The 1,153,433-nt window shown below is 40.5% G+C and overlaps 5 protein-coding genes and 1 pseudogene across 11 annotated transcripts; 4 read left to right on the top strand and 2 right to left on the bottom strand.

Annotated features, from left to right (window-relative positions):
- The first annotated feature begins 37,800 nt into the window (after positions 1-37,800).
- naa20 (N-alpha-acetyltransferase 20, NatB catalytic subunit) lies at positions 37,801-50,988 on the top strand. 2 transcript variants are annotated; one of them, XM_087991612.1, is made up of 6 exons: positions 37,801-37,931; positions 44,129-44,153; positions 45,352-45,442; positions 49,185-49,320; positions 49,414-49,559; positions 49,972-50,988. In XM_087991612.1, the coding sequence occupies exons 1-6, from the start codon at positions 37,879-37,881 to the stop codon at positions 50,055-50,057; spliced, it is 537 nt and encodes a 178-aa protein (XP_087847738.1). In that variant the 5' UTR covers positions 37,801-37,878; the 3' UTR covers positions 50,058-50,988. The 2 variants fall into 2 exon arrangements, with proteins under 2 accessions (XP_087847738.1, XP_043552459.1); XM_043696524.2 differs by lacking the exon at positions 37,801-37,931 and adding an exon at positions 41,017-41,060.
- Positions 50,989-59,937: 8,949 nt separating this feature from the next.
- crnkl1 (crooked neck pre-mRNA splicing factor 1) lies at positions 59,938-97,061 on the bottom strand. The gene is made up of 14 exons (XM_043696526.2): positions 96,888-97,061; positions 91,997-92,149; positions 91,779-91,870; positions 91,513-91,671; positions 90,133-90,299; positions 85,901-86,079; positions 79,877-80,047; positions 75,242-75,433; positions 74,281-74,340; positions 73,167-73,247; positions 71,691-71,930; positions 64,470-64,571; positions 60,650-60,898; positions 59,938-60,261 (listed from the first exon to the last, which is right to left on the bottom strand). The coding sequence occupies exons 1-14, from the start codon at positions 96,933-96,935 to the stop codon at positions 60,088-60,090; spliced, it is 2,067 nt and encodes a 688-aa protein (XP_043552461.1). The 5' UTR covers positions 96,936-97,061; the 3' UTR covers positions 59,938-60,087.
- Positions 97,062-97,188: 127 nt separating this feature from the next.
- On the top strand, positions 97,189-337,407 carry cfap61 (cilia and flagella associated protein 61). The gene is made up of 26 exons (XM_087990980.1): positions 97,189-97,207; positions 99,617-99,766; positions 102,997-103,147; positions 104,490-104,566; positions 111,499-111,566; positions 111,683-111,806; positions 139,745-139,877; positions 142,706-142,847; positions 146,025-146,074; positions 151,836-152,008; positions 171,242-171,281; positions 188,146-188,285; positions 193,614-193,740; positions 200,325-200,402; positions 204,767-204,973; positions 205,558-205,692; positions 226,311-226,438; positions 231,935-232,030; positions 236,851-237,019; positions 238,689-238,863; positions 253,470-253,762; positions 259,120-259,447; positions 272,072-272,163; positions 297,037-297,242; positions 333,559-333,649; positions 336,900-337,407. The coding sequence occupies exons 2-26, from the start codon at positions 99,624-99,626 to the stop codon at positions 337,098-337,100; spliced, it is 3,567 nt and encodes a 1,188-aa protein (XP_087847106.1). The 5' UTR covers positions 97,189-97,207; positions 99,617-99,623; the 3' UTR covers positions 337,101-337,407.
- LOC148149044 (uncharacterized) lies at positions 302,836-320,490 on the top strand (annotated as a pseudogene).
- A 7,028-nt stretch (positions 337,408-344,435) lies between the features above and the next one.
- Positions 344,436-346,831, top strand: insm1a (insulinoma-associated 1a). Its single transcript, XM_043696831.2, has one exon. It carries the CDS (start codon positions 344,657-344,659, stop codon positions 346,001-346,003), a length of 1,347 nt encoding a protein of 448 aa, XP_043552766.2. The 5' UTR covers positions 344,436-344,656; the 3' UTR covers positions 346,004-346,831.
- A 12,119-nt stretch (positions 346,832-358,950) lies between these two features.
- ralgapa2 (Ral GTPase activating protein catalytic subunit alpha 2) lies at positions 358,951-921,472 on the bottom strand. Of its 6 annotated transcripts, none has more exons than XM_043696531.2 (42): positions 921,134-921,472; positions 861,886-861,996; positions 856,277-856,326; positions 810,809-810,866; positions 799,684-799,727; positions 796,611-796,788; positions 795,448-795,563; positions 784,463-784,601; positions 780,925-781,124; positions 779,550-779,780; positions 765,082-765,261; positions 762,970-763,104; positions 762,052-762,200; positions 761,237-761,348; positions 753,453-753,690; positions 752,805-752,972; positions 745,469-745,609; positions 743,582-743,725; positions 742,183-742,283; positions 740,032-740,125; positions 738,625-738,756; positions 731,351-731,509; positions 723,916-724,109; positions 719,309-719,407; positions 718,421-718,576; positions 693,368-693,496; positions 691,363-691,491; positions 684,165-684,223; positions 681,280-681,388; positions 679,655-679,765; positions 679,445-679,513; positions 679,211-679,348; positions 669,708-669,891; positions 666,337-667,132; positions 628,405-628,476; positions 616,859-616,982; positions 611,937-612,092; positions 579,340-579,498; positions 542,833-542,960; positions 468,220-468,341; positions 415,555-415,594; positions 365,015-365,151 (listed from the first exon to the last, which is right to left on the bottom strand). In XM_043696531.2, the coding sequence occupies exons 1-41, from the start codon at positions 921,237-921,239 to the stop codon at positions 415,581-415,583; spliced, it is 5,934 nt and encodes a 1,977-aa protein (XP_043552466.2). In that variant the 5' UTR covers positions 921,240-921,472; the 3' UTR covers positions 365,015-365,151; positions 415,555-415,580. The 6 variants fall into 6 exon arrangements, 5 of the variants coding, with proteins under 5 accessions (XP_043552462.2, XP_043552465.2, XP_087847739.1 ...); XM_043696532.2 differs by lacking the exon at positions 365,015-365,151 and adding an exon at positions 411,624-413,382; XM_043696527.2 differs by lacking the exon at positions 415,555-415,594 and having other exon boundaries at positions 358,951-365,151.
- Between the last annotated feature and the right edge of the window lie 231,961 nt (positions 921,473-1,153,433).

A 1,153,433-nucleotide genomic window follows, 5' to 3' on the forward strand; every position in this document is an offset into this window, starting at 1 on the left:
CTGCGCATGCCAGCAGGCTATGCCCCTTCAGAAAGTCACTGGGCAGCATAAAAAGGCTTATAGCTTGCCAACTGTTCTTTTCACCTGATCACAGAATACTCAGTCCCCAGGCACATGGGTTAGAAAATGGAGCCTATTGTGCTAGGAGAGGTTTGTATGCTACCTGAACTGAGTGCCCTTTGAAAGCATTTCTGGCATTAAAACCTTCTGAATGGCTGTAAACAATGCAGGGAACACCCATTGGCCAGTTTCTCGTCTCTATATCTTAGATTTATAATAATGATGGGGAGATCTGAAGAAAAGACAATGAAGCAAATTGAAGCTGAGGGGAAATAGAAAGCCACTGAACAACGTGGGGTGGGGTGGGGGTGGAAACTGATCTTCTCCGGAGATACCTTGAGGTGGATAAGGCAGTCAAGAAAGCATAGAGCACACTTGCCTTCATCAGCTGGGGTATCAAATATAAAAGTTGGCAAGTTATGTTTCAGCTTTAGTACAAAACTTCAGTTAGGCCACATTTGGAATATTGCATGCAATTCTGGTCAGCAACTACCAGAAGGATGTGGATGCTTTGGAGAGGGTGCAGAGAAGGTTTACCAGGATGTTGTCTCATCTGGAGGGTTTTAGTTATGAGGGGACGTTGGATGAACTTAGATTATTTTCCCTGGAAAGACCGAGAGTGTGAGGGGCGAACTCATAGAGGTCTACAAAATTATGGGAGGCAGAAATAAGTCAGAGTTTTTTCCCCAAGGGTGGAAAGGTCAACTACAGGAGGGCGCAGATTCAGGGTGAGAGGAGGAAAGTTGAGGGGACAAATACAAAGGAAAATGTTTCACCCAGAGGGTGGTGGGTGCCTGGAATGCACTGCCAGTGGAGGTGGTGGACGCAGGCATGTTAGCAATGTTTACCGCGTAACTTGATAAATACATGAACGAGAAGCAAACAGAGGGCAACACCTAGTGGGTCTAAATAACGTTTAGGAATCGGTGCAAGCTTGGCGGACCAGAGGGCCTGTTCCTGTGCTGTGTTGTATTGCATTATATTGGCATGAAGTGGCCAGTCCACATCCAGCCCAAGAACAGTGTCAGTGCAATCTGTGTTTGGTTTTTTTTTAATCTATTAAACTGTAGATTTGTCATTGCACCAAAGATGAACCTCCAAATGCAACATGGTTTAAATCCAGACTCTAAACTGAGGGAAGTCTTGGGACCTATGAGACTTTTCACAGAGACCACATATGCCAGTGTAAACAATCCAGCCCTGAATTGCATGTTTCGGGTTTTGTTTTTCCTGTCTCTCCGGCCTCTTGAGAACCACTGCATTGGTGTCTTGATTTCAATTTTTGAATTTAAATCCCCTGGTCTTTCTTAATTCCAGAAAATAGCTTACTTAAAATGATGTTGCTGATTTGGTTGACATAGTCATCCCTCTTAGAAAATGCAGCTGTCTGGCCCAGTAAGATGCTGCATTCCTCAGTGTGAGGACCATCCTGATGTTGCTAGTGGCTGTGATGTTGACAAAACCGTAGTTGCGGTGAGTTCGTGCTTTTCTCATATGAGCTGCATTTGATATTGTTCTGGGTTCCTTTAGAAACTGCCTGTTGTGGAGTGGCAAAATAACTTTGGCAGGGGTCAAGGTTCCAAATGACGTCCTTTGAGTTTCACTGTATCATTCCACAATTCCAAGCCATAAGCCACGTCCTGGTTTCATGCTCCAGTACTTGTTCGAAAACGCCTCTGTATTACATGATGCAATAGCATATTCACAACCACTGGTAAACCAAATCCTCTGTTGTAGTGATGCAGATGAACCACATTCTCTGCATTAACTTGTGCAGAGCAAAAATTGCCAATTACCAGTCTTAAGAACAGGTTATACTACTGCGTATAATGGGAACAAATTGTACCCTGGGAATTGCTTACATACAATTTACATGTGAGTAGATTGCCTTTTTAATGATATGGCATTTGTGATTTTTGTATGTAGTTTAGAACAGTATTAAGAATTTGTATACTGGTATGGCAGTAATATTTTGGGTCCACTCCAAGATACCACTATACTTTATTAGCTTACTGCCTGTACTCTGTACAATTGAAACATTGTATGTCGCACATAATAAAAATCAACTTTTCAGTAATATATTTGTGAATTATTCAACTCAAAACTTGTCGTAAATTTTATTTATCATTTCTTTGCGCTGATGTATGGAGCAGTTTCGTCAGTACAGTTCCATGGGGTGAATATTTCTATTTCTTACCTAAGTATCATTTTCAGGGAGTTTTGTGGAGGATTTCTAGCCAAAGTCCACGGCATATTTTCTCACACAATTTCCCTCAAATTATGTATTCTGACTCCTGGGCTTCACATCATGGCTGCCATATTTAAACGCGAGTTACACACAACTTCAAAGGCCGCAGGTCAGGAACTGCCCTCCCTAATCTACTACTCTGCCAATTTGTGAACAATGTTACAGAAAGGTGGCACCTCGCTTCAGAGAAAAGGATGTAGAGGTGCTTGGGACTGGGTGATGGAGGGAAGGGCCATCCTTTTTCCTGCACAGCACCAGACACAGCCAGCCCAGACTCAGAGAGCAGCCCTGGTCAGTGAAATGCACAAGAGTGCAGGAAGAAAATTATTACAAGGGTAAGTTGCACCATCTCTTTTCTCACACTCAATCTAACCCTGCCACTGCGCAGTAGCATCATCAAGGCTCATGGTCTATTGCTCTCATCATTGCATGTAGCATCTCAACTCAATGGTTCTCACCCATTTCATTCTCCTAAACAACTAATCCTTCCTGTGCTCCCTACTAGCTCAACTCGGACACCTCATCACCACTAATGCTTCTATATCACCACGAACAGTTCGTTCTTGCACTTCCATGTCATTCTCCATTTGTCTTATTATAGAAAAAAGTGCCCCTTACCTGGGCTGAAAGGGGCAAGACAGGCAGTGATGTGGCTGCTTATTGTTAGTAATGGGATATTATTTGCCACCAATACTATTGATAGGATAGCAAAATCCCATCCCCAGACTTTCCACTAGACTGCATGAACAGCCTCCTGAGCAATCGTTCTGAAGAAGGGCCACTGGACTTGAAATATTAACTCTACTTTCTCTCCAAGATGCTGCCAGACCTGCTATTTCTTTTTTGCTTCTGATGAGCCCCTTGGACGTTTACTGCTCAAGTGCCCCAGTACTGACTGGAGAGCTCATCCCCCTCCTCTTGGTGCGGACAGCCAGGACTAATTGCGGTTGTAAAGTCTTGGAGGACTAAGCATAGAGAATGTTCCCTAAGCCTTCAAGTCTATGCCAGTCAAAACTAACTATTCTAATCCTATTTTCCAGCTGTGGGACTGGCTGTGGACCATTCCCCAGATCCTGGTCACACCGAGTGCCTGACTGACCAGGGCCAACAATCTGAACCAATAGTGGATGATGAGTGTTAAATATGTATTCATGCATGTATGCGGGAGAGATATCCCAAAAAGACTTGCAGCTCAAATGTCGTTGCAATCATAAAGATTTCGTATTATTTTTACAGAGAACAAGCTTCCAACTGACTATTCTGACAGGTAATAATTTCCTGTAATCGAAAGGTTTATTCACCCCATCTACACCCTAATCTGTGAGTGCATGACTGTATCATCAAATCATATTCAAACTGACACAGGGGAGTATAACCCAATCATATTCAAACTACTGCATGTGATTGTATTAACCAATCATATCATTGTATGTTTACATCTCAAGCTGTTGGTACATACTTTGTGATTCCAGGAAACTTGCACTGTTTGATTTCCCCCTTTCAGTCCCTCATAGTTCCTCTATTGTCTGTTTCCCTTTGACTCTAATTACCGTTTGAAATGGCCTGGAGAGATATTCAGTTCAAGGACGGTTAGGAATATGCAGCAAACACAGGAATAAAAAAGCTTGTTGAGAAACATCAAATTAGATTTATTTAATATTGTGACTTGTACCCAGGGTACAGTGAAAAGTGGATAATGTCACCAAGTTCTTCCACCATCTTGGATTACTGAATGAATGGTAAAACGCAGAATACATTTATTTTAAATTGATCTACTAACATTGAAACAGCTTCAAAGATTCGTCTTTCTCTCTCTGTAGACTTCACCGTCTCTGATGGTCATCACCATCCAACATCCCCAGAGTCCCGGTAACGTGCCCCTTTTCTGCCGCCACTAGTGCCAATTGCTTCCACATCCGTTGCCTACGAGCTGCGTGGGTCCTGCTGCCTTCTCCAATGTTGACATTGACTGGCGGCTCCTGGCTCCGAGTCGATCGACGGTGTCCTGGCTCGTCTTCTGGTGTGGAAACCGGAGATGGAACAGGGATGGAGATACGGAGGGCCGCATGCCTCCAGCAGGAAGACATCAGGATAATGCCCCAGGGCAACCAAAATCATAAATAAAAACTAACCAAGCTACTGAACTGACAAGGCAATGATGAAACCATGTGGATGTGGCTGGACCCATCCATGAGTAGCCAAGCCCCATGCTCAGGATCTGAACACTGCCATCCCTCTTGTTGCCATCTTGGAGAGAATGTTATTTATGAATGGAAGTTCTTTTCTCAATAGAGTGAAAGCTGATTTTTTTAAAGTCATAGAGCCATACAGCACAGAAAAAGACACTTCAGTCTGACCAGTCCATACAGACCATTGTCCCACCTGTCTGCGTTTGGCTCATATCCCTCCAAACCTTTCCTATTCATGAATTTATCCAAATGTCTTTTAAACATTGTAACTGTACTCGAATCCATCACTTATAGAGTCATAGAGATGTATGGCACGGAAACAAAACCTCCGGTCCAACTCGTCGACGCCGACCAGATACTTAAACTAACCTTGTCCCATTTGTCAGCATTTGACACATATCCCTCTAAACCCTTCCTATTCATATACCCATCCAGATGCCTTTTAAATATTGTAATTTATGTCTCCTCCACTTCCTCTGGCAGGTCATTCCATACACGCACCACCCTCTGTGTGAAAAAGTTGATCCTTAGATCCCTTTTAATCTTTCCCTCTCACCCTAAACCTATGCCCTCTAGTTCTGAACTCTACTACTCCTGGGAAAAGACCTTGTCTATTTCCCCTATCCACGTCCCTCATGATTTTTTAAACCTCTTCTCTAGCAGTTCATTCCATACACAAATCACTTAGTGTAAAATAGTTGCCTCTCTTGTCCTTTTAAAATTTTACTCCTCTCAGCTTAAATTTATGAACCCTAGTCTTGAAATGCCCCACCCTAGAGAGTGGGATGGTGACTCAGTGGTTAGCACTGCTGCCTCACAGCGCCAGGAACCTGGGTTCAATTCCACTCTCGGGCAACATTCTGTGTGAGAGTTTGCACGTTCTCCCCATGTCTGTGCAGGCTTCCTCCGGGTGCTCTTGTTTCCTCCCACAGTCCAAAGATGTGCAGGTCAGGTGGATTGGCCATGTTAAATTACGGATAGTGTTCAGGGATATGTGGGTTAATCATGGGAAAAGCAGGGATAGGGTAGGGAGATGGGTCTGGGTGGGATGCTGTTTGGATCAGTGCAGACTAGTTGGGCCAAATGGCCTGTTTCCACACTGTTGGGATTCTCAGGAAAATACGCCTTAACTAAGGTTCTCATGACTTTCAAAACCTCAATGACACCCCTCAACCTCCTATGCTCCAGTGAAAAAAAGGTCCCAGCCTTTCCAGTCTATTTTTATATCTCAAACCCTCCATTCTCAACAACATTCCAGTAATGTTTTTTTGATCGCTCTCTAGTTTAATAATATCCTTCCTATAACAGGGCAACAAGATCCCCACACAGTGCTCCTGAAGAGGCCTCAGCATTGAAGATTTGTGCTCCAGAATTCATTAGGAATAGAACTGCACTTTTTTCTGCCATGTAGGTTCTCAACAAGTTGGCATGGTGGGTGATGGGGGAAAGGGTGCCAAGTGGAAGTGGGAACTTCCACTTGGCAAAGGGACATTAGAGGCTTCAGGGAATGGATAGTGAGGCATAGCTTGATGTGTGGATTATATGGGGCCATGGGAGATCAGTACAGGGTTATAGACTGGCATGGAGATTGAAGGGGTGAGAGCCGGAGTGTCTTATCATTTAATTTTTATTTTTTTTAAACTTTGAACATAAAGCTGAGTCTTGATTCACACTTTCCAGCTGACCTTCAGAACCTGCAGGCTCCTCTTTGTTCTGTGGGTGGTTCAGTCACAGTAATCCGCTCTCTTTCTCCCCCCCCCGCCCTCCAATTACCCTAGACTGAAACTGTTTATAAAGGTCGGGTTTGTGGAGCTGGTATTTCTCCCACCTCTGTGCACCCTTATCCAGATATGACGACTGGGGCCGTGGAGTCATTTAGCACAACAACTTTCATCATAACTTAATCAGTAGAAAGTTTCCAGGCAAGTATTACACTAAAACAGTTAAACAAAAATAAAAGTCTATGGAGGATGTGTTTAAAGAAACAGCCGGTCGTTCCGGGAAGTGGATGCCTTTGTTTGTCCAGCCATGGGCAACATGATGCTAAAACTTTGGTAAATCCTTCAGTGAATCTGGTAATGTGGCTGCATTGATTTCCTGTTCATTCTTGGTGCCATTTTGAGAAATTGTTGGCTGGTACTTCTCTGGAAAGTAACTCAGCCACATGCACGCAACTGGCTTACTGAAGTCCGACAGTGCGTGTTGTGAAGAAGTCATCATTTTATTAGAGTATAGAACAGGAACAGGCCTTTCAGTCCACCATGTCTGTGCCGACAATGATGCCATTCGAAATTAATTGCAAATGCCTGCACATGGTCCATGTGCCTCTATTCTCTGCCTGTTCATGTGTCTGTCTAAATGCCTCTGAAATGTTGCTATTGTATCTGCTTCTAAAACCTCCCCTGGCAGTGCGTTCCAGGCACATACAGTGTAAAAAAACAACTTGCCTCACATGTCTCCTTTAAAAGTACCCTTTCTCACTTTAAACCCACACCGCCTAGTATATGATATTTCCACTCTGGGAAAAATACGCCATCAATTATGGTCCACTGATTTACACATGTTAACAAAGCAACTCTCCCAGCAATAAAAACAAAAACCATTTAGTGATTCTATGTTGTGTACACTCTCTGAAAATTTCAAGCAACTTTGCATAAGTTCAAAAAGTGCTCAGAAGATCAAAAAGGCTCCTGTTTTGGCTGTGTAGGAGAGAACACCACTTTTCACAATCTAAAAGACCATAAGAGACAGGAGTGGAAGTAAGGCCATTCGGCCCATCTTGTCCAATCTGACACTCAATCATGGCTGATGGGCCTTTCAACGCCACTTACCTGTACTCTTCGCGTATCCCTTAATTCCTTTCAACCTGTTGACATCCCAAATATTGAAGTCAATTAATTATTTTGAAAGATAGTTAACCATGGCAAATACTGGAGCCAACTTGTTTGCAGTATTGTCCCGTAAACAGGAAGAAGATAAATGATCATTTAATCTGTTTTGACGATGTTAGTTGAGGGATCAAGATTGATCAGAGTATCAGGGAAATGTCAAAACAATGACGGTGCATTTTCTCATCTGTAAAATGTTATATGTAGAATGAAATACTAAACTCTTGGTGCTGTACTGAAGTGTCTACTTAAATTACTGAACTGAATTGAATTGAATTTATTGTCATGTGTACCGAGGCACAGTGTAAAGCTCTGTCTTGCGAGCAGTACAGGCAGATCACAGAGTTAAGTAGCATAGATAAGGAAATAATAGGTAAACAGCGGCAAAAACAGAAACACAGGTACAGGCGAATGTTAAGAGTTTGTGAGTCCATTCAGTATTCTAACAACAGCAGGGTAGAAACTGTTTTGAAACCGGCTGGTGTGTTCAGGCTTCTGTACCTTCTCCCCAGTGGTAGAAGTTGTAGAAAAGCATTGCCAGGGTGGGATGGATCTTTGAGAATGCTGTTGGCCTTTCCTTGACAGTGGGCCTGAAATCCTGAGGGAATTTCAAGGCGGAAGTAATTTTCTGAGGCAAGTGACACTAGAAGCTCAAGAAGGAAGGATGTTGTGAAACTTGAAAGGGTTCAGAAAAGCTTTACAAGGATGTTGCCAGGGTTGGAGGATTTGAGCTACAGGGAGAGGCTGAATAGGCTGGGGCTGTTTTCCCTGGAGCGTTGGATGCTGAGGGGTGACATTATAGAGGTTTATAAAATCACGAGGCATGGATAGGATAAATAGACAAAGTATTTTCCCTTGGGGGAGGGGGGTACAGATCTAGAGGGCATAGGTTTAGGGTGAGAGGGAAAAATATAAAAGGGACATGAGGGGCAACTTTTTCACGCAGAGGGTGGTACGTGTATGGAATGAGCTGCCAGAGGAAGTGGTGGAGGCTGGTACAATTACAGCATTTAGAAGGCATCTGGATGGGTATATGAATAGGAAAGGTTTAGAAGGATATGGGCCGGGTGCTGGCAAATAAGACTAGATTAGGTTCGGATGTCTGGTCGGCATGGACAAGTTAGACCGAAGTGTCTGTTTCAGTGCTATGACTTTATGACTATAAATGGAGAAACAGATTCAGCATCTGAGCTTTTATAGCATGCCTTAATACACCCGACAGCAGAGTTGTCTCCTTCACCATGTACAAAAGACAAAAGCTAAAGGAAACCAGTGGTTAGACATGGTGTGCAATGATGAGGAGTGCCAGTAGAAGGGGTTAATGGGAGAGCGGCTGTAGGAACCCTCATTTTGGGTGATGTGCATGTCTGCGCATTCCCGTAGAAGTGTCAGGTACCTTCCCCCCCCCCCCCCCACTCCCACCTGCCGCACAGGCTCAGTTTGCCTGTTCTGAGCTGCCTTTTCCTGCTGTGAGTAAAAGGGAGTGAATGAGTGAGGTGACAGCAGGTGGGAACAGCGGTCAGTGTTGGTGACAGTGGGGGACAGGTGGTGAGATGTACAGTTCAGGTTGAGGAGCCAGCACAGGGGGCTTGTGGGGTTAGTGGTGTGACAGACTAGGAGGTGGCGGGCGAGAACGAGTGAGGAAAGATGTTGCAGGCAATAGTGAGAGGGGTGGAGCATACGTCTTTGTGGGAGATGAGTACATTAGCAGGCACAGAGCGAGAGTGAAGTTGCAAACAGAACAGCGTGGAACTTGCCCTGACCAAGTGGTGAAGGTTGTTGACCTTCTTTCTGCATTGGTGACCGTTTCTCTGCCGCCCTGGGGTCAGCACTGACCTGGTTGGCAACCTCAGACCAGTCTGCTAGCCTCCTACCCTCCAAGAAAAGGAACTCTACTCCTCTGGACCACCCTGTCCTCCGGGTCCCTGTCAGAGAGTTGTGGCGCCATCTTCCCCCTTCTCTAACATGTCCATCCTTGACCAAGCAGAGCAGTCTTGGAATACCAGCGCTCATCGAGGGACTTGGCAGCTATTTAAAGATGGCACAGGGAGTGTTAATGTATCAGTGGCAACCCACTGACTGGGGAGTTTGCGTGGGAGTGGCCTGTGGTAAAACAGGATTGGAAATGGATGTGAGCATCTCCACAGCGGCATGGTGGCTAATTAATGAGGTGGGTTGGATTAAGATGCAGTGAGAAAATGCACTCAGTCTCACGATGAGAAGCCCTCCAAAGAAACCTGATACAACTTGGACTTAGACAAAAGAATGTACGATTCAGCCTTCCCGATGACTGTGTAAACGGCTTACCCAAAATCCATGCTTAATGACAGCTTCTTGTTGAGCTCATAGCAAGTGCTTTTTAATGACTCATTAAGAAATGCCACCCAGGTTCTTTGAAGCAGATGTGTTTGTATCTGCTTCCTTCATTTCTTTGGTTTGAGTCGGCCTATATTAAAAAGTCATGTTGAAAATTGATCCCAGTTATATGTGTTCCCTTTTCTGACATTTATTAAAAATAATGTATTAAAGCAGTGATATTGTTTTACCTACTGTTAAAGTCCATTTGCAAGTTATTTCTAACTGTCTATCTTATAATAATTGTCAGTTACTGAAGAGAATATGTGACAGCAGTTCTTGTTATCAGCATCAAAGATTTGCAGTTCATATGTCACATCAAGGATCATTGAATAATATTGTTCCCATTCTCAAAAATATTTGCATTCTGATAGGCTCCCTTCACTGTGCCAGTAATGTGAGTAATTGTTATTTAGAGTCATACAACTCAGAAATAGACCCTTAGGTCCAATTCATCCGCGCCAATCAGACACCCCATTCATTAATACAAAAACAACTTGCATTTATATGACACCTTTTAATGCAGATAAAGAATGGGCCAGTCATGTCAGAGAGGTGCTATTAAGAAAGCTACAATTGCCAAGTGCTAACGAGTTTTTCAAATAAAGCTTAATCAAAGAAAGAGCTTTTAAAGGGGTGCTCAAAATACAGTGAAACAGTGTTGAGTCAAATTCAATGACATTGATCTGTTGTATTGAAGCTGTCAGTCATTCTCAGAGCTGTAAAACAAATTCTGTTGTACAATGGCTGGAATAAATTGAAGTTCTGTGTTGGTGATTCTGGATTAGCTGAACTTGTGTAAACTTGTCATATGACTGTGCTGACCATGCAGAACGGCATTTGGGCCACACAGAGCGCAAAGTCATGAAAGGTGGAAATTCCAGCAGAGTGGACCATGGAAACTAATGCAGAGGTGGGAAATGAAGAAAGCAGGCACAATCGCATCTGCTCTATGGGACTAAGGAGGAAGCACTTGTAAATGCAGTCTCCTGTTTAACTGAGGAATCCTGTAACCCTGAAGCCGGCCCATTCTCTAGCCTTTGCTCTTAGCTGAAGCTAGAAAGCTCATAGAGATTTTTCAGCATAGCCCAGGGTTTCATGCTTCAGCCCCGAACACTGAAAATGTGTTTAACTGTATTAATAGGGAACGTGACAGCCTAATGGTATTATCGCTGGACTGCCAATGCAGAGAACATGGGAATGTTCTGAGGACCCAGGTTTGCCACGGCAAATAGTGGAACTTGAATTCAATAAAAAATCTGGAATTAAGATGCAATTGTTGGAAAAAACAGTCTGATTCATTGATGCCCTTTAGGGAAGGAAACTGCCATCTTACCTGGTCTGACCTGCAAGTGACTCAAGACAGCAATGTAGTTGACTTTTAACTGCCTTCTGGATGGGCAATAAATGCTGGCCTAGTCAGTGACTCCCCTATCCCGTGAATGAATAAAAAAAGGACCATCCAAAGCAGTACTCTAACCACAGAACAATGACTGTGCTTTTGCAACCTAACTCTCAACATTTTTCAATACCTTTTACGAGGTCAGGCTTATCTTAAGCAGAAAAGTTTTGGCAGGTGAAACCCATAATTTATTGGAATTTGGAAGAATGAGGGGTTGCAGTGGTAATGTCCCTACCCTTGGATTGGGAGGCCCAGGTTCAAGTCCCACCTGCTCCAGAGGCATGTAATAACATCTCTGAACAGGACTTTTTTTTTAGAAAAAGAGAACGAGGGGTATTTATAATGAAGTAGATAAGATTGTGAGGAGATAAGGCAGTGCAGATACCCAGATAATGTTTCTTCTTTAAAGTGAAGTCCAAAATGAGGGGATGTATTTTAAGAATAAAACAGATGAGAATTTTTATTATCTTTCAAACAGTTGTTTGAGTATGGAATTCCCTTTCGCAGAAGTTGGTGGAAGCTCAGTCTTTGAAATTACTCAAGGTCAAGTTAGATAGGTGTTTAGGTTGACAGGGAATCCAGGGCTTATGGGGTGCAAGAGAAAGCTGAGCTGAGACCAAAACAGCATCAGCATGATCATACTGAATGGCGGAACCAGCTTGAATGGCCAAATGGCCTACTCCTAACTTCTATGTTCCGATGGGACACTACTGAGCTCGGTAGAGGGTAGGCCAGGAGGTGGTTTATAAGGATCAGAGTTTTGAATTAAAGTCTCAATAAGGACTGGGTGATGAATGACGGACTTGGGACTTCCGATTTACAAGAAGCCGTAAAAACTTTGAGCCTTAGCTATGTGGCACCAGGATCCTTCCAACAGATCTTAATTTCACTGGGAGTACAGGATAGGATTCACATGCATGGGAAACCCCAATGCAGCAGGGCTATTTGAGTGCTCAGATCAAATAGGTCCTGTTTTTGGCTGGAGCAAGTTCTGCTGTTTGCTGTGTGAGATTTTCAATTGTTAAGAGATGCGAGTATGCATAAAAAGTGACTCAAACGCTTTAAGTGTCCTTACATAAAACTGGAAAAATCACAAAACAAACTCAGCAGGTTAGCCGAGAGAGAAGCAGTTAAAATGTTTTATAGCTGTGGCCTTTCACCAGAGTGGTAAGAAACTTTTCGAGATGCGATAGGTTTTGAGTAAGATGTGTGTGAGGCAAGGATGAAACAAAGGTCCACTGTAGGGTCAGAACCTGGAGACAGTGAAATGACAAAAATGTTCATCATACAGAGCCAAAAAGAGTGGGGATGGAGCAAGAAAAGAAACAGTTGTGTCTGAACAAGTGAGCTGCTAACTGAAAAATTAAAAAACTGGAACACGCAGAGAGAAGCAAACAAAATACGTGATGGAGTTGATGGTCTGAAATTGTTGAACTCATTATCAAGTCCAGAATGCTGTAAAGCATTAAATTGAAAGTTTATGTTAAGCCCTATTGGAGAATTAAAATGATAGGCCATTGGAAGCATAAGCTGTAAACATAATGAAGGGATTCCACAAAGCATCAGCCAATCTGCACTTTGCTTTCCCGGTGTAGAGATGACCACATTGTCAGCAGCAAATACAGGATGATAAATCGAAAGAAGTACATGTAAATCATATTGTTTCAGTTGAAAATAGTGTTCGGGGCCTTGGATGGTGAGGAGGCTGTGAGAAGCTATTTCTGCCAAGGCCGAGGTGAGATGTTTCCTGTCTCTATGCATCAGCCTTGGAAGTAGAAATCTGTTCACCTTGCTACTGATTAAGGGTATGGGCCGCAATGTTTTGGGTTTAAAGAGTGGAGAATGAAATTTGGCCAGGAAAGCATTGGAATGGTCACATTTGGAAGGTGACAAAGGGTTTAAGCAACAAAAAGACAAGAGTCGGATCAAGATTTGGAAAAAGATGGTCTCCGTGATTGGTAGGTGGAATGGGACAACAAGATGAACCACAGTTGGTGTGCTGATTCGGAAGGTTAATGAGAGAGGAGGTGCAGCAGTCAGAATTACTGCTTGGAAGAAGCTAGCAATGTACATTTTCAGAAGTTGTTTGGAGAATGTCACAAAGCCCAACAGGAATTGACTTTTAGTGACTCTCCCTCAACAGTTTCTGTGACTAAAATGCACCAGTCCCTAATTTATCCTAATGATATAATGTCGAAAAACAACATAATAAGTGTTTAACTGACCCTCAGATAGCCAATGCCTTGCTCTCTCTTTATCACGTATCTGTTAGAACTCAAATAGTATTGAAGGATAGGAGGCAGGAATGTAATTTTGTCTGCAAAAACCTTTATTTACAGGTTGTGTGTCGGGTACCTCCAACAAGGGCTCCTTATACTGCCTGCTTATTGAGATATTTTTAAGATTGCCCTATTCAGAGATGTTGATACCTCTAAAGCTGGTGGGACTGAACCTAGGCTTCCTGGTTTGGAGATAAGGACACTATCATCTGTTTGTATATACTATGTATATTGAGTACAGATGAGTCCCCAACCAAAACCTGAATTCAATTAACACACAATTGATATATAATCAAGGTTTGGGTTCAATTCCCACTTGTTCCAGAGGTATTTTATAACATTTCTGAACAGATTTATTAAAGATATCTATGCAATCAACAGATGTCCTTTTCTTGCTACTAAAACATAAACTTTATTTGTCTCACATTTTTACAAAACTAGGCAACCCAACATTCTGGACAAAGAGGTGGCCCTCCTCCCACGACCCTAACAAACTTTCCATTTAGTAAAACAATCTGGAAATTTCTTCCTTGAATCAATCCATTTAATTTTTGAGATTTCTTTTTGTCCCAACATTTGGTTCAACCTGGCAAGATCAAAGCACTACCTTTTCCCTTTCACACTTTCATTGTGGAATAATGAAGATATTACAGAATGACTATCTGAATAACATTCAATATTTTCAGTGCTCACATTGTACAGGATATAACTTCAGCTGTTTCCCAGATACAATCTCCAGATCCACTTCCTCCACAAGTGCCATTTTTCAGCAGCTAAAGTATATTTAACACCTAATTTTTGTCTATAGATTTTTGAGGGTAGGAGTTGGGACATTATGTTAAGGCTGTACAGGATGTTGGTAAGGCCACTCCTGGAGTACTGTATCCAGTTCTGATTTCTCTGTTATAGGAAGGATATTATTAAACTGGAGAGAGTTCAGAAAAGATTTACCAGGATGTTGCTGGGAATGAAAGATCTGAAGTATAAGGAGAGGCTGGATAGATTGGGACTCTTTTCTCAGGGATGTGAGAGGTTGAGGAGTGACCTTATAGAGATTTATAAAATCATGAGGGATATAGATAAGGTGAATGGCGTGTGTCATTTCCCTAGGGGGCATATTTTTAAGGTGAGAAGAGATGTAAATAAGACATGAGGGGCAATTTCTTCACACAGAGAATGGTTTGCGTGTGGAATGAACATCCAGAGGAAGTGGTGGAGGCCGGTACAGTTAAAATATTTAAAAGATATTTGGCGAAGTTCATGAATAAGAAGTGTTTGGAGGGATATGGGCCAAGCGCAGGCAGGTGGGACGAGTTTAATTTGGGAACATGGTTGGCACGGACTGATTGGACCAAATGATCTGTTTCCGTGCTGTATGAGTCGACTTTATTACCCAAGCTAAAGGGCAACATTTCCCCATTTTCACATGTCAGAAATATTGTGAGACCAGCTAGAATAGAACACCAAAGAGGAAGGTTAACATGTGAAGCATCACTAAAGCTTCATGTTCTTAGGTTCATGTCCTTCAGTGACCCAAACTGCTCATTATTTAGCTGTAGATTTTCTGTTTTATTTTTCTTTCAACCATTCTCTACCTTGGAGTGTTTTATCAAAATACTTAACTTCAGCAGACCAAAACTAGGTTGCATATGCAAAGCTTACTAATTAAGCTTGGTAATATGTCTCTTTAAATAGAGCATCATGTTTCTGTGATGACCTATACAATTGACCAGGATGGGGATAGCAGCTTCTAAAAAGGGCTGTTAATTTGAAGTTATACTAAATCAACGTCTCTTGATCTCTAAACCAACAGAGTTAAAAACCCCACAAGACTGACTCCCAATTTAAAATTCTACTCTAATCGCATTAATCACACAGGATGGAATTTTATAGACCCCTGAACATTGTGAGCTATGGTGAGGAATCTGGAAGAATCACATGAGGCATTTCTCATCATTCAGAGCAACTAGTTGCATTTTCCAACCAGGTTCCAGACTGTCAGAAATCTGTGGCATCATTTTCACATTTTCCGACATGTTCCTGAAATGCCCATGAGTGAGCCGGGTAGATTCAAAATTCTGGTGCTCGGCCAGATGCACAGTGGCCTTTTGACAATGGCACAGCTGCAAGGAATGCTGGTCTTTCGGCAGCTTTCTGTTGAGCGCCAAATTGTTCCAGGAGCAACACATGGTAAGATGGGGCTGGAATGGGACTTGACAGATGCAGAGGGTTAATGTGACTGGTTTGGTAAGAAACGACAAGAGAGTCATTAGGTCTCGTGCAAAACAGCCTCCAAGAAACTTGTCACAACTTGAAATTAGCCAAAAATAACATGAGATTCAGCTCAGAGGGTTGTGAACCTTGGCCTATTTCGCAAAGGAAAATAAATAAAAATAAGGAGAATGTAAAACAACCTCTGCTTACAGACAGACGAGGAGAGCAATAAAATAATTAAATGCACCTCTCCATGTTGTGCATGACACTATTTTCAGTAAAGTATATCTTCCCAAACATTACCACACCCTGGATTCAGACCAAGGCACATCTGTTTAATCTCTACAGCTTTTCTTCTGCTTCTGCTGTCTCTGTATGTGGTTTCAGTAACATTTCCCTCTTTAAACGATTCCTTTCCAGATAAAAACCCCTTCATACTTATTGGCCTACACTCCCCTGAATATGTAGGCCAAAACATATTGAAGATCACTTTTCTAGCAGTGGGAGAGTCCACTCTAACTCTGTATCACCCACTATCTGATCGAACCCCCTAGCTACTAATCTTGCCTTAAGCTTATAAATACCAACTGCAAATATTGTTTTCTGTACAAACTTAATTTTGCAACAGAGATGGTAAACCCTAACCCAACATTTTAGAACAAATTCCAAATTCTCTCCAAGTATCGAATCACTCATCTCTCCCTTTGTTTTGACTCACCTATCTGTTTGAACTCAATTTTATTAGCTACCACTATGACCATGCTGAATTTGACTTTTAGTTCAATCATGTCAGCACTCCATGCCCTAGTTGATTATCTAATCTATTTAGACTGTGGTTTCTACTTTTTTAATAATTCATTTGTGGGATGTGGGCGTCGCTGGCTGTGCCAGCATTTATTGCCCGTCCCTAGTTGCCCTTGAGAAGGTGGTGGTGAGCTGCCTTCTTGAACCGCTGCAGTCCACGTGTTGTGGGTAGACCCACAATGCCATTATGGATGGAATTCCAGGATGTTGCCTCAGCGCTTTCAATGTTATGTCTGTAGGTGCTAATTATTGGAGGCTCTTTCTATTGCTTATGAACATTTTTTGACATGAGTCACTCACTTATGCTTCAATTTCTTGCTTGTCCCTCTTTTACAGTGTGATGGCCTCGCTGTATGTGGCTGCAAACAGCTGGATGTTGCAAAGCCAAGTTTGAGTCTACCAAAGGGTTGGTAATGAGAAACCTACAAGGCAATGTGGGTTCCTATGACAGAAATGTTAAGGGCCACAAGGACCTCAGCAGCCATTGCATCTCCTTGCATTATTACGGGTTTGAAGCTGGAAAGTGCATCAACTGACAAAGACCGAGTATGGTACACTTTAGTGATTGTTTACAAAGTAGTACGCTTGTCAAATCAGTCACTGAAACCCAGGGACAAGGAAGAGGGAGACAAAACCACATGTGTTTTGGGATTAGCCTGGCTAACTCAAATGTCTTTAATTAAAAACAAATGCTACACAGAACCGGAAAAGTTCTTCCTTCATTTTGGAGAAATGCAGGAATGTTGTTATTTTCAGGCCAGTTAAGTGTGGTTTGTTTGCGGGTTTTGTTTTACCATATGACAAACAAGTTAGATGTGCAAGAGGCAAAATAGACTGGTATTAGGCTCATGATAGGGGAACACATTTAAGTCCATTGTGCTGTTGTGCAGAAACCCTGTGCGTCAATACAGAACAGCCCCAGGAGTTTAATCAACACATCACTGACTCAAAGTACAGCTGTTCTGCTGCATGAGTCACAGTTTTAGGCACCATCACTGAGTGCAGGCTTAGTGTGTTTGTACGCTTAACCATAGTATTTTAACTTTAAAATATGTCCACAAACAACAGGGTTCAGCTTCAATTATTTGGAATGTCTACTATTTAATCTTTCCCCATTCTGTAGAAACAAAACTGCTTGCTGTCATTAGGTTAAGTGACTTTGCTCTCAGAGCCCAGCTCTCTATTAGTATTGGCTAATGGTGATGTTTTAGGGGTAGGAAGGCTGTTGGAGACAGAGAAATCAATTGCAGCCTGGGTGGAATTCTTCATTTGTGTAAACAGGAAGATAATCCTGGCCTCAGTGCAATCAAGCGGATTTATTGGATTTCAGTCCTGACTCATGGGTGCAGTGCTGTGGAAACACAATTCTTTGAAAGGTTTTAAAGAGTGGGAACAGTGCATCAGAAGCACCCCATTTTCTGCAGCTGCTTCCCCTTAGTAAAACCTGAAAATATATTTTCTTTTACGGGCTCTATCATAATCGCTAGTCAAGGACCTGTGTGGAGATTGCTCAGCTGATGCTCTCTACATTAAGCGTATGTAATTATCAAATCATACTTTTCTTGAGTATCTTATGGTAATGGGCCGGAGGAGTGGCAGGGGTGGGGTGACCCAGCTCTTCTGCTTTTTCGAGGAGGTGGATTGAGATTGGCAGGTTCATCATCGCCCTGTGCCTGCCTCCAGTTTAACTTCATCCTTAAATCTAAAAGATCTCAGGCTGGTTTCCCCGAGACTGCAAGAAACCTGACAGTCAAAGGGAGACAAGGACCGTCCCATCCTTTATTGGGAGCTAGAGGGAACGTAACCACTTTCCCTTGCCTCCATGTGATGGGAATCTGATGATGATGCAATGAATCAACCCACAAAATGAATCCCGTGTTCAGTCGGGCACAAGATTCCTTGGGTCCACTGAGCCTTTCTTAGGTGGCTGGAGATTAGATAAAACCACTCTATACAATTGGAGAATGGGAGTCAGGGGCAGTGCGTGTATGGAGTGAACCAACATGAGGGTCATATAATCCCCACATTGTGGAAACAGGCCCTTCGGCCCAACAAGTCCACACCAACCCTCCGAAGTTTTCCATTTCCCTACCCTGTTAGTCTGCATTTACCCCTGACTAATGCACCTAATCTACACATCCCTGAACACTATGGGCAACTTACTGTGGTCAATCCACCCTAACCTGCGCATCTTTGGACCGTGGGAGGAAACCAGAGCACCTGGAGGAAACCCACGCAGACATGGGGAGAATGTGCAAACTCCAGACAGACAGTCGCCCAAGTCTGGAATCGAACCCAGGTCCCTGGCGCTGTGAGGCAGCAGCACTAACCACTGAGCCACCATGCTGCCCTCAGGTCTTCCTGTGATTAAAGGTCACCTGACTGAAACAGGAATCACACTCATTGTCAGCTGAGAACAGGAATAGGGGACTAGAGGGTGGCAGGAGGCCTTCATTCTCCTCACCAGGAATTGATGAAATGGCTCCTGATGACACACCAAGAAGTCAGGGAATTGGATAAGCCTTCACAGTTCTGAGGAGCAGTGTGGGAGCTTGGGGCGGATTCATCCAAAGTTTCTTTGTTTGACCCCCAATGAGGACTCTCGCTTTTCCTGGCCATGATGAAATGGTAAAAACAAGCCTTTGAAAAGATAACCTTCTGGTTCCAGATCAACTTGCAGCAGATTTTTTCGGGCTGGAAAGTCATGAGAGCCTCTGCATGTAGCAGTTGGGTCCAGTTGGGATCTGGTAGAATCATTGGGCTAAATCTTCATATTTAAAGTAAGATCAGACTGCCAGACCAGTGGGCAAATCTCCTGTTGTCATGCCAACCCTGCAATATCATTGTATAATTGTAGGAGTGGCTATGTCTCATAGTGCTCAGATCCAAAAGCAGTAAGTCCTCATTTTAAGTCACTTTGCTTTGCGTGATTTCACTTTAAAGTTGTACAGTCTTTAAGGGCCAGCATTCCTAATTTTCTTCGTCATTTTCAATTCAGCATCCGTGTTGATTTCTTTCCTTTCTGCTTACATTGGTGTGATGTCAGGTCCCATGACCCATCTACACTATTCAGTAGCAAATACGATAATAGATCATTGTGCTCAAGGGGACTGCATTCATTTTAAACTCAAAAACGATGTTCTCAAGTAAGGATATCCAAACCAATTTTGTGTTAGAAGGAGGATGTTGAAGTCTATGGACTGCACATTTCTCTGAAGAATGGCCCATTTCTTCAATCTGTGAAGGGAATTCCTGCTGAGAAAGCTCTGTGAGAAAGAGAGGTATTTGGTACCGAACACAGGTAAAATTAATTCCCTTGTTTTGGGGTGTATCTAGGTGAAAAATACAGGCTAAGTACAGAAGATTGTCCCTGCAATATTCCGACCCCATTTTGGAGTCGTCAAGTCTGACCCTTATAGCAGGTGAAGTTAGGAGGCCGTTTTAAGTTGACGGAGCCTAAATTCGAGGTATCAATCACACAAAGGTGTCTCTCCATGACAATGCTTTAGGGATGTTTCAAAGCATAACTGAAGAGGTCAGATATCCACATCATATGATCACAAATTGGAAAAAACCTCCATTTAGGAAAGCATTAAATTCATGCAGTGAGATTTTCCCAGGACTGGACAATAATGAGATAGTGGAAAAATACGACTAGAAAGAAAAATTTAGATTCCCAATGTTGAGAAAAAGATTTCTGAGTTTTCCTTTAAGGATTTAGCAGCGAATTCTGAATCTTGCTCAGGTGCAGAGACAGTCTTATGTCCATGCAGTTGGATCTCATTATTAGCTCATCTCACCTCGTTTCTACACAGCTCCCAATTCTCCACCCCTTTATTCAGAAGCTAGATGATGCCAATTCCCAATATGGAGGTCAAAGTGGTTTCTGCCACCACAGATCACTGTTTTCTTCTCTGGGCTTTCACCTACTACCCGGTCATCATCATTTCCCTACCTGCACCATGGATACATTCTCTTCTACCCTTCATCCATGCAAGTGGGCATCGCCAAATACCAGCCTTACCACATCGTCAAGGCTGCTTTGACCCACACACTATAGCAGTCATTCAGGAATTCACTTTGGAGCTTATGGACACATATCACCTTGCATGCCTCTGCCAGCTCACTTTGGCCGGAGGGACAGACAGACAGACATCTTGGGTATCTTCACAAGGTGCCTCTTAGCTTGATTTTTCAGTCTTCACTCAATTTGCATGGACTGCGAAGATGCTAGCCTCTTGTGGCTCTCATTGCTCTTCAGTACATGGGCTTTTTAGCCATAACTAAGGGCTGTCAATTTCTCTGGCTTGCATTTCTGCTCAGTGTAGATGGAGCGATATACAGCACATTGCATATTCAAGGAAATGGACATGCTGCTGTACTGAACTGTCCAATGTCAACGGCACACCTACAGCATGTGCCAGCAACTTGTGCAGCGAACACACTGTGCATACTTCAATCAAATGGACATGCTTGAAAATCACATTGGGTCAGTTGTGAAGAGGGTCTATGTTCAGGGCTTCATAAGTGAAGCAGTCCCTTCATTTCTGTGGAAAATGGGATGCTCAAGCCTGGTGTCAAAATTCATTACACTGGGTTGCTGAGGGAAGGATGATGGTGAGGGGAAAGTGGCAGCCCTTACATCAAGGCCACAATCACCTGGGTGTGGCATCTAGGGCCTTGAGCAAAACTGGAATCAATGGTATTGGGAGCAAACTCACCACTGGTTGGAGTCATATCTGGCACACAGGAAGATGGTTGTGATTGTTGGACGTCAGTCATTTCAGCTCCAGGACATCTCTGCAGGGGTTCCTCAGGGTAGAGTCCTAGGCTCAAACATATACAGCTGTCTTCCTTCAATCATAAGGTCAGAAGTGGGGATGTTTCCCAATGATTGCACAATTTTCAGCACGATTCACGATTCCTCAAAAACATAAGTTGTCCATGTTCAAAACATTGATACCTGGACAATATCCAGGCCTGGGCCGACAAGTGACAAGTGCCAGGCAATAACATCTCCGATAACAGACAATCTAACGACCACCCCATGATATTAAATGGTGTTGCCATTACTGAATCCCCCACTATCAACATCTTTGGAGTTACCATTGACCAGGAACTCTGTTGGACCCACCACATAATCACAGTGATGACAAGAGCAGGTCAGACCCTAGGAATACTGTAGCAAATAACTCATTTCCTGACACCCCAAAGCCTGTCCATCGTGTACAAGCCACAAGTCAGGAGTGTGATGGACGACTCCCACTTGCCTGGATGAGCACAGCTCCAAAAACACCCAACCAGCTTGACATCATCCAGGACAAAACAGCTTACTTGATTGGCACCACATCCATAAATATTCACTTACACCAGCACTGATGCTCAGTAGCAGCAGTGTATGCCATCTAAAAGATGCACTGACATAATTCACTGAAGATCCTTAGACAGCACCTTCCAAACTCATGACCACTTCCATCTAGACGGACATTAGTAGCAGAGACATGGGAACACCACCACCTGCACCTGCACTGCAGCTGTTCAAGAAGGCAGCTCACCATCTTCTCAAGGGCAACTAAAGAGAGGCATTATAATGTTGGCCAGCCAGCGATGCCCACATCCCACAAGTGAATTTAAAAAAACAGACATCCCCCTTGACAGCACCCTGCAATACCTGATCCACTCTACTCTCTCAGCCACTCACCTGACACTTATCTACTATCATCCTATAGCCTTACCCCCTCATGCACCTGCCATTTTACTCACTTACCCACCTACCACCTTACACCCTCACCCACTCACTTTACGCACAAACCTTCTCTCAGAAGCTGTCAAAGAGGCTATGGAGCCTTTAAATTGTGTTCACTCATTGAAGTACAACAGTGAATACCTTTAAAAGGAGGAGCATGGGTTTTGCGAAGATTCACTCCAAGTTGGTGGTGAGGTTTGTAGGACTGCATCTGCTGGGATACATCCTGCATTAGAAGTCAGTCCCAGTAAATCCTGGCAAGGCAAATGAGAGGATTTCGGCCATAATATCTGTAACTGGAAAGTGTAGCAAAGACATAAGAACAAGAATATTAATGGGAAAGACTCAAATTATGGGTGCTATATGGAAAATTTAATGCACAGTTCAAAAAGTAAAACTCTTCATTTGGAGTGATATTTTGTCTCGGTGTGAGTTGGGCATCAGAGTTGTGAAGCACAGATTCTGAGGAAGATGAGACCTGAATTTAGGGAGTTCTAAATTCAGGGAAGATTATGTTTATGAAGTTCAGAAGTGCTTTGGTGATCGTGAACTAGAAACAGCAACTTGAAGAAAATCAATGACACTTCAGTGAGAGGCATTACAAATGAGTTTCATATCTCCACAAAGATAAAGGGTGGCACTATGAAATCGAAAGCTCCCTGCTTACCCAGAAGTATACAGGGTAAGATAAAGCAGAAGAAACCTCATGACAGTCACAAAAACCTTAATACAGTAAAAACCTAAAGAAGTATGAAATATACAGGGGTGAAGTTAAGAAATGAAATTAGGAAAACAAAAGTATTTATATCATCCACAGCCATGGGCGAGGTGTCAGAAGACTGGAAGATGTCTAATATTGTGCCTTAATTTAAGAAAGGTTGCAAGGAAAAGCCAGGTAATCAAAGACTGGTGAGTCTAATGTCAGTGGTGGGTAAGTTGTTGGAAAGGATTGATAGACTGGATTTACATACATTCAGAGAGGCAAGGACTGCTTGGGAATAGTCAGTCTGGCTTTGTGCATGGGAAATCATGTCTCACAAACTTGATTGAGCTTTTGGAGGATGTGACCAAGAAGGTGGATGAGGGCAGAGCAGTTGATATTGTCTACATGGACTTTAGCAAGGCCCTCAACAAGGTTCCATATGCTTAGTAAAGTTAGATCATATGGGTTCCACGATGAACTAACCAGTTGGATCCAAAATTGGTTTGACGGTAGGAAACAGAGGATTGTGGTAGAGGGTTGTTTTTCAGACAGGAGGCCTGTGATCAGTGGTGTTCTGCAGGGATCGGTACTGGGTTCACTGTTGTTTGACATTTATATAAAGGATTTGGAAGAGAATATCGGAAGCGTGGTTATTATGTTTGCAGTTGACATCAATATTGAGGTATAGTGGACAGTGAACAAAGTTATCTAATGTACAATGAGATCTTGATCAGCTGAGCCAGTGGGCCAAGGAGTGGCAGATGGAGTTTAAATTGGATAAATGTGAGGTGCTGCATTTTGGTACGACAAACCAGAGCAGGATTTACACAGTTAATGGTAGGCCCCTGGGGAGGTTGTTGAACAGAGATACCTAAGTGTTCAGGTACACAGTTCCTTGAAAGTGATACCACAAGTAGACAGGGTGGTGATGAAGGCATTTGGAATGCTTGTCTTCATGGAGCATTGAGTATAGGAGTTGGGAGGTCATGTTGCAACTGTACAGGACATTGATGAGGCCACTTTTGCAATATTGCATATCGTTCTGGTCACCCTGCTATAGGAAGGATATTATTAAATTAGGAGGGTGCAGAAAAGATTTACAAGGATGTTGCCATGATTGGAGGGTTTGAGTTATAAGGAGAGGCTGACTATGCTGGGATTTGTTTTACCTAGAGCATCGGAGGTTGAGGACTGACCTTATAGATATTTAAAATAATCATGAAGGGCATAGGTAAGGTGAATAGCAAAGGTCTATTCTGAATATAGGACAGTTCAAAACTAGCGGGCATAGTTTAAAGTGAGAGGGGAAAGAATTAAAAGAGACCTGAGGAGCAATGTTTTCATACACCAGGAAGTGCAAGAATGGAATGAACTGCCAAAGGAGGTGATAGATGTAGGTACAGCTACAACATTTAAGAGACATTCGGACAAGTGTACGGATGGGTAAGATTTAGAGGCATATGGGCCAAATGGGGCTAGTTTAGTTTGGGAAACCTGTTTGACATGGACAAGATGAACCGAAGGGGCTGCTTCTGTGTTGTATGGCTGCATGGCTCTAAGGAGGAATCCAACCTGTTAAATAGCTTTACTAGATGGGCGTGGAGGAGAACGGAAAAAATCTGCTGGACAGAAAAAGTAACAAATCACGCAGGGCAAATGAGAGTGAAGAAACAAAGTAGCTCGCTGAACGTAATTCAGAAAAGGCACAGAGACTGGGAAAGGCACAGTGTAAGAGGAAACAGAACTTGTAAAGATATCTTATTAGGAGAAGATTTCGAAGTATAAGAGGAAGGAGGAGAATTTCTTAAAAATTGAGGATAGCTTTTGGCAAATGGAATGACTGCCACAGAGAAAAGCAACATAGAAAGACTATTAAGAGCCACAGACCTGCTCTTGGATAGCACGCATTGATGTTGACGATTGCATGCCAGATGAACTTATGCAACAATCTGATAGTAGCTTTTTATTCCTAATTTATTCAATGAACTGAATTTACATTCCTTGGCTGCTGTCATGGGGTTTGAACTCATGTTTTTGGATCATAGTTCAAATGCCTGGAAAACAAAATCAGTGCAGCAACATTACCACTATGTTATGCTGTTTTATGATAGACCTATTACACTTGAACCCTTTTTCAGTGTTTATTTCATATTCTTCATTTTAGTTTTTTTCTCTTTGCCTCTTCATGTTTTGGTGGATAATAACACATAACTGATTTTAAATCTCTGTACAACTTGCTGGACCAGGGGATGTCTGCCTGTCACTTTGGTTTTATGTAATGAGATTTGGATAGAAGGTTGCACGTTTTAGGCTCTGGAGTTTGCATATTCTCCCTGTGTCTGCGTGAGTTTTCTCCGGGTGCTCCGGAGATGTGCAGATTATGTGGATTGGCCACGCTAAATTGGCGGAGTGTCCAGGGATGTGCTGACTAGGTGGGTTAGCCATGGTAAATGCAGGGTTACAGGGATAGGATTGTGGTATGGGTCTGAGTTGGACGTTGTTCGGAAGGTCAGTGTACACTCGATGGACCGAATGGCCTGCTTCCACACTGTAGGGATTCTATTGATTCTAACATTCCCCATCACCAATTCAGCTGAGAGGAGAAGGTACAAATTTAAGGTGAATGCAGGGAAAAAAGATACCTTTATAAAATCTTTTTTTCCATATGAAATTATATTGCTTTAATCTATCGTTGAAGCAGTGCCCACAAACAGTTAGTTGCTTAAGGTTAGGAAAAGAAAAGCTGATGGTAAACGCTGATGTGGTGAAAAGATACAGAGACAGGCAAACTGAGCCAAGTCACTTGTTTCCATATTGTGCTTTCTGTCCATTGGTTCAAAACACCTTCTTTCCTAACAACAACAAATTTTGAAGTCAGGAATATTTTAATAGTCATGCTTTGAAATGCCATTGATTTTGTTTTTAAAAAGATTTCACTTTTGATCTTCACTGCTTGTACAATTGAGACATTGGAAGTGATCCATTTGAAAATGGTCCATTTTTGGAATTTTTTTGTTGGCTTTTAAACACACAGGAAGATGTGGTTTTAGTGTGTAAATGACTCATCACATTAAAACACGCATCTTGACAATTCTGTCAGAGAATGGATCCTATTCAAAGACCACAGATCTGTCAAGTCTAAATGTTTTGTTTCACTGTATAAATCACATACATGGCTTCCTAGACGCTTGAAGGTCAGAGTTGTATATTCAGGCAATCCAGGAGCCATTATTTCTTTGTTGGGGAATGAGGAATGTATGATTTTTCTGGGATAACAGCAATTTCAGACAAAACTCAGCAGGTCTGGCAGCATCTGTGGGAAGAAAGCAGAGTTAATGTTTCAAGTCTTCATCAGAAATTGTTTTGTACTAGAATAGTTCGAATCCCGGTTTAGCAATCCTGTGATAGTGAGTTAAAATCCTATTTTGGTAAATTATGAAACTGAATGTAACAAATCAGGTAATTGGTACATAGGCACCAGAATGCAATCTGACAGGTTTTTACAAAATTTCAATCCATCATTTAGGGGAAGCAAATCTTACGATGCAACTCTAATTGACATATCATGGTTGTTTCTTCAGGCCCATTAATTGGTCTAACAAACATTCAATTGCACAAACAATTATTGGTTTCACAACAAATATGTGGCATCACCAACATGGCTCAATTTAAAGATAATTTGAGCGGTTGCGTTACAATTTAATTACTGATTGAATACTATCAACACATCATAATGGCTCCAATCCACTATGCTTAGGATTGTGAAAAATATAAATGTAGTTATATGTACAAATGTACAATTATTAAATATGGAGGTACAAGGTTGTGGGGAACTGTTGAATAAGATAATGGTTCTGAAAGGGTTAACATTGTGCTGTACTAAGCTTAGCTCAGTTGTCTCAATGGTTGTTTAACAATCCAGAGTGATGCCAACAGCATGAGTTCAATTCCTGCACCAGCTGAGATTACCATAAAGGATTCTCCTTCTCAATCCCTTCCTTTACCCAAAGCATGGTGACTCTGCAAGTTATGTTTTTAATGAGAGACTAGGACTATGGTGACTTCACATTACTGAGCTCTACCTAATCTGATGATGTCACACAGTGTTTGGGTGGAGATGGGACTTCTACACTCGACTTCATAGGCAGCAATTGGGTTCTGTACAGCTCCTGAGAATCCTCAGTTGCTTGGTCAGATTAGAAATGCATTTTGTCCTTTCAGTTATCATGCAGCTTGTTAACCTAGACAAGTGCCTCCTCTGTAAAAAAATCAGGACACTGGTGTATTCTCTACCAATGGTTATGAACTGGCTCCAGAGACAAAGGATAATTAGTGGCAGCTAACTACCTCAAACAACCCTTATGTAATGCCACATACTGACAAAGGTGGAAGGCTATGGTGCCTTCAGTGGCCATTGAAGTAAATACCACACTAGCAGAGGGGGTGGGAGGGACAGAGAAATAGACTGTAAAGTAGAGAGATAAAGATTATAGAGAAAGAAATGATAATCATTTGTAACCTGACATAGTATTTTCCCTGGGCTACACTGCACATTATTGGAGCTGATAACTTCCAAATTTCCTACAGGAATGTCCAGACAGTAGAACTGCTCAAAAAAAATCCGGACAACTGGTATTTCCATGCTTTAGGTTTCCAGCATAGTTAAATTGTTTCGTAAGTAATTTTATTTCAGACATTGAGGAGTAAGAGGCAATGTCTTCCATGTCCTGGAATTGGCAATTTAGTTATTACTGCAAGTAAGTATTTCCACTGAGCATTTCATAGTACTTTAAACATTGCTTAAACATAAACTATATACAGAAGCCTAGTGGAGCAGGGCTTTATCATAAGACCAACAGACATAGGAGCAGAAGTAGGCCATTCAGCCCATCACATCTGCTTTGTCATTGAATGTGATCATGGCTGATCTGATAATCCTCAACTCATCGTTCCTGCATTTTTTCCATAACCCTTGCTCCCCTTACTGCTTAAAAATCTGTCTTTCTCAGCCTTGAATATTCTTAACGACTCAACAAGTAAAACATAAGAACATAATGGTCAATCAGAGCTGGATTTATGCACTTAATAGTATGGTCCTGGGGAGTGTTTGTGAACAAAGAGACCTTGGAGGACAGGTTCATAGTTCCTTGAAAGTAGAGTCACAGGTAGATAGGATAGTGAAGAAAGCGTTTGGTATGCTTTCCTTCATTGGACAGACCATTGATTATAGGAATTGGGAGGTCATATGCGACTGGACAGGACATTGGCTAGGCCACATTTGGAATATTGCAAGCAATTCTGGTCTCCTTCCTATCGGAACAATGTTGTGAAACCTGAAAGCATTCAGAAAAGATTTACAAGGATGTTGCCAGAGTTGGAAGGTTTGAGCTATAGGGAGAGGCTGAACAGGCTGGGGCTTTTTTCCTGGAGTGACAGAGGCTGAGGAGTGACCTTATAAAGATTTATAAAATGATGAGGGGCATGGATACTCCAGGAAATCTTTAAATCTTTAAAGAGGGGCTGTGCAGCCAGATACCTGCATGGGTATTGCAGGCTGTCTTTGATTTCTGCACCCAAACCCTTGACCAAGAACATCTCCCTTGACCTGACTGAGGACTACTCACCTTAGGCTTTGGCAATGGCCATTTGCTTGAAACCCATGCAATGCATTTGCCACCTACACTGCGGGCACATGGTATAGGTATGAAATTGATATAACATGGTGCCATCCAACAACATATTCACACACTTGACTGATGACTACTTACAACTGCGACCAGATGCCTGGCTTTGTATCCACACTAAAAGGCAAGAAATACTAGCAGCCTGATATCTCTGATTGTGGGGCAAAGAGATAAGTGGCAAGGCAGACATATTGTGAGCATCCAGGTAGGTACTGAGTTGATGAGTGCTAAGAGAGCAAAAGTGCAGCCCCTGAGAGATTGCCTGAGACAGTCTGTGAGCTGGCTGCCTGTCCCTCTGCTCAAAGTGTCTTTGTAGGAGCACTCCATTGACAGTTGGTAAAGTGCAGCACTAATGAGCTTTAAGTGGATCAGAGACTTGACATAGTGGTACAGAGGGGCTGACATGTGTCAGATGCCACTGTTTGTGGAAGTGGGATGTGTGCAGTTGTTACCTATAGAGTTTGCTCTGAGACATTAGAGAACCATAGTGTCATAGAGCCCTACAGCACGGAGACAGGACCTATGTCGAAACTGGTCCATGCCGACCAAAGTGTCCATCAACACTAACCCCATTTCCCAGCACTTTGCCAATATTCTTCTGAACATTTCCTATGCATGTATTTGTCCAAATGCCTTTTTAAATGCTGTTAATGTACCTGCCTCAACCACTTCTGCTGGCAGCTCATTCTATATGTGTACCACCATCTATGTAAAAAAGTTACCCCTCAGTTTCCCTTTTATTATTTTCCCTCTAACCTTAAACTGATGCCCTCTAGTCCTTGATTCCCCAACCGTGGGAAAAATACTGAGTGCATTTACCTTATACATACCTCTCATGGTCTTATACCCCTCTATAAGGTCCCCCCGAGTCTCCTACAGTCTGAAGAAATAAGTCATAATTTGTCCAACCCCTTCCTATAACTCAGACCATTGAGTCCTGGCAACATCCTTGTAAATTTCTTCTGCACTCTTTCTAGTTTAATAACACCTTTCCTATAACAAGGTGACCAAAACTGAACACAATACTCCAAGTGTGGCCTCATCAACTCTTGTACAACTGCAACATAACCTCCCAACTTCTATACTCAGGGCCCTGACTAAAGTCAGTGTGCCAAAAGCTGTCTTGACTACCTTATCTACCTGTGACTCCACTTTCAGAGAACCATGCACTCGAACTCCAAGATCCATCTGTTCCACTACACTCCTTAAGGCCTTACCATTCACCATGGAACTCCTGCCTTGATTTGACTTTCCAAAATGCAAGACCTCACATATCTATGTTATACTCCATTTGCCATTCTTTAGCCCACTTCCCCAGCTGATTAAGTTCCTGTTGCAATTTCTGATAACCTTCCTCACTGTCCACGATACCACATATTTTAGTGTCATCTGCAAACTTACTAATCGTGCCTTGTACATTCTCATCCAAATCCTAACACAGATGTTAGGCTTACTGCTCTATAATTCCCAGGTTTTTCTTTGCAGTCCTTCTTCAATAAGGGTACAATATTCACTACCCTCCAGTCTTCTAGGACCACACCTGTGGCTAACGATGATGCAAACGTATCAGCTAGGTCTCCTGCAATTTCTGCTCTTGCAGTGTTCTTAGATATAGCTGGTCAGCATCAGGAGATTTATCCACCTTCATACATTCTAACACATCCAACACCCTCCTATACTGTGATATGGACCCAAGATATCATCGCTAACTTTCCCAAGTTCCCAAGTCTTCATGTCTTTCTCTACAGCAAACAGAGGAGAATTATTCATTGAGGACCTCTTTCGTTTCCTGCAATTCTACACGCACATGTCAACTTTGAACCTTGAGGGGCCCTAATCTCTCTCTAGTTATTCTTTTTACTTTAATATATTTAAAGAACCTCTCTAAATTCACCCTAATCTTCTCAGCCAAGGCCATCTCGTGTCCCCTTTTCACTCTCTGGATTCCCTTCTTCAGTACACATTTGTTCCAGGTATCCAAGATGGAGATCTGGAAGAGTAAGGGGTGAGCTGGAGTCTCTCTGGCTTTCATGTCAGGAAGTCTTGGGATCTGATTTCTACTCGGCAGATGTAAGAATAGTACAGGGCATATGAATGAGGTGAGATTAGTAGTGAGGTTAATAATCTCTATTAAAAAGCCTCTCGCCACTTACTAGAGAGAATCTCATCTCAACAAATGTGACTCATTGCTCCTGACATTGAGAAAGGCAACACTTGATCCTAATGTAATTCTCCTGAATTTCTCATCATAGTGCATAGTGTTCAGGAGCTATATTCATGGCCCTTGGTTTAGATGCTTCCATCTTCTTCAATAGTGGACACCTCTCTCATCAGTGTTCAGAACTTCCTCTAGGTGTCTGATGTCCTGATCCCTTAGACAGATAGATGTTGGCTGCAAACGTAATGTGGGGAAGTTCATTTGTGAAGTGGATAAAATGTGTCAATGTCAGAACTGAGCCCTGAGGTGGATTAAGTGAGGTCTGCAGATGCTGGAGATCAGAGCTGAAAATGTGTTGCTGGAAAAGCGCAGCAGGTTAGGCAGCATCCAGGGAACAGGAGAATCGACGTTTCGGGCATAAGCCCTTTCCTGAAGAAGGGCTTATGCCCGAAACGTCGATTCTCCTGTTCCCTGGATGCTGCCTGACCTGCTGCGCTTTTCCAGCAACACATTTTCAGCCCTGAGGTGGATTGTTTTTCCAGGAGCTCCAGGAATGTTTTCCTTTGGATGCTGATGCCCTCTGAGCAGAAGATCCCCGGTCCATGGTCACCTTTGAATAGGACCAATGACAATTGGTTGAATAGGTTTGGAGACCATTCTCAATGCAGGTGCTGACTTTTGAGCATTTGATCACAGCAACTACAATTTATCTTTAAACCTGCTTGATAACATTCTGGATTAACGCAATGGTGAGGGCACTCCCTTTTAGGATAAGCCTCTTAAGTAATCTGTCTATATAAATTGACAGAGAGATGGAGCTGTGACTAAATGGAAGTTGTCTTTTTCTCATATTTTGGCAAGGCCAATACCTTTGATATGCATTACCACAAAGACAAGTGTGGAGTGCAGGAAATAGATAAAAGGAAGTTTGTCCCATTCAATTTGTTATGATCCCAGCTGATGGTAATGCTTGACAAGTCAGATTTCAGTGTGAAACCTGGCTTGATATTATTACACCTCACCAGGGTAATGTGCTGGAAATCGAGCCCCAGGAATTTTAGTGTCACATCAAAACTTAATGATTTTCAAAGTCATGTAAAACTCTTCAATTTACCTATCTTTTAGACTTAGGTTGACAGAAAGTACAAACAAGGTTTCTGTACTTAACAAACATTCAAAGTTTGTGCGAAGATTTGTAGCTCGGGTGCTCGTTGTTGTGGTTCTGTTCGCCGAGCTGGAAGTTTTTGTTGCAAACGTTTCGTCCCCTGGCTAGGCGACATCAACAGTGCTTGGGAGCCTCCTGCGAAGCGCTTCTTTGATGTTTCCTCCGGTGTTTATAGTGGTCTGTCCCTGCCGCTTCCGGTTGTCAGTTTCAGCTTGTCCGCTGTAGTGGTTGGTATATTGGGTCCAGGTCGATGTGTTTGTTGATGGAGTTTGTGGATGAATGCCATGCCTCTAGGAGTTCCCTGGCTGTTCTCTGTCTGGCTTGCCCTATGATAGTAGTGTTGTCCCAGTCGAATTCAGAGAAACAATAGCCACAGACGTACAGAACAGAAAACAGGACGCTAAACCTATCAACAAAGATGGCATACTTAAACTACTGGACTTGTGCCTCACAACACACTTCACATTCAACAACCAGATATACGAACAAATCAACGGAACACCCATGGGATCACCAATCTCGGGACTCATAGCAGAGGTAGTTATGCAAAGGTTAGAACAAACAGTCCTACCACAAATTCAACCCAAACTCTGGGTCAGATATGTCGATGACACGTTTGTAATCATTAAAAACACGGAAATAGAAAAAACACACCGGATCATCAACGCCACACTCACAGGAATCCGATTCACGAGAGAAGAAGAAAAGGATAGCCAACTCCCATTCCTAGACGTGATGGTACAGAGAACACCGAACGGAGAATTCACCACAAAGGTATACAGGAAAGCCACACACACAGACCAAGTCCTAAACTATGAAAGTAACCACCCCAACACACACAAACGAAGCTGCATCAGGACACTATTCAAAAGGGCCACAACACACTGCAGTACACAAGAACTGCAAAAAGAAGAAGAGGAACACCTATACAAGGTATTCGCCAAAAACGGATACCCGCGCAACTTCATCAACAGATGCCAAAGAGAAAGACCACGGAACAAAAACATACCACAACCAAAAGGACTAGCCACACTACCATACATCAGGAGCATCTCAGAACTGACAGCCAGACTACTACGACCCCTAGGACTCATAACGGCACACAAACCAACAGCCACGCTCAGACAACAACTCACCAGAACGAAGGACCCGATACCCAACATGAGCAAAACTAATGTAGTGTACAAAATACCATGCAAGGACTGCACAAAACACTATATAGGACAAACAGGAAGACAGCTAACAATCCGCATACATGAACATCAACTAGCCACGAAACGACACGACCAGCTATCCTTAGTAGCCACACACGCAGACAACAAGCAACATGAATTCGACTGGGACAACACTACTATCATAGGGCAAGCCAGACAGAGAACAGCCAGGGAATTCCTAGAAGCATGGCATTCATCCACAAACTCCATCAACAAACACATCGATCTGGACCCAATATACCAACCACTACAGCGGACAGCTGAAACTGACAACCGGAAGCGGCAGGGACAGACCACTATAAACACCGGAGGAAACATCAAAGAAGCGCTTCGCAGGAGGCTCCCAAGCACTGATGATGTCGCCTAGCCAGGGGACGAAACGTTTGCAACAAAAAATTCCAGCTCGGCGAACAGAACCACAACAACTTAACAAACATTCCTATTTATTACAAAGATGTGGATTCTAGCTACAGTTGACCAGTTATGAACTGTCAACTCTAACCCCTTTATAACTAGCCTCCTGTACACCCATGCAGGGCAAAAAACAGCTGTGGTGGCTGGAGGAAAAGACTGGGAAGGCAGCTCAATAGTCCCTGTCTTTGGAGTTCACTGCATAGGTCCTTTGGGCTCCTCAGGATGTGCTGTTTCTTTATTTTCCTATTCCAGATGTTCTCACTGGTGACTAGTCCAAAGACCAATCAGCTGCTTGTTGGTGGACAAAGCTCGATTCATATGCATCCCTTAGTTTCAGTTCATCTGCAAATCCTCCCCATCTCTGTTGTTTGGGTGTACAGCACGTATAATGAGATATTTTAAAAATGTATTCATAGGATGTGGTCATTGTTGGCTAGGCCAGCTATTTATTGCTCAACAGTAATTGCTTAGAAGGTAATTAAGAGTCAACCAGATCGCTGTGGGTCTGGAGTCACATGTAGGCCTTGTATCTTCTCCCAAAGGGCATTTATGAACCAGATGGAGTTTTCTGACAAGCACTGATGGTTTCATTTTCATCATTCAACTTTCCATATCTAAATTCCATCACTTGCCATGGCTGGATTTGAACCTGGATGCCCAGATCATTGGCTAGGTCTCTGGATTCAGTCCAGCTATAATACCACTAGGCTGTCTTCTCCTCCATGGAGAAAGTGAAGTCTGCAGATGCTGGTGATTGGAGAGTGTGTTGCTGGAAAAGCTCAGCAGGTCAGGCATCCGAAGAGCAGGAGAATCGACGTTTCAGGCCAGATCCTGATGAAGGGCTTCTTATTTTTTAAAAACAGTACAGCAATCCTTCAAAATCTTTTGATTTTCAAAAGTGTTATTTTCCCCTTTCAGTCCACAAACAAAAATGCTGAAAAATAAAAAAGATATGGTTATTACAAATCAGTTTATTGTTACTATTTGTTTACCATGATGGTCAGTTACTGAATATAATAATTAGAGCTGCCAATGTGCTTGTTACAAAAGAACATCATTTATTACAAACAAGATGGAAAAAAGGTCTTATACTACATAAGAACTATTTGAAACAATCTTATTATCAATATCAGAAATAAACGTTCCGTCCTTTATCATCAGCAAAGTAAAAGATGCTCAAGCATCAGTAAAGAGTCACCCTTTTTTCATTTTAAAGTTCCTTGTTCAATGGGAATGAATCCAGTAGATTTCCTGCTGGCAAACTCCTACATTCATAATAACATCTTCTTTACATGTCTTTTCATGAGCCCTTTAGCAAGTGACCTTTAGTTAATTCCTTGAACTCATGCATTCAACAGCCTTGCGACTATACCTTCCTCTCTGACATCTTAAAATGTTGTGTTTCTAGAGATTTCTCTTACAACCTCCTAAGCTACTCAGGACCTTTTTTTCCTGTCCCAAATGCTTTGGAGGATGACAACTACTGTACTACTGTTCTTACCAATCTTTTTTTTCTCTGAAATATCTGTGTGTATGTCTCTGAAAGAAACCTGTACTGTACACTGACTGACCTTCTGGGTGGTTCTGTCTCTCTTTCTAAAAGAAAATTTGTTTCTGCCTCTGTTTCAGCCTCTTGACTCTGTTTCACTATTTAATTAGATCATAACTGATCTGTACCTCAACTCTACTTGCCTGCCTTTGATCGCTATCCCGTGATCCCTTTAATCCTTAACAAAGAAAAACGGTCTTGAAACATCCAGTTGATCTAGGACATCTGAGAAAGGAACTCCAGAATTCCATATACTTTGTGAAACAAATGCTTTTTGATTTTACTGCTGACTGGCCTGGCTGTAATTTTAAAATTTATTCATGGGATATGGGCGTTGCTGGATCTGCCAGCATTTTATACTCATCCCTAATTGCCCCTGAGAGGGTGGCAGTGAGATGCAGTCCTGAACCTCTGCAGTTCATTTTTGTAGATACACCCACCATAGGGAGGTTTGATGCTCCAGGATGTTTTTTATCTGGTGACAGTGAAGGGACAGCAATACATTTTCAAGTCAGGATGGTGATCTTGGGTGACGTATTCCCATGTATCTGCTGGCCTTGTCCTTCTACAAGTGAGTGATTATGGATTTGGAAGAGTACTGTCTGAGGAATTATGGTGAATTTCTGCAGATTAAGTTCTTGTCTTCTGGAGTCCCACATGGAATTGACTGGAGCCCTGGAAAAAAGATTCAAATTGCCAATCGTTTGGAAGGAAGTCTTTCAAGATTACTAGATGGGTTCATTTAAACTCTGTGTAGAATTGCTGTTTGGGGAACACAGCACTATGTGCATATAGCAATTTGATCCTCGGCCTCTGAACTGTATTAAAGATTGATTCAGTGCTTCTGCTCCACTCACACCTCCGCCCTCCCCATTTCTCAACCATCAACCCTCATTATTGAGCAGGGATCCTAGGCCACAAAATGAGGACAATAATGTTGTCACTCTCCTAATCGCCTGCATACTCTGTGATTGCAAAGTCCCCCTTGGGAGCTAACATAAACCATGGGCTTCTGTGTGATCAGAAGAAATAATTCATTTTCATTGCAAGGATTACTATTCAGCATACTCTTAAATTGAAAGGCTTTCCCCAAGGGATATTAATCCAAATAAATATTACTCCAAAGAAATCTAACTTGCAATATAAACATTTATTTATTGAATAACAGTAAATATAACAATATAACCACTGAAAAGCTTTTTGTCTTACACTGATGACACAACAAAAACCAATTTCAAAAGAAACAACAATTTATGCAATATGGAAAACGGGATGCTAATTAACATGTTGTTACAGAGATTACGTGCCTTCATAGAATCCCTACAGTGTGGAAACAGGTCATTTGGCCCAACAGGTCCACACTGACCTTCCAAGAAGTAACCCACACAGACCTATTTCCTAACCCTACATTTCCCCTGACTAATGCACCTAACCTAACCTAGACATCTCTGAACACTATGGGCAATTTAGCCAATTCATCTAGCGTGCACATCTTTGGGCGGAGGGAAGCCCACACAGATGTGGGGAGGATGTGCAAACTCCACACAGACAGCTGCCTGAGACTGGAATCAAACCTAGGTGCCTAGTGCTGTGATGCAGCAGTGCTAACCACGAAGTCACCATACCTTGACTAATCAAAGTGCATTTGTCAAACAGTCAGCACCCTGTTTCTCAAAAGGTATCAATTATATTTCCTTCTGAAATTTATTATTTTTGTGTCTGTCCTGACCAGTGCAAGTAAAAAGATTCAATACTTAGTCTCTTTTCTCAACAATACTCAAGTTCTGAACTTTCTGATGATTAAAACAAGATAATGTAAAGTTATAGTACTTGCTTTCTTTTCTCAACCTCAGCTGAGATTAGCAGTGCATACAAATGATTCGAAGTGCGGATTACTTGGAATTCTTATCAATTTTCTTCAGCTGTTATGTGACAAGTGTACACAGGACAATTTTTAAAAGACATTCATAATCCTTGATAAATGGTGCCCTCTCGTGTTGGTAACTTTGGTTCATGCTTTATGAATGCTCAACTGGTTAGTGTTTTCTATGCTAATGTCATGGAGGCATGAGGGGCCAGACTTTGGAGTTAAGGGTGATGGCTGCAGGGTTTTGTATGTTAAAAGTATTTTAATACATTCGTGGGAGCAGGGAAATTTTGGCTAGTTAGTATTTTATTGCCATACGTCTAGTTATAGAGTCATAGAGGTATGCAGGACAAAACAGGGGGCGGGGCTGAGGACTGGGTGGGCGGGGCCGGTGGTGGGGCGGGGCCGGCCTTGTGGACGGAGTGGGCGGGAATAGGAGGCGGGGCTGAGACCGGCCGGTGGGCTGGATGCGCGGGCGACCGTGTTTTGTGAGGGCGGGGCTATCGCGAGGGCGGGCCTGGGCCAAGGGCGGGGCGGGGCGGGGGAATTGGGTGGGTTTGGGGGAAGGGCTGTATGGCGGCGGTGCTGGTGGCCGGGGCGTGGTTGTTGATTCGGTCCAGAAGCTGAGGGGCGGGAAGTGGGCGGGGTTGTAGTGGGGTGCTGGAGGTGGAGCTTGTGTGTGTGGAGGATGGGGGCGTTGCCATCGCGTGGGGGGGCTGAGTGGCGATGGAGCGGAGCGTGGCTGGAGTCGGGGCGGTACTGGCGCGGTGATTGGAGCGCACAGGCGCGTGGATGTGGAGTGGGCGGGGTCAGGACTCTGACCGTTAGCGGGGTGCCTTCGTGACCCATTCTGGGGCCGGACGTTACGTCGCTGGCGTGCTGCGTCAGTTCCGCTTGTATCCCGAGGAAAGGGGAGAGGCTGGGACGCGCGCTGCGGAAATGACCACGTTACGTGCGTTTTGTTGTGATGACCTCTTTCGCTTCAACAACATGTGAGCAAACTGCAGGATGGCAGGAATGTTGCTCTTCTTAGGGCTCAAAGGATTAAATTGTTCAGGGAGAAAGCGGGAACAGGAGACTGAGTTGGATGACCATATTGAATGACAGCGTAGGCTGGGAGAGCCGAGTGGCCTACTCCTTGCTGCTGTTTTCAATGTTTCTAATGTATGGGGTGAAATATACAGAGCTGAAAAATCGCAGCAGGTCAGGCAGCATCCAAGGAGAAGGAGAATCGACATTTCAGGCATAAGCCCTTCTTCAGGAGGGTGTGCCAAGCAGGCTAAGATAAAAGGTAGGGAGGAGGGACTTGGGGAGGGGACGTTGGGAATGCGATAGGTGGAAGGAGGTTAAGGTGAGGGTGATAGGCCAGAGGGGTGGGGGGGGGGGGCGGGCAGAGAGGTCGGGATGAAGATTGCAGGTCAAAAAGGTGGTGCTGAGTCTGAGGGTTGGGACTGAGACGAGGTGGGGGGAGGGGAAATGAGGAAACTGGAGAAATCTCAGCTCATCCCTTGTGGTTGGAGGGTTCCTACGTGGAAGATGAGGTGCTCTTCCTCCAACCGTCGTGTGGCCATGGTCTGGTGATGGAGGAGGCCAAGGGCCTGCATGTCCTTGGCGGAGTGGGAGGGGGAGTTAGTGTTCAGCCACCGGGCGGTTGGGTTGGTTGGTGCGGGTGTCCCAGAGGTGTTCTCTGAAACATTCCGCAAGTAGGCAGCCGGTCTCCCCAATGTAGAGGAGGCCACATCGGGTGCAGTGGATGCAGTAAATGATGTGTGTGGAGGTGCAGGTGAATTTGTGATGGATATGGAAGGATCCCTTGGGGCCTTGGAGGGAAGTAAGTGGGAGTGGTGTGGGCGCAAGGTTTGCATTTCATGCGGTTGCAGGAGAAGGTGCCGGGAGTGGAGGTTGGGTTGGTGGGGGGTGTGGACCTGACGGAGTCGCGGAGGGAGTGGTCTTTCCGGAACGCTGATAGGGGAGGGGACGGAAATATATCCTTGATGGTGGGGTCTGTTTGGAGGTGGCGGAAATGACGAAGGAAGATATGATGTATTTGGAGGTTGGTGGGGTGGTAGGTGAGGACCAGTGGGGTTCTGTCCTGGTGGTGATTGCAGGGTGGGGTTCAAGGGCGGAGGAGATGTGTGGAGAGCATCGTCAAGCACGTCTGAGGGGAAATTGCAGTCTTTGAAGAAGGAGGCCATCTGGGTTGTTTGGTATTGGAATTGGTCCTCCTGGGAGCAGATATGGTGGAAGCGAAGGAATTGGGAATATGGGATGGTAATTTTACAGGGGGCAGGGTGGGAGGTGGTGTAATCTAGGTAGCTGTGGGAGTCAGTCAGTTTATAGTAAATGTCCATGTTGAGTCGGTCGCCCAAGATAGAAATGGAGAGGTCTAGGAAGGGGAGGGAGGAGTCTGAGATGGTCAAGGTAAATTTGAGGTCGGGATCAAAGGTGTTAGTAAAGTGGATGAACTGTTCAACCACCTCGTGGGAGCACGAGGTAGTGCCGATACAGTCATCGATGTAGCGGAGGACAAGGTGGGGGTGGTACCAGTGTAGCTGCGGAAGATGGACTGTTCCACATATCTGACGAAGTGAAATATACAGGGCCACAAGCGTGATTATAAGGCTATATGGCCTACTTCCTGAAGAAGGGCTTATGCCCGAAACGTCGATTCTCCTGTTCCTTGGATGCTGCCTGACCTGCTGCGCTTTTCCAGCAACACATTTTCAGCTCTGATCTCCAGCATCTGCACCCTCACTTTCTCTCTATATGGCCTACTCTGTCATTCAATGAGATAATGATGTGGCGATGCTGGTATTGGACTGCGGTGGACAAAGTTAAAGTCTCACAACACCAGGTTATAGTTCACATAAACCTGTTTGACTATAGCCTGGTGTTGTGTGGTTTTTAATGATGAGATAATGCTTGACCTGACAATACTCAACGCCATGTTCCTGCATTTCCCTTGCATCCTTAATTCCCTTATTGATTACAAATCTGTCTATCTGAAAATTGATTATACTTACTTTCTATAGCGCTAATGTGCTGAATTGTTAGCAATGGATCAATGAGACAGGGACAATTGGCCTGTCACACTGCCATATTTATCCAATTCCACTCCTGCCCTGTTCTTCACATAGATTTTTTAATATTGCATCTCCAAATATTTTCCATTTCCCTTTTGAAAGATGTTGAATTTGTTTCCACCAATCTTGTCAGTATCAATTTCCAGATTATTATCATGCTATGCATGAAATACTTTTCCTTGCTTTGTCTCTGGATTCTTTTATGAATTGCTTTAAATTTTTGGTCTCTGGTTCCCAAAAATATAAATCTGTTTTCATTAATGCATTACATGATGCAGGATCTTTTAATAGAGAGTGGAATAACATGCAGTAACAATAGATGAAGAAACATCAACAAAGTGAATTGGCATAGTTGATGTGAGAAGTTTGAGTAAGATGACAGAAGCTAGTGAAGTTGGTATGAAGGCTGGTAATGTTGCAGAGGTGTAAACAAGCATTTTGGTGACTGAGCAGATGTGAAGGTTGAACCAAACTTTAAGATTGTACTCAGAATTGTTCGCTTTGAGTGAAAGTCTGAGACAGTGACAAGACCAACATGTGGAAAAAAATGTATAAGGGCCTACTATTAGTGACTGAGTTGACTGTTTGTTTGGCGGGGCATGAAAAATCTTTGGAGTTGAGCTTGTTGCACCACACAAGGCTAGTCCCACAGAACTGGACGTCAGGGCAGGCAATGGAGTGGAACTGCATGATAAATTGCTAGTGCTGTTGAAGGGTAAAACAAAACAAGCTGGCATAGTATGCTGGTCACAATGGAGGTCTTTCCTGGGCCACCATGTGTCCCTTGCCAAGCTAAATTGCCATAGTGTTCAGGGATGTGTAGGCTAGGTGCATTAATCAGGGAGAAATGTAGAGCAATAGGGTAGGGGAATAGGTCTGGGTGGGATACTCTTTTGAGGATCGGTGTGGACTTGTTGGGCCAAATGGCCTATTTCCATACTGTAGGGATTCTATGATGATAATAGAACTAACGAACAGATACAGCAACATATGAGTTTGTTTCTAAATAATGTACAGTAATATTTTGTTACAACCAAGGTGGGTATGTATATAGTATTGTTCTGAAGTTCCACTAGTCTGCGCGAGTGCAATGTACAGTTTGAAAAAGAGTTACCAAATGGCCAAGTTCTGAGGAAGGGTCACTGGACCTGAAATGTTAACTGATTTCTCTCCACAGATGCTGCTTTTCTAGCAATTTCTGCGCGAGTGCAATGTACAGTTTGAAAAAGAGTTACCAAATGGCCAAGTTCTGAGGAAGGGTCACTGGACCTGAAATGTTAACTGATTTCTCTCCACAGATGCTGCTTTTCTAGCAATTTCTTCTGTTTTTGTATCACTACGGCCAATTGTATATATACTAATCTATCTATTTCCAAATTCAAATCTGTCAAATGGATTTCTTTTAATAGATAATGAATCTATTGATTTATTGTAAAGCAATACTTACTCAATAAAAATGCATGTTATTAACACACAGCTTTGAATATGACAGTATGAATCTCTACCCTTCTAAATAGCCTAAAACACATGTATGTACATCCATACATCAGTGAAAGCAAAATTTAAAAAAGGTTCCTCTGCAGACAGCAAATGCACAGAAAAGCTTCAACAAAATAATAGTTAATTGTGGGGAAAAATATAACATGAAGCAATCCAGATGCTGGTGTCCCAGCACATGTAGATGGGTCATAAAGCAGAGACAGTTGTTACTAAACATATACCACCGTACTGAAACAGCTCCTGATGAATTTAAAGGACCCCATGCCAACAACCGCCAGAACGAATGTCATATACAAAATGTCCTGCAAGGACTGCAACAAACATTACATTGGACAAATGGGCAGGAAACTAGCCACAAGGATACATGAGCACCAACTAGCCACCAAAAGACATGACTAACTATCACTAGTATCCATACACACAGATAAAGAGGGACATCAGTTCAACTGGGCAATACATCCATTCTGGGACAGGCAAAACAAAGACACGCATGGGAATTCCTAGAGGCCTCGCATTCAAACTGGAACTCCATTAACATATACATTGCAATGGATCCCATTTACCAACCTCTCAGAAAAAGAACCGGAAGTGATATCACCCACCACAACCGACCAAGACACACATAGCAAGCGGGACAGAACTCTAGCACTTCATCGGAGGCTCACTGATGATGTTACCCAGCATGGTGGCAAAACCTCTGAGAACAAATCTACCACATCAGCAAGTAAATTTACATCCACATATGGTTGTTACTGGGATAATTTCAGAGGCACTTTGTTCAGGAGATGTTAAGACAACATTCTTCAGAAACCTAGGAGAATAGCTGTATCATATTTAACTTTCTAATTGGATTCTCTGAAAATTTTTCAAAACAGGTGGCTGTGTTGGGTGACTAATTTCAGTAGCAGAAAGTGAGGACCGCGGATGCTGGAGATCAGACTCGAAATCTGTGGTGCTGGAAAAGCACAGCCGGTCAGGCAGCATCCGATAAGCAGTACAGGCAACGTTTCGAGCATAAGTGCCTCATTCCTGATGCTATGCTCGAAAGGTCGACTCTCCTGCTCCTGGGATTCTGCCAGAGCGGCTGTGCTTTACCAGCACCACACACTGAGCTAATACCAAATAGCCACAATTTCTTACAAGTATAACCTCAGGAATGTCATTTTTCAGTGAATATGTCCAAACAATAAACTTAAGTCATGATTTCCAGTATGAGCCTTTTTAAAAAAAATCTCAAATATCCTTTCAATCACCATTTAAAAAAAAACTCCATATCTCCTCAGTCTATTAAATGTCACTGCAAACCAATTCCTTTAAACACAACTTTTCAAAATATGTTAACAATGGGAGTGTAAAAATCAAAATGCTTAAGGTACTTGGGCAATTTGTGTTGGGAACTATTCTGTTTCATAAAACTGAATCTGCTCTTATCCTGCAGAAATTACACAACTAATTGCTATACCCTTAAATATGTGTATCCAAGAATACTTTTATTCTGAATACACGGGCACACAGGAATAAGTACAGAATTCTTTCGCTGCAGTACATTGCTGATGTCTAGAATGTGTTACTGTATCTATGCAGAGTAGCCAGGCAATTGAATTAGTTGCATATCATTGACATAGCTTCCCATAATACTCAAAAATACTGTGCTCCTGTTGAAAAATCATGTTATAGTATACAATTAAACTTTCTTCAACTTTTGCGTTTGGTTTTCTTGGAAGGTGAAATCACTAAAGCTGTTCAGAAGTGTCAGCAAGAGATATTGGTTGGTATGAAGCATGCTCCTTCCTTGGATATGTGTGGAATATAATATCAAGTGCCTGTTTTTGAAGATGAGCCCCAATGTGTGAAACTAGGCACTGATGAGAGTGCTGACATGTAAACTGTAACTGGCGGAGTGCCACATCGATCAATTTTGGGGTTTCAAACATTTACAATCTGTATCAAAGAAGGGATCAAATATGTGGTAGTTAAAGTTGCTGATGACATTGAGATGGGGAAATAGATAGATTCTGCAAAGAGATATGGATAAGTGAAGTGAGTTTTCTTTGTAATTCAGAGTATCATTAACCTGTGGAATCCTTTTCTCTGTCTTTAAGGAAAGGTGAGTGAGATTTTAATAGATAGGAGTTGAGGGTTATGGGAAAGACATGGAGTGAAGTTGAGACCACAACCAGATCCGCCATAATCTTATCAAATGGCAGGACAGGTTCGAGGGGGTGAATGCCAGCCTTCATCTCAGTTCATTGTTCCTCTGTGCCCAATCAGGAAGGAAGGAAACTAAAGTGTTTCGAACTTGTAATCCCAGCTGAAGGCCACTTGTGAACCCTACCTAATGCCTGTCAAAATATGTGACCCAGTAGTATTGCTGAACACAATTCATTCATTGCATGATGTTCACAGACCTTACCTTATTGTGTTGAATTGTCTTGAGTTTGTTGACCAAAAGTTTGACCAGAATAATTTGGTTTATTTCAAGATTTATTTATTGATACTGATACCTGTGTGATGAAAGTGTTGTGAGCTTTACTTAGAGCTAATACTGCTTAATATTTAAAATAGGAGACTGAACCTTTTATAATTTGTTTTTCTTCATTTTGCAGAAATTTGGATCCACTAACGGAAACCGTATCCTTGAACCCATCTGTTACCACTTTGGTTTCCTGTGGGGAATTTTGGTTTAATGTAACATGCAGTGCCATTGAGCAGAATACGCTAATCCTTTCTTTTATTTGGTCGTTATTAAGAATTTTTTATGTTCATGTTTAGTTTATTTCTGGTTTCTTAACATAAATAATGTGCTTGATGAGTGATCGGTGGACTCAGAATACTTGTCTTTCTGGTTAGTTGAAATTGTTAAGTCATCATTAGTTGATGTCATAAGTGCTTACAACCTTCAAAAGTTGTGCTATAAAATAACATTTTGCCATTCGGTATAGTTCCTTTCACCTTGTGGTCCAGTGGAACTTTTAAAATTCATTTGACTTTGTGCATTCATACATACTGTATAGCTATAGTTTACCAAAGCATTTCACTCGAGCTTTAGTCGTGGAGAAATTGTACTTGTATGGCATTGTGATTCTTTATTCAGCGTAGAGTTGGTTCCATGACATCTAACCATTTGGGGACAGGGAATGGCAGATTTCTTGAAGTTAAAAGTTCTAGGTTACCATTGAACTTACACTACATTCAGCATTGATTTTTACCATTTCAGAATACAAACTCTTGAAAATACAAGCACCAAACAGCATGTGTTTGGAAGCCATTCCCTGATCTTTGAATTGAATAGCTTGCTAGACCATTTCAGAGCAGAGCTAGCAGTCAGCCTATGGGTCTAAACTCATGTAGGTCAGACTGGTAAAGGTGGCACATTACCCTCTTTAAAGGATATTAGTGAACCAGATTGACAACAACATGGTCACCATTACTGACACAAGTTTTCAATTCCAGATTTAGCAATTGAATTGAAATTCCACCTGCTGCTGTAGTAGAATTTCAAAAAAGTTGCCCCCTTGCATTGACAAGGGTCTCTGGATTAATAGGTCAACGATCTTACTGCTATGTCGCCATCTCTTGTGTGTTGATCTGAGGTAGGGAAACAGGAGCATTTGCTATTTTAGAAATCAGAAAGGAGAGAGACTAGTTTGGACTGAAAAATTGCATTGAAATAGCTTCCTATCACGTATAAAAAGCCTGCGAACTTTAACAAATTTATATTTATGGAATGTATTTTTTTGTATGGTTGATTTATTATAAACTATATTGACTATTATAATTTTACCTTTTATATTAGTTTTTGTGGTTAATTTTCTTAAGTGATTCATAGTATGGAATACCCTTCTACCTACAGTATCTGGCTCATTGGCCGGAATATTTCATTGTTGCAGAGGCGCCTGGAGGAGAGTTAATGGGATACAGTAAGGATCCAGTATCATGTTCGCTAATACGTTGTACACATGCCATATAAAACTTGTTTTCTGATATTAAATGTGCCTTTCAATTAGATTAAATAGTTACATTTTATGCTTACTATGACTTGATTCAAAAATGTAAATCCTAATGTTCTATTTGAACATAATTAATGTGCTGTAATAATGTTGCAGATGCTATTCTTCAAAACCAGCCTTATCTAAACAATTAACTTCAATTGGAGTTATTACCTTATCTCACCTTGGTTGTTTTTAACCTGCAAAGCCTTTATTTCCATTTTCTTTAGTCCAAGGGATCCAGAGTTAAATAGACTTGGCAGACAAATGGATTAACTATTCACTGTCAGATCTGGGTAGACTACTTAAAATATTCGCAGGTCTTGTTCTCCTTTGCCAAAACTGGTTATTCTGCAGTCGCTTTCAAATGCAAAGATACCATTGCTTCTTTTCTCCACTGCCTTCACTGTTTTCTTTCCAAATCCTCTGGGCCAAGTTTCTGCTAATGTTCCCTGTATCCTTAACCCTGAACTTATATGTTTTTTTCTCTCTTCTATTTTCCCTCATGTTCTATCTGAGCTCATTTGTCCACAAGATTCATCTCCTGCTCTTGACCCTATTCCCATCAAATGATGGATTATCATTCTCCCCTCCCTCGCCCAACCTATATCAGGTGAGATTGTTAATGGCTCTTCGTCAATACTGTCTTCCTCTTCAAACTTACCATCATCATCCCCATAAAAAAGCTTTCACTCTCTCCCTCATTGCAGAATTACCTCCCTCATCTCCAGACTTGCTTTCCTGTCTAAAGACCTTGAATATGCTGTTGCCAATCCATATCCATCTTTCCCAGAACCCCATGTTTGAACCTCTGATTAAATTTGAACCCTTGCCGTGGTACTGGCATGGTTCTTCTCTAGTTCAGAAATGACATCCCATGTGAACCGCTCAAGGTGAACTGTATCTCCTTATCCTTCTTGACTTATCTGGATTGACCGAGCACCCTGACTCCTCTCCGCAGTTGTGTCGGACTGCACTTGCCTGCTTTCATTTCCTTTTCCATACATTTCTATCTAGAGAATTGTCTGCAATAGCTTCTCGCTGCCTATATCACTAGTTTCGTCTAAGGATCTGTCTCCTGTTTGTTATCTGCGTGCTGCCCATCAGTGGTATAATCTGAAAACGGTGTGTCAAATTCCACGTATGCTGATGACATCCAGCTGTACCTCGCTATAACATTTCTTTCCCCACTTCTTTCTTTAAATTGTTACACTTGTCCTGTACCCAGTATGGATAACCAGGAGTTTCACCCTTGTAAATATTGGGAAGGCCAAATCCATTATCTTTGGTCTCCAAAACAAACCTCATTCCCTAACTATTGACACCATTCCTCTCCCTGACAGCTTTCTAAGGCTGTTCAAATCTATTTACAATTCTGATAAAAAGCCATCCACCTACATTACTAACTCTGTTTTCTGCTCCATGTGTATCCTGACCTGTTGAGTGTCCCCAGAATTTCTGTTTTTATTTCAAACTGTACACAACCTTGTTATTGTATTTGGCCCAAAAAATGAGCTTCGAACCACATGTCTGTAATACTGTTAAGACTGCTAATTTCCTGCTCTGTAACAACAAACTCTTATCTCAGCTCATCTGCTGCTTAAGGCCTCAACCATGCTATATTATTTCTAGACTTGACTATTCCAGTGTACTAGGCAGATGCTGGAGATTAGAGTAGTGCTGGAAAAGCACAGCAGGTCAGGCAGCATCCGAGGAGCAGGAAAATTGACGTTTTGGGTAAAAGCCCTTCATTCCAGTGTGCTCCTAGTTGTCTTCCAACTTCCATACTGCATAAATCTGGAGTCACATATGACCTTACTGCCTAAAACTCCTAACTAATACCAAGTCTGATCTACCTGTTACCTTGCTGACCAACATTTGTTCCCGGTTAAGCACCGTCTCAATTCTAAAATAGTCGTCTTGGTTTTTAAATCTCTCCACAATTTTGCTACATGTCTAACCTTCAGCCCAATGACATATCCTCCAGTTCTAGACTTCAGCATTCCTGAATGTTAATTGTCCAACAATAGTGGCTGTAATGTTATGTTAATGTGACTTATACTTTCTTCCCTACAATTGATCATTGTATTGTTTAGATATGCCAAATATATTTTGATCTATTTAATGTATTTAGCAGTTATTTCGACTGCACTACATTTCCCTGACACTTTTTTAAAAAAAAGTAAAGAAATTAAAGTTCTCCCAGAACAGAAAATACTCTACTCTAGTAAGAATATCTGCTGTTTGCCAAGTGATATTTGTATATATTCTTCTTGTGCTAACCTAATAGCAGTTAGTCTTTGTCTCCTTCATTATATAAATAACTATGTTTTATATGGAATAATGTTCCTTTCTTTGTGGAATCATCTGAAATGGCCATTAGTGGTGTCAGCAGTAATTTACCAATTATATTCATTTTTATGTCATCAGTCCAGTGACAGCGCACATATTTTAGGGCAAAGTACAAATAAAGGTAGTCATTTGGAATGTTTGAAAAGCTCCCATTTGTTTCAAGAGTGAGAATATGTGGAGCTTTTAAATTGACTGTAGCAGTCTTCTACTTGAAAGACAAACAGTCCTGATGTGACCTGCATTCTGAACAACAGTTAAGTGCTTGACTTCACACAGCAGATACTTAGCAGTAATTAGACTTTTTAGCCTTAAAGTCACACATCTTAATCTTAAAAATTAAGTGAAGTAATTGTCCTAACCTTATAACGTAGCATGTCCTCTAATTTAATAAAAAACATCTGTTAGTATATAGAAATGCTTTGAATTTAGCATGGGAAATTAAAAATGGAAACTAAGTATTTTCCTTTTAAGTGTCATGTAAGGTTTGCTTGCAGCTTTTAGGAAAAGGATCTCTTCGATCTTATCAACCTCTACTTAATGCAAAGCATTTCTCTGCTGTCTAGTTAATAGAAGCACATAACTTTAATCATTTGAACTCACCTGGAAATGTCAATTTCAAATTGTATGCATTCCTCTTGACCAGGTTTGTTTCCATATTACTTTTAATTTGAATGTGAGAACTTTGGGTTGCATTTTATAAAATACTTTTAGTAGAAGCATTTTTCAATGTTTAACTAAATCAAAAGAGAACATTGAATATTTCTACATATATTTGAGTATTAAGAAAGTAGCATAACATCATAGTCTGGGCTCAAATGTCTTCAAATGTAGGTGACTTACTATATTAATTAGCTGATTCAAAGCAGTTAAATTGGCAGGGAAGTATTTCCAAAGTATATTGTCTGGACCCTAATGTTGCTTCTCCTACTTGCATTCACATTCACCTGCACCAGTCTATGGTAGTTACAGTTTTCAACATGGCTCATTAGTCCCAAGCCTGCTGGTGAAATATTTGAAAGGTATCATTATTTCTGAAAAGAAATTGGAAACTGATTCAAATATGTCCATATTGTGTGGAAGGAAAATAGCGAAAACACTGTAGTTGCCCACAGTAAGCTCCTACTAACAGTACTTAGGGTATTGAAGCTTTACTTAGGTTTGCAAAATGTAGAAATTGGATAAAGAGATCTCGTAATGTGAAATGAGACACTAATTTATGAAATACAGTGAGTGAGAGGTTTGTTGGGATCTGAAACTAGTGTAAATTACATTGATGGTGTGTAATGAGAGTTTTAAAAAAGCCATCTAATTTTTTTTTCAGTTATGGGGAAAGCTGAAGGATCAGTGGCAAGAGAGGAATGGCATGGACATGTAACAGCCTTATCTGTAGCCCCAGAGTTTAGACGCTTGGGACTAGCAGCTAAACTAATGGAACTGCTGGAGGAAATATCTGAAAGGTTGATGTTCCTATTTTAACAATTAATTTGATATCAAATATGCATTTTAAATTGTCAGGAACTGATGAACAATTTTAATTTTTTTTATTGTAGAAAAGGTGGATTCTTTGTGGATCTATTTGTACGAGTTTCCAATCAAGTGGCAGTAAACATGTACAAACAACTTGGCTATAGTGTTTACCGGACTGTGATAGAGTATTACTCAGCTAGCAATGGAGAACCAGATGAAGACGCTTATGGTATGCTTATGGATTTGTGAAATATACTTAAAATAGAACACTGGTAACAGTGATAACTGAGAAAGATTAAGTGTAAGAGTTGTGTTGATTATTTTCTGTATTGGTTTAATATTGAGTATGAAAAATCAGGATATATCAGAGTTTCTCTCCAGTGCTTTTCATTTTAGTGAAGTTCTTTTCCATTTTAGTAGTGGGTATTTATCTCACTGAATTACAAATATGCAGAACCCTTGAGTGTTGAAGTGACCAGCGATTATGATTCTTCTGCAAGTGGCAGCCAGTTTTAAAGCACCTTGCAGCTGAGAGAGTGTTTTTATGGTTTGCATTTTTAAGGAATCGTTTTAAGCAACTTTTATGAAGTTGCCTGTTTTTAGTAAGACTTCTCTAATTATGCTTTTCCTTTCTGTAACAGATATGAGAAAAGCCTTATCAAGAGATACAGAGAAGAAATCAATAATACCCCTTCCTCATCCAGTTAGACCTGAAGATATTGAATAACTTTAAGCTGTGGTTGTTGGGCAATGTATAAACCAAAAGTTATATATACTTTTATTGTTTTAATGAGAGAATGCTGAGAAATGTTTCAAGATACTGAATATTTTATTAAAGATAAGAGCATTTGCTATTTGACTGTAAATAGTGCTGACAGTTTCAATACTTTGACTAAACATTGTTATATTTTAAAGAGAAATTTGAGACCAGTATCTCACATTTGGTTTATAGCCCAAGAGCCACAGCTTTATCAGGAAACACTTGAGTTTAGTGTATTTTTTTCCCTAGTTGATAATAGTCCTTTAAATACATTAAGAATGGATGCAAAGCAATCTTATGTGTACTTCATAAATGTTTGTGTAACATTTAAATTGTCAATTTAGTGATATGCAGAATATGTTTGAATACTATTGGCAGCTCCTGTAAAGTCTCAGTACTTCCGGGAAAAGTACCCGAGTTGTCTGTTGGGAATGTTAACAGTGGAGCTTAATTTTAAACACCGGTGTTACATGAAAACACTGTGTATAATGTAATTATATTGTTTTTGTCAACAGGAAAGGTATTCTCTGAAGAACTTGTACTGATAATGTTGGCACTTTACACTCTCAAAACTTCGAGTTCTTTAATGGACTTATAGATTTACTTTTATTTTTTCTGCTATTAACTAGACAGCGCAGCAGTCTGTCTAACAGAAGGTAGCAATTGAATTTTCATTTGCTGTATTCCAGCTTACAACTGGGATGAGAGGGGTGGGGCAAGGGAAGATGAGAGACACCTTCTGACATGTAACAGTGTGGGGAATAGGTTGGGAGGGCGTCACAAGATCGCTTGTTTGAACCAGATAAGGGTTTCTTTAAAAGATTCATATTTGTTCAGTTTTATTGTAACACATGGTGCTGTAATCAATTGTCAAAATAAATGTTTACCTTAAAATTGATATGTGTACAGAATCTGCTTTGGTTTAATGTTATAGTTTTTCCTGAGAATAATTCCAGTTTTATGATGATAAAATCCTGAATCACTGTTTTCCTCAAGGTTCTCTGTTGTGAAACATGCAGCAAGTAGTTAAGGCCAAATGTTAGATTTTATTTTGATACTTATTTGAAACTGCACTGTTTGAACATGTGCCAACGGGAGAAAAAAAAATTGAATGCTTTGATGCGATGAACTTTGCTGCCTCAAACCTTACGTAAGAAGTTTATTTTAATCTCTTGGCATTCATGTCTTTGTAATCTACAGACTTGATTTAATGCATTCCTGTAAGACCACTCTTATTCCACCCTTGGTCAGCATGAGGTTGTCCACCCTCTGTTGCCCATGACCTAATACACACAATCCTGTTCACATTGCCTCCACCATGTTTGCTGACTAACATTGGTTCTCAGTGATTTCCTCCTTGTTTTCAAACATCTCTATGACCTTGCACCCCCTTACCTCTGTAAACTCCTCCAGCTCTATGATCGATCAGAATATCAGAGTTCTTCTATTTCTGGCCTTTTGAGCGTCATTGATTTTAATGGCTCCACAATTGGTGCCTAAGTTGTTTGCTGTGGAATTTTCTCCCAATTCTTTACTTTGTTTTTCTTTGACCAAGCCTTTGGACATAATACCTCCTTTCATGCCTCCATACTATATTTTAAAAAGCTTTCTGGAAATGCCTTGATAGAATATATCACCTTAAAGGCACTATAAATGCAACTTTTAGAAAAAACTCTGACTCATTTTTCTCATGTTGATCAGGATATTGGCATGAAACTTTTGAGGTGGTAGTTGTCGTCCATTATTATTTGGGCACTGTTCTGATAATTTCAGCTTGTACTTGTTGTAATAGTCATCTTCTGTAATTATATATGCAGTCAGGAAGTGTCCTTGACAGACTGAGCTCGTTCATTGTGAGTTCATGCACTGGAGACCATATAGGTTACTGTCCCTCAAACTCAAGTTTGCATATGCTGGACGTGGCCTCTTGATAGGCAGTGTTCTCCATTGGGGTGACTAACAAATGCTGTTTAAGGGAGTGCAGGAACCAAGGTGAGTATCTGGGGAATAGCAGGGATTTTCATGTTGGGGCAATTATATAGCGGGAGGTTCTCAAATATTTATGCCAGTAAGAAGAATAGGGTGGTTATGGTAGGGGATTTTAACTTTCCAAACATAGACTGGGACTGCCATAGTGTTAAGAGTTTAAATGGAGAGGATTTTAAGTGTGTACAAGAAAATTTTCTGATTCAATATGTGGATATACCTACTAGAGAAGATGCAAAACTAGACCTACCCTTGGGAAATAAGGCAGGGCAGGTGACTGAGGTGTCAGTGGGGGAGCACTTTGGGGCCAGCGACCATAATTCTAGTGATGGCAAAGGATAGACAAGACCAAAATTGAAATTCTAAATTAGAGAAAGGCCAATTTTGACGGTATTAGGCAAAACTTTCGATAGCTGATTGGGGGCAGATGTTCACAGGTAAAGGGATGGCTGGAAAATGGGAAGCCTTCAGAAATGAGATAACAAGAATCCAGAGAAAGTATATTCATGTCAGGGTGAAAGGGAAGGCTGGTAGGTATAGGGAATGCTGGATGACTAAAGAAATGGAGGGTTTGGTTAAGAAAAAGAAGGAAGCATATGTCAGGTATAGACAGGATAGATCAAGTGAATCCTTAGAGTATAAAGGCAATAAGAGTATACTTTAGAGGGAAATCAGGAGGGCAAAAAGGGGACATGAGATAGCTTTGGCAAATAGAGTTGAGAATCCAAAGGGTTTTTACAAATACATTAAGGACAAAAGGGTAACTAGGCAGAGAATAGGGCCCCTCAGAGATCAGCAAGGCGGCCTTTGTGTGGAGCTGTAGAAATGGGGGAGATACTAAATGAGTATTTTGCATCAGTATTTATTGTGGAAAAGGATATGGAAGATATAGACTGTAGGGAAATAGATGGTGACACATTGCAAAATGTCCATACTACATAGGAGGAAGTGCTGGATGTCTTGAAATGCATAAAGTTGAATAAATCCCCAGGACCTGATCAGGTGTACCCTAGAACTCTGTGGGAAGCTAGAGAAGTGATTGCTGGGCCTCTTGCTGATATATTTGTATCATTGATAGTCACAGGGTGAGGTGCCGGAAGACTGGAGGTTCGCTAACATGGTGCCACTATTTAAGAAGGGTGGTAAGGACAATCCAGGGAACTATAGACCAATGAGCTTCACGTCAGTGGTGGGGAAGTTGTTGGAGGGAATCCTGAGGGATAGGATGTACATGTATTTGGAAAGGCAAGGACTGATTAGGGATAGTCAACATGGCTTTGGGCGTGGGAAATCATGTTCTCAAACTTGATTGTTACTTCTTCAATAAAACAAAGAGGATTGATGAGGGCAGAGCCGTAGATGTGATCTATATGGATGTCAGTAAGGCATTTGACAAGATTCCCCAGGGGAGACTGGTTAGCAAGGTTAGATCTCACTGAATAAAGGAAGAATTAGCTATTTGGATACAGAACTGGCTCAAAGGTAGAAGACAGAGGGTGGGGGTGGAGGGTTGTTTTTCAGACTGGAGGTCTGTGACCAGTGGAGTGCCACAAGGATCAGATTAGATTAGATTACATTACAGTGTGGAAACAGGCCCTTCGGCCCAACAAGTCCACACCGACCCGCCGAAGAATAACCCACCCATACCCCTACATTTACCCCTTACCTAACACTATGGGCAATTTAGCACGGCCAATTCACCTGACCTGCACATCTTTTGGACTGTGGGAGGAAACTGGAGCACCCGGAGGAAACCCACACAGACACGGGGAGAACGTGCAAACTCCACACAGTCGCCTGAGGTAGGAATTGAACCCGTGTCTCTGGCGCTGTGAGGCAGCAGTGCTAACCACTGTGCCACCACGCTGCCCACAAGATCAGTGCTGGGTCCTCTACTTTTTGTCATTTACGTAAATGATTTGGATGTAAGCATGAGAGGTACAGTTAGTAAGTTTGCAGATGACACCAAAATTGCAGGTGTAGTGGGCAGCGAAGAAGATTACCTCAGATTAAAATAGGATCTTGATCAGATGGGCCAATGGGCCAAGAAGTGGCAGATGGAGTTTAATTCAGATAAATGTGAGGTGCTGCATTTTGGGAAAGCAAATCTTAGCAGGACTTATACACTTAATGGTAAGGTCCTAGGGAGTATTGCTGAACAAAGAGACCTTGTAGTGCAATTCATAGCTCCTTGAAAGTGGAGTCGCAGGTAGATAGGATAGTGAAGGTGTTTGGCCTGCTTTCTGTTATTGGTCAGAGTACAGGAGTTGGGTGGTCATGTTGTGGCTTTACAGGACATTGGTTAGGCCACTGTTGGAATATTGTGTGCAATTCTGATCTTCCTATCGGGAAGATGTTGTAAAACCTGAAAGCGTTCAAAAAAGATTGACAAGAATATTGTCAGGGTTGGAGGATTTGAGCTATAGGGAGAGGCTGAACAGGCTGGGGTTGTTTTCCCTGGAGTGTTGGAGGTTGAGGGGTGACCTTATAGAGCCTTACAAAATCATGGGCATGGATAGGATAAATAGACAAAGTCTTTTCCCTGGGGTGGGGGAATCCAGAACTAGAGGGCACAGGTTTAGTGTGGGAGGGGCAAGATATAAAAGTGATCTAAAGGGCAACTTTTTCACGCAGATGGTGCTACGTGTATGGAATGAGCTGCCAGAGGAAGTGATGGAGGCTGGTACAATTGCAACATTTAAAAGGCATTTGGATGGGTGTATGAATAGGAAGAGTTAGAAGGGATATGGGTGGAGTGCTGGCAGGTGCGTCTAGATTGGGTTGGGAAATATGGTCAGCATAGACGGGTTGGACCGAAGGGTCTGTTTCCATGCTGTACATCTCTATGACACTATGATAGTTCATGGGCAAAATTCATTGGCAAAATGTTTATGAAGATGGTTAAATTTAGAATATGTGTGGGCAGTTAAATGGGGCGGTTCACATTGGCCGATATTTCACAGATGAATAAACTCAGTGGCAGGAAAGAGGGCAAAAAGATAAAAACATGAGATAAGGTGCTGTGCTATGATGTAGTTAGTTTAGCACCATCAGCATGTCCATGAAGCTGCAATTCTTCACATCTGTCATTTACCAATATATGGATGGGAACAAATAAAGGCATCATTTTAAGTTGGCCATCTTTAACCAGTGCTGCCTACATAAGGATTCAGAGCATCCCACACAGAGTTAGCTTCATCAATAGAGAAGCCTGGTTAAAGGTACCTGCACGGTGTCATGGACAGATATTGGAGACTGGGAAAATATGTTGGAATAGCAGTTGAATTAACACGACTATATGAAACACAATTGGGACTTAGAGAGAAGATTGATTGAGTTTTTTTTGAAGAAGCAACAGAGGAGTGATGAAGGCAGAGAGGTGGACGTGATCCATTTGGACTTCAGTAAGGCGTTCAACAAGGTTCCCTGTGGGAGACTGGTTAGCAAGGTTAGATTTCATGGAATACAGGGAGAACTAGCCATTTGGATACAGAACTGGCAGGTTTTCAATTTTTGACTGCACATGCCAACTCTGCAAAGGCCTCCTAACATCTGGGAGCTAGTGCCAAAATTGGAACAGGTGTCTCACAGACTAGTCAAGCAACAGCCTGACATAGTCATACATCTGAGACACCATCTCTGGCTGTGTCCTGTCCCAACAGCAGGACAGACATGGCAAGGATTTCATTGTCCACTACCAAGAATGACTTGGCAGTAGTACTACTGATTAAGCTGGTCGAGTCCAAAAGGACATTGCTGCTAGACCGGGACAAAGAGAAAAGCATACTTGATCTCAGCATTACCAGTCTGCTGGCTGCAGATGCATCTGTCTGTGAGAGTCCTTGTGGAGATAAAGTTCTGCCTTTGCATTGAGAATACCCTCCATCATGTTGTGTGGCATTATTACTGTGACAAATAGGACAGGCTTCAGATAGCTCCAGCAACTCAAGATTGGACCTCCTTGAGGTGCTGTGGGCAGAGTTGTACTCCAGCATAATATACAACCTCATGGTCAAGCATATCTCCCACTCAATCACCATTATCAAGCCAGGAGAATCAATCCTGGTTCAATGGAGTGTCCAGGTGGGCATGCCCAGAGCAGCAGCAGGCATACTGTAAAATGAGATGTTAACCTGGTGAAGTTACCAAACAAGACTACTTGCATGCCACACAGCATAAATCAGCAAGTGACAGACAAGTGATTCCACAACCAACAGATCAGATTTGAGCTTTACAGTCATAGATGCTGGACTCCCCTACACTGGGTGGGGGAAAAAAAAAGACCTTGGCTATTCACCCTATCCATGCTCCTCATGGTTTTATAATTTCTATAAGGTCACCCTTCAGCACATGATGCTCTGGGGTAAAGAAAAAACCCAGCTTATTCAGCACCTCCTCGTAGCTCAAAACCCCCAACCCTGGTAACATCCTTGTCCTGCCACATCCAGTCATGAATGGTGGTGTGCAATTAAAGAACTCACTAGAGGAGGTTCTACAAATATCACCATCCTCAATGATGGAAGAGACTAACTATTAGCCACCATTAAATCACCTGTGTTTTCCAATGATTAATTTACATGCAAAGCCTATTAAGATCAATGCAAACCATCAGGTGAGCAATAGGTAGGAAGATACGGAGGGATGTCTGGAGCTCTAAGTCAGATCCTAGATTTCTTTCAGATGCAACTTTCATTGCACAGAAACCAAGTTCAACTTGGGACAGTAGGTATGGTGAAATGCCTTAATTGACACTGTTTCTCCAAACATAGATTGGAATCTATTATTCTGATGTCCTAAGTACAACTAATGTTTATCTGGGAGTAAGAGGGAAGGAACTATTTGTCCAAGTAATGTACATCTTGCAAAATACAATTACTTGGTGCTCAAGGGATGAAAGTGGTGGTGGAATTTTATCATTGTTCAACGTACTTGGTCATGGACGACTTGTAGCTCGGGTGCTCGTTGTGGTTCTGTTCACCGAGCTGGGAATTTGTGTTGCAGACGTTTCGCCCCCTGTCTAGGTGACATCCTCAGTGCTTGGGAGCCTCCTGTGAAGCGCTTCTGTGATCTTTCCTCCGGCATTTGTAGTAGTTTGAATCTGCCGCTTCCGGTTGTCAGTTCCAGCTGTCCGCTGCAGTGGTCTGCATATTGGGTACAGGTCGATGTGCTTATTGATTGAATCTGTGGGTGAGTGCCATGCCTCTAGGAATTCCCTGGCTCTATCACCTCTGTTCACCTCTATCGACAAAACTCTAGCCAGAGAAACAATAGCCAACCTGCTGGACATACAGAAGACAACAGGACGTTGAACCTATCAACAAAGACGGCATACTCAAACTACTGGACCTGTGCCTCACAACACACTTCACATTCAACAACCAAATATATGAACAAATCTACGGCACACCCATGGGCTCACCCATCTCTGGACTCATAGCAGAAGCAGTAATGCCAAGATTAGAACAAACTGCAAATTCAACCCAAACTCTGGGTCAGATACGGGGATGGCACCTTTGTAATTATTAAAAACACAGAAATAGAGAACACCCACTGGATCATCAACACCACACTCACAGGAATCCGATTCACTAGAGAGGAAGAAAAGGACAACCAACTCCCATTCCTAGACGTGATGGTACAGAGAACACCTAACGGAGAATTCACCACAAAGGTATACAGGAAAGCCACACACAGAGAACTACGAAAGCAACCACCCCAACACACACAAAAGTTGCATCAAGACACTATTCAAAAGGGCCACAACACACTGCAGTACACCAGAACTGCAAAAAGAGGAAGAACAACACCTGTACAATGTATTCGCCAAAAACGGATACCCGCGCAATTTCATCAACAGATGCCTAAGGGAAAGACAACGGAACGAGGACATGCTGCAACCCAAAGGACTAGCCACACTACCATACATCAAAAGCATTTTCGAACTGACAACCAGACTAGTGTGACCACTAGGACTCATAACAGCACACAAACCAACAACCACTCTCAGACAACTCACTAGAACGAAGGACCCGATACCCAGCATGAGCAAAACCAATGTAGTGTACAAAATCCCATGCAAGGACTGTACAAAACACTACATAGGACAAACAGGAAGACAGCTAACGATCCGCATCCATGAACACCAACTAGCCACGAAATGACACGACCAGCTGTCCTTAGTAGCCCCACACGCAGATGACAAGCAACATGAATTCGACTGGGACAACACTACTATTATAGGACAAGCCAAACAGAGAACAACCAGGGAATTCCTAGAGGCATGGCACTCATCCGCAGATTCAATCAATAAGCACATCGACCTGGACCCAATATACCGACCACTGCAACGGACAGCTGGAACTGACAACCAGAAGTGGCAGATTCAAACCGCTACAAATGCCGGAGGAAAGATCACAGAAGCGCTTCACAGGAGGCTTCCAAGCACTGAGGATGTCACCTAGACAGGGGACGAAACGTCTGCAACACAAATTCCCAGCTCGGCGAACAGAACCACAACATGGACGACTGTGAAAACAAACAGTCAATCTAGTTACAAATTATTCAAGATCTAAAATATTATCAATTGGGAACCTCACCATTATCAATGTCTTCTTGCTCACCTATTGGTGGTGTGTTCCTTACCCTCTTGAGTGAGTGACTGTTCCAATTTAAACAACTGCACCAGCAAACTTTGTTTAAAATGTTTTAAAAAACATGTCACAACTCACAAAACTTGCACAGTAGATGCAGATGGAGAAAAAAGTAGTGTACAATTATCTCAGTACTTTTCATGGTAGGCCTGTAGTTTCTTTGTTGAGTTGATATTTTAGCTGAAGTAAAGGTCTTGTGAAGTACAGGATCCTCAGTAAACTGTGAGGCTTTCTATAGTTGAATTTCCAGGAGGTTGGCTCTCAGGTGAATGTGAGGTTGGAAGAGGTTGGGGTAAAAATCTTTCGGCTTAGTTGACTTGCAGCTCATTTAATGGCTTTCTGATAGAACTGTCTGCAAACTGCTTCTTGCTTAATTTTAAAAGCAAACAGAAGCTATCTCATCACGTGATCATCAGTTTAAAGTCATTTTTCAACTAAGGTGGATAGGTCAAGTATATATTCCATATTGCAACATATATGCTTTGAGAATCTTTGCATCTCAATGACCCATGCAATTTTAAATGACTTTTTTGAATGCATTTGAGGAATGGTAATTGAATCAACATAATTCTGGTTTCTTTTGTTCTCTCTGAAGTCAGGTGATCCTTGGACAGCCATCTTTTTGCAGCTTTTCAAATATGAAAGTGGTCAGTTTTTCAAACATAATTAGTTTGCAATTCAATATTCTGGGGGATGACGACAACCAAGTTTACTGATGCCTTCACACAGTTTCTCAAAATTGTAAAGATTTATACAAATTTTCCTAGACCTTGAACCCTGACACAGCTTTGACTGTATCTTCTCTGCTCCTAGTGAACTTACTGCACAGTAAGGAAAACAGCATCCACACACTAGCAATGAGAACAGGATGAAGAACACCTAATTTTAGCTACTTTTCTGTGGTCGAATTCAGAGCAGTCCAATATAAAGAATGAGTAGGGGATGACCATTTAGACATTCTATACGAATTGACATGGTAACACAGTGGTTGGGTTACTGCACGCATAGTTCAGAAGCATCAACAGAATACTGAGAGTTTAAAATCTACTCACTTAAATTTAAAACTTTGAGATCAAATTTGAAGTACAGATAAACAATGAGCAGGTTAGGGTCGGTTGTAGAAAGTATCTCGCTGGGAGGTTATTCTGATCACAACTAAAAATAGTAATGAGAAATTATAGCATAGCACAAGAAATATAGAAAAATAAACCTTGGGTACAAAAATTCATTTAATAAGCACTTTGAAGACAGTTCTAGCTTTTGAAATATTGTACAAAAAAAATTAGAAAATATTTTGGAAAAAAGTGAAAAAAATGAACAGCAATAGAGCAGGGAAGGTTTCTGTAAAGATTGTCCATACATCATGATTCAGTCTCATTTTCATCTGCATCTTTGTCAGGATTATCTTCTGGTTCTTTCTCATCGTGCAGCTGTTTCTTCCAGAGCTTGGCCATTGCAAGTAGTTTGAGGTTTGGCTGGTTGGCAGCATCTTCTGGGAATATGTAATCGTAATACTCTTCCCAACCAGCGTCTGTCTGTAAATTAAGAAAATTATTGGAAAATGTTACTTAGTGAAATCATGTCAAGTTTAATATTGTCATGTTCAGGATTCCAAAATAATTAATCCGCTTTATTTTTACATTTCCTTGAAAAGAGGCAAGTTTCCCGAGCACTAAGCCTCTGTAAAACCAGAGACAATTTATCATCGGTTGCAAAATAAGATGGGTAAATAGCCAAGATTTCAGGGACATTTACTTTAATTAAAAGAAAAGTCTCACCTCTATTTGTTGCATAATCGTTTGCAGTTCTCTACAATACTTAAGCAGGTTTATAGTTAATTATATATTTGGCCATTAGTTTAGTAACAATGAGATTTCCCCCTTTGTCACCAAAACAAGCAACTTTACGGATGCTTTGCCTTACCCCATCTTCTGCCTGCAGCTTTCTCCTCTTCTTGACACGTCCTGGCATGAGTTTTCGCACTCTTTCTTGTGAAGACTCTGTGCCAAATTCTGTTTCAAAGTCCCTCCAGGACTCCAAGAATATGAGTCGTTCTTCTTTTTCCTCACAGTTCCGTAGAGATCTGTTGGCGTCCTCATAAATTTGTCGGCATCTGGATATGCGTTCTGGCACATCCACAGAAAGCTCAAATTGAACATAACTGATCCATACCTACAGAAACAGAAACAGTCATTGTAATTTCAAAAGATTGACAGCACAAAAATACAATAGCATGGATTAAAAATCTCCTTCTATTTCCTCCAGTCCCACAGTGGCACTTGCTACAATAATGAATGTGATAAAGGCGCCTATTTCAGAAGTAACATAGCAGAAAATTATAAAGTAGTTTCTAATCAATCAGGTTCAGATAGTGTAAAATTTATGGAACTGTATACTAGTTACCTAATAGTAAAATTAGATTACAACTCATTCACTTGTCGGTAACAACAATATTTTCTGGTTTTGATTTTACATTGATGAAAACTCCAAGCATTGCTTTGCCCCTAACATTTTTATACAATGTGATTCTTTGATTTTAATAGCCATCAATTCATATGATTAGGAAATTATCTAATATTAAATTATCTAACATTTTGAACGAAGTACTTCAGCCTTCCTGGGGCCAGAAGGATGTCTCAGAGAGGGTGCAGAATGTTCTCAAGGGGGAGAGGGACCAGCAGGAGGTCATTGTACACATTGGAGCCAATGACATAGGAAGGCAAAAAGATGAGATTTTGAAGGGAGAATATAGAGAGCGAGGTAGGAATTTAAAAAGGAGATCCTCGAGAGTAGTAATATCGGGATTACTCACGGTGCTGCGAGCTAGTGAGGTTAGGAATAGGAGGATAGAGCAAATGAATGCATGGCTGAGGAGTTGGCGTATGGTAGAAGGATTCACATTTTTTGGATCATTGGATTCTCTTCTGGGGTAGAAGACCTGTACAAGGAGGACGGATTGCACATGAATTGGAAGGGAGATTTGCTCGAGCTGCTCAGGAGGATTTAAACTATTAAGGTGGGGGGGGGGGGGGGTGGAACCCAGGGAGATAGTGAGGAAAGAGATCAATCTGAGACTGGTACAGTTGAGGAAAGAAGCAAGTCAGTCAGGGTAGGCAGGGACAAAGCAGAGAACAAGGTAGGACTGGTAAGTTAAACTGCATTTATTTCAATGCAAGAGGCCTAGCAGGAAAGGCAGATGAACTCAGGGCATGGTTAGGAACATGGGACTGGGATATCATAGCAATTACAGAAATGTGGCTCAGGAATGGACAGGACTGGCAGCTTAATGTTCCAGGATACAAATGCTACACGAAGGATAGAAAGGGAGGCAAGAGAGGAGGGGGACTTGTGTTTTTGACAAGGGATAGCATTACAGCTGTACTGAGGGAGGATATTCCCGGAAATACATCCAGGGAAGTTATTTGGGTGGAACTGAGATATAAGAAAGGGATGATCACATTATTGGGATTGTATTATAGACCCCCTAATAGAGGGAAATTGAGAAACAGATTTTAAGGAGATCTTGGTTATCTGTAAGAATAATAGGGTGGTTATGGTAGAGGATTTTAACTTTCCAAACATCGACTGGACTGCCATAGAGTTAAGGGTTAAGTGTTAGTGTGGGAGCACTTTGGGGTCATGGCCATAATTCTATTTGTTTTAAAATCGTGATGGAAAAAGGATAGACCAGATCTAAAAGTTGAATTCTAAATTGGAGGAAGGCTAATTTTGACGGTATTAGGCAAGAACTTTCAAAAGTTGATTGGGTGCAGATGTTCGCAGATTGGCTAGAAAATGGGAAGCTTTCAGAAATGAAATAACGAGAGTACAGAGACAGCATATTCCTGTTAGGGTGAAAGAAAAGGCTGGTAGGTGAATGGAATGCTGAATGATGAAAGAAATTGAGAGTTTGGTTAAGAAAAAGGAAGCATATGTCAAGATAGATCATATGAATCCTTAGAAGAGTATAAAGGCAGTAGGAGTATACTTAAGAAGGAAATCAGGAGGACAAAAAGGGCACATGAGATAGCTTTGGCAAATAGAGTAACGAGGGAGAGAATAGGGCCCCTCAAAGATCAGCAAAGCGGCCTTTATGTGGAACCGCAGGAGCTGGGAGAGATACTAAACTTGTATTTTACATCAGTGTTTAGTGTTGAAAGGACATGGAAGGTATAGAATGTAGGGAAATAGATGATGATATCTTGAAAAATGTCCATATTACATTGGAGGAAGTGCTGGATGTCCTGAAATGCAGAAAAGTGGATAACGCCCCAGGACTTGATCAGGTGTACCCTCAAACATGTGGGAAGCTAAAGAAGTGATTGTTTGACCCCTTGCAGAGATATTTGTATCAATAGTCACAGGTGAGGTGCCGGAAGACTGGAGGTTGGCTAATGTGGTGCCACTGTTTAAGAAGGGTGATAAGGACAAGCCAGGGAACTATAGACCAGTGAGCATGACGTCGGCGGTGGGCAAGTTGTTGGAGGGAATCCTGAGGGACAGGATTTACATGTATTTGGAAAGGCAAGAACTGATTAGGGATAGTCAATATGGCATTGTGCATGCAAAACCGTGTCTCACAAACTTGACTGAGTTTTTTGAAGAAGTAACAAAGAGGATTGATATGGGCAGAGCAGTAGATGTGATCTATATGGACTTCAGTAAGGCGTTTGACAAGGTTCCCCATGGGAGACTGGTAAGCAAGGTTAGATCTCATGAAATACAGGGAGATCTAGCCATTTGGATACAGAACTGGCTCAAAGATAGAAGACAGACGGTGGTGGTGGAGGGTTATTTTTCAGATTGGAGGCCTGTGACCAGTGGAGTGCCACAAGGATCGGTGCTGGGTCCTCTACTTGTCGTCATTTATATAAATGATTTGGATGCGAGCATAAGAGGTATAGTTAGTACGTTTGCAGATTACACTGAAATTGAAGGTGTAGTGGACAGCGAAGAAGGTTACCTCCGATTAAAACAAGATCTTGATCAGATGGGCCAATGGGCTGAGAAGTGGCAGATAGAGTTTAATTTCGATAAATGTGAGATGCTGCATTTTTGAAAAGCAAGCCTTAGCAGGACTTATACACTTAATGGCAAAGTCCTGGGATATTTGCCGGGTGCTGGCAAGTGGGACTAGCTTGGGTTGGGATATCTGGTCGGCATGGACGAGTTGGGACTAAAGGGGCTGTTTCCATGCTGTACATCTCTATGACTCTATATAATTCTCATTTATTAAAGCAAGTTATCATTCTGAACCTAGATGCAAAAAATGTTCATCAGTTCAATTCCAGGGATGACGAGGTTGTCCAATCAGAAGAGGTTGTGTACAAAGGACCTATACTTCAAGAATTAGAGCTCATCCTTTTGAATCCTAAGATTCTATTTTCCCTGGCTACTGAAACTTGAACCAGAGAGAATAGTTTCAGGATAAGGGTGGCCATTTTAGACTGAGATGAGGTGAAATTGCTTCACTCAAAGGTGATTCTCAGACACAGAGGGCTTTGGTGCTCAATCGTTCAGTATACTCAAGACGGAGATTCTTGAAATCTAAGATCAATATCAGTGGATTTGAGAATTAATGAAAAATTGGAACCAAAGTCTAAAATCAGCCAAAATGTTTATGAACAGGTGGAGCAGACTCTCTAGGAGCTGTATGGTCTACTTTAGCTCCAATGCCAATGATTTTATAACGGGTGTCACAATTCTAGATTAGTATAATGGTCTTAACTATAAACTGGCATACCTTAACGTGCTGTGTACGTTGAAGTAGGCACCTGTACAGGTTTCTTGTTCTTTCGTATTCTTCTTGCTCAATTTCAAAGTCTATGTAAGACTTCCAAAGAACCTGAAAAGTAACGCAGTTAATAAAATTACATAATTTGGTATTTTAAGAAAAACATTATAAGTTGTTAACATTCAAGTTTTCTGGACTTTAAAAATTATAGGATGCTAATGTGTCTTGTATTCTTACAGTCCAAAAAAATAGGTTGAACTGATCCAAGACCAACTCGAAGGTGTACAGTCTTGGAATAAGAGGTACAGATCTTCATTTTATACTATGAATTGTACTTGACTTTGGTTTATGAAGATTGTTACTGACAGTCAAAACAATGAGATACAATATGAGGTGTAGTTATTTTGCACCATTTTCTCAAAGTATTGACAAGACTTCTGCTTCCAGAAGATGAAGCCTTGAAACTAATATCAGATCAGTGAAATGTACAACCATTCAGCAGTAATAATCTGAAGTAACATACGTGAGATAACACAGGAGCTTTTATAAATATTTGAGGTGTTGCAAAGTTCCCTAATCAATCTCTAAATGAACTATTATTTGTTGCCTTCATTCATTCCCTTTCAGGAAAATATTTAAACACCACAATCCCGTCTTTTAGGAGGGAAAAAATATTCCTTCAGTAACTCAGTCACAAAGCTTTTTTCTTTTAATCACATGTGACTGAGCTGAAAAGGACATCTTACAAAATTTTGGCATAGCACATTTAGCTGCTGTTTTAACGAACTGTTAAGATTTTTGATAAGGAAATACAAAAGCAAAAATAAACTCAAAATACTATAGAATTTTTTAAAATGCCCTCTAATATCATAACTAGTACAAATTTGCAATTTTTGAAACCCTTGCTTTTGCAGTATTACTTGGTATTTGAGCAGTTACAATATGCCATGAGCTAAATGCACTATTTAAAAGGACTAAGTTAGAAATCGCAACACAAAAATAAATTCAAATTTTATTTTCTATTAGTTTTGTGGCAGGATCATACACAAAACCAACGGAGTGACTAAATGGTAGTTTCTCTAAATCTAATATTCCTCTTAATTTCATTGAATCTTACAGGAGGCTGGGTTGAGGGAACAAACATCATTTGAAAGACGAAATGGAGTGAATGCTAGAGAACAAAAGCTCAAGTATACAGGACAATGGTTTATATTTACCTTAGGATTTCCAGTTACTACGAGAGCTAAGCAAAGCCAGAGAAAACAGGCAACTTTAAATAGACAGCTACATTACTAGAGTGAGCTGCTGCTTGGTTATTTAATGCAAAGGAATCTTAAACATGATACTCTGAGAACGGATTGAAAGCCAGTATTACACAAAAAGAAAATATTTGGTGACATAAATACAAAAGGTAAATGAGATCTTTGGTAATTGGATGTAAAATCACAAGGAGGACTCTTTAGATTTGTACAATTTAGAGGGTCATGGCAACTGCAAAGATAAACCAAAATGACATAATGAACGAAATCTCATTGTTATAAAGACAGCTTTAAAAACTGGGGCTTTCTCCACTCTGGAACAAAATACATAAATCGGATTAATAGAAAACCAAAAAATTGCAGATGCTGGAAATCAGAAACAAAATCAGAAATTGCTTGAAAACCTAAGCAGGTCTGGCAGCACCTGTTGAGAGAAAGCAGGGTAACTGGACCTCAAACATGAACTTTGCTTTCTCTCCATAGAGGCTGTCCAGCAGTCTCTGGTTTTGTTTCAGGTTAATGGATGTTTTCAAGATGGTGCAAGAACAGCATCCAATACCTGGTGAGCAGAAATTCCCTCCAATTAAACAGTGGAAAGAATGAAGCCATTACTTTTTGAGCCACTGCAAACTCAGTTCCTCTTATCACTCTCCCTTTCCCAAGTGCTTAGGAGTCTGAGTCAGATTGATCACAACCTTGGACTTATATCTTGTCCTGAAATGAGCTTCCCAGAAAAGTGGTAAGGCAAAGCCGGGGAATGATAGATCAGTGAGCCTGACATCAGTGATAGGCAAGTTGTTGTTGGGGATTCTGAGGGATACAATTCAACATATATACTCACATATAGGTCGATCCTTATTATTTTTGGCTAAAGAATCTTGTATTTTCGATATATCTCATGTATAAGTCATATACACGAGATATATCATTCTAAACCTCTTAAAACTGCATGTTCCGATTAACCCACTTAAAGTTGCATTCATTCATTCATACCTGTGACTCTACTGATCACTCTTTGTTTACTATATTGTGTATCAATTCATTCAAAACTCTACTCAACTCACTTGGTTTACTACAGCACGTTTTGATTCGTTCATTCATTCAGACCGGTACTAAGTCTATCAGTATTTATCACACTTTGTTCACTATACATCCAAAAGCTAATATCGTTAAAAAGTTAATCATTTTAATTGTGCCATTATATCTGAATAAAAGTGAGATATATTAGCTACACACCGGTATATCTTCAATTCTTTGACAAATTTGTTAATGTTGTTGATATTCATAACATACGAGAGTAAATGGGAGGGAAACAGAAGAATTTGGCGGGAAAGTTGAAAATGGTCACACATTCAGAATTTCATAAATGTTTCATTTTAAATGTGCCATTATACCAGGCCATGGCAATGTTGAACAGTGTGATTTTCCAGGATTTCAATGAATTTTGACGTTAATTTTTCATACTGGTCTCTTGCTTTTTTCCGGTCATTACCTTTACTGTAAGTCAGTGTGTTTTTCTTCTTTACCTGGGATTAGTTGTGTGATCAAATTGACTTTTGCTAATAATACAGTATTACAAACTGCAGCATGAATTTCAGCCCCTCAAAATTTGTGCCCGTGTATTAGTCGACCCTCTAAATTGAACCTTTTAAAATAGTCTTAAAACTTTGACCTGTATAGTAGTATATATGGTATGTTTTTGGAATGGCAAGGAATAATTAGCGATACTAGACATGGCTTTGTGCATGGGTTTTTTGAAGAAGTGACGAAGAGGATTGATAAAGGCAGAGCCATGGATGTTGTCTATATGGACTTCAGTAAAGCATCCAATAAGGTTCTGCTGGTTGACTGGTTTACAAGATTAGAGCACATGGAATACAAGAGGAACTAGCTATCTGGATCCAAAATTGGTATGAAGGCAGAAGACAGAGGGTGGTAGTGGCTGAGGGTAGCTTTTTGGCCTGGAGGCCTGTGACTAGGGGTGTGCAGCAGGGATTGGTGGTGAGTCCACTGCTTTTGTCATTTATATAAATAATTTGGATGTGAATATAAGAGTTGGTAAGTTTGCAGATGACACCAAAACTGGAGGTGTAGTGGACAGCGAAGGATGTTACCTCAGAGTACAATGGGATCTTGATCAGATGGGCTGAAGAACGGCAGATGGGAGTTTACTCTAGATAATCGTGAGGTGGTACACTTCGGTAGGGCAAATCAGGGCAGGTCTTATATAATTAACGGTATGGTCCTGGGGAGTGACTAGGGCCCTTCAACAATCAGCAAGGCAGCCTGTGTGTGGAGCCGGAGGAGATACTAATTGAATATTTTGCATCAGTGTTTACTGTGGAGAAGGACATGGATGATATAGAATGTGTGGAAATAGATGGTGACATCTTGAAAAATATCCATATTACACAGGAGGTGATGCTAGATGTCATGAAATGCATAAAAGTGGATAAATCGCCAGGACCTGATCAGGTGTATCCTAGAACTCTGTAGGAAGCTAGGGAAGTGATTGCTGGGCCCCTTGTTGAGATACTTGTATCGTTGATAGTCACAGGTGAGGTGCTGGAAAACTGGAGGTTGGCTAACGTGGTGCCACTATTTAAGAAAGGTGGTACCAGTGAGCATTATCAACTGACTTGTATAAAGCGGATGAGTTTCCTTTGATCGGGGCCTCTTTTGACTCGACTTCGCACGCCTGTGAAAAGTGTCAAAGGGGGTCACCTAGCTTGTACAGGCTTTAATAAACTTGAACTGTTAGAAGTTGATGTATGCAAATTGCATCTCGTATGTGTGAAACCTCGGGAAAGAACCTAAAAGTCCACTACTTTTTATGATTTATATAAATGATTTGAATGCAAACACAGGAGTTATAATTAGTATGTTTCCAGATGACACCAAAACTGGAGGTGTAGTGGACAACAAAGAAGGTTATCTCAGAGTACAATGGAATTTTGATCAGATGGGCCAATGGTCTGAAGAGTGGCAGATGGAGTTTAATTTAGATTAAAGTGAGATGCTGCATTTTGGAAAAGCAAATCACAGCAGGACTTATATATTTAATGGTAAGGTCCTGGGGAGTCCAGATTCATAGTTCCTTTAAAGTAGAGTCGTACGTAGATAGGATAGTGAAGGCGGCGTTTGTTATGCTTTCCTTTATTGGTCGGAGCACTGAGTATAGGAGTTGGGAGGTCATGTTGCGGCTGTACAGAACACTGGTGAGGCCACATCTAGAATATTGCGTGCAATTCTGGTCTCCTTCCTGTCAGAAGGATATTGTGAAACTTGAAAGAGTTCAGAAAAGATTTACAAGGATGTTGACAGGGTTGGAGGATGTGAGCTACAGGGAGAGGCTGAATAGGCTGTGGCTGTTTTCCCTGGAGCGTGGAGGCTGAGGAGTGACCTTACACAGGATTATAAAATCATGAGGGGCATGGGTAGAATAAATAGACAAGGTCTTTTCCCTGGGTGGGGAGTCCATAAGTAGAGGGCATAGGTTTAGGGTGAGGGGGGAAAAATATACAAGGGTCCTAAGGGGCAACTTTTTCACGCAGAGGGTGATGCGTGTATGAAATGAACTGCTAGAGGAAGTGGTCAATGCTGGTACAATTACAGCATTTAAAGGGCATCTGGATGGGTATGTAAATAGGAAAGAGTTTAGAGGAAAATGGGTGAATTGCTGGCAAATGGGACTAGATTAGGTTACGATATCTGGTCAGCTTGGATGAGTTGGACCATAAGGTCTGTTTCCGTGCTGTACGTCCCCATGACTCTATGAGTGTTACCAAGCAAAGAGAGTTTGGAGTGCAGTTTTATGTTCTTTGAAAGTGGAGTTGCAGGTAGACAGGGTAGTGAAGGAGGTGTTTGGTAGGCTTGCCTTTATTGGTCAGTGCATTGAGCGTTGAAGTTGGGCAGTCATGTTGCAGCTGTACATGACATTGGTTAGCCACCTTTGGAACACAGCAATCAATTGTGGTATCTCTACAATGGGAAAGATGTTGCTGAACCTGAAAGGGTTCAGAAAAGATTTACAAGGATTCTGCTAAGGTTGGAGGGTTTGAGCTAGAGGGAGAGGCTGAATAGGCTGGGGCTGTTTTTGATCAAGCATCAGCACTGAGAGGTGACCTTAGAGGTTTATAAGATCATGAGGGGCACAGAGTGGGTAAGTAGTCAAAGTCTTTTCCCCAGGGTAGCAGATTCCAAAACTAGATTTAAGGAGAGAGGAGAAAGATTTAAAAGGAACCTAAGGGGCAATTTTTTCACGGAATGAACTGCCAGAGGAAGTGGTGAGACTAGTAAAATTACAACATTACAGAGGCATCTGGATGGGTATATGAAAAGGAAGGGTTTAAGAGGGATATGGGCCAATTGCTGGCAAATGGGACTAGATTAATTTGGGATATCTGGTAGGCATGGAGGTGGACCGAAGGATCTGTTTTTGTGCTGACTCCATCTATACTACAATCAAGACTATTTCCAGCCCTGACTTATGGCCTGACTTTAACCTTACTTAGCTTATCTGCTGCAGAAACTTTCATCCATCTCTCTGTTACTGCTGGACTCAATTATACCCACCCATTCTTGGTCAGTATCCTAAATGCTACTTTTCCCAGACTTGAAGCTATTCAAAATTTGCTGTCCATGTCTTAGCTTGCACAAAGTTCTGCCCACTGATATTCCTCTGCTAACCAATTTACACTGGGCTTCCAGTTGAACACAGCTTCAGTTTTGAAATTCACATCTTTGTTTACAAACCAACCCATGATCTCTCTCTCTCTCTCCCTACTTCTGAATTCTCTTTCGACTATATAACTACCCTCTCTTCCAGGACTCACCAATTCCTGGTTTCTTGAGAGCAATCTTAATTTTAAACACTCCACTCATGCCCTGGACTGCCTAAGCACTAATATTTGAAATTCTTTCCCAATATCTTACTTCTGTCTTTCCTGCATAATTCTTACAGTACTCAAACTATAAAAAGGATGGTGGGTAAATCTGCCTCTGAAAAACCCCAAATTCCGCAGAGAGAAAAAAAAACAATAAAGGGGGCAACAAATTATAGAAAGGTTGCCCTGATACAAGACAGACAGAACCTGCAAGGAACTTACATTCCATATTTTCCATCAAACTTCCTAAGATGAGTTGCAGAAAGATAATGTTAAATGCTTATACAAATCAAATTTGCTGTTGTAGATGGGTCAAGTTTAAGAGCTAACACTATCAAACCACGCTGAACGCTCGAGTTTGTTATCATTTGACAAATCAGGAAATAAGATATTATCAACACAATTGGAGTTAACTGAAGTGGGAAAGTTCAGTGTATATTTTGTTTGAAAATTAACCTAAACTGATTATCTGGTTATAACGGACATAAGATGATAGGTGATGTTTGCAATTTAATAGTGAAAAGAATCCCTCTCCTTAACAAGTTGTCTATTATTAGTGAAAATTCAATAAAGTGTTTGAAAGCGTGATGACTAGCTAGTTTGCAAATACAGAATCTTCACAGACACATGACTGAAAGAACTGTAACTTCCTACTTGATATAGTGGATTGGTCATTTGAACATGGCCTTATTTAGGTGACATCACTTCCTATAGATATAAAGCAGAATAACTGAAGGGTTTTAAGCACATTCAGTCTTAAAAGTAACCAATTTCTAAGCATTGAATGAGTGATTGAAAACCATGGCTTTACATCGTCAAGGTAATAAACACTTATAGAGAAAGTACATAATATAAAATCTCCTTTTCTTCCATGAAGAATTAGTTAAGAATAACACAGCTATAACCATACATTGAAAAGCTAATCACTACTTACTGCATGTGTTGAGAAATCATCTAATTCCTAAATTTGTCATAAATACTTACTTGATATTGCAAGTAATGGCCTTGTTACAAAATGTGTTGCTTAATGCATGTGCAATTGTCAAAATTATTAATGACATTGGAGAACTGACCAAATCTCTTACCTCTGGCATATCTAGCCTAGGTTGGCCAATTGCCAATTCATAGATTGCACGAGCCCGTTCAATATCACCCAGAATGGTCTCCAACTCAGCAAATTTAATCCAAGTAGTGCAGTTCTCTGGTGAAAACTCGAGGTATTTTTCATAGAGTTTCCTACACCGATCAAACTCACGAAGCTGGAGCTCTAGTTCAATATATCCTTTGAACAGCTTGTTCTTTGGACATTTTCCTATGCCAGTACCCTGAAGATGTGTAGAAAGAAACATTCCAACAAATTATTACGCAGTAATGTACAGTTTTTCCTGATCCAGAATAAAGAATCTGCTTTAGTTAACAGGTTCGCTGCAAAAATAAAAGCAGGCAGCATAATATGGCATGGCATGGCATGGTGGTGTAGGACAGACAACTTTATAATGTCCTTTAAAAATTAAGAAAAATCATAATTTGATGGGAAATAGTAAAGTAACCAATTCTATAAAGTTTAGATATCTAAAACACAAAAATACTACACACAGACAGATCGATTAGCAACTAGAATGAGAAAATAACCAAGTTTCTGGTTCTCTGTTTCTTTTAGATGCCAAACTGTTACTGGTTTCAAAATAGTTCAGCATTTGTTCATTTTTAAACATGAATGTTGTCCAACGGAACTAATAGTTGAACTAAGTGCATTCTGATGTCAGCACTTTTCTCTCAGCAATATGGAATTCAAATTATTTTATTTTTAGGTTTAGGATCTGGTGGGTGGTGTCAAGAACTTATACTTAAATGTACTTTCCCATCTCAAGAACCTATTTGTAATTTTAACATTCTAATCTCGAGGGGATTTTACCTGGTATTGGTAAAATCTTGCATTTTGCTTCCCCGAAGATTCAGCAGCTTAGTCCATTAAGAGGCCAAGCCCTGTATGGCAATATCTCAAATTCAATTACCATCTGTGCCAAGTTAAACTAATCTCTAGTCTGGGTGATAATAATGCTGCTGCAATTAGCCTCAGGGTCTCCACGTTGGGAATGGGAAAATCAGTCGGGGTTTTCCCCCCTCTGCCGGCTATCCACTTAACACCTGCTATAAAGGCACGTTGTGTGCGTGGATATTAGCTGAGGACAGAGTCAGCTGCAGTCTTGTCACCTCCTCTGGTGTGCAATCTATTGATATTAATTTCATATAAAGGGCATCTGGTATCTCAAAAAGTAATGCTTGTCTTCAGGACAAATAATGGACTAAATAGGTAAAAATAAATAATACGTTTGCAAAGAAAGTCAATCAATTGCCTGGGCAACTGGATTCTGCTGTTAATTGTTGCACACATCTGCCAAAACCAGCACTGTGACAGCCAATGTTTCAGAAAAACAGCATAATGCTGCAATGAAAATATATATGAAATTTATGAGTGTCTAAATTAACTATCATATCCAAAAGCTAATAAAGATACATTTCTGCAAAATAATAAATCATTAAAGTTGTTTGGCACTTACTAAAGCCCTCCTGGCGAGAGATAGGTTCTTCTGTCGAACTTCAAATTGCGCATATAGCAGCCACAATTTAGCAAACGTGAACTAAAAGCACAAGATGTTAAGATCAGAGGTGAAAGTGAATTCATGAAATAGTATTTTAAATTATTCTAAATTACACTGGAGTGAGAGACACACAATCATTTTGGATCTGAAGCCCATTGTGCCATGACGGTCAGACCTTAATTTGTACGAAACAGAACATTATAGAATAGTTCAAAGTTGTGAACATCTCAATCATCTGTAATCTTCCCCATTATTTTACTTTACTAAAGAATCATGTAAAACAGAAGAGCCTTTATCAGTTCCTTCAAAAGGGAGAGCCTTAAGAGAAGAAAGATCAAAGATACCAAATACTTGTGGAATTTCAACAACAAATGTACTGTTTTACAAGTTGCAAATTTGAAAATGCACAGGCAATTTTGATTTAAACCCAAGGCCAAAATACAATCTTCAATGATTTATTTCAGAGTAATTCTGACAGATTACTCGCAGTAAATTCCAGCAGCGAGAAAAAAAGTTTACATTTATATAGTATCTTTTAAGACCTCAGCTATTTTTGAAGTGCAGTCATTGTTGTAGGGAAATTCAATGATGAATTATGCAAGGTGGAAATTGATAAGAAAAAATAATTTTTATTTTAGTATGCTGGTTGAAGAATAAATGATGGCCAGGCCACAGAGTGAACTTCCCATCTCTTTGAATGGTGCTATGAATTTTGTTTAGTGTCGACCTTAAAAGTCTCAAAGCCTCGGTGTAACCTCTGATTCAAAAGCTGGCACCTCCTAAATACTACACAGAAGCCTCAGTCTGGATTACATGCTGACATCCTGGAGCTGGGCTGCTTGCACAGAAAAGATTAAAAATTAATAACTAAGTACTTTTGGGAGAAAGGATAGTGACATTCTTCCAAGCTAGCGGTTCCAGAGATAAACGATGCAATGAATTATCTTATTCTACGTGTTTTCTGGATATGACGAAGAAATCAGCGGAATTGATGTACTTCTGTCAGAATCCATGTATGTCCAATTTAGACAAGGACACTTAATTACATTAGCTCAGGACTGCACAGCCACACCTTTTTATGAGGGATGAGTTCCAAGCATGCTTGATACACTTGTCTAGTCTTCTCTGGATCCTGTACAGGAAGAGAAATTGAAGTTATAGAAAATATTTTCATAAATATCACAATTTTTTTCTGCAAATGCTAGATCAATTGTGATTTAAAAACTAAAATGCATAGATTTTTATTAACAAAGATATTAGGGAATATGGGTAAAGGCAGATATATGGAGTTAGGTTGCAGATCAATCATGATCTGACATGAAGGTAGAACAAACTCCAGTGGTGAACTGGCTGATTCCTATCCTCCTCAATTTAACCTATCCAAAATATATTTGAGAAATTACAAGTTAACTTCATCTCAAAAATCTCTTCAACCTAGCCTGCTGGGATAAGGGACACGAAATTGTTCTAGGTGAGGAGCATGAAACAGGCTTATAGCGAAGTAGCAGCCAATTATAGAGTAAGCCAATTTTTATATTCTACTGACTTGGAAAATATTACCATGATTTTTAATTTCAAATCAAGCAAAAGCAATAAAAAGGCAAAGACCCCAGAAAATATTGTGAACTATTATTCAGTGAACTTCATTGTAAAGACAAGTAGATTCTGTGAAATATTGAAAGCCAGATCTGAGAGTCTTTTTTTCCACTATATATATAGTGGAACTTTGGTCTGAAACAGTATTCCAGTTACTGCAATATAGAAAGTGACATCATATTCCCAACATTATTACAAATTTTGGTACTGCAGCTTATCAAAGCAGATCACATTTTTGTTTTAGAAATTGTTGAAGAATAGTAAATAAAAAAAATCAGTGTTTCAATTATATTAAAAAAACACTTCCCAGATGAATAATCGGATAAGCAGATTGTCTGTCCGTTTTTATCTACAGAACCTGTGCAACCATGGAAAATGTAGCTGCAAAGTAACCTCGCATTATATAATTTGTCGACATACTGAAGTCAAATCAGTACCTTTGCCTCCAATTCTTCAAACAACGCATAGTTGACCCATAAGTAAATATATCTCCTCCAGTGCCTCTTTTCCTGAATGGGTGGTACATTGGCTATTGCACGCTCATATACTTCATGTACTGTATCAAGATCTCCATCGCTTTCAACTAGTCGAAGGTAGTCAAACCAGGCATCATAATTATGTGGATTCGCCTTTCAGAAATGTACAGGATCTTAAATTATTTACTATATATTGATATGGTAGATTATTTTAAACTTATTTTAAAGAACACATTTTTCTCACACGCCAACCACACAAACAACATGCTAATGAATGCCACCAACCAAATGGCGTGATTTTTTTTCTGCTTCCATGCCAATAAAAAGATTACATTTTAGGATAGAAAATGTTCATGACTGGGACAGCATCTGAGTTCCCTTCCACAATGTGATCTTAAACCATCGTTACTATGGTATAGAGAGCTACTGAGCGTGATCACAAGTTCAGTCATGTCAGCAGGCATTCGTGAGATCTCAAAATATGACAACAGCAGAGTCAGGCAAAAACAATTATCCACTGCATCATTTGGCTAGCATAGCAAATTCAGGGAATCATCTCTCATTAGGCTAAGATTCTTTGTACTAAAACACTAGTTTCTCCAGTGAAGCTCATCAACCCTTATTGTTGTGTTGCAAATTTTGTCATTTACATAAATGATTTGGATGCAAGCACAAGAGGTCCAGTTAGTAAGTTTGCAGATGATACCAAAATTGGAGGTGTAGTGAACAGCGAAGAGGGTTACCTCAGATTACAACAGGATCTGGACCAGATGGGCCAATGGGCTGACAAGTGGCAGATGGAGTTTAATTCAGATAAATGCGAGGTCCTGCATTTTGGGAAAGCAAATCTTAGCAGGACTTATACACTGAATGGTAAGGTCCTAGGGAGTATTACTGAACAAAAAGACCTTGGAGTGCAGGTTCATAGCTCCTTGAAAGTGGAGTCGCAGGTAGATAGGATAGTGAAGAAGGCATTTGGTATGCTTTCCTTTATTGGTCAGAGTATTGAGTACAGGAGTTGGGAGGTCATGTTGCGGCTGTACAGGTCATTGGTTAGGCCACTGTTGGAATATTGCGTGCAATTCTGGTCTCCTTCTTATCGGAAAGATGTTGTGAAACGTGAAAGGGTTCAGAAAAGATTTACAACAATATTGCCAGGGTTGGAGGATCTGAGCTACAGGGAGAGGCTGAACAGGCTGAGGCTGTTTTCCCTGGAGTGTCGGAGGCTGAGGGGTGACCTTATAGAGGTTTACAAAATTGTGAGGGGCATGGATAGGATAAATAGACAAAGCTTTTTCCCTGGGGTGGGGGAGTCCAGAACTAGAGGGCATAGGTTTAGGGTGAGAGGGGAAAGATATAAAAGAGGCCTAAGGGGCAACTTTTTCACGCAGAGGGTAGTATGTGTATGGAATAAGCTGCCAGAGGATGTGGTGGAGGCTGGTACAATTGCAACATTTAAGAGGCATTTGGATGGGTATATGAATAGGAAGGGTTTGGAGGGATATGGTCCGGGTGCTGGCAGGTGGGACTAGATTCGGTTGGGATATCTGGTAGGCATGGACGGGTTGGACCGAAGGGTCTGTTTCCATGCTGTACATCTCTATGACTCTAACTATACACATAAATGCAGGAAATCCTAAGAGGAAACCTATTTTAAAATACAGGTAGTTCTCCTATAACGCCATAATTGCGTTCCAGCTAAACCTTTCTTAATAGAAAATCGTTAAATAGAAAAAATAGGACCTATGGAAAAAGGAAGGTTAGGGACAGACATGCGCAAAACGGCGGCGTGGAAATTGGTGCATGTGCAGAACAGCACAAAGACTGGCAATGATGTCGCGCATGTGTAGAACAGCACAGAAATTTTGGCATGCACATTGGCACATGCGCAGAATGAAGTGTGCAAACCGATCCCTGCCAATGGAGGTAAGTGTTCTCCAAACTCCCATTCCCTAATTCTTTAGTGACGTTACAGCCAAATTGCACTGCTGAAATGCACAACAGATAGTTCTCCTATAATGCCTCAGTTGCATTCCAGTGAAACCTCCCTTAATACAAAGTCTCTTAACGTAAATAATTTGGCCTATGGGAAAAGTGGGGTTAGGGCTAGACCAGCAAAAAAATTACTTACAATTGCTCAAAAAATAACCAAAAGCCTAACATAAGGTATAGTTCAGTGTGAATGAAGATATAAATCATATTTATTAATGAAATTAAAGTGAATTTAATACATCACATGGAAAAAATATTGCTAATGCAGGAACAGAGGGTCACCATCACCACTACCCTCAGTGGTGGATGCAGAAGTGTGTGGCTGTGGTTGATTGTCTTCTGTTTCTTGGGGGTTGGTTTAGATTGTGCAATATGCAGGTACAAGAACAAATTAGAAAGGCAAATGGTATACATAAGAGTAATGCAACACTGCAGGAATTATACAGGGCTTCTACAGGAATTAGTCTTCGAGGAGAAAGTGAGGGCTGCAGATGCTGGAGTTCAGTTCTACAGGAATTATACAAGAATATTCTTGTCTCAGAAGGAGAGCAATGAACATTCGTTGGTTTAACTTTTGAGGTGAAGCTGCTGAGTGTACAGTACTGTACCTCTCACATGCTCTGTCGGCAGCTAACATCACTGCATGCGTAAAACGAAGTGCGCGAAACAATTGCCCATGGAATCGCTGTATTGCGAACAGAGGGAAGCGCTCTCAAAAATACCATCCTTTAATTCTTCAGCAATGTTATAGCCAAATAGTGCTGCCAAAACGTGCTGCCAAAACATACTTTATATGAAAACTACCTGTATACCAGCACAAAATCTGACAGACCAACACATGCGATATTTTTACTATCATACTATGGATACCAGAGAAGCTTAGCAGCTGTGGCAACCAAGAAATCTTTGGATCTCCAAAGAACAGTCATTAGAAATAACAGAAATGTTATTTCTGTTTTTCTCCCTCCATAGATGCCGCCAGACTCGAGTTTCACCAGCACTTTCTTTGAGCACCTACATAGTTTCTAGCAAGCCCCTCTAAGCCACCTAACCCCACACACTTCACTTGTCAATCACACTTATTCTGCCTAAACACAGGTGTCAATTTTCCCTTTCCTCACAACTGTTTAGTTTCATGACCATGCAATGCACCAATCCACATATCACTGCAGAAACTTCACAGAGATTTGACCGACATAATGCTTTTCCTGCTGCTGAAGCTATAATTTACAGAAGACATCTTCTAGACAACAGTTAATACAGACTGTTACTGGCTGAGGCAGGGCAAATGTTTTCCTTAATTTCATAGTGAAATAGAATAGATTAGATTTGACTCTTCCATTGGCACAGTATATATTAGGTATTCTAGAATATCTCATACATATATCAATTCATTTACCAAGTTTGAATTAACAAACTAAAATAAAATACGAGGCACCTTTTTAGGCTGCCCAAATATTTGACATTAAGACATTCTAAAAATACAACTACATCAGAACATTGGTTTTGCTCTCATTTCTTAGAAATATTCCAACTACCACAAATACTCTGCATAGGTTGTTGTTTTATTTCTGATGCAGTAGTATTACATTGAATTATGAAGACTGATTGACACAGATTTTGCTAAAGTGATGACACTCTGAGGAATGGATTTCCCAAGTTAATTTCATGCTGGCACCAGCTCCAGGGGATCTCTAGTGTCTGAAAACAGTGATGTAACCAAGTAGGTTAGGGAGCCAATCACAGTGAAGAGTTCTCAGAGTCAGCAAAATAAGAAGGTTTATCACTTATTTTTATACTTTGATAGAAAGCATATCAAATAAAGATTAGGATGTAGACATTGGAATATAGTGTGGAACTTAAATATCAACCTGTTACAAAATGCATTAAAATCTGCAATTTTAGAGAAATTTTACATTCTTTAAACATAAAATTAGGTTTGAAGCAGCTATGACTATACATAAATACTGAGAAAATTACCAATCTGGATTTATTTTAATAATTGTATTTATACGCAAGAGTTAGCTGTGCTGGAAGCAACCCATACAAAACAAGACTTGAGATGTGGTGTGAGGTAAACATAAGAAGAGCATTCATATTCTGAAATGACTAAACTCAGCATTGAGTCCTGATGGCTATAAGGTACCCAGGCAGAAGAAGAGATGTTGTTCCTCCAGCTTCTGTCTCAGGCCTGCTGGCTATGCTGAGCAAGACTCAACATAAGCCAGAGGAACAACACAACATCTTCTGCCTAGATATTTTATAGCCTTTGGGACACAACATTGAGTTGAACAATTTCAGAATGTGAACACCATCTCGAAGTTAGTTAGTTGGTCCTCCCCCTATACCTGTGGGTCCTGTTCCCAGCACAGCTAACCCATTTTCAATATCTGCAGTTCTTTATTATTTAAATGATACTGAATGTCTGAAATGTAGGAAACATCTGTGTGCCAAGCAGACAAGTTAGTATTTCAGATCTAGACTTTACTCAAAACAACTGAGATGCTTGGTTCCTTCACATATGCTGCCCAATGTATGTTTACAGTTTTGAAAAGGTAAGTTTTTTTTTGTAAGACAGATCTAGAAAGATAAAACGAATCTTACCCTGACTTCCTCCTCATACTGAAAGCGTCTTTTGCTGACAATAACATCTTCAATGCCTCTCCTGTCCCCAAACTTTTTCTCAAATACAGTATAGTTTTTGAAGAGCTCTTGAGCCTTCTGTTTGGCAATTCTATCAAGTGCGTATTTGTAGATAACTCTCACTCGATCAAACTAGAAATACAACAAAGTCACAACATTAGGTGGAAACGCTAATAAAGCATTTGATTCAAAAGCAGCAGAGACAGGAATAACAATTTTTGGTATAGAACATACAAATCTTTCAGGGTTTCATTAGCATAAAATTATGAAAAAATTCAAACAATTAAGTTGCATGGATAAATTCATAAAACCATTATTTAAATGTAAAAGTTGTTTGAAAACGCTGATGTTTAATGAAAATTGATACCGCAAAGGGATGAGATAGATTCTTACAATCGCTATTTTCAATTTCAGTTCTTCCCACTTATAAGGATTTTATATTTGATTATAAAATTAATCAAAACTAAGCTTTATCCTGTCCTTGCTTTATATAATATGTGCAGATTTCACTAGCTAACTATTGTAACAGCAGAAATACTGGCTGATTTTCATCTTCATCTCAACCACTGTTTGTACCATCTATCTCATTACGAATGAAGTGTTGAAATTTCCAATTGGTATTGTTCAATTATAAATGGGACAGTATGGTTATCATTAAGCTAGATGAACAACTATCTTTCCTACTCTAATATTTTATGGTTATAGCTAAATGCTAAAAGCTAAAAAGCAGTCACATCTTTTAAGTTTGCAATGCTTTCTTACATATCAATCAAAGGAATTATATAAATCAGATTATACAGAACATAGTGCTTCAGACTCCCAACATTTAGGAAAGTTTAAATGTATAAATCAAACATAGTTATAAATTTCACAGGACACTGGAAATATTTGTGTAATGGAATATAACAGCATTCATCAAACTAGCCACCTCTTGCATGCAGCAAAATACCTATTAAGTTGGACTGTGGTGTTATGAGTACACATGGCTTTGATGTATAAATTTATCATATAATCCCTTTAAACTTTATCAGCAGCTTACAATATCTAGTTCTTAACACTGAATAATTTAGTGGCTAAATCTCTTGTGTTAAAGAAAATTTGGAAATTTCTGTCAGAAATCATCTGGAACAATATATACAAGAAATAATATGCATTTAAGTAGCATACATGTAAGCAGTTTTGCAATCCCCTTCCAAAATAGCATTAACAAATAAAGCTGTACTGAAATTTGTTTAAAAGTTTGAAGGATGACACGTATTGAGGTAAATAAAGAAGCGTCATACTCTTCCATCAGGAGAACATCAGCAAATTTTGATTAACAAATTGATTGAAGTAAACTATAGTCACATATCAAAGAGTCAATTATTTAAATGAAAAAGGAATTAAACTTCTCAACATCAGACACCAGAGTAATAATTTGTTGTTTTTTTCTTCTTAATTTTTTTCTACATTAAACCATCAAAATTTAGCATTCTTCATTTTTCAAAGAATCAGGACTATTCAAGCTTTGGACAGAACATTTTAAAGCAAATGCCAACACAGGAAATTTTAACATCATAGCAGCAGAAGACTATGAGACATCGGAGCAAAATTAGACTATTCAATCTATTCAGTCTGCTCCACCATTCAAAGAGATCATGGCTGATCTGATAATCCTTGACTCAAGGTGAGGGGGAGCAGTTTCATTTCATAATAACCCCATTTGACAAATGCATTCACTTTTATTACAATAATTTGAAAATCACATTACACTTTTCAGTCTAGCTAAACATCACTGCAGTGAACAAATGACAATGCTAATAATACCTAAAAATCTGGTCTTTGACAACTACAATCTCTAGCCCAAGCACTAGTTCCTTTTCTATTGTGCAAATGCCATAAAAAGTGACATGTACTTATGATTCCCTTTCTCTAATTGCAGATGGGGGTAGAAGAATCATGCACATTCTGATCAAGAAAATCGTAGAATCATAGAATCCCTACAGTGTGGAAATAGGCTCTTTGGCCCAACAAGTCCACACCAACCCTCTGAAAAGTATCCCACCCAAACCCATTCCCCATTATTCTACATTTACCCCTGACTAACGCACCTAGCCTACACATCCCTAAACACTATGGGCAATTTAGCATGGCCAAATTACCTAACCTGCACATCTTTGGATTGTGGAAGGAAACTGGAGTACCTGGACGAAATGCACACAGATGCGGGGAGAATGTGCAAACTCCATATAGACAGTCGTCTGAGACTGGAATCAAACCTGGGTCGCTAGCGCTGTGAGGCTACAGTGCTAAACACTGAGCCACTGTGGCATGTGAGGAAGCAAACATTCTACTAAGTTTCTTCTGCACCCTCTCTAGTGCAATCAGATCCCTCCTAGACAGGTGCAGAGGAGATTTACCCGGATGTTGCCTGGGCTGGAATGTTTCAGTTATTGAAAGAAATTGGACAGACTGGGTTGTTGTCCTTGGAGTGAAGGAAACAGAGGGGAATCATCAGTGTTGTGTTTAAAATTATGAGGGATGCAGATAAGGTGGACGGTCAGGGGTCATTGATTTAAGGAGCGAAGTTTAGAGGGGATGAGAGAAATTTTTTTCACTCACCGTGTTGGGAATCCAGAGCTCCCAGACTAGTACAGGCAGAAACCTTCACAATATTCAAGTAGCATTTAGATGTATACTTGCGATACCAAGGCTTACAAGGATATGGGCCAACTGCTGGAATTAGAATAGTTAGGTGGTTGTTTTTGACTGGCACAGACGTGATGAGCCAAAGGGTTTTTTCTGTGCTGCTGGCCTTTACGACTCTGAGATAAAGTATAGCAAAAAAGGAGGGATTGAAGGGCACTTGAAATACAAACTAGAGATAGGTAGGGCAAAGAGGTGACAGCACAGAGAAGTACAGTCAAACCAGAAGACTTAAAGAAAGAGAAACAATACACAGTAGCTCAGTGGTTAGCACTGCTGCCTCACAGTGCCAGGGTACCGGGTTCAATTCCCACCTCAGGCAACTATCTGTGTGGAGTTTGCACATTCTCCCCGTGTCTGTGTGGGTTTCCTCCGGGTGCTCCGGTTTCCTCCCACAATTCAAAGATGTGCAGGTTAGGTGGATTGGCTATGCTAAATTGCCCATAGTGTTAGGTACATTAGTTAGGGGTAAATGTAGGGGAATAGGTTAGGTGGGTTGCTCTTCAGAGGGTCGGTGTGGATATGTTGGGTCGAAGGGCCTGTTTCCATACTGTAGGAAATCTAATCTAATCTAAAAAAAAATTCAGACACAAACAGAAATAAAACAAAAGAAACAATGAGAGAGATAAAGCAAAAAAATTGAATATAAATAAAAAGAGATATAGACAATAGGTGCAGGAGTAGGCCATTCTGCCCTGCGAGCCTGCTCCACCATTCAATATGATCATGGCTGATCATCCTTAATCAGTATCCTGTTCCTGCCTTATCTCCATAACCCTTGATTCCACTCTATCCAACTCTTTCTTAAATGAATCCAGAGAGTGGGCCTCCACTGCCCTCTGGGGCAGAGCATTCCACACAGCCACCACTCTCTGGGTGAAGACGTTTCTCCTCATCTCTGTCCTAAATGGTCTACCCCTTATTTTTAAGCTGTGTCCTCTGGTTCGGCACTCACCCATCAGCAGAAACATGTTTCCTGCCTCCAGAGTGTCCAATCATTTAATAATCTTATATGTCTCAATCAGATCCCCTCTCAGTTTTCTAAACTCAAGGATATACAAGCCCAGTCGCTCCAGTCTTTCAGCATAAGGTAGTCCTGCCATTCCAGGAATTGACCTCGTGAACTTACACTGCACTCCCTCAATAGCCAGAATGTCTTTCCTCAAATTTGGAGACCAGAGCTGCACACAGTACTCCAGGTGTGGTCTCACCAGGGCCCTGTACAGCTGCAGAAGAACCTCTCTGCTTCTATACTCAATCCCTCTTGTTATGAAGGCCAGCATGCTATTAGCCTTCTTCACTACCTGCTGTACCTGCATGCTTACCTTCATTGACTGGTGTACAAGAACACCCAGATCTCTTTGTACTGCCCCTTTACCTAAATTGATTCCATTTAGGTAATAATCTCCCTTCCTGATCTTGCCACCAAAGTGGATAACCATACATTTATCTACATTAAACTGCATCTGCCATGCATCTGACCACTCACCTAACCTGTCCAGGTCACCCTGTAATCTCCTAACATCCTCCTCACATTTCACCCTGCCACCCAGCTGAGTATCATCAGCAAATTTGCTAATGTTATTACTAATACCATCTTCTATATCATTAATATATATTGTAAAAAGCTGCGGTCCCAGCACTGATCCCTGTGGTACCCCACTGGTCACTGCCTGCCATTCCGAAATGGAGCCGTTTATCACTACTCTTTGTTTCCTGTCAGCCAACCAACTTTCAATCCAAGTTAGTACCTTGCCCCCAATACCAGGCGCCATAATTTTGCTCACTAACTTCCTATGTGAGACTTTATCAAAAGCTTTCTGAAAGTCCAGGTACACTACGTCTACTGGACCTCCCTCGTCCATCTTCAGAGTTACATCTCAAAAAATTCCAGAAGATTAGTCAAGCATGATTTCCCCTTCATAAATCCATGCTGACTCTGACCTATCCTGTTACTACTATCCAGATGTGTCGTAATTTCATCCTTTACAAGAGACTCCACCATCTTTCCCACCACTGAGGTCAGAGTAACTGGTCTATAATTTCCTGCTTTCTCTCTCCCACCTTTCTTAAAAAGTGATACAACATTAGCCACCCTCCAATCCACAGGAACTGATCCCAAATCTATCGAACTCTGGAAAATAATCACCAATGCATCCACGATTTCTCGAGCCACCTCCATCAGTACCCTGGGATGTAGACCATCAGGCCCCGGGGACTTATCAACCTTCAGACCTAACAGTCTCTCCAACACCAATTCCTGGCAAATATAAATTCCCTTAAGTTCAGGTCCTTCAGCCACTGTTACCTCAGGGAGATTGCTTGTGCCTTCCCCAGTGAACACAGATCTGAAGTACCAATTCAATTCTTCTGCCATTTCTTTGTTCCCTGTAATATATTCCCCTGTTTCTATCTTCAAGGGCCCAATTTTAATCTTAACCATTTTTTTGCCTTTCACATCCCTAACCAAGCTTTTACTATCCTCCTTTATATTTTTGGCCAGTTTACCTTCGTACCTCATTTTTTCTCTGCATATTTCCTTCTTAGTAATCCTCTGTTGTTCTTTAAATGCTTCCCAGTCCTCCATTTTCCCACTTATCTTTGCTACGTTATACTTTTTCTCTTTTAAATGTTCCTTAACTTCCCTCGTCAGCCACGGCCACCCATGCCTCCTCCTAGGATCTTTCTTCCTTTTTGGAATGAACTGATCCTGCATCTTCTGCATTATCCACAGAAATATCCGCCATTGTTCCTCCACTGTCATCCCTGCTAAGGTATTGCACCATTAAATTTTGGCCATCTCCTCCCTCATAGCTCCATAGTTCCCTTTATTCAACAGAAATATTGTCACTTCCAATTGTACCCTCTCCCTCTCAAATTGCAGATTGAAGCTTATTGTATTATGGTCACTATTTCCCAATGGCTCCTTCACTTCGAGGTCCCTGATCAATTCTGGTTCGTTGCACAATACCAGATCCAGAATTGCCTTCTCCCTGGTAGGCTCCAACACCAGCTGTTCTAAGAATCCATCTCGGAGGCACTCCACAAAGTCTCTTTCTTGAGGTCCAATACCATCCTGATTATCCCAGTCTACCTGCATGTTGAAACTCTTATTTTATTTTAAAATGTCCAGGAATAATGTCACTGAAAATGAACTATTGACTAATATTTACTTTAATCAAATTGAGACTATTTGAATTGTTTTCAATAATGTATTGAACTCAGAAGTAAATGTGGTTCAGCATTTTGACCCAATCTTGAAAAAGAAGCACGTAAAATTACATTCTGTGGTTTTCTTACTTCTTTCTGCTTTTCTTCAAACTTTGCAAATGCTACAAAAAGCTGTTCATCCATGTGGTCTTCTCCATAAAACTCCACTCCTCTTTCATATACTTTCCGTGCATGTCCAATGTAACCATGTTTTTCTTCAAACCGGGCATATTTAATCCAGTTCTTCACATCAGGATGAATAAAAACAAGTGCAGAAGAATTAAGGAGAATAAAACTGTATAAAAGAACCCTGCCTACATATGGCTATAAAACAATCATTTTTAGGTTACTACCCAGGTGAAAATGAAGACCTTTTCATACATCTTGAACAATAATGATATTTCGCTGCTTTCAAGGTAGTGGATAAAGGTTGACCATTATCACTAGCCTGCATTCGCATCAATTCCTCCAGTGGAAAAGCCAATACAGCATGAAATATCTTGACAGTATCACAGAGAGCAGGTATTTAGGTTTGGGTGACAAGTAAAAATTCACATTTTACACTCTATGACATTTCTGCATTTTTTAAGAAACTCTGAACACCAAAGGCAATGGAAAAGTGTAATATCACTGGAACAGTAATCCAGACCCCAGGCTAATGATCTGGAACATGGAGTCAAATCCCACTGTGTTAGTGACATTTGAATTGGTAAAACAAAAATCTTGAACTAAAAGCTAGCCAAATCGTGTTGGTGTAACCCATCTGATTCACTTATTTCCTTTCAGAAAGGAAATCTGTCATACTTACTTGGTCAGGCCTAGAGGCTACTCCAGACCCACAGCAATGTGAGTGACTCTTAACTACCTTCTGTGCAATGAGTGACGGGTAAAAAAATGCTGGCCTAACCAATGATGTCTACATCCCATTAAAAATTAAAATGTAACTATGGGAGCCTACGTCCCACAAGTGTATAAATAGAAAGGGATGTGCAGACTAGGTGAATTAGCCAGGGGAAATGCCAGGTCACAGGGATAGGGTGGGATGTTCTTTGGAGGGTTAGTATGAACCGAAGAGGCTGAATGGCCTTTTTACATACTGTAGGAATTTATGATTCTATGAAAAGGTACTGGACTATGGAATTTATCGAAAGGTTTCAGAGTAACAGTGGCATAAAAATAATGCTGCCTGTTTTCTGCAAGGAAATAAAAGATTACCCTTAATATAATATGGCTACCTTGCTTGGGCTGATGTGGCCAGTGACATCAACTGCTGTGACAGGACAGGTCACAGGAAGTATCTGCACATGTATTGATGACATCACCACGTTCCACATTTAACTAATGGGCATAGTTTGGTTCTGCATTATAATAGACAAGAAAGGGAAACAAGAGGCAATGAGAACAAGGCACCATTTGAGAAGATACCAACAAATTTAAACATTTCCATTGCAAAACACTGGCTGAGTAACTCTTCAGGACTGTTCTTACTCTGTTGATGTAATGTTGTCCCATTTGGAAACACAAATAAGATTCCTGCAGTATTTATTGGGGATTAATACCAGAAAAGTGGGAGAGATTGCAACATTTTCTGTCAACATCATTCAAAAGTGAAACATCTACTAATAATATTAGCCTACGAAAGTAGTTTGAAACACTAACTGCAACATGATAATGTCTTTTGACACTAATGTTGGGTGCCACCTATATTGACAACATGGTGAATTTGTGGAAATCACTGTTTGTCACAAGACAGAACAATATATCCATGACATTTTCAGTTGAAGTTAGAAATGAAAAATTAAACAGATAAAAGTTCAGTTGATCATAAAATGTTACAGATGTCTAGGTAATTGGGTTTTTTTAACACAAATCCCCCACTTAACTGACACTCACAGACCAGCTGCCACTGCTGTGAAGTATCAGTCTGTTCAATTGCACATTCCACACATAGCAGAGTCATAGAGATGTACAGCACGAAAACAGACCCTTCGGTCCAACTCATTCATGCCGACCAGATGTCCCAATGCAATCTAGTCTCACCTGCCAGCATCCTACCCATATCCCTCCAAGTCCTTCCTATTCATATTCCCATCCAGATGCCTTTTAAATGTTGCAGTTGTACCAGCCTCCACCACTTCCTTTGGCAGTTCATTCCACGCACATACCATCCTCTGCGTGAAAAAGTTTCCCCTTAGCTCTCTTTTATCTTTATCTCCCTCTCACCATCAACCTATGCCCTCTAGTTCTGGACTCTTCCACCCCAGGGAAGAGACTTTGTCTATTTATCCTATCCATGCCCCTCATGATTTTATAAACCTCTAGAAGGTCACCCCTCAACCTCCAACACTCCATGGAAAACAGCCCCAGCCTATTCAACTTCTCTCTATAGCTCAAATCCTCTAACCCTTGCAACATCCTTGTAAATCTTTTCTGAACCCAAATGTCACAACATCCTTCCTGACCCATGTCCTGTGCAGCCACAATGTGACCTTCCAACTTCTACACTCAATACTGTGCCCAATAAAGGAAAGCATACCAAACGCCTTCTTCACTATCCTATCTACCTGCGACTCCACTTTCAAGGACCTATGAACCTGCACTCCAAGGTCTTTTCGTTCAGCAACACACCCGAGGACCTTACTATTAAGTGTATAAGTCCTGCTAAGATTTGCTTACCCAAAATGCATCACCTCGCATTTATCTGAAATAAACTCCATCAAGATCCCGTTGTAATCTGAGGTAACTTTCTTCGCTGAGAAAGTGAGGACTGCAGATGCTGGAGATCAGAGCTGAAAATGTTCCTAGGATGCTGCCTGACCTGCTGCGCTTTTCCAGCAACACATTTTCAGCTCTAACTTTCTTCGCTGTCCACGACACCGCCAATTTCGGTGTCATCTGCAAACTTACTAACTGTACCTCTTATGCTCATATCCAAATCATTTGTATAAATGGTGGACCCTGCACCGATCCTGGTAGCATTCCACTGGTCACAGGCCTCCAGTCTGAAGATGAACCTTCACCACCACTCTGTCTACTACCTTCAAGCCAGTTCTGTATCTAAATGGCTAGTTCTCCCTGTATTCCATGAGATCTAACCTTGCTAACCAATCTCCCATAGGGAAGCTTGTCAATCGCCTTATTGAAGTGCATATAGGTCACATCCACCACTCTGCCCTCAATCCTCTTTGTTACTTCTTCACAAAACCTCAATCAAGTTTGTGAGACATGATTTTCCACACACAAAGCCATGTTGACTGTCCCTAATCAGTCCTTGCCTTTCCAAATACATGTACATCCTGTCCCTCAGGATTCCCTCCAATAACTTGCCCACCACCGACGTCAGACTCACTGGTCTATAATTCCCTGGCTTGTCCTTACCACCTTTCTTAAACAGTGGCACCACATTAGCCAACCCCCAGTCTTCCAGTACCTCACCTGTGACTATCGATGATACAAATATCTCAGCATGTACTGATTTTAGGAAAGAGCAATAGGCAAATGCAAAGCTTCTAAAAAAAAGACTGAACACAGAAAAAGCAACAATGAATACTGATGCATTTGAGCTTGTTTTGTGGCAGTTTGAAAAGTTCATTCCTGGCCCAATGCACTATACAATGAGTTTCAATATAAGTTGAAAAATGTGATGCTGGAAAAACACAGCAGGCCAGGCAGCATCCAAGGAGCAGGTGAATCGACGTTTCGGGCATAAGCCCTTCTTCAGGAATGAGGCTGGTGTGCCAAGCGGGCTGAGATAAAAGGTAGGGGGGAGGGAATTTTATCTCAGCCCGCTTGGCACACCAGCTTCATTCCTGAAGAAGGCTTATGCCCGAAATGTCGATTCTCCTGCTCCTCGGATGCTGCCTGACCTACTGTGTTTTTCCAGCATCACATTTTTCAACTCTGGTCTCCAGCATCGGCAGTCCTCACTTTCTCCTAGTTTCAATATAAGTGCCTGTTGGGAAGATAAGGCACTGAAATTGTAATTTTTGGTGCAACTTCTGAATAACTGAGATCCAGGAAATTCAAAAGTTTGCTTCTCCATATTGGTGCTTTTGTCTCACTTTCTTTTAGTTCCTTGTTTGCTCAGAAGAGTGCTAAAAAGAAACTTAAATAATCTGAATTGTAATTAATTGTAATCACAATTGTAATCAGATATGATTAGACCTTAATCCAAATTTAACTACACTGCTTTTGCATTAGGGCAACGTCAGCGATGCTTATAAATAAGTTCTTAAAACTTAAGATTGTCTTCGTTATCATGAGCTATCCATGCAAGTAATATTCCCAATGTCTGATGTTATGTACTCATTCCACAAGGATATACTTCTCATAAACCAGCCTGGCTCTTTCAATTTCTTTGTATCGGAGTTCAAAGTTGATATAGGAGTGCCATGCTTGTTCATCAGGCTGCCATTCCATCCACCGCTCAAACACTTGTCGTGCTCCTGCAACATTTCCTAACATCTCCTCCATGTATGTATATTTATACCTAGCAAAAGTAAATACAATATATCATGTGCACATTAGCATAAGCATACCAATAGATCTACTGGGAACATTAAGTAAATATAGCAATGGGCTTTAAATTATATCCATCATTGCAAAAGCACAACACAGCACTGATTTTGCAACCCATAGCTCCAAAATGGAGTCTCAACACAAATCAGATACTTCCCTAACTTGACAGGGTCTCATCTACAATCTATGTTCATGTGTGGGTTCAGAATGGTTGTAGCTGATTTTAGGGCTTAGGTGGGCAACGGTTCTTACTCCTCAAATTACAGAAAACCTAAGAGATCGCAATCCCATTCTATGAAATGAACAGGCAAATGATAAGATTAGATTAGATTCCCTACAGCGTGGAAACGGGCCCTTCGGCCCAACAAGTCCACACCGACCCTCCGAAGAGTAACCCAGCCAGACCCATTTCCATTTGACTAATGCACCTAACACTATGGGCAATTTAGCATGGCCAATTCACCTGACCTATACATCTTTGGACTGTGGGAGGAAACCGGAGCACCTGGAGGAAACCCACGCAGACACAGGGAGAATGTGCAAACTCCACACAGAAAGTCACCCGAGGCTGGAATTGAACCTGGGACCCTGGTGCCGTGAGACAGCACTATTAACCGCTGAGCCACCGTGCCGCCCTTTTAGGTACTTTTACCAAAAAAATGGGCTCTCCCTTTGAGAAGGCTGTGACATGAACAGCCAGTAACTAATTAGTCTAAATGTAACAACAGTCTTAAGAGCAACAGAAATACTTCTTCAGCTTAAATGTGCTATTATACAGTAAACTATCAGAACCAAAACAATTGGTCCTAAATATATATTGGAAATGTAATTTGCATTCAAATGCAAATATTAAAAGTTTAAAACAAATAAGTGAACTAGAAAGTACTTAATCAATGAAATAGAAAATTCTTATTCTTGCTGTCAACATTCATTCAAGTTAAATTTTGAGGATGTATTAAGAATGATTGCCAAGAAATTGATTAGAAAAACAATTATTCAAATTCAGAAATATTTTGGAATTAGAATAATGCTTTAATAAGTCTACACATTTTCATGCAGTTTGGTCAACGAAACATTTAAGGTAACAGGAGATCTGATTGATGCTAAATCCACACAAAACTCCACAGTATACTATACATAAGTGAAACACAAAACCAAAGATTGTTTACCAGTAATCAACTTACCAAAACTGGTTGACCCTGGGCAGTATGGTAATTGCGCGATCCCAGATATTTCGGGCATGGTTAATCTGCCGATTTTTCATCTCCATTTCTGCATACTTCAACCACAGAGTTATATTTCTGTGATCGACATCTAATGCTCTCTCATAAATGGAACGTGATCTTCAGCAATAATAGTGTAAATGTGTGAAAATAAAAGAAACATTTGTTTATTTCTTGTCAAAAAGATGCGGTCATGTGAATCAATTGCATTTTTTTGAAATAATTACCGTTGTATTTCTTTTAAGCTCTCCTCCCATTGTGCGTATTTGATCCAGTTGCTAATAACAGTTCGATTTTTCCGTATGTTGTCTTCAAATGTCTATTATAAAGTGGTAGCAGTAAATAAAAACATATACAACTTACATATACAGCAAAGGCAACAATCCTGATTTATTACATTATTTTGGTAAACAAAGAAAAATTGTAACTGTTACAAAGCACTTACTTTTCTTTTCCTTAACTTGTAGTCATTCAATTCCTCCTCATCGGTAATCTTTTGTGTAGGAGGTGGTGGAAGGAGTTCAAGTTCCCTCTCTTTCGCTTCTCTCAGGAGCTGTTCAGCAGTGATTTGCAATTCGGCAGGTGCTTTATTTTTCACCTATAAATGAAAACCAACTGAGTCAATAATGGTTCTTTTGACCAATAGCTAAACCTGGTGGTGCATGTAAAGATTAAATAAAATCTTTTAGCTGTAGCTCTGTTTAAGAAACTTTATGTTGAAATCCATGATGGGGCTATATGATCTCTTTTGGGGTCTCCAATATAAAGCACATCTTTGAACATATGCAGAACTGTTGAAGTACTGGCTACATTCAAAAATTGAGTGAATGTCAAGCAAACTATACATTGAAAACTAAATATAGCGATAATTTGGAAAATATAGAATATAACATTCTGTTGTGCAACATGGTACATATGGGTTGAAGGTGAGAGGAGAAATTCTAAATATATAAATACGCTGGTCTCAGGTACTGAGCAGATTTTTTTTCCCCTGTAAATATACCACTTCAGTTTTTATGTTGTACTTTTCCTGCACATTTCCTTTGTGTTCTTGAGAAGAGGAAGTAGGAACAGTGAAAGACTTCATTGTGTACACACAATATTAAAATAAACTCCATTGCTCCCAAGACCAAATTTTCTGATTAGACATATGGTGACAATGTCTCTTGCATTCTTTGTATGCAATTTTCATAGTACTACTAATCAATATTGCTTCCCTGCTCCTGCAATACGAACAAACTAATGACAGTTGTTACTACCTGTTCTCCCTGGTAAACTAACACTTTATCACCATACGAAACATATTTGTGCCATTTTGCAGGAATTCTCATCCAAATCTCACTACTTCACTTCCTGCTCCTTGGAAGATACTTTTGACCAAGCTTCTAAACATCTGCCTTCCTGACATCTGATTCATCCCAGTCTTCAGTCAATTCAATCAATGTAATATCAAGAAATGGCTGAAGGCACTGGAAACTACAAAGGTTATGGCCCTAACAACATCTCAGCAGCAGTTATGAAGACCTGTGCTCTAGAACTAGCTGCACCCTATATCAAGTTGTTCCAATATAGCTACAACACTCAAAATGTGGAAAATTGCCCAGGTACGTCCTGCACACAAAAAGCAGGAGAAATCCAACATGGAGTTGTTTGTTGGTTTGCCGAGCCAGAGATTAATACGTTGGTGGGTGCTTTCTAACTTGGACCGTTTAATGATAATGAAGGTAGTTCATAGACAGTTCATAGTGTTAAATGCAGAACTGAAGTCTATCATTCCTCAGCACCTGATTGGAAAGCTGAGACTGCTGGCCTAAATACCCCACTTTGTAACTGGATCCTGGACTTCCTGACTGGAAAACCACAGCCAGTCCAGATTGGGAACAGCATCTCCAACACCATCACACTGAGCACAGGGACCCCCAGGGCTGTGTGCTCAGTCCACTGCTGTTCACCCTGCTAACACACGACTGTGTGGCAATGCACAGGTCGAATCACATTGTCAAGTTCGTTGTTGACATGACTGTATTTGGTCTCATCAGCAGGAACGACGAGTCAGCATATAGAGAAGAGGTGCAACGGCTAACAGACTGGTGCAAAGCCAACAACCTGCCTTTGAACTTGGACAAAACAAGAGATGGTTGTTGACTTCAGGAGGGCACAGAGTGACCACTCTCCACTGGACATTGATGGCTGCCCAGTGGAGATCATGAAGAGCACCAAATTATTTAGCATCCACCTGGCGGAGAATCTCACCTGGTTCTTCAACATCAGCCCATAGCCAGAAAGCCCAGTAGCATGTCTACTTTCTGCGTAAACTGTGGAAAGCCCACCTCGCAGACTCCCCATCCTCACTACATTCTACATTCAGTGTTAGTTTACCAGGGAGGACAGGTAGTAACAACTGTCATTAACTTGTTCGTATTGCAGGAGCAGGGAAGCAATATTGATTAGTACTACTATGAAAATTGCATACAAAGAATGCCACATCATTGCTTGATTTGGGAATTGCACCATCTCAGATCATTAGACCCTACAATGGATAGTGAGGACATCAGGGTCCCTCTCCCCTCCAGTACAAACATTTACACCACATGCTGCATCCGAAAGGCTAACACAGCATTGAGGAAGACCCCACACACTCCTCACTGAAATTCTTCTCCCTCCTGCCATCTGGCAGAAGATACTGGAGCATTAGGTCTCTCACGGCCAGATTGTGCAGCAGTTTCTTCCTCCAAGCCATCAGGCTCCTTAACACAATATGATTGGACTCTTTTTCATCTGAGATTCTTTGCACAACATCAAATTGCTGCTAGAACAATGCCTATTAATTAGCATTCTTTTATTAAACAGTAACTTGCGTGTTTTGCATTTCTGTACACTTTATGCCACCCTTTGTATGATCGTGTAGTTTGTGCTGTGCATGAGGCACCTTGGTCCTGGAGGAATGCTATCTCTTTTTTTACTGCATCAGTTGTATATGGTAGAAGTGACAAATAAAATCTAATCTACTCTCGACATCAGGAAGCAACCTCTCAACTAATTGGAGTCATAACAAGCACAAAAGGAAATGGTTTAGCAGTTGGAGGTCAGTCTTCTCAATTACAGCTGATTGTTGCAAAAGTACTTTAGGGAACTAGCATAGGCCCAAACACCTTGAGTTAATTCGGCAATTCTACACATCAGAGTCAGGTATGTCCATTGACAGTTGCCTGATGCTCAGCAGCATCAATGACTCCACAGATACTGAAGCAATCCATGTCTGCATGCAACAATGCATGTGTACTGTGTTTGCCAACACTCCTATGATGTACCAAGAGTCACTCAAGCATGTTAAGTCCCTATATAAACCACAAGTGACCACTGTAGGGTATTAATGAACAAAACAATCAGAATCTTGGATTACAATGTTAAATCAACTTTAGTGCACGTTCTCAAGTGGTTATGTGAAGGCTGTACAATCAGGCCACACTTCAAGCACTGCTAAGGTTCAGATCACTGTGACAGATTGTAATAGTAGTGCATTCAGCTGCAAAAATATTACTTTATGGTGTTAAAAGGAGATGCTGTGGTAAGGATTTAGCGCAGTTAAACAAGATACTTAGCAGAACACAGACAGCAAACAAACAATGCTTTTGCAGCACTAAGTTGATTGTTGGAAGTCAAAAGTTTAGATGTCAGAAAAATCCTTCATCAAATGGTAAACGATTTGTATTTCTATTGTACCTTTATGTAATAAAATCTCACAAGGCATTTCACAGCAGATTAAAGCAGACTATGACATCAAGTCAACTAAGGTTAAAACAGATGACCAGAAATTTGGTCAAGCACTATCATAAAGGAAGAATGAGGGGTGGAGAGGTTTAGTGAGAGCTTATGGCTTTGGAAACTGAAGGCAGGCCCACCAGTCGTGCAACACTGATTCTGAACAGGTGAAAATGAGGAGGAGGATTCTGGGGCAGAGAATCATATAATACAGTAGAGGGCCTTCAGCCCATCAAGTCTGTACTGCCAAAATTATACCACCACCTACACTAATCCCACTTTACCACACTAAGCCCATAGCCTTGAATATTATGACACAAAGTCTTTTAAAAGTACTTGATTAACACTATGAGATTTCCCACCTCAACTATCCTCTCAGACAGTGCATTCCAGATACCCAAGACCCTTTAGGTGAAAATGCTTTTTTTCAGATCCCCTCTAAACCACCTGTCTTCACTTTAAAATTATGCCCCCTTGCTGCTGACCCTTCAACTAAGGAAACAGCTACTTTCTATAAACTCTATCCATACTCCTTATAATTTTTACACTTCTAAAAGGCCCTCAACGTTCTCTGCTCCAAAGAAAACAACCCTAGCTTATCCAACCTTCATATTAGAAGAGGTAGGAAGAGACTATGCCATTCAGGAGTGAGGCTTAGGATTTGAAAACAAAATGAAAATTTAAAAATAGATTGCTGCTTAACCAGAAATCAGTGCAAATCAATGAGCAACAGGGTGTGAGCAAGGACATGGGCAGCAGAATCTTGAATGGCCTCAAGTTCATGGAGGATAGAATATAAGGAGGCCACCAGGAGTGTGTTGGAACAGCCGAGAAGTGGTAAAGGCATGGTTGAGGGAATCAGCAATAGCCAGACCTTGACAGAACAGAATTGAGCCATATTATGGGGTTGGAAATAGGTAGCCTTAGTACAGACGTATAGTTGGAGGAACTGTTTGGGATCAAATATGACACCAGCATTACGAATGGGAATTGATTTCTATATTTGTTTCAAGATCAGGGTATGGAAATCATTTAAAAACAAAATCAAGTGCATGCCGTAACAACAAGACTGGAAAACAAAAGTTCAAATGGGGTGAAGGATTTTAATTCAAAACTTTGGCCCAGATCTTATGACCATTGATGAAGTAACTGTGCTTGCCACTGAACTTTTCTGGGCCAGTAGGGGCATTCAGCAAAACGTGTGAAGTTAGTTGACCAATTTAAACTTGCACATGTTGTCCAGCTTGGGTTCCAATGGTAACAAGGTTTTACTCAGAGTAATTTCAGCTAATATACTTTAAAATTATCTTGAAATCCAAGAAAGGTGATATAGAAATGCAAATCCTTCCTCTGAAGGAAACGAGGAGGAGTAGGGAGCAATTTTCAACTCACAGCAAGCAAATGTGTTGGGAGAAGGGAAGGAACAGCACAGTCCCTGTGCCAACCTTTAAACGTCCTGATCTTAACCGCAAGGCCATCAGGTTGCTGATGTCGGTCAAGAATAAATGTCGGTGTTTGTCAATTCCTACAAAGCCTGACTGGGCCCAACACAGTTCTAGCAAGGCGCTGGTTACCTTCGCCACTTTAGGAATTCGCTGTTTTCCAGCCGCGGTCGAAGCCATTTTCCGACCGTTGTTTTTTTTTTCCACTCTCCTCAATCGTTCTTTTGCTAATTCAAAGTAAAACGCAACCACTAAAATGAAATAAAACAAAACGCTGTCGCCGTCACCGTCACTCCGACAGCAGCCCAGCAAACATCCGGGCCTCCCGCGCCGTGACCTCCGACCCGACAGCACACCACGTGGTACCGACGGCAGTTGCCATGGTACCGGAGCGCCGCGTTGCTAAGGCATCTTGTGGCTTCTCGGTCGCGAAGGCTGTGGCAGTGGCGCAGGTTTGTTTTACTTTTAAGAAAGAAGTTGAGTGACTTCTTCTATCTGGAAGAGGGCAAATTTTTATTATTATGCGTGGGGCAGAGGCTTATAAAGGTGAGCTCAGACTTGGCTAAATTCAACAATAAAACAAAGAATTGCGGAGGCTGGAGATCTGAACAAAAACAGAAATTGCTGGACTGTTAGCTCAACCGGTCTGTTAGTATCTCTGTAAAGAGAAAGCAACGTTTCGACTTCAGAGTCCGAACGAAGGGTCGCTGGACCCGAAGTTAACTCTGATTTTTCTCCACCGATGCTGCCAGACCTGCTGAGCTTTTCCAGCAACTTCTGTTTTTGTTTCGGATTTAGAGCATTCGCAGTTCTTTCAGTTTTTATTTAGAGAGAAAGCGGTAATACTTATTGAGTGTTCATTTTGAAATAGCCAAAAGTTACACAATACCAGGTTTATTCAAAATCACAAGCTTTTGGGGTGCTGCTCCTTTGTCAGATGAAGTAATCAATCAGATCATAGGTCACCCCTTCACTTACTATTCAGCTGTTGACACTTTATTCACACCGTTTGAAACTTTTGATCAATTGCAAAAACGTTATTCGGCCTGTCGACATTCAACTCATATTATTTGTACTTTTGACACTCTTAATTGCCTGGAACTATCTTGCCATTATCTCTCGACCTATAAATTCTATGCCTGTGTACTTCCTTCCACTTCACTTAACAATACACTTCATTTGACAAAGGAGCAACACTCTAAAACTTGTGATTTCAAATAAACCTGTTGAGCTGTACAGGACTTTGGTTAGGCCACAGTTGGAGTACTGTGTGCAGTTCTGGTCGCCTCACTTTAGGAAAGATGTGGAAGCTTTGGAGAGGGTGCAGAGAAGATTTACCAGGATGTTGCCTGGAATGGAGAGGAAGTCGTACGAGGATAGGTTGAGAGTTCTCGGCCTTTTCTCGTTGGAACGGCGAAGGATGAGGGGTGACTTGATAGAGGTTTATAAGATGATCAGAGGAATAGATAGAGTAGACAGTCAGAAACTTTTTCCCCGGGTACAACAGAGTGTTACAAGGGGACATAAATTTAAGGTGAAGGGTGGAAGGTATAGGGGAGATGTCAGGGGTGGGTTCTTTACCCAGAGAGTGGTGGGGGCATGGAATGCGCTGCCCGTGGGAGTGGTGGAGTCGGAATCATTGGCGACCTTTAAGCGGCATTTGGATAGGTACATGGATGGGTACTTAATCTAGGTTAGAAGTTCGGCACAACATCGTGGGCCGAAGGGCTTGTTCTGTGCTGTATTGTTCTATGTTCTATGTTCTAACTATAACTTGGTGTCGTGTGACTTCTGACTTTGTCCTCCCCAGTGCAACACTGGCAGCTCCACATTATTGTGAAATACTCAAGACAAATCTGACCATTATGCGTTATTTGCAGCTTTTACTGTTTATTCTTTCTAAGAATGAATAACTGTCCTTCTGTCTCTACAGATGTGCCTGACCTGCAGGTTGCTTCAGTTTTATTCAGTATATTTTAAGGGTATATACCAACAAACTTGGAGAAATGTGTTATTTATAGCCTATAGAATTATTGTGTGCAATATGTAATTTAATCCATGCTTTATCTCTATTTCTCCAATCCTTTTTCCTAATTGTGGTTAGATACAATTCAGCTTTGAGGCAAAATCTGTGAGATGTGGTGGTGTGACTGGCTATTAAGTTTTGGAATTAGCAGAAGGCATAACATCAGAGTTGATTCACAAGTCACATATGATTCCTCATAATTCAGAAGAAGTTATGTTGTGAAGAAGACCCATGTTATCATTGTTTTTCCTCATTCATAGAGCAGCCCTCTAGAAAATACCTATAACCATTATGGATCACCAGCATCTCAAGGGCTGAAATGTTTCAAAGAGAAGGCCCTCAGTGATCACACAAGATAACTAGGAATTCACAAAAGTTGTTGGTGTCAACCACATTCTGAGAATAAATAAAAATGACCTAAGTAACATTGACAATTTATATTTATATCTTTTTAACTTCATTTCAGTGACGATTTTGAAGTGTCAGTACATAGTTCACAGGACATCAAACAGGATAGGAGAGATAATTAGCAAGATGTTTTTGATAACCTTATCTATTATCTCTGCCTCTAATGATATAGTAATATCATTTTAATTTTAAATTGTAATGCCTAGTCATTTATTTAGCTCCATAGATCTGTAGTGGTTATTGTTGCTCAAAATTTTGTTTGACAATGTTTGCACAAGATTATCATATCCTTTCAATTTTTGCCATTGATACCTGTGACTGAAAATATTGTTCTGTCTAATTGCAATTTTTATGACCCTGAGTAAATATTTTCATTACCTCATGACATGCTATAATTTCCATTCCTTATCTGTACTCTCTTTTCCAGAGCAACAATGACAACAATATATGCTTCAGGTGGAGGAAGTCTAGTAATAAATGTCAGACGATCAGAATCTCAAGATGCACATCAGATTGTGAAACTGTTCACCCCCAGTACGACAGCCATGTTTGGAAGAATTAATATCTTCTACCTGCTGTATGTATATGTAAAGAATGTCCAGTAATAAGGCCTTAGAAAAGCTGTTTTCATTGAAGTGTACAGAGCTAATATGTGTTTTAGTGATTAGGTGCAAAAGTACAACTAAGGATAAAAAGCTATGGTGGAAATAATTATAGCTCAAATTGCATCTGAATTTCCTTTAATCTTTATCATAATGTACCAAGGTGATTCATGAATTATTACAAACTAAATCAATGAGATTAACAGGCAAGCAACCATTTCAGAGTTTACTTTGTCCTATCATATTGTCATTTTCTGTGCCATTCTACAACTTAAAGGCAATCTGTTACAAAATATAAGTAGAACTTGTGGGGGGAAAACCCAACAAGTCAAGAATATTCTGCAGGGATATAAACAGAATTAATGTTTACTGTTGATCACCTTGCATCGGATCTGGAAGAAGCTAGAGATTTAATAATATATAAGTAAGTGCAAAGCCAGGGAAGAAGTGGAACATGTGGGGACATCTGCAAGGAAAATATAAGAACAAAAGAAATAAAAGTAGGAGTAGACATTTGGCTCCTCACGTTCGCCCTGTCAGTCAGTAAGATTATGGCTAATCTGTGCAGGCGTCAACTTCTGTTTCATATCATCTCCTTGTAGCTCTCAATTCCCAATAGTTCTAAAATCTATCTATCCTCTCTTTCAACATTTCAATAATCAAACCTCTACAACTCTCTGGTACAGAATTCCAGCCATTCACTATCTTCTGAGAAAATAAATCACTTCACATCACAGTTTTAAATAAATATTCTCTTTCCATGTAACAATGTTCCCAAGTTTGAGATTCTCCCTCTCGTGGAAGCATCTTTTCGATATCTACCCTGTCATGATCCTCGGAATTTTGAGCACTTCAATAAAATTATCCCTTCTGTTTGTAAACCCTAACCTGTTCAGCCATTTCTATTAAGTCAATCCTTTCATCCTAGGAATCAGCCAATGAATCTTTTTTGAGCTGCCTCCGGTACTAGTATATCCTTTCTGAAATATAAGGACCAAGACAGAACTCCAGGGTATGGCCTCACCAACAACGTCTACATTTGTAATAAGACTTCCTTATTTTTAAGCTCCAACTCCCTGGTAATGAAGGCCAAAATTCTCTTTGCCTTCTTAATTACTTGCCGCGAGCTTACTTTTTATGTTTTGTTTACAAGATCACTTTTTGCTGCAATTTTTTGAAGTTTTTCTCCATTTAAATAATAGTCTACCTTTTGGTTCTTCTTGGCAAAGTATATGATCTCCAATTTCCTATATTAAACTCAATCTGCCAAGTGTTTTGCCCACTCAGTCAACTTATTGCTATCCCCTTGCAAATATTTACGTCCTTATCACAGCATGACCTCCCAACTACTTCTGTATCATCAGTAAGTCTGGTTACATTCAACATTAGCCCCCCACCAAAAGTTATTAATACAGATCGTTAAGAATTGAAGCCCTAGCACCTATCCACATAGCACTCCAATAGTTACATACTTCCAACCTGAAAATGTCCTGTTAATTCCAAATGCCCGTCTTCTATGTGTAAACCAATCCTCAATCCATACTAATGCATTATTCACAGTACAGTGAACTCCTATATTGTGCAACAACATTTTCTAGGGCACCTTCTGTGGAAATCTAAATACACTACATCTACCAGTTCATTTTTATCAACTTTGCTTGCTCTCAATGAACTCTAGCAATTTTGACAAGCAGATTTCCTTTTGACAAAACCATGTTGAACTTGCTTGATTGCATTAAGCTTTTCTAAATGTCCTGCTAATAATGGACTCCAGCATTTCTCTTAATAATGGACTCTGACACTTTCCCAATGACATGCACTTTCCTGCTTTCTATCTCCCTTCCTCCTTGAACAGGAACATGATATTCATGGTTCCCGTCTCTCAGGGTGTGTTTTAGAATATTTTGGCCAATACCTCCATTATCTCTGTAATCATTTATTTTAAAACCTTGGATCAGGTCTTGGTGATTTGTCTGCCTTTGGTTTCATTAGTTTGTCAATAACATTTTCACTTATGATAGACACTGTGACAAGATTTTTTTATCCCATTAGCATTTTGGTTATCTATTATATTTTGGGGGTGTTTATGAAGACTGACGCAAAATGTTGCTTTTAAGTGCCAAAACCCTATTCCCTGTTATTAATTCCCCAGTTGCATCCTCTGGGGTCCCAAACTCCTTTAGCTACTATTTTTCTTTTTGTAGAAAAAGCTCTAGCCATTCATTTTCTTGTCAGTTTACTGTCATCATCAAATTCATCCTCTTTTAATAGCTTTTTAGTCATACGCTGTTGGTTCCTAAAACTTCCTGATCTTCTGGTCTTTGTTGTTTTGTATACATTAGTTTATGATTGGATATTCTCCTTGACTATTGTTGTTAACCATTGTTGGTTCATGGTTCTCAAGTCCTTCTTTTTGACTGGAATAAAGTTTTGCTCAGAATTGTGAAATATCTGCTTAAACGTCTGCCTCTGCTCATCCACTGACCTTCCCTTACGTCTATTTCCGAGTTGCTTTAGCAACTCTTTTTTTCACATCACCATAATGTTTTTTTTCAAGTTGATGATACTGGTTGGACACCTGAGTTGCTTATCTGCACACTGAATTTGAAATTCCAGCATTTTGTGACTGCCACCACCACCCCCAAGACTCCAGAAGTCTAAGATCTCATTCATCTAATTTCATCATACACTATAGGTATAAAACAACCTGTTCTCGAATAGGTCCTCCAACATATTGCTCAAAGAAACAATTCCTGACGCAGTCTACAAATTTGTCTTCCATGTTACTTTTGCCAATCTGATTTGTCCAGTCAACACAGATTAAAATCACCCTTGACAATTGAAGTGCCATCAACTTATCTGTTTTGTTATTAATGTTGCCTGCATTTAGCTAAAGATTCTTAAGATTTTACTTTATACCATTCCCGTAGAGGGGAAAGGAATGTGTTTAATGATGTCACCACCCGTTTGTACAAAACAAGATCCAACAAAATAAATTATCTGGACATCAAATCATTGCTGTGTGTGGGACCTTGTTTTGTGCAAACTGGTTTTCATATATTAAGCAGTGGTTATACTTCAAAAGTGGCTTATATGCTATAAAGTGCTTTGAGATGACCTGAGGTCATTAAAGCATTTTAGTTACTGAATGAATGCAAGATCAGAATTTCTTTAAGAGTTCTGTTTTATTTCCTTGCACCTCCAGCGAAAAAGCAAATCTTGCTTTGACAGTGGAAAATGAGAAGAAAGACGTTTTAGCTCATGCTGTTTTCTTGGATTATCCAAATATTGAGGCTGTTGAGAAAGACAACTGGGAACCATGGCTACATACATATGGTCCTAGTTCAAAATGTACAGTAAGTTGAAATCTGAAAATAATAATAATTCTGAATGTGGGATTCAATATGTACTGCAATGACAAAATATTTTCACAACCACAGTAAATATGTTTTGTGTTAATGAATTCACTGTTGTGGACTTTGCAGTGAGCAGTTAAGGAAATTGCTCACATTAAACACAAAGCTCATAAAGATCTAGCCATTACTGCAGTGTGATTTTCTACTCTCCTAATAGTAAATTTGGTACCAGTACATTTGGTGGCAGCAACAGTGTTGTCCCAAGAATTTAAGAGTTGTTGATAAAAATTAAATGTTATTTCACTTAATTTGGAACCCCACTCTTCTACCTGTTTCCCAGACTTTTACCTCTGGCTATCTCCCCCAAACAATTCTCGGCCACGCCCCAACTGAATTATTTTCCTCTACTACTTCTTTCCCTAAGTATTTTCATTTTTTCTACAGCTGAGTTATGTTTGCATATTACATATATTTATCATCCTTATCTACTCCCCTCTGTACACTGCCCAGCCCAGCATCAAGTATTTCCAAGATTAGTCTTTTTTAATATAATAAAAATGCAGAATATTTTAAATCTAAAGATGTCTGTTAAGAAGAAAACCTATGCAAAGTTCAAAATCTTTTTAATTTCCTGAAATTTCTAATCCTCTTTTGTCTCTCTGTCCCTATTCTTGAATTCACATGCTTTCTCAATTCCTTCCTTTTTATCTTGGATTTGCTTTTGACTTACTTACTCCTGCCTTATACTTCCTTCTTTTCCTTCTTTCTTGCCCCTTCCTGCCATATTTCCTGCCTCTGCTTTCTTTCTGCCTTCCTCCTATTTCTCCAAAATGCAGTTTCCCCAACATCACTTTCTTTCTGCTTTCTCTCCCATTCTACCTCTGCCCCTCATTTCTTTTCTTTTAAATTAAATACCCTGCATAACTCTCCTCTGCTTTCCCTTCACCTTTATTTATCTTGCCACTCCTTTCTGTTCATCTTTACTCTCTTTCATCTTCCCAATCTATTTCCCCATTTCCTTGTCCAATGCCTTCTATTTTGCAATGATATAACAATTACCATTTATTGGGAAATCTATAAATTTCACTTTAACATGTGACTAGACATTGTGAATTGTGAGTTACAATGATACGAATGTTACTTGCAATATGCTTTGTGTAGATTGGCAAACCCTTATTGTGTCAAGAGTGTGCGTTCTCTGGTTTCTGGCATCTCTTAAGTATTACATCTATAGACTGTGGATAAATGTAATAAAATATCACTGACTTTCTTTAATTTTTTTATGGATATTTCATTGGGTGAGTTATGTTCACATACAGCATATTTTTTTAAATCTTGACAGCCTTTGAACACCCTTTTTTTACATTTGCTTGTGACAAAATCAAGAGTCGCAGGTGGTTGTGCTAGAGAGATTGTCAGGTAGGTTGTGTGTTAATAATTCTTAACTGTGGGTAAATTATTCATTCCACTATGGATACACTCAGGCACTGTGCAAGAAAATCTTTGCAAAGCTGTAGAATCATCAGTTACTTGCAAAGGTGTTGATCAAATCTACCTCGGACACATGTTGTCATGCTAGGGACTCAGGGAGAATATTACAAAAATAACTTTGAGACGAAGGGCAAGTGGACAAATGATCTGTGCAATGTCATTTTATCCTTTCTAAGAATTGTTAAATATCATTGCTTACTGTTAAATATCTTAGAAAGGATAAAATGACATTGCACAGTGTTTGAACAGCCAGACCCCCAAACTATTTTAAGGAGGTAGCCTAGACCCAAATGTTTTCCTATTTTAAAGGCTATTGTAAGGTGCCATTTTCCAGATGCAATGCGACTGGTCAAACTACTTGATGTTAAGCAAAACACCATTTATTCAAATATTATAGTTAAGGTGCAACAAAAAAGAGCAACTTAGAATAACGTAATGCTATTGGAAAATTTAACAGAATAGATACAGTAGTATTACTAATTAACTGTTGCAATATAGTAATATCCCACAAACACATTATTTGGGCAAAAAGGCAAATCCAGAAATCAGATTTTTTCAAAAGTAACATCTACAGTAGGAAGAGAAACCCAGACTTCTAGCTGTAACTAAGAGAAGGGGAAAAAGATAGCTTTTACTTCTTCAAAACTCCAGCAGCTTCTACTGAACCCAAAAGCTAAAAAAACCTAGAAATCCTGGTCAGTGAGAGCTGCCAAACCCATCCAAACTGCTTCTATTGTTCGAACATTTTAAAAAACCCTATGGCCTCATAAGCTGCTTATGTTACCAAAAACAGTTCATCACCTCTCGTTCAATCTCTCTCTTCAAAGAAACCAGGACAAGATACACATCTTAAAGCCACAGCATTGTAACACCACATTCCCTTAAAAGAAATGAACATTCAATATACAAAGGTGGCTTCATTTTTAAAGACCTTAATCTTATGCTATTAGTACACTACAATACATATACATTACATTGACTCTATGCATGCAAATATTCACTACTACAAGCTATTTCAGTCTGTTTATTCCTGCCACCAAGTGATTCCGTCTTCTTCCATCAAAGTTGTGACAACGCATCAGTAATTATCCACGTGTCCTGCCACGTGTATAATTTTCAAATTGAATAACTGCAAGAATAGGTCCATTTAACCAGTCTGGAATTTTTTCTTTAAACTGCTTCAAGAGTTTTCAGGCGTAATGATCAATATATACAATTGTCTCAGGCACAGTTACTGATAATACAAATGTTGAAACATTGTAGCGCCAACACCAAATGCTGTAATGCTGAAGGCCCCCTTCTCAATCATGGAATATTTTCCTTGATGATTATTTAGTTTTCTGAAAATACCCAATAGGTCTTTCTATCTTCTCATCATCTTCTTGCAAGAGTACAGCACCAACACCCACATCACATGGTAAATAGCCATCTTGAATGACTTTACATAATTAGGTGTGACTAACACTAGGACAGTGGTTAACACAGCATTCAGCCTGTCAAATGCCTTCTGACAATTCTCTGTCCACTGAAATTTTCTGTACTTCTTCAGTAAATCAGTCAGTGGAGCACACTTCTAAAATTCAGTACTAACCTCCAATAAAAAACATCAATCCGAGAAATCATAGATAGCACCTTCTTCATTGATGGTTAAGGAAACTTCTCAGTATTATTTGTCTTCACGTCCTGTGGGGCCATCTGCCAATATCCAGTAAAATGGCCCAGAAATGTGACTTGGGGTTTTGCAAACTTACTCTTAGCCAGATTGATCACCAAGTCTGCTTCCCAAAGTCTATGGAACAATTCTGAGAGATGCTGCAAATGTTCTTTCCACGTGTGACTAAAAATCACCATATTGTTGAAGTGTACCACACAATTGGATAAACCAGAAATGACTTTATTAGTTAGGCTTTGAAATGATTTAGATTTAGATTACCTACAGTGTGGAAACAGGCCCTTCGGCCCAACCAGTCCACACTGATTCTCCGAAGAGTAGTCCACTCAGAACTATTTCCCTCCTAACGCTAACACTGAGCCACCGTGTCGCCCCAAATGTGGCTGGTGCATTTTTCATGCCAAATGGCATGACTTTAAATTGGTATAGTCCATTCGGTGTCTAGGAAGCCAAAATTATCTTTGCTCTTTTGGATAAAGATACCCGCCAGTATCATCTGAACAAGTCCAACTTATAATTATAGGTTGCTTGTCCTACCTTCTCAATACAGTCTTCCAAACATGCAATAGAATATGAATCAGACATTTTAACTGCATTGACTTTATAATAGTCCACACATAATTGTTGGGTACCATCTGGAATTAGCACTATTACTATGGGTGAGCTCCAGTCACAGCAACTCACTTCTATTATGTTGTCTTTGAGCATGTGTTCAATCTCTTTTTGAACCTGTGTCAAGTTTAGAGGGTTAAGAGTATAAGGATGTTGTTTAACTGGAACAGCATTTCCTATATCTACACCTTGCATGATTAGTTTAGTACTTCCCAACTTATTCCCATATATCTCCCCATGAGATTGTAGTGACCTTTCAGGTCATTTAAATTTTCCTCTGGAAGCTAACTCAGTAATTTATCCCAATTTTTGACAACTTCCTCATTGTCCAATATAATTTGGGGGAATGTCCAATTCAGAATCATCTGAATTTGTTTCTTCACTCTGTAACCAGTAACACATTCTTCTTTAGCTTTCCTTCGTTATCAAACTCTTTTCAGCAATTCACACGATGCATTCTGTGAGATTTCTTTCTATCTGGCACTTTTATCAAATAATTCACCTCACTCAAATTCGATTTGATTAGGCCCACTAAACCTTACTTTTAACGGTTCATCTACCACTGGAAGTAACACTGACACTTTATCCTCACTAGCAAAATTGCAAATTTTTGATTTCTAGTCTACTTCCTGTTTCATCACATGCTGTGCTACTTTTAAATGCTATCTAGCCAACTCACCCGCTCTATTTAATCTTTCCCTAAAATTTGACACATTGTCCAAATATGTGACTCTAAACTCTGACTCACCAATTTCTCCTTAATTAGTTTCAGTGGTCCTCTTACCTCATGCCAAAAACTAATTCAAATGGCCTGAATTTAGTAGATTCATTAGTTGCATTCCTCATTGCAAATAGGGTAAATAAAATTCCTTTATCCCAAACCTCTGGATAGTCTTGACTATATGCCCTCAACATGGTCTTTAAATGTCACTGTTCTAGTGCTCCATGTGATTCTGCTGTGGATTTGAGTTGTTTTATCCTTAAGCTTTCCATAACTATCTTAAATAATTTTGATGTAAAATTTGACCCTTGATCTGATTGTATTGCTGTGGGTAGTCCATATCCATTAAAAACATTGAGTAACTCTTCTACAGTCCTATTAGTTGTGATATTGCGAAATGGAATAGCCTCTTGAAATCTCATGAACAAATACAGATTCCCACTTTTCGTTTTAAGTAGGAGTTCTGCGCGGTCAATGAAGACCCTTCTAAAAGGTTCCTCAAATGCAGGAATGGATGCTAGTTTTATCATTGCCTGAGGTTTTCCTGCCTGTCACACATGGCATGTCCGTCAAAATTTAACCAAATCCTTATGCTGTCCAGACCAGTAAAAATGCTTTTGTATTTTGGCTTGAGTTTTCCTTACTCCAAATGATCTCCTCCTGGTAATTCATTTGCTTTTCGCAACACCTTCTTTCTACAACCTCCAACTCACCGATAATACAACTTTATGAACTTCTGCCCGTTTATCATCCGTCTGAATATGTAATGGTCTCAATTTCCTCATCAAAACATCATTTTTAAGATAGTAACAGTCTGGAGTACCTCAGATTCTTCTTCTGTGTATGCTTTTTGATACCTCTGCTTCAGTTTTTCATCATCCTGTTGTAATTCAATTAACTTCTCCGCACTAAAAATATCCACTTTGTCCTTCCACCTGTTCTTGTTTTTTCTTAACCTCGTCAAACATAGTCTCTGACAACTGAACTTAAATTTCCTTATCTTTATTCTTTGATTTCTCCTCTTTGTGACCTTGTTACCCTCAGTCGGGAAACATCCTAGGATACACTTTCTGTAATACCCCAAGTGATTTTCCACTGGCTTTTCAACCACAGTAGGCATCACTCCCACTTGTGATCCAGCTATATCGTTGCCAAGGACATATTGTATTTCTGGAGCCGAGAGTTTCTCTCGTCCTCCTACCACCACTTTTCCACCAGACTGTCCAACTTCACTTTATATAATGGAGCACTTCGCATCTCACCATGAATTCCACATATTACAACTTTTTCTGGCAATACTCCCGAATTATATATCTCCTGATCTCTCACCATCAAAGATTGACATGGTCCCAAATCTCTTAAAATTTTAATTTCTTTACCTGCTCCTCCTAGCATATACAAGTAAACCTGCCTGCGCAAGTAAATTATCTAAGGAGATCTGACATTTCCTTCTCAACCAACCCAGACCAGGTTGTACATTCTGTTGCAGCTTTGTAGCTCCACTGTGCTTTCCTTTACCACTTCAACAAAGCCCACTAGCTTATCCTATTTTCCCACATCTATCTTCCCATTGCTTTTTGTAAACCACCAATAGTGCAACTTCATATGTCCTACATTATTGCAGTGAAAACACCTGAGCTTTTTTACTTCTCTTTCTCCCTCATGGGTTTTTGTTTTTACCCTGTGATATGTTATCTTCAATGAGATCTCCTTTTCCCATCACTTGAGAAATTCTCTTTTCCCCAACTTCTATGCCTCACAGATCAAAGTTGATATCAGAAGCCAACTGATTTGTGAGTTGGCTAAGTTGATTTGTGAACCAACTTATAATCATTGACCATTTCCACTGCTAATCTTGCAGTTTTAACTCCTATCTGCTCTTCCACATGAGTTCTCACCACTTCACGATCTGAATTTTTGAACTCCTCCAACATAATCATCTCTCCAAGAGCATCATATGTTTGATCTATTTTCAATGCCCTTATCCACCTATAAAAATTACTTTGTTTGATTCTTTCAAACTCAATGTAAGTTTGACCAGGGTCACACCTTAGATTCCTGAAACATTGTCTATCGGCTTCTGATACTAAGTCATATGCGCTGAAGATGGCTTTCTTTACCTCCTCATACCCTCCAGAAATCTCTTCTGATAGTGATGCAAATACCTCCCTAGCTCTACCTACCAACTTTGTTTTGGTCAATAATATGCACATGGTCACCGGCCATTTCATTTGTTTAGCCACTTTCTCAAATGAAATGATAAAGACTTCTACATCCTTTTCATTGAACTTAGATAATATTTGGACATATTTAAACAGATCCCCACCAGGCATTTGGCTACAATGTGACTGGTGTCCATCACTGTCCTCATCACTAAACCTGCCTTCAAACTTTATCTCTGCCCTTCTAATTATACTTTGCTCTCAAATTACGAACCTTTGAAGGTCAAACTCTTTCTCTTTCTGCTTTACTTCTGCTATAGCTATTCCTCCCTTCCTTTATCTTCTATCTTTCCTTTTCTTTTGCCTCTAATTCAAACTGCTTTGTTTGCAATAGAATTTTAGCCATTTCCAAAGATTCTGATGGCACTTCTGGCAATTGTAAATGTTGAACTATTGCTGTAATTACCTCCCCTATTCACACAACAAAGGCACCCCAACTCCAGTTGGTCTGCCAATTCCAAAAGCTTTTCCTTGCTCACTTTCTGTAAAACTCGTGCAGTGACTTCTTCCACCCCAGAAAACTCTTAGTTACTGAAAGAGCCATTATTACACAAGGTACACCCTGTTTAAGCCAACCGAATTCAATACCCAAGACAAAAGACACTAACGTTTACCACTCACTGCCCCTGTGTCCAATAGTCCTAAACCCAACTTTAATTAGGAATTTTGGACGAGCTCCCAATTTGTTACGGACCAGACCAGACTCCCTTAAAATATTTTAAGAAGGTGGCCTAGACTCTTAACTTTTTCTTATTTTAAAGGCAAATGTTAAGTGCCGTGTTCCTCTTATAGCCATATCATCATCACACATATTGTTTAAAAGAGAAATGTTTATCTCGAGAAGTGTCTATTGTTTAAATTATTGTCATATTTTGTTCCATCTTTGCACCATATTCAATAATACCTGGAATTCGTTACATCATAGAGACCATCATTTCTGGTCAATTTTTCCTTCAGAGGTTGTATGGGTGAAAATAACAACATGTGAAATAAACTGCAATTCTAGTTACTCTAGTTTAATTATTTTGGCAAAATTCAACCAGGCTGAGAATTGCTGCGGAAATGTCTAAGTTGCAGAAAACTGCATTTTAGAAAACCTTGCAACAGGCTTGGTGCCTTGAGTTCAGCTGCCATTTAGGCTGAAGTTACAATCTGCTTGGAATGAATGTAACCAATTCCAGACATAGTTGAGTCTCCAGAAAAGAGGGAAAAAGACTTGAAACGTGGATTACTGATAGAAAGTGGGGAATGTACTTTGTGCAAAACAGTACTTTACTCTTGATTTAGTTAGCAGAAAAGTACACTAATTTCCATTTTGTCATTTGAATTAATTGGTATCTTATGTACTATACTGGTTTTTATGTGTCTGTGATATACCAATTTTAGTTTCATTAACACTTCTTCACACTTAAATAAAAGATCCATTTGTAATTTTGTGAATGTTCATCATTTCTTCAGGTTATGTATTGAGGTTTTTGGTGGATGATTGAGATAAGGCCTGTAGAAATGATAGCACTAATATGTACCATATTACAGGTGTTAATGACATGTATTGATTCTTATTCTTGAGCTTCATTAACCAATGTCAGAATGTGCAATTAAAAATATTAATTTATTTCCAATACTTGTGTAGGACTGTCTTTAATGACATCCGAGAACTTCACTACATAATCCTTGCTGTGCCAAAGAAAGTCGCCTTAGGTAAAAGATTATTTTAGAAATTGTCACAGAATTTATTCTTTGTTTTCAGGTACTGTCTGTTTTGAAAATTATTTACTTGTATAAATTTAACAATCATCTGTCTTATTTGATACTAGATCCTGCTGTGTCTGTCTTGTTTGCACCTATGCCGCAATTTAAGAAGGTGGATGGTGTGCATTATTCGGCTTTCATCTGTTATAGAAAGGACTATGTTCCAGTACTACATATTCGAAAGGCCAGGTAATGGATCTTCTGATGGATACCTTCTTTCTAGGAATTGCCTTCTCCCAATGACTTGCTAAAAGATATTAAGATTTAAATTTACTCACATTCTGAACCAACAGCAAGATATGGGAAATAACAAGCTAATATTTTATGATATGTTTCACATTTTCAAACTATCACAATGTGAGGAACCTTCAGTAAATCTTTTGTGATGCATACTATTGGGTAGGCACTAAACAATCTATTTTTGCTCAGCAAAATCTACATAACTAATCATTCTGTTATGCCGGTGTTGTAGAGTGATAAATTCTGGCTAGAATCTTGGGTGAACTCGGTGGAAGTGGGTACTGCAGACACAAGAGATTAGAGTCAAGATTAGAGTGGTGCTGGAAAAGCACAGCAGGTCAGGCAGCATCCGAGGAGCAGAAAAATCAACGTTTCATCATCAGGGCTTCTGCCTGAAACGTCGTTTTTCCTGCTCCTCAGATGCTGCCTGATCTGCTGTGCTTTTCCAGCACCACTCTAATCTTGGGTGAAATCCCCTGCCTTTCAAATAATTCCATGGGATATTTTATTTCCAGGTGAGCAAGAAAATTAGGCCTCAGTGTAATTAATCCTCCATAAAACAACACGTCTGGCGATGTAGCACACACTTTGTACTGGACAGTAGTGTTAGCCTAGATTATGGGTGGAGTTAAATGTCGATGAAGAGGGTCTCTCTACCTAGTTGGACAACCGGCAGAATCCCCACATTGCCTGAATTGGGTAAGATTGCCCGATCTTAGTGACTATTGGATGGCCTTCTTCAGAACTTAGAAACCATAGAGCAAAAACCCTACCATTCTCCTCCTCCATAATACAATAAGCTTCAATCTGCAATTTGAGAGGGAGAGGGTACAATCAGAAATGACAATATTTCTGTTGAATAAAGGGAACTATGGAGCTATGAGGGAGGAGCTGGCCAAAGTTTAATGGTGCAATACCTTAGCAGGGATGACAGTGGAGGAACAATGGCAGATATTTCTGTGTATAATGCAGAAGATGCAGGATCAGTTCATTCCAAAAAGGAAGAAAGATCCTAGGAGGAGGCATGGGTGGCCATGGCTGACGAGGGAAGTTAAGAAACATATCAAGTTAAAAGAGAAAAAGTATAACATAGCAAAGATAAGTGGGAAAACGGAGGACTGGGAAGCTTTTTAAAGAACAACAGAGGATTACTAAGAACGAAATACGCAGAGGAAAAATAAGGTACAAAGGTAAACTGGCCAAAAATATAAAGGAGGATAGTAAAAGCTTTTTTAGGTATGTGCAAGGCAAAAAAATGGTTAGGACTAAAATTGGGCCCTTGAAGATAGAAACAGGGGAATATATTACAGGGAACAAAGAAGAATTGAATTGGTACTTCAGATCTGTGTTCACTGGGGAAGGCACAAGCAATCTCCCTGAGGTAACAGTGGCTGAAGGACCTGAACTTAAGGGAATTTATATTTGCCAGGAATTGGTGTTGGAGAGACTGTTAGGTCTGAAGGTTGATAAGTCCCCGGGGCCTGATGGTCTACATCCCAGGGTACTGAAGGAGGTGGCTCGAGAAATCGTGGATGCATTTTCCAGAGTTCAATAGATTCGGGATCAGTTCCTGCGGATTGGAGGGTGGCTAATGTTATACCACCTTTTAAGAAAGGTGGGAGAGAGAAAGCAGGAAATTATAGACCAGTTAGTCTAACTTCAGTGGTGGGAAAGATGCTGGAGTCTATTACAAAGGATGAAATTATGACACATCTGGATTGTAGTAACAGGATAGGTCAGAGTCAGCATGGATTTATGAAGGGGAAATCATGCTTGACTAATCTTCAGGAATTTTTTGAGGATGTAACTCTGAAGATGGACGAGGGAGGTCCAGTAGATGTAGTGTACCTGGACTTTCAGAAAGCTTTTGATAAAGTCCCACATAGGAGGTTAGTGAGCAAAGTTAGGGCACATGGTATTGGGGGCAAAGTACTAACTTGGATTGAAAGTTGGTTGGCTGACAGGAAACAAAGAGTAGTGATAAACGGCTCCATTTCGGAATGGCAGGCAGTGACCAGTGGGATACTGCAGGGATCAGTGCTGGGACCGCAGCTTTTTACAATATATATTAATGATATAGAAGATGGTATTAGTAATAACATTAGCAAATTTTCTGATGATACTAAGCTGGGTGGCAGGGTGAAATGTGAGGAGCATGTTAGGAGATTACAGGGTGGTGAGATCCTAGGAAGTGTTGCTGAACAAAGAGACCTTGGAGTCCAGGTTCATAGCTCCTTGAAAGTGGAGTCGCAGGTAGATAGGATAGTGAAGAAGGCGTTTGGTATGCTTTCCGTTATTGGTCAGAGTATTGAGTACAGGAGTTGAGAGGTCATGTTGTGACTGTATAGGACATTGGTTAGGCCACTGATGAAATATTGCATGCAATTCTGGTCTCCTTCCTATCGGAAAGGTGTTGTGAAACTTGAAAGGGTTCAGAAAAGATTTACAAGGATGTTGCCAGGGTTGGAGGATCTGAGCTACAGGGAGAAGCTGAACAGGCTGAGGCTATTTTCCCTGGAACGTCGGAGGCTGAGGGGTGACCTTATAGAGGTTTACAAAATTATGAGGGGCATGGATAGGATAAATAAACAAAGTCTTTTCCCTGGGGTCGGGGAGTCCAGAACTAAAGGGCATAGGTTTAGGGTGAGAGGGGAAAGATATAAAAGAGGCCTAAGGGGCAACTTTTTCACGCAGAGGGTGGTATGTGTATGGAATAAGCTGCCAGAGGATGTGGTGGAGGCTGGTACAATTACAACATTTAAGAGGCATTTGGATGGGTATATGAATAGGAAGGGTTTGGAGGGATATGGGCCGAGTGCTGGCAGGTGGGACTAGATTCGGTTGGGATATCTGGTCGGCATGGACGGGTTGGACCGAGGGGTCTGTTTCCATGCTGTACATCGCTATGACTCTATGACCTGAACAGGTTAGGTGAGTGGTCAGATGCATGGCAGATGCAGTTTAGTGTGGATAAATGTATGGTTATCCACTTTGGTGGCAAGAAAGAAGGCAGATTACTACCTAAATAGAATCAATTTAGGTAAAGGGGCAGTACAAAGAGATCTGGGTGTTCTTGTACACCAGTCAATGAAGGTAAGCATGCAGGTACAGCAGGTAGTGAAGAAGGCTAATAGCATGCTGGCCTTCATAACAAGAGGGATTGAGTATAGAAGCAAAGAGGTTCTTCTGCAGCTGTACAGGGCCCTGGTGAGACCACACCTGGAGTATTGTGTGCAGCTCTGGTCTCCAAATTTGAGGAATGACATTCTGGCTATTGAGGGAGTGCAGCGTAGGTTCACAAGGTGAATTCCTAGAATTGCGGGACGACCTTATGCTGAAAGACTGGAGCGACTGGGCTTGTATACCCTTGAGTTTAGAAGCCTGAGAGGGGATCTGATTGAGACATTTAAGATTATTAAAGGATTGGGCACTCTGGAGGTAGGAAACATGTTTCTGCTGATGGGTAAGTGCCGAACCAGAGGACACAGCTTAAGAATACGGGGTAGACCTTTAAGACAGAGATGAGGAGAAACGTCTTCACCCAGAGGGTGCTGGCTGTGTGGAATGCTCTGTCCCAGAGGGCAGTGGAGGCCCAGTCTCTGGATTCATTTAAGAAAGAGTTGGATAGAGCTCTCAAGGATAGTGGAATCAAGGGTTATGGAGATAAGACAGGAACAGGATGCTGATTAAGGATGATCAGCCATGATCATATTGAATGGTGGTGCAGGCTCGAAGGGCAGAATGGCCTACTCCTGCACCTATTGTCTACTGTCTATTGCCTGCACACCCCTGGACATTATGGGTAATTTCGCATGGTCAGTCCACCTAATCTGCACATCCTAGGACTGTGGGAAGAAACCAGAGCACCTGGAGAAAACATGGGAGAACATGCAAATTCTAAACGGATAGTTGCCCGGAGTGGAATCACATAGGACTCCCTGGCAGTAGTCCTAACCACTGAGCCACCATGCCACATCATGCATTATAAAAAGACTTTTGGCCCGATTCAGTTCAAGTCAGCCAATATATCTTTGATAGAAAGATTAGAGAATAGTGACATATTCTAATCTTATTACATATTTTCTAATAGAAAAGTGATTTTTGATAAGTAAGTTTTGTTTTAGAGTTCTTTTTGGGCATACATTAGAAGCACTACCCTAAAAGCTATGTTTCTTGACTTTCCTGAAAGCTATGTCATAGCTACGCAATCGTTTCCAAGGCTGACCCTTTTTTAGGAGTTGATGCAAAGGTGCCAGGATGGAAGCCAGGTTATGTAAGAAATCTCAGTAATAAAACACCAACCCAAGGAAAGGCCTAAGCTCCGGCACAGACATAGGAGTGCCCTCACTTTATCTTCCAAAAAGTGTAACCTGGTCTTGTCGACTCTGTAGCCCAAATGGGTCCCTTGGGGTGCCTGGAACACACATTTTCCCTTTCATGGGTGTATACCCGCCTGGGAGAAATATCTGAGGATTATGTTCGAGTTTTCTAAGTGCCCCTTATTGATCTTTCCTGTTACTTGTATGTCATCTAGATGAATAGCGACCTGGAGGAGACATTAAAAAATGTTTTCCATCATCCGCTGAAAAATTGGACAGGCTGTTGATATCCCAGTTGGCAGTCTCGTATATTAGTACAAACTCTTACGGGTATTAGTTGTAGTATACTCATCTAACCACAATTGCAAGTGCCAGTTGTCCAGTTTCATGAAGGATAGCTCCTCTCCCAGCTTTGCATATAAACCCTCTCTGTGATGGATTGGGTATTTATCCAGCTGCAAATAGCTGTTTACCATTTGTCTAAAATCTCCACAAAGGTGAACCGATCCATCAGGCTTCAAAATCAGTACAATCAGTGCTGCCTATTCCGCAAACTGGACTTGTTTTAAGATTTCTTCACTTTCCAGCCTTCTGATTTCTGCCTTGACATTTGCCTGTAAGGCAATTGGCACTGTAAGGTTCTTGTAGGATCACTTTGACTTTTAACTTTCCCTTAACTTTCATGAAAGATTTCCAGATATTTAATTAGGACTTCACTCAGGCAGCCATTTTTTAATGCAAAAATATTGAGCCAATCTAGGTGATTTGCTCTCAACCAATTTTGCCCCATCAAGCTTGGACCCGAGCCTTTCATTACAATCAGTAGTAACTGAATAGCTGCTTCTCATACGAGACTGAAACCAAATTGTACACTTAATCTGTAATGGTTCCCTGGTATAAGTTGTCAGTTTAGTTGAGGTCTTGTGCAAACGTAAGGCTTAGTGTCCAGAGTGAATTTGTTAAAGACTGGTGTTATGGACCAAGCCAGATCCCCACAAAACATTTCAAGAAAGTAGCCTGGACTTTGCTAGTTGTTTTAAGCAGGTGTAGAGTGGGTATTCCAGAATTGATGCAGCTTTCTCAACCACTTAGTTTTAAACAAAACAGAATTTATTTACAAGATTACCGAATGAAACATAAATAAAAAAGAACAGAATATAGAAAAAGTAACCTATCCGAAAACCAACAGACTATCCCAACTTAATGATACTGTTCCAAATATTTGCAATAATCCCCACAAACACCCCTTGGCACAAAAGGTGAAATCAAACACAGGGTTTTACAGGAGACATGTCAAAGAGAGGGAGGATCAGCATGGACCTGCTTCTTTGGATCCAGCAGCTTCACAACTGATTGACTCCTTTCAGTGAACAGCCAAACGAAAGCCAACCAAAGATAGGGCTGAACTGGGAGAACAACTCCACACCCCTTTCATTGTTCAAGTATTTTTTTTAACGTGAAAGCCTTTTTCCTGAGGCATTATCTGTTAGCTATAATCAAATTGGCCCTAAAACCCATGTAAGCCAGACCTTTCAGAATCCCTGCTTTTATGACCTCTGGAAAAAAAAAGCCAAGGACATCATAACCTTGTTAAAGGAGTAGCATCGTAACACTGATTCTGCGATCACTGAAAGGGCTGCACCGGTATCGACCTCCATTAGAACCAGGTGACCATTTAACTAGATGGTTCTTTTGATTGGTTGTGATTTGAGGGTCTGAAGCAATTTGACTGTTCCAAACTGGATGTACATGGACTTTCCTTGGTGTGCATTCTCCTGCGTACCGGCTTATGAGTTCTCTTATTCAGTTTAGGAATTCTAGTCCAGGATTCTCTTAAGGTAAACTTGCAAGTTGAGTCAGTAGTTAGTAGGACTCCTTTGCTGTCTCAAGACTACATACCAGCAGCAATGAAATGGACTGGCAGCCCGGACCCTGAAGAAAATTTTTATTATTTGGTTGAGGCTTGGCTTTGTTTTGGGGTTCAAAGTTTGTGAGAAAATTTGTAACTCGGGTGTTCGTTGTTGTGGTTCTGTTGGCTGAGCTGGGAATTTGTGTTGCAGGCGTTTTGTCCCCTGTCTAGGTGACATCCTCAGTGCTTGGGAGCCTCCTGTGAAGCGCTTCTGTGATGTTTCCTCCAGCATTTATAGTGGTTTGTCTCTGCCACTTCCAGTTGTCAGTTCCAGCTGTCTGCTGCAGTGGCCAGTATATTGTTTTGGGGTTTTGCTGTGGGCTGACCTAGAGTTGCTCTGTTCAGGATACATCCTAAGTGAGGCTATGGAATTGCCTTCACTCAAGTGGTGTTCCCCATGGTCAAACAGGGCAAAGTCAGCATGGTTTTATCAAGGGGAGGTCACGCTTGACAAATCTGCTAGAATTCTTTGAAGAAGTAATGAGCAGCATAGACCAAGGAGAGCCAATGGATGTTATCTATCTGGACTTCAAGAAGGCCTTTGACAAGGTGCCGCACAGACTACTGAGTAAGATAAGATCCCATGACATCAGATGCAAGGTGTCAGCATGGTTAGAAGCTTAGCTGTCTTGCAGAAAGCAGAGAGTGGGGAGAAAAAGTTTCTTCTCAGGATGGCAACCAGTGACAAATGGTGTCCTGCAAGGCTCAGTGTTGGGACAACAATCTTTCACTTTATACATTAATAATCTAGATGAAGGAACTGAGAGTATTCTGGCTAAGTTTGCAGACAATACAAAGATAGGAAGAGGGACAGGTAGCATTGAGGAGGCAGGGAGGCTACAGAAGGATTTGGACTGTTTAGGAGAGTGGGCAAAGAAGTGACATATGGAGGGCAACATGGGGAAGTGTGAGGTCATGCACCTTGGTAGGAAGAATAGAGGCATGGACTACTTTCTAAATGGGGAGAAAATTCAAAAGTCTGAATTACAAAGAGAGTTAGGAGTTCTAGTCCAGGATTTTCTCAAAGTAACATTGCAGGTTGAGTGAATAGTTAGGAAGGTAAATGCAATGATGGCATTTATTTAGAGAAGACTTGAATATAAAAGCAGGGATGTACTTCTGAAGTAGTATAAGGCTCTGGTCAGACCACATTTGGAGTATTGTGCACAGTTTTGGGCCCCATATTTCAGGAAAGAAGTACTGGCCATGGAGCTTGTTCAGAGGAGGTTCATGAGAGTGGTTCCAGGAATTAACAGGTTAACATGTGAGGAATGTTTGAGGACTCTGGGTTTATACTCAATGGTGTTCAGAAGGATGAAGGGGGATCTAACTGAAACATATAGAATACTGAATGGCCTGAACAGAGTAGTTATTGGGAAGATGTTTCCATTGGTAGGAGAGACTAGGACCCGAAGGCACAATCTTAGAATAAAGGGAAGATCTTTTAGAACAGAGTTCAGAGAAACATCTTCAGCCAGAGAGTAGAGTGTGGAATGAATTGCCACAGAAGGCTGTGGAGGCAGTGGTTGTATTGAAGACTGAGTTAGATAGATTCTTGAGTATCAAGCGGATCAAAGGTTATGGAGAGAACATGGGAGAATGGAGTTGAGAAATTTATCAGCCATGATTGAATAGGCTGAATGGCCTAATTTATGCTCCTATGTTTTATAGTCTAAGCTCAGTCAGACTGGCAAGGGTGTCTACTTCAATCGAAATAGCCTGCAACTCATATAGTCCACTTGCTGCATTTTTCAATGATAAAGCCACTTGTAGTGCCTGTTTGAAGGCTGTTAGACTTCAGCTAGCAGGTGATTTTGCATCATTAATCCCACATACCAACTGATCTCTCAGCATTCCACGCTTGTCGCCACAAAATAACTTCACAGAGGCCGCTATCCCGTCACCAAGTCACTCTTTATTTACACATGGAATGTCCTTGACACTGGTTCAGCTCCTTCAGAACCAGCTCCCAGAGTGTTAGAATGTCTGACACTCCTGTTTTTTTGGGGGTTTTTTATTTTATTATCAATGCGTTTACAAAACAATTAACATTAACAGCTGTACACAGATAAACAGCAGTTGACAAGGGAGAGGAGGGGCAAAGCTAGGCCCCAAACCCCAAAACAACTGCAGTCTAATTAGATTAAAAAAAGTGCATAGAATACAGACCATCTCTCTCCCCCTCCCCCTCCCCAACACACACACACACACACACACAACCCAACAAGCCAGACACTCCTCTTTATCTGTCAGCCAGGGCTCCCTGATTGGACCAGATTAACAGCCCCCATCAGGGAACTCCAGTTTGATGAGGTCCATATTCTAATGAGGCTGACCACAGTACAATCAGTACACCATGCTTTCAGCTGGCATGGCTCTAAGTTTTGAATTTGTTTCCCTACCTCATTCCATTTTTGTGCTTCATTTATGCCATGTCTTACAATCTCTTTAATCATCTGCCTTAACACTTTTATTCAGTTCAGTGTTTAATTTTGGTTTATCATGTTCTTGTAAAATGTCTTTGGTTCTTTTATTGCCTTGATCATGCTATATAACTTCAAGTTGTTGAACTTAGAGCAATAATCACAAAATGCAGGTCTATCAGATAGGTGTCATTTATCACTAAAATTACTAACCTTCTTAGAAGGTTTATTATCAGCATACTGATCCTAATTCCATTCCATTAATTTCATCCAGTCTCATCTGTCTGCAGTCATCTGTCTGCAGTCTGTGATATTGTCAAATCACAATTCTTTTTTGCTTTGCCTCAGACTGTATGTTTCTAAGAAATTTTGATGTGAAAACGTAGATTAAGCATGTTGCTGAGCCCTATTTTAGCTCTGTGTAAGTCAGTGTATTTTGAGTGAGCTAAAATGAGGACTTATGATTCTGTAAAATAAAAGAAACTGGTCCAGCTTTTTGTACAATGTGCCAAGATTTTGAGGGATAGCATACCTTCTTCACTGCCTATCAGATATCACTGAGCTGGACTATGATATTGTCAAACTCAAATCCCTGGCTTCATAGGTTTAATTTAAACAGATCTATCTTCTAATATCTTTATTTATGGAGTGACCTGAATAATTTAACCTGAATAATTGTGTCTTTTCTTAAATTGATCAGATTGCCTTCTTGAGTCTGGGAAGATTTCTATAATGTTGAAGAAACTGTTTTCTCCTTTTTGACCTTCATTCTGCTTTATTCAAAGCTTAATGACATTCCTGTGATATTTCCGAACAGATAAAACCTCATCCTTCCAGTATCTCTTCCTTCAATTTTTTCTGGTAAATCATTTGCACACCCAACAGTATTCTGCTTGCTATTATTTGTTATAATTTTTTTTGTCATTGCCTGATATCTTTCTCTGCTATGAAAATTGGTTGAGGTCAAACTATTGAATGTTTTCAAGAAGGAGTTACCTTTAGCTCGAAGAACTAACTATGGGGAGAAAATGGAAACAGAGTACTGAGTTGGATAATCAGCTATGAACCTATTGAATGGTGGAGCAGGCTCAAAGAGCTGAATGACCTACTCATGTCACAATCTTCAGTGTTTCTTTGCCTCTTCCATCCTTTCTAACAGCACAAATGCAAAATCACAGTCATGACAGAATTTTCTAGCCTCATTCCTGATGAAGGGCTTTCGCCTGAAACATTGATTCTCCTGCTCTTTGGATGCTGCCTGATCTGCTGTGCTTTTCCAGCACCATACTGTCAACTCTAATCTCCAGCATCTACAGTCCCCACTATCGCCTCGAATTTTCTCATGTTTGCCCAAAGTGATGGAGTATTAATATTGTTCCATCGTGGACAATGTCCATTTGTTTGCTTGGTACTTGCAAATGCTGAACTCTGGTTAGTCACTGAAGTCTGTTTCAATTTGCTAAAGTACCCTGTTAGTTTTTTTAAACAACATATCTTCATTCTTTTCTGCCACATACATTCTGAAGATGTTTTTAAATTTTAAACATACAATACACCTTAGTGCAAGTATATTTTATGAAAGTTTTCACTAAGACTATGTGATAAAAGTTTGACGTACATATATATTTCTGAAGCCATTACCCAATTTGATTGCGTAGTGATTGTGGAAAACATGTTTCAATGCATTTAGGTTTCTTGAAATAGCCACAGGAAAAAATGAAGATTGGGCAGTAGATTTAAGGAAGTTTACATGAACTGAATTTTCAGATTATTAATTAGACTACAATGATGTGAAGAAGAATGTTTCTACATGGATATTAGGATCCTTCTTCTTTTGCCGTTCTGTAGACACAGGAAATTATGTGGACACAGGGAAAGGGAAAATTTGAGGAGACATGGTGATTTGTAGTTTGTGATTCCAAGAATAGAACGCACACTTTTATGTAGGTAAATTTGTAAGAAGCATATTGTTAACATTTCTATTTAAAATATTCTGTGTTGTGCTTACTTTGGGTTCTTATTGTGATTATTCGGATAGTCATCTGCAGAGGGCGCTAAATACTTCCCTAAAGAATGTTTCACGCAGGATTTGAATTCACATTAACCAATTAGTTCAATTAAAGTCAAATTCATGATGTTGAACATGGGTTTGGGGAAAATGCTGAAGACAATTTATTTTTGATTTTATTTTTTATTCTGTAAGCCTGACTTTGTATGAGCCGAATCCATTTTTGACAATGCAGGGCCAAATTCGCAAACTAGCACACTGTGTACATATTGATATTTATCTTCAGATTCATTATGCATTTTTTAAACAAACATGTACTGTGGCCTTCAGTATATAAAAATTAATGTATACAAACATTCTTTAGAATTCACAAGTTACTGAACAGCTGGGGAGGTGACAATGTAGAAATATTGTAATTGGATTAGGTAACACTCTGGTGATCAGAGTTCAAATTCCATCATGACAGATGGTAGAATTTGAATTCCATAAAAAGTGGAAATTAAAAGTTTAAAAATGTTGTCCTTAACTTGTCTGGCTTACATGTGACTCTGCCATAATGGGATTGAATTTTAACTGCCCTTTGAATGGCCTAACAGGCCTTGTATCAAACATCGCTCAAAATCCTGAAAGAAAGAGACCTGACACAGCGCCCAGCACCAACCTAGGTACTAGAAATGACAGTTAACTCAAACATAGCTGTTTTGACCCTGCAAAGATTTTGTTGCTTTGTGCATCTGGGTCCCATGCATCGTGCCCTTAGATGGTAGTTCCATGTGTTCATCATGGAAGTTGTTTGGAGCAAGTGATGAACCAGGTATGCGCTGTATTTGCTTATTTAGTTTTCCCAATGTTGCGCTTGTTTAGTGAGAATGGTAAGATGGGATGATGAATATAAATGAGGTGAGTTGTGTTGTTGATAAAGCATTTAAGAATCATTGATGATTGTCAGTTGGCAACTTGCTACTGCCTAGCAAGACTCTCATCACACAATTTCTGAAAAACATAAAAGGTGTTGCGAGTTTCTCCTGATGTCGAGAGGGGCCTCACTGCACTTGTCACCCTATTCTGCCGCGCATCTTGCTGTAGCTCATTTTGCTCAGACCCCTTTGAGATTTGGCCCCAAGAGTGGCTTGGGAGCACCACTACTGACTGAGCTGGTCGAGCCCTAAAGGACGTAACTGCTAGACTGGGTATGAAGCAGATGGTGAGGAAATCAACAAGAGGAAAAAACATACTTGTCTGCATCATCACTGATCTGTCTGCTGTAGATGCATTTGTCCATGACAGTATCAGTACAAGTGACCGTTGCACAGTCCTTGTGGAAACATAGTCCTCTCTTCACACTGGGGATAATTTCCATTGTGTTGTCTGGCTCTACCACCATGAAAAATGAAATAAATTTCACACAAATGAAGTCATTCAAAACTGGGGGCATTTGTGAGGTGTTGTGTAAAATCAGCAGCAGCAACAGCAGAATTACATTCAACCTCACCTGCAACTCTATGTCTTGGCATTTCTCTCTATCTACCGTTACCATCAACCGAGGGGAGCAACCCTGTTCAATGAAGTGTGAGGAGGGCATGCCAGGAGTAGCACCAGGTATAGCTAAAAAAGCGATGACGCTGTAGCTCAGGACTTCTGCATTCCAAATATTATAAACAGCAACTGATAGACAAAGCTAAGTGATCACAGTCAATCAGTCGCACCTAAGCTGCACAGTCATAGTGGTGGACAATTGAGCAGTGCACTAAAGGAAACGTCTCCACAAATTACCCCATCTTCACTGATGGTGGATCTCAGCACATCAGTTGGAAAGGGCAAACTGATGCATTTGCAACAATCTTAGGCAGAAGTGTCATAGAGTCATAGAGATGTACAGCATGGAAACAGACCCTTCACTCCAACTCGTCCATGCCAACCAGATACCCTAGCCCAATCTAGTCCCACCTGCCAGCACCCGGCCCATATCCCTCCAAACCCTTCCTATTCATATACCCATCCAAATGCCTCTTAAATGTTACATTTGTACCAGCCTCCACCACTTCCTCTGGCAGCTCATTCCATACACGTACCACCCTCTGTGTGAAAAAGTTGCCCCGTAGGTCTCTTTCATATCTTTCCCCTCTCATCCTAAACCTTTGCCCTCTAGTTCTGGACTCCCCGATGCCAGGGAAAAGACTTTGCCTATTTACCTTATCCATGCCCCTCATAATTTTGTAAACCTCTATAAGGCCACCTCTCAGCCTCCAACGCTCCAGGGAAAACATCCCCAGCCTGTTCAGCCTCTCCCTGTAGCTCAGATCCTCCAACCCTGGCAACATCCTTGTAAATCTTTTCTGAATCCTTTCAAGTTTCACAACATCTTTCCGATAGGAAGGAGACCAGAATTGCACACAATATTCCAACAGTGGTCTAACTAGTGTCCTGTACTGCCGCAACATGACCTCCCAACTCCTGTACTCAATACTCTGACCAGTAAAGGAAAACATACCAAATGCCTTCTTCACTATCCTATCTACTTGCGACTCCACTTTCAAGGAGCTATGAACCTGCACACCAAGGTCTCTTTGTTCAGCAACACTCCCTAGGACCTTACCATTAAGTGTATAAGTCCTGCTAAGATTTGCTTTCCCAAAATTGCAGCACCTCGCATTTATCTGAATTAAACTCCATCTGCCACTTCTCAGCTCATTGGTCCATCTGATCAAGATCATGTTGTAATCTGAGGTAACCCTCTTCACTGTCCACTACACCTCCTATTTTGGTGTCATCTGCAAACTTACTAACTGTACTGTGCTGAGTGGATGATCCATCTTGCTCTCGTCAAGCTGTTCAGAGCATCACAGATGTCAATTCAATTCATATAATACCAAGAAACAGCTGAAGGCAATGGATACTGCAAAGTTATGGGCCTATGCAATATTCTAGCAATAGTATTCTAGGCTTGTGGTCCAGACCTAGCTATGTCCCTAGCCACATTGTTCCAGTACAGCTACAAAAAAGGCATCTATGAACGGCACGGTGGTTAGCCCTGCTGCCTCACAACGCCAGAGACCTGGGTTCAATTCCCGCCTCATGCAACTGTCTGCATGGAGTTTGCACATTCTCCCTCTGTCTGCATGGGTTTCCTCCGGGTGCTCCGGTTTCCTCCCACAGTCCACAAACATGCGGGTTAGGTGAATTGACCATGCTAAATTACCTGTAGTGTTAGGTGCAGGGGAATGGGTCTGGGTGGGTTGCTCTTTGGAAGGTCAGTGTGGACTTGTTGAGTCGAAGGGCCTGTTTCCACACTGTAAGTAATTAATCTAATCTACTTGGTAATGTGGAAAGTTGTCCAACTATTTACACAAAAAGCAGAACAAATCCATCCCAGTCAATTATTGTTTCATAAGTTTACTCTTGATCATAAATAAAGTAAAGGAAGGGGTCATCAACAGTACTATCAAGCAACACTTATTAACGGTGACCTGTTCATTGATGTTGAGTTTGGATTCTGCCAGGGCCACTCAGTTCCTGGCCTTATATTCTTGGTTCACATATGGACAAAAGATCTGAAATACAGCGGTAAGGTAAGAGTGACTGTCTTGACATAAAGACTGTATTTGACCAAGTGTGCCAACAAGGCCGTCTAACAAAACTGGAGTCAATAGGAATTGGGAAAACTCTCTGCTAGTTGGATTCATGGTGTTTGCTGGAATCCTACCAGTAATATCCAGGACGTCTCTGTAGAGGTTTCTCGGGAAAGTATCCTAGACCGAACTATCTTCAGCAACTTGATCAATAACCTGACTTCCATCATTAGGTCTCAAGTGGGCATGTTCGCTTATATATGCACAATATTCAGCACAATTCATGACATGTCAGATACTGAAGCAATCAATGTCAAATTGCAGCAGACCTGAACAATATCCAGGTTTGGGTTGACAACTAGTAAGTAACATTTGTGCCAAACAAGTGCCAAGCAATGACTTCAACCAAAGATTATGACATCTAGTGGCATTATAACTGCTGAATCCCCAACTATCAGCATCTTGAGGGTTACTGTTGACTAGACACTGAACTGGACAAGCCATTTAAATACTGTGCCCATTCCTCAAAGCTTGGCAAGCATCTATAAGGCAGTTTGGGAGTGTGATAAAATACTCCCATTTGCCTGGATGAATGCAGCTCCAACAATAATTAAGTTTGACACCATCTAGGAAAATGTAGTGATACCACATCCACAAACATTCACTCTTTCTAAAACCAATGCACAGTAGCAGCAGTGTGTACCATTTAAATATACACCAGCGATCCTTAGACAACACTTTCAAAGCCCAGTCACTACCATTTAGAGGGACAACAGCAGCAGATGCAAGGAACACCACTACCTACAAATTCCCCTCCAAGCCATTCATCATTCGGACTTGAGTATATACTGCCACTCCTTCATTGTTGGTGGATGAAAATTCGGGAATTCACTCCTTGACAGCATTTTGGGTCTACCAAATACCAAGGTTTGCTGTATTTCAGGAAGGTAGCTCACCATCACCTCGAGGCAGCTAGAAATGTGCGATAAATACTGGTTCAGCCAGTAACTGAATGATGGATTTTGTTTTTTGAAAATTTAGAGTCCCTCACAACGCAAATGTTGGTCAAGCTGTGCCGAGGGTGTGACCATTTTTGGAGTTTATAGTGCTTGCCTTGTAAGATCTGGCCTATATTGGGTAAACAGCAGTCTGAGAAGTTAATTCTATTAGTGTCCATAAAAGTGCATGTGCTCTCCACTGGTAGATTCATGCCTTGTGACTGGCCCCCAAAGACCTGGGACCAATTCCATCATTTTCTGAGGACCAAGAGGAGTATTAATAATTTACACTTTCTTTTCCAAACTGGTCAACCACATAGAGTCTTACTGAACTATACTCATGATAAATGTTTCGTATTCTGGGAGTGCAAATAAGAGTTGTGGGTTGGGAGAGAGCTGGCAAGACACATAATTCAAATGAGCACAAAAGAAGGATGACAAGTGTCACTTAAACCTAGTGGTCTCATGCAAATGAAGTGCACTAAACTACAGTGTACATGGGAAGAAATTGTGCAGGCAAGACTCCAGCACAATTGGAAGGATTGGAGCCCAAAGAATTTTGGAGTCAATATTTACTGAAACGTCATTGAAAGTATGTATATCTAGATAGTAATAATCTTTTCAACAGAGGATGGAACTCCCGTTATGTACTGTCAATTCTGAAGTAGTTTAGTCAGGCTTGAAATTGGCCTCCTCCATTCATTAGGGTCCAATCTTTCTTAACTTTCAGAGTTGGAGAGTCTAAAATACTGAAGCTAAGTAAAAATGAAGGTAGTCGTATGATGGCTGGCTAAGAAACTACCTGAAGGTGGGTGTATAACCAAGCATAGGGAATTACTGGTCAATAAGGGCATTAGCACTATAGGGGGCGAGAGCATAAGAACTCAGGAACACATAAGAAATTAGAGTATGATAATATGGCCCAATAAGCCTCCTCTGCCATTTAATGCAATCATAGCAGACCTAAGGCTTTAATTTCACTTCTCTGCCTACTCCCCAAACTCTTTGATTCCATGAGAAGCAAAAACTATATCTGTCCCATCCTTAGATATACTTCAAATGACGGAGCATCCATAATTCTCTGGCTAGAGGTCTACATATAAATCTCTTTACACTGATCTGCTAGAGACTTAAGAAGACACAAAATTGATTAAAAATAACTTTTGCATTTGCTTTCTACTTTACAAGATGTAAGAGGAAGTTATTCCAGCTTTGACTGCTCAATCACTCAAGTGTCAGTAATTTGGCCATGGCACTGCAAAGTCCAAGAGGAGCACTAATTGCATTTCATGTGATAAAGGCTACATAACATATTTGTGTTCTATATCAAAGCATAATACTAGATTGACAACTTTGTCAACTCTACTCTGTGTATCCACAAAATTTCCACTATATAGAAGGTCGCATTGATCATTGAGGTGCTAGGACATGTGGAAAGAACAGTTCATAAGCAGACAGTGCTTTCAGCATTATTAAGAAGTACATAAAATAAAAGTGCTTGGAGACGATGTTGAACATCACTTCTCAGACCTCAGCTGCTGTATTGTGTACAATTTTAGGTAATACCTTATAGTAAAGTAAGAACCAAAATTGCCATAGTCCCAGAGGATTGCACCCTCATTAGAGAAATGACAGGTGGTGGTTAACCTGAGGTTCCTCGCTTGAGCTGTGGTGACCAAGGTTGAGAAGATGGATCTTCATAGTAATCTCAGCTGGTGTGGGACTTGAGCCTGTGTTTAGGCCTTGCAAGCTGATCATCTGACCAACAGAGATAACCAATTCCCATTATATGAAAAATATGAATGTACAGTATTGGAGAGAGTGCAGAAGCATGTTCCAAGAATGAGAATTAAAGAAGTTGTGAGTGTGCTCCTTGGAAGGAAATCTCAGAGTAGAATTGATAGAAATTTTCAAAATCATGAGCAGGCAGGATAGAGTAGATAGGGAGAAGCTATTCCCAGTCATAAACAAAATGATCAAGAGGGCATAGATTTAAAGTGATATGCAAATTAAACAAAGGTGATGTGAGAAAAAAACTTTTTCACACAGTGGGTAGTTGGGAATGGAATGCACTATCTGGAAATATGGTGGAAATAAGGTACCTCTTTGGGTACACCTGGGAATCTGTGTACAACTTGTGTTTGAAATTTTGCGTTTGGTTTTTCAAAGTGAAGTTATTATCTGAGTTTTCGTTCAAACCTATTTGCATAATCACACATGTAAAATCATTTATGAACTTTGCAAACATACAGCATTTTTAAAGCAATAATTGGTGTACTTTTAAAATATGATGGCAAGTTCAATTGAGGTATTCAAAAGGGCATTGATGATTATTTGAATAAAAATGATGGGATATGGAGAAAAGGCAGGAGATTGGCAGTAGGTAATAGGACTCGTGCAGATACAATGGGCCAAATGGCCTCTTTGGCACTGTAACAATTTGATGATTCTGTATCACAAATATTGAGAAGTCAAATCATGTAGTAAATAAGGGTAAAAATCAAACATATGTGAAAGTGTCTGAGGTAACGACTTGGATCACAATATCTTACAAAAGTACAAACAACAGCACGACAGGCAGCATTTTGATGATGATGCAGTAAACAGACTTAAATGTTCAAAGCATGTCATCAATCCAGATTATGGACTGCTCATTTTCGTTAGATTAGCAATCAAACATTATGGCGACAACACAAAAGATTTGCTGGCATTTATCAAGCAACATGATAAGCCATTAGTGAGCCTCAGTTGAGTACACTCATGGCTGTAACAAATCAGGTTTATCAAAATAAGAGCTTGTCAGTGAAGGAAATAAACATGTTGGTGTAGTTTTCTCTTTGGGTACTCTGGGAATCTGGGTACAATTTGTGTTTGAACTTGCATTGGTTTTTCAAAGTGAAATTATTATCTAAGTTTTCATTCAAACCTATTTGCATAATCACACATGTAAAATCATTTATGAACCTTGAAACATACAATATTATTAAAAATAATAATAGGTGTACTTTAAAAAGTAAACCTTGCACAGATTTCTTAACATAGCTGAAAATTGTTTTAAAACAAATATAAGCATTTTTAAAACATAGCTAGTCCATCATGTGTGAAATCATTTGAACAGACTTTAAAAAAAACTGTATTGAACCATTTTCTAATTTTGTTGGTGTAAATTAGTCCGTTTCTTAATACATTCAACAGTTTCAAATTTAAGATGTTTAAAACAGCAATTCTGCTTTATGATTAAAAGTAACAGCTTAATTTGGTCTGACACCTTGACAGATTATTAACAGAAACTCACCATGCCCATTATTTTGAATTGGGAAGCAGGCAGATGTTTGAACTGTGCTTTAAGTGTCTCTGCAGTAGCCGGTGTGCCCTGTAATGAAAACATAAGAAATAAGAGCAGGAGCCTGCTGCACCATTCAATAAAATTATGTCTGATTTTTTCATAGGCTCAGATCTACTCACCCACCTGCTTACCATATCCTTTAATTCTTCTACTGTTCAAAAATTCATCTATCTTTGAACTAAAACCATTCAATGAGGTAGCCTCAACAGCTTCACTGGACAGAGAATTCCATAGGTTCACAATCCTCTGGGTGAAGAAGTTCCTCTTCAACTCAGTCCTAAATCTGCTTCCCCTTATTTTGAGGCAATGCCCCCTATTTCTAGTTCCCTGCTTCTATCTTATCTATTCACTTCATACTTTTATATGTTTCTACAAGATACCCCTCCCACCTCATTCTTTTAAATTCCAGTAAGTTTAATCCCAGTCTACTCGATCTCTCCTCATAAGCCAACCCTCTCAATTCAGAATCAACCTAGTGAACCTTTTCTGTACTCCCTGCAGTGCCAGAATATCCTTTCTCAAGTAAGGAGACTGAAACTGTACTCCAGGTGAGGCCTCGCCAGCAACCTATACAGCTGTAGTATCATCTCCCTATTTTTAAACTCCATCCACCTAGCAATGCAAGACAATAATCCATTTGCCTTCTTAATTACCTGCTGCACCTGCAAACCAACGTTTTGTGACTCATGCACAAGGACACCCAGGTCCCTCTGCACAACAGCATACTGTAATCTGTCATCGTCTAAATAATAGTCAATTTTGCTATTATTCCTACCAGAATGCATGACCTCACATTTACCAAAATTGTAATTCATCTGTCAGACCCTTGCCCATTCACTTAACCTATCTGCATCTCTTTGCAGACTTTCAGTGTCTTCTGCACACTTTGCTATACCACTCATTTTAGTGTCATTTGCAAACTTTGAAACACTGCACTTGGTCCCCAACTGTCAATCATCTATGTAAATTGTAAACAATTGTGGTCCCAGCACTAATCCCTGAGGCACACCACTAGCCAACCAGAAAACCTTGCATTTATCCCCACTCTTTGCTTTCTGTTAGTTAATACATTTTCTGTCCGTGCTTTATCTTATCTTATGCAGCAACCTTTTGTGTGGTGCCTTCTGGACCTCCAACCACACCATATCTACCAGTTCTCCATTGTCCACTGTGCTCCTAATGTCCTCAAAGAATTCCACTGCATTAATTAACCATTCCAGTAAATTAGCTAAACAAATTCATGCAGGAATGAGCTTCCTAAACACCCTGCCAGTGTATTGGAGAGGCGCCAAGATGGCTGTAATGGGCCGGCAAGTGCCTGATGTCAATGTTTGTGGAAAGAACGGAGTGTACAGCTGGTGCGCATGCATCATGTCCTGAGATGGTATTTCCACTGTCTGGCATGAAAGTTGTTTGGAGCAAGTGATGAACAGAAGCCGCCAGGTATGAGCTGTGGTTTACATATTGAGTTTTCCCAATATCGTTCTTGCTTAGTGATCTTGGTAAGATGGGAGTCTGACTGTTAGTGAGGTGAGTTGTGCTGTTAATAAAACATTTAAGAATCAATGATGACCATCAGTTAGCAACTCACCACTGCCTAGAAAAATCTCACCATGCCATTTATGAAAAGCATAAAAGGTATTGCAAATTTCTTCCGATGTCAAGAGAGGCCTCACTGCACTTGTCACCCTATTCACCACACATCTTGCTGGAGCTCATATTGCTCAGACTCCCTATAAGATTGGTCCCAAGAGTGGCTTGGTAGCACCACTACTGACTAAGCTGGTTGAGCCCTAAAGGACTTAGCTGTTATACTGGGTCTGCGGTAGATGGTGAGGAAACCAACAAGAGGAAAAAACCATACTTGACTACATTCTCATTCAGCTACCCGCTGTAGATGCATCTGTCTGGATGTGAGGAATGTCACTAAAGATCATGTCTGTCTATTATGCACAAAGGAACTTTTACAATACAGAACTTATTCAAAAGTAATCTCCTATTGGGACCAAAATGGTAGTCCTGGAAGACTTCAATATCCATGTTAGGTGCCCCTCAGTGTTGGAGCCAAAAAGCACCTGCTGAAATAAAGACTTGTATTTACAATTGATCTTAGGACCAGTCAAAGTGTTTTACAGCCAATGCTATAGCATAGGAACTGCAACCACCAATTAGCAAAGTCTCAAAAACATTTATGTGATAATGGCCACATAATCTGTTTATCACTGAAATGTTTTGAGGGATAAACTTGGTTAAGTCACTTAGTAGGAGTCCTCTGTTGGTTGAAATAATCTCTTAGGACTTTTTATATCTATCAGAACGAGGAGACAAGCTTGGTTTAATTTATGATCTGAAAGGCATCATCTCCAATTCTGTCAATACTGCACTGGATATTAGTCTAGGTTATGTTCTCGACTCTTGTGTATGGGGCTTGAGTCCAGAGCTTTCTGACTCAGATACAAAAATCATTGTGCTGTAGCTAATATCAAGATTTGCCTTGAGTAAAAGCAAAGTATTGTGGATGCTAGAAAGCTGAAAAAAATTTACCTCTGGGGGCAGGAAATGATTGCCCTAACCTGGGTGAAGGAAGCATCAACAACCCTCAATTTTTCATGGTTTCTGAACATCTGCTGTGAATGGAGACAGGGCTGAAAGAGTCTGGAGTTCTGAAGAATGGTCACGAGACCCAAAATGTTAACTCTGATTTCTGTCCATAGATGCTGCCAGACCAACTGAATTTTCCCAGCAATTTCTGTTTTTGTTTCTGAAAGGGTCTGAATCTGATTTAAAAATATCATAGCATCTATTACTGTGGTTACTGTTTTATTGCACTTCCCGCTGATGGAAAAAGGTTTAGGAGAGTCAAAGGCCTTCAAACTGAGGTGAGAGAGCTCCTCATTTCATGGATGTGGACTTGGAGATCCTCCTTGAGGCAGTGAGGAGAGAAGGAAGGACCTGTAACCAAAAGATGTCGGGAAAAGGTTAGTCTCCCGAATCAAGACCTTTGGATGGAATTGCTGGGCCTGTGAGCAGATAGCATGGTTAACAGAAATGACCCAGTGTAGAAGGAAGTTCATTGATCTTATTCACTCTGGAAAGGTGAGTTACATGCTAAACTTTCAGGCCAGGTTTCTGTGTGTTCACCTTCCAGCAGTTGCTCCATCTGAAGAGCAAGAGGACACATGCTTCTTGACCATGAGAGTAATGTGCGCCCAAGGCACTGACCGGGAATGAATCGGAACCATTGCACTGTTGAGTACCTGCCATCACTGACTCATACAACTTATAATGAATAGGAGTATTTGGCCATGGAAGCCAGCACTTCCTTGTTGGCACTCATTCTTTTGTCCTTGGAGGAGCAACATAATACTAGAGAGTAGTTTCAAACTGGAGGAGACCCTTCATACCTGCACTTCATCACCACAGTGGAAACGTGAGCCAGGGACATCGTCTAGGCTTGTTGTGGTGATTAGATAGTACAGTTCATTCATGACAGGGGTGCATTGTACTTCACCATTTTCTAATGGATGTCAAAGCACAGCTGCATCGGGAAGCCTCAGCACTGTAGAGTCTTCTCCTCTCCAAATGTGCTTCTCAGAATTTCCTCAAACTGGTGTCCATCGAAGTCATGTGTGCCACTATGGCTCAGAACTTTAAATACATCAGCTACCCTCATGTCCTCATCTGGATGTTATTGCTGTGAAATCACAGACATGATCTGCATGGAAACCTGATGTGAAAGGACCATCCTATGTTGCTCATTGGCCTTGGTGGAAGAAGTTTTTACATTTCAAATATGCTGAGCCACATGTCATGGCATTCTGACCTCTACCTCCGGGCATGATGCATCCATTGTTCCTCTCTCAGCTATGGAGGGTGAGCAGCTGTGGCTCTCTTGTATCTTCACTACATCATGAGGGAACCTATGGTTGGCAGCTCCAGAATACGGATCAGCTCCATATTTGCTAGATGCTGATGCTGGGCCTTGCCTTGTGGATGCATTCAATTTGTGTAATAGCCCTGTGTGCAATGGATAGAAGGATAGCCATAACTACTATGAGCCCTGGATTCATAGAGTCATACAACATGGAAACAGACACTTTGGTCTAACTCATCTGTGCCAACCAGATATCCCAATCTGACCTAGTCCCATTTGCCAGCATTTGGCCCAGATCCCTCCAAACCCTTCCTATTCAAATTCCCATCCAGATGCCTTTTAAATGCTGTAAATTGTATCCGCCCCCACCACTTCCTTGTGCAGCTTGTTCCAGACACGCACCAGCCTCTGCATGAAGAAGTTACCCCTCAGGTCCTGTTGAAATCTTTCCCATCTCACCTTAAACCTCAGTTTTAAACTCTCACCCTAGGAAAAATAACTTAACTGTTCACCCTATCCATGCCCCTTATGATTTTATAAATTTCTGTAAAGTCACCCCTCAGCCTCTGACCCACCAGGGAGAAGAGCCCCAGCCTATTCAACATCTCTCTATAGCTCAAACCCTCCAGTCCTGGCACAATCCTTGTAAATTTCTTCCGGACTCTCTTTCGAGTTTAACACATTTTCCCATGGAAGGGTGACCAGAATTGTAGGCAGTATTCGAAAAGTAGCCTCATCAGTGTTCTGTAAAGCTGCAAGATGACTATCCAACTCCTATATGCGATTTCTGACCAACAAATGCATGCATGCCAAATGCCTTCTTCACCATCCTGTCTACGTCCAACTCCACTTTCAAGGAATAATGCACTTGCACCCTAGCTCTCTTTGTTCGCCAACACTCTCCCATGCTGTACCATTAATTGATTAAGTCCTGCCCTGGTTTGCCTTACCAAAATGCAACACCTCACATTTATCAAAATTAGACTACATCTGCCACTCTTCAGCCCATTGGCCCATCTGATCAAGGTCTCATTGTACTCTGAAATAATCTTCTTCACTGTCCACTATGTCAACTATTTTGGTGTCATCTGTCAAGATTAGAATGGTGCTGGAAATGCATAGCAGGTCAGGCAGCATCCAAGGAACAGGAAGATCGACGTTTCGGGCTAGGGCGCTTCATGGCTTCTGCCCGAAACGTCGATTTTCCTGCTCCTCGGACGCTGCCTGACCTGCTGTGCTTTTCCAGCACCACTCTAATCTTGACTCTAATCTCCAGCATCTGCAGTTCTCACTTCGTCTTGTTGGTGTCATCTGTCTACTAGCCATGTCTCCTATAATCACATCCAAATCATTTATATAAATGATGAAAAACAATGGACCCAGCGTCAATCCTTGTGGCACATCCCTGATCATGGGCCTCCAGTCCGAATTGCAACCCTCTAGCACCACTCTTTGTCTCCTACTTTCAAGCCAAATTTGTATCCAGTTGGCTAGCTCCCCCAGATCCCACATGATATAAACTTACTAGCCAGTCTAGTATGCAGAATCTTGTCAAACGCTTTACTGAAATCCATATAGACAATGTCTACCGCTTTACCTATATCAATCTTCTTTGTCACCTCTTCCAAAACCTCAGTCAAGTTAGAGCGACCTGCCCTGTGACGTAGTTCTGGTGTCCCCTACCCCAGGAAAAACACCTTGGCTATTCACTCGATCCATGCATCTCATTATTTTATATACTTGTGTAAGGTTCCCCCTCAGATTCCAAGGCTTCAGGGAAAAAAGCCCCAGCCTATTCAGCTTCTCCCTATAACTCAAACTCTCTCACGCACAAAGCCACGTTGACTATCTCTAATCAGTCCTCCATTGTCGATGGTAACAATGAGCCTTGTGGGCAATATCAGAAACAAAGCAGATGGTCTGTAATGTGATAATTCAGCTGCACTGTTCAAATGTTGAGACATGGTGGCCTTAACATGGAGGTCTTTGGAATTCCTCTCCATGGATGTTGTGCATGTTGCCTTGATTTAGATGCCTGCGGTTCAAGCCTTTTGATACACCTACAGATTTCATGTGTGACAGAAATAACAAGGACCTCTTCTGCCCCCCCCCCCCCCGGCCCAACCTCACCCCCAACCTCTTCAGTAACAAAGAAAGGCATCATTGCATATAGGATAATGATATGGACATTTTATGGGCCCAGTGAGCAGCTCCTGAACTTTGTGCAGGCTATGGGACCTTGGAAAGTGACTGTTGCTTACGCAACCAGGGTGGATCCTTCCACACCGTAAAACATTCCCTGTGCCTTATAGCCATTAGTAGGATTGACTTGCAATGCTGAATGATGTGGCCAAGAATGCTTGAGGCCAAGATTTTTAGTTGACACAGTAGGTCAAAGCATGAAGGCCACATACAGCATTTTGTGCTAATAGATGTCCTTCATCTGCTCTATGTGGGTAAATGTTCAGTCCCCTTTGAAGGGTCTCACATTGTCAAGATGTAAAGCCCCTTGTCTCAGAGAAAAACATTCACTCTGCCCACTCTGGGTGAGGTAGGAGCCATTTTCATTTCCATTACACACTTGTAATTTGAATGACTATAAAAGGCATCACAGGTCGATCTTCCTGGAGTGAGTGACCGAATTAACCTTTCAATTTAGGTGACTCCCCAAGCTTACATGTTCCTTTTGTTTTTGCTGTTTTGATGAGCGAGGTGCAATGTTGCCACCAAGTAAGATGCCCTGGGTCACCCTCACAGAACTATGTCATCCATGAGTTTGACCTGAAGCAGTATATGGCTATCCTATCCCAACAAGGCTGATGACTCCATTATACACTTATTCTAAGCATAGATTCAATGCAACTTATTCTTCCACCAGCCAGACTGTGGGGCAATCCAAAGGCATCGTCAAGATGAAGTTCTAATGTTTGGGTTGGTCTGGGTAGACTTTGCAGTACATTTGATCAGAGTGTACTGCATAACCTTGCATGCTCTGCACGACAGCAGCAGACAAAGAGAGGATATGATGGTGCTAAAGAACTAGCAGGCAGCAGTAGTCTTCTGAGGAGGATGAGGATATTGAGCAGGAGAAACAACACCTTTGCCATGATATAGCAGTGCAGCATCAAGTGCAACAAGGCAGAGAAGACACCCCTTAATTGACAGTTGATATGAGTTGGGTGTTTGTAAATTTGTTGCTGCTCAAAGGACCAAAAACCGTGTTATAATCCCAAAAATAAATACAGCTTTTTTTTGTTCTTTCTTTTGTTGCTGAGGAAAACTTTATGTTAACAATTGTTTGAAGGCTTCACACCAACTGATGCTCCCATATTAAACAATCACAAGATCTTACGGGATATTGAGCACTAGGGAAAGAATAGCACTTCGTCAGACAATGTTACAACAGGAAGTTTCACTAAACAATGGTAGTTTCTGTAGCTTCTGTCTTGTACCTGCAGCTAAAATGACAGTTGCTCAGACAGATGATGATTTAAACTGCTAATATATTTCCAAATATGATATCTTTGTGCAGTTAAGTGTTGACCATGCCACTTGTGCACTTTCTTTTTTCGTGCTCTCCCACTATATAATTGCAGTTGCAACACCTGCAGGTGGGGTGGACGGAGCCCCACTACAATGGAGCTTGTTGGCCTTAACAATTTGGGTGGACAACCCTGGAACATTTGTAGCTATAGAGCCCAGAGTGAATCTCAGCTGGATGTAGGTTCACCCTCCTTGGTTTGAACTTCCACACGGTTGTGGTTTGTGTGGAGGATGGTGATGGAAGGGCTTAACACCTCTGAAGTATCCTGGAACTCCATCTCAACATCTACCCACACCAGTGGTTCAACAAGGCAGCTCACCACCATCTTCTCAAGGGAATCCAGGGTGGACAATAAGAAGCCCATTTCCCTCAATGAATAATGAAAAGGTCAGATGTCTGTGCTATATGAAGAACAGTTTGTGGCCAGTTTTCTCGAAAAAAGATGTCTTAGTGGCAAGTCTCCTTTGTTAAGATCAGGGGAACTCCTCCACAGAAAGGCCTGTGGTTGGAGCTGGAGCCAGGCAGGAAGGAAGGATGGACACACGCACACACACACACACACAACACACACACACACACACCTAAAATCCAGCCCAATGTAGTCATAGCATGGAATACAATTCATTCTTACTAGCCTCTTTTCCTGTGCGAACATTATGTAGCATGCCTCTTTCTTGTATCTGTCAAAATGTACAGATTATTTATCCAAGTTTTGTATGGAAACTTCATGTGCACATGTTTGAATGTAACGTTTAACGAAAACATCCTATTTAGATTCTGAGATTTCAATTAATTCGTCCAGATATTGTGAAGGCCAAAGAATCATTTCTGTTGCGTAGACTGTAATTGCATATCATGTGGAATCCATGACACAATTGAGAATTGACTGGGAAATGGAATTTTTCAATGTGTGAGTCCCCTGCATCTGGAACCCTCCAAATTCTGAGGGTTCTAACTGACTTAAGCTGAATAACTACTCAGAAAAGATAATAGGATAAAAAAACCCAGGGTTTCTAGCCGAAATTCAAATGTCTGAGCTATTGTATGAGAAAATCACTGATGCAAACCTCTTCAGCCACGCTGTGATGCAATTTATAAAGAAACCACAAAAGACACTGAACTTTCACAATGGTTTTTTCAATATTCAATAAGCTATATTTCATAATTTATGTGCAACTATTTAGGTCTGTAATTTCTTTAACTGTCCCAAGAATATTCAAGTAGAACTTCCACCTGTCTTGACCCCATGAAATTTCCTTAGTCAGGCCTTATTTTTTTGTTCGTGATGGGAATCACATGAGGGCCCAGCAAAGCCCCTGAGGAAAGTTCTGGCAATGTTACAGACAAGAGGACATGATAATTTTAAAAGAGTGGAAAACCAAAAAAATGAAGAGACCTAGTTTTCCTAGAGGCATGTTCAAAAATGGATCAGATATACTACGTAACAGGAGATAAAAGTATTGTTAAAGGACCTTTTACTGTTTCCTGCAGTGCCTTGCGGATTACGGCTACCTTTCTCTTGTCAGCCTCTAAATGTAATGGAATCTGCGAAGAATATCATCTGCATTGTAATTTACAAGTGGCAGGAAGGGTAGCACCAGCGAACAATTGTTTTATTGAGCTGGAGATAAAAATGTAGGTCTTCATAGGCATGGAAGTAGCCCCCACTTGACTATTTTCCCTCTTGATCTTCTATTATCCTATCTAATTTGGAGCAGTATAGTATTAGAAAATTAGCACTTTGAAAATTGTAAAGAATCACAACACATACCTAATTTATGGTTTAGTTTAGAATTGTATATTGACATTTAAACATTGTGATGCAAACTCCAAGAAACATTTATAATGGTAATTGAAACACTTCTGAACTGAAGTCCTTGAATTCTTGACTCCCCAGGATAGAGGATCATGATGATGTCACCCCTATCTTCAACAAGCAGACTGATACACTGAGATACACTTATGGTGAATACTTCCTGGCAGAACTAATAGAAGCTCAAGATGAAACGACCCGAGCTGCGGTCTCTGAGGTCTGTGTTTAGCTTTGTTTTTTATCATGCTAATAAACTTATTCTTAGATTTGTTTAAAGAGCACCATGCACATGTTACATGGCAACATACACTATATAGCAAATACAGTACACTGTTAAGACATGCAGAGAAAAATAGCAAATAGTATAGATAAATACTAGTAAGAAAGCTAGTAAAGGATGTTAAAACAACTAAAGAAACAGGTATTGTACCAAATAAAGGACATTATATATTAATTGCCCCTATACCATACAGAGCGAGTTTTAAAGTCTCTACTATATAAAGTGAGTTTTTAAAGCCTAGGACTATAGCATGGGAATTTCTGGAATTTATACTAGAATATATGACAATTTGAAAAATTTGGCTTGCCCTAAGTCGGAAATCAGTTGAGACTGCCAAATGTAGCTTGGCTGTGATCTCTAAAGATGTAATAACCTTACAGATTTCTGGCTTGAGATATACCAAATTGTAAAGCATGTTAAGTAATATGTACTTCCTTGAGGTTTTGAGTGTGACTTTTTAGACAAGGCTTGTTCTAAGTGCTTCAGGAGAAGTGCTATTGAATCAAACAAACCAAAACACCCCAATGGGTGAGCTAAATGTGGAGTTTAAAATTCATGATTCTACAGGTGACATATCAGAGTCCCTCTGTTAAATGTGAAAGATCAGTCAGATTTCCCACCTTTTGTTTACTGTGCCATATCCCCTGCTTTAAATTCTGAGTCTATGAATGTCAGTGAAAACCAGTTCAAGCATGTCTGTGATACCTGTTTGATACCAAAATTCGCCATTTAAACTGGCACATGAAGGATGACAATATATAAGTGCTTTGGATGAATCTGGCACCTGTAATCAAATTGCATGGTCCTGATCTAGAAATGTGGGAGTGGGAAGATGTAAATTCATGACCCTTCCATTGTGATATTGTGATGATGCTGTAGCTTTAATAAGGCTATTTTGACCTTGGGTTTTTTTTAAGAGAGGTCGTAAAGGCAAAGATGCCAAAATATCCTGGATGAGCCCCCAATCTGTTATGGACCAGGCCAGACCCCCTCAAAATGTTTCAACAAGGTAGCCTAGACCCTAACTTTTTCTTATTTTAAGGGCAGATGTGAAATGAATGTTCAAGGTGTGATGCAGCTGGTCAAACCACTCAGCTTTAAGCAAAACAGAATTCATTTAAAAGCTACAGATGAAACACAAACAAAAGAAAACAGAATTTGGAATAACAACTATTTGAAACCTGAACTGACCCAATACTGCAACTTAATTAAGGAGCAGTTCCAATTCCATAAACACACCCCTTGGCAAAGGTAAATTCAAACACAGGTTCCTACAGGCAGAAGAGATTTCAGAGAGAGAATCCAGTCAGGAATCATCTGCTGAAGCAGCAGCTTCTGTTCCTGCTACCAGCAGTTTCTCTGCTACAATTAAACCAAACTATTAAAAACCTGAACTGTGACAACTGGCCACTCCCCTGCCATTGTTAAACTAGACACTTTTTTTGAGACATTTCATCACCTCTGCCTTTACAAGGCAAAAAAAAAAACCCAAGGACAAAATAACCTTGTTAAAGTGACAGCATTGTCACAATATATTTAAAACTTAAATTCTGTACTTTAATTTGAGCCTTTTCCTTTCCTTGCCATCTCACTCCCATTACTACTGTTAACTGTCAGAGTTTACTTTTAGTGAAAAGCAAATTCTGTTTCTTGTTATGCATATGTTTTGCATTAGGCCAGTGCTGCCTTGTATGTGTTACATGTCAATACAAAAGACTTGTGTTGGGTAAGTGCTCACTAAGCCAGAAATTAAAAATATTACCTCTGTATCATATGCTATGTACCAAACAGCAGGCGTATAAATATTGAAATAAGAAGCCTACATTCATGGCTGCTTCACGAAGTGCCCAAATTAATTTAGCAATAGCATGCAAAATAGAACACAACAAATGCTGGAGATCAAAGTGGGTCAGCTTCCGTGGAAAGAGAGCAAGCTAACGTTTTGAGTCTCGATGACTCTGATGGAGGGTCATCTAGACTCGAAACGGTAACTTGCTTTCTCTTCGTGGATGCCTCTTGACCTGCTGTGATCTCCAACATTTGTTGTTTTCAGTACAGATTCCAGCATCTGTAGTAATTTGTTCCTGCATGCAAAATAGAATGTGGCTCTTTCCACTTCTAAACTTGTCATGGTTGTACCCATTTTGTACCTGTAAATGAACAAAATATTGTTGAATTTCTACCTCAATAATTTTTCCAATAATTCATAAATTGGCAAATAGTCACAATAAAGAAGTAAATTTGTGATGGTCACATGATAGTGAACATACAAGTTTTATTGTTAAGGGCTGAATTAAGGGTGAGATTGCAGTTTGTCTGCCATTTTGGCCCCAAACCTCAGTGGAGGTGCCCTCAACTTTTAAGGCTGGGGTCTATCAGCATCAGAGGATCCATGCCACAAATAGGGGACTGTGTTCACTGCTGTGACGGTTTTCAAAACCATTCCAGCAAATGTGTTTTCCTTCCACCTAGATTTATCTCCCTATCCATATACCTGCTATATAATTATGTGCAGTTGTTCTCCCAGTCATCCACCTGCATTTGTCACACCCATCTTACCAATTGGCACGCCAATGCTCCAAATTGCAGCTATCTCGTAAAAGATTGTAATACTGCCCTTGCTGTCAACAAGTGCATGCTCAGGTGCCCCTATGGGCCTGACATTGGTGTTCTGATACCAACAATAAGCTTCTGGCCAAAGTTTCTTTGTTCAGAAGCTTAAAACAACCTATGCTTATACAATGTTAATTTTATATGTTATGCAGGTAAATAACTGTGCAGTGGGGTTCATAAGTGTGTGCAGTGAAGTGAATATCAAACTCCTGAATGAATGTTTTGATTTACGTCCATTTCATGGTTTTTGTAAAACTCAAGAGGAGTCGTCTCCAAAAATAACAAGGAGTTCAGGTACAAGTACCCATTTTATACTTGTAAATGAGTGGAATATTGTTGCATTTCTATATCAATAAACTTTCCTATAATGCATAAATTGGCAAATAACTATTCACATTCCTGACTTGGAAATATATTGCGGTTCCTTCAGGGTTACATTTGGCCCCATGAGCTTGCTCCGCCATTCAATAAGGACTGATCCGACTTTCCACATGTCCACTTTCCTGTCCTTATCCCCTGAACTCTTGATTCCCCTGTTGATCAAGAATCTATCTATCTCAGCTTCAAATATACACAATAACTCTGCACCCACAGCTGTCAGTAGCAAGGAGTTCTAAAGATACATTATCTCCTGAGAAAAGAAATTCCTCCTCATTTCAGTCTTAAATTCAGAAGTCACATGATACCATGTTATAGTCCAACAAGTTTATTTGAAATCACAAGCTTTCGGAGCGCTGCTCTTTCATCAGGTGAAGATTTCACCTGACGAAGGAGCAGTGCTCCAAAAGCTTGTGATTTCAAATAAACCTGTTAGAGTATAATCTGGTGTCATGTGATTCTGACTTTGTTCACCCCAGTCCAACTCCGGCACCTCCACATAAGTCTCAAATTGGCAACCCTTTATTCTGAGATGATGCTGTCTGGTCCTAGACTCTCATATTTTAGGAATGTCATCTCAGCATTTGCCCTGTCAAGTCCCTTAAGAATCCTGTATGTTTCAATGAGATCACCTTTCATTCTTCTAAATTCCAATGAACAGAGTCCCAATCTGTTTAACCTTTACTCATAAAACAATCCTTCTATTTATCCCAGTGACCGTTTTCTGAATCACCTCCAATGAAATGATATATTAAATAAGGAGACCAAAACTGCTCACAGTACACCAGATGTGGTCTCACCAACACCTTGTACAATTGGAGTAAGACCTCCCTGCTTTGTAGCTACTTGTCTTAGGATCCTAGAATGCAAGCCATTAGGACCAGTGAACTTATCTGACTTTAGCCCCATTAGGTTGTCAACTTCTTTGGTGACTGTGATGGTACTCAATTCCTCCCTGTATTCTTTAATATTAATGGAATGTTCGAACTATCTTCCATTGTAAAGGTTGACGCAAAATATCATTTTAACTCCTCTGCCATTTCCTTGTTCCCCAAAACCATCTCTCCAGATTCATGTTCTGAGGGGCCAATATTCACTTTGATCTACAGCTTCCTTTTCATAGATCTAACTAACCTCTTATTGTCAGTTTTTATATTCCTTGTTAGTTTGCCTTTGTGGTTTATTTTCTCTTTCTTTATTATCTTTTTAGTTCGCTTTTGCTGGATTCTGAATTTATCCCAGTTTTCGGGGCTTTCGGGGCTATCGGTAGATTATCCTTTGTCAGAATTCAATTAATTCAGGATGTTAGTGGTTTTAAGCAAGACAGGAAAAGAGGTTGAGGAAAAATAAAAGAGAAGGATAGGATAGAAAAGCGAGAGTGAATACAAGAGAATGATAGTGCAATGCAAAAAATAGTTGGTAATAGGATAAGAAGTAAAAGGTATATTCAAATGTATGTGAAAAGCAGAGTGGATAGGCAGGACATCGGAAAGTTCCTAGCCCTATCGGGTACCTCAATACTACGTGCTAGGTCACCAGAAGTTGGCAGTCATTAAGAGGCTGGCAGCCTTCGGTTCCTAAATATGGCCTAGGGAGGCCCTGGTGAGGATCTTACAGTGTAAAGGTAAATTTATTTTCCCTTCTTGTTGTGGGGTCAGAGTCACATGGGGGGGTGAAGTCAGGCATGTTGGAAGCAAGGGCAAGGTGGGGGCTAAAGAAGGTCACTCTTTTGACTTCCATCTTTGCCTTCAATTATCATCAGATAAACACAGCACGCAGTTCACTATTGTTTCCCAGGTGGAAACTAACTACCTTTCTCTTCCACTGTGGAGGCAGGTGATCAGGAAGGTGGTGAGATGAGGTCCTAAGTGACTACTAACTGACTAGTTAAGAACTTTAATTGCTGGCAAGTTGGGAAAGTTGCCCATGGACCTTCTCACCCAGCATTTAATTACAGATGAAATGAGAAGGAGCTAGTTTCTCTCCAGAACAAACTTGCGCAATTGTTTCTCCTTTTCACTACCTGTCTCTTCTCGAGGGAGGTGAAAGTTCACTTAGGGTTTGAAATTGTTGAACTTAATGCTGACTCCAGATAATCATGGGGAAGTGGCACTGAGCAAACTGTTGGAGCTGGAGGCTGAGAGGTCCCTGGATCCTGATGAATTCCATCCTTGGGCCATAGTGTGTGTTCTTAAGAGGAGGTGTTGATTAATGTGCATCAGACTTCTCATGCTGTAGGACTGTTTGCTAAACAGTAACTGTACTGTCCTTGTCAGGTTGACCTGCGGAAATAGAGTATTCAAAACCATTTCAGCTCACAGAAAAGAACAGCAGTATCCCTCCTAATTTCAGATGAGACAAAACACTAATGCTTACAACTTCAGACAGTTAAAAATCACACAACACCAGGTTATAATCCAACAGATTTATTTGGAAGCACTAGCTTTCGGAATGCTGCTCCTTCATCAGGCAACACCTGATGAAGGAGTGGTACTCTGAAAGCTAGTGCTTCCAAATAAACCTGTTGGACTATAACCTGATGTTGTGTGATTTTTAACTTTGTCCATCCCAGTCCAAAACCGGCACCTCCAAGTCATAACTTCAGACAAAGCACTGTTTTAGTACTTGTCAGTCCCGTGTGCAGACGTTTTAAATCTCAGTCCTTCTGTGTTCTAAAATAACAGCTTGCAATTTTACAGCAACTGTTGTGTAATGTCCCAAGATGTTTCACAGGCATGTAAACTGACAAAAGGTGACAGTGATCCCAAGAACTAAACTAGGAAAAAAAAATGAAGGGCTGATCAAAAAGCTAGTTTTTAATGAGTGTCTTAACAAAGAGAGGGAGTAGATCAAATGTCTGATGGCCAGTTAAGCCTTGGTCAATATTGCAGAAAACTGAGGAAACTTTACTTGCAGGCAGCCTCGCTTACCTTCTGCATTTATAATGTACACGGAGTTAAGGCCAAAAGGGGGTAAAAGCTAAAATGATGATTACATTTAAAGGATGCTGTTTAGTTCTAATCAAACCAACATATGTGTTACTGTTCTGATTCATGGAGCTTAATTGAGGAATTATTGTTTTTCCATTAACAGAAAAGGAAATCAGTTCACCTGCAGTTTCTGAAAATAAAGCAGATGGAAAGGTATGTCACTTGTCACCAAAAAGAAGTGCAGTCAAAAATCCTTCAACTTTGAACTTGGCCTTGGAAAAGGAATTTGCATAATGTTTGTGTTTTAGTTAAGTTCCTAGTTTCTTAAAATTATTTTGGCTGAAATTTACTTACTTATCTATTCTTTGAATAGTTTGCACACTTTATCCATGTGCTCTTCTGTGCAAATGTCATGCTAGAATTGGTTCTCCTTAAGTAAGCCAACATTTTGGACTGCTGTGTTGTGTTATGTATCGCCTATAAATTCTATAACAGCACCTCAAATTTTTTATATCGTCTTTATCTGATGTGTACATTAGCTCAAACATTTTCAGAATGCCAATGAAAAGCTTAACACTTATTTCACACTGCTACATTAATATTCTTCAGCCATACTCTTTGCCAGGAGAAATAGAAGATAGAATTTCCAGATACTCCCATTTATTTGACACAATATTAACCAAGAATTTACATAAACTTTGCAGAAACGTTTACAGTATTTCTCTGTGGTTTCTGCTACTTCTGTTATAGAGCAAGATCTAGGAAAATCTTTTAAACATTTTAACTGCAGGTGGCAGATCTTATTGCTTCAGCATTTGAAAAGTTGATTATTAGGTCCAAGAAGACTAAAATGTAAGATAATAATAAGTTAAAAATTGTGACAGACTTTCACTTTATTTGCTTCTCTCCAATCTACTTGTTAAATCTCTGTTTGTGATTCATGTAACTAGACCTTCATTACTTTTAAGTATGAAGTCATGCAGTGTTGAAATAGTAAGTCATTTTTCACTACCTTTAACTCCTGCCATATCCTGGAACTAAGATGAGTGAGTCATCTTCCTTTGTGTCGGATTACACCTTTTCCCACCCTACCTCTTGCAAAAATGCCATCCCGTATTCCCAATTCCTCCGCCTCCACCGTATCTGCTCCCAGGAGGACCAGTTCCACCACAGAACACACCAGATGGCCTCCTCCTTTAGAGACCGCAATTTCCTTTCCCACGTGGTTAAAGATGCCCTCCAACGCATCTCGTCCACGTCACGCACCTCCGCCCTCAGACCCCACCCCTCCAACCGTAACAAGGACAGAACGCCCCTGGTACTCATCTTCCACCTTACCAACCTTCGCATAAACCAAATCATCCGACGACATTTCCGCCACCTCCAAAAAGACCCCACAGCCCACCCCTTTCTGCCTTCGGTAAAGACCGTTCCCTCCATGACTACCTGGTCAGGTCCACGCTCTCCTACAACTCATCCTCCCATCCTGGCACCTTCCCCTGCCACCGCAGGAATTGTAAAACCTGCACCCACACCTCCTCCCTCACCTCCATCCAAGGCCCTAAAGGAGCCTTCTACATCCATCAAAGTTTTACCTGCACATCTACCAATATCATTTATTGTATCCGTTGCTCCCAATGTGGTCTCCTCTACATTGGGGAGACTGGACGCCTCCTAGCAGAGCGCTTTAGGGAACATGTCTGGGACACCCGCACCAATCAACCACACCGCCCTGTGGCCCAACATTTCAACTCCCCCTCCCACTCTGCCGAGGACATGGAGATCCTGGGCCTCCTTCACCGCCGCTCCCTCACAACCAGATGCCTGGAAGAAGAACGCCTCATCTTCTGCCTTGGAACACTTCAATCCCAGGGCATCAATGTGGACTTCAACAGTTTCCTCATTTCCCCTTCCCCCACCTCACCCTAGTTCCAAACTTCCAGCTCAGCACTGTCCCCATGACTTGTCCTATCTGCCTACCTTCTTTTCCACCTATCCACTCCACCCTCCCCCCTGACCTATCACCTTCATCCCCTCCCCCACTCACCTATTGTCCCCAAGTCACATGAGTACCTGCTGTGTACATGGTGGGTGGCGTGTGACATGGTGTTGTGGTTGATGTTGTCCTAAAGGCTGGGCAGTTTGCTGTGAATAATGGTCTGTTTAAGTTTTGGTGGTTGTTTAAAGGCAAGAAGTGTAGGTGTAGGGAAGGTCTTGGCAAGGTACTCATCCTCATTGATAATGTGTTGTAGGCTGCAGAGGATGTGGTGTAGTGGCCTATCTGATGAAGGAGCAGCACTCTGAAAGTTTGTACTTCCAAATAAACCTGTTCAACTATAACCTGGTGTTGTGTAATTTTTCACTTTATCCATCCCAGTCTAACACTGGAACCTCCACTGGTACGCTGTTGTTATAATTGTGAAAGCTTTTGTTTTTTTAGATTAGATTACTTACAGTGTAGAAACAGGCCCTTTGGCCCAACAAGTCCATACCGACCCTCCGAAGAGCAACCCACCCAGACCCATTCCCCTATATTTACCCCTTCACCTAACACTACGGGCAATTTAGCATGGCCAATTCACCAGACCTGCACATCTTTGTGACTGTGGGCAGAAACCAGAGCACCCTGAGGAAACCCGCACAGACATGGGGAGAATGTGCAAACTCCACACAGACAGTTGCCTGAGGTGGGAATTGAACCCGGGTCTCTGGCATTATGAGGCAACAGTGCTAGCCACTGTGCCACCGTGCCATCCTAAGTTTTGGATGATCAAAAAATTCATTCAGTTTTTTGGTGTTGCTGTGTTACCAGTTCTGAAATGTTCTATTCAAATTCCTTTAACTAGTTTCAAATCTGTGATAACACTATGTGCTAGATGCAGAGAAGGGAAATGTAAAATCAACAGTAGAGGTTTGGATTGATGTTTAAGGATCAGAGTTAGTATCTACGTAGCATGGTATAAAGTAACAGAACAACTGGTTGAAATATGCAAAATGTATTTGTGAATGCAAGTTGATACAGAAGTAAGAATGTCAGTTGTATTATCCTTTAGGTATGTTGGTCCCATCCTACACAAGGATTGTGGCCTTCTGATCACACCATTGGTTGATCTCCTAATACACAAAATGTGCTTAGTTCTTTGGATGCGAGGAAGGTGAAATATGCATTCAACAATCAAATCAGACAATATCAGTATTTCCCCTAAGGTGATGAACATCATTTTTGTTAATACAGTAGACCTATAATAGGTATTTCATCGGCTCCAGGAACATCACTGCTCATCAACTCTATCCATCCTAGATATGTGAGAGACCACACAAGCAGTGCCATGATTGAGTGACACCTCCATCAGGTCAGGCCAAGGAAGTTGTATGTTCACCATGGAGGTTAATCACTGAACATACTCCCAAGAGGCTGTCGATGTCCTTTTAACAAAAACACAAAAGAAAAACATGATAAAAACCAAAAGAACTTCAGCTGCTGTAAAATCAGAGACAAAAACAGAAATTGCTGGAAAAGCTCAACAGTCTGGTAGCATCTGAGGAGAGAAAGAGTTAATGTTTCAGGTCCAGTGACCCTCAGAACTGATAATGTGCATACACATATCTCAGGAGAATAACATGCATATTCCAGTGCCCGCAAATATAGCCTTTTTTTCACATTGACTTTCACATGCTTCCCATTTCTTGTGGTTGTAAAACTCAGGTCAGAAAATGTGTTCGCAATAATATTCCCTATGGCTTGCTAGTCACTTAGTGTTCATCTGAAATCATGATTTCGTCTGTTTTGAATTCAATGTTCAAAATTGCTTCATGTTCATAAAAAATGACAGATCTTTGCATAACTGAAAATCTTAAATACAATTGTTACACTTCAGACCCAAGTTCTCAAATAACAATATATTATGAACATTTATAATAGTCCATATATATTACTGCAAAGTCATTTGTTGTCAAATGTAGCCACGTTCAGGTTTTCCAAGACCTGTCTCCCTCAGCTTACTAATGCCTTGGCTTCCTCAACATCATCATGGTTCCCTAAGCGTCTCCATTAGACTCCTTTTCTCCCTCATCTTAGGAGATAGGTGGCTGTTCTATCTTCCTGTCTACATTCTCACAGTATCATTGAGCTTGGTTGTGCAGGGCACAGCAAACAATCCTTTTCAGACCTCTGAGCAGTCCAGGCAATGGAAGCATATCTTCAGTAGACCAATTGTCTATTCAATGATGGCCCAGACAATACTCATTTTTTGTGTGCTTGCTATCGAGGTAACTGCAGCCTTCTTGCCTGTGGTCACAAATGAACTGAACATTGGAGAGAAATCCTTCCACATCAGGAATTTGCCTGCATTATACCACAGAGCGCGGAGCACCACCTGTTCAGCAGATTGCCCCTTGTAGAGGATGGAATTCAGCAATGTCTGCAAATCCAATGGCTCAGCTGCCTTGGCTGTCTGGGTGCCTGAAGAACTGGACAAACAGATTTGCTTTCCTGCAAAGGGTGTGGTTGAACTCACAAATGCATCTCTGGCTTGCCAGTAGGTCAAACCCACATATGTCCTCGGCTGAGGCTGATGTTTGAAAGGAACCATGACTAGGAAATTAAATGCTGCTGTGATTTTCACGGCCCCAGGACCTCCGAAGCTATGTGACTGTGGATCTGTCTGCAAAAGTGGCAGATACAGGCAACTGTTTCCGTAGTCTCGAAGATGGCTCTGGCGGTGCCTTTCACTCAACTTGTGGGCGGCACGGTGGCACAGTGGTTAGCACTGCTGCCTCACAGCGCCAGAGACCTGGGTTCAATTCCTGACTCAGGCGACTGACTGTGTGGAGTTTGCACATTCTCCCCGTGTCTGCGTGGGTTTCCTCCGGGTGCTCCGGTTTCCTCCCACAGTCACAAAGATGTGCGGGTCAGGTGAATTGGCCATGCTAAATTGCCCATAGTGTTAGGTTAAAGGGGTAAATGTAGGGGTATGGGTGGGTTGCGCTTCGGCAGGTCAGTGTGGACTTGTTGGGCCGAAGGGCCTGTTTCCACACTGTAAGTAATCTAATCTAAAAATAACTTCACATAGGTGCAACACCTTTCTGTGCACCATCTCTCAGTAGACCCTGGTTCCCCTCTCCATGTTTATTTATCTTTCCACAGCTGCATCCCCCAAGCCTCGTGCCCCTGCTTCTGTTGGCCTGGTTCTCTTCCTCCTTCATCTTAGCAGATAGAGTGGGGCATCACCTCTTACACCAGAAGCATTTGCACAACTAAAAAAGTTGGTCACAATGGGGCCAAGTAATATAAGGTTGTATTCACTGGAACTTGAAGGTAAAAGGCAGCCCCACCAGATGCACTCATATGAAGGACAGGTTTGCAAACATCTATTCTAATTTTTGACTAACAAGATTGCACCCATGAATGTAATTCCAGTGGGCTGGGGTGTTATTCATGATATTCTAATGAATGCAAAAGAGTCTCTTGACCGTGAAGATCTGGTAAGCTGATCTGGGGTTCTGAAAACTTAATACTGTTGAGAAACTGAATTTTTGTCTCTCACCCAATTAAGTTCCCTGTCTGCCTTTCTAATTGTTTTAGATGGGTCTGGAAGACTCTGTCAATAAGATTTATGGTTGATTCAAAAATCACGAATGTGCAATTAAAAGATATTTCTGAATAAGAAATAATTATTGCTAATTTTCTGAACCTATTTCAATTCTATAACAGTTTTCCTTTCTGAATCAGTTAAAATGACACTATTGTAGATATCTTATTCATAGTGAACATACCTTCACTGTACATTTTAGTAGAACAATCTTAGATTCCTGTAGTTTCAGCATATCTTCACATTTTCAGTGTGTATTGTTACAAGCCTTATACTGACAAAGAATAATGTTTATGTATGCTGATATAATTAGTATGTGACTGAGTGTGCAAGGGCAAATGTAACTAAATGTAATTTCTTACCCTTGCCTCATCTTGCTGCAGGGAGAAGTGTCAGACAGTGTTGAAAATGCCAAATTGCCAGATGGTGATGTTGAAGACCAAACAACCAAAGAAGCAGAGAACAGCAAAGAAATTGCTTCCAGTTCAAATGACAGCCAGTCTTCAAATGCCTTTTGCATTCAGTTGTTCTGCATTGAAGAAAAATATGAAACAAGGCAAGTTAATTATTTATTTTTGTCAGTTAGTGAAGATTATGTTTGGCTATAGCAGTAAAATATGGTGTAGAAGTTCCAAAAGGTAAAATGGCATGGTTGCAGACCGCTTCAAAACGGTGTAGAGGACAAGGAGATAGGTGTCCAGAACCTGGGAGCACAGGATGAGAGAGGGGATGTAAAGCTGGAATGGATGCCAATATATGGTGCCATGATGTCTTGATAAGCTTTTTTTTTGAATGAGGTTGAAGAGTTTGGAGGACAGGAACCCAGTAGTAACAAAGATGACATTGAAGAAATCGTCCAGAAATAATGATAACATGGATAAGGACCTTAGCCAGCAAATAACACCAAACTTATTGAGAAATATTTTCTGCTGATTAGTTCATGTGTCCAGCCAACATTAGAAACACCACTGAAGCCCAAAATTTTCCTTTTTTATTAATAACTAAGCTATTGATGGTCACAACCACCCTGCTCTTGATGGGTGCAGCAGTGTTTGGTTTGACTAAGACATAGGGCTAGAGCTCAGGGTAATGTTGAGAGATGAAGTCACAATTCAAAGAGGTGTGTAGTAATATTTGGAAGCTCAATGGGTTCAATAGGTACTGCCAGAGAGAAAGGAGTATAGAGGGTGCCCTTGATTACGCAGACTAAACCTGTGACTAACTATGTCAAACATTGTCTTCTATGCTGGTCCAACTTGTTAATGCACATTGGAAATGAAAAAAGATTTGGGACCACATCCAGAGTAAATAAATTACATTAAGTACTTTTAAATGTGTGAATTAAGAGAGATTAAGTAACTTAACATGATTAACATGAAATTAGTTGATTTCATCTGGCTTTGCAAATAGAGACCAAGGGCAATATTTTCCTATTTTCGGGTCAAGTGTGATTCATGGTGGTCAGTCCACCCTGGCTTGCTGCGACTTCTCATGGAATTTTCCGCTCTTCACTTCATTAAGTATATGACTGGGCTCTTGGGAACTTCTCTCAGGAATTGTGCAATGGAGAGATGGAAGCAGTAGCCATGCCAGGAACTTATGATCGTGCTGTTGGTGACATCTAAAGCCCAGCTGCACACCATTTGAGATGCTGCAAGCCAGGAATGATCCCCAACATAATTCTTTTCTCAGCTGTTTGCATGGAGACAATGCCAACAGACCAAGCCAGCCCTGGATAAAATTTGCAGCACAGGTCTGTAATTTGTCCGGATGAAAATGGCTGCCCAGAAGTGCAGGAAGAGGGTCAATGCTACCTCACGCTGCCACCTCAATGTTACTTCACTCTGCCACCTCACGCTCATAGGCTCACTTACTCTACCTCTCAAGGCTCAATGACTACAACTCTTGTTGTTACATGTATCATGTCTGCTCAATTGCTCTCTCCTTCCTCATCATCCCAAACTACTAATCCTTCCTGTCCTTTCTACTTGATTACTGGGACACCTCACCACTGTTCTGCTCATGCATCACCACTAACTACTTTTCCATCCCTTTCTACAACAGTCAATCCCTTCCCTTGTGTCATTACAGGAAACATTAGCTAAGTCTAGTACTCAGTTCAATGACAAGGTAATGGGATAACCATTCTTAGATAAAGTGGAGGAGAAGATCCAGATGTGGTAGATTGGGATGTGTTGTGGGGAAAAAAAAGAGGGGAAAGGAGGAAAAGAATGAGAAGCACATGGACAGGAAACATCAGCAGGGGGAAAATCGGAGAATAACAAAGAGTTCCATATTATTGGTCTAGGATTCTCTGCAATATTAGGGGTGAAAGATGGGAAAGGGGAAAAAGAAGAAAGTAGGGAGATGGAAGGTAAGAAGGCATAGAGAGTAGAATAAGTATAGAAGAGAATCATTGGGGTAGATGTAATTGGCTGTGTCCAACTTTCTGTGAGTGAGAGGGGTAAGTGGTTTGAAACTTACTCTATTTTTCTATCCAATTGGGGTTGCAATAACTGAATTTAATTTGGGAATGAGTGTATTTGGAAAGGCAAGGACTGATTAGGGATAGTCAACATGGCTTTGTGTGTGGAAGATCATGTCTGACAAACTTGATTGAGTTTTTTGAGGAAGTAACAAAGAGGATTGATGAGGGCAGAGCATAGATGTGATCCAAATGGACTTCAGTAAGGCATTCGACAAGGTTCCCCATGGGAGACTGATTAGCAAGGGGAGATCTTACGGAATATAGGGAGAACTACAGATCTGGCTCAAAGGTAGAAGACAGAGGGTGGTGGTGAGGGTTGTTTTTCAGACTGGAGGCCTGTGACCAGTGGAGTGCCACAAGGATCGGTGCTGGGTCCACTTTTTTTTGTCATTTACGTAAATGATTTGGATGTGAGCATAAGAGGTACAGTTAGTAAGTTTGCAGATGACACCAAAATTGGAGGTGTAGTGGACAGCGAAGAGGGTTACCTCAGATTACAACAGAATCTTGACCAGATGGCTGAGAAGTGGCAGATGGAGTTTAATTCAGATAAGTGTGAGGTGCTGCATTTTGGGAAAGCAAATCTTAGCAGGACTTATACATTTAATGGTATGGTCCTAGGGAGTGTTGCTGAACAAAGAGAATTTGGAGTGCAGGTTCATAGCTCCTTGAAAGTGGAGTCGTAGATCGAAAGGATAGTGAAGAAAGTGTTTGGTATGCTTTCCTTTATTGGTCAGAGTATTGAATACAGGAGTTGAGAGGTCATGTTGTGACTGTATAGGACATTGGTTAGGCCACTGTTGGAATATTGCATGCAATTCTGGTCTCCTTCCTATCAGAAAGATGTTGTGAAACCTGAAAGGGTTCAGAAAAGATTTACAAGGATGTTGCCAGGGTTGGAGGATTTGAGCTATAGGGAGAGGCTGAACAGGCTGGGGCTGTTTTCCCTGGAGTGTCGGAGGCTAAGGGGTGACCTTATAGAGGTTTACAAAATTATGAGGGGCATGGATCGGCTAAATAGGCAAAGTCTTTTCCCTGGGGTCAGGGAGTCCAGAACTAGAGGGCATAGGTTTAGGGTGAGAGGGAAAAGATATAAAAGAGACCTGCGGGGCAACTTTTCACACAGAGGATGGTACATGTATGGAATGAACTGCCAGAGGAAGTGGTGGAGGCTGGTACAATTGCAACATTTAAGAGGCATTTGGATGGGTATATGAATAGGACGGGTTTGGAGGGATTTGGGTGCTGGCAGGTGGGACTAGATTGGGTTGGGATATCTGGTCGACATGGATGGGTTGGACCGAAGGGTCTGTTTCCATGCTGTACATCTCTATTACTCTATGACTCTAGTCATGGCTATTTGTATTCATGCTTGGTAGTGCCTTGATTTCTGCTCAATGAAATGTGGCTGGTTCCCTGATTTGTGGGTCACTGTGAAGCGTATCACCATTTCAAGGTTGTGCTATATATTCTGTTCAGTGTTGATATGGCTGAGTGTGGAATTGGCCAGTTTTGGTAAGCAAGGGGAGATTCCTTGGTTTAGGACAGCTTGAGATGAGTAATCAGTAAGAGCACTAGCAATATACAGGTTTGTAGCATTCCTTGTGGCATTGGAACAAAAGACTGACCAACATTTACAAAGACTATTGGATGACCAGTTGACCACTAAGTGCACACTCAGATTATTAGTGGTAATATAAGGGCAAAATCCTCTGCAGTAAGGGCACTTGGGCAGAGAAGATAAATGACAGACAGGAGGCCGTATTCTGAGGATAGGATTGTAATAGATCTTGGTAACATCACAATGGCTGGATACCATTGCAACTCTTGAGACACTGTTACCCTACCCGCCAGGGCTGGGCAATAGATTCAGTTCACAACAGATGAGTCCTCACAGGTATAGAAAGTAGAGGAAATATTCAATAGGTTTGACAGCATATGTGGAGAGAGAAGAAGTATTAATGTTTTGAGTTAAATATGACTCTTCAACAGATTCTTTCCTTCATGTGTGTATTCATTATCCTGTCAACTGCCATGGCTGTTTAATCCACTGACACTGCAGGATGTTGCAACTCTTCAATCTAGCTTCTGTAAAGTCTGTGGATGAATGTGTGGGACAAGCATTATCCCTTGAAAATATGGCTACTTATTCCTCAGTGAAGCCACCTGCTAATATTGCTTCTGAAGATGTGATTCTGGCACCTGGAACAGTTGGTGTCCTGCAATTAACACCTCATTTGATCATGGTGAGCTGCTGTGTTCTCCATAACATGACTCTCCAAAGAGGTGTAGACTTTAAGGGAGTTGAGTGTCTAGAAAGAGACAGCTCAGTTGAGTGGAGGGCCAGTACATGGGGAGGAGGGAATCAAGTGGAAAGAAAGGATACAGAACACTGAGGTTTTACAGCTGTACAGGGAAGTGACTGGACATTGTGAGAATTATCCTCAGTGCAGAAATCTGTGGGTCAATTCCAAAGGCTAGTTTTTATTGGGATCGCCTCCATTAATTCCCTCCGTTGCACAAATGCTTGCTCTACTAGAGAAGCTAAGGGGTCCCAAGAATGATGATAGCGAACATGAAGTTGGCACCCTTACCTTTTTCAGTAAAATCCTTAGCCTTTGATTAGCCATTAGGTGGCTAGAGCTTGATGGCTCTCCATGAGATTGGACATTCTAGGATATTCTTGTGCTTATTGCCCTGAGCCTTTGTGATACACAAATTTAATGGACTCTTCTACTCTGACCATGACTATACAGTGTCTCAGAGAACACAGATGTGGTCATACATCTTACTGCTGTTCTTTTGGAACTCATACATGTGCAGAATAAAGTTGAAATTCAATATTTGCTGTCAATTATTCTATGCTACTTCACATGGTGCACCCAGATTACAAATGATGGAAATCAATTGTATTGACAAGAACATCCACTTGTACATTAGTTTCACTTTAAAACCCTTGAAAAACTACTTACAATTAAGTGAGGTTATGATTAGGTTTTAAACAATGTACTAACTTCATTTTACTTCTAAAAACCCTCACTGGTCCTAAAAAGCTATTTATGCTTTTACACAATGTCAGATTTCTCAACTAATGAGAAATTCCACATTTCAAAAATATTTTAAAATGATTAAGCTATCAAATCATTTATTCACTTTACTATCTGAAATTTTCCATTACAAGGATAATGAGTACTTTTACCTTATTGGTTTGTTGTGTGGGGATATTTGAACACATTTTGCTACTTACCTGCTTGCTGAGATCACTGCTGTGTACTCAAAGATATCCAATTAGTTTAGTGCCAGATTTACCTCTTGCTATGATGAGTCTCCACCCCTGTCAAAATCTGAACAAATTTCATTTGAAATAATTCAAAGGCCTATGATCTGTTTCAGAAGTTCATTCTTTGTTCAGAAAAATAAGTAACTTAGCTCTGTCTTTACATATTGTTAAGACCAGGAGTGACAAACTACTTAGTTAAGGCTAACATTCTACAAAACAGTCAAAGTCAGAGATGTACAGCATGGAAACAGACCCTTTATTCCAACTCGTCCATGTCAACCAAATATCCTAAACTAATCTAGTCCCAGTTGCTAGTATTTTGCCCAAATCCCTCTGTACCCTTCCCATTCATATACCTATTCAGGTGCCTTTTAAATGGTGTAATTGTACCAGCCTCCACCACTTCCTCTGGCAGCTCATTCCATACACGTACCACCCTCTGTGAAAAAGCTGCCCCTTACCTCTCTTTTATATCTTTCCCTTCTCACCCTAAACCTATGCCCACTAGTTCTGGACTCACCCACCCAAGGGAAAGACCTTGTCTATTTACCCTATCCATGCCCCTCAAGACTTTATAAACCTCATGAGGTCACCTTTCAGCCTCCGAGGCATCAGAGAGAACATCCCCAGCCTATTCAGCCTCTCCCTTTGGCTCAAATGCTCTAACCCTGGCAACATGCTTTTAAATCTTTTCTGAACCCTTTCAAGTTTCACAACATCCCTCTGAGAGGAGGAAGGCCAGAATTGCACACAGTAGAGTCTCTTATCATAGAATATAGAATAGTACAGCACAGGAACATTACCTGTTCAAACTAATTCCACTTGCCTGCACACAGTCCATATCCCTTTACTCCCTGCCTGTTCATGTGTCTAAATGCCTCGTGATATTGGTGTAGTATCTGTATTTATCACCTCTGGCAGAGCACTCCAGGTACCGAGTGAAAAAGATCTCCTTTAAACTTTTCCTCTCACCTTAAGTTTATGCCCTCAATCATTTCCATCCTTGAAAAAAGTCTATCACCCTCGCCACGACACTCAATTTTATATATGTCTCAGGTGGCTTTCAGCCTCTGATGCACTAGTGAAAAACAATCCAAGTTTGTCCAACCTCTTCTTATTGGTAATACCCTCCAATCTAGGCAACATCTGATAAAACTCTGCACCCTTTAAGCCTCCACATTCTTCCTCTCATGTGACAACCAGAATTGCATACGATACACCAAATGAGGCATAACTAAAGTTTGATACAGCTGCAAAATGACTTACCAACTTTTATACTCAGTGCCCTGACCTATGAAAGCAGGCGTGTTATATGCCTTCCTTACCATCTTATCCAGTAGTGTTGCCACTTTTAGTGAGCTCTGGGCCTGCATCTCAATATCCCTCTGTGTGTCAAAGGGTCCTGCTGTTTACTGTGTACCTTCCTCTTTCATTTGACTTCCTAAAATACATACTTGACCTGATGAAACTCCATCTGCCATTTCTCCGCACAACTTTCCAATTGATCTTATCCTGCTGTATCCTTTGACAACCCTCCTCACTATCACCAATTTTCATGTGTTCTGCAAAATTTACTAATTGGCTCCCCTACATTTTCATTGAAATCATTTATATATATTAGAAACAAAAGAGATTCCAGGACTGATCCTTGCAGAACACTTAACTTGTAAACCTCAATCCAATCGCTCCTATATGTTTCCATGAAGTGTCAAGACCTAGTGAGTTTTTCTTAGTAATTAATAATTATTTTTAAAATTGAGAATTAAACCATAGCCCTCCTTTACAACCTTGTCAGAGACTCATATTGCATGTATGTGGGGAGCTAAAAAAACCTGAGACCTAATTAACATATACAAGATTAGCAAGAATACACTTAAGCATGACTTAAAAGGAATCATGACTATGCAAAATGTAAAGAGAAGCTGATTTTACAGAGGTTGCAGGCATCAGCTGGAAAAGTAAAAGGGACATAGGAATCCTTAAATTTGTTAAAAGTTTGGTCAGAAAGCATAGAAATGTGTAGTAAAGAACGTTGCTGTGGACTTAATCATAATGGCAACAAATTACTCCTTTGATGTAACACTCAATGAAGGTTTCCAAATAAGTGAAAACCTTGAAGTGTACTTATGGGACTGAAATTGAAGATAAATTCAATATACTTAATGATTACTTCCTTGATGTATTTATAAGGAAAAAAATACTAGTTCCATGCCCTTCATTATCAAGGACAATCCATGCAAATTTAATGACTTGACATCAATGAAATGAAGGTTCTGTGTAGGCTCAAATCAGATCTACCAGGATGAATGATGTTTACTTCTCGTTGCTAAAGGAGCAGATGACCAAATTTGTGAAGTGCTGTCATCATGAATACTGTGGAGGTCATAATGGATTTAAAGCAAGCTTTGCAGTGTTTTGGAGTACAGTTCAGTTTTATTCACCTTTCCCATGAGATTACCAAAACAGATCTGAAGCAATTTCTCTTAACAGTCATAACAGTGGACCAGAAACATTTGTCTTTTCTGTTAAATAGAATTCAGTAATAAATTTATCAACTTTTGTTTCAGCACTATATTCTAAAGCTTAAAGATCTCTTAATAGAACCATGAACAATCAAAATCAGTTTAAAAAGTGCTTTTTTCAAAACAAGGCTATTTCAGCTTATTGATGTTTTAAAATGTAATTTTTGCAGTGTTATGTTTTCGCTGCTACTCTTTCTTCAATATAGATTATGATGATAATTAATAAATTTGGTGTAATTTGGTAGAAAGGATATGGAGGGCAGATACAGACTTGGTTGTTAAATGCCTGGTTGGGGTTGAATGGAAAAGGGACATACCAGTGCAAACTCAAATTAATAGAAGTAATTGCAGTATGCAGATTAGTGAGGCCCTAAAACAAATTAAATGCTAGAGTTTGTTTCTGGCGGAATGCAATTAAAAAGCAGAAGCTATGTAAATTTTGAATTATACCTTGGTTAGAACACATTTGGAGAACAGAGAATAGTTTACATCTCGATGATATAGAAAGGATATTGATGCATTGGGGAAGATACAAAAAGTAATTAGAAGACATCAGTATCGCAGGGATCAGAAAAGGCTGAACAGGCAGGGGCTCTTTTCTCCAGAAGAGAGGTGAACTGTCACAGATCTTTAAACTAATGAAAGGGTTTGATTAGGTAACATAGAGTCAATAAAGTGTGGATGGAAAAAAGCACAGGAGGTCAAAAGCATCAGGAGCAGGGGAGTCATCGTTTCAGGTCAGGATCTTGCATCAGGACTGGGGAGGGGAAAGGGAGCTGAGAAATAACTCCGAGTTGCTGAAAATCTCTGATACTACTTGACCTGCTGTGCTTTTTCCAGCTCCACTTTTCAGAGCGAGGATTGCAGATGCTGGAAAGTCAGAAACTATCTCCAGGTAGCATAGAGAAAATGTTTCCACATGCGTGGGTCCAGAACTGAAGGTCATCAGTATAAAATAGTCACTGTAAATCTTGTATAGAATTCAAGATAAACTTGATTATCCAAATAATGGTCAGTATATGGAACATGCTATCACTATGTGTAGTTGAAGTAAATCAGCCAAGTCTATATGCATCAAGACATAGACAAGGCTTTGCCAAACGACAAACATCAACAAAAGAAAATCTAACCTTCTCTCCTTTGCATTCAATGGCATCATGTTGTTAATCCCTCACTGTCAATATCCATTGGTTACTATTGACCAGGAACTTAACTGGACTAGCCATATATAGTGTGACATGCCATTTCAGCAGTGTGAGTCAAGAGAGTACAAGCCAGGGGCAGCCAAGAAGGTAGGTTTGAATATTAAATACTTAGCTTATGAATTAGCTGAGCTAAGGCTGAAAAGGTGTGGAAGCAGACATGGGGACTGCTGGGTAAATGAACTAATATTCGGGCAGTGGCTAAACCTGAAACACAATACACGTGTAGTGTCTCCCACCCTTCCTCCTCTAGCCAAAAAGACTGAGTGGAGTGGTAGGAAAGTGCAGTTATTTTTCACTCTTTTGGCAATTTAGAGCGGGGGGAGGGGGGGAGGGGGTATAGAAGCTAGGGACGTTGCATGCTCCTCTTGCAGATTGTGGGATGTAAGGGTCACCACTAGTGTCCCTGCTGACTTCACCTGTGAGAAGTGCACCCAACTCCAGCTCCTCACAGACCACGTTAGGGAACTGGAGCTGGAGCAGGATGAGATTCGGATCACTCAGGAGTCTGGAGGGATGAAAGAGAGTCATAGAGTCATAGAGATGTACATCATGGAAACAGACCCTTCACTCCAACCCGTCCATGCCAACCAGATATCCCAACCCAATCTAGTCCCACCTGCCAGCACCCGGCCCATATCCCTCCAAACCCTTCCTATTCATATACCCATCCAAATGCCTCTTAAATGTTGCAATTGTACCAGCCTCCACCACTTCCTCTGGCAGCTCATTCCATACACATACCACTCTCTGTGTGAAAAAGTTGCCCCGTAGGTCTCTTTTTTATCTTTCCCCTCTCACCTTAAACCTATGCCCTCTAATTCTGGACTCCCCGAACCCAGAGAAAAGACTTTGCCTATTTACCCGATCCATGCCCCTCATAATTTTGTAAACCTCTATAAGGTCACCCCTCAGCCTCTGACGCTCCAGCGACAACAGCCCCAGCCTGTTCAGCCTCTCTCTACAGCTCAAATTCTCCAACCCTGGTAACATCCTTGTAAATCTTTTCTGAACCCTTTCAAGTTTCACAAAGTTTTTCCAATAGGAAGGAGACCAGAATTGCATTAAATATTCCAACAGTGGCCTAATCGATGTCCTGTACAGCCGCAACATGACCTCCCAACTCCTGTACTCAATACTCTGACCAATAAAGGAAAGCATACCAAACGCCTTCCTCACTATCCTATCTACCTGCGACTCCGCTTTCAAGGAGCTATGAACCTGCACTTCAAGGTCTTTTTGTTCAGCAACATTCCCTAGGACCATACCATTAAATGTATAAGTCCTGCTAAGATTTGCTTTCCCAAAATGCAGCACCTCGCATTTATCTGAATTAAACTCCATCTGCCACTTCTCAGCCCATTGGCCCATCTGGTCCAGATCCTGTTGTAATCTGAGGTAACCCTCTTCGCTGTCCACTACACCTCCAATTTTGGTGTCATCTGCAAACGTACTAACTATACCTCTTATGCTCACATCCAAATCATTTATATAAATGACAAAAAGTAGAGGGCCCAGCACCGATCCTTGTGGCACTCCACTGGTCACAGGCCTCCAGTCTGAAAAACAATCCTCCACCATCACCCTTTGTCTTCTACCTTTGAGCCAGTTCTGTATCCAAATAGCTAGTTCTCCCTTTATTCCATGAGATCTAACCTTGCTAATCAGTCTCCCATGGGGAACCTTGTCAAACGCCTTACTGAAGTCCATATAGATCACATCTACTGCTCTGCCCTCATCAATCTTCTTTGTTACTTCTTCAAAAAACTCAATCAAGTTTGTGAGACATGATTTCCCATGCACAAAGCCATGTTGACTATCCCAAATCAGTCCTTGCCTTTCCAAATACATGTACATCCTGTCCCTCAGGATTCCCTCCAACAACCTGCCCACCGCCGAGGTCAGGCTCACCGATCTACAGTTCCCTGGCTTGTCTTTACCGACCTTCTTAAACAGTGGCACCACGTTTGCCAACCTCCAGTCTTCCGGCACCTCACCTGTGACTATCGATGATACAAAGATCTCAGCAAAAGGCCCAGAAATTACTTCTCTAGCTTCGCACAGAGTTCTCGGGTACACCTGATCAGGTCCTGGGGATTTATCCACTTTTAACCATTTCAAGACATCCAGCACTTCCTCCTCTGTAATGTGGACGTTTTGCAAGATGTCACCATCTATTTCCCTACAGTCTATATCTTCCATATCCTTTTCCACAGTAAATACTGATGCAAAATATTCATTTAGTATCTCCCCCATTTTCTGTGGCTCCACACAAAAGCCGGCTTGCTAAGCTTTGAGGGGCCCTATTCTCTCCCTAGTTACACTTTTGTCCTTAATATATTTGTAAAAACCCTTTGGATTCTCCTTAATTCTATTTGCCAAAGCTATCTCATGTCCCCGTTTTGCCCTCCTGATTTCCCTCTTTAGTATACTCCTCCTTTCTTTATACTCTTCTAAGGATTCACTCGATCTATCTTGTCTATGCCTGACATATGCTTCCTTCTTTTTCTTAACCAAACCCTCAATTTCTTTAGTCATCCAGCATTCCCTATACCTACCAGCCTTCCCTTTCACCCTATCAGGAATATACTTTCTCTGGATTCTTGTTATCTCATTTCTGAAGGCCTCCCATTTTCCAGCCGTCCCTTTACCTGCAAACATTTGCCTCCAATCAGCTTTCGAAAGTTCTTGCCTAATACCGTCAAAATTGGCCTTTCTCCAATTTCGAACTGTAACTTTTAGATCTGGTCTATCCATTTTCATCACTATTTTAAAATGAATAGAATTATGGTCGCTGGCCCCAAAGTGCTCCCCCACTGACACCTCAGTCATCTGTGCTGCCTTATTTCCCAAGAGTAGGTCTAGTTTTGCAACTTCTCTGGTAGGTACATCCACACACTGAATTAGAAAATTGTCTTGTACACACTTAAGAAATTCCTCTCCATCTATACCTTTAACACTGGTAGTCCCAGTCTATGTTTGGAAAGTTAAAATCCCTGACCATAGCTACCCTATTATTCTTAGAGATAGCTGAGATCTCCTTGCAAGTTTGTTTCTCAATTTCCGTCTGACTATTGGGGGGTCTATAATACAATCCCAATAAGGTGGTCATCCCTTTCTTATTTCTCAGTTCCACACAAATAACTTCCCTGGATGTATTTCTGGGAATATCTTCCCTCAGCACAGCTGTAATGCTATCCCTTATCAAAAATGCCACTCACCCTCCTCTCTTGCCTCCCTTTCTATCCTACCTGTAGCATTTCTATCCTGGAACATTAAGCTGCCAGTCCTGCCCATCCCTGAGCCATTTTTCCGTAATTGTTATGATATCCCAGTCCCATGTTCCTAACCATGCCCTGAGTTCATCTGCCTTCCCTGTTCGGCCCCTTGCATTGAAATAAATGTAGTTTAATTTATTAGTCCTACCTTGTCCCTGCCTACCCTGACTGATTCGCTTCTGTTCTCAGCTGTACCCGTCTCAGATCGATCTCTTTCCTCACTAACTCCCTAGGTCCCACACCCCCACCTTACTAGTTTAAATCCTCCCAAGCAGTTCGAGCAAATTTCCCTGCCAGTATATTAATCCCCTTCCAATTTAGGTGCATTCTGTCCTTCTTGTACAGGTCACTTCTACCCCAAAAGAGATTCCAATGATCCAAAAATGTGAATCCTTCTCCCATACACCAGCTCCTCAGCCATGCATTCATCTGCTCTATCTTCCTATTCCTGCCCTCACTAGCTTATAGCACTGGGAGTAATCCAGATATTACTACCCTTGAGAACCTCCTTTTTAAATTTCTGCCTAACTCTCTGTAATTTTCCTTCAGAATCTCAACCTTTTCCCTTCCTATATCGTTGGTTCCAATGTGGACAATGACCTCTTGCTGGCCCCTCTCCCCCATGAGAACATTCTGCACCCTCTCTGAGACGTCCTTGATCCTGGCACCAGGGAAACAATACACCATTCTGCTTTTTCTCTGCTGGCCACAGAAACGTCTGTCTGTACCTCGGACTACAGAATCCCCTAACACAATTGATCTCTTGGAAGCCAACATACCCCTCGTTGCATTATAGCCAGTCTCAATACCAGAAACTTGGCTGTTCGTGCTACGTTCCCCTGAGAATCCATCACCCCCTACATTTTCCAAAACAGCATACCTGTTTGAAAAGGGTATATCCACAAAAGACTCCTGCCCTAGGTGCCGACCTCTCTCACCCTTCCCGGAGTTAACCCATCTATGTGACTGTATCTGAGACTTTCCCCCCTTCCTATAACTGCCATCTATCACATACTGTTGCTGTTGCAAATTCCTCATCGCTTCTCTCCGTCTCTCCAACCGATCCACTCGATCTGATACAATTCGCATCCAACAGCATTTATGGCAGATATAATCCGCAGTAGCCCTTAAACTCTATTTAAACTGCCACATCTGACAAGTACATATCACTGCAAAGGCCATTTTTGCTCCTTCACAATCTACAGACCCAGAAAATAACACCATCTTATTCCTCTACAAACACTGCCCCAGGTTAAATTAATAGCTATGGCTTATATTTTAAGTTTAATCAAGGGACTTATCTCCAAAAACGTATAATCAAGAAAGAATCCACTATACTCACTACAGCAGCCTTTCTCTTGGACAGACTTAAAACAACAATTAATTTATCTGATTCTGTGCTGTGAACTTCGCCCAACAGTTCCTCCAAGATTAGTTGTGAATTTCACTGTTTGTTAATTTTCCCAGATGCACGCCGATGTTCAGCGATACACAAATTCAAACAGCGAAGGCAGTAACTGTGCAGGTTCTCTCTCTCTCTCTCCTGCATTGCCCTCACCATGTGCTTCCTTTGTCTACTCTTCTCCCTTTTAAAACTACTGTTGTTTTGACTTTTGTTTTTCCAAAGTTCCAAAACAATGCAACAGCATATAAAACAGTAATTGCTGCTCCTGGAATTCGAGGAAATCACCTCCAGCACCTAAAATACCTCAAAAAAAGGAGCAGCTCTTACAGCCAGAAATGTTTCCTGTCCTCCATCTTGGATTACCCAGAATCCTTGGAAGGGACGCAGTTCCACCTGAGTTCCAGGATAAAGGTAGCTGGGTGACAGTCAGAAGAGGGAGAGGGAATAATCAGCCACTGCAGGGATCCCAGTGGCCATTCCCCTCAATAATAAGTCTACTGCTTTGGTTTCAGCAGAGGAGACAACCTACCAGGGGAAAGTCACAGCGGCCAGGTCTCTGGCACTGAGCCTGGCTCTGTAGCTCAGAAGAGAAGGGGGAGAATAGGAGCGTGATATTGATAGGAGATTCAATGGTTAGGGGAACAGACAGGGGATTCAGTCGTCATGAACGAGACTCCTAGATGGCATGTTGCCTTCTAGGTATCAGGGTCAGGGATGTCTCGGATTGAGTCTACAGGATTCTTAAGGGGAGGATGAGCAGTCAGCAGTCGTGCTACACATCGATACCGATGACATAGCTAGGAAAAGGGATGAGGACCTGAAATATGGAGTTAGGTTGGAAGCTAAAAGGCAGGACAAGCAGAACATAATTTCAGAATTGCTACTCGTGCCAGGGGTTAGTGAAGCTAAGAACAGAGAGTAAGTGCAACTGAACATGTGGCTGCAGAGCTGGTATAGGAGGGAGAGCTTCAGATATGTGGATCATTGGGCTACCTTCTGGGGAAGGTGGAACATGTACAATGAGGACGTGTACCAATATCCTGGGGAAGAGGTTTGCTAGAGCTCTTCCAGTGGGTTTAAACTAGTTTACCAGGGGAATGGGAACCAGAGCTACAGATCAGAGGATGGTGTAGCAGGTTAACAGGCAGATACAGCGTGCAGAGTCAGTAAGGAAGGTTAAGACAGTTGATAGGGCAAAGTTGCAGTGTGATGGGTCGAAGAGAGTCTATTTTAATGCAAGAAGTGTCAGGAGTCATGAACTTAGAGAATGGATCAGTACTTGCTGCTATGACGTTGTGGCCAATACAGAGACTTGGATATCACAGGGCAGGAATGGTTGTTGGATGTGCTGGGGTTCAGATGTTTCAATAGGGAGGGAGGTAAAAGAGGTGGGGAAGTGGCATTGCTAATCAGGGATAGTATAACAGCTGCAGAATGAGATGTCATTGAGGAGGGATTGTCAACTGAGTCAGTATGAGTGGAAGTCAGAAACAGGAAAGGAGCAGTCACTTTATTGGGAGATTTCTATAGACCCCTGAAAGCAACAGAGACAGAGGAGCAGGTTGGGAGGCAGATTATGGAAAGGTGCAGAAGTAACAGGGTTGTCGTCATAGTGACTTCAACTTCCCTAATGTTGATTGGAACTTCCCTAGTGCAAATAGATTGGATGGAGCAAATTTTGTCAGCTGAGTCGAGGAAGGAATGGGCTCAGTGGTTAGCATTGCTGCCTCACAGCACCAGGGATCCGAGTTCAATTCCAGCCTCGGGTGACTGTCTTTGTGAAGTTTGCACATTCTCCCAGTGTCTGTGTGGGTTTCCTCCAGGTACTCCGGTTTCCTCCCACAATCCAAAGATGTGCAGGTTAGGTGAATTGGCCATGCTAAATTGCCCATAGTGTTCAGGGATGTGTAGGTTAGGTTCATTAGTCAGGGGTAAATATAGGATAGGGGTTACAAGGTAGCCAGGAAGGAAGTGAAGAATGGACTTAGGAGAGCTAGAAGGGGGGCATAACAAAGCCTTGTTGGGTAGGATTAAGGAAAGGTTTTTGCCCGAAACATCAATTTTCTTGCTCCTTGGATGCTATCTGACCTGCTGTGCTTTTCCAGCACCACACTCTCGACTCTAATTTCCAGAATCTGCAGTCCTCATTTTCACCTAGGATTAAGAAAAAAACCCAAAGCATTCTACATTTATGGGAGGAACAAGAGGATGGCCGGAGTGAAGGGAGAGCCGATCAGGGATTGTGAAGGGAACTTGTAACTGGAGTCGGAGGAGGTAGGGGAGATCCTTAATAAATAGTTTGCTTTAGTATTCTCTACTGAGAGGGACCTTGTCATTCGTGAGGACAGCGTGAAACAGGTTGATATGGTCAAACAAGTTGATGTTAAGAAGGAGGATCTGCTACCTCCTTGAGGAAATTTTGAAAAACATGAGGATAGATAAGTCCCCCCAGATCAGACGGGATATACCCAAGGTTACTATGAGATACGAGGGAAGAGATTGCTGTGCCTTTAGCAATGATCTTTGCGTCCTCACTGTCCACTGGAGTAGTACCAGGTGATTGGAGGGTAGCAAATGTTATTCCCTTGTTCAGAAAGGGAATAGGGATAATCCTGGAAATTACAGGCCAGTCAATCTTACATCGATGGTGGGCAAATTATTGGAGAGGATTCTGCGAGACAGGATTTATGATTATTTGGAAAAGCGTAGTTTAATTAGAGATAGTCAGCATGGCTTTGTAAGGGGCAAGTCATATCTCACAAGCTTTATTGAATTCTTTGAGGATGTGACAAAACACATTGATGAAGGTAGAACAATGAATGTGGTGTATATGGAGTGTAGCAAGGCATTTGATAAGGTTCCCATGGTAGGTTCATTCAGAAAGAAAGGAGGCATGGAATACAGGGAAATGTGCCTGTTTGGATACAGAATTGGCTGGCCCATAGAAAACAGAGAGGGTGGTAGTAGATGGAAAGTATTCAGCCTGCAGATTGGTGACCAGTGGTGTTTCTCAGGGATCTGTTCTGGGACATCTATTCTGGTTTTTATAAATTCTTTGGATGAGGAAGTGGAAGGGTGAGTTAGTAGGTTTACTGATGACACAAAGGTTGGTGGAGTTGTGGATATTGTGGAGGACTGTTGTAAGTTGCAACGGAACATTGACAGGATGCATAGTTGGGCTGAGAACTGGAGGATGGAGTTCAAACTGGAAAAGTGTGAAGTGAATGCAGATTACATGGTTAAAGGCAGGATTCTTGGCAGTGTGGAGCAAAGGGGAATCTTGGGGTCCATATCCAAAGATCCATCAAAGTTGCCACCCATGTTGAAGAAGTCCTTATGCCTAGAATGTTGATTCTCCTGCTTCTCAGATGCTGCATGAACTGCTGTGCGTTTCTAGCACCACACTTTTCAACCCATGTTGATAATGTTGTTAAGGTGTATGGTGTGTTGGCTTTCATTAGCAGAGGGATTGAGTTAAAGAGCTGCAAGGTTATGCTGCAGCTCTATAAAGCCCTGGTTGGACCACACTTGGAATATTGTGTTCTGGTCACCTCATTATAGGAAGGATGTAGAAGCCTTAGAGAGGATGCAGAGGAGATTTACCAGGATGCTGCCTGGACTGGAGGGAATGTATTCTGAAGAAAGGTTGAGGGAGCTAGGTCTCTGCATTGGAGCCAAGAAGGATGAGAGTTGACTTGATAGAGGTGTTCATGATGAGAGGCTTAGAGTAAATAACCAGATACTTTTTCCAAGGGTGAAAATGGCTGTCATGAGGGGGCGTAATTTTAAGGTGATTGGAGGAAGGTTTAGGAGATATGACAGAGATAGGTTCTTTGCACAAAGACTGGTGGGTGTGTGGAATGTACTGCCAGCAGCGGTAGTAGAGTCAGATACATTGGGGACATTTAAACAACTCTTGGGTAGACACATGTATGATCGCAAAATGAAGGGTAAGTAAGTTAGTTTGATTTTTGAGTGGCACAACATTGAGGGCCGATAGGCCTGTATTGTGCTGTACTGTTCTATGTTCCAAGTTTTAAGAATACATCAGAAACTGGAAATTCTGCAATAATTAACTCACTTCCTGACTCAAAGTCTTTTCTCCACATACAAAGCCCATCAGGGCTATGATAGAAGGTTCTCCATTTGCCTGGATGTTTGTAGCTCCTACCACATTCAAGTAGCTTAATACTGCCATCCAGGACAAAGCATCCCTCCTGATTGATACTCACCAACTGCTTTAAGCATTCACTTTCTCAAAGACAAGTTACCTTCAACCAACATCAATGCAGAATCCATCAACGATCAGCAGCTTCAAAACTCATGACAACTATCACTTAGAAGGGCAAGGGCAGTAAATGCATGGGGATAACCTGCCTACAAGTTCCCCTCAAACGTCACATACCACTGACTTGAAACTATATCACTGTTACTTCATTGTTACTATCAAAATCATGGATCTCCCTCCCTGACAGCACGGGATTTCCCTATACCAGGTGGATTGCATTCAAAAAAGTAGCTCACGATCATCTTGTCAGATACAAGTAGGTATGGGCAACAAATGTTAGCCTTGCTAACAATGCTCATCCCATGAAGTAATCATTTTTCAAAATTGTACTTAAGGGTATTTAAGGGAGTCTAGATAGGAATATGAAGGATTTGGTGATAGGGTTAAATGAAGTAGGTTACAAATTTTTTTATATCTAAAAGTGCTGTGACATGCAACTGAATTTTTCCTCATCATCACAATATTATTTTGTTCATCTATTAACCAGTACATTACAAGTTTATATGATCAGTATACATATTAAGAATAAGTCATTTGGCCTCAAGCATGCTCTGCCATTCAATTAGATTATGGCAAATCTAATAGTGTTCTCATTTCCTGTCTCCCACACCCTCACAACCAACATCCACTGCCCCCTCCTAAACAACCTATGACTTCCAAGTCAAAAATCTACTGGTGAGTTAATATTCAACAGCTTTGTCTCCAACACTGAGGTAGGTAAGAGAATTCCAAATGCCCAGACAGCACCCTCTGAAGAAAAACAAAAAAAAATCTCATATGTATGGAGGAGGAGAGTAGGAGGGCACTCATGTACACAATAAGTGTTAGCATAGACCAGTTGGTCTGAATGAACTATTTTTATGCTGTACATTTGATGTAACTCAACATGTGTTCTGTTAGCTTTTAAAAGTGGATTACAGATAGTAATTCATTTTCAGATTCAGAAGCCAAAAATGTGCAAGCTTTGACGTTATCTCAAATTCTTGCTTGATTTCGGTACTTTGTAGTTCCAAAAATGTTTACGTAATCTCAACAAATGTTAGCAATTCATTGTTTGACAAATATTTCAAACTGTAAAGGAAAATAGTGCAAGGTTTGCTATATTTAAAATTATTACAACATTAGGTTGTTTTCCACAAAGACCCTGTTTTGTATAAATTCTGTACTTTAACAGAAGTAACAGCTGTCTTGAAAATGCTAACTGTACTATAGTTAGTTACATGTAAGTAGTCAAATAAAGACCCATACTAGATGTTCTGATTGACTAAATAAACATTGGTTACCAACTTCTAAAGCAAACGTTAAACATTGTCTTTTTGTGTTCAGGTCTCAGGATTTTTTGCCCTACATTTTTAATCTTTATCCGGTAAGTGAATTTTAAATACTTTTCTGAATCAGTATTATTTTTTTCTTATTCATTCATGGCAGGTGAATGTAGCTGGCTGGGTCAGCATTTATTGCACATGCTTGCGGTTTTCCGAAACACTTAGGCTACATCATAATACATCTTGTATGAAGATTTTGTACTGACCTGTCCAAGCTACAAGAATTGCATGGTTTTTGTCCTGCTCTCATAACACACTCACTGCCTATCTTAAAAGCAAAATACGAAGACTAATCTTCATCCTGAAAGGTGAATTGACATCACATCAAACAATCTATAAATAATTGAGTTAAAGCTGAATACAGTATCAAATCCATTCAGATCTCTTTGGGCCTTTGGGAAAAAAACCCGTGCTTGGCCCAAATGGAATAAAGTAGATTTAAAAGCGAATTTTTTCTTCCCAAAGGACCTGAACTCAGTACGTCTGCAGGTCCACTTTCAAAAGGATATTCAGCTTCTGGATGTGTGGATAAAGGATACATGACCCTGTAATAGAATAATTTGAGGTGTGTCTCAAATTTGTTTTCTGTCCATGATGGCTTCAATTTTAATCTTTGAGATAGGTTACAGAAATTGGGAAAATACCTGACTTTCCTTACCCTCCTCAGTAGAAAGTGCATGCAAAGATATAATCATCATTGCCAGTCAGTCATTGGGTGCAGCACTAAGTCAGGTCAGCTGACCTGGGAAGCAGGGTTGGCAGGTGCCAAGGCAGACCGTTCCAAAGGCTTGTTTTGATATTGTGAGAGTTATTCCAGTTACAATGAAACATTAAGGCCCTGAAGCCTTTCTGTTCCACATTCCTGTTCATGTCCCAAACAGACCTCAAGCCCCATTCCTGCCACCTCATACTTCTGTATCAGGTTATAACCCTCCACTCCACTCATTTTCCCTATGCCAAGCAATGGCACTTCCATTCACTGTACACTGTATAGAACCAATAAGCCCACAGTGACATTAGAGTCTGTAAAATACCTGCAAGATTGTCAATTATTCATTCCTTTTCAGCACGTTAAAATAAAAACATCATTTTATTCCAGGTCAATAAAAGTATCAATCCATCCATAGAGTTTACGGCATCACTAATAAAGAATGTAAACTCCTGAAATCTCTGAACCTTGATAAATTAACATTGGCATTTGACAGCAGAGTTTAGAATGCTAGAACAGTCAAGCAATTTTTGCCCTTGGTTCAGGCGTTTCTACAAAATAATGGATTTCTGGGCTCTTGATCAAGCCTCATTATATTTTAAGGGTAGGTCAGAGAACAGGGTTAAAATAAACTAGGACAGCAGGTGCAGATGCTGTTGTAAACCCCAAATCACCTCTGAAAAATCAATCATGGAGCTGACCAATTAGAAAAGGCTTGAACCCTGCATACATGGGACAGATGAATTCTGGGAAACCTGCTCCTCTAATCAGAAAATGCCCAAACCTTATCAGGGTCTGAGTGACATGGCAATGGTGAGATTTATGGTAGAATCAGATAATCAGTATAATGTGGCTCAATGTTGGGAGTATCTCAGCTTTGACTGGCAGAATGGCAAATTTCTCACTAGGCAGCAATTTCCAATTAAGGGAGATTATTACTTGATAAATGTAATGTCAGCAGTCCAATATACCTCATTAATTTGCAGGTTCCTTTCAATCTAAATGCATTAAACAAGCTAGACATCAAGAAAACTCAACTTGGAAATCAGAATGGCTACCTGGCAAATTCAACTTGCCACTTACTCCAAGGATCTACGTGTTGAACACAGCAGCAATATCTGAGGGCATGCTGTATGAACCCTGGCCAACACACCCCATGTCCACATGCATTGGTATCTGATATGTGCCAGCATCCAAGAACATTCATGTCACTTACAGTGTGCATCAACACCAATGCTGCACCTCAGGGTGCAATGACAACTATCATTATAATGCTACAGCAAAAACACTGTGCTCAGAGACACACGCCTGGCTCATGGACTGGACATGGCTGGATCTCTGGGCTCTTCACTCACTGTTAGTAGTGCTTACTCACTGAGCTTATCTAGATGCTGACACCAGTCCTGCCTTGCATCACCTTACCTTTTTGCATTTTGCCACTCAGCCAGGGACACTAAGTTCACACTGCTGCTATATTGCTGTACGATTCAGCACAGGAAGCTTGTCATGGTTGTCAGCAGGCCTCAGTCAGGTCAAAAGGGATAAGCTTCTGAAATAACTACACAGAGGCAGGTATCCCATCACTAAGGCCCTGGCCCTGGCCCTGGCCCTGGCCCTGGCTATGGCTATCCTGCAGCTCAGAGTCAGTCACCTGAACTAAGGAGAGTTTCATTTTATGGTTATATATTTTTTTCTTTTTTTTGTTACAGATGTTGTGCTTATTTTTCCCCAGCACCCATGTCATGTGTTTGCAGGTGTCAGACACAGTGAAAAACAACAAGTGTGTAGATCTTTATTTATATTCCACCACCAGGAAGAAAGGAAAATCTTCTGGTTATATACTTTTTTATTTTTTTTTGCGGTAATGCTTATTTTTTCCCCAGCACCTATGTTATGCGTGTGCAAGTGTGAGACGCAGTGAGAGACACAAGGTGCACAAATCTTTATTCAGTTTCCACCACCAGGAAGAAAAGAAGTACCCAAGTGGCCAGTGAAAGCAGTGCCCTTGACATCAAAGGGCAATGCTGTGTGATCAAACAGTGAAGGGGAGGTCAGGGATTAAATCAAAATCTTCTGGTTATATTTTTTTGAGCATTTCAGCGATGGAGAGAGCTGCTGGATAAGCTCGGGGTGTTTTCTTTGGAAGAGGGAAGATTGAGGGGGAACCTGATAGAGGGGCAGAAGATGATGAGGGGCATGGATGGGGGAGGGGGGTAGAATAATGAAATAACCCCACAGAGGTTGGTATCCAGTCACCAAGCCCCCCCCTTTATATACACGGGGAGAGTCCCTGACACTGACCCAGCTCCCTCAAGGGTCAGATCTCAGAGTGAACAGACCCTCTGAGACTCCTGTTCTTTTCTTTTTGCAGTAGTGCTTATTTTTTCCCCAGGACCATGTGTGTGTGCAGGTGTGAGACACAGTGAAAGACACAAGGTGCACGAATCTTTATTCAGTTTCCACCACCTGGAAGAACGGAAACACCCGAGTGGCCCGTGACAAGCAGTGCCCTTCATATCAAAGGGCAATGCTGTGTGATCAAACAGTGAAGGGGAGGGCAGGGATTAAATCAAAATCTTATGTTTTTTGTCCTTTTTTTTCCTTTTTTAAATTTTTTTTTCCACCCCCACACGATCGCCTAACTGTGGTAGTACTTATTTTTTTCCCCAGCACCCATGTTGTGTGTGTGTAGGTATGAGACACAGTGAAAGACACAAGGTGCACAAATATTTATTCAAATTTCCACCACCAGGGAGAAAAGAAACACCCGAGTGGCAAAGGGCAATGCTGTGTGAGCAGACAGTGAAGGGGAGGGTAGGGATTAAATCAAAATCTTCTGGTTATATATATTTTTTCCTCTTTTTTTTCTATTACCCCCACACTACCACCTAACTGCGGTAGTGCTTATTTTTTTCCCCAGCACCCATGTTGCGTGTGTGCAGGTGTGAGACACAATGAGAGACACAAGGTGCACGAATCTTTATTCAGTTTCCACCACCAGGAAGAAAAGAAACACCCAAGTGGCCAGTGACAAGCAGTGCCCTTGACATCAAAGGGCAGTGCTGTGTGATCAAAACAGTGAAGGGGAGGGGAGGGACTAAATCAAAATAGAGTTGGACACTCCCCTCTTTTTTTTTTGGAAAACACCCAGGTGGCCAGTGACAAACACTGCCCTTCACATCAAGGGGCAGTGAACTTCTGGTTTTATTTTTCTCTTTTTTTTCTTCTTTCTTTTTTTTTCTTTTTTTTTTCTTTTATAATTTAACCCCCACACTACCACCTAAGTGCGGTAGTGCTTGTTTTTTTCCCAGCACCCATGGGAGACAATGAGAGACACAAGGTGCACGAATCTTTATTCAGTTTCCACCACCAGGAAGAAAAGAAACACCCGGGTGGCCAGTGACAAGCAGTGCCCTTGACATCAAAGGGCAATGCTGTGTGAGCAGACAGTGAAGGGGAGGGCAGGGATTAAATCAAAATCTTCTGGTTATATTAGTCAGCCAGGGCTTTCCTAATTGGCCCAGGTTAACAACCTCAATCAATATCCACGTAGACAATGAGGTGAACCTGATTCCAATCATTACAGCTTCGATCAGGTAATCCCAACACTGTAAGTCAAGGACAGCCTCTAACAACAGTCGAGAGGATTGGAAGCCATCATAGAATCCCCACAATATGGAAACAGGCCATTTGGCTCAACAAGTCCACACCGACCGTCTAAAGAGTAATCCACCCAGATCCATTCCCCCACCCTATATTTACCCCTGACTAACGCACCTAACCTACACATCCCTGAACACTATGCACAATTTAACATGGCCAATTCACCTAACTTGCACATCTTTGGATTGTGGGAGGAAACCAGAGCACCCAGACGAAACCCAAGGAGACACGGGGAGAATGTGCAAATTCCATGCAGACAGTCACCCAAGGCGGGAATCAAACCCAGCTCCCTGGCACTGTGAGGCATCAGTGCTAACCACTGAGCCTTTGCTGCCATCAGTCAACCACTCAAGACCAAAAGTCAGGATGCACTCCACAATAGTGGTGAGGAATCAAATGTCAGCGGGTCATCATCAGTCTTGACTCTTTCTGCTCTTCTGGAATGACAAGAGGCAGAGTTTGGGGGAGATTAAGCTGTTACTTTCCATGCAGGTGGGGAGGCATCTCAGGGGTTGATTATGGTGTGTAGAGTGCATGCAGGGTTAGTGATGTCAGGAGTTGGAATGGACATGAGTGAGTGACAAGGTTCCACATTGTTGGCTAATTAGTAAAGGTAGGACACATGGGATTCAGGGTGAGCTTGCCAAGTGGATACAAAGTTGGCTTTATGGTGGGTGCTGGTGGGAGGATGTTTTTCCAACATGGAGGCCTGTGACTAGCAGTGTTCCACAGGGATCGGTACTAGGTCCACTTTTGTTTGTAATTTATATAAATGGTTTGGATGAGAATATAGGAGGCATGGATAGTAATTTTTCAGATGACTCCAAAATTTAGTGGATGGTAAAGAAAGTTATCTAAAATTACAAAGATATCTTGATCAATTGGGTTAATGGGCTGAGGAGTGGCAGATGGAGTTTAAATTGGACAAATGTGAAGTATTGCATTTTGGTAATACAAAAAAGGATAGGACTTATACAATTAATGGTAGAGCCCTGGGTAGTTTTGTAAAATAGAGAGACCCAGGGGTTCAGGTACACAATTTTTTTAAATTTGCATCACACGTAGACAGGGTGTTTAAGAAGGCATTTAGCACGCTTGCCTTCTTTGCTTCGACCTTTAAGTATGGAGTTGGATCATCATGTTGAGTTTGTACAGGACGTTAGTGAGGCCTCTTCTGGAGCACTGTGTACAGGTCTGGTTGCCCTGTTATAGGAAGGATATTATTAAACTAGAGCAGGTAGAGTCATAGAGATGTACAGCATGGAAACAGACCCTTCAGTCCAACCCGTCCATGCCGACCAGATATCCCAAGCCAATCTAGTCCCATCTTCCAGCACCCAGACCATATCCCTCCAAACCCTTCCTATTCATACATCCATCCAAATGCCTCTTAAATGTTGTTACTGGGAATGGAGGGTTTGTAATATAAAAATAGACTAGAAAGGCTGGGACATTTTTCACTGGAGAGTAGGACGTTGAGGGTTGACCTTATTGAGGTTTAAAAAATCATGAGTGGCACAGATAAGGTCAAAGACAAGGATCTTTTCCCTAGGCTGGGGGAGTTCAAAAGTGGGGGCCATATTTTTAAGGTGAGAGGAGAAAGATGTAAAAATGACATGAGGGTAATGTTTTTACACAGTGTAGTTCATGTGTGGAATAAACTGCCAGAGAAAGTGATGGGTGCAGGTACAGTTACAACATTTAAAAGACATTTGGATAAGTTCATGAATAGGAAAGGTTTGGAGAGATATAGGCTAAACACAGGCAGTTTAGTTTGGGCACATGGATGACGTGGACTGGTTGGACCAAAGCATCTCTCTCCATGCTCTATGACTCTGTGACTCTATGAGTGAGCGAAGATGTTGCAGGCATTAGTGAGAGCGGTAGAGCAGGAGTGGGAGGTTGGTACAGTAGCAGAGACAGAGTGAGCGTCAAGTACCAGAGAGAAATTGTTGACACTTATGCTGGGGGAGTGGAGAAGGTTTTCCCATAGTGCTGGGAATTAGATCATTACCTTCTTCCGACAGTGTTGAATTGAATTGAATTGAATTAGGTTTATTGGCACATGTACTCACATGATTGCAGTGAAACATTTACAAGTCACCACTTATGGCACCATCTTCGGTACAAAGGTACCTAGGTACAGAATCTTAGGTACAAAACAGAAGCAAAAGGAAAACAAAGTTTAAAAAGTTGAACATTACAGTTCTTATTAAAAAAAATGAAGAGCAAAGAAACAGTTAACAGTTCAACACCACAATCCAAATGCACCTGGCCATGCTGGCTTGCATTCCTCACAAGGCCGCGATTTTCTTCACATTCGGGCTCGACCGTGTGCCCGCTGCTGCCCCGGACTGCCTGCTGTTACTGCCTTGCAGTCTATTCCTGTTACTGCTGCAGCCTCAGGCTGGCTGCTCCCACTCTCGACTCTGTCCTCCCTGGGCTACCTGCTCCTGCTCTCGCCACTGAGCACAACGGGCTGCCTGCTTCCACACTGCCACTAGAGTCCTGCTATGGTCGTGCTTCAGGCCCCTAGCCACTTCCACACTCTGGACCTCGAAGAAGTCACAATGCTGCTGACCACCAGAGTTCTTTCTGGGCACACCAGCCTGGTGGCTGACTGACAAAGCCCCCAACTGCTGCTGTCACCACCACTGCCTCCACGACGGAGCTCCCTCCAGAAGGTAAGTTAAGAAAAGAAAATCTAAAAACCTATGGAAGGAAAAGAGCGAGAATCGAAGAAAGAAAGGCAGTCGGAGTCTAATTTAGGAGCCATCCTTCACCGCCATTTTGAAGTGTTGGGCATTCCTCCAGTGTCTGAGACTCCGTTTACCCAGCAACCTGTCTGCATTGCAAGGTGCTGATTTCGCCTTGTTTTACAAGTCTGGGGTAAATGTCAGAAACCGTACACTGTAGCTCTGAACTGACAGTGTTTGCCTGGGTACACAACAGGCTTTTAAAAAGAGAGCAAGAGCAAGGGATACTGATGAATTCTGGGATATCTGCTCAATGGAGTAATTCTGGGAATAGCATGTGGTAAGATGGGGGCCAGAATTGGGCTTGATGGGTACCATAAATATGGGGTAGGCGGTTAATTATGCAAGTTTGATAACATATAGTGAGAAATCTCATAAGGTTTTAAGGTGGAAATCTTCCAAAAATATTGGTATGAGCTAAAATAATATAAAATTCAGTTCTCTGATGTTCTCTGCAATCTGTTGCACCCCATCCTATCTTAGTTTTCCTCTCAGTTGCTGTTGCTGCTCTGGAAGAGATATAGTCAGATATTTGAGAAGCAGCAAAACTAAGAGAAGAAGCCTTTGAGTGGATGAAAACTGAAAGAATTATGGATGTTGTAAATCAGAAACAAAAACAGAAGTTGCTGGAAAAGCTCAGCAGATCTGGCAGCATCTGTGAAGAGAAATCAAAGATAACATTTTGGGTTCAGTGACCCTTCCTCAGAATTGATGGTAGCTGGGAAAATGTTGGTTTATATTCAGAAGATAGGGTATGGGGAAGTGGAAAGGAATAAATGATGTGTACAGATAGAGCCCAAAGAGAGAGAGAAGAAAGTTGGACAGACAAAGGAGTTGAAAACAATCTGGCTGGGGGATTTAATAGCTGTTATTGGAGACTGTTAGTGGCTAACAATAGGTACTGTGTAATGGCAAACAATGTGATAATAAGGTCAGGTGAGTGTGTGGTAGAGGGCTAGGACATGTCGGAGTTCAGGCCCTAAAATTATTAAATTCAATATTGTGTCTGGGGGACTGCAGGGGCCCCAAGCGGAAAATGAGGTGGTGTTCTTCCAGCTTGCACTGAGCTTCAGTGGTGCAATGTAGCAAGCCTAAGGAGAAAGTGAGGACTGCAGATGCTAGAGATCAGAGTAATCGACTTGGAGAAAGTGAGGATAGTACAAAGATGTTGGCCAGGGAACATGGTGGTGTGTTAAGGTGGCAGGCAACTAGAAGCTGAGGGTCTTTTCTGCAGGCAGAACATGAATGTTCTACGTAGCAATTACCCAGTCTACGCATTGTATCCCCATTGTAGAGGAGACTGCATTGCTAGCAGCAAATGCAGTAGCCTAGATTGTATGAAGTGCAGATAAAGTGCTACTTCACCTGGAAGGTGTGTCTGAGCCCTTGCATACTGAGGAGGTAGGAGTAAATGGGCAGCTATACACTTTTGCAGTTGCAGTCACAATATACTGATACTGTGCAGATGGCTCAAACTGAAAGCTTACCAAAGGCTGCAAATGCACAGATTATTGAAATATGAAAGGAACTGGCTAACAAATCCTCCATAACATAAATCAATTCAAGAAAGATGTTGCTGATGCCACACTAAAGACATTTCTAATTATTGATGTTGCTTGGTTATTCTGGAGCAGTGGGTGGATATTATGTATGGTTGGGGAAGAGACTGTTTATAATGTATAAACCCACTAGATGTGGGTTTGAGATGAATCTGTGTATGATGTTGGTAGAAAAGTGATGATAACAATATGTGTATGTGATGTAGGGAGTGAGCGGCTGACAAGAATGTATTTATGGTGTTGGGGGAGAGGGGCTGATTAATTGTTGGTTTTGGATGGGAGAGGTTGACCATGTTACATGTCGAGTGCTGGGGGAGTAGAGGCTGATTACAATGTGCATATGCTGTTAGGGGTGAGGGACTGATTACAACGTATATGTTGTGTTAGTGGGGAAGGGCTAATTACAATGGCCTGAATTGTATAAAATTTGGCTGTCAGTTGTATTCCAAGAAGGTTTCTCTCCAGAAGACCAAGCAAGTGTTGCAATCATCCAAAACTTGCTTCATCAACTACCTACCATTAATTAGGCATTGCTAATGTCTGATGTTAGCCTGATTTTACCACTTGTCATAGCCATAAATACTCATCACTGCTGCGATCTTTGGTGATGGCACCATCTTTAAAAGATTCTGTGCACTGGACAAGCTCTATCAGTTGCACAGTTCATGATGTTTGCCTTATATATGACAAAGGCTAAATGCCACCCTGCTGTGCGGACAGTGACTTTGAGATCCTGGTGGATTGGGTGATGCAGAGGAGGTCTGTTCTCTTCTCCCAGAAATGGCAATGCAACCAGACCTTGCCAGCCTTGTCTAATGTTGCCACCAGTATAGTTGTCTCGAGGAATGCTCATTGATGTAGAAAGAATGTTACCAGGCTCATAGTGCCCATCTATTCTTGGTTACCGCACATTCACCCTATAACTTCTGCTGCACCAACCTCATCAAAAATCATAGTCTACCACTCTCAGTGCTGCATGCAATATCATTTCCCACTTGCTCTAACGCATCTAATTCTCCTTCACACTATTAATCCTGCATGGCCTCTAGGTGATGTGGTGCCGACTTCTAGCTCCTCACTCTCTACAAGAAGAGGATCCTGACCCTGACAACCCTGAGGGACTGGCTGACTATGCCCACCCTCTGATATCAGAGGCTGCCGTTGAGTTACTGTGCTGGGTCCCTGTCCAAAGGGTGCCACCCTTAACTTGACTGAGGAGTTTGAATTGAGAGGTGGCTATTTGGTTGGAACACATGCATTGTATTTACCTGTAAGCTGCTGACACATGGTCCGGGTGTGAGATTGACATAGAATAGTGCAGCATACAATATGATTAACCTCTTGACTGATTACTACAGATAACAGTGTTAAGTTGCCTGGCTTTATGTCTGTGCTAGGCAGCAAGGCAAGACAAAGGTACTGAAGTTCTGAAGAATGGTCACTGTACTCACAATATTAATACTGTTTTCTCTTCACAAATGCCTCCAGACCTGCTGAATTTTTCCAGCAATTTCTATTTTTGTTTGTTTCAGTTCTCCAGCGTCCACTGTTCTTTGTTTTATTTATGTCAAAAGTACTGTGGGCCTGGTCACTTTGGCTTAGGGGGCAAAGCATGAAAAGGCAAGTAAAGGCATGGCATGGATGCTATGACCATCAAGATGGGCTGAAAATGAGTGAGCACTCAAGGAATAAGCAAGTAGTCTGAGATGTAACCTGTAACTTTCTGTGAACTGGGTAGTGCTTGTTGAAGCGTGCAGAGTGTCCTTGCAGCACTTTGCAATGATAGCTACTAGTGTGCCCAAAAGTGTAAGTGGTTTGAATATGTGTCATTAAGGTGCAGAGAGGTCGGTACGTTTTAGATGCTAGAGTCCATGGAAATGGAGTGAATGCATCCTTTGCCCATGGAGCATCCTCTGAGATGTTGATGCTGGATGTCCAAGATAGAGACAGGAGAAGCAAAGCTACAAAGTGCTTTCACCAGGTTCTACTCTGACTTCTATATTGGAAATTCTCAGCATCTGCTTGCTAGGCAGCAGGTAGTAGATTAGCAACCTGCATTGTAACGAGGTGAGATAAGACAATAATGAGTGAGATAATTAAAAATATGTTTGTTAATAGGCTTCTCACCTCTTTTGAGTGAGAATCTCATCTTGACATCCAGGACTGTGTTGGAAAATGTGATTTGTTGCTCCCAACTTTGAGAAAGGCCTCATTAAACTTCTCAAGCAATGCTCCCAAAGTTTTCATCTTTGCCCATGCCATTTACAGCTTGACATCATTCTACCCAATATGTTTGTAGTTACATGAAGCTAAAGAAATAATGTTTGTTTTATATTTTAGATGAGATAATGCTTAGAATTAAATTAATTCATGATTGGTTGTCAGGTTTTCAATTGGATACTCCTCTCTAGATTCATAATTTCGTAAGTTTGACTCATTCAAAATCAACTGCATTACTTCACATTATTACATGATCCCAGTTTAGAAAGAGAGTAAAATATTGAAAGTGAAAAGATTCAATAGCATTGTATGTATTCAGTCTTTGGCATTTGAGCCATCAAACTGCTGTCATTGGAGAGAGACAACCAGTAGTGCTTTACTGTGAGGGTCACCACATTTCAGGCAGGGGCAGAGATTGAGAAAGCGAGTCCTTCATGATAACCTCAGCCAGTGCAGGAATTTGAACCCATGCTGTTGGCGTCACATATCAGCCATCCAGCAAACTGACGTAATGCCCTACTCTCCATTACCAGGAAACTTATCCTGTGAAACCTCATGAGACGCCTTTTCCCAAACTCTGAGGAAATCTTCATAAAAGCCAATATGACTTCCAATCAAACCTATGGACATGATCTTCACTACTCGACAATTTCAAGAGAAATCCCAGGAACAATACGAACCATTCTACATGGACTTCATTGATCTGACCGAAGCTTTTTACTCAGTCAGTTGGGAAGTCTTTTTTGCCTTGTGGGATGTAGATGTTGCTGGCTGGCCAGCATTTATTGCCTGTCCCTAGCTGCCCAGCTGTGGTAAGCTATCTTCTTGAACTGCTGCAATCCATGTGTTGTGCATCCTGTCTGCAATGCCCTTTGGGAGAGAATTTTAGGATTTTGCCCCAGTGACAATGAAGGAATGGTGACATATTTTCAGATGAGTGGCTTGGAGGGGAAATTGCAGATGGTGTTGTGCTTATGTATCTGCTGCCCTTGTCCTTCTAGGTGGAAGTGGTTGTGGGTTTAGAAGGTGCTGTATAAGGTATTTGGTGAATTTCTGCAGTGCATCTCGTAGATAGTACACACTGCTGCAACTGAATATCAAAGTGGATGTTTGTGGATGTGGTGCCAATCAAGTCGGCTGCTTTGTCTTGAATCATGTCAAGCTTCTTAAGTGTTATTGGAGCTGCACTCATCCAGGCAAGTGGGGAGTATACCATCACACTTCTAACTTGTGCCTTGCAGATGATGGATAGGCTTTGAGGAATCAAGAAGTGAGTTACTCATCGCAGTATTCATTGGGTCTGACCTGCTCTTGTAGCCACTGTGTTTATGTGGTGAGTCCAGTTGAATTTTTGGTCAATGATAATCATAGGAGTAGAGGATTCGGTGATGGTAACACCATTAAATGTGAAAGGGTGGTGGTTAGACTGTTGTTTATTGGAGATGCCATTATCTGGCATTTTTGTGGAATGAATGTTACTTGCTACTGGTCAGTCCAAGCCTGGATATTGTCCAGATCTTGTTGCATTTGAACACGGATTGCTTCAGTATTTGAGGAGTTGTGAATGGTATTGAACCTTATGCAATCATCGGCAAACATCCCTACTTCTGACCTTATGATGGAGGCAAGGTCATTGATGAAATAACTGAAGATGGTTGGGCACAGACACTACCCTGAGGAATTCCTGCAGAGATGGCATGAAGCTAAAATGACTGACCTCCAACAACCACAGCCATCTTCCTATGTGCCAGGTATGACTCTACCCACTGAAGTTGCCCCCGATGCCCATTGATTGCTCAGGGTCCTTAGTGCCACACTCGGTTGAATGTAGCCTCGATGTCTAGGGCTGTCATTCTTGTCTAACCTCTCAAATTCAGCTCTTTTGTCCATGTTCAAACCAAGCTGTATTGAGGTGAGGAGCTGGGTGGCCCTGGTGGAACCCAAACTGGGCATCACTCAACAGATTATTGCTGAGTAGGTGATTGCTTGATAGCACTGTTGATCACACCTTCCATCACTTTACTGATGATCGAGAGTAGACTGATGGGGCGATATTTGGCCGGGTTGGATTTGAACTGCATTTTGTGTACAGGATACACTTGAGCAATTTTCCTTATTGTTGGTAGATGGCAGTGTTGTAACTGTACTGGAACCGCTTAGTTTGGGGAGCAGCAAGTTCTGGAACATATGTCTTCAGTACTATTGCTGGACTGTTAAGAGGGCCCATAGCCTTTGCAGATTCAGTGACTCCAACTATTTCTTGATATCATGTGGAGTGAATCAAATTGGCTGAAGACTGGTATCTGTGATAATGGGGGACCATTGGAGGAAGCCAAGATGGATCATCCACTCAGCACTTTTGGCTGAAGATTGCTGTAAATGCTTCAGCCTTACCTTTTGCACCGATGTGCTGGACTCCTCCATCATTGGGGATATTTGTGGACCCTTCTCCTCCTCCGGTGAGTTGTTTAATTGTCCCCCACCATTCACAACTGGATGTAGCGGGACTGCAGAGCTTAGATCTGATGTGTGGAATTACTTAGCTCTGTCCATCACTTGCTGCTTAGCTGTTGGTACACAAGTCATTTTGTTAGGTGTCCTCACCAGAGTGAGCCTTCATTTTTAGGTATACCTGGTGCTGTTCCTGGCATGCCCTCCTGCAGTCTCCACTAAACCAGGGTCGATCTCCAGGTATGAAAGTGCTATGGTACACTCTTCCAAAGGGCTAGCTGTCCAGTGAAATTCATCAACATCATCCATCTCCTCCACAACAAGACGTCAGCAATGGTCTTCACTGATGATAATGACAGAATCCTTTGAGGTCAAGACAGGAGCCAACCAGAGATGTGTCATCACTCTCATTGTTCTCTCCATCTTCATCTCCACCACTTTTCTTTTTATCAAGAGCAAACTTCCCAGTCGTATGGACATTGTCTGCAGAATGGACAGAAAATCTTTCACCCTTAACTGGTTCAAATCCAAGAAGAAAAAGACACTGACATTTCTTGTGGCATTTTAGCATGTGAACAACAATGTCATTTCTGCTGTCTCAGAACAGAATCTTGAAACCTCTCTTAATGCCTTTACAGAAGCATGCCGAAGAATTGATCTCAGCCTTATCCTCAAGAAGGCTCAAATCCTTTTAGCAACTTGTCTTAGGTCAGGTTTTTTCTATTAAGATCAATGTGAAAATCCTCCCAAATGTGGAACATTTCCCTTATCTGGGAAGTTACCTCTCATCTAAGGTTGACATTGTTATGAAGATTCAACATCGCAACCAATCTGTGAGTAACACCTTTGGATGCCTAAGGATGAGAGTTTTCACCGACTGTGACATCCATGCTGATACCAAGATCCTTGAGTATAAGGCAGTCATCCTTCTGAGTCTTTGATACATCTCTAAAACTTGGACTATATATAGATGCCACCTCAACACCCTTACAAAATACTATCAAAGATGCTTGAGACAGATTCTCCATATCAGCTGGGAGATCAAGCAGACTAACATCGGTGTTCTGAAGCAACCAATAGCACCAGTATTGAGATCATGATCATTTGAAACCAACTCCACTGAACTGACAAAGTGCTTAGGATGCCTGAGTTCCAACTGCCAAAGCAAATCTTCTTCGCTCAGCTCAAGAGAAGTACTCAAATGGGAGGAGGACAAAGAAAGCATTTCAAAGACTTCCTGAAGACTTCTCTCAAGAAGTGCAATATAGGTGTCAACACATGGGAGGACTTCGTTCAAAAGAAACCAACTTGGAGAAATTCAGGACTTATACACTTAATGATAAGGTCCGAGGGAGTGTTGCTGAACAAAGAGACCTTGGAGTGCAGGTTCATAGCTCCTTGAAAGTGGAGTCGCACGTAGATAGGATAGTGAAGAAGGCGTTTGGTATGCTTTCTTTTATTGGTCAGAGTATTGAGTACAGGAGTTGGGAGGTCATGTTGTGGCTGTACAGGACATTGGTTGGGCCACTGTTGGAATATTGCATGCAGTTCTGGTCTCCTTCCTATCGGAAAGATGTTGTGAAACCTGAAAGGGTTCAGAAAAGATTTACAGAGATGTTGCCAGGGTTGGAGGATTTGAGCTAAAGGGAGATGCTGAACAGGCTGGGGCTGTTTTCCCTGGAGTGTCGGAGGCTGAGGGGTGACCTTATAGAGGTTTACAAAATTATGTTAAAAATCACACAACACCAGGTTATAGTCCAACAGGTTTAATTGGAAGCACACTAGCTTTCGGAGCGACGCTCCTTCGTCAGGTGATTGTGGAGGGCTCGATCGTAACACAGAATTTATAGCAAAAATTTGCAATGTGATGTAACTGAAATTATACATTGAAGAATTGATTGTCTGTTAAGCCTTTCATCTGTTAGAATACAGTGATAGTTTTATACTTTTTCACACAGAGGGTGGTATGTGGATGGAATGAGCTGCCAGAGGATGTGGTGAAGGCAGGAACTATTGTAACATTTAAGAGGCATTTGGATGGGTATATGAATAGGAAGGGTTTGGAGGGATGTGAGCCAGGTGCTGGCAGGTGAGACTAGATTGGGTTGGGATATCTGGTTGGCATGGACGGGTTGGACTGGTGGGTCTGTTTCCGTGCTGTACATCTCTATGATTCTGTGTACGGATGTAATTCTTCAAGAACAACTTTCAGCAAAAAGAAGTACGGTAAAGGAACTGGACAAAAGAATGCCAATAATCTCAAGGCCAAGGACCAATTCCACCTCCTAGAAAAACCTGCCAAATGTGTAGTCCGAGTTGCAGCTCCAAGATCAGGTTCAACAGCCACACAAGGACCCACAGAACCCATGACCAAAGACACAGAATTTCTTAGGTAGACATTCATGCTCATTAGTGAGTTAATGCCAATGATTTGTGCCACTTTTTCTATCTAAAGAAGAAAACTGTAAAAAAGTTCGACACAAATGTAAAAGACAATGTTACTACATGATTGTATTTCCAATACAAGAATTGGTGAGAATGAAAATGTAGCTCCTGAAGACAAAAATATTGCCATTGACAATCAAAAAGTGGTGCACAAGAAAGACTCTCAAAGTGCCATCAAAGAAAAACTTTGATCCCTGATCAGGATTCTTGGTGGAGGTTTGTAACCCAAACCAAACCCACAACCTTTGATAACTACTTCCTGAAATTGGAAAGCCCCAAGAATGGAGTTGTGAATCTCAGAATAGGGGCCTGCCAACTGCTTTGAAGGGACTCCTGAGTCATCCGAGCTCCATAAAAATTCAGGCCATAATACCTAATTCTGCTTTTAATCAATAGTGCAGCCAAGAAGTTGTACTGAGTCTGCCAATGGTCTTGGAAATCCCAATCCAATTTTCTCAAAGAATTTTATAATGTTTAATGAATTATTTCATGCCCTGTCTGAAAACTGGTTGCTGAAAGCAAGATAGACAATGACATGCTCAGCGTGTTAATAGAAAAGCCATGATGGTTGTCCTCAGATTGTATTGTCTGAACTGCGGTAAAATGATGGTATGGGGTAAATTCCAAGACTTTTTAAATGATCTTGGTTTAATATGACTATTTATTAGTGTGTCTACATGTGTCGCAGTGAAATATCTTTCATGTTTTCTTGCTGAATAATTTAAATAAATAAGTGTAATATTCTCAATTACTCACTATTAATGTGAACTAAATGTGTATATCAATGCAAGAACGACAAGTAATATTCAGTCCATTCAGATAAACAATACAATGAGCTACTCACAGTCATCTAAGCTGCCATTTGCCAATAATTTTATCCACATCATTAAAGCTGATTAGTTAAATTCCCACTAATATATGCTTTGCAAAAACAACTATTGTATGACTAATTGTTTTTACTACACTCATATGGTACTTCAACTGTGCAACATCACAACCATAGTTTATGATGTTCTCTGAATCATTTAGTGATAAACTTTAAGTGGAATTTTTAAGGAATTATTAGTTTTTCACCTATATTTTGTTTTACTAATTACTACAGGACAAAGACTACTGTGTTATCACAGTACCTCATCTCATCCCAGAATTCCCTTTGCTAAGGGACTTTGTCCGTGTTGTGCCCTACAGCAAGACTACGTTATATCATGAGCTATATGTCACTCATCGCAAAGGCTTGTTAAAGTAAGGACCCTTCAAAAACCAATTTACTGTGCTTTCTTACTTTCTGAATAAGTAGGAAAATGTACCACTTGGTGTGCTGTTAAATCATAGTCCACAGGTTGTTACATGTGTGATTATTAGTGGATGTTGATCTCAAACAGGCCATCAGTTCACACACTAGAACTGGCCTCAAAATTTTGAAAATAGGGAGATTAAAAAGAAGTTGGAGGTCTTGACCCTTACAAATGACCCCTGTTGGAAAATACACAGATTCAGAAGTTAGCTGATGCTAGGTTTGGCTTGCAGTAATGTCCTTTGCAGTTAGAAAGCCTGTCAGCACTCACCATCTCAGCAGAGGAATGAAAGATCACCTCTTGACTGAGGTGTCAGCCAACAGTCTGTGCACAAGGAACTGCATCCTAACTAGAGGCTGGTGTTTTCAAGATGGAAGGTGAGAACATTAGAACAAAAATATCATTTTGAAGAATGATGAAATTTTGGTTTGAAAATGAGCAGATTAGCTTGTGGTGCATTGAATTAATGTTGTGGTGTGGTAGAAGATAACTTGAATTTCAAACTTTTACAAAGTGAGTTTATGATATCTGTAAAGCAATTAAGGGAACCAGTGTATCTGGGTGCCTGAAACCTAGTCTTATGGTTTATTCATGTGGCTTATGCGGAATATCGAGAGTCTGTGGCCACCACCCCCTCACGCTTTCATCTCTAGATCTGGAAATTGTAAGTACAATGACATGAAAATGTTTTATTGAATGGAAAGTTTAAACCACTTAACACATTAGAGAAAAATGTTCTGATAAATTAATGTATAATCGGCAAACTATGGATAATTGATGTATCAAAGAAATTATATTTTTAGCAATATGGAGTTTTTTTACAATCAATCACGGAATCTGTACAGTGCAAATAGAGGATGTTCCAACCATCAAGTCTGCACTGGCCCTCCGAAAAGCATCCCCAAATCCACCCTATCCCTACATTTACCATGGCTAACCCACTCAGCCTGCACATCCCTGAACACTATCAGACAATCTAGCATGGACAATCCACTTTGCCAGCAGATTTTTGAATTGTGGGAGGAAGCTGAAGCACCTGGCAGAAAGCCACACATAACTGGGGAGAATGTGCAATCTTCACACAAACAGTTACTCACGGCTGGAATTGAACCCAGATCCCTAGTGCTGGAAGGCAGCAGTGCCAACCACAGAGCCAACATGCTGTCCCTTTTCAACAGTTTTCAATCTTTCCTGCCTCTCCCAAATGCTGCATTGATTTATATTACAGTGCCATTACATCATTTGTTCAATTTCCACAATTTTCCTTGAAGCTACGTAGACTTGCGATAAGTCTGATTGCAGGAAACTTGCAATAAATTTGTGTTAAGTGGAGCTTCAAAATAGTCAAAGCCCCTATATAGCTTGCTTTGCCTGTGGATGTCCTCTATGTCAAAAAACAAACAAATGAAAACAGTGATGATGTGAAAAATGTCTGTTTTTCAATTTGTTCAGACTTGCAATAACATGGGCTTGTACAGTAAAAGGCACTGAAAAATATTGGGAGTTAGTTCAAGGAAATCTTAGTTTTTTTTCGGCTTAACATTTTTTCTTCAGATGAGCCTGCCGTGTTTTCAGTGCAGTCAAGCATATTTTTCATGTTTTTGTGCAGCTGTATTAAATTCTGGAGCATCTCTACAATCTTTATGGCTTTACCTATGGAAATAGGTGAATGAGTGGGTGGGCATTTGACAGATTCTCCACAGCCATCAATGTGTTAATTATCCTTTTCTTCCGTGACACATTTTGTCTACTTCGCTGATCCACACCCTAAAAGTGCTGGTGGTCATCCAGGTAATTGTCCTAACATTCACAAAGCATCATGACTTAGAGTCATAGAGTCATACAGCACAGAAACAGACTTTCACTACAACCATTCCATGCCAACCATAATCCCAAACTAAACTAGTCCTATCTGCCTACCCATATCCCTCCAAGCATTTCTTATTCAGGTACTTATCCAAATGTACTTTTAAACATTGTAACTGGACCCACATCCACTATTTCCTTTGGAAGTTTATTGCATACACAAACCATTCTCTGTAAAAAGGTGGCTCCTCATGTCTCTTTTAAATCCTTCTCTCACCTTAAAAATATGCTCACTAGTCTTGAAATTCCCTCACCCTATGGAAAAGAGACCTGACATTCACATATATACCACTCATGCCTTTATAGATCCCAATAAGGTCACCCCCTCAAACCAAAATTTCATCATTCTTCAAAATGATATTTTTGTTCTAATGTTCTCTATATTCCAGAGAAACAAGTCCCAGTTTGTCCAGCCTCTCCTTATACCTCAAACCCTCCATTCCCAGCAAAATCCTTATAAATCTCTTCTGAAACCTCTCCAGCTTAATAATATCTTTCCTGTCACAGAGTGACCTGAACATGGCCACAGGACCTCAGAAGAGGCCTCACCAACATCCTGTATAATCTCAACATGACATCCTAATTCCTATATTCAAAGGTCTGAGCAATGATTGCAAGTTTACTAAATCTCACTCTCACTTTTTAGATTAGAATCAATCTAAACATCAGGTCATAGACAGAGAACACAGGGGGCTAACACCTTCAACATATTGTCTAGCTATCACCATTGTTAACAGCTAACCCGAGAATGCAACTTTAAAAAAAAGGGTTTTGTGATTTACACATGAAAGAAGTGAAACTATCACTGTATTCTAACAGATGAAAGGCTTAACAGCCAATCAATTTTTCAATGTAAATTATGTGTTACGATCGAGCCCTCCACTATCACCTGATGAAGGAGCGTTGCTCCGAAAGCTAGTGTGCTTCCAATTAAACCTGTTGGACTACAACCTGGTATTGTGTGATTTTTAAGCTTACTAAATGCCTTCTTAATCACCCTATCTATTTGTGATGTAAACTTCAAAGGATTATGTACCTGAACCCCTCGGTCTCTCTCTGTTCTACAATACTATCTAAGGCCCTATTTTTAATTGTATAATTCCTGCCCTTGTTTGTTTTATCAAAATGCAACATCTTGTATTTATCCAAATTAAACTCCATCTGTCACTCTTCAGCTCATTGTCCCAATTGATCAAGATGTCATGTGATCGGAAATAACCTTCTTCATTGTCCATTATACCACCAACTTGATGTCATCTGCAAACTGATTAATCATGCCTTCTTTACAGTCATATAAATAATTTATATAAATGGCGAACAAAAGTAAACCCAACGCCTGGTCACAGGCCTCCAGTCCGAAAAACAACCCTCCACCATCAGTCTCTGTCTCCTGCCATTAAATAAATTTTATATCCAGTTGGCAAGCTCACTCTAAATCCCATGTGATCTAACTATTAATTACTCAACTGTGTAGAATCTCATCAAAGTTCAAGTAAATAAAGTCTACCATTCTGCCCTCATCAGTCTTCTTGGTTACTTCCTCAAAAAAAATCAAATCAAGTTGGTAAGGCATGATTTCTCTTGCACAAAACTATGCTGACTATCCCCTATCATTCCTTGGTTCTCCAAATGCATATAAATCCCACCTTTTAGAATCACTTCCAACGATGTACCCACTACCAAAGTCTGATTTACAGGTCTATAGTTCCTAGGCTTCTCCTTATATCCTTTTTTAAATGAAAGCACAGCATCAGCCACTCTCTATGCTTTTGGCACCCCACCTGAGTTATAGATGATACAAATACCTCTGCAAGGGGCCCCAGAATTTCCTCCCCAACTTCCCACAACGTCCTGGGATATATCAGGTCTTTATATTTTCTAAGACTTCCAGCAGTTCCTCTTCTGTAATGTGAACTGTTTTCAAAACACCCTTGATTTCTCTAGCCTCCACTTCTTTCTCAATAGTAAAAACTGACGTGAAATATTCATTTAATATCTCTCCCATCTCCTGAAGTTCAACACAAAGATGGCCTCTTTGATCTTTAATGGGTCTTTTTCTCTCTCTCTCTCTCTCTCTCTAGTTGATGCTTGCTCTTGATTTACTAGTATTCTTCGGGTTATCCTTAACCTTATTACCCAAGGCTATTTCTTTTCCTCTCTTTGCCTTCCTGATCTCCCTCTTAATAATGCCCCTACACTCTTTTTATTGTTCAAGAGGTTCATTTGACCCCAATTTCTATATCTAAATATGATTCTTCTATATTCGTGACCTCTTGGACTCTACTATCAGAAGAAGCAGCACTGGTCAGTTCTGGAAAAGTACGAGAGAGCTGGAAAACTGACACCTTTGGTCCAACTCGTCCACGCTGACCAGATATCCTGTACTGGACTAGTTCCATTTACCAGTGATTGGCCCATATCTCTCTGAACCCTTCCTATTCAGGTATTCGCCTCCACCACTTCCTCTGGCAGCTCATTCCACTCACTGCAGAATTGCCAGCCTCTGACCTACTTTAAAAGCCATGGTGTTTATATAGCTAGTCCTATTGGAGATTGTCGTTGTCTCATACTTGGAGTCATAGAGACATAGATATGTACAGCATAGAAACAGCATCTCGTCCAGGCTGACCAGTTATCCTAAGTTAATTTAGTGCCATTTACCAGCATTTGGCCCATATCCCTGTAAACCCTTTCTATTCATATACCCATCCAGATGCCTTTCAAATGTTGTAATTGTACCAGCCTCCAGCATTTCTTCTGACAGCTCATTCTATACACACACCACCCTCTGTGTAAAAAAGTAACCCCTCAGATCCGTTTTAAATCTTTCCTCTCTCACTTTAAATGTATGCCCTCTAGTTTTGAACTCCTCTACCTTTGAAAAAATTCCTTGGCTATTCATCCTATCTCCGCACCTTCTGATTTTATAAACCTCGATAAGGTCACACCACAGCCTCTGATGCTCCAAAACATCAATTTTCCTGCTCCTCGGATGCTGCCTGACCTGCTGTGCTTTTCGAGCACCACACTAATCTTGACTCTGATCTCCAGCATCTGCAGTCCTCACTTTCGCCTCCCAACCAATCCAGCGTCTCCTTGCAAACTCGGCAACATCTATACCCTCTCAAGTTTAACAACATCCGTCCCAGAGCAGGGTGACCAGAATTGTATGCAGTATTCTAGAAGTGACCTCACCAATGCCTTGTACAGCCGCAACATGATATCTCAAATGTCTTCTCAAGCTATTGCAGGACAAAAATAAACATTAAAGCCATAAGAGAAAGAGGTGACAGCTAAAAAATTTAATTGATCAAATTAATGTGTAAGTGGTAGGGTAAAGTAACATGTTTGTCTTTGCTTGTATTTTAATCAACAAATACTTAGAAATTGTAAATTTTTTGTTCCCCAGATCCTTTGTGGTACGACTTGCAACACGAAATGACACTGCAGGAATTGAAAGACTTGTAAAAGACCTTCATCTGGAGTTCAGTATTTTAAATACCTTGCACATTTATAATCAGTCTCGCAGAGACTCAGTGAGTATTTGATTAGTTTGGTTTATGTTGTTGAGTTCCCTGTAAATTGTTTAATATATTAAGCAAGACAGTTTGATATGTTTATCTGGTATGACAAGGAAGGAAGCTCTTGAGTTTATGCAATTGAGTGTGACTATAATGAAGAATGGTGAAGATTGTATCTCCTTTCCATTCTACAAGGTTCTGAACTGGAGGATGAACATGATAAACATTGAGCTTTTCAGATGATTCTGGGGAGGGCCAGAACATAATGCAATCAATGCACTGGGGGTAGTTTACATTGCTGATCAAGATGCCCATGTTATTGCAAGGTTCACTTAGATTTCATTAGTTCATCAGTTCACCCATCAGGCAAACAAAACACACTACCCAGTTCAACACGCAAATTCATAAGTAATTTCCCCTTTTATGTGCCCCCATCTCTATTGCCTAAAACAAACTAATCCTACAAACAATGAGATATTTCTTTTCAAACATCAAAGCACCAGTTTAGTAGACAGGAGATCCTAGGTTCAGTTCCCAGTAGGCGCCTGCTTGGTGCATTTGTAGTTAGCACTGCTGCCTCACCACACCAGGATTCCAGGTTTGGTTCCAGCCTCAGGCGACTGTCTGTGTGGAGTTTGCACGTTCTCCCCGTGTCTGCATGGGTTTCCTCCGGGTGCTCTGGTTTCCTCCCACAGTCCAAAGATGTGCAGGCCAGGTGAATTGGCCATGCTAAATTGCCCATTGTGTTAGGTGCATTAGTCAGAGGGAAATGGGTCTGGGTGGGTTACTCTTCGGAGGGTCGGTGTGGATTGGTTGGGCCGAAGGGCCTGTTTCCACACTATAGGGAATCTAATTTAATCAATTTATGTCTTGCCATCCTTCATATGTAAAAAGGATGACTTGCCAACCACAACTAAAATAACAGAACAGAAAGTTGTGCAAATAAGTGTTACTTACATGGTTGAAAACTGAATTTTACCAATTGAAATGCTTAGGCAATTAAAAGTCATAACTCATCCTCTTCTTAGCATTTCTAATTGGTGTAACCGCCTGTGACTTCCACAGAGGTGGAAATAGGTTGTTCAAACCTCAGCTCTGATTGCTGTGATGCTTGTGGCCAATATCCCTGGATTTTGCAGCTCTTGAAAACAGCCACTTGCACCCCTGGGAGAATTGCAGGGCAATTTTGACCACTGGGACATAAGACAACATGTCGGGTACTGCGGACATGGCAGCATTCCAAGTTGGAATTGCTCAGTCTGGTCCTCAGTTCCACGTTTCCTTCTGCCATCATTACTTTCTTATCCTACCCACTCATCTGGGCTAGCAATGAATTGATGCAACTTGGTGTCAAAGAACAGTTTCAATAATCAGTTTTAAGTTGGAACTAACAGAGCAGAATTGCACTAGTCCATTGAAAAGACTGAAAGATATAAAGAATTGTAATGTGATGGTGATAGTAACTGGGAGTTGCACCATAACTAGATATTACCTAAGGTCTCCAGGTTAGTGGAATGAGATCATGCTGGAAAGTCACAGGAGGTAATTAAACCTTGTGAATTGGGCAGATGATGTAATGTTCAAGGGGAAAGTGAGGACTGCAGATGCTGGAGATCAGAGCTGAAAATGTGTTCCTGAAGAAGGGCTCATGCCCAAAACGTCGATTCTCCTGCTCCTTGGATGCTGCCTGACCTGCTGCGCTTTTCCAGCAACACATTTTCAGCAGATGATGTAATGTTACCAGATCCTCTAATTTAAAAATAGGCTACCATGAACAATGTGGTTTAAAAGTATTGTCAGCTAAAACAAAGCAGTGGTGCAGGATGTCAATATAAGCTGCAGTAGCCAATATTGAAAAAGTGTGAATTGGCATGGAGCTTCAATTGAGCAAGCAGTGGAAGTAATAATCAAATAAACTTGCCTAGCACAGCAAGGACACATAACTTGGGTGCGTTTCAGAGTTAGCACTTCTGTGTTCAGAGTGACAATATGGGAGAAGTGAACACTGGGTGAGCTTTTACTATGAATTTTATTCACTCAGGCTTCAAGAGCATCAGAGAAGAAGATAGCTTCAGCTCCAGGCCTTGGGCAGTAACAACCAAAGGGGCACCAGGATCATGATCCTTGAGAAAGAGAGGATGATATATGCACAAAGGGGCACCCAAAATCCATTTGTTTCCAGAGCATTGTTGCCTTCTAACTTCTTCAGGATTTACCAACAGAAGTTTACCTTCCTGAGCTTCACTGTCACCAAAGGGATAATTGCCTTTGTTAGTCGAGGCAAATAGTTTAAGAGCAAAGACATTATGCTGGAACTGTAGAAAATGTTGTTTCGGCAATGGCTAGAATATTGTGTGTAGATGTGGAATCCACGTTATAGGAGTGAAGTGATTGCATTAGAGAGCGTGCAGAGGAGATTTACCAGGATGTTGCCTGGGCTAGAGAGTTTTAGCTGTGAAGAGAAATTGGGTAAACAGAGGAGATTGATAGGAGGACATGATTGAGATACATAAAACTGTGAGGGGCACAGACAGGGCTGACAGGAAGGAGACTGTTCAGTTTTGTGGAGAGATCATTGATCATGGGGCCAGTTGATTTAAGACAAGGGGTAGGAGATTTAGAGGGCAGGTGAGGAAAATCTTTTTCACTCAGAGGCTGGTGGTAATCTGGAACTCACTACCTGTAAGACTGGTAGAAGCAAATAGCCTCAAAATATTTAAGAAGTATTTAGATAAAGGCTTAGGGATGGGTGTATGAATAAGAAGGTTTAGAGGGGTATGGGCCAAATGCTGGCAAATGAGATAAGGTCCGATTGAGATGTCTGATTGGCATGGACAAGTTGGACTGAAGGGTCTGTTTCCATGCTATATGACTCTATGTGCACCAGGCACATAAGGCTACAGGCCAAGTGCTGGAAGATGGGATTAGTTGTTGGCTAGTTGTTTTTAACTGGTGCAGACTAAATGGGCTGAAGGGCCTTTTTCTGTGCTGTAGCTTTCTATGACTTTACTGAGTTGCTTTGCAATACCCATCCCAGGCTTCCATTTCATCAAATTGGCTGGCATCTTTCTGGGGCAGGACTTTTTTTTGTGAATGAGTGATCAAATTCTCACCTCTAACTGACTAGTGCTTCCCAACAAAATCACACTTGCTTTTTCAGTGGTGGGGTGATAAAGCCTGCCACCTGAATAATTCTGCTCATTATGTTCCATGCCAAGTTTCATTTCCATCTTTCTTTGTGAAGGTTTACTCAACAGCATCGGTTTTTCACTAGAAACTTATGTAGTTTCAATGTTTATGTACTAGCTTCCACAAGATACTTTACACGGAATTAGCTCTTTCATGAGTATCCTCAATGGGTTGTCATCACTAGCATTTTTGTGTTCCTTAAACTTGTGTTGATGATTAATAAATCAAAATAACGTTTGATAAATTTATATCACATACTGCTGAAGTAGATGCAGACATGTCTGCTTAGAATCCCTACAGTATGGAAGTAGGCCATTCAGCCCATCAAGTCCACACTGACCATCCGAAGAGCATCCCACCTAGACCCACCCCTCTATCCCATGTTTCCCATGGCTAATCCACCTAATCTGCACATCTATGTGAGGAAACACACGCAGACACAGGGAGAATGTGCAAGCCCCAAACAGTCATCTGAGGCTAGAACTGAACCCAGGTCCCCAGTGTTGTGAGGTAACAGTGCTAACCACTGAGCCACAGTGCCCTCTTCTTACAAGCAATTTTCTAGATAAGTCATTTCAATGTCTCTGTTTCCTCCATCTGCACAATTAGCCACATGATACTTATTATATATTACATTATTATATCTGAAGCATTTATTAACGTTCCTTTGGTTTTTCTGGAACATAGTCCCATTGTTATTTTTCCGATTTCTTTTTCTTTAGACATAACTGTGTTTGCTGCATATGGTCTCATCACTATTCTGCTTGCTTTTGATCCTTCCATTACATTGATGCATATCTAATATATGGACTGTTCTGAAATATGGTAATCATTGAGTACTGTATTATTTGAGCACAGCAAAATGCCACATTTGTTCTATGAAGGTTGAAAGGACTGATGGTTCCCAAAGAACTCTTTTAAGGCAGCAGATATCTGGTTCAATAATATCTTTCTCAGCGAAGTGAATGATAGTTTGGACTTGTCTGTCCATATAAGGAATTCTAGCATAATCTGGAAACCTTAATCGCTAGTGCTTATCATCAAGTCAATATTGTCAATATTGTGCATATTTTATTTAAAGTCCATGACATACTTTGGATATATGAATTCATTGTCCATTTTCCAAAAGATTTAAATTCTGGCCAAGTCTCAAAGGTATTTAATAGTCATCTTTCATGTAGTTCTTAATCCATGAACTCTACTAGAGATTCCAGACATTGGAATTCTTCTCAGAAAATGCCTTTCTTCTCATTTTTCTTTGCTTAATGAGCAAAGGCACCAATTACATATCTTATTTTTTCATTGGTTCATATACCAACCTCTTTCATGAGTCATTTTGTTCAAATTCCAACACATGAAAAATAATTATACCATGACAACTTCCATTTACTTTCTGCCATTTTCAACAATGGCTACTAAGATTTTGTTTTATGTCGAAAAGAAGAAAAAAGTTCTAACCTTTGCCGTTAGGCAACCATCCCCTATTCTCAAATTAAAACTCATGTAGCCAGGCGGTGAAGGGCAGTGCAGCTAATCTTTACATTTACAAGTTTCATATTTATATAGTAGCACATTGTAATCAACAACCCTTCTTTCATCCTGCTCCTACACTTATGAGCATAGTTAAGCCTCAATGAATAGTCATCATCCAATTATAAATAGAACTCAAATAATATGCCAATAACATCAATAAAGTTTCAGTATCTGAGTTGATGCATCATCTGCATGAACGGGTGGCACGGCGGCACAGTGGTTAGCACTGCTGCCTCACAGCATCAGAGACCCGGGTTCAATTCCCCCCTCAGGCAAATGTCTGTGTCTGTGTGGACTTCCTCCGGGTGCTCCGGTTTCCTCCCACAGTCCAAAAATGTGCAGATTAGGTGAATTGGCCATGCTAAATTGCCCGTAGTGTTAGGTGAAGGGGTAAATGTAGGGGAATGGGTCTGCGTGGGTTGCTCTGCGGAGGCCCGGTGTGGACTTGTTGGGCCAAAGGGCCTGTTTCCACACTATAAGTAACCTAATCATAAAAATCCTGTGTGATGCATCCTCAGTGTTGATGACTTCCTTGGAAGACCAACAGTCATTCTTCTGCCTTCTTCCTGTGACACACTTGAGATGAAGTGGGAGTTTACAGATATTATTATTTGATCCTCTCCTTCCTTATTTCTCTCTTTGTTATCCTCTGTTTGTTTTTGTAGTCTTCCCAATCTTCTGATTTTCCAGTGCTCTTGGTCATTTTATAGGCTCTCTCTTTTTCTTTGATAAATTTCCTGATTTCCTTTGTCAGCCATGGCTGACTAATCCACCCCCAGATAATCCTTCTTTTCTTTGGGATGGGCTCTGTACTGTGTCCTCAATTACACCCAGAAACTCCTGCCATTGTTGCTGTACTGTCTTCCCCTCTAGGCTCTGCTCCCAATCGATTTTCATCAGTTAAACCAAAGAAGATCTGAATTGATATAGGAGCAGAGAGACCTCATGGTTCAAGTGCATAATTTTCTGAAGATGGTCAGACAAATTGAAATGGTTTTTAAGTATGCTACAGAACCCTTTGGTTTATTAATAGAGGCGTAGATTTTAGAAATGCAAGGACATGATGCGAAACCTGTACAAATCGAAGATTACATTTTTAGTACTGTGATCAGTCTCAGCACATTATTTAAGGAAGGATGTTAAAGTCTTGGAGAGAGTTCAAAGGAAATTTAGTAGAATGAAACGAGGAAGGAGGAATTTTGGATACAAGGAAAGATTAGATAAAGTGGGTTTATCCTCCTTGGAGCAGAGACAATTTAGAGGTTATCGTATTGAGATGTTCAAAATTAAGAACAATGTTGATAAGATAAAGAAGGATATTACTTGGTATGTCAGTAACTAGGGGTCACAATATTAAGATTGTCAGAAAGAGAGCCAGAAGTGAGATGAGGAGAAATTTCTTTACTCAAAGAGTTGTTAGGATTGGGAATGCACTGCCTAGAAGAGTATTGAAGGTGGATTCCATACGAGATTTCAAGAGTGCTAGTTATTGAAAGTGATTAACTTAGAGATAGGGCTGGAGGATGGGACTAGCTGGGTAGCTCTTTCAGCAGCCAGTACAGGCACAAAACAGATTACTGGAGAAGCATATCAGGTCTGGTTGCATCTGTGCAGAGAAATCAGAATTAATGTTTCGGGTCCAGTGATCCTTCCTTAGACCAGCACAGACACAATTGGCTGAACGGTCTCCTGAACTATAAATTTCTATGATTATACAACCTATGTTTCCCAAGAAATAACTTTTATTCAATCTATCACAAAGAATTGTGCTGGCCCCAGTGTTTGAATTTGTGATACAAAAGTCTACTATGTTTTCAGTTTACTTACAGAGTGATTTACTTACAGATGTTAGCCATTCTCCATTTTATTTTTACTAGGATGGAACTCCAATTCAGGCAATTGTTGCTGAGGTTTTACAAGAAATTGTGGGAATTGCTATCATCAGGAATGAAGAGGTATCAATTAATTTATTACTTTATACAAATTTTGCTAGAAACACTTATTACCTGATTTTTTAATAAAAAACTTTCTAATGGGGTTCTTATGGTGCAGTGGGAGTGTCCCTACCTCTGAGCCAGGAGGCCTGGGTTCAAGTCCCATCTACCCCAGAGATGTCTGAAGAGGTTGATTAGAAAATATCTCTTTCAACTATCCAATGTCTTTTTTTAAACAGCACAGGGGTATTGTTCCTACCTCTGGGCCAGGAGACCTGGGTTCAAGTCCTGTCTGCTCCAGAGGTGTGTAATAACATCTCTGAACAAACTGATTACAAAAATAAATCCACCATTTAGTCACTTAGAAATCAAAGTACATGTAATTATCAAAAAAAAAACTGAACTGTCCAATGTGCAATTTTTAACCCACTGCCATTCTCAATTGGATTCAATTTGAATTATTTTACTCCTTATCCTGACTTCGCTATTACATGATGGGACATAGAGCTGACACAAATGTTTTGAAATCCAGTGGGTATCATAATATTTATGGAAAGTTACCATTTCGGCATAATCAGAACATATATTGAAACCCAACCATTATTGCACGACTAATAATCATGGAAGTACATGGGTGCAAATATATTGACAATGTCCAAATTCATTTCAATGAATTGACTTTGGATTATGGAAATGACAGGCCAATGTTTAAACTAAATAAAAACCGAAAGAACTGTGGATACTGTAAATCAGAAACAAAAGCAGAAATTGCTGGAAAAGCATCAACAGGTCTGGCAGCATCTGTGAAGAGAAATCAGAGTTAACTTTTTGGGTCGAGTGACCTTTCCTCAGAACTCTTCACAGATACTGCCAGATCTGAGCTTTTCCAGCAATTTCTGTAGTTGTTTTTGTTGTCAATGTTTAAACTAATGTGGCATGCATTTTGCATGTATGACTTGCAATATTTTATATTAGCCATTGTATCAAAAGCCTGAGTACACAATTTAAAGTTGACTTTAGCTGATTTTAACATTTTGGGATGGCTACGAGGCTATGGTAGATGATCTGGGATCTAGGAGACAGTGAGGACTGCAGATGCTGGAGATCAGAGTTGAAACGTGTGGTGCTGGTCAGGCAGCATCCACGGAACAGGAGAGTCAGCCCTTCCAGTTTCCATTCCATTGACATTAGGGGAATGGAAAATCAAGTGGGATCAACAACTGAGGGTGAACTCCTACTGCCAGTTTTCCACCAGTTTAACATCAATCATATGCATAAGCATTATTAAAATTTTCACGTGCTACCTCAAATATATTGTTGTATCGTACATATCAGGAAGATGTTAGTAAATGTGCAGAATGGGGATATAATTGAAAATGTATTACACAAGCAATAAATATGAATTATAACTGCAAAATTTGAATCATAGCAAAATTTTACGAATAGCTTATCAAATTCCAATGACAGGTCAATTAGGTATTAGAAAAATACAGGCTTATAGTGTACATCGTAGCATTTTGGAATGGTTAGAAGATTAGCTGGCTAACAGGAAGCAGAAAGTAAATATAAATACGTCTTTTTTCTGTGGTGTACTATGGAGATCAATGCTAGATGTTAACGGTTTACAATTTATATAAATGATTTAGATGAAGGATCAGAAGAAGAAGGTATGATTGCAAAATTTGCTGACAACACAGGATAGATAGGAAAATAGATTATGAAGGGCACATAAGAAGGTTATGTAAATATATTGATAGGTTTATTGATTGGGAAAATATGTGGCCAATGGAAACGTGAAACTGTTCATTTTGGCCTGAAAAACGAAAAGTACATTAACTGGTAAAAGATTGCAGAGTTCTAAGATGCAAAGGGATCTGTGTACATGCACAATATTGGTCACCATATTTGAGGAAGGATATAAACACTTTGTAGGTAGTTCAGAGAAGGTTTATTTGCACTGAAATGAGGGCTTGTCTTATGAGGACAGGTTGTAGCGGCTAGATTAGCATCCACTGGAGTTTAAAAGAGTGAGAGCAAGTTAGTTGAAACATAGAGGATCTTAAAGAGTCTTGACAGGATGGACATGGAAAGAATAGTTCCTCTTATGGAAAAATCTGGAATTAGGGGTCACTATTTAAAAATCATGGATTGCCTATTTAAACAAAGTAATGTGTTTTTCTCTTAGAAGATCGTGAGCCTTTGGACCCCTCTTCCTGAAAAGGTGATTGACGCAAAGTCCTTGAATATTTTTAAGGCAGAGATAGGACAGGGTCCTCAAGTATTTTGAGTTTAGTTTAGAACCAGGTTTCAATTCAGAAGAACAGTTCCATACTCACAGAAGGCCAGGTTAGGTTTTGCAGTGTCTAAACGAGAAACATTTGTACAGAAGTTCAACCTGTCAGAGCTGAAAAAATGTTTAAGTTCAGGACTGGAAAAAGTCTGTATACAACTAGCGCAGGAGGAATCAAAACTGAAAAGAGTTAGATTAGGAGCAGCATTTCACTGGGAATCAGTATCTTGGAAGGATATTCATGGGAAAAAGGTTGAATTTTATTTTTTCACTTTGCTGTTTGTGTTAAGACCGCAGTTCTTACTTGCCCTATTAGAGCAAAGATATTATTAAACTGAAGAGGGTTCAGAAAAAAATTACCAGGATGTTGCTAGGAGGGCTTGAGTTATAAAATAGGCTTTTTTCACTGGAGCATAGGAGGTTGAGGGGTGACCTTACTGAGGTTTATAGAATCATGACGGACATAGATAAGGTGAATAACAAAGGTTTCCCGAAAGTGGGGGAGTTCAAAGCTAGAGGGCATATTTTTAAGGTGAGAGGAGAAAGATTTAAAAACGACATTTTTACACAGAGAGCGGTTTGTGCGTAGAAATGAACTGCTAGAGGAAGTGGCGGATGTGGGAACAATTACAGCATTGAAAAGACATTTGCTCAAGTACATGAATAGGAAAGGTTTGGAGGGATATGGGCCAAATGCAGGTGATGGGACTAGTTTACTTTGGGAACATGGTCAGCCAGGATGAGTTTGACCGATGGGTCTCTTTCTATGCTATCACATACAGGTAGCTCTTCTGTAACGTGATGGTTGCATTATTGTGGAACCCCGCATTATAGAAAAATCTCACTTTAGAAACAGCACTTAAAGCATTGGCGATGTGGCCACGTTACAGCCAACACACATTTTAAAAGTTTGCTTTGTAGAAACAGGGTTCCCAATTTGTCAATCGCGTTACAGCAAATTCGCATTAATGAAACGTGCATTACAGCAGAGTGACCTGTGTATTTAATATATAAAACTTCATTTCTTTTTTCATTTGTATATTTGGATGCTTTTGTTAAAGAACATTGACAGCCTGTTATGAATATGTTGAGTGTCTAACCACCACATTAACCAACTGCAAAAATTAAATTTACAATCTATCAAGCCAAGTTTTCCTCTACAATTTGATTTGTCCAGCATTATCATCGCCTGAGATCATAACAAGATGTACAGAAAGTTTCCAAGGATACTGTCAAAATTACTAAAATAGATTGATTGCACTTGGGTTCTTCTTTCTCCAAAATTGATGGCTGAGAGGTGACCAAGTAGTGGTCTCTAAAACCAAGAAAGGTTTTGATAAAGTCTACATGTGGAAGACATGTTATGGGAAAGACTAAAACCAGGGACCATAAATACAAGACTGTCACCAGTAAACCAACAAGAAATTCAGGATATTGACCAGGAACTGGCAGGTGGGACTGGATTTGGTTGGGATATCGGGTCGGCATGGACGAGTTGGATCGAAGGGTCTGTTCCCGTGCTGCACATCTCTATGTCTCTATGACTCTATAATCTTCATTATGCAGGGAATGGTACAACTATGGTTATTGCGCAAATCACATTGATGCATTTAAGAGGAAGCTAAATAAGCACATGAAAGAGAATGGACTGGAAGGAATGGCTGAGAACATTAGATGAAGAAAAGTGAAAAGTAGCTCATGTAGTGCATAGACATGTATCGAGATCTTTTGGGCCTAATGGTCTATTTTTGTGTTGTAAATTCAAAATATTTTGAAGTAACTCTATTGTGTGCCATTTTGCATTAGGAAATTAACATCACATATGGTTTCAATATGTGTTAGAAGAATGAGCTAACTTTCATGGAGAAAGTGCAGTGCATCTATCATAAAGCTAATTTTTGTGAGGCTTTGCTTTATGGCCTTTCTTAGTCTCAGTGCTGGTAATGGTGCATTTCATGCAGCCAATCTCTCAGTAGGCACATTTCAAATCTTCTCTTAAACATTAAATTTTTATCAATCAGTTTAAAAATGTTCCTTTTTTCTGCACTGGTTTAGATATTCTTTCTTATGTTCAGTGTGAATTTTATTCTCCTAGCAAATTGAATATATTCGTTCGCATTATAACATCGAAAACTTTATCTACTTCGACCATCACCAACGTGAAGAACATGGGCACCTCTATCACTTTGCTTTGAACCCAATTTTCCATCACTATACCAGACATTTTCTCAAAGAAATACTTCGGATTACTTTTAAGTCATGCCTGTACTACCCTGTTTACCCAAGATTATTACTTAATAAGGTAAAACAAAATTGTTGTTACATTTATCAGATATTGCAGTATTCCGGTTTTAAATGTACTATATGTTCACCTTAATTTGTTAAAATATATATTTTATTGTTATCTATATGTACAGAAATTATCAGCAAAATGTCAAGAATGTGCATTTATGAACTGCATGATTTATTATGCACAAATTTGTACATGGATCTTTGTAGTTGATTATGGTTTTAAATATTGACTTGGTACAAAATGAAATGTACCTAAATGAAAGATGTTTCTGATGATTTTTAAACTAAATATGGCTGATGTGTTCTAAGCAGAGAAATTTTTCGTTTGGTAATTCTCATGCATTGTTAGAATAATAAAACTTTTCATTTGCTTTTTTACAATTTCCATAGAGACAACAATATGATTACTTATGATTCATATTTAGGCTTATTGGTACTAACCTGTAAGGGGAAACCCATTCGTAAGCTTCAGTGATAGTTTGAACTTTTCGGCTTAAACTTCCTTGAGTTTCACACAATTTATTTCAGATTAATTAAGAATCTACTATTTTAATATTACTTCCTGAAAGTAACGATAATTTCGTTCTCTTTCAGATAAACAGTCCATTTGCTCATTCCCTCACATCAGCCCTTAATTGCCTAGTTCCTGTGCGCCGGAGAAGACAGATTATCTATCCATTGGAACAACTTGGCATTAATGCTCCATCAAAGCGAATCACCCAGAATAAGGTGGGTGAAAAGAATGGTAACTGGAAGATGCAATGGGCCAATCAGTTTTAAGATGTTGTATGCTTATGAAGATTTTGTTTCTATTGAATGTTTTAATAAAAAGAAGGAGATATTCCAGAATCTATAAACTTTTTATAGAGGCGACAGTAAGGCCATCTGGCACACAATCTCTGTGTTCATATTTTAATCATTCAGAAATATTTTTATATTTAACTTCTAATATTGCATTAATGGCCGTTGGGACAAGGACCATTAGAGAAAAATGGCCATCTTTATATAGTGCTTTTCATGGCAACTAAATGCCTCAAAATCCTTTTCATGATCACCAGAGGTCTAAAATGCTTTACAGCTAATTATATAAATTTAAATTGTAGTGAACTACTCTAATGCCAAAAAAAGTGGCAGTCAATTCATGCAAAGTAAAATCATATGAACAGCAGGAATATAAAGATCAGATAATCTGATTTTATGATGCTGATTGAAGGATTGAAATTGACCAGAGCACTAGGGCTAACTCCATTACTCTTCTTTGAAAAAATGCTGTGGCATACATTGTATTCACCAAAGCAGGCAGATGATATTTTATTTAACGTCTCATTCAACATCGAACACCTTCAGTAATGTAGTCCTCCCTCAATACTGCACTGGAGTGACAGCCTTGATTCTTTTGTGCTCAAGCCCTGTAGTTGAACTTGAACTAGGAACCTAGTGACTCAAGTGAGAGTGCTATCAACTGTGAGCCTTGCTGATATAGTACATCTATTGTAGAAGATGTGGAACATTTTGTTGTTAGTTTCCATTATCTGTAATTTTGTGGCTTCAGATAATATTTAATGAGTTGTTTGCTTTTTTTTTGTCTTTTCCTGCTGCCTAGCCTTTGTTTAAAGCTTACTTCTTGACATATAGCCATGATCATAAATTTTGATATTAGGGCTCTGGAAATTTTAATCTGAGTAAATTTTAAATACAGGGTTATTATAAGAACACTTGTAATTTGTAATTAATTATATACCTTGTTGAATAGCTGCACGTGTGCTACCACTAACTTCTAGTGTTATCAATAAAGCCTATTAAACTTAAAATATCATGGAAATTTTAGTGCAATTTGGCATTTTCATTCATACTTCATTTTCATCCATACTGCAGGAAAAAATGCAGCAGTGCTGCTTTAACTGTGCCATGATTTTTTGTTTGCATTTCAATGTCAAATGCTTGATCCTCTATGTTTTTTTCAGGCATCAAGTTGTAAAAATCTATACCCTAGATAGGATTACACATGCTCATAGTCATAATCCTAAGTCAGTAGACTCCATTCGTTAGAAAGATCTTTAGAATTAACTTGATCAATGAACTTTATTGAATTCCTGTCTAAATGATAACCTGTTTTTATTTAAAGATTAGATCATATTGTAGAACACAATCATAGTTTATATAATAGCATGACAAGAACAGACTAGTCCAAAAAAAGCAACAGGTTTAACTGAACATCTTGAGCTTATTTTTCTCTTTTTAAAATGGGAGTTGTAGATACTTAATTCTTGCTGAAAATTTAGAAAGGTGATAGCAATTGTGTGATTCAGGGAAAGATGCTAATGGTGGAATGGTGGTGCATGTGATGTTTATTGAATTCAACAAGTCATGTCAGACTTAGTATTGATAGTCTGTGAGACACAAACATATGAGACACAAACCTGAATTTCTGAACATGATATGACAAATTATATTAAAAAATATGCAAAAAGTCAGAATGAAAATGCTCCACTTCCAAACTACTAAGAACCAACAGTTAGTTACACCCCTTGAGAAGGGGATGGTAATAGCAGGCAAAGGGCTTTTGGAACACTGACAACTCTCATTACAATTCACTAGAGCTTTGACAAATTGATGCTTAAAATAATGGACATTGTGCTTTTTTTACAGAGGTTTTTTCAGGAAAGCAAAGTTTTTTTAAAGACTCCATCCTTTGAATATTGTATGATTATTTTAAGGCCTTTTAACCTGTAATCTGGGGGACAATTAGCTTAGTTAGTTGGGTGGTTACTGTATAGTTCAGAACAACACCATTGTGGGTTTGGTTCATGTTGAGGCTGAAGTAGACTTGGGATCTGTATCTTTACCCTGTCTCTTAGAGAAGACAATAGTCAAAAATACTACTGTCAGAAATTACCAAGAAAACAACTCAGGATGAAATGTCTGCAGACAATATGCTAAAGACGTGTCTTCAGGCAGAGCACATATGAAGGAATAAATGAATGAATAAATCTTGTAATTATGCAGTAGTTTATTATAGCCATTATATTTAAAAATATATCATCAGGATTGTGTGTCTTATACAACTAATTGAAACAATTAGTCATAATATAATTTTATCTATTTTTGTTATTAGTTTATATCAAATAAACGTACCATCTTTCATGCTAAAAGTGCCATTGCACAAATAATCTTTTATACCAGTTAAAAGATACACTTACTTCAGACTTTACAGTATTGTGTCATTGCCTTTCTTTCAGTGTGTAACATTAAAACCTCTTCCTCCACTTTAACACTATCACAACTTTTATTTCAACTACTGTTGCATCACCTGACAGACAGTCCTGAATTTTTAGCCTTTATCTAATTCACTAACAGCTTTTGTAGGAAGAACTTGCATGTAATGTGCCTGAGTGCTAGAGCACCTCAGTGGATCCCCTCATTTAAAAAGACCACATTCAGCATAAACACAATGTGGAGCTTGGAAATGCATTCTTCTCCATTCTAATGCACTAGCTTACAATTAGATTGTGTTAGTTAGAATATGAACTGGATGAACCATGGATTGAAATGAGTTAACGTGAAGTAAGTAGCCATAGTCCATAAGGAACCATAAGCTCATTGTCTGTTAGAGAGAGGCAAGTGGTTATATAGATTGAGGGTCACCATCATGCATCAAACATGGACTAAAGCAAGGAGTTAACCCACCATGAACTACTGCAGCGAATACAAGAATTGTACCTGTATTCGTGCACCTTACTCTAGCTGTCTAGACTAATTCAGCTACCAAACCCACAGAGTATAGTTTGAGCTGGAGGGAGATGTGAGAGTGGGATGCATTTCCATAATGGAAGAACTTCCCTGACTTCAGAGCCAAAGGGCATAGAGCCTTGTACTTGCCTTAGAAGAGGATTTCCAGCTCTGATGTCAGGCCAGTCACCAAAATCTGTATCAATCACAGAATGTGATAGGTGTGACTACACAGCTTACAGACTTAATTATGCAATATCATGGAAGCTTTTCTTTGATATTAATCCAATGTTTAGCAGCTTTATTGGATTCTGCTGCTAACACTCCACCTAAAAACCACGAGGTACCTTTACTTCTATGGAAGTGCAGACAACTAACTTAGTGCCATTTTGAAATAGTGTAGGCCTAATCTTGCATACCAGCTCCTGGACAAAGGATGGAGGCTTTCTCTGAATCTAAAACCTGCTGTTAGTCTAGCTATTCTTAATCATTAGTAATATAAGTTGGAATATTACTTCTATTAGTTAAGTATAAGTAATGTTGAACTTTTGGAGGGATTCTCCACCCACAAATCTTAGTGTTTTTCTTGTCGTTTCTTTGTGGTAGATTGTCAATTTATTGCTTTATTGGTTACCTATCCCACTCCAAGGTGTCTGTTGCATCCGATTCCAGCCCCACCTTACCATGCTCTTCCACTCACACCAATGCCTGCAAAGTCTCCCTTTACTTGCTGTCACCAATCCCAACTCCCATCAGCACTGATCCTAAATGCCCTCAGCAGTAACCTTCTCGATTTGGGACACTTTCCCACCTGCATGGAAAGTAACAGCTGTACTATTCACTTGTGTATCCCGTAATCCTGCCTCCCTCTCATTCCAGGAAGAAAACAGTCCCCATTTAGTCAAAAAGAGTCTGGAAAGGTGGTGGACTGAAAGCGTCAGCTCTTCAGGCTTTTTTTGCAGAAAGCATCCTGACTCCAGTCCAATTTTGCCACAAATCTCAATGTAGTCCACATCATTCAGGCCCCTTTAAGATTCTGACATTATTCCAGTGCCCAAAGCAATGGTGAAAGCTGGACCATACTAATCTGATCCTGCCATTTTCTCAGTCTTTCCTTTAAGAACTCCATCAATACTCAGTGACTGACTGACCATTTCTAAGCTTTTGGACTGATAACAGAGGCTGTCCTTGACTTACCAAAGCAGACCCCCTGAATAAAGGCTATCATCATTGATATGACTGTGATTCGCTGACAACCATGGCAAGCTTCCTTCCTTTGAGTCTACACGAAACATTAAGGCAAGACTGAACCAATGTGAGCCTGGTATCTTTGGCTGAACAGACAAAGTGCAAAAGGCAAAGCAAGGCAGTACAAGCAGGAATGCTGTGAGCATCCAAGAAGGTTCAAAGTGAGTGTCCACTAAGAGAACAAGCAAACAGGACAGAGGTACAGCCTGATCCAGTTCATGAGCTGGACACCTGACCCTAAGTACAATGTCCTTGCTGCAGCATTACAATGGTAGTTGCAGCCTGAGGTGCAGCATTGAAATGCAGTAGTTTTCAGTAAGTGGATCAAGGATTGACCATGAGGGTTCTTGGAGACTGATATATGTCAGATGCCAAAATCCATAGGTGTGGTATGCATGTGACTGGTGCCAATGAGTATGCCTTGAGATGTCATTGCCCACTGACTGATATGGAGGTCTAATGAAGATCAGATACCTACTCTGATTTCTATGTTGGTATTTCTCAACATCTAGCTTGTTTGGCCTATTTGCTAAGATAGAAAACTGAATATTAATAAGGCATTTATACGCTATCAATTGCCAATTCACTGCTGACTAGCGAGGAACTCATCATGCTGCTTATAAAAAGCATAAAAGATGGAGCAAGATGCTCTGGATGTCGAGGTCAACCTCCCAGACTTCCAGTCCAATTTTGCCACAAATCTCAATGTAGTCCACATCACTCAGACCCCTATAAGATTCTGACATTATTCCAGTGCCAAAGCAATGGTGAAAGCTGGACCATACTAATCTGATCCTGCCATCTTCTCAGTCTTTCCTTTAAGAACTCCATTTGTGTGCTGCATAAGAAATCATAACACAGACCTGAATGTTGCTCCTTAGGAAAGCTCTAGGACAAAAACAAAATTGCATGCAAGTAAAGCATACTTTCAAGAAGGACTATGTTAACCTATTTTTACTTAAAGCTATTATTTTAGAGTAGAATGTGCACTTACATCATTCATTGAGGTTAGAGCCTCAAGGGAAAAGTGTACTTATTTGTTTTTGACGTATGCAACTCAATTATTATTAACAATGTCACGCAATAGTAATAATATCAAATGTTAATTCATATCTGAGATGGGTACTTGATTGAAAGATACTTGAGTAAAAGATTTGCTCTTTTATCAGCTGAAGAGAAATTAAAATAATGAATGGAATCCTGAACAACATCGGAATTGCATGAAGCCTTTCTTGACTTTGAGAGCAACGAGTTGAATTTTTCAACTAAGTTCTGGGTGCTGACATAAGATTCTTGCTAGGGATTGCCTATTAAAACTCATCACCCTCATTAAAACTCGACCTACTCTTGGGAAATAAGGCAGGGCATGTGACTGAGTGACTGTGTCAATTGAAGAGCACTTCGGGGCCAACGACCATAATTCTATTAGTTTTAAAACAGTGATAGAAAAGGATAGACTAGATCTAAAAGTTGAAGTTCTAAATTGGAGGAAGGCTAATTTTGACACTTAATAGGCAAGAACTTCCAAAAGCTGATTGGGGGCAGATGTTCACAGGTAAAGGAATGACTGGAAATGGGAAGCCTTCAAAAATGAGATAATGAGAGTATATTCCTGTTAGGGTGAAAGGAAAGGCTGGTAGGTATAGGTAATGCTGATTGACTAGAGAAATTGAAGTTTTATTTCAGAAAATGAAGGAAGCATATGTCAGGTATAGACAGCAGAGATCGAGTGAATCCTTAGATTATAAAGGCAGTAGGAGTATACTTAAGAGAGAAATCAGAAGGGCAAAAAGGAGAAATGAGATAGCTTTGGCAAATACAGTTAAGGAGAATCCAAAGGAATTTTATAAATACGTTAAGGACAAAAGGGTAACTAGGGAGAGAATAGGGCCTCTCAAAGATCAGCAAGACAGCCTATGTGTGGAACCGCAGGAGATGGGGGAGATACTGAGTAATTTGCATCAATGTTTACTGTTGAGAAGGATATGGAAGATATAGAATATGGGGAAATAGATGGTGACATCTGAAAAAATGTCTATTTTATAGAGGAGGAGGTGCTGGATGTCATGAAACGCATAAAAATGCATAAATCCCCAGGACCTGATCAGGTGTACCCTAGACCTCTGTGGGAAGCTAGGGAAGTGTTTGCTGGGCCCCTTGCTTAGATATTTGTATCATGGATAGACACAGGTGAGGTGCCAGAAGACTGGAGGTTGGCTAACGTAGTGCCATTATTTAAGACAGGTGGTAAGGAAAAGCCAGGGAACTATAGACCGGTGAGCCTGACATTAGTGGTGGGCAAGTTGTTGGAGGGAATCCTGAAGGACTGGATTTACATGTATTTGGAAAGGCAAAAACTGATTAGGCATAATCAACATGGCTTTGTGCATGGAAAATCATGTCTCACGAACTTGATTGAGTTTTTTAAAGAAGCAACAAAGAGGATTGCTGAGGGCAGAGTAGTAGATGTAATCTATATAGACTTCAGTAAGGCATTCGACAAGGTTCCTCTTGGGAATCTGGTTAGCAAGTCCAGATCTCATGGAATATGGGGAGGAGTAGCCATTTGCATACAGAACTGGCATGAAAGGAGTAGACAGAGGGTGGTGGTGGAGGGTTTCTTTTCAACTGGAGGCCTGTGACCAGTGGTGTGCCACAAGGATCAATGCTGGTCCAGTGCTTTTCATCATTTATATAAATGATTTGGATGTGAACATAGAGATATAGTTAGTAAGTTTGCAGATGACACCAACATCGGAGGTGTAGTGGATAGCAAAGAAGGTTACCTCAGAGTATAATGGGATCTTGATCAGGAGGGCCAATGGGTTGAGGAGTGGCAGATGGAGTTTAATTTAGATAACTGTGAGGTGCTGCAGAGCAGGGCTTATACACTTAATGCTAAGGCCCTGGGGAGTGTTGCTGAACAAAGAGACCTTGGAGTGCATGTTCATAGTTCCTTGAAAGTAGAGTCGCCAGTAGATAGGATAGTGAAAAAGGCATTTGGTATGCTTTCCTTTATTGATCAGAGCATTGAGTATAGGAGTTGCGAGGTTGTGTTACGGTTTTACAGGACATTGGTTAGGCCACTTTTGGAATAAACCCATCTGATTCACTTATGTCTTTTAGGGAAGGAAATTTGCCATCCTTACCCAGTCTGGCCTACTTGTGCTTACAGACCCATGGAAATGTGGTTGACTCTCAACTGCTCTCTGGGCAATAAAGATTGGGCAATAAATGCTGCCGAAGCCAGCGACACCCACATCAAGTGTATGAATAAAGAAATATTGCGTGCAATTCTGGTCTCCTTCATATTGGAAGAATGTTGTGAAACTTGAAAAGGTTCAGAAAAGGTTTATGTGGATGTTGCAGGGTGGGAAGATTTGAGCTATAGGGCGAGGCTGTATCGGCTGGGACTGTTTTTCTTAAAGTGTCGGTGACTGAGGGAAGCTCAAAGTCTTATGAGAGCAGTCCAGGGAGACACCCATTAATCAGGAGCTTCTGATACAGTAAATTCAAGGGCACCCTCAGATACCAGTCAGGGCACAATCAGGTATCTGGTCAGGGTGGTCACATCAGGAGGTCTATGCCCAAGACACGAGTCATAATCAGCCCTATCAGTCTAATGTGGCCAATTAGAGGAGTCATGGAAACAGTCAGGTAGCTCTATAGATATCAGTTAGGAGTCTGGTCACTAAATGTTTGGGGCTGTCTAATTGTTGCTCATGGGAATGTGCCACAACTAGTCTGGGGCTTCAGTCCGCTGTATGTCAAGAGGGCAAGGCATTCTCAGGGGTCAGTTCCATACAAGAGAGGCTGGGAAATTAATGGTGGAGAGTGAAGGCAGAATGCTGGGATGCAGATGGCATTACAAATATGAAGGGGGGAATAACTATATCTATATATATATATATATATAAAGGGAAAGACCGTGGGCCATTGGTGATAAGGGATCATGTGAGATGGGGAGTGGTCAGTGACGTTGAGCAGAACCCTGCCCTCAAGAGCTGACATGTTCTTGTCATGTGTCTAGGGTGGGGAGAGGTGGACAAATGCAGACAGTGATTGCTGACTGGAAACTTTTTCTCCAACCCCACACCCAGGCTGGCCTCTTTTCCCCAAAACCCCTTGACCTCCATTTCTCTCTCTACTACTTAACCAATCTTGACTTTGCTTTCTTAGCCTTTCTTGCCAATTGCACCGCACAGCAATCAACAGACAGGAGTGTTCCCTCCCAATCAGAGAACACTTCAGCAGTCTGGGACATTGACTTTTGGGTGACCGTCCTCCAAGGTGGACTTTGGGACAGGCAACAACACAAAGTGGCCGAGCAGAGGCTGTTAGCCAAGTTCGGTACCCATGGGGTTCATGTCACACTACAGGTGACCCCACTACACTATACTCTCTCTCTCACTCTCACACACACTCCTACAGACCTATACACTCACACAGACCCTCTCTCATATGCTCACACATACACACACACTCACACCTACACGCGCACCATCTCACAGACTTATACCCCTTTACACTCACACACTCTCTCACAGACACTCATACCCCTACCCATATACACACACCCACATGCACACACACGCATAAAGGTTTGTGGGGTGAATTTATATTTATTTTGCTCAAAAACTGCATGGATCCAGGTAAGATTGTGTAAATCCCTTTTTTAGAAGTAGAATCAGTCTGAACATTGGGGCATAGACACCCTCACATGGGGATTAGATCAGAATGGTACTGGAAAAGCAAAGCAGGTCAGGCAGCAATAGGTGAATGGGGGTGGGGATGGAGGTGATGGGTCAGAGGAGAGGGTGAAGCAGATAGGTGGAAAGGGAGATTCGTAGATCGGACAGGTCATGTGGACAGTGCTGAGCTGGAAGGTTGTAACTGGGGGAAGGTGGAGGGAACAGAAATGAGGAAACTGGTGAAGTGCGCTTTGGTGCCCTGGGGTTGAAGTGTTCCAAGGCGGAAGATGAGGCGTGCTTCCACCAGGCATCGAGTGGTGAGGAAGCGGCGGTGGAGGAGGCCCAGGACCTGCATGTCCTCGGCAGAGTGGGAGGGGGAGTTGAAATGTTGGGCCACTGGGCGGTGTGGTTGATTGGTGCGGGTGTCCTGGAGATGTTCCCTGAAGCGCTCTGCGAGGAGGTGTCCAGTCTCCCCAATGTAGAGGAGACTGCATCGGGAGCAACGGATACAATAAATGACATTGGTGGATGTGCAGGTGAAATTCGTTTGGCTGAACTGGTCCTCACCCTTAACAATTTCTCCTTCAAATCCTCCCACTTCCTCCAGACCAAAGGGGTAGCCATGGGCACCCGTATGGGCCCCAGCTATGCCTGTCTCTTTGTCGTCTACGTTTCCACACCGTAAGTAATCTAATCTAATATACCTAGATTACACCTCTTCCCACCCCACCTCCTGCAAAAATGCCATCCCATATTCCCAATTCCTCTGCCTCTTCCATTTCTGCTCCCAGGAGGACCAGTTCAACCACAGAACACACCAGATGGCCTTCTTCTTTAGAGATCGCAATTTCCCTTCTCACGTGGTTGAAGATGCCCTCCAACGCGTCTCATCTCATCACCCGCACCTCTGCCCTCAAACCCCACCCCTCCAACCGTAACAAGGACAGAACCCCCCCGGTCCTCACTTTCCACCCTACCAAACTTCGCATTAACCATATCATCCGCCGACATTTCCGCCACCATCAAACGGACCCCACCACCAGGGATATATTTCCCTCCCCACCCCTTTCCATTTTCCGCAAAAACCGTTCCCTCCGTGATTACCTGGTCAGGTCCACGCCCCCCAAAAAACCACCCGCCCGTCCTAACACCCTCCCCTTCCACCGCAGGAATTACAGTCTGCGCTCACACCTTTTCCCTCAGCACCATCCAAGGCCCCAAAGGAGCCTTCCACATTCATCAAAGTTCCACCTGCACATCCACCAATGTCATTTATTGTATCCGTTGCTCCCGATGCGGTCTCCTTTACATTGGGGAGACTGGACGCCTCCTCGCAGAGCGCTTCAGGGAACATCTCCAGGACACCCGCACTAATCAACCACACCCTCCCACTCTGCCGAGGACATGCAGGTCCTGGGCCTCCTCCACCGCCGCTCCCTCACCACCCGATGCCTGGAGGAAGAACGCTTCATCTTCCACCTCAGAACACTTCAACCCCAGGGCATTAAAGTGGACTTCACCAGTTTCCTCATTTCCACTCCTGCCATCTTACCCCAGTTCCAACCTTCCAGCTCAGCACTGTCCTCATGACCTGTCCTACCTGCCAATCTCCCTTCCCACCTATCCGCTCCACCCTTTCCTCTGACCTATCACCTCCATCCCCAACCCTATTCACCTATTGTACTTTTTGCTACCTTCCCCCACCCTCCTCTATGACCTATCACTCCATCCCCACTCCCATTCACTTATTGCACTCTTTGCTACCTTCTCCTCAGCTCCCCCCCATTTATCTCTCCACCCTGGAGGCTTCCTGTCTCTATTCTTGATGAAGGGCTTTTGCCCAAAATGTCGATTTTCCTGCTCCTCAGATGCTGCCTGACCTGCTGTGCTTTTCCAGCACCAATCTGATCTAAACTCTGGTTTGCAGCATCTGCAGTCCTCACTTTTGCCTACCCTCACATGGGTCACCTCATACTTTCATTGCATTATCTGGGCTAACATGCCACCTATTGTTAAAGTTCACTTGAGAATATAACTTTCTAAAAGAATTCTGGGATTTATATATGAAAGAATTGAAACCAACATGGTCATTCGAAAAGATGAGAGACTTACCAAATAATCCAGGTGTTTTTCAATATATAATTTCAGTTGCATCACACTGTAAACCTTTGCTATACATTCTATGTCTTAGAATCTTATACCCTACAACCACCTGATGAAGGAGCAGTGCTCCAAAAGCTATGCTTCCAAATAAACCTGTTGGACTATAACCTGGTGTTGTGTGATTTTTAACTTTGTACATCCCATCAATGGTGGACTCTCTGTCACTTCACCTCCCAATCATGGTTTCTCAGCCCTCCCCCCCCAATTTTGAACTCTTTTTTCCCCCTCAACCCCTACCAGTTGTGGTTTCTCTTTCACCTCTTCTGATCACAACTCTCTCTTACCTTTCTCTATAAATTGCAGCTTCTTGTTAATTGTGGCTTTCCTCTCATTGCCCTTCAAGACCCTTTCTGATTATGATATCTCTTGTTCCCACCACTGATCGTTGATTTCTTCTCTGAGTCCCCATTTAATGTCCCTTATCCTGACCTCCCAATCACAGATTCCTTGAATTATAGTTAATGACACCAGTATGATAGGTAGCACAGAGTCAGTGACTTCATTTTGGGGCCTTCAGTTCAGTTGCATACCACCTGAAAAATGGACACATCTAATGGCTCAGGCATGATACCCTTGTCATATTATGTACTCTCATTGAATATATTCTCTTCATAATATGGTTTTTAATTTTTTGGTTATTAGAATCAGTTTTAAGGAGAGCTGATAATTACCTTTTAAATATAGTTTTGAAAGAATACATAGTTCTCAGATGGAATTAACCAAAGGAAAGAGTGTGAATGAAATGAAAAGTGTATAAACACCTATAGAAAGTCTAAATAAATTGAATGATGCACAAAGCAAGGAATAAAAGGGAATTTTGTAAAACCAAAACAAGATCATTCAGATCTTATCAGAATCCAATCTGATTTCTTTTTTGAGTGCCATGCTCAGTACGTTGTGCTAATGGGCCCTTGAAATAAGGTGTGCTGTGGGGCTAACCACCTAATCCTAAACTCTCTGAGGTCAATTACTGTATGCCTTGCTGAAATGCAAGCAACAGTGATTACTGAAGCATGACAGGTGAGCTCTTCAGGGACCTACATGTGCTTGAAATCACCATATTCTATTCCTCAATCTATTGTATTTTGTTTAAATTGTCCATGGGGAAAGAAATGCTGAAGTGTCATTTTTTTTATTCAGAAGCAACATGTTAAAATTACAAATGACTATACTTTTGATAAATATGAGGAATAATATAAATTACAATGCAAATTTATGAAGCACATCAGCATTAAAAGTGCAAAGGGATTTTGTATGATAGGCATAAAGTTTAATTCGATAAATTTAGTGTGATATTATTGATTACTGTATGTAAACATCATTATGCATGAACTAAACTTGATTTCCCTGAGAGTAACTGAGAGTGCCAAGATGGAAGCAAGACTGAGAAAATAAAGCATAAAGTGAAAATTGTTATAGTGCCAGCAGCGTAGTGTGTTCTGATTTATTCTTATATATCAAAATAGCATCAAATAGAAAAAAAAATTAATTCTGTTTCAGTTGGTGGTGAGCCAGCTTCTTGAATCTCTGCAGCCCATCTTATGTAGGTGGATGTTCCAAGATTTTGACCTAATGTCAGTCAAAGAATGGCAATTTAGTTCCAAGGAAGGATGGAATGTAGCTTGGAGGACAACTTGCTGGTGATGGTGCTCCCATGCATCTGCTGCCCTTGTCCTTCTTGGTATGTAGGTGTTGCTGATTTGAAAGGAACTGCTGCTGATATCACCTTGGTAATTTGCTTCAGTGCATGTTATGTACTGCTGCTACAGTGCATCAGTGATGAAAGGAGTGAATGTTGAATATAGTGGATGGAGAGCTGATCAAGTGGGATTCTTTGGCGAGATAGTGTCAAGCTTTTTGAGTGGCTGTGGAGCTGCATCTGTTCAGGCAAATGAGGAGTATTCCATCTCAGTCCTGACTTTGTGCCATGTAAATGCTGGACAGGCTTTGGTGAGTCAGGAGATGAGTTGCTCACCACAGAATTCCAAGCCTCAAATATACTCTTTTAATCAGTATTTATATGGCTGGTACAATTTATTTTCTAGTCAATGGTAACCCCCCCCAAGAATATTAATAATGGGGATTTGATGATGGTAAGCCACTTAATATTGAGAGATATTAGTTAGATTCCTTCTTGTTTGAGATGGTCATTGTATGGTATAAATATTACTTGCCATCCATCAGCCCAAGCTTGGCTTTTATCCAGGTCTTACTGCATATCAACATGATTGTTTCAGTGTCCAAGAAGACATACATGATGCTGACAAATTATACAGTAATCCATAAAACATCTGTAAAACTTCTGAACTTATGATGGAGGGAATGTCATAGATAAAGCAGCTGAAGATTATTGGGCCTAGTACACTATCTTGAGGAACTCCTGAAGAGATTTTCTGGAACTGACATGATTGTCCTCCAGTATTCACTATGATCTTCCTCTCAGCCATGTATGGCTTCAACCATTGAAGAGTTTTCCCTGATTCTGATTGGCTCCAATTTGGCTCAGGTTTCTTAATACCATTCTCAGTCAGATGTCGACTGGTATCAAGGGCAGTTTCTCCACATCAGTTCTGGAGTTCACCTCTTCTGTCCATAACAAGCTTGCAATAAAGTCAGGACCTGGCAGAATCCAAGCTGAGCATCAGTGAAAAGACTATTGCTGAGTATTTGCTGTTTGGGAGCCATTGATGATTCCTTGCAGCATTTATGATTGGGAGTAAACTGATGTGGGTTGAATTTGTTCTGCTTTTTGTGCACAGGACATACCTGGCAAATTTCCACATTCCCAGGTTGTAGCTGTATTGGAACAGTCTGGCTAGGGATGCAGCAAGTTCTGGAGTAAACATGTTTAGTAATATTTCTGAAATATTGTCAGAGCCCATAGTCTTTGCAGTATCTAATACTTTTAAACATTTTTTGATGTCACGAGGAGTGAATTAAGCAGGCTGACTATTGACATCTACCATACTGGAGATCTTAGAAAAAGGAGAATGGATCCAGTCAACTTGACTTAATCAGTTATGTTCCAATTTTTAAGAGCTTAAACCAAGCATAAAGGAGTGACATGTAATCCAGGCTAATGCATATACTCATTTATCATGTCATAGACATCCCAATGCACAATATATGTTTCTACATTACTGGTGCTGTACCATGGATCTTCAAGTATTATTAATGTTATATTAGCAACATCATTGGTTTGTACTAGCTGTCACATGAGCTCTAAGAATCATAATCTCTATAGTGTGAAAGCAGGCCATGAAGCCCTCCAAAGAGCATCCCACGCAGACTCACTCCCCCCTACCCTATCTCTATAACCCTGTATTTCCCATGACTAATCCATCCAGACTGCACATCCCTGGATACTGTAAGCAATTTAACATGGCCAATCCACCTAACCTGCACATCTTTGGACTGTGGGAGGAAAACCTGAGCACCTGGATGAAATCCACATAGACATCGAGAGAATGTGCAAACTCCACACAGTCAGTCACCCAAGGGTGGAATCAAATCTTGGTCCCTGGCACTGTGAAGCAACTGTGCTAACAACTGAGACACCGTGCTGCCCATCTTAGAATTGTCATTTTTTAGTAGTGAATATTACATAAATTTTAACATGTATATTTTATTGTGTAAAACATACAATTCAACTTGCAAAAAAAGTGATGTATCTGTCTATATATACCCATACATCATGCAATATCAAAGAATAAAGTGTATAGCTTGATGGAGATGTTAACAGAGATCAATTTGGGGGAAACCACAATCTGAAATACAAAGTGAAAGGATTCGCATGAAAGGACAAAATGATTTGCCCTTAGAGTGATGAAAATTATGGTCCACATTTTATGGTCAGTTGTGAAGGAGTGGTTCTCGCTCTTCACCTCGCTGACATTTACATACGGTTCTCTCAGGTTTTTGAGCAGACAGAGCTCAAATCCAGACCTGAATTTATACTCATAAGGCCAGGTGCGCAGAGCATCTGCAGGTGGTGGGCAGGATATGGGGAGGGCATTCCACACCTGCCCTCCCCTTATCCTGAAAGAACATCTCACCATTTAGGCCAATTGTCTGTGCGCACCTAACCTTGTGAGTGAAAATTGAAGCCTGGATTTGAGCATGTGTCCATTCAAAAGTCTGAGTCAGTAGGATAGCATATTTCTTAATGCTAAAAAATGCTAATCAATCAGATGGGTATTTACAGTGATCAATGATGTTTTCATGGTCATCATTACTGAAACCAGCTTTAAATTCTAGATTTATTAATTGAATTGAAATTTCACGATCACCCATGGTGGGATCTGAAACCACATCCCCAGAGCATTAAACTGGGTTAAGAGTGCAGTAACATTACTACTGCACTTCCATCCCTCTATTTTACTGTCAGAGATACAAGCACACAAGCTTCTTTTTAGTTTACAAAAATGTGGGGATTTATGTAACCTATGAGGCGTCAGTTGTATACACATTATCCATTCTTCAAGAGCATTTAAGTCTATTGTAAAGATTTGTGACACCGACACCATAGGATAAAGCCCTTTGCTCCAGCAATAAGGGAGACTGTTTGAGTTTAGCAATTGGATTAAATTACCATGCTGAGTTTGGGTTTCCTGCATGCTTGAGTCTCTTCCCACCCGCAGTGCTCCATCTCGTATCCACCCCAGCGAAATTTGCTTTTGCTGGATATTGACTTCAGGAAGTGGGGTCTGTCTGCCATTATACACTGACTACATGACAATTCTGATCCCACATCCTCACCTAATGCACTGCCATCTAAAATGGATCTGTAATAACTATTTTGATTTACAGTTTGAAGTTTTGATATGTTTTCATATGTTTAAATGAGCAGCTGTTTATTATTGACCAAAGTGTGGTAGAGAAATACAAGTAGAATGTTTCAAATTTATGTCCTTTAAAAAAAGTCTTAAGTTTTCTTTGTAAATTTTCATTTGTAAGTTAGTTTCTTCTTCAACAGTTTCTGAGCTTTACTTTTATTTCTTGGCTACTCAATTTCCCCACAATTAACATCTATTTTAGAATTACCTTTTTTTCTGAGTTTTTCCTTCTTTACTTTATTTCTGAGAGATGTTCTCCATTCTGATTAAAAAATACTGGGACTCTGAGAAATATCAAACAGGGTCATCTTTATTTCCTCAGTCATTTGTTACTAAATTATTTAGGCACCCTTTCAGTTATTTACTGGACCCAGTCTGTAAATTACTTTTCTCGATATGCCAATTATTTATGAATTGATTCTTTGACTGTTAAGGGTCAACCATGCCTATTAAACAGTTTGTAGGTTGTTTAATGATAAATTAGATTTTTGGAGCTATTGGTGTGTTAAGCCCTTGATAAATATTATAATGAGTATATAAGGAAAGAATGAAATTGCAATTATATGGCAACTTTCTGGAATAGTCCAAAGCGCTTTATAGTAAATAAAGTGTTTTTAGAATGTAGTTACTGTTGTAAATTGCAAAAGTCATGACAGTCAATATGTGCACAGCACAATTCCATAAACAGCCCTGAAATAAATGGTCACTTTTGTGGTGGTTATCAAGAGTAATCAAATGCTGGTAAGGACAGTGGGGGAATTCTGCTGTTATCTTTAAAATAATGCCATGGAATCTATTATATCTACATAATTTGGTGAAAACCTGGGAGAAAGTGAGGACTGCAGATGCTGGAATCAGATTACGAAAGTGTGGTGCTGGAAAAGCACAGCTGGTCAGGCAGTATCCAAGGATCGGGAGAGTCAACATTTCGAGCATAAGCTGATGAAGAGCTTATGCTTGAAACGTCGACTCTCCTACTCCTCAGATGCTGCCTGACTGGCTGTGATTTTCCAACACCACACTTTTTGAATAATTTGGCAAAACACAGGGGAACACTACAACACCACAAACAATGTCCCATAAATGATCTGCTTTTGTGATGTTGCTTTCAGAAGTGCTTGGCTGGCAGACTGCAGTGGGTGTGCGAGGGGTGAGGCGGTGAGTGTCTTGGTTGAGAGTCGGGGGATGAGATTTAAGGTGGGTATGAACTTTTAGGGCACATGGGACCCCCAAACGAAGTTCCCCGCTCTTGCTTGAGGCAGGTCTGCATCAGAAACCAAGACACTCATGCCCCCCATTGGGGTTTGCCAACCAAACTCTGCTGAACCCCCAAATGTACTTTAAAGTATAACTCTATTATCTTTGGTGGCCACTGGCTCTACTTCAAGCATTGGTTGGATTTTGAACTAATCTTATTAAAATAATCAGTAGTTCTTCAAGGCAAGACTTCTTCACCAGATTGGGACTAAAATTTTCCCCTGAGGGTAATTAACACTGCTAGCATATATTTGAGTATCCACTCAAGACATGAGCAGATTTTTCTTTTATTTCTCCCTCATGTGCTAATATAATCTCCCTTTAAATGTACCATTCTATTCAGTTCTATCCGTCTGACAGTGAGTTGTGCATATTCACCATTTTCTGAATTAAAATGTTTCTTCTGAATTTTTTGTTTAATTTCTTGGTGACTGTTTCATAATGCTGGCCTTGTTTGAAGTGACAGGTGTTAATAATTGTCACAGATTGCACATAAAGGCACTGGCAGCAGCAATAGAAATCCAGCACAAACCAGCCGATAGACTTAAGCACAATTTCTCCAAACGTCTGCCTTTTCATGAAAACAATGCATTTGAGTTCGCATTTATAAGTTACACAAGTTATCCAGTATAAATTGTCACATTCATTAATAAAACATTGTGTTAACTTCCTCCACAGTTGCAAGGAGCACTCCAGGTGTGGTCTGACCAATGTTAGAATTTGGTCGGAAGAGTGAGGAAAGATAATGTAAAATAAAATGTATCAGTCTAAATAAGATGCAGAAGCAAAATGATCAGGAGGTGTATATGCACAAAATGAAGTTTGAGAAAACAAATACAATAATAAGAAATCCTGTGCTTGGTAAGTGGAGGCATAAAGCACTGTAAACCATTATAAAACACTGACTTGGCTTCAACTGAAATATTGAGTCAAAGTTTGGGTACTGCCCATCAGAAACATTAGAAGACATTGGAGAAGTTGCAGAAAATATTTGCACAACTAGTTCCAAAAATGAAGGAATTCAGTTACTGTGTTAGATTAACAAAGCTAGTGCTGTTCTCTTTTGAGAAGATGATATTAATAACAGTTTTGGTGGAGCTGTTTAACATCATGAGGAGGCTGAACAGAGTAGATAGGGAGAAACTGTTCTCATTTGCAGATGGGTTGAAAACTAAAATGCCTTAACAGGGCTGTATGGTGGCTCTATGGTCAACACTGCTGCCTCACAGTGCCAGGGACCCAGGTTTGAAACCACCCTAGGGGGGATTGTGTGGAATTTTCACGTTCTCCCTTTGTCTGTGTGGGTTTCCTCCCACAGTCCAAAGATGTGCAGGGTCGGTAGATTAGCCATGGGGAATGGTTCGGTGGGATGCTCTTCATAGGGTCAGTGTGCACTTGATGGGCTGAATGATCTGCTTCCACGCTGTAGCGATTCTATGATTTGAAGTGATTAGCTCAATAGTGACAATAGATATTGGATTTTGCTGAAAATAACAAATTTAAGATTATTAGCCTAGGTTAACAATATGGTTCACTTACATATGCTAGAAGCTACATATTCACACACAGCACCCTGTCCTTTACAAACACAAAGAGCATACCCATACATTGCACTTTTCAACTAAACAAAAGCTTGAGGGACAGCCATTCTTTGGTACTTTTTGATGCTTTGAATAATCAGAGTTGACTTGCCAGGATAGCTTAACAGTTAGCTGTTCCGTGTTGCATTTTCCATGGCAGTGTTTCTTCCATTCGGAGTTCACTTGCCAATCTCCCAATACCCTCTTCCCATGCAATGTAAGTTGTTATTCCATTTAATATTTGGTATTCTTATAATTCTGCCCTGATGAGTACAAGCAGAAAAGATTTGACATCGCACACCTTTTTATTTGCAATAATCTTAAATGCTTGTTTCCAAACTTGTCAAGACTGAAATGTTAAGCCAGTTTATGTAACATCTGATTGTAATATAAATGTAAACCAGATAATTGCAAAATTACACATGCTGGCTATGTTGTGTGCTGAGTCTTGGTTATAGATTTAATGTACAATATGTAAATATTGTAGTTAAACTGATATAGTTAGATTGTGCTTCAAGAATTACAGTTTTCTGCATTTTCATTCAGGGAAGTTAGTCTAGCACAACTGAAATAGTGAGTTCAGGTTCAGAAACTGTTTAATGGTTGGTGGATTGTCTGAACATGAGTTTTTAGATAATTGCTTTCTGAAATTATGATTTGATTCCCAATTTAGTTTTCAATTTATTGGTGAATTGCTTATAATCCCTTTCCATTTAATCAAAATGGACAATTTTTAAATTGGTGGTTGAAATCTTGTTTACTTTTCCCCTTTTGCCTTATTTGTTTACAATGAACATTTATAATTGCTAGTTTTATTTTATTATTGGTGATACATGATCTCACAGAATGCTGTGCATTCTGTTGGATGACCGGCAGTTATTTACTGATTTATACCCTCAAACAAGTATAAGCTGCATGAAACATAGTCTTTTATTTCTCTCTTGAACGGCCATGATTCATTATTATAGTGAAATTATAATCTGTACCTATGAATGGATTTATGATTTTGATTTAAAGAATGAACAGCAATATTATTGTTTTCTATCAAGTGCACATCTGTTAAACTTCAAGTTGTCAGAAGTATTATAAACAAGGAAGTAAGACAGTCAGATTTAGTTACTTTGAACGGAAAGTTTTAAACATCTTTCAATCTACATATTTGCAAATTTACAAATACCTCCAAATTTCATCACCTATCATAAATGACTTGTAATTGATCTCAAATTGTTTCACTATTTGATTTTGCAGCCTGAAAATGGAAAGGCTGGATTATTGTTCCAACTGAATGAATAGAATGATAGATTGTTTATATATGTTATAATGCTCTTGCTGATATAAAATAGGATATAGTTGAGCTTGAACTCGCAAAACCACAAGACACCCATTACTTTATTCCTTTATTGTATTATTTTAATTACTTTATTAAAGATAATACCATTTTGCTGCATTACATCAGATGAATAGCACCAAGGTTTACTGATCAGAAGCTTCCAGACTGCACTTCTAGTCTCTGCGAATGCTGATGTCAGTAAAGTACAAAAGTTTGGTCCGGTTAGCGTCTTGCGATTTGGGTTATAGGAAGCTAAATTTTAATACGGTTACTGTGGAATGTACTGGAAAGCATATATGAGTGCAGAAGGTCATATAATGATAAGATCATGCTTGATTCAGACTGTTAATATTAAAGAAGTCTGATGATATCTACTCTCACATGTTCAAAATTTTGAATAAACAGTTGGACCAGGTATCTAATGAAATTTATCTCAGCAAGAAACAGAAGTTTCAGAAGATGAACTAAAGATAAAATTATATACTGTTAATGACTTCTATTTATGTTGTTTCAGCTAAAGTATGCTTTAAACCATATAAACCGAAAGTTGACCATGGAGCCAAAGCTGACCATCAATTCACAAATTGTAGTGGTTGGTGCTTCGGAGGTTGGGATCTCCTTCCTTGAAACATTGGTCTTCTGGTAATATAATTCTGCATTTGTATAGTTTGTGATAGTTGTGCATAGAGTAATGGTGATGAAAATATGCTAATATGCATAATGTGCCTTGAACTGTAAGAATATATCTTGAAGATTTTGTTAAACATTAGTACAAGTGCACAATCCTTTATACAAAATGCTCAGAACCACCTGGTTTTCAGAATTAAGAATTTTTTGAATTTCAGAATAAGTGACAGTTTGATGGTGAATTTAAAAAAAAGATCTTACTGAAGAGCAGACTCACTATGAGTAAAATGGGCCCAGAGACAGAATTGAGGCCTGCCAGTGCTGGGCCACACACCCTCCCCCCCCCGCCCCCCCCACGTTGCATCTGAGTGAGATGCTTCGAGTGGATGTGGAGTTGGGTTAACTGTTTGCATGCCAAACAACCTTGTTAATGAGAAAAAAGCTTCACAAAATACCTTTGGAGTTTGGAGCTTTTTGGATTTCAGGATTTCGGATAAAGGGTTGCCTACCTGTAGAACCTTTTCATTAAGTCTTTCATTGATTTCACTTGCAAATGCTTAAGTTACTTGTTTTTATTTTTATTAACCTTTTTTGCAGCTTTTCTTCATTGTGCATAGTCAAATGACCACTTTTCATTTACAGCCTTAAAGTAGTAAATAATGCCAGTTTTTCTGACTTTGGGAAGCCGCATGCTGTCTGCTTCTTTTTGTACACCTGCACTTTCCACCAGCAGTCATTAGATAATGATCCATAATAAAAATGAAAAACCTTACTCAACGGCAGTGTGCTACATCAATCTCACACCTCCACTACATGGCAGCAGTTTACGCAACAAACATACTGTGAGGACCTCAAATATGCAACCATGTCTCAAAATCTTAAGGGAGTAGTCTTCACAAAAGTTCATGGAGGGATCTGTAGGTCAGGGGATCTTGGCACTGTAAGTCAAAGGCAGCCTCCGACACAAAGGCAGCCTCTCGAGGATTGACCATAGTCAGGCATCCAGTAAAGGTGTTCTTGATCAGGAGGTTCATGCCTTTGCAGCCCAGAACGTGGTTCACGATCAATCGTGTAGTGCCATAGTAGACTGTCCTATACGTGAAGCTGATCTGGTCATAGAGATGTACAGTCATCAGTCATGAGTCTGATTGGTGTGCTGAGGTGGCTGGGCTGAATCAGTTTGTTGGGTACAACCACAGAAACTAAAGGAAAAGGGGGATAGGAGGTATAGACTGGGCTACAGGAAGGTGATTCGAGAACACGTTCACTGTGATTGGAGTTGAAGGCTGGAATGGATGGGGGATGACAATTGTGAAGAAGGAAACTGTATTTATACGGAGGGATTATGGTACAACATGGATAGGAATAGGGTCACACGGAGGAGATTTTGTCCAAGTTCAAGTGCACACTGAGCTGGAATTCAAAAGTGCGCAGCGAAGAACAAAATGGCTGTGACCACACTCAGTGGGTGGATTAAGTGTCAACTTGAGAGAAAGGGGGCATCAATAGCCACCAATCTGAAGCCCTTTAAAGGACAAAACATTTCAAACAGACTCTGCATTGCTTATGACACATAACTGCTGGCCCCCAATCCCTGGTAATCTTAAAGTAAGGGCTCCCAGTTCACCACCTTGTCCCAGATATTGCTGACCACCTCTTTCATGCCAGCACATTTACCCAAGAAAGTAATAGGGGTGTGTTTTAGGACAAGGGGCAATGGTTTCAGCATAACCAATAGCCTTATATACGCCTTGTCCATCTTGCTTTCATGTGCTGCAACAAGCACTCAATACAGAATTCGATTCATGATGCATCCTGTATCAATATTCGTTAGGCATCATGCTAGCACAGGTAACATTTGTGGCAGAGGATCAAGCAATTAGATGAGGAACGAACTAATCAAATTTATACAAATGTGATACTTCATAAGCAGTGCAATATCACCCAAGTCATTAGAGTGCCCTCGAAAGGTTTTCTTCTTTTCATTGATAGTCACAGGTGAAGTGCTGAAAGATTGGAGGTTGGTTAACGTGGTGCTACTATTTAAGAAAGATGGTAAAGAAAAGCCAGAGAACTATAGGCTGTGAGCCTGACCATTAATGGTGTGCAAGTTATTGGAGGGAATCCTAAGGGACGGATTTACATGTATTTGGAAAGGCAAGAACTGATTAGGTATAATCAGCATGGTTTTGTGTGTGGGAAATCATGTCTCACGAACCTGATTGAGTTTTTTGAAGAAGTAACAAAGAGGATTTCTGAGGGCAGAGTGGTGGACGTGATCTATATGAGCTTCAGTAAGGCATTTGACAAAGTTCCTCATGAGAGACTGGTTAGCAAGTTTAGATCTCATGGTATACTGGGAGAATTAGCACAGAAGACAGGGTAGTGGTGGAGGATAGCTTTTCAGACTGGAGGTCTGTGACCACAAATATTGGTCCTGAGTTCATTACTTTTCATAACTTATATAAATGATTTGAAAGTGAACACAGAAGGTATAATTTGGAGATGCCTGTGTTGGACTGGAGTGTACAAAGTTAAAAATCCACAACACCAAGTTATAGTCCAACAGGTTTAATTGGAAGCACACTAGCTTTCAGAATGACGCTCCTTCATCAGGTGATAGTGGAGGGCTCGATCGTAACACAGAACTTATAGCAAAAATTTGCAGTGTGATGTAACTGAAATTATACATTGAAAAATTGATTGTCTGTTAAGCCTTTCATCTGTTAGAATACAGTGATAGTTTCACTTCTTTCATGAGTAAATCACAAAACCTTTTCTTTAAAGTTGCATTCTCAGGTTAGCTGTTAACAATGGTGATAGCTAGACAATATGTTGAAGGTGTTCTCTGTCTATGACCTGATGTTTAGATTGATTCTAATCTAAAAAGTGAGATAACAGAGTTTTACTTAGCTATCAGCAGAGGGTGATAGCTAAGTTCGGTACCCATAGGAAGGGCCTCAATCGGGACCTTGGGTTCATGTCACATTACAGGTGATCACCATTGCACTACACACACACACACACACACACAGATATTCCTACACGCGCACACTCTCACATACACACGGACACAGGTACACACAGACGTGCACAGACACCCACACACACCCTTATAGACACACACACTCCCACACTCACACATGCACCCCCTCACAGACTTAAGACACTCTGCACTCACTACACACACACTTTCTCACACTCACAACCCCCACCCCAGACAGACACACACACACAGACAGACAAAAACCCACATGCACACATATATTTTGTGGGGTGAATTTGTACTTGCAGAGTTACATTTCACTTTGCTCAAAAATTGCATACATTAATGTAGAACTCTGAGCTCAAAAACTGCATGAATTTATGTAAAACTCTGTTATCTCATTTTTTAGATTAGAATCAATCTAAACATCAGGTTATAGACAGAGAACACAGGGGGCTAACACCTTCAACATATTGTCTAGCTATCACCATTGTTAACAGCTAACCCGAGAATGCAACTTTAAAAAAAAAGGTTTTGTGATTTACACATGAAAGAAGTGAAACTATCACTGTATTCTAACAGATGAAAGGCTAAACAGCCAATCAATTTTTCAAAGTATAATTTCAGTTACATCACACTGCAAATGTTTGCTATAAATTCTGTGTTACGATCGAGCCCTCCAGTATCACCTGATGAAGGAGCGTCGCTCCGAAAGCTAGTGTGCTTCCAATTAAACCTGTTGGACTATAACCTGGTGTTGTGTGATAGAAGGTATAGTTAGTAAGTTTGCAGAAGACACCAAAATTGGAGGTGTAGTGGACAGCTGAAAAGGTTACCTTATAGTACAATGGGTTCTTAATCAGATGGGCCAATGGGCCGAGGAATGTCAGATGGAGTTTAATTCAGATAAATGCGAGGTGCTGCATTTTGGAAAAGCAAATCACAACAGGACTTATACACTTGCAAGGGAGTGTTGCTGAGCAAAGAGACCTTGGGTGCAGGTTCATACTTCCTTGAAAGTATAGTCGCAGGTAAGATAGGATAGAGAAGACGTTTGTTATTCTTTCCTTTATTGGTCAGACTATTGAGTATCAGAGTTGGGAGGTCATGTTGCAGCTGTACAGGACATTGGTTAAGCCACTTTTAGAACATTGCATGCATTTCTTATCTCCTTCCTATTGGAAGGATGTTGTGAAACTTGAAAGGGTTCAGAAGAGATTTATAAGGATTGGAGGATTTGAGCAATAGGTAGAGACTGAATAGGCGGGGGCTGTTTTCCCTGGAGCATCGGAGACTGAGGAGTGACCTTATAGAGGTTTATAAAATCATGAGGGGCATGGATGAGATAAATAGACAAGGTCCTTTCCCGGGGTGGGGGAGTCCAGAACTAGAGAGCATAGGTTTAGGGTAAGAGGGGAAAGATATAAAAGGGACCAACTTTTCACACAAAGGGTAATACGTGTATGGAATGAGCTGCCAGAGGAAATGGTGGAAGCTGGTACAATTACAGCATTTGAAAGGCATCTGGATGGGTATATGCATAGGAAAAGTTTAGTGGGATATGGGCCAAGTGCTGGCAAATGGGATTAGATTAGGTTGGACCAAAGGGTCTGTTTCTGTGCTGTACATCTCTATGACTGTATGACTCTAATTCCTCTTACTATGTTATTTATTGTCACATATATCTTGAAGATATATGTTTTGTCACCACAGTCCAGCACTATTTTGAGGTACAATAAGGATAAAAAGAAATTACTTCATCTTACTACAATAAGACTTCATCTTCTGTTCAAATTTGGGTCTCAAGCATGGATTCAAGGCTTCTGCGAAGTCTCTGCAAGACATTCTGGTCCTCAAGGAGTCCCTCTTCAGGAACAGAAACAATTATGCCAATTCCCCAGGAGACCCTGGCTCTGCTGCAACTGCTGCCTCGCTGACACTGCCAAGAATCCAGGTTCTGGGCACATCACCACCAGGAGTACCCAGTCTGGGCACCGCTGTCTCAATGTAGTCCCAGATCCTACAGCTGGGGTGGAAGGAATCTGCTTGCCAATGGAGACCCTTGGCCTGGAGTTTTGGGTGGATGACCATGGAGTCATTGTGTCTGGATGATCTTGAATTGCTATGGTCCACTTGCCTCTGGCAAGAGGAGTGTGGACTCTCCTTGGCTTCAACTTCCAGGAGGAGTTGAAAGGTCAGATACCTCAGAAGTGTCCTAAGAAGAGAGTTCTGAGAGGCCTGTGTGTGTGGTTCCTCCTCCAGCCAGGTGCGTTCTGGCACTGAATGTTTCCTTGTGACGAAATTCAGTTATCTGGTGAGTGGCAAGTTCTTCTGGAAGATGGCTCTAAAATAAGGTGTACAAATACCAGAGGGGAGTAGGTAGTCAATGAGGTGAGTTCGGTAAGATACAGCAAGAACCTTACCTAATGTGTCACCTATCTCTCGTTCTTCCATCCCTATTCAGATTCACGTTTATTACTGACTTTCTATTACTGCATTTGTTGATTTGTTTTTTTTCTTTGCAGTCCACACTTACGGTTTCATAACCTGACCTTGATTTCAACATCTGGACTTCCTGGAAGTTACTCAACTTCTGTGCGTAGAAAATTCAAAGCTGCAAGGTCTGTGCATCATCTAATGTGATATGTTTAGCTCATAATTTATTAGGAGAAAGTGAGGACTGCAGATGCTGGAGATCAGAGCTGAAAATGAGTTGCTGGAAAAGTGCAGCAGGTCAGGCAGCATCCAAGGAGCAGGAGAATCGACGTTTCGGGCATGAAACGTCGAAGGGCTCATGCCCGAAACGTCGATTCTCCTGCTCCTTGGATGCTGCCTGACCTGCTGCACTTTTCCAGCAACACATTTTCAGCTCATAATTTATTAGTAATGTAAAACAGAAAATGTGTAATAGCACCCAAACAATGGAGGGAGGGCCTGAAGTAGATTTTGGAATGAGATGTTTCATGTTTTTATTATGAAAGTATGAAGAATTACTTCACATATAATTTTGGAATACCGAAGCAATCCATTTACCGCCAATGGACTGTGTCAACAATGTATAATATCTATAAGATGTACTGCAGTTTCCAATGAAAGCACCTTCAACAGCACCACCTAGTAGGACAAGGCAGCAGACAGATGGAACCGCCACCATCTGCAAGTTCTGCTCCAAGCCATTAACCATCCTGACATGGAGCTGAATTACTGGGTCAAAATCCTGGATCCTCCTCCTTGGTAACATTGTTGATGTCCCTATAGACCAAGAACTACTGTGGTTAAATAAGACAACTCCCTCTATTGCAGTGTAATAAAGAATGAACTGTAAATGCTAGCCTAGCCAGTGACACAAACCCAGTGAATTAGTACATATATAAAAAACAATCAGGTTTTACATGAGCCACCGCGCACTTAAACTTTAATCTGCATTTCATTCTTCTTTTTTCCCTCATTGTATCCAACTAGATTTTATTTAAGTGTGCCTCTGTTATTAATCTCAATTACTCCTTGTCATGGCAAAAGCAAAATATCTTGGATTATAAATTCATAATAACAAAAGTAAATATTGCAAAAGCTAAGCAAGTCAGTAAATATCTAGGTGGTGAGAAACAATTAATATATGATATTTAATCTGAATAATTAGACTTTTCACCCTCTCAACTGGAGATCAGCAAGAGCCCCACATCACCTCCTTTTGGGAGACACTGAATGAACAGCGGAAGACCTTCCCTGAGTTCAAGGACCCTGCTTGCAGAAGTTCTTTCCACATCCCTCAGTTCTACTACCCAATCAGAGGCTGGCTATTCCTCATTGCTGTCAGTGCCACTAGTGGAGGTGATAGCTGCCAATAATACACCTATCAGAAGCCCAGAATCCGTGAGAGACTCAGACCCCACATGAGTGAACAAGCAATGGAATTGATGGCTGAGGGGATGCCAGAGGTATCGGAAGAAAGTGCTCGACATTGGTTGTCAGCAGGTCTCCCTTTTCAATGCTTGGTCTCTTGACCAAGTGCTGAGGAATAATTTACCAACCCATACCCCCTCTCCTGAGGAGCCTGCAATAATTTCCCTGTCTGCCTTTTAGGATCTCTGCATGGTAACTGTCCCACCTGTTGAATATGTGCTGGGGCAGAATTAAGCCATTAAGTGAACATTAACTTCGCCCAAGTTTGTTTCCCATTCAGGTCCCACGAGGGCAGCACAGTGGCAGAGTGGTTAGCACTGCTGCCTCACAGCACCAGGACCTCAGGTTTGATTCCAGCCTTGGGCGACTGTCTGTGTGGAGTTTGCACATTCTCCTCGTGTCTGCGTGAGTTTCCTCCTGGTGCTCTGGTTTCTTCCCACACTCCAAAGATGTGCAGGTTAGGTGAATTGGCCATGCTAAATTGCCCATAATGTTAGGTGCATTAGTCAAAGGGAGATGGGTCTGAGTGGGTTACTCTTCGGAGGGTCAGCATGGACTTGTTGGCCAGGTGGCCTGTTTCCATACTGTATGGAATCTAATCATATGTCTCTTCCATTCTTGTAACTAGTTCTTTCTGACTATAAATGTAAAGAAACGCATGGTGGAAAGACAAGGTGTTTGAGGTCTGCGCCAGTCACGCCAATTAGCATTCTGCTGAAAGTGATTAACAAATTCTGCTACCTTGGGTGCATCAGAGTAACAGACAACGTTTCTTTTGATACGGAACTCAATACATTCTGAAGGAATGCTGCTTCCACCTTTGACCGATATGCAAAACATATTGGATAGCACTAAGCTAAACCATAAGACCATTATACTAGTTTTTAAGTTCTTGATACTTTGCTGTTTGACTGTAAAACCTGGTAACAAGAAGCTCATTAACTTCTTATTTGTTGACTGTGGTGCATTTTGGGTATACCATGGCATGAGAAGATCATGAATGCAGTGGTCTTCTCAACTGCAGAGCTCCCAAATGTCTTTGTCCTAATCAAACAAAGTTGGCTTCAGGAAAACAGTTGCATGCCCAGAGGACCATTGTGTGGTGAAGTAGTCGGAATGGCCTACTTGGAGGCATGACGAGAAAACTATAAACATTGAATATTGTGCTCAGGAGTCACTAGCTAGTGAAAGACGGAAATAGTGACAGTCTCTTGGGCTGATGAGCCCTGCCACATCAACAAAGGTTAACAATAGTTTAACAACAAGTGCAACAACTCACAATACCACTTGGCAGCTTCACATGCTGTGCTAGTGACAGAACCTGCCTCTTAAAGATTGATCTTCTCAGCCATGTACAAAGGTGTAACAAATGAAGACATGTCCATCGTGTCTTGTAAATGAGAGTATGCCAATACAAAATACCTCAATTTGCATTAGAGCAGGAAGGCCATCCACAAGCCATCTTGCCCAGCCTTAATCGAGGCAAAGATTGGAAGGCAGCTAGATCCGCACCCAGTATCCTCCTATCCAATTAAATACGCTCCGGCCTCCAAATACAGGTCAGAAGAGGGTGCTGTTTCCACTCAATGTTTCAGTGAGCTTCACATTTTTCCCAATCTCTAAGTGAAGCTGTTAGTGAAGTCAGAAATCAAGTAGGATGTAAAAGATACAGTAATAAAGGGATAATCTGAATACATTAGATTTACAGAACAGTACAAGTGGTACCATTGTACATAGGAGTAACAACATAATGTCTTTGCCATTACATGGATCGAAAACACTTAGGGCGCATATGGTGGGATTTTGCGAATGTTAGCTATCTTGGTAATCAGGTAATTTTGTGATTGAAAGGATGACTAAAGTGTGCTAAGGAATAATTGGACCCATTTTTACTGACCCCCAGGAGATGGGAATAGAGATGGGAAGCTCATAAAATTTCAGGGATCCTTGGTAGGCCAGATTCTTGGATATGTTCCACATTAAGTAATTTTACTGATAATGGATTCGGAATTGGGCAGACTGCCTACCACATAGAGGTGAGCAGTCAATTTAAATATGTAAAGGCCCTATTTAGAGTATTTTTTTCTAGGCTGCCAGCATTTCAATTCCTCTTGCCATATGGAAAGTATCTCAGCTAAATAAAGTCTCCCAGTAGGTGCCCAAGTGAGGAAAGGCTTTTATTATTAAAAAGAGGGCAACCAATACAGAAGATAGCATCTGCAACTCCAACAAAATCCCTGGAAGTGTTTCCCGTTCAGTTCTCGGGGCATGAGTTTTTAAAATGTATATATTTTTAGCCAATCTTCCAAAGCTGCAGGGCCCCTGCTTGCTGCAGCAGTGATTACAGTTCGTAGTGGCAATACTGAGGATGTTGAGCTGCTAGCCCTCTGACTTAGCCAGCAATTCTTGAAGCGAACTCCAGTGGAACCACTTATCTAGCTGCTGCCCATCAATTTCATGTGACAGGGTCCCCTGTTGTCTATACATGTCAGTGGCATGAACTTCCAACTAACCAGTAAAATTCAGCTTGTTGTGTCAATAAACATATCAAGCAAATGAGAGCAGCCACATTGTTGTAAAATTTCATACTAATTTTTTGTTGTCATTTATTACAAGTGCAACAATTTTAAACAACAAATCAATCAACAATTTTAGAGAGAACAACATCTGAAGTTAGTATAATTAATGTATTTGTTAAACAATTGTTTACAGTCATATTTGAGAAGGTGGTTTGAACCAACCCAGTATCTATCATAACAGATGTTTATAAGTAACATCCTTAACTCAGTAATGTCATTACCATTCCTGAGTCAGAAAATTATGAGCCATATTCAGTACAAAATCTAACCGAGGACATGTTGTATTGTCAAACATACTGATTTTCAGATGAGATTTAAAATGAGACCATATCTGCATGCTCGGGTGGATACAAAAGATCCATGGCACTATTCGTACTTGTATGGCAGTGCTATGCTGGTGATTTATTCAATATTTATCTCTCAAATAGCGTCTTGCTGTTGGCAAATAATTATTATAAATTAACTGCCATTTTTGCCCACGTTTCAAGAGTGTTATATAGACTGTGAAGCACTTTGGCATGTCCTTTGGCATTTTTCTGGTGCTAGAGGTTCTATACACTTAAGGTGCATTATACTGAAGGTTTATTTTGCCTTGAAGCAGAAGTTAAACAGAAAATAGCTTGAACGACAATAATATCAATGTACAACTTAAGCTGTACATATAATCTTAATGAGTAGTGCGGCTTGTTTTATCAAAGTATTGAATCATCCTTTAGTTTGATCTGTTACTTTTTTAGATTTTCATTTCGAGTTGCTTCGAGCTAACTGCAGATATTGTTTGTCATTTTGGCAGAAGAACATTACTTGTTTTTCCCACCACCTGCACCTTACTTATGACCTCTGACTGCAAGCTCCACTTAGCCCATTATATTAACAAAGATATTACAGATCCACAACACTCTTAATTAATTCTGTAAAGAATAGAACTGCTATTTAACACTGTACCTTTCCCCCTGCAGTTACAACTATAATCATGACGATCACGCACAGATATCATTGCAGACTTGGGTTAATGTGGTGACTGGCAAGATGATTGGTATAAACAGAGCTGCAAAATATGTACTTGTAACAGGAGAAACAAAGGTGCCATATGAGCATCTAATCCTATGTACTGGACTACAGTATCAGGTATGTATAAGTATCTATTTAAGCAAAATGCATAGTGTGTACGAATATTTGAAATTGTCACACAGAACCAATTGTGTTTCTTTTCTATTTTTGCTAAATTCCTTTTGTCTATTCTTTTGTCAAGACATTGACTCTTGGATGGGTTATAGTTTCAAATGACCACTGTATTTGCATGCAAGGCTAATAGCGAGTGTGTGTTGGCTGATTACAGAACTTATCTCAGCCATTCTGAACATAACACAAAACCTGATTAGCATTTTTCATTTCCTCCTGGGAGAGGGTTGTTTGCCTATCCCCTGTTAACCGCCATTAAAGGTAGAAGTGATTAGCTTGGATATGAGTTAATGTCTAGATTTAGATATACAATATCTTAACTTCCCACTCAATCCAAACCACAAATTCTGGCGAATTAAAATTCTCTTCAATATATTCAGTATAACATAATTGGACTCAGCATTTGTTTAAGATGGAACAGAGATATGCTTGTCTTGATAAGTATCAGATACCACTCTTAGAGGTGATCTAGATCCTATTATTTCTACATCAAGTCATAGAATCATAGAGATATACAACATGGAAATAGACCCTTCAGTCCAACCCATCAATGCCGACTAGATATGTGGGCGGCACGGTGGCCCAGTGGTTAGCACTGCTGCCTCACAGCGCCTGTAGACCCGGGTTCAATTCCCGACTCAGGCGACTGACTGTGTGGAGTTTGCACATTCTCCCCGTGTCTGCGTGGGTTTCCTCCGGGTGCTCCGGTTTCCTCCCACAGTTCAAAGATGTGCGGGTCAGGTGAATTGGCCATGCTAAATTGCCCGTAGTGTTAGGTTAAAGGGGTAATGGTAGGGGTATGGGTGGGTTGCGCTTCGGCGGGTCAGTGTGGACTTGTTGGGCCGAAGGGCCTGTTTCCACACTGTAAGTAATCTAATCTAATATCCTAAATTAATCTGGTCCCACTTGCCAGCACTTGGCCCATATTCCCTCTAAACCCTTCCTATTCATATACCCATCCAGATGCCTTTTAAGAGTTGTAATTGTCCCAGCTACCACCACTTCCTCTGATAGCTCATTCCATACATGCACCACTCCTTGTTGTAATGTTCCAGCACAAACGATATACTTTATGTTTTACAGTGTTTCTGGGTGAATACCGCAAGTAGTCCAAGATTGCCATGCTAATGAAACTTGTATTTACAACATTGTCATTATAAGATTACAGTGTTTTCAGCAGAGAATGATTGAGGTGTGACACCACTCTCAACATTGACAATACAACCAGTGACAATTGCATATTTTTATTTCTGATTACCTTTGAGAAGTCCTATGGGACATGGCTGTACACAAAATGCACCTTATAAATACAAGCTATTGATTACCCATTACCCCTATTCTTGCTGACCAGAATTGACTCAAAACCCGTTAACATCAACTTATAATTTTTATTCTCGTATTCAAATTCTTTAGTGGTCAGCGACAATACTGGGGTATAGACAAACCATCTTTTGAGATATCTGTTCACAGTTCTAGAAATAAAAACATGGCCTTTTCAGTTTATGGTGGTCATTCTGCAGACATTTTGATTCTTACATGAAAAATAGCAACTAAAAATAACTGGATGATATATAAGATTATTATGGTTGACTGAAACAGATTTCCCATTATACAGGTTCCTTGTCCCACAGGAGTGGATATAAAAGACATGCTGACAAATAAGGATGTGACTGTTGACCCTGACCAGCAATTTACAGGAAAAATACCCTCCAACCTTTTTGTTCTTAATAGTCATGATGACTGTGAAAATGCACTGCATTGGCTCAAAAAGCATGAAGCAAATATTAAAGGTAGAATTTTAATATTACCACAATTATAATGATTATTACGAATTGATCTTCTGTGACAATTCTAATAGTGAACATGGTAAATGTCTCAAAATTTACACTATTTACTACCCAGGGTCAGTGGAAATGATGTGAAAACAGTGATTAGGGCAGGAAATTAGACTGTGGCCAGAACTTATACTGGTTATGAAATGTAAGTAAGCTGCCTATGCTGACTAAGCAAATGATCACTGGCACAAAATTTGTGTTAATTGGTGGGTGTCCAAAGAGACTCCACTGAGGGTAGGGAAAGGGAAGACCAGAACTGGTCAAATACATAGATAGGAAAGTTTTAGAAGGATATAGGCCAAGTGCAGGGAAATGGTGTTAGCGTAGGCGGACATTTTGGTAGGCATGGACAAGTTTGGGCCAAAGGACCTGTCTCCATACTGTAGCACTCTATGACTCTATAAGACTCATACTCATGGCGTACATGAAATTCTAATAAAAAAGAAAAAAGAACACCTACCTCAGCTTCTTCTACACACTCTAAATCCTTCGTAATTTCAATTTTAAAAATCATGTTGCAGTGCTAGTGATATCTTTGGGTCGTAACTTCAAGATAATAAGTATGCTTTAGGCCATCCTGGATTTGATATGTCATTGACTAAAATGGCAGTAGATGGGAAAATGTCGAAAATGCTGCACGAAAGATGAAACCAATCCAACTATCCACCTGCCATATTGATACCAGTCTGGTATCTTCCCTTCTCTGTTCTCTCTTTCACTACATAGTGCTTTTCATCAGCTCCAAATGACTTTTTCTCTTTGTGTTTCATTCTCCATCTCCTTTTCCTCTACAACAGCACTGTCTGACTCTTTTCTCTCTGAGTTCCTCAGGCTACAACATTGCTGAAATCAGTTGGCAGATTTTTAGGATGTTTTCATCACAGTGATAACTAAAAGCAGCCAGTTTGGAGCCCAATATTTCTCTCTTAAACCAACTCCAAAAATCACTTCTATTAATTAAGAGGGAACATATGGTATAAATTACATCACTTTGTATTGCAGGACATTTTACTAACATCACTCTAGACAAACAGCAACAAATGATTTCAATATTTTCCCTCTGGTTCTATCTTTCTCTGTCTATTCCTTCTCTATTTTATAATATTTTCTGCCTTTATTCAGTATTCTATTTTCTCTTCCTCTACGTTTCCCTAGGTCGGGAATATTTTCTCCTTCCTTCTCTGGCTACTTGTGTGTCACAATGAGATTTTCTTTTGTGCTTGTTAAGACTTTTTTCTCAATTTTGTAGCCCCAGGTCTTCTGTTCAGTGTCAGAGATACTGCATGCAATCTTAACTGTGATTTCAACTACCCACTTATCATCTTAACTAACAGTTTTTCCACCTTCTGATACCGACTTCAGCAAGGTTGCAGGGGTGAACATAACTGGTGAGCTTTAATGCAGTGCAGATGTGCCCCCACTTATCATCATGAAATGAAGACATTTTCCTTAAGATCTGTCTTCAGTTCATTGACTTACACTGTTTTAAACAGACCTCTCAATCTCAATACTGTACATCCCCTCACTAAACCTCCCTCACTCCCTCATGTTCATCCTAATCTTCACACGCCTTCCCCCCCCCCCCACCACTGCATCATACTCATCCTCCTCCCACCCACTGACAATGCTGAGCTCCACCTCATCAATGGTTAGTCCCCACTCACCCTCAACAGTGTACACCTCTCTTCACTTTCCCATCACCACCAACAATGCTCATCCTCCCTTAACCCCTCACAATATTCATTCTCCCCATTCCAGGTCATTTCTTGACCTCCCGTCATAGCATCTTTAGCCAGAGAATGATTAGAATTTGAAATAGTGCAATCTGGAGTAATGGGGTGTCGGGCTTTTCAGTGGGAGGGACTGAGCATTTACTTGGAGTGAAGACAATCAAGATTAGAGTAGTGCTGGAAAAGCACAGCAAGTCAGGCAGCATCCGAGGAGCAGGAAAATCGATTTTTCAGGCAAAACCCCTTGATTTTCTGCTCCTCGGATGCAGGCTGACCTACTGTGCCTTCTCAGCACCACTCTTTTATTAGATTCCCTACCGTATGGAAACAGGCCCTTCAGCCCAACCAGTCCACACTGCCCCTCCAAAGAGTAACACACCCAGACCCATTTCCCTCTGACTAATGCACCTAACACTATGGGCAATTCAGCATGGCCAATTCACCTGACCTGCACATCTTTGTGACTGTGGGAGGAAACCGGAGCACCTGGAGGAAACCCACGCAGACACGGGGAGAATGTGCAAACTCCACACAGACAGTCGCCTAAGGCTGGAATTGAACCTGGGACCCTGGTGCTATGAGGCAGCAGTGCTAACCACTGAGCCACCATGCCGCCCTTCTAATCTTGACTCTGATCTCCAGCATCTGCAGTCCTCACTTTTGCTATGGAGTGAAGACAACATGGGTATTGTTGTGGTGCGTAAAATTGTTGAGGGATAGGGGGGTTTGAAACAGCGTTCACCCTTTCTTATAGCCACCCTCTCTTGACTCACTTTCTGGAATCCAGTCGTCTTGTCTGACTAGTGTTGAAAGAGTCAGTATAGTTGAGAAATGGGGTATTGGAGTGAGTGGGGCAAGATTGAATCTCTCACTTTTAGTAATGTTCGACTCCACTCCCCACCATCCCTCAACAATGCTCAGCACAACAACAATGCCCATGCGGCTTCACTCCATGTAAATGTTCAATCCCTCTCACTCCAAAACCGTACACCCCACCAATCCAGGTTGCACTGTTTCCAAATTCTAATCATTCTCTGGCTAAAGGTGCTTTTCCTGAATTCTTTATTGTATTTATTCACATATTGATGGCCCCTAGCTTTAGACTCTCCACAAGTAAAGCATCTTCTCTCCATCAAACCTATGGCTGCATCTTAAAACTAAAGGGAATTGTGTAATGTAATTGGAAAATGATTACAATATAATAAAAATAGAAAATAGGCGGTGTAAGAATGCTATCATTTGTTCAATTTACTTAATCAACTTCCACAGTCTCAAGGTACCTGACAGATGCAAGAATTTTTAAGACATGCTTTATTTTCATGTAGTCAGTGTGATGTAATTATGTTTAATTAAGTTTTGTGATATCATTATTTCAGCTAGCTTTGTTTCCCAACACTACAGAAATTATTTGGAATTTTAGATGTGTTCCCACGTTTTTCAAATTTATTATATATTTTAATTATCTGTAAATTGCTGTGTTGTTTAGAGCGAATATACTGAAGAATACACATGAATACCCATTTAATTAGGTGATTAACTGTTAATTTATTATCAAGGAGATATTGTAGTTATATTCATTTGAAAAATAAATGATCCTGCTTTATAAGCAAGAATGATTTTCAATGGTAACATAAATTTAAGTCTGGTAATAAGTGTAATTTCATTCTTGTAATTGGTTGTCATACTAACTACTTACGTACAATCTCCCAGGTTCCTTTAGGATTAATGTAATACACCAACAGTTTTAGTTAGGAATGCATTTTCAACAAACCTGTTAATGTTTATAGGATCTTTTATTTTAGGATGTTGGTGCATCAAGTTATGTTATTAAGCAATAATGGCTCATTGACTGTCACTTAAGACTGAGCAATTGCTGACTAATGTCTACTTGTTAATATATTTCTGTTCAATAATCCAGTTGATTAACAACAGTAATTTAACATTTGGCTTCCTAATCCTTGTACTGTCTTATATTATTAGCCATATTGACTATAACAAACATGAGTAATGAGTAAATGCTTATGTTACATTGTTTTAGTGAATTGCGTGATACATAATTTTGTAATAACAAGAACATCTTAGTAGTTCCTTACTAAAACATTACTTACAGACAGAAATCATTATTTTCTTCCTGCCACTGCTTTCACACTGTTTAATTATTTTTGTTAGCTTTCTATTTTTTTTTCTTTCCTTGTGTTTTTTTTAACCTTTCACAAACAGGTGCTTTTTTTATGGTTGTGTCTGGCATAAGAGTGAGGGGGAGAGCTCAAGTTGAGCGCAGTTGAGTGGATTGTAGTATACTGAATTGGAATATAGGAATACTTATTAGTCATGTACTGAATAATTGTGTACAGATCTGTGCACCACACTATAGGATGGAGAGAGAGAGTAGAAGAGATTTACAAGCGTTACCCCAGGGATGACAGGCTTCAGTTATAAAGACAGATTGAAGTACAGGTAAAGCATTGCTTCATCTGGAAGGTGCCTTTCTCAAAGCATCCCAGGATCCTACCGTTCTTTGAATATTCCCTTGCTTTTTTGGTCCTGCCTAAGTGCATCTCATAATTATCCAGACTGAATTCCATTTGCCACTGACCAGCTCATTGATATCCTCTTATAATCTAAGGCCATACTTCACCTTACTTACTGCCGCACCAAATTTCATCGCATTGCCATATAAAAATCTAACCCTAAATATTCCAAAAACTAACTTGGATGTTATAAATTTTTGGGTGGCCAGTCTCACACAGAAAAAAAACTCTTATGGAGAAGGGATTTTGTGGGCAGATTTGGGTTTAGCTATCACTCCATGTACACAATGTGGTAGTGTAGTCAATGTCAAATGGCTGTTGAGTCCCACCAACGTATCACTGCTTTGGTATCCAGCAATTGGAGCTCCAGTCTGAAACAGGTGGGAGGTTTTTGAATATGTGAACATAAGGAACACTTTGACATAATTTAATGCCAATACTAGTTTTGTCTTCACTAACCTGACAACCATCATTGCTTTTTCATTTGCCCTTTGCAGTGGTTTCTACAAATAAAGTGAAGAATAGTTTGAGTGACCTATGTGAACCAATCATCAGCTGCTGTTAGATAAAACTATGTAGAGTTTTGGGAGATACTTTTTTGTAGTCACTAATAGGGTTTATTTCACCTGCCAACCAGTGATCATGAAAAGCATTACATAAATGCAAGTTTCTGTCCTTTGGTGGTTTGAAAGTACTTGTGGTTCCTTCTTTTTGTTACAACTTGTTAAGGAACTCTGACATTGCACTCATTTATTCATGGAGATCTTTTTTAACATCCCCGGGAAGAGGAGATGCCAGGTAAGGAGTATGATACAAATAAGAGTTGCGACAAGTCATATTATTAATAGTAGGTGGTGTTTCATATAGTTTATAAGCAATGACAAAATACCTTCATTTCTCAAATGAAGCTCTGATTCTCTTGAGGAATTGTGACAGAGTTGGGTCAGATTGTGTAAGAAGATCAGTAACTAACTGGCAGACCTAGATATAGAAATAGATCTGGCAGAGCCTGTTGCATCATCGGTCACTACTGTCTGAACTCTATTGTCTCTCAGCCCTTCCAAGCTGCTACAGGGGGCATCAATAATATTAGTCAGTCTGCAGTTTATGCTTGTGTTAATCAGTTGGCTGATTCCTATGTTTGCTCAAGCAAATACATTCATAGTTTTCTCTGTGGATATTAAGAAGTAGTAGGATAGAACCCAAGCGTTTATGCACATTGAAAGATTCTTCCCAGTTCAAGATGTCAGTGACTGCACACTTATTACCTAAGGGCTTCTTCAAATATTGCCACTGCTTTAATGAATTATAAGGGCTGTGCTTTATTAATATGTAACTTGTGCATAATGACTCACAATACATCATGCAAGTCTGTACCCGCTTTCCTGCAAAATACCAAGATGTTTTCATAGTACACCAATTAACCACACCCCCCCCCCTTTTTTTTTGCCCTGCACAGCAGGTAAGAGGCTGTCAGCCTTGAAATAAAGTGTTTCTTTTGCACGCTAGGCTCTTAACTCATGAAAGGAACTCATACTCATTTGTGAATCTCTGCTCTGTACCATAATGTCAGAAATTGCACAGCATCAGGTTACATAAATACCATAAAGAGTCATATAACCATATGATTGTGGTCATATTAGCATCAACTTACACATGTATAAAGTACCTTTATATTAGTAAAATGTTCCAAGACATTTCACAGAAGTATAGTTACACAAAAACCACCAATCCAATGACAGAGATATTCAGATAGGTGATCAAATGCTTGGCAAAATGGTAGGTTTTAGGGAGCATCTTAAAGAAAGAAGGTTGGAGGCAGAGAGATTTAGGAAATGAATTCTAACACTTGAGACTGAAACAGCTTAAGGCATGGTCTAAAATTATTGGGGAAAGGACATTGGGGTTGCCCTTGATTGGAGGAGCTCAGAATTCTTGGAGGGTTGTGGTTTATATTGCATAAGTTTGTTTTGCAATGGGACAAATCATGCAACCACTATCGGAGTAGTTCCTTCAGTAGGATGAGGGAGAAAACACTAAGGAGAGGCGGAATAATGAGAAGATAGGAAGGAGATGAACAAAAATTGTGGCTCCATCCAGTGATTGTTGGCAATAATTTCATATAGAATGTTTCAGTTAAACATTCCCTGCCCTTTGTATAATCATATCCAAAGTATATCACTGCCACTCTAATGTCAAACCAATAGCAAAGACTAATGTTGATATTTAGTCAATATTGCAACATTGCAATTAATATTGTGGCTCTATTGTCTTACGTAGCAAAGGCACACAATATTCATAATCTTAAACATGCACCATATCCGGTTTATGATTTTCTGGAATTGCCTCTTTCGAAAATGAATATTTAAGGAGTGCTAAGATGGTTGCAGAAGATCAGGTGACTTTTACAATTCCTACATAGACTCAGAGCATTGCAAGCCTTCTAACTCTGCTGTGGTTGCATCCATTAATCGTGGTTCCAAAGAACCTGTGGGAAATAAAAGAAACAGAACAAGCCTTGAGTAATGTGAGCAGTTAGCATTCGCACAACACACAAATGACAGTTTGGCATAGTGTTCAATGCAGACTCGAACAAGGAGGGCCACGGAATGTCTGTCCACGAACCTTTGATATGGTGGAACTTATTCTCATGTTTGCATCACAAATCATGCCATGTAAATACAGGAGGAAATTGTAAATGCTATATGATTACTGATACTTTACCCACCCCCACCTCGACAAAGTCCAAGAGTGGCTGTATAGTGCTTGTAACAAGGTCAACCAGGTGGACCTCATAGAATATGAGAGAATCCTGACTGACAGATAAAAACAGGAATGTCAGACATCCTAACTGTCTGAGAGCTGGTTCTGAAGGAGCTGAATCAGTGTCAACAACTTTCCACATGTAAAAAGAGGGTGACTTAGTGACAAGATACAGACCTCTATGGAGTTATTTCAGTGGTGACAAGAGTAAAGCATGCTCCTGAAGACATTCATTCTCATTAGTCGTCTTTGAATTGGGTAAGCATTACTGGCAACATGCCATTATTTGGGAAGATTGAATCATTCAATTCTGCCATCAAAGACTGAGCCCAGTATGTGGAAAGAATGCATTATTCTTTCCAGGCAAATGACATTGGGGCAAATAAAAACTAATGAGTAATTCTCCTGACAGCGTGTGAACCCGCAACTTTTTCGGTTATTAAGAGTCTACCTTTCCCTGAGACACCAGACACTAAAGCTTTACAAGAAAATGAACCAGCCTATGTCCTAGGACTCAGAGGAGGAGTGATGTAGTGATTATAATGAGGTCAGCCAGGTGGACCTCATAGAATATGAGTTCCTTGATTGGAGTTGTTATCTGATCTAATCAAGGATCCTTGGCTAACAGATAAAAACGGGAGTATCAGACATCCTGACATTCTGAGAACTGGCTCTGACAGTTGGATCAGTGTCAGGAATTTCCACGTGTAAATAAAGGGTGCCTTGGTGGCGGGATACCAGCACCTGTGTTGTTACTTCAGGCAGTATGCACAAAAGAACATATCAGTAATTACCTAGAGTTGAAGGTAGGAGGAAATTTGTTCCATGACCTTTTGCAGCCAATGATGTTTGTGAATTTTGGTCAGCAACTAAGACTTTTAAGGTAGCTAGTAATTAGTCTTGCTGTATGAGACATAGCGACTTGTTTGAAGCACTTGCAGTACTTGTACAATGCTGGCATATGCTGCAAATGTAACATTGACATAGCATAGTACTGTACAGCAACATGTCCACCTCTCTAAACAAAGAACTGTGGATGTGAAAAATCTGTAAGAAAAAGAAAAGTGGTGGAAAAACTCAGAATGTCTGACAGCATCTGTAGAGAGAAAAAAAAGTTAATGTTTTGCGACCAGTGACCCTTTGTCAGAGGCAGCAAAGTGTAAAAAGCCAAGGCAAGGCAGAGATGCTGTGGGCAACCTCGGAAAGTGAGTGAGTGTTCCAAATCATGAGATAGGTGCTTTTCTCCAAGCATAAATTGTCCCAGTAGGCAGCATTACAATGAAAATTGCTGGTGCCTTGAAATGGACAACTGCATTGTAAGTGGATCAGAGATAGGCCATGATGGTGCAGTGAAACTCGTACAAGTTTGAAGCCAACATCTGTGGAATGGTGGCAGTTGCTTTCTGAGGATTGCAACCTGAGATGTTGGGGGCTGGTGTATACTGGAGTCCAGAGGAGAAAGCGGTGAGCGAGAGTTTCCAGGAACCTGCTCTGACTTTCATATTAGGAATTGTCACCACTTAGTTTCTATCTGACAAATGGGAGAATAGGAGGTGAACTTTAGTACTAATGGCGTGTGAATACTTGAAGATTGGCCTGTAGCTGCAGTTGGTAAAAACAATGACTGCAGATGCTGGAAATCAGATTCTGGATTAGTGGTGCTGGAAGAGCACAGCAGCGAAATCGACGTTTCGGGCAAAACCCTTCATCTTTATTCCTGATAAAGGGCTTTTGCCCAAAACGTCAATTTCACTGCTCCTTGGATGCTGCCTGAACTGCTGTGCTCTTCCAGCTGTAGCTGCAGTTGTAGAATCAGAATTTTCTTCATGACATCGAGAATCTCATTTTTCAGAATTTGCCATATTTTCTCAACTGACTCGCAATAATCCATATACTTCTGGGATTGGGAAGATTCCATCCACTGCCTGTCAGTTCAAAACCTAACATAGAGAGCTGTAAAGAAACTGGTTAAATCATAAGTAGATGCATAGGCCACTATCCATCTCCCATTGTGTAGCAATGATTTCAAACCACATATTGCTTTGGTGAATAATAGAAGTATTGATCACTCGGGCACCTGATTAAACCTATTTTCAGATCACCAATCTTACTTATCGAAGTATCAGGGGGGACTAGTCAATCAGCAAGCAATACATTCAGAAACTGCAGTAGCAGCAACATTTGGGACAGAAAATTAGAACCAGCAACACCAACGCTGTTCCTTTTCAAGTCCACTTGTACAGAAAATTGATCTCCTAGTTTTAAGACTACAAGAAACTAACTTCCTGATCTGTTGAAAAATCCACTACTTCAAGATAAACCTGCAATGATTTTGACATACAATTTTGATTGTTGAATTCACCCAATTATATTAGAAGTGTGGAAAAAAAGTTCTCATTTACTAGACCTGCACCAACTTGAGCCAATCATGTGACTTACAAATGATTCCTTTGTTTCTAACTTGTTGAAGTGCACCATCCTCTTTAACTATGTTTCCCTGGAGCATGCATTTGTGTGGGTGGTGATTGAGTGATATAGTGTCATATATTTGGAGTGAACATGTGAATAATTAATCCTTTTTATTTAAACCCATTTATCAGTCCCAGCAGCGCCAGCGTTGCACAGTACATGTGGCCAGGTCCGCAACCAGTCCCAAGAAAAGTGCTTGATGGAAACATGAACTCATATGGGAAGGCTAATATTGAGGTTAACGAAGCTTTTAACAAGCTAACTCAAATGACTATTGACTATTTATTTACGTACTGTGGACGGACTGCCACTTTCAGCACTCTGCCACCCTTCCTATTATAGATATGAGCTCAGAGCTGGCTGGGAAGAAAGGCTGGGCACCCACTCATCATTGAAATCCCCATCAGCAAGGCATATAATATGCAGCCTTGAAATTCTGACCCAGATCAAAAACTTTGGGCTATTGATTAATGGCCCGTAAGGAACAGGAACAAGGGTTTCAGTTCTCTTTCACTTCTATCCATATCATCATACACTAAGATTTCAGAAAGCCTTTTATGATTTTGCAAATAACTTTAGGAGCTGGGACATGAGAGCCCAGCTGCAGATTGGTGCAGCTCAACATCTACCAGAGCATTCTAGCCCAGCCCAATTTCTTTAACATCAAAGTGAGAATTAGCATAGGGCTTCAAGTATGTTGTTGTCGTTATGAAAGTTGGCATCACATTCCATTCCAATGCAGAACTGCCATTACTACCATACCCTTCTACTGATCAATAGGAGAGAAGGCACCAGGACATAATGTCCAATTGAAATCCTTATCCATTTGGTTTCACAACCCAAGTAAGGCAGATAAGGTTGTTGAGCCCTGAGGAGGTACACAGCTGCAATTTTCACATTCTACATGGTTGATTGCAGAGTGTCAATGCTTTGTGATTGTGCAGTCTTTCATACTGTGCATCATATTCTAGTTCTCCATAGCTGGAAGCCCAATAATGTCAGCAAATGCTGGTGCACAGAAATAATCTAGGACAAGTCTTTAAAGTTCTGCATCTATACCTGCTTCAGCAGAGCTAGGATGTGAGCTAGCATTCCAGTGAGCTTTCCTGGGTCACCCTTGCCACCTGGACCTGGTCCTTTCTCATTTGAGCTCAATAAATTTCTTAGTGCACACCCTACTAATCACTAAATAAGAGATGGTGCTGAATTCTGTACTAGTGCAGCACTAATGCAGAATAAAAACAAGTGGTGATGCATCTTCTGGAGGGGTATCTGACTAGAGTGACTGAGTCAATTGAGTGACCTAGAATGTGTAGAGAAGAGCAAGGGTTAAGATCTAGTTGCAAGAGTAAGCGTTAAAATCAATGGCAGAAGCAATGCACCATCAGGTTGTTACACTCAGTGTGTGACAGTGTGAGTGTGTAATTGGGAGAGTTAATTAGAAAGAGAAAAAGAAGGAAAGATGCCCATATATACCCTGCTGTGCATGGCCTCCAGCCTTGACATCCTCAATGCTGTCTTTACCAATGATGTTGATGGCACCTTTTTCCCATCGGTGTCAGTATGTGAAGAGTGGCAGAACGTCTTCCTGCACTGGTTGTTTCTCTGCTGTTCCCTGCCAACTTTGCCTGGACAGAAAATGAAACTGGATTGATATGTTTCCGAGGCAAGGATTTTCAGTATTTACAAGGCTTATGATAATGTACATGATGATAGAAACAAATGAGAAAGATATAGTAACAAGGGTATAACAGCTTTTGAGAGTGAATGCAAGGTAATACGTGCAGTAATGTCTTACTTGATGACTTATGTAGAACCATGAGAAGTGATGAAGGGAAAAACTGATCATTTTGTGACAAAGGTAGGGTTATTTGCAGGCTGTGAGATGTTGAGGGGAATTTTAGCTTGACATAATTGAATGTTTTATGGCACTGTAGCTAAGTCTTGTCCATCAACTATCCATGGGAGAAGCTCCTATCCTGATTTTAATTAGCTCCAACAGTTATGATGCTGCATTGGAAAGCCTTATGGTACTATTAGAATACATGTTTGCTGACTGCTGCACAATGCCGTTTCCCTTGACATGAAAAATTGCAGGCAAAAGTGAGGACTGCAGATGCTGGAGATCAGAGTCTAGAATAGAGTGGTGCTGGAAAAGCACAGCAGGTCAAGCAGCATCCGAGGAGCAGGAAAATCAATGTTTCAGGCAAAAGCCCTTCATCAGGAAACATCAAGAAATGTTTTTCCTGCTCCTCGGATGCTGCCTGACCTGCTGTGCTTTTCCAGCACCACTCTAATTAAAAATTGCAGTTCCATTTCAAGGTGTTGAGTAAACCAATAAGAAGTAGCTATACCATGACATTTACTAACTACCAATCAATGAGCTCTCTAAGGGGAGAATCTCCAAAAGAAATAGAAATTGATTCTCCACTAAATTCTCTGGAATGATCAACGCTTGCTGATTGTCCATTAGCTGTGTGTTTGTCACTCACTGCCTTTACTGCTCCTCAATTAAATATTGTCATACTGGTCTGCCAAAAATCTCTTAATTTCTTAAATGCTCTGTGTCTCTTTCCTGTCTTCCCCTTCAAGTCCTTGTTTCCTTCACTCTTCTCTTTGACTTTGTACAAATGCTCATTCTCTCTTGCTAGTCCTCTGAAGCAGTTCTGAAGAAGGGTCCCTGGACCCAGAGGCTCCACCAATATCTTTTTGCCCAAACACTTATTGCCTCTGAGAAAAAGTGTTGGTGAGTTACTTTCATTGACCTGCTGCAGGCCATTTCTTGTAAAAATACACACAGGAAAATATTCCAAGGTGTTGACCAAGCAATATTGAGTGAACAGCAAAATAGTATGGAGGAGTGCTTGCATGAATTGAGACCCCCATGCTGCTTTTGTGCTTCTGAGAGTCAGGTTAAGTTGCTGCAGCGCATAGTGTAATAATACACACTGCTGCCACTGTGCATCAATATTCGTAGGAGTGAATTCTCAAGGTGGTGAATCGACTGCCATTTAAACTGGGTAGCTGGCATCTTAAGCGTGGTTGGGGCTGCACTGACCCAGGCAAATTAACAGTATTCTATTACAGCTCTGATTTGTACTTTGTAGATGTTGGGAAGGCATTTCGGGAGTTAGGAGGTGAGTTAGTCACTGCAGAATTGCCAGCCTCTGACTTGCTTTTAAAGCCACTACATTTATTTGGCTAGTCCTAAAGTCATAGAGATGTACAGCATGATAACAGGCCCTTCGGTCCAACTTGTCCATGCCAACCAGATATCCTAAATAAATCTAGTCCCATTTGCTAGCATTTGGCTCATATCTCTCTAAACCCTTCCTATTCATATGCACATCCTGATGCCTTTTAAATGTTGTAATTATTCCAGCTTCCACCACTTCCTCTGGCAGATCAGTGCATACACACATTACCCTCTGCATAAAATGTTGCCCCTTATGTCCCTTTTAAATCTTTCCCCTCTCACCTTAAACCTATTCCCTCTAGTTCTGGACTCGCCAAAACCAAGGAAAAGACCTTGTCTATTTACCCTATCCATACCCCTCATGATTTTATGCATGTTTATAAGGTCACTCCTCAACCTCCGACGCTCAGGGAAAATAGCCTTAGCCTATCAGCCTCTTCCAAAGCTCAAACTCTGCAACCCTGGCAACGTCCTTGTAAATCTTTTCTGCACCCTGTCAACTTTCACAACATCCTTCCTAAAGCAGGAAGACAAGAATTGTACGCAGTATTCCAATAGTGGCCTAACCATGACTTCACAACTCCTGTACTCAGTGCACTGACCAATAAAGTTGAGAATGCCAAATGCCTTCTTCACTATCCTATCTACCTGCAACTCCACTTCCAAGGAAACTATGAACCTTTTTCATTCAGCAACACTCCCCAGGACCTGACCATTAAATATATAGGGTCCTACCCTGATTTGCTGTACCAAAATGTAATGCCTCACATTTATCTAAATTAAAGTCCATCTGCCACTCCTCAGCCTGTTAGCCTGTTTGATCATAATCCCATTTTATTCTGAGGTAACCTTGTTTGTTGTCCACTCCATCTCTAATTTTGGTGTCATCTGCAAACTTACTAACCATTCTCCTATGTTCACATCCAAATCATTTGTATAAATAATGAAAAGCAATGGAACCAGCACCAGTCATTGTGGCACACCGCTGGTCAGGCCTTCAATCTGAAAAGCAATCCTCTACCACCTCCCTCTGTCTTCTACCTTTGAGCCAGTTCTATATCCAAATGGCTATTCTCCCTCTATTGCATGTGATCTAACCTTGCTGACCAGTCTACTATGAGGAACCTTGTCAAACGCCTTACTAAAGTCCATAGGTGCAAATTCTACTTGTCACTTATCAGAAGGAGTGCAGGGATTAGATATGATCCATCATTTGTGGGATAGCTTAGCTATGTTTTTCGGATTCTGAAGCAGGTCATTGTATATTGGTAATGTCACTGGGCTATAGGCCCAGGTTAATGCTTTGGGGAGATGAATTCACTCCCATTGTGGCAGCTGGTGGAATGTCATTCAATTAGTAAAATCTGGAATCAAAAACTAATCTCAGCAATGGTGACCATGAAACCATTGTTGATTTCTACAAAAATATCGAGTTTAATATAGCCCCTTTAGGGAAGGAAATCTGATGTCTTTTTCTGGTCTGTCCTATCTGTGACTCCGTAGCCACAGCAATATGGAATACTGTCAAATGCCCTATTTCACTGTATTTCCTAATTTGTCTGCCTTGTTTTTGAATGACTTATCCTGTATTTCTGTATTCCAATTTTACCTTTTTTCTGCTTCTCTCTCAGATTGTCCCCCTCCACTTCTTTATTCCTATCCTTGCTTTTTTCCCCCGTTATTCTTAACTTCTTGTATTCAGGGTACACAAACCATGCAACACTCCTGTATTGTGTTTCTCAGTCCAATTTGTTTGATTGCACTGCATGTATTTCATAGCACCTCTAAATAGGAAGGTAATTACATTATGGCTTAATCTTGATTTCCTAAAGTACTTTAATGCATTCATTAGATTGATTGCTTTTTCTCCAGGAAATATAATTGTGTATGGGAGCACACTGGACGCTTACATCACAGTGAATACTATCCTGACTTTTGGAATTGATGGCTCTTTCGTACATCTGGTGAAGCCACCTTCGGATTCAGGCAGACGTTGTTTTAACAATCCTGAGATAGAAAGTAAGGTAGAGGAAGCACTCAGGAAAGCTAATGCTTCTGTGTATTCTAACTGTCTGCTCGCTCAGTATAACAATGGGAAGCTCCATGAACGTATAACCCTTGCAACTTTCACAACGGATTCTCGACCATTGAGTCTAAAATGTGTGGTAAGTTAAATCTTTTTTAAGTGAACAATTCCAATTATCAAAACACGGAGCACTTTTTCACTCAGTCTGAAATATAAACATGGACAATAAGAGTTTCCATAGATATTTTAAAAAAGTTAACAATTGTGACAGTTGTTCGAATCAAAAGTGACTCTGTTGAATTATAATAGAAAATAAGGAACACATCCCAAAAGAAATACAGTAAATTAGAAAATGGAAAGGTAGGATGAATTCCAGAAAATTGCAATCATCAGGAAAGGGGTACCAAGTAAATGATTGGAGCTGCAGCCTGACAAGAACTTGGGACCTGATGGACTTCATCGAAAGTCTTAAAAGAAATGACTAGTGAGATAATTGATGTGTTATTTTCATCTTCCAAAATTCACTAAATTTAGGGAAGTTTCCATTAGTTTGAAAAATAACAAATTCAATTCCATTATTTAAAAAAAAGGGCAAAGACAGAAAGCAGAAAACTGTAGGCCAGTTAGCTTAACATCTGTCATCAGAAAAACGTTAGGAGCTAGATTAAAGACCATTATATCAGGACACTTTGAAAAGGTTAAAATAATTAAGCAGAGTAAACATGGCTTTGTGGAAGGGAAGTTATGTTTGACAAATTTTTGGAGTCCTTTAAAGAAGAAACATTTGCCAAGGGCAAATGTAAACTGGTAGAAGTACTGCAAGGCACATAAAAGGTTATTATGGAAAATGAAAGCTTATGGTGTAGGGGATAACATATTGGTGTGAAGAGAAACTTAGCTAATTGGAATCAGAAAGTAAGAATAGATTTGCTGTTTTCTGATTGGCAAGATGTAGCAAATGATGTGCCACAGAGATCAATACTGGACCTCAACTTTTACAATTTAAATGAATGACTTGGATGAAGGGATTGAAAATATGGTTGTTAAACTTGATTGATTGATTTATTGTCACATGTGCCTAAGTACAATATAAAGCTTTGTTTGCGAGCAGCACACACAGATCATAGTAAGCAAGGACATACAGATTATATGGTGAAAACCCATTGGACAGAATGAGACATACAGGTTACACCGCACAGGACATGCACGAGGCAAGATCACCATTAACAAGATCAATATTATTTGAAGTTAGAGAGTCCATTCATCAGTCTAATAACAGCAGCTGTTCCTGAACCTGCTGGTGCATGTGTTCAAGCTTCTGTTTCTTCTGCCTGACAGAAGAGGTTGTTGGAGAGCATTACCAGATTGGGATGGGTATTTGATGATGTTGGCAGCCTTTCCACTGCAATGAAAGATGTAAATGGAGTCCATGGATGGGAGGTTAGCTTCCATGATGGTCTAAGGTGTACACACAACCATCTGTAGTTTCTTACATTCCTGGGCAGAGCTATTGCCATACAAGGCTGTTATGCACTTGGACAATATGCTTTCTATGATGTATCTGTAAGTATTGATGAGGATCCTTATGGACATGTCAAGTGTCCTGAACTGGCTGAGGAAGAAAAGACATTGTTGTGCCTTTTCAACCATTGTATCTACATTGGAAGTCCAGAACAGGTCATTGGTTATCATGACTCCTAGGAACTTGATCCTTTCAACCTTCTCAATCTCCACTCTGTTGATGGAGGGGGTTGGGGGATTGCGGGGGAGGGGTGTGTGTGTTCTCCTCCTTTCTTTGTGAAGTCAATGATCAGTTCTTTACTTTTGCTGACATTGAGAGAGAGGTTGTTCTCATTGCAGCACATAACCAAGTCTTCTATCTCCTTTCTGTACTCTGACTCATCGTTGTTTGATATCATCAGCAAACTTGCAGATGGTGTTCATTTAGACTTTGGCTACACAGTCATGGATGTAGAGGGAGCATGACAGGTGGCTGAGAATGCATCCTAGGGGAGACTGCAGTGTTGAGTGTTATTGTGAAGGATTTACAGTTGTCAATCTTCAGTGATTGCGGTCTATGGCTCAGGAGTCTGGGGATCCAGTTGTAGAGGTTGGAGCCACGACTACGTCTCAAAGTTTTGAGATCAGTCTGGAGGGAATAATGTATTGAAGGCAGAGCTGTAGTCGATGAGCAGGAGTCTGACGTAGGCGTCCTTGTTATCCAGATATTCCAGAAATGAGTGCAGGGCTAGGGAAATGTGGACCTGTTACATTGGTAAGCAAATTACAGGGGATCGAGTCAGGCTGGGAGACTAGAGTTGATGTGGGCCATGACCAGCCTTTCCAAGTTCTTCATGATTATGGAGATCAAAGCCACTGGGTGGTAGTCACGTTGCGAGTTAGGACACGTTGCGAGTGCTTTCTTAGATACTGGGATGATGGTGGTCTTTTTAAAGCAGGTGGGGACTTTGGCTCGTAGAAGAGAGAGGTTGAAGATGTCAGTGAATACCTCCACCAGCTGGCCTGCACAAGATCTAAGTGCACGGTCAGGGATTTCTTCTGGGTCCATCACTTTCCTTGGGTTGACACCCAGGAAGATCACTCTAAGGTCTGCAGTGGTGCTGAAAGCAACGGGTACATCAGGAGCTGTCAGGGCAGGTGACACCGTGCTGCTGGCATTCTGCTCGAACTGAGCGTAGAAAGCATTAAGCGCATCGGGGAGTGTTAGGTATTTGCCCACTATCTTGCTCTGTTTCATTTTGTATCCCATTATGTTATTTAACTTATTTATAATACAAAAATAGATAGGAACATAAGTTATGAAAAGGACATAAAATGGATATAGGTATGTTAAGTATCTACCTGTCAAACACCTTCAAAATCAGACATGTGATATAAGGCAAGTGAGTTAGAAGACTGCACAAATTTATCTAAATAGGTATAATGTGACTTTTTTTCAGAAACCTAGGTATAATCTGGGTGTGCTTCCAAGTCAAATATTCCAACCTGTAAGATCTTTTGAAAGCACAAGGAAGCTGGTAAAGGAGAATAAATAGCAATATTTATAAAATGCACCATTGCAATTCTAAAAATAATGATAAGATTAATAAGACAGCAGATTTTTAATTGGTAGATTTAAGAGACAAAAAAAGAATGTAAGGCTTTATTAGATGTTGTCTTCAGATCTCTTGATGTTAGTGATGTAGAAGAATGATATATAAACATGGAGACCAGGAAAGCATATAATAAGTGGTTACTAACAGAATGTCTTAATTTTTACAATAACTGCAAGATAGTAACTTAGCAATGGCATCGGATTTTCAAAATACATTTGGGACTTTTCTAAAGCAATATATTTTAGAGCCGACAAAAAGCAGGCCAGGCTTAATATAGTGATAAGTAATGAACCAGAATTAGTTAACAATCTAACCAGAATGGAACACTTTACAAATAATGATTACATTATAATTGTACACATTATTAGATTTGAGGAGGAGAGACAGAAGCAACCATGGTTTTCAACGTAGGGAAGGCAAATACTGAAGGGAGAGAAATGAATGGACAGTAATGACTTGGAAATTCCAAGTAGTGGCAATTAGATTGCCCTTTTTCCATTTTCTGTCTCTTGACCCACCTGCACTTTCCTGCCAGTCAAGAGCTTTGTTCCATTCTACGTAAAATGGCAGTTAAGTTGAACAGAATGTTGATATTAAACAGCATGCACTTCCTTATCAGATCATCCAATGTACTGGAAGTGGATATTAGCATTCATGATACTCTTCTTGGAGATGGTCTCTGACAGATGCAATGGATCCACTACAACCAACCGACTTCCAGTTACCTTGACTATAAATCCTCAGACCTTGCTTCCTATAAATACTCTATTCCATTCTTACAGTTCCTCATCTGTTCCGAAGATGGCTGCCTCCAAAATGTCCACCTTCTTCCTCAACTGAGGATTCTCCACCATCATGGTTGACAGGGCCCTCAGCTGCACTTCAACCATTACCCCCTCTCTTCCCTCCCACAACAGCAACAGCACTCCCACCAATATATACATCCAGTGGATCATTAGCCACCATTTCTGCCACCTCCAGTGGAATACTACCACCAACATATATTCCCATTCCCTGTCAGCCTTCTGCAGGGACTGTTCCTTCTGGGACACCTTGACCCACTCCTCCTCCACTTCTAACATTTCCCCACTTCCCCACATCGCCTTCCCATACAATCACAGAAGGAATAACACCTGCTTGTTTCTTTCCTCCTGCCTCATTATCCAAGACCCCAGGTGAAGCAATGATTTATCTGCATTTCACTCAATCTAATCTACTGTACTCGCTGCTCTTAATATGTTCTCCTGCACACTGGAGAGGTGAAACACAGATTGGGCAACCACTTTGCAGAACACCTACATTCTGTTCACAAAAATGACCCTGAGCTTCCAATTCTCTGCCATTTCAATACATCAGTGTGTTCCCTAGCCAACATTTCTGTCTCAGGCTTGCTGTAGTGCTCCAGCAAAGGTCAAGCGGGTAACCTGGAAGAACAACACCTCATTTCTCACTTGGGAATCCTGCAGCCTTTTAGACTCAGAATGCTTAGAATCATACAACATGGAAACAGACTCAATACAGAGTTCAATAATTTTAGGGCTTGAGCACCTTCTACCATGTCCTTATCCCAACCCCCATACACCCCTTTGTCATCACATGGGCCACTACCACAAACAACCTATCGTCAGCTACTAACGGTCTCCATCCACAGCTATTCACTCTCCCAGGTCACTGACCTTTACCCATTCCTTTGTCTGCCCAGTATTTTTTCTCTCTCTCTCAGACTTCCATCTCCACCTGTTGTTTCCTCCTCCTACCCCCAACCCCAACCCCAACCCCATCTTTAGCATATATAACCTACCTTTTTCTAGCTGCAATCAGTTCTGAAGTAGAAGCACTGGACTCAAAAAGTTAAGCCTGCTTTCCATCCACAGATGCTGCCAGACCTGCTGAGTTTTTCCAGCTTTTCTGTTTTTGTTGTTAAGTGGTATGTTGGGTCACTTAAGAGGACAATTAAAAGTCATTCACTTCAATATGTATATTTGTGCTGGTGGAGGTTGCACATGAGTAATCTGGTGGTAAATCCTTAGAATGCTCAGCCTCCTCTAAAGATTTCCTGGTATCCTCTCTCATTAGCCCCTCCTTCACCCTTGAAGGATTTCTCAAATATGAAGAAAACAGAGAATGGTTATTAATTCAGCTTGGTGCATATCATATTTCAGTTATTGCTAACATCAGTTTGGCAAGTGTCTGTTAATTGCCAAGTAGCAACATATTATCTAACATTGCCACCTGGATTCTGGCCATCCCCACCATTTCGTCATAGATGTAGTGTGTATTTCCTGTCAGTCTCTGGGCAATTCTTCTCAAACGAGGTCAAGGTGACTGCAAGTAAAGAGGTATATCTTTGATTCTCATTTTTTTTTCTCAACTTTTTCAGGCTTTCTTTAACTTTGACAAGAAGAAGGTAGATGTTGATGCATTCAGTGCCATCAATAAGGCATGCCTCGTCTTTGATGGAAAATTGGTAATTGACTCCACCTTCCATACCAATGATATAACAATCAGAGCTGCTGGATCATTAACTAAATATTCCCGTCGTTATTATGCCGACCAATGGTCTCATGAAAATTTTAATTCAAAAGAGGTTGGATTTCAGCTGGCTGCACTCATGCTGCATCTATTTGACCCGACTCTGGAGAAAATAACTAAGCCACCAGCAGAGTTAGATAAACTTCTCCCTACTTATTCTGGACCTAAAGCCAAAGGTATGTGGATGGAATGCATATGAACTTTGCTTCGGTCCTTGACCTCAGTATCAATGTCTGTTATTTACTTCAGGTAGTAAATATAAAAGCAACCCTTGCAAAACATCCACCAGCATTCATATGGTGATGCTAGATCTATTATCTAGGTATGAATTTTACCAGAATGTGGCTAGTGTGAACTTTGACAAATTTCTTAGGGTTTTTCTCTGTGAGCCTGAGCAAGATTTCTCACGTTATTGTCCAAAGCTTGCCTCATTAGACAGGAACACACCTCTAAAGCAGCCTTCTCATCCTATCTTCCACAGAGCTAGCTAGTCAAAGTCCATATGCTGTGCATGTGTAAATAGAGGGTGGCTTGGTGATGAGATACAAGTCTCCGGTGGTGTTATTTGCCTCATCCCATCTTAGAACCCTTTCTAAGGAAGTGCTACTTGCTCCCTAGTGCCCAATGTGCATTAGCAATGCAACCATTGTGCTATACTGTTCCCCAGTGAAGTCAGAATGATTGTGACAGTTGACGACCCCACCACTTGCAGTAGCCCATGTCCTGCAATGCACCACTGTCTCCTGTCCCTATAGATTTTTCAGTCTTCACAATTATTGTCCTCTCTGTATGCCCAATCCTCACAACTGACTTCCCCAACTTCTCTACCATAGCAGTCACCCTGCTAACCCCCACTTTCCTTTCACTGAACTGACCCCAGAACTGACTGTCGTGCATCTCCTGACTGACTCAGATGGGCATCTGACCAGATTTCCTGATCTGTGCACAGCTCCCCAACAGACTTGGATCCTACCAACACCACCCCTGCCACTAACCAGCCGCCACCCCCCCCCCCCCCCCCCCCCCCCCACACACACACACCCATTGAAGTGATAGAGGTTGATGCTCTGACGTACTGTGCTCGTCCCTTTAGCTGGAAACCTGTCCACGACGACCAGATATCCCAATCCAATCTAGTCCGACCTGCCAGCACCCGGCCCATATCGCTCCAAACCCTTCCTATCCAAATGCCTCTTAAATGTTGCAATTGTACCAGCCTCCACCACTTCCTCTGGCAGCTCATTCCATACACGTACCACCCTCTGTGTGAAAAAGTTGCCCCTTAGGTCGCTTTTATATCTTTCCCCTCTCACCCTAAACCTATGCCCTCTAGTTCTGGACTCCCCGATCCCAGGGAAAAGACTTTGTCTATTTATCCTATCCATGCCCATCATAATTTTGTAAACCTCTATAAGGTCACCCCTCAGCCTCCGATGCTCCAGGGAAAACAGACCCAGCCTGTTCAGCCTCTCCCTATAGCTCAAATCATCCAACCCTGGCAACATCCTTGTAAATCTTTTCTGAGCCCTTTCAAGTTTCGCAACATCTTTCCGATAGGAAAGAGACCAGAATTGCATGCAAGATTCCAACAGTGGCCTAACCAATGTCCTGTACAGCCGCAACATGACCTCCCAACTCCTGTAATCAATACTCTGAACAATAAAGGAAACCATACCAAACGCCTTCTTCACTATCCTATCTACCTGCGACTCCACTTTCAAGGAGCTACGAACCTGCACTCCAAGGTCCCTTCATTCAGCAACACTCCCTCTGACCTTACCATTAAGTGTATAAGTCCTGCTAAGATTTGCTTTCCCAAAATGCAGCACCTCGCATTTATCTGAATTAAACTCCATCTGCCACTTCTCAGCCCATTGGGCCATCTGGTCCAGATCCTGTTGTAATCTGAGGTAACCCTCTTCTCTGTCCACTACACCTCCAATTTTGGTGTCATCTGCAAACTTACTAACTGTATCTCTTATGCTCGCATCCAAATCATTTATGTATATGACAAAAAGTAGAGGACCCAGCACCGATCCTTGTGGCACGCCACTGATCACAGGCCTCCAGTCTGAAAAACAACCCTCCACCACTACCCTCTGTCTTCTACCTTTGAGCCAGTTCTTTATCCAAATGGCTAGTTCTCCCTGTATTCCATGAGATCTAACCTGGCTAATCAGTCTCCCTTGTCGAACACTTTACTGAAGTCCATATAGATCACATCTACTGCTCTGCCCTCGTCAATCTTCTTTGTTACTTCTTCAAAAAACTCTATCAAGTTTGAGAGACATGATTTCCCAAACACAAAGCCACGTTGACTATCCCTAATCAGTCCTTGCCTTTCCAAATACATAAACATCCTGTCCCTCAGGATTCCCTCCAACAACTTGCCCACCACTGAGGTCAGGCTCACCAGTCTATAGTTCCCTGGCTTGTCTTTACCATCTTTCTTAAACAGTGGCACCACGTTTGCCAACCTCCAGTCTTCCGGTACATCACCTGTGACTATCGATGATACAAATATCTCAGCAAGAGGCCCAGCAATCACTTCTGTAGCTTCCCACAGAGTTCTCGGATACACCTGATCAGGTCCTGGGGATTTATCCACCTTTAACCGTTTCAAGACATCCAGTACTTCCTCCTCTGTAATATGGACATTTTGCAAGATGTAACCATCTATTTCCCTACAGTCTATATCTTCCATATCCTTTTCCACAGTAAATACTGATGCAAAATATTCATTTAGTATCTCCCCCATTTTCTGTGGCTCCACAAAAGGTCGCCTTGCTGATCTTTGAGGGGCCCTATTCTCTCCCTAGTAACCCTTTTGACCTTAATATGTTTGCAAAAGCCCTTTGGATTCTCCTTAATTCTATTTGACAATGCTATCTCATGTCCTCTTTTTGCCCTCCTGATTTCCCTCTTAAGTATACACCTACTCCCTTTATACTCTTCTAAGGATTCATTCGATCTACCCTGTCTATACCTGACATATGCTTCCTTCTTTTTCTTAACCAAACCCTCAATTTCTTTAGTCATTGACCATTCCATATACCTACCAGCCTTCCCTTTCACCCTGACAAGAATATACGTTCTCTGGATTCTTGTTATGACATTTCTGAAGGCCTCCCATTTTCCAGCTGTCCCTTTACCTGCAAACATCTGCCTCCAATTAGCTTTCGAAAGTTCTTGCCTAATACCGTCAAAATTGGCCTTTCTCCAATTTAGAACTTTAACTTTTAGATCTGGTCTATCCTTTTCCATCACGATTTTAAAACGACTAGAATTATGGTCACTGGCCCCAAAGTGCTCCCCCACTGACGCCTTAGTCACCGGCCCTGCCTTATTTTCCAAGAGTAGATCAAGTTTTGCACTTTCTCTAGTAGGTCCATCCACATACTGAATCAGAAAATTGTCTTGTACGCACTTAAGAAATTCCTCTCCATCTATACCTTTAATGTTATGGCAGTCCCAGTCTATGTTTGGAAAGTTAAAATCCCCTGCCATAACTACCCTATTATTCTTACAGATAGCTGAGATCTCCTTACAAGTTTGTTTCCCAATTTCCCTCTGACTATTAGAGAGTCTATAATACAATCCCAATAAGGTGATCATCCCTTTCTTATTTCTCAGTTCCACTTAAATAATATGGGGAGAAAGTGAGTTCTGCAGATGCTGGAGATCAAAGTTGAAACTTTATTGCTGGAACAGCACAGCAGGTCAGGCAGCATCCAGGGAACAGGAGATTCGACGTTTCGGGCACAGGCCCTTCTTCAGGAATGAGTTGAAACTTTATTGCTGGAACAGCACAGCAGGTCAGGCAGCATCCAGGGAACAGGAGATTCGACGTTTCGGGCACAGCCCCTTCTTCAGGAATCATTCCTGAAGAAGGGCCTGTGCCTGAAACGTCGAATCTCCTGTTCCCTGGATGCTGCCTGACCTGCTGTGCTGTTCCAGCAATAAAGTTTCCACTTAAATAATATCCCTGGATGTATTCCCGAGAATATCCTCCCTCAGCACAGCTGTAATGCTATCCATTATCAAAAATGCCACTCTCCCTCCTCTCTTGCCTCCCTTTCTATCCTTCCTGTAGCATTTCTATCCTGGAACATTAAGCTGCCAGTGCTGCCCATCCCTGAGCCATGTTTCTGTAATTGCTATGATATCCCAGTCCCATGTTCCTAACCATGCCCTGAGTTCATCTGCCTTCCCTGCTAGACCCCTTGCATTGAAATAAATGCAGTTTAATTTATTAGTCCTACCTTGTCCCTGCCTGCCCTGATTCACTTCTGTTCTCAACTATATCAGTCTCAGATTGATCTCTTTCCTCACTATCTCCCTGGGTCCCACCCACCCACCTTACTAGTTTAAATCCTCCCAAGCAGTTCCAGCAAATTTCCCTGCCAGTATATTAGTCCCCTTCCAATTTAGGTGCAATCCGTACTTCTTGTACAGGTCACTTCTACCCCAAGAGATACCAATGATCCAAAAATGTGAATCCTTCTCCCATACACCAGCTCCTCAGCCATGCATTCATCTGCTCCATTCTCCTATTCCTGCCCTCACTAGCTCATAGCACTGGGAGTAATCCAGATATTACTAACCTTGAGGACCTCCTTTTTAAATTTCTGCCTAACTCTCTCTAATCTCCCTTCAGAATCTCAACCTTTTCCCTTCCTATATCGTTGGTTCCAATGTGGACAATGACCTCTTGCTGGCTGTTCTCCCTCGTGAGAAGATTCTGCACCCTCTCTGAGACATCCTTGATCCTGGCACCAGGAAATAACACACCATTCTGCTTTTTCTCTGCTGGCCACAGAAACGTCTGTCTGTATCTCGGACTACAGAATCCCCTAACACAATTGATCTCTTGGAAGCCGACGTACCCCTCGTTGCATTATAGCCAGTCTCAGGAAAATGAAGAAATACAAATTCAGAACAGTGAGCAACATTACTGTCACAAAGTTTGGCAGCACGGTGGCACAGTGGTTAGCACTGCTGCCTCACAGCGCCAGAGATCCGAGTTCAATTCCCAACTCAGGCGACTGACTGTGTGGAGTTTGCACATTCTCCCCGTGTCTGCGTGGGTTTCCTCCGGGTGCTCCGGTTTACTCCCACAGTCCAAAAGATGTGCAGGTCAGGTGAATTGGCCATGCTAAATTTCCCGTAGTGTTAGGTAAGGGGTAAATGTAGAGGTATGGGTGGGTTGCGCTTCGGCGGGGCGGTGTGGACTTGTTGGGCCGAAGGGCCTGTTTCCACACTGTAAGTAATCTAATCTAATCTCAGGCTAATTGAAAGCTGCAAGTGCTAGAGGAGAATCAGGTGGTTAGGGACTCCAAAGAGGTAGGAGCTGGAACTTTATCTGTGGAATACAGAGTTTGTGCCTGAATGTGATGTCATATGTGCTAGTAATTCCATGAGTTTATTTTTTCTTGTTTTGGCTAATGCATAATTTATGGTTTCTATTAAATACAGTTTTTTTCATTAATTCTTGTTTATTTTATGTTTACTTTGTTTGAACTGTTAAAGTAAAAATTATAAAAAGTGAAATTTTGTCCATCAGTTTTTCCCATTGGTATTGTTTGGTAAGTTCAGTTCTTTCAATTTATTATTCTCCATGGGATAACATTAATCATAAAGTAATTTACTTAAGAATATTTTGAACTAGAATTTGGTACCTTATCAGCTGAGAGAAATTCCAAGAATTACAAAGGTTATGAAGATAAGACAACTTCCTGATTTAACTCAACCAATTGACAAACACCTATAGCAGAATATGGGAAAAAATTAGTGACAGAATTTTTTTCAGTGCCAGATCACTATATTTTGATCCTGAATGCTACTTTTCTTGTGTTTTTCCTTAGTAATTGCACTAATGAGAGGGAATATTGCAAAATTGATTATTGTAATAGTTGCTACAGATAGAGGAAAAGAGCACTGCCAGTTAAATCCTTGCATCAGTTTGAAAATCTAACCATGACCTGCACTGTAGTAAATAAAATCTTTGCTTCAAACTAATCTTTAATCACGACAATAGTTCACACTTCAAGGTATTAGCTGGAAATGCATAACTTGTGCCTGTAGTTCTCTGTGAACATACTACATCTGGTCATCTCAGCCAATATAACACCTCATTAATATCCCATTCCAGTCACTCAGGCTTATCTTTTACATACTCAGCATCGTCAAATAGGATATTAGACTAAAACTGGCATAGCATTTGCTAAATCTACTGGTTCAGAATTCAAATTGGTGCACTTCAGCTCTTGTTAAAAAGAAAAGTGAAATGTTTTGATGTTATAACAAGTGTAATGTAATTAATGTGGTGCATTGATTTCAGGGTGCCTTAGTTCATTTTTTTATACGTGAACACTGAAACATTAAAATTGCATCGGGCCTTCTTAGGCCAGTCAGTTAAAAGATGAACACACAGAGTTCTATTGTATAGAGAGTAAATCATGGGCTGGCAACATAATTTAGGCCAATTCACTCCCTTTGCCTCCATAGAAATTTACCACTAATCCCATAACCAATGGTATAACAAGGTCTTAATTTCTTTAGTAGTAGAAGAAGCGACCAATATCTTCTAACATTTGATGCCTAATTTGTACTACCCTCGACAAGTGAAAGAAATCTATAAAATTATTTTAAATATTAAATTTTACTCTACTTAGTACTTTTAAGGTGAAATTTTCTCAGCTCCTGGTATGGTATTTGCAAGAATATTGGGGAAAAAAGGGTGAGATTGACAGTAAGGCGATTCTCAATACTGAGAGCAAAAAAATCCATTGGCCAGATAGGAATCTCACGAGTAAGAGGCCTATTTGCATCCATGTGCATGGATTAACATGTAATTATTAGTTAATCTCACATAATTTATAAGCAGTTTCCCATTCTCCCACCAGCCAGATAGAAACTAGACAGAGAGAATTTGTATACCCAGTGAATCCAGCCTGCTTATCAGGTTCTCCATCATGGACAGTAGTCACCAAGATTTAAGGGTGTGCGCCATGGGCACACTCCAAGATCCTTAGCCAACACCCCAACCCTCGAGTGCTTTTCGATCCACTTACATTACAGTTCTGCACCTCAATGCTGCATTTGGAACACACAGGTGCTTTTCATTGGAATGCTGCTGCTAGGACACTTTGTGTATGGGGGACAAGTGTCCAACTCTTGGACTGAACCAGTGTGCAACTTAGGCATTCTCACTTGCACTCTTAGTGCTCACATTCTTTACAGTCCTACAAACCTACCTTTTCCTGCTTTGTCTTTTTGCAGTTTGCCCCATCAGCCAGAGCTTAATGATTTACAGTACTCAGTGTCCACTTGCATTTTAGCACAGATACATGATCAGACAGCTTGTCAGGCTTGCCAACTGTAATCATTCAAGAAGTTTGACATGTTGCTATCAATATCAAAATCAAACCCGCACATACACAGCAAGCATTTGGAATGTGCTTTAACCAAATCGACTTCTCAAAGTCTAAAGCAAGTAGCCCTATGTTAAGTCAGGAGATCCTAGCACAGCAAGCTAGGATCAGTTCAGAGTTTAGACGCGATCACTTGGCCACTTGGATTGAACAGGATCAGTGTGTCCATACACCTACTGTCCAGGGAGTGGTCCATGGTCAGCCCCCTGGATTCCATGCAACTGGTCCAGGGAGTCATGGTAACCCAGTTGATGAGTTGTACTTGAAGCTGTCAGAGGTCTGATCAGTCATCATTTTGAGGTGTTCACCCAAGTTGGTCAAGGGGGTTGGCGATAGTCAGTCCTGGGTCCCTTCACTAAAAGTCAAGGGGGGTTATTGGAGAACCGCAGCTGAGGAACTCAATTGTTGGGATTGGAGGCAGTTTGCTTGCATGTAGAGGGTAAACATTTATGAATGAAGGAAACACCAACTTATGTGATAGATATAGATGGAAAGGATAATGCTGTTCAGGAGGCAGCTTCATCAACAGTCAGCACCACCCTAGCTTCAATGGGGGACAGTGCACTATTATGTCTAGCAGGATGACACGATGTGGCTGATCTCAGGGGGTAATGTGTGGAGGTGAATGGTTAAGTAAATGGATTGTGTGGGAATTTGGGGAACATCAACTTAATGGATTTTATGGGGAGGGCTACCGAGAAGAGGATTTTGAGGGGTCACATAGACTGAGAGGATGACTGTGGGACTCAACACATGAAATGCAACCATCATTCCTTTTCATCGTGATACTAATGATGTGTGTGCAATGGATTTGAAAGTGGCTGACACCACTCCGCATAGCGGTGTGTTTTCATTCTGTGAGGCAGTGAGTTTCACTTTTCTACAATATAAGGCCTTTCAAAGGGTAGCAGCATTATACAGATACATAACAATTGAAAGACATTTGTGAGCACTAAATGCTGTATGTGAACTTTAGGCATTTATTTACTGCATGAAGTCTGCATCCTGGCCCTAAACTCTCTTGACCACATCTTGCAAAGTCAAAACTCAACCGTCACTGTACAAGCATTGTATGGTGATCGAGAAAGATTACCTATTTGCCAAACTAGCAAGCAACATACAAGGTCCCATAATCTGCACCTGGTGTGGGGATGTTGAGGGAAAACAGACCTCCTCTGCACCACCCCATCCATTTGGATCTCCAGGTCCCTGTCAGCCAAGTGCGGTGCTAATTTCCCTCTTTCAGCATGTCTGGGACAATTCACACAAATTGAGTAGGGCAGGTCGAGACTGGTAATAATTGGCCTGGTGCACTACTACATTTCAAATATGATGCTGAAGCTGGGAATCCAGGAAATTCCCAGTGGTGGTGAGTGCTTCTGCCTGTGGCGAAAGGAAGATATGATGAATAGTTCACCATAAGGACAAGGTGTATAGGTATTGAGGCAAACTTTGGAAATTAGAGTGAGAAATCAGGTGAGGCCTCACAGAGAAAAAACTCTCCATGAAGCTTGACTAAATTAACGCATACTTGATTTCTATAAAAGTCAGCCTGTAGTTTTACTTTGGTGTAGTGTTGTAAACTTGTTTAAGAAAGGGTTATTTTACACCTCTGTCATACTAATTTGAGTCAGATATTCATCAAGGCTTTGTCACAAAATCATTCCTGCAGAATCTTAATAGATCAGTATTAAAAAGCTAATACGCATAGACTGGGACTGCCATAGTGTTAAGGGTTTAGATCGAGAGGAATTTGTTAAGTGTGTACAAGACAATTTTCTGATTCAGTATGTGGATATACCTACTATAGAAGGTGCAAAACTTGACCTACTCTTGGGAGATAAGGCAGGACAGGTGTCAGTAAGGAAGCACTTTGGGGCCAGTGACCATAATTCTATTAGATTTAAAATAATGATGGAAAAGGATAGACCAGATCTAAAAGTTAAAGTTCTAAATTAGAGAAAGGCCAATTTTGACAGTATTCGGCAAGAACTTTCGAAAGCTGATAGGGGACAGATATTTGCACGTAAAGGGACGGCTGGAAAATGGGAAGCCTTCAGAAATGAGATAATGAGAAAGTATATTCCTGTTAGGGTGAAAGGAAAGGCTGATAGATATAGGGAATGCTGGATGACTAAAGAAATTGAGGGTTTGGTTAAGAAAAAGAAGGAAGCATATGTAAGATATAGACAGGATAGATCGAGTGAATCCTTAGAAGAGTACAAAGGAAGTAGGAGTATACTTAAGAGGGAAATCAGGAGGGCAAAAAAGGGACATGAGATAGCTTTGACAAATAGAATTAAGGAGAATCCATAGAGTTTTATAAATTCATTAAGGATAAAAGGGTATCTAGGGAGAGAATAGGGCCCCTCAGAAATCAGAAAGGTGGCCTTTGTGTGGAGCCGCAGAAAATGGGGGAGATAGTAAACGAGTATTTTGCATCAGTATTTACTGTGGAGAAGGATATGGAAGATATAGATTGTAGGGAAATAGATGGTGACATCTTGCAAAATGTCCATATTACAGAGGAGGAAGTGCTGGATGTCTTGAAAAGTGTAAAGGTGGATAAATCCCCAGGATCTGATCAGGTGTACCCGAGAACTCTGTGGGAAGCTAGAGAAGTGATTGCTGGGCCTCTTGCTGAGATATTTGTGTCATTGATAGTCACAGGTGAGGTGCGGGAAGACTGGAGGTTGGCAAACATGGTGGCGCTTTTTAAGAAGGGTGGTAAGGACAAGCCAGGGAACTAGAGACCAGTGAGCCTGAAGTTGGTGGTGGGCAAGTTGTTGGAGGGAATCCTGAGGGACAGGATGTTTATGTATTTGGAAAGGCAAGGACTAATTAGGGATAGTCCACATGGCTTTATGTGTAGGAAATCATGTCTCATAAACTTGTTTGAGTTTTTTGAGGAAGTAAACAGGATTGATGAGGGCAGAGCGGTAGATGTGACCCATATGGATGTCAGTAAGGCATTCAACAAGGTTCCCCATGGGAGACTGATTAGCAAGGTTAGATCTCACGGAATAAAGGGAGAACTAACCATTTGGATACAGAACTGGCTCAAAGGTAGAAGACTGAGGGTGGTGGTGGAGGGTTGTTTTTCAGACTGGAGGCCAGTGACCAGTGGAGTGCCACAAAGATCGGTGCTGGATCCTCTACTTTTTGTCATTTACATAAATGATTTGGATATGAGCATAAGAGGTACAGTTAGTAAGTTTGCAGATGACACCAAAATTGGAGGTGTATTGGACAGCAAAGAAGGTTACCTCAGATTACAACAGGATCTTGACCAGATGGGCCAATGGGCTGAGAAGTGGCAGATGGAGTTTAAATTCAGATAAATGTGAGGTGCTGCATTTTGGGAAAGCAAATCTTAGCAGGACTTATACACTTAATGGTAAGATCCTCGGGAGTGTTGCAGAACAAAGAGACCTTGGAGTGCAGGTTCATAGCTCCTTGAAAGTGGAGTTGCAGGTAGACAGGATAGTGAAGAAGGTGTTTGGTATGGTTTCCTTTAATGGTCAGAGTATTGAGTACGGGAGTTGGGAGGTCATGTTGCAGCTGTACAGGACATTGGTTAGGCCACTGTTGGAATATTGCATGCAATTCTGGTCTTCCTATCAGAAAGATGTTGTGAAACTTGAAAGGGTTCAGAAAAGATTTACAAGGATGTTGCCAGGGTTTGGGATTTGAGCTATAGGGAGAGGTTGAACAGGCTGGGGCTGTTTTCCCTGGAGTGTCGGAGGCTGAGGGGTGACCTAATAAAGGTTTACAAAATTATGATGGGCATGGATAGGGTAAATAGGCAAAGTCTTTTCCCTGGGGTCAGGGAGTCCAGAACTAGAGGGCATAGGTTTAGGATGAGAGGGGAAAGATATAAAAGAGACCTACGGGGCAACTTTTTCACACAGAGGGTGGTACGTGTATGGAATGAGCTGCCAGAGGAAGTGGTGGAGGCTGGTAAAATTGCAACATTTAAGAGGCATTTGGATGGGTATACGAATAGGTAGGGTTTGGAGGGATATGGGCTGGGTGCTGGCAGGTGGGACTAAATTGGGTTGGGATATCTGATCGGCATGGACGGGTTGGACCGAAGGGTCTGTTTCCGTGCTGTACATCTCTATGACTCTAATAACTCAAATATACAGGTTTTTAAAAATTATGTATGTTAAAATAAATCTACTTGATTTTTCAAGTATTCAAACTCCAAACTACATTTTCAATTTTAGCAGTTGTTATCTATACATTTCATTTTGAAAACTTAAGAAGCTTGCATTAAATATCCAATATGGTATAAAGTGATAAGTATCTTGCTAACTCAAACTACTATCATTGCATAAGAAAATTGGAACGTTGTGTTGCTAGATGTCATGAAGTTTTATGACCAATATTTAAAATTATTGTAAAACAATAATTGTTTATTCCTATGAGCATCTTTCTGAAGTTTCAGATAAGTAATGTATGAACTACTGAAAGCTTAACTTTTAGCCCTTTTGGCTTTTCACTTACTCCTTCACATTTTGTATTCTGCAGATAAAATTCATTTTTCCAAAAGAAACTGCTCTCAAAATACATTATCTCCACTTATGTGTTTATTAACATACATCAAAATATGCATCTATTGCTTTGAATGGAGCACTTGATGTTGTAGTTTTTTTACATTGTAATTCAGTAAAATATTCCAACTATTTCTTCAACACAAATTAAATAAAAGTACATTTTTTCAAGCCCTGTGCCTACCTCCAGTTCCAGTATGGAGCATATTCACAGAAGCACCATGACAGCTGTGATCCTGCTGGTAGCACTCAGCAGGGAAGAAGCCACGGAATTGTAAAACTAAATCCCTCTATTAAACAAATCCCTGTTTTCAGTTGCAAAAACCAGATTTCTTTTTAAAATTGCCTTTTCTGTAACATTTGTTCTTTGACTATTTTATTTTTCAAAGGTGAGTTTCTCCTTTTAATTTGTAATTTCTGTGGGTCACATGGCAACTGCAGCCAAGAGGACAGGTGGATAACTTGCTCCAGGCCTCTGCAGTTTTGGGCTGAGACAGCAGCTGGGAAGTGCTTGAATGTTATCTTGGGACAGCTTTCTCTCCAATTTCTCCTCATTCTTTGGGGAGTTGCCTGGATCTGTTCAGCTAATATATGCCCCCTACCAAGCATCATGCCTGGCTGTCACATTAATGTTACTTAGAACAGGAACTTATAACCACATCCAACCATGACCATTGCACATTTGTTTGAATTACTAATGATACTTATGACAAATTTATTAGTTGTAATTATATTTATTATTGCATTAAATTGTTTTTTTTACCTAAAATGTGAAAATGTGTGTCTTTTTCTTTTCCTTATTTCAACACAGGAGGCATTATACCTGGAAGATACCATTACCTACATGTTTCTAAGCCAGGGATCATATCCTGTGTGGATTCACAGAAGTCACGGCCTGAATATGTAAGCATTAAGTATCACAATGGAAAACCAATTTGTATTAATTCATTGACGGGTGATCTTGAATTTAAAATGATTAATTAAACTGGCATGTGCTTCTCTTTGTGAAAAAGAATTCCAGACTTCTACTATCCTTTCATGAAGGAGTATTTCCTAACTTAACCCCTGAATGAGCTAGCTCTGATTTTAAGGTTATGTACCCTTGTCCTAGAGCTCCCTTCCAGTAAAAATATCTTGCTATCTCACCTATTAATTTCTTTCAAATTTCTATAATCCTCAGTTAAAATATCCTTTAGCCTTTGTTATTCCAGCAAAGATAAAACCAGTTTATGTAACCTGGATTAATGACAATTATGTAATCCTCATAGTCTAACCACTGGAATCATGATATCATTCTGGTACATCTATGATGCATTTCTTTCATATATTCCAAGGTCATATATCCTCTTAAGGGCTCTGCACAGCTGTAGTAAAACATTCCTACCTTTACGCTCTAGCTTCCTAGTTCTAATGGCCAACATTCTACTATCCTTTTTTTGTGCTTAACCTCTACCTGGTGACTATACATCTCTTTTGAATCACCACTTTCATATAATTGTTCACTATTTAAGTAAAACTGGTACATAGATCTGTCTGTTTTTGGTCCAAAATGGATAGATTTGCATCTTTCTTTTGCTCTTTTAATGTGGCATCCTCATTGTCCAGATTAATCATTGTCTTCCACACATCTTTATGTGATTGGACCACAAAGGAGCAAAGAAAACATGCAAGATCTAAGAAATCTCAACAAATATGAAGTCTCAATCTGCACTATTGACATTGTTAAGTACCACATCTCTAACCAAATGAGCTAATTAACCATCAATCTCATATATACCTACATTTAAATCCATCTACCGCAGTTTTGATTACTCTCCCTACATAATTTTCTTTTACGATCTCTTAGACAATATTATGCTGTAAAACAATAAACATATTTTCTGACTCATTCTGAACAATGCCACAGAAAATCCATTAAAATATGATTGATAGATTAAGAAGCATGTTTGAAATTTTGACATTTTAATTTTACGTATTTTTAATAGTCAGAGAAGTTACATTTATTTGTTTCCGAAATAATTTAAAAATACTGACATGAAACTATCGCTGTGGTGGAATATAGGCAGTTATAATCAACATTGGATAACTGTAATATTTATTTTTGTGTGTTTGTGAAGGCCTTGAACATTAGGCAGGGCTATGGGAAATCTGCAATAATGTATAATTTACTAAAGGTTCAAAAAGTAAAACTGACATTTGTTTCACATTCCTGGAATCAAAGCAAAGGCTTTTGTTTTACATAGTCATAATATTCCGTAGGTTAGAGAACTCCTACTAAGGTCACATCTTCTGTTTTTGGCACTAACTAGCCAACATATTTTATGGCACATTTGTGGTTAAAATTATCCAGTAAGGAAGTCGGCCTAGCCAAAAACAGCATGAAATGTCATCCAGAAATTCTAATCACATTTTGTTGAATCTAATGGGTGGATTGCCATTATATTGGGAGGTTTATTAAGAGGACACCTTTGATGCAGAATCAAATAATTTCTAACACCGTTCTAACACTATTGTAAGCATTGTTTGCTATCGTATCAATATCTAACATTTTTAATGATGCTAATTGACTTCATCTTGGGAAACTGATCTCTAGCAGACATGGGCTTTATCACCTTTAGCACTCTCAAATACTGTTCACATTGTATTTCCATTCCCATAAAGATGACCATCTGCCATTTTGTAATAGCCTGTTTCACTTTGTAAATGTTTGATAAATGAATAAATACATAACAATAGATTGTAAATGCATTTCATTTTGTATGTAGAAGTGATCATTGCATTGAATCCTATGGCCCAGTGATCTTTATCTATACTTTTCCTCAAAGATTTTTTTTCTGTGACATATATTTAATGCAGTTATTGTCATAAAAAATCTGTGCAAGATTATAAGGTCTAACACACAGCAAATATAATGCAAGGCACAATTAATTTATTTTTCTATTATAACTTAAATGTTTTAATAAAATGCAGTATTCTGGTTCACTTCCACAAATACTCTTCTTTGCTGTCGAAGAGCTGATTAAAAACATATATATTTTAACAAAACATAATAAGTATACATGTTAAAACACACAATTCAACAAAACTAAGGCACTATTAACATATAATTCATCAAAATAAGTTATTAGTTGCTTATTATTTTTACGGTTACGAGGCTTTACAAATACAAACACTATGCTAGTCAAAAACATCAGATTTAGTATTAATGTTGGTTTGCCCACTATTAATCCTAAATTACATTTTCTAACAAAACAATCACTCTGTATTAAATAAGAAGAGTAGCCAATAATGAGACACTACTAATGAATAAACATTTCAGTGCAAAACTGAAAGCAAATTAAAAGGCACAGACCATGTAGGTAGACATGGAAAGGATGACCAAAGGAAATGTGAAGACATTAGGAAATAAGTCGATGAAACAATTAGGGTGGCAAAGAGGAACTGCCAAACTTAATTATGAAGCAATACAAAACAGCCAAGTGTTCTACAGATATAAAAATAATAAAAGAAAGTCCTGAATAGTGATTGGCTAATTGTAGACACAAAAATAGGTAGGTGGCAGAAATATTAAATAATGATGTTGCCTAAAAATTTACGAGGGAGTCTATGAAGATGACCATGCTATTGGATTGATTTAAAAAAAGGAGTTCAAATTAGAAAGGTAGGAGATAAGGTAAGCAAGCTTAGGGATTGTAAAACACAAGGGTCTGTGTAAGTTGCATCTGTGTAAGTTTAAAGGAACCAGAGAGGACATAGTAGAGGTATTATTGTGTTTATAAAAAAGTCACTATAAATAGGAATAATAGCAGAGGATTGGCAGACTGTTGATACTATATGTATTTTTAAAAATTAAGAAAGCACAAGTCTGGGCAAGTATTGGCATTGCCGGTAGGAACAATAATACAAGCATTTCATAGCAGTTAAATTGCAGCAATCACCACTGATGTCAAAGAAAGCTGCTCAAAAGGTTTAGCAAATTCTGTGTCATGGATTTTCTGATATCAGTTTGAAACTTGCATCTAGTCAAAGGCATCCTCAAAAAGTAGTAATGTTACTGACCAGAGTAAGCAGCCAGTCACATTGAAATATTTTTACAGATAGAAACACAGGAAGAATGTGCACTGAAATGTTAATTTTCAATTTAAATTCTAAAGAGAACTCAAAAATTAATCAGGAAATGCACATGGCATTAAAAATGTAATATTTAAGAGGTTTTTGTAAAAGTTTATTGCTCAAGATAATACAAAAACAAGGATACTATTCTCAAGGGAATGCAAGAACTTGGAATCTTATGTGCACAAATTGTTGAAAGTGGCAAGGCTAGTTGAGAAAGGCAATAAAAAACTTTATAGGATTATGGGCTTTTGAAGTAAAAACCTTGGACTGAATTACTTAAAATGTCAGGTTACCTGCCTCTCCGGCTGAACAGTCAAGGGGATCCCACTAATGAGGGCATAAGCCATCCTGCAAATACTTAATAGCCAATTGCCCCTTAATGTGCTATTGACCATCAGAGTGACCACCACACAGTTCTTGTGGAGTAAAGTCCCACCTTCACATTGGGAATACCTGATGAAGGGTTTATGCCTGAAACATTGACTTTCATATACCTCGGATGCTGCCTGACCTGCTGTGTTTTTCCAGTGCCACACCTTTTGACTCTGATCTGCAGTCCTCACTTTCTCCCAGACTTTGAACAGATCTAGCAACCGAAGACTGGGCATCCATTAGGTGCTGTGGGCCATCAATAGCAGTGGAATTGTATTCCATGTGCAACTTCATGGCCCAGCATATCCTGCACTCAATCATTATCAAGCCAGGAGATCAACCCTGGTTCAATGGAGAGAGCAGGAGGACATGCAAGGAGCAGCATTAGGCATACCTGAAAATGAAGTGTCAACCTGGTGAAGCTATCAGACAGGAGTACTTACTTGCTAGGCAACATATACAGCAATTGATAGACAAAGTTGAGCGATCCTACAACCAATAGATCAGATCTAAGCTCTGCAGTCCTGCCACATCCAGTCCTGAATGGTGGTGGAAAATTAAACAACTCATGAAGGAGGAGGCTTCATGATACCAGTCTTCAGCCAATTTAGAATCATAGAGTCATAGAGATGTACAGCACAGAAACAGACCCTTCACGTGATATCAAGAAACAATTGGAGACACTGGATACTGCAAAGGCTATGGCCCTGACAACATTCCGGCAATAGTACAAAAGACTTGTGCTCCAGAACCTGCTGCTCCCTTAGCCAAGCTCTTCCAGTACAGTTACAACGCTGGCATCTACCAGACAATAGACAATAGACAGTAGACAATAGGTGCAGGAGTAGGCCATTCAGCCCTTCGAGCCTTCACCGCCATTCAATATGATCATGGCTGATCATTCCTAATCAGTATCCTCTTCCTGCCTTATCTGCGTAAACCTTGATTCCACTATCTTTGAGAGGTCTATCCAACTCTTTCTTAAATGAATCCAGAGACTGGGCCTCCACTGCCCTCTGGGGCAGAGCATTCCACACAGCCACCACTCTCTGGGTGAAGAAGTTTCTCCTCATCTCTGTCCTAAATGGTCTACCCCGTACAATGTTAACATTTGCCCATGAATATCCTGTACATAAAAAGCAGGACAAATCCAACCCAGCTAATTGACGCCCCATCAGTCTACTCTCGAACATCAGTAAAGTGATGGAAAATATTGTCAACAGTGCCATCAAACAGCTCCTGACATCATTACAGCCTTGTTTCAAACATGGACCAAAGGTATCAATTCCAGAGTGAGAGTGAGGTGAGAGTGACAGCCCTTGATATCAAGGCTGCAAGTGAGATATCAAGGAGCCCTGGCAAAACTGGAATCAATTGGTATCTGGGGGCAAACTCTCCCTGTTTGGACTCATATCTGGCACATAGAAAGATAGTTGTGGTTGTTGGAGGCCAGTCATCTCAGGTCCAGGTTTTCTCTGCAGGATTTCCTCATTGTATTGTTCTCGGCCCAACCAACCTTTGCTGCATCATCAATGACTTTTCCTTCACCATAATGTCAGAAGTCGGAATGTTTATCAATGATTGCATAATGGTCAGCACAATTCGTGACTCTTCAGATACTGAAGCAGTCCATGGTTAAAAGCAACAAGATCTGGACAATATCCAGGCTTGGGCTGTTAAGTGTCAAGTAACCTTTGCTGCCATACAAGTGCCAGGCTATGACCATCACTAATACGAGACAATCTAACCACCATCCCTCGATGTTCAATGGCGTTACCATCACTGCCTCCCCCACTGTTAACATCCTAGAGGTTGCCATTGACCAGTAACGCAACTGGACTCACCACATAAACACAGTGGCTACAAGAGCAGGTCAGAGGCTACCAATACTGTGGCGAATAACTCACCTCCTGACTCCCCAAAGTCTGTCCATCTGTCCATCAACTATAAGGTACATGTAGGAAGTGTGATGGAATACTCCCACTTGCCTGGATGGGTGCAGCTCCTACAGCACTCAAGAAGCTTGACACCATCCAGGACAAAGCAGCCCATTTGATTGGCACGTTATCCACAAACGTACACTCTCTCACCACTGATGGTCAGTTGTAGCAGTGTGTACTATCAACAAGATACACTACAGAAATTCACCAAATATCCTCAGACAGCACCTTCCAAACCCATTTAGAAGGACAAGAGCAGCAGATACATGAGATTACCACCACCTTCAAAGTTTCCTCCAAGCCACTCACCATCCTGACTTGGAAATGTATTGCTATTTCTTCACTGTTGCTGGGTCAACATCCAGGAATTCCCTCCCAATGCTGGTGGACTGCAGCAGTTCAAGAAGGCAGCTCACCATCACCTTCTCAAATGCAACAAGGACAGGCAATGAATGCTGACCAGCTAGCACCACCCATGTCCCACAAATGAAAAGAATGGATGTGGAATTTCCACCCCTTAGAGACAGTTAGTACTACCTTAGAGAGCTACTGGCCATTCAGAGGCCTGTCTCACCTGCCATTCAGAGGCCACTCTCACTACTAATTAATACTGACAGCAGGGGTTAAGACCTTTTAACAGATTACTCTCATGACTGTCATTGCTGTAAAATTGTGTGGACAGGGTAAAGCAGTGACAGGGCAAACACTGGATTGAATATGCCTCCCACACCTTCAAACCCATTGACATTGAGCATTAAATCCAGTCCATGACGTTCAAAGGCAAGGAAGTTATGGCAAGTCATTATAATACACTTGTTCAGCCTCAGCTAGAGTAACACTCAATTCTGGGCAAAACAGCTTAGGAAGGATGTGAATGCATTAGAAAGAGTGGAGAAAACATTCTGAGAATGGTTCTAGGCTTACAGAACTTTAGAGAGTCAAGGAAGGCAAAGAACTGGCAAACGCAACTAAGTTGTTGATCTTAATCTTAGTGACATTGATGTCTATGAATACCTCCTACTTATTGTTGCCAGAAATGTAAACTGCATTTACAATGAGTGTCAGTAACTTGCTTTTAGTAAGTGTAGCAATCTCTTCCACAATCAAAGTGCGGGATGATGCACTTTGGTACACAGAACGTGAAGAGACAGTGTAAAATACAGGGTACTAATTTAGTCATGAAAGGTGATAGGACAGGTGAAGAGCTGTTTAAAAATAAAGCATGCAGTAGGTTAGGCTTCATAAATAGTTCGGATTGTTTTCCTTGGAGAGAAGACTAAAATGAAATCTGATGGAAGGTTTCAAAATCATGAGGGTTCTGGATAGTGTGGATGGAGAAAACCTATTACTAAACTGATCGGGAACCAGAGGCACTGTTTTAAAGCATTTTGCAAAAGAAGCAAATGTGAGATGAGAAAGAAGCTTTTTTCACATATTTAGGGTCTGGACTGCACTGCCTGAAAATGTGGTGGTGGCAGATTCAATTGAGAGATGTCTCTTTGTCGGTTACATTGAACAGTAACTCTTCAATACATACACCAGTACTGTTCCCCAATTCTTCCGCCATTACATTCATTACTGCATCAGTGCTACATCCTGCACCCAGGCTGAACTGGAGCAGTTCATCGACTTTACTAACAACTTGCACCCTGCCCCCAAATTCACTTGGTCTATTTCAGACAACACCCTCGCCTTTCTTGACCTCTCTATTTCCATCTCCGACAACAATTTATGGACCAACATTTACTATAAACTCACAAACTCCCATAGCAACCTGGACCACATTTCCTCCCACCCGATATCCTGCAAAAACTTAATTCTATTTTCCCAATGTTTCTGTCACATCTGCTTACAAGGAGACATTCCACTCCCTAGCATCGTAGCTGTTCTCCTATTTCGAACAACATTTTTTACCCGCTCTGTCCTCAGACAGCCCTCCACTGCACCTCCTCCATTCCTCACTCCACTGCTCTAAAACCCCCATTTCGAAACATAAGTATAGGGTTCCCTTTGTCCTCACTTTCCACATCACCAACCTTCGCATCCAACGTATCATCTGCCAATTCCAATTAGACCCTACCACCCAGAACATCTTCCCCTCCCCACCCCCCTCTATCTTCCGCAAGGACCATTCCCTTCGCCACTCCTTGGTTCAAGCCACACTTCCCACCAATCCCTCCAACCTCTCCCTGTACCTTTCCCTGCAACCGAAAAAGATGCAACACCTGCCAGTATGCCACCTCTCTTAGCTCCATCCAGAGCTCCAAACAGTCCATCCAGGTTCACCGCCATCTCCTCCAATCTAGTCTACTGCATCTGGTGCTCCCAATGTAGTCTTCTGTACACCGGTGAGACCAAACGTAGACTAGGTGACCATTTCACTGAGCATCTTTGCCAGGTCTGAAAGGGCCAGCCCGACCTCCTGGTCACTGTCCATTTCAATTCCTCCGAAATGTCCACCCTCGGCCTCCTCCATTGCTTCAGTGAATCAGACCACAAATTGGAGGAACAACACCTCATCTTCAGCATGGGTATTCTACAGCCTGGAGGACTCGACATCAAGTTTCCAATTTCAAATAACCTTTCCACTCATGCCCTGATTCTCTTTCCAGCCCCACCTTCTCCCTTCCATTGCATCTACCAATCTTTCCTTCCAGCTACCAACCAGATTCCTCCCTCTCATCGACCAACCAAGTCATATCTACCACCTGTGTCCACTTATCATTACCTCACCATTCTGCTGTTCTCCCCACCCCATCACCACTACCCATCCCCCCCCATCTTTAGCTCCCCCTACCCTCACCTCCAGTCCTGAAGAAGAGTTATACCTGAAAAGTTGATTTCTCCACCTCCTGATGCTGCCTGGCTTGCTGTGTTCTTCCAGACTCCCATTTGTCCACTGCAGATTCAATTGAGGTTTTCAAAAGGGCTTTGGATGTTGTTTGTATACACATATAATGTACAGGGTTATAGGAAAAAGGCAGGAAATTCCCATTAAGTTAAAATGCTTTGAGAGCCAATACAGACACGTTGGACCAAATTGCCTCTTTGTTCGCCTAACTCCTGTGATGCTGTGATATTGGCAAAGCATTATTTATCTGTGAGAAGCATCCTGATACCAGCAGATTTTAGGTATGCTTCAACTGTTATAAGACTTTAATGAGGAGACTTTAGTCACAGAGGCCCAAAGGGATGTGTGTGTGTGTGTGTGTGTGTCAGCTTTACCAACAGAACACATTAATTGAAATTAACCCAACTACCATCCACCGACTGTAAACGTGTTGCTATCCATTTTTCTTCCTTGTTGTGGAATTGTGATTTAGTCAAAACAAATCTTGTTCTCGCTCGTATGGGAGTTCCAGGCTTTGCCTCATGGTCAAAATTTGCCCAAACTCCCCCCACAATCCTTCATGTATCCTTTTGTCTAACTGTCCCTGTGAACCACATCAGATTTGTCCAACCACCTGTTTTGCTTGACTTGAGTATTATTAATAAAAACACGTTCTGTCAAAACTTTTCATCTTGCTCTCATCAGGACAGTTCATATGAATACCAACTAAAGGGGAAAATTAACATTTGTACTGCATGAGAGGAGAGTTCTGATTAGTAGGGAATGCATAATTTAATGACGAGTGCTAAATTAGGGGAAAGCTAATTAAAATAGTATTAGGCAAGAACTGGAGAAGTTAGATTGGGAGTAGCTATTTGAGGGTAAATGCATATCTGACATTTGGGAATCTTTTAAAATCCAGTTAATCAAAGTTCATAATCAGCATGCTCCTGTGAAGTTGACAGTTAAGGATGGCAATATTTGGGAACTCTGGAAGACAGAGATATTGAAAGTTATTCAAAAGGAAAAAGGAAACATATGTAAGGTTAGGAAACTGAAATCAGAAAAGGTCTTGAGGAATATGAAGGAAGCAGGAAAGAATTTAAACAAAGATTTAGGAGGGCTAAAAGATGTGATGAAATGTCCTTGGCAAGTAGGATTAAGGAGAATCCCAAGGCATTTTATACAAATTCAAAGTTTGTGTAAAGATTTGTAGCTCGGGTGCCAGTTGTTGTGGTTATGGTTATGTTCACCGAGCTGGGAAGTTGATTTGCAGACGTTTCATCCCATGTCTAGGTGACATCTTCAGTGCTTTGGAGACTCTGTAGAGGTGTTGTTCTTCTTCCCTTTGTAGGTCGGGAGTACTGCAATGTGTTGTAGTCCTTTTGAACAGGGTGCTAATGCAGCTTCTCTTGTGTTTATGTTTGGATGGTTGCTGTTGTAATTCGGTGTGTGTGGCTTTCCTGTACACTCGCGGGGATATCCTGCAACTTCATCCACAGATGCCTAACAGACAAACAATGCCACAACCTAACTCATTAGCCACGCTGCCTTATATAAAAAATGTCTCAGAACTGACAGTCAGATTTCTCTGACCACTGGGATTCATGACAGCCCATAAACCGACACCCACACTCAGACAACACCTCACCAGGACAAAAGACCTGATACCCATCATGTGCAAGACTAATGTAATTTACAAGATTCTTTGTAAAGACTGCATGGAACACCATATAGGGCAAACAAGTAGACAACTAACAATCCACATCCATGAACACCAACTAGCCACTAAATGCCACGACCAGCTCTCCCTAATAGCCATGCACACAGATGACAGGGACTGCAAATTCGACTAGGACATCTCAACAATCATAGGACAAGCTAAACAGAGGACAGCCAGAGAATTCCTAGATGCATGGCACTCATCCACAGACCCTGTCAATATGCACATTGACCTGGATCCAATATACGGCCACTACAACAAACAACTGGAACCAGTATCCGGAAGCAGCAGAAACGGAACCAAATAAACGGAACCTAAATAAGTGTGAGGTGATGCATTTTGGAGGTCAAATGCAAGAGGAAAGTGTAATGGCAGGGCTCTTAGGAGCATTGATATACTGAGGGATCTTGGAGTGCAAATCCATAGCTCCCAGAAAGTGACAACATAAGTGGATAAGGTGGTAAAGAAGGCATACCACCTGCTTGCCTTCATCAGTCAGGGTATAGAGTATAAAAGTTGGCAAGTCAGTTTGGAGCTGTATAAGACTGTGGTTAGGTCACATTTGGAGTAATGTGTGCATTTCTGGTCACCACACTATAGGGAGAATGTGAAAGCTTTGTAGAGGGTACATCAGAGGTTTAACAGGATGTTGCCAATATTGGAATCTATTAGCTGTAAAGGTAGGTGAGAAAGGATTGTTTTCACTAGAACATCAGACATTGAGGGGCAGCATGATAGTGTGTATTTAGTCAGGGGTAAATATAAGATAGGGGAATGAGTCTGGGTGGGTTACTCTTCAGAGGGTCAGTGTGACTTGTTGAGCCGAGAAGCCTATTTCCATACTGTAGGGAATCTAATCTAATCTAAAATTATGAGATGCATGCTTAGTTTGAGTCGTTGGAGTCTTTTTCCTCGGATGGACATGTCAAAACCTAGGCAGCATAAGTTTAAGGTGTGAGAGGGAGAGTCTAAAGTAGATGTACAAGGCAAATCTTTTACAGAGAGGCCAGTAAGTGACTGAATCATGATGCCTGGGAAAGTTGTAGAAGCAGATACAATAGAACTGGTTAAGAGACACTTAGACACACAAACAGATAGGGAATACAGAGGTATGGACCATGTGCAGGCAGATAGGAGTAGTTTAGGATTATTCACCAAAAACATGGTGGGCCAGTGGGCCTGTTCCTGTGCCATACTGTTCCATGTTCTGTCACAGTTAAAGTTTTAAAGCAGGCATATTGACTCCGACTGGTCAGGGATAGCATTGACAAATGCAAAGTTGGATGTGGTTGGCGCCTTTGGTGTTGCAAAAAATAGTGAAGGAATAAGTTATTTGAAATGATCCACCAATCTTTGGGACATATGGCCTACATACCTGACATCACTCTGACACTGAAATTCAAATATCACAATACTCATTTGTGTGATAGGCAAACACCTTTTGGCTTGACAACAGCACTTGTTAAGGATGAATGCCACTCATGTTCCTCCTACATAGGAGCACCGAGTGACAGCTAACTTCAGCTGTTGCTTATACCTTTGATATACTTCACCCTTCCAGGGTAACAGAAATACTCTTGATACTTTTCAGGACAAAGAATGACCCCTTAGGGTCTTTCATGTGTTTTTGTAATATGCAATATGAAATGATATGGTCAGGGTAGCTATTATCTTGGATAATGGCCTTGATGCACCCTGTTTCAGTATCAAGTTTGCATACTGAACAAATGGTACAGGCTACAGGATTGGAAAAATCATAAGAACGTAAGAACTAAGAGCAGGAGTAGGCCATCTGGCCCTTCGAGCCTGCTCCACTATTCAATAAGATCATGGCTGCTCTTTTCGCAGACTCAGCTCCACTTACCCGCCCTCTCACTGTATCCCTTAATTCCTTTATTGTTCAAAAAAATCTATCTTAGCTTTAAAACTGTTTACTGAAGTAATGTCAACTACTTCACTGGACAAGGAATTCCATAGATTAACAACTCTCTGGGTGAAGAAGTTCCTTCTTAATTAAGTCCTAAAACTACTCCATCTAATCTTGAGGCTATGCCTTCTTGTCTTAGTTTCACCTGCCAGTGGAAACTGTCCACTTCTACCTTATCTATCCCCTTAATAATTTTATATGTTTCTATAAGATCCCCCCTCATTCTTCTGAATTCCAATGAATATAATCCCAGTCTACTCAGTCTCGCTTCAATAGCCAACCCCCTCAATTCCAAAATCAACCCAGTGAACCTCCTCTGCATCCCCTTTAGCGTCTGTACATCCTTTCTCGAGTCAGGAGACCAAACCTGCATGCAGTACTCCAGGTTTGGCTTCACCATCACCTTGTACAGCTGCAACATAACCTCCCTGTTTTCAAAGTCAATCCCTTTAGCAATGAAAGACTGTTTAATGCTGACCAATTTGAGGTGAAATGGAGACAATTGCCCTATTTATACAGGGGAAAAGGGAAGAGGAGTTCTGAAACACTAATTTGTATTGAAATAGGTGCCTAATACATCAATATCTGCACTAAGGAATCGAGCATTGCTTGCAGTCCTGACATTCACGCAAATCTGAAAATTTACAAATTTTGTTCCCAAAGCAAATATTCAGGATTATTATTAAGAATGATAAAAAGTATTGGATTTAACATCAATCCCTGCAGGATGCTACTTGTAATTGGACTCCAAACAGATCAAAATCAAGATTCTTAGGGGGCTTGAGAGGGTGGATGTGGAGAGGTTGTTTCCCTATTGTGGGAAAATACAGGAGCAGATAGCATCATGTCAGATTAAGGAGTCACCCATTTAAGACAGAGATGAGGAAGAATTTTTTTTCTCACAGACAATAGTAAGTCAGTGGAATTCTTTACCCCAGAGGGCTGGTGGCATTGAGTGTTTAACTGTATTCATAGCTGAGACGGAGATTTTTAATCAGTAAGGAGATCAAGGATTATGGGGTGAAGGCAGAAAAGTGAAGTTGAGGATTACTAGATCAGACATGATCTCATTGAATAGCAGAACAGACTTGTTCCTGTGTCTTATAGTCTTATAGTCTAATCCTCAGAGCTAAGTTTTAAACTTAACTACTGTCTAATATAGCTGCAATTACAACAAAATAAATGTCAGCTTCTTGCTGCTGTAGCCACACATTAATAAGTATTCTAGCAAATATCCTCAAGTTTTGCAGAGCCAATTTCAGTGCAGTTATCCTATTTCTTAGCATAACATTTACAGTAGCTATTACAGTGTTCAGTCTGAAACTACATACATTGTGAGACAGCACCTTGTAGTGTTTATATCTTGCTGCTCCGGCAACATGTTTTTAAAACTTTCAACTAATTGCTCATCCACATATAGTTGAGATCTAAATATCTGCAGCCTACATTCAGTGTCCAATCACAGACTGTGTGATATCCTTAGTCAGTTAATTACTCTTGGTAGTGATATAACCACACGGTGAAGCCACAGGTGACTGAATCTCTCTTGTTGTTTGCAGAAGTGATCCTCAGGCTTTGAATATTGTTGTTGCAGATAGTCCAACATAATTTGTGAACAGAGGGTGTCATTTATTATCCCTGTTGAAAAGTGTGGTGCTGGAAAAGCACAGCAGGTCAGAAAGCATCCGAGGAGAGTCAGTGTTTCGGGCATAAGCCCTTCATCAAGGATTTGGAGGGGGAAGGAGACAGAGATAAATAGGGCAGGGTAATGGGCAAGGTAGCTGGGAAGGTGATAGGTGGAAGGGGGTGAGGGGTAATAATGATGGTCGGTGGGGAGGGTGGAGCAGTTAGGTGTGAAGGAAGATAGACAGGTAGGACAGGTCAAGAGGCAGTGCCTTGGAGAGTTGGATCTGGAATGAGTAGGAGAGATTTGGAAACTAGTGAAGTCGATGTTGATGTCATGTGGTTGAAAGGCCCCAAGGCAGAGATGAGGCATTTTTCATTCACTTGTCGGGTGGCTTTGATTTGGCGGTGGAGGAGGCCCAGGACTTGCATGTACTCCAGGACTGGGAGGTGGAGTTGAAGCAGTGAAGTTGTTTAGTGCATGTGTCCTCGAGATGTTCCCTGTTTATGCTGGTAATTTAGCATAATCCAGGTGGAATTGGCTAAGCCAGTGCAAAAGATCAGGATTTATAAATCTGTGTAATCTCCAACAAATATCCCCTGGGTCGGTATCTGACATGATCAGTCATGCTACTTGTAGATTCAGGAGCAAATTACTGCAGATGCTGGAATCTGTACTGAAAACAACAAATGCTGGAGATCACAGCAGATCTGTTCAGAGTCATCTAGACTTGAAACGTTAGCTTGCTCTCTCTCCATGGATGCTGTCAGACCCGCTGTGATCTCCAGCATTTGTTGCTTTCAGTATTGTAGATACAGTTTGGTGAATCACGTTTCACCCATACTAGTAGCCACACTCTCAGGTTAAAATTGCAAATGTACGAATTAAGGAAGGTTCTTCAAATTGCACTTCATTCCTCAGATGCTGTGACACTAACAAGCATATTTTAAAAGCATTTTGTATCAAATGATATTTGAATTACTAAAAGATTGATTTATACTCACCAATTAAATAAGTTGATTGCTAAATAAAAGTTGTCTTTATTAATATATTTACACATTATCTGCATGTGAACATTTGTGCATTTATTAAACACTTTTAAAAACCAACACAATTTTGAGCACATTTTGACTACAATTTCTTAAATCTGTTCTAAACATAAACTCTTCTTTCTGATATCCACTAGAACTACGTAGCAAGACACTGTATCATATGGACAGAGAATCAAAGCAACACAAATGCTAGTTTATGAGCATCTGCAATGAAATGATTTATTTTTCATAGTGATCTTATTTTCCATCTCATTTTTAATATATGAGGAGTTAGCATACTTTGGATTGGAACTTAACAAATGCAGTTTTTGTGGCTTCCACATTGGCCATTATCGTAAGATATAAGTTTACAATTCTGTTGCAATATGCCATCCTCAATTCAACTAGTTTCAACTAATTTATGTACTCTTGTTTCATAAGCTGAATATAGTCTTTTCATAGCCATAATGATTCAGATTCTGTGGTTATCTCACCAATCTTATGTCAAATCCTGTTCTACTGAAATCTGTCTCCTGATCTGGTTTGAGAGGTCATTACCAATTCCAAATATTAACACTTCCTATCAATGATCACCTGCACTTCAAAATAAGTAAATATTCAACCAAACTAGATTTCCTTGGATTTTACTTTTAAAGTAGCTACTGTTTTCCATTCAGCTCTGGCAGTGGTTATTGACAAAAAAAACTATAGATGCTGGAAGAACACAGCAAGCCAGGCAGCATCAGGAGGTGGAGAAGTTGACATTTTGTGTCTAACCTTTCTTCAGGACTAGGGTTGGGTGTAAGGGGCACTGCAGATAAAGGGGGTAGCAGGGGCAGGGTGGTGAAGTGGGGATAGGTGAAGACAGGCAAAGGGTATGATCTGGTTGGTCAATGGGAAGAATGAATCCGATAGGTGGTTGGGAGAAGTGGAAGGGAGGGGGAGGGGCTGGGACGAGAGTCAGGGAATGGGAAGATATTTGAAATTGGAGAACTCAATGTTGAGTCTTCCAGGCTGTAGGCTGTCCAGGTGGAAGATGAGGTGTTGTTCCTTCAATTTGTGGTTTGATTCGTTGTGGCAATGGAGGAGACCAAGGATGGTCATGTCAGAAAAGGAGTAGGAAGGAGAAGTAAAATAGGTGGTGATTGGGAGGTCTGGTCAGCCCCTGCGGGCCCGGCTGACATGCTCGGTGAACCATTCCCTAAGTTTACGTTTGGTCATCCCGATATAGAGAAGACCACATCGGGAGCATCTGATGCATTAAGCGTAAGTTGGAAGAGAGGCAGGTGACCCTCTATCTCACTTGGAAGGACTGTTTGGGATCCTGGATGGAGGTGAGGGATGTGGTGTACCGGCAGGTTTTGCATATTTTCCGGTTGCAGGAGTAGGTACCTGGGGGAGCGGACGTGGTTGGTGGAGAGAGTGGCGCAAACCAAAGACTGTTGAAGGGAACAGTCCTTGTGGAAGGCAGAGAGGGGTGGTGAAGGGAGGATGTACTTGGTGGTGGGGTCTAGTTGGAGTTGGCAGAAGGATGATGCGTTGGTTGCAGAGACTGGTGGGATATTACCCACAGACTCTCACAATTACCTGGACTACACCTTCTCCCACCCAGTATCCTGCAATAACTCTGTCCTGTTCTCCCAATTCCTCCATCACCACCGCATCTGCTTGGGAGACATTCCACTCCTAAGCATCCTTAATGTCCACCTATTTCAAACAACACACTTTTCCTCCTTATGTTATCCAAACAGCCCTCCACCACACCACCTGCATCCCTGTTCCATTGCTCGAAATCCCACCCCCAAAGCAATAAAGACAAGGTCCCCATTGTCCTCACCTGCCACCTGACCAGTCTTTGCATCTAAAGCATCATACTTAAACACTTCCACCAACTCCATCTGATCCCACCACCAAGAACATATTCCCCTCCCCACCCCTCTCTGCCTTCCCCAAGGACTCTTCCCATTGACGGCCCTTGGTCTGCGCCATTCTCCCCACTAACCCTGCCCAAACCCCGAGGTACCTTACCAAGCAACCAGAAAATATGCAAAATCTGTCGGCACACCACCCCGCCTCATCTCCATCCAGGGCCCCAAACAGTCCTTCCAGGTGAGACAGAGGTTCACCTGCCTCTCTTCCAACCTAGCTTACTTGTCACAAAGCTGGTCCTTTTTTTCTAAAAGTGGTTCCTTTTCTCAAGGATACTGTGCCATTGATTTTTTTTCAGAGGAGTCATAAAGCACTACGGGCTCCGTAACAGTTGATTTTGGTACAGAGATAGAAGAGTGTTGAGAGGCCTTTTTGTTTATACGTAAACAAATGAGTCTTTAGGGCAAAGCTTTTATGTTTTTAGAAGTCACCTATATAGGTCAAGGGGGTGTGGCCAGCTCTCTGGCTGAGCAATTCAGTCCAGAACTAGTGGGAGTTCACCTGTAGACAGTGTGGAAACAGGCTGCTGAACTCTCTCTTCTTCTAACTTTGACCTATCAACTTTTGCTTCATTTTTATTGTGTTTTAAGGGGTTTGCTTATTGGGACTGTTGTGTGTGTTCAGAACAACATAATTAAGTCTAGTTTGGATACATTTTTGTCTGTTTTAAAACCTGGTAGTCAACCTAGCTAACTTACTTCGGGTACTTTTCATTGTACACTTAGCGAAACAAATCGCAAAGTTATGGTCTGGGCTGCCTGCTTAAGAAAGTATTGAGTGGACTGGCCTGGTCCATAACAGATTGGGGACTCATTGCGGGATTTTAAACAGCGAGAGGTAGGTGTTAGTGTCTTTATTTTGAGTGTTGGTTTGGTTGAGTAGACAAAGCTTGGGATAGTAATGGCTCTTTCACTCGCCAAAAGCTTTCTAGAAGTGGGTGAGGTGACTTTGGACATTTTGCAAAAGGCGAATAAGACCAAGCTGCAGGAATTAGCAGACAAGCTGGAATTGGAGCTGCTTCTGTGAGGAAAGGAGAGATAATTACAGCAGTAGCTAGCTTTCAAACTTGCTGGAGAAACCATCAGAATCTGTAGAGATGGTAAGAATTCAATTGCAAATGAAGCAGCTTTAGTTAGAGGTGAGAGATAAGGAAAGAGCAGCAGGAATGAAACAGTTTGAGTTACGATTAAAAGCAGAAGAGAGGGGAAAAGAACAAATAGCTTTAGCAGAAGAGAAAGAAAAAAGACAGCGTTTGAACTTCAGAAATTAACACCTAAAAAGGAAAGTCAGCTGAAAAAGCTGGAGATAATGGCTGAATGTAACCTTAGCGAGGAAGGAGTACAAACGCATGTGGAAAAGCAGAGAGTTAAAATGGCAAGGTTAGCAGCTGATGTGGCTGATGATTATGAGCTGGTACATAAGACATGGTTTGGCTTCCAGAATCAGTTTCAGTCCATGAGGGATAGAAATTGGAACAAAGAGAAATCCTCACGTGGAAAGGGAAAGGTAGATCTCAGTGAAGATCATAAGGATAACTTACCACAGGGTAAAAAAGAAGCTCTTGAGGGGGACAAAATAGTTACAAAGCTCCAGTGCTTTCATTGTAATAAAGTTGGCCAAATGAAATCACAGTGTTGGTGGGCTAGGAGAAAGCCAGATGTAGGAAAACCAGACAAGATTGGAAGTTCTGTTGGATAAGTAACAAAAAGCACAAGTGATGTTAGACAATTGCCTCAGAGTGTACAAGATGATCAGAGGTTGGTTAAGGAGGAAGTGCTAGATCTGCTTAAAAAATATATACAAGGTAAAGTTTATTCACATAGGCCAGGAGGAACAGGTAAAGAGGTTACAATATTAAGGGACACAGAATCTCGCCAATCTGTAATGCTGAAGGATGAGGATGTACTCCTGACGGACTATTGCCAAAAAAAGTACTGGTACCAGGAATCCATGGTGAGACAAAAAGCACTTATAGTGTCATAGAGATGTACAGCACGGAAACGGATCCTTCAGTCCAACCTGTCCATGCCAATCAGATATCCCAACCCAATCTAGTCCCACCTGCCAGCACCCGGCCCATATCCCTCCAAACCCTTCCTATTCATATGCCCATCCAAATACCTCTTAAATGTTGCAATTGTACCAGCCTCCACCACTTTCTCTGGCAGCTCATTCCATACCCGTACCACCCTCTGTGTGAAAAAGTTGCCCCGTAAGTCTCTTTTATATCTTTCTCCTCTCACCCTTATCCTATGCCCTCTAGTTCTGGATTCCCCGACCCCAGGGAAAAGACTTTGCCAATTAACTTATCCATGCCCCTCATAATTTTGTAAACCTCTATATGGACACCCCTCAGCGTCCGACGCTCCAGGAAAAACAGCCCCAGGCTGTTCAGCCTCTCCCTATAGCTCAAATCCCAAACCCTGGCAACATCCTTGTAAAGGTTTTCTGAACCCTTTCAAGTTTCACAACATCTTTCCGATAGGAAGGAGACCAGAATTGCATGCAATATTCCAAAAGTGGCCTAACCAATGTCCTGTACAGCCGCAACATGACCTTCCAACTCCTGTACTCAATATACTGACCAATAAAGGAAAGCATACCAAACTCCTTCTTCACTATCCAATCTACCTGTGACTCCACTTTCAAGGAGCTATGAACCTGCACTCAAAGGTCTCTTTATTCAGCAACACTACCTAGGACCTTACCATTAAGTGTATAAGTCCTGCTAAGATTTGCTTTCCCAAAATGCAGCACCTCGCATTTATCTGAATTAAACTCCATCTGCCACTTCTTAGCCCATTGGCCTATCTGGTCAAGATCCTGTTGTAATCTGAGGTAACCTCTTCACTGTCCACTACACCTCCAATTTTGGTGTCATCTGCAAACTTACTAACTATACCTCTTATGCTCGCATCCAAATCATTTACGTATGTGACAAAAAGTAGAGGGCCCAGCACTGATCCTTGTGGCACTCCACTGATCACAGGCCTCCAATCTGAAAAACAACTCTCCACCACCACACTCTGTCTTCTACCTTTGAGCCAGTTCTGTATGCAAATGGCTAGTTCTCCCCGTGTTTCGTGAGATCTAACCTTGCTAATCAGTCTCTCATGGGGAACCTTGTCGAACGCCTTACTGAAGTCCATATAGATCACATCTACCACTCTGCCCTCATCAATCCTGTTTGTTACTTCCTCAAAAAACTCAATCAAGTTTGTGAGACATGGTTTCCTACACACAAAGCCATGTTGACTATCCCTAATCAGTCCTTGCCTTTCCAAATACATGTACATTTGGTCCCTCAGGATTCCCTCCAACAACTTGCCCACCACCGACGTCAGGCTCACTCAGTTATGTAAATTGAGGCTAGAATGTCCAGAGGTGAGTGGAAAATTTGTGGGAGGAATACTGGACAAACTCTCAGCTCCAGGAATACCATTTGTCCTTGTAAATGATATAGCTGATTCACCGGTAGGTGTTCTGCCTACTCTAGTTGAAAAGCCAGTGGAGACTCAAGCAACTGAAAAAATGCAGAGCATTTATCCAGGGATCTTCCCTGATTGTGTGGTCACAAGATCACAGAGGCACAAGCTGAAGGAGGAGAGATCAAGACGCACAGATAAGGAAGATGACATAGTTTTATCAGGGACTTTTCTTGATCAGAAAAGTGGTACAGATCAGGAGTAAATACAAGTATCTTTAGCTCTGCTAAGCTGATTGAGTTTTAGCAGAAAGATAAGAACTTAAAACAGTTGTATCAAAACGCAGATATAGAGATGGAGAGTGATTGCATCTCTGTGTTATTACTTAACAAATTATATCTTAATGAGGAAATGCACATTCAAGCAGATGAGAAATGGGCAGAAGTTCATCAAATTGTTTTGCCCGTAGAGTATAGAAAGGAGGTGTTGCGAGTGGTGCATGAGCTACCACTTGGAGGTCATTTAGAAGATGAGGAAAACACAAGCTAAAATACAAAGACATTTTTACTGGCCTGGACTACATAAGGATGTGGTTGAATTTTGCCAGATATGTCATACATGTCAACTAATCAGAAAATCACAGGCAGTAATAAAACCTTCATCTTTAATACCTATTCCAGCATTTGAGGAACCTTTCAGAAGAGTCTTGATTGATTGACTACCTCAAACAAAAAGTGGGAATAAGTGTTTATTAACAATAATGGATGTATCATCTAGATTTCCAGACATAGTCCCATTACACAACATCACAGCTACAAGGGTTGTAGAAGAATTACTCAATTTTTTATTTGATACAGACTACCGAGAGAGAGTCAGTTAGATCAAGGGTCAGACTTCACATCCAAGCTACTCAAGGAGGTTATAGATAACTTGGGAATAAAGCAATTCAAATCGACTGCATACCAGCCAGAATTGCAGGGATCGCTAGAAAGATGGCATCAAACATTAAAGACCATGTTGAGGGCTTATGGCCAGGATTATCCAGATGATTGGGATAAGGGAATTCTGTTTGCAGAGATGCATCAAATGAATCAACCTAATTCAGCCCATTTGAATTAATATTTGGGCATAAAGTAAGAGGACCATTAAAATTGATTAAGGATAAATTAATAAGTCAGAATTCAGAGACCACCCATTTGGACTATGTGACAAATTTTTGAGAATGATTAAACCGAGCTGAAGAGTTGGCTAGGCAGCATTTAAAAGTATCACAGCATACAATGAAAGAAGAAGCAGACAAGAAATCACAAATTTGCAATTTTGCAATTGGGGATAAGGTATTGGTGTTACTTCCAGTGACAGGTGAAATTTTAAAAGCCAGGTTTAGAGGACCATATCAAATCAAAAAGAAATTAAATGAGGTGAACTACTTGATAGGGACTCCAGACAGGAGGAAATCTCACAGAGTGTGTCATATGAATATGCTCGAAAGGTATTTTAACAGGGAAGGAAAGCAAGATGAGAAGGTGTTAATGATTACAGCACAGAAGGAAGAACCAAGTTCAGAGGATTCTGAATTGGACATTCCTAAAATCAAATTGGACAATGAGGAAGTTGACAAAAATTGGGATAAATTATTGAGTTAACTTCCACAAGAAAATCGAATTAACCTGAAAGAGTTATTGCTTTCACATAGGGAGATATGAGAAAATAAACCGGGAGGTACTATCCTAATTGTGCACGATGTAGTTATAGAGGATGCTGTTCCGATTAAGCAATATCCATATAGGCATAGCCCTTTAAAGTTCGCACAGGTTCAGAAGGAGATAGAACGCATTCTCCAAGATGGCATAATTGAAGTGAGTTACAGTGACTGGAGCTCACCTGTAGTCATGGTGCCAAAGCCGGATGGTACCCAACGGTTGTGTGTGGACTGTCGCAGAGTCAATGCCGTTACAAAGATTGTTGCATATCCAACTCCGCAGTTGGAGGACTGTGTCGAAAAAGTGCGTCAAGCAACTTACATTTCTAAGTTGGATTTGCTCAAAGGCTGTTGGCAGGTACCTCTGTCAGAGAGAGCAAAGGCAATTTTGGCTTTCGTAACACCAAATGGACTATATCAGTTCAAAGTCATGCCATTTGGTGTGAAAAACGCTCCAGCCACATTTCAGACACTAACTAATAAGATCATTGCTGGATTAACCAAATGTGTTGTTTACATTGATGACCTGGTGATTTTTAGTCAGTCATGAAAGGAGGATTTACAGCATTTATTGAACTTTGGAAGGCAGGCTTGATGGTAAAATTGAATTTGCCAAAGCCCAAGTCACCTTACTGGCCATGTAATTGGACACAGACAGATGACCCCACGGTATGCATAAACGAAAGTAATTGGCGAATTTCCAACACCGTTGACAAAAAGAGCAGTACTACAGTTCCTGGGATTGAGTGGATTTTATCGGAAGTTTGTCCTGAATTCTAGCAGTGTAGCTGCTCCACTCACCAAATTGTTAAAACAGGGCAAGAAACTTCAGTGGACAGCAGACTGTCAAAAAGCATTTGACAGTCCAAAAACTATGTTAACCACTGGCCCAGTATTTGCCACACGTGATTACACAAAGCGTTTCAACGTGGCTATCAATGCCAGTGATGTGGGTGTTGGTGCGGTGCTCCTGCGGGAGGATGATGAGGGAATAGAAAGATCCAGCTGTTTTTTTCCAGGAAGTTGAACATTCACCAACAGAAATATCCAATGGTGGAGAAAGCGACTTTGAGCTTGGTGTTGGCATTACAACATTTCAGTATTTATATTACCACTGATCATAACCCATTAACATTTGTGGAAAAATGAAAGAGCAAAAAGGCCAGACTGTTTAGATGGAGCTTGTTGCTGCAGCCATTCAATTTGACAATTGTGCATGTGGCAGGTTACGAAAACATGATTCCCGATGTGTTGTTGAGACTTGAATGAGATATGGAGGCATTCGGTGGCAAGGTGCCATGGCCTGAATTTGTATGTGGTTGTGAATGTTTGCATGTGTACAGTTAGTATAGTGGATTTGTGTGTTTTATACTAATAACCAGTTTGTTTTTGAAGGATTTTAAAAAAGCAGCCAACTTTTGATATTGATGGTTCATTTTTTTTAAGGCGGAAGTGTAACAAAGCTTTTTTTCTAAAAGCTATTCCTTTTCTTAAGGATATGTGTCCTTGGTTGTTTATCCAAGGGGTCATAAAACTCTCTGGGCTCTGAAATGGCTGGGTTTGGTACAGAGATAGAAGGGTATTGAGAGGCCTTTTTGTTTATATGTAAACAGATGCGTCTTTAGGACAAAGCTTTTATATTTTTAGAAATAACCTGTATAAGTCAAGCCAGGTCCCTGGCTGATAAATTCAGTTGGAGTTCAGCTGTAGGCTGTGTGGAAACAGACTGCTGAACTCACTCTCCTTCTGCCCTTCTAACTTCAACTTCTAAGCCTTTGTTTCATTTTTACTGTGTTTAAAGGGTTTGCTTATTGGGACTGTTGTGTATATTCGGAACAGCATAATTAAGTCTAGTTTGGATAGACTGAGTTCTATAGGAGTTCTTTATTCTGTTCTTTGTGTTTCATTGTAGAACTTTGTGAATTATTTTTGTCTGTTTTAAAACATGGTAGTCAATCTAGCTAACTTACTCCGAGTGATTTTCACTGTACACTTAGCGAAACAAATTGCAAAGTTATGGTCTGGGCTGCCTTATTAAGAATATTTTGAGTGGTCTGGCCTAGTCCATAACATACTACATCTGAGGCTCCTGATGTGGTCTTCCATACATCGGGGAGACCAAACATAAACTTAGGGAACAGTTTGTCGAGCATCTCAGCCTGGCCTACAGGCGCTGACAGGACCTCCCAGTCACTGCCCATTTTAATTCCCCTTCCCATTCCCTTTCTGACATGACCATCCTTGACCTCTTCCATTGACACAATGAACCTAACTGCAAATTGGAGGACCAACACCTCATCTTTCACCTGGGCAGCGTACAACTCGGAGGACTCAATGTGGAATTCTTCAATTTCAAATAACCTCCCTTCTCTTCCCCCAACTCCCTACCCAGCCCTTTCCCCCTCCCTTCCATTCCTCCCAGCCACCCACTGACGAACCAGGTTGTACCCTTTGCCTGTCTTCACATAACTCCACTTCACTACTTTGCCCCCCATCACCTCCTTTATCTGCAGCTTCCTCTATACCCACCCCCAGTCCTGAAGAAGGCTTACACCGGAAATGTTGACTTCTCTACCTCCTAAGGCTGCTTGGCTTGCTGCATTCTTCCTGTCTCCTGCTTGTCTACCTGGCAATGGCTATTAGCAAGTGTCACTTTCAGTGATGACACTCTTCATGTTCAGCTCATGGTGGTTATTATATGGCCTCCATTAATTGGATGGTGTAGCTTAGATCCAACCTGCAGGGGCTCTTGTGGTTCAAAGGTTAAGGAGGTCTGGGTTCACGTCCCACCTGCTTCAGAGATGTATAATAAATATTTAGATCCAGTATAGTGGAGGCAGAAATGAGATATAGTCAGCTAAGAGACAATTAGACACATTTACCTGTGAAAATCTGTCTGAAATACATTTATATATGATAGTTGAAATATGAGAGCCTTTTTTAAAATGCCCTCTACAGTGGGAGTTTGTTCACATCTTTTATCTTGACAAATATTCACCTATACATTGGTTCATATTGGATCAAGCTAGTATTGCCCTACTGGGCAAGGAAATTGTGTATGTCACAAAACTTTTCTGCCATCCAGAAAATCAATTTCTAATATATAACTCAGTTAGTAAGAATGGGTTGCATTGATTATTTTCTGTCCTTTTTCTAGGGACGTGAACTGATCACAGGAAGTGTCAATGCAGGGAACTACTTTGAAATTCATTTGAACCAATACAGCATGGTAGAATCCATCACTTGTTTCTCACTAAAATCTTTCCCAGTCTCCAACTATATCTGCTTATATGGACAGCACGAGCGCCTCCTTAATAATTTGTGTTCTCGCTTTGACGAAGGCATGATCTCAGATTTGTACAGGTAAGGTAAAAATAGGTATTGTATACATATTCTTTCTTATGGTATTTAAGGCTGATTTTTCAAATTAGATCATGTACAATTGTGATGGATGTTGTCTGGGAAAAGAATAAAAATAGGTCATATCTGGTCATCAAAAATCAGAGATAGTGTGCTATTCTCTATGCCACCAAATCAAATTGATGCTTAGTGAGTCGTAGAGTCATACAGCACAGAAACAGACCCTTCGGTCCAACTCATGCGTGCCAACCAGCCATCCCAATTTGACCTAGACTCATTTGCCAGCATTTGGCCCATATCCCTCTAAACCCTTCCTATTCATATACCCAACTTTTAAAAAGTATTTTTCCTTTACCATGACATTCTTCTTTTAAGCAGGGTAGAATTTCATGGGATGCCAGCCTAAAACGCAGACATACTGGAGCGATCTTTGCTTATTCCTTTACTACTGTATATAGTTGTTTATATATAAAATACTTTCTCAAGATCACAATGTAGATATTCTTAATCAACTTCCTCAGGGATGTTATGACAACCTCGGGAGCAGGTGAGACTTGAATCCAGCTAGTACACTAGCATCGTGCATAAAAGCCCTCAAGACCACAATGTATATGTGATCACAATTCGAGTGTAGTTAGTATTTATACCCACTTTTTGGAACCAATTTAACCTTAACTTAGTTGATGATGACTCAACCATTAAGATATGACTCAGCATTTTACATCTGTATCCTGATGTCCTGCAATATGCAAATTGTCTAATCAACTCAATGAGAGCATCTTTATGGAAGTAATAGATTTGAAATATTTTTGATTGCACCCAGAGATTGAAGAGAATAGAGCTTGGTTCATAGCTTCATAAAAAATACACACCGCCAAATAGTAAAAGGCCCTGTTTTCATCAGTGAGGATTGTCTGCATTGTTTTCTGTGAGTTGGTTGTCAGCATTGACAGTTGCAGGAAATATGGAAGTGTGTTTAATTAGTAATTTAGTAGTAACTAAAATTGTGTTGTTAGACCAGGTGGGCATTTAAAATAATGTCAATAATAACATGAAAGAATAGATCAACTTTTTGACAAGCTTGAATTTAATAATATTATGATAGATTTCGGTTGTATCACCAGCCAATATGAGGAAGGCTTATTGAATTAAAAAGAAAGTTTGTGGATGACAGCAAAATTAGTGGTATAGTGGACAGTGAATAAGGTTATCCAAGATTACAAAGGGATGTTGATGAATTGAGGGTGAGGAGTGGCAGATGGAATTTAATTTGGAAAAATGCGAGGTATTGCATTTTATTAATACAAACAAGGGCAGGACTTACATAATTAAAGGTAGGGCTTTGAGCAGTGCTGTAGAACAGAAAGACCTAAGGGTTCAGGTAACTAATTCTTGGAAGTTTGTAGACAGTGAGGTTAAGAAGATGTTTAGCACACTTGCCTTCGTTACTCAGACCTTTGAGTGTAGGGGTTGGGACTCATGTTGAGATTGTACAGGACATTTGTGAGGTCTCTTCTCAAGTACCGTGTCCAGTTCTGGTCGTCCTGTTATAGAAGAGATATTATTAAACTGGAGAGAGTTCATAGAAGATTTACCAGGATGTTAACAGGAAATGAGGGTTTGAGTTATGAGGTTGAGAGGTGCCCTTCTAGAGGTTTATAAAATCATGAGTGGTATAGATAAAATGAATGGCAGGTGTCTTTTCCATGGGGTGGGGGATTTCAAGTCTAGGGGACATATTGTTAAGGTGAAAGGAGGAAGATGTAAAAAAAACATGAGGGGCAACTTTTTTACACAGTGAGTAGTTCATGTGTAGAATGAGCTACCAGAAGAAGTGGTGGACATTTAAAAGACATCTGCATAAGTTCATGAATGAGAATTGTTTGGAGGGATATGGGCCAAACACAAGCAGGTGGGACTAGTTTAGTTTGGATTAGCATAGACTGGTTGGACCCAATGGTCTGTTTCCATCCTATATGACTCTATGACAATTCCATTATACATTGTGACATGTGAAATGTAGTTAGAAATACCAGATTATAATCTTAAATCAGTTTTAAATGGGATGCTGAAGCTAATATGTTATTGCAAGACATTGGGAAAACTTTGGTGGAATTATTTCCCTACTTCACTCCTTCTGTTGTTGTCCATTGGATAAACAAGGGGCTGTTTTGTTTATGTGAATGACATAAAGAGTTGGGCTATGATTATGCCATCCAGCTAAAGGAGCCACTTTGAACAATGTAAGTGCCAGGAACAGGCAGACATATTATTCCTCCCCAACCTGAACTATAGAAGCTCTACTTGTAAATTAATAGTGGTATCTGGAACCTCTTGAACTCCATTGGTTGATAATAGCAATTCCACAGTACATTTGTGCAGTTACAAATACAAATGTGGTATGAAACACTTCACATATTAAGATGATCTGGGGCTGTGTAATTTCCTCTTACCCAGATGTAAATCAGGTTAGATTTTATAAGTTTGCTTAATAATTTTATCATATATTTTGAAGAATTGTCATTCATACAAATGTGGCACTTTTATTTTTAAGGACTAAATCTTTTGAAAAGATTTGTGTGATTCATAACTGTGTTGCTTTTACCTCAGAAGCAACAGATATATTTCAACACAGCTGCAAACCTCACTTAGATCCATTTAATTTCACATTAAATGCAGCTCTATTCACATGCCTCTGCACTTTGCCGCGGCACAATGTGTGCATGAAGAAGTATTTGAGCCATGAAAAGCATTTGTTCAAATGAGAATGTTGTTAATATTTCAAATAAAACACATAAGGAATGAATGGCCATATCATAAAATATTTGTGGACTTGCTGTATTTTGTTTATTAAATACTTTGTGCAGATCCAAAATAGACATCAGTATTTAGATATGTCTTGAGTCATTCTAGGATACATTTAAAAAATAAATTATACTGAGAAATTGAAGGTAGTGAAGTGCTTCAAAGACGATGCAATTCAAGTAAATGGGATGTCATACTGGTCTATTTTCCTCAGCACCAACAATACATTATTACTTATTGATGAAACCCCTTTGGTGAAGATGCTGTTAGTATTGGTGTGTATATTGTTCTCTTGTACCAATAAAGACAAATGCTAGAAATACTGGAAAATACCTCAAAATAAAGATCAAAAATGCTGGAAATACATACCAACTCAGTTGGAATCCAAAGAGGAAATAATTATTAATCTTTTAAGTATTGACCACCATGATAAAGGATCTGTATATGAAATAATCATTTATCTCTTCTCTATTCAAAGGTTATGGAGTTGCTATATATATCCACCATTTTTGTCCTGTTATGGATTTTAATTCAGAGTTCAGCATATTGATTGACTTGGTGGACTGTTATGGTGTTTATGCACTGAGCTAAGCAGAATGTCATTTAGCATAAGCTTCATGTGCTCTCTTGTGTTAATGGACATCTGATAGGAACTGAAGGAAACTAAGATTAAGGATTGTATGTAAGATTTCCATTATTCTAAGAATTTCAGTGAGGAAAATAAAGCTGAATACATTTATACACAAGGATAGGAAACTTGTATGTTTTCTGAGTGCATTGCGCAATTGGTATATTTTTATTAAGTCCTTAGTGGTTCTAATGAAGGTTTCTAGCATGGTGTCCTCTTCTATTCTGAGGTTTCAGAATAAATTGGTTTTCCCCAAAAGATAATCAACACAATGAGAACACTTTGAAAACATGTTTAATTAAACACAGATTGAGAAAATGACATAAAAGTTATATTTATACTGATACCTACAGATGTAAATATCGTATTTGCCTAATACTTCTTAGATTTTAGCTTAACATCAAATTGTTTGCTTTATTATGATTGTTGCATTACTATAGACACTGCGTCCAGACAGATCACATGTTCTAATCATGGAATTTCTTTATTCTCATTTTGGAACCATATGTACTAAGATTATTTGATTTTATTTAGAAAATCACCCATGAATAGTAAATGAAAGCAAACCTAAAATTATTGAAATCAGTTATGCTATGTAATGGATTGACAGCCTGCTCACATCTGGTATAGAGTATCACTGATCTTTATTGAAAACAGGATATGAACCTTGTCATGAGGAGGTCAAATACCAGTCCAAAAGAAGGATTAGCAATTTTGCTAAGTGACATCAAATGTAAGTTTGGTGTGTATTTACACTCATTGACTGTACATTTTTTGAAGTAAATTGATTTTAGCTCTGAATGTGACCTGTGAATGGGAATTCTACTTTTGATAGTTTTAAGGGTCACACTGATTTTCTGGACTGGAACACCAGTGCAGCCATCAGAATGTATAATCAACATAAATAATGTTTTATGCATGATATACCCCACTCAGTTAATGCAACATCTTCCCTCACTCCCTCTCACCCACCAAAAATTCCCCACTCACTGAATGCTATATGATCTTTGCAGTACCTATTCACTCACTCGGGAAACCGTACCACCTTTCCTTCACCAGTAAGGGAACCAACACTAACAGCTGTGCCACCGACTATCATTTTACCCCTTTTACCTTTTATCTCACCAATGTCTACCTTGCTCTGATTCAAGAAGAAATCAGCCAAATAGGGCAGAAAAAGCTAAAACAAGTGGTGGAGTGCCCAACATTCGGCTCTTCATCACCTATGAAAGAGGATCTTGATCCTGACCGCTGACGGGCTGTGTTGAAGCCCCTGGAATAATGCTGGAGGCTGCCCTTGACATTGTACTGGGGCCCTCTGACTTGAAGACTGTCTATCTTGACTGAGTTAAAAATCACACATTCATGTAGAACTCTGAGCTCAAAAACTGCATGAATTTATGTAAAACTCCGTTATCTCACTTTTTAGATTAGAATTAATCTAAACATCATGGCATAGACAGAGAACACAGGGGGCCAACACCTTCAACATATTGTCCAGCTATCACCATTGTTAACAGCTAACCCGAGAATGCAAAAGGTTTTGTGATTTACACATGAAAGAAGTGAAACTATCACTGTATTCTAACAAATAAAAGGCTTAACAATCAATTTTTCAATGTATAATTTCAATTACACTGTAAATTTTTGCTATAAATTCTGTGTTAGGATTGAGCCCTCCACTATCACCTGATGAAGGAGCGTCGCTCCGAAAGCTAGTGTGCTTCTGATTAAACCTGTTGGACTATAACCTGGTGTTGTGTGATTTTTAACTTTGTACACCCCAGTCCAACACTGGCATCTCCGAATCATGACTATTATCAACACCACTAACCACCGGCTTAAAGTGGAGAGGATCTCCAAGAAGATTGCACATATCGACACAGACAACAAGTTCCTACAGGAATACAGGCAAGCAGGAAAGATTCCAAAATGATTACGGATCACGAATCCACTTAGGTCGACCTACAGCACAGACGACGCAGAGAAACTTTGCCACCGCACCTCTCGTAAACCCCTCAATCATCTCATGCACCAACTCTACAGCAGGTGCCACAACCTTGAAATTCAGATGCAGTCCACACTCTCAGCCTGCACCAGGATACATCAGTACAATTACGCGACATTGCCAAACAGACAAGGCGACAAAACTATACCACGTACATGCACGCCAAGAACAAAAAACTGGAGAAACTTGGCATTCTCACCAGTAATAGCAAAGCCCACCCTGGAACCACAGTAGACAACATTATCACTGCGGGGAAGTCTATTATCAACGTATCGGACCACACCCTTCGACCGGAAGAGATTGAAGTCCTGAGTAGGGGTCTCAACTTCTGCCCCACCACCAAAATGGACCCGTTGGTTCTGGCAGCAGACACAGAGGAGTTCATCAGACGAATGAGACTCCGGGAATTCTTTCAAGGTGCCAGCAGTGATCCCAATGAGCCCACTGATGAACTGGAGTAGTCATCACAGGGATCTGTAGAGGAGCGACCAAAGAAGGTGTCAACCTGGACCCCACCGGAGGGCTGCTGCCCTTGCCTTGACATATATGTTCAAACCGCCAGGAAATATATAAATGCCAGATTCATCAGCCGTACCCACAAGGTAGAGCAAAACATCACCCATTCACAGCGCAATGCCATCCAGGCTCTCAAAACCAATCACAACATTGTCATCAAACCAGCAGATAAAGGAGGAGCCATTGTCATTCAGAATAGAACAGATTACTGCAAGGAAGTGTACCGACAACTGAACAACCAAGTACACTACAGGCAACTACCAGCTGATCCGACCAAAGAACACACCCGAGAATTAAACATACTGATCAGAACTTTGAATCCAGTCCTTCAGAGTTCCCTACGCGTCCTCATCCCACGTACTTCTCGTGTAGGCGACTTCTACTGTCTTCCAAAGGTACACAAAGCCAACACACCGGGACGTCCCATCGTGTCGGGCAATGGGACCCTATGTGAGAATCTCTCTGGCTATGTGGAAGGCATCTTGAAACCTATTGTACAGGGGATCTCCAGCTTCTGTCGCGACACTACGGATTTCTTACAGAAACTCAGCACCCACGGACCAGTCGAACCGGGAACATTCCTCGTCACAATGGACGCTTCCGCACTCTACACCAGCATCCCCCACAATGATGGCATCGCGGCAACAGCCTCAGTACTCAACACCAACAACTGCCAATCTCCAAACACCATCCACAACTCATCCGCTTTATCCTTGATCACAGCGTCTTCACCTTTGACAACCAGTTCTTCATCCAGACACACGGAACAGCCATGGGGACCAGATTTGCACCCCAATATGCCAACATTTTTATGCACAGGTTCGAACAAGACTTCTTCTCTATGCAGGATCTCCAACCAACATTGTACACCAGGTATATTGATGACATTTTCTTCCTCTGGTCCCATGGCGAAGAATCACTGATAAAACTACACAGTGACATCAACAAGTTTCATCCCATCATCAAACTCACCATGGACTCTAGACTATCTGTCTCATTCTTGGACACATGCATCTCCATCAAGGATGGACACCTCAGCACCACACTCTACCGCAAACCCACAGTCACCCTCACAATGCTACACTTCTCCAGCTTCCACCCAAAACATATTAAAACAGTCATCCCCTATGGACAAGCCCTACGCATACACCGGATCTGCTCAGATGAGGAGGAACGTGACGGATACCTGGAAGTACTCAAGGATGCCCTCACAAGAACGGAGTACGATGCTCAACTCATCGACCGCCAGTTCTGACATGCAACAGCAAGGAACCGTAATGACCTCCTCAGGCGACAGACACATGATGCAACTGACAGGGTACCCTTCGTTGTTCAGTATTTCCCAGGAGCTGAAAAATTACACCATGTTCTTTGTGACCTGCAACACATTATCAATGAGGATGAGCACCTCACCAAGACCTTCCCCACACCTCCACTACTTGCCTTTAAACAACCGCCAAACCTCAAACAGATCTTGTTTGTAGCAGGCTGCCTGGCTCTCAGGGCAACTCCATATAACCCTGTCACGGTAGATGCTGCAGAGTGTGGACATAGATATCACCATTACGCGTGGGGACACCTCCCACCTTGTACATGGCAGGTACTCATGTGACTCAGCCAACGTTGTCTATCTTATACATTGCAGGCAAGGATGCCCGGAGGCATGGTACATTGGGGAAACCGAGCAAAGGCTACGACAACGGATGAATGGGCACCGCACAGCAATCAACAGACAGGAGGGTTCCCTCCCAGTTGGGGAACACTTCAGTGGTCCAGGACATTCAGCCTCGGACCTTTGGGTGACCATCCTCCAAAGTAGACTTCGGGACAGGCAGCAGAGAAAAGTGGCCGAGCAGAGGCTGATAGCTAAGTTCGGTACCCATAGGGATGGCCTCAACCAGGACCTTGGGTTCATGTCACATTACAGGTGACCACCATTGCACTATACACACACATACAGATACTCCTACACACACACTCTCACACACACAGGCACTCCTATACACACATACACACGGACACACATACACACAGACGCGCACACAGACACCCACACACGCCCTTACAGACACACACACTCACACATGGACCCCCTCACAGACTTAAGATACTCTGCAGTCACTACACACACTCATACACTTTCTCACACTCACAACCCCCAACCCAGACAGACACACACAGACAGACAATGACCCACATATACATATATATTTTGTGGGGTGAATTTGTACTTGCAGGGTTACATTGTAATTTGCTCAAAAACTGCATGCATTCATGTAGAACTCTGAGCTCAAAAACTGCATGAATTTATGTAAAACTCTGTTATCTCACTTTTTAAATTAGAATCAATCTAAACATCATGGCATAGATAGAGAACACGGAGCCAACACCTTCAACATATTAGGTAAAAATAATGACTACAGATGCAGGAAACCAGATTCTGGATTAGTGGTGCTGGAAGACCATCAGGATGAAGGGCTTTTGCCCGAAACATCGATTTTACTGCTCCTCGGATGCTACCTGAACTGCTGCGCTCTTCCAGCACCACTAATCCAGAACCTTCAACATATTGTCTAGCTATCACCATTGTTAACAACTAACCCGAGAATGCAAAACTGTGGGCGGCACGGTGGCACAGTGGTTAGCCTCACAGCGCCAGAGACCCGGGTTCAATTCCCGCCTCAGGCGACTGACTGTGTGGAGTTTGCACATTCTCCCCGTGTCTGCGTGGGTTTCCTCCGGGTGCTCCGGTTTCCTCCCACAGTCCAAAGATGTGCTGGTCAGGTGAATTGACCATGCTAAATTGCCCGTAGTGTTAGGTTTAAGGGGTAAGTGTAGGGGTATGGGTGGGTTGCGCTTCGGCGGGTCGGTGTGGACTTGTTGGGCCGAAGGGCCTGTTTCCACACTGTGAGTAATCTAATCTAATCTAATCTAATCTAATGCAACTTTTTAAAAAGAAGTTTTGTGATTTACACATGAAAGAAGTGAAACTATCACTGTATTCTAATAGATGAAACAGACAATCAATTTTTCAATGTATAATTTCAGTTACATCACATTGTACATTTTTGCTATAAATTCTGTGTTAGGATTGAGCCCTCCACTATCACCTGATGAAGGAGCGTCGCTCCGAAAACTAGTGTGCTTCCAATTGAACCTGTTGGACTATAACCTGGTGTTGTGTGATTTTTAACTTTGTACACCCCAGTCCAACACCGGCATCTCCAAATCATATCTTAACTGAGGACTGCTGATAACCATGATAAGCCATACTTTGTGTCTGGACTAAATGGCAAGGTGTTGGTAGCTCTGGCTGAAGATTGAGAGGGGAGGTGGCAAAGCACATAAAAGCAAGGCAAGTCAGGGATGCTGTGAGCACCCAGGCATGTTAAAGGTGAATGAGTACTAAGAGAGCAAATGAGTTGCCTTGAGATCCAATCCATGAGCAGGGTGCCTGTCCCTGCATGCGAAGTGACCTTGCAGCAGCATTTCAATGCTACTTGCCAGTGTACCCCAATTTACAGTTTTAACATGGATTGTGACCTGAAAGGTGGGGGTCGGTGGAATGAGTGCAGGATGGAGTGCACCCTGAAATATTATTACCAAATGTCCAAGTTGGAGGTACAGAGGAGCAAGTGGCAAGCTGGAGACATCAGATACCTATTCTCACTTTTTGACATCTAGTTTTCTCATGCAGGTGATAGGATAGGAGGTTGCATATTAATGAAGTGCGATATGCAGTTAACGAGGCTGATAACAAGCACTAATCCATGTTAATAGGCAGCTCATTCCTGACTTGCAAGAATTTTGTTTCAACAACAGGAAACCTGTTGGAAAATGTAGCTAATTGCTCCTGATGTCAAGACTGGCCCTGCTTGAATTGATAGCATCAAATCTAAGAAAAATACAAAGATAAGCCAGAGAATTGGGAAAGTTTTAAAAGCCAACAGACAACAATGAAAAAGTAATAAAAAAGGGAGAGAATAAACTTTGAGAGTAAAATTGCAAATAACATCAGGATTGGCAGCAAGACCTTATTTAAACATACATAAAGGAAGAAAGAATCCAAAATAAACATAGGCACCTTTGAAAATGAAGTTGGGAAAATAATAATGGGGAGCCAGGAAATGACAGAGGAGTTGAATAAATACTTTGCATCAATCTTCATGGTAGAAGAAACTAATAGCATTCCAAATTTACTAAATATTCAAGAAACAAATGAAAGAGAGGAAATAAATACAGTTACTGTCGTTAGAGAAAGAAATGCTAGAGACACTAATGGAGCTAAAAACTGATACATTCCCTGGACCTGATGGAATGCATCCTAGGATATTAAAGGAAGTAGCTATAGAGAGCGTGGATGCACTGGTAGTAATTTTCCAGGAATCCTTAGATTCTGGATTTGTATCTCAGTATTGTAAAATTGCCAATGTAACACCATTATGTAAAATGACAAAAGAAATTGTAATTTTAAGCCAGTTAGCTTAATATCTATTATTGGGAAAATATTAAGAGTCTGTTGTAAAAGATGTAATACCAGAACATTTAGAAATACATAACATGATTAAGCAGAGTCAGTTTGGCTTTTTGAAGGGTGCTCATGCCTGACACATTTACTAAAATTCTTTACTAAGGTAACGAACAGGACTGTTAGAGAGAAAGTATGGATATATTTTCAGAAGGTGGTTGATGAGGTACTGCACATTGGACGACTCAATAGAATAAGAGCTCATGATGTTGGAGATAGATTATCAGCATGGATAGAGGATTAGCTGATCCTTAGAAGGCAGTGATGGGGAAAAAGAGGCATTTTCGAGATGGTAACCTGTAACTAATGGTGTGCCATATGGATCAGTGCTGGAGCTACAGTTATTTACAGTATACATTAATGACGTGGATGAAGAAAGTTAATGTAGCCAAGTTTGCAGATGACACAAATATAAGCGGGAAGACAATTGGTGAGGTAACATCAAAAGTCTGCAGAGGGGGGCATAAACAGGTTAAGTGAGTGGGCAAAAACTTGGCAGGTGGAATATAATTTGGAAAAATGTGATGTTATACATTTTGGCAGGAAGAATACAAGAGCTGAATATTATTTAAATGGAGAAACACTGCAGAAAGCTATAGAACAGAGGATGTGGGAGTCCTCATCCATGAATAACAAAAAGCCAGCATCCAATTTAAGTGGGTAATAGGGAAGGCAAAGGGAATGAAGTATAAAAGTATGGAGGTTTGCTAAAAGTATACAGGGCACCAGATGGACCACAGCTGGAATATTTTGAACAGTTTTGGGCCCCTGATTTAAGGAAAGATAAACTGGTATTGGAGACAGTCCAGGGAAGGTTCACTAAACTGATATCAGATGTTGAGGGACTAGTTTATGAGGAGGGGTTGAGTTTGTTGGGCCTGTACTTGTTGGAATTTAGAAGAATAAGAGACAACCTTATTGAAACATACAACATTCTTAGGGGATTTGACAAGGTAATATGGAAAGGTTGTTTCCCTTGTGGGAGAGGCTAGGACCAAAGGCCATAATTTCAAAATAAAGAGTTGTTCATTAAAGATAGAAAAGGAGTGGAATTTGTTCTGTCAGAGAGTAGTGAATCTGTGGATTTCTTTTATCACAGAGAACTGTCAAACCTGGGTCAGTAACTATATTCAATACTGAGAGAGAAATAATTTTTTAACCTGTAAGGGAATCAAGGATTATGGGAAAAAGACAGAAAAATGGAGTCAAGTATTATGAGATCAGCCATGATATAATTGAATGGTGGAGCAGACTCTCCAACAGTTGAAACTTTATTGCTGGAACAGCACAGCAGGTCAGGCAGCATCCAGGGAACAGGAGATTCGACGTTTCGGGCACAGGCCCTTCTTCAGACTCTCCAACATCATGCGGTCTTTGACTTCTCATGGAATTGTCCCAGATTTTCTGCCACAGCCTATGTCATTCTGGGTTTTTGCCACACTGGTAAATTTGCTGGACCATGGGAAGTGGGAACTTCTAAATGGTATCAGAAGCATTTGTTCCTGTGTGAGGTTGAAGCATTTAATTTTTAATGCCTCCTACCCAGCTGTGAGAAACAAACAAAATATTTTTATGAAGTGTACAACAAAAGCACAATCTGAGTTATTCCAGACATTAAAAAAAAGTGCTTCACTAAAATAAATGTGAGTGCAGAATGGGCATATGTACACCGTAAACTCAATGCCTAAACAATGACTTTACATAAACCAAAACTGGAACTGGAACCATACTGTAGGTGCCAGACCATGGTGTTTGCTGGACCAGAGAATGTCAGATCAGGGACATACTCCTATGAGAACAATGGAGAAGTAGTATCAGTTGCAGAAGCCATGCCTATTAATTTGACATGCATGAAAAAGAATGTGTATTCTTGGAGAAAATAGGAAAATTATATATTTCACCAGTGGGAACATGAGATTTTCACCCAGTGCAGAACTTTGCATACCAGGTACACATCTATCCCCTCTGGGATATGTTCAGAAATTGAATACGAGTTGCCAGAGTGCAAAACATAGCTGTGTAGTGATAATTAGACTGAAACACCAGCTCCCAGCCCTGCCGAGTTTTCACCATCCCCCCAGACCTCCCCCTCACTGAGGACGAACGATCAGTCCTCAGCAAAGGACTCACCTTCGTCCCCCTCCGTCCACGCATCAATGAATTTAATACACGCCGTGACATCGAACAATTCTTCCGTCGCCTCCGCCTCCGAGCTTACTTTCACAATCAGGACTCCCGCCCACCTTCCGAGGACCCCTTCGCCCACCTCCAACACACTGCATCCACCTGGACACCCCGCGCTGGCCTATTACCTGCCCTCGACCTCTTCATTTCCAACTGCCGCCGGGACATTAACCGCCTCAACCTGTCGACCCCCCTCCCCCACTCCAACCTCTCACCCTCACAACACGCAGCCCTCCAATCCCTCTGCTCCAATCCTGACCTCACCATCAAGCCAGCGGACAAAGGGGGCGCAGTGGTAGTCTGGCGCACTGACCTCTACATCGCTGAAGCCAAACCGCCAACTCGAGGACACCTCTTCCTACCGCCCCCTTGACCATGACCCCACCCCCCATCACCAAATCATCATCTCCCAGACCATACAGAACCTCATCACCTCAGGAGATCTCCCATCCACAGCTTCCAACCTCATAGTCCGGGAACCCCGCACTGCCCGGTTCTACCTCCTTCCCAAGGTCCACAAGCCTGACCACCCTGGCCGACCCATTTTCTCAGCATGCTCCTGCCCCACTGAACTTATCTCTACCTACCTCGACACTGTCCTATCCCCCCTAGTCCAGGAACTCCCCACATACGTTCGAGACACCACCCACGCCTTCCACCTCCTCCAAGACTTCCGTTTCCCCGGCCCCCAACGCCTCATCTTCACCATGGATATCCAATCCCTCTACACCTCCATCCGCCATGACCAGGGCCTCCAAGCCCTCCGTTTTTTCCTCTCCAGACGTTCCCAACAGTACCTCTCCACCGACACGCTCACTCGTTTGGCCAAACTGGTCCTCACCCTTAACAATTTCTCCTTTGAATCCTCCCACTTCCTCCAGACCAAAGGGGTAGCCATGGGCACACGTATGGACCCCAGCTATGCCTGTCTCTTTGTTGGCTACGTAGAGCAGTTGATCTTCCGTAATTACACCGGCACCACTCCCCACCTCTTCCTCCGCTACATTGATGACTGCATTGGCGCCACCTCGTGCTCCCGCGAGGAGGTTGAGCAATTCATCAACTTCACCAACACATTCCACCCTGACCTTAAATTTACCTGGACCATCTCTGACACCTCCCTCCCCTTCCTGGACCTCTCCATCTCCATCAGTGACGACCGACTTGACACTGACATTTTCTACAAACCCACCGACTCCCACAGCTACCTGGATTACACCTCTTCCCACCCTACCTCTTGCAAAAATGCCATCCCGTATTCCCAATTCCTCCGCCTCCGCCGTATTTGCTCCCAGGAGGAGCAGTTCCACCATAGAACACACCAGATGGCCTCCTTCTTTAGAGACCGCAATTTCCCTTTCCACGTGGTTAAAGATGCCCTCCAACGCATCTCGTCCACATCCCGCACCTCCGCCCTCAGACCCAACCCCTCCAACCGCAACAAGGACAGAACGCCCCTGGTGCTCACCTTCCACCCTACCAACCTTCGCATAAACCAAATCATCCGCCGACATTTCCGCCACCTCCAAACAGACCCCACCACCAGGGATATATTTCCCTCCCCACCCCTCTCCGCCTTCCGCAAAGACTCCGTGACTACCTGGTCAGGTCCACGCCCCCCTACGACCCACCCTCCCATCCTGGCACTTTCCCCTGCCACCGCAGGAACTGTAAAACCTATGCCCACAGCTCCTCCCTCACCTCCATCCAAGGCCCTAAAGGAGCCTTCCACATCCATCAAAGTTGTACCTGCACATCCACTAATATCATTTATTGTATCCGTTGCTCCCGATGCGGTCTCCTCTACATTGGGGAGACTGGGCGCCTCCTAGCAGAGCGCTTTAGGGAACATCTCCGAGACACCCGCACCAATCAACCAAATCGCCCCGTGGCTCAACATTTCAACTCCCCCTCCCACTCTGCCGAGGATATGGAGGTGCTGGGCCTCCTCCACCGCCGCTCCCTCACCACCAGACGCATGGAAGAAGAACGCCTCATCTTCCGCCTTGGAACACTTCAACCCCAGGGCATCAATGTGGACTTCACCAGTTTCCTCATTTCCCCTTCCCCCACCTCATCCTAGTTTCTAACCTCCAGCAACACGATCCCCTGACTTGTCTGGACTTGTCCTACCTGCCTATCTTCTTTTCCACCTATCCACTCCACCCTCTCCTCCCTGACCTATCACCTTCATCTCCTTCCCCACTGACCTTTTGTACTCTATGCTACTCTATCCCCACCCCCACCCTCCTCTAGCTTATCTCTCCACGCTTCAGGCTCTCTGCCTTTATTCCTGATGAAGGGCTTTTGCCCGAAACGTCGATTTTGCCTGTCCTCGGATGCTGCCTGAATTGCTGTGCTCTTCCAGCACCACTGATCCAGAATCCTGAAACACATTAAAGTCCATTGGATAAGACTATCCCTGGTTGGCAGTTCATGGCACAGATACATGCAGCGTTTCATGAGGCACACCTTTGTACAGTGTTGTAAAACATAAACAATAAGGTGGACCTTGCCAGATGAATACACAATGCCACTGGTACTGTAACAGCTTAATATCATTATGCTGTGCAATTCATATTGTCATGCCAAGTGGCAGACAAAACTCCTCTGTGGTATATATGCCTGTCGACACTGCAGAATATGAAAAAGGAGCCTCTACCATTTTAGTTTTAAAAACAGGCACTGAGAAACAGGCTTAATTTTGTATTATTTGTAGTCATGGCAGATAGCAGGAAACCATGTGATATTGAAATAACATTTACTAATCAAAAATAACATTCCACCAAACACATATATCTGATCCTATTTAATAACACTAAAGACCACATACCTCACAATGTAAACGTGATCCATTAATTCTCATTACTTTCTGTGATCAATTTAGTTTTAGTTGCTGGGGAGTTTATTTGCCAATGCAATATTGACTTGGCTATATCATAAGAAGGAATGAACAAAGACCCAAAAGAAAAATTTAAACTTATATTTTGTCTTTCATCTCCCAAGGACTTCATACCAAATAACATATATTTCAAGTGATACATAGCCAAACATGGCAGTTAATTTTCACACACTAAGGTACGTTCAACTAGAAAGTAGGAAGAAAATCAAATTAATCTTTTGTAATACTTGTTCAGGCAAATGTGGTTTAGATGGCTTTACTGTGTCCAGTTTTGGTCACACTGATAAAGGAAGGATATTATTAAATTGGTGAGGGTTCAGAAAAGGATAACCAGAATGTTGCTGGGACTGGAGGATTTGAGTTATAAGGACAGGCTGGATAGGCTGGGAGTTTTTTCATTAGAGTGTAGGAGGTTGAGGGGTGACCTTACAGAGGTTTATAAAATCATGAGGGGCATAGATAAGGTGAAAAGAAAACACCAGAGGACATAGTAAATGGAGGTAAAGGTACAACATTTTTTTTTAAAATGACAGGTACATGAATAGGAAATGTTTAGAGGGATATGGGCCAAACACTGGTGAGTGGGACTAGTTTAGTTTGGGATATTTAATCGGCATGGACACGTTGGGATTGTATTCGTTGGAGTTTAGAAGATTAAGGGGAGACTTAATAGAGACGTACAAAATAATACATGGCTTGGAAAAGGTGGATGCTAGGAAATTGTTTCCTTTAGACGAGGAGACTAGGACCCGTGGACACAGCCTTAGAATTAGAGGGGGTCATTTCAGAACAGAAATGCGGAGACATTTCTTCAGCCAGAGAGTGGTGGGCCTGTGGAATTCATTGCCACGGAGTGCAGTGGAAGCCGGGACGCTAAATGTCTTCAAGGCCGAGATTGATAGATTCTTGTTGTCTAGAGGAATTAAGGGCTACGGGGAGAACGCTGGTAAGTGGAGCTGAAATGCGCATCAGCCATGATTGAATGGCGGAGTGGACTCGATGGGCCGAATGGCCTTATTTGCACTCCTATGTCTTATGGTCTTATGGTCTTAAATGAAAGGATAGCCCATTTGCCAACTCAATGGAGGACAAGGTACTGCTGCAGGGGACTCATATGAGGACCTTAACGGTCAGCACTCTCCTCTTCCTTGGATGGGTGCAGCTCCAACAACATTCAGGAAGCTTGACACAATCCAGGACAAATCCATCTGATTGATTAGTACCACATCACAAGCATTCAGTCACTCCATCAGCAATTCTCAGCAGCAGCTACAAGAACGCACTGCAGAAATTCACCAAAGATCTTGAGAGTGTATCTTCTAAACCCACGACAATTCCATCCGGAAGGACAAGGGCAGCAGATATATGGAAACCCCATTACCTGCAAGTTCCCTTCCAAACCACTCTCCTGACTTGGAAATATATTGCCTTTCCTTCACTGTTACTGGGCATATATCATTGAACTCCCTTCCTAACTGCACTGTGTGTCTATCCTCAGCACGTGGACTGCAGCTCACCTCCACCTTCTCGAGGAAAACGAGGGATGAGCAATAAATGCTAGCTCAATCAGCAATGCTACATCGCACGAGTGAACTGATAAAAAAGACCTATCCTGCCTTTGGCTGGCATCTCAGATAATGAGAATTAAGGTGGCTACATGTCAGGAATGCAACTGTGAACATTCTGCCACAAAATTAGCCACCTGCCCCCACTACTTTCCTGCCAAATGATCACGATAAGAATTAGTCTCTAATAGGATTAAAGCAAGAAGAGAAACAAAATCCATGAAACATAGAAACTGAACATCAGAACAAAAGTGAACATTCTGATGATTGTATTCAGACTTTAGAGCAGACTCCAGAGTAAAGAGTGGCTATAGGTAAGTCAATAGCTTTTAGATGAAAGTCATCAAAAGACAATAGGGCCTTGTTTGTTTGAACTCATGCAAAAGGAGTCAACAAGACATTGGGCTGAATTTTCCCACTCCTGATCTGCAGCATCACTAAATGCAACCAAGACAGCAGGCCAAATGTCTGCTGTATCTCACTTTGTTTTGTGGCATGGCTTCTGCATGTCTTCAACCATGTCATTACTGGTTAGCCCTTGTTGCCCAGTAGCTTGACACAAATCCAGCTGGCACAGTGGAATGGAGGCATCAAGATTGCCGTCAGGATATTTGGCATTGGTTTGCATGATTTACTGCCTAAGGTCACACAGCAGCCAGATATTGAGGGAGAGAAAACACTCAGTTCCAGTTTGTGGCAGATTTGACGCATGACCCTTGCGAAAATTTGTGTGTGGAATCAAAGGCACCTTGCACTTTGGAAAGCTTGCAGTTTGACCAATGCTACCTGTATGTATCATGGGAGGAGGTTATACAATTCTGCAAGTATCTCCAATTCCTACTTGGGTGGGCAAGGTAAGAAATCACACAACACCAACTTATAGATCAATGGGTATATTTGAAAACACTAGCTTTTAGAGTGCTGCTCCTTCATCAGGTGCTAATGAGAGAGGAAGACCCTAGACACAGAATTTATAAGGAAAAGATCAAAGGCACATACAATTCATGCAAACCAATTGAACATACCTAAGATGGCTCTTACATCTTTAATCATTTGGAATGGAGGTGGAAATTTTGATTGATTAATATGCAAATCCCAGAATTTCTGTCAAGTCACTGCCCTGAGATAAGTTAAGGTGTTATCAGTATAAAGGAGGTTACACCTCTGGTCAAAGAATGTATTTTATGTGTGACGTCTTGTTTGGAGTTTGTCTGTGTCCTAATCTGGAGTCAGACTGGTTTTATTTCCAAAGTAGGAGTTTATAAAATTTGAAAGAGTGTGTGCGAGTGTGAGGGAGTTTGTGCATCTGAGAGAGAGTGTGTGTCTGTGTGTGTGTAAGAGATACTGTGTGTGTGTGTTTAAGAGAGAATGTGTGCAAGTGTGAGGGACTACAGGTGTATGCATCTGAGAGAGTGTGCATGTGAGTGTGTATGTATGAGAGAAGGTCTGTATGTATGAGAGAAGGTACGTATGAGAGAATATGTGTGTGAGAGTGTATAGTGCTGTGGAGTCACTGTAGGGCAACATGAACCCAAAATCCCTGTTGAGGTCATCCTCATGGGTACCGAACGTGGCATCAGCCTCTGCTCGGCAATTCTGAGTTGTTGTGTATCCTGAAGTCCTGTCTGGTGATTGTCCGTGGTGTCCATTTATCCATGGTCATAGCATCTGCATCGTTTCACCAATAAACCATTCCTCAGGGCATCCTTGCCTGCAACATATGCGATGTACAACGTTGGCCAAGTCATATGAGTAACTGCCGTGCATGTGGTGGGTCATGTCCCCATGTGTAATGGCAGAATCCATGTCAATGCTCTGACATATCTTGCAGAGACTGCCCTGACATGGTTGTGTGGTGTTTTGGTCGATGTTGTCCTGAAGGCTGGGTATTTGCTGCGAATAATGGTCTATTTAAGGTTTGGCGGTTATTTAAAGGCAAGTAGTGGATGTGTAGGAAGAATCTTGGTGAGGTATTCATCATCGTTGATAATGTGTTGCAGGCTGAGAAGAACATAGCGTAGTTTCTCTGCTCCCGGGAAGTAATCCTGAAGGGTACTCTATTGGTTTTATCCTGCATCTGTCTTCTAAGGAGGTCATTACGGTTTTTTGCTATGGCACATCAGAACTGGTGATCGTTGAGTTGAGCATCGTACCCCGTTCTTATGAAGGCCTCTTTAACACCTTCAAGTTTCTAACGCATCCTTCCTCATCTAAACAGATCCTATGTATGTGTAGGGCTTGTCCATAGGGGTTGGCTTTTCTAATATGTTTAGGGTGGAAGCTCAAGAAATGCAGCACTTGTAAGGTTATCTGTAAGTTTGTGATAGAGTGAGGTATTGAGTTGTCTGTCCTTGATGGAGGTGCGTGTGTCCAAGAATGAGATTGATTCCAAAGAATAGCCCATGGTAAGTCTGAGGGTGAGATTTTGTGAAATCTGTGGGGTGAATTTGCATATACAGATACATTCTATTTCATTCAAAAAGCACACAATTTGTAGACAGTCAGTCAATGTGGCATTTTATAAACTCCTACTTTGGAAATGAAACCAGTCTGACTCCAGGTTAAGCCACAGACAGACTCCAAACAAGATCTCACACCTAAAATACATTGTCTGACCAGAGGTGTCACCTCCTTTACGTTAATGACACCCTAAGTTATCTCGGGGCAATGACTTGAAAGAAATTCTGGGATTTGCATATTAATCAATCAAAGCCTGTACCTCCATTTTTACTGATCAAAGATTTAAGAGCCATCTTAGGTGTGTTCAATTCCTTCAAATGAGTTGTATGTCTCTTTGATCTTTTCCTTATAAATTCTGGATCTAAGGTCTTCCTCTGTCACTCTGACCTGATGAAAGAGCTGTGCTCCGAAAACCAATGTTTTCAAATAAATCCATTGGATGTGTCTTATGATTTTTGACCTTTTCCAACCCAGTCAACACCAGTACCTCCACATCATGTTTCAATGGAGTCAAACCTGTAAAATTTCATCACCACAGTCACTTTCACAAGCACAGGAGATTTAGTTCTTGTCTTGTTAATGTGGTCATATTTGTGAATGCAGCAGGTGTCAGATTTTCGTGATGTTACAAGCATAGAAACAAAGAAAGCAGGAAGAAGGGTAGGCCATTTGGCCCATTTAGCCTACTTCATTATTAGTATGATGGTAGCTGATCCTCTATCTCAATGGCGTAGTTGTGCTCTCTCTCCAAACCACTAGTCACCTTTAGTGCATTTTTCTCCTCAATGTACTAAATGATTTAGTCCCACAGCCTTATGTTTATTAGATTAGATTAGATTACTTACAGTGTGGAAACAGGCCCTTCGGCCCAACAAGTCCACACCGACCCGCCGAAGCGTAACCCACCCATTCCCATACATTTACCCCTTTACCTAACACTACAGGCAATTTGGCATGGCCAATTCACCTGACCTGCACATCTTTGGACTGTGGGAGGAAACCGGAGCGCCCGGAGGAAACCCACGCAGACACGGGGAGAATGTGCAAACTCCACACAGTCAGTCGCCTGAGTCGGGAATTGAACCCGGGTCTCTGGCGCTGTGAGGCAGCAGTGCTAACCACTGTGCCACCGTGCCGCCCACGGTGGTGGATAATTCTGCAGCTTCACCTGTCAATTAAATTGAACAGTCCGGAGGAGTGAAAATACTCGATTTTTTTCACTCCTGAGATTAATCATAAAAGTATTCGAATTATTTTTAGGTGTGTGTTGTTTCAATTCAGTATTTAGTTGACCAATAATATAGCTTTTTTTGTATAAATAAGTTAGATAGATCTCTTGAATTAATCAAAGTAAGGAGTTAGTTTTATTAATTACTTACTGAAGTAAAGTATAAAGCTTATTAAAAAGGTAAGAACTCAGTCTGTGGCATAGATATACAAGCAGAATACCAAGTTATAGGGAGGGGAGTTTAGGTTGGAACAAAGCTAAAGTCCGTAAGTAAAAGAATTATACATTCCCAAGATTCCTTTGGAGCTCTAGTGGTGTTATGGACAATGTTAGGTTGTTGTTCTTCTGGATGCAGTCTCTTTTAAACTGTACACTATTATAGAATGGGTAATATAGTTTTATTCTTAAACTCTCTAACTCTATGATTATTCCAACTTGTGAAAAGGACAGAGTCCAACTTCGAAAAGAACTATTGAGGGAGAGCTGATGTTACTCTTCCCTCCTACAGGCCTTCTTAATGTTACTACACTCTGTAATAAACAGACAAGCTTAATCATAGTTTTTCATAAGGGGGAAGTTTTGGTCATGGCACACAACTGAGGCCATGTTAAAAAAGGAGTTTCATTCTCTTGTTGTCAATGATACGATGCCCCTGAAATTGTTCAGAAGTCTTCAGTAATCTTATGCACTGTCAGTTCTGATTGTTCCCTTTTGTCTCTGGTAGTTTCTACAGATGAGATGCTTGCTGCTTATTTCCTTAGGGTTTTGTCCAAAGAATGACAAATATTACATTCATAGGGAAACTGTCCATACAGTTTTCCTGTTAATCCACATAAGAGGTTTTTAGAAAACTTTGACATTTTAAAACAGTGTCCTTGCTCATTTAAAGGCTTTTTTTTCATATGGAAGTCCCAGAATTAAATAAATTGATGGAATTAAAGATTAATAGTCCATATATTCCAACTCTGAGACAGTGAGGACATCCTTACTTACATTATAGCTCCATGAGCACTGTAGGAAGATGCGACTCTCCTTTCAATTCGCAGTCCCCACCCCAGTTCCAGCAGCCTCCCCTGCTCTGTATGATCTTTGCTCATTCTCCAAATATTCCAAAGATACTGCCTAGTAGTGCACCCATTTCTGGGAGCAACTGGAGTCATAGAGATAAACTACTTTGTGCAAAAAGCCTTAACGTCAGCAAGAATTTCTTCAGTACCTTTCACACTACTTCTGATAGACTTCTGCAACCTGAAACAACTAAAGAAAACATCGAACACTTGTAGCACTGTGACAGTCAGAAAAAAGAAACAACTGGCTACTAACCTGTGTCCCTTTAAAAATCATTGGTACAATGTTAGATATTTTCTCATTAACCTGATGTACCTCTGAAGAAAATAGTTGTTGAACATGGGAAGTAGGAATACTACCACTGCACCACAAAAGCCCAACTAAGCCAGGCCTCATGTTAGATATTTTCTAACCAAACTGGTCAGATATACTGTGACATATTTATAGAGTAAGTGGGACCTGAACATAGGCCTCCTGGCTCAGAGGTACGGACACTACCATTGCAACATAGCAGCCCTCCAGGTGGGATGGTTTTGTTGCTGCTGAGACCATTTAGTTGTGAGAGTTAAAGATAGAATGGACTGCAGTGTGGAGCTCCAAACTGACATTGCAGGTGGGAAATCAGTATGGCTCACTGATTACTTTTATGATCTGCCAGTAAATGTTTTCTCTACGCTTGTACTCAAATGACAGTTGACACAATTTGCCCCAACAATGTCCATGCACATCACATCTATCATTTTAGACTTCCAAGAGCATTCATGGTGAACACACAACAGGCATTATTTAACTCAATTTCTCACATTACAGTTCTCTTCTTTGTGAGTATTTCCAACTTTGACAGTGTCATGGACCCATAAAAGTATGGGCTTTGATTTTGCTCTTTTGGGAAAGGAACCAATTTTACTAACGTAAACGAAGCATACTTTCTTCCCTTGGACTTTTACTTGAGAACTTTCAAATCCAAAAATAGCATTTTAAAACTAATACATGGACATTATTCTACCAAAGATGAGTACAAATGCACAAATAAAAATGACCTAAATAATAATCTATTTGGAATTTTACTGCAGTTGTAATCCAAAATAATTGAATAATCCTTAAATAAGTAAACTTTGACAATATTGGAGAAATATTTGAAATTCATCATTGGACAAAGCATTACCCTTGATTCCATATATAGACTGTGTTATCTGACAGCAGTTCAAGTCTTTAAGTAGGAAAACTCCTCTTTCAATTCAATAGACTAGAATCTCTGATTAATGCAGATTATTTTGCTTCTAGGCTTGTGTGGAAGGCTCTGTGCCTTCTATAGCTGTGATGTTCATACCTGTAAAGAAGAAAGCTGGGATCAGCTGAAGCTTTCAGAATAGTGCAGTGGGCTGAATTTTCCCAGTCCCTGAACAATAGTGAGTCAGTTGGGAAAAATGGGATTCTTGAACAAACCAAAAAAAGTCAAATTTTCCACCCAAGGTTTGAATAACAAGATGAGAATTTTGCTATTAAATGGCAAGAAGGCCATTTGCATGTGTTAACATCTCAATATGACCTATCTCACTTCATTTATGTGTAATTTGCGTTCTCTCACATGGAACATGGAAACTAGCTGGTGACAGTTCCTAATATGAAGGTCAGAGCAGGCTCGCCACTTATTCCTCCAGGCCTCTGTCTTGACCAGCCATTCCCATTGCCTCATGACACAATCCATGAGCAGTAACCACTTGCATCATCCATTCACACAGGTTGGCATCAGATGTGCAGCAGTGTCACCATATTATAATTGCACAACTCCAACTCACTTAGAATACAGTTACCCACAGTTGTATTGCATATAGGGTTAGGCCACTTTGCATATCGGGTCAGGCTGCCATCTCATGGATTGGAGCAGAGTGCATCTCAGGGTTCTTAGTTTGCTGACTTAGTACTCTATGCCTATTTGGAATGCTCACAGCATTCCTCAATTGCCATACCTTGCCTTTTTTTGTGCATTACCATCACATTCAGGCGGCATGTCATCACATATGGATTGTCTTGGCTTTTACAATGGGTACAAAGCCAGGCAACTTCCATGGTAGCCAGCAGTGATGAGTCAAGCGGTGGTTATGTTGTTTTATGGCACTGTGCTATGTCATTGTCACACCTGCAGCATTTGCCAGCAAACACACTGAGTGTGCTTTGATCAAAGGCCATGTCCCAAAGTAGAAGAGGAGTAGTCCCCAGTCAAATCAAGGAGTTCTGTCATCAGTCCAGGACTTTAGATGCGGTCATTTGGGTGCTTTGGACAGTCCAGGTCCTGGGTTCCATGTCATTATAGCAGTGAGCTACCATCATTCCCACAGAAAACCTGTTGTTCCAATTCAGTCAGGGTGTAGGACACGGTTATTCCTAAACAATGATAAGGTGCTATGCCACACTGCTCATTAGGGAAAGAATAATACTAACATTGACAGGGTTCATAGTACGATACTCAGGATGGACAACCTGTGTAGCTTTATTTTTGTAATTCCAGTTACTATGGCAGGCTTTCACACAGGTGATGTAAAGTACCAATGCATTTACTATTGTGAGCTTCAATTTGCAATGATGTGTCACCTCTGCCATCTATATTCCCTCTGAAGCTTTCCTTCCCCCCACCCCCCACCTCCCCCATTACATTACATGCAATGTGAAACATGATGGACTATTTGTGGCTGGCAGCAATTGCCCTGATGCACAATCGGGTTTTAAATATGACACTCATGACAGAAATCCTGGCAGGTCCCAGCCGTGGTGAGCAATTACTACAGGTGAGCACTAGATGGCATAATAGAATTCAGACCCACTCAAGGGACTTAATAATAGGGAGATCTTTGTTAAAACAATTTGAGGTTGAATTTGGTTCAGCCTCCTGCCTATACTGCAATAACTGATTTGAGCTGACTCTTAATAATATCACTATTGGTTTCATAACCTGGAATTAAGGAAAAGAAAATCTAGGGTTGGTATTCATGCACCCCAGCTCAAAATGCAGGTGCTTGGATAGTCTATGGATGGTTTACGAGTATGTACTGCAGGCTTGATTTCTAACTCCTGTATGGGAGAGGTGTGTACCAGAATGGACTCGGATTTTTGCTCCTTGCCACCACTAATTTGCACTGCTATATTTTAGTGTTAGAGAACTATTATTATACTATTTCATTGTAGGAACATGGACCATTCTGTTTAATTGTATTAATCTTGACACAGCAAATGTGTGTCTTCACTGCAGTGATATTAGCACAGCCCTGAGGATACACAGAACAACTAACCTTTAATTAAATGTCAGATTTTTGTAAGTCAGAGCCACATTTGAGTGTCATGGGGTTCTGTTCCTCAGAGATTATGTTGCTTCTTTTTCTGTCAGCTGTACTAGACAATTTCTGACTGACATCCCTGTCATGCTAGTATTGATACTGCCGTTAATCTTTTCTGGATTTCATCACATTCGCAAGGATAATGGCTGTGTGAAATAATGACAGAAAGTATATCAACAAGTTTGCACTTACATAGCACGATTCATATAAGCATTCCAAGACATTGCAGGAGTTAAACCAACAAAAATAGTCACTGAGCCAAGCAAGGAGATGATGAGCTGGATTTTGATTTTTGGCTTGTGATCTTGTCATCGAGGTGATTTTCCTGTTCCATCCCTAATCCACACCATCACCTGACAATCAATGCCAGTTTCAAAGAGATGGCCAATTGTTAGCCAAGTGGTGCATTTACTGTCCAGTTTGGGGCAGTGGGCATGGAAAGGAAACTGGGTTTGAGTGTGACAGGCCAATTTTAAATGTCAAATGGCATTTACCTTGGATTGGAAGAAAGATAAATCAATGGGAAGGCTCTCATGCAATGGCAGCCAGTGGTACCTTTGAAGGTGATGACTGCATTGTATTTGCAGAGTGTTGAATTTCCAGAGAGCAGCATACAATGATCAGTGAGCCAGGCAAATAGGCAAGGCCAGACTTGCCTCTTAAAGTGGATAGCTGCAGCATTGTCAGCCCATGTAGGTACAGTGTTGCAAGTGCTTTGGTGACCTTCTACGGGCTGGAATACCCAAACAAAAGGCATCCAATTCTGTGTCACCAACACATCCAGAGGCTGAACAGCCTGAGGGCACATAGTGCCCTATAACATAGAAAATATTCATGCACTGAGCACTATTGAGCAATTGGAAAATTGCCCACCACAATCAAACGTGGAAGAAGGCTTCATGGTCTTGACACTCTCACGCTTGATCTTGCAGGGAAAGTGAGCTTACAAGAGAAGAAAAGTGCTAATTTAAGCGGTGGAGTGTCCTATCAGGTTATTCCAATATCTATGGTTAAAGCTGCCAATGTGAGAGCACATCAGAAAATTAGATATGGTGAACTGGGAGTTGTCAGTTCATGGCTGGTGAAGTGATCTTCCAATGTTCAGGTGATGACGATGGTGCTCTAGGTTCTTCAATTTCCTCCATGCCAATACATAACCTGTAATGGCTTGAAACAGCTATAGAAGCAGCTTCTGACAAACGCAAGTTTTCATTAACCCGCTTTTTATATTTACCACATGATCATTTGTGGATGGGGAGTCAGCTCATGACAATGTGAAGTTATTGTCGTCTTCAACAGAGGAAGAAGCCAGCACCAGCACAAGTCAAGCATGTCCTCCACCAGCATATAGGCTCTCATGTCAGTGGGCCTCACACAGAGTTTATAACAGACAGCACAGGGTAATCAGCACTTCACTGAAGATGTGACAGAGGCAACGTAACCGGTAAGCAGGTCCTTCTCTAAAGATGAAGATCAAACAGCCATGCTCAGCTGGATGGAAATTCAGAGCCTCAGGAATCTGACACAAGGCAAGTCACCATGTAGCACTGGCAGGACACATGTGCTCAAATATTGGTGTTCCTAGAGAGAGGAAAGAATCGTGATTAGAGAACGGAAGAGTCCATCCATGAAATGTGCTCCGTGAAGGCATACAAGCCCATGAATCAATGCCACGTTTGCAACTTTTGCCTGGCCAGTGACAATGCTATTGTAAGGATAAATGGAGAGAATGCCAGATGCACCCCTGGTGCCAGATACTTTTGGCATCCATGTAAGGGCTGAAGCAGTCAGCAAAGATGTTCAGGAATCCGATACTCCTGGGATCAGCCAGAAAGCCACAGCATTACAGGGAGGTCCTGTGACCAAGGCTACCCTTATTTCAATGTAGATGGAGCATCCTGTGGCAGAGCCTCCATTGGTACCATATCAAGATTGAATGCCTTGGGTCTCTCAACTGCATGTACTTCACCCCATCAAAGCAGACATTTAATGATTAGATCCAAATTTGTGTCATTTGATAGCATGAAGGCACAAGAGGAACAAACTAGAGTAAATTTGTTGAAAGAGTATGTCAAGTGGAGTCTTGACTTCCAGGTAATGTGGGAAACAATGGAAACTTGTATATTGTGTGAATTTCAGGTGAAATCACTCCTTCTGGAAAAAGTAGGTTCTGTGCCAAACTCATCCCAGGATTAGGCATCCTCAGGAGAAAACATGCATCAATTTGTGTCTTCTTTGCCTCCCTTCCATCCTGGTCAATGTTTTGAGGTTTCAGTTGAATCTGAGGAAGCCCTCCCAAGAATCTGCTTCACCAATATTTCCTCCACCTCTTTCTCCAAGCAAGTGTATGCTACTTGTTTATATCCCTTCCTTCGAAGTCCATGCCGTGCGGTGCTGTGTTAGGAGTGAAGTCCAGACATAGAAGCAAATCCCACAGATCTCAATTCTGGTGGCCCAGTAAATGGTGAACTCAATGCAATCCAAAGCTGTGAGGTTGCAAGGTGTTAGTCAGGTCCATTACCATTCCTTTGAAAGGAACTATCAACACCAATACCACTTTATCAGCTACTGGCAAGGTGTGCACCAGCAAGAGGTGAAAAACAATGTGTTCTTCTACATGGACACAGGATTCTGCTGCTTTAATAGGCCTGATGCTCCATCATGTCCAGAATACCCTAGTATACCCCATATTGACAGTATACCCCATATTGACTGTATACCCCATATTGAAAAGTATCACATTTATGCCTTCCTTGTAGCTCTGTGTACCTTATAACCAGTGAACTGTATTTGCTATTGGAGCACCTGCTGTTCATTGCTATTCATCTCTAACTCAGAGTAGCTCTGCCCACTGTCCAGGAATGCTTTCCTTTTTACCAGAAGTGCTATAATGGCTAGCTGGGCCCCCACCTGTGCTCCACCAACCCCTGGATGTTCACTCCCCCAAATATCACAAGATTCAACAGACCAAACCAGCTACTCCAGACCAAACCTCTGCACATTCTATCATGGTTTGCCACTCCATGAAGATGTCTGATTCCTTTTAATAGATCACTGTTAAATACTGGAGAAAGTGAGGACTGCAGATGCTGGAGATCAGAGTCAAAATGTGTGGCACTTGAAAAGCACAGCCAGTCAGGCAGCATCCGAGGAGTAGGCGAGTCGACATTTCAAGCATAATCTCTTCATCAGGAATGTGGGGGCCTGCTGAGAGATAAATGGGAGGGGGTGGGGCTGGGTGGTAGAAGTCTGGGAATATGACAGGTAGATGAAGGTGGGGGGGTGATGATGATAGGTCAGAGCAGAGGGTGGAGTGGATGGGTGGGAAGGAACATGGACAGGTAGGACAGTTCAAGAGGGTAGTGCCAAGTTGGAGCGTCGGATCTGGTATAAGGTGGAGGGAGGGGAGATGAGGAAACTGGTGAAATCGACATTGATGCTGTGTGATTGGACGGTCCCAAGGCAGAAGATGGGATGTTCTTTACTTATCTCATCTTCCAGCTTGGGATCCTTCAACCACATGGAATCAATGTCAGTTTCACCAGTTGCCTCATCTACGCTCCTCCCATGTTATCCCAGATCCAATTCTCCAACTCAGCACCACCCTCTTGGACCGCCCTACCTGTCCATGTTCCTTCCCTTCTATCTGCTCCACCGTCTGCTCTGACCTATCCCCATCACCTCCCCCCCACCTTCATCTACCTATCACATTCCTAGCTACCTTCCCCCAGCCCCACACCCCTCCCATTTATCTCTCAGCCCCATTGAACCCCCCCCACCCCGCCAACATTCCTGATGAAGAGATTATGCTCAAAACATCGACTCTTTAGCTCCTCAAATGCTGCTTGACCGGCTGTGCTTTTCCAGCACTACGTTTTTCACACTGTTAAATACACTCACCTATTCTAGTTAGCTCCCTCCTGCAATGTCGTCTCCTCTTTATAACAAGGTTGTGTCCTTGCATGTTACCCCAAATTCAACGTCTGCCTTTCAGCAGACTCTCAACTGATTTGTTATAACCGTCAATTGTTGACCCAACACTTTAAAGAGAGTTGCCGCTACATAATACCTGAAGTCTTCACCAAAATGACTATGACCACATGAGAACCGAGCACGCTGTACAGTGATGCAAAATTGTTAGCATGCTCACCTCTATTTGGGATAATTCTTCAGCCTATTGAATGTTCCATCTATTATCATTTGAGACGAAAGATTTGATCAAAAATGTAGATTTCTTGTGAGTGTTTTAAAGGAGAATAGAAAAATAGAGAGGTTAATACATTAAAAAAGACATAAATGGGACTGAAATTTAAGCCTGGAAGAATAATCTTGTATTTCCATCACGAGCGTACATTTTTAATTAAACTTTTGGATTGGAAGTAAACTTTTTTTTTGTGCCAATACCACTTTTCTTGATTGGAAATCACTGAAGAAAGTTTATTTTGGTATGGTCCTTGTCTAATTTATGACTGCTAATATTTATTATTGAATGAGTTGTTCAATAAATACATTCACTCAGGTAACCAAAGGAAACCTAACCTTTGATTATTATTTCAGATAAATTATTACTTTTGATTTTTAACATATGTAACTATCATCAAAGAATAAGCATGATTATAGTTTACTACAAGTTTCACTTCATTTAATAATGATTGAGAAAGAATCTAAGCTTGCCTACAACTTTTGAAATTATTAAGAAATACTGAGAAATGCAAGTCTTAACAAAATAAAACATTACTTATATTAATTTCCACATAGTTCCTATAATTCTAATAATTGATGTTTGATTTCACTAAGTTAAATATTTCTCCCTAATTATTTTTCAGTTGCAACTTTCAAATGTAGACACAGTTACTTGCTATTACTCCATTTTACTGTTATAAAAGCATGCGAAAACCTCATTAAAAGTGACCAGCTGATCCATGAAGCCTGTCTCATGTAGTCATGGTACAACTGCACATCATGACCACAAGTGTTCTTATTCACCAAATTATTTAATCTCCTGGCAAAGGTTAAAAAAACCAATTTGAAAAATGTTTAGACTACTTGAGGGAAATTTTAGAAATTTATCTTCAATGTCCAATGGTGTTCAAAATATTTTCCAGGAGACTATGTTGATATTTCACCTTATTTCTTGATTATGTCACAAAGCTAGTCCTTTTATTTTCTAAAAGCTGTTCTTTGGCTCAAGGATACACCGTTCTTGATTTTTTTCAGAGGGGTAGTAAACCAGGCTCCAATCAGTCTGATTTGGTACAGAGATGAAAAGGATATTGAGAGGCATTTTGTTTATAGGTAAACAGATGAGACTTCAGGCCAAAGTGGTCATATTTTAGAAGTGACCTGTGGAATGAAAGGGGACTGGTCAGCTCTGTAGCTGAGCAATTTAATTTAGTCCAGAACTGGTTGGGAGTTCAACAGTGAACTGTGTGGAAACTCTCTCTTCTGCCCCTCTAACTTCAACCTGTAAGCATCTGAGCCTTTTTTGTACTGTGTTTTAAAGGGGTTATGGTTATTGGGACTATTGTGTATATTCAGAATAGCATACTTAAGTCTAGTTTGGATAGACTGGGTTCTGTCGGGGTTCTTTATTCTGTTTTTCGTGTTTTATTGTGTAATTTTGTGAATACATTTTTTGTCTGTTTTAAACCTGGGAGTCAACCTCGCTAACTTAATCCAGGTAATTTTCACTGTACACTTACCGAAACAAATTTCAAAGTTATACTCTGGGCTGCCTGCTTAAGAATGTTTTGAGTGATCTGGCCTAATCCATAACAGATTTTAGGCTCTTTGTGGGACTTTAAACAGCAAGTGGTAGGTGCTAGTGTCTTTATTTTGAGTGTTGATTTGGTTGGGTAGGACAAAGCTTGGGATAGTAATGGCTCTTTCAGTCACCAAAGGTTTTCTGGATGTGGATGCGGTGACTTTGGAAGTTTTGCAAAAAGTGAATAACACCAAGCTGCAGAAATTAGCAGAGAAGCTGGATTTGGAACTGCCTGCTTCTGAGAGGAAAGAAGAGATAATTACAGCAGTAGCTCAGCATTTAAACTTGCTGGAGAAACCATCAGAATCTGTAGAGATGGTAAGAATTCAATTGCAAATGAAGCAGCTTGAGTTAGAGGCGAGAGATAAAGAAAGGGCAGCAGAAATGAAACAGTTTGAGTTACGATTAAAAGCAGAAGAGAGGGAGAAAGAGAGAGCAGAGAAAGAAAAAGACAAAGCTTTTGAACTTCAAAAACTGACAATTGAAAAGGAAAGTCTGCTTAAAAGGCTGGAGATAAAGGCTGAGGGTGGCTTAGCAAGGAAGAGAGTGAGAATGAGCAAGTCCCTGGTAGTCAGAAATCTAGTGAGAAACTGTTTAATTATATTCAAGCATTGCCTAAAATGATGAGAAGGACGTGGAAGCCTTTTTCATCTAATTTGAAAAGGTGGCTAAACAAATGCAGTGGCAAGGGGCAATGTGGGTTTTGTTGATTCAAATGAAACTTGCAGGGAGGGCTGTTGAGGTATTCTATACAGGAGGTATCTGGGAGTTTGAGGAGGTGAAAAACTCAACTTTAAATGCATATGAGCTTGTACCAGAAGCCAATTGACAACATTTCAAGAATCTAAGGACAGACCTGGTCAAACCTATATTGAGTTTGAAAGGATCAAGCAGAGTAATTTTGATAGATAGATAAGAGCTTTAAAAATCGAGCAAAACTATGATGCCCTTAAGAGAGGTAGTTATTTTGGAGGAATTCAAAAATTCACTACCTGACGTAATGCAAACTCATATGGAAGAGCAGAGAGTTAAAACAGCAAGGTTAGCAAGGATTCCGTCAGTCCCCTGCCTCAAACAAAAAGTGGGAATAAGTATTTATTAACAATCATGGATGTGTCAACTAGATTTCCAGAGGCAATCCCATTATGCAACATCACAGCAAAAAGGGTTGTAAAAGAATTACTTAATTTTTTTATTAGATACAGACTGCCAATAGAGATCCAGTCAGATCAAGGATTAAACTTCACATCTAAACTATTCAAGGAGGTTATGGATACTTCGGGAATAAAGCAATTCAAATCTACTCTGTACCACCCAGAATTGTAGGGAGTGCTAGAGAGATGGCATCAAGCATTAAAGACCATGTTGAGGGCTTATTGTCGGGATTATCCAGATGATTGGGATAAGGGAGTTCTGTTTGTTTGATTAAAGTGAAATTAAATAGTCAGAATTCAGAGATCACCTATTTGGACTATGTGTCAAATTTTAAAGAGCTGGAGAGTTGGCTAAACAGTATGTAAAAGTACCACAGCACACCATGAAATAGGACACAAATAAGAAATCACAGATTCACAATTTTGCAATTGGGGATAAGGTATTGGTGTAACTTCCAGTGACAGGTGAGCCTTTAAAAGCTAGGTTTAGTGAACTTTATCAAATTGAGAGGAAATTGAGTAAGGTGAACTACTTGATAAGGACTCCAGACAGGAAGAAATCTCACAGAGTGTGTCATGTGAATATGCTCGAAAGGTATTTTGACAGGGAAGAAAAGCAAGAGGAGAAGGTGTTAATGATTACAGCACAGATGGAAGAACAAAGTTCAGAGGATTCTGAATAGGACATTCCTCAAATCAAATTGGACAATGAGGAAGTTGACAAAAATTGGGATAAATTATTGAGTTATCTCTCACAAGAAAATCAAATGACCTGAAAGAGTTATTGTTATAACATGAGGAGATAGGCGGAAATAAACTGGGAAGTACTAACCTAATTGTGCATGATGTAGATATAGGAGATGCTATTCCGATTAAACAACATCCTTATAGGCATAATCCTCTAAAGTTGGCACAGGTTCAGAAGGACATAGAGCGCATGCTCCAAGATAGCATAATCCAAGTGATTTACAGTGACTGGAGCTCACCCATAGTCATGGTGCCAAAGCCAGATGGTATCCAACAATTATGTGTGGACTGTCGCAAAGTCAACCCGGTTACAAAGACTGATGCATATCCAACTCCGCAGTTGGAGGACTGTGTTAAAAAAGTGGGACAAGCAACTTACATTTCTAAGTTGGACTTGCTCAGAGGCTACTGGCAAGTACCTCTGTCAGAGAGAGCAAAGGCAATTTCAGCTTTCGTAACACCTAATGGACTATATCAGTTCAAAGTAATGTCATTTGGTATGAAAAACGCACCAGCCACATTTCAGAGACTGACTAATAAGGTCATTGCTGGATTACCCAAATGTGCTGTTTACATTGATGACCTGGTGATTTTTAGTCACTCATGGAAAGAACGTTTATAGTGTTTATTGGACTAGTTTGATCGACTTCGGAAGGCAGGCTTGCTAAAAGTGAATTTGCCAAAGCCGGAGTCACTTTACTGAGCCATGTTATTGAACCAGTGGCCCCACGGGATGCAAAAATGAAAGTAATTCGGGAATTTCCCACACCGTTGACGAAAGGAGCGTCAACGGTGGGATTGAGTTTGTAGGATTGGGTGGATTTTACGCCAAGTTTGTGCTGAACTTTAGCAGTGTGACTGCTCCATCCACTGTATTGTTAAGGAAAGGGCAAGAAGTTTCAGTGGACAGCGGACTTTCAAAAGGCATGTGACAGTCTAAAAACTGTGTTAACCAGTGCCCCAGTATTAGCCACACCAGATTACACACAACCTTTCAAGTTGGCTAACGATGCCAGTGATGTGGGTGTTGGTGCGGTGCTCCTGCAGGAGGATGACGAAAGGATAGAAAGACCCATCACGCAATTTTCCAGGCAGTTGAATTTCATCAACAGAAATATTCAACAGTGGAGAAAGAGACTTTAAGTTTGGTGTTGGCATTACAATATTTCAGTGTTTATATTACCAGCAATGCATCTGAGACAATCGTATACACTGATCATAACCCATTGATGTTTGTGAAAAAATTTAAGAACAAAAATGCCAGACTGTTTAGATGGAGTTTGTTGTTGCAGCCATTCAGTTCAACAATTATGCATGTGACAGGTCGCGAAAACATGATGGCTAATGCGTTATCAAGACTCAAATGAGATATGGAGGCATTTGCTAGCGGGTGTAATGCAGCCTGAATTTGCATGTGGTTCTGCATGTTTGCATGTTTATAGTGGATATGTGTGTTTAGACTACTAACCGGGTTTTCGAAGGGTTAAAAATCAAGCCATCTTTTGATATTGATGATTCATTTTTTTTAAGGGGGGAGTTGTCACAAAGCTAGTCGTTTTTTTCTAAAATCTGTTCCTTTTCTCAAGGATACACTGTCCTTGATTTTTTTCAGAGTGATAATAAACCAGGCTGGGCTCCAATCAGTCTGGTTTGGTACAGAAATGAAAAGGATTTTGAGAGGCCTTTTGTTTATACGTAAACAGATGAGACTTCAGGCCAAAGTGGTCATGTTTTAGAAGTGACCTCTATAATGAAAGGGGACTGGTCAGCTCTCTAGCTGAGCAGTTTAGTTCAGTCCAGAAGTGGTTGGGAATTCAACAGTGAACTGTGTGGAAACTCTCTCTTCTGCCCTTCTAACTTCAATCTGTAAGCATCTGACTCTTTCTGTACTGTGTTTTACAGGGGGTTTGCTTATTGGGACTGTGGTGTATATTTGGAATAGCATATTTAAGTCTCGTTTGGATCGACTGAGTTCTGTTGGGGTTCTTTATTCTGTTCTTCGTGTTTCTTTGTAATTTTGTGAATACATTTTTTGTTTTAAACCTGGTAGTCAACCTTGCTAACTTAATTCGAGTAATTTTCACTGTACACTTACTGAAACAAATTTCAAAGTTATGGTCTGGGCTGTCTGCTTAAGAATGTTTCGAGTGGTCTGGCCTAGTTAATAACAATTAATCTAAAGTAGTTTGCACTCTTAATGAAATGAAACAGTTTTACCTTTCAGCTTGTGAAATGATACGTCCCTTTTGGTTAATAGTGACTCCAATATCTAACTCCAAAAGTAGCTTGAAGATTATTACCCAACAATTACTAGAACTCTTACCAATTTTTATAAATGCACCACAGAAATCATCCTAACTGGATGCATCACAGCTTGGTATGGTAACTGCTCTGCCTGAGACCACAAGAAACTATAGAGTTGTGAACATAGCCCAATCCATCATGAAAACCAGCCTTCTTTCATTGAGCTGAAAAATGAGATGCTGGAAAAGCGCAGCAGTTCAGGCAGCATCCAAGGAGCAGGAGAATCGACGTTTCGGGCATAAGCCCTTCTTCAGGAATGAGCTTCATTCCTGAAGAAGGGATTATGCCCGAGACATCGATTCTCCTGCTCCTTGGATGCTGCCTGACCTGCTGCGCTTTTCCAGCAACACATTTTTCATCTCTGATCTCCAGCATCTGCAGTCCTCACTTTCTCCTTCTTCCTATTGACTCCGTCTACAGTTCCCGCTGCCTCGGGAAAGCAGCCGACATCATCAAAGATCAATCCCACCCAGCTATACTCTCTTCCATCAGGCAGAAAATACAAATGTTTGAAAACACATACCAGCACACTTAAGAGTAGCTTCTTCCCTGTTGTTGTCAGACTTAAGAACAGACCTCTCATATATTAGAGTTGATCTTTCTCTGCAGCTGTAACACTATATTTTGCATTCTGTTCTATTACCATTATATACTTTTATAAGGTATCATTTGTCTGGTTAGCATGCAAAACAACACTTTTCACTGTATCTCAGTACATATGACAATAATAAATCAAATCAAAATATAAATGCCAACATTATATTAATCAGTCTGTTAGATTTATCTTCATGAAAACATACTGAGGTTAATAGCTATCAAAATCACTGATGTGCGAACTGAACACAGAGAGTGATGTGTTCTCTGCATTGGACACATTCATGAAGTGCAAGTCCCTGAATCTTCAACTTGATAAAATAGAGCTTTCCAAGAAAAATGTTAACTCTCTTAATTAATAAAGTAATTATTAATATGGAACATGCCCTCAAAGAATTCATTGACCAGATTATTCTCAGAGATTTTTGAAGAAAATGTGATGGTTACAGAACCTATTATCAATGGTTGAGGATAAAATGTAGTGGTATCTAGACAGTATTGCAATCAGTAATGAACCATTTTCTCTTTTCAGCTATCTAAGTGAGCCTTGGTGCATGAGTATATATCATGATCGTTTCATGGACTTCAAACAAGAAGTGCGGCAGTTAATGGAATCCCACAAGGTATCTCATTCTCTTTTATGGTTACTGTTTTGAAAGTGAAAACATATTTTCACAATACAAAAGAAAAGAACTGTGGAATACTGCAGAAATCCAAACTAAAAACGGAAATTGCTGGAAATACCCAGCAGGTTGAATAGAATTTACGGAGACTGATGTGGCTGGAGACTGAACTTAGTAAATTAAAAGCAGAAGTGAAGAATAATCAGCACAATTTACTTTATAGTTTCCTGACTGCTGATTGTTTATTCCTGTGTGAACAGGTTGCTGGCCACCTGGTATAGTAACATGACAGCGGGGTGGCGGGGAGGGGGATTTACGTTTTATTGTTTTAATTTGAGTTTTACTGACAGTGCTGGAAATCTGAGGCAGGCTCTCTACCTAGCTCACTTGGGGAACTGGCAGCATACTCAGCTGTTCCGAGGAAGCCCCTGACCTGACTTCACACACACACAGGGAGTACATGTTGTGTATATTACATACTGTAATGTCAGGATATTTTTGCACCTTTGGCTACCCAATGCCAAATGTTGCTGTAATTATTAACCCAGTGTTCACCAGCCAAGTCATTACATGATTTTGTGGTGGTAGCCATTTTGCAACTAAAGAAAGCAAATTTTGTTAAATGTAGCCATTAGGCAGTAAAGAACTTGAATATTATTGCAAAAAGAGGCACTTTGTTTTTTCTTGGAAGATAAAAGTTTTGACAATGTGAAGAGAAAACAAAATTTGTAGTGTATGAGAGAGAGTGCAGAATGGTTTCCAAGTTGACTTTGATTAGTCAGGATGTTGCCATGGAGAATGTACAGGTTACATAAAAGTATGTAACCTGTGCATTCTCCATGGCCCTTGAGCCAGTTTTCATCAAGCTCAATACCCTAATCCTGCCTTCCCCCTATATCCCTTGATCTCTTTAGCCTCAAGTATTATATCTCCCTCCTTCTTGAAAACATGATGCTTTGGTCTCAACCACATTCTGTGGTAGTGAATTCCACAGGCTCACCTCTCTCTGGGTGAACAAATTACTCCTCATCTCAGTCATAAAAGGTTTACCCCTTATCCTTAAACTATGACCCTTGCTTCTAGATTCCCTCACCATCAGGAACATATTCATGCATCTAACCTGTCTAATCCAGTTAGAATTTTATGGTTTCTATGAGATTTCCTGTCATTCTTCTAAACTCCAGTGAACACAATCGTAATCAACACAATTTCTCTTCTGCCATCCTAGGAATCGATTGGTAAACCTTTTCTGCACTCCCTATATAGCAAGAACATCCACAATATTTCAGGTGTGGCCTCACCAAAACCTGTATAATTGCAACAAGATATCCTGGTTACTGTACTCAAATCCTTTTGCTATGAAGGTCAATATATAGTTTGCCTTATTTACTGCCTGTAGCACCTGCACACTTACTTTCAGTGATTGCTGCATGAGGACACCCAGGTCTGTTGAACATTGCCCTTGCTCAATTCACAGCCATTCACATCATAATCTATCTTCCTATTTTTGCTACCAAAGTGGATAACCTCACATCTATCCACATTATACTGCATCTGCCATGCATTTGTCCACTTACTCAACCTGTCCGAATTACACTACAACATCTCTGCATCCTCCTCACAGTTCACCTTTTCACCCAGCTTTGTGTGAAAAATTTGAGATATTACATTTAGTTCCCTCGTCTAAATCATTAACATATGAATAGATGGTGTCCTCAGCTGGCTCGCCACCACCTGCCATTCAGAAAAAGACCCATGTATTCCTACTGTTTATTTCCTGTCTGCCAACTAATTTTCTGTCCATCTGAAAGCACTACCCAAACTCATGCACTTTAATCTTACACATTATTCTCTTTTGTGGGACTTTGGAAAAAGCCTTCTGAAAGTCCGAATGGACCACATCCATTGGTTGCCCGATCAACTCTAATAGTTACATCCTGGAAGAATCCAAGATTTTTCAAGCATGATTTCACTTGTGTAAATACATAATGATGTCCTACGGATCTCTACAAATTTCACGTAAACTGTAAACCAGGCAGGTTGACTCTGATTGATCAAGGCATTACCCTAAGAAATTAAACAGAGAATGACTGTCACTTATTTTGTTGTGTGAAAACAGGCAGTTATATATGTACCTGTGAAGAAGAGAGCCCCATGTATTAGTTCATGTAGTTTTCCAAATCAAATCCTGGTAACCATTAAAAATCACACAACATCAGGTTATATTCCAACTGGCTAGCTTCCAAATAAACCTGTTGGACTATAACCTGGTGTTGTGGGTGATTTTTAACTTTGTTCACTCCAATCCAACAGTGGCTCCTCCACATACTGGAAACCCAACTGACAACTCTAATTTGGTTGTCAGCATAATCTTTGTGTATTTAGGATTTAGCAAGTGTTGCCCAGTCACAGTCACCACATCAGTACTGAAACGCAGATAGTTGTGCCACTAACAGGATGTTGTCATCAAGCCAAAACATTCTTCCAATCACACCAACGGATCATTCGATAAATAAATGTCAATGTTGTTGGTGTGGTGCTCGTTACGTAGGCCGTACGGCTCAAAGACCAGGAGATTATATCAAACAGCACAACACCCTGAATATTCATAATAAGCAAGGTGCTGACTGTCCCCAATCAGCGCGTTCCCTATCTAAACAGGAAACAGGTTAAGCTGATCTCGCTGGTGTTGGTACCTCCCATCAGTACTTCCAATCCATATTTCCTTTCAAAACAGTTATCACACTAAATGTTTTTGTCAAAAAGGTTATGAAATGTTTTGGAACACACTGAGCGCACCAAAAGCATAATATAAATGTTTATTTTCTCTGTGTTGTGAGACTCTGTCACCTGCCTATGGGAGTGCATGGAAATGATGTTTGTACCGGTTCACGGAGGAAAATGTGTTTTAGCTAATATTTATTCATCGTTTGCTGCTAATGGGGACCTATCTCTGCGCGTGTGGCTAATTAGCTGTGAAGGTTTTGGAATGCGTCGTGTTAATCATGAGTTAAGATGATTCCTTTATTTGACCATGTTTTGACCTGCCCTTTGCAGTTTCTTGAGTAAAGTGTGAATTTTCGTACAGTTTATGGTCCAGTTAAGTCTGAAGCTGAGGCCTGTGAAATAATGTTTGTTGGGTCCATTATGATTCTTTTTTTGCTTGATAAATCACAGTGAAATCAGCAAGCTTTGGCTGATTCTCGAGCTTGGTCGTCATAAGATTGTTTTTTTTCTCTTTCACCGCAAGGTGAATGTCGAGGAGCCTATCGAGGAGCTGATTCGTCGGATAGCGGATGGAGAGCTGCTGGTACCAGGAAATACCAAGGAATTTTTGGAGCAGCAATTTGCGAAAGACGGTTACCAGAAGTTGGTAGAAAAAAGCGTCCTAAACTACCTGAGCTACAATCGTTACCACCTCCCAATGTTTGCAAGGCCTGGTATTGTTTAGATATCAACAGTGAGGGAGGGGTTTGTATTGAAATTAATTTCTCTTAATGTTTGCTCAGTCCAGAAAACTTTGCCAATGATTAATAATGTCCAGTTTAATGGACATTAACTTTGTACACCCCAGTCCAACACCGGCTTCGCCAAATCAGTTTATTGGAGGCACGCTGTTGATGCACTTAGCCAGAAGATGGCGCACGATTACAAGGCTAATGGGTGGGAGATGGAAGCCCCCCCACCCCTCCCTCTCCCCACAAGATTTCGTTTCCTTTAAAATGTTTACTCGAGTGTAGCTTTTCGTGTACAACAAATAAAGCAAGGTGTTTGTCAGTCTTGTGCACCGTTTTGCCCCTGCATTCAGCGTAAAGCTGGTCGGGAAACAGCACCTGATCAACACACACAGGCAACAGGAAGAACATGGGGGGGGGGAATCTCTTTCCAGAGAAATTTCACCCTGAACAAGAGGGTGTGGACCATATGCAAAGTTAATGCTGAAAAATTTATTCTTTTGCGTGTTACTCTTGGCGATGAGCTTGTGGTATTTTCGCCAGACTATTAATAGAGACAAAAAAAACTGCAGGTGCTGGAAATGTGAAACAAAAACAGGTTTGGAGAAATTCAGCAAGTCTGGTAGCCTTTGTGGAGAGAGAAACGGTTAATGTTCATTAACTCGAAACGTTATCTCTGTTTACTCTCCACTGGCGCTGCCAGACCGACCGACTTTCTCCAGCCCTCTGTTTTTAAATTCTGTTTATTAATTCAGAGACCAAGGTAATGTTCTGGGAGAGGGTTCGAGCTCCACCCTGGCAGATGGTAGAATTTGAACATCTGGAATTAAGAGTCTAATGACCATGAAACAATTGGCGATTGTGGGGAAACCCCTTTTGGCTCAGGGAAGGAAATCTGCTGACCTTCCCTGATCTGGCCTACATGTGACTCCAGACCCATAGTAATGTGGGTGACTCTTAACTGCCCCCTGGGCAATTAGGGACGGGCAATAAATGCTGGCCTGGGTAAGGAGGTCACACACATCCTGTGAATGAATATTTAAAAAGTGAATCTTCAAACCGGAATCAATTACACCAGAAATCACTTTACAGCTGTGACTGACTTCTCTTACTTCACATTTAAAAGCTGTTGCCTGGATAATTTTTTAAAAATCCAGTGATGGTGATTATTTTCAAGTCCCCGTATTGTTTTGCCGTTTACACTTGCTGACTGTTTAAGTGGGGCAAGGGATAATGAGATTGTATGTACGCCCCATTTCAATAATTCCAAGCGATGGTTCACTGGAGCGGGCCTTCCAGCTCGCAATCTGCAAAGAGCATCGATTGACCTGAGTCTCTCTGGACGAACCCCATTTGGGTATTTCCCGTCGGCTTAAATGTTTAGCTATAACCCCTGTGAGCGCTGACTGAAGGCGACACGTGGAGATTTATTAACAGATCGGAAAGAGTCCCGTGGAGTTTCAGATTCCCCAAATGTGAATGTTCTCTTTAAAAAAAACAAATGTTTCTGCCGTTTTCCAACACTTTTACAATGAAATGACATTGTCCTTTCGGGAACATGTCACCGAAGATGGGCTTTACCGTTCATTCTGGAATTAAAAAATAAAACTGGGCATTATTTAGATCAAGGTAGATAGAATATTTCCGAAGGAATAAAAGTTTCGCTTTCAAATGGGGGGGGGGGGGGTGCATTTGTAATCAACTAGTACCGTTACATTTTGTACATGTATTGGTAATATTTGTCAGCAGACAGGCGGCTGGGGTGTTTGTTCTTGTGATGAATGTGGAAAGGTCTCTGACAGATGTAGATCTTCCTGTTGGGATCGGTGTGTGGCCTTCCAGCCTGTGGGTTGGGTTTCTCTCTCTCTCTCTCTGAGTTTGTCGCTGGGCTGTGTGCACACGGCTGGTGGTGATAAGGCAAGTCCGGGTGTGTACTTTACTAAAAGGAGCCTTAAGCCACATAGCAACCTGCAGCTGTATGTTAATGAGCGTGTGTGTGCAGTGGAGCCGCCTCACAATCCAAACACCGTCTCTCTGACCAGTAACGCCCCTCGAGAAACCAAAAATCCCCTCCCAGAAACGGACAGCAAAAAAAGAGATAAAATCCCCATCTCCTCTCGAGAACGCGGCACAAACAGTTTCGCGAAGACGGTGTAGATTTTAGGTTGAGAATTTGATCAAAACGCGCCGAGCGAAATCACCTCAACAAGTAGTCAACCAACATCCACGGTATGGAGCAGGAAAATAAAGTCTTAACTCAGAGCTTTCTCTGAAAACCTGAGAGGTAATAACTAATGGACCGCTGTATTGAATGAAAACCCGCCCGATTAGGCTGCATTTATCTCGCTTAATTCTCCCCCACCTTGTTTTTTTTAACCATATTGGATTCCCCAAGTGTTTGTACCAGGGAGAAACATTGTCCGTGTGTAGATTGTATTGGGAGGTGGACGCTGATTTCAAAGCAAAGGTGATCACTGGAAGTTACAGAGAAAACATACCAGTGCAGAAGACTTAATATTCCCATTTGCTAAGACCCCAAAGTGGAGCATTTTCCACTTTTAAATCCGGTTCCAACCGAAAGGCAGATTGCCCAGCGCGAACATGGTCTGCACTGAACAGGTTCAATTCAATCCGTTTTTAAAATCGGTTGATTTTTTTTATTGCGTCAAGATTAGAGTGGTGCTGGAAAAGCACAGCAGGTCAGGCAGCATCCGAAGAGCAGGAGAATCGATGTTTCGGGCAAAAGCCCTTTCCTATGCTCCTTGGATGCTGCCTGGCCTGCTGTGCTTTTCCAGCACCACTCTAATCTTGACTCTAATCTCAAGCATTTTCAGTACCCATTTTCGCCTAGTTGATATTATTTTTGCCCCAAAACTTGCCCAGTGCGAATTAAAAACGAGGATAAAAACGCCACCATTAGTTCTGAGGGTCACTGGACCCCGAAACGTTAACTCTGCTGAGTTCCTCCAGCATTTTCTGTTTTTGTTTCTGATCTATCAGGGAGGCAATGTCCTAGTGGTATTATCGCTAGACTCTTCATTCAGACACCCAGATCATGTCTTGGGCAGAGGGTGAAATTTGAATTTAATAAAAATCTGGAAGTTAGCTTCCTAATGATTTCCAATTGTTGGGTAAATCCCATCTGGTTCACTAATGTACTTTAGGGAAGGAAATTGCCATCCTTCCCTGGTCTGGCCTACATGTGATTCCAGATGAACAGTAAATGATGGCCTAGCCAGCTTAGCCCACAAATGAATAAGAAAGTGAACATTTCCAGCTCTTCCGATTGTTTTTTTTTTTAAAGTCGGATGTTTTCCTGCGGTTAAATTGAGCCAGGGTCTGAGAGGGAGTAAATTCAAGGTAAAATGTCCTTACTGTTTGGAAACGCAATGGATTCCAATTCCAAAGCCCTACAGAGATACAATCATAAGAATCAACAAAAAAGTTTAGGTACGCTTTCCATTTAAGGACGCAGCCCCTTAAAATTAGACGTTGAGATTTTTTAAAAGTGTCAATATCTGAAATGAATGATACAAGTTGGAAATATCTCATTTGTCTTTTTTTATTTCAAATATATACTTTATTCATAAAATCTATTTGCATAGGTACATTGTCACAAAAGCAGTTCGGTTCTGTGCAGTTGCATAAAAAGTAAACAAACAAAACACTGGACTCTGTCTCCATCCACACAAAAAAAGTCAAGTCCACAGCCAGTACCAATATTCACACACACCTGAGGCACCAGGAGGCTCCCACAACCGAACAGACCCCCATTTACTATCAACAGGAAGACCCCTCCCCTCAGCGGCGCATCTTTATTGGACTTGGGAGGGGAAGCGGAGCCCTGGATACTGTCAAGAATTTAATCAAAACAATGAAAGCGGTTCTCTGTTTAATGAACGTCAAGTGGACAATGCACGCTTTGGTCTAAGCTAACCAGTGTTTTATTTCTGTTCACCCCCCCCCCCCCCCCCCCCCAGCATAAATCCCTGCAAGATTCGGATTTGCTGTGCAATTATCTTAATTTGTCCAGCAGCTTTATGCTAATATCCTCTCCACAATAGCCAGTCGTTCGCGTGCTTTTCAATCTCCTGGTCAAAAGAGAGATGAAAAGTAAATCGTATCAACAGCGACGGGCGCAGCCAAAACAACCAGGAGACACACTCCCTACACCATTCAATTATTCAGCACCACAACAAAAAAAACGACACATCTCCACATCTTTTATGCACCATTCCTCCCTCCCTCCTCTGTATTTTCTTTCCTCTTTACAGCGGCCGTTCGCTGAGTGGATGAGCATTTAGTCCCGGAGCAAAATAAGCGCCGCCGAGGCTAACCATTTCCACATTGATTTGGGGATTTTTCTTTTAACGTGTAGAGGGGACGCCTCTTCTGATAGAATTCTGATAGAAGCTGTCGCGGGAATCAGAGATCCCCCCCCCTCACCCCCATCCCTTATAGAAACGTCAACATTTAAAGAACAGCGGATGTTGTAAAATCAGAAACAAAAACAGAAATCGCTGGGAAAGCTCAGCGGGTCCGACAACATGCTGTGTGTTTCTGTTTCAACTTTTCCTTCACGTGTGGCCAGAGTCGTAGGGTGGAGAGGGGGGGGGGGGGGGAGTATTCCTGCGATTTTTCAGAATAAAATCCTGCCGCAGCCACAACTAATCTGAGGAAATCTAACAGCGAGAGATGGGGGGAACAATCACAGCTGATGATGAATGTGGCAGTCTTCCAGAAAGGTTAAACATTAACCTTCTCACAAAGATACACAACGAGAGGAAACTTGGTGAATTATGTTTATGAGTGATACCGAGAGTGAGTTGAGCCGCGGGTGGACATAAAGGCGACTCCCTGTAATCGGGACTCCTGCCTTTTCTCCACCCCCGTTTGTTTTGGGCTCGTGTTGAAATGGCCTGGGGTTAATTTCATTCACAAAAGCCCCGGGCGGGCTGGGGTGGGAGAAGGCTATGGATAAGAAGCTTTCTTTTTGTGTGTGTGAGTGAGTGTGCTGCTGCTGTCCCCCCCCCCCCCCCCGCCTCCCTGGGTTCCCGCAGCAGTCTCCCCGCTGCTGCTGATGGACGGCCCCAGTTGGCAGTTCTCCGATTGCCAGCGGACACTCACAAAGAGCGGACGCGTGTCGGGGCCGAGAGGGGAGGAGCTGGGCGTGTGGCAGCCGCCCCCAGGGAGAGAGGAACACACACACACATCCAAACCGAGCAACCCATACCCATAGACAGGCTCACAGCTGCTCAGTCCCTATCCACCGCGGCCCGTCACAGAGAGAATATTCACCTGACCGAGGGCAGGATATGTATGTGTGAGAGATGAGAATGTATGTGGGTGATGTCTGTATCTGTGTGAGGCTGGTGTTAATGTGTGAGGGTAGTGTTGGTGGGGGTAATGTCTGTGTGTGAGGCTAGTGTTAATGTGTGAGGGTAATGTTGGTGGGGGTAATGTCTGTGTGTGAGGTCAGTATGTGTGTGAAGATAATGTGTGTGGGGTTAATGTCTGTGTCTGTGTGAGGCTGGTATTAATGTGTGAGGGTAGTGTTGGTGGGGGTAATGTCTGTGTGTGAGGCTAGTGTTAATGTGTGAAGGTAATGTTGGTGGGGGTAATGTCTGTGTGAGGTCAATGTGGGTATGTGAGTGAGAGAAGATAGTGTTTGTGTGTGGGTATGGGGAAATGTTTGTGGGAGGCGGGGTTGAGTGTGTGTGTTATTATGGGGTAATGTTCAAAAGTGTGTGAGGATTAACTGCGGTTTTGGGGATAATGTTTGTGAGTGTGTGTATGTGTGAGAGCAGTGTGTGTCTGTGTAGGGGAGTGAGGAGAGATTATAGGCTCCGTTGGGAACACTCTCAAACAGCAATATTCTTGGGTTGGGGTGGGGGAGAGAAAGGGAGAGAGAGTGAGAAAATCTTATCATTCACCCGGAATTATGACGACTGTAATTTAAATCGAGATTCTGGTCAGAACAATGGAAGTTTAAATGTTCCTAACAGATAAATAACAGGCATAAGGACGATGCAAACTCTTCAACTGCCGCTTTCCAGAAGACTCAAAAATCTCCGCTTTATTTTCTCCTCCCCCACCCCCACAAACATAGGTTTCCCTTTAACCTGCGAGTTTTAGGATGTCCTTTCCCTGCCCCTTACACTGCCTCAACTCCAAATCTGTTGACAAGCGAGAGGCACAGAAAAGTCTCTTTAGAATGGAACCGCATGTGCGGAATCAGATATTGGGAATCATCGTTCCTAAATAAAAGACACATTTAGAGTGGAACCATGCAAAAGTAAAATTACCCTTTAAACGGGGACTGGAGAAATGTTTCACAGTGGAATACTGGCCTTGTTCAATGATTTCTTTGGGTCGACTGTATCATGAAGGGTTCCGGATTCTCATCAGATATGAGTGGGGCCGCCTTCGGCCCTTCGAATTTGATGTGTGGGGCTTGGAGAGAATAATTTCCACTCATGTTGTGTGTCTTTGGGTCCTGTGACCGTATGTCTGTGTGAATTGATGCCTGTATGTTTCGCCGTCCATGAGTCACGTTTCCGTCTGTTGTGTCTCCTGAGTCTGTGTGCCCAGTCTCTTTGCGACTCTATGTCTGCCTGTGTCAGTCTGAGTCTTTGTGTCACTCAATGTGTCTTGCGTCTCTCTGAGTCTGTCTACGTGTGTGCGTCTGAGACTTTTTGAGTCTTTGTATCTCTCTGAGGCTTGTGTGTGTCTGAATCTGAGTCTGTGTCTCTGAGCCTGTGTCTTTGAGTCTGTGCATCTCTCTCAGTCGATGTGGCTCTCTGTCTCTGTGTGTCTCCCTCTCTATGAGTGTCACCGGTGCAGAAAGAGGTTCAACTGCCGCACACCGGTGCAGCTGTGAGCCTGTTTGCGTCTGTGTGTGTGTCTCTCTGTCTGAGTCTGTGTGTCTCTCTATTTGAGGCTGTGTGTGTGTGTGTCTCTCTGAGTCTGTGTGTGTCTCTCTCTCTGACTGAGTCTGTGTCTACATCTTCTCTCTGCATCTCTCTCTCCCTCCCAACACAACACAGCACACCTCAGTCCCTGCACATCAAATCTGCTTACTGATAGTGGAAAAACTGGGTATGGGGATGGGCGATGGGGGGGGGGGGGGGGGGGGGGAGAGAGAGAGAGACAGACTCGGCCTTCCATTGGCTGGGCTCCAGCTTTCCGCGCTTGTGATTGGCCGAGGGAGGCCACTCGGCCAGCGGTGGTGGAAGGAGGGGGTGGGGGTGAGGAGACTGGGAGCGGCCCCGGCCTTAAAGGGAGCGGGGGGAGCGAGGGCAGGGGAGACAGAGAGACACAGAGAGGGAGAGAGGCGGCGGCGGTGGGGGCAGGAGGCTGGCGAGATGCCATTCACTCACCGGGCACCAGCCTCCAGATAGAAACCAGGAGAGGCTGTTTATACCCGACCCTGGCACTCACCCGCTTCGTTTATTTATTAATTTATTTATTTATTTTTAAGGAAAACAAGTGCCTTCGATTGTATTTATTATTTTTCTTATTCCTGGGTCCACCCACCCACACACTCCCAAAGATGCCCAGAGGATTCCTGGTGAAGAGAAGCAGGAAATCGACCCCGGTCTCTTACCGAATCCGCTCCGAAGATGCAGCCCCGGGGCTGGAGACTTTCCCAGCTCCGGTCTCCGGTTACCCCCGGGGTTTGTCGAGCGGGCTCCCGGCCGTGCCCCGGGAGCTGGAGCAGCCGCCGCTGCCTCTCCCGCAGCCGCCGGTGGCGCGGCCGGTGAGCCGGGAGCACGGCCCCCGCTTCCTGAGCCTGGCGTCGCCGGCGGGAGCCGAGTCTTTCCCGCAGCCGCCCGCCGCGCCCCCGCCGTTCGCCGGCGCCTTGGACCGGGCGCTGCTGCTGCTGGCGCCGGCGGACGGCCAAGCGGCTCAGCGCCTTCCCCACCATCACCCCCACCCCCACCCCCACCCCCACCCCCACCAGCAGCACCACAACAACAACAACTGCAGCAGCGTTGGAGGAGGTAGCGCCGCCCCGCAGCACAGGCAGAGCGTCAAAGCGGCCGCCCCCAAGAAAGCCAAAGCCATCAGGAAACTCAACTTCGAGGATGAGGTGACCACTTCCCCGGTGCTGGGCTTGAAGATTAAGGAGGGGCCGGTGGAGGTCAAGCCGAGGTCGGGGGCGGCAGGAGGAGGAGGGGGTGCAGCAGGAGGAGGAGGAAAACCCCTTGGGGAGTTTATCTGCCAGCTCTGCAAGGAGGAGTACATGGACCCCTTCTCCCTGGCGCAACATAAGTGCTCTCGCATCGTGCGGGTGGAGTACCGCTGCCCGGAGTGCGACAAGGTCTTCAGCTGCCCGGCCAACCTGGCATCACACCGCCGCTGGCATAAACCCCGGGCCCAGACCCCCGCCACCTCCAGCCCCAAGGGGGAACCCGGCAAAGCCAGCCCCGGGGAGGCAGCCGCCAAGGAGCCCAGTGACCGGGACACCCCGAGCCCCGGCTCCGCTCCCTCCGAGTCCGGGTCCGAGGACGGTCTCTATGAGTGTCACCGGTGCAGCAAGAGGTTCCGGCGCCAGGCTTACCTGCGGAAGCACCTGCTCTCCCACCCAGGGGACCCCTACCCCCCGTTCCCCGGCGGAGGAGTGGGCGAAGCGGCCGACAAGAAGCTCCCGGCGCCCGGCCAGCTCCCCAAGGCGGGCTCCGAGTACCACCCGTGCCAACTGTGCGGCGAGACCTTCCCCAGCAAGGCGAGCCAGGAGCGCCACCTCCGCCTGCACACCTCCGAGGTGTTCCCTTGCAAGTACTGCCCGGCCACTTTCTACAGCTCTCCTGGACTCACCAGACACATCAATAAATGCCACCCGTCAGAAAATAGGCAAGTTATCCTTCTCCAAATGCCAGTGCGCCCTGCCTGTTAGAAAAGGAAGAGAGAGAGAGAGAGAGAGAGAGAGACGGGGGGTGACAAACCGTGCCTTTCCTAGTTGCTACTTAGCCACATCCTGAGAGAGAGAGGAAGAGAATAAAAATCAAATCAACTTCGCTGTTGTTTTTTTAAACGCTAACGCCTTTCCGTGTACTGTACCTTCATCTCACAAACTGCACCTTTCACTCAAAACAATAACAGCTTTAATGTAGCTTTGTGATACACTGGACACATGGAGATTTTCAGTTGTCTTGAACAAAGCAGTAATTAGAACATTCCTTTAGATTAGCCACAAATGCCTTGGATTACTGATCCGAATGTTTCACCACAATGATGTAAATGCCTTAATTTTTCGAAGCTTTCCACGTTTTACCTTCAATGGGTTTGTTGCATATAATTTTACTGTCTGGATATATGTATTGATTGCTAAATGAATACATTTTTATAATTTATTCGTTTTATTTATTTATTAAAAGAAGTTATTGTGATAATATTGCATTATTTCGTTATCTATTTTGATGTTGTGTCTGTTTGGTTCAGTAGCTTATGACGTTTCCATTTTTCCCATATTTCAAACCGATCTTGATTTTGTAAACACACATGAAATTTTTTTTGGATCACTTTAAACACCATCGTTTCTGCTCCCCTCCCATCACCCACTCGTGTGAAGCTGTCGACTGCTCTTAAATTAAATGCAATCCCTTTTTCTACACAACTTATTTTCTTAACTGTTAGCTTTTATATCGTGGTTCCAAATGTATGTTCCCGACTGTGTTTGTTACTGGATATTTACATATATTAAAATACGTCTAAATTATCTGTGGCCTTCGTGTTCATCGTTTATTCCCGGTTACAAACAGGTTCAGTTATACGGCGGGGAGGGGGGGGGGGGGGGGGTGGGTGCAGGTGTTCTCTAACCACTGGATATCTGCGCATTCCTATCTGGGAATATATTTGGTTCCTACTCTGATTAGGCGCTATTCCATTTATTTCCACAGAAGTACGTATTATTTTGAGAGAGATATATAGACTCCATGTGGTGTGTAAAAATACCACTTTCTGTAAATTAAAAGTTGTAAAACAGTTTACAATGTAAAATGTGAATGTTAAGTATTTATCGTAGTAACCTGCCACACACGGCTACAGATCTGGAATCCGGTCTGAGAGACAACTATAGTGTTAGCATCACAGAGGGAGCTAAGGTTTAACAGCATCATTCTGACACAACAGGTTAAAGTGAACCGACTCTCTGCAGAAATACTTTCATCTCGAGAAGTCACAAACGCGAGGGACTTACCCAAGGCGCAACATCTGCTTTACTTTCAAAATGGTCTGGCAGAAACGGCGGCGAGAGAAACAGAAGCTGTTCCTCTCCAGAAAGGAAAGAGACAGGTTCGATTCGAAACTTAAACTCCGATTCTGTCTCCACAGGTGCTGCCAGACCTACTGAGTGTGCGGTAATTCTTGAAACGCTCTTGCCAGAATGAAAATCACTTGATATCTTCCCCTTGTCAGATTCACCAATACCCTGAAGAATCTTTCTTCACCAGATTAATTCCGTTTACAAATACAATTAAACATTTGAGGGTAAGGTTTTTAGAATGAGTAAAATCAGTAAAACAGACTGAGGATATTTTAAAAATGATCAGAATCGAGGGGGGAGTGGGTTGATGCCCTTGTGAGGAACTTTGATGTGGTGGTTAAAGAAAGTAGTTTAATATCGCTGACAATTGTTTAAACAGTCCCTAAACACGCCATTGATTTATTAATGATTTATTCATGCGACCGCGCCATCCCAATTTCAATCGCTTTCTGATTGCAGTTACTTGTTTACAATGTGGAGCATGTAGGCCGCGTCCAGAGCATCTCCGGGGAAGATATACGTCGACGCCTGAAAGCGTTTTCTCGCTGGGACCAGGAAATAATAGGATTAGGCAAGCAACCCCGGAAGAAGATATTGTAAAATGAATGATCTTTCTAAAAAAAATATGAAATCTGCAAGTTCTTAAACATTAAGTCAAAATTTATTTTAAGAAAAAGATTTGAAATACTGAAACAAAAAAACGGGAATTGCTGGAGAAACCCAGCAGGTCTTGCAGCATCTGTGGAGAGAGAAAACATATCGACCCCAATGACCCTTCTTCAGAAATGCTGAGTTCATCTGCAGAGAGAGGTGATTGAGTACGTTAACATCATCCGGTCTTTGTTCAACGCTGTGACTATAATTGAAGGTACATGGAGCCGCTGCACGGATCAGTTGACTGTAAAGTTCTGTGAGACCAAATAATTCCTTTGAACTAACATCCCATAACAAAATCGCCAGCGCCCAAAAATATTTACAATAAAAGCTTCGCAAATATAGCACCTTTGGCATCTTGGGTTTGCTTATGACGCTTTGTGCCTGCCTTGTAGGATTCCTAACCCAATTGCTTTGGTTTTGCCACTTAGCGAACGTTCTCCATTAACTGGGTCGGGGATTTCCTCTTGGCTGCTTAGAAGCGCATTTTCACGGATGACTGATGGGCACAGGGTGGTCGGTCAGGGAGGACGATGAACACCTTGCATTTCTGACGCTGGGTTCTAAACTATTTTGATGATCTTCGAAAGGATTTTAGTGACCCGGGGATTCTGGAATATTCTGAAGACGCCGTGAACTTATTTTAGTACATCGATTGACGGTTAAATGGCCAGAGGCCATGTACATAGAATTTAGCGCAAAGGAATACAACTGATACAACAAGACAAATCTAATTTGATTTTCTTTTAGAAATGAACCCACAGGTCTCAAGTTACTGTGCAAAGGGTGTTTGGATTAAATAATAGTCGCTCGGAAAGAAGTATCAGTAACTTGCTAAAAAAAAGATTTGAGTCAAACTGTTTGTTTTGACTTTAGATTTACTAACCTGGCTGCGACCTACAGTCACTGCGGTGATACATTTAGTTTCCTGAATGACAATTTAACTTCAAAGTTTGTGAGAAGATTTGTAGCTCGGGTCCTCGTTGCTGTGGTTCTGTTCGCCGAGCTGGAAGTTTTTGTTGCCAACGTTTCGTCCCCTGTCTCGCTTCACAGGAGCCTCCCAAGCACTGAGGATGTCACCTAGATAGGGGACGAAACGTTTGCAACAAAAACTTCCAGCTCGGCGAACAGAACCACGGCGACAATTTAACTATTGCAGACCTTAAACTTGCTGCCGTTTTGAAGAGTTGCGAAAACAAAGGCTGAAGGTCAATGGATTTTTAAAAATATGGGTAAGAACGAGGAATATTAAAGAAGGATTCCTTTCAGGCCAGTGGCATTATAAGGAAAATCCATGGGTGAAGTTTATTGTTTCGAGTTAAATGGTGATCACGCTAGAAAGAAAGCGAATTTTCCCCATAGGTTTGCAACGACATCCTAACCCCCCTCCCCCCCCCCCCCCCCCCCACCTTCTCCACACAACCCCATTGTGTTCATGCCTTTAATGATGAGAGAACATCTTCCCAATGGGAAAGGGAGTCTATCACTGCGCTGTTGCAGTTTTCCATGTGGGAAAAATTCTCATTCCTCTTCACTGGGGATACATCCCAAGAAATGATGAATTTTTACACACACACACATACACACAGGCGTTACCCTTTATTTTCAATGCCTTAAATGGCAGTCTAAAGAAAATAGTTTTAAAAAATGTTGGTGCCCGCCCACCCCCATCTTTTGTCCATAATTGCCGGGAAGATCAATGCGAGTAATTTGCAATATGACCACTCTAGTCTTTGATTTGCATCCTGGCTCCTAATGTCGACAATAAACTGCATTTTAACTGAAAGCAATATATGAACCGAGCAAAACCCTAATCTGCAGATCCTGCTGCAAATATGCATTATCCTTCAACAGGTGGACATTTCCTCGGGCCCAGTAAAAGACAGATTTCAATCATTTAGCACACTCGCTGCATTTAAGATTTCACAAAACAGATGAGAAATGACGCTGGGCAGAGCAGGCATCAGTTCAGGGACAATGCGAGTGTCCTGCACAGCTTCGGGTCAAATTAGTATAAAGGTAAAAACAATGACTGCAGATGCTGGAAACCCTGGACTAGAGTGGTGTTGGAAAAGCACAGCAGTTCAGGCAGTATCCGAGGAGCAGGAAAATCCTGCACCACTCTAATCCAGAATCAAAGTAGTATAAAGACTGTTTCCCCATGAAACAGGAGCGGGAAGGAGATAGTTGCAGTAACATATAGGACCATCAAAATATTGACTCAAGGGGCAAGTCAAATGGAAGCTAATCATTCACACACACAGCGTCTCTCCCGACTCTCCCCGTTCGACCATGTTTCATTGCTTATGGGGCTAATTGAGTTGGTTGGTTATTAGTTTCCCCGTTTTGATTTAATAATCCCATCATTTTGAGTTTATTTTGCAACAAAAAGAACGATTTTAACATAATCACCGTAGCGATGTCCAGTATATAGCTAAACACAGGCAATCCCTTTTACTTGACTTTTATGAGCAGAAATCAAGTTAGAACTCATTTTCAAACACAAGATTGAAATCACCAAAGAGCTATTCATTTTTAAATCGATCACCGCTGGCATGGAAGTTTAGCTTGTGGGATATGGTGTCTCTTTCTCGATGTCAGTCAAATAAATCAAAGTCCCATTTGTCTTTAACGATTACCTTTAAAGATGAACAGCGACCGGGACATTTGGGAGCGGTGATCATATTTAATTACATCGCGCCTGTTGCGTCCGGTATTCTTTCAGTCACCCATTTAACCACGTCCTTCGTACATTTTATTGTCATTATTTTTGAACGCGATAGTCAATTCACAGGTCAAAGTGACTGCACTTCAACCTGATTTCCCAAATTTCATTCCAGTTCCCATTCGATTTGCAAAGTAATTCTCCGTGAAATAGAATTAGAATTATACAATTCATAGATCCTGTAATTCCCATTCTATTTCATTGATAATTACTTTCCAGTTGATAACATACTGCGTCTCTCTTTCCATCAAGTATGGGGGGGGGGGAATGGTGTTTCACCCTCGTTCCGGGGCAGAGTCACGGGAATTGCTCCGTGGTTCTCCCCAGTCCCATGAGATCGCAGTGTCATGTCCTGATCAGCTTGTTAAAAATTGTCCGACACGCGGTCCATTGGGAATACACTTTAAAACAGGAAAGGTGAGGTAATTCCCGATATTCCCAAGTGTATTCCCAATGGACCGCGTGTTGGACAACTTTTAACAAACTGGTCCTCATTCCCAAAGATTCTGCGTCTTTAGAGTCAACTATTCTCACAGTTCGATTAGATTACTTACAGTGTGGAAACAGGCCCTTCGGCCCAACAATTCCGCACCGACCCACCGAAGAGCAATCAATCCAGACCCATTCCCCTACATTTACCCCTTCACCTCACACTACGGGCAATTTAGCATGGCCTATTATCCTAACCTGCACATTTTTGAACTGTGGGAGGAAACAGCAAGTTGGTCAACCTGAAGCTGGAGAGCCAGGGCGGTTAGTTTGGGGGCGTTAAACACCTCAGGGGGGAAAAAAAGTGTTTTACCAAACAAAGGTCACTTCTCGGGGAATGACCCTGGCAGAGTGCCCCAGGTTGGAATATTTGAGCAGCTTGCTGCATTATCTCGATTGAACGTTATAAACAGCTGCATGTGGCTGCCTTGTTTACACAAGCACAGAGTTTGCTGGAGAAACTCAGCAGGTCTGGCAGCTTCCTTGCGGAAAGTAGAGTTAATGTTTCGAGCTGACTTCGCTCTTGGTAGGGAGAACACTCTTACACCTCAGTTTGCATCTATTTTACACTTTAACCTTCTCACCGTCATTAACAATCCCTTTGTTTTTCTGCATTGTCCTTTTCTGCTTCTGTCATTCATATATATATAGATATATAATTAGCAACACCTTTCAGTTCTGAAGAAGTCATCTCAGACTCGAAACGTTAATTCTGTTTCTCTCTCCATGGATGCTGCCAGACCTGCTCTGCTTGTCTGGATTTTATTTCAGATTTTCAGCATCCACAGTATTTTGCTTTTATTCAGCTCTAATTATATATTAATAGACCCAAGTCCTGGGGAAAGATCAGGTACAGATACAAAGCTGATCCTTGGGATCAACAGATTTAGGAGCAAAACCACCAAATTCGTGACCTAATAAACCAAATCACTACAAAAAAAAACCCCCAAAGAAATGCTGGAAAACAGAAATTGCTGGAAAAACTCAGCGAGTCTGGGGAGAGAAAGCAGAGTTAACGTTTCTGGTCGAGTGATCCTTTCCTCAGAACTCAAAACTTCGGCTTGACTTTTTCAGAAATGTTTCTGTTTCTAATTTACGGCAGCAGCTGTTCTTTCGGGTTTTATTTTAAACTACATTTCTCATTTGTTTACCTGGTCTTAGATTGTTAGCTGAAAATGTGCTGCTGGAAAAGCGCAGCAGGTCAGGCAGCATCCAAGGAGCAGGAGAATTGACAGGACTGCCATTCCTGAAGAAGGGCTCATGCCCGAATTCTCCTGTTCCCTGGATGCTGCCTGACCTGCAGCGCTTTTCCAGCAACACATTCTCAGCTCTGATCTCCAGCATCTGCAGTCCTCACTTTCTCCTTAGACTGTTACCCTCTTTTTGGGAAGTCTTTTTTTAAAATAGAAACTGCCTTGTGGTTGAGGGTGCATTGAAGGAATTAGAAACGAGGCTACTGGGATAGTGATAAATAAGCCATTAAAACAGACAGTAAAAGGAACCAGGGCGCTTTCTCAGGCCAGCATAATACAGAGTACACGTTAAACCAATACATTTACAAAACAAAAACATCCAGAACTTCTTTATTTCACGGAGCGGCCAATGGAACGGTCGCCGGGTGGATTAGAGCTATGTACACCTGGAAGCCAAGTTTAGAATTTCAGGGTTTCAGCTCAAAGTGACCCTGCAATGAAGAGGAATGAGACTCCCTGGCCACGATGCTCTCACTCAATTTGACAGCAGCAAATCCAAAAGTGTCGCCAATGAGGCTGTATAACACGCTGGGGTTTGGACGCCTTCTGGAAACACTGTGAATCCCGCTTGCCTTCAAGTAAATGGGCACCAGGAACAAATGCATGTTTTAAAAAAAATGTCGGGAGCAAGTGTACGGTTAAAAAAAAAAGGAAGGCAGGAGCTCGGTAAAGGAGACAGCTGCAGCATCAAGTGGATTGGTTTAAGATCCAACGAGGGATGGAATAGATCTGCTGAAGCTCCCACTTTTCTGTATTTTGTTATCTTACCTTTCCAGAAACGGGTTCGTGAATTTACAATATTCTCACTTCAACAGGTATTTCTGTGCTCATTAAAGTTACAGACTCAGAGCTGGGCTAAGGCTAGTGGAGGAGGGGGTTGGTCAGAGATCCTGTCAGCTCTCCCCTTCAGTTGCTGTGTTAACGCTCGGGTATCCAGGGAGAAGGAGCATCTGCCGGCACCACGGAGGGCTGTCGAGAGCGATGGGGGCTGCAGCTTGACCCCGGACAATATTATTTCAGTTTTAATAAGTTTCCGTTCACTTTCTATCAATTTCCGTTAACCATTGGGTTGTGCCGTGTGTTACCATTCTGTCTTTTAACCATTTGAGGGTTTTGTTTTAAGTAAAAGCCACTCTGCCCATCCGTCGCGTCGCTCAGGGTAATGTTGAATCGGAAACATTCAAAATGCCTGCCAAAGACCATCAGAGCTTTGCCGCAGACGGGGCTATTTTTAAATGTCAGCGCAGTAACAGCGCTTCCTAACTCGTCTTGCAATTTCCATCAGTCCCATTTGTAACTTAGGAAAAATGAGAATGTCGGTGCCGGGGCAGCTTAACAAAGACAAGTTAAAATTTTATCGGAAATAACATTATAGCCATAAAGCAGAAGAGCCAAGAGACAGCAAGATGCAATAAAAATTAGAACGTTATTATTTATAACTTACTCTTGCGGGTTTTAAATATATAAAAGATGTCTGGAATTTAAACTTAATATATTTTTCCTGGTAAAGTTCTTCCTTTGCAGTTTCTAAGGAAACCGCATCAGTATTAATAACAAATCAGGGATAAACGTGATGTTCATGTGAAAGAAATGATTGGGACCCGAAAACGGTAGCAGAATTCTTCCTGTCCAATAGCCTAGGACTGATCAGTGCCTAATGGGCTCAGTCACAGCTCGGTACTCTCTCGGCAGTACTGGCCTGAAAAGGAGTTGTGCTGTCCTTATGTCTTCATGAGCTTCTCATCTCGCTAGTACCAACCTGGTCCAGGACCTAGTCAGGATGCACACTGGGTAGGGAAGTTGCAGGTGACCAGCCCACAGGAGGGACCGTGAATATTTTCTATATTTTGTGATACCGCCCAATTGCCCAGCATTAACTAAATGGCAACTGTGTATTCAGAAGGATTTTTTTTATAGCCATGGATACACGGCAGATTTTGACTTGCTTTCAGAGGCTCAGCGCCGTTATTTAAAACAATACAAACCTGCGGCGAATGCTCCACATTGAAGACCGACAGAATGGCTTGGCACTTAAGAGTTTCTCTTACAACGAGTCCCGCAAATTAGCCACACCATTAATTGAAATGATGGCAGGCATGGTGGCTTTGATTACATTTTAAATTAAATATAAAATTAAATATATTTTTAGTGTTGCACTAAATTTAATGGATGTATGTATGTATCTTCACTTATTTCATTAAACTGATAACTTCTCTCAGGATTGATAAAGTCAGTAATTTCCTGGCTATATTTCAATAACACCACAAATGGTGACGGGGGGGGGGGCATGGTTTACATCAGAAGTTTCATCCTTTCAAAATAATTGATATTCCTCTGGTCAGCGGGAGCCAATTTTCATTTATCAATGCACTTCAAGTAAACCTCTTCCCTGACTAAAAGGTAAATGTAGATTTCTTCTGGTTACGCTTTGCACAATTCCAAGTCTCACACCATCTTCATTTCGCAAATGCTCCTTCATTGTTGCTGGCTTGAAATCTCAGAGGGTCCTAACTTACAACACTGTAGGTGTATTTAGATCACACAGGCTATCAGTGGTTCAGGACGGAGCTCACCACCAATGTATCTCTCTTTGCTGAGCAGACATGGAACAATTAGAAACTGCCTCTACTTGGGATCATCAGCCACATACACAAGCAATTTCTATAAAGTGCGTCCATGGCACAGTGTAACAAATGGACTGTACATGGCCCAACCATCACCTTCACTGAGCATTTAGGGATGGGCAATAAATACTCATTGCGTGAGCGACAGCTACCTCCCATGAACAAATAAATAGTGCATATTTACACTGCTTTAATGAAAATAAAGATTTTCTAAAAAATGCAGCTCAGAACATGAATATTTCTTTCCATAATATTCCTAAAACAAATGATTATTTATTGTCCACTGAACTGGCAAGTCACTCTTCTCTAGTCCCTGGGGAAATATCAGAGGACTGGAGGACAGCGAATGTGGTTCCACTTTTCAAACAAGGTGGTAGGGATGAATCAGGAAATTACAGACTGGAGAGTCTCACGTCAGTGCTGGGGAAACTATGGGAGAAAATTCTGAATGAGAAAATTAATGGTTTTGGAATTCAGGGAAACATGGAGAGATGGATCAGAAACTGGCTTAGTAATAGGACACAAAGGGTCGTTATAGAAGGCTGTTCCAGCAGTGTACAAGATTAGTACTGTGACCTTAATTGTTTGTTATATATATATAAATGATATAGATGAAAATGTGGGGGACATGTTTGAAGATTACACCAAGATTGGTAGGGTGATTCATAGTGAAGATGATGGTTGTACATTACAGGAAGATATAAATGGGTTGGTCAGATGTGCAGAGCAGTGGCAGATGATACTTAACTCTAGCAAGTGTGAGGTGATACACTTTGGAAGAAACAACAAGACAGAGCATTTAATGAATGGCAGGACGCTGGGTAGTTCAGAGGAACAGAGGGATCTTGGGGTAATTATTCACAGATCCCCGAAATCGGCAGACCAGATGAATAGGATAAGAAAGAAGGAATATGTGACACTTGCTTTCATTAGTCTGGGCATAGAATCTAATAGCAAGGAGGTCATGTTGGAGGTGTACAGATCATTAGTAGGCCACAGTGGGAGTAGTGTGTGCAGTTCTGGTTACTTCACTACAGGAAGGATGTGATAGCACTAGAGAATATACAGAGGAGACTCATCAGATGTCACCTGGGATGGTGCAATTGAGCTACAAGGACAGGCTAGACAGATTGGACTGTTTTCTTTAGAACAAAGGCGGCTTTGGAATGGGGCATGATTGAGATGTATAAGATTATGAAGGGAATGAATAGGATAATTATGAAGCAGCTGCTTCCCTTACTTGAGGGGTCAATCATGAGGTGGTATAGTCTTAGTGTAAGGGGCAGAAGAGTCAGAGGGGATTTGCAAAAAAAAACTCAGATGGTGGTGGGAATCTGGGGAAGTAGTTGAGGCTGGAAACCTTTAAGAAAATTGAATGATCACCTGAATTATCATTACATCCAAGGATATAGGACAAGGGCAGGAAATTGGGATTCATGCACCTTTGTTGTAGCAATTGTTAGTGCAGAATAGATGGACTGAAGGGTCTTTTCTGTACTGTAGGACTCTCTATGAGTTACCTGTATATATACCTGTCCACAGAAGTTTATAGTTAGGACCAAAGACGTTGGCTTCAGATGTACCAATATTTAATTGTTAAAGCTCATGAACACTGTACTGGATGATAGATAAGCAGTCTAGTAATCTAGGAGAGAAATGGTGACTGTTTAGATCAGAGTGTTGTCAGCATACATATAAAAGTGTTGCCAGGTGATGTTGCCAATGAGCAAGAAATTGGTGGGACTCAAGTATCTTTGGAGGAATAGCCATCAGGTTCAGGAGCGGGGCAGGTGTAACTGGTAATGATCTCCTACAACCTCTCCATCAGGCAGAAGATACAGAAGCCTGAACACAACAACTTTATCCCGGCTGATATTAGACTGATGGACTCTCTTGCATCAAATAATAGCGATCTTAGTGACGTTGATCTCGCCTAGCGCACATCCAGTGTAATGTAACCTGTATGTCTCCAAGTGTTTTTACAACCTCTGATCTGTACATCCTTGCTTCCAATGGTCTGCCAGCACTGCTCGTAAACAAAGATTTTTGCAAGGTTTGTGAAGGTTCGTAGCTCAGGTTGAGGTTTAGGGTGTAGGTTTGCTCGCTGAGCTGTAGGTTTGATATCCAGACGTTTCATTGCCTGGCTAGGTAACATCATCAGTGGCGACCTCCAAGTGAAGCGAAGCTGTTGTCTCCTGCTTTCTATTTATATCTTTCTCCTGGATGGGGTTCCTGGGGTTTGTGGTGATGTCATTTCCTGTTCGTTCTCTGAGGGGTTGATAGATGGCATCTAGATCTGTGTGTTTGTTTATGGCATCGTGGTTGGAGTGGTTCTCTGGCATGTCTTTGCTTAGCCTGTCCCAGCATAGATGTTGTCCCAGTCGAAATGGTTTTTTTCATCCGTGTGTAGGGCTACGAGGGAGAGAGGGTCGTGTCTTTTTGTGGCTAGCTGGTGTTTGTGTATCCTGGTGGCTAACTTTCTTCCTGTTTGTCCTACATGGTGTTTGTGGCAGTCCTTGCATGGAATTTTGTAGATGACGTTGGTTTTGTCCATGGGTTGTACTGGGTCTTTTAAATTTGTTAGTTTTTGTTTGAGTGTGTTGGTTGGTAGCAACACATCTATGCTGGGACAGGCTAAGCAAAGACATGTCAGAGAATTCCTAGAGGCCTGGCACTCCAACCACAACGCCATAATCAAACACACAGATCTAGATGCCATCTATCAACCCCTCAGAGAATGAACAGGAAATGACATCACCACAAACCCCATCCAGGAGAAAGATATAAATAGAAAGCAGGAGACAACAGCTTCGCTTCACTTGGAGGTCGCCACTGATGATGTACCTAGCCAGGCAATGAAACGTCTGGATATCAAACCTACAGCTCAGCGAGCAAACCTACACCCTAAACCCCATAAACAAAGATTTTCACCGTACTTCAGTACATGTGACAACAAATCAATCAACTTGAGATGAACTTTTGTCAGTAGACAAGGAGAAAGGAGGGATGGTGCAGAGGCAGTTGATCAGATGGTCTCAGTCTTAGCTACAAAGTTGTCCATGAGCTCCTTGCATTTGTGCAGGTAAGGGTGGAAGAGCCAGGAGTGAGAAGTTTAAGGAGGTGCTTTCAGTAGAGAAGAGATGACATTCCATGATGCCACTGAAATTGTAAATGCAAGCAGAACCCAATGATATTTTACAAGGTGCAGTGAATGAATGACTAGAGCATTTGTCCAACGTATCAGTTCAAGTTTGCATTTTTTGGACTTGGGGAAGTAAACTATAATAGATGATATAAGCATGCTTCCTGCAAAAAGACAGAATTTACTTTTGCAGCATGATATTGAAAGGAGATAGCAGTGATCAGGAAATAGGGTAACCTCATCTCGGTACATAAAATATTAAGTAACATTGAAAAAAAGCTCAGAATGTAATTTAAAATAAAACAAGTAGCACTGCAGGATACAAATGAACCTTTTCTTTCCTTTGACCTTGTTTATATTCTATTACATATTTTTAATAAAACAACATCATCCTGCACTAAAATATGCAGCACAATACAAAGAACCTGTTTAAATTTCATGAGATCGCCACTGTTTAAAATCAGTCATGTTATGTAATATTATCTTGAAAACTGAAATCAAGTAATGAAAAGCAACACTAAAATTTGCTTGCAGCAGACCAACACATTTAATAAACACTAAAAAAAATCACAAAAATTAGTAACTAATTCAATATTTTGGAATTCACTTTGCATTTCCCTTCTGTAAATACAGTGGAACTTTAATGTAATTGCATTAGCAATAATAAAATAAGCATTCAAAGAAAACAGCAATTAATTTAAACTCGATTTTTAATGATGTCTCTCTTCATAACAATTCACAAAGGCATCCTGAACTTTCATCTTAAAATATTTTTGATAATATTAATACAGATAAGCATCCTCAAGCTTTCTCCTTTCATAAACCATATTTTACAGAATGCACAACAGAAAGACAGCCTCCAAAATAACTTATTCATGTGATATCAAAGACCAAGACTGGCTAATTTTATTCGTATTTGATGGCAAAGACTTGAATGATTAAATCTTTGTAAACGTTTCAAACAAACATCTAAGTGTTTTGCGTGCGAGTCTCCAGATCATTTCTCCTTCCAGTTATTTGATTTTTTTTTCTTCATTCACTTTGTGCTGATGTAGTGAGACAGAACAAGACAAGAACCACTGTACACAACACAAATTGTAATGCTTGGCTCAACTGCGATTCTCACTTTCCAATACTTCTACCGAGGCAGCAGGAAATACATTGAGAAAATCTCCCACAGCAGGCATCTTCAGACTTAAATAGCTGGATTCTAAACTAATATTTTCTAGACCATCTTTTACATTTACAATTGAGATTTTGAGTATTAAGAGACTAATACATACCTTTAATATTCTCCATGGATTGCAATTCAAAAGGGAATTTCTTAAAATTCTAAAAAGCTAATCATTATATCTCAAGCTGCACTAGCTTGCTTTAAATGGTGTTTAAGATTAGTTCAGCAGGGTGACTTCAGCCAATTAGCTTGATTTTGCCTTATGGTTGGAAGTACAGCTGCATTTCTACATTTTGAAATAATAATTTGCAATAATTTTATTAGTTTTAATATATTTACTATTATCTACCTGTCTTTATTCAGGATAGGTTTAGGTCAAGAAAAACATCACATGCATCTCTAAATTTCAGACTTAATAGTAAACACGTTCAGTCCTTAGCAACAATACTTAAAATGTATGTTAATGCACAAGTAGTCTTTTCTGGTTGGTGGGAGAACAAATATAATATTGATTTCTCTTTTTAATAAGCCAAATAACAATAGCAAAGTCTCAGAAAAGTGAACAAATGTGATCATATTTGAGAGTGAAAAGACTGAAAGGAACATTGTCCAGGATAAAAGGAGTTTTTTGATCAGTGGTATTTAGTAGTTTATTGGTTAACAATTGTTCCTAGAATGATATGAGTCACGAGATTCCAGAACTGTGGTGATGTCCTTCTGAGGAAGCTTCTGACAGATGACTATACAAATGCATTGACAAGGTAGTCTGTTTACCCATCATCTTGTGAGATCTGATGATCCAATTATACTTCATTACACTAATGCTAGATATTTTAGATACATTTCCAATGGCGTTTGCCATGTTGGAACATGATCACCTGGAAGAGGTGGTTCATGCTGTTGGTACTGCATTTTTAGGTTTTGTTATCCTTTGAGAAAACACAATGAGTTGAACAACAATTAAATTAGCATGATGAGCAGTAAGAGCAGTGAAATATGAAATGGTGCTACAACAAAATGGTGCATCAAAAAGATTTTTAAAAAGTTCTTCTATTTGAGGCAGTCAAAATAAAGTATAACAAGAATGTACTAAGAAGCGTCACTAAGATCTTCTAGATGTGTAGTTAATAATTAATCCCATCACTGATAGACTCCAAAGAAAGAATGGAACCAATTACAACATTCACATTTTTAAACATTGAATTTTAAAACCGATTATTTATCAGTTTTACAAAATTCACTGGTAGTTCAAGGCTGCTAACTGGAATTTTGCAATAGCATTACTTGCTTCGGTCGTGTGTGAGCAACAATGAGACCTTCTTAAGGAGGGAGACAGAGAAGAAATAATGCAAAAGCAGTCAGATGGGAATTCACAATGAATAAACAAAATTTGGTTCAGACATAAGTTGGATGTGGGCCAGAAATGTATTGGCGTGAAGAGACAACTTTTCAAAACATGCAAATATTTCTATCAACTACAATGCTTGACATTGATAGATAGTACGGGTTAACCTGGAGAATCTAAATGTTACCAAACGCTCCAGCTCTTCTGTTTAATAATTAGATAATAAAATACAGTATTATGTAATGCAGCACTACTTATCGTTTGCCAATAGGTCACCAAAAAAAATGCAAAACTGCAAATTGTCAGATGTTCTTATTCAAATTGAAAAACAAATTCAAGAGGTATTTGAAGATTAAACCTACTAAAACTGATTATTATTTTAAATTTAGTTGGAACATATTTTAGATAAACACAAAATAGTATGACTTTTCAACACTTCCTTGGATATGTTTCTTTGATGAAAAGCCGTTACCCAGACTTTATGATACAGAGCAATATCCATTTTAGTTGAGGACAGGCTTGGTTGTTCATCGTTAATTAATCATGCTTCAGAGGCAATTCTTCACTCATCTCTTCCTCAAGCCCCAAAGTTAAACCTCAGAGCTTATTTGATGGAAATTTAAAAATAAAATGCCACAAGACCAGTGTCTCTACAAAATTAGAGTCACTTGCTTAACAAGAGGAACTCTGAGATACTTAATCTGGTTCCACAAAATATTATTTTAAATTCATATAGAAAATATTTCAAGTTAAATATTCAAATTGCTTTACAACCTTTCCTGGTAAAAAGGCTACATAGTTAAGTAATCAGCATTACATTTCACTGCAGAAAGTCTGCACTCAGCATTTACAGGAGTGACTAAGGACATATTTCAGCAATTTAAGAGTTCTTTGGCAACTGATGTATGTTTAAAAAATGTCCAGTGTGACGAGAAAACTTTAGACAATATATACATTAATAAGGGTTTGAAAGTATCTGACGAACACTTAAGTATTTTGGAGCTATATAACTGTAATAAAGGCACAAGAGTCTTCTACTTTTTATTGCTTTTGAATGTCACCACACTAAACCTCTGAATTAAACTAACTAGAATTCGTATACTGCTGTATTGTATTACAGTCAGCTAAGACTGAAACTTTAACCAAAAGGATTAAATGTTTATATCCAGTTTACAGTGATTGACACGTGGAAGAAAATTCAGAAGAGGGCAGGTTTGCTCACTTAATGGAAGACATAATCTTCAGTGGGATCAATTCTATTAATCCAAAGTGAACTGAAAAGTTGAAAGTTGGACATTTTTTGCAAACACATTTTGCCTGATGAACTAGTGACATGCATAAACTAAAATCCTCACAATTCCATGAACTGTGGTTAACAATATCATGATGTAAACTGATCAACATATCTAGGCATAAATTAAGTAATTGAGGTATAATTCAGATAAGAAGAGTACACACATTCAATTTAGATGGTATTTATCTAGACACCTATTAATCCTTTAGTTACTGAGGATCTCAGTCATCAACAGAAGTAGGAAGCACATGGCATTTTCAAGTTCAGGTTGGACAATGTGAATTAGGAAATATATAAAGGCTGTGTGAGTGCACTTCTTTAATTCTGCTTTACAATATTGATTACTAGAAAGTCACACACCTCTAAAGAAAACATTCTTTAAAAGCTGTTCTTATTGAGAAAGATTATTTAAAAAGATAGATAAATCAAAGTTAAGCTGACAACTATTTAGAAACTATTTTTTTATAGGAAGGTACAATTTTTAGCTGTAACATGGTAAGGAAGAATGCCATTTCGAACAAAAATTATATTAACACTACAAGACTGCATTTATGTTCCATATGCTCAGTGCAAATCACCTGAGGCTGTATCTTTCAAGAAGCACAATAATTGACTAAAACCAGCAGCAAGATGGAAGAGGTGAATCATAACTTACAAAGGCTACTTTTTATATTTTGCTTATCAAATATTACTCCATATTTACATATATAATAAAAATAAAGCGTTATACATTTGACAACCAAAGAGCACATTCACGTGACTGATACACAAAGAACAAGTGCAACAGAAACAGTACTGTCATATAATTCAAAGATAAACACATAAGTAACATCACTTCAGAACATTAAAGTTCTCCCTGTAAAAAAAAATCCCATTAGTAGATTTCAATAGAACTTGGAAGATCAAATTCTTACATTTCTTCTGTTTAGAGTACTCAACAAGACATAATTTCAGCAATAAATAGTCCAGATAGCCCATATGTCAATGCTGATTGAAGCATACAGGAAGACAGAAAGGTTTCCAGGAGGATGATAAAAATGAAATGAGCTACAAAAAAACCCAGATAAAATGGTAATGAAATTACTGCTTCATGTGTCACAATCTTCAAGTCACAAAAAGTGACAAATAATCTTCAGTAGAAAAGTCCAAATGAATTATCTACGTGTGCAGTCGTTTTGCCTCTCGGTTTTCTCGTGGCAAAATGTATCAAAATGATGAAAATTAACAGCAACTGGTTCATTCAGTACTTTGAAGCTGTGGCTAAAAGTGCAGTTGGGTGGCAAAAATATAAAACAACCTTATGGCTGTTGATTTAGAATTTTTAGAATAGGCCAAGACTGAATGATGGATTCCATAATGCAGCACCTTTAGAAGTATTATTCCATCATGGCCATATTCTTTTCTGAACTGACAGCTAAATAACTGGGGATGCATGTAACATAAACAAGATAAATAAAAATCTACAGTGTAAGATTGGAACATCAAGAATTTTAACTCTCATGGTTCACCATTTTAATAATGAATACAGTTTATAATTAGATATGGCTTGCGCAGGAGACAACTCAGTTAACAGTTCCAGGTTGAAAACTTGTCAGAGCTGCCAATAAATATTTTCGGCATGGTAATGCACCATTTAGGCATGAAATAAGTTATGCATCATATGTTTTCATCTCCAAATTAGCTCAACTGCTTGTTTTCTATTATCCTCCTGTTGTTTTTGTGCTTGTAACTTTGTAAGAGCAAAATAAGTTAAGATCAACGTAAATATTAAAAAGGGCAAGTATGCCTTATGTGGAAATCTGAACGTTATTCTTTCTTTGATTGTAATCATAAATTTGTCTTACAAGGAACAGGAAATAAAAGATAACTTAAAAAGTGTTTTCTCTTTGCTTTCCTGGCACATAATCACTCAAACATAATGCAAATAGTCAAATGCAGAGAGACAATTGACATGTGGGTGAATGGCTCAGTGATTGCTTCACTGGTTCCGGTGCTTTACTTAATCTACAAGACCACAGCAGTAACCTTTTATTAACTTAAAATTCTAGGTAACTTTTTAAACTTTAACTATCTTACACTTGAGCATCAAAACAGTCACATTATATGGAATGAAGGAGCAGGAGTATGAGAAGAGAGCCTGTTGCTGATTGGAAGGCTGGCAAATCAGGTAGACCAAAATAGAGGCCACTGGAAACATCCTTATACAGAAAACATAATGTTCATACAAGTAATCTTAGCTGAGTGTGTTTAGACAATTTCACTTCTAATTTTTCAAATTTTCGAGATTCCTGGTTGACACTCATTACTTTTACTGAGAAAGAAGAGGCCTCATTTTCCCATCATGGCATAATATTAACTGAAAATATTAAGAAGGCTGTGGTATTAACTCAAGGTTTAAGAGTGTCTGGCTAGCATCATGATAACTTCAATGTCATAATCACAGAGCTGTAAGCTGAGTCCATTTTCAATCTGTCACTGAACATAATACCTGTGCTCGACAGTCCCGAGTGCGGTCATAATTCAAAGGCCTCTCTAAGCAGCTAGCAATGACTTCATGGTGCAAGTGATATCATATGCTATAGTTACCGTTGTTATGGCATGGGTATGACATCATGCACCCATTTCAAGATATCTGGAAGTATTGTCATGATGCCCTCACCACAACAACGTCTCCTACCTTCTCCACAACGCTGACATTTATACTGTAAATGGATCAACCCCAGTGTTGGAACCTTCTAGTACCATTCAGGTTTACACCATTCTCTCTCTGTACCTTGCTTTTGAAATTTAACTTGATTTCAAAGAAAGAAGGAGGGTTCAAATCCCATTCAAAATAGATGTCATTTTAAGAACAGAATATCGGATGCAAATTGAAGAGGCTGGAAAGCAAGCCTCAGCTCACAACTTGTCTGTGTAAAGTTTTTTTTAGCTTGAAGATTTGCTTAAAGAACTGGCAGATCGACGAAGTTTCCCAGAGACCTTGTTTTTTGTGGCATGTGGCAGTGGTGGGGAAGCCTGATTTGCAGGGTCAGTTCCCACAGCAATGGGCATTTCAGTGCTTAGATTCCCATTAAGACAACCTGAAAAATTACACAAAAAGGGTGAATTAATTTGTTGTTTCAAATAAATATAAATTTAAAAAACATTGAGATAGAAGACAATAAATTGTCACTAAGATACATTGAACTTGAATTGGTTAGGCTGGGCTTCAAATTTCAGATGAAATTCAGTTACAAATGCAAAATCTTTCATGAACTGCCACAATTGACCAGTGTACCAATAACAATTGTGTTTTATCCCTTTACCTGAAAAAAAATATTCTGAGATGTATTTGACGGAGTTGTGTCTTTGATTTAGTTAAGAAGTATAACCTGATGCAGTTTTAGCCAGACATCTTAAAATGGGCTGATGACCGTAAAGAAACAATTTTAATAAGAGCTTCCAGTTTTCCACATAGAGTCAAAGAGATGTACAGCATGGAAACAGACCCTTCAGTCCAACCCATCCATGCCGACCAGATATCCCAACCCAATCTAGTCCCATCTGCCAGCACCCGGCCCATATCTCTCCAAACCCTTCCTATTCATATACCCATCCAAATCCCTCTTAAATGCTGCAATTGTACCAGCCTCCACCACTTCCTCTGGAAGCTCATTCCATACACATACCACCCTCTGTGTGAAAAAGTTGCCCCTTAGGTCTCTTTTATATCTTTCCCCTCTCAGCTTAAACCTATGCCCTCTAGTTCTGGACTCCCCGACCCCAGGGAAAAGACTTTGTCTATTTATCCTATCCATGCCCCTCATAATTTTGTAAACCTCTATAAGGCCATCCCTCAGCCTCCGACGCTCCAGGGAAAACAGCCCCAGCCTGTTCAGCCGCATTTAAAATAACTGAAAATGAATAAAAATTGTTAGTTTCATTCGTGCATAATCAATTCTTAGTAAATTAAATCAGTGATGCCACACCATCTGATACTTTTGATCACCTGTAGACTTGTTATTCAGCCTGTCGACTCGCCACTCACACCATTTGTACTTATCTGTTGACACTGGAATTATCATGCCATTATCTCTCCACCTATATATTCTGTGCTTGTGCATGCCTCTCCACTTCACCCGACGAAGGAGCAGTGCTTCTAAACCTTGCGATTTTAAATAAACCTGTTGGAGTATAATCTGGCATTGAGAGACTTCTGGCTTAGTAAATTAAATATTCTTGATATTAAACTTTGAAAACAGGTGAAATACTGTCTATGTGCCTGAAAAAATAAGCACAACTTGAAGACCCTTCCTGAATCGTGACCAGTGAGTGAGGCCTGTTTTGTGGTTGGGCATGATGTGGGTGAAACAAATCCTGACCTGGCAGCAAAGATGACAGAAACATAAACAAATTGCAGCCTTGGAAATAATGCACATATATTTAAAATGTGTTGGCTTAGCTGTTTCTGTCTGGATTGTTATGGTATTAATAGAAGCAAATCAAGAAACGAGATTCCTGGGCTCTTGCAGAACAACCTACAAGAGCAATGCTATAACAGCTACCTCGATGAAATATACATACACACATAGACATACACACACACATATACTTATCCGTGAAATATATAATTTACATATATATATGTATATATCATTTGTTTATTTCAAACATATTTTATGCTTTTTGTGTTGTGATAGTGTGACATTTTAATCAGTTTTCTGAGAGCGGTTTGTGGCAATTAGTGTTTACAAACAGTGATCTGAAAGGATTTTGTAATTTTTGGATTGTTAAAGTTATATAAATTAAATCAAATCCAATTCGGCGTTTTCCTTGGTTATTAGAGGTGGATTTAGAGGTAGTGAAGGGTAGAGAAAATGAGAAAAAGCACGTGTTGAATAGGAATACCCATGTGTCCCCAGCTCCTCCTGCTTTTCCCAGCAGTGACTTGTAAGAGTGGTCAGTACCCATCAGATTTTCAACCCAAAAATGAAATTGACATCCAGAAAAAGATACTAAAGGGGAAAATTTAGTTTTAGGATTCCAAGAACTATTTGAAGAGACTTAATCTTCATTTTGCTGAGATGCTCTAGTAAAGGTGTGCAACGAGTTTCAGAATCAAGTATAACATTTTTGAAAAATTCCAAATGCTATGAGGTTTATTTATTTTAAACATGATTTGTTAATTGTGCATTGTTTCCATTTATTTGCATTAGGAAGGTGGATTCCAGATGGCCAATGGACTATTTTAAGTCCATTACCTACCTGGAATCTAGAGCTTCCCTCCTGTTTTTGAATTCAGTTTGGGGACATTGCAATTGAAAGCACCTAAACAAAAAATATATACTTTATATCAGGGAGCAGACATCCAAACAGAGGTGAATATTAACAAGTTATAAATTAAACACATATTCTAATAAATCCAAACTCTTGAGAAAAATGTTACAGAACTCAGTGATAGAGCACATGTTGACAAAATGATGATCTTCTCAGATTGTATAATAGGATGGAGAAATAATAGTAGCTACAAGAAAACAGTGAATTAAAATGAACCAGCATACTGATAACTGTTAAGACTCAAATGTTTTGCTAGTTTCTTTTCTAAAGACATTTGTTCTGCAGCAGATCTGCTTTATGCAGTTGTGTCTTTTCAACTGGTTCCTTAATTTATTTTGATGTTGTATTTATCAATTTAATCTCTTTCAACTAAAATTTTTCACAATAAATTGGAACTCAGAAGTGTTGAAAGCAAAGTGAAATGTGAAATTCAGTTAGCATTGTATTATAATCTCAGAACTGGATGAAAACACATTAAGACAGTCCAATTTTAATATTTAACATTTTAAAATACCTGTCAGATACTTTCACTTAAGTTCAAATGTTTCTCTCTGTAAATAATCTATCAGTAGTCAGTGCACAACCTCCAAATAATTAATTTGTAAAGACGAGTCTTCATAAAACAAGTTAATATTAGGGTCATCTCTATCTATTCCTCATGTCATCTTTGTTTTTGAAAATATCGATGCTATATTTAATTGTTCGATGTTAGTACTCAGTTTGATTGAATTAAAATCAATTTTCAAGAGCATCGGGGCAACGGGCAAAACAATTTTACAAGCAGAGTACTGGGGTATCCCAACTGCCTTCATGCAGTAGCTACATACATACAATTTGCAAAGGATCTTATTGCATAGCAATCTGGTAGGAGAATACTGGAGTATTTCCCCCAATTCCCCACCACTTCGTAAAAAGCAAATAGCACTTAATCAGTCAACTAAGAGTAAAAAGATCCAACTCAGCACAAACTAGGAATAAAGCTTGACATCTTCCTGGTCTGCAGGATATTCACAGCTGTCTTATTACACAGTACATATTACTACACAGTAATGTGTCTTTCTCCTTAGCTGCCTGAGGAAAGGTAGAAAGATCAATTTTCTATAAAGTTGATAACTATCGAGTGATGTATATTCATAGAATCCCTAACAGTGTGAAAGCAGGCCATTTCGCCCATTGAGTCCAAACCGACCCTATGAAGAGCATCCCACCCAGACCCATTTCCCCTACACTATCCCTATAACCCTGCATTTCCCATGGTTAATGCACATAACCTGCATTCCCTGGACACTATGTGAAATTTAGCATGACCAAACCTGCACATCTTTGGACTGCGTGAGGAAACTGAAGTACCCAGGGCAAACCCTTGCAGACATGGGGAGAATATGCAAACTCCACAGTCAGATACCAGAGACTGGAATTGCACCCGGGTCATTGCCCCTGAGAGATAGCAGTGCTAACCAAGGAGCCACTGTGCCTGGAAATATTGATTACTTATTTGACTAAGTGTAACAATACAAGTTAAATGTGAATAATATCTGTTGCTGAGAGCAGCTGTCACATAAATGTAGTGTGTCGTGCTGTGCACCGGTAGCAAGAGATGGACATTTGTTCATGTTGGTAAAATACAGTAGTTTTTGTACAAAACAAATTCACAAATTTATGCAAAGCCATCAGCATTTTCCTATCATCAGGTTCTATCCCTTTGCTCAGTTGCAGATATCTGTCTATTGTTACCATATATATTAGTTCAATTTTTACTGTATACAAGAAAACACTTTTCATAATTCATAATTTTAGATAGTTTACCTTGAATGACTAAGCAATTTTATTGTTGCTTGCATTTTACAGTGAGGAAAACAGATACACTTTTTCACTATCATCATGATCTGGCACCATTTTGAATAGTCTTAAGGATAAGAAAAAATAGTAAGATACAACTTGAAGAGAGTCCATCGGTCCTGTGCCAGTTCATCATCAATGACATTTGCACTACCATCTCTCCTCCACCACTTTGCCGTCTGCAACAGACCCAACCAACTTTGATGTCTCCACTCTTCAGGTGCCATCCTTTGCTACTGGGCGGCTTTTGTCTGCCACCACCTCACTGCCACCTGCGCCGGACCCACCAATGTCCGAATTGCATCTCTCACTGATGGGTCCAACTCAATGTCGCTGCAAAGCCCTTCCACCACTTCTTCATTGCTGCCAGCGCTGGGCTCACCTTGCAGACACTGCCTCTGTCGATGTTGTGGCTGCTGATTCAGATGCCAGGTTCCATGCTCACTCCAGAAAAATAAGTAGGGGCTCACTTGCTACAGTCACAAGTTCCATGCTGAGCCCACTTGAGTTTGTGTTGGAGTTCATTGCTGCTGCTGATGCTGTCCAAGCTCAAGACATGAGGTAAGTAAAAAGAAAAGTAATCGGAGTGGATGTGCTCTACTCCACTGCTACATTGATTGCTTTCACATAAAGGTTTCCTTCGATTTTGTTTATATATTTGTTTTTGAAGTCATGCATGTACTATTGCTGTTCATTGTTTCACACCTACTTTCTCATTTCCTTCCCCTCTTACAGGCATCCTTTCTTCTTTAACCAAAGGATGGGGTGGCAGCCTCTTTTAGGATGTGATATCTTTAGAGGTGTGGCATCAGAGCTAAACTAGCTTGAATATTTGCTGAGGTATGATTTCATACCTAAGTCACAGAGCAAACTGTTGTATTGATGTTTTGGTAGTTTTAAAATAAGCAGTACAAGCTTTCCAGCATCATTGGAGGAAATTGTAACTTTTTGAACTATTCTCAGCAGGGGGGTTTGGTCACATGTGGGAAACCGTAAAGACAGGGTACCACCCTCCCCTAAAACTTGCCCAGTCCCAGAGGGGCCACATTCTGAGGAATGTTCATTGGTTGCAGGCAGGTCTTCTGCCCTGATCTGGTAGGACAGGAAGTCCCACCTCGGATTCACTGGCAGCTCCCTGGTCTCAGCAATGTCACTGCAAGTTGATAAAATTCTTCCCCAAGTTTCACCAATACATTTGTCACTTGCTTTGTCATCTGATTTCTGCATTTCTCAACATTCCAAAGAAGCAAGCATAATGATGACTTTCCTCATTCCTGAAGAAGGGCTTATGCCCGAAACGTCGATTCTCCTGTACCCTGGATGCTGCCTGACATGCTGCGCTTTTCCAGCAACACATTTTCAGCTAATGATGACCTGTACAATTAAGCCGAGTTGAACTATTTGCACATACACTGCAAAGATGACATTTGAAAGACTGGTTAGGTTTTTGAACACAGAAATAATTCCGACAAAGTAGCCTTTCACAAATATTTCCCTTGACCTGATGTGGGGGTCTGTAAATGTTAAGAGATTTTCTTCCCTGTTGATGGAAAGATCTTGCTTGCCTCCGAGAAAGTTTGGCTGGAGATTGCAGACCAGATTAATAACAGGAAGGTAGTTCCACACTTCAGGAAATGATGCCAGAAGACTTCAATGACCTAACCAGGTCAGTCAAGGCAAGAGTTATGGCACAATCAAGTATATATAAGCACAACTCCTGCTTTATTTCACAATCCCAGGTTTAGTCCAGCACAGCACTCCTCAAACTAACTTACCTTGCAGCTGCATCCATTTCTGTCTCTCTGTGCACTTCCTCACATTTGCATCTTGGATCCAACCATAGATACACACACACAACTTTATGCAATGTCATGATTTGGAGGTCATACTTATCCTCCATAGCAAGCCTCATCAAATGTCCATCCAATTTTCCACAATAGGTATCTTCTTTTTCTCGTTAAAGGAAGAGAACACACACCCAGGAGAAGCAACAAACTTCGCACAATGATTGCTGCAGAGGACTGGCGCTGGAGAAAACCATAGTTAGACTTTAAATAAAAACAGGCATTATTGCAATAATCTTTGCAATCCTAAAAAAAACCAAGTCTAGCAACTAACGTTTCCTCTTGACCTTGTATATGAAAACAAAACTGAATATTACCCAGCTACAAGGCATACAACACTTACTCACATAACGTTGATGTCCACAGCCAATAAAATTTTTTAATGTGCACAATGTTGACTGAACATCTTGACCATTCTAATTCATGCCTTTCATCAGGAGATGATACAGGATGACAAAGATTCCTCCAATGAGGTCACTCGCTCTAGGGATGCGCTATCAAACTGAAAAAAAATCACCCATCCTGGCAACATGGTATCAGTCGCTTGTGTAGTGCAATTACTGACACATTTTGAGGTATGGCAGGTACTGTCTGCAGATCACTGGCCAGGGCTAATGGAAAAGGAGTTGAGATCAACAGTGACTTTGACAGACATTGGATAATTGGTGTCCACTTGGTCTATTTGGCAGGAAAATCTTTTTCCAAGCAACTGCAAATGTCTGTTATGACGCAACAGCTTACCCTAAGCTTCTGGAGACTCTGGTTTTATTCAGTATTTTGAATGCATTATCTATATTTTAAATTGGGGCAAAAAGTTTTTTTTGGGTTACTGCCAAGATTAAAAGAAAATTATGTTGCAGCTTACTAAGTGGATTCTGTAGAACTCAGCAGAGTTATGATTAACTTCTGAGAAGGATATGATGGGCAGGCAGTGTACATAAGAAAATAAATCCAAAGGGAAGGAATACCTCTTTCAGAAATCTTTGCTTCCTGAACGTTTGCAGAGTTATCACATAACCAGTCTTTAGAAAGTCAATTGAAAGAACTTCAGAAATCTGAAGTGTTTATCAGTTTCATATAATCTACAGAAATGGAGAGGGGAAAAATATCAAGCACTTATACAAATGATCGAGACATTTCTTCATTCGTTTATTTACACGAAGAGCTTGCAATTTCATATTGATATCACATTCTATTCTTAGGTCTTTGGACATAATTTCACAGAACAATACAACATTGATAATTTTAAAATTGCTCTGACTATTCCTCTGCACTGTCCAGGTAAATTACTTTCTAATTAATCAATCTGATTGATTTACTTCTCTTAACAGATTGGTATTGGTAGGATTACCACCAAATAGTCCTTGTGGAGATGAAATCCTTCCTTCACATTAAAGGTACCCACTATCATATTGTCTGCAAAACACAGTATCAAATGAGCTAGATTTTAATCAGATCGAGAAACTCAAAACTGGTCCATCTATACTACCTGTAACTTCATGGTGTGGCATACTCCTCATTCTACAAGTCAGTGATCAAGCGTGGTTCAAGGGGCACACTCCAGGAACAGCACTAAGTATACCTAAAAATGAGGTGGCAACCTGATGAAGCTGCATCACAGGATTATTTGCCTGCCAAGTGGTGAAAGCAGCATGCGAAGGGCGAAATTAGGTGATTCCCACAACCAACAGATCAGTTCTAAGCTCTGTAGTACTGCCACATTTAATCCTAAGTGGTAGCGGACAATTAACTCACTGAAGGAGAAGGTTCTACAAACATCCCCACCCTCAGTGATGGGGTTGCCCAGCATAAAAGGTAAGGCCAAAGCATTTGCAAGCATGTTCAAACAAAGTGCCAAGTGGATGATTTATCTTGGCCTTCTCCTGAAGTCCTCAGCATCACAGTTACTAGCCTTCATAAAAACAAACGATTGCAGGCACAGGACACGGAAAAGTCTATGGAGCCCTGACAACATTCTGGTAATGGTAATGAAGACACGTGTTATAGAATTAGCTGTGCTCCTCGGCAAGCTGTTCCAGTAATTACAACATAAGCATCTACTTTGCAATGTAGAAAAGTCCTCAAGGTTTTTCCCAACTCCTAAAAGAAAGACAGATCCAACCCAGCTAATTATCATCCAATCATTAGCAAAGTGACAGAACGTGTTGTCGATAGTGCTATTAAGCAGCACATACTCAACAATAACCAGGTCACTGATGTTTAGTTGGATTCCAACATGGTCATAGCTCCTGACCTCAACCTTGTTCCAAACATGGGAAGAAGACCTGAACTGAAAGAGAGAATCTGAGTGACTGTCTACTATATCAAGGCAGTTTTTGACTGATTGTGACATCAAGGACACTGGCAAAACTGGAGTTAATTAGATTCGGAGAAATCTCTTGGCTGGCTGGAATTGTTACTAGCACAAAGCAATATGGTTGTAATTGTTAAGGTTAATGGTCTCAGAACAAATTTGGAATAAGGAAACCCAATTAACCACTGAATTATTCACCTGTTTTAGAATAAACTCCATAGTCTGACATCCAATTTTTATGCTTCTCCATTGCTGGTTTCTTGGGCACCTCAAAATTAATTGTGCCATTGGCGGTCATCATGCCTTAAGTTGCAAGTGCCTTTAAAGTCTTGAACGCACTTTCCCAACCCATCTTCCCTCTCTTCCTCTTTAAGAAATTGTTTAAAACCATCCTCTGATTGAGCTTTTGTTTATCTGTAATAATATCTTTATTGTGGCTTTGTTCCGAATTTCATTTGATTGTACTCCCCTGAAATATCTTGGGATATTGCATTTACCAGAACATACTATGCAAGACCAATCAAACTGTTGTTAAATGAACTAAGTATTGGATGACATAGGAAAAAAAGAAGAGCCTTTAATTCAATGTTTCTCTTTTTACGGTAACTATGGTTTCAGAGTTACTGTTTGAGAAGCTGCCATGGAATTGTTGGATTATGATAACTCCAAACACAAAATCGTTTCTCAGTCAGTCATAGAGTCAAACAGCATGGAAACAGACCCTTTGGTCCAACGAGTTCACGCCAACCATAATCTCAAACTAAACTAGTCCCACCTGTGTGCACCTGGCCCATCATTACCAATTATATGAAGGTAGTGTTGAGTGCAGTATAAAACTATATAGATCAGTCTCAAGCTTGGATATAATGTTCTCTGAGCTGAAAGAGTATCCGAATAATCCTTGGATAGGTTTCTCCTTAAAAGTGAGTTACTTGGTTTTGCTCCTGGAATGCCAGTTGTGGTCAGTTCCTCAGATTAGGATGGGAATTCTTTAGAAAACAACTAAAACTGTCTGGCTGGACTTGACAGTACCTTTAAAAGACACTCCAGTATGTGACAGGGTGACTGTCACCACTTCAACTTGGGAAGAAAGCTTGAAAGCTGAAAAAGATATGGTAGAGGAGACTCTCAATGGGAATGGTGATTAAATAAATGTGGACATAAATTTGCTTTGTGCCAAGAACTGATACATAGGAGGTAAACAGAAAAATATAATTTCCATATCCACCTTCAGGCTTGGACACTACAGGGATTGCCTATTATTCATGCATATCTATAATTGTGCCTAAATTACTATTTTGTGGTTTGTTCTTAAAAAAATGAAAGTAATAATTTCTAAACTAAAATTTTGTTTCAACATGATATAGCAGTGTAGTCTTCAATTAGTGATAACTACCAGAGAACTCTCAGCGCAGAAATAATGTGCCAGATGATATTCACCAGGGAAAAATACCACTGGAAAAATACAGCTCAAAAATCATCCAGTTAGACAAATGATCTAGCTCCTTTATAAGACCATATACACATGTATAAACCTTTAGCTTTTTATTATGTAAAACACTTATTTTTAAAATTCAACTGAATTCCAGTCAGCATTGAAAGATAGCATCCTTATTCTCCTCTTATTTAAAACAGGCTAAAAAAATAAACAAATGTACAATTAATAATTGCATGTTGTAATAAAGAAAAGGCTGTTTCTGCATTTCACAGGCCTGTCTGTGTGCCTGCAAGTAGCAATAGGAGAATATTGATCAAATTCACTATGCTACTCACTTATGTTGTGTTTTGAGTACGTTGTATTCAATTCTCCTGGTCATTGAATTTGATTAGTTAGTTCTGGGTGTGGACTCAAAGAAGTAAATTCTTTGTTTGGGATATGGTATTGAGGTAGATGATCAGCCAGTATTTAGAAAGGGTGAATGACCTATTCCTGCTCCTGTGCATATTTTGGAACCTTCAGTTGAAAATTTGAGAAGGTGTGATGTGTGATCCATGCTCAACAAGACAAGTAAATTGTACAAGTTGCTCGAAGCTGCAGCTGTCAATATGGAGCAGACATTTTAAATCATGTGAATAAAAATTATATATGTAGAAACTAGAGTTATCTCTGCATAGCTGAGATACAAAATATAAACCAAATGTAGCAAAACAATCTTGAAGCTAATGACGTAGAAATTCTTGACAAACAATGTTAATACCTGCCTTAAGAAGTGGGTTTAAGATGAGTGGCAAGCAGTTATGGACAGTTGTCTTGAGTGAAAGGAGTAAACTGACTCCTGGGATCTGACATTCTCAGGGAGGTTCAAACAACAAGTCCCCTTAGAAGTGTAGAGATTAGAGAACGATTCTCATGTTCCAAATCACGCTCATTGAACTCAGTTGGAGAGAATTGGAGGTTTGCCACTGGACCAATTTCAAACTTGTTAGGTCCCAGAACTCAACTAGCGTGGACCAAGCCCCCTTTTACAAACCGATAACTCATCCAAACTGGCACCGCACTTCAACTTCCAGCCAGCCAGGCCCCAGCTTTTACACAGACAGCCACCCCCAGACTCAGACCTTTGCAACTGGCCAGATGGCAGTCTTAAACTTACTTGGTTCAGATTCAGTCCACTGCTCGACCTACCATTAAAAAAAAATCTGCATTTATGTTTGCTTTTCATGACTAATGCACATCTCAGAAAGCTTTGGTGTTATTTAAATACTTGAAAAGTGTCATTATTATAATATAGGAAATGTGGCAGCCAATTTGCGCACAGTAAACTCTTACATTCAACAATGAGAGAACATATAATTCCTGAAGTCAGTCAGAAGTTTCTTGTATGCATGTTTACACTGTAGATGCTTTGTACTGCACATATGCAGTTTTTCCAATCCATATTGTTGTAAGAAGACATCTTTCTATAGCACAGTGGTGCCAGTAAGAATGCGAACATGTACATATCAGCAGCCAGGAATATCTGTTGTCATCAGACAGTGGCAGTCATATGATGTCATCAGACACTAATTATTGGGATTTTTGAAACTTTAATATCGCTTTGGTAGAGCCTCCAAATTGAAAGTTTGGAGATTTTAAGTTAACTTCAACCCAGAAACTCATTTCAGATGCAAGTATTTGGGAATGCACCTGTTAGTTATTAATTTATAATTTATTGTACTTACTTAAAAGTCAGAACTTGCTATTTGCGAGAGGTCCCTTGCCTTAGGACCGTTGTTGTGGACCTGAATCTCAGTCAATCTCTCATGCTGCTTCATCTCAAATTGCTTCACTGTCACTCTCAAAGCTTCTCTGGTTCTAATTATGTGCATGCTTGAATTATATTTAGCATTTTAATGTTACTTCCACTAAACATGTCTACACATCCACTGCTTTCCATCTCCTGACCATGTGCTCTGGCTTACCAGATGTATCTTCAACATCATGCGTCATGGCCAGGAATTGATATTCCTGCATTAGAGTTCAGTTCCCTTTCACCCCTAGAGCTGATGTTGATCCCCAAATTCTGCATTGTTTTTGTTCATTTAATGCTTCCCTTGTGGTCTATCTGTGGTAGACCTGAGTTGCCGATGTCCGTGATTGAACCACTGACAAATGCAGGACCAAGAATGAAGTTCTGTTGACGGTTTGAAGAACTTCGCAGCAAACTTGAATACAAAACCACTCAGATTTTAAATACCTGGACTGTTCATTGACTTTCCACCTTATTTGTTAGATATTGTGTCATAGGCTCTGAGACAGTTTTAATTTCAAAATGCCATGTGACTAACAACAGACTGTATCAATTTGCAACATTTTGTACATGCTATTAATGCTCTGGATTCAGAATGTTCACAATTCTGATGCCAGGAGACAGACCTCAACCAGAATGAAATGCAAAAGGTAGAAGAGTTGGTCAAGATGCAAACCAGGAACAAGCCACAATTATATATTGTAGACACTCTATAAGTCAAGCAAATAACATCCAGTTTATTACACTCATGACACGGACAATGAAATCCCATTTGGAGACCTTTCTTGAATTGTTGCTGTGGAGCGGGTGCACAAAATCAACAAAGATATCAATTGGTGACAGGGTGGCAAAGTTAAACTTGCTGCCTCCAAATCAGGTTCTGGGACACCACCATCTCACTTAATTATTTTAGCTTTCTGCTTCTAGGACTGGGAGATTACATCCAATCTATTAAAACACAGCCAGATTATCACTCACAATATTCCCAAATTAGAGGATCATAAGCTCTTATTTCCCCCAACAAGCAGTCAGAATTTTAAATGTTTCAATAAGATTATCTCTCACTCTTCTAAATGGGAAGGTGCATCGACCCAAAGGTTAAACTGTTAACCTTTCCTCATGAGACAAATCCCTCATCGCAGGAATCAGACTAGTTATTCGTTGTTGAATTGCTTCCAAAGCAAGTATGTCTGGTTTTAAGGAAGGTGACCAAAATTATACATAGTATACCAACTGTGGTCTTAAGACTAAAGAGGTAAATGTATCACTCAAAGATCGGTCTGGGAGAAAAGGATTTGAATTCATGGGACACTGCTGCTGGTACTGGCGAAGGAGGAATTGTTTGATGGGTTGGATTCCACCTGAATCATGCCGGGATCAGAGTCCTGTCAAATTGAATATTTAGGGCTGTGGTCAGGGCTTTAAATTAAATAGTGAGGAATGGGTTCGGTTGGATGGAAACTTATGGAAAAATTTTAAGTGGAAAAGGCAGAGGTTTTTAAAGTATTCAGAACAAGTAATAGTACAGAGAGTATAGAAAGGATCAGGAATCTAGCTTTAGGCAGGGCAGATAGGAGGACAATCATGAGAAGGGGGCAGTCACCACAAGTCTGAGGGTGTTGTACTTATATCCATGCAAAGTACGAAACAAGGTAACTGAGCTTGTAGCACAGATGGAAATCGACAGGTGCAAAGTGGTGGGTATCAGAGAGATGTGGCTGCAAGGGGATCAGCGCTGGGAATTAAATATAAAAGTATACACATTCCACTGAAACGTCAGGAAAATGGGCAAAAGGGGGCAGGTTGCCTTGTTCGTAAGAAGTGAAATTAAATAGATAGCAAGGATTGATATAGTTGGACAGTGAAGAATCCGTGTGGGTCGAGTTGAGGAATAGCAAAGGAGGAAGGACCCTGATGGGAGGGATGTATAGGTCTCTTAGTTGTAGTCAGGAGATAGAAAAGACATGCAAGCAAGGCTTTATTACAATAATTACAAGAGACTTCAAAATACAGTTGTATTGGGAAAATGTGGTTGATTGTGGATCTTGAGGCACAGAATTCATGGAATGTCTACAAGATTTTTTTTGGAGCAGCTTGTGGTAGAGCCCACTGGGGAACAGGAAATTCCGGATTTCGTGATATATAATGAGGCAGGTTACCATAATGTGATAGAATTCACCCTGCAGTTTGAGATGGCGGAAGCTAGAATCAGATATAACAGTATCACAATTGAGTAAAGGTAACTATGAAGACGTGAGGGAGGAGCTGGCCAGAGTTGATTGTAAGGGGAGCCGAGCAGGGAAGAAGGTAGAGCAGCAATGACAAGAGTTTCAGGGGGTAGTTTGGGAGGCATGGCAGGAATTCATCCCAAAGAAGAAGAAACATACTAAGAGGAGGATGAGACAATCGTGGCTGATAAAGGAAGTCAGGGACAGCACAAAAGCAAAATAAAAAGCATCCATTGTGGTGAAGATTAGTGAGAAACCAAAGGATTTGAAAGTCTTTAAAAACTAGCAGAGGATAACTAAAAAAAAATAAAAGTGGGAAAAGATAAAATATAAATTTAAGCTAGCAAGATATATAAAAGAAAATTACAAGAGTTTTTTATTTGAAGTATCTAAAAAGTAAGAGAGAGGCAAGAGTGGAAGCTGGACCATTGAAAAATGAGGCTGGAGAAGTAGTAATGGGGAACAAAGAAATGGCAGAGGAACTGAATAGATAGTTTTCACAGTGGAAAACATCAGCAGCATATCAGAACTTCAAGAGAGTCGGGGGCAGAATTGAGTGTAATGGCCATCAGAAGGTGCTGGGAAAGCTGAAAGGTCTGAAGATGGACAGATCACCTGGACTAGATGGACTACACTCCAGAGTTCTGAAGGAGATAGCAAAGGAGATTGTAGAGACATTGGTGATAATCTTTCAAGAATCACTGGCGTCAGGGAGGGTCTCAGAGGATGAAAAATGGCTGATGTAACACCCTTGTTTAAGAAAGGAGGGAGGGAGAACTCAGGAAACTACAGGTTAGTTAGCCTGACCTCAGTCATTGCTAACATTTTAGAGTCCATTATTAGGGATGAGATTGCTGAGTACTTGAAAGTGGACGGTAAAATAGGGCAGAGTCAACTCAATGTTGTCAAGGGGAGGTCATGCCTGCCAAATCTGTTAGAATATTTTGAGGAGGTTATGAGCAAATTAGACAAAGGAGTGGACATGATCTATTTGGATTTTCAGAAGGTCTCTGACATGGTGGGACACACAGGAGATTGCTAAAAAAGAGCCTGTGGTATTAGGGGCATGAATTGGCTGACTGGCAGAAAGCAGAAAGTAGGGATAAAGGAGTTTTTTCAGGATGGCAGCAGTGACTAGTGGAGTTCTGCAGGGGTCTGTCAGGGCCTCAATTATGCATATTAAACATTAATAATCTGAACGTGAGACAGGAATTGGGAAGCTGCAGAAGGTGTTGGCCAGGCTAGGAAAGTGGGCGAAGTAGCAGATGGAATAGAATGTGGGGAAGTGTCAGGATATGCATTTTGATAAGAAGAATAGATGTGTAGCCTATTTTTTTAAACAGGGAAAAGGCTTTGAAATCTGAAGCACAAAGGGACTTGAGAGAGCTTATTCAGGATTCTCTGAAGGTTAGCATGCAGGTTCAGCTGGCAGTTAGGAAGGCAAATGCAATCTTTATATTCATTGCGAGAGGGCTAGAATACAAGAGTAGAGATGCATTACTGAGGCTGTGTAAGGCTCCGTCAGACTGCATTTGGAATATTGAGAGTAGTTTTGGGTCCTGTATCTAAGGAAGGATATCCTGGCATTGGAGAGGGTTCAGAGAAGGTTTTCAAGAATGACCCCAGGAATGAAGGACTTATCATATGAGAAGTGAAAGAGGGTTCTGGGTCTATATTGGATGGAGTTTAGAAGGATGGGGATGGAAGGTTGGTGTGGTCTCATTGGAACTTACACAATTCTGAAAGGCCTGGATAGAGTGGACGTAGAGAAGATGTTTCCACTAGTGTGAAAGACTAGCATCTGAGGGCAGAGCATCAGAGTGATGGGACTGCCCTTTAGAACTGAGTTGAGGAGGAATTTCTTCAGCCAAAGCATGGTTAATTGGTGGAACTCATTGTCGCAGAAGATTGTGGAGACCAAATCATTGAGTGTATTTAAGACAGAGATAGATAATTATTGATTAGTAAAGGGATCAAGGATTATGGTAGAAGGCAGGAAAATGAGGTTGAGAAATATACTAGCCACGATTGAATGGCGGAAAAGACTCAATGGGCCGAGTGGCCTAATTTTGCTCCTATTTTTCATGACCTTTTTAAATTGTCTTACTAACATAGATAGCTTTGTTTATTTTCTCTTTTTGCACCATAAATTTGTGATTTATTGTTAAAACATTTGCAGCCTCATGTGAATATGACTAACCAGCTTAGAGTCATACAGCATGAAACAGGCCCTCTGGCCAAAACTAGTTCATACTGACCACGGTGCCTACTCAGCTAGCTCCAACTGCCCGCATGTGGTCCATGTCCCTCTAAACCCTTCCTATCCATGTACCTCTCCAATTTTTTTTTTTACATGTTGCTATGTTTCCTGCCTCAACCATTTTCTCTAGCAGCCCATACCATACAGGCACCACTCTCTGCGTGAAGAAGTTGCCTCTCAGACACTTCTTAAATCTTGCCCCTCGCCTTAAATCTATGCCCTCTAGTTTTCAATTCCCCACCGCTGGGAAAAAGTCTGTATGTAATCTCCTATCTATGCCCCTCATGATTTTATACACCTCAATAATGTCACCCCTCATTCTCCTACATTCCAAGAAATATCCTGGCCAACCTCTATAACTCAGGCCTACCAGCCCTGGCAACATTCTTGTAAATATCTTTGCACTCTTTCCACTTTAACTATGTCTTTCCTATAACAGGGTGACCAAAACTGTACACAATACTCCAAGTGCAGCCTCACCAACGACTTAGACAATTGTAACATAATGTCCCAACTCCTTACTCAATGCCTCAAACAATGAAAGCCAGCATGCTAAATGCATTTTTCACCACCCTGTCTACCTGTGATGTGCTTTCAAAGAACCATGTACTTGTACTCCTAGGTCCCTCTGTTCCATAACACTCCTCAGGACCTTAACCATTTACTGTATAAGTCCTACCTTGGTTCGACTTTCCAAAGTGCAATACCTCACATTTATCGATATTGAATTGCATTTGTCAATCCTCAGTCCACTTCCCTATCTCATCAAGATTCCGCTGTAATTTTTGATAACCTTCCTCACTATCAATGATACCTCCTAATTTTATATATACTAATTATGCCTTGTACATTCACAGCCAAATCATTTATGTAAATATCAACATGGTAGTCATGTAGCAAAAACTCATCACACCTCAAACAAGATTTCACTTTGAGATATGACTTGTCTCATATTACCATCAGTGAGGATCATCACAACACAAATAATGAACCCTGAGTAGCCCTGCTACTTCCAAACTGAGACCATACGTCAGGTCTCAAACTGGGAAAGACTGCATCGACCTGCATAATCATTGTTGGAGTTGCAGGTAGCTTTGTCATTTTGATGGTTGCAGAACTATGAAATGGAAAAATTCTGAGACATTTGTAACCCAACTTTTGGTATATGTTCATTGTTTAGACACCACAAAGGACGGTTAAAAGTCTTCCATGCAAGTGTGGGGTTGGTGTCACATATAGGCCAGGCCAGCAGGTTTCCTCCCTGGAAAGGTATTATTGGCTTCTAGTCAGGGTTTGATAATAATTCAACATCTTCATTATTATTGATGTTGCTTTTCATTTCTTGATATTTTAAGAAAAGTGATCTCAAATTCTCAAACTGAAGTTTGAATTGAACTTCCTTTAAATTAATAATCAAGGATTCTGGATTATTAGTCCAGACATATATCACCTACACCACCATATCTCTAACACCTGCCTTAATTGCTGCTGTAACTGCCTAACATAAAACTTTGTTGCACGCTACTTGTGCTCCTTAGGTACAACAATTTTACATCAATTTCTATTAATGAAATACTTACATTTCAGAACACACAGGAGGTTGGCTGAATCATTTGGAGCGAACGCATGTAGGCGTAGGACCATCATACAGATTAGATTAGATTAGATGCCCTACAGTGTGGAAACAGGCCCTTCGGCCCAACAGGTTCTGTAGTTGATTAAGTGACAGTTGCATCTGGTCATCTCTTGCCTGACACTGTTGAATACTCTCCATGTGGCTCAATCAGTTCAGCTGCAAAAACACTCAAGAGGTTTGACACCATTCAGGATGAAGGAACGCACTTAAATGTTACTTCAACAGTAGCAGCACTGTTCACCGTATACAAAGTACACGCCAGCAATTCAACAAGGCTCTTTTGACAACTTCTGCCAGTTAGGATGAAAAGGACATCAGATGCACAGGACCACCACTGGCAGCAAGATTCCTTTAAACCATGCACCATCCTCACTTGGAACTACATTGTTGGTTTTTCACTATTGCTGAGTCAAAATCCCGAAACTCCCTTCTCAACAGCACTATTGGCAGACTAATAGTAGAATGGGCATACCTACACCACATGGATTCAGCTGAAGCTTCTAAATAACCTCTCAAGAACAGTTAGGGACAGGCAATAAATGTTGGCCTGTCAGTGATGAAAAAATAATGAAAAACTAACATCCTGATTTCTCAATATCTTCAATGCTTGAGCTCTATTCAACTATTACCACTTCCACCTTTTTTTCACCATACTTTTTCGATCACCAAGAGCCCTGGATTGTAAAATAACCATCAGGCCTCAGGCTTTACTCAGCCTTCTCCATCATAATTGTACATAACTATGTAACTCAAGTACTACTTTGTGTCTATTATATGTGCATTTTGGCTATTTTCCTGGAACAGCCACAATTAACCTCCTTCCTTTTTTTGCATATTGCCTCTAATTCCTGTTCTCTATCTGAAGACTTAATTCACTCATTGCTACACTGCTCTGACTTTCTCTTATGCTACTTCTGCACAATTCAGTCCATGATTTTATCATTTATTGCAAGGGAAAAGATTTATAAAAGTAGGAATGCTTTGCTAAACTTGTACAGGACACTGGTGAGACCACATCTGGAGTATTGTGCAAGTTTTGGTCTCTTGCTTAAGAAAAATTAAAAATACATTGGAAGCAGTTAAGCAATGGCTTTAGGATTGGGTAGCAGTATACTATCTTAGGAAATGTAGGACAGTTGGGCCTTTATCCACTGAAGTTTGGAAAAATGAGAATCGATCTAATTGTTTCTAAGAGAACTTGATCATGTAGATGCTTCTTGTGGTAAGGACTGAAGCCAGCAATACAATTTAAAAATAACAGGTCATCCATTTAAGATGGAGATGAAGTAAATCATTTTTCTCAGAGTATGATGGACATTTTTTCAGACAGTGGTAGGTAAATTTTTGAAGCACAAGGGAGTCAAAGGTTAACAGGGTAGGTCAGAAGTGAAGTTGGGTCTCAATCAGATCAACATAGTAGTGGGAAGTTGCATGTGGAGACTGAAGAGATTGGGGAGACACTGAATGAATACTTTTCGTCAGTATTCAATCAGGAACAGGACATTGTTGTCAATGTGAGTACTGAGTCACAATTAAGTAGAATGGATGGCTTTGAGGTATGTAGAGAAGAGGTGTTGGAAATTCTGGAAAGGGTGAAAATAGATAAGTCCCCTGGGCCTGATGGCATTTATCCTAGGATTCTCTGGGAAGCAAGGGAGGAGATTGCAGAGCCATTGGCCTTGATTTTTATGTCCTCGTTGTCTACAGGAGTACTGCCAGAAGATTGGAGGCTAGCAAATGTGGTTCCCTTGTTCAAGAAGGGGAGTAGGGATAACCCTAGTAACTATAGGCCGGTGAGTCTCACTTCTGTTGTGGGCAAAATCTTAGAGAGAATTGTAAGGGATAGGATTTATGAACATCTGGATAGGAATAATGTAATCAAGGATAGTCAGCATGGTTTTGTGAAGGGCAGGTCGTGCCTCACAAACCTTATTGAATTCTTTGAGAAGGTGACTAAGGAGGTGGACGAGGGGAAAGCAGTAGATGTGGTGTATATGGATTTTAGTAAGGCGTTTGATAAGGTTCCCCATGGTAGACTACAGCAAAAAATACGGAGGTATGGCATTGAGGGTGAGTTGGAGGTTTGGATTAGGAGTTGGCTGGCTGGAAGAAGACAGAGAGTAGTAGTTGATGGTAAAGGTTCATCTTGGAGTGCCGTCACTAGCTGTGTTCCGCAATGATCTGTTTTGGGACCATTGCTGTTTGTCATTTGTATAAATGACCTGGAGGAGGGGTTAGAAGGTTGGGTGAGCAAGTTTGTGGATGATACGAAAGTCGGAGGAGTTGTAGACAGTGACGAAGGATGTGGCAGGTTACAGCGGGATATAGATAAGCTGCAGAACTGGGCAGAAAGGTGGCAAATGGAGTTCAATGTAGCTAAGTGTGAGGTGATTCTCTTTGGTAAGAGTAATAAAAAGATGGTACTGGGCTAACGGTCGGATACTTGGTAGCGTGGATGAGCAGAGGGATCTTGGTGTCCATGTACACAAATCTTTGAAAGTTGCCACCCAGGTAAATAGTGCGGTGAAGAAGGCATACGGCGTACTGGCTTTTATTGGTAGAGGAATTGAGTTCCGGAGTCCTGAGGTCATGTTGCAGTTGTATAAGACTCTGGTGCGGCCGCATCTGGAGTATTGTGTGCAGTTTTGGTCGCCATACTATAGGAAGGATGTGGAGGCACTGGAACGGGTGCAGAGGAGGTTTACCAGGATGTTGCCTGGTATGGTAGAAAGATCGTATGAGGAAAGGCTGAGGCACTTGGGGTTGTTTTCATTGGAGAAAAGAAGGTTTAGGGGTGACTTGGTAGAGGTGTATAAGATGATTAGAGGTTTAGATAGGGTCGACAGTGAGAATCTTTTTCCACGTATGGAGTCAGCTATTACAAGGGGGCACAGCTTTAAATTAAGGGGGGGTAGGTATAGGACAGATGTTAGGGGTAGGTTCTTTACTCAGCGAGTTGTGAGTTCATGGAATGCCCTGCCAGTAGCAGTGGTGGACTCTCCCTCATTATGGGCATTTAGGTGGGCTTGGATCGGCGCAACATCGAGGGCCGAAGGGCCTGTACTGCGCTGTATTCTTCTATGTTCTATGATTTAATTGGGGAGCAGAGCGGGCTCAAAGGGTCAAATGGCCTACTCTAGTATGGGCTTTCTAGCACTGTATTTCAGACTACTTTGCTGCAAACAAGATAGTTTTCTTGCTCTGGGAAATAACTCTGTAATCTCAACCCTTCTCTGTCTCTCACCTCCCCTTTCCTTTCAAAATACATCTGCTATTTATCCTTCTTTACATTTCAAATCAGCCTTTGGTCTTGAAAAGAATGAATGCTTTTACTAATATTCTTTCTGATATATTTTCAAAGCTCCCAAATTCCCATCTTTTGGTATTCTACACATCTTAGCAAATCTATTACATTCAGAAGGGGAATTACTTCACCGGCCTTTTTTTCTAAGCTTCTCAACATCTTCCATTCCCAATATTTTCCTCAAAACAAGTCTGGCCTCTCTGTCTTTTAGTGGATGACTGACATTGAAGTGCATTTAATCCACAACTGACTGCATGGGTTGATTGTCTAAAAAATGTGCTGCTCACCTTTCTTCATGAAGATTTACAAACTATTCTTGGAAGAGCCGCAGCAGGAGGTAGGCAATGATAATCCCAGGTTTCTATTCCTAACAATAATCAATTCCTCCAAAACCTTTCATTTTGATTTCATCATTTTAACCTCAAATACCAAATGCGAAGTTCTCACAGAGTTCTCCATCTCAACGGTCAAAATTAACTGTTAAGCCGAGTCCTACCCCTAAATCTTCTAATTGTCTTCATTACTTGCAGAAGATACAGAAGCTTCAACACATGCACCAGCAGGTTCAGGAACAGTTCCTTCCTGGCAGTTATTAGACTGATGAATGGACCCTCTAATGGCAAATAATGCTGATCTTGCTACAAATAATCTTAGTGCACACCCTGCGCAATGTAACCTGTATGCCTTTGCTCAAATTTTTTTGTCACCCTTTGATCTACATATCCTTGTTTATTATATTCTGCCTATACTGCTCGTAAACAAAGATTTTCACTGTACTTAGGTATACATGACAATCAAACAATCTCTCCCAAGATACTTTTGTCCAATCCTAAATTCATGTACAGCCTATTCACTATCAATGACTTCATACTTATTTTGAATCAAGTTCCTAATTCTTATCTTTGCCTTACCCCTCTGCACTTCTGAAATATCATTCAGCTCCATACCATGCCTGCCTGTAAGCATATTTCTCTTTATTTCTGTTTCAACCACACAGTCTTCAGCCTGCTTTATCCACAGGCCAATAGGCCTGTGCCTTTGTGTGGTGATTTCCCTCTGTTGATTCCTTCAAACCCCTCGTCAAACACTATCTCTTTGATCTATTTGTGGTCAGCATTCCTCAACCTTTATTGTTTGGTGTCAGAAGTCCTATATAATTGATAACTTTTTGAAACCATCTCTTGGAGAATACCGTACAGAATGAATATATTTATGCTTCCATGCAAATATATTCAGTGATAGTACTATTTTATGGAAAAGTGATTTTAGCAGAGCACTGTTTGTAAATGAAAAATCATGGAACATGCACTTTTACATCTATTGTTGTACGCAAACTCATTACTGGAAGATTTGGGATGTTGCAAATGTTCTTCTAAGTGCACTTATTAATTGCTAGCTCTGGACTTGTTCAGAAAAAGCATGTAATCATATCTCAAGAACTGAAACTAAAACATGTTTGCACCGTGTGCCAGCTGAAAGTATATTCTCTGATGAGATCTTGTGAAACATTACCCTAAATGTAAAGCAAAAAATATGTAAAGGTAATCCAGAAAATGAAGCAATCTCAATCAATTAAAAAAAAAATACAGTAAGTTAATTGACGCCCTTTTGGTGGTGATTCTGACTTGAAATTATCTTTTTCTTGCCAATAGTTATCAACTTGCAGTATTTTCTGTGAGATGGAATAAAATATCAAAATTCTACAGTTAGTTATTTCATGGCATGTCAGTTTCTGTTCAATTTATTAATCATAAATAGAAAGTTTTTACCTATTAAACCTTTTAGCAGTCTACTTTATAAATAACAATCCAGATGTTTCGTATAAGTATATACCCAAGCTTCATTTATCTTAATCTCAGAATAATAATAATAATAACAACAGGTGCTGCAGTGATAAAAGGGTCTATTTTATCTTGCTGCTTGTGCCATGTTGTTCAAATTTGTCACAGATTTCAAAAGGAGTTGCTTGAATTAGAGGCTAAATTAATAAGTAACAATTATCACACCCTGCGATATAATTCATAAAAAAAATTAAACAGCTGGGATGCAGTGCACCTTAATCAGTACAGAGGAATCAAGAAAACAAAACTTTATTGATGCTATTTGCTGTGCATGCTGACTGAAGTTAAGACTGAAAACTCTTGATTGCACTCATCCATATCCTAAAGATTAGGCTTTTAAGATTTAAGGTTCTCTTTTCATCCATTACGCTGAGCATCTACTTGCCACTCAGTGCAAAAGCACTGACCAAGTTCACTCTGCTGTTTTTGGCCTGTTAGGTCCTGTACTTAATAGGATGGCAGATGGTCCGAAGAACACAGATTCACCCCCACCAGGCAAGCACAAGCAACTTCCATGCAAGATCCTTCACAACAAAGAGACTGATTGCACTTAGAAGCATGTGGCACATACAGGCAAGTATATGTAGCACAGCCACACCTAGTTAGTTCTAACCGCCCACAACATTCCATCAGCCTTTTATATTTGCACATTCCAACAGTCAAACTTCCCTTCTGGCTACTCATGCCATGCAATCAACCTTGAAACACTGTGAACCAAAAAAAAGAGTGACTGTTAGGGTAACAGCTGCACAATAGACAAATGATAACCACAAACTGATAAATGCTTCCTTTCATAAAATATTATAATTCCACCTGCAATCTGCCTTGTACAAACTCTAATTACTCAGCCTCTTTGTTACACGACATTAGGCGGTGAGGTTTAGATAAACATATTTTTATTATTCTGAGATTAAGATAAATGAAGCTTGGGTATATACTTATATGAAACATCTGGATTGTTATTTATAAAGTAGACTGCTAAAAGGTTTAATAGGTAAAAACTTTCTATTTATGATTAATAAATTGAACAGAAACTGACATACTATGATATAACTAATTGTAGAATTTTGATATTTTATTCCATCTCTCAGAAAATACTGCAAGTGCACAGCAAGTTGATAACTTTTGGTAAGAATAAGATAATTTCAAGTCAGAATCACCACCAAAAGGGCGTCAATAAACTTACTGTATGTTTAAAAAAATTGATTGAGATTGCTACATTTTCTGGATTACCTTTACATATTTTTTGCTTTACATTTAGGGTAATGTTTCACAAGATCTCATCAGAGAATATACTCTCAGCTGGCACACGGTACAAACATGTTTTAGTTTCAGTTCTTGAGATATGATTACATGCTTTTTCTGAACAAGTCCAGAGCTAGCAATTAATAAGTACACTTAGAAGAACATTTGCAACATCCCAAATTTGTGCAAACGTCAAATTATGGCCAAATTATGGCTATGTTATTATTTGTGACCAGTTATGTTAAACATATTTAAGACCAAGATTGGGTGCATTCACAATGGATGCAAAATAAATAGGTACACATCAAAAGTGATCTATAATACACCAAGTGAATCACGGAATACCCATTTATTGTACCTAGTAAAAACGCAAGTTTATTTTTTCAATAACTCTAAGCAAGTGGTGCAAGTACAGACAGAGTGCAATCTCAAAACACGTTAAAATTCTCACATTAAAAATCAGAATTTGGCATCTCTGACATTAACTGTATAAGTATTGAATATAATTAAGTATATGGTTAAGGGCCTTACTGAAGAAGGGTAAGGAGGATAGGGGAGCGTAAAAAGGGAAAATACAAGGAAAGGAGCGGAAAACTGTGAAACATAATAGACAATAAAAAATAAGCTTGGACATGCAATAGAGAGTAAGCTCAGAATGAAATACATTCAGAGAAGGAAATAATGTAGCGTGAGCAACTTAACCCAGAAACGTAGAAAGGGAACAATTAGCAGTTAACTGAAGACTGTTATTTTTGTTGGGCAAGATGGTCATTGTATGTGACCCCAAGACCACAGGTCATGAGCATTGCACAATGCTGTCAGCTATGTAGAGGAATGTAAGATGTGGAGGACAGGTGGTGAAAACAGTTGGCAAAAGCAGAGTAGCCTTGTAAAGGAAACAGAGGGACTGGTGGAAGTTTAAAAACTGCAATCAGCAAATGACAAGCAAATGATTGGTATAAATATGTTGTTTTGAGTACGAAACCAGAGTCTCTGAGCTAAACATAGAGACACAGTACACGTGGTAGAAGCTTGAATAAATTGGCCTTGTTGTGATCGACCCAGGTCTGAAGAGTCAAAGATCCACTATAACTCCCATTGGATGATAGCTAATGCACCATTTTATTTACTGCAAATGATCTTCTTTAACAGCTCTCCCTTGCAACTCGAACAGTAAGTGTAAAGGCTCATAAACATCTTTGTCACTAAACTCAAGACCATCTTTTCTCTATCCCACCAAGCCAAAGCTCTTCTAAGGGACCCCTCTGCCTTAACCCCAAATTTTTCAGTTTCTTTTCTGATGCACTCTCCAGGTTCATTTTCTCTCAGAGACCCACATGCTGCTGTCTTAATCAAATTCCTACAAAACTTCCGCCTGACTTCCCTTCATGAATGTACCAATACTTCCAAATACCCATTTTTCTCAGAACTTTAGATCTGTATCCCTCCAAATAAGTTTCTGTCCCTGTCACAACATCAAAATACTTACCTTAGTCACAAGTGACATTTTATATGACCATGACTGTAATGAAACACAGTGTGTTTTGACAAGGTTGACCATCTCTTCCAGTGGTTCTCCTCAAGCTATGTGGGATTGTGCTCAATTAGTTTAACTTTTATCTAAGCTGTAATGGCTTCTCTTGCAGTTTCTACATTTCAAGGCCCAAGTGCTTCTCATTTGCCCCTTTGTGACCTCATCTGTAACATATTTGCTGCACATATACAGGGACAATATATAATTTCACTGCATCACCCAATTCCTCTAATGTGAGTTAATCATCAGACTATTTGTCTGATATCTACTGCTGGATTAGAAGAAATTTCTTTTGAACAAATTTTGGGAAATGTGAAGAACTTGTGCTTGCTCCTGGCCTTTAACGTGGTTGTCTAACTACTGATTTTATGCCTCACCCGGGTAATTGTGAAATTGAAACAAACTGTTCATAATCTCGGTGTTGTATTTGTCCTGTGCCAAGTTTCTGACTCCATCCAATACTCTGTTTTTCTCTGTGTGTGGACCTCCAAGGTCCATATGAGACATCAACTTCTGAACCCAAAAGTCAATGTGTTGGTATGCTGCACAGCTTAGAGGGAATATCGTCCATATCCTGATCATCACTAAACCCACCTATTTCCACTTCCATTACAAATCAGGGATCCTTTAACCAAAAACCTTGGGACTAACTGGTTTTTGGAGGAAAGATGCTTCATGTCCATTTGAGTCATTTTGGGAGAAAAATGTACTTAAACCGAATGGAGCTAAAATAGCTGTTTTCTCAAAGGGCTGATTTGAACTTAGATGCAGTAAGTTCAGTGCTTTTTTAGGGGGGGGGGTTGCTTTTCTAGGGTCTGCATCCAAAATGACTTTCAGTTTTAGGATACCAAACCTGCAAACTGCTCTTTTTTGCAATTTGGCTAAGTACAGCAATTCAAACATAAACCATTGTGGAACAACAGTCATCTTTCCAATCTTAGAAATGTCTTTGATATTTGGCCTCTGACAATCTATCTATATGGTCAAACTTTCCTCAATTCCACTTTCTTGTAACCTGATTTATTTATTATGTGGTACTTCTTCAGTATCATTGAATGGCTGATGGCACTGGATACTGCAAAAATTACAGGCCCTGACAGCATTTAACAGAATGGATGACTTGGGGCCCATTCCCCCCCCACCTCCTTTGTCAAGCTATTCAATACAGTAACAAGTATGCCCTGTCCACAAAAAGAATGGCAAATCCATCCTGATCAACGAACACTTTATCAGACTACTCTAGATCACCTAACAAAGTGAAAGAATGGTTGGCTACAGCTGTAGCACTTGCTAAAGGACTGAACTGCACATTGATGCTTAGCTTGGGTTCCACCAGGACCACTTAGTTCCAGACCATATTACATGGGATAAAAAAAACTGACGTCCGGAAATAAGGTGAGAGTAGCAGCATTTGACTGAATATGGCATTGAGAAGCCCTAGCAAAAGTGTAAACAATGGAAATCAGAGGAAAACTCTGCACTGGTTGGAGTCATATCGAGCACAAAGGAAGATGGGTGTGGTTGAGTTGGAGCTCAACCACCTTAGTCCAAAGCCATCACTACACAGGACTTCCTCAGGGTAGTGTCCTTAGTCCAACCATCTGGGAGCACACTTTTCAGGAAGGGTCATTGGACCAGAAACTTTAATTCTGATCTCTCTTCACAGATGCTGCCACACCTGCAGAGCTTTTCCAGCAATTTCTGTTTTTACATCCTTCATTGTCATTGAGTCAAAATCCAGAAATTCACTTCCTGACAGCACAGAGGGGGTCCCTACACTGAAATTACGACAGTGGTTCAAGAAGGCAGTCAGCATCTTTCCAGGATGATTAAGGATGGATAATAAGCGTTGGCCTAGCTAGTGATGGCTACACTACATGATGAACACATCAAAAAAATAAAGGCTTGCCCTTTAGAAATCCACATAACCTTCAAGTCTTTTTCCATAGTTAGAGTCATAGAGATGTACAGCACGGAAACAGACCCTTTGGTCCAACTCGTCAATGCCGACCAGATATTCTAACCTAATCTGGTCCCATTTATCAGCACTTTGCCAGCCCTTATCCCTCTAAACCCTTCTTATTCATATACCCAACCATATGTTGTAATTATATCGGCCTCCACCACTTCCTCTGGTAGCTCATTCCATACATGCACCACCCTCTGCATGAAAAAGTCGCCCCTTAGGTCCCTTTTAAACTTTTCCCCTCTCACCCTAAACCTATGCCCTCCAGCTCTGAACTGACCCACACAGGGAAGAGACCTTGACTATTTACCTGATCCATGCACCTCATGATTTTATAAACATCTATAAGGTCACCCCTCAGCCTCTGACATTCCAATCTTTTCAGCCTCCCCCAATAGCTCAAACTTTCCAAACCTAGCAATATCCTTGTAAACCTTTTCTGAACTCTTTCAAGTTTCACAATATCCTTCCAATAAGGAGACCAGAATTGCACGCAATATTCCAAAAGTGGCCTAATCAATGGCCTGTACAGCTGCAACATGACCTCCCAACTCCTACCTACACTCAATGCTCTGACCAACAAAGGAAAGCATATCAATTGCCTTCTTCACTATCCTATCTAGCTGTGACTCTACTTTCAAGGAACTATGAACCTGCACTCCAAGGTCTCTCTATTCAGCGACACTCCCGAGGACCTTACCATTAAGTGGATATGTCCTGCTCTGATTTGCCTTTCCAAAATGCAGTACCTCACATTTATCTAAATTAAACTTCATCTACCACTCCTTAGCCCATTGGCCCATCTATGCAAGGTACTCTGAGGTAACCTCCGCTGTCCAATACATCTCCAATGATGGTGTGTTCTGCAAACTTACTAACCATACTTCCTATATTCACATCTAAATTTATATATGACAAATGGCAGAGGACCCAGCACCAATCCTTGTAGCACACTGCTGGTCAAAGGTCTCCAGTCTGAAAAGAAACCCCCCATCACTACGCTGTCTTCTACCTTCCAGTCAGTTTCGTATCCAAATGGCTAGCTCTCCCTGTATTCCATGAGATCTAACCTTGCTAATGAGTCTACCATGAGGAACCTTGTCGAACACCTTACTGATGTCCATATAGATCATATCCATTGCTCTGCCCTCATCAATCCTTTGTTACTTCTTCAGAAAACTCAATCAAGTTCACGAGACATGATTTCCCATGCACAAAGCCATGTTGACTATCCCTAATCAGTCCTTGCCTTTCCAAATACATGTACATCCTATCCCTCAGGATTCCCTCCAACAACTTGCCCACCATCGACATCAGGCTCAGTGGTCTAGAGTTCCCTGGCTTTTCCTTACCACCTTTCTTAAATAGTGGCACCATGTGAGCCATCCTCAATCTTCCAGCACCTCACCTGTGACTATCAATGATACAAATATCTCACTAAGATATTTGTAATCACTTCCCCAGCTTCCCACAGAGTTCTAGGGTACACCTGATCAGGTCCTGGGGATTTATCCACTTTTATGCATTTTAAGACATCCAGCACCTCCTCCTCTGTAATATGGACATTTTTCAAGATGTCACCATCCATTTCCCCACATTCCATATCTTCCAAGTTCCTTCTCCACAGTAAACACTGATGCAAAATACTTGCTTAGTGTCTCACCATCTCCTGTGGGTCGACACAGAGGCTGCCTTGCTAATCTTTGAGGAGCCCTATTCGCTCCCTAGTTACCCTTTTGTCCTTAGTATATTTATAAAATCTCTTTGGATTCTCCTTAACCCTATTTCATGTCTTCTTTTTGCCCTCCTGATGTCCCTCTTAAGTATATTCCTACTGCCTTTATACTCTTACAAAGATTCACTCCATCTCTCCTGCCTATACATGACATATCCCTCTTTCTTTTTCTTAACCAAAACTTCAATTTCTCTAGTCATCCAACATTCTCTATATCTACCAGCCTTTCCTTTCACCCGAACAGGAATGTACTGCATTTGGACTATCATTATCTCATTTTGAAGGCTTCCCATTTTCCAGCCATCCCTTTAACTGTGAACATCTGCCCCATATCAACTTTTGAAAGGGCCTGCCTAATACTGTCAAAATTGGCCTTCCTCCAAATTAAAACTTTAACATTTAGATCTGGTCAATCCTTTTCCATCATTATTTTAAGACTAACAGAATTATGGTTGCTGGCCCCAAAGTGCTTCCCCATTGACACCTCAGTCACCAGCCCTACCTTAGCTCCCAAGAATAGGTCAAGTTTTGCACCTTCCCTGGTAGGTACATCCACATACTGAATCAGAAAATTTTCTTATACACACGTAACATCTAAACTCTTAACACTGTGGCAGTCCCAGTCTATGTCTGGAAAGTTAAAATCCCCTCCCATAACCACCCTATTATTCTTACAGATAATTAACAAATTTGTTTCTCAATTTCCTGCTGACAATTGGGGGAGGTCTATAATACAATCTCAAGAATGTGCTCATCCCTTTTTTATTCCTCAGTTCCACTCAAATATCCCCAGGAATACCCTCCTTAAGTACGGACATAATGCTAGCCCTTATCAAAAATGCTACTCCCCCTCCTCTCTTGTCCCCCTTTCTATCCTTCCTATAGCATTTGTATCCTGGAACATTAAGCTGTCAGTCCTGTCCATCCCTGAGCCACATCTCTATAATTGCTTTGATATCCTAGTCCAATGTTCCTAACCATGCCCTGCGTTCATCAGCCTTCCCTGTTAGGCCTCTTGCATTGAAATAAATACAGTTTAATTTATCAGTCCTACCTTGTTCTCTGTTTTGTTCCTGCTTGCCCTGACTGTTTGACTCGCTCCTTTTCCAAACTGTACCAGTCTCAGATTGATCTTTTTCCTCACTATTTCCCTGGATTCCCCCTCCAAATCTTGCTAGTTTAAATCCTCCCGAGCAGCTCTAGCAAATCTCCCTGCCAGTATATTCGTCTCCTTCCAATTCAGGTGCAATCCGTCCGCTGGTACAGGTTACTTCTACCCTTTGTATGATGGCTTTACAATTTCTGTATTGTATTGACCGTGCCTTTTTTATTTTTGTGCTTTTAAATTTGTGGACTGAAATGCGAAAGAACTGCTTTTAAAACCAATGTTTTGCAAAGATTGCTGAATGATTTTTAAAATAGTAATTCATGGCAAGGATAACTTATACATCTTTTGGATCAAGCAGTAATTGAACTGTGGTCAAACTGGGAAAATGGGTTCTAAACTCACATGAAGCTTTGGGTGGCAACAAGAAGTTGATTGGTCTATGGATTAGCGGCCAGTTTTTGATGACAAAGCTATTTGCCTGCTAACAACAATGGGATTGGTTCTCATATATCTAAGCAGCTTGGGGCTAGGAACAAGAAACAGGGAAGTAACCAGATCTCAACCAGCTCGTGAGCCGTTCCTGTTCTCTGTAGTAAGCCACTTTAACTGAAAGAACTGCGGATGCTGTATATCAGAAACAAAAACAGAAGTTGCTGGAAAAGCTCAGCATACCTGGCAGCATCTGTGAAGAGAAATCCAAGTTAATGTTTTGGGACCACCTCAGAACTTAAAGAAAACCAGTTTATCTTTCTTTCAGCAGTTACTGCAAACTATGACTTAATTGATAAATCAGAGACCTTTTACAAGTGAATTAGCCACCCTCTGCCTCTTACAAACTAGTGGAAGCATTTGGAAAAGAAAAACGGAGAAGAAACCTTCTGATCAGCAACAGCCAACCCAATAGATCTATTAAACAGAGATACGGATTTGTGCCATTTTCACTTTGTCAATATTTTATTTTCCCATTTACATGGGAAAGAGTACTCATGTTATATGCCAAAGTTTACAACTGTTTACCTGCAATTAGAGTCTAATGGCTTGTAACAAATAGTAATTCTTGTTAAGTACAGAAACCTGGCCTATGCTGGTCTGAAATCCAGGTAAATTGGGGAGTTTACAACCTTTTAACTTTTGCGATGAAACCTGGAATTGCAGGGCTTGATTTCCAGCATGCTACCCTCGTGACCAGTGACACTGTCCTATTTTCAAGCGAAATATTTGTTATCCATTGACAAGTGCCTTGACTACCTTAATACTGTTAGTACATAGACACTTTATTTATTGTCTATTTGAAATGAAAGCGGCCAAACAGTGGATGCCATGTCAAGTAGGACAACCAAGTGTTGGATGGACAGTGGAGTTAAGTGTTGGGAAAGATAGAGATTGAGGGAAGATAAAATAGTATCATTTATTTTATACGGCCTTTCCCAATTTTGTTCAAACTTCTCTGCATTAAATATATTCTCCCCTGTTCTTATTTCCTCTTTGTAGTTTGCCCAAATTTAAAAAAAAAATTGTCTAGGTTTTCACATTCATTAAATATCTTCTAAGTGTTAATTTTCTTTAGTTTTGAATAGGATGAAGAGGTGAGTCAGGATGACTCTGTGGGTGTCATGTTTCAATTGTCCAAAAGCCCCAGCACACCAATATGCTGGACTCTCACAAACTCAATGTTCAATCCACCATAAAGCACCATTGTTTAGAAGAATGGTCTGGAAGAAGGAAGAAAACTTAAGTCAAAAAGGATGGGCAGTAATGGACACTCATCTTTGCAGATGAGTGTTGAGTTTACGCTAAATCAAGTAAATCGAAAAGAGGTTCACATTGAAGGAAAACATTTTACCAAAGCATACTATGCAAAAGGACCAGCTTTGGGCAGATGCATGATCATGATAAACACTGGATTAATAGCTTTGAATTCGAACCAATGTTTAACATTTCAGAATGGAGCACTTGAAATTATGGCTAATTGTTCGGGCTCCTCAACAATAATTTACTTATTATCACAAAATTTAGGTCATAATTGTTGATTCATGTTTAATTTATTATACTTGCATCAGTATTTAATACATCAGAATGAGTTGCAATGTGCTGCATAGAAAGAAATCTTAGATTATGATGCATTATTTCTTCCAGAATTGACCACTGATAGTATAAATATGCAGTTACTCAATCCACCATATGTAATATATTCAGAATACTGGCAGAAATTAGAGGACGATCAAGATTATTAACAATATGTAGCTCATATATAATTGATTTTAATAGATTTTCTAAAATTAACTAGTTAAATTATGTAAAAAAATTTCATCAGTATATACTTTTAATAATTATTCCAACAAAATTCCTAAGTTCACATTTATAATGAAAACATACAGAATATGGATTTAATTGGCAAATTAACATTAAGTAATTGTAACAGATAAAACATTTTGGTAGGAAGAATAAGGTCACATACACCTTGAAACCTAATTGTCCTGTGGGAAACAGAAATATAGGAATCAAGGAGCGAAGATAGATAAGTCATTAAAATCAACAATGGAGGTTAAAAAGACCACAAAAATGCAAACTGATTCTTTTTGATGGGATAGAATTAACAGGTAGCAGTTATAGAACATAGAAGAATACAGCGCAGTACAGGCCCTTTGGCCCTCAATGTTGCGCAGACCCAAGCCCACTATCCTCCATATGCCTATCCAATGCCCGCTTAAATGCCCATAAAGAGGGAGAGTCCACCACTGCTACTGGCAGGGCATTCCATGAACTCTCGACTCGCTGAGTAAAGAACCTACCCCTAACATCTGTCCTATACCCACCACCCCTTAATTTAAAGCTATGCCCCCTTGTAATAGCTGACTCCATACGTGGAAAAAGGTTCTCATGGTCAACCCTATCCAAACCCCTAATCATCTTGTACACCTCTATCAAGTCACCTCTAAACCTTCTTTTCTCCAATGAAAACAAGTGTCTCAGCCTTTCCTCATACGATCTTCCTACCATACCAGGCAACATCCTGGTAAACCTCCTCTGCACCCGTTCCAGTGCCTTCACATCCTTCCTATAGTATGGCGACCAAAACTGCACACAATACTCCAGATGCGGCCGCACCAGAGTCTTATACAACTGCAAAATGACCTCAGGACTCCGGAACTCAATTCCTCTACCAATAAAAGCCAGTACGCCATATGCCTTCTTCACCGCACTATTTACCTGGGTGGCAACTTTCAAAGATCTGTGTACATGGACACCAAGATCCCTCTGCTCATCCACACTATCAAGTATCCGACCATTAGCCCAGTAGCCCATCTTTTTGTTACTCTTACCAAAGTGAATCACCTCACACTTAGCTACATTCAACTCCATTTGCCACCTTATGTTGGACAGAACTGCATGTGGGAGACTGTGAACAGCTCTGCTCTCCATATCACAAAAAGGATCGAGACACCAGTGACGGTGAAAAGTAATGTATTATAATGAGTTAAAAGGAAATATTAAATAGATCAGTGCCTTTTAGTTTAGATAAGAGGAAAGCGAACATAGCCTGATAGCTATCTTTAGAAATAAGGAAGATGTTTGTTTCTTTTTGAATGTAAGCCAATATAAAGTAGTCACTAACAAATATAATAGAGAACTCAGAAGAAACTGTTTTATGCAGGGAAAATGGTTAGAACATAGAACTCACTAGGTGTAGTTGAGGTGATTATCACAGGTGGACTTAAGCAGAAGCTGGATAAATCATGAAGATGAAAGGAACAGAAAGACTTGTAACTGGGTTAGGAGAAAGAGGCCAAAGGTGGCTTAATTGAGCAAAAGCATTATCGTTGATAATTTGGGCTGAACAGCTGATTCTGACATGTAAACAATTTATAATACCACATCATTCAGTAATTTCATTCTTCTCTGCTGTTAGTACTTGCTGTGCTGTAGTGCCAGACAGGAGCTTTTAAATCTGGAAGAATTGCAGGGGATACCACAGATTGCTAGCAAGAAGCACAAATCCTGGAATATGGAAGCACTGGGGTAGAGAAGAGTTCAGCAGCACTGATTGGAAGAAGGGCACATTGGAGAGGGAAAGTCTTTGGAATTTGGCAGAACCAAGAAAAAGACAATAGGGCAGGTTAGATTTGGAAAAGGAGTAGTTCTGATGAGGGCCACAACTGTCTAATGGGCCCATCAGTATTCAGGTAAGAAAATGAATGCAGTGACATTTTGGAATAAGAAATTGTCATCATAATTAAAAGTGTGAGAAAATACATACACACACCAAAAATAGGAATAGACCTTTCAGCCCCTCGAGTGTATTCTAACATTCAATGAGATTACAGCTGATCTGTGGCCGAACTCCATTTATCTGCCCTTGGCCTATCACCCTTAACTGTTGCTTAACAAAAATTCAACTCAGCTTAAAAATTAACAATGGATCCACAGATGTGCAGGTTAGGTGGACTGGCACGCTAAATTGTCCAGAGATGGGCAGGTTGGATGATTAGCCATGGGTAATGCTAGGATACAGGAATAGGGTAGCGGGTTGGTATGAATAGGATCCTCTTCAGAGAGTCAGTGTGGGCTTGATGGGTCAAATGGCCTGCTTTCGCATTTAGAGACTCTATGATCTAGCATCAACTAATGTTTGTGGAAGACTGTTCCAAACCTCTACCACCTTTTATGTGCAGAAATCTTTCCTAACATCTCTCCTGAACTGTCTGGCCCTAGCGTTTAGACTGTGCCACCAATTTTAGAAGCTACAAAACATTGGAAACAGTCTATCCTTATCTATGCTGTCTTTCCTTGTTAACATCGTGAAGATTTTGATCAGATAACCCCATAATCTTCTAAATTCTAGAGAAAGCAGGATTAATTTGCATATTCTGCCCTTGTAACTTAACCCTAGAAGTCCAGGTATTATTCTTGTAAAACTACATTATTCTCCCTTCAAGGCAATACATTCTTTCCAAGATGTGATGACCAGATCTGCTCACAGCACTCCCAAGTGGAGTCTAATCAGGGTTTTGTATTGCTGCAGCATATTGCATCATTATACTCCAGTCCTCTGCAAATTATAAAGGTCAGCATTGCTTTAGTGGTCTTGATTATTTTCTGCCTTTTTTTGTAGCATTTTAAAAATCCATGCATCACTGGAAAGTTTGGCAAGGAGCTTTTCTGATGATAAAGTACAAGTTAAAATTTGAATATGCAAGCAAGTACTTCAAATTAGTCTCAGGCTATTAACACGAGAATTGAACTTTTTCAGAAAACATTTATCAATTTTTTTCCTAAAAGTAATAGAGTAAACATCTGTATTTTATTTTCAACTGTTCACTTTTGAGTTATATTATAAATGTTATTTTTCCAATAAATCTTCACAAACTAGAATGCAGATTGCTAAATTGCAATATAATTCGATTTCACCAAAGATTCCTGGTCTTCTCTTTATATTAACATGGTAACCAAATCACTCACTCTGTCACAATAACTCTAACAGGTATTTGGCTATTTAACAGATCATGCCTCATTTTAATCAATCACTATATTTTGCCCTTTGGACCAACAATGCTGAAAAGGTGTAACGCGTGATCAATGCAATTTGTATAGCTTGGAAAAAGAAAAAATAAAATAAATGGGAAAGGGACAGTCCTGCAGGCTTTGTGAACGTCAATGTCAGTGTTCCGTGCTCATTACTCAGCAGATTTATCCGAACAGTATCTTTACTGAAGTGCCTATGAAATCATTGCTTCCAGTATGTTTGTGACATGATAGAGGTCACATGACGATGAGAGATCAAGGAGGACATTCGTACCCAATTATATTTCAACCCAAACATTCACCCTTTTCACCAGGCCGTTCTCCTGGTTGATGTTTCATTTCTGGGGGTGGGGGGTGGGGTGGGGAAGGGTGGTATTGTTCCCATATCCTTTTTGTTCTTGCTATGGTACCTATGGTTACTCCATTTCTGTTGTTGGGTAACTGTGATCTGAGTCTGATGGTTGATTTGCAGATTGTGCAGGTAATCAATTCGCATCTTCCTGATCAGCTTCACCATGTGGTTGCAAAGGTATAACTGATTGTTCAATTCCACTCATTGAGTGTGTTGGAAGTTTGTACTCTGGCTTTCAAACGACAAATTCCTTGTCCGATTTGTTAGATAGTTAAGAATCATAGAATCCCTGCAGTGTGGAAGAAAACTGTTCAGCCTATTGAGCCCACACCAATCCTCTGAAGAGCATCCCACCTAGACCCATCCCTCCCACTCTGCATTTCCCAGGACTAATCCATATAGTTCATACATCCTCGGACACTACGGGGCAATTTAGCAAAACCAATCCACATAACCTGCACATTGCTGGTCTATGGGAGCCATGCAGACATGGGGAGAATGTGCAACTCCATGCAGACACCCTTGCCCAAGTGTGGAATTGAAATTCAGGTCCCTTGCTCTGAGGCAGCAGTGCTAACCACTGAGCCACCATGCCGCCCCACTTAATGAATATGGCACTCAAATGTTGAACTGTTATCATTGCACAGCTTTTGCATGTTAGAGCTGCATCACTGCTAAAGCTCTTAACATTTTGGGATCCAGGCAAGGAACTTCTGCAGTCAGTACAGTGCTTATGTTCTTGACTTCAGGCATTTCTAGTTGCAACTTATATTGTTCAGCTTCAGATTGATCTGGCAAGCTTTGCATAGAAATTATGATAGATTTCAACAATGGTCAGCAACGGCTTCTGTCATGTGTTTCTGCTTCCAACCACTGAAGCTTCCATTCTGAGAAGATCACTAATTAGCTCATGGTGTCTGTGTTGTTATTCCTCTGGAGCTATGAATATGGCAAATGACAAGCATAACCATCTGCAACTCTCAAAGTCTGTCCAGAATGTAGTTAGAAAGTTACTGCTTTCTCCAACTCTACTTGTTAATAATTATTTTTCGCACCAATGTAGTGAAGATTTTTCCAGTGCAAGTTGTGGAAAATTCCTTAGAAGGTTGGCTTGAGAGTAATACGACCGCTTCAGAGTTTTGGTTTGATGCATACTCTCAGCTTACCAGGTTGTTTCACTGCTATCATGCTACTAATCCACGCTGTAGTAGTTATCACTTTCCTGATTACTTCCCTTCTTTTCTGGATCTTCTGTTTTGTCTTTGAGCCTGGCTTTTTGGGGCAGCTGGAACTTTCCTTGGTGAATACTGAACTGATTTTACACTCTGTCTGCTTCAAGATGATTGTCTTTTGTCTATCTCAACTCGTTAAACACAGACTTGCAGCCAGAGTCATACAGCACAGAGAAAGACCCTTTGGTCTAACTTGTCTGCACCGACCTGACATCCCAATCTGACCTAGATAATAACCGAAAGAACTGCAGGCAAATCAGAAGCAGAAATTGCTGGGTAAGCTCAGCACGTCTGGCAGCATCTGTGGAGAGAAATCAGAGTTAATGTTTCAGGTCCAGTGACCCTTCCTCAAAACTAGAAGGGTCACTCGACCCAAAACATTAACGCTAATTGCTCTCCGCAGATTCTGCCAGACCTGTTGAGCTTGTCCAGCAGTTACTGTTCTTGTTTCCAGTCTGACCTGGTCCCATTTGTCAGCATTGCCGCATATCCCTCTAAACCCTCCCTATTCATGTACCCATCCAGATTCCTTTTAAAATATTGTAATTGGACCTGCATCCACCAATTCCTCGAGCAGCTCATTCCATGCACGGACCACTCTCAGCATGAAAAAGCTACTGCTCAGGTCTTTTTAAAATCTTTCCCCTTTCACCTTAAACTTATACCCTCTAGTTTCGGACTCCACCACTCCGAGAAAAAGACCTTGGCATTCTATCCATGCCCTGCAAGATTTAATAAATCTCTATAAGATGTCCCAGTAACACTCCAGTCGCAGTAACATCCTTGTAAATCTTTTCTACACCCTCTCAAGTTTAACAATATCCTTCATATAAAGGGTGACCAAAATTGTTCGCAGTGTGCGAAAAGTGGCCATGCCAATATCTTGTGCAGCTGCAACATAACATCCTAGCTTCTATAGTCAATGTTGTGACCAATGAAGGCAAGCCTATCAAACGCCTTCTTCATCACCATATCGACCTGCAACTCCACTTTCAAGTAACTATGCACCTGCACCCCAGGTCTTTGTTCAGGGCTCTTACATTACTGTATAAGTCCTGCCCTCGTTAGTTTTAGCAAAATGCATTCCTGATGAAGGGTTTATGCCTGAAATGTTGATCCTATTGCTCCTCAGATGCTGCCTGACCTGCTGTGCTTTTCCAGCACCACAATCTCATTTCTGATCACCAGCATCCACAGTCCTCATTCTCGCCAAAATGCAATACCTCACATTAATGTAAACTAAATCCCATATACCACTTCTCAGCTCACCTGATCAAGGTCTTGTCGTACCCGGAGATAATCTTCTTCACAATCTGCTACATCATCTATTTTGTGTCATCTTACTAAGTCAAATTTACTAACCATACCTCTTATATGCACATCCAAATCATTTATATAAATGACAAATCACAGTGGACCCAGCAGCGATCGTTGGAGCACACAGCTGGTCAGATGTTTCCAGTCAAAAAGCAACCCTTACCACCACCCTCTATCTCTTACCTTCAAACCAATTTTCTAAAAATAAGATCCTATGTGATCTGACCTTACTAACCAGTCTACCATGCAAACCCTTGCCAAATGCTTTGTTGAAATCATAGACAATGTCTACCACTCTGCCTTCATCAATCTTCTTTGTCAGCTCTTCAAAAACCTCAAGCAAGTTCATGAAACATAACTTTCCAAGCATGAAGCGAGCTGCCTATTCATAATGAGTCTTTGCCTTTCCAAATGCATGTAAAGTTCTGTCCCTCAGAATGCCCTCCAACAACTTCCCCATTCTGTAGCCAATGGTTTAGTGTGCTGCAACATACTGCAATGTTTGCTGGCACATTGAAAATTACCAATTCAACCTTTAAGCTGTGGCTGATACAAGTGTTTTTTTTTCTTGCTATCTAAAATCTGGAATTCCAGATCTTTGTTCATGTTACTATAGTGGGCTTGATAGTGTTCTCTTGATATGAGTGTGCTACCATACTTTCAAGGCCTTCACTTTTGGATTGCCATGCTGAGGCACTTTACACAAATTTGTGAAGGTCAAGGTGTTGTCTGACGCACTAGTACCTATCTTTTACTACATGCTGACATGATGTTCTCCTTCTGCAGTCCTCATTCCAAAAGTCACAAACCATTTATCACCTTGTGGCCTTATTGAACCAACCTGTTGTATGGTATCGAGTGATTGATTAATCAGAATGTACTTATTTAAACATAAAATATTGTGGATGCGAGAAATTTTAAACAAACAGAAAATTCTGAAGAAACATAGCAGGTCTGGCAGCATCTGTGGACAGAGAAACAGAATTCTGAAGAACAGTCACATTAAACTTGAAACGTTAACTCTGTTTCTCTGTCCACAGATGCTGCCAGATCTGCTGAGGTTCAACAGCATTTTCTGGGTTTGTATCTGTACTAACTTGTTGTGCTTCCTTCTAGCCATACACATGCATGCAAAATGATTCAGATTCCTGTATTAAAAACATTGCACTCCTTTTTGCACAATGTCCTCTGCAGTAATTGCATTCTGCCCTTCGTCTGTGATTGCTCTGTGGGCCTGGAGTAGTATCAAAATCGTAGAAGACCTGCTCAATCCTGTCAGGAATTTGCTCTCCCTGCTGATTTACAACCTCAGCATTCCTGTCCATCAATTGATTTCTTGATAATAGATTTATCTTAATTAGATTGCTTTTTAGTTGTCTAAATTTTCAAAAATCACATATTGAACAAAGGACTCTTTTTCACCTTGGTACCCAATAATGATCAGCCATATAACGGCCAAAAGGTGGAATGGCAAGCTCTCAAAATGGGAGAATGAATCATATTGCAGCTTGGAAATAATAGCAGGCTGCAATGAAAAAGTAATTCAAATGGAGGATGTCTCTTTTGAACTTTCTAAAAGTTGGAATTCAAAAAATAGCTTTTTCAGCCAGACCACCATTGTGAAGGAATGGAGAGGAGCAGGGAACCCCTCGACAAAGTCAGGCTGTGACTGCTACTGCCCAAGCAGAGAGAGCTTTTAAACCTGCATGGAGCAAACTCTTGGTCACTCCCAACAATCTCCTCAACCCAGGCTGCCATTATGGCTCCCGCTAACCTGCTAGAAATCCCAGTTGGTCTTTGCAATTGGTTAAATTAGCTGCCTACAGGACCCTCATCCCACTTCTGAGAAAATGGCCTGGAGACAAGCTAGAGGAGAGGAAAAGAGAATGTAGTTGACAATTCCAATTTTCAGGAGAAAGTGAGGACTGCAGGTGCTGGAGATCAGAGCTGAAAATGTGTTGCTGGAAAAGTGCAGCAGGTCAGGCTGCATCCAGGGAGCAGGAGAATCGACGTTTCGGGCATGAGCCCTTCTTCAGGAATGAGGAAAGGGTGCCAAGCAGCTAAGATAAAAGGTAGGGAGGAGAGACTTGGGGGAGGGGCGTTAGAATTGCGATAGGTGGAAGGAGGTTAACGTGAGGGTGATAAGGTGAGGGTGCTAGGCCGGAGTGGGGGTGGCGGCAGAGGGGTCAGGAAGAAGATTGCTGGTTAGGAAGGTAGTGCTGAGTTCGAGGGTTGGGACTGAGACAAGATGGGGGGAGGGGAAATGAGGAAACTGGAGAAATCTGAGTTCATCTCTTGTGGTTGGAGGGTTCCTAGGCGGAAGATGAGGCGCTCTTCCTCCAGCCGTCGTGTTGCTATGGTCTGGCGATGGAGGAGTCCAAGGACCTGCATGTCCTTGGTGGAGTGGGAAGGGGAGTTGAAGTGTTGAGCCACGGGGTGGTTGGTCCGGGTGTCCCAGAGGTGTTCTCTGAAACGTCCTGCAAGTAGGCGGCCTATCTCCCCAATATAGAGGAGGCCACATCGGGTGCAGAGGATGCAGTAAATGATGTGTGTGGAGGTGCAGGTGAACTTGTGGCAGATATGGAAGAATCCCTTGGGACCTTGGAGGGATGTAAGGGGGGAGGTGTGGGCGCAAGTTTTGCATTTCTTGCGGTTGCAAGGGAAGGTGCCGGGAGTGGAGGTTGGGTTGGTGGGGGGTGTGGACCTGACGAGGGAGTCATGGAGTGAGTGGTCTTTTCGGAACGCTGATAGGGGAGGGGAGAGAAATATATCCCTGGTGGTGGGTTCCGTTTGGAGGTGGCGGAAATGACGACAGATGATATGATGTGGGGTGGTAGGTGAGGACCAGTGGGGTTCTGTCCTGGTGGCGATTGGAGGGGCGGGGCTCAAGAGCGGAGGAGCGGGAAGTGGAGGAGATGCGGTGGAGAACATCGTCGATTATGTCTGGGAGGAAATTGCGGTCTTTGAAGGAATGAGGCCATCTGGGTTGTTCAGTATTGGAACTGGTCCTCCTGGGAGCAGGTGCGGCAGAGACGAAGGAATTGGGAATATGGGATGGCGTTTTTACAGGGGGCAGGGTGGGAGGAGGTGTAGTCTAGTTAGCTGTGGGAGTCGGTTGGTTTATAGTAAATGTCCGTGTTGATTCGGTCGCCCGAGATAGAAATGGAGAGGTCCAGGAAGGGGAGGGAGGAGTCTGAGACGGTCCAGGTAAATTTGAGGTCGAGATGGAAAGTGTTGGATGAACTGTTCAACCTCCTCCCACTCCACCAAGGACATGCAGGTCCTTGGACTCCTCCATCGCCAGACCACAGCAACACGCTGCCAGGGACCTGCTGCCTGACCTGCAATGCTATTTTTCACACCTGTCCACATCCATTCCTAGTCAGGACCGAAATTCTTGTCCCTTTGCCTGATTATTAAATTACAAGCCTCAATTACTTCTCAGGTCCATGATATTCACTTAGGTTTTAAGGGTTGTTCTGCAACTGGTCATTCGGAAATGAAGGAATGTTGCCAACATTATTTTTTTTCATGTTATCTTTATTTGACTAAGTGTTTGATATCTATTCAGCTGTTTCTTTCTGATACCACAGCTGATATTGGGATCTCATTACGTTGGCAGAATTGGTAATGAACAAAAGTTTAATGAATGTAATCAGTTGCACAACTCAGAATGCATTTAATAGTTCAGCAGTCTTTGTTCATAGATGAATAGTTGACATTATCCTAGCTTGATACCAAAATTACATTCTGGCTTAATCTAGCAATTAATTAAGTTGTATCATTCAATTTGCTTTTTTGCTAAAACTTACTAAAATATTTTTTATTATGATAGAAATGATTTTTCAATAAGTGGGGCATTCATGGCTTGCTCCAGTCTGGGTATCATTCCTTCCCACTATGCTGTTAATGGGTCAATTGGAGTAGCAAAAATTACACTGATGCTATCTTTTTTGTCAATACCCCATGGACTTAGTAGGTAGAAGATCAATCAGGCAAGAATAGTCTATTCACTTGTAGTCCATTCACTTGTAACCAGTCCATTCACTTGTAACCAGTGCCCCATACAGAGGTAATGTCAACAGTACAAGTACCAGGCAATGACCATTTCCAACAAGACAGAATCTAGTCTTTGCTCCCTGACATTCAATGGTGTTACCATTGCTGAAACCCCACTGTCAACATCCCAGGGGTTAGCAATGACTATAAACTGAACTATTCATTTAAGTATTGTGGACACAAATGGGTCAGAAATTAAGAATCCTGCAGCGAGGAACTCATCTACTGAGTCCCCAAAACATGTCTACTACCTCAAGGTACAAATCTGGAGTGCAATGGAATACAGATGAACCTCGATTATCCAAAGGACACAGGCGGGGAGTATTTCATTCGGTTAATCGAAGTCTGGATAATTGAATTCTGGATAACATGGTTTAGCCAAGCATCGGGACTTTGCGATCTTGCCGGATAATCCGATATTTGGAAAATTGAATGCTGTATAATCGAGGTTTCTCTGTACTGTCCAATTGCCTGGATGAGTGCAGTTTCAATAACATTCCAAGAAACTTGACATCATTCACGATCAAACAGCATGCTTGATTGGCACCATAACCATGGGCATTCACTCCCTCTACCACTGACATAGAGTAGCAGATGAAGTGCAGAAATTCACCAAGGTTCCTTTGACAGTGTCTTCCAAACCCACAACCATCTAGAAGGACAAGGGCTGCACCTACCAATCACCACCCTGATTTGGAAAAATATTACTGCTCCTTTAGTTTTTTTTTTATAGAAACCCCAGTGTGGAAACAGCTCATTCGGCCCAACAGGTCCACATTGACCCTCTGAAGAGCAGCTCACCCAGAGTCATCCCTGTACTCTATATCTGCACTGCCCATGGCTAACGCATCTAACTTACACACCTGGACACCATGGACAATTTAGCATGTCCAATCCATCTAACTTGCACATTTTTGGACTGTGGGAGGAAACCCAGAAAAAGCTCATGCAGACATGGGGAGAATGTACAAACTCCACACAGACAGTCGCCCAAGGGTAGAATTGAATCTGGATCCCCGGTGCTGTGAGACATCAGTACTAACCACAGAGCTACAGTGCTGCCCATATTATTGGGTCAACTTCCAAGAGTTCCCTTGCTAACACCATTATGAATGTACATACACCAAATAAACTGAAGTGGCACAAGATGAAACCACGATGGGATGGGCAGTAAACATTGGTCCAATCAGCCAAGCTAACATCCGAGGAGTGAATAAATAAAACCCAGCAGCAACAAGGAATTCTGTTGCGATTTAGTGAACAAATTAAACCCATAAAAAGTCTTGATGATTACTCAAATGATTTGCATCATTTTTAAGAAAACGGAATACATTGCCCACAAATACCATATATACTCATGTAGAAGTTGAGCTTTTTAGACCACTTAAGGTTAGATTTATGGTGTCTACAATTACATGGATACTACTTTTGAGCAGCTGAAATTCATGCTCAGTCCAATTGATCTCTAAATGAATAAAACACAACAAATTATGCTAATTATTGGACAAAAACAATAGAAACAAAAATGAGTTAGTAAGCTTTTATTTATAGATGCAAAAAGTGAAGTAGAAATATTACATGGCTTTAAATCACAAAAACATGTTACATCTTAAATTAAACCTGTCAAACACAAAAGTTCATTAAATCCTGCAAAATCACATTGTTCAATATCTTCAGCATTGAATAAAGCTTCATAATCATCAGGATGAATGATATCATCGCATGGATCCTCTTCATCTTCACTGCCCAGTTAGTGGTAGCACATCATCCACTTCTTCTTCATCTATGTCATCGCAATGATAATTGTCCTCTGTACCGCCCAATGCATTTGAAATTCCACATTTCTTGAAGGATTTGAAAATAATGTAAGCTTTCATTTCCTTCCATGAATCAAGAAGCCATTTACAGATCAGTGGCAGTGATGGAGCCTACATACTGCCTCATTTCATGTATATTTTTTCTCCATCACGCGTCCAGTTATTCCACTTCATTCTCATCGTGTCCTTAACTGGCTGATTGATACCAAGACTGGTTGGCTGCAAAACACTTGAGGGTCTGCGAGGATTTACAGCTACATCAGTGTGATGTGATCAGATGTTATCAATAAAATTCTTCACTAAATGTGATTTAAACTGGTCCCAGGCGAGCAAACTCTTTTCATTGTGTAGTCCACCAGGTCATAACTTCCAAACTTCCTTTATCCATTTTCTACATTCATCTTCATCCACCCAGCCTTGTTGACGTATCTGGACAACAATTCCTTTTGGAAATTTCTACTTTGGCAAAGTTTTTCTCTTAAAAACAGCCATCGGTTTTATCTTGGTGCCATTAGCCATACAAGAACAAAGTACACCTACTTTTCTCATAGCCAATGGTTCTCACTAATAATGTTTTTTTTCTCCTTTTTGGTTCACAGTTCGATTCTCTCGCATGTTGAGAATAATAGGCATTTCATCCATGTTCCCAATGCATGATGACTTGTAACCTCCCTTCTGCCAATTTTTGATTACAAACTGGTGAAACTGTAATATCTCATCTTATAGTTCAGCAGGCAGCTTTTATGCAATCTTAGTTCTCTGCTGAAGTACTAAGATATGCCTTCTCATGAACATTGTGCACCATTCAGCACGTGCCTTAAAATCCGAAATTCCATCCTTCTTTGATTTGTTTCCTGCATGAATTCAGATGGCTTCATGACTAACACATTTTCCATTTTGACAATTTTCAAGTACCCACTCAGCAACTTTTTCCTCTAATTGTGGCCATTTATGAGGTCTACCTCAATTGGCACACCTTGGTTTGATATCTTTCTCCACCCTCCCAGAAGTTTCTCCAAAACACAAAACTCTCTTGTTGCTACACAGTTATTTGACTTCTCTGCAATATCAATAACTTTCAGTTTAGCTGCTGTATACTTTGTTTATTGGAGGGCATTTTTAAAATGATAATAAATTTCAAAACCTCAACTAGGTATATGACTGTATTCCACAAGGTTGGTTGACATCTGACACTTTCGTGCCAAATCGTGGTGTGGATTGTACATCAAATCACAGAAAAACACACAAAAAAATTCCTCATCACAACATTTATGTACACGACAATATCTTAACACTCAAATGTTGAACTGTTATCTGTGAAGAACTAGGGTCGAACCTTACACGGGATATATGTAAAATTCCAGATTATTTGGCCAAAAATAGAGGGTTGACTTTTACGAGATCAACATTTACTTGAGTATATACAGTTGTTAATAGCAATTGTTTTATACATGAAAGAAATGAAATAAGTAAGATTTATTTCGTAATTTTTCTGGATAAATTTTTTAGATTAGATTCTCTACAGTGTGGAAACAGGCCCTTCGGCCGAACAAGTCCACACTGACCCTCCAAAGAGTAACCCACCCAGACCCATTTCTGTTTGACTAATGCACCTAACACAATGGGCAATTTAGCATGGCCAACTCACCTGACCTGCATATCTTTGGCAAAAGTGAGGACTGCAAATGCTGGAGACCAGTGTTTAGATCAGAGTGGTGCTGGAAAAGCACAGGTCAGGCAGCATCCGAGGAGCAGCAAAATTGACGTTTTGAGCAAAAGCCCGAAAGTTTCCTGATGAAGGACTTTAGCCCGAAACGTCAATTTTTCTGCTCCTTCGATGCTGCCTGACCTGCTGTGCTTTTCCAGCACCACTCTGATCTAAACCATGCACATCTTTGGAGTGTGGGAGGAAACTGGAGCACCCGGAGGAAATCCTCGCAGACATGGGGATAATGTGCAAACTCCACAAAGACAGTCACCCGAGGCTGGAATTGAATATGGGTCCCTGGCGCTGGGAGGCAGCATTGTTAACTACTGAGCCACCATGCTGCCCTTGATTAATTTGCCCAACTCTGACACCATTTCTTTCTCCTGTCATTCTGATTCCTTTCTGGAAGATATTCCTTTCGCAACTGAAAGGTTGAGCTCTCAGACCTAATTCTAAGTCAGCCTTTAGGTTGGTTACTGGGGATGCGCAACTGCACAGCAGTCAAGGTCTAAGCAGAATTTTAAAACATCCAGTTTGGCAGAAAAGAGGCCTTTGACAGTATTTTCTCCGAGTTCTAAATGAAGTGCTCATGTGGCTATGACGCTAGGCAAAGCTGTCATAAAGTTAGTAAAAACCATCAAAAGTCAGTGAAGGCAGAACGTCACGAGTGCCTGGTTCTTCACTGTCCTGATTTACTCCTCCTCTTCCAGTTGCAAGACTCTTGGAACAATCCTTGTTATTTAGTTTATTGCCAATAGTCTTTCCTGAATGCGAGTGGCCTCTTGGTCATCCACTAGCTGCTCAGCTGTCCCGTTCCATCCATATTATTTGTTATGACCAGACCATGAGTGACGTTATTACAGTTTGAGTCAGGATACCCAAAATTGTTGGGATTTTAAGCGAGGAATAATGGACTGACTCCTCTTTCTTACATTCAACCATTCCCCTTGGTGGGTCACAAGGTTATTTTTAAAAGGAAAACTTCACATGTGGATGCCTTTTTTTCCCCAGACCAAATTAACGTTTTAAAAGGAGCCAATTTAACCAGGCCTTGAGTTAACAAAAGAGTGAGTTTATTAGTTACTACATATGTAAATAATAATACTATGCACATGCACAAATTAGAAATGAAGTATGAATCCAAAAAAGATAAAAGTTAAAAGCTATATGGGTCAGTCTCTGGATTGGTCATGCAGTGTAGAAACTGGAACATTGATAATTAAGTAGTTGATTAATTGGTGGCTTTGCAGGACAATTCAAATTCTTTTGACAGTGGCTGGCTGGCATCATTCACATGGCAATTCCTCTTGTGCCCTATTTCCTTTTGACTGGCATGCTGGCTTTTAGCATTCAGACAAGCGAAACATCTACTTGCAATGCTGGGGTGACTAAGTAAGCGTCTTTTGGCTTTGACCTTCACCTTCACAGCACACCAACACAAATATTCAGGGTCAAAAAATGTGGTCCTGGTTGATTACAATCTTATTGCAAAGCCTCTTTCAAGGATGCCCAACTTGAAGAAGTTTCTTTCTCCAACGCTGATACTCGGTCTAGTACACGTAAGTACTCAGTCAATAGGTGCACATCAACTGCTCAGCCCACTCATACAGCTTCCATTAGCCACAGGCCCACTGGGGATCAACTGACTTCCATTCCCCATTTTTGTGTATTCTTGAAAGGGAAATATGCCTCAACTGTTGTTTTTTCTTCTATCATAGTCACAGTCTGGGATAACTCTCAGGAGATTACAGTTCAGTTCGCAGTGCATTTCTTCCTTTTAAATTTGCATTCGTTCATGAAATATGGACACCACTGCCAAGCCCAGAATGTAATAAAGGGCTGTTAAGAGTCACCACCTTGCTATGTATCTAGACCAAACCAGGTAAGGATGGCAGATTTCTTCCTGAAAAGAAGGAAATTAAAGAACCACATGGGTTTTTCCAACTATCAATAGTGATTGTTACATGGTTGCGTTAGGCTAGGTTTTTATTGCAGATTTTACTGGATTCAAATTTCATCATCTGCTATAGTGAGATATAAACTCTTTCACCAGAATAGGAGTCTGGGATTCTGTATAACTAATCCAGTGAGATTACCACAACATTATCATTTCTCATTTGAAACTCCCTTGAATTCTGAATCAGGTGTGACTTTCCAGGGTTTCTCTATCTCCAGAGAGTCACTGAAGTTAAATCTGCAGTCACCTTTTGGCTGTCATTTCTTTCAAAAAAAGGCATTTTGTAATTAGAAAGTCAATACATTCACATATACTTTGAGCTTCCTCTGTCATCACGAAAGAGTGAACTGACCGGTGGCATTCAGCTGAAACCTGGCTGCCAAAATCTGCTGGTTCTATGAAACAGACGTCCAAGACAAATCAACAAGTAATTATATAGTGCCTGTAACAAACTAAAGCATCCCAAGGAGCTTCACAGGAGTGTTATAAGACAAATAAAAGCCCTTCTCTTCCCTCAGTAGAATCTCTGTTTGCCTTCTCCACATAAAGCCAGGTCTGAAATTGAAAATTCTGCTGTGTGGCAGATTACGCCCATGCGCTGTGGTTATGTGACACAGCACATAGTGGCTTGTTAGACTTTTAAAATTAACTTAAAGCTTGAAATGCAATGAAGCTGTGTGAAATATCTCCTTTTGTCATGCTTGTCTTACAAAACATCAGCTGAGGAACTGCTACTTGAAAAAGGATTTTCCTCTTATCCTGCATCCCTGCTCAGGTGAAAGAGCCTAGCAATGGCAAAGTATAATCTGTTCCATTATCTTTCCAAACCAATTAGGATCTCTGTAATTCAAATGATTTTCCACAAGAACAATTGGAACAGTGAATATGAATGCTCAATATCAATGGTACAAAATGGCACGGTACCAATAGATATATCTGAGAAAACTTAACATTTATAAAAAGATCCTTATATGAATAGAGTCAAAAAATGCTGCTGGCGACAAATAGTACTTAACAGCTGCAGCTCTCTTCTTGCCCAGTCTGAGTAAGTGGATTTTATTGCACAGATCACAAAGCCCAAGCTCTATCATGATGTGAACACAGTTATCGCGAATTCTTATTCCAAATACTGCTTTAAGTTTCCTATAAACTTATTGTCTTTGTTGCTTGGAGTATTTTTCACCCAGTAACATCTGCGATATGGTTTCAGCTACTAAATTAAGCATGATGAATATTGCAGAAAACGTCAACGTAGCATGAAACACATTACCATCGTTCAAAACTCCTACACCTGTCATGCTCCTAGATAAGGTGCTAATATGCTAATACAGTCCTTAGAGGGTTAATCAAAGTAGTCCATCAGCTTCAGCCAGACTCCTCCTACTTCTGGCTGCAGCAAGCAGCCTGTCACATTCCTCATTTCTATCAGTGAGTTTTAAATTGCCCAGACAAACAAGCAGAACCAATGAGCTAGAAAAGGTCACACCTGGCGTGTGGTCGGCCTGCTCCCTGTGTCCAAAGCCCCACCCACAATTCTGCAGGTTTATGCCACTCTGTCTACTTGTCTTTTGTGTTTCCTTCCTCCCCCAGCTGTTCCATTCAAAAAGCCAGGCTCAGCAATCTGCCCTCCTGAAACTACTTATTAAGCCAAGCTGGCTCAAAAGACCGGCTCAGCACGTGCCACTTCTTATCTATCCTGTTTCAAAATCCAATTGCGTGGTGCTTAAAGAACAAAACATAAATGGACTTAGCTCTCATTGGCTCCCTGAAGCAATTCAAACAAAAGCATGAGTGACAAAGACATTCTCCAATATGGCAGGTGTTAGTGTCAGATTCAGCCTCAGGCACACAGGCAAAAGTATTAGCTTTCAGTTAAAGCTCAGACATGCAGAAACAGGGAAGTACCATTAGTACAGCAGTATTGTTAGTGCAGCTACCTAGTCAGGTGTTAAATCCCAGCACCACTTGTTTTAAAGCACATCACTTCTAATTAGGAGCTGTGATAAGGAATAGCAAAGCTACTTTTTCTAACAGAATAAAGAACAAGCTTTATTAATAAAGTGCAGTGAACAAGCTGGCAAGATGAAATCTTTGAGACCAATGTAACAACAGTCTTACCTTGAATAATAACTGTAATCAGACCTTTAAATATTTAAATCTGAAGAAAGAGAAAGAAAAAGACAAAATACAAAATGGATTGAATACTAACATAACAATTCTGATCATAAACACTACAGAAAATTTTTGGAGGATTTAGACTTGGTGGTTTGGGAACAAAATAAAACCATCTGATTTAAATACTGCTGTTTACAATTGAAGAGTTGTTAATATTTGACCACAATTTTCATCAAGAATTCAATCTCTAATGTATATCTTCACATAAGCTCATAATTAAAGTTGTAACACATTTATAGAAGTTTTTATAATTAGACGTAACAAAATAATTTAGATTTTAAAATTCCTGCCACATACTCCCAGTCATGAGAGCTGCCATTCTTTTTTTCAGAAGATTAATTCAGAACAAAGCATGTGAATTAAAATTACTTAATGTACATGTAAACTGATAGTATCAACTTTATATGATGTAATAGGATAGACTTTACTCTGTCTACATAACATTAGTTTTCTATTAAGTATTTTCTGAAAAAGATTAACAATCAAAAAGCACAAAAAGTTGGGCAACTCACATCAACATATGTACAGTTACATATCTAACAGCATTGTCTGAACTTTCAAAAGGAAAACTGTTTTAAAATTTGAATGCTGTACCATATTTCTAACTTGCTGGAGAGAGATAGTTCCGATGCTAGTTTAAAAAAAACTGTCACATTTGAAAGCATATGAAAATAACACATGCGACTTCCAGATAAACAATTAAACAGGGTACTGTGTTATGAAAAGAAAGTGATAATTAATAATACTTGTCAGTTGCAAGCCATCTTTCCTCTTGGGAATAGCAGTGGAACACTGCTGTGTAATTTCAGCACTCTCCAATCTGAGCAATTGTGAAGAAGGCTTTTGTAATGCCAGAGTATAATGATTTCTACTGTGCGCTGTTAAAACTTCATAACAACAACAGTAATTAGGCATTTTAATCAACAGAGGACTGTTTTTCTTTGCTCTTTATGCTCTATGCTACAAAAAATTATAATTTTGAATCATCTGTTTTTGGTAAAACACATCGGTAGCACCAGAACATCTGAAAATGGATTGGCTTTGTTTTCTACTAGCTACAGCTTTCATACATACATTATTGATGAAGCACAAATAATTGTAAAAGCAAAACTTGAACAACAAGCTGCTATTGTGGTTAAGATGCATTGAAAAGTAACGAACCATGATGCTCAATGATGTAGGATTAACCCTTCAGCAATGTATAACACATCACAAATAACCAGCAAAGTGCAACTTTCTTGTTCGCTACTCAATTAACTTGTTTATTTGCAACAATTATAATAGTTACAAAACTTTATGTAGGTTTTTCTTTTAAGCTTTTAATAATGATCCCTTAAACTTTCATCAGACATTGTTTAAAGAAAAGCATATACTAAAACTAAATAGCACTAGTTAAATATAAGGCCAGCTTTAAACAAACATATTTGCTTTAATCTGAAACTATTAGCAAAAGAATTTAGCTCTTTTACAGTTCAGTGCTCAAATATTAACTTGCTTCTGATTTAATAAGAAATTAATGCTGGATGTGAAACCATTGGTTTTTCAGGTGAGATATTACGTTGAGATTCAATTTGCTTTCCAGTGCTATATGAAGAAGCAAGAATAGCACTCTGTCATAGCCAAATCTTACTCCTCAACTATCAATAAAAACATAATATCTAGTTATTTAATTTCATTTGTTTGAGTGATGTTGCGGTGCACAAATTGTTTGGCACAGTTACTACATTACGATAGTGGCAACACATTAAAAGTATTACAATTGGGGTGCAACACTATGAGATATCCTAAGGTTGTGGAAATGTACGATCTCGAAATACAAGTTCTTTGCCTTGATGTATTTTAGTACAGAGGATACACACTTTAAATCACCTCAGTAATTAATACATTAGCAAGTCAACAAAATCCCTTATGTACCATGTGATGCTTGGGAAATTGGGGTTAGGCTGCAAGTTAGTGAGAATATGTCCATTGACTTGGGTTGTCTGCCTAAACTCAAGTGTTGACATAACAATGAGCAGGTATAACCAATTCTATCACCATTAATAAAAAATCAGTAATTGTTCAGTATAATGAAAATATCAATACAGTGTAATGTACTTATCCCATTATACTGGTTTTCCAAGTTGGTTACTGATTCAGACAGAAGTGAGTTCTTCAGACTTCATATCTTCCAGTTTGTAGAAACCTACACAGCAGTCTGAATTGTTCAACAAATGACAACATAACTCTACCATAATCCATGCCCTAATGATCTGAATCATCATATAATGTGTATTCTTAGCAACAATGTTTGACATGTAGAGGTGCCATTATCTCTCTTCCAACTATACATTCAAAACGAGTGACCAAATATTACAGATTTTATGATTATCAAACTTGCATTATAAACTACATTTCCTCAGAACACCATGCTCGAGTACCAATTTCATTTTCTAGTTTTTATTTTTTTCAAGAAAGCTACGTTAAAACTCACTTTTAAGTTTATTGAAAAACAGGAACACAAAATGACTTATCATAAAATTAACTGTAACTTCTCTAATTCTGTAGTGCATAAATGCACCAGTTGGTGTGATATTGAGCTACAGAGTACAGACAGATTCTTGATTTGAGCAGTGCTCTGCACTGAAGTGTAAGTCAGTCATTAATGCCAAGCAGGCTAAAATGGTTTCTAGTCCTGGTGACTGCTGGAATGGTTTGCTTGGATGTCAGGTGAAGACACATTTGAGCTCAGCTGTTGTTAGCTGTTTTGTTAGGCTGGTGAACTATAAAATGTCCAGATTTTAATAGGATGAAAAATAACTTGAATACGATGACCACCATTTCCAGAATGGAAAAATGGCAATATATTTAAATGACTGTTTTATATCTATATTAAATATCAAAAACAAAAGGCAGAAAAGCTTATCATCAATTTACAAAAATACATGAAGGAACACTGCCTGGTTGTACCTAATGAAATTCATGTTGCTAAGGTTAAAAAAGTCCTTCATTTGTCAAGCTAAATATGTCAGAGCAAGTTAAGTAACCAAGGAGATTTCTACAACAGTTACCCAAAAAATGGAAATGACTGGGTTGGGAAATGGTAGGATCAGTGCAGCAAAATTAAAAAAAAAAGATTTTTCCTTAGCTAGTAGTCACAGGGGAGACATTGCATCATAATTCTCCAGCTAATGTCTAGGCCATAGACTTTTCCATGATGAGTTCAGAGCCGTTCAATGAAGAGCCAAAACTCTACCTGTGAGAATTGAATGAAGTCAAAGCGCTCACTCCCTTGAGGAGGAATGCTTGAGCCAGGTGTTCACAGTAATTTTAACAAAGCTATGCAAAGTGTTTCAGAATGTGGAATACTTTAAAGCAGTTCTGTGTAATTATTGCATCGTTCTAATCAGTTTACAAACAGAAAGTTGACAAACAGAAAACATCTGCTGCTTGTTTCTCCCTCCACCCACGCACAAGTAGCAATGCCAGATAGATTATAACTGAACTGATATGTTCTGGTTTGCAGAAAACAAAGTTATATTTTTATGTCATGTGGTTGAAATGCTAACGAAATGTTAAAACTTTAAACAGAGCAATGGCTGTATTTACTTCCATAAGCTTTTGTTATCGAGACTGGACATACTCCAATAGCGGTCATTTTATCCTAACCTATCTTGTAGAAACTGAAGTTAATGACTGTTTCATGGCTCAATGCTTAGAAACATATTACTGGGCACTTCAGACACTACTGCTTCCAAAAATCTGATAAAGTATTTGAGCTTTCAACCATTTAGTTTTGTTGGGTTATTTTAGATTTTTCTGGGGAAAATGCATTTAAAAGTACTGTTTCTCTATTTTCCTGCAACATGGTGTCTCAGTCATTGGCACCATTGCCCCACAGCACCAGGGATTCCACCCTTGGACGATTTGTAGAGTTTGCACATTCTCCCCATATCTGCATGGGTTTCCTCTGGGATCTAAAATGTACAGCTGATTCCATCCCATCCACATCCTACAGGGAGGTTTGGAATAAAATTACTGAATAGGTGCATTACTGCACAGTGATAAGACCTGAGAATACAACCTGTTATTCACAGAATCACTACCATTTGGAAAGAGGCCATTCAGCTCATCAAGTCTCACCAACCCTCGGAAGAGCATTGCATCAAGACACAGCACCCCAACCTATTTTTGAAACCCGCATTTACCATGGTCATTCCACCTAACCTACACGTCCCTGGATATTATGTAACAATTTATTATGGCCAATCCATCTCTGGACTGTGGGAGGAAACCAGAGCACCCAGAGGAAACCCATGCAGATATGGGGAGAATGTGCAAACTCTACAAATCGTCCAAGGGTGGAATCCCTGGTGCTGTGGGGCAATGGTGCCAATGACTGAGACACCATGTTGCAGGAAAATAGAGAAACAGTACTTTTAAATGCATTTTCCCCAGAAAAATCTAAAATAACCCAACAAAACTAAATGGTTGAAAGCTCAAATACTTTATCAGATTTTTGGAAGCAGTAGTGTCTGAAGTGCCCAGTAATATGTTTCTAAGCATTGAGCCATGAAACTGACGAGAACAGAAATTCTAGCACCAAAACACATATTTTAAACAAGTATAAAACTTTTATTTTAATAAATCCAAATGTTACTGTTTGGTTTAAGCTACTTGTTCAGACTAAACTCATCTTGTTAAGTGAGGACACCTTATTTCCACATTCTATCCATCACAGTCATACTGTAGCAGTAGATTGGTAATGGGAGAAAACTAATGCAGAATTGCTTAGAAGAAGCATTATTGACTTTTTGAATTCAAACTCCACAGCAGGACTTGACTGTATATTCTAAGTTGGCACCCCTGTGCAGGTATGAGGCTGTGAGGCACCGTTTTTCAGTTAAACTCTAAACTAAGGCAGCATCTGTCTGTTCACATAGACAAATGATCCAATGGAAGTTCTTCTGAACACATCTTTTGTCAACACCATTCAAACAGATTAATGAGCCTTTTATTTTATTACTTGCTGTGTGAAAATTCGTTGCTACATTGCCAATTAAATGTTTTGAGAAATCAATTGAAGTGACAGGTGCTATATCAATGCAAGATTGTTCTAATGCTTCATTAGAATCTGCACACAGGTGGATGAGGAATAGATGGGAATTACCAACTGCAATGATTACTGAAAGCAAAATGCACCATCTCTTTAAATCTCCCACAATGGATCACTGGCTGACACATGATTCAGATATTCCAACGGCTAGAGAGTCAATGGAGTATTTCAGAATGGAGTTGTATATCTGGACCATGTGGAATTTATAATGCAACTGACTCTTTGGGAATTAGCTAGAAACTGAATTTTTTTGATGGGCAATCCCCCTTATCTGGAATTCTCCAAAAGAGTCCATTAAGTTTGGAGAACTTGGAGGATTCTAACTCATTTAAGCTCAATAATTATCTAGGAAAAATTAATTAAAACCTAGTAATTCCTACGTCACCACAAAATTAAACCCTCAATTAACCACGCATTTGACCTTCCTGCAACTGATAACCATTAACTCCTTGCCCTGCTGCAAACAGCAGACATCCCCAACCAACCTGAACCCTCAACACCCTAAACAACCACCTGACACATCCCTTATCTACCCACCAAGCAAACTAATCCCTCCCTGACTTACACTTTTATCCTTTCTCTGTCACTATCGAAGTGTCTTTGGGATTTTGCACTCCGGCTGTGAGAAAGGGGTGTGTCTTGACCTGCAAGGCTACCCCTGACAGGAGTGGTTTTCTCCGATGGATGTATTTGGGACAGGCTAGACTTGGAAAACAAAATCACTGACAGGCGAGTTGGTAATTTTGAATTGGTCAATTCTGTTCCAACCATTATCCAGATATCTGGATTGCACCTTTTTAATGTTGCACTATGATTTGTAACTGTGGTGAAGGATTCTAAAGGTAACTTAAAAACAACTAACTATTCAATAATAGATAGCAATGCAAAATGATCCTAGGATTAACAGTCTTTCAAATTGGCTAAGTGGGTCAGGGCATGCTGCAGCAGAGTCACCTTACATTGAACAGATGCAGAACAATATGACAGAGATTAAATCAGCTTCTCCACAAGACAGGCAACAGCATAGGTTATGCATAAAATGACAATTTTTGGGATGTAAGACTTTTCAGGTCCTCTACTGAAGGCTGCTCTGTTTTGCATAATATATACTGTAAATTGCAATTTCAAAATAATAACGTTCTGTACAAAAACAAAGCTTCAATTATTTTCATTACCTTAGCAATACCAGATATAACAAAAGGTTTCAGGATCAAAATAAACCCATAAACCCCTCTCAACATATTGCACTCTGGAGGCCAGTTGCTTTCTATAAAGAAATGTGACTACAAGTTGAAATTTATTTATCCCACTTAACCTAATTTGCTTTCATTTGAAAATCCCCAATGTGTTCTGTATGACCTCTTGAATAGGAATTCAACACCAGAGACTGTTAATTTCCTCTACTGTACCAGATTTAAGGGATGAACCACAAGTAATGAAGTATCCCAAGCCTATTTTGAAATCTTTTTTAAAACAAGTCTTGTTCCGGTGAAGTGCCAATTTGAAGTAAAAACTGCTTCCACAGTGACATTAACTATTAACCCTTCCTATTCATGTACCCATCCAGATACCTTTTAAAAGTTGCAATTATATCAGCCTCCACCTCTTCCTCTGGCAATCATTCCATACACATACCACCCTCTGTGTGAAAAAGTTGCTCCTTAGATCTCTTTTAAATCTTTCCCCTCTCATCTTAAATCTATAACTTATAGTTTTGGATTCCACAACCCTGGGGAAAAGGCCTTGGTTATTCACCCTCTGCTCCTCATGATTTTATAAACTTCTAAAAGGTCACCCCTCAACCTGAACACTCTAGGGAAAATAGGCCGAGCCTATTCAGCCTCGCTTTATAGCTCAAACCCACAAAACCCTGGCAACATCCTTGTCAATCTTTTCTGAACCCTTTCAAGTTTCACAACATCCTCCCTACAGCAGGAAGAACAGAATTGCATTCCAAAAGTGGCCAAACCAGTGTCCTGTACACCTGGAACATGACCTCTTAACTCCGATACCAAATGCACTAATCAATATAGCAAGCGTACCAAACACCTTCTACACTATCCTGTCCACCTGCAACTCTACTTCCAAGGAACAATGAATGTGTACTTCAAGGTCTCTTTGTTATGCAACACTCCCCAGGACCATATGCAGTAAGTCCTGTCCTGATTTGCCTTTCCAAAATGCAACACCACACATTTATCTAAATTAAACCCCATCCACCACTCCTTGGCCCACCTACCCATCTGATCAAGGTCTCATTGTACTCTGTGGTAACCTTCTTGGCTTTCTCCCTCTCCACCAATTTTGGTGTCGTCTGCAAACTCATTAACTATATCTGTGTTCACATCCAAATCATTTACTTAGATGACAAAAAGCAGTGAACCCAGTGATCCTTGTGGCACATCACTGGTCACAGGCCTCCAGTGTGAAAAATAACGGTCCATCGCCAACCTCTATCTTCTACCTTTGAGCCAGTTCTGTATAAATTTGGCTAGTTCTCCCTGTATTCCATGTAGACTAACCTTGCTAACCAGTCTTCCATGAGGAACCTTGTCGAATGCCTTACTGAAGTCCAAATAGATCACATACACTGCTGTGCCCTTATCAATCCTCTTTGTTACTTCTTCAAAAAACTTAATTTAGTGAGACACGATTTCTCACATGCAAAGCCATGCTAACTATTCCTAATCAGTCCTTGCCTTTCCAAATACATGCAAATCCTGTCCTTCACCGTACCCTCCAACAACTTGCCAAGACTGATGTCGTGCTCACCGGTCTATACTCTCTGGCTTTTCCTTACACCTTCCTTAAATAGTGGCACTACATTAGCCAGTCTTCTGGCATCTTAACCTGTGACTATCGATGATACAAATATCTCAGCAAGGGGCCTTGGAATCATTTCCCTAAACTCTCACAACATTCTAGGGTACACTTGATCAGGTCTCGGGAATGTATCCACCTTTGTGCACCTTTATAATAATTTATTTTGTTGTTTCTAAAAATAACTGAAATGAACATTGACGAATGAAACACATTTTTATTTTAAATACTGTAAATTTACTTATAATAGGACATTCCTAGTATAAACCCAAACATATACCGTGTTATTGACTTGCTTGAACTTCATTTCTATTCGATTACCACTGGTAGCTGAGTACAATTTATTATGTCCACCATTAATTAATTTGTGAGCACCGAAGTGTTTTCATTAAATTTGAGAGATTTTTTCGCAGCTCAGTTGCCTTGAATTTGAACCAAAATCACAAATGAAGGGACAATGTGATAAGTCATACACTTAATTGCCATCTAGTCAATAATTTTGAAAAACATATTTGTTCATGGAATGTGGACATCACTGGCCCAGTCAGCCTTTATTGCCCACCTATAGCTGCTCGTGGTGACCTACTTTCTTGAACCTTGGCAGTCCATTTGGCACAGGTATTCCCACAATGCTATTAGGGAGGATTTTGACCTGGTGACATGTTGCATAATGTACATTATGATAAGTTGGATAACACTGTACAAATTGATTGAGGTCTTAATTACATACAAATTGTTTCATTACATTTTAACCCCATTAATTTTGTCTTTAGAAATCACATCACTCAGGATGACATCATTGATTAGTGATTTGTAGACTGACTTTGCACATGCAAATCATGCCCATTTAAAAGTACATTTTGCAACAAATCAAATGATTTTGCTTCATGAAAATTTGAGCATACATCCGCAAAGCTTTGGGGATAATATAGTGAATTATATAAATTACAGTGAATATATAATTATGTAATTAGATGTAATTACATGTTACTTGATAAAAAGTATGAATGCATTAGAGAGGATTACTAATAATTTACTCTAATGGTTCTTAAAAATATCTCCAGCGTAGAATTTGAATCGTCTCGCATAACAATTAAGTTTTTAACAGATACTTGTACCTAAAGGTTTATGTGACCAAGGTCTTTAGTTACTGAGCAGGTGCTATCATAAAAATATATTTTATTACTTTTTTTTAAAAGAACTGTGGACAACAAGCAGTACTTTGTTGTTTAAGTGTCACACTTACATTGAGCATAGGTACCAGAATGCGCTAAATACAACACCTTTGTGCTGCAAATAATTTCTAATTTTTTGCTAATATAGTAATGGACTAGAACTGTAATCAGACAATAAGTTCTAGAATCACAGAAGATCATGTCAGGATAAATTTCTGCAAATTTTACAAACTTATGCAAATTCTTATTATTGTTTATCTTACTTTACAGATACTGGCAGCCCTCTGGTAACTGACTCACTTAATCATGTGAGAGATGCATTCTTTCCTTGTCTATTAGCCACCATCCATTCACTAAGTTAAGGACAAGAATCAAAAACTTGGAAACTTAGCTGGAAACTTGACTGACTTTCTTTCTCCAAAACAGATGTGTGACACTTGGTGGATGCTAGAAATCTCAAATTAAAATAGAAAATATTGGAATTACTTAGCAGGTTTTGCAGTTTCTGGGGAGGGAGGAACAGAGTTAACTGATCAGATTGATCACCTTTCTCATATCTGTGGAAATCACTGCTGCAGAAGGCTGTGAAAGCCAAGTGACTGAATACATTTATGGTAGAGATAGGCAGGTTCTTGATTGGTAAAGGGATCAAGGGTTATGGGGAGACCAGCCTTCCAGCCATTGACTCCATCTGTACTTCCCACTGCCTCAGGAAAGCAACCAACTTAATCAAAGATCCCTCCCACCCTGGTTATACTCTCTTTCACCTTCTTCCATTTGGCAGAAGATATAAAAGTTTGAATATATGTATGAACAGATTCAAGAACAGCTACTTCCCCACTGTTATCTAACTTTTGAATGGACCTCTCAAATGTTAACCTTGGTTTCTCTCTCTCTGCAACTTCTCTGCGGCTGTAACACCATATTCTGAACTCTGTTCTGCTACCTGATGCACTCTATACAGTATGATTTGCTTGTAGAGCAGGCAAAATAACACTTTTCAATGTTGCATGTGACAAGAATAAATTTAATCTAATCTGAGAAGGCAGGAGAATGAGGTTGAAAAACATATCAGCCATGACTGAGTGGCAGGGAAAAGTCAATGGGCTAAATGGTCTAATTCTGCTCCTGTACTTTATGTTCGTTCTTCAGAACTGTGCTGCTCTGTAAAACTCAACATTACACTAGTCAGTCAATTAAATAGCAATGTATTCATTCCACAAATAAGGAATGGTGATATAGTGGTTATGTTATTAATAGTTCAGAGGCCTGACCTAATGATCAGGTGACATAAGCTCAAATCTTGCTACTGCAGCTGGGAAGTTTAAAAAGAGCCAATAAACAAATCTGTAAAAACTAATATTGGAATTGTGATCATGTATGAGGAAAGTAATGGATTGTCAGTTTATCCATTCTATTAACATTCCAGCTATAACCTCAACAGTTGTTCCTGAAGTAATTTTAGGGTTTGCAACTGTTGTCCCTGACTATTGATAGGATTTTTCCTTGTTGGCTTTATAGTTCTTACCTTGAATTGGTTGCCATACCTTAATATCTCCCTTGCATCTCTGTGACTAAGGCAGGTTATTAGTTATGGCCTGATCACAGCATTCTAGTGTATATAAGATTTCCTCCACTTGGAACTTGCACATGGACTGCTCTCACTGCATAGTTCATCATTCTACCTGCTTTGTTGATCATTATTTGGTATTGATTGGACATTGTGAATCTCAAGACTTCTGTGGCTATCTATTTTTTATAGACTTATCCCTAGCTGTTACTATACCATTCTGAGAGCATGTCTACTTTTGCTTCTGATGTAAAGATCTTCAATCTTATTCCAATTGGATTTTACATGACACTGTTGTGTTGACTTTAAATCAATCAATCATTTCGTAAGCATCACTCTCAGAATCAACGGTGCCTCCTAGATTTTATGAACACATTTGTCCAATTCTAATTATTGATTGAAAGTTGAAATAGTACTGGCTCTACTATCAATCCTTGGGGCATTCAAGGCAGAATTATCCTCACTCTGACGTAACTCTTATAAATCATATCCAAGTATACTGTTCAGCTGAATTCTTACCTGCTCCAACTTTTTATTGTGAAGCCCCAAAGACAGTACCTTATTTCTTACACTGCGAACATACATGAATATTCATTTCATATTTACGGAAAGCCATAAATGTATTACATAGGATTTGTGGCACAAAAAGAAGCCATTTATTTCAATCCATTCATATCAGCACTTATGCTTCAACTGAGCCGTATCATATGTTTCCTCATTTAAATCTGTACTTCTTGTAACTACTGGGTTTCTTGGTGATCTGCTTATACTAATACTCTCTGAACATGCTCTTCCCCACAAGACAAAACATTCTCTCTATTCATTCAATCAAAACGAATTTTGAGAAGATTTATAGCTCAAGTTCAGGTTCTGGATATAGGTTTGCTCGCTGAGCTGGAAGGTTCATTTTCAGACATTTCGCCACCATACTAGGTAACATCATCAGTAAGCCTCCGGCTTCATCTGGATGATGTTACCTAGTATGCTGATGAAATGTCTGAAAACATCCAACTCAGTGAGCAAACCTGCATTCATTCAATCAAAATCTTTCAACATTTTTGAATATTTCTGTTTATTAGGTCATCCCCTCAGAGTTTTTTTCCTCAAGAAAAAAAGAGACCCAAGCTGTCACTTATTACCTGATATTTATACCCACATATTCCTGGCATTATCCTTATAAATGACTATATTCTTTCAAAATACATTATCCAGAACTGCACATATACTTTGTGATTAAACAATGTCTGGTGAAGGTTTAGCATAATTTCCCTACTTTTCATTCAACTCGAAAAATCAAGCCTCATGCTTGTTTGCTTTTGTTTCAAAAACAAACCGTGGTAACTTACGCAATCTTCACGGATGATGTATTTGTATCTAAGATTCCTTTATTTCTTCACCTCACATGGATTTGCAACTCCCATGCAATAAGTGACTTTGCCATTTCTCATAGCAAAGTATTCTACCTCACATTTACACTTTATATACCAAATATCCACCCATTCTACTGGTTTATTAATGTATTCCTGTAATTTGCTGCAGTCCTTCCTTCGTATTGATTATATCCTCAATTTCATGTTATCTGCAACTTTAGAAATTATGTCTTGATTTGAAAGGCCAAATTGTTAACGTAAATTGAGAATAGCAGAGACCCAAGCACTGATCTTTGCGGAACTCCAGTTCTCACCTTCTGAACAACTAATCTTTACTACCACTATCTGCTCTTTGGCTTGAAGCTACCGAAGCAATCTATATTACCACTTAACCTCTGGCTTCACATACTTCAGTCTGATTCATTAACCTATAATCTGTCACTTATTTTGTTGAGTTGAAACAAATGCACATGTTCTGTCTGCAAATATTAGGAATGTCTTGATTACTATATGTAGCTGTAAAGTGCCTAGAATATCACTGATTACCTTGGAAGGGAAAGACATCCACACTGTAATCTAATCTAATCTAATCTAATCTCAAAGGTTTGAGCAACAGGTGAAATTAACTGTTTTAAACTTCTACGCTGCAGCAACAATGAATCGTGTTTACCAAGAACATGATATTGCTATCAAACCAACAAAAAATTGGCCTATCACACAAAGTAGTAATCTGGTATATGAATGTCAGTGCCAATGTGATGTCATGTCACAAAGAGTGGTACATCATATCAAAACATCTGTTTGGCTGTTCACAACAAACGAAGTATTGACCAAATGCAACCAACTTGTACTTGCAAAATTTGCACACCAGTATCTAACATTAAATGTGATTCCACAACTAACTGGACAACATTTTCTCCATAATCCAGAGGATGCAAAGAACTACACTGACAACCAATTTAGGATAGTCAGTTGGTGTCTCAGTATGGTGTATTCATGTGTGTTGAAATTACATATATTAGTACACAGAGCCTTGTTCTTTGCAAGCAGATAGAACATGCTTACGCACTGTGCCCGTTTCAACCATCAAAATAGGTGAAAGCCATTTGGTGCTTAATTTCCCAGGGCAACAGCTGACGAATTATGTTAACCTGATTTAAAATTTAAACAAATCTGGAAATTACTGTCAATCATCAAATGGTACACTATCTACTGCTTTGCCTCTACCTAGAGTGCACAGAATCCCTACAGTGTGGAAACAGGCCATTTGGCCCAACAAGTCCACATCGACCCTTTGAAGAGTATCCCACCCAGACTCATTCCCCTACCCTATTACTCTACATTTCCCCTAACTAATGCACCTAGCCGACACATCCCTGAACACTATTTAGCACGGCCAATTCACCTAACCTGCACATCTCTGGACTGTGGGAGGAAACCGGAGCACCCGGAGGAAACCCATGTAGACGGGGAGAATGTATAAACTCTACATACGCAGCTGCCCAAGGGTGGAACCGAACCCTGCTAACTGAGCCACCGTGCCGTACCGTGCACTTGCCAACCATTCAGCAGTTCCCTTCCATATTGTATAAATGCTGATTTTCTCTTAATTTGGCGTTCTTCTGAACTGTACGTTTAAGTGCAAGATGAAAGATTCACCAAAATATCTTTGTTTCAGCAAAGTTAAGTTCTTTACCACCAATTGACTGTTAAGAGCCAAAATGTTGATGGCAAGCCTCAGAGTGCTACTCTTGTTTTAGTGCGTTAGCCTCCCCTGAAGCACTCCAACAGTCTTCATCCTCCAAGTGTACCATATGAACATAGCAATGCTAGTACTGATTCATGATGAAAACATTACTGCCAGTGACATTTGCACTTAAATTGTACAGGCAACAATCAATTTATCACACTATTCTCAACAAAGCCATGGACGTGAAAGAGTGAGGGCAGTGCCTTTAAAATTGCACGGTATTTTGTGATCAATGTCAAATGATGCAAAGCGTTGCTTTCAATATAATCGAATCTATGTTTTGATCAGTCTTAATTTATGCATGGCAACCAAAAGAATAGGAAAATGTTTTTGCTGAGAAATATGACATATGAGTTAGGAAGGCAAATACAATGATAGAATTCATTTTGAAAGGGCTTCAAAACATCTACAGCTGAGGCTGTTGAAGGCTCTGGTTAGATTTCCTTTGGAATGCTGAGAGCGGTTTTGGCCCAGTATCTAAGGAAGGAGGTGCTGGCCTTGGAGGGGGGTCCAGAGAAGGTTCACAAGAAAACCCCCCAAGATTAAAGTAGTTGATTAGGACTCTATATTCAATGTAGTTTAGAAGGATAAGAATGGACATGGAGAAGATGTTTCTACTCAGAGAGACTAGAACCTGAAGGCACTGTCCGAGAGTGAAGGGATGACCCTTTGAGGAATACTTTCTTCAGCTAGAGTGTGGTGGATCTGTAGTATTTATTGCTGCAGAAGGCTGTAGAGGCCAAGATATTGAGTCTATTTAAGACAGAGACAGGTTCTTGAATAGTAAGGAGATCAAAGAGTTACAGGGAGAAGGCAGGAGAATGGAATTGAGATACATATAAGCCATGATTGAATGGAAGGGCAAACATGATGTGCCAAATGGTTTAATTCTACTCCTATATCTTATAGATATTACAGATGCACAATTACCATTTCATACAATTTGAACTGGTTTCAAATGTGCTTTGCATAACTCCAAATCATCAGTAGTCACAGGTGAGGTGCCAGAAGACTGGAGGTTGGCTAATGTGGCGCCACTGTTTAAGAAAGGTGGCAAGGAAAAACCTGCAAACTACAGATCAATGAGCCTGACATCGGTGGTGGGCAAATTGTTGCAGGGAATCCTGAGGGACAGGATTTACATGTATTTAGAAAGGCAAGGACTGATGAAGGATAGTCAACACGGCTTTGTGCGTGGGAAATCATGTCTCATAAACTTGATTGAGTTTTCTGAAGAAGTAACAAAGAGGATTGATGAGGGCAGAGCTGTAGACATAATCCATATGGTCTTCAGTAAGGTGTTCGACAAGGTTCCTCATGGGAGACTGGTTAGCAAGTTTAGATCTCATGGAATACAGGGAGAACTAGCCATTTGGATACAGAAATGACTGGGAGGTAAAAGACAGAGGGTGGTGGTGGTTGAGGGTTGATTTTCAGACTGGAGGCTGGTGACCAGTGGTGACAAAGAATGGTGCTGGGTCCACTTCTTTCCATCATTTATATAAATGATTTGGGTGTGAACATAGGAGGCATAGGAGTAAATTTGCAGATGTTACCAAAATCGGAGGTGTAGTGGATAGCGAAGAAGGTTACTTCAGAGTACAAGGGATCTTGATCAGATGGCCCTATGGGCTGAGGAGTGGCAGATGGAGTTTTGCATTTTAGAAAAGTAAATCAGAGCAGGACTTATACACTTAATGGTAAGGTCCTAGGGAGTGTTGCTGAACAAAGGAACCTTGGAACCCAGGTTCGTACTTCCTTGAAAGTACAGTTGCAGGTAGATAGGATAGTGAAGGAGGCATTTGGTATGCTTTCCTTTATTGGTCAGAGCACTGAGTACAGGAGATGGGAGGTCATGTCACAGCTGTACAGGACATTGATTAGGCCACTTTTGAAATATTACAATTCTGGTCTCCTTCCTAAAGGATGTCGTGAAACTTGAAAGGGTTCAGAAAAGGTTTAAGGATATTGCCAGGTTTGGAAAGTTTGAGCTATCGGGGGAGGCTGAAAAGGCTAGGGCTGTTTTCTGTCCAGCGTCAGAAGCTGAGGGATGACCTTCTAGAAGTTTATAAAATCATGAGGTACGCGAATAGGATAATTAGACAAAGTGTTTTCCCTGGGATGGGGGATTCCAGAACTAGAGGGCATAGGTTTAGGGTGAGAGAGGAAAGATATAAAGGAGACCTAACGGGCAACCTTTTCACACAGAGCGTGGTGCTTGTATGGAATGAGCTGCCAGAGGACCTGGCGGAGGCTGGTACAATTACAATATTTAAAAGGCGTCAGGGTGGGTATATGAATAGGAAGGTTTCAAGGGATATGGGCCAAGTGCTGGCAAATGGGAGTAGATTAGGTTAGGATATTTAGTTGGCATGGACCAGTTGGACCGAAGTGTCTGTTTCCCTACTGTACATCTCGATCACTCGATGAAGCAAGAACTGCAAATAAATCCACCAACTAATTGAAGCCATGTGCCACCATCAACCTTTGCTCAGGGTGGTGTTCGACTCACCATTTCTCATCTCAGCAAATGGCTACTATTAAAAGTAAACATACAAAATCTGTTTTATAATAAGTTATATTAGGCAACCCAGCTTTTGTTCCAAGTACAAATCGCATAAATTCAGTACTTTCAAAATAAATAACAATTCTAAATGAATTTTCGATATGTCTTTATTTGGCATGGATTGTGGTAAAATCTAACTATGGAATTTGCAGAGGGAAAACAACTTGGCTTTGCATTGTTAATGAGGGAGGAGAAAGTGAGGACTGCAGATGCTGGCGATCAGAGTTGAAAAGTGTGATGCTGGAAAAGTACAGCCGGTCAGGCAGCATCCGAGTAGCAAGACAGTCGATGTTTCGAGAGTGAGCTCTTCATCAGGAATCATGATGAAGATTTCATGTTCAAAACGTCAACTCTCCTGCTCCTTGGATGCTGCCTGACTGCCTGTGGTTTTTCAACACCACACTTTTTTCAACTCAACGATTGTTAATGAGGGAATCAGTTTCTAGGGTTGTAGTCTCAAGCACTTCTTTGTTCATTTTATCTTTGTTCATTAGATTAATACAGTATAGGGCTCCTCTTTCCGTGCAAACAAATGGCCAGGACTGAGTGTTGCAAACATGCACATTTGATGTTCAGAAATACATTCTGAGTGGTGTACTAAACAAGGGGAAGCAACCACAATATTCAATGAGGAAAGGCTTATCTGCTATAGCATATTGAGGGGTTGAAAGTCAATAGGTCCAGTAGTTTGAGTATGCAGTCTTTGTTGATAGGTTCCCCGTCTTGTTGTCTGTTCTGTACATACAGCAGGTTGGCTATTGTTCCTCTGGCTAGGGTTTTGTCGATAGAGGTGAACAGTGCCGTTACATCGAATGAGACCATAGTTTCTTCCTTGTCGATGTGTATATTTCTGATGATGTCCAAAAATTCCTGTCTTGACTGTAGAGAGCGTCTGGATCCGCTGATCAGGTGTTTCAGTTTCTGTTGTAGTTCTTTAGCCAGTTTGTGTGATGGTGTCCCTGGTAGCGATACGATGGGTCTGAGTGGGACGTCTGGTTTGTGCACTTCAGGTAGTCCATAGAATCTGGGGGTGGTGTTGCTTTCAGGTTTCATTGTCTGTAGATCAAACCTGGTTATCTGTCCATTCGTTTTTTTCCTCAGTGTGTTGTTTATCCTATTGGTGAGCTGTGGGGTGGGGTCAAACTCCCTCTTTTGATAGGTGCTGGTATCTGCAGGTAGTTGTTGCACTTTCTGGATGTACTCTGCTGGACATACAGAACAGACAACAAGACGGGGAACCTATCAACAAAGACTGCATACTCAAACTACTGGACCTGTGCCTCACAACACACTTCACATTCAACAACCAAATATATGAACAAATCAACGGTACACCCTTGGGCTCACCCATCTCTGGACTCATTGCAGAAGCTGTAATGCAAAGATTAGAACAAACAGTCTTACCGCAAATGCAACCCAAACTCTGGATCAGATATGTGGATGACGCCTTTGTAATCATTAAAACACAGAAATAGAGAACACACACCGGGTCATCAACGCCACACTCACAGGAATCAGATTCACTAGAGAGGAAGAAAAGGACAACCAACTCCCATACCTCGACGTGATGGTACAGAGAACACCGAATGGAGAATTCACCACAAAGGTATACAGGAAAGCCACACACACAGACCAAGTCCTGAACTACGAAAGCAACCACCCCAAAACACACAAAAGAAGTTGCATCAAGACACTGTTCAAAAGGGCCACAACACACTGCAGTACACCAGAACTGCAAAAAGAGGAAGAAGAACACCTATACAATGTATACGCCAAAAACAGACACCCCTGCAATTTCATCAACAGATGCCTAAGGGAATGAGGACATGCCACAACCCAAAGGACTAGCCACGTTACCATACATCAAGAACATTTCTGAACTGACAGCCAGACTACTACGATAACTAGGACTAATAACAGCACACAAACCAACAGCCACTCTCAGACAACTACTCACCAGGACGAAGGATCCGATACCCAGCATGAGCAAAACCAATGTAGTGTACAAAATCCCATGCAAGGACTGCACAAAACACTACATAGGACAAACAGGAAGACAGCTAACGATCCGTATCCATGAACACCAACTAGCCACGAAACGACACGACCAGCTATCCTTAGTAGCCACACGCGCAGATGACAAGCAACATGAATTCAACTGGGACAAGCCAAACAGAGAACAGCCAGGGAATTCCTAGAGGCATGGCACTCATCCACAGATTCTATCAACAAACACATCGACCTGGACCCAATACACCGGCCACTGCAGCGGACAGCTGGAACGGACAACCGGAAGCGGCAGAGACAAACCACTATAAATGCCGGAGGAAATAACACAGAAGCGCTTCACAGGAGGCTCCCAAGCACTGAGGATGTCACCTAGACAGGGGACGAAATGTCTGCAACTCAAATTCCCAGCTCGGCGAACAGAAGCACAACAACGAGCACCCGAGCTACGAATCTTCTCACAAACATTGTACATTTCTTACTGTACTCTACTTTTCTACTTGAGTATGGTGACATTTAAAATCTAAATCTAATGAGTTGTACTGTCAGCTAACATCTCTCTGTATAAATGTGTGTTGTGTCATACTTAGCAGAATCATATCTGCAAGGGATTTAGAAATTTATTGAGAATCAGAAGGTCACAATGTCAGATCATCCTCACTCAGTAAGTGTTTTACAGTTATACTGGTCTTTACCATCACAATGATTAAGCCCAGGAATGGTGGCTATGTGGACAGCAACTTGGTGAGGTAATGGGAAAAACAAAGTTGAAATCTACTCATCCATGAGACTGTCTGGTCTTCTTTCATCTTTCACATCTTAACATAAATCTTGTTCTCGGATTTATCACCATTTATTTCCCTTACAGAAAGGATTTTGAGTTGAGTTATATATTTTTGTTAAATGATAAAGTGATTACCGAGTGACAAGTTAGTAACTGAGATGCAGTGAAGTGTGAATTGTTAGCAAGCCATTCAGTGAAATAGTATCTCCATCATATTGGGCTGATCACTTTGTGGAACATTTATATTCCATCTGCAAAAATGACAGCAAGTTTCCAGCTGCTTGCCACTTCAACACATCACCATGTTCCGACGTCAACATTTCTGCCACAGGCCTGTTCCTTCATCGCACCACTCATGACACCTTCCTTCACACTACTGAAAATCGAGAGTAGATCGATTACCGGACAGCAATTGGATGGGTTAAATTTGTCCTGTTTTTTAATGTACAGGACATACCCAGGCAATCTTCTGCATTGTTAGATTGATGTCAGTGTTGTAGCTGTATTGGAACAACTTCGCTAGGGGCGTGGCAAGTTCTAGAGCACAGGTCTTCAGTACTATTGCCAGAATGCTGTCAGGGTCCGTTGATGTTGCAGTATCCAGTGCATCCAACTATTTCTTGATATCATGTGGAGTGAATCAAATTGGCTGAAGACTGGCATCTCTGATATTGGGGATTCACTTGGCACTTCAGGTTGAAGATTGTTATATATCAGCCTCATCTTTTCCACCAATGTGCTGGGCTCTTCCATCATTGAGGCGGGGATATTTGTGGAGCTGCTTCCTTCAATGAGTTGTTCAATTATTTACCATTCATGACTGGATGTAGCAGAACTGCAGGGCTTAAATCTGATTTGTTGGATGTGGGATCACTTAGCTCTATCATTTGCTGCTTATGTTATTTGCCATCCAAGTTGTTCTATTTTGTAGCTTCAGCAGACTGTCACGTCATTTTAGGTATGCCTGGTGCTGCTCCTTGCATGCTTTCTGGCACTCTTCATTGAACCACAGTTGAGGATATAGGCAGACCAGAGGAATATGCTAGGCCATGTGTTTGCAGATTGTATTGGAGTATGATTCTGCTGCTGATTGCCCATAGTGCCTCATGGAAGGCCTGTCTTGAGTTGATAGATCTGTTCAAAGAGTGTCCCATTTCGCAAAGCAACAGTGCCACCAAACACAATGGAGAGTATTTGCAATGTGAAGGCTGCACTTCATTTTGATAAGGACTGTATGGTGGCCACCCTCACTGCAACAGGCGGATTGATAAGGATCAGATCATGTTTTCCCTCTTATTGGTTGCCTCACCACCTGCCACAATCCCAGTTTAGTAGCTATGCCCTTCAGGATACCACCAGCTTGATCAATAGTGCTGCAGTTGAGCCATTCTTTGTGATGAACACTGAAATTCTCAAACCAGTGTACATTCTGCACCCTTGCCACCCTCAGTGATTCTATCAGCAGAAAGCTTCCTTGCCAATACTTGATCTGATGCCATTAGACTTCATGGAATCAGTGTTGAAGACTCCCAGAACAATTCCCTCGACTATATACTACTGTGCTGCCACCTCTCCTGCGTCTGTTCTGAAAGTGGAACACCACATAACCAGGGATGGTGATGTCTGGGATATTGTCTGTAAAGCATGATTCCGAGAGTGTAACTGTGGTTAGTCTGTGAGACAGCTTTCCAAATTTTGGCACTCATCCCCAAAGGTTAGTAAGCAGGACCTTTCAGGGTCAACAAGGCTGTGTATGCGGTTGTTATTTCTGGTACATGAGTTAACGCCAAGAGGTCCATTTCTTTGTTGAGATTTTGTACTGATTATTACAACAGAGTAGCTTGCTTTGCCATTTCAGAATGCAGTTGAGAGTCAATCACACAGCAGATTGGGGCCCTGAATGTTTGGGCAGAAGTCATCAAATCTCTGCAAGAGCATTAGCTGTCTTTCTTCTCTGCACTTTTGAGCCTGGAGAAAACCTGTTAATTTTTCCCTCAACAGTTGCTGTAAGCTGTGGCTCTTAACCAGCAAGCCAGAGACTTGAGGCATTAGCCAATCTTCCATACCTTCTTTAAGCAAGTGAAAGTATCCAGAGAAGGAGAATCAAGAAACAGCATATTTTGTCAAGCCAAAAGGATCGTCAACAAACCCTGTGAACAGGGACAACTAAACCACCTTCCCAGTCTTTCCATCTCATCACACCTAACTTTTTTTCATCCGTGCCTGTCTCTGAGAGAGAGATTTTCTGGTCATAACAGAGATCTGGCTCAATAAAAACAGGCAAGGGTATGCATGTTCCTGGATACAAGAGGTTCAGGGGTAAAAAAGAGCAAGAAGGTTGGCTGACAATATGATTAAGGCTAATATTACCATGCAAGAGAGAAAGGATGTCCTAGAATGATCAATGACAGAATCCTTTTAGTTAGAGTTAAGAAATATAAATGACATTACACTGCTGGGTGTATTGTGAGAAGGGAAAGATATGGAAAAACAAATTTGCAAGCAGATATTAAAAAAACTAGTGATAATGGATACTCCAATTACCTTAGTGTAGACTGATACTATTAAAATAGTTTAGATAGCTGTAGAAAGAAACAAGGAGCAATCTGGACTGAAAATAATTGAACAGGGACCAATTTAGAGGAAACTAAGAATGGACCTGGCCTAGGTATATTGGAATCAAGGATTAGCAAGCAAACTGCAATATATCAAGGGGTTTTTGAATAAGAGATTGTTTGAGTAGAATCAGGGTACATTCCCAAGAGGACGAAAGACAAGGCAACCATGATAAAAGCTCCCTGGATTTTGAAGAATATATAGACTAAATTGAAGCAGACAAAGGCAGTGTATGATGAATGTCAGGTTGATAATATGACTGGCAGCAAGGCTCAATGTAGAATGTTCAGATGGCAAGTGTAAAATGAAGAAAGTGGGTCAATAAGAGACCATGAAAATAAACCAGCAATGAACATAAATCAGAATCTAAGAGTCTTTTACAAATGTAAATAACAGAAGAGCAGTAAGAAGAGGTTTGAACAATTAGAAACCAAAAAAATAGAATTATTGTGGAAAGGGCATTCCTGAGAAACTAGTTAAATACCAAGAAAGAAGATACTGTCCGAGTCATGGTGAAAGAAAAGGTTGGTTAGATACAGGATGGACTAAAAATTGATAAAGAGAATGCAATGAACTGTATTAAAGTAGATAAGACACAGGCGCACGTGCGTGATTCTTTGGTTACTTGAGTCAGTTGGAAATTATGAAGGTACTGGTCATCAGATTTGGAAATGGTGCCAGAACATGAGAGAGTTGTAAATGTTACACCTTGGTTAAAAAAAAAGTCGAGAATGTAGTGCTGGAAATACAAAACAGGTCAGGAAGCACCTGAGAAGCAGGCAAATCGACGTTTCGGCCATAAGCCCTTCATTCGTATTTCTGCTGCCTGAAACGGCAATTCTCCTGCTCCTTCGATGCTGCCCGACCTGCTGTGCTTTTCCAGCACTACATTCTCGACTCTGATCTCTCGCATCTGCAGTCCTCACTTTCTCCAAAATAAAAAGAGGCAAGGATAAACCCAACAACTGCAGACCAGTCAGATTAACCTTTGCAAAGGGAATGCCTTTAAAAATGATAACTTGGGACTTGGCTAAATTAGATTAATTAAGTAAAGGTAGCACAAATATCTTAAAGCCCACTCGTGTCTAACTAAGTGGAGATTTTAGATAAGGTGACAGACAGCATTCAACAGGATAATGCAGCTGATATGGTGTATAGGGAATTTAAAAAAAAAAATGATTTGATAAAGATTTTACTTATTCATTCAAGTGATATGGTGCCACTGGCTTGGCCAGCATTTATTGACCATCGCTGGTTGCCCCCGAGAAGGTGATGGGGAGTTGCTTTCTTGAACCACTGCAGGTAATCTTGTGCAGGTAGCCCCCTTCATGCTATTAGGAAGGGAGTTCTAAGATTTTAACATCTCGTCAGCAAATTGAAAGCCCATGAAAAACGGCAGAATGCATACAAAATTGGCTCAAGTACACGAACAAAAGAGTAGTGGTGAATTTGTTTTCCAGACTCGTGGAAATGTTGGAGTTCTTCAGGGCCCAGTTGGGACCAATGCTTTACAATGATATATATTAATTTATTTGGCTTGTGTGTACAAGACACAATTCAAATCTGCATATGACTCAAAACTTTGAAGTGTCGGGAAGTAAAGATGCTGAAAATAAGGCTTCAAGAGGACACAGACACAGTGAACCAACTACAAATGACTTATAATGGAGAGAAGCACTAAGTGATACATTTGGAACAGAAAGATCTGTGCACAAATTGTTGAAGGTGACAGGACAGATCCAATTCTGGACACTACACTTTAGGAAAAACGTGAATGCCTTAGACAGGGTGTAGAAAGGATTTACTACAATGTTTCCAGGGAAGAGGATCATCAGTTACATGAATGTATTGGAGAAGTTGGGGTTGTTCTCCTAATGGCAGGGAAGGTCGAATGGAGTTTTGAAGGAGGCAGTCAAAATCATGAGACAGAATAAATAGAAAGAACTTTTGGCAGAAAGGTTTAAAACTAGAACACCCTAATGTGAGATGATTGGCAAAAGAACTGAAGAACACTTAAGACATAAATCATTTCTACACAGGAATTTATCATGACCTACAATGTACTGCTTATGCATTTAACTATATTAAAGGTGCTATATAGATGAGTTGTTGCTGTTGAAATCAGGTGCAATCAGAAAGTTTTGTTTTTAAAAGAGAATTAGATAATTGCTTGAAAGGGGAAAAAACATTGGAAGATACAGGGTAAAGGGTGAAAGTGTGGAATTGGCTAGCTTCCTTTTACAGTGAGCTGGTACAGTCTTGATGGGCTGATTGGCATCATTCTGTGCTGTAATCATTCTTTAATTCTAACTTCCTTAATTTATATTATTTTCACTATTTGAATAGGCCTCCTCTGATTTTCCATGTTTTCATATCATGAAACATGCTTCGACACAGAATGTGAGGAGTAACCAGGTCTTAGGCCACTGCGTTTTCCATTTATGCTCTAATCTCCACAAGAAATTGACAGGAGCCGACTCCTTTGAGGGACATTTCCCCCCTCTTCCCATTTTTCAAGTCTGACTTACACCAGTAACTCACCATTTGCCAAACTGCTGGTGGCCATTAACATTCCGCTGCTCTGAGGTCCTGTGTAACTAAAAGCCCCTAACCTCTGATGACTCTGGAATGGCACTTGTGCAGGATAAATGTTGTGATTACACATACAAGATAGACACCATAAAAGAGGCAGCAACTGACAACTACTCCAGACCAAGATAAAATATCATAATTCCCAAATATATTTTCTGGCTGGGTATGTCCTGATCAGAAAGTTGCATTTTTGTATGGAAGGATTAATTAACTACTTGACTGCCAGAATTTTCATGATCAAGCACCTCTGAAGATGCCACTGAAAATTTCTCCAGTTTGGTCTCATGTTACCCAAAGTTTCAGTGCTCTTTTATTGACCCTGAAGTGTTACTGCTGATGTCAGTGTTGTGAGGTTTTTGCAGTATATTTGAAATATATTTAACTATAATCCCTGTGATAAAAACACAAAACTACAAAGTGGCCCGAGATGTGCAGCCTTGTGTTGTAGTGTATGCTTCACACCTTGAGATTCTCATGTTGCTGCCTGGTTGCTAGGTACCTTGCTCATGAAAATAGAACACAGAACCCCTACCCTCTCAAATGAATTTTGTTAAGTTTCAAACTGTCTTTTTCAGAGTAAAGCAGTGGAAATATGTTGTGCTTGGGTGGGGTGGGGGCGGTGGGGAGAGGGGGGTGGAATAATTACAGCTTTAAGGAAAGAAAATAATTACACTTGATACAAAATTTCAGCAATTCCATTAGCATTCTTAAGTATACAGCACTTGTTAAGTTGTATTGCAGTTAAATATAAAATTAGACAGACCATTTAAAAGCGAATCTTGAAGACAACATCATTTAAATACAGAAACATGGTTTTTTTAGTGCCCAACTCAATTTGAAGTAATTTTAAAAAACAAAATATACCCGGGCATAGTCAGTATAGAGTTTTGGATAATTTGGTGAGCGGCAGTATCTATCACATCTTCACAGGAAGCCTTCCCATCTTAAGGATAGTAAATAATGTGCAATCTGAGCATAAAAAATGATTGCTGGGGTTGATGTGGTGAGGGTTGGTAGGGTCACATGTTCCTTATATCTTGAAGGAATGCGCCTTTTGGTGGAAGCCAGAAAAATGCACATGTAAGCAACACAGCACCTTAATACCTGCTTTGGGCAGCTCCAAGAGATGCCAGGAAATGGTCCTATATTCAAATGTCCTTTTGTCTCAAAGCATCCTTTTTACACTTCTAAAATGGGTGGAAAGTGATCCGAAAACAGAAATTGCAGGCAAGATCAGCAGGTCTGGCAGCATCTGTGCAGAGAAATCAGAGTTAATGTTGTGGGTTGAGTGCCCCTTCATCAGAGTTCTGAAGAGAACCTTCTGAGGAAGGGTCACTTGATCTGAAACATTAACTGATTTCTCTTCACAGATGCTGCCAGACCTGCTGAGCTTTTCCAACAATTTCTGTTTTTGTTTCTGAGTTACAGCAACTGCAGATTATTTGGTTTTTTTGGAATATGATCCAATCTCTATCCATTGTTCTTCCCCAAATAGTCTGCTTTATGATATTACTGAATATTGAGAACCTGTCAGCTAAGACAAAACCAGTTGGATAATTTTCCTTTTGATTTCCCTTTCCCATCTCTTCTGAAATAACTCATTTTTGTTTGGAGTATAATCTTACAAGTGCCTCCAAGTCCTTCAGTGCCCAGCCATAACTGTTGTGATATTGAACCTTGACAATAAATGTTTCAGGACCAAGACTTGGTTATCTTCCTTTGTGACCACCCAAAACAGTATATCAAGGAAATCAGTACAAAATAATGAGGAGCATGAACCCTAGCTAGTTTTTCACCTACCAAGCTTTAACACACTGAAAGCAGCTAAAGTGTTACAGCTCCCTTAGTTCAAAGCAGGTAAGGATGACAGAAATTAAGAATTGAATGTATAATGTAAAGCATCCATCTGCATGGTCCAGTGTCATGTCTCATTAACGCAATGAGCCACCAGGGATGCATTCAATCTAATTTCAATTAATGAACATGCATTAAGAATTTGTGAATCAAGTAAGGAAGATTCAATAGAATAACTGTAGTTTCTTGATGATATTTTTGTTATAGCGATGGTCAGTGTTTAAAAAATAAGGACAGAAATGCCATACCATTTACAATGTTTGTTTCCCGAATTGAAACCCAAATATCACAAACTGAAATTGTTACAAAGTAAAATTGTTAAAGATCAGGTCCATTAGAGCTAAACTATTGAATGATCACAGGGTTTTGAGATTTGAATGTGCTGATAGATTTGAAGTTCAGCTTTGCCCTTTTCATTCAAGTTTGTTTTGGATTGCTAATAAAATGTCTTCAATACGATGCCCGCCTCTGATGAAATTACTTTCATTCTTTTTCGGGGGGAGGCGGGGGGGGGGGGGGGGGGGGGGTTGGGAGTTGAGTTCTGACACAGGAAGAACAAAGGAGAGCTTGGCAGGAGACACTGAACTGATTAAGTTCAAGAATTTATAAAACTCGATTGATCTTAATGACATGGCTTCATTTTAATGAATATTTTTTAGAGTTATGCCTGTCACCCAGACAGCTTGGCGACCTGGCCATTGAACAAGCGTCAGAATTTAGTGCCAAGAAGCCGCAGTCGAAGAACCCATGGTAATGACACATAGCTTTCGATGAATGGAGGGTGTTCCCTCAATCTCAGATTTTCTGTTGAAATAAAATTGTGGAAGTACTGGTGAATGGCAGAGAAATGCAAAGACTGGAGGATTTCCAGAAGATCGCTAAGTTTTGGGGTTTAAGGTCCAAAGATTCAAAAGGTGAGAACCTCCTGGCTTACTTTACGAAAATACATGAGGCTCCTCTGGCCAGTTAAGATCCTTCTATCATGACAGGCCATAAGTAGCACAGAACACCTCCATACATGTATGTTGAATTAAACTGCAGTACTGATGATATTGTTACATTACAGTTTTGAATTTTAAGTAGGTCTTACACAAGTCCTGAACTTGCACTTGAGATTTTAATTATATGTCTAAACCTGTCAGGTGGGATTGGGATAAGAGGTTAAAACTAAATCCATTATTCCAATATTTTGTAACTGTATCCTGTGTGTCATTTAATTTTCTCAGGGATCAAACTGATACAAGGGTTTTTGCAAATCCGAGCGCTTTACAATATTTTACAGGACTTCGAATGTACATGGTACATGGTCTCATTATCTCCTAATTTATTCTCTGTCCCACTGCATAGCTACTGTTAGGGGCCTACAGTCTATTCCAAACAGCATCTCCTTACTTTTCTTAATTTCTTAGCCCACCCATATGAATTCTACATCATCTGATCTAAGGTAATTTCTTGCTTTCATACTTATTCCATCCTATACCAACAATGCTACTCCATCATCCTTTCTTTTCTGCCTGTCCTTTTGAAATGTCAAGCATTCCTGAACATTTAGTTTCCAGCTTTCATCTCCTTGTAACTCTATCTCTGTAATGGTTAAAAGATCATATCCATTAACCTGCATTTGTGTGGTTTATTCATTTATTTTGTTCCGAGTGCGACATGCATTCAAGAAGTAGCAGCAGTATCAACTCTTGTGTTAACAACTAGGCAGAATACCTGGAGAACAGAGATGCAGGTCAGGTGAGGCAGAGCTAAATTCATTGGAACTAGTTGAAATTGATTCTTGCTCGACGATAGTGAAAGTAGCTGGCTGGTTAAGTGATTCACCGGTCAATGATTAAGGACTGTTTGAATCTTAAATTTTAACATAATATACAAATTGGTGGTAAAGTTAATTAAGTTATAAAAGGCAACACAAATAATATAATTAAAACTCATGAAGGATGGCAGTTTGTGATGTCTCAAGGCTGCAGCATGTGGGAGCTCCCAGATACCATTTCAATCGAGGGCAAACACGTCTGCAGTAAGTTTTTGAAGATGAAGCAGCTTTGGCTCAGAGTTAGGAAATGAAGATGAATTACGCACAGTGTGATACATTGTGGAGGGGGCATATTACCTGGATTTTTATTACACCAGGAGGCATTCTGACCATTTAGAATAGGGTCTTCTGGTTTTGTCCATGGTCAGGAACAGGAATGTCAGTGGGGCAGGTCAGGGGACCCAGTGGTCAGGAGAGATGAGAGTGGTGGCAGTAGGGTACATAAGCAAACTGACTATGTTGATTGTACTGTGGTATAGCAATCCATTCAAGTGAGGGAAGCAACAAGGAATGTAACAGTGGTCAGTAATAGTCTTGTGAGGGGGACTGACACCAATCTCTGCAGGAAAGATCAAGACTCCAGGCAGCTGTGTTGCATATCTTATGCCAGGGTTTGGAACATCTGTTGAAAATGAACTGACAGTAGGTGGGGAAGGGCCCAGTGATCTTGGTCTACATGGGTGACAATAACATAAGGAGAACCAGTAAAGAGGTTCTGCATAGAACTGAGGAGAAGCTAAGCACTAAATTGAAAAGTAAAATCTCAAAGTTTATTATCATTATGTTATTATCTGAGCAGTGCACAAATTAGCATGGGGTATATTAAACTACAGAGATGAAGTAACAGTTCAAACACTGGTGTAGGAGAAGGGGATTCTGGACTGCAGGCCAGTGGCATCAATACTGGGGAAAGTGGAGATGCACCATTGAGATGGTCTACACCTGAACCATGCTGGGGCGAGTATTCTTATGAACTGTATATCTAATGAAATGCAGAGATTTTTAAACCAAACAGTGGGGGGTATGGGATGAAATGTGCAAAGATATCATATCAATGAATACAGACAAGGTAAGAAAGGGAAACAGTCATATTGGAAATGAGGATCTGAGAATGGCAATAAGGGGGAGAAAAAAGATAGAAATATACCAACAATCAAGATTATATTCTACAAAGATAACAAAAATAAACCCAAAGGCTCTGTACCTGAATGTCTATCGCATTCATAACAAAGTAAACAAATTGAGTGCGCACACTGAAGCAAGTGATTTCAATTGGATAGTCATTACGGAGACATGGCTTCAAGATTACAAGAATTGGGTCCTGAATATTGAGATGTACATGCTTATTTGTCCAAATATTAAGAAGTAAAATAGATTTGTGTGGAGATGGGAAATAATAGAGGATTAGAAATCACTAGTGGGAGTTGTCTATAGGTCCCTCCAATAGTAATCAAAGTGGGACAAAGTATTTGTGTACTACTACTTCTTTTAATTATTTTCTTGTAAATATAGTTGCTTGTGATAAAGGTATGGCAATAATTATAAGTGACCTGAATCTGCATATAAACTGGAAAAATCACATTAGCAAGAGTAGTCTGGATGAGGAGTTCATAAAATAATTTTGAGATAGTTGCTAAGAGCAGCATGTTTTATTAGTCTTGGTATTGTGTAATGTGACAGGATTAATTAATGATCTGAGAGTGTAGGTACCTTTAAACAGCAGCAGTCACAATATAATTGAATTTTACATTTTGAGCTGCTGAAGCTTTGAGTCTAAGATCAGTGTTTTAAACTTAAATAAGGGCAACCATGTGGGTATGAAAACTGAACTAGCTAAAATAAACTGGCATATTCGGCTTGGGAACACATCACTAGAGACTCAGTGGCAAAAATATCTTCAGTTTATTTTTATTCACTTATGGGACTGGCCAGCATTTATTGCCTGTACTTTGTAGTGATTGGTACAACTGAGTGACTTGCCCTCTTGACTTCAGAGGGCAGATGAGAGCCAACCACATTGCTGTGGGTCTGGAATCACATGTAGGCCAGACCAGGTGAGGGCAGCAGACTTCCTTTCTTGAAGGACATTAGTGAGCCAGATGGGTTTTATAGCAATCGACAATGGTTTCATGGTCACCAGTAGATGCTTAATTCCAGATATTTTTTATTGAATTCAAATCAACCATTTGTTGTGGTTTGAACACAGATCCCCAGAACATCAGCTGAATTTCTTGACTAATAGTCTATTCTTGATTTCTTGATAATAGTATTAGACCATCACCTCCCCTACATTTAAGGGGATATTCCAGAATACTCCAAATTAGTATATCTTTAATATAAAGAAAAATTTCTAAAGGGAGGAACCCAAATTCTTGGTTAGCTGAAGAATCTGGGAAAGCATGAAATATAGGGAAAATGCAAAAAAATGAGTGGCAGGTCAAATGATTGGTCAGAATATAAAAAACAGAAGAAAATAACCAAAATTGTTAATTAGGAGGAAGGAATTAGTGTATGACAGGAAACTCGCAATGTGAAAATGGATAGCACAAGTTTCTAAAGTATTTAAAAAGAAAAAAAAAAGTAAATTGACTGTTCATCCTCTAGAGATTGAGAATAGGGAGCAAACAGTAGGCAATATGAAAACAGTAGATGAAATGAACAAACCTTTGGTTTTGTTTTCAATACAGAGGATACAGACAGCATTCCAGTATTAACTGTACAATAATGAGGGAAGTGATATGAAGGAAACTGATGCAACTGTGGACTGACAATTCTCCGGGTCAAGATGGACTACATCCTGGTGTCTTAAAAAAGGTTCCAATAAGGTAACAGACACATTGGTGCTACTTTCCCAAAATTCCCTAGATTCAGGAAAGGTTCCATCAGCACAAAATATAACCCCTCTATTCAAGAAGGAAGGATGCAGAAAATATGAAATTACCAGGCCAGTTAGCTTGATGTCTATCAACATTCAAGATAATTGGGAAGCATGGTTTTGTCAAAGAGAAATAATTTTTCACCAATTTATTGTTGAAGGAGTATTTAAGCTATGGTGAAAGGACAGCCTTTAGACTTGGATTTCCAGAAGACATTCAATAAGAAAATAAAAGCTTATGAGGGTAACATTAGCATGTACAAAAGATTGGTATGCTGGCAGAAAACAGCAAGTATGCATAAATGCTTTTTTTGTCTGATTGGTGTGACTTGGAGTCCCATAGGAATCTATGTTGGGGCATCACCTTTCTACCATTTATATTAATAATTTAGATGAGGAAAGCTAAGACATGGAAACTATATTTACAAACAACACCAAGATGGTCAGAAAAGTCGGCGAAGGAGGAGACTTTGGACAGGCAGGTTGAGTGAATCGGCAAAACAACTGGTAGGTGGAGCACAAGGTCTATAAATACGAGTTGTTTACTTAGTCAGGAAAACCAAAAGGCATAGTATTACTTAAATGGAGAACGACTTCAGAATTCCAAGGGGCAGAGGGATTTAGGTTTTCTGGTGTGTGAATCATAAATGTTCTTTTGCAGGTACAGCATATAATCAAGAAGGCTAATGGAATGTTATCCTTTATAATGACAGAAATTCAGCATAAAAGTCACCATGTTCAGCTTCAGTTATACAGAGCATTGGTGAGACCACATCTCAAACATTATGTACAGTTTTGGTCTTCACATTTAAGGAAGGATGTAAATGCTTAATAGGCATTTCAGAAGAAATTTATTGGATTGGTGGGCTTGAATGGGTTGACTTATGAGTTGGACAGGTTGGGCTCATTTCCACTGGACTTTCGAAGAATGGAGGGTGACTTGATGGAAGTGCACAAGATCCTGAATGATCTTGATAAAGTGGACATGGAAAGGATGATTCCCTTTGTGGTCAGTCCAGAACTAGGGGGCATTGTTTAAAGATTAGAGGTTGCCCTTTCAGACAGAGATGAGGAGAAATCTGAGGGTAATGTGACTATGAAACTCTCTGCCTCAGAAATCAGTGGAAGCAGGGTTTTTAAAACAGATGTTTAGGCAAGAAAATCAAGGATTATTGGGGCTGGTTAGGAATGGCAAAACATTAACAGATTACCCACAGTCCAAATGAAATATAGGAACACAAAAATGTAGCAAACAGGAGCAGAAGTAGGCCATTTGGCTTTTTGAGCTTGTTCTGCCATTAAGTATGATCGTAGTTGACCATCCAATCAATTATCATGTTCCTGCTCTCTCCCCATACACTTTAATTCCCTGAGTCCCAAGAACTATACCTAACACCTTGTTGTAGAAGTGTCGGTGTTGGACTGGCTGGACAAAGTTGGACTGGGGAGGACAAAGGAGCAGTGCGTTGAAAACTTATACTTTCATATAAACTTGTTGTACTATAACCTGATGTCATGTCATTTTTAACTAACTCCTTGTTGGAAACATTCCATGTTTTGGCCTCCATCGCTCTCTGAGATAGAAAATTCAACAGGCTTACCATTGTTTGAGTGATGAAATTTCTCATCTCAATCCTTAAATAGATGACCCCATGTTCTTACATTGTGACCGCTGCTTCTGGTCTCTGTGGTCATTGGGAATATCCTTCCTGCATTTAGCCCATCTAGTCCTGATAGCATTTTACAGGTTTCTTTGAGATCCCCACCCATTCTTCTGAACTCCAATGAATCTTCTCCTGATTTAATGTCTCTTCATACATCAAAGTCATTCCAGGATTCCTGCCTCAAAAAGATGACAAGAACTGCAGACAATATTTCAGGTGTGAAGGCCTTGTACAATTGCAGCAAGTTACCTTTTATCCTGCACTTGAATCCATTTGCCTTCTTCACTGCCTGCTGCATCTGCATGTTTGCTTTCAGTGACTGGTGTACAAGGATACCTTGGTTTCATTGCACCTTATCCTTTACAAATCGATTGAAGTTCAGATATTCTGCCTTCTTAGTTTACCCAAGAGAATAAATGCACATTTACCTAAACTGTACTTCAACTGCCCACTCAGCTTGTTCATATTACACTGAACTATTTTTGCAAACACCTTCCAGCTCAAGCTCACCCTCCCACCCTGCTTTATGTTATCCGTAAGCTTGAAGATATTATATTTAGTTCCCTTTAAAAATCATTAATATATTGTGAACATCTGGGGTCCTAGCACTGATACGTGTGACACCCTACTAATCACTGGCTGCAACTTGGAAAAAGACTTGTTTATTCCTACATTTTGCTTGCGTTTAATTTTACATACTAATCTCTTATGTGGGACTTTACTGAAAGCCTTTTGAAAGTCCAAATAAACTCCATCCAGTGGATCTCCAGTTGTCAAATCTATAAGTTACAACTGCAAAGATTTCCAGTAGATTTGTTGAGCATGTTTTCCCTTTCTTAAATCTATGCTGACTTAGACTGATCCTGTCACCATTTTTGAAGTGAATATAGAATAGAATCCCTACAGTGTAGAAACAGGTCCTTTGGCCCAACAAGTCCACACTAACCCATCAAAGAGTGGCCCATTCAGATTCATTCCTTCGACTCATGCACCTAACCGATACATCCCTGAACACAGAGATAATTTAGCATGGCCAATTCACCTACCTGCACATCTTTGGATTGTGGAAAGAAACTGAAGCACTCAGCGGAAACCCTAGCAGACTTGGGGAGAATGTGCAAACTCCACACAGACAGTCATCTGAGGCTGGAATTGAACCCGGGTCCTTGGTGCTGTGAGGCAGCAGTGCTAACCACAGAGTCACCGTGCCGCCCCGAACTGCCCCTGTTATGAAATCTTTTGTAATGGACTGTAGAGCTTTTCCCACTACCGATGTTAGGCTAACTAGTCTTTAGCTCCCTGTTTTCTCTCAACCTCCTTTTTAAAACTGTGAGCTACTTTCAATCCAAAGGAACTGTACAAGAGTCTAAAGAACAGAATCTATTCAATGGCAGGGTAGGCTTGAGGGGTTGAATGGTCTACTTTAATTTCTATTTTGTATATCTGTACATTCTTAGAAGTTTGTTTTTTGTTTAAAAGCAAGGGACTTTTCAGGGGAAATGTCAAATACGAGAAAGCATAGGTTTAAGGAGAGAGGGGGAAAGTTTAAAGGAGATGGCGGTTCAGTTGAGCTTATTGGGCATGGAATAAAGAAGGCAATTTATGCAGTGTGGTGAATGGCAGGACAGTCCTTGGATCATTGCCAAGGCTCCGTTACGTGAAAATACATGATGCTCATTCCAAGGTCCCATCATTTGTCTGGAGCGGGTTGCTAGAGGTAGTGGTGGAAGCAAGTAAAATTTTCTCATTTAAGAAACAATTAGATAGATACATGGATGGGATAGATATGGAGGGGCAAGGGTCAAACGCAGGCAAATAGGACTTGTTTAACTGTGAAAACTGGACGGCATGAGCAAGTTCAGCCAAAGGGCCTATTTCCATGTTGTAGACCTCTATGACTCTGTGTAAAATAACTTGCCTTGCACAGAGTCATAGAGGGTGGTAATTGCCTGGAATGCGCTACCCTGTGAGATGGTATAGAAGCAGATATGATAGCAACATTTAAGAGGCATTTAGACAGACACAAAGTACAGGCAGGGAATTGAGGCATACGGACCAAGTGCAGGAAGATGGGATTAGATTAGAATGACCTCATGGTCGGCACAGATGTAGTGGGCTGAAAGGCCTAGTCCTGTCCTGTACTGTTCTCTGTTCTATGAACTGAGATGGTTAGGACTTTTGAGATTTAAGGAACTGGGCATTACTGAGTGGGGCCTTGCTGTGGAAGTGATTGCTTGGATGTTCCAGTTATAGGAAAGATATTATTTAGCTGGAGATGGTTCAGAAGTGATTAACCAGGATGTTGCTGGGAATGGAAAGTTTAAGTTATAAAGAAAGGCTGGATAGGCTGGGACTTTTTTCACTGGAGCGTAGAAAGTGGAGGGGCGACCTGATAGAAGTTTACAAAATAATGAAGGGTACAGATAGAGTTAATGGTAGTTGTCTTTTCCCTAGGATGGGGGAATTTCAATATGAGGGAGCACATTTTTAAGGTGAGAGGAGAAAACTTTTAAAAAACCATGATATGTGAGCTTTTTTACACAGAGTGGTTTGTGTGTGGAATCAACTTCCTGAGAAAGTGGGGGATGTGGGTACAATTACAATGTTTAAAAGACCTTTACATAAGTTGAACACATGAATAGGAAAGGTTTGGAAGGATATGGGTCAGGTGCAGGCAGGTGAGATTAGTTTAGTTTGGAATCACATTCGGCAAGGACTGATTGGACTGAAGGTCTGTTTCTCCTGTATCACTCTGTAACCCGATGAATGAAAGAATGTTTGAGGGAGATCAGAAGATTTAATTTGGCAGAGCTGGGACAGGAAGCTTTAAGGAGAAAGTGAGGTCTGCAGACGCTGGAGATCAAAGCTGAAACTTTATTGCTGGAACAGCACAGCAGGTCAGGCAGCATCTAGGGAACAGAAGATTCGACGTTTCGGGCACATGCCCTTAACAGAAGATTCGATGTTTCGGGCACATGCCCTTAACAGAAGATTCGACGTTTCGGGCACATGCCCTTAACAGAAGATTCGACGTTTCGGGCACATGCCCTTAACAGAAGATTCGACGTTTATGCAATCTGACAGCAAAAGATAAAAGGTGAAGTTGCGATTATCTTACTAGACCAGAACTGCTCTCCCATTGAGGGCCACTACACCTCAGGTGAAGAGAGAGGCTGAGAAGAATCCTTCATGGTAATCTTAATTATCATGTTGGTATCACTCTTCATTGCAAATCGGCCATAATGCCACTTAATCTTGTATTATTAAACAATAGCCACGGCTCTAACATAGCAGCATTTAAAAGGAGGATATAATACCAAACCACACAAGGAAATGTTAGATCAGATGATGAAAAGCTTGGTCAAAAAGAAGATTTTAAGGAGTTTCTCAGAGGAGGAAAGTGAAGTCGAGAGATGCTGACATGCAGGGAGTGAAAATTCAAAGCTTAGTGCCAAATGAAAGCATGGTCACCAACTGGGGAGTGATTAAAACTGGGGATGATCAAGATGCCAGAATTAGACAAGTGAAATTCGACGAGGGACAAGGCAGTAAAACAATTTGCTAACAAGAATAAGAATTCTAAAATGAATATCCTGCTTGACTAGGAGCCAACTGTAGGTTAACGAGCACAAGTACGATGTGTATTGGCGGGGCAGTTGTGAAATAAATGGCATTTTATGACAATCCAGCAACTTCATGGACTAAGGATAATTAAATTAAGATTCAATTTGAACAGCTTCTTAAAGCCAATTACCAGAAATATCACATATTTCCAGTTTAAATTAAAACTTACATAAAGAGAGGAATAGATGATACAATACTGAGACCTTGGTGTTATTATTAGATTATTTTTGCAATTATCTGATTTTTAGAAAAAGGCAAGTTTGTTATGATAAGACTCATTCTTGCGTGTTCTCAAAGACACGAGGCTTTCCATTTTCTAACAACTGCCAAAGCTTCCTGAAACCAAAGCAACATGTCATTCTGCCAACTGTGTGAATAAACTTGACAATGATTTATAAACCAAATCACCCTTCTGTTACAGCAGATTGAAAGCATACCAGCAACAGATTATCAACACATTTTATTGTGCATCAATAGTTCAGTCCTGGAATTAAAGACATTATGTCATCCGGTTGTGAGGATCAAGTGTGATATTGGTAACCATTCACAACCGCCTAAGATGCTACCATAGTAACTGCATCGGCTCAGCAATTAAAAAAAAAATCTCAGTCAAAATTCATGTCTTCAGGGCCTGATTCTGATTAAATTTGCGATTACTTCACAAGAGTTTTTGATACCTTTATTTCTAAAAGAGATCTTAAATGAAAATTTCCTTCATAAAATCTTAGGTTAAGAGTAAATAAATTTATCAAAAGTAAACAGGCAGCAAAATGTCCTCTTACCAGTCAAAACAGATGAATTGCTCATTGTTGAAGTTACATTATTTTGTAGTTTAGAGAAAAACTGGTGAAACTTGGCCAGTGAAAACAGTATGTTCGGTTAAGACAAGTAGGACAAGGTTCTTATACGAGCATTACCAGATTTAACCTTTATCACCTTTTGTTTAGTATGGAAATGTTGGTATCAATAAAGTCATTTAATTATTATGTCACAAACAATGATATGCAATTTTTTTCATATTTTCTTTCTGTAACTTATGGTGTGATTTAGTTTAGTTTATGAAGGTTGCATGAAGGTTGGCCAGTTATTTGCGTTTACTTCTCCAGACAATAAGGAAATGATTATGTGCAATAATGTTGGCTCCCTTTGCTTCTGCCAGTGTCAGGAAGCTTATCTGCAAAAGCCTGCTGCTATTGACGACCAATACAAGCATGCAACTCTTATCTGCTCACAAAGCTACAAATGCACACTGACATTAGAGAACAGTGGAGTACAATGACGCATGGCTGATCTTATTAGTCAACATTTCACTTCAAGATGAATTTCTAAATGGGACACACAATTTAATTTATTTTCTTGATTTTATGGCTTTAATGTAGGGCATTTATTAACAAATATGTGATGCTGAACCAGAGCAGATAATTACATAATACACTGGACTTAATTTAGGCCTTAGGGCCGAAGTATTAAATGTCACAGAAAAGGACAAGGATGCGGATGTTTCTTGCTTGACAAGTACAAGATGAAAACATGATGCCCCTATCATTTGTTGCTGCTGTTATGTATTAGCATCTGCAATGCTGCTTTAAGCTTCCGTTTACTAATAATTACACGTCAACCTTCAGTCTGAGTTAGTCCTGGAAATCATGCATTTCGAGAAGTGAGTGTTGAAGAAATATCCCGTAAGAAAACAGTAAAGTAACACAAGAAGAATGAAACTAGATCATCACTAAGAGCCTTACAATCAGGTTAAAGTTTGAAATTTTGAAGGAAAAAAATCAAACTAATTAACTGATTTTTTTATTGTATGACTGCCAGCTGTTTTTGTTAATTCAGCTGACAATTATTGAAGTACTCGAAGATCCATCAATTATCTTGGGGGATATTTATGATATATTCAGAAAGTAAGTTGGTCAGCTCATTTTGCAAGAATATATATTGAAAAAAGTTAACAAGTTAAAGAAAGAAGTTCATGTACACAATGTATGAACAAGGAACATGCAGAAGGTTGATGAGGGTCTTAAGCAGTGCGAGTGTTCCTGCTTCTGGTCCAGAATTTCTGGGTTCTAATTCTACCTGCCTGGAGGTCAAAACATGTCCATGCAAGTTAATTAAAAATATAACATATAGCTTAATACTGAGTGGAAGCCATGTTTTGCTTATTTTAATCATCTTGCTGTCTAACATTCACAGTAAAAATGACATTATATTCAAGCTTGTTTGTTCAACTATTGCTCACAGTTTTAGTAAAGACTAAAATGAAATCTAGTGGTGTTATATTCTGCTGGTTCTTGGAAGATGGATATCCTTCTTAAACTTGCTTATTTATCACACTATTGTAAACCAAGATTAACTTACGAACATCGTCCAAAATACATAAACAAAAATACCTTAAAGGGCTAAACATAGCTCAACAATGGACATAGTTGAAAATCCCAATGTCACACAATATTATAACCTTAAAATGCAAAACTTCAAAAACATGGTTGTGAAACTTCAGGAACTAAAATGGGAGATATGGAAATATATACAGAAGAGACAAAATAAAATATCACGACTTTTGGCAACTCTACAATGGGAGTTCCATGCTAATCTATTTCCCTTTTATTTAAGATTCCACTTTTCAAATTTCTGTCCAATGATATAACTGAGGCTCGTGGCAAGTTGGGCATCACATTTCAGTTGAACTGAACTTTCAACCACATATCTATACCATCAATAAAGACACTTATTATCACCTCCTTAAAATCATCACTTTTGGCACCTTCCTGAGCTCAGCTGATGAAACCTTCAACTTGTCTTTGTAACCTTCAGACTTTGTTCAAATGCAACTTAGGCTGATCAACATTTTATTCTACACAAGAATTGGAAGTCATCCAAAATTCTGCTGCTAATGTCCAATTTATACCAAATCACAGCCATCAGCTAATTAAAAAATATTTTTAATTAACTTGCATGGACATGTTTTGACCTCCAGGCAGGTAGAATTAGAACCCAGAAATTCTGGACCAGAAGCAGGAACACTCGCACTGCTTAAGACCCTCATCAACCTTCTGCATGTTCCTTGTTCATACATTGTGTACATGAACTTCTTTCTTTAACTTGTTCATGTGACATGTGGCATCAAGAGTCAACCATACTGTTATGGATCAGGAATGTGTAGCACACCAGAAGGGAAGGTGATAGATTTCTCCTCAAAAGGACATTAGTGAAACAGATCAGTTTTTACAACAATAGGCAGTGGTTACATGGTCACCATGAGGCTAGGATTGTATTATATTCAAATTTTACCAGTTGCCATGGTGGCGCTTCTGGGTTACTAGACCAGTACTATTAAAACTATGCCACTACATCCTCCTGATCAAACACTGCCTCTAGCTTAAAATTCTTTTTCTTCGACACAAGTTACCTGGGTAATCCAAGTTGGAGGACGGGAGAATTTCTGGCTATCACAGCTGCTCCCTTCCCCCCCCCCCCCCCCCCCCCGAGGTATTTTAGGTGCTGGAGGTGATTTCCTCAAAGTCCAGGAACAGCAATTACTGTTTCATATGCATTATTTTGGAACTTTGGAAAGAAAATGTCAAAACAATAGCAGTTTTAAAAGGGAGAAGGAAGCATATGGTGAGGTCAGTGCAGGAGAGAGAGAGAAAGGAAAACTGACACTGCCTTTGCTGTTCGAATTCAGGTATCGCTGGTCATCGGAGTGCATCTGGGAAAATTAACAAACAGTGAAATTCACAACTGATCTTGGAGAAACTGTTGGGCGATGTTCACGGCACATAACCAGATAAGTGTATTGTTGTTTTAAGTGTGGCCTACATAAAGTCTGCAGTAGTGAGTAGAGGGGTTCTTTCTTGACTATGTGTTTTTGGAGATATGTCTCTTGATTAAACTTAAAATATAAGCCGTAACTATTAATTTAACCTGGGGCAGTGTTTGTAGAGGAATAAGACGGTATTATTTTCTGGGTTTGTAGATTGTGAAGAAGCAAAAATGGCCTTTAGTAGAGAGTTATGCACTTCTTATCAGTTGTGAGAGTTTAAAGAAAGTTTAAGGGTTACAGCGGATTATATCTGCCATAAAGGCTGTTGGTTGCGAACCTTATCAGATCGAATGGATCGGTTGGAGAGACAGTTAGAGGCAATGGGGAATTTGCAACAGCAACAGTATGTGATGGATGGCAGTTTTAGGAAGGGGGAAAAGTCCCAGATACAGTCACATAGATGGGTTAATTCCAGGAAAGGTGAGAGAGGTAGGCAGCTAGTGCAGGAGTCTTTTGTGGCTATACCCATTTCAAACAGGTATGCTGTTTTGGAAAATATGGGGGGGGGGGGGTGATGGATTCTCAGGGAAACGTAACATGAACAGCCAAAGTTTGAGAGAAGATTTGGAGCTCGGGTGCTCGTTGCTGTGGTTCTGTTCGCCGAGCTGGAAGTTTTTGTTGCAAACGTTTCATCCCCTGTCTAGGTGACATCCTCAGTGCTTGGGAGCCTCCTGTGAAGCGCTTCTATGGTGTTTCCTCCAGCATTTATAGTGGCCTGTCCCTGCCGCTTCCGGTTGTCAGTTTCAGCTGTCCACTGTAGTGGCCGGTATATTGGGTCCAGGTCTATGTGTTTGTTGATGGAGTTTGTGGATGAGTGCCATGCTTCTAGGAATTCCCTGGCTGTTCTTTGTTTCGCTTGCCCTATAATGGTAGTGTTGTCCCAATCAAATTCATGTTGCTTGTCGTCTGCGTGTGGCTACTCTCAGCCACTCTCAGACAACAACTCACCAAAACGAAGGACCCGATACCCAGCATGAGCAAAACTAATGTAGTGTACAAAATCCCATGCAAGGACTGCACAAAACACTATATAGGACAAACAGGAAAACAGCTAATGATCCGCATCCACGAACATCAACTAGCCACGAAACGACACGACCAGCTATCCCTAGTAGCCACACACGCAGACGACAAGCAACATGAATTTGACTGGGACAACACTACCATTATAGGGCAAGCGAAACAAAGAACAGCCAGGGAATTCCTAGAAGCATGGCACTCATCCACAAACTCCATCAACAAACACATCGACCTGGACCCAATATACCGGCCACTACAGCGGACAGCTGAAACAGACAACCGGAAGCGGCAGGGACAGGCCACTATAAATGCTGGAGGAAACACCACAGGAGCGCTTCACAGGAGGCTCCCAAGCACTGAGGATGTCACCTAGACAGGGGACAAAACGTTTGCAACAAAAACTTCCAGCTTGGCGAACAGAACCACAGCAATGAACAGCCAAGTTTCTGGTATCGAGACTGGCTCTAATGCAACGAGAGGAATGTCGGGTTCCAAGAGATCAATTGTGTTAGGGGATTCTGTAGTCCGAGGTACAGACAGACGTTTCAGCAGTGAAAAATCAGAATGGTGTGTTGCTTCCCTGGTCCCAGGATCAAGGATGTTTCAGAGAGGGTGCAGAATGTTCTCACGGGGGGGGAGGGACCAGCAAGAGGTCATAATCTACATTGGAACCAAAGACATAGAAAGGGAAAAGGTTGAAATTTTGAAGGGAGATTACAGAGAGTTAGGCAGGAATTTAAAAAGGAGGTCCTTGAAAGTAGTAATATCTGGATTACTCCCAGTGCTACGAGCTAGTGAGGGCAGGAATAGGAGGATAGAGCAGATGAATGCATGGCTGAGGAGCTGGTGTATGGGAGAAGGATTCACGTTTTTGGATCATTGGAATCTCTTTTGGGGTAGAAGCGACCTGTACAAGAAGGACTGATTGTACCTAAATTGGAAGGTGACTAATATACTGACAGGGAAACTTGCTAGAGCTGCTCAGGAGGATTTAAACTAGTAAGGTGGGGGTTGGGACCCAGGGAGATAGTGAGGAAAGACGTCAATCTGAGACTGATACAGTTGAGAACAGAAGCGAGTCAACCAGTCAGGGCAGGCAGGGACAAGGTAGGACTAATGAATTAAACTGCATTTATTTCAATGCAAGGGGCCGAAGAGGGAAGGCAGATGAACTCAGGACATGGTTAGGAACATGGGACTAGGATGTCATAGCAATTACGGAAACATGGCTCAGGGATGGGCAGGACTGGCAGCTTAATGTTCCAGGATACAAATGCTCCAAGAAGGATAGAAAGGGAGGCAAGAGAGGAGAGGGAGTGGCGTTTTTGATAAGGGTTGGAATTTTGATAAGGGAGGATATTTCTGGAAATACATCGAGGGAAGTTATTTGGGTGGAACTGAGAAATAAGAAAGGGATAATCACCTTATTGGGATTGTATTATAGACCTCCTAATAGTCAGCAGGAAATTGAGAAACAAATTTGTAAAGAGATCTCAGCTATCTGTAAGAATAATAGAGTGGTTATGGTAGGGGATTTTAACTTTCCAAACATAGACTGGGACTGCCATAGTGTTAAGGGTTTAAATGGAGAGGAATTTGTTAAGGTGTGTACAAGAACATTTTCTGATTCAGTATGTGGATGTACCTACGAGAGAAGGTGCACAACTTGACCTACTCTTGGGAAATAAGGCAGGGCAGGTGACTGATTGTCAGTGGGGGAGCACTTTGGGGCCAACGACCATAATTCTATTAGATTTAAAATAGTGAGAGAAAAGGATATTCCAGACCTAAAAGTTGAAGTTCTAAATTGGAGAAAGGTCATTTTTGACGGTATTAGGCAAGAACCTTTAAAAGCTGATTGGGGGCAGATGTTCGCAGGCTGGAAAATGGGAAGCCTTCGGAAATGAGATAACAAAAACCTACAGAAAGTATATTCCTGTTCGAGTGAAAGGAAAGGCTGGTAGGTATAGGGAATGCTGAATGACTAAAGAAATTGAGGGTTTGGTTAAGAAAAAGAAGGAAGCATATATAAAGGTACAGACAGGATAGATCGAGTGAATCCTTAGAAGAGTATAAAGGCAGTAGGAGTATACTTGAGGAAAATCAGGAGGGGAAAAAAGGGGACATGAGATAGCTTTGGCAAATAGAATAAAGGAGAATCTAAAGGGTTTTTACAAATACGTTAAGGACAAAAGGGTAACTAGGGAGAAAACAGAGCCCCTCAAAGATCAGCAAGGCGGCCTTTGTGTGGAACCGCAGAAAATGGTGGCGAAACTAAACGAGTATTTTGCATCAGTATTTACTGTGGAAAAGGATATGGAAGATATAGACTGTAGGGAAATAGATGGTGACACCTTACAAATTGTCCAAATTACAGAGGAGGAAGTGCTGGATGTCTTGAAACGCATAAAGGTGGATAAATCCCCAGGACCTCATCAGGTGTACCTGAGAACTCTGTGGGAAGCTAGAGAAGTGATTGCTGGGCCTCTTGCTGAGATATTTGTATCATCGATAGTCACAGGTGAGGTGCTGCAAGACTGGACGTTAACTAACGTGGTGCCACTGTTTAAGAAGGGTGGTAAGGACTGAGCCAGGGAACTATAGACCAGTGAGCCTGATGTCGATGGTAGGCAAGTTGTTGGAATGAATCCTGAGGGACAGGATGTACATGTATTTGGAAAGACAAGGACTGATTAGGGATAGTCAACATGGCTTTGTGCATGGGAAATCATATCTCACAAACTTGACTGAGTTTTTTGAAGAAGTAACAAAGAGGATTGATGAGGGTAGAGCGGTGGACGTGATCCATATGGACTTCATTAAGTCTTTCGACAAGGTTCCCCATGGGAGACTGATTAGTAAGGTTAGATCTCAAGAATACAGGGAGAACTTGCCATTTGGATACAGAACTGGCTCAAAGGTAGAAGACAGAGGGTGTAGTGGAAGATTGTTTTTCAGACTGGAGGCCTGTGACCAGTGTAGTGCCACAAGGATTGGTGCTGGGTCCTCTATTTTTTGTCATTTACATAAATGATGTGGATGTGAGAATAAGAGGTACAGTTAGTAAGTTTGCAGATGACACCAAAATTGGAGGTGTAGTGGACAGCAAAGAGGGTTACATCAGATTATAACAGGATCTGGACCAGATGGGCCAATGGGCAGAGGAGTTTAATTCAGATAAATGTGGGGTCCTGCATCTTGGGAAAGCAAATCCTAGCAGGACGTATACACTTAATGGTAAGGTCCTAGGAAGTGTTGCTGAACAAATAGACCTTGAAGTGCAGGTTCATAGCTCCTTGAAAGTGGAGTTGCAGGTAGATAGGAAGGCGGCGTTTGGTATGCTTTCTTTTACTGGTCAGATTATTGAGTACAGGAGAAGGGAGGTCATGTTGCGGCTGTACAGGACATTGGTTAGGCCACTGTTGGAATATTACGTGCAATTCTGGTCTCCTTCCTATTGGAAAGATGTTGTGAAACTTGAAAGGGTTCAGAAAAGATTTACAAGGATGTTGCCAGGGTTGGAGGATTTGAACTATAAAGAGAGGCTGAACAGGCTAGCGCTGATTTCCCTGGAGCGTCGGAAGCTGAGGGGTGACCTTATAGAGGTTTACAAAATTATGAGGGGCATGGATAGGGGAAATGGACAAAGTCTTTTCCCTGGGGTTGGGGAGTCCAGAACTAGAGGGCATAGGTTAAGGGTGGGAGGGGAAAGATATGAGAGACCTAAGGGGCAACTTTTTCACACAGAGGGTGGTGTATGTATGGAATGAGCTGACAGAGGAAGTGCAACATTTAAGAGGTATTTGGATTGTTATATGAATAGGAAGGGTTTGGAGGGATATGGACCGGGTACTGGTAGGTGGGACTAGATTGGGTTGGGATATCTGGTTGGCCTGGGCGGGTTGGACCAAAGGGGTCTGTTTCCACGCTGTATATCTCTATGACTCTGAGTCTCTCCAGGGTCTTCTCCAGCCCATAACTCACCAAACTACAAGCACTTGAAAATGTTCTATTTTCATCGTTCCAACAGTGGTAGCCTGCCTACAGCTGCCTAAGGTCTAATCCTTGGAAATCCCTCTCTAAACCTATACTCCTCTTTACCTCCATTTCCTCCTGAATGCCTATCTTTGACCTGCACAGAACAGTACCCTGAGTAATACCTGCTGTGAATTCCTGGAGCTTAGATGATTTGGCTCCAACAACTACAACCTTCTCCCTGTGTTAAGTATGATTTCAACCAATGGAGAATATTGTTTATTCCTATGGATTTTGAACAGCTGAATGTCCTATTCCTATTTTCTATATTTCTATGAGGCTAGGAAAAGGGGCGTGACTCTGTTAATTAAAGAAGTCATTAACTCAACATAAAAGGATGAACAAAATTCAGGAAACCAAAAATATAGAAGCAGTCCAAATAGAGACAAGGCATGATAAAGGCAAGAGGTCACCCATGGGAGTTATGTACAGGCCCCCTAACAGGAACTATGTGGTAGGTCATGTTATCAAGGAAGAAATAATTGCAGCTTGTCTAAAGGCTACAGCAATTATCCTGAGAGATAATAACTTAAATATAGATTGGAAAAATCAAATGGGAGAAAGTAGTCTAGATTAGGAATTCACTGAATGTTTTCGAGACTGTTTGTTATGGCACCAGAGAGCAGGCCATAGTAGACCTGGTTTTGACCAACAACATAAGATTAATTACTGACCTCACAGTCAAAGCACCACAGGGTAGCATCAACCATCGCATGAATGAATCTTACATACACTTAAGGGAAAGAAGTGCTAGTCCAAGACTACTACTTTGAACTTAAACAAGGTGCAGTGGCAAACATTCCAGATATTGCTGAAAGTGCAGAATAGATACTGTCCAACAAATAAGAAAAATATTAAGGGATAGACCTGCCATCCAAAATACCAAATATAATATTAAAATTAAAAAGGCATATAATTGTGCAAAGATAGGTGGTAGATCAGAAGGACAAAATAGAAAATACAGCATAAAATTTTAAAAAGATTAAATAATAGAAAAAACTAGAGTACAAAAATTAGCCAACAATATTAAAACGGTGGGAAAAGTTTCTTCAGCTCGAACCATAAAGCATGGAAACAGACTGTTTGGTCCATTCAGTGCATGCCAACCATGTTCCCGAATTAAACTAGACACATCTGCCTGCGCTTGGCCCATATTCCTCCAAACATTACTTATCCAAATGTTTTTTAAAACATTCTAACTGTACCCACATCCACCATTTCCTCTGGAAGTTCATTCCACATACGAACCACACTCTGTGCAAAAAGTGGCCTTTATTGTCTTTTTAAAATCTTTCTCCTCTCACCTTAAAAATAGGTCCCCTAGTCTTGAAATCCCCAGCCCTAGGGAAAAGACATGTGCCATTCACCTTATCTATACCCGTCATGATTTTATAAACCTCCATAAGGTCACCCTCAACTTTCTATGTTCCGGTGGAAAACATTCCAGCCTATCCAGCTTTTCCTTCTAAATGAAGTCCTTCATTCCCAGCAACACCCAGATGAATCTTTTCTGAACCCTGTCTATCTTAATAGTCTTCCTATAACCGGGAGAACAGGACACACTACTCCAGAACAGGCCTCACCAACATCCTGTACAACATCAACACGATGTCCTCACTCCTACATTCAAAGGTCTGAGTAATGAAGGCAAGCATACTAAACATCTCCTTGTTTACATGTGACGCAAATTTCAAAGAATTACAGACATGAAGCTCTCGGTCTTTCTGTTCTATAGCACTAGCAAAGTCCCTACTTTTAACTGAATAAGTTCTGCTTTGTTTGTTTTACCAAAATGCAATATCTCACATTCATCCAAATTAAACTCCATCTGCCACTCTTCATCTTGCTGACCCAATTCATCAAGATCTCTTTGTAGTCTTAAGTATCCTTCTTCACTGTCCAATATACCACCAATTTTGATGCCATCCGCAACCTTACTAACTATGTCTTTTATATTCTTAATTAAGTCATTTATATAAATGACAAACTAAAGTGGACCCAGCGCCAATCCCTGTGGAACACTGCTGGTCACAGGCCTCCAATCCAAAAAACAATTCCCCATCGCGCTCTATCTCCTGTCGTTAAGCCAATTTTGTATCCAATTGGCAAGCTCACCATGAATTCCATGTGATCTAACTTTGCTAATTACTCTACCATGTGGAACTTTGTCAAAAGATTTATTAATGTCCAAGGAAACAAAACCCACCGCTCTGTTTTCAATTTTCTTGGTTACTTCCTCAAAGAACTCAACCAAGTTTGTGAGACATGATTTCCCTTGCACAAACTATGCTGGCTCTGCCTAATCATTCCTTGTCTCTCCAAATGCAGATAATTCCCTCTTTCAGAATTACCTTCAACAGCTTACCCACCACTGAAGTCAGACTCACAGGCGTTTAGTTCGCAAACTTCTCCTTACATCCCTTCTTAAACAAAAGCTCAACCAGTAGCTACTCTCCAGTCATCTAGCACCTCATCCTTATCAAAGATGACAAATATTTCTGCTAGGGACATCGCAATTTCCTCCCTAACGTCCCACAACTTCCTGGGTTTAATGACATCAGGTCCTGGAGATTTTTCCACTTCTATGTTTTCTACACCTTCATCACTTGCTCTTCTTCAATGTGAACTGTTTTCAAAACATCAATATTTATTTCCCTGATTTCTCTTGCCTCCACATCTTTCTCCACAGTAAAAGGCAACCCTAAATATTCATTTAATATCTCTCCCATTTCCCGAAGTTCAACACAAAGATGACCTCTTTGATCTTTAAGGGGCCCAACTCACTCTCTCTTGCTAGCTGTTCGCTTGCTCTTAATGTATTTGTAGAATCTCTTTGGATTATCCTTAACTTTTCATGTCACGGCTATCTCATATTCCCTCGCTGCCTTTTTGACCTCCCTCTTAAGAATGCTTCTACACTGTTTATACTGTTTCAGAGATTTATTTGACTCCAGTTGTCTATATCAAATACATGATTCTTTTTATTCTTGACAAGAGCCTCAACATCCTTACTCATCCAGCCTTACCTTTCACTTTAACAGGAACATAATGATTCTGAACTCATGATCACACTTTTGAAAGCCTCACACTTATCGTATGTCTCTTCACCTGCAAACAATCTACTCCAATAAACTTTTGAAAGTTTGTGCCTCATACCATTAAAATTTGCCTTACTCTAATGAAAAACCTTAATTTTTATGGAAAGCTTATCCTTTTCCATAACTATCTCAAAGGTAACAGAATTATGATCACTAGACCCAAAGTGTTCCCCTACTATCACTTTCCCTGCTTTATTATGTTTAGGTTTTGCTCCTGGCACATTAGGTACATTCCCATGAGGGTGAAAGGTAGGATAACCAATGCCAAGACTGTCTGAAGGAGGAAACCGATGGAGAAAAACAAAGTAGATAGTGTATTTGTTTGACAGATGTAAGGTTTATAATAGTGAGAATTGGGCTTAATATATAAAGCTCAGGTGGGAAGAGAAAAAAAAGCTAAAGAAGCTGAGAGAATATGAAGAGACTGGAGCTATCAAAGAGAATTTAAATGACTTCCATCGGGATATAACTGATAAACAGGATGGTAAAAGAGGAGGTAGATCCTGTGCTGCAGGAGATAGCATTCTTGCCTCTTAGCTAGAAGCAACAGGTTTTTCTCCCGATCTAGGACTTGATGGCCTTATATATCAGGTTCATAAAAACTTAGCAGGTTGATTATCAAGTTGTAAATGCTTCCAAAATGCCAACAGCTGGCAGGATGAACAGGAGAGTTTCCTGGCCAAGTACCCAATGTGAAGTAATGCCTTTCAGGCTACAGCCACTCATGAGACTAGTGACCTAATCCAGGAAAAAATAGCTACTGAAACAGGTATTAAGCATATCCTTTCTCAGCCTTGTACTGCATTCTACACAGGAAGAGAAATAAAGAGGAAAAGGTTAATTGGGGTCTATTAGAGACCAAAAAGAAGAGTGACACATAGGTGGAGAGGGCATGACTGAGGCTGTAATGCCAGACCAGATATCAAATTTGTGTGTGACAATATTCTGCCTTTAACTGATGTTCTGGCCTGTTTCTCTTGAAGAGGGATGTTGTCACCATGGTGCTGACATGTCTACTTCAGAAGCAATTGGTAAACAGCTGTGAATTCCTTCAGTTCTTTTTCATAAGACAAAAGAAACATGACTGGGTGGAGTCATGCACTCACAACCCAGGGCTTTAGCTATGCTTTCAATTGCAGTTTGCTGTTGAAACTGATAGATACATCAGCAGCAAAAAGCTTGAGTTCTCCCTTTGCTGCTTGATTGATTCTTTCAGTGTTCCTGTGTCCTGGTGTGGAGAGGAGATAGCCCTTCAGGAAAATCTGGTTTACTACATTTGCCTTTTTGAAGGGTGTACTTATGGGATGCTGTTACATTGAACAGTTAATGATTAGTCATTAAATAATATATTATTTAAGTATTTCAATGGAGCTAAAGTTATGCCAATGTTTTCTGTTTGTATTTTAGCTGTGTTGTAACAATAAAGTGTATTTTGTTTAAAGCTAGTCGTGGACCAATCAAAAGATCTGGACACAGCGCCTTACACTTGCCTTTAACTAAATGAAAGTTAGGGTCTGGGTTACCTCCTCGAGATATATGAGGTGGTTTGGTCTGTCCATAACATATGTTAACTTTCTGGTCCCCAGCAGAATGTAAGTAGACCAAGTAAGAGATTCCGGTACTCACTGAGAGATAAAGTTTTAAAATTTGAAGATTTTAACAAATCACAATGGAGTTTACTACACATGGTTAGAACAAGAATATCATTGAAAATATGTGTAGACAATTTCTGTTCCAACACTCAATTAGAATTACCTAGAGTTATGTATGTGTGATACATTCACTGTGGTTGAACACTTCACAAAGCACATCAAATAGCAAATGCACACAAGACAGATCCCATGGATTTTTCAGTAACCCCTCAGATATTAGAGAGGCAGTTGTTGATGGCAATGTGACTGATGTGCTATACATGGGCTTGCAAAAAACATTTTATAACATGCCATGTAAGAGGCTTTTTAGCAGATTTTAGTAGTTATGGAAGAAAAGCAAATGTGGAACCATGAATATGAAGTTGGCTACATGACATGAAATACAGAGTATAAATGAACTATTGTTTTTTGGACTGAAGGAGTTATATGAGGAGGTTCCCCTGGAATTGGTAGTAAGGACCACTGCTTTTCTTGATCAAATAATAAAATGGACTTCAATATGCTGGGCATAATTCCAAAATTTAAGATGGTTCACAACATGAAATTATTGTGAACAAGACGGCATGGACAGGCTAGTGGAAAAGGTAACAGGTTAAAATTAATACAAAATATAGTGATATATTTTGGTCAGAGGTAACAAGACAGACACAAAATAAACGAAAAACTTTTGAAGAAGATACAGTAGCTATTTCTTGAAGCTCGTAGGACAGATTGAAAAAGTGATAATTAAGGCATATGGTTTCTTGGCTTTATAAATAGAAGGATAGAGTACAAAAGCAAAGCAGCTATCATGAATGTTTAACACTAGTTCAGCCTCAACTCATCATGTTCAATCTGGGTATGACATTTTAGGAAGGATGGGAAGGCATTAAGAGAAAACACTGCAAAAAATTAGGAGAATGGACTTGTGTTATGTTGACAGATTGGAGAATCTGGGAATGCTCTCTTTCGAGAAGATGGGACAAGTTTGTTAGGGGTGTTTAATATCATGACAGTCCTGGACTTAGTAAATTGGGAGAACCGTGTGGTAGCAATTCAGTTGTGGTTTACAAAATTAAATTGGATAATTCTCTGAATAGAAAATATCTGCAGGAGTGCAGGAAAAGCAGACAAATTTGAATAGCCGAACTGCACTCACAAGGAGCTTGCACAGACATGACAGGTCAAATGGCCTCCTTCTATGCTTTAACAGTTTAGTTCCGTCTTTCTGGACAAAGAAGAGATTGAGGGACATAGTGTTAGTTTAGTAAAATCAACTGAAAGGATTGATCTTGCTGGGTCAGATTGTCCTTTCATGTCCTTAGAATACTTCTACCAAAATTAAGAATGCAATTAAGACAATAAACTAACCCATAATGGAGGATATTTTTCTCTTTTGGTTTTCCCAACTTAATTTGTCCACAACATCCATGATTCTGCTAGATGACATCTTGCAAACCTCCTGACAATGTTCTCTAAAGAGAGCAATCCCAGATTATCCAATCTACCTACATAACTCAAGTCCACTAAATCCATTCTCTTAATTATTTTACTGTATCTTCCCATTCATCCTAAAATGTCATATCCAGACTGGACATGATAAGTTGAAGCTGAACTAGTGTTTTATAAATACTCATAACAGCTGTCTTGTCTTTGTACTCTATCCTTTTATTTATAAAGCCAAGAACCCACATGCTTTTTTTAATCACTTTTTCAATCTGTCCTACCAGCTTCAACTAAATGCTACTGTATCTTTTTCAAAATTCTTTCCTTCATTTTGTATAGTCTTTCTTCTTATCTCTGACCAAACCATATCACTATTACCTGTCACCTTTCCCCACCAGCCTGTTCACCTCTTCTTGAATTCGATCACTATCTTCATAGTTCACAATAATTTCAAGTTATGTGCCAACTGTAAATTTTGAAATTGTGCTCAGCATATCCAAGTTTACAACATAGAAGACTTAAACATTTGTCATGTGACAAGTATAGTAAGCTTTATAAAATCATCTTAATGAATGGTAACATGTAAACCAATTGGCAAACACTTTCACTGATCTAACTGATTCGACAATACACTATAAACAAACTGAACATCACTTAACAAAACCTTTGACATATTTGTTATATTTTTTTTCCACTGGCAAACCTCTTACCACATTCAGTTGAAGCTTCACTCTGATATTTTGTGAAAAGAATGACTGGATTGTTTGCAACCTAATATACCATAATCTGGAATAGAATTCAACTCTATGATGCAGATTTCTCAGAGGATATATTTACAATTGCTCATGAAAATTTCAGCATTAAAACATACAGTCAATGCAGCCTAATAACCATTTATGACTACTTTCAGTGATCTTAGTTCTTTAGAATGGACTTATGCAATTTTTTCGGATTCTGGGGCATTACAACTCAACCTTACAAACAGCTGCAGCATCAACATGGAACATCAACAACTTCTGTGCTGCAGGAGCCTTTTCCCTCAATTGAGCACTAATTTGGGTAAGATCCTGCATAGCATATTCAATGCACAGTAAGCAATCTGCATCCTTCACTCAGTGTGAAGACATTATTTTGAGCAAGTTCATTAACCTAGCTGGATTGGAAGGTTAACTAGCTAACTGAGAGAAAAGGCTTGAAACTGGATAAAGGAACAGCTTTGATACAAAAAATTTAAATGAGCACCTTTATTCCTTTTGATATTCATTAGTTTATTATAAGGAAGAAAGATGGTCTTGAATTTGTAAGCATTTATCTGCAGAAAATGGGTGTACATCTGTCACTGAAGTGCTCCATAAAAGAATAATATCGACTTACCCATGTTACTAAGCGAGTAGCTTGGGGATGGAGAGAAGACTTGAGCTGCAAAATCTTCAAATGTCAGGATCTCTTTGTGTTGCTGAACTATTGCTTCAACGTACTGAGCTCTTTCTTCATAACTGTATGACTGGTTAAAGAAATTGCCACAGACATAGTTTGATAAACATATTAAAGGTCCTTTGCAATACTTGAAAAGGCCTAATCACCACCTGTATTTCTAACTGTCAAAAAGTGCGCGATGTTTATTCCACAAAATTTGATAGTTTCAGAACTTTCCGTAAATTCCAAATGTCCTATGAAATCAAGAATTCTAACAACTTGCATTCTAAATGAAAACTGCTGGTGACCTCTGTGTATATAATGTATACAGTCATTAGCAGTTATAGTTATTGGCAGTTTCTCCATGAGAATGTGTTTTCATATATTTAAATGGAAATAAATAATTCAATCCTGTTGAAGGAACAGATTCCAGCATAATATGACAGATGGCTCCAATAAAATTTAACATTTTTAGATTGCAATCTACTTGCTGTTGCATACTTCAACAGAATTTAACAGTTTAAAAAAAAAACAGGGAAATAGAAAACATAAGTCAAAGCTTCGCTATTATTTTTCTCCTATTACATGTGGTCAACTTGCAATCAGAGCAGTCCCAGGTGTAGAAATCTTCTGAATGGACCAGCCATTACATTTTGAACATAGCTCTCCCTGCAACTTGTTGTAAAACTTTGGATCAATCAAAACCATTTAAGAATGCTTCAACATAAACACTTTGGAAGATGTCACTGTACTGCACCACTGTATTCAATTTCAGCCGTGTCACAGTTAATAATCAGCACATGCCAGGCCTGCCACAAATTATTATTTAAGAACAGGAGTTCCAGCAGCAAAATAAAACACCGTACAAGAAATATACTCTGTCAAAAATCTGATTACATTATCTGCAGTAAAACACTACTAAATTGCTTTCCTATGACCGGGATAAAACATAGAACTGGCACAGTAATCAAAAAACAGTCACCAATAACTTATAAGTGTGACAGGGTTCAACAACCTGCCAGCTGCCCTAATAGGACCCCTGCTTGTAGCTGCTTTTCATGATACATTGTGGAGAGCTTTTATTTTCTTCTTTGTGTAAAGTTTCCTCCTCTACTGAAGCAGTAAAAATTACAGTTATAAATCACATACAGAATCCTGGCCCCTTGTAAAGCTGGATGTTGTCTTTAATTCTCCCTCGGAAAGTCAAGCTGATGTAGCAACTTGGAAGCGCTCAAGTCAAAATTGGAACACATAAAAGAACATATTAAAAAAAGTCTACAAATGGAGAAATTGGGTTAACTGATATTTTAAAACTATTTACTGCAGCTTTAGTGTGAAATAATATACAAAAACAACATCTCTGCACGTACACTTGGTTTGGCTTGGAGATAGTGAGAAGAAGGTTGGGTTAGTGGTGAGAAAGGAAGATACTTATAAAATTTAGGATATGCGCATTCCAGAATTTTACAGACATAAAATGGAAAGTTATGAAAAATATTTAAACATGAGCAAACAAAAAAGGAAGTTATCTCTCCAAATTATTTAAATTGCTGTTCATGGTTGGTCAGCATATAGTACGATTTATATCATTCTCTAAATTTAAACTCGTGTGCCCACTATTTAATGCTAGAATTGAAATACGGACCAGAGTTTATTTACTGCTGGCCTTTCTCTTTGACTTAAATTCTGATGACCCTAGTTAATGAATAGCCCGCTTAATTTGCTAAGAGCAAAGGCACACATTCTCTGTCAATTCTTCAGGGACCAACTGATGCCATTCACAAGTCATTAGAAGTCGTCTTTTCCTGAAATACATACAGGCTGTTGCTAGGCCTCCCTATTCCATATTGCCACAGCAAGCCACTGGCCTCGTCAACAGCAGGCTGTTGGGCTGGTGTGTCCGTCTGGCGAACAGGCGCTTTGACACTAAGCTGGCACGTGCTGGCGCAGCAGGAGCAGGCTTGGGCGTGACAAATTGTTGAAAGAGCTGAGCTAAAGTTGAGGCCGGGAGCCACCTGAGCCTCAGGCCCTCTATGGGCCTGTCATCAGTCGCCAATTCATTGCTTGGCCAATAGTCTGTAGTCAGCTTCTGGGCTCAGTTTAAACAAGGCAAAAACAATATAAAGCCCTTTCAGGCGATAGCTAATAACACCCTGCTGTTTAATGAAAGGGCCTGCATAACTAACACGTAAGCATACAACGCAGCACACAACTGCTAACAAAACAGAGACATTCACTAAATAATGTATGCAAAGACAGTAAGACTAGGGCCTCCAAATTAACGTAGACCCAAATGATCCAGTACAATAGCCAGTTCACTTATGAAGGCAAGCAGGCAGCCAGTAATACAGACCGTGACAACATGCATCAAGTTTGGAAGGAGGCAGCAGGAATAATGATAGCTCACTGCATGTATTAGGATTTTACTGACTGTATGTTTTAACCCTGAATGGTTACTACACTATTTGTACTGTGCAAAGGTTCCTGCTTATTAACTTTTTTAACACTTCAATTCAAAGTTATGGCAAATTACTACCTAAGTTGAGCATTTTGATTTGTAATAAATATATGTTCATGTTAAGTGAAGCTGACAGATGATGATCAAAATCATTTCAAATTAATGTTCTTGCTTAATATTATTAAACCTTGTGATATCTTTGAATTTTACATAAAACTGCAAAAAAAGGCTAGATTTTTTATGTTCTGTAGATAGGGGTTCAGTTTACAAGTTCTCCAGTATTGGTCGTTAGCATTAAAGGCAATTATCTTTCTGAAAAGAGATAGGCAGATTACTACAAGCATAAAAAGGAATAACAAACCAGTTAATGTTCACATTTATATAGAATGACCATCATTTAAGATGCCCTAGAAACAGAAATTCTACACATGAAGAATGTTAAAGATTTGATATAAATTAGCTATCTCTTTAAGATAACCCAAGTGAATTTTACAAAATTAATGACCAAATATCAGAGGGAAAATTCCTTTACAATTCAATTAAATCCTTATGTTGCAGTTCACAGGCTAACACAGAACGAAAAATGCACATCACATGTTCATTGCCACAGCAACTGATGTCACCAAGAATGAGTCACTTTGAAAGTAAGTACATTAGAAAAGGCTGTAAACATACAGCCTTGCAAAACCGGCCACTTAATGAGAAACGCATTATAAACATTACCTCAGCAAAGAGAAAAAAACCCAGTAAAATTAAGGAAGGCACTTGGAACAGTTTCGCTCCAGTCTCATTAAAAATTGAACTCTCTAAAAATTGGTGCAACACAATAAAACAAATCAACAAAGCCCAAAAGGTAAATAAAGCCATATGGTCCTCTATTATCATAAATTCTACATGACTGCGATTGAGATTACTTGACTAAATATTGACTGAAGCTAAAACAGACACGATTTCCGTAGATAGGATACAACTACGTAGAAAAATTGTCTGCAATGTAACTAACTAGATAAAACAGTGCAATAAATTTATCTGAAACAATGTTTCCTGAAATGGAGTCTTCTATTAAAGATGGATTAGCTTAGTCATGTGTCAAATGACAGCTAAACCTTTGTAACAATGGAAATTGTTGATGTTTGCCTCTCCAAAAGAAATTATCCTGCAAGGTAACTAAATTAAATCCAACACAGTGACATTATTTATTCTGTTTCAGATAATTCTGAATAATGCATATGACTAATAAATTATTATTTTTCATTATGGACCAGAAGGACCCAGGTTCAGTCCCTCATTTGTACTAAATTGTCACTGTTGAGGTGACAATAGGCTTGCTATAATTGGGCTGGAAGGAGAAAAGAATTATTCAGGACTTGAGACTGCTATAACCCAACAAAGGATTCCTGCATTTCGCTCTGCTTGAGATGTTATATTGCAACGTAATACAATACAGTGACACTGAAAATAATTAAAGCTAGAAAATATCAAGTTTTTCTGATCAAAGACCAATTCTTCCTCTAATAAATAAACAAATAATCCTACTTCTAAACAGCTCATATGAAAAAAACCTATGGTAGACATTTTTCATTTATGAATGCTCAGATGAATATTAGATGATTACAAGTAAACACAGTAGTTTCTTTACAACTCTGGTCTGTGTTTAATGTGTCACTGCAAAGAATGTTTGGCAACATACTGCAAGGATCCATTCAATTTGGCAACCAATTACCGTAAATAAATTAATCCTTGGGGACTACACTTTTGCTTTGGTAAAATATAAATTCTGGATTGTAAGGGGCAAAGTCTGTTTGTGAGGCCCACTGTTAAATCACCAAGAAAGAAAACAGCTTGACAGAAGTAACGTAAAACCTTTTCAGGATGAGGTTAACTAGCACCTGCAAACCTGCTTAACAGAAATTGAAGCTTTCAGCAAAGATTTGGAGGGAGAAAAGGTAACTGTTTTAAAAAAATCCCGAAATGTCCAACTAAGAGAAAGATAATATACTTCTCAAAGCATTAAATAACCATAACATTCCAAAAGAGTAGAATACTCAGTGATTTGAAATGCACCAAGAGGTTTTAACCTATAAACAAACAGTAGAAATATTGAGATGATAACAATGAAGAAATCTTGTTGCAATATATGGCTGATTGGCACATTTTTTTCAATTTTCAACAGAGTTGCAGAATGTAATTCAAACAAATTTGGCGTGACTAGAAACATCCATGTGTATTTTATTTACATGGATTTAATTGGAAACAACCAGAGTTTATGCATCTGATTAATTATGATCTCCAAAGAAATCCTGTGTGACCAGTTAAGCCCTGGGTTCCAATTAATGATCGGCATATATTTTAGAGATGTGCTTCCGTTGGGAACAAATTAACCTGTGTTGCTAATATGCATATTTGAATAGGTGGTCACAGTGTGACAAGATAAATGTCAGTTTCCAAGACCAAAAAATTCCAAACAGAGAACAAAAAGTAGAACAGAACCTCTTAAATGCAATTCTCATTTTGTGCGTTAGCTACTTTTACCAGGCTTGGACATATGAATCAACTTGCAGGTCAGCATAACCTTTGAATGCTGAATTGCCCATCTAACTACAGTGGGCACCAATGCCATTCTGTACAGACACTTGCAATTTACTTGGATGACAATTGACAGCACAGCTTATAGCTGACAGGAAACGATTCTCAGTCCTGTGATCATTGGATGAACCAATACTGAATTTGCGGCAATTTGTCATTCATCTTTTCACTAAAAAAATGTAAAACAAACCTGCATCCCCAAAGCTGACAAGGCCCTTCCCTCTCCTAAAACTATTCAGAAGGAAGCTTGTAGAGGCTTATTCTTGGGGAAAGCACGGTCAATTTCTTATGATTATTTTTGAACTATGAAGTATTTTCCTTGTAGCTAGATTATGGAAAAATCTTTTGCTCTCATGCTTTCCCTCAATTGCATTAATGTCTGTACATTTCAGAGGGTGAAGGGCTTATTAAGGAAAAGAAAGAAAACTTCTTCAGTAAAGTTTACAGCACACACTTTACCTGGCTTATCTTGAACACCACAGATAGTTACTCTCATTGCCCTAACTCAATGTTTTTTTCTTGTTTGTTTTTAAGGCAGATATTAGATTACTTTACAGTGTGGAAACAGGCCTTTCGGCCCAACAAGTCTACACCGACCTGCCGAAGTGCATACCACCCATACCCCTACATTTACCCCTTACCTAACACTACGGACAATTTAGCATGGCCAATTCACCTGACCTGCACATCTTTGGACTGTGGGAGGAAACCGGAGCACCCGGAGGAAACCCACGCAAACACGGGGAGAATGTGCAAACTCCACACAGTCAGTCTCCTGAGGCGGGAATTGAACCCGGGTCTCTGGTGCTGTGAGGTAGCAGTGCTAACCACTGTGCTACCGTGCCGCCCTGATATAATGTTATTAATACAGGAATGGAGGCGGCAGGCTAACAAACAGGAGGTCTTGACAAGTTCTGTGAAAGGCTAGCCTTTCTGTCAAAAATAAAAGAAATCTAACAAGTGGTATTTATTGTAAGTTGTAGCTTGTTAGTTTGTGGAATGGTCTACACTTGTCACAGTTATAGCTCTGCTAGAGCCTGCAGACTCAAAACCTAAAATTGTCAGAGATTCAGACCACCCATGAAAAACAGAAACTTGACAATATAGTTTCATTTGGTTTCTGCTCAATTAGAGTTGGCTCCCAGGCCTAACTTGAATCGTCTTAGAAAGGAGGTTACTTGAAAGCCACAGTACCAGATCTCTGCTCTCCCTTCCTACTTTCGGGATTTCCCAATGGAGACACAAAATCGGCTAGCCTATATAAATATACCATAACAGTACATAAATATGAAATATATATCATTCAACATATCTCATGGCATTTGTACAATATGATGCAGGGAATAAAGATGCCCAGAAACCCCTGAAATCCAATATTGTTTTGGGTGTTTGCATTTTGGATGGTTGACAGGTAATTTGCATTTCAAAGGTTGAGAAAGACTTGCTCATCATGGTGAAATTGATTGCATGGGCAACAGAACTTTATAAAACCTTGTTAAAGCAAGAGCTGGTTGGGTATCAGAAATATTAGTTGGCACCACCACTTGGTGGAAACTCCAGTAGAAGCCAGAAAGCTGGGCAAGAAAATGTAATGATCTTGACCCCAAAAACCTGGAAACAAGAGCACAGCCTTATGGCAGATGATGTGATGGATTCAGCAACAGAAAATTTAAGATCTTAGTTCCACACTAAGCATGTACGCTTTAAAAAGAATCCATGGTGTCAAGTAAAAGGATTTGTGCTCATGACTAACTTTTTAAAGATTAGCAGCTGTTATTACAGTTCTTTATATTTTCTGATCCCATGACTGAAATTGTTGTTGCATGCATGCAGATTAGTATGCTCTCATCTGTTTAGGCTGTTATTTTAAGAACATGAAAAAAATGATATAATAAACAGTAATGTTTCATGGGTAAAATGGTAGGGAAGGTGGACTTGAAAAGGACAAGAAAGGATGGCAAAAGAAAGAATGAGGATAACAGAGAACTAAGCTCAACTGCTAAGTGACACCCAATTGGGAGATGGGAAGACATTTTCAGGTGAGATCTAGGACCAAATTACTGCAGCTGCGAGAATCTCTCCTGAAAACAAAAAATGCTGTAAATCACAATGGGTCAGGAATAATGAAAGGCTTATGCCCGAAACATTGATTCTCCTGCTGCTCAGATGCTGCCTGACCTGTTGTGCTTTTCCAACACCACACTCTCAACTCTGATCTCCAGCATCTGCAGTCCACTTTCTCCTAGGCCAAATACAATGACAATCATCATCCTAATTTGACTTAATGGTGACATGCCCAATGTTGGGTGATGTGGATCTCATTGGATTTTTGCTCAAATGGTTTGTGCTTATTGTGAGGATTACATGCGCACTGTTTGATGATAGAGTAATGCAGTGGAAAGCTCTGTGGAGTGACATCACCTCAATGTTTATGTGATGGAAGTGGGGGTGGGATGGATATATATAAAACAGTAATAAATAAAATATAAAATGAGAGAGAGAGAGTTAGAGCATTTGTATGGAGTATATGAACAACTGGACTAGTAATGGGACTTTTGATCAACTTGTCACATTGCTGTATTTTCTACAACATGGACTACACTTCAAAAGTGTCAACTCAGAATGATCTGACGACATTAAAGGTATTTCTTAAATGCATGTCTTTTACCTTTTTCAAAACATTTCCACAAACGTACAATAGTTTGGATACTTTTATTTCCTTTTGTGCTTTCTATTCGGATGGTATAGTTGATTGCAAAATTCAAAACATTACACACTCCTCAAATAGAGTCACAGAGTCATAGAGATGTACACCACAGAAAAGGACGCTTCCGTCCAACTCGTCCATGCTGACCACATATCCCAACCGCAACTAGTCACACCTGACAGCACCCGGCCTATATACCTCCAAACCCTTCCTATTCGTATACCCATCCAGATGCCTTTTAAATGTTGCAGTCGTACTAGCCTCCACTTCCTCTGTCAGCTCATTTCGTACACGTACCACCCTTTGCGTGGAATAGTTGCCCTGGAGGTCTCTTTCCCCTCTCACCCTAAACCTATGCTCCCTTGTTCTGAACTCCCCGACCCCAGGGAAGGGACTTTGTCTGTTCGTCCGATCCATGCGCCTCATGATTTTATAAGGTCATCCCTTAGCCTCTGATGCTCCAGGAAAAACAACCCTAGCCTATTCAACCACTCCCTATAGCTCAAATCCTCCAACCCTGGCAACATCCTTGTAAATCTTTTCTGAACCCTTTCAAGTTTCACAACATCCCTCCGATAGGAAGGAGACCAGAACTGCACACAATATTCCAACAGTGGCCTAACCAATGTCCTGTACAGCCGCAACATGACCTCCCAACTCCTGTACTCAATACTCTGACCAATAAAAGAAAGCATACCAAACACCACCTTCACTATCCTATCTACCTACAACTCCACTTTCAAGGAGCTATGAACCTGCACTCCAAGATCTTTTTGTTCAGCGACACTCCCTAGGACCTGACCATTAAGTGCATAAGTCCTGCTAAGAATTGCTTTCTCAAAATGCAGCACCGCGTATTTATCTAAATTAAACTCAATCTGCCACTTCTCAGCCCGTTGGCCCATCTGATCAAAATCCCGTTGTCATCTGAGGTAACCTTCTTCACTGACCACTACACCTCCAATTTTGGTGTCATCTGGAAACTTACTAACTATACCCCTTATTCTCACATCCAAATCATTTATGTAAATGACAAAAAGTAGTGGACCCAGCACCGATCCTTGTGGCCCTCCACTGGTCACAGGCCTCCAGTCTGAAAAACAACCCTCCACCACCACCACCCTTTGAGCCAGTTCTGTATCCAAATGGCTAGTTCTCCCTGTATTCTGTGATATCTAACCTTGCTAACCAGTCTCCCATGGGAAACCTTGTCGAACATCTTACTGAAGTCCATATGGATCACATGCACAGCTTTGCCCTCATCAATCCTCTTTGTTACTTCTTCTAAAAACTCAATCAAGCTTGTGAGACATGATTTCCCACGCACAAAGCCAGGTTGACTATCCCTAATCAGTCCTTGCCTTTCCAAATACATGTACATCCTGTCCCTCAGGATTCCCTCCAACAACTTGCCCACCGTCATCTTCAGGCTCACTGGTCTATAGCTCCCTGGCTTGTCCTTACCACCCTTAAATAGTGGCACCACGTTAGCCAACCTCCAGTCTTCAGGCACCTGACCTGTGACTATCAATAATACAAATATCTCAGTAAGGGGCCCAGCAATCACTTCCCTAGCTTCCCAGAGTCCTACAGTACACCTGATGAGGTCCTGGGGATTTATCCACTTTTGTGGTTCAAGCCATCCAGCACTTCCTCCTCTATAATATGGACATTTTTCAAGATGTCACCATCTATTTCCCCATATTCTATTTCTTCCACGTCCTTTTCCACAGTAAACACTAATGCAAAATACTTGATTAGTATCTCCCTCATCTCCTGCGGTTCTGCACAAAGGCCGCCTTGCTGATCTTTGAGGGGCCCTATTCTCTCCCGAGTTACCCTTTTGTCCTTAATGTATTTGTAAAAACCCTTTGGATTCTCCTTAAATTTATTGGCCAAAGCTATCTCATGACCCCTTTTTGTCCTCCTGATTTCCCTCTTAAGTATACTCCTACTGCCTTTATACTCTTCTAAGGATTGAGTTGATCTATCTTGTCTGTACCTAACATATGCTTCTTTCTTTTTCTTAACCAAACCCTCAATTTCTTTAGTCATCCAACATTCCCTACCAACCTTTCCTTTCACCCAAACAGGAATATACTGTCTCTGGATTCTGGTTATCTCATTTATGAAGGCTTCCCATTTACCTGCGAACATCTGTCCCCAATAAGCATGTGAAGGTTCTTGCCTAATAGCATCAAAATTAGCCTTTGTCCAAATCAGAACTTCAACTTTTAGATCTGGTCTATCCTTTTCCATCACTATTTTAAAACTGGAATTATGGTTGCTGGCCCCAAAGTGCTCCCCAAGCTGACACCTCAGTCACTTACTTGGCCTCATTTCCCAAGAGTAGGTTTTGCAACTTCTCTAGTAGGTACATCCACATACTGAATCAGAAATTTTTCTTGCATACACGGCAGTCTTGCTTTGCAGGCTGTAAGAGAGTTTGGGTGCCTGATTTTACTCTCTTTTTACATTTTTGTTGCTCTTTCATGGGAAAGAAAGTGAACTTATTTTCACTCATTTATATTAATATGTCCAAGGCATGCTTTGCTGCAGAGACTGCCCGTGAACATAATTAGGAATCATTAGGATTACTTGATTGATGGTCACACAAGGTAGGGTGCCATTTGACTTAATATGAGTCACATAACGTTACTGTAACAGTTTAACCTACAGGTGCAACACCATTAGAATACTGCAACCATATACCATTTTCAATTTACTAGTTGATGTACCATTGCATTGCACAAGGGGAATCAAAATGCTCAAGTCAAGTAGATTAGCAGCTGGGACAACCAGATCTAGATGAGGGGAAGGGAAAGAATCAAGAAAAGACAGCAAGATTGAATCAGGAAGAGAGGAGGAGGAGGTGAATATTGGAGGAAGCAACAGAGAACATTGTAAAGAGCCATGGCTTAAGCGTCACAATAGAGACTGGAAGAGGAGATATGTGACAGAGAGAATTTACTTTAGAAATTTAATATGTACTAAATTTGAAACTAATGTGAACTCCTTCAGTTATGCGCGCACATTCGTACCGCTTGAAATTGCATCAGGCCACACCTTAAGTGCATTTTCATTTCTAAGTTGTTGCCAAAATACAGAATACAGTATAAAATTCATTTTAATCAAATCTTCGTACAGGTCTACATTTTGCAATTATTTCAGCATAAATAATAAGAGCCCACAAACGTAAATAAGGGCTAAACAGAAGTGAATTAGGTCAACAAAAGATTACTGAAAAAAGAAGATTGGGACAGACATTTCAGGAAGATCACTTAAATAACCAAATCTCTGAAAACAGTTTCAAAATCATTTCACCAGCACTGTACATCATTGCATAATTGTCATGCTAGGTATTATCCTGAAATGAATGCAAGATTTTCATGGCAGTGATAAAGGCTTAATGCTACTGCATCACAATATTACTTATTCAGCTAGATTAAAAGAAAAGGTTGTTTATAACTGCCACCTTTATACTAATTCACTACTGAAAATTGGCTTCACTTGCCCTGCAACCTATTTACTAATTGGATGCAAACTAATCACAACTGCTAGCTGGATAGTCGCTCCCATTCTCGGCACTGCTATCAGCTAGAACAAATGAATTATAACAATGCCACCAAAAATAGCTAAAACGCTCGTGTACAATGTTCCCGATGAATCAGCATAGGTGCATAAATAACCCAATAGCATGATGTGGTCATTCCAATTCCTGAAACTGAAGAAATTCAATCCTCTCTATTTAGATCTTGCTTATTAATTCTTATTAAATTGCCTTAAGTCTGCAGACCTTGTTTAGAAAGGACTGTTCTTATTATTACTGCTTCACATGTGGATAAGTATTTTAAAAAGTCTGAGACCGATTGCCACCTGCTGCTTGTGATATGTGATATTGATTTAAATTTTATTTGGGACTCAGCAAGGCTTTCATGTTATACAACAACAAGATTTATACTAAGCCTTGGAGATGCGAACAATTACAGCTTTGACCTCTAGTCTGCATGGAATTAGTTGGCTTCAGTCAGAATGACAAAGGTATACGACAAAGGGTCTTGGTGCCTAAATTATTTCTTTCTTTAGTTAACCACTGTGAAAATAACATTCTTCATAAATAAGGTATAAAAATGCTCCTTTTAATTATTATCTCAAATTTTTTTGCCCTCAAAATGAAATTAACTATCCCATTGTCATCAAATATCTGAGGTTGACATGTATCATCATGATCTAATTTCTAAGCCTGAATTCTCGGGGATTTCTGGCCAACTTTGAGAAGTCAGCAGCTTGTGTACAAATGGTTAGAATGTTCCTCATTTTCTTTTTCCCTTTTGGTCTGTTAGGATTTTGTACTGGATAAGAAAGAAGTCAGGATTTTTTTGGTAAGGGAAGAGGTCAATATTTCCAATACCAACCAAAGTACCAAAACTGATTAGTTGGAAATAAACAATGATGAAAGTACCTCTTAAAAACTGAATTCAAAGTTAATTTTTTCAGGGATTTTCCAACATAAGGATTTTTGCCTCAATAATAACAAGCTTTAAATGTAATTTCAAAAATCTCATTTGTTGGCCATAAAATTTGATCTTGTGCCTTTACCACTCGAGACTTCAACTGCAGTCCTTTCTGATCCTCTGAAACACGAGATGGCCAATCTTCACATTTTGCAGATAGACAGAAGTGAACTACACACAATGGCAAAATACCAGTAAAAATGCAAATTATTTATTCAAGTTAAGGCTAAGTGGATGAAGCTTAACTATGTTAAAATATTTTTAATATTAGTAATTAAATAGAATTGTACATTAGATGGATAAAATTCTGTTAACAACCCAAATCTTTTATAGTAGTACTATTATAAGGTATGTGTCCTTTAAAAGAAGAATTTTTTCAATTAATTCGATGTTTATCCCATTTATATCACAGGCACTTATTCTGCTTGCACTAACTTACTACTATCTACTCCTCTCCCTAACCTTCTGAAAAATTTGGATAGCAACAAAAATTAGCAGCACTTTTTAAAGTGTAAGCAAGCATTATAACACCACTTCTATTGATTCGTATTCTAAAAGTCCATTTTTAAAGGGCATCTTATGAATTAAAAAATTGCTTGGTTATGCCAGGCTGGATTTTAGCAGTCCATTGCAGCAAGCAACATGACAACTAGATGACTTACTTGTGGTACAGGCCCTGTCTCCTGTCTCAGTTTCTCCTACTCTCCTGTCAGACAGACTCCCCCCAGTTGCATTGGAGCCCTGAAGGTACTGAAGCAAGACTGCTGCCCAGTGACAGGTTGTCAAATCTGTCTCATTAATGGACCAACTGACACCTATTGTCCCCAAGTCCCTGACAATTTAGGAGCGACTCAGGTCGTGCACATTTCTAGTGCCCTTGGTAAGCCTGCCAGACAAAACCTGATGGGCCTGCAACAGCCTCTTGGGAGTGAGGGATTGGAATGGGCACTATGTGGGGTCTAGCTTTAACAGTGGAGTTATTACTGAAGACCAAATTCCTGCCCTCACCTTAGACATGTCCCTCAACCCACTCTTCTGCGACCTCCATCTCATATTCACTTGCCAGTGGCTTGGGGTTCATTTGCAATTCTGGACACAGTGCTGCCAGCAGCCACCACTTTTGCTGACAGGGTGGCACTGGTAAGCTGCTCTTCTGTGACAGGACCTTTGCTACCAAAGACCTCAGACCCAGGAAAGGACTGACTGTGAACAACTGACTGCTTGGTCAGACTTCCCTACAGAACAAATGGATATTCCCTGCTGGTTCCTTGATCAAACTGGTGAGACAACACTGGCACAATAAAATCCCAGCCACTGTGTGGATACTGAAATTAATGTGTCAATGACAATTGCTCGGTTTTTACCCATTCCTCCTTATGATTGTTTGTCATGTTGTTATAGCTTGCATACTTTGACCTATGAATACACTTCACACTTAGTCAAAAAATACTGAATTTCTTCACCCAATTATACACAGTGATTAAATACTGGCAACTTCAGTATACTGTAGTTGTGGTGCAAACTTCATAAATAGTAATAATATCTGTATACAACCATTCAGTTTGGTGTTTCATTGGCCTATGTGATGTGCTGCATTGTTGCAACGACTTAAGTATCGTTCAAGGAAAGCCTTATGGAATTATTAAACATAGATATTTAATTAGACTACACAAAATTAACTTGATTTGATGTAGAACATGACAAAAAAAATGCATGATGCAGTTTTCCTGTTATCTTTTGTGCTTGTCAAAGGATTTAAGAATGCAGAGCTGTTTTATACCACTAACTACTCAGGAAGTAACATGGCAACTACTTCTTACGACCATCAACATTGTTCCCAGATAAACTCGAATCTCAATAATAATGGAACAAATCTGGATTTTGTTGATATATATAATCCTCAGATGAAACACTGTCTAGAAAACTGTGTTTTAATATACACATTATTGCCACAAGAAACAGTTTATACTGAGGTGACAATAATACCTCTGTGGGCTATAATAACAAGCAATGAATTTATTCACAACTATTCTGTGTTACTTTGACACTGGATCAAGTTTCTCACCAAAGTATGATTTCTCTCCTCCTACTTTTCCTAATTATGTTTAAAGAAATTCCACTGAGCCAGATCTGTGAATTGCATGTTTTAGTACACTCAATTATGCAATGGAAATGTGCAAAAAACTCATTTCTCACCCAGTATAATACGATATATAGCCGAATACATGATACAATACAATATTGCAATCCTCCATATTCTTCAGACAATACCCAGCAGTAATTCTTACCAACTGGCCATCAGAACGTGCTTTCTCCAGAGTCTTAGCTCCTTTTATCATGCAAGAAATGTATAATGTTACTCAACTGCACCTTTTGAACAAGATCATATAAAGCTAAAGAAAAAAAACTAATACACAAAGACACAAGCTACGTGGTTTTTAAATTTGTAATCCTACCAATGTCAGAATAAGCCTAACAATATCTTGAAGTAAGTATTCACGTATTAAACATTCATATATATCAAACATTTGGCTTGTGAACATGAATTGAGAATGTTAAGTCATTATGTATACTTGGCCATAATATTCATTTCTGGTAAATGGTTGGCACAACTTTAGCGACCAATTGCCTTTGCCTGGGTTACATCAAAAGCTGCAACTTAAACTGGACTACTTTACAAATAACACACTATACAACTACTATTAACTAAATCAGCTACTGAAGAACAAACAACAGAAGAAACGATTTGATTAAAATTAACATAATGCAAAAGTATGCAAGCCAAAATAAAAATTCTTACCAAAAATACCCTTATAATTTTGTAACAAACAAATTAAATGTTTAGCAGGGACAGAATGCTATTCTGCACAGATTAATTGACATTGGTAAAAGGCGCACAGTGCAAGAGGAACCTTGATTATCCGAAAGCCTCGGGCAGGGTGTATTTGAATCAGATAATCGAACGTCCAAATAATCAAATGCCAGATAACACAGTTCAGCCAAGCATCGGGACCTTGCGATTTGTCCGAATATTCCGAAATTCGGATAATCAGATGCCGGATAATCAAGGTCACTAGCTATCTATAAAATGTTAACTGATGGTGTAGTACTCTTTCTTAAAAAAATTCCACTTTGTAAAATGGAACTGACCAACAATTAATGCAAGAATCCACACTTTGCTGTTGAAAGGTAGTGAGATAGAACTAAATATTTTTTACACACATTAGGAGTAATATAAAATTACACCACATATTTGATTCTAATACTAATGAGAGATATTAGTTAATTATGTGAGAGACACAATCAATTTATTCTATGTTGCATCATTTTATACACTGCACACACTTCATACATGGAATATCAGCCATGTCATAATTCTCCTCTGTTCAGCTGACTAAAATGCGATCAGTATATTATAATAAAAATTTTACCTTTTGCTCAAATTAAACTTATTTTACCAAAATTATTGAGATATGAAAATAGTGGAGAATGCACAACTATCAGGTAAGGAGTTTTTTTGCTTATACAAACTCGTCCACTCCTATATTATATAATTTTCAATGACTAACTTCCAATTTTACTGCCTGTTTATTTTACATTACAATGCCAATATTTCCTGCAACAATGCATTGTATGCCCTCAATGAGGTGGCTGCTAACCAAAAACAAAGAATTGATGTATAGAATAAATCATGCTCCTGTGAAAGCATTAATAGGCATACCACAGATGCCCATATCCTGCATGGAATGTAGCCCTCCAAGTCATTAGAATGCTGTAAACATCTAATTAATTTCATCAGCTCACAAGCCCTAATGAAGTGTTAACAGCATTGCAGTGGGAGAGTATGTTCAAGAGCATATGGCATTGTGTTCATGTATAGTAAAATAATCCAATTTCCTTTCTAAATCTTTGTTCAACAGGTATTCAATAATATTCTGGATTAGTGGTGCTGGAAGAGCACAGCAGTTCAGGGAGCATCCGAGGAACAGTAAAATCGACGTTTCGGGCAAAAGCACTTCTTCAGGAATAAAGGCAGAGAGCCTGAAGCATGGATAGATAAGCTAGAGGAGGGTGGGGGTGGAGAAAGTAGCATAGAGTACAATAGGTGAGTGGGGGAGGGGATGAAGGTGATAGGTTGGGGCGGGGGGGGGGGGGGAGGGTGGAGTGGATAAGTAGAAAAGAAGATAGGCAGGTAGGACAAGTCATGGGGACAGTGCTGAGCTGGAAGTTTGGAACGAGAGTGAGGTGGGGCAAGGGGAAATGAGGAAACAGTTGAAGTCCACATTGATGCCCTGGGGTTGAAGTGTTCCGAGGTGGAAGATGAAGCGTTCTTCCTCCAGGCGTCTGGTGGTGAGGGAGCAGCGGTGAAGGAGGACCAGGACCTCCATGTCCTCGGCAGAGTGGGAGGGGGGAGTTGAAATGTTGGGCCACAAGGCAGTGTGGTTGATTGGTGCGGGTGTCCCGGAGATGTTCCCTAAAGCGCTCTGCAAGGAGGCGTCCAGTCTCCCCAATGTAGAGGAGACCGCATTGGGAGCAACAGATACAATAAATGATATTGGTGGATGTGCAGGTAAAACTTTGATGGATGTGGAAGGCTCCTTTAGGGCCTTAGATGGAGGTGAGGGAGGAGCTGTGGGTGCAGGTTTTGCAGTTCCTCCGGTGGCAGGGGAAGGTGCCAGGATGGGAGGGTGGGTTGTAGGGGGGCGTGGACCTGATCGGGTAGTCACGGAGGGAACGGTCTTTGCGGAAGGCGGAAAGGGGTGGGGAGGGAAATATATCCCTGGTGGTGGGGTCTTTTTGGAGGTGGCGGAAATGTTGGCGGATGATTTGGTTTATGCGAAGGTTGGTAGGGTGGAAGGTGAGCACCAGGGGTGTTCTGTCCTTGTTACGGTTGGAGGGGTGGGGTAGAGGGCGGAGGTGCGGGATGTGGACGAGGTGCGTTGGAGGGCATTTTTAACCACGTGGGAAGGGAAATTGCGATCTCTAAAGGAGGAGGTCATCTGGTGTGTTCTGTGGTGGATCTGGTCCTCCTGGGAGCAGATACGGCGGAGGAATTGGGAATACAAGATGGCATTTTTGCAGGAGATAGGGTGGGAAGAGATGTAATCCAGGTAGCTGTGGGAGTTGGTGGGTTTGTAAAAAATGTCAGTGTCAAGTTGGTCGTCATTAATGGAGATGGAGAGGTCCAGGAAGGGGAGGGAGGTGTCAGAGATGGTCCAGGTAAACTTAAGGTCAGGGTGGAATATGTTGGTAAAGTTGATGAATTGCTCAACCTCCTCGCGGGAGCACGAGGTGGTGCCAATGCAGTCATCAATGTAGCGGAGGAAGAGGTGGGGAGTGGTGCCGGTGTAATTACGGAAGATCGACTGTTCTACGTCGCCAACAAAGAGACAGGCATAACTGGGGCCCATACATGTGCCCATGGCTACCCCTTTGGTCTGGAGGAAGTGGGAGGATTCGAAGGAGAAATTTTAAGGGTGAGGATCAGTTTGGACTATCTTTTTGAACGCATTATTCTTTTCTCACTTAATTCCACATCACATTCCTAGTACAAGATTCAAAAATCATCTAGATATATTATACGGAATTATAAAAAAAAGTACATTTCCTCAAGATAATTTATTTTTTGAAAAGAAAAAGTACTATTTATATATTTTCCTGACATTTAAATTCATGTTTATTGGGAAACATGCATTTACAAAGCAACATTAGTTGTGAGAATATTCTTCAATGTCAATCAATGGCTCTGAACATGCCTAGCCTTCCACAGGGAATCACCTCAAGAAAAGTACGTTTTAAAAATGTTTTAATTCAAAAAGTTTGGCCTTTTTATAAAGCGGGCAACCAAGGTTATACGTAGCAGTAGAAAATGTCAGTTAGATTAGGAATAGTGTTTTAAGTGACGATAAACTTGAAGTTTAAAAGCCTGGCAAGCAAGACATCAAGACAAGGAGTTCCATGACGTTGAGATTTTGGGAAATGATGATTTGGGACACACACAGTTTGTTTTATAATGAAATAACTACTGAAATGCATTCCTTTATGTTGTGTTCCGCTGAAAGAATGGAGCATGACTTTAGAAAAAAAATGAATAAAGCACTGATCAAGTGACAAATAGTATGTAAGTAATACCATATACATAAATCACAAAAAAAAGCTACAGGAAGCTTTGGCCTGGACTTAATAGATGGTGAAGCAAAGGTATTCACCTTCTACCTTGCAACTAATTGCAAACATTAAAGAATTTTTACGGACATCAGGAAATAAATAGGGCTAAAATAAGATTACTTCTTAAAAATTTCTGTAAAGCAAAGAATGGTGCATATGCAAGGCATAAAGATCATGCTGAAATATGGAAAAAAATCTTTAAGTAACATACTTTTTAAAAATCTAGTCATTCATGTTATTGGTTATATTTACCACCATTCCACAACAAAAGTGTGTGTTTAGGATCCAATCCTATGTTTAGAAATAGTTATTAATCAAATTACTTGGCGGCACGGTGACTCAGTGGTTATCACTGCTGCCTCACAGCACCAGGATCCACAGCACCAGGATCCCAGGTTTGATTCCAGCCTTGGGTGACTGCCTGTGTGGAGTTTGCATATTCTGCCTAGGTCTGCGTGGGCTTCCTCCGGGTGCTTCAGTTTCCTCCCACAGTCCAAAGATGTGCAGGTCAGGTGAATTGGCCATGCTAAATTGCCCATAGTGTTAGGTATGTTAGTCAGAGGGAAATGGGTCTGGGTGGGTTCCTCTTTGGAGAATCTGTGTGGACTGGTTGAGCTGAAGGGCCTGTTTCCGCACTGTAGGGAATCTAATCTAATCTAAAAAAAAAATCCAGTTGCACCTGATTGAACAAGGTGCAATGTTTTATGGGATTTTCAACAGCAACGCAGGAGAGGAAAAATAAAATTTCTCACCAGATTTCAATGCTTGCTGGCTCTGGGTTAGTGTCTTTAATGCAATAACAGATCACAACTTTAGGACTTTCCATGTGAATGTGAACTTCTGTTAACTCTTCAAAGTGTGGTCGATGTCAGAGGGGTAATTGCATCAAAAGCTATTGTAAGAATTCTGATTTATTATTTGTAAGACTTTAAAAATTATGAACTCTAAGGAAAGAGGAAGGATGATGAATTTCATGGCAAGGAATTTTATATTTATCATGAACTCTGTTTTGTGGCTATAAATTCCTGCAAAGTTGCAGATGATTAGGAGCTGAGGAGTTATTTACAAGTGAAGCTTATTGGTTCTCAGCTAACTGAATAGGTTGGAACTGGAAACAAGTGACAAAAACACAAACTCAAAAAGGAAAAGACACAGAGGAGCATTCTGTTGTTCTGCCAGCAGAAGCTGCCTGTTCTCTGCAGTAAAAGTAACTCAGTTTAATTTTGAAGTAAACCAGTTACCTTTCCTGTAGCTGTTATCAAGACTTTTGAATTTATAGATCAGAGACATTTTTCGGGATACGTACTATTTACGAACAAGTGGAAGATCACAGAACACAAAGGGCTTGGTTAGCTGAAGGAGGATCATTTCAACGTTGGAATCGGGAAGCAAAAACTATGAAACTGACTTTCCAGTTTTTCTCTACCTCTGCCAATGAGTCTGTTTTCCCTTTCTAAGGGAGAGTTTATAATGGGATTAGAGTTGTAGTTAATTGTGTCAGATGCCAACAGTTTACATCTGTTTACTTGAAGGTATAACATAATTACTTACAATAATTAGCAATTCTTATTTAGTACAGAAACCTGAACTATGCTTCTGTCAATCTCGGTCTGAAAGTCAAGAAAATTGGGGAATTGTGTGCCCCTTAAAAATCTTTAAAGTCTGGTACCATTCCAGGAATAGTGGGGCTTGATTTACAGCATACTACCCCAGTGGGTGATAGCATCATTAAATTCCACTTGCAATATCATGGCCAACAGTTAAAAAGGCATTCAAGAAACTTTGTGAAGCATGCTCATGAGATTTTCTGTTTATGAACTTGGAGGCACCACAATGCAAAACTAAATTTACTTTTCGAGAGGTGTCATTTTTATGCATTCCCGTCAGCCACAAATTTACATCCCTTGGTTTCCTCAATAAATAACAAGTAGTAACTACTGGTTTTCAACTTCAGTGCTCATGAACATATGAAATGGGAGCCGGAGTAGCCACATAGCCCTTTGAGCTTGCTCTGCCATTCAATAAAATCATAACTGAACTCTTACACCAACTCCACTTTCTCATCCAATCCACATTTTGCTCTATTCGCGAAGTGCCCCAAAATCCATCAAAGTCAATTGTAAAACTACTCACTAATTAACTGTAGCCATTTGGGGGAGAGAATTTGAAAGTCATACCTCTACATGAAGAAACTTTCCATAAATGGTCATCCCTTATCCTGAGATTATAAGCCCTAGTTCTAGATTCTTTATTTGGAAAATAAATCCAGTTTTTTATTTTTCCCACAAAATAGATGATTTCACACTTCCCCATATGATATTCTATCAGCCATATCCATGCTCACTTAACTGGTCTTTTCCACTTGCAGGATCTTCGTGTGTGCTCATAACTTAAATTTTCATCTCACACTTTGTATAATTAATAATTAACATGATTGTACAATTGTACAAAACTAATACTTTTTGAGGAGTTGGCATCTTTAGTCTTTTTACAGTACGTTAGGTGTTCAAGGAGCGATTGTAACATTTTTCTCTGACAAAACTTGCCAGCATCGAAAGTGAACAGTTAATTACCGTGAACTAAAATTACTTTGCTGTCCAAAGTACTGGTCATCAGGATACATGGGATTAGCCATCAACAGTTTTAGTGGAGTTGGAATGTGACTTTTCAGACGGCTACTCATTCATCACAATAAAGTGGATGAGGGTGTGGTTAAAAAACCAGGGCTGATAAGAACTAACAACATTCACATGTTTGAAAGATTATGGCAATTTTTCATTATCTGATTTACATACAGAACAAAATAAGCTGCAAATTTCAGATGATTGGGCTGTCATAATCAAAATTGACAGCCAAGTGATGATGTTCAGCACTGACATCGATTAAAGCTGCCTGTAAAGATCTGGTAAGCTCTGTGGTGTGAAATTCATTTTGGCTAAAATTAATTTCACTCTGGCATCAACTCGGCAGGGATTCCTGCTGTGCAGAAACAATGATACCATCAACCAGACCAAGCAGTCAATAACACTGTAGAATTCTCACAGACAGCAAACCAGGAAAACAAGAAGCAGGTTAACCTTTCATTTTTTATGATTTTACAGATATAGAAATAAAGACAGATTTACAACTGGCATTTTAGATAGAAACTATAACATTTAAAAGAATGTGGAATTTTAAAAAAGAATGAAGAATTTTGACATTTCACAAATTCACTTTGAAAGGCATTATGAATGCGTGTTGTGAACAATCCAGTTACACCTCATTAATCAGTGAAATTGTGCTTCAAAAACTAGAGAAATTTCACAAAACGAAATCCTCTACAGTGCACACTTTGGAGAAGTGAGAATCATTAACAGCAATATCTACATTTTACTTTATTGCTAGAAATTTATGTCTGTTTTACAAAACAACATTGATAAATGCTGGTGGCTTCACTGTTATTATAATTTCAAAAATATCGGAGCAAATATCTATGTTCTGGTTGCTAAGGACATAAAGTGGCACGATATTGCAGTCATCCTTTCAGACCATCCCTTAACCTCAGCACTTGTCTAAGGCAAAACCAGAGTTTTGTGCATCTTGTGGGTTGTGCCTTTAAACATCAAAAGGATACATATGCTCCAAGTCACAGAATATGAGAGAGAGAGAGCGCGCACGAGAGCAAGAGCGGTGTGTGTGTGTGTGTGTGTGTGTGTGAGTGAGTGAGTGAGTGAGTGTGAGTGAGTGAGTGAGACGAAGAAAGTTTGTTTGCAAAATACTGTCAGCCAATGTTTCCAGGATAAATTATATTATCAAGAGATTCTAACATTTGTAGACTGGAGAATAGGTTAAGGAACCGTTAGAGAATTATGTAACAATTTAATGAAAAAAGTAATTGAACACTCTTGAAAGAGATTAATTTGCTTTGAGAATCTTAATTTTTTGAGGGAAAGCATTCAAATTAGGAATTTGGGAGGCTAAGTAGCTGAGTATTGGCGAAAAATATTATGTTGCACCAAGTAAAAGAAGCTCCAAAGAAACAGAGACTAAATAATAGTTCAGCTAAAAATGAAAGATTACTTGTGGATGTTCAATTCCTTCACAAAATGCTCCAAAAAGTACATGCATAATGTAGTATGATTTATTGTGCACACTCTGAACTCATGATCTTTTGATACGTAAAATTGCTACTGGTTCTTTATTCCAAAACCACAAGTTTGGTATGGATACTGAGGTGTATACTTCAGTGACAGCTAGACTAATCAAATGGGATTACAAAAAGGCAATATAGTCAGGAAAACTATTCACCGAAGAAGAAAGTCGTTGTTCTGTTTATAAATGAGGCAAAAGCAAATGGCTTAAGATGTATTATGATCTCTTTGAAGAAACAGTGATAATTTAATCAAAGTGACATAAATGAAGTCAGAATAACCTGTTTATTTACTTTCCAAAAGATTCAGGTTTCAACAAATATTTGAACTTACTCTTGATGCAACCAAATTCCACTACAGATTCCATTTTTGAATGACAACTTAGCAAATTTCAGAAATAACATAAGGCTGTATATTCCTTCAGTAAAGCAAAAACAATTTTATAAACTACTAGACCAATGGTGTAGTGAATTAGCACTGGCTGTTCACAGATGAGTCCCAGGCTTAAATTCAGGCAGACTGATACGATAATTTTACTTTTTGTCTGCTGATATTAAATAATGTCTGTAATTTTTATTAATGACTTGGATGAGGGAGTCGAAGGGTGGGTCAGTAAATTTGCAGATACGAAGATTGGTGGAGTTGTGGATAGTGAGGAGGGCTGTTGTCGGCTGCAAAGGGACTTAGATATGATGCAGAGCTGGGCTGAGGAGTGGCAGATGGAGTTCAACCCTTCCAAGTGTGAGGTTGTCCATTTTGGAAAGACAAATAAGAATGCAGAATACAGGGTTAACGGTAGGGTTCTTAGTGCGGGGGAGGAACAGAGGGATCTTGGGGTCTATGTTCATAGATCTTTGAAAGTTTCCACTCAGATGGATAGTGATTGTAAGAAGGCCTATGGTGTATTAGCGTTCATTAGCAGAGGGATTGAATTCAAGAGTCGTGAAGTGATGTTGCAACTGTACAGGACTTTGGTTCGGCCACATTTGGAGTACTGTGTGCAGTTCTGGTCGCCTCACTTTAGGAAAGATGTGGAAGCTGTGGAGAGGGTGCAGAGAAGATTTACCAGGATGTTGCCTGGAATGGAGAATAGGTCGTACGAGGATAGGTTGAGAGTGCTAGGCCTTTTCTCGTTGGAACGGTGAAGAATGAGGGGTGACTTGATAGAGGTTTATAAGATGATCAGAGGAATAGATAGAGTAGACAGTCAGACACTTTTTCCCCGGGTGCAACAGAGTGTTACAAAGGGACATAGATTTAAGGTGAAGGGTGGAAGGTATAGGGGAAATGTCAGGGGTGGGTTCTTTACCCAGAGAGTGGTGGGGGCATGGAATGCGCTGCCTCTGGGCGTGGTAGAGTCAGAATCTTTGGTGACCTTTAAGCGGCAATTGAATAGGTACATGGATGGGTGCTTAAGCTAGGACAAATGTTCGGCACATCGTGGGCCGAAGGGCCTGTTCTGTGCTGTATTGTTCTATGTTCTATGTTCTAATGCTAATTCAGTTCTGAAGTGGAATTGAGCCCATGCCAAAAAACAACCCTGCTCCAAGCCAATACATAGTTGATATTGTAAATAGCAAATATGATCTTGGTACAATAGCAGTCACACATAAGATAATGATGTAAAAATGCAGAACATTTATTCAACATTCCAATGTAAATTTCCTCAATTGGGAATGCTTGACTTTAGAGAGTTGGTACCGAAAAATATTCAATTTCTCAGGATTTGTATCCAAAACTTGACTACTTAATTAATATGCTTTTAAAAAAAAGTACCACCTTTATAAAACAATCACTTGATTTGTTTTGAAATTGATCTAACATTTTGTCATAAATAATAACTGAAAATAAGTCTCCAAATATCAGATATCAAGCTAAAATAACCTTCAACTCAAATAATGTTGAACTGTTGTGAGCGAATATCTAATAGGCTAATGAAAAAGTATTCATGTGGGATGAACAGCATGTTAAAAAAAAATCACAAACACCTCAATTGCTTTTTTCAAACTTGTTAGATATACACCAACGCCACAAAGCTGCCCATTCACCTTACTTGCTCCTGTGTATTGTTGATGCTGCTAAAATCCACCTTCAGGAGGGTTAATATGAGTAACTGAAAAAGTAATTTAAAATAAATTAAAAATTTACAAATTCTGAAACTAAATCATCAAAATTAACCGCCAAAACATATAACTGCAGGATTCAAATACATCTACACAGCTGCTTTTAGTTCATAGGAGTTTAATAGTTCAATAAAAATTCAATGTGGAGCATGTCCTTTGGCATGAGGACATTTTGTCCTGTGAAAGAGAAATGATGTTTTTTTCTGTTTCAGTGGGACTATCTACAGCACACTTCAGCATTTAATTTAGCAATTGGAGGCTCAGTCAAACAGCAGCAAGCCTGGGCAACACAATGTACAGATGATGGTAAGTGGAGGCGTGATGGGGAGAAAAACTTGAGAAATGCTAGTTCACTGACAGTTTCAGCAAGAACTACAAATTCATGTTTGAAAGTAAGGCAATACAATTTGAACATTTGTAATTATCTAAATAACTTGGGACAGGAAGAAAATTTTCAAGGGGGACAATAAATAATAAAGCATTTGTATATTTAAAATCCTTGAAATCCACATTGGATGCTGAAGTATTTTTTCACCTGAAAAATCTGATTGCAAATGGTTTTGGGCAAATAAACCAAACAATGTTATTTTGATACTCAGCAAGTTGTGCAATTTGGTAGGTGAATTATGTTACAAATGTACAATAATAAATCTAAAGGGCCAATGTGCTCTGGGACTAGGCTTCTGTGCAACTGTAAAATTTACAGGATCTTTTAACTCAGAAACATAACGAATATTAAAACAGGTGATCAAAAGTTGGTTAAATAGTAAAGAGGACTTTAGTGATGCCAATATGTGGAGAGGTTTAAGTAAGGAATTCCAAAGCTTTGGACTTAGACAGCAGAGGCATGGCTGGCAATAGATGAAAGAATGCAATCAAAGACACAATGAGATCAGAAGTCAACAGACAATAAAGATTTTAGGGCTGGAGGAAGTAAACAAAATAGGAGAAGGACACAAGAAATCTGGCCCTTTGAGCCTGCTCCGTCATTCAACAAGATCATGGCTGATCTTTTCGTGGCCTCAGCTCCACTTAACTGCCCTCTCACCGTATCCCTTAATTCCTTCACTGTTCAAAAAATTATCTATCTTAGCTTTAAAAACATGTACTGAGGAAGCCTCAACTACCTCACTGGGCAGGGAATTCCAGAGATTCACAACCCCCTAGATGAAGAAATTCCTTCTCAATTCTGTCCAAAATCTGCTCCCCCTAATTTTGAGGCTATGCCCTTTTGTCCTAGTTTCACCCGCCAGTGGAAACATCCTCTCTACTTCTATCTTATCTACTCCCTTCATAATTTTATACGTTTCTATAAAATCCCCCCCTTCTAAATTCCAATGAATATAATCCCAACCTACTCAGTGTCTCTGCATAAACCAACCCCTTCAACTCCAGAATCAACCTAGTGAACCTCTCTGCATCATTTCTTGTGCACAAGTAAGGAGACCTCACCAGCATCCTATACAGCTGCAACATCACCTCCTTGCTTTCAAACTCAATCCCTTTAGCAATGAAGGACAAAATTGTATTTGCTTTCTTAATTACCTGTTGCACCTTCAGGCCAACCTTCCGTGATTTATGCACAAAAACACCCAGGTCCCTCTGCACAGTAGGATGCTGCAATTTCTTAAGATTCAAGTAACAGGCCTTTTTACTGCTATTGCTACAAAATGGATGACTTCACATTTATTAACAATGCACTCCATGTGCTACAGCTTCGCAAAATTTCAAAGTCCTCTGCACACTTTGCTCTACCACTCAGCTCAGTGTCATCCGCAAACTTTGAAACATGACACGTGGTCCCCAACTCCAAATTATCTATGTAAATTGTGAATAATTGCAGTCCTAACACTGATCTCTGAGGCACACCACTAGTCACCGATTGCCAACCAGATTTCCACACTTTGCCTCCTGTTGGTTAACCAATCGTCTATCCATGCTCTTGGTGCTTTGCATCTTTATCTTATGCAGCAGCCTTTGTGTAGCACCTTGTCGAATGCCTTTTGGAAATCTAGACATACCACACCTACTGTGTCCCCGTTGTCCACAGTGTTCGTAATGTCTTCATAGAATTCCAAAAGGTTAGTTAAGCATGACCTGCTCTTCATGAACCCATGCTGTGTCTGTCCAATGGGACAATTTCTATCTAGATGCCTTGCTATTTCTTTCTTGATAATAGATTCAAGCATTTTCTCTACTACAGACGTTAAGCTAACTGGTCTATAATTCCCCATCTTTTGTCTACCTTCCTTTTTAAACAGTGGCGTCACATTTGCTGTTTTCCAATCTGTGTGAACTGCCCCAGAGTCCAGTGAATTTTGGAAAACTACCACAAGTGCATTTGCTATTTCTCCTATCATGTCTTTTAGCACCCTGGGATGCATTCCACCAGGACCAGGAGTTCTGTCTACCCTTCGCTCCATTAGCTTTCCTAACACAATCTGTTTCGTGATAATGATTGTTTCCAGGTCCTCACCTAACGTCACCTCTTAGTCAATTTCTGGCATGTTATTTGTGTCCTCCACTGTGAAGACCTACACAAAATACCAATTCGATACCTCGGCTATTTCCTCATATCCCATCACTAAATCCCCCTCCTCATCCTCTGAACAACCAATGTTTACTTTAGTCACCCTAATTTTACATATTGATAGAAACTTTTGCTATCGGTCTTTATATTCTGAGCGAGGTTTTCTCATAATTTATCTTATTTTCCTTTATGGCTCTTTCTGTTGAGCTTTAAAGCTTTCCCAATCTTCTAGTTTCCCGTTGATCTTGGCCACTTTGTATGCCTTCTCTTTCAATTTGATAGCCTCCATTATTTTCTGAGATACCCATGGCAGATTACTCCTTTTCCTACAGTCCTTCCTTTTCATTGGTATATACTTTTGCTGAGCACTTTGAAAAATTGCTTTGGAAGTCCTCCACTGTTCATCAACTGTCCCACCATAAAGTCTTTGCTTCCAGTCTACTTTAGCCAACTCCTCCCTCATCCTATTGTAGTCTCTCTTGTTTAAGCACAGGGCCCAGGTACTGGATTTCAGCTTCACACTTTCCATCTGTATTCTAAATTCAACCATATTGTGATTGCTCCTTCCAAGAGGATTCCTAACTATGACATCATTAATTATTCATGTATTATTACACAGGACCAGATCAGTTGCAGAAAACAATTCAAGAAAGGTATTGTGGTTACATTCAATGAACTCCTCCTCAAGGATACCCTGACTGACCTGATTCGACCAATTGATATGTAGATTAAAATCCCCCATGATAATTGCTGGATCATTTTACAGGACTAGTTATTTCTTTGTTTATTGCCTACCCCAATGTGATGTTATTTGGTGCCCTATAGACTATACCTATCAGTGCTTCTTCCTTCTTAGAATTTCTAATTTCCAGCCAAATGGATTCAACCTCATTCTCCAAAGAATCTATATCCTCTCTCACCATCACCCTTACCTCCTTGTCTGTCCTTCCAAATGGTATGATACTCCTGGATATTTAACTCCCAAGTTGTGACCATCCCGCAACCTTGTCTATGCAATGGCAACTAAATCATATTCATTTGCGATGATTTGTGCCATAAACCCATCTATCTTATTACGAATGCTATAAGCATTCAGGTAAAGTGCCCTGGTGCTAGTTTTTGTACCCTCTTTATGAATTCCAACATCTCCAATAATAATATCTCCTTCCTTTTTACTTCTTTTATAGTCTGCCAAGTTAAACCCTCCTGCACATATGCTAACCTGCTGTTTTCCTTTTTATTTGTCACCATACTTCCTGTTGTTTTCTCCTTCCCTTCCCCCTGATTCATTTGGTTAAAGTCCAAGTGACCACCCTATTTATCCTTTTCACTAGAACACTGGTTCAAGATCAGTACACATCCCTCTTGTTCCAAAACTGATGCCAATGCCCCATGAAATAGAACCCTTCTTTCCCACACCACTCCCTTTGCCTTGAGTTTACTTCACACATTTTTTTTAAATCCCTAAACCGATTTGCATGTGGCTCAGGTAGCAATCCAGAGATTATAACCCTTGAGGACCTGTTCCTTCATTTTGTTCATGGTGATCGATAATCCCCAAACAGGTCCTCATTCGTAGCCTTGCCGATGCGGTTTGTCCCAACATGGACCACAACAACTGGATCCTCCCCCTTCCAATCCATTATCCTTTCAAACCAGTCATAGATGTCCTGCACCCTGGCACCGGACAGACAACGTAACATGCAGGACTCACAATCCTGCTTACAAAGTAATAATAGAATCCTTACAACTACCACTTGTCTTTTTGCTCTCCCCTCTTGAATGGCCTCCTGCATCACAGTGCCGCGGTCAGCTGGCTCATCCTCCCTGCAGCCTTTTCCTCATCCACAGAGGGAGCAAGTTCCTCATACTTGTTGGACAAGGTCAATAGCTGAGGCTCCTCTGTCCCTGAACTTAGGATCACCCTATCTGCCTCACTTGCAATACCACTCTGCTGTCCCTGATCACAGATTGAATTTGAGTCTACCAGGTGTAACCGCCTCCTGAAACAAAACGTCCAGGTACTTCTCCCCCTCCTGGATGTGCCGCGGTGTTTGAAGCTCAGATGCCAGATCATCAATTAACACTTGCTGCAGATGTATCCACTGCAGCTCGCAACAAGATCTGCCAGTTCCCACATCATACAGCTACAGCGCATCACCTACCCATCCATCTCTACTTAGTTACTTTATTAATTTATATAAACTTATCAGTTAATTAATTTCTTAATACTTTTCTATGCTCTTTTTCAAACTTAGTACAGATTTCCTACCAGCCAATCAGTTCACAGAACACAAATAAAATTTTTTAACTTTGGAATGTTGCTGAGTTGGGAGTCAATTAAGTCAGCAAGCACAGGACTGATGGCTGAATGGAACTTGGCACAAATCAGCAGTTGCAGTATGAAATAGCTAAACTTTACAGAGTAAGAAGATTGGAAGTGTGTCAGGATAATATGGTGAAAGGTGCATGCAATTGTGTGATTTGGATTTTAAATTCAACATGGATTCCAGTCATTTCTATGAAAGTGTTTTTTTTAAAAGAATAGGTCAAAGCCATTTGAAACAGTGATTTAAGTGCATCAATTTCAATTAAGCATATGACTGCAGTCAAGTTTCTGGAAGAATCCCTATAGTGAAAGCAGATACAAAGACAAAGTGAGATGGCGGCATGTGAAGGAGCAGCTTTTACACAAATGGTGTCCCACAATATCCACAACAATGTCATAAGAAGAGCCGAAAGAACTGCAGATGCTGTAAATCAGAAACACAAACAGAAACTGCTGGAAAGGCTCAGCATTTCTGGCAGCATCTGTGAAGAGAAATCAGAGTTAACGTTTCAGGTCTGGTGACCTTTCCTCAGAACTGATGGTAGCCAGGAAAATGCTGTTTTTTTTATACAGAAGATAGGTTGGGGGAGGAGGTACAGAGCAAACGATAGGTGGAGATAGAGCCTAAAGAGAGAGAAGAATAATTGGACAGACAAAAGAGCGGATAATGATCTGACTAGGAGGGTGAATGGGGGCCGGGGGTAGGAAGAGGGGGAGCGAGTGAGAGCAAAAGAGAATCCTTAGGGGAAATCAATAGCTGCTAATTGGGACAATTTGTAGCTGACAATGAGATTGTTGTGATAGCAGCTCAAATGATGACAAGGCTGGTGTGCGGAGGTTCGGATAAACACATGGGAGAAAGTACTTAGGCTCTAAAATTATTGAACTTGAGATTATTATAGAGGGGGGATTGTTAACAATATCAGTTAATATTGGGACCAAGAGAACAGCTAAGACAGCCAGCATTTTAGTGCAGACCTTAATTCTGTGGTTTAGCTCCAGGTATAAAAGATATTTTAAAATTACAAATATTAATTTGCAGGGAATTCTGAATTGGTCTTTGGAAAATCATATCCTAAATAATGATATTTAAAACAAATGTGTGAAGTACATGACCCGCACTTCAATGGAGAAACTGACATCTGAACACAGCCTAGTCATAAAGTTCAACATTTCTACAAGTGATAAAATATAAATCTGACATTTTTGACACCGAGAAATGCAAAGAACAGTACAAGTCCCAAAGAATGGGACAAATGCAAAGATCAAAGGGCCACAAAGCCGCTACAAAGGATTATGAAAGCAAAATGCATGGGCCATAAAGATGATAAAAGGATCTTTTATGGTTATATAAAGGAGAAGCACCCATTTAAGAGGACTATTGGCCCACTAAAGGCTGAGAGTGGGACTGTTCCCATGATCATGGAAAAATGGCAGACATGCCGGACGATCATCTTATTTCAGTATTCACAGCAGAAAAGGAGGATAGTTTGCCCGATGTCCCAAAAAAACTTGAGGATAGTGACCAGGTCTAAATAAAATTAGCTTAAGTAAATCGTCAATATTGGATAAATTAATGGAAGTGAAAAGTGACCAGTCCCTAAGACCTGATGGTTTCCATCCATGCGTGTTAAAGAAGGTAGCAGCACATTGCTGATTGTCAGGACATGACTAGTGCTGTTTCACAGGGATCTGTACTGGACCCGAATTATTCACAATATTCATTAATAATTTGGATAATGGCAGAAACAGCAAATTATCCAAATTTGCTGAAAACACAAATTTAGGCAGCCAGTGTTGAGGACAGCATAAAAGTACAACAGGATAGATCAAGTGGGGCAGTCTCGAACTAGAGGGCATAGGTTTGGGATGAGATGGACCTAATGGAAACCTTTTCATGCAGAGGGTGCCAAAGGAAGTGGTGGAGGCTGGTACAATTACAACGTTTAAAAGGCATCTGGAGGGTATATGAATAGAAAGGGTTTAGGGGCATATGGTGCTGGCAAATAGGACAAGGTTAATTTAGGATTACTGGTTGACATGGAAGAGTTGGACCAACGGATCAGTTTTTATACTGTACATCTTCATGACTCTAAGTGAATGCGCAAAGCTGTGGCAGATGATTTTAATATCAGCAAGTTTGAGGTTATCTATTTTGGACAAACAAAGGATAGATCAGGGATTTTTTTTTAAGAAGGTGCGAAAAAAATATATTGGATGTCAAATGAGATGTGGGTGTTCAGTTGTAAAGCTTGTTAAACTGCACGAACAAGTGCAGAAAATAGTCAAGATGGCTAATGGAATGCTGGCCTTCATATCTAAAGGGCTGGAGTACAGTGATATAGATTTTATGCTGCAGTCATACAAAATCCTACTTAGACCTCGCCTGGAATACTGAGAGTAGATCGAGGCACCACATTTAGAAAGGATGTTTTGGCCCTGGACAGAATTCAATGTAGTTTTATAAGGATGACATCTGGACTGGTTAAGTTACGAGGAGAAATTATACAAATTAAGCCTTTTTTCTCTATAATTAAGAAGGTTAAGGGATGACCTAATACAGTTCTTAAGGATAGTAACAGGGAAAGATGATAGATAATGATAAATTATTTCCACTGATTAAAAATTCTAGAACGAGGGGCATAATCTCAGAATTATTGCTAAGGCTTTCAGGAAGGATGTTAGAAAAACAGGCATATGTAATTAGGCCACAAAAGAACCATGATCTTGCTGAATAGTGGAGCAGGCTTGAAGGGCTGAATGGCCTACTCCTATTCCAATGTCTCTGATAAGTTAAATCAATCACATAAATACCTGGCAATAAATGATGGTAGATCAATGCAAACTAGCATCTACGATTTTGTTTTATCGAGCAGATAAATGAGGATACTAAAGCAACCTAAATACTTCAGTTAAATTCTTTTCTGTAGGTTTTACGTAGAGATTTGGTGAGATCTTTCCATCCTGCTAATCACATACCAAATTCCTTTGCTGTCTTATTAGAAAAGGTTAAAAAAAAACTATTCACTGGCTCCTTTCAATTACTTTAACATGCAAATATTTAGTTCACTTCAGCATTCAGAAATTGTTTACTGCTTGTTTGTTTTACCTTCTGTAAAGATATTCAACCTTTTCTCAAGCTAAGTCACCAATACTGTCTCAGACTACTGACAACTGAAAATACAGAATCAGCATTTCCGTTGAAACTCTTCTTATCTGGAATAAGAACTGGGGAAAAGTTCACAGTCCTTGAGTAAAATGTTAGATACTCAGCAAAAGTCCTTTTTTTAAAAAATGAGCATGGTGGAAGAATTGGATGTTAGTGAGGATATATTTATTTGAACACCTCAGCACTCAGAACACCTTTACTTCATTAATGAATGTGTTTCCTGGTCAAGATTTATAATATGATTTCTTGTGTGAATTTTGAAATTATCTATCAAATTGTCAGATTGGCATTAAGACTTCGAGTCTGGAAAAATTGCAAATAGTTTGCTCTTGCATAACTGCAATACCTTTGATTCTTAAAATGTGATTATTACCCTATCAGTATCAATTTTTATAATCAGATTAAACAAATATGATTGATGGAAACGTTAACATTCTTTTGGTTTCTCCTGACTGCTGTTCCTGCTTTCTGATTGCTTCAATGATTTCCAAAGATTTCTTCAAGGTGCTGGCTTAAAGAGATCATTCCATTTCAAGCAGAAAAGCAGATTTGATAGAGGTATTTAAAATGATGATGTGTTATGATAGCGTAAATAAAGAAAAGCCAGAAACATCTAGAATCAAAGGATATAGAATGTAAGTGATGGCAGAAGAATAAGAGACAATATGACAATTCTTTTTTACACAAGAGATTATTAATTGGAAGGTACTACCATTGGCCTCCGTATGCATGTTTCATTCTATGAAGATATTTTTCTTATTCACTTTGTGTGTCTATTCAGAGTTCAACCCCACTTCTGCAGAATTCAGTGTGTACAAGGAAGAATTATAATTCTTCAGAGTTTATTTCTTATCTCTGATGTACTGACCAGTCCATCTACTCCACAGTTTCTCTTTCAATATCCAGTTGAATAGCACTCCAATTCCATTATATAAATTCTGCCTTTCTTAATTAAGCCAGTACATCTCTTGCAAAGGTTTTCCTCTAAGCAAAGGACTTGCACATATGTAGCAGCTTTCACAATCTGAGACTGTCCAAATGTGCTTCGAAGGCAATTCAGTATTTGTGAACGGAACTACTGCAATGTAGGAAATACCATGACCAAATTATGCTCACCTAGGTTTCTACAAATGGCAATGAGCTAAATGAGATGATACATTATTAATGCTCTCAGTTGAAGGATCAGTGGTGTTGACTAAGATTCCTGAAAAAACAAGACACACTTTCTGAATACTACTGGACCTTTTATTTGCACCAGGTGGGAGGGCAGGTGGGACTTTGATTAAATATTCCATGTGAATTCTCTTCTAACCTCTTCTGTCAGGCACAAGATACAGAAACCTAAACACACACATGAACAGGTTCAAAAACAGCTTCTTCCCTGCCATTATTAGAATGCTGAATGGACCTCCCTGACTTAAAATAATGTTGATCTTGCTTCGTGCACCCCCTGTGCAGCCGTTATCTTGTATCCATTGCTCTAAGCACCCTATGATCTGTTTATCCTTGTTTGCTATGATCTACCTGTACTATTTTCAAAACAAAACTGTTCACTGTACTTAGGTACATGTGGTTATGATTAAACCAATCAAAGACATATTGCATCTCCCAGTTTGCTGCACTCCTTCAGTATTGCATCAAAATTACAGGCTATGACTGGCAAACTGGAATCTGAACATCCGATCTTCTGATTCAGGTGTGAGAACATTACCACTTAACAATGGCTGATACCTAATCTCATACATACTGCACTGGGGAACAGGAATCAGGAATGAGTCAATTCACAATACTTTATATATGATCACCAAAATGTGGATGTGCAGTACTATTGCAATCAATTTATTATAGAAGTTTTGAAGAAAGTAGAGAAAATCAGGAAGTTTGGAATTATATATTTTTGTCTCAAGATTTGTATCAATGACTGAAGTTAATGGCATTGAGCTTATACAGTTGTCAAAACTTGATAATATAAGACTTGACTACACAGCTAAGCCATACTTGACAAAATATCTGCCATAAAAGCTTTGAGAAAATAACACAACTTTTAAGGTGAAAAAAAGTCTCAAGAGTGGAATTTTTTTTCTGACAGTGCTGTCACATTGAATTGCTGCACCTGTTAGGTTGGAAAAATTTATGGAAATAAGGTTCCAGAAAGTATTGTGTGCAGATGTTGGGAATTCCCTTGCCCAAAATAACCTGCATTGGTTTTTTAAAAAAATCCTTCTACAGAAAAAGTTTTCCAGTAGATAGCCCCTGGATTGGCTGTTAACTTGTATGAGTAGTTTTAAGAAATGAAAAGTAATAAATAACAGTAACCTAATATTTTCAATTAATAGACTGATATCAAATTTTGCTTAGATTGCTTGCAAGAATTACTAACAAAGTTTACAATCCAGATTAATAATACATTAGTATGTTTTTTTTAAAAATACATTATCAGGTTTCTTAGAAACTACAGATAAACTTTGTTAGGTTTCCACAGACTTTAAACACTGATCTTATGATCTGCTTCAAAAATAATTCATTAAATAAGTTATTTCAATTCATGACTGGTGAAGTGTACGCTGCCTTAAACCTCAGGTACTACACCTGCAAGCTATCCTCACAAGGAGAGCAGGTGCTGATTGGCAATTGTCAAGCATGTGAGAAAAGGACTTGTTGTCAGGCACAACCTTCGTGTAAAGCTCATTCCACTGGAAAGATCAGGGTTGAAAGCACTTGTTTCATTCCAGCTATTACAAGAGACAAATCCCTAGGTCGGCTTTCCGCTGAGATCAGTGTAACAATGTAAGTGTCCCATTTTATCAGTGTATGCAGAGGTGCCAATGGTCATTTGTCTAATTATCTGGCATGTTCTGTGAACAAGGCATGCATCAGGGGAAAGAAACTAGGAAAAAGACCGCATATAACTGTGCAACCAAACTCCCCACGTGCATTATTACAGTTTTTAATCTCAGCTAAATTGCTGACGAGATATACCTAGTCCCAATATTTAATGAGCTTTCTCTCCCAAGCCTTTGGCAACAGGGTGACTGTAGCTTAATTGAACCTCTGGGATTTTTTGTGACAAATAATCTAGTACAGACTCCCTTAGATAGCAAACCAAGAGTCGAACAATCTGTAGATGACCTTACTATTGTGTTTTCTTTACAAATAATATGAATGAAATCACCTTATATTGAAGCAAATATCAGATTTCTGCCATCTTATTGTATATAACATATTTTCTATTCCCCAGTTTGAAAAGGATTCTTCTGAGTTTTGTCAGCAAAGAACTTCAATTACCTTGCTCATATGCCAGAGTAAGGGAATTTACTTAATGAGGAGTAAAAGCTTCTTTATACCACTGTGACAGAAAATGATGAGTCAGCCATCTGTGTCAAATTCAATTAATACCATAGTAATATTACAAAATCAAAGACATCAAATTAGTTGAGTGAAACAACAAAATAGACCATGTATGCTCTAAACATAGGAAGGCTAATCCAATTTTTTTTGGACAGGGCATTTGTCCTTACTTATAACAACATCCTAACGTTATCAGTCAGTGGCACTACAATGCCTGCAGTTAAGCGTTAATGGATCAATCCCTCTCTATTATCTTATGCAACCACAAATCCAGAAAAATGTGTCTAGTCCATCTTAAGATCTGTCTGTAGCGTTCCTACAGGTAGGTATGTTTACATTGCATGTGTTAATAAAAAGTTACTGTTTCAGAAAGCACCAAACTGATTAGACTTGCCAGTTTCACAAGATGTTAAGAACACCTTTAAATTCTACATAAATACTTTATTAATGCTCTATACCAAAATGTTTTTACTGATCTGCTAAAACGTGAAACTAGCGTTTTGAAAATAAGACAATTGTCTTGCTCATGACCAAACATATTTCTGCATGATCAGATGTTGCTTTCAAAGCAATTTGAGACTGTTACTCAGCCAAACTTGTAAAACGATTTACTAACATCTGTGCCGTCTAGGCTTTATTTTTTCGTAACACTTTTTAAATTCAAAACTACTGCAGCTAGGACATAAAAACATCTGCAATACATATCATCTGATATAAAGATCACATTATTCCCCATTAATGCTGATGTTGTTCATAAGCAGCAGTGAAATAGACTTAAGTTCAGGAATCATGAACAGATGCTACCCTCAATTTTAGGGAAAGGATACTGTCACAGCAATATCTGGCCAATCTCGCAAAACAGGAATATACTAATCTACATTGATGTAATGATCACATTTTTCAAACAGTCAGACAATATGTTACAAGTGATTCAGTCCTCAAAAATATATCTAAGTATTTGGATAGTATTCCACAGAGTTTTTTCCTCCCTTCTATCATGTTCTTACTAATTGAGCAATGTAATTTTGTCACCCACATTATCTTCAAAAAGCATAAATCAAAACTTAAAATAAATGAAGAACTGCTAGATCTAAAACAAATGAAAAACAGAAATTGCTCAGAAACTGAGCAGGTCTGGCAGCATCTGTGAAGTGAAGAGTTACTATGAAGTCCAGTGACCTTTCTTTAGTTCTGCCACACTTGCTAAGTTTCTCTAGCAATTTCAGAAGCTTCTGTTCTTTCATGATAAAAACCTGATGTACCGCAAAGAAAGATCCTGAAGTCCACAATAATGGCTTTAGTTGTATTTTAAAAGAAAGAAATCTCACTACAATTTCATGATACTCATAAACTGAGTGACAAAACTATACCTCCACTTCCATTTACTACTACCTTCAAATTCAGGATGCAAAATCTTTTAAGCTAATAAGTTTGTGAAATTTATAGCAACACACGTTTTTCTCTCTTATAAACATCCATGAAAAGAGACTTCCATAAATTCAAACCATTAAAAATGTAAGTAAAAGATGAAACTTTTAAAATTTAACAACTCAAAATAAAAATGTTACTGGTTTTAAATATGGCATAAAGTTTCTGTATAACATTACAAAATATTTTGTAATGTAGGAAGTGCAGGGATATTTCCTTTATTGTGTTCCAGCCTATGTGACACCACCTCAGTTATGTACTAGTAAAAATAAGAAAACAAATTACATGCATCTAATAGAAACTATAGATGTTACAATATTAAAAGGTAACGCTTATCCTGACAGTCACAACTTAGTTGAGCTTTGCTCTTCTGTTTATTAATGTGATCAGAACAGCTCAACTGAATTACTGGCAGCCATCTGTTCTATATTATTAATTTAAAAAAAGGTCCAAGTTGTTTTACAAGAGAATGGCTCTGTTATTGCAGCAACATTCCAGCGCAGAGCACAAATTCTATTTGTTGCTGTTTTAAGGAAGTTGTAATTGAATTTCAATGTCCAAACAAGAAATTTGTGGATGCTAAATCTCATTCATTTTAAATAAAAGTCAACCTTTTTCCAATCCTATCATCAGTGAACTATTGTCTGATTTAAATGATTATTTTTACACTGCATATCCAGGGTGTACACAATGATGCTGCGAAAATACAGTTAGCTTGAATAGATTATGAAGATTTTATAAGTAGTATCAAACAAAAATCTCAATGACAAAGTGCTCACGTGTGAACTTGAAAGAAAGATCTTACAATAGATTTCAGCTTTCTAAGTAAGGTATATTGGAAAAGATCATAACTACATAAAGTTTTTTTCTGTAATTAGCATTGCAATTATGCAGCATCTGCAGAGAGTTGATAACACAGCAGATCTAAAATCAGCACCACGAACAGCTACTTTGATAAATGCCTCATAACAGAGCGCTGCCACTAGAAATCAACTTAGGTAATAGCAGCTGGAGGTAGTTGTTGCTGTGGAGACGAGGAACTTGGGACTGCTAACGATGTAAAAGCTGCCATAAGGGAAATGTAAGAATAGTGAAACAAAGACACAGATTCACTCTTGATTGCTGAAATCTAAGGCACAATCTTTTGAACAGTAAATAGCCAATTTTATTCTTTAAAATTTATAGATGAAATTATCCATCAAACAATTTATAACGTTGACAATTTTTTGTATAATTATACAAAAAGAAAGCTACCAATCTTGAGAACATTATTACATGTACGCCACATCTAGACAAAATGAAGAATGCTGATCTTGGTCAGTAAACTTTTAAATGAGACAGATTATTTACTTTCTTCCAATTACAACTGTGTTTACGGTAGATAACTTTATTGATCATCATGCTATTTTGAAAATAAGGAACATAAAAAATATTTCCTTCCCAAAAAAATGTAGCTTTCAAGAAAATTTCAACATTGATAATAGAAATTCAAATCTAAAACTGCTACACTAATACCTATATGTCAAAGTGTTAAACATAAGGTTCAAAACATATGATTCATTTATAAAAGGGTATAGCTCCAATTATACATGTTGCAAACTAGTCAAATCATTACTGGGAATTTTGCTTTACCATACCAGTCAGATTATTCCTTTTCATTTAACATGACTTCCTCGCTTTATCCCTTCTAAAGAATTAAGCTCCAGAGATTTTCACTTCTGCAATTTAACTGGACAAAAAGCCCTGGCAGGCAAATTTAATTTCAACATTAACTTCCATCTCTTTGTCATCGAGGTTCATATGGTGCAGGGGATTTATATCTACCACTAACTAAAATTCAAAGCACAAAATGAAACAAAACATCTTTGAGCTACGTTAGATCTATTGCAACAAATTTATTAGGAGCATTATCAAAAAATTCTAAGACTAAGATGCACACGGAGATTCAAGGACAAAACATGATCTGAAAGATAAGTTTTAAGAAATTTCCTCAAAGAGTAAAATGTACAGAAATGCAGAGATCTTGTCATAAATTCCTGAACTCTACATATTTGAAGGCATGAATATCAAGCAAAGAAAACTTGGAATTAAATAAAAGAAAGAATTGGAGGAGCACAAAAATTCCAGAAGTTTGCAAGGGTGGATGAGATTAAATAAATTGGATAGATGAGGCTATGGAAGGATTTGCATGCATGCGACACAGCTGCTAGACTGGGCCAGTGGCATGTAGTGAAATAATCAATTAAGGAAAATCCTACTTGGCCACATCTGCCCTAATCTACCTATTGCAGATGCATTTGTTATCATAGTACTGGGAGAAATGACCATGACAGAGAACTATTAAACACAAGGTCCACCTTCCACAGCGCTATAGGGGAGAGATTCAGAACAGATCTAGCAGCTCTAAACTGTGCACCTATTAAGTATTGAGGACCACCATCAACAGCAGAATTGCCTTCAATCACAAGCCATAATCTTATGGCTCAGCATTTCTCTCAATCTACCATTGAGCTAACCAACTATGGTTCACTAAGCAGCACCAGGTTTATCTAAAATGAGGTGTCAATCTGGTGAAGCTACACAAGGGACTTCATTTATGTAAGAGCAGAAGCAGCACACGATAGAAAGAACCAAGTGATCCCACAACCAACAAATCAGATCAAAGCTCTACAATTGTGATTAGTGGTAAACAATTAAACAATCAACTGAAGGAGAAGACTGCATAAACATCCTAACCCTCATTGTATATCAGTGAAAATTATAAGGCAGCTACCTTCAGCCAGAAGTATTAAATGGATCATCTCTTACGGCCACCTACTGATGTCTCAGCATCTCTGATGCTGGTCTTCAAGCAGTCTCTTTCACTTTGCATGATGTCAAGAAACAACTGAATGCACTGGAGACAGCAAAGCTTTGAACCTTGAAAATTTCCCCTCTCACACTGAAGGCATGTACTTCAGAATCAACTGTGGCTCCAGTCAAGATGTTCCAGTGCAGTTGCCACATTGGCACCGATTTACCAGAATGGAAAACTGTACAGGTATATCTAACCAACAAAAAGCAAGACAAATCTAATCTAGCCAATTAACACCTGTTAGTTTATCCCCAATTAACAGTCAAGTAATGGAAGGTGTCAATATTGCCATCAAACAGCACTTACTCAGCATAACCCTCACACTGTTGCTCAGTTTGGGCTTTATTGTCAATGGAACTCCCTGGCTAACAGCACTATCAAAGAACCTTCACCTCAGATTTCAACAACACAAAGAGGTAGCTTGAGGAAAATTAGGAATAGGTATAAATGCTGGTCTTATATTCTATGAATTACTGTTAAAAATTTATAAAAATCCCGAATTTTATCTATATAAATACTCATCTCCTGCGTGTGTATCTATGTATGCATACAATGCGGCATAAGACAAATTAAACTCAAACACTCAAGCATGAAGTGGTAGATTGACCTATTTTGCTTTCCAAATCAATATTCACATCAAAATAAGAGGAAACTATAAATCTGAAGTAAGGAGAGAAGATGCTGGAAATACACATATCTGGCAGCAAATGTGGAGAGAGAAATAGTAGTATTGACTATTACAATGTAAGAGTGAGAACTTAACATTTCTGCTTACATACTTTGCTGTGTTCACTGAAAAATGTATTCACCAATTCCTTTTTTATGTATATATGTAGATTACAAGGTTACTGTCTTAGAAGATAAAGTACAAATTCATAACATTCTGACAGAAGTTTATTCAGAATTTGATTCAATTCACACATAGGAAATCCCTTAAGAATAAAAGGTCATATTTCCAAATTGTTTTCCTTAAACCTAGCATGGTGAGGGTTTTTCTAAACTTGTGTCTCAATAGACAGTTCCCAACCCAAGAGGGCTTTAGGGTGATACTGTTGATTGTACTTCAGTGGGTCAAGTGGTGAATGTCAAAGCACTGAACAAAATGTTTCCCTTCATTATTTAAAATGTAGAAAATAATGGTTTTCCTGGAAATCATTGAGTGTTTGCTCAACAGACAAAAGCAGTTCAACATCTAACAGTTTCAGTCTTCACTGAAAAATTGAAGTCTTGTTCTGAAATAAATATTTGTAATATTTCACCTACATCTGGTGAACAAACTTTGGACCAACTTAGTCTTTGTTGCCCACTGTGGAACAATGTGCTTGCATTATCAGGCCATATTAATGCATTTAGTAACTTGGAACAATACTCCAGCAATGAACAATAACTGAGTAAATTTGAGAGAAGCACTGTGTGAAATTTTCAATCTTTTCACTTTCTGGTTGTACAAGATCTGCGAAAATATGGCTTGAGAACAGACTTCAAGCATACTTTTTCACTTATTTCTAATGCTCTTTGCAACTTGAATCGTATTTCGCAAAGGAGAAAGAATAGTAAACGTTACTCTGGAAGAGGTGGTCATTTAGCTCTGCATACCTGTAGCAGCTATCCAATGAGGATTATGACTTAATATCTTTCTTCTGTTTTTCTTCCATACTCTTGCACTTTTTTTTATTCAAATAATCATTCAATGCCCTGTTGAATAGCACATTTCCACAAAATGGATTCCATCTCAAACTACTCCTATTAAGAAGTTCTCTCTCATCACATTTGCTACATTTACAAATCACTTTAAATTTCTTGACCTTTTTACAAGCGGTAACCGTTTCTCCCAATTTACTCTATCGTGACCTATTGCAATTTTGAAAACATCTATATATTCTCATAGCCTTTTCTTCTCCAAGATGAATGCATCCAGACTCCCCAAATTATCCTTGTAATTGAAGTGTCTCATCCCTGAAACAATTTTTATAAACTACTTCTCCACTCTCCAATGTGTTCACATTCTTCATACAGTGTGACACCCAGAACTACACTCAATACACCAATTGAGTCTACAACGTGTCCTGTACAAGTTCAGAATAAACTGTCTGCTCTTCTACTCTATGGTTGATATAATAAAGCTCAGGATACTATATGCTTTATTAGCCAATCTCCACCTGTCCTGACACCCTCAGTGATCTATGCACATGCAAGAGTGCAGGGACTTGGATGTGCATGTCCATGGGTGTTATACCTCTTACTGTGTGTTGTCTGTCCACAATCTACTTGCCAAAATGTATCAGTTTTCACTTCTCTGCATTGAACTTCACTTGCTACTCATCTGACCACTTCACTATTCTGCGTCCTTTTGGAGTTCTACACTGAACTCCTCACAGTTTACAATGCTTCCAAATTTTGTATCATCTTAAAACTTTGAAATTATCCCCCACACAGCAATATCTATATCATTCACATATATCAGAAATAGAAAGGCTCTCAATACCTACCCTTGAGGAACTCTACTAAAAACTTTTCTCCAGCCTGAAAAATGCCCATTGACCACCACACTATATTTCCTCCTACCCGGCCAATTTTGCAGCGATGTTGCTATTGTTTCTTTTATTCCATGGGTAATAAAGTTTCACAAGTCTATTGAGTGGCAGAACTGCACAAGATAGAATAAACAGCAGAGAAACAGGATATTTGTATCAAAGGTGCATGCTGATGTATCCAGTTTATACAAGCTTCATCCTACTCTATTTCTTTCTATTACTCCTTTCTTGTGTTTACATCAGGTTTTTCCTTAAATGTGTCAATGCTACATGTATCAACCGTGTTGAGGATCTTCTACTAAATGTTTTTTTCATCTTAGTGACTATTTTATATTTATGACCCACCATTTCAGTTTTCCATGTTGACTCCTACAATCTGCTCCATAATTTTGAAAGCTTCCATCTCACTTCCATTTCAACTTGTTTTTACCCAAATTAAAAATCAGTCAACCTTTAGCAACAACAACATCCTCTCAACCTTTGTAATATATTTATATGTTTTTCTGTACCAGTGTTTCGAGGTCTTTCAATTTTTAAAGTAACACTTTTCTTTTGAGGGTGGTGGCATTCAGCATACACTAAGTCAAGAGCAAAACATATTTAAAAGTCATGTAATTCCTAGTTAGCAGAGGACAGCCAATGAGCTAGAGGCCTGATCAGAGTGGGATGGCCAGCATGCCCAGTGCAAGGTTCCTGAAGAAGGGCCTGTGCCCGAAACGTCGAATCTCCTGTTCCCTGGATGCTGCCTGACCTGCTGTGCTGTACCAGCAATAAAGTTTCAACAGTGCAAGGTGGGGTTGGTTGTTGGACTGGGGACTGGTGAAGGTGGTCAGTGTCCTAAGAGTCTGGTCAGACCAAGTGTGGAAGCCCCCTGCATTGATCTTCTGCAGGCCTTTTATAGAAAGGTCAAAAGGTTTTGTTTTTAAACTGTATTTCTTATTTTTCTACATTATACTGTATGGGAATGTAATTTTTTAAATCTTTATTTCTCTATTTTGTATCTAAGATCTGTACCCAGGTATTTTTTACCCAAGATGGCACAGTGTGCAGCAACACTGTAAACATTTCTCTGTACTCATGTGCTTTTGTAGTTGAGTACGTGACAATAAACCAAATTTTAATTCTAGTTTGACTACTGTAGGTTGTAGCTCTAATGCGTACGCTGAAACTGGTAAATACATTTCGAAGAACTTCAAAATAATTTTGTCTGCAAAAAATCTGAAGTTTAGAATTAATAAGTATTTCTAAAATAGAAAAATAACACTAACTTTTTTCTGCAGTGGAGGACAATGGGATTTTTTGAGATGACAATATTTTTCATGAATAGCTGAAAATCACAACAGTTCAAGACACAATTATCACCGTCTTCAGTGATTTCTTCCATGGGATAACAAGATCATATTAATATGCAAAACCTTAAGAACAGAGAGACTGATAACCATTCATTTAATACAAAATGAGAACAGGATGGCCATCTCATTTCCACATAATGAAAAAAATGAGGTATTTACTCATCATAAAGTAGGGAGCATTTTCAGCCAAAAAAAATTTGAGATTCCTTAAATGTATTTTCAGCTTTGGAGAAAAGAATTGTATTTAATTCCATCTGGCCAAAAGTAGAAGAATAAGTAGGCAGCATAGATTTTATTTTAAGCATGAGTATGGCATCCATAAGAGTTTAATGTCAAAACTTGGAGGTAAAAACATAGGTTGCAATTTTTATTTAAAAAAAGCTTAGTTGAAAATGAATTTTGAGCTCTAATTTTAAAAAGTACCCTGGTTCCATTTAAAGTAGCTGACTTAAGACAACAATTTGGAAATAGAATGGAATTTTAACTAAAATTACGAGATTGCAAAATGACTCAATGCTAAATATTCAGAGATTAAAATCTGTACAATGTTAATTTTCAAATTAATTAGAAGAACCTTTTCAAAGTCAGAACTTTGTTTTATCATTATGATATTTGGATATAGTGCCCAACACAGGCAAGAAGCAAAAATTCGAGTGTATTATCATCCAAATAGAGTTTTCAGATTATTCAATGAAAGAGACCCACTTTCTTTATTGTATACAAGTAACAGCTATCTGTCAGAGGGGTGCAATAATTAGCAGATGGGATCTACAATCTATTTCACAAAAACTACTCATCAAACATATTTTGGGTAAAATGCCAGGATTTTGTTGCCTTATGATGAAATCAGAAACACATATACTATATGAAAGATGTACAAGTATCACAAGATTCACCTGAACTGAGCAATGTCTTTATGAACAAAGTAAGACCAAATGAAAGAGAGGCAACTTGCATATTTGCAACAGCCTTCTAATCCTAGCCCCAAGCCATACTGTGCAGTCAGCCTGTCTATTACAAGGCAACAATTAGGCGGCCTGAGCAGAACACCTGGTACTTTCAATCCTGAGCCTTCTGTGGCAGCTGAGTGCAAACAACTCCATGCAAGTAGTTGTGCCTCTCAACACTGACTTGCCAGTCTGGGGTAGATAAAGACAATTTTTTTTTCCCCTGCGACTTTGAAAGCCATTCATCATTTCTAATTAAACAAAATCCTTAAAATGGTTTGCTGGTCTTAAAGTGTAAATTCCAATGTCTCCATGCAATTGTACTTGAAATGTGTTCAGATTCTAATAAAATTGAGTACAAAATGTCATTTAACATCTGTGGAATAAACTTTCAATGAAATTAGAACTGTCTCTAAATCAGAATGTTTATAATATTAAATGAATCTTTACGGATCATAAAACATTCCATCATATTCTCACTACTAACTGAAGAAAATTGAAGACTAATTTTCAACTTTGATGAAAAAGTATGATCATCATCTTCAATTCCAGAGCTGCTTTCGATTATCAGTTGAAAAGTTTGTGTGGATATAACATCGTATTTGTTGCTGGTATTTTTCAACACATGCTGAAATAGTGTTACCGAAGGTTATAGAATTCTAAATTTTATCACACATGATAGTTTTTTATGGCCTACACAATGTCATTGCAGATGTTTTTAGTGCAATGCTTGTTTTTAGTTATAAATAATTTTTCTTTGTATCTGGTTGTCCATTCATTTTTGTTTCAAATGGAGGTTAACCAGAATGTCACTGTACCCCACCTTTGCAAGATGCGACTACAAAGTCCAATAAAAATGCACCCACATACAGCTTGCGCTCTTCAACAACTCAAAACAACAGTGTTTGTCTATAAAAAATGAAAATGTGAGTATTAACACATCAAAGCCCATTATTATGTAAGAATATAAAAAAATTGCATGATGTACACTTTAATCTTTCTGAAAACCTATGCACAGATTCAACTGAAATTTATTTTTCACAATGAATGCTAATACCTTTTCAGAGGAGAGCCTTTCTATTGCAGCAGGCAGGGAACGTGATATGGACCAAAGACATTATCAAGGCCTTTGAACTGTTTAAAACTGTATCAAAGCGAAAATGATAAATAATTAACTGCTGCTGTATCTGAGCACACAATGGTTTTAAACACATTCTTTTCAGTAGGTTCCACATTAAAAACATCTAGGAACTGATAGAATGTGGGATTTTGGTAATTAACACAGATGCATGACCACCAAAAAAAGAACAAATCATTATATAGAGCAAAGCTGGTGAGGAAAACCTCTGTCGTACTCTGAAAAACAGCCTGCGAGAGGCAGTGCAATAGATGTGTAAAAGTTCATTAATTAAACCGTTCTTCTGAAACAGATGGAACTGGCTAGCTGGACTCTAATTACTCGTAGCAGGAGCAGAGGCTTGCAGTTCTTAATGAGGTTCAATAAAACAGCTAATTGCATATCAATCACAATTAAAAGAACCCTGCAAGACGAGTTGAGTCATCCTGCAACAGGTCAGGAAATCGGATAAGAGACCAACAGGCATAGCAAAACATACTAAAGATGCTTATGCACACAAATCTACACTGCAAAAGAAATCCTAATAATTAATTCTGCAGTATATTGTAGTTAAATATCATGGCTTTCAATTTTTATTATTTTTTTTTAATAAGACTAATCAAGAGTTGAAACCACATCAGCAATCTTATAACAGTTAATTTGAGCTCAAGCAATCAGAATTAAAATGAAAACAAAAAATTCAAAATTCGAGAGTAAATATTTGCAAACTGCAGAAAGCAAAGCAATGCCTTAAATCACTTTGAGGTTACAAAACAATTGACTTTGTACTGAAGACAAACTTGAACCTATAAATCATAGATATTGTTTATTTAAATAGAAATTTAACAGGATAATAAAATATTTATTTAAAAAGATCATTTTTATTAGGTTGCCAGAATGTAATTATAAATTCAGAAAAATAACCTTAATACAGAAAGGATCTCTGGTTTGAAATATTTAAATTGTGAGCCTTCACCCAGTATATAAACAACTGCACACTGTCAAAGGTCCATTGGGACATTATATTGCAAGACTGCATAAACAGGACACAAACTTTAAGGGCCGCAAGCAGTTCTTATTAGTAACCAAATGAGTCAAATTTCATGTCAGTGATTGAAGAATACTTTTGCATTTTGTATGAAGCTAGACACCATATGCCATATGGAGACTCCATTACTTTATTCTGTGCTATCACGATGAACCAGACATATTGGTAATCCCAATGGAAATGCTGTCTCCTCTTTGAGGTGAGGAGCAAGATCTTGGGGATCTGCGTGCATTAGACATTGTAACAATCTGCAGGAACAGCTGGTCAGCTAGTAGGGAGCATCATGGAAATACATATAAAATTATGACGACTGTTTGGACCAATATAAGCACTGAATGTGAAATGGACACTATACAAAATCAACTTTCCCAACTTCAAGGTTACATTAGGTCCAACAAAAGCAAGATACCCCAGAGCAATATGAATCCAAGAGGGTTAAATGCATTTCAGCAAAACTTAGAGGGGGAAAAACATCAGGCCTTTAAAATTCTAACATCAGATCATCTATTTAAATAACATAATCCGGTTTCCAAATAAGACCCCCATGTGTGCATTGCGGATGACCTACAATTGTTGGTGCCCTGCAGAATCGAGTTCAGGTGATAGTGGATTCAATTAAAATTTATGCACAATTCAAACAGAGATTTAGTGCCTATCAAAAAAAAATTGGCACCCATCTAACCTAAAGAATTTCTAATAAGACTGACCAGTCAATAACAGCCATATTTTGTTTTGAAAAAGAAATCCAGTTTAATAGTGTTAAATGGAGTATGAATATAGCAATATAACTAAGATCACAAATCACGTGCAGGTTGTCTAGAATTGCAACTTCTATGGTGCTGGTTCTTAATGAGCATCCATCTTTACAGGGGCACACAGGTCTTCGTTATAATGTGCGTTTCGCAATGCAAATTCGCTGCAACATGACTGATGAATTGGGGATACATTTTACAGCACAAACTTTTAAAACGTGTGCTGGCTGTAACACAATTACAATATCAACACTTTAAGCACTGTTTCTAAAGCACAATCTTTCTATAATGCGGGGTTGCATAAGAATGCAAGCATCACATTATAGACGAACTGACTGTATTAAATGTTCCATACATATACATGCAAACAGAACAGAACAGTGTGAAACCTGCACACAGCTTATAAGAGCAGCAGCAGAGACAGCCAGAACAGAGTAAGGCTAGTGAAGAGAATAAAAGAGTTAGCAGGTAGGGGTTTGAAAAAATAATGTTTGGGACATGTCAAACAGAAATAGGTTAGTAATAAGTTGGTGACTACTTTTCACCTTATCTGTCTAAAATGAGAAATTAAAAATTCCAGTTGAGTGACTATAACAGGAAACAGCAAGGAGGAATGAAGCAAGTATGAGTAAGAGACTAAGTACAAAACAGGATTAGAAGCATTAATTTACTGGGACTGAGGTTTATCAGGTACAGGGCAGATTATAAATACAGCATTATATTTATAGTTTAACTTATTCATCTCCAAATAGTGTTAAGTGATACAAATTGTTCCTCTCTCATCCGGCACTCTCTGGTGCAGCAATCTCTGAGATCTGCTAGATGCAGTACTCTCAGTTTTCCGAAGAACATTTGTGTTTCACGTTTTTCTGAAGATGCACAAAGGAAGATTTTCAGGCATTTAACTGCTATAAAGACATCTTAAAATGCAAGCAGGGTTGCTGCTACTTAACTATGATAAAGGCAGCTTGAAGTATAGCAAGCAAAGAATCCCACAGTTTTCACAAGGGGAATGCTTCCAACAAATCAGCACTTTCAGGATGGTCAAGGAGGGACATGAGTAGAAAGAGGAATGATTTAAAAACTCTTGCGCTGACCTCCTCTGACCTGGCAAATTCTCTGGTTAATGGGTACTTCCTGTACATCTAAACCATAGACATAATTATTTAAATCAAGCAAAGTTAAAATGGCAGGACAGATGTTGCTTATAGTATAGCACATGTGAGTTGGCAAACACCCCTGTGATCCACTGTAATGACATCTGTCGTTAAGTGTCTGTACTTTGAGCAAATTCAGTTCACTGAGCTCCACTCCAAGGTTTGGACATTGCAATGACGGGAAATTACATAGACATTTTGTTACTGTAAGGTTTGGGGGTGCCGGGCAGAGGGGACTTTGATGACTCACAAAGTTTGCAAGCTGAAACACAACCATGCCATTAGCAATACAGATAATGGTGATCATAGAATTATAAGAAGGAACTGAGCAAATATGAATGCATGAGCAAATATGAATGCATGAGCAAATAAGATCAGAATACAAAAAAAAGACAAAAGGCAGAATAAAATACTCTTTACCTATATATTTGCAGCACTTGAAACAAGATGGACGAAATTGCACAAATGAAAATCAAACATAACAACATGAAAACCGTTATAAAGCCATGGTTACAAGGGATCAAGGCTGGCTCTTGAACATTCAAGACTACAGTATTTTGGAAGGTCAGGAAGCAAGGAAAAAATGATAGGGGAACTCTATTGATAAAATGATGAGATTAATACATAGTAAGAAATAAGCTTTGCTTGAAAGATGAAGATGTAGAATGAGTTTGGATGGAAGTAAGTAATAATAAGGAAGAAACTGGTGGGAGTAGATTACAGTCTCTCTATGATTGTGGAAGTGAGTAAAAATCAAGAAATAATAGGTGCGATTAAGAAAGATCCTGCAAGAAAAGGTAATTTTAATCTTCAAATAGATTGGCTGAATCAAATTGGCAAATATAGCCAGGCAGATGAATTCAAAGCATGTAATTGAGGCAGTTACTTAGATCAGTATGCTCTGGAACTAATCAGGGAGCATGTTATATCAGACGTGGTTTTAGTAGACAGGATTAATCAAAGATCTAACAGTAGAGTGTCCTCTCCAGAAGAGTGATCATAACATGCTAGAATTTCACATTCAGTTTGATGATGTGAAATGTGGTTTGAAAGATAGTGTCTAAATCTTGAATAAACTCAAAACAAGGGTATAAAGTTAGAGATGGCTAAAGTAGACTGGGTAAATAGCTTAAAAGGTACAATAGCTGAGAAATAGTTGCAGACAGTTATGAAAATATTGCACAACTCTCAAAGATATATTTAACTGAAAACAGAAGACTACGAAAAAGGTGCACAGTCTGTGGATAACTAGGAATTTTAAGGATGGTATCAAATCAAAAGAAAAACTTTACAGAAATTAATAATAGGCCAAAGGATTGGGAATTTTTTAGATGTCTAAAAATTAGTGTTAAGAATTAGAGTACATGAGAAAGTAGATAAAAAGGAAAAGAGAAACGAAAGTGAGCACAAGACCATTGGTGAATAACACTAGATAATTAATTATGGGGAACAAAGAAATGTTAGAGAATTTGAATATAAATTTGTCTGTCCCTTCACAGTACAAGACACAATAGGTATTCTACGAGTAGAAGAACATCAAATGGCAAAGAAAGGGAAGAAGTTAACAAAATTACAGGAGAAAAATATTTGAAAAACCAAAAGTGCAAAAGACTGACAAGCCCCTTTTACCTGATCTCTTTTATTCTTCAGTCTTGAAAGAATTGGGAGAGATTGTTATGCATTTGTTGTGATCTTCTGACAGATCACAGCAGATTGGAAACCACAAAGGTACATGTTTGATTTAGGCACATGCACAGAGGTATCTTTCATATCTTCTCAGCGCTGTGAGGAACAGCTTTCATATTTCACATAGATTATATTGGTTGATTGAAAGATTTCAGTCTTAAAAGTACAGGCTGATCATCTCTACAGTAATACATTTGACGATTTGTTGAAGTTACCTAACATTTTTAACTCCAAATTTTTGCATTCTCCTGCAAAATTATGAACCTCACCAATGGCAAAATAATTCATTAACCTTTGTTTATGGAGACTCTGGTGCTTTCATAAAATTACAGACTACTAGCTGAATTTTCAGTTGTAACGAAGACAAAACTATTAAACAGTTGTCGTCACGATAGCTGTGAAAGTACATCAAATTTTGGCATTTGTTCATGTGCTTTAAAGACAAAAACACAAACTGCTGGCAAGAATTCCTTCATTGTTGAACTTCCAAGCTGACTGAAATATTTAGAACTGTGTGACAAAATGTGAACTTCAACTTTTATGTAATTGGCTCCAGCACAAAAGGTTGTTAGATGAAAGATTACTGGGTTTTCATGTAGCCAAAAATTTAGAATGATCTCTAAATAACCATAACCATCTTCTTAAGTGCTGTGTATGATGCCAACCAGCAGGGAGCTTGCCCCAATACCCATTGACTCCAGTTTTGTTAGGGCTCCTTGATGCCATAACTCAGTTGATAGGGGCCTCGATATCACACTTGGTCGAATGCAGCTTTGATGGCAAGGGGTGACACTCTCATCTCATCTCTGGAATTCAGCTCTTTTGTCCACGTAGCAATCAAGGCTGTAATGAAGTCAGGAGCTGAATGGCCCTGGTGGAACCCAAACTAGCTGCCACTTTACAGCACCATTAAATTATACCTTCCATCACTTTACTGATACTTGAGATTATTCTGATGGGGGTGCAATTGGCTGGGTTGGATTTGTCCTGTTTTTATGTACAGGACATACCTGGGCAATTTTCCACATAGTTGGGTCACTGTAATATTGTAATTGTACTGGAAGAGCTTGGCTATGGGAGCAGTAAATTCTGAAGCATAAGTCTTCAGTACTATTGACAGTATGCTGTCAGAGCCCATAGCCTTTGCACTATCCAATACCTCCAGCTGTTTCTTGATATCATGTGAATTAAATTGAATTGGCTGAAGACTGATATCTGTGATGCTGGAGACCACTGGAGGAGCCAGAGATAGATATCCACTTGGTTCTTCTGGCTGAAGATTGCCACATGCCTGCATGATAACTGAAAAACAAATCAAGAAGCAGTGCATTGTGTGTCTCTGTTTGCTACTCTTGAAAACTCTTCAATCTGCTTAGATGTTCCATCTGCTTGATGACATTACTGCTGCTGGGTGCCAGAGATCCTTTACAACTTCAAAGCTTGTGAGAAGATTTATAGCTCGGGTGCTCGTTGTTGTGGTTCTGTTCGCCGAGTTGGGAATTTGTGTTGCAGACGTTTCGTCCCCTGTCTACGTGACATCCTCAGTGCTTGGGAGCCTCCTGTGAAACGCTTCTGTGATCTTTCCTCTGGCATTTATAGCGGTTTGAATCTGCCACTTCCGGTTGTCAGTTCCAGCTGTCCGTTGCAGTGGTCGGTATATTGGGTCCAGGTCGATGTGCTTATTGATTGAATCTGTGGATGAGTGCCATGCCTCTAGGAATTCCCTGGCTGTTCTCTGTTTGGCTTGTCCTATAATAGTAGTGTTGTCCCAGTCGAATTCATGTTGCTTGTCTTCTGCATGTGTGGCTACTAAGGATAGCTGGTCGTGTCATTTCGTGGCTAGTTGGTGTTCATGGACGCGAATCGTTAGCTGTTTGACCTATGTAGCGTTTTTATGCAGTCCTTGCATGGGATTTTGTACACTAAATTGCTTTTGCTCATGCTGGGTATCGGGTCCTTCGTTCTGGTGAGTTGTTGTCTGAGAGTGGTTGTTGGTTTGTGTGCTGTTATGAGTCCTAGTGGTCGCAGTCGTCTGGCTGTCAGTTTGGAATTGCTCTTGATGTATGGTAGTGTGGCTAGTCCTTTGTAACGATTTTTGGGGCGCAATTTCTTGTCTGTATTTGTGAAGTCTGTTGTGAGCGTCTGTAATCATTACCTGGATCATCCTGAATCCGTTCTGTCTGGCTATGTCCCTGGCTTGTGGGTTGTTGACTGGTGATCTGCATCTGACACATGGTGGAAGGATTCGATTCTTTGGGCATTCATGCAGGAACCGGAGTTGTTCGTATGTGGCGCTTAGGCGGTTGGCACAGGATTCCCATTTCCTGGCTTGTCTTAGCGTCTCTCGCCTGTAGGTATTCAAAGTTTGTGAGAAGATTTGTAGCTCGGGTGCTCGTTGTTGTGGTTCTGTTCGTCGAGCTGGGAACGAGGACATGCCACAACCCAAAGGACTAGCCACACTACCATACATCAAGAGCCTTTCCAAACTGACAGCCAGACGACTGCGACCACTAGGACTCATAACAGCACACAAACCAACAGCCACACTCAGACAACAACTCACCAGAACGAAGGACCCGATACCCAGCATGAGCAAAACCAATGTAGTGTACAAAATCCCATGCAAGGACTGCACAAAACACTACATAGGACATACAGGAAGACAGCTAACGATCCGCATCCATGAACACCAAGCCTCCTCCAGTTTACTTTATCTAATTCTATCAGCATATCTCTTCAAATTTTTCATTAAAGCATAAATTTTAATTAAATATTGTCAATAAAATAGAATAGGTTAACAGAGTTCATCCAATATTTTAACGTTCTTTGATGTTGAGGAGAGTAGCATACATAGATTCTGAGTATACTGTTGAATAGCAGAAGTATGAAAAGACAGCACATGCAGAGGTGAAAGTGGGTACTGTAGATGCTGGAGATGAGAGTGGTGCTGGAAAATCACAGCAGGTCAGGCAGCATCAGAGGAGCAGGATAATTTACCTTTTGGGCAAAAACCCTTCATCAGGAATGAGTACTTGCAGAGGGCAGAGTTTTAGAAAGGGAGCATCACTAATCTTGAAAAGTAAACGCTGAAGGAGATACATCCCCTTCCCATCTCAAGCTGGGTCCTTCCAAGCTTTGACCTCCTTCCCCTATTCCTAAACTCCCCAGTGTGCCTTAACATGTAGATTGGATGGGGACTGGCCATTAAGTGGTCATCAAATGCTCTCTTCAGAGTCTCAATTGGGCAATGGCAGGCAGGTTTGCCCAAGCCCTTGCTTATCATTGACCACTTATTTTATGGGCCATCTCCAGGTTATTAAAAACTTGCTGCTGAGAAATATCAGATCTTTTAAAGACTCCAGTTGGGATTAATATTTACTGAAAAAAAAACACCGTGTACTTGAAAACTGAAGTTAACTATATGCAACAAGATGGCTCTCACGTGAGAAAAGAGGTGAGACAGGTCTGGTATCTTTGTACTGAATGGCCAAGTTTATTTTCACAGGCCACATGGTCATCTTCTGCTCCTGTCTCCAATATTCTTATGAAAGATAGTTTAAATGCAGTTATATAACAACCTCGAGGTTAGATGTTATCATGCTAGTAAAACCTGCGGGATTTTTTTAGTTAGATTCCCTACAATGTGGAAACAGGCCCTTTGGCCCAACCAGTACACACCGACCCTCTGAAGAGTAACCCACCCAGACCCATTTCCCTCTGACTAATGCCCCTAACACTATGGGCAATTTAGCATGGCCAATCCAGCTTACCTGCACATCTTTGGAATGTGGGAGGAAACCGGAGTACCCGGGGGAAACCCACGCAGACACAGGGAGAATGTGCAAACTCCACACAGACGGTCACCCGAGGCTGGAATCGAACCTGCGACCCTGGTGCTATGAGGCAGCAGTGCTAACCACGGAGCCACCCCCACTTGTCTGACTATAGAAACCATAAAGCAAAGATTGGCAGAGGTACACAAAGTCATGGTGAACATGAGATGATCAGATACAATTTTGTCTGGTTTTGGTTTGACTATGGGTTCCCATATTTAAACTTCCAAGCAACCAATTGGTAGCCCTTGCATTATGTTCATGAAGAGCTACACTGAGTGAGGAGCCAGAATTAGCCTTCAACCATGAATAACTGATTTGTCCAGTTGTGAGAGGCTGGTAACTCCTTCTAAACTTACCCTGATATATTATTCAAATCTAAGAAGTCCCAGCTACATTTGGGGTGGACTTAATTCATTAGGCAAGTCACCTTCAGTGTTCTGTAACTTTATGAGGAGATTATATTTATTCTCATGTACAAATTACAAATGTAAATCCATTTATCTTTTGTTAAGATACCTTTCTTGTCGGACTCAACTGCCATAGAAGATACTTTAAGGATAATGCTACCAATGTAAGGACAATGGTGTTAAGACAAAGGACAGAACCAATTAGGTCATTAAATAGGGCGGAGTTGGGAATGGATACTCAATGCATCAGAAGTCCCAGTTCTTCAGCCTCACGAACACCTATAGTACTGGTGGCTGGCATACAAGTAAAATAAACTGTATACAGTAGGGCACCCAGCCCATCAAAAGAGTTCTGGACCAAGACAAATGCAGAAGAGTGTAGAACACATTCTTAAAATCACTATTGCCTGCTACCACAATGAACAGGAAGTTGGCATTATTATCTTATCAGTGTGTGCCTGGAACAGACTGTGACACCCAATTCCACCCAAGGTACATTCACAGTGCCACTAACATGATTGTTGTGTGGCTGGTACAGGAGACTAGCATCCAACACCAGGAAGGGAACCACATAGTGACATCATCGTTGTATGCCTGTGGAATGTTAACTCACCACACCTTCTTGCTGTTTTGCTCATGCACTGCCTCATCACTTTGCAGGGCATTGAAGGGAGAGAGACAGTAAGGCATTAAGAGTGGGATGGCTAATTAGGCAGCAACAGGGGTGCAGAGCAAATCGAATACCAAGGTTTTTAATTGTCGTGGTAGGGTTCGATATTCTGTGAAAAATGCAATCCTTGACAATGGTATTAGGCTGTCAGTGATATGTTTGAAAGAAAAACATATTTATTTGAGCTCATTGTTGCTCAATATTTTGAATGGTTTTATTCTTTCATGTAGGTAACCATCTGCAGTGCATTAGCAGTGACAACAGGCATTGCAACTGCATGTGTGGTGTGTGTGCCCCCTGCAGTTGCGGTGACAGCAAATACGGCCTTTTTAAATTGGGTTCTCCACACCAGTTTTTCAGGGATTCTGTCCAGTAACAAACAGTATCCCTTGGATCTGGAAACTTGCATGGGCAGTTTCCTCCTAGTACGTGCATCTGCTGACCTCAGTGAAACTAGAAGCATCCTCCTCGCCCTACATTTATAAACAGAGACCATTCTAGGATTGCAGCATATACAACACCTTTTTGTTTTAGCTTCAGACACTTCCCTACCACAAAGTCAGTACAAATAATACTGGAGTTATACTGCAGGAATTATTGCGGGATTTATTTCAGTAAACTATTTGATCGGTTATTTCAGTCAACATCTGATTAATGAACCATCTTAAAGAAACGGACGAGAGGTACTTGTGCTAGCACACTTGTTGTTTATGCAGTAAATATAGTTCACCAAATAGTATCAAATGATGATCTTGATCTCTTTTAAAAAGAATCCAAATTGCAAAGCCAATAAGCAGGTCTAGAAATTTGTGAGCATTGCAAATATTACATCAGTATGAAATATAAACCACAATGATAATGCTTGTGCATCTCTTGCTAAGTGCCGATAAGAAAACAATGGATAATTTTATTTCTTTTCCTCTTGAGATTCAGAGACAGTTTGTATAAATCACCACCTAACCCATTCCAAAATTAACCTGGGAATTTAACTGATAGCCCCTATATCATGACATCTTAATATTTTGCTTGGTACCTTTCCTGCTGGTGTACTACACTACCTAATATCTTGATCTCACGTGATGTCTGGTATGCTAATACCATTCACTTCATATCACAGGTTATTGTCCTTCATTTTGTATTCGTCAATACAAACATACACGCACACACTCCAAAGACAAAACTGCTTGAATCTATCCTAATGTCTGTATTTGGTTCACTTGCTCCCCTAGTTTTATACAGCTGTGCTTTTATTGCCAATTATTAATTATTTCTATACAAGAAATGAAACAATGGTCCCGGTACTGACAATTCTGTCTTGCTGTTACAGCTCCAAGTGGTATAAGAGTTTAAGTAGTACAGAGATGTGACAGAAAAATAAACCTTTAGATTAGATTAGATTACTTACAGTGTGGAAACAGGCCCTTCGGCCCAACAAGTCCACACCGACCCGCCGAAGCGCAACCCACCCAGACCATTCCCCTACATTTACCCCTTCACCTAACACTATGGGCAATTTAGCATGGCCAATTCACCTAATCTGCACATTTTTGGACTGTGGGAGGAAACCAGAGCACCGAGGAAACCCACGCAGACACAGAGAGAATGTGCAAACTCCACACAGTCAGTCGCCTGAGGCCGGAATTGAACCCAGGTCTCTGGTGCTGTGAGGCAGCAGTGCTAACCACTGTGCCACCGTGCCGCCCACAAATTGGAGGAGACTGATACAATTATAACATTTAAAAAGCATCTGGATGGGTATGTGAATAAGATGGGTTTAGAGGGAAAGGGGCCAAATACTGGCAAATAGGATTAGATTTATGTGGGATATCTGGTCAGCATGGACAAGTTGAACCGGTCTGTTTCCATGCTGTACATCTCTATGACTCTATTTCGCTCTTTCTTCCTTCAAAATTTAGTCACCATTGATATGTAATAAGTTCAGGTCAAATCAGTTAGAAACTGAGGGAGAATTCCTCCCTCCCTGATATGGTATGGGCAACTTCAAGAAAGATGTGAAAATGCAGCAACAGCAAACAAAAACATCAGAATTGCAATGTGGAGGATAGAGTAACCTTCTTGGTCTTGTACAATTTTGGTTTCGATGATTAACTATAAAAATAAATAGCATGACACTGTGAGGTATTAACCTTTTAACTTGAGCAAATGATCTTTAATTGATTCTGGACATTTGTTTTAGAATTTGAATATTTAGCTTCTTTTTGTGCTGTAATCATTCTATGATTTGAGAAAGGCAAAACTACAAACATATAAAGTTGTGACTATTTTAAATCAGCAGAGTGTTGTTGTGGTTCTGTTCGCCGAGCTGGGAATTTGTGTTGCAGACGTTTCGTCCCCTGTCTATGTGACATCCTCAGTGCTTGGGAGCCTCCTGTGAAGCGCTTCTGTGATGTTTCCTCCGGCATTTATAGTGATTTGTATCTGCCGCTTCCGGTTATCAGTTCCAGCTGTCCGCTGCAGTGGTCGGTATATTGGGTCCAGGTCGATGTGCTTATTGATTGAATCTGTGGATGAGTGCCATGCCTCTAGGAATTCCCTGGTTGTTCTCTGTTTGGCTTGTCCTATAATAGCAGTGTTGTCCCAGTCGAATTCATGTTGCTTGTCTTCTGCATGTGTGGCTACTAAGGATAGCTGGTCATGTCGTTTCGTGGCTAGTTGGTGCTCAAGGATGTGGATCGTTAGCTGTTAGTCCTATGTAGTGTTTTGTGCAGTCCTTGCATGGGATTTTGTACACTACATTGGTTTTGCTCATGCTGGGTATCGGGTCCTTCGTCCTGGTGAGTTGTTGTCTGAGAGTGGCTGTTGGTTTGTGTGCTGTTATGAGTCCTAGTGGTCGCAGTAGTCTGGCTGTCAGTTCAGAAATGTTTTTGATGTATGGTAGTGTGGCTAGTCCTTTGGGTTGTGGCATGTCCTCAGTCCATTGTCTTTCCCTTAGGCATCTGTTGATGAAATTGCGCGGGTATCCGTTTTTGGCAAATACATTGTATAGGCGTTCTTCTTCCTCTTTTTTGCAGTTCTGGTGTACTGCAGTGCGTTGTGGCCCTTTTGAACAGTGTCTTGATGCAACTTCTTGTGTGTGTGTTGGGATGGTTGCTTTTGTAGTTCAGGACTTGGTCTGTGTGTGTGGCTTTCCTGTATACCTTTGTGGTGAATTCTCAGTTCGGTGTTCTCTGTACCATCAAGTCTAGGAATGGATAGTTTCTAAAATAAAGTATTTCTTGAATACAATTAGACACTGAAGAACGTCAACATATTCATATATGATCGTTGCATGGAAACAATCATTTTAACTGAACCACTGTATTCCCTTCGAACACCAAATTTCAATGCTGTTTTCCAATATGGAAATTGTATTTATTTAAATTTAAATACTTAACTTAAAGTATTTCTTGAATACAGTTACCAGAAATAAAAATGCTTGAGACGCAAATGGTAAATTTAAATAAATACAAGTTCCCATTATTGGAAAACAGCATTGAAATTTGGTGTTCGAAAAGAATACAGTGGTTCAGTTAAAATTATTGTTTCCATGCAATGTTCATATATGAATATGTTAATGTTCTTCAGTGTCTAATTGTATTCAAGAAATACTTTATTTTTAGTACATAAATATCAGGAAATATAGATCAGGTTTTGAACTTTTGTGTAAATTAATTTAGTTCATTGATTAAATGTCTGTTTTACAAAAAAGTCAAATTATATTTGCATTGAATGCTCTCTGCAGGTTTAAAATAGCCACAACTTTATAAGTTTGTAGTTTTGCCTTTCTCAAATCATAGAATGATTACAGCACAAAAGGAAGCTAAATATTCAAATTCTAAAAAAAATGTCCGGAATCAATTCAAGATCATTTGCTCAAGTTAAAAGGTTAATACCTCACAGTATCATGCTATGTATTTTTATAGTTAATCTTCAAAACCAAAATGGTACAAGACCAAGAAGGTTACTCTATCCCTCAAAGGTTCATTTTTCTGTCATATCTCTGTACTACTCAAACTCTATATCACTTGGAGCTGGAGCAGCAATATAGAATAATTTGAATGTTGCATCTCTTTATGCTGATAGGACAGATCATCTCTCAAGCTTTGATTTTACACAGTCTAACCTTTAGATGGAGGATACCATCCATCCTATTATGTCGCATCACTACCGTATTTAGTAGCAGAGATCTCACAAATATAGATAGGAGAGTAACTTGAGTATTGAGTTTACAAAACCATATGGATAATTTCAATGGACAAATTTTGGCAGATGGAGAATGACATGAAAATGTGAAGTTGCTCATTTGACAAGAACAACAGAAAAATCACCTTTTAATTTGGATTACAGATTCCCTTAAGTACAGAGACACCTGGGTGTCTTAGTACACGAATCTCAAAAAGTTAGCATGCTGTTTTGGAAGTGATTAGGAAGGTGCGTGGAAGTTAAATATAAGGATGTTTTGCTACCATTGTACAAGGCATTAGTGAGACTACCTCTGGAGTATTGTGCAGTATTTTGGCCTTTTTTTTAAAAAAAGGGCATGCATGAAATAGGAACATTTTAGAGAAGGTTCACTGAAGTGATTCCTTGGTTGGGGAGAGGTCTATCTTTTGAGGAAAGGTAGGAGCAGCTTGATATTTATCAAATGGAGATCAGAAGCATAATAAGTGACTTTGTTAAGACATACAGGATTCCGAGAGGACTTGACAGGGTGGGTGCTGAAAAGATATTTTCCCTTGTGGGAGATACTATAGCTAGGGGGATACAGTCGAAAAGCAAGGGATTTTCCACACAAGATAGAGAGGAGGAGAAATTCTCCCATTCAAAGGGCTGTACACCTTCCTCAGGGAGTGAGAAAGCAGCGTCATTCAATATTTTAAGGCAGAAGGAGATAGATTTTTGTCTAACAAGGAAGTCAAAGGTCATCAAAAATATGGCAGCGATGCAAAGTTGAGCTCACAATCAGATCACATCCTAATGAATGTCAGCGCAGATTCAAAATGTCTAATGACTCACTGCTACTCTTACTCTGAATTCATATGTTTATAGATTTAGAATGGATCCAGCAGTTCAAAACTGGGATCTGAGGCCAAATGGGCCATTTTTGTACCATGATCTGTAGTTTAAATTCTATGTATACAAGAATTAAATATGTAATATTTGTTGTAATTAGAGAATTGCTCAAAAGCATGTCAAAAACCACCATTACAGGCAACAGAAAGTTAATGAGAGATTAATGGTATCACTTGGAAGAACTGACCGCAGAGTACTTGTACAATAAAATATATTTACATGCTTTATTTTTACGGTGCATCACTGAAAATCTGTTTGCCACAGTGTAAGAGATGCAAAGTCCAAGAGTTCAAATTGTCATTAATTTTAACCATGTATTTTATTATTAGGGGATTCGAACCAAATAACAGAAAGAAAGAGTAAATTAAGCAAACGTAAGACAAATACTTGGGCGGGCACGATGGCTCAGTTGTTAGCAATACTGCCTCTCAGTACCAGGGACTCAGGTTTGATTCCAGCTTTGGGTGAAGCTTGTGTGGAGTTTGCATGTTCTCCCTGTGTCAGTGTGGGTTTCCACCTGGTTCTTTGCTTCTCCCACAGTCCAAAAATGTGCAGGTTCGGTGGATTGGTCATACTAAAAAAAATGCCCAGAGTGTTCAGGGCTGTGTCGGCTAGGTGGATTAGCCACAGTAAATGTGGGGTTATGGGATGTGGTAGGAGGCTGGGTCTTGGTGTGACGCTCTTCGGAGGATCAGTGTGGACTTGATGAGCTGAATGGCCTCCTTCTGCATTGTACGAATTCTATGTACATTAGAAGTATATAATGCTAGGTGAGACTTTATTGTTAAACACAGATGATTTCTATTTAATAAAGATAGATCTCAAAACAAAAATATACTGTATATGCAAGATCAAACTTTAACAGATCAATATAAAATAATTATTATGATCATTTAAATGCTGGTCAAAATATATGGAAATATTCTGTCGTATGATCACGGTTTTTCTGATAATTGATCAAAATTCTGGTTCTAGTTGGGGTTGCCCATAGAGAGAGAGTATGTTTGTGTGTGTATCTGTGTTTGGGGAGGGTGGGGGTGGGGGGAGGTGGGAGGAGTAGATAGAATAAGTAGCATATTAATGAAGTAACATTACTGAAGTCAAAACACATGCTTCTCGAAAGGAGCAGAAGGATCTGTCGACTTGCACTACGGCAATTTGAAAAAATCTAAAGCTTAAACAACACTAATTGGACAGTAGTTGCAATATTTTATCAAAAATAAAACTTCAATGTCTGGGATTCTTCTGGCCTTTCCTGAGTTAGTCAAATACAAGTGTCTAATGCTACTCTGTAGATGCAACCTGGAGAATCTATAATTAGTTAAGAATGACCTGAAAGGCAATGCTTAACAAAGCAGGCAGAAAATGAAAAAAGGTCTGCTTTCAGACAACACAGGGAGTCAGATGAAAAGATGTATGAACAGCTTTAACAGTCAGACAAGATGCTAAGAAAGCAGGCAGAAGTTCACTGGCAGCTAAACCAGGAGTCAAAAATATTTGAATTCAAAGGTAAAAATGAGGAACGCCTACAAGTTTGAACTATTAGCAGTTATTTTAATCTTCAACTTTTTGAAAAATGTCAATGATCATACTTCATGTTTTCATATACTGTCAATCTCCAAAAAATTGAACTTCTAGTGATTAGAAACAAAAATTATCTTTTACATCGTTGCATTCCTGCTTATTCATTCATTTTTGAATCAATTTCTCTAGTAAATCATTTCATATTTCCAGATGACAATTAATTTAAGTTACTTATGGTTAAACATTTAGCTTCTATCATCAGAATCAGTTCAGTTCATTTCTCTGCTTTATCTCTCTTAGGAATTTTCAACACTTGTTTACTTTCATTCTCTTGAACTCCTGTGATTCCTCTCATTATCCACCTTTTTCATTTATTTATTTATCCAAATCATATTCTTAAAAAGTGATTAGCTTTACTTTTCATGTTGCATTATTGAATTCATTTATGTTTCTCCATTTTGAAAGGAGATTCTGAAAATAATTGCATTTTATTTAATAGTTATTTGGTTATATATGGCAGTATTTCACTTTTTGTTTCCAAGTTGCTTCAAAGCCTCAGCATTCCAGCTAACTGATTGGAAAGCAATAGTATTAGACATTTTAGTACTTATGCCAGTCAAAAGCAATGAAATCAAGAGTAAACTTTGTCCCAGAGAGCTGTGGAAGCTCAAACATCGAGCATGTTCAAGATAGAAATCAACAGGTTTCTAGAGATCAATGACACTAACTCTGGTTCCCTCACCTCAGATGCGGCCAAACTTGCTGAGTTTTTCCAGCACGTTTATATTCATGTTTTTGCTTTCATTGCTTTTTAGTATTTTATTCTTTCATGGGCCATAGCCATCACTAGCAAGGCCAACAGTTATTGTCCATCTTTAACTGTCCTTGAGATAGTGCTAATGAGCTGGGTTCTTGAACCACACCAGTCTATTTGCTGTGGAAACATATGTAGTGCATCTGAGAAGGGAACTCCAGGATGTTTATCTGCGATAGTGAAAGAGCGGCAAAATAGTTCCCAAGTCAGGGTGGTGCGTACCTTGGAGGGAAACTTGTGGCATTCCCTGTATTTACCACTGTCATCCTTTCATGCATTTGAGAGTTGGACGGTTTTGTCAAAGGAGCCTTAATGAGATGTACTACAGAGCACATTGTAGATGCTGCAAACCGTAGCAATGTGCATTAGCAGTGAAATAAATGAATGTTTAAGTTGGTGAATGAGCCACTGATCAAGCAACTTGCTTAGTCTTGGATGGTGTCAAGTTTCTTGAGTCTTGTTGGGGTTGCACGCATCCAAGCAAACGAAGAGCATTGCACCCTACTCCTGACTTGTACCTTGTAGATGGTGGAAATACTTTGGCAAGCAATGTTCAGTTAGCTGCCTCATATTTACCAGCTTCTGACCTGCTCTTGTAGCCACAGCATTTATATAATTAGTCCAGTTCAGTTTCTTGTCAATGGATGTTGGTTACAGGGCTGAGACGGTTAAATCTTCCCTATTTGGAAAGGGTCATTTAAGGGCACGTGTATGATGAAAATACCACTTGAGACTTCAATTAACAGTTCAAATCTTGATGTTGTCCAGGTCTTGCTGCATATTGGAACATAGTGCTTCAGTGTCTGAGGAATTGTGAATGCCACTGAACATTGCGAAATCAATAGCAAATATTCTCATTCTGAACTTATGATGGAAGGAAGGTAATTGATGAAACCTCTGCAGATGATTGGGTCTAGAGCTATTCTGCAATATTTTACCAACAGATGGAAATTTTTTTTGTGAGCGAAAGGCATCATATGAAAAGCTTCTGCCAGATCCAGTATTTCAAGTCTCATTCAGGCAATTCATGAAGGCCAAAATATCTGATGGATCAAGTTAGAAGTAAATTACCTAAAGCAAGGCTATTCAGATTGCTGTGTGGTTGGCTTGAAGATGCCAAGTTCTTTTACCATACCCAGGAGGAAATCCAGCATGAAACTACAAGAGAATTACTGACAAATGGATTGAAGAACCGAAGTGACAGTTGACAGAACATAAAAAATAGGTCAAATTTGGGCTGATACAAAACATTATAGAAATTGAAATAGAGAACATAAAGGTGCTCAAGCCCAAATTTCAGCTCTGCAGTGTAATTTCACAAACTTTGGTGAACAGTGGTCTATTCTGTAAGTTTCAAACATTTTCCTGTTGAACTGGCCGAAATGTGTTTATTTCAAGTACAAGCATATTTCATGACAATAAAAATCAACATGAATTTTTTTGATGAGCTGCACGATAATGTACTGTGCAGCTCAATGGATTCCAGTTCTCACTTTGCTAAAAGTGCCAATATGGTATGAATCATCATTACAGAGCAGGATTAATATTAAGGCTTTGGTGGAATCACCCTTGTTGTCATTTATTTGCAAGTGTTAAATGGAAGTGTATCATGTTTAAAGGGAACCAGAGATCACGAGCAAATGCTTGTAATATGAATTTAAACATGGACAAAAGACATATTTATATTATAATTAATTCCCTGAGTAAAAAGATGTTATGGGATAAAAATCTACAAAAGCTGAAGTAACCGCTTCCATCAACCCATAGAATTCCAGCTAGAAACTCTGCCTTGCGCAACTTATTATAGTGAAGAACAGATTAAAGATATTGATTCCAGCCTGGAGATAGGACTCAGTATGAGAACAGAGGTAAGCAGCACAAGCAGGTTGCTAAACTATTGATCCTCTCTGACAGGAAACCAGCACTACAAAAATGAAGGTCAGCACACTTTCATCCAAGAAATGCTAACTGCTGGAGTGCTCAGTGGGGTGTACTCTGATAAGTGTGACTTGCCCCAACTCCAGGCTAAAAAAATCCACAAGCCATCATGTAATTATTGCTTTATAATGCCTGATATTGCGTGTATATAGCAAGCTAAATCTTTGACTTCTCACTGGGCAAGCAAACAGAAGTGACCAAGGATGACACGATTAGTCAAAACTGATTATTCTGCTTTCACCAGTGGGTTACAATGTCACTGCATAAGGTTTCACGCATCTATTTAATCTGAATCACACCTTTTTGTGTAAATGTGCCTAGAATGTAATTGTTTCAGCTAATATAATGTTCTCACTAATAAAATAGCATTTCTGTATTTATACAGGAACAAAGAGCATTATCTGTACAGAACCTAGTATTTCTTAAAACTCCTTCAGACTTGTAAATTTGAAAATAATTCAAATTAGCAGGGAAACAGCTCATTGCAGAATTAGGATGCCTTAAAGAATGAAATTTCTTTAATCTGACTTAATGAAATTTATATGGGATTCCATTCTGATCCTGTCAAGAGCAATTTATGCCAAAATTTCCTTACAAAATAATTATCATATGTCCAAATGTAGCAACCAGCACACAAGTGGAAATCAGTGTAAACTTTCAGGGCTTGATGAAAATAAGAACATTCGACAGCTACCTGTTTTTATTAAGCCCCTCTTCATATCACTAATGTAAACACCATAAACAATTGCATATATTTATACATAACCATGGCCTGGAATTTGAGAACGTGGGTAACATCTCTGAGTAAATCTGGAGTAATAAAGGTACAAATCCACTCTAACATCACAATTGCATTGAAATCTTCCAAGAAATACTTGGCTACTGGATAAGCATCAATCAGATTTTAACATACTTATTCAATCCAATATTTAAAGAAATTTAAAAATGTTCACATTTCAATTGGCTTGATAGACTAATTAAGCAAGGTTAATCAGAAAAACCTGCGAAAACAACACATCTACAATAAAAGGTGCACATTATTGTGTATTCAATAACACACTGACATGGTCATTAGTACTGTGTTCTGGACACAATAATTTGAATTTTAACATGCAAGAATATATGGGTTTGGCTATAGTAAGAAAGTTAAAATCAGCATACCAGTGATTTTGCTTCAACATACCAGCCTCTGTATTTAAACCTTATCACATTAGGCTAAGTAGAAGAAAATGCTTCACGGTAGGTGGTTTGCCCAGTTCACTCTGTGAATTGTTTAATTACTGTAAGATAAATATGGTGCTTACTATTTAACTATAGGTCCATAGATTTCTCTGAGTTCATGGAAGTGATCAGATTTGACCAGAGGGTAGATTTTATTCACTAGCATTTCAAATATCAAACACACAAATCAAGTCATTTTTGTGTTTACAACAGTAACACGTAGTATGAGTTTAAATATAGGTCACATCGTTTGTTGCATTCACTGAATGGCTACTTCCATTATGTACTGAGGAAAAATAGTGACGACAGATGATAAATGAGTAGAAAGACACCACTTTGCTTGCTTAGGCCTCATTTTTTGAATTCCACTATTCATTGCATACTTATTAAGATAGTCAAAAATCAATAGGCCAAAACCAGAAGCTTACTATCCCTAAATATTGTTCAATCTTAATCATATCCATTACTTGACAATCTCATTTCTCAGCTTGGTTCTTTCTTTGGATATCTCTTTAACTCTTTTATCAAACATGACAATTAATAGGAAATACATTCACTTATTATTGTTATTCACCGAGATGCAGATGAGAGCAAAATTGTTTAATTTGTTTTAAAAAATGGAGGTTAGTACAGGAAAATGATGTGGAGTAGAAGATTTCACTATCATCAAAGAGATCAAAGAGCTGACTGGCTTGCTTATGTTCCTATTTCCTGTGTTCTTACATATGGAATTTGCACAGAAAATGTACGAGATCATTTTTCAACTGGAAGATACTTGGAGAACATTTTCTTAATCATTCACATTCCATAACTTTCAGTAAATATCAAAAGAAACAAATATATTACCATATGAAAAAATGTTTTTAAAAGTAGTATGATTATAACAGAGACAATTTCATTAAAATTGTAAAAATATAATTCCAAGTTCATCTAGATCAGTGAGTACAAACAGAAAATCTAGTCCATTACTTTGCTTTCAGAGACTTCCTGCTACAAAGGGGGCAGATAATCTATTGTCCATCCTTCATCAGCGCTTTAGTTTTGCTTACTGGCTTGCAGTGGGACAACAGCAACCAATTAATGGTGATTAATCTGATGCCTCCTCACCTTATATGTGGAAAGGGTTCTGACATTTAGCCCGACAGCTTATCTCACTAAAATGTGTGAATCAATCTGTCTTTTTCCATGCCTAGACAACATTTGGTCCATCACAGTACAGCGGCACCTCATTCAGTACTTTTCACACCAACATAACAGATTTAATGAGTTCTTTCTTCTTGTATATTTCCTTGTCATAGTTCATATAAATAAGTATCTTTGTAACCATTCCTGTACACGCACTGCGATTTTTTTTCCTGCGGTGTGATGCAATACTGCAAGTTGCTGGTAACAAAAATATGTTTTCAATGTAGGACATTTAACATTAAATGCACACAGCAAATAGTATATGCAAATTTATGGCAAGTAGATTATTTAGTTAATAGGAAATGAATATACATATGGAAACAGTATTTGTATTCTAGTTTTTCTGCAGAACTGACTGCAGAATTCAGTGATTTCTGATGGCTAATGCCAAATGTCGCACCTGCTTTTCTATGATAATAGCTCAGATGCTTGAGTTTGCCACTGGGGATCAAACCTCAAGCCTTTGGTTCAGGAACAAAAGGAGGTGCATTCCCCGATGGACCTTGCTCTTGGATGGCAGTGTACAATAAATGCCGCGCAGCAGACTGTGACAGCATGTGGTTGCACTTGTGTCTGCTGTGGGACCTGTAGCAGGAATTTCCAAATGCTATCACCCCTACACCAGCTTCATTCTAATTTTGATCTTTATATTGTGGGTTAGGAGAAGGAACGCACAAAATTTTAAGAAGTGAAATATAAGTATAGAATGATAGCAGATGTTATAATTTTAATAATTTATATGCAAAATACGCTGTGCCAAAGTAAGTAAACATATTGTTACTGTTAAGTTTTTTAAATCACCAGTTTATCAACTACCAACATTTGAAATGACTCAACACTTGTTTATCTTTTAATAAGGCCTTTGTTAATTACCAAATCATGTTATACAACCAAATAAAATGAGTGGAAGAACAATGCTAGCTGTCGCATTTCAGACAAGAATTATACCTTCATTTAAATGTTGGTGAGAACAGAATGTTTTGCAGGAAACTTCACTGAATGCTTTAAACTTCTGAAATACTTTACAGCTTTAATGACCTATTTATGTCAAATTTACTGTAAGCAACATATTTCCTTTTCTAAGCAAGTCCTCCACATCAAGTAAATTCAATATAATTCCATTCATTTTAATTCACAAAATACTGAATTCAACAGAATATAACTTCAAACGAGAGTAAAGTCACTACTCGAACAAGTGTTTTGAGTTACCAATAAATTGAAATATTTCTCCCCAATGCAAAAAGTACCATTTTAAAAATACAAACATTATAATTGATGTTGTCTCCAGGAAGAGAGTTTTAATTTTTCTTGTAAGTGCAACTCATCTGTAGGAGAATATATCTACTAGTATTTTAACTGCTAACATTATACACAAAACATGTAAGATTTTTCAAAGGTTTTATGTATTTTTAGATTATCACAAATATAAATGGTTCAGTCTAAAATGGTTGACTGCACCTCAGTGGGATTTGGACTGTACCTGCAATTTACGATGGAAAACACCATCTTGCATAAGTAGCTACATGATCCACTTTCAGTATAAATATCAGTGAACACTAATTAAAAATGCCCATCTTTGAAAGGCTCACATGAACACATACACAAGCAGGCTAACTAAAACTTTCCAAATTTAAAGAACTGCAAAAGAAGAAAATCACCACAGTTCTTCACAACTTAAGTTAAAAAGAACACTGGAATATGTGCATTCAAATACATCCAATATCTTTTGTGTAATTCAATATAAAAGGGTATTTAAACTTTACTGCAACAAGCTTCAGGCAGAAAGATGTGTCTCCTACTTGACCCAAAAGCATTGTGGTGTTTATTATTATAATGGATTAATTGGGATGTATTTCCTTAATACGCTCATTGCAACTGAACAAACAAAATCCTTTCTAAAGCATCCATAGAAGTTCATATTACTTCCATTATGATTACACAGGAGTTAAAAGAATGAAATTCAACATGTAGGAAATAATTTATACAGACTTATCTACACTGTGAGCTACTAAACATGCACAACACCGGAATTACTTTTACACGAAAATAATATTTAATATAGGTTTGTCAAATTGTTTTGGCTACTGTAAACTTAAATCTGAAACATCCACAACGTGCTTTACAAACACAACCTTTTGGAATTATGCTTGATTAAAAACAAAAACAGATCTAATTCTCCATAATTTTAACAATGCTAGACACTGTCTTTTTGACCAAATGACTGCAATGCACACCCAAGGCTAAACAAAGAGCAACGAACCTTTAGGTTGCTGTGGCAACATATCCTCTGATATTGTCCTCCACTCAGCTGGAGTATTCACTGCTAGTAGGCATTGTGCCTTATCAGATTTCTTTTGCAACCTGCTGGCTGCAGAGTGCAATCTTTTTCCTCCTACCTCTCTCCAATTGAGATGCAAATTAATCTTCTCTGCTGATTAAATTCTCCTTAATCTGACTGTCAAGTGCAGATGTAATCGGAGTTTACAGTCGAGCAATAAAAGCTGTCAGAATGAGGGAGTGTTTTGTTCACAGACATATTATGAAAAGGGCAAGATTTGCCATACAGATTTTTAAAATTCAACTTCACTGCATCGACAAATAATGCAACATGTCAAAAAATGTCCTACGAGTTTACTGTACAGAGGTTATTTAATTCTCTGTGCTCAAGTTCTTCCTTAGGATTTTTTGAAATGCAAGCTCTGTGAAGCATGTTGCTCCTTCATATAATGCATTGCATCACAGTAAAGAAAGCAGATGTTCAACAATATCTCTGGTGTACGAAACGGTTCAAACATTTTATAACTAAAATAGTATTTATTCTTTCTGTTAACGACGTCAATTTGATAAATCTAATTCATTACTAAGGAAGTGAATTTCAGTCAAATCCAGGAATATACACCACAATAATATAAAAACAAAATATGCAGATGCTGGAAATCTTAAACTCTCACAAAGAATGTTGAAGAAACTCAGCAGATCTGACAGCATCTTTATTTCAACATGGCAGCAGTGGAGTAGGCAGTATCCAGAGCCTGGGCTTGTCCACTCAGTCCTTCTGTTTTTCCCCTTTTTCAGTTTTTAAACTTTTTTTTGATTTACCTTCTGGAGAGAGATCAGGGTCGACAGCGTGGCAGTGGTTGAAGTATGGAACGGGAATTTGGTGCTCAGCCATAAGGCATCTGTTTAGCCAGGTGGACCAGTAGCACTAGGTAGCATTGTGGCATCATCGAGGCCTTCAGTGGTTGATGGTGAGGTGGCTGGTGAGTCTGGATGGAAGTCGGCAGCAAGGGGTGGGAGTCGAGTGGTGGTGACACAGCAGCACGGAGGACATTGACCCCAGCATGGGGGAAGAGAATGAACTTTTGTGGGGAAAGCCAGCGTGAAGTGACTGCATGTGGAGGACTGCAGGCCCATGGCTAAATGGGCCATGATGTAATGCTGAACTTCTAACTTTATTTTCTTTATTTTTCTACTTTTTATTAAGAACTGTAATTTTGAACTTTTATCACTTCTTTATTTTTCTACGTTGTACCTAATATTTTATGACGAGTTACCTTTGTACCTAAGATAGTGCCAGGAATGGCGACTTTGTACACTTTTCACTATGCCTGTATGGGAGTACATGTGGCAAGAAAGCCCAATTCCAATTCATTTGTAGAGAGAACAAAAGAATTAATGTTTCAAATCTGGTATGACTCTTCTTCAGCTCAAAAATAAAGATTTCTGAGTTTCAACAGCATTCTGCTTGATTAATATACATTATAAACTATCCTCAATAGACAGACAATTTCAACAATAGTTTCAGTTTCAGTTATTCCGCATGAACACCATTATAAACATTAGTCAATTTAGGAAACATTGCTTGCAATCAAATGCAAGCCCTGCAACACCAGAAGTCGCTTTAAAAATTATATTAGCAGTGACTTGTAGAACATTTGCAGTGACACTGGCAACTCAAATGTAACTATTTCTTTAAATAATCATCTGACTTCATTCTGACTTTCCTATGCCTTAATCATCCTGTTCCTTTCCTCCCTCTTGCATCATTCCCATTCCATCCCTTTGTCCCATGCCAATCCCCAGCCCTCTCATCTCCACTGTATATCTTCCATGTTAAACCTTTTCACCCATACTGTCTAAATCAATATCTTTCATGCTGCTTCCACTACCCTTTCCATGCCATTCTCTCTCTCCTGATACTGAACCCATACCATATGATCTCTATCTTAACTCAGACAGTCCCTCTAATCAAGATACCTTTATTATCAGGCTCCCCTCATCTTCAATCCAACAAAACATCTGCAGTGAAATTAGTACCTCAATTATTGCTGCACTTCCTTAAATACCTATTGCCATTCTAACCTTCCCATGCCAATTCATCTTTCATTACTTTTGCACTGTCCCTTCATATGCCAACACCATCCCATTTCCATTTCTTCATACAATCTATGTACCTATTCCATTCTATTCTTAATCCTTCCCATCCTGTCCTGACACTCTCTTCTTGTAGAGCCCTGTGCCTCATGTGCCAGATTGGTCCGATGCCATATTGGTTGATCAGATACATTGTCCCAAACATTCTGAACAGGAGGTAACAAAATCTTTTGAAATTTTCAACATTATTGAATGACATCTGTGATGATTAATTTGAGAGATTATGTATATATACATTTATCATTCCTAAAATATGGATCTAAAAATACTGAATACAGTGTTGGTTACTTCTGTGAAGTGTTTCTAAAATAAAAGAAAATAGGTCTGGCTTTTCTTAAGAACAGTGACCTCACTCAGTATGTGTCAGAGAATAGGTGATTGGGAGTTCCTAGAACACTGATGTAAAATTTTGAACCCTGGTGGTTTATGACATATAAAGTACATAATGAAGGCTTTTAGCTAATCTTCAGTTTAGAATAATCAAGGACTGATTTTAGCTTAAAAATCCAGAGACTGAAAGCATTTAGAGCAGTTTGGAGGAGTCCTGATGGGGACAGGAAATAGCCTATATTCTCACCTGGAAAGGTGTTTTAGAATAGATCAGGGAAGACATAGTTACATCAGTGGCAAGTTTTAGTTAGTGCAACTTCCATACCAAGAGTGCATGGTTAGAAATTGCAGGTTATTAAAGCTGAGAAGGTTTAAGCTTTCAGTTTGGTGAGTATTTTGAAATTGTTAAGAGTTCCTAGATTATGTCCAGGAAAATTTCCTGTAGCAGTATGTGACTGGCCCAACATGAAAGGATGAATTGTTGGACCTGGTACTTGATCTGCTTGGCCCACCTTGCTTCCAAGTGTCAGTGGGGAAACATTTTGGAAACAGTGATCATTATATTGCAAGATGATGATAGAAGAGGACAATACACAACAGAGAGTGGGAATAATTAACATGAGGAGAGCTTACTTCAATGGAGCTCAAAAAAATGCGAGGCTAGATAAACTGGAACACAATGTTGGAGAGAAAAACTGTGGCTGAATGATAGGCTACCTTCATAGCTTTGGGAACAGTCAGGGTATATTCCTTCAAAAGGAAAAAATAATGCAAATCCAGAGCTCCTTAGATGATAAAAGAAATCAAAATTAAAATAAAAAAAGACAAAGTATGCTTTTGACAGGTATCAGGTAGGAAATACAATTCGAGTGGTTTGGGTGTCTGGAATGCACTGTTTGGATATGTGGTGGAGGCAAGTTCAATTGAGGCATTCAAGAGAAGATAAAACAATTATTTGAATAGAAAGATTGTGCAAGGGCAGGAGAAAGGCATAAATCACAATGCTTGGTTTATGGCCAGTGCTGAAATGATGGGTTGAATGGCCTCCTTTTATGCTGTAACACCTCAAATTCTACAGATATAAAAATACTTCACAGTTCCCAGAAGAGAAACTGGCGAACTTGTTAGGTAGAACTTAAAGATTTTATATAGGGGGATAATTTCTCTGGATTTCAATTGCAATAAATAGATGAAGTTGTTAAAGGTTGAAGCTTAATTTTGCTGGCTGTTTGAAGATTTTCTAAACTATGCTCTTTATCTGGACAGCTTTTTTGTTTTCTATTCAGAAACTTCTGTTCTGATGTTAAAGAAACACCCCTGTATCGTGTGACTATGTTTCAGTGACTGACCACTACATTAACCAAGTTTTTGAAAAGCATGTATCAAGCCAGGTTTCTCTTGGATCAGAATTGTCTAGTCATTCCATCCACTGGGATCACAACATTAATGCCGAACCACAAGTTTGCAAACTAGCACACACTGCAGAAATATTACCTGAAGCATAAAACAAAGTGATCAAAACCTTAAAAAGCAGAAACAAAAATGGTTTTACTTATCAGAATACTGTATCTTCCATGTTTCTGCTCCCGAAGTTCTGTACTAAAATGATGCTGATGTTATTGAGAGACTGCTCACAAAATTCTGTATAACTGGACCTTCCAGACAACAAACTTCTTGGCTGGAGTGATTATAACACATTTTAAAATCTTCCTGTAACATTTGGACACTGACAATATATGGGTAATAAATGTTTGTCCAGCCAGCGATATTCACACCTCACGAGCAATGAAAAAAATGATGTATCCAGGCATTGCCTACCAAATCAAAACACTTCAGACAGACAAAAACAAAGTACAACATCGAGAAAATCTTTTCTCTTTGTCAACGTTGTCAATAGAGAAATGAACTATCCACAAAAGACTGAACAACACAACAGATTTCAATAATGGTGTCTCGACATTTGAAATTTAAATATTCAATAAGGTGATGTTAAAATCAATGAAAATTGTGATGTCCAAATAATGAAATGATTTAAGTCCAATTTGGCCACTCAATGTGCATTAAAGAATGACTAAGCACCACATCAATGGCTTCACTCCAAAAACAGCATGCCATTACTTACCAGAAAAGTGAACAAAATAAGTTTAGGGAAAGAAACCAAAATTTTCATCAAGACTGTACTGCATCAGAAGAAAAGGATACAAGCTCTGATAGAGAGGTATAAGTGACTTCACAGCTCGACTGGCATTGATGCCTGTGGCACGAACAAGACTTGGCAGAAGCTTTTCATTCACAATGGCTCCATCAAAAAGAGGACCAAAAAATGGGACCTGAAAAACATTAATCACCTCTAGAGTTATGTCACAATATGTAGTTCAATATTCACATCAAGAGAATTAAAAGTTAATTGCTAACTGCAACATGAACAATTTCTAACTTCCATCAGATGTGTGTCCTATGAGAATGTACAAAAGCAAGTACAAGCCAGGAAAGGTCCAATTGTCTCATTAAGTTCATTCATTCTATATATTATCTACCTATACGATATGCTAGTACATTAATAATGACCGTTGAAAATGAAATACGTCATATACATGATAGCAGGGATTTTAAACCATCAAACAAATGTGATATGGCTAAACCCGCAGCGCAATTCATAAAAGCCGAATTTGCATCATTGTTAACATATTTAAATCAGCCTCCCAGCAGCAAAAGGGTGGTAAGAACAGTCAGATTTAGGTCAAAAAACATTACCAGAATTGTTTGAAAATTAGGAGGCAGCACTGATATCTTCAGCCAAATATACATACATACACACATCCATCTGCCATTTACTTTACCTCCCACCTAGACCCTCTTCCAGCAGTTGAGTTGTCCTCCACTCTCAATAGGTTCAAACTCAAAAATGACAATGCACCATTGTGACGCCCGAAACCCCAGCACAGTCATTGCTGTCCAATCAGTAATTCCCTTGTAGCCACCATCCAAAGCATGGAATTTATGAATGAAAAGTAATTGCTGTATCTCCAAAGATCATGCACATTAGAATTGCTCACTACCAGGTTTGAAGATGAGGTGCAGGCGTCTAAGATTCAGTCGGAGGCCTTCTGGCTGCCTGAGTGCCTGCCTCTGACATGTCTGAAACTTTTATGGCAGAGAGAGTAGACAGCATGACCATTAGCAAAGGTTCACACCAACTCATGAGGCATTATTACAAGGGACCAAATACTCGAAACAGGTAGATTTTAAGAGGTTTCAATCTCTCTCCAAGCCACCTGAGCTTTGTCTACAGGGCTTCATTCACCTTTCTCATTCTCCCTAATCATTGCTGCTGATATGGACCACAATCTCTACTTGTTCACCCTCCCAGCTTATATAACAGCTCAATGAGATCCTTGACCTTTGTACCAAAGAGGCAACATGCCATCTTGGGAGGAAATTTGAAGGCGCAGAAGTGCCTTTTTGTCCCTCTCACTATCCCTCTCACATTTTCATTCTTACTTCCCCGCAAGTTCAGCTCAGCCAGCCACGTAGACTCAAAGGAACCATTATTTTTACTAATTTTAATTAACAGTAATTAACAGCTAATCCTAAAGCTGAACAGAATAGCATCGTTACAGCTTCAGGACTCCACATTCTGCATGAATCTTCCTCATGTTCCTGAAATCTTGATATGTCCTGTGGTCTCATCAAAATTATGGGTTTTTACATGGGAAGGGACCAGCAGGGTCATATTATAACTAACCAAAAAGATTAATGGTAATTTCCTGTGAACAGAATCTGTTCAACAACCCCTCAACATTCCCTCCCAACCCTATTCAGCCATGATCTAATCCAGTAGCATATCTGCATTTTAACTTCACCTGCCTGCCTTACTGCAGTAGATTTTATTCCCCAGGTTGTAGGAAAAATCCAAGTTTTTAAATTTTCATTTCAATAGTAGTATTTTGGGATGGTGACAATCCAGATTTTTACTTTGCATTGTACAAAGAAATGCTTTCTAATAAAATGCACATGAAAAAAATGGCATTGAATGAATGATGCATGATCACTGACTGTATTAAAGGCTGGGATTGACACATTTTTAGGTTTTCAGGGAATTGAGGAACTTGGGCATTGGTCAGAAACTAGAATTCATGCTCAACTTCAATCATGATTGCACAGAATGATAGAGCGGGCTCAACAGAACATATGATCTGTGGTTATTCTTGCCCTATCTTAATGGTTGATGTGTGACAGCATTCAACAGCTTGGCTCTAAGCTGATATCCAGTCTTTCTGGATTTCCACCCGAGAAAACATTGTTTTGGAACTTTGGGAAAAAAAAAGTCAAAACAACAGCAGTTTAAAAGGGAGAAGAGCAGACAAAGGAAGCACATGGTGAGGACAGTGCAGGACAGAGAGAGAGAGAAAAAAAACCTGCACAGTTACTGCCTTTGCTGTTTGAATTCGTGTATGGCTGGACATCGGAGTGCATCTGGGAAAATTAACAAACAGTGAAATTCACGACTAATCTTGGAGGAACTGTTGGGCGAAGTTCACAGCACAGAATCAGATAAGTTAATTGTTGTTTTAAATCTGTCCAAGAGAAAGGCTGCAGTAGTGGATACAGTGGATTCTTTCTTGATTATATGTTTTTGGAGATAAGTCTCTTGATTAAACTTAAAATATAAGCCATAGCTATTAATTTAACCTGTGGCAGTGTTTGTAGAGGAATGAGACAGTGTTATTTTCTGGGTCTGTAGATTGTGAAGGAGCAAAAATGGCCTTTACAGTGATATGTACTTCTTGTCAGATGTGGGAGTTTAAAGAGAGTTTAAGGGTTACTGCGGATTATATCTGCCATAAATGCTGTTGGATGCGAATCTTATCAGATCAAGTGGATCGGCTGGAGAGACAAATAGAAGCGATGAGGAATTTGCAACAGCAACAGTATGTGATGGATGGCAGTTATAGAAAGGGGGAAAGTGTCAGATACAGTCACATAGATGGGTTAACTCCGGGAAGGGTAAGAGAGGTAGGCAACTAGGGCAGGAGCCTTTTGTGTATATACCCATTTCAAAGAGGTATGCTGTTTTGGAAAATGTAGGGGATGATGGATTCTCAGGGGAACGTAGCACAAACAGCCAAGTTTCTGGTATTGAGACTGGCTCTAATGCAACGAGGGGTACGTCGGCTTCCAAGAGATCAATTGTGTTAGGGGATTCTGTAGTCCGAGGTACAGACAGACGTTTCTGTGGCCAGCAGAGAAAAAGCAGAATGGTGTGTTGTTTCCCTGGTGCCAGGATCAAGGATGTCTGAGAGAGGGTGCAGAATGTTCTCACGGGGGAGAGGGGACAGCAAGAGGTCATTGTCCACATTGGAACCAACGACATTGGAAGGGAAAAGGTTGAGACTCTGAAGGGAGATTACAGAGAGTTAGGTAGAAATTTAAAAAGGAGGTCCTCAAGGGTAGTAATATCTGGATTACTCCCAGTGCTACAAGCTAGTGAGGGCAGGAATAAGAGGATAGAGCAGATGAATGCATGGCTGAGGAGCTAGTGTATGGGAGAAGGATTCACATTTTTGGATCATTGGAATCTCTTTTGGGATAGAAGTGACCAGTACAAGAACGACAGAATGCACCTAAATTGGAAGGGGACTAATATACTGGAAGGGAAATTTGCTAGAACTGCTTGGGAGGATTTAACCTAGTAAGGTGGTGGAGTGGGACCCAGGGAGATAGTGAGGAAAGAGATCGATCTGAGATGGGTACAGCTGAGAACAGAAGTGAGTCAAACAGTCAAGGCAGGCGGGGACAAGGTAGGACTAATAAATTAAACTGCATTTATTTCAATGCAAGGGGCCGAACAGGGAAGGCAGATGAACTCAGGGCATGGTTAGGAACATGGAACTGGGATATCATAGCAATTACGGAAACATGGCTCAGGGATGGGCAGGACTGGCAGCTGAATGTTCCAGGATACAAATGCTACAGGAAGGATAGAAAGAGAGGCAAAAGAGGAGGGCGGGAGTGGTGTTTTTGATAAGGAATAGCATTACAGCTATGCTAAGGGAGGATATTCCTGGAAATACATCCAGGGAAGTTATTTGGGTGGAACTGAGAAATAAGAAAGGGATGATCACCTTATCGGGATTGTATTATAGACCCCCCCCCAATAGTCAGAGGGAAATTGAGAAACAAACTTGTAAGGAGATCTCAGCTATCTGTAAGAATAATATGGTGGTTATGGTCGGGAATTTTAACTTTCCAAACATCGACTGGGACTGTCATAGTGTTAAAGGTTTAGATGGAGAGCAATTTCTTAAGTGTGTACAAGTCAATTTTCTGATTCAGTATGTGGATGTACCTACTAGAGAAGGTGCAAAACTTCACCTACTCTTGGGAAATAAGGGAGGGCAGGTGACTGAGGTGTCAGTGGGGGAGCACTTTGGGGCCAGCAACCATAGTTCTATTCGTTTTAAAATAGTGATGGAAAAGGATAGACCAGATCTGAAAGTTGAAGTTCTAAATTAGAGAAAGGCCAATTTTGACAGTATTAGGCAAGAACTTTCAAAAGCTGATTGGAGGCAGATATTTGCAGGTAAAGGGACGGCTGGAAAATGGGAAGCCTTCAGAAGATGATAGCAAGAATCCAGAGAAAGTATATTCCTGTCAGGGTGAAAGAGAAGGCTGGTAGGTATAGGGAATGCTGGATGACTAAAGAAATTGAGGGTTTGGTTAAGAAAAAGAAGGAAGCATATGTCAGGTACAGACTGGATAGATCGAGTGAATCCTTAGAAGAGTATAAAGAAAGTAGGAGTATACTGAAGAGGGAAATCAGGAAGGCAAAATGGGGACATGAGATAGCTTTGGCAAATAGAATTAAGGAGAATCCAAAGGGTTTTTACAAATATATTAAGGACAAAAGGGTAACAAGGGAAAGAATAGGGCCCCTCAAAGATCAGCAAGGTGGCCTTTGTGTGCAGCCACAGAAAATGGGGGAGATACTAAATGAATATTTTGCATCAGTATTTACTGTGGAAAAGGATATGGAAGATATAGACCGTAGGGAAATAGATGGTGACATCTTGCAAAATATCCAGATTACAGAGGAGGAAGTACTGGATGTCTTGAAACAGTTAAAGGTGGATAAATCCCCAGGACTTGATCAGGTGCACCCGAGAACTCTGTGGGAAGCTAGAGAAGTGATTGCTGGGCCTTTTGCTGAGATATTTGTATCATCGATAGTCTCAGGTGAAGTGCCGGAAGACTGGAGGTTGGCAAACGTGGTGCCACTGTTTAAGAAGGGTGGTATGGACAAACCAGGGAACTATACACCAGTGAGCCTGACCTCTGTGGTGGGCAAGTTGTTGGAGGGAATCCTGAGGGACAGGATGTACATGTATTTGGAAAGGCAAGGACTGATTCGGGATAGTCAACATGACTTTGTGCGTGGGAAGTCATGTCTCACAAACTTGATTGAGTTTTTTGATGAAGTAACAAAGAAGATTGATGAGGGCAGAGCAGTAGATGTGATCTGCATGGACTTCAGTAAGGCGTTCGACAAGGTTTCCCATGGGAGACTGATTAGCAAGGTTAGATCTCATGGAATACAGGGAGAACTAGCCATTTGGATACAGAACTGGCTCAAAGGTAGAAGACAGAGGGTGGTGGTGGAGGGTTGTTTTTCAGACTGGAGGCCTGTGACCAGTGGAGTGCCACAAGTATCGGTGCTGGGCCCTTTACTTTTTGTCATTTACATAAATGATTTGGATGTGAGCATAAGAGGTATAGTTAGTAAGTTTGCAGATGACACCAAAATTGGAGGTGTAGTGGACAGCGAAGAGGGTTACCTCAGATTACAACAGGATCTTGACCAGATGGCCCAATGGGCTGAGAAGTGGCAGATGGAGTTTAATTCAGATAAATGCGAGGTGCTGCATTTTGGGAAAGCAAATCTTAGCAGGACTTATACACATAATTGGAAGGTCCTAGGGAGTGTTGCTGAACAAAGAGACCTTGGAGTGCAGGTTCATAGCTCCTTGAAAGTGGAGTCGCAGGTAGATAGGATAGTGAAGAAGGCGTTTGGTATGGTTTCCTTTATTGGTCAGAGTACAGGAGTTGGGAGGTCATGTTGCGGCTGTACAGGACATTGGTCAGGCCACTGTTGGAATATTGCGTGCAATTCTGGTCTCCTTCCTATTGGAAAGATGTTGTGAAACTTGAAAGGGTTCAGAAAAGATTTACAAGGATGTTGCCAGGGTTGGAAGATCTGAGCTACAGGGAGAGGCTGAACAGGCTGGGGCTGTTTTCCTTGGAGCATCGGAGGCTGAGGGGTGACCTTATAGAGGTTTACAAAATTATGAGGGGCATGGATAGGATAAATAGGCAAAGTCTTTTCCCTGGGGTTGGGAAGCCCAGAACTAGAGAGCATAGGTTTAGGGTGAGAGGGGAAAGATATAAAAGAGACCTAAGGGGCAACTTTTTCATGCAGAGGGTGGTACGTGTATGGAATGAGCTGCCAGAGGATGTGGTGGAGGCTGGTACAATTGCAACATTTAAGAGGCATTTGGATGGGTACATGAATAGGAAGGGTTAGAGGGATATGGGCCGGGTGCTGGCTGGTGGGACTAGATTGATTTGGGATATCTGTTCGGCATTGACGGGTTGGACCGAAGGGTCTGTTTCCATGCTGTACATCTCTACGACTCTAAAATAATTCTCTCAATCGTATCAATTCCTTTAATCATCTTAACATCTCAGTTAAATAGTCCTTTAACCTTCTATACTCAAGTGAATGCAATCCCAGTCAATGCAATCTGTCCTCATAATTTAATCCCCTCTGCCAAGTATCATTCTGGTCAATCAATGCTACATTCAAGGCTCATCTATCCTTCCTTCTCTGCAGTGCACAAAATGGAGTGCAGTGCTCTGCATAACAAGAGCTTCCTTTAGCATGAACACAGCTTCTACCTTTTTGTATTCAGCCACTTTGAGATAAAGGCCAATGTTCCATTAGCTTTTTAAATTATTTTTGCACCTACCCAGTAATGATTTCTGTCCTTGTAATTCTAAATCTCTGTCCTAGCTTCACGCCATTTGATAAATAATCTGCTCTACCTTCCTTTAGTATAATACGAAAGACATCCCACAATTCCAAGGTCATTTGCCACTGTTTTCTCTATTAATGTAATCATTTGTGCCCTTTTGCACCTTCCAAATTCCAACTATGCTCTTTCAGCACCAACTAAATTGGAATCATCAGCAAATCTGGATATAGGGTTCCCTGTTCCTTTATCCAAGTCATTTATAAATACTTGAAAAACTGAGATCCCAGTACTGATCCTCAGGGAACACCAATAAGCACATCCTATCAGTTGGGAGTACATACCAATTATCCTTATCCTCCGTTTGAAATCTCCTAATCCATTTTCTATCTCCCTCCTGGTCTCAATTTTGTCTTATCCCTTATGTGGAACCTAGCTGAATATTTTCTAGATAATGTTCATAGACACTCCTTTATTCACCATTTGATACCTTTTCAAAAAAATTCAGCTAGGTCTGTTCGACATGGCTTACTCATTTTAAATCCAATCTGGCTCTTTATGTCTCATTCACATTAACCCAAGTATTCAAACTTTCCACCTTAAATTCTAATAACTTGCCTGTAACTGATGCAAGATGAACAGTCATATAGCTTCTTCCATTTCTTTTACCTCACTTGTAGCCTAATGATATGCATTTTCCCAATCACAAGAGGGTAATTCTTGAACTGGAGTTTTCAAAGGCATGACTGGAGCATTCGGATTTCCTTTCTATTTCTTTTAATATCCTAGGATGGCATCCATTTGACAATGGAGAGAATTTTGTTCCTTTTATTCTCTAGTCTTGGCTACTTCAACGTATGCTTGCTTGGTCTCCCTTTGCAAATTTGAAGGAAATCAAAACATTTTTGCCTGTGCCCTAACTCAGACTGCGTTTGACTCATGTTCACTAACCTAAATCAAGTAAGCCTTGATTTTAACATGCTTATTTTTGTTTTCAAATTCCTCATGTTCTTGCCTATCCACATGTCTGTAATCTCCTCCAGTTCCAACATTGGGATATCAAAGTTCATTTTTTTTTGGTATCTTCAGCATTGCCAATTTAAATTGCCCTCTCGGATTTCATCTCCAAACTTTTCTGCCTGTCTACTTCCTTCCCTTAAGACACTCTTTAAAAGGTATCCCTCCGATTTAGCTTTTGGCCATCTGAGATGTTAATTTCTGTGGCTTGGTGTCACATTTTGTTTTATAATGGTTCTGTGAAATGCCTTGAGATTTATAATGCTAAAAATGTTGAGTTATTGGATAGTCCTTTTTATTTCTCTAATACCTTTTGTTTTAAAGTTTAAGCCCCTCCTTAAAGTGCACTTTTATATTTCTCTGCCACTTTATCCTACTCTCCTTACTTTAAACAAAAGTGTCATATGCTTTTGTCTTTAAGGGGCCCACTTACCTCTTTGCCATCCTCTTTCTTTAAATATACCTGTAAAAACCTCCAGTGTGATCTTTGCTACTCATAATTTTTTCATGTATTTCCTTTACCAGCTCATGCTAATTTTCTTTCACCTGTACAATTGAAAAAGCTTTTGCTTTTCATTTTATATTATCATCCACTAGTGAAAACATTTAATCTTTTTTCACTGTATTGTGGTACTATGGCAGCCTCTGCTCTGGAATGAATGTATAGCTGGAGATTGCTTCTTGAATACCTGATCAGAACTTGAAGAACGTACTTAGTTGAGGTTTTTAAAAGCTGTATGCAACTTCCTTAATCTGAAAGAGAACTGAGAAATCCTTTAAAGGAGGTTGCATGAGCTTGACTCTGCGAGGAGCATAACTTCGCTGCAATGTTAAACTAGCTTCACGAGTACTCATGTTTGTGCTTTTGATCTGTTTAAAAGTTTTATTTCTGGGAAAGGAACTCTGCAAGTCTGTAAACTTTTGCCTGGGTGGAAGTCGTCCAATCTGAGCAAGGCAATATGAATGAGATAATGTTTGATACTGGAGCTTCAGAACAATAGCTGCAGTATAAATGCATTCTCAGTCTCAATGATTTTGAAGTAAATTGTTTTGTGTTCATGCCATAATATTGCAAATCTTCCCTGATTTCCTTCAATCATAGCTGTATTCCAACATGAGTGAACTGTGCTGTTTTAACTGAAAATTTCCTGGAGTACAAGATGAAAACAAAACTAAGATAGTAGACAAAGTGTCAAGGTGGAAAAATATTTCATATGCATTTTATAACACAAGGATGCAAGAGCTGATTTCGCTATGTGCGTAACTGGTGGGAACAGAGTTAGGACAGAGAGAAGCAAAGTGACAGAAATACTTTTCAAAGAAGCAGCAAATGGTGCAACAGTTGTTTTATTTGGCATAATTAACCATCCAGTGCAATAAAATGAAAGTAACGCAAGGAGAGGCTACCAACAAACATCAGTATTTGAAGCCACAAAATTTTCCAGCTCGACCTGGATGTACAGGAAACAAATGAATTCCACCTATTTATTCTTCTGTCTTGCAATTATTACTGGATGACTGCGACAGTCATTAAATAAGCAGACAAAAGGAATTAAAAAAAATCTTTTACCCAGGGAATTTATCTAATTAGAGTTGGCAACACATTTCAACAAGAATTCAGATTTGTCCAACATCTGCATCTGACAGCTGTCTTTCCAAGCAGCTCTTGTCAATATAATTCTGGCAGATTGTGACCTGAATATCTTGATGGAAACAAGCAAATTTAGTTCAAATTAAAATACATGCCTAAAATAAAACAAACCTTTCTTGCAAGATTCTATTTTGCATTTTCTACCAAGTAGTTTTACAGTCGTCTTTAGACATAAGTGCATAACATTCATAGTAAGTATGTTTTAAGGTTTCAGTTTATTCTCAAACTTCTTGAAGAATACATTACTATGATTACTGTATGGCATCAACAGAACTAGTGGAATTGGACAACGTACTTTAGTTCAGATGACAAAACCTAAGGTCACTTTTTGAATAGAACAAAGCTAACTCTACACACGCACCTATTTTCCTTCCATTAAACACAAAATTGCATGCTGTTTTTGCTGAGAATAGATTTGAGCCCAGTTCTTCTGTATCAACTAATGGCAGTTCTCCCTGCCAATTTTAGACAGCAATATTGTTTCCAGTCAATGGTAGTTTTTTTGGATTTATTACTTCAATAATTTAGAAAATGACTCTGAAAAAGTGGAATTTTGAAACAGGAATGAAATCATTGATGAATTTAAGAATGGATAATATTGTAACATGGGTAATAAAATAGAACCTGAATTAAATAACTGAAAGGGACATATCCATTGATGATAAATTAAATGGAAGTTTATTTTTAAAGATTTGATATTATTTTACCTTTATATCTGGAAATATTTGCAAAACAAGACTGTGAAAGCATAAAATTTGACACCAAAAGGATGAGAATTAGTTTTATTCAATTAGATGCAAGCTGAATGAACCTATGTCCTGGGGTACTCGTGCTATGTCCCTAGTATTTTTAGATAATTGAACCTATAAAATGCTGTGTCCCATTCTGCAGGCAGCTTTTGCTATCATTATTTTCAGTAGCTTCCAGACATCTGTGACGTGTGGAAACTTATGCATTGAAAGTCTTTCTATTTTTCCCAAGTAAGGCATTATTCGAGGAAAGGTTATGTTGCGGTTCATGATAATTGTATCACTTAATTAATGAAGACAAAAAAAATTCAAACAGTGCACCTCAAGAGAACAAAAATAGCACATACTTCAAACAAAAGTGAAAGCTATTCAATTAGAAAATTCTCCTATGCTAATACCTCAATTTAAAAAAGACATTTCAATTTAACATTTGTCCACACGTCTTATGTGTCAACTAACATGAGTTAACAAATAAGCAGCATATTTGGAACCATGTCCACAAGTATGCTTGTTTCCATGGATTCTGTAACCTGATAAAAGAAGTAATTTGATTAAGAAATGTAATTTAAATGGCAGAGTCCACAAGAACTACAATATCCATCATTCCTAACCAGTTCCTTCCTTTCAATTTGCTGTCAGTCTAGGTTAAATCTCAACACGTAGACCACAGAAATATTTGTGAAACATTTTAACAGAGTGAAGTTCTTTTTTCAATTTCTTTCGGGAATACAAAGGGCACATTTTGTCTCCAGTATCTTACAGCATCTTCCACATCTGAGTTAACATCTTACTTTGGGTAACCCAGAGAAGGAAGAAAACCTCTTCTGGTTAATGCAAAATATGACAAGATCTTGAATCTGGCCATATTAGACACTTGAAGCTTGCTTATTGATTTAAGCTAATTTAAAGGAACATTGTTGAAGGTAGACTGTTAGTTGCGTAGTTTAGAAATGGTTTTCCTCATTCTTCATATTAAATTCTGATCTCGGTCTACTTTGTGCAAGTAAGAACTCTGTTGTATGTCAGTAGTTCGGAAAATAGCTGGTATATTGCTCCTCGGAAAGTATATTAGATGGATTCAAAAAGTATTACAGCACTAAAATGGTGAGCTCTCAAATTTCTTAGTGCTACTCTTCAAGTTTTATCTTATTTCCATAATTAGATCTTTCAGGAGTTGGTTAGCTCAGGTAGGTGAACAGCCAGTTTGAGAAGCAGAGTGATCCTGACAGTGTGGGTTCAGTTCCCACACCAGCTGAGGTTACTATGAAGAACTCCCATTCTCAACCTCTCCCTCTGCCTGAAGCTTGGGACGCTCAGGTTAAATCGCCCCAGGTCATATCTCTGTCTAATGAGACCAGCCCTACGATCTGGTAGGACAACTGCGACTTTACTTCTGTCTGTTTTTTTGTTAAAATCAGATCTTTGAAGATCATAAACCTTTCTAAATAGTTTTTAGCATTTGTTTAAATACTTTTCCAGCAGGAAGATGTTTTGCTCTTATACAGCACCAACTGACAGAAGGGGAAGGCTTTAAAATGTCATTGCGCTATTAAGGTCAAATATAGTATTTTAGTCTTGCATATTAAATAGTCTCAAGTTACTCAATACCAATTTTTCTCAAACAAAGAATTTTAATCATGTGGCTCATACTTCAGGAGATTCAATAAGAAGAAATTGGAACTGGCATGAAGTGTCTACTTCTGATGCCTAGAGCAAAGGGCTAAATATGCAAACATAGTTTAATTATGAAATCTCTGGAACCAATGGCAGGCCTAGAATTATATTCCTTGTGCAGAAAATTTGATTGACATTAAGAATTAATCAATTGTCAGAAACTGGATTCCTGCTTTACACAATTTTTGAGGAAAACAAATGCTTATGCTATTGTTAACTTCAATCCAGAGGAAGAAACCTTGAGTTAATCTGATTTTTCCTGATGGCCCCAGTTTTCTAGTGGATGTGTTGAGAACAACAGTTGAAAGCCAACCCTGCATGCTATTTGGCCTTGACCATACAATTTATTGTTGCTTCAGGCTTTCTGGATTGCTCAAGCTGCTGGAACATCAATTTCTTGGATCTCCAAAAGAATTTGGCAGAACATGCACAGCACAAAATACAGTAAAATGCAGCAGAGGCCTTAGCTGTGGCCATCTGTCACACGAATTGATGCAGACTTTAGAGCCAGAAATGGATACACATTGGGAAAGCACAGAAAACATGATTTGTAAGTACAACATTGAAAATAATTTTCAAGACCACAATCAATTGTTATGGTGGTATGGCTAGAGAAATGACTTATCCCACTTTTGAAATCTAATATAGATAATGAGGAGAAAAAAAATGAAGTTGCACCTTATACAGATACTTTATTAGGATGAAAGGTAGAGATATTTCAAATTATTTAATGAATGCAATTAAAACAAAAATGAAAGCTGCATTTCCCACAGAGCTTACAATGAATTAAAGGGCTTCAATGTCTGGAAGCAAAATACTTAGAATGACTTTTACTGGAATCCATGTGATACTTCACATTTTTCTTGCATAGCCATTCTCAAAACTGGTCTCATGCTATAATTCCTAGCACATTATTGAACAAATCATGTATAGCTTAAGAGTTATAGGTCCCCATTATGCTAAAGGATAAAATTATATAGTGAATGAATTTTGTTCAGTTAAATAAACCCGCACATGCTAATTTATTATCCGTTATTCCAACATGTCGATCTCTGGACATAGAGTGCCCTATAAGACAGTTTTGCTGCAGATCCCCTATTGAACAATATGAAATTGCTGCTAAAATCACTGCAGCAAGATGTCATTTTCAAAATTCAAATCCAACTTTTACAAGTAGCCAATAAATATTTGCATGCTACTTCATCAAATTTCTTATCGACATTCAGTGTTCAAATGTGGGTCATGTTTTTCTTTAATAAATTAAGATAAAAGACAAATTCTTGTATTTTTAGCACCACCTCTGTAAAAAAAAAATAAGTCAAGATCTTGATGGAACAGACTGTCCTCAATACAATTCAAAGTTTTCCCTCGCAATCATTAGTTATCTAAATTCATTTAAATCTTTATCATCAAAAGCGTTGGGAATATTCAACTACTGACACTCAACTTTTGAAAAGTACAATTATACCCATTCCATCACAAAGACGATCTGCTTTCACCTTTGCAACATAACACCTCTCTGACCATGCAGCTATCCATTTTCTACTGGCATTCTCACCTATGCTTTTGCTACCTCTTGATTAAATTATTTTAATGTTTGCCTGAAAGATCTCCCACCATCTAAAAACTTAAACATTCAAAATTCATTACTTGCAACAAGTCATACCACTGTATTCCAACTTGCACTTGTTCCAATTCCTAAAAATTGGATCAAAATTAGTTGTCCTCCTCATCTCTGTAACCTTCTGCAGCCCGTCAACCCGCCAAGAATGCGAGGTTCTTCCAACCACGGTCTCTTGTCCATCCCCAGCACCTTCAGCTCACCGTTGGCAAATATGCCTTTGGCTGCCAGGGTCATAAGCATGATTATATCATCCCTAACCAACTCTATTCTTCCCTTCTCCTTTAATACACTCCTTACATCCCTTTAACCAAACTTGCCCTAATGCCCTCTTGTTTGCAGTAGCAATTCTTGTCACTTTGATTAATGAGGTAAAATATTTCAAGAATTTCAGTGCAGAAAGAGACAAGTTGGTCTATCGAGTCTGCATTCACCTCTGAAGAGCATCCTATCCCTGTAACCCCGCATTGTACCACGGCCAACCCATCTAGCCTACACATCCCTGGTCACGAAGAGAAAGTGAGGACTGCAGATGCTGGAGATCAGAGCGGAGTGTGGGTGCTGGTAAAGCACAGCAGGTCAGGCAGCTTCGGAGGAGCAGGAGAATCGATGTTTTGGGCAAGAGCCTTCAAAGGGCACTGCAGACGATTTAACAGTCAATCTACCTAACCTACATATCTTTGGACTGAGAGAGGAAACCTACGTAGACATGGGGAGGATGTGCAAACTCCACACAAGAGTCACCCAAGGTTGGAATTGAAGCCGGTCCCTGATGCTGTGAGGCAACCATGCTAACCACTGAGCCACCATGCTGCCTTAAAAAAATCACATAACTTTGTTATGCCCTGCAAACTTACATCACGTTTGCTTAATAAGACCATAACATACAGGAGCAATTTAGGCCATTTGGTCTGCTCCAATATTCTAACATGGTTGTTGTGCTCCAAACTCTATTCTTCTGTCTTCTCCCCATAACCTTTGATCCCCTTACTACTTAGGAAGCCATTTGCATCTTAAATACAGTGACTGGGCCCACAGCCTTCTATGCAATGATCACCACAGGGCTGAAGAAGTTCCTTCTCATCTCAGTTCTAAAGGATCATCTGTTCACCATGAGGCTATACCATTGGGTCTGAATCTCTCCTACTAGCTGAAACATCTTCTGTATGCGTACTCTATCGAGGCTTCTCAGTATTCTGTAAGTTTCAATGACACAGCCCATCATCTTTCTAAATGCCATCAAATACAAACCTAGAGTCCTCAACCACTCATATGACAAGCTCTTCATCCCTGGGATCATTCATGTAAAACTTCTCTAGATTCCCTTTTTTTTTATAGATATTTTTATTAGAAATTTAACATTTTTACAAGTTTACAAAAATAAACAAAACTCTCAGATATAAACATTGATATACAATTAGCTCAAATATACAATAACCATAATTTGACAAAAAAAGAAAAAAAAACAAAACAAAAAAAAACGAAAAGAAAAAAAAAACACAAACAAACAAAACTCAACTATCTACTAATCTAACCTACAACTAACCAGGGTGTATATTTAAGTCTCTTACATGCTCGGGATGTGTTAACATCAGATATGATAAAACCCGTATTCGTGCGGGATTCCTCCCCCGAGGGGCCGCGGACCAGCCAGGTCTGTAGTCTCAATTAAATAAAAGCCCTTGTTAGGATAGCCGAAATATCTGTATTTATGTAATTCAAAAAGGGCTGCCATATTTTATAAAATAATTCGGTCTTTCGGTGCACCATATTTGTAAGGAAGTCAAGGGGAATACATTCCATAATTAGTCTGTGCCAATTTGAAAGTCCAGGGGGGCCCTCCGCCACCCAGTTCATCAAAATATTTTTCCTTGCACAGAAAGAAAGAATAGAAATAGTCTCTTCCCGTACGTGTCCAGGGAGGGAAAGTTCGAAAAGCCCAAGAGGAGAGATACGGGGTCCACTTTTATTTCCGTTCCTAAAATTTCTGTCAGGGTGCTTGCTACTTTAGTCCAATATCTACGGATCTTATGACAGGTCCATAAGCAATGTACAAGAGTGCCCACCTCTATTTTGCATTTAGGACACATTGGAGATGCTCCTGCCTTAAATTTTGCCAATCGAACCGGTGCTATATGGGCCCTATGAAGTATCTTCAGCTGGATAGCCTGGGTTCTGTTGCAAATAGTAATTCTTCTAGCATTTTCCCAGATATCATTCCACGTTTCTGTGGAGATTTCTAGTCCCAGATCCTGATCCCATGTTTTAAGCAGATTATCCATATCTCCCGATACTTCATCATGTAGCAAATGATAAATATTACTGACGGAAGATACCCCCACTGGTCGTAGGACACTACATTCTCTATCGGATTTATAAAGACTATCTAATAACGTAGTCTTCTTCTGTATAAAATCTCGAATTTGGAAGTATCGAAAGAGGTCTCCATTGGGTAATCCGAATTTCTGACGCAGCTGTCCGAAAGACATCAGGACCCCATCCTTAAATAAATCCCCGAGACATGAGATACCCCTGGATCTCCAGAGTTTAAAAGTGGCATCTGTTAACCCCGGTTGGAATCCCCATGCTCCCACTATCGGTGCATAGGGGGATGTTTTATGTGAATTACCCTCATTTTGCCGCATTATATTCCAAGCCTTGATTGTATTCAGTATTATAGGGTTTTTACAGTGATCTGTAATGATTTTCCTCTTGTCTGAGAATAAAAGGTTAATAAGTGGGTATTTTACTTGAGAAGCCTCGATGTCCAACCAGATTGATTGTGGATCAGACAAGACCCAATCAGCTATATAACTTAATAGGGAACTTAATTGATATTTCCTAAAATCTGGGAAGTCCAATCCACCCCTTGCCTGTGGAAGCTGTAGCTTCTTCAGCTTAATAAGGGGCCGCCTATGGTTCCAGATAAAGGAACTCAGCCAGCCGTATAATTTACATAAAGCTGTCCTCGGCAGCATCACCGGAAGCATTCTCATAGGATATAGGAGACGGGGCAGGATATTCATTTTGATTAATGCTATTCTACCCAACCAGGAAATTGGCAGGTCTCCCCATCGCTGGAGGTCCTGCCTTATCCTTTCCAATAAATACACAAAATTAGCCTTATACAACTGACCAAATACTGGGGTAATAAAAATGCCTAAATATAAGAAACCCTCCAGGGACCAGCGAAAGGGAAAAAGGGAACCGTCCGCTAAGCGGGGTATCACAGCAAGGCCACCCATTGGCATAGCCTCCGATTTTGAAAAGTTAATTTTATAACCTGAGAATGCACTAAATGTATTAATAACTTGGATTAAGCGAGGTATGGACGTCAAAGGGTTACTGAGGAATAGAAGAACATCATCTGCATAAAGGGTAATTTTATGTTTACCTGTACCAATCCTTGGGGCCACTATATTAGGATCAGCTCGTATAGCTTCTGCTAGTGGTTCAATTATTAGCGTGAATAACAATGGCGAGAGGGGACATCCCTGACGGCAGCCCCTACCCACACTGAAGCTATCTGAGCCTAATCCATTGGTAACCACAACTGCTTTGGGATCACTATACAATGTTGAGATCCATTTGGTAAACACCTGTCCAACACCAAACCTCTCCAATGTGTAAAACAAATATGACCATTCGACCCTATCAAATGCCTTTTCCGCGTCTAATGAAACCACTACTCCTGGTATCTTTCCCTGATGACAAGCTTGAATCATATTCAGAGCCCTTCTAACATTATTGGATGATCTACGGCCCTTAATAAACCCCGTCTGATCCTCCTTTATAATATGTGGCAGTATCCTTTCTAATCTCAGTGCTAACGTTTTAGAGAGGATTTTAAAATCTACATTTAGCAAGGATATTGGTCTGTATGATGTACAATCTTCTGGGTCTTTTCCTTTTTTAAGGATAAGAGAGATATTTGCCTCTTTCAACGAAGGCGGGAGACAGCCCTGACTATATGCATAGTTATACATATCCATAAGTGGACCAACCAGTATTTCTGTAAATTCTTTATAGAATTCAGCTTGAAAGCCATCTGGGCCCGGCGTCTTACCATTTTGAAGGTGCCTAATTGCATCAACTATTTCTTGGGGTGTAAGAGGAGCATTTAGGACCGATACTTGTTCCGGAGTTAGGTCTGGAAAAGTCAAATTTTTAAAAAATGACTGCATCCTCTTCGTAGATTCCCTTTTAAGGCCAGCAAATGCTTCCTTAAATACAAGGCCCGAAACTGTTCACAATATCCCAAATGCACTTTGATGAGAGCCTTGCACAGTCTCAGTAGTACATCTCAGGTCTTGTATTCTAGACCTCTTGAAATGAATGCTAACATTGCATTTATCTTCCTGCCAATTGAACTTGCATGTCAACCTCAAGAGAATCCTGAACTAGGATTCCAACGTTATGTTTGTGCTTCAGATTTCTGAAGCCCTTCCCATTTAGAAAATAGTCTACACTTTCTATTTTTCCTCCTACAAGGCATAATCTTTCACTTTCCCACATGGTATTCCATCTGCCACTTCTCTGCTCTCACTCCTCGTCTATCCAAGTCACTCTGCAGCATCATTTCCTCAACACACATTGTCCCTCCATCTATCTTTGTATCACCTGCAAACGTAGCAACAATGCCCTCAGCTCCTTTGACCCGACTGTCAACATATAACATGAATATATGCAGACCCAACATGGACCCTTGCAGACCACAAGTCACTGGCTGCCATCCTGAAAAAAATCCTGTTTATCCCTATTCTCTACCAGTCAGCCAATCCTCTAATCCATGCCACAATCGCATCCCTAACTCGATGAGTTCTCATCTTATTTAAAAGCTTCCTACGTGGCACCTTGTCAAAGGAAATCCAAATTGATCATGTCCACTGACTCTCCTTTGTCTAGCTTGATTGTTACCTCCTCAAAGAATTCTAACAGATTTATCAGGCATGACCTCCCCTTGATGAAGCCTGACATTACCATGTAGTTCCCAAGTATTCTGTAATCTCATGCATAACAATGGACTCTAAAATCTTATGAACAACAGAGGTCAGGTATAGTTTCCTTTCTTCTGCCTCCTTCCCTTCTGAAACAGGGGTGTTCCATTAGCCATTTTCCAGTCCTCTGGGACCTTGCCTGATAATACCAAGAACAAACTCTGATTAGTCAATGTCTATACTCATACTCAAGAATATTTTATATGATTTCCAAGAAAAGGAATGAAACTTAGCGCTTTAGGTCACTCAAGGTTAAGTCATTATCTTCAATTTACCCAATATAATTATGTCTAGATTCAGAGTCTTCAACATATCCAAGAATGTATTTAACCTCAATCTCTTTTTCAAGGATTCATTAAACTCAATCTAATATCAAAATATTATTGAATGTCTACTGTCTGCTATTGCAACTACACTCAAGCAGACACATGGTGATATCCATTGGGTATGACTTGATAACATGACTGACGCCATCCAGCATCTGTAATTGCTCTTAATATTCTGTGAATATTGCATTCATATAAGAATAGGCCTTGCACATTGAGGACAAGGACATATATTCCTTCAGAACTGAAATAAGAGCTTTCAGGAATTACTCAGTATTATTTCTTCGTATAATACAATTTTGCATATTAGCAGTTAGCTTGCTCAGTCAGTGAGACAGACAACATGGTATTCCACAAGAACATTCTTAAATTCCTGTTAGTGTACTGGTAGGTGGCATTGTGACTTTAAAAATCAATGCACCATGTACAGTTACATTGAGCTGTCCTGCTTGTCCAGCTAAGCAAATTGTTTTCGTAATGAGGAAGTTATTGCATTATTTAGAATTAGTAACAACATAGTAGTACAAATGTGGCCAACAGATCAAATTGATCATCTGACAGTTCTAAGCACCTCTTCCAATTGTTGAGCTGGTAACAGCAGTAAGTATACAAGTAAGGAGAGTCCTGGTTGTGCTTACTCTTTTACGTTCAACCAGTTGAACACTGGTGGGGCAACTGAAAGGACCTTACAACTGGCCTTATTGCTGAGCTTAGTGAAACAAATAAAATAAAAACATTTAGCTGTGATGCTGCCACAACTGTTCAACTGTTTGCTCTGGTAACTTGGGTCACAGATCAAGAATTGTCTCTTGTATTAAAATGGGAACAAGAGAGACCAAAAATAGTAGTAAATTGCTCTGAAAAAGGCTGGAAGATAGCAATTTATTTTTAATGTAGAGACGTGGCATTGGGGCTTCATTTATTCTTAAGCATCAGAGTTGCAATACCTCTTTTCCACAGAATAAAAGACACAAAATTATTTTGCTTTTCTCTGAGGTTTTGGAAGTACTTCAAAAGATCCATGGAATGCAAAAACAAGTCTACACAGTTAATGAACAAATAAGTATATAAAGTATAAGATGACTGTTCAAACACAAAGCAAACAAAAAAATTGAAGATTTAACATCGCTGTTCTATTGTTATTTTTCCAATATTATCCAAGGGTGGGGGTGGAATATTTCCAGAAGTACTTTTTAGTGCCTTTGACAGTGACAGAATCTATAACAACAAATAATCAGCTCTAGAAAAAAGAAGTTACCATGTGGAATCATCTAGTTACAAGATGTCAAGCTTCTCATGTCAGTTGTATAAAAATTTCAGACATCGCTGGGTTGCAGCATGATATTACTAATGGCCATTTGGCTAGAACAGGAAGTTGTGTTGTGAAAACAAAATGTTGTTCAAGAGTTCTTGTACAATTTAAGACTTCAGTGAACTCTTCAGAGACAGCTGGATATCTTATAGGGCTGCGTGAATCTTCATGAAATTCCAAATGATTTTTAATATTGCTTCCCGATAGTCTGAAAGAACCTTACAATTGCTCTTAAAATTTTTTAATAATTAATTCATAGAAAGTAAACAGCGCAGCCCAGGCCTGCATTAATTGTATACTCCTAAATGCCCTTGCAAAAATAGAGGTGAACTGCTCTCTTCAAACACAGCAGTCCATGTGTTGGTACATCCCCAATGCCAATCGGAAGGGACTTCCAGGATTTTGACCCAGCAATACTGAAGGTACAGCAATACAATCAGAATTGTGTGGGGCCTGAAGGGCACTTACAGGTGGTGATATTCCCATTCATGTGCTGCCATTGTCCTTTCAGGTGTGTGACATTGCAGGTATATAAGGTGCTCTGTAAGTAGCCTTGGTGAGTTGCTGCAGTGCATCCTGCACGTGGTGCACACTGTTGCCATTGTACATTGGGACTGGAAAGACTGACTGCTGCAGACGTTAGATGGAATGCTTTGTCCTGGATGTGTTAAGCTTCTTCAATGTTGTTAGAGTTACACCGATCCAGGTAGGTGGAGAATATCCCATCGCACTCCTGACTTGTCCTTGAAGATCAAGAACAGGTTTTAAGTATCGAGGAGGGGAATGACTCACCATTGAATTTTGAGCCTCAGACCAGGTGTTGAAACCATTGTATTTTTATGGCTGGGCCAGTTCAATTTCTTGTCAATGGTAACCCCTGAATCCAAATAGTGGAGATTTCAGCAGTGGTGATGCCATTGAATATCAAGGAGGGATGATTGAATTATCTCTTGTTGGAGGTGTTCACTGCCCAGTACTTGTGTGGTATGACTATTACTTGCCAAGCATGAGTGTTTTGTGGATCCTCCTCCATTTGAACAGGAACTGCTTCAGTATCTGAACAGTTGCTGAATACAGCAATCATCAGTGAATACCCCCAATTCTGGTCTTACGATAGATAGGAGGTCATTGATGAAGCAGCTGAAGGTTTACAAGCCCAGAACACTGAATGGAGAAATTGGGGCTCTTGTAATAATAGTAGTAGTTCTTTTCCTGCCTCTGAGCCACAGATTTGAGTTTGAATCCCACTTGCTCCACAGTGAATCATAACACATCTGAACATGTTGATTAAAATATCTAAACTGAGGAACTGAGACAGATATGATTGGCTTGAACAACGGCACTACTTTTATTTGTGTCAGGTTTGATTCCAATTAGTGACAGTTACTTCAGCTTTGTTAGGGCACCTTGATTTCATGCTCAAATGCTGTCTCAATGTCAAGGGCAGTGACCCTCACTGTCCACGTTTGGACCAAGGCTGTAACGAGGTTAGGAGCTAAGTGGGCAGAAATTGGCTTGGTCGGGTAGAGATTGGTTTGGTTGAATTTATCATGCTGTGCGTGTACAAGATATGTGGGCACTTGTTCACATTGTTAAGTAGATGCCTTTGTTCTGGCTGTATTGGAAGAGCTTGGTTAGGGTTGCAGCAAGGTCTGGAGTACAGCAAGGTCTGTAGGAATATTGTCAGGGCCTTTGCAACATCCAGCACCTTCAGCAATTTCTTTATTTCACATGGCATTAACTGAAGTGGGCCTGGCATCTGTACTGATGGGGACCTCTTAGGGAGACAGGGTTGGATCTTCCATTTGTACTTCTGGCTGAAAATGCAAATGTTTCAATCTTGTCTTCTGCTATCATTCAGGATAGAAATATTTGTGCAACCTCCTCCTCCAATGAGTTATTTAAATATCCACTGTCAAATCGTCCAATGTAGTTGTCCATTCACAACTTGATGATGAGGTCACTTAGCTCTGAGCAGGACATGATGTTTATGTTGTTTGGCAAGCAGGGATCAGCTTCAAAGAAGAGTGGGATGGACATGCTAGCATGAATACCAGGTATAACTAAAAAAATGAGATTCTCCCAGGTGAATCTACAACTCAGGATTTGCTTGGAAACATGACATTATGGAAAACTGCCTACACATGCACCAGTCTTGGTGAAGGATATTGAAATCCCCCAGATTACATTCTGTTGCATGTGTTGAGGGAGGCTTTCAAGGTGTCAGTGGTTGCACTTCCTCTGCCCTCCTAGTCTTTATCATTAAATTAGGGAGCCTTATGTCAGGTACATAGACAATGTGAGCCCACTCATCACTGCTAGTCGTGCGTGACCATTGCCTCCATACTAAGGATATTTGCCTGGGGTTTTGTGAAGGGTGCACTGGTGATAACTCTCCAGGGACTTGAGAGGTCTGCTGTACATGGTCCATGTTTCAGATGAGTACAGAAAGGTGGGGATCATGGCCTTGTAAACCATGAACCTGGTGCTGTATTTGAGGTGACCAAAGGCTGTAGTGGTGTGCTGAAGTTAATATTAGACTTAATTGGCACTGTCTGCTTGCACCAAGCGGAGGCTCCCAATGGAAGATGATTCATGCTGTCGAAGGACACACTGTGGATTTCTTTGCCTTCTAGTGAAGGACAGTGTGAAGTCAGAGGATTGGAAAGCCTACAAAGACCAACAGAGGAGAACAAAGAAAGAAATAAGGAGTGAGAAGATTATATGAGGGTAAGTTAGCCAGTAATATTAGGAAAGATTGCAAGAGTTTCTTCAGATATATAAAGGACAAAAGAGATACAAACGTGGACAATGGGCCGCTGCAAAATGATGCTGGAGTAGTAGTAATGGAGAACAAAGAAATGGCTGACGAACTGAATAAATTCGGTGTGTCAGTCTTCACGATGGAAGACATGAGTAATATCCCAAAACTTCAAGAGATCGATGGGGGCATCACCAAGGAGAAGGTGCTAGAAAAACTGAAAAGTCTGAAAGTGGATAAATCGCTGAGACCAGTTGGGCTCTATCCTAGAGTTCTGACGGAGATAACTGAAGAGATAATGGAGGCTTTAGTAATGATCTTTCAGATATCACTGGAGTCAGGGAGGGTCTCAGATGATTAGAAAATCACTATTGTAACATCCCCGGTATAAGAAGGAAGCCAGGCAAAAGACAGGAAATTGTAGGCCAATTAGCCTGAGCTCAGCTGTTGGCAACATTTTGGAGTCCATTGTGAAGGATGAGATTTTTGAATATTTGGAAGGGCATGGTAAAATAGGGTAAAGTCAGCATGGTTTTATCAAGGGGAGGTCATGTCTGAAAAATCTGTTAGAATTCTTTGAGGAGATAATGACCAGGTTAGACCAAAGAGAGCCAATGGATGTTTTCTATCTGGATTTCCATAAGGGTTTGATTAAGGTGCTGCACAGGATGCTGCTGAGTAAGATAAGGGCCCATGGTGTTAGAGGCCAGGTACTAGAATGGTTAGAAGATTGGCTGTCTGGCAGAAAGTAGAGTGGTGATAAAAAGGGTCTTTCTCAGGATGGAAACCGGTGACTAGTGGTGTTCTAGGGTCAGTATTGGGACCACAACTTTTCACTTTATACATGAATGATCTGGATAAAGGAATTGAGGGCATTCTGGCTAAGTCTGCAGATAATACAAAGGTAAGTGGAGGGGCAGGTAGCATTGAGGAGGCGGGGAAGCTGCAGAAAGATTTAGACAGGTTAGGAGAATGAGTAAAGTAGTAGTAAATGGAATACAATGAGGGAAAGTATGAAGGCATGCATTTTGGTAGGAAGAATACAGGCATGTACTATTTTCTAAATGGGGAGAAAATTCAGAAATCTCAAATGCAAAAGGACTTGAGTCCTAGTCCAGGTTTCTCTTAAGGTAAGCTTGCAGTTTGAGTCAGTAGTTAGGAAGGCAAATACAATGTTGCCATTCATCTCAAGAGGACTCGAATATGAAAGCAGGGATGTACTTCTGAGGCTTGAGAAGGATCAAGTCAGACTATATTTAGAGCATTATGAGCAATTTCGGGCCCCATTCCCCAGGAAAGACGTACTGGCCTTGGAGTAGGTCCAGAGGAGGTTCACGAGAATGATCCCAAGAATGAAAGACTTAACATATGAGAAATGGAGGACTCTGGGACTATACTCAGAGTTTAGAAGATGAGGGGGGAATCTGATTGAAACTTTCAGAATACTGAACGACCTGGACAGAGTTGACATTGGGAAGATGTTGCTATTGGCAGGAGAGACAAGGGTCCAAGGGCACAGCCTCAGAGTAAAGGGAAGACCTTTTAGAATGGATATAAGTAGAAACTTCTTTCGCTAGAGAGTGGTGAATCTGTGGAATTCATTACCACTGGTGGCTAGGTCATTTAGTATATTTGAAACAGAGATAGATAAGTTCTTGATTGCCAAGGAGATCAAAGGTTATAGGGAGAAAGTGGGAAAATGGTGTTGAAAAACCTATCAGCCACGACTGAATGGCAAATTGACTTTATGGGCCGAATCTCTGCTCCTCTGTCTTATGGACATCTAGAATCAAGCCCATTACCTCATATACCTCAGTGAACGTGTCAATGATGGCTCTTAACTTAGCCTCAGTGTGCATACATATAAGTGTCATCTGCAGACGGCAGTTTGATGACAGAAGTTGAAGTGGTTTTGGTTTGGAGGTGAAGGTTGAACAGTTTTCCCTTGAGCTGTAGAGAGCTCCACTCCAGCTGCAAGCTTCATACAGATGCAGTAGAGTGCTACTACAAGGAATATGGAGAAGTATGCTGGTACAATGACATGACCTCGGTTTGCACTTATATTGCCTCTATGGTGGACACATTAGTGAGGATCACGGCTTGCACATCATCAAGGAGATTGGTGATTAATTTCTGTGGGCAGTTGAATTGGAGTCAGACATTCCAAAATCCTCACAGTTACAGAGTCAAAGGCCTTTTGTGAGATCAAAGGAGGCCAGTAGACTGGTTGGTGCTGCTCTCTGCACATGTTTTGGATCTGTTGGGCAGAAAATAGCCTGTCTTCATGTATGCAGCAAGGAGCTCTTCAGCTACTGGGAGTCAGCAGTTGAGGATTCTCACGATAACTTTTCCGAAGGTGGGCAGTAAGGAAATGCCCATGTAATTTCCACAATTGAAGAGGTCAAAATTAGGGTGTCTGAGATTCCCCCACATGCTCTCTTTTTTCCAGAAAAGAGTACTTGTGTTAAAGATTGTGTCGAGGTTGAAGAAATCCTCGGTTTTCTCTCCAATGGGGACTGACTGCCTCTTGGTCTCAGAGGAGCGACTTTCCATTTTTGATTCTCAATTCCCTGGCTACTCGAATCATAGATGGCTTTCTTTGAGTTGAAGAAACTGTGCATATTGTGGTTGTCAGCAAGTTATCAAGTTTCCTGCAATGTTTCTACCCTTTAAGTCTTTGTTGCACCTCAGCCTTCAGTTGCCTATAGACTTGTTACCTTTTGCTCAAGTTTGGTGAAGTTGCCAGTTAAGGAACACCTTGTACTTGCAATGTAGGAGATCCTGGATCGCCTGATCATTCTCAAATGAGTCTTGGTCTTTCCTGGTTGAAAGGCCAAGCATCTTCATGATGAAGGGCCAGGTAGTGAGGGCACTATGTGGTTCTAGCACATTGGTTAAGAGGAATCACCTGAGTAAGTCTTTCTACTCAGGTTCTTTGAGTCCAGCAACAATGAATCTCCTGATAGAGCAGTTTCTGCCTCTGCTAGTTTGGGACCACGTTGATGGAGATAGTAGAGCAGACTAGTTGATGGTTGGTCCAGCAGTTGTCAGCTCCAGTTAAGGCGCAGGTGATGCAGCTATCTTTGTGGTCCTTCACTAATACTGTGATGTAGTCTATTTGGTGCCAGTGCATGGGGCGGGGTTTGTCATGAGATCTTGTGCTTGCTCCTCTGATGAAACAAGGTGTTTGTTATGAAGAGGTTATGTTCTAGGCACTTAGTCGGGAAAAGAACTCCACTGGAGTTTGGTTTCCCTGTGTCTTTGTTGCCTACCACACCATACCAAAGGTTTGCGTCCCTCACAATTCTGACACTGAAGTCACCAAAGAGAATCAACTTGTCCCGCTTGGGGATGCAGGACAAGAGTTAGTTGAGGCTGGCGTAGATTGTCTAATGTGCCGGTTCTAGGATTAGGGCAGTGATGGTGACAACCACAATGTCCTGTTTCTACAGCGTAAGCTGTAGGGTAATGAGGCACTCCCTCCCAGCTGTATATGTGTGCCACAACTCCAGTGAATCTGCCCTTCAGGTTGGGCAGAACATACTCAGGGACGATGATGAGGGTGTCTGCACAGTCCTTTTCACAGAATCAGACCTTACAGAGAATGTTGGGGGTGCTCAACATCTGTGGGACAGCTTTTTCAATTTAGGCCTGTGGTCCTGGATGATGGAGAAAAGAACTTTGGAAGGTCGACAGAGTCACGTGTGCCATCGTCATTTCTGGTGCTTTGGTAGACACTGGGTAATTTGTCCAGTTTCATTCCTTTTATTAGACAAAGCTGTCGTTTGACAAAACTGAAAGCTTGCGAGGTATTTTAAGAGTCAACCATATTGCTGTGATCTGGAATCTCACAGAGCAGGTGAAGGGGGGCAGATACTCCTTCTCTAAAGGAGATTAATATGGACTTAATGTTAAAAAAATACTCATATAGGATCAAAAATGTCCAGAATTAGAAACAACAGAAATCTTTGTTAGAGCAAGGATTTTGAGAAAACTTCATTTAAACGTAGAGCTGGAGGGAATTAAGTAGATAGCTTAGAAAGGAGGAACAGCATCAAAATAGTCCGCCATCAACAAGAGTTAAAGGCTGTTTTTGGAAGATATTATTGCAGAAGTAGTGTGATAAATTATAGGATGCAATTTATAGATCAGAGTTCTAGATTTAGCATTTTAAATTCTATGCATTGAAAGTTTGTGAGAAGATTTGTAGCTCGGGTGCTCGTTGTTGTGGTTCTGTTCGCCAAGCTGGGAATTTGTGTTGCAGACGTTTCGTCCCCTGTCTTGGTGGCATCCTCAGTGCTTGGGAGCCTCCTGTGAAACGCTTCTGTAATCTTTCCTCTGGCATTTATAGTGGTTTGAATCTGCCGCTTCCGGTTGTCAGTTCCAGCTGTCCGTTGCAGTGGTCGGTATATTGGGTCCAGGTCGATGTGCTCATTGATTGAATCTGTGGATGAGTGCCATGCCTCTAGGAATTCCCTGCTGTTCTCTGTTTCGCTTGTCCTATAATAGTAGTGTTGTCCCCGTCGAATGCATGTTGCTTGTCATCTGCGTGTGTGGCTACTAAGGATAGCTGGTCGTGTCATTTCGTGGCTAGTTGGTGTTCATGGATGCGGATCGTTAGCTGTCTTCCTGTTTGTCCTATGTAGTGTTTTGTGCAGTCCTTGCATGGGATTTTGTACACTAAATTGCTTTTGCTCATGCTGGGTATCGGGTCCTTCGTTCTGGTGAGTTGTTGTCTGAGAGTGGCTGTTGGTTTGTGTGCTGTTATGAGTCCTAGTGGTCACAGTAGTCTGGCTGTCAGTTTGGAAATGCCTTTGATGTATGGTAGTGTGGCTAGTCCTTTGGGTTGCGGCATGTCCTCGTTCCGTTGTCTTTCCCTTAGGCATCTGTTGATGAAATTGCGCGGGTATCTGTTTTTGGCGAATACCTTGTATAGGTGTTCTTCTTCCTCTTTTTGCAGTTCTGGTGTACTGCAGTGTGTTGTGGCCCTTTTGAATAGTGTCTTGATGCAACTTCGTTTGTGTGTGTTGGGGTGGTTGCTAGCGTAGTTCAGGACTTGGTCTGTGTGTGTGGTTTTCCTGTATACCTTTGTGGTGAATTCTCCGCTCGGTGTTCTCTGTACCATCACGTCTAGGAATGGGAGTTGGTTGTCCTTTTCTTTCTCTCTAGTGAATCGGGTTCCTGTGAGTGTAGCGTTGATGATCCGGTGTGTGTTCTCTATTTCTGTGTTTTTAATGATTACAAAGGTGTCATCCACATATCTGACCCAGAGTTTGGGTTGAATTTGCGGTAAGACTGTTTCAGAGCCCATCTCTGGACTCATAGCAGAAGCGGTAATGCAAAGATTAGAACAAACAGTCTTACCGCAAGTTCAACCCAAACTCTGGGTCAGATATGTGGAAGACACCTTTGTAGGGTGAAGAGGTATAGCTAGGATTGAGGCTAGCATTCATCTTGGTGATGAACTGAAAGTGCAATGTGAAGATCAAATCCTGTTCAAATAGGGTACTGGTGATTGTACCCTACTTCAGCCTGGATGAACAACTGAAAAGGTTACAGTATTGACATTCTGATGAAGGCCAAAACTGATGACTTCAGTTTCTTGGATGCAGTGAAGTCAAATCATATCTCATGCACAACTGACTGTCAAGATAAACAGTTTGACAGCAGAAAAGTATTAAGTGCAGTAATGGAGGAGGAGAACAGTGTTTCTTCACCACACAATTCAAGGATGATCCTGTGAGAAAGGATACATTCCACAAAATGTCAACATATATGTAAGGAACAGCATGATGTGAAGTGAAGGGTTTTGAATTGAAAAGATACAGTTGCTGGATGAGGACAGGTCGAATGAGGACAGGTCGAATAAAACTAGAGAAAGGCAGTCTTATTGAACTGGACCACGGATAAGAGGCAATGGTTATAGTGGTCAGCTTTGTTGAACTCTGCAGAGATGTTCAGAAGAGACATGAATAATGTACAACTTCCACAAACAGACATAACATCTGAGAATTAGACCATTACATAATTTGCATGCTTAGCTGTGTAGCTATAAACTTACAATTAAAGTCAAAAAACAAATTCTCACTGCTGTAGAGAGACATTGGGTGATATAAAAGACAACATCTAAAGTAGTGGACTCAACTGGGTTGTAATGAGCATATTTTCCATTCTATTCATTTTACTCTAATGAATAGGTTGGTTCATTCAAGCAATTTTGAAAGTCCAGATGTTTTACAAGTTGAATTTATTTTTGTCATGCAGTTATAGAACTGCTGCCTTTATCTACACTGTTACAAAATGAACACACCCAACACTGACTTGAATTGTGAGCAGGGTAGAAAGCAGGATTTGAAGATGACATCCTGGACTTCAAATGTTAACTCTGTCCACAGGTGAAGCCAGACCTGCTGAGTTTCTCTAGCACTTTCTGCCCTTGTTTCTGATAGGATTCATACTGGGAATCTGGGAGACAAAGGCAAGAAGCGCAAGGAGACTGATATATTCAAAGACTTGACAGAGAAACAGTACATTATGGGGTAAGCAGTTGAAGAGAACTGTTAGCTCAAGCACAAGCTTTTTTTGTGAAGGGCCCAATTGCATTAATTAAGAAAGAAAGAAGAAAGCATACGCTTGAACAAAGGAAGCATTTTACTATGCAGAATGGTTCATAGCCCAGAAAGGTATACAAGTAATCGATATTGAAGGAATAGAAAGAATGCTGTGCTTGAAGTAAAAGAGAAAGAGTTGAATTTTAAAAAACGTCACCCCAATTTTCAAATCCCTCGACAAACCTATCCTTGCTATTGTAACTTCCTCCAGGTCTATAACCTTTGTGATTTCTACACTTATCCAATTCTGGCTTCTTCTCCATTTCCAATTTTACACACTCCACCATTAGCAGGTTTCCTTTCAGATGCACAAGTCTTAAGCTATTGAATTTATTCAATTCCTATCTGCCTGCCCATTTCTTTTAGACAGTCCTTAAACCTACCTTTGTCTAAGCTTTTAGCTATTGGACCTAATATTTCCTTAAGTGGCTCAATACCAAATTTTGCTTGATGAAGCATAGAATCACAGAGTAGTATCATACAAGTGGTGGTGAATTGACTTAGAGTTTTGTAGATCTTTTACAAAGTAATCCAATTAGTTCCAATCCCCTATTCTTTATTCATATCATTGAACTTCTTTTCCTTTCAAGTCTTTTCTAACTTCCTTTTGAAGGATACTTTGAATCTGCATTCATAACAGTACATTGCAATCCTAACCACATGTCACAAAAAAAATGTCATATTGTCTCAAGTTCTTTTGTCTATCATCTTAAATCCCTGCTTTCCGATTGGAGAAATCTTCAGCAATAAGAAATGGAACATATCCAGTATGATGTAAAATACTTGAAAATTAAACAACTTTTACTCCCATTCAACAAAATTAAATACTTGAGGCAAAATTTTGTGCCCTCCTTATGGCACATTAAGGGGAGCATGGTGGAGACTACTCCAGTTAAGTCCATGTGGGAAGACTTACCAGTATCCAATTAATGCCTACTGAAGAGTATTAACCCAGCTGCAAGCATGGTTTGCCACATGGGTTGCACAACAACAACTGTATGTGTGTTCAGGTGAGATTCCTTGTTCAAAGGCAGGTGGTGCCTGATCAAAGGTTGCCCACCACCAAACCAAAAGTGTTGATGGAGAGGGGTCACTGAGAGCTGGCCCCCTGCATTCACTATACTGATGCTCCTCTCATCCCAAACCTGTTTCACTCATCTGTACCTGGTGTTGACTTCAATCCTGGGTCTCAGGGTGACATAGCACGAACAGCACCCTGCCTCCCTAGTGGCACTGCCGAACAGGGAAGAGGTACTAGCCTGAGAGGTTTTGCATTTATATTTGTACATTCTAACATAGTGCTGTATAGCTATTTCTATTTAATTTCGAAATGTACATAAAATATTAATTTATCTGACTATAATTCTGGTTTTCTGGCCCAAGATAGATGTAACACCAACTTACATTTACCTGTGGTTTCACAAACACGTTACTGAAGACTGGATGATTTCAAGGCTTTGTGTGCTTGACAATATTCCACAAAGTGCAGGATACATACATTCCACCAAATACAAAAAATTCAAAGGGGCGGACTTGCTATCCACGCTGAACGAAATATGTGCTGGAAATTTTGGAAAATATTAAGATTGATAAGTCCCAGGGCAAGATCAGATTTATCCTAGGCTGCTCCGGGAAGCAAGAAAGGAGGTTGCTAAGCCATGGGTGTTGTACCGGAGGATTGGAAGGAGGTGAATGTTGTTCCTCTTTTCAAGAAGTGGAATAGGGAAATCTCTGACAATTACAGACCAGTCAGTCTTACGTCTGTGGTCAGCAAAGTTTTGAAAAGAATTCTGAGGGATAGGATTTATAACTATTTGGCAAAGCATAGTGTGATTAAAGGCAATCAACATAGCTTTGAGAGGGGCAGGTCATGCCTCACAAATCTTATTGAGTTCTTTGAGGAGGTGACGAGACAGGTCAACAAAGGTGGATGTGGCATATATGGACTTCAGCAAGGCATTTGATAAGGTTCCCCATGGTAAGCTCATTCATAAAATCAGGAAGTATGGGATACAGGGAGATTTGGCTATCTGGATTCAGAATTGGTTGGCTGACAGAAGGCAGAGAATGGTTGTATATGGAAAGTATTCTGCCTGGAGGTCAGTCTTGAGTGGTGTCCCGCAGGGCTCTGTTCTCAGGTCTCTGCTCTTTGTAGTTTTTATAAATGCCTTGGATGAGGAGGTTGAGGGGTGGGTTAGTAAATTTGCAGATGACACTAAAGTTGGAGGTGTCGTCGAAAGTATAGAGGGCTATTGCAGGCTGCAGCGTGACATAGACAGGATGCAGAGCTGGGTTGAGAAATGGCAGATGGAGTTCAACCTGGATAAATATGAAGTGATGCATTTTGGAAGGTCGAACGTGAATGCTGAATATAGGATTAAAGACAGGATTCTTGGCAGAGTGGAGGAACAGAAGGATCTGGATGTGCAAGTACATAGATCCCTCAAAGTTGCCACCCAAGTGGATAGGGTTGTTAAGAAATCATATGGTGTTTGGCTTTTATTAACAGGGGATCAAGTTTAAGAGCCACGGGGTTTTGTTACAGCTCTACAAGTCCCTGGTGAGACCACACTTGGAATATTGTGTCCAGTTCTAGTTGCCCTATGAGAAGAAAGATACAGAGGCTTTGGAGAGGGTGCAAAGAAGGCTTACCAGGATGCTGCCTGGACTTGAGGGCTTGCCTTATGAAGAAAGGTTGAATAAGCTCGGATGTTTCTCTCCGGAGTGAAGGAGGAAGAGAGGAGACCTGATCGAGATATACAAGATGATGAGTGGAATAGATAGAGTCAATAGCCAGAGAATTTTCCCCAGGGCAGGTTTAACTGGTACGAGGAGTCATAGTTTGAAGATATTAGGAGGAAGACATAAAGGAGATGTCAGAGGTAGGTTCTTTATGCAGAGAGTTGTGAATGCATGGAATGCGTTGCCAGCTGTGGTGGTGGAAGCAGAGTCACTGGGGACATTTAAGCGATTGCTGGACATGCACATGGATAGCAGTGAGTTGAGGGGTGCGTAGGTTAAGTTACTATATTTCACATTAGAATTAAACCTCGGCACAACATCGTGGGCCAAAGGGCCTGTTCTGTGTTGTATTTTTCTATGTTCTAAGTCAAATTTAGGAACTCAAAGAACAGATATATAATTTTGCAAAGATACGTGCCAAGTCAGAAGATTGGACTGAATACTAAAAAATGCAAAGAATTACCATAATATTAATAAGAAGGAAACATTCAAGTAGGAGAGAAAGCTAGTCAAAACATAAAAACAGATGGACAGGAAAAATGTCTTCAGATTTTTAAATAAGAAAACAGTAACAAGTCTTGGTCCTATAAAAATCATAAAGAGATGCCAATGAACAGCATACAAGTAACATCCAAGAAATAACTGTAAATCAGGAATTGAAAGGGAGACACTGAAGAAAATTACAATTACCAGAGAAGCAGTAAATTGTCAGACTTATGAGCTGACAAATCTCTGGCTTCTGATGCCCAGAGAATTATTAGGCATGAGAGTTGATGCCTTAAGTTTTCATTTTCCAAAACTCATTAGATTCAGGATGGAGGATGGATGAAAACTGTGGCTGTAAGAGATGCTCCTTTTTGGAGGTTTTGTTCAGTGTTGGAGCTGATTATCTCCAACGCTTGGAGTAGTAATTACTGTTTTATAAAGCGCTGTTTTGTAACTTTGGAAAGAGAAGATATCAAAAAAACGTTAGTTTAAAATGGGAGGAAGAGAAAGAGCAGATACCACATGAGAGATGAAAAAAGGAGCAAGGAACCTGCACAGCTGACTGACCAGGCAGTGAACTTGCACAGCTGACTGCTTAAGCTGTTTAGTTACAAGTATCTCTGGACATCAGAGTTTGGTCTAAGAAAAATAAAGAAACAGTGAATTTCACAGCTAAACTTGGAGAATCCTCAGGACTGCTCACAGCAGGGGAACAGCTAAGTGTTTTTCTTAAAGTCTAATATGCTGCCAGAGGAAGTACTGGAGACTTGTACAATTACAGCATTCAAAAGGCATCTGGATGGATATATGAACAGGAAGGGTTTAGAGAGATATGTGTCAAATGCTGGAAAATGGGATCAGATTAATTTAGGATGCCAGATCATCCTGGACGAGTTGGACTAAAGGGCCTGTTTCTACGCTGTACATCTGTATGAATCTCTTTGAAAATAACTAATGTGACTCCTTTATTCGACAATGGAGGGAGGCAGAAAGCAAGAAACTACAGGCCATTAACTTAACATCTGTCGTTGGGAAAATGCTAAAACCATCATTAAAGACATTGTAACAGGGCACCTGGGCAAGTTCAAGGTAACCAGGCAAAGCCAACATGGTTTTGTCAAGGGGAAATCATGTTTAACTAATTTATTGGATTTCTGAAGTAACTTGTGCTGTGGATAAAGGTGAAACAGTGGATATATTGTATTTAGATTTCTAGAAAGTATTTGACAAGGTGCCACATCAAAATTGAAAGTTCATGTTGTTGGAGGTGACATATTAGCATGAATTGAAGTTCGATCAGCGAACAGGACACAGTATAAATAAATGGTTCTTTTCAGACTGGCAGTTGTTACAAGTGGTGTGTCAAAGGGGTTGGTGCTAGAGTCTCAACTCTTCACAATTTATATGAGTGATTTGGATGAAGGATTCAAAGTTGCAGAAGCTAAATTTGCTGATGACACAAAGAGGGCAAGAAAGCGAGTTGCAAATAGCACATCATAAGGAGCTTACAAAGGGTTATTGCTAGTTTAAGTGAGTGAGCAAAGATGAGGTGAATGGAGTGTAATATGGAGAAATGTGAAATTGTTCATTTTGGCAGAAAGAATTAAAAAAGCACATTATCTCAGAGATAACAGTGCGATGCAGACACATCTGGATATCCCAGTGCATTAATTCCAAAAGGTTGGTCTGTAGGTACAGTACTTAATTAGGAAAGGTAATATAATGTTGTTATGTTTTATTGAGACAGAAATAGAATGCAAGAGTAGGGAGTTTCTGTTTCAATCACACAGAGCATTGGTGAGACCATGTCTGGAGTACTCTGTGCAGTTCTGGTCACTGTTTTTATGGGAGCCTGTTAATGCATTGGAAGCAGTTCAGAGAAGGTTTACTAGACTAACACCTGGAATGAATACATTGCCTTAGAAGGAAATGCTAAACAGGCAAGGCCTGCATCCTCTGGAATACAGAAAACTCAAGAGATTACTTAATTGCAACATAGGATCTTGAGGGAGTTTGACCAAGTGGATGTGGAAAGGATACTTCCTCTTCTGGGCAAAACTAGAACTAAGGTCATAGTTTACAAATAAGGGATTGCCCATTTAAAGATGAGGATTGCTTTTTCTAAGAGTTGAGAGTCTTTAGAATTCCATTCCTCAAAAGGACAGTAGATACAGGACCTTTAAACATTTTTAAGACAGAAGCAAATAGATTCTTGATCATCAAGACAACAAAAGATAAACTGAGTACACAAGAATGTGAATTTGAGATTAAAATTAGATCAGTTCTGATCTTATCGAATGGCTGAGCAAGCTCAAAGGGCTGCATGGCCTACTTTAGATCCTTGTCCATGTGCAACCTTAACGGGCAGACTAACAGTCACAATTTCCAAATCATGAAGTACTCTCCTGGGAAATGAAGCTTTTGTAAGATAAATGAAGACACAACATTTCTGAAATGATAACATTAAATCATTATGGTAGTGACTCCCTGCTGGATGGACAGCTAATACAATACAAGAAATGAGAGGCTCTAGTTATGTATGGAGTTGGGAGAAAACAAAACTACTCTAATTGGAATAATAATTGACAGCAGATGTGAATCACTTGGTCAAAGGTTTTTCATTGGGTAGTGTTTCAGTAAATAGAAGGCATAAATTCATTTTTACTGTTGTGGACCAGGTCAGACCCCCTCAAACCATTTCAAGAAAGTGGCCCAGATGCTAACTTTGCTAGCTGTTTTAAGCAGGTGTATTGCGGATATTCCAGGAGGGATGCAGTTGGTCAAACCAAGTAGTTGTAAAGAAATCAGAATTTATTTACAAGATTACTGAATAAAATACAAACAAAACAGAAAGAATACTGAATAACTTATACCTATCTGAAAACCCAACAAATTATACCAACTAAATGATGCTGTTCCAAATACTTGCAACAATCCCCATAAATACCCTTTGGTACAAAAGGTAAAATCAAACACGGGGTCTTACAAGAGAGAGGTCAAAGAGAGGGAGGATCAGCAAGGACTTGCTTTGTTGGATCCAGCAGCTTCCAAACACTACTGCTAAAAACCAAACCACAGATAAGTTGAGCTGGGAGAACTGGCCACTTCCCTTTCACTGTGCAAGTTTTTTTTTAAAAACTTAAAAGCTTGTATCTGTTAGCCATAATTAAATTGGCCCTAAAACCCTTCAAACGCAGACTTTTCAGAGAAAAGTGTGTTTCACGACCTCTGTGAGAAGAAAAGCCAAGGACAGCATAACCTTGTTAAAGGTGCAGCATTGTCACAACTGCCAGAAGAACAAAGAGAAGCGCTGGGATGTTTACAAAAATTTCAGTTCTGTTGGGACATAGCATCTGTAAAATTATTCTAAGCAGAATTCTTTATAATTGTGAAAGCTAAGCAGTCAGACACTTCAACAAGAAACATTTAATATGGTACAAGAAAAAAAAGAAGAAAAGGGATCAAGTGAATAAGCTGTGTCAGAGCTGGTACAGGTGCAATGGGCTGAATGGTTTCTTTCTGCATGAAATATTATCACCTTTCAAGAACAGTAGCTGCTGATTCCATGCCAACCCTTGTTTTGAGCTGCAAAGCACAATCAAACATTTACTTATGAATTAATCAGAAAGCCTCCTGCCAGAACAACACTGGCTGATGATTTAATGGAGGCTAAAAGAACCACGTTGTGATTTATCGACGGTTGGAGTATACTGTACAATGAACTTATACTTACTTCTGGCTTTTTTAAAATCTGAATGTAGAACATGCAGTTTTTCATAGGATAGATGATGATTAAGACATCACCGAAATCTGTAGGAATGATGCCCCTGCGGTAGTCCCTTGTGTGCTCAGACCAGATGATGTGAACTTCATCATTTCCCAGGTGACGGAGCTGCAATGATAAATTGGTTCTTGATTAATTGCGGTGTAATGATCAGTGCTTTATTATGAGGTCAACATCCACAAATTTAATTAACTTGCCTCAATGGTCATAATTTCCATAGCATTAAAAAGTGAAAACTTTTTCCAATTAGTTTGCCTCAAACATTTAGTTTGATACATTTTTTAATTAGGACAAATTCTATAATATTTCTTAGAATGCTTTTGCACATGAATATTTATGTTCTTAATTACCTAATATAACTTGGACATGGTTATATTCAGAGTATACAATAGCTCAAATAGTATTTTGATAATATTCAGCCTGGATGATGTATTAAATATTGGAAGAAAGCTCAATTAGAAATGACAAAAGTTAAGTTGATCTTAAATGTCTATTTCATAACTGTTTAGAATTTAATCCCAGTGAAAATAAAAAAAAAACAGGTTTTTAATATCCCTTTTTAGGAGTTTGTGTTTGATGCCAATTGTAATGGCTTTAATTGATATGATTAGGCTATGGCTCGGAGCACCAAGACAAGATGGAATACGCATATTATCTGGATTGGGTTTGTAGTTCAAAATAAATCATGTTTGAATTATTATTCTTCACTGAAGCTTTATTATATGGGAAGAATATGCATGGTTATGGATAAGCTATTGAAAATGCAAGCTCTCATGCTTTATGCCTTACAAAAGAAAATGCTAAAAATCACACAACACCAGGTTATAGTCCAGCAGGTTTATTTGGAAGCACTAGCTTTTGGGACACTACTCATTCTCCATAACCACCCCGATGAAAAAGATCATGCTCACAGAATTTATAGCCAAAGTGGTGCAATGTCATGGAGATGTGACACAGTAAACAATCTTTGATGAAAACTTTCATCTTTTATAATGGGATATGTTGTTTTCATCTAAGGTTGTTTACGGTATCACATCTCCATGACACTGCAGTCCTTTTGCAATAAATTCTGTGAGCATGATCTTATTCTCCACAACCACTTGAAGGAGTGGCGCTCCAAAAGCTAGTGCTTCCAAATAAACCTGTTGGACTATAACCTGGTGTTGTGTGATTTTTAATTTTGTACACCCCAGTTCCAACACTGTCACCTCCGAGTCAAAAGAAAATGCAGTGACAAATGGTTTGCAAAGAAACCGAACTGTTTCATCTGGCTATTATTTAGTTAAGAGACAGTAGATGAGCAGGTAGCTACAGACGTTTCTATTCAGAGAAATCGACTCGTTTGTAAACTTGATTACTAGACCGTGAGCAGTGGAGCTAATTGGTTCGAAATGCTGAACCTAAGAGGTTCAAAGTTTGTGCGAAGATTTGTAGCTCGGGTGCTCGTTGATGTGTTTGTTGATGGAGTTTGTGGATGAATGCCATGCCTCTCGGAATTCCCTGGCTGTTCTCTGTCTGGCTTGCCCTATTATAGTAGTGTTGTCCCAGTCGAATTCATGTTGCTTGTTGTCTGCGTGTGTGGCTACTAAGGATAGCTGGTCGTGTCGTTTCGTGGCTAGTTGATGTTCATGTATGCGGATTGTTAGCTGTCTTCCTGTTTGTCCTATATAGTGTTTTGTGCAGTCCTTGCATGGTATTTTGTACACTACATTCGTCTTGCTCATGTTGGGTATCGGGTCCTTCGTTCTGGTGAGTTGTTGTCTGAGCGTGGCTGTTGGTTTGTGTGCCATTATGAGTCCTAGGGGTCGCAGTAGTCTGGCTGTCAGTTCCGAGATGCTCCTGATGTATGGTAGTGTGGCTAGTCCTTTTGGTTGTGGTATGTCCTCATTCCGTGGTCTTTCTCTTAGGCATCTGTTGATGAAGTTGCGCGGGTATCCGTTTTTGGCGAATACCTTGTATAGGTGTTCCTCTTCTTCTTTTTGTAGTTCTGGTGTACTGCAGTGTGTTGTGGCCCTTTTGAATAGTGTCCTGATGCAGCTTCGTTTGTGTGTGTTGGGGTGGTTACTTTCATAGTTTAGGACTTGGTCGGTGTGTGTGGCTTTCCTGTATACCCTTGCAGTGAATTCTCCGTTCGGTGTTCTCTGTACCATCACGTCTAGGAATGGGAGTTGGCTATCCTTTTCTTCTTCTCTCGTGAATCGGATTCCTGTGAGTGTGGCGTTGATGATCCGGTGTGTTTTTTCTATTTCCGTGTTTTTAATGATTACAAACGTGTCATCGACATATCTGACCCAGAGTTTGGGTTGAATTTGTGGTAGGACTGTTTGTTCTAACCTTTGCATAACTGTCTCTGCTATGAGTCCCGAGATTGGTGATCCCATGGGTGTTCCGTTGATTTGTTCGTATATCTGGTTGTTGAATGTGAAGTGTGTTGTGAGGCACAAGTCCAGTAGTTTAAGTATGCCGTCTTTGTTGATAGGTTCAGCGTCCTGTTTTCTGTTCTGTATGTCCAGTAGGTTGGCTATTGTTTCTCTGGCTAGGGTTTTGTCAATCGAAGTGAACAGTGCCATCACATCGAATGATATCATGGTTTCTTCTTTGTCTATGTGTATATTTCTGATGATGTCCAAGAATTCCTGTGTTGATTGTATAGAGTGTTTGGATCCGCTGACCATCAACTAGCCACGAAACGACATGACCAGCTATCCTTAGTAGCCACACACGCAGACAACAAGCAACATGAATTCGACTGGGACAACACTACTATCATAGGGCAAGCCAGACAGAGAACAGCCAGGGAATTCCTAGAGGCATGGCATTCATCCACAAACTCCATCAACAAACACATCGACCTGGACCCAATATACCAACCACTACAGCGGACAGCTGAAACTGACAACTGGAAGCGGCAGGGACAGACCACTATAAATACCGGAGGAAACATCAAAGAAGCGCTTCGCAGGAGGCTCCCAAGCACTGATGATGTCGCCTAGCCAGGGGACGAAACGTTTGCAACAAAAACTTCCAGCTCGGCGAACAGAACCACAACAACCTAAGAGGTGGCAACAGTGATTTCAGCTGAGATATCTGATGCTGGTATTGAGTCAGCCCATTGGTGAAAGAAGTAATAGAGTGGAGCCTGTCCAAAGTTCAACAGTTATTAGTCTTGCCATAAGGGTGGAGATTGTTGGAAAGCTCAGTTTGGCCTGATGAAAAAAATTTGCATCACACACAAGTCCACATCAAAAACATAACATTAATTCTGTTTACTGTTTTGTAATAGATTCTAAACATTACAATGAAATTTATTCATGTACTTTCATTTGCAGTTTGCTGCCGCTAGATTAATTTCTGAATGAACCCCATTTGTGATTGTAGTCTGAAAGTGTTATTTGGCTGTCAGTTGGTAAAGAAAATTAGATTTTCTGTAAGTGATATGGTCAACAATCCCAAGTTTATTTTTCGCATAAACTCAAAAATATTTGGACTTTATTTAATTAGCAATTTCACACAACAACCCAGTGATGCCTGGATTCTTTTTTTGACTGACAGGAACATTTTATCTTGTATGCAAACCCTCAAAAAGGCCCGCGTTGACCTTTTAGGGAAACAGTCAAATTCTGGCGCAGGCAGCAAGCTTATTTCCAGTAGCAACAAAATAATAACTATATTACACAAATTTAGAAAAGATTTCCTAGGATTTTGCTGAAATTGGAAGGTTGGAGCTACAGGGAGAGGCTGAATAAGCTGGTGCTTTTTTTTCCCTGGAGCATCAGAGGCTGAGGGGTGACCTTACAGAGGTTTATAAAATCAAGAGAGGCATGAACAGGGTGAATAGCTAAGATCTTTTTCCCAGCGTAGGGAAGTCTAAAACAAGAGGGCATAGGTATAAGGTGACAGAGGAAAGATTTAAACAGGACCTGAGGGGCAACTTGGTGCGTGTCTTGAACGAGCTGCCAGAGGTGGTGGTGGTACAATTTCAACACTTAAAACGCATCTGAATGGGTACATAAATAGGAAGGGTTTAGAGGAATATGGGTCAAATGCTGGCAAATGAGACTGGACCAGTTTAGAATATCTGGTCAGCATGGACAAATTGGATTGAAGGGTCCGATTCTATGCTCGATAACACCATGACTCGAAGTGTGGATGCTGACTTAATCATGATACTCAATGTATTATTCAACCATTTTGTTTCTTTCCCTTCCATTATTTAATTGCTGTATTACAGATTATGGTGATAGATGCGAGGGTATAAATCCACAAGAAGCAGTCTCAGAGCATCTACTGGCTTTTCACAATGCATGGTTATCCATGTGCTGTTCAAGTGGAGGGTGATTATAACTATTATATCACCATACTAGCCTGGTCACACTTAAGACATTTCTAGCAAATAAGTACAAATAATTGTTGAGCATAAGAACTTTGCTCATTTTTTTTCCTCCTTCTAGTCTGATTTTTATACTCATGCAGCATCGGAATTGCTGCTTTATCGAGATCAGCTTGTCAGTCACCCAATTTCTTTCTCTTAATAAAGGAGATAGACAGAGGGCTTCAATTACCTTTTAACCTCATTATTCATTCATCCTGTGCTGACCAGTCTCAAAAACAAATTCTGATTTTCTATGTGAATAATAACGTATGATACTATCAGCCAAGACCAAGAACAAACTTGATTCTGTTGTCCTAAAAAAAAATCAAGTCCTTGTTTAATTAGATGTATGCCATACAACCCACTTACTCATCTGAATTGTGGCTGTAGTTGTTTTGCAGGCTGTGAGCCGGGTGGCGAGCACACCACTGATGACACTGGTCAAGGCACTGCGCCCAACAGCCTGACCTCCCTCATGTTAATTGCATTATGGAGCCAGCTGGCTCAAGAATGGATTCGTCAATTTGATTGAAAAATTCCTGCTGTCAAATAGGCATGGTGGTCCTTTTACTCACAGACTCTGAAGCTTGACCACCCCCTTTGTTTGTGCTATAGTATGCTCTTCCTCAAAAACTGAGGTTTATTTGTAAATTAACTAAGAAACTTCCTGGAAGAATAGCATTGCCTGTAGACTGATAATGTGCGCCTTTCATTCAACTCCACTCTTACTGTAACCCTGCCAATTTGTTTTCCTGCTCCAGTCCTGCCTCAGGCTAAAACAGCCTTGTAAGACATAAGTGCAATTACAGTTCGTGGAGCCAAATGAATTGTACAAATCCAATAGCACAGCTCTGTCACAGCTTGCAACCCCTGTTGCTGCTAAAAATCCAATCTAACAAAGCTAACAAATTTCCACCGTAAGAGTACAGGGTTCAGCATGAGGTTGGAGACACACAAGAAAAATGAGAGCTTACCACGACTAAACATTTTTTGATAAGCTAAATCATCTCAGCAGTCTTTGTAGCTCATTTTTTTTTAAAACCATTTGCTGCGATTTGGAGAGACAGAGTCAGAGGACTGTAGCATGCTGATGCACAAATTGATTTTCACTTTAGTATATGTTCTGATCAAAAGTTTACCATAATGATGCCAGATGTTGCAGTTCCATGGAAGACGTGAAACAACATCCTTAAGTCAATTAGGCAATTATGACTGTCTACTCATAAGAAATTTTGGTTGCAATTACATTTATTCAGGCAATGTATACACAGAAATGAATTTAACCAAACCTTGCTACATAAAACTACTTTTACTTCATGACTACTGGCCTTTTGAAAATCTAATCACATTTTGTCACTTAAATTATGACTTATCACATTTCTGAGGTGAAACTTTACTGATGTGGTCACTATTCATTTACCTGGGAGATCTTTTTTCAACACATCAACACTTTTAAATTTCAAACCCACTTAGTTAAACCACAAATAACAATATGATTTCCATCAAATTTCTAAAAGTGGTTTTCTTTTGAATTGTGCTATTGAAAAGTCTTTACATTTCTTCACAAGAAAACTATGAAGATATTAGGAACTCCTATAACTACGAAGATTATAGGAATAAAATTGTCCCTAAAATTGAACAATCACTATCTCAATTAAACAAGAAACAACACCAATATGTGCCTCTCTTGTGAGAGAGAGCAGCAAGTGGGCCTGAGTACTTTTTAATAATAGGATACGTAGCAAGCTTTAGCCTGATGCTCATAAGAGACTTAAATATTAAAATTTCTGCTAACAAGAATTTGTTTAGGATGTGAGAAAGTGAAGCAAATTCTGTACAATTCTCATTTCATACTAAAAACAGACTTTTCCATTGTATTGGATTATAAAGCACAGGAGGAGGCCATTGAGCCCATTGTCTGTGCTGGATCTCTGAAGAAGCAATTCATCAAGTGCAATGCCCCTGCCCTTTCCCTGTTCCTTGAAATCTTCTCCCCCCAATCAAATAATGCTCCAATTCTTTTTTCAAAGCTTCAACTGAATTTGCCTCAATCGCACACTTGTGCGCAGCGTTCCCAAGAATTGGCAAATGCAATAAGTAAACATTCTGCTTCTATCTACACTACAGAGGATACAAAAACACATCCAGTAATATTTGCAAATCAGGGGGCTAAAGGAAGAGAGGAATTTGATGAAATTATAATCACAAGAAAGTAGCACTCAGCAAGTTGATGGAGTTGTAGTTACTAAGTCTCATGGTCCTGATGAGCTTTATGTAAGGCTATTAAAAGAGAATACTACTGAAGTAATAAATGCATTGGAGTTCATTTTCCAAAATTTGTTGGGTTTGGCCAAGGTTCTATTAGATGGGAATGTAGCAAATATAACCCCTCTATTCAGGGGAGGAAGACAGAAAATAGAAAAGTCAAGGGAGTCCACAATTTACAAATATCTGACTTATGAACACTTGCACTTAGAAATGCTACCCCATACAATGGTTAAACATCCAACAAATGAGTATTTCTTCTTTCTAATTTTATATTGTCCTGCATTGTGTTGACTTGAGAATAGACTCAAGATAGAACCAATTTGCAACCTGGGACCGGCCTGTATAGGCAGGTTTCCTGCCCCACTGAGCTCACTTCTTCCTGCCTTAACTCCATCCTTTCTCCACTTGTCCAGGCCCTACATCCACAACTCCTCTGATGCCCTCTACCATATTGACAATTTCTAGTTTCCTGCCCCTAACTACCTTCTGTCACCATGAATGTCCAATCCCCCTATTCTTAATTCCCCACCAGGATGGACTAAGAACTCTTGGCATCTTGGTTGACCAGAGGTCTGAACAATCCTCATCCACCACCACTCTCCTCTGCCTGGCTGAACTTGTTCTCTCACTGAACAATTTCTCCTTTAATTCATCTCACTTTTGCCAAGCCAAACCCGTGGCTACGGGCACCTGCACAAGTCCCGGTTATGTCTGCCTCTTTATGGGGTATGTGGAACAATCCTTGTTCCAGTCTTATGCTGGTCCGCTCCCACAACTTCCATTTTGGTACATTGACATCTGCTTCAGAGCCACTTCATGCTCCTGCCACAACCTTGAAAACTTCATACATTTGACTTCCAATTTCCACCCCTTATTTCTGACACTTTCTTTTCTTGACCTCTCGGTCTCCTTTTCGGGAAATAAACTGTCCACTGCATCCCACTACAAAGCCAAGGACTCTCATGGCTACCTTCACTACAGTTCGTCACACCCCACATCCTGCAAGAACTCCAGTCCATTCTCCCAGTTCCTTCGCCTACGTTGCATCTGTTCGGATGATACCAAACTTCCAAAACAATGCTGCTGACATGGCTTGCTTCTTCCATGACTATGGTTTCCCACCCACTGTGGTTGACAGGGTGCTCAACCACATCCGACCTATCACTCACGCTTCCGCCCTTGCCCCTTCCCATCACTCACAACAGAGAGATCAGGTTTCCCTTGTCCTCAATTTTCATCCCACCAATCTCTGCATTCAGCAGATCATTCTCCGCCATTTCAAACAACTCCAGTAGAATGCCACCACCAAACACATCCTCCCCTCACTGCCCTGGTCTGCATTTTGCAGGGATCATTCTCTCTGGGACACTCTCATTCCACAACCACCAACACCAACCACTTTTCCATTTGCACCTCCTCATGTAACTGTAGAAGGCGCAACACCTGCCCCTTCTCCTCCTCCCTGCTCACCATCCAAGGGCCGACACAGTCTTTCCAGGTGAAGCAGCATTTCACCTGTACATCCCCCAATCCTGTGTATTGTATTCGCTGCACCTAATCTGGCCTACTCTCCACTGGAGAAACCAGACGCGGACTGGGTGACTGCTTTGCGGAATATGTCCAGTCTGTTCGCAAGCATGACCCCCAACCTTCCCATAGCCAGTCATTTTAATACAGTGTCCTGCACACCTGCCTGTATGTCTGTCCTTAGGATGCTGCAGTGTTCCAATGAATCACAGCGCAAACTGGAGGAACAACATCTCATCTTCAGACGAGGTACTTCACAGCCTTCTGGACTTGAGTTCAACATCTTTAAATTGTGAACCATTTCTTCCCTTTCTTTTAGTTTGTTTCATGTCCTCTCTCCTCTCATCCCACTACCTGTCCTTTCAAGTCTGGCAGGAGACACACCATTGTTCTGGCATTCACCCATTCCAATTACTTAACCTGAACTATCAACATCTTTTCAGCACCAGCATCATACACTCATTATCTCCACCATCAGCCCACCCAAACTATAGCATAAATGCTGCCCCCTCCACACTTCACTTCAGATCTGATGAAGAGTCATCTACACTCAAAACGTTAGCTTGCTCTCTCTCCATGGTTGCTTCTGACCTGCTGTGATCTCCAGCATTTGTTGCTTTCAGCATGACATCTGATTTGGGGAAGGAGTTAAAAGTATTCATTGAAGAGGATATAACTGGGCACTTGGATAAACATGGTAACGGGGAACAGTTAGCATGGTTTTTTGAAAGGGAAATTGCTTTTCACCAATTTATTGCAATTCTTTAGAAACATCAATAATAGAAGGAGTAGACCATTCATATCTTGGAGCCTCCTCTGCTATTCAACTTGATCGTGCAACTCTGTATTCTTTTCTGGCTTTATCTCCATATTTTTTGATCTCTTTAGCTCCAAAAACAATGAACTTGCGCTATGGATACAGGGGAGCTTATGAAGCAGCCAGGAAAGTGTTGGGCCCCTTGCTGAGATATTTGTGTCATTGATAGTCAGGGGTGAGGTACCAGCAGACAAGGTTGGCTAACATTGTGCCATTATTTAAGAAAAGTAGTAGGGAGAAGCCAGGGAACCATCGACTGGTGAGCCTGACATGGTGGGCGGCATGGTGGCTCAGTGGTTCGCACTGCTACCTCACTGCACCAGAGACCTGGGTCCCGGGTTCTATTCCCACCTCAGGTGACTGTCTGTGTGTAGTTTGCACATTCTCTCCCTGTCTGCGTGGGTTTCCTCCAGGTGCTTCAGTTTCCTCCCACAAATTCAAAGATGTGCAGGTCAGGTGAATTGATCATGCTAAACTGCCCATAATGTTCATGGATGTGTAGGTTGGGTTCATTAGTCAGGGGAAATGTAGGATAATAGGGTAGGGGAATGGGTCTGGGTGGGTTATTCTTTGGAGGGTTGGTGTGGGCTTGTTAGGCCAAATGGCTTGTTCCCACACTGAAGGGATTTTATGATTCTGACATCAGTTGAATACAAGTTGTTGGAGGGGATTCTGAGGGACAGGGTTTACATAAATTTGGAAAGGCAAGGACTGATTAGGGAAAGTCAACATGGCTTTGTGTATGGGAAATCATGTCTCACTAACTTGACTGAATTTTTTAATGAAGTGACTAAGGGAATTGAAGATGGCAGAGAGGTGGACATGATTCATAGGTAAAGATACTCTTGCATTGGGCAAGGAAATCAAAGGCTATTGAGGGAAGGAAATGTAGATTTAGTGAAAAACTGGATCAGCCATGATCTTATTGAGTAGTGTAGCAGGTTTGAAAAGCCAATGGTTTACCTCTGCCTAAAATTTGCAGGTTCACACAAAACACCCCAACTGCTGACATGTTAATACAGTTAACAAAGGGAATGCCATTGATGAAGCAACTGAAGATGATCGGGCTGGAACAGTTACAACACTGGCATCTGCACAACAATGTGAAGGAATATCCAGAAATATGTGCACAGAAAGCAGGACAAATCCAACCTGACCAATTGCCAGCCTACCAATTTACTCTCAATCAGCAAAGTGATGGAATGAGTCATTGACAGCACAATGAAGCAACATTTGCAATGGAATAATCTGCTCACTGACACTCAGTTTGGGTTACCAATGCTACTTAGCTCCTGACCTCATTACAACTTTGGTCCAAGCATGGTAAAAAGAACTGAACTCCAGAAGTGCAGTGAACTGACTGCCCTTAGTGTCAAGGTGCAACTAACCAAGTATGGCATCAAGGAGTTCTAAGAAAATTGGAGTCAAACCTAAGATATGAGAAGATGGTTGTGGTTGGTGGAGGTCAATCATCTCAGCTCCAAGACATCACTACAGGAGTCCCTCAGGGAAGATGAAGATGACCCAGGGAGATCTTCAGACAGAAGGAGAAAGATACCGACGACGACAGCCGCTGTATGATTTTGAAACTAAGCTGATGGAACTTTAGTAAGTGTTCTATTGGAAAAGTATATTGTTATAGAGTTGGAGGCAGATAATAAGCAGGTAAGAGAAAGGGGGGGGGGGTCTTAAGACTTGTGAATAGTTGTTGTTTGATGTTCACTTTTAGAGTTAAATAATACATTGATTTTTTTTTAAATAGTGGAATCTGGGTGTTCTTGTCACTCATATTTTAACAGATTATGAAGTGTCGTGAGCTTTTCTGGGTGTTTGGTTTAATTAACAGAAAGGTTCACCATCATGTCATAATAGTACTGATTTCAGTGTCCCAGAAATCGAAAGCCCTCCCTTCTTCCCTCTTGCCATAGCTCTTCAGCTAGACATTCATCCTAATTGTAATCTGAAAAGGAACTAGGGGTAGAAGATGGGAGTGTGACACCAGGTAAACTGTAGATATGATGAAACAAATTATCTCCTCCTTTGCTTGAACAATTCTGTAACTGAGAGAAAGTGAGGACTGCAGATGCTGGAGATCAGAGCTGAAAAATGTGTTGCTGGAAAAGTGCAGCAGGTCAGGCAGCATCCAAGGAGCAGGAGAATCGATGTTTCGGGCATAAGCCCTTCTTCAGGAAAACTGAATTCTGTAACTGAGTCTATCTTCTTACTTCTATAGCCACCCACTCATGGTACCAACAGTATTCCATAGATGACTAAATATGAAGTCTTGTTTTCTACCTAGCCTCCTAAATTCTCTCTGCAGGATTAACATTTCCCTTTCTACATGTTGTTGGTACTCGTGGACCACAACCACTGCCTATGGCATAGGGTAAATAAAATCAAAGAGTTAAATGCATGGCTCAGAGATTAATGTGGCAGGGATGAGTTTCAGTTCATGGGGCACTGGCAGCAGTACTGAGGTAAAATGTATTTGTTCCAGTTTGAAGGGCTTCACTTGAACTGTGCTGGGATGATGTCCTTGCTAATCTAGTAACTAAGGATATAAAGACAGCTGTAAACTAATTAGAGGATGGGGCTGTTTCTGAAGAGGTTTAAAAATGTATAGAATGGGGTTGCAAATTGCAGAGGATGGGGACAATTGAAATGTGGAGCTGGTTTAAGGAACAGATATTGCATGTCCTTGATAGGTATATCCCTGTCAGGCAGGCAGGAAGTGATAAAATGAGGGAACCGTGGCTTACTACAAAAATTGCATCTCTTGTTAAGTGGAAGGAAGAGGCTTATGTGACAATGAGACGAAATCGTTCAGATGAGGCGATGGAGAGTTACAGATTAACTAGGAAGTATTTAAAGAGAGAGAGTTAAGAAGAGCAAAGAGAAGACATGAGCAGTCTTTAGCAGGTAGAATAAAGGAGAACCCTAAAGCCTTCTATAGGTATGTGAGGAATAAAAGGATGACTAGGGTAGGAATAGGGCCAGTCAAAGACAAAAGTGGGAAGTTATGTGTGGACCCTGTGGAGATTGGAGAGGTGCTAAAGTAATATCTCTCAATGGGTTTTACTCAGGAAGAGGAGAATATTGTCGAGGAGAAGAACGAGATATGAGATATTAGACAAGAAAGGATCGAGGTAAGTAAAAAAGAGGTGTTATCAATTCTAGAAGGAGTGAAAGTAGACAAGTCCACTGGACTTTATCCGAGGATTCTCTGGGACGCTAGGGAGGTGGTGTTGGAACTTTTAGCCTTGATCTTTGAGTCATCATTGTCTACAGGTTTAGTACCAGAGGACTGGAGGATTGCAAATGTTGTGCCCGTATTCAAGAAGGGCAGTAGAGATGATCCAGGTAATTATAGATCAGTGAGCCTTACATCCATTGTAGGAAAAGTTTTGGAAAAGATTATAAGAGATAAGATTCATAATCATCTAGCAAGCAACAATTTGATTGCAGATAGTCAACATGGTTTCGTCAAGGGCAGGTCATGTCCCACAAACCTTTTTTTGAGAAGGTGACCAAGTATGTGGATGAGGGTAGGGCAGTTGACGTGTATACATGGACTTCAGTAAAGCCTTTGATAAGGTTCCACATGGTAGGCTGTTTGAGAAAATGCAAAGGCATGGAATTGAGGGTGATTTAGCAGTTTGGATTAGAAACTGGCTTTCTGTAATAAGGCAGCAAGTGGTGGTTGATGGAAAATATTCAGCTTGGAGTCTGGTTACTAGGGAGTGCCACAAGGATCACTGCTGTTTGTCATTTTTATAAATGACTTGGATGCAGGCATAGGTGGATGGGTTACTAAGTTTGCAGATGACACTAAAGTCGGTGGAGTCGTGGACAGTGTGGAAAAATGTTGCAAGTTGCAGGGGGATTTGGATAAACTGCAGAATTGGGCTGAGGGGTGGCAAATGGAGTTCAATGCAGCTAAATGTGAGGTGATTCACTTTGGGAAGAATAACAAGGAGGCAGAAAACTGGGTCAATGGAAAGATTCTTGGTAGTGTGGACGTGCAAAGTCCATTTACATAGATCCCTGAAAGTTGCCACCTAGGTTAATATTGCTGTTAAGAAGGCAAACGGTGTGTTAGGTTTTATTAGTAGGGGGATCGAGTTCCAGAGCCATAATGTCATGCTGCAACTAAACAAAACGCCAGTGTGGCTGTACTTCGAATATTATGTACAGTTCTGGAAGCATTGGAAAAGGTGCAGAGGCAATATACCAGAATGTTGCCTGGTCTGGAGGGAAGGTCTGGAGGAAAGGCTGAGAGACTTGGGTCTGTTCTCCTTGGAAAGAAGGCGGCCAAGAGGGGATTTGATAGAGACATACGAGATGATCAGAGGATTAGATAGGGTAGACAGTGAAAGTCTTTTTCCTAGGATAATGACATCAGCTTGTACGAGGGGGCATATCTACAAATTGAAGGGTGATAGATTTTTGACAGATGATAGAGGCAGGTTCTTTACTCACAGTGGTAAGGGTGTGGAATGCCCTGCCTGCCAATGTCGTTAACTCATCCACATTAGGGAGATTTAAACAATCCTTGGATAAGCACATGGATGATGATGGGCGAGTGCAACATCGAGGGGCGAAGGGTCTGTTCTGCGCTGTATTGTTCTATGTTCTAAAAAATAAAAGGACATGGCGGCTTTGCAGGGCAGCTATTTAAGTAATGATATCAAGAATGGGAATGGTAGGGACAGGATATATCAACAGAAAAACAGCAACAATTACGGTCAAAGGTGGCAAAAAAATTGTAAATGGCAAATCAACAGCTTTTTACTTAAAATATGCACAGCATTTAGAAAAGATGCACTGTTGGGAGTCGTCTCTAGACCCCCTAACAGTACATAGAGTGTATGACAAAGAATAAATCATGAGATGATGACAACATGTAAAACTAACTGTATATTAATCTTGGTAACTTTAATCTGTGCATTGACTGGGAACACCAAATTAACGGAGGTGGCCATGAGGAAGAATTCACAGAATGTATTCAGGACAGTGCCTTGGATCAAAATGTTGTGGATCCAAATAGGGATCTGGTGATGTGTAATGACCCAGGTTTAATAAATGATCTCAGGGTAAAATATTCCCGAGGAAGCAGTGAACACAACATGGCACAACTTAACATTCAGTTGAGGGGAAGGAACTCTGGTTGTAAACAATTATGTTAAACTTAAAAAGGATAAATAACAAAGGAATATGGGTAGAATTGACTGGAACAGACAGTGAATGGAGTTTAGCAGAGAAGACAACAGTACACAATTAAATATATACTATACTTCAAAATTTATTCTAAAAGTATATCCCAGTGAGGAAATAGAATTCGTGGAAAGGAACAGACCAACTATGTTGACAAAGGAAGTTAAGAATAGTGAATAATCGAAAGAAAAAAAACACACTCAACGTGGGTCCCTATAACTGCCTTAACTGCAGTCACATCCTCCTGTCCCTGAACATAAACCAAGTTTGAATTACCTAATCCGAGGGGTCAGAGAACCTTTTATAGCATCGTGTCCAGTTAACTAACTCCATTTTGATATGGCACAATATCTAACTCCAGCTCTTCAACTCAGCCCCAAAGTTGCTTGAGTTGCAAATACTTGCTATGGTTATGTTCACTTGGGAGCACCTTGGCATCTGACAGCAACATCTCACCCAAATGGCCATCCACTCACTAACATTCCAAATCTTTACCCTGTTTTGTTGTTTTACATTCGTACTGTGCTTGTATCTAACAAAAGTATTTTTAGGGAAAAGAGAAACAAAACACTAGAGACAACTAGGAACAAAAGATCATGCTATTTTAAAAACTAGAAATATTTACTAATTTTGCTTCCTCATAAAGATTAATAAATTGGTTAAGCAAAATATATTTTTGACCAAAACGTGTTAACTCAGCATGATTACCTCAAACTTTAATAGGTTTCATCTGACAGTTGGTAAGCTAATTAGCCGGTCGTTTCCTGTTTTCCATTTCTCTCTCTTTTTGAATGAGAATTACACTTTCTGGTTTTGCCAAATGTAGAGAGTTTTGTAAATTTAGAACAACACATCAACTATCTCAGCATCTAGCATTATCTAGGAGAAAGTGAGGACTGCAGATGTTAGGAGATTTGAGTCAAAATGTGTGGTGCTGGGAAAGCACAGCCTCTCAGGCAGCATTTGAGGAGCAGAGAGTTGACATTCCAAGCATAAGCTCTTCTTCTTCACGCACTGGAACACCGCTGATGACCACAGCCATCTATGAAGACATAGTGAACATCACATGGAACGTTACTTCTGTCCCCGCTCTCCTGCTCCTCAGATACTGCCTGATAGGCTGTGCTTTTCTAATCAGGCAGTATCTGAGGAGCAGGAGAGCGGGGACAGAAGTGAACATCACGTGGAACGTTACTATGTCTTCACCGGTGGCTGTGGTCATTGGTGGTGTTCCAGTGAGTGAAGAGGAGGAGCTTATGCTTGAAATGTCAACTCTCTGCTCCTCAAATGCTACCCGAGAGGCTGTGCTTTTCCAGTACCACACTTTTTGACTGATCGAGCATCATTTGTGGAGGGGGAAAACAGAATTTACATCGAGAACAATGATCCTTTTTCAGAACTGTTTTGAAGACAGATCACTGGACTCAAAATTGAACATAGTCCAGTCCATCACACAAACCAGCCTTCCATCCATTGACTCCATCGATTCTTCCTGCTGCCTTGGGAAAGTGACCAACATAATCAAAACTCCCTCCCACTCCAGTTATACTCTCTTCCATTCTCGTTTGTAAATTGCACAAACAGATTTAAGAACAGTTTCTTTCCTCCTGTTATTAGACTTCTGAATGGGCCTCCCAAATTTTAAATTTAATGTTGATCTCGCTCTTTGAACACCTTCTCTGCAGCCATAAAATTATATTCTTTGCTCTGTTCTCTTGCCCTATGTGAGATATAATCTGTCTGTACTGCATTCAAAACAAAATTTTTCACTCTACCTTGATACGTGACAATAATAAATCAAATTAAATGCAAATTGTTTCCATCTCAACAGATGCTGCCAGACCTGTCGAGTTTCTCCAGGAATTTGATTTTATTCCAGATTTCCTGCATCTGCAGTTTTCTTTATGTTACATCCATGTGAATGAAGGCCATCAGATCTTGTGGATTTGTAACCTGCTGCTCTAACAATTTACTGAGTACAACTTACCTGGTCATTGAGATTTTCTTAAGTTCCACCTTCCCTTCCATTTGCTGATTTACAGTTATTTCTGAGATTTTGCTGGACTCTTGTGGAGCCACAACCATAAGACCATAAGATATAGGTCTATCAAGTCTGTTCCACAATTCGATTGTGGCTGTTATATTTCTCAAATCCATTAGAACATAGAAAAGTACAGCATAGAACAGGCTCTTCGACCCACGATGTTGTGCCGAGTATTATTCCTAATCTAAAATAAAATAACCTAACTTATGCACCCCTCAATTCACTGCTGTTCATGTGCATGTCCGGCAGTCGCTCAAATGTCCCTAATGATTCTGCTTCCACCACCACTGCTGGCAACGCATTCCACGCATTCACAACTCTCTGCATAAAGAACCTACCTCTGATGTCTCCTCTATACCTTCCTCCTAACACCTTAAAACTATGACATCTCATGACTGTCAATCCTATCCTGGGGAAAAGTCTTTGGCTGTTGACTCTATCCATGCCTCTCATTACCTTGTATACCTCGATCAGATCACCTCTCTTCCTCCTCTCCAAAGAGGAAAGTCCGCGCTTAGTCAACCTCTCTTTGTAAGACAACCCTCCAGTCCGGGCAACAGCCTGGTAAACCTTCTTTGCATCCTCTCCAAAGCCTCCTATAATAGAGCGACCAGAACTGGACACAATATTCCATGTGTGGTCTCACCAGGGTCTTGTACAGTTGCAGCAAAACCTCATGGCTCTTAAACCTCAGCCCCCTGTTAACAAAAGCCAAAACACCATATGCTTTCTTAACAACCCAATCAATTTAGGTGACAACTTTGAGGGTTCTGTGCACTTGAACACCAAGATCCCTCTGTTCCTCCACACTGCCAAGAATCCTTTCTTTAATCCTATATTCAGCATTTAAGTTCGACCTACCAAAATGCATCACTTCACATTTATCCAGGTTGAACTCCATCTGCCATTTCTCAGCCCAGCTCTACATCCTGTCTATGTCGTGCTGCAGCCTGCAATAGCCTTCGACACTATCAACGGCACCTTCAACATTTGTGTCATCTGCAAATTTATTAACCCACCCCTCAATCTCCTTATCCAAGGCATTTATAAAAACTACAAAGAGCAGAGGCCCAAGAACAGTTTCCTGCGGGACATCACTCAAGACTGACCTCCAGGCAGAATACTTTCCACTACAACCTCTCTCTGCCTTTGGTTAGCCAACCAATTCTGAATCCAGATGCCAAATCTCCCTGTATCCTATACCTCCTGACATTATGAATGAACCTACCATGGGGAACCTTATCAAATGCCTTGCTGAAGTCCATATATACCACATCCACCTTTGTCGACCTGTCTCGTCACCTCCTCAAAGAACTCAATAAGATTTGTGAGGCATGACCTGCCCCTCACAAAGTCATGCTGACTGCCTTTAATTATGCTATGCTTTTCCAAATAGTCATAAATCCTATCCCGCAGAATTCTTTTCAAAATCTTGCTGACCACAGATGTAAGACTGACTGGTGTGCAATTACCAGGGATTTCCCTATTCCCATTCTTGAAAATAGGAACACATTCGCCCCCCCCTCCAATCCTCTGGTACGACTCCTGTGGAGAGTGAGGAAGCCAAGATCTTCGCCAGAGGCTTAGCAACCTTTTTCTCGCTTCCCGGAGCAACCTAGGATAAATCTGGTCTGGCTTGCCAAATGTTTGCCAAAATCTCCAGCACATCAACTTCATCAATCTTGATCTGGTCAAGACTGTACCCCAGCTCCTCAAAGCTCTCATTCATAACAAGGTCCCTTTCCGTTGTGAAAACTGAAGCAAAAAACTCAATTAGAGCTTCTCCTATCTGCTCAGACCCCATGCACAAGTTCCCTACGATGTTCCTGATCGGCCCTACCTTCTCCCTGATCATCTTCTTATTCCTCACGTATGAGAAAAGGTGAGGGTTCTCCCTTATTCTTCCTGCCAAGCCTTTTATGTGCCTCCTCCTGGCTCTCCTCAGTCCATTCCTGAGCTCCTTTCTAGTAAGCCTGTAATCCTCTAAAGCTGTGCTAGATCCTTGCTTCCTCCACCTTATGTAAGCTGCCTTCTTTCTTTTGAGAAGCTCCTCTGTTCTTGTCATCCAAGGCTCCTTAATCTTACCCCTTCTTGCCTGTCTTAGAGGAACAAATTTGTGCATCACTTGCAAAATCGCTCCTTAAACAGTCTCCACATGTCTGTTGTGCCCTTTCTGTGGAACAATTGCTCCCAATCTGTACTTCGCAATTCCTGTCTGATAGCGTCGTAATTTCCTTTTCCCCATTTAAATATCTTCCCTTGGTAAATGCTCCTTTCCCTCTCTAACACTATGGTAAATGTGAGGCAGTTGTGGTCACTGTCACCAAAGTGTTCTCCCACCATGAGATCGGACACCTGTCCTGGCTCAATGCCGAGCACCAAATCCAAAATGGCCTCTCTCCTTGTCAGCCTGTGTTTTAAAAAATTCTCAAGGTCAGGTTCGTAGGAGAGTAGTCTGACACAGAACAAACGACCAAGAGGCGAGACTGCTAGAATATGGGCATTTTATTCCCCGCAGCGTCGCACAACGGGTCTGGCTTATACTCACTCTACATGTTACAAAAACTGGGAGCCGTCAGTTCTCGTAGAGCGGTTGCCAACAACCCACGCTCGGCGGTTAAACGTAACCCCGGAGCAGACTCACCGAACTGGAGACTTTTCCAGCTGATATACTCCCTTCCAGATATAAACATTCATGTGAACAGCAGAGCAAGGCTAAAAAACACATTCCATTCTGGTTACATACAGATAAGAAGATTCACACGGGACTAAGCAACACCTCCATTCCGGTTAGATTCACACATGTATTGGGACATAATTTTTAACCGTTTCACCACATTCCACTGCTTGGAATTTTACACCACATTCCACTGCTTGGCCCAATACATGTGTTACATTATGATTCACACATGTATTGGGACATAATTTTACACCACATTCCACTGCTTGGCCCAATACATGTGTTACATTATGCTTAATTCAGTTCAATTCGTTTCAGTTAATTTCAGTTCAGTCAATTCAGTGTAATTCAATTCAGCTCAGTTCAGGTCTGTTCAGTTCAATTCAATTGTGTTCAATTCAGTTCCGTCCATTTCAATTCAATTTAGCTCAGTTCCATTTTGTTCCGTTCAATTTGATTCAGTTCAGTTCCACTCAGTTCAGTTCAGTTCAATCCCATTCAATTCTGTTAACTCCGCTTCAGCCTTTTGGACATGCCCACATCCTCCGCTGTACCCCAGGCAAGGGGTTCTTCGGCAGGACTGGGATCCTTTCTCAAACAAACTGCCACGTACATGCCCACATCCATGCCATCCCGGGACGGTCGGGACCTCCACAGTTTGTTCTTCTGGTTTCTTAGTCGTTTTCCAAAACATTGTTCTGTATCAAAATCTCTCCTCAATTGCGATTGATCCTGCCGACTACGCCAAATGTTTTAAAAAATTCTCAAGGTCAGGTTCGTAGGAGAGTAGTCTGACACAGAACAAACGACCAAGAGGCGAGACTGCTAGAATATGGGCATTTTATTCCCCGCAGTGTCGCACAACGGGTCTGGCTTATACTCACTCTACATGTTACAAAAACTGGGAGCCGTCAGTTCTCGTAGAGCGGTTGCCAACAACCCACGCTCGGCGGTTAAACGTAACCCCGGAGCAGACTCACCGAACTGGAGACTTTTCCAGCTGATATACTCCCTTCCAGATATAAACATTCATGTGAACAGCAGAGCAAGGCTAAAAAACACATTCCATTCTGGTTACATACAGATAAGAAGATTCACACGGGACTAAGCAACACCTCCATTCCGGTTAGATTCACACATGTATTGGGACATAATTTTTAACCGTTTCACCACATTCCACTGCTTGGAATTTTACACCACAGCCTGTCGACATACTGAGTAAGGAAACCCTCCTGAATACACCTGACAAAACGGTTCCGCTCAAACCATTTGCATGAAGGAGGTTCCAGTCAATATCAGAAAAGTTGAAGTCAACTACAACAACCCTGCTACATCTGCATTTTTCCAAAATCTACCATTCTCTTGCTTTCTCCGAATAACCTTTGATTTACCTTAATAATCAAGAATCTACCTTTGTCTTAAATACACTCAATGAGTTGGCATGCACAGCGTTCAATCGTACTGAGTTCCATAGATTCACCACCTTCTGGCTGAAGAAATTCCTCTGATCTCAGTTCTAAAGGGTCTGAAATTGTGCCCTCAGGTCCTAGGTCTCTCCAGCCAGACGGAACATCGTCTTCCCCTCTATTCAGGCCTCTCAGTATTCTGCAAGTTTCAATGAGATTGCCTCCTCAGCCTTCTAACTGCATTGCGTACCAAACCAGAGTCCTTGACCACTCCTCATATTACCAGTCCTTTATGCCTGGGATCATTCTTGTAAATGTCCTCTGGACCCTGGCCAAGAGTAGAACATTTTTCCTTGAATATAAGGCCCAAAACTGCTCGTGATATTCTAAATATGGTCTGACCAGAGCCTTAAACAGCCTCAACAATACATCCCTGGTCTTGCATTCCAGCTTTCTCAAAATGAATGCTAACATTGCATTTGCCATGTGAATTGCCAACTGAACCTGCATGTTCGTCTTAAGAGAATCCTGAACTAGGTCTCTTAAATCCCTTTGTGCATCAGATTTCTGAAGCCTTTCCCCAGTTGGGAAATAGTCTATGTATATCCTACCAAAGTGCATAACCTCACACTTTCCCACATTGTATTCCATCTGCCATTTCTTTGCTCATTTTCATAGCCTGTTCAAGTCCTTCAGCAGCCTCAACTCCTCAATACTACCTCTCCTAGGTTGTATCTGCAATATTAGCAAAGATGCCCTCAGGTCCTTGATCAAGATCATTAACATTTAATGTAAATAGTTGTGCTCCAACACTAATCCTTGCAGAAATCTGTTAGTCGTTAGCAGCCATCTTGAAAAATACACCTTGATACGCGCACTCTGCTTTCTGCCAGTCAGCCAATTTTCTATCCATACCAACTATTTACTTAAATGTCTATCTTTGTCTTTTCTGAACTCCATTCTGCAAATGTTACAATCAATTTTGCCCCTACACTTATGTTGTTATTATCCTTATTTAAGTTGACCATAATTGTTTCTGACCGGAGTTTCTTCCTCAAACTGAATGCTAAATTCTACCATGCTCACTGTTTCTTCAGGGATTTTTTTACCATGAGATCATTTATTAATCCTGCATCATTACACATTACTGATCTAAAATACATATTGTTCCAAAAAACTGTCCTGAATCCATTCTATGAATTCTTCCTCGTGGCTACCTGTGCCAATCTGATGTTCCCAATCAGTGAGAAGATTAAAGTCACTAAATATGCTGTCTTCTTTAGGTTTTCCTTGTCTTCCGACACAAGATACCTGTTGAATTTATCTGTTTTCTCTTTGTTTTTCATTATTAATTCCAGACTCACTTTTTATACCACTCATTTTGTTAACTCTCTTACCTTTTGAATATATTTAGACACTCTACTTTCATTTTTCTCATTAGCTTCTCTGGATTTTTTTTTCCTCCTTATACCTTTTTAATCATTCTTTAATTTTTGAAAATATTTTGTTCAATCTTCAATTTTGCCACTCAACTTTGCATTATCGAAGTCTGAAACATCATATACCTTTTGACATATAGGTCCAATTCACGTCGTTCTACAGCAAGGTCTCTAATGGCTAAAAATGGTGTATGTTCATTTCTTTTGCATCATCAGTTACCAATTTAATTGCTTTACGTATTCTACGCAGAGTCTTCGGTTTCGCTCTTTTGTGATGTTTGTAACCATGGTGGATCTTCCCCTTGGAATTTCTCTTTCTTTGGAATATATATATTTACTGTGGTCTGAAATTTCCCTCAAAATATCTGCAATCCACCTCTATTGATTTATTTCTTAACCTAATTTGCCATTTACTTTAGCCAGCTCTGATTTCTTGCCCTTACAATTGTCCTTACTTAAAAGCTTACAATCTGGATATTGAACCCACTCTTCTTTCCATTAAATTGAATGCAAAATTCAGTCATATTATGGTCACTGTTATCTTGGGGGGCATTCACTATTATCCTGAAACATTACAGAATAACAAGTCTCTGGCAACCTGATATCTGGTCACTCCAAAATGTGTTGTTCTAAGAAGCTATTCTAAAAACATATATGAACTTCCCATATAGGATACCTTTATCCAACTGATTTTTCTAGTCTTGATATTGATGAACATCCTGTTTGATTTTTGCCATACCTTTCTGATAAGCTGTCATAATTTCTTTGTTTTATCATATTCTACCATGTGGTTATAGTTAGGGTTGCTGTTCACTACTTCCACAAGTGACTTCTTGCCTTTATTGTTTCTCATCTCGACCCACATCACTTTTACATCCTGCTTTTTTTGAGCTTAGGTCATCCCTTTCTGTTAGGCCATTACCATAATTAATTAACTTCCACCTTTTTCTAGTTCCTGTTATTCCACATGGTCTTGCACCCTTTGACATTTGGATCCATCTAAGCAGCACATCTCTATAATGGCCATCAGATTGTCTATATTTATTTCTTTTGTACAACCACTTATTTGTTTGTTTTAAATACTATGTGCATTCAACTAGAATCTTCAGCGTTATCCTTTTATGAGGATGTAATGTCTACTCTAATCTGATGATTTATTCTTAGATATGTACACAATATGTCTTCCTGTCCTGGTCTGGTTATAATTACCCACAATAAAATCCCAAATAATAATCCCAGAAGGGACAGAGAGCCACAAGGTTTCCATGACTCTTCTTCTGAGACTTTACTAAAGCTTGTTTTACATTTTAAAGCTTTCAGTCTGAGCAAGTCCCAAGTTAGACTTCTGGTTGATCCAATAATTTGTTAAGGCGTGTTGCTTGACACTCCCATTGATGAGATACGATAATACTTATTGGAAATAACACAATTGAAGATGACAGACTGAAATTGTGTTGCAAATATTCTGACAAAATTTCTCTCTATTCTCAATGCTCAGATACTGTCTTTTGCTCAATTCTTCAATAAACAAAGTACAGGTGTGTTCACATTTAAGAATCAACAATTTCATTCACAATGAACGCCAGTTATAGGAGTCATAGAGATGTACAGCACGGAAATACACTCTTTGGTCCAACTCGTCCATGCTGACCAGATATCCTAGCCTAATCTAGTCCCATTACTAGCACTTGGCCCATATCCCTCCAAACCCTTTCTATTCATATACCCATCCAGATGCCTTCTAAATGCTGTAATTGTACCAGCCTCCACCACACCCTTTGGCAGCACATTCCACACTTGCATCAGCCTCTGTGTGAAAAAGTTGCCTCTTCGGTGCCATTTATATCTTTCCCTTTTCACCATAAACCTCTGTCCCCTTAGTTTTGGATACCCACAACCCCCAAGAGAAAAGACCTTGTCTATATATCCTATCCATGCCCCTTTTGATTTTATAATCCTCTATAAGGTCATCCCTCAGCCTCCGATGCCCAGGGAAAGAGCTCCAGCCTATTCAACCTCTCCCTAGAGCTCAAATCCTCCAACCCTGGCAGCAGCCTTGTAAATCTTTTCCGAACCCTTTCAAGTTTCACAACATCCTTCCCATCAGAAGAACAGAACTGCATGCAATATTTCAAAAGTGGCCGAATCAATGTCCTGTACAACCACAACATGACCTCCCAACTCCTTTAGTCAATGCTCTGACCAAAAGGAAAGCATACCAAACGCCGTAATTTTCCAAAATGCAGCACTTCACATTTATCTACATTAAACTCCATCTCTCATTCCTCCGCCCATTGGCCTATCTGATCAAGATCTTGTTGTACTCTGAGATAACCTTCTTTGCTATCCACTACACTACCAATTTTGGTGTCATCTGCAAACTTACTAACTATATCTCCTAGGTTCACATCCAAATCATTTATACAAATGACGAAAAGTTGTGGACCCAGCACCCGATCCTTGTGGCCTACAGTCTGAAAAGCAACCCTCCACCACCACTCTCTTGTCTTCTACCTTCAAGCCAGGTCTATATCCAAATGGCTAGTTCTCCCTGTATTCCATAACAGCAAACCTTGCTAACCAGTCTCCCATGAGGAACCTTGTCGAATGCCTTACTGAAGTCAATATCGATCACGTCTACCGCTGTGCTCTCATCATTCCTCTTTGTTACTTCTTCAAAAAACTCAAACAAGTTCTTGAGACATGATTTCCCACACACAAAGCCATGTTGACTATCCCTAATCAGTCTATGCCTTTCCAAATACCTGCAAATCCTGTCCCTCAAATACCTCCAACAATTTGCCCACCACCGATGTCAGGGTCACTGGTCTATAGTTCCCTGGCTTCTGTTTACTACCTTTCTTCAATGGTAGCACCATGTTAGCCAACCTCCAGTCTTCTGGCACCTCACCTGTGACAATCGATGATACAAATATCTCAGCAAGAGGCCCAGCAATCATTTCCCTATCTTCCCACAGGTTTCTAAGGTACACCTGATCAGGTCTTGATTGTTTCAAGACATCCAGCACATCCTCCTCTGTAACATAGACATTTTTCAAGATGTCACCACCTATTTCCCCACATTCTATATTTTCTATGTCCCTCTCCACAGTAAACACTGATACTCGTTTATATCTCCCCGATGCGACTCCACACACGGGCTGCCTTGCCAAAGCTATCTCATGTCCCCTTTTTGCCCCCCCAATTTCCCTTTTCAGTAAACTCCTACTGCCTTTATACTCAAAGGATTCACTCAATCTCTGCTGTCAATACTGACATATGCTTCCTTCAATTTCTTGTCCAGAACCTGAATTTCTCAAGTCATCCAGATTCCTGACAACTACCAGCTTTGCTATTCACCCTAACAGGAATATACTGCCTGTGGACTCTCGTTATCTCATTATTGAAGGCTTCCCATTTGCCAGCCATCCCTTTAACTGCAAACATCTGCCCCCAATCAGCTTTTGAAAGTTCTTGCCTAAAACCATCAAAATTGGCCTTCCTCTAATTTAGAATTCAACTTTTAGATTTGATCCATCCTTTTCCATCACTATTTTAAAACTAATAGAATTATGGTCACTGGCCCCGAAGTGTTCCCCCACTGACACCTCAGTCACCTTAGCTCCCAAGAGTAGGTCAAGTTTTGCACCTCCTCACGTAGGCACATCCACAAACTGAATTAGAAAATTTTCTTGTACAAAGTTAAATTCTTCTCCATCTAAGCCCTTAACACTATGGCAGTCCCAGTCTATGTTTTGAAAGTTAAAATCCCCTACCATAACCACTCTATTATTCCGACAGATAACTGAAATCTCCTTACAAATCTGTTTCTCAATCTCCTGCTGACTATTATGAGGTCTATAATACAATGCCAATAAGGTGATCATCCCTTTCTTATTTCTCAGTTCACCCAAATAACTTCCCTGGATGTATTCTCAGGAATATCCTCCCTAAGTATGGCCAAAAACACCACTCCTCCCCCTCCTCTCTTGCCACTCTTTCTATCCTTCCTATAGCATTTGTATCCTGGAACATTAAGCCGCCAGTCCTGTCCATCCCTGAGCCACATTTCAGTATTTGCTATGATATCCCAGTCCCATGCTCCTACCCATGCCCTGAGTGCATCTGCCTTCCCTGTTAGACCTCTTACATTTAAGTAAATGCAGTTTAATTTCAGTCCTACAATGTTCTCTGCTTTGTTCCTGCCTGCCCTGATTGTTTGACTTGCTCCTTTTCCCAAATGTACCAGTCTCAGATTGATCTCTTTCCTCACCATCTGCCCGAGTCCCACTTCCCCACCTTAATAGTTAAAATCCTCCCAAGCAGCTCTAACAAATCCCCCTTCCAATTCAGGTGCAATCATCCTTCTTGTACAGGTCACTTCTACCCCAGAAGAGATTCCAATTATCCAAACATGTGAACCCTTCTCCCCTGCACCAGTCACTCAGCCACGCATTTATCTGCTCTATCCTCCTATTCCCACCTTCACTAGCTCGTAGCACCGGGAGTAATCCACATATTACTACCCTCGTGGACCTCCTTTTTAAATTCCTGCCTAACTTTCTATATTCTCCCTTCAGAATCTCATCCTTTTCCCTTTCTATGTTGTTAGTTCCAATGTGTACAACGACCTCCTGCTGATCCCTCTCCCCTTTAAGAATATTCTACACTCTATCTGAGATATCCTTGATCCTGGCACCAGGGAGGCAACACACAATTCTGATTTTTTGCTGTTGGCCATAGAAACATCTGTCTGTGCCTCTGACTAGAGAGTCCCCTATCACAATCGATTGCTTGGAACCCAATGTACCCCTCATTACATTACAGCCAGTGTTGATACCAGAAACTTGACTGTTCATGCCACATTCCCCTGAGAGTCCATCACCTCCCTACGTTTTCCAAAACAACGTACTTGTTTGAAATGGACATAGCCACAGATATTCACTGCACTACCTGCCTACCCCTCCTACCTTTCCTGGAGTTAACCCATCTACCTGACTGTATGTGCAGCTTTTCTCACTTCCTATAACTGCCATTCATCATACCCCCGGCACTTGTAAATTCCTCACTGCCTCTAACTGCCATTCCAACCGACCTATGCAACAAAGCAGGATTTGCAACCAAAGACACTTCCTGCAGACATAATCATCAGTAACATGGAAACTCTGCCTAACCTCCCATGTCTGACAGGAAGAGCATATCACTCTACTAAAGACTATATTTGCTCGTTCACAATCTAAAGACCCAGAAAATAGCATCATTTTTGCTCTAAAAACAGTGCTCCAGGCTAACTCAACACTTATGGTTTATATTTTAAAAGTTTAATCAAGAGACAGAGCTCAATAAAACATATAATCAAAAAAGAACCCACTCTACTCATTACTATAGATTTACAGTAAGGTTACACTTAAAATCTATGCACTTATCTGTTCCTGTGCTGTGAGCTCTCCAGGAATAAAAGATATGAAGTCTTTATAGATTCATGTGCCTGATTACACTTTATAGAGATCATGTTAATTTTTGATGTTACAGAAAGAACATTTTTGGTTTAAGATGCTACTGATTTTATTATTTAACACAAATTACTGAATTGCTTCCAATACTCAACACTACATTAATACATTATCGGTTTGAGCATTTTTGGGATATGCAAGTTAAATGCTCCAAACTGAAGCCCAAAAAGGAGAGAGGGTCAACAACTAGGTACTAAGACTATAAGATATTAGGAGCATAGTAGTCCATTTGGCCCATTGAGTCTATTCTGCCATTTGATCATGGCTGATATGTTTTTCAAGCCTATTCTTCTGATAACTCTTGCTGCCCTTACAAATCCAGAACCTATCTATCTCTTCTTAAAGACACTCAATGACTTGATCTCCATCGACCTCTGTGGCAATGACTACCATTGATTCACCACCCACTGTCTGAAGAAATTCTCTCTTATCTCAGTTCTAAAGGATTGTCCCTTCACTCTGAGGCTGTGCCCACATGCCCTTGTTTTACCTACTAGTGGAAACATTTTCTCCATGTCCACTCAATCCAAGCCTCTCAGAATTCTCTAAGTTCCAATGAGACACCCTGAGTCATCCTTCTAAACTCTATAGAATACAGAACCAGAGTCGTCATCTGCTCCTCAGATGACAATTTTTTCATTCCCTGGGATTATTCTTATAAATCTCTTCTGGACCTACTGCAAGGCCAACACGTCCTTCCTTAGATTTGGAAATCAAAACTGTTCACAATATTTCAAATGCAGTCTGACCAGAGCCTTATACAGCCTAAGCAGTATATCTTATATTGTAGCTCTGTCAAAATGAACGCTAACAGTATAGCAGCCTCCTGTGCGGCACTTGCCAAAGGCCTTCTGGAAATCTAAATAGGTCATGTCTACTGGCTCTCCTTTGTCTACATTGCTTGTCACGTCCTCAAAGTATTTGAATAGTTTTGTCAGGTATAAATCTCCTTGGTGAAGCCATGCTGACTCAGTCTATTTTATCATACAGTTCCAAGTACTCTGCAATTTCATCCTTAATAATGGACTCTATAATCTTACCAGTGACTGAAGTCAGGCTAACCAGCCTATAATTTCCCATATTCTGTCTCCCTCCATTCTTTAAACAGGACTGTCACATTAGTCATTTTCTAGCCTTCCAGGATCTTCCTTGACTTCAGCGATTTCTGCAAGATTATTGCCAATGCCTCAACAGCTGATAAGATGCAAATACTGAGATCGATGACAAATTCAGAACTGGTACATTAGGGAGTCAGTGAAGGTTATGACATCATTGAAGAAAAATAGCTGAGAAGAAATTGAAATGTTTTTACGAAAGAGAGGGAGGATGGTGGTGAGGCAAACAATGGAGTTGGGACTGCCAGGAAAAAGCGTAAGGTCTAAGATCGGACTAACTTAAGCACTGTGGATTTAATGAACGATGCGTCACTGACAGGATGAGATGGTGATTGGGGTGTAACCAACATTGTGGAAACCCCAAATAAAATGGGAGAAGCTGAAAAATGATGACTGGAGCCAAAAATATCTATTTAAAATGTCTACGTATTTTGGTTTTTCCTGTTTTTGGAGTCTCACAATTCATTTCTTCATGGAGCTATAATAACAGGATAAAGGGTTCATGAAACAGCAGGATATCAATGAAATAAAGTAAAAAACTATTTATTTTAAATAGCAATTCCAGTTGCTAAGCGCATAGAAACACAAGATGGACAGAAGTAGGCTAGCTAGCCCTTTAAGGTCACCCTGCAATTCAATTTTGTAGTCAATCCCAGATCTCAATTCCATTTGAAATCCAATCCATATATCACTCTATAAAGAATTAAAAAATCTAACCACCTTCTTGGATAAATTTCAATGAATCATAACCCATAGAGTAGATAAGTGCCTTTATTCTCAGTCTTAAATGATTGACCCATTTATTCTGAGAATATAACCCCCAGATCTACATTCTTCAGCCAAGGGTGAGCATTAATATCTACCCATTCAAGCCTTTGAAGAAGCTTGTATGTTTCATGCAGACCATTTCGCCTTCTTCTAAATTCCAGAGAATTCAGGCTCATTCTACCCAATCCCTGCTTAGAGAACAATCCTCATTAGATATTAACCTAGCGTAATTTTGCTGCACTATCTCCAAAGCCATCATATCCAATCTTCAATAATTGCCCACAGTACTCTTGGTGCAGTTTCACCAAAGCACTTAGACTTATAGCAGCATTTTATTGCTCATACTCCAACCCTAATGCAAAAATGGCCATTTGGCTTCTTAATTGCTTATTACATTCACATACTAACCTTGTATTTCTTGAGTGAGGACGCACAAATCTCTCTGAACAACAATTAAAATTTACATGTTTAAAATGTATTCTAATTTTCTCATCCTACCAAAATGCATCAGCTTAAATTTCCCAACATTAATGCAAAGGTACGTGAAGGAGCAGATATTATTGTCAATACATCAATAACTATACCCCATCATTATGTCTGTTCCCAAAAACTAGTATCACTGCTATCTTCAATTTTCTATTCCTCCAAATATCTTGTGGAATTCCTTATGATTATTTCATTACCTGCAACTGTCTTGTGAGAGATATCATAGATATCTGGCAGAACAGCTGCTTTTCTGATCTTTGAAAATGATGTCCATCTAAATATGTTTAACTCATCTTTTGTGTGATTTCCTTTGGGTCTGGCCACATGGCATCTATTTTAGCTTCTTTTCTACTGGCACGGCTTTTAAATCTGCAATAGTTCTGCCCCCACTTTGCTTCCATGATTTTTGCATTTTATGCATATTCCTCTTTGTTGCAGCAAAATCTTCAATGACCTATCATCCATACTGTGGAATTCCTTCACCACCTCCAATCTATTAAGTGCATCCTGAAGATTTTCCCATTCGCAATGCAGCTTTCAGTCACTCTTCCTTGTCTCTCCATCCTTGATTGAGCATTTGCTTTACATATAGTCCATTTGTGAAGCATCTTAGGACTGTTTACACGTTAAATGTTCTCTGTTCTTTTAAGGTAAGAACACATCCATCACATAAATTATTAGTTAAAGCAACTTGCTTCAACCAGGCAGTGCATATGGTTCTAAAAAATGGTCGTATTGCAACTAAGGAATGACTGTCATCATATAAAAGCCTTGTTGACATTCACACTGTAAAGGGAAAGAATGACTGACATGTTGATATAATTATTTTAAAATAAAAATTCTTTGCTGTATTAAAAAATAATTCCTAATGTAAATGAGCATGTTGAATAAAAATGAAGTAATAAAAATTACAATGTTAAGTGACATAAGTTTGGAACACTCAAACTGGTGACCTCTGTCATCTTGAACAATAAGGTTAAGTGGGTGTAAAGAGGCATCATTAAGTTTCCCTCCAGGTTAACAACTGAACTTGGTCATGAATCAAGATATCATTATATGCATCTCAAAAGATGCGTTGTTAGTTTAAATACTGATAGGATATCCACAATTACTTGAGAGTCAGCATGGTTTCATAAGTAAATTGCACTCGAGTAATTTGTTAGAGTTCTCGGAGGATGTAACAAGCAAAGTGGATAATGGGATTCTTTCGAAGCATCGGGACTTCCAGAAGAACTTGATAAAGTCCCACACAAAAGACTAACACACAAGGTAAGATCACATGGGGTTAGGGGGTCAGTTACTAGCTTGGATCGATGATAGCTAACCAACAGAAAACAGAAAGTCAGGACAAATAGGCCTATTTCTGATTAGCAAGATGCAATTTGTGGGGTGCCACAGGGTTTGGTCCTCAGGTCACAATTATTTATATTCTACGTTAATGACCTGGATGCAGGGATCAAAGGTACTACAGCCAAATTTGCAGATGACACTAAAACAGATATGGTATTAAGTTTCAATAAAGAAATAAAAAATATACAAGTACATATGGATAGGTTAGGTGAATGGGCCAAAATAGTACATGGAGTTTAACTGGATAAAGTGTAAGGTTATCCATTTTGATTGGAAGAATAGAAAGGCAAATTATTATCTAAATGGAGACACACTTCAGAGTGTGTAGGTGCAGAGGGATCTGAGTATTCTTGTGCATGAATCACAAAAAACCTGTAATCAAGTAGGTAATAAGGAAAGCAAATGGAATTTGCTAAAGGAACAGGGTATAAAAGTAGGGAAGTATTGATGCAACTGTAAAAGGCATTAAAACTACTGCACCTGGGGTATTGTGTATAGTTTCCGTTACTTTCTTGAGGTGAGATGTAGTTTCAGGAGAAGCAGTTCAGAGGAGATTCACCAGATTGACTCGAGATGAGGGGCTTATTTCATAAAAGAGATTGCACAGTTTATGTTTTTATCCTTTAGGAGCTCAGAAGAATGAGAAGAGATCTAACTTAGGTATACAACTGACAAATTAGATTGAGACCATGTTTTCTGTTGTGCGGCAGTTTAGAATGAGAGGTCATAGCTTTTGGATAACGGATAGCAGATTTCAAACAGAGAGGAGGAGAAATTATTTCTCAAAGGGTCGTTAATTTGTGTAATTCATTATCCCAGTATGTGGTGGATGCCAGGACATTGAGCAAACTTATGGAAGAGATGGGTAGTATCATTAACGGGCCAAAAGGTTATGGGGAGTGGTGTTAAGGCTGAGATGAGATCAGCCATAATTATCTTGAATGGCGGAGCAGGGTCAAGGGGATGAACTATCTGCATTTAATTATATTCCTATGTAAAAGCTAAAGATCAAATTTGTTATTCTTTTGATGACACATTAAAAAAAAGTCATTTTACAGATTCTCCAAATTACATACTAACAACTAAAAGAAGAATGTTGTCCGAGCTTTACAAAAGAATCTGTCCAACTTATGTTTATGGCTTATCTCCAAATTGCAGCAATTCAATACTGTCAAGAACAAGTTGAGCAAAACTGACATTCTCCAGCACTAATAACTCTAGTTAAATGCATCCAAAGTGAAGTAGAAAACAAAACAATTAATTTCCTTAATAATGGGTTTATTCACTAATGCAGCCTTCCAATGTCTGCCACTGCCTCAGACCAATGGCCGACTGACTCGCTATATGTGATCGCCAACTTTCATCAAGCAATGCAGTTATCAGTGTATCTTTAACAGAAAGACCCGTTCACACCCATTCCTTCTGAACTTCTATACATTTATATTAAAAATAAACAAACATACTTATCAGAGTATCAACAGCTCTTCTTTCTCAGGAAGGAAAATGATAACAGTCAAGAATAGCTTATTCTGGTTATAGCTATTTACCTTTTTAGTCAATGAGTCATCAGAATCTGATGGCATTCGTGTAGAAACATGGAAAATGACTTCCGCAGTGGAGGTAGCATAGTAAGGTGCAGTTTGCCCTGTACTGCCATTACGTTGCAAGCCACCCATAAAACCACAATGTGTAGCAAGGTCAATCTAGGGAATGACAAATGAAATTATTTCAGAAATAACGTCAACAATTCTGTTTCATACTTTGTTCACAAAAAGGCAAGGTTTAAAAATAAAGCTGTTGATTTGTCACTATCATTCCAAATGTTTACTGACAGCACTACTATTCAGCATTTCTAACAGCTTCAAGAGAGAATGTCCTTGAGTTTCAATGGAAATGTTTTATTTTCAACCCATTAACTAGAGGTCTCCCAACCACCTAAATGAGAAAACAATATTTTAGTTTAGTAGAAGTGAAACTTGTATGTTCAATGATAAACATATTTCCATTTGACAATAGCGACGGTATTGTGCCTTAGAGGGTTTGTTCTGTGCTGTTCTTTTGCAGAGTGATGTTATCACCATGGATCCAGAATGTCTGCTTCAGAAGCAGTGTATAAACAAGCTTTGAGTTCCCTGATTTTGTTTTAAATTTGACAAAAGAAGCATGAGTGGATGGAGTCAGGCTCACACAGACTCACCATTTTAGTTTTGCTTTCAGTTGAAGTTTTGGGAGTTGGCTGTGGAGGATGCTAGATAAAAATCTCTCTGCTGCACCTAAAAGATTGAGTGCTTTTTCTGCTGCTAGATTGCTTATTTTGGTTTTCTTTCTCCTGGACTGGATAGAGCACGAGAAGCTGTTTTGCTAAATTTGCCTTTGCCAAGGGCATGTTTATGGGATGCTGCTATATTGGAACAGTTGATAATTAGTAGTTAAATAATATATTCTTTTGTTAAGTATTTCAATACAGCTAAAGTTATGTCAATTCTTTGTTTGTATTTTAGTTGCAGTGTAAGAATAAAGTGTGTTTTGCTTAAAGCCTAGCAGTCTGACTAATCAAATCACATCTGGAACACAGTGCCTTACACTTGCCTTTCAATAAAATAAAAGTTAGAATCTATCTCTCTCCCTGATTTTTGAGGGGTGCGTGGGGTGGTGGTGGCGGTGTTAGGGGGCTTCTGCTCTACAACATTAGGCTTCACTTCCAATCTGTGCAGCAAGCTAACTTACAAATAGCTGAGACCTCCATCTAAACATTTGAATAAAGAGCACACAAAAGACTGTACACATCCAGATTAGTATAGGAGGTTCCTTAAAAATACATAACAAAGTTTTAAATGATTTCATAAAAAAAGGCACGCAAGCTTTCCAATTTTTCAGACAGATAATAAGACATTGCTTCCTGAATTTGTTGCACCCAAGCAACTGAGATTCTGGAAGCATATAGCATTCATGCAACACAAACAAACAGGTTCCAGGATCCAGCTAAGCTCTTGCTCAGATCTTAACACTATAAATTAGCCATGATGTGTAGGTGACAGTGTTGGACTGGATTGGACAAGGTCAAAAATCACACCATGCCAGATTATAATCCAACAGACGGACGATAACTTGGTGTCATGTCCAAGGTCAGAAATGACATGGTACAAGAACATTGAAGCACTAATTTAAATGAGGAAGGGGATTAACAAAAAGACATGAGAAGCACGAGTGGTCTGACAGTGACCCTCACTGGCTCAGTGGAGGCATGAGGAACATAAAACAAATTTTCTGTTTGAGGACTTTTTTTTGGTAAGCCTGCAGGGGTCTCTTCAAGGACTCAGTTTGGCAGAGCAAAACTTGAAAATAAAACTGAACTAATTTAAGAGCCTGATCTGTTAATAAGGGAAGAGACTCCCTTCAGCACTGAAATGTGACCTGTTCTTAGCAGCCACTGAAGAAAGTTCAATCAATTTGATTGTTGGCTGAATGCTCATTTGCAAAACTGGTTAACATTCTAGCATTTTATCTTCCAAAATAGTCTTTAAATGTCTACATTCTCTTAATTTTGAATAATCTAACAGACCTTTTCACTGGACATCTTCCATTTCCAAAACAACTTAATCAAAATAGGTTCTAATGAATTATAATGCAATTACAAATGTTACAAAGAGATATCTGTACCAATATGTCTCAGTTACTACCAGCTTCCAAAATGATCAGTTCAATAATTAGTATAAAACATGAAATTCATTCACAGGACATAAGCAATGCTAACTGGGCCAACATTTAATGCCCATCTCAAATTGTTCTTCAGAAGTATCTTTGTAAATTATAATGAATGCATCTTTGTAAATGTACTTATTTGTGATAGTGGACTGACTTGGGCAAAGGGTTATTTGATAACAAAGGACTGAGAAACAAATTGTCCTATGTTTAAAAAGTAAGTTTCTGAAATTCATTGTGTTATGTTTACTGTTGCTTTGCAACCAGTGGGATAAGGTGAAAATGAATGGCACAGCACAAAGCAAAATTCAGCTGGCAACAGACTGCTGATTGGTTTGAAAAATTGCGACCAGTTGTGGATGATGATCGTCATCAACTTGATGACAACTATCTGATTGTTTCCTGGACAGCTCAACAGCTTATGGGGTATGAACCATACAGTCAGAATTCCTTCGACTCCGAGAAGAGGTGGTGTGTCTCTCACACACCAGTAAAATATCTGACACTAAAAAAAGACAGATGACTATTCCCATCAGTGTTCTGTGCTGTTGATTTATCTAATAAGTTGGAGACTTTATAATTTATGAACCAGCTGTTCTGTGCCTCCTACGAAAATTGAAAGAATGGGAAAGAAAAGCTCAGAGAATTAAATGACTTAGAATCTGGAAGGCTGGTACCATTGAACTGTTTCCCCAGTACTTTTTGCCCTTCCATCCATAACATCAATATTTTTGCCAGTCTATGTCCGTGTGCACACAATGGCATTTTAGAAGAGATAGGAGTTTTAATTAGTACAGTTCTATGTTGACAGTTTATTGTTGTTTATCCGTGGTTAGAGTCTATTTAATTGTAAGGAGTGGTTCTTGTTAAGCATAGAACCTTGGTCAGTGTTTTCTGTTAACCAGAGTCTATCAGATCGGTAAACTGGGGACTTTGCATTCTTTGATAAAATTAACAACTTTGGAGATGACCCCAGAAAAAAGCAGGGCCTAAAATCGAGTGTACTACCCCAGTGAGGTCTAACATCTTCTTTAACTGTCACACACAATACAGTTGCGGAGTGACTTCCAAAAATTTGGCCCGACCAAATGAAGGAACAGTGATTTATTTCTAAATTAGAGCAGTGCTCCACTGCAGGGAACTTATGAGTGGTGGTATTTCTCCTCACATTCTGCTCTTAATCTGCTACATCGCAGAGGTTGTAGGCTTGAAAGGGATTAGTGAATAAGCCTTGGTGAGTTGCTGCAGTGAATATTGTAGACGGTGCAAATGCAGACACTGTGGGTGGAGGAAAGAGTGAATGCTTAAGCTGGTGAACAAGCAGCCTTCCCACTGTCCATGGACTGAGACCCATATAGGGCATCATCCTGTTGATGTCAATCCAGTGGTAGATGTTAAGTATTTCAACCAAACCATGGCATTTGCTTAAGGCACCTGGGTAGGAGGAACATCCTTGATTAAAGATACTTAGTACCAATGAGTGGGATCCTCCTCGGGATTGGAGGAACATCTGAGTGAAAGCCACCGCACTGCTATGCTATTGATTCCCCATTTCCAACACAAAAAGGTCCCCCAAACAATACATGAGGTACGTGCCTGGTCCGTCTTCAACCAGAGGCCTCAGGCTGATGTGGTACTGGCAACAGCCCCTTCTTCCCCAATGATGCTGCTCAGTATACAAGAGCTGCTCATCTCTGGTTGGACAGCAGCTCTCAGTAGGTGAGACTTCTGACCCCAGAACCCTTCATTTTGACCTTGTTAGTACAAGATATGCAGACATTCATAACAAGGAATGTAGGACTCTCCACTGGTTGCCCAGACTCTTGTCACCTCCACAAGACTCCAACAACCAATTCTGATGTTATCACAGAGAGAAGACAAGAGCTAAAAGAGGTGAAGATAATTGCATTTGGATACTGCTTTGAGGAATTCCTGCAGTGACTTTCTGGGGCTGAGATTATTAGTTTCCAACAATCTAAACTTTCGACCTTTGTACCAAGCACGTTTCAAGTCAATGGAAAGCTTAGTTTTCAATTTCCACTGACTTCGTTTCACGAAGGTCCTTCAACATTGCATCCAATCAAATTCTGCCTCATTGTCAATTATTACTCTCACCTCTGGAATTCAGCTCTTCAGTTCATGCTTCAAAAAAGGCTGTAACTAATCCTGAATCTAAGTGAACCTGGCATACCCCAAGCAGGACAATGACAGGTTGATGGGAAGCAAATGCTGCTTGATAACACTGTCAGTAACTCCTCCCACTTGTATTTTATCTGAGTTGATCCTGCTGCTGAACATCCATTTCACAATCATAACTCTAATAGGAGCTCATCACAACCCTTGCATACATTCCGACTGCATGTAGCCTGCAGCTTTTGAGTAAAAGGGAGAGTGGAGACAGTGTACAAGTATCATTCTTGCAACATTTTGGATAAACAGGTGTCAACTACAGATTCTTTTCAGCTTTAGACTGTTCTGATGAGTCTAAGAAACACATTTTTTAGAAAGTGAAGTAATAATGATATAAACTAAAGTATCTGTTTTAATAAAGTTCAATGAATCAAAAGAATTGCTGAAAACCTTTGCTAAATGTCATTTTGAATAGTGAACCTATTTAACAACACAAAATCATTGTTTTATCAATGTAATTTATTCACACAGTTTGACATTAAAAAGTATTTTAAACATAAGAGGAGTTAATATGTAATAATATAACTTTTTAAAATAATCTCATAGAATGTATGCAGAGGGAAGAAACATTTCATACCTCCCAGCCAAGTCCGGAGACAAAGTTTTCATATGCTTGACTTCCTCCAGTGTTGGTTAGAATTGAATACTTGTCTTCCTGTCCTTCCATAATGTAAAACACAGCAATCTTATGAGTTTCCCGACTTGAAAATAAGAAATGCAGATCCACATATTAGTATTATGGTTCTAAATATTACAGGACAGGAAGACAAAAAAGCCATTCATACAACATACTATTATTATATCTAATTGGAAATAAAACATTTAATTATAGTTAAATAAAACAAAACTCTAGATGCTGAAAATTAGAAAGTAAAATAAATTGCTGGAGAAACTCAGGGTTTTGGCAGCATCTGTGGAGAGAAAACAGAGTTAACATGGATTCCAGTGATCCTCATTCAGAACTATATGAAGAACAGTCACTAGACTTGAAACATTGACTCTGTTTTCTCCCCACAGATGCTGCCAGAACTGCTGAGTTTCTCTAGAAATTTCTGATTTTATTCCATTTATAAATACTGGTCAAGTATTAAGTTTGTATAGCAATACATCTTTGACAGATCTGCAGCATTCAGCTGACTTGATCATTCCATAGAATAGCGACACAATTCCAAAAGAGTGGTCATTAGAAACTAGAAACGGAAAGATTCAATGCTTATTAGCACGATATTTTTAAAACTCAACAGAAAAATATAATTATTTAATTACGTTGAAAATGCAAGATGGTTATACAAATTCTCTAGAATGTTTCTACTGTTTCAGAATATTTAGAACAACTGAGTATTTGAATATTTAACTAAAATCCCTCACTGCATGTTATGATCCAGAAAAATTGTGCTTTAACTTAAACAAGTTAGTAACACAAAAACTGAAATAACTGTGGATGCTATAAATCAGAAATAAAAGCAAGTTGCTGGAAAACCTCAGCAGGTGCACAGCGTCTGTGAAGAGAAATCAGAGTTAATGTTTTGGATGTGGTGACCTATCCTCAGAATGGTTCTGAGGAAGGGTCACCGGAACCAAAATGTTAATTCTGATTTCTCTTCACAGATGCCACCAGACTTGCAGAGCTTTTCCAGGAACATCCATTTTTGTTTCTGAAAGTAATAATAGTTGATAAGATTATTTTGAAATAACTACTTATTTTTGTGACTAGTTGAGAATATTTTCATAACTCGACTAAATTTGATCAAAAGTAACTACTACTTGCTTTCTGAATTGAACTGGTATTTGATTTGCTGAAATATTCAAGGCAACCCAACCAAAAAATTCGAAATAAATCAATCCTGAAAGTAAGCTTAATTTTGCAATTAGTAGCGATGCAACAATGCTCATCACGAGGTACTACTAAGAGATCAAGTGCACTCTTTGGTGTGAGTTTCACCTCAAGTCCCATGTAGTGGTACTGCAACAGATTGCAGCTTTCTTCAATGGACATTTATAGTGTGAGCAGGAGCGATTACATCAGGCTCTTCAAGCAACCAATCATAGAGTGCTCCAACACAAAGCAAACAGCAATAAAGTGAAATCACTAATTATTTTTCCATAGACTAGGCTGAAGATCTAAACACATGCAGGGCACAGATAAAGGTAATATGTTCAGGTTGTTTAATAAAAGTTAACCAGAAGCATTCCTCCATTATAAAGTGACCTGATTTAATCCAGTGTGACTTTTTAAAGGTTTTTCAAATGGTAATATGGGCAACAGAGATGATATTGTCAATAATTGTTGATCGTGGCCAACTATAAGGGGGTATTTGCCCTAATGAGGCGATGGGGGACATTGGTGAACCCAAGAACAGTGGGACGCAGTGTTGCCAAGAGGTCTGTAGCCGCATGAACTGTACCACTTTTGTTTTCACCTACGCAGAAGTGGAACTCTATGCAGGAGAACCTCAAGCTCAAAATGAGTATATGCCGACTATGCCCAGTGTACGCCATGAAAAAGAAAGCTTCCAGCTAAGTGAAGAAGTTCAGGACAAATGTGTCCTAGGGAAGGCCTAACATTGGATATTGGACATTACGGGTATGAACCAGAAAATGCAGGAAGGTTGTTCGCACTGATCTCAGAGCAGAGTGACAAACCACAGCTCTGGAATTTCCATGCTGATCTGCATGAGGTAAACATTTTTTGTCATTGTCAACATGACCATAGGCTTTTGCCCGAAATGTCGATTTTGCTGAAGCTCCTCGGATGCTGCCTGAACTGCTGTGCTCTTCCAGCACCATTGATCCAGAATCCAATGATGATAACCCCCCGCCATCCAGCAGTCCTGCAACATTTGGCTACATGTACCTAGATCACAGAGGAGCAGAGGATCTCAAAGAATAACTACAGAGTGACTGGAACCTCCATACCTTCAATTTAAAAAAAAGGTGCATTTTATCTGTTCTCCGATCCAGTTTTTCAAAGCTAGTTACCTTCATCCCTCACTGAAATTGTTTCATCTATTTTTCTAATTAACCTATTCAAAGATGTTATTCCACACCTCTAGAGCAGGCAGGACTTAAACCCAGGCTTCCTAGGACTCTGTCTCTGTGCCACAAGAGGACCCTTTCAGACTCCACTGAATGGCAGTAAGCCTTTCAAGAACATTGGGATCGTTACAAGGAAGCCCATTAACACTGAATGATTTCCAACTCTTAAAGCTGTGGTTCATGAGAATCAGGAGCAGAAAGCACATTTTATCTCAAACCCTTCTCCCCAGTGCAAACATTTTAAGGCTAAATGTAACAATTAAAACCCCGAGTGGAAGAGGCAGTACCATTTTTCTTGGTGTTATCAGTAAAAAGTACTTGTATATTTAAGTGATCTATTTGCGTCCAAAATGTAACTATGGGCATTTTCTAAACACAGACTTCTACTCATGCTTTTTTGAAGCAATTATAGCACCACAGAAAAAAAACCCTTCAGCCTAACTCGCCCAAACCAACCAGATATCCTAAATTAATCTAGTCCCATTTGCCAGCACTTGGCCCACATCCCTCTAAACCTTCCTATTCATATACCCATTCAGATACCTTTTAAATGTTGTAATGGTACCAGTCTCCAGCACTTCCTCACGTCATACACACATCACCCTTTGTGTGAAAAATCTGTCCCTTAGGTCCCTTTTAAATCTTTCCCCTCCCACCCTAAACTTATGGCATCTAGTTCTGGACTCCCCTTGAACTTGGTTTTTTGTTTCATTGCTTCAGATATTTTAAATGTAATTATTTTGTACTTTCTGAAATGTACACAGCTATAGAGTGCATACTTCAAACAATATGCCATACTCATTTTTATCAATGCTGGTAGTTTCCAAAATCAGCCAATTGGGGCATCTGGCATATGCTATGCAGCTATGATATCATTGTGAACAACATCTTTAACAAAATTAGCCAGGTTAGTGCCTAGATGCCATTTGTCTATTAAACATGAAGCAAAGAAGAAGAAAGGAAATGTATTATATATTGTACAAACGATGCACTGGGTTATAGTATTCCCTCAGCTCAAGGCTAGATGAAATTTGTAAAAAAACTTAAAGTCACATGCTAACAATAAACATGCGATTTGAGAGGATTTCTGTAGTTTAACAGTGGACCATGGAAGATAAAAAGCGCATGGTGAGAAAATAATGACTTTTTTTTAAGTGGGTTTGCAGTTACTGTGTTTCTCATCCAGTAAGGAATGATGCTCTGCTTGACCTGATTTTGCACAAAGAGAAATCATAATTTGGTTTGATGAGGTACCACCATGAAAAAGGAAATAGGATATAAAGTTAACAGAAGCATGCCAAACCTGAAGGGATGTTTAGAACACAGAAAACAAAGAAATATTTTGCAGATGGAAAAGTTTTTGAGAGTAGTGCTTCCCAGTTATTCGCCTTACAGTACTCCTATTTACTACTTGCATAATTCACCTGGACTTACAAAGGAAAAGAACAATAATGGATTTCTGGATGACACAAATTTCAAGCAAATAGCATCAAAATATTAAAAATTGCAAGAGGCCACAGGCTAGCAGAAAGAACAAATTGTAACTTATTGTGCAGGCAGGCCCAGGTTGCAAATGGGTTCTATTCCTAAGTCTGTTCGCAAGTCTATTTGCGTGCAAGTTGGAACATAATGCAGGATAACACAAAATAGACATTTGCAAGTACAGGAAATGTTGTATGCCAGATCTTTAAAATTACATCTCTATACAGGATCACATCAGTAATGTGTGCTCGTAAACTGGGGACCTTCTATCTAGAAAAACGTAGTAGTAAATTATACATACAAAGAGTTAAAGGGCATAGATCTTAAATGAATCAGAACAGAAACAGTAGAGACAAAAACAGAAATTGCTGGAAAAACTCAACAGGTCTGGCAGTGTCTGTGGAGAGACAGCAGAGATAACGGTTCAGGCCCAATGACCCATCTTCAGAACTGATGGTAGGGAGGATAAGTTGGTATTTATGCAGAAGATGGGGTGGGGCGGGGAAGAAGTTAACAATAGGCGGAGATACAGCCTAGAAACAGAAAAACAGTTGGACAGATAAAGGAATGGATAAAGGTCATTCTGGCAGAATGAGCAGCTGTCATTGGGGACAAATATCGGTCATTCTGCCATAACTTGCTTTTTGTTAATGCAAATTTGCTATAACATGGTTGACGAATTGAGGACACTTTCTAAAACGCGAAGATGTGTAGGCGTAATGTGATTACTTTAAATGCTGCCTCTAAAGCGTGATTTTTCAGTAATGAGGTTCCACAAGAACGCAACTATCACGTTATGAAAGAACTACCTGCATTAGTTGACAATGGGCTGTGTGCGCGGTAGTAACCCATGTGGTGACAAGACTGGTGTTTGGGCATTGGAATAAGGAGTTGGGAGAAGGTGCATAAGCCCTAAAATTGTTGAACTTGATATTGAGTCCAGAAGACTGCAGGGTTTCTAAGTAGAAAATGAAGTGTTGTTATTCCAGATTGCACCAAGCTTCAAGGAAGCACGGCAATAAGCCTAAGACAGGGATATTAGCCAGGAAACAAGGTGATGTGTTGATGTAGTTGGGAACTAGAAGCATCTCGGACACCTCCCTCCCCTTCCTGGACCTCTCCATCACCATCTCCGGTGACCGACTAACTACAGATATCTACTGCAAGCCCATCGACTCCTACAGCTACCGAGACTAACTTCCTCCCACCCTATCTCCTGTAAAAACGCCATCGCTTATTCCCAATTCCTCCAACTCCACCGCATCTGTTCCCAGGATGACCAATTCCACCTCAAAGTCCTAGATGGCCTCCTTCTTCCAAGATCACAATTTCCCTTCCCACATGGTTGACAATGCCTAAGAGATGAATAGGAAGGGTTTGGAGGGATATGGGCTGGGTGCTGGCAGGTGGGACTAGATTGGGTTGGGATATCTGGTCGGCATGGACAAGTTGATCCAAGAGTCTGTTTCTGTGCTGTACATCTCTATGACTGATATCCTGGTCACCAACTGGGTTGCAGAGGTACCACACTTTCAAATTAATTTCAAGTTGGTCTCGGCTCTGCCCTCTGCAACCAGATTCTCAACTTTCTGACCCACAACTGCAATCAGTGAAGACAGGTAATTCCATTTCCCCCACAATAACACTCTACACTGGAGCCCCAAGAATGTATCTCAGTCCTCCACCGTACTCCCTGTACTGCCATGACTCTGTTGCCAAATTCTGAACAAGTGCCATCTAAAGTTTGTTGACGACACCACTGTAGTAGGATGGATATCTAACAATGGTGAGTCAAAAAAAGAAGGGAGAGGACTTGGTGATCGTTGACTACATAAAGAAAAGGAGACTATGTCCCCATCTACATCAACGGAACTGAGATTGATGGGGTGCATAGCATCAAGTTCCTTGACCTTGGAGTGACGATAACCGACAACCTGCTCAGGATTTTCCACGTAGATGTGATGGTCAAGAAAGCACAACAATGCCTCTTCTTCCTCAAGAGCCTTAGGAAATTTGACATGACCATAAGGACCCTCATGAATTTCGACAGATGCATACTGTCTGGGTGTATAATGGCCTAGTATGGCAACTGCTCTGCTCAGGACCATGAGAAACTACAGAAGGTGGTGTGCACTGCCAGACCATCCATCTACTCTATTTACATGGCTTGCTGCTATGGAAAGGCTCCTAACATCATCAAAGGCCCATCACATTCTGGTAATGATCTCCTATAACCTCTTCCATCAGGCAGAACATACAGAAGCCTTAACATACTCACTAGCAGGTCCAGGAACAGCTTCTTCCCGACCATTATTAGACTGATGATTAGATACTCTAGCCTCAAATAATGCTGATCTTACTAACATTGATCTTGCCTCATGCACACACTGTGCAATGTAACCAGTACGCCTCTAAGTTGTTTTGATCTGTACATCCTTGCCGACTATGATATGTCTGTAATGCTTGTAAACAAAGCTTTTCATTTACTTCGGTACATGTGACAACAAATCAATCAAATCAAATTTGGGTTTGTAATCTAGTTTTGTGTCTCTCCCAGGAGGCTATATGATTTTGGGTGGGTTGGAGAGTACATATTGTGGAGAAACTAAGAACAGCAGATGCTGGAGAGTCAGAGTTGGTAAAGCGGCTCAGTGGTTAGCACTGCTGCCTCGCAGCGCCAGGGACCTGGGTTCGATTGCAGCTTTGGGCGACTGCCTGTGTGGTTTCCTCCAGGTGCTCCGGTTTCTTCCCACAGTCCAAAGATGTGCAGCTTACATGGATTGGTCATGATAAATTGCCCATTGTGTTAGGTGCATTCGGCAGAGGGAAATGGGTCTGGGTGGGATACTCTTTAGAGGGTCGGTGTGGACTTGTTGGGCTGAAGGGCCTGTTTCCATACTGTAGGGAATCTAATCTAAAGTGTGGCGCTGAAAAAGGCACAGCAGGTCAGGCAGTATCTGAGAAAAATGACAGTCGATGTTTCAGGCACAACCCTTCTTTCCGACTGGGGAGGGGGAAAGGTGGCTGAGAAATAAATAGAAGGGGGAGAATGGGGCTAGGTGAAAAGGTAGGTGGGATGGCAATAGGTGAGCAAAGGTAGGAGGTGATGGTGATACTGGAATGTGAGGACAAGGAGGATTCTATCCTTGTTGGGGTTGGGGGGGGGGTTGACAGGGGTGATGGTACAAGGGCAGTGGGCCAGGAAATGGAGGAGACATGATTGGGGGTACTGTTGATCACAGGGGAGGGAAAATTGTGGTTCTTTAAGTAGGACGACACGTGGGATGTCCTGGAGTGGAATCGCTCATCTTGAGAGCGCAAACAGTGGAGGTGGAGGAATTGCGATTAGGAGATCACATTTTTAAAGGAGGTGGGAGCAGGTGTAGTCAAGTTAGCTGTGGGAATCGGTGGGTTTGAAGTAGATATCAGGGTTGAATCGATCAGTGGAGAGGTCCAGGAGGGGGAGGGGAGGGAGGTGTCAGAGATGGACCAGGTGAATTTGAGGTCAGGATGAAAGGCACTGTTGTGGTAAATGAACTGTTCAAGATATTGCAATCAACAAATATTCATTGCGTCAGACAAACTATGAATCAGAGTCTTTACCTGATAATCATACACTCTTTTAAAAGGGATGTCTGATCACAGCTTTAAAAAATTTAGTATTAAAAATTCAGGAGAAACAAAGGTTGGCACCAGATTATGCAACAGATATGGAGAATCTCACTTGCTGAGGTTTAATCCGCCAAATGACTGCTTCTGTACTGAAGCTATGATTCCGGTTGAATTTGAATTAAACTCAGATGGTTTGACCATCACCTTCTTTGTCTTGTGTAAAAATTCTGCACAAAAGGAGTTTAAACAATATTAAGTTATTCCTTACAGAGCCAAAGCTCAGAGAACAAACAGAACTATAAATTGTATCATATTGCTCCATCAAGGCCAAAACCATGATTGCTGGGAGTGAAGACAGGTTGTATCTGTACAAATTGCTCATAGATGAGACCGGACATTACAGATCATGGCAGAGATTTATGAGAAAATCCCTGTCAGCAGCATTATTCAAAAATGTTGTGTGGCTCATTATACTTTGAAGGAAGAAAGGGTGGATCAACAGCAAATGTCATTGCATCACCTGGTCAAGCTATCTCCATGAAATCTCCAACTAGATTGCCGTTCAAGTCAAGGAAATGTAAAGCACCTGGGTTTGTCTCAATTCTTCAAGGGCGAGAGGAAGGATGGAACTGAGATTCATAAACATGTTAGTTAGAGTCACCAACTAGTGCTCTGTTTAGTTGGACAAATGGACACATCACTGGTTTCAATGAAGCACTAACCACAGGGCAACTGATTACAACAGTTCTTCATCCTCTTCCTCTAAACAAAGTCTGCAAAGGCCACATTATCATTTGTGATAGCAGCTTTCAATACAGGCTGGTGATCTTGAAAAGTACACTTATGGAGGAAACATTTAATTTGTCAAACAACGTTTTTATATAACGGCATGACTCTGATCATTTGTGTGAAGACAGTTACCTGGTCTGATCTCATTAGGCGAGGACCAAACTGTCTGGGAGGAGAAAAATTGCAGCACGGAGTCTTTGCATCAGCAGATTTACAGATCACAATGGTGTCTGAACTATAGTGCTGTACCCAAACTATGGACTCATATGTTGCAGCCAATGTAGGTCCATTGTGTTCTTCCATGAGAATGACATCTCTTCATTCCATAATGACGGAAACCAGCTTTTAACAACAGGTTATCGTCAGAAATGGCCATATAGATGTTGATATGTAACCTTTTATTTTTCATCTGATGGCTTTTTGACATCAGCCAGGTTTAAGTGCTAGACAACACTGCCTAGAAACCATGCCACAGGCAAATAAATCTATCACACGCTTAAAAAAAAAAGTGGTCTTAATACTTTAAAATTAGACAGTTGTGAGATGCAGTGGAGCAGAAATTCATCATCTGCCCAAACATCAGGCACAATGTTCACCTTTGGTTGAGTTTTGAATTCTGGAAATGTGCAGTCATTTTCTCTCTCTCTGAATCAATAAAGAGGGTTTTCTTGATTGTCTGCTTCCAAGTGAAGTCTTCAATAAGGAATGAGGTAAAGTGTCAAAGTGTAGATGAGCTTCTGACACTGATGGTGAAATGAATTGACCATCTCAATCCTTCCTAAGCGTCACTGTTTCAGTGTTTGATGCATTTCTGCCACAGTTTCAGGGGCTACTGCAGTGTAATACTGTGAATTATGTAGAGACCAACATCTGTGCATTATATATCACATTAATTCACTATTTCTTTTATCAGACATTCAAAGATATTCAAAGGCTGCTGTTCTGCCAAATAGGTTGTTTACCTTCAGACTGACATTTAAAATGGATTACAATATCACAGTGTTAATGTGAAAACAAACTTGAATGCAACCACAAAACCTACCTGCTTTAGCAATACAAAATGGCTGCACCCTCATGAGAATGGGCTCCCAGCCATAACAGGGCATAAAGTAAAATACTGCCATTTTATTTTTAAGCAATTCATCATTATTTGCGGAATTGTGTGACAGCAATACAAATAGAATTCAATTTTGAATGTAATAGAGATATCTAGTAAAATTCCTACATTGACAATAAATATTACATTACAGAATTCCAAGAATTAAACATTCCAAAACACAAAGATATTAGGTAGCTGTATGCAATAAAGCACAAAAACAGTGTGTGGGGAGTCTGGGCAGATAGGGGAAGCCCTAAATGAGTTTTTTGCTTTGGTTTTCACTACAGAAAGGGTCTTTGTTGTGAATGAGAACTTTTAGGAGCCAGAAAACAGGCTTGAACAGATCAAGATTGAGGAGGCTGATGTGCTGGAAATTTTAGCAAACATTAAGATTGATAAGTCCCCAGATTTATCCTAGGTTGCTCTGGGAAGCGAGAAAGGAGGTTGCTAAGCCATTGGCGAAGATCTTTGCTTCCTCACTCTGCACGTATCAGAGGACTGGAGGGAGGTGAATGTTGCTCCTCTTTTCAAGAAAGGGAATAGAGAAATCCCTGGCAATTACAGACCAGTCAGTCTTACATTTGTGGTCAGCAAAGGTTTGGAAATAATTCTGAGGGACAGGATTTATGACTATTTGGAAAAGCATAGCATGATTAAAAGCAGTTAGCATGGCTTTGTGAGGGGCAGGTTATGCCTCACAAAGCTTATTGAGTTCTTTGAGGAGGTGACGAGACAGGTTGACGAAAGTCAGGCAGTGGATGTGGAGTATATGGGCTTCAGCAAGGCATTTGATAAAGTTCCCCATGATAGGCTCATAAAGTCAGGAGGTATGGGATACAGGGAGATTTAGCTGATTGGATTCAGAATTAGTTAGCTGACCGAAGGCAGAGAATAGATGGAAAGTTTTCTGCCTGGAGATCAGTGGTGAGTGGTGTTCCGCAGGGCTGTGTTCTTGGACCTCTGCTCTTCGTAGTTTTTAATAAATGACTTGGATGAGGAGGTTGAGGGATGGGTTAGTAAATTTGCAGATGACTCAAAGGTTAGAGGTTCCATTGATTGTATCGAGGGCTGTTGCAGGTGCAGCACAGCATAGACAGGATGCAGAGCTGAGCTGAGAAATGGCGGATGGAGTTCAACCTGGATAAATGTAAAGTGATGCAGTTTGGAAGGACAAACTTGATTGCTGAATATAGGATTAAAGACAGGATTCTTGTACAAATGCATAGATTCATCAAAGTTGTCACCCAAGTGGATAGGGCTGTTAAGGTGTTTTGGCACTTATTAACAGGGGGATCAAGTTTAAGAGCCGCGAGGTTTTGCTACAGCTTTACAAAACACTGGTGAGACCACACTTGAAATATTATGTCCAGTTCTGGTTGCCCTACTATAGGAAAGATACAAAGGCTTTGGAGAGGGTGCAAAGAAGGTTTATCAGGATGCTGCCTGGATTGCAGGGCTTGTCTTCTGAAGAGAGGTTGACTGAGCTCAGACTTTCCTCTCTGGAGAGGAAGGAGAGAGGTGACCTGATCAAGGAGTACAAGGTAATGAGGGGCATGGATAGAGTTGATAGCCAGAGACTTTTCCCCTGCTACGAGGGGTCATAGTTTTAAGGTATTAAGAGGAAGGTATAGAGGAGACGTCAGAGGTAGGTTCTTTTCGCAGAGAGTTGTGAACGCATAGAATGCGTTGCCAGCGGTGGTGGTGGAAGCAGAGTCATTAGGGACATTTAAGCGACTGCTGGACATGCACATGGACAGCAGTGAATTGAGGAGTGCGTAGGTTAGGTTATTTTATTTCAGATTATAATTAATCCTCAGCACATCATCATGGATTGAAGGGCCTGTTGTATGCTGTACTTTTCCATGTTCTATGCTCTAAAACATTTCAAAACAATAGGCTTGAAATACTTTACAGATTGAACATGATTATTATGATAGGAAGATAATCAAGGTGAATTCAAATCCAAGTGGAAGATTTCTGAATCAGTAATCAGCATTATCTATTTATTGCAAAAATAAGCATTGTGGCCTAATATCACATCCACTATAATTTGTCCAATTGTCAATATTTTGCAGTTCATATTGAGTACAATCAAAAATACTCACCACTGCCTCGAATCCAAATTTTTAAGTTCCCTTAATAGTTTTGAGTTTTTCTTCAGAAGATGAAAACTATTCCTTAGAACAAAAGAAGGAGGAATACCTTAGAACCTAAATGAAACATGCAACAAGTAACAGCTTTATTTTCACAAGTACGAATGCATCATTTCGGGATTTACATTCAGAGGTACCTTGTTCGGTGCTCTGAAAGCTAGTGTGCTTCCAATTAAACCTGTTGGACTATAACCTGGTGTTGTGATTTTTAACTTTGTACACCCCAGTCCAACACCGGCATCTCCAAACGAAGGTGCATATGAGAATTTGAGAGTTCTGGCAGAAAATGGAGTGAGACAGATGGTGTTTGAGTTAGAAATATGTGCTTTTAGTAATGAAAAGGCAAGAACACATTTTAGGAGTGGAGGGGAAAGGTGTTTTCATAATGAATTGGTAGTTCGGTAGTTTGCAAGGACAAAGGCATAAAAAGTGGGTTTTTTTTGAACGGGCGAGTATGACACCAGATTTGAAGAGAAGCGGAATAATATCCATGGGAAGAAGGATGGTCAATAAAAAAAAAGTTTGATGAATGGCTTGTAATCAAGTCGGAAACACTACAGTCTAGTTCTCATACAGATAGTGAAAGACAAACAAGTTAGCTCAACCAAATTTGACTTATTTCCTTACTGTCATTATTTAATTTCAAACCAGCTGGGCAGATGCAAGTTCAACTTTTAAGGCAGAGATTTCATTGACATTTGATAAAAATATCTCAGAGCTGCACCTTTAAATTTCTTGAATTTTCCAATGAGAATCGGCGACTATTTTGAGCATTGACCCTCAGCTAATGCTTAAAAATTCCTCAGGATGTAAAGAAACATAAATTAAGTTAATTTAGATTTAACTGAACTTCTGTTACAACACAAAAAAAACAAAATTATATGTTCTCTGACGAAGCTTAGCTGATAAGCATTCAACATTTGTTCAAGTTTTCCAGACACCTCAGCTCTCTTTTGAGATTAATTTTTTCAAGAAGACTCAAGAAAATGCAAGTGATAACTCATCTACAGTTATCTAATTCAGCAGTTAGTGACAAGTTGACTCTAGTTAACTGACTTAATTGAAAGTTCAATCAAGGTGAAGACTCCGTACTCTCAGTGTGCAGCTAACTGGTGAGAAAATTTTGCAATGAGATTAAATAGCTACAGCCAAAGAAATGTATAAAAAGGATTTGAGAAGAGATACTTCAGAATTCTACAAAGATGTGGCTAACCTTGAAACAAACCAGCTTGAAACTTTCAATTCAGTGAATCCTCTGGTCTTGAACCATTCAAGTGTGATTAACTCTCCCAACAAGTGTATGTGTAATTATTAACAGTATTCATTGCATTCTGAATTCTTGTGAAAGCCAAGAAATTCCCATTTTCTAGTTGAATAACTAACAAAAAGGGACCAGTCATCTCCAAACAACTGGATCTTCATGTTTCAAACACTCATTTTTATTTTAATACCTCCTATATCTATGTCTGCTATTCTACATCTGTATTCAGGAAAATAGGAAAGGAAGGGTGGTAATATTGATTAAGGAGACCACTGTAATGCTGAAGAGTGTGTTCCAAAGGGTTCCAAAATGTATTTGGCTCAGTGGGTTGTTTTTTGGAGGGGGGTGTGGAGGAGGAGAAAAGGTGCAATTACATTGTTCAATGTAGTTTACAGACTGCCAACTGGTAAAGACAACAAAGAGGAACAAATTTACAAAAAAAACTGCAGGCAGGTGCAAGAATTATAGATCACTGCAACAGGGACTTCATGATCTACATATAGGTATTTGCATATGGGGTAAAGAATTCTATGGAATTCAGGAAAATTTCCTATAGAAGTGTGTTTAAAGTGCAATGTGAAATGAGCGATCGCTCGTCTTGATCTGTGGAAATTAGGTGAATAAAGAAATAGTAGGGCAATTTAGGTTAGTCAGGAAAAAGGACAAGGAACGTTGCGAAGTAAAAATAATTAATTCATAGAAAGCCACCTTCAATGGGATTAGAATGGATCTGACCGAAGTTAATTATAATCAAAGATTCACTGGCAAACATATCACTGTGTAACACAAGCTATTTTTAAAGAGACATTTTGGCCACAGTCAATGTTATATTGCTACAAGGGAGAAGATAAGAAAAACAAATTCAGAGCTCACTGGGTGACAAAAAATAGTTGAGATTAAGAAAAACGTACATGCAACAACAGCAGGTGAATAATATCATTAAAGATGAGGTTAAATACAAAAGGTTATAACAATAAAACAAATTTAAATATCAAAAGATTCAGAGGAAAATTAGAAAAGCAAATAGGAGCAAGAGTGTGAGAAACATTGGCAGTCAACATAAAAGACAATCTAAAAGTCTCTATAAGAGCAGCAAAATGAATGGGGTAGATCAAAGACCAAAAAAAAAGGGATTTATGCATAAACGTAGTTGGCTTGACAGAAGCTAAAGAATGTTATTACACTCATGAAGATAATGCTGTAATGTCATACAGACAGATGATTTACACATTTGAAATTGATGAGGTATAGAACAGACAACTTTTTTTTAGCAGTGGGTAAGTTACTGCAGACAAGCTGGATGTATATGAAGGGAAAGTTGGTGGACAAGTAGTAGTTGATTGGTCTGTGAAATGGTGCTCAGTTGTTGATGACAAAGGTCTTCTGTCTGCCAACACCAACATGATTGGCTCCTAGGAAACTGAACAGTTTGAGGCCGTGAATGAGGTAGACAGAAGGCTATCCAGATCTATGGGAAAGATAGTTTTCTCTGCCATAAAATAACACCTAAAACTGGATTATTTTCCTTTACAAGTTCCTGTCAGCTGTTGCTTTCAATCAATGTCAGAAACCTCAATTTTTCAAACATGTCATATTTCATTTGGACTTTGAGCAATTGATGATACAGTGCTTTGTGCCTCCTAGAGAAAGTGAGAAATACTTGGGGAAGAGCAAGAGATATGACAGCGCGATGAATAGCAAATTCTAACAAGTCCAAAAGAATCCCAGTGAATCCCGTGGACAGAAACCAGACTTTCCCTCTAGAGTCATGGAGTCCGACACACAGAAAAGGTCCTTCAGCCCAAACTGGTCCATGCTGACCAAAATGTCCATGTACGCTAACCCCATTTCCCTGCACTTGGCCCATATCCTTCTAAACCTATCATATCAAAGTGTGGGCTCACCAACATCCTGTACAACTGTAACATAAACTCCCAACTTCTATACTCAATGCCCTGACTGATGAAGTCCAGCGTGCCAAAAGCCTTCTTCACTGCCCTGTCTACCTGTGACTCTATTTTGAGAGAACCATGTATCTCAACTCCAAGGTCCCTCTGTTCCACTACACTCAAAGTTTGAGAGAAGATTTGTAGCTCGGGTGCTCGTTGCTGTGGTTCTGTTCGCCGAGCTGGAAGTTTTTGTTGCAAACGTTTCGTCCCCTGTCTAGGTGACATCCTCAGTGCTTGGGACCCTCCTGTGAAGCGCTTCTGTGGTTTTTTGCGAATACCTTGTATAGGTGTTCCTCTTCCTCTTTTTGCACTTCTGGTGTGCTGCAGTGTGTTGTGGCCCTTTAAAAACACGGAAATAGAGAATACACACCGGATCATCAACTCCACACTCACAGGAATCCGATTCACAAGAGAGGAAGAAAAGGACAACCAACTCCCATTCCTAGACGTGAGGGTACAGAGAACACCAAACGGAGAATTCACCACTAAGGTACACAGGAAAGCCACACACACAGACCAAGTCCTGAACTATGAAAGCAACCACCCCGATACACACAAATGAAGTTGCATCAAGACACTATTCAAAAGGGCCACAATACACTGCAGCACACCAGAACTGCAAAAAGAGGAAGAGGAACACCTATACAAGGTATTCGCAAAAAACGGATATCCTCGCAATTTCATCAACAGATGCCTAAGGGAAAGACAACATAACGAGGACATGCCGCAACCCAAAGGACTAGCCACACTACCATACATCAAGAACATCTCTGAAATGACAGCCAGACTACTGCGACCACTAGGACTTATAACAGCACACAAACCAACAGCCACTCTCAGACAACAACTCACCAAAACGAAGGACCCGATACCCAGCATGAGCAAAACTAATGTAGTGTACAAAATCCCATGCAAGGACTGCACAAAACACTACATAGGACAAACAGGAAGACAGCTAACGATCCGCATCCGCGAACATCAACTAGCCACGAAACGACACGACCAGCTATCCCTAGTAGCCACACATGCAGACGACAAGCAACATGAATTTGACTGGGACAACACTACCATTATAGGGCAAGCGAAACAAAGAACAGCCAGGGAATTCCTAGAAGCATGGCACTCATCCACAAACTCCATCAACAAACACATAGACCTGGACCCAATATACCGGCCACTACAGCGGACAGCTGAAACTGACAACCGGAAGCGGCAGGGACTGGCCACTATAAATGCCGGAGGAAACACCACAGAAGCGCTTCACAGGAGGGTCCCAAGCACTGAGGATGTCACCTAGACAGGGGACGAAACGTTTGCAACAACAACTTCCAGCTCGGCGAACAGAACCACAGCAGTTCCACTACACTCCTTAAGGCCCTACCATTCACCATTAAACTCCTTTCAAAATGCAAGACCTCACACTTTTCTATATTAAACTCCATTTGCTATTTATAGGCCCACTTCCGCAGCTGATCAAGGTCCTGCTGCAATTTCTGACAATCTTCCTCAGTGTCCACAATACCTCTTACTTTAGCGTCATCTGCAAACTTACTAATCATGCCTTGTACATTCTCATCCAAATCCCTGATATAGTAATATCTCAATCTTTGTGTCTGTCAGCATCAGGGAGTATTTCATAAGGCAAAGTTTGTATTTATTTATCGGTAGGTAAAACCTATTTAACCGCAATAAATAGTAATCCATAAGTACAGAAATCTAATTCAGAATTTCTGTCAACCTGGGTCTAAAAGACAGGTAAATTAGGGAATTTTGCATAGTTTTACAAAATTTTTAACTTTTTTTGACAACTCCAAGAATAGCCAATCCTGATTTTCAGTGCACCATTCCAGTAAGGTATAATAATAGGCAAGTTGATGACATTGGTGAATAAGTGACAGATGAAATTTAATGCAGAGAAGTGTGAAGAAATTTATTTCGACAAGAATAATGTGGAAAGATAATATAAAATAGAGGCTACAATTTTAAATAGGGTGCAAGAGCAGGGGGAGCTGGATGCAGATGTGAATTAATCATGGCAGATTGAGAGCAGTTGACAACACGTCCCAGGCTTTTTCAAGGAAAGATAGAGTACGAAAGCAAGAAAATTATGTTAAACTCACATAAATTGTTAGTTCAGCATTAACTAGAGCATTGTGTGAAGGAATTAAAGAGGCTGCAGAAAATATTCAAGAGAATTAAGTTCATCTTCCCTGGAACTAGCTAAGGAGATTGACAGGAGGACAAGTGAGCGTGTTCTCTTTGAAAATGGAAGGTTGAAAGGTGACTTGCTTGAGGCATTCAAGATCATGAAGCCTAGATAGAGGAGCTAAGAATCTGTTCCTATTGATGAAAGGATTGAAAACTAATTGGAACGTATTTAAGATTATTAGAAATAATGCAAAGAGGGTATGATGGAATTTTTTCCATGCAGCAACTGATGAGGACCTGGAAAGTGTGGTGGGGACAGGGTCAATGGATGCATTCAATATGGAATAACTGGACTACTATCTGAAAGGAAAGGTGGTGAGAGAAATGGGGCGAAAGTGGACAGTGGCATCAGATGAATTGCTCCTTCAGAAAGCCAGAACAGAAACAATGGGCAAAATGTATTCCTTGTCCATTCAATTGCTCAGACGCCAATTTTTTTTTTTTAAGTTTCAACTTTGATGACAATACAGTCAGTTTCCCACAAATGGTTTCAACAATATTGGACACATATTAAAATTCTCATACAGTCAATACAAACAGATGAGATAAAATGGCTGCTATTGTTCTGTTTTTCTTATTTGTGCTTACATCATTTCTGAAAGGACTACGAGTAGTGAAAACTGAGACCAGAGTTTCTGCTTCTATGTCTATATTTTACCAACTGCTCTTTTATGTTTTCAATGCATCTGGGTGTTGCTAGCTAGGTCACTATTTCTGGACCATCCCCCAGTTGTTTCCTTCTTGGCCTGCTGTATACAATTGAGTAGCTTGATAGGCCATTTAATATTCAACCAAATTGCTGTCAATCTGGAGTCACACATAGGCCAGACCAGCTAAGGAAGGCAGACTTTCCTTCTCTGAAGCACATTGCTTAACTTTTCATTATGATTTTGAAAGCATCAAGAATTATGAAGACATTCATAACTGGAGATGTTCCTTTAGGGTAAGGTAGCATATGGAGGTCGTTGTACATTAATGTAGTTCAGAAAACTTTACATTTTCCTGTTTATTGTTAAGGCTTTGCCAACCTCATTTATTAAAAGCATGAATGATGGCACGCTTTTTACACAGTGGACATCACATCCAAGGCCAACCGGTTAACGCTTAATGTTTCCAAACACTTCTACCCTGGTCATAGAAAGCATCAGAAGCGGGAACCCTGGCAGATGGTTCTACCAAGTTAGGAGCATGGGAACCAATTGAAACATCTTTACCTTGATGTCTGAAGTTGACCTATGTGTTAGTTAACTACTAAGTTAACCAAATAAACTACAAAATTTGCAAACATTTCTCGCTCTTAGATTGTACCAATTGTAAAAATATCTGGAACAGTTTCACAGTAATCCAAATATTTCATTCTTCTTGAATCTTGGTATAATTTGCTGCAAGTAATACATTCATGAAATAGAAAGAGAAAATTGGAGCAGGAGCAGGTCATTCAGTCTTTCAAAACTGTTTGATCATGGCTGACCATCCTACTTTTGACTGCAAACATGAATATATTATCAAGCATTACCTTCCTATTACCTAGTTCTCAAATTAGGTGGTTTAAATTGATCAATTTCTAATCTTCAATTTAAAAATTCTGAATTGGCTTGTCATTTGAATTCAGACTGAGCGAGTGCGATATCATACTTCCAAAAATATGTTTGTGAAAGATAGAATCAGACTCTTACCCAAAACTGAAACCAGAAAATGCTGGAAATACTCAGGTCAGACACATCTGGGAGAGACACCAAATTAACATTCAGATAACTTTAAAATAAGATTAATTCAAAAACATTAATCTGTTACCTCTCATATGCTGCCTGAGCCCCAGGTATTTCAGATTCCCAACATTTAGTTTTTCACTACTTTTAGAAGCATTTACCTACACTGTTATGCATTACAACCAAGCACCACCTCATCATCAACATCATTACAATTTGTGTACATTTAAAGAGACATAACTAAATCCCAGCTAAATTCTACCACCAGAAACTAATGTGCGAGTATACAATAGCTCCTACCAGGGACAAGTTATTTTCTTGTTCCATCATCAGTACTATCATATTTGTTGTTGCCTGAGGAGCAATCTCAAATATTGAAGAAAAAATGATCAATTCCAATGAACTCTCTCGATGCAGTAATATTAGAAGCTCAGCGACGAACACTTTGAAAAGAAAAAAATATAGAAGCACAAGCACTTAGGAGGACTTTATCTCAAAGCAAGCTAAATAAGTTTCTGCAGGCTATAAAAGAAGATCTACCCTTCAACTATTATGGTACGAGTTAATTGGAGAAATAATTGACAAGTAGACTATTATTTATTATCAGTCACAGTCTCTCCTGCATAGGCACCTGTATAGGGATGTAGCACGGGCCACTTTGCATCAACCAAAGGAAGTGGAAAATTGAACCCATACACAAACCAACAGATGGTTAAGTATTGAATTACAGGTATGAATAGATTTCATGAAAGGATTTTAGCTTGTATTTACCCCAGCAGCTATGGCACTATTGCATTTAAACTTTAAACGTGAGGACAGATATTAATCCACAATTCACTTTGGACAGGATTGAGAAAAATTTGAAAGGAAAATGATGAGGCATGCCTTGAAACATGCCATTTTGTAGGGGAGAATAAACAAAATGGTACACAATGCGCAGTTAACACCATGATACATTTCTGTACAAACTGTACCAGTAGATTGGGTTATTGCAAACATTTAAAAGAATACCTTAGATGCAAAACAAAAATGGTGCAAATGATATCAAGCAGCCACCTTTGATAATCAAAATTAAGTCACTGAATATTTTTGGTCGAAGCTACCTTGAGAAAGTTTCCAGCCACTGATCTTTGCCATCCTATAATAGGAATATTCTCATTCATCTTTAAGATGACATTAGAATAAAGGAGAAACAAATTTTTCATTGAAAACAACATTCAGGCCAGTGCACAGTTTCAGAATTACAACAACAAAGATTTAATTACAATCTTAGGCTCGAATGGTGAAGTGGTAGTGCCCCTGTGAGCCAGGAGTCCTCAGTTCAAGTCGACCTGCTCCAGAGATGTGTTATAATATCTCTGAACAGGTTGATTAGAAAATACCAACAAGTCAACAAAATGAGTGCAACATAAGGTGATCAAAACCTTAACAGACATCATCCTAAAAACTTACTTGTTGGTCTCTCAGATAAATTTGTCAATGAAATTCTTCAAATAGGATCTAACTCGAGAATCAATCCAAATAGTAGTGGATAGAGACTAGAAAATCGCTCAAGAAACATCAATTGGCAGAAGTTGTATTTAATGCAGAACATTCAATGGGCATGTTGATTATTTAACGCACTGACCAGAGAAGGTAGACTTCCTAACTGAAAACTTAACTGTAGGTAACAATATTAAAGGATAACTGGAGCTCTTTCTGGGGAAAGTGAGAGCCTTACAAACATGATGGTCTTCACATGAACCAGAGGGGTACCAATATCTTAGGGGGGCGCGAGTTTAAGCTAATGCAGCAGGGGCATGGGAACCTGAATTGTAGTTCAAATGTACAGGAGGTTGAGGGTGGTGAGGTCAGGGGTAGGTTTACAAGGTTGAGAGAGTGCACTGGCAATCAAGATATTGGTTTGAAATGTGTGTATTTCAATGCCAGGAGCATCTGGAATAAGGTGGGTGAACTTGCAGCATGGGTTAGTAACCTGGGATTTCCACGTTGTGGCCATGTCAGAGACATGGCAAGAGGAGAGAAACGAATGGCTATTGCAGATTCCAGAATTTAGGTGTTTCAGCAAGAACAGAGAAGATGGTAAACGAGGCAGGGAGTGTGGCACTGTTAATCAAGGGTAGTATTGCAGCAGAGATAACGTTTAAGGATTCATCCACTGAGATAGTTTGGGTTGAGGTTTGAAACAGGAAAAGAGGTCACCCTGTTGCGGATTGTTCCAGGGATGTAGAGGAAAGAATAGCAAAGATGATTCTCGATAGCAGTGAGAGTAACAGGGTAGTTATTATGGGGGACATTTAACTTCCCCAATATTGACTGGGAATACTATAGTTCAAGTAGTTTAGATGGGTCAGTTTTTGTTTAGTCTGTGCAGGAGGGTTTTCTGACACAATATGTAGACAGGCCAACAAGAGGCAATGCCATAATTAGATTTGGTACTGGGGAATGAACCCAGCCAGGTGTTAGATTTGGAGGTAGGTGAGCACTTTGGTGATAGTGACCATAATTCGATTAAGTTTATAATACCAATGGGCAGGGATAGGTATATACCACAGGGAAAGAGGTATAACTGGGGGAAAGGCAATTATGATGCAATGGGGAAAGAAACTGCAGGGGATGCACAGTCTTGAAATGTGGAGCATATTCAAGGAACAGCTACCGCAGGTCCTAGATAATTATATACCTATTAGGCAGGGAGGTAGTTGTCGAGAGAGGGAACCATGGTTTAGTAAAGAAGTTGAAGCTCTTGTCAAGAGGAAGAGAAAGACTTATGTGAGGAGGCGGCGTGAAGGCTCAGTTAGGGGGCTTGAGAGTTATAAGTTAGCTAGAAAAGATCTAAAGAGAGGGCAAAGAAGAGCCAGGAGGGGACCTGAGAAATTGTTGGTGGATAGGATCAAGGAAAACTCTAAGGCTTCTATAGGTATATCAGGAATAAAAGAATGACTGGAGTAAGATTAGGGCCAAAGATACAAAGATTAGGACCAGTTCAAAATACGTACAACACAGATGGCCTCCTTCTTCAAGGACCGCAATTTCCCCCCCGACGTGGTCGACGGTGCCCTCCACCGCATCTCCTCCACTTCCCGCTCCTCCGCCCTTGAGCCCCGCCCCTCCAACCGCCACCAGGACAGAACCCCACTGGTCCTCACCTACCACCCCACCAATCTCCATGTACAGCGCATCATCCGCCGTCACTTCCGCCACCTCCAAACAGACCCCAGCACCAAGGATATATTTCCCTCCCCTCCCCTATCAGCTTTCCGTAGAGACCACTCCCTCCGCGACTCCCTTGTCAGATCCACACCCCCCACCGACCCAACCACCACTCCCGGCACCTTCCCTTGCAACCGCAGGAGGTGCAACACTTGCGCCCACACCTCCCCCCTCACTTCTCTCCAAGGCCCCAAGGGAAACTTCCATATCCGCCACAGATTCACCTGCACCTCCACCCACATCATCTACTGCATCCGCTGCAGCCGGTGTGGCCTCCTCTATATTGGGGAGACAGGCCGCCTACTTGTGGAGCGATTCAGAGAGCACCTCTGGGCCACCCGGACGAACCAACCCAACCAACCTGTGGCACAGCATTTCAACTCCCCCTCCCACTCCACCGAGGATATGCAGGTCATTGGACTCATCCACCGCCAAACCACAACAACCTGACGGTCGGAGGAGGAGCGTCTTATCTTCCGACTGGGAACCCTCCAACCGCAGGGGATGAACTTGGACTTCACCAGTTTCTTCATCCCCCCTCCCCCCACCTTGTCTCAGCCGGATCCCTCCAGCCCGGCACCGCCTTCCTGACCTGCAGTCTTCTTCTTGACCTCTCCGCCTCCATCCTACTCCGACCTATCACCCTCACCTTGACCTCTTTCCACCTATCACATTTCCAACTCCCCTCCTCCAAGTCCCTCCTCCCTACCTTTTATCTTCTCCTGCTGAACACACTCTGCTCATTCCTGAAGAAGGGCCTGTGCCCGAAACGTCGAATCTCCTGTTCCCTGGATGCTGCCTGACCTGCTGTGCTGTTCCAGCAATAAAGTTTCAACCAAAGATACTAGTGCAAAGTTGTGTGTGGAATCTGAGGACATAGGGGAAGTGCTTAATGAATACTTTTTGTCAGTATTCACATTGGAAAAGGGCAATGTTAGTGAGAATACGGAGATACAGGCTACAAGATTAGATGGGATTAAGGTTCACAAAGAGGAGATTTTAGCAATTTTGAAAGATCTGAAATTAAGTAAGACCCCTGGGCCGGATGGGACTTTTCCTTGGATTCGCTGGGAAGCGATTGCCGAGCCTTTGGCTTCCATCTTTATCTCATCATTGTTGACAAGAGTAGTGCTAGAAGACAGAATGTTGTTCCCTTGTTGAAGGGGAGAGTCAAGACAACCCTGGTAATTATACGCCAGTGAACCTTACTTTGGTTGTGGGTGAGGTGTTGGAAAGGTTATAAGAGATAGGATTTATAATCATCCGGAGAGGAATAATTTGATTAGGGATAGTCAACACGGTTTTGTGAAAGGTAGGTTGTGCATCACTCACCTTATTGAGTTCTTCGAGGTGGTGACAAAACAGGTTGATGAAGGTAAAGTGGTTGATGCAATGTATATGGACTTCAGTAAGGCGTTTGATAAGGTTCCACATGATAGGCTATTGCACAAAATAAGGAGTTTCGGATTGAAGGTGATTTACCGGTTTGGATCAGAAATTGGCTAGCTGAAAGAAGACAGAGGGTTGTGGTTGATGAGAAATGTCCATCCTGGAGCTCAGTTACCAGCGGTGTCCTGCAAGGATCTGTTTTGGGACCACTGCTGCTTGTCATTTTTATAAATGATCTGGAGGTGGGTGGAGAAGGATGGGTGAGTAAATTTTCAGATGACACTAAGGTAGGCAGAGTTGTGGATATTGCCGAAGGACGTTGTGGGTTACAGAGGAACATAGGTATGGTGCAGAGCTGGGCTGAGAAGTGGTAAATAGAGTTTCATGTGGAAAAGCGTGAGGTAGTTCACTTCGGAAGTAGTGACAGAAATGCAGAGTACTGGGCTAATGGAAAAATCCTTGGCAGCATAGATGAATACAGAGATCTCAGTGTCTAGGTGTACAAATCCCTGAACGTTGCCACCCAGATTGATAAGGTTGTTAAGAAGGCATTTGGTGCGTTGGCTTTTATTGGTAGGGGGGATTGAGTTTCGGAGCCACGCAATCATGCTTCAGCTATACTAGACACTGATAAGGCCACACCTGGATTATTGCGTGCAGTTCTGGTCACCGCATTACAGGAAGGATGTGGAAGCTTCCGAAAGGGTTCAGAGGAGATTTACTAGGATGTTGCCTGCTATGGAGGGAAGGTCTTCCAAGGAAAGGCGGAGGGAACTGAGGCTGTTTTCGTTGGAGAGAAGAAAGTTGAGAGGTGACTTAATCGAGACATATAAGATAATCAGAGGGTTAGATAGGGTGGACAGTGAGAGCCTTTTTCCTTGGATAGTGAAAGCTAACACTAAGGGACACAGCTTTAAATTGAGGGATGATTGATTTAGGACAGATATCAGGGGTAGTTTCTTTACTCAGAGAGTAGTAGGGGCGTGGAACAGCCTGCCTGCGACAGTAGTAGACTCACTGACGTTAAGGGCATTTAAATGGGCATTGGACATACATATGGATAATAATGGAATGGTATCGGTTAGATGGGCATCAGATTGATTTCACAGCTCTGGGCAACATCGATGGCCAAAGGGCCTGTACTACACTGTGACGTTCTATGTTCAAACAACACCACTGTCATATACAATTTTCACCTGAGACTCAGTCTAATAACTAGCAAGAAATGTGCATTTGTCATCTGATTGTCAGAAACAAGAATTGATTACCCTGTAATACTTGAAAGATCCTGCATTTTTCTAGTCATCATAATTGATTATTTTAATACAAATTTGAGTACCTTTGCTCCATTTCACTTAAAACGTTTCTCAATAGGGTTTGAGCTTTATCCTAAAGTCACATACAGAAACAGGTTTTAAAAAGTGGCATTTGGTTTTAATCATGAATATTTCCATAATTATAGTTTATAGAACAATCTAACAATACTATTCTCTCAAAACGACAACATTAGACTATCCCTATTTCCAAGTAACATATTCTGGATAGCATCCAATGGGCATTAATAATTTGGGAACACATTCACAAACTACTGGAGTATCAATGTTTTCAACATCCAGACTGTAGATGTGAATACAATTAGAAGGATCTAAACCTGTCCAACACAAATTAAAGCCTCCTCCAACAATATAGCAAATATCTTGTACATATCTAATACCTTGAATATAATAAAACAGCCCAAGGCAGCTGAGATGTGTATTATTAAGAAAGCATCAAGTCATATAAGGAGATAAGTTGAGCAACAGCTTGTTCAAAGGGGATGTTTTATGGTTTGTTTTGAAAGGAGAGAGAGGTAGAGTGGTAATTCCTGAGCATAGTGCTTTAGCAATTGAAGATGCTGCTGTCAAAGATGGTACAATCGAAAGCAAAAAGGCTGAAAGCTGGGATGACAGAGGTGCAATGGTTTCAGAGTTGCAGGAGATTCTGGAGAAAAGGAGTGACAAGGACAAGAAGAGACTGAGAAGAAAAATGATTTTAAAAAAAAATTAAAGCATTGTTGCCAAGAGTCAATATAAATCAAGGAGTGCAGTGATGGATCGAGTGCAGTGATGGATCAAGTGAGATTTGGTGCAAATTAGGACACAGGCATTGAGGCCATAATCAATTAATGTGCTATCAGGGCAAAAATGGAAAGCAAACCAAGTGAAATCATAACGCCCAGTGAGAACAAATGGGCGAAAAATTTGTACAGCTGAGCTGAGACAGGAGTCAGTAAAATTACAATGCTAAAAGGAGATAGGACTTAGTGATAGAACAGATTCTGGTCTGAAAGATTACAAACCAAGCTGCAAACATTTTGACTTATTCTGTAAAAATGCAAGTTAAAGCATTTAAAATGATGAATACTATAGAATCAACTTGTATTCTTCCAAGCTAAAATACTTCCATTCAATTAACCAATTTAAAAAAAATTACCTAAATTTGACAATTTTTTTGCAACACATACAGTAGATTAGGAATTGCCTGATTGCAGGTAGGCATCAGCATTGAATTGGATTTCTAGATTTAAGAAAACATAGAACATAGCTCCAGATTAACATCACTGTTCTGACAATATCCAAATCAGCAGTGCATCTACAATTCAGGTATGACACAAGGGAAATTTTTTTTGGAAACTAAAATCCTCCCAACAACTTAAGCAGCATTTCAAACACCCCCTTTCTTGTTAATTTCAACCTCTCAATGTAAAAAGCATAGTGAAAACCTCCTCTCTCATCCAATTATAAAGGTGACTCCGCTTAATGCAAACAGGAAGAATGCAAAGACAGAATATCAAATAGCATCAACAGGAACACAGCAGAAACCCAGATAGGGCAGAGCATCCAAGTAGAGGTCACTCTTCACACCCTGCATGGGCCAAAGACCCTCCATGTCTCTCTCTGTCCTTGACCCCTTCCCCTCTTTGGGCAATGTTAACCCCAAGGAAAGTATTTCACTGCAATGCAATCAGACAATCAATGCCAGCAAATGGCCATTCATCATAATATTTTCCCAATCAGTTCACAGATTAGAGTATGGAAATCTTCAACCATTTTAAAACAAAGCAGTCAGAGTCCACATTGAATGAGGTGGGATGTGCCCCGCTTCCGCCTCCCCCCCCCCCCCCCCCAAAAAAAACCTCGGCCACCCCGGATTCTGCCTCCCAACTCATCAGTCAGCGATAACTGGCAAGGATGAGAAATTAAAAATGAAAACATAAACTGCCAGCAAAACTCAGCAGATTTGGCAGAAAGTGTGGGAAGAAAACAGAATAAACTCTTCGAATCTGGTGGCCCTCCATCAGAACGAGCTAAGATCTTATCACAGCTCTGTCACCATCAAGTACTCTTAAGGAGTTCCTCAAAACAATGCATATAAAACAGTAATTCCAGGAGCAGCAATTCGAGGAAATCACCTCCAGCACTTAAAATACCTCAAAAAAGTAGCAGCTGTTACAGCCAGAAATTTTCCCTGTCCTCCATCTTGGATTACCCAGAATCTTTCTCACTGCTTAAGAAGGGTGGTAAGGACAAGCCAGGGAACTATAGACCAGCGAGCCTGATGTCGGTGGTGGGCAAGTTGTTGGAGGGAATCCTGAGGGACAGGATGTACATGTATTTGGAAAGGCAAGGACTGATTAGGGATAGTAAACATGGCTTTGTGCGTGGGAAATCATGCGTGGGAAACTTGATTGAGTTTTTTGAAGAAGTAACAAAGAAGATTGATGAGGGCAGAGCAGTATATGTGACCTATGTGAACTTCAGTAATGCGTTTGACAAGGATCCTCATGGGAGACTCGTTAGCAAGGTTAGATCTCACGGAATATAGGGAGAACTTGCCATTTGGATACAGAACTGGCTCAAAGGTAGAAGACAGAGGGTGGTGGTGGTGGTGGAGGGTTGTTTTTCAGACTGGAGGCCTGTGACCAGTGGAGTGCCACAAGGATCGGTGCTGGGTCCACTCCGTTTTGTCATTTACATAAATGATTTGGATGTGAGAATAAGAGGTACAGTTAGTAAGTTTGCAGATGACACCAAAATTGGAGGTGTAGTGGACAGTGAAGAAGGTTACTTCCGATTACAACATGATCTTGACCGGATGGGCCAATGGGCTGGAGTTTAATTCAGATAAATGCAAGGTGCTGCATTTTGAGAAAGCAATTCTTAGCAGGACTTATACACTTAATGGTAAGGTCTTAGGGAGTGTTGCTGAACAAAGAGACCTTGGAGTGCAGGTTCATAACTCCTTGAAAGTAGAGCAGCAGGTAGATTAGGATAGTGAAGGCGGCGTTTGGTATGCTTTCTTTTATTGGTCAGAGTATTGAGTACAGGAGTTGGGAGCTGAAAATGTGTTGCTGGAAAAGCGCAGCAGGTCAGGCAGCATCCAAAGAGCAGGAGAATCGACGTTTCGGGCATGAGCCCTTCTTCATGTCCAAAACGTCGATTCTCCTGCTCCTTGGATGCTGCCTGGCCTGCTGCGCTTTTCCAGCAACACATTTTCAGCTCTGATCTCCAGCATCTGCAGTCCTCAGTTTCTCCGACAGGAATTGGGAGGACATGTTGTGGCTGTACAAGACACTGGTTAGGCCACTGTTGGAATATTGTGTGCAATTCTGGTCTCCTTCCTATTGGAAAGATGTTGTGAAACTTGCAAGGGTTCAGAAAAGATTTACAAGGATGTTGCCAGAGTTGGAGGATTTGAGCTATAGAGAGCGGCTGAACAGGCTGGGGCTGTTTTCCCCTGGAACATCAGAGGTTGAGGGGTGACCTTATTGAGGTTTAAAAAATCATGAGCGGCATGGAAAGGGTAAATAGACAAAGTCTTTTCCCGGGGAGGGGGTGGGGGGGGGGGGGGAGGTGTCCAGAACTAGAGGTTTAGGGTGAGAGGGTAAAGATATAAAAGAGACCTAAGGGGCAACTTTTTCACACAGAGGGTGGTACGTGTATGGAATGAGCTACCAGAGGATGTGATGGAGGCTGGTATAATTGCAACATTTAAAAGGCATTTGGATGGGTTTATGAATAGGAACGGTTTGGAGGGATATGGGCTGGGTGCTGGCAGGTGGGACGAGATTGGGTTGGGATATCTGGTCGGCATGGACGGGTTGGACTGAAGGGTCTGTTTCCATGCTGTACATCTCTATGACTGTATAAGTTCATATATTTGGTATTGAGGAGTGTATATATTATATAGCATAATCATTTCTCATGTTTTAAAGGTTGTAAGATTTCCTGCCTCTAATGCCCTCCCAGGCATTACATTTCAGATTCCCATCACCCTATTCTTCCTCAAATCCTCTCCAAACCTACTGTTCATCATTGCTGATCGTTCAACTAAGAAAACATTTGCTTCCCTGTACATGCCCCTCAGTCTTATGCAGCTTAATCACGGGATCCCGCAGCCTTTTCTGTTGTAAAGCAAACAATCCATGCCTATCCAGCTTCTCTTTATAGGTAAAATGCTACAACCCAGGTAATATCCTCATGTATCTCTTCGGCACTTCCTTCAGTAATTACATTCTTCCTACAGTGTAGCGATCAAAACTATACAGAGTACTCCAGCTGTGATCTAACCAAAGTTTTGTACTGCTCCAACAAACCACTCTATTCTTGTAATCTACGCCACAACTGATAAAGCCAAGTGTCCTGTATGCCTTGTTAAGCACTCAATGAAACTGCCCTGCCATGCCATCCTCTGGCATCTTTGGACAAACGCCCGCAGATTCTTCTGTTCCTCAGAGCTTCCTAGTTTCCTGCCTTCCAATAAGACTGATCATAAACCTATGGTCTCCTATCTGAATTAAAGAAAGTTAGCAAAAATGCCCTCCTCCGAAGTAATGGTTTTCTTACATGTTTGAGATTGCCAGAATTATACCTCGACATCAGGAATTACATTTGCGTAGAGGTTATACAAAATAGACCTGTTTTCTTGAGGATTTATCAGTCTTTCATGCAATAACAGGAAAAGACAGTAAATAAATGTAAAATATTTCCACTCGTTGGGTATTCTAGAACTAGGGGTCATAGTCTAGAAATTAGCTGCAGGCAGTTCAGGATGGGTGTTAGGGAGCATTTTTATGTACGAAACGTAGAGGTTTGGAACTCTAATATAAAGGGATTAAAGGATCTGAGCCAAAGGTGGGTATATGAAGTTAGGCCACAGATTAGCCACGATCTCATTGAATGCCGGGGGCTGAATGGCCACATCCATTCTTATGCTCCAATAAGAGACTCAACATGATGAAAACAAGCATCAGACATCAGATGCTCTTTCTCAACTCACAGCTGATATATTCATTCATGATGAACATGATTTGGGACTGACATATAGCATTTCTTAGTCAACCTCATCAAACAATATTCACTTCATCAAGGATGAACAAAAGAAACATCAACAGAGTTGAGATGATGTGGTTTGAGAGCATTTAGTTACTAGAAGTGATGATAACCAACAATCTGTCCTCGAACTCCCACCTTGATGTGACAGTCAAGATGGCACAACTATGCCTCTCTTCCTCAGACAGCTTAGCAAATTTGGCATGCTCAAAAGGACCCTCACCAACGTTTACAGATGCACAGAAATCAACTGGTACGTCAACTGCTCTGCCCAGAACTATAAGAAACTACAGAAAGATGTGTGCACAGCCCAGACCATCATAGAAACCAACCTCCCATCCATGGAGTCCATTTACACTTCTTATTGCCACAGAAAGGCTTCTATCAAAGACCCATCCCACCCTGATAATGCTCTCTTCTAATCTCTTCCATTAGGCAGAAGACATAGAAGGTTGAACACATGTACCAAGTTCAAGAACAGCTTCTTCCTTGCTATTATTAGACTATTGAATGGACCTCTCTAACTTCAAATCATGTTGATCTTGCTTTGCACACTTCCTGTGCAGATGTAACCTTGTATGCCTTGCTCTAAGCACCCTATGATCTGTATGTCCTTGCATCTGCCTGCACTGCTCACAAAACAAAGCTTTTCACTGTACTTAAAGTACAACAAATCAGATCAGAAACCAAAAGTGCATCATTGTGTGAAAGTATTAAATACAAGGATACTATAGAGCTCAGTCACAGACCCTATTATGAAGATTTCCTTCCATCATAGGAAGCACTTCTCCATCATCAAGGCCTTGAATTTTTTTGTGGCTGACCGGTAATTTCCTGCATATTATGGAATTATACTTTTCAGAGGATTTACCAAGGACATTGAGGCAAACCAAGTATTGAGCAAGAACTCATGGGACTATTTCGTGGCCCGGGATCTCCAAACAGAGGACATTGTCATCAAATGTAATACATGTGTCAGACAGTAACAAATGGAGGGAATCCTCTCATAAATATCAAGTTTCATGATAGATTGTGTGTTCATTTAGCTGGATTTTTTCATGTACGAAAGGCTATGCTTGCCTCATTGTAGTTCATTACTGGTTGAACATATGTTGTTGCATATACTATTGACATGCAATAAACAGAGTACTAAAGAAGCCGAAGCCAGTTCAAGATTTTGCTTCTTGACGAGTCTATCTTGAACACAAACGCTTAGTAAAGGTATTAAATGACATGACAATGCAACTCATTTCTAATAATTACTCTCACATAATTTGAAATATTATTTTTAAAAACTGTATCTAAACTGCAATTGCATGGGATATCTGCATAGACAATCAAAATATACACAAGCTTCAGAACAAGTTTACGGATGACTCTAAGGAATGTACTTGCTTAAATGTGTAATTTGTTTACCGCAGTGAGAAGCCTCACTGGAACTGGGTAGTCCAACAGGGATAGAACAAGATGGAATGTAATTTGTACTAGGATTAGACACGAGAGGATAATGGCAGACTCTGACACAAATGCATTGTCAGTATGCTGAAAATGAAACAAAAAACAAATACTATTTATATTATACTTTTAATGTTCCGAGACAGGTTCAGTTTTGGCATACATTAAGAACACCATTGAAAAGTTTAGTCATGGTTATTGCATAACCCACCTTCTCAGAAATAGCTTTGATTCTATGTCAAGAATTTAATAATTACACAGCCTTCGTTCAGTATGAACGATTTAGAAACATTACATGGTATAATTGTCACAACTAAGGAGCATCAGCAATGTTTGCATGTTATCTACTGAAATGATCTCAGTGTACCATAATGACAAGAGAAGTGCTGTGCACCTCAGCTTAGCAACTGCTCCATGTAGTAAGCTCTCAGTAAACAGACATGCTGTAATGCTCCCTGTGGTTCATAGCCAGACAATAGGCACAAGGATCCTGCTGAGGTATTATTAAAATTTTCATGTACAGAACTTCGAAACATAGGTAGGTACACCTAATTTTAGGAGTTAGGATTTTGTTCTTTTTCTCAGGTAGCAAATACACATATCAGAATTAAAGATTTACTTCTTGAATAAAGATTAAAGAAAATAAAACAGCAGATATATATTTATTCATCTTCACAAAAAGCTTCCATCAAAACAGTCAAGTAGTTTTCTTCCCATTATACGGAACGGATATGTTTGGAACAAAATTGCTCTTGTCCTAGTACATTCATCCATTACAAAATTGCAAGGTCAATAAAAATTGTGACATTTTTGAAACAATTTCAATAGGTGGTCACTAAAATCTATTTTCCTCTTTTTAAAAAAAAAATTAACCTCTATCAACCTCTTCAGTGATGTTATGACACAGCTCTGGAGCATGTGCATCTTGCACCCAGGTGTCCTGGTGCAGGAATAGAGATACTACCAACATTCCATACTTCGAATAAAAAAAAAATAATGGAAAAGCAGAGGCAAAAGGTATAGTTTTGTAATATCTGGTGTCTTTCAGCGTCTGTGTGGCTCTACATAGTCAAACCTCGATAAAACTGAAAACATACATTATCCTGGATTTCATGATCCAACATTTTTTCCAGTGAGTCAGGCTTAATGATTAAACTTAAGACATGCTCAGCTACATATGGAGGTGAATTTTAAAAAAAAAATCAGATAAGAAATGCCATTTTCAAAAAAATCAATTAGCTAGGTTAAAAAACTCAAATTATAGCAGCATAATAGAGTAAATTCTGATCAATAGTAAATTCTGATCAAGAGCAATTCTCATGCATCCTTGAGAAGATTGCATAGCATTAACTACTTCGGAGAAACTCCAACAGTGAACCATTGGCAGAGTGTTATATATTACAATTTCAGCTGCAAGTCAGCAGCAATCTACAGTCACTGAATTAGTGATCCAGAGGCCCAAGCTAATGCTCTGGGGATATGAGTTCAAATCTCATCAGTGCAAACGATGGGATTTAAACTGAGTTAATACATGTGGAATGAAAAGCTAGTCTCTGTAATGGTGACCATGCAACTTTTTACCAATGATTGTAAAAACTCATCGGACTCACACCGCGCCCAATCCAGTTACAGGCTCCATTCCCACTCCCAGCTCCACACCGACACCAGGTCCTAGCTCCCAGCCCTTCCGAGTTTTCACCATTCCCCCTCACTGCGGATGAACGATCAGTCCTCAGCAAAGGCCTCACCTTTATCCCCCTCTGTCCACGCATCAATGAATTTAATACAAACTGTGACGTCGAACACTTCTTCCGCCGCCTCCACCTCTGAGCTTACTTTTACAATCAGGACTCCCGCCCACCTTCCGAGGACCCCTTTGCCCGCCTCCAACACAATCCAGCCACCTGGAAACCCCGTGCTGGTCTATTACTTGCCCTCGATCCCATTTCCAACTGCCGCCGAGACATTAACCACCTCAACCTGTCTACCCAACCCCCCCACTCCAACCTCTCACCCTCACAATGCGCAGCCCTCCACTCTCTCTACTCCAATCCCAACCTCACCATCAAGCCAGCAGATAAAGGGGGTGCAGTGGTAATTTGGCGCACTGACCTCTACCCCGCTGAAGCCAGACACCAACTCGAAGAGACCTCCTCCTACCGCCCCTTGACTGTGACCCACCCCCATCACCAAACCGTCATCTCCCAGACCATACAGAACCTCATCACCTCAGGAGATCTCCCGCCCACAGCTTCCAACCTCACAGTCTGGGAACCCTGCACCGCCCGATTCTACCTCCTTCCCAAGATCCACAAGCCTGAGCACCCTGGCCGACCCAATGCCTCAGCATGCTCCTGCCCCACCGAACTCATTTCCACCTACCCTTACACTGTCCTATCCCCACCCCCCTCAGTCCAGGAACTCCCCACATACATGTGAGACACCACCCATGCCCTCCACCTCCTCCAAGACTTCAGTTTCCCCGGCCCCCAATGCATCATCTTCACCATGGCTATCCAATCCCTCAACACCTCCATCCGCCATCTCCAAGGCCTCCAAGCCCTCCGTTTCTTCCTCTCCCGACATCCCCAACAGTACCCTCCCACCGACACTCTTGATTTGTTTGGCTGAACTGGTTTTCACCCATAACAATTTCTCCTTCGAATCCTCCCACTTTCTCCAGACCAAAGGGGTAGCCATGGGCACCTGTATGGGCCCCGTCTATGTCTGTCTCTCTGTTGGCTACATAGAACAGTCCATCTTCTGTAGTTACACCAGCACCACTCCCCACCTCTTCCTCCGCTACACTGATGACTGCATTGGCGCTACCTCGTGCTCCCACGAGGAGGTTGAGCAATTCATCAACTTCACCAATACATTCCAGCCAACCTTAAATTCACCTGGATCATCTCCGACACCTCCCTCCCCTTCCTGGACTTCTCCATCGCCATTAATGATGACCGACTTGACACTGACATTTTTTACAAACCCACCAACTCCCACAGCTACCTGGATTACACCTCTTCCCACCGCACCTCCTGCAAAAATGCCATCCTGTATTCCCGATTCCTCCACCTCCGCCGTATCTGCTCCCAGGAGGACCAGTTCCATCACAGAACACACCAGATGGCCTCCTTCTTTAGAGACCACAATTTCCCTTCCCACGTGGTTAAAGATGCCCTCCAACGCATCTCGTCCACATCCCGCACCTCCGCGCTCACACCCCACCCCTCCAACCGTAACAAGGACAGAACCCCCCTGGTGCTCACCTTGCACCCTACCAACCTTCGCAAAAACCAAATCATCCGACTGCATTTCTGCCACCTCCAAACGGACCCCACCACCAGTGATATATTTCCCTCCCCACCCCTTTCCGCTTTCCGCAAAGACCGTTCCCTCTGTGACTACCTGGTCAGGTCCACGCCCCCTACAACCCACCCTCCCTTCCTGGCACCTTCCCCTGCCACCGCAGGAATTGCAAACCTGCGCCCACACCTCCTCCCTCACCTCCATCCAAGGTGCTAATGTAGCCTTTCACATCCAAAGTTTTACCTGCACATCCACCAATATCTTTTATTGCATCCGTTGCTCCCGATGCGGTCTCCTCTACACTGGGGAGACTGGACCCCTCCTAGCAGAGCGCTTTAGGGAACATCTTCGGGACACCCGCACCAATCAACCCCACCGCCCTGTGGCCCAACATTTCAACTCCCCCTCCCACTCTGCCGAGGACATGCAGGTCCTGGGCCTCCTCCACCGCCGTTCCCTCACCACCCGACGCCTGGAGGAAGAACGCCTCATCTTCCGCCTCGGAACACTTCAACTCCATGGCATCAATGTGGATTTCACCAGTTTCCTCATTTCCCCATCCCCCATCTCACCCCAGCTCCAACCTTCCAGCTCAGCACTGCCCTCATGATGTCTTACCTGCCTATCTTCATTTCCACCTATGCACTCCACCCTCCTCTCTGACCTATCACCTTCATCCCCACCTCCATTCACCCATTGTACTCTTTGCTACCTTCCCCCACCCTCCTCTCTGACCTATGCTACTTTCTCCCCATCCCACTCCCCTCTCATTTGTCTCTCCACTCTGCAGGCACCCTGCCTCTATTCCTGATGAAGGGCTTTTGCCCGAAATGTCGATTTTCCTGCTCCTTGGATGCTGCCTGACCTGCTGTGCTTTTCCAGCACCACTCTAATCTAGACTCTAGTTTCTTGTTTTTACATACCTGACTCACTAATGACCTTTATTATGTAGACCCTTCCATTATTGGAAGGCTCATATTTGAAAAATATTTGTTCTGGAATTAAAAGAGGTGCCTGTATCTTTAAAACAAAAGTCATTAAAGGAACACCTTTGTAAAAAGATGATATCTACATACATTACAAATTTCAGCTAACTGCTTGGACTCACTGCAAATGTGAGTTTAGGGTTGAAGTGCAGCTTTATGAGATTGCTTGGGATTCAGTTCGTTTTATAGCCAGTGGTGTGGTGAGACCAGAAAGGGACAGTAAACTTCTCCAACACCCATTGCGAAACCTTTCGGGATGCAAGCTATCTATCTTCACCTAATCTGGCCTACATGTAATTCCAGGGCCACAGAAACATGGTCAACATTCTCAATTAGTCCAGCAAGCCACTCAATTCAAGTGCAATTAGGGATGCGAAAAACACTGGCCATGCCAGTGACGCATGTCCCCCGTGAAAAGAATAAAGGAATAGAAGTTTAAGATGGCAAGCAGAGGGCATCACTTTTTAGAAATTTTACACATGGGACAAGGGCGACATTGGCTGGGCTAGCATTCTCCCTCGAGACGATGAGTTGCCTTCTTGAACTGCTGCAGCCCATTTGCTGTTTGTAGACCCACAATGCTGTCAGGGACGGAAATTCAGGATTCTGACCCAGCAATAGTGAAGCAATGGCAATATATTTCCAACTCAGGGGGCTAAGTGGCTTGCAGGGGAACATGCAATTTGCGGCATTCCCATGGATTAGAGGAATGATTTATATTGTTCTATCATAACTCTATACACAAGCTTGTTGATAAAATGAAGGAATGTGATATAAAAGAGAATATGGCAAAGTTACAGAGAAGAAAACAAAAATCAATAGTTAATGTAGAATTTTGGACTCAATCTATCAAATTTGATGGAATCAGAGTGAACAGCTTACATTTTTGAGACACTCCCTAATTGAAACTGGAATCTGAAATTTAATCTGACCCATTTAGTTGCTAAGCAAACCAAGTCTGAAGGTGAAAATTGGAAACCAAAACTTCTGGTTGAAAGCAGACAGCAGAGTTCAGAAGATGATGAGTCTATCAGAAGAGTGCAGGTAAACTGAAAAGGATAGAGACTTAAATTCCAAAGTTCTGAATGAACCAATGCACAGTTGCTGCAGCTATTGCTGTCAGTTGAAGATAACATTGGTGGAGCGACACCATCCTAACCAAGATGACAAAGTTCTGTTGGTATGTGGCATACTTGAAGAACATATCAATGGAACTCAGGTTGCTTGGGCAGTGTTGTCAGCTTGAGATCAGGTTACAACCCAGAAGAAATGAAGTCCTTCAGGTGGTGGTCAATTTTCACTAACTTTGTGACCAAGCCTTCTGGCTCTTGGTCCACTCTGACACACCTTCCGGCCACCTCTAGGACAGCCCACCCTGTTAACACCCCAGGACAATGACAACCAGGACAGCCTTCCCACTTTCTGGCTTTCCAGACCACCCCTTCACAGCTTCTGGCACCTCTAGGATGGCCTGTCCCACTACATTCCCAGGATGACAGCGCAGAGGACAGCCTACCCGCCCTCTGGTTCTTGGTTTGCCCCTATGCACTGTCCCGGTCTTGCCTGCCGGAACGTACTATTCGGCCTGTGGACCACCCTAACACACCTTCGAGCCAACTCTCGGATAGCTCATCCCTATACCTCCCCAGGACAATGGCGCTCAGAATGGCCTGCGGCTCTCGAGGCGACTGGCATTGGGGCGGCCTCCCCATCTTCCAGCTCTTGGGACGGCCTACTTACCATCTGGTTCACGGGACAGCCTATCCGCACTCCGACTCTTGGGGTGACAGCTTTCAGGACAACCTACAAACCTTCCAACAGAGAGTAAGGCATGCCAGACTCAAGGAGACACAATACAACCCTAATGATAAACCTGATCATCAAAAAAAGCTGAGCCCACGCCCGAAGGCAGAGTTCATGTCCAAAGGCAACAAATGCACACCACCTGCAAACACACAGATGTTCAATCTCTGCAGAGGTTTCTTGCACCCTGAGAGGCCCAGGCACACACAAGGAGACACAATTGACTCTCATAGGCTCAGTCCAAACACCAAAAGGTGAAAACACTTGCAAAAAGCAAGTGCAAATACTAAAAACCATAGTGCAAGTGCCAATCCCTGCCACAAAATCATCATAGTCCTTGCCCAGAAAACGTAATACTGGCTGCAACCAGCCAGTGAAGTTAAAAAAACAGTTCCCCAATGAGAACTAAAATGAAACAGTGTACACTGACTGCGTAACCAGCCAGCTCAGAAATCAATTCTCAGTAACAAACTGGCTGTGACCAGTCAGTTCAGGAATCAGTTACCAAAAAAAAAACGTAACACACCGATTGTGGCAAGCTAACTCAGAAATCAGTTCTCAAAAACTGCAATACCACTGGTTATAGTCAACCAGCTCAAGAGCCAGGCACCCCTATCCATTGGCTGTGGCCAGCCGACTCATGAGCCAGTTCCCCACAAACAAATAAAACCTAAAGCAAAACCACATTAGTATCACTGGCTGTGGCCAGCCAGCTCAGAGTCAGTCCTCAACTGAGGAGATTCTATCTCCTGGTCATGTTGGTCAGCAAAGGCTTTCCTGATTGACCCAGGTTAACAATCCTAATCAAGAACCTCATAGTCGAAGTTCACTTGGTTCCAATCACTACATCCTTCACCCTCTAAGTCCAGGACTGTTGGCCTGGTCGTTCACTTGTAGCTCCTCTTGTGACGTCTTTTCCCCAGGTCAGGTTCCTCTGATTCAGACTCAGACATGCATGGCATGCACCGGACCACAGCCAGTTCGCTTGCATTCGAACATCTTGGGAGAGTTTCCTTCTTCCAGCAACAAAGCTATCTAAGCTGAATCCAGTTTGGACTCTGGGGTGTTCTCGACACAAGCGAGAAGGGGAGCACCTGTGGTTTCTGACAGGCCTTCCGGCTGTTCTGAGAGGCCAGGTATGGTTTACTCCTGCATAGTTTGTGAACTAACAGCTTTCAGGTTATCCACATGTTTGTTTAGGACTTTATCACCTACCCAAACTTTGTCAGTCATGGCATCTGACCTCGCCTTGTACCCATACATGACCATTCCGATGGTTCCGGCAGCAAAATTCGTCCCTTGAATTAAATTGTCTCTATTGCTTCAGGGAGGCATTTGGCGAATATTGGCGCTCCTGCTGCCACTCCAGGTCTAGAAATATCAGGTTTAACCTAGTGCGGAGTCTTCTCCCCATCAGCAACTCTGCTGGAGTTATCCCTGTTGATTCATGTGGGGTAGTCATATAATCAAACAGGATCTAGGACAGTTTGTTATCAATTGATGCTGTAGGCTGCTTCTTTAAGCCTGCCTTCAACATTTGGATCACTCTTTCTGCTATACAAATGGATGATGGATGGTACAGAGTTGTTCTTCTGTGCTGAATGCCATTGGACCTTAGGAAATATTTGAATTCTCTGTTGGCAAATGATGTCCGTGACCAATACTTCTGGAGTCTATGATCTGCTGCAGGCTGATGATACCCCAAATGGCAGCCTTGTATATTGATATAAACCTTTATAAGTGTTAATTGTAGCATACGTCTGGGACTGCTCATGCAGTTACAATTGCAGGTAGGTGTGGCTCATGTCCAGCTTCGTAAAGGAAAGCCCAACCCCCTCCCACCAACTGTGCGTATACGTCCTCAATGGGGGGGATTGGGTATTTATCCAGCTGCAAGAAGCAGTTTACTATTACCTGAAAATCCCCACAAAGGGAAACTGAGCCATCAGACTTCACAATCAGTACGACTGGTGCTGCCCATTATGCAAGCTGCACTGGTTCAATGATTTCTTCGTTCTCCAGCCACAAGAAAAATGGCACTGGGCAGGCCTTGCAAAATCTTGGACTTGTGTCCTGGTCAACAAATAAAGTTGGTCTGACCCCTTCGATAGTCACAAGCTCTTCTTGAAAAATATCTGTTATTTCACCAGGACTTCACTGAGACAGCCATTTTCCAACTGAAAAATGTTGAGTCAATCTATGACAATCTTTCTCAACCAATTCCACCCAATAGACTTGGTTCAAAGCCTTTTACTACCATCAATGGAAACTGCATCAACTGCTTTGCATAGGAGATCAGAGCTGAAGTTGTACCTTTAATTTGCAATAGTTCCCCAGTGTACATTCTCAGTATGGCTGAGGTTTTGTGCAACTTAAAGGTCAGAGTCCCGAGCAAATCTTGCTAAAGATAGATTCTGCAACCACAGATACAGATGTGCTGGTACCAGCCTGCATGGGAACTGGTGACCATTTAGCCACAAGTTCAGTTGAATTGGTTCCGATTTAGGTGTGACTAAGCAATTTAATTGTTCCAACCCAAATGTAGTGGAACTTCCAGGGTGTGTACTTTCCTGGGTACTGGCCTATGAGTTTTCTTACTCAAATCAGGCCTTGTTGGATTCTTTTGCTGTCAGAGTGTCTTCACAATGGCAGCAACTACATGGCTTATCAGCCCAGATCCCAAAGGACTGTTTTGCCACTTGGCCGAGGCTTAGCTTTGTGGTGGGCTTCTATTTTTGGTCGGCCTAGGGCCCCTCTGCTCTGGACATGCCCAACATGAGGCTCTGCAATTGCCTACACTCAAGTAGTGTTCCCCAAGCTCAGTTTGACAGGTGAGGTTGTCCACTTCTATTGGGATGCCCTGTAGTTCCCATGCTCTACTTGCAGTATTTTCTAATCTCAAAGCCAGTTGCAGTGCCTTTTTGAAGTCCAGTTGGTTTTCAGCTATTAGGCACTTTGTATGGTTATGTCACTAATCCCACATATCAAACGTTCTCTCAGTATCTCATCCAGAGTTAGTCCAAAATCACATGCCTCGGCCAATCTCTTAATCTCATCAAAAATTGTGATACAGATTACCCCTGTTCTCCAACAGCCAAATAAAGCCAAGAACGACTCAGGATTAGAAGAGGTTGGGGGTTGTAATATTCCTTAACCAGCTCTGTCAACTCTTGGAAGGGCTTCTGGGAATGTTAAGCTTATTATAACTGAAAGACACCTATTACAACTGAAAGACTGTGTGCACACACAGTCAGAAGAATTACTCCTTGCTTTTCATCTGCTCCAATGTCCCTTGCCTGGAAAAAAAGAGATTCTTTCCACATACTGGGCCCAGTCTTCAACAGCAGGGTCAACTGAGTCAAGCTTCCAAAATAGAGGTATGATACTAGAAATTATTATCCCAACTTCAAGATGATTGTAGCAAGCAAATGTTCTTCAGGCATTTATTGTGTTTTTCTGAAATAACTGCATAGAGCCCGGGTCCCATCAGCTAGTCACCCTTTATTTACTCGTGTACAGTACATTGGCTGTGGCTAGTCAGCTTGGAGGCAGTCCTCAACTGAGCAGATTCTATCTCCTGGTTTTATTAGTCAGATAAGACTTTCCTGATTGGGGTTGTTAACCGGAGCCAATCAAAAACCTCATCATCAAGGTCCACCTGGTCCCAATCAATATAAGTGGAGAGGAAGTTAGCTAGAGAACTGTAATATTTAGGTAACATAATATCACAATTGTCACACCATGCTTAGGATCAAGGGTGGGGCTTGTTGTGACGTTTTCAAGAGATCACTCTGAATAGTTTGAGTGTTAGCAAATTGTTCTGTTGGAAGTTAGTTAGACATAATGGAAGCAAATGTATGTTACCTTTGCGGAGATAGTGAGGTACCTAGGAGTAGGGAGAAGGTCCATCCTGAAATTAAATAGTGTTGCTGGAGCACGGTCCAAGCAGTGAGGACTTATTCTAGGGAAACAGTAGTTGCAGCTACGTTTTATGCTTAGCTGTGGGGACTGAGAAGTCTATTCTTAGCTAACAGATCAGTGCAACTGACAGTGGAGGTAAAAGGAAACAATATTTGCTTGTACAAATGAGTGATTGAAGCTCAGAGAAAGCCTGGGGTAATACTAGCTTTGCAAAACTATCAATTGCACCCACCCTTGGCCCAGGAAAGGAGGGCAAACAACCTGAATATTACCAGTTGTTAGGACAGTCCATGACAGAGCAGCTTTTGAAGAAATTCAGAACTAGGTCTGATAAACTGAAGAATTGGAATTCCATATGAAGTTTTAATGAGATTTGATGACCCACAGTGTCACTAGTGTCTGGATGGCTGCTGAAAAATCTGTGGGATCGGACATGACTGCATTCATTATTTAATGTGCTCTGTGGTGTGTTCAAGCATTGCAACCAATAAACTATGGAGCTTCCAGGTCTTATTAACGGATATATAGACAGATTGCAAAAGTAAAAAGGCCATGTTAACACTAAACTAATAATTGTATAAGCTACAATTTGATTAAGCTGTTTGGATGAATATTTAAAAGGAAAAAAATTAAAAGGATTTCAGAAATACAATGGGAAACAACTAAGTGAAAAGCTTATTCAGAGAAACAGACACAATGAGCAGACTGACTTCCTTCTGTGTTGCAAAATTCTACAATACAAAGTGTGAACAAATTTCGCCTGAAATTATCAAAGTGGCAGAGAATGAGAAGAGTTACAGGTGTTAAGAGTAAGAGACATTTGTTACTGTTCCGTGTATCAGACATCACAGTGTGTAGTGCTTTACCTCAATAGCAGTCCTAATTACATGCTACACAACTATCTTGGTCCTCAAAGGTTGATGAATAATTTCAGGCAGACTTTTTTTTAGGATGCCTTGATGTATCTTTCCTGACATAAGCTGATGCACATCCCATTTTGTAATACTTCTGGCAGGTCAGTATTTTTTGATTTTGAATGGGCTCATGACATCAAAATGTTACAAATGTGCAATGTCATCTTCAAACTACAGTACAATTCAAGCATTAATATCTCTCCCCAACATAAATGCTGCAAAATCATATTGAATAAAATTAATGACTTGATACATTATATTGAGAGTACAATTTCTCCAAGCTTTAATCCAGTATGAAAAACCATGTACTGATGCTAAACATATTTGATACATCAACTAAGATATGGCTCATGGCAAGTTGAAGATTGCAGTAGTCGTTAAGTAAAAGCTCTGCATTCCGGAATGGAATGGACCATGCACCACCTGCTAGGTGAGATATCGAGAGATCGTTATGATGATAGAGTAGTGAAATGTACGGATGTCAAAAAAGCTTATTACAACAACAGTGGTAAAATTTGGAGACTTCAATTTTACACATCGACTCAAAGGTGCAAAATAGTGCGAAGGTAATAAATGTAGGATGGTTTTCTGGAATTGGTAAGGGACATCTAGCTAAGAGTGACAATATTAAATTCAATCTTGCCGTGAAATTGCGTCAGGAAAAGAAGTCAAAAACAAAGGTTTTAAAATTAGGCAAGGTGAGACAGAGATTGACCATAATAGTCTGGGAAGAAACATCAAGGAATAAAAATACAGATCATCAGGGGCAGATGTTAATCACTGACATAGGAGGCAAAAGGATTCTATAAGAGGCCATATTTTTCTTTCCCTATTGTAATTTGATTTCAGAAATGTAATTCTGAAAACAAAGTCTCTCAGGGAAACAATAGGAACAGAGTATGCAAATGAGAAGAACAAAGAGGCCAAAGTACCTATAGGGCATGGAACATAACAGCACAATAGAAGCCCTTCAGCCCTCGATGTTGTGCTGTCCTGTGAAATCAATCTGAAGCCTGTCTCACCTAAACTATTCCATTCTCGTCCATGTGCCTATCCAATGACCATTTAAATGCCCATCAAGTCAGCAACTCTACAACTGTTGCAGGCAGTGCGTTCCATGCCCCTTCTACTCTGAGTAAAGGAACTACCTCTGACATCTGTCCTATATCTATCAGCTCTCAATTTGAAGCCATGCCCCCTCGTGCTAGCCATCACCATCCAGGAAAAAGGCTCTCACTGTCCACCCTATCTAACCTGATTATCTTACATGTCTCAATTAAGTTACCTCTCAATGTTCATCTGTCTAACGAAAACAGCCTCAAGTCCCTCAAGCTTTCCTCGTAAGACCTTCCCTCCATACGAGACAACATCTTAGTAAATCTGCTCTGAACCCATTCCAAAGCCTCCACATCCTTCCTATTATGCGGTGACCAGAACTGCATGCAATCCTCCAGGTGCGGCCGCACCAGAGTTTCGTGCAGCTGCAGCCTGACCTCATGGTTCTGAAAGTCGATCCCTTTACTAATAAAGGCTAACACACCACATGCCTTCTTAATAGCCTTATCAACGTTGGTGGCAACTTTGAGGGACCTATGTACACGGACACTGAGATCCCTCTGCTCATCTACACTACCAAGAATCTTACCATTTGGCCAACTTGGCATTCCTGTTACTCCTTCCAAAGTGAATCACCTCACACTTTCCTGCATTAAACTCCATTTGTCACCTCTCAGCCCAGCTCTGCAGCTTATCTATGTCCCTCTGTAACCTACAACATCCTTCAATACTAACCACAACTGTACTGACCTTAGTGTTGTCCGCAAATTTACTACCCCATCCTTCTCCACTCTCATCCAGGTTGTTTATAAAAATGACAAACAGCAATGGACTGAAAGCAATTACTGCAGTACACCACGAGTAACCAGACACCAGGATGAACATTTCCCATCAACCACCACGCTCTGTCTTCTTTCAGCTAGTCAATTTCTGATCCAAACCGTTAAATTGCCCTCAATCCCATGCCCCCGTATTTTGTGCAATAGCCTACCATGGGGAACCTTATCAAAACGCCTTACTGAAATCCATATACACCACATCAACTGGTTTACCCTCATCCCCCTGTTTGGTCACCATCTCAAAGAACTCAATAAGGTTTATGATGCATAACCTACCCTTCACAAAAGCATTTCGACTACCCCTGATCAACTTATTCCTCTCTAGATGATTATAAATCATAAATTCTCTCTCTTATAATCTTTTCAACACTTTGCCCACAACCGAAGTAAGGCTCACTGATCTATAATTACCAGGGTTGTTTCTACTCCCCTTCTTGAACAAGGCGACAACATTTGCTATCTTCCAGTTTTGTGCCACTATTCCTGTAGACAATGACAACATAAAAATCAAAGCCAAAGCCTCTGCAATTTCCTCCCTGGCTTCTCAGAGAATCCTCAGATAAATGCCATCTGGCCCAGGGGACCTATCCATTTTCACACATTCCAGAATTGCTAACACCTCCTCCTTGTGAACTTCCATCGAATCGCGTTTCTCCTTGACAACATTGTCTTTTTCCTGCGTGAGTACTGACGAAAAATATTCATTTATCGCTTCCCTATCTCCTCTGACTCCACGCACAACTTCCCACAACTGTTCTTGATTGGCCCTAATCTTATTCTAGTCATTCTTTTATCTCTTATATACCTATTGAAAGCTTTAGGGTTTTCTCAAATCCGATCTGCCAACAACTTCTCATGTCACCTCCTGCTCGCCTTAGGTCTCTCTTTAGGTCTATCCTGGCTACCTTGTAACTCTCAATCGCCCTGAACCTTCACATCTCATCCTAACATAGACCTTCTTCTTCCTCTTGACAAGAGATTCAACCTCCTTAGTAAACCACAGCTCCTGCTCTCAACAACCTCCTCCCTGTCTAACTGGTACATACTCATCAAGGACACACAGTAGCTGTTCTTTGAATAAGCTCCACAATTCTATTGTGCCCATCCCCTGAGTTTCCTTCCCCATCCTATGCATCCTAAATCTTGTCTAATTGCATTGTAATTGCCTTTTCCCTGGCTGTAGCTCTTGCCCTCTGTTGTATACCTATCCCTTTCCATCGCTAAAGTAAACATAACTGAATTGTGGTCACTATCACCAAAATGCTCACTTACTTCCAAATCTAACACCTGGCCAGGTTCATTACCCAGTACTAAATCCAATGTGGCCTCACCCCTTGTTGGTCTGTCTGCATACTGTCAGAAAACCCTCCTGCACACAATGGACAAAAACTGACACATCTAAAGTACTTGAACTATAATATTCCCAATCAATATTGGGGACGTTGCAGTCTCCCATAACAACTGCCCTGTTACTCTCGCTTCTACTGAGAATCATCTTTGCTATGCTTTCCTCTAAAACTATTTGGAGGCCTATAGAAAACTCCCAACAGGGTGACCTCTCCTCTCATGTTTCTAATCTCAGCCCATGCTACCTCAGTTGACGAGTCCTCAAACATCCTTTCTGCAGCTGTAATACTGTCCTTAGCTAACAATATCACACCTCCACCTCTTTTATCATCGTCTCTGAAACATCTAAATCCCGGAACCTGCAACAACTATTCCTGTCCCTGCTCTACCCATGTCACTGAAATGGTCACAACATCTAAATCCCAGGTACCGACCTATGCTGCAAGTTCACCCACCTTATTCCAGATGCTCCTGGCGTTGAAATAGACACACTTCAAACCAACTTCTTGCTTGCCGGTGCCCTCTTGCGACCCTGAAACCTTATTTCGGACCTCCCTAGTCTCAACCTCCTCTGTACATGAACTACAACTTCAGTTCGCATCCCCCTGCTGAATAAGTTTATGTGGGAATGGCTACAATAAAAAGGAGGAGATAGTGATGGTTACACAGAAGGCTCAAAAAGGAGTGATCATTGAAATGAGGAGGAGAAAAGCGTCTTTGAAAAAAATGGAGGGAAAGGAGACAAAATGGAAGTCAGATTATATAATGAGACAGACGGTCTGGAACAGCAAGTCTTGGAAGGCTCACAATTTCCATTAATCTATTATAATGCTCCAAACTAACATGCCAAACCACCAACAATCACAAAGAAAGAAATCAAATTAATCAGAAACAGTAAGAACTAAGGAATTAAGAGATAGACAAAAAAATAGAAGAAGAAAGACACTGGGAAAGTCACATATGGAAATAAGTAACAGAGGAGCAATAATCCCAAAATGAATTGTGTCTTGTCATAAAACTAAGAGCAACATATTTAAAATCATTCATTTGCATATACTTCCTGACAATTTTGCTTGTTATGAATGCAGATTTAGGAATCTGTAATGTGAACACTCTTCAGTGTAAAAGTACAGGCACACTGCAACAGCCCTTCATTTTTTTTTGTGTTATTCAGTTAGACCCAAGTTGATCTGTGCCTCAACTCTACATTCAGGCCTTTGATCTATACATCTCAACCTCATCGCCTGCTAAACATACATCAATTTTAATCGTGAAAATACCAATCGGCCCAAGCCCCTTCATACTTTTGGGGGAGACAATTTAAGATTCTCACTAACTTTTCTTTCCTTCCTGATTCCACCCTCAACGGCCGACTTCTAATTGGCCCTGTTTGTGATCGTGCAAGTATATCTCAAATGTTAATGGAAGAATTTCAACCAAATCTAGTACACAGATGGAGTACAACCCAAGGAAGAACTGATCAGTTTTTGGCAAAGACAAGGATCTGGATCTTGGAATGTTTTTGAAAGGAATTGTTAATGTTGGGAGATAATGGAGTACTTTGTAAAAGAAAGTCATGGATTGCCTCTGTTGCTCTGGTGCAATTTTGCATATCTGTCAAAAAGTCGAGCTTTTAGATGAGGCTTTTGTACGTATATTAGCCTGATGCTCCCTTGGTGATTTATTTTTCCAATTTCATAGTTACAGAGCACCATCCAGGCATGGTAGTGTTTCAACGAACAGATGAGTATTTATAATAATGAAACAGCATTAAGTCCATTCAATTGTTTTCCTGTTAGTGTTGGCGATTATGTTTATATGTTTGACCGAAAACAATATATTTTGAATACCAATTAACATATTTCAGCAAAACGTACACCAAATTTCAGCAATAAGCATGTAAATGTTGCAATCAACTTTAACAGTGAGTTGACTCAGCAGTTTGGAGGTACATACCCTGAGTGCCCTCCTCACTTGTTTTAAGATTACAGCCTCTGGTTTTAGATGAAATAGCTTCTCTGTATTCATTCTTACTGATACCAGTGGCCTGACTGTACAGGAGAAGAGGAAGAAGAATGCAGGAATGATAGGGGATTCATTAGTTAGAGGAACAAAGAGGTGTTTCTGTGGCCACAGACATGATTCCAGGATGTTGTACTGCCTCCCTGGACCCAGCTTAATGATGTCATTGAGCAGCTGCAGGACATCCTGAAGGGGAGGGTGAAAAGACAGAAGTCGTGGTACACATTGGTATCAATTACATAGATAGAATGAGGAATGAGGTCTGGCATCAAGAATTTAGGGAGCTAGGCGGTAGACTAAACAATAAAACTTATTTAGCAGGGGGATGCGAAGTGAAATTGTAGTTCATGTACAGAGGAGGTTGAGACTAGGGAGGTCCGAAATAAGGTTTCAGGGTCGCAAGAGGGCACCGGCAAGCAAGAAGTTGGTTTGAAGTGTGTCTATTTCAACGCCAGGAGCATCTGGAATAAGGTGGGTGAACTTGCAGCATAGGTCGGTACCTGGGATTTAGATGTTGTGACCATTTCAGTGACATGGGTAGAGCAGGGACAGGAATAGTTGTTGCAGGACCTCAAATGCTGTAATTAGATTAGATTAGATTACTTACAGTATGGAAACAGGCCCTTCGGCCCAACAAGTCCACACCGACCCGCCGAAGCGCAACCCACCCATACTCCTACCTTTACCCCTTTTTACCTAACACTATGGGCAATTTAGCATGGCCAATTCACCTGACCTGCACATCTTTGGACTGTGGGAGGAAACCGGAGCACCCGGAGGAAACCCACACAGACACGGGGAGAATGTGCAAACTCCACACGATTACTCCGAATGGAACGTGCTAGTGAGGAGAAAAGTCAGGCAGATGAATGCAGGTCACTTTTTTTTTTATAAAACCTTAAGTTATCTCGAGAAAGTGACTTCATAGAAGTTCTGGGATTTACATATTAATGAACCAAAACCTGCAACCCATTCGAAAAGATGAAAGACTTAACAGCAATCTAGGTTTGTTCAATATATCATTTTAATTGCATGACACTGTGATCGTTTGCTATACATTGTACCTTATGATCCTGCCCCAATTGTTATCTGATGAAGGAGCAGTGCTCTGAAAGCTAGTACTTCCAAATAAACCAGTTGGACTATAACCTGATGTTGTGTGATTTTTAACTCCCTCAACAGTGGCATGGAAACTGTGGAAAAAAATCTCAAGGAGAGAATTAATCTTGACTTGGAGAGGCAATGGTTGATCATTTAGTATGGCTTTGGTCAAGGGAGATAACGCCAAGCAAATGTGGTTAAATTTTTCGAAGAGGTGATCAGATATGTGGATAAGGGTAGTTGATGTAGTTTATATAGATTTCAATAATGTCTTTGACAAAATCCCACTGGAGAGATTGATAAAGAAGGAAAATGCACATAGATTGAGGGTAAGTTGGACCCAGAATTAGCTTATTAGTAGGTGACAAAGGATGGTGCTAGAAAGACGTTTGTGCGACTGGAGGCTGATGTCCAGTGGTGTACCACAGGGGTCAATGCTGGATCCTTTACTGTTTATGATATATCCAAATGATACAGAAAAAAATGTGGGTGTGTTAATAAAAAGATGACATGAACATTGACCAGGTGGATGACCGCAAGAAAGAAGGTCTTAGATTACAGAAGGATAGACACAGAATGGTCAGATGGGAGGATCAATGGCAGATAGAATTTAACCTGGATAACTGAGAGGTGATGTACCTTGGAAGAAGTAACAATAAAAGGGAGTACTCAATGAATGGCAGGATACTCGGAAGTTCAGGGTAATGGAGGGATCTGGAGATGCTGGTCCACAAATATATGAAGGCAGCAGGGCAGGTTAAGAAAGAATATGGGACTTGTTATACAGAAGCTGTACAGGACTTTGGTTAAGCCACAGCTGGAGTACTGTGTGCAGTTCTGGGAACCACACTCGAGGGGGACACGATTGCATTGGAGAAGGTGCAGGGGAAATTCACCAGGATGCTTCCTCGGATAGAAATAGACTCCGATATTGGAAAGTTGTCTAGTATATTTCACTGAGTGCCTCCAAAGATTTTCATTGTCCTCAATTTACTAATTCTTTTTTACTTTTAAATAGATTTATGGCTTACCTTCTTTCCCAAGAATTCATCCCCATGTCATTAAGAAATAGTCTGCAGTAGTAAAATTGTGCCTGAGGTTCACGATGAACAGATTCTTTTTGATTGGTCACACTCATGCAATGATCTCTGCTCCACTTACGGATGTATTCCTCTTCACGACTGTTCTGTCTGGTTATGGCATCTATGATATTTCTTTCTTGATCAAGATTCATTCCAATTGGTAATGGTGCTGGCTCACTCAGTCCCAGCTGTGGATGTGGTAGGCATTCTGGACTACTGTTACTTAAGTTTTCAAGCAACTGATCGAGATCATCGTGCTCCATTTCATGAGAAATGCAGTTTGCGATTACTGGGTCAGACTGACCATCAGCAACAAAAGTAGTATTTGAATAAAATGTATTACAGTTTTTCACAGCAGTCATCTGATTGCTGAGGGGGCCATATAGAATCTGAGCATCCCAAGAATATTTTCCAGAGATGTCACGCACAATTATCCTCACACCTGAGGCAGGAATCTTTGGTTCACTGTTAGAGATTTTTTCACAGAAAACTGTTTCTGTAGGAATCTGAAGGTAGGAAATTATGGTGCTGTCATTGAGTACAAAAAGTTGCAAATTTGGGCTTTTGAAAACCTCAGCAGATAGGTCTGATGATTCAACATAGGGGTTGTCATGGTTCTCAGTGACGAGGCTATGAAGTACAGCAGGACCTCCACTGAGCGGATAATGACCTAAATGATTTATTAGGTGAGCCATTACCATGCGTGCTGTAAGAGGGATCCAATCCAAATTTCTTTTCTTCTTACCTGTGACAAATGTTAATAAAGAAATACGTAAACTGCATCTATCATTCAATGCCATTTGAAAAGACATGAAATAAAAACTGGAAGAATTGTGGATACTAAAAATCAGAATCAAAAACAGGAGTTGCTGGAAAAGTTCAGCAGGTCTGGCAACATCTGTGGAGAGAAATCAGACTGTTCAGAGGTAGGGTCACCTAACCCAAAACGTTTACTCTGATTTCTCCCACAGATGCTGCCAGGCCTGCTGAGCTTTTCCAGCAACTTCTGTTTTTGTCTCAGAAAAGATGCTAAGCTTATATTCTTTCCCTCTCCCTTCCTTCATCACTGCAGGTACACATTATGAAATGCATAGTTTCTCCCCTGGCATGACTTCTGCACTTCATTGATCAGTCCAAGTACACGGTGTGTAGATCTGACTTCTGGGTGAGAATACAGATATTGTCCACACCTCAGAGACCAGCAGCTCTAAATAAGTCCATCTGTCTATTATCATAAAGCAACAATTAGATGACGACCAAACTCAAAAGACTAGAGGATTCTGAAAGTGAAAGAAAGTGCACATATTTGCAGATCTCCTTTGACTTACTGTGAGTCCCCACCATTTTCTTGATCTCAAATCTACCCCCACAACTAAAATTCTGATCTGACAGGGGTTCATGAAGAAGATACGTCAACATTTTAAACTTAGTATTGCAGGACCATGAAACCAGCTGTAGGGAATGCCCTTTCAGTGGTGAAAAGCCAACTACAGAGTGGCTTCTAGAGGAAGTGTGGAGTGAACTTCTAGAGAAAGTGGAGGATGCAGGACCAGGTACAATGGTTAAAAAACATTTCGAAAAAGTACATGATTAAGAAATGTTTGGAGGGATATGGGCCAGGAGCAGACAAGTGGGACTAATTTGGAATAATGGTCAGCATGGACTGGTTGGACCAAAGGGTCTGTTTCTGTGCTATATGACTCTATGACTTACTGCTCTTGTATTCAATGCCTCAACTAATAAAGATGGCCCTCTAATCATCTGTATTTCCTTGGGTCCTATCATGCAACATGTATTCAATTGTTTTCTTAGTGCGCCCAAAATGCATCACCTTACACTTTTCCACATTAAATTCAATTTGCCACTGTTCTGCCCATTTGACCAGCCTTGTACACTGTCTTATTAGCTAAGGCTTTCCTCTTTATTACTATCCACACCACCAATTTTAGTGTCCTCTGCAAACTTATTAAAACCTCCTACATTTGTATCTCGGTCAGTGACATACAAGACAACACTGAACACGAAAAAGGTTCAACAATCACCCTCTGCCTCCTGCCACAAAATCAATTTTGGATTGGACTTGCCAAAATGCCTTGGATCCCATAGGCTCTTAGCTTCTTAATAAATTTCCCATGCTACGCTTTATCAAAAAAGTCTAACTAAAGTCCCATCAACTACATCAACCTTTATCTACACATTTACTTAGTCACTTCAAACTAACTCAATCAAATGTCTTTGTCTGGCAAAACCAGGTTGACTATCATGGAATAATCCCTGTTTCTCAAAACGGAGAACTTGTTGCAATAGTTTCCCCACCACAAATGTTCAACTCATAAGCCTACAAACTTATTGATTTATCCCTACCACCAGTCCTGAAGGGTACCACATTAGCTGTTCTCTAGTATCTCTCCTGTGGCCAAAAAGGATTTGAAAATTAGGATCAGGGACCTTGTGGTCTCCTCCCTGGTCTCCCACAACATCCTGGGATATATCTTATTTGGGACTGGGGTTGAATCCAATTCTAAACCTGCAAAAGTCACTTATACTTCCTCACTCTCAATTGTAACTTGTTCAGGTTTATTACAGTACTCTTCCCTGAGTTCTATACCTACATCCTCCTTCTCCATAGTAAATACAAATGGAAAGTACTCATTTAAAACTCACTCTTCAGCTCAATACAGAGTTGGGTTTTTGGTGTAAACTTGTGTGGTCCAAATTCCAATCAAAAATGCCCAGCACTAGTATGTATTCACATCTTCCCTACTGCTTTTTCAACAACACTATGATGGTAATAATAAAATACTTATTTTGATTGTATAAATTGACTGTGCAACATAATGCGTTTATACTATGTAAAACATACTCTCAGACTCCATATATAAATTTGAAGATTATAAGACGTGTTTAAGTTTACTCATTTGTAAATATATTTAACAAAACAATGAATAGTTTATTACCAAGACTGGCTTTATAATGTAGCTGCCTTATGAGCTTGGCAATCATAAAAAATACAAACTGAAATTTTCTGATGACTGCTGCATGACTGGTATTAACCCATTTATTTAACAAGGTTAACGCTGGCATTGAAAGAAGGCTAAATGAAAAATCGAGGCAATATAGTCATGAGCACTTACTGAGTTAAAAATAAACAAGGTCTGTGACTGTATTGGTGCCAAACCATTGAATGCTTTCATATATTAGTATCTACAGGAAGAGGGTTTGTAAAAGGGCTCTTTTAACGCTCAAGAGCTTCTCGTCAGAAATTGCACTAACAAGTGCAATTCAGGGGGAAAAAAACATTGCAAATGTGAAATACTTACTTTCAGTGACAGTAAGAAGGCTGCCAAAATCCTTAGGGACATATGAATGAACAGGTTCAGAATTCTTGACATTTCCCAATGTCAAAAATGGATCATATTCTGTAGACGAGACATCAGCAAGAGTCAGCAAGTATTGGCTTTGTTGGGTGAAGAGGTGAGAACCATAAACACAGGAATGCAATACCTGAAAAACATAAGACAACAAATGGATTGAACAAATCCTACAAATAGTTACCACATGATTTGCTTCATCAAGAAACTTCACAAGCTCCATGACACTGTGGCTCAACATTAATTCATTTTGCAAATAGCACACTGAAAAAAAAAAATCACCGTTTCTCTTTTCTGTCAATCTAATGTTGTTCTGCTCCTTCAGGAGCTAATTAAAACCAAAGCTAATGTATAGTGACTAATCATAGTTAAGTCTGCATCTAGTAATTATGAGGTTCTGCCATAGCTTTTACAAGCATGTGAACAATGCAAAGTTCATCTTTAATTAAATAAAAACGAGTTGGGTTCTTACTGTGGCAGCTGGTGGAATACTACAAAAAAAATACAAGCTGCCTTTTGCATTCATGAATAGTGTCAATTTACTACTCATTATTTTGAAAAGTCAAGGCATACAAGTCTTTTAAGGCTCTGGATTAAATTAGATTACAAAATATTTTAATATTGTGTTGGATTTTCCTCTGGAATTTAAATATTAGAACCATCTTAACGAAGTTAGAAAAAAATTGAAAGATTTTGAAACAAAATGTATCATGAATAAAGTGTTATTAAAAATAATTACATTCCAGCAACTAGTTTTTTTTAAAGAGACATTTATATTTATTGGGATTCTCATGCTACAATCCTTTCATTGCTGAGTCTTGGGTGTAAATTCAAGGAAGCAAATGGAACATAAGACGTCTCTTGAAGGTGCAGGGAACAAAATGCCGGGAGAATGCAAAACTCTTCCTCTTCAGGTTAGCACTAAATTTAGAAAGGCACAACCAAAAGATAAATACAGTAGAAAATAAAATAAATGATACACTTGGTGACGATCAGTAAGACAAGGGTCCATGGTGTCATAGGCAAGGTGCTAGCATGGATAGAAGCTTGGCTGTCTGGCAAAAAGCAGAGTGTGGGATAAAAGAATCCTTCTCATGATGGCAGCAGTTGACAAGTGGTGTTCTACAAGGCTCAGTGTTGGGGCCACAACCTTTCACTTTATACATTAATAATCGAGATGAAGGAACGGAGGGCATTCTGGCTAAGTGTGCAGTCATACAAAGATAGGTAGAGAGACAGGTAGCATTTTAGGAGGTGGGGAGGCTGCAGAAGGATTTGGACAGGTTAGGAGAGCAGGCAAAGCAGTGGCAGATGGAGTACAACGTGGGAAAGTGTGAAAGTATGCAGTTTGGTAGGAAGAATAGAGGCATGGACTATTTTCTAAATGGGGAGAAAATTCAGAAGTCTGAAATGCAAAGAGACTTGGGAGTTGTCGTCTAGGATTCACACGAGGAAAACTTGCAGGTTGAGTCTGTAATTTGAGAAGACTTGAATATAAAAGCAGTGATGTACTTCTGAGACTCAAAGTCTCTGGTCAGACCATGGGTGGCACAGTGGTTAGCACTGCTGCCTCACAGCGCCAGAGACCCAAGTTCAATTCCCGCCTCAGGCAACTGACTGTGTGGAGTTTGCACGTTCTCCCCGTGTCGGCGTGGGTTCCCTCTGGGTGCTCCGGTTTCCTCCCACAGTCCAAAGATGTGGTCAGGTAAATTGGTCACGCTAAATTGCCCATAGTGTTAGGTAAGGGATAAATGCAGGGGTATGGGTGGGTTGCGCTTCGGTGGAGTGGTGTGGACGTGTTGGGCCGAAGGGCCTGTTTCCACACTGTAAGTAATCTAATCTAATCTAATCTAAACCATATTTGGAGTACTGTGCAGAGTTTTGGGCCCCATATCTCAGGAAGGATGTACTGGCCCTGGAGAGTATTCAGAGAAGGTACACAAGAATGGTCCCAGGAATGTAAAGCTTAACATACGAACAACACTTGAGGACTCTGGGTCTATACTCGATAGAGTTCAGAAAATGAAGGAGGATCCAATTGAAACATACAGAATACTGAATCGCCTAGACAGAGACAACGTTAGGAAGATGTTTCCATTGGTAGGACAGACTAGGACCCGAGGATACAGTGTTAGAGTAAAGGGAAGACCTTTTAGAACAGAGATAAGGAGAAACTTCTTCAGCAAGAGTGGTGAATCTGTTGAATTCAATGCCACAGAAGGCTGTGGAGGCCAGGTCATTGAGTATATTTAAGACTGAGATAGAAATATTCTTGATTGTCAAGGGGATCAAGGGTTACTGGGAGAAAGCAGGAGAATGGGATCGAGAAGCTTATCAGCCATGATCGAGTAGTGGAGCAGACTCAAAGTGCTGAATGGTCTAATTTCTGCTCCTATGTCTTATGGTCTTACGATCAGCGATATGGCAACCCTCCCACTATCAGATTTTGTTTGCACACTACTGAATAAACTTCTACTGAGTCATGTTCCAGCATCTGCTAAATTTAAGGGTCTCCTGTAATTACAGACACTGCTATTCTCCACTGTCAGCCTCTTATGAATTGCTTCCATTTCAAGATTTATAGTTTCATGATGGTTTACAAAGTGTGTAAATCCCCATTACTTGATTTTTAAGTATATGCTTTTTGTAATAAAAAACATTTCATAAAATAAAAGTTAATTTTTTCAAAAATTACCACTGTGACTTTTGCAATAATACAAGCACAAGAATAAATTTAAGTTGAAAGACAAAACTACTTTTATGCAATATGCTGTTAGGATTGCAATAGCATTTTGGGAAGGTTTTCTGGAGTCACATTCAATCTTGCCTCACAGAAGAGTACTGAAGAGAGGGAAAAAAAAGTGCACAGACAGGATGGCAAGGGTGTCAGACTTCGATGAGTTGCCATTCTGAAGAGCTAGCATGGACCTAATCTGCTTCTTTGGTGTCATAACCATTCTGATTCTATTCTATAGTTAGGCTTGAATTTATTGGGTGCAGAAACATTGATCTATACTTTGTAATCATCTCTAATGCCCTACTTGTTGAGCCAACCCTCAGTTTATAAATCCCTGGTGTTCGTAGTCTCTTTATCCAGCCTCAGATTCCTAATTGCTTACTCCTCCTCACTTTAGCCTGATTTCTCCTGTATACCCAGTTCTAAAAGAGCAGGTGAAACAGTATAGATATGAACTGGAGGGCAGAATGAGAGGTCATGACATGAAAAGGGGCCATACTATGTTGCAAGGGAGATCGAATGTAATTTATTCAAGTCTGCGAAGGTTGAAAATTCAAGTTTAGTTCCAGGTCTGGGTGTGTTCAAAGAAGAATAAAATAATAAATTTACAAAATTGACATGCATTTGGGAATGTGATATTCATTGATCAATCTGGGGGGAATAGAGAAGCTGACATGGGATAGTTGTAAAAGCCAGTAGGGAGCCTTGCTTACAACATATTACAAATCAACAATTCAGTTGTGGCTACTCATCACTTTCGAATCAAAATACAAAGGAAACTACAGATGCTGCAAATCTTGAATTTCTGATTTGTACCACCATAATGTGAGGCTCCCTGCTACAATGTAGATTTATAAGTGAGAAGGAGAATCAGAGAAGTAGGAGAACCAAACAAAATGTAAGAAAAATGAGGAGCAAAATAGCTGGAGTCAAGGAGAAAGAAGATGCAGAAAAAGTATTCATGTGCGTGTCCAAGAGGTTAGTCACAGGAATAGGATTTAAAAATTATTTTACTGAACATTTGCCTTTACCATGGAATTTTTTATTAGTTATAACATCACTTTTGCTTCATGCCATCTCTTTAGTAAAGAAATACAATAACCACTAATCTTTTCAGTAAGTTATTCTTCAAACTTAATTTCCACCAACTTGCCCCTAATAATTAGTTCAGTGATTACACACTTGAGGTTCACATTTCAAAAACAAGCATGAACGCCTGGTTAAGGGACTCTTGTGGCACATTGGTAATGTCACTATCTCTGGGCCAGAAGATCCAGGTCAAATACCACCTATCATGGAGGTGGATTATAACACGCTTATTCAAATGGATTTTAAAATATTTTTGGACTGCTGTTTGTCTCCTTTGCTAAAGAGTGTTGCCAGGTCTATATAATAGCTATAATACGTATTGCACAGAAGAAAATACAAGGGATAGTTTCTTAAAAACTTGACTAAAAGAGATGGACACCTGTTTAATTTACAACAAATGCTCACTTTGATGTAATATGCAACAGAGACACACTGCCATAATCATGAGATATACCTGCAATTCATTGACACCAATTTATAAACAGGAGCTAAAAAATAACATTTTGTATTTTTACACAGCACTTTTTCACTGAGCAACGGATATCTCAAACTTTTTACATCTAATGAAGTCCATTTGAAACATAATCACTGTTGGATTGCATGAAACACAGTGTACAAGAGTAATAGTAAGATGCTTATAGCAGCATTGCTAATAAAGATATTATGCCGCTTAGATTGTTAAAAATACCTTTTTAGTTATAAAATAGTCTTTAGTTTTGGTGTCAACTCCTACCAACAATTAAAAATGTCCCTTTAAATACAATGGCCCACATCATCTTAAACAGAATGGACACAAGGTGGGATGTTGGTATTGGGGTTTGGGATTGAAGGGGTTTAAATCATAGCGGTGACAGTGTTGGGTTTAAGGGAACCTGGTTGGAGCAAAATTAGTTGGCTGTACATTCCAAGTACCAGGGAAGGGCATTGGGTTTGGTGGGGGTGGGGGATTGTCAGTTTAACATTCTCCCAGGAAACACTGTAGATTTTAATTCTACTAACTGTTAATGTGTAGATTTTAAGCTACGTCAGCCAGAACCCTTCAAAGCCTCTGATTCTAACCCAGAATTGGGAATTGTTTCAGTGTCATCCAGAAACCTGATAATTGCCCAGTTGAAGCTCCAACAGACAGGTCGTTCCTGGGAGTCCAATGCATTGGGACCTGTGCGTAGGTGGAAGCAACAACCATCTTCCCATCAGAAAATCTGAGCCCCTTGGGTTTTCCTATTCTTGTAATCTACTTGTTTGACAGTATTCCATATTAATTATGATTATCCTTGCTGTCTATGCTCAATTCAAACCAACTATTGGTTGGCATTAAGGGCCTTTACACAAGAACTGTTGAAAATCTGTAGTGCGAGGCTGTTCATTATTGCTGTATTAGTGAGAAGACATCACAAACTGTGTACATAAAATCAGTGAGCTGATCCATTATCCAAGATTCACTAATTTAAATGAATTGATTGTGCTCCCTGCACATATTAGCTCTTAAGACCTTTGAGATAATCTCAATGGTAAGTTGCAATAACAAGATGCAAAACTTCACTAGCGTTCAAGCTGTTGTTCAATTATCTGTCAGCCTTTTCAAAGGTGAGTGGGAAGAAAGAAGTTACAAACTGAAGCAAAGGAAAGGAAACCCAACGCAGAGGGGAGGCAGAGTTGCAATGGTAATGTCACTGGACGAGTGATCCACAGTGCCACATTGTTCTGGGAAGATGGGTCTGGATCTGAACATAGCAGATTAAGAAATCTGAAGTCAATTAAAATCTGGAGCTAAAAGCTAATCTAAAGCTGACCATGTAATCACCTTTCAATTGCTGCAAATGGATATCTGATTCATGAATAAGGAAGAAACCTGCCTACATCAACTCTAGACGCACTTCAATGGAAATGGGCAAGCCACTTAAATACTGATCCAGCAACACCAGTGAACAAGATGGCATACTGAATCTAATGAGTGCACAGAATTCACATTTATCTCGAAAAACCAGACATCACAACAGCAGTATGGAATGCTAATTTGGCACTGGCTGTGCCATTCTGAAGCTCAATTTTCCAGCTAACACTCTCTTCATCTTGGACAGCTCAACGCACATTCAATAGCTTTAGATTAGTTGCTTTATTCTTGCTTTGAGTTTACAAGGGTCTGGTGATTCCTATTGTTGTTTTCAGTTGCAAAAGCCTCGAGTGTGTGGTAGGACAGGTGCTGAAGGAGATTTTGCTGAATTCAAAGGTTCTGCACAAATCAATTCTGCCCAGACATGGACGCACTAGCAGAAACTCTCCTTATACGAGTGCATAACTTGAATGAAGAGGTCATGCAGAAGTCAATACTGAATGGCTGGGCATGGAAAAGGAGATAAAAGGACAAAGATTCTCAAACGGGCGGACATAATCACTCAAGGCATTCATGGTGTAATTCTCAAGCTCGGGTAGGAACAAATATGTGAGCTGTCAGTACTTTGGCAATAGTGATTTCACCAAGATTTCCACGTGCTGCAGTCACAATTGTAAAGTCGCAACAAGACAGAGGCCATTTTGCCAGTGTCATAAAAGTGACAGCGTGCATGAACTTATAGACGCTTGGCTCCATTCAACTTGGGGCTGGATATATTTGCACATTCTTGCCTCCACTGTTGCAGAAAGAACAAAGAACCATCACCATTTAATTCTCTTGCCAGATAGAGACAAGGAGGAAACGAAGCATTCGACTCAGCAGGAATTTCATGCTTCCCCATGGTACACCGTGCCACTGATTATATGCAAATTACTTTACAGACAATATGTGCTAACTCTGCCTTCCACCAGAAATGGAAAAGATTTGGCTCACTCACTGCCCAGCTAATGCATGATCACAGACATCCTGATAGTAGTAGTTTGCTGTGTCAACTTTCACCAAGCCATCAACACAAACAGAAGGATGGCTACTTGACAGCATTGACTATCTTCTGGATTAGCAGTGCTAGAAGAGCACAGCAGTTCAGGCAGCATCCGAGGAGCAGTAAAATCGACGTTTTGGACAAAAGACCTTCATCAGGAATAAAGGCAGAGAGCCTGAAGGGTGGAGACATAAGCTAGAGGAGGGTGTGGGTGGGGAGAAAGTAGCGGCGGTGAAGGAGGCCCAGGACCTCCATGTCCTCGGCAGAGTGGGAGGGGGAGTTGAAATGTCGGGCCACAGGGCAGTGTGGTTGATTGGTACGGGTGTCCCGGAGATGTTCCCTAAAGCGCTCTGCTAAGAGGCGTCCAGTCTCCCCAATGCAGAGGAGACCGCATCGGGAGCAACGGATACAATAAATGATATTGGTGGATGTGCAGGTAAAACTTTGATGGATGTGGAAGGCTCCTTTAGGGCCTTGGATGGAGGTGAGGGAGGATGTGTGGGCGCAGGTTTTGCAATTCCTGCGGTGGCAGGGGAAGGTGCCAGGATGGGAGGGTGGTTTGTAGGGGGGCGTGGACCTGACCAGGTAGTCACGGAGGGAGCGGTCTTTGCGGAAGGCGGAAAGGGGTGGGGAAGGAAATATATCCCTGGTGGTGGGGTCTTTTTGGAGGTGGCGGAAGTGTCGGCGGATGATTTGGTTTATGCGAAGGTTGGTAGGGTGGAAGGTGAGCACCATGGGCGTTCTGTCCTTGTTACGGTTGGAGCGGTGGGGTCTGAGGGCGGAGGTGCGGGACGTGGACGAGATGCGTTGGAGGGCATCTTTAACCACATGGGAAGGGAAATTGTGGTCTCTAAAGAAGGAGGCCATCTGGTGTGTTCTGTATCTCTGCCGTTGAAGGAGAGCATTCCATAGGCCTTCTTTACAATCTTATCTACCTGTACTGCTATCCTTAGCAGAGTGGTGTCAAGATTGAAGTTGGTCTGCTGTGTGCTACGTAGCTGCGTAATCATGAGATAGCAGCCTATGCCAGCAGTTGTACAATGAGCAACTGAAGAGAAGAAGTATACAGAAAAGCAGTGGAAAGACAAGGGATAAGGCTTAGAAGAGTTGCATAGTCCTTTGTCATCCAGGTTCTCCATGTAGAACTAATTCTACTGTGCCTGAATAATGTAAGTAATTTCCTGGAGGACAGGTTAGTGGATTGGGCACAAAAGTGGCATAGGGAATTCAACTCTGATAGGTGTGAGATAATGCACTTAGGGAGGTCAAACAGTAAATAGGACTATGCAATAAACAGGAATACATTGAGACGAGTAGATGACAGATACATTGAGATGCAAGTGCACAGGTCCCTAAGGGTAGCAGTACAGGTAGATAAGATTGTAAAGAAGGCCTATGGAATGCTCTCCTTCAACGGCAGAGATACAGAACACAAGAGAATGAAATAATATAAGATACTAATGTGGCCACAACTGGAGTTTGGGTTAGTCGGAGGAGAGGGAGGAGAAGAGAGACAGAGAGAGGCACAGAGAAACTGACAGAGAAAGACTGTAAGGGGGTTACAAGCTTTGAATTGAATCATTTACTGCCACATGTATTCTACTTAAAATAGTGAAAAGTGTGCACCATCACCATGCATGGTGCCATTCACATTGACTTAAGATAAAATAAAAAGTAAAGCAAGATAACAAAGAAAATCCAACTTTTCCTTCTCCAGCTATACATGGCTACACCAGTCCACACCATGCCACCAGAGTTGCCACTTTGGGCTTCCCAAACCATGCCATGCCGCTGGCAAAGTGCCCAGAATGGACATCTGCCCATGGCATGCTGCTGCCAGGGGTCCACTCCATGTGGAAGCATTAGCCCTGCTCCAGACTTCACAGGCCGGCTGACGCTGTAGCCATGCTGCCTCTGAAGACATCAATGCCATTCCAGAGCCTGTCAAAGCTGACCTCCTGCTGAAGAACTCTCTTTATCAGGTAAGTTTGAATAAAAAGTAATAAAACAGAGTTAAAAAAAGGGGAAAAAAGACAAAGAAGAAGAAAAAGCGGACAAAGAGGGCAAGCTCGGGCACAGGAGCCTGGATGCTGCCTACTCCACCGCCACCATCTTCATTTAACGAGTAGAGAAACATGTTGATGGTTCATTATCATTTATGGGTAGATAGATATTATTCATTTGTAATGGAGTGCAATTCTTGTTAAGTAGAGAATTCTGTTCCATGCTCCATTGGTTGAGAATACAGATAAGTTGGAGAACTTAGAAAACTTTTTGAAACACTTAATTATTGTGACATCACTGGGAATAAAAATGATTAATTTCCAGTATGCTACCCGAGTGACGCATAACAATTTTGCTAAGTATTAGGCCAAATAGAAAAACCAAAGAACTGTGGATACTGGAAATCAGAAACAAAATCAAACATTGCTGGAAATACACAGGTTACCAAAACATGAGCTCTACTTTCTCTCCACAAATGCTTCTAGACCTGCTGAAGTTTTCCAACAAATTCTGATTTTGTTGCAAAGTATTAGAATATTTATACCTTAAATAAACCATTGAAAATAAGACAGGTAATCAAGTCATGATTGTAATTTGTTGGGGTCATTTATTATTATATATGATGTTAATGAAATCATTTAATATGACTGCCATTTTCAATAATCTCTTACTTTCGACAATGAACGAAATGCTTTCATGCAGAAGTTCTAAACTTATTTCAAGTCAGGTAATAAAGATATACATACCCTGTAGACATAGTCAAGTAAAGGTGCTTTGCGTGCCATTTGGTCTTCCATCAAGGTTGCACTAATAGGTTCCAGTAGTGCCTCCACTGACATTGCCATGCACCAATCCAAGAGGCAGAGCAACAGAGATACTATTAACTAAAAAGGAAGAAAATATAATGCAGTGTTGTGCATTACTTATAATCATAAGCTGTGCCATGCAATTAAATAATGGTAACATATCCTCAAGCTCACCCGTTTATCCGCATCAACAGATGAGTGTTCTGCACTTGGCAGCAGAAATGCAATAGTAGCCACAAGGATCTGCATTAAAAAGTAATTTACATTTATACGAAGGCACACAATATATACATATTTTGTTCATATTTATTGTTTTAATTAGTACAGAAAGCTGGCATGGTTGTCATACCCTCAAACCCTCAATCTTGAAAGAAAGCAATTTACCTCAGCAATTTTTTTGGGGAGCTGTGATTCATACTTCTCAAGACGCTCCATGTGAATAACCAATAGCTTTAGCATGTCACATGCCACTTCAGCAACCAGTTTGTTTGAAAACTGGAGACAAACCAGAAGACAGTAAAGAAATATATCAAAATTATTTTACACGAGAAATATCTGATCACTACAATGTAACCTTATCTCAAAACCAAGCACGTCATGGCTGATGCTGTGCCCAGACTTTGGACTGGGTGATACCAGTCCTTGGTCAGTTTGATAAAAAACTAGGTAAAAACAATGACTGCAGATGCTAGAAACCAGATTTTGGATTAGTGGTGCTGGAAGAGCACAGCAGTTGGATGCTGCCTGAACTGCTGTGCTCTTCCAGCACCACTAATCCAAAAACTTGGTCAGTTTGAGGCAAGTTGGGTCAGGTGCGGTCAAAGATTGCTCACAGCACAGAAACAGAGAGAGCATGAGCAGTTAAGTGGATGACTGGTCTGGTGTCAAACTGAATCATTACAGCATTGTTCAGTTTTTTTTAAAGTTTTACTTGATTATATTGAAAATTGATGTATAGCACATTACAATTAAATCTAGTTTTCAGATGGTGTTAGTTTGTAGATAGCTGGCTTTGAGACATGTAGAAAAAATATTATATTCAAGTTAAGTAAGTTTTGCTTCAGAAGACTGTCAATTAAAAACTAAAAATACAAGGCTTATTATACAATGAAATATTTAAAAAGATGTAAAAAGAATACTTTGTGTGAATGTTAACTCAAAGAACACTAGAAAATATATCAAACCTATCATTTCATATAAACTGTGTTAAGAAGATAAAAAACACATCAGCCAGATGAATATCCTCAAAGAAAATAGCTTGACAATAATCATTGTTAAATATTTGTTATTACTGATGCCCAAGTGATGGCCATGATTTTTGGGTCATACAAGACATCTACACTTCAATGTCTATCATCAAATATTAATTTCCAATATACGATCAGCTTCACACAACATTCTACCCTCAAATCAAAGATAATTCTACATCTGCATATCAGTAATTTAACTAATGTGGGAATTGAGTCCAATTTTCAACTGTAATAATTTGATCATTCATTACGTTTTTGTTGAAAACCTGACAAAGTATATATCAAGCCCGACAGTTGCTTAATTAGGCTTTTATTTAAAATGAGAGAGAATTAAAAAATTGCACACACATTCAGTGAGGATTCCTATTGCTCAATACCTTATGCATTTCACTTGAATTCTATCTAAGATAGATTCAGTTGGATCTCTAAAATATTCATCTTTTCATTTGAGAAGCAATTTCTTAACATATTTGAAATGACTGATCATCAAACATGCTTCCAATGCTATGAAACATAATGACATTGTTTCACAGGAACAGAAATATTGGAATAGTTATCACAAATGCTGACTCTCAATATTAGTTAAAAAGTTAATTTTCCCACATCTTTGTTTTCCAATGGTAAACTGAATTTTAATCTAGCCGCTGAAACACCACACACGACCAAAAGAACAGAGGGATACAGTTTGATTTGGTTTTGTTTGTTTGTTCTTAAGTTCACCTTTAAATAAGCATATTACACCAGAAAGAATGCCATTACCTTCAGTGTCACACCTAACACGTTCAGTGCATCTTGGAGCTGTGGATGGTTTGTGCACTGCACCAGCTCTTCACTAATCCAGATTCCAAGACTACACATCGCTATACATCTAAATCAAAAAAGTAGAAACATTTTATCAGATTTGATTGAATGCTGTCTTTTGAAAATTTTCAACATTCACTTTTCCTTTTCTATACTTCAAGTCTTCTTAAACCACTCACCTCACGTGGCCAAAATAATGAGTGGGTAATCTCAACTGTTAGAAGATGCATTGAGCCACAATTTTTGCTCTTACATGGCAAATTACTAAAGTTTTACTCAGATACTTCTTCACATCATCACTGTGGAAATTACAAACTCAGAGGAATGAGGCAATTAAACACACTCCACATCAATTCAATCCTAATCCACGGGCACATTGGCTCAGTGGTTAACTCTGCTTTAAAGCACCAGGGACCAGAGTTCGATTCCACCCTTGGGAAACTAAGTGTGTGCAGTTTGCACATTCTCAGTGTCTGTGTGCGTTTCCTCTGGGTGCTCCGGTTTCCTCCCACAGTCCAGGATGTACAGGTTAGGTGGATTAACTATGCTAAAACGCACAGTACCCAGAGATGTGCAGGCTAGTTGGATTTTGGGGAAAGGTAGGGACATAGGGATGAGATAGGGAAGTGGGATGCTCTTCAGAGGTTCATGTGGACTTGATGAGCTGAATGGCATGCTTCCACACAGTAGAAATTTATGCTTCTAATCAATCTTTCAACATTGCTGAAAATGAATGTAGTGCTAATGCAATGTTCTCAATTTTTTGTGCATGCGCTGCATGAACCTCATTGAGAGTCCATATTTGGCTAATATTTTGTTTACCATTAGGAAATGCAATGTTCTTACCCCACTCTCTGCAACTGGATCCTCAGTTTACTGACCCACAGGCCACAATCAATGAAGATTGGGGACAATATTTCATCCTCACTAACACTCAACACTGCAGTGCCCCCCCGTCCCCAGGGCTGCGTACTCAGCCCCCTATTGTACTCACTGTATACCCATGACTGCGTCGCCAAATATCAGACGAATGCCATTTCGCTGATGACATCACCATAGTCGGTCAAAACTCAGATGGCGACGAAACAGACTACGGACGGGAGGTGGAAGACCTGGAAAAATGGTGCACTGAGAACAACCTAGCTCTCAATGCCAGCAAAACCAAGGAAATCATAATGAGTTACTCATGCCCCTCTATATATTAACAACATAGAGGTGGAACGAGTGGAGTGTGTCAAGGCCATGGAAGTGGTCATCCACAACAAGCTTCCTTGGACTCTTCATGTGGACCCACTGGTTACAAAGGCCCAACAATGTCTCTTCTTCCTCAGGCAGCTGAGGAAATTTGGCATGACAGTGAATACCCTTGCCAACTTTTATAGGTGCACCATCGAGAGCATTCTGTCTAGATGTATCACTATCTGGTATGGCAACTGTACCATTCAGGATCGGAGAGTGTTACAGATACTGGTGAATTCGGCCTGGACAATCACAAAGGCAAACTTCTCACCTACAGAATCCATCTACCAGGTCCCCTGTCAACAGAAGGCCGCCAGCATTATCAAAGATCCATCCCACCCTGGCAATGCCTTTCTACAACCTCTACCATTAGGGAGAAGGTACAGAAACCTGAACACGCGCACCAGCCGGTTTCGTAACAGTTCCTACCCTATTGTTGTTAGAATACTGAATGGACTCTCAAACTCTTAACATTCGTCTGTATCTATGTTTTTGTTTTTGCCGTTATTTACCTATTATTTACTTATCTATGCTACTTATCTCTGTGATCTGCCAGTATTGCTTGCAAGATAAAGCTTTTCACTGTGCTTCGGTACACGTGACAATAAATTCAATTCAATGTGATCTCAACACTCATTTTTGCATCATATATACAGGCACTTTAATCTTATTTATATTTTTGTTCATAAATTAGTATGATAAAAGCAAAATAAGTGCTGCTTTTTAATTTCATAAGGAGTGCTTTACACTTTGATACTCAAACGTTAGCAGGTATTCGTTAAGTAAATATGTAGAAATGAAGTGAATTATCTGTATGTGCCTCAAGTTAGGGAGGATCTGAGGGCATTAGAAAGCCAAGAAGATTCATGCAAATGGTTCTAGGGATGAGGTTACTTAGGTTACATCAACAGATTAGAGATGTTGGCCTGGCATTCCTGACGAAGGGAATACTGGGAGCAGATTTGATGGTCATTTTCAAACTCACGAGGGGGAACAATATTTTTGCCTTCAGTGTTTAGGATCTAAACACCTGAGACTGTTGGCAACATGTTCAATTCAGCCATTCAAAACAGAAACAGATTATTATCTGACAATAAAGAATATGCAGGTTCACTGGGAGAATGCAGTGAAGTGGCAGTCGGTGAATTATTTTTACAGAGAATTAGTGTGGACACGAGCAGTTCATATGGCCTCCTCCTGTGCTATGATTTTGTATTATATGAACATAATAAGATTTCTTCTATAAAAATATCCACATGGGGTTAAAGCAATATTATAACCATACCTATGGCTTCACAGAAATTTTTACTGGATAAAACCATGCAAACACATTTCTTGTCCATTTAAATAACTTAATTTACTGTTATAAAAGATGACAATTGGAAAAAAGTTAGAATTTTCATGACAAACCTAAATTAGAAGTCTACTAGCTATTGTAAAGTGTGTGTATTACTATCAGAAGTTGCAAAATGTCACTGTGAGAAAATAAATTTCACCAAGAACAAATATTAAACTCAACAAAGGTTTCAGTGAAACAAATACTCCTTAATATTTCTTACTTCCACTTTCTTTAAAAGGTATCTACGTTTTTAAAAAACACTTACCGTGCAGTCTCACAGGTTTCATTCCTTGCATTTTTTATCAGAATATTTATCAAGTAATCCTAAAATTGATCAGATTACAACAATATTTTAGTACAACACTTTTGGATTATTTTACATGCAGATACAGCAATATTGTACTTAAAACTCCATGTGAAGGTTAGTCAGAATATTTGAAGAACACAATAGCCCTTTGTTAAAAAAATACATCAGCAAAAAAATGGGAGAGTAAAATAAAAAACATATTTTTAAAATTAGAAACAAATATAGCATATTGAAAGTCTGGTCCATTTGCAGGCATCAGCGGTTAGCATTCTTGCCAAAAGGTAAATACACAGTGAATGAGACTTAAAAAAAAGTCATTTTAAGGAAAAGTGCTTTGAAGGAAGCAATTGACATTAAGCAGGCAAATGTGCAAAGAACAGATGCCTGCTTAAAAGCACATAACTGAAGGCAATTATTTGACAGATCAAATCACTTAAAACTGTAAAGTGCATTAATGACCACTAACTTGATTAAAATCCTATGATGAAAATCATACTTTTTAGAGTAAAAATTTCATTTCAAAGTTATTTCTGTAATTTCTTTCATAAACATGTGAAGTTAATGGAAATCCTGAGGACACACTAACATTCATAGTTCAATAGTTTTTCCAAATTAAAATGTCAGTAATAAAACATTGTCCACCTTATCACCTGAGCACATCAATATAAAACACCCATAAAAACATTATACAAAATAAAAACACAGTAGCATTAGTGGATTGAACCATTATAGAGATTTCCATTTATTTTTTTAAACTCATAACTTGGGATAATGCCACAGTTTGACGAGATTTCTAAAAAACCTCCTGCACTTGCAACCTCTACCACCCAAAAATACAGGGCAGCAGCTGTATGGAACAACATAATCTCCAACTTTCCTTCCAAGTCACACAACATCTGAAATATGTTGTCATTTTTCCACTGTGACAATATCCAGTAACTTCAATGGTACGGTGGGATACCTTCATCATTTTGACAAAAGCAAGTTAAGAAGACTGCTCACCACCAACTTTTCAAAGGCAAAAATGTTGGCCTTGTCAAAACGACCACAGCCTTTGATTGGATAAAAACATTCTGCTAACAATTCTTAAAAGACAGAAATAAACAAATATTCATTTCTGATAGTTACCAGGTATTGTCAGTTCCTGACATCACTTATTTTTCCTGCAAAGGTGAAATGTTTGATTAAAACTAAAGTACTGCTGTACTGTGTACCATATAAAACCTACTATGCGAGATTCCTTACTAAAATTCAAAAATATTTAAGATATAAAATAAACCTATTAATGAAATTAAAAAATACATTTCTGCCAATTTGGAGATAAATTTGGCACATTGCAATGCAATGGAAAAATCTTAATACAATCTCATTCCAACCCTGCCAATGGAGAAATGGAAAACTTTAAGGGCAATCATAACGAACAGCAGGGGAAAAAAAACTCATTATAACTTATTACTAATACTCTTCAATTTGTACTGATTGCCAAACTGAATCAACTTTCTTCACATACCAGTCTAAAACAACAAACAAAGCACTAAACATATCTAAAATAAAAACAAACCATTAGATGAGATCAGATTACAGTGAGAGGAGGGAAGTGATAGGGAAAGGTATTGCTTGGAAGAAGTGGAAGAATGGGGTTTCTAATATGGATAGCTAGCCTGAAATGGGAACTACGAATGGTGATGAACTGGGAGACTGGAGTCAAATTGAAGTTCCCACAGTTTTTAGTTTCATCAAGTATCTGACACTGAGTCCTGAGCATATTTTACACTTGGCAAATGCTGGAAATTGGAGCCTTTTTATACTTCTTGTATCTTTCATGCTTTTGATACATTTGTGTGCTATGAATATTTCTTGATGTTTTATTTGTATAAACTCCTGGTATGGATTCTTAATGTACTCAGAATATGCTGGTTGGGTTGGAACGATTTTGGGAAGTGACCATGGATCACGGTCACAATTGGCAATTAATGCAAGTATTGCCAAACTGATAACAAGAACCGAACATAAGATCTGAATATAACAAGAGGATATCCTTTCATGAGAGTAGGGGAGAAAAAGAATAAATTTGGAGAGGTTCTGCACCCAAATTTTAAGCAGACTAGGAGAGAGAAGAGCAGTCACAAGAAGTTGGAGAAAAGCAAAACTAACAAGGATAAACTGTCTTCTTTTATAAAATAACACTTGTTTAATAGGGACCTAGCTGAATACCATTGGATTAAATGTCTTCTTGCTCAAAATTTACTGTCAGGTCTCTGAACCTCTTACATTATGTTGAGAGAGGAATCATGTGCATGCAGCTGAATTTCAGTCGAAGTTCAGTCTCAATTGCAGGTGATCTGAAAGCATTTAATCTGTCATGGTCTTTAATTAAACTTTTAAAGAAAGTTGATTGGCTAGCCCATGCGAGATAGAAGATTTTATTTACTAGACTGAGGATTTCTGAATGTTACTCCCATGAGATTACCTTTTACTTTAAATGGAAAAGTTCTCTAACTAGTTGCCCTCAAACCCAACATTTTTAAACTCAAGACTTGATTTCCAAACATTTTGGATTTGGCTCCAGAGAAAGAGTCCATGATATCTTTCAAAGTGAATTAGATATCTGAAACAATGAACCTCAAATAACAGGAGAATGGTACAAATTGAAGACAGCCAACATAGGCTCAATAGGTTGACTGCTGCAGCAAAGAAGGTAGGCATTGTATAAATTTAGTTGAAGTCAGAGATAATGTGTAACTATTTCATTTATTCTGCATGGACAGCAAGAGTAAATGAGGAACTAAAATCTTACTAAACTAAACTATAACTATAATTTTCTCAATGTATTATGGAAAATAATTGAAACAAATACAAAAAAGTAAGTTAAATCTCAAGATTCATGCGGTGTAAGGAGAAACCAAAATTAAGAGGCAATATCTTTTTTAAAAAGGCGAAGAGTTGTGAATGTTGGAAGTCTGAAGCAAAAACAGAAATTGCTCGAGAAACTCTATGGAAAGAAAACAGAGTTAATGTTTCGGAGTTGGCTACCCTTCTTCAGAAGGGCCCAAAATGGTATATATGTTTACATCTCCATCAATGCTGCTAGATCTGCCAAGTTTCTCCAGCGATTTGGTTTTATCTGTTTCAGGACTTATAAACTCAATAAATTCTTTTTTGACAATGGTGAGGCTGATGGTACTCACGAGTTACACACAAAGCACAGCAGAACATGTTAGAACTGCTGCATTCAGGTATAAGAGGTTTAACACCATTATTAGTCATAATTACCACTCTGGCTCAGAAAATTTAATTTTACAAGTGTGGAGTCTCATTCCTTCAAAACTGAAACATGTTTTTCAGCCTGCATTCATTTCACTCTCCACTTGTTATATGTTTTCTGCTTCTCTTGTCGATCTCCGTTGTATCTTTATTATATGGGTCATATTTTCAAAGTTATTTCTCCTAATATTAAAAGTACATCATAATTCAGGTGTTGAACATGAACTGAAGTCAGAGGGATCACTTTGTGGTTCAGATGGAAAGTAAAAAAAGTTACAAGTTTGAAACAGGAACAAAATCACACTTGAACATATCCACCTGAAGAAGAGTGAAAGATAGATGACCAATCTCCTCTTAAGAGACTGGTCAGAAACATTCAAATGAAGCAATATTCCATAACTTTAACCGATTTTTTTTTTTCTTAAACAATAGCAGGTTTGATTTCCTGAGCTTCAGAAAATACAATTGGATCTATGAGCTCAGTAGCTTTAGAGTGCTGTTTTTGGGCCGGGGTTGGAACACTGCTTGCAAGTCTAAGCTTTCCTGTGATTAGTCCACTTCACCAGCCTTAATATCCACTCTGTCCCCACAGCCCCACTTTCTGCTCTCAATTCTCCATCAACGACCCCTTTGCTCTCCCACCTGATCTTAACTTGCACAGTCACTGCACCCTGCCTACTGTGATCATCCCCAAAAAACCATTCACTGTGATGATCATCCTAATCAGATGTCTTCTTTAAAATGCATGCCTTAAAGACTGAGGGAAGGTAGTAGGTTTTACTAACAATCCTTCTGGTAGGTCACGAAAGAGAAGAAATTAGAAACTCTGACTTCCCATTGGATTGAAAGACAAAGGGCAATGAAAAGCTGAAGTCAAGTCTTTAGACAATGGAACCTGGCAGAAAATAGGAACTAAAAAATTGATCTTTTTAAATTATTAGTCTAAAAGAAAGATATTTAAAAGAGGTAAACCCAAAAGAGAGATGGAGCATGTGGATGACTATTTTTATTTAACTTTCAAGGATAAAATTGTGATGAAGTTAAGTGCAATTTGCTTTCACTATTACATTATATGTTTGTTGGCTTACTGTGAAATAAAACAACTTAACAATTCACATCAAGTGTTTCAATACCCACTTGCAGAGAGATTGAACAAGTGCAAACACAGGCACAGCAATACATGTAATATTCAGTTTTGATCTTGCATTATCATTGTGTTCAAGACTCCCTACTGTGTAGTTAAATACTTGGTACACTATTGAACACAAGATGGTTAGACCACTTATGGGAGTGAATGTACCAGCGGGAAAGTCTAGGCAATCTCTAAACTTCTAACATGCTGTCTATGCAAAAGAGTTTCATCCTGTCACTCAGAACAAAGAATTTCATTTGAAGAGGTAGGATCAATCTGGCAATGTTTCATCCAAGCTGCATTGTTAACCACATAATAAATCAGCCAATTGCAACACCAAAGCAGGTTATACGCAAGGAGCAACCTTTTTAACATGCATGCATGTGCAACCATCTTAAAGAAACTGCACCGTGCAAAGGTGTGTCATGCACAGCACAAGAGTGTTTGAGGAATAATAGAAGGAGGTCACTGAACTTTACAGTATTTGATGTAAAGTTCACAGTTTTGTCATTATATTATGGAAATAAACTTTCATCTTTCCACATCTGGAGATTTTGCTCCTTGCACAGCTGCTCTTCTGGTCTTGCAATCTTACAAATTTAGTACAGGTATGGCACATGCTTTGCCTCTTTAAATCTCTGCAACATCCATACTGTAGTAGTCCCTCAACTTCTAACATTAATCTTCTGATCTGCTGCACGATATTGGTTTCCTTAAGATAGCTCAATTCCTACTTAAAAACACTGAATAACCACGTATTTTGAATGTGGTGAAGCATCATAAAGCACTTCATGGGATCATTACACAGAACATTGGAGCAGGAGAAGGGCATTCAACCCTGCTCTAACACTCAACATGATCAGGGCTAATCATTGGAATCAGTACCCTGTTCCTGCTTTCTCCTTAAGCCTTTGATTCTCTTAGCACTAAAAATATATATTTAACCCCTTCTTTAAAAATTTAAATGTTTTTGCCTCAACCAAGTTTTGTGGCAGAGAATTCCATATATTTACCACTCTCTGGATGAAAAAACTTCTCATCTGTCATAGGAGGTCTACTCCCCATCTTTTGATTGTGAACACTGGTTTTGGTCAATGAGAACATCTTCCCTGCACCTACCATGTTCAACCCTGTTAGAATTTTATAGGTTTCTATGACAGCACCCCACCCCCCACACACACATTCTTCCCAATAGACCTTACCAATCCTGCCTCTCTTCATTTGTCAGTCCTGATATCCTAGGAATTAGTCCAGTAATTATTACTGCACTCCCTCAATAACCAGAATATCCTTCCTTACATTAAGGAGACCAAAACTGCATTCAATGTTCCAAATGCCAATCACAATGACACCAGAACGGAATCCTAGATCAGATGGAGAAAAGGTTCATTAGAGGAGTATGTTTTAAGGAGCTTACAGGCAAAATTTTTTAGCTATCTAGTTATAGCCAGATGATTTTTGTAATGACTTGTGATCCCACCTTGGGAGGGAATTTCAGATCCTTGGCAACGAAGACATGGCTGCCAAGGGAGCACTGATGAAACTTAAAGTTGCGGAAAAGGGCAGAATTGGAGAGGATTTGAGGGCTAATGAGATGCAAAGCCATTGAACAATGATGCAAAGATTCAATCACACCTGAGAATTTAAATTGAAGGCATTACTGGCACTGAGTGGATCAGTGAACAGGGCTTGGTGCAAGTTAAGATACAGGCAGCTAGGTTTTTTTTTAAGATTACTTACAGTGTGGAAACAGGCCCTTCGGCCCAACAAGTCCACACCGACCCACCGAAGCGCAACCCACCCAGACCCATTCCCCTACATTTACCCCTTCACCTAACACTACGGACAATTTAGCATGACCAATTCACCTGACCTGCGCATTGTTTTAGGTCAGTTCAACCACGAAGGGAAGAAGAAAGCAGGGTAGTAAGGCAAGTTATGGAATATTGAAGTTGAAAAGTAAAATGGATGAAAGTTTCAGTAGTACATTAGTTTAGGCAACAGAATATTTGTTGAATTGCTCATATGCAAAAATGATATGGGGCAAAAGCTCAGTTCAGGGTCCAATCTATCAGCAAGATTGTGAATAACCTAGTTTCATCTAAAACAAATCATGGAATCATTAGCTAGGGAATGGAGTTTGCACCCAAAAATATAGTTTTGGTCTTCCTCTAATACTTAATTGACAGAAACTATTGGATGCTAGATAACAAGTGGAACAACCTAGAGGCAGTGGAGGGATCAAGAGTGGATGTGGTGCAGTAGAGTTAGGTATCAGCAAATATGTTGGATATAAATGCTTTTAGAAGGACAGCATGCAGATGAGAGGAGGAAATGGGTACACAAGTCATTACGAAAATCATCTGGCTAGAACTAGATAGTTACAAATCGAACCAGGTAAAAGCAATCAACACCCAAATGTTTAATAGAGAAGTGGCATTTACAGGAGGATTGTGGTCCACCTGGCCAAAGCCTGTAGATATAGCCGTAAGATTTGACACATAAATAGTTTGCAGTCTGCCAGTTAAAATGGGGAGCTGCTTCTCCAAAGTGAATGATTTCTACAGCTGCAAAGAAATTTACCAAGATGTAATTTTAAGAATTGCAAGGATCATATCTGACTTAAACAGAAGTTTAAGAGTACATGTCTCGTTAGTCACAGCAACATAAACAAATTTGTCTCTAACACTAATTAAGACTGCAGTCAAAATGTTTGGCACATAAACTTTTTCTCCGTTCCAGTCAGTTAACCTGCATTACCTTGATATCTTCATTCCCTGTGATGATGTCAGCAGCACCAGACACAGGCTGTAACAGTGACATCTGTTGGTACAAATTAGGAAAACAGACCAGAGACCCAAGAAGAATCTGTGCTTCATATCTCGGCGCCTAGGGAATATATCAGATATTTTAAAACGAACACCAGAACAATTTGGTCGAGCAATACACAGATAACACAGGTATATCCTTACTGCATCTCATGCCACAAGCACTATCTTGTTTTGAAGTGCATCAATATTAGATTAGATTAGATTAGATTACTTACAATGTGGAAACAGGCCCTTCGACCCAACAAGTCCACACCGCCCCGCCGAAGCGCAACCCACCCATACCCCTACCCCTACATATACATTTACATTTACCCCTTACCTAACACTACGGGCAATTTAGCATGGCCAATTCACCTGACCTGCACATCTTTGGACTGTGGGAGGAAACCGGAGCATCCGGAGGAAACTCACGCAGACACAGGGAGAACGTGCAAACTCCACACAGTCAGTCGCCTGAGGCGGGTATTGAACCCGGGTCTCTGGCGCTGTGAGGCAGCAGTGCTAACCACTGTGCCACCGTGCCGCCCACAATATTAATAATCATTTACGAGTCAATGATTATGGAAAAGGGCAATCCGGAGTAAATAAGAATTAATCAGGAGACCACCAATTCTAATGGAGAAAGAACAGATCTGACCCAGGTAAACTGGAATTAAGATCTGCAGGCAAATTGAATTGTAATTGAACAATGGACTGCCTTAAAAGAAAGCATGATTTGGGTACAATCAAAATGCATGAAGGAGAAAAAGGCAAAGTCCCTCTGACACAATTAACAAAATTGTCAAATTGAGAATTGGCTGAATTGCAAAATAATTAAAAGGGAATCCAGATGTATTCTATTGACATATAAATTTGGGGCGGCACGATGGCACAGTAGTTAGCACTGCTGCCTCACAGTGCCAGGGATCCAGGTTCGATTCCAGACTTGGGCAACTGTCTTTGTGGAGTTTACACGTTCTCCTGCGTCTGCGCGGGTTTCCTCCGGGCGCTCCGGTTTCCTCCCACAGTCTAAAGATGTGCAGGTCAGGTGAATTAGCCATGCTAAATTGCCCATCGTGTTAGGTGCAACTCTTCAGAGGGTTGGTGTGAACTTGAAGGGCCTGTTTCCACACTGTAGGGAACCTAATCTAATGTAAATAATGAAGTGGCAAAAAGAGGAGTGGGGTTTATTACAGACCAAAATGAAATTTACAGATGGAGGTAAGGACTATGGCCAAGGTACTAAATGAGGTACTGAAAGCATCTACCTTTGCCTTCAGTCATTAGGATAGATTGGAAAAGCTGGAACAGTTTCTTTAGAAAAGATAAAGAGGAAATAAGAGACATTCAAATTCATGGCATGTCTAGACAGAGTAGACAGGAATAAACTTTTCCTATTGATGGAAGGATCAAGAATCTGACGACACCAATTTAAAGACGAAAGTTTAAAAAGTCAAAAAGACCATTTTCCCAAAACAGCAAATGTTTAGGAGCCAGAACAGATTACTGCAGAGGATATTGAAGGAAGATTTTCAAACCAACATTAGAAAATCAAAAGAAAAAAATTGCAGGGATATGGGATAAAAGTGAGGAGACATCACTATATGAAGGTGCTCAGGATAACTGGCTTGGACCTAAGTCCTTGAAGCATCTTAATTTGTGCTGCAACTACTCTAAACAATAAACATTCAGGCTTCATACAATCCTATTTAGAAATATATAGATGCTAAGATTTATAAATCTTTTTTGTGAAAGCAGTACTCCTGAATATACACTGTCTCATTCTTGCTTTCTGATGAAACACCTTTATGCTAGTGCAGTTCACACATTTGATGGCACAGTATCGGCACTGAGCAATCTGTCTCATGTTACACTAATGAACAAACACCTGTTTGAGTGCAGAAATCCAAAGCTATTAACCATTGGAGTCCCCATAACAAAACAGTCATACTCACATCCACCATGTCTGAATTGAGGACTTGGGTTGCAACAGTGATGAAATCTCCAACCATCATAGTGAAACCAGGTAAACCAATTAAAAAGAAGCGGGGTGAACAATGTTTGGTGAGTACGTTCAGCACATCCTAGTTTTAGTTGAAGAAGAAAATAAAGTTTTAGAAAACTAGACTGATGAGCAATTATCATCACAAATATTTAGAATAATCCAGAAATCGAATATTTAAAATGGACTGTGAAGCACAGAAATATATTGCAACATAATTTAATTGGCTGGATTGAAGTAACTATATAGAAAATATTCTTCTGCTCAACAGCAAGTAAATGTTTGCAATTACTGAAGAAATGTGGCTTTTGCCGGTTTTTGACTTTTGTAAGATCTGATATGTTAACAGAAAACATTGAAACACAAGGATTAGCTTCACAAATTTGCATGAAAATTGATATACTACAGTATATTTAAAAAAGTCAAATTTAATTTTAAAAGCCTCTGTTCTTCATTGTGGGTTATATCCAAAAAGATAAACAGGCTTTTTTTTCACATTCCTTTTGACAGTTGGCATTTGAACATGTTTCTGATGGTTAATTTTTAAACCAGGTTGAATCATTTGAGTTATTGGATTTCAAAATTAAACATTCTCTCAGGTAGCAGATGGATCCTACTCATAAAACAAGTACAAAACAAATGCTGACTATAGGACAGAACAAAAGATCTATCTTTATGATAAAGAGGCTGATTAATGTGTCATTTTTTACATCACACCTGTAATTACAAACACAGCCATGCATTGTCCTGGACCATTGTTGTTAGATTTCTGGTATTAAGCAACAGAGGAACAGATGGGAATTCATATCTGTTGACATATGCTGCTTTTTAAAAATGATACCAGAAACCCAAGCTGTAAAAAGGTGACCATAAGTCATTTTCCCAGTGAACAGTACATTCACGTTGGTTTTAGAAAAAATATTTTAAACATTAATTTAGAATGTTCAAGATTCTCACAGATCACCATTGAGATTCGACACACAATATCTGCACACAAATTACTGGTTTTAAAAATAAGACTTTATAATATACCTTTAAGCAGCATACAAAGAATGAAAATAAACTGATGTCCTGGAATACATTATAGTTAATTTTGCAGAAACTAAGAGTTTAGTGTGAAACAATTTGAAAGGTGTGGTCTTGTCCTGCTCACGTTTGACAACAGCAAGTTACCATAAGAACTTGTTTAAACAAGTGCTTTTGGCTGCACTGGATTAATTTTATATATTCAAAAAGGGCAATCTTTACCCACTATCATAGAATCATACCAATCATAGTACAGAGGGGATTTAGAGATCCCCTTCAGCTTATCAAGTCTGAAAGGTGGCAGATGGTGTTTAATTTGGCTAAATGCTATATATTGCATCCTAGTAAAACAAAGAAGGGCAAGATTTGTACACTTAATGGTAGGCCCCTGGGTCATGCTGTAGAACAGAAACCTAGGGGTTCAGGTACATAATTCTTTGAAATTTGCATCACAGGTATACAGGGTGATGAAGAAGGCATTTACCATGCTTGCCTTCATTGCTCAGACCTTTTAAGTATAGGAGTTGAAATATCATACTGAGGTTGTACAGGACTCTTCTGGAGTACTGCTTGCAGTTCCGGTCACCCTGTTATAGGAAGAATACTATTAAACTGGAGGGGGTTCAGAAAAGATTTACCAGCGTGTTGCTGGAACTAGAGGGCTTGAGTTATAAGGATGGGCTGGATAGACTGGGACTTTATTCATTGAAGTATAGGAAGTTGAGGGGTGTCCTTAAGAGGTTTATAAAATCATGAAGGGTATAGATAAGGTGAAGAGAAATGATCTTTACCCTAGGATGGGAGAGTTCAAAACTAGATGGCATATTTTTAAGATGAGAGGAGAAAGATGTAAAAACAACATCAAGAGCAATTTGTTTTTTTTTTATGCAGAGGAAGGGTGGATGCAGGTACAGTTACAACATTCAAAAGCCATTTAGATAGGTAATGAATATGAAGGGTTTGGAGGGATATGGGCCAAATGTAGGGAGATGGGACTAGTTTAGTTTGGGAACACGGCCAGTGTGGACTAAATGGACCAAAGAGTGTGTTTCCATGCTATATGACTCTATGAATAGAAGGGATATTAGCTGTTGCACTGGAAAAAAAATTAAGGGATAATTTCTTTGAATATTCTACTATACATCAGAATTGTCTCATCTTATTTGACCTGGGATTAAGTTTTCAAACCCATATTTTCTTTAACACAAAGTCCACTTGCTTCCACATTCATTTAATTACTCATCCAACCTCTACCTTGGACTGTTTGTCTACACTTTTAATACCTTCTGACATTAACTTCTGCAATGCTGAGTCAACAAGCATTTTCCACCCTCCATAAGTATAAAAATTTGCACCTGCATCCTGATTCATGCTGAGTTTTGTTCAATTATCACTCTCAACATTCTGCAGTGATTTCCAATCTATCAAACCTTTCATTTTTAAGTCCTTAACATTATGTTCCAACACTCATGACCTTATTCTGCCAATCTCTGCAATCTTCACCAGATTTCTGTATTTGTTCAACTCATGCAGCCTCAAAATTCTTCTCCTCACAACAATGGCAGCCAGACTTTCTGTCATTGAAACCTAGATTCTGGAATTTCTTCCTCAACCTCTTTGCCTTTCCAGACCACTGTCCTCTTTTAAGAGACCACTTAAAAATATACCTCTTTGGTTAAGCTAACGCCCCCTTCTTTAGCTTGTTGTCAACTTTTGACTGATTACACCCTTGAAGCTTCCTAGAATATTTTGTTACATTAAAAGGTGCTGGATCACAGCTGTTACTGAATAAGGCAATGCAGATATAATTGTCAGATCAGCATTGATCATCTCACAAATCAGTTTCCAAACACCTTCAGAGACTAAACTTCTTTCTGAGCAGACACCGCTGAATCTAACAAGATTGACCAACTTCAAAATATTTACCCTGGATTAAAATTTATTCAATTTGAGTCACGAAGCAAGTTAAGAACAAAAAAATGAACTGTATACACAATTATTTTCTACCATGTTTTCACACAATAAGTTATTTTTTTAAAATGCAGCACTTTAATATTATAAGTGAGTCAAAGGTACTAATGCTTTCAGATATTTATCACTTCGAAATGAACACAAATTTCACTGACTTCATATATATCGCATGCTTACTAATTTTAACACAGAAAAACAGAGAATACCCAGTTGGGGGTAATCTAATTGCCAAATTCCAAAACTTTGGGCTCGCCTTGGAGCTCGAGCAAAATTCTGTTAACAAGTTACAGAAAATCAATTAACCAAAGCTCAGCGCAGGGGGAAAAAATGAAACACTAAAAACCTTCTGTTGCTGCCTTTTCATCATCAGAACTGTGACATCTTAGTGTTGTGATAAAAATGTTAAAAAATGAAAATTGCAACTAATACTTAATATGCGAAAACATCAAGCAGGAAGAGCATTCATGAAAAGGGGTAGATAGTGCAGCTTTAGCAAACAGATATTCCAGTTACCTTAGGTAGTCTGACCTAACTTCAGACCTGTCTGAGAGCCACAATCTGGGAAAACTGCAAGATGAGAACATCTGCCCTTTATCAGCAGGACCATAAAAATCAACTAATTCAAATACAGGCATGTTTTTCTTCCTTTTTAAAGCACAGTTCAGTAAATATGAACTGTGCAGGCTGCCTGCTACCTGGTAAATGAATCACTTTAATTGAATGCTTTGTACACAGTGCTTGCAGAAATGCAAGCAGTAGTGAAAACATATGGTGGTAGCAAAAAGCAGTTGGTGAGTGCACTTGGTTACTCCGACAATCCTTTCATTCCATTTGAAAAATGATTTTGCTCACTTATTTGAAATGCAGCATTATATGAGTGCACTGTTTGTTTCATTTAGGTCAAAGAGAGCTAATGAAGTAGAAAAACCTCACCGTATGTATAATTAACACCATGACATCATGTGTATATATTTCTGGAAAATAACCGACAGTTCAAAGCTTTAACATGGTGTGAAAAATGGGAGGGCCATAACAGTGGGTGTGTGGCTAGATGGAGTTGAAGCTCCTCCCACCACAGGAGCAAAAGGGTAATGCAAAACATGTTGGGGGGGGTTGCAAGTAATTCAGGCAAAACATGTTCTCAGCAAAGGTAAGGATAAAGTGCTGTTGGAGCTCTCATTCATCACCAATTTATTATTAAACATTATTTTCCATGTACAACTGTGTCTGTAACCTGTAGAAATTAAAAAGCTCTTATCCATTGCTGTCTGACAGTCTACACAATGGTATTGACAAAAATACATATAATGGACTCTTTAGCTGTGTATTACAAAATTATCAACCATTTTAATTAGCAATCATATCTAAAATAGTAGAGTTGTTTCTTTTAAAAGGCATTTTGAGTAAAGCTATTCTATATAAAAAGTTGTTCTGGTAGTGATTCATTTTTCCTACAAAGTATTATCCAATACCTTCTATTTATCAAATACAAATTAACTGATGAAGCTCAATGCTAAAACTATCAGGACATTCAAATAAATATTACTAGAGTCCTAAGAATAAAGCAATGTCAAACATTTACAGATATATGTATTTCAGTATCCAGTAAAAGTGAGTTAATTGATTTAATTGAACTGTCATCTTGTTGCTCAAATGCTACTGTTGACCATTCAAGAGTCATACAGCATTCAATTATAGCACTTCACCTATTCTGCACAATCAGACAAAACAAGCAAACTTCAGAATGCTGTATTAATTCATCAGCATAGTCACTACATCCATGAAACTACCATACTACTCCCTCAATGGCATTTTCCTAGCACTAATGAAAGCAGACATGTTGAACATTCCTTTTCAATTCGGCACAGTAACTATTTTCTAAACCCTCATTAATTCCTGAAAATAACTCACCCTCAAAATCTTTGATCTTGCTCAGAATCAGCTCAACCCCAACTTCTCAATTATCTGGCATTCCAGTTCTGACTCCCTCTAATTTGTTTCTGCACACCTGAAGTACAGAAACCACCTTAACCAAGAACACAAACTAAAAAGCACTGACCATGGGGAATGAATTTGTTCTCCTTACTCTCTCTCAGATTTTGAAATAGCTATGAAATACCACAGTTTTCCTCTATGATCCGGTTTACTAGGGATATCCTGACTTGGTTCCACTCTGGCACATTATATAGCTAGATTAACTCTAGCAACAGCTTTTCCACCCATTCATGCACTATTGCCTTATCAGTTCCCAAAAATCCTTAGTCCTTCCCTCATCTGCATGCTATTCTTCAGTGAAATCATCCACAGATATGACAACCAGTTCTACTTCTTAACCATGTTTCTTAATGTTCTCTACTGATCCATGACATCCAGTTTGAAAGAGCAGTTAGTTATGCATGTTAAATATTAGTGAAACAGGAGTTAATATCTTTGGCTGCTGACACTAACTCCCATCATTCCCCTCATTGTCCAATGTCTCAGGTGCAACCTCAGTGTGCTGTTCAACCATGAGTTGAATTTCCAACTCTTTATCCTCTCCATCACTAATAACATACTACCAATCCAAAACATTATCCAGTACGTTCCTCCATCCTGCGCCCTTTTCTTTTCAGTCCAGTTGCTGAAAATTTTCTCTCGTGCTATCCTCCAGACTCTATTGTACCATTGCCTCCGAGCCAGCTTCAGCACTCTGAGAAGCTCAGATGTAAAACTGTTAATGGCATTGTAAAAGTTACTGCTGTTGCCATCACAATAGCTTTGTAACACTTCAATGATTTTCTATCTCTTAATGCCTTTAATTTATCATTCCCAGCCTTCTTCCCGGTCAGTTTTGCAATCACCTCCAGCTCTATAAATCTCTTGGACATTATTTTTTCCACGGGTGGTTCTAAAACTTCAGCAGTGTTATGTGCACTGTGTCAGCTAACATTCTTAATACCTCCACGAAGTCAAATTTAAAAGTGTGTTAATGTACAAAGAAAAGCGGAAATAGATCATTCTGACATTAAACTTTGCTACCTTAAATTCATGTTGCTGCCCAACCCAGATTATTTTATAATAAAATAGACTTGAAGAAGATAATATATTTAAACTTTAAAAACTTAAGTGTAAAAACTGACTTTGTATTCTTCTGTGTTTGCTGCAAAATGGATGTAAGAGGCCAATTTCAAGGACTGACATCTGTGTCCTAGGGACGCCTGAAAGAGAGCTCCACCCAATATTGGGCCAGCCTGCTTTTCAGGCAGTGTGGCCATTTCAAATAAGCTATAGTTTCCTGTTATGTGTTGTTATGCCTGGCAGCTGTTTTATAATTCCTCTTGGAAATGGAATCTCCCTAAGTTTAATAAAGCACATAGAAACAGAAGATTGTGGCCTTGCAAACAGTGCCCATCAAAAAGGTAATGAAAAAAAATTGTCTTTTTTTTAAATTTTAAGTTGGAAAAGATTCGTTCTCCTGGTTTCATACTAACCCTGACAGCAGCTGCCAGGTACAATGAGTACTTCCATCCCATGATTCTTCTGCAGCTGAAGAAATAGCTTTCTTTTCAAAATCACTTTCAACTGCTTGGATTCGAATGGCAATGGATAATATATATAACCAACTGAAGACTCATATCCTTACAAACAGATGGATTGTAAACCTTCATGTGTCACAGGATTGAATAATTCTGATGCTATCTACTGCTGCCTCAGGGTAAGAAAAAGGTCAACAGTACAAAACTGAATTTGCTTTGTAGCATGCAAGGCAGCAGCTGCATTAAGTGCTAAGACAGCTTGCCTAGCTTTTAGAAAACAAAGGTGACACCACTTTTGGTAGGTTGTAAGAGAGAGAGAGACATATAAAAGCACCTCAGCTATTAATATACTTAACTACTACACAGGTTTATGTGCCTAAATCAGAATGTATTTGCCTATACGCAAGAGGGATGTCACTGCATTAGCATTTGATTCCAACTACAAACTGTCAGCTTCAGAAACAGGACAGGGAGAGTCAGCCAAAAGCTGCTTTCCTCCTCCACCTACACCATAGAAAGGACTTTATCCTACTTGTACTCTAAGTTCTTCTTCAACATTGTCCTGTTTAACATTGTTTTGCTTTAACATTGATAGGTCCCCACAATGTGACAATGATGTTGAGCTTTGCAACATTCGTTTTAACATCCTTTCCTGTGCAATCTGATTGGCACCTCTCGCAAACTTGGACCTCCAAATCTCAGCCTCTTCCTCAGTCCTTGATGAATCTTGTAAAACACATACCAGTATTCAAAACCCAAATTTCTTTTTAACCCAAAACATAATGAAGTTTATAGCTATACACGTAGATTAACAGCAAACAAAGGAAAATCAAGAGATTAACCAAAATGTGCAGCATTGTTTTTCTTCAAGACAATAACATTGTAACAAGTTATTCTTTCAAATAATGTGGGTTATAGAAATCAACAGACATCATTTTGTTTTAATCAGATTTTCGTCCATGAATACATGAAATAATGTATTAACAACCTATTACTACACTGCAGAATGTGAACAATATTATACTAAATTATCTTTGTAGCATGAATGGAGCTTCACTCTACTTGAAAAATCAGACAAGTTTAAAGCCCATAATGAACAACCTAACTTACTGAATAGCTGCTGTGCAATTTGAGAGAATCCAGCAATGCTTATAGAACACTGCTGTTTTAATTCACACCCCTAAGTTTATTATTGGCAGTTACTCATTTACAATTAATTACTGGCTGTTGATACCCCAGCCATCTGGCACCCTCTGAAATGGTATTACAATCTAACAATTGCAACAGTGCTCAAAATAAGCTTTAAGACTTCTCTACAGCATATGGGAATTTACAGTAAGTATGATGAATAGCAGTGAATATTGCTTCAAATTAATGCAGGAAAAGAGGATCAGAGGACATTAATTTAAAACAGATACTACAAAATACTTCTTAACTGAAAAAGTGATAAATATTTGGTGCAATCTGGCAGGCAGCATACGAAAAAGCAAGACTGTCAGTACAGCTGAAAAGAGAATGCAATTGTGAAAGAACTGGATAGTAGAAGCGATGAGTTCCTGTGGATCGGATGTCCATTTCTTATGCTCTTACGATTATTATTAAGCACGCTCACTGACTTCAACAACAGCAGCAATGAAAGATCAGGTTTCAAATGTTGCTGTTTCTATCTCTACAAGCGCTGCCAGCCTTAAGTATTTCCAACATTTTGTTTTTATCAGCTTACGGACTACCTTACTTCAATATTTCAACAAATACCCTTAACTACTGATTAACATATGTCTAAATACATGCAGACTAGAGGTTTTCAAATTAAATACTTCAACATTTAGCAAGTAAAATTCAACATTTGTCGTTATTAGAACACAGTGTATTTCTGGTGTTTTGCTTTAGCTAATGTATATTCCTAACACTAAATTATTCTAGTAAAGCTTGTGTGTTCACTATGTCATACACTAAAAACAAAAGAAAACAATTTTGTATACTGCACTAGAAATAAAAGGCAGTGTTGACATGGTTATTGGCACCATCTGGGGGTAGAAATTAGTAAAGCATTATTGAGAAGATGCATTTGCAATTGGTTGTGGTACAACATACATTAATTCATTTCAGAATCCTTATTTTAAGGAAAGAAAACTTATAGCCATGAGCAGCAAAAAATCTGCAAATGCTCAGCAGCTGTAACATTATATCCTGCACTCTATTCTGTTACCCTGTAGTACTTATGTGGTGTGATCTGCTGTAAAGTACGTGAGGCAACATTTTTCACTGGAGCGCAGTACATGTAACAATAATAAAGCAAATCAAGGACAACCCTCAATAACTTAGGCGTGTATTACTTTTCTATGCAGATAGCATCATACGAGTGTTTCAAACAGTGTTATCCTTAGCTGTTCAGAAAAACAAACACTTACTTGGCCCCTTTAATGCAACCTCAGAAATCTAGTCACCATCGTAACGTTGCAACTGCAACAGTCACCTTGCACACAGCACAGTCTCACAAATATTAAGGCAATTATAACTGGTTTATTCGGTTATTTTGAAGTTCTGCTAGAAGAATAAATATTGGCCAGGCTACTGGAGAAGATTGCCATGCTCTTCTTCAAACAGTGCCAAGGAATCTCTCCATCCATGTGAGAGATTTGATGGAGGTTTGCAACATTCTCTTCCGACTGAACAGCTTAGAACTGGTGCTCAAGTTTGTAGAATAGGGCTCAAAGATAAGAGTGTTGCCATTGAACCATGTAAGGTACTGTGCTGATATACTTTGAGATATGTAATTGTGGATATGAAACGAAATCGGTTAAAGGTATAATGTCAAAAAACGTACCACACAATGAGCACAGCATTGAAGAATACCAAAACACACTGAGAAGCCTCAATTGCCCCTTCCAGAGAACACAGATTAACTAATTTTGGTATTTATAGAAGAATGGTATATCCAGGGAAAGGACAAATGAGAATGGTCTATACAAACATGAAAGTTCTACACCATTAAGTCTGATTACCTCAAGAAAAAGTCAACAGCACAAACCCCAAGTTAATGAGCACACCTCCTGTAGCTGCACAACAAAATCTAGCATACTGTGTGGTTATGACCCATTTTTAAAATCATGGTTCCTCTTGGTGACATCATCAATAGGTGCACATCAATTAAAGCTTCAATTGTCAGTGCTCAACCTCTCATTTTCCATATTAACATCAAACTGTGGACAAAGCACAACTTCTTCAAAATAATCATCAGGAAGGGAAAGACTACTTTGCTCAGTTTCTGCCCGATTTTCTGTATTTCATCACCACCTCTATCCTGACCTCTTGCTATTCAATCAAACTGAAATCAACAATGCACAATGCACTGTCCTGCTGACTCAAACCGAGGTCAACCCAACATCTCCAAAATAGCTTATTTGCATCTGATAATGTTGTCTTTTCATTGACCTATCAGGTTTTCATATATCATGAGAAAATGGAATCAATGGGACATTTATGCAAGATGGCAGCAGAGTAAGACAATCCAGCTGGAGCTCTTCTGCTCTGTCCTTTCTTTTCCTTTTTTTCATTTTATTTTCGTCCTTCTTGCATGTTTTTTTTCCAACTAATGACTTTGACTTACCAGGAGGGGAATTTGTCGAGCTGGCAAGCACTGGAGGCAAATCCCAGAGCAGAGAACGGCACAGGGAATCATTCTTAGAGAAAACTTGCCTTGGAACAGCTGACAGCCAGTGCAAAGAGGACTACAGGCTTGGCTGGAGCAGGGACGGTTGTTGGACCATAGACTGGCGCAGGCGGTCAGACCACATGGAGAAGTCCCTGAGCTAAGCTACTGAAATGTTTATTTGTCATTTGTTTATCTGCTTGTAAAGACTACCCTTTTAATTAAGTCTTATTTCTAACTTATTCTGTGAATCACTGTAAAGTAATGCAACCACTTTTTTATTCTTCTTTTCGTACCTAAGGTTTGCACCTAGGTAAGATTTCTTTGTAGGATGGCGCTATAAGAGATGACATTGTAAAGCTTTTCACTGTACTCCTGTGCTTGAGTACATGTGACAATGAAGGATACTCTATTCAATAAAGGATATTCTACTGAAGTAAAATAAATCATGAAAGCAACTATAAGACCTCTTGCAAATATAACTTTTAGATTAGATTCCCTACAGGCCCTTCTGCCCAACAAGTCCACACTGACCCTCCGAAGAGTAACTCACCCAGACCCATTTCCCTCTGACTAATGCACCTAACACTATAGGCAATTTAGCATGGCCAATTCACCTGACCTGCACATCTTCAGACTGTGGGAGGAAACCAGAGTACGTGGAGGAAACCCACGGAGATACAGGAAGAATGTGCAAACTCCACACAGACAGTTACCCGAGGCTGGAATTGAACATGGGTTCCTGGCACTGTCAGGACAAAGGGAACCCTATTGTTGTTCTGGGAAGGAATGGGTGGGGTGAGGGCTAAAATGAGAGAGCTGGGTTGGACACAGGCTTTATCACCAAATGGGTGAGAATTCTCAGTTGAGGAAACAAGAGGTCATGTCTGATACAGTGGAAGGTGGCATCATCAGAACAGATGCTTCAGAGATGAGATCCAAGCAGATACCCATAATGTCACCTTTGACCTAACTCATCTAATTTTCTGAGAGTTAAAGGAGAAGGTATTCAAACTGAGAAGGAATTCAGTTTGACAAAGGAGGTGATAGTGGATGCAGACCGTGCAGGCCTTTCAAGAAAGGAACAGAGAGCCTTCCGATCATTCTGATGTGAGGGTGTACAAACAGAAGGAGTACACATTCATGGTGAAGAGCTGGTGGCTATGGTTAGAAAACTGGAAAGTGTAGAACCAACGTAAAGCATCAGAAGATTCTGAATACAAATAGGGAGAGTATGAACAAAAGGGAAAAATAGAGATGAGTTAGGAAGAAATAAGCTCAATGGAGCGAGAATAGGTTGAAATAAGGAATCTGTCAGGGCAATCTTGCTTGTGAATTTGGGAAGAAGTGTGGTTGGTGGATGATGAGGTTCTAAACCGTTAAAGGCAGACCTCCAGAGGAGGTGAGGACAGTGACAGTCCTAGGAAAAAACACCCTGATTTCAGTATTGGGATCATAATCCATGATGAGATAGGAAGTGTTTGAGAGTTGAAAGTTTTTGATATTATTTTTATCAACTCATGCGTTTATTTTCAACTTCACAGGTATTATAATGTGTGGGACAAATGTAAGGTATTACTCTAATAAGTGATATTATCTTTAATCACAGAACATTTTGACCGCATGATGTTCCACATTCAACTAACAATAAGAGTTTACACCAATATCCTGTAATCTGTACAGCATTACTCACCCTTCCAGTGACTGTGTGAGGAAATTAACTAAGGTCTCACTATAAGAAATAGGTGAATGCAAAATATCAAACACAAAATAATTGAAACTCAAGCTATCTCAATGACTATCTGGTTATAATTTACATGGAACAAATTACTTCCCTATTAAAGATATAGATCTGTTCCACAAAATATTAATTCACAGCTTTTTCTCCTGTCTAGGTGGTCAAACAAATATCTCAACCTATAAAAGCAGTTTTAAATGGCCACATGAATGGAATCTGCTTAAATGCCCAGTACATAATTAAGATGTTCACTACCTCCTACCCAGACTCTCTTCAGCTGGAATAGAAGCAAAGTATTATAAGTGCTGGAGAAACCCAGTAGGTCTGACAGCATTTGTGAGGAGAGAAACTCCAAGGAAGAGTCAGTGGTCTCAAAACATTGTCAAATACTGACTTTCTTCAGTATTTTCTATTTTCATTGCCCTGCAGTTAACTTATCTATACTGCAAAGACAATGTCTGTAATGCTTGAAGTGATGATGTTGGTGGAAGGACAGCCTTGAAACACCGTATCTCACTACTGAAGGACCACCAGGAATTTTCAGTGCATAACACTTTCTCAGGACAGAAGATCAACGAATGAGGAATTTCAAATAATGCAGTCATACAAATAACACCATCACCAAAACAGCTGGTTCCATGACAATAAGTGACAATTATATAATGGGAATCTGAATATTACATTAGGTGATGAATCTGTCTACACTTATCTCTATGACAAGCTTTCTTCAAGCAAGCCTACATTGGGCACAGGTGGGATTTCTACACTGATCACAAATACAAAAGTATGAATTACTAGACTTCTTCCCTTTTGGAGGGCAATCACAAGGTAAAGTTAAACAAGGATGTTGCCAGTGTTAGGGGGTTTGAGCTATTGGGATAGGCTGGGACTATTTTCTCTGGAGCTTCGGAGGCTAAGGACCTGAAAGAGGTTTGTAAAATCATGAGGGGCATGGATATGATAAATAGACAAGGTATTTTCCTGGGGTGGGGTAGTCTAAAGCTAGACGGCAAGGTTTTAAGGTGAGAGGGGAATGATTTAAAAAGGATCTAAGGGGCAACCTTTTCAGGTAAAGGGTGGTGTATGCATGGAATGACCTGTCAGAGGAATTGGAGGAGACTGATACAATTATAACATTTAAAAAGCATCTGGATGGGTATGTGAATAGGATGGGTTTAGAGGGAAAGGGGCCAAATACTGGCAAATAGGATTAGATTTATGTGGGATATCTGGTCAGCATGGACAAGTTGAACCGGTCTGTTTCCATGCTGTACATCTCTATGACTCTATTTAGCTCTTTCTTCCTTCAAAATTTAGTCACCATTGATATGTAATAAGTTCAGGTCAAATCAGTTAGAAACTGAGGGAGAATTCCTCCCTCCCTGATATGGTATGGGCAACTTCAAGAAAATGCAGCAACAGCAAACAAAAACATCGGAATTGCAATGTGGAGGAATAATTTTGATTTTTCCCTTAGCCTTTAAATGGTGACTTTAGACTCTTGTTATTGAATGGTGACTGTCATATTTCCACATATCAGCATGTCATCATGAGTCTAATTCACCTTATGTATACACCATTACAAATTCTCCAACTTTCCCCAAAAAACGTGACTGTACAAGTTCCCAACATGCAAGTCAGATGTGGCTGGTGGATAGATTGTTGGGAAGCAGGCCAGTCCTTTTCTTGTTGACCACTGCAGGGGGCCATATCACCAGACTGGACCCAGATAGCAGCTCAGGTCAGAGTTGTGCTCTAGGTTAAAAAGAGCTGCTGCTCACAATAGCATATCTCAGCCATCATCTTACTCTGCCTTCAGCATAACACCCCTGCATGCTTCATGAGCACCAATCTCCATGGCCCTTCCTTCATGCAATTCAGCAGTGGGAAACCACGAGTTGATCATCATTTTGCCTAAACTCAAAACAGACACAGCACTTAAACTCTTCAAACACATTACTATGGCGATCAAGGCCACAGACAATGGGCATGCTTCAGCTAGGTTGGTTTGCGTGCAGGTAACACTCACATCATGCATTTATAATGGATGCATCTCATAGCTTCTAGCTTGCTATACTCATGTTCACCTTTGCACATACTTAGAGGCTGCCAGCTTCTGTGGCTTGCATTGCTTTTTAGTGCAGAGGTCAGTCCTGTACCTCTCATGAAACTAGCCCAGGAATAATAGGGATGTCAATCAATAAGTGATGTAGAGACATCAATTGAGGAGGGTGAAGTGGATGAGTGCCATTGTGTGCACATGATGCATGCAATAGTGAGAGCTGTACTCCATGAAACTCGTTGAGGTATGTGTGCAGTGTCAGATTTAATGAACAGTGGCCTAGTGAATGAGAGGCAGCAGAGTAAAGATGGCAGCACTTTTCCTTCTAGAGTGTGTAAGATCACTGGCCTTCTTCCTACATTACTGAGTGCTCCTTTTAACCTACAGCACAGCACTGACCTGAGCTGCTATCTGGGCCCAGTCTGGTGACATAGCCTCTTGCAGTGGTCAGCAAGAAAATGGACTCCCCTGCTTCCCAACCATCTATCCACCAACACCTCTCAGCCCCCGACTGGGAAGTGGGATACAAGCTTTCCGTTCTGACCCATCTCCTCAGTGTAAATAGTTGGGTGTCACAGTTTAATAGACATTTTCTGGCTTGCAACCCGAGGTTGTGTACAGCTAGGTTTTAAATATGATGCCTGTAGTATGAATGCCACACAGTCTGAGCAATAGCAAGTGCTTCTGCCCTGCAATTCCATAAGAAGAGTGCCAAAGAGCTGGGTTAAATAATTAATGAGGTGAAAATCAGAAGAGTGAGAGAGAAAAATTGCTATGAGTCATGGCAGACCAGATGCCATACATCTCATTGCACCAAAACACTTAGTGAAAATGGGAAATTTCTGCCCCAAGCTTCCTTGGGGACCGCAGTAATGGGACTGAAACACTGAGGTTCCTTGTCCGGTGAAATGTTTCCAGTACCTAGCATGCAACTTCCAAACTTTATTTACACATCCTGGCTGCCTGAAAACAATGGCTTTATTTTAATGATGGAGGCTTGGGAAGTAAACAACCCCTCCCCATATCAATCAACTTGGTACTACATTCTATAAAGTCATTAAATACAATTCTCAAAAACAGCTATTAGCAGTGAATGATGGATGCAACAATCTTTATTCAAAAAAGAAGATATCACGCTGGTCAATCTACACTGGAGTAAACCACCACTTAATTGGATACAAATTGCTACTAGACTGATCTTGGAGTTTCCCAAAACTGCTTGCGTCAGGGCACATGCGTAATGGCTTTATGAACAAATAGTTTTAAAAATACACACTCTTCAACTAAGTGTTGACTTCAAATAAAAGATACCATCAGCCTCTTCCACAAGCTTGGAAACTTAAGACAAATTGATAGGACAGCATCCTGGATAGTGAAATAGGCTCGTGCATGTACGACATTCAACATTTACTTTGACAAAATCAGCACTTCAACCTCTAGAATACTACCGACAAAATTAGCGAGTATTCAATTCCAATGACAAGCCAGATGAATCTGGAACATTCCCTTGAAATAAAGCTTCTTTTCCAAATGATTCCAACTTCTCCTTAAAAACTTGACACTCAGAACACGGTTTAGAAAGCTGTTCTGAAAAAGTCACTGATCCAAAATGGTGATTTTCCTATCTCTCCACAGATGCTGCCAGACCTGCTGAGTTTCTCCAGCAATTCCTGTTTTTGTTACAGCTTATAAAGACTGAACTGCTAAAAGAGGAGCTTGCGATCCAACTCATCTGACTTGTCAGAGGCGGAGAGTCCAAATGTCATTGGCAAGCTATGTGCCTTGAGCTACAAGAAAGCTGTGAAGTCTTCTTTACTTAGACATGAGTTAGAACAATTACAGTACAAGAAGAGGCCCTTCAGGCGTCCAAGCCTACATTGACCCAGATACTCTATCTAAACTTGACAACTAATTTCCAAGGATCTGTTTCCTTCTGTCCCCTGCCCATTCATGTATCTATCTATCTAGATACATTTAAATGACACTAATGTGCCCGTCTCTACCACCATCACTGGCAAAGTGCTCCATGTACCTATGCATAAAGAACTTTCCACCCATATTCCCTTAAACGTCTCCCCTCTCACTTTGAACTTGAGACCCCTAATAATCGAGTCCCCCACTCTCGGAAAATGCTTCTTACTGTCCACCCTGTTTATACCACTCATGATTTTGTAGACTTCAATCATGTCCCCACACGCCCTCAACCTCTGTCTTTCCAAATGAAAATAATCCTAATCTACTCAACCTCTCTTCATAACTAGTGCCCTCCATACCAGGCAACATCCTGGTGAATCTGCTCTGCACCCTTTCCAAAGCATCCACATCCTTCTGGTAACGTGCCGACCAGAAACATATGCAGTATTTCAAAGGTGGCTGAACCAAAGTCCTATACAACTGTAACATGACCTGCCAACTCTTGTACTCAATACCCCATTCGATGAAGGAAAACATGCCATATGCCTTCTTGACAACTCTATCGACTGTGTTGCCACCTTCAGGGTACAATGGACCGGAACACCCGGATCTCTCTGTACATGAGTTTTCCTCAGGCTTTTCCATTTACCATATAGTTCACTCCCGAATTGGATTTTCCAAAAGGCATCATCTTGCATTTGCCCGGATTGAACTCCATCTGCCATTTCTCCACCCAACTCGCCAATCTACCTCTATTCTGCTGCATTTTCCGACAGTCCACTCACTATCTGCTACTCCACCAATCTTCGTGTCATCTGAAAACTTGCTAATCAGACCACTTATACCTTCCTCCAAATCATTTATGTATATCACAAACAACAGTGGTCCCAATATGGATCCCTGTGGAACAGCACTGGTCACAGTTCTCCATTTTGAGAAAATCCCTTTCAATACTAATGTCTATCTCCTGCTGCCCAGCCAGTTCTCTATCCACCTAGCTAGTACACCCTGGACCCCATGCGACTTCACTTTCTCCATCAGCCGACCATGGGGAACCTTATCAAACGGATCACTTAAGGCCACGTATATGACATCTACAACCCTTCCCTCATCAATCAACTTTCTTACTTCCTCAAGAATTCTATTAAGTTGGTAAGACATGACCTTTCCTGCACGAAAACCATGCTGCCTATCACTGATAAGCCCATTTTCTTCCAAATGTAAACAGATCCTATGCCTTAGTATCTTCCCCAGCAGTTTCCCTACCACTGACATGAGGCTCACCGGTCTATTATTCCTGGATTATCCTTGCTACCCTTCTGAAACAAGGGGACAACATTAGCAATTCACCAGTCCTCTTGTTCTTCACCCATGTTCAAGGATGCTGTAAAGCCATCTGTTAACGCCCAGCTGTTTCCTCTCTTGCTTCCTTCAGTAACCTGGGATAGATCCCATGTGGATCTGGGGACGCGTCCAGCTGAATGCCTTTTAGAATACCTAACATTTCCTCCCTCCTTATGCCAACTTGACCTAGAGTAATCAAACATCTATTGCTAATCTCAACAACCGTCATGCTCCTCTCCTCTGTGAATACCGATGCAAAGGATCCATTAAGAATGTCATCCATTTTCTCTGACACCACGCATAACTTCCCTCCTTTGTCCTAAAGTGGACCAACCATTTCTCTCGTTATCCTCTTGCTCCTTAATATGAATAAAAGGCTTTGGGAATTTTCCTTAACCCTGTTTGCTTAAGATATTTCACGACCCCTTTTAGGCCTCAAGTCCCTGTTTCAGATTGGTCCTACTTTCCCAATATTCTTCCACAACTTCATCTGTTTTCAGTCGCCTAGACCTTACGTATGCTTTCTTTTTCTTCTTAGTTAGTCTCACAATTTCACCTGTCAGAGTTTTGAGAAGATTTGTAGCTCAGGTTGAGGCTCTATATGTAAATTTGCTTGCTGAGCTCGAAGGTTTGTTTTCAAATGTTTCATCTCCATACTAGGTAACAACATCAGTGAGCCTCTGGATGAAGCACAGGTGGTATACCCACTTTCTATTTGTGTGTTTAGGTTTCCTTGGGTTGGTGATGTCATTTCCTGTTCTTTTTCTCAGGGGTGGTAAATGGGATCCAAGTCAATGTGTTTGTTGATGAAGTTCCGGTTGGAATGCCATGCTTCTTGGAATTCTCGCGGGGTCTCTGTTTGGCTTGTCCTACGATGGATGTGTTGTCCCAGTCGAAATGGTGTCCTTCCTCATCTGTATGTAAAGATATTAGTGAGAGTGGATGATGTCTTTTTGTGGCTAGTTAATGTTCATGTATCCTGTTTTCTGCCTGTTTGTCCAATGTAGTGTTTGTTACAGTTCTTGCATGGTATTTTGTAAATGACATTAGTTTTGCTTGTTGTCTGTATTGGGGCTTTCAAGTTCATTAGCTGTTGTTTTAGTGTGTTGGTGGGTTTGTGGGCTACCATGATGCCAAGAGGTCTGAGTAGTCTGACAGTCATTTCTGAGATGTCTTTGATGTAGGGGAGAGCGGCTAGGATTTCTGGGCATGTTTTGTCTGCTTATTTGGGTTTGTTGCTGAGAAATTGGTGGACTGTGTTCATTGGGTATCCGTTCTTTTTAAATACACTGTATAGGTGATTTTCCTCTGCTCTTCATAATTCCTCTGTGCTGCTGTGTGTGGTGGCTTGTTGAAATAATGTTCTAATGCAGCTCCGTTTGTGGATATTGAAATGATTGCTTCTGTAATTCAGTATTTGGTCCGTATATGTTGTTTTCCTGTAGACGTTGGTTTGAAGTTCTCCATTGGCTGTTCGCTCTACTACGATATCTCGGAATGGCAGTTTGTTGTTCATTTCCTCCTCTTTTGTGAATTTTAGGTCAGTAAGGGCATTATTGATGGTCTTGAAGGTTTCCTCTAATTTGTTTCATTTAGTGATGAAGAAGGTGTCATCCATGTAGCGGACCCAATGTTTGGGTTGGATAACTGGCAGAGCTGTTCGTTCAAGTTTCTGCATTACTGCCTCTGCTAAGAATCCTGATATCAGAGATCCCATGGGTGTTCCGTTGGTTGTCTGTAGGTTTTGTTGTTGAAGGTGAAGTGGGTGGTAAGGCATAGGTCCACCAGCTTGATGATATTGTCCTTGGTGGTGTGTGGTATATGTGTTTTTTTGATTCTTCTAATAGGGTAGTCAGTGTTTCCTTAGCCAGATTGATGTTGATGGATGTGAACAGGGCTGTTATGTCAAAGGAGACCATTATTTCACCCTCTTCTATCTTGGTGTCTTTGATGGTCTTCAGGAATTCTTGGGTGGAGTGGATGGAGTGGCACGAGTCTTCTTCTAAGTGTTTTTGTGTTTGGTGTAGCTCCTTGGCCAATCTGCAAGTTGGTGTTCCAGGTAGCAAAACCTGGGTCTGAGGGGGCCATTTGTATCCTATTTGGCACCCCCCTGAGAAAAAGAACAGGAAATGGCATCACCACAGGAAATGACATCACCAACCCAAGAAAACCTAAATACATAAATTGGAAGTGGGCCATATCCCCAGGGTTTCATCCAGAGGCTCAGTGATGATGTTATCTAGTATGGTGACAAAAAGTCTGAAAATGAACCTTCACCTGTCATCCATGGTTCACTAATCTTGCCACTTCTATCCCTCATTTCACAGGGACATGTCTATGCTGCACTCTAATTAACCTCTCTTTAAAAGCCTCCCACATATCTAAATGTGGATTTTACCCTCAAACAGCTGCTCCCAATCCACATTCCCCAGCTCCTGCTGAATTCTGCTATAGTTGGCCTTCCCCCAATTTAGCACTCTTCCTTCAGGACGACTCTCGTCTTTGTCCATGAATATTCTAAAACTTATGGAATTGGGATCATTATTCCCAAAGTAACCCTCAATGAAACTTCAACTACCTGGCCAGGCTCATTCCCCAACACCATATCCAGTATGCCCCCTTCCCGAGTTGGACAAATTACATGCTGCTCAATAAAACTCTTGTGGATGCTCCTTACAAATTCTGCTCCATCTAAACCTCTAACATTAAGTGAATCCCAGTCAATATTGTGAAAATTAAAATCTCCCATCACCACCACCCTGTTGATCCAACATCTTTCTATAATCTGCCTACAGAGGAATCGTGACTTTCCAAAGGACACGGGTGGGGAGTATTTCATTCAGTTAATCGAATGCCAGGTAACATTGTTACGACATGGGGTAAACCCTCCTACTTAATTTAAACCAACAACACAGAAAAGATTTATCCTGTGCAGTAATCTGTGAAAATTCGAGAGGCCAAGAACTATTTAAAGTAAAAATTAACAAATCTATTTCTTAAAAGTATAACAGGGAATAATTAACTAACAACTATTTACAACTCTTTCCTCTAAACTATCTTTTACCTTCCCCTTCTGTATACTAGTCGGATAAAACTCCCCTGATTACGTTTTCCCAAAAATTCAAGTTTTCAAAACCAGCCAGCTGTCAAATCTTCTATTTGGATTTTCCTGTGTCTTCTTTTCCTCTTCCTAGGTATTATGCTCCACAGGTCACGAATTGATAAAGGTAGCTTTAAGAGAGCTATTTTTTGGGCAATCGCTACATGCTGGTGGTGTTGCAGTTCTCCTCCCAACTGTTCAATTTTCCTCAGTCTTATGACCCCAAAGCATCGGATTGTGTCATTGGTTTTTAAGATTGTCAATATACTAAATTCAAACTTGACTGGAATTTGGTGTTTTTCGGGGTATAATTTAAACTCACTGGCCTAATTCAAATCTGTTTTTGTCTCCAGGCAACCAGCTACCCTGACTACCCCAGTAGCTGGACCATATGTGACACTGTATCTTATTCAGAACATTTAGTGCTGTCAGGTAGTTCTGCTAGCTTTTAACTCTCTTAAAGGTAAAGTACAAACACACCTTCAAAATAACATAGTTAGCCAAGCAAAGCATCGGGACCATGCGATCTTGTTTGGATAATCCGAAATTTGGTTAATCAAACACCAGGTAATCAAGGTTCCTCTGGACATATTTGCACCTCTATCTCACGCTCGCTGTTGGGAGGTCTGTAATACAGCCCCAACATTGTTACTGCACCCTTCCTATTTCTGAGCCTCATATTTCCTCACTGCTCAAGTCCTCCACAGTGTCCTCCTTCAGGACAGCTGTGATATTCTCTCTGATGAGCACTGCAACTCCTCCACTGCTTTCACCTCCTTCTCTACCCCGTCTGAAGTATCTATATCATGGGTATTTCGTTGGCAATCTTACCTTCCCTCAACCAAGTCTCAGTTGAGGGATTGCGAGGATGATTCAGGAGAAGAGCGAAAGTAATAGGGTGGTTGTTATGGGGGACTTTAACTTTCCAGATATTAACTGGGAAAGCTATAGCTCGAGTTCGTTAGATGGGTCAGTGTTTGTCCAATGTGTGCAGGAGGGTTTCCTGACACAAAATGTAGACAGGCCAACAAGAGGTGAGGCCATACTGGATTTGGTTCTGGGTAACGAACCAGGCCAGTGTTAGAATTGGAGGTTGGTGAGCACTTTGGGGACAGTGACCACAATTCGGTGACTTTTACTCTAGTGATGGAGAGGGATAAGTGTGCACTGCAGGGCAAGAGTTATAGCTGGGGGCAGGGAAATTATGATGCGGTGAGGCACGACCTAGGATGCGTGGCTTGGAAAAGTAGGCTTCAAGGCATGGGCACAATTGATATGTGGAGCTTGTTCAAGGAGCAACTATTGAGTGTCCTTGATAAGTATGTACCTGTCAGGCAGGGAGGAAAGGGTCGTGTGAGGGAGCCGTGGTTTAATAAAGAATTGGAATCCCTTGTTAAATGGAAGAGGGCGGCCTATGTAAAGATGAGGCGTGAAGGTTCAATTGGGGCGATTAAGAGTTATAAGGTAGCCAGGAAGGATTTGAAGAGAGAGCTAAGAGCAGCAAGGAGGGGACATGAAAAGTCCTTAGTTGGTAGGATTAGGGAAAACCCTAAGGCTTTCTATAGGTACGTCAGCAATAAAAGAATGACTAGGGTAGGAATAGGTCCAGTCAAGGATAGTAGTGGGAAGTTGCGTGTGGAGCTGAAGAGATTGGGGAGACACTGAATGAATACTTTTCGTCAGTATTCACTCAGGAACAGGACATTGTTGCCGATGTGAATATTGAGTCACAATTAATTAGAATGGACGGCTTTGAGGTATATAGGGAAGAGGTGTTGGAAATTCTGGAAAGGGTGAAAATAGATAAGTCCCCTGGGCCTGATGGCATTTATCCTAGGATTCTCTGGGAAGCAAGGCAGGAGATTGCAGAGCCATTGGCCTTGATTTTTATGTCCTCGTTGTCTACAGGAATAGTGCCAGTAGACTGGAGGATAGCAAATGTGGCTCCCTTGTTCAAGAAGGGGAGTAGGGATAACCCTAGTAACTATAGGCCAGCAAGTCTCACTTCTGTTGTGGGCAAAGTCTTAGAGAGAATTGTAAGGGATAGGATTTATGAACATCTGGATAGGAATAATGTGATCAAGGATAGTCAACATGGTTTTGTGAAGGGCAGGTCGTGCCTCACAAACCTTATTGAATTCTTTGAGAAGGCGACTAAGGAGGTAGACGAGGGTAAAGCGGTAGATGTGGTGTATATGGATTTTAGTAAGGCGTTTGATAAGGTTCCCCATGGTAGGCTACTGCAAAAAATACGGAGGTATGGCAATGAGGGTGAGTTGGAGGTTTGGATTAGGAGTTGGCTGGCTGGAAGAAGACAGAGAGTAGTAGTTGATGGCAAAGGTTCATCTTGGAGTGCCGTCACTAGCTGTGTTCCGCAATGATCTGTTTTGGGACCATTGCTGTTTGTCATTTGTATAAATGACCTGGAGGAGGGGTTAGAAGGTTGGGTGAGCAAGTTTGTGGATGATACGAAAGTCGGAGGAGTTGTAGACAGTGAGGAAGGATGTGGCAGGTTACAGCGGGATATAGATAAGCTGCAGAACTGGGCAGAAAGGTGGCAAATGGAGTTCAATGTAGCTAAGTGTGAGGTGATTCTCTTTGGTAAGAGTAATAAAAAGATGGTACTGGGCTAACGGTCGGATACTTGGTAGCGTGGATGAGCAGAGGGATCTTGGTGTCCATGTACACAAATCTTTGAGAATCAGATACATATTAACATTTTAACTTATGTATGGGTAGAAGATTCTAGACAATACCCTGTGTATCTCCTGTACCTGTGACACATCAGATTATTGTGCGTTCACCTTAAAATTTTCCTTTCTTTTAGTAACCAGGTTTTCCAGGTTACCAATTATTGCTTCATTTATTTGACTCTTTGTCACATATCATTCAAGTGCTATGCATTACTGGTGACGGACTTATGCCCGGAACATCAACTGTCCTGCTCCTCAGATGGTGCCTGACCTGCTGTGCTTTTCCAGTACACACGTTTTGACTTGGCTCCAGAAACAGCACCAACCCCCACAGTGCCACGTGCTAGTTATGGTAGAAATGAAAGAATAGGCAGGATGAATGACTGGCTTGACAGATGGTGCAGGAGAGAGGGGTTCACATTTTTGGGAATTTGGGACTGGTTCAGTGGAAATATTCCAATATTCCTTCTCTAGATTTTCATTCTCATCTCAGTTTGGAAATGGGAACTGGACATGTATGTTAGTGAGCTTCATTACTGTACAGAAATGGAAATATTAACCTCAATCTCCATTATATTAAAAATGCAGAAGAAATATAATAAGATATGCTATGCAAAATTATTACATTTCTGCCATATGAATACCAAATGAAGCAAATTTTCCACTCTTGCCAATTGGAGTATAGATGATCATAAATTTATTGCAAAGGAAAGCATGAATAATCAATACCACTAAATCGGATGAAATTTAATACACTCATTCACTATTATCATTCAAACTGAGCCCACTATTGTCGACACCTGTCAAGTCTAGACAAATTTATTTTGTGCATCTCTAGTAACAGTAGCTTAATCTCACCTAAACACAGAGGGGGTTCAAAGAAGCTATCAAATTGGAGGTTGTTAGCTGACATTGTTGAAACGTGAAGCCCAAATTTACATTAAAGGAACAGTTGAAACATTCTCTACACAAATCTATACACACCATCTAACACAGGAAAACATTAAAATGACTCCCCTCAGCTTTACCATATCATCACTTCCTTTGACTCCCTCCTACCTCTTCAATTTGTCATGTTTGTTATCAGGTATTCAATATTTGGTGAGCAGATAGGTCCTTTATTTCAATTTGAACTGTCTTCAGCCCTTGCCACAAACTCCATTTGCTAGCCAGTGATTTTCACCTTTCTCTTTGGCCACTATCTAAAACTGAACCATTTTTTTTCATTAAAAACTATCTCGTGTCCCAATTAAGCTCAATCTAACCTCGCAGCTCATGGTCTACCCATTGCCAAAACAAAGACTGTCAACTTCTCTCTCTCTCTCTATCATGGCCAATGTCTAGCTCTTCCTCTGCTCATCTGATCACCCATGCACTTTTAAAAATATCAGACTAGACTATTCCAAAGTTCTCCTCAGCTGATGTTTCACCTTAACTCCTCTAGAAATTTGATTCATTCAAAGTCTTACTCCCTCTACCCTAATTTGTACAGGGTCCCAAGTTACACCTCTGCCTTGATAGGATTCAATCCTTGGTCACCAGGATATTACATGGGTCTCCAATTAAGAGTTTGCAGTTCTTTTGGCAAACCATGTTACTCCAAATTCTGAAAGTATACTATAGAATTATACTTGATATCTTCTTTCTGTCTTCGAAGTTTGTACCAATCTTCCTTATGCTTGATTTTTACATTTTGGCATTCAAGGTTTAAAAAAAAAGACTTAAATAGGTCAAAAGTCCAAGAGTTTATCAAATAAATGAGCACATTATCACAATGACAAATTTGGCATGCAATGCAAAAAACAGAACTCAGCTCCTTTAACATTTGATAAATTATTTTACTAAATCAACAGTTTTCCGAGGAATTATTCTTTACACTTATTTTGGAATACAGTTTCCAATAATTTACTTTAGTTTATTACAATACATTTCAGTTTGACTTTGAATTGAAACTTGAACAAAGCTTTCTACGAAACAAATGATTTTATTACCTGATCTTCACTCACAATGCCTCTGTGTATCACATGATAAAAGTGCACTAAGAAATCAGAGTTTGGCAAGACATCTTGGCGCTTGGTCATAATGTCACAGATTAGCTTGTATGCTTGCAGTTTTCCCTCCTTGTACTCATTGGGGAGAGTCGTTGCCTTAAAAACGTTTCAACAATACAATTAAAGTGTCACAGTTTCTGAAAACTTAGACTCTATCTCTAATTACATTTCAAAAAAATGTCTTTATCTATGTTACATTTATGCCCATTTTATGTAAACTGTATCAAAACTGATAAAACATCAATCTGTAGTATTAATTCTGTTTCTTTCTACAGATGCTGCCTACCTGCTGAGTATTTGCAGCATTTTTTGTTGACTTTATTTTAAATTTCATGTTTCCAACATATGCCACGTATACTTTCATTTGTATATTTAATTGGAATTTACCGACTTTTGTACAAAACAAATTTAAGACAGTATCTTATAGCCAAATGGAATAGTGGAATTAAAAGTAAAATGAAAGGAATTTTCCAATTTGATAGCAGATCATAGTCAGAAAAAGATATATTCTTATAATTTAATGGAATAAGAAAACATAACAATGGAATAGCTCTTCATTCACCTAATTTCTGAATAAATCAAAATATGATTATACTTTCACTGTACTCAAATTACTACTAATTACTATGTATTGATATTTGCTCTTCTACCAACAACATAGCCGCAATATCCACTCAGCTTTTAGTTCACAATTCTGATGGCAGATTACAACTGAAACCATGATCTGATTCTTCTCCTCACAAGTGCTAACTAAGTCTGCTTCTTACAATTTTTTGTTTCTAAGTTGCAAAGTGTAACTTTTAGAATTAGAGAAATTATATTAGTTACCTTAAATAACCAGGACATAAACATACGAAGAGGTGGAATGAGAATAGGAGATTGTGGTGAATTTTGATTATCCAGACTGACACCCAGATTGTCTCTAATCTAGAAAAGATAAACACAAATAACAATCTTACGCCTGTCAAAAAGAGCAAGTGGCTCACAATATAATAACTTAGCTGTTAAGTTAGCTACTTCTGTTTACTGAAACCATAAGATGTGGGATAAATAGGCTATTCAGCCCATCAAGTTTGCACTACCATTCAAACAATCTTCAATTATGCGTCCTGTGAAGATTCCGAGAAAAACTTGATAATTGAAGCTATATTTCTTTGTGACTTACTCTAACTGTGCCTTTTTGGATATTTGGCTGCAAAACAGTAAATTAAGGAGAAATTCAAGCACTAGTCCTAATGGTGGAATATTTCAGTTGCTACAAAATATAAAAACAACATGGCACAGGAGTGAAGCATCATTTTCACACAGACTAGTTGAGATTTTGAAAGGATGGGTGTGTGTGGTCAGACCTGAAACCCCACCATCACTGGAAACGATTTCAACTCACCTGTGCCCACAACATATCAACTGCTTGACAATACCACCTGGTATTGTCAACTCCTTCATTTTACAAACTTATTTCTTCCAGTAGCTTGTCAAAGTGGCTTCAGAGTCATCAAATTTTGGAACACGACAGAAATGATGAAAATGGACTATGGTTCAATGCTAATTCACTTGGTTGTGTGAATGCCTAGATTATGTTAAAGATGATTCATGACCCAGATGCTTGCAAGGAAAACTCCTTCAAAAGGTAAGTAAATGTGTACATATTTGTCCAATCTGGATGAGAAATAGGGTTTCCAAATGTGACTGAAATGTCGAGGCCCTTATCAGACAAAACATAAGCTTCCATTGATATATAACATGTATCAATGTTATGGTGCAGGAGGAGATATTTTAACACATCATATCTGTCCTAGCTGAGAAGGGGCTATTTCGTCGAATCTAATCTTCTAGCTCTTAGACTGTACCTAGGTTATATCACTAAGTACATGTCTAAAATATTTTAAATGCAAATATTCTTTTTACCTATGTCACCTTTTTTGGGTCATGAGCTCCAGACCCCACTCTAATCTAAAGATTACATTTCACTGACTGGCTATATACAAGAGAACTAAGAGTTTGTAGACTTAAAATAGTTTGACTAACTTAAGTTTTTATTAAGAATTTAATTCTTACCTACTGCATAAATGCAACAATTTCATATTTCAGTTGAGAAATAGAATGCTACTGTTGCACAAAGTCAATGGTGAAGAGGCACAGCTCGGACAACAAATTTTAGATACCTCAATATTACCATGCTCACCCGAATCTGACATGCTTTTTACATATAAAATGATAAGGGGCCTTGATTGAATGGATAGAAAGGACTGAATTCTGTTAACAGAGATCAACAGCTAGGTGTCAAGGATTTCAAGTTTTTGATGGAAGCTGAGAAGAGATTTGCAAAATTTGTTTCACTTGAGGAGGCCACATCTAAAGATCTTCTCAGCAAGGAGAGATCCAGAGCCCATTCCCCTCAATGCCATTTCTTCCAGATGATTGTGGCACATTGCTGCTGCAGATGGACACCTGAGATACCATCACAGAACTGTGCTATCTGCTGGAGCAGGTGGTGAGGCTTGATGAGATGGCTGGCCATTCTAACTCAGCAGCTATCAAGGTGATAGCTCCATTACATTTTTATGCAACTGGCTGCTTCCAGGAATCCATCGGGGAACTAAGTGGGATCTCTTAATCTTGAGCCCCAAACATATTGAGGCTACGGATGATACAGTTTTTGACAGATCACACCGCTTCTTGTTTCCCTGTGACAAGGTCAGTACTATAACTAAGACAATAAGCTTTGCCAATATAGCTGGCATTCCCCATTGCAAGGCACTATAGACACAGGGTCGATAAAGTATGGATCTGGAAAAAGTACAGCAGGTCAAACAGCATCAACGGAGTGGGGAGTCCAGGTTTTAGGTCAGAATCTTTCATCAGACCTGATGACCTGAAATGTTAACTCCCCTGCTCCTCTGATGCTGCTTGACCTGTTGCGCTTTTTCCAGACTTTATCGACATTGACTTTCCAACATCTGCAGTCCTCACTATCTCCACTATAGACATATAACATTGAGATTGTCGTATCATAGTGCAGCGGACTTCTTCAATAGAAAAGGATCAATTCCACCAAAGTATAAGTCACTTGTGATATCAGGTACCACCCAATAGAGATCTCCACTAGCTACCCTCAAAGCTGCTACGATGCCTTTATTCTGGAGACGCTCAAGTTCCTGTTTCATTTTAAGGGTCAGATGCCTTACAAAGAGGGCTACTGGAAGACCAAGGATATCTTTTCACAATCCAACGGTGACCAAGGCCACATGAATGTATAATGTAACCCATTCTTCCATCAAAGTTACTGTGGAACAAGGTGATGGGCCTCCTGAAGATGAGGTTCCAATATGTGAATTGGTATGGAGGAACCTTGCACAACAATCTATACAGAATGAGCCACAGAATCCTTGCATGCTGTGCTACGTACAACTGGCGCAGGCAAAGGGGGCATTGTTACGGATTTTGAACAGCTGGGAGAATGGTAGCAGTCTTCCAAGGAAGGAGGTAAGGACATTGAACAGGACAAACATCACTTTCAGTAGGACAGGACAACGCAATATCAGGTGCAATAAGCCAGGCTGACATGATTTACACTCACTCCCAATAAATCTGAGCTGAAAATGTGTTGCTGGAAAAGCACAGCAGGTCAGGCAGCATCCAAGGAGCAGGAGAATCGACGTTTCGGGCATGAGCCCTTCTTCAGGAATGAGGAAAGTGTGTCCAGCAGGCTAAGATAAAAGGTAGGGAGGAGGGACTTGGGGGAGGGGCGTTGGAAATGCGATAGGTGGAAGTAGGTTAAGGTGAGGTGATAGGCTGGAGTGGGGGTGGGGACTATTCATGTCTGAAAGCAATAAACCTAGCATGCTGTTGGGCTTTAGATTTTTTTTATTTCGCTTCTAGGACACTGGCATTACTGGTTGGTTAGCATTTATTGTCCAACCCTATTTGCCCTTGAGAAGGTGGGGGTGAGCTACCTTTTTGAACTGCTGCAGTTTACATGATGTAGGTTGACCCACAATGCTATTATGGAGGGAATTCCAGGATTTTTATCCAGCGATAGTGAAAGAACAGCAATATATTTCCAAGGAGAATGTGAGGACTACAGATGCTGGAGATCAGTATTGAGAGTGTGGTGCTGGAAAAACACATTCCGGATGAAGGGCTTATGCCCAAAACGTTAATTCTCCCATTCCTTGGATGCTGCCTGTCCTGCTGTGCTTTTCCAGCACTACACTCTCAACAATATATTTCCAAGTCAGGTTGGTAAGTGGCTTGGATGAACTTGGAGGGTGGTAGTGTTTCCATATATCTGCTGCCCTTGTCCTTCGAGATGGAAGTGGTTGTAAGTTTGGAAGATGCCGTCTAAGGGTCTTTGGTGAACATCTGCAGTGCAGCTTGAAGACAGCACACACTGCCATTGAGCACTGGTGGTTGTGGGAGTGGATGTTTGTGGATGTGTTTCCAATCAAGTAGGCTGTTTTGCCCTGGGTGTTGTCAAGATTGAACGTTGTTGCAGCTGCATCTATCCAGGTAAGTGCAGAGTTCTGAATCACACCCCTTCCTCTGAACTGCTCTTGTAGCTACTGTGTTTATGTGGCAAATCCAGTTGAGTTTCTACTTAATGCCCCATGGTGGCACCTGTTTTGAAAATTCCACATGGTCCTAGCAGGAGAGTGTATTTGTACTGTAGTGACTGCAAGATAGTGAGAGAGCAGCAGCAGAGGGGCATGGTGCATACCCAGTGAGACAAGGACCAAAGAATTAAAAGATAATTTGCTACAGCTTACCCTCTATGAATACACCAGATTTTTGGTGAATTTTTAAAAATTCATCCTTGTAATCTAATCTTCCCTTTTATCTATCTTTCTGCACTTGTTTCAGCATTGAATTTACCTACTCTGATTTACATTCGTAGTCCATCCTTAGCCTTTCTCCTTTCAATCCAACAATCTGATTGGTTCAAGAGATAAATAGCTGCTCTTCCTGTGCACTAAGGTTGCAAATACCATTTTGTTCATTGCAACATTTTAAGCTCATACATTTGGCAATTTATCACAAAAAATCTGAAAACCTGAAATGCACAAGAGTTATCCAGCATGCTCTTTAAAAGCAAAATTTATTCCAAACTATCTTAACGTAATTAATACATATAACAAACTAATGAGACAGCAGTTATTAAACAATTTTCAATGTTCAGTGTTTCAACATGTTTGATGGTTAAGTGTCTGGTTAAAGCTTGTATTCAAACATTTGCTTGTGAAACAGATTTGTGAATATTGAGACTGTGTTTGATTTATGGCAAAGAGATAATTTTTATTACACCCTGTAAACCAGACCATCACCCCACCTCTGTGTACCAGTTCTGGAGAGACCTACAAATAACATAACATGCATATGTTTATTTTATATCATCAGAGAAACTTAGAAAACATGTTATTTCACAGCCAGCATACCTTAGCTAGTTTGTGCCAGAGTTCATATAGATATTCAAAAACAAGGGCATGGATTTTAGGACAGCGTATGCAGTTGATATCTCCCAGAATGCCCAAAATTCTTCTCCATAACACAGCAGCTGCATCAGCATGCCAGCCAGTAAGGGTTCCTCCAGCAATGATACTACACTCATCTGTAAGGCATTCACTACTATCTGTAAATTAAAATAAATAGGTCAGACCATAGATTAGACTTTTTCAAATGTTTGGCCATGACGTATTCAGCAGTTCCTGCGCAATAATCACACTGATTAAATTACTAGTCGTGTTTTAAGAACGCTGGCTTTTTTCAAAGAACATGATGCAGAGGAATTATGGATCAACAAGTAGAAGCAACCTATTTGTTCTATGTCAATTTGCTGTTAAACACTGGGTCTCAGAGTCAAATACCCCAGCCTCTCTGACATGTTCTCAGTCCAAACCTCCAGAAATATAAAACAGAGAAAAGGTCTTACTTATGAGACACTGAAGGGGGCATAAATGTGAAATCACATTATGTTTTGTACATAACTTTAATTTCTCCCCTCCTAATCATAAATATACGAACAAAATTGTTTGTGAAATACCATGGCTTTGCTGTATGTTTTGGGTAAAGGATGGACTGAAACACAACTGTACAATTTACAGACCTTTGATAATAATGACATTACCTTTGGACTTACCAAACCTGTAAACACAAAAAGAAGTTAAAACATTAACGGTAAGTTGCATAACAAAATGTTTTTTAAAAAAAAGACAATGTACCTGATACCTAAATTTGTGCAGCAAGCCTCCCGAGCTCCTAAATTGTCTTAATTCTACTAGCATTTCTTTAAAAGCACAAGAACCATTTTCTACTCGTTTCAATTTGGAGTCATCCTACACCTCAAGTCTCAACTATTCAATTTAAATTCTCAGTGAGAGAATATTCAGGCTGGAATCCTGTTTGGCTGATTGAAATCAATGTGAAAGCTCTGTCTACATTGACTACTTTAGGCCTGGGGATTCCATCTCTTATGAGACACAGGTATTTAAAAAACATCCTTTTTAAAATTTTTGATCTCAAATTTAGTCCACAAGCTGCCCCAATCATCCAAAAATCTAAAGCCCATTCTCTTACACCATTCCTTGAGCTCATCAATGACCTATTTTCCTATTCCCATACTCAACAGTGCATGGCACAAGTAGTAATCCGGAGATGATAACTCTAGTGGTCTTCTTCTTTAACCTACCTAACTCTAAATTCTTGTTATCGGACAGTATTTCTATTTTGTAAACCCTATGTTGTTGGCACCAACATGTAGAAAGACTGCTAGATATTCATCCTCCTTCTTTAAAATGCCCAGCAGCCACTCAGAAATCCTTGACCCTGATATCAGCGAAGCAACGACCCTGATACCAGCGAAGCAACATACCATTCGAGAGTCTTGCTTGCTGTCACAGACCGCCCATCAGTTCCCCATACAATCAAGTCCCCTATCATTAAAGCTCTCCCAGTCTTTCACCTCCCGTTTGTGCAGCATAACCAACCCTGGTGCCACAAATGTGGCTGTTGACAAGTTCTGATAATCAAGCCAGAAACACTTCCAATATAAGTGATAAAAGCAAATTACTGCGAATGCTGGAATCTGAAACTAAAAGAGAAAAGCTTTGACAAAGGATCAGTTAGACTCAAAACGACAGCTCTTTTCTCTCCTCACAGATGCTGCCAGACCTGCTGAGATTTTCCAGCATTTTCTCTTTTGGGTCCAATATAAGTGAGATCATTTACGATTTTGGCTTCAAACACTACCGCCAAAGCTTAGCCCATATAGCCTTGACTGTTGATCCAGGAGTATACAGACAGAAAAAAAAATCTGAATAGAATAACTACCTTTGCTTTTACGCAACTTTCATTTTACTATGGATTGATTAGCTTAACTTTATACAATTGTTTTAACAAATGAAAAATGTGGATTTGGCCACCTAACTATCTGTAGCCTGAATTACTTTTTACCTTTGTTAATTTTTCGCTGTTTTATTTTGTGTGTCAGGTTGAAGGAGTAAAATTCCACACACATTGTAGCAACTATCAATTAATTCATGACTTCCAAAAAGTATCTGAGACAAATGGTTACATTTGGAATCCTTGCCTCAAAATAAGCTTAGCATTACAATCAATAACCACCATTAGCACTGACTCCATCACTGGCCAACCATGTCAAGGCTAATGTATATATTCTTGATTAGAGCAAAAATTCATAAAATGTCTCTATGACATCTCTACCTATACATGTGAACAATACATTATGGGCATTCATCTCAATAAAAGCAACCGTGTCATTGACTAAATCAATGCCTTTCTAACTTCCATTGAAAGGTTGTTCAAATTGCTGAACCTTTCGCTCGCGGTCGATATATGAAATCTAAATATCAATATTACTGTTTATTTACCAACTAAGAGGCCAAATTACTTTTTAGGTGAAACTTACGCAGCACAGAAACTTAAAACTAGATTTACAGACAGGATCCACAACAACAATTTTCCCATGTCAAGCCAGACAATAACATCATGAACAAGTTATCAGTGATGACCTGTTTTTGATTTTAAAATATGTTGTATAATGTATGAATTGTGGAGGATAAAAATCTAAAAAATTATCTGGTGGGGCTAGACAGTAATTCAGTGGAACTGATCAGCTGCAATATACAGAACCCTCTCAGTTTTCACTTCACTGATTTCAGTGGAATAAAATTTGGCTGGATTCTTGCAATGCTTGTCCTTTGTCTGCCAGATCATCACCCTGATGAAAATGAAAATCACTCACTGCGTAGAAAAAAAAAAGACTTTTGTCAAATGCTAACTAGCCTTTGAAAAAATAAATACTGAATGTGCCAAAAAGCAATAGAGGAATATTTTGAAATTATTACAAACTTGAAAGTTAAAATTGATTTTCAAAACACCAGGTGTTAGCAGGTTCAGAAAATGAGTCTCAAATAAGCATTTAGATTTGATTCTAGCATCCCCTACTGGATGATTTCTGCTGCATCAGTACCACTGTTCCAGGAGACATATTTTCAGGTACACAGGCGGTCCTCAATTTATGAAGGTTTGACTTTCAAATGCTTTTGCTTCCGAACACAATCCCTTACAAGGTGTATTAATATTAGTTTTAAAAGATCCAACGTTCCCTTGTACTTATGAACAATTATGTTATATTGCTGTGTATTGTGTTCCAATGTGTGTACAAATCACTTGCAAACGGACTGAGGAAGGAAACTTGTTCACAAACTCTGACTGCCTGTACATCAAAAAAACATAAATCAGTTTCTGCACCTAGTCCCAATTTGAACTTCTACGTATTAATGCACTTTTTAATGCATAAATATGCAAATTTCAATGGTAATAAAACTACTTTTTTATAGAACACTGCTCAATTACATTTGATCTGATTTACTTCAAGTATACTCTTAAACACTCCTCCCCTCCAAAGTAAAATCAGCTCAACTAGCAGACAGTACTGCAGATTGCACCAATGTATTCCCAAATTAATCCAGGGAAGTAAAGCAAGAAAATATTACTTGCATCCAGCATCATAGCCTGGAACTATTGAAGGTAAGGTAACCTGTAAGGGAATCAGGGATCTACTAAACTAGATAAATGCCTATTCAGGATCTCTGATAAAAACAGAGGTTTGCCAAGTCCCTTGCTCATCTATCAAAAGACTTTTGTCCAGAGTAAAGAGATGGCCTAATCATAATCAGGGCAAGACTCCTTCATGTCTTCTCTGAATGTCAGATCTTTCAGAAGGAGTTTCATTCAAAACTGAATTTCAAAATCAGGTGATCATTTGCACTCTCCTATTCCTGGGCATGTAAATGGCCTGCAGTTCCTCAGCATCAAGGATGTTGGAGGTGTGGGTCATGACTGACAAAGCAGTCCAATGCTGTATCTGCACACCTTGCCACAGGTGAGGGGAGTGGTACTTTCAGAGCCAGGTGTGCAAATGCTTGGGTTTTACACACTTTTCTCTGTTTGTACAAGATGCTTGGCACCTTCAAGGATGCTTCTCCTTCAGTTTCAGTGACTGTGAGCAAGAGCCACAAGTTGATGGACGTATTACATTTTTCAGGGAGGTTTTAAGGGGCACCCTTGAAGCATATTATTTGCTCTCCTTGCAACCAACTGTTATGACATAGCTCAAAAAACTTGTTTTCAAAATCTTGTGCCAGATGTGTAGAAACAGCAGAATCAGACACAGCACAGAACGCAGCTGGTCAGCCCATCGTGTCATTGAGAGTCAGAACCATACAGCACAGAAACAGCTTTTCAGACCACCGTATCCATGCCGACCAACACCACCAAACTACACTGCACTTGATCCATAGCCTACTATGCCCTAGCATTTTAAGTGCTCAACTAGAGGCTTCTTAAATTTTGCAAGAGTACTTTCCTCCACCAACCTTTCAAAAAGTGCAGCCTTGGAGGCTATGGTAATACAAGCAAATATTTAAATACAGCTTAAATATTATGAATGTTTCAGGCACTCTTTCAGGCAGTGAGTTCCAGACTCCCAGTACCGAATTTTAAAAATCCTCTCCCGCTCTCCTCTCAGTCTTCTACCTCTCTTGCCTTAAATCTATGCCCTGTGCTTACTGACCTCTGTACTAATAAAAACGTATCTTATCCAACTTATTTATACCCTTCAATACCCTATTAGATTCCCTTTCAACTGTCTTTCCTCTCCCAGTCAATTCTACCGAATTCCTCCCTCATGGCTCTGCAGTTGCCTTTATTTAGCTGCACCACCATTACCTCTGATTCTATCTTCTCTCTCCCAAATTGCAGAGTAAATTCAATCATGTTACGATATCTGCCTCCTCGTGGCTCCTTCACATTAAGCTTCATTGCACAATATTAAATCCAGTATTGCCTGTCCCATAATGGACTCCATTACAAACAACTCCAAAAAGCCATCTCATAGACATTCCATAAATTCCTTTTCTTGCAATCCACTAGCAACCTGATTTTCCTAGTCCATCTGCATGTTGAAATCCTCCATGATCACCGTAGCTTTGCCTTTCCTACACATCTTTTCTGTCTCCTGGTGTATCTTGCGCACCAACACCTGACTTACTATTTGGAGGCCTGGACATAACTCCAACTATGGTGTTTTACTTTTGTGGTTCCTCAATTCTACCCAAACAGAATCTTCACCATCTGACCCTACATAGTTTCTTACTATTGATTTAATTTCATTTCTTACCAGTAAAGCAATCTTACCTCCTCTGCCCACCTGCCTATCTTTTCGATGTGATGTATATCATTGAATATTCAACTCCCATTCCTGATCCCCTTGCAGCCACATCTCAGTGATGCCCACATCATACCTGCCAATTTCAATCTGCATCACAAGCTCATTTACCTTATTCCTTATACTGCATGCATTCAGATATAACACCTGCAGTCCTGTGTTAACTGTCCCTCTTCTCATGGTCATTCGGTTGTCCAGTGTACTTGAAGCTTCGTTGCAATCCCTTTCCAAACACCCTGTCCTACTTGTACCAATGCTGGAGATTTTAATAACCTCTCCTGAGTTCTGCACTTTTACCTGCTCCTTTAATTCAGGTTTTCTAATTTATCCGATAACTGTACCCTCCCCCCTCCCATTTCGCTTAAAGTCCTGTCTATAGCCCTAGTTATGCAATTCGCCAGGTCTCTGGTCCCAGTATGATTCAGATGAAAACCGTCCCATCGGAGCAGGTCCCTTCTTCCCCAGTATTGGTGTCAATGTCCCATGAATTTAAACCCATTTCATCCCACACCAAACTTTGAGCCACACATTTACTTGTTTCATCTTACTGACCCTGTGCCAATGAGCTCATGGCTCAGGTAGTAATCCAGAGATTACCACCATTTAGTTCTGCTTTTAAATTTAGCACCTGGCTGTTCACACCCCCTTCACAGAACCTCTGCCCTAGTTTGATCTATGCCGTTGGTACCCACATGGACCATGACCACTGGATCTTTACCCTCCTACTCCAAGTCCCTCTGTAGCCCACATGAGATATCCTAAACCCAACACCAGGCAGACAACACAACCTTCAGGACTCTCAACCCTGGTTACAGAGAACAGTATCTATGCCTCTAACTATACTATCACCAATTACAACAACATTTCTTTTCTCTCCTCCCCCCCCACTTGAACGGCTCCCTGTACCATGGTGGTGCTGTCAGTTAGTCATCCTCCTTGCAGTCTCCATTTCCATCTGCACAGGAAGCAAAACTCTTGAACCTGTTGGACAAGGACAAGGGTGGAGGCTCCTGCAACTCTACCTCCTGGATCCCTCTATCTGCCTCACTCACAGCCCCACCCTCCTGTCCCTCAACACTGGCCGAATTTGAGTTAGTCTAAGGGTGTGACTGTCTCCTGAAACACAGTATCCAGGGAACTCTCTCCCTCCCTCATGTGTCGCTATGTTTGAGGTTCAGACTGCAGCTCATTGACTCTGAGCTCGAGTTCTTCCATCAACCAACATTTACGGCAGACAATCCCTGGGAACCACAACCTGGTCCACCAGCTCCCACATCATGCAGAAATAACACATCATCTGACCCTCCATTCTTATTTTACTTAATTAGTTTTGAATTAGTTTTTTTAAATTTTTAACTATTTTTATATGCCTGCTTATTTTCTCAATCTAAATGGAAGTAAGTAATTTGAACCAATAAGTAAGTTGCAACCAATAAATTAACAAGATTCAATTTAACACAGGTACAAATTTAGCAAACTCCTTATTAATCACAGCCCTCCAGTGATGGCACCTTTCAGTTTTCCCCCATCGGCAAACCACCCCCCTCCCCCAACTCTAATCTGATGAGGTTGCTTATTCTACTCCATAATTAATTTCTTCCACAAGGAAGATTAATGTAATAGCAAACCAAATTAATTACTGAAATTGGTTTTTGGAGAGTTAATTCTGGTTTGCTAAAAAAAACGTACTGCTGTGAATTCAACTTTTCAGTGAGAAGTGGTTTGCCACCACTTCAAATAATTCCAAATCAAATTTACTACGATTTTAGCATACCCATACCAAGACTGTTCCAGACAGGTTTCTGATGTTATGAATCACAAACTCAAGGACATATTCAAACACAAATAAAGATGTTCCTGGGCCACAAAGGATTAATACTTTTAAAATAATCTCGACGGCCAACTGTCTTTTTGTTCGCTTACAATGATATTCATATTGCAATAATAAAGGTTATTCATATCTGATGAGATTTTCAAATGTAAATTACACAGTGAGCAAAACCAGAATAAGATGCTTCATACAAAATGCTTGCATCATATATTCACAAGTAGAAAACTCACCATACCAACTAAATTACCCAACACAGAGACAATAAAACATATAAATCAAACTAAAGTAGTACCCAGATCCTCAGGAATTTGTAAGACAGACTGATGTAGTTTCTCATCCAGAAGTGGGGTGGAGTCCTTGGTTTCAGGTTGCATGGAGGAAGTTGATGAAAGAGTGGAGGGATGAGATTGTGCACTGGCTGTTGTCAGCGTCGGAAAGGCAATATCAGAACCTGTAAGAGGAAATGGGAAAATGTGAATCTTGTGTTTATTTAAATGCCTGGAATAAGTTGACACATGTACAAAATACTTCACACGTCCAAGTAAATAGTACTTTTACTGGGGATGGAAGTTCCTGCAATATTCTGTGTGACTGGTCGACAGCTTCCTTTTCCAGGGCAAATAAAATTTGTGGGCTCTCAACAGAAACCTTCTAATAACTCAGAATGTAGCTTGAACTTCTTTCCCTTCTTTGACATTCTCCAACAAAATAATCATCAATTGCAATTCCTATAAATTTCAAGAACTTAAGTACATTTTTAAAATCTCAAGAAAATTCAACAATAGTCAGGCCTCAATGTTACACCGAACAATTCTGAATAATTAGGCATGATTTAACGTCACTTGTGGTTCCTCTTGAGATATGTTAGTAACACAAACAACACAAAATCAACCAAGTTGTCTGAGCAGTAAATAGTTCACAATTTGCATTAAATGATGCTCACAATTGCTGATTTCTCAGAAATAAAATTAAACGTATTATAAATTTGGCAATCCAGATAGTTTTCAAATGCAATCTGAAGAGTTGAATACATAGTCTTGCTTTAAACTTGTTTTCCAGATTTGGGAACCAGCCTCATTGTTGCTTATTGTTCCACCTTTGTGGGTTTGCTTTCATATCGTGGTGAAGAGAATTGAGTTCAATGCTACACCTGTGAAATGACTGTAATCATAGTTTTATATGTCACTTCTCTCTTCATAATTTTCAAATGCAATCTGAACAATCTGGATTGCCAAATTCGTAATGCGTGTAATTTTACTTCTGAAAAATTAGCAATTGTGAGCATAATTTTTGTGAATTGCAAAGACACTCTGTTGGCTTTATGCTGTTTGTGTTACTAACACATCTCAAGAGGAACTACAAGGGACTTCAACAAATGAAAGGAATTCCAGAATTCAATTCCCAAAACATTAAAAGTTCTGCATCAAGACCAACGTAATAACACATTTTGATGTTATTCAGGATCATAAATCATAAGCACCAGAAAATTCCCAAAATATGCAGATCTTGTTTAATAAAGACAATATTTTATACTGTCAATTAGTAAATGTGCATTGGCATTCTTTAAGCAAATATTTCATAACACTCAGTAAAAAAATCTATTCCAAGTCAAAAAGAACAATTCAATGAGAAGGATAAATTACATCTGGCTAACAAAGGTGTTCAAGGAGTATTCAATGAAAAAAAAAATTGAGTCATACAAAGTGACATAAAACTACTGGCAGGCTAGAAGACTGGGAAATTTTACTTTTTGTTTTAAAAATCAGTAGATAACTAAAAAGCTAATAAAAATTGATTAAGAAAGTAAATTGGCAAAAACCTCTCCAGGTTGTAAAAAGTATAGCTAAACTGCATGTGGGGTTCTTGAAGAATGAAACTCGGAAACTGATAGTAGGAAAATGACAGATAACTTTAAACAATACTTTGTATCAGTCTTCATGGTAGAGCACTGGAAATTTCCCTCAGTAACAGATGAGCAAGGCGCTATTGGGAGGAGAGGTCTTCTAACAGTCACTCTCACAAGGGACAAATATTTGTCAAACTAATATGACTAAAGGCAGATAGGTGACTAAACCTGATAGTCTACTTTCAAGAGTTTTAAAGAAAGTCGATGCAGGAATGGTGGAGGCATTGTTTGAAATATTCCAGAACTCCCATCGATTTTAAGAGGGTTCCAGCAAAGTTGCTAATGGGATGCCTCTGTTTAGGAAGGAGGCAGACAAAAACCAGGAAACTACAGGCCAGTTAATCTAACACCTGCTGTTGAGAAAATACCAGTGTCCATTATTATTGAAGAAAAAGTATGCTAAAGTTCTTTCATGGAGAGTTGAGAAAGAGCAACTGTTAGATCGAGTATATGTAGATTTCTAATCATCACTGCACAAGATAGGAGCTCAATTATTTACTATCTATATTCACTTGGAGGAGGAGCAAAGTGCAATTTATCCAGTAGCAACGGAATGTACCATCTACAAGATGCACTGTAGAAATTTGCCAAAGATCCTGAGACAGCATCTCCCCAAATCCATGACCAAATCCATTGAGAAGCACAAGGGCAGCAGATCCATGGGAACACCACCACCTGCAAGTTCCCCTGCAAGATACTCAGCACTCTGACTTGAAGATATATTGCCATTCTGTCATTGCTGCTGAGTCGAAATCCTCAGATTCCCTGTCTGAACAGCATTGTGGTGAGACCTACAGTCCATGGACTGCACTGGTTCAATGGCAGCTCACCACTTCTCAGGACATGGATAGGCAATAAATTTTGGCCAGCCAGCACTGCCAATGTCTCACAAGAGAATAAAAAAAATTACACTGCACTAAAAAGCATTATTTCAACACTTAACTTATTCCACAATTAATTTAAAAACCTCAATGCAAAATGTAATATACATAAATCCTCAATCTAACAAATAATCTTTCATATTATAAATGTATCTTTCAAAGTTCAATTGCCACCATATAAGCTTATTTCATGACCCAACAGAGCACATTCAATTTTAAATCATTATTCTCTTAAAGACTTTGAATTTTGTTTAGGATTATAAATAATTTCACCACTGAGAAAACAATGAGGAGATAACCACTTTCATTCTCCAGCTTTTTGTGTCATCAGTGAGATTAGACATGATGATTACAACAAATAGGAGAACGAGGACAAGAAAATCAATCATTGTCCAATTTTTAAACACAGGTTTTTAACATTTCAGTCACCAATCTATACCATTATTACTAACTTCTGACATTTATTTTTCCACTCATTTTTATACAAATGCTGTTCATGCTCCATCGCTTTTATGCTTTGGTAGTTAATTTCTGAATGAACCATTGACAGGAAAAAGTCATACAGAGAATATTTGATGGTGTAAATAAGGGTGACAGCTATTTAAAATTTAATTGCAATCAACAATATAAATAAAGATTAACATCTACATATTGTTCAATATGTTTTCCCCTAACAGATGTCAATTTATTAAATAATGGAGCTATATCAACAATATTCCAATCTAACATGACAAAGTTCTGATTAAAGAGCTTTGAAAGGTCATAGTTAAGGCAATTTCCTGACTGGTTTCATTGAAAACTCTGGGATCTTGGGGATATCACATTTTTTAGTACTAATACTTTATCTTATGTTTTTTTCTTTTCGCAATGTTAAATGTTAATATATCCCACCGCACACAAAGATGAAGGAGAATATCTAAAAATTATATTTCAAGGTTCCATTTAATTTGTAGATGTGCTGAAGGATTGGAGAACAGTTCCACCATTAGACTGAAAGATGAATTGTGGCTCCATGTGACATAGTGTCGATACTTAACTTCACATTGATTACATTTCTAATTCACAGCAACAAGATCAGTCATAACAGGAGCCACATTTGATCCAATTTTTCCATTGGATTGTACAGGAGACCACAAGAGGACACCAGTCAATGAAAAGGTAAAGAATCCAAGCAATGGGAAAATGGCACAAGAAATGGCAAGCATTTTTAAAACTTCCAAGGCACTTGAAAACCTTGGTTGGAAATTTAGCAGGTACACCTTTGGAGCTGACAGGAGTGCCCTACAAGGTCACCTCAATCCAATTAAGGAAATTGGTCCTCAACTTCACTTAACAAGGACAACTAAGGACATGGTCCTTGACTTCACTTAACAAGGACAATAGTCGTCTTTTACTGCGGCTTTTCCTAGTAATAGCAACTGGGGCAAAAACAAAATCCACTCAACTCCTTTGGCTACTTCAGCTCTGTTGCAATTCGCATCAAACCCACAATTTTACTGTGACTTCCCTTGTAGGTATACATTCTGTGTTACCAGAACCCACACCCTCCTTTATCAGTTTTTGACTAGTTTTAAGAATTATAGTTTTGCTATTATTGTTCAACTTAATCACTGTTATAGACAGTGAGGTTGTGATATTGCCACTGGACTAGTAATTCAGAGCCTCAGTCTAATGTTCTAGGAACATGTGTTTGAATCTCACGATTGGAGATGGTAAAACTTGAATTCAGTAAAATCTGGAATTAAAAACTCATATAATGGCGACTATGTAACCACTATTGATTGTCGTTACAACCCATCTGATTCACTGATGTACTTGAAGTAAGGAAATCTGCTGCCCCAGCTCAGGACAACTCTCTCAACCTACCCCAGCTCAGGACAACTCTCTCACAGACCTGTAAAGGACCTCTACTGTTCTTCATTTACAGAAGAATCCATAGACTTTGGACCCAATCTGCTGCCCGTACCTAATTTGGCCTACAAGTAACTCTAGATGCACATCAGTGTGATTGACTCCGAAATTCCTTCTGAAATGGCCTTAATAGCCAATCAGCTCACAGGCAAGGACAGACAGGCAACAAATGCCAGCCTTATTAGACATACACATGCCACGTATAATAATAAAGAAAATTTAGACATGTGTAGCTGAATAGCAGCACAAATTAACTTTAAGTGTTCAATAAGAAGGGATATTATATTGCTCCATGAAGTCTCTTCTTATTAGAACGTTAATTGACAAATACTTTCATTCACTTCAACTCTGTGATCCTGCACAGTGTTGGCAAGAGGAAACTCCTACAAAACACGTGGGAAAATGACAGTGTTGTGTACGCCTATCTCAAAATAAATTGGGTGAGTTATCATTGTAATAAATGTGAATATAATTATTGTAATCCAATGGTAACTGAGAGCTTGCCCAAAAGAAACTAAGTAGTGAAATCACATTTACAGCAAGTGCACGCAAGCTGGGGTTTGGAAGACTTTGTACATTAATGAGTAAACAATGAAGCTTTTAAAAAACATTTGCTTTTCATTACATGCTGTGATCCATAGCTGCTTAAGGCTTTCCATTGCTTTCAAGGCATCCCATGTCATCTGGTCCAAAATAAGAATGGGATTGGGCGAGTGATCACAATACTCACCTCACCATAAGCAGAATAGTTTGATGAGTTATGATTGTTCTATTTTTACAAAATAAGTATTTAAAACAGTTCTCTCGTGTAGTAAAGGCTCCAAATGTTTTTTTTCATTGAAAATTTCATTTTCAAAAACCTTTGTATAATTTATGCCATGGAAGCCGTTAAAGAACAATGCTCACTTCATACAGAAAAAGTTAAAATGTATTTAACAATAATACGATTTTGACCTAATTCCTTTGACAGTATGCTTATATAAACATTTAACAGAATAGTTTGAAAATTTGCTCAAGATATCTAGAAGTCTAATTAGAATCAGCAAAGGACTTTGAATCCGAAGCTCAAACAGCTAATTCCCGAATGATTTGTTTTATCCACTGTGGATAAGTGACAGGTAATTTGATTTTATATGGCCATGAACAAAAGTATCTAAACATTATAACAAGTTCAAATTTCCAAAAAAATATTCATTTTAAACGAATAAGTTTTTTAAAAAACTCACTGTATCACCCTACAATTGCCTCAGACAAAAAAAAAACATGAGTTAGCTAATGCGGAAGCAGAAAAATGTGAAATAATCAAGAGACCAGAGAAAGGGTATGGGAGGAAAAGAGAGAGAAGAAAATTAGAAGAGAAAGAAAAAGGGGACAGAGACAGATTAAAAATGGAAATATTCAAACATGGAATAAACAGATCAACATCAGACAAGACAATTAAAATGGGAAAATAAATGTCAAAGAAAGGCATTGAAAGGAACTGGGTCTCAGATTTAGGCTGTTCTCTGTAACAAAGATAGGCAAGAAAATGGTAAAGTCCTCATAAACATGCAGGTGCATATGTGCACAAAGATACACTTGGAAATGCTGAACAGTGATAAGAACCAAAAATCCCACAAGATTATTCTGCTGAGTAAAGGAACACTGAAGCCAACTGTGTCACACTTGGCACTATTTCAACTGAAATCAAGAAACTTAGCTAAAACTGGAACCAAGTCTAAGGTCATCCCCTTATACCTCAACTAATGGATAAATTCACACAGAACTCTCAGAAAACTATAGTATGCATAAGTTAAGTTCTTCAATCAGAAGGTGCATTGATATTAGTAAATGCAACCTTGGGAACAGGAGCATAGTGATCATGCTGCTCTCATGGCATTATCATTAGAATATGAATCCAGAAATTCAGCTAATGTTCTGGGCACTTGAGTCTGAATCCCATCAAATTTAAATTCAATAATTAAAAAATCTGTAATTAAGAACCTACTGACCATTGTTAATTATCAGAAAAACCCATCTGGTTCATTAATGTCCTTCAGGGAAGGAAATTTGTCATCCTCACCTTGTCTAGCCTGCGTGTGACTCCGGGCCCCCAGCAATATGGTTGACTCTTAACTGCCCTCTAAAATAGCCTAGCAAGCTGGTCAGTTGTATCAATTGCTACAAGAAAGGAATGAAATTGGTTGGAGCACCCATCATCAACCTCGGCACCAGAATAGACAACAGCAGAAACAGCCCTGTTGATCCTGTGAAGTCCTCTGATCAACATCTGGAGGCAAGTGCCAAAACTGGGAGAGATGTCTTACGGACTAGTCAAGCAACAGCTTTACATAGTTATACTCTCAGAATCATACAGACAATGTCGCAGATACCACCATCAGCAGGCCTATCCCACAAACAGGACAGACCAAGCAGAGGTGACGGCACAGTGGTATACAGTCAGGAGGGAATTACGCTCAGAGTCCTTAACATTGACTCCAATGGCACAAAGTCTCATAGCTTCTGGTTAAACACGAGCACGGAAACCTTCCCTTGGCTGATGATTCAGTACTCCTCCATGTTGAGCAACACTTGAAGGAAGTACCGAGTATGGCAAGGGCACAAAATGTACTTTAGATGGGGGATTTCAACGTCCACCACCAAGCGGCTGAGCAAACACGACTGATTAAACTGGCTGGACCCTAAAGGAGATAGCTGTTAGACTGGGTCTGCAGCAGATGGCGAGAGAACAAGAGGGAAAAGCAAAATCATACTTGAATTATATATAATCAAATGAAAGCTAAATCATTAAGCCTGGACAACTACATCCCTTACCTGTAAGAGTGGTAGCTTTAGAAGAACTTAATTTATGCCAGGTATATACTTTACCTCCATCAATAGCATCAGTAGTTATTGCACCAACTTCTGAATCTTCATCAAATATCTTCCACTGAGTTAACAAGAGCTCTGTTTCGTTGAAACCATTGAAATCATTGGATGCTTCACTGCTGATACTCTCACCTATGTGTTAGCAGAAGAAAGAGTTTCACCTATGTATAAAGTTGATGACCCACCTAGTCAAATAAAATTTCGATTAACCTTTTAAAATCAAAATCATTTTAGATACGTTTTAATTTCACACTTCAAATTATAAGATTATTTTCTTATCAAAACACTTCAACCTGAAATTGGATTTACTAAGATTAATTAAATTGTCGTAATGTCCAAATTGTCCTGTTAATAAAATATTAACTATCGCAAAATAGAAAAAAAGAAATCACAAGATAACCAGGTCACTCCAAACACATAGCAATGCAACAGAAAAAAAATCCCTTGCCACCCAGTGGTTACATGAATGCCCAACACCTCAGCATTTGCCATCTACTGTCAACCAGTAATACATTAGGTACTAGGGACCATTTTATGTGCATATTTGAGTAATCTTTCTCAAATTCCTCCTTCCTATATGACAGGTAATTATTGCAGAATCTATTTGCTTTTACAGCAGAAGTATTCAGTAATACTACTAGTTGACAAAAAACACGATTCTCCTACAAGTTAATCAGGTTTTTATTTTGCACTTTAGGGAGAAATAGGAGTGCACTAACTCTCAAAGTGGTCCATAATGCCTGCTGTAAAAGCAGCAAGTAAAAGTGAGGGGAGACAAATAGATATTTCAGCATTGTGAATTGCTCAAGAGCAACAAATAGCAAAAACCATATAGAAGCCCCACATATATTTTGCAGGACACAGATCTGAAAGTCCGAGAGATGAATCAGCTATAAGGCAAAGTTTGAAAAAAATAGATTAAAACAACTTTGTATTATGGTCCACTTGCCTGCCTTTCCAACAATAGGCAAAAAAAATTACAATTCTAGTGGTGAGATCTTGCCACTAATTGAAAAACATATCTCAAGAACAATGATGCCTTTCCTTTCCTCAAACTGTCCAAGATTTTGTTTTTAAGCTGCTGGCCAAACAAATTCCCTTAAAAGTTGATAGAATAGGGATTCCTCCATTTAAAACTCAAAGCCACATAGTGAAAAAGCAGTAGTTGAACTTCAATCAAAGGTCAGTTGATCCACAAGGACCTTCACCCCAGATATAGCAGAAGAATGTAATTTGAAGTTCTTGGATAGGTCTGTATGTGGAAAACATTAATAGTGCACACAGCATACTTTAATGGAATTGATTCTCCCCTGCAGGGAGGATACTAGGATTGAAGCTGAAAATTTACCTCAATCAAACCATAATAGAATAATTCCAAATTAAAGTGTCAAAGAGCTCAAAACTCACTTTTATTTCTCAAGCTGATTCTTCCTTGATATAACTTATGTGTTTCTGCCTTACTTTCTAGGTCACCAGGGCTACTGCTCCTACGTATCAAGATCTGCAACAAAAATGCAAGTGAAATATTTAAGTTGCTCTAGATTACCGTGAGAAAGGCATTTCCACCAACTAATTTTGCTTCTTGCACATTGCATGTTATGATTAACAAAATTCACAAAGTTAAGTTTCCGCACAAAGGTATGTGTTTAAGTATCAACACAACAAAATTAACAAGTTTAAAACATTAATGGTACTTCATCAAGAAGGTTGCAACACTTTTATACAAATTATTTCGGAAAAAATAAATTGTCTTGCCTGATCATAACAGTGAAATATTGGTTGATGCATTAACTATTATAAGCCTGTCCTATAGCGAGCTTATTAATCTTGGAGATGCGGGCAGACAAGCTCAGGGTCATTAATTGATAGAGAGTTCAGACATGGTAACAGTGTTCTGGGCAAATGGAAGCTTATCCACCTCAGCTTCAGCAGGATTGAGAGTTGCAGAGTGGAAATGGAGGGGTGAGCACTTTTGGAATGCCGACGGGAATTCTGGAGTATGTATGGGCTGCTTCTCGAACTGGGCACCATCCTGTCTCCTCGTGAGGAACAGACATCTGGGGTGAGGTCAAGATCACTTATTCCTATCACCTTGCCATGGTGCAAAGCACCAATGGCTAAAGCAGTGGTAGACAGATCAAGTGTATTGGATCTATCTCTCGATAGCAGCTACCAACCTATCCGTGGAGACAGATACATACACAATGATTAGACAAATGACATTAGTGGGTTCCTCCAACCATTGATCCAGCTTCCCTAAGTGTCTCTGAAAAACCTGCCTGCTGCTTCTACGTTCATTTGCACATTATGATGATGTTATTAATGGCCAAGTCCATGGGTACTCTCTTAGTTAGAGCTGAGGAGGTGCTCGGTCCCTGGCAGTTATCAGATTTTCTTCCTTAAAAAACTGCAGTCATGCCAGTGATGTATTCACTGGAATGAGCTGTTGTCTTTAATCAAGCTTAAACACTCACTAAGGGGTCATTATCTGAGCTGATGAAGCAGACGGAATCCTCTGAGGACGACTCTTTCCTCAGAAATGGAGGATTTGATGCTCTTATGGACTCTGCTTCCTGAGATAATTTGCTCCTCTTCATTGCTTTGGGAACTGTGGACAAGTTCTGGAAAATATCTAGAAAATGATCTTCTCCGAAGCTTGGTTTTCAGTTCTGGACTTGTACTATCAAGAAGATTGTCCTCCTCTGGACTACTTTGGCTGTACAGTAAGATCCCATTTTGAATCTCTAGCCTGCTGCTCTTTTCCAATATTTAATGTAACTGGTCAGCTTACTGCTCTTTGCTTCTCAGTGCTGTGACTGAGAGATCTCAATTACTTGCTAAACATGTGACTGAGAGATCTCAATTACGTGCCTGGGCCAAACATCAAACCTCTGCTGCTTCTGGAATTTGAGGAACCCAATAACTCAGTCATCTTATGATTCTGCAACTGTCTGCACATTTCCTGCATCCTCATCCCCATGAAAATGCCTCCACAGCAACAGGGCACCTTGTACTCAACCCTCAAGCAGTGCCTTGATGGCACCCACTACACTGGTTTGCAGACTCAGAGGGGACTTTGTTGAAACACCATTCTGATATCACCCTACTAATATCATTATTGACTCAAATTGGCTAAGATGTTGCCATAGAGAAAAAAGCAACAGGCAACCAGAGCGCCCCCCCCCCCCCCCCCAGGCTCCTGGGTAATTCACAAAAGGCACATGGCTTGAAGACATAGCCTATTCTCTGCAAACAAAGCAATGTATAAATTCACGTCACTTCAAACAACACACTTGAGCTGTTCACAATCGACAAAGCGTGCAAGTTCCCCTTTACTTTCTCCACGGCAGTGCTGCAGCCAATGACACACTTGCCAAATTCACACCATTTTCTCAATTGTTGTGACCATTTCAAATTTGGATTTCTAACATTTGCCCGGATTTGTTTAACAAAAAGCTTTGCCAACACACCAAAATAAAGTTAAGGGCAGATCAATCTTAAATATTGAATAAAGAGACAAGTGTTTCAAACGTTCACTGTTTTTGTGTATCATCTTACAACTGGAGCTTCGGTTTCTTTTCCTTCACATTTTCTGTTTTCAACAGTGGCACTCTTTGAATCAGAATTACTGAAGCTAGCTGAGTGTTCCCTCTTTTGTCCTGTAATAAACACACAATGCATGTGATGTTTAGACAATTGTTACTTGTGCCATGCATGTATCACCCTCTGTGTGAAAAACTTATCCCTCAGTTCCTTTATAAATTTTTCCCCTCTCACCTTGAACCTATGTTCTTTAGTTTTGGACACACCCACCCTAGGAAAAAGACTTTGACTACTCACCCTATCCAGGCCCTCATGATTTTATAAACCTCAATAAGGTCACCCCTCAGCCTCCAATGCTCCAAGGGAAAAAAGTCTTTCCTTACAGCTCAAACGCTCGAGTCCGGGCAACATCCTTTTATATCTTTTCTGCACTCTCTCAAGTTTAATAATATCCTTCAAGAAGTGGGGGAGGGTACAAGTGTTAACATTTATAAGGCACCTGGATGGGTATACGAATAGGAAGGATTTAGAGGGCCATGGATCAAATGCTGGCAAATGGGACAAGAACAGATGTTTCCGTCCTGTTTGACTCTCCTTTCCAAACTTTATATGCATCTTGTTGATAAAGGAGGTCTTTTAGGTTTACTGGTTTAATACTTCTGCTCTGTATACAATACCAACTTTTTAAATAAAATCTTGGGACAGCACACCATTATCTTACATGCAAATGTTTGCAACATTAAAATACACAAAACTCATAAATGAAATATATATTGATATGCAAAAAGTCCCATGGCTTGAACACATTTTTGTTTTCAGACAATAGACTCTGACATATAAAGGTTCATAAAAAGTTGTTGAGAAAACAATGGAGTAAGCTATATTTGTTTTTGAAATAGCTTGTACAATATTCAACCATCTTCAATTGTTTGATCCAGTACATGTAGGCCAAAATATACATTCAAAAGAAATCAGCACTTTTCTAAATATTTCACCAAATGGGTTCTGAGGAAAATGAAGTCAAAGAAATAGCAGACTTTGCACTGGAGATTGATATTTCCATCCCTTGCAAAGGGCAGATGACTCCTTGCATTTCAACAATGACCCAAGTTCATAAAGTTTGTTGCCAGGAAATTGATGCGAAATTTAATTCCGTTGTATAGCACATTACCCCAGCCCCCTGGTAAATCCAACCTAGGAATGACTAATGTTTTATAGTCTTTAGCTAGGAATTTTATTCTTCCAAGGCACGCACTTTCGATATTTTATGCCGTTGTGATCCCTTAATGCAATCACATCATTTTCACTTTTAGCATCATGTTAATTATAAGTGACATTCAAAAAATCCTACTTTCCCACACAAAAGAAAATCTTAAATGCTGGTGCAGAATGTTTTTGTATTTCTTCACAATACCTTGCATCAGGTCTGAATGCAGTTGTTCAGCAATGTCAGGGGTACTGCTGCTGTGGGTGAGCTTTTGTTCTTGATTTAATGTTGAACTAGACATCAATTCTTCTGCGTCTGGTGTAGTTTCAGATTGTTGGAATTCTTCATCTTCTATACGCACATAATAAAATGTGGATAAGTGAAAGCAGAGCTTTTTTTTTCTCAAAAATGCTCTTCACAAAAACATTTTGAATTGATATAAAATCTTAGCTCCGACAAAGCAAAACAACTTCTCATTTCCTTTTTAAATTTCAGACATTTTTGAGGGCATGTCTATTCAAATTCACTGACTAACCTTGTTAAAGCCAATCGGTACATATCAATGCACCAAATACAATGTCTCAATTTCTTGCATGACAAGGAATTTGTAATGCAATGCAACAAAATATACAAATTGGATTCTATCCTGTGATTGCAGGTTTGCTGAAGAAGTGAAAGTGAATCCTAATTCCATTTCCAATCCAAAGCAAAACTTCAAGCCAAACATCCTTGCTTTGAAAAATTAAGCACCATGCACAATCTTCACCCCATTGTAACAATACTCAACCAACATGATAATGTTTTGTTTAAAAACAGCAGGAACTCTAAGCTGTATTGGGTTTTTTTTTTAATGGAGTGCTGTCTTACCAGATTAATGAAATAAAACTAAACACATATAGAAAAATTGCAATCCAAAACACCAGTCCAAAATAAGCTTTATATTAGTGGGTAACTTTATGAAAGAAACTATATCATCACACTGCAATTAGGTTTATAAAACATGTTCACATTGCCCTGTGAGAACAACGATTTCAGGTTTCTTTTCATTTTTGTATAATGCACATTTGAAGATTCAGTCCATTTCCTAAGGCAATGCCCACTAAATGTAAACTACTGAACTATTTTTGTAAAAGTTTTTGCATATAACACGTATCTGATGCATGGACCACAATCATTTTAAAATAGTGCATTTTATGTGTAAAAGTTTTACCCTATAGTAATTATTAAAAATATACTAAAGAGACATGTGGACTGAGCATTCTTGAACCATCTGGTATTTGTAATCAACAGTTTTCTAACAAGATTAGCTACGTTTAGACTTTAAGCAATGACAAAATGCAACAGAACCTCTGATTAAAAAATAAATATTTAAGATTTTTAAAAAATAAAAATTGAATATTAATAAGATTGAATAAAATTACAGAAATACAACTGTGAGCTTAACAGCTATTAACATCGAAAAGCTTATAAATCAATTGACAGCAAAGGATTTCCAATCACCGTTTGACAAAAATAAATGGGCCATAACAATTACTGATGTGCAACAACTATCCACAGAAGAAAGCCAATTTGTCCAAAAGCAAGATTTCTTAATTCTTTGAGCTAAATTCATTCTCATCTGTAGATGGTGCTTGGGCCTCAATTAATACAATTTAAGTATCAAACAGGAACCAATTTCATTGTTACTGCTAACGTTCTCTCTCCTGTTAGTTTTGAAGACTCTGAAAAAAGTGTATAACTAACAGGAATTAGTCAAAAACAATAGAAGAGGAAATTTTAGCCTTGAAAACTCAAGAATAGATTTATTAATAACGGTTTTTCCCTCAGAAAGTATAAGAAATATATGTTTGTCCTGTGCATTTGTTTATTATAAAGATTAAAATGTCACTGAGGATATTAATTATTAACATTCACCCAAGAGCAGTGTAGCGACATTCAAAAATTATAAATTGGGTATTGACTAAATATACATTACACACATTTCAGTGAACATTCATCAGTACGCAATACTATAAATGCTAGGTGGAAAGAAACTAAGAATAGAGTGAAGAAATTAAGAGATAGTATGAAGAAATACAGCTTTGAGTACAATACCTGACAGTTTCTGAGAAGAGGAGGCATGAGTGATACCAGGTAAGAGAGAGGTCACAGTATGAAGCAGCAGAGGCACACTTTTAGTGCTTGGCAAAGCCTCATAAAGATGTACACAGTTGCTGATAGATTGGCTTCGCTTAGCTTCCAAAGAAATAAAGCAAGCAAAGAAAATTACAATTGATAAATATATGCATATATTATAAATATATTTTTTATAAAAGCCAAGGATATCACTGTCCTGTTACTGTTCAGCTTCATCTCCCTACTGATTGTATATCAGTCATTTTAAAAATGCTTACGAATTGAAAATCTATAACACGTGCAGGTGGCACAAGATCAAATACCGTATTTCTTATAATGCAGAAAATCTCCTCGTCTGGTTCAGTCCCAGGACGATACACATCAAAGAATGCATTTGTAGGTTTGTGCAGTTTTAACACACTTTGAGGCATGTAAGTAGACAGGATCAAACAGAGAATTTTGAGTATATATAGTGACATTAAATGAACATCCCAACTTGTTTTACAACTGTTATCAAATAAAAATCTGATACAAGTCACAAGAAGAAATTAGTGCAAATGGCTAAATAAAAGTTTTAAGCAGCAAACAAAGGAGGAGAGATGGAAAAGCACGTTTAGCGAGGGAATTCTAGCATTTAAGACCATGGCAGCTGAAGGTACTATCAGCAGGAGATAGGTAAGCTGAACTTGATGCATTTTAAGATGTAACCACCAGAGATTTGAATGGCTTCAAGTTTAGAAAAGGTAAAAAAAAAAAATCAGGAAAGTGTCCAGGAATGCCTTCAAATAATCAAGTCCAGAGGTAACAAAAGTCAGTGTACAGTTTTCAGCAGCATATAAGCTAAGGAAATGGCAGAGATAAGTGATGCAACAGAGACAGAATTACATGCTTAGTGATGGAGGAGATATGTTGTAGGAAGCCCATGTAAGGTGGTGTCAAAATCAAGGTTCATTGCTTAAGACATTGTGTTATCACATTGGTCAGCCATCAGACTTAAGTTTACTACTGGCTGTCCAAAGAAAACTAACCTAATGTTGTAAATGAAACCATAAATTTCTAACAGTCATGGCCATGGATCATAACCCCAGATCAGAAAGGCTGGATAACTTAGGAGTTTTGTCACTGGAGCGCAGGAGGTTGAGAAGCTTATGGCCTTATTGAAGTTCATAAAATAATGAGGGGTATAGATAGAATTAGAAGTTGTTTCTTCCTTAAGATGGGGAATTTCAAGACGAGAGGGCACATTTTTAAGATGAGAGGAGGGAGCTTTTAAAAAGGCCTGAGGAACAAATTATTTATTATTTACACAGAGAATGGTTCACATGTGGAATGAACTTCCTGAGAAAGTGGTGGACATGGGTACAATTACAATGTTTAAAAGGCATTTGGATAAGCACATGAATAGGAAAGGTTTGGAGGGATATGAAACAGCAGCAGACAGGTGGGGCTAGTTTAGTTTGGGATTACATTCAGCATAGACTGGTTGGACCAAAGGGTCTGTTTCCATGTTGTATGACTCCACGAGACATTGACTCCACAATTCAGTGAAATCATGGTTAATCTGATAATCCTTAACTCCTATCTTTCCCCATAATCCTTGATTCCTTTACTGATTAAACATCTGTCTATGTAATCCTGGATTACAGTTTACAACCTACCCCAAACAGCCCTCTATTGGTAAATAATTCCACAGATTTATTACCTGTAGTTCTTTTATCTCTGTCTTAAGTAAACCTTACTTTGAGATTATGACCTCTGGTCCTAGCTTCTCCCACAACAGGAAACCACATCTTAGTGTATACGCTGTCAAGACTTCAAAAAGATCTTACATATTTCAAAACAGTAAATCACATTCTTGTAAACTCTAACAAGAAGCAGCTCAACGTCGCTTCATGAAATATTTCGACACCTAGAATCCACGTCGTGAGCATTCGCTGGACTACCTTCAATGCCAGCATATCTTTTCTTTGATAAAGGGACCAAAATTGCATTCTAAGTGTGCCTCATTTTACTCCATTCCCTTTGGGAAAAAAAGGGCAACATTCCATTCATCTTCTCTATTACTTGCTGAATTAGCCTTTGGGATTTATGCACAAGGTCCCCCTTAATCCATCTGTGGTGCAGCTTCCTAGTCTTTCTCCATTTAAGTAATATTCAGTTCCTCTACTGTTTCTGACAAAGTGCATTAGCTCAGATTTTCCCACATTATGTACCATCTACCAAATGTTTGGTCACTTAATTAACCTACAGGGAGGTTCCATAGAAAGAAACACAAACCTTGTCCCTTGGAGTATCTCAGACTATAAACACGATGAAAGAAAAGACAACAGTCTGGGCAACAGACATTTTTGCATTTTCCCCTTTCAAGCATTCACAAGGACAAAGATTAAACAAGAGTTTGAATCCTGGCCTGTGCATCCTAGGAGGTGCTAATGAGCACGGTAACAGGCCAAGGTCTATGTGCATGCTAGAACACTGAGTTGAATGCATGCATACGTGTGCATTGAGGTGCTTGTGCGCACTTGCCTGGGTTTAGGTGCAAGAGTGCTGCGAGTCTCAGTCAAGAAAAACCCATCAGCGAATCACCCCTGTAATATAGGAAGATCATACTCTGTGCGAGAAGTCAGTTCAGAAGGAAACAGGACACAAGAATTTCATGGAACTCAGAAATCCAAAATTATTGAAAGCAAGTGCTCAACTCTCAAAGTTCTGCTCTCAAATATAACAGACTTATCTGCATACCTTTCAACTTTTAATTTTAAAAAAATTCTCATCTGCAAACAAATTATCACCGTAACTCACTAGCACACACTTGACGTTTAACCACCTCAGCCCGCAAAAGCTCAGACAGAATTCAAACACTTAATCCCTAGGTATTCTTGAAAGGCGAAAACACAAACTTATCTCTTGCTGAGACCGTATGTGTGTTATTATTTCGTTACATTTATTAACCAAAGAGAAAATGTGTTAACTTATGAGGACTTTGATAAATTGGCTGCTTTTAAATAGATTCATCTGGCCTGTGAGAAAGGGGCCAAGGGGAGAGGATCATTTTTAATGTTGTCACAATCATCCAAGGAAGTGGAGGATTCCAGGTGAATAAAGGTGGTGGGTTTTTTTCACTTTAGCTGGACATCGACAATTTTTAGTATCCTATCTGGAACCATAATAATTTGGGGAATCTCACCTGGGAACTGGTCATAACACAACCAAGAGAATCAGCTCAACATCACACATCCAATACATTCTTCATTTTTTGCCTAACTAACCAACATTTTGACATTTCACTGTTTATTACCAACATAACTGTATAAAAGTTGTAACTATCAGGAGATCAGAAATGACCAGAATGTACACTATATTAAAGTGAAATGTTAGATTTCTTTCTCTCCTTAGTCTTTCATGGGATTCAGGCATCAATGTTAAGGCCAGCATTGGTTACACATCCTCATTTGCCCTTAAACAAAGTGGCCATTTCAGAGGGCATTTAAGAATCAACCACATTGTTCGCCTTGGTTAAAGCAAATTGTGGAAAGTTAATAAATAATCCTGGAATATTTTAAATCAGTGGCTATAATAATAAGCAAATGCAAAAAATCATTTAAGGGGAAATGAAAAACTCAACACTCCACTATGATATATAATATTGATGGCATCTATTCAAATAAATTTGTGACACTGATTGTCACAATAACCTAAACACAATCTACACACTGATTACACCTCAAAATATCTAGCTAGCAAAGTTACTTATACTTTATAAGATATTACAACTATACTTTGTGGTAAAATATTAAAAGTCGGCCATACTCCTAACAAAAGCATTATACTGAACTGAAGGTGTGAAGAGATTAAAAATCTCAAAACTTGGCAAGATCATTTTTAGTTAATTATCCATAACTAGCTAAATTCAGAGGAATGTAACAAGTTCAAATGACTAATATAGCTTTTGTAATGGAATGTTAGATCTTTTAACCAGAAATTGTACTTTTTGCATTTTCTTCGCCATTTTCTCAATGATGGGGATAAAGAAAAATTATAGTTGCCATTTGAACTGTGCCAGAAATCTCTCACATAGCAAAACATATTACTGATTCTCACCTCGTGGGAAATCCAATTAGACAAACTATTCATCATAAAGGACAGTGGATATAGCAAAAGTCCACTTTATCTCTCTTAAGACACACATGCAGTGTATTTGAAAAGGCACTCATTATTAAAGATGTCCATCTGGCAAAGCTGTATGCCTTTTGACAACTAATTACATCAAATGACAGTAATAAAAATATCAACACGAAGAACCTTGTTAAAAAGAAGTTTTTAGTCGGTCATTATTTATTAAAAAGAACTCAAATGGTTTTACAAATTTGGTCTTAATTGGAAAAAAAGCTAAAGAAATGCAAAAATTATCTAGTGTGAAAACTGAAGGGTTTATGAAAAACAAACATGCTAATTACACCAATTTGTTAACTATCAATGGGAATGGATTTGTTTGCCAATAGCTTTGTAGTCCTGTGGAAGCCAGGATTGCACCTGAGAAAGTGAATATGTACCATCTGCTTGCCCTTTATGTTTAGACTTCACTCTTCAAAAGGAAATTTTAAAAAGTCTACTGTTTCAAGTTCTACAATTAATAATAAAAAGATCTCTATGGCTAATAGAGTACACATTTCTCTGTACATTGAACAGCAAACAAAAGGAGGACTTCTATGGATAATTCTGTGTAAGAAATAATGACACAACACAGTAGATTGAAAAGAACCTTATGGTCGGTCCACTCTCCTGCAACTAACAATTTCAAAACCCACAAAACCCATGCTATCCAAGTCCAGGTACATTGGGTGCTTGCACATAGTCTTTTCACTCAGATTCCTTTCAGGCCTGCAATTTAGCAATAACATCCAAATGGACACCAAAAGTTGGGCCTCTCGACAGAAATAGAGTATAAGCCAAACAACACTTAAGTAGATGTAGCAACACAAGCTATACAACATCATTATATTATGGCAATTAAGGGACGATTATAGAAGCCTAATGAGCATGTACTAAACTTCAACGTTCTCCCTTGAATATATATATTTTATTTAAAGTGTTTCAAAAATATCAATTTATGCTTTGTATGGATCAGGTTATTTATCTATATAATTGGAATTCATTCTGCAAATTAATTCCCATCCAGTATAACTAAAAATAGAACTCTAATTATAGTTTATGTTAAACACTTTCAACAGTAAGCTACAAAGTGAACTTAAAGCAAGAACATCTTGCTGTAGAAGGGCTTACCACATATGGTTCTGCAATTTAAAAATGCCGTTTTGATCATATATTCATCTACATTTCTGATCAAAATTGTAAATGAGTCACCACTAACTACAAGAAAATTAACTCATGCAGTAATACAAGATGCAAACATAATTAAAAGGAATTACGATTAACATTGACTGAAGAATGCAATGTAAAGATCTGAAAGCAATTTACAGAAAAGTAGGAAGTATAAATATGTTCTGTAATATGGTGTGTATGCATGAGGTCACATTTAGAATGAACAGAACTATGATGCAGCCCTGTCATACACAAGATTTGGAGATGCCGGTGTTGGACTGGGGCATACAAAGTTAAAAGTCACACAACACCAGGTTATAGTCAAACAGGTTTAATTGGAAGCACGCAGGCTTTCGGAGCGCCGCTCCTTCATCAGATGATTGTAGAGGACACAGAATTTATAGCAAAAATTTACAGTGCGATGTAACTAAAATTATACATTGAAAAATACCTTGATTGTCTGTTGAGTCTTTCATCTGTTCGAAAACCATGATAATTTCATTTCTTTCATGTGTAAATCACAAAACCTTTTTTCAAAGTTGCATTCTCAGGTTAGCTGGAAAAACGGGTGTTAGCTAGACAATATATCGAGCTAGACACCTTCAACATATTGTCTAGCTAACACCCATTCTTAAAGCTAACCTGAGAATGCAACTTTTAAAAAAAGGTTTTGTGATTTACACATGAAAGAAGTGAAGCTATCATGGTATTCGAAGACTCAACAGACCATCAAGGTATTTTTCAATGTATAATTTCAGTTACATCACACTGTAAATTTTTGCTATAAATTCTGTGCCTTACAATTGTGTCCTCCACAATCACCTGAAGGAGCGGCACTCCAAAAGCTAGTGTGCTTTCAATTAAACGTGTTGGACTATAACCTGGTGTTGTGTGATATTTAACACTGTCATACACAAGTTGCATGAGAAAATCTGCCTGAGAAAATCAGAGGATATGCCCTGTTGGGTGTAGTTGGAATGAAGCCAGAAAATTTATGTTTCATTAATATAGACTAATCAAAATGATGTAGTAGAAGAGAGAAAAGTAGCAGGAAAATGAAGAAATACAAATTCAGGACAGTGAGCAACATTACTGTCACAAAGTTTGGCAGCACGGTGGCACAGTGGTTAGCACTGCTGCCTCACAGCACCAGAGACCTGGGTTCAATTCCTGCCTCAGGCGACTGTCTGTGTGGAGTTTGCACATTCTCCCCTTGTCTGTGTGGGTTTCCTCCGGGTGCTCCGGTTTCCTCCCACAGTTCAAAAATGTGCAGGTTAGGTGAATTGGCCATGCGAAATTGCCCATAGTGTTAGGTAAAGGGAGGGGTAAATGTAGGGGAATGGGTCTGGGTCGGTGGTGGGTCGGTGGGGACTTGTTGGGCTGAAGGGCCTGTTTCCACACTGTAAATAAGTAATCTAAGTAAGTAAGTAAGTAAAGTTTAATAATCTTTGAGAAGCTGGTCGAAAGTGATGGGAAGCATTTTATGTATCTCTATAGTAATAATGCATTACAAGAGGGAAGACAACAGATCTAAAGGTAATTTACAAAGTCAAGGATGTTAAGTAAAAGCTCTTGCAAGAAAAAGATGACGACAATGATTTTGAGGGTACTGGAAGCAAAACATCCTAGTGACAGGTTGACAATATGATTAAGGGTTGGTCAATTCTGGGGAGTTCAGGAATAATGAACTAGGTTAGAAAGCAATAAAGGGATGAAGTGGTGGTTTAACGGAGAAAGAGCAAACTGCACTATGATAGAAGCAGTAGAAGCTAACAAAGTGGGCAGGAAAGTGGTAAGGAAAGGGCCAGTTAAAGGACTTGAAAAAAATTCTGAAAACAAACCAAACATTCAACATCCAGTTACTTGATAATTCTCAAAAAATTTAAAATACCCTATAAAAACAGGCAGAACAATACTTCAAACTGGAGAAATACTTGGCTTCAATCAAAAAATTATGTAGTTCATGAACAAATTCGGTCTTCAGTGAGCTTACCTGTTGCTTTCTGACGAACAATATTTCTGGCCTTTTCAACTCCAGGGGCACCAGAGGTAGTTGCACTTCTAAATCGCATATGCTCTTGTGTGCCATCAGTCTGACTCCTCCAACTCAGAGAAAAGGACCTACCTACTGCATTTACTTTACTAAGATCTTGATGTACACCTTAAAAGTTAATGATGCATAAATAGGTGTTTAGTCCCACATATTGTTAATTTGTCAACATCTTATTGTTAAATAATACATACAGCATTCCTACACAAGAACTGAGATCACAGAGTTCACAAACGGCTGATAATACATTGAAATGTGAATTTTGGATATTCTTAAAATTAATAAGATAATTTATAATCAATTGTATTCGACATACAAGTACACTTTTTCACCTCCATTTTCTACTACGTTTTGAATTGGCTGGATGTGCAGAAGCAAATACAGCAAATGTCAATCTTCTATGATATGCTGTCAGACACTTTGTCCCCTCCATCATTATTCAGAAACATCAGAATATACTTCCATTCTGACAACACACTGATAACAGGATTAGTATACCTGACCAGACTGATGTTGACATCTGGGCCATATTCCCTCTAATTCTTAAAATCACAGCCCTCCAAACAATTTTAGTTGTCGAAATTTTGTTACCTCTTCCTCTTTGTTTCTTTTCCTTTTGCTCACTTAGCTTGTCCAGTGGTAAATCATTCATATCCAGGCTGTACACACATCTTGCCAACACCACAGTGAGAGAATCCATAATTTTTGCCCATTCAGTAATCAGTTCATTCCAGGTAGTGAGTGAAGAAAGCACAGACAGGAGCTCATCCCATAGTTCCCGTGAGATGTACACACTTAAATTAGCCCGAATCCAGGCAACAATGAGAGTCTGCAGAAAGAAAAAATAAAGATTTATGATGCTGTAATGAAATCTTTTTAAGTTTGAGTACAAATCCACACAAATAAAGCAAAAAATATATACAATATCAAAAGCCTTTATTTTAACCGTGATTGCACATCGGCAAAATAAAGCATAGTAACCCAATCACGATAGACTGTCGCAGCACAAATCGCAACTCTATGTTAAAAACCTTGACATCTAAGCAGCACAAATAACAAACTGTAACAATTCACTCTTAATTTACTTCTTTAAATAATGTTTTGAAGTGTGATGCTTGTTATTCAATTTCATGTCAAATATTTACACTTTGATTGAACAAAAATTGAGACAATTAAGTTCTAAATTTCATGTTCTCATTGCCATGTTACAAGCAATTAAATCACTTCAAATCTAAACTGGGTCAACACTTTCAGGTGTTGTCATTATACTTGCGTTTGTCGTAAATTCTTGGGTATGCTTATATCAGTCGTATAAACTAATCATATAAATTGGTTCTTAATGACATTATTTTATGCAATGAAGATGTGTGACCTCTCTAACTCAGCACTGCATTTTCTTCCTTGACATTCACGACTGCTTGGATCATTATTACTTTAATATGCTAGTCTCAGCAAAGCTCATGATTCCTTTTTAAGAAGGCCAATATAAATGGACCACTGCTCCATTATCCCCACGTAGCCTTTTTCTGTAAGTTTTCCAAAAAAACAAACAATATTAGAAAATATTGTTCCAGTTGTACCCAATAAAGACAAGCTGAATAACCTACTTACTTCATTTCACCAATAATCTCATTATTCCACACAATTCCCACTTCCTCAACCCCAACATCCAATTCACCTCACATTTATTTTGCAAAAAAAAAACTGAACTGTGAAATTCAAAATGATGGCAATTGAATTGAATTTCACCCATCCCAGTTGCATCTCTCTCTCTGAGACCCTGTTGCTTATTTTTATTTATTTGTTTTGTTTTAAAGCATAACTTGCCTTTGGATAAAGATAAATCAACTGAATAACTTAAAGCAGAAGATTTTAAAAACTTAAGAAGATAGTGCAAAGATTTTGTGGAATTGCAAATATGGAATATGGTACAAACGCATCCAAAGCTATGAAGAAAATTCCAACAAACGTCAGCATTCATGATCATTGTTGAGATTTCTAGGCAACCCTGGAATGCTTCGAATCAGTTTAAACAAAAACAATATTAAAAACTACAATAATAAAATGAACTTAACAAAATGGCAAAAACGGCACACAGCAAAAGATTAAAATTTGCAGTTTAGAACACTAGAATTCTTCAGAGAAAATCTTACGCCCTGTGCATTTTGCTCTCCCCATCACTTGATGTTTGCTGCTCTATGGTTAAATTCAGCCAGACTGTCATTACATCACAGCTTGTACACAGCAGGAGAGCTGTGAAACCACATACTGGAGGGAAGATCCACACTTTTGACTCACTGCCTTGTGTGTTGAAAAGAAGCAAAAAATGCCCAGAGTGAAGAGAGAAATGGCAGAAAAGCAGTAGTCTTTATTGAATGCTAACAAAAATGGCTTTTGGGCCAGAAGTTAGTTTAGTTCTTGAAGATCAAATACCTTCAAAGGATGTTAACTACAATGTTATGATCCCAGCTGATGGTAATATTGGACTAGTCTGGTCTAAAAATGAAACCTGGCATGATGGATTAAAAGTTTTATTTTTATTGTTTCGTTACTGGTGGCGATCAGTCATTGGTATCTTTGTGCAAAATATGGGCAAAGTTCGTTTAACAAAAGAACAAGTTTTAAAAAATGATAAAATAGAGCTATGTTAAATAAAAGTTCAGAAAAAAATTAACAAAAAACAGCAAAAAGAAAACCTGAATCCCTTCCGCAGCAATTTCCTTTACAAACACTTCACCCCAGTGAAGTAACAATTCTATTTTAATTGTTTAATTTCTGACTTAATTGACAAGGTTGCAAATATTCCCCTTCAGGTACTTTCTATACATTCACCAGATATGATCGTCTCCATGAGAAACAAAGTCACTGGCTACCTCACTTACTGTTCTAACAGAACTTGAAGAAAAGCCCTGTGTAACACTTAAAACAGTTAAGAACTTTTTTCCACCCAGCTATGAAAGCTCAGACTGTCACAAACCCCTCACACCTCCAACACTCCGATGTCTTTCTGTATGCTGCAAAATGTCAACTTGGTAAAGAATTCATCAATTAACTCCCCAGGTAATGTACCTAGTCATTTATTATATAAGTGATGCTTTTTTTTTTAGAAATTATGGTTGAAAATATTCAAAATGACTTTCTGATCGCTTAAAAGAAACAAGTTACCTTCACGGACTTAAAACCAAAAAACCTACTTATCTCAACTATAAAATCCAAATTTCTAAATGATAGTATAAACTTTTATCACAATATACTTGGTAGTTGATGTAAGTTTGCTCATTGAGCTGGAAGGTTTGTTCTCAGACGTTTTATCACCATACTCGGTAACATCATCAGTGAGCCTCTGGTGAAGCATTGATGGTATGGCCTGCTTTTTATTTATGTGTTTAAGTTTCCTTGAGTTGGTGACAGCATTTCCTGTGACGATGTTATTTCCTGTTCTTTTTCTCAGGGGGTGGTAAATGGGATCCAAGTTGGTGTGTTTGTTGATAAGTGTTCCGGTTGGAATGCCATGCTTCTAGGAATTCTCGCATGTCTCTCTCTTTGACTTGTCCTATGATGGATGTGTTGTCCCAGTCAAAGTGGTGCCCTTCCTCAACTGTATGTGAGGATACTAGTGAGAGTGGGTCATGTCTTTTTGAGGCTAGTTGATGTTCATGTATCCTGGTGGCTAGATTTCTGCCTGTTTGTCCAATGTAGCGTTTATTACAGTTCTTACAAGGTATTCCAACTGGAACTCCATCAACAAACACATATACTTGGATTCCATTTACCACCCCCTGAGAAAAAGAACAGGAAATTACAGCACCAACCCAAGTAAACCTAAACACAAATCAAAAGCAGGCCATGCCACCAGTGCTTCACCAGAGGCTCACTGATGATGTTACCTAGTATGGTGACAAAACATCCAAAAACAAACCTTTCCAGCTCAATGAGCAAATTTACATCCAGAACCCAATCTGAGTTACAAATCTTCTCAAAGCTTGCTAATACTTGGTAGTAATAAAACTGTAGCATTCAGTGTTATGCCAATGTTAACAATGATGAAAATCAAAATCAGACTTTAGAAAGCAACTTGTTTATCAATTTTAATGCAAAATTCAAGGTCATTTAATAATCAACTCTTTTATTCAATATCCTGCATTTGAAGGTTTCTATTAAATTTGTCAGAGTGGTTTTATTAAATGCAACACCTAGCAAAAGGAACAACAGATCAACAAAAGCCTTGCTTTTGTACTACCATAGATACTGTCTGTACATTGTTGCATTACTGAATCCTTATACTACACAAAACAATACAGTGGAGCCGACTTATAACGAATGTGTACTTATAACAAAGTGTACTTAACACAAAATAAGGTAATACTCAGTTATGATGAAATTATTTGTATATTACAAAATCTGACAAGCAACCACTACATTAAAATAATTACTTCAAAAATAATCTGGCCTGTTTATTCAAAATCCACCAATTTTTTAAAATCTTTAATGAATTTCCCCTGAACTGAATGAATTGCTAGCCATTTTCAAGGGGCAGTTAACAGTCAAACCCTTTCTGTAGGTCTGGAGGCATATGCCAGCCAGACTAGGTAAGGAGGACAGATTTCCATCCCCAAAATACAGTTGAGAACCAGATTTCGATTTTGTTTTACAACAATCGATGGTAGTTTCATGGTCATCATTACCAAGATTAGCTTTATATTCCAGATTTTGTTCTCAATTTAAACTCCACCAACTGCTGCAGTAGGATTTAAGTCACGTGCTCAGGACATGATCCCAGGCCTCTGAATTACTAGTGCAGTGACATTATCACGATACCACCATGTCCCCAGTTTTTAAAAATATCCACTAGTTTCAGTTGTAGGAAACAGAAACTTGGAATCAATTATCTTGGATAGGATATGGTTTATAGGCAAGTTTGCAGTTTAAACAGAGGCTATAACTCAATGCATCTTGGCTTTTGTGCATACCTTTATCCTCTTTCAATTTCTTGTGTAGTTTTGTGCCACAGTCATTGACCTCCAAGCAACAAGAATCCTTGTTCTGGTAAAAGCTTCTTAGACCTTATTATCTTGCAGACAGCTCTGGAGAATTATTAATTAGCAGCAATCAATTCTGAAAATTACAGATGAATACTTAACTGCCACTGCACAGACACTGCAGTGTCCTCCTATAACTTGCACCAAGGTTTCAGTTTCCATTACACGGCGTCAGTTTGGTTTTAATTTTCTTAAAAGTGTTAAGTTCAATTTTACTCGTGGGTTTACCTTTTCTATTTCTATGTCAGTTTCACTTGCAGTTCAGCTTGTTTTGAGGATAATCTCAAAAAACACAAAATTAAACTCTGAAATAGAGATTCCCTCACAAAAGAAATCATTTAACCTATCCCTCCTTGGACAAAATATCAGTTAGTAATAGGTCAAGAACAAAAATTGAATAGTGGGAATTTTGGTGGGAATGAGATTAAGGAAGTGATCCCATATCTTTCAAACAAGAAAAGATCAACAAGTGAAGATGATACATGGAAGATAAACTTCAAACAAATGGATGTTCAAGGCTAATTCAGGAGGAGTGTGAGAAAGGTTTGACTTTGTGAAAGTAGGATTTGGAAGCAGCAACAGATGCTCTGAATGAATGGTCTCTAGCTCAGTACCAAACTAGACCATAAGCTGTTCATACTTATTAGAGTTAAGGATATGGGACAGTGGAGAGACATTTAAGGAATTGCACCATCCCAAAATGCTGATAAAGCATTAACGTTTTTAAATTATGGGCTTGATTTTCCAAGTGACAATCTGCAAGAAGTGGCCTCACATCTCTGACAGGTGATTGTGATCAAGACCTCAGAAGTGCAGAGTCAGAATTCCGTTCTGACAGTTCCCTCTCATGCAGAGTTGTCAGAGGAAGGCAAATCACGTCCTCCTTTCATAACAGTCAGCTACCATTTTCTGAAGTTTAAAGATCCAGAATCACCTTTACAGTTGGTTTAAAATGCTAAGTACACAAGAGAAATGAGAGGTTGGGGGGGGGGGGCAGCAATTTCCTGGATAATTCTTTGGAGTTTGTCGCAAAGATGATTTTGCAGGTTACCCATTTGCAACTTCCACCTAAACTGGAATAACATCTGCCTCTGAGAATTGCCCGGTGTGTATTTTGACATTAAAAGTTGCTTCAAGAATGTTTGTTGTTATTGGCCATCAACGATGATATCTTGAAATTATCTTCATTCTCTAAGATGATCTAAAATTGCTGGGCTTTAGAGAAACGGGATTAAGTTTCGTCCAAGTCAACCATATTTGATGATGGATAGTAAAGCCAGTTGTTGTGGTCCTGTTCGCCGAGCTGGGAATTTGTGTTGCAGACGTTTCGTCCGCTGTCTAGGTGACATCCTCAGTGCTTGGGAGCCTCCTGTGAAGCGCTTCTGTGATGTTTCCTCTGGCATTTATAGTAAAGCCAGTTTTGTGCCAGGCTCTTTGATGGCTTTCCTCCATGAGCTTGGGAACAAAACTGGGTTTATACAAAAGGAAACAACCAAGATGGGAGACAAGTCAAAATTGAAGTGCACCCAACACCATGGTATTTAGGGCGGCACAGTGGCACAGTGGTTAGCACTGCTGCCTCACAGCGCCGGAGATCAGGGTTCAATTCCCGCCTCAGGCGACTGACTGTGTGGAGTTTGCACGTTCTCCCCGTGTCTGCGTGGGTTTCCTCCGGGTGCTCCGGTTTCCTCCCACAGTCCAAAGATGTGCAGGTTAGGTGAATTGGCTATGCTAAATTGCCCGTAGTGTTAGGTTAGGGGTATGGGTGGGTTGCGCTTCGGCGGGGCGGTGTGGGCTTGTTGGGCCGAAGGGCCTGTTTCCACACTGTAAGTAATCTAATCTAATCTAATCTATCCATCACAACAGTTTGCTTACTCACGTTATTAAATAAATTGCAAGATAAAATGTGTAATAAGCATGAATTCAAATATTTTGGAAATTCGGTGAACCAAAACTGTAATTTCAATTTCAAGCAATTTTAGGGAATTTCTAATTTGAATCCTTAATAAAATGTAAATTTAATAGAATCAACAAAAAAAATAAATGCATTCATGCTACACTCAGTCATGTCACACAAATAAGAGACAATCTAACCATTGCATCTTGACATTCAATAGTGTTGCCATCACTGAATTCCCCTCTATCAACATAGACCAGAAACTCCACTGGATTCACTAGTGCCTACAAGAGCAGGTCAGAGGCTTGGAATACTGTGGTGAGTAATTCACTTCATGACTGCTTAAAGCAGTCCATCATCTACAAGGCACAAGTAAGGAGTGTGATTGGAACACTGAATGGGTGCAGCTGCAGCAACATTCAAGAAGCTTGAAACTATCCAGGATAGAGCAGTCCATTGATTGGCACTGCATCCACAAACACCCACTCCATCTACCACTGATGCTCAGTAACAGTGTGTATTATCTACAAGATGCACTGAAGAAATTCAAAAATCCTCAGACAGCACTTTCCCAAACTATGATCACTTCCATCTTGAAGGGCAAAGGCAGCAGATATATGGGAATACTACCACCTTCAAATTCCCTTCCAAGCCATTCACCATCCTGACTTAGAAATATATCACAGTTCCTTCACTATTGCTGGATTAAAATTCTGCAATTCCCTTCCTAATGGCATTGTTGATAAACCCACAGCAGGTGGACTGCAGTGGTTGAAGGAGGTAGTTTACCACCACCTTCTCAAGGGCAACTAGGGACAGGCAATAAATACTGGCCAGCCAGAGACACCTACAAATGAATTTTAAAAATTGAAGATATTATCAACCATTTATTCCTGCAATCATGTCATTTGCTTTGAAAGAAATCAACATCCATTATCTTTTTAAATCCAATACCTGCTCAACAGAAAACTCAGGAGCGGCAATTTATAATTAGAGACATTGACTGATTAGGAAAGAGCTAATCTAAGTTGGTACCAGACATACTTTGTGGGAGATTTTTCAATTCACACCAATCCTATAACATCAATAAAGCACTAAAACAAGACAGGATACAACCTAAAATATTGATCTTTTTAAACACCACAGAGAAGGTAAGCTACACATTTTCAAACAACACAAGGGCCACAAATAAATCCACAAGAGCCAACGCGGATACCTACCAATACAACATGCATGAATTGGCATGGCATAATCAGCAATTGAAACTCTTACTGCAGAATTAGTCTGTCAGCTTTTCTTTCCTGGGCTCATACAAAGATATCCAATGATGACTAATCTGCCTTTTTTAAATACAAATTGTTAACTTATACAGATATATTGTACTGACACAGACACACTGCATAATTCACAAGAAGCTATTGTAATTTTACACATTTTACCCGGAAAAGTAGTCCTGCCATGTGTTCTGCAAAAATATCCCGGTTGTGCAAATCGTGCTGCTTTGGCATAATTGTTTCAGTGATCTTAAGTAATACACGCAAAAGTTGTTCCCTATGTGAAAGTCAAAAAAATCCAGTCATTCAAAAATATACTAAGAATACATCCAAATCAACAACTTTGAAATTTTCCCAATTTCCTGAACAGTTTTCTGAACATTAATGAACGTGTGAGGAAATGAATTTCCAAATCAGTGGGCAAGGTACCCCATTAGGTGTTAATAGTCATAAATTGGTCTCATTAAAGTCCTGTGCAAAGTAATCAGTTTACGAAACTAGCTGCTAGAACAGCAATAAATTTCAGGGAATAAGATGAAACAGTTTGGAAACCTTAGCAGTAGAACACGGGACTTCTATTCTTGGAAATATCCCAACATTGTAATGCATAAGTTGTGCCAGAAAATTTACATTAGATTGATATTTGTTACATCTTAAGTGTGGCAGGGCAATTGTACTTAAACATGGTTTGGACGACCAGGTTAACAACACCATTAAATTAATGCTGGATCCGGGGAGTCAGAAAAAAAGAATCATTCCTAAGCTAACGAAAATCTCCAAACTTCATATCAAATAGAATCAGTTTAAGGTTAAAATATTTATTTTGGCCTAAAGCATATAATAGAAATCAACAGTAGCAAAGTAAAATTACACCAAAATGTCCTACTATACATCTGAGGCAAATGTCCACAGATTTACTCTTTCAAAAAAAACATACACATCAGAAAAATATAGACACAGTGCCTGACAGCCAAACTCACCATGTTTTCTTGCTCATGTTTAATTCCATGATCATGTGCCTGTAGATACTTAATACTGCCTTGCAGACATCAATCTGTTCTTCGAGGATCTTTGAAACATCATTGCAAGGTTCCAACAAGAATACATTTGCAGAATTGGTCAAAAATACCTTTTAAAAAAAGATGCAAATATTCCTATCAAAATGTACTTCAAGTATGACTCCTCTCGATAGGAACAATTGATTTCTGTTTAGAATTGTTCTGAAAAGTTGTGATTGCACTATGCATTGATTCACTTCAAAGTGCATTAAAGAAAAATATCAATTGCACTGCCTCAAAATCTTTCATAACTTTATACAACTTTTATAAATCTTGCTCCTTGAATATTTCACAACAAAAAAGTACTATAAATGTGAAATAAAAATATAAAATAATTGAAATATTCAGGAGGCCAAACAGTATTATTCTTTTTAAGTAACTCCTTAAGGTTCATAAGATCTTATCAGGACTGGAAGATTAAAGCAATGAACAGTTTCAACAAAGCCATAGTGCAAGAATGAGCATATTTCCTGCAGTACAAGAATTGCCCAAGTGGTTGTGGCTTTCAGCAAAGCATTCTGCACATCATATGAAAGCAACTCACTGAGCATTGTAAAGCTTCTTAATAAGAGCTTCTTGATATTTATAATGAAATAAATCACAGCAATACTACAATTGTGGATATATCATTGAAAATAAACAAAAGCCATACATTTCATTTTTGGCAGGCGACATTATTGAAAAAGAATCGTTTTCATATTATTGCTGTCAGCAATCAGTTGCAAAAATAAAACATTAACATAGATCCAGAAGCAGACCACATATAATGAAAGGGGAACAAAATTATTAAGTGTCACCCTGAAAAGAATCTGCTCATACAAGAACTTAACTGACACTCACCTGCAACGTTGATTGAACACCAGCCTGAATATTTGCATTTTCCTCTTCAAAAACACAGCCCCGATTGATGGCATTTGTAAAAGAGTATGTTCTTCCCCAGCTAGACGTACGCCGATGCCTTGACTGCTGAATGGTCTTAAAAGCAGAAAAAGAGATTTTATGTTATATTTATTTTAAGATGTGCAAACCTCTGAAGATAGCAAACTTCATTTTCAATTTTGTAATTAATCTACCAACACTAAAACAGTCAAAATGTCAATCATTCTATAAATCGCCACTTATCACTGTACCATCCAATGAACAGCAAATTTATTTAGATAAATTACAATTGAATAAATCCATACAGTTCCCATAATGCATGAAGTCTGGAGATTTGCCTAGAACACCATATCGTGGTCAGATTTCAGTGTTGAATAATAAGGTCTCAGGCCTTTCTTGTTCAAATGCATTTACTGAGTATCTACTGTTTATAGCTCTTACAAGATGCAAGCACTAGGCATATAGGGCACACCTGACAAAAAAAAATACAGAAAGAGGGTAAAACTCAAAGCACAAAAATAATGTTCACAGACAGAATCCCTCAAGATATATTAACATAAATGTTAGCTGAAGAATGTAAACTTTATCCTATCAAGCCGCAGGATCTGGGCATCATTGTTGTCCATTCATATTCCCATCAAAAAGGTTTGTTGGACCATTTCAGAGCGTACTTGAGAGTTAACCACATTACTGTGGGTGTTTACAGCAATGATGGTATCATGGCCACTATTACTGAAACTAGATTTTTAAATTCCAAATTTGTATTACTTTTGTGTAAATTCCACGAGCTGCCATCAGACTTGAATCTGTGTTCTCACAGCAATAAGTCACATCTGGGAATACATCCACAAATAAATGAAAAATTTACCTCCTTCCATTAATGCCCTGAACAATTTATCATGATTAATATATATTCAAACTGACAAATTTGAAAATATAATCCTGAATTGATATCAGTTTTAGAAATCCAGTTTTGCCACCTGGGTGACTTCTACATTAATAGCCATATACCTGTTTTAAAACCATAGATGATTTCACATGACAACTGCACTGCAAGTTTCCTTATTTCTTAAACAAGAATTTGGGTACAATTAAATTGGAGTACATACAAGATGGCCTTACAAAAGAAATTGTGTTATTTTAGGAAATATTAACCTAATACGTTAAATGATGGCATACAAACTTAATCAAGTGAAATAAATTTCTATACTATTGAATCAAATGGTATTCTGAATGCACAATTCACCATAGTTCTCAGGAATATAAAGAATAAGAGGAAGAATCAACATGCATTTGCATATAGTGCCTGTTTTAAAGTATCAAATGCAGCAGCAGATTTGTAACAAGTTTCCACAAACAGAAATGCACAAATGAGCAAATAATCTGTTTTTGTGATGTTGACTGAGGGATATTTATCGGCCAGACCATCAGGATAACCTCTTTGCTCTTCTTCTAAATGGTAGCCATAGAATCATTTGCACCTTTCTAAAAGCTTAGACAGGGCCTCAAAGGGCACCATTTCAAATAGTGCAGCATTCGTTCAGTAATGCATGCATGGATTCTCTGCAAAAACAGATTCTTTACATTTGGTATTGTTCCATCTCACTCTTATAAAAATCTCCACTTTGAACTGCCAAGTTTGGGACTGTTTCCTTGATTTCTTTTTTGAGGGGAGAAAGGTATCAGAGTATTTCCAAGACATAGAAGCACTTTTTCGCTGCAAAAAGCCACTTTAGCATCAGGTACTATGAAGCACAAACAAACTGTAGAATATGTTCCTGACACAAGAATGCCTTCAGCCTCCTCTCAGTAGCACATCCATGCTGCATTTATTGAATCAATCATTCTGACTCAACTGTAAATCTCCTGGCTGTTCTGCATTAACTTTCACTCCATCGCCTAATGTTTGGATTAAAATGCAAATCCTAGAGAAAAGAGGCTTAACTAATACAGATGGGCCAAGAAATCAACAGCTTTGCATTTTTGCTTTACATCAACCAAAAAATCATAAATGGTATGAAAAATAGCAAAATGGTAAATTGCTCCAAGATACATTAGAAAATTCTTATTTACCTCTTTACTATCAGTCAGCAATACAGAAAGATGCTCTGTATGGTCGACAACATCATCATCTGTTTCTGACTTTTCTGGCTCAGCCATAAATGGAGGTTTGTTTTCGTGCAAGATCCATTTGCGATAAACCTTTACCACTTTTTTTATTGCTGATGCTTCGCAAGATGGTAGAAGAAAACCCTAAAAAGATATACCAATTAGATACACAAGTTCTATTAATAATCACATCAAACAAAATAAATCATCAAATAAATGATAGGAAGCACCTCCAATTGACTGGCTTACTAAAATCCTTCCAATCATTTATTAATTGACAAATTAAAATAACATTTTGTAAAACAATTGTTCTTAACAACGGGAGTTTCTTCAAACTAATTCAAAATGTAAGAAGAAATGGGAGGAGTAATGCAAGCTAAGTGACATGTGGTGATGATGGATCACTCATTTAAGCAGTACTTTTTATATAGTATCATTTTGCTATGACAGTCGTTATTGGTAACGATTCAACTCATCAAATTTGCCTCAATTCCGATGGAAGTAGCGAAAGTGAAATTTGGCAAAGAATTACACATACAGCTTTTTTTTAATACTGACTGTTTTATAGAAACAAATCTGCCTGCCTAAGCCATTACCAATTTATGGTATTGAGACTGTTATAGTAATCAGACACTTCAGCACATTCTGACATTCTAAACTGGTTTTCAGACATCTCAGTTTGGAAGGACACCTATTGAAGGCAACTCAAAATGAATAGGCCTACCTGATTAAAGTGGCTTCAGTTCGACATTCCTTCTCTCTGAGCACTAGATCATTGAAATGCCTGATGGAACAAAGTCTATCTACGCTTGTAATATAAATTGGAAAATTGAAACAAACCTCAATCCAGGCAAACCTTCAGTAGTGTCATTTCCTGTGGTGATGTTATTCTAAAAAACAGGAAATGACATTACCCTGGGAAATGACGCCATCAACCTAAGGAAACCTAAACACAAATAGAAAGTGGGTCACTAACACCAGTGCTTCACCGGAGGCTCACTGATGATGTTACCTAGTATGGTGATGAAATGTCTGAAAATGAACCTTCCAGGTGAGCGAGCAAACTTACATCCAGAACATCAACCTGAGCTACAAATCTTCTCAAAACTCGCTAACACACCAGTATATTAATTGCCAAACATTTTGACAGATTGAACAATAAGCTTTCAAAGTTCAGGAAAATATCTGGTTGAAATGTTGTCATTAATTTTAACTGTCTGGTCACTTACTGTCGAGGACTTTGAGAAAAGAATAGCGCTTCCTAAAAAGCCATTAAACATTCGCACTTTAAAGGGGGGATGAATTTACTTCTGAGCCAGGATCTGGAAAGCTCTAATTCAAACCTACTGGAGTCAAACTTAAAACCCCGCTCAGGAATAAGCAGAATCTAAGTAGATTCCATTGGCCAACTACATAAGCTTGAAAGCAGAGTTAGAAGTAGTGAACTGGCACACTTGTTCAGGGGATAGATCAATAGAGACACAGTGACAGACATTTAACGGAATATTTCAGAGTACTCAGAATAAACATATTCCTGCTCTGAAGAAAAATTCTAAACAGAGGATCCACCATCTATGACTAGTTAAGGAAGTTTGGTAGAGAATTAAACTTAAGAGAAAAGCATATAACTGCACAAAGATGAGTGGCAGTTCAGATGACTGGTCAGAATTTGAAGAATGATAGAATGACCAAAAGGTTAATCAGGAGGAAGAAATTAGACTATAGGGCAAAGCAAACTAGGAATGTCAAAACAGATACTAACGGTTTCTGCAGGTAATTAAGTAGAAGAGAAGTAAAGCAAGCACTGGCCTCTAGAAAGTGAGAACAGTGACTTTTTAGTAAAGAAGGAAACGGTAAGTGAAACTAATTTTGTTGCTGTCTTCACTATAGAAGGTACAAAAAAAATTCCAGTAATATCTATAAATTAGAGGTTAGAAGAGAGAGAGGAACTTAATGAAACTATCAGGAAGGAAGTAGTACAAAGCAAATTGATGGAGCTGTAAACTGACAAGTCTCCAGGTCCAGATGAACTTCATTCTAGGGAACAAAAGAGATTGTTAGTGAAGTTAATTATCCAAAAACCCCTATATCCAGGCAAGGTTCCAATATATTGCAAATGAGCAATATTTTAATTGATTGAAGTAGTGAGGGAGGCAGAAAACAGTGAACAAAAGGTCTGTTAGCTTGATGTCTCCCATGGGAGATGTGATGGAATCAATCACACTTCAAAAAAACTCAATGTAATTGGGAAGACTCTGCACGATTTTGTCAAAGGGAAGTCATGCTTAATCAAATTATTCGAGTTCTTGAAGGAGTAACATGCAGGATAAAGAACAGCCTGTGAACATATTATACTTGGATTTCTAGAAGGCATTTGATAAAATGCCACAAATGTTATTTTGGAAAGTAAAAGCTCATTGTGTTTAGGGAATGCAACAGGTTACCATGGATAGAAGACTGGCTAACTGACAGAAATCAGAATATGGAAAAATGAGTTTTAGATTGGCAGGATGAAATCAGTCCTGAGGGCTCTGTACTGGGGTCTCAATTTTTTTTTTACAATTTACATCAATGACTTAGGTGAGTGAAGTAAAGGCATGGCAGCAAAATTTCTAGATGACATTAAAACAAGCAAGAAGGTACACTGTGAAGAAGACATAAGGAAGTTGCGGGCAAGTATAGGTGGGTTGAGTCAGCAGGCAAAGATCTGGTAGATGGAGTATATGTGTGAAAATGTGAAGCTTTTCATTTTACCAGAAAGAATAAAAAAAAGTATTAGTTAAATGGCGAACAACTCAATTGCTATGAAGATGTGGTTGTAATATACCTTTAAGAGAGTAAAAACTAGCAGTGACAGCATCGAGTGTTCTTAATAAGACACACTAACGTGCTCCAGCTACTGGGATACCCCAGTAGCTGGTTGACTGAAAATCACAAAACAGATTCAAATTAGGCCAATCAGTTTAAATTATACCCCAAAAAAACCCAAATTCCAATCAAGTTTGAATTGAGTATGTTGACAATCTTAAAAGCCAATGACAATCTGATGCTTTGGGGTATAAGACCAGGGAAAATTGAACAGTTAGGAGGAGAACTGCCACCAGACCAAGAGCTGTAGACTGCTAGTCAGAAATCTCAGAGGTACCTGTCCAGAGTTTGCAGAGAGAAAAACCTCAACTCTGACCTGGAGAGCCAATCTACCAACAAAGATAAAGAGAAGATTTGACCACTGGTTGGTTTTAAAATTTGAATTTTTCTGTAATTCTTAATTGGGGGGTTTTATCGGACTGGTATTACGGAAGGAGAGGTAAAGATAGGTTACAGAAAGGAGTTGTAAATAGTTGTTAGTTAATTATTCTCTGTTATATTTTAAGAAATAAAGTTGTTAATTTTTACTTTAAATAATTCTTGGCCACTCAAATTTTTACAATTACTGCGTGGGATAAATCTTTTCTATGGTGTTGGTTTTAAATTAAGCAGGAAAGTTTACCCTGTGCTGTAACACAATTCAGTGATGCAGAGAAATGGAAGTGTTCTCTTTCTAGTTCATGAGTCACAGCAAGTTAATGTGCAGATACAGCATGTTATCGAAGAGGCCTAATGGCACGTTATCCTTTACTATACGAGGGATATTTAAGGAAGGATATAAATTCAATGAAGGGGGTTGACTAAATTGATATCACTAACACGTAGGTTGACTTAGGGTGTACAGGCTAGGCAATTTCAACAGAGAGGGGTGACTTGATGTGTGTTTAAGATCCTGAATAAGTTTGATATATTGAGTGTGAAAAGGCCAAAGATCCTCATTTTGTGGGTTTGTCTGGAAACAGGGATATTGTTTTAAAATTTGGGGTCCCTGTTTCAGATCAGGGATGAGGAGATTTTCTTTCTCAGCTTGTTGGACACATTGGAATGCTCTGCCTCAAAAGGTGGTAGAGGCAGACCATGAGGTATTTTTAAGACAGAGGTGGATTCCTGTCAGGCAGTGGTTATCAGGGATAGATGGAAATGCAGCATTCAAAACACAGACAGATAAGCCATCTTAATGAATGGCAAAGTAGGTTCAAAGGACCAAATGGATTATTCTTACTTCTAGTTTGTATGTTCATATCAAGAGTAGGGTTTCATGTAAAAGTCACTAGAGAAAACTAGCATTTGCTGAATTCAAGAAGGTCAAAGGGATATAGTTGCATGAGGAGATAATGTTTTTGCAAGTTCTTTAAGATTGTTCAGTCTGAATCAAGTTATATTTTTCAATTGAGGCATTTAATAGGGTATTAGAAAATTATTATACAAATAAATAAGATACAAGGACATGGAAAAAGAAAGGCAGGAGAATGGCACTAAGTTACAAAGCTCATTTGGAGAGTCGATGCTGACAAAATGGGCCAAATGAACTAAAATGTTTAAGCATTTTCTAAATACTGTATCCAAGCACAGTACTAGCATGATTGGTCCACTAGAGGGTGTCGTACCTTCATTTAAAACAAGTCCTCATGATTCTACAAGTTGCACACACTTCATGTTGAATCTTGGAAATCTCTAGAATGTTTTCATTTCTTCATGAATATTAATGATTGTAGCAAATTTTCATATTTCAGCCATTTCCCACATTTTCACTTTCACCCCTTTCCCTACTCCCAGAACTGCAAGAGTTCCACTTGTCATTCCTTTTCATCCCACCAGCCAAATATCAACCTGTGCTGTTTATATATCCTCCAGGGAGATGCCACAACCAAACCAACCACAATCAGCATTCTGAAGAGACCGTCCTCAGCACGAGACACTGTCCTACAATCTTCATCAACACTCATCATCGTTCCATGTAATCATAGAAGATGTAACAGCAGCTTTTTCACTACTCCCAACTGTTCAAGGCCCCAAATGTACCTTTTAGTGAACCAGCAGTTTACTTGCACTTATTTCAAGTCAGTACACCGCACTTGTTTCTCACTATGCAGTCTCATCTACAATGGGGAGACCAAACATGGATTAAATTAATGATAAAACAAAGAATTGCAGATGCTGGAGATCTGCAACAAAGAAAAAAACAGAAATTGCTGGAGAAAATCAGCAGGTTTGGCACCATCTGTGGAGAGAAAATAGAGCTTACCATTCTAGGGTCACTTGTCTTGAAACATTAACTGCTTCTCTGCAATTGCTTTGTTACAGATTCAAGGAATATTTACAGAACACTTCCACTCAGTTTAGAAGCATAACTCCACATTTCAAGTTAATTGCCTTGCTTTCTCACTGACATTTCTGTCCTCGACTTGCTGCAGTTTTCAAAGTTCAATGCAAGCTCAAGAACATCCAAGCCACCTTTCAATTAGGCATTGGAGTCAGTGAGTTCAACAATTTCCTGTACCCTATTTTGTGTTTTTTTAGCTAAGTGCTGCTTTTAAACGTTTTATTCATAATTTTGCTTTCAAATGAGCTGTGCATTAGCCTGCCCTGTACTGCAACCATTACCACATTGGTTTTTTTCCATCATATCTTTGTAATTTAGTCCCTTCCGTCCTCTCAGAGACTTGCCCTTTTGTTTCTTCCCTCCTCTTCCTTTTTACAGCTGCAATTAACTTGTCACATTTCTAACTTCAGTTCTGAACTGGTCATTTTTGACTCAAAACATTAACCTGGTTTTTCCTTCTACTTATTCTGCCAAACCAAAATATCTCCAGCATTTTTGTTCCATATCAGATTTCCTGCATCTGCAGTGCTTTACTTTTACATTTCAGGTTCACCTGGACAAAATACTTTGAACAGAATGATCAAAAAGTAGATGCCCTATAATAGAGTTCCATTTTTTTTAAACTTATTTATGGGTGGCACGGTGGCTCAGTGGTTAGCACTGCTGCCTCACAGCACCAGAGACCTGGGTTCAATTTCCATCTCGGGCAACTGTCTGCGTGCAGTTTGCACGTTCTCCCCATGTCTGCGTGGGTTTCCTCAGGGTGCTCTGGTTTCCTCCCACAGTCCAAAGATGTGCAGGTTAGATGAACTGGCCACGCTAAATTGCCTGTAGTGTTAGATGCATTAGTCAGGGGTGAATATAGTGGAATGGGTCTGGGTGGGTTGCTCTTCAGAGGGTCTGTGTGGACTTGTTGGGACGAAGGGCCTGTTTCCACACTGTAGGGAATCTAATCTATTCTAATCTAAATGCACAGATACAGTGATCTTGTGTAATTGTAAAATTCTAGTAGTTTGAGTAGACTATTAAAATATAAACCTGCACCTCACAAAGTATGCAATATCCAAATACTCTGGAAAAATAGGACGGGTTTTGTAATTGCAAAGAAACTTTGTGGCTGGTACTTACAGTCATAGAGTTATACAGCATGGAAACAGACCCTTCAGTCTAACTTGTCCATGCCAATCAGATATACTAAATTAACCTAGTCCCATTTGGCAGCATTTGGCTCATATCCCTCTAAACCATTCCTAATCATGTGCCCATCCAGATGCATTTTAAATGTTCTAATTGTAACAGCCTCCACCACTTCTGCTGGCATAAATGCACCACCCTCTGCATGAAAAAGTTGCTCCTTAGGTCCCTTTTGATTTGTTCCCCTCTCACCTTAAACCTACACCCTCTAGATTTGGACTCACCTACCCTGGGGAAATTCACCCTATCTATGCCCCTCTATAAGGTCACTTCTTAACCTCCAACACTCCAGGGAAAATAGCCCCAGCCTATTCATCCTCTCCCTGTAATCTTCCAACCACGACCACATCCATGGAAATCTTTTCTGCACCCTTTCAAGTTTAACAACATTCTTCCTACAGAGGGGGTTGCAGTATTCCAAAAATGGTCAAACCAATGTCTTGTACATCCACAACGTGACATTCCAACTCCTCTACTCAATGCACTGGCCAATAAAGGCAAGTGTACCAAAGACCGTTTTCACTACCCTGTCGACCTGTGACTCCACCTTCAAGGAGCTGTGAACCCCAAGGTCTCTTTGTTCAGCAACATTCCCCAGGACCCTACCATTAAATTTACGTCCTGCTCTAATTTGCAACACCTCATATTTACCTAAATTAAATTCCATCTGTTACCCCTTGGGCCATCTGACCAAGATCCCATTGTACTCTGAGATAACCTTCTTCACCATCTATGACACCACTAATTTTGGTATCACTTGCAAACTTACTAATGACTGTTTAACTCTGGAAAATTCTCATTTCGTTCATCACAAGTGATCTATTTTAATAATTCTGCCAAGAGATGTTCCAGGTGAATGATTCATGTCATGTCTCAGGAAATCTAATGAAAGGGATAGTGTTATAATATTTCAATCAGACCAGCCCCCTATCTGGTCAGTAAAAATGGATTTGGAAGAATTTACCTAACTTGGAGAACTCTCAATCTTGGTCTAAGACTGAAAAAAATCACTATACTCACTGCAATGTTTCAGCATTGGTCCTTAACATTTCAAAATTCTTGATGCATACTATTTTAGCTACTTGCACCTTACCTAGGAAGTAGCACTAAGTACATAACTTAGAAATTGATTCTCACATCTACTGAAGCACGAAGCAAATCAAGCATTCGGTTCTCTTTATTTCAATATAGTTTTCCCTGGAACAAATCACTAGCCTGTCAACAAAGGCTTTGGCTTGAAAGGTTGCACTTTCCATCAGCATTGCATGACCAAGAGAATTTCCCATAGGCATAAATGAACAATTTGCAGTGGGTAACCTGTTTGATCATGTAATGAATGCATCTTCCATGGCCATCAAATCCCATAATCGGATTCAAAGCTAGAACTTCTTGCAAAGGGAGACTACCTTCTGCACTATAAGACCTCTATCGTATGTATGACTTCCCCTGAAATACAAACATCAGATCATTACAAACAGGTGCACGTCATCACAGTAAAATAAGTTCTTAATAGAAGTACGCTGAACACAATTAAGCTTCTCTTCTTCATCATTTCACTCAACGGTTTTAATCACTGGTATCGCTGCCTGACAGTTCTTTGGAAATTCCATGATTGAATGTGCTTTAAGGCTGTGCTAAAGAGAATTCTGACTTACTGGATACCTAAAAAGTATCTTTTTTTAAATTGAAGAAACCACTCTCAACATGATTACTTTCCTTGCATTGGTAACTACTCCACAATTATGACGTTTAGACAGAACTGAATAGGTCAATATAATGTTTCCAGTGCGAAAAGGGTTGAAGCAGTCCTAACAAGCAAAGCTGCTTGACAAAGTTGTAGGAATATGGAAATGCCCTTGAGTGGCATAAAATATTATCATCCTATTCACTGGGTTGCAGAAAAACCCAGTGCTTGCTTCTGCAGTCAGCACAATTCAAAACCATGCTGAATACAAAGCTTCACAAGAATTATCTACTCCATTTCAGGGATGTCAACATAGTACTTTACAAAACATTACATATTACTTATCATGCCTATAGAGTTTGCTCTGAGAAAAGACTATCATCCTGTGTTCTTTTGTATACATCTACCCAACAGTGTTACTTCAGTAAATATCAGGGTGCAGGGAATCTGAATAAAAACCAAAAGAACTGCGGATGCTGTAAACCACAAACAAAAACAGAAGTTGCCAGAAAAGCTCAGCAGATCTGGCAGAAAACAGAAATCAAAGTTAACGTTTCGGGTCCAGTGACCTTTCCTTTGAATTTCCTCCAGTTCTGAGGACGGGTCTCCGGACCCGAAATGTTAACTTTGATTATTCTTCACAGATGCTGCCAGACCTGCTGAGCTTTTCCAACAACTTCTGTTTTTGTTGTAGGGAATCTGATATGTCCATTTTACAACAGTTCAATTCTTCTAATCTTTCCAAATTCAGTTATTATATCACCTAACTTAAATATTTATAGAAGATTACACAAATGTGATTATGTCAATCATCTCACCCAAAGAGATAATTATTTATTTAACTGCAACGCGCTCTCTCAGACTGGAAATTAATAAACTAACTGAACAAAGGACAAGTAAGTCTAAGTGTAAGACAGTCTTGAAACTCAAACTTGGAGTATTTTAATTTCTCATGGGCTTCAACCTGCAAAAGCATTTACTGAAAACCATAACACACAACGATCCATACAAACAGAGTAGTTGCTACCAAAAAATGAGATTTTTGAAGCTTCTCAAATATTATTTTTACCTTACGAATTACAAATTGAACATCCTCTCTGTGCTAAGTTATTCTTCTTTTAGAAAAGAATGTCAAATCAAAATAAAATCAGTATCCTATGACAAAGCAAATGAATCTTGAATAATTTTATTTACTCTATACGATTTTGGCCTGCAAGCATAACGTTATTCACAAACTAGTTGTTCTATGGTCATAAAGAATAATGTTCTATATCCAAAGATTAAAGCAAACAATTTGATAAAAATAACATTGAAATAAATAAATGAACTCATTTCGGCTCTAACTGCATTGAATTAAAGACACATGAAAAAAAACTCTTTCATTATTTATCACGTTTATGCAGAAGTCTGCATAATTTATTACGCTGATTGAATTCAATCAGTATTCGGAACTGAATCTTCAAAACATAATGAATATTTTATTTACAATGCACTTTGAGCAAGATATATTTGTAAAATAATTTGTTTACGGCAAGTATGGCTAGTGGTTAAGATACTGGACTAGCAAGGTCACGATTTCAAATCAGAAAACATATTGAACACAAAAAAAAACTCAATTTGTGAACGAGTACCAGTAGAAAGAAAAATGACGATGAACCATATATAATTGTTCTAAAAAATCCACCGGTTTATCAAGCCACTTGCAATGGGAACATGTCACTCCAAACCTCCAAAAAATATTATGGTCTAATTTGATTCCAGTACCACACAACATCCCATCTTTATATGACCACTGGGCAAAGATGGATGAGAAATAAATATTATCTTGCAAGAATGTAGCCAGAAATGGAGAGGTTAGGCTTTTGTAAAGGGTTACTTTCTAAGAATTGAGATGATGTTTCAACTTGCATTTACTCCAGTTGATGATCCAAAATTGTTTGATATAGACACTGACAGAGAATTTTCTATTTCACAGCATCTAAATCTCTCGAACACAAAATACAAACCAAGCTTTTATCCACAAGCAATTAAGCTTCCATACATATGCAATCTTATCAGACTAATCGTCATTTTGACTGATGTTCACGTGAGGTTGACACTATTTTGGTTACATCTGAATAATTTCTACAAACCTTCATGTTCTCCCTTTACAATTTAAATCCAATTCATGCTCTTCTTTCCATAACAAACTCCAAATAAACATCTTGGCAAATACAGAACAACCTCCATTATCCGAACGTCAATTATCCGAATTTCGGATTATCCGAACAAGATCTCAAGGTCCCGTAAAAACGTCATCAGTTATCCGAACAAAATCCTCCCACCCATCTCGGTCAGATAATCGAGGTTGTTCTGTACCTAATGAAATCTTTGTTACTAATCAATTCAATTTGTTTTTCCAAACTGCTCGAGTATAGCAGTGGAGCTCAGTTTATAAACTTCCAGATCTGCCTATAATCTGTTATAACACACAGTATTTATGAAACAATTCAATGCAATTGAAGGCATTTAAATCTGAATGTAATACTTCTGTTTAAATCTCTGAAAGTCTAAAAGCACTGTTTTTCAAACTGCATTTCCTTGCAACAGATTCCAACCTTTTCCCAAGCAGCAGTCTGAAGTTGAGCCAGTTTGCTTGCAACCTTGGTGTCACACTTAATCCAGACATAAGGTTCCAAGCTCTGACTAGTGTTATCACTAGACCATTTATTTTCACATCCTTAACACTCCAACTTCTTCCCTGCCTCAACTCATCTACTGTTGAAAAGTTGCATTCGGGTTTTCATTACGTTCAGATTATCCTATTCCACACACTACTGCCTGATCTCTCATATTCTATCTTCTGCAAACTGAAGTCATCCAAATCGCAACAGCCCACATCTCAGCTTGCAGCAAGTCCCATCCCTCTACCATTCCAGTGCTTGCTCCATTGGCTCCCAGTCAACTATCCTCTTTATTTGAAAATTCCAATCCAGTTTCTCCATGCCCTCACCCTGCCTACTTCTGTAACCTCCTCCAACCTCAAAATTCTAAGATATCTTTAGACATTTGAACTGATGCTTCCAGTTGTGTAGGCCCCTCGAATACGCGATCCCCGGAATACTGGGTCTCCATAATTACAAAATGACATTTTTGCAGCTTATCAAACCTTACTCTAAATTGGGTGCTATGTGCTTCCTACGTTGCAAAAGTAATTACGCTTCATTAAATCCATCGTCGGCTGGGAAGTACTTTGTCACACCCTTAGAAAAGAAGATGTAAAGTACCGTTCACAATCTAAGTTTTCATTATTCACACATAAGGATTCATTAAAAGAATACTTAATAAGCATTTTTTTTTATACGAAACAACTTTTAAGTGAAGGTGTTCATTCATTTTATGGAGTTAAATTATTAATGATATGACATTATATATAAAGGAAATGGCAAAAATTGGATATCAATCCCTTACAGGTTCATTTTGTTGTTAGCTTTCATGGCTGTATAAAAGAGTTCACTTCAATGTCAAAACAAAACTGCATAGCTCTTCAAGAAAAGAAAGTATAGGTGCAGGGCAGTATGTCATGACTTTAAAAATATTTTCTATACAATCAATGCATCAAGTTAACTAATTTCGGTATGTCAAGAATTAAGTGCAATCAGTTGTCACAATGATTGAAGAAGGGCTTATGCCCGAAACGTCGATTCTCCTGTTCCCTGGATGCTGCCTGATCTGCTGCGCTTTTCCAGCAACACATTTTCAGCTCTGATCTCCAGCATCTGCAGACCTCACTTTCTCCACAATCTATTTTAACCCCAGTGCTGAATCCACCTCTGTTATTTATATAAATGATTTAGATGAGAATATAGAAGGCATTGTTAGTAAGTTTGCAGATGACACCAAAAGTGGTAAGGTGCACAGTCAGCTGAGGTTATCTAAGATTACAAAGCGATCTTGATCAATTGAGTCAATGGGCTGAGGAGTGGCAGATGGAATTTAATTCGGATAAATGTGAGAACAATGGCAGGTCTTTTAAAAATAATGGTAGGGCCCTGGATGGTGTTGTGGACAGAGACACCTAGGGGTTCAGTAAATCAAAAAAATTATTGTGACTCATAATTCTTTGAAGTTTGAGTCACAAAAAGACACAGTGGTTAAGAAGACGCTTAGCACATTTGCCTTCATTGCTCAGCCCTTTGAGTAAAGGAGTTGGAAAGTCATGCTGAAGTTGTACCGCATTTTGGTGAGTCCACTCTGTATCCAGTCCTGGTCATCCTGTTATAGGAAGGAAATTATTAAGCTGGAGAGGGTTCAGAAAAGATTTACCCATATGTGGCCAGAAATAGAGGGTTTGAGTGATAAGGACAGGCTGGGACTTTTTTTCTCCAATGAAGTGTAGGAGGTTGGGTTGACCTTCTGGAGGTTTATAAAATCATGAGTACAGATAAGGTGAATGGCAGGTGTCTTTTTCTCAAGGTTGGGAAATTTCAAGATCGGGGCATATTTTGTAAGGTGAGAGGAGAAAGATTTTAAAAAGCCATGAGGGGCAACTTTTTTTAAAAAAACAAGTGGTCTGAGTGTGGAATGAACAGCTGGAGGAAGTAGTGGATGCAGGCACAGTTACAATGTTTAAAATACATTTGGATAAGTACACGAATAAGAAATGTCAGGAGGGATATGGGCCAAGTGCAGGCAGGTGGGACTAGTTTAGTTTGGGATTATAAAACCAGAAGACATAGGAGTGGATGTAAGGCCATTTGACCCATCGAGTACACTCCACCATTTCATCATGGCTGATGGGCATTTCAATTCCACTTACCCGCACTCTTCCCATAGCTCTTAAATTCTTCATCTCACAAGGAATTATCAGTCTCTGCCTTGAAGACATTTGATATCCCAGCCTCCAATGCGCTCCGTGGTAATGAATTCCATAGGCCCACCACTCTCTGGCTGAAGAAATGTCTCCTTATTTCTGTTCTAAATTGACCCCCCTCTAATTCTAAGGATGTGCCCACGTGTCCTAGTCTCTCCACCTTACGGAAACAAATTCCCAGCTCCACCCTTTCTAAGCCATATATTATCTTGTAAGTTTCTATTAGATCTCCTCTCAATCTTCTAAACTCTCTGAATACAATTCCAGGATCCTCAGCCATTCACCGTTTGTTAGGCCTACCATTCCAGGGCTCATCTGCGTGAATCTCTGCTGGACACGCTCCAGTGCCAGTATGTCCTTCCTGAGGTGTGGGACCGAAAATTTGACACAGTATTCTAAATGGGGCCTAACTAGAGCTTTATAAATTCTCAGAAGCACGTCGCAGCTTTTATATTCCAATCCTCTTGAGATAAATGACAACATTACATTTGCTTTCTTAATCACAGACTCAACCTGTAAGTCAACCTTTAGAGAATCCTGGATTAGCACTCCCAGATCCCTTTGTACTTTTGCTTTATGAATTTTTTCACTGTTTAGAAAATAGCCCATGCCTGTATTCTTCGTTCCAAAGAGCAAGACCTCGCACTTGCTCACGCTGAATTTCATCAGCCATTTCCTGGACGACTCTCCTAAACTGTCTAAATCTTTCTGCAGCGTCCCCACTTCCTCAGTATAACCTGCCTATCCACCTAACTTTGTATCATTGGCGAACTTCGCCAGAATGCCCCCAGTCCCTTCATCCAGATCATTAATATATAAAGTGAACAGCTGCGGCTCCAACATTAAACCCTGTGGGACACCACTTGTCACCAGCCTACATTCCGAAAAAGAACCTTTTATCCCAACTCTCTGCCTTCTGTCAGACAGCCAATCCCCAATCCATGCCAGTACCTCATTGCAAACACCATGGGCTCTCACCTTACTCAGCAGCCTCCCATGAGGGACCTTATCAAAGGCCTTTTCGAAATCTAGATAGATAACATCCACTGGATTTCCCTGGTCTAACCTACTTGTTACCTCTTCAAACAGAGGTAACAAAGAATTCCAAAAGGTTTGTCAGGCATGACCTCCCCCTACTAAATCCATGCTGACTTGTTCTAATCCGAACCTGCACTTCCACTGCCAATTATGATTGGCATGGACTGGTTGGACTGAAGGGTCAGTGTCCATGCTGTATGACTCTATGGTAGCCTTTATTGAAAAATGTAACAGAAAAGGTATCAAATCAAATGTCTCTGCTGAAATATATCAAAAACGCCATAGTTGAGAAAGTTAAGGCACTCTGGTTATCCATGACTACATCACCCTTCACAACATCTGGTGCTTTGCAAACAACTTTGAGAAGAGTTTTAATCATAGTAAAAGTTTATAATTTTTGTTCAGTAGATTGTATATTGCATAGAAGGCATTGCGTACAATAGATCCGAATTTTTTTTTAATCACGCACTAACCTGGTGAAACACTTCATTGATAAAATTTACATTAGCTTGAGAGGAAAAGAGAACTCTCTGAACCATCTCATAGACTGGCTGATATTCTTCTTCAATGCTGCAGAGGCTGGAGGTGCTGAGTCTTCTTTCAGATAGAGTGCTGCTATTGGAGTGAGATCGATCCTGCTCAGAGGTCCCACTTGCTTCTGATTCAATGGCTTTCTCCTGAGTTGATGGGTTTGCAGTCACTGACTGCTCAGCCAAGAAGAAATATTTAAAAAAACAGAAATTTAAGAAATGCATCTATTTGCCTCAAATGAAAATTTTTGTCCTGCTAATTATTGTTATCACACCCAGGCACTGTCAACGTCAATGCAATTTAAATTTATATCAAGTATTTTTGAATGTAATACAGAGATGTAGTCCAGCATTTTTGAACTCCGTCTTAGGCAGTCGATAGATAATTAAGCTCAATCTCCAAGGAATTTTCAAGCATAAGTGAAATTTCACATTAGATTATGAACATGATCTCCTGCTAAATACAGTTAATCATTGGTGAAACAGCCAACGTCAATTGCATTTTACAGAATGCCACCTATATGTATTGTTCATTTAATTAACCAACAAAGCCAAACTTCTCAATCCAGCGCAAAACTATTTGCTGTCAGAGATGCTTGGCAGGGAACAAATATAATTTGTATAGATGGGTGCTCCTAGAAAAAGAAAATGCATTTCTTTATGTAGCTGTGCTCTAACTGATAATAGTGAACTTTTGCCATCTTAAAAATTTGGCAGATTAATTTCCTGCACCGATGATTGTAAATCTCGCAGATCCGAATTCAAGAATTGCTTCCCAGAATAACTCATCGTTTAAAAAAAAGATATATTTAGGAAACAAGAAAATATTGCATTTACATCAAATTTTAAACACTATTTGAATATCAAGTTTTGAAGCAAAATTTGTATGCCAAAACGTGCATTCACTTAGTTGCTCATTTCAAGTAGCTGAAAAGTCTGCAGAGGCCACGAATCAAGGGAGAACATGGGTTAGAAATTCTTTTATTTCTGGTTAAACAAGCAAAGTAAAATTAAATGTATTACTGGTTCTTTGATAATTAAGGAAGAAACCTATCAAGTTCAGTCAGACATTTATATTACCTTATCTAAAGATCAGATTAAAACAGAAAACTGTAGGATTGGGTCATGATATTGGCTGAGCAATTTTAAATGTCTGCCAACTGAGTCTTTACAGGATAGTGGAAGCAACATCACTGCACTTTGTTCAATATGTGCAGTGCTCAAAGAAACCAAGCATTAGCAGTTTCATGGTTACAACTAGAATTAAAGTACTTAAACATTGCTATATTTCTTAAGTTATCAAACCATCCAAACGTACCTGGATAATTTTAGGTAGCATCTCTCCACCATTCTTAGTGTTTTGATTTGTGGCAGTGTACTTCTTTTCCAGAAAGAAGGTCACAAGCCACTTAATAAATGCCACCCGAGCTGCCAAGTACTGGTCCCTTGTACTGTAAATGCTGTCATTATTTCGTGTTACATTGATATATAGTGGCTTTGGTCTCATCTGAGGAATTTCTGGTTAAGATACATAAAAAGCATCATACTTCTGAACCTTCCATCTTTATCAAGTTTAAAACGATAAAATCAAAACAAGATATTTCTAAGTTTTAATACAACATATTGTTCTACAAATTGTTGAGACAACTCACTATTTGAAACATGTTTGTTTTGTGATGATACTATGGCTTTAAGGGGGTGTTTTTGTCCCTTTTTTTAAATGGAGAAAGGTTGAGACAGAGGTGTCAAGCAGCCTGCTCCAAAGCCAATAAAGTAAACTGCTTGAAAGGCCGTGGGTTTTTTTTAAAGTTAGAACAATAAAAGCAGCCTGAATCGGTGGGGTCAAGCTCCCACAGAACCAGGACTTCTTTGTTTTAGCTTTAGTCTTCACTGGCAGTTGCTGGGGTCATGAAACTGGGTGAGGAAGCTCTTATTCCTCGCTATTACAGCTAAAAACTGGGGTTCTCTTCCTGATGCTAGAATTGCATGTCAGACAAACTATTTTACTGAAATTGTCTTTGCTGAGAGCGTGTTTGTAAGATGTTACTATATTGGAGCAGTTGATTAGTAATAGTTTACATAAAAACTTTGTTAAGCATTTCAATAGTTACAATTAAGAGCTAATTCTTTTATTTTTATTTTGTCTCTATATTAATTATAGTGCAGGTATGAAGTGTGTTTTATTTCAAACCTGGTAATTTGACCAATTGAATTGCATCTGAAACACAACACCTTACACTCAGCTGTAAACTAAGAAAAAATTAAGATCTAGACTAGCTCTGTAATATATTCTGAAGGGGTTTTGTCTAGTCCATAACAGTTTCCACAAAGGTTTTCAGTTTTACAACCAGTGAACAATTACTGACACTATTTATAACAAGGATTTAACCTGCAGCAAACGTGAAGAGCCAAGATCAGTCACCATATAATTCTCTCAATCAATCATGATCAAACGAGAATAAAAACCTTACAATATTACATCTATGTAAGTTCACCATTTTGCCATTTGCTATAATGGATCCTGATGTGATTTTGTTTTTAAAAGTTACTTGACATTGTTAGTGGCAATAGAACAGAGTGGAGTGAGCTTAACACGTGCATGCTCACTTCTGATAAATCTTCCTTGGAATTTTCATGGATATACCTAACTGGCTAAACTTTTTTGCAGCAATAAAATTTCTATCACTTTTGTGCTGATACAGTAGTACAATCTACATGGAATTCTAGGACTCACTATTCCCCAAAATCATGGATGAAAAGCTCACACTGGGAAAACAAAACTTTCATCCTGCGTCTATATACAATTATGTTGGCAGCTTTCATGAACTTGGCAAAAGTGAGGACTGCAGATGCTGGAAACCAGAGTTTTGATCAGAGTGGTGCTGGAAAAGCACAGCAGGGCAGGCAGCATCAGAGGAGCAGGAAAATTAACGTTTCGGGCAAAAGCTGGTTTCCAGCATCTGCAGTCCTCACTTTTGCCCAGAATGAGAGGAGTGCAGGTATCTCAGAGGGTTGAAGAATTTAAGGAAATTTTAGTGATAAGACATAGTGAGGTCATGGAAGTTTTTAAAAACAAAAAAAGAATAGCATTTTGAAATTGACCTGTTGGTTAATCAGTAGTCAATGCTAATCAGAGAGCAAAGTGGTGATGGGTGAATAGGATAGGAATGAATTAGCACAGGAGCTGCAGAGATAATCTTAAGTTTATCAAGGATAGAGTCCAAAACATCGATTTTCCTGCTCCTCAGATGCTACCTGAACTGCTGTGCTTTTCCAGCACCACTCTAATCCAGAATCTGGTTTCCAGCACCTGCAGTCATTGATTTTACCCATTTGAAAGGATAGTAGGTCGCAAATCAAGTGAAGTTGCACAGTGGAAATAAGCAGGTGCAGTATGAAGCTCATCACAGCATCACATATGACACCACTTTTGATAACCAGCTGTTTTATATCAAGAAGTTGCTAGCAAAAGGAATGGATGATGTGGTAAAACTGAGTTTGCAGTGGGCACCAAAAATGATGGACTCAATCTATCAAACATTTCCAATACCGAACAACCTAGATGGCCTCCTCTTTCAAAGACCACAATTTCCCCTCAGACGTGGTTGACGATGCTCTCCACCGCATCTCCTTCACTTCCCGCTCCTCCGCCCTTGACCTCCACCCCTCCAACCGCCACCAGGACAGAACCCCACTGGTCCTCACCTACTGCCCCACCAACCTCCAGATACATGGTATCATTTCCGCCACCTCCAAACAGACCCCACCACCAAGGATATATTTCCCTCCCCTCCCCTATCAGCGTTCCGGAAAGACCACTCCCTCCGCGACTCCCTCGTCAGATCCACACCCCCCACCAACCCAACCTCCAGTCCGGGCACCTTCCCCTGCAACCGCAGGAAATGCAAAACCTGCGCCCACACCTCCCCCTCACTACCCCCCAAGGGATCCTTCCATATCCGTCAGAAATTCACCTGCACCTCCACGCACATCATTTACTGCATCCGCTGCACCCGATGTGGCCTCCTTAACATTGGGGAGTCAGGCCGCCTACTTGCGGAATGTTTCAGAGAACACCTGTAGGACACCCACACCAACCAACCCAACTGCCCCATGGCTGAACACTTTAACTCCCCCTCCCACTCCGCCAAGGGCATGCAGGTCCTTGGCCTCCTCCATCACCAGACCATGGCAACACGACTAGGTAAACGCCTGGAGGAAGAGCACCTCATCTTCCACCTAGGAACCCTCCAACCACAAGGGATGAATGCAGATTTCTCCAGCTTTCTCATTTCCCCTCCCCCAACCTTTTCTCAGTCCCAACCCTCAGACTCAGCACCGCCTTTTTGACCTGCAATCTTCTTCCCGACCTCTCCGGCCCCACCCCCACTCTGGCCTATCACCCTCACCTTAACCTCCTTCCACCTATCGTATTCCCAATGCCCCTCCCCCAAGTCCCTCCTCCCTACCTTTTATCTTGGCCTGCTTGGCACACCCTCCTCATTCCTGAAGAAGGGCTTATGCCCGAAACGTCGATTCTCCTGTTCCTTTGATGCTGCCTGACCTGCTGCGCTTTTCCAGCAACCATTTTTAAGCTCCAATTATCTCAGACTACACAATGATGTTTGCCCCAAACAAAATAAGCAACAGAAGCTATTACAGCATTTGCAATACTGAGTACAAGATTCAGTGTCAAAAGGTATTTGGACTCAAATCAGTCGATAAATAAACTCATGTTTAGTCAAATATTGAGACAAAAGTTGGTGGCATGTTCTGCTTTACCAGGTTAGTATTAAATCCAGCATTTCTTTATGCATAATTAAATGATTAAGTTTTTAGCAGAATGTTTTACTCACCAAGTACAGGATTGTAAAGGTTGGTAAATTTTGTGAAGGATGGAAATAAATGGGAAAGGTAGTACTTCTTAAATAAGGCAAAAAGAAACTTGAAGCCACTTTCTTGTTTTTCTTTATTCTTCCATTCTAAACTTGCAGCCTTAAAATTTAAAGCAAAACATTAATTCAATAAAACTAGATAATTAAAAAAAAATATTCCAAGTAATGTTTGTGAAATGTATATTTAAACACAAGACACTTATTCATTCTTCTAATTTGTCTTTTCTCCCTTTTTAGATCCTTAACACAGTAAGTTGCTAACCATGAAAGATGTCAAACTGTCACAAACGTCAAAAAGATTCCATGATCATCGTCTCATATTCATCTTCTGAGAAGAAACTTAACTCCCATTCAGTGCATCTAATTCAGTTTACCACCACCTTCTGAAGTGCAACTAATAATGGGAAATAAATGCTGGTCCCGCCAGCAAAGCTCACATACCTTGAATAACAAAAGTGTACCAATCTGCTTTGCAACAACTTAACCATGCATGTAAAATGTCAAAATAAGATTTTCAAACATACTGGTATCATTATGCAACACTTTTTCTTCTGTTCCAACTTTTATTGTTTTCAGCAATATGTGTCACAATATAAAATGAACATGAAATAAAATGCGAAACTGTGGAGATACTAGGTTTGAAAATCAACAGCGGGTGACCTCAAAATTCACAGTGGGCATGTGCCTTCCAGGAATCACTGTCCATCACTCCAGTGATTTGGGAGAAAATTAACTCACGTGCTTGCAAATGACATGCACTACTAGGTCATTATCTAGAGAATGTTATATAAATGAACCTTGAAAGTTCATCACAGGTACAAACATTCACTCTTATTCAGGAGAGAACTACTAGCTGCTCCTTCAAGCCTCCTTTCAAAAGGAAGCATTAAAACAATTTAAACAATACAACTGCTTTCAACTTTTCAAAAGTCCCGTGTACCACAACTGGTCAACAAACACACTGAGGCTAAACAACTATACCACTAATGACGATGCACCGCATCTGTCTTAGATTCTGGGACATGAAAATGGTCCAGCACTGGAGTAGAGGAGAGCAGACACGAATGCACAAGCACTTGCCCAGAACAAATACTGTATGATCGAGACACAGCATATCCAAGTAATAGCTTTGCTTCTAGCCATTCTAATTACTTAGATTACTTAGTGTGGAAACAGGCCCTTCGGCCCAACAAGTCCACACCGATCCGCCGAAGCGCAACTCACCCAGACCCATTCCCCTATATTTAGCCCTTCACCTAACACAACAGGCAATTTAGCATGGCCAATTCACCTAACCTGCTCACATTTTTGGACTGTGGGAGGAAACCAGAGCACCCAGAGGAAACCCATGCAGACACGGGGAGAATGTGCAAACTCCACACAGTCAGTCGACTGAGGCGGGAATTGAACCCGGATCTCTGGCGCTGAGAGGCAGCAGTGCTAACCACTGTGCTGCCCTAATCTTCCAAATCTACAATTGCGATTGGAGCATGTCATATTATCTTTGCTTGTTTCCTATGAACCATATAATTTCCTTGATTTTTGCAGAATACACTATTTTTCATTCAACGTCTCACTCTAGTTTATAAATTTATATGATACAACAAATATTTCCTCAATCATATATTGTCGCACTTTTAAAAATATATTTTATTAAAAATAGATTTTTTAATATTACAAATATAAAACAATACAATTCAAAACAGTACAAAAAACAAGTAAAAAGAACCCAACCCGCCCTCATGTACAAATATATTTATGGAAAAATATAGAATTAAAAAACTATTAAAATAAATAAATATTAACCAGCAACCAACTAATAAATAGTAATAACTCAACTCAGCCAAACAAGACACCCATATGTTCACAGTTGCTCCTGCCTGGATATTGGACTCGTAAAACGCAATCATTACAGCTGTATAAATGCCCTTGTTAGTGTGGCAAATAATTCTGTCTCCAAGTATTCCAAGAAGGGCTGCCATGTCTTTAAAAAAATTCTCAGTTTTGTGGTGTACTATACTTGTGAAAAAATCCAAGGGAATATGCTCCATAACAATCTTCTGCCAACCCAAAAGGCCTGGGGTTTTTTGGATACCCAACCTAGCAAGATGTTCTTTCCTGTGCAAAAAGTGAGGATATTGAAAAGGTTTTTCTTATGAGCTTCTGCAGGGAACACACTGGGGAGGCCCAGAAGAGGAGAGATTGGGTCCTTCTCCATCCTTACATCCAAAGTCCTCCCCATTGCACCCGCCACAGCATTCCAGAATGTTTGAAGCCGACCATAAGACCAGAGACAATGGGTAAGAGTGACCGTACAGACCTTGCACTTGGGACATGTTGAAGATACCAGTGGTTTAAATTTTGACAAACGGTCCGGAGGCAAGTGGACCCTGTGAAGAATCTTCAACCGTAAAGCGTGAGTCCTATTGCAAATTCATATCTTTCTTGCGTTTTCCCAAATATCTTTCCATGCCTCTGGGGAGACTTCAACATCTAGCTCTCTCTCACACACCCTGCAGAGTTGATCGAACTCATCTGAGGGGACACCCCCAATTGATGATATAAAGAGCCTACAGAAAGTGTACTTAGCACTGACCACCCTCCTCGATGTCGGATTTATAGGAATCAGTCAAAAACTGGAGTCGTATTTTGAATAAAAGCCGTAACTTGAAAAAAAATGGAAGAGGTCCCCATCAGATAGCTCGTATTTCTGTGCTAACTGACCGAGGGACATCATTGTGTCTCCCTCAAATAAATCGCCCATGCAAAACACATCCCCAGTTGCTCAACATTTGACTCCTGAATCTATTGTCCCCGGTTGAAAACCCAGCATACCCACTAAAGGTGGAAAAGAAGAGTTTTGCCAATATTGCCTTCCATTTGCCGAATTGCCCTCCATGCTTGAACAGTATTGATAACTACAGGGTGATGGCAATATTCCCTAACTGTCCTCATTTTTCCCAAAAACAGCAAGCTCATAAGGGGGCACCTTGCCTGGAAGGCTTCGCTATCTAAATTGAAAGAGGGTTCCCACAAGCCCAGTCACTCACGCAAGATAAAAAACGAGCTTAGTTGGTAGCTTTCAATGCATGGAAGGCCCATTCCCCCTAGTCTGTGAGGCAGTTGCAGTTTAGCTAATTTAATGAGGGGCTGCTTACGATGCCAAATAAAGGAACTGAACCAGCCGTTCAGTCTCCTGAATACAGAGGAAACTCGATTATCCGAATACCAATTCTCCAAAAATCGGATTATCCGAGGAAGATCTCGAGGTCCTGATAGAAACATTACATCAAAGACGTGTTTTCAACAGTGATCACATCTTTTGTTTACAGTGATTAAACAGGCACCATCTCCAAATAACTGTCTGCCCGCTCTCTCTCCCCACACGTTCCCTGGAGTTCTACAGAGAGGTGTGTACTCTAAACAACTCCACCCCTTCCCCAGATAATCTCACCAAAATTGTCTTGTACAGGGCAGAGGAGGAACCTGCCAAAGTTGCAGTAAAAAGTTGTGTGCGCGCTATTTGAAGCCTTATCCCACAAAGGCAACTGCAACAGTCTTACTGTTGGTACCCAGTCCAGCTGCCCCAGACAAGGGGGTGAGTGTCTATGGGGTTGGGGATCAGGCGGGGGGGGGGGGGGGGGGGGGGGGGGAGGTATATTGCACGGTGTGGGGGGGAGAGGACAGTGTTGGACAGGGTTGGGGGCGGTAGGCGGGGTCGGGGGGGCAGTGTTGAATGGAGTTTGGGGGGCAGGGTTGGGCGGGGTTGGGGGCATTGTTCGATAAGGCTGGGCGTGGGACAGTGTTGGACGGGAGTTGGGGTGTGGGGGGCAGGTGGCGGTGTTGGACGGGGTTGGGGGCAGGGGGCAGTGTTGGACGAGGTTGGGGCGGTGTTGACAGGGTTGGGGGCGGGGGGCAGTGTCGGTGTTGGGGGCGGAGGCAGTGTTGGACGGGGTTGGGGGCGAGGGATATTGTGGCGGTGTTGAACGAGGTTGGGAGCGGGGAGTGTTGGGGGCAGGGGGGTGTTGGGGGCAGGGGGGTGTTGGGGGCTGGGAGCGGTGTGTGCTGCTGCTAGTCTCCTGAACGGGCAGCTGACTTCAAAAGCTCCGAGCCCCAGGGGAAAGGCTTTTGATCAGTTAACCGAATAATTGATTATCCAAACAAAAGGCATCGAGAAAGGGTTCTTGTTCGGGAGTCATGCCCGGGAACTCCAGATCCTTTTAAAAAAAATCCCATTTTGGCCCGCCCTCCTCAGCCCTCAGATTGGCATAACAGAGTAAAATCTCTGGAATGCCACATTAATCTTTTGGAGTCACATGTTAGGTTTCCAGATCATTCCCTAATCACCGTAATAGCTTGTGGGGCACTCCTTTTCCTGGTGAGATATGCAAAGTATTTGCTTGGCCGGTTACCATGCTCACATAACCTTTGCGTTGCAAAGGTAAGCTCCATCTTTGCTGTCTGCACAGAATTCAATGCAGATCACAGTGCCATAATCCTTTGTAGCTTGACCAACGAGGGCCTATCAAAGTAAGCCTTCTCGGGTGCCTTCAACCATGCTTCGAGAAGATGTTGCTGCTCACCCTTCTGCCGCTTCTTACTAGCAGAGTAGAAAATAACTCATCCTCTGGCATAGGCTTTCACAGTTTTGCAAAGGACGGATGGCCTATTAACCGAGCCTGAGTTAATGTCTAGGAATGCCCAAAATTCCCTAGAGAAATGCTCCACAAACTTCTTATCCTTGAGAATAAAGGGATCCATTCGCTAGTGCCTCGAACCCACTGTAACATCCTTAATCTTGACCAACAGGTACACTGCAGCATGATCAGAGATGGTAATATTACCAATTGCACAAGATACTACTAGGTCTAGGGTTGCCACAGGGATCAGAAAAAAAATCAATCAATCCTGGTGTGACATCTGTGCAGATTGGAAAAACATGTGAAATCCCTGCCTATAGGGAGGAGACGCCTCCAGACATCCACCAACCCACATTCCACACACAGATCCACTAATTGTTTAGAGGGTATAGAGGGATCTCTGGGCAACCTGTCTACTGTGGGATCCATGAGACAATTGAAACCCCTCCCCCCCCCCCCCCTATAATGATACGCCGAGACTCGAGACTGATCAGTTTAGAAAACGCATCTACCAAAAATTTGAGGGGATGAGCTGTGGGGCAATAAACATTTAAAACACCATATTCTTCCCCATTTATCAAGACTTTAAGAATTACAAACCTCCCGTGTGTCTTTAACATATTATAGTAACTTAAATGGGAGATTCCTCCTAACCAATATAGCCACTCCTCTACTTCTGGTATTAAATAATGAAGAGTAAACCCAATCAAAGCCATTCTGCTGTAGTTTCAAAGCTCCCTATCATCCAAGTGTGACTCCTGTAACAAAGCAATATCCATCTGCTCCTTTCTAAGACTCAAAAGTACCTTCTTCCTCTTAATTGATGAGTGACTTCCCTTGATGTTCCAGATACACCATATAATCAAGTCATTAGCCATAACCTTCTGCAGCAACATTTAAATTCCAGAGGAGGAACTCGAACCACAAATCGCTGTGCCTCAGTGTCACATGATCCATCGAACATAAAAACTATATAAACTAAAACCACTACATTTAACAAACGTACAAAACTATCGAAGATTAAAAACAACAAAAACCAAAAAACAAACCAACATATAAAGAGCCAACAGCTCTGAATAGGGGAAATCACCCCGTGCTCAAAAGGGCACATACCTATCCCAAACTGCCCATAAGTAGGCATTCTAGCTATCCCAACCATTTTCCCTCCTCCTAGCTAGAGCCGCACCGCAAACACAAGCGGAAAAGAAAGTAAATACATCATAGAATAGCAATATGAATAAAGAAAAAACATTTTTTAAGGGAAAAAAAGTAAATATCCCACCCATCCTCTGGTATAACTTAACCTAGAAATTGAAAGTACACCTATCAACTGCCCCCAAACATAGTTTAAGCCAAATTATTACCAGTAGGAAAAAAAAGGAACTGAAAGCTCCAACTGGACTTCCTTTGCTTTTTAAAAAAAAATAAAGACATAGCCAAACAACGCTACTATTTGTACGTAATAAATTGTTCAGATTAGGCTAATTTGTCCACAAAGTGTCTTGCCTTCTCCGATGTGTCAAAGAGATGTACGGATCCATCCAAGGTTATCCATAGCACCACCGGATGCCTCAGAGAGTAATGAATCCTAAAGCTCTCCCAGTCCTCAAAAAAAAGCATGGACCAGGTTTTTGTTATCAACAAGAATTACTCTTTATTGTAAGTAAATAGACTCTAGCCACACAAAAGTTATGAATGATACACACACACACACACACACACACACACACACACAAAACATGGGTGTTGCGGATGGAAGGAAAGTTGTTCATTCGTCTCCGTTGACACAATCTGTTGTGATGGTTCTTGTGCTGATCAGAATGCTGCTTCTTATTCTTCCTTCTCTGGATGTTTTTACTGGTTTAAAGGTGGGACAGTGGACCAGTTCATGTTTACAGAAAAGTCCCGGAAATGTTAACTACAATTTAAAGCTGACAACAACTGCTGGAGGGAAATTAAACTGATTTTCTTCAGGCTTTTACTGTGGTGAACACACACAGCTACTGAGCTGGAGATCTGAAAGCTTCTCCTTATCTTGTTCACAGCCCCTCGACAGTTCCCACATTCATATCATTCAGTTAGAAATGAAAGGTAGTATATATCAAGATATTGATAAATGAATAATGGATGTTCTATTTTACTGATTTACTTACTGAACATATTTTGTAAAGGACAGAAAAGGTGAGGCACAACAAAAAGACATCCACATTTACATTACATAATACATGAATATAGATCAAATGTGTCAGACAATATTATGTTCTGCACCCACTTCAAAACAAAGCAGGGTAAATAGTCATATGGCTCATTTACTATTTGTGGAACCTTGCTATCTGCAAAGTGGTGCTGTATTTGCCTATTAATGACAATCATTACAAATCAAAAATGATTGCAGAACACTTTTTGAACACCTGAGGACTTGCAGTATACTTAATAAAATGTGTTATATCCTCAGGATAAGAAAGCAAAAATAAAAAAAAACTGAGTTTCAGCTTATAATTGCTAATCAGTAACTTTTGCTGGAAAGTACTTGTGCATGGACATTGGATGAGCCAAGGGAAAGAGTCAAACATTCTATTACCAGCTTTTTGCAGGAAAATTTTATTTATGACTTACTACAATGTCACTGTCTATTGAATTGTTTCCTACTAGGAACCAGCACTTTGAACAGCAGAACAGAGAACAGTAACCTAATACACTTTAAAATTCTCTCAACAACACATTTCCTGAAACAGCAGATGTACAAAATAAAGGACACTTCTACCAATTTGAAGAAGACATTGATTTAGTATATGTCACTGATTGGTAATCCAGGCTCATGTGACAGGAACATAGGTTCAATCTCACCATTGCAGCACATGGTATTTAACATCAAGTATTAAATCAAGAACATGAAGCTTGACTCAGTCACAGTGACCAACTGCCTTTGAAATAACCTAATTCACACAAGTTCTTTAGGGAAAGAACTGGTCTCCATGTCTGGTGTATACATTACTCAAACTGTTGATTCTTAAATGGTATCTTGGGCGGATTAGTGCCTCAGTGGTTAGCACTGCTGCCTCACCGCGCCAGGGACCCGGGTTCGGTTCCAGCCTCGGGCAACTGTCCGTGTGGAGTTTGCACACCCTCCCAGTGTGCGCGGGGGTTTCCTCTGGGATCTCCGGTTTCCTCCCACAGTCCAAAGATGTGCAGGCTAGGTGAATTGGACTGAAATTATTATCACGTGTGAAAAGCTTTGCCTTATGAGCAATACAGGCAGATCACAGAGTTAAATAGCATAGATAAGTAAATAATATGTAAACAGCAGCAAAAACAAAAATACAGGTACAAGCAAATGTTAAGAGTTTGAGAGTCCATTCAGTATTCTAAAAAGAGTAGGGTAGAAACTGTTATGAAACCGGCTGGTGCACGTGTTCAGGCTTCTGCACCTTCTCCCCAATGATAGAGGTTGTAGAAAAGCATTGCCAGGATGAAAGCAAATTACTGCGGATGCTGGAATCTGAAACCAAAAGAGAAAATGCTGGAAAATCTCAGCAGGTCTGGTAGCATCTGTAAGGAGAGAAAAGAGCTGACGTTTCGAGTCTAACTGATCCTTTGCCATTACTAGGGTGGGATTGATCTTTGTGAATGCTGGCGGCCTTTCCTTGACAGCAGGCTGGTAGATGGATTCTGTAAATGGGAGGTTGGCCTTTGTGATTGTCCGGGCCGAGTTCACCACTCTGTGTGACTGTCTCCGATCCTAAACGGTACAGTTGCCATACCAAGTAGTGACACATCCAGACCGAATGCTCTCAATGGCACACCTATGAAAGTTGGCAAGGGTATTCACCGTCATGCCAAATTTCCTCAGCTGCCTGAGGAAGAGGAGACGTTGTTGGGCCTTTGTAACCAGTGGGTCCACATGAGGAGTTCAAGAAAGCCTGTTGTGGATGACCATTCCCAGGAGCTTGACACTCTCCACTCATTCTATCTCTGTGCTCTTAATGTATAAGGGGGCATGAGTAACATCCCACAGAAAGTCAATAATGAATTCCTTGGTTTTGCCGGCACTGAGAGCGAGATTGTTCTCAGTGCACCATTTTTCTAGGTCTTCCACCTCCCGTCTGTAGTGTGTTTCATTACCATCTGAGATTCAACCGACTATGGTGGGGTCATCAGCGAACTTGTAAATGGCATTAGTCTATATTTGGTGACGCAGTCATGGATATACAGTGAGTACAGTAGGAGGCTGAGTACGCGCCCCTGGGGGGCTCCAGCGTTGGGTCTTAGTGAGGATGAAATATTGTCCCCAATCTTCACTGACTGTGGCCTGTGGGTCAGGAAACAGAGGATCCAGTTGCAGAGAGTGGGGCTTAGTTTGAGATCACTAAGTTTACTAATCAGTCTCGAGGAGATGATAGTGTTGAAGGCTGAACTGTAGTCAATGAGAAGGATTCTTATGTAGCTGTTCTTGGTGTCAAGATGTTCTAGGGAGGAGTGCAGGGTAAGTGATACGGCATCTGACGTGGATCTGTTGGTCTGATAGGCAAATTGGAGTGGGTCAAGAGTAGTGGGGAGGCTGGAGTTGATTAATGCCATAACTTGCCGTGAGTTGGCCATGCTAAATTGTCCATAGAGATTGGTGCATTAGTCAGAGGGAAATGGGTTTGGGTGGGTTACTCTTCAGAGGGTCGGTGTGGACTTGTTGGGCCAAAGGGCCCGTTTCCACACTGGAGGGAATCTAATCTAATCTAATCTTGCCAGGGACACCCGGATCTCATGAAAAAGAACAAAAAACATCTTTAAAACAGAAACATTTTATATTTATGCAGCACTTCTACAATCTCAAGACGCTCAAAGCACTTCATAACCCATCCAGTACTTTTAAAATATAAGACTGAATTTAATGGATTACTGTCATCCAATAAAGGCCTATTCGGATGCACAATGCCCATCAGGTTTAACACTACAAGCTGCCAGTGAAAGGGTGGTGTTGGAGGACGGTTTTGTGTCTCCGATGCTAATCGCAGACCCCCTGCATCAATTTTGCCTCCTGCATCAATACTTCCACCCAACATGCATACACCTCCACTGCAGGGGCTGTCAACCCAACCCCAGTAGGATCCTGGATTTATCTCAATTTCAGGGCAATGATAGGAGGCACAGAGGCAGATACAGTAAGACCAGAAGACATAAGAGCATAGGAGCCATTCAGTCCATGAATCTATTCCACCATTCAATAAGATTATGGCTGATTTGATAATCCTCAAGTCTAATTTCCTCCCTTTTCTCCACTTCTTTGATTCCCTTACTGCTTTAAAAAAAATTGTCTACCATAGCCTTGAGTGCATTTAAGAACTCAGTCTCAACAGCCATCGGTGGTAAAGAATTCCACAGATGCACAACCATCTGAGAAAAGAAACTCATTTGTCTGGAATGCGTAATCCCTTATTCTGACATTATGCCCTCTGGTCCTAGATTCTCCCACAAAGGGAAACAACCTTCTCCCATCTGCCCGTCAAGCCCCTGAAGAATCTTTTGTGCTTCAAAAAAGTCAACCCACCTTTGTCTATACTCCAACAAGTACAGTTTCAATCTACTCAACCTCTCCTCACAACAGTCTCTCCATATGAAGTGGCCACCAATCCTGGTTTGATGCAAACTGCTGACCTCTGACTGACAAGCTCCTCCATGAGCTAAGATTCATCATGGAGAGCACTGGAAGACCTGTCTCACATAAATTAAAGTGCCATAGTCTGAAAAATCAAATCCAGGCAAGTCAAGATATGCCTGTTCTCAACATCCACACAGTTGCAAAGAGCCTGTTCTCAGCTTAAAGTATGGCCCATAGTCACTGCTACAAAGGTAGGAAACATGGTAGTGAATTTGCACACTGCTAGATCCCACAAAGGGCAATATAACAATGATAATATAAGCTGTTTAGTGATGCTGATTGAGACATAGCATTGAGGTCAATTCCCTTGCTCTTCTTTGAAATAGTGTCATGGCACATTCACTTGACAAAAGGAGTTCTTGGTGTAATGTCTCATCCAAAACACAGCACCTTCAGCAGTGTACTCGAGTTTTCGCCTGGCTTTTTGTTCACCTCTCAGGGATACGAGGTCAAGCCATTACTTTTTGACTGAAGAGAGAGTTCCATCAACTGAGTCATGGTTGCAAATCCAATAATCACAGAAACTTTATAATGAATTATAAGTTCTCCATTAGCATTCAACAACTCCTAGGTTTAAATTAATTTATATCCCATATGATAAATCATGTACTCTCAATTAGACCTTTTACACATTATGAAGGTTGTTGATTTACCTGAATTACCATGTACTTTAGAAGTATTTGAAGGAAGTACAAAGTCTGGTCATCTGATATCTTTTCTCCCAATACTGATGGTAGCAGAGGGGTAATATCTTCTGCAGCAATTTTTACTAAGCAGAAAATGAATAAAACATTAATCACACTTTGATTTTATTAATTAAATTAATAAAATTAAAACACCACAATTTAATAAATAAAACTGACTCCCACTTTTTTCCATATTATACATGAATTAGAAACACAATGAGCAAAGTGACCCAAAGGTGTTCATCTGATCCTGATGGGCATAACCTGGCATTTCATCTATTTCAGACGCATCTACGTTCCCTTTTATAATATTTCAACTATAACTGTGCACAGTACTTTAAAAGCTTGATCTAAGCAATGCTCAATACAAACTTAGCATAATTTCTCTGCTTTTCAATTCTAACCTCCTGGAAACAAACATGACTGCTTGGTCTGGTTTTGTGTTTAAAAGTGGTTTTATTAACCTGCATCATTACTTGTAGTTTCAGATCTGTGCATTCCAAATATTGCCAAACACAAAAATATGTCATGAGCCAGTGCAGGTTGGTGTCAAAATATATTCCATGATGTACTTCAGTAATAACTCTGTGCAATTTGACAAACACAGCTGATCAACAATTCAACAAAAAAAATATTATTTTTAAATCAATGTGAATGCCCCACCTTACGAAAAAGTGACCTTCAGAGAACAGGTAGAATGAGCTCCTCATTCCTTTAGTAAGCATAAAAGTATACTCAAAAGCTTTTAAAACATTCCTACTAGTGGGCTTGCACTTAAAATAATCAGTTTAGTTTTCTGATTCTCCTCAAAGCTCCATAAACAAATTAAATTTAGAAATGTGGGTCAGTCAGCTTTGCTCACTTTTTTAAAAAATGAAAACTAGCACAAAAACTCAGGCAACCTAATTTTCTTTTACACTGGTTACACTAATTTTGGGAAAAATATGCTATGAAAAAACTGGATCTTCAAGACTATCGTCTCCAAATATTTTTATTTAACATGGTCCACACTGGACAGCACAAGTTCCAAGGGGAAGATTAAACTTGGACTTACTCGTTATCTTGATATAATGATAAATGCCACTATAAATACTAATTCCATCTCATTTGTAATAGGCTTGATTACTAACCATCAGACACATTATAGGAGGGATTTATGAGCGTATCTAAAGTACATGGTCCAATTTGAGATGAAACAGCTGGAAAACCAGGAACTAGACAAGCAAATAAGGTTAGTTGCTCATCAGAAGAATTCTCTTGCAGTGCTTGAAGCCAAAGTAGATAGAGTCGAATTCCTTCACATCTTATCTAAGGAAAAAAATTTACACAATTTTGGTGAAATTTCATCAATGATTCTAGTGATTATAATCAAGTACAAGTTAGAGCATGATGTATACTAGTAGTTAAACAAATTTCAGCTATACCATTGGATATGCCGCCAGTTAGCATCCAATATCATTTATACAGTATGTATCTACCCAGACTAGCATTTGCATTAATGATTTAGTAGAGCAGTTAATTTTAACAAAAATGCTACTTCCTTTTCCATATTGCACTGGCTAATTGCTCTCAAGTACCAGTTACATTAATGTGTATAGTTCCTATCAGTCACACCAGCTGCTTTTTATTCCAGACAACCACCTTGAGAAAATGGCAGTAAGCATTTGCCAATACCATATGTATAAAACACAAAACCTACATTAAGTGGGCTATTTTTTGGGACATTTTAGGAACTTTGAAACTGACAGGGCAATTCTGAAAAACATTAAACAAAAACATACCATCAAGGACAAAGCCCTCTTGAAGGGTACCCCATCCACCACAAATATATAGTGTGTACCATGTACAAATTGCACCTCAGTGACTCACCAAAGCTTTTTCCAAAGCATCTTCCAAACCATTGACGTTTATCACCTAAAAAGACCAGGGTACCTAGAATACATGGGAACATATTACCTGCAAGTCGCCTGCCGAGTCACATACCATACTGACTCAGAACTATTGAGTGACTCAGCTTTGAGTGATGTTGGAACCACACACATCCATGCAGGTGGGGATTACCTGTCTTTTGCCTTTCAGTTCATGGACAGGCTTTTGGGTATCAGCAGGTGCATTAGTCACCATAAAATTCCAAGCCGTAACCTGCTACTTTAACAACAGTATTTGCATACTGGTCCACAGTTCAGTTTCTAATTAGTGGTAAACACCAAGATATTTATAGCATTAATGATAAGGCCACAGTATGTTAAGGGGAGAGGGAAGGTCACTGATGGAACAGTTGAACGTGATCATGTCTAGGTCACTACCCTGAGAAACTCTTGTCATGCCCTGGAACTAAGATAAGTGAGCTCTAACAATTACAGTCATCTTCCTTTGTGCCAGGTATGACTCCAACCAATTTAGAGTTTTCCCTTGGTTCTCACTAACTCCAGCTTTGCTACAGAAAAATGCCTCAGATCGAACAGGATACAGCACAGAAGATAGTCAGCCCAAACACAATTTTTGTAATGACCAAGTAGTCATTGCAGAAAACAGCTGTCAAACTCTATTGGTAGACCAATGTGAACACTTTCTTATGAACTTTGCAAGGAGGCAAGCATTCTTCACAAACCACATTATTAGCATTGCTGAGCAATTCTCATACAATAATTGCAATTTTGCCAAAGAACTAAAGGAATCTTATATATATAAGACCTACCTGCAGCGTGATCAAAAGGCCACAACCCTTGTGTAAGTTTAGATTCAACATAATTAAAGGTTTATCAACCAACATTCCTACTTCCGTATCAACTTGCATTAACAAATACATTTTGCACATTTCAACCAGTGTTTTTCTAACAGTTAATCCATGCCTTTATATTGTGCGATGTAGACATTAACTCGGATCCCCAAACTTCAGTTCTAACCTTTACTGTTGATTGTACATTGCCCATCTCTGCATCTAGCCCATATGTTATCACAGATTTGAAATTCACTGAAGGAATTTGGATTGAACATTTCAGCACTGGAAACAGCAATACCAAAAATCTAAATGATCACCAACAATTTGGGGAAGAAATAAATTTCACAATAGAACGAATTCAATAACAATTACATTGGTAACAAGCATATACTACTTCAATATAAGTATAGTACATACAAATACGTTGGTTTGCCCAAATGGTACTCATGCTCACATGACCCTTTCCTCATTTTATTTAATATAATTCGATAAATATATCCTTCATTCCTTTTATTCACCTACCTTAAATTCAATTACTCAATGCACTTCCGCAGTTCCTTCTAGCAGCATAATTCATAATCCAATCATGCTCTGAATGAAGTTTTTCTTGAAATTCTCCAGACTGCTATCAGGTAAACCCATAGTCTTCTTTTTACGGAAAATGTATAATTGTTCAAGTATAATTTTGATATTCCATAAGCACACTGAATTAAGTTGTGCAGCCTACATAAAAGGTCATTCTTTATACTCTCCACCTATGCAATGCTAATTCTAAGTTTTTGACTATTAAAATGTGACTGATTCAAAGTTATCAAAAATCAACATGTCTGCCAAATGTTCTTCTGTTTGGCTTTTGTTTTTCATAACATGTTTAGCAATTATGTAGAACCCTAACTAAAACAAAGAAAATTTATTTTCAAAAAAATGTTGAAAACTATTTCAAACCTAAATTACACATAGAATTGTGCTACTCATCTTGGTCTATCGACCAAGTCACCAAAAGATCAACACTCAAATTTGGACAACAATCTTTCACTCCAATTACATATAATGAATGGTTAATTTGAGTGCTATTTGTAAACATTTTGCAGTAATTCACAAACACCAATTGCTTAACAGGTAATCAACAATACATTAATTTATTATAAACATTTGTTTAAAACATGCCACTTAAGAGGCTTAGCATAAAATAAAACAAATTAAGCAGTCTATTGTGCACTCACTTCTAATGATGTCTCTCTTTCATAGCTGAGACAAATATTTCAGTTGCTACAATACCGGAACGCATCCAGCAAACATCCAGAGTATCTTCATGAAGTAGAAATATAAACTATGGTAAACATCTTTAATAGATCACATACACCTCCAAGATGTTGGCTGTGAAACTGGCCAGGGAATTGGTAACCTATGTTTCCACATTCTCATTAATTATAATGAAGAAAATCACAAGCACAACAAGCAAAATATATTAAAGCTCTTACCTTAACAGAGTTTCCAGTGTGCAGAAGTTTCTTCAAAATTGAGCCTAAAGTATTAATGTGGTTGTAAATTAAAGATTGCAGATTTAAACATATGTATATAAATAATACAAGCAGCATCAGACATAGTTCAGTGAGGCACAAAATTGACTCTAAAGAGTCACAGGGGCGTACAGCACAGAAATAGACCCTTTGGTCCAACCTGTCCATGCCGACCAGATACCCCAACCTAATCTAGTCCCATTTGCCAACACCTGGCCCACATTCCTCTAAATCCTTCCTATTCATATATCCATCCAGATGCCTTTTAAATGTTGTAATTGTAGTAGCCTTGATCACTTCCTCTGGCAGCTAATTGCATACATGCACCACCCTCTGCGTGAAGAAGTTACCCCCCTTAGGTCCCGTTTACATTTTTCCCCCCTCACCCTGAACTGATGCCCTCTCGTTCTAGACTCCCCCACCCCAGGGAAAAGACAATTGTCTGTTTATTCGATCCAAACTCCTTTATAAACCCTATAAGGTCACCCCTCAGCCTTTGATGCTCCAGGGAAAACTGCCCCAGCCTGTTCAGCCTCTCCCTGTAGCTCAAATCGTCAAACATTGGCAACATCCTTGCAAATCTTTTCTGAACCCTTTCAAGTTTCACAACATCTTTCCGATAGGAGGGAGAGCAGATTTGCACATAATATTCCAAAAGTGGCTTAACCAATGTCCTGTACAGTCGCAACATGACCTCCTGTCTCCTACACTCAGTGCTCTATCCAATAAAGGAAAGCATTAGAAACACCTTCTTCACAATCCCATCTACCTGCGACTCCACTTTCAAAGACCTATGAGCCTGCACTCCATGGTGTCTTTGTTCAGCAATCCTCCCTAGGACCTTACCATTAAATGTATAAGACGTGCTCTGATTTGCTTTTCCACAATGCAACACCTATCATTGAGATAAATTAAACTCCATCTGCCACTCCTCAGTCCACTGGCCCATCTAACTGAGATCCCGTTGTACTCTGAGGTAACCTTCTTCACTGTCCACTGCACCTCCAATTTGTGTCATTATAAACCTACGAACTAAACTTCTTATGTTCACATCCAAAGCATTTATATAAATGACAAAAAGCAGTGGATCCAGCACAGATCCTTGTGGCACACCTCTGGTTACAGGCCTTCAGTCTAAAAAGGAACCCTCCACCACTGTTTCCTATCTTCAAGCCAGTTCTGCATCCAAATGGCTAGTTCTCTCTGTATTCTGCGAGATCTAGCCTTGCTAACCAGTCTCCTATAGGGAATGTTGTCAAACACCTGACTGAAGTCCATACAGATCATGTCCACCATTCTGCCCTCATCAATCCTCTTCATTACTTCTTCAAAAAAAACTCAGTCAAGTTCATGAGATATGATTTCCCACACATAAAGCCATATTAACTATCCCTAATCAGTTCTTGCCTTTAAAATGAACTGCAGAGTGTCAGCTAATTGCAATACAACTTAGTAAAGCACATGAAGATTTGTCAGAAAAGTTAATTTAACTATACCTGCACCAGTAAAGTCTGCTCAGTTAAAATGGTTAAAACAAACTCTTTCAAACCTTCCACAGCATCATGACCAAGTTTATCCAGATAAGTGACCCATAAAAGATCCAACAGCATTGCAGGTTCAATCTCTGGTCTATAGCTGAATTCGCTGACCTCAGTTCAACTTCTGTTCAATCCAGTTTTCCAAAGTATCAGTGGGTTAGGGAGTAGAAGCAATTTCAGCTTTGCTACACCAAATTGCTATTCAGAATCTCAGCACAAGTGGTCAGGTCAAGTTCCACTGTGGTGCCACTCACAATCAGAAAGCTTGTCAAAACTCAGTCAAGGTTCACACATTGTTAATAGCAAACGTGGCAAGTTATCAGAAGCAAAATGCAACCTATGGAACAGTTCAACAGTCAGAAGTAATGACCACATGAAGTAGTGGAGGCAGTGATGTAGTGACATTGTCAGTATACTAGTAATCTGTGGAAGATGGTGAAATTTGAATTCAATTCAATTAATAAAATCTGGAATACAGATCTGGTCTAATGGGGTGACATGAAACCACTGTTGATTGGCATAAAAACCAATCCGGTTAAGTAAGGAAAATCTGTCTCTCACTGTTCTGGCATACATGCAGCAATGTGGTTGAATCTTAAGTACCATCTGAAATAACTATCAAATCATCCAGTTGAAACTAACCAATATAAAAGTGTGATGAAAAGGAATTAAACGGAAGGGTAGCCTTAATACAAGTAATACCAGGGTCTTGAGTAGTGATGTAGAACAGAGGGACCTAGGAGTTCAGATATATAATTCTTTGTAGTTTGTATCACATATATTCAGGGGTGGTTAAAAAGGCATTTGGCACGCTTGCTCAATGCTTTGACTTGGGAAGTCATGTTAAGGTTGTACAGGATGTTGGTGAGGCCTCTTCTGGAATACTGTGCTCAGTTCTGGTCTCCCTGTTATAAGAAAGATAGTTAACACTCGAAAGAGTTCAGAAGAGATTTACCAATATGTTGATGAGAATGGAAGGTATACAGAAAAGCTGGATAGGATGGGACATTTTTCCACTGGAGCATAGGAGGTTGAGAGGTGACCTGATGTAAATTTATAAAATAATGAGAGGTATAGGTAGAGTTAATGGCAGTTGTCTTTTCCCGAGGATGGGGGATTTCAAGACTAGGGAGCACATTAAGGTGACAGGAGAGAAAATTAAAACAAGACGTGAGGGGCAATTTTTTGTTTTACAATTAGGACGTTCACATGTGAAATCAACTTCTTGAGGAAGTCATTTAAATTCTGGGTACAATTACAATGTTTAAAAGATATTTGATAATTACATGAATAGGAAAGGTTTGGAGGGCATGGCAGGCAGGTGGGATTAGTTTAGTTTGGGATTATGTTCGGCATGAGCTGGTTGGACTGAAGAGTCTGTTTCCGTGCTGTATTACTATAATTCTAGGTAGATGATGGTCTAATGGTAATATTTATAGACTATTAAGTCAGCGACCCAGGTAGTGTTTTGTGGATCTGGGTTTGAATCCCATCATGGAAGATGGTGGAATTTGAATCCAATAATAATCTGGAACTAAGAGTCTAATGATGACTATGAAGCCAATTGTCAAGAAAATCCCATCTGGTTCACTAATGTCCTTTGAGAAGGAAATCTACTGTCTTTAACAGTCTGGCATAAATGCGACTTCAGATCAATGTGGTTGACGAAAGATGGGCAATAAATATGGCCTAGTCATGATGTCCACATCTCATGACAAAATAAAAATAGTCCCCTGGCACCAACCAAGCACAGGAAATGATAAGAACAAACCCAACCAAACCTGCAAAGTCCTTCTTACTAATGGTGCTCATGAACTAAATTGCTATTCCTTCACAGCTGCGAGATCAAAATCCTGGAACTCTCTCCTCAGCAGCACTGTGGGTGTACCTGTAGATTGCAGATGTTCAAAAAGGCACTCACCGCCATCTTCTCTCAAGTGTCATTAGAAATGAGCAACAAATAGAAACACAGGAACAGTAGTAGGCCATTCAATGCCTCCAGCCTGTTCCACTATTCGATGAGATCATGGTTGATCTACGGCCTCAGTTCACATACCTGCCTTTGGATCGCAACCTTGGAGACCTTCATTTAATAATAATTTGTCTCAGCTTTAAAACTAACAACTGATCAAACATCAACAGTCATTCGTGGAAGACAGCTCTAAGCCTCGACCACCCTACATGTGTATCTCTACTGAATGGTTTGACCCTAATTTTTAGACTATGCCCCTTAATTCTAGAAACTCACAATCAGCAAGAAAAAAATTATCCACCCCGCATTTTCCTGTTAATATCTTGAAGATTTAAATTAGATCATCCCTTAACTTTCTAGATTCTAGAGAAAACAGAATTAATTTGCATAAGCTCACCTCATAACTTAATCTAAATTCAGGTATCACTCTGGGAACCGAAGTGTACTCTCTCCAAAGCAAATACACCCTTCCTCAGTGTGTGCTAGTTTGGGCATAGCTACAAGACCAACACCCTATGAATGAATTTTTTAAAAGTAGGAATAGAAAATCGTTAAGGGCAAACTGCTCTCCAGACATAATTAAAAACGTAAAAATATCCTTCAAAAGATTTTATTTTAAGATTAGATTTGATTCCCTACAGTATGGAAACAGGTCCTTCGACCCAACAAGTCCACACCAACCTTCTGAATTTCTTGCTAACTAATCAAAATTTGACACCAAATACTAAAAAAAAATTATTAGAAGGTAGAGGAGCCAGGATGAAAATGGGCAACTATTAAACACTCATGGAAACCCTGTATTATGGAAGTAGGCCATTCAACCCATCGAGGAGGAAGTGAGGACTGCAGATGCTCGGTCTACACTAACCTTCCAAAGAGCATCCCACCCAGACAAACCCCGTTCCTTATCCCCATTGACCTATCTAGCACATCCCTGGACACTATGGGCAATTTAGGATGGCCAATCCAGATAGCCTGCACACCTTTGGACATTACAACACCCAGAGGAAACCCAGGCAGACACAGGGAAAACATGCAAGCTCCACAAAGCCCACAGGTCGAATCAAACCCAGATCCCTGGAGCTGAGGCAGCCGTGCTAACTACTGAGCCACTGTACCTGTTGCAATTATGATAAACCTAGCAAAGTCAGAAAATTGTAAATTCAAGAAGTAATTCCAGAAACTGAGCACATAGTGTATACTGGCACTTGAACCACTGACGTATTGCTATCTTGTCAAAGGTGCAATAATTTGCAATGAGACATTAAACTGAAATATTATCTGCCTAATCAGGTGAACGCAGCACCGTCAAAGAACGGCAGGAACTTCTATGCATCCCAGACAATGTCAACGTTTCAATCAGTACGACAAAAATACATTAATCATTGAGCTTATTTACTGTTGACAAAATTAAGTATCCAGTGCCTATTTGATGAATAAGCACAATAAAACCAAGGCAAAGCTCAACCATGAGGCCATTTCACTCATTTGCATTGACACCAGCTGAGGTACTGCCTGGCAGATGTGCTGAGTGTTGACATGCTAAATGCTCCAGGCTGAATCGAGCATAGATCAAACATCACTGACTGTCTTCATTTGAATGTTTTAATATCCACTTAAGTGATGTAAATAGTTGTCAGAAACTGTTGATGTTCTGAATAGTTGATAACTTGTTTATATTAAAAACCAGTGGCATTTTGACAATGTATTCTATTCTCCTGATAGAATTGACAGAAAATCAATTCTGACCATCTAAGATCAACTTTTTGGTTTAACGAGCAACAGAAGTAACAAGGCAGAAAAATACTAAACAACTCGTGCCAAGCCTGGCTGAAACCTTGTTTAAATACAAAAGGAATAAAGTGCCTGAAACAAGTAATCCTTAGTTCATTTATCCATAACAAGAAACAAGTAGTTTGTATTTAGAGTCACCTGATCAAGTACCTCAATGTTACCAAGTCATACAGCATCTAGAGCGCATGAACAGGTGACTTAACCCAGTTGGCATAAACCCAGGGTGCAGTTGCCAAAGGTCTGCTTGAATTAAACATTACCTGCCTGTGGTGTATTTGTTCGTCTAGAAATGAACTCCATAACCTTTTAAGGCCTTATCAGCAGGTATTGATACTTTTGGCATTTAATGCATCAGTATTCTCAAATGTCTTTGCTGAGTACTCATCAAAGGAACCTTTTTTAAAAAATTCTATCAAAATGGACAGTCTCACAATTCACCATACCAAATTTTGTTTGCCATTTATCTTCCAACTCTGTAAGCTTATTTGTACCTTTCTATATCTTAATAAGTTCTCTCATATTAGATATATTGTCCCATCTATCATCATCTGCATTTTTTCCACCCTACCTCCAATATTCATGTTCAAATCATTTATGTATGTACAGAAAAACTGAACTCAAAAGGTCCCTGGAGTACATATTTCTCATTTCTGCTCGTCTGAAGAAATTCTTTCAGTGGCTACCCAGCTTTCAATTTTTAGTCAATTTTCAATCAACTTTGTTCCACTCTCCACAGATGCTGTAGAACTGCCAAGTTTCTCCAGCATTTTTTGTTGGCTTCAGATTTCGAGTATCCACATTATATTGCCCTGATTTCAATCAACAGTTACATGTCGACATCTGTCTTGTCCTCAAGCATAAGGGCTGCACAGAGACTCATGTGGCTCATTGGCATCTGTCCCTATCTCTGAGATAGGATGCCAGTTGAGTTCCTACTGCTCCAGAGGTTGTAATAGCATCTAAGAACAGGATGACAGGGCCCTCTTGTGGCACAATAGTGTCCCTACCCCTGACCAGGAAACTCAGGTTCAATTCCTACCTGCTCCAGAGGTGTACAATAACATCTCTGAACAGGTTGATTAGAAAAAATAGATTTTTTAAAAAACAGGTGATCAGAAAACATCGAGACTTCACATCTACTGCCTTATAAAATGCAGTCATGTTTGTTAAGTCAACAAGCACAGGAGCCAATCTGTCTGTAACAATGAATCACAAGTACTCAATTAAAGAATTAAAAGTCCATGTTTTTCTGATTTTCATGATAAGGAAAATGTAGCCAAGAACCATTCATTCTTCTCTAACTCGTGCCACAAGATCTTGAATATTCAAGTGAACAGTTTAATGCCTTATCCAAGGTAGCACTTGCAACAACAGTTCTTCAGGTCTACAGAGGAAAGTCAGCCTGAATTGTGTGTGTGTCCTTAGTGGAACCTGAGTTCTTGAGCTCAACCTCAAAAATTGCAGAAGCAATTCACCAACCTTTTCCCCAAACCATACAGTCACACATTAGAAGGAAACAGTTTTGCGCATTTACAGAGCTGCAAAAATATTTTAACAACAAGGTTTACATCAGGTTTCTCCTCTGATTGCCCTAAGAGAATACTGTTCTACCAATTTCAGTTATTTTACAATAGTAGTCTTCTTTACTGGTGCTGAAACTTAACAGTTCTTGGAGAGAGATTTTAAATCCTAATTCCCTATACTTTCAGGTCTTCGGTTAATCTCATATTGTAAGCGTACATAAATTGCTTCATCATATTGTGACACCAACACATGATATCATTTTATTCAAGTTATCACAATACAAAGAAAGAAAGTTTCTTTCTCGCACTTCTGACCTCTCGTATACCTCTATTCTTTGCATTCCACTATAGGCAGCTCAGTCCTCAGCTATATCTTACCAAATCTCAAAGTTTGTTCCTGAAAGTACCCTCGTCTCACCCTTTCACAATCTTCACTAGAATCATAGAGTCATAGAGATGTACTGCACGGAAACAGACCCTTCAGTCCAACTCATCCATGCCGACCAGATATCCTAACCTAATCAAGTCCCGTTTGCCAGCACGTGGCCCATATCCCTCCAAACCCTTCCCAATCGTATACCCATCCAGAAGCTTTATAAATGCGGTAACTGGACCAGCCTCCACCACTTCCTCTGGCAGCTCATTCCATACACGCATCACCCTCTGCATGAAAAAGTTGCCCTTAGGTCCCTTTTATAACTTTCCCCTCTCACCCTAAACCTATGCCCTCTAGTACTGGACTCCCCCACTCCAGGGAAAAGACTTTGTCTATTTACCCTATCCATGCCCCTCATAATTTTGTAAACCTCTAAGGTCACCCCTCAGCCTCCAATGCTCCAGGAAAAACAGCCCCAGCCTGTTCAGCCCCTCTCTGTAGCTCAAATCCTCCAACCCTAGCAACATCCTTGTAAAGCTTTTCTGAACCCTTTCAAGTTTCACAACAGCCTTCCGATGGGACGGAGACCAAATTTGCATGCAATATTCCAAATGTCCTATACAAACGCAACATGACCTTCCAATCATATACTCAGTGCTCTGATCAATAAGGGAATGCATACCAAATGCCTTCTTCACTATTCAATCTACCTGCGACTCAACTTTCAAGGAACTATGAACCAGCACTCCAAAGTTTCTTTGTTCAGAGATACTCCTGAGAAGCTTAGCATTAAGTGTTTAAGTTCTGCCCTCATTTGCCTTTCCAAAATGTAGCACCTCACATTTATCGAAATTATACTCCATCTGCCACTTCTTGGCCCATTGGCCCATCTGATCAAGATCCTGCTGTAATCTGAGGTAACCTTCTTCACTTCTAGTACACCTCCAATTTTGGTGTCATCTGCAAACTTACTAACTATACCTCCTAGTTCACATCCAAATTATTTATACAAATGACAAAAACCAGTGGATCCAGCACCGATCCTTGTGGCACTCCACTGATCACAGGCCTCCAGTCTGAAAAACAACCCTCCACCACCACCCTCTGTCGTCTATCGTCGAGACAGTTCTGTATCCAAATGGCTAGTTCTCCCTGTATTCCATGAAATCTAACCTTGCTAATCAGTTTCCCATGGGGAACCTTGTCAAACGCCTTACCAAAGTCCATACAGATCACATCTACTGCTCTGCCCTAATCAGTCCTCTTTGTTACTTCTTCAAAAATCTCAATCAAGTTCATGAGACATGATTTCCCACGCACAAAGCCATGCTGACTATTCCTTGCCTTTCCAAATACACGTAAATCCTGTCCCTCAGGATTCCCTCCAACAACTTGCCCACCACCAATGTCAGGCTCACTGGTCTATAGTTCCCTGGCTTTTCCTTACCTCCTTTCTTAAATAGTGGCACGATGTTAGCCAATCTCCAGTCTTTCGGCACCTCACCTGAGAGTATCGATGATACAAATATCTCAGTAAGAGACCCAGTATCATTTCCCTAGCTTCCCAAACAGTTCTGGGGTACACCTGATCAGGTCCTGGGGATTTATCCACTTTTATGTGTTTCAAGATATCTAGCACCACCACCTCTGTCATATGGGCATTTTTCAAGATATCACCATCTATTTCCCCACATTCTTTTCTTCCATGCCCTTTTCCACAGTAAACACTGATGCAAAATACTTGTTTAGTATCTCCCCCATCTCCTGTAGCTCAACACATAGCCTGCACTGATGATTTTTGAGGGGCCCTATTCTCTTCTAGTTACCCTTTTGTCCTTAAAATATTTATAAAATCTCTGGATTCTCCTTAACTGCATTTGCCAAAGCTACCTCATGCCCCCTTTTTGTCCTCCTGATTTCCCTCTTAAGTAGATACTTACTGCATTTATATTCTTCCAAGGATTCTCTCAATCTCTCCTGTCTATACCTGACATATGCTTCCTTCTTTTTCTTAACCAAAACTTCAATTTCTCTAGTCATCCAGCATTCTCTATTCCCACCAGCTTTTCCTTTCTCCTAACAGGAATATACTGTTATTCCTGGACTTTTGTAATCTCATTTTCCAACCGCCCCTTCACCTGCGAACAACTGCCCCAATCAGCTTTTGAAAATTCTCGCTAATAGAGTCAAAATTAGCTTCGTCCAATTTAGAACTTCAACAGTTAGATCTGGTCTACCCTTTTCCATCACTATTTTAAATCTAATAGAATCATTAGCCACCTGTTTGACTAAGCCTTTAGTCAAGTGTGTGTATTAAAAAATAGTGACTGTCAATTAGGATAATAGAATTTTTTTTTAAATAGAGCCACAATCTTTCGTTGTACATAATATGCCAAGTGTGATCTAATCCAGTTTGAACACATTGAATTTACTTTCTTATTTTTCCTCAAATTACAATTGCACTTTTTAACTGATTTTGACTGTAACAATTCATTTAAAATAACTACCAGTGATAATCTTCATGAAACTTTTGTTAGTTATTTATATTCACTCTCAATTACCTTGCTATCCCTTGTTTATTGCTTGCGCTCATAAAAAAAAGATAAGCTAAATAAAAGTGCTAAAATTTTAAACATTTCCCATAAGATACCATATACTAAAGAGAGGTTACATTGCTCACTACAATTTTTTTTACATTGGAGACTAACTGGTTGTCTCGAATCCAAGTGGCCCAAAATTCCACTTGCTAGCTGTCGCTACTTACTTCCAGTCTACTACCTAAAGGTGGATTACATTCCTGAACTGCAATTTTTACACTTAAATACCTTTTAGTCGTCTTGAACCTAAATGGCCCAAAAATCCACAAGTCTTTACACTTGCTTTTGCCCACTGGTCTTCCACAGCCCCTCCTCTGCTTGACACTCCCTCTCTCAAACACCTTCCTTCAGCAGAGCCCCTGGGAAGGACTAAGAAGGCTGATGCAAACAAGGGAGTAGGTGGTGGTTAGTGGGAGCGATCTAGCAAGTAAGAGAAAGCCAATTTTTGTCCAATTAAACTTCTCTGAAACACCATGCGACATGCTACATCTTAAATTTCAAATACATTTAAAATTTCTATTAACTCCTCTGTAAAGGTTCACTCTACAGATGTCTTCCTGATGTAAAATATAACCTCTGGGCCCTTTGCCCTAGCCATTAATTCCAAATAGAATTTATTTTGTCACATCTATTGTTAATCCACCATTCACTGGAGCAACTCAACAATTAATGAAAAACCTGGAAAAACAGAAAAAGACTCAAGCCAATAAAGACAATATTAAATCCAAGTGAAAATAAGCACCAAGGTGGTCACACATTCATATTTGCCACATGAAAATAAGTTAATATTTTAAATTCCTCTTCAAAATCCTAAAATTGCATTTTACAAGAGATTGTAATGGTTTTAATGTCATAAAGGCATGTGATATGAATTACAAAAAGGAAATAGGAAACAAAACAACTTTGGTCTGCATTATAGAGATTATGAAAGTAAAGGAAGGATGTAACCAAGAAGGAAACCAAAAATAATAGGATTATGAAAAGCTAAAAGGTTAGAACCAACATTGAGGGACTAAAATAAATGAACTGCACCAATGCTTTATGCAAACTTTCCCAAATGAATGTTAGTATTCTACATTAACAAAAATCAACTACAGACATTTATGTTGCATATAGTCAATGCCATTTAAGAAAATGTAACTTGCGACCTTAAAAGATAAAACACTGTATAAATTACAGGGAGAAAAATTAATTTGAGTAAAGATCACACCTTATCATAATCATGCAGAGTTTACAAATTGCTCCACGATTTGCAAATATGAAAGAAATATACCACTTTTTCTTACCTATGCTGTGAAATTGCCATCTGTTGTTGATTTTCTCAGGAAGAAGTTGAAGTATTTTCTGTTCAAGATAAATTTCAAGTACAAATTAAGATCATGTTTCAGTATAACATGAAATTCAAAGCTTCGGATACAGTCATGAAGTCGTCTGCAGGAGGCTGTTTGGACCAGTTGTCTACATTCGCCCTGTAAAACCGCACAGTTAACCTTCTTCCCCTGTTCTGTTCACATGGCCCTGCAGGTTTATTGCCTTCAAATATCCATCCAATTTCCTTTTGAAATGCTAGCTTACACCACCCAAGTTGGCACGAGTTCCAAATCTTTACCACACAATGTGTTAAAAAGTTCCTTCTCACAATCCCCTTGCATCTTTTACCTAGTATCAACAATGTTTCTCTATTAAGACTGAACTTCTGCACAAAAATAGTGAAAACAGTGATAATTAAAGTGACACATTACAGGTTTGAAAATTTCAGAAGTCTCACTTGACACATTTGGAAGTACTATTCTGTCTGGTGCATATTTGATATGAACACTTCAGAACAAACCAAACATTCTTAGTTATCATTCATCAAGTATCACACTTTGATTTTGAAATTCTGTTCTTTTCAAAATTGTATGTACAATCCCACTTAAATAAAAGTCAAGATTTTGACCTTTAGTTTCGACTCGTAATTGCTGCGCTCTTTTCGGAAATATCTCATTACTGACAGGTTAGAACATAGAACATAGAACATAGAACAATACAGCACAGAACAGGCCCTTCGGCCCACGATGTTGTGCCGAACATTTGTCCTAGCTTAAGCACCCATCCATGTACCTATCCAATTGCCGCTTAAAGGTCACCAAAGATTCTGACTCTACCACTCCCACAGGCAGCGCATTCCATGCCCCCACCACTCTCTGGGTAAAGAACCCACCCCTGACATCTCCCCTATACCTTCCACCCTTCACCTTAAATTTATGTCCCCTTGTAACACTCTGTTGTACCCGGGGAAAAAGTTTCTGACTGTCTACTCTATCTATTCCTCTGATCATCTTATAAACCTCTATCAAGTCACCCCTCATCCTTCGCCGTTCCAATGAGAAAAGGCCTAGCACTCTCAACCTATCCTCGTATGACCTATTCTCCATTCCAGGCAACATCCTGGTAAATCTTCTCTGCACCCTCTCCAAAGCTTCCACATCTTTCCTAAAGTGAGGCGACCAGAACTGCACACAGTACTCCAAATGTGGCCTAACCAAAGTCCTGTACAGTTGCAACATCACTTCACGACTCTTGAATTCAATCCCTCTGCTAATTAACGCTAATACACCATAGGCCTTCTTACAAGCTCTATCCACCTGAGTGGCAACTTTCAAAGACCTATGAACATAGACCCCAAGATCCCTCTGTTCCTCCACCTCACTAAGAACCCTACCGTTAACCCTGTTTTCCGCATTCTTATTTGTCCTTCCAAAATGGACAACCTCACACTTGGCAGGGTTGAACTCCATCTGCCACTCCTCAGCCCAGCTCTGCATCATATCCAAGTCCCTTTGCAGCCGACAACAGCCCTCCTCACTATCCACAACTCCACCAATCTTCGTATCATCTGCAAATTTACTGATCCACCCTTTGACTCCCTCATCCAAGTCATTAATAAAAATTACGAACAGCAGAGGACCCAGAACTGATCCCTGCGGAACTCCACGTGTAACTGGGCTCCAGGCTGAATATTTACCATCTACCACCACTCTCTGACTTCGACCGGTTAGCCAGTTTTCTATCCAATTGGCCAAATTTCCCTCTATCCCATGCCTCCTGACTTTCCGCATAAGCCTACCATGGGGAACCTTATCAAATGCCTTACTAAAATCCATGTATACTACATCCACTGCTCTACCCTCATCCACATACTTGGTCACCTCCTCAAAGAATTCAATCAGACTTGTAAGGCAAGACCTACCCTTCACAAATCCGTGCTGGCTGTCCCTAATCAAGCAGTGCCTTTCCAGATACTCATAAATCCTATCCCTCAGTACCCTTTCCATTACTTTACCTTCCACCGAAGTAAGACTAACTGGCCTGTAATTCCCGGGGTTATCCCTATTCCCTTTTTTGAACAGGGGCACAACATTCGCCACTCTCCAGTCCCCTGGTACCACCCCCATTGACAGTGAAGACGAAAAGATCATTGCCAACGGTAATGCAATTTCCTCTCTTGCTTCCCACATAATCCTAGGATATATCCCATCAGGCCCGGGGGACTTATCTATCCTCAAGTTGTTCAAAATGTCCAACACATCTTCCTTCCCAACATGTATCTCCTCTAGCTTACCAGTCCGTTTCACACTCTCCTCTTCAACAATACGGTTCCTCTCATTCATAAATACTGAAGAAAAGTACTCATTCAAGACCTCTCATATCTCTTCCGACTCAATACACAGTCTCCCACTACTGTCCTTGATTTGACCTACCCTCGTTCTCGTCATAAAGGTTGTCCTTGTAAATTATAGAAATCCCATTGCCTGACAGTGAACCAAACATTTTTTTTCATTATTTCAGTTAAAGAGCAATATTAAAAGGAAAGTGTGTGTCTTGGCTGGTGCTTGAGAGATGAAGAATTGCAAACATTATGTCCTTGTTCAAAAGAGGTCACAGAGATTGGTCGGCAATTGCAGGACTTGGGCAATGAGTTAAAATATTCAGAGAGCCAGTGCAGGCATTAAGAGGCAATGGTCTCCTTCTGCACCATAACAACTGTAGCTCTAAGTGTCTTCATTCAGTGCTAATGGCCCTTGTCTCTGAGTCAGTTGCTTATTGATTTAAGTCTTAATCTGGACTGTCTCAGCAGGAAGAAATTAAATTTATCCATCGGATCCCTGGCTTAAATGTCGATGGTTAGCCTGTCAGCCTAACTTAGGTGGTAGGGATCATTTCTGGAAACAATTATTGAGGATAGAAATAAAGTTACAGAAAGAATGTGGGTTGATTCATTAGAATTCAGCATGGATTTGATAAGACAAACTCATGTCCACTTAATGTCCTGGAGACTTTTTGATGAAGTAACAGAGGGTTGATGAGGTCAAGGCTGTGGACGTGCATAAAATTCCAAAAGGCACGCAATACAGTGCCACACAACAGACTAGAGAGAAAAGTTTAAGTCACGAAATACAAGGGACAGTAGCATTGTGGATACTAAACTGGTTGACTGATAGGAAACAGACATAACTTAATGGGCATTGTTTGGGCTGAAAAATTTGTTATGGAGTTCCCAGAGTTCAGCATTGGAAACTTCATTTTTCCTGATAATATAAATGACTGTGATGTTGATGTGCAGAGACATAGGCTTAGCTGGGATCACCATCAACAGTTATGCCAAGGGAACCCATAAATAAATTTAATTTCTTTCTTCCTGCTTACACTGTCTGGATTGGGACTTAAATCAATAAGCAACTGACTTAGAGACAGGACTATTACCACTGATAGAAGACACATGGAGCCACAGTTGTTAGGGTGCGGGAGGAGGCCATTGATCCATTATGCCTGCACTGGCTCTCTGAGGATTTTAACTTATTGCCCATGCCCTGCAATGTTTGACAATTTTAAAGTTAGCAGATGACAAAAAAAAGTGAGAATCTTAATCAGAACTGGCTATCGTGGAAAACTTCAAAAAGGACATTTACATGGGTGGAGTGGGCAGACAAGTGGCAGATAAAGTTTAATGTAGAAAAGTGAGAGATGCACTTTGATATAAAAAACATGAAGAGATAGTATAAAATAAAGGGTATGATTCTAAAGGGTGTGCACGAGCAGAGAAACCCTGGTGTATATGTATACAGGTCTTTAAATGGCAGCAGGGCAGATAGTGATTGCTGTTAAGAAAGGATTAAGTACAGAGTGCAAAAGCAGGGAGCTGAATGACAAACTTAAATAGGTTATTGGTTAGACCATTACTGAAGTAATATGTGCAGGTCTGGATTCCATATAATAGGATGTGAATGCACTGGAGAGAGTGCAGAATAGGTTTCCGTGAATAGTTCCAGCAATGAGACCCTTCAGATACAATACAGAATTGGGATTATTTTTCTCGGCAAGAAGGCAAAGAGGAGATTTAATAAAAGTTTTCAAGATCTTGAGCCTGGATGAAGTAAACAGGCAGAAAATTCCCTTTTGTAAATAGAACAAAGTAAGAGGGTAGAATGAACTTTTTCACAGTGAGCCTGGAACGCACTTCCTAAATAAAAATGGTGGAGACAGGTTCAATTAAGGCATTCAAGAGGGCATTATTGCTAATTTTAGAATATCATCCAATGTGCAGGGTTACAGGGCAAATGGGCAGGACATGTGCATTAAGTTAAAATGTTCAGAGAGCCAGTGCAGACATGATGGGCCAATGGCCTTCTGTAACAACGGTAACTCTGAGTGTCTTCATTCAGTGGTAATAGTCCTGTCTCCAACTCAGTTGATTATTGATTCAAGTTCATTTCCAGACAGTTTAAACAGGAAGAAAGAAATCAAATTTACCTGGGGGATCCCTCAGTATTGGTGAACCCAGCTAAACTAGGTAGGTTCATCCAGCAACCAATTTTAATTGGCTTGAGGTGGAATTCTGCTTCTATTGGAGAGGAGTCCCTCGCCAATCAAATGGTCAGCAGGTGTCGTCCCAGCAGCACAACTGGCAGAAGTGTTCATTGCTAAAACTGAAGCAATCCCAATAATGAGCAACGTTAGAGCTGGACTTACAGGTTAGTCCAATCTGCAGGGTTAAATACGTAAGAGGGGAGAGCTCCAATGGGCATAGGTGCCTAACCCAAAAAAAACACACATCCATGCTTCCACTCTTGCTGTTAATCCACCACCAGCTGGCTAAAAATTTCAGCTCTGATTTCCAAACACCAACTTGACATTTTTCTAGCAAGCCACTGACACCTAATGGGAGCAAAATGGCAAATAGCTAATTCTTCAACTGAATAATGGAGAGTTTGGCCAAGCCTGAATCTCTATAAAAGATCCAAATTAGTTACAGAAACAAGCTAGAACACAATTTGCAAGGGTGAAAAGCTGTGAAAGAACAGTGTAGAGGGCATTTTTTTGAAGTTGCAACTGAGCTTTAATAGTCGTAAGTAGTGCATTCATAAACATCAAGTGAATAAAAATTCCTCTTGTAATGAAACATATCTCGCCCATTAAACTAAAAAAATCAACACTTAATACAAAATAACTTCAAAACTGCACCAATACTCTTCTGAATTAGGGGTATCAATGGTTGAAACATTTGCACAGGTACTCAAACCCAGTGCTGAACAGCTTTAAATGCCCTCTTATACAATGACCTTGGTTTTGAGATATAATATTTCTATCTGAATGCCGCTGCTCAAATGAGCACAAAATTTTAAAATAATGTCCACAACTTCATGTTAGAGGCCTACAGGCAACACCACAATATTAAAATCAGCAGCAGAAACATTACAAAATCAACTGTACATTAGGAGGGGGGGGGGTTGCAGAAAACAATGAGGGAGGTGCGGTAAAGGGGGTGCAAGGGGTGAACGGGAGATGGGAAGAAGAGAGGGGGAGGGAGCGAGAGAGGGGGAACAGGGATAGATACACATACCGAGAACAGTGTGGACATCCCGAGGTGAGAGAAACAGAAGAAGAGGAAAAAGGACAGAGAGCAAGAGAGGGGGTGTGGGGGAGAGAGGGAGGGATGGAGCGAAAGAGAAAGAGATAGCATTCTTGTCAAGTACAAGTTGGGCTACAAAATAAACTGCAGAGAAAATCCAAAATTATAAAACCTTTTGTTACATCTTTATGGGCTAGCACACTAGAAATCAAGCCCTTCTATCCCCAGTACTTAAAAATGTTCAATATTAATAATCCACTCAAAATCCTTTTTACACATGCATACATTACAACAAATGGACGTTATGTATGGAGAGAAAGACTGGTAAGGCAGTTCAGTGACCCCTAGCCAAAGGATTTAGTGAGATGATCCTTCTGATCAGAATACTGCTTCTTGATCTTCCTTTTTCAGGTACATTCATTTTTTGCAGGAAGCACAGGGTGACTAGTTCTCACTTACAAAGATGTATGACATCAATTAAAAGCCACAGCCTCCAGAAACTGATTATGAGAAATCGGATGCCTGCTGCCAACCAAATCTTCATTCTTACAGAGTCTCCTGACTTGACCTCATCTCTAACTGGGGTTTCTCCACTGCTTGAACCAATAGCTATGTAAACAACACTTACAGAGTGCAGGTCATTGTTCCTTAGAAGTGAAGTCCCAGGTAGATAGAATAGTGAAGTCAGCGTTTTGCATGCTTGCCTTTATTGTACAATGCATTGGATATAGGAGGTAGGAGTTGTGGCTGTACAGGACATTGGTTAGGCCACTTCTGCATTCAATTTTCATCTCCCTGCTATGGGAAGGATGTTGTGAAACTTGAAAGGGTTTAGAAAAAGTTTACTAAGAATGTTGCCAGGGTTGGAGGGTTTGAGCTATGGGGAGACACTGAATCGGCTGGGGCTATTTTCGCTGGAGCATCAAGGTTTATAAAACCATGAGGGGCATGGATTTGGTAAATAAACAAAGTCTTTCCTCCAAGGCATAGGTTGAAGGTGAGAGGAAAAAGATTTAAAATGGATCTAAGGAGCAACTTTTTCACACAGAAAGTGGTGCACATATGGAATAAGCTGCCAGAGGAAGCGGAGGAGGCTGGTGTGATTACAATATTAAAAAAAGCATCTGGATGGATATCTGAATAGGAAGGGTTTAAGAGGGGTTTTGGGCCAAATGCTGTCAAATGGGACTAGATTTATTTAGGATATCCGGTCAACATGGACAAGTTGAACCAAAGGATCTGTTTCCACGTGTACAGCTCGATGAGTCTATAATTTGCTTTAGAAAAAGTGCAGCAATCCTTCAATAAATCTTGGCTTTAAATCTAGTTCTCACCTCATTTCACTCCACAACCAAAAGTACAGAATAATGAAACATTACAGTCTTTATTCTTTTTACTAAGTCACCTGAGCTACTGTGTTTGTAACATTTTCAGAGACCAGCTCAAAACTACTCAGCTATGGCTTCCAGATACAGAATTCTACCACTGGCATCAAAGTCACAAACTAGAATTCAACTGAGTTAAACAAGAATCACTGGAATTAAACTTTCTTTCCCAAACTTGTCCATATGGAAATTCACACATTAGTAATTTCAAAACACAAGAGTTGATAATTATTTAAATTTATTGTGCAGAAATAAATTGCACTGGTGAAACTTTTATTTTAACCTCCAAGTAACAGGATTCTATTATCACTTTAGAACAATCGTAAAGGTGGCAGTCATTGATAACTGGTCACTAGTCTATGGACTAATTCACGACTGATTCCTATCACAGCATCATTTGTACACACCCTCATCTCTAGTTTGTCTGCAACCTCACTTCAAATACTCTGCATATTCAAACAGCAACATAAACAATGCTTGCCATAACTGCCAACTGATTCATTTTTCCAAAACATACAGCAATCCTCATAAGTTACTGGTTTCAATAAGTTCTCTCTTTTCAATCCACAATTTTTTTTTTTAAGAAGCACAATTTAAACGTCATGATTGTTTCCAACTTTGTTTTCCATTAACTTTGGTTCTTCTTGAAAATTGTCCTGATCAGTGAAAAATGACAAGCTTCAACAATATGTCTTTTTCAGGAATACTTAACACAGTGATTTCAAATCATCAGCTGCCGAAATGGGTCGCCATATTGCAAAAAATTGAGGTAATTTTTGTCAGAAGAATCAATACATAATAACTAGTGCAATTTTAAAGGGGTGGGTTGCAATCTAAGAGAGAGAATCCTAAAGATGCTTGTGCACGAATCTTTGAAGTGGCGGGACAGGTTAAGAAAACAAAAAACAGCTTACTGAATATTGGGCTTTACAAATAGGGCCACAGACTACAAAAACTGGGAAATTATGTCAAATTTATATTAAGCACAAGTTCAAAGGTTCAAACCCAGCAAATGTTTTGCGCCCAATTCGGAGCACAACATCTAGAAAGGATGTGAAGGCTTGAAAGTGACAGAAGAATTTTCTACAATGGTTCCAAGGATGAAAGGTCACTTTCTCTGCTCAAAGGCCACAGTAAACAGATAAATAGTTTCTGAAAGGTCAATAATTAAAAAGAAAGAATTTGGGTTTAAAAATAATCAAGTAACACAAGGAAAATAAAAATATCCTACGTGCACACACATCTGTATTTGGTATGCCCAGCCTAACAGGTGGTGGATACAGATTCATCTATGCCTTTCAAAACAGAATGGGATAATTTCATGAAGGAGAACGGGTTACAAAGATATGGAGAAAGACTAGCAACATGGGAGTAACTGGATTGCTTGTCAAGAGAATTAGTGTAGATTCAATTCGCAGTGGTCACCTTCTATACTTCACCTGACGAAGGGGCAGTGCTCCGAAAGCTGGTGATTTCAAATAATGTTGGATTATAACCTGATGTCGTGTGACTTCTGACCTTGTCCATCCCAGTCCAACACTCGCATGTCCACATCAGACCTTCTGTACTGTTCACTCTGAACAATTCTGCTCTACTATTTCAAACTCAAGCTGGCTTTCCTGTGGGATGATCCAGCTATTCATCTCTCCATTGCCCTTCCAATTACTCAAATTAGTACCAAAGCCCACTCACCATTTGCCTTTTTCAACAGCATACACCATCAAAACCACCAGGGTCACCTAGCTCCTGACCTCATGATAGCCTTATTCAAGAAGAGACCATTCACAACCCTCTCCAGCTTTTCATCAATGACCTTTGATCCATCAAAGCCAGCTGTTCACTTATAAACTTGCAGTGTTAGCACCATTCACAACTCTTCAGACACTGAAACAGTCCGTGTCCACATTCATTAAGACCTGGACAGCATTCAGACTTGAGCTAATAAAAGTCAAGTGACATTTCTGGTACACAACTGCCAGACAATGAACACTGCCAGTAAGTCTCACTAACCCCTGTTGATGATAAATGGGAATACCATTGAGTCCCTACCATCAACATCCTGGGGTTTACGAGGTAAAAACAATTCCTGATGAAGGGCTTTTGCCCAAAATGTCGATTTCGAAGCCCCTTGGATGCTGCCTGAACTGCTGTGCTCTTCCAGCACCACTAATCCAGATCCTGGGGCTTACCATCAACCAGAAACTGAACTGGACAAGCCATTTAAATACTGTGGTTACACAAATATGATTGAGAATTCTAAGGCAAGTAACTCAAGTGCCAGCTCCCAAATGTCTGCTTTCAGTTTACAAGGCACAAGTGAACAGCATGATAGCATACTGCGCGGGTGGCTGTGGCTTCAGTAACACGTGAAGCTCAACACCATCTGACATAAGATAGCCATCCACTCCATTCACCACCAATGGCAGCCATACAGAATGCACTGCCACAATACTCTAGTGCTCTTCCAACAGCATCTTACAAACCCACACTTCCAAATCACCTAGAAGAAAGTACAGTGGATACATTGAAACACCAGCTGCAAGTTCCACTTGAAGTCTTACATTAACCAGAGCTAGAATTACATCATTGTTCTTTCACTGTCACTGCATCAAAATCCTGGAAATTCTTCCCTAACAGCACCATGCATATGCCTAAACGCCACATGGGCTGCAGATCAAGGCAGTATCTCACCACCACCATCATAGGGGAAATTCAGGGATGGGCAAGAAATTTTGGCTTTGCCAGCAACCCCACATCCAATGAAGGTGGTGGATTGAGGAGGGTCAGACTATCAGAAAAATATACAGAAATAACAACATATATAACCGCTCTGATTTACTTATGGACAGAGTCCAACTGGGAATCCTCATTTTCATTGATTTCAGTAATACTTAATAATTCTACAACTTAGACAAATGGGTGAGGGCACAGAAACAACTTAAAAGTGGGTATGAAAGACAGAAAAAGAGATGGAGAGACAGCACAGGAACGAAAGGCAGAGACACAGAGCTGAGATGAGAAGACTAAATAGGTGAGAATAAAAGGGGACAAAAATCCTTTATGAAAGTTGTGAAAATGAATCTATTAAGGAGACAAAACACTAAAATAGGCAAGAAAAAGGGAAAGAATTGACATTATTGACAAGGGAACAAACGAGGAAACAAAAGCAATGGACCATGTTGTGAGTTAGATGAGTTAGGGAAATTTGGCAAAGAGAGTGAATGAGCAGCAAATGAAACTGGTCACAACAGAGGACTATATATTTCTTTAGATTAAAGAGCTAGTAAATTGAAATGACCTTTCAAAACCTGTGCTCCATTACCAATGAAACCTTAATATCGCTTAATGATAAAATAAGCAGTCAATACTAAATAACATGCTTGAAAGTCAAGTTGCTGAAAGAGGTCAGCAATCTCATAGGAAAAACAAATACCAAAGCTTTCATCTGCCAATCTTGAACAGTAACATGATAAATTACCAGTTAAACGTGACTTTCCAATGTCCTGGTTTTATCACATTAAATGATTACAGTTTAAACTTGTTCAAGGAATTTCACTTTTGTTTAATTAACAATTTGGAACTATATCAGGTAGACTGATGGAGGATTTAGAAAGTTTTAAAATACACATCGTCTACAAAAGAGGCCTTATAAAGTCATATGTAGAATTTTAAAATGATGGAATCATCAAATTTTACAGTGCAGAAGGAAGCCATTCAACTCAATGTCTGTACCAGCTCCCTGCCAGTCCCAGTCTCCAGCCTTCTCTCTGTAGCCCTCTAATTTAATCACTTTCAAATATATATCCAACTCTCTTTTGAAACCTCCAATGGAATCTGCCTCCACCACTGTCCCAGGAAGCACATTCCAAATCCAAACAACCCTGACTAAAGTTTCTTCTCATCCCACTCCTAGCTCTCTTGCTAATAATCTTGAAATTGTGACTCCAAGCTACTGACAAAAGATGATATTATATAACCAGTTGACTATGCCAACACTCAATCCTGCTTTGCCACTTAAGATAATGGTTTATCTCTTTGAGGTTGCAACTATTTATTATCACTTACACCAGATAACCCTCAAATTGTTCTTTTCAGTCAAGAATCTACCTCCCTTTGTCTTAAAACTAATCTATGAAGCTGCCTCTACCACACTCGAGGTAAGAGTGTCCAAAGACTCTCAACACTGAGAAGAACATTTTTACTTATGATGGAGAGGAGAAAAAGAACCCTATTTTTAAACTGTGTTCCCTAGTTCTCATCTCCCCATTACAGGAACCATTAATGTAGCATCTACCCTGTCAAGTTCGCTCAGGATTGCAAAGGCTCATTATAACTTGTTTGGAAACTTCGGTTCTAAAGCGGATGAAAGACTGATTTGGATTCGCAGTTGCTTCGAAGAAAATCCCAGAAGTAGAGGCTGTGGAGATGTCAAAGGAGGCATCATACAAATCTGTTGAAGAAATGAGTTTAAGGAACACATGCTCAGCAGCAGTAGTGAGATGAGCTCGCAGCTTGATAAAGGTCTCGGGCAAAGAAATTAATTGCAGAAAATAACACTAAGTTAATGCACAGAAACTTGCTGAAGAGGAAGTTCATCATCATCATCATCCGCGTGTTTATCCAAATATTGTTTAATGTGGCTGAGATAACGACATTGGCAGGCAGGGCATTCCATGCCCTTACCACTCTGAGTAAAGAACTTGTCTCTGACACCTGTCTTAAATCTATCACCCCTCAATTTGCAGCTATGCCCTTCATACAAGCTGATGTCGTCATGTTAGGAAACAAAACCTTCACTGTCTACCCTATCTAATCCTCTGAGCATCTCATATGTCTCTATCAAATCCCCTCTTAGTCTTCTTCTTTCCAATGAGAACAGACCCAAGTCTCTTAGCCTTTCCTCATAAGACATTCCCCCTCCAGACCAGGCAACATCCTGTTAAGTCTCCTCTGCACTTTTTCCAATGCTTCCACATCCTTCCTGTAATGGAGCGACCAGAACTGTACACAATATTCAAAGTGCGGCCACAATCGCATTTCGTTTAGTTGCAGCATGACATTACGGCTCCAGAACTCAATCCCTCTACCAATAAAACCTAACACACCGTATGCATTCTTAACAGCAATATTAACCTGGGTGGCAACTTTCAGGGATCTACGTACACGGACTCCAAGATCCCTCTGCACATCCACAATACCAAGAATCTTTCCATTGACCCAGTTTTCTGCCTTCCTGTTATTCTTCCCAAAGTGAATCACCTCACATTTAGCTGCATTGAACTCCATTTGCCACCTCTCAGCCCAATTCTGCAATTTATCCAAATCGCCCTGCAACCTGCAACATTCTTCCACACTGTCCACCACTCCACCGACTTTAGTGTCATCTGAAAACTTACTAACCCATCCACCTTTGCCTGCGCCCAAGTCATTTATAAAAATGACAAACAGCAGTGGTCCCAAAACAGATCCTTCTGGCACACCCTAGTCACCAAACTCCAGGCTGAATATTTTCCATCAACCACCACTCACTGCCTTCTTACAGAAAGCCAGTTTCTAATCCAAACTGCTAAATCACCCTCAATTCCATGCCTATGCATTTTCTCAAACAGCCTACCATGTGGAACCTTATCAAAGATTTTAGTGGAAGTCCATGTACACACATCAACTACCCTGCCTTCATCCACATGCTTGGTCATGTTCTCAAAAAAGTCAATGAGGTTTGTGAGACATGACCTGCCTTTGATGAAACCATGTTGGCTATCTGCAATCAAATTGTTGGTTGCTAGATGATTATAAATCCTCTCTTATAATCCTTTCTAAAACTTTTCCTACAACAAATATAAGGCTCACTTGTCTATAATTACCTGGGTCATTTCTACTGCCCTTCTTGAACAAGGGCATAACATTTGCAATCCTCCAGTCCTCTGGTACTAAACCTGTAGACAATGACGACTCAAAGATCAAGACCAAAGGCTCCAATATCTCCTCCCTAGCTTCCCAGAGAATCCTCCGATAAATCCCATCCGGCCAGGGGACTTGTCTACTTTCACTCCTCCTAGAATGGATAACACCCCCTCCTTACTAACCTCAAATGTTTTCTAGCCTAACATCCTGTATCTCATTCTTCTCTCCTACAATATTCTCCTTTTCCTGAGTGAAAACAGACCAGAAATATTTGTTTAGCACCTCTCCAATCTCTACAGGGTCCACACAAAACTTTCCACTTCTATCTTTGACTGGCCCGATACATACCCGAGTCATCCTTTTATTCCTCACATACCTATGTTCTACGTATAATTGAAGCATAACCTCCCTACTTTTGTAATCAATTGCCCTCATAATAATCAATAATATTTCATCATTCCTCCCAATTGTTTGTGTTACTGCATTCCAAACTTGTGATTCATTCACCCAGATCCCTCTGCATTTTCTCATTGTTTAGATTTTTTAAAACTCTTCCTATCAAAATGGAAAATTTCACATTTTCCCATATTTCCTCGATTTGCCACATCTGTAAACAATCACAGGGCAGCATGGTGGACCAGTGGCCATGACTGCTGCCTCACAGCGCCAGGGACCCGGGTTCAATTCCATCCTCAAGCAAATGTCTGTGTGGAGTTTGCACATTCTCCCCTTGTCTGCATGAGTTTTCTCCAAGTGCTCCAATTTCCTCCCACAATCCAAAGATGTGCAGGTTAGGTGGATTGGCCATGCCGAGTTGCCCACAGTGTACAAGGATGCATTGGCTATGTGGATTAGCCATGGGAAATGTAGGGTGACAGCGATAGGGCAGGTCTGGACAGGATGCTCTTTAGAAGGCCAGTGTGGATTCGATGGGCTGAATAGCCTGCTGACACACTGTAGGGATTCTATGATTCGATAATATTTCTACATCCTTATATAAGCTCCTTACGTCTCTTCACAACTTAATTTCCTACCTATCTGTGTCATCTACAAATTTAAAAACCGTAACTTCAGTGCTTTCATCCAAGTGATTAATACCAGTAGTAAACAGTTGAAGTCTCAGTATCAATCCCTGTAGCACAACCTGTAAAGATCCATCTAAATATACTCCCTGCTTCCCGTTAGCCAGTTATTCTTCTGTCCGTGTCAATATGCTATCCTCTGCACGGCAAACCTTTATTTTCCATAATAACTTTTGAAGTGGAAACTTATCAAATGCTTTCACTAAACCACGTTAGCTTTGCATGATAACCTTGCCCATACCCAAGTGCTCTGGCACAATCTCATTAATAATAGTTTGACATTTTCCAAATCACAAATGTTAAACTGACTGGCCTGTAGTTTATTTTCTGTTTCCCTCCTTTTTTTTTTAATGCAAGAGTTATATTTGCTACTTTCTAGTGTATTGATAACTCTCCCCATGCTGAACCAAGGAAGTTTCAAAAAAATTGAAACCAATAGATTGTCTATCTCATCAGCCATCTCTTTAAAGAGCCTAGGCACATGTTAGCCCTCAGGCCCAGCAATTTACTCATTACCTCTTCTCTGGTAATCATGCCTCACTCCCTTTCACAGCCTTCTGGGATATTATCTTTATCCTCTATAATGAGGATGAATGCAAAATACAAGTTCAATTGATCTATCATCTCCTTACTCACTAATTCACCTGACTTGTTCTCAATCAGACCAATGCTCACTTTATTAACTTTATAAACAAACCATAAAAAAATTTTATGTTTGTCTACTCTGGCTGTTTCTCATTTTTTAAAATTATTTTATTGCCATTCTTTGATTTTTTTTGAGCAAAATATTTTGAGCAATGTTCTGAACTGGCACCTGATTTTGCACAATTAAATGCTTACTGAAGTTCTCAAGTATGAGTGTCTATTGTTGTTGCTGTGGTAATAGGTTGAACAATCCTTTCTGATCTTTGTAATTAATTTGCTTGAAATAGTCTGTGTGCAGTCTAATGCCATTTGTGCATTTCTTTTGCATAATAAACTTCTTTGTTTCTGTTAAAAGTATATTGGCAGCCTCTTGTGAATATGTTCAGTGACTGACCTCCATGGTAAACAAATGGAAAAAAATAAAACTTATGGTCTATCAATCCAGGTCTCACTTTAGGATGCGATTTGCCCAGTATCATCATCAGTTGGGGTCATAGCAAGATTTTACATGTTGCAATAAAATCCCCACTCATTCTTCAATCTCCAATGGATGTAGACACAACCTGTCAAACCTTTCCTCCTAAGGTCATCCTGCTAACCTAGGAGGAGTTTCTCCGAACTGCTTCTAGCACATTTGTATCCTTTCTTAAAAAAGACCAAACAGTACACAATACTTGAATGTGATCTCAATAATGACTTGTATAACTGTAACAAAATATGCCTACTTTTATTTTCACTCCTTTTGCAATAAACAGAATTCTATTTAACTACATCACTTGTTGCACCTGCATATTAACCTCGTGAGTCATGTGCCATCACCACCAAATTTCTCTCCATTTAAAAAATATGCTTTCTGATCTTCCTGCCCACTCAACCTATACACTTTTGACTTTTTAAGATGTATTTATAATTTGCCTTTGCAGCTATCCATGTGTGAGCAGTAAATTTTGTTGCCATATACTTGGCCCTTTATTCCAAGTCATTGAGTGTTACAACTGTAACAGAAAGATGGCACTGATAATCAATACCACTCCTCCAATCACACTATTAGCATGAGTTTATTGATTCAATTACCAAAAGGGCTTGTTGAGTCTTTTTTGTAAGACTACCCAGAATAAGAGGGGCTTTCACAAAGATTCTTCTATGAACTCAAAATCATCCATTTGTTAAAACAAAATTTACTTTTAAAATAAGGGACAATGGTTAGCATTAAAACTATAGTCCGGAATTAGAAACACATTCCTTTAATCCCAAACATAACATAGCCATTTTACATAAAAAAGCCAGAGTTCAGAAAAAAATTGTCAAGGGTCTGAAAACACAGGATAGAATGTGAAGATAATTAAAAATTCATTCATGGGATGTGAACCTGGCTGGCTGGGCAGCATTTATTGCCCATCCTTAATTGTCCTTGAGATGGTGGTTTACAGCTGCCTTCTTGAACCCCGGGAGTCCTTGTCCACAATTTCTCAAAGTACATTGGATTTCCTGTCAACCAAATCAAATTACTGAAAGCTGTAGACTGATGGAAGATCTTCAGTTTGGACTGAAATCAAACTGGTTGACTCTTTGGGAAGTGAACACAACATGCCTGAAAAGGATGATTAAAATAGAGAATTATAATAAAGGTGGTGAACGTGGGAACAGAGGTAGGCAAGAGCAATCATTAAGAAGAAACTACCCAGAGAAGGTGCACAATGAAGTAACATACCATCTCTTCAACACTGGTTGACAAAAATTCAATGAATGTTTAGTTTCAAGTAGCTTTTCAGGCAGTACAATGAGGGATTCTTATTACGGATTTTGCATATTATGCAGGCGAATGCCTGAAGTATAACAACCCAAAGAATAATTAGGGTACTATGAAAGGGTTTCACTTAACCCGCAAGTAAATTAAACGTTTGTTCATTAACTGTTGATGATTTATCCATCATCTGTCCAGACTGCTCCAACTCTGAAAATTGCTTTGATCAGGGCACATAAGTGAAAGTAGTGATGGGTTTGCCACACCTCCACTTCTCAGTGACAGATCAGGGTATGATCCCTAGAATGGTAGGTCTAACATTCGAGGAACGGCTGAGGATCCTGGGATTGTACTCATTGGAGTTTAGAAGGTTAAGGGGAGATCTAATAGAAACTTACAAGATAATACATGGCTTGGAAAGGGTGGACGCTAAGAAATTGTTTCCGTTAGACGAGGAGACTAGGACCCGTGGGCACAGCCTTAGAATTAGAGGGGGTCAATTCAGAACAGAAATGCGGAGACATTTCTTCAGCCAGAGTGGTGGGCCTGTGGAATTCATTGCCGCGGAGTGCAGTGGAGGCCGCGAAGCTGAATGTCTTCAAGGCAGAGATTGATAAATTCTTGATGTCACAAGGAATTAAGGGCTACTGGGAGAATGCGGGTAAGTGGAGTTGAAATGCTCATCAGCCATTATTGAATGGCGGAGTGGACTCGATGGGCCAAATGGCCTTACTTCCACTCCTATGTCTTATGGTCTTATGGTACAAAACAGGAATAAAACCAAAACTAAGCAAATGCAAAGCAGATCCGGTTGCATCTGTGGAGAGAGAAACAGAATCAACGTTTCAAATTGATGATAAAAGTAGTCATTGAACTGAAATGTTAACTCTTTTTTTTGGAATATTTCCATTTTCAGCTTCCCCCCTCTCTCCCCAAATTTCAAATTTCCAAAGTATATAATTTTGTTTGTATTGTTTTAAAATTCATTCATGGGATGTTGGCTGAGCAGCATTTATGGCCAATCCTTAATTGTCCTTGCATAGGTGACAATGAGCTGCCTTCTTCAATGCTGTAATTCATTTGGTATAGGCAGAGAACCATGGAATCCCTACAGTGCAGATAGAGGCCTTTTGACCCATCAAGTCTGCATCAATCCTCCAAAGTGCATCCCAGATACAGTACCCTCCTCAATCCCCAAAACTCCACATTAACCATTAATCACCTAACTTGCACATCTTTGGACTATGGGAGGAAACCAGAACATCTGTATAAACACATGCAAATATGAAGAGAATGTGCAAACTCCACACAGACAGCTGCCGAAGGCTGAAATTGAACCCAGGTCTCTGGTGCGAACCACTGTGTTAGCATGCCGCAACAGATCCAAGAACTACACATAGTTAAAGAGGGAGTCCCAGGATTTTGACACAGTGGCAATACATTTCCACGTCAAGGTGGGTGCCTTGGAGAAGGTCTTGCAGGTGATAGTGTTCTCACGTATATGCTTCCATTGTCCTTCCAGATGGTAACGGTCATGGGTTCATAACAGCCTTTGTGAACTTCTGCAATGCCTCTTGTAGACTGTACATATTGCTGCTCTTGTGAATTGGTGGTAGAGGGAGTGAATGCTTGCGAATGTGATTCCAATATTAGTAAGCTACTTTGCACTGGATGGTGACAAGCTTCTTGCGAGTTATAGCAGCACCCCACCACATTCCTGACTTGTACCTTGTAGATAGTGAACAGTCTTTACGAAGGAGGAAAATTAGATTACTACAGATTCTTATCCTCAGACATACTTGTGTAGCCACCTTACTGATGTGGATAGTCTAATGAGTGTCCAGTCAGTGGCAAGCCAAGGATTTTAATATGGGGGAATTCAGCCATGATAATGCTACTGAATGTCATGGGGTAATGGTTTGATTCTTTCATTGGAAATGGCCATTGCCTAGCACTTGTGTGGCACCAACGTTACTTGCCACTTTTTAATCCATTCTTCAAGATTGTCCAGATCTTGGTTTATTTGGACTAGGACTGCTTTAGAATCTGAAGAATTGAGCTCAGTGCTAAACACTTGCAAATTGCAAACATCCCCAATTACGCAGCTGAAGGTGGTTCAGTCTAGGATCGTATCCTGAGGAACTCCTGCAGTCATGCCCTGGAGCTGAGATAACTGACCTCTTATAATCACATCCATCCTTCTCTGTGCTTGGTATGGAAATCCAGAGAGCACATGTCTCCCAGTACCACTGACTCCAGTTTTTCTCAAGTTTCTTGATGTCAAGGTCAGTCATTATCACGTCATCTCTGGAGTTCAGTTCTTTTGTCATATTTGCATCAAAGCCAGAATGAGGTCAGGAGCTCAGTGGCCCCATCTGAACCAAAATGTTACAATGAGAAGGCTATTGTTAAAGAATAACTGCTTGCTAGCATGATTGATGGCTCTTCCATCATTTTACTGATGATTAAGAGTAAATTAATAGGGTTGTAACTGGCCAGATTGAATTGGTGCTGTTTTGTTTGTAAAGGACAATTTTCCACATTGCTGAGTCAATGTCAGTTTTGAGAACGCAGTGGAATAGTTTGGCTAGGGACACAGGTAGTTGTGGTGCACAACTCTCCAATTGCTAGAATATTTGCAAAAGATATGGATCTTGATGCGTCCAGTGCCCTCAACTATGTCTTGAAATTACAGGAAGTAAAACAAACTACAGTGCAAAATATTACTGGCCATACATCTGAGAAACCTCAGGAGAGGGACTAAGTATCTGGAGAAAGTCCATGGTTTCTGGACTTTGTAGCTGTCTTGTATAACTATTTAGAGAGGTATGACAATCCATTTGCTTTATACAAAATTCAGCAGTTGTAAGTTTGCCAGTCATTGCAAAGGTTTTTTAAGTCAGTATGTTCTTTCTGCCGCTGTCAACAATTAATTTTCTGACATGATGATTCAGTGGTGCCAAAATGATTGTTGCTGCAGTAGGCAGGCTTGAGCAATGCAGAAGCACAATGCGTAGATTTGTTATGGATATGTTCTGTGAACCCAAGGCCTTTCCACGCAGTCCTGTGCCCAATATGTAGCATTTGTGCCACAGTGCAAGAAGTTGTGTTAAAGATCCAACCCAGTACTTGTTAACCACTGAAGAAGCATTAATGTAGTTGAAGATATCAATAACTAGCCACACCTCCCACAATATGCCAAACACGGGAAAAATGTGCAAAGTTATCATACAAAAAAAAGGTGGTTTTGGAGCATTTAAGTCATAAGATGTAGACATTCAGCTCTGAGTGAGATACAGTTTAGGTTTTGAAGTAGCACACACCAGACAGAAAAGGACTTAATTTGTAATAAAAATTTCTAATATTCCATTATCTTTGCCTATTTATTTTTCCTGTGCATGATCTTGCACAGAACACATAATCAAACACTGCTGTTATACAGAACAGAAGTAGGCTGTTCATTCTATCATTCAATTAGATTATGCCTGATCTCTTCCTCAACTGCACCAACCGAGCTTGGTTCCGTATGCTTTCTTATTCTTTCCCAACAAAAATCCATCAATCTCAGTTTTGATTTTCTCCAAACAACCTAGCTTCAAACTTATTGAGGGAAGGGAAACAATTTTCCACTTCATGACAATATCCTTGAGTGGCCCAAACTCTAATTTTATGGAGATTTTACATTCACCTCAATAAGACAACGAAACAACACACAAACCTTTTTTTAATATCTACTATAACACTGGTGCTAAATACCACCAAAGCCATGCAGTACAATTTTACCTGGACATTTAACATATTGATCAAAAACAATATCTGTTCCAGGTAAACATGTTAAGTAAAACAAAAATCTAAAATCCAGGCACAACAATTTCAATACACAAAAAGCTGAAAGGATTGCAGATGGTGAAAGTCAGAAGCTAAAACAAATTGCTTGAAAAACTCAGCTGGTCTGGCAGCATCTGTGGAGAGAAATCAGAGTTAAATGTTTCCTGTCCAGTGACCATTCTACAGAACTGGACCAGCTCTGAAGGGGCATAGTGGCTCAGTGGTTAGCACTGCTACCTCACAGCATCTGGGAACTGTGTTCAATTTCAGCCTTGGGCTGACATTCTCCCCATGTCTGCGTGAGTTTCCTCTGGTCTCTGGTTTCCTGCCACAGTCCAAAGATGTGCACATTAGGTGAAGTGGCCATGCTAAATTGCCCATAGTGTCCAGGGTTGTGCAGGCTAGGTGGATTAGCCATAAGAAACACAGGGTTATAAGGTTTGGGTGGGATGCTCTTCAGAGGATCAGTGTGGACTCGATGGGCTGGATGGCCTGTTCCCAGGCTGGAGGGATTTTGTTCTATTCTATATGCAGGAAAGAAATGATAACTAAGGGAAAATGGACTAGCGCAGCAAGATGGATCATTAAAGGATCTAATCGTGTTTAGGTGCCATATGAAGACAGACATTTTTACTTTCTGCTAACATCTCTGAGGTGTGGAATAGCATGTTGAACGAGAATGGTCCCTTGCCAGAACCAACAGCAACATTTTTGTCCTTGATCCTATAAAACATCTCTCATCTTTCCCTGCTAAGGTACATACAGATTAAATGTTATCTTATCAATTCTTACATATTCCTTTACAAAGATTTTTAATGATCAAAATCTCATCATGCTTACCAGAAATGACACCGAAGCATAAAGCAAATAAACAAAGTTCCTACTTGGGCACTTCCTAGAACTTGCAAAGTGTGGCTAGAAAAGTGCAGCAGGTCAGGCAGCATCAGAGGAGCATTCCTGTTGAAGGGCTTCTGCTCGAACCATTGACTCTCTTGCTCCTCTGATGCTGCCTGACCTGTTGTGCTTTTCCAGTGCCACACATTTCGACTCTTGACTCTCCAGCACCTGCAGTCCTCAATTTCTCCTACTTCCGTGAACCTTTTGCATAATATATTTAGAACACCAGAAAAAAATAACATCTCCATCATATGGACAGAGAAACAATGTATTAACAGCTAGGAATAAAACTAAAACTTTAGTTTTATTTGGATGGAAATCAGTTTTCAGGCTTCACAAAGTTAACAAAAAAAAAACAGGAAAATCTGAAAATGCGAGAAGTCTGAGGTTTAAAAAATAATGTATTCATAAGCTCAGATCGAAGATACATTTCTGAAAGTTATCTTGCTGTTTCTTCTCTTCTTTAAAAATGCTTGCTGACCTGATGCATATTTCCAGTATTTAGTGTGTTTACATTTCATTCCATTGTGAATTAACTTCAGAGGGAAAATTAGAATGATGATCAAAGTTTGAGAGAAGATTTGTACCTCGGATGTTCATTGTTGTGGTTCTGTTCGCCGAGTTGGGAATTTGTGTTGCAGACGTTTCGTCCCCTGTCTTGGTGGCATCCTCAGTGCTTGGGAGCCTCCTGTGAAGCGCTTCTGTGATCTTTCCTCCGGCATTTGTACTGCTTTGAATCTGCCGCTTCCGGTTGTCAGTTCCAGCTGTCTGTTGCAGTGGCCGGTATATTGGGTCCAGATCGACGTGCTTATTGATTGAATCTGTGGATGAGTGCCATGCCTCTCGGAATTCCCTGGCTGTTCTCTGTTTGGCTTGTCCTATAATAGTAGTGTTGTCCCAGTCAAATTCATGTTGCTTGTCATCTGCGTGCGTGGCTACTAAGGATAGCTGGTCGTGTCGTTTCATGGCTAGTTGGTGTTCATGGATGCGGATCGTTAGCTGTCTTCCTGTTTGTCCTATGTAGTGTTTTGTGCAGTCCTTGCATGGGATTTTGTACACTACATATCTGACCCAGAGTTTGGGTTGAATTTGCGGTAAGATTGTTTGTTCTAATCTTTGCATTACCACTTCTGCTATGAGTCCAGAGATGGGTGAGCCCATGGGTGTGCCGTTGATTTGTTCATATATTTGGTTGTTGAATGTGAAGTGTGTTGTGAGGCACAGGTCCAGTAGTTTGAGTATGCCGTCTTTGTTGATAGGTTCAATGTCCTGTTGTCTGTTCTGTATGTCCAGCAGGTTGGCTATTGTTTCTCTGGCTAAGGTTTTGTCGATAGAGGTGAACAGTGCCATTACATCGAACGAGACCATGGTTTCTTCCTTGTCTATGTGTGTATTTCTGATGATGTCCAACAGCTGGAGTTTTAGATCAACTGTGAGCCACCTGATCCTAGGGAATTGCATTACCTTACTAGTGGTAAGTTTAATGCCTCAGGTGAGAGGCAAGGTTGTGATGGCTAGGCTTTCATGGTGATCTCAGCCAACATCAGAATTGAACCTACAGTTTTGTTGTCATTCTACCTCACAAACCACCTGTCTAGCTAAAAGAGTGGGATTTTAACCTGTTGTCAAGGCCACAACAGCAGGTGGAAACTAAAAAGAATCCTGTTGACCAGACTGCTGGTTCTCCAGTTACACTCATTTGCTACACCATTTTGGGTACAGGCAGCCATTGGGAAGCAGCATGGTGATGCACCTCATACAGCTTATTATGAGTCTTTGGAGGCTGACTGGAACTTTCCTTTCTGCCTTCAGGTTCCCAGAGGAGGTGGAGACATGTTTTGATACTTGCAGGCAGCCTTCCTGCAGCATGTTGAGGGGTGGTATGCAACAACCCTATCTGCCCTCCTGCCCACTTGAATGCAGGAGCAGGCACAGGCACTATAAAAGGGCTCCCACCTGACACCAGTTGTTATCTGGCTACAAGGTCTGTTTGGTAAGTTAAGATTTAAAGAAGGTGAGAGAATTTACCTCCATTTCAATGTGTCCTTTCACTTACCTATTATTGCAGCCTTTGGCCATCTAACTTTATGGTTCCATGGCTGCTGAAAGACCAGTTAAGATGCCACTTCTATGAAAATCGCAAGGAGTGGCGGTTACCCCAAAACGCTGGTTCAAGACCTGGAAACAATCTCAACATTTCTCTCACACTCTTAGAGGGAAAAGCCTGGCATTTGGTTTGCTATCCAATAGTTCTAATCAACAACTTCTTAGAATGGGAGGAGAAATTACAGGCAGTATTATCTAGTCCGTTATCGGTCTGTCAATAGTTTGAGAAGAGTTTGGAAATCTGTAGCTTAGACAAGTTTTAAATTGTTAGCCCTCTACAACACCCTCAAGTTAGGAAGGAAATTAAAATGATGTAGCTGTGGCAATGACTTTTCTACTGCAAACTGAATTTTAAGTTAGAAAGATATTTGTAGCTATTTATCAAAATGCATAAAGCTAAACTAGGTGCAAATTTCATTTTGTTGCTGTCATAACATTTGAATCTCACCCAATTAAATTTAACAGACAATAAAGAAATTAAACTGTATTACACAAACTGTAGAATGCAGTTTTGTACCAGAATCCATGAAGATTTGTTCATGATGAAATTTATGGATTCAAATTTCGTGCCGTGTGAATTTTGATTTCCCTGGAGGGTCGAAGGCCGAGGAGTGATCTTATAGAGGTTTATAAAATCACGAGGAGACATGGATAGGTCTTTTTCCTGGGTGGGGGGAGTCCCGGAACTAGAGGGCATAGGTTTTGGATGAATGAGGAAAGTTACAAAATGGACCTAAGGGGCAACTTTTTCATGTAGAAGGTGGTGCGTGTACGGAATGAGCTGCGAGAAGAAGTGGTGGAGGCTGGTACACTTAAAAGGCATCTGGATGGGTATCTGAATAAGAAGGATTTAGAGGGATATAGGCCAAGTGCTGGCAAATGGGATTAGATGAGGTTGAGGTATCTGGTCAGCATGGACGATATGGACTGAAGGGTCAGTTTCCGTGCTGTACACCTCCATGACTATGACATAGTTAAAAAGGAACATGCCATCCTGATCACATGTTTGTTCACCTTCATTTATTTATCATTTTTGCCAATCCAATGACAGATTTTACATGTTTCAGCTGAGTTTGATGCATGCATATTTCCTGAGAATTATTCATGTTTTACCTGTTGATAATTGTCTTTGAACATGATCAATTAGCAACTTTCATTCTGTTTGTGCCTCCTTTTGACTTTAGGGAATACTTTCATATAATGCTTTATCACTTGTGCAGAAATTACCTCTACGACATAAAACTCTTCAGTCAACCTTATTTATTACCTGTCATCTTTATAAACTTAACCCACTTTCATAATCTGACACAAGCACTAATTATCCAAAGAACACAGGAATTAGGAGCTGGAGTAGGCAATTCAGCCCTTTGAGCCTGCTCTGCCATTTAACATGATCATGGCTGATCTTTTCCTGGTCTCAACTCCAATTTAGTGCCTCCTACTCATAGCTTTTTATTCCATTTGTCACCAGAAACATACGTATTTCTTGACACTGTTGATTGATTCTACCTCCACTGGACTCTGTGGTGGTGAGTTCCACAGATTCACAAACACTGAAAGAAATGGTTTCTCCACTTCATAGTACTGAACCTAACTGTTCTCACTATGTCTATGCCCTTTTGTTCAAGACTATCCCACAAGGGAGAACACCTGTTCAATGTCCACCTTATCAATCCCCTTTAGGATGTTATATACAAGTAGTTGTCCTATCATGCCGTTGTTGCATTCCAGCGAAACCTTGCTTAATAGAAAATCACTTAATAGAAATAATGGGGCCGATTGGAAAAGTGGGGTTAGGGTCAGACCAGCAAAAACATATCACGAACAATCGCTCAAAAATCACCCAGAAATCTAATGCAAAGTATAGCACAGCCTAAATGAAGGTTGAAATCATATTTATTAACGAAGCAAAAGTGAACGTAAAAAAGTACATTTGAAAAAGGTAAGAAAGCTGCTCTCTACTGGACCTCTCACAGAAAACTGCTCTGTCAGCAGCTGACATTGCCGCATGTGAAGAATGGCATGAAAACTGATGCTGATATTGTGCATGTGCAGGATGGCATGAAGACCAGCGCTGACATTATTGCATGTGCAGAACAGCACGAAGACTGGCATCAATGTCGCGCATACGCAGACATCAGTGCGTGCACAGAAGAGCTAGAACACTGGCGCATGTGCAGAGATTTCGGTGCACACAATGGCGCATGCGCAGAGCGAAGCACATGAACTAATCCCCACTGGAATTGCGCTATTGCCAATGGAGGCAAGCTTTCTCCAAAATGCCATTCCTAATTCTTCAGCGACATTATAGTCAAAATGCGCTACCGAAACACGTGTTATCACAGAACTACTTGTACCTTAATCAGATATCCCCTCATTCTTCTGAACTCCAGCGAGTACAAGCCCAAGTTATTCAACCGCTCAGTATGACAACCCTGGAATCAACCTGGTGAACTGCCTCTGAACTGTCTCGAATGTCACCACATCATTCCTTAAGTAAGGAGACCAAAATGGCACAATACTCCAGGTGTGGTCTCACTAACATCTTTATACAATTGTAACAACACCTCTTTACTTTTATTATCCAGTCCTTTTGCATTACATGCCAGGATTTAATTCGCCTTTATAATTCAATTAGTTTTAAAATCGTGATGGAAAAGGATAGACCAGATCTAAAAGTTGAAGTTCGAAATTGGAGAAAGGCCAATTTTGACAGTATTAGGCAAGAACTTTCAAAGACTGATTGGAGGCAGATATTCGCAGGTAAAGGGACAGCTGGAAAATGGGAAACCCTCAGAAATGAGATAACAAGAATCCAGAGAAATATATTCCGGTCAGGTTGAAAGGGAAAGCTGGTAGGTATAGGGAATGCTGGATGACTAAAGAAATTGAGGGTTTGGTTAAGAAAAAGAAGGAAGCATATGTCAGGTATAGACAGGATAATCGAGTGAATCCTTAGAAGAGTATAAAGAAAGTAGGAGTATACTTAAGAGGGAAATCAGGAGGGCAAAAAGGGGACATGAGATAGCATTGGCAAATAGGATTAAGGAGAATCCAAAGGGTTTTTACAAATATATTGAGGACAAAAGGGTGACTAGGGAGAGAATAGGGCCCCTCAAAGATCAGCAAGGCAGCCTTTGTGTGGAGCCACAAAAAATGGGGGAGATACTAAATGAATATTTTGCATCAGTATTTACTGTGGAAAAGGATATGGAAGATATAGACTATAGGGAAATAGATGGTGACATCTTGCAACATGTCCAGATTACAGAGGAGGAAGTGCTGGATGTCTTGAAACAGTTAAAGGTGGATAAATCCCCAGGACATGATAGGGTGTACGTGAGAACTCTGTGGGAAGCTAGAGAAGTGATTGCTGAGCCCCTTGCTGAGATATTTGGATCATCGATAGTCACAGGGAGGTGCCAAAAGACTGGAGGTTGGCTAACATGGTGCCACTGTTTAAGAAGGGCGGTAAAGACAAGCCAGGGAACTATAGACCGGTGAGCCTGACCTCAGTGGTGGGCAAGTTGTTGGAGGGAATCCTGAGAGACAGAATGTACATGTATTTGGAAAGGCAAGCACTGATTAGGGAGAGTCAACATGGCTTTGTGTATGGGAAATCATGTCTCACAAACTTGATTGAGTTTTTTGAAGAAGTAACAAAGAGGATTGATGAGGGCAGAGCAGTAGATGTGATCTATATGGACTTCAGTAAGGTGTTTGACAAGGTTCCCCATGGGAGACTGATTAGCAAGGTTAGAGCTCATGGAATAAAGGGAGAACTAGCCATTTGGATATAGAACTGGCTCAAAGGTAGAAGACAGAGGGTGGTGGTGGAGGGTTGTTTTTCAGACTGGAGGCCTGTGACCAGTGGAGTGCCACAAGGATTGGTGCTGGGTCCTCTACTTTTTGTCATTTACATAAATGATTTGGATGCGAGCATAAGAGGTACAGTTAGTAAGTTTGGAGAAGACACCAAAATTGGAGGTGTAGTGGACAGCGAAGAGGGTTACCTCAGATTACAACAGGATCTTGATCAGATGGGCTAATGAGCTGAGAAGTGGCAGATGGAGTTTAATTCAGATAAATGTGAGGTGCTGCATTTTGGGAAAGCAAATCTTAGCAGGACTAGGGAGTTTTGCTGAACACAGAGACCTTGGAGTGCAGGTTCATAGCTCCTTGAAACTGGAGTCGCAGGTAGATAGGATAGTGAAGAAGGCGTTTGGTATGCTTTCCTTTATTGGACAGAGTATTGAGTACAGGAGTTGGGAGATCATGTTGCGGCTGTACAGGACATTGGTTAGGCCACTGTTGGAATATCGCGTGCAATTCTGGTCTCCTTCGTATCGGAAAGATCTTGTGAAACTTGAAAGGATTCAGAGGAGATTTACAAGGATGTTGCCAGGGTTGGAGGATTTGAGCTATAGGGAGAGGCTGAACAGGCTGGGGCTGTTTTCATTGGAGCATCAGAGGCTGAGGGGTGACCTTATAGAGGACAAAATTATGAGGGGCATGGATAGGATGAATAGACAAGTCTTTGCCCTGGGATCAGGGAGTCCAGAACGAGAGGGCATAGGTTTAGGGTGCGAGGGGAAAGATATAAAAGAGACCTAACAGGCAACTTTTGCCAGAGGATGTGGTGGAGGCTGGTACAATTGCAACAGTTAAGAGACATTTGGATGGGTATATGAATAGCAAGGGTTTGGAGAGATATGGGCCAGGTGCTGGCAAGTGGGACTAGATCGGGTTGGGATATCTGGTCGGCGTGGACAGGTTGAACCGAAGGGTCTGTTTCCATGTTGTACATCGCTATAACTCTATGACGCTATAATTATATGCTGCATCTGCATACCCACTTTCCGTGATTCATGCACAAAAAAACCTAGAACCCTCTATAGCGCCACACTTTGAATCTGCTTGCCATTTAAATAATAATTTGCCCTCGTATTTTTCTAGCCAAATTGGACAACCTCACACCTATCTACATTAGATTCTGGCCCATTCTCCTCGCCTATCATTATCCACCTGTAAACTCATTATTGCATTACATTTGGTCCAGTCTTTCATGAGGCACCTTGTCAAATGCCTTTTGAAAGCCTAGATATACCAAATCCACCAGATCCCCATTATCCACCTTGCTGGTTACATCCTCAAAGAACCCTGACAAGTTTGTCAAGCACAATTTATTGATAGCTTTCTTCTATCAATGTTATTCAGCTTATTTTAAAGAAATAACCTGCATCACATTTTAATTTTCTTTTGTCAAATTAAGTTAAACTCAGTCAATCCCTTCATGTGTTGAAGTTTTATATATTTAAGATTCATTTTTGGTTCTGTGGTGTCTTCAATATTGCACAGAATTATCCCTTTGACACAGAATACTCAAGGCTGAATATAACATTGCTTTAGAAAAAAACTGAAAATGTTGTTGTATAATAGAACTTTCAGCCTCTGTTCAAAGAAAATGCAAGATACATTACTTCACTTTACTGTCCAAAAAGCTACAACTTGTCTTTTTCCTTAAACTTACCTGTTTTATGCTGCAAGCATTTTATTTCAGACATAGAAAAATCATAGATATGTACAGCATGGAAATAGACACTTTGGTCCAACTTGTCCACGCTGACCAGATATCCTAAATAAATTTTGTCCCATTTGCCAAAATTTGGCCCATCTTCTTCTAAACCCATCTTATTCATGTACCCATCCAGATGCCTTTTACATGTTCTAATTGTACCAGCCTCCACCACTTCCACTGGCAGTTCATTCCATGCATACACCACTCTCTGCGTGAAAATGTTGCCCCTTTCGCCACTTTTAAATCTTTTCCCTCTCATCTTAAACTTCTAATTTTGGACTTCCCTATTCGGAGGAAATGGCCTTGATTATTCACCCTATCCATGCTCCTCATGATTTTATAAACCACTATAGGATCACCCTTCAGCCTCTGACACGCAGGAAAAACAGCCTTAGCCTATTTAGCTTCTTTCTATAACTCAAAATCTCCAACCCTGCCAACATCCCTGTAAATCTTTTCTGAAACTTTTCAAATTTCACAACATCTTTCCTGTAGCAAAGAGACCAGAACTGAATTCAGTATTCCAAAAGTGGCGTAACCAATGTCCTGGGAGAAAGAGAGGACTGCAGATGCTGGAGATCAGAGTAGAGAGTGTGGTGCTGGAAAAGCACAGCCGGTCAGGCAGCATCCAAGGAGCAGGAGAATCGATGTTTCAGGCATAAGCCCATCAGGAATGATGAAACGGCAAATTTCCTGCTCCTCGGATGCTGCCTGACCCGCTGTGCATTTCCAGCACCGCACTCTTAACCGATGTCCTGTATACACTCAACATGACCTCTGTTATGAACATGTGGGTGAACTATACCTTTTAAGAGGGTGACAAGCCAGCAGTGACAGCACCAAGTGTTCTCAATAAAACACAATGTAACATGTGCTCCAGCTACTGAAGTAGTTGGTTGCCTGGAAGCAACAAAACAGATTCAAATTAGCAGTTTAAATTATGTCCCAAAAAATACCAAATTCCAATCAAGTTTGAATTGAGTATATTGACAATATCTAAAGCCAATGACACAATCCAATGCTCTGAGGTATAAGACAGGGAAAAAATTTAACAGTTGGAGGAGAACTGCCCAGCTACCAGCATGTAAAAGGCTGCCTGAAAAATAGCTCTCTTAAAAGTATCTTTATTGATCAGTAACCTGTGGAGCAGAAATCCCTAAGGAAAGAAGGCACAGGAAGATCCAAATAGAATAACCGAAAGCTGCCTGGTTTTGAGATAAGAGGTTTTGTTTTGTAAATCTTAATTGGGAGTTTTATCAGACTAGTATTATAGAAGGGAAGATAAAGATAGGGTAGAGTAAGGACTTGTAAATAGTTGTTAGTTAATTATTCTCTGTTATATTTTAAGTAATAAAGTTTTTAAGTTTACTTTAAATAGTTCTTGGCTAATCGATTACTGCATTTGTTAAGTCTTTTCTGTGTTGCTGGTTTTAAATTAAGCAGGAGGGTTTACCTCTTTTCGTAACACCTTCCAATTCCTATACCCAATGCACTGTCCAATAAAGGCATTTACCAAATGTCTTCTTCACTACCCTGCCTACGTGCAACTCAATTTTCAAGGAACTATGAGCTTGCATTCCAACAATTCTTTATTTGGCAACACTCCCTAGGACCCCACCATTAAATGTACAAATCTTGCTCTAATTTGCCTTTCTAAAATGGACCACCTCACATTTATCTGGATTGAACTCCATCTGCCACTCCTTGGCCCATCAGATCAAGATCCTGTTGTACTCCGAGGTAACCTTCTTCACTGTCCACTATACTACCATACCTCCTATGTTCACATCCAAATCATTTATATAAATGACGAAAAGCAGTTTTCCCAGCACTGATCCCTGTGGGATACCATTAGTCACAGGTCTCCAGGCAGAAAAGCAACCCTCCACTGCCACCCTCTATCTCCTGCCTTCAAGCCAATGTTGTATCCAAATGGCTACTTCTCCCTATATTCCGTGTAATCTAACCTTGTTAACCAGTCTACCATGCAAAATATTGTTGAAGCCTTATTGAAGCCCATGTACACCACATCTACCACTCTGCCTTCATCAATCCTCTTTGTCACATCCTCAAAAAACTGAATCAATTTAGTGAGGCACAATTTCCCACACACAAAGCCATGTTGACCATCTCCAATCAATCCTTGCCTTTCCAAATACACATAAATCTTGTCCCTCAACCCCCTCCAACAATTTGCCCACCACTGACATCATGCTCACCAGTCTCCAGTTCTCTGTTTTTTTCATACCATCTTTCTTAAATAATGGCACCACGTTTACCAACCTCCAGTCTTCCAGCACCACACCTATGGCTATTGATGATAGAAGTATCTCAGCAAGGGGCAGGGTAATCACTTCCTACCTTCCCACAAAGTTCTAGGGTACACCTAATCAGGTCCTGGGGATTTATCCATCTTTATGCACTTTAAGGCATCCTCTGTAATACGGACATTTTTCCAAGATGGCTCTATTTATTTCCCCAAGTTCTCTAGCTTCTATTTCCTTCTCCATGGTAAATATTACTGCAAAATACTCATTTAGTATCTCCTCCATCTCCTGTTTTCCATACATAGGCAGCCTTGCTGATCTTTCAGGGGCCCTATTCTCTTTTGTCCTTAATGTATTTGTAGAAACTTTTTGGATTTTCCTTAACCCTATTTGCCAAAGCTATCTCATGTCCCCTTCCGGTCCTCCTGATTTCCCTCTTAAGTTTACTCCTGCTGCCTTTATACTAGTCTAGGGATTCACTTGATCCATGCTGTCTTTATCAGAAGCTCAATTTCTCTGGCCATCCAGCATTCCCTACAACTACCAGCCTTGGCTGTCACCAGAACAGGGACACATTGTCCCTGGACATCAACTTTCTCTTTTCATATACAATATTCTGAATTTAGAAGTTTAGTAATTTTAAAACTATGGAATGAGGAGTATGAAAGGAGGCCATTCAGTTCATCTTGACTGTACTGGCTCTTTGAAAGAACTAATTAGTCTCACTTCCTTTGTCTCTCGCCATGTCATTGCAAATGTTTCAATTTTATGTGTTTATCCAATTTCCTTTTGAAAACTGTTAATACATAGTTCTATCTCCTTTCAGGTATTGTAATCCAGAACCCAAAAACCTGCTGCGTAACAAAATCCTTCCATTTCTCCTCTGAGCCTTTTGTTAATTATTTTAATTTTCATTGGTTACTGATCTTTCAAGTATGCCGGTTTCTCCATATTTACTCTACCAAAACTATGCATGATTTCAAACACATCTTAAATCTGACCATTAAATTATGCAGCACTGAAGACGAAAACTGAAAATTTTATACCAAAGAGATTATTCAGCAAATCATCTCAGTGACAGCTGAAACAGACTATCCTGTCCGTAGCCCTGTCTGGCACTTCAAGTTCTCAGGGTTTCTACTTCTTCTGTCCTTTCAAGTAGTTAGTTCCAGAATCCCCCACCCTCATGGCGAAAATGTCTCCTTGACTCCCTGCTAATACTGCATCAATCACTTTAAATTTATACTCCCTGGTTTTTGACATTGCTGCCAAAGGAAAACAGATGTTTCCTATCTTTGTTATTTATGCCTCTCAAATTTACACACTTTAGTTAAGATCTTCTTTCAAACTCCACTTCCACAGACAACAACCCCAATCTAGTCAATCTTCCTCACAGCTAAAGTTTTCCACTCCCGGCAAAATCTTGTGAATCATTTGCGACTGCTCTCTTGCAATCTCATCCTCCCTAGAGGCGGCAGCTGAGGAAGATGATGGGGTGGATTTGTGGTGTGTAAAAATGAGGAACCTCAACAGCACAGATAGGAAGAACCTATTGCAACATACTCTGCCATTAACAGTGGCCTGTTCTTTTCCTTTGTAGAACAGGTTGTTAAAAACATTTTATGATTTTACCTCAAAACAGGGATTGTGTGTAAACAGAGGGCAAAAATACTAAAATTGCTACTAAGCATAAAAATACAGTAGGAATTACATGACAAACCAATCAACTGCTGTGCAGAAAACAGATAAGTAATAACTTCAGGTGTGGACGCTTCACCACAAATTTGACATACAGTCTTATTCAGCATCTACAACAGAAATATTCAGTCTCTCCAACAGAAAAGCCTGCTGAGTATTTCCAGCATTTTGCTCTACAGGCCCTGCACTTTCCAGCTGACATCTTCGGCAAATCTGCTCTAATGTCAAAAATATCTTTCGTTCAACTTTTAATTACTCAACTCAAATGATCTGTTTCATTATTCAATCATTCCATTAGTATGCAGTCCATGTTCATATGACATTTTTTCACCTCTCTTCCTATCTAATAAACTGAAGGATGCAGTTGCCATTTTCTGTAATCCCAAACCAAGACATTAATTGTTCCTTTCACGAGTGCTAGCTGACCTGCTACACTTTTCTATTGCTTCTTGGTTTTGCTAAAAGCAAGAACGTGTTCCACTTTATAATCATGCATCAGAGAACATATTTGATCAACATTGTTTGGAATAGTTTTACATAATCTAGATTCTTTCAATGCAATCAATATTCACACCCAAATCTCCCACTCAATGAATCTCTGGTCCCTGTGAATAATGCACAAGAAATGTAGCAATAATGATATAATGGTTATTCTACTCATTTATTCTATAATTATAATTCTAACTTTCATCTTGCATAATTTTGTAAATATGTCACATTAATTTATTTTCTGGCAATTCTATAATGTTCCTGTAAGAAATTTAAACAAATCTGATTGTCCAGTGAGCAGTTCTAAAAACTGGTCTCTTAACTAAGCAGGGCATGATGTACTATATATTTACACTGAATGAGAAGCCATCAATGCAAACCAGATGCAAGCACATTCATGAAATTTAGCAAAATTACATCATGATGCGATTGTAATACCCAAAAGTTCATCTTCCATTTTTGGGGATAGGCTAGCTATTGATATTTATTACAAATCCACCAACTCCCATGGTCAAGTTGATTATACATTCTCGCACACTGGTTCCTGTAAGGATTCCATTCCAGTCTCTCCATCTCCATTGCACCTATTCTGGATGTCGGTTTGCTCACTGAGCTGGAAGGTTCATGTTCAGACGTTTCATCACCATACTAGGTAACATCTTCAGCGAGCCTCTGGACAAAGCATCGCTGATGATTCCTGCTTTCTATTTATATGTTTGGGTTTCTTTGGGTTGGTGATGCTATTTCCTGTGGTGATGTAATTTCCTGTTCTTTTTCTCAGGCAGTGGTAAATCGGGTCCAAGTCAATGTGTTTGATAGACCCGATTTACCACTCATCAGAAAAAGACAGTTGAGCCTCAGAGTTCAAAGGGATAGTGAATATGTGGCAAGGCACGGGGAGGGGTTTTGGGGGTCCTGAGGAGTATGTCCGAACCTGTCCAAATTCTTCTGCAGTGTCCTATGTCTTCAATTCTATCTGTCCCTCCATATTTGTACCATTTGTAAAATTATCCAGAATGCCCTCAGTTCCTTTATCTCGATCATTAATGTATGAAGCAAAAAGTTGTAGCCCCAATACTGGCCCTTGCGGAACTCCACAAGTCATTGGCTGCCAACCTAAGAAGGATCCTTTTATCCCCACTCTGCCTTCAGCCAGCCAATCTTCTCTCCATACTCTTCCCTTGCCTCGAACATGATGGGCTCTTCTCTTACTCAGCAGCCTCCTTTGTGGCACCTTGTCAAAGGTCTTGAAGTCCATTGGATCTCCTTTGTCTAACTGACTTGTAATCACCTCAAAGAATTCTTAAGGGGATCCAATATGACATCGAACTTAGCAGACCTGCCTTCCTGACCTCTGCACCCCAGTCCAACAGTAGTGATAGTTTTACCCCCAACCTCCCAACTTCCTTTCTTTGGAGAAAATTGATGTTAAACTGTTGTGAAACTGTTTAAATCCATTCGTGGTGGAGCAGAGTGTCTGAATGAGACAGGCAGAGAGCAGTTGGTTTGGATGATTGATCATTCAGGTGGCTGAAAACGAGCGGTAAAGTTGTTCAAGCATTTCTCTATTATCCAGCAATGTATGCCATAATGCTTGTTATCAAACATCCCTCGATTATCTGGCAAGGCATGCCATAATGCCATTTAACTGATAACTGAATGCTGGTGCTGTTTTTTTTGCAGAGCCTTGACATCTTGTTTGAATGGTCTGTGATTTGGATGGTTGATGATCAGATAGTCGAGATTCTACTGTAAATTCTTTTTGTACGAGCGAGAATGACCAAAGGAAAGCATAAAGCCAAGCTCCAACACACCGGACACTCGCCCAACGCATCAGGTGGGCCTGCAATTGTGACTGCAGCTGCAGCTCCCTCAGCAGCAGCTCCCTCAGCAGCCGAGAAAGAGGTACCTGCACAGCAGAGCGTTGCTGAAGAACTCGTGGCATACGAGGGATGATCAAGAAGTCGATAGAAGACAACTGTACTCGGCTGGAGCTGATTTCGGTCATGCTACAAAAGCATGAGAACGAGTTGGAAGGGCTTCACTGGAGCCAGAAACAGAGGTTGAGTCCTTGGAGGTGTAGTTCCAGGCCCTCGAAGAAACAGGTCCGGGCCTTGATTGAACAGGTCAGTGATTTGGAAAATCGAGGTAGGAAGAAAAATAACCGGATCGTTGGGCTGCAGGAGGGATTGGAAGGTGGGCAGCTAGCAAGCTTTTTTGAAGAATGCCTGCCACAGTTTCTTGGCTGGGATGCTGAGGCGGACTGGTGAAGACTGACAAGAGCTCACCGGGTTGCTGTGTGCAGATCTGGTCTGGATCAGCACCCCACTTGGTCCTGTTACGATTTCAAAGTTCCAGGGACAAGCAGAGTTCTGGAATCATGGAGATGGATGGGGAAAGATCCACAGGCCCTGACTTATCAGGGCACTAACAATGTTTTTCCAGGATTTTTTCTGTGGCAGTGATCCATAAAAGAAAATAGTTTCATGAGGTCAAGAAAAACTTAAGTGACCTTGGTATCGAATACTGAATAAAATACCCAGCAGTGTTTCGTCAGACAGTGCGGTCATTTGACTCCACGGAACAAGTGAAATATTTCTTGGGCGCTTTAAATTAATTTGGATGGATTTATATCCTGGACAATAATGTTTTTTTTCTCTTGCTATGTTTCTTGTAATGTTACCATTTTCTTAAAGAAGCTGCTGTTGGTATTTTCTTCTCCAATTAGGATTGGTGTTGATATGTAGTTGGGGGGTGAGCAGAGTGCTCACTATTTTGTCTATTGCCTTCTTTTGCTTGGGTCTGGGGTGCGGCTTGAGCTGGACGGGGAATGGAGATGTGTTTGGGAGGTCTAAGCGCCCTCTATGGGGAGGGGATAGAGGCCTCCATTAAGTGCCTTTTGTGTTTTGTAATTAATTTAGTTTTTTGGTTTTTCGTAAATAGACTCCATGAGTCTTCTTTTGTATCTGCTCAGTGTATTGTAAGTCGAATTCTTCCTCTTGGTGGGTCAAAGGTGGTTGTAAAGGATTATGACTAGCAGTGTTCTGAAATGGTGCACCTGGAATATTAGAGGGATCCATTTGCCAATTAAACGGCAAAATGTGTTGTCGAGCCTCAAAAAGGAGAGGGTAGATGTTGCCCTGTTGCAGGAGACTCACCTTAATGACAAGGAACACTTCAAGTTACTGCAGGGCAGGTTTGATCAAATGTTTTTCCCGTCCTTTAACACGAAGAGCAGGTGGGTGGCCATACTCATCCAGAAGAAACTTCTATTAATTTAATAGATTGTGTTAAAGATGAATATGGTCGGTTTGTTATCCTCAACGCCCTAATACATAGCAAGGAATATGGTATTTTGAATATCTAGTGTCCTCTGGCCCAACCCCTTAAATTTTTGACCGTTGCACAATCTAAGCTGATGGCCTTAGCATCACGGCATATTATATCATTGGGTGGAGGGGGGGTGGTCTTTCACTGCCTTATGGATCCTGTGCTGGATAGAATGCCCAAATGCCCCCCAGAGCTTTCTCCACAATCTAAACAGTTGGGTGATCGGTCTGTGAAACTGGGGTTGGTAGAAATTTGGAGACATCTCCACCCTCCGGGCAGGGACTTTACATTCTTTTCCAATCCTCGTAAGTGCCATACGAGGATTGATTTTTTTTCCTAACTCCCTCAGCTCTTCTAGATTCGGTGGTATCTTGTTCAATTGGGAATATTGCCATCTCGGATCACACAGCAATATATTCAGTTGTCGAGATTAAGGATGATGCAATGAGCTCACAGGACTGGTGAATGGACCTGTTCATCCTCAAGGGCTCCAAGGAATACCTGGCATGGAAGGTGGGTTCCCCTTTAAGGGGGCAAAGGGAGGTTTTCTTTACTTGGGCCTCTCTGTTACCCCTAGATTTGATCAGTTATTCAAAAGATAATTTTGTTCATTTGTTTGACAAGATTAAACAAGACCTTCAAAGGTGGGGGACCCTTCCAAGATCACGGTTGGGTTGAGTCACTCTTTTCGAAATGAATGATCTTCCTTGCTATTATACCCTTTGCAGATGCTCCCTTTGTTCTTTCTGAGACAAACATTTCAGAAGCTGAATGGCTGGTTTAGTTCTTTTATTTGGAGTGATAAGCTGCCCCTTATTAAGCTTGCGAAACTGCAATTTCCCCAGGGATTGGTGGGAGTGGACCTCCTGGACATTAGATGATATCAACTGAGCTCCCTCCTATCATTTTTAAGTGATTGGGCCTGTGGGGACTTGGTGTCGACATGTTTGGACATTGAGGCCTCCCAGACAAAGTGTTCTCTTAGGACACTTGTTTTTAGACAAAATGAGGACAGTTGCAGAACACAGCCATAATCCAATAGTTACGAACATCAAAGCACGGAGCGCAACGAGGCAGATGGAGAGTAATAGGTCTAAAACATCTTTTCTTCCTCCCACAGTTTCCGGCTAAGGACAATGGATCTCAGGTTTAAACTTTGGGCAGATAGGGAAGTCTCTTGTTTGGGTGATCTGTTTGAGGGTGAAACGTTGATGTCGTTTGATCAAATAGCTCGGAAACATGGATTATCCAGTAGGGACCTCTTCCATTTCTTTCAATTTAAAGATGCTATCCGAAAGGAGACCACACTTTTGACTGAGTGTTATAGATCTGATACAGAAAAGATGGTGCTTCAGGCTAAGAGCACTCTTTCAGCGAGTAGTCTTTCATATGTTTGGGGGGGGGGGGGGGGGGGGGGGGGGGGAGGGAAGAGTTTCCTTGGGTGACATCAAGCCTCTACATCAAGGAGTTGAGATCACTACGAAAATGTGAGGGGACATCTGCGACAATGCGAAGAGGATTCCGATATGCAGTAGGACCCATGTTATGAAGTTAAAGATTCTTCATAAAGCTCATCTGGACTCAGATTGTCTTGTGAAGTGTATGCAGAGAGCATCTTCAATGTGCCCCAAGCGTTATATAAATATGGGTACCCTCACTCATTGTTTGTGGTCCTGTCAGAGGCTCGGTGCATATTGGAGCACTGTGACAGCAGTGATAGAGGGGGCCTTGGGGACCGACGTCAAGGTGGACCCGTTCACTTTGTTTCTCCAGTCTGCTGAATTTACCTCACTTAGATGTACATGGGAAAAAGCTTCTTAACATTCTCACTTTTTGTGCAAGGAAGAATATTCTAATGTATTGGGTATCCGAGAACTCCCGGATTTGTCAGGGTAGTGCAAGTTAATTATGGAACACATTCTTTTAGACTTTCTTATAAATATAGTGCATCAGAAAACTGACAACTGTTACAAGACGTGGCAGCCTTTTTTGAATTACTTGGAAGCAGATCTGTTTGCCATTGTGTTTAGGGCTTTTCTCCCGCCATGATGGTTTGGTCTGATAAACCTAAGGGCCAGGAGAAGAAGAATTTTGAACAAATGTGGGTTTCATAATTGATGCTCTCGAAGGTTGGAAGTTATGGTCTTGTTGGGTTGAGCGGTGTTATTTATTTGTATATTGATTTATAAAAAGTGTAGGTTTTATTTCTTTTGTAAAATAGTATGGTAGTTGGTTTATTGTTTTTGATGTTATGATGCTATATTTTCATGTTTCAGTAACTTTCTAATTTTGAAAAGAAAATTTTTCAATAAAAGTGTTTAAACAAAAGAAAATAATTCGTACTGATTTGTCAGGCATGACCTTCCCTTATGGAAACCATACTGACTTTGCCCTATTTTACTATGCACTTACAAGTATTCAGAAATCCCACCCTTCACAATGGACTCCCAAAATCTTATCAATTACCGAGGTCAGGCTAATCAGCCTCGAATTTCCTGTCTTTTATCTCACTTCCATCTTAAACAGGGGGATTACATTTGTGATTTTCCAGTCCTCTGGAACCCTCCCTTACTCGAGGGATTCCCGAAAGATGACCACTAATGCCTCCACTATCTTTTCACCTATATCATTCAGAACTCTGGGGTGCACTCTATCTGATCCAAGTGATTTATCCACCTTCAGACCTTTCACTTTTTCAAGCTCCTGCTGGGTGACGGCCACCATAATCTTCTCTGACTCTCCTGAAGTTTTGGAAATTTGCTCGTGTCTTCACTATGAAGACTGACGCCAAGTACTCGTTCAGTTCCTCCACCATTTCCTTGTTCCCCATTACTACTTATGCAGTGTCATTTTCCAGTGACCCAATGTCCAGTTTTTCCTCTCTCTTACCCTCAATGTATCAAAAGAAGATTGCAAGAGTTTCTTTAATGTTACTGGCTAGCTTACCCTCATATTTAATCTTCTGACAGAGTCTTACAGGAGAGATGTCAGAGAGAGTGTACCAGCATGAACCTGCTTCTTTGGGTCCATTAGTTTCAACAATGCCTGACTTCTTTCAGTGAATAGCCAGACTGCTGAAACCAACTGAAGCAGAGAAAAGCTGAGCTGGGAGAACTGGCTACTCCCCTTTCATTGTACAAGTGGTTTTTTTTAAACTTAAAAGCCTTTTGCCTGAGGCAGTATCTGTTAGCCATAATCAAACTGGCTCTAAAACCCTTCAACATAGACTTTTCACAGGCTCTCTCTTTCATGACCTGTCTGGAAAAAAAGCCAAGGACAACATAACCTTGTTAAAGGAGCAGCATTATCATACCATGCGCCTTAAAACAAAAGAACCATCAATATCCAAATATGGCCTCATTTTTAAAAACCCCTAATCTTAAATTGTTAGTACACTACAACACGCACATACATTACATTCACTATAAATATGCAAACACGCACAACTACATTCTGTTTCAATCTTTCACTCTTGCCAAATGTGAGTTTTTCAACCAAGTTGCAATAATGTGCCAGCAATCACATTTTCTCATCCCACCACACACACAACTTTCAAATTGAATGGCTGTAACAACAAGCCCCATCTAAACAGTCTGGCATTTTTCTCCATAAATTTCTCCACAAACTTCTATGGGTTTTAACCAGTGTATATGACTATCTCAGAAATGTTACTGGTAACATAAAAGTTGAAATGTTCTAACGCCAACACCAAGCTCAAAGTCTCCTTTTTAACTGTCATATTTCTGATGAATGTTCAATTTCATGGAGAAATACCCGGCTGGTCTTTCTACCTTCTCGTTATCTTCTTGCAAGAGCACAGCACCAACACCCGCATCGATATCCACCTTCAATGGCTTTACATAATTAGATATGGCGAATACTAGGGCAGTGCTAACACAACTTTCAGGCTGTCAAATGCCTTCTGACAATCCGCTGTCCGCTGAAACTTCTTGCCTTTCTTCAGAGTGGAGCAACCACACTGCCAAAATTTAGTACGAATTTTCAATAAAGTCCACTCAATCCCTGTAATTGTAGTACTGCTCTTTTTTGTTGATGGTATGGGAAACTCCCCAATTACCTTTGGTTTTGCATTACCTGGGGTCATTTATCCATGTCCAACAACATGGCCCAGGAACGTGACTTGGGCTTTGGCAAATTCACTTTTAGCCAGTTTAATCACCAAGCCTGCCTTCCAAAGTCGATCAAACAAGTCTGTTAAATGTTGCAAATGTTCCTAATGTGTGACTAAAAATCACCAGGTCATCGATATATACAACACAGTTAGGTAATCTGACAATGACCATATTGGTAAGTCTCTTAAATGTGGCTGCATTTTTCATACCAAATGGCATGACTTTAAACTGATACAGTCCATTCGGTGTTACAAAAGCTGAAATTGCCTTTACTCTTTACCAACTTAGAAATATAAGTTGCTTGTCCCACCTTTTCAACAGTCTTCCAAACATGGAATCGGGTACGCATCAGTCTTTGTAACTGCATTGACTTTGCGATACTCCACACAGAATATATGTGAGCATATATATATAAATATATATATGACACACACAGATTTTTTTTTCTGTCTGGAGTCCTTATCAAATAGTTCACCTCACTCAATTTCCTTCCGACTTGATAGGATCCACTAAACCTTGCTTTTAGAAGTTCACCTATCACTGGAAGTAACATTAACACCTTATCCCCGATAGCAAAATGGCAAGTTTTTGATTTCTTGTCTGCTTCCCATTTCATTGTATACTTTTAAATGTTGTCGAGCCAACTCCTCCACTCTATTTAATTGTTCCCTAAAAATTGACACATAGTCCCAATATGTGGTCTCTGTATTCTGACTACTTACCCACTTCTCCTTAATCAATTTTAGCAGTCCTCTCACTTCATGCCCAAAAACTAATTCAAATGGACTGAATTTCGCTGATCTCTGATCACAAAAAGCACCAATGGAATTTTTTTACCCCAATCATCTGGTTGATCTTGACGATAAGCCCTCAACGTGGTCTTTAATGCCTGATGCCACTTTCCTCACACTCACTGCTATCCTGGATTGTACACAGTAGATTTGAATTGTTTTATTCCTAAGCTATCCATAACTTCTTGGATAATTTTGATGTAAAGTTTGACCCCTGATCTGATTGTATCTCTGTGGGTAGTCCATATCTAGTGAAACATTTGAGTAATTCCTCTACAATACTTTTAGCTGTGATATTGCATAATGAAATGGCCTCTGGAAGTCTAGTGGACACATTTATTATTGTTAACAAATACAAATTCCCACTTTTAGGGAGGGGTCGTATGCAATCAATTAAGACTCTTGTAAAAGGTTCCTTAAATGCAAGAATAGGTATTAAAGGTGCAGGTTTTATTACTGACTGTGCTTTTCCAATTACCTAACATGTATGACACGTCTGGCAAAATTCAACTACATCCTTGTGTGGTCCAGGCCAGTAAAAAATGTTTTTGTATTTTAGCTTGAGTTTTTCTCACTCCTAAATGATGCCCTAGTGATAGCTCATGCGCCACTCGCAACACCTCCATTCTATAATGCATTGACAATACGACTTGATGAACTTCTGCCCATTTCTCATCTGCCTGAGTATGTGATGGTTTCCATCTCATCATTAAACCACCACTTTTAAGACAGTAGCATTCAGGAATACATTTGGATTCTTTTTCTGTGTATGCCTTTTGATACAATCGCTTCAAGTGTTCATCTTTCTGATGTAAGTCAGTTAATTTATCTGAGCTAAAGATGTCTACTTTATCATCCATCTGTTCCTGGTTTGTCTCCACCATCTGATCAAACATATTCTCTGCTAATTCCACTTCAACTTTCTTATCTGTACTCTTTGATCTCTCCTGTTTCAACTGGTGATTTTGTGACCTCATTACCGCACAGCCCCGAAAAATCCCAGGACGTGTGCTGCAATAGTTCAGTTGCCCGAGTTTCCACTGGCTTTTCAACCACAGTAGGCAGCACTCCTATCTGTGAACCAGCTATATCATTAGCAAGGACAAATTGTATTCCTGGAGGAGAGAGTTTGTCCAGTACTTCGACCATGATGTTTTCACTCTTCACTGGACACTCTAACCTCACTCTACATAGCACTTCCTGTCTCATCGTGAATTCCCGTTACTAGCACCTTTTCTGGTAATATTCCTTCAGAGGGAACATATTTCCTCATCTTTCAGCATAACAGATTGAGAGGATCCTGTATCTCTTAATATTGTAACCTCTTCATCTGCTGCTCCTGGCCGATGCAAATAAACTTTACCTTCACAGGTATATGGTTTAAGATGATCTGGCACTTCCTCTTTAATCAACCACCAACTAGCTTGTACATTCTGGTACAGCTGTCTAGCCTCCACTGTACTTTCCATTACCACTTCAACAAAATTCACTGGGTTATCCTGTTTCTCTACTTCTGGCTTCAAGTGCGTTTCCTAATCCATTGACACTGATTTCATGTGGCCTACTTTATTGCAATGAAAACACCGGAGCGTTTTAATTTCTATTTCCCCTTCAAGGGTTTCCTTTTTACCCTGTGCTAAGTAATCCTCATAATCTTCAAGATCTACCTTTCCCTTTCCATGCAAGGATTTCTTTTTTTTAAGATTAGATTAGATTAGATTAGATTAGATTAGATGAGATTACTTACAGTGTGGAAACAGGCCCTTCGGCCCAACAAGTCCACACCGACCCTCCGAAGAGCAACCCTCCCAGACCCATTGCCCTACACTTACCCCTTCACCTAACACTACTGGCAATTTAGCATGGCCAATTCACTTAACATGCACATTTTTGGACTGTGGGAGGAAACCAGAGTACCCGGAGGAAACTCACGCAGACATAGGGAGAACGCGAAAACTCCACACAGACAGTTGCCCGAGGCAGGAATTGAACCCGGGTCATTTCAGCTGCTAATCATGTCGTTTTAATCTCTACTCTTCCACATGACTCTCCCTATTTCAGAAAGTGAATTTTTGAACTATTTAAGTGCCAATAACTGAAACTCAAACTTTCTCTCTTTCTTCCTTTCTTCTCTCTCTCTCTATTTCTTTTTCTTCTGCTAAAGCACATTTTTCTCTTTCCTCTGCTTTTAATCGCAATTCAAACTGTTTCATTCCTGTTGCCCTTTCCTTGTCTTTTGCCGAACGCAAATTGCTTCATTTGCAATTGAATTTTAGCCATCTGTAAAGATTCTGATGACATTTCCAGCAAATTTAAATGCTGACATATTGCAGTAATTAGCTCTCCATTCCTCATGGAAGGAGGCAGTTCCAACTCCAGCTTGTCTGCTAATTTTGGCATCTTAGCTTTAACCACCTTTTGCAAAACCCTCCAGATCACTCCTTCCACCCCCAGAAAACACTTGGTGACTGAAAGAGCCAATATTATCTCAAGCACCATTTAAACCAACCAAATTGAACACCCAGACTAAAACACACTGACACCTACCACTCGCTGTCTTAGAGACCAACAACCCTAATCCCAAATATGAATAACAGGAGAAATCCTGGACGAGCCCCCAGTCTGTCATGGACCAGGCCAAACACCCTCAAAACATTTCAAGAAAGCAGCCCAGATCCGAAGTTTGCTAGCTGTTTTAAGTAGGTGTAAGTGGATATTCCAGGAGAGATGCTGCTGGACAAACCACTTGGTTTTCAACAGAACAGATTTTATTTACAAGATTACCAAATGAAACATACACAAAAAAGAGAACAGAATACAGAATAACTGAACCTATCTAAAAATCTAGTAGATCGTCCCAACTTAATAATGCTATTCCAAATACTTGTCACAATCCCCATAAACACCTCTTGGCACAAAAGGTAAAAATCAAACATTGACATCTCTCCTGTAAGATTCTAAGAGACAGTACCAGCATGAACCTGCTTCTTTGGGTCTCGCAGCTTCAGAACTTGCCTGACTTCTTTCAGTGAATAGCCAGACTGCCAAAACCAAATCAAACCAGAGTAAAGCTGAGCTGATAGAACTGGCCATTCCCCTTTCATTGTACAGGTGTTTTTCTTAAAAACTTAAAAGCCTTTTGCCTGAGGCACTATCTGTTAGCTATAATCAAACTGGCCCTAAAACCCTTCAACGTAGACTTTTCGGAGACTTTGATTTTTACAACCTCTCTGAAAGAAAAGCCAAGGACAACATAACCTTGTTAAAGGAGCATCATTGTTACACTTCTCTATCCTTATTTCTTTTTAGTTGTCCTCTGTTGGTCTTTGTAGGCTTCACAATCCCCTTCGCCACATCATATGCTTTCTCTTTTGCTTTTGTGCTATCCCTTACTTCCCTTATCAGGCATGGTTGCCTCATCCTGCCTTCACAATGCCTCCTTTTCCTCGGGATAACTTTTTGCAGCATTTCTCGAATTGCTCTCAGAAACTCCTGCCATCGCTGTTCCACAGTCTTTCCTGCTAGGCTCCTCTCCCAGTCAATTCCACCCATCGCCTCCCTCATGTCTCTGTAGTTACCCTTATTCAACGTTACACCTGATTCCAGCTTTTTCCTCTCAAACTCCAGAGTCAATTCTATCATGTTATAATCACTGCCTCCTAAGGGTTCCTTCACCTTAAGCTCCCTTATCAAGTCAGCTTCATTACACACCACGACATCCAAAACTGCCTGTTCCCTAGTGGGCTCCACCACAAGCAGCTCCAAACAGCCATCTCATAGTCATTCCCTGTATCCTTCCTACAATACAATTCCTACATCACATTACAATTTATCTTATGTATGCACTTGCTACTTCCATCCTTAGACAAGAATAGAGAGGGGAGCATTAGTAGCCAGATAAGACACAGATAGATCAATGATATTAATAGACACTTCAAACATAGAACATTCCTGAATCTGTAGTTTATTGCCAATTATGACTTACCTCAAATACAAAGAGAATGGAGTCCAGCTCCTCCCTCTGAGACTTATTCCCTAAATCCAGACCAAAAGAAAGAAGAATGAGCAATTTCTGTATTTTCAAACACAATTTGCACAAGAGTAATATGAACTTTGGAAAAACAACATATCATATATGACAAGCAAACACCACGATATAGTTCAGACAGCTCTTAAAAATGAAAGCCAAGTATGTATGTTGTACAAACACTTTGTAACGACCTGGTATTAATAATTTTTCATTATAAATTCAAAATATTAAGATCAGATGGAGCGATTTAATAAAATAAACATAATGGAGATTAATGGAAAGTTCACAAAAGGATAAAGCTATAATTATGCCATACATCACTCTGTAATGGAGCATGAATGATTAACTAGTTTTTCAAAACTTGGAATTAATAGATTCCTTGTATACAATAGCACAGGGGCTCCAGTCTCTGCAAAATCTAGATTTTCCAGTAATCGTTTGGTTTGCACTAGTTATGACCCCAGTCAGTGAAGAGATTCCCCTCCCCCCATTTCCATTTTCATTGATGGGTTTTATGAAAACTCAAGTGATATCTTGATGCCAAATTAACCACCAAAGAACAACGGTGGTGAAGTTCAAAACTGAAGGACTCTAATGAAATCCCTCAATGTCAGTAAACAGCATTTTGGTGAATAAGTGTCATGTGATAGCATTACTTTCAACATCATAGATCATTTTGCTAATGACTGAAGCTGTAATATATATTGACGAAGTGATATTTGGCAACTTGAAGTCCTGCTTTTGTGAACTATACTGAGCAATCCTGTCAGATAGATCGATGAATTGAACTGAATTGAATTCATTGTCACGTGTACCAAGGCACAGTGAAAAGCTTTGTCTTGCGAGCAATATAGGCAGATCACAGAGTTAAGTAGCATGGATAAGTAAATAATAGGTAAACAGCGACAAAAACAGAACCACATGTACAGCCGTTTGAGAGTCCGTTCAGTATTCTAACAACAGTAGGGTAGAAACTGTTTCGAAAACCAACTAGTGCGTGTGTTGCAGGCTGGTGTGTAATTTGCCAGTGTTGTTGCTGTACAGGAACAATTTGGCCAGAAATGCAGCTAGTTCTAGAGCAGAAATCATCAGTGCTAAACATGAGATGTTGGCAAGGCCCATAGACTGAACTTTATCCAGCACTCACAGTCCTTTCTACCCATGTGGTTAACTATTTGATTATGCACCACCATTCACAATTAGATGTGGTAGCGAAACAAAGTTTTGATCCATACACACATTGATAACACATGAACAAATGATAATCCCAAAAGAACTGTGGATGCTGTAAATCAGAAACAAAAACAGAAATTGCTGGAAAAAGGCAATGTTGTCAAGGAGAATACGGAGGTACAGACTACGAGACGTGGTTGAGGTTCACAAGGAGGAGGTGTCAGCAATTCTGGAGAGTATGAAAATAGATAAGTCCCTTGGGCTGGATGGTATTTATCCTACGATTCTATCGGAAGCCAGGGAGGAGGTTGCAGAGCCTTTGGCTTTGATCTTTATGTCATCATTGTCTATAGGAATAGTGCCAGAAGACAGGAGGATAGCAAATGTTGCCTCCTTTTCAAGAAAGGGTGCAGAGACAGCCCTGGTAATTAGAGACCAGTGAGTCGTACTTTGGTTGTGGGTAAAGCGTTAAGGTTATAAGAGATAGGATTTATAATCATCTAGAGAGGAATAGGTTGATTAGGGACAGTCAACACAGTTTTGTGAAGGGTAGGTTGTGCCTCACAAACCTTATTGAGTTATTTGAGAAGGTGACCAAACAGGTGGATGAGGGTAAAGCCGTTGATATGGTGTATATGGATTTCAGTAAGGTGTTTGATAAGGTTCCCCACTGTAGGCTATTGCACAAAATACAGACGCATGGGATTGAGGGTAATTTTAGTGATCTGGATCAGAAATTAGCTAGCTGAAAGAACACAGAGTGGTAGTTGATGGGAAATGTTCATTCTGGAGGTCAGTTACTAGTGGTGTGCCATAAGTATCTGTTTTGGGGCATTTGCTGTTTGCTACTTTTATAAATGATCTAGATAAGGGCGTAGAAGGATGGGGTAGTAAATTTGTGGATAACAAAGTCAGTGGAGCTGTGGATAGTGCTGAAGGATGTTGCAGGTTACAGAAGGACATAGATAAGCTGCAGAGCTGGGTTGAGAGTTGGCAAATGGAGTTTAATGGAGAAAAGTGTGAGGTGATTCACTTTGGAAGGAGTAAAACGAACAAAGAGTATTGGGCTAATGGTAAGGTTTTTGGTAGTGTGGATGAGCAGAGAGATTTCTGTGTCCATGCATATAGACCCCTCAAAGTTGCCAACCAGGTTGATAGGGTTGTTAAGAAGGCATACAGTGTGTTAGCTTTTACTGGGAGAGGGAATGAGTTTCGGAGCCACAAGGCCATGCTGAAACTGTACAAAACTCTGGTGCAACTGTACAAAACTCTGGTGCAGCCGTACAAAACTCTGGTGCAGCCGTACAAAACTCTGGTGCAGCCGTACAAAACTCTGGTGCAGCCGTACAAAACTCTGGTGCAGCCGCACAAAACTCTGGTGCAGCCGCACAAAACTCTGGTGCAGCCGCACAAAACTCTGGTGCAGCCGTACAAAACTCTGGTGCAGCCGCATTGCAGTACTGCATACAGGTCTGGCCAATGCATTACAGGAAGGATGTAGAAGCTGTGGAAAGGGTTCAGAGGAGACTTACTAGGATGTTGCCTGTTATGGAGGGAAGGTCTTATGGGGAAAGGCTGAGGGACTTGAGACTGTTTTCGTTAGAGAAAAGAAGGTTGAGAGGTGAGACATATAAGATAGTCAGAAGGTTAGACAGGGTGGACAGTGAGAGCCTTTTTCCTCAGATGGTGATGGCTAGCACGAGGGGACACAACTTTAAACTGAGGGGTGATAGATAGACGTAGTTTCTTTACTCAGAATATCAAGGGCAACAGTAGTAGACTTGCCAACTTTAAGGGCATTTAAATGGTCATTTGATAAACATATGGATGAAAATGGAATAGTGTAGGATATATAGGCTTCAGACTGGTTCCACAGGTCGGCGCAACATCGAAAGCGAAGGGTCTGTACTGCGCTGTAACATTCTATATTCTACCTCAGGAGGTTTACCATCATCTATGGAGAGAAATCTGAGTTAATACTTTGGGTTGAGTGATCTTTCCTCAGAATGGAATAATTCCTTTCCTGCGCTGGGTATTCAACATCCATTTGTTGTGGTGGCAGGGATTCATCTACAGTATTCTTTTAAAAAGGTCACTGTTGGAAGTTTTCAGGAAAGATAAACTCCTCAAAAAAATTGTCAAGAGTTTTGTTGAAACCTGGTCATGCAAGCAGTGGGACAAAATTGTGTCTTTATAACATGCTACAGTACAGATTTTCAAATTTATTTCCTTTCTCCTCAGTTCAGCCTATTGGCAACTAGTCAATCTATGTGGTTCCACACACCCCTTAACATATCAGTACTGCTATTTCAAAAGGAAGTAATATGTTACCTTGGGATATAATAAGCAATTACCAGACAGATTCATCCATCCATTTAATTATGAGGCTACATACAAAACAAACATACATAATTTCTAACTTTAGCAACTTTAGACCTATATTTCCCATTGTTTCTCATTAGCTAAGTTTCATCAACATATCTGATCAAGGACCAGAATATTTTCCACATAGGCAGGAAATAAACTTGCACATATTACAACAAAGAATGTTCAACTAGCTCAGCAAAAGTAAAACCAATAAAGTATGTTGCAATTTTAATCACTCAGTAACAGATGTGGTTTAGAAACATCCAAGGCAACTAAAAGAAATTTCCAGGATATTGCATCTTTATCCTGTGAATATTTCATTGGGAAAAAAAAATTGCATTAGAAGAAATAGCATCAATTCTTCATTGATGCTACCATATCCAAGCTTTCTAAAATTAGGTGCTTAGTGGTATAATGTGTGTATCACTGCATGTTAGTTTTAATGGAGCAATGATAGTAAAACAACTATTGGCCATGAAACATTTGTCAAGATTGAAACGAAACATCTTAAGTTGTTCATTTTTGGTGAGAATTTTCCTGCACCTTTTGACAGAAAACTTTTACTCTGTAATTGCTCAAAGTGGAAGCTGATAACAGTGTTATAAAGATCTGTGTCTTTAAGAAGAATTTGTGGTGTTCTGGTTCTCTTGAAGAGGGGTGTTGTAAACCTATTGCTGACGTGTCTGCTGCATGGAAAGTAGAATGAATAGTTTGGGAAAGTTTTTTAAAAAGCAGACAAAACAAACATGAGATCACACTGACCCAAGGTTTCAATTTTGCTTTCAGTTGTTGAAGCTGTGGTTTTATAGTTGTATCTGCAAGATATAGCTCTCTCTCTGCTGCTACAAAAACTGAGTTCTCTCCCTTTTACTAGATTCATTCCATTGGTGTTTCTTCTCCTGAACTAGAGAAGTGAGGGAAGTCTGTTTTGTTGAATGTACCTTTCCATGTTTATTAGATGCTGCTATATTGGAACAGTAAATGAGTAGCAGTTAAATAATATATTGCTTTAAGAATTTCAATAAAGTCAAAGTTCTGCTAATTCGTTTTAAGCTTGTATTTTAACCGTGGCCTAAGAACGAAGTAGGTTTTGCTGAAAGTCTAGTAGTTTGACCAAACCAATCCATCTGGAATGTTGCATTTTACATTTCCTTTGAAATATGATAAAAGTTAGGGTCTAGACTACACCTTGATATGTTTTAAGGGAATGTAGTCTGATCCATAACAATGATGAGGGCAAAATGCTATCTAGAATTTTAATGAACATTGGAACAAACAGTCTAGCTCTTTGACCAATAAGATTTTATGAGACTGGGAACAAATGCGCAAAGGAAAATTTAAAATATAAAATGATTTGTTTCCCACAAATCCATAAAAAAATTGCTACATGTACAAAAATCACAATTTAAAGTTACTCCATTTCTGGGTCAATAAGTTGATTTGCACTTTATTAACAATTGTCACTCATGAAAAATCTAATCATACTCTTAATTCCTGTCATAGTATTTTGTGGTGAGTTAAATGGGTAATTATTGTGCAAATCCAATATGTTCCTTAAAAAATAACAAGGAAGCCAAGGACAAGATGCTATCTGTGCAAAGCAAAAGATGGAATGATGTAAATCAACCAGCACATTTTCAAGATTCACAACATATCTCAAACTTACTGGCCAATTGGCACATTAGTGATAGCATGCCACATTAACATTCTGTTCTTTTCCCAGCAAGTTCCAATCTAGTATTTATTGCCAGACCATACATGGCCTTAAAGAGTGTACACAACATTGAAATCACAAGGCATGCCTGCTAAAACAGAAAACTTCAGAACGTGAACCAGAAATATTCAAATTGCTGCAAGTCACGAGTGTATAAATACAGTTGACACATATTTACACAATAAACACTAGGTTTATTTATATTTTAAATATAAATGATTCAACATCTATGGGAAAACTGCATGCCAGAATGCAAGTACTTTTAAGCAAACACAAAACAGGGAACTAAATTTTCAGTAATCATTCTTACCTTTTTGTTTTAAACTATTTTCCAGTGTGAATAGATTTTCAAAGAATATAAAATAAATCTGAGAGTAGTTGGTTTCAAAGAATTGCTTCAATTCACATCTTTCCAAAGTATCTGTAATAATACAATACATACTGTCAATGGATGCAAAAGAAGATGGTATTAAAGGTTTAAGTGAGAAAACAGATTACAAGCAGATCAATGTGAGATAGCAGGGGAACAATGGGCTTACGTCTGACAAATAAAATTTAATATAGAAGGTTTATTACTAGGTACAGGTAATTCTTCTATAACACAATGGTTGTGTTCTTGTGTGACCCCACGCTATATAAAAATTATACATAAAAATAGCAGTTCAAGTGTTGGTGACGCAATTACATTATAGCCAATACACGTTTTAAAAGTTTGCGCTATAGATGCAGCATCCCCTATTCGTCAAGCACGTTATCGCCAATTTGTGTTGACAGAACACGCATTATAGCGGAATGACCTGTACATAAACTGAAATGCCAAGCACATTCCCATAATGCCAGGTTGTATGCTTAAGTCTCCTACATAAGAAACAGTGCATGAACATTGGAGAATCCAAGACCAGTTCCACAAAGTTTATGAAAAAGCATTCGGAGTGTTGGGGTACACTGCAAGGATGAATAAATACAAAACTTAAATAAGTGGGACCGTCATATAAAGCTTTCATTAAGACTCGCTTAGAACGTAGTGATCAGTTTTGGACCTTTAAAAGGTTCTAATATGGACCACTGATTGGCACCTAATTTTGCAATAGCCATTATATTCACATAGATTACATTTTAGAGAGATTTCATTTCTTTTTAAAAATAATGTAAGGGTCACATAAAACATAGAAAAGTACAGCACAGAACAGGCTCTTTGGCCCACGATGTTGTGCCGAGATTTAATCCTAAATGATTCAGCTATTTCAGTTGCAAGTTTAGAAAAGTCAAGGGAGAGAGCAGCAAAAGTGATTTAAGCAGATGAAGATGCTAGATATGAGTTACAGCAACACTATCCAAGAGAGAGCTGGGCAAGTTCATGAAAGCTGGAAAAGCACAGCAGGTCAGGCAGCATCCGACGGAGCAGGAAAATCGACGTTTCAGGCAAAAGCCCTTCATCAGGAATAGAATTAGGAAGCCTCCAGGGTGGAGAGATAAATGGTGGGAGGACAGGCTGGGGAGAAGGTAGTAAAGAGTACAATAGGTCAATGGGGGTGGGGATGAAGGTGATAAGTCAGAGGGAAGGGTGGAGCAGATAGGTGGGAAGGGAGATTGGCAGGTAGGACAGGTCAGGAAGACAGTGCTGTGCTGGAAGGCTGGAACTGAGGTAAGGTGGGAGGAGGGGAAATGAGGAACTGGTGAAGTCAACATTGATGCCCTGGGGTTGAAGTGTTCCGAGGAGGAAGATGAGGCGTTCTTCCTCCAGGCGTCGGGTGGTGAGGGAGCGGCGGTGGAGGCGGCCCATGACCTGCATGCCCTCAACTGAGTGGGAGGGGGAGTTGAAATGGTGGGCCACGGGATGGCGGGGTTAATTGGTGAGGGTGTCCCAGAGATGTTCTCTGAAGCGCTCTGCTAGGAGGCATCCAGTCTTCCCAATATAGAGGAGACCGCATCGGGAGCAACAGAGACAATAAATGACATTGGTGGATGTGCAGGTGAAACTTTGATGGATGTGGAAGGCTCCTTTGGGGCCTTGGATGGTGGTGAGGGAGGAGGTGTGGGCGCAGGCTTTGCAATTCCTGCAGTGACAGGGGGAGGGTGCAAGGACGGGAGGGTGGTTTGTTAGGGGGTGTGGACCTGACCAGGTAGTCACAGAGGGAATGGTCTTTGCGGAAAGCGGAAAGGTGTGGGGAAGGAAATGTATCTCTGGTGGTGGGGTCCTCCAAATGTCCTCCCAGGACGTACAGGTCCTGGACCTCCTCCACTGCCGTTCCCTCACCACCCGACGCCTAGAGGAAATACACCTCATCTTCCGCCTCGGAACACTTCAACCTCAGGGCATCAATGTCAACTTCACCAGTTTCCTCATTTCCCCTCCCCCCACCTTACCTCAGTTCCAACCTTCCCGCTCAGCACTGTCTTCATGACCTATCCTACCTGCCAATCTACCTTCCCACCTACCTGCTCCACCCTCCCCTCTGACATATCACCTCCATCCCCACCCCCATTCACCTATTGTACTCTTTGCTACCTTCTCCACCCACCCATATGGTAAAAGCTAAAAATGCTCTGCTCTCTTGTTCACTATCATTTCATATGTGCATACGAATTATCCAAAGGATGGAAGGTTGGAAAATATTAAACTCTATTCAAGAAACTGGATGAGAATAATGGAAAGGTTCATCTTAAATTTGTAGCTATGCTTATAAGGTTCATATAATTAAGTAAAACTAACAGGTATTTTAAAATGCCAACTCCCAACAGGAACAGCATGTTTGACTAACTTGAAATAATCAAAACATTCAGTGAATGAGAAAGGGAATGCCATATGTTTTGATATGGATTTTCAAATGTATAACAGATCAATAAAAAGCTTAATGCAAAAGCTGTGATATATACATCTACAGTACAATACTTGGATGTGGAGCAACATAATTAAATTGAGAAGAGTGGAAATAAACATGTGCCCCAATCAATACGTACCCCAGAAATTAGGATAAAACCTCTTCCAATTTGAAAATGGACAGAGGAGGAAACTGCATCAAAATTTTAGGCTTGCACCAAATAGGAGGTATGGCACGTTGTGAGAAAATGTGCAAAAAAGCCATGACAGATTAACCAGTAGACAGAGGTAGTAACTGGCGTGGCATGTAAGGGTGCACGTATAGGTAATGGACAGGTGAAATATATTTACCCCAAGCAGAAGAATGTTTAGATTAAGGAAAGAGAGGTACTTCCTGGTGCAAATGCATAGATCGTTAAATTGAGAATTAAGATACCCATGGCTATGAAAGCAAATGGCATTCTAAGTTTCATATACAAAACACAATTTCCACAGGAGATTTGCTGAATCATACTTAGGACACTGTGTGCAGTTATGCTAGAATTAGAAATAGAATTAGGTTTTATTGTCACATGTATTCAAGTAAAGAACTAGAGAACTACAGTGAAAAGCGTACAAGTTGCCATTCTTTAGTACCAGTGTAGGTACAAACAAAACCTGTATTTTAAAAAAACAAACTTAGATATAAAAACCAAGACAACCATCTGAGATCCAAAAACCAGATTTACAAAAGCAGAAACACACTCCAGGAAGCATTTTAGTCCAGAGAAAAGGGAGGTCAAATCAAGTTTGAAAGAATAGGTTGGAAGTCAGGCTGAAGGAATGAAGAGATCGTTACAACAGATAGGTTAAAAGAAAAAAAAAGTGACTTTCAAAATTTTGAAAGATGTTTTTTCAGGAGTCCTGAATCCATAACAAGTGGACACTCAGAATAACCAAGCTACAGGAAAACAAAGCTACAGGACATGCTTTCTTACTATTACAGTATGCAAAGTTTTATCAAAACAGTAATGACAACATTGCAACAGCAATTGAAAATGAATTAATGGAGAATTATTTTCAAGGTATACAAGATACAGCTATGTGCAGATAAATTGTTTTCTCTTGGGAGCAAGCAAAGGGAGAATGCCGTGGCAATTTCTGTAATTCTATAGATAGCTGCCTTGAGCGCAGTTCAGACCCTCAAAACTTAATGATGCAATTTCAATTTCAGGATCACTGGGGGTAAAACCTACAAGGAGATCGGCAATGAAACTGACCATCAATTAGAATCATAGAATTCCTACAGTGCGGAAGCATTTGGCCCATTGAGTCCACACCAACAGTTCACACCTCACCCACCAAAAAATCCCACTTCATCCCTGTAATACTAATTCCCAGGGTTAATTCATCTGGACACTGAGGAATTTAGCCTAACCTGCACATCATTGGACGGTGAGAAGAAACTTGAAGGAATCTCACATAGACACAAGGTGAATGTGCAAACTCCACACACAGTGTCATCCAAGGGTGGAATTAAACCTGGGTCCCTGGCAAGATAGCGGTGCTAACCGCTAAAGCGCCATGCCACCCCAGTCATTAGCATAACAGGAATGCCAAATGACACTATTCCTAAGGTCAAAAATCAAAGAATACCACGTTATAATCCAACAAGATAACTTGATATTGCAAGCTTTAGCAGCACTGCTCCTTCATCAGGACTGATGTGAAAGGGAGGTATATGACACAGTATTTATAAGTAAAAGTTAATGTTAAAAGTAGCCACCCTTCTAGAATCCTTTAGTCAGTCAGGAGGTAGACTAATTAAAATGCAAAATCCAGATTCCTTTCACGTTTCTGTCCATAGATAATTATAGGTTTTATCAATATACAAGAGGTGATATCTCAGGCTAAACAATGCATTTTAGATCTGAGGTCACGCTTTGAATCAGTCTAAGTTTTAAACTGAGTCCTGGCTCTATTTATGTGAGAGAAAACCATCTTGAGTGAAAGTATTCCACCCAGGGTGTGTGAGAGAGTGAGTTTGGGGATGTGGGGGGGGGGGGGGGGGGGGGGGGGGGAAGAGGAAGAGAGAGAGAAGAGGGCAAAAGGGCACATGCAAGCAAGCGACAGCGGGAGGGCCCACGTGTGCGTGCGACAGAGAGACCGAGACTGCATGCATGCGAGTGAGCAAGAGGGAGGATGGATTGCTGCATGCATGCGAGAGACAGAGGGTGCGTGCTTGGGAGAGAGAGAGAAAGAAAGAGAGAGGGTGTGTGTGTGTGTGCGCGTGAGAGAGAGAGCGCATTTGAGACACTAAGAGTGTGCATGCTTGTGTGTGTGTGATTGTGCATGCTTGTGTGTGGAAGAGGGTCTACGTATGCGTGTATAATGTGGTGGGGTTACCCTATACTGTGACATGAACTCAAATTCATGGCTGAGACCGTCCTCATGAGTATAGAACTTCACTATCAGACTCTGCTCTGTAATTTTGTGTTGTTGCACATCTTGAAGTCAGCATTGGAGGACACTCACCCAAAGATCGGAGGCTGAATGTCCTGGACCATTGAAGTGTTCCCCTACTGGAAAGGGACCACCATATGTTGATTGTTGCTTGGTGTCCATTCATTAATGTCATTGCATCTGCATGGTCTCGCCAATGTACCATGCGTCAGGGCATCTCCATCATCTCAGATAGATGACAGTGGCCGAGTCATAAGAGTACCTCTAATGTATATGGTGGGTTGTGTTCCCACGTGTGACGGCAGTATTCATGTCAATGATTTGACATGTTCTGCAGAGGTTGCCATGGCAAGGTCATATGGTATTGTGGTCGATGTTGGCCTGAAAGCTGCGTAGTTTGCTGCGAACAATGGTTTGTTTAAGGTTCAGTGATTGTTTGAAGCAAGAAGTAGAGGCAGAAGGAAGATCGTGGCAAGGTGTTCATAATCACTGATGTGTTGAAGGTTGTAAAGGACATGGCATTATTTCTCCACTCTAGGGAAGTACTGGACAACTAAGGGTACCCTATCAGTTGTATCGCGTGTCTGTTTTCTGAGGAAGTCATTACAGTTTTCCACTGTATATTTCTGTTGTCCCTCTAATCCGAGCAGCTATATAAGGCTTATCCATAGGTGATGGCTGTTTTAATATGTTTAAGATGGAAGCTGGAGAAGTGCAGCATCTTTAAGTTAACACTAGGCTGGAGGTAGACTGTGGTTCTGAGGTGTTCGTCTTTGCTGGAGATGCTTGTGTGTCCAAGAAGAAGCCTGACTCTAAACAGTAGTCAAGCCCAGTCCAACTCCAGCATCTCCATATCATCACTAGAGTATACTTTTCAAGTTTAGTTTTAAATTTAAAGAGACAAAATGTTTTGAACAGCCAGCAATAATCCAGTATTGTTAAATGACATGAAGCAGTTCTTAGGTTTTATCAGCTTTGGGTATCTTACACCAACATTTGCAAAGACCTGTAAAAAAATACTCCAGCTCTTCTTGCCAAAATTTCCTGTTTGTACAAGTCTCTTTGTTCAGCTGGCCACAGAAACATTTGTCTGTGCCTCAGACTGGACAGTCCCCTAACAGTAAACAGTTGAAAGTAGAATCGCAGGTAGATAGGATAGTGAAGAAAGCATTTGGAATGCTTTCCTTTATTGGTCAGAGTATTGAGTACAGGAGTTGGGAGGTCACATTACTGCTGTATGGGACATTGGTTAAGCCACTTTTGGAATATTGCGTGCAATTCTGGTCTCCTTCCTATCAGAAGATGTTGTGAAACTTGAAAGGTTTAGAAAAGATTTACAAGGATGTTGCAAAGATCGGAGGATTTGAGATACAGGGACAGGTTGAATAGGTAGGGCTGTTTTCCTTCGAGCATCAGAGGCTGAGGGGTGACCTTATAAAGGTTTATAAAATTATGAGAGGCATGGACAGGGAAAATAGACAAGGTCTTTTCCCGAGGATGAGGGAGTCCAGAAATGGAGGGCATAGCTTTAGGGTGAGAGGGGAAAGATATAAAAGGGATCTATGGGGCAGCTTTTTCATGCAGAAGATGGTGCGTGCGTGGAATGGGCTGCCAGAGGAAGTGGTGGAGGCTAGAACAATTGCAACATTTAATAGGCATCTTGATAGGTATATGAATGAGAAAGGTTTGGAGGGATATGGGCCAGATGCTAGCATGCGGGACTAGATTGGGTTGGGATATCTGGTTGGCATGGCCGAGTTGGACCAAAGGGTCTGTTTCAGTGCTGTATGTCTCTATCACACCAGCTGCAATAGACATTGTTACCCTACACTGGAGGCAGCACATTGGAAATCAAACCCAACTATCCCTGGAGTCATCACAGAAGTTGAAAGATTTCATAAAATCAAGCAAAATTCTTCAATTACCAGTCTTTTAAGAATCTGAACTAGAGAAAGTACAGACCAGATACCCGTACTCAACAAAAATTCCTATTTATTTCAAGTAAATAGATTGCAACTCCAGATAAACAATTATAACTGCTGACATATAGTGCTACAGTTAAAATGCTACCATCTTTACAAACTCTCCCTCGACACAAAGAAAAAAAGGGTGTTATAAGCTGTCGGAAAAACTTGTCAGGTGGTTAAATGGTCCCTGTCACCCAGGGTTACTGAAATGTTCCTTTTGGCTTGTCAAAACATACTGCTCCTTTCCAGATATGTTTGCTTGTTTGTAGAAGTTAGTATGGCTATTTCACCCATGCAAGATCTCCGAGCTACTAGTTAAGAGCCACAGTTACAGCTACTATGGAGGGAAATAAAAATTGGCAATTTTGAGGCTTGAAATACTTTTTACTGCAGAGCTAAAACAGCTCCTTCTCCTGCAAATATCTGATTGGTTCTGTCAAAACATTCATGGCCCCAAGCTATTCAGCTATCTTGTAGCCAATCACAGTTGTTGACAGAGAGAACGTATTTGTCATCAATAACTGGTCCACAAACCAATCAGCTACTTTCTGCAAACCAAAGCTCCATTCATACACATTCCTTGGCTCCAGCTCATTTGTTAACCAGGGTTCTAATATTACTTGAACAAGTAATTGTGTAAAGAGGACTTACAATGAGTGTCAGGTTATTTGCTTTTATAAAGCGTAGCAATCCTTCAATGATCATTGGCTTTTCTTCGTTTCTCTATTTCAGTTCAGGAATCAAAAATACAGACAAATAAAAAGATACTGTCTTTACAATATTTGAAAAATGAATTGTTAGGAATAGTGTAAGTACATATGTTCTGGCATTATTAATGCTTGTGTACTACAATACATAACAAAATGTAAAAGGTGGCAGTGCTGGAGATCTGAAAGAGAAACAAAGTGCTGGAAAAACTCAGGAGACCTGGCAGCATCTGTAAGGTGGTGCATGCATGGAATGAGCTGCCAGAGGTAGTAGCGGAGGCTGGCACAATTATAACAATTTATAAGGCATTTGGATGGATATAAGAATAGAAAGGGTTTAGCAGGACATTGGCCAAATACTGGTAAATGGGACTAGATTTATTTAGGAATCTGGTTGGCATGGACGAGTTGGACCGAAGCATCTGTTTTCCTGTCATATGTCGATAGATCCATGCTGTACATCTCCATGACTCTAGATACCACCACCTTTTGCCTCAACTTCTTATACTACACTGTTGGCATTTTATCTTCTTCTACCTTTCCTGCTTCTCTTACCATACAGCACTCTCCAATTCTTATAATTACATTTAGTACTAAGAGATCCTCCTTTAGCTTTTCATTGAAATATTCTTCATCCTGGTGATTTGACATCTACCTAATCTCGACTCACCATATCCACTCACCCCAACCGTACTCTACTCTATTGTTCTAATTTCACCATTCACAATCTTTGCCACCTCCATTCACACACTCAGCCTTGCCACTTCACATGTCCTTCATTTTGTGAAAGGGAAGTCATGCCTGACTAACTTATTAATTTATTTGAGGAAGTAACGCAGATAAAGGGGAACCTGTGGTTCTGCTGTCTTGGATTCCCAGAAGGCATTCAACAAGGTGTTACATCAAAAGATTACTACACAAAAAGTGCAAGGTAAAACATATTTGCACAGTTAGACAATAAGCTAACGAAAGGAAGCAGATAATGCACAAGCCGGGCATTACAAATTGGCAAAATGTAACAAATGGAATATCATAGGAATCAATGCTTGGGCCTCAAATCTCCAATCAAAATCGAATAAATTTCTTGGATGATAGGAATGAATGTATTTACCAAATCTACTGATCACACAAAGATGCGTAGACGAGAAGGACGCATAGTCTGCAAATGGATACAAGTAAGTGAAGTGAGAGGCAAAAATCTGACAGATGGCAATAACACGTGAATAAGTCAACTTGGCAGGAAGAATTAAAAATACATCATTTGAATAGAGAGAGATGGCAGAACACTAGTACTTGGAGGACTCTGGATATATTGATACACAAAGCACAAAGTTAGTGTATAGGTTCAACAAGCGATTAGGAAGAAAATGGAATATGTGTACTTATTGCAGGGGTATGGACATAAAAGTAGGGAGGTTTTGATGTGTAGATCATTGATAAGATCACATTTAAAGTAATGTGTGAAGTTTTGGCTTCCTTACTTGAGGGAGGATACAATTACATCAGAAGTGGTTCAAAGAAGGTTGACTCAACTAATTCCTGGGAAGAAAGGGTAAGCTTATGAGAAATGTTGGACAGATTGAGCTTGTATCCATTGAAGTTTGGGGAAAGAAAAGGTGATCTTATTAAAGCATACAGGATCCTGAGGGGACTTGACTGAATGGTTGTACAAAAGATGTTTTCCTTTGCGGGAAGGAATACAATTAAGGCACATAGTTTAAAATAGGGATTCACCCATTTAAGAAAAATGAGGAGAGTTCTTCTTCTCTTAGAGGGCTGTTAATCTGTGGAATTCTCTTTCCCAGAGAGTAGGCAAGGCAATTAAATATTTTTAAAGGCACAATTAGATCGACTGCCTTATTAGGCAAGTATCTAAGAGCATTTGGGGGAGGTGCGGGGGATGTGGACAAAAATGATTTAACAAAGCTTGTGTCTGAATCTCACGGTCACATTGGAATTATTCTAATAATTATTATTATAATGTCTGAACATCCCACACAAAAAGTAACTAGATACAGATTATGTGCCAAGTCATTCCACGAGCTTTGTTAAGTGCCAACAAAAGTGAAATAAATTGTACCAGGCTACATTGATAAACCATTAGAGACAACAGCATTTAATAGCCTTGATTATTCTGATCCAATTAATAGTCTTCATTTTTTGAACAAATTGGTAGGTATCTAATTTGATGTTGCCCACAAGGAAAGAGGATCTATCATTATCCTTGATCCAGAATGACATTTACCAAGGATGAGAAGTTTTAGTCATGGACCTTCATGTGAATAACGGGCCAATTCTCCATCAGCATTTCTTTGGCCACACAGGATAAGATAACCTGAGAGGTAGTTTGACCTGGAGTACAGGATTGGATTCCTTTTCTTTCCTTCTCTGCCACTGTGTGCTACTATTGAGACCTGCCACTCAAAGTAAGTTTGAGCTTGATAAGACAAATTTTCACCATTCTGAACAACTTGTAACGAGGTCCTCAGAGTCAGACGTTCAATGCCAAGATGGAGGACGGGAAAAATTTCTAGCTGTAACAGTTGCTCCTTTTGTGAGGAATTTAAGGTGCTAGAGATGATTTCCTCGAATTGCAGGTGCATCAATTACTGTTTCATATGCTGTTGCATTGTTTTATATCTTTGGGAAAAGAAAGTCAAAACAACAGCAGTTTTAAAAGGGAGAACAGACAAAGGAAGCACATGGTAAAGTCATTGCAGGAGAGCGCGAGAGAGAGAGAGAGAGAGAGAGAGAGAGAGAGAGAGAGAGAGAGCGAGCGAGCGAGCACAGGTACTGCCTTTGATGTTTGAATTCGCGTATCGCTGAACATCGGAGTGACATCTGGGAAAGTTATCAAACAGTGAAATTCACAACTGATCTTGGAGGAACTGTTGGGCGAAGTTCACAGCACAGAATCAGATAAGTTAGTTGTTGTTTCAAGTGCGGTCTACAGAGAATCTGCAGTAGTGAATAGAGTAGGTTCTTTCTTGATTATAGGTTTTTGGAGATAAGCCTCTTGATTAAACTTGAAATATAAGCCATAACTATTCATTTAACCTGGGGCAGTGTTTGTAGAGGGATAAGATGGTGTTATTTTCTGGGTCTGTAGATTGTGAAGGAGCAAAAATGGCCTTTAATAGAGTGATATGTACTTCTTGTCAGATGTGGGAGTTTAAAGAGAGTTTAAGGGGAACTGCGATAATATCTGCCATAAATGCTGCTGGCTGCGAATCTTATCAGATCGAATGGATCGGTTGGAGAGACAGTTAGAAGCAATGAGAAATTTGCAACAGCAACAGTATGTGATAGATGGCAGTTATAGGGAGGGGGAAAAGTCCCAGATACAGTCACATGGATGGGTTAACTCCAGGAAAAGTTAAGAGAGTAGGCAGCTAGTGCAGGAGTCTTTTGTGGATATACCCATTTCAACAGGTATGCTGTTTTGGAAAGTGTAGGGGGTGATAGGTTCTCAGGGGAACGGAGCACAAACAGCCAAGTTTCTGGTTCTAATGCAACGAGGGGTATGTTGGGTTCCAGGAGATCAATTGTGTTCGGGGATTCTCGAGTTTGCGGTACAGACAAGACACTTCTGTGGCCAGCAGCGAAAAAGCAGAATGGTGTGTTGTTTCCCTGGTGCCAGGATCAAAGACGTCTCAGAGAGGGTGCAGAATGTTCTCACAGGGGAGAGGGGCCAGCAAGAGGTCATTATCCACATTGGAACCAACGAGACAAGAAGGAAAAAGGTTGAGATTCTGAAGGGAGCTTACAGAGAGTTAGGCAGAAATTTAAAAAGGAGGTCCTTGAGAGTAGTAATATCTGGATTACTCCCGGTGCTACGTGCTAGTGAGGGTAGGAATAGGAGAACAGAGCAGACGAATGCATGGCTGAGGAGCTGGTGTATGGGGAAGGATTCACATTTTTCGATCATTGGAATCTCTTTTGGGGTAGAAGTGACCTGTATGAGAAGGACGGATTGCACCTAAATTGGAAGGGGACTAATATATTGGCAGGGATATTTGCTAGAGCTGCTCAGGATGATTTAAACTAGTAAGGTGTGGTGGGGTGTGGGGGGGTGGGACCCAGGGAGATAGTGAGGAAAGAGATCAATCAGAGACTGGTACAGTTGAGAACAGAAGTGAGTCAAACAGTCAGGGCAGGCAGGGACAAGACAGCTCTAATAAATTAAACTGCATTTATTTCAATGCAAGGGGCCTAACAGGGAAGGCAGATGAACTCAGGGCATGGTTAGGAACATGGGACTGGCATATCAAAGCAATTATAGAATCAAGGCTCAGGGATGGGCAGGACTGGCAGCTGAACATTCCAGGCTACAAATGCTACAGGAAGGATAGAAAGGGAGGCGAGAGAGGAGAGGGAGTGGCAATTTTGATAAGGGATAACATTACAGCTGTCCTGAGGGAGGATATTCCCAGAAATACATCCAGGGAAGTTATTTGGGTGGAACTGAGAAATAAAAAAGGGATGACAACCTTATTGGGATTGTATTACAGACCCCCTAATAGTCAGAAGGAAATTGAGAAACAAACGTAAGGAGATTTCGGCTCGCTGTAAAACAAAAAAGGGTGGTTGGGATTTTAACTTTACAAACATAGACTGGGACTGCCATAGTGTTAAGGGTTTAGATGAAGAGGAATTTGTTAAGTGTGTACAAGACAATTTTCTGATTCAGTATGTGGATGTACCTATGAGAGAAGGTGCAAAACTTGACTTACTCTTGGGAAATAAGACAGGGCAGGTGACTGAGGTGTCAGTGGGGGAGTACTTTGGCGCCAGCAGCCATAATTCTATTAGATTTAAAATAATGATGGAAAAGGATAGACCAGATCTAAAAGTTGAAGTTCTAAATTGGAGAAAGGCCAATTTTGACGGCATTAGGCAAGAACTTGCGAAAGCTGACTGGGGGCAGATGTTCGCAGGTAAAGGGACAGCTAGAAAATGGAAAGCCTTCAGAAATGAGATAACGAGAAAGTATATTCCTGTTAGGGTGAAAGGAAGGGCTGGTAGGTATAGGGAATGCTGGATGACTAAAGGAATTGAGGGTTTGGATAAGAAAAAGAAGGAAGCATACGTAAGGTATAGACAGGATAGATCAAGTGAATCCTTAGAAGAGTATAAAGGAAGTAGGAGTATACTTAAGAGGAAAGTCAGAAGGGCAAAAAGGGGACATGAGATAGCATTGGCAAATAGAATTAAAGAGAATCCAAAGGGCTTTTACAAATATATTAAGGACAAAAGGGTAACTAGGGAGAGAATAGGGCCCCTCAAAGATCAACAAGGTGGCCTTTGTGTGGAGCCACAGAAAATGAGGGAGATACTAAATGCGTATTTTGCATCCGTATTTACTGTGGAAAAGGATATGGAAGATATAGACTGTAGGGGAATAGATGGTGACATCTTGCAAAATGTCCATATTACAGAGGAGGAAGTGCTGGATGTCTTGAAACGCATAAAGGTGAATAAATCCCCAGGACCTGATCAGGTGTACCCGAGAACTCTGTGGGAAGCTAGAGAAGTGATTGCTGGGCCTCTTGCTGATATATTTGTATCATCGATAGTCACAGGGGAGGTGCCGGAAGACTGCAGGTTGGCTAACATGGTGCCACTATTTAAGAAGGGTGGTAAGGACAAGCCAGGGAACTATAGACCAGTGAGCCTGATGTCAGTGGTGGGGAAGTTGTTGGAGGGAATCCTAAGGGACATGATGTACCTGTATTTGGAAAGGAAAGGACTGATTAGGGATAGTCAACATGGTTTTGGGCATGGGAAATCATGTCTCACAAACTTGATTGAGTTTTTTGAACAAGTAACAAAGAGGATTGATGAGGGCAAAGCAGTAGATAAGGTTCCCCATGGGAGATTGATTCGCAAGGTTAGATCTAAAGGAATACAGTGAGAACGAGCCATTTGGATACAGAACTGACTCAAAGGTAGAAGACAGAGGGTGGTGGTGAAGGGTTGTTTTTCAGATTGGAGGCCTGTCACCAGTGGAGTGCCACAAGGATCGGTGCTGGGTCCTCTACTTTTTGTCATTTACATAAATGATTTGGATGTGAGAATAAGAGGTACAGTTACTAAGTTTGCGGATGACACCAAAATTGGAGGTGTAGTGGACAGCGAAGAGGGTTACCTCAGATTACAACAGGATCTTGACCAGATGGGCCAATGGGCTGAGAAGTGGCAGATGGAGTTTAATTCAGATAAATGTGAGGTGCTGCATTTTGGGAAAGCAAATCTTAGCAGGACTCATACACTTAATGGTAAGGTCCGAGGGAGTGTTGCTGATCAGAGACCTTGGAGTTCAGGTTCATAGCTCCTTGAAAGTGGAGTCGCAGGTAGATAGGATAGTGAAGGTGGTGTTTGGTATGCTTTCCTTTATTGGTCAGAGTATTGAGTACAGGAGTTGGGAAGTCATCATGCGGCTATACAGGACATTGGTTCGGCCATTGTTGGAACATTGTGTGCTATTCTGGTCTCCTTCCTATTGGAAAGATGTTGTGAAACTTGAAAGGGTTCAGAAAAGATTTACAAAGATGTTGCCAGGGTTGGAGGATTTGAGCTGAAGGCAGAGGCTGAACAAACTGGGGCTGTCTTCCCTGGAGCGTTGGAGGCTGAGGGGTGACCTTAGAGGTTTACAAAATTGAGGGGCATGGATAGGATAAATCGGCGAAGTCATTTCCCTGTGGTTGGGGAGTCCAGAACTAGAGGGCATAGGTTTAGGGTGACAGGGGAAAGATATAAAAGAGACCTACGGGGCAACTGTTTCACGCAGAGGGGGTACGTGTATGGAATGAGCTGCAAGAGGAAGTGGTGGAGGTTGGTACAATTGCAACATTTAAGAGACATTTGGATGGGTATATGAATAGGAAGGGTTTGGAGGGATACAGGCCGGTTGCTGGCAGGTTGGACTAGGTTGGGTTGGGATATCTGATGGCATGGACAGGTTGGACCGAACAGTCTGTTTCCATGCTGTGCATCTCTATGACTCTAGGAAGAGCTTCAAACATCTGTGTGAAGAGTTTTCTTTGTGGGTCACTCTTGATCAAAAATTCAATTGGGCAAACAAAATAAATGGCTATGGCAACAAATCAGAGAATGGGTATTCTGTAGCAGGTTTCTCACCTTCAATCCCCAAAAGTCTTTCTCCCATTAACATAAATACTGGCAAACTACAGTGTACTCCATACATTACCTGTAGGCTGCTGTGCAACATCTCACAAAAACTTTTCCTGCAACATGTCCCATAGATAGTTCCAAGTTTTATGACCTAAATGTTTAAAGTGCAATTATCCAGACTTTACTGGTCCATTATTGAGCAGAGGGGAAGAGGATGAAAAACTAATAGACATTCTGTGCACAAATTATGAAAAAAAATGCTTTTCTGAAATGCACTTCCATTGAATGCACAGATATGCAGTCAAACGTTCATCTTTTTGATTCTAATTTATATCAATAAACTTCATACCTTGGTAATAAAATATTTCAGTTTATTATAAACCACAACTTGTTATCCTGTATATTTCACAAACCTACGTAACTTTCATTTTAAAATAAGTTTTTACTTTCAAGCAGAGACAAAGGCTAAACACTGATCTTACAACTGACCAAAATATTTGCTCAAATGTTTTATTACTACATTAGTTATTTTTTAGTACTATGTTAGACAAATGAATGTCCATTTTGCTACATTCCCACCTCAGATGCCCTGCTGATTAAGTGATGCATTCGCAGTAACAACTCTTTCATAGCATTTACTGCATAGTAAATGCCCCAAAGTGCTTTGTCATCAAATGTTGACACCAAGCCATATTAGGGCAGGTGACCAAAACGTAATCAGAGAAAGGGTTTAAAGAATATAAGGATGTGATTGAGACGCAAATTTAATATGGTAGAAAATTACGTAGGTTTGTGCAAGTAGCTTTAAACATGACCCCAATCTTGTGATGACTGAAATTTTCCAGAATTTTAGAATTGGAAGAATCTACAAATCTCAGAGTTTATGGCTTGGAAGAGGTGACATAGATAAAGAGGGTTGAAAATAAAGATAGCTCTAAAACAGACTTTGTCTGATCAAGAACCAAAGCTGGTCAGTGAGCACAGTGACAAGTTAAGAAGACTGAATGTAAGCTCTGAAGCAGTTAGCACAGTTTTCAGTTAGTTTTTTTTTGGGGTGGGAGGGGTGGGGGAGGTGTGGGCGAAGAAACCAGGGGACATGTTAGAAGTTGGAAACAGAATGATTTGCTTAAGGTGGAAAATACTGGAATTAGATATGATTCGGAGATGCCGGTGTTGGACTGGGGTGTACAAAGTTAAAAATCACACAACACCAGGTGTTGTGGAATTAGATATGACATTCAAAAGGGAATATGCAGGTTTTGGGACATGTTGTTCCACAATATTGTCTGCAGTATCACTGGATTTGTAACCAGAGACCCAAGTTAACATTTGGGGGCATATGTTCAAATCTCAGCATGAGAGCTGGTGAAACTTAAATCAGTTAATAAAATCTGGAACATAAAGCTAGTCTCAGTAATGATGACCATGACAACTATCATCAATTACTGCAAAAAGTCCATCTGGTTCAATAATATCCTTGAGAGAAAATTTGCTGTTCTTATCTCATGTGCCTGATGCGCAATTCCAGACCCACAGTAATGCAGTTGACTCTTATCTAAACTCAAACAGTCTAACAAGCCATTCAGTTCAAGGTTAATTAAGCATAGATACCAAATATTGGCCTTACATATTGTTAGTTAGTTTCAGTGACAAGTATGAACTTTGGAAAAGATGATTAGTAGAAACAGATGAGAAGCCTTCAGGGACTGGTGTTTAAAAAAAAGCATCTGTGAGGTAAGCAGCACTTAACGGGTGAAAATAAGCAAACCTGACCTTGAATTGCGCATTAGACGTGCAGTTCATTTCAAGCTCAAGTGAGCACAAAATCTGTGTATGTATCATTTCGTCCCAGAGGACCAGCTTAAAAATACGGGGTAGACCATTTAGGACAGAGATGAGCGGCTGTGTGGAATGCTCTGCCCCAGAGGGCAGTGAAGGCCCAGTCTCTGGATTCATTTAAGAAAGAGTTGGATAGAGCTCTCAAGGATAGTGGAATCAAGGGTTATGGAGATAAGGCAGGAACAGGATACTGATTAAGGATGATCAGCCATGATCATATTGAATGGTGGTGCTTGGCCTCCACATGTAGCCAAGATGGAGGACGGGAAAAATTTCTGGCTGTAAGAGCTGCTCCTTTTTTTGAGGTATTTTAGTTGTTGCAGGGGATTTCCTCGAATCCCAGGAGCAGCAATTACTGTTTTATATGCTGTTGCATTGTTTTGGAACTTTGGAAAAAAAAGTCAAAACAACAGCAGTTTAAAAGGGAGAAGTGCAGACAAAGGAAGCACATGGTGAGGACAGTGCAAGAGAGAGAGAGAGAGAGAGAAAACCTGCACAGTTACCGCCTTTGCTGTTTGAATTCGTGTATCACTGGACATCGGAGTGCATCTGGGAAAATTAACAAACAGTGAAATACACAACTAATCTTGGAGGAACTGTTGGGCGAAGTTCACAGTACAGAATCAGATAAGTTAGTTGTTGTTTGAAGTCTGTCCAAGAGAAAGGCTGCAGTAGTGGGTACAGTGGATTCTTTCTTGATTATATGTTTTTGTAGATAAGTCTCTTGATTAAACTTAAAATATAAGCCATAGCTATTAATTTAACCTGTGGCAGTGTTTGTAGAGGAAAAAGACGGTGTTATTTTCTGGGTCTGTAGATTGTGAAGAGCAAAAATGGCCTTTACAGTGATATATACTTCTTGTCAGATGTGGGAGTTTAAAGAAAGTTTAAGGGTTACTGCGGATTATATCTGCCATAAATGCTGTTGGATGCGAATCTTATCAGATCAAGTGGATCGGTTAGAGAGATAAATAGAAGCGATGAGGAATTTGCAACAGTATGTGATGGATGGCAGTTATCGAAAGGGGGAAAGTGTCAGATACAGTCACATAGATGGGTTAACTCGAGGAAGGGTAAGACAGGTGGGCAACTAGAGCAGGAGTCTTTTGTGGATTTACCCATTTCAAAGAGGTATGCTGTTTTGGAAAATGTAGGGGGTGATGGATTCTCAGGGGAATGTAGCACAAACAGCCAAGTTTCTGGTATTGAGACTGGCTCTAATGCAACGAGGGGTACGTCGGCTTCCAAGAGATCAATTGTGTTAGGGGATTCTGTAGTCAGAGGTACAGACAGACGTTTCTGTGGCCAGCAGAGAAAAAGCAGAATGGTGTGTTGTTTCCTTGGTGCCAGGATCAAGGACGTCTCAGAGAGGGTGCAGAATGTTCTCACGGGGGAGAGGGGCCAGCAAGAGGTCATTGTCCACATTGGAACCAACAACATTGGAAGGGAAAAGGTTGAGACTCTGAAGGGAGATTGGAGAGAGTTAGGCAGAAATTTAAAAAGGAGGTCCTCAAGGGTAGTAATATCTGGATTACTCCCAGTGCTACAAGCTAGTGAGGGCAGGAATAAGAGGATAGAGCAGATGAAAGCATGACTGAGGAGCTGGTGTATGGGAGAAGGATTCACATTTTTGGATCATTGGAATCTCTTTTGAGAGAGAAGTGACCTGTATAAGAAGGACAGAATGCACCTAAATTGGAAGGGAAATTTTCTAGAACTGCGTGGGAGGATTTAAACTAGTAAGGTGCGGGGGGGAACCCAGGGAGATAGTGAGGAAAGAGATCGATCTGAGACGGGTACAGCTGAGAACAGAAGTGAATCAAACAGTCAAGGCAGGCGGGGACAAGGTAGGACTAATAAATTAAACTGCATTTATTTCAATGCAAGGGGCCTAACAGGGAAGACAGATGAACTCAGGGCATGGTTAGGAACATGGAACTGGGATATCATAGCAATTATGGAAACATGGCTCAGGGATGGGCAGGACTGGCAGTTGAATGTTCCAGGATACAAATGCTACAGGAAGAAGGATAGAAAAGGAGGCAAAAGAGGAGGGGGAGTGGTGTTTTTGCTAAGGGATAGCATTACAGCTGTGCTGAGGGAAGATATTCCTGGAAATACATCCAGGGAAGTTATTTGGGTGGAACTGAGAAATAAGAAAGGGATGATCACCTTATTGGGATTGTATTATAGACCCCCCAATAGTCAGAGGGAAATTGAGAAACAAACTTGTAAGGAGATCTCAGCTATCTGTAAGAATAATAGGGTAGTTATAGTAGGGGATTTTAACTTTCCAAACATCGACTGCGACTGCCGCAGTGTTAAAAGTTTAGATATAGAGGTATTTCTTAAGTGTGTAAAAGACAATTTTCTGATTCAGTTTGTGGATATACCGACTAGAGAAGGTGCAAAACTTGACCTACTCTTGGGAAATAAGGCAGGACAGGTGACTGAGGTGTCAGTGGGGGAGCACTTTGGGGCCAGCAACCATAATTCTATTCGTTTTAAAATAGTGATGGAAAAGGATAGACCAGATCTAAAACTTGAAGTTCTAAATTGGAGAAAGGCCAATTTTGACGGTATTAGGCAAGAACTTTCAAAAGCTGATTGGAGGCAGATGTTCGCAGGTAAAGGGACAGCTGGAAAATGGGAAGCCTTCAGAAATGAGATAACAAGAATCCAGAGAAAGTATATTCCTGCTAGGGAGAAAGGGAAGGCTGGTAGGTATAGGGAATGCTGGATGACTAAAGGAATTGAGAGTTTGGTTTAGAAAAAGAAGGAAGCATATGTAAGGTACAGACAGGATAAATCAAGTGAATCCTTAGAAGAATATAAAGAAAGTAGGAGTATACTTAAGAGGAAAATCAGGAAGGCAAAATGGGGACATGGGATAGGTTTGGCAAATAGAATTAAAGAGAATCCAAACGGTTTTTACAAATATATTAAGGACAAACGGGTTAACTGGGGAGAGAATAGGGCCCCTCAAAGATCAGCAAGGCAGCCTTTGTGTGGAGCCACAGAAAATGGGGGAGATACTAAATGAATATTTTGCATCAGTATTTACTGTGGAAAAGGATATGGAAGATATAGATTGTAGGGAAATAGATAGCGACATCTTGCAAAATGTCCAGGTTAGAGAGGAGGAAGTGCTGGATGTCTTGAAACAGTTAAAGATGGATAAATCTCCAGGACCTGATCAGGTCTACCCTAGAACTCGGAGGGAAGCTAGAGAAGTGATTGCTTGGCCTCTTGCTGAGATATTTGTATCATCGATTGTCACAGGTGAAATGCCGGAAGACTGGAGGTTGGCTAATGTGTTGCCACTGTTTAAGAAGGGTGGTAAGGACAAGCCAGGGAACTATAGACCAGTGATCCTGACCTCGGTGGTGGGCAAGTTGTTGGAGGGAATCCTGAGGGACAGGATGTACATCTATTTGGAAAGGCAAGTGCTGATCAGGCAAAGTCAACATGGCTTTGTGCGTGGGAAATCATGTCTCACAAACTTGATTGAGTTTTTTTGATGAAGTAACAAAGAAGATTGATGAGGACAGAGCAGTAGATGTGATCTGTATGGACTTCAGTAAGGCGTTCGACAAGGTTCCCCATGGGAGACTGATTAGCAAGGTTAGATCTCATGGAATAAAGGGAGAACTAGCCATTTGGATACAGAACTGGCTCAAAGGTAGAAGACAGAGGGTGGTGGTGGAGGATTGTTTTTCAGATTGGAGGCCTGTCACCAGTGGAGTGCCACAAGGATCGATGCTGGGTCCACTACCTTTTGTCATTTATATAAACGATTTGGATGCAAGCATAAGAGGTACAGTTAGTAAGTTTGCAGATGACACCAAAATTGGAAGTGTAGTGGACAGCGAAGAGGGTTACCTCAGATTACAACAGGATCTGGACCAGATGGGCCAATGGGCTGAGAAGTGGCAGATGGAGTTTAATTCAGATAAATGTGAGGTGCTGCATTTTGGGAAAGCAAATCTTAGCAGGACTTATACACTTAATGGTAAGGTCCTAGGGAGTGTTGCTGAACAAAGAGACCTTGGAGTGCAGGCTCATAGCTCCTTGAAAGTGGAATCGCAGGTAGATAAGATAGTGAAGGCGGCGTTTGGTATGCTTTCCTTTATTGGTCAGAGTATTGAGTACAGGAGTTGGGAAGTCATGTTGCGGTTGTACAGGACATTGGTTAGGCCACTGTTGGAATATTGCGTGCAATTCTGGTCTCCTTCCTATTGGAAAGATGTTGTGAAACTTGAAAGGGTTCAGAAAAGATTTACAAGGATGTTGCCAGGGTTGGAGGATTTGAGCTATAGGGAGAGGCTGAACAGGCTGGGGATGTTTTCCCTGGAGCGTCGGAGGCTGAGGGGTGACCTTATCGAGGCTTACAAAATTAAGAGGGGCATGGATAGGATAAATCGGCAAAGTCTTTTCCCTGGGGTTGGAGAATCCAGAACTACAGGGCATAGGTTTAGGGTGAGAGGGGAAAGATATAAAAGAGACCTAAGGGGCAACTTTTTCATGCAGAGGGTGGTAAGTGTATGGAATGAGCTGCCAGAGGATGGGTGGAGGCTGGTACAATTGCAACATTTAAGAGGCATTTGGATGGGTATATGAATAGGAAGGGTTTGGAGGGATATGGGCCAGGTGCTGGCAGGTGGGACTAGATTGGGTTGGGATATCTGGTCGGCATGGATGGGTTGGACCGAAGGGTCTGTTTCCATGCTGTACATCTCTATGACTCTATGGCAGAATGGCCTACTCCTGCACCTATTGTCTATTCAGTCGCAAAATATTAGAAGGCAGCTATAACCAAGGGTCAAGGTACAAATGTCAGGAAACACTTTTATGGGGAGAAGTGTGCTGACTCATCTGTAATTTTACATTGGTAAGTAGCAAAGCCACACTAACTTGGAGAAGTTGAGTCTGGTAGTGGAAAAGAAAAGCCAAATGTCACTGCGCATCATAATTCTTTTGAGAAATGCTAAATTGGGGACTGCAATTGAGACTGAAGAATGAAAATAGATTAATCGGAGGCAGAAGTTACTCTTAGTTACTATTGAAGAACAAGGGTTTAGATCTAGAGCCAATATTAACATACAAACTGCCACAGAGGTTACATTTACAAATAAAAATTGCAGAGAAAAACATAAATACCTAAGCTTGAATTAAGTAGCAGCTTGCAAATGGTGGCCAGATTCCAAGGTCTGCCTGCCAAAAAGCAAGAGATCTAGCTGTGCTTAAAGAGGTCAGGGTTTGATTTGTGGTTAAAAAATTAGACTGCACTTGTCTAGCAAGGATAGACCTGGTGTCAGCTCATGGTCAGTCAGTGGTTTGGAACCTGTTTTGAAAGAAGGGTTTCATGCTGTTACAACTTTCTGTAGCTAAATCAGTGGTTATAATTTTCAAACTTGCACTCACTCACGCTGAGGCAATAGAAAAATCCAATCTTTTACAGTCCCTACATAGGCAGATAACACACCAGTTATTGTAGTATTCTAATTGCAAATAATACATACCCTAACCTAACCTTCTGTTGACAGTCATTCTGGAGACTACCAGTGTAGGACTACAATTAATTAATAAATTTTATTGTTATGACACGGGATAAACCCCTTTGCTAATTTAAACCGACCACACAGAAAAGCTTATCTCATGCCATAACCTGTTAAATTTCGAAAGGCAAAGAGCTATTCTACATTTCACTATTTAAGGTATAAATTAACAATTTTATTCTTTAAGTCCTACAGAGAACATTAAACAACAACTATTTACAATTGCTTTCTCTTAAAGCTATCTTTTACCTCCTATTTTATTTAAATGCAGCACCTCACATTTATCTGAATTAAACTCCATCTGCCACTTCTCAGCCCATTGGCCCATCTGGTCAAGATACTGTTGTAGTCTGAGGTAACCCTCTTCGCTGTCCAGTACACCTCCAATTTTGGTGTCATCTGCAAACTTACTAACTGTACCTCTTATGCTTGCATCCAAATCATTTATGTAAATGACAAAAGGTAGTGGACTCAGCACCGATACTTGTGGCACTCCACTGGTCCTATTAAATAAACCTCAATTAAGATTTACAGAAAAGTAATCATGTTTCAAAACCAGCCAACTTTGCACATTCACCTTTGTAGATTTTCCTCTGTGGAAATTCCCTTATGTTTCTGGGTTGTCCTTTTACTCGGTCTTCTGCTGCACAACTTTTCTTATGGACAGGTACTTTTCAAAGAGCCATTCAGCTAGCAGTCTGTACTTGATGGTGCTCTTTGCTGTTCTCTTGTTAACTGTTCAAAATGACCAGCTTTATATCCCAAAATATCAAATCATTTCATTGGTTTGATGTTATCCCAAACAATAAAATTCAAATTAGATAGGATTTTCGTATCTCGGGCAGAATTTAAACTGATTGGCTGAATTTGATTTGTTTTTGTTCCATGGCAACGCAAGGCCAGCAGTTTGTTTCAACCAAATGTTACATTTTTAAATTGTTCAGGACACTGTGTTTTCAAGTTCGTCCTTGCCAGCTTCCTCTCTCCTCCACCTTCATAACATCTTAAAAAATACGTAGGAACTAGTTTAACCAAGTCAGATACAAAGGATCTGAAGTATTTACAGAGAAACAGGCCATGCCACAATACAGATGTATGCTAATGTTTATGCTCCACGTTAGTCTCCTCTTACCTTTTATCAGCATTTCCTTTTATTCATTTCTTTCTCATTTACTACCTAATGTGCTCTTAAATATACCAGCAGCACCAATCACCTCAACCACTCCCCATGACAGCAAGTTGTCCTCTGGATAAAGGAGGATTTTTTGAAATGGATTCATTTCTTTAATCTTATATTTATGGTCTCTACTTCTGTCTGTCAACAAACAAAGCTTCTCTAAATCTGCACTATCGAATCCTTTCATAATCTGTCTTGGTACACCTTAGTCATTGCTTTTCTGGGGGGGCCAGCTTTTTTCAATCTTTCCTGATTCATTATGATCTCAGTTTTATCATCATCCGTTCAAGTTTTATTTAACTCCTTCACCTGTGCCTTCATACAAAGTCCACTGTACTCTCAAGTGTGGCCTAACCAAGTTTTGATACAAGACTAACATAACTTCAGCCTTTCAAATCTATCCCTCCCAGAGATAAAATCCCTTGCTTTGTTTTTCATTTAAATAATCTTATTAACCTGCATCACTAATGTTATTTGAGTACCTCACTCCGTTATTTTTTTTTAGGTACTTATTTCCCCAGCATTATATGACCCTCCTTATTCTTTCATCAAAATGTATACCTTTGTGGGCGGCACGTGGCACAGTGGTTAGCACTGCTGCCTCACAGCGCCAGAGACCCGGGTTCAATTCCCGCCTCAGGCGACTGACTGTGTGGAGTTTGCACGTTCTCCCAGTGTCTGCGTAGGTTTCCTCCGGGTGCTCCGGTTTCCTCCCACAGTCCAAAGATGTGCAGGGCCAGGTGAATTGGTCATACTAAATTGCCCGTAGTGTTAGGTAAGGAGTAAATGTAGGGGTATGGGTGGGTTTCGCTTCGGCGGGTTGGTGTGGACTTGTTGGGCCGAAGGGCCTGTTTCCACACTATAATGTAATCTAATCTAATCTTTCTCAAAAGAAAATGCAGTTACACAAATCTTCTACAAGTTTATGAATGGATTTGTGTATTTTGTTGCAGTCTTCTTTTGCATTACCCAGTTTTGAAATTGTTTTATCTGATTCCCAAGTCCAAACAGTTTAAATACAGTCTGTTCTGCTATAATGTGGTAGTTGCGTTCTTGTGCGACCTAATGTTACAGAAAATTGCTCAGAAATAATGGGGCCTATGGGGAAAAAAAACATGGTTGGGGCGAGCCACCGAAAATATCAGCAAATGCTGGTTACAACCAAACCACAAATACCTTCGAGGTCTTTTACAAGCCATATTATAACTGATAACAGAATCATCCTAATAAATTCAGAAAGTACTGCAGAAACCTATGGACAGACAGCATTAATATTTCAAGTCTGGTGTAAGGATTGTGTTAACTCCAAGCTCTGCCCAGTTGTTCCTCAGTTTTGCCTGCCACACATCTCTCCTTCAGTGAAGAAGGCCTTCGCATATCGCGTGCAGTTGGCTGTGCTACTTTTCGATTAACTAGCAAATTTACAACAAACACAGTGACACTTGTGGCTAATGCTCACAGCCTGTTGTAGCATTCTAAATGTGCACCAAATGTGTCCGGTCATTTGCCATTCAAATCTTTAAACTTTGGATTTTTCAAATGACTGAAAATCGTGAAACAAGCATGTGAATAAAGCATGTTTGGAGGCTTATTGTTAAGAATGTATTCTTAAATAGAAACAGGCCAAGTCTCAAAGGACACTAGATTCTCTCAAATATTTGGGCTACTGGGAGCTGTTATTCAGTCCTTGCATTGTGTGTGTCTTGGAACGGAAGCCTTTTAATTTCGAATTACCTTTTCGAAAGGATGCAGAGCTGGACTGAGAAATGGCAGATGGAGTTCAATCTGGATAAATGTGAAGTGATGCATTTTGGAAGGTCGAACTTGCGTGCTGAATATAGGATCAAATACAGGATTCTTGGCAGTGTGGAGGAACAGAGGGATCTTGGTGTTCAAGTGCATAGATCCCTTAAAGTTGCCACCCAAATGGATAGGATTGTTAAAGAAGCATAAGGTGTTTTGGCTTTAATTAACGCGGGATCAGGACTCGGAAAGATGGAGGCGATTCTGTAGAACTGCTGTGGATAGCTATGCCTAACAGCCAAGGCATTCTGGCATTTTCTGCCATCCCTGGCCAACTTATGTGGTGGAAATATTAGTTTAAAACCTTACAGAACGCATATTTGTTAATATTTGGGAGTGGGAAGGATGCCAAAGGGAAAAGGAGCAGGCAAATAGCAGCAGGGAGGACACTCCCCTACAACACCTACAACACCAGAGACTGCAGCCAACAGCAGCCTCTCCTGAACCCCCCGGGGACCTGACAGACTCGCAGGAATTGGCTGCGGAAATGGAGAAACTTACTTTGAAAGTTACGGCTGCGATTGAGGAAATCCATGGGAAGATTCTTGCCCAGGTCCAACCTATCGCATCCATGCTGCAGAAGCATGAGCAGGAGATCAAAGGCCTCGGGGAGAGGGTAGAGTAGGTGGAGGGTCGAACTAAGGCCTCGGAAGCTGCGATGGAGTCCTCATCCAGTCAGATCCAGATGCTGGAGCGAGAGGTGTGGGCTTTGCGAAACCATATTGACGACCTGGAGGATAAACCTCCGAATTGTCAGGCTCCCTGAAGGTGAGGAAGGTGAGCAGCCAGTCAGCTTCTTTGAAAACTGGCTGCCGAAGTTTTTGGGCCTTCACATCGAGTCCAGAAGGCTTCAGATTGAAAGGGCATATCGGGTTACAGTGCACAGGTCAGGGCCGATGCCCGGTCCTAGTGCACTTCCACTCATATAAAGACAAGCAAAAAGTCATAGAAGCTTCCAGATGCCTGGGAAAAGATCCGCAGACGCTGCTGTATAAGGGGTCAAAAATCATGTTTTTCCAGGATTTTTCAGCAGCTGTAATCCCAAAGAGGAAGTCCTTCGATGAAGTTAAAAAGAGGCTGAGGAACCTGGGCATCCAGTACTCCATGAGATACCCCGCAGTACTTCGTTTCAGCTACCAGGACTCAGTTTATACATTTGACTCGGCGAATAAGGCTAAAAACTTTGTGGACACTTTAAAATAGACGGATTGGCCTGAAGAATATGGTTAATGTTGTTCTCTTTTCTATTTTTCTCCATGTTTTCCCTTCCTTTTTTTAATTCCTTTCTTTCTCCCGAATAATTTCCTTTTTGGAAAGGGAGGGGAAACTTTGGAATAAGTTGTTCCTTTTTTTTAATAACTGGATTTTCTGATGGGAAATTTTGTAGATGTTTTTTGCTGCGCCTCTCCCTTTTTTTTTGTTTGTTCTGCATCTCTTTTAGTCACAAGTTGGGTTGTCATGAAGCCAGGGATGGGTGGAGGGCTCATCCTGACTTTGTCTTTTTTTCTGTTGATTTAAGGATCATCTCTTTGTTTTTTTCTGGCCTAAGGCTGGGGCACAGTCCAGGTTTGGAGCTGTGAAGAATGGGATGGGTAGGGCGAGTGCCCCCTATGGGCAGGGAGAAGAGTCTTCCATTCAAGGTTCTATAGTTGGTTTTCTTTGTAGTTTTTTTGGTAGTAATAGTTGTTTCTAGTTATGATAGAGTAGTTTTTGTATATATAGCTTTTCAATTCTATGAGTCTTTACTTACTTATGCTCGGCACTTTGTAAGCAGGGTTCTCCCTCCGAGGGGTTCAAGGGTGTCTGAAAGGGGATATGGCTAAGTGTCTTATTAAATGGTGCACCTGGAACATTAAGGGAAGCAATTTGCCTATTAAAAGGAAAAAAAGTGCTTTCTCGCCTTAACAGGGAAAGGGTTGATATCGCTTTGTTGCGGGAAACCCATCTTGATGATGGGGAACACCTGAAATTACAACAGGGGAGTTACGACTGGGTATTCTTTTCATCCTTTACTACTAAAAGTAGGGGAGTGGCAGTATTTATCCAGAAAAACCTTCCGTTCATATTATTAGAGCAGGTGAAAGATGAGCAGGGATGGCTTGTGATACTTAAAGCCCTGATACATGAGGAGGAATATGGCATTTTAAATGTCTACTGTCCTCCGACGCATCCCCTCAAATTTTTGTTTAGTGCTTTCTGTTAGTTGAGTGCTTTTGGAACACGGCACATTATTATAGGGGGGGATTTTAATTGTCTTTTGGATCAGACAGTAGACAGGATGCCTTCTGGGCCCCCAACTATTGCTTCACAGGCCAAGCAGATGGTTGACTTATGCGAGGAGTTGGGGGTTGGTGGATATTTGGAGAGTCTTCACCCTACCGGCAGGGTCTTTACCTTCTTTCTCAAACCCACATAAATGTCACACGAGGATTGACCTCTTTCTGGCTCCCTCGGCCCTTCTGGATTCAATTATGAGTTGTAAAATTGGGAATATAGCTATCTCTGATCACGCTGCAGCATATTTGGATGTTAAGGCCAAAGGGCTAGGTTTGCGGCACTAGCGTTTGGACCCTTTTCTCCTTAAGGATTCAAAATTTGTGGAATACTTTTTGAACGAGTTTCAGGAATTCTTGACTATCAACTCAGGCACGGCTCGTAGTCCATCCATACTATGGGAGACTGCTAAGGCCTTTGCTAGGGGATTAGCTATTTCCTATTCGGCTAGCTGGAAACGACAGAAGGAGGAACAACAGCGTCTATTTGAGACGTGGTTGAAAGCCGTGGAGGTAGCACATTTTGCGCGGCCTTCGGTGACTAAGCGGATCACGGCCCTTCGGACAGCCTTGAATTCAATACTGACACAAAACGCAAAGAACGAACTTGCTTTTGCTAGACAGAGGCTGTTCGAATATGGGGATAGGCCAGGGAAGTATTTAGCGTACCTGACTAGGAAAAAGCGTGCTCCCCAATCCATTACTGCAATCAGAGACAGCGTCGGGGTCCTTACATACGATGCTAAAAAGATTAATGAGGCTTTTTTGGAGCTTTTACTCCAAATTGTATCAGTCTGAAGGTTGCGAAGACAGGAGTGCTAAAATTGAGACCTTTTTTTAAGAACCTGGATCTCCCTGGGGTAACCTGAGAACAGGCCTCTCTCCTTAATGCCCCCTTGACAGTTCAGGAAATACAGGAGGCAGCTAGGCAACTTCAGAGTGGGAAAGCTCCTGGCCCTGATGTTCTTCCTGGTGAGTTTTATAAAGTGTTTATAGGGATTCTGTCAGGGCCGATGTTGGAGACGTACAATCACTCCTATATGCATGAATGCCTACCGCCATCTTGGAGAGAAGCTAATATTTCCTTAATTCTTAAGAAGGGGAAGGTTCCTGAGGAACATACAGGCCCATCTCTCTAATAAATTCAGACTTCAAGATTCTGTCCAAGATCCTGGCGCTGAGATTAGAAAGGGTGTTGCCCCATATTATTAAAGAGGACCAGACAGGCTTTATAAAGGGCCCTAGGTCCTCTAATAATATTAGAAGGTTGCTGAATGTGGTTCAAATTTGTCAGCAACGATCGATTCAGGGGTTGGTGATTTCCTTAGATGCAGAGAAAGCATTTGATCCGGTGGAATGGCCGTATCGTTTTTATGTCTTCGAACAGTTCGAGTTGGGTGGAGTCATTGCTAGGTGGGTGGAGGTTTTATAGCACCACCCTCTGGCAGCGGTCATCGCCAACGAGGTGAAGTTTGTGAAATTTACGATTGGTAGGGGTAGTCGGCAAGGCTGCCCCCCTCACCGTTGTTGTTTACATTGGTGATAGAGCAGCTGGCAGAGGCCATTCGTCAGAACGTCCACATAACCACTCCAGAAGTGGGATCGAGGGCACACAAGATTACACTGTACGCAGATTATGTCCTTCTGTTTTTATTGAACCCAACACCTCCGTACCCCATTTGATACAATGTATCAATTCATTTGGGGCTATTTCAGGATATAAGATCAACTTTGCAAAATCGGAGGCTGTGCCTTTGGGGAACCTTAAGGATGTGCCAGAAGTTGAAGGTGGCTCTAAGTTCCCTTTAAAGTGGTCACGGGCAGGGTTCCGATACCTAGGCATTTTTATTACCCCCAAGTTTGATCTGTTATTTCGGACTAACTTAGCTCACTTGCTTGACAATACTAGGCGAGATCTCCAGAGATGGGAGGCTCTTCCAATTTCATGGCTGAGCCGAATATCTCTCATTAAGTTGAATGTTCTTCCTCGTTTGCTTTATCCCATGTATATGCTCCCTGTAATGTTTCCCAAGTCAACGCTGCGGAAGCTTATGGGGTGGTTTGGTTCCTTTGTCTGGCATCGTGGGCGGCCCCTCATCAAACTTACTAAATTGCAGTTGCCTCAAGGACGGGGAGGAGTTGATTTCCCAGACATCAGAAGGTATCAATTGAGTTCCCTGCTGTCCTTTGTCTGCGATTGGGTAGGTAACGATCCAAACTCAATGCGGCTGGATATTGAGGCCTCCCAAGCAAAGTGCCCTCTTATTAACCTATTGTTCATGGATGAGGACAGTTATGGACCACTGACGGAACCCCATTGTCATTAGTACAGTCAAGGCATGGAGGGCGACGCGTCAGAGTGAGGGTTGTTTATCCAAGACGTCGCCACTTATTCCTATAGTTGGCATGACAGGGCTGCGACCAGGGATGATTGACTCAGGGTTCAAACTATGAGCAGCGAGAGGAGTTTCTAGTTTGGGAGAATTGTTTGAGGGGGAGGTTATGATGTCTTTTGAGCAACTGAGCCGCAAATACGGGTTGTCCAACAGAGACCTTTTCCGTTTTTTTCAGGTTAGGGATTTCATCCAGAAGAAGACTATGCTTCTCACTAAGCCCTATAAGCCCGATACAGAGAGGTTGTTGCTACACCCCACAAGCACCCTTTCAGTTAGTGCTCTCTATCGCCTGCTGGGTGGCAGGGCCTGGCAGGATATTAACCGGTTATGAGAGGTCTGGGAGCAAGAGTTGGGAGTGGAGATCTCTTCTGAAACATGGGAGAACATATGGGAGAATACTCGAAAGATCTCAATCTGTAACAGGACATGCGCTAAGCAGTTAAAGGTTCTGCGCAGGGTTCATCTGGCACCAGACCGTCTGGCGAAGTTTAAAAAAAGGGGAATCTTCAGTGTGCCCCAAATGTAAAATAAGTGTAGGTACTCTTACCCATTGCTTTTGGACATGCCACAGGCTTTGTGTTTATTGGAGCGCGTGGCGGGAGATAGGGAGGGTATTGAGAACTGAAGTCAAAGTAGTCCCGATATCTCTCCACTTATGTCTACCGAATTTACCATCTTTAGACGGACATGGGAAAAAACTTTTTAAATATTCTTGCATGCTGTGCATGGAAGAATATTCTGATGAATTGGGTGTCAGAGAACCCGCCGGGCTTGCTGGGATGGCAGAAATACATTATGGAGCACATTCCCTTGGACTTTTTTTTTTTAAACAAACATGGTGCACCACACAATTTTTATAAATTGCTCCGTGGCAGCCCTACTGGAGTTATTTGGATATAGATTTCTCAGTTATCTTAACTAGGCGTTTGTTTAACCAGGATGATTTGATTCATCAAGCCCTGGGCCCTGGACAGGGTCTCCCGAGTTAATACGAGTATGTATACAATGCTCCCGTTCCTTTGTTTGGGAGCCTTGCGCTGAGCATAGTTGTTCTATATTTTGTGGGGTTTTTTGTGTTTTTTTTGCTTTTCTTTCTTTTTTTTTTTGCTTTTCTTTCTTTTTTTTGGTGTTGCTTTGCACAGTGTTAGGGTTTTCTTTGAGAGAAAGTGAGGGCTGCAGATGCTGGAGATCAGAACTGAAAATGTGTTGCTGGAAAAGCACAGGTCAGGCAGCATCCAAAGAACAGGAGAAGGGCTTATGCCCGAAATGTCGATTCTCCTGTTCCTTGGATGCTGCCTGACCTGCTGTGCTTTTCCAGCAACACATTTTCAACAGTGTTAGGGTTTGTTTTGTATTATAGAGTAGGTTAGTAGTTAGTAGATAACAGTTGTACTTTAATTTGTGTTTTTTTCTTTTTATTATACTGTTCTTTGGATGCTGCCTGACCTGCTGTGCTTTTCTTTCTTTTTTTTGGTGTTAGGGTTTTCTTTGAGAGAAAGTGAGGGCTGCAGATGCTGGAGATCAGAACTGAAAATGTGTTGCTGGAAAAGCACAGCAGGTCAGGCAGCATCCAAAGAACAGGAGAAGGGCTTATGCCCGAAACGTCGATTCTCCTGTTCCTTGGATGCTGCCTGACCTGCTGTGCTTTTCCAGCAACACATTTTCAACAGTGTTAGGGTTTGCTTTGTATTATAGAGTAGGTTAGTAGTTAGTAGATAACAGTTGTACTTTAATTTGTGTTTTTTTCTTTTTATTATACTGATATTTGTGATTGGTTGTTTTTTCAATAATTTGACTTGTTTGTAAAGTTAAAAAAAATTGCTCATAAATATATTTACTAAAAAAAAGGACAAAGTTTAAGAGTCGCGAGGTTTTGCTACAGCTCTACAAGACCCTGGTGAGACCACATTTGGAATAGTGTGTCCAGTTCTGGTCGCCCTACTATAGGAAAGATACGGAGGCTTTAGAGAGAGTGCAAAGAAGGTTTATTAGGATGCTGCCTGGACTTCAGGGCTTGTCTTACGAAGAGAGGTTGACTAAGCTAGGACTTTTTTCTCTGGAGAGGAGGAGGAAGAGAGGTGACCTGATCAAGGTATACAAGGTAATAAGAGGCATAGATAGAGTCAATAGCCAGAGATCTTTCCCCAGGGCAGGATTGACTGGCACGAAAAGTCATAGTTTTAAGATATTAGGAGAAAAGTATAGAGGAGACGTCAGAGGTAGGTTCTTTATGCAGACAGCTGTGAATGCATTGCCTGCGATGGAGGTGAAAGCAGTGTCATTAGGGACACTTATGCGACTGCTGGACATGCACATGGGCAGCAGTGAATTGAGGGGTGCTTAGGTTAGGTTAGGTTATTTTACTTTAGATTAGGAATAATCCTTGGCACAACATCGTGGGCCGAAGAGTCTGTTCTGTACTGTATTTTTCTGTGTTCACATGTTGAGGTTAACATCTAGAATGGACTTAAAGTAACTGGGGATGGAATCACATAGTAGCAATTGGGAGTTTGCATTGTAAAAAAATCATTCCCCAATTCACCAATCACATTACAGCCATATGGTGCTGATCAAACACATGATAAGAGAACAACCTGTAAAGGGTTACCAACAATGGACCCAGTAAGTACCCTTGTTGAAATCTTTCCCCAAAGAGTATCTTTGGCAAGTTACAAAATATTGTTTGGGACGAAAGAGGAATTCGTCTTTCAATACATGAGAGCAGACAGAGCAGTGGTCCTTTCCAATTTAGGGTAAATGTTATTAATCAACCTGGACAGGCACGCAATGACACACCTCAAATAGAAGTTGCTGTGAGTTTGAAAGGTGATAGCTACAGATTTTCACCAAAGATCCTAAGTGCATTTTATAGACAGTAGACACTGCTGTGGAGCGTCAGAGGTGGAGGAAGTGAATACTTGTGGATGTGGTGCTAATCATGCAGGTTTGTCTTGTCCTGGATGTTGTCAAGTTTCTTATGCGTTTTTGGACTTGCGCTCATCCAGTAAAATGGGGAGTATTCCATCACACTCCTGACTTCTACAGAGTAGATCATGCATTGGCTTTGGGGAGTCAGGAAGTGAGTTACTTGCCACAATATTTCTAACCTCCAAGCTGCTCTTGTAACCATTGTAGTTAAATTGCAAATCCAGTTGAATTTCCAGTCAATGGTAACCCCCAGGATGTCGATAATAGGGGATTCAGTGATGGTAACACTATTGAATACCAAGGGACAGTGGTTAGATTCTCTCTTATTGGAGTTGATCATTGCCTGGCAACGACTCAACAAAAAAAAAAAATGACCAGCCGAGTTATTGAAGGATATGCATGCTGGAATAGGGCCATTGCTGTCTAGGCAAATACAACACAGTATTGCAATACCAAAGAAACCTGTTAAACATTTACTGCAAAAATATTACCTCATTACATCATACAGTCAGAAATATACAGCACGAACACATCTCCTTTGGTCCAACTCATCAATGACGACCAGATACCCTAAATAAATCTAGTCCCTTTTGCTAGCACTTGGCCTATATCCCACTGTACTGTTCCGACTCATATACCCACCCAGATGCCTTTTAAGTGTAATTGTACCAGCTTCCACCACTTCCACTGGCAACTCATTCCACATACACACACACACACACACACACACATCACTCTCTGCGTGAGAAAGGTGCCCCTTAGGTCCCTTTTAAATCTTTCCCCTCTCACCTTAAACCTATGTCCTCTAGTTTTGGGCACCCAACCCCTGGGAAAAGACCTTGTCTTTTCACTTTTGAAGTCATAAGAGGTATGGCTAGTAAGTTTGCAGATGACACCAAAATAGGTGGTGTATTGGACAGCAAAGAAAGCTACCTCAGAGTATAAAAGGATCTTGATCAGATGAGTCAGTGGGCTGAGAGGCAGATGGAGTTCTGATAAATGGCTGCATTTTGGTAAGGCAAATCAGGGCAGGACTTATACACTTTAATGGTAAGGTTCTGGGGCATGTTGCTGAACAAGGACCTTGGAGTGCAGATTCACAGTTCCTAAAGTAGAGTCTCAGGTAGACAGGTTATTGAAAATTAGTGTGCCAAGATTGGTGTGTCCCATACAAAGAAACCTACAACTTGCATGCACATTTCAACTGAAAAATTCATCTGCCAGATGGGGTATTATTAACCAAGTCTTTTACTGTAAGTATTTCGCTGTGTCAATGTTCAGCCTAACAAGTTCTATGACAGTCACAGTGGTCTTGCACGTGTAACTGAATTGCAATTCATTTGTCAATCTCAGGCACTTGATCCCAACATTCCCTTGCCAAAAAGAGTAGACATCTTTTTATGTTGTCTGGTACAACAGAATCCATTCACTTTTTGAGCAAAGACTCTTGATCTCAAAGTATCCCCTGAACCAAATGGGCTTTGGGGTCTGCATGATTGGAGAGTTGGTGGCTGACCAGTAAGATACAATGTCCTACTGATCTGAGGCAGCTCATAGAACCCATTTGCGAGGCAAATCAAGTTGGACATGTACTCATAATTGCTGTTTTGTGTTGTGTAATAGTCTGCAGTAAAACTGGAGTCTCTTCTCTGGGACACAAGTCTGGGGATAATTTATGAAGGCCCTCAAATGCCTAAATCACTCTCTTGACCTCTGTAAAGTCCAAAGGAATATAAGGCACTGTGTTGGACATCAGCTGATTGCAGAAATTGCTGTAAAGATGATATATTTGGGCATAAGTCTGCCTTGATACTCCACTCCACATTTTTGTCAGTGGTGATTATTCCTTTTAGTATTCACAAGGCACGCAAGTTATTTGCTGGGAGTTTGATTTGAGTACACGGGCTTGTCCACATGTTGGTGAGCCGACACACCCATCTGAGTGCCCAAAACTCCTCAGCTTCCTCTAAAGCTTTAGCAAGGGGGCTATGCGGGATCTAGTTCCCATGTGTCACGAGGTGGTGCAGCTGAGGACTTGCCAGAAAGGTTGTATACTAAAACACAGTTGGCTTTTTTTCTTGTTGCTGCTAAACAGCACTGTCATTTGAAAATGAGAACCAAACTAGCACATAGAAGCAGAAAGCACGCTAACTCTCTTTACAGACCTATCAACCATATTATGAAAAGAACTCAAACAGAACAGATGTTTTCACAATGGAAGGTGATTATATGTTGAACACTTTAACATAACAAAATCCATTTATTGATGACTGCAGACTTGAAAAACTGCCACTTTAGCAAAATTTGGCAAACAGTTCTTATCTTATCACTTCACATTTTCCTGTCCCAGTGGTTTAAAAGAAAGTGACATTTTTCAGCAAGTCCATTAGCTATATTTCATCCATCATTAATCTAATGGAAACTGTTCAAGCATTTCCTCTCCTTAAAAGGATAAGGGAACACAACAGTAAAATCTTTGTGTTTGTATTTTAAACAGCAGTTTATATTTGAAAGTACTTCCCTGTCAACCTCACCCTTATCTTGCTAAATATACAGGAACCTCATACACTAAGTTCTCCTAGTTTTGTTTCAAGTTGTTCTGTATTTTAACCAGTGTGTGTATTTGGTACTAATTTACATACACTGCATTTAACAAGATAGGCATAAGGTGCATTCTCTATCACCACAAATTGATTTGGCTTCATAAAAATGTGAAGTATGCAATATAATATCTGTAAGTGAACTTGCATAACTTGCAGTTTCAAGTGAATGGCAATGATCACTTTGAAAAACTCCTGGCAGTTGGGTTTCGTACCATAATAATTAAAACCAATCCAAAGTAAATATTAATGTTAATGCTACAAGAGGCATCTGTTAGGTTAGGAAATAGGCAGTCTGCTCAACGCACTCACTCTCTCACACGTACTTCTATTTTAACTGGAGCCAGGAGTTTCACTTAACAATCATCTCATTAGTGTAAAATAGGTTAACACTTCGAAATGGGATTTCCAATAAATTGCAATGTAAAATCCTAACTTTAAAAAAATTCATTCAGGGAACGTTAGCAGGACTGGTTGGGCCAGCATTTATTGCCCATCCCAAATTGCCCTTGAGGTGGCAGTGAGCTGCCTCTCAGATCCCTGCATTCCATTTGATGTAGATACATCCACAATGTCATAAGGAGACAAGTTCTAAACTTTTGACCCAGAGAAAAAGGAGGAACAGTAACATATTTCTAAGTCGGATGGTGAGGAATTTGCTGGTGGTGATTCCATGTATAACTGCGCTTGTCATTGTAAATGATAGTGGTGGGCTTAGAAAACGTACTCCAAGGAGCCTTGGTGAATTTCTCCACTGCAACTTGTAAATGGTGCTACTATTCTGTCTGCTACTACTGGGGGTGAGGAAGTTAATGTTTATGGCTACGATGCCAACCAAGCATGCCGCTTTGTCCTCAACATTGTGTTACTTGACTTTTCACTTCATGTCAGGGCAAAATCTTTATATTCCTCCAAATGTCCAACGTCAACTCTTCCTCCACCATGCCCATGCACCTCCTTTACCCTCACCACCCATCAAATCTCCCCACGCACCACAACTTACCATCACTTCTCCCCATCTCTCCCCAAATTGAATACATCCATTTCATAGACAATAACACTGATTCACTTGCAACAATATTTCCAAAAGACAAAAGTAGATTCAGCGTATGTATCTATGTTAACATGAAAACAGTAATCAATAACTTCAATACAGGAAAGCCACTTCTTCCAAAAGCTCAAGCAGACATCTTAATAATAGTTTATTTTCCCCCACTCAATGATTTAGTTATGTTCAAATTTAGTTATCATTAGTTATGTTTAGTTATGTTTCAAGTTGTCAGACATGATCGGAGGTCAAAGGGTTACATTGCTAAAAAGTACTAATTATAACTTAAGAAATTGCAAGATGGTCAAAAACTGATGGAATTCAAAACCTATTTCTACACTTCATTATCCCTTATGTAGGTGGCTGACCAGGTCACATCAACTATTTAGCTAAGACAATACCCTTCAGCTTTTATGCAAACTTGTAAGGAGGAAGTGATAGTAAAAATGCTTTTTCTCTACAAGCCAAAGGCATTATTTTTAATTAAAAAAACACTAAAAAGTGACTGTTACTACTCAATAATCAACTTCTATATCATATTATTAAAGTATGAACTCTAGCCCTATCACAGAATAAATGCAAATAAGATGGGAAGTAATATAATTTCTATTCTCATTTTTTTTTTTAAATATAGTGACTTTCCAATTATTTATATTTTACCTGTTTGCAAAAATGATTTTTAAAAGGCAGTTAAACACTTAAGACTTTATACATACAGAGAGTTCACAAGGAAGCTTTGAGCAAGTGCCAAATTTGTTCAAATTTGTCAGCACCCTCAAAAGCAAGTAATAAACCTATATCTTCTAATCTCTGAAATTTGTCCTTGAACTGCATCATATCATTGCCAGGCAAGCTGCAATCCTGCAGAGAAGTCATGGAGCTCTTCTATAATGTTGAGCTAGTCATTGTCTTTCTACTTTGAAAGGATATGTCCCACAGACTTATTTCCTTCACCCTATCAGGACGTACATCCTTCCATTCCTTTCTGCCTCACGTACATCAGCCTTCACTTAAATGCATGTTAATCATCCCACCAAATCAAATACTAATGAGGCCCACATTCATAACAAACACCATTTTCCCAATTTCCTTACTGAACTTACATAGACATTATTTATCCACTTTAAAGTTAATTTTCAACTGACCTAAACACTTACACTATGCACCAGTCTATTCAGGTAAAATAGCACCCAATATATAGTCCGAATCCAAATTAATCTAATTTGGGAACAGTCAGACTCCAAATACAAATCAATGGAGAATTCCACCAATTCCCACCATCTCAGAATCCATGTCAAGTTTAAATGCAAGATACTTACTGGCCCCTTTAATTCAATCACACCACAGAGGAGTCAAACAGACTTCACTCAAAAATCATAGTCAGTTCTGCTATAACATGGTAGTCCCATTCTCGTGCAATCCTGTATTATAAGAAAATCACATGACAGCAGCACTATTCAAACTAATGGAGACTGAGTTATGTCAGAACCAATGCAGGCTTTAAAACTTGGCACTTTAGAAACTGTGTTCCCCATTCGTCAATCGTGTAATAGCGAATTTGTGTTAACGACACGCGCGTTATAGCAGAATGACCAATATCCCAATTTAAGCTGACAACTTGTTTTAGGTGGAGCTAAGGTGCTCAATTCAAACACAAATGTAATATATGAATAATTTCAAACTGTCCATTTGGTATCTTTGTGAAATGAACAGTTATTTAAACAGTCAGATGGTCCTGTAATTGTTTCAGTGTCATTATTAGCCAGAATGTTCAAATCAATAAACTTTTAACTTGAATTTGTTAGACAACTCAGGATTCCAAAGATTACAGAAGATGGCTCACACAGCTGCAATATGAAGGAAAAAGATTTACAATGCAAGAAAATATACAAGTAGTTTAGTGTACAAGTGTGAACTATTTATTATATATTTCATTTCACAAGATTTGGCCTCTGTTGTGTATTCATTTTCTCCCATTTACTGTTGATTTCTTTTTCATTAAGGTCCAAAACAGGTCTGGAGAACAGGCATTCTGCAAATTCTCAATTGAGGAAAATCCTATGAGGTATAATAATAAAACAAAAAAAAACAATGAAAAGAGTTTCCGATCATTGCCCAGGATATACTCAAATTTACCCAACATCAGGACAGGTGTAAATACTCAAGACTGTGACATAACATCTACGTGTGTTATCTGACATACAGAAGCCAAGAATATCTAAAGTAAAATGGATAAAATACTTCCAAAATCATATCACCCTTTTCATCTTACTTTGCAGCATTGTTTTAGCAAATAAACTAACTTACAGATCCAGAATTCTTCTGTTTCCTAACCAATGCGGAACTATTTTAAATGTACAACCGAAAACTGGTGAGATGAATCAGGAGTCCAGCATGTCGGTCGGGAAGGTAAGTGATTGCTATATAAAGAACTGACCTCGAAGCCAACGGTCTTTTCGCAGCAGAGAGCGGCGGGAGCTGGGCGGAAGTTCAGACGGAGCGCAAAGCCGGTCGGGAAGGTAAGTGATTGCTATTAGAGTGGGTGTGTTCTAAATCCCAGGTCCTACAAAGGAGGGTCTCCCTCCCTCCCTCCTCCTCTAACCTTAATTAAGAGTCCACAGACGTGTCACAAAAAGAGGGTCTAAGGAAGTTTAGATCGAAGAGTGAGGCTTCAGCTCAGGAATCTTTGACAAGGAGGTTGAGTGAAGTGATTACATCACAGTTGAAGAGGGTGAAGACATGACTGCCCAGCTGGTTCAGTGCGCTACGTGCTTGATGTGGGAGGTCAACGACTCTGGTGTGTCTGGCTCGTATATGTGTGCACATTCAGCAATTGACCGAGCATATTGCAGCGCTGACGAAAGAACTCGAAGACCTTAGGCTCATCCGAGAGAACAAGATCTTTCTGGACAAGACTTTCAGCGATGTTATTATGCCAGAAGAGAGCAGACGATGAAGAAGGCGGAGAGGAGACAGGTGCAAGAGACCCCAGGAGAAGTACCTGTCAGGAACAAGTTGAAGCTGTGGTTCTGTTCGCTGAGCTGGAAGTTTTTGTTGCAAACGTTTCGTCCCCTGTCGAGGTGACATCCTCAGTGCTTGGGAGCCTCCTATGAAGCGCTTCTGTGGTGTTTCCTCCAGCATTTCTAGTGGCCTGTCCCTGCCGCTTCCGGTTGTCAGTTTCAGCTGTCCGCTGTAGTGGCTGGTATATTGGGTCCAGGTCTGTGTGTTTGTTGATGGAGTTTGTGGATGAGTGCCATGCTTCTCGGAATTCCCTGGCTGTTCTTTGTTTCGCTTGCCCTATAATGGTAGTGTTGTCCCAGTCAAATTCAACACTACAATAAGCTTCAATCTGCAATTTGAGAGGGAGAGGGTACAGTCAGAAGTGACAGTACTTCTGTTGAATAAAGGGAACTATGGAGCTATGAGGGAGGAGCTGGCCAAAGTTCAATGGTCCAATACCTTAGCAGGGATGACCGTGGAGGAACAATGGCGGATATTTCTGTGTATAAAGCAGAATTAGCAGGATCAGTTCATTCCTAAAAGGAAGAAAGATTCCAGGAGGAGGCATTTGCTGCCGTGGCTGACGAGGGAAGTAAAGAAACATATAAAGTTAAAAGAGAAAAAGTATAACATAGCTAAGATAAGTGGGAAAACTGAGGACTGAGAAGCTTTTAAAGAGCAACAGAGGATTACTAAGAAGGAAATTCGCAGAGGAAAAATGAGGTACGAAGGTAAACTGGCCAAGAATATTAAGGAGGATAGTAAAAGCTTTTTTAGGTATGTGCAAGGCAAAAAAATGGTTAGGACAAAAATTGGGCCCTTGAAGACAGAAACAGGGGAATATATTACAGGGAACAAAGAAATGGCAGAGGAATTAAATGGGTACTTCAGATCTGTGTTCACTGGGGAAGACACAAGCAATCTCCCTGAGGTAACAGTGGCTGAAGGACCTGAACTTAAGGGAATTTATATTTGCCAGGATTTGGTGTTGGAGAGACTGTTAGGTCTGAAGGTTGATAAGTCTCCGGGGCCTGATGGTCTGCATCCCAGGGTACTGAAGGAGGTGGCTCGGGAAATCGTGGATGCGTTGGTGATTATTTTCCAGAGTTCAATAGATTCGGGGTCAGTTCCTGAGGATTGGAGGGTGGCTAATGTTATACCACTTTTTAAGAAAGGTGGGCGAGAGAAAGCAGGAAATTATAGACCAGTTAGTCTGACCTCAGTGGTGGGAAAGATGCTGGAGTCTATTATAAAGGATGAAATTACTGCACATCTGGATAGTAGTAACAGGATAGGACAGAGTCAGCATGGATTTATGAAGGGGAAATCATGCTTGACTAATCTTCTTGAATTTGTTGAGGATGTAACTCTGAAGTTGGACGAGGGAGATCCAGTAGATGTAGTGTACCTGGACTTTCAGAAAGCTTTTGATAAAGTCCCACACAGGAGGTTAGTGAGTAAAATTAGGGCGCATGGTATTGGGGGCAAAGTACTAGATTGGATTGAAAATTGGTTGGCTAATAGGAAACAAAGAGTAGTGATAAACGGCTCCATTTCGGAATGGCAGGCAGCGACCAGTGGGGTACCGCAGGGATCCGTGCTGGGACCACAGCTTTTTACAATATATGTTAATGATATAGAAGATGGTATCAGCAATAACATTAGCAAATTTGCTGATGATACAAAGCTGGATGGCAGGGTGAAATGTGATGAGGATGTTAGGAGATTACAGGGTGACCTGGACAAGTTAGGTGAGTGGGCAGATGCATGGCAGATGCAGTTTAATGTGAATAAATGTACGGTTATCCACTTTGGTGGCAAGAACAGGAAGGCAGACTACTACCTCAATGGAATCAATTTATGTAAAGGGGCAGTACAGAGAGATCTGGGTGTTCTTGTACACCAGTCAATGAAGGCAAGCATGCAGGTACAGCAGGTAGTGAAGAAGGCTAACAGCATGCTGGCCTTCATAACAAGAGGAATTGAATATAGAAACAAAGAGGTGCTTCTGCAGCTGCACAGGGCCCTGGTGAGACCACAGTGCTGTGTGCAGTTCTGGTCTCCAAATTTGAGAAAAGACATTCTGGCTATTGAGGGAGTGCAGCGTAGATTCACGAGGTCAATTCCTGGAATGGCAGGATTACCTTACACTGAAAGACTGAAGCGACTGGGCTTGTATGCCCTTGAGTTTCGAAGACTGAGAGGGGATCTGATTGAGACGTATAAGATTATGAAAGGATTGGACACTCTGGCAGTAGGAAACATATTTCCACTGATGGGCGAGTGCCGAACCAGAGGACACAGCTTAAAAATACGGGGTAGACCATTTAGGACAGAGCTCAGGAGAAACTTCTTCACCCAGAGAGTGATGGCTGCGTGGAATGCTCTGCCCCGGAGGGCAGTGGAGGCCCACTCTCTGGATTCATTTAAGAGTTGGATAGAGCTCTCAAAGATAGTGGAATCAAGGGTTATGGAGATAAGGCAGGAACAGGATACTGATTAGGAATGATCAGCCATGATTAGATTGAATGGCGGTGCAGGCTCGAAGGGTTGAATGGTCTACTCCCGCACCTATTGTCTATTGACTCCAAACTGCAATAAAAACTTAGTATGATGAGGCAGACTCATGAAATTATCATAAACGTTATAATTCAGTGCACAAGTTTTAAAAAGATTGAACTTGTTAAACTTTTGCTAAGTAAAGAGCAACATAGGCACCATCAATATAACTTAGGCCTACGTGTTCCGTATTGCATCACAATGATTATTTCAGACCTCGCACGTAGCCAACTTTCTGAGAAAAGACCCTATTTTGAGAGAATTTCATATAATGGCAAATGGAAGTAGTAGATAAAAACAATGACTGCAGATGCTGGAAACCAGATTCTGGAGGAGAGTGGTGCTGGGAAAGCACAGCAGTTCAGGCAGCATATGAGCAGTAAAACCGACATTTCGGGCAAAAGCAAGTAGTAGCCAACCCATATGCTTCTTTGAAGAAAAAAAGGCCAATTTTAACTCAAACTGTTGAACTCAACAGTTCAATGACACCCTGTGACTATTGGTGGATCTTTAAGCACATTGCCCAAAACTGCTTAAATTCTTCTACTATTTATGCATTGTGAAGTTTTTTCAATCACTGATTTTAAAAAAAAAGCTAGAATTTTTTTTGTATCTGAACATTCTCTAACAATGTCATTCTCATACGCCTGAAATGGGGTTTTCTGTCACTGCCAGCAGAATTCAGAAATTCAATCAAGCAGCCAAATACAATCCCTAGGGTTTACCAGCAACATTCTTTGCAAGCTTTCTCAGTTTACAATGGTCACATTTAAATTTAAGATTGCCTTCCTTCCAAAAACAGAGGCATCATATTTTGGAGCAGGAATAAAACACAAAACACCAAAGTACTGTAATAAAATCACCCATTTACAGTGCATGTCAAGTCTTGCTGCTTCTACATCCTGACCATTTCCTCAACCAAGGAAAATTGCTCAATTGCATTTCTATCTGTGGGTGTATATAAATTACAATCATCTTGTAGAATAAAAAATAATTATGGTTATAGACTAGCTTATTTTTGAGCACTGCATACCGGCAAATGAACAAATCAATTCCATAACCATGTGCCTGTATTTGCTTTGAAAAACATCATAGGTATCATATTTTTAAAAAAGAAACATTTGCATCCAAACATATCCTTCCCAAATTTCTTTACAAATCCTCAGTGGCCATATTCAATCCTCTATCAAACCTACACCCAAGTATTTCAAATTGCAACAGCATAACATCTGATGCAACATGAACAACGCGAGAGGATATATATCCATTTACTTTGAACTTTAATCACTGAATTACAGCTGATCAAGGGTTTATTTATAATGGTGGATAAATACCCATGACTTGAGTCAAATATTTGCAAAGCAAAAGGTTTGAGCTAACCAGAAAATAAGACCTCCCAATATAGCCCAGATACCACATTTACAAAAGTCTCTACTGGTTTCACAAGGAACTGCAAATCTAAATAAAATCAGAAGCCACTTCAGCAGAAACTAGGATTCAACATTGTTTTAGAAATAAATTGCATCTATATGACAATTTTAACAACATAAATCATATCAAATTTCCTGACAGAAACATAATGAGGAAAACAAATCAAAGTGGAAGGAGGACGCCTTAAGATCATGAATATATGCTTGTTAAATCATAAGGATGTTAAGGCTGTTCTTAAAGCAAAACAGAATAGTAATAGGACACAAGTAGATTTCTAGAATTAGGTAACAGAAAACAGAATACACAGCCACAAATGTGAAAAAGAAACAAAAACTGCACAAATTTAACAGAGTTCAAAAGTTGGAGGTCTGCAGAACACATCCAAAGTTTGTTTCTGTTTTCTTATATTTTGTCAAAGTCTTGTTCAGCATTAAACTATACCCCCATTATGGTGTCACTCACAAATTTAAATATTGTGCTTCATTTACCCAAGTCCAAATCATTTCTATCTATGATTAATAACACTGGTACCAGCATGGATTCCTCTGGAGCACCATCTTCAACTTTCCACCAAGCCTGACCAAGTACCTTTAACACTCACTGTTGTTGGTTTCAGTTATTTTAGTCAATCTGTTGAGACATACTATGACATGCTTCTGGTGCAAGTGATACTTGAACCTGGATCATTAGCTTAGAGGTTACCACGACCCACAAGACCTCATTCTTGGTTTTACGGCTAGTTAGCTATCCAATCATTCTAATTGCCCTGACTGCACATGTTGAGTCCAAAATACTGTAGAATGCAGAGGTCTTTTGAAAACAAGTGTAAAAATACTCCCAAGATGTTCTTTATCTACTGTTACTTCTTCAAAGGATTGTTCAAGATTGAAAGTTGTCCAAACGTATCCTTCCCTTTTTAAATCCATGCTGTAAACCATTTTTCAGATTCTAGACATTTTTCAGTTCCACCTTTCTTCAAATATTCAATATCTTTCATGCTGCTCACATTTAGCTAATTGGTTAATAATTTTGAGGATCTGTTCCTTTGTCCTTTTGACAATAATAATTCCAGCTTAAACCTGAAGATGTGTTTGCTATCTTTCCTTCTGCTTCTTTTGTGTACACAGAGATGTAACCCACTTTGAACAGAAGGTCAATGTCGCCAACAGTCTGGCTCAACCATGGACAATAGCAACGATGAAATGGTATCATTGGCATTGGGAAGATGGAAGCAGTGGCAATTACTAATGTTTAACTGGGAAAGGTTATCGCTTCTCAGGCCTGAATATCAGGCATTATTCACACAGTCTGAAAGCATAAAGAGTGTTATCATCATGTGTCATAATTTGCTGATTCTCGAAAGGAACAGAATTTGGATGAGGAAGAGAATGGGGCCAAAGGACATATTATGAAAAATTCAGGCATTTCATTTCCAAATGCAAGTTCCATTGTAAACCAGTACAATACCTCCATGGTTTCTTGTTTTGTAACAAATAAACAAAGTCACATACCATAGGTATCTAAGCTTCAAATGACTGATACACCAGCAAGCTAACTGACTTGCAAATAGTCACAAGTTTGCAAACAAAATACAATTAGCTCCAAAACTCCAAACACCTTTAAGTTCCACTTCGAGAATCATATCAAAAACTATTTCAGTTTTCATGCTGATGAACTATTGCCCTTAGGGTACAGATGAATGAGCATCCTTCAAACATGACGACACATTCTCATTTCAGTTAACTGTTGAAGTATGAAACCAAGTAGAAACCCTATTCTTGATAATTTATTTACAGATTGCAGCAGTATACATGTCTGATTCTTATCTAGTACCGACCCTGTTATCCAAACACATATCCATTTCACGTGTGTACTCCAGATACTCAACATCTTAACCAATATCACCCAGCCAGTTATTCTTGAACAAACTGAAGTCTTGTGGTTCAGCATTAATGTCCCTATCTCTAGTCAGAGTCATTTAGCTCAGTTGACTGCTTGGCTGGTTTCTGATAAGAGTGATGATAACAGCATGGTTCAAGTCCCACGCTGGCTGAGATCAACATGAAAGTCCCATCTCTCAACGTAAGGACACTAACACACTGTTGCAGAAAATTAAGTGTTACCTTTTCTCAGGTAGCTTACAGAAAGAAGTCCATGACACACTGCAGGTGAGAAATTGAACATATTAGAGTTTGAGGAATGCAAGGGTTACACCACATTTAAAATTACAAATCAAAGTAATCTCTCTTCAGGCCTTTTGTTCGTGTGTTTAAAACTGTAGATATTTATTAATTGCTTACTATGAAGGATCGAAGTTGACTAAATATCAAGTTCCAGCAATTTACTTTGCATTTTATACTCAATATTAAAATCCTGTTATTTCATAAGTTCATAGATTGAAAAATAACATTATTTCCATGTACACTAGTATTGCAGGTTGCCAAAAATCATACTAACATGGTACAATTTTTCAGGCACTCTAATCAAGTATGTGCTGCTGTACCACATTTTATAGTAAACACAAAGTGAAGTAGATGCTCTTTGCTGACAATTGCTTTAATCTGAAAAGTTCACATAGCCTAGATGTGAACATATCATTCTAGGATACGTACAAGCTTAAGCAAACAGAACTAAATTCAACGAAATGCACTGAAAGAATACAAAATAACTGACATATCCTCTCAGTGCTGTAACTTTTCTTTTTAATCAATTTCATGCTGATTTCTGAAAGCAATTATGATTTTATTTAAAAATTGCATAACAGACTTCTGTGGTGCAGTGTAGTAATTCTTCCTACCTTTGAACTAGGAGGCCTGAGTTCAAGTCCCACCTCCTCCAGAAGTGTACAATAACATAACTGAACAAGTTGATCAGAAAACATCGAAAATGGGAGACATTGTACCTTGTAAGGATAAAGCAATAAATATAAAGGCATAGTAAGATATTTCACATTTTAAAAATGACTAAGTGTTGGTCCTCTAAAGAGTGAATCTAAAGAAGTAATCATGGAAAACAAAGAGATGGTACTTTAATAAATCTTCACTATAGAGGATACAAGTAACATCCCTGAAGTAAATCAGGAAACAAAAGGGAAGGAATCGGGAGAATTACAATAACCAGAGAACTGGCATTGACTAAAATACACATTTATCAGCCCACAGCCTCAAGACTTGAAGGACTTCATCAGAGGGTCCAGAAAGTGGTTACGAGATAGTTGATGCATTGGTTGTAATTTTCCAAAACTCACATGGTTCAGGGATGATCCCATTAGAAGATAAATGTTACTCCTTTATTTCAGTGCCAGGACATTTCAGCAGGAATCCCTCATGGTAGTGTTCTTGGCCCAAGCATTTTCTTCATTAGTTACATTCCCTCCATCACATTACTGCTAACTGAACAATGTAAAGAAGACAGAGATCGTTCTTAGGGTAAAAGGGATCAAAGGGTATGGAAGAAAGCAGGAACAGGAACTAAGTTGGATGATCAACTGTGATCATATCGAATGGTCGAGTAGATTCGAAGGTGTGAATACTCTATTCCTGCTCCTATTTCTAAGTTCTTTATAATTCATGACTTCTCAGATATTGAAGCAGTCCATGTTCAAATGTAGCAAGATCTGAACAATATCCAGGGATTGGGCTGACAAATGGCGAGTAGCATTCACAGCACACCAGTGCCAGACAATGACCATCTCCAACAACAGAAAACCTAACCGCCATCATCCTGCCTCCAACACTCTTGACATTCAATTGTATCACCAGTGAATACCCTAATGTCAATATCTTGGAGTTTACCATTGACCAGAAACAGAACTGGCTTAGATGCTGACAGATCCACAGAATATCTCCAACAATTTGTTTTTGTTTCAAATGTCTCCGGTCTTGGTTTTAGCTTAATGTTTAACATTTAACCAATTTACAAAGTTATTTTAGGAAGTAATATGTATTTTGGATAAAAGAGAACTGGTGGATGCACTGTACTTGGATTTCGAGAAAACAACTGAGAAGGTTCTACAAGGTTTCAAAGCTTAATGTGGAAAATAAAGATTATGGTGTCAAGGGCAACGTATTGGCATGAACAAAAGACTAGCTGGCTAACAGGAAGCAAACATCAATTGGTCTTTTCCTCTTCGCAAGATTTAACGAGTGGTGTGCCACAGGGATCAATGCTGGATCCTCAACTGTTTACAATTTATATCCATGACTTAGATGAAGAGGTGGAAGGTACAGTTGTCAAATTGGCTGACAACACAAAGACAGGTAGGAAAGTAAATTGTAAAGAGGACAGAAAAAGGCTACAAAAATATATTGATAAATTAGTTAAGTAGCAAATTTAGGATAAATCAAGCTTGAGAAAATGTAACATTGTCCATTTTGGCAGGAAAAATAAAATAGGAACACAATAACTTAACACTGAAAGTTTATAGGGCTCCTGGTGCACATGAGGGGAACATCTGGAGTTTATGCACAGTACTGGTCATTTAAGGAAGGATATAAATCCATTGAAGGCAATTGAGAAACTCTATCAAACCAAGACTGAACGGACTGGATTGTCTTACGAGGAAAGACTGGACAGGTTAGGTTTGCAATTGCTGACATTTAGAAAAGTAAGTGATGACTTGATTGAAAGATCGCATCCTGACAGGGCTATACAGGGTAAGAGTGGATGCTTCCTCTAAGTGAGGATCTAGAACTAGGGATCACGGATCATGAAAATTGAGGGTCACCAAAAAAAAAAGACATTCAGCGAAATATTTTCTCTCAGGATCAAGGCTCTTTGAAACCATCTTTCTGAAAAAATGGTGGAAACTAACCTTTCAAATATTTTCAGCAAGGGTAGTAGGGATATTCCAGCTAACTACAGATAACAGATAGGGATAACATTAATAAAGGGAAGAACAGGCAGAGAGCAGGTGAGCGCAGAAGAACTGGTGGCCTGAAATGCATCTACTTTAATGCAAGGAGTATAGTGTGTAAGGCAGATGAACTTAGGGCTGGATTGCTGCGTGGGAGTATGACATTATTGCCATCACAGAGACTTGGCTGAAGGAAGGGCATGATGATTGGCAATTAAATGTTCCAGGATATAGATGCTTCAGATAGGACTGGGAGGGAAGTAAAAGAGGGGGTGGAGTTGTGTTACTGGTCAGGGATGATATCACGGCTGTGCTAAAGGAGGACACTATGGCAGTCTTGGTTAGTGAGGCATTATGGGTGGAGCTGAGAAATAAGAAGGGTGCAGTTACATTGTTGGGGCTGTATTACAGACCTCCCAACAGTGAGCGTGAGGTAGAAGAACAAATAGGTAAACAGATTATGAATAGATGTAGAGGCAATAGGGCCGTGATATGGGGGAATGTTGGGAAAATTAAAATTGACTGGGATACACTTAGCATCAGAGGTCTGGATAGAGTAGAATTTGTATTAAGTGTCCAGGAGAGTTTTCTAGAGCAGTATGCCAACAGTCCAGCGAGGGAAGGGGCCATGTTGGACCTGGTACTGGGGAACGAGCCAGGACAAGTGGTAGAAGTTGCGGTGAGGGATTTCTTTGGGAACAGTGAGTTTGTAAGTTTTAGAATACTCATTGATAATTCTATAAGTTTTAGAATACTCAGATAAAGAAGAGAGTGGTCCTCAGGGAAGAGTACTAAACTGGGCCAAAGCCAATTATATCAAAATTAGACAGGAGCTGGGAAATGTGGATTGGGCACAGCTATTTGAAGTGAAGTACACATTTGAGATGTGGGAGGCTTTCAAAGATAGGTTAATGGTAGTGAAGGATAAGCATGCCCCGTTGAAGGCAAAGGACAGGAAGGGCAAGATTGGTGAACCATGAATGACAGGAGAAATTGTACGACTAGCCAAGAGGAAAAGGGAAGCATACATAAGGTCTAGGCAGCTAAGAACAGAAAGGGCCCTGAAGGAATCTCGGAAGAGTAGGACAAGTCTTAAACAAGGAATCAAGCGGGCGAAAAGGGGTCATGAAATAACTTTAGCAAGCAGAATTAAGGAAAGTGCCAAAACATTTTATTCTTATATAAGAAGCAAGCAGGTAACTAGAGAAAGGATTGGTCCACTGAAAGGTAATGAAAGAAAACTGTGTGCCGAACCTGAGAGAATGGGTGAGATTCTGAATGATTACTTTGCATCAGTGTTCACTGAGGAGAGGAACATGATGAATCTTGAGATTAGGGATAAAAGTTTGATTAGTCTGGATCATGTTGGCAAACGTAGAGAAGATGTATTGGGTATGCTAGGGGTTATTAAGGTGGACAAATCCCCAGGACGGGATGGAATCTATCCCAGGTTGCTCAGGGAGGCGAGGGAGGAAATAGTTGAGGCCCTGACAGATATCTTTGTGGCATCCTTAAATACAGGTGAGGTGCCGGAGGACTGGAGGATAGCTTATGTTGTCCCTCTGTATAAGGAAGGTAGTAGAGATATTCCAGGTAACTACAGACCAGTGAGCCTGACGTCGTTGGTGGGGAAGTTGCTGGAGAGGTTACTAAGAGATAGGATCTATTCATATTTAGAAAAGATAGTGATAGGCAACATGGTTTTGTGCGAGGGAGATCGTGCCTTACCAACTTAATAGAGTTCTTCGAGGAAGCGACCAAGTTGTTAGATGAAGGAAGGGCTGTTGATGTCATATACATGGACTTTAGTAAGGCATTTGATGAGGTTGCCCATTGTAGACTAATGGAGAAAGTGAAGTCACATGGTGTGCAGGGTATTCTAGCTAGGTGGATAAAGAACTGGTTGAGCAACAGGAGACAGAGTTGAAGGGAGTTTCTCGAAATGGAGAAAGGTGAAAAGTGATGTTGCACAGGGGTCAGTATTGGGGCCACTGTTATTTGTAATATACATAAATGATCTAGAAGAGGGCACTGTTGGTATGATCAGCAAGTTTGCAGATGACACAAAGATTGGTGGAGTAGTAGAAAGCATAAGGGACTGTCAGAGAATACAGGAGGATATAGATAGCCTGGAGAGTTGGTCGGAAAAGTGGCAGTTGGCTTTCAATCCAGACAAATGTGAGGTGATGCATTTAGGCAAGTCTAATTCTCGAGCGAATTATGGGAAAAGTTGATGGGCAGAGAGATCTGGGAGTGCAGGCCCATTGTACCCTGAAGGTTGCTGCACAGGTGGATAGAGTGATCAAGAAGGCATATAGTATGCTTGCCTTCATTGGACGGGGTATTGAGTATAAGAGCTGGCAAGTCATGTTAAAATTGTACAAGACATTAGTTCGGCCACACTTAGAATATTGTGTACAGTTCTGGTCGCCACATTACCAAAAGGATGTGGACACTTTGGAGAGGGTGCAGAGAAGGTTTACGAGGATGTTGCCTGGTATGGAAAGTGCTAGCTATGAAGTTGAGGTTGAGTAGGTTAGATTTGTTTTCACTTGAAAAAAAGGAGATTATGGGAGGACCTGATTGAGGCTTACAAAATCATGACGGGGATAGACAGGGTGGATAGTGACAAGCTTTTTCCCCAGAGTGAAGGATTCAATAACCAGAGGTCATGCTTTCAAGGTGAGAGGTGGAAAGTTAAAGGGGGATACACGCAGCAAGTACTTCACACAGAGGATGGTAGGCGTTTGGAAAGCGTTGCCAGCAGAGGTGGTAGAGGCAGGCACAGTAGATTCATTTAAAATGCATCTGGACAGATGCATGAGTAGGCGGGGAGCAGAGGGATACAAATGGTTAGGAATTGACCAACAGATTTAGACAGTACATTTAGATCGGTTCAGGCTTGAAGGGCCAAAAGGCCTGTTCCTGGGCTGTAAATTTTCTTTGTTCTTTGATACATAGATTCTGGTGAAGCAAGGGGCGAAAGGTTATCAGGGGTTGACAGGAATGCAGATAAGGTTACAATTAAATCATCCATGATTTTATTACATGGGGTGTAGTCTCGAGGGTTGAATGGCCTACTCCTGCTCAGCATTCACATGTACATATGTAGTAGGCAAGTCTGATAAGTTATTTATCTGAACATTAAACATTGAAACGAGTGTTATGCAAATTAACCTTCCTTCCCAATATACATGAGTATCTGTGCTTCTACAATATAACTTAACAGACAATAGTAGACAATTCACCAAAAGAGCTGTTTCTTGCTGTGGAAAAGGCATTCAAATACATCTAAAATGCTATGGTCACTTCATTCACTAAAATGTAGAATAAGACTGCTAAAAAAAAAGCCTTAAAACATTCAAATGAAAATGCTGACCTTAAATCAATTTTTTTGAATTAATTCATTTCTAGTAGTTTATCAGTTAATATGCAGGTCTATAACTTCTTAACTAATATTTTTCGATTCAGATTTGTTTTCCAAACTTACACAAGAGTGAAGCTACCTCCAAACTGAAATGTACTTATTAATACTTACCATCCCCATTGTGCAGTACCTTCATTCACTTATGCCTTTTCTTGGTCCACTCTTTTTGGAAATAATACTTATGCTACAGTGGAAAATTCTTCCCTGATTCACAAGATCATTGCTCAAACTCCACTCCAGAGACAAGCTTGTAAACTAGTCTGAAACTTCATTACAGTATGAGGGTTAACGGAATGCTTCAACTGTTGGAGGAATCTATGTGCCCTCCAATATGGTGCAAAATATTCCATTGCTTTGCCCAAGAGCACTGGGAATCTTCCATGAATCCTGTCAAAGATTTGTTCCGAGATCAACATCACAAAAAGGTAACCTGCTTATTATCTTGCTGCTTCTTGTGATCTCAATCATAGAGCATTATAGCACAGAGGACAGCCATTTAAGTCTGTGATTATGTGTGTCACCAAGAAAATGGTTAGTCAGCCGAATCCCATTTCCCATTCCTTATCTGTGACCTTGTGGATTTCAGCATTTCAAATGCATGTCAAAAAGTTACTTTTTTTTTAAAAAGTGAGATGAACACTTCTACCTTTATAAGTCTTTGAGGCAGGAAGTCCCAGACTAATGCCACTTTAGGTGAAGACAGTTCTTTCCTGTAACCTGTCTACCACTTATTTTAAATCGGTGCCCTTTAGTCAGTAATCCCTCTGCTAAGTAATGGGTTCCAGCTCAATACATAAAGGCATTTCAATTTCTGAAGGAGAAATTCACACAACGTTCTTGCAGCTACATCCAAGGTGTATTGTTCAGTGAGGTAGAGCTACAGTACCAACAAAAAGTATGTTCACAATATGTTTTTTAATTAAAACTTAAAAACCTTTTGCCTGAGGCAGTATCCATTAGCTGTAATCAAATTGGCCCTGAAACCCTTCAACCCCAGACTTTTCAGAGTCTGTGTCTTTAACACCTCTGAAAAAATGATGGAAACTTAGCTTTTGAATATATTTTCAGCAAGGATAGATAGATTCTGGTGAAGTAAGGGGTGAAAGGTTATCAGGGATAGAAAAAAAAGGACAACATAACCTTGTCAAAGGAGCAGCATCATCATAGCTTATCAAAGATTTTGTATAAATTTAAGTGCAGCTTTACCTGTATCTTGTTTGTGTCATAAACATTATATATTGTGTAAATATTTTTGCAAAAATGTTTAATTTCATTACCCATATATTTTAGGAGTATATCTTATAGTAACGTTAATGTGGTGATGTCCCTATCTTGGACATGTAGAATTTACCATTTTGACACTGGGATCTACTACATGGAGATACAGATTTGTTTTGGTTTTAATTATGCAATTTTCACAGAGGCAATTTAGTTGGTGACAGAAGTGGTTTTGAGAAGCAGAGAGAGAATTTTCCAAGAGCTTAGATCAGTAGCAGGGCTACTATCAGGAAAAAAGCGGGGGCTTTCTGGTTTGGAGTCACTTAACAAGAAAGCATTAAGTCTGTGTACAAAATCACGAGATCTTAAGAAGAGTTGGAGGACTGCCTAGCCAAATGCTATTGGAAGGACCCCAAACAATCTCATACCTTGGAGATCAGCAGGAACACCAAGTAAAATTAAAGTTATTATTGAGAACTCAGCATATCTTTGTTTAGTTTCAGAAGTGAAGAAACCCACAAGATTCTGCATAATATGGGGTAACTTGTGCAGAATTAAAAGTAGGATAAGGAATTGTGATTTGGAGAATTTTGCATTCAAGGGTAGCATATTCTTTTTTAAAATCAATACAGGAGGGTTTTTGTCTAAAATTTTTAAATCTTGTGGTATGGTTCTTTCAGTTAATAACTGAGTTCCAGCAGCTAAATGGTCTCCATCAAAACAAATGCCTACAAAGAGTGAGCTGAAAAGCAAGAGACAGCATAAGAGAGTGATAAAGAAAGAGAACAAAAAACAGAAAGAGGAGGTGCCGCTGCTTATCCAGCTTCCTCAGGTTTGGACAATGCACACGTTAGGTATCGTCCTTTTTCTTTTTTCAGTTTCTCAATTACTTTCCCTTTCCATTCTTACAGTGAAATCAGTATTTCCTCATCTTTGCCATCAAAACCACATAAAAGTTTTAACGCTTCTAATAAGCCTCTACTTCATGCTTTTGGCTTTAAGTAGAACAATTCTAGCTTCTCTATTTTCAACACAGAACTGAATTCCCTTATGCTAGTACTATTTTGGCAAGCCTCCATTAGATTTTCTCCTAAGCCCTTGATATCCTACACAGTAATGTTCAGAACTGGCAAAACAGTACAGCAAAACATCTAACCAGAAATTTATAAAATTTGTTACTTTCTTCATGAACCCCACCTTTCTTTGTAAAGTTAGTTACCATTGGCTTTTTAATGACAATTTCAGAAACTCTTCTGTATTACTCACAGGATATCATTGGCTACATCAGCATTTATTAACCACCCCAATTGCCCTTGACAAGAAGCAAGCTTCCCCTCATGTACCAATACTGCCCATGGAATCCAGGTACACCAACAGTTCTACTTGAGATGAAGTTGCAAGAACACGATTAAGCAACAGTAGAGACATGGTAAAGATGTCCCTTGAAGGGGAACTTGCAAGTGGTTGCGGTATTCCTATGGGTCTGATGTCTTTTTTAAGTAATAGCAAAAATGTCAGGGGAAAAAGTCGGTCATTTTTGGCATTCAAGTCTGCTCTGCCATTCAATGACATTGTGGCTAATCTGATAAACCACAACTCCCCTTTTCTGTCTTTTCCCATAATCCTACTGATGAAAAATCTATTTCAGCCTTGAATATACTTAATGATGCATCCCCAGTTCTCTATGCTAAAGAATTCCATAAATTCGCTACCCTTAGAAGAAATTTCTTCTCATGTTTAATCGGACTGACGTTATTTTCTTTGATCACAGACACTCCCAGACAATAACATTTCTGCATCTACCTTGGTCAAGTTTCCTAAGAATTTTGTATGTTTAAATAAGGTTGTCTCACACTCTTCTAAAACACAAGTACAGATCATAGGTTTGGAAGATAAAGTGGTTTGTATGTGTCAAGTATTTTGAGTGCTGCAGCAACTGAATTCATGTGATCAAGTGAACAGTGCTCCAGCAAACTCCGCAGAAGTGCTATGCAAATCATTGAGAAGTTATGGAGAGTTGGAGACAAATTACATGCCACAAAATTCTCAGCTGCCAACCTGTTTCTCAAAGCTACATTATGCATTGGGTCAGCCGAGTCAAGTTGATAAACTAACCCCCTCAAACAGATCAACTCATTTGTGCGCCCTCTTTAAAATTGTATCATTTAGTATAGATTCCCTCTCCTGCTGATCACGTGTATCACTTCAGCAGTTAGTGATCCGGTTTGGAGCTTATAAAGACAAATCATATATTTTAATGAATTGTGAAACACTGGTGAATGACAATTGGTTATCCACGTATACAAATCAGTAAAAACTAATTAACAGGCCAAAAAAGTAAGCAAACATTTATTAAACTGTTTAAGGGCAGTTATATAAAGCCTCAGTGACATCCTATTTAGAATACTTTATAGACCAAAGGGTCTGATTCCGTGCTGTATGAGTCTATGAAGGTTTGGCACCTCATCTGAAGACATATAACATTTGTTGAGGAGATACATGTACAGATTTGTACAAAGGTTTAAAGAGTTAAGTTACAAGAAAGACTGCATAAATTTGAATTATGTACCTTTCAGTTTGGAAAACTTACCACTTAACTGTTTGAAATATTAAAATGACTCAATGGAATGGAAAGACTGAAGCTATCATGTATATAAATTTCCTTGGACATGGTACACTCCTATTTGGGCAATATTATTGTGTCATACTCCTCAGATCAGATATTAAAACCTTCATCTGTAATGACAATAGATGGCATTACATATGACTGTCACAGTGTACCCAGAAGACAATTAAGTTACCTAGTCATCTCCTGAAAGTGTCAATAGCCTTGAATACTTAGGTGTCTAGAAATGGATTCAAGCCCTGTGATAGAGGAAGTGCAACTTAAAATATAATGATCCAATCCCTGAATTAGCAAATGACAGTTGCAACCTGCAAGTAATAAAACAGCTGAAGTGAATAAAAGTCAACAACTAAGCAGTCACACTTAGTCCAAACAAAATACAACCATGAAAAGTGGAAGACAGCTGATCAATTCGGATGATAACAATTTTAAAAATTAGATGGCCTCTTAATATATTCTCTATTATTACGCCCGCCATCACTCAAGCTCTTCTACTTGTCAACAAGATCTCAAAATCCAAAAGCTCCAAATTCCTAATAATACACCCATAGAATCACTTGAACTTAAAAGTTCATTTAATTCTGATTTTCTATAGGTGATGCCATGAGTGATCCTCTTGTTATCGAAGGAGGTAGAATTCAATTGAAAAATCAAAGAACATTTTTATTTGATCTGCAAACAAATGCACTCCAAAAATCTAAAGTTAAACATGCCATTTTTCCATATCAAATCTACAAGTGTGTATATTTCGATTGATGGAAGAGAAGAATTTAGATGAATTCCCAAGCTATGATACATGACTTTCTAGCCTAGGACATAGAGGTCATATATAATTTTAATTGATGAACTCCTTAAGCAGCTGTACAAAACAATACAGTTGCCAATGCATTTGGCATGCAGCATAAAACTGCTCCCAATTAAGCACAAATATCAATTTCACTCAAAAGCCAAGAGATGTGCTGAAAAATAACAATGCAGAAACATGTTTGCCCTTGAATTAGAAAGAATCAAATTGTTTGGTCAGAATACAGAGAATACCAATTTGCCTCGAACCGTGGCAACTTGACCCAGACTGCTTGTTGCGAAAAAAGTAGACAAAATGGAATGTTCCATTCACCACCGCAGCATTGTTTCCTTTACTAAGCACAAACTAAATCCCAAAGAGTTAAGTTTGGTTAATCAGTAAGTAAAGAGTTCAATAAGCCTTGTATCATACAGCATACATCAGGGTTCTCCAAGTTCCAACCTTTCTCAGCCAAATAAAGCGAATACTGTTTTTATGCTTCTTTAATTCACACTATCGATGGCTTCCGGGGACCTCTCTTGTCCTCACTGCCTGGATTCTGCAAACGACAGCACTCTCCTAACGTCCTCAGATAAACAAACTAGAGAACCCGGTGCTCCACTCATCTCCATGATAACATAGCCTGCACAATGAACTTTACCATGACATTTAAGGCCTACTGAATGCTTTCGAGTTAATTTAGCTTCAAATCCCTCTGCAGTGCCACCATCACAAGCTGACCACAACAAGCTTTGCAGACACTGTTTCCAGCCAAGCAAACAAGCATAAAAAAAATCCTTTGCGAATTCGGAGTCTATCATTCTTCAAACAAAGTTAAAAATCACATGACAGCAGGTTATAATCCAACCGGTTTATTTGGAGACATGAGGTTTCAGAGCACCATTCCTTCATCAGGTGCTCCACAACCATCTGATGAAGGAGCAGTCCTCCAAAACCTAGTGCTTCCAAATAAACCTGTTGGATTATAACCTGGTGTCGGGTAATTTTTAACTTGGTACACCCCAGTCTAACATCGGCACATCCAAATCATTCTTCAAACAAAGATGCAGAAAATTAGGATTTGACATATAGCAGAAAGCAAAGCAGTTCATACTGATTCTCAATTAATTGCAATCAGTAATTAATTTATACCTAAAAATTAAGGATGTCTATCAAGGTCACACCTAATGCAGAATCTGCTTTATTTAATATTACATAAACCTCAATTGAGATACAGGTGCAAAGAAACTCTGTAGAAGGAACAAAAATTCCAAGTGTTCAAAGATGCTTTTTTATCCCATGAAAAAGAAAGCTATCTAAACTTATGAAAAAAGTTTCTATACTGCTTTCTGCAAAATCACACATACAATGCAAACATTGTTACAACAATTCAATACTTAGAAGTCCAGAAATATCCAAAGTGCCATACAAGTGCCATACAATTACAATTAAAGCATAATATAACTGTTTACATTTTTGAGTTGTTTCTAAACTTTCTGAACAGGAGGTATACATGGATTTAGAATCTTGATTAACTAGATATTTAAAATTGAAAACTCTAATACCCTGTTCCAAGTTATAGTACAATACAGTGCACTGTTTCTCAATAACAATGCATAACCAATCTCAAACTGAACAATGATGTTCATTTAAATATTGCTTAAAATTCTTAACTTTACAACTGTCCAGCAAAGTTAATATCAAAAGCTATTTTATTTTGTGCCAAAATGGAAATGACTGGCTTGCAGAAAGAAGCCATGACAAAAAGCACATAGAAATGAGATTATCTTTGCCTTCTGAAAATGTGACAGCTCATGAAATCTGACTGCATATGAGTCCATGTTACCTACTCTCTGGGGGAAGCATATAAGAAAGCAGTGCACTGAGAGAAACGGAAAGGGAAAGCGACTCAGGAAGATGAGGGTCCAGTGCAGGGTAGGGAGGTTATGTGGAGCCTGGTGAGTTGGAGGGGCCAGGAAGATGGAGTTGTTTGGGGGATGGTGAGAGTGATAGAAGAGGGGAGACTGGGGGATGCAGAGTTTTGAGTGGAAATGAAACAGGAATGGACAGAAGGGGGGACAGAGAAGCAAGATGCAGATGTGGAGAGTTTGAGAGACACAGGGGACCTGGCAGGTGGAAGGCCCAAGAGAGAGAGAGCAATGTGGCGAGGGGACGGGGTGACAAAAGACATGTGGTGTGCAGGGTTACAGGGGCAACAGATATGTGGTGCAACGGGGGGGGGGGGGGGGGGGATGGCAGGGAGAGAGGGAAAGTGGCATCAGTGTGAGGGGAGTGGTTGCAAGGGGAACACAGCGCCAGGGGGTGCAAGGGGTCACACGCCAGGGTGGGGAGGCACAAGGGGCACACAGCACGATGGTGAGGGAGGGGGAAGCGCAAGGGGGGCACAGCGCCAAGGTGGGGTGGGGAGCAGCACAAGGAGGACACAGCACCAAAGTGGGGTGGGGAGCAATGCAAGGGGCTCAGTGCCAGGGTGGTAGGGGGCACAAGGGGGAGACGACGCCAGGGCGGAGGGGGCGCAATGGGGTCACGGCGCCATGGGGGGGGGTGTCAAGGGAAGGGTGCGTGAATCAGAGATGAGGCGCGTGTATTGTGGAGTGGGGGCAGGAGATGAGTGAATGTGAGAAGCTAACTTCACTTTTGTGTTGGCGGGGTGGGGGAAGGTGGGGGTGTCGGTTATTATTTGTTGGGATTGCACCGACCGTCACGTTTACTGAGCCCTAATGGATTTCCTGCCGACACAACCTCGACGGCGCCTGCGCGCTTCCCGCTAGATTGGACCAGTTGTAGAGATGCCCTTCACTGGCGGAGGCGCGAGGTGAGGTGGAGTGGAGCGGAGCGGAGAGGCTGACCATACGGCCCATTCCTCACTCACCCCCCCCCCCCGGCAAGTTGTGTCGGCGCACGTCCCCATACCCTTCCCGCGTTTGCCCGCCTGGTCACCAACCTAGCAGAGTCCTCAGGTGCTTGAGGCGGGTCAGCACATCCTTCTTTGGGTCCAGAACTTTCTGTGTAGATTTCTTGACGTCTCCATGAGCCTTTCTGGAAAACATTCCGTTCCGCGAGCGGCCCGAAACCTCCGTCTTGTTCGCACTCCAACCGCGCTCTCCCCTTTGCAACAGCCGGCCTCAAGCTCCCCGACGCATCTCCGCCGGCCTTTCAGATCCTTCTATTATTTTTGTTGCCCTTTTCTTCCTCCGGCTTTCTCGCCTCACTAACACGGCGTTCGGCTCACCTCCCGTTCTCCTGGTGTAAACACGGAACTCGCCGCCATACGCGCAACGGTCATTGGGTCCGCCTCGCGCGCCACCCACCCCCGTTGGGTAACGCCTCCTCTGACGTCTGACGCACTGCGTGGAGGCGGGGCTTCGTGAAGTTGCCTGGCTCCGCACATCGAAGTCCTTCACAGCGCTCTGCGTGGAGTTGGGGTTTCAAGGCGTCCTCATCCACGGTTAAAAATTACATACCAGGTTTATTTAGAAGCACTAGTTTTCGAAGCGCTGCTTCTTCATCAGGTGGCTGTGGAGCAGGACCATAAGACACAGAATTTTTGCAAACGTTTACAGTGTTATGTGGCTGAAATATATTAAACAAACTTAGATTAGGTCTTTCATCTTTTAGAATGGCTTTGTTAGTTTTGGTTTATTGATATCTATGTAAAACCCAGAACTCTTTTTAAGTTACAGTCTCAAGATAACTTTAGGTTTTCTAAAGAAATGTGTCATTTCAGCTCAGACAATGCATTAAAGGGGTGAGGTTAAAGTCTGTCTGTGTCCCAATCTTGAGTCAGACTGGTTCTATTTCTAAAATGTGATTTACAGAATCTTACATGGATTGACTGTAGGTTATGCATTTTTTGAGTAAAGTATAATTGCAAATACAGATTAGCCCATAAATTTGTGCAGGAGAGACAGAGTGAGTGCACGTGAGAGTGTATGTGTGAGGGAGTGTATAGTGTAGTGGGGTCATCTGTAGTGTGACATGAACCCAAGGTGCCGTTTGAGGCCTCAACTGGGACCTTGAGTTCATGTCACACTGCAGGTGACCCCACGGCACTATATACTCCCACATACACACTAACACAGGCCCTCTCTCACAGGCACAGACATACACGCCCCACGCAGACACCCTCTCCCAGGCTGATACCCCATCACACTCACACACATACTTAACCAAGTGTATACACACTCTTAGGAGAAAGTGAGGACTGGAGATCAGAGCTGAAAATGTGTTGCTGGAAAAGCACAGCAAGTCAGGCAGCATCTAAGGAGCAGGAGAATCGACGTTTCGGGCATGAGCCCTTCTTCAGGAATGAGGCTATCAGAGCTGAAAATGTGTTGCTGGAAAAGCACAGCAGGTCAGGCAGCATCCAAGGAGCAGGAGAATCAACGTTTCGGGCATGAGCCCTTCCTCATTCCTGAAGAAGGGCTCATGCCCGAAACGTCGATTCTCCTGCTCCTTGGATGCTGCCTGACTTGCTGTGCTTTTCCAGCAACACATTTTCAGCTATACACACTCTCACATGTACTCACACACACTCATTCTGTCTCTCCATGCACATATATTATTTTATGCGGTAAACCTGTATTTGTAGAATTACATTTTATTTTGCTCAAAAAATGCATAACCTACAGTCAATCCATGTAAGATTCTGTAAATCCCACATTAGAAATAGAACCAGTCTGACTCAAGATTGGGACACAGACAGATCTTAACCTCACACCTTTAATGCCTTGTTTGAGCTGAAATGACACATTTGTAAGAAGAACTGAAGTTATCTTGAAAATGTAACTTAAAAGGAGTTCTGGGATTTACATATTAACAAACGTAAACTAGCAAAACCATTCTAATAGATGAAAGACATAATCTAAGTTTGTTTAATATATTTCAGCTATACGACACTGTAACATTTGCTATAAATTCTGTGTCTTATGTCCTGCTGTACAACCACCTGATGAAGAAGCAGTGCTTTGAAAGCTGGTGCTTCCAAATAAACCTGTTGGACTATAACCAGGGTGTCGTGTAATTTTAACTTTGTCCACCCCAGTCTAACTCCAGCTCCTCCAAATCACTCATCCAGGGTGTCCACCTCAGGGTTGTGCCTGTGCAGTGGTGAACCAAGACAGTGTGGAGGCCGGGCTTTGCGTTCCCACATCCCCATGACCCCACCCACTATCCAGCACATGGTGAGTATTTTGCAACATCTCCATACCCAACAATAATGAATGGTGTTTGGCTGTAAACATTTTTCGTCCAATTACTCACACATATGGTGATACACATCCGGGTGGAAAACTTAAACTGAGCCCTACCACTGCAACACAAGAGCCCTAATTAACCTGTTAGCCTGTGGAATTCTCTTCCACAGAAAGCAGTTGAGACCAAAGTATTGTATGTTTTCAAAGAATTGATTATAATTCTTAGGGCTAAAGGGATCAAAGGGTATGAGGAGAAAACAGGAACTCAGGTGGATGATCAGTCATGAACATATTGGATGGTGAACAGGCTGGAAGGGCTGAGTGACCTACACCTGCTATTATTTTCTGCGTTTCTGCTACCTATGTAATCTATTTTTCTGATGAGTGAATTTCCTGTTTCAACCCACCCACTGTTTGCAAATGTCTTGGTTCCACCCATCACCCACATATTGCAACAGTCCATCTGTGGTTCTCCTTACCCTACTTCATTGTCTTTTTCAAGAGCCAACCTGACTATAATTCCGACCAAATTCACATTTCTTCTTCCAAAGACTGATTCAACAATCCCTCAATCCTTTTGTGTCTGCTGTTCTGCCTTGCAGCTCCTCAGTACAGCTCCCCCCACCTTCCTATTCACTCTCTGTCTTCTTCTTTCCTCCTCTACTCGCCACATCATGTTCTCTTGACTTTCTTTGTCCTTCCCATTTCCCTGGGCCCTTATGTTTGTTCAGTTATTCTCCAACCTTTGATGTGGTTTGACTGGAAAAATGTAACCTTGTCTTGACTATCCAGGTGCAATGCCATATTTATCAGAGTGTGGACACATCAGTACATGCATGATTAGAGTCATAGAGATGTACAGCATGGAAACAGACCCTTTGATTCAAATCATCCATGCTGACCAGATATCCCAACCCAATCTAGTCCCACCTGCCAGCACCCAGCCCATATCCCTCCAGACCCTTCCTATTCATATACCCATCCAAATGCCTCTTAAATGTTGCAATTGTACCAGCCTCCACCACTTCCTCTGGCAGTTCATTCCATACACGTACCACCCTCTGCGTGAAAAAATTACCCCGTGGGTCTCTTTTATATCTTTCCCCTCTCACCCTAAACCTATGCCCTCTCGTTCTGGACTCCCCGATCCCAGGGAAAAGACCTTGTCGATTTATCCTATCCATGCCTCTCATAATTTTGTAAACCTCTATAAGGTCACCCTTCAGCCTCCGACGCTCCAGGGAAAACAGCCCCAGTTTGTTCAGCCTCTCCCTGTAGCTCAAATCCTCCAACCCTGGCAACATCCTTGTAAATCCTTTCTGAACCCTTTCAAGTTTCACAACATCTTTCCGATAGGAAGGAGACCAGAATTGCACGCAATATTCCAACAGTGATCTAACCAATGTCCTGTACAGCCGCAACATGACCTCCCAACTCCTGTACTCAATACTCTGACCAATAAAAGAAAGCATACCAAACGCTGCCTTCACTATCCTAATCTACCTGCGATTCCACTTGCAAGGAGCTATGAACCTGCACTCCAAGGTTCAGGAATACTCCCTAGGACCTTACCATTAGGTGTATAAGTCCTGCAAAGATTTGCTTTCCCAAAATGCAGCACCTCACATTTATCTGAATTAAACTCCATCTGCCACTTCTCAGTCCATTGGCCCATCTGATCCAGATCCTGAGGTAACCCTCTTCACTGTCCACTACACCTCCAATTTTGGTGTCATCTGCAAACTTACTAACTGTACCCCTTATGCTCGCATCCAAATCATTTATGTAAATGACAAAAGGTAGTGGACCCAGCACCGATCCTTGTGGCACTCCACTGGTCACAGACCTCCAGTCTGAAAAACAACCCTCCACCACCACCCTCTGTCTTCTACCTTTAACCCCGTTCTGTATCCAAATGAATAGTTTTCCCTGTATTTCATTGGATCTAACCTTGCTAATCAGTCTCCCATGTTTATAAATCATTAATATTGTATCTTAAAGGCTTCATTCTGCTTATGTTGCCTCTGCAACTGCAGGGGTGCACTCAAAGCCTATACAGTCACAGTAGCTATGACGTCACTGCCAGCAATCCTGCAATAATGTGCTTGCATCGCAGAATACAAGCAATAAAATTAGTGTTTTCAAATATTTTAAGAGAAATCAAACCTGAGGTTGTGATTTGCGCACTGCCTGACTCCCGAAATTTGACTGCCCAAGTCCTGACCCCTCACTGACATCATCAATGTGCACCTCGAATCTGCAACTGACAGACCCCTCACTTCTTTGCTCTCACTGCCTTTCTATTCATTGTCCTAGGAGTGATGAAACAAGGCGGTGAGTGAGACATCACTGTCTCAGAATGATCAGGTGTGCATGCAGTCAGGTAGGTGCCAAATGGGACTGGGTACCAAGTGAGAGTGGTGAGAGTTTCTTGGGCGCAGTGGCACAGTGCTTGTGCATATGGGGGTCAGTCATTGACAGCTTCTGGTTCCAGGTGCACATTGATGATGTTAGTGTCATGGAACATCCGGTTTCAGTGTGGTACAAGATATTATATTTTTAAAACTTGACAAGAAAAAATAGTTCCAGATACACAAGATAGGATTGTCAGATGAAATTGTGGATTGAATTCTCTTGTCATTTGACAGTGCAAAGTTGACTTTTGACTTGATTGTGCCACACTATGGTTTCAGACAGGGGATAATCACAATTCCTCAGTACCATCATCATAAAACTTGCAATTTTTTTGTCAAAAACAAAAGTAGGCTGCCACTTAAAATCACAGGGTTGGAGAAGATGTGGACAGCTGATTATGTTATCACAATTCTTTATTTGGACTATGACTCAACATTTGCCACAAGGGGATGTGGGTAAGGTTTTTTTCCCCAAACTAAAACTTATAGCAGAAATTCAGACTGCTTTTGAGCAGAGCAGGGAGAATTCCATTAGATCAAGAGGAGTCTAGCACACAAGATAGCAGTCAACTCTGCAGCCAGTACATTTGAAGAGAATGAAGGACATTCTCTTTTACAATCTTGTGATGAAAACTGTGTACATATTAATATCATTTTTTAATTGATTTTAAAATAGTGGTATATGGATTTTAATTACTGATCTGAAAGATTTGTTTTTTGTAAGCAACCAAATCCAGTATGTGCCAGAGAGCTGAGAACCCCCTGGAGTGTTAATGGAAAGTTGTATTACTGTAGGAGTTTGAGAAGTAGGCAATCTTTGAAGGCTCATTTTTGGTTCAAGAATTAATTTTTAGTTTAGAAAAACAACAGTGATTGAAAGTTTCTAGGGCATTTTGAAGGAGACTGGGATCAGAAGCAAGTTTAGTCTCCTAGAAAGCAGCTTTCTCAGAGCAATTAAGAGAATAACAACTCGGCAGAAACATTATAGTTTATGCAATATCCAGACCAGGAGTATGTGGTTAGAAATCCAGAGGCTGTTCAAAACTAGAAAATCTAGGTTGTCAGTCTTAAGTATCTGTGTGAGAAGAGTCCACAGGACAAACTGGAGAAAATTGATTAAAACAAATTTTAAAATTATAGTAGTGTAATTTCTCTGAATTTGAATTGCTGCAAATTGATGGTGATGGGAAAAAGGTGAAACTTTGGGTATTTTACGACTTTTTAAAACAGTGTTATACATCTAAATAGCTTGATCGTCTTTGATTTAATCCAGCATGGAAACAGACCTTTCAGTCCAACTTGGCCTTGCCAACCAGATATCCTAATTTAATCTACTCCCATTTGCCAGCATTTTGCTCATATCCCTCTAAATCCTTCCTATTCATATACCCATCCAGATGCCTTTTAAATGGTGTAATTGTACCAGCCTCAACCACTCCGTCTGGCAGCTCATACGTGCACCACCCTTTGCATGAAAACGTTGCCCCTTAGGTCCCTTTTAAATCTTTCCCCTCTCACCTTAAACCTATGCCCTTTAGTTTTGGACTCCCCTATCCAGGGAAAAGACCTGAACTATTCACCCTATCTCTGCCCCTCCATGATTTTATAAACTTCCATAAAGTTACCCCTCAGCCTCAAATGCTCCAGAGAAAATAGCCCCAGCCTATTCAGCATCTCCCTCTTGCTCAAACTCTCCAACCCTGACAATATCCCTCACCAATAAAGGCAAGTGTACCAAGCACCTTCTTCACTATCCTGTCTACCTGCGACTCCACTTTCAAGGAACAATGAACCTATTCTCTAAAGTCTCTTTGTTCAACAACACTCTGTGGAACCTTATCATTAAATGTAAAAGTCCTACTCTGATTTGCCTTTCCAAAATGCAGCACCTCATATTTATCTAAATTAAATTCCATTTGCCATTCCTCGGCCCATCTGGTCAAGGTTCTGTTGTATTCTGAGGTAACGTACTTCGTTGTCCACGACACAACCAATTTTGGTGTCATTGCAAATTTACTAACCATACCTCTTATGTTCACATCCAAATCATTTATATAAATGACAAAAACCAGTTTACCCAGCACTGATCCTGGCAGCACACCGTTGGTCACAGGTCTCCAGGCTGGAAGGCAACCCTCCACCGCCATGCTCTGTCTTTTGTTGGCAAAAAACTCAAAATCCTCATGACCTTGTTTCAGTGGATGATTATAATGTTAACTAGATTTTTTTTAAATGACCTATCCAGCCAGATTTCATGCTGGAATCTAACTCATTCAGAAGTAACAGCTGGGATCATAATAATCTTCAAGCTAACCGAACTACAAGAACCAATGCACCTGCTTACCTAAATTGTTTCCATTTTTTACCAAGATCATCTTTAAACCAAGTAACTACTCAACCAAAGAAATTTCAGGCCTGCATGAAAGTATTGCCTGTATTATAATCAGTTTTTATAAGTACTGTCTTATATTGATTTGTACCTAAATGTTTGTGTGTATACTATAGGTGAGTTATATCAGTGAGACATCACGTTTTTGTTAACACCTAGGTGAAATATGTGAAAAAACGTAATCTTCATTTTAGATACACAAAGCTTACTGCTGGGTTATTTAAAATGATGCAATTGCTCAAAGGGTAAGAAAATACATACATGCCCTAGAAATGTTGGTGCCCAAAGGAGAGTAAACAAAGAACACATGAACATGTCCATGACAGTTACCAATGATCAATTTCTATAAGAGTTGGAGTAAACTCTTATGTAATTTTTGTGTTTTATATGATATGTAAGATGCAAAGTAAAAATAATACAGAGCAACCAAAAGAGAAGAAAAATATCTGGAAATATCTCCCCTACTATGGATGAAGCAAGGTTAGGTTATGGGTAGATGACCTTCCCCTAAAACATGACTGCTGAGCTGTTCACAGGCCTTTACTCCTTTCAGTCTATAGTACTTCCTAGTACTGCTCATGATTACCCTTTCCATTGGAAACAGCTCAGAGCTATCTTGAGTTCAGGCTTTTTGTTTTAAATATAGCCTTTAAAATATAATTGTTGTTGTTGTACAAGACATTAATTAGAATTTAGCTGGAGTATTGTTTTGTTTTGGGCCTGCTCTTTAGAAAGGATATGAACACATGGGATAAAGATTTTTAATTTCATTTGTGAGATATGGGCATCACTGGCTGGCTATTCCTAGTTACCCTTGAGAATGTGGTAGTGAGCTGCCTTCTTGAACTGCTGCATTCCACCTGCTGTGCGTTGACCCACTATGCTATTAGGGAGGGAATTCTAGGATTTTGATTCAGCATTAACAACGAAGTGGTGATCTGCTTCTAAATCAGGTTGGTAAGCGCAGAAGATGTTTAAGAGATATTAGGTATCACAAATCTCAGTTATGAAGATAAATTGGAGAAGTCAGGGCTATTCTCCTGGGAGTGGAGAAGGTAAAGAGGAGATTTGATATAAGATTTCAAAATCCTTACGCCCAGACAATGTCGACAGAGAGAAACTGTCCTCTCACGTAAAACTGTCAAGAATGAGAGGGCATAGATTTAAAGTGATTTACAAAACAAGTAAATGTAATGTGAGAGAAAACATTTTTGCACAGCAAATGGTTTGAGTTTTAAATGCACTGCCCGGAATAGTGGTGGACAAATTCTAATGAAAGTAATCAGGAGGGCACTAGCTGATCATTTAGATAGAAATAACCTGCAGAGTTAAGAGGAAATGGTGATGAATGACATTAAGTCAAGTAGTTCATTAGAAAGCCCATACAGGGACAATTTCTGCACCACAGTTCAGTGATTTTATGATCCGTATTTTTTTATTCCTCTTTCTAAATATTCTGTTTCGTATAATTCAAAGTCTATCCCTAGTTTCCCTTGAAGGTGATGAGAAGCTGCCTTCTTGAACCACTGTAGTGTTTCTGAAAATAAGGGAATGAGTACAGTCAGGTAACTGGAATTAGTTTAAAACAGAGCACCAGCTTCAGGCTTCAAAATTGATTTGACTACAAGCAACAAAAGCAAAATAATATTCCTGTTCCTTCTTTCACCTGGCCTCAACTATTTGGAATCTGGATTAGTGGTGCTGGAAGAGCACAGCAGTTCAGGCAGCATCTAAGGAGCTTCGAAATCGGTGTTTCGGGCAAAAGCCCTTCATCAAGAATGCTTTATTCCCGATGAAGGGCTTTTGCCCGAAACGTCGATTTCGAAGCTCCTTAGATGCTGCCTGAACTGCTGTGCTCTTCCAGCACCACTAATCCAGAATCTGGTTTCCAGCATCTGCAGTCATTGTTTTTACCTCAACTATTTGGAGTTCACCTAAGATGCAATTACTAATGACCCAAACTCATTTAAATTTGCAGGTCCATGTTGTTCCCAGGAACCAGACATTCCTGCACACTGGCTCATGCATAGCAGAAGCTTATGCCTCAAAGCAACAGAGGATAATCAGCCTTTGCCACAGCAGTGACAATGACAGCTGGCACTAGGGCCTCCTGGCTGTGTTCCAAAAGTAGCAATCATCTGGCGTCAAGTGCTCACTCTGTCCCACGTAAATAGGTTCCCTCCAATTTCATGCACTTTCTTTTTGTTTGTGATGCAAATCCCTGTCATATGCATTCACAAAGTCTATATAAATAACTTTTACAGACATTCCCTTAGAAACCAGTTTAAGTACATTTCCAAAAATGTCAGCATGTTAATTAACTAGTTTCTGCTATCTCGCTCTCTCATCAGTCCGTATTAAACAAAGTGTTCTTGTTCCATAAAACCATATGATATAGGAGCAGAATTGGGTCATTCAGCCAAAGGGTCTGCATCAATCATGCTGATGTAAGACTAGAAGAAATAGGAACAAGATTAGACTGTTAGGCCCCTCTAATCTTCTCTGTCATTCAATAGAATCGTGGCTGATCCGATGCTCTCAAATACGCTTTCCTACCCTTTCCCCATAACCATTGATTCCACTATTGAGCAAGAATATATTTATCTCAGCCTTAATTTACACTGCCGTTAAGGGTCTCTGTGACAAGGAGTTCCAAAGACTCTCAACTTGTGAGAAAAGAAATCCCTCCTCATCTCAGTCTTGAATTGACATCCCTGTATTCTAAAAAATGGCCTCTGATTTTAGACTCCCCCATGAAGAGTAGCATCCTCTCAGCACTTACCTTATCAAGCCCCTTGAGAATCCTATATGTTTCAATGAGTTCACCTCTCATTCTTCTAAACTCCAGTCAACAGACTCCTAACCTGTTTAACGTTTACACATAAGGCAATCCCTCCCTACCAGAGTCATCTCAGTGAACCTTCTCAGAACTGGCTGCAGTGATATGATATCTTTCCTTAAACAAGGGAACCAAAACTGCTCACAGTACTCCAGATATGGCCTCACTAGCACCTTGTACAGTTGCAGTAAGACTTCCCTACTTTAACAGTCCAACCCCTTTGAAATAAGGATCAATATTCTATTAGCCTGATTATCTGCTGCACCTGTGTGCTAGCTTTCTGTGTTTCATGCACAAGTATCCCCCAAGTCCTATTGTGTTGCAGTTGCTGCAATTTCTCTCCATTTAAATAATATTATGTATCTTTGTTCTACTTTCCAAAATGAACAGCTTCGAATTTTCCCACATAGTACACCGTTTGGCAACTTTTTTCCCATTTACTTAACATATAAATATCTTTCTGTCAACTGACTATATCCCTCTCACAACCTGCCTTTCCACCTATTTTTAAGACATTTGCAAATTTGACTACAGTACCCTCATCTCCTTCCTCCAAGTCATTAATATATATTGTTAACAGTGGCAATCCTGGCTCTGATTCCTGTGGAAACCACTGGTCGCAGGTCACCAATCTGAAAAAGAACACCTTATTCCCACTCGATGTTTCCTGTCCATGAGCCAATTCTCTGTCCATGCTAACATATTATCTCCAAAGTGACATCTTTTTATAATTTAACCTTTTGTGAGGTACTTTGTTGAATGCCTTCTGAAATTCCAAATACAACATATCTACTGGTTCCCCTCTACCCATGCTGATTGAGACTTCCCTGAAAAATGTTAATAAATTAGTCAGACATGATTTCCCATTCAGAAAGCCATGCTGACTCTGCTTGATTAGATTTTGACTTTCCAAATGTTCTGTTGTTACTTCCTTAGTAATTGATTTGAATACTTTTCCAACAATAGATATTAGGTTAATTAGCCCATAGTTACCCACTTTTTACCTCTTTCCCATTTTGAATAGGGATGTCACAGTAACAGTTTTCCAATCCTGTGGTACCCCCACAGAATCCAATGGTTTTTGGAAAATAATAACTAATTCTTCCATTATCTCTGTAGCTCCATCTTTTAGGATCCTAGGATGCAAGCCATCAGGGCCAGAGGACTTATCTGCCTTTAGCCCCATTAGTTTGTCAAGAATTACAGGTGGTTCTGCAGTAATGCATGTTTCTTCAATGTGAATTGGTTTTAACACAATTGAAGAATTTATACCTTTATTTGCAGAACACAAACTTTCCTTACCTGTATTGGATATAACACGATTCCAGTTCCATTAGTTTAAATGATGTGTCCATTGTGCAATTTTATTATAACGCGAGATTGCACGAGAACCAAATTATCGCATTATATCAGAACCAACTGTACTTCTTTAGTCATGGTGATGGTACTTGATTCCTTCCCATATTCTTTAATATTAATGGAATGTTTGAGAATTTTCTACCATAAAGTCTGGTGCAAAATGTCTGCTTAACTCATCTGCTCTTTTCATGTTCCCTAAAACAGTTCCCCCTCCCCCCACCCAGGTCCATTTTCTAAGGGGCCTGTGTCCAATTTGACTTCTCTCTCTGTGACTATATATTCTCCACCCTCTGGCTGAAGAAATTCCTCCTCATCTTAGTTCTGAAAAGTTGCCCATTCACTCTGAGGCTGTGCCCTTGGGTCCTAGTCTCTCCTACTAGTGGAAACATGTTTTCCAAGTCCACTCTATCCATGCCAGTCAGTTTTCTGCAAATTTCAATGAGATACCCACTCCATTGAATTCAGACCCAGCATCTTCAACCACCCCTGATATGAGAAGCCCTTCATTCTCCTAAAGATATTAATTAATTCCCCATAGTAGACAATAAACTAAGAAATCTAAAACTTCCTGGCCTGTCTCTCATGTATTTTTAAAATAATAGTGTGACATTCACAATTCAAGGGATCAATTCCTAAATGGGAAGAGCTCAGGTGAGGTAAGTGGATTTGGGTGGAATGTAAGAGATCCATGGTCATACCATCTGAAGCTTGTAATTCGTGGCAAGTAGCAGCCTGAGAAGGAAATGAGATTTGAGAAAGTGCATAAGGAAATAACACATAATGAACCCAAATATTTATAGCAACCCCAGATGCATTAGACTTGGTCACAGTTGCCCACATAATGCAGAGATGGAAATGTGTTGCTGGAAAAGCGCAGCAGGTCAGGCAGCATCTAGGGAACAGGAGAATCGACGTTTCGGGCATTAAGAAGGGCTAATGCCCGAAACGTCGATTCTCCTGTTCCCTAGATGCTGCCTGACCTGCTGCGCTTTTCCAGCAACACATTTCCATCTCTGATCTCCAGCATCTGCAGACCTCACTTTCTCCACATAATGCAGAGCACTGTCTCCCTCAGAAGGGAGGCTGCATGCATGCCCATCATCTCTGGTTTGTTCCTCCTGTTGGTGGCCATCTTGGCTTGCAAGAAAGAAGGAAGAGTTTGTGTTGCAATATGTTTGGATGATAAGTCTGCTGTGCCTAAAAATCTGGAAAAATGTAGAAGCTGCAAAAGTTGAATGTGAAGATGGCAATTGTGTGAGTGAGACGAAGAGACTCAATGTTAGGCCAGTCTGATTTCTATCTGGTGAGTAATGAGGTTGTGATGCATTGAGCATAATGAATAAAGATTGTTGATTTCATGACTGTGGAGATGTTCTTTGAGGATGCATTCACTGAACTTGTCCATCATTGTGAGGTCATTAAACTTCTTCTGACACTACCACAATATTATTGAGGCTGGTCTACAGAAATCAATCTTCATGGTCACCTGCTCATTACCTTCTCAGGTTTTGCCTTAAGAACCACCACCCCATCACAGACATTGCTTCTCCTCCTGACCATTTTCTGCAACAGTGCCTCCATCCCCATACCAGCTGAAGTTACCAAGAAGGTCTCTCCTTCTCAACATTGTCCATCGCCCAAGACGTTTTTTTAGATTTTTTAGATTAGATTACATTACAGTGTGGAAACAGGCCCTTCGGCCCAACAAGTCCACACCGACCCCGCCGAAGTGCAACCCACCCATATCCTTACATTTACCCCTTACCTAACACTACGGGCAATTTAGTATGGCCAATTCACCTGACCTGCACATCTTTGGACTGTGGGAGGAAACCGGAGTACCCAGAGGAAACCCACGCAGACACGGGGAGAATGTGCAAACTCCACACAGTCAGTCGCCTGAAGACGTGGTGACTCCCAGGTTAAGCCACCACCTGTCATCTCTCGCTAATGAGAGAGCAGACCTATGGTCCTCTGAGACTATGATGATTTTGTTTTATAAAAATGACTATAGTACTGCATCAGAAAAGGTGGGGGACCTCTTTGTTTCCTGCTAGTCCATTAGGAGGGCTTCTCCTTGTAGCCAATTCCTTCACAGGCAGTCACGAGAAGCTTCTATTTTGTGATTGTTACTTCAGTTTAAGACAGGTTTGCGGACTGGTTGGAACATGTGTGCCCTGCACAGTGCTGGGTCTCCTTTTGAGTGTGGACCCACTCAGCAGTGTGTTATGTATCGGAATGCAATTTGCATCATTGAAATGAGCAGGCAGTGTCAAGTTTCCATGCTTCTTGCTTCACCTGAACTCAGCACACATTGTGAAAACCAGCCAAATCCAGTTTCTCACTCAAACATTTTCAATCTTCTACTCTGTATTATCAAATATATCTCCTATCATCACGAAGTTTGATATAGATACTAAAGCTAAAGTACATTTTTATAATGAATTGCCAATATAGTTGAGCTGTTGGCAATGTACTTCCTGCCAATAGACCAAGGTCTGATAACATTATCACAGGTAGAATTTAAACGTGTTTCTTTCACCGGGTCATAAAACATTTGTTTCCAATGGTCATTTGTTTTCAAAATAATACCTTTGTTTTTTTTCCCTCCTCACAACAGTTCCCTACTATGGAGCATTGAATGACAGCACTATTATTTGAACGTGTTAATATTATAGTGCTGATCCACACTAAATGTTCCTTGTCTCAGCTTCATTAACATGCTTAGTAATGACTTCTTTTGTGGCCTGTGAAGTATTCCTTGTTGATATATCACAACTCAACTGGAGTAAGTGCGCTTATAACTATTCCCAACTGTTCATAAGTTGTCACAAACTGTATGCATGTATAAAATTCAAATGAGATCTCCAAAACCTAATTTGCCTAACTGCCTTACAGTCATTGAGTCATAGGGATATACAACACGGAAACAGACCTTTCGGATCCAACTCCTCCATGCCAACCAGATATTCTAAATTAATCTAGTCCCATTTGTCAGCACTTGGCCCATATCCCTCTGAACCCTTCCTATTCTTATACTCATCCAGATGCCTATTAAATAATATAATTGTACCAGCCTCTAACATTTCCTCTGGTGGCTTATTTCATACACGCAACACCCTTTTGTGAAAAAGTTGCCCCTTAGGTCCCTTTTAAATTTTACCCCTGTCACCCTAAACCTATGCCCTCTAGTTCTGGACTCTCCCATCTAAGTAAAAAAACCTTGTCTATTTACCCTATCGATGTCTCTCATGATTATACAAACCTCTATAAGATCACCCTTCAGCTTCTGATGCTCCAGCGAAAAAAGTCCCAGCCTATTCAACCTCTCCCTATAGATCAAACTTTCCAACACTGGCAACATCCTTGTAAAGCTTTTCTGAACCCTTTCAACATCCTTCCTTTCAAAGGGAGACCAGACTGGCACACGGTATTGCAAAAGTGGCCTAACCAATGTCTCATTCTTGATGAAAGGCTTATGCCCGAAATGTCGATTCTCCTGCTCCTCGGATGCTGCCTGACCTGCTGTGCTTTTCCAGCACCACATTCTTGACTCTGATCTCCAGCATCTGCAGTCCTCACTTTCTCCTAACCAATATCCTGCAGAGCTGCAACATGGCTTCTACCAAGGACAGCAGCAATTCACACAAAGTTTCTTCAGAAACACAATAACTTTATTGCAATACACTGAACTTGAGCAAGAACTGTGAAAATTAAAGTTAAAAATCACACAACACCAGGTTATAGTCCAACAGGTTGAATTGGAAGCACTAGCTGTCGGAGCACTGCTCCTTCATCAGGTGGTTGTGGAGGACACAATTGTAAGGCACAGAATTTATAGCAAAAGTTTACAGTGTGATGTAACTGAAATTATACATTTAAAAATACTGTGATTGTCTGTTGAGTCTTTCATCTGTTCGAATACCATGATAGTTTCACTTCTTTCATGTGGAAATCACAAAACTTTTTTTTTAAATTGCATTCTCAGGTTAACTGTAACAATTGGTGTTAGCTAGGCAATATGTTGAAGGTGTTAACCCCCTGTGTTCTCTGTCTTTGCCATGATGTTTAGGTTGATTCTAATCTAAAAAGTGAGATAACAGAGTTTTACATGAATTCATGCAGTTTTTGAGCAAAGTACAATGTAACTCTACAAGTATAAATCCACCCCACAAACATATATGTATATATGTCCATGTGGATCTTTGTGTGTGTGCGTGTATGTGTGTCTGTCTGTCTGGGTTGGGGGTTGGGAGTGTGAGAGAGTGTGTATATGTGTGTGTATGTGAGTGTAGAATGTCTTAAGTCTGTGAGGGAGTGTGTGAGTGTGTGCGTGTGTGTCTGGGGTGGGGGGTTGTCAGTGTCTGTGAGAGAGAGTGTATATGTATATGTGTGTGTATGAGTGTGGAGTGGTCTAAGTCTCCGAGAGAATGCATGTGTGAGGTTGAGAGTGTATGTGTCTGTAAGGGTGTGTGTGTGTGTCTGTGTGCGGGTCTGTGTATATGGTGTGTCCGTGTGTATGTGTGTGTGTACAGGAGTGCCTGTGTGTGTGCAATGGTGGTCACCTGTAGTGTGGCATGAACCCAAGGTCCCAGTTGAGGCCCTCCCTATGGGTATGGAACAGCTATCAGCCTCTGCTCGGCCACTTTTCACTGCTGCCTGTCCCGAAGTCCACCTTGAAGGATGGTCACCCCAAGGTCCGAGGTCGAATGTCCTGGACCGCTGAAGTATTCCACAACTGGGAGGGAACACTCCTGTCTGTTGATTGTTGAGCAGTGCCCATTCATCTGTTGCCGTAGCCTTTGCTTGGTTTCCCCAATGTACCATGCCTCAGGGCACCCTTGTCTGCAACGTATAAGATAGACAACATTGGCTGAGTTACATGATTACCTGCCATGTACATGGTGGGAGGTGACCCCACATGTAATGGTGATATCCATGTCCACACTCTGACATGTCTTGTAGCGCCTACCGTGACAGGGTTGTATGGAGTTGTCCTGCGAGCCGGGCAGTTTGCTACAAACAATGATCTTTTTGAGGTTTGCCGGTTGTTTAAAGGCAAACAGTGGAGGTGTGGAGAAGGTATTGGCAGGTGCTCATCCTCATTGATAATGTGTTGCAGGTCATGAACTGTATTAGACGGTAGCTCTTTTCCATTTCCTGAGAGCACTGCTCCTGAAATTTAGATTTTTTGCATGTGATTATTGAAGCTGTGCATCTGCAAAAGGAGTATGTCACCAGCCCACCATTTAGGAAGGTCCTCATCATGAAGGTATTGTTTCAGGGTCTGTAGGCAACAAATTGTCACCTGGATATGAAGGCACATCAGCATCTGGTCACTTTTCCTAAGAGGAGAGGGCATTCTGACTTTTGGACATTGAGTTCCCTGCAGGTGCGTATTAATATAGCACCCCTTTGTCCACCGGCATCCTTGGTGAACAGAAATGGACTCTAATTCATTATTGTTCAAATTATTTGTGAGCACAACAGCCATATGTAGCATGGCTGTGGTAGATAACCAAAGAGCTGCGGTGATTCTTATATCCTGGATCACTCCCAGGTGCCGGGATCTTTCAAAATAATTGGTCTACAATGAGTATTGCTGGAACACACGGTATCCTCCTCTATACTGGCTGATGATGTGTCAAAAATATCCTCGACTTCCAGCAAGAACTGCCCACACTTCGGCCAGGGTCATTGTAGAACAGCCCACAGGCCTCCTGAAAATTAGGTTCAGATATCTAATTCAGGTGATCACTTGTGGTATACCCAGACATGGTATCCCAAATCTTATCAGTATGATCCACAATCTCCATCGCCAAAGGCAAAAGAGAAACCCCTCGGGAGAAAGATAAGAGTGGGAATCCTGAGGTCTTTTAAAAATTCATAAATAGGATGAGGGCATTGCTGGTTAGACTGATATTTAATTGCCCATCCCTAATTTTCCAGAGGGCAATTAAGAGTCAACCACATTGCTGTGGGTCTGGAGTCACACAAAGGCCTGAACAAGTAAGGATGCCAGTTTCCTTTCTGAAAAAAGCTGGGCTTTTCTAACGATCAATCATTAAGAATCATAATTACCCTCTTAATTGCAGATTTTTATTGAATTTAGAATCCACCATCTGTTGTGGTGGGATTTGAATCCAGGTCCCCAAAACATTACCTGGGTCTCTGGATTAACAGTCTAGCAATTATGCAGGTAAGCCATCACCTCCCCTTTGTGGGCTTGGATAAGTGTCAAACGGATGAAAAGAGGGAATGGTCCACAGAGGTCAGAGCCAACCTTCAGTCACCTTCCAGGGTGACTGAACATATATTTGGCAACAGTATAATGCTATGCCAGGGAGGAATAAATAGTCATTGACTTAATTCGACTGGAAGCCACCACAATGCCAAACATGTCCACTGGCTATGTAGGGGTAACATTGCTTTGATAATGAAGGAGCTGTGTAGTTGCAGCAGGAAATGGAATAAAAGATGATGTTCTAGATTCCTGCCAGAGAAGGAAGGTAATCAAGACCTTCACATGCAAAGTCAGCTAGAAGGTGGCTAAGGCTGTAAATTACAGTACAATCATAAATAAGATAAGGAGATAGTGGGAAAGAAATGTAATCACCCCATCAGAAAGGGAAAATAAATGCTGATCTTTGTAAATGTAAGCTGCATTTCTAACGTCTTGTTAGTGTCTAATGTCCCCTATTCCACTTTATAAAGTTCTTTAAAGTTAAAGTAAGAATGCAGAGTCATCTGCTCACTGAAGAACATGCACTGGTCCAATATTCCTTAATTCTACATATAAAATGAATACACATAGGCCTGTTACATACTTGAAGATAGATAATTGAGCCATTCTAAAACATAGTTTTGACCTTGTATAAAAGCCTTGTACCTCAAAATATGTTCACAGTTTATATTAGCTTGAAACATTAAAGCAATCATAAAATTCTAAACCTATGATTTTAATTTGACCTGGCTTTCGTTTCTGGAGAAATTGCTTTACAACTGACCACAATTAAACAAAATATAAGTTAATTCCTCACTTGCTTAATCAAATCAGAATTATTAAAACATTAATACTACAAATGAGCTACAAATCATCTCACAACTTATTAATATATTAAATGTATCTTCTTTTGAAGCACAGTTATAAAAAATGTCATTTATTGAAGATCAATTAAGTTGCTCCATGACTGTAAAGAAATGTCTTCTGATAGTATGCATTATTAAGGAACAACGTATTTGCACAAGTTTGTTGAGTTCCGACAGAATGGCAAAGGCCATTCCAAAGTGGTGCAGGTTGAAGTCACGTGCCTTTAGAACAGATGCGGTGCTAATTGATTTTTAAATACTGAACGTGAATACAGGGTCCATTACTGACCAATGTTAAAGTGGGACAACTTAAAACAGGGACATACCATAAAGTTGAATGGTGTAAGTGGTTGTAATATTGGTCTGCATCAAGATTTTTTTTGTGCAGCTCTCAAAACATTCTTGTTTTTGTAACTCTCCCCTAAGTTATGTCCATGTGATCAGCAATCATTAGATAGCCTGGATTACAAATTGTTGTGACATTCTGTTATGACAAGTGCTTTAAGTTTTACAAGACTGCTTTAACAACTTCAGGAAAGGAGAGAACCAGCGAGGAAGTGTGCCAAATAAATAAAACAGGAAAACAGACTTGAGTTTTTCTTCTCGACAAAAAAAACTGAAAGAATTGCAGATGCTGGAAACAAGAAGAAGGGTCACTGGACCCAAAATGTTAACGTTGATTTCTCTCCACAGATTTTCCAGCAATTTCTGTTTTTGTTGGCTTTTCCTTCAACATTTATTCATGTATTTGAATTGACTAGTGGTGGCATTGACACAAACTGGAAATTTTCCTCCCTTTCCTCGTTTTGTTCTATTGATTTGCTGGTATTGTCAGATTCCTCGTGGTATATCATTCACTTGTGATTGAATCCTGATAATTTAATATGGCCAGCTCTTCCATTGTTATTGGTGAAAATGGTCCTTGAAAGGTAATCGATCAAGATAATGAGCCAGGACTTACCAATGACAATCAAACTGTCAATTGTAATTCCTCATGATTAATTGAACTCTGAGCAGAAGGTAGAAATAAGCAAGAGACCTTGTGGCTCAATTGGTCATACTTCTTGTGATGAAGGCCCAGCAGAACAGAATGTGATTGATCAAGTTCTAAATGATAATGTAAGGGATTACATGAAACATGGCAGAGCCAGCATCTCAAAGGCTAATTGCCCTCAGTGCTACCCACATAACAAAAATTTCAGAGGAGTCTAGGAAATGGAGAGACATGACAATTGTGGGACATAAGGGCGAAGAGCATAACAAGTTTAAATGTTGGCTGAGTGACGCAGAATGAGGTAAAAGGATTGGAAGAAATGTAGTACAAGTATTACATTACCAAGATAGTTCATGAAAGTGACATTACAGCAATAATGTGACAAACATAAAAGTTGAAGTACAGGCTTCAGTTTAAATAGATTAAACAATGCAATATGTGCTAGTGAGCAGTTTTGAATTAAAACTAGAAATAGAAATCCTCATGTTTGGAAAGATTTAGTGACTGCTGATAAGCTTTAGGATTGAATAGGAGAAGCAAGTTGTAGACACTTGGGAAACTATTCTGATGTACCAGATATAGTAATGGTAAACCAAGTCTATCATATAATCTAGATCTTACAAATGGGATTTAAAAAGATACAGAGAAGTTAGTTTCCAGAAGTTTTAAAGAGCATTGGACCCTCCCATAATTGGAAATGTAAAGCTGTTTTTAGTTCTCTTCACCACAGTGTGGAACAACTGATATCAAAGCCACATTTCTTCAGGGTGATAGATTTTCGTACAGATGGTTCTGATATAAGAAGAGACAGTAGATGCTGAAGGAAAGCTGCAGAAACCAAACAAATATAACAATGATGTTTCCTGAGCGTGCTAGTTTTTGGTGAGATGTGGTTTGCTAAAAATCGATTATACTTGACTAAAAACATACTCAGTAGTGACTTAGTGCTGCTATGCAATTTAATCTCTTCCAGTTCAAGGCCTGAATGAATCAAGCATTGCATTTCAAAATGACTACAACTGGAAATTGAGCAGAGGCTCACAATTCAAACTGGTCTTCTTCTTTCTTCCTCTGAAATTTTTGTTATGTGGGTAGCACTGAGGGCAATTAGCCTTTGAGATGCTGGCTCTGCCATGTTTCATGTAATCCCTTACATTATCATTTAGAACTTGATCAATCACATTCTGTTCTGCTGGGCCTTCATCACAAGAAGTATGACCAATTGAGCCACAAGGTCTCTTGCTTATTTCTACCTACTGCTCAGAGTTCAATTAATCATGAGGAATTACAATTTTGGGTTTATATGATTACTTTGAGTAAATGTATCTGATAAGGACAAGCAATTTGATGGTTTTCTCAAAGACTGATGCTCTTTGATACTTGGAATGGAAGAGGACTGGGAAATTTCACTTTGCAAATGCTGACTGCTTGTCATGATTAAGTCACAATGATACCTGTTTCTGCATAGTGCCTTCTGACATCTAACAACTGCCTCCTCACTGAATCACTGATGACTACATGAATACAACAATACCGTCTCTAACCCCCAGTTTGATTGCTTGCAAGGAAATGAATTAGAAATGTAAATAGTGCCGAGGCATCTGCATCTTCAATGGATTCCAAATCTCTGACATGACACCTAGGAGGTGTCTTAATTCCCAAACCATTTACAGTATAAGGGACGTGAAGGAAAAATGGACGCACCTTAAGACATCCTAAAAGTTATTGAGTTTGCTCTTTTCGCAACAGCAAGGGAACCAACCTTACATCTTGGTTGATAAACATTTTCTTTAAAAATTCACTTCTGATAAAACCAGTGTTTCTGAAAGAAAAATGTTCCTGAAAGAAAGCAAAATCAATTCTTCAGTGTTATATTTTATACTGACAGGTACTGAATGCCCAATTAAAACATATACTTTGTTAAATTGCGATATGACAGTGCCAGTGTTGGTCTGGGTTGGACAAGGTCAGAAGTTACACACCACCAAGTTATAGTCCAACAGGTTTATTTGAAATCACAAGCTTTCGGAGCACTGCTCCTCCATCAGGTAAAGTGAAGAGAAGCACACAGACACAGAATGTATTTATTTATAAGATCAAAGATCATTTAACTGGTGTGTGTGGACTGTTGATAGGCTGATAAACAAGTCTCTGCGAGTTGTCAAAATTGTCAGATGGTGTTTCATAGTTTATTCACACTATCTGACACTTTTGCTCACCAACAGAGACTTGTTATTCAGCCTGTCGACACTCAATGCACACCATTTATATGACCTTTTGATCTCTCTGCCTATAAATTCTGTGAGGTAAAAACAATGACTGCAGATGCTGGAAACCAGATTCTGGATCAGTGGTGCTGGAAGAGCACAGCAATTCAGGCAGCATCCGAGGACAGGCAAAATCGACGTTTCGGGCAAAAGCCCTTGAAGGGCTTTTGCCCGAAACGTCGATTTTGCCTGTCCTCGGATGCTGCCTGAATTGCTGTGCTCTTCCAGCACCACTGATCCAGAATCCCTATAAATTCTGTGCCTGTTTGTTTCACTTCACCTGATAAAGGAGCAATGCTCTGAAAGCTTGTGATTTCAAATGAACCTGTTAGACTATGACCTGGTGTCAGTGACTTTTGACCTTGTTAAATTACAGAGTGGATGTTGGGAAAATGTTCCCATTGATAGGAGAGACTAGGACATGAGGGAATAGCCTAAAAATAAAGGGAAGATCTTTTAGAACAGAGATGGGGAGAAACTTCCTAAGCCAGAGAGTGGTGAATCTATGGAATTCATTGTCACAGAAGGTTGTGGAGTCCAGGTCATTGAGTGTGTTTAAGACTGAGATAGAAAGGTTCTTGATTGTTAAGGGGATCAAGGATTACCAGGGAGAAAGCAGGAGAATGAGGTTGAGAAACTTATCAGCCATGAATGAATAGTGGAGCAGACTCGATCAGTTGAATGGCCTAACTTCTACTCCTGTGTCTTATGGTCTTAAATAATGCTGCTGGCCTTTTTGACAGTTTTGGGAGAAGGCGTACAAGGAATGTAATATGTTTGGTAGCTTTATTCAACAAAGGCCAGCTCCATTTCCCAAGACTCAGAAAACTTAACAGCTGAAAGGACTTGAAAATAGCTTCATTGAGAATGCAGGAGGTAAGGGTCACCACTAGTGTCCCTGCTGACTTCATCTGCACCCAACTCCAGCTCCTTGGAAACTGCGTTAAGGAACTGGAGCGGGAGCTGGATGAACTTCGGATCATTCAGGAGGCAGAGGAGGTTATTAAGAGGAGTTATAAGGAGGTAGTCACACTTCAGGTACAAGAAAAAGGAAGATTGGTTACAGTCAGGGACAGAAAGGGAACTGGCAGGCAGTGCAGGAATCCCCTGTCATCATTCTCCTCAATAACAAGTAGACCATTTTGGATACTGTTGAGGGATTGACTTACCAGGAGTAAACCATGGGATACAGGTCTCTGGCACAGAGTCTGAACCTGTTGCTCAGAAGGGAAGTGGGGAGAAGAGCGGCGCATTAGTCATTGGGGACTCCATAGTTAGGGGGACAGATACGAGGTTCTGTGGGAATGTGAGAGACTTCGATTGGTGTGTTGCCTCCCAGGTACCAGGGCTTGTGATGTCTCGGATCGTGTTTTTGGGATCGTGGAGGGGGAGGGGGACCAGCTCCAAGTGGTGCACATAGATCCTAACAACATAAGTAGGAAAAGAGATGGGAATTTAAGGCAGAAATTCAGGGAGCTAGGGTGGAAGCTTAGCGCTAGAACAAACAGAATTGTTATCATTGTTGCCTGTGCCACGTACTAGTGAGGTGAGGAATATGGAGAGAGAGGAGTCGAACACATGGCTACAGGGATGGTGCAGGACAGAGGGTTTCAGATACCTGGATAATTGGGGCTCTTTTTGGGGTAGGTGGCACCTGTACAAACAGGGTGGTCTACACCTGAACCAGAGGAGTACCAATATCCTGGGGGAGAGAGATTTGCTAATGCTATTAAGGAGGGTTGAAACTAATTCATCAGGGGAATGGGAACCTAAATTGTAGTTTCAGTGTCCAGGAGGTTGAAAGCAGTGAGGTCAAAAATGAGGTTTCAAGATTGCAAGAGTTCACCGGCAAGCAGGAAGGTGGTTTGAAATGTGTCTACTTCAATGCCAGGAGCATCCAGAATAAGGTGTAGAATTTGCAGCATGTGTTGGTATCTAGGACTTCAATGTTGTGGCCATTTTGGAGACATGGATAGAGCAGGGACAGGAATGGTTATTGCAGGTTCCAGGATTTAGATGTTTCAGTAAGAACAGGGAAAATGGTAAAAGAGGGGGAAGTGTGGCAATATTAGTCAAGGACAGTATTACAGTGGCAGAAAGGACATTTGAGGACCCATCTACTGAGCTAGTATGGGCTGAGGTTAGAAACAGGAAAGAAGAGGTCACCCTGTTGGGAGTTTTCTATAGGTCTCCGAATAGTTTCAGGAATGTTGAGGAAAGGATAGCAATAATTCTGGATAGGTGTGGGAGTGACAGGGTAGTTGTTATGGGGAACTTTAACTTTCCAAATTTTGACTGGAAATAGTGTAGTTTGAGTACTTTAGATGGGTCAGTTTTTGTCCAATATGTGCAGGATGGTTTCCTGACACAACATATAGACAGGCCAACAAGGGGGAGGCCACATTGGATTTGGAACTGGGTAATGAACTTGGCCAGGTGTTATATTTGGAGGTAGGTGAGCACTTTGGTGATAGTGACCACAATTCAATTATATTTACTTTAGCGATGGAAAGGGATAGGAATATACCGCAGGGCAAGAGTTATTGCTGGGGAAAAGGCAATTATGATGCAATTAGACAAGATTTAGGATGCGTAGAATGGGGAAGGAAACTGCAGGGGATGGGCACAATTAAAATGTGGAATTTATTCAAAGAACAGCTACTGCATTTCCTTGATAAGTATGATCCTGTCAGGCAGGGAGGAAGTGGTCAAGCAAGGGAGCCGTGGTTGACAAAAAATGTTGAATCTCTTGTCAAGAGGAAGAAGACTTTTGTTAGGATGAGGTGTGAAGGCTCAGTTGGGGTGCTTGAGAGTTATAGGTTAGCCAGGAAAGACTTAAAGAGGGAGCTAATAAGAGCCAGGAGGGGACATGAGAAGTCATTAGCAGATAGGATCAAGGAAAACCCTAAAGCTTTCTATATGTGTACCAGGAATAAAAGAATGACTAGGGAAAGATTAGGGTCAATCAAGGATAGTATGGGAAGTCGTGCATGGAGTCTAAGAAGAATGAATATTTTTTGTCAGTATTCACACTGGAAAAAGATAATATTGCCAAGGAGAATACTAGACTAGATGGGATTGTGGTTCACAAGGAGGAGGTGTTAGCAATTCTGGAATGTATGAAAATAGATAGGTCCCCTGGGTCAGATGGGATTTATCCAAGGATTCTCTGGGAAGCCAGGGAGGAGATTGCAGAGCCTTGGCTTTGATCTTTATGTCATCATTATCTACGGGAATATTGGCAGAAAACTGGAGCATAGCAAATGTCCCCTTGTTCAAGAAGTGGAGGAGAAAGTAGAAACAACCCTGGTAACTTTAGACCAGTGAGCCTTACTTCAGTTGTGGGCAAAGTGTTGAAATGATTGTAAGAGATAGCATTTATGATCATCTAGAGAGGAATAAGTTGATCAGGGGTAGTGAAAACGGTTTTGTGAAGGATAGGTCATGCCTCACAAACCTGATTGAGGTTCTTTGAAATGGTGACCAAACAGGTGGATGAGGGTAAAGTGGTTGATGTGGTGTATATGGATTTCAGTAAGGTGTTTGATAAGGTTCCCCATAGTACGCTATAGCAAAAATATGGGGACATGGGATTGAGGGTGACTTAGTGGTTTGGATCAGAAATTGGCTATCTGAAAGAAGATAGAGGGTGATGGTTGATGGGAAATATTCATCTTGGAGATCAGTTGCAAGTGGTGTACTGCAAGAATCTATTTTGGGGCCACTGCTGTTTTTCATTTTTATAAATGACCTGGATGAGGGCGTAGAAAGATGGGTTGGAACATAGAACATAGAAAAGTACAGCACAGAACAGGCTCTTTGGCCCTCGATATTGTGCTGAGGATTAATCCTAATGTAAAATAAAATAACTTAACGCACCCCTCAATCCACTGCTATCCATGTGCATGTTCAGCAGTCGCTTAAATGTCCTTAATGACTCTGTTTCCACCACCACCGCTGACAACACATTCCATGCATTCACAACTCTTTGCATAAAAAGCCTTTCTCTGACATCCCCTCTATACCTTTCTCCTAGTATCTTAAAACTATGACCCCTCGTGCCAGTCAATCCTGCCCTGGGGAAACGTCTCTGGCTATTGACTCTATCAATGCCTCTCATTACCTTGTATACCTCGATCAGGCCACCTCTCTTCCTCGTTCTCTTCAGAGAGTAACATCCAAGCTTAGTCAACTTCTCTTCATAAGGCAAGCTCTCTAGTCCAGACAACATCCTGGTAAATCTTCTTTGCACCCTCTCCAAAGCCTCTGTATCTTTCCTATAGTAGGGCGACCAGAATTGGACATTATATTCCAAGTGTGGTCTCACCAGGGACTTGTAGAGCTGTAGCAAAACCTCACGGCTCTTAAACTCGATCCCCCTGTTGATGAAAGCCAAAACACCATATGCTTTCTTAACAACCCAATCCACTGAGCGGCAATTTTGAGGGATCTATGTACTTAAACACCAAGATCCCTCTGTTCCTCCACACTGCAAAGAATCCTGTCTTTAATCCTATATTCAGCATTTGAATTTGACCTTCCAAAATGCATCACTTCGCATTTATCCAGGTTGAACTCCATCTGCCATTTCTAAGCCCAGCTCTGCATCCTGTTCATGTCACGCTGCAGCCTGCAATAGCCCTCGATACTATCAATGACACCTCCAACCTTTGTGTCATCTGCAAATTTACTCGCCCACCCCTCAACCTCCTCATCCAAGAACAGAGCCCTGCGGGACACCACTCAACACTGACCTCCAGGCAGAATACTTTCCATCTACAACCACTCTCTGCCTTCTGTCAGCCAACCAATTCTGAATCCAGTAGCCAAATCTCCTGACTTTATGAATGAGCGTACCATGAAGAACCTTATTAAATGCCTTGCTGAATTCCACATACACCTATCCACTGCTCAACCTTTGTCGACCTGTCTTGTCACCTCCTCAAAGAACTCAATAAGATTTGTGAGGCATGACCTGCCCCTCACAAAACCATGCTGACTGCCTTTAATCATGATATACTTTTCCAAATAGTCATAAATCCTATCCCACAGAATTCTTTCTAAAACCTTGCTGACCACAGACGTAAGACTGACTGGTCTGTAATTGCCAGGGATTTCCCTATTCCCTTTTTGAAACAGGAACAACATTCGCCTCCTTCCAATCCTCCAGTATGACTCCCGTGGAGAGTGAGGAAGCAAAGATCTTCACCAGCAGCATAGCAACCTCCTTTCTCACTTCCCAGAGCAGCCCAGGATATATCTGGTCCGTCTCTGGGGACTTATCAATCTTAATGTTTGCCAAAATCTCCAGCACATCAATTTCATCAATCTTGATCTGTTCAAGCCTGTATCCCAGCTCCTCAAAGTTCTCATTCACAACAAGGTCCTTTTCCTTAATGAAAACCAAAGCAAAAAACTCATTTAGGGCTTCCCTTATCTGCCAAGACTCCATGCACAAGCTCCCTATGCTATCCTTGATAGACCCCACCTTCTCCTTGATCACTCTCTTATTCCTCACATATAAGTAAAATGGCTTTGTTTGGATACTCCCTAATCCTTCCTGCCAAGCCTTTATCCTTCCCCCTCCTGGCTCTCCTCAGTCCATTTCTGAGCTCCTTTCTAGCAAGCCTGTAATCCTCTAAAGCTGTGCTAGATCCTTGCTTCCTTCCACCTTACGTAAGCTGCCTTCTTCCTTTTGACGAGAAGCTCTTCTGTTCTCATCATCCAAGGTTCCTTAATCTTACCCCTTCTTACCTGTCTCAGAGGAACAAATCTTTGCATCACTCGCAACAACTGGTCCTTAAACAATCTCCACATGTCTGCTGTGCCCTTTCTGTGGAACAATTGCTCGCAGTCTGTACTTCCCAACTCCTGTCTGATAGTAAATAAATTCCATTTCTCCAGTTAAATAACTTCCCTTGGTAACTGCTCCTTTCCCTCTCCAAGGCTATGGTCAATGTGAGGCAGTTGTGGTCACTGTCACCAAAGTGTTCTCCCACCGTGAGATCTGACACCTGTCCTGGCTCATTGCCGAGCATCAAATCCAAAATGGCCTCTCCCCTCACCAGCCTGTCTACATACTGAGTAAGGAAACCGTCCTGAACACACCTGACAAAAACAGCTTCATCCAAACCATCTACACTAAGGAGGTTCCATTCGATATTGAGGAGGATGAAAGGGGTTAGTAAATTTGTGGATGGCACTAAGGTCGTTAGAGTTCTGGATAATGCTGAAAGGTGCTGCAGGTTGCAGGAGGACATAGATCACGGCACAGCTGGGCGGAGAAGTGGCAAATGGAGTTTAATGCAGAAAAGTGTGAAGTGATTCACTTTGGAAGGAGCAACAGGAATAAAGAGTACTGGGCTAGTGGGAAGGTTCTTGGTAGTGTAGATGAGCATAAAGATCTCAGTGTCCATGTACATAGATTCCTGAAAGTTGCCACCCAGGTTGATAGGGTTGTTAAGAAGGCATACAGTGTGTTAGCTTTTATTCATAGAGGGATTGAGTTTCGGAGCCATGAGATCATGCTGCAGCTGTACAAAACTCTGATGAGGCCGCACTTGGATAATTGCATACAGTTCTGGTCACTGCATTACAGGAAGGATGTGCAAGCTTTGGAAAGGTTTTGGAGGAGATACACTAGGATGTTGCCTGGTATGGAGGGAAGGTCTTCTGAGGAAAGGCTGATGGACTTGAGGCCATTTTTGTTAGAGAGAAGGAGGTTGAGAAGTAACTTAATTGAGACATATAAAGTAATCAGAGGGTTGGATAGGGTGAACAGTGAGAGCCGTTTTCCTCGGATGGTGATGTCGAGGGGACATAGCTTTAAGTTGAGAGGTGGTAGATGTAGGACAGATGTCAGAGGTATTTTCTTTACTCAGAGAGTAGTAAGAATGTGAAACGCACTGCCTGCAACAGTAGTAGACTCGTCAACTTTAAGGGCATTCAAATGGTCATTGGATAAACATACGGATGAAAATGGGAATAGTGTAGGATAGATAGGCTTCAGATTGGATTCAACAGGTCGGTGCAATATCGAGTGTTGAAGGGCCTGTACTGCTCTGTACTGTAATGTTCTATGTTCTAGAAGCTAATAGTCTTTACAACAAGGTGTGTGGGCCAGGTGCATCAGGAAGGTTTTGCACTGGTCCTCCGAGCTTAACGTTTTGTCTTAGGTGGGATATTCCCTTTCAAAGGCCCCATCACCCAGGATCAATGTCTGGGCCTCTATCCCCACTGGAATCAGAGATCAGATCCACCTTCCAGTCTAGCAGTTGGACTTTGTAATCTTATCATGTTCCTAATCCAGTTGTACACTCCCTACCTGGGCATGCACACTGTTCCTGTGTGGCTCATTGGGTCTAACAGCTACAACGTGACATCGTAACTCCTATACTCAATGCACTGACCAATGAAGGCAAGCGTGCCAAGCGCCTTCTTCACCAGCCTGTCTACCTGCGATTCCACTTTCCAGGAACTGTGCACTTGCACATCTAGATTCCTTTGTTTGGCAACACTCCCCGAGCCCCTACCTTTAAGTGTATAAGTCCTGCCCTGGTTTGCCCTACCAAAATGCAACATCTCACATTTATCAAAATTAAACTCCATCTGCTCCTCCTTGGCCCATTAACCCATCTGATCAAGTTCCCATTGTACTCTGAGAAAGCCTTCTTCACTAACCACTACACCACCACTATTGGTGTCATTTGCAAGAATACTAACCATACATCACATCCAAATAATTTATAAAAATGACAAAATGTAGTGGACTCAGCACCAATCCTTGCAGCACACTGCAGTCACAAACCTTCAGTCCAAAAACCAACCCTCCAGCTTCATACTCTGTCTCCTTCCTTCAAACCAACTTTGTTTCCAACTGGTAGCTCCCCCTGGATTCCATGTGTTCTCCCCTTGCTATACAGTCTAGCATGCATAAGCTTGTTGAACAACTTGCTCAAGTCTATATAGACAACATCAACTACTCTGCCCTCATCAATCGTCTTTGCCACTTCTTCAAAAACATTTAATCAAGTTATTGAGACATGATTTCCCATCCACAAAGCCATGTTGACTATCCCTCATCAGTCCTTGTCTTTCCAAATGCATGGAAATCCTGTCCTTCAGAATCCCCTCCAACAATTTGCTCATCACGGACATAAGGCTCACCAGTCTATAGTTCCCTGGCTTTTCCCCAATACTTTTCTTAAATAATGGCACTACATTAGCCAACCTCCAGTCTTCTGGCACCTCACCTGTGGCTATTGATGATACAAATATCTCAGCAATCTCTTCCCTAACCTCCTACAAAGTTCTGGGATACACCTGATCAGGTACTGAAGATTTATCCACTGAAATCTTAGAGTTCTGCTCAAAATGGCCTTCATAGTCAGTCTTATCACAATGAAAACAAAATAACGGTTATGTTAGTTTGAAATGAGTTATTGCTGTCCGAAGTAAAAAAGTCAAATTGCTTGGAAGTTCCGATAGTGTCCTTCCAGTCTCCTGTTCTTTCAGAAAATTTGAACTCTCATACCTTTAAAAGGACCTAATGTGTTATTCAAAGTTTAATTGAGTTCCATATATCTCCTTTTGTGATAATGTTGTGTTCATGTAGAGTCATAGTCATAGGGATCTCCAGAGTAGAAACAGACCCTTTGGTCCAACTTGTCCAAGCTAACCAGATATTAAATTAGATTAGATTACTTACAGTGTGGAAACAGGCCCTTCGGCCCAACAAGTCCACACCGACCGGCCGAAGCACAACCCACCCATACCCCTACAATTACCCCTTTAACCTAACACTACGGGCAATTTAGCATGGCCAATTCACCTGACCCGCATATCTTTGGACTGTGGGAGGAAACCGGAGCACCCGGAGGAAACCCACGCAGACACGGGGAGAATGTGCAAACTCCTCACAGTCAGTCGCCTGAGTCAGGAATTGAACCCGGGTCTCTGGCGCTGTGAGGCAGCAGTGCTAACCACTGTGCAACCGTGCCGCCCATATCTGAAATTAATCTAGTCCTGTTTGCCAGTATTTGCCCATTTCCCTCTAAACCCTTCCTATTCATATACCCATCCAGATGTCTTTTAAATGCTGTAATTGTACCAGCCTCCATCACTTCCTCTGGCAGCTCATTCCATACATGTACCACCCTTTCTGTGAAAAAATTGCCCTTTAGGTCTCTTTTAAATCTTTCCCAGTTCAAAGATCTCCTCAGTCGAAATGGTGGTTGTCAGGTGTGATTTCCATCTTGGCAGGACTTTTGAAACTTAATTTAGGGAATTTTCAAGTTAAAGATTTTAAAATCGAAATATCCTTCAACATCTTTTTCTTTACAACTCTACAATATCAGAACTGCACAGTCATAAGAGTACATAATAATCATTCCCTACAAACATCAAATACTTACACACTTGTAATAAATTAGCTGCTTTCTCACAGAGCATGAAGATCCCAGTGAACCAATTGCCATAGCCAAAGAACATCAATCATTGCCATCTCACTTCAGCAGACTCTGGCAAAAGTGTACACACTGTAGGAGAGGTTTTTTAATCTTGCTACTGAACAGACACAGAGTGTTGCCCTAAAGACTCGTGAAGAAGAGGCAGTTGATAAGCTGTTGGTGACAAAAAGCTGCTGTCAGGTAGAGGATCCTTTCACATCCGGCAAAGGTTTTCCTGCATATCCACCCACTTCATCTACTGTGTCCGTTGCTCTCGATGTGATCTCCTGTACATAGGGGAGACAGGACGCCAACTTGCGGAGCATTTCAGGGAACGTCTCTGGAATACATGTACCAAATAACCTGAACTTCTTGTGGCCGACCACTTCAACTGCTCCTCCCACTCCCCCGAGGACATGCAAATCCTGGGCCTCCTCCACTGCCAAATCAAACCCACCTGCCAACTGGAGGAAGAACACCTCATCTTCTGCTTTGGGACCCTTCAAACACATAGCATCAACATCAACTTCACTAGCTTCCAAATCTCCCCTCTCCCCACCTCATCCCAGGTCCAACCCTTCAATTCGGCACTGCCCTCTTGACCTGTCCTATCTGTCCATTTTCCTTCCCATCTGACTGTTCCACCCTCCCCACCGACCTATCACAATTACTTCCCATCTGCATCCACCTATCGCCTTCTCGGCTACCTTCCCCCCAGCCCTACCCCCACTCCCTGTTAATCTCTCAGCTCCCTTTCCCCTCCACATTTCTAATGAAGGGCTTATACCTGAAATGTTGACTCTCCTGCTTCTCGATGTTGCCTGACCTACTATGATTTTCCAGCGCCCCACTTTTCGACTCTGGCACTTCAACATCTGCAGTCCTCACTTTCTCCTCGGTTTTGTTTCCATGTTGACACTAGTAATTCTTGCTGGATTGCTTGTCCCTATAAGACAAAGTACTTCCTCTTGCTCACTCATATGGCTATTATTCAGAGGTTTACAGGGATAATTAAGAGTAGAATTTTCACAGGTGTTTTCCAGAAGCCATCTACTTAGTGGAAGGGGGTCCTTGGGGGTCAGTTAGCTCAGATGCCTGAATAACTGATTTGCAGATGTAAAGTGACGCCGGAAGTCATCTCTCTAACAAGACAGCAGCCCTACTGTCCAGTGGGTTATAGTGACTTTACTATGAACAAGTTTGCACTCAGTGGAATATCAGCAAAAATGCTGCAGAAATGTTGCAGATTGCCATTTGCATTTTCTCTACAGAGTTTCCACCAAGTTTGGTGGGTGCTTGGGAGAAACACTGAAGGAAATTCCAGATAACAATTTTGGCAGGATATCTGTCCAAAGGAAGTATCACAACCTGCCTTAAGTCTGTTCTAGGGGATGCAAAACAGGATGTGTCAAATTTGCTGCCTGTCTTACATCCTGCCCAATGTTTTTCTATTGATTTCAGTGGAAGTTTAAAAGCTTTCAATAATGCTAAGGGCCACCAACATGAGGAGTTTCAAACATTGTTATGGTGATTGTCCTGGAAAACGTGACATTTGACATTGATGCAGTGTTACTGCCAAATTTAAATTCCAGCAGTAGCTGTAATCAGTGGAGCCGCACCAAATAGGAAGGAGATCTGTACCAGTAAGTTAAAATGTTAGCTTTGCTTCAATTTTAAACGTCTGATTGACCAAACTCAGATTTGTGAAAATGTTGAACACATTGAAAACTTTTTTTGAACAACTACTGATAGAAACCAAAAGTAGAAGATTGAAAGGTAAAGCTTTAGAACCACAAGAACATGATAGACATGCTCAGTGTCAACAGCAACAGCTTACACTTAGATAGCATTTTTAACAGTTGTGGGTCACTCCCAAGCAGAAATAGGAAGGAAATACACAATGTTGGCTTTTAATGCTACCAAAGGGATAAGTCTTAATGAGCAAATACAGAGAATGCTGGAGAAACCCAGCAGGCCTGGCAGCATCTGTGGAGAGAGAAAAACAGAGTTAACATTCAAAATCAGTATGATTTTTCTTAAGAACTGAAATGTTATTTTTATACATTGGACAGCGCCGAGGAGGAGCAAGACAGCAGATGGTATAGCGGCCCCATGCAAAATACAAAGGGGCTGTTAATAGTGGAGGAAAAAAATGTATAGAGGGTGGAAATTAAAGTGTGAAAGAGCTGTTAATAGTGTAGAAAATACAAAGGGGCTGTTAATAGTGGAGAAAAAAAATTATATAGAGGTTGGAAATTAAGGTGTGAAAGGGAGAGAATTGGTCCTACCTACCAAGTGCAAAGTAAATAAGACACAAACCCAACATGGTTGTGAGGTTGAATAGAATGTAAGAAAATGGAGGGCAGACAGAAGAAGGGCACTTTCTAAAGTTACTGAATTCAATGTTGAGACCTCAATCTCTAGCATTCCTAAACGGAAAATGAGGCATTGTTCCTGGAGATTGTACGGTGATTCATTGGAATAATGCAGCAGGCCTAAGAGGGAAATATCATCATGGGAGCAAGATGCTTTATTGAAATAGCAAGCAACTGGGAGGTTAAGGTCATTCAGAGGCAGCAAGATGGAAACCTTTAGAGAGGTAATTTCAGAGTACAGGGCAAGTTGGCTGAGATTGAGCCACAAATGATTTAACAGTGAAAATGGGCCATGTAAATAGAGCAGAAGGAGCAAGCAATGGACTGAAGACATTTGCATAGGTATAGGGAGGAGACAGGCCATGCAGACATTTGTATGTGAGGAAGGACTTGTTCTCCATAAAAATTTGATTTTTATCACCTTATTTTCCTGCGTTTTATGAAAGCTTATTCACAAGAGAGAATAAACTTTAGTAATCTACTATACAAAGTTGGGCACAAGTTGACTCAGCGTATAAATTGCTACAAGAGCAGGTCAGCGGTTAGGAATACTGCGGTGAGTAACTGACCTCCTGACTCCCCAGAGCCTATCCATCACCTACAAAACACAAGTCAGGAGCATGCTGGAACACTCCACAGTTGTGTGAATGGGTCAGGTCCAGCACTTCTGAAACTTGACACCATCAATGACAATGCCATCTAAATGATTGGCACCACATCCATAAGCAGCCATTCCCTCCACCACTGATGCTCAGCAGCAATGTGCACTGTTTACAAGATGCACTTTGGATATTCACCAAAGATTATTAGATATTATCTTACAAACCCACAACAACTTCTATCTAGAAGGACAAGGGCAGCAGGTATATGGAGATGCCTATCACCTGCACGTTACCATCCAAGTCACTCACCATTCTGACTTGGAAATATATTACTGTTCCTTCACTGTCACTAGGTTAAAGTCCTGGAATTCCCTCCCTCAGGGCATTGTGGGTGAACCTACAGTACATGGACTGCAACGGTTCAAGAAGGCAGCTCACCACTACCTTCTCAAGGGCATTTAGGGACAGGCAATAAATGCTGGCCCAACCAGCAATCCCCACTTCCCATGAGTGAATAAAAAAAAGTAATTGTCTATACCAAATAATAATGTTTAGACCTATACTTGGGTTATAAGCTTCCAGATTGCTGCTCAAGCAGATAGTCAGGAACAAGAAGAACTGAACATTCAAGAACCCTACTGAAGAGAACCTTGTGGCAAGATTCAACAAGACAGAATATATAATTGATGGGAAAAAGCATTTCGGACCTGGCAAGAGAAAGGCGGCAGCAAGAGTAATCTAGGGACTCCATGGAGTAGAATATTCATCACACTAAGACAGTTACAGATTGCATCAGGTGCCAATAATCTGTTGGAATAGATTCTAAGCGAGGTACAGCCAGAGAGCAAACAGATATCAGAGACTTCATGAGTAACATTCAAATCCCTGGGGGGCAAGGGGAAAATTTGTAAAAACAGCATAGTTTACAGGGTGGGAAAGCTAGAAGTAAACAAAATACTTACAGCTCAGATTAAGTGTTGCTTCCATAGCATGTCGGCACCACAAGGCACATCTACAGTAATGAAAATCAAGGACCACAGAAACAGCTTACAAGAAGGTCACAGACTCGGGACCATTGCAATGTGAGAATTAAAACAATGGGGCATTTAGTAAACAAAATTTCATGAAAAAACAAAGTAACAAGAGTATTGAAGCTGCAGAAAAGGCAGGAAATCCACTAACATAACTGAGGTCAAGACTGCAAGTAAATTTTCAAGCCAAAGATAGTGGGAATCATTTAGGAGAAACAGGCAAAACATCAGATTTATGGAGTCATAGAGCTGTACCACACAGAAACAGTCCCTTTGATCCAACTTTTCCATGCTAACCAGGTATCCTAAATTAATCTAGTCCCATACACCAGCATTTGACCCATATCCCTCAATCCTTCCAATTCATGTACCCACCCAGAAGCCATTCAAATGTTGTAATTGTACTCGCCCCCACAACTTGCTCTGGCAGCTCATTCCATACACACACCACCCTCTCCATGAAAAAGTTGCCATTCAGGTCCTTTTTAAAACTTTCCCCTCTGACCTTTAACCTATGCCCTGTAGTTTTGGACTCCCCATCCCAGGGAACAGACCTTGTCTATTTCGCCCATCCATGCTCTTCATGATTTTGTAAACCTCTGTAAGGTCACCTCTCAGCTTGTCTGAGAAGAGTGGGAATCATTTATTGACATAATGATCAGAGAGGGAACAATACATAAACCAGCAGCAAAAGGGATTAATTGGAGAAAAGCGTTAAGGAGATGGGAATCATTATTTAAGGCCACACAAGAAGCAGGAAAAAGTTGGAGTCCTTCATTATAATCACAGAAATGTGGGAAATCCCTCCTGTGCAGCAATACACAGAAGCAGCATTGCTATCCTGCAATATTAAAAACCTTTAAAACAAGCAAAACAAATGATCACATTCAAAGGACATGACACCAGAAACAATATTTCCAAGCAAGCTCAATTTCAGAGATGGGCCAAATAAACCAGAAAGTTTGTTATCTTCAAAAACGTAATTCTTCAGATATAGAATTGCTTCTTAACTAGTTACAGTTCATTTATTGATGCTCTTACTCATCTTCATACTGATGACAGTTAAAAAGGTGATACAAAGAGACAAGATGGCATTCTGCAGGAGAAAATTGATAGAGTTTGTGTTCCTGTTAGAATTTTGGAACCATTTGTCAGACCAGTTCCACAAAAGTATCAAGGCCTGAGAGGAAGCATAGACAACCCTTAGTACATATTCAATTATTTACATGTCTCTGTCGCTCACTTCTTAAAAGGAACCCAAGAAAGCTTTGTTGAAATTTAACAGAGCAAAAGAGAATCTGCATGATGTAGATGACAGGCATGTGAACAAGAGGAAAAGAACGCAAAAGTGTCTGTCAATAATGGTGATGCACCAAATCCTGATGAAATCTTTTTTCAAATAACAAATTTCAAGTGAAATCCTGGATGTCGTTAAAATTAATTTGAAGAGAAAGCAATCATATGCAAAAATATGTTTTGTTTTGTTTTTAGTTGATTTAGATGCCTTGGAAAAACCGTTGTGTGAAAGTGGAAAACTTCTGAATGAACATTATCCTGAAAATGATGATGTTAACCTCTTTGGTAAAATAAAGCATTTCCAAGCTTATATCAAGGCAAGTTATTCATTTAAAGGACATTTATACCACTACACCTTGTATCAAATAATAATGCAAGATAAGATTCAGTAGGCATTCCCAATGCTAAAGCAATATTGTGACTTTTTTTGAATCTGATGGAAACTTCATGAGCAAAGTCATTTTCACAGTTGATAAACATCAAGAGTGAACTTCAGTCAACAATGCTGCAAGTAAAGCTGACTGCACTCAGCATAATGGACACTGAAAGTGTTAAACATAGCAGCTTATCATTCAGCCCCTTGAGCCTGGTCCACTGTTTGATAAGGTCAAGTTGATCTGAATGAGGCCTCTGCTTTTTCTGCCGATCCCTTATGGCCTTCAACTTCTTTGTTCGTCAAGAATCTATCTCCTTCAGCCTTAAATATATTCAATGTCCCTGCTTTCACTGCTCCCAAGGGAGGGGATTTGGACAGTTTAACAATACACTGAGAAAAAAAAATTCTTCATCTCTGTCTTAATGTGAAATCCATTATTTTTAAAGTGTGTCCCCCAGTTCTTGATTTTCCCAGCCAAGGACTCCAAACATTCTTTTAGCACTCACCTGTATCAAAAAGTATATTATTCTCATAGAAAAGACATTGAAAATATAAATATTAAAGATTTATATTTGTACATATAAATAGGCGAAGGCACAACAAAAGACGAATAATCTAAAACTTGCAATATGCCTACTTCTATTCTGAAATACTTCCAAATGAAAATACTTCATGCTTTCTTAATTTGCATGTATGAAAACCTTTCAATTTACAGCAGCACAAGCACAAATTCCACAATTACTAAATGCAAGCGGCGAATCACCCTGTTTAAATTGTATAACTAATTTCTTTTATAATTTTATGACAGCAAAGACATTAATGATAATAATAAGCTACAATGTTTATCACTTTTAGTGGCCATTATGTTGAGTGCAGTCAGCTTTACTTGCAGCATTGTTGATTGAAGTTCACTCTTGATGTTTTTCAACTTTGAAAATGACCTTTCTCCTGAACAGTTTCCATCAGATTCAAAACAAAGGTCACAATATTGCTTTTGTATTTGGGAAAAGCAGCCAAATCTAATCTTGGATTATGACTTGATACAGGTCTTAGTGGCATAAATGTCCTTTAAATGAATTAACTTTCCTTGATATAAGCCTGGAAATGCTTTATTTCTTCAAAGAGATTAATATCCTCATCATCAGGATAATATTCCTTCAGAAACTTTCCACCCTCTCTCAACTGTTTCTCCAAGGCATCTAAATTAACTAAAAACAAAAACAAAATCCAAATTGTTCCTTTCTTCAAGTTGGTTTTTATGGCATCAATCATAGGAATAAAGGATTTCATTGAAATTTGTCTTTTGAGAAAAGAATCAGCATTGGGTATATCACCATTACTGACTGACAATTTTTCGTTCTTGTTCACATGCTTGGAGTCTAACATCGGGCAGATTCACTTTTGTTCTGAGTTAAATTTTATCAAAGCTTCACTCTTAGGAAGTGAGAGACAGAGACATGTACCTAATTGAACATGTACTAAAAGTTACAGTTGAATGGTTCACTCTTGCTCATAATTCCTATGTTATATTTTTAGATTCTAAGCAATTCAATTACTACTTTCTTACCAAAGTGGAATGTTGATGAAAAAAGAAACTTTCATATAGAGTGAGAATATGTATCCAGCTCTGCTTGGTGTTCTGTGTTGTTTTGTCACCAAATCTTGGGATTCTATTAGAAAATGAACTGTCATCATATTGCTCCAAAAATGTGTAATATAAATGCGAGGTGCTGCATTTTGGAAAAGCAAATCTTAGCAGGACTCATACACTTAATGGTAAGGTCCTAGGGAGTGTTGCTGAGACCTTGGGGTGCAGGCTCATAGCTCCTTGAAAGTGGAGTCGCAAGTAGATAGGATAGTGAAGAAGGCATTTGGTATGCTTTCCCTTATTGGTCAGAGTATTGAGTACAGGAGTTGGGAGGTCATGTTGCGCTGTACAGGACATTGGTTAGGCCACTGTTGGAATATTGCGTACAATTCTGGTCTCCTTCCTATCGGAAAGATGTTGTGAAGCTTGAAAGGACTCAGAAAAGATTTACAAGGATGTTACCAGGGTTGGAGGATTTAAGGTATAGGGAGAGGCTGAACAGACTGGGGCTGTTTTCCTGGAGTGTCGGAGGCTGGGGGGTGGGCGACCTTATAGAGGTTTACAAAATTATGAGGGGCTTGATAGTGTAAATAGACAAAATCTTTTCCCTAGGGTCGGGGAGTCTAGAACTAGAGGGCATAGGTTTAGGGTGAGAGGGGAAAGATATAAAAGAGACTTACGGGCAACTTTTTCACACAGAGGGTGGTACGGGTATGGAATGAGCTGCCAGAGGAAGTGGTGGACTGGTACAATTGCAACATTTAAGAGGCATTTGGATGGGTATATGAATAGGAAGAGTTTGGAGGGATATGGGCCAGGTGCTGGCAGGTGGGACTAGATTGGGTTGGGATAGCTGGTCGGCATGGACGGGTTGGACCGAAGGGTCTGTTTCCATGCTGTACATCTCTATTACTCTATGACAATGGATGGAGAGGAAAATTATTTGTTGTGAAGGAATGCTCCTGAAACTTGAAACAGAAAGCACCAAATTTGATCCTTATGGTAGCCCTTAATCAAAGCAACACAGAATTAATTTGATGAACTTTGCATTAATTTGATGAACTATTGACAAAAACAGTACATTTGGTTGTTTTAAAATATTTTGATTATGGTTAAAGATATAACTAATTCATGGAAGAAAAGGTGTTACATTGATTTAATGTGAACTAGTAAGGAAATACAAAGGACCATAGGCATCTCTTTCCATTAGACGGTGACAACTGCTTACATATAGTTTCAGGGTAACCACTCCATAAAAGTATAGTAGGGTCAGGAAGTCGACCCTCATGATCTACCAGAGCTGGCAAGGGGTTTGGAACCTCACTGTTAGCTTTAATCTGCATCATTCTCTAGCCATTTAGCCACCTGGGCTAACAAACCTTAATGTGAATTAACAGTATTTTTACACATTTCAAAATGGCAATGGACTACATACACATTTGCGGTTCACTTTTTTCTCAGATATTTTTATTGAAAATTTTAACATGTTTTAACAAGTTTACAAAAGAAAACTAAAAAAAAGACCCAAGTATAAACATTGATATACAGTTAAATCTTAAATAAATGATAACCAAAATCTATCAAACAAGAAAACAGAAATACCAAGAGAACAAAAAGACAAAATTTAACTAACTACTCATCTAACTTACAACTAACCAGAGTGTATCCTTAAAATTCTTACATTATTCAAGAGAAAAAAAAATCCAACAGATAACACATAAATTGAGCAGTGATATACATGCTTGGAATGTGTTAACATCAGATCACAACAAAACCCGTATTTATCCAAAACATCCTGAGCATAGAGCATATAAAATTCACGAAAGTAAAAGCTCTTTAGTGCATTCAGATCAATATAATAAAAAAAACTGTTTCTAAATAGTAAAAAAAAAATGTATTTAAATGGAGATCTTCCCCCTTATTCCCAAGGGGCATCACTTCCTTTCCAAAAAACCCATCATAACCTCTCCCAACCAGTGCCCCACCCTTGCCCCAGCCACCCCTCGATAGGATAAAGAAAATTGAAGTATACTACTGAACTAGAACTAACAGTGAGTACCCTATCCCCCACCCACACCCACACCAACACCAACACCTGGATATATTTGGTAATGTTAATACCATATATGAACATATATGACTATAAAATTACAGTCTCAGCAAATAATAATTAAATATATTAATACAAAATAAGAGGGGAAAACAACCCTGCTCCCAAGGACAAGGATAAAATAAGATAAAGTAGCCACCTTCCCCCCATCTACATTAACTAGACCCCCTGGCCTATATATATATATAAAAAAAAAAGGAAAGGAAATCGCTAAGTAAAGGATGAATAAATAAACCCTTCTTCCCACCCCCCGGAGATAATATTAAACAGTAAGATAATGAAAGGAAAAAAAAAGGGTGAGTAAACCGGGGTGGGGGTAGGGCAAAACAACATCAATTAAATCTTATAATTTGTCTAAGAGAGTCCAAAAGTTCCTTGGCCTTCTCCGGTGATCCGAAGTTATACACGGACCCTTCATGGCTAAAGCGTAGTATAGCAGGGTAGCGCAAGGAATATTGAATGTTTAAATCCCTTAAACGCTTCTTTGCTTCATCAAACGCCTTCCTCTTTCGGACCAAAGATGGAGAAAAGTCCTTATAGCTCTGCAGCCGGAACAGGACTGGGCGGGGACGCTGGTTCAAGCCGGGCCCGCGTATTGCAACCCGGTAGGCCCAGTCTACCCTTTACCTGGCCTGATCCAGCCTCCAGATTCAATAACTGCGGAAGCCACTGGTCAAGGGACCTTGTAAGCTGACCTTCTTCTTCCCGTTTGGGAAGGCCCAGCAAACGAATATTTTTTCGACAACCTCGATTCTTGATGTCGTCAATGTGATTCTCTAAGGTCCGGACTTGCTGCTCGAGAGTCCGGACCCGATCCATAGACGATTCTGCAATGGCCTCAGAGGTCGCGGCATTTAGCTCCACCCCTCCGACTCGGCATTCAATTTCTTCGATGTCTCGGCCGTACTTTTGTAGCGTGGCCGAGAGTGCATTCCATCGACTTCGGGACTCTTCTATGAAAGCATCGATCTTCGCGTTGAGTTTGGAGATTATTTCCGCGAGGCTAGCCACCGTAGGTAAGTCCCCTGGGGTGGCTGCGGACGCCTCTGCTGCAGCTGGGGAGCGTGGGGGATGGGCTCCTGCCTGCTGAGAACTGCGGGCTCCTTTCCTCCTAGTCATTTTTACAGGAGACTGAACTGTATAAATTTAGTACTAAACCACTAATTATGTTAAGTAAAAACTATTTTTAATTGATTTGGTGAGTGTGGTGGAGGAGGGTGGCCCACTTTGCCTGGGTCTTGGGAGGAGCACTATAGACTCAGACTTGCTGAGTCGCCGCCGCGGTTCACGTTTTATACACAGCATGTGTATCAGCTCCTGTTTACGGAAGGATTTTGTGGATTTAAAGATCAACTTATATGCTAGAAGCTACAATATAGCAAAAGATAAAACGATGAGTCAGTTACTTATGTAATTTATTATTAACACAATAGTTATCCTTATTCGCTGACTGGGTTTCCTGCTATTCTTTCACACCTAAAATTTGCTACCTTTATGACATCAATATGCTATTCCCAGAGTACTATTTTAAAACAGGCTTTAACCTATTTATTTCAATTTGAAATAAATCAATTATTGGTCACAAACTATTTCTAATTTTTCATTTCATGCTGGGACAGAGTTTGCTATCAGACTGTGGTTTAAAACAGAAAATGGATTAAGTTAGAGATCAGCAGATAGTAGAGGTAGATTAGAGGTCAGGTAAGAGGGCATGGGGAGGAAGAGAGAAAAAAAGATGCAAAGAAAGAGCTATGAGATTAAACAGGTGGAAGGAGAGGATAATTCAACTATGAAAAGGCGTGAGAGAGTACACAGACAGGAGGCCGAGAAATGGGGAGAGGTGGTGATGGGAGGAGAGCGGGGCACGAGAACTCAGAAAGTGCAGATAACTTATTATTACCTTGCATTTGTCCTTTTAAATCACTCTGCAAGCTTTTGTTTGTTAGACTGCTTTGAAACTTAACATTTATCACATTAGAATGATTTTTGTTCAATTGTCACATTCACAATAATTCGAAGAAATGTTTTGAATGGCGCTTAAGTCAAGAAAATTCTGAGTGTGGACTTTTTATCTGAATTATTTACCCAATGCACACTGAAAACAGATGCACTTCTTAAAAATACTAAATAAATTTTCTCCACTGACTTGCCATAGGGTAAGATCTCTAACTGTCCCATGATCACAGTCAAGTTAAGCACTTTTCCTCAGTGAAACTATTCATCCAGTATGCAGGAAGGAAGATCAAAACATGTACAAGGAAGTTCAACAATTCATATTTGGAGCTACTTGTGCATGAATTCTACAAACCATCAGAGGTAAATCAGAAGTTTAAACTTGGACCAGATATATCTTTCTGAACTTGAAGTTTGCTCAAGAACTTCTTGGGCCAGGTGCACTAACAGACTAATAGATTCATTGTTCCCAAGTCCTAAACTGCACGTCCCAACCTAGATACAACCTGTTACTCCAGTGGTGCAGAGATGATGACTAAGTCAGAAAGTTATGATTTGGAGATGCCGGTGTTGGACTAGGGTGTACAAAGTTAAAAATCACACAACACCAGGTTATAGTCCAACAGGTTTAATTGAAAGTACACTAGCTTTCGGAGCGACGCTCCTTCACAATCACCTAATGAAGGAGCATCACTCCGAAAGCTAGTGTGCTTCCAATTAAACCTGTTGGACTATAACCTGGTGTTGTGTGATTTTTAACTAAGTCAGAAAGGGTTAACAAGAAATTCACCGAAACCCAGTGGGAAGTATAGAGATATAACATGCAAAGCTACATAATAGAGACACATCTAAACTTCTGACTGTCTTCTGTAGTTCACATATTTGTGAAATTCATTGAACTGGTTTAAGTAAACAAATCATTTTCTTCATAATATGATAATTGGAAAGAAAAATCAATGCAAAGTGAACAGGTGATATATTATAGTAAACAGTTTGTGTATGCGTGTGTCTTAATATATAATGGATGGATTAATATGATTTTCAAGACAATATGGATTAAATATGATTAATGAAGAGAACTTTGAGGCGTGATTTTCTCTCTACTGAATTCACCTGCAATGGGATTATCATTAACCTTCTATACTATTTGCTGCCCTTTTAAAACCTGTTTTAGGTTGTCTTTTTATATGGCGAGGCACAGGATTTATTCTGAGACCACATTTGTTTAAGTAATGTTTTGTATCATCAGCAGTTGTGAATAGAGGCAAAGAGATCACTTGGTTCACTCACAAACCCATCTTCTCTGCTCCATCAAAAGCAGTTCCCTGAAATACTAGCTGGTTTGTGGATTTCAAAGTCTGATTTCCAGCTTGATAGTTGCAGGCAATGTATTTCATCTTCAATATATAAAACCTATCATACAGGTGTAAATCAATATATGAGATGAGAGTCCTTTCAAGCCTGATTGAATACATTAGTTTCAATGTCTTTTAATAACGTGTTAATTTAAGTTCAAATGATTTTGTTTATATCATATTGTTTTTGGAAGCTTGGCTAACCTATGTAATCAGCTGATTGCTGTGGTCATTTCAAGTCAGAGCTTTTAGAGTCGTAGAGTCATAGAGATGTACAGCACGGAGACAGACCCTTTGGTCCAACTCGTCCATGCCGACCAGATATCCGAACTCAATCTAGTCCCACCTGCCAGCACCCGGCTTATATCCCTCCAAACCCTTCATATTCATATGCCCATCCAGATGCCTTTTAAATGTTGCAATTGTACTAGCCTCCAACACTTCCTCTGGCAGCTCATTCCATACACGCACCACCCTCTGTGTGAAAAGGTTGTCCCTTTGGTCTCTTTTCTATCTTTCCCCTCTCACCCTAAACCTATGCTCTCTAGTTCTGGACTCCCCCAACCCAGGGAAGAGACTTTGTCTATTTATCCTATCCATGCCCCTCATGATTTTATAAACCTCTATAAGGTCACCCTTCAGCCTCCAATGCTCCAGGGAAAACAACCCCAGTCTGTTCAACCTCTTTTTTTAAAAAAACCATTTCAATTCATAATGGTGCCGGGCATTAAAATTAGATGAAGGAATTCAAAAACCAATAGTCCATATTTTATCACTTAGGAAGGAAGTTGCATTCATAACATGGCTAAATAGGTTGACTTGCAACCTGTAAATCTTTTAACACATGCCAACATGTGACAATGGGTAGGAGAAATTCCTGGCTATCCATTTAATGGAAAAAATGTTGAAACTTCCAACAGCATCCTCCACAGCTCCAACTAGGACTCCTTGGAAGGGTTGGTTGACTTTGTTGGGTGGACAGACAGTATGGATCAGATTGGTGCCAACAGTACAGTGTTCAGTGCTTGTTCTAGCTGAGGTACAGTCAGACCCTGCCTCCTGCCCCACCAACTGGTGGTTGTGATACTGTGGGTTGGATTTGCTTTTGGGCAGAGAACTGAAAAGGAGAAAGAACCCTAAAACTATCTAGAGTATTATTGAGCCTGTATGTGCTTTAGTCCACTGAACATGAGGAGTAGTAATGACTTTTCACAATTCCTTGTAAAATGCAGGAAGTACTGTGTTGTTAAGACTACTTTTGCAGTACCACTGAACGCCAAGGTCTGCAATAATCCATCTGTGGACTAATGCAGTGAAAGTTCAATCTTGATAATTTTTTTTTCATTTCATTACCATTGTTGGATTTTATTTCAGTGTAAATACTTATACTTTCTTCTGAAACACAATGATATATAGATGTGTTGTTTTTAATGGATTATCAGTAATAAAAAAAGTTTTCAAAATACAGGCAGCCAGTCTGGTAATCTCTCACCTTCAGATGTTATCAATTAGCATTTTAATTACTGTGTCATTTTTCATCTGCCGTTACTGTTCTCACAGGAAGCTTAACACTGATTGTGCCTTCATATATTACTGTCCCTTCATATATTACTGTCCCTTCATTGCTGTACTTTGCTTTTTACAATTGACTTCAGTTGTCTTAGCTTTCCCAAAGCGATTCACAGTTGGATGTGGTGGTGAGTGATCACGTGCCATAGCATGTATGAATTTTATCAAGGGATCTTCACCTTTTCACCTCATTAATTATGCAACTGAGCAGTTGGATGTGTTTCTCGGTGAATCATGTGGTAAGTGAGAAGGAGATGTTTCTGGCTTCCATGCCTCTGGTGCCATTTTTAAACCCCATTTCAGATGCTGCAGGTGAGGAACTCTGATTCAAACTGCAGCGATCAACCCTGGAAATATTCCAGCAGACAAACTAGCTCCAGGACTCAGATCTGGGGGTGCTGGTGGACAGGGTGGTGGAGAGAAGGATGTCTCTTTTCCCTGCTGAATGCCAAAGAAGACTATGCCGACAAACCCAGCCAAACTGGACAGAAATTGCAGCGTGGGTCAGTGACGTGCCACAAGGGAAAAGAGATATCCAATAGTCCCACAAAAAAGGGCATTGATATCCCATCCTCTGCAAAAGCATTTGTCACCATCTTCCCTGTGGTACCTCACACTCAAAGGGGCAGCAGTCACTCTAACTCTGCCACTACATGCACCTCTCACCAAGGCCGATGGACTACAACTCTCACTATTGCATGCATCATGTCCACTCAAGGGCTCTTCACCACCTCATCCTCCCAAAATATTCTTTTCCTGTACTCTACACCTCCAACACTCTCACTGAGGGTACCAAAGCACCTCTCTTTCTTTTGTATGATGACTGACTGCTCTTCCATCATACCCAGTCTCTCCTATTGTCTAATTGGAGATAAAATTGGCTCACTGCCAGGGCTAATATCCCCACAGCACCCCTGTTGACTTACCTGTAATCCCTGGGCTACATGCGGACTGCTCATGAAAAATTCCTGTCGCCTAATTAGATGAGCTCCTTGACTGATGGATAGTGCCTTCAATAGACTGTAAAGCCCTTTTATCCGACAAAAGGCTCTTCCCCTTTGTATTTCACAGATTGCTCCTGATGAAGCATTTGCAATGTGTTTGTTGTAAGGTATTGGTACATACTGCAGCTCTGACATTGATGTAGCACAGTGCCATACTGTGATGTGTCCATCCCTGTTTGACTCATGGATTGACTGTTCAATGATGCCCATTGTCACATGTAGTCTGCCTCTTCGCTAAACAGTAATGTAAATCACATGGACTGGCAGCCTATAACTCACTGCTAAAGTCAGTGTGTGCTCAGAAAGCAATGTGAAGCAGACAGAGGCTCACACTAAGAAATCAAACTAAGAGCCATAGCATGTCTATGTTCATGCCAAAGCAAAAGTATCCTGCACAGTTACCTGAATTGCAGGGCCGTACTTGCTTGCATAGAGAGTCATAGAAATAAAGATATGCAGTATGGAAACAGACCCTTTGGTCCAACACATCCATGCTGACCAGATATCCTAAATTAATCTAATCCCATTTTCCAGCATTTGGCACATATCCCTCTAAACCCTTCCTATTCATATACCCATCCAGATGCCTTTTAAATGTTGTAATTGAACCTCCACCTCTTCCTCTGATATATGTGTAGACCAGACCGGACAAAAAATGGCAGATTTCCTTCTCTAAAGAAAATTTGAAAACGGAGTGTGTTTTTATGAAAAATCAATGATAATTTCACGACCACAATAACCAAAGCTTGCCAAATATTTTAGACTTTATTGATTGAATTTAAATTCCACAAGCTACCATGATGGGATTGGAAGCTACGTTCCAGAACGTGAGCCCAGGTGTCTGCATTATGAATCCAATGGCATTACGACTGTACCATTGTGTCTCATTCAAGTTCACCTTTAGCCAACGAACCTACATTCAACAGACAGTGATCTCTCTTCTCATGTCCTGTGCAATACGACAGATGTGTAAGTCTCTAAACAACGTTGAAAAAAATTCACCAGTTCTGAGGATTTGCTCTCAAGCTGTAAATTATTAAAAGCACATTCACTGAGTGTAAGGAACTTACAAAGCTGTATTTGCAAAGTGACCTTTGTGTCCATCAACTCCATATTAAAGTATTGAAGGCTTGAAGTGAGTCCTGAGTTGTTCTGAGAGTAGACACAATGCTGTGGGGTTTGCCTCTGCAGAGTTAGGTGGGTAGTGATTCAAGGCCTTAGACCATGTAGTGACATTGTACAGAAGAGGCAGTCACATGTTGACTAGGGTAGGCATTTAGCTGCTACACAGAAGTGAGAACTGTAGATGTTGGAGATTAGAGTCAGCAGTGTAATGCTGGAAAAGCACAGCGGGTCAGGCAGCATCCGAGGAGCAAGAAAATCAATGTTTCGGGCAAAAGCCTTTCACTGTTCTGTTTTACTTGTCAGGAATTTGAGCTATCAGGTTTCTGATGCAAGAGAATAGAATTGTAAGTGGGATATATACAGGGCAAGCTAGGACTTTGTTGCACTGTAAATATATGGAAATAAAGTAGTCGCTGCTCAAAGGCAAGATTCTGAATTCGCCATTTAAGGCTTGAGGGGAAAATCAAAAACATTTTCCTGACATTAAGAATCAGATTTTATTTTTCGATTTCACCCTATTTTATCACCAATCTAGTCCCATTTGCCAGCACTTGGATCATATCCCTCTAAACCCTTCCTATTCATATACTCATCCAGATGCCTTTTAAATGTTATAATTGTGCCAGACTCCACCACTTCCTCTGGTAGCTCATTCCATACATGCACCACTCTCTGCCTGAAATGGTTGCCCCTTAGGTTCCTTTTAAATTTTCCTCTCTCACCCTAAACCTATGCCCTCTAGTTTCTGGACTCCCCCACCCCAGGGAAAAGACCTTTTCTATTTACCCCATCCATGCCCCTCATGATTTTATAAGCATCTATAAAGTCACTCCTCAGCCTCCGATGCTCTAGGGAAAACAGCCCCAGCCTATTCAGTCTGTCCCTGTAGCTCCAACCCTCATCACAAACAGCAGCGAAGTCTCAGTACAGATCTCTATGGATCACCACTAGTCACAGACCTCCAGCCAGAAAAACACCCTTCCACCACAAACATCTGTCTCTTATGGGCAAGCCAATTCTGAATCCAAATGGCCAAGTCACTTTAATCTTCCTGATGAGCCTACCATGAGGGACCTTGTTGAACGCCGTACTAAAATCCATGGAAACAACATCTACTGTTCTACCATCATCAATCACCCTCATCACCTCCTCAAAAAAAATCAATCACAATCATAAGACATGACTTGTCCTACACCAAGCCATGCTGATTGTCCCTAATTAGGCCATGCTTTTTCAAATGTTCGTAAGTCACCGGTCTATAGTTTCCTGGATTAACTCTTTTTCTCTTCTTCAACAGAGAAACAACACTATTTTCTTGCCAGTCCTCAGGGACCTCTCCAGTGGTGAGCAAGGATACAAAGATCTTGGTCAAAGCCCCAGCTATCTCCTTTCATGCCTCTCTCAACAACCTGGGATAGATTGCAGTGGGCCCTGGGGACTTATCCACCTTAATGCACTTCAAGAGACATAACACTGCTTCTTTCTTAACCTCAAAATGCCTTAGTATATTAGCATGCCCCACACTAATCTTGATATCCTCCATGTCCTCCTCATTTAGGATCTCATCCATATCCTCTGCCTCCAAGCACAAGTTTCTTCCCTTATCCATCAATGGTCCTACCCCCTCCCCTAGTTATCCTTTTGCTTTTAATGTGTGTGTAAAACACCTTGGGATTCTCTTTAACCCTACTTAGCAATGACTTTTCATGGCCCCTCCTTGCTCTCCTAATTTTCTGGTTGACTTCTTTCCTACTTTTTTTATATTGCTCATGGGCCTGTCTGATTTTAGCTTTTTAAACCATACATATGCTTTCTTTTACTTTTTGACTACATTCACAATCTCCCTCTTCATCAAAGAATTCCATACATTACCATCCTTGTCCCTACTCCTTACTGAGCATGCTGATCCTGAACTCTGATCAGTATGCCTTTAAGCAACTCCCACATGTCAAATGTCGACTTGCCCAATAGCAGCTGCTCCCAATTAACTCTCTCCAGCTTCTGCCTAATACTGACATATTTTGCACTCCCCCAATTTAGTATCTTCCTACAAGGTACTGACTTATCCTTATTCATAGCTATCATAAAACATAAGGAGTTTTGATCACTTTATATCCAAGATCCCCTCATTAATGTGTAACAGAAAGCGTTGTGGTCTCAATACTGACTCCTGAGGCTAAACTTTGTTAAATCCCTCATCCTGATAAACAATTGTTCAGTTCGACTTCTGCTTTCTCTCTTCACCAACTTTGTTTCCATGCTGCCAACCCCTTTTAATTCTATGAACTTCAATATTGCTAACAAGGAAACAAGTTTCTGATACCTACAAACTCAAGTATTTCAGGCATCCCACTGTCTATCTTTCATAAACTTGAGCTTATTCTAAAACTCTGCAGCCGAGATCCTAAGTTGCCCAGTTTCATTCAACCACCATTATGTTTCACCATTGGCTTCATCTGGAGGCTCACTGATGATGTTACCTAATATTTTGTTGAAATGTCTGAAAACGAACCCTCCAGCTCAGCGAGCAAACCTACATCCAGAACCTCAATCTGAGCTACAAATCTTCTCAAAAACAGCTACCGTTACGTTTGTTGGTTTGTCTTGACCCCAATACAACAAAGGCATCTTTCCAGAATTCTGATCTAATGTTGAATTAACTCCAATCATTTGCACTCCCTTCAGAAAGCCTTTAGCTTGCTGTCCAATTTTCTCTGATTAAATTCCTGTGAACAATTCCTGTGACATTTTCCTGTGTTAAAGGGTTCCATAAATAGAAGTTATTGTTATTGCTATTGATGCCTCGGCAGGTAATTGAGAAGGAGGGATATCAGAATAAGGACATGGAATGGGTGTCAACAACAGTCACGTATAAGTGACTGACAATAAAGGGTTTTGAGAAAATATCAACCACAGTATGAACAGGAGTTACTTACACTGATTTAAGTCAAGAATCACATTTTCTTTTCTTATATTCATATTATCTATCAAGTTAAAATATGCTAAAAATCTGTAGACAGTATTAGGATAATACTAGAACAAATTAGGAAAACCAAGTAGACAGCAAGACTATGTTTAAGTAATACTCTACACAAGTTCTGTTTGCCCTGCAAGAATTTTTCATTTATTTGTGAAACAACCTTTGCAATGAACAAACATCATTCAAACAATGTTTTAAATCCCCCACCCCTGAAGAAATTACATGCTGACAAAACATGCCTAATTAGACAGTGAGAAGCAAGAGTGCAATTATGTTATAATCAAATGAAATTAATTTTCTAACAGCGTTAGTCCACAGGAAAAACTATTTTACTGTCATTAGCTCCTGGCAATAAAAGGCAGCTGAAATTCTGCTGGAAAAACTCTCAGGAGACAAGCTGCTTTGAATGATGAAATTATTTCTGAAATTACAGGTCACCACGTTATACCTTTGGGGATATATGCCCCCTTTTTAATATCCCTTCGGGAATAATTTTCCACTTGGCTTGCTCCCACAATGATTTCAGAGCTGAAACTAACCTTGCAACCTACTGTAATGAATGTAACAAGTAAAATCACACTTGCTAAAATCAGAGTGCTTATCAAGCCATGTAAAATTATGTATAGTTACTAATCATATCCATAATTAACATAAACAAAGTGACCTGAATTCAGGATGTCAGTCACTATACTGTCCAATTAAGAGGAGGCAGAAAATTGCACTAAAAGGGTACTTACATAGTTCACTTTTATTCTATAGTGCTTTAATAAAACTGTGCGGCTTGCTGGGCCATTACAGAGGGTAGTTAAGAGTCAACTGTATTGTAATGGGCCTCAGTGTTCAACAAGCTGTTGTTGAATTCCCCACTGTTCCCCGAGTTACCAATAACCGGAATCTAAACACTTAAACCACATCAACACTGTGTCTAGAAGAAGAACACATCAGATGCTAGGAATTCTACTGCATGTGACACATCTCCTGAATTCCCAGAGTCCTACAAGTCAGGAGTGTGATAGAATGCACTCCACCTGCCTGCATTGGTGCAGCTGAACAACAATCAAGAAGTTAAATGTCATCCAGAACCAAACAGTCCATTTGATTGGCACCACATTCATCACATTAGACAGTCCCTCCACCAAGTAGATAGTAGCAGCAGTGTGCACCATCCACAATATGTATTGCAGCAACTCATCAAGGACAGCACCTTTCAAACATTTTGGCCTCTACCATTTAGAAAGACAAGAGCAGCAGACACATGGGAACACCATTATCTGCAATTTTCCCTTTGAGTCATGCATCAGCTTGCATTGGAATGACATAATTGTTAATTCACTGGATGAAAAACCTGGAACCCTCTTCTTTCGAGCACTATAGGTGCACCTTTACCAGATAGACTGCAGTAGCACCTCCTCGAGGCCAGTATAGGATGGGCAACAAATGTTGGCCTTGCAGTAAAACTCATATCACATGAATGAATTACAGGAAAATCTTTTTCTGACTCTTTTTCTTCTCTTTTGTCCTAAAAGTTCAAAAGTACTTTGTGCAGACTCTCAAATGTAATTAATTTGTGTCGGTTTCTGGAATGTGTTCTTAGAACATTTGATTTTTTTGAGTTTGGTCACTCCAATATGTAACAGACCATCACAATGCTGTTTATCTATGATACTTCTTCACGCAATCCCCTTCAGGACAATGGATTGTCAGGTGTTACTTTAGTTCTGCATTCAGGAATGGTTGAAAAACCAGGTCTGAGTGCAGTCAATTGTTGTAGCTACTGGGTAATTCTGCTGCCTTCTGTCCAGGAGTTTGCTTTTGAAGTGAAAGACACCAGCTCACCCATGCGACATAAGTCCCCTTTCTCTCTCCTCATATGTGTCATTTCTGGAGCCAGCCATCATTCAGTGGGTCACTCTTACTTCTCTAAGTCAGAGGTCTGAAAAGTTAAACTCCTCTCCGGAAACCTGAGCACACACTTCAGGCTGGCACTTGCATGAGGGAACATTACACTGTCAGAGGTGCCATCTTTCAGAGTAGACTTTAAACTAAGACTCGATCTGGTCTCTCAGATGGGTCTAAAATACCCTGTGGCCCTCTTTGAAGAAAAACTGGTAAATTCGTAACTGATATTTATCCTTTCACCAACATCATAGAGAAGAAATGGCCCAATCTTAATAGAAAGCTTTCTGTGGGATCTTGCTGTGAGCAAATTGAGTCCTATGTGCCATCTTACTTCAGTGACTACCCTATAAGTACACCACTCACTGAAATTTGAGCACCCTGATGTTACGAATGGCACTTTTCAGATAAAAGACTTTCTTCCCTTGAAGTCAACAATGGGAGCATTAGGGTCAACCCAGATCATGCATCCTTGAGCAGAGTCACATGTGTTTCATATGGTGGACACTGCAAGAGTGGGAAACATGGCTGAAATTCACTTCCAACCAATGGATACTCAGGTAGTTTGTAGCATTTTAAACTCTCCTCCAGCACAATGGAATGAATGTGGAGTGTTACCAGCAGAGAAGTTCCAGCTGGATCACTGACTCCATAAACTGAGCTACTGAGAGAGTTCTGAATATCTCTTCATCATCAGTTTTCACATTTCTGATCCAAAACAAAGAACAGAAAATGCATTTATATAATTCCTTTGATGACTTCAGGATGTCCGAAAGATCTTTAGAGCTAATGAAGTATTTTTGATGTGCAGTCACTGTTTAATGCAGAAAATGTGGCAGCCAATTTTCCCAAAGCAAGCTTCCAATGAGATGATGACCAGACAATTTATCTTTACCTTAGTGGGGAAAGGGCAAAATCTTGTTCAGGAAACGAAGGAATATTCTCTGCTCTGCTTCAAATGTTTCATGGGATCTCTGACACCCACCTGAGTTCTCACAGTGGATCTTGTTTCAATGTTATATTCACAAAACATCAGTCTGACAATGCAGAGCTGCCCAGTACTGCACTGAAGTATCAGCCTAGATTTTGTATTTAAGTTTCTGACATCTGACCAAAATACAAATCCTCCTGACTCCAGCTGAATGACAGCTGCCACATCAGAAAACATGCTTCCCACAGAAGTCAAAGTATACAATTCCAAACTGTTAATGTACATAAAGAGACAAAACAAATCAGAATAATTAATGTTGTTGTAGTTTTATTAGTTCCTGTCAGTCTCATGTTTCAGATAGCTTATAATTGAGAGACAAACTCTTTTTGAGTGACCTGTCTTAATTTGTGTTCCTATTGCCTTTCCTCTGACTATGAAACATTGGCATGGTTCTTTCTGGATGTTATCTGAAAAATCATTGTGAGGCCATAAATAGCTAACAAACTGAAATAACTCTACAGAGGCTGGTATCCTGTCACCAAGTCACCCTTTATTTACATGTGCATAAGTCAGAGCCAGTTTACACTGGTCAGAGCGAGCTCTCAGAGTGAGCAGAACCTTTGACACTCCCTGACTGGGCTAGGTTAACAGCTCCAATCAGGGAACTCATATTCTATTGCTGACCTTGTTACAATCACTGCATTCCTCCCTCTCTATGTCTGGGGACGTAAGCCTGTTCTTTCTCTTGTAACCTCTTCTGCGGTGTTTTCAAACTGGGTCCAGTTTCTTTGATTTAGCTTTGGATAAAGACTGTGTCCCGTCTCTTGTGCCCCGAGTGTCCCAAAAGAAAATACTTCTTCAGGCAGTAAAGACATTGAGTTTGCAACACCCTGCCTTGTCCATCTCAGATTCTGAAGTTTCTCCGACACTAGACAGAGGAAGACAACCCACAGGTTCCGACAGCCTTTCTGGCTGTTCTGAGGGACCATGTATCTTTTGCTCCTGCCCTGTTTGCAAGTTTGCAGCTTTCTTGTGGTCCACATGCTTGTTCAGGACTGCCTCACCTACCTGAACTTTGTATACCACTGAACCTGACGTTGGGTTGACCATGCCTCTTACCCATGTAAGGTCATTGCCATGGTTTTGGCATCAAACTTTGTCCCCAGAAGTAAATTGTCTCTCTCACTTAGAGGGGTCTTGTGACTGGCATTTGTTTCCTGATGTTGTTTCACTCTCTCCCTCACCCCTGGGTCCTGGAAGGTCAGATTTAATCTGACTTCTCCCTATTAGCAACTCTGCTGGAACACTCCCTGTCGTTGCATGAGGAATGATCCAATAATTGAACAGGAACCGGGATGGTTTGGTGTTGAGTGAAGCTGTAGGCTGTTTCTTTAAGTCTGATTTCAAAGTTTGGACTGCTCTTTCTGCCAGGCCATTGAATGAAGGATGGTAAGGAGCTGTCCATATATGCCAAATGCCATTTGACTTTAGGAAATATTTGAATTCCCTGCTGGTTCCCTGATGGCCCATTGCCTGTGACCAACACTTCTGGGAGTCTGTGTATTGTAAAGGATGTGCACAGTTTTTCTATTGCCGTTCCCATGTTTGATGAATTAACTCTATGCACGTCCAACCATTTTGGGTGGGTGTCCACAGTGACTAAGAATGTTGAGCTCATGAAAGGCCCAACATAGTCAACATGCAACCAAGTCCAGGGTTTACCTAGCCATTCTCACTAATGTGGGGGAGCTGCTGGTGGTAAGTTTTGTCCTTTTGGCACTTTGGGTACTGCCCTATCAATGTGGCTATGTCTGCATCTACTCCTGACCATCAGACATAACTTCTCACCAACATCTTCATTTTGGACACCCCTGGATGGCCTGGTGGCATTCAGCCAGTATCCAGCAGCGACCTTTGCTCAGGGCAATCACTCTTGTTCACCATAATAAAATGCCATTCTCTATGGTGATCTGGTCTCACTGGGTCCAATAAGATTTCAATTCTAGTTGTGATGGCCTTTTTTCTCCCTCATCACCAGCAGTGGTTTTAGTTTTACTAGGACCAGATCTTTTTGTGTCCACTGTCTGATGTTGCCAGGGATGACTGGAGGGTGCCCAGAAAATTTCAAACGGAAATAGAATCTTCTAATGGTGGCACCATCGGTGGTGTGTCTACCAGCAGGAGACCACAGTTCAAGGTAACCACATTTGACACTTCACCTCCAGGACAACGTTCCAACTACTAATTTTCTGCACTTAGAATGCGATCCCACTGCTGAATTTGACCTGAAGCTATGGCTTGCATGGCCTTATCCTCTTCGAGTACCCCTAGTTTGTGGACTGTTATTATGACTTTATCTATAAAGATATTCACACCAAAGATGACCGCCAAACCTTCCTTCTCCATCTGAGTGTATTTCAGCTCTGCATCAGCATACATTATTGGGCATTTTTCTCCATTGTGTCATCTGTGAGCCAACATTACCCTGATAGAGTATGGAGACGCATTGCATGTCCGCACCAGATCTCACTTGGGATCATAGTGTGCCAACACCTTAGACAATGATAGTTGCTTCACAGTGCCAGCATCAAGTGACTGTCTGTGTGGAGTTTGCATGTTCTCCCCATGCCAGTGGTGTGTATCCACCAGCTGTTCCAGTTTCCTCCCACAGTCCAAAGATGTGCAGGTTAGGGTGGGATGCTTTTTACAGGGCAGCACGGTTGCTCAGTGGTTAGCACTGCTGCCTCACAGCACCAGGGACCTAGGTTCAATTCCACCTTCAGGCAACTGTCTGTGCGGAGTTTGCACAATCTCTGCATGTCTGTGCAGGTTTCTTCCAGGTGCTCCGGTTTCCTCCAGCTGACTAGGTGGATTGGCCATGCTAAATTGCCCATGGTGTCCAGGGATGTGCAGACTAGGTGGATTGGCCATGTTAAGTTGCCCATGGTGTCCAGAGATGTGCAGACTAGGTGGTTTGGCTATGCTAAATTACCTCTGGTGTCCAGGGATGTGCAGGTTTTGGTGGATCAGCCATGGGAAACGCAAGGATAGGATACGGGGTTGAGTCTGAGTGGGATGCCCTTCGAAGGGTCGGTATGGACTCGATGGGCCAAATGGCCTTCTTTCACACTGTAGAGATTCTGTGAGAACGGAGACATTCTTAAAGCCTACATAACGGCTATGACACCATTTCCAAGGCTGACCCTTTTTCAATAGTAGGATGGAGGCCAGGTTACCTATGAACTTTCCGTAATAATTCATCAATCCAAGGAAAGACCTAAGCTCCAGTACAGACATGGGAGCTGAGGCACCTTTGATTGCCCTCACTTTATTAATTAGAATCCGTACAGTATGGAAACAGATCCTTCGGCCCAACAAGTCCACACCAAACCTCCAAAGAGTAACCCACCCAGACCCATTTCCCCACCCTCTGTTTACCCCTGACTGATGCACCTAGCCTCCACATCCCTGATTACTATGGGCAATGTAGCATGGCCAATTCACCTAACCTGCACATCTTTGCAATTATGGAAGGAAACCAGAGTACCCAGAGGAAACCCACACAGACACGGGGAGAATGTGCAAACTCCACACAGACAGTCGCACGAAGCTGGAATCGAACTGTAAGGCAGCAGTGCTAACCACAGAGCCACCATGCTGCCTGTAAACCACTTTATCTTCCAACCAGTGTAATCTGGTCTTGTCAACTGTGTAATCCAAGTAGGTCACTTAGGGTGCCAGGAGCACCAGTTTTCCCTTCTAAGGTATACGTCCACCTTGGAGAAACATTTAAAGACTATGTCCGAGTTCTCTAAGTGCTCTTTATTGGTCTTTCCTGTTATTAGCACGTCATCCAGATAAATGGTGATGTGGGGTAGACCTTGTAAAATGTTCTCCTTCATCTGCTGAAAAATGGTAAAATACCCCAAAATACCCCATATATTCATTTAAACTCTTATGAATATTAATTGTAGCATACTTCTGGGAGTCCTTATCTAATGCAATTGCAGGTACACATTGCTCATATCCAGTTTCATGAAGGACAGGCCACACGCCAGCTTTCCATTTAAGTCCTCTATGCAAGTTATTTATCTAGCTGTGAGAAATGGTTACTGTTTGTTTAAAATCCACACAAAGGCCAACTGACTCTTTGGGTTTCACAATCAGTACGACTGGTGCTGTCCATTCTGTAAACTCACAGATTCATAGAGATGTACAGCACGGAAACAGACGCATTGGTCCAACTCGTCCATGTCGACCAAATATCACAGATAAATCTAGTCCCATTTGCCAGCAATTGGCCCAAATCCCTCTGATCCCTTCCTATTCATATATCCATCCAGGTGCCTTTTAAATGTTGTAATTGTACCAGCCTCCATTACTTCCTCTGGGAGCTCATTCCATACACTTACTACTATATGAAAAAGTTGCCTCTAAGGTCCCTTTTAAATCTTGCCCTTCTCACCTCAAACCTATGCCCTCTAGTTTTAGATTCCACCACACCTGAGAAAAGACCTTGCCCTTTTTTCCCAATCCATGCCCCACATGATTTTATAAACCTCTATAAGGTCACCCCTCAGCCTCTGAAAGTACACAGAGAATAGACTCAGCCTATTCAGCCTCTCCCTATAGCTCAAACCCTCCAATCCTGGCAACAGCCTTGTAAATAATTTCTGAACCTTTCAAGTTTCACAACATCCTTCCTAAAAGACGGAGACCAGAATTGCACAAAATACACCAAAAGTGGTCTAACCAATGTTCTGTACAGCTGCATCATGATCCCCCCAACTCCTAATGCACTGTCCAAGAAAGGAAAGCATATCAAACGACTTCTTTGCCACCTTATTTACCTGTGACTCCATTTTTGAGGAACGATGAACCTGTGCTCCAAGGTCTCTTTGTTCAGCAACACTCTCCAGGACATTAAGTGTGTAAGTCCTGCCCTGATTTGGTTTTCCAAAATGCAGATCTCACATTTATCTAAATTAAACTCCCTCTGCCATTCCTCAGCCCATTGGCCCAGCTGAGTAAGATTCTGTTGTACTCTGAAGTAACCTTGTTCGCTGTCCACTACACCTCCAATTTTAGTGTTATCTGCAAACTTATCAACCATACCTCCTATGTTCACATTTGTATAAAACTGTACTGATTTGATGATTCCATTGCTTTCCAACCTCTTGATTTCTGCCTATACTTTTGCATGTAAAGCATATGACACTGGGCGAGCCTTGCAGAATCGTGAAATTGCTTCCTCGTCAACACTCTGTAAAACTCTATGCAACGTGGCCTTGGCTCCTTTGATAGTCCCCTGACCTTCCTGAAAATCTTCCAGGTACTTAATTAGGACTTCACACAGGTAGCCATTGTCTAATCAAAAAATGTTGAGTCAAACAAGGTGAGTCTTTCTCAATTAAGTTTGCTCCATCAGGCTTGGGCCTGAGCCTTTTACCACAGCCAACGGGTACTAAATCAGCTGGTGATCGTACGAGACAAGAACCAAAGTTTTACCCTGAATCTGTAAAGGTTTCCCTTGCCTAGGTTCTCTCGTGGAGATCTCATGGAGTCCAATGTGAATGTTGTGAAAGACTGCGATCACTGATGCAGCCACACCAGTATCAACCTCCATCAGAACTGGGTGACCATTTAACCAGATGTTTATTTTGATTTGGATGTTGCTAAGCATTTTAACTGTTCCAAGCCAGATGTAAGCAGGCTTTCTGGTGTGCACACTCTCCTAGATAATGGCCTGTGAGTTTTATTACTCAATTCAGGCCTAGTCAGACCCCGTTGTTGTCTTGAGTCTGAATACCGGCAGCAGCTACAATGGCTTGTTGGCCCGGATCCTGAACAAAATGTTAGCCATTTGGTCGAGGCTTGGCTTTGTTTCGGGGTTTTCCTGTGGGCTAACCTGGAGTCCCTCTGTTCAGGATATGTCGGCATGGTGGCTCAGTGGTTAGCACTGCTACCTCACAGTGCCAGAGACCCGGATTCAATTCCAGCATCGGCTGACTGTCTGTGTGGAGTTTGCACATTCTCCCCGTGTCCGTATGGGTTTCCTCCGGGTGCTCTGGTTTCCTCCCACAATCCAAAGATGTGCAGGTTAGGTGAATTGGCCATGCTAAATTGCCCGTAGTGTTTAGGGGTAAATGTAGAGTAATTGGGAAAGGGTTTGGGTGGGATACTCTTTGGAGGGTTAGTGTGGACTTGTAGGGCTGAAGGGCCTCTTTCCACACTGTAGGGATACTATGATATCTATGAATGTCCTATATGAGGCTGTGCAATTGCCTTCACACAAGTGATGTCCCCCAAGCTCAGTCGGTCTTGCAAGTGTGTCCATTTTCATCAGCCTACCCTGTAATTCATACGTTCCACTTGCTGCACTTTCCAATGATAAAGCCAGTTGTAGTGCCACCTTGAAGTCCAGTTGGGCTTCAGCTGGTTGGCTGTTTCGCACAGTTACATCATTAATTCCACGTACCACATGGTCTCTCAGCATCTCATTAAGGGTTAAACCAAAGTCACATGCCTCTGCCAGTCATCTTAACTTCATCAAAAATCCTGACACAGATTTCCCTGGTTCTTGAATTGCCAGGTAAAACTGATAGCATCTCAAAATCAGAGGAGGCTTGAGGTCATATTCCTTAACCGAATCTATTGACTCTTGAAAGGTTTAGTATCTGGTGCCTCTGGAATGTTAATAACCAAAAAACCTGCAGATTCACAGGCTGTTGGGAGAATTACTTGTTGCTTTTCATCTGCCCCAATGTCGTTTGCCCTGAAATAATAACACATTCTTTCCACACATTGAGCGCAGTTTCTCACAGCAGGATTGAATGTGTCAAGCTTCCCAAATAATGGCATGATGCCAGAAATATTTACCCCAACTCAAAGACAATTGTGACAAGTGAATTATTTCAGAAGAGTATTTATTTCTTTTGTTGCCACTGAAATAACTCCAAAGGCCGGTATCCTGTCACCAAGTCACCTGTTGTTTACTCATGCAAAGTAACTTGACACTGGCACAACTTTCTCAGAGCCAGCTCTTAGAGTGAACAGAACCTCTGATGCTTCTGTTTATACATGCTAGCTGGGACTCCCTGGTTGGACCAGATTAACAGCCCCAATCAGGGAACTCATATTCTATAAGTTCCACCTCATTACAAACACTACACAAGCGATTCTGCACTCCCAGACTTCACAGGAGTTGGATTGGATATAGAACTACTATGCTGTCATCTTACTTCTTCAACCTTTGTATGCTGCTCAATGTCAGAAGCATAAGGGCATTCAATTTCCTTGATAATCACATTCTGAATCTTTGCAGAAATGGCTGCTGCCCTCAGAGTTAATCAACATAAGCAGGTTTGAATAATTAGATTCTGCTTGGGCACAAATCTGGAGAAATGCGCCTTAATGTCTGAGAACTCATCCTCTGATATTAGATAGTATATATGAGACTAAGAGAGCAAAGCAAAATTCTGTGTCTTACTGCAATGCCATTCAGCATTCAAAATAGCACTGCTTTGTAAAAGCTTACTTTAAATTAAACTTGTTTGTTTACAAATATGCAGCACAGTGATGTAAGATCAGTTGAATTATTTAAGTATCAAATAAAAAGCTCTTCATTGTGAATTAGGTTGTTCTGTGTTGCAGAGTCAGAGGTCTACAACGTGGAAAAAGGCCCTTCAGCCCAACTTGCCCATACCGCTCAGTTTTCACAATTAAACCAGTCCCATTTGCCTGTATTTGGTCCATATCCCTCCATATCTATCCCATCCATGTACTTGTCTAAATGTTTCTTAAATGGTGAAATTGTACTCACTTCCACCACTGCCTCTGGCAGACCATTCCAAACACTCACCATCCTCTATGTGAAAAAATTGCCCTTCTAGATCCTTTTGTGTCTCTCCCCTCTCACCTTAAACCTATGCCCTCTAGTTTTAGACTCCCCTACCCTAGGCAAAAGTTGTTGGCTATCTACCTTACCAATGTCTCTCATTGTTAAAAAACACACAACACCAGGTTATTGTCCAACAGGTTTATTTTTAAATACTAGTTTTTGGAGCGCATAAACCTGTTGGACTATAACCTGCTGTTGTGTGATTTTTTTTAACTTTGTCCACCCCAGTCCAACACCAGCACCTCAACATTATGTCTCTCATGATTTTATAGACTTCTGTAAGGTGACCCCTCAGTCTCCAACACTCCAGGGAAAAGACTCCCAGTTTATCTAACCTCACCTTATAGCTCAAACCTTCCAGTACAGGTAGCATCCTAGTAAATCTGTTCTGTACTCTTTCTAGTTTAATGATATTCTTTCTATAGTAGGGTGATCAGAACTGCACGTAGTATTCCAAATGTTAGGCTGCAGCCATGGTTTAGTGAGTAGGATATGGCCTCAGTGAGTCAGGACATTATGGGTTCAAGTTCCCCTCTGGACAGCTGAACACAAACGTCCAGGCTGACACACCAGTGCAGCACAATAGGAATGCTGCAATACTGAAAGTGTTGCATTTTAAGTAAGGTACCAAACCAATCCTCTGTCAAACAAACCTCTTAGGTATTGCAAAATATCCAATAGGACTATTTTGAATGTCATTGTAAAGTGCTTTGGAATATCCTGAGAGCTCTTTTCATCCTTCATTTTGTTCACATATCTTTTTCCACTCACTCTTTGTTTAAGTTACATTCCCAAAACCTGTGGTTTACTTAAAGTGAGGTGGTGTAGTGGTAATGTCACTGGATTAATAATCCAGAACATTAGGTTAATGTTTTGGGGACGCAGGCGCAAATCCCACCCTGGCTAATAGTGAAGTCTGAGTTCAATAAAAATCTGGTCTGTTGGGAACCCAGGGTCTTTTATTGTTAAAAACCTACTTGATCACTAATGTTCTTTCAGAGAGGAAATCTATATTCCCCACATGGTCTGATCTACATGTGACTTTGGACCCACAGTAATGTAGTTGACACTTACCTGCCTTTTGGACAATTAGGGATGGGTGATACAAGCTGTGGCTGAGCCAGTGATGCCCTCATCCCACATGGAGGAAAAAGAATATATTGTTTTCAAAATGACAACTGATCTGTTGCATAAGCTCACAACAAACAAAAAAGGAATTTTCTAATGCATTTTTTAGAAAGATAAGTGATTCCATCCTCAGATAAACTGCTACTTGTTGCCAACTGGTGCATTTTCATATTGATAGAAAATGTGTAAAAATATATCAGACATTCCAATAATGAAGTTTTTTATGTATGTTTGGTAATTTTGTATCAATTTAATTCTTAGTGTTTAAAAGAGTAACATATAGAAAAAAAATAGGAGCAGGAGTAGGAAATTCAGTTGTGCAGACCCTAAACTCTGGAATTCCCTTGCAAAGCCTCATGGCCTCACAACCTCTCTTTCCTCCTTTAAGGTGCTGTTTAGAAGCTGCTGTTTGACCAAGCTCTCCGTCATATTTCCTAATATCGCTTTATATGCCTTTGATAATCACTCCTGTGATGTGCTTCGGGACATTTTACTATGTTAAATAAAAGTTATTGTTACTGTTTTTGTTTTATATTTCTTATTTATTGATTTATGCTTTATTTACAAGTAAAACTATTAGGTTACTATTAGGATGCCTGATATATTTTTACACATTTTCTATGTACATGAAAAATGCACCAGATGGCGACAAAAAGCAATTTATCTCAGGAAAGAATTATTTATCTTTCTAAAAATGCCATATATTGCATTTGAGCTGGAGTGCTGATGGTTTATTAAATTTGTATGTTCTAGTGAGTGGGCCTTACTGAGTGGTTGGTGTTTAGGTTGAACTTTGGACTCATTCCAAATGATCACAGCGACATTCCTGTGTTCTGTGGTACACACCCATAAAGTCAGTACAGTTGCATTTTCATTACCAAGGCATATAGTTCAAGTAAGGCAAAAGCCCTGTTATGTGCAATATTCATTCCGGGGAGGTGACTGCAGGAGAAAAAAATCAGATTTGCCATCCCCAGAAGCAGATCATTAGTAGCTACAGAAGGAGGAGAGTGTTAAGGTGGGCTACTTAGAAAGCTCACCACTGTTTTCTGGGATATTGCTTAGCTGTACTAAAACAGGTATGCCCTGCAGCCTGGATCCCTCACATTAATTCACCCTATTGGGCGGCACGGTAGCACAGTGGTTAGCACTGCTGCCTCACAGCGCCAGAGACCCGGGTTCAATTCCCGCCTCAGGTGACTGATATATGGAGTTTGCACATTCTCCCCGTGCCTGCGTGGGTTTCCTCCGGGTGCTCCGGTTTCCTCCCACAGTCCAAAAATGTGCAGGTTAGGTGAATTGGCCATGCTAAATTGCCTGTAGTGTTAGGTGAAGGGGTAAATGTAGGGGAATGGGTCTGGGTGGGTTGCACTTTGGCGAGTCGGTGTGGATTTGTTGGGCCAAAGGCCTGTTTCCACACTGTAAGGAATCTAAATCTAAAATAAATCTAAATCTATTCATTTCCCATGCCCTGTCTGCACCTCTGCATGGTCTCTTCACAGCCCCCATACATCATTGCCCCCTTCCATGTCCCAGTATGAACTATATGCCCTTTCAACCAATGAAACATGTGGAGAAGATGTGAGCCAAACAACAAGGCAAGTATTGATACACTGCAAGAAGAAACAAAATACCCATTCAAAAATGTTCATTGATAAAAAAAATCCACTGTTCCTATAAACGTGTAAATCAAGCAGGGCTGTTATAATATCAGTAACAGGAGGTTTCTGTAGTAAGATAGTGTGGACACTATGGGTAAGTTACTGATCAAAAGGTTCCCAAATCTGGACTATGGTTCATGACTCATCAGAGTGCTTGTGTAACGTGAGTCATAGACAGGCTGGACCAACTCCCGAATATTTGAGGTGGAATTGGAGAAGGGGGGAGGTGCAGGGGCTATGAAATGTCTATCCAGGAAATGGATATGCGGGTTTGTTCTTGCTTTCTGTATCTTTATCTTGTGCCAGTGAAAATAAGGACACAAGTTCCAGAATCAGGTTTACAAATGGCTCTGGAGTTGGCATGACCCGTGTAAGTCTGGGGGATAGTATTGACCTTTCTACTGGGAAGGCTCAGATTTTAAAGAATTTCTCTTAGTTTGACCTGAGGGTTTGGATTGTTGAATATGTTCAGGTACAAGATAGATCTTTGAGAGAGCGGGAAGTCAAAGATTACAGTGGGAGAGGCAGGAAGGTGGAATTAGGGCCACAATTAAATAAACCATTACCTTTTTGAATAGTGGCTGTAGGGGCTGAATGGCCTAAAGCTCCTTCTATTTCTTATGATTTTATAATTTCTGGATTGGGTCGTAACCTGTGTTGCCTCACTCTATATTGTGGACTTCATTTCTAACACTTTAAACAAAGCAGACTATGTTGCAGAATTACAATGTACTCATACTACAAAAAGAATCAGGTCTTATGCCCAGCCAACTAACACCACTGGGCATTCAGATCGTTGCTGTCAATCTGATCATGAGTATTTCAGTGGCTGCTGCGATTAACTGTATGTCAACAGTCAGGTCTCTTTAACCTGTACTTGAACCATTTTGGAAGATAAGATGAGAGACTATTTACCGACATGCCTTTCTTAGTAAAATCAATAAAATAGACATGTTTAAATGCCTGTTTATCAACCACTCCCCCCCATAAGTATTTTACTCAGCTGGGTACTCTTCCATCTTAAGATTGTTAATTTTTATGTAATTAGTCTGTTGCTAAACTTTTGTACCTCCCACGTAAGGCTATTAGAATAACCCAGCAGACTGCTGAAAATGGTTTTGAGCTATTTAGATGTAAGTTGTGGGTTAGTTACAGCATTGCAATACTGATATTTCCACGGTTTCAAATGGAAACTAGTCACAGCTAAAGCATGAAGCTGTGGGAGCCACAACATGCACTCCATACCATATAGGCAATACTTTGGCAAAGATGTAGGTGGTGCCAGTAATTAACAGATTGCACTGACATTACTGCAGATATAATAGAACCCTCCTTGTTAGCGCTTGCTCTTTTCTCTTTACTGATTTCTGTCTCCTTCTATCTCTCAGATTGTATTTTTCCCAATCATTGTACAGTTAGTACGTATGGTTGGAAGTTAGCACAAGTAACAACATGCAACTCTGAAAGATATCAAACTAAAGCAACATCTGTCTAATGTAAAAGCAAGAATAGATTTGAGAATGTGATAGTCAATAGAATATATTGCCCCAACAAAAAAATTCAAACGTGCTTGCAACTGGAAGAGGAAATAATATTGCAGAATAGGATAACAATTTAGCAATGATAACTTCAGTTCAGTAATTAATTTCTAGCAAGCTGTATCTTTAGTCGGGAGAGCTCAGCCCAAAATCCACAGACCTCAAATGGGACAATTTCAATTAAACTTCCACCTATTTTAATGCCTTTGTATGACGCTAAGTCCACAAAAATGTTGCTATCAGAACACTGTAAATGTCACTGTAACACCCAAGACACACCTACAATTTATGTCTAAAATAGTTTTGGAGTATTTCAAAAGGTTTTTAGATTGATAAGATAGTCATATTTGGGGCATATAAATTATGGCTTTAGAGAGCAGATTGATTGCACAAAAATCAAAAATGATAAAGGCAAAGGAGTATCTTAGTGTACCAAATATTTATGGGGAGAAGGTTTGACAAACAGGAATTTTAGTATTTCTGCTTCATTCCATTTATGTAGAAAAGCATACTTAAATAGTACCTTTTATGCTCCTAAACTAGTTTAAGGACATTTAATGTGCTCTGCCTGTCATGTAAAATCATAGAATAGAATCCCTACAGTGTGGAACAGGCCATTCAGCCCATTGAGTCCACACCAACCTTCTGAAGAGCAACCTAACCAGACACATTCCCATACCCTATCCCTGTAACCCTGCATTCCCCATGGCCTATCCACCTAACCTGCACATCTTTGGACTGTGGGAGGAAACCCAAACATACACGGGGAGAACGTGCAAACTCCACACAGACAGTCACCCATGGTGGGATCGAACTGTGGAAAGGCCTGTTTTCTTTACTCTGCACTCAGGCTGGTGTCTGGGGTTCGCCGATTACTGTGGTGGTCTCTCTCTAGCAGGCTCTGAAACTTCAAAGCCCCAGAATGCCACATTAGGGCAACTCTGCTGGAGAGAGGGCACAGAACCGAACTCACTGTTTATAGCCTGACCAACAAGTTGGAACTTGTCTCCACACAATAATCTCGACCGCCACCAATGCCTGGGTGATTCCCTCACTTGTTGGTGAGACAACAGTATCTATTTGGTACCTACCCACTTGGGCAGTACTCCCTAGAGAGAGAAAAAGAGAGGTCAAACTGTTTACCCTGGCCAGCAATCCCCATTGAGTGGGTGGTTTGAATTGCCCGCATCACCCTTCGGACCTTGACACTGGAATTATAGTCTGGGATCTGTTGTGAACTCAGCCAGAACTGATTTACCCAGAAAGAGGACAGATGGACTCAAATATGAGTTACCAGTGAACTTTATTATGGAAAAAATTCAATTTGCCCAATCCGTACAATACTTTGATGAAACTCTTACTCTATACTATGATATAAAATACAAGAAAATTAGAGTGGACACAACATAAGTCTTTAACCTTACACAATTTACAGGGTACTTATATTTTAAGAATTACAAAACCACCCTCCCCCCTATGCCTAACCAACTACTCCAGAGTATGAGTGTCCAGGCCTGAAAAGGGTTCTTACGGTCTCAGAGGGACTTGTTGCTTGTCCAATGGGACTCCCTCACTGCTTTGGGTGTTGTTGTGGACTTCCGAAGTCCGAGGCCATAGACAGGGTCGATGTCTTCACCCCCAAAGGGTTGGTGTCCAGAGGAGCAGCAAGCTCAGATCAAGGAGACTGAAAAAGGAAACGAGCCCCAATAGCTGGCCTTGCTGCCCCCTTTATCTTTGCGATTCCAAAGGGCCGGCCAGCTCCACCCCTCAGGTCATTCCATTTCACAAAGCATCTCCAGTGATTGCTGGGGCTAGTTTAATCCCATCATTTGTGGAAACAAAAGGGTCAATACATCCCAAATTTACTTAACTGAAACTTTGATGACTTCATGAAGCCTCCCAAACTGTTTTCAGATTAGAGTAAATCATTATCCCGTTAACTAGATAGCTCCCTTGTTCACAGTTTCAGGGCTCATTACTATTTCTATGCCTTCCTTGATATGATGTCTGATGGGTGCTGTTTTGTTGGTCGAGTTGTCTCATACCTCTGAGGATCTCTGACCCCAGAAGAAGGTGTATCCTTATTCTGGCAGGCATGCTGGGAAATCCTGCCTGCACACATGCCAGGTTGACCAGTTTTTCACAAAAGGCCATTTTCTTTCAGTCTTTCCATTTAAAACTGGGGATTGCCCTGAAACTGCTGCAGAACCAGGATCCCCATTGCTGTGAGGCAATAATACCAACCACAGAGCCACCATGCCACTCCTGCATGTGTAGGTAAACCCAATAGCCATTTGGTCATTAAAACTCATACCAACAACAAGGAGCTCAATGACTTATTATATTGGTGTGCTAAGTAAGTATTTTATGATATAAATTTTATTTATGTACCTTAGCCTAGTTTGTTTAAAGCACTGTTATGAAGTAATATTCTTGATGGTCAATCCAGCAGGAGATACTATTGATGTAACACAGTCTAAGATATTCCCTACTATAAAATGCATATAATTATATTAGTTGCTCTGCGATTTTCACTCACATCATATAAGCAATGTTCAAAGTCAAAGAATGTGGTGCTGGAAAATTAGAGTCGGTCAGGTAGCATCCGAGGAGCAGGAGAATCAACATTTCAGGCATAAACCCTTCATCATGAATGAGGCTTGTCGGCCAAGGGGGCGGAGAGATAAATGGGAGGTTGGTAGGGGTGGGGGAAAGGGAGCTGAGAATGAAGTAGTCAGGTGAAGGTGGGGGTGAAATTGATATTTTGGAGAGGAGGGTCAAGCTGATAGCTGGGAAGGAAGATGGACAGGTAGGACTGTTCAAGAGGGCGGTGGGTAGGTTGGGACTGGGATAAGGTGGGGAGAGGGGAAATGGGGAAACTGATGAAATCCACACTGATTCCACGTGATTGGAGGGTCCCAAGGCAGAAGATGAGGTATTATTTGTTCAGGCGTTGGGTGGTTAGGATGAGGCATTCTTCCTCCAGGTGTCCATGAGGGGTTCTTCCTCCAGTCCTCACTTTCTCCAAGCAGTGTTCAATGTTTGGTGTTTGTAAGGGCTACATATATCTTATTTGGAAATATGAATTGGAAAAAAATCAATTTAGATTATTAATTGTTATGCTTTGCAACTTGAAGTAAAATGGAACTGTGTAGTGTTCTTCTGCTGAAATCAAATTTAAATATTTTTGAAGGACCTGCTAACACCAGTAAAAGCTTGTGGATTGGTTATAAGTGGCAGTTTGTCGCAGAACTGGGAGGAACAAGAGAAAGAGCGGTTGGAATTCAGATTTCCAAAAGCCTTCCAGCAAGGAAGATTAATCTCTCATTCGCTTTCTGTGAGCGGAAGAGAAATAACACTCAAAGACTTTGCAAAAGAGAAAGAAGTCTTGACTCAAAACTAGAACCAAGTCTAACTGACAGTTACTGAATTAAGGATTGTGCCATTGATAACCATATATCACTAGAACCCAAAAAAAAAGAACTGTCATGAAGTCACCTCATGCATCTCTTCTTGGCCTGGATTCTGACCCACAGATTTTGTGCCTTTTTTGATTACATTTTCCACTCATGATATTACTGCAAAAACTGTTCATCTCAACTGTCCTGTACTACATGTGAATGAAAGTGTGTGTGTTTGGATTTAAAGATGTGATTTGATTTGATTTATTGTAGTCACATTGTCAAAGAAATTTTCCGGACTCAGACCTTGAGCATTGGCAAATTTCATTGCATGATATAATGGGGAGCACACCTTTTCCAATCACGGTCTGCTGCTACTCCAAAGTGCTCCCAATCGCCACGGATTTATATATTACAATAGATGCCAAGCTGAGGGTTTCTCAGGACTGTAAATAACAAGCTATTGTTTTCAGACCTTGAGTCAATACATACTCCAGATACTCCATTCACCCGTTGATAACATCTGGGTGGGTGCGGTTTTGCTTAGCAGGTGTCTGCAGTTAAACAATTCAGGAGTTTTGTGGGAAAAGCAGAAGTTATCTGGTTGTTACAGAATTTTCCAACAGGCTAGGGGCCACCAAGGGCAAGGGGCCAAGCCAGGTGAGAGCAATATTATGGTTGACTAAACTGGCTGCAAACAAGCAGACCAGCAAAAACAGCTTGCACACACATGTACCGAAGTACAGTAAAAAGTTTTGTTTTGCGAGCAGTACAGGCAGATCATAGCAATAAAGACGTACAGATCATAGGGTGTTCAGACAGAGCAAAGCACACAAGGTGACAACTGCCCAGGGTGTGCACAAATCAAGATTAACATTAGCCAGATCAACATTATTTGAAGATAGACATGTCCATTCAGCAGTCTAATAACAAAGAGGATATGGCTTAATTTGCATTTTAGGATTTGATTCGTTGTTTCAGCCATATGTTAGAGGAAAAGATTGTTATAATAAATATATTTTTGTTTCCTTGTTAATTGATGAAATCTGATCTGAGTTTCTTTTATCTTTGATAGTGATCACAGATGGACTTTAGCCACCCTAGAGATAAAATTGGTCGTTTCTGGATTTGTAAAGCTTTGTTATCAATGCATTTCAACCAGGGCTGTGACATGTTTAATTATGTGTATCTATTAATTCTTCTCTACAATGTGTACAGTTGGTTAAGCTGTGATGTAATGACTGAGGAAGAGAAACCGAACTTCGACAAGCAGTTTCAAACATGAGAGCAAACATTTTAAAGCATTAAACGAACCTCCTGCATACATTATGGCATCTCTATACATCTCTGAGGCAAAGAACACAACTGTCTGGGCAGGCATGAGGTCTGATGATAACTTCAATAGGAAGCCAAAGGAGATTGTTTTCTTAGGCTCTATTTCCTTTTCACTGCAGATTGCAGCAGGATTATGTCACTTGCCTCACACTGGTTGCCTCACCCAGGCACTGAACGATGTAGCATTGGCAAGAAAGTTGAGCTAATTAGGAAATTAATGCAAAATTAATTGATTTGTTAATCTTGCCTGATTTACATGCAGTTTCCCACTGTTTTCACCTACAGAATACAAACTAGATGGTGACAATTCCCGACATAAAAAGCAGGGTGGGTACCTAGGCAATTCCAGACCTTCAGACTGGATACGAGTCACTAATCCCTCAGAGTACTCTCCATGGAGAGTTGCCACCCACTCAATCCCATTTCTGGACATTTGCATCATACACGTGCCATCCTTAATGCATCGTTAGGGGACATTTTCGACCCTGTGTTGGTGTGCTGTTTAGAATAGGCAAGAGATCAGGCAACCTTCCATGGTTGTCAGCAGTGAACAGTCAAGGGGACAGATATGTTTCTGTGCAGCATTGCGCTACATCAGTCACATACCTGCACCAAGTGCCTGCTGTGTATGCGGCAACACACAAAACACGTTTTAACCAAACCACTGAAGAGAGCAGTCCTCAATCAATTCAAAGGAGACCGATTTCAGCCAGGGAGTCCTGGCACATTAAGTCGTGGGTAGACTCCAGTATAAGTTCAGGCTACCTGGACCTCTACAGTCCTCAGAGTGGGCCACAGTCAACTCTGTGGGTTCAGTGCAACCATCCAGGCATTTGTGGTAAATCAGTTGGGGAGCAGTGTAGACATCAGTCAGGGGTCTGCCCAGCCATGAGTCAGGGCTGTCCATCCAAGTCGGTCAAAGGGTACACCATGGTCAATCCTGGGAATCCATCCACTAAAAGCCCAGGGGAACCTTCTCATGGGTCACTACTGTTGTAGGGAAGGTGGGGAACGTAACTGTAGGGATCAGAAGGAGAATGCTGGGGATGCAGAGGGGATAACAGTTCAGTTATGACTGTAAAATAACAATTAGGATGGAATGTGGAGTTAAGGGCAGACCTTCTGTTAATGTAGGTTGTGTTGTTCAGACATGAAGCATTGATGAGCTGCTGTCCAAGTTTGGAGTCAAGTGTGGCATATACGTGAAGTTCAGCAGATATTTGAACCATAAAGTATTGGTGGGGATGGGTGAACTGATGAGATATTTCTCTGGGAACACAGATGTTGGAGTTTGTTGAAACCAATTGGCTGGTTGGGGGTGGATAGGGGTGTGGGTGGGTGGGGAAGGGGTGTACTTTGGTTGCAGGAAGCAAATGGTATCAAGGGTGGATGACCCATAAAATCCAGAAACATGCTGAGTTACAGTAACATAAGAAGAGTAGGAGACCATTAGGTTGACAATATTGCTGTATACAGATTTAAATTCTGTTGAGGAACGAGAACCATTTGTAACCGAATAACCAACACATCTAATCACAGGCTCAGCCGGAAACAGCAGCAGTGTCCTAGGCTATAGAGGGGCTATAGAAGTGATAGATTAATAGAGTCATAGTGATGTATAGCACAGAAACAGACCCTTCAGTCCAACTCATCCATGCTGACCAAATATTCTAAACTGATTTAGTCCCAATTGCCAACATTTGGTCCACATCCCTCTGTACCCTTCCTATTCATGTACCCATCCAGATGCCTTTTAAATGTTGTAATTGTACCAGTGTCCACCACTTCATCTGGCAGCTCATTCCATACATGCACCACTCTCTGTGTGAAAATATTACCCCTTAGGTCCCTTTTGAATCTTTCCCCTCTAACTTTAAACTTATGCCCCTAGTTTTGGACTCCCCTATCCTGGGGAAAAGACCTTGACTATTTATCTATACATGCCATTCATGATGTTATAAACCTCTATAATGTCACCCCTCAGCCCCCAATGCTTCAGGGAAAACAGCCCCAGCCTAGTCAGCTTGTCCCTATAGCTCAAATTCTCCAACCCTGGCAAGATCCATGTAAACCTTTTCTGAACCCTGTCAAGTTTCACAAAACCTTTCCTAAAGCAGAATAGAGGCAGCTGAGCAAACTTACCTTAAAACTGACGGAAAGTGGGTTCTCAATGCTGGAGAAAGGCACCACAATATAAAATAGCTGCCATTATCCAACTCTGAATTTGTAATGTTGCTGCTACAACAACCTATATGAACAGGGAGAGAGTTTGACAAATATTTTGGATGTGAAACTGTCATGATATTTTACCATGCATTCTGCAAAGAGACTAATGCAGGATGAAGCACATATTGCCTTCCATTCTGAAATTTAGCTCGGGCCACATTTTGGATAGCACTTGTTTCTAACACGGTGTAAGGCCTTGTTATTATTAATTAGCCATCACAGTCAATACAGAACAAACAAGCTCTTTCTTTACATTCCAGTTTCACACGTCTGTGTGTGTGAGTATGTGTGTGTGTGAGTATGTGTGTGTGTGAATGGGTGAGTGTGTGTGTGTGTGAGTGTGAGTGAGTATGTGTGTGAGTGAGTGTATGTGTGTGGCTCCACTTAGTGGTGGCACTAGCCATAAATGTAACCTAAAATTTAAACAACAGAATAACAAGCAAGATAGAGACACAACATAACAGCTGAACCTTACGGTTTATTTGAGAGCAGAGGCTGAACATTAGAGTGGGGAATCTCTCGCTTGCTTTTCTTAACAGTAGCATGGGATTGTTCCCACCCACCCAGGGCAGCTAGACTGGGACCTCAACGGTGGGCCAGAACAAAGGTGGAGTCAGAAGATGCCTCAGTCACGTAGCTATCCCCCAATTTAGAGATGGGGTTGGGGGTGGAAACAGAAAACGTAAGCCAGAGGATTGAATGAAATTAGGATCTGGAATGGGCCTGAAGCTGTTTTGAGTGTTAACGATAAATGTATGAGTTAAAACAACAAAATAGTTGACTTAGACTATGTGGTCAGCAGTGTAAGATAACATCAGTCCCTCAATACACTAATATTTGCCATCAGACCTGATGAGGGGATTTGCACTGAAACTATTGATGTTTAATGGGTCAAAAAGAATGGAGTACCTTCTGCATGGTAACTGGGTCCTGTGTGAGTTTGGTGTGTGATTGTTATCTCAACATTGGTTGGCATCTATTTGCTGGAGCAGGAGGTTCCAATTTGCAACCTGTCTGCACCTGTGGTCAGTAAATTAGACAGGAGGCCAATTTTTGCATTCCCTCCTCATTTAGCTGACAGTCCAGAGTTGCTCTCAAAGAACATGTCGAGCTTGCACCTGATCCAACTAGGATCCAGCTCTTAAAGGCAATCTGTCCCTCTTACAGGGAAGCTGCACTGTCAGTGCGCCCGCTGCCAACAAGGAAAATCGAGTACCGTGGCAGAGAGAAACTTAAAGGACGATAAGCTGACAGGTTCCCAGAACTTGATGATCTACGTGTCAAGGCCTTAAAAAGGCAGCTCTCGAGAGCGTGGATAAACTGGTTGCAGTTTTCGAAACTTTCCCAGATTCTAAAACAGTCCGTGGAAATCAGAAGTTAATAAGTGTCATTTAGCTTTTTAAAAAATGAGGGAATAAGAAAAGGGAACAAAAGGCAAGTTAATCTGAGGGCAATCGTCAGGAAAATACTGGAACCTACTAATTAGGAATTCTTAATAACGCACTTGAAAAATAATAATAGATAAAATAATTAAACAATTAGACAAATTTGTCATGGTTTCAAGAGAGGATAATTCTGTTTGACAAATTTATTTGTGTTTTTGAATATGTAACTAATAAGGCAGACGCAGAGAACCAGTAGTTATAATATATTTGATTTTCCAAAAGACGTTTGATAAGGACCCACACATAAGATGTAAGCTAAAGTCTCATGGAGTCAGAAATATAAGCATAATCTTACATTTTTGACTGTGTCATTTTTGTTCAGTTTCATAGAGTATTACTCCCCGTGAGTGGAGTGGCATTTCTTACCACGTCTTACCAAATTTGCTTCATTAACCAAATAGCCAACTCTTAGGGCAGTCCTGTTGTTCAATCCTGGACACACTGCACCCAGTCATTAACCAACTAGTGCTCTTAATATCGATGGTAGCTGCTGCAGGTTGCTATGTTAGTGATAGATGTTAGTGTGTGCAGGCCACCGTTGTGAGATCGGGAATGGCATCAAACAGGAAATTAGAGATGCATGCAGTAAGGGAACAGTAGTTCTAATGGATGACTTCAATCTACATATTGATTGGACTCATCAGGTTTTAATCCCATCAAATTGGCAGCAATGCAAATTGGCAGCAATGCAATGGCGGAGGATTTCCTGGATGTGTGAGGGATGATTTCCTCAACCAATGTCGAGGAACTAACTAGAAAGCAAGCCATCCTAGACTGGGAATTGTGTAATGAGAGAGGATTAATTAGCAACCTTGTGGTGCAAGATCTTTTGGGGAAGAACAACCACATTATGAGGGAATTCTTCATTAAGATAGAGAGTAACACAGTTAAATCTGAGACTAGGATCCTAAACTTAAAGAAAACTAACTTTAATGACATGAGGCATGTATTGGCTCGGATAAGCTGGCCAAGGATATTTAAGGGGTTGACAGTGGATAGGCAAAGGCAAACATTTAGGGAGTGCATGGATGTACTTTAATAATCATACATCCCTGTCTGGCATAGGAATAAAATGGCGCAACCATGGTTAACAAGCGAAATCAGGGATAGTGTTAAAGCGAAAGAGGATACATATAAATTGGCCAGAAAAAGCAGCAAACCTGAGGATTGGGAGAAATTTAAAATTCAACAGAGGAAGATAATGGGTTTAATATAGAAAGGGAAAATAGAATATGAAAGTAAATTTGCAGAAAACATAAAAACTGACTGCAAAAGCTTCTCAGATAAGTGAAGAGAAAAAGACTAGTGAAGAGACATGGAGGTCCATTAAAGTTAGAATCAGGTGAATTTATAATGGACAACAAAGTGATGGCAGACCAGTTGAACAAATAACTTTGTATTGGTCTTCACTAAAGAGAACCACAAAAACTTCTGGAAACGTAATAAAGAGAACCACAAAAAACCTTCTGGAAACGTAAGGGGACATGGGGTCAAGCATAAAGGAGGAACTGAAGGAAATCCTTATTAGTCATGAAATGGTTTTGGGGAAATTGATGGGATTAAAACCTGATGAGTCACCAGGGCCTGATGCTCTGTATCCCAGAGTATGTAAGGAAGGGGCCATAGAAATAGCAGATGCATTGATGATCATTTTCCAGCATTCTAGAGATTCTGGAAGAGTTCCAATGGATTGGAGGGTAGCTAATGTAACCCCACATTTTAAAAAAGGAGGGCAAGAAAAAAATGGGGAAATATAGGCCTGACATCAGTGGTGGGGAGAATGCTGGATTCAATTATTAAGGATGCAATAACTGAGCATTTGGAAAGTGGTGACGGAATTGGTCCAATTTAGCATCGATTCACCTAAAATCATGCTTGACAAATCTTCTTGAATTTTCTTGAGGATGTGACCAGCAGAGTGGACAAGGTTGAATCAGTAGATGTTGTGTATTTGGACTTCCAAAAGGCATTTGACAATGATCCACACAAGAGATTATTAAGTAAAATTAAAGCTCATGGTATTGGAGGTAATGTATTGACATGGTTAGAGAACTGGTTGGCAGATAGGAAACAGAGAGTTGGAATAAATGGGTCCTTTTCAGAGTAGCAGGAAATAACAAGTGGAGTACCACAGGGTTCGGTCCTAGAACCTCAGCTGTTCACAATATACATTAACAATTTGGATGAAGAAATTGAATGCCATTTCTCCAAATTTGCAGATGACATTAAGCTGGGTGGCAGTATGTGCTGTGAGGAGGATGGTAAGAGGCCACAGGGTGAGTTGGACAGACTGGCTGAGTGGGCAAATACTTGGCAAATACAATATAATATGGATAAATAAGACATTATCTATCATGGTCACAAAACAGGAAGGCAGATTATTATGTGAATGGTGGCAGTTTGGGAAAAGGTGAGGTACCGGGGTGCCATGGTGGAAAAGTTGCTGAAGGTTAGCTGTAGGTGCGGAAGGCAGTGAGGAAAGTTAATGACATGTTGGCCTTCATAGTGAGAGGATTTGAGTATCAGAATGGGGGTGGCTTGCTGCAGTTAACAGGACCTTAGTGAGGGCACGCCTTGAGTATTATGTATAGTTTTGGTCTCCTAGTCTGAGGAAGGTCATTCTTGTTATTGAGGGAGTCCAGCGAAGGTTCACCAACCTGATTCCCGGGATGGCAGGACTGACATATGAAGAAAGACGGGATCAACTGGGCTTGGAATTGAGAAGAATGAGGGGGATCTCATAGAAACATGTAAAATCCTGATGGAACTGGACAGGCTAGATGCAGGAAGAATGTTCCCAATGTTGGGCAAACCCAGAACTTGGGGTAACTATCTAAAAATAAGGAGGAAGCTATTCAGGACTGAGATGAGGAAGAATTTCTTCACTCAGAGAGTTGTGAACCTGTGGAATTCTCTCCCACAGAAAGCTGTTGGGGCAAGTTTGTTCGATATATTCGGGAGAGAGCTGGATGTGGCCCTCGTAGCTAAAGGGGTCAAGGGGTATGGGGAGAAAGTGGGAATGGGCTACTGAGATTGCATGATCAGCCATGATCATATTGAATGGTGGGGCAGAATGGCTGAATGGCCTATTCTTGCATCTATTCTCTATGTTCCTATGCAGAATGTGTTGGTTAGGATAAAGTAGGAAAGAAAGAAGACAACCTGGGTTGAAGGAACCTACGTGTGTCTCTGTTGCCTCTCGTCTTGGCATTGACTCAGCTCATCACCTTCAACTTGAGGAGAGCAGATATGTCCTTGTCTAGAGTTGGCCTCCTCCTCAAATTGTATGTGATGTTATCCTCCAAGTAAAAAAGGAATTGCGTTTGTGGCAGTCTTGTTTTTTGTTTAAAAGTTGTAACTGCACTGGTCAAATCGTTTGGATGCAGTTTGTAAAGTTTGAGGTGCAGTGAAGTGATCACAAGAGTGCACTGTTTACCTTGACAGCTCTGGTAAAATCATTCAACTCGTTTCAAAATTACAGATAATACTTGGGGGCTGAGTGACCTTTTTCCCACTTGTGTTGGAAGAGTGATTCCAAGGTTCCATGTGCCCTTTCCATGGCCCAATGTTGGGCAAGTCCAGGAATTGCCCAATGTGAATTTCCTTCTTCTGTCCATTACCTAGAACAGACCTTCCTCATTTGAGTACCTGGACACCTTCAGTCAAATTATTTCTAATTGGGAAGTTTTCTTGATTTTATAATTGGTGCATACCTCCATTTTAAAAGGCAACAGAGAAAGCCAATTTTCTGATCCTTCAAGTGAGTGTGAAGTAAATGAATAACATGGATAGGATGGGCCACACCCCAAATCATTTTAATAAATTATCAGTAACAAATTAATATGATTCAGAGACCATTTGAAAGGACAAGTGCCTAAACCTTACATGCCTCTTTTACAAGTGTAATAAGTTTCTAGATCAAAGTTAGTTTTAACTTTCAATATAGTTGTTGAATTAGTCATTGGAGCAGATTTCTTTTAGAATTCTGTTTGGAAATTAAATTTTCCATATATATTTACAAAATGTGTGTGTACAAAGCACACTACCCTGTGTTTAAAAGCAACACTTTTGCCAGCAGGTGGCAGTGTTTACCAGCAAATGAGGGCAAACTTTATTGGCAGTCACATGTTTGACAGCCCTCTTTCCAGTCTCTCAGACTCAGCTGAACATTACAGAGAGCTGAACGTCAGAACTACAGGTGCTCTACTGTAACGTTCTATTCTTCCATTGAACATATGTGTACTTAATTTCAAAGTTTGCATTATCATAGAGGTAAAGATTGCATACATTATTCCAGCACTGCTGAAACACGTATACACAACTTTAACTCTTATTGGTCCATCATTAATAGCCTCGCCTTCAGTTGTCTGGGCCCCAAGAATTCTCTCCTTACACCTCTCTGTCTCTCTACCTCACTTGTCTCTTTAAAACAGTTCACAAAAGCTTTCTCTTTGACAAAGCTTTTGATCATCAAATCTAACATCTCCTAGAATGATTCAGTGTTAGCTTTGCTTTATGATATTATTACGTGATATCAAAGGTGCTATGGAAATATGCCATTAGTTTTGGCTATAAGCACAAAAGGCAACAAACTCCAAATGCTCAGAATCTGAAACCAATTTTGGAGATGCTGCAACCACTCAATAGATCAGGTAATATCGGTAAAAGTACATTTTGAATTGTCAACCCATTACACATGTCCAGCTGTTTTACTGGAAATCAGAGTGAATGATTTTAAAATATAATCATTGATGGATTCCTGAGGATGACAAAAGTAATATGTTGAGATCACATTTTAAATATTCTACCAGCTATAATAGAGTCAAAGCATTAAGGTGTTGGCAAAAGCTGGTATATAATGAAACCTCAGCATTTAGTGGAAATATGTACAAATATGGGTATTGAAAAGCAAAGAATGCTACTATACATTGGAAATTAGAAATAGGAGATGCTCATAACACAAAGCACAGTGTAGAAAATGATGTTACTGAACTGACAGTATATTAGATTTGTAAGAATAATCTTTTTATTACGATAAACATTTCTCAGCATAATTGTAATTACTCCAGCCAATCTCTTGTAATGATATACACAAAGAATTAACGTTAATTGTAATCAGGTGAAGTAAGGTTGGATGGTTGGTGTCAATTAGATATACTGATGTAATCCAGCCCCTATTGTAATATAATACATTTTGTCCTTGCTTCATATAGCATATTGATTTAATATTAAACAATAACCATTTGCATTTAAACAGCACCATTAATATTAAGAACGTGATGCAAGGCACTTCACAAGTGTGTAATAGAGTAAAACAAACAATGCCAGGAGTTTGCAATCTTCCCAGAATAACTTCAACAAAATCCCTAGTGTTTTGCATGACTGATTATTTCTCTAAGGTTGCTGCTTGTCCTCTGCCAGAGGAGAGAGGGAGCTTCCAAAACCCCACAAGGACATTCTAGCCCATTGTATCTAGGTCATGTGGCAATTTCTTCAGGAAGAGTGTGAAAACCACAGGAAGGGCATAGAGGAGATTCACTGCTAGGTGATCTGACATTGGAGTATTGGTTATGAGGAAACATCAGAACAGAGTGGATGAAGGAATAGTTTACATGGGATGTTGCAAATTATGACCCCAAATATCTTAAAGTGTCAGCAATAGTGTTATGACTTTGATGGGAAATCAGACCTCACTACCCACTATGTGTACTGAAAATATAAACATTTTACTTTGTGAGCAAACTAGTCATTTTGTTTCTCTGCATTACTGCTAATAATCTCAAAAAACTTGCTTATTAAGAATAAACTCCTTCAAATGTCATTAAAATAAGAATTTACACCCACTTAAACTATATCCCCCCTTAACCCTAACACATATGTCTTTGTAAACACACAGGATAAGATGACAAAGCTCTGGAGAGTATGACAGTTGGGAAAAATGGCAGAAAGGAATAATGCCACCACAGGTTTGAGTGCAGGATATGGGGTCTCAGCCACCCCAACCTCACAAAGCACTAACTCAGCCTTCTGTCTGTGCTGCTACCATACTCCCTTACTCGCATCTCCACCAGCGTGCCACCTGCTTTCACCTTACCCAATCCCTCCCTATCTCTCATTCCATAGCAGGGCAGTAAAATACCATACGGGTGGTGGGGGATGGGAGCAGGGGAAGGGGAGGGAGGGCACTGTGAGGGTCGGGGTGGGGGGAGTGTGGGAGGTGCCTGATAGTCAGCTGCTCATGTCTCGGTCCACTCCCTTCCCCAGAAAGAGAGAATGCTGAGCCTTGCAGGCCAGGACAAGAATCGCTCTTGCTGGGCTATTGAGACAACCAAGGGCAGCCAGAAATGTGTTATAAATGCTAGTGTTGCCAGTGACACCCACATGCCATGAAAAGAAGAAGCAAAATCAAATTCTATCATTTACTTGAGGACACTTGCTGTGATGTTGCACAGAAGTGACAGGTAAGCATAACATAAAGGATCTCATGTTGCTGCATCCAGAGTTTGTTAAGGAGTGAAAGATCATTTTCCACTAAGTTGATGCCCTTTAAGAAGTTGCCTCCCAGCCCATTAACAATTTTGAAGGACATGTAGAGTTTAGAAAATGCTTAGAAAATACCTCTCCACTCTTCTAATTGGACTAGTTTGTGTGCTTTATTTAAATGACAGTCTTTTTTTAACTGAAATCGATATTTCTGGAGATGAAATGGAAACAGGAGGCTATCAAGCATCTTAAACCTATTCTGTCATTCAATAACATCATAGCTGAGATGTAACCTATCTCCGTATACTAATCTTTACACCTCACCCCTTAATGGCTTTGCATTACAAAAATCTATCAATCTCAAACTTAAAATTAGATGCTAATCTAGCATTAATTGCTTTTTGTGGAAGAGAATTCCAAGTTTCAATCACCTTTAGTGTGTCAAAGTGTTTCAGAATTTTATCTCTCAAGAAGCTCGCTTTGATGAGTGGAGTTAGTTTCTCTCTATCTACCTTATTAATTCATCTGAATAAACTTTAATCAAATCAGCTTTTAATCTTCTAAATTCCTGGGAACACAATCTTAGTTTCTGTAATCTCTCCTTGTAATTTAACCCGTGGAGTGCAGGTATTATTTTAGTAAATCTGACTCATGAAAGAATGGATTGCCAGAATCCTCCCTGGGCTTCTCACATGTAGGGGGTCTTCCTGAACTGTATTTAAAGGAAATGCTACAAGAGGCAACTGGCATCAGAAGCTGTGGAAAGGAATGGGAAGAGGAATATGGGATTCCAAAGCATTGAAAGGTTTTGGATGTGACTTGGTGTTGATCGTTTATTTTTCTGAGCGACTGATTGTTGGCTTTCCTGGCAAGTGGGAGAACTCAATTTTTAACAGGGTAGTTTTGGGGATAATTGTGGCTGGGCACGGGAGGAAGGCATCTATATCATAGGACCTGCATCTTCAAAGTTCCATTGTCAAATAAAGGATCCTGAAAAATAAATGGCAGCTCATTTAGAGCTGCGTGTTCGTCTTGGACCAAGGCTTAAAGATGCCTTAAAATTACTTCCTGAGGGTAATAAAAGCAGCTCATTTTAGTCTGGAACAGTGGTTACAATAACGATATTATTTAATCACCTTCTTAGAATTGTAGAATCCCTACAGTGTGGCAAAAGGCCATTCAACCCATCGGGTTTGCACTGACCCTCCAAAGAGCATTCCACCCAGACCCACTCCTGTACCCTACCCTATCAGTGGGGCACATGCACAGTAAGCATTTATCATGTAACCCTGCATTTCCCATGGCTAACCCACCTAGCCTGCACATCCCTGTACACTATAGGGCAATTCTACCTAACCTGAACATCTTTGGACTGTGGGAAGAAACCCACACAGACATAGGGAGAACGTGCCAACTCCACACAAACAGTCACCCAAGGCTGGAATCGAACCTCAGTCCTTGGCACTGGGAGGCAGCAGTGCTAACCACTGAGCCACCTTGCTGCCCTATTCACCCCTGACTTTGAAGAAGAGAATTCTAAAGACTCGGGATCCTTTGTGAGAAGCAAAAATTGTTCTTGTGTTTCTATCGTAGATGTGCAACCCCTTACATAACAGACAGTGTTTGCTGACACAGTAGCACATACAGTGGCAGTGAAATCTCTGAATTAAATTGAAATAAAGGGTGATAAAAACTTTACAAATGTCAAAAAAATGCAGTGTATCAGAGAAGAGAAAATACATAATCAAAGTAGAAATATTTTCAAGTTTTGAAAATTGGATGAAGGGCTTATGCCCGAAACATCGATTCTCCTGCTCCTCGGATGCTGCCTGACTTGCTGTGCTTTTCCAGCACCACACTCTTGACTCTGATCTCCAGCATCTGCAATCCTCACTTTCTCCCTGTGCACATGCACAGTTTGGAAGAATAAGTCAGAGGGGAACATGCACAGTCGGCATTTATCACTGAATTGTCAGTGTCAGCAGCCTATCTGTATTTTAAAACTCTGACCCCAAGTTCTAGAACATTGGTTAAGAAGCTTCAGTATCTTTTTTTTAGGATACTGATTTTTTAAGATTTTAAGATATTTTAAGATATTGCAAGTTCTTTCTAAGAACAGAATTCCTAAGTTTTTACATCATTGACAGGCTTCTCTGGTGGCCTCACTCCCCTGTCTTTTCCCTCCCAAATAATGATCCAATTCCCGTTTGAAAGCCACAATTAAATCTGCCCTCAGAATGTTGTGGGTGCTTCATTGCTGAGTGTGCATAAGTGTGGAGTGTTTTCATTTCGTAGAGAATCAATGGATGTGGGGAGCAGGCAGGATGGTGGATTTGAGGAAAAATATCAGCACAAATGCATTGAATAACAGAGCAGTCTTAGTTGGAATAAAGGTGAGGGTGTTGGGTGGGTTGAGTGGGAGTCAATTGGACGCATATGATTTGTTTCCACTTCTAGTTCTCTAATCATACTTTTATATTCCAGATTCTAAACACTCACTGTGTTAATACAAGATTGACCTTTACTATTTATCCTTAAGAGAGACCGAAGGGGCAACTTTTTTCATGCAGAGGATGGTGTGTGTATGAAATGAGCTGCCAGAGGAAGTGGTGGAGGCTGGTACAATTATAACATTTAAAAGGCATCTGGATGGGTATGTGAATGGAATAGAATAGGATATCCTTTATTGTCACGTGTACTCCAGTACAGAAGTACTGTAAAAACTTTTACAATGACTGCTTTTAACAGAGTTACAAATCACACAACATCAGGTTATAGTCCAACAGGTGATGAAGGAGTGGTGCTCTGAAAGCTAGTGCTTCCAATTAAACCTGTTGGACTACAACCTGGTATTGTCTGATTTGTAACTTTTACACCCCAGTCCAACACCGGCATCTCCAAATCATGCTTTTAACAGCACCATCTTAGGTACAAGTGTCCAGATACAAATGTTGGATACAAAAGAGAATTAAAAGGAAAAGTAGGAGCATTGCTTACAGTGAGTAAAAATAAGTTTAAGATAAGGTAGATGTAACAGAGTTAAAGGATTTACATGACAGTCCGGTAAAGAGTTTCAAATAGCATCAGCTGAACACATGGTCGGAATGCCAGCACGAAGCCAGAGTCCAATAACTTTTCCGGTCCCCTCCATCCTCCAACCGGCTCCACACTGGCACTCAACTGCAGCAAGATATACCCACCCCGCTGGACTGGGATTCACCTCCTTCACGTTACACCAGGACTTGGGTCTCTCCCCATCCTGCTCCTGTACCGGGATTCCCCCCTCACCCTGCTCCTGTACTCGGGATTCCCCCCCTCACCCCGCTCCTGTACTCGGGATTCCCCCCCTCACCCCGCTCCTGTATTCGGGATTCCCCCCCTCACCCCGCTCCTGTACTCGGGATTCCCCCTCACCCCACTCCTGTACTCGAGATTCCCCCTCACCCCGCTCCTGTACCCAGGACTCCCCCCTACCCTGCTTCTGTACTCGGGATTCCCCCCCCTCACCCTGCTCCTGAACCCGGGATTCCCCCTCACCCCGCTCCTGTACTCGGGATTCCCCCCTCACCCTGCTCCTGTACTCGGGATTCCCCCCCTCACCCTGCTCCTGTACTCAAGATTCCCCCCTCACCCCGCTCCTGTACCCGGGATTCCCCCTCACCCCGCTCCTGTACCCAGGATTCCCCCCTCACCCCGCTCCTGTACCGGGATTCCCCCCTCACCCCGCTCCTGTACCAGGATTCCCCCCTCACCCCGCTCCTGTACCCAGGATTCCCCCCTCACCCTGCTCCTGTACCGGGATTTCCCCCTCACCCTGCTCCTGTACCCGGGATCCCCCCTCACCTTGCTCCTGTACCTGGGATTCCCCCCCTCACCCTGCTCCTGTACCCGGGATTCCCCCTCTCCCTGCTCCTGTACCCGGGATTCCCCCCTCACCCTGCTCCTATACTCGGGATTCCCCCCCTCACCCCGCTCCTGTACTCGGGATTCCCCCCCTCACCCCGCTCCTGTATTCGGGACTCCCCCCCTCACCCCGCTCCTGTACTCGGGATTCCCCCTCACCCCACTCCTGTACTCGAGATTCCCCCTCACCCCGCTCCTGTACTCGGGATTCCCCCCCTCACCCTGCTCCTGTACACGGGTTTCCCCCTCTCCCTGCTCCTGTACCCGGGATTCTCCCTGCTCCTGTACCCGGGATTCCCCCTCTCCCTGCTCCTGTACTCGGGATTCCCCCCCTCACCCCGCTCCTGTACTCGGGATTCCCCCTCACCCTGCTCCTGTACTCGAGATTCCCCCTCACCCCGCTCCTGTACCCGGGATCCCCCCCCCTCACCCTGCTCCTGTACCCGGGATTCCCCCTCACCCTGCTCCTGTACCCGGGATTCCTCCTCCCCCCCGCTCCTGTACTTGGGATTCCCCCTTCCCCCCCGACTCCTGTACCCAGGATCCCCCCTCTCCCCTCCCCTGTGCCCGGGATTCCCCCTTTCTCCGCTCCTGTACCCGAGATTCCCCCTCACCCTGCTCCTGTACTCGGGATTCCCCTTTCCCCACTCCTGTACCCGGGATTCCCCCTCACCCTGCTCCTGTACTCAGGATTTCCCCTTTCCCCGCTCCTGTACTCGGGATTCCCCCTTCCCCCCCCCCCCCCCCCCCGCCACTCCTGTACCCAGGATCCCCCCTCTCCCCTCCCCTGTGCCCGGGATTCCCCCTTTCTCCACTCCTGTACCCGGGATTCCCCCTGACTGCTGAAAGAGGGGAAAAGAACAGGCAGAGCAGAGGGGCTGTGGTTGGACCTTCCTACTCTGCTGCCATCTTGGCAGAAAATAACGGAAGGGTTTAGAGTTGTATGGACCAAATGCTGGCAAATGGGGCTAGATTAATTTCGGATATCTGGTCGGCATGGATGACTGGACCGAAGGATTTGTTTCTGTGCTGTAACTCTCTGATTCTATGTTTTTGTACCCTCCATCTCCAAAGACAGAACATTTTTAAGCTCTATTTCTCCTTTTTCAGTAGTTGAAAGGAAGACACATTTTCCATTTATCTTCCTATTTTTCCTATATTCCTCAGCCGTATTTCATGAGGTTAACAATGAAATCCACCTGTGCTGCTCTCTTCCCTTATACGTCAGGTGCATAGCAACAGCACTGCAATCTGCAATTCTTCTGCAATCTCAGACATTTCCCTGTGACAGAGCACGATACAAATGTAAATCGCATCATTATTCCAATATAAGAGTTCAAGATCGTTTCATATCTTGGGGTCAGTTGATTGATCTGACAGGGCTCAGTCAGTTCATGAAATTATCATCTGGTAATCATTTTGCGGTGCCTTTTATTTTCTGTCAACACATTCAATTAAATTGTGAAGTGAACTTGCCAGGCAGAAATATTCATCAACAGTTTCAGATGAATGCAATGCTGAATACTTCACTTTTTCTAAGTATGGTACAATTAAGCCCTTTATAGTCTCTCAACAACTGGATATTTAATTATTCTGTATAACATTATAAAATAATTGCTGCCATTCCAAGCCCTTCCTGTCCAACAATGAGAAAATGTCTTTTTTTAGAATTCTCCCTTGCCTACCAGTTGTTTCCTTCCTCTTATGAAGGCATTGATTCATGCTGGGATGTGGCTCCCTTGTGCCAGTCTCACACTAGCCCTAATCCCAATTCCTTGTATTCACTTAGCCAGCACTCATCAGTTCTTTCATCATAAATGAGGAACACAACTGAGCTTGATCCTGTCCTTAGCCAGAGTCTACAGCATGCTGTAAATTGCCTGGAATTAAACTCCAGCTAATTTTGCATTTCTCCTGCTTGGTCCTAGGTTGATACAATCAATTTACAATCTGGATGGCACGGCTTAGTGGTTAGCAATGCTGCCTCACAGTGCCAGGGACTTGGGTTCTATCCCAGCCTTGGGTGACTGTGTGGGGTTTGTGTGTTCTCCCTGTGTCTGTGTGGATTTGCTTTGGATTCCACCCCCTAGAACAAAGAAGTGCAGGTTAGGTGGATTAGCTGTTAAGTTGCCCATAGTCTGCAGGTTAGGTAGAGTAGCCATGGTAGATGCAGGGTTGGGTGGGGTTATAAACAAAGATCGTAAAATTAAGATTCTTCTTGTTTGGGAGCCAGGCAAGATCATCAAGTGATAGGTGAAAGGGTGTGAGTTAGGACTTGTCAACAGAGTTTTGGATGGCTTCCAATTTATGGAGGGTAAAATGTGGGAGACTGACCAAGGGTGCACTGGAGTAGTCAGGTTTAGGGAATGATGAAGGTCTTGGGAAGCAGATGAGCTGAGGGTGGGCTGATGGTCAGACAGTGGGCTCAATCTTGCTCTCCTGTGAAGCAGCACAAAAGAAAAGGAAGCTCATTCAGTGGGTTAACGTTGAGGATTTACCCTGCACCTTCCCACCACAAGAATTCAGTTCTGCACGGAAAAGGGCCCAAGCTTGACTTTTCTGCTTCACTGCCAATTGAGGCCCGTAGGCAGCCAATTAACACCCACTTAATGGCCTTATCCTGCCCAGGCTGCAAATACTTCATGTCCAAGCAGAATGAGAAAGAGTTGGACCACCCAATTGGTAAACTGGTGTGGACAAGATGTCAGACAAAGCTCCTTTCCCCTGTACCAACTTTTGACCTTATAATGGCGATTTGCTGTTGTTTCTCTTCGTGATTGCTAGCTTTGTAACTTGCACTCTTTCTATGAATCTTCTTCTGATCATTGTCTTAAGATGGTTTCCAGATCTCCCACCATCAGCTTTAGGGGATGGAAAAAGCTATCCATCATCACTTTCCTTTCAGCTTCTGCTGCTTCTCATAATAATTTGTCATGATGCCTGAGGACCGATGACTTGTGGTTGGCGTAAAGTGTTGCCACTAATTCTCCTTCAATGTTACTCCAAGGGATGTTGAGGTGGAGGGTGGATCACAAGTAAATCTGTGCAGAAGGGCCACTTGTTGTGGGTAACAAGATGTAATTTGTTACATCTCAGTGACTATTGCAAAGTTCACCTTCATTTTTTCTGGACTGTGGATTAACGAATGAGAAAACTGCTTTAATCCAAGGAAACTATGAAAGAAGATGTTACAGTCTTCAGAATGAGTAACTGGAATTCAAGGTGAGTTGAATCTACAATGTTGCCTTATTCAAGCCGTGGAGGGAATCTGGGCAAGTGTCTCCAGTTTATATGTTGTCATTAGAAGAGGAACATCCAGTCTGCAAAGGAGAAAGCATCTGAATCTCTCTCTCTCTCTCTCTCTCTCTCTCCCGCCTGTATAGAGAGGCAACAGAAAATCTCCTTTTTTATCTCACAATTTCCCTATGAACTGCTCTCTGTAAATCCCTAATTGAAAGGTAAGAAGACAGGGAAAACAAGAATCGCCTTCAGTGACAACGAAAGGGTGAATCCTCAACCAGTGAATGGCAGATGAACATCGTGACCTCGCTAAGGGTTTAAAAGGAGCTGAGAGAAAACAACTCATCAACATTTGTGATCTAACCAGCTGCCAGAACTGTGCACCTCCAACTTTTTTTTCCTTTCTCTACCCGTAAAGTGTGTGTTTTTTCTCTTTGTGCGTGCATTTGTATGCCTATGTGAACTTTAGGAAGGGGTAGAGTTTAAGTTATAAGCAATTCACATTTCCTTCTTTCTATTGTTCAAACTGCTGTATTACAATACGTTTTCTTGTTAAAGAAAAACTGGATGTGCGTATTACTTTAACCTGAATTAAGCCGTTAGATAACACTGGACAAATTGGTGCTTTAATCAAACTTTTACAGTTGTGATGATGCCAGGAATAGAGGTTTCCAGTGCTCTACCTCAGTGAGTTGCCACACTATAGGCAGGTTACATTAACTCTTGGGCATATTGATTTTTACTAATTAGAGGTAGAGAAAAACACACATGCCTCCATCAGGAGGCCATCCCAGATTAAATCAGCCACCCTATTCCAAATATAGCTGCCTGATAGTAATTACCAAAAGCCCCAGTGCACTAGCCACCACCATGGTTGCATATCAGAATGAGCAGAGCTTCATTTTAACTCATATTAACCCTTTCACATCTATTATGTTCTACAAGTCTTCTCAGTAGGGAATTGCCTAACACAGTGGTCCTGAGGCTGGAGTTCAGAGACCCCTGGTGGTCTATGGAAACATTGTGTGTGAAAAAAATATGGCGAACAGGTTTCTTGAGCGAGGCCTGCTATTGGTTGGTGTTCACGCAGGGTGCGGCAAATCGCATCTTGAAGAAGAGGTGCTTTCCGTCATTTACAATCGCCTTCCACAGCTCTCCAGCAAATGGAGCTTTATTAAAGTTAAGTCACTGTTGTAATGTCACCAATTTCTGTAAGCACTTCTACAAACTCAAGATGCTTCACAATCTGACGAGTACTTTTTAAATATGGGACTGGATTTCATTGGGTTGCCGGTCACCCATTAGAGACCCTGAACTCAGTCCCCTGTTCCCACTTCCTCCCCATACACTTTGATCCCTTTAGCCCTAAGAACTATATCTAACTTGGCCTGAAAAACAGTCAATGTTTTGGCCTCAACTGCAGGCTGTAGCAGAGGATCCTACAGGCTCACCTCTGTCTGGGTGAAGAAATTTCTCCTCATCTCAGTCTCAGATGGTTTACCTCATGTCATTGGACTTTGTTCTCTGGCTTTGGACTCCCCAGTCATTGGGAACGTCCTTCCTACATTTACCCTATCTGGACCTGTTAGAATTTTATAGGCTTCTATGAGAATACCATTCCGCACATTCTTCCAAACTCCCGTGAATACTGTGTAGAGCCAAACAATCTGGTGTCACTTCATATGTCAGTCCCGCCACCCCAGGAATCAGTCCAAAGTCAGAACATCCTTCTACAGATAAGGAGACCAAAACAGCATGCAATACTCCGGTGTGGTCTCACCAAGGCCCTGTACGTTTGCAGCAAGGCATCCCTACTCTTGTACTCAAATCCTCTCACTATGAAGGTCAACATACCATTAGCCCTTTTCATTACCTGCTGCAGCTGACTGTTTACAACAAAGCAATCCTTGTGCCTTTGGAGTTGCTGCGTCCCAGACAGGTGTGTGAGACACTTCTGAGGGTACTGGAGGAAGTGAGGTCTGAGCATCTTCCAGCTGCACAGAACTGCTTTTTTGCAGGAAGTGGGAGAGGTGAGTGCTCAGACCTCCTGTGCAGGTGAGCACAATAGTCACCTGCAAATCTCCCAGTCACTGTTGAGAGGATGAAGTTCTGAATTGTTGCTTCCAAGCCACCTTATGCTGCAACCCTCAAGCCACCTGTTATTGCAATGTATGTAGGTTTCTGAAAGAAACAAAATACTGCAGATGTTGGAGATCTGAAATAAAAGCAGAAAGTGCTGAAGTAACTCAACTGGTCTGCTAGCATTAGATTAGATTAGATTCCCTACAGTATGGAAACAGGCCCTTTGGCCCAACCAGTCCACACCAACCCTCTGAAGAGTAACCCTTCCAGACCTATTTTCCTCTGACTAATGCACCTAACACTATTGGCAATTTACCATGGCCAGTTCACCTGACCTGCACACCTTAGGACTGTGGGAGGAAACCGGAGCACGCAGACACAGGGAGAATGTGCAAATTCCACACAGTCAGTTGCCCAAGGCTGGAATCAAACCTGGGACCCTGGTGCTAACCACTGAGCCACCATGCTGGGAGAAACAGAGTTAACAATTCATTTCCAATATGACTGTTCCTCAGACATTCAGTTTTGATTATATGCACTTACAGTTAAGTTCTTAGAATGTGATGGGAGTAAATGTAAAAGCTGTCATTCATATTCAGCAGGAGCAAGCTTCTCTTTAAATGTAATGTAGTCGGGAATAGGTAAGGTAAAGTTGCCATAGTCTTCCCAGACCATGGGCTATTCTTTTGTTAGAGGGAGGTGACTAGTGGTGATTTTACCTAAGGGTCAGCACACCTCAGAGAATTGTCTTCCTCAGGGAATAACCATGTCAGCACACAGTTGTTTATAAATCATTAACAAATAATTTCTGTTAAGTCACATTTTTAAAGTGTTTAACTTTCTGTACATGGTTTTAAATCTGCTAATGAAATTTGAGTTTAAAACAATATAAAGACTTAATCTGTTTAGCATCAAGTTCAGACACGTTCCTTAGGAATAAATGGTTTGGTCATTTCATGTCACAGTGTAAGTGCCAGCAAACCCTAACAATGCCCACCAGGTGTCACTCTCCCATTTTCTGAACATCTAATGGAGTAAATGCTGTTTACCTGCATTTGGGCAATGAGAATGAATTGATTGTTTGCTCAGTTGATATTCAAACAGAGAGTCAATTCATGAGTGCTGAAGATAGAAGAAATTGAATTGATAGAACTATGGAATGGCCATTCGGCTCTTCATGTGTAAACTGACTCTCTGCAAGAGCAGCAAGCCCTTCCTTTCCCCATAAGTAGCAGATTTGCATGAAGTTATGAAATGTAAAAATGTTACTGTGATATGTGTGAAGTGGTCTCAGTACGTCCTGCTTTTTTGACCTAAATTTGTACATAGGGGAGGCATGTGATTATCTTGCTCCTGTTTCACTGCCACGTAATAGGCACCTCGGGGGTAAAGCTCATTCTGTGTCAGAAGTGTGCTGGCCTCCATATTGGAATGGGTTCCTCCATAACAATATGTGTTGGAAGAAGCTAAGAGGCTTATGATCAGATATTTAAATATCAACATTAGTTGTTTGGACCCTTGTGTGAAATTGAGCTGCCCCAACAACTGACTCACCATGTAATCAACCCTCCCAGCGATGTAGGCCACTCAAAAGAAAGTCCTCCATCTCAATCCCCACATCAAAAAAGCTACTGTGTTTACCTAAAAAGTTAAAATGTTTACCACGTCCATGAAGTCAGTTGTGGAAAAAGTGAGGACTGCAGATGCTGGAGTACCAGAGTTGAAAAATGTGGTGCTGGAAAAGCACAGCAGGCCAGGCAGCATCCGAGGAGCAGGAGAATCGACATTTCGGGCATAAGTCCTTCTTCAGGATTCTCCTGTTCCTCGGATGCTGCCTGGCCTGCTGTGTTTTTCCAGCACCACATTTTTCAACTGTTGGATTATTGTATTAAGCCTAGTTCTGAGGAAGGGTCACTTGACCTGAAATGTTAACTCTCATTTCTCGTCACTGATGCTGCCAAACCTGCTGAGCCTTTCCAGCAATTTCTGCTTTTTGTTGCCTCTAGACCTATGTTTGGCCATTTTCTGCAATCAGCAACTGAATCCTGGTTACTGCAAACTGCTTTGTGCTGACTCAGGCTGCTTCGTCTGTTTTCAAGCTGCTGTTTCACAGAGATGAATGGTCTGGAATGGATTGGCCTCTCGGGCTGGAGGATGAAGGGGGCAACATTGAAGAAGACAGGGGAAGGAGGGGGAGGTGGGCACAGTGCAGGAGGCCATGCTCTCACCTGGTCTCCTAACACTGTAACTGAGGAGCAAGGTGTAAGTCCTCTGCATTTCAACAATGAGGCTCTCCCTGGTGCACAACTGGTGTGCGATTGGTCTGGGTGTCTGCTTGTGACAAATGTTATGCACAAAAGGGTTGGCAGCAACAGATCTGGATTGAAATATTACAACCAAAATTCTTCCTTTTTGTTCCCCTATTTTTCACTTGTGAAATGGACAGAATGAGGACATGTTTTTGTGTAGAATTCTGTATTAAATATATGTCATTTAGATGTTTTAACTTTGATATTTCTCTTTCAATACCTTGGTCAGTAAATTTAATATTTAATAACATTTTCTTTTGCTTAATAATATATTTTCAAAATTTGCAGTGGTATAAAACACTTATTAGGCTTGTTTCTTACATGGTATTGTCATCCTGTGCTGGAAGAGTCTTTGTAGACATGTGGAAAGCATCAGCAATGAAATAAAATCTATTCTGAGTGATTTCTATTGTTGATTGCACACAGTTTGTAAAATTCTTGTCAATTGCTATGTCTGAGAAGGAACTTTTGAGGGGGGTGCTTTGAGTCTATAATGTGATTTCACAGTGAGGAATAATGTCTGATGACTTTTGAAATTCTGAGTATTATTGCAACCTGGCTATAGAGAACTTCAATTTGAAAACAACAGTCTTCACCATTTTCTCCTGGCCTTGGAGTGAGGTTGCAAAAATCAATACCAAGTCAATGTTATTGAAGGCAGGGGTATGGAAAAGGTTTGAATAGAAATCCTGAGCTTAAATCTCTCTCACTTCTTGGAGATGAGTAGTTTTGAATGTCTGAGGTCACCTCCAGTTTCATTATAGATTCTTCAACTTTGTAAACATTATTGCTTAAATTTCAAGTGCTTCATGTTAATAGCTACAGTTCAGATTTAATAAATTGAAATCACTGATATCATTTACAATCTCAACACTGGGAGAAATGCTGAAGTCTTGAAATGGCATATTTGCAAACCTGCTGTATATTTTTTAAAGCCTCCTGCATTCAATCCATTTCATCAACTAGTCTTGAAACCAGAATTTCTGCTTTTTGTTCTGTAGCAAACAGTTAGTAGTGCATCAGAGTGGCAGGTGTACATTCTCGCTCATTATTTCTTTGCCCTTTGGAGTGTGTGACCTCTGCGGGGTCATGTTGGATAGTTACTATGTGAAGAGGCGTCTTTCCCCATCCCCCACCCTCAGTAGAAGCAAGGATAAAATCATAAGCGTTGTCATTTTCTACTAATGTCACATACTTTCTGATGGTCCGTTCAGATGTGTCCGAGGGTTGGGGTCTCACACGATAACAGGGAATTATTTATTTTATATGTCTTGTTCCTCAAAGAATAACGAGTTTGGACTTTATACAAGGGAAGAAACAAGTGATCAGTCCCCATTAGATGTCCCAATTATTCATTTTTTTTCTCATGTTTAATTCAGCATTCATCAGTCATCTCTCCATTTCAAGTTCATCTGCGCCCCCACCCCACATTTGCCAGACAGGATTTTATTAAATCCTGTGTATTAAATCCAATCCGGAAAATCTTTGAGACTTGGCCTCAAGGTCTGTGGCATTGTGAACAGTTGGCATGGGGCCTGGAGCCCTTTGAGGTGAGGACGTTGCTGCAATTTGAGAGGGGGATTTTGAGCTGAATCAAACAGACCTCCAGATGTGTAGCCTGGCTCAGGATAAAGCAATGTTAGTTAGAACTGACAGCCTCATAGATTCTTTCACATCCTCAATGCATCTTGAAACCTTTCACAGCTAATGAAGAGAGACATTAAAGAGAGACAACTGGTGGTGAGTTTAACCTGAGGGTCACCACGCCTCAGGTAAGCAGCAAGTTTGAGAATATAGAGCCTTTGTGGTAACCTCAGCTGGTATGGGGATTGAACCAATGCTCTTGGCATCACTCTGCAGAACAAACCAGCCATCCAAACCCACTGAGCTAACTGACCCCTTTCTAAGTCTTTGTTGCATTGTTGTAACTTTTGAAAATGTCACAGAATGCACCAGAAGAACTCATCTGTGGTTCAAATACCACATCCTCTTAAACATACAAGAACTTGATTCAATATTTCTTCTGAAAAATGGTACCTTTGCCATTACAGCATTCAGTCTGTAATTAGATTCTCAAAACCATACCGATGTGAGTTGGGCTTTCTGGAAAAGGTTGAATGAATTTACATTTCTTCGTACACTTAACATGGGAGAAGCCAGGTTGGAGGAGAAAATTAGAGGGAAAATCTTTATTTTTGTTTCCCTGTGCTTATTGGAAGCACATTGGACGTAAACAATTTTACACTTCCAGTTTCGGTTCTTGTTTCAGATTTGCAGCACACAGTTCTTTGCTTTTATTTCAGCATTTTTAACATTTGCCCCTGAAAGCTCAGAGTGAGTGAGTTTACTCTGACAGAGCCTGTATTGTGGACTGTTCCCTTGAAATTTCAAGGATCAATATTTTCAGATACAAGACTAACACTGCAGCTTCGTTTCTTTTTGGAAGCCCCGATCAGTTGAGGTTCTGACAATGACTGAATGAATATGTAGTGCGTGCTACTGATTACATTTACTTATCTCTTATCTTCTATGTGCTCCATTGTTCAATGTCTTTCTGTTGATGGATGACGAGACTTGGGAGGGGAGACTAAGGGACTGCTTGATAGTTAACAAGAACTCACTGTCACTAAGAAGTGAGCAGTTAGAAAGACAAATTACTCTTCTTTTAAATAGAAAATGTATTAACTGTCCTATCATTTCATTCGGGCATCACATGTTGATAAAGCTTCATCTCATGTTTACGTCAGATAATGAATGCTTGCATGTAACTTTTGAGATTTACAGATTACTGAAACTGGGTTCATGTAATCTTTAATGCAAGGTGATAAAGCAGGTGTAGGGCTAAATGCGTCTGATCAAGATTTCTGACCAAGATGCTACATACAATATCACTCGGTTTATTGACTACTGCTCCAAAGGTCCTACTCCAAGAAAAACAGAGATTGCAAAATGACTGCATGCCCTTCATGCATTTTAAAAAAAAATACCCTTTGCACTGACTTGCAGTTCTTGACAGAAGGCACATTCTCGTGTTGCTTCTGATTCCCAGTTACAGAGTGGCATGGTTGACATTGCTGCCTCACAGCGCCAGGGACCAGGGTTGAATTCCAGCCTTGGGTGATTGTTTGTGTGGAATTTGCACATCCTCCCCCTGTCTGTGTAGGTTTCCTCCAGGTGCTCCAGTTTCCTCCCACAATCCAAAGATGTGCAGGTAAGGTGGATTGGCCATGCTAAATTACTCATAGTGTCCAGGGATAGGCTCGGTGGATCATTCAGGGAAATGCAGGGTTGTAGGAAATAATATTTTGGGGTGGGGAAGGGAATGGGCCAGGGTTAGGTCTGGGTGAAATGCACTTTAGAGAAACATTGCAGACTTGATTGGCCGAGTGGCCTGCTTCTGCACTGTCGGGATTCAATGATATGATTCTATGATTCCTTTTGTGTAGATACATCTTTGCTTAAGAAACATGTTCCAACTGCTTGCTGTCTCCATGTCAGTGTTAGTCTGTATTGGTCTGCATTGTGAGCAAAGCATGTTATCAACTCTTTTGAGTTCCTCTACTGAAGTTCATGTGCTGGGGTCAAAACTAGGAGGTGAGCCCACTTTGACCAGTGGTGGGACCTGAGACATGTTCAAAGCAGTGGTCTAATAAGTGGTTGTTGCTGGGAGCCCTGTCCCAATTAATGATGATGACCAGACACCTTGAGCCAATGGTCCAATTAAACGGTCCAGTGCTCAGCAGTGCCACTACTCACTTGTGGTCCATGGAGTGTCCATGATGGGGATCCCCTACCTCCATAGGTCTGCTGGAAACCTGGCAGAGTTCATCCACAGGGCTGGGGTGGCCCCTGAATTGCCATTAAGTTGTAGGAAGATTGTTGCACTTACCTGCTCTCCACCCATACCAACCCCTCCCCCCCCCCCCCCCCCCCCATCCCCACCCCCATACTGGCAAAACCATCAGGCAACTCATCCACCCGCCAACTCAACCATTATCTCACTCCTACCTGCTGCCATCTCACCAAAAGGAGTGTAAAATTCAAGCCACAGAATTAGTATTTCAGGTCAATGATATTTCTTCAAAACTTTTAACTTTTTCCAGTTTTGGTGGAAAGTCATTGAAATAACTGCACACAGGCCGATATCCTGTCACCAGGTTACCCTATATCTACTTGTGCACAATACATGGACTCTGTCCAGCCAGCTCAAAGTCAGTCCATAGATGAGGATACCTTATGAATCTCCTGTTTATCCTTTTTCCTCCTTCTCTCTCACTGGCTGTGGGCCAGCTAGTCCCAGAATCAGTTCCCCCTTCTCCTGAAGCAATCAAGAGGAGAGTCCTTCTCACACACACTGGTCCAGCTCCCTCAGAGCCAGCTCTCAGAGTGAACAAAACCTCTGACATTCTTGTTTTTTTTATTTAACCCCCACACTACCGCCTAATCACAGTAGTGCTTATTCTTTCCCCAGCACCCATGTTGTGTGTGTGTACAGGTGTGGGACACAGTGAAAGACACAAGGTGCACAAATCTTTATTCGAATCTCCTGTTTATATCAGTCAGCCAAGCCTCCCTGATTGGCTCAGTTTAACAGCCCTAATCAAGGATCTCATAGTCAATGAGATCCCCCTGGCCATGGTTCCAATCTCTACAGTCATTAACCTGCTTCACTATCTACACATGCTTTCTGACCTGCCAAACACATCTGACTTTTTTTTGTTTTTAACCAAGATATTAACTCTGCTGACAATTTGAATACGATGAATCTTAGACATGCATCAGGTTCTCACAACAGGCCACATACAGCAAACATTTCATTTACTGGCACCCATGGGAACAGGAGTGTGCTGGTGATCAAGAGGTCCATATATTCAATGTAAGAACACACACTAAGAAATAGAAATATAATGCATAGAGTATCACTATTATACTTAATTACAGCATAAATAGCTAAAATAATAACACAACTTTGCCATAAATGAAACTTTCTGGCAGAGAGCCTTCTTACTCGCACCGTTAACTCACTAAGCAGGCATCATGGAGATTACAATAATACAGTAAGCTTCCAGTATTTCCAGTATATAATTGTTAGTTTATCACAAAGGGCTAGAACTGGTAAAAACAAAGTTTTGCCATATTAACTTAACTGAGCTGTTTGAAGCACGTACAAATTCATGATCCTGCTTGTTTATGATTAATCCAACATTCTATACACATTGAGAATGCGTCTTGCGGGGTTGTTTGATAACAACTGAATTGCATTCCTCCAAATTTTTGGTGTTCAACCTATTTGATGAGAATATTGATTCACTATTCAATGTCAAAAACAGTCTAGTGAGAGGGGAGGGGGAGAGAGAGGGAGAGAGACAGTCTCTCTGTTCTCTGCAGTCAAACTCACATCTACCTGCAGAAAATCGGTTTTAGCTTGCTGCAACAGTTGTGAGCTGTGCCTTCAAACTAACATGTCAAAGACTTTTTTTTATGTGTGAACCCGGCCTTTTTGTGTCTCTTATTAACCAGTGAAAGCATCTGGAGAAAGATGACTAAAGCCAGGCAGTGGCCAGCAGAACAGTCACAAAGTTAATCTCAGCAACAGAATATAGAAGCAAAGACAACTAGATTTCCAGTGTTTCCCCTCTGTCCATAACCTAATTTACCCTGCCTGTGTGCGAGAAAGAGGGATTTGAAAAGAGGATTTGCGTTTTAATTACTAATATTTTGCTAACAGTTTATACATATTCACCTGTCAGTAGAGTCTTCTTACTTGTAGTAAATAGTGATTCTTGTACTGTACAGAAGTTTTCTATCAAATGGCTCTGAATATCAGGTGAACTTTGCTTACTTTATTATATATTTAATGTTTGTTTCAACTTTGGGAATAAATTCTATAGTGTTTGAAGGAGTTTATTGAGATGGAGTAGCATGGCAAGGGAGGGGTAGGGTTGTAAATATATAATTCATGGTTTATGTATTTTCTATAAACTTTAGTTTTGCAAATTGAATTTGAACTTATGAAAATGCAATAAATGCAACTGCAGCACATGGAGGGGTATCACAATTAGAAGGATGGGGTTATGTTGCTTTAAGAGACCAATGGCTGCAAAGGAAGGATCTGAAACAGTTGCTGGTCTTGCTGAGTAGGAGGCATGGTGTCCTCACAGCTTTCACTTACACAGTCCAGGGAAGTCCTTTGTTTTATGAGTTAAAAGTAAGTTAGTCAAAAGCATTCGGTCAACTCTGAGAGGGCGTACACTCCATTCACTCCATCAGATCAACGGCAAATCTGTAAATACAGAATACTTAATCTAAAATTCTGGCTAAAGATAGCTTAGAACAGGCTACATGGAGGTGAGTAGAGTTTAGAAAGATGATCAGGTTTCAATTGATGTGTGGGTTTGCTGAGAGAGGGGTTAATTGTCACTTGAAGCTGAGAGAGCGTTGGAACCAACTTAGCGAACCAACCCAAGCACGCAGGTATTTTAAATGATTCTGAAGGCAAATGGAATGTTGTTGCTCATTACAAGGAGAATTACATTTAAAAGAAATGAAATTTTGCTGCAGATGTATAGTGAGACCACATTTACATTTAGTTTTGGTCTGCTCAATTTAGAAAGAAACAGAATGCAATAGAAAGAGCTCCGAGATGTGCACTCATTTGATTTCTGGGATGAACGGATTTTCTTACAAGGTATGTTTGGGCCAGTTAGAATGATGTGCTTTGGAGTTTAGAAGACTGAGAGATGATCTTGTTGAAAAAGTAAGATTCTGAGAGGACTTGACAAGGTAGATACTAAAATGATGTTGCTCCTTATGGGAGAGCTTAGAACTAAGTTGCATAATTTTAAAACATGTTGTCTCCCTCTTACCATGGAGATGAGGAGAATTTTTTTCCCGAAGAGAAAACTGTGGAAGTTTCTTTACAAGAGACTAATATAAGCTGGGTAATTGAACATTTTAAAGGCACTTAGCTTAGGTATATTAGATTTTAGATTTATTTAATATTGTCACTTGTACCCAGGGTACAATGAAAAGTGTATAATGTTGCCATTTTGGGTAATAGAGCAAATTACTAAATAAATTGTATAAATTGTAAAATATTTAATAAATTAATATTAAATTGATGCCACTGAAGCTGAAACAGCTTCCAAAGTTCACCTTTCCCTTTCCGTGGTCTTCAATTCTCTGCTCCTCCAATCAACAGCATCCAATATCAGCCCTAGAGGTCCTGCCAATGTGCTGCTGCCCTACTGCAATTGGCGCTGTCACTTCTGCGTCTGCCACCTCCGAGCTGGAGGCATTCAGTGGTGTGCGGGACTTGCACCTCCTCCAACACTACCACCCAAGGTGGAGCAGGAAGGGGCCCTGACCTCCCACAGGAGGCCCTCAGGAGGAGGTCGCAGGGCAGCCAAAAATAAACACACTTGCTCAAGCTACAGAGCTGGAAAGAAGTGAGTCAAAGGTGACAGAGGGTAGGCAGGAATGTGCAGCTGAGGACATGAGCAAATCAGGCTCAAAAAGGCCAAGCCTCTCTTCTAATTCATGTGTTTGTATGTTCACTTGTAGATTTCTAGTTATAAGATTGATATTCGTTACTTGGCACTTGTATAGCGCAAATATTGTTCGCTACTTATCAGCACAAGCCTGGATGTTGTCTGGGTCTCACTGTATATGAGCATAAACTGCTTCACCATTTGAGGAGTTGTGAATAGTGTTGAACGTATGCAATCATCATTCCCCCTTTTAACATTTGTTTCAATACGAGTAAGAACAGCAGGATTTACTAAGTTTTAAGTTCTAAGAATTATGAAGTACTGTAGGAAAAGATCTCAAATCTACAGCTTTCGGTTTTTTCCCCCCCCGTCATTTCTTTCTTCAAACGTATTTGTGAAAATGCCACACATTACGGCTCAACTTTGACATCACACAGATTGCAATTCAGATTAGATTCTTGCAATTAAGTACATAAAGTGCTTCGTTACTCTTGCTGTCACAATTATATTCACAAAATGCATTTATATTTGATGTCAAGTATCCTCTGTTGTGTATATCCTAAGGGGTTTTAAACGGTTTCCAGTCCCTCAGTGTATGCAAGTGTGAGGGTCTTACACAGTGCCCTTTACCCATTGATCCTTCACAGCACTGGCCCCAAGCTTTAGCGCTTTCTCACTACACGGTCCTGACTGTTAGAAAGTGTTCATCTTCTACAGTCAGTCATCAACAACTCTTTGTTTTGGAAGAGTTGCAAGTGTTGGGAGAAAATCAAAATGCATCCTTTATAAGTTGTGGGAGCTCCCAGTTCCTTTTCTATGAATCTGTGGTGTGAGCAAGTAATCGATTCAATATCAGCTTGATGCTGGAATTTGTCTTCAGGCTAGTGTTAAGATTTCCACCTCTGAGTTAGACTGAGTTATAAGGTTCCAAATTGCAATGCCAACAGTCTTGGTAAATGACAACTCGAGCTCCAAGCTGTGTGGAATTCATGTCCCAGTGTACAGTGGATGCTGGGACTTTGGGTAAGCACAAATGCTTACATCATCTGCAGCTCCTAAATCAGGCAAGATTTTAGATGAGAGGTTAGCAAGCTGTAAGAAAGGTGATGAGGGAAGGCAATACCATCATTTTCTGCTCAATGATTGACCATGATCTCAGCAAAGACAACTTCAATCACCGTTTTCTCCATGGGAGCTAAGATATGCTGTTGGGTTTGACCTCTTCTGGTTAATTCCTGCTGCATTGGAGTCTACACCACTTTCTTCTGCAGGAGAGGAGGAAGTGTGTCGGTGAGTGTCATGCAATCTGTTTGGCCAAAGTGGCTGTCATTGGTGTACCCCGTGCCTTAGTAGAGCTTAAGAATTTTCAGCTTTCAATGGAAGCGACCAAACTGCCTAGTGCACTGAACAATTGAAAATAAAGAACTAAAGTTGGCAATTCTCCTGGTGTATCTGTGTTTTTCTAGTTAAGGAAGTTTGCAGGATTGTTCTCCAGGCTGACCTGTTGATCATGATCTCAGCCATGACAATGGAGGATGTTGACAACTGTCCTCCAGAGGTTAAGGAGCAGAATGCTAATTAACACTTAGCACTTATGGCCATTGTCCATTGACCATCTGAATATGGAGATATCAAAATGGCAAAAGAATCATGGACCACTGCAATATCCCATGATCAGACAATCTACTCAAAATAACCTTTCAAGATTCACATGTGAATAAAATCTAGTTGAGCCATAATTAGTACCCATGGAACTGCACCCCACAAAGATATCTTCAGAACAAGAGCAGGGAAATTGGCAAGTGGGAGAACTGGGCTGAAAAATGTGTTGCTGGAAAAGCGCAGCAGGTCAGGCAGCATCCAAGGAGCAGGAGAATCGACGTTTCAGGCATAAGCCCTTCTTCAGGAATGAGGAGGGTGTGCCAAGCAGGCTAAGATAAAAGGTAGGGAGGAGGGACTTGGGGGAGGGGCGTTGGGAATGCGATAGGTGGAAGGAGGTTAAGGTGAGGGTGAAAGGCCGGAGAGGAGGTGGGGGCAGAGAGGTCAGGAAGAAGATTGCAGGTCAAGAAGGCGGTGCTGAGTCCGAGGGTTGGGACTGAGATAAGGTGGGGGGAGGGGAAATGAGAAAGCTGGAGAAATCTGCATTCATCCCTTGTGTTTGCAGAGTTCCTAGGCAGAAGATGAGGCACTCTTCCTCCAGGCATCATGTTGCCATGGTCTGGCGATGGAGGAGGCCAAGGACCTGCATGTCGTTGGCGGAGTGGGAGGGGGAGTTAAAGTGTTCAACCACGGGGCGGTTGGGTTGGTTGGTGTGGGTGTTCTCTGAAACATTCCGCAAGTAGGTGGCCTGTCTCCCCAATGTAGAGGAGGTCACATCGGGTGCAGCGGATGCAGTAAATGATGTGTGTGGAGGTGCAGGTGAATTTGTGACGGATATGGAAGGATCCCTTGGGGCCATGGAGGAAAGTGAGGGGGGAGGTGTGGGCGCAAGTTTTGCATTTCTTGCGGTTGCAGGGGAAGGTGCTGGGAGTGAGATTGGGTTGATGGGGGGTGTGGACCTGACGAGGGAGTCACGGAGGAAGTGGTCTTTCTGGAACGCTGATAGGGGAGGGGAGGGGAGGGAAATATATCCTTGGTGGTGGGGTCTGTTTGTAGGTGGCGGAAATGACGAAAGGTGATACGATGTATCTGGAGGTTGGTAGGGTGGCAGGTGACGACCAGTGGGGTTCTGTCCTGGTGGCGATTGGAGGGGCGGGGTTCAAGGGCGGAGGAGCAGGAAGTGGAGGAGATGCGGTGGAGAGCATCGTCAACCACAGCTGAAGGGAAATTGTGATCTTTGAAGAAGGAGGCCATCTGGGTTGTTAGGTATTGGAATTGGTCCTCCTGGGAGCAGATGCGGTGGAGGTGAAGGAATTGGGAATATGGGATGGCGTTTTTACAGGGGGCAGGGTGGGAGGAGGGTGTAATCGAGGTAGCTGTGGGAGTCGGTCGATTTATAGTGAATGTCCATGTTGAGTTGGTCGCCCGAGGTAGAAATGGAGAGGTCTAGGAAGGGGAGGGAGGAGTCTGAGATGGTCCAGGTAAATTTGAGGTTGGGGTGGAAGGTGTTAGTAAAGTGGATGAACTGTTCAACCTCCTCGTGGGAGCACAAGGTAGCGACGATACAGTCATCGATGTAGCGGAGGAAAAGGTGGGGGTGGTGCCAGTGTAGCTGAGGAGAATGGAATGTTTCACATATCCGACAAAGAGGCAGGCATAACTGGGGCCCATGTGGGTGCCCATGGCTACTCCTTTGGTTTGGAGGAAGTGGGAGGATTGGAAAAAGAAGTTGTTCAGAGTGAGGACCAGTTCAGTCAGTCAAAGGAGGGTGTCAGTGGAAGGGTGCTGGTTGGGTCGGCGGGAAAGGAAAAAGCGGAGGGCTTTGAGGCCTTCGTGATGGGGGATGGAGGTGTAGAGGGACTGGATGTCCATGGTGAAGATAAGGCGTTGGGGGCCGGGGAAGCGAAAATCATGGAGGAGGTGGAGGGTGTGGGTGGTGTCCCGAACGTAGGTGGGGAGTTCTGGGACTAAGGGGGACAGGGCTGTGTCGAGGTATGCAGAGATGAGTTCGGTGGGGCAGGAGCAGGCTGAGACAATGGGTCGGCTGGGGCAGTCAGGTTTGTGGATTTTGAGCAGGAGGTAGAAACGGGCGGTGCGGGGTTATGGGACGATGAGGTTGGAGGCGGTAGATGGGAGATCCCCTGAGGTGATGAGGTTATGGATGGTCTGGGAGATGATGGTTTGGTGGTGGGAGGTGGGGTCATGGTCAAGGGGGCAGTAAGTGGAGGAACTAAACTCAGCAACAAACCTGTTCAGTTAATAACTCAGTTATTAAGTATCAGTAGTTGTTAGCACTCTTCTCCTGGTATTGCAGCATTCTGGGTTCAAATCCCACTCCAGGGCTTGAGCACAAAGGACAAGGCTCCAATGCCATACTAAGGGAGTCTTTTTTTTCAGATAAGACATTAAATAGAATAGGTAAAAACAATGACTGCAGATGCTGGAAACCAGATTCTGGATTAGTGGTGCTGGAAGAGCACAGCAGTTCAGGCAGCATCCAAAGAGCAGTAAAATCGACGTTTCGGGCAAAAGCCCTTCATCAGGAATAAAGGCAGAGAGCCTGAAGGGTGGAGATATAAGCTAGAGGAGGGTGGGGGTGGGGGTGGGGAGAAAGTAGCATCAAATACAATAGGTGAGTGGGGGAGGGGATGAAGGTGATAGGTCAGGGAGGATGGTGGAGGGGATAAGTGGAAAAGAAGATAGGCAGGTAGGACAAGTCATGGGGACAGTGCTGAGCTGGAAGTTTGGAACTAGGGTGAGGTGGGGGAAGGGGAAATGAGGAAACTGTTGAAGTCCACATTGATGCCCTGGGGTTGAAGTGTTCTGAGGCGGAAGATGAGGCGATTTTCCTCCAGGCATCTGGTGGTGAGGGAGCGGCGGTGAAGGAGGCCCAGGACCTCCATGTCCTCGGCAGAGTGGGAGGGGCGGGTTGAAATGTTGGGCCACAGGGCAGTGTAGTTGATTGGTGCGGGTGTCCCAGAGATGTTCCCTGAAGTGCTCTGCTAGGAGGCGTCCAGTCTCCCCAATGTAGAGGAGACCGCATCGGGAGCAACGGATACAATAAATGATATTAATGGATGTGCAGGTAAAACTTTGATGGATGTGGAAGGCTCCTTTAGGGCCTTGGGTGGAGGTGAGGGAGGAGGTGTGGGTGCAGGTTTTGCAGTTCCTGTGGTGGCAGGGGAAGGTGCCAGGAAGGGAGGGTGGGTTGTAGGGGGGCGTGGACCTGACCAGGTAGTCACGGAGGGAACGGTCTTTGCGGAAGGCGGAAAGAGGTGGAGAGGGAAATATATCCCTGGTGGTGGGGTCTTTTCGGAGGTGGCGGAAATGTCGGCGGATGATTTGGTTTATGCGAAGGTTGGTAGGGTGGAAGGTGAGCACCAGGGGCGTTCTGTGCTTGTTACGGTTGGAGGGATGGGGTCTGAGGGCGGAGGTGAGGGATGTGGACGAGATGCGTTGGAGGTCATCTTTAACCACGTGGGAAGGGAAGTTGCAGTCTTTAAAGAAGGAGGCCATCTGGTGTGTTCTGTGGTGGAACTGGTCCTCCTGGGAGCAGATACGGTGGAGGCGGAGGAATTGGGAATACGGGATGGCATTTTTGCAAGAGTTAGGGTGGGAAGAGGTGTAATGCAGGTAGCTGTGGGAGTCGGTGGGTTTGTAAAAAATGTCAGTGTCAAGTCAGTCGTCATTAATGGTGATGGAGAGGTCCAGGAAGGGGAGGGAGGTGTCAGAGATGGTCCAGGTAAATTTGAGGTCAGGGTGGAATGAGTTGATGAAATTGAAGAACGGGAGCACGAGGTGGTACCAATGCAGTCATCAATGTAGCGGAGGAAGAGGTGGGGAGTGGTGCCGGTGCAATTATGGAAGATCGACTGTTCTACGTAGCCAACAAAGAGACAGGCATAGCTGGGGCCCATGTGTGTGCCCATGGCTACCCCTTTGGTCTGGAGGAAGTGGGAGGATTCGAAGGAGAAATTGTTAAGGGTGAGGACCAGTTCGGCCAAACGAATGAGAATGTCGGTGGAAGGGTACTGTTGGGGACGTCAGGAGAGGAAAAAATGGAGGGCTTGGAGGCCCTGGTCATGGCGGATGGAGGTATAGAGGGATTGGATATCCATGGTGAAGATGAGGCGTTGGGGGCCGGGGAAACGGAAGTCTTGGAGGAGGTGGAGGACGTGGGTGATGTCTCGAACGTATGTGGGGAGTTCCTGGACTATGGGGGATAGGACAGTGTCGAGGTAGATAGAGATGAGTTCAGTGGGGCAGGACCATGCTGAGACAATGTGTCGGCCAGGGTGGTCAGGCTTGTGGATCTTGGGAAGGAGGTAGAACCGGGCAGTGCGGGGTTCCCGGACTATGGGGTTGGAAGTTGTGGGTGGAAGATGAGGTGATGAGGTTCTGTATGGTCTGGGAGATGATGGTTTGGTGATGGGGGGTGGGGTCATGGTCGGGGGGGACGAGTTGGCGTTTGGCTTCAGCGGTGTAGAGGTCAGTGCGCCAGACTACCACTGCGCCCCCTTTATCAACTGGCTTGATGGTGAGGTTGGGATGGAGCAGAGGGATTGGAGGGCTGCGCTTTGTGAGGGTGAGAGGTTGGAGTGGGGGAGGGGTGTAATCCCCATCTCCTTTCTTGACTGGACATAAAAGATCCCATGCCACTATTTTGGAGAAGAACAGGGGAGGGGTTTCCTGACATCTTGGTTAAAATGTTTCCCACAGTCAACATCACAAAAGGATTTATCTGGTCATAATCATAAAACCTTCTGTGGGAATTTGCTGTGTAGATATTAGCTGCTGTGTTTCCAGCATTACAACAGCGACCACATTAAAAATGTACTTTCTTTTAATATTTGTTCATGGGAAGTGAACTCGCTGATTAGGCCAAATTTAATTATCCACTCTAATTGCCCTCGAGAAGATGGTGTTAAGCTGTTTGCTTGAACTGGTATTGTTCTGGGAATGTAGGAACATGCACAATGCTGTTAGGAAGGGAGTTACAGGTTTTTAACCCAGTGACATTGAAGGAACAGTGATTTAGTTCCAAGTCAGGATGGTGTCTGACTTAGTTGAGTACTTACAGGTCACAGAGTCATAGAACTATACAGCATGGAAACAGACCCTTTGGCCTTACTCCTCCATGCCAACCAGATATCCAAAACTGATCTTGTCCCATTTGCCAAATTTGGCCCATATCCCTCTATTCATGTACCCATCTAGATGCCTTTTAACTTGTTCTGTGGACCCAAGCTCGAATCCCCGCATGACAGATGATGGAATTTGAATTCAATAAAAATCTGGAATTGCGTGCCTCGTGATGACTATGAATGCATTGTTGATTGTCGGAAAAACCTATCTGGTTCACTAATGTCCTTTAAGGAAAGAAACTGCCATCTTTACCTAGTCTGGCCCATACGTGACTCCAGACCGACAGCAATGTGGTTGACTGTTAACTGCCCTCTGGGTAACGGGGATGGGCAATGAATGCAGGCCCAACCAGCGACACCCACATCCGTTAATGAATTTTTAAAATGTTGTAATTGTACCCACCTCCTCTGGCAGCTTGTTCCTTACACGCTTGTTCCTTCATCCTCTGCATGAAAGAGTTGCCCCTCAGGTCCCTTTTAATTATTTTCCCTCTCACCTTAAACCTGTGCCCTCTAGCTTTGGATTCCCCTGGAAAAGCGTAGCAGGTCAGGCAGCATCCAAGGAGCAGGAGAATCGACGTTTCGGGCAAGAGCCCTTCTTCAGGAATCAGCCACTTCAGTGTATGGTCAGTAATAATCCCAGGATGTTGATAGTGTGGTATTCAGCAACAGTAATGATATTGACTATCAAAGGAATGGTTAGATTCTCCCTTGTTGGAAATAATCATTGCTTGGCACTTGTATAGTGCAAATATTAATCGCCACTTATCAGCTCAAGCCTGGATGATGTCCAGGTCTCACTGTATATGAGCATAAACTGCTTTGCCATCTGAGGAGTTGTGAATAGTGTTGAACATGTTGCAATCATCATTCCCATTTCTGACCTCATGGAAGGTCATTTATGAATCAGTTGAAGTTGGTTAGGCCGAGGACACTCCCCTAAGGAATCTACGCAGAGATGTCATGGAGCTGAGGTGATTCACCTCCAACCAACACGATTATCCTCTTTTGTGCTGGATTTGATTCTGAATGGCTTGATAATACTGTCCATCACTATGCTGTTGATGAAGAGAAGACTGATAAGTTGCTAATTGGTCAGGTTAGATAAGTCCTGGTTTCTTCTGTACAGGAGATACCTGGGCAGTTTTCCACAGTTAGGTAGATGCCAGTGTTGTAATTGTACTGGAACAGCTTGGCTACAACAGTGGCTAGTTCTGGAACCCAATACTTCATGCTGAAATGTTGAGTGTCCATTGTCTTTGCAGTAGCCCGTTTACTACCATTCATGCCTGGATGTGGCAGAACTGATCCATTTGGATGTGGCATTGCTTGGCCCTTTACATTGCTTTGATTAATTAACAGTGAAGCACCTTCACACATATCATGGCTGTGAAAGGTGCAATTTTTAAAATCAAATTGACTCATACAAACCAGGATCAATCCAAGGCTGGGTTAGCCACCTGTGGTCTTAACTGGCTCAGAGGAGACTACCTCATGCCTGACCTCTGTCCAATTTATTCACCTGGGATTTGCATGTCATTTGGGCATTTGGTGCTTGATTCTAACACAGAGAACGCTGGAGAAACCCATTCTAGCAGCATCTGTGAAAAGAGAAACAAAATTAATGTTTTGACTTTTCATTGGAACCAAAGATAGAATAACTTATGAAGAAGAGTCATACAAGACTCAAAATGTTAACTCTTCTTTCTCTCCCCACAGATCCTGCTAGATCTGCTGAGTTTCTCCAGAATTCTCCATGTTTGTTTCAGATTTCCAGCATTTGCAGTATTTCAATTTTATTCAAGGGATCATAGAGTCATAGTCATAGAGTCATACAGCAAGGAAACAGACCTTTCGGTCCAACCAGCCCATGCCAAACACAATCCCAAACTAACTTAGCACCACCTCCCTGCTCCTGGCCCATATCCCTCCAAACATTTCCTATACACGTACTTATCCAAACAGTCTTCAAGTACTCACTGCCTCTGTCTAAATTGACATAGAAACGACTTCTTTCACCCATACATGACAAAGTAGAGTAGCCTAAATCAGCCTAGATCAGAGGAGAAAATGAGGTTGCAGGTGGGTAGAGAGGAAGCTGGGTGGACATTGATATCTTAATTTATAGAAGTTAACAAATAAATCCATTTACTGGGCATTGTAATATTTTTGGAGCGAACCCATTGAGCATAATGATGACAGAATTCCATTGCAGAAGATGTTTGTCACAACCAACAATATGAATGAGTGTTTGTTTTTGGAGGTAACAATTTTCTTTCAGCAGATTAAGAGTGTTCTCACCCTTTAGATGACCCATCAAACATTGTACAGAGACAAAGCACCTGATTAGGCAAATTATTCCCCATGAGGAAGATGACCTTGCCTTAAAAGCTTGTAGCAAACATCAAGCTAGTAATAGTTTGACATTTTAAGTCACCCACATTTAATCACCTAAGTGTGTTAATACATTTGGAGAAGCCATTACTGATGGCTGAAAAATTTTGTGGAGAATTTATGTAGAATATTTATTAAGTAAGCCATTTGATTTCATTATTATGCCACAGGCATTGAAAATGGTATAACATGCAATAATAACTGTGATAGCTAAGAGGTAATCAGCTAACAACACTGTTTATCCTCACTGTTTGATATATAAAATCTACATGTGGAAATGCAAAATTGAATTGTAAATTGATAAATTACTTCAAAATCAAGTCATTCCTGCTGAGTAACAACCATTGTCAGTGGGAAAAAGGCCAACTGTCATCATTTATTTTTAAACAGCACTGTGCAGAGTTGGAAGAAAATCATAGGTGTACAATAAACCTTTTCTATCCACAACTTTGATACTTTCACTGCACTTTTAAGAGCAATGTTTCAGCTGTTTCAATCCATTTCTCTGCTAATTTTCTGACTTAGGAAGAGAGCTATCCCTTAAAATCAGTTGAGTTCTTAAAGCTGAGTATATCTGATGTGTGGTTTACTGGGGTTGTATCAGAGTCTGACATGACTTTGACATTTTGCCCTGGCTTTTGCAAGTGGTAATAATCTGGTCATGACCACTTGAGGTGTCCTCAGCACAGAACCTACACAGCCGTTTTCAGGGATCTTTCAGATATTGTCATGTCATTATGGCAGCATAGACGGTCAAGATCAATTCCCTAAGTGAATCATCCAATGTTCACATTGTTTGTGCCTTTCCTTCCCTGGTGTGAAAGACCTTTAGAATTTAGCCATGTCATTCCTGAATTTGGAGTACACATTTTTGACTGAATTCTGCAACTTCTGCTTCAGCAATGATTTTGCTGGAGCATAATCTTGAAACTGTGATGGAAAGATTATCTTTGGAAGACAGTGTCTAAGCCCTTCTTCCATTTGTTGCTCACTTGTAAGCCACATTCATTCTTGATAATAAATTACAAACAGCATGAGCTATCCATTCATCTATATATTCCTGAGGGGGTTGATTAGCTCAGTTGGGTGGATATCTGGTTTATGATGCAGAGTGACACTAACAGCACTGTCTGAAGGTCTTTCTTTCTCACCTTTCCCTTGTCTAAGGTGGTTAAACCACCACCAGTTGTCTCTCTGTAATGAGAGAGCAGCCCTATGGTCTGGTGAGACAATGGCAACTTTGCCTTTTCTTACACCAATACACCTCGCCATTTCCTCAAACCTCAAAGACTTAAAATTTGGTCAAACCCACCATTGATATAGCTGGTCATTTTGTGGGATTCTATCAGGAGCATATCTATTGCAACTAAATAAGGAAAGATTAGATGCATATATTCCATTAAGAAATCATGTAGCCTCATCTCATGGTGTCATAGTAGTGTCCTTTCTCTGATCGCAGAGGCCTGGGTTCAATTCCACCTGCTCCAGAAATGTGATATAACATCTCTGAAAAGATTGATTATGAAGTATCTATACTGGTCCCCTACTCTACAATCTTTTAGGGATGGGAACAGTTTCCCAGTTATCCCAAGTCTACATGCCACTGGGATTGGGGTTTTCAAAATGATTCCATAGAGCTTTTAGACATAGTCTTAGACAAAGACTTAGTTCGTCCAGTCCCACACAGGATGAAGGTTAGCAAGGATCCATCACGGCCCTTCACAATATCTTCTGTCAAGTGAATATCGAACTCTTGAGAGTCCTCTTTAAATGTACTTTGCCAGGTCTCCTTTGGCCGGCCTTAGTTTCTTCTCCCATTTGGTAGTGTTTATTCAAAGGTACTCTGGTGGGTGTACAACTGGGAGGTGAGATATATGTCCTGTCCAGTCTCAGTTTTCTCTCTACCACAATGTCAAGTAGACACCTCTGAGCAGTCCTGTAAAGCACTTCTTCGTTGGTGATGTTGCCTCTCCCAAAGCTTCCCAGGACTTTTTGTAGTCAGTGCAGATGAAAGACTACAGGATACCTTTGCACTTCTGTCCCATGCCTTGCCTGCATAGATAGATTGAGCATGTAGATTGTGGAGTTGAGTGCCCAGCTTATGTGAAAAACTGATGCTGCTTTGGTTCTTGCATTGATATTGATTGTTACATTGCCCACCCTGGAGGTGTTTCTTCTTACATTGGTAAAGTGGTCAATATCCTCATTGCTCTGTTGTCCAATGGTGATAGGGGGGTGGTCTTGTTACTGTCCAGTTATCAATGCTGTGCTCCTCTCATAGTTGGATATGTAGACCAACCTTGCCATTGGGCAAAGATCATCCATATGAGAAAGTACAGTATATTAAGAAAGCACATACCTTTAACTTCTCTCATCATGCAAGTCAGAGCTACCATGTCCCTGTCTTCACCAATCTGCTAACCACCCAACCTTTCTTCTCATCCCATCATGTTCACTTTTCAGGTACTGTTCCTGTCTTTAGACCGTAAGGTACAGGAGCAGAATTAGATCATTCAGCCGCTGACTTTGCTCTGCCATTCAATCATAGCTAATATGTTTCTCAACCCCAATCTCCTGCCTTCTCCCCATAATCTTTGATCGCATCACTAATCAAGAACCTATCTATTTCTGTCTTAAAGACATGTAGTGACTTTCTAAGTCAGCAGCAACCCCACTCCTCCACAACACTCGAGCCCTCTGTCACCATAAACTCTGTCCCTTACTTCTCTCTCCCCTCAGATCCTTAAACATGTTGCATCTCAGGAATCTGTGTCCATTTTCAAGAATTAAACCACTCCAACTGAGCCCTGTTCAAAGAACTGAAACAGCCCTTATCCATATCACCGATGGTGTACTGTCTTGCTTAATCTCTTTCCATCGATTTAATGGACATACAATCCTCACCTAATTCCTCTTCTCTATTGCTGAGCTGGGCTGCCCCTTGCCTGGTTCTATCTTCACCAGCTTATTCATTTGTAAATATTCCCCTGGACACATTTCCCTTCTGCCCTTCCACTTTTACCTTTGGGAATATCCAAAGCATCTTTCCTTTGTCTCCTTCTATATCTTACAATGATTGCCCTGCTACAGGAAAGATATTATTAAGTTGGAAACAGCGCAGAACAAGATTTACAAAGATGTTACTGGGATTGGAGGCTTTAGGTTAGAAGGGGAGGCTGGATAGGGTGGGACTTTTTTCTCTCAAGTGTAGGAGGTTGAGGGATGACCTTATAGAGGTTGATAAAATCATGAGGGTCATGGGTAAGGTGAATATCACAGGTCTTTTCCTTAGGGTAGAGGATTTCAAAACTAAAGGGCATTATTTTAAGGTGAGAAAAGAAAGATTTAGAAGGCACCTGAGAGGCAACAGAGGGTGTTTTTTATGTGGAATGAACTGCCAGAGAAAGTAGTAGAAGCAGGTACAGTTAACATTTAAAAGACATTTGGGCAGGTATGGAATAGGAAAAGTTTAGAACGATATGGGCCATATGCAGGCAAATGGGGTTAGTTTAGTTTGGGAAAATGTGTCCGCGCAGATTATTTGGACCAAAGGGTCTGTTTCCATGCTGTATGATTCTATGACTCTTTGACTCTACATGTGTGCTGCCCATTGGTGGCATCATCTCACACCCAGCTAAAGAAAAATAAAAGACCAGAAATTAATGGCAATTATTCTCCTATCTCTCTCCATGTCTAGAAAGCTTTTGCTCTAATGCTGCAGGTAGTTTTTAAAACAGATCAAGTTGCAAACAGCTTTGAGTATTTAATGATTGCAGCTGCTTTTATTGGGCATGGACTAACAACTGGAATGTCCATTGGCTTTTCATGTCAGATATTTACATATTATCTTTACCATTCAAAGAAAAAATTGTTTTGCTTCAGACAAGGAAATTGAATAAATGATATGAAATTAAAGCTGCCATTGATTACTAAAAATCATTTTCACAAGAACACAAAAGCATGTTACCAGGCTATTTGATTGTTGAGAAAACTTCGAGGAGAAAGTGAGGTCTGCAGATGCTGGAGATCAAAGTTGAAACTTTATTGCTGGAACAGCACAGCAGGTCAGGCAGCATCCAGGGAACAGGAGATTCGACGTTTCGGGCACAGGCCCTTCTTCAGGAATGAGCAGAGAGTGTTCAGCAGGAGAAGATAAAAGGTAGGGAGGAGGGACTTGGAGGAGGGGAGTTGGAAATGTGATAGGTGGAAAGAGGTCAAGGTGAGGGTGATAGGTCGGAGTAGGATGGAGGCGGAGAGGTCAAGAAGAAGACTGCAGGTCAGGAAGGCGGTGCCGGGCTGGAAGGATCCGGCTGAGACAAGGTGGGGGGAGGGGGGATGAAGAAACTGGTGAAGTCCAAGTTCATCCCCTGCGGTTGGAGGGTTCCCAGTCGGAAGATAAGACGCTCCTCCTCCGACCGTCGGGTTGTTGTGGTTTGGCGGTGGATGAGTCCAATGACCTGCATATCCTCGGTGGAGTGGGAGGGGGAGTTGAAATGCTGTGCCACAGGTTGGTTGGGTTGGTTCGTCCGGGTGGCCCAGAGGTGCTCTCTGAATCGCTCCGCAAGTAGGCGGCCTGTCTCCCCAATATAGAGGAGGCCACACCGGCTGCAGCGGATGCAGTAGATGATGTGGGTGGAGGTGCAGGTGAATCTGTGGCGGATATGGAAGTTTCCCTTGGGGCCTTGGAGAGAAGTGAGGGGGGAGGTGTGGGCGCAAGTGTTGCACCTCCTGCGGTTGCAAGGGAAGGTGCCGGGAGTGGTGGTTGGGTCGGTGGGGGGTGTGGATCTGACAAGGGAGTCGCGGAGGGAGTGGTCTCTACGGAAAGCTGATAGGGGAGGGGAGGGAAAGAGAAAACTTGCCCATTTAAAATTGAAGTTGTCAGTGGCATCTCCTTTGTTTCAAAGTACAATACAGCAGTGTGTTCAATGCAAGGACGTTATTGAAGTGAAGGTAAAGGTGTCTGCCTATAGGTGTATGTCTAATAGTACAGGTCACATGACTATAGTAGACTAGAACAGACATTTATATATTATTGCATTTCAATCCAAAACAATTTATAACCAGAGGATGCTTATTCAAAAATACAGAGGGAGTCTCAATTGAATCATCAGGATCTAACTTTAAACTTGAGTGCGGTAAAGCTATTCCCTTCTTAATGAAACTGAACCTATTGGAAAATTGAACCATGTCTTGGAAAGCCTCAATGAGCTAATTTAAATTATTGTTTATCTCCTTATCTCCCTGCTACTCCAGGCCCCAATGGAAAACCTTAAGCCTCCCTTGTCCAGCCTATCTTTTCTCTCAACTCTGAATATCTGGATACAAACGTCAGAGCTGGGGACTGAGGCCCAGCTCGCAACCCTCTGGAATCCAAAATCCTGGTCTCACCTCCAAACGCTCTTATACTTCAGACCAGAGATGGACAACAATCAGTTAGATCAATGCAGTAATCTAAAGTTTCCTGAGCCCCAAACCGTGCAGAATCAGCCAGGTTCCCAACCATCTCAACCCTTGGCCACTCTGGTCCTGCCTTTCCTTAAAAATCACCCTCGGAGATTTATTCCATACTGGTTTGGTTTTGTTTGAGTTATCAGGGAACATTGTTATTTCTTTTGAGTAGCACCAATTGATTACCACATTCCATGTTTGTTTGAAGTTCACCCTGACGAAGGAGCAGCCCTCCGAAAGCTATCACTTCCAAATAAACCTGTTGGACTGTAACCTGGTGTTGAGTGATTTTTAATCATGGGAGGAGTTGACTTTAAAAGAACCACGTAACAACTACAAAACAGTCTTGGTGAAATCTATTCAAGTGAACATGTACCTCAATTTGGAAGTACCATTTTTTAAAATTTCTATTACACTTGTCTGACTCTGGCAGAAAATAAATATTCTGTCAGACACATAGATTTAATCTCAAAGTAGGGTGATTTGAAATGGATGTGGGATTTTGCTTGTTTTTAAGAGATCATAACTATTGTCACATTATGTTTTTAAATGGTTACACTGGCTTGGAACCAAATATCTTTGCAATCATGTATGGCTTAATATGGGTTTTATTGCATCATATGGGGTTGTTCACTTTTTGTTACTGATTCTTTACGCTATTAAGGAATTAATTGTTATTTAATACTCTGCAAAGGCCATAATCCCACTCACTACCAAATCCAGAAATCTCTCTGCAACGTTTAGAGTCAAAGTGTATTGCTATTGCTCTGCCACAAGCTGTCTCTATTGTACTTTGTAAATCCTGTATAGTGTTTACCAAACCTGGAAAATGGGCATCTTATGACAAGAAACGCTCTTTTCCCTATTATATTGTGCTATTTATCCACTTTAAATGAATTGCAACCTTTGATGTCATTTAATTGCAATTTCAATTTCAAATAACAACCAGCTCAGCAATGTTAGCTATTCCACCAAGCTGGAATTGGGGTCAATAGAGTTCCCACAATGGAAACAGGTTGGGCTTCTGTAAAAGTAGTGAGTTTTCTTATGTGTATAATGTGTATAATGCATCTTGACCTCTACCCCACACCCTTCCATCTACGCTCATCACCAGGGATTGAGAGTGATCACAGGGTCTGCTTGTCTGCTGTAACTTTGATGGAAGAGCCACAGAGATCCCAGGGTAGGTTTTTTTGAACAGGAGACAACAGTGGAAAGGCAGTCCAGTTTGAAGACCAGGGCTGGTGCACTTTGTAGCTAGTGATTACAATGATCACTTCTCCAGAGAGGGACCTGAGCACCGGTTCAGAAACCAGAGCACGGCAGGCAGAAACTACCAGAGAGTAGAGCATCAAAAGTCCAATTAAGTGACTGTGAGTCAGCAGAAAGTGAAGCTAGAAACTAGTGGCCTGATACAGCCAACAGTTCTGGAGCAAATGGATGCAGGAAGCCAAAGCAGAAGTGGACAGTGAATCAGCAGTGTGATGGAACAGTGTTACTGGAGAAGCATAAAACCAGTTGTCAATCAGAGCACAGTTGGATAACCACGAGAACAAAGCAAGAAAAAATTAGGTCAGAAGACACACCGCTTCTGTCTCCTGCTGAAATCTCCTTTCCCCACAAATGATCTCCATTCATAGTGGAATAGTTGTGTGAGAAATTGTGATCATCTGTGCCTGTGCTTTGGGCTTTATGTGCCCTGAATGGTCAAAAATGGAGTCTGCAGTGTACATACGCATTATTGAGGTGAATGAAGGTGAGGATATTAGTGTATGTGATGTGATGTGCTATGGAATAATAAATAACTGATCTAGTATTCACTGCCATTTATAGAAGAGAGTTCCAAACATCTACCATCCTTTGTGTGTGGAAGTGCTTCCTAATATCTCTCCTGAACATTCTGGCCCTAATTCTCAGACTATGCCCACTGCTTCTAGAATCCCTAACCAGTGAAAATAGTTTACCCTTGTTTCACCTGTCTTTTCCTGTTATTATCTTGAAGCCTTTGATCAGATCACCTAATTTATCATAACAATATCATAGAATCCCTACAGTGTGGAAACAACCCCTTCGGCCCAGCAAGTCCACACCAACCTTCCAAAGAGTATCCCACCCAGACCCATTCCCCTATTACTCTACATTTACCCCTGACTAATGCACCTAACCTGCACATCCCTGAACACTATGGGCAATTTAGCATGGTCAGTTCACCTAATCTGCACATCTTTGGATTGTGGGAGGAAACCGGAGCAACTGGAGGAAACCCACACAGACACAGGAAGAATCTGCAAACTCCACACAGTCAGCCGATGCTGGAATTGAACCCAGGTCCCTGGTGCTGTGAGGGAGCAGTGCTAACCACTGAACCACCATGTGTTTGTATAATATATCCTCATAACTTAACCCCTGAAGTTCAGTTGTCATTCTTGTGAACCATTGTCCTCCTTTTAAGGCCAACATATTCTTCCTAAGGTGCAGTGCCCAGGGCTACTCACAGTACTCCAAGTGGGGTTGAACCAGGGCTTTGTATAATGGCAACAAAACTTCTGCAGCCTTCAACTTCTCTACATACAAAACACAGCATTTCATTAACTTTCTTTTTCACTTTAAAGATCTATGCACCTGAATCCCCAAGTCTCATTGGATATCCACTGTATTTAACGTCATGCTATTTAGTACGTACTCCGATTTATCCTTTTCTGGTATAAAATGGATAACCTCACACTTGCTTACATTGAACACCATCTGCCAGTTTTGCCCATTCACTTGGTCAATCAACATCCTTTTCTAATTTTATGCTATCATTTACACTGCACAATGCCACCTACCTTTGTGTCATCAGTAAATTTGGATATATGACTTTCTATGCCTTTACACAAGTCATTCATAAATAATGTGAATAACTGAGCCCTAACAGAGATTTTTGTGGGAGACCACATGCTGCCAATTGAGTGCCCATTATCTCTACTTTCTGTTGCTTGCCACTCAATCAACTATGCCCTCTTTAACTTCACTTAGCTGAATACCCATTTGGCAGCAGAAGGAGTTCAGTAACTATTTAAGTCTGATTGCTGGCTGATTTCTTCTGTCTGTTGTTTGATTCCTCAAGTGCTTGCTGCTTCCTCTAAATGCTTCTCATTGAAAATATCAACATCTTGGTCATTTCAAGCCTTCTGTCTTAACTGTTTAACACTCAAGGCTGCACTGGTAGCAGTTTCTCTTGCAATACAATCTCAGAGAATGAATAGAGACCTTGCAGTGCAGGAAGAACTCCTGGAAGAGGGGGTGAGGGGGGAGAAGAGTTTTTTGCCATCCCAGATATTCAGGGAGCCATCATCCTATTGCACTCTGACAAGGAACACAGACAGGATAAGGTTTTACCATAGGCTTCAGGAGCCCAACTTCAGATTGAAGGAAGGTTCTGACTGTATAGATTATTATTTAATGTATTAATATATTTTACTATTAGTATTGAATGTTTAATATTTAATATATTATATTATTTGATATATCATTTAGTTTTATTATGACTGCCAGTGATTGATCAACCCCCAATGCACCTCCTTTAAAGTGTCCAGACCTTGCTTTAGTTGCTTCCAGCTGGCATTGGCACTGACCCACTGCAGATGAGTCCAGCCATAGCCTGAACACTGAGTTCATTGGCTTGAGCAGATGACATCAAGTTATTGTAATGCTTGTATTGTGTTTCGCCTGCTTTCAGGTACTATTGCATTTAGCCCCTGCTGCCTCTCTTATCCATAGGCTCCCACCTTACTCTGTTGACACTCCCACAACATCATTTTCAAAGGAGTGAAGTCGAGTGGAGGAAAATACTGGGAGAAAAACTGGGCCAGCACTGGAGTCAGCTGGAAAATCAAACTAACTCCAGGAAACATTCAACCAACAGATTGGCAAGATCACAATCAGTGGCACTATGCAGTGTACTACCATTACCTTGTGTCGGCCTAGTGAATTACTGACACAAGGCTGGACAAAGGGAAAAGGAAAACAACTGCTATCCCTGAGTACAAAGGAGAAGGTCATGAAATTTCAGAATCTCGGCTATTGTTTTGGATTCATGTGTTAAAACTTAATATTGCTTTACCAGTGGAATTTCAAATAATTCAATATTTCTGGAATACAAAGCTATGAACAGTAATGGTGAGCATGACATCTATTGTTGATAGTTAAGGAAAGAAATAAACTGTCTGTACCTGTGTTTCCTAACCCACAGCACTGTGGTTTTCTCTTAAATGCCCTCTGAAATGGCCTAGCAAGCCTCTCAGTTCAAGGACGCTAGAGATGGACAACAAATGGTTGTATTGCTAACAGTGCTAACATCCCACAAAAGATATGAAGGAAATATCTTGTACAAAATAGCACAATTAAGGGTTTTTTAAAAAATGGAACGAGGTTAGGATTGGAGACAAGTGGACACACAGTCAGACTCTGCTGACTTCCTGCTGCTATGATCCCAACCCTGACTCACCGATGAATTACCCTGTTGTCATTTGGTAGCCCTGCCATCTTTGATAGTGCCTGTAGAAAAATAGCCTGGGTGGGGGGGGGGGGGGGGCGGGTGTAATACAGAATCATAGTGTGGAAGCAGGCCATTCAGCCCATTGAGTCTGCATGGACCCACTAAAGACCTTCCCACACAGACCTATCCTCTTATCTCTCTAATCCTCCATGAGCAATCTACCTATCCCACACATCTTTGGACTGTGAGGAAAATGGAACACCCAGAGGAAACCTACACAGACACGGAGAGAACATGGAAACTCAACATAGACAGTTGCCAAGGGTGGAATCAAACCCAGGTCCCTGGCACTGGGAGATAGCAGCGCTAACCGCTGCACCACCAGGGGCTTCATTATGCAGACGGATTGGGAAAATCATGTTGGAAGCAAGTTTCAGGAAAAGGAATTCATGGAATGTCCTCCAGATAGCTTTTTGGAGCAGCTTGTGGTAGAGCCCACTGGGGAAAGGCAGTTCTGGATTTGGTGAGGTACAATGAGGCAAACTTGATTAGTGAACTGCTGGTGAAGGAACAGAATTCACTCTGAATTTCAGAGGGAGAAGCTTGCGTTAAGTGTCGTGGTATTAGAATTGAGTCAAGGTGACTACAGAGATGTGAGGGAGGAGCTGACCAGAGTTGATTGGAAGGGGAGCCTAGCAGGGAAGAAGGTGGAGCAGCAATGACAGGAGTTTTGGGAGGTACGGCAGGAATTCATCCCAAGGAAGAAGAAACATACTCAGGGGAGGATGAGGCAACCATGGCTGATGAGGGAGGTCAGGGACAGCATAAAAAGCATACAATGTGGTGAAGATTAGTGGGAAGCCAAAGGATTGGGAATATCAACAGAGGACAACATTAAAAGCAATAAATGAAATATGAGAGTAAACAAGCTCGTAATATAAAAGAAGAATGCAAAAGTGTTTTTTTTTAGATTCTAAAAAGGTAAGGGAGAGCGTGAGTGGCCAGAGGACCACTGGAAAATAAGGCTGGAGAAGGAACAATGGGAAACAAAGAAATGGTTGAGCAGCTGAATTGGTACTTTGCATCAGTCTTCACTGTGAGAGACACCAGCAGTGTACGAGAACTTCAAAATAGTCAGGAGGAAGTTGCATATTCCTTGGCCATCACTAAGGAGGAGGTACAGGGGAAGCTGAAAGGTCTGAAGTTGGATAAATCAGAAGAGGTGGATTACATACCAGGACTCTGTGAGAGATAGCTGAAGAGATTGTAGAGGCAATGATGGTGATCTTTCAAGAATCACTGAGGTCAGAGAGGGTAACAGAGGACTGAAAAATGGCTAATGTGACACCCCTTTTAAGAGGCAGAAGACAGGAAACTGTAGGTTGGTTGGCCTGACCTCGGTCATTGGTAAGATTTTAGAATCTATTATTAATGATGAGATTGCTGGGCATTTGGAAGTGCATGGTAAAATAGGCATGGGTCAGCACAGCTTCATCAAAGAGAGGTCTTGCGTGACAAATCTGTTGGAAGTCTTTGAGGACGTAACAAACAAGTTAGACAAAGGAGAGCCAATGGATGTGATCTATTTGGATTTCCAGAAAGCCTTTGACAGAGTGCCACACGGGAGGTTTTTAAATAAGGTAAGGGTTAGGGGCAAGATACTGACATGGATAGAGGATTGGCTGACTGACAGAAGGCAGAGAGTGGGGATAAAAGGGTCTTTTTCAGGATGGTAGCTAGTGGAGTTCTACAAGGGTCAGTTTTGAGACCACAGTTATTCATGTTATATATTAATGACCTGGACAAAGGAACTGAGGACATTATTATTAAGATTGCAGATGACACAAAGGCGGATGGAGGGACAGGTAGTGCTCAGGAAGTGGGGAGTCCGGAGAAGGACTTGGACAGACTGGGACAGTGGGGAAAGTGGCAGATGGAATACAGTGTGGGAAAGTGTGAGGTTATGCACTTTGGCAGGAAGTATAGAGACGTCGATTATTTTCTAAATGGGGAAAGGTTCCAGAAGTCTAAAGCACAAAGGGACTTGGGAGTCTTAGTTCAGGATTTGTTTAAAGTAAATAGCCATGTTCAGTTGGCAGTTAGGAAGGCAAATGCAGTGTTAGCATTCATTTTGAGAGGTCTAGAATACAAGAGCAGAGATGTACTACTAAGGCTGTGCTCAGACAGCATTTGGAATATTGTGAGCAGTTTTGGGACCCATATCTAAGGAAGACGTGCCGATCTTGAAAGGAGTTCAGAGGAGATTTACAGGAATGACTCCAGAGATGAAGAGCTTGTCATATGAGGAGCAGTTGAGGACTCTGGTCTGTACACGATGAAGTTTAGAAGGATGAAGGGGATCTGACTGAAACTTACAGAATGCTGAGAGGCCTGGATAGAGTTGATATGGAAAAGATGTTTCCATTAGTAGGTGAGACTAGGACCCACAGAGTCTCAAAGTGAAGAGATAATCCTTTAGAACTGAGATGAGGAGAAATTTTTTCAGCTAGAGTGCCTAATCTGTGGCACTTGATGCTACAGAGGGCTGTTGAGGCCAGTTCTGGATAGTTCTTGATTGGTAAAGAGATCAAGGGTTATGGGGAGAAGACAGGAGAATGGTGTTGAGAAACCTATCAGCAATAATTGAATAGTGGAGCAAACTTGATGGGCCAAATGGCCTAATTCTGGTCCTATATGTTATGGTATTTTGGATTCAGGTGAGGTTTTATGATAACCTGATAGTTACATCTCATTTGTACTGATTATTTTTTATTTCAGATTTAGTTACAGTTTAGACATCTCAACTTCCACAGAGAGATTTGAATTGATGATTTGAATTGATCATTAGTCCAGTGCTCTGGACTATTGCTAGACACTTCATGAAATTTTAATTGTCCTAAAATCTGAAGCATTTGTTGCTAATTTTTAAAATAAATCACAATGCTTTCCAGCAGTTGCTGGAAACTTGAAATAAAAACAGAAAATGCTGGAGAAAATCAGCAGATCAGGCAGCATCTGTGGAGAGATGCTGTCAGACCTGCTGAGTTTCTCCAGCACATTCTGTCTTTTTATTATAGCTATTTTTAAATTATGATTAAGTAAAAGCACAAGAACAAAGTAATTCATTTAGGTTTTATTATTTATGTCCTCAATAGTTGAATCATTGTGTGAGACAGTGAATTTAATATACTTTAATTAAGTTGGTTATGTTAGTTGCTTGTGTACTGTGCAGATGTGTAGAATAAATTTAAAGATCCACATCCTTTCATTTTGTTTGCTGCTTTCTTGAGTCTTGTTGACCTAGGTATACTGAAAAGAAATATGTAAGGCTTTAAGTGCAGTGTGACTGACAAATACATTTTTTGTGTGTGCCATGAATAGAGATAAAATTAGAAAGTCTCATGTGGGGAAAACAATTTCACACCCCATTCCTTTGGTAATGCCGTGTTTGAATCCTTTTGAAAGAAAGAAGGCTTTTGTTTAAGTTTTGGAGACTAAAAGGTTTAACTTTCTTACCCTTGTCAAATTAATCATCAGATTGGAAAAGACAGCAGCTTCCTGCCGTGTTTTGTACATTACTGGGAAGGTAAATAATGGAACATTTCAGGTGGTTCTTTCTATGCACTGAGGTACGCAGGCTTCACTAATAGCCAGAGGATGTATTAAGTAGCATTGGCTTTTGCTCACTGCCAGCCAATGCCCAGGGACAATCAAACCCATAAGGGCCCTTTTCTGCATGAGCTAACTTTTTCCTTCCTTATGTCTTGAAGCCTTTGTTGACAATGACATCCTCAGTGGGAACATCAAATTAACACTTCATATTCACAGCTTTACATTCACTGCTAGGCTGAGGAAAGTCAAGGCAAACAAAGACTCCCATCATTTCTGCTTCATTTAATTGCTAAATGGAGTGGGATGGTGGTTGGATGGGGGAGTGGGCTGGGGATACTATACTCACCTGTAAAAAAGAGAGGTTAGAGCAGTCTGCGTCAAATTTTAATCAAGGCTTAAATTTGACCTTTAATCCAATCATATCACATTGCAGCTTGCTACTGAAGGGGTGAAACATCAGCATGTACGAAATAAACAGGAGCGTTGCTACTTTAGTTCTGAAGCTTTTATTTTTCATGTTGCTGTTTAAAAATAAACTATTGTGACTGATCTGGCTTGCGTTAGGATTAATAGCAGTAGCATCTTCATGACTGTGTCAGCCAAACAGATTTCAGCAGCAGCCATTAACCCTGCGTGAATGGGTGAAAGATACTGTTTATGTCATGCCAACTTTCTTGCAAGTTCAAAAAACCTTTAGGCAGTGCGCAAGGTATGGTGGTATGGTTTAAAGCAACCTGTGTGAATTGAGTTGAATGCTGACAAAGGGTACAGGGACAGCAACAGCAAGGAAATTTTCTTTTCCGGGGAGGGGGGGAGGTCATTTCGTGCCTCGTTGGAAAGGAGCAAAAGTGTGTAATCCCTTGTAAAAACTGGCCTCTTCAGAGTGGTATAAAAACTGGAATGTTCAGCTGGTTCAGTGGATTAGGGGGAATTCATATTAACAGCGAAGGTTGGGAGGGTTTTTGGGAGAAGGGGAGGGGGGATGGGCAGTGTGGTTGTTGGTGGTATTAGAGACAAAGTAGCAGTAGTCAGACAGTGTTGTATTGAAATCAGCCTACCAGGTGGTCTCAGTGCTAGACAGAGTGAAAGGCTGTGGGGGCTGCTTGTTGGTTGTGGTAGAGACTGGCAGAAAGCATTTCCATGTGGGGCTTGGGGGCCAGGGGATGTGCTGGTGGTGGTGGCAATGATGCAGCTATAGCGAGCTTCGGGAAATGCCTGTCAGGCTTGGCTGGCCACAATCACAGCAGTGATTAAGCCTCTTTTGATCACACATTTAGTTCTCTGTTTATCAGAGTTGGGGGTGGGGAAGCATATTAATGTCTTGCACTGGGCTGACATAATTTCCCAGTGGGTCAAGGGGTCAGGTTTGTATTTAGTTAGCAGTAATGATCTCGTTAGGGATCTGAATGGACCACCGTCCAAGCTCATTCAACAGAATGAGCGTGCCTTCCCTCCCACCCCTCCACCCTCCCCCCACACTTCCCTGTGTGGGCCTACACAAGACATGAACTGTGATTAATGGACTTCCAGGGCTTAATAACTTGCAAAACAGAATTAAACAAGAGGGGGTGAGGACAATTGGGAGTGAGACACAGGAGGGGCAGGAGGTTGTTGTAAACAGTGCTAACACAATCACAGCGCATAAGATTAAGGAAGATGGTTGCATACAATGGCACAGCTGGCAACTGGCAGGGAGCCAGGCCTGGGAGAAAGCTGCATTGCTGCTTCCAGGTGGCCGACTCAAGTTAGGCCTTTCAATGTTTGTGGTGGGTTTAAAAGAAGAGAGAAAGGGCTGTGCTTACACAGCCACAACAACTGAGAGGAAGCCATTGAGAAGGGGAAAAGAGATTAAATGGCCGAGAAAATAAAGAGGGAGGAACAGGAGAGGGAAAGAGATAAGCTTCAAATGTGAAACACATCATTTAGGAAGAACAAGTAACCCTTGACATGCAAGCTTCAATTTCCATACTCTTGCCTCAAAATTCACAGGAATTTTAATTGTTGCATGATAATAATGGTAACGGTGTTTATTAGCACCTAGGATATGCAAATTAGCAGCTATTGCAGGTATCTCTAAAATATAATCAGAAGAGCAAAATAGAAAATGTTATATCCATGCCCAATTTTATCTTTCAACCAAGTCCAATAGAGAAAAATATTTACCCATCGGAAATAATCATTTTTATCAGTGTCAGCAATTCAGGAAGCAATGATATGAATTAATGTGAACTAATTTCAGAAATAGAATTATAGAATGACACAGTGCAGAAGAGGCCCTTCTGTCCATTGATTCTGCACCGACGAAAGCTGCACTAAATCTGCACTTGTCCCATTTTCCAGCTCTTGGCCCATAGTCTTGCATGTTACAGCACTTCAAGGATTCATCCAAGTTCTTTTTTAAAATTGTGAGACTCCAGCCTTAACTACCCTCCCAGACAGTCCATTCCAGATTCAAACCACTCTGTGTATGTGAAAAAAAGATTTTTTCAAATCCTCTAAACTTGCTGTCCTTCACCTTAAAATTATGTCTCTTCTAGTCGTTTGTGAAACACAAAGCAGCCTAATATTGTATCTGGTGTATATATAAGATGCCAATAATATATATATGGTGACAAAAGGGTTTAGAAAAGAAAGGCATATCCCTTCTGAAGTATGAGCTGGCATAGTAGTCCCTAAATTTCTAATAGTGCTTCAGAGGAAATATTTAAACTGCTTACTGCTGAATATATTTTTACATCAGAATGATCAAAGCAAAACATAAAAGTTAAAACACTGAAGATACTGCAAGTATACAGCAGGTAAGTCAATTCCTGAAAATTTGGCTGGATTAATGTTTTACAAAGAATGATGCTAAATTAAAGGCACTGTTAATTCTCGCCTCTTATATATTTGCGCAGGAGTGTGATGGGGGGGGGGGGGGGGGGATTGCCGATTATATCAGCGCCCCCTGTGTTTCAGTATATCCATGTTTACTGCAGACATTCAGTGGGGTTTTGTATGTGGTGGAATCTTTGCCCCTAATTTGCATAGCTAGCAGGATAAGAGGGTCTGAATCTCCCTTTGCCAGCAGTTCCTGCAATTTTCGCCTCTTAGTTGGTGGATGCATGCTTGGGACCAGTTTCCCAGAGAGACCAGAATTGAAATGTAGAGGAGTTTCTGTATTAAATCCGGTGGGACTGCAACCAGGGTGCTCTGTGCGGTTTTGTTCACTATATTACAAAAACAACATGGAGGCATTGGAAAGACTGCAGAGAAGTTTACTAAGTTGGCACCTGAAAAGTAGAGGGACACATATATATATATCCGATATAGCTTAACAGGCTTAACTCTTTTCCCTTGAAAAATGAAGAAAGACTGTTTACGATATAGATGGCCTTAAGATTATGAAAAGTTTTGATTGTGTGGATAAAGAGACAATGTTTCCTTCTGTGGAGAAGAGCATACTGGAGGCAATGTATATTAAAATAGTCACCAAGACCTTCTTGAACAAAGTGGTGAGAATGAGGAACCTCTGGTCAAAGTGTTTAAGGGGAATCTAGATAAGGGATTACATAGTTATGAAGGGAGATTTAGTTGGGAGAAGGTTTTGGCAGAGCATAAACACTAACGTGAACTGCGTGGCTGTATGGCCTGTTTGTGTGCTATTGTCCTATGCATGCCAGGTTGCCAAACTGTGCAAATGGGCCCCACACAAGTCTTGTTAGCAGTCCATATGCTAAGTACTTCAGCAAGGGAGCTGTCAACAGTAGCAACTACGGAAATGATTTTTGTTTCCTTTTCCAGCCATGCATGTCTTAAACTCAGTGTAGTATTCCTATTATTATGAACTATCTCTTCTTTCGTCTGTCTCATTCATGGAGGCTAATAAATCATAGGCACCACAACCGGATATAACTTGTTCTCCCTGTGGAAATTAAAGTATTTTCAAAGCGAAAACGTCATCAAAATATCATCGCAGGGTTAGGATACACTCGTGTTCTGTGGCAAGTTCCAATTTTTGTTCCACTATTGTAGAAAATGATTGAGGATAAAATGAAGCTTTCTAATAACTAATGTTATATAGTCTCAGTAGCTAATAAATGCACATTAGAATTATGGTGTAGTGTTGTCCAAGTGGTTGAGTTTGGGCAACTATACAATCCACACTTGCTTCCAGTTCAATTTCTCCTGTATTGAATTAGCAATCTCAGCTGTAAGGTAGTGCAGGCACTATAATGAAGAAAGTCTTCTTTTATATAACACTATACAAGCCCTCAGAATATTCCAAAACATATTAAAGCCAACGAATGACTCTCTGCAAAAGCGTCTCTTCAGCTTTTGTGAGAAACCATGGTGACTATTTTACACACAATGCTGTCCCACCAACAGCTGTAAGGTGGAGTGCTAGTTTAGATTTATGTCTATTTCCTGATCTGATTTGGATGCTGCACACAGAGTGTGTGCCTCAATCCAGTGGCCCCAGCTAGACTTGAAATTGTGCCATGTTGATATTATCAGTGTATTTGTTGTGGTTCCGTTTTCAGCAACTGAATAATGTTCTGCTTTCCTTGCTGGTAGTAATCTTGAGGTGAATCATAGGAGGAGGAATAAGAGTGATACTTGTTTTGAAAGTGTTCTTAGAAAGAAAACATACTTTAGTTGGGAGTTGTGGAAGAATCCTGTTGAGTTTTGACTCCATGGATATTCCCATATTCAGTCAGTTTTCCAAAGGGAGCCTAATCCAGGTGTCAACCCCTTCATTTTCACACATATAGGACCTAATGCTTGCTTTAGGTTCTGACCACAGAAATGAACTGTGCTAATGCAACATAGTCCCATTTCTAATTCTAATCCTTTTTAGTACTATTTATAGATTTTATAGACTATTGGTTAAGTGAGGGATGTTGATCAGGATAATTTGACATTTCATTCCCCGTCTTTGATTGAACTACAGTTTTCCATGCCATTTGTACAACAGTAGTGTCAAGGTTGCACTCCCTCTGCACTGCCCCAAGAGGTCAACCTTCATCAAGGGTCGTACACTCAGGTCCCAAAATGGTTGTGAGCCTACAACTTTATGACTCTGAATAGCTATCTTCTAACATGGCCTCAAAAAGATTTCTGCTCCTCAGCAATGCTACTTAAATTGGATAGGAACAAGTCTAGGTTCAGAATTGATGCCTTGTCCCTCCATGAATAATGTCCAAACTGTCGACACTCATTCAGAGTACTAATGAGGTATGAGGCAGCACTTGGCATCAGTGGAGTCTTCACCTATCAGGAGATGAGGAGAGAAAGGTGGAGAAGTTGACAAGAGGTCAGAAATCTTGATGTTCAACTCTGTCCAGTGACTTCTTGCTTCCTTCTCATGTTCAAAATAATGCTGTGGGATCTTTGAAGTCCAGCAGTGAGGGCAGATGGGCTTTGGCTCAAGGTCTCGTCTAAAAAACAGCAACTCGTACATTGTAGCACTTCCTCAGTATTCCTCAGTGTTAGCCTTGGTTTTTTAACTCAAAGCATGGTGAATCCCACTGCCCCGCCTTGCACCCCTCAGCTGCACACAGGCTTGATTAACAGAACAGGACAAATGCACAATTGAACTGCTGTATCGAATAAGTGTGAGTAATTCTAATAATTGTTATCAAGTCAACTCTTTAAGTAATACTGCAATGGGAGCTTGTGATTTAGTTTCAGCCAAAAGAGGAGCTCATGACCTTCAACTACAAGGGTTCCTGATATGAACAGATATACTCCAGGGATGACTTTACCATGAATTAGGTATATTCTCATTTAATCCAGAGACTAATTGTTAAAAGTGGCCAAATGAATAAAAAAATGCATTTCTCTCCCTGTCCCTTGCAGAACTATTTCCATATTTGCATGGCGATTTGTACCATCAACACACTGCGGCAGAGATGGTCTTCTATTCCTGCAATCTAGTTAGCTGTCAGGGAGCAATCAAAATTCATTCTCACCCGTTGGTAACAGATGGGTTTGAATAATGTGCAGTTCAAGCTGTACTCCTGCCATCTGTTTTGGAAGCTGATACTTTACACTTGATAGAGTTAATTGATGAATTTTGACATGTTTGCCAACAAAAAGTTGTGTTGAATTCATGACTGGTACAAATTACAAATAAAGATAACCTTTACTAGACCATCATGCTAGGAACCATTTAGTGAAGCCTTAAACTGCACAGTAGTCACCCTTGGAAGGAAAGGATGGTTGTCTTAATGCATTCAAGTTGTTTTATTGTTCTTCAAATTTGTCCCTTCACCTCAATTTTCACAGAACCTTATATTTTTACTGTGCGAGTCTTTCCATATGTGCTGTCTGCCAGCAAAGCCTGAGAGATTTTCCTTAACTTGTAGTCCAAGACAGAGTTGCAGTGGGTTATTTGATTAGGAAGGGACCACAACACAAATCAAAAAATGATTGTGATCTTGTAGTAATGAACTAGTAATCAAAAACCGAGGTGGATACACAGGAGGGCACAGGTTCAAATCCCACCATGGAAGCTGGTGGAATTTGAATCCAATTAATAAAATCTAGAATGAAAGCTTGTCTCAGCAATGTGATATCGAATGATCGGTAATTATTGGAAAAAGCCACCAGATTCACAAATGTTGTTACAGAAAGAAATCTGTTATCCTTACCTGGTCAGGTCTACATACGATTTCAGATCTACATTAATGTGGTTGACTCTTACGTTCCCTCTGAATTGGCCTAGCAAACCATTCAGTTCAAAGGTGATTAGGCATGAGTGCAAAGTGCAGCCTTCCCAACAATGTCCCCAATCCTTGGAAGAATGAAAAATAAATTCCTGTCCTTACTCAATGTGCACTCACACGCACCCATGTTTCACCAAGGATCACCATAAAGCAATCCCCTTTCTTAACCCAATCAAGGTCAATTACAGCACCTCTATTGTCACCCATTGATATCAGTTAGTTAAAAATTAAACACGACACCTTCCTGTTTTGTATGAATATAGCTGCAGCAAACTAAATGATCGTGGATGAGGAACTGTCTGGAGTGCTGTGCTTAGATTGCATCTTGTATTAAAGAGGTAATAATATTAATGAAGGCATTGAGTAGATGTCACTCAAAGTGAAAAGATGGGGTTTTGATTTTTTTTAAAAAAATTTTTAACAGGTGTTAATTTGACTTTGATGCAGAAAGATGCTTGTTACTTGAACGCTTGCCTGAATTGTGGAATAAGTTACACAGAATAATTTGTTATTAAAATTTTAGCGATCTTTCACACTTTAAAATAGCTTTAATTTGATTTTTTTTTTCAGATATTTTTCATTTATTTATTTAAAAGGAAAGGTGAAGTCACCATAGGACTAACAGGAGAAGTGACTGGGAAGGCAAGGGGAGAGGTTGAAAAGGCAAGCCCTTCATGCTAATCTCAGCCAACATAAGAATTGAACCCATGCTGTTAGTGTTATTCTGCATTGTAAAGCAGCCATCCAGTCAACTGGGCTAACCAACCTTCTATTTATGCTTATGTATCATTTATTAATTAGCTATTTATATATCATAATTATGAACCCACACTGTTGGTGTCACTGCATTGTAAAGCGGCCAACTGTGCTAACCAGCACCCTGTTTATGGTTATGTATCATTTATTATTTAGCTATTTATTTACATATCATAATTATAAAAGCCTCTTATGGACCTTATGGTAGGCCTTGTGATCAAATTGTCTAAACCATGTTGCTTCTTTCAAATAATACTGGATAATCTTCATGCTATTTAGCCATGTTCTATGTTTTGAACAAATACCTACCTATTTTCTTGTCTTTAAATTGTACAGAATTGAGAGGCAAAGCTAATAGGTCAACAGCAAATGGAGGTAAATTATACAGGAAGAAGGCAGTAGCACGCAGTGGGTAAAAGAGAATTTATAGTGTACAAAACTGTAGTTGGAAAGGTCAGACTGCAACTGAGCACCTGTGGACTCAGTTTTCCTTTCCAGCAATCAGTGACAATACAGTCGCATTATCAGGCTGTTGTTATGGAGTTAGAATGGTTGGCTACCTTTTAATTGAATCTCCTTTAACTATTTTAACACACAGGGTGTTGTGAATCTCCCCTCTGTTTAACTAACAGCTAGAGGAAAAGATATTCACACTGTGATTAGGGACCATTATTGTAATGTGTGCGCAGGGCTGATTTAAGGAGACTTTGTATGTTCCTCAGGGGTGGGGAAGATGACAGCTGAAGAGAGCACTTTAAAGACCCCCCTCTAATTTATTTACTCATTACAGATGACTGCTGAATTGAATGCTTATTACCATGCTTACATGGCTTACATTGCTTGTGTTTAATACTTGACAACCTGTCCCATTTGAGTTGGCACATAATAAAGGCACTGGAATTATAATGGGACAAGATCCAGGCTTTATCTGTTGTTGAATTTCAGATTCCCAGCTGAAAACTGATGTTATTTGACAATCACTTCACAGTGTTTGTGAAGAACTGGACTGTGACTAAATTGTATGCACTGTGACTGACAGCACTAATAACAGGTTAAAACTGATTTGTTTCATCAAAGCGTCTGCTTCTTCAACGATATAGTCTGCAACATAGAACGTGGTAGCTAGTAACTTAAAAAAAACAAGCTAAGTTCAAACCTATTGTTTTGAAGGACTCTGCCAACATTCCTCTTTATAATTTCAATTTTTTTGTTCTTATTATTTTGCATAGAAGATCCAGTTTTATACAATCAAATATTATTCCATTACTGGTATCTGGAAATTATAAAACGTCTGACAGAGTATCACAATTACTCCAGATTTCACTGAACTGCAGCCAATTGTCTTAGCATGGAATGACACAGGAATATCAAACCAGCAGCAAAATTAATTAGTATTACCTGCAATTGAAACATTTTGAAAAAGCACTGAAATGTAAGATATTCTTAAAAGAACCATAAAAATAAAGCTTGTTGGTTGCGGCAGATTGCATGATCATGCCACAAGATCCTAAACAGCAAATAATGATTAAAATGATTAATGGTAGCCTGCAACAGGAGATTATCTTAAGTTGTTTTGTCTTTTTATTTCCCAATTCATCTCCCAAAATAATTAATGCAGTGTTATGTGAACAATTTCATTTTGTGCAGCAGCTTTAATACAGAGGAATTTTCCAAGGCGTTTCACAGAAAGACAAGGATGATGGAGCCAAACTAAAGATGTAAGATTTGGAAGGTTGATTGAACACTCAATCAAACAGATCAGTTTAAAGGAGAATTTTAGAGGAAGCGAAATGGAGAAGTGGGAAAGATTCATTGGGACAATCCAGGCAGTGAGATCCAGAGAGTTGCAGGTTTGTGGTAGGGCAGAGGTCCACAGTAAGCCAGATATATAGGAATGGATAGCACTGAGTGGGTCTTATGGGGCTGGAGGAGGCTATGAAGACAGAAAGGGCTGACAAATTAAATGCAGGGATTGAAAATTTTAAAATGGGGGCATTGGGAAGCAGTGTAGATCAATATGAGGATGGAGACAATGGATAAGAAAGGTGGAGTTTGGAAAAGATTAACTATTTCAATAGTGCAGGATTGGAGTTTGACTGGAAGAATGCTGAAATCAGAAGTTGAAAGAAAAAATTGATTTTCAGCAGCAAGCATGCTTGGGGAATGCAATGTTTTTGGAGGTGCTACCTTCAAATGAGATATTAAACCAAAGCATTATCAGTTCTTTATTGAGGATGTAAAAAATCTTATTCGAAGCAAAGCCAGGCAATTATCCACCATGGCCTGGCCAATATTTGTGTCTCAATCAGTATCACTATAACAAAAGACCTGGTCATTGTCACATAACTTCTTGCAGGTACATGTGGTGTTCATGTCTGTTTCCTACATTATGAGAGTGACTACATAAAGTACCTGGTTGTCTGTGAAGTGGTTTGTCATGTCTTGAAGCTGCGAAAAGTAAAAAAGGAAATGAAGGTTCTTTATTTGTCCGTTCAGCCTGAAAGAGTGGCCAGAATTGTTGGTGAGGCCATAGGCCTAGATTTTATTTTTGTCTCAATAGAAAATCTCTCCTCTTGGGGTGGTAAAGGAGCAGAGGTCACATTTCATGCATGTTTCACGAGGTTAGCTACAAGTAGAAATTAACAATCGCCTCCATTCCTGTGTAATTCTGGTGGCATAGGTTCTTGAAATAAAAACTGCGCAGCATAGCTTTTTAGAGAGGTAAAGTATTCTTTTGGATATGGTCTGAACACACCTTTGGAGGAGGTCCATGAACAGCTACTGCTGCTGCTCTGTCTGTCCTTTCTCCACCTCCATGCCAATGGAACCCCCAGCAAGATGACCATGCCCAAGCAATCCCTTAATTCTGGTTAATCCTATAAGATACAGTGCATAATATTCTCTTTAGCTGAGGTCCTCAGAGTTTCTCTGGGGAAGTGGGGACATTTTGAGACAGTATGCCAGAAAGCCACCTGTCAAATCTCAAAGTCCTCTTCAAGTGTTGTCTGGTCATCAAATCTTCAATAGCAAGTGAACTATGAAAGGTAGGTATAGCTACAAGTAGCATAATGTAAATCCTCAGTAACAAATTGTTTTCTCCTATCTTACTGGTCAATGGTAGAGGATGTTGTTAATTGTGGTGTCAGCTAGATCAACGGTGTGCTCTTTAATGACCTCTGGCAGGCATTAATTGTCAATTAGAGCCTTAACAACCCTTGGGCCAGCCATTCCTAGTGTGTGTTTCAACATCTTTACAAAGATGTGTCTTATGTTAAAGATGAGTTACCTTGCTCACCTCAGGGACTTTTGATCACCTTTTGATCCAGGAAAAATCACCCCAAAGTCTTTCCACTTGCTCATAACAAAAGCCCTAAAACTGGAGATCAACCGTTTCAGTACTTGAAGATAAAAACTGGACACAATATTCAAAGTATAGTTTAATGAGGGCATTGCTCAGTTTTAACACTATATCCTCAGACTTATGTTGTTTGAGTATTTGGTTCAACATCCTATTAGTTTAGCTAATTGCTGCTGCACGTTGTTTAGGCATGTTGAATGTTGAGTCCACAAAGAAAGCTGCATCTCTTTCAGCTTAATCCTTAGATATTCATGGAGTATTCGTGACATTTATCTTTCCTTCCTTTGCACAGTAGCTTACTCTTGTCTGCATTAAATTTCATTTGTCAATACACTGTGCACTCATCACTCTCTGTCTGAGTTGTTTCATAACTTTCGATCTACCTCTTTCACTGCTTTTCTTAGTTTTGTATCATTTGTACATTTGACCATGTTGTATCGTTTCCTGGTAATTTATATAAATTAGAAACGGTAACTGCACCAGTGCAGTCTCTGACAATCTTCAGTACTTCAGCACTCTGTACTCTAACAAAACTTCCTAGGCCTGGATCTTTACCATGATAACGAACTTTCCACTTGCTTCACCCTGGAGACTGAGGGGTCATCTTATAGGGGTTTATAAACTCATGAGGGGTGGATGGGGTGAATAGCCAAGGTCTTTTTTCCCAGGGTTAGATGAGAGGGGAAATATTTAAAAGGGACCTGAAGGGCAACTTTTCACGCAGAGAGTGGTGCATGTGTACAAAAAGCTGCCGGAGGAATTGGTGGAGGCTGGTACAATTACAACATTTAAGCAATATCTGGATGGGCACATGAATAGGAAGGGGTTAAAGGGATAATGGCCAAATACTAGCAAATGGGACTAGATTGTTTAGGATATTTGGTTAGAGGAGAAAGTGAGGGCTGCAGATGCTGGAGATCAGAGCTGAAAATGTGTTGCTGGAAAAGCGCAGCAGGTCAGGCAGCATCCAAGGAACAGGAGAATCGACGTTTCGGGCATAAGCCCTTCTTCAGGAATGAGGAAAGTGTGTCCAGCAGGCTAAGATAAAAGATAGGGAGGAGGGACTTGGGGGAGGGGTTTGGAAATGCGATAGGTGGAGGGAGGTTAAGGTGAGGGTGATAGGCCGGAGTGGGGTGGCGGGCGGAGAGGTCAGGAAGATGATTGCAGGTTAGGAAGGCGGTAGCATGGACAAGTTGGATCGAAGGGTCTTATATTGGACTGACTGCCAGTTTTGCCAAAATTAACTGTCAAAAGCATTAATAACAACTGACAGATGGACAGATCAAATGCCTTGAGGGGACATGCCAAAAGTGTCAAGGGCACCTGTCAGAAGTGACTGTCAAAAGGAGTTGTCTAGCTGCCAAGGCATTTAAATTCCTCACCCTTTAGAAAATTGAAAATATGTTTGGGCCTTAAGAAAAAAAAAGATTTCTTGCTATTTCATTCTGTTGACATAGACCTCTGGATTTTTCAGTCTACATTGCTGAAGATTTACTGACCGCACAGTCATTTCTTATCACAGCAGGGTGCCTGCCCTTTCACAATTTATTAAACAGCTCCAAATGGTTAATGGACTCCTTGAAGTGGGATCACAATTGAATTGCTTATTGTTGTAAGGGGTATGGGATAATGGAGTGTAATGTTTGCCATTTGTAGTTAAAAGAATATAAATGTAATAAATTAGTTTTTATAAATAAGTGCATTTCTCAGTATATAGACACTTGGAATGTTCGGGAATAAAACTTTATTTTCTCATTTCTGTACTGGTCCTGAGGTCTGTCCATGTTGGATACAAAGTGAGTTGCAATTGTAGGTATAAGGGCAAAGGGTTGCTTGTGTCGGGACAATCGGTTTGTATGAGTCACTGCTAAAAATGGTATATGGCCACAGGTTGCCTTGGCAAGTATGAGGGCCATGAGGTTTGAATACAGAGCGATAGGTTCACACAGGGACTAAAATGGAAGATGGGTGAAGAGCTTGACATGAACGGGTTGGCATGGATGAGGATTGGGAGTTGTGAGGAAGGTTGTTGTGAGGGGTGAGGGCTGATTTACATTGTTTTTATTAATTCAATATAGTACCAGGGTACAAAAGTAAGCCATCTATCCAACCCACCTCCACAGCTAATATCCTCCATTCTCAGACTAGGGACCCATCCTCCCACTTCCAAGATAGCCTGCTCCCCCAGACTGAAACTCTGATAGATGGGCAGCCAGTTTGATGGTCAGATTTGTGGAACCTGTAATTCTCAGGACTCAGTGTATCTGACTTACTGGTCCCCCGTTTCCTACTCTTCAGTCAGATTTTTTTTTAAACTCTGAATCCCCTCACTTTGACTGTAGCCTTGTATAAACCAAATATTCACCATATTCTAAGGTTTTCTAAAGACTACCTGGTTTGTTCCATCCTCAAACAGAATGTTGATCACACAGGATTATCTCCTACTTGAATCTATGTTGACTTGATGATGGCTGTTATTGTTTTACAGTTACTCCCTAAGTTTACCTCCAATGATAAATTCTATTATTTTACATGGCATGGTGCCAAGATTATTGAATCTGTAGTTTCTTGTGTCTGTTCTGTCACATGGATACTCTGCTCACCAATGAACTGTTGCCTCCACAGAGTGTTATGACTCTCTGAGACTGGGTGCCGGTATTTGACAGAGCTCCTCCCTTGCTTTATTGTGTTTTATGTGAACTCTTAAACTTAAGATTTTGTCACAAAATCTCTCCCCTTCTTTAAACTGTTCCTTCTACCTATATCTTTGGAGAGGTTTTGGGTTACATGTCCTAATGTTTCCTTCTGTGGCTCCATGACAGATTAAAGCACTTAGAGTCATAGAGTCATAGAGATGTACAGCATGGAAACAGACCTTTCAGTCCAACCCATCCATGCCGACCAGATATCCCAACCCAATCTAGTTCCATTTGCCAGCACCTGGCCCATATCCCGCCAAACCCTTCCTATTCATATACCCATCCAAATGCCTCTTAAATGTTGCAATTGTACCAGCCTCCACCACTTCCTCTGGCATTCCATACCCGTACCACCCTCTGTGTGAAAAAGTTGCTCCGTAGGTCTCTTTTATATCTTTCCCCTCTCACCCTAAACCTATGCCCTCTAGCTCTGGACTCCCTGATCCCAGAGAAAATACTTTGCCTATTTACCCTATCCCTCCCCCTCATAATTTTGTAAACCTCTATAAGGTCACCCCTCAGCCTCCGACACTCAGGGAGAACAGCCCCAGCCTGTTCAGCCTCTCCCTATAGCTCAAATCTTCCAACCCTGGCAACATCCTTGTAAATCTTTTCTGAACCCTTTCAAGTTTCACAACATCTTTCTGATAGGAAGGAAATCAGAATTGCATGCAATATTCCAACAGTGGCCTAACCAATGTCCTTTACAGCCGCAACATGACCTCCCAACTCCTGTACTCAATACTCTGACCAATAAAGGAAAGCATACCAAACGCCTTCTTCACTCTCCTATCTACCTGTGACTCCACTTTCAAGGAGCTATGAATCTGCATTCCAAGGTCTCTGTTCAGCAACACTCCCTAGGACCTTGCCATTAAGTGTAGAAGTCCTGCTAAGATTTGCTTTCCCAAAATGCAGCACCTTGCATTTCTCCGAATTAAATTCCATCTGCCACTTCTCAGCCTATTGGCCCATCTGGTCAAGATCCTGTTGTAAACTGAGGTAACCCTCTTCGCTGTCCACTACACCTCCAATTTTGGTGTCATCAGCAAACTTACTAACAGTACCTCTAATGCTCGCATCCAAATCATTTAAATAACTGACATAGAATGTTTTATGATGTTAAAGGCACTATAGAAATGCAGGTTGTTATGATGATGATGAAGAGAAGCTTCTTGACAAAACTACTGAAGATGGCGGTACCAAATCTCTTCCCTGAGATGTGCTGACCGAGATGAAACCCTCCCTCAGAACTCGAACTGAAACATTAACTCTGATTTCTCTCCACAGATGCTGCCAGACCTGCTGAGCTTTTTCAGCAATTTCTGTTTTCGTTTCTGACCTATAGCATCTGCAGTTCTTTCGGTTTTTACTGACGAAAAGGAGTTTGATTTGATGTACAGGTAAGCACTGTCGTGCAGTCTTCAGCCTTGCACTAGGGATATTGTTAGTGATCATAGCCTTTCCTCTGGCAATTGCAATCAGCCATGACCTGCAGAGAATTGAATTGACTAAATGTTAGAAGTTATGAAGACGTGGACAATGTTCGCTCCAGCTCTTGAGGTGCCTGTGCATACTTCTGAATAGCCTGAGTACATTTGAGCCAGAATATCCATTTAGCAGAAGTCATATTGCAACTTTTTCATCATGTGTTTGCTAACTATTAAACGTGTACATTTATATTCTTTTACAATTACAGGTATTCTGAAATAAAAAGAATTTATAAATGTAAACATTTTAAAGTAACTGTATGACAAGTATTTAGCAATATGCAGCTTCAAGCTCCGTGGTGGGAAGTTTGAACTCAATTGTTCAGTTCTAAATTCTGGGACCCATTTAATGATGGGACTATGTACACCAGCTATACTACGTGGCCAAAAGATGACAGTAGAATTTTTTTTCTCTCCTTTGTTGGCAGCTTTTTGCACTTGCCTTTATTTTCTTTCCAATGATTCTATACCGCATCTAGGTTGACATTTTGTCAAACTGAAACGTACGACTTCATTCACACCAAGTTGTCCAAGTGATTTATTTCTAATCTATTTCTGGATTTACAGTTAATCGAGTTCATGAGGCTAAATCCACACTCACAGTCAGCACTTGATGCCTGAAATGTCGCACAAATGAAGAATTTCTTGAAACTGCTCATCTCGTGGGCCAGAGACCTCCAAATCATTGAATGTCTGAATTGAGCCAGTCTTGACTTTTTCCACAGCCACAATTTTGAATTCGGAGTATTGTCCACATATCTTTGTGGCCAGACTTTGTTCATAGTTTGGTATAAGAGTGGACTATCTTGATACCAATTGCACCACACAGTCTTTTCCAAATTCATAATTGGTTGTCTTAGTGATTATAGCCTGATCAAAATCATGCCATTCCAACAACTCTTCTTCTGCAAATCTAATATCCAGGTGGTCACATAGCTGTTGAATAAAGTGAAGAATTGTACAATGTCAACGTGACTACCTCAAGCAGTCAGAACATTCTTAACTTCATAATTCCAATAGAAGTGTTTAGATAGTTACTGAATCTTCAGTTTATTAACCTTGGCCTTTGCAAACTTCATAGCGTCAATTTTCAACAAACAGCTTATTTACAAGAATTTGCACAGAGCCGTCAGTTCAACTAGAACATCATTGAGAGTTGTGAATGCAACATGGCTTTCTGAATAAGTTCAGGCAATATTTATTGTTGGATCATTGCACTTATTAATTTGCTCTGTGCAATAGTCGATCAGGACATTGCAGTTCACATTAGTGCACTCTACAAAGTGTTTGGACAGGCACCTCACTTAATCCAGAGGTTGAAATGCCACTACATCACACTCTGTGAATTTGGCAAATTCTTCAAATTTGCCTTTCATCACAGTTAACCTGCTGAACACAGTATACATTGCTCTTAGAAGCGTTTTAATATTTTGCATAACTGAGACCTGTCTCCAAGCATAATCTATTCCCAGATCCTGTCTGTGAGCGATGCAGTGCTATTCTGACAAATATTTGATTCCACATTGCAACACTGCTACTTTCCTATTTTTCTTTCTGAGCATAACATACGTTCTAACCAATGTAAACATCACCATCTTCTGTAAGTCAAGGTCACTGTTAACATAAAATCACTTGATTGCTGTCACAATGAAGACACTGTCACAGGCAGTTGAGTTCAAAATTCCTGCGAAGACAGTTTTGTAAACACTTTAAGATCCTGGTCAAATCTAGAACCACTAATGATAGGTTTACAGCTGATTGTTTTGGCCAAATTATCAGAGAGCAACTGGCACCTATAGAGCTCAACATCTTCAGGTAAGGGGTTTGTAGGGGTGGGTGAGCAATAGTGGGACTTACCTGAGTTTTTGATTTAGATTGGTTTATTCATATGTATGTCCAGGTAACGTTTTAAAATGATGCAACAGTTTAATAGCTGAGTGCGTAACAACTGCATGGGAGTTTGTCACTACAACTATGTAAAATCAACCTTTCAAACATTTTGAATCTGGGATTGACACGGTGGCTCAAACCTTTCAGTTTTCATCCTTGCCAACCCATGCCAAAGGATGGCACTATGTCTCAGTGGTTAGCACTGCTGCCTCACAGCGCCAGGGACCTGGGTTTTCTCCAGCCTCTGGCTTTTGTCTGTGTGGAGTTTGCATATTCACCCCGTGCCTGCATGGGTTTTCTCCGGATGCCTCAGTTTCCTCCCACAGTCCAAAGATGTGCAGGTTAGGTGGATTGGCCACACTAAATTGCCCAAAGTATCCAGGGGTGTGCAGTCTTGATGGATTAGCCACGGAAATGCAGGGTTTTAAGGATAAGGGAGGCGGTTGGGTCTGGGTGGGATGCTCTTTGGCGGGTCAGTGTGGATTCGATGGGCCAAATGGGCTGCTTCCACACTGTAGGGATTCTACGATCTTCTTAAACACATATCAGTAAAGAAGAAAGAGGGTTAATGCTTTGCTAGCATTTAAAGTTCCAAAGTGGGTTGATGAAACTTGAAGCATTCACAGGAATGCTTTCTCTATTGAAAGGCACGCAGCAAGGTGGATAACATGGTGCTGCACCAATGTGAAGACAATGCAGCTGTCAAAACAAAACACACAGCATCGTCCTGCCACTTGCCAGCTAGCACTGGTGTGTAAGAACAGTTTGACTCGAGAAAAAAGGATTTTGTCAAGGGGATATGCCTGAACTTTGCTTATTCTCTTGGCATAGTGAATACAATCAGAACCTCAACATCGGGAGAATTTTAGACTCTCAGTCATTTCATTGGGCAAGCTAGCAGATTACAAAACTTTGTATGGGAAGTTTTTAATGTTGAGAAATTGATGCTCAACATCTAACATCCTAACATTAAAAGGTAGCCAACTGAGGTAAGGCGCTGTATGTGCTTACAAGCACAGATGGATTTACTGCAACCTGGAAGGATGCTCAGCTAACTATATGACCCTGGCCTGCCAGGTGCATATTACAATCCACAGAGCCGAGCACAAGGCTGGTATCTGCAATATAACTGCTGACTTAATCTGTTTGAATTAGAATAATCCTCTCAATGGGCCCTTGTAGCAGCTATGGAATAGCATGTTTAAGCAACACGTTTGTGAAAAAAAAGTGTTTTTACACCAATTCTCAATTAGCGAAAGTGTTATAAACAAATGTATGTTTACATTAACTAGAATGACATATCGGAGCGTTAGAACAAATGGCTGCTGTTGTATTTTGTTGAAATGAAAATATGACATTTGTACTGAATCCTTCGAGCTCATGCACCGTTTGTTTTACTCATCGGCTGGACTCAGCTCCTTTACAGCTTATGCACTGCGTTTGAGCTGGTGAAGAAATCTTAACCTCTTTGATAATGTTTGTGAGGGATAAGAAGCTGAAAGCTCCATTTATCATCACTTGTGTGGGCAGCGTTACCAAGGCAACGCTCAGACTGGCAAATGCCATTGCTTCGAATACTAATGAAGCACTGGCAAGACTGTTGGTGGTATTGGCAGTGATTGTTGTGCTTGGGGTGTGAAAAGCTGGCTGGAGATAAACTGAATGTTTTAGATTTTTTTTCTCTCTCTGCTGTGTCTAATCTTAAAGCAACACCTTTTAAAGAACAAAACGTGTTCCATTTTAATCCTCCCAGCAATGTACAACAGGCACTGTAATCTCCAACACAGCAACATCATTTAGTAAACAAATTTATGCTGTTCAGCTGTGTTACACATTGACAAAAAGTTCAGTAAGAGTAGCAGAGCAATGGCAATAAAGTAAAATGCAAATATAGGCTGAAGCACAACAGCTTCTCACAGCTGTAAATTTGATGAGAAAATCTAATTAAATTCTGCTGGATGGTCTTCTTTTATTTTGACCTTTGCACTCCATGAACTTTTCTATTCAGTCAAGTACAATCATAGAAAGAACTTCTGTAATAACGATTGTAAAGATCTTTTGTCCAAAGTGCTCTTTGGTTGCATTATGCTCAAGCAATCTCAAACATAACTTTAAACGTAAATGTCCTAACGTATATATATATATATCAAATTTAAAATAAGACGTGGGACAAATTGTTCTGGAAAAGTCAATTAAAAAATCCTATTTTTGTTTTTTTAATAGCAATATTGAATTTTTAAAATAGCAATATAGAAAAGGTAATCTTAGAATGTTTTTGACAAAGAAAGCAGCATTCATTTAAACATCATGAAATGTTCATAAGCTGACTTTATATATCATTTGTTCCCAAAGAGGTTGATCTGAGTTTAATAAAAGCCTGAATTTTCTCGGAAAGCAGGAATTTGTTTGAATCTGCAGTTTTGTGTTTGAAAACAGTTGATATATATGTGAATTGGAGCTTTAGTGTTTTTCAACAAAATATGCTTTCCCTTCACATCCCGCAAAGTTGCTGCCTGTCAAATGAAGAGAAATAGAGATTGCAAAGTTAACATTTTTGCCTTTAGTAAGAAAAATAAGTGGCTAAGTTGGGTGAATGTACTACCAAGCTGTGGAGCCAAAAACAGGCACTCGATTTGACCTGAAGCCCTTGTTGAATTTGCTGATCCACATATGGGTAGTACTGGCACATCACATTTGGCATTAAGATTTTTGGGATGGGACAATCAGCCAGGGATCCAGCCGTCCAGTGACCTCTGCTGGAGAGTGAGCAGGTTGAGACTGGAACAGGTTCATATACACTGGTTACCTTGGTCAAACCACCTGCAAACATTCACCTGTCTGGTTGTGCATCTGAATGGCTACCTGACACCAAAATGGAGAGCATTGGAAAAATAAGCAACATATCATTAAAAACAAAGGCAATGAAAAAGACATAATTATACCAATATTGATGTCTATCAATCACGTGGAGTTGAGCTATGATTAATAGGGTTCATGTGGGATCTCAATACAACTGAATCAAAATCTGGGGTACTTTCAAGATTTGACTCTACGGTTATGACTAAATTCACTACTGTACATACTGATACTGGATATGTGACAGGGACTTATGAAGTCTGCAATCTAATTGAGGGTTTCAGATTATGTCAAAAATGATACATGTGAATCTTAAGTTATTTCAACCATGTTGTGAAGCCTAAGATTGGATTAGTCTTGAACTCAACTATTTATTCATATAAATAGGACATATTATGATCTCAACTGTTCTTGGGTATTTGGATTCCATTTTCTGCCATGTGAATTCCATTTTTCTCTGTGGAATAAAAGGAAGTCTACTTGGCTGTTAGCGGTTGTGCTGTACGTAGGCACATGCTGACTGTGTATGTGGACTGGTTACCGCACCTTTTCCAGGGCAAGCCAGTTTTGATGGGAACAAGACAGACAGCAATCACAAAATCATCTTTTCCTTCTCTCCACTGCCTCTCAGCTCATTGCAAAACACATAACCTCTTCAAAGCATCTCTCAACAATAATAACTTATTTATTTATATCGCACTTTAATACAATAACATATCTTAAGATGTTTCACTGGAGTATTATAAAACACTGAGCCACATTAGGGAATATTAAGGGAGACGCTTGGTCAGCATAGTAGGTTTTAACAACTTTTAATCAACAAAGAATGCAAGGGATACTTGGGGAGGGAGGCAAGCTAGAATACGAAGTTAAGTTCACTCTCAGATCTGCCATGATTTTATTGAATGGTGAAGCAGCCCCGTGGGGCTAAGTAGCCCACTCCAGCTCTTAAGAACTTTACTGAAAAATGAAGTAGAGAGGCAGAGAGCTTCAGATAGGGAACTCTACGGCTTAGGGTCTGGGCAGCTGAAAGCACGACCACCAATGGGGGAGGAATTAAAGCCAGGGATCCTGAAAAGTTCAGAATTAGAAGAGTACAGATATTTTGGAGTTATGGAAAATGATGGAGATATTGGAGGGAAAGGCTTTGGAGGAAGTTGAAAAGAAGGATGAGAATTTTAAAGCTAAGACCCTTTGTCATTAAGGACTAAAACACAAGCTGAACCATAAATGCTGATTGCAGTTTACTGCAGGTTTGTGCTCTGATGAGAACTAATGATAAATATTATGTGCTTAATGCATAAAGATATTTATCAAAGTTTGTACAGAGAGACTTGGTTATATCTGCTTTTATTAAACTGGCTATAAGCATGACTACCCAGAGTGCTATATGGTAGAGGTCACATGATGACAGCAAGCCAGAAGGTACATTACTACAGTATTGCATTCCGTTCTGAAACATCTGCCTTAAATCTCTTGCTTATTAAAATTGTCAGACTTGAATGGACTTAACAACCCAGTCTTAACTGCCCTCTGTAGTAAAGAATTCCACAGATTCACTACCCTCTAAGACAAAAAATTCTCATCTCTGTCTTAAATGGGCATTTGCTTACTCTGACATTATGCCTTCTGGTCCTAGACTCTCCCTAAAAGGGAAACAACATTTCAGCATCTACTCTGTCAAAGCCCCTAAAAATCTCATATGCTTCAATGTGGTCACCTCTTGTTTATCTAAACTCCAATGAGTACAGACCCATCCTACTCAATGTCTCCTCATAAAACAGTCCCTCCATTACAGGGAATCAACACAATGTGTGTTCTCTAGACTACCACCAAAGCCAGTACATTCTTCCTTATATAAAAAGACTAGAGATGTCCACAGTATTCCAGTTGAGGTCTGACTAGTTCCTTGTATAGATTTAGCAAGGCCGCCCTATTATATTTCATTTCCCTTATAATAAAGGCCAACATTGCATTGGCCCTCCCTATTAACTGCTGAACTTGTATGCTAGCTTTATTTCATTTATGTAGGAGGACTCCCAAATCCACCTTTTCTGTAGCTATCTAGCTCTACTTTTCATGACAAAGTGCAGATGCTCACATATTATTCCATCTGACAAGATTTTTACACTTGCTGAAACTATCTATATCACTCTGTAGACATTCTGTGTCATCATCACAACTTTCCTTCCCACCTACATTTTTGTTATCTGCAAACTTGGTGAGAGTGCATTCACTTTCCTAATCTAAGTCATTAATATGTTTTGTCAATAATTGTGTCCCCAGCACTGATCTCCCTGGCATTTTATGAGTCACTAATTTACTAAAAATGCTGGCCTTCATAACAAGAGGAATTGAGCATAGAAGCAAAGAGGTCCTTCTGCAGCTGTACGGGGCCCTGGTGAGACCGCACCTAGAATATTGTGCGTAGTTTTGGTCTCCAAATTTGAGGAAAGACATTCTGGCTATTGATGGAGTGCAGCGTAGGTTCACAAGGTCAATTCCCGGAATGGCAGGACTATCTTACGCTGAAAGATTGGAGTGACTGGGCTTGTGTACGCTTGAGTTTAGAAGGCTGAGAGGGGATCTGATTGAGACAAGATTATTAAAGGATTCGGCAATCTGGAGGCAGGAAGCATGCTTCCGCTGATGGGTGAGTCCTGAACCAAAGGACACAGTTTAAAAATAAGGGGTAGGTCACTTAGAACAGAGTTGAGGAGAAACTTCTTCACCCAGTGAGTGGTGGGTGTATGGAATGCTCTGCCCCAGAAGGCTGTGGAGGCCAAGTCTCTGGATACTTTCAAGAAAGAGTAGAAAAGGGCTCTTAAGGATAGTGGAATCAAGGGTTATGGGGATAAGGCAGGAACAGGATACTGATTGAGGATGATCAGCCATGATCATAATGAATGGTGGTGCTGGCTCGAAGGGCAGAATGGCCTACTCCTGCACCTATTGTCTATTGTCAATTGTCTATTATCCCAATACTCTTGTCTTTTATTAGTTAGCCAATCCTCTATCCATGCTGACATAACACCTCCAACACTGTGGGGTCTTATCTTATTAAATAGCCTTCCATGCTGTATATTACAAGTGCCGTTTGGAAGTTCAAATATATTACATCCACCGCTTCCCTTTTATCTGTCCTGCTTGCTACCTCCACAGAAAATTCCAATAAGTTTGTCAGGTATGATTAACCCTTCATAAAGTCATGATAACTTTGCTTGATCATATTATGTATTCCTCAATGTCCTGTTATTTCATTCTTTATATTAAACTAACATTTTCCCAGTAATAGATGTTAAGATAATTGGCCTATTGTTATCTGTTTCTTGACTCTTTATTTTCAAATAAAGATGTTACTTTGGTAGTTTTCCAATCCTTTCCAGAATCTAAGGATGGATATAAGATTATGGCCAGTGCATCCACTACCTCTGTATCTATTTCATTCAATATCCAAAGATGCATCCCATCAAATCCAGGCTTAGGCTTTTTCCATGAGTATTCAGCATCAACACAACCTCATTCAAAAAAAGATATTAGTTGCTGTTATTCTGATTTAAAACTTCTTTCACAGGATGAGGGCATCGCTGGGTAGGCCATCTAGGCCCAGAGGACCTGCATTGCTGTGGACCTGGATCTTATGTAGGCCAGACCAGGTAAAGAAGGCAGGTCTCTTCCCACAAGGACACTAGTGAATCAGATTAGTTTGTCCCCTACAACTGACAAAGTTTTAACGGTCATCATTAGACTCTTAATTCCAGAATGCAGGATTTGAACCTGGGTCCCCAGAACATTACCTGGATCTCTGCATTGACAGTCCAGCAATACTACTAGTAGACCATCACCTCCTCTCCTGCTAAATTTTGGTCTTGGGAAAGACTGGAACTCTGGGAAGGAAGAGGAACATTAATCCTGGTAGGAGATGGGGTGATAGTTGAATTTTTTAAAACATTTTTGAACTTTGTTGTTAGTCATTACTTTGAATAAGAACTTGCATTTATATGGATGTCCCAAAGTGCTTTACGGCAGATGAAATACCTTTTTGAAGTATAATCCCTGCTGTAATATAGGAACATTAAATTAGTATTGATGTGTGAACTTGCAGTTTCATCATCAATTTACTTTTAACTTGTTTGTGATGCTTCATTTTTTGCCAGAGCTTACATCTGAATGAAAAGTTTGAAATGGTATAATTGCTTGGAACTCTGAATGAAGTAGCCCACTTCCAAATAACTGGCCAACAAGTATGGCAGAGCCATTGGCAGACATGCTACGGGAAGTTTCTACCACAGCTGAAATAGTCATTGGCGGGTTTGAATTCACCAGAGAGATGGATGAGCATACAAGTTTCCCTGAGCTTGTCATTAATAGTAGTAGTAAGTAGGACTAGCACTAGGACAGCAATTTGTACTTTTGTAATTTATATGCCATTTTTTGAAAAAAAATCATTGCTGGGAATAAATTGGTCTGGAGCATGCTTTGGCTGCACTTTGCTTCAGCTTATTGATTCAGCCACTTTGATCACACACAAACTAATCAATTCTGCAGTGGATAGACAGCGTAGCATAATTTCCACCAAACTCTTCAAATGACTTGTCATTAATTTGCCTCTTTGCTTGCACTTGTTGGCAGAGTGCAAGATGCAGTTGGCTTCCTCCATCTATTAGCGGGGTTGTGCTCTTGGGAATTTGGTGGGTTGGAGGGATGTATACACTGTGTTTGCTCATCCTTACAGACTTACTTATTACCGCTAATTGGGAGGGACAGTTCAAACAGGCGCAGAGGAGCAGTTGTCACACAAGCGTGACATGGGTTTAAAGAAGCAGTTGGAACTGGCTGTGCTGCCTTGTCCAAACCCCTCCTCTCCCACTGCAACCTGGCTGGAAGCCGAGCCCACATCCTGCTCAAATTGGCCACTTTGATAAGGAAACCTATTAACAAGCAGGCAAACTAGAAAGTCAGAGAAAAGCAAATTAACTGAGAAACCTGCAAACTGACTTACAGTTGTCTGAAATTGTACTGGATTGGCCAGTGCTCAACAGCTGACAGAAAATGTGGGGCCCTAAAAAGTATTTCATACCAAATATTTTAAGGTTTTACTGTAAGAATTTACTTGGTAGTGTTGCAACTCTTTCTTCAATAGTTTTAGATCAAAGCTGTTATTTAACAAAAGCTTTAATCGCGGTAGCATCAGTTCAACTGCAGGCTAAAAATCACCATGGCGATCTGTGAAGTTTGTGAAATGGGAAGTGAGCATTTGTTTGATGAGCTGTTATCATGTGGAAGATAGCACAGCCAGAAACTTGGGTGATATTGTATAGTCTACTTCCAACAGCATGGTGATATATATAATATATATGTGTTGTCCTGCAACAAATGTAAGTCCATCACACTGATGGAGCCATGTGCAAAACTGTTAAAAATATATGTTATATTTATTCTAACCTGGAAATTTTTGCTTCTTGCTGGTGGTGCCTGTCCAGTATTTTCAAGTAGGTGCTACTCTACAGAAGGCACCTTGAGCAACTAGGCTTGACATGAGTTCAAGATGTGTTATTTAAAACCACTTCTTCACGGAGAGTACCTAAAAAAGGTAAAGGCCACTCTAAACACAGCTCTATTTTAGCAGGTGAACAGCATAACTATTTGAAGCTGCCGAATTGCCCCATATGAGTAACTAAGATTAAATAGATTACTGAATGTGAAGAAAGCACTTGATCCAATAAGTGCACTCCTTCCTCATTCTACCACATCATGGTTTCAAGCCAATCTGTTTATTATTCTTGAGGAAGTATTTTATAAGTAGTTACAATGAATAATTAATGAACGCCAAATGTATCCTGCTCAACAGTACCAATCTTGCAAAGCTTCAACCAAACAAGCCGGCATAAATATATGTCAGAAACCTATTTTCTGGTCTGTATTCTTGCTTGTAAACATGTTTGAGTTGGCAGCAGCCACTGAAGTGGCATTTGGCCACCCATCACCTTGTGCCTTTTTGCAGAGTCTCAGGAGAGTTCCTGTGTAAGTCAACACAACCATCAAGGGGGCAGATGAGAATCACAAGAAAATGGAAGTAGGATCCTTTTAAAAGAGATGAGACAGACCAACAGAGAAATCAGTGCCAATTGTAGTTTGGTAGGTCTTTAAATTAAAATTAAAATGATAAAGGGACTTGCAATTATATGGTGACTTTCATGTCCAAAGAGAGTCCTAAAACACAATATGATCAATTAATTACTTATAAAGTGTTTTCACTCCTGTTTTACTGGCAAAGAATCACTTGCATTTCTTTCCTATCATCTCAGTCCTTTGGGCACCCTGAGTAGCACTTTGCGTTCAGAGAAAGCTGTATAAAAATCCTAAACTGCTGTCACCTTGGGTGGTGTGAATATATTAACCTGTTCCTTTTCTCACCAGTTGATCTTTATTCCACTCCCTGCCAAAATTTCCATGCCCCCATTCCTTTGAAAATGGTGAATGCTGAGGCACAATTCCATGTGTGACCACTTCCCTTACCCTTTTCCAAAGCTGCAAGTGTTGAGAGTGACCATTATTCTGTCCAACTATGGAAGATGTTGCAATTGAATCTGCTCATGCTCACTTCTGACAACCACAAATTCATTTTCTAGCAGGGGTTTCTGGGGTAACAGACAAGATTGGGAAGTCTGTGAGATTTGATTTGATTCGATTTATTATTGTCACATGTACCTAGGTACAGTGAAATGTTTTGTTTTGCGATTTGTATATGCAGATCATAACATGCAAAAAACATAGAGTGACAGAAAAGAGAGAGAAATACCAAGTTACCCAGCTGCAATAAAGGTGCACAAAAAACAAGATCCACAGTGGATTGGAAATTTCAGAGATACATTCAGAAGTCTAACAACAACTTGGAAGAGACTGGTCTTGAACCTGTTGGTGCGTATTCAAGCTTTTGTATCTTCTGCCTTATGGAAGAGATTGGAAGAGATTATAACGGGATTGGGGGGGTCTTTGTGATGTTGACTAGTTTTCCGAATCATAGAGTCATAGAGATGTACAGCACAGAAACATAGCTCCAACTCGTGCATGCCGACCAGATATCCTAAATTAATTTAGTCCCATTTGCCAGCACTTGGCCCATATCCATCTGACGCCTTTTAATCATATTCCCATCCAGATGTTGTAATGTTGTAATTGTACCAGCTTCCACCATGTCCTCTGGCAGCTCATTCCATACATGCGCCACCCTCTGTGTGAAAAAGTTGCCCCTTAGGTCCCTTTTAAATCTTTCCCTTCTCAACCTAAACCTATGTCCTCTAGTTCTGGACTCCCCCATCCCAGGGAAAATACCTTGTTTATTTATCCTATCCATGCTCCTCATGATTTTATAAACTTTTATTTGGTCACTCCTCAGCCTCTGACACTCCAGGGAAAATAGCCCCAGCCTACTCAACCTCTCCCTGTAATTCAAACCCCCAACCCAGGTTCTTTTCAGAACCGTTTCAAGTTTCACCATATCCTTCCTCTAGAATGGAGACCAGAATTGCACACAATATTCGAAAAGTGGCCAAAACAAAGCCTCAACATGACCCCCCAACTCTTATGCTCAATGCTTTGACCAATAAAGGAAAGTATACCAAATGCCTTCTTCAATATCTACCTTTTAGTGAGAAGCCAAAGGATTGGGAAACCTTCAAAAATCTGCAGAAGATAATTAAAACAGGAATAAAGTGGGGAAAAGATGAATTATGAGAAACTGGAGATCTAGTAATGGGGAACAAAGAAAGGGCAGAGGAACTGAATAGGCAATTTATATCAGTTGTCACAGTGGAAAACAGCAGCAGCATTACAGAACTTCAAGAGATTCAGGGGATGAGTGCATTGGCATTGCTAAGGAGAAGGTACTGGGAAAGCTGAAATGTTGATAAATCACCCAGACCAGAATTCTGAAAGAGATAGCTGAGGACATTGTACACGCATTGGGGCTGACCTTTCAGAAATCACTTGAATCAGTGAGGGTCCCAGAGGATTGGAAAATGGCAAAGATAACACCATATTTAAGTAGGAGGGAGGCAGAAAACAGGAAACTAGATGCTGGTTAATCTAACTTTGGTCATTTGTAAGACTTTAAAGTCCATTGTTAAGGGTGAGATTGTGAAGTACTGCGAAGCATGGCAAAATAGGGCTGAGTCAACTTGGCTTTGTCAAGGAGAGGTCATGCCTGACAAATCTGTTAGAATTCTTTGAGAAGGTAACAAGCTAGTTCGAGAAAGGAGTGGCCGTTATCTATTCAGATTTCCAAAAGGCCTCTGACAGGCTGCAGCACATGAGGCTGCTCAATGAGATGAAAGCCCATGCTGCTGGGAGCAAGGTACTAGCATGTTTAGAGGATTGGCTGACTGGCAGAAGGAAGAGAGCAAAGGAGACTTTTGTCAGGGTAGCAACTAGTGGAGTTCCACAGTCAGTGAGCAGTGTGGATGAAGTCAATGGAATAAAGGTTGGCTTGTATGATAGACTGGACTGTGTTCACCACTCTAGTTTCTTATGATCCTGGGCATTTGAACACAGTGCGATACCTTCCACATCTACTTGGCTCCATTTTGTACTGGCTTCATAGATTCAGCAAGAACTTTTCTTTTAAACAAGTTACTTCAAATAATTTAGAGAAAGAAATAAAAAAAACTGGGAACCAATTCTGTACAAACTGAAACTTCTCAAACACTGCCATTTTTAAAGGATTGCTGTCTATGGTGGATTGTGTCCCGTCTCTCAGGCGTGGAAACAAACCGGATCATTCTAGAATATGCTGAGATTATACAAATGGCCAGTGAGATACCAGAGAGATTAGAAAGAAGCATTGATTGTTGTACAGTTTCTTTTAATAAAATCATCGAAGGCATCTGTGACTTGTGTTCCTAGCACACAATCATGAAATTCCCAGAGGATGATTTGTAACCAAGAAAAATGGATGGTTTCTTCATGCCAAATGCGAAAGGGTTTGGAGGAGTGGGGATTGTTAATCACATTTTGATGAAATGTCATTAACACGCGTGAAGGAGGTACATTTAAATTTATAGATTCCCTTCGTGTCATTCATCACCTCAGAAGCATGAGAGTGACACGTCGGGGCAGTGGCATTTACATTCGGATCTCTTGGAAATAAAGCAAAATCTCAATTCAAACTTCTAGCCACAGATTTTGTACAGTGCAGATGCAGGCCATTTCCATTTAAAAAAAGCTACTGAAGTCATTTTTTTTTCAGCTACTTTCATCTTTATACATAAAAATATCAACATATATAAGTAAAGAAAACATGCTTTTCACAGTTCCATGTAGCTGTGTATCAATAATTGTGTGGTCACTTTATTTCCCTCATCCTTGAAATTTCCCCTTATTGAACGCATTCTGTAAAAGTCAATGGGCAAAGCCTAATGTCTGTGATTTGAACCCAGTCCTCATTATTTGTGTGAGTGTGCCCAAAGAATGTGAGCAGGTTATCTCATTATAGGGGCTGTCCATTCTGTTTATCCCCTTAACATGAGAGGTCAATGGATGTTTATTTAGGACGAGGACCAACATGTAACCTAGAGACCTTAAGGGCTACTAAGAGTGAACTTCTTTCAGGTTGGTCTTGATTATCAGTTCCCTTGGAGAAAGTGAGGACTGCAGATGCTGGAGATCAGAGCTGAAAATGTGTTGCTGGAAAAGCGCAGCAGGTCAGGCAGCATCCAAGGAGCAGGAGAATTGACGTTTCGGGCATGATTTCTGAAGAAGGGCTGCCTGACCTGCTGCGCTTTTCCAGCCTCACATTTTCAGCTATCAGCTCCCTTGCTCAATTTCAGTTATTTGGGGGGAGTTGGGGGTGGGGTGGTTAGGGGGGTGGGCAGTGGATAGTATTAAACAGGTTGAAGCCTACTGAAACTGAGTTCCAAAGAATCATATCCTACTCAAAACATGAACTCTGTTCCCTTCTCCACAGATGCTGCTGGACCTGGTGAGTTTCTTCAGTACTCTGTGTTTTTATTTCTGAAGGTGTAGTCAGGGGCAGGAATTGAGTGACTTCTGTACATAATAGAACAGTGAGGCCTGTCAGACAGGGAATGGGGTTTACAGGGTGGATTTGGAATGAGGTGGAAACAGCCTCTAAATTTGCAATCGGGGAACGTAAAACAGGCTCGGGAGTGTGATTTGCAGAGTTGAGTAGAACCGGGTGCCCATTGAAAGATCATCTAGAAAATCCTCACTCACTTGGAATGCTTACCTTCCCTCCTTTCTTCCCCTTTCCTTCTCTCCCTTACCTTCACCATTCCCCTCCTCAAAAACTAACAGGCAAAATTAGCTATTTTAGCCCAGACTGAATACAAAACCGAGCAGCTTCCTAGTTAGTTGTTGCGTTGGATCTGTTTATTCATTTACTTGGTCAGTGAAAGCTTTATCAACAGTAAGTTACCTTAAAAGTAGTAGAAAAAATGGAACATCTCGTGGTTGCTAACAGAGGCATGAGCAAAAAGAAACACAACTAAAGGAAGAAAAATTAGGAATAGTGCAGTGATGTATAAGCCTCATTTCTGTGCCCAAATTCTGGATATGGGGTTGACAAAACCACAATTTTTGACTCAAGAGATAGAATGACACCAGCTGAACTGAGGTGACATTTTGTTTTCGCAATTGTGTCTCCAGTCCTGTGGGTATAGTATTTTTGCACTGTCCAGTACTGATTGCTGCTACTAACCATGGCTATTTTATCTCCTTAATGATTATCAAATGACAATCGTTACAATCTTACCTATAAATTAACAGTGATCCACATGCTCTGGATTGATAAGTGGAAGTTTGTGCAATCTTTTTTTTTAAAAATCGATGTTTTTACTCAACTTTTTTTCTCTGGTCATCAAAGGGCATTAGGTATTCATTTCTTAAAGCTGTCTTCCTTATCTCTCCCCTGTGTAATTGCACATTATGGATCTTTGCAAGAAGGATGGGAATACTGACTGATTTCTCTTTTCATCATTTGGAGACAATAATACCAATTAGAATGTTTCTAGTGTCACTTTTGCAGAGATCAACTAATTTATCACAGAACACATTCAAATTTAGCATCTTCTGTGTTTATAGAGCTCACCGCATTCACAGATAGAGCACAAGCTGTTAAGGGAGAACTGAAGCACTTATTGTAAAATATTTTATTTGATAGTGAGCTCTTGCCACTTTCCTTTGGTGCAAGCTGAAAGGAAAAAAAAATCTTCTTTGCATCAGTTGTTGGTAGTACTGTCACCTGTGTGTCACTAGTTTATGGGTCTAAAACATTGGGCTTCAGTGCATAATCAAGACTGGCATTCAACTGCAGTACAGAGTTCTGCACTGTTGGAGGTTTTGTCTTTCAGATCTTGTCTTATCACATGGCGTACATTGAAGTAAAGATAATGAAATTACTCCATAGAGGCCGATATCCTGTCACCAAGTCACCCTTTATTTACACAAGGAGAGTCCTTGACACTGATCCAGATAGCTCAGAGCCAGCTCTCAGTGTGAACACTTCTGTTTATTTTTTTTTTTAAATTTAACCCCCACACTACCGCCTAACTGCGGTAGTGCTTATTTTTTTCCCCAGCACCCATGGTGTGTGTGTGCAGGTGTGAGACACAGTGAAAGACACAAAGTGCACGAATCTTTATTCAATTTCCACCACCAGGAAGATAGGAAAACACCCGAGTGGCCAGTGACAAACACTGCCCTTCACATCAAAGGACAGTACTGTGTGATCAAACAGTGAAGGGAGGGTAGGGACTAAATCAAAATAGAGTTGGAGGGGGAAATAATGCACTCCACTCCCCGCGGCACCCACCTCTCCCTGAACAGGTCCAGGGTGTTGGTGGACAACGTATGCCCCTTCTCCAAGGACAGCCGGGCCCTAACGTAACCGCAGAAGAGGGGCAGACAGTCGGCCCTAACGACTCCCTCCACGGCCTGCTGCCTTGACCTGTTGATGGCCAGTTTGGCCAGGCCCAGGAGCAGACACACGAGGAGGTCTTCAGACCTGTCCTCCCTCCTCCGTACCGGGTGCCCGAAGATCAGGAGCCTGGGACTGAAGTGCAACCAAAAGCAGAGGAGGAGGTTTTTCAGAAAATCAAAAAGGGAGTGCAAACGGCCACACCCAATATATACGTGGTCCACGGAAACACTTCTGTTTATATCTGTCAGCCAGAGCTTCCTAACTGGACCAGATTAACAGCCCCAATCAGGAATTCATACTCTATGTGGTCCATCTGGCTGACCCCATTACAATCGTTACTTAATCTATTCATCTCTATCTTAAAAATATTCAATGATCCGACTTTCACTGCCTTCTGAGGCAGAGAGTTCCTAAATCATAGAACTCTCTGAGAGAAAAAATATTCTCTTTATCTCTTTTCTGAAAGAGCAATCTCTAATTTTAAGCTAGGTTACCACCTTCCACCCCCCCCCCAAGTTCTGGACTGGTTCACGAGAAGAAATATCCTTTCCATGTCTGTCTTGTCAAGATTATTCAGGGTCTTATACACTTCAATCAAGTAACCCTCATTGTTCTAAACATCAATGGAAAAAAGTTCAGTCTGTCCAACCTCTCCTCCTAGGACAACAGATATCAATCCAGTAACCCTACTCTGAATGGCCTTCAGTAGATTTATATCCTTAATTAAACAAAGAAAATTTACAGCACAGGAACAGACCCTTCGGCCCGCCAAGCCTGAGCCGATCCAAATGTACTATCGAAACCTGTCGCCCAATTTCTAAGCATCTGTATCCCTCTACTCCCCACCTACTCATGCATTTGTCCAGATGCATCTTAAATGCATCTACCATGCCTGCCTCTACCACCTCTGCTGGCAATGCGTTCCAAACGGCCACCACCCTCTGTGTGAAGTACTTGCCACGTGTATCCCCCTTAAACTTTCCACCTCTCACCTTGAAAGCGTGACCTCTCGTTATTGAATCCTTCACCCTGGGAAAAAGCTTGTCTCTATCCACCCTGTCTATACCCTTCATGATTTTATAAACCTCAGTCAGGTGCTCCCCTCAATCTCCTTTTTTCTAATGAAATTAAATCTAACCTACTCAACTTTTCTTCATAGGTAGCACCTTCCATACCAGGCAACATCCTCGTAAACCTTCTCTGCACCCCCTCCAAAGCGTCCACATCCTTTTGATAATGTGGCGACCAGAACTGTACACAGTATTCTAAATGCGGCCGAACCAATGTCTTGTACAATGTTAACATGACTTGCCAGCTCTTATACTTAATACCCCATCCAATGAAGGCAAGTATACTATGTGCCTTCTTGACCACTCTATCCACTTGTGCAGCAACCTTCAGGGTACAATGGACCTGCACTCCCAGATCTCTCTGCCCATCAACTTTTCCCAAGGCTCTTCCGTTCATTGTATAATTCGCTCTAGAATTATTCTTGCCTAAATGCATCACCTCACATTTGTCTGGATTGAAAACCATCTGCCACTTTTCCACCCAACTCTCCAGTCTATCTATATCCTCCTGTATTCTCTGACAGTCCCTTATGCTTTCTGCTACTCCACCAATCTTCCTGTCATCTGCAAACTTGCTGATCATACCAACAGTGCCCTCTTTCAGATCATTTATGTATATTACAAACAACAGTGGCCCCAACACTGACCACTAGTCACCTTTCTCCATTTCGACAAGGAGATCCAAACTGTACGTGGTATTTGATGTGTAATTTCACCATAGCCCCCATAACTGAAGCATAACATCTTACTTTGATATTCAAATTCTCTTTTATTAAAGGATAGAATCCCTTTAACCTTCTTGATTATATGCTGTACCTGCAAACTAGTGTTGTATGTGTGTGTATGGGGCGGGGGGTGGGGAGCTCAGATGGATGTGTGTGACTGTGCAAATTGTGTTCTATTATCTGGTCTTTCTTAACTTCGGGAAAAAAACAAAGTTTGAATAAACTCATCGTGTCCTTTTGTTTAATCTCAGGAAACTTATCTGAATAAACTCGGCGACACGGTGGCACAGTGGTTAGCACTGCTGCCTCACAGCGCCAGAGACCCGGGTTCAATTCCTGCCTCGGGCGACTGACTGTGTGGAGTTTGCACATTCTCCCCGTGTTTGCGTGGGGTTCCTCCGGCTGTTCCGGTTTCCTCCGACAATCCAAAAATGTGCAAGTTAGGTGAATTGGCCATGCTAAATTGCCTGTAGTGTTAGGTGAAGGGGTAAATGTAGGGGAATGGGTCTGGGTGGGTTGTGTTTCAGTGGGTCGGTGTGGACTTGTTGGCTGAAGGGCCTGTTTCCACACTGTAAGTAATCTAATCTAATCTAAACTGTGCATAATGTTAAGACATAAATAATGGAAAACATATGGAATTTGGCAAGGCATGACCTCTCAAATTTCAAAATCCAAAAGAAGCAAACTTGTAATGGGCAAATGAAGATTGGCAGAGTTAATGGAGTCATTTCGTCCCTGCTCCTCAGGTAGTAATAGAGATCAGAGACCAAGTAGTTTTATGGGACTGAAAATTGTAGTCTGGAGGAAGCATGGAGACTCAGGGGCTTTGGAAGATTGAAAGCCTGGAATTACATCAGAAGACTAGAAGGTAGATTGAGACTGATGTCGTAGCTGTATGGTAGATTGAAATTGAGGTTGTTGCTCAGAGGCAACAAGACTGAGACTAAAGCTTGACACTGGAAAATGACTAAGGCAAGGATTGGAAACTGAGGGAGACATGTCTCAGGCCAGAAAGAAATCAGTAACAACAATGCCACATGTAGCTTTCATTCCACAGTAGATTTTTGGTGTGTCAGCAGTATAACAAAGGAAAGGTTTATTATGACCTGCTTGGTTTAATCCAAATTGAAATATTGGCCTCTGATTGGATCCTGTCAGAAAATATCTTAATGATAAATTTCTAAAACAATTCTTTCATAGGATGTGGGTGTTGCTGGCAAGGCCAGCATTTGTTGCACATCCCTGATTGCCCTTGAACTGAACGGCTTTCAATGCTATTTCAGAGGACAGCCAGGTGTCCAACCACAGTGTTGTGTTTATGGAGTCACATGCAGGCCAGATCAGACAAGGATGGCCCATTTCTTTCCCTGAAGAGCATTAGTGAGCCAGGTGGGCTTTGACAATTGATGGTCTTTCAATTCTAGACTTATGAATTGAATTGAAATTCCACCAACTGCCAGGCTGGAATTCAAACCCAAGTCCCTAATTCTTCAGCCCATGCCCATGGATTACATTTATCACTAGGCCATCAAGTTCTGAGGCCTAACTAATTGTTTGTGTTCTGTCCTTTCAACACAATATTTTGATGGGCAGTGATAGTATTGGAGGTAAATATCACAATTGGGGAACTGCACAGATATCATTGAGGGGTCTGGTCACTCATCAGTTGGGGCTGTTCTAAATTGATCAGTCTTGGGATCTGTTCATCAAAACAATCATTGAGACAGGAGACAAATCAATATGTAAGTGTAGGAGATGATAAGGCATTGGAAGACACAGGTTACTGCAGGAAAAGGGATCATCAATTGTCACCACCACCCTGGCTTCAACAGGGGACAGTGCAGCACGATGGTTAGCGTAACTAAGCTGTATGCCTTGAGGTGAGGGACAACATGGGGAGATGAAGGCGAAAATGAGAGCTGAATGGGAATGTGGGGATTGACAGAGAGTGCAAGGAACACGAAGGTTTGGAGGTCACCTAGATTGACAGGCTCAGTCAGTGACTCACTCTGTGAAGCATGACTAACCACATCCAAATTGCAAATGTACAACAGAATTGAAAAAAATCTGCCATCACACTCGGCATGGTTTCTTTCTGTTCCCGAATGCATGTTCTAATTGTGAGGTAAGTGAGGCCCTTCAAGGGGCAACTGTAACTGCATTGACCAGTTGTTTACACTGTGCTGATTAAAGTTATCTGTAATCGTATAATTCTGCACATGAACCATACTCAGTGACCAACTGTGTGGAATATAAATGCTGACCACAAGCAATCTTGAACACGACATTACAAATTGATCAGAGTTATCTCTGTGAAGCAAATGTAGTCATAGATGACCTTTTAAAATGCCACTTGCCAGCTACAGTTCAGAAAGTTATTCCAGTGTCTCGTATGCTGCACCAGGGCATGGAACTGATGTCCCCTCACCTTGATCTGTAGGTATTTGACAACATGCTCTAAATGCAATGCTGCATTTCTTGAATGATGTAAGTGTTGGGGGCAGGGGGTGTCTAAAGTGTGAGTAATTCTACTGCATTTACAATCTCCTACTGTGTGTACACAACATGACTTGACCTCTATATAATGCAAAAGGATTCACCATATCAAACGGCAATGTACAGACATTCCATGCCCTGTCTCACCTTGTCAACTCCTGCATGTCCCACTGTATCGATGACTCTGTAAAATTATTATTTGTGTGTGATGGGAATGGTAACTGCTCACATTACAAAGGGCTTGTTCTATTTCCAGTGTTCCTTAGATAGGTTGATAGATCCAGCCACAGCAGGAGTTATCATTGTTATGGCCACAGTGCAACAACAGTGCAAAGAAATTGAGGAGAAACAAATGCATCAGCAAGTCCAGAACCAACAGCAACTTCTAATGACACCATTATGCAATCCCAAATGTAGATAAAATGCAGCCTCTTCTTTACCCAGGATCACAGTGCAACAGACAATAGGTCTGCTGAAGGTGAGGTTTGGATGCTTGGGTCAGTCTAGGGATCCTTGTGGTACATTACAGACAGAGTGTGCTGTTTAATCAATGCAAGCACTGCTCTGTACGACTGGAGCATGCAAGATGTGATGGATGTTGAAGTCCTCTGAGAAAGGTAATGATGTTGAGGAGGAAGAACATCACATTCACCATGATAGTGTGGTGCTGTGTTTGGCAAGCCAGACAGGACTTAATTAGCACTCGCATCCAATAGATGTGAGTTAGGTGAAGTCATCATTCATTGACATAATTTCTTGTTCAAAAATCAAGCAACTTCTGCTTATTCCCAGAAGCATATTTTTCTCTTTGCTTATCCCGTTGTTCAGTAAAAGTTAATGTTACCAACTATGAAGGTTTTGATATGTGATGGTCCCACAATAAACAATGGGAAGATGTTATTCTACTCTGGGTATCAGGGAAAGAGTTGTAGTCCCCTAGACAGACTTTTAACACGAATGAAGTGCTTTTGCCCGAAACGTCGATTTTTCCTGCTCCTCAGATGCTGCCTGACCTGTTGTGCTTTTCCAGCACGGCTCTAATCTTGACTCTGATCTCCAGCATCTGCAGTACCCACCTCCGCCTCAACATTTAGCATGGTATGGCACTTAGGATGAGTAGCTTCTGTAGTTTAATTCTTGTAGATGCAATTACTATGACAGTTGATCAGGCTGACGCTGGTGTGAAATAGCGATACGTTTATGAATGTGAGGTTCCATTTCCAATGCAGTGCCACCTGTACACCGTCAGAAGCTTTTATTTTCTGTTTCTCTTTGCCTACGTGTGAAGGGCTATTCCTGGATGGCAACATTTGATCTGGTGCAAGGCTAAACTTTAAATATGAAACCCAGCGGTGCTGCAGATCCCAGCAGCGGTGAGTACTTCTGTCACTCATGGGCACACAATAGAGCAATCGCAGCACTGTAGGCAAGACATAGTAAGGTGAGCAGCAGGGAACTATGTGAAATAATTCAGGGGAGCTCATGGTTAGTTTCTCTCCATGAAACTCTGAAAGTGACACTCTGCTGATTTTTGGTAATGTTCAGCCCGGTAGTATCAGAATCACAAATCTGATATGGGTCGTGAATTTCTCAGATTTTTGGCTTTAGAATGAGAAGTCCTAAATCATTCTGGGGCCTTTTGGATTTCTCATGCAAACTAAGTGTGAGGTGCTCCATGCTGATCAGCTTCATACATGAGCCTCAGCATGAAAGCTTTCACATCTGCAGCTGAGCTCACAAAGTACAATTTACCTCTTTGAATAGGTTTTGTTAAGGATTTATCATAAAATTGTGGTGAGGAACAGAAAGGAAATGATTAAACTTTTACTAACCCCAAATTAAACAACAGTAGCTCTATTCAGGCAGCAGGCTTGCGACAGTCTGTAGGCCATTTCCATAAACTGAAATGTTTAAGGAAAGGGAAGGTAAAGTGTGCTTGAAGAGATAATTTCAAGATGAGCATTGATCATGTAAACTCTTTTTAAAATCGTTTTCAATGATGCTTTTCTTTTATTTCTGCTCTCATTTGCTTATATGTGAAGCACCTTAGTGCATTTTACAATGTTAAGTGTTGCATTTACATAGAGACACATGACATACATCAGTCCACAGGAAAGAGCACAGCACCCTACACCCAAACTTACCTCAGTGTTACCATGTAAGAGAACACTTAGGTTATATTCATTTGTAGTTATCTCTCAGCCTTAAGAAACACCTCAGCTTCACTCAAAACTCAAAGCTCCCTCCTGAAATTGCCTGAGATGAGGAACTAATAGATGTTGGATGCATGTTCTTCCAATATTGTGTGACATCCCTCAACTTGACTATCCTTATGCAATTTCTGGACTAGTGGTGCTGGAAGAGCACAGCAATTCAGGCAGCATCCGAGGAGCAGTAAAATCGATGTTTCGGGCAAAAGCCCTTCATCAGGAATAAAGGCAGAGAGCCTGAAGGGTGGCGAGATAAGCTAGAGGAGGGTGGGGGTAGGGAAAAAGTAGCATAGAGTACAATAGGTGAGTGGGGGAGGGGATGAAGGTGATAGGTCAGGGAGGAGGGTGGAGTGGATAGGTGGAAAAGAAGATAGGCAGGTAGGACAAGTCATGGGGACAGTGCTGAGCTGGAAGTTTGGAACTAAGGTGAGGTGGGGGAAGGGGAAATGAGGAATGTTGTAGTCCACATTGATGCCCTGGGGTTGAAGTGTTCCGAGGCAGAAGATGAGGCTTTCTTCCTCCAGGTGTCTGGTGGTGAGGGAGCGGCGGTGAAGGAGACCCAGGACCTCCATGTCCTCGGCAGAGTGGGAGGGGGAGTTGAAATGTTGGGCCACAGGGCGGTGTGGTTGATTGGTGCGGGTGTCCCGGAGATGTTCCCTAAAGCGCTCTGCTAAGAGGCGTCCAGTCTCCCCAATGTAGATGAGACCGCATCGGGAGCAACGGATACAATAAATGAGATTGGTGGATGTGCAGGTAAAACTTTGATGGATGTGGAAGGTTCCTTTAGGGCCTTGGATGGAGGTGAGGGAGGAGGTGTGGGCGCAGGTTTTGCAATTCCTGCGGTGGCAGGGGAAGGTGCCAGGATGGGAGGGTGGGTTGTAGGGGGGCGTGGACCTGACCAGGTAGTCACGGAGGGAACGGTCTTTGCGGAAGGCGGAAAGGGTTGGGGAGGGAAATATATCCCTGGTGGTGGGGTCTTTTTGAAGGTGGCGGAAATGTTGGCGGATGATTTGGTTTATGCGAAGGTAGGTAGGGTGGAAGGTGAGCACCAGGGGCGTTCTATCCTTGTTACGGTTGGAGGGGTGGGGTCTGAGGGCAGAGGTGCGGGATGTGGATGAGACATGTTGGAGGGCATCTTTAACCACGTTGGAAGGGAAATTGCGGTCTCTAAAGAAGGAAGCCATCTGGTGTGTTCTGTGGTGGAACTGGTCCTCCTGGGAGCAGATACAGCGGAGGCACAGAAATGGGAATACGGGATGGCATTTTTGCAAGAGGTAGGGTGGGAAAAGGTGTAATCCAGGTAGCTGTGGGAGTCGGTGGGTTTGTAAAAAATGTCAGTGTCAAGTCAGTCATCATTAATGGAGATGGAGAGGTCCAGGAAGGGGAGGGAGGTGTCAGGTAAATTTAAGGTCAGGGTGGAATGTGTTGGTGAAGTTTGGAACTAGGGTGAGGTGGGGGAAGGGGAAATGAGGAATCTGTTCTCGCGAGAGCACGAGGTGGCGCCAATGCAGCCATCAATGTAGCGAAGGAAGAGGTGGGGAGTGGTGCCGGTGTAATTACAGAAGATCGCCTGTTCTACGTAGCCAACAAAGAGACAGGCATAGCTGGGGCCCATACGTGTGCCCATGGCTACCCCTTTGGTCTGGAGGAAGTGGAAGGATTCGAAGGAGAATTTGTTAAGGGTGAGGACCAGCTCAGCCAAACGAATGAGAGTGTCGGTGGAAGGATACTGTTGGGGACGTTGGGAGAGGAAAAAACGGAGGGCTTGGAGGCCCTGGTCATGGCGGATGGAGGTGTAGAGGGATTGGACATCCATGGTGAAGATGAGGCATTGGGGGCCGGGGAAACGGAAGTCTTGGAGGAGGTGGAGGGCGTGGGTGGTGTCTCGAACGCATGTGGGGAGTTCCTGGACTAGGGGGGATGGGACAGTGTCGAGGTAGGGAGAAATTAGTTCAGTGGGGCAGGAGCATGCTGAGACAATGGGTCGGCCAGGGTGGTCAGGCTTGTGGATCTTGGGAAGGAGGTAGAACCGGGCAGTGCGGGGTTCCAGGACTATGAGGTTGAAAGCTGTGGGTGGAAGATCTCCTGAGGCGATGAGGTTCTGTATGGTCTGGGAGATGATGGTTTGGTGATGGGGGGTGGGGTCATGGTCGAGGGGGCGGTAGGAAGAGGTGTCCTCGAGTTGGCGTTTGGCTTCAGCGGTGTAGAAGTCAGTGCGCCAGACTACAGTTGTGGGCGGCACGGTGGCACAGTGGTTAGCATTGCTGCCTCACAGCACCAGAGACCGGGTTTCAATTCCCACCTCAGGCGACTCTCTGTGTGGAGTTTGCACATTCTCCTCATGTCTGCGTGGGTTTCCTCCGGGTGCTCCAGTTTCCTCCCACAATCCAAAAATGTGCAGGTTAGCTGAATTGGCCATGCTAAATTGCCCATAGTGTTAGGTGAAGGGTAAATGTAGGGGAATGGGTCTGGGTGGGTTACGCTTCGGCGGGTCGGTGTGGACTTGTTGGGCCGCAGGGCCTGTTTCTACACTGTGAGTAATCTAATCTAACTACCACTGCGCCCACTTTATCTGCTGGCTTGATGGTGACGTCGGGATTGGAGCAGAGGGATTGGAGGGCTGCGCGTTGTGAGGGTGAGAGGTTGGAGTGGGGGAGGGGGTAGACAGGTTGAGGCGGTTAATGTCCCAGTGGCAGTTGGAAATGAAGAGGTCAAGGGCAGGTAATAGGCCAGCGCAGGGTGTCCAGGTGGATGCAGTGTGTTGGAGGTGGGCGTAGGGGTCTTCAGAAGGTGGGCAGGTGTCCTGATTGTGAAAGTAAGCTCAGAGGTGGAGGAAGAAGTGTTCGATGTCACGGCGTGTATTAAATTCATTGATGCGTGGACGGAGGGGGATGAAGGTGAGTCCTTTGCTGAGGACTGATTGTTCGTCCTCAGTGAGGGGGAGGTCTGGAGGGATGGTGAAAACTCGGCAGGGCTGGGAGCTGGGATCTGGTGTGGGTGTGGAGCTGGGAGTGAGGGCGGAGCCAGTAACTGGAGTGGGTGTGATGGTGGGGGGAATGGTGGTGGAGTCATGAGCAGGGGTGATGTTCCGCTCAGGGTTCTGGGGGCCGGGAATGGTGACAGTGGGATCTGTGGGGGGCGTGTCAGCAGAATGCAGGTGAGTGGCGTTGGTGGGGACAGAAGTGGTGGCAGGCACTGCAGTAGGGGTGGTGGAAGTCACTGAGCGTGTGACATCAGCGATGATGTGAGGGGCGGAAGTGATGTCACGTGTGATGCATGAGGAATTTTGAGGGGCGGAAGTAGCTGTGGGAGTGGCCATGATGGGGGTGGAAGTGACATCATCAATCAGCATGGGGGTGGCAGCTGCACCAGCCGCATGGCTAATGACGTCCGAGCAGTTCCAGAGACCAGGGGGGAATCTTCTGGAATGTTTGAGGAGTGCTGGTTATGGCAGTGGGTAGATTGTTTGTTGTACTTACAGTTTTTAATGTTTGAGATGGAGTTGAAATACTATTTGTTGAGAGTATGAATTCTCCTGAGGATGTAGTACAGAGTGGGTCCTTTGCAATTCTGAGAGAATTGCACCTCCAACACACTGCATCCACTCTCCTCCCTGACCTATCACCTTCATCCCCTCCCCCATCACCTATTGTACTCTATGCTACTTTCTCCCCACCCCCACCCCCACCCCCACCCTCCTCTAGCTTATCTCTCCACCCTTCAGGCTCTCTGCCTTTATTCCTGATGAAGGACTTTTGCCCGAAATGACGATTTTACTGCTCCTCGGATGCTGCCTGAACTGCTGTGCTCTTCCAGCACCACTAATCCAGAATCTGGTTTCCAGCATCTGCAGTCATTGTTTTTACCTATCCTTATGCAATGCACAGTGAATGCATCCTGATTCTGTGGATTCCTAATTGTAAGGTTGCGTCAATCAGTGCTGGGTGAACTTAAGTTAAATTCAATGTTGTTGTATGAATTGCATTCTGAAAATAAAAAAACATGAAACGAAAGAGATGCATCTCAAGTTCCATTAACTAGTTGTTCAGGGTTATGTCAGATTTTGCAGTTAATTAAGCCTTAGCAAGGGGTAACAGCAGCACTGGGGAAAATATGGGGGCTGGAGAGTAAGGCAATTCTTCCCTGGGAGGATGTGAATTAGCAGAGTAAACTGACCACCGCATTTGTTTTCCTTCAAAAGGGTTAGAGGAGAGCAGAGGGAAAGCTTTCCTCCTTGGATACATGCCACAGAGTTGCAAAATTGGGGCTAAAAAGAAAGGAACATGTAGAGAGAGGAAGTAAATCTCTTCTGCCTGGGAGAGAAATAAATCTGCCCTGAAAATGGAAATCATTGATATGCTGATTCTCCTTTCAAGAAGATGGCGTTTAATTTAGATACATGTGAGGTGCTGTATTTTGGAAAGGCAAATCAGAGCAGGATTTTGGAAAGGTCAAAAGGGCAGTGCTGTGTTGGAGACTTGGGACTGGGATTAGGTCAGGGGAGGAAAAATGAGGAAACTGGTGAAATCCACATTATTATATACTTATACTTAACGGGAAGGTACTGGGGTGTGTTGCTAAACAAAGAGACCTTGGAGTACAGTTTCAATTGGTTGAAAGTTGAGTCGCAGATAGACAGGGTAGGGAAGAAGGCATTTGTTATGCTTGCCTGTATTGGTCAGTGCATTGAGTGTAGGAGTTGGGAGGTCATATTGTGGCTGTACAGGACATTGGTTCGGCCACTTTTGGAATATTGCATCCAGTTCTGCTCTCCCTGTTGCAGGAAGAATGTTGTAAAACTTGAAAGGGTTCAGAAAAGATTTACAAACATGTTGCCAGGGTTGGAGGGTTTGACCTATAGGGAGAGGCTGTACAGGCTGGGGCTGTTTTCCCTGGAGTTTCGGAGGCTGAGGGGTGACGGGTTGTAAGTTTGTTTGCTGAGCTGGTGGATTTGTTTGCAGACGTTTCATCATCATGCTAGGTAACATCATAAGTGAACCTCTGGTGAAGCATTGGTGTCCTGTCCCACTTGATATTTATCCACCTGTGGTGGGTGATATCATTTCCAGTTCTGTTGCTGAGAGGTTGGTAAATGGATTCCAAATCGATATGTTTGTTAATGGAGTTCCGGTTTGAATGCCAGGCTTCTAGGAATTCCTGTGCGTGTTTTTTTTAAGCCTGTTCCAGGGTGGGTGTAATCTCCCAGTCAAACTGGTACAAAATCTCAAGCTGAGGGGTGACCTTATAGAAGTTTATAAAATCTTGAGAGGCATGGATAGGGTGAATAGTCAAGATCTTTTCCCCAGCGTAGGGGAGTCCAAAACTAGAGGGCATAGGTTTAAGGTGAGAGGGGAAAGGTTTAAAAGGGACGTGAGGGGCAACTGTTTCATACAGAGGGTGTTGTGTGTGTGTAGAATAAGCTGGCAGAGGAATGGTGGAGACAAAAAGATGCTGGAATCCAAGGTACACACGCAGGAGGCAGGAAGTACATAGCAAGCCAGGCAGCATCAGGAGGTGGAGAAGTCAACTTTTTTGGTATAACCCTTCTTCAGGAAGTGCTGGAGGCTGGTACAATTACAATATTTAAAAGGCATCTGGATGGAGAGATGAATAGGAAGGGTTTAGAGGGATATGGGCCAAGTGCTGGCAAGTGGGAGTAGGTTAATTTTGAATATCTGGTCAGCATGGCTGAGTCTAAGGATCTGATTCCATGCCGTACACCTCTACGACTCCATCAATGAGGGTAAAAACTTTATCGTGCCTTAGTAGCTTCTCTGGTAGAGCACTAGCTTCCAAGAAAGACTTGGTAGTCCGAATCTCAGTCTAAAATCTCACGCCAATTTTGCTTTCTTAAACATGTTTTTTTGTTGTTGTATCGCGGCTTATTGATTCTGCTGTCCAGTCTGCCGGGTAGATCACCTTGCAGTCATGGACTGGAAGCCAGGAATGTGAAAAGCAATTGAGATCGTCAATAGCTGCATTCAGAAAGGTTACAAAGTCCACAGACGAGGCATCCCTACCTTCACGGTTATGTGACGGTGGGGCTGGGAAAAGCAGGAAAAGATATCAATAAGGGAAAAGATTGAAAAAAAATTGTTCCCTGCACTTCAGATGATTTTCGACTTTGCACGTATGATATTGTTTAAGGATTCTTGTCGGAAGTGCGGATGCTATCAGACCGCTCGGTGGTGACAATAGATGGTACCGCAGAAATATTCAATATAAAATAAAATCATTGTGGAGCAGTACCTTAACATTTTGCGCAACAACGTGGACAAAGCCTCTTTCAGCGCACCCATGAATACATTGAATTTTTCTCTTCCCCCGGAAGTCATTTATTTTGTCTGCAGACAGCTGCAGAGTTTGGACGTCTCTGGCATTTGCAGCGTACTTGGCATGACTGATGAGGCACCGAGTCTTGCTTGTTCTAACTAGGGCTCTGCTTTGTTTGCGCTCCAAGTTGCTAAAATAAGCTGGAACAAGAAGCTTATTTGAATCGGTCTGGAGTGAAATTTGAAGTCGCCCCATCAAATGAGCATGGGATGGCATTATGGTGGGTTTGCGGTTATGCGGCTTCAACTTAGTTCTAGGACTGAGGGTCAGACACACACACACACAATTGCAGAAATCGCAAAGACAGTTTAGCCCCCCCCCCCCCCCCCCCCTCCTTTCAGGAGCATTCCTGTACCCAAGCATCTATTTTGGAAAAAATTGTGTTCTGAATAATCTACAACATTATGAAAAGAAAAAGCTACAGATGCACAATTCTGATTAATTCGAAGGCAACAGAGTTTTTAAAACAAATTTGAACGCACCATAATAGCTGTCAAAAATACAGAAACGTGATAAAATATTGATGTGTTTACGTTGATTTTAATAAGTATAGCTTTCTATTAATACCGGCATGTGTAAACATAAGTGAAATAGAAATAAATGGAACATAATTAACGCGATTCATCAGCATGGCAATAAAATTCACACATTAACCTGACAGATTCTGAGATTTCTCTTCCGTGACAAGTTGTGAAATATGACTGTCGGTTTTGAAGATCTGCCTGGACGCGAGAAATAAAACATACGGCAGGCTTTGTATTGAGTTTTGAGTTGTCCTGCAGGAAAGCACTGATGAATTATATGTCCTGCAAATAGAGTACATAGCGTGTCCTCTACCACACAAAATAGCTGCATTGGTATGTACAGTTTTATTTTAATTGAGTGGGGATTGCAACATTTACATCTGGGGCAACAAAATGGGCTTTGGCATAAATCACCAGAGTATACCTCAAGGAACCTAGGGGTTCCTACTTCTTTGAAGTGAAAATGACAGCAACTGAGTAGTGTGTGATGTTTCAGCAGAGAAATATGGACTATTACATCCATCCTGCTCATAAAGACTTGAAATTTTGCACCATGTTTAAGTACTGTTAAGTGGAGGCTGATATATGTTAGTGTGGTAGCTTCTGTTAGCTTGCAGGCCAACTTGGTTGTTTTGCACTAAAATAGATGATAATGCCTTTACAGCACCCTGAACACTTGAGGTTCAGTTAAACTGAAGAAAACAAATTGTGTTGTACAGAAAATAACATCCCAGTTCTAATATGACTATTAAATACACCGAAGCATGGCCTGATGTTGTTTAAATTCAAATTTCTGATGGTCTGAAATTGAGAGAGATGGTATTTTAAACATATCGTGCTCCAACATCTGCAGATTATGATTTGCATGTGGAAATTGGCTGGTTGAATTGAATGAGGATGAATACTGTCAATCTCCCTTTCTTCATCCAGTTCCTTTAATGAAATGCTAGAGGTCAACCCTTTGTCCTTAAATTAGTTACTATATTTTTTCCGGTTACTTTCCGGATATATGAGATGTTATGGAAAGGTCGCCATTAATTCAGCCTTTGTTGAATACAGATATCTAACACTGGTTTTACTAAACAGTTTGAAGTAAATTAGCATTTAGGAACTCTCAGTCTGGACCTATTCTGATTATCAAGAATGTATATTTTTTTTGTCCGTGTGAAGAGAATGCTCTTCTGCAAGAACGCATTATCTAATGTATTCAGCTTTCTGTTGCTCATTTTTCAGATGAAGCGAGCTTAATTGAGGTTGAGCTTTTAAGTTTGTAGAGCTCTTCAGCATCTCAGACAAAAAACAACTTGAGTCTTCTCATTTGTCTTGAGTATGTTTTTAGATGTGAAAAAATATTTACATTACTCTCTAAATCAAAAAGGTGCACTGCAACTATTTTAAATGGAATAATACTAACTGCTGCTACAAAGATGCAGATATAGTCAGATTCAAAGCAAGGATCAAATTCATTACTGCCTAAATTGCTTTATTCAAGTGCTTTCATTTAAACATCCTGTGATATTTTTTTGAAGCAATAATCACATTAACATTTTTCAAGCAGATATTTTGGCAAGTAATTAACAGTACTGTAGAGGCAGAAAATCTAAGCTGGAGTGTGAAAATGGCTGGCAGGTAGCATTTTATTTATATAAATGTGTTGCTGTTGTCAACCAGATTGTACCTCCATCTGCAAGATTTTGTCTCCTTAAAAATGATTGTTTAATGTTTTCAATAAGTAAATGTATTAGGTTTTATTTTTAAACTATTATCAAATCACTGTTTAAATATTACATTGTGAATGCCTTTAACAGCTGTTTTAGTAGACATTCATGGAATGTATAATCAATGGAGTGAGAGTTTTCAAATATGGAACACCAAAAAGAAAGAAAGCCTTAATATCATTTCCTTAAGAGCAAATGCACAGTAATGAGATGGTCACTTGATTTTTCCCACTAGGTTGCTGTCAGACACATTTTCATTAGGTTTTCTCTTACTTTTTTATGCCAAAATTGACAAAATAAGAATATTATCAGTCACCCTCAATAATTAGTCTTGTTACTTTTTGCATCAAAGTTGATCAGGAGTAATTGATAAATAGGCAATAGTGCGGATCATAGGATCTTGTTTTGTGTGCATGACACGCTGGCCCATTAGTAGACTGATTCAAGCAGCTATGCTGAGGAAATAAAATAATGTTTGAGGTGTAATAGGCTCGTCAAAATTAATGAGCTTACCCAATAAATAAAATGAATCACCAATCAGTATGATTTGGATAAATATAATTTAGAATAATTGCTTGATTGCATTTCTCTTAGCGGGATGATTTGACCACACACAAGGGTTTGGAATTAAGATGTCAAGAAAAGAATTAATTTGGCAAGAGGGTTATACAATGTCTCCTTTGCTCTTTCTTTCAGAATAAAAAGGCAAGGCATCTGAGATGCGGTCTCCTAATTATTAAACAGTGACAGTGAAGATTTACTAAGGCATTCTGCCACTCTACCTCTGAAGCGGGTATGTGTCCCCAAATGTACCTGCCCGCAAGATAAAAACAATCCGGCATTGCTCTGAAGTCATGAGCCTAAACTGTGGGGAAGGTTCAGGCAGAAGGTAAATTTGCTTTGATCTGCATTACATCTAATTGAGTCACTGGCGATGTCTCTATCCCAACATCAAGAAATTTGAAATTGTTAGATTATTTCACTGGGGATTAAACCTAATTTACGCGTGTTCTGCATTAACCTATTAGACAGTCTCATCTGCATTGCTAATGTGGACCAGACAGCTGTCAGTGCTAAAGAAAAACATGATCATGCAATCCTTGAATGAATGATTTGAGCTCTGATTAGTGCTTGTGAAGTTAGCTGAACCCCAGTGATAAGGAAAAGAAATTCCCAAGTTGCCAATAGCTCGAGAAATTATCAGACTGTAGGCAAAACCCTGTACCTCACAGCTCATGGGTTTTAATCCAAGTGCAGCTTAGAGTGACAATATTTAAAGTGATGAAAATGCAATTGGACCAACTAGGGCAGCGACAGATCTGTGGGAGGACTGAGCAAAGCATTACACTATTACAGTCTAATTTCTAATGAACTTTGTCATGTAAATGCTAATAGGTGTTTCTGTAGATATTTTCACATTAAATGGAAAATCAATTTTGGGTTTTAAAATCCATAGATAGATTATAACTATTGAGAAAAGACACAAAGCAAGTCTATATCTTTATACATATATAATTTATGTGTGTATTTCTATATACTAAAATGTATTTCCATACATATTATTTTAATACACCTTTTTGCCACTTGCTTCTACGTTAGAATCAGCAGTCACGGAAAGGTGAGTTTTACAAGCATTAGGCAGGAATGAAATTCTCCACCATCATCCTATTTGAGTAAAATGTTAGATTTGTGTTGGCCTTGCTGATCCATCAGTCTTTGTGTACATTGTAACCAGCACTGCTGTAATCCTGAGCTTTTTCCTTGCTTCTTTCTTGAGGCTGCTGTCAGCTGTAAAAAGTAACAATGACAAGTCCCCATGAGAGGTGAAAATTTAGGGATGGTTTTGGGCTCCCAGTTATAGAGCTAGTAACCAATTTAATCCTATTAACAGCTCCAAACAATGGCCATTCCCACTGTAATACGGCAGGAATTGGTACTTGGTTTCTTTGGATCAAATCAATGTTATCAAATGTGAGTGTGTGTGTTTGTTTGCATGTTTGCACATTTTCAGCCATCTACCAAGACAATAAACCATTTAAATCTGAAAGGTTGCACTAATAGGTCAATATTTATTTGTTGTTTAGACTCCATTATCTGGAAGTAGGACTTGTTGATTGAACAAACTTTACATAGGCGATTTATCTCCCAACTCTTGGGATCCTGCTGTTCTACTTGTAGGATCAGTACAGAGCACTTGATTCTAGCAAAAGAATTGACATTTGGACAATTTAGAATGAGAGCACTTGTAGTCAAAAAATAGCATCCCAAGCAGGAAATGGGCATCTTGCTGCCTAAAAGATCAATGGACAATGTCAGTTTCCACTCCCTTCCCTGGACAGGAAATGAAGCAAAATTTCTTATAGAACCAGACATGAAGGTAATAGTATTCTCTGCGTCAAAGAATTTCTTGACCATATGTCTGTACAGCTGGACAGAGAAAGAATACTTTTATTATTTCAATTACACCCCATGCACTGTTACTGCTGTTGCTGGCCAGCATTGTGTGTTTGTTTTATACGCAGTCTGTGACCTTTTTAATAAATTCAAATGTACTCACTGGATTGAAACTAATTGATTTTTTTTGTTTTCATTTACAGAGCAAATTACAGGTTTAATAAGTTGTTTCTCATGTGTATGTAAAATGATAATTTACTGGGTAATAATTTGATTACAGATGAAATTAATCCATCTAGCATGTGTCAAGACTTTGATTTCTATAATTCTATAAACTGCTGCAAGGTTATTAACCAGATGAGACTTAATAAAAAGAGTTTGAATATATAGTCAGGACCATTATTGAAATAGCAATAGATAGTATTATACATTGAAATTATGTATGATTTTTGAAAATAAATTCATGGATAGAACTGTGCCTTGGTTTCTATACTTTGTTGAGAATGAACCAGTTCTTGCCTCTTAAAGTTAACTCTTCATTCACTGAATACTTGCCTGTGCCTTGTGTTGCATGCTTATATTTTAAATGAGTGAGAATAATATCAACAACACAACTGGGACCTACAGCTGCCAGCCCATTTACAATGTAAGATTTTTTTTTAAAAGTACCTGTTTAAAATGCACTCTATCATTATGATGGGATAAATTTCAGGAAGGCATAGGATGCAAATTCACTCTGCCGACCTCTGCTCTTGTCCCCTGGGCTCCCCCTGTGATTGACAAGAGCCAATGGAAAGCCAGTTACATCTGTGCAAATGGTTCTCAGAATACACCTCCAGCACAAAACCATCATAAACTATAGATTTTAATGGAATGAAAAAAGAAATCTTTTTTATTCTTACTTACACGATCAGGTTCTGACGGATTACAGAGAAGAAAACATTTCTTTTGATCACTGTGGGACACTACAGCTTTAATGCAAATCCTGCCTGTTCAGTGACAATAAATGTGACAGCCTTGCAACCAAACCCCTTCATAAAAATCAAACACTACAAATAATTAATTTTCATACCTTTTTAATATTGTGATTCTGTTTATTTTTAAAAGCAAAGAATATTGTTGTTTAAACCATGGATGTTCATAACATCGATGAAAGAACCAGTTGGCAGGAATTATGAAACTCAACAATGTGAAAGAAGCTGAATTAACATCAGTACTATCATTAACCTGGGGTGTTTTAGTGATTGTGTCATTTTAGTGCTGTAAATTATTTCAGCTATTTTGTACTCTCAAGCTCAGCCACCCTCATTATGTCATCAGCATTCACTGTTGATACAAAAATTGTTTTAGAAACCAGGACACAAAGGGAGGGGAGAATGATGCTTAAAGTTAATAATTTTATTTAACAATTTACATTTAATATGCTAATGACCAAATAATCTGTTATGAGTGCTGATGGAGATGGGAATATCTCCATTTTAAAACTTCCATTCTTATTTTCAAATCAATCTGTGGATTCAATCTTCCCTATCTCTGCTCCCTCTTCCACCTCGACAGCTCCTTCTTAAACAGATATCTGCATCCCTATAATTCTGGCTTAACCAATTTTAACTGGTCCACCCTGTATAGCAGTGCCTTAAACTGTGAAAGTGCAACTTTCTGGAATTTCCTCCCTAAATCTTTCCACTCTGCTAACTCATTAAAACACTTGTAAAATCTACCTGAATAAGTTTCTGTTTCTATTTATCATTCATTCACAGAATATGGGCATTGCTGGCAAGGAAGCATTTATTTTCCATCCCTACTTGCCCTTGGGAACTTGAGGGTGAGCTGCCTTCTTGTACTGCTGCAGTCATTGAGTGTAATTACACCTACAGTGCTGTAGCAGAGTGACTTACAGGATGTTGACTTAGTGAAAGTAAAGGGATGGTGAAGGAACACTGACATAGTTCCAAGTCTGGATGGTGTCTCCCCTCACTTGGGGGAGAGGGGATCTTGCAAGTGGTGGTGTTCCCACGTATTTGCTGCCCTTGCTGTTGTAGGTGGTAGAGATTGCAGGTTTGAAAGGTGTTGTCTAAGGAGCTTTGGTGAGTGGATGCAGTGCATCTTGTAGATGGTATGTACACTGCTGCCACTGTGTATCGGTGGTGAAGGGAGTGAATATTGAAGGTGGTAGATGGGGGGCCAGTCAATTGGGGTGCCTTGATATAAACTATGCCAAGCTTCTCGAGTGTTGTTGCAATTATATTCATCTAGGCAAGCAGAGAGCATCCCATCAAATTCCTGACTTGTGCTTGCAGATAGAGGAAACATTTTAACGAGTCAGACGGTGACTTACTTGTTGCAGAATTCCCAGTCTCTAGTATCTACAGCATTGATATGGTTGGTCCAGTTCAGTTACTGGTTAATGTTAACCCCTTGGATGTTGATCGTGGAGTATTCAGCAATGACATGTCACTGTTTGTCAAGGGCCAATGTTTGGAAATGGTTATTGCCTAACACTTGTGTGGCGTGAGTGTTATTTGCCACATATCAGCCAAAGTTTGAATATTGTCTGGGTGTTGCTTCATTGTTCTGATTTGCAAATGGTTTTGAATTTAATGCAATCTTTAGTGAAAATACCCACCTCTGACCTTAGATTGGAGAAAAGGTAATTGATGAAGGTGCTGAAGATAGTTGGGCCCAGTTCTAATATCTCTTTCTGTGACTTGGTGTCAAATTTTGTTGGATCATACTCCTGTAAAGCACCTTGCAACTTAGTACTATAAGAACGTGCTATATAAATGCAAGTTATAGTTGTTGACATATAAACATTAGTCAGAACTCTAAGGAAGAGCTCCCCTGCTGTTCTTTGAACGGTGGCCATGGGATTCCTGCTTCAATCTGAGAGGAAAGACAATTTAACATTTCACCCTTCTTCCATGAGTGTTTACGTAAAAAGCTTTTTGTATATTTTACTATATATCAATCAAGGAGAAAGTGAGGACTGCAGATGCTGGAGATCAGAGCTGAAAATGTGTTGCTGGAAAAGCGCAGCAGGTCAGGCAGCATCCAAGGAGCAGGCTAATTGACGTTTCAGGCATAAGCCCTTCTTCAGGCATAAGCCTTCCTGAAGAAGGGCTTATGCGCGAAACATCGATTCTCCTGCTTCTTGGATGCTGCCTGACCTGCTGCGCATTTCCAGCAACACATTTTCAGCTATATATCAATCAAGGCCAATTATGATGTGCATGAACAATGAAACTAGCACAAAAAGATAGAATTCCATTTTTCCCAGTCTGAAATTCCATTAACTAAATTCTCATCTGGAATTTCATTTGTCTCAATTATCTGCCAAAGAGAACTGCATATTTCACTCTACTGTCCCCTACATGTACAGCGAGGAGAATGTGCAAATAAGTTTATTTGAACTCCTAATCATCCAATAAACAATTTCCATCATTCAGTTTCTGCAAAAAAAAATGATACCATTGAACAGGTTCTAAGGATTTGAATGACCTGTAATGATTATTTTTCAAAAAAAAACAGGATTAGTTTTCTTTTAAAATCAAGTTAGTGTTTGAATTGGGTGCCAAGCATTGAACAAAGTTAAAACTGTTTGGCATAATAGCAAACTAGAAAGAAATATGATATTTTTGCTACTATTAATGTGATCAGATTACAATTTTTTATTAGGAAGATTTGTATGCCAGCCAAGCAGGTACTAAATTAATCCTGATTTTAACCTAACTTACCCAGTGAGAAAGAGATAGGGCCGGGTCATTTGTCTGCATCGCTGCTTATTCAATTTGTTCGCCATTAAAGTTTTCTTTCACTTCATCATTCAAACAGCCTACCATATTCTGAAAATGTTGTGTGATTTGTAGAAATTGTGGTTAAATCTAATCATTGACTTTATTGTAATACAGTGTTTTGTGCACCACTTGAACTTCATTGGTGATTCTTCAATTTTGTTGGGTTTTATTCCCAACTCACATTCCGTCATCCAATAGCAAGTATAAAATTTGCTTCTGGTGTGGTAAGGCTCAGGACAATTCATTCTTATGATTCTATCAATGGTACTCCTCTCCACTTTTTTCACCAAGGCAAGTAGTCTTTGGAAATTTTCTGAAATAGGGTGCCATTTCAGAAAATGTTAATGGGAATTTCTCCTCCTGCCCTCACCAGCCTGCAATTTTCTTCCTATCCAATTTAATGAACAGAAGGAACTCAAACTGGCAAGCACAGAGGGAGAGACACTGATTGGCATGCCCTTGCTAAATAACTCAATTCTATTGTCAAAATTATAATTTTTTTTCAGCCTGGTTTCAGTGGTATCACACTTTCCTCTGAGACAGAAGGTCATGGGTTCAAGGTGTACTCCAAACACTTCAGCACATAATCCAGGCTAAGTCTCCAGTGGAGTACCAAGGGAGTACTGCATTGTTGTACTTGCCATTTTTGGATGAGACATTAAAGTGAGATTCTATCTACCTTCTCAGGTGCATTTGAAAGAGCATATGACCCCAGAATCCTTCAGCCAACATCGCTAAATGGAAATTATCTGGGCACTACTTTATTGCAGTTAGTAAGATCTTGTTCTGTTAAAATTGATAATTTAATTTTCCTACATAACAGCAGTGACTTTATTTCAAATGCATTGATTTGGGTGGCAAGGTGGCTTGGTGGTTAGCAGTACTGCCTCACAGTACCAAGGACCTGGGTTCAATTCCACCCTTAGGTAACTGTGTGGAGCTTTCACATACTCTCTTTGTCTGTCTAGGTTTCCTCCCATCTAAAGATGGTGGATTGGTCATGCTAAATTGCCTGTGGTGTCCAGCTAGGTGGATTAGCAATGGAAAATGCAGGGTTACAAGGATTGGGTGGGATGCTCTTTGGAGGATTGGGATGGGCTGAATGGCCTGCTTCCACCCTGTAGGGAATCTGATTGGCTGTAAACTGTTTTGTGGTACTTTAAGCTCATGAGAAATATTATGTAAATTTCTTTCTTTCTTCAGTCCAATTGGAATTTAGAAGAGTAAGAGGAGACCTTATTGAAACATATAAGGTTCCTAGGAGCTTGACGGGATCGATGTGGAGAGGTTGTTTCCCCTTTGAGGGAATCTAGGACCAGTAGGTTTAATTAGGGTAGTAAATTTATTGAATTCTTTACTTCAGAAGGTTGTTTAGGGTGGGGCATTAGGATTTTCAAGATTGAAGTATACAGGTTTTAATCAGTAAAAGAATCGAGGACTGTGGAGAAAAGGATAGTGGAGTTGAGGATTAGCAGAATACCAATTATCACACTGAGTGGGAAAGCAGACTCGATGGGCTGAATGGCCTACTATTGCTCTTACATCTTATGGCCTTACCTCCAAAAGAAGTAGATCAATTATATATGGCCTAAGATTTGAGAGTGTTACTAATGCATAACTGTCACCTCAGATCCACTGTAACCTCAGATCCACTGTAACTTAAACCTTCAAACTCCCAGCAACTCATGCTGTTGGTTTTCTTGTCTGTTCTTCACTTTGAAGAAAATGAGGACTGCAGATGCTTGAGATCAGAGTTGAAGAATGTGGTGATGGGAAAGCACAGCCGGTCAGGCAGCATTCGAGGTGTAGGAGAATCGACGTTTCGAGCATAATTCCTTCATCAGGAATGACTTCACTTTGTACAAGGAAACATTTCATTTGCAAGATCTTTCATTTGCATGATCTTTTAAATTTATTGTGTGGTGTGGGAGTTAGCTACATATAAAAAATTTGCAAATTGGCAGTCTTAGGAAACACTTAAAGAATCATTTAATTAAGAACAGAGCTTTAATTAAACAGAATGTTTCTTAACTAAAAGATACAATATGCCAATTTTTACTGGAACAACTATCAATAAGTTTGCAACTGTAAAACACACAATACAATATAGCATGAGATTTGAATATACCTTGCTGTCACATTTATGACAATGTTAAGACTACAACTGGGGTAATGCACATCATAGAGATTTATAACTAGATTAGTGAATATGGTGGCAACATTTTATGTACTATTTTCAGTAAAATTATGCCTTCTTGTCAGATTATGGTTTTAAAATAACTTGGTTCTTTCAGTTACCAAATTTTGCCACTGCTGGTATTAATGGTGGACATATGTGTTTTTGTGATATTCCCATTACATGTAGACCAGGTAAGGATGGCAGATTTCCTTCCCTAAAGGGCATTAGTGAACCAGATTTTTTTCCCGACAACAGTTTCTGAATTCATTGTCAAATTCAAATTCCACTACCTCCTATGACAGGATTTGAACCCAGGTCCCCAACTGAGTTTAGTGATAATACCACTAGGCCATTCCCTCCCCAATAAGTTGCTGTGTGCAAACTGAGTACAGTGTTTCTTACATTAAAAGATTTGGGATGTTCCAAGACTGTGAATGGTATATGAATAAATGTAAATAAATGATTTTCCATCTTTTGTGAAGTGAGCTTGTTCAGTGCTAAATATCACTGTTGTGATAACCCATATGGTTACTCGTTAGTCAACTTATTAAAAGCTGATAAGTAATGAGTGCGAATATCTCACCCAACACATTGCTGAACACTGGCATCCTGCATTTCCAGGAACTGCCAACTAATCAGAGACCGAAGGCAGTTTCTGGACTCTAAAGTCCACTCGTTGAGGCTAACTCCATGGGGAATCCTACAGTAAGAAAGTACATCATTTTTATCTTTTTGCCATGGGGTGAAGGGTCATGGAGAGAGGAGAGAGCTAGAATGAAGGACAAAGGGGTGCATTTCTGAGACCTCACTCTTGTCCCATTCACATGCCCATGATTGCCCTCAGATGCTACAGTGGGATGATCACCCCAAATCCAGCTGATCATGGTTTCCCAATAATAAACTGGCCATTTTTCTCACCTGTGGGGAAGGCTGATAATCAGGGAGTTGTTGAGTTGAAGCCCATCAACAGACCACTTAAATGTATTAACTGCTGGTGAGTTGAGAGAGCCATAGCATAGCATCGTTGTTAAGGTGGTGGGAAGTGAAGGAATTTCACTCCAGGATCAACTTACCCCATTATTTCCCTTTCTTCCAGGGAGGAGAAAAGTCATGACCTAAATCACTTCGAACTTGTAAGTGAAAGAGCAAAATAAGTCAATGTCATCATCTTATACAAGCAAGGAACACAGTAAATCCAATTACTTGTGGAATGTATCTCATGAAAACTCAGTACACCTGATGTTCAAAGTAGGACACTTGATTTCCAGACACAAACTAACAGCTAGAAATATCTAAAGGAAATACTTTCACAAATTTATCTTAAAAAGAGGGACTTTCTTTTAATCCATTCACAGGATGTGGGTGTTTCTAGCTGGTCCAGCATTTATTACCAACCACATTGCTGTGAATTTGTCAGCCAGACCAGATAAGGAAGGCAATTTTCTTCCCTAAAGGGCATTAGTGAACCAGAAGTGTTTTTTCAGTTATCATTAGATTCTTAATTTCAGATTTATTTAAAATTGAATCGAAACTCCACCACCACCACCCTGGGACTCAAACCCAGGGCTCCAGACATTACCTTGCTCTCTAGACAAATAAGTTAGTGATAATACTACTGGGCCATTGCCTCCCCTTAAATAACACACTATGTACTAAGTACTGTGATGTTACCAAGAATAACAGAAATATAATATTTAACATGCTATCATTCTTTGAAACAAACACATAAATAAAATGATCATGTATTTTCTAACCTGCACCACATATATTGATAAACACGGGTGCATGGGAATATACAACTGTAAGGCATTAGCAAGATCCGAGCATATTTTATTCCTGAGTTTTGGTGCCCCAAAGCTGAATGCAGTACTCCAGATGGGGTCTGACCAAAACCCTCTACAAATGTTCATATATAAGGCTGAAGATGTAAATATCATTGCAGTAGTATGAGGATGTATCCACCCTGCCATTCTGTCACTATGACAGCACTTGCTGCACAAATGCCTAGCTGTCAGGATGCGGTTTATCATTCATTTTTCTCCCTCAGAGTGTGGACTAATAAACCCAGAAATTACAATCGCCTCCCTGCTGAATCCCTGATAGGCGGAAATAATGATATCAGCGCCCTGCTAATCTTCTTGCCTCCTCACTCGGCACCAGCCTATTGAGTCACCTGTCATACTCTGCTTTGATGAGGTGAATTCAATCTCTCAGCGCGTAATGACAATGGACCAGATTCATTTTTTGAATGATGTGTATTTTTTTTCTTGTTTTGCAGGTTCTATCTTGGTATCCAAGTCAGCCACAGGTTTGGTGAGCAGTGTCATTTGTACTTCTGTCTCCCTCTCAGAGAAAACAAAAGAAGATAAACATTCTTTTGCTCTTTTTATGTGATATTTATAATTTTGAAAATGATCCAGTGGTGTACTAGGTTAACAACATTTTTATTCTAATTTTCAATGTTAAGGTTTATTCTATTGTTGCCTGCTTGCAAGCAAATAAATCAGTGTATAGCAGGAGTGAAGCTGCTCATTAACAAGGTAACCCTTTCCAATATGACAATGCAATTACAGGGCATGAGATATCACAATGTGGACCCCTGTAGTTGCTCCAAGGGTGTGGTCATACGTCAGTGAGTGAAAGCAATGATTTGAAACAATTTGGTGCTATTTCAGCTAGCACAGACCAGCAAACTGTCTGGTAGGGTGGATGCCTGTTATTTTAGTTGAACTCCAACTTCAGTAGTTAGGGCTGGACAAGTTGCAGTTTGCATATTTTGCACAGTAGTTGAAATACAATTAGCTTGAGGGCACGTTATCATTTTTTGTATCATTTCACACTTATACTGATTGTGTTCATTCATATTTCCTAATGGAAGTGAAAGCATTATTATCATTGTACCTGATAGATCAGGTTTACTCATGCTGAATGTTATAAGCATGTTTATCCACAGTTAGTCTGAAACAGCTTGCCTGAATCTGTAGGGATAATTTTTTTAAAAAAGTGACAACAGCAGATGTGTGAAATTTAAGCAGAAATTACGAGGACAAACCAGGCAATATCATTGGCAAGAGAAAGAGTTCATATTTCGAGTTGATGACCTTTCATCAGAACAGGATATATGGAGTGAGCAGAGGTTGTTTAGGATCTGAAATATCATTGCAGAGCCCACTTTTAAACAGTTGTTTTTACATGAGATGTAGAAGGGCTCCTTCAACAAATGCTTTAGCTAGCTGCTGTGTAGGTAGAGAATTGTATACATACATTTCCTCTGAGTGGTGCAGAAAGGAGTACAAGTATCATAAAAGCTCTTTTTTCAAATTGATACAAATGAATCCTTGCAGGAATTTCCAATGTGCGCAGGTTTGAACAAGAAGTCAGATAATGGAGCAAATTGAAGTTTGTGTACTTGGCTGTGGACATCCTTTCAACTAAAACATCTTGAAGCCATTACATGTCAAGAAAATTCACTTTCTTTTCAATTTGTGCATCTCTTAAACTAACTGCATATAACTCTAAGTAAGGAATTCCAATATTCTAAGGCACTTTATATTAATTTCACAATTCACATTTTATTCTTGAGTCCTCAATATTTTTGATGCTCAACCTGTTAAATATAATCAACTCACTAAATCTGTAATTCTTATCAAAGCTATTCCTCAAAGGTTGATCATGTGATGTTTCATCATTGTAGTTTTGGTTTGTAATACTTGATTTACTTTGCAATATTTAGTAATGGTTTCCCTGTTATTGATTGTCATGCTTTATGCTTTTGTGCCATCAGCTGTCATTTGAAGAGCAGTGAGAACTGCAAGACCGCACTTAAGCAGGCAAAGAAAGCAGCCAGGCTCAAACCAGCAGCATTTAGGAGATACATCCTCCATTCCTGGATACTTGTTGATAATCTAGGTTCGATCAAGTGATGAAATGCCATTAAGTACATTTAACTTGAAAGATATCCCACAGGATGTACAAGGCACAATTTCAAGAATTCATAAAAGTTGGAAGTATTGGCGGGGCAGCACGGTGGCTCACTGGTTAGCACTGCTGCCTCACAGCGCCAGGGACCCTGGGTCGATTCTAGCCTTGGGCCACTGTCTGTGTGGAGTTTGCACATTCTCCCCATGTCTGCGTGGGTTTCCTCTGGGTGCTCTCGTTTCCTCCCATGGTCCAAAGATGTGCAGATCAGGTGAATTGGCTGGGCTAAATTGCCCATAGTGTTAGGTCCATTGGTCGGGTAAATGTAGGGTAATGGGTCTGGATGGGTTACTCTTCGGGGGGTCGGTGTGTGTGGTTGGGCCAAGTGGCCTGTTTCCACATAGAGCCATAGTCATAGAGATGTACAGCATGGAAACAGACCCTTCAGTCCAACCTGTCCATGCCGACCAGATATCCCAACCCAATCTAGTCCCACCTGCCAGCACCCGGCCCATATCCCTCCAAACCCTTCCTATTCATATACCCATCCAAATGCCTCTTAAATGTTGCAATTGTACCAGCCTCCACCACATCCTCTGGCAGCATATTCCATACACATACCACCCTCTGCATGAAAAGGTTGCCCCTTAGGTCTCTTTTATATCTTTCCCTTCTCACCCTAAACCTATGCCTTCTAGTTCTGGACTCCCCGACCCAGGCAAAAGACTTTGTCTATTTATCCTATCCATGCCCCTCATAATTTTGTAAACCTCTATAAGGTCACCCCTCAGCCTCCGATGCTCCAGGGAAAACAGCCCCAGCCTGTTCAGCCTCTCGCTATAGCTCAAATCCTCCAAACCTGCCAACATCCTTGTAAATCTTTTCTGAACCCTTTCAAGTTTCACAACATCTTTCCGATAAACAGGAGACCAGAATTGCACGCGGGAATCTAATCTAATGTTATACAATAAAAACATTGCCATCTGTAAGAAGGGAAATGTTAAACTTCAATGGCAGGCAAAATGTAATGCGGAGAAATCTTAAATGATTCATTTTGCTAGGAAAAATGGGGAGAGGCAACATGAAACAAAGGTTACAGTTCGAAAGTGGGTGCAGGAGCAGATGCACCTGGGAATATATGTATACAAACCACTGAAGGTGATAGGCAGTTGAGAACATGCTTTAAAAAAGTACAGGATTCTGGGCTTTTGAAATAGGTACATACCATAGATGCAGTAAGCAGGAAGGTTATAATAAACATTAATAAAATAAAATCCTAGCCAACCTCTTTCACAGTGTCACTGAAAGTACATAAGTTATGATGTATCAAGTTGTTAAAGAGTGAAGTGCCAGAGAGATAAATTGCCAGCTGAGTTTGGGTTTGATGCCAAGTTGGGTTGGTGCAAGCAAGTGGATAGGGTGTCTAGGGGTTGGAGTTAGGGTTTTCGAGGGAGGGGTGGCTTCAAGTTGGTATGGGTCCAGGGTAGGTTGGGGGAGTTTTGGTTCAGATTGAAGGAAGGATTCAGTTAAGAAATTTGTCAGAAGCTAGAACAAATTTTTAATAATCTAATTTTTCTGAAGTAATTATTTACTTAACTAAAGTGGAACTCTTCAAATTTTCTGGTTCAAGTGAGCACTTTCGGAGGATTCCAGGCATAGCGGAATTGTCTAATGGTACCTTCAATTTTCCAGAGTCTTCAGTGTCTGCTATGATGGGAATGTTACAAGGTCCCTCAACACAAGTCACATCCACACCGCAGAAATGACTGTCAGGCCATCAGAAAATCTAGGCAATATTATCAGTCATTGTCACCTGCTATTGGGAGACTTTCCTACATGCACGTGATCTGATAATTTTTCTTTCAATAGCATGAGACAATATGTCCAAAGGATGTAAAGTGCTTTGGGACACACAATGGTTGTGAATGGTGCTATATAAATGCAAGTCTTTCCTTTTATTTCCCCAGAGTCATTTGTTTGCATGTATTTGGTCAGACTGTAGTTCTACAAATTGAATAGAAAATTATCTGATCAGATTTCAATCTAATGGTAACACACCCACTCTTATCTAAGATAGAATTATATACACTATTATTTCAATTTCAAATCTTCCTGTTTTATTTGGGATTTGTGCACCTCTCCTAGTTGAGGGGCATGAAATGGGGACCATTTGCTGTCTTTCTTTTGGAATCTAAAATTTCATGGGATTTGTTTTGTTACCCTTGAACAGAAAAACTTGCTGGGGCCATTTCAGGTGAATAAACTTCGAGTATGCTAGGGAAACTCAGCAGGTCTGGCAGCAGCTGTGGAGAGAGAAATAGAGTTACATTCCGAGTCTGGTATGAGTCTTTTTCAGTACTGTCACATGAAGCCAGGAGTCACAGGTAGGCCCAGCAAATTTCCTTCGCAAAAGGATATTAGTGAACTTGGGAGGCTTTTGTGACAATCAATGATAGCTTCACACATACCCTTGCTGGGGCTGGCTGTCAATCCTCGACTTCTTTATTAATTAAATGCAATGAAATCATTGAATCCATACAGTTTGGAAGCGGGTCATTAGGCCCATGAAGTCCACATCAAACATTCGAAAAGCATCCCACTCAAACCCACCCCCATCCTGTAACCCTGCATTCCTCATGGTACTCCACCGAACTGACACATATCCTTGGACACTATTAGCAATTCAGTATGGCTTATCCATCTAACCTGCACATCTTTGGACTGCGGGAGGAAACCCACGCAGACACGTGGAGAATGTGCAAACTCCACACAAATAGTTGCCTGAGGGTGGAATCTGGGTCCCTGGCGCTGTGAGGCCAGAATATTTGAATAGCTGTTTCACAATTTGGATCTGAACAGGAAAACCAGTACCTGGTCCAACACTGTGTCTGACTACAGGACAGTTCCAGTGACAGCAGCAGTGATCAGTTCAAGAGCTTTGCTGAGTTTATAGTTTTATTTTCTCTCTCAGGATGCTCACAGCTGGGCCAGGGAGATCGACTCTCAGTTTTGTGAGACTCCCAGAGAATCCGGGAAGGCTGCCAGACTTAAATATTGAGTTTTGCTGTGGCACTGGCACATTTTTAAAGCCTGACCCCGTTTGTCTAAATCATACATTTAACTGTTCTGCTTCAGTTTATTTAGATTGAATAGCACAACCAACTTTGGCTGGCAATACACAGAACTACAGATATGCATTTCTTTGTCTAGTGTGTACAGAATGCTTAATCCAAGCATAATCCTGGTCCTAGAACCAAATTTCATGGTGCACTGGTTACGGTTTAGCAGGATTCAGTTGTATTAGTAATTTGATTTAGTGTTAGGCCTTTTGCTTCCTCCTTGGACTGTATCCTTTAATACCCTGGTGTTCCCAGGAAGCGTGAGAAAGGTTAGCCTAATTGTCTGCTAATTGCCCCACAGGTTTGTCTTCACTAAATTATAAACCCAACCTTTCTTTCCCAACCTTCTCAAGGGATGCTGTGCACCATTCTCTACAGTGTGCAGAAATATTACCTCTCATGCTAATGAAGGGTCTCTCTTTTACAGTGAGGAAGCAATTAGAGGCAGCTCCGTACAAGGAAATAGTTGGTTGGAAAACAGCATGTTAATGGAATATCAAAGCTGCAAGAAAAACAACTTACTATTTAATAATCTTTTCAACCAATAGCTGAATTCTGTAGTAGGACAGGAAAAGCACTATTTTATTTCAACCATTTCAGTGTTGAATTACATTTTTTTTTTGCCACTCATCTCCTGTAAAAGAAACAGTTTTGCATTTACTTCTGAAATGTTTGAAAATTTCTATTTAACCATTCTTTCCTTACAAGAGAAAAATAGGTGAAGAATGTACTTTTAACATTCTGGTCAGAATTTGGTGGTATTTCCCATCAGTTTAATGTCTTTCTTGCTGCTTTTAATAGAACAGAATGCACAAAGGTTGCTTTCTAACAACATGAATATGGTTCATTTTGTTCCCCTGTCTTTGCTGCGGAAGTGGCCCAAAGAACAATGACATTCTTGTCTGACAGACAAGCGTTTTCCACAGAGTGACACCAAACATGAACGACCCGCTCTGGTCACAACAGGAAGAAAGGGACAGGGGAAATGGCAATGGGTATTAACAACACAGCATGTTATGGGGGTTACTGGGGTTGGGGAGGTACATAATCTATGAGCTGTGAGGTGTTAGCACTTATATTTTTGCTTACCTGATTTCAGGCGCAGTGTTAGGCAACATGGAGACTTATTTAGCGACCTTTATTTTAACATAGGGCTGCCACACATTTTGACTTTGCATTCTTCGTGGTATTTTGATATGAATATTGATGAGGCTGGGCTGGGTGGGCTGGTACGGTTAATCCTTGGATTTACCCAGCATTACTTTTTTGTAGTGGGGTTGGCGTGGTTGAGGATGCTGGGAGATTTGGGAGGGTTGTTGCTCAAGGTGTCTGATTAATATGTGAATATGGGTTACATTTAGTAATAGGCATTCTGTAGCAAAAGCAGCTACTGATTTAACAGGTCTAAACTTGACCAAAATATTGCATACATCTTATTGCACCCAGTTTATGTTTGTGGCAATAAAAATAAATTAATAAGCTTTGGGGAAATTCAGGCAGTGCTTCATTTTTATTAGTCACTATAAGTGTAAGCAATAACAAAATGGAAACTATCTTTGTTGACCCACAGTGACAGTATTACTGCAGATATGAGCTTTATCAAGATGTTGCAGTTAATGTTGCGAAATGTACATTTAGATTCAAGCAGAAGTGAAGACTACGGACGAAACCTTGGTTGTTGACCCTTAGATAGCTAACTTTTTTATATATATATATATTTTGCAGCCTCGGTGTATGATACACTGATTCATTGTCTGATACAATGTATTGAAGAACTCCTACCTGTTATTAATTTTACATTAATTTTCCTAAGTGCTGACTTGCTCACTGATAAAGGGAGCATTGTCGACAGGAAACTCATTTCCAGTGACAACATATTATTTGAGAAAGCATTCAAGGCCACCTCTTGATTGATACTACGGATTGAATGCAGCCTGCTCTTCAGCTTCTGAAAAAACTATTGTTTGACTGTACAAGAGAGTACAGAACAGAAATAAATTGACTTGGATGGTACGGAATGAAGCACCAAATGCGTTGAACTAAATGGTTTTCAAATGGTGATAAAAGGCATACTTTTGTTGCAGATGATTTTTTTAAAAGTTGCTGCAAGAGATATTTATTAATTGTAATGTAAGAATTCAAAAAGAAAACAGGTGTATCTGTAGCTTGAGTACAATCGATCATATTATAAAGTTTGCTTCACTTTGACACAAAGTCTTAATTTGCAAAAGTCCTGTGTGTATTTATTTTAGGATTTTTAATATTTGGAAATCTTTTCTGGGAGAAGGTATGTTGTTTTTCAATAAATTGAAGTGGTGCAAATATAAATATTTTGCTATTTTTAAAATAATTTAAATATACAATAAGTTCCCTCGTGCTCTGAAGTCACAGATGTAATGTATGTTTTTAAATGCAACTTTTCTGACTAATATTTTGTCCCTTATCGACTCATTTTATTTTTCTTGTCAGAAGCCAGGGTCAGAGTTTGCTGCAATTGGTACTGACATCATTTAATATTTGGGTCGAAGGGAATACTGAGCAAGAAGGCTGAAACCTTCCTTATTTTTCTTAGTGGAAATTGCATGTCGATGAGAACTGAAGTGAGAAGCTTTACAAGCTGCTGACACCTTGGAGATCCTTCTGCATGTAAAAATTGACGCACAACTCCTGACCTTCCAAAGCATCTCTATATTTTCAATCCAAAGGTGATACATTAAAAACATTGGGAGTTGTAGTAATGCAGTGATAATGCCCCTACCTCCAGACCAGAGGGCTTAGGTTCAAGTCCCACCTGTTTTGGAAATATACAGTAACATTCCTGAACAGCTGGATTAGGAAATATCATTAAGTATGTTCCATTTTGCTCACTTGTAAATTCAAATTAAAAAGTATTTTGCAATTGTACTTAAATGCTTCAAATAATTATTTTCTGCTGTTTTCTCCTTGCAAGAATGTGAATTTCTCGACATTTTTGTTCAAATGAAATGCTGAAGGTTAATAGACAGAAATGTGGGCTCAGGCTAGCAAACAGCATATGTGTATTACTGTGCGATCACCCCATAAAATGCAGAGATGGCACCAAGCCTTCTCATGGGATTTATGCTTGCAGTGTCTCCATGTATTTCAGGAAATTATGTAAATAAGGAGAGAAAATGGAGAAAATTGATAGTGCAAACCCAGCCTTGCAATTCTGTGTCTGTGTAAATTGGGAGAAGAGAGGATTGGACTGAGTGTGATGTCCACCAAGCCAAATAGTTTGCCCTAAACCACTGGCTTTAGCTTCCATGTAAAAGATGACTTTACATGGCTTGACTGGGTTAGTAACTTGGCGACTATAACCTGTGGAGCCATAATCAGTATCTTCAGGAAAAGAGGGACGAAAATTTGCTTCAACAAATTTGAGGGCTGAATGTGACCTGCTTTATGGTTCACAGAAAACACAGAAATAGGCCATTTGTCCCAACTGATCTCTGCTGTCAATTATGCCTCCTACCTTTCTATTTAATCTACCTCTGACAGGTGAGAGGAGAAATGTTTTCAAGAGATTTAGAAGGATTTAAAAAAGGCATGAGGGGCCTTTTTTTAACTCAGTGTGTGAAATCCACTTCTAAAGGAAGTGGTGGATGCAGGATACAGTTACAACATTTAAAAGACATTTAGAGAAGCACATGAATAAGGAATGTTTGGAGGGATATGGGCCAAGCACAGGCAGGTGGGACTAGTTTAGTTTGGGATAATGGTCAGCATAGACTGGTTGGACCAAAGGGTTGTTTCCACACTGTATATGACTCAATGCCTCTATGGCAGGTCTCCTTCCACACTTGCATTAACTTATTTTCTCAATAATTGCCTTGATGTTATCAACCTCAACTACTCATTGCAGTAGCAAGTTCCACATTCTCCTTGGATTAAAAATAAACTTTCTTCTCAATTCCCTATTTATAGCCCCATAAACGTCATGAAATTCTGATGAGTTGACTGATATGTTGTTGCACTTTGTTTTTTTCCTGATGAATGTAACACTACTGAGCCTCTGTGCCTGTTTTCTAGGTCCAGAATCAGACAAGAACAAAGAGGTTCCTCAAAAATACTGATGTTCAAGCAGGTATTAAATCTGTTCCACTTATTCAGCCAACTCAGTTGATTTTGGGTTACTTCTGTTCAAAATCATTGCAGGCAACATGTTGGGTTAAGAGAAATTCAGAAATAGTAATAACATTGACCACTGCTGACAGAGGATGATTCTCAGGCATTATGTGCAGTAAAGTAGACAGTTTGTACCAGTGATTCTACACCAAGATTGATGACTATAGGGCTGTCAGACCCAAAGTGCCATTGCAGTTCACAGAATGCTGCACATACATCTCCACAACAATGGATCATTGTGCTGGCTGTGTTTTCAAATTAGTTCCATTTAACTCCCCTGTGTGCAAATGACAGGTTGGAAGAACAAAACTCAAAAAGGGTCAGTACATTAGGATACTGACTGGCAAAGTGAATCATGGAATCCCTGCAGCGTGGAAAGAGGTCCTTTGGCCCAATAAGCCCATACTGACCCTCTGAAGAGTAACCCACCAGACCCATTCCCCTAACTAATGCACCTAACCGACACATCCCCAAACACTATGGGAAATTCATCTCACCCAATCATCTTTAGATAGTGGGAGGAAACCAGAGCACCTGGAGGAAGCCCACACAGGCATGGGGCAAATGTACAAACTCCACACAGACAGTGACCTGAGGCCGGAATTGAACTTGGGTCCCTGGCACTGTGAGGCAGCAGTGCTAGCCGCTAAGCTACCCAGTGCTTTGGAGCTTTACAAAATTAACTGTACAGGATACCTTGTAAATAATACTTTCCATCTCTCGGGAAAACTATCTAGTTTCTAAAGTGGATGAAACAGGAGTATTTTAACTCAAAGACATGGAATATTTAGGGTCAGATGAGAAGTCAAAATGCTTAAGATTCAAATCCCAGTCCAACCCACTCAGCTCCAGTTTTAACAGAGGGCTGGACCACTGGAGTAGGGTTCAGTTATGGGTGATCAAATATTCCTCAGGGGGCAAGTTCACATTTCCTTCCTTTTCATTTATCACTTTGAGTTCAACTTAGATGGTCAGGTTTTCCAGACAAGGACCGCTGAATCCAGGATCTAGTGGCCTTCCACTTACCTGTTGCAATCTGTGTACTTCTGTGCCACATGATTAGATAAGTGTATCCCTCACCCCATCCTTCCAATCCCTTCCTAATCTCCACTGTCCCCCTCCCCAACCAATGTGAGGTCTCTGACCTGCTCCCAAATCTTGACCACCCCACACTACACCTTGTCCCCATTTAGAGCATAAGACAGAGGAGTGGAAGCAAGGCCATTCGGTCCATCGAGTCCACTCCACCATTTAATCATGGCTGATGGGCGCTTCAATCAGCATGAAGCTTCCAAGTTTACAAACTCTTCACATGAGGCATTCTTTATGGAAATCTGGCCAAAAAAAAACTGCCTTTTCAGTACAGGGAGGAGAGTCATAAAGGGCATGGTGGTGATTCAGTGGCTGGTGTAAGCAGTCTTGGTAATGAAAGCTGTGTAGCTACTCAGATGTTGGCAGGTCAATGAAGATAAAACAGGCATTGACAACTTGAACAATGTTAGAATCATGTTGATAGAATCTGTTAATTGCCCTCTCAAATCAAATACTGTTCAGTATCTCCTTGCAATCTCCAAGCGGAACAAGCAGACTCTTCTTTTGAAATTGGAATACTTGGAAATTTAGCAGCATTTGAGGAGTGAGAAAGACAGTCAATAATTAGAGTTGAATATGACTTGTTCAGAACTCAAGAAGGAAGAATTGTGATGGGTTACGTGCAGTTGAAAGGGGGTGGAGAATGAATGAAAGGGAAGGTTGGAGATAGGGAAGAGGGTAGGAGGGTTTAAAATGATCAAACCTTCTTGGAACAAAAAGTAAATGGATTGGTAATGGCTGCAGGAAAGAATTGATGCACTTGCTCTGAGTGAGTGTAACAGGCAGCAGAAAGAACAGCTATGTGTGAAAGCAAAAACATGAAAAGCAAACTTCAGATCAACAAATGCCAAAAAACAGATTCAAGTAATATTTGCTATAATTACTGAGTAATTATATTCTGGGAAGTTTAATGACTGAATTTATTTGTTTAATATTAAAGAACAGAAAATAATTTTATATATTGCTGGGCCTTTACTAGAGACCCTCATCTCAGGAGAAGGAGGTTGGAATTTGTGAAAGTTGCTGTCTAAGAAATGCAAAAATAACACATTAATTTCAATTTACCCAGTTTAGACTGAAGAAGGAGGAGGGCACCATAAACCAGATTTCTCTGTTTTATGACTAGTAACAGATACAGAGAACAATAGAAAATCTGATAGAATATAGAGAAAACATTCAGCATGTTTACAGCTCTTATCGTTTTCCTGGTTCTAAGGAAAATTATATTTAGAGTCATAGAGATGTACAGCATGGAAACAAACCCTTTGATCCAATTCATCCATGCCAACCAGATATCCTAAAGCAATCTAGTCTAATTAGCCAGCACTTGGCTGATATGCCTCCAAACCCTTCCTATTCGTGTACCCATCCAGATGCCTTTTTAATGTTGTAATTGTACCGACCTTCACCACATCCTCTGGCAGCTCATTCCATACACACACCACCCTTTGCGTGAAAAACTTGCCCCTTAGGTCCCTTTTAAATCTTTCCCTTCTCATCCTAACCCTATGTCGTAATGTTAATTTGCTTGATCTCCCAGCTGAAACTGACTGACCTGGCATAAGTTTACAACTTTTCCTGGAAAAGCAAGTCTTATGATAGAAGTCAAGAAGAAAGCTGCTCTTGGAAAATTAATGAATGCAACTAACATCTTGTCTCAGTTCCCAGAACTAGCATCAGGATGTGACAGTGTGACAATCATCTGAACAGAAACATCAGCAGATCAGGCAATGGATGGATGAAGGCAGACATACCCCGGAATTTGGGGTATTCAAACTGGATGGTCATGGCAACAAAAAGTACTTCTTGGAAATTATAAATCATTGGAATTGCAGAGAAATCAAAGGCCTTATTCTTAAAGGCAGGATGATTGTAACTACTCAAAGTTTGTGTAAACATATTTTGCCCATAATTCATGTGGAACATCCCAGTGGTAAGGTGTGCAAACAAAGCCTTTATGATTCGATAATGACCATGTTTGAATCTGGAACTAAATAACCTGATGGAAAAATTGCCCTGAACCTTTCATTTCTTAACACAAATGATGTGCAAAAAATTCCAACTAATACCTGATTTACTGAAGAAACTGAGCAGGTCTGGCAGCATCTGTGGAGAAAAAGCGGAGTTAACATTTTGAGTTCACTGACTTTTCATCAGAACTGTTTCACAGCTCCTCTCTCTCATTAGAGTTTAATCAGCGAGTCACCATGCCTTAGGCAAGGGATGAATTGAGAAGGTGAGACCTTCATGGTAACTTCACCCACTACAGGAATTGAACCCATGCTATTAGCATCAGTGTGCATCATAAACCAGCCAACTGTGCTAACCAACTCCCTTAAGTGCAACACTAAAGATGTTTTCATCCATGATAGTTATTCTCATGTTATACAGAATTCTGTAATATGTGCTAAAATAAGAGAACTAACTCACACTGCTTCATGTTTATATTCTGCCAGAGCCACTTAACTCCTGATCCTATTACAGCCATGGGCCAAACATGGTGAAAGGGTATCAAACAAGTGGGCTGCTTTGTCCTGGCTGCTGTTTGGCTTCATGAGTGTTGTTAGTATTGCTTCTGGCAAGATCATAGGTGATACAACATACAACTATTGAAAAAGTCCTACCCTCCTGTCTCTAAAACAGACAGAGTCTGCCCATGCATCAAATACAGCTTGATTTAATTAGTTTCTCATTATAGGCTGTGATATTATAGAGTCGTATAGTCAAACAACAGGGAAACAGACCCTTCTGTCCAACCTGATTCCTGAAGAAGGGCTTATGCCCGAAACGTCGATTCACCTGTTCCCTGGATGCTGCCTGACCTGCTGCGCTTTTCCAGCAACACATTTTCAGCTATCTTCCTGCTATATATTGTACTGAGATTCATGCTCAACTACAGGCAGTCATTGTTGAACAAATGTTATTCAAATCCACTTGCTGCTATTGAACTAACTTTGTTTAGGGGTCCTCTTGTGGCGCAGTTATAGATTCCCAACCCCTAGAATGGGAGTTCTGTGCTTAAGTCCCACCTTCTTTGGAGATGTGAACTGACATCTCTGAAAAGGTTGCTTAGAAAAATAGGTTAGAGAAAGAATGAAATAATTTTGTTTACACCTCCCCAACAGAGAGGGTGACATAACAAAATGTCAAGATTTTGCACCATAGTACATGTGGAATGATGACAATTGAGGTATTTGAGAAGGCAGAATTAGAAGACTGCATTGTCTAGGAATATTATAGAACTGGAGGAAATCACAAGTGCCTGAAAATCAAAGATATTAATTTTAGAATCAACGCATCAAATGACCATGTCTCAGCGTATGACAGCAAGCAAAGGGATGATGAGTGAACAAGGTGGAAATGTGTTAGGACGTGGGAAGCACAGTTGTAGAAGACATTGAGTTTTGGAAGGGCAGTTAATGCAAAAGTGCAGGATAATTTGTCAGCCAGGCTCTGAATTGACAAAGAGAGCTAAAAGGAGTGAAAGCATCTCTCGATACGTTATCTAATTGTAAATTTGAGTGTCAAAACACAATCTGATATGAAACCAAGAACAAGTAATGCCCACAGTGTCCATTATATGGATTACACAGACTCTTTTCAGTCTTATGGATGTAAATATCATATTTGCTCATTCTCTCTTCACATTCAACATAATTTCCATTGTGAACAATGAATTCAAGCTTTGTTAGCACACTCCGGCTGCCAAAGTTCACAACCAACTTTACAAATAGTCGACTCAGGCCAATATCTCTAGTGCATCAACAGCTTGAACCAATCTCCAAACAAAACAGAAGCTTTTTTGGATCCATCATAAAACACCACCACATGAATTACCAACTGAGAAGAAAAATGAGTACCTGATGCTTTGGAAATAAGGGCATAAAGGCCAAAATCTGTTGGGCTGTTTAAATATATTCGGAGAGTACTTGTTCTTCATTAAAATGACAGCTGCAATGCAATAAAGAACAAGCAAATACTGGAACATAGCTGTTTAGTAAACACTGCAATTAAGTGATATCCCTAGTTCCTACAGCAATGCAGACACCGTCATTGCCACAGTGCAGCAGTATGTTAGGGGTCAAACTGGGAACAAATCCAACTCCAGCCACGATAAATAGGAAACCTGATTCTCTCATCCTTTTAGGAGCTGCTTGAATCCTATCCGGTTTGTGGGTTCACTAAATCATAGAAACTTAGAAAAAAATCAAAGTATGGAAAGAGGCCATTGCATCTGTGCTGGCTAAATAGGAGCTCTCCAGTCAAATCCAACCTTCCATCTCTTGCTCCACGTGAGACCATTGGCATCTCTCTCCATTAGAGAAACAACTGGTTATTTGTAGCTTGAGGGTAATCACTCCACAAGTGTAGGGTAATTTGGGGAGGTTGGCCTCCATGAACTATCACGGTCGGTATAGGGACTGAGCCCATACTATTGGTTTTATTCTCCATCACACTCTAGTCATCTAGCCAATTTAGCTAAATGATCCCCAACATTTAGAGGGACAAAGGTAAGTTGGGAACACCATAACATGCAACTTTCCCTCCAAGCTACATACCATCTTTACTTGGAATTATACTATTGTTTCTCCATTGCCACTGGGTCAAAACTCTAAAAGTACAGTGGGTGAATTCACAAATAAAGGACTGAAGCAATTGAGGAGAGTAGCTCACCATCACCATCTCCAGGCCACTTAGGAATGGGCAATAAATACCTGCCTAGTCAGCAAGACTCACATCACATACACGAATATGAAAATAATTTGAAATCTTTTTATCACGTGTGAACAAATACTACGTAATTGGCAGAAGAGACCAGACAACCAATCAAGCAACATTAAATGAACGGTAATATATTTCCCAGACAATAAAGGTTAATGGTAAGGAAATTTCCATTTTTGTCGCATTGAATGGATTGTATCAATTATATATTAATTTTATTTGATTAATTAAATGAATTGTTGGATTATGCCATTTGGGATTATGAACACCCCAACCATATTTCAATCATTAATGAATAGAGTCACAACTGAAGTGCCTAATTGTGTGTTATACATGGATGACATCATAGTATACAATGTTACATGGAAGGAGCGTATGGAAGTGTTAGAAAACATGTTTACACAATTATTGTCAACTGGGTTGGTGTTAAATCTAACAAAAAGTGAAACTGCAAAAGACAAGGTGATGTACTTGGGACCTTTTGTGCTACAAGATCAAGTGTCACCCAAATAATAAAATTAAAAGCTTTAATTGATATCCCCACATCTAAAACAAAATGAAAGAAAATAAGGTTCTTGGGAATGTGTAGATTTTTTTGAAAATTTTTATTTAATTTTACTACTGAAGCCATATCCTTAACTAATTTGCTACAAAAACAAACAAAGATGGAATGGTCTCCAGAATGTCAGACAGCCTTTGATAAGCTAAAAACAATTTTAACAAATGAACCTGTAATAATTGTATCTAACTCCAACAAGCTATTTAAATTAACAGTAGATGCTAGAAATTTGGGGATTGGAGCAGATTTCTTACAGGACACCCAGACTGGAATGAAGAAGAGCCATGGCTTATTTATTGAAGACATTGAACCTATTCCACCATGAACCAGGAAGTATTGGCAGTGTTAACAGCTCTTCAACACTTTGAAGTTCATGTTTGACATGAAAATTTTGAAATTGTGGTTCTTGTTGAAAATTTAGAAAATAAGACTTCAAAGCTGTTCAGATAGAGCCTAGATTTTCAACCATTTAACATAAAAACGGTATATTTCCAAGAAAAGAGAATGCAATTGCTTATATTTTATCCTAAATATAAACTGCTGTGAATTTAAGGATGTGACGAAGCAAGTTGAATCATTACTAAAAATCTGGTGAGAAGAACAATGAATGGCTGTGAGTTTTGTGTTTTGTTCGTCATTTAAGTATTAGTAACCTTGTCATGAAGTGTGTTTTTTAATGTTATGAGGGTGGAGGCATGTTAGAAAGGCCACTGATACTTCATTATCTTTACTTTACTCTTTTAGCAGTTTTGATTTGGAGCTGTGAACTGGGAACTCTGAGCTTAAGATTGACTTTTGGACTGTGGGTAACAGTTTGTATTAAAAGGAAAAGAGATCAAACAATCTTTTGTTTATTGGTGAGGCCGGGCCTGGAAATTAGTTGCAGATTGGTTCCTGATCAAGATTCTATAGATGTTTCATCTGTGGGGAATAGCATTATGTTTAAACAGACGGCAGAGTTGGATAGTAATGATGACGCTGCCTGGGAATTGGCTCCAGCAAGTCTGGAGAAATCTTTGTGCTCAAGCAGATGGCTCATGTTGAATGGTAACTGGGACCTCTTGGAGAAGATGGTCAATCTGTCAGGGAGTGGTAAGAGTTTGAATTGAATTTTGGATTGTATTTTCTGTGAAACTAGCTGTTGATGCTACATCATGAAAATGTTAAAGCTCCTAGCTTAACTTCCTGTGAGCAGCTGTTAGAAGCATAGATAATAGAAAACTAAGTTATAAGTATTAGTGCTTTTGTCTGTGTGAACTGTAAAAGTGACCCTGATTGAAATCTTCAGAAAATCAACCAAAGAACCAACATCGTCTGTGGTACAATGCATCATGTAAACCACTTAAGTAATCCAATCAGATTTTCTTTTAATTATGTATTATATCTGTTTGTCTGTCCTTTGTGTGAATAGAGCTGAAAACAAAGGCTTTGGGTTTATAGCATAGACCAATTGTTGTTTAATTTTACGCTGCTAAACTTGCTATACTGATAATAAATTGCTAAGTCGTTTGTTTAAGATACAAACTGGTGCTTGGCATTGATTAGTCAAAATTCTGATGAGGAACTATTGGAGTCAATTTTGATGATCTTTGAGAGCTTTCATTTTACTGTGTTGCAAATACAGATGTACAAAGACTGACTTGGTTCAGCTGACTGTCTCCACATCATATTAAGCCATCTTTTTCCCACGTATTTGCTGCACTTGTCCTCCTAGATGGTGGTATTTGTGTGTTCGGAAGGTGCTGTCTAAAGAGTTTTGATGAATTCCTGCATCTTGTAAATGGTACACACTTCATTTTGGTGATGGGGAGACTGAATATTGGAGGTGTGAGATGGGGTTCCAATCAAGTGGGCTACTTTGTCCTGGATGGGCTACTTTGTCCAATGTTCTTGAGCATTGTTTGAACTGCATTTTTCCCAGGCAAGTGGAGAGTATTCCATTGCATTCCGATTTGTGCCTTGTTGACATTGGACAGGTTTTGGGGAGTGCGGAGGTAAGTTACACAATGCAGGATACCTAGCCTCTAATCTTCTTTTGTAGCCACTATATGACTTGTTCAATTCAGTTTCTGATGAATGGTAACTACCGGATGTTGATATGGGGGATTAAGCAATGGCAATGCCATTGAATGTCAAGGGATGATGATTAGATTCTCTCTTCTTGGAGATAATCATTGCCTGGCATTTGTATGGCATGAATATTGCTTGTCATTTGCCAAATCTGGATATTATCCAGTTCTTATTTTGTTCAAACTTGGACTGTTTTAGTATCTGAGAAGTTGTGAATGGTGTCGAACATGATATAATCATTGGCGAACATCCCCACTTCTGACCTTATGATGGAGGGAGGGTCATTGAGAAACAGAAGATGGTTGGGCCTCTGACACTACCTGAGGCATTCCTGTAGAGATGTCCTGGAGCTAAGACAATTGACCTCCAATAACCACAACCATCTTCGTTTAAGTCACATATGATCCCAACCAGTGGAGAATTTTCCGTGATTCCCATTGACTTCAGTTTTGCCAGGGCTCCTTGATGCTACACTCAATCAATTGTCGCCTCAATTGCAAGAGTAATCATTCTCACCAACCTCTGGAATTCAACTCTTTGCCCATGTTTAAATCAAGGCTGTAATAAAGTCAGGAGCTGCATATCCCTGGCAGAATCTAAACTGAGGATTAGTGAGCAAGTTACTGTTAAGCAAGTGCTGATTTATGAAGAGCATATGCTCAAAATGTTGACTGTCTTGCTCCTCGGATGCTGCCTGACTGGCTGTGCTTTTGCAGCACCACACTTTTCGACTGCTGATTCATGGCACTATTGATGAACCCTTCCATTATTTTGCTTATGCAAGCGAGTCAATTGATGAGACAGTTATTGTCTGGTCTGGATTTGTTCTTTTTTGTTAAAAAGGATGCCTGGGCAATTTCCACATTGTCGAGTAGTTGCCAGGGTTGTAACTGTACTGAAACAGTTTGGCTAGGAGAGCGGCAAGTTCTGGAGCACAAGCTTCAGTCCTATTTCCAGAGTGTTGTTTGGGCCCACAGTATCTAGCCATAGTATTCCGATATCACATAAAGTGAATCGAATTGGCTGAAGACCGGCATCTATGATGCCGGGAACTTCTGGAGCAGATGAAAAAGGGCTTATGCCTGAAACATCGATTCTCCTGCTCCTCCGATGCTGCATGATTAGATTCCCTACAGTGTGGAAACAGGCCCTTCGGCCCAACCAGTCCACACCGACCCTCCGAAGAGCAACCGACCCAGACCCATTCCCCCCTAACTAACGCTCCTAACACTATGGGCAATATAGAACAGCCAATTCACTTAACCTGCACATCTTTGGGCTGTGGGAGGAAACCAGAGCACCCGAAAGAAACCCACGCAGACACGGGGAGAATGTGCAAACTCCACACAGACAGTCGCCTGAGGCTGGAATCGAACCCGGGTCCCTGGCGCTGTGAGGCAGCAATGCTAACCACTGAGCCACCGTGCCACCCCGTTGTCCTGATCTGCTGTGGTTTTCCAGCACCACACTTTCGACTCTGATCTCCAGCAACAGCAGTCCTCACTTTCTCCTAACTTCTAGAGAAGACCACTTGGTACTTCTGGCTGAAGATTGTTTCAAATGCTTCAGCCTTATCTTTTGCACTGATGTGCTGGGCTCCCCAATCATTGAGGATGGGGTATTTGATGAGCCTCCTCCAGTGAGTTGTTTAATTGTTCACCACCATTCACAACTGTATGTGGCAGGGCTACAGAGTTCAGATTGGTTGCAGAATCATTTAGCCCAGTCTATCGCCTTTTGCTTGTGTTGTTTGGCAAATAAGTAACTCTGGTGCATAGCTTCACCAGGTTGGACACTTCATTTTTAGGTATATCTGATGTAACCACTGGTGTGCCTTCCAGCACTCTACCAGGGTTGGTCACTTAGCTTGACGGTAATTGAAGAGTAGGGGATAAGTCAGGAAGTGAGTTTGTGGATTGTGTTGGATCAAAGCACCTCATGGATGTCCAGTCTTGAACTGCTATCTCTATTTGAAGTCTATCCCATTTAGTACAGCGATAGTGCCACACAATACAATTTCCTCAATGTGAAGATGGGACTTTACCTTCACAAGGACTTCACTGTATGATAGTCACTGTTACTCATACATTCATGGACAGATGCATCTGAACAGGTGAGGACAAGGTCAACTGTGTTTTTCCCTCTTGTTGGTTCCTTCACCACTTGCATTGACCCAGTGAAGGAGCTATGTCCCTTCAGTCTTGACTAGTTTGTCAGTATTGGTGCTGGTCAGGCACAATTGGTGATAAACACGGAGGTCCTCCATGCAGAGTAAATTCTAGGAAGTTTTAGATAATACGTGTTTACTGTTTCTTTCCTCATCTCCCGAAAGTATAGTGATAATGAAGAGGTGGTTCAGGATATAAAGTGATGCACCAGTGCCCTATGTGAGATTATCCAAGTGAGCTGATTGCAACAACAGGAGTATCATACTCATCCGCATCTATCTTTTGAGTAACCAATGGATAGTTGTTGAGGTTGAGAAGGCAGGCTGATTTAATGAGAATCAAAGTCAGCTGTGGGAACCTACCTGATTCAACTCCATACTGTTCAGTCGTGGCTTACAGCCTGGAGAAGCTACATTTGTGTTTAAAAGACCTACATGATCATATAAGTTAACTATTTTTTTTCATTATGAGAATAGACTTATTTGGTATATTAGATGTATTTTGTTTATTAATGTAGCATGTTAACACCTCATAAAATATGAATACCTTTTAATAAATTAGAATATAGTTAACTTTTCAAGATGAGAGGGCATAGTTTTAAAGTAAGATGCGAGATTTAAGAAATACATGAGGGACAAATGTTTTACACAGAGGATTGTTTGCGAGTGGAATGAACTTCCAAAGGAAGTGACGGACGTGGGCACAGTTACAACTTTAAAAGGCACTTAGAGAAGTGGCATGATAGCTCAGTGGTTAGCACTACTGCCTCACAGCACCAGGGTCCAGGGTTCAATTCCCACCTCGGGGCTGTGTGGTGTTTGCACATTCTCACCGTGTCTGCTTGGGTTTCCTCCGGGTGCTCCGGTTTCCTCCCACAGTCCAAAGATGTGCAGGTTAGGTGAATTGGCCACGCTAAATTGCCCATAGTGATAGGTGCATTAGTCAGGGGTACATGTAGGGGAATGGGTCTGAGTGGGTTGCTCTTCGGAGGGTCAGTGTGGACTTGTTGGGCCTGTTTCCACACTGTAGGTAATCTAATAAATTCATGAATAGGAACTGTTTGAGGGATATTGGTCAGGAACAGGCAGGTGGGACTAGTTTAGTTTGGGATTATGTTTGGCATGGACTGGTTGGACTGAAAAGTCTGCTTCCATGCTGTATGACTCTGTTAAATTGCATCAAAATTCTGGAAAATAACAACATCAGTTATTAAGAACAAAAGGCTATCCTTTGGAAAGGAGCTTTTAGATGCGAATGTGGCTAACAATGTAAGTAAGGTCTTGTGACATTTTTTGATTAGAAATACTCATGCTGACATTTTCTGTGCAGACCCTTTTTATTATCCTGCCTTATTGCGTTGTAATGAAAGGAAGAAAGCAGTTTTGTTACTTTGACCAAGGTATATCAGTGCTTTGGGGATTTGTGGTGTGGCTACCTACTGTTGGATTCTCTGGTGGTCTGATTGGACATGTGAAAGTGTGACAGAATGCCTCAACACAGCAGGGGAGTGGTGGTGGGGGACTTTGTTGATGCAGAGTCCCTGGGTTGAGGAATGTACCCTCACAGGCTGCTGCGTACATGATTGTTTCTATTTAATACGAAAGTCTTCCTAATTAAGGTAGTCGATCTAATTATGCACAGTTTTGTCAAATATTTCTCCAACTGCTTGCAGTGCAACCTGGTGCAGTTGATCAAAGCCACTGTGCACTGTGATTAGGGATGCTGGGTTTGATAGGCCTGACAAGCATTTCATCTCGCCTGGGTGCATCTGTCTCCGAGTGCTGCGCTGTGCTCCCTCTCTCATTTGCTCCACTGCTCGTATCAAACACAGAACATAATTACTAAAGTTAGGAAAACATCTCAATAATTAGCAAGGCAACTGTGAGCACAAGAAATGGAAATTAGTCACAGTATAATAAATTAGCTCGTGCATATATTAAGTGCAATGAACACCCTGGAGGACTTATATTAGTAGCCTTAGATTTGCACTCCCATGTATCTCAATAAACCATTCATCCCCTGGTGATTATATTCTACTGAAAGGAATTTTACTGAATTGCAAATTCTGTAATTCACTTGTACACATAATTTAGTTAAAGACTGAGGCTTATTGAATGCATCAGTTCTGAAATTGTGTAACAGCAGTCTCTTCCTCCTTCCAAATGCTGTTTTCCTGCAGGCAATTAAAATATTATTAATCCAGGGTTCTCGGTGCTGGAATTATATTTTTTCAAACAAAACTGTTTAATTAATTATAATCAGTAGTTTTCATTTGGACCTATGATTTGTAGCAATTAGCTTCAGAGGGATAAGAGATAATTTAGGTGTCTTTCTTTTATTCAGCAGTAAAGGACAGGATATAGGAGGAAAACAAACACAGTGTAACAACATTTGCATTGAAATAATACCACAGGCAGGGGAGATCAGCGCGAGAGTACTGGGAAGGAAGCTGTGGAATACAAATGAAAAGGAGTAATGTAAATTGTCTTTTGTCATTAAGCTTCAATGACCATTTAAACCGGGCACAATGCATCACGGTACTGTGGTTTTTGATGAGCATCATCCAGTTTGATTATTCGCACTTCTGTGTACGCTTGAATTAAAGCAGAAGTACTAAAGCCTGTTAGAGTAAAATACTTAAATTGCCAGTGAACTCTCACCTTTCACTCGCATCCATTTACTTTTCAAATGAATAGAAAATACAGTCTGTGCGTCTCATAATGGATCTTTTTGTAGAGAGTGTGGTCATTACACACTAATTTTAATCTGAACCTCTGCTGTAGAAATGCTGAATGCTGAACAGTAACCAACTTAGCCAGATTACATAGAATCCAACAAAGTGTGCTCACGGATAAGGTGCACTCGAGGGCAAGAATTTACTCTTTTGGCAACACTTGAGGCAAATCAATATGTTGAATAGCGATGCCAAAAGCTTACTTAAGTACAGGGAAAAAGTATATGTTCCTGATTCATTGCGAGGAATGTTCATATCTATTATATTGGGCTTTAAACATGATACTGTATATAATTGGAAAGGGGATCAGTTAGCTCAGGAGGCTAGATGTTTAGGATATGGTGTAGAATAAAGTTATCTTCAGTTCCTGTGTCAGTTTAGGTAGTGTCCTGTCTCCCTGCTTTTCCCCCTAATATTATGCAACATAATACGTAATGAGCAATTTTCACACAATTAGTATATTATATAGAAGGGAGTGGAGTGGTTGGAAGCTGTACCCTGTATAGAGTTCATTGTTTAGTTTGGTCCTGTTCTGTGGAGTGGTCGTGTGGGAGATCATTTGATTTGATTTGATTTATTATTGTCATGTGTACCTAGCTACAGTGCAAAAATCTGTTTTGCGTGCAGTACAGACAGATTATACCAGACAAAAATCATCGGGTGATAGAACAGAGCGAGAAAAACAAAGTTATGGCTGCAAAGAAGGTGCACGAAAGCAAGATCAACATTAGATTTGAAATTTGAAAGGTCCAATCAGAAGTCTAATAATGGTGGGGAAGAAGGTGTTCTTGAACATGTTGGTATGAGTGTTTAAGCGTTTGTATCTACTGCTTGATGGAAGAGGTTGGAAGAGAGTATAACTGTGAGGTGGAAGGGATGTTTGATGATGCCAACTGCTTTTCCGAGGCAGCAAGAGGTGTCGATGGAGTCAATGCATGGAAGGTTGGCTTGCGTGATGGACTGAGCTGTGTACACACTCTGTAGTTTTGGACAGGTAGTAGATCATAGTTAGGACTCCCATTCAGGTGAGTCCACAATCCCAATCTTTCATAGGGAGGGAAATTCTGCGAAGATTTCACCACGAGGTAGAGGTGAAAATCAGAAAGAGCTATCTAACATTCTCAGTGTGCAACTTCTGGTAATTAGTTATTGGAAGTGGCATCCACCAGACTTTCGTCCTTCCATTCTCTGCTGGCTGCATGGCACCTGGGGGTATTAGTCATGCCAGCCTTGGCTCTTTGGTATCTTGTCTTGGTGTCAGAGATTGTGGGTCTAGCCCACTGCAGCACTATTGGAGATTATGCATTTTTGATGTATTTTTAAACCAAAGCCTTGTTTATGCTCAGACAGATTCCTATGGCACTGTTTTGAAGAGGAGAAGAAGAGTTCTGTCTGGTAGTTTGGCCAATATTTATCCCTCAATCAACACAAATGTAGGTTGTTATTATTTTTTGATGGTGTCTGTGGGATATTGTACACAAATTGGGCTGTGTTGTTTCTGATACTGTAACAGAGACTTCAAAAGCCCTTTTTAGTTGTAGAACATACTGGAAAGCTGTAAGGTCCTGAAAGACACTGGTCTCTCAAAAACAAATCAAAACAAGAATGTTGGAGGAAACACAAAATACCTTTAGTGGGTTTTTTAATGACATAATAGATGCAATATCCTTCCATTTCATTCTGGTGCAGTATTAACCTCCATTTGGCATAAACGGAAAATGTTCCCATTCAAAATATTTAATACTTTCTTTATGAGCAACAAATTCTGCTAAAATGTAATAAAATTCTGCCAACTCTGAAAATAATTGGACAATCTCTATGTAAGACTCACCAAGACCACAAGACATAAAACATAAGAGCAGAAATTAGGCCATTCAGCCCATCAAGTCTGCTCTGCCACTCAGTGATGGCTGATAAGTTTCTAAACCCCATTCTCCAGCTTTCTCCCCGTAACCCTTGATCCCCTTTACAATCATGAATCTATTTATCTCAGTCTTAAATATACTCAATGACCTAGCCTCCACATAAATTAAACTGAAGCAAAGTTCTAATTCAAATATTAATGAGGATTTTTCTTTAGAAGTTTCTTAAAGTATTACTCACCAGTAAATTCCTCTGTAAGGTGTCTAGAATCTCATCTTGTGGACTGGAGAGAAAATTTGATTTCTAAAGTTACATTTTTTCACCAAGAATCTTGAACATTTTTCCATTCAAGTGGGCATATTGCATTTATGATGTGATACCTTTTTGCTTAAAAACCTTATTAAATTTTAATTAATAATAGAATGATTTAATTATTGGTTGCCTTTGGAATACTGTATTTGATTCCAGTCTCTTTATTATAGAAAAGATATTGTTAAATTTGAAAGGGTTCAGAAAAGATTTACAAGAATGTTGCCATGATTGGAGTGTTTGAGCTATAGGGAGAGGCTGAATAGGATGGGGCTGTTTTCCCTGGAGTGCCAGAGGGCATGGGTTTGAGGTGAGAGGGGAAAGATTTAAAAGGGACCTAAGGGGCAATTTTTTCACAGCAGAGGGTGGTACATGTGTAGAATAAGCTACCAGTGAAAGTGGTGGAGTCTGGTACAATTTACAACATTTAAAAGACATTCTGATTATGAATAAAAAGGGTTTAGAGGGATATGGGCCAAATGCTGGCAAATAGAACTAGCTTAATTTAGGATATCCGATCGATGTGGACCAATGGGTCTGTTTCCGAGCTGTACATCTCTATGAATATGACTCTATAACCACGTTTAAAGTTGATAAATCACAGCCACAAAGCACCATTACAATGATCCAGGTCTCCAGACAGTTGAAGAACCAGATATAGCCTCAAAGACATTTGGCGGGACTTTTGGAAGTCCCAACTCATTGACTACCCAGTAATTGCTCCAGCAATTTTAACTTCCAGTGGGCAATTTCCATTTATTCGGAAGCCTTTGAAAAAATCTACACATCTAAGTTAGCATCGGAAACCTCAAATGGTTCTTACACCTAATAGTTAGTGAGGAAAAGTCAGAGGATTAAAACTTCTGTATATCCTGGCTAACTATGAGGTTGATTCTCACTCCCATAACTTACACTAACCCCCATTCACCTGTGCTAATTCCCTCTCAATACCTGACCCTCCAACCTCAAATACAACCTGGTTATCTGATGAAACCCTGTCACCTTCCCTCCTCACCCTTACCACTTCTTTCTCTCTTCTTCAATGATTCCCTGGCAGTGAAAAGTTGAAGCTAACATGTAGGCTTTCCTGAGAACCCATTAGTATATTGTCAGAAGTCTTTGAGAGAAAATTAACCTGCTGATTTACTCGATAGACTGTTGAGATGTGGTAATTTAGAACAGAGCACAATTTTACATTAGTTTCCTTTGAGTTGAACACAGTATTACATTAAGAGAACCTTTTACCTTTTAAAAGAAACCCACTGAATTACAACTTTTACAATTTCACTATTAATGGGGAGAAAGGCTTGGGACAGAAAAGTCAGCCAGCATTAAGTAGAATAGTTATTTTGTTTCAGAAAATGTCACATGTTCTCCAAATTTTTGTCATCAATGTTGGAGTGTCGAAATAGCAAAAGTGCTGCCTCAAGATAGGCAGACTGCCTAGTGTGGCCCCCATTCTAGTCTAGACTTCAAAGAAAACAACCAGAAAATCAAGGCTACTGCCATTGTAACACCACACCTGAATGTTTTTAATTTGGATTCTTTTGCTCTGCAGATCCTTGGGTTTTCAAATTCTTCCTTTATTTTGTAACGTTTCTTTCTGGAGTCGGAGCACAATTTGATTTGGCAGCAGAATAAATTTGCTTGGCCTTTGGTCTTGTGCCATGTTAATGGATCCCAATGACAATAATGATAGAAACACTAAATTTATTCAGCATGCCTGGACTACAAAGAGGAATATATAGGTCAGGAATGTGCTGTTTTTGGGGATAAAAATAGGGGCAGGGGATGGATTTCAGCTGACCAGCAGCCTGCCCTTCAAGGATTCTTAAAACTTTGCTTAATCAGAAATTGGTTTAGTTAATGTTTTGGGTTCCCTCAGCAGCCAACTAAACCAATTATTACAAAAACATACATTTCTGAAGAAACTCAGTGTGTCTAGAAGCATCCGTGGAGAGTAAGCGAGTTAACATTTCAGGTCCAGTGACCCTTCTTCAGTACTGATTGAGGTTAGGAAAAGGTTGGGAAAAATGCTGAAGTTGGAGTGTTAGGAGTAAACAGTAGGTGGAGATGGAGCCCAGAGAGAGAATAGCAGTTGGACAGACAAAAGCTTAGGTCATGGTCAGTCTGGGAGAATCAATAGCTGCTAATTGGGAACATTAGTATCTAACAATGTGTCGGTTGAAGTAGCAGTTGTAGTCGAAAAGTGTGGTGCTGGAAAATCAGAGCAGGTCAAGCAGCATTTGAGGATCAGGAAAGTCAATGTCTCGGGCATAAGTCCTTCATCAGGAATGTGGAAGGGAAAGGAGGCTCAGGGATAAATAGGGGGTGTGGGGGTGGGGGTGGGGCTAGGGGAAGGTAGCTGGGAAGGTGATAGGTGGATGCAGGCGGGGGGTAATAATGATAGGTCAGTGGGGAGGGCAGAGCAGATAGGTGAGAAGGAAGATGGACTGGTAGGACAGGTCAGGAGGGCAGTGCTGAGTTGGAGGGTTGGATCTGGGATGAGGTGGAGGAAGGAGAAATTTGGAAACTGGTGAAGTCAATGTTGATGCCATGTGGTTGAATGAGTCCCAAGGTAGAAGATGAGGCATTCTTCTTCCAGTTGTCGGGTGGCTAGGATTTGGTGGTGGAGGAGACCCAGGACTTGCATGTCCCTCGGGGAGTGGGAGGGGGAGTTGAACTGTTCAGGCACAGGGCAGTGGGGTTCTTTGGTGCATGTGCCCCAGAGACGTTCCCTGAAACGTTCCACAAGTTGGCATCCTGTCTCTCCAATGCAGAGGAGGCCACATCGAGAGCAACGGACATAGTAGATGAGGTGGGTGGATACACAGGAAAATCTCCGCCTGATGTGAAAAGACCCTTTGGAGTCTTGGATGGAGGTAAGGGGGGTTGTGAGCACAAGTTTTACACCTCTTGCGGTGTAAGGGAAGGTGCTGGGTGTAGAGGGTGACTTGGTGGGATGGGGGGGGGGGGTTTGGCCGTGGACCCAATGAGGGAGTCACGGAGGGAATGGTCTCTGTGGAACGCAGATAGGTGTGGGGAGGGACATATACCTTTGGTGGTGGAGTCTGATTGTAGGTGGCGGATAATGCGCTGTATCCAGAGATTAGTAGGGTGGAAGGTGACGTCTGGGATAGAACTGCCTTCGTTAGGTACATACTCCCGGCCAACCCACCCTCTACACCCGGAACCTTCCCTTGCTGCTGCAAGAGGTGTAAACCTGTGACCGCCCCTCCCACCTCAACTCCATCCAAGGTCCCAAAGGATCCTTCCAGACCTGGCAAAGATTTTCCTGCACATCCAAACACCTCATCTACTGTGTCTGTTGCTCTTGATGTGGTCACCTTTACATCGGGTAGACAGGATGCCAACTCACGGATGTTTCAGGGAACATCTCTGAGACACACGCACCAAATAACCCCACTGCCCTGTGGCTGACCACTTAAACTCCCCCTCCCCGAAGGACATGCACCTCCTGGGCCTCTTCCACCGCCTAATCGAAGCCACCCAATGCCTGGAGGAAAAATGTCTCATCTTCCGCCTTGGGACCTTTCAACCACACGGCTTCAACATTGACATCATTAGTTTTCAAATCTCCCCTCCCCTCATCTCATCCCAGATCCAACCCTCCAACTCAGCACCACCCTGTTGACCTGTCCTATCTGTCAATCTTCCTTCCCACCTATCTGCTCCACCCTCCCCAGCAACCTATCACTATTACCACCCCCACCTGCATCCACCTTTGACTTTCCCACCCACCTTCTCCCCAATCCCACACCCAGCCCTCGATTTATCTCTGAGCCACTGTCCCCCAACACTCCTGATGAAGGGCTTAAACCCAAAACATCAACTCTCTTGCTCCTCAGATGTTGCCTGACCTGCTGTGCTTTTCCAGCACCACACTTCTAGACTCTGACTCTCCAGCATCTGCAGTCCTCACTTTCTCTCAGGTTGTAGTAGTAGCCCATGTGACGAAAAGGCTAGCTGTGTGGGGATTGGGAGAAGGATGTGGAAGAAGGTGCTCAGGTCTTGTAATGAATGAACTCGATATTGAGACCTGAAGGCTGCAGGGTCCGCATAGGGAGAAAGCGACGCTGTCCTTCCAGTTTGCGTTGAGCTTCACTGGAAGACCGCAACAAGCTCTAGATACAGATATTGGCCAAGGAACATGGTGGTGTTTTTATGTTTTTTTACTTGTTAAAACAAGTGGCGGGTGGTTTACTTGTGTATGGAAGTACACCACACTGTTGCGAAAGTGTAACCCCAAGGAGAGCAGCAGCTACCATGCCTACTTTGCCCAGGTTTGTGTAGTACGAATGTAACCTAAAAGATGGCTGCCATAGGAAAATAGAGTTAAATTTAAACACCTCCCAACTCCACAGGCAAAATAGGCCGTCAGCTGCTAGATGAGACAGAGGGCCTAATTCAGGGCTAGTCTCAGACTTCTCGATTCTAGCTTCCAGCATGCTTTCCTATCCTAATATCCCTGGCATTCTCCTGTTGGTCACTATCTAATGCCCTCTGGTTGAAGATGCATTCAAGTAATATTGAGCTGAGGATTTGATTGAGTTCATGGTTTTAAAAAGCCTCCAAGGCTCATTTCATAGACTTAGATACGAAGAAATCACCCCCTTGAACAAGAAAATAAAAGGCTTGTGAAATACTTCCTCACTCTGAGAAAGAAATAAAGAAATTATTCGGAAAAAAAGCTACCATTTCATGAAGAAGATTTTCCTGCTCGTCCACCAGCTAATATTGAAACATCTGAGCACAGGAAAGAAAAGGAAATCTCAACCAGTTGGAACATGTCCAGCAAAGAGCCTGCCTGACTTTCTTGTAACGATTGAAGTGGGTGTTTAATCAGGGGGGTTTCTTTACAAAGCAGCCTTCCGGTATGCCTGTTTCTCCTTCCCAATGTGTCCAGATTGTGTTTGTTATTCACTGGCGCAGGGACAAGAAAATTTCCCTTCTTGTTTCACACACACACACACACACAAAGAAACTATAACGAATTGAGAAGGAAGCAGAACTACACTGTCCACCAGGTGGTTGAATTTACTTTGTGGTCTGTTTTAGCTCCATGCTTGGCAGTAGGAACAGATATATACAAACATGAAAGCAAACATCAGTATTTCATCCAATAGATAAAGTAGGTTTATTTGTTTTTGTTGTTTGCACTTCGCTGACCTTCCCTCTGTCCTATCATGAGTATATAAACCAAAATGTTTCATACACATTGTAGCTGCAAATGCTTTCTTGATCCACAAACACAAAACAAGGTCCCCAGAGAGAACCTTCACACCCTGATTCCTAAATTGGGGTCTCTACACTGTTTCCCGAAGGGGTTCCAATTGGCCTAACTTATTTAGCTACGCTGATGTCTAACAGCTACAGTGAATCATTCCAACATTATCTTGTTTACATCACTACATTTAGCAATTAAAATCGATGTATAAAGGCAGTGAGCTCTCATCAGTCCTACCTGGCTGAGAGAACGTAAGCTAAATGGGGCAGTTTTAAACTTAAGCAGTGCTCAAACCTTGTATGAGGTATAGCAGAGTCACAGTACAAACTAGGCATTGCAAACTGCTGGCAGAATTACCCCCACAGGCTAAACCTTACTGATCTTGCAGTGTGACCTATCGTAATGTGCAGCATACAAAAAAAATGTTGAGCTCTCAGTGCATCACTTAGCCATGGAGTGTGAGGCTGCTAACACTGCAAAGAAAGTGGAAGTGCACAGAATATGACACCTTACAAAAAATGTTTACTGTTTCACTCTTGCTGGTCTTAACAGATGCTGGGGTGGACTGACACTGATGCATCTTCCTCAAGGTGCACTTCTTCATCAGTTAAGTGAATATACAAAGGTTGACTGAAAAACGTGATAGGGCTGGGAACTCAGCTGGATATTGTCTGCATAGATCCTATCACCCTTTCTGTTTGTCCAACACACATATAGTTTTTTTTACAGCAGGAATGATTGAAAATTATCGGGAGCAGGAGAAGCAACCTTCTGACTTTTTAACCAAAAAGATGCTGAAATATTTAGCCATGTTATATCTAATTCATGTTATAACTGTTGTGGTCAAGCCAGACTCCGAGTCAGAAATTTATGTTCATTAGAATAGAGTTGAGAAGTGCTCTTTTTGCCAACAGCCCCACAGCATAATACATTGACACTAGTTCTAATGTGCCCATGTCAGTGAGGAAGTTTGGTCGGGAAGTAACAGGGTTAATCTAGAATCTTCTCATCCAATATAAGAGAGCACTGGGTGCATATTTGGTGTTTACAATGATTGAATTAGCCAAATCCTATTTTTATTGATGGATTTCCAGGATCACGATCAAAATTCCAGTTTCCAACACATTTTGGCATGTTGACTTTGTTTATTGCCACTCCTCCTCAATATAAATGTTTCCATTCGACAGAAAGTGACAGGTAGATAATGTACTAACTAATCTCTCAGGATTGTTTCATGTTCTGTCTCCAACTGTTGATCAAGAATATTAATGATTGAAGCTGTTGATTTTTTCTCTCTTCCTTGATTTATTAATTGCTTAGTGCTTTTTGGCTGATGATTGGGATCCAACTGTTTTTAATTGATTCTGCAAAGTTTGCAAAGCCATGACAGGGTAGCTTTCTAGCATCTTCTGGCTGCTGTATTTAAAACTTGATAAGAATAGACCATGTTTTATAATGAATCCCAAAAGTGAAAAACAAATGGCACTGCTCTGGATTAATTGAGCTCTTGCTGAAAGACACCTGTCTCTGCTAATTGTAAAGGTCCTCAGAGCTCTCCTTCCCGAACCTGACTTTTTCAGCATCCTCTCCTTACTCTTTGCAGTCTATCATTGATGATGGAATCTTCATCTATTACTTCATTGTGTTCTGGAATTCTGGACAGGAAGCAGAGAGTTGGGATAATGAGACATTTAAATTGACAGGCAGCTTCTAATGGAATGCCACAGGAATCAATGCTGGGGCCTGATTTATATTCATGACTTGGCTAAAGAGACAGAAAGTAATGTATCTGAGATTGCTGAAGACACAAATCTAAGTGGAAAATAAGCTGTAAGAAGTACACAGAGATGATGCAAAGAGATAAAAACAGATTATATGAGTTGGCATTAAGATAGTAGATGGAGTATAGTATAGGGAAGTGTGAAGTTATTCACTTTTGTCATAAGATTAGAAATGCATTTTTTTTTTATTTAGTGAAACTTGTAAGTGTTGCCAGTAAAAGAATAGCTCATACAAGGAATGCAGAAAGCTGGCAATCAGGTGCAGCAAATGATTAGGATGGTAAATGATCTGATAGCCTTTACTGTAAGGGGATTGGAGTACAGGAATAAAGAAGTATTGCTAAAATTGTACATGGCTTTGGTGAGAGACCACATCCAGAATGCAGTGTGTACTGTGCAGTTTGGTCTCCACATTTACAGTAGGTTATACTTGCATTGCAGGCAGGACAGTTAATGTTCACTAAACCAGTCCCTGGGAAGAAGGTGCTGATGAATGATGAGACACTGAGTAAGTTGGAGTTTAGAAGAACGAGAGGCGATCTAATTGCAATGGGGTCTGAAGGGTTTGAAATGGCAGATGCAGAAAGATTGTTTCCACTAAAACTTAGGGGAAAAGTCTTAGGATAAAGAGCTGATCATTTTCATTTATGGCTGGTTTGAGAAGACATTATTTCACTCAAAGTGTTATGAATCAATGGAATTCTGTACCTGAGAAGGATGTGGATGCTCCATCATTGAATACATTCAAGGCTGCAATAGACAGAGCTTTGGTCTTGCAGTGAATCAAGAGAAATGGGGAGTGAGCAGGAAGGTGGCTCAGGATCAACCATGATCGAGTTCAGGAGAGGAGCAGGCCCAATCATCTACTCTTGCTACTATTCTTTGTGCTATTGGGCTCTTATTGACTTTCTAACTTCTCTGTCTTGCTTTATCTCCCCTCAAACCTTCTTCTATACCTTTAGTAACTTTCTTCAATCTTTCCAAAGTCAACAGATCAATCGACCTGCTTCCCTGTTGTGCTTCTGGACATTTCATTGTATTAGAAGCACAATACAGATTATTGTTGTTGATGCCAACACTGCTGCTGAGAATTTCCTCAGACTCTTCCTGAACCCACCATGTAAATTTGATGTAGATTCAATGGAAAGGTCTTTCATGTACATAAACAGGGTTACTACCAAATTTCTGGCAACAGCGAGGGTGAAGACAGGATCACAAAATTGTTAAAGTGCAGAAAGAGGCCACTTTGGCCCACCTTGTCTGTTCTCCAAATGAGTGGTTCACTCAGTGACATACTTATACATTTGTCCCTAACTTTGCATATCATTCCTTCCCAAATGACAGTCTAATCCCTATTTGAATGCCTCGATTGAGTTTGCTGGCATCACGCTCTGCATTGGTGAATGTTGAGCCCATGAATTCGCTGTATGAAAATGTTTTTCTTCTCAAATTACCTTTTCTGCTTCTGTCAACTACATTAAAACCATGCTCTCTCATTCTCCATCACTTCATGAATGGAAACAGTTTTGCCCTCTCTACTCTATCTGTGTCTTTCTTCATTTTAAATACCTCTATCAAATCTCCCGTTAGCTTTCTCTTGTCCATAGAAAACAGTCCTAAAATTTCCGTTATAACACTTCTCCAAAATTTGATGAAATTCTAATCTAGGTACGAATCTCCTAAGTGGAAAAATATTCAATTTCTTAGAGCCAAGCTTGTTTCATCTTAATGAGAGTAAAAATTCACAAATTTAAAAGTATGTGGCTGCCATGCGAATTTTAAATCAGACAAAGAAGTAAATGACCTGTAGCTCAGTTAAACACATACACACATAATTAAGCAAAATTCTCCTTAGACTTTTATGATCTGTATATTCAAATGACAAAAAAAATCATAGCACGTTAATGTATCACATATGGATTGTTTACCGAAATATTTTCATGGCTTGAGGTGGACATTTATTCACCAAAGTATACTGCAAAACATGGACTCAGGGGGTATTTTAATATTTGGATGACCTTGAATCTGATGCGTCTTCTTTTTACCGTCATTGTTGTTGACTTTTTCATCGATGTTGATTAGAGAATTCTTCAGTCTTCATCATGCTCCATTAATATTGTCGTGGTGTTAAAACATGAACAGATTAACAAAAGCTCAATGGAAAATAATGATTACTACTTAAGCAAATCTCGACAAAGTTAAATGCATCAAAGGATAACATCAAAACACAGCAAAAGCAGGGTCATTTGAAAACAGGTCATTAATTTACTGCTTCTGAAACCTCACAGTTATGGAATCATAGAATAGTTACAGCATAAACAGAAACCATTCAGACTTCTGAATCCATGTCATTTCCATGTAAGAACAATTTAATTCATCCTGTTCACTGTGCTTTCCCTATAGTTCTGGAATTCTTCACTTTTCAGATTCATATTCAATTCTCTTTAAAAGCCATCATTAATCTGCCTTCAACACGCTCTCAAGCTTGCAATACAGATTACAACCACTGGCTTCCTGATAAACTTTCCTTTGTGCCGACTTTTGTTCTTTTGCCAATCATCTTAAATCTGTATCTTCTGGTTCTTGACCCTTCAATCATTTGAAACAATTTCAATCCACACTGTCCAGGACCCCTCTTGATTTTGAAAACATCTATCAAATCTCCTCTCCAATTTCTCTTCACTAAGGAAACAACTCCAACTTCTACAATCCAATTTCCTCATCCACATAACTGAAATCCCTCCCTTCCAGAACCATGGGTAACATGGTGGCACAGTGGTTCGCACTGCTGCCTCACACCGCCAGAGACCCGGGTTCAATTCCCACCTCAAGCAACTGTCTGTGTGGGGGTTGCACATTCTCCCCGCGTCTGCATGGGTTTCCTCCGGGTGCTCAGGTTTCCTCCCACAGTCCAAAAAAACAAATGTGCAGGTTAGGTGAATTGGCCATGCTAAATTGCCCGCAGTGTTAGGTGAAAAGGTAAATGTATGGGAATGGGTCGAGGTGGGTTGCTCTTCAGAGGGTCGGTGTGGACTTGTTGGGCCGATGGGCCTGTTTCCACATTGTAAGTAATCTAAATTCTTGTCAATCTTTTCTGAATCCTGATCAAAGCCTTCACATTTGTCCTAAAATATTGTATCCAGAACTGGATCCAATATCCAATTGAAGCTAACACAGAGTTTTATAAAAAATAATTGGTGAGAAAAAGAGATTTGCTGTTAAAGGTATTTTTCTTGCACTTATCAGGACAAATGCAAGAATACCAAATTGTAAAGGGTACACCAACTTATACTGCATGCAAAAAAGTATACTGATTGATTGGTTGAATTCTGATGGGATAAGGCATTCAATGGAGAATATACCAAGGAACAGGTGCATCATAGGCTTCTTATAAAAGTTCATCAATGTTTCCCTTATCTTTTGTATTCTATGCTTCTACTTCCGAAGCTCAGATCCTGCAAATGTTTTAAACTATCCGCCCTGTCATCTTTAGCAATGTGCGTTTATATACCCCAAGACCCATTTGCTCCTAGCTCCATTTTAGGAATGCACTCTTTACTTTATACTACTTGTTCTCATTCCTCTTCCCAAAACATTTCACACATCTCTACATTCAATTTCATCTGCTAGTTATCCGCTCATCCCACCAACCAGTTTATGTTCTCTTGAGGTCTATCGCAATTCACACTTTAAAGTGTTATGCAAGTGTTGAAACTATTTCCCATTCACCCAAGTCTAGGTTATCAATTTATATTGGGAGAAATAGTGGTCATAATACTAAATCCTGGAGAATTTCACTGTTTATCTTCTTCCAATCTGAAAAATAAGCATGTCACTTGGCCAACACTGTAAACATACTGCCCTCTCCCTTTAATTTCATGGACTTCAACTAACAAACTTACTTTGAAGCCCTTATCTTTCACAAGTCTATAAACCATGTCAATTACTCTGATGCATACTCCCTATTACATCACCAAACAAAATGTCAAATTGTAGAGTCATAGAGACTTACAGCACAGAAAAGTCCCTTCAGCCCATTGTTACAACACGGAGGTGAACCCCTCTGTTATTTAAACCCAACCACCCAGAAAAGCTCACCTCACCTCATCATCTGTTAAAATATGAGTGACAGAGAACTCCCAAATTCCACTATTTAAAGAAAATAATGTCAATTTATTTTTAAACTCTAAAAGTGAACATTAAAGAACAACTATTCACAACTCTAAGCCCCCTTTCTCTTAACTGCTTATTATCTGCCTCCAACTCTATAACAATATGCAGTTCCAAAAAAACACTTAGTAAAATTACATCAGCTTTATTTTAAAACCACACGGCCATTGTCATTTTCTGTGTCTTTCTTCTTCCAGCTGAGGATCTCCCTGGGTCATCTTCTTTCTTTTTATTGTGGGTATGTTTCATATGAAAAGATACTTTTGATAGCCAGTGTTTCCTAATTTCTTGGAGAGCAAGATGTTAGATCTGCAGGCTTTTCTGTCTCAATGGCAATTTTCAAAATGTCTGCATTTTTATATCCCAAACATCAGATCATCTCATTGGTTCGATGTTGGCAAAACAATAAATTCAAACTTGATTGGGTTTTAGTATTCGGGGGCATAATTTAAATTAATTGGTTAAATCCGAAGTGTTGTCAAAACAGCAATCAAAACTCAGGTATCTCTTCACTACCAAATATTACATCTTTTAAATTTTCCAGTACATCCTGGTACTGCTATCTAGTCATATCACAGGTACTTGTGATCTCTCAGTTCAGAACAGCACTCACTCTGTCTTAAAGATACTGTACACTTTTTCAATGTCACAACACCATCAAGTCTATGTCAGTCAAAGACAAGCATCTCACTATTCCAATCCCATTTCCCAGAACTTGGACCATAGCCTTGCTGTTTGTTGTATATAAAAATTATTCAGTGTTGATTGTAGAAAAGTTGATCAGGTTATATAAAAATTGTTAGGATGATAAATACTGATGAGGACAGCCTGAGTCTATTAAAGGATATAGATGGGCTGATCAGTGGTAAATGGAACTCAATACAGACAAGAGTGAGGTGATGCACACAGGCAGAACAAACAAGACTAAGGGAATGTGTGATAAATGGTAGGATCTTGCAGAATACAAAGATCAGACAAGCACCTCAATGTAGTTCAGAATGAACCAAGTCAGAGGCAAGTTGCAGAAAATGACCAAGTTTTCCAATTTGTTAATCTCACATCCCATGTCAATGTTATAAGGTGTTCCATGGGAGACAGTTTACAAGACACTATCTCACATTATAAAACATATCACTAGTTCTGTGCACTGACAGAATCTCACCACAGTGACAATATGCAAGCTCATCTAGGATTCCAAAAATCTTCTCCCTGGTAGATGCTCTTGATTACAAAGCTGAAGACTGAAAGTAATTCCATTGTCCTTACCTCTGGATCACACTATCACCTCTCTTCCATGAACCTTTGGTCTATGGTTCCACTGTGATCCTGGACCTCAGGTGGATGTTTTGCCATCTCATTCATTGGTGTTTTTGCAATGAACATCAGCAACCCTCTGATAGACTGGATGCTCTCAGTGGATAGGAGTGTACCATAGGGGTCCACAATCACACGGATAGCCTAACCATGGCCACTTAAGTGCCTGCAGTCTCTGACAAGTGAACAAGTGTTGGATCTCCCTCATAGTGCACTGCTATCTGAAATTTGGGATGCACTTAATTGGACACATCTCATTTGAAAACCTGCTGGATTTGCTAAATTTAAATTATAGAAGGAAGTACATTTCAACTCCATAATCTTGATTTGCTTAATCATTGGAGATGATTCAATTTTTGTATCCTCTCCAGAGCTCATGGATGCCAAGACCTACGCTAGGGAAACAATCACTCCATTAATACTAAGCTATGAAGCACATTACTGTAGTATAAAACAAAGGAGTGGGGATGGTGGAAATCTGAAACAAAAACAAAAAGTGTTGGGGAAAATCACTAGTTGTGGCAGAGTCTGTTGAGAGAAAAGCAGAGTTAATGTTTAGAGTCCAACAACCCTTTGTCAGAGCTGAAAATGACTGGGAAAGGATGGTAAGTATGTTAATGATGGAGGGGAAAGGTTGGTAGGAAGTGAATAGGATATATGGAATCAGTGCTGAGAGAGAGAGAGCAGAATGTCTCACTTGTCCATGAATTAATATTGCCTGCAAAGCATGTCTGAGTTGTGGGTCCAGAGCCCAAACCTCAGAGCAATGGAACCCATCCTAAAATAGAAATCAGGCAGAGAGTCATAAAGTGACATGATGATTGCAATTAATTACATAGTGCATGCACAGGGAGAAGTATTGATTGCAGCTTCCATCCTAATGAACACTGTTTGTAAACTGCACAACCATGAAGAACCCAGCCCCTTTACAACACTGTGTGTATTTGGTAGAACAAAAAAATCTTAGAGTCCATGAAAGTAAATAAAACATTTGTGCACTTGTCCTTCCCCCCCAAAGTACATTGAGGAAATGTTGCAACTGATGTATGAAGAGGTGGAGCTGAATGGTCAGATTCCAATCTCACACTTCTGCTGTTTCAGAGCAGCAATTGGCAGGAGCTCTTACCAAGTTATCTGCCCCTCTCAAACAAAGTATAATGTTGGCAGGGTAACCTAAAAAATAGGAGAAAAGTATTTTTTAAGGGAAAACAAAACTTGCCACAATAAATAAATTTTAATAAATCTATCACTCATAACTCAGATAATTCATCTTTAATTGTTTCTGATGGATGACTTGTTGGAATGTAATAACTTCCTGAGCAGTTTCCCTGTTCCTCTCTTGTTTTTCCCTTTCATTGATTAAAGACAGTTGTCATGATATGGCTCAATGTGTGCTAGGCACCCTGGAATACCTATTCAAGTGAACAATAATCACGTGTAGGTGTAGGCGGTGAATCTTGGTAGCTATTTCCTTATAGACTGGAGGCAGATCATACTCTTATCCAGTGGCCGATGTACATACACCATTCTACACAGGGATTACTGGATCTAAACCACAAGCATGTACCTTGCTTTAAGATAAGGGCGATGAGACCACTTGTAGATCCCAGCTGTGTCAGGTGTGTGCTGGTGGGAAAGCACAGCAGGTCAGGCAGCATCCGAGGAGCAGGAAAATTGACGTTTTGAGCATGGCGGGATAAAACCTGGATTTGTGCAGCTGAAATCCAAACAAGGTAGCACACACTTTCTAACGGAGCTGCTGGAGCAATTGATGAAGCTACTGGCTAACTTGCCTTTCCACTTCGGCAAATAATATTTTCTGCTGTTATTTGTCACATGGATGCAATGTCATTGCTACTCAGTTTGTAATGACATTAGTCATTGTTGAGAATGGGCTAGTGGGATGGAGATGTTGTGTAGTTAGCTTCTTGATCTTTCACCTGCTGGCCACAGATTTTATTTCTCTCCACAAAAGAGCGTACCAACCTGTGACCATCTAGAAAGCACTATATCTAATCTACATTTAAATGTCAGAGTTCACTGTTATGAATCAGTCAGTCTGATTGTATTATTATCTCTTCTGTTCCAAAGGGTTATTCCAAAGGATATTCAGACCATCATTAGTGGGTGAGATTGCCTCAGTCCTTTTCTATTTATGTCACTTGTGTATCCAACATCAATCCTTTTATGATAATTTATAGGAATCCAATTCTTTTCACTGATTGGGATAGAACTGTGTTGCATCTGCTACAATGCAAGTCACCAATTCATATCATTACAGTAACAATGATTTGTCTACTTTCTGACATTATGAAGAAGTACTGTGCATCAGGAAACACTAAGTACCCTCATTTTCAATGCTCTAATAATAACATATTTTACCTGAATGCAGTAACACATTGTACATTTTGTTTTAAATTGCCTCTTGCGATGAACCCATGTTGTAATTAACAACCATTGATTCTCATCATCTAAGAACAAGCAGCGTGGCAGGTGAAAGACACTATGGTGTTTCTTATAAGCTTTCTTGATATCTCTTGCCCTTAGATATGGAAAGAGGTTGGTTTAAGTGCGTTCGTTAAATGTGTTAAAGTGACTGACATGAATCTCCTTCCAAATGACTGAGTGAGGTGACAAGTGATTACTTTTAGAGGATGGGAAGGCAGTCTCACAACCAAGGAGGCACTGGAAACAAAGCAGCTAGAATTCCTAATGAGGAGACTGATTCTGCCTGAGGATGGAGAGATGGAACAATAGGATGACACAGATATTACTAAGTATGGTGTTTACAGAAATTAGCTGAGATGAAACGCGTATACACTACAGAATGTAATTGTCAGCATTCAACAATCACATCAAGCGATAACCAACTTCAAAGGGACTGTGAAAACTTTCAAGATGGTTGGGAAAGTTTAAAATTGACAGACTAAGTTTATTCCTTTGGAGAGGTGTTAACTCAAACTAGGGGTCCAGAATAAGGTCATCTCAGGGTTTTCTGCTTACCAAAGGGAACACTTGCTCCCAGAGTATCCATGTTGGAACTTCCAGAATATTGCACATTATATTCTGACTCAAATAGAAACTGCATCAAAACTCCCAACGTGCATCCACAGCAAAGGAAGATCCCAAATAGGAGCAGTAAATTGGAAATGCAATTTTGAAATAGCTTTAATTTACATATAGCCTGTCGTGACTTTAGAGTATCCCACAGCTCTTTGACATGGATGTAGCATTATCACTGTTATAGTCAAATTATTGTTTGAAAACATAATGCTTGGGGAAAATTGGACTCTTCCCACCCCACCTTATTCCCATTCCTATTTTCCTTTCCTTTGCTCAAGATGGTAATTCAAATTGCAGTCTGTTGTGTAAGGTAATGACTCGGAAAGGGTTAGTGTTGGAGACACTAAGCTCCATTCAATCTGATGATGCAATACAGATTTAGATGGGAAAAGTGGGAAAATAGCTCTGGATCTTGAAAAGGGGAAAGATGTGGCATCTGTGTCCCCCATATTCTTTGCTAATGTGACTTATACTTAACTACTTTCATGCAATAAACTAAGCCTTGTGATGGAAGAGTATCTTCATGTTAACACTCACTAATGGTTGTTCCTCTGGCATTATAGGGAAAATAGAATCTTATATCCAATTAAGAAAACTGAAAAGGTGGAAGCGTTCTTCTATCCACAAATACCCATGGGGATGAGCAATGGTCACTGTTGCTCAACATGACAAATGTACAATAGTGAAAAAACCCATTGGGCTCAGGAGAAGAAATCTTCATAAGACTGAGTCAGTTTACCATTTTCAGAACTTTGCTGCATTAAAAACTATTCACAAAGACAGTCAGCAGCTGTAGGCACTTGAACAAACAAGCAGTCATCAGGATTTAATGGGAACGTCAATGAGGGAGAAACAGTTCAGAACCAGAGTGACAGTGAGATCTACCAGAAGGAGAGCAAACTGACTGTGGTACAGGAAGCCATTCTAGAACCAGGAGGAAATAGAAATGTAGTTATGGTAAACAATAGGATACTTATGGGGATGGATTCTGTACTCTGCAGCCAGGAGTGCAAGTTCCAAAGGTTGAGTTGCCTGCCTGGTGCCAGCCTAAGGACAGGGCAGGAGAGGAACATGGAGTAGGAGGGGAGGGATCCAGTTGTCAACATCCAAGTTGGAACTGATGACATTGATAGGGCCAAAAAGGAGGTTCTGCTAAAAAAAGATGTTGAATGGTTAAGAGCTACACTTAAAAAGCAGAACTTTCAAGGTAAAAATCATAGGATTACTACCTGTGCCACAGAAAAACTGGTGTAGGATATATAAAGTTGAGGATTTACATGAATAGTTCAAAGATTGTAGTGGTGAAATGGGTTTTGGTTCATGGGGCACTGGCACCAGCACTGGGCAGAAGGGGGGTGTTCCAATGGGAAATACTTCACTTGAAAGGTTCTGGATCAAATATACTGGAAAAATTAATAACTATTCCAGTAGAGAGGGCTTTAACTAATTAGAAGGGATAAAGATTTAGGAAGCAAAAGGATGTAGTGGTAATACAGGGCAACTATTTTGGTAATGATGCACAGAGTGGAAGAGGAAGGGTCAGTATAACATTAAAAAAAGCAGGAGAACAGGGTGAAAGGGGGGAAAAGATGGTTAAGAAGACAAAATTAACTTTACTTAAAATGGAACAAAATAAATGAACTACACAAGTAGAGATTAATAGGTAAGTTCTTATAGCTATGACAGAGGCATGGAAATCAAAACTGGGAACTGAGTATTCAATGAAATGTTACTTTTTTAAAGGCTAGATGAAAAGGGAAGGATCATGGGGTAGGTTTGTTAGTTTGGAATAAATACAATAAAAAGAATCTTGAATCAGATGATGCAGAATCCATATGGGTGGAGATAAAAGGAAACTAGGGGAAAAAGACATCATGGTGAGCAGCCTGGAATGTTTCTAACAGTAACTGTTCTGTAGGACACAGAATAAATTAGGAGACAAAGAGGACATGTGCAAAAAAAGGCAGTACATTAATCATGGGTGACTTTAAACTTCATGTAGGTTAAGAAAATCAAATTGGCAGAGGTAACCATAAGAAAAAAATCATACAGTGCATCTGGAACAGTTTCCTGGAGCAATATGTTTTGAAGGGGTAAAGATTTAGGAAGCAAAAGGATGTATCCTAGGATTATGTGGGAAGCAAGAGAGGAAATTGCAGAGCCTTTGGCAATGATCTTTTCGTCTTCACTGTCAACGGGGGTGGTACCAGGGGACTGGAGAATGGCGAATGTTGTGCCCCTGTTCAAAAAAGGGAATAGGGATAACCCCGGGAATTACAGGCCAGTTAGTCTTACTTTGGTGGTAGGCAAAGTAATGGAAAGGGTACTGAGGGATAGGATTTATGAGTATCTGGAAAGACACTGCTTGATTAGGGACAGCCAGCACGGATTTGTGAGGGGTAGGTCTTGCCTTACAAGTCTTATTGAATTCTTTGAGGAGGTGATGAGGGTAGAGCAGTGGATGTAGTGTACATGGATTTTAGTAAGGCATTTGATAAGGTTCCCCATGGTAGGCTTATGCGGAAAGTCAGGAGGCATGGAATAGTGGGAAATTTGGCCAGTTGGATAGAGAACTGGCTAACTGGTCGAAGTCAGAGAGTGGTGGTAGATGGTAAATATTCAGCCTGGAGCCCAGTTACACGTGGAGTTCCGCAGGGATCAGTTCTGGGTCCTCTGCTGTTTGTAATGTTTATTAATGACTTGGAAGAGGGAGTCGAAGGGTAGGTCAGTAAATTTGCAGACAATACGAAGATTGGTGGAGTTGTGGATAGTGAGGAGGGCTGTTATCGGTTGCAAAGGGACTTAGATATGATGCAGAGCTGGGCTGAGGAGTGGCAGATGGAGTTCAACCCTGTCAAGTGTGAGGTTGTCCATTTTGGATGGACAAATAAGAATGCGGAAAACAGGGTTAACGGTAGGGTTCTTAGTAAGGTGGAGGAGCAGAGGGATCTTGGGGGCTATGTTCATAGCTCTTTGAAAGTTGCCACTCAGGTGGATAGAGCTTGTAAGAAGGCCTATGGTGTATTAGCGTTCATTAGCAGAGGGATTGAATTCAAGAGTCGTGAGGTGATGTTGCAGCTGTACAGGACCTTGGTAAGGCCACATTTGGAGTACTGTGTGCAGTTCTGGTCACCTCATTTTAGGAAAGATGTGGAAGCTTTGGAGAGGGTGCAGAGGAGATTTACCAGGGTGTTGCCTGGAATGGAGAATAGGTCATACGAGGATAGGTTGAGAGTGCTAGGCCTTTTCTCATTGGAATGGCGAAGGATGAGGGGTGACTTGATAGACGTTTATAAGATGATCAGGGGAATAGATAGAGTAGACAGTCAGAGACTTTTTCCCGGGGTACAACAGAGTGGTACAAGGGGACATGAATTTAAGGTGAAGGGTGGAAGGTATAGGGGGGATGTCAGGGGTAGATTCTTTACCCAGAGAGTGGTGGAGGCATGGAATGCGCTGCCTGTGGGAGTGGCAGAGTCAGAATTATTGGTGACCTTTAAGCGGCAATTGGATAGGTACATGGATAGGTGCTTAAGCTAGGACAAATGTTCGGCACAACATCGTGGGCCGAAGGGCCTGTTCTGTGCTGTATTGTTCTATGTTCTATGAATCCAAGCAGTAATCAAACAATTTCAATCTGGCAATATATAATGAGAGAGTTAAATAAAAAATCTCAGAGTAAAAGATCCCTGATGGAACAGCGACCATAACATGGTAGAATTTAGCATTCAGTTTGAGAAGGAGAAACTTGAGTTGGAAACAACTGTGCTAGTCATAAATAATTACATAGGGATGAAGGCAGAGTTGTCTGGAGCAAACTGGGAAAGAAGCTTAGCAGAAAAGATATTTGAGGTACAATAACACATGTTTAAATAAATACTTATTGACTCACAGCAAAGATGTATCCCAGTCAGGAAGATGGATTAGTGATGTGCTTAAACCAACCATGGTTCACAGAATCCTTGCAGTGTGGAAACAGACCATTCAGCTAAGCTGGCCCACACTGATCCTCTAAAAAGCATTCTACCCAGACCCATCCCCCTACATCTCCCATGGCTAACCCACCTAGCATGCACATCCCTGAACATTATGGGAAATTTAGCATAGCCAGTCCACCTAACCTGTACATCTTTGGATTGTGGGAGGAAACTGGAGCACTTGGCAGAAACAGATGCAGACACAGGAAGAACATGCAAACTCCACACAGACAACTGCCCAAGGGTAGAATCAAACCTGGCTCCCTGGCACTGTGAAGTGGCAGTGCTAACCACTGAGCAACCATGCTGTCCTAAAGAGGTTAAAGATAGAATCAAATTGAAAGACAGAACATATAACGTGCCAATGTCTAGTGGTAAACCAAGTATTGGGAAAAATTTAAAATCCAATGAGAGATGACCAAAAAGAAAGAGGGGAAAAATAACTATGAGGAAATAAACTATGAGGATAAACTAGCAAGTAAAATAAAAGCAGACAAGAACTTTTTCGGTATTTAAAAAGGAAGTGAGAGTCCAAACTAAACATTGACCACTTAGAAAATGAGTCAGAGGAAATAATAATGAGACAGCAGGAAATTGCAGATGAGTTAAATAAGTATGTTCTATTAGTCTTTACAGTAGATGTCACAAATAGCATTCCAAAAATATTAAATAATCGAGGGGCTAATTGGGCAGAAGGAAATTGTATCACTTAGAGAAGTTGTACTCAGGAAACTAATGGTGCTAAAAGCTGTTTTACCTCTTGGATCTGATGGGATGCATTCAAGGATTTTAAAGGAAGTAGCTACTAAGATTGTGGATGCACTGGTAGTGTTCTTCCAACAATCTTTAGATCCTGGAAAAGTCACAGAGGTTTGGAAAACTGCCAGTGTAATACCCTTATTACAAAAGGGAGGAAGAAAGAAAAAGGTAACTTATAGGTCAGTTAAAATAATATCTTTCATAATATCTATTATGAAACATGTCATAGCAGGTTATTTACAAATCCATAACATGATCAAGCAAACTAATCATGCCTTCATGAAGGGCAAACCGTGCCCAAAACATTATGAGCCTTCTTTGAGGAGAAAGCAAGCAATACAGATCAAAGGGAATGAGGAGTTGTCATGTATTTTGAGTTCCAATAGCGTTCAATACTATTCCATGCAAGACTACTTAATAAAATAAGAACTGCTGGTGTTAGGATTAGAATAGAGGATTGACTAATTAACAGAAAAGAGAGGCATTTTCAGGTGGTAATCTGAAACTAATATAATGCCACAAGAATTACTGCTGGGCCACATTTACTTACAACGTATACTTTTTCACTACGTTTGCAGAAGACAATACATTGGGGGGAAGGCAGGTAGTGAATAAAAATATGGAGATCTTGTTAAAGCTATACCAGACACTTGTCAGACCACACCTGGACTACTGCAAACAGTTTTGGTCCCCCTATCTAAGAGAGATATCCTATCACTGGAAGCAGTCCAGAGAAGGTTCATCATGCCAATTCTGACAATCGACTGATTTTGTTCCAGGTTGAATAGATTGGAATGGTACTCATTGAAGTCTAGAAGATTGAGAGGAGAACTTATTGAAACATATAAGATTCTTGGGGGGGTGGAGGCTTGACAGTGTAAATGCAGAGATGTTGTTTTCCTTTGTAGGAGAGTCCAAGATAAGAAGGCATAATCTCAGAGTAAGAGATCACACATTTAAAACCAAGATGAGGAGGAATTTCTTCTCTCAGAGGGCAGTGAATTTGTAGAATTCTTTACCACAGAGGGCTGTCCAGGTTGGATCAATAAGTATATTCAAGGCTGAGATAGACAGACTTTAATCAAGAGTTATGGTGATTAAGGCAGGAAGGTGGAGTTAAGGATAACCAGAGCAGCCATAATTTCATTGAACAGCAGACCAAACTCAATGGCCTACTTCAGCTTCCATATCTTATGATCACCACCCAGTTCATGTGAAAACAAAGTCCATCCTCATATTGAGGATAGCCTCCATCATAGTGTGTGTCACTATCATCATGTTAAATGGGACAGACTCTGAACAGATCTAGCAACTCAGACCTGGGTGTGTATGAAAATTTGTGAGCCATCAGCAGCAGCAGAATTCAATCACAACATGTAACCTCATGGCTTGGCACAAGACTCACTCTACCATTGTCATCAAGCCAGAGGACTAACCCTAGCTCAGTGAAGAATGCACAAGGACATGTCAGAAGTCCTTAAAAATCAGCTTACAGAGCAAAAAGCTGAAGAATTTGTGTATGCCTTCAGCCAGAAGTGTCACACCTCTTCCAACTCGATTCGCTCCACAGGATATCAAGAAGTGGTTGAAGACATCATACTATAAAGGCTGTGGACCCTAACAACATTCTAGTAATTGTGTTGAAGACTTGTGGTCCAGCAATAACTACCCCTCTATCCAGCTGATCCAGTGCAGCTATGACATTGTTATCTACCTAACAATGTGAAAAGTTGCCCAGATAATTCCTGTCCATAAAGAACAGGACAAACTTGAGCCAGCCAATTACTGCTGATTCAGAATATTGTCAATAATCAGTAATGTGATGGAAAGTGTTATCAATAATGCAATCAAGTAGCTTTGGCTCAGCAATTCTCATTGATGCTCAGTTTGGTTTTCACCAGGACCATGTACCTCCTGATGTCATTACAGCCTTGGTCCATCTATCAAGAATTTTTAAAAAAATCACTCAACTCTAGTTCTGCTGGGTAGGACACATCATTCACAAGCTTAACACCAGATTCACAAAGAAATGTTACTACTTTGAAATTGGCATTGGCCAAAGCTCTCTCCAATTGTTATGGTGACTGAGCAGAACTCTGAGTGGTCTGAATGGCACTTTGCATCCTTTGAGTGGAAGATATAAAGGCAGTATTTTTTTCACAATTTATTTATTGAAGATTAAAAGTGTGCATTTATATTACTTGACAGTTACAGGTATTCCACCTGCCAAAATAAACAAAATTGGTGACTCAGTCGTTAGCACTGCTACCACACATCGTCAGGGACCTGGATTCGATTCCAACCTTGGGCAACTGTCTGTGTGGAATTTGCACATTCTCCCGGTGTCTGCATGAATTTCCTCCCACAGTCCAGATATATGCCGGTTAGGTGGATTGGCCATGATAAATTGCCCATAGTATCCAGGGATGGGTAAGTTAGCCATGGGAAATACGGGTTACAGGGTTAAGGTGGGTTTGGGTGGGATGCTGTTCAGAGTGGCCTGCTAGCACACTGTAGGGATTCTATGATCTGTGACTCAGAGGTCTGGGATCCCATTTAGCGATGGAACGTACACCACATATATGACCAGCTTACACCAGTAATTTCTTCACTCCTCTGTTGGCAGTTACTCATGCCTAACTGTTTTCTGTCCCAACGATTGTATATTGCACATAAGTTTATACTTTGTCCAGATGAAATGTACAAAAACCTGCACAGTGCTACCAGTTCACCTAGAACAACATTCAGAAGGCAACAGAGTTGCATTGACAGGTTCAGGGAATACTTGTTTACTACATTGTTACACTTATTTACTTGCTATGTTCAATAGTTGATCAGGACACTGTAGTTTCACATGAGTGCACTCACTGCAAAGGGTCTTGACAGTCACCTCACTTCATTCAGAGATTGAATGCACCATACTCTTCAAATTGTCCTTTCTTACTGTCCACCTATTAATCATGGTACATACTGTTTTTAGAAGCATTTCACTAACTTGCAAAATTGCTTCCAAGCATCATCTTTTCCCAGATATTCTCTGTGAATAATGCTGTTCTGACAAATGTTTGACTTCACATTGCATCACTCTTACTGATCTACTTTTCTTTCTGAGCATAACAATAAGGTCTGTCCAATGTATACATCACCATCTTCTGTGAGTCAAGGTCACTGTTAACATAAAATTGCTTGATTGCTGTCATACAAGAGACATGCTCGCAATGCAGTCAAGGTTAAAAACTCCTGCAAAGACAGTCTTGCAAACAACTTAAGTCTCTGGTCAAAACATAATGTTCAAAAGTAACATTTTTCTGTACTGAAATGTTTGTACTTTAATCTATTATGTAAAAATGATTTGGACAATGCATCCAAGAATTATTTCTGCTGAAGTTAAATGTACCCCACAAATTCAAAGATGTAATCTTTGCTGCACCAGCTCTCAGTAATTGCTGTGTACTTCACCATGTGAAAATGAACATCTTGCATGAAAAGCCATGAAGCATTCACTTTTACCACAAGTGTTATATTGTCAATGAGAATGTTCACTATACCGAATTAGGCTTTTTGTGCTCTGCATGCTGTACCTCATCACACAATCTCCTGGTGTTTTGAAAACCATTCATAAAATGTCTTCTTTGTTTTGGTTTTTTAAAGTTATAGCAGCATCAGTCAGCACCTTTTGGCCCAAATGCTGCTCTAGGAAGTCTAGGTTCCCATGGTGTCACTTTTTTGCAGCGCTGAACTCATCTCCCACATTTGATTTAGAGCAAATAGTGTGCGGGACATCATCATTTCCATGATAAATGAAAATCTTGCCAATTTCTGCTTCTGGGGTGAAGATGCAAAATAACTGTTCAATTCATCTGCCATCTCCTTCTTTCCATTATTAATACCCAAAGGTCACTTTCGATAGAACCAATGCTTATGTTGTTCACTTTTCTTCTTTAAACAACTTGACAAATTCTTACAATTTGTTTTTATGTTTCCAGCCAGCTTGCTCTTGTATTCTAATATTTCCCTTCCTGTTAATCTGAATTTAATTCGTTATATTTTGAATATACTTTATCCAATCTTTAGACATGTATCTTTCTGCAATTATTTGTTTTCCTTTAAATTTAATACTAGCTTTAACTTTGTTTTAGTTAACTGCAGATGGTGGCTCCTCCATTTCACAAGCTCCCATTATTTCTTCCTGTATGTGCCATTCTGCCATGTGGTTATTTTTAGGCTGTCTGTACCTTTACCATTTCCCATCTTGACCTAACCCACTTCTGCATCCAGGTTTCCTGAGTCAAATCTCTCTATTGTTTGAATATGATTATTAATTTACAAAGTCACTATAAGGTCCCTCTCTTCCTCTATGTATTTATTGTGTATTATTTTGCCTTATTTTAGATCTCCAAGTCTATTACCTCTTACTTTTCAGTATGGAATTTCATTTGTCACTTTCCTTCTTATCTGAACAATCTATTGATATCTTCCTTAATGTAGATACCTCACTCTCATTATCACATATTGTGGTTAGTTTTCACATCAACTATCACAAACCACAAACCTTTGTCTGTCCACTAAATTCAAGGCAAAGTTGTTATATACCATGAACACTAAGGACCCAGTATTGAACCATGCCAGAGCCACACCAAACTAACTTTCAGTTGCACTGAAAGTGACCAAATGATGATTCTAATTTTACCACCATGTGGTGAGCATTAAATTCATTTATTCATGCAAGTGCACTGACCAAAATGTTTCAACCAGCCTGCACATGCACATAGTCTTGGATCCCATAGTGCAACCAATTGACAGGAAGACTAATTGCATGAAACAAAATGAAATTTGGCAAAGTGACTCTGTTCAGCTCACTCTTCTGACATCTGGTTGTAACTTAAAAGTAGTTTAGACATTTGCATTTAATCTCAAGAACTGACGGGCATAGCAATGATTACACATGTATGAAGCGTGCACTTACAGCTGCTTGATTTATACAATTGTGTCCAACCAGTTGCTCTATCGAGTGCATTTCTGACTCACTTTACCATCTCCAATCAACCTGAAATCTTTTGGAGTTCTCTTTGCTAGAGTAATGTCTCATGGATAAAATGCACAATTTGTCTGTAAGTTATTAGAGATTTCTAATCTCTTATCACTCTAGCACCTGTGTTTCCAAAGCACTTTTCACTGCTGACACAGATAGCAATGACCCTGCTGCCTTATGTGGAGCTAAGTGTGAACAGATGTTGCTTGTAATCACTAAATGTTGCTTGTTGTTTTTTTCTAGTATTTATGGGTTGTTTTAAGTGGCATATGTCACAGAGCACTCATTATCTTTTTCAAAATGCTTCTACAGGTATATTACATGTGACAGCCTATTTGTTCACCTTCAGCATCAGTGCTAATGAGCAATTAAATTTTTAAGTGCTGCATTGAGAACAGGATGTAGTGCAAACTCTCACTTATCAAGAAGGGACCCTGTTATGATCCCTGCTCTGTACCCAGTCAGCTGATCTCAGACTTTACTTCGGCAACCTACTGGGAATGAAGGACTGTTGTAGGGCAGGGGCATGTTTTACTTGATATTTTCATCAAACACCTAAGCATATCTCCCAAAGAGCTCCTATATGTTGTGAAAACAGCTCTTCATAGACTATAAATAGATAGGACTGTATTGCTTATAAGACATCTGCTATTATAGAGTCACTGCATCTGTTTTTATTAAACTTTAACTTGCCTTATCTGAAGAGTGTGAATGGTCTGTTGCAATTCAAATAGACAACAGAATGCAGCCATAAAAGGTTAGAAAGTGGTTTAAACGAATATTCAAGAAAAACAAAAGGGATTTGTTTGCTTAATACATATAAGCTGATAAAGAGACCTGACAAAAGCTGTTCATCATAATTTGTTCAGAAAACATTTGTAATATGACAGGAAGAACAGATATCAGAACAACCTACTTATAATTGTACTGGTCAAGCATTAAGAATTTTCTAGTTTCAGAATTTTGAATCAGCCATATTTGTATAATGAGACATTGCCTTGAGGAATGAAAGAAAGATAATTGCACCTGTTTTAACTTAACAAAATAGACAACTACCATTCTCATCTTCATTCTTCAGGGCTTTTTTGTGACTAATCAGTGTCAACCTATCTGGTTTAAGTTTAAACAAAGCTTGGCAGTTAACCATCAATCACAATACAACTGTTGTATTCTCCATGGTGATGTCTCTACCAATCCGAGTTCATTTTCCAAACAATCAGAATGGCCTACCCATACGATATAAAAATGTTGTTTGCCTTTGCTTTGGTATTACTGTCAATTATGAGTGTAAAATGAAAAACTTTAATAAAGTGTATTTTTTTCTACCAAGAATCAAGTTATTTACTACCAGTTGACAATTTAAATACCTTAGAGATTGTTATAAGTTAACAGCACCTCTTAAATTCCAGATGCTCTTTGTAAACTGCTTGTGTTTTGTTCATGGTGTGGCATTTTTTTTTTGAGACATTACTTCATTAAAGCCACACCAGCTAACCTTGAGGTTATGAGATCTTGCTATGGGTGGCATTTAAAATCGACTTTTCTAATTGCTGTTTCAAGGAGTTACTTTCCATCAGTGATTATTTAAATTTATAATGATTTTCTAGTTTTGTTTTTAGGTTTTGTTTGTCAGCTGCTCCCCTAACTTTTACAAATGCAAACTATTCAATTGGTTTCCTTGAGCAGTTATGTTCAGTTGACAGCTTGAAGTGTAATGATTCTTCTTGTCAGTGTGGTCTAACTGTGTACTTTTTGTTGATTTGAAGTTGGCTCTATGGTTCTATTTGGAATGTTTTCTTGAGCTTGCTCATTTATGTGCATTTCCTTTCAGTTTCAGTGTGCTTCTGTGCTTGCCCTCTTGTACCTCGCCCAAGTGGTTATTCTTCCTGTTGGGAGCCTTGGCAGTCAATGTTGGCAGAACTCTTAGAGTTGGGGGAGGAGACCAACAAGAGACAAATTCAAACTTATCCTCATTCAACATCCAGACATTGCATTTTCCACTTTTGTATCTGGAAAGCAATCAAAAACAACTGGTGAGAGGCCAATTTCAATATCACTACTGCCCCCTCTAATGATCAGTTAAAGAAGCAGAACCAGAAAATATAAAATCTAAGAGCTTTCAATGGACCAATGTCACATTGTCTTTGCTTACAGAGTGATCAGGGGTTTTTATTTTAACATTCTTCAAAGAATGCAAAGAAGAAACAAGTCTTTGTTTGTATATTTGTACTTTGTATCTTTCCTCTTAGAATTGATATATAAATGTGCATGAAAGTGTACACCCAAGGAAGATAAACATTGCACACCTCATTGATTTTTCCACCTTGAGTCAGCTCTAAATCCTGTAAGACCTTTCAGTATCAAGAAGCATTGAGTCAAATGTTTCATATGTAGGTGTTACTCCAAGTGGTGGGAAGGGGTTGAAAAAGTTTTCAGTGCATATCTCCTACCCATTGGTTACATTCACATTCTGTGCCATTACATTTGAACAGAATAAAACCTGCATGCATTTGCGGTACTTTAATTCTGCTTTGCTAAAGTGGGCAGGTTCTTGGAAATTTTTGAGTGAATTCTACACATTATAACAGCGACTATACTTCAAAAATAATTTATTGGAAGTAAAATACTTTTGAGACATCCAATCATCATAAAAGGCGTAAGATAAATGCAAGGCTGTCTTCTTTTTTAGTGCTCTGAAACCTTTAAAATAATTTCTGTGTCGTGATTGTTGCAGACATGATGGTTTTGGTAAAATTACGTTGCTCCTTCTATCTGTACTAATCCCTCTCAGTGTTCTATCTTGAAGTCTGACATCCATGCTGATGGTGGTAGTTCTGAAATGGCAGTTTAGCACTTATGGGAATGTTGGTGTTCAACAGACTGGAATGGAGCAATGATTGGTGGCTGTCTGATTGCAATTGTCTGTGTAAGGAACGATTTGATAATGGTGTATTTTGAATATTATTAAATGTGAATGTATGTGTGTTAAAGTTAATTGGTGAATGATGAAATACGTGTATTGATGGTGATGGAGATGTAGGTACCAGTGATGACGATGC

This window comes from Chiloscyllium plagiosum, unplaced genomic scaffold, assembly GCF_037043375.1.
Source record: "Chiloscyllium plagiosum isolate Xiang-an unplaced genomic scaffold, Cpla_swu_hap1 HiC_scaffold_10, whole genome shotgun sequence".
In the NCBI taxonomy this organism is placed as follows: domain Eukaryota; kingdom Metazoa; phylum Chordata; class Chondrichthyes; order Orectolobiformes; family Hemiscylliidae; genus Chiloscyllium; species Chiloscyllium plagiosum.

What these genes read in the sequence shown, in the direction of transcription:
- cfap61 (XM_087990980.1), top strand. Translation starts at nt 99,624, where the DNA reads ATGACAACAATATATGCTTCAGGTGGAGGAAGTCTAGTAATAAATGTC. An exon ending in ATTAATATCTTCTACCTGCT is followed by an intron (nt 99,767 to 102,996) that starts GTATGTATATGT and finishes TTGCACCTCCAG; the next exon opens with CGAAAAAGCAAATCTTGCTT. An exon ending in CATCGCAAAGGCTTGTTAAA is followed by an intron (nt 188,286 to 193,613) that starts GTAAGGACCCTT and finishes TTTGTTCCCCAG; the next exon opens with ATCCTTTGTGGTACGACTTG.
- naa20 (XM_087991612.1), top strand. Translation starts at nt 37,879, where the DNA reads ATGACCACGTTACGTGCGTTTTGTTGTGATGACCTCTTTCGCTTCAAC. An exon ending in CTCTTTCGCTTCAACAACAT is followed by an intron (nt 37,932 to 44,128) that starts GTGAGCAAACTG and finishes TTCATTTTGCAG; the next exon opens with AAATTTGGATCCACTAACGG. An exon ending in AGGAGAGTTAATGGGATACA is followed by an intron (nt 45,443 to 49,184) that starts GTAAGGATCCAG and finishes TTTTTTTTTCAG; the next exon opens with TTATGGGGAAAGCTGAAGGA.
- insm1a (XM_043696831.2), top strand. Translation starts at nt 344,657, where the DNA reads ATGCCCAGAGGATTCCTGGTGAAGAGAAGCAGGAAATCGACCCCGGTC.
- crnkl1 (XM_043696526.2), bottom strand. Translation starts at nt 96,935, where the DNA reads ATGGCTTCGACCGCGGCTGGAAAACAGCGAATTCCTAAAGTGGCGAAG. An exon ending in AACTCATCCCTCATAAAAAG is followed by an intron (nt 73,248 to 74,280) that starts GTGTGGCTGTGC and finishes TTGTGCTTTTAG; the next exon opens with TTCACGTTTGCTAAATTGTG. An exon ending in CTAGGCTAGATATGCCAGAG is followed by an intron (nt 64,572 to 71,690) that starts GTAAGAGATTTG and finishes GTTACTTTTCAG; the next exon opens with GTTCTTTGGAAGTCTTACAT.
- ralgapa2 (XM_043696527.2), bottom strand. Translation starts at nt 921,239, where the DNA reads ATGTTTTCCAGAAAGGCTCATGGAGACGTCAAGAAATCTACACAGAAA. An exon ending in AAATAGTTTAAAACAAAAAG is followed by an intron (nt 856,327 to 861,885) that starts GTAAGAATGATT and finishes GTCTGGATTTAG; the next exon opens with GGAATAAGTCTCAGAGGGAG. An exon ending in TCTCCGGACTTGGCTGGGAG is followed by an intron (nt 612,093 to 616,858) that starts GTATGAAATGTT and finishes GTCATTCCCTAG; the next exon opens with ATTGACCTTGCTACACATTG.